The following is a 1,153,433-nucleotide window of genomic DNA, read 5'->3' on the forward strand; positions in this document are numbered from 1 at the left end:
GAACTTGCCGCCTCCCCCCCCCCCCCCCTACCGCCTTCTAACAGCCATGTACTGCAAGTCTCTAGAGGAACAGAAGGTTCCAATGATTGGAAAAGAGCACAGGTAGTCCCAGGCTTCAAGAAGGGTCGTCGAGCAGATGAGCAAAACTATAGACCTATATCTCTGACATTGATCTGCTGTAGAATTTTAGAACATGTTTTTTGCTTGCGTATCATGTCATTTCAGGAAACCCAGAATCTACTCTGTAGGAATCAACATGGATTCCGGAAACAGCAATCGTGTGAGACCCAACTCGCTTTATTTGTTCATGAGACCCAGAAAATATTAGATACAGGCTCCCAGGTAGATGCCATTTTCCTTGGCTTCCGGAAGGCATTCGATGCAGTTCCACACTGTCACCTGATAAACAAAGTAAGAGCCTATGGAATATCAGACCACCAGTGTGGCTGGATTCAAGAGTTTTTAGCAAACAGAACAGAGCATGTTGTTCTCAATGGAGAGACGTCTACAGACATTAAAGTAAGCTCTGGTGTGCCACAGAGGAGTGTTATGAGACCACTGCTTTTCACAATATATATAAATGACCTAGCAGATAGTGTCGGAAGTTCCATGCGGCTTTTCGTGGATGATGCTGTAGTATACAGAGAAGTTGCAGCATTAGAAAACTGCAGCGAAATGTAGGAAGATTGCAGCGTATAGGCACTTGGTGCAGGGAGTGGCAACTGACCCTTAACATAGACAAATGTAATGTATTGCGAATACATAGAAAGAAGGATCCTTTATTGTATGATTATATGATAGCGGAACAAACAATGGTAGCAGTTACCTCTGTAAAATATCTGGGAGTATGCGAGCGGAATGATTTGAAGCGGAATGATCATGTAAAATTAATTGTAGGTAAGGCGGGTACCAGGTTGAGGTTCATTGGGAGAGTCCTTAGAAAATGTAGTCCACCAACAAAGGAGGTGGCTTACAAAACACTCGTTCGACCTACACTTGAGTATTGCTCATCAGCGTGGGATGCATACCAGGTCGGGTTGACGGAGGAGATAGAGAAGATCCAAACAAGAGTGGCACGTTTCATTACAGGGTTATTTGGTAAGTGTTTAGCAAACTCAAGTGGCAGACTCTGGAAGAGAGGCGCTCTGCATCGCAGTGTAGCTAGCTGTCCAGGTTTTGAGAGAGTACGTTTCTGGATGAGGTATCGAATATATTGCTTCCCCCTACTTATACCTCCCAAGGAGATCACGAATGTAAAATTAGAGAGATTTGAGCGTGCACAGAGGCTTTCCGGCAGTCGTTCTCCCGCGAACCATACATGAATGGAACATAAAGGGAGGTAGTGACAGTGGCACGTAAAGTGCCCTCCGGCACACACCGTTGAGTGGCTTGCGGAGTATAAATGTAGATGTAGATGTAGATGTGGACTGTCAGAACTGCCTACCTGGTGCCTTTACCTTTCCTAAAGCCAAACGAATCGCCCTCTAACACATCCTCAATTTTCTTTTCCATTCTTCTACATATTATTCTTGTCGTCAACTTCAATGCATGGACTGTTAAGCTGATTGTGTGATAATTCTTGCGCTTGCCAGCTCTTCCAATCTTTGTAATTGAGTGGTTGAAGTTTTTCCAAAATTCAGGTGGTATATCGCCAGACTGATACTCCTACACAACAACGTGAATGGTCTTTTTGTTACCACTTCCCCCAATGATTTTAGAACTTCTGGTGGAATGTTATCTTTCCCTTCTGCCTTATTTGACTTTAAGTCTTCAAAAGCTTTTTAAAATTCTGATTCTAATACTGGATCCCCTATTTCTTCTACATCTACACTACAATATGAAAAAAGAAAGAATGAAAAAAAAATCAGGAAAATGTACAGGTTTTGCTAGTTCATATTGTAGTTTTCATTCAAATTAAGTAAAATATTTACATGACAATTCATTGATACTAAATGCAATCTCATTAATTTAGCAAATCATACTAGTATATTTCTTCACAATTTCACGGTAGAGTTTAAATAACACATCACTTGCATGACGGCATCTGAGAAGGCATTCTTGAAATTGCAGCTGACTGAAATGTCCTTCTGTGTGAGAAGCAACAACAGATTTCTTCTGACTCTCAAACACGAATGTTAACGATGCTTTACTGTCCTGAAATGCAAAAGACAATGTTGCTTACAATCGTAAAAATTAGAACACTGTATTGACAATAATAATAATAATAATTATAATAAAATAATAATAATAATAATAATAATACAAACCTTTGATTGTAAATCTGATGGATCTAATATTATCTCATCTCTTTTATCTATCATACAGTTCACTGCTGCTACTAAAAATCTCATTGCAATTCCACTGTTCATAAGAGCCAGACATGAAGCATTTATGGAACATGCAAGAAACTGAAAAATAATATGTTCTTAAAATTCCATCAAGCATATACATGAGTTAAAAATGTTAGTTTCAAAAGTAAACTGCAACATAACATTACCAGAAATCACAAAATTAACCCTGTTAGCTACAATTTCTGAATAATAATGTGAAAGTAATAAGTCCTTACTGGCAATGTAAGAAGGTAATATTGGTTAGCTAAATCATAACACAACATGGTGCATCATTTCATATAAGCCCACCTCTATAATTGAGCAGTCAGTATAAATGACTGTTGTGCAGAGAACGTAGGATCTAGTTTGTCAAACATCTTCATCCACTTCTACATCTACACTCTGAAAACTAATGTGAAGTGGATGCCATATGGCATGACCCTTTATGCCAGTAATTAGGGTTTTTCCCCATTCCATTCATGTATGGAGAGTGGAGACAACGATTGCTTAAACACGTGTGTGTGTGTGTGTGTGTGTGTGTGTGTGTGTGTGTGTGTGTGTGTGTGTGTGTGTGTGTGTGTGTGTGTAATTAAAAAAATCAATACTATCTTTGCAATCCCTACAGGAGCAATATGTATGGGGTTGTAGGTTGTTCCTAGAATCGTCACTTTAAGAAGTTGGGTCTTGAAACTTTCTAAGTAGGTTTTCATAGAATAGCCTGCATTTATCTTCAAGTGTCTGCCAGTTCACTTTCTTCAGTGTTCTACCATGGGTCAAACAAACCTGTGGCCATTCATGCTGCCTCTCTCTGCGTACATTCAATATCCTCTGATAGTCCTATTTGCTAACGGTCCCACACCCCTGAGCAATATTTTGGGATTGGTCACACAAGTGGTTTGTATGCAGTCTCCTATGCAGATTCACAGCATTTCTTCACTATTCTATCAACAAAATACAATCTGCCATCTGCTTTACCTAAGGCAGAGCCTACATGATTGTTTCATTTCATAAACCTACAAATTGTTACACCCAGGTATTTGCATGTGTTGGAGGATTCCAACTGAGACTGACGGATACTGTGATCTTAGTATACTACATTTCTTTAAGTCCATACTTATAAATTTCTGAACATTTAAAGCAACTCTGAAAGCTTATGGAGATCTAACTAAATATTTGTGCAGCTTTTTCTCATACGGTACTTCATTGCAGATAACTGGTCTTTTTCTACATTCCTGAACGTTTAAAGCAACTTGCGCCAGTCTCTGCACCACTTTGAAAGCTTACGGAGATCTGACTAAATATCTGCACAGCTTTTTCTCAGACAGTATTTCATTACAGATAACTGCATCACAGGTGAAAGTCTGACGTTGTTATTAATATTACCCATAAGGTTATTAATATACATCATGAAGAGAAAGGTTCCTAACACACATCTCTTCGGCACACCTGAAGTCACTTCTACATCAATTGAAGATTCTCCAGCCAAGATAACTTGCTTTGTTCTTCCTGTCAAAAGATCCTCAACTCAGTCACAAATGTTTGCTTAATATCCCGTGCAGTTGTACTTTTGATAATAAGTGTAGACGTGGTAATGAGTCAAATGATTTTTGAAACTGATAGGTACTGCATCTACCTGACTGTCTCGATAAATGGCTTTCAGTATATTATGTGACAAAAATAACAAATTTCACATGACTGATGTTTTCAGAATCTATGATGGCTGCCATAGAGGACATTATTCAGTTCGACATGCTTTGTTACATGTGCACTTAGAACATGTTCTGAAACTACAACAAATGGATACTGGGCAGTTATTTTGTGGCTACTTCTGCTATACTTCTTGCTGGCAGCTGTGATCTATGCTTTTTAGTAACTACTGGGCAAGGGTTTTTGTTTGACGGATCTTTAGTAGATTAAAGTTAAAAAAGGGGGCTAACTCAGTGGCAAATTCGGTATAAAATCAGACAGGGATTCCATCAGACCCTGGAGTTTCATTTAGTTTTAACAGTTTCAGCTGTTTCTCAACACCACTGAAGCGAACACTTAATTTCATTCATCTTTTCAGTGGTACAAGCATTAAATTAGGGCAATACTCCCAGATTTACCTCTGAAAGAAACATTTGAAAATGGAGTTAAGAATTTCTACTATTGCTTTGCTGCCCTCAGTTTCAGTTCCTGTCTAATTCACTAGTCACTAGAGACCAACACCGGTGCCACTAACGGCCTTTACACATTACAATAATTTATTTAGTTTTTGTGAGAGTTATTCTGCTCCAGTAGTTATTGAAGATCACACACATTGCCCTCTTGACAATCAAACACATTTTGTTCAGCATTTCTTGATCTATAGCTGTATGCTTTGTTTTACACCTACTACGCAGTAATCTGTTTCTTTACAAGTTTCTTTAAAGTGATGTATACCAAAGAGGGGTCCCTCCCATTGATTTGATTGTAACAGGAGAGCTAAAACAGCTTAGGTCTAACCTGCCACTGCCCACACCGAAACTAGGTTTATTGTGTGGTATCACTCCCTGTATATCTAGTAAAGCCAACCAGTGCCCTTAAATAGTGCAAGGAGTCCCTCTACCAGTTTTTTTGTTAGGCACAATTTCTTCAGGTCTAGTTGTCCCAAAGATTCTGTATCTTTTACTCTCCAATGCCATGCATTCAAAGATTAGGTGTGATGCAGTTTCTTCACCCTCATCACACATCCTACATTTAGGGTCCTCTTCCATTATACCCATTGTGTGTGTTTTTTGAAGTTCCCATGGCCGGTCATCAGTCCAGTCATGAGTTTGATCTCTTTCCTGTTCAATCCCAGGATTACAGAGCTTCTTTTAAAACATGGCTTGGGCATCATTACCTTACCATGTTTCTGTTTATGGACCTTGGCCCAATATCCTATGTGCTGTTTCCTCAGCCAGTCCCATAGTTCTAATTTGACCATAGCCTTTGTGATTGTCAAGGACAGGTTCTGGTCCAATAAATGGAGTTGTTGCCCCCATCCTAGCCAATCTATCAGCTTGTTCATTGCCACAGATCCCTGAGTAGCCAGGGACCCACACTAGGTACACTCTATTGCTTCCCCCTAGCTCCACCAGAGCCCTGTGGCAATCTGCAACAACCTTAGATCTTTGTTGCAGGAGCTGCCAATGATTTCAGGGCTGCCTGGCTGTCTGCATAGATGTAGATGCTACGATCATTGTAGCACCTACTCATATTCTCCTCCTCACATGCCCTGATTGCAGTAATTTCGGCTTGGAATACTGAGGCCAGTTTCCCTAGAGAGATGCTGCTCTCCAGTCTTGGCTGAACCCTGTACAACCCTGCCCCAACACCTTGATGTGTTTTCGACCCATCAGTGAACCAAACGATGTCCCCCATACGGTGTCAAACTGTTTTCTTCCACTGCTCCTTACTTACAATTATTATGTTGTAAGGCTGTCCCTCGCATAATAAACTGTTCCACTGGGTACATGTCAATCCAGTGACATGTCAGTTAGTCTTTTTAACTTGAACCATAGTTCCTTAGATAAAAGTGTCAAGTTCCTCACTGAGATGTGACACAGCAGCTTCTTTATCTACTTTGCTGAACATATAAATCTTTCTACATATCATAGTTGCACTTTGTACTCTGGTAATCATTGCTGCTACAACTGCTTGTGATCACTGATACCAGTTTCACTGAGGACATTCTCTAAGTGATCATCATGAGTTGGGTTCTGAACCACTGCTCTAGATAACATTCGAAGAAGGTATTCAGTACTGTTCCACAGGATGTTTTGTCATGCTGTCCACTAACAAAATTGTAATTATCCAAATTAAAGGATCCTCCAATGATTACAGTGAACCGGGGAACTTATGTAAATGAAAACTGAGGTTTTTCTATCAGGTTTTTGGTTACATTAGGAAGTGAGTCTGGTGGTCTATAGAAAGATCCGAACATAAATTTTACGTCAACCTGATATTGAATTGTGCCCAAGCAATCTCACATGATATTTTAATTTCTGTCTCAATGGATATGATTTCTTGTCTATTTTGACAAATACATCCACCTCCATTTCCCATTATCCTATCCTTTCAATATACACTTTTTACCAACTTCAAGCTGTATCCAGTTTTCTGTACTAACTATTAGTAAGCTTCATTGCTTTTTAGGAGCTTTGCAAGCCCTGGCACTTTGTTGTAGATGCTCCGCCAATTCACTACTACGACTGCAATATTGTCACCTGTGGGGAGCACATCTATATATCCTGTACTGCTAATTCTAGGTCTCCTGCAGTTATCGTTTTCTGGACTGCATAGTGTGTCGCCTAATCTAAAAAAAAAAAACACTTGCGTGCATCCCACAGTCAGTACCTCAGTAGCAGCCCCCAATGTGTAGTGCGCATCTGACTCTTTTAGGGGTACCTCATAATTCTCAACTCTATGCCACATGATACAAAGTCACAGTCCACCATGTTACGGAACCTTCCTAGTTTCTGGTTCAAGCCTTCCACTCGATTCAGAACCAGCAGGCCACAATCTATAGAGTGTGAGCTTCATTGAAACTCCATGAACAAGGCTGATATTCTCAACTGTACATACCAGCTGCTCGAATGATCCAAGTATACCTTGGAGCCCAAATGAGAGGCACCGTCTGCCCAAAGTGCACCACAATCTGCAACTATTTACACTCTGCTTCCTTAACGGGTGCTGGAATGGCCAACATGATGAATGAGTCCCCAAGACATACACACTGAGTGCACCTGTTGTTCCTTCCTGTCCCTTGCCACTATTTCCCTACAGGATACCATTATTTGCCTTACATTTTCAATGCTGACGATTAACATACCCCTATCCATTTCTGTCCGTATGCCCTTGACACGACATTTTTCAGTGGAAAACAGGATCTTGAACTTGTTGGTTAGGAGGATGGGTGTACACATTAAGATCTATCTAGTCGCTATCGCTTCTGTGTAGGACACCTTGACCCACTATTCACATGCCACTCAAACCCAAGCGGACAAGTAAAGACAGATCCTGTTGCATGTCCTGCAAAAGAGTGTATCCACAGGAGAGGATAGTGCTTGAGGTACCTTTGTTGCCTCTGGTACATGATTTGGTAGCCTTCCTAACACACCTATTCACATCAGCTTCCTATCACTCTTCAATAGTCTGGGTGATTTCAGATGTTTACAAACAGCCCCTAACTCACTCAGTGGCTGAGAACAGCGTACACGATGGGGCTGCATTGTGCCTGGTGTAATATTTTACAGAACAGTGATCCTCTTCTCATTTATAGCTCTGATATGCTACTAATATTACCAACAGCCTTTCAGAAGTGTAGTGAATAACAATCAAAACAAGAAATCTATTACAGTAACAGGAAAAGCTGGTACAAAATTTACGGTTTAGAAGAAATGTTTTTAAGGTTACAGTCACTAATAAATTCAACAACAGTGTTAATTTGTGGTAATGTAGACAATTTACCCTCCTTATAAAGGAGAAAACTAATATGTCACTAATCTGACATGTCAGTTACTTACACTAACTGTAAATCACAGATGTTGATACTATGAGGTAGGTTATGCAGAATAACAAACCTTACAACAGTGACCCCAAGGGTAGCATTATAACTTCACAATCCTTCACACTGACATAAAAAGATGCCTTAGGCAGCGGATGACAACAAATGGTTGACAATGGGTGGCTGCTATCATGTTCCAAACATTCCCTCATCTTTTACTAGTATCACATCACTACAACATGTCAAGTTTCATATTATAAATAAATACACATGCAATTTTCCTTTGAGGAAGGATATTTAAAATAAGAATTCAGTACTCTGACATTTTTTTCGGCTGTCTATTCAAGTGCCCATGTCATCAGAAAGTCTCTGGGCACAAATTTTTTGTATCACTTAAAAATACCTGTGATAATCTTAATGTCAACTTTTTATTTTACTGAAGCTATTCAGTTATTTTGATACTGGCAGAGTTTGCATAAATATAGATATCATAAATAAAGATTGACTCAGTAACAATTATGATGAATGTCATGCACACAGAAAAATTAATTTTAGTAGAGAATATATGGAAATAAAACTATTAGTAATATGGTCTATTACATGAACAGATGACATACAAATGCAATCTTCCAAAACTATATATAGTTAGACAAGAAGCGAGAGCTGTGCCCTTCAGGTGCAGTTAGAAAATGCAAGTGAGGAACTTAATAGGCTGAAGAGGGGGAAGGAGGCTGAGGAATGTTAACTGGCAGTTGGTAATAAGGTTGCTAGGAGATTTGACCAACTGTCAGAGTGTAGTGAAAGGAGTTTGTTGTTGCTCTAGATGCAGGAACATGCAACACACTTCAACAATTAATAAGCCAAAGACAATTGTCAATTACAATAAAAAAAGAAGGTTCTGCTGTTAGGTACTTCTCATGGCAGAGGTGCAGGTCAACAGTTGCAGGAAATACTAGGGAGTGAGTACCAGGTCACTGGCACGGTGAAACCTAGTGGAGGGTTGGCTTAGTCGACAGGTAACACAGAGGAGTTACGTGGGAGTTTAAAAACAGAGTATCAGATCAGGCAGTGACTGTGGGTGAAGCTGGGAATGGTCTTGATAGGAACAAGGATCGTGACAGCCTGGAAAATATAGCTACACAAACCGATGGCACAAATGTGCACCTCACAAAGCCGTTTCAGCATCATGATCAGCCTTATCTTTATATAGCTGTTAGGTATATTAACATAGGGGTTGAGAGGGTACTGATGGCAAGGGGTACAGTTCAAATCGCAGACGTGCCAGTTGAGACTGTCGATAGATTGAGTTTCAGAAGGCATGGCCTGCATGTGAATAAGTATAGGATGAAGAGGTTGACAAAACTTATAATGATAATGTATTGATGGATTGATAGTATCACTCATGAGAAAATGCCAGTACTAACTGGTAACACAACTGATATGTATCCCATTTAAGTGAAGTCTCTCAACAAAGAAACCACCTTCAAAAATGGTAAGGTATCTAAGTAGTGAAGCAAATAGCATATTTCACCAAAACATAGAAGTATTAGAGACAAAGTTGGTGAACTGCTTATAGATGTTATCTCTGATCATATTGGCTCATTAGAGTACCCCACTTAAACCATGTAACAATGGAGAGGCTTCCTACATGAGAATTGAGATTAGCTGGCTATTTTTCAAGAAGTTCTTTGTGGATTGGTGAGAGGCCATGTACGCGAAAAATGGTATTTCATTTACATTTATCGTTGTATCAAAGCACTGCACTGAACTTGTCATTGTTGTACAGGAGCAGTTCAATTTAGTGAAACACTACTTGTGATTACAGGTATCCATAGGTCAGCCTCCCCTGTTTTCACGACTTTCTGTCCAATTTAGGGAGGGTTCTTTGTTTACTTAATAGAAAGTAACAAAAATCAGTAGTATTTGGTGACCTTAGTATCAATTTTATATGTTCATTCTTCATTACTAGAGGGCCATTCTGTTAGTAAAAGGCATTTCAGACCATGATGCACAAATTTTACCACTAGAAGAAATTTGTGCACATTGACAGGTTAAATATAATTACAAACTACTTACAAACGCTAATCCAGTGGGAACAGACATGTTTCATAAACCTCATTAGAGAAGAAAAAAAGGCAGCATGTTTATAGTGCTGATAACAGAGAATAAATATAATGCTTTCCTCAACACATTTATCATGCTCTCTAAAAGTTGCTTCCCATTAGAACTAACATGTAACCTAGGTGTCTGACTGATGGGGGTATCATGTTATATCAGAACACTACAAATAGACACAATCGAGCTACAGAAACCCATTTCAAACAGTACCATAAGCTGCTTAAAATGTCATAAACAATATTAAGAAAGGCTACATGGCTACTCACATGTGTTGCAGACAGGCATGATGAAAAGACTGTCACAAATAAGCCTTCACCAAAGCCTTCTTCAGACAAGAGAAGCATGTGCATATTCAAACAAGCAAGTTCACCACACACACACATGACCACTGCGTCCAGCCACTCCAGACTGGCCAGATGTACCAATCATTTGCATGAATGTGCATGTGTTTCTCTTTTCTGAAGAGGGCTTCAGCTAAAAGCTTACATGTAAGAGTCTTTTCATGGTATCTGTCTACAACTCAATGTGTCATCTTTACAGTGAGTAGAAATCTATCGGTGAGTAGAAATCTATCATTCTGTAATATTGTTGATATTTCAACCTGGACCTTTCACTGTTTTAAAAATGATATTAGGAAGGCAAATCACATGTGATCCACAAATTCCAGGGATAAAATTAAAACAAGGTCATCAGTCACAAAGGAAGTGTCTGGCCAACAGCACAAGACCAAGAATAGAGTGTCAATCTGTAGTAAATATGTTTTTAGTTACTGATAAGACAAATACATATGCATTGTTTAAGAATCAGTTTTTGAATATTATCAGGTTTATTAAATAACAACTTATTTTCTGCAGGAATAATACTCTATGAAGGAAAGCTGCCACTCACCACACAGCGGAGATGCCAAGTCGCTGTGTGGTGAGTGGCAGCTTTCCTTCTCGGAGTATTGTTGCATTCCATCCCGGATTTTCCATTGTTTGATATTTTCTGCACGGTATTATATAACTCTGTTAGAAAATGGCTCCCAAGACTCCTATCTCAAATACACCTCCATGATACTGACTAGGCGGAGACTGACTGAATAATTAAATCATTGAAGACTAACAATTTCATTAATGTGATGGGATACTTTTGCAGGATACTAAAGCACTATGTTGCATGTGTTAGCCCTGTACTTAGGGACATTTGTAATTTTTCCTCTAGGTGGGTCAGTTTCCTCAACAGTTAAATTACTCAAAGGAGAAAGGGATAATGTAGAAAATTTTAAACCCAATTCTATGCCATCACTGTTTGCAAAAGTTATTGAACAGGATATATATTAGAGGGTGTTGATCATCTCATTTCACATAATTTTCTGTCAAATGTACAGTATGCCTTTATAAGTGATTTAACAAATGAAAATGCTGTATTCTGCCTCTTTAAGTGACTGGAAAGATGGAACAGAAAGTTGCGAACATTAGGTGTCCTCCCTGATTCAACTACGGTGTTTGTGTTGATCATAAAATATTACTTCAGGAGTTGGACCATTATGGGGTAAGAATAAGTACTTCACAACTGGTTCCTCTTATATTTTAAGAACAGGCAGCAAAAATCATTCTCTACAGTAATGAGGATGGCTATCAAATGGCATCTGTAGTTAAGCAGTGTGAGCAAATAGCTGAATCTGACAGAGCTGTAAAGACTCTTGCTGCTGGCACTTGGAAAACTGGAAAATGATTGCAATTGCTGTTTTCAAAGTATGAGCAAAATTTGTTGCACTTCTGCTGCAGCATTGTCAAAGGACATAGTGCAAGTGGAAACTGAAACTTGTCACCAAAGCACAGAAAATGACAGCCAAATACACTTTTATTGGAGGAAATATGCACTACAAAAAAAGAAACTTAAAAATAGGAAATCACCACAGCCAGATGGCATATCTACATCCTCATGACTACTCTGCAATTCACATTTAAGTGCTTGGCAGAGGGTTCATCGAACCACAATCATACTATCTCTCTACCATTCCACTCCCGAACAGCACGCGGGAAAAACGAACTCCTAAACCTTTCTGTTCGAGCTCTGATTTCTCTTATTTTATTTTGATGATCATTCCTACCTATGTAGGTTGGGCTCAACAAAATATTTTCACATTCGGAAGAGAAAGTTGGTGACTGAAATTTCGTAAAAAGATCTCGCCATGACGAAAAACGTCTTTGCTGTAATGACTTCCATCCCAATTCGCGTATCATATCTGCCACACCCTCTCCCCTATTACGTGATAAAACAAAATGAGCTACCATTTTTTTGCACCCTTTCGATGTCCTCCGTCAATCCCATATACAATAAATAAATAAAATAATATGTGGAACAGACATTATGTCAACGACTTGTTACATTAATAGCAACATGACAAGTACCGGGGAATTACCCTGGTTGATACCACCTTAAAATAGTAAACATCAGTAATTAAACTATGGAAAATCCACACTGTGGTTTCAGCTCTCTGTGACTACAGACGTGTGTCCAAGTTGCGTTTGAGAGAGAGAGAGAGAGAGAGAGAGAGAGAGAGAGAGAGAGAGAGAGCTGCTGACAAAGGCCTTAATAGCTGAAAGCTGTAATTGTGTGAATCCTTTTGTTATGCCTATTGTGACTCAGCATCTCTGTTATATGAAGATTAACAACATTCCTTCTCTGGTATTGTTAACATCAGTAATTAGAGACAGAATGCAAAATTATATGGAAATAGAAGAACAGCAAGGATTCAGGGAAAGCAGGAACACAACAGATAGTATTTTCACTTTAAAACAGAGTTTAGAGAAATCCGTAGAGTATAATAACCCAGCCTACCTGTGTTTCATTGACTTGTCAAAAGCCTTTGATAGAATTAGAAAAACATGAAGGATTCACAGATGAAATTATGCTAGATACAGGAATTAGACAAGGAGAGGAGGAGGAGGAGGAGGAGGAGGAGGAGGAGGAGGAGGAGGAGGAGATCAGTGTTTAACATCCCGTCGACAACGAGGTCATTAGAGACAGAGCACAAACTTGGGTTAGGGAAGGATGAGGAAGGAAAGCAGTCATGCCCTTTTGAAGGAACCATTACGGCATTTGCCTTAAGTCCACTCCTATTCAGTTTAATAACATACCACATCACTGATGATATAAGAAATAAACTGGACTATAAAATGGGAAATAAAGTGGTAAATATTATATGTTATGCTGCTTATGGTGTACTGATCGCAAATAAAGATGATAATTTACAATGGTTATTTCACCAATTTAATACAACAGCTAAGCAATATAACATTGAAATCTCATCTAAAAACCTAAGTGTATGGCAAAGCAATTGTACAATGTAAATTAGTAGCAAGCAGTGTGTCGTCTGAACAAGCGATGAAATTTATTATCTAGGGATTACCAGCAATAAAGTGGCAAATCAAGTGGCAAAGGCAATAAGGGTAACTGAATGCCTGCAAAATACTGTAAGCAGAAACAAATTTATGGCAACTGAGGGTAAAATAAAAATGTGTAAAACAATGGTGTGTCCTGTTTTGACAAATGCAGCTCCCAAAACTAGAGCAAAAATGAAAAAGATAAACAAAAAGTTAATGGCAGTGGAAATGAAGGAACTAAGACAGATCCAAGGAGTAACCGTGTGGGACAAAAGAACCAATGTGTCAATAAGGGAACAGTGTGGAACACAAAATATAAATAAATGGATGAAGGCATAAAAAAAAAATTAAAAATTGGAAGGATCATATGAAAGGATGGACCTTCCCACACTACCTAAAATTTGTAAACATGGATGACTGAAAGGGAAATAACTACCTGGACGACCACCCAAGAGAAGGGACAGCAGTTGGTCCGTACATTCACAGAATGAGGCAGACAAACAGGGGCAACTCTTAGTCACCAGAAGAAGAAACAGCGAGCAGGACAGGCGAATGCTGCTACAGCAAAGGGTCCACTGGTGGTACAGCTCACTAAAGTCACCGATCGACCACAGAAGCAGCAAGATGACAATTGTATGCCTGCCATATGTTTGTACATCAAGTGCAAAGGAAAAAGCATAGCATGGACAGAGCTGTACAACTTAGATTTTGTACTACTGCAAGCTTGAATTCAGCACCCTGTATGATGACTCAGATGCCTTGATTAAGCTGCAGGCAGTGAACGTAGCTGGCAACAGTGCACTCATGAGTGCTGTAGTCACCCACATAGTGGAACAACCAGCAAAGAAGAAGACGCTGCTGAAACAGTGCAAGAAAATGATCAAAGCACTTCTTTGTGGGTTGCTTTGGGTCTGTGACGAGACAGCAGTCCGAGAAGGGTTGCTATGCGCAGGTTTCGGTGAAGCGGCAGTCAAGCTACGTAACTGAATGAGGCAACCACTTATCATTGTCGTGCAAGTGGCAATGAACACCAGCAACATCTTCGATCTGCAGAAGCTCCTGGCTTTGCTGTGGATGTGGAAGCTACCCCACCTGGCCTGGACTCTAAGCCTGTCTTGAAGAAGAGCTCACGGCTCTTAAGGTATGCATTTTTGATCCCATGTTTACAAGACTTTTTTGCTTCAAATAATCTTTCCTGTCATAGCCCTGAATGCTGAACGAAAAGGTCCTTCTTTGTGATGTGTTCAACTCCTGTGTCACAAATGCTTGAACATTTTTCATGTTGTCAAAGCATTGTCTTTCATGTGACTTTCTGTGCTTTTTTGTTTTGTGGTAGATTTGTATTGATAACACCAAGTCTCGTCGCCAATGATAAGTTTTTCCAGAAAAGACTTGTCTGTGTTTTGCATTTCAGTCAAGTTGCAGTGTTATTATATATGTGCATGAGCAGAAGAAAGATATTCTAGTGGCATAATTGGTAGCTACATGCACAAAATACTCAAATTCAATATACTGACGACCCATTTGATATGTGATGTATGCTTACACTGAACAAATAGAAAGGAGGTTTGTTATTATTTTATCATTGTTTTACATTCTGAATTTATAGTTTTGCAACATCCTACATGATAATGCTACACACCCTGTGGTGGCAGGATATCCAGTTAGAAAAGCTCTGGCCTGTGTGTTTAGACAGATGGTAAGCTCTCTTGCAAAACCCATGTTCACATTCTTGTTCAAAAACTGAATGCTACTTTATATATCATTAGTAGGATCAAGTAAGTAAAACGGTGAGGGCTAGTATGAACCCTTGGGTAACAGAAGACATATTGAATTTAATTGATGAAAGGAGAAAATATAACAATGCAGTAAATGAAGCAGGCAAAAAGGAATACAAACGTCTCAAAAATGAGATTGACAGGAAGTGCAAAATGGCTAAGCAGGGATGGCTAGAGGACAAATGTTAGGATGTAGAGGCTTATCTCACTAGGGGTAAGATAGATACTGCCTACAGGAAAATTAAAGAGACCTTTGGAGAGAAGAGAACCACTTGTATGGATATCAAGAGCTCAGAGGGAAACCCAGTTCTATGCATAGAAAGGGAAAGCAGAAAGGTGGAAGGAGTGTATAGAGGGTCTATACAAGGGCGATGTACTTGAGGACAATACTATGGAAATGGAAGAGGATGTTGATGAAGATGAAATGGGAGATATGATACTGCGTGAAGAGTTTGACAGTGCACTGATAGACCTGAGTCGAAACAAGGCCCCGGGAGTAGACGACATTCCATTAGAACTACTGACAGCCTTGGGAGATCCAGTCCTGACAAAACTCTACCATTTGGCAAGAAGAATATAATAATTCCAATCCCAAAGAAAGCAGGTGTTGACGTGAAAATTACCGAACTATCAGTTTAATAAGTCACAGCTGCAAATTACTAATGTGAATTCTTTACAGACAAATAGAAAAACTGATAGAACTTGACTTCGGGGAAGATCAGTTTGGATTACATAAAAATGTTGGAACACGTGAGGCAGTAATGAAACTATGGCTTATCTTAGAAGAAAGATTGAGGAAAGGCAAACCTACGTTTCTAGCATTTGTAGAGAAATCTTTTGACAATGTTGACTGGAATACTCTGTTTCAAATTCTGAAGGTGGCAGGGGTAAATTACAGGGAGCGAAAGGCTATTTACAATTTGTACAGAAACCAGATGGCAGTTGTAAGAGTTGAGGGACATAAAAGGGAGGCAGTGGTTGGGAAGCGAGTGAGACAGGGCTGTAGTCTCTCCCCGATGTTATTCAATTTGTATATTAAGCAAGCAGTGAAGGAAACAAAAGAAAAATTCGGAGTAGGTATTAAAATCCATGGAGAAGAAATAAAAACTTCAAGGTTCGCCGATGACATTATAATTCTGTCAGAGACAGCAAAGGACTTGGAAGATTATTTGAACAGAATGGACAGTGTCTTGAAAGGAGGATATAAGATGAACATCAACAAAAGCGAAACGAGGATAATAGAATGTAGTCGAATTAAGTCGGATGATGCTGAGGGAATTAGATTAGGAAATGAGACACTTATAGTAGTAAAGCAGTTTTGCTATTTGGGGAGCAAAATAACTGATGATGGTCGATGTAGAGAGGATATAAAATGTAGACTGGCAATGGCAAGGAAAGCATTTCTGAAGAAGAAAAATTATTAACATCGAGTATAGATTTAAATGTCAGGAAGTCGTTTCTGAAAGTATTTGTATGGAGTGTAGCCATGTATGGAAGTGAAACATGGACGATAAATAGTTTAGAAAAGAAGAGAATAGAAGCTTTTGAAATGTGATGCTACAGAAGAATGCTGAAGATTATATGGGTATATCACGTAACTAATGAGGAGGTATTGAATAGAATTGGGGAGAAGAGGAGCTTGTGGCACAACTTGACTAAAAGAAGGGATCGGTTGGTAGGACATGTTCTGAGGCATCAAGGGATCACCAGTTTAGTATTGGAGGGCAGCGCGGAGGATAAAAATCGTAGAGGGAGACCAAGAGATGAATACACCAAGCAGATTCAGAAGGATGTAGGCTGTAGTAGGTACGGGGAGATGAAGAAGCTTGCACAGGATAGAGTAGCATGGAGAGCTACATCAAACCAGTCTCAGGATTGAAGACCACAACAACAACAACAGGACAGTACTTGCAGTAAGTGATTGTTCAACATGAAAATTAGTCCTCATTGCTTATTTTCATTCACTTATGACATATAGCATTATGTTCTGGTATAATTCTTTCCATTCACAAAGTGTATTTTTGGTTGAAAAGTGGGCAGTTCAAGCAATATGTGGTGTATGTTCATGACCTCTTGTCAATCCTTGTTCAGCAGTCTGAAAATTCTAAATGGGCCTCCAGTATGTATTTTCTTTCAGGTCATTTGCTGTTAATAATACGAGCTTATACCCAAGAATTAACAGCTTTAACTTACTTAATACTATATAGAAAACCAATTGGCATTTGGCTTTCACCTCCATGACTCTTGTGCAGAAATGTGTACAGTATTCTGATGCATCCATTTTCATTAAGAATTAAAATATCTTAGCAATAGTCTTCACATTATCAAATCCAAATCTGATCAGGCCAAATAAGCAATAAAGAAATTAAATAAGTAAACTGAAAAATTTGCTCATGGGTCCCTCCTCCTTTTTTGTCAGGGAGCCCCTGAAAAAACTTTTAACAGATTTTTGTGTTATAATGTTGATTATGCTAAAATGTATTCAACAGCTTGTTATCTGCACCAGATTCATATTTTTTATTATTATTTATTATTAACATTCCTGATGAACATCCTGTACAGAATTGTTCCATGACCACGGATTCATTTCGGTGCTAAGGAACTAGACAAGTAAATAAAATTGAATAAAAGACAAAAATAATCTGGAATAATTATGTGATGCCAAAGCAGAAATGATTATCTACCCACTGGATTATTGTATCTTTCTATGAATGGAATTTAAGTGGCTGATCGGCCTGATTCATGATACACATTTTACTATAATGGTCACAAGTAAATATAAGAGGGCAGCTTGGTTATCTGCCATTTCTCTACAAATCTTCCTTCTTGTGTGCATTTCCACTGTGATATGAGGTATCTGTCCTTCAAAGAGTTCTACTCTTTCACGAATGGTTTTTCTCCAGATTGTGTAGTCAAAGAGTGCATGTCTCCTACCACCAGCCATCGAGCCATCAGTGTAAAACCACTTCATGGCCTTGGTACATAACAAGAATCGAGAGGAAGTGGCAGAAGAGAGCTGTGCACCTTGTACCTTTCAGGAATTTCTCAACAATGGTCTAGATCACCTTGCTTCCCTGGTGAGTCCAATATCACAACCACAGAACAAACAGCTATTCATACTAGTTTATATATGTTACTAATATTTTTGAAATCGTTTTAAGGACAATCTCCACTCCTCCTCCCAGAACGTGCATCACACAAATCTGATTTACATGGCCCTTCTCTCTTCAATGAGCTACCTTCCTGGATGTTGATCTCCACCTCTCTGGTGCATTCATAAAAACCTGGTGCATTCATAAAAACCTATGTCCAAATAAAACACCTCAAACACCGACAGAAACTTCATTCGCTTAGCTGCCACCCATTCCGTATCAAGCATCCCTCTCCTACGGCCTTGGCGCTAGAATGGGCAACATCTGCTGTGGAAATTTTATAGCTATCAGAACATACTGAAAACCTTGCCAAAACTTCTGGATAGATAGAGAGGGGGGGGGGGGGTGTAACATATGTACAGAGTGAGGGGCAGGAGGAATGGCCGGAGAGAAAGGGGAGGAGCCTATGTACAGAGAGAGGGGCAAGATGAATGGACAAAGAAAGGAAAGAGGAGGTGGAAAGGGAGAGAGGGGAGGAACATATTGACAGAGAGAGGGGCGGGAGGAATGGACAGAGTGCGGGGAGGGGGGGGAGGAGGTGGACTGGGAAGGGGGCGGGGAGAGAAGGAGATGGACAGAGAAGAGTGCAGATGACTCATCATTTTTAAAATTATTTTTCTCTACTGACCACAGTCAGTAATTATGATAAGGAAAGATGTAAAGTATTAGTTTTTTTTACCTGACTGCTAATCATCTGTAATATAAAAAGTTAATTCATCCTGCCAAAAAAAAACACACACACCCAAAGCTTGATTATCATTTTCACTATACATTCTTTTCTCACATCAAATGCATTCAGTTTTAGTGTTCATGTACAAAACAGCCTGACAAAATACAAATTAAAGAAAATTAAACTTACTCCTCCACTATCTTGCATTTCCTGTACTATGACAGATATATTGGTTCTGGGATACTGGGAAGAAATAATTGCTGCTTCACATGTATTCTTAATCAGTGCTTCTCTTGTTCTATCTGCAACAGCTGAAAAAAAAAATCCAGAATATATCAATGTTAAGCAATCATAAATAACTACCTTATTTTTATACAGAATATAACTATCTCTCTGTGTGTGTGTGTGTGTGTGTGTGTGTGTGTGTGTGTGTGTGTGTGTGTGTGAGAGAGAGAGAGAGAGAGAGAGAGAGAGAGAGAGAGAGATCTACAATCTTTCAAATATGTAACCGCCCCTCCCAGAGTTTGATTGCAAATACAGCTAAGTCTTGACACTTAACTTGTGCAATACACTGAGCTGACAAGAGTAATGGGATAGCAATATGCACATATACAGACAGTAGCAATATCGCATACATAAGGTATGAAAGGCAGTGCATTGGCAGAGCTGTCGTCTGCACTCAGGCGATTCATGTGAAAAGGTATCTGATGTGATTATGGCCACATGATGGGAATTAATAGACTCTGAATGCAGAATGGCAGTTGGAGCTACACACAAGGGACATTCAATTCTTGAAATCATTATGCAATTCAATGTTTTGAGATCCACAGTATTTAGAGCATTCTGAGAATATCAAACTTCTGCCATTACCTCTCACCACAGACAATGCACTTAACAACCAAGAACAGAGACATTAGTGTAGAGTTGTCAGCACTAACAGACAAGCAACATTGCACGAAATAAACATAGAAATCAACATGAGACATATGATGAACATATCCATTAGGACAGTATGGTGAAATTTGGCATTAGTACACTATGGCAGGAGATGACTGATGTGGATGCCATTGCTAACAGCACAGCACTGCCTCAAGAGCCTTTTATGAGCTTTTGACTGTATCAGTTGGACCCTGGTGACTGGAAAACTGTGGCTTGGTCAGATGAGTCCCGATTCCTATATGTAAGAGCTGATGGTAGAGTTTGATTGTAGTGTGGATCCTACAAAGCCATGGACCCAAGTTGTCAACAGGCACTATGCACGGTGGTGGTGGTTCCATAATGGTGTGGGCTGTGTTTACGTGGGATGGACTGGATCCTCTGGGCACCAATCATTGACAGGAAATGGTTATGTTTGGCTACTTGGAGACTATTTGCATCCAGTTGTGGACTTCATCTTCCCAAACAGCAATGGAATTTTTATTGCTGATAATGCATCTTGTCACCAAGCCACAATTGTTTGCGAAAAGTGTGAAGAACAGCCTGAACAATTAGAGCAAATGATCTGACTACCCATCAACCATTTCTAGAATAAAATTGAGAGGTCATTTCGTGCACAAAATCCTGCTCCAGCAACACCTCTATAGGCAGGGGGACTTCCAATGTCTTGTCGAGTCCAGTGAAACTGCTGCACTACGGTGGGCAGAAGGAGGTCCAACATGATACTATGAGGTATCTCGTCACTTATTACCTCAGTGCAGTTCAGGAGATATGATGTTATAAATAATGAGCTGCTTGAAAATGAATTTCACTAGACATATGCATGAAATGCGTGTATAAAGACACATGAAATATGTGAAATACATATACAATATACACTCCTGGAAATTGAAATAAGAACACCGTGAATTCATTGTCCCAGGAAGGGGAAACTTTATTGACACATTCCTGGGGTCAAATACATCACATGATCACACTGACAGAACCACAGGCACATAGACACAGGCAACAGAGCATGCACAATGTCGGCACTAGTACAGTGTATACCCACCTTTCGCAGCAAAGCAGGCTGCTATTCTCCCATGGAGACGATCGTAGAGATGCTGGATGTAGTCCTGTGGACCAGCTTGCCATGCCATTTCCAACTGGCGCCTCAGTTGGACCAGCGTTCGTGCTGGACGTGCAGACCGCGTGAGACGACGCTTCATCCAGTCCCAAACATGCTCAATGGGGGACAGATCCGGAGATCTTGCTGGCCAGGGTAGTTGACTTACACCTTCTAGAGCACGTTGGGTGGCACGGGATACATGCGGACGTGCATTGTCCTGTTGAAACAGCAAGTTCCCTTGCCGGTCTAGGAATGGTAGAACGATGGGTTCGATGACGGTTTGGATGTACCGGCACTATTCAGTGTCCCCTCAACGATCACCAGAGGTGTACGTCCAGTGTAGGAGATCGCTCCCCACACCATGATGCCGGGTGTTGGCCTTGTGTGCCTCGGTCATATGCAGTCCTGATTGTGGCGCTCACCTGCACGGCGCCAAACACGCATACGACCATCATTGGCACCTAGGCAGAAGCGACTCTCATCGCTGAAGACGACACGTCTCCATTCGTCCATCCATTCACGCCTGTCGCGACACCACTGGAGGCGGGCTGCACGATGTTGGGGCGTGAGCGGAAGACGGCCTAACGGTGTGCGGGACCGTAGCTCAGCTTCATGGAGACGGTTGTGAATGGTCCACGCCGATACCCCAGGAGCAACAGTGTCCCTAATTTGCTGGGAAGTGGCGGTGCGGTCCCCTACGGCACTGCGTAGGATCCTACGGTCTTGGCGTGCATCCGTGCGTCGCTGCGGTCCGGTCCCAGGTCGACGGGCACGTGCACCTTCCGCCGACCACTGGCAACAACATCGATGTACTGTGGAGACCTCACGCCCCACGTGTTGAGCAATTCGGCGGTACGTCCACCCGGCCTCCCGCATGCCCACTATACGCCCTCGCTCAAAGTCCGTCAACTGCACATACGGTTCACGTCCACGCTGTCGCGGCATGCTACCAGTGTTAAAGACTGCGATGGAACTCCGTATGCCACGGCAAACTGGCTGACACTGACGGCGGCGGTGCACAAATGCTGCGCAGCTAGCGCCATTCGACGGCCAACACCGCGGTTCCTGGTGTGTCCGCTGTGCCGTGCGTATGATCATTGCTTGTACAGCCCTCTCGCAGTGTCCGGAGCAAGTATGCTGGGTCTGACACACCAGTGTCAATGTGTTCTTTTTTCCATTTCCAGGAGTGTATTTCACATGTGCATACAGAGCTAAAGCCACAAGTAGAAAGCTTGTCCTAAACCCCTGGAATGATTTCAAACAAATTTGGTGCAAATATTATGACCTGCACATTAGAAGATATTTCAGTCCACTTTTAACAGTTGTTTAAGGGCTGGAAGAGGAAGAGTGACACCAGGTTGCCTGAAAGCTACAATGATTGCAGGAAGGGGAGCAATGAGTGAGCAGCAAATTTCACTCTGCTACCAATTGTGGGAATCTATATCATGTACTTTGACTTTTTATCAACATTTACCACAGTTAAACTGCATTTTGCCTGAATCCATTTGTAGTCTGAATCAAACCAACTTTAAAATCGGTCAAATACTCAACAATAGTACTCATTTCTGCAGGAGATGGTGAAAGTCTAGGTAGGGAGCAGTGGCGCACTTACATGTTTCTTACCGTAATATTATTAATGCTTGCCATAAAGTATGATAGGAATGAATTGGTGTGTGCCAGCTGGTTCTATGAGGCTTATGATATAACAGCAGGTTTGGAAGCAGATGACACAGTAACGTTCTCACGGCAGTATAGGAGCAAAATCCTATATTTATTTGAGAAAGAACAGCTGTGTTCTCAAGTCCTAACATAAGGACAACCTCAGAAGTAGGAACATACTCAGAAGAAATAGCTAAATATTTATGTCAATGAAGATATAAATATCACAGATGTGTTATTAGGATGACGATGATGATGATTATCATCATCATCATCATCATCATCATTTGTAAGCAAAAAAATGTGGAAAGGGAAACTATCTGAAAATTAATGTAAACCATTTCTTTATTTTATTTCTCCTAATATTATCAAAATGCAGTCAATCAATAAATGGCATAAGTTTAGAATAGCTATAATGTTATCTTTTGGCAAATACTTTACATCAATAAAACAGTTTGTAATTTTGATTACTCAGAATATATTAAAAATAAATTCTTCCCTAGGAGCCACTTATATTCAGGGTCATCTGATACTCTGGTAAATATGGTAGAATGACTGTCATAAAGTGGTCTAACAGGACCTGCAGCAGCTCGTGAAGTTCTTAAGTCCATTCCAAAACCTGACAGCTGAATCCCCACCCGAATCCACCCTCTTCGCATTCCTACCTTTTACCTATTCCACAAACCCAACCCCACAGGTCTCCATGCACGTTGTTCCATGTGGCTGGGTACAATGATCCCACAGAATTAACCTCTATCTTTGCTGACAAACACATCCAAATTATTGTCCAAAACCTCCCACCCTTCAATCAAGACACCTCTTACTTCCATGGACGACTTTCCACAGTTCCTGTCCCATTTCTGCCACAGTCCTTGCTGGTCATTGTGTTTGAAATGTCTTTATACACTAACATCCACCGTGAACTACTTTTCCCAGTGTCTTCTTGATGCCAAACACACCTCCTCTTTCCTAACCCTCCTAGCAAACCACATTTTGACTCACAATTATTTCATTTTCTAAGGCCAAATGTACAAACAAATCCTTGTCATCACCATAGGTACTCGCATGGCACCATCCTAAGCCGACTTATTTACGGGCCTTCTGGAGGAATCGTTCCTATCCAGTCACAACCTAAAACCCCTTGTCTGGTTTAGATTCACTGATATCATTTTCAAGATCTGACAGATGGCAAGGACAATCTTGTCTCTTTCCTCCACAACCACAATTTCTACTTCCAAACCTGCTTCATCCGATCCTTCTCAACTCAATGAGCCACCTTCCTAGATATTGATCTCCACCATGGCTTCTTAAATATGTCTGCTCATAAAAAAGTGCAAAAGCCACCAATGATACCTCCATTCTGACAGCTGTCATCTGTCCTATGTCAAAAATCTCCTCCTTACAGCCCCACACCAATCCATGGTGCCATATCTGCAGTGAAAAGCAGTGTTGTTGAAATTTACCCATAACCTAACCAGAGCATTTATTGACAGGCAATATCCTATCCAGTTTATACATTAACAGATCCCCTGTGCCATCACCTCCTCTGACACCACTGAACCTGTTAACCACCCACTGACCAGCACTTTTGCTTATCACTCTGGCCTCAAAAAGGAATCATGTCCTATACCAGGATTTCAAATACCTTTCATGATGCTCTGATACAAGGGATGCCCCACCCAAAATCCTACCTTTGCTACCTGATGTTGTGTTCTGCCACCCACTCTACCTACCGTATTTACTCGAATCTAAGCCGCACCTGAAAAATGAGCCTCGAAATCGAGGAAAAAAATTTCCTGAATCTAAGCCGCACCTGAAATTTGAGACTCAAAATTCAAGGGGAGAGAAAAGTTTTAGGCCGCATCTCCAAAACGAAACAAATATGAGACACAATTTAAGTCGAATGAATGACAATACAGCTACAGTAGTTTGGTTCGAGTCTTAAGCTAGAAGTTAAGCTTTACCAGGTAGCCATTACTATGCGTCAGGTGCTCCATCCATATTTATAGGATACCTTTCATTTTTCACGTGCTTCATCTGGTTTGAATTGATTGCTTATTTCTCTTTGATCTGATTAGCACAGTTTTCTTTGTTATAGGTGTTTACGTCACTCTAAGCTGAAAATGCATTACTGTACTGGGTCATGCATTGTTTGTCACATTGTGATAGTGCGTGTTTACGGCCTGTCGCCGCTCGCGGCATGGCTTGCTTTTGTGTGTGCTACCGACACTTACAATTTAAAAAAAAGAGAGTGGAATCGTCTCATTAGCGAAACAATGGCAAGAGACTGCTATTTGTTGCTACTTACACTGCTGCTTTCTTTGATAAGGATCAACAGGAACCAAATAATAAACTGTGTATGATAGAAGATGTTCTGAACGAGAGTTTAGCGAAAAATTTTCTCCGTTTGAAAATCTTTGCGCCTCTTTAGTACATTACATTCTGCACAGAAATTAGAGTCATCTTAGATTTAAAAATCTAGTCAATTGCCATGCTTCATTTCTGACTGTATCACTGTTAAGCATAAGAATAATACTGCATGTGATTCACAATTTATAAAAGTTCCTATTAGCAACCATCTCTTCTCACAGATAGGAAAAAAATTCAGAACGTAGAGTTGGCCATATTGACAAACATCCCAAACAGTCTTGCCAGTAGGGTTTACGTAGTACATTGAAATGCCCGAAACTCGGGGCGGAGAAAAAAGCTCGTCTTCCAACTTTTCTTTTTTTTTTTAATTTCTTTACTGACGCATAGGTTTTGGCGCCAGTATTTATCTTTGTGCCTACAAAGCATGCCTGTGTAGCTTTACATATATTCGACGGCAGAAGTAAGTTGTAGCCCACCAACATTTTTCAGAACTTACCCTTGCTTTGCACTCGATTCTAAGCCGCATGCGGTTTTTTGGATTACAAAAACCAGAAAAAAGTGCGGCTTAGATTCTAGTTAATACGGTATAAAATATCCTTATCCAGCACTATCACAATCCTCCACCCCCATAGGTCACTCCCTTGTGGTTGACCCAAGTGCAACATCTGTCCCATACTCCTGCTCCCCCACCCCTCCCCAGTCCTGTTAACGGCATTTCCTACCCTATAAAAGGCCAGGATGATATGCAGCCAAGACATATACCAGCTATGCTGCAATTATTGTACAGCATTCTATGTGAGCACAGCAAGTAATCCAATGTCTACTCGCATGAATGGCCCCCTACAAACTGTGGCAAACGTCAACATAACCACTCAGCTGGTGAACATGCTGCACACCACAACAAAGTTTCTCTGAAGTATGCAGGTGGGAACTGACTCTTCAGCAAATCCTGCAATCTTGCAATCACTCTAGGCTAAACCTCCACTAACCCATTTCCCAATTCTCACCTTACGTTTTCCCTTCTGTCCACACAACCTCTTCCCCATCCAAATCTTGTATTGCCTTCTCTCATCACTCATTAACCCCATCTCCCCCCTCCCTCCATTTGGACCCCCCCCCCCCTCTCTCTCTCTCTCTCTCTCTCTCTCTCTCTCTCACACACACACACACACACACACACACACACACACACACACACACACACACACACAGAGAGAGAGAGAGAGAGAGAGAGAGAGAGAGAGAGAGAGAGAGAGAGAGAGAGAGAGAGAGAGAGAGAGAGAGTTTTTTTCCATTCCTCTTCCTTTCTCTCTTCCTTACCCACGCCCCTCTGCATCACCAGCTTCCCTTCTCTCCCGCCCCCTCTCTTCCTCTTCTATTCTCTACTGTCTAAAGTCCTTCTGTCTTGTTATGCAGCCACTGTCATTTCTTGAAAGATGCCTCACACTAGCCTACTACCCCCTTCTCACCTTGTGTGTCCTTCACAATTGCCTCACCATCTCCATCTGCCCAGGCGACTGCTAACGACAATCAACACAGTCAGTCTCGCTGTGGCCAAGGGTGTATGCATTTGGGTGTCTGTTTTGTTATGTGTGTTAATGTGTGTATTTCTACTAGCGAAAGAGCAAGAGCTTGGAAAAATATTGTTTCTGTTGCTTGTTTCGATGTGCCATACACCAGTCAGCTATAGGTCAGTGTTCGCCTTTCCTTCATTTTACGCAACGGAATTGAATATTTCATGTAAGTGACCAATAGTTCACTCCTCCAATCACTTCATACTTAGCTGGCTTAGTTAAATCAATTATATTTGTTACATAACTAGCTGAGAAACCCCACACTGCCCTGGAATTTATTTACAGCTGTGTCCGAGACTTTGTATGCATGGTATTTATTTTTTGCTTTTGGAAGAGAGATGTCTGGGAACATGAAGAGCCTTTTTGCTTCACTAATGTGCTAGGGCCATGTATAGTTGGCAGTGTGAAAAGTAACTGACACTAAGGTTAACATCCTCAACATGCAGCACCTGATATTGTGGTTTATTTATGGTCATAGGAGTTGCACACATTTAAAGCGAACTGGTAAACTGTTAGGAATAAGTGGCATCCGGAGTATAAAAATTCATTTGCCTGTGCCGCTTCCCATCAAAATTTCTGCTTCTGTGTCATGTTGGAGAGAAGTAACAAAGCCTCGGAGTGAAGAGTTCTGACGGGTGAGATAATGCTTGATCCTCTCGATGAGAGAGTAACACTGTGCCTTGCTTTCAGAAAGAATTTTCAAAGAGCCTGATGTTCTCCAGCCACACGTCTCACATCACAGTCTTCATTAGATTCTTGAGACCACTTAGAACTCAGCCTTTTAGCCAGCCTGATATATTCAAAAAGTCTCTGGCACTTTCTACATCAAAATGTAATGAGTAGGCACCCAAATCACAAACATGACTTAAGACTCATTTTTCCTAGCAAAGAATATCTGTAAAACCCATCAAACGAAACAAAGCAATTTTATAAACTTTTTAATGACCATAGCAAAATCAGTAAATTTTTGTATCCTGGGGAAGTAAATCCACCATCAGTCTGTATTCGTAAAGATAAGATTGCAGCATTCACTTCTGTCACCGACAAACTTCTGAAAATACTAATGGCGCCATCTATTTGACCTTTGGTGCACTATGCAATGATTAAACACCATAACTACTAAGCTAAGCAGACAATTTTAGATGGAACTTTGCATTACAACCCCCGCCCCCCTCATGCCCCACCCCTGTTCCGATTAGTGTGTTTATGCAGAAATACAGACATACACAACAATTTTACTGTTTTGTTATTCATACAGACCAGATAGAAACTTTCATATATTTGACAAAACATTCTGACATTTTGAATGGACAGACCGTACTAAAAAATAAAAAAATTATCAAAAATTTCACCAATATTCTCACAAATACATTTCTTTGTCTGGATGTTCCATTAACACAGACAATATAATTCAGAAATAAAATTATATAATACATTAGATAAACAACTCAAACTATCTTTGGATGTAAAGCAACTGACTCTGGAAATTACACAATATCCGAAATTAATATGCTGATTAAAAGTATCATATCATTAAAGAATTATATAGCTGTTATTGGGAAATGTCTTTGTAATGTGCTAAGAAATCAGAACATAAGGTAAGTAAGACTATATGAAACAACACCAATCAGATTACTACATGATGCCATTGATGATGGGCACGTGATTATAATTTGAGAATTGACAAATTGCAGAGAGAGCACCATGTGTACAAGAGTACAACACTTCCTTCATCATCCCCAGCTCATTATCACCTGGATTAGTACTACCTACCTAGAATGAGATTTTTACTCTGCAGCGAAGTGTGGGCTGATATGAAACTTCCTGGCAGATTAAAACTGTGTGCCCGACCGAGACTCGAACTCGGGACCTTTGCCTTTCGCAGGCAAGTGCTCTACCATCTGAGCTACCGAAACATGACTCACGCCCGGTACTCACAGCTTTACTTCTGCCAGTATCCGTCTCCTACCTTCCAAACTTTACAGAAGCTCTCCTGGCAGAAGTAAAGCTGTGAGTACCGGGCGTGAGTCGTGCTTCGGTAGATCAGATGGTAGAGCACTTGCCCGCGAAAGGCAAAGGTCCCGAGTTCGAGTCTCGGTCGGGCACACAGTTTTAATCTGTCAGGAAGTTTCACTACCTACCTATATACCATCATCCTCCATATCCACAACCTGACAGCTATCAAACACTATGTCTCCTAATATAGTATTGGCTCAAAATACTTCACCTCCTTCCTTACACATACCACGAACTGTATCCCAGTAAATAGCTACTTCTCCATGAGATTAATATACACAAACAAATCTGAGGCACGGCTGTGAGCATCCGAATGGCGACCTACTATGCCAACCTGTGAATGGGCCGTGTAGAAAAAATGTTCCCAGCTACCCAAAATCCCAAATCCCTTCCATGGTTCAGGTTCATTGGTGATCCGGATGCACAAACGAGACACTCTTTCCTCAATCGAACATGCATTTCCACATTTCAAATTGCTTCATTCGAACCTCTATCTAAATCAAGTCCACTAACCATCGACAGCAACTGCATGATATTTCTCCCCATTCCACACTAAAAAAATCTCTTCCAGACAAGCTTCCCATCTGTGGACAGTCCATCTGCAGTGATGATGAAACTCTTGCCCCATAGGCTGAAGGTCTTACCACAGCCTTTGCAGAGAGGCATTACCACTCATCCTGTCCCAAAATCTTGTCAGCAGTCTGATTTCCCAGCTGTATCCTCACGTGCCAGTGATACTCCATTCACACAAATGAACTATAAAGGAGCCTTTCACTCACCACCCAATATCATCCCCAACTGGAACAACTTAATAATATCCTTGGTCAGAGCTTCATCTATTTCTCATTGTGCCTAAAAATGAGGCACCATCCTACCACGAATCCTCTCCATCCCTCCTGATAATGGTATTTTGCCACAAACCAATCTAGCTAATATTCTAGTCTGTCCTTGTTCCACACCTTCTGCCAACTCCTTGCCACATGAGTCTTACCTCAGATAAGATGTGGGTACAAAACCAGTATGTTGCACCCACACAGTACATCAAATTCCATTGCTTTCATAGGCTGACCCTACCCCATCAGAGGCAGGGACACCTGTGAATGGAGTTGAGTTGTATTCTGCCTCTGCCATCCCTTTTACATGGGCACAACACTATTCGTTTTACATGGGCACATCACCAATCAACCATCTGATTAAGCAGAGATGACAGCTCAGTGGCAGACCACAGTACCTAGCACAAAATCCTCAATTTTGATGGTGATGTCACAACCTATGTAGTACGGATGTTTACCCTCAATATCATCTTCTCCCAATAAAGTATATGAAAATCATCCTTGCGACACATCCTACAGAGCCATAATCATCCTAGCCTTGGCCTTTGCTAGTCACTGCCCCGCACCCACCCCCATGATCTTCACTTGACTTGCCCTCCAACTCACCCCCCCTCCCCCCTATACTCTCTCCTTCCTCCATTCCATCTCTCTCTATTCCAAACCACTCCCCCCAGTCACTTGGCACAACTCACCCTCACTGCAGGTGAACCCACATTCCTACCCTGTGCATGCTGTTGCCTCTCATCATCTGCCTCATTCACTCTACCTGACACTACCGCCCACCACGATCACTCTATAGACACTGCAGCCAAGCAGGAGTACCTATACTCTGTAGCCCTGAAGCTGGCAGTGTTCTCAGTCTCTCTCACATGCCTGCTCAAGGTTCACTATTAGATGAGTTGTTACCTTTACTCTTTCAATTATTTATTTAAAAACAAAGCCAATGTGTTAATGGAAAGTATCCTTTATTCCATTATTAGCTCACAAGACATACCTCTTTTTCTCTCTTCCCTGATTTGCTTAGTTTAAGCGGGAGTAATGCTCTACTGCATCTGCCATAAATTTCGAGCTTCCAAATTTGATCCACACTTATGATTTTCCTGTCTCTTGCCATTTCTTTTACTCTGGGGCAAAGGGATGACAAGGAGAATTGAGAAAAAACTGAATAAAGGGATACCTCTTTGAAAGTAGCTTCTGTTTACAAAAAGAAAGAGGGCAGACATGTTCAAATTGTAACATTTCTTCCAGCCCATAATGTACCATGATGGACACATAGGTGTTGTTATTACATCATACTACATCTCTAATATCTTATACTTACTCGGAAGACCTGTTTTCGGACGATAAATGGCTTCCACGTTTGCTCGGTCAATTAAAATCTTCGACAGCTTGACTTCTGCAGGTCCAAATACACCGGCCATTACAGCTGTATTTCCTGGAAAATGGAGTCATTGATGTAAGTTACAGTACACCATATCTAATGGAGACAAAAGGCAATGGCACAGTGAAAGGTTTTGTAAGCAATGGACTGATGTGATGTGACCAGTTCAAAAAGAGGATGCAACTGAAGGAGATAATATAGTACTAGGTGTCTGTTTAGCTCTTAGTGATCAGCTTAAGAGTTTTTCTGCATATAGTCCCTAATACATACAAACTGAACACACATATACAAAATTTCATGGAAAATAAATTAGTTTCTATGTATATAGACTGAAGCAGGAAGTGAAAATTTGTACTATGGCCGGGAATCAAATGTGAGTCTCCTGCTTACTACGCAGGTGATTTAGCCACTAACCACCTCGGCACAGCAGTTCACACAACTGCATGGATTATCCTGGCAAACCTCCCTCCTCGATCCAAATTCTTGCTGCCACCCCAGGTACTTTAAATTCCCCTGAGTAAGTAGGACACCAGTGTTTGATTCCTGAACTTGGTACAAATATTCATTCACTGCTTCAGTCTATATACATAAAAATCATATCTGTATTTGAGCACAAGAGTCACAGAAACTGTGTAATTTCATTTAAATAAATTAGTCTTCGGGTTAAAAGTTGGCCTGAACTTCAAAATGCTTTACTGGGTAAATATCAACGGTATGTGGGAAATATTTGTATACATCTTATCTGTGATCCAATCCACTCAGTACCTTAAGGGTAGATCATGTGACGTTTCTGCAGCACTGTGAGGAAAGACAGGATTATTAGCGTTTAATGCCTGACTGACAATGAAGTCATTAGAGGCAGAGAATGCTCAGGCTGGGGAAAGAAATTGACCAAGACCATTTTAATGGAGAGCAGAGCCATCACAGCATCTGCTTTGAGCAGTTTAGGAAAATCAGGGAAAACATAAATCTGTATAGTAGGACAAGGCGTTAAACTCTCATCATCCTGAATGTGAATACTGCAGCTTCGAACTCTGCAACCTACTCGACTGCAATACTACGATGACATAGGCTACTCTGAGTCAATGGTCAACTTCATCTGTGGGTCAACTTGGCCTAATAGCATTTTTAAGAATTTCTATCCATATTTGGAAAGTTTACAGCCAATGAAAATTCACCCAAAGTTTGTGAATATTAATGGGGAATTTCCTCACCCTTTAAATATTCTATGTAAGGACATCTCAAGTTTACAATCACACTTTGAAATATCGAAAAATGCACAGTATGGTACTGGGTGGTAGGCGACGAAAGAGGTATGAAACAGAGAGGATCACGATCATACACAAAGAAAGAGTATGTTACACTCTGAATGCGGGCACACTTTAAATGCGAGCAAAACGTGAATGTAAAAACTGATTTCTCAGTGATGCTGAGATCATATTAAAAATAATAAACTGATACAGTGCACAAAGTTGTTAATTTAAATGAATTGTGGATACATCACTCTATGCTAAAAGCAACAATAATCAAAATGGAGGATGGCAGCCAGTGGTCTAGCGCAAAAAGAAGATGATGCTCCTTTCATCTGCCTGAGAGATAATGGCCAGTGTTGCTTCAAATTCAAAAAGGTTATTCTTACTGATTACGTTGCAATAGGTTTAATAATAGAGGCAGGTTAAGTGTTTGAGTGACAAGATATTTATACAGACAGACACATTCAAAGAAGTGTGCATCCACGTAAGAACCTCTCATAAAAAGCTTGTTAAACAACTACCTATATTGACAAGAGACTCATGTCACATTTACTCCCACATGAAGTTTGTCAGTAATGAATCACAAAAAAGCAGAGGCTATAGAGGGGCATGTTCATCGCAATCGACAATGATATTGCCTCTAGTGAGGTGGAAGTTAAGTGTAACACTGAAGTTATCTGGTCATATATAACAAGTGTAGGTGAAACCAAGTTAATTGTTGGATGTTTTTACCAGCCATCCACTGTGACAGTTCTAGAATCATTCAAAGCAAGTCTACAGTCAATAGTGTGTAAATACCCTGATCATACAATACTAGTCGGAGGTTACCTTAACCTAACGAATATGGACTGGGATGTCTATGGATTCGTTGCAGGGGACTGCAGACAAACAATCATGTGAAGTACTTTTGAAACTGTTTTCAGCAGCTAGCTCAGCACCCCACACACAATGGAAATATCTTGGACCTTGTAGCCACAAACAGGCCAGACCTTATCAATAATGTCAGTATAGAAATCGAGATTAGTGATCATAATGTCATTATAGAAACTATGATTATGAAAGTTAATAAATCAGTCAAGAAGGCTATGAGAGTGTTTCTATTAGATAGAACAGATAAGCAGTTATTAGCATCTCACCTAGACAGTGAACTGGCATCACTTAGTTACAGTAACATTGGTGCAGAGGAATTATGAGCAAAGTTTAAGCAGATTGTAAATCGTGGTCTGGAAAGTTATGTGCCTACTAAATGGATAATGGATGGAAAAAGACTCACCGTGGTTTAATAACGAAATTCGGAAAATGCTGAGGAAACAGAGGCTGTTGCACTCTTGGTTCAAAAGGGAATTCACAATTGATGACAAGCAAGGTTAGTAGAGATTCATGCATCTGTGAAAAGATGTATGTATGAAGCATACAACTATCACTGTCACACCTCAGCAAAAGATCTGGCATAGAATCCAAGGAAATTCTGTTCATAGCTAAAATGGATAAGTGGGTCTCAGGCTTCCATTCAGTCCTTTATTAACCAGCTTGGTGTGGCAGTTGAAGATTGCAAAATGATAGCCAAAGTTTTAAATTTCATGTTCAAGAAATCGTTCACACAGGAGAATCGTACAACCACAGCATTACTTGATCATCGGACAGACTCCATATGGATGTCATAGTAATAAGCGTTCCTGACATACAGAAACAACAGAAGGATTTGAAAGCAAATAAATCACCAGGTCCGGATGGAATACCAATTCGACTTTACAAAGAGTATTCTACATCATTTGCCCCTTACCTAGCATGCATTCATTCATTGTGAATCTCTCATTGAGCGCAAACTTCTAAGCGACTGGAAAAAGGTGCAGTTGACTCCAGTATATACAAAGGGTAAAAGAATGGACCTGCAAAATTACAGACCAATACCCCTAACTTCTGTTCGCTGCAGAATCCTTGAACATTTTCTCAGTTTGAATATAATAAACTTTCTTGAGACTGAGAAGATTATGTCCACAAATCGCCATGGTTTTAGAAGGCATTGCTCATGCAAAACTCAGCCTGCCCTTTTCTCACATGATATAATGCAAACTATAGATGAAGGGCAACAGGCAGAGTCCATATTTCTGGAAAGCATTTGACATTGTGGCCTAATGCAAGCTGTTAACAAAGGTACGTGCATATGGAATAAGTTCACAGATATGCAAGTGGCTCTAAGAATTTTTAAGTAATAGAACCCACTATTTTGTCCTTGATGGTGAGTGTTCATCAAGAGTGCCCCATGGAAGTGTGGACCACTGTTGTTCTCCATATACATAAATGATTTGGCGCGCAGGGTAGGTAGCAGTCTGTGGCTGTTTGCCTACAATGCCACGGTGAACAGTACATAGTTGAAGTTGGGTGACTGGAGAAGGTGCAAGGCAACTCAGACAAAATTTTCAGTTGGTGTGATGAATGGCAGATAGCCCTAGATGTGGAAAAAATGTAATTTAATGGGGATGAGTAGGAAGAACAAACTTTTAATGTTCATACACAGATATACGAGTGTACTGCTTCACACAGTGAAGTCTCTGGGAACACTACAAAGCGGTACAAATTAGAACAAGCATGTGAGAACTGTGGTGCGAAAGGTAAATGGTCGGTTTCAGTTTATTGGCCGAATTTTAAGAAAGAGTGGGTCATCTGTAATGGAGACTTCCTATAGGATGCTGGTGTGGCCTAGTCTTGAGTACTGCTTGAGTGTTGGAGATCCATACCAGATTGGACTGAAGGAAGGCATAGAAGCAATTCAGTGGCAGGTAGTTAAATTTGTTACTGGTAGGTTCGAACAACACATAAGTTTTACGGTGATGCTTAGGGTACTCAAATGGGAAACCCTGGAGGGAAGGCGACATTCTTTTCAAGAAACACTGTTAAGAAAATTTAGGGAACTGGCATTTGAAAACAGCTACCACATGATTCTTACTGCTACCAACATACATAGCACATAAGGACAACAAAGACAAGATATAAGAAATTATGGCTCATAAGGAGGAAGATAGACAGTAGTTTTCTCCTTGCTCTATTTGCAAGTGTAACACAAAAGGAAATGACCAGTAGTGGTACAAGGTACCCTCTGCCATGCACTGTACAGTAGCTTGCAGAGTACCTATGTAGATGTAAAGTGCAGAAATACGACCTTCAGAAATAACTTACAGTACCTAGCATTCAGTGTTAATGTGACACAGGAAGAAGGCAAGTGGAATGTAATAGTAATACCACAATTACAATCCATGGAACAAGTGAAAAACTAAACTATGCAACACCAGAGTATCAGGCAAAAGAAGGAAGAAAAGTAAATAAATCAACTTTTCTGCAGACACTAGACTACTTGCACTTATTTCATATTGTGACATGACATTTTGTCTTTGTAAGCTTCAGGTTCAAACACTGTAAATGCAAGTTAAGTATACACTGAGTTGAAAATGATCAACTAGTAGTATCAGTAGGCTACACATGTGACTGCGCACACTACCTTATTATCTGCATTATACCATGAAAGTACTTTGGAATCTTACTTGTTCTGGTACTTTGCATATACTTTTTTCATTCTGAATATACTGTGATATACAAAGTGATCTAATTTTTCTGAAAAGATTTTCTGGCATTGCATTTAACAATTTCTTTTCTAAAATAAATGTCAAACTTACAAATTTGCTGAATTTAGAGCCTGCATTAGGCTCACTGCAAATTTTGCCCCTATCGTCTTTCTTTTTGAGATCTACCCTCCACTGTTTTGACATTAAAGAGTGTAGATTTAACAGGTTTGCTCCAAAAGTACATTCGTAATTCAAGTAAACAAGATTACACATTAGTGAATTCATGTACACCAATCATAATTGTGACCAACTGCCCACATTTTTCCCTTTGATGATATCTTCATACAATCTTTAACTCCTTACCTTCTACTTCTCTTTCTTCGTTGGGTCCATAAATCCAACCATTTTGTGACAAAAAGCGAAGAAAAGTGAATGGTAGTATTATGACAAATAATCAAATTTTATTGTTGTGGACATGTAGCTCACTATTGGAATTGTTATCCTGCCTTTCTGTTACCAATTTTTTCACTTCTTTTTCATAACCAAACAGTGAACAGAATATATAAGTAAATATACAAGTGTTTGGTAACTTGTTAGTTCATGAAGGACTTCCATAAGTATGGTTTTGTTATGTCTTATATTTTACTGATATATGTTAACTGTGATGACTAATTATGTACCAGTTGTACATTTGTAAGTGGTTGTACTCATTTGATCCTTAAGAAATAAAAATAAGTAATAGCAAACAAATGAGATGTAAGGCTTAGCTACTTTTTAAAAATTTACTGCTCGAACGTAAAGAAATGTAATTGTAATCTTAATTTCTAATACTTCACTGTTAAATTATTTCTGGTGTACCCCACTGTAGTGACGTGCTTCCAAGGGAAGTAATAGTTCATTCAAATATTTCCATGGCTACTTTCCTACATATCTAGTTTCAATTAAAATTAGTTGGACACAGCACTTAGCAGCCACACTTAACTAAAACTGCTCACCTTCCAGTTAATCAAAACGACAGTTACTCTACCTTAGCATACGTCAGTATATTTCGCAAAGAATCGTACTTCCAAAATATTTATAAAACTGCAATATTCATCAACACTTCCAAAAATTTCAATATAGGTACAGGCACAATCCACATCATCTGTACAAACACTGTATAACCATCGTATAACAGAAGGTAAAATTTAAGCGTAACTTGAGTCGATATGATATAATATTGTACTATATAAACGCGGTTACTGTTTACGTTTACCCAATTTAATGTTGCGAATGGAATAATGTTCTATCAGAATAAAACACACATGGCAATAGCGAACTATGGGTAAACGTCACTGGTAATAACGGAAGTTTACGTAAAACTGCGATTCTCGTTCGAGAGGGAATATTTACAATGAGATGTGACTGCGTATAATGAAACTTATTATTAACTTTTTATATGATAACAAACATATTCAGTGCTTTCACATCATGAAATCAACTCGCGCTGTTTCTCGCCGTTGTTCGCGGTAAAGCACTCTAAATAATTTCCAATACACAGGAAATTAACAGAACATGGACAATGACCCTCAAAGGAGGAACTAATTATTTTCTGGAATCACTGATACACACACTAATGACAGCGAGTTGGTTATCTTACTACCTTGTGTCAAGATTGCCGAACCATCTGAGCGGGACACGACATTTAATTCAAAATGAATCGGTCGTAGGTGTATTTGTTCTTCAGTCACAACAGGATCTGTTAAGGATCTGGGAGAATCTGTTATGTCAATTGTTTCCACCGGCATCGTTAAGATTATGATAGTTAGGGATGCACTTTAATACAGATTCATACACACGCACAACTTGTACTTAGACAGCGTAACTTCGCTGACTTTGTTTACAAACTTTACACATGTGCTTCCACAGATATTCCGTCCATAAATTTGTGCTTCCCTCCCATTTGAACAGAAAGCTTGTACGTTAGACCACAGTCACAGTCTACTAACAGTCGCGACACTTCGCGACGATTTTGTTGCCTTCAGCGCCAGCAGTGCCCCAAGCGGCCGGTGGTTTGAACTGTGAGTTCGGCGCGATCGTGAAAGCGAATAGTGATTGTTTAATTTGATTTATAGAATTGTTTTTACCTTCGGGAGCGTTTGTAGCGGAATAAATTGCAGCAGCAATAGGAAGAAGACACCACAGCTGTCTTTTTCCTAAGGATCCCGAGAGGTATATACTATCATGTTACTAAATTGTATCGTCAGGATTCACTTGCAAACTGTATGTGTATAAATAATGAATGTTTCGTTTTAGGAACAAAAAAATGGCTAGTTAATAGCAGACGAGAAGACCTTATGAAGAAAGACCCGGTTTACCTGTATTATAATATTATATTTTGTTCGCTACATTTCGAACAAAACCAGTACATGAACGCAGACAATAACAAACTCGTGAGGAATGCAGTACCCACACTGTTTGACATTCCAAATAAGCCACCTCAACTGACGATGAAGAGGAAACTGCCACAAAGATTCGACAGTCAATCTAAAGCTGTAAAACAGTCTTATGACACAGAAGCAGCCAGTTAAACTCTTCATGTATTAGTGCCAGAATCGTGAGAATCATCAACACAGACCTGCTTTGACGGTGAAGTGGTTAGAATAAGTGCAGCTGTTCGTGTCCTACAAAAGCGTGTGAAGTGTCAGAATGTGCAGATCGCTAGACTTCAACCGAAACTATTATGGGACAAGGAATGTGCCTACAGCCAGATTTTTTGAAAATTATTCAAATATTTGTTTTTTCGTGAAATGTAATGTAATCAGCTCATTAAATATTTTCAGCATATTTCTCCCACTATTTGTCAGTTGCTTGTCCCACTTAGAATAATATAAAGATGAAGGTCGTACTTGTGACAACAGGCGACAATGAGAAACACAGTAGGCCTACAGAAAGAGAAACGAGCTGTCCATCGCTTTTGCATGTAGTACATGTCTGTGCTTCTTACATGTGAATCTGTGTGTTGATATTCTTTTGATATCAACGTGGTAAGCTGCAATTCTGTCAAATGTCACAAATGTTTCTTCACGAATTTGTTGTAGCTTGCCACTCTACTCATGGTTTTTGTCCGTACTTGCGCTTATTTCAGAATCATTTTTAGAAACATATATGCCTTCTGATACTATACAAACTCATGGAGGCAAGAAAATAACTCGAATAATTAGGAAATTATGTAGGAAATGGTTGCAAACAACATTATGCTTACGAATCGTCTGAGGTTCACCTTACCTGCCGCTTGGAGCGCTAATGTCGCTCCATCTGTCAAACGGCAACAACTTTCACAGCAGTGAGTGTCGCGACTGTTATGTTAGACTGTGGCTCGTACATGCATTCACAGAACACCAAAACATTAGTAGCACATAAGTAGAGTTACGACAGTCTCTGGTGCGAAAGTTGTTGCCGTTTGGCAGATGGAGTGACACTAGCGCTACAAGATGTGAGGAAGCAATCATGTGCATCGTCAGGATATTGTTTATTTTTGTGAGATTCAAAACTTTCCCGGCGTACATACTGTTCAACAAAATTTTGGGAGAACTGCTGGATGTTTGTAACTTCCTGACACAATATTTTGTCGCATAGTCTTCTGGCCATCTTCAGGTGATACTGGCGAAAACACCCTGAGCTCTGGTATTTAAGGGCACGCCGGCGTATGCGTGGTGGATTCATTTGGCGTTGCGCGTGTGCTACTTGGTCATTCAGTATATAGAAAACACACTCACTTAGACTTTTTCTTGCAAACCGCTAGTTGCAACCATCTGGCACAAACGTTGGGTGTTTTGAAGACAATGATTCACTGACCCCACGTCATCTCTGACAACGATAGTTTGCAGACGGAGGTGGAGCACTTACAGACTGTATTCGTCCCAGCAAGTGGAGAGATCGCTGCAGACCATTAAACGATGGAAAATAGAAGAGGAAGAGGCCTTTAAAACGACTGACTATTTACTGTATATTGGTAATAATCCAGCACAAATAGGCAGAATACTAAGAAAATATATAGTGAAAGCAATCTTCCGCCCTCCTGCAAAAATTTCGTCGCTGTTGGGATCTGCCAAAGACGACCTAGACCTGCGCAAGGCAGGTGTTTACAGGATTCCGTGTGAATGCGGCAAATCTTATATAGGGCAAACAACGCATACTGTGCAGGATTGCATTGTAGAACTCACCTTCTTCAGCCTTGTAAGTCTGCCATTGCCGAACGGTGTATTTCCACTGGTCAAGTCATGATTTACAGTGAGACAAAAATTGTGGCCCATACGTCTAGCTTTTGGAGTTCTATTATTAATGAATCCGTGGAAATACGACTGTCTGACAGTGAGTCTCTTATTAACCAAGACGGCGTTTTTCAGTCGAATTCGGCATGGAATCCAATCGTTAAAAAAACTTCGTGTCCCCGTAGCCGGCGAAGTTCTGTGATGGAACCGCGGGAAGGCAATGAAATTGATATCGATGCGGAGAGTTTTCACAGTGGAGGGCGCGCAGCGCAGCAGAACCTAACGCTCTCAAGTAGCGCACCCACAAAGCCAAGTGAATCCACTACACATGTGCTGCCGCCGCCCTAAATACCAACCGAGCGAGGTGGCGCAGTGGTTAGCACACTGGACTCGCATTCGGGAGGACGACGGTTCAATCCCGTCTCCGGCCATCCTGATTTAGGTTTTCCGTGATTTCCCTAAATCGTTTCAGGCAAAGGCCGGGATGGTTCCTTTGAAAGGGCACGGCCGATTTCCTTCCCAATCCTTCCCTAACCCGAGCTTGCGCTCCATCTCTAATGACCTCGTTGTCGACGGGACGTAAAACACTAACAACCACCACCACCACCTAAATACCAGAGCTTAGTACATTTTCTCCAGTATCACCTGAGGATGAACAGGAGACTCTGTGCCGAAATGTTGTGACAGGGAGTTACAAAAATGTTTCAGTTCTCCCGAAATTTTGTGGAACAATGTTTATTTTTAATTATTTTCCACTTCATTAACGAAACAGTTATGTTTTTGCGTTCCATACGTTAGACGAGGGCTAGTAAAAATACTTTGGTAACACAAGAACATATTGAATTTAATCGATAATATAGAAAATATAAAAATGCAATAAATGAACCAGGCGAAAGGCAATACAAGCATCTAATAAATGAGATCGACAGGAAGTAAGAAAGTGCAAAATGGCTACACAGGAATGGCTAGAGGACAAATGTAAGGATGTAGAAGCATATTTCACTAGGGGTAAGATAGATACTGCATACAGGAAAATAAAAGAGACCTTGGTAGAAAAGAGAACCTCCTGTATGGATGTCAAGAGCTCAGATGGAAAACCAGTCTTAAGCAAAGAAGGGAAAGGAGAAGGGTGGAAGGAGTATGTAGAGGATCTATACAGGAGAGAAGCAACGAAGGGAAAGGAGAAAGGTGGAAGGAGTATGTAAAGGATCTATACAGGATAAATGTACCTGAGGGCAATATTATGGAAAGGGAACAGAATGCAGATGAAGATGAGAAGAGAGCAAAGATATAGCACGAATGATATAACAGAGCACTAAAAGACTTAAGTCGAAACAAGGCCCCATGAGTAAACAACACTCTGTTTGAGCTATTGATAGTCTTGGGAGAGGCAGCCGTGACAAAACTCTTACATCTGGTGAACAAGATGTATGAGACAGGCGAAATACCCTCAGACGTCAATAAGAATATAATAACCGCAATTCCAAATAAATCAGGTGGTGACAAGTGTGAAAATTACCGAGCTATCAGTTATATAAGTCATAGCTGCAAAATACTAACACGAATCCTTTACAGAAGAATGGTAAAACTGATAGACGCTGACCTCCCTGAAGATCAGTCTGGATTCTGGAGAAATATAGGAACATGCGAAGTAATACTGACCCTATGACTTCTGATAAAAGATAGGTTAAGGAAAGGGAAACCTCCGTTTATAGCATTTTAACAATGTTGACTGGAATACTCTTTTTCAAATTCTAAAAATGACAAGGGTAAAATACAGGGAGCGAAAAGCTACTTACAATTTATACAGAAACCAGATAGTAATTATAAGAACCAAGGGACACAAAAGGGAAGCAGTGGTTGAGGATGGTGTGAGACAGTGTTGTAGCCTATCCCAAATGTTATTTATTCTGTATACTGAGCAAGCAGTAAATTAACCAAAAGAAAAATTTGAAGTAGGAATCAAAGCCTAGGGAGGAGAAGTGAAATCTTTGAGGTTTGCTAATGACATTGTACAGGACTTGAAAGAGCAGTTGAACTGATTGGACTGGAAGATGAAATAAAATGAACATCAAGAAAAGCAAATTGAGGATAATGAAATGTAGTAGAATTAAATGATATGATGCTGAGGTAATTAGATTACGAAATGAGACACTTAATGTCTTCAGAAATTCACGTTATAAACTTCTAGAACTTGTAGAGAGAATGAGTAGATACTACTGGTAGTTTGAACTGGAATTCATGCCCAAAAATGTACTGTTTACATGTTCCAACCATCTGAAAACATGATGCTAACGCAACTTCTTTCACAAATACTTGATTAGGTGTGACTCTTTACATCACTTGCTTTACAGTTCCAGTTAATAGCTGAAGAAATTGGTCTGTACTCGTTGACGGTCCACCACTCGTGATCTTGTGGTAGCGGTCTCGCTTCCCAAGCCCGGGGTCCTGGGTTCGATTCCTGGCGGGATCAGGGATTTTCATCTGCCCCAAAATGACTGGGTGTTGTTGTGTTGTCTTCATCATCATCATTCATCCCCATTATTGTCGGAGGAAAGCAATGGCAAACCACCTCCATTAGGACCTTGCCTAATATGGCGGTACATGTCTCCCACATCGTTGCCCTATCCTCTGTCAAGAAGCATAGGACTTCATTTTTTTTCGTTACTTGTTGACGGGTTCTTCTCAATGCCATATGTACGGCCTCATTTAATTCAGGCATGTGGCATGTCCTTGCAGCACCACAGTCATACCTGCTGACAGTGAAGACTCCTTTCTCGGAGCCGTAGGGTAATTGTGGCGAAAAGGGTATCTGATGGAGGCGTATATTGTGGAGAATGATCTTGATAAAGGCGACAAGATACCCTTGCATTGCCGTGAGCTTCGCCATTCAGAAGGCTCATTCAGTGTATTCTGAAAATGTGTACTGTACCATGTTGCTCTACACTTACAGGCATGTGAATGAGGCTAAGATGAGGTCAGAGATGTAGGGTACACATCAAACGACATTAGTCGATCACAGGTAACCACCCCCCCCCCCCCCAAATTTACTACCCCTAAGTATAGCTACCTAGGAAACATGTTCTCAGACAATTAGAGCAAGGATACAGTTGTTCCCAGACATGGATTACTATTCAAAATATTTTGTGCTTGCTCTACTCTACTTGTCCTAGAAGTTTGTAATGGGAAGTTCTGAACACCTTGTATAAACACACTTTTTATACATGAAGGACATATACATCTGTCGTTTGTTTTTATTATCGTAAGCTCTCTCCTTGAACCTTAAAATTTCTTACACTTCACTCGACTTTTTAATAGGAATATGTTTTAAGAGAAATTACTTTTGCTTCAAAAGTGAATATGTTAAGACTCCTACCATTTGCGACTAAGATTTAACAACAATTGTGGACTTGGCTTTTTCCATATTGGGAAAGAATTTTATTACTTTTGACGATTTATTATCACGTCTGTATGGTTTTTCCTGAAGTCACAGGTGTGGTGGCTCATTTAGTACGTTAAATCTGTAGGTATTTATTGCACATAGGTTTCTTACATTCCACATTCACTGATTTGGTTGAAAGTGCAGTGAAACAAAACCCCGCTTTGTTGGGTAGTCTTTCTGCAAGAGGTCAGGTCTTCTGGTGTTTAATAGCATTTTTTTGTTTTAAAAGGAAAACGACATGATTCAATAAATATCTATACATCATAATAGAATCGTAAATAAACTGTCCTGAAATATACTATTCGTAACTCCCAGGGTCCTTAGGAGAGTAAATTATGACAAATATTCAGTCATTTTTATGTATAGTCGACTTTTATACACTAACTATTGTAGAAACTACGTTACTCACTAATATAAACGTTAGCATTCACACTAATCCGTTATTGTATTCAGAAAAGTCGCTTGTGGTGATGCTATTGGTGTGGGTAACAAAATCGAGATGGAGGGTCGTGACTTATGTTATGCTGTGATAAGATGTTCAATAACCGCCTGTGTTCCGACGCGGAAACACAGAACGACAGCAGCTTTCCACATGGTGTGGCAGGGAATTTTTAATATGAGAAATATGGTATCGAAATCTGCATAATTGTTTTTTGAAATAATTGTCTCAGATGATAATATTTTTGATTTATACTTTATACGTGGGTCTGGTAAAATGGTTGCCGACTGTAGATATTTACAAAACCCAGTATTGCACTTCCGATGGTGTGGCTGTTATCAAGTGGAAACTTTGTTCCTGATTGTGACCATCTTGTGCGTATTGCACTCTTTGAATTGCAATGCAAATATGTTGCTTGTGTTCTGCTTAATTTTTGCTTTCATCTGTAACATTGGATGTGGTAAATACTCCAATTTGTTTTTGTTTCATAGGAAACAGAAACTGGTTTTTTCATATGGTATTCTGTGATCTCATATCTATTTGTTATTGCTTACAAATTCATATGTGAAAGCTCAGTTTAAATGCATTCCTAAGTATATTGCTAGTATTCTACAAATACAATATAATTACATGGAAGTGCATGTGCAAGACAAGTAGATATTGATAACGATATAAGGATAATGAGATAACGATATAAGGGATAATGACAATGATAATATAATATAATAATACATTGTATTAATTACATGTATAATAGTAACATATATAATTATGTTTCAATTTAGGTACCATGTAGAAAATGTGTAAATACCTACATTACTGTCAGACACATAAAGGCATACTTCATAAAGAAATCATTGGCTGCATGCATTGACTGCATATCTCCTCTGTGTCATTGTTTAGAATCTCGTCAGTTTGAAGCACATGTTTATGGTATACTTGAAACTATTCATTGGCAGATCGCGCACTGTTTTTGGAAATTTGTTATAGGATCTCAAACATAGGTAATTATGGCTCTTATATGTTAATGTCAGTGTTGAGTATGAAAGAGCTACGCTACTATTATTTAAAGTATTATGGACATGGACTTGGGATCTTAAGTTAAAATTACTTATTTTCTTTAGCATGTATTGAAAAGTTGTAGGTATACATACTTGACAGTGTCATTATCTTGAATTCTTTAAGATGATTTTTTGCACCTCTGTCTTCATGCAAGATCTAATATATGCCTACCCACTTTCATCTGCCACTTGAAGATGGTACTTGAATCCATTGAGTTGTCCCAATGTAGTACTCCATATTATAATGTAATTGAAAGAAAGGAAAATATGCAGGAATTAATAAATTTTTACCAATATGTCATAGATTGTGAAGTTTGCCCAACAGATAATATGTATGATCATCCCACAAAAGTTTTAGCTCTAAATGCAGTCTCAGTAAGTTGACTTTTTCGTATCTTGTTTGAACGTCTTTAGGTTAAAGAAAAATTCCTTCAGTTTTATTTTACTGATAGAAAAATATTGGCCATGTGCCAATTAATGATAATTTTAGTCACTACTTCGTTGACTGTAAGACATCTTGCAGATTTATTAAAGTGACTTACTGATCATTATGCTCTGCGTTTTCACTTAGTTGCTCTTAGTATCCATTTGTCATAGAAGAGCTTAATTGATGCAATATCGGCCATTACCTGGAATTAAGAACGCATTATCGCAATATTTTTGGGTCATGTAGTGTTATCCACTACTTTATATATTAGCTCAAACTCATCATTAACTGTGAAAATTTTATCAAACACATTCGTCTCAAGCTTTTTGGCTGAAAATTTATTATGATCAGTAACCGTCTTTTGCAGGAAACTAATGACATTTTGAGGAGAGCTCAGATGTAACTATGCCCTCTTTTTGTCATACAGTATTCTTCGTTCCTTTCTTGTACCAACTATTGTTTTAATCCTCCTTTTAGCCCTGCATTTCCAGATGCAACAGAATTCTGGGATAGTGAGAGTACATTCTGTTTGGTATATTGTACTGCACTTTTTTACGAATGCTTGTATTATTCAGCTGCAGTATCAACATTTTTTTTTTTTACTTCAGTACTCACAAAGGTTTCATGTTTCATTGACAAAGAGTACATTTTTCTCCATTTCCCATATAGGCCTACTTCGTGAAAAGTGCCTCAATATTTTTGATGAGTTTTTTCTGTCAGATTCTCAAGATTTTTAGAAGTATTTTGATCATAATTGGACTGTATGTCACTGTAATAGCGTATATTTTAGGCCTACTTGAGAACTTACTTATACATTGTGCTTGATCTGCAAAAAAAAGAAAAAAAGAAGAGAAAAAGAGGTTCCAGTACTATGAACTACCATGAGGTTGTTTTTGAAATTTGGTCTTCTTGAAATGTTATTTTGATTCTTCTCTGAGCATTTTAAAAGTGTAATTATAACTTTTTATATTGCTTAAGCCACAGCAAAAGATATATTGTATCTCATCTCAAAATCTGTGGTTCTAATTTCTCTTAAGTCAGAGGTACCACTGATACAGCATAACTGTGTGTACCATCACAAATCCAGCACTTTTTGTACATATCAAGTTACAGCATACATTTGTTTTAATTTCGTTCGATTGTTCCCCACTTACATTTGAACTGAACCCTTCTATAACGTTTTGTTGTTGACTGTCAGTAAAATATTTTGGGAAATTACTTGTAATGTGCCATGAACTGTTATCATAAGTTCGTTCTCATTGTCTTGAGAGCTCCGCTGCACAGCACTCCATTTGTGTACAGCTTACGCTTTGGTTGCGTGATTACCTGTAGTTTAGCTAAAAAATGTCCGTTTTTCCTTTCGTGTAATCACTTCCACAACCACCAAACTGTTCTCAATGATTTCTTTACTTCGTTTTTCAAAGCATATTGACGACCGTCATAAATATTTTTCTAATATGGCGTTTGAACTGAGAACCATATCCAGCTTTGTACCGATTGCTGAGTTGTCATATTTTGATAATTCATCCACTAACGTGAAACAAAATTATACAAAGTCCAAAAAGTCAATGGAACTGTTTACACAGTCCTCCAATTTTTTAGATTCCTGTGTTCCGTTTTCTCCTAAATATTCCATGCCAAACCTCACATGCTTCACAATGAAACGTAATCCGCTCCTTTGAACACGTCACAGCACAAGCTTCACTCTTACTGTGGCCTGTACAATAGTTGGGGAAACATTTTCTACACCCCAATCCGTTCTCTTAAGTACTTTTTTATGCTTTACATTTCATTTGCGATGTAATGACTAGGGCCCACATTTTAATGACCTAAAAACAGCACAATATGCAAGCATTTATAACCAAAAACGTGTATTTGTACAAGCATAAAAATAAAATATATCTTCATTTAAGTTTATTTTAAAATATTCCTGTTAATTTTTTTACACACCATCTAATACAAAATTAAATTCTCAACAGATTTTGAGTGTCGTAGGTGCCTACTTACTTTGTACGATATTTGAAACCAAGTAATAGGACTTATTTTTGAAATGTCTGCATGTCTCTGAAAAAACATAATTTAGGTACAGTGAAAACAATAACACCTATTCACAAGAAATTAAGCTTTTATTACTGTGCACTACTTGTTTAAAGTATGGTATCCCTGGGTTAGTTAACATGTCCTTCGAACCTTCCATTTTCGCAGAGTTGCATTGGATCAGAAGGTGTGTTGTCAGGTTTTACGATTTCAGAGATCGGCTGTTGTCGTTGACGATCGCTTTGTGTCTGGAAAAGCCACTCTCTACATCACATGATGTCACAGGAACGTATCTAAAGGTCACAAGACTATGAGCTCAACCCAACCCACTCCACACATGATGTAACAAAACTGAAATTGTATATTAGTGTGCTAAAACAAATTACATACAATAGCCATCTGAGACAAGTATAACATTGTATTGATATCTGTGTCTTTCACTCTATAAGTGGTAAGTTCTTATGTCATTCACACTTCATAGGGCAGTAATGCTTATTAGCAATGGAATCTTTATCTGGTTCAACTTGCGATATAATGTCGTTTTCTGTGTCTGATATTTGGTGCATACTAATATTACTTGATTTCAGTCAGCATTTTTGTCACAGATACACATTGTGAATTACTTTAATATTGTTAGGGTGATTGGGCTAACATGCAAGACCCAATCACATTCTGATTATGTAGCTCTGATGCTTTTAAGTCATCCCATCTCGGTTAAATAAGTTTCCTTGGCAGCTCCGATTGAATAAGGGTATAAAATCTTCTTTTGTCCATTTGGGGAATTTTCAACTTTTTGCTGCCTTGTTGCTGTGCTGGGTGGAGCATTTGTTTTATAAAATCACTACAGAGGGTTCTCATTCCATGCAATGTTCTTTGAGCTATCCTTTTTTTGCGTATGTGTCAGCTATTTCGTTTGCAATGATGTCTTGTATGTCGTTTGTCCACAAGAGGTTGACATCAATTGTAACTTTTCTTGCAATGTGAATCAGAATCGCAATACATTGTGTGTAATCAGGGGTGGCTGAATTCTGATGGTTTTATAGTCTTTTAAGATCAAAAGTTTTTGAAATTTATTCCTTACTCCATAGGTAACAGCTTAGCAAAATTTCAGCAATGTAAATGAACACTTCACTAGATGTAACATACATCTCCATATTGTTTGTTGATAGGAAGAAGCATATCCCATTCCTTTTGATGTTGAAGAGATCATGTAAATTTGGATATAATTTGGCCACCTGTTTCCTCTGACACACAATAAAATACTTTGTTACACAAGAAAGATGATTCACTTGCATAACTGTATTCTAGCTTACTTCTGTCTGGAAGGACTAATGTTAATAAGACTTGAAGCTGGTAATGGCTTGTTGTAAGAAGAGGGCTTTAATGATTACGCATTTTTGTGCTGCACGCTTTGATAGGACAGGTGTATTTTCTTGATTGTCATAATATGGGGGTCTGCGTGTCGTTTTTAAGTATTTCTGTGCTAGTAACCATCGTCAAATGTAGAGTGGTATTTCCTTTCCTTCTACAAGAAGTCTTTTAGTCGAGGATCTCGACATTGTCCCCAAATATGTTAAACCATTTGTATGAATTTTTGGTGGCACAATTGGTTTCTCCCACCATCTTTACATCTTGGGCATGTTGCTCCTCTGTTCGTTGAAACTATGGAATTCCTGGGGCTCTTACTCAATATAAAACTCTCTTGGTCCTCTCATGTGTCTCACCTGGCAGCCCGCTGTACAGAGTCCCTCAGTATCCTATATGCCCTCAACAATGCTTCCTAGGGTGCAGATCGAACCACCCTCCTCCATTTGTACTGGTCCTTGTCCATTCGAAACTAGACTATAGGTGCTTTGTTTATGCATCTGCATGTCCGTCCTTTTTACGCTGTCTCAATACTGTCAATATCGTGGCATCTGTTTCGCCACAGGCGCCTTTTACACTAGCCCAGTTGAGAGTCTGTATACAGAAGCTGCTGAACTACCGCTGTCCTGCCGCCATGACTTTCTCCTCAGCAGGTATGCATGCCTTTTGTCTGCCATTTGTGGCCACCCATCCAATGCCTCCTTACTCAATGATTCTTTTGATCACCAGAATGAGGCACTTCCCTCTTCTCTGTTACCTCCTGGAGTTCACCTTCTGCTCTTGCTCTGGCATCATTTGCCAGCCTTACTCTATCACCTTCACTTTCATGACCTTCACATGTGTACAATGATGGCTCTCAGGCTGATTGTGTTGTTGGGTGTGCCTACACCAGTGGCACCGACATTTTTCAGTATCAGATTCCAGGACACTGCTCAGTATTTACAGCAGAGCTCCTCACTCTCTCTCAGGTTACGGAGTACGTCCTATGACACAGGCTTTTCAATTGCGTCCTCAACTCAGACCCTCTCAGAGACCTTCAAAGCTTCTGTACAACGTAACTGCCCATCCTTAGTGCAACGGGTCCAGGAAAACAGTTACTTGCTCTCACTCTTTATGGAGCCACCGTTATGTTTATGTGGGTTCGTGGTCACGTCAGTCTGTAAGAAAATGAGGCTGCTGAGCTCCTGCCAAGGCTGCAGTCCTTGTACCTAAGGTCAATAGTTCTTATCGTCCCTCCGATGATCTATGCATTGCTGTCTGTCCGGCGGTAGTGTCACTTTGGCATCGCCTCTGGTTGTCCCTTAATGGGAATAGGTAATACACCACTCCAGGTTATTGAGCCTCTCCTGGCGGCTTTGACTAACTTCCGTCGGCCCTCGCACCACAAGGACGTTATTTCAACTAGGTTGCGTGTTGGAAACTGTCTTTTTAGCCATCGCCGTTTGTTAAGTGGCGCTCTCCCGCCAATTTGAACACAATGAGCCCAAGTTTAACTGTCTGCCATTTCCTGATGAATACCCATTTTTGTAACCATTTACGTTCCTGCTTGGGTTAGCCATCTGAGTTATTGGTCGTTTTAGCGAACAATGTGTGGGCTGTCACTTTTTATCCATTGTAACAATATGGCAAAGACCATTAAATTTTTAGTTCTGAACCTCCATTCCTCTACTGTTTACGTTATAGGACTTAGCTTTCTTCTCCTATGTCGTTTTCCATTAACATGTAGTCTTTTTTTAACATCTGTCTGAAATTTTCACTTAAAAACTCAGAGCTACATTTCAGCATAAACGTTAAAATTATTAAAAATGTAATTTCTTCCCTATATAAACAATAAGTAAACAAATGTACTCCAAAGCTGCGCTGTTTCAAAACTTAGAAAATTATTGCAAAGAGGAATAAGGATGTACTTATATGGATTTAGAAAATTATTGTCAAGAGAAATGTTATTCAAATGTAAGTAGACAACATGTCTTGAAATTTATTCAGTATTTTAATATGAAGGAAATGAATAAGAGACAACTAAGATATAAAGCAATAAAATAACTGTGAACAAATTGTAAAATGAGTAATTTAACAAATTGTTCCAAACTTAATACAAATTAATAAATCTTATACTAAATTCTGTTGCAAACGTTAATAATAATGAATGAAATTCTTTAAAACAACTTCATGAAATCTATAAAACAAAAAATTAAAATATTATTCTATGCATAATAAACAACGAATAATTAGTCTTATAAAAAATCTGAGGACAATATTAACAATAACAGTAATAAAATAAATAAAAAATCTGTAGAAGAACCTGTATCACTTTGCAGAAACGGAAATTTAAAATATTATTCTAACACGAAAAGCGACTTTGAACTGATCTGATCCACAGTTTAGAGGGTAATATTGAAAATGACAAGTATTTTCAAAGGCTTCTAGCAGATTATTTTTAGGAAATAAACAAAAAACTATCACAAAAATTTGCCTGGTTACAAAATGCTGGATGATGATGAATTTTTTAAAATGGCTGTGCAAAATAAAGGGAAAGCTTCAGCTTTTGAATTTATATTAATAACTTATGAGTTTAATAAAGTAAATAACATTGTTGAACCATAAAAACTTTTAATGAAATTAAAGAAGTAATCACTAAATATAAGAATATTTTAATACTAATAGTAATAAAGCGATTACAACTCAAACGATATTTTATTTTTATTAAAATAACAAGACGAAACACATAATTAAATTCTGAAACAAGTAGCAAAGTTATACTGAGAACAACTTATTTAGAAGCAAATTATCAAAAATCAATGAATAAAATGTTAATTGAAATGGAAGAAATGGAAACAAAAAATAGCTGTATGGTCTTTATATTATACAAAAAGTTTAGAATTAAGTGTTAATAGACACAAGCCAATTTCTGTTTCTTCATATATCGAATTACCAAAAGAAATTAAAGACTAAGAAACTGCATTAGGTTCAAAACAAAGATAAAAGTGTTTTCTTTGTCCAATAAAATTAGTTTTATATTCAGCAAATGATTGTGTGGAAAGGACTAACAAAAGTTTTAGAATAATATCAAAATGTTGAAAAAGATAAAATCAATTTCTCTGTTCACTTGACATTTATTCCAAAATTTTTTAAAGAATTCAAATTTTTCCCTTAATAATATGTTTCTGATGAAAAGTTTATTGTATATTCGCATATCATACAGAAATAAAGAAGAAAAACATTTTAATTTCCTTTAATTCGAGAAGGAACTAATTGTCATTATTGTTGCATAAAATCAAACACTCAAATAAATCTAAAGAATGTAAAAAAGTAAAAATAGATGTGCCTGTAGAAGGTGAAATAATTGAATTTGAAAATTATAAGCACTGTTTAGGTGTAACTTATGAAATATAAGCACATTTAAATGTCTATTCAGATATGTTTACACCTGTGAATCAACTCCTGAAAAACCCTATATTAATAAATTTCAAAAACTTAAGGTATTCATTTAGTTACTATGCCAATTATTTTAACAATGATCATAAAAAACATGTACATATACTAGAAAATATGAAGCAGAAAAATTCATTGAAATGTTAAAACAAGAATCTAGAAGAGTTGAAGAAATACATGATCGATATGTACCAATGATAATGATAAAGAAGAGAGAATAAATTTTAAATATTGAAAAACTTGTTTTATTTGTGAAAAATTATATAGTAAAGAAGAGAAAAGTAAAAGGCCGTTGTCATTTAACAGGAAAATTCTGAGGAGCTGCACATGAAGATTGTAATTTTAATAATCAGAATCCCTCATCAATTCCAGTTTAAATTCATTAATTGAAAAATTATGATTTTCATTTTTTATCAAAGAATTTGCAACATTTATTCAAAATACTGACAATATTTCAAATACTGAACAAAAATATATTTACCTTACTAAACCAATTGAATGTGGATTAATGTTAAGAATTTCGCATACATTTAAATTCATGGCTTCAGGTACTGATAAATTATCTTATCATAAGAAAGAACTACTGAGAGAAACAGAAAAATTATTAAAAATTGAACCTTTAGATTTAATGATTAAGGAAAGAGCTATCCTTATGAGTATCTGTAGTCTGAAGAAAAATTAAAAGAAACACAACTGCCAAACAAAAAATATTTTTTCCAAGACTTAATAAGTGTTACGTAAAAGCTAAAGAGTTTTGTACATATTTAATATTAAAATCTGAGATTAATATGCAAGATTACATAAAAATCTAGAGTTTTAAAATTAGCAGACATTATTAAAATTTTTAGAGAGACTTGTACTAAATCTTATAAATTTTATCCAACTTGGTATTATACTGCACCATGATAATTTTGGGATTCGATGCGAAAAATGACGAAAATTTAATTAGATTTATTATACGATTAAAGCATGATTTTGTTTCTTGAAATGGAATTCGAGTAGGAATTTCAAAAAGTATTAAAAGATATACTAAATCAAATAGATAAAAAATTTCAGCCAGGAAAACAATCTAATTATGTTGCTTATTTAGACACAAATAATTTATAAAACTAGGCAGTGTCTCAGTTTTTGCCATTTAAAAAAATTAAATGGTTAGCATCAAAATATCTTAATTTTGGAAAGTTTTTAAAATACCTGATGATATTAAATATAAGTATATTTTAGAAGTCAAATTAGAATTTTCAAAAATTACATGCTTTACAAGAGGATTTACCGTTAGAACTAGACGGAGGAAATAATTTTTAACAATTAAAATTAATGGAAATTCATAAAATCTTATCCCTTGAACAAACAGACTTGTTGAAAAAATCAATTCATTTTGATACAGAAGTGAGAATAAAAAGCAACTAACGGAATACAAAAACAGTTTTATAAAACAATGAATATCTACTCCTCCTCCTCATCATCATCATTTAAGACTGATTATACCTTTCAGCGTTCAGTTTGGAGCATAGCCCCATTATAAAATTCCTCCATCATCCCCTATTCAGTGCTAACATTGGTGTCTCTTCTGATGTTAAACCTATTACTTCAAAATCATTCTTAACCGAATCCAGGTACCTTCTCCTTAGTCTGCCTCAACTCCTCCTACCCTCTACTGCTGAACCCATGAGTCTCTTGGGTAACCTTGCTTTTCCCATGCGTGCAACATGAAATACCATCTAAGCCTGTTTGCCCTGACTGCTACATCTATAGAGTTCATTCACAGTTTTTCTTTGATTTCCTCATTGTGGACATATTCCTGCCATTGTTCCGTTCTACTAGTAGATGCAATCATCCCAACTACTTTCATATCCATAACCTCAACCTTGTTGATAAGGTAACCTGAATCCACCCAGGTTTCGCTCCCATACAACAAATTTGGTCGAAAGATTGAACGGTGCACAGATAACTTAGTCTTGGTACTGACTTCCTTCTTGAAGAAGAGAGTAGATCGTAGCTCAGCGCTCACTGCATTAGCTTTGCTACACCTCGCTTCCAGTTCTTTCACTATGTTGCCATCCTGTGAGACTATGCATCCTAAGTACTTGAAACCGTCCACCTGTTTTAACTTTGTTCCTCCTATTTGGCGCTCAATCCATTTATATTTCTTTCCCACTGACATTACTTTAGTTTTGGAGATGCTAATCTTCATACCATAGTCCTTACATTTATGATCTAGCTCTGAAATATTACTTTGCAAACTTTCAATCGAATCTGCCATCACAACTAAGTCATCCGCATATGCAAGACTGCTTATTTTGTTTTCACATATCTTAATCTCACCCAGCGAGTCTATTGTTTTCAACATATGATCCATAAATAATATGAACAACAGTGGAGACAGGTTGCAGCCTTGACTTACCCCTGAAACTACTCTGTACCATGAACTCAATTTACCGTCAACTCTAACTGCTGCCTGACTATCCATGTAAAGACCTTTAATTGCTTGCAGAAGTTTGCCTCCTATTCCATAATTTCGTAGAACAGGCAATAACTTCCTCCTAGGAACCCGGTCATATCCCTTTTCTAGATCTATAAAGCATAGATATAATTCCCTGTTCCACTCATAACACTTCTCCATTATTTGCCACAAGCTAAAGATCTGGTCCTGACAACCTCTAAGAGGCCTAAACCCACACTGATTTTCATCCAATTGGTCCTCAACTAATACTCGCACTTTCCTTTCAACAATACCTGAGAAGATTTTACCCACAACGCTGATTAAAGAGATTACCTCTGTAGGTGTTACAATCATTTCTGTTTCCATGTTTAAAGATTGGTGTGATTGCTGCTTTTTTACAGTCTGATGGAACCTGTCCCGACTCCCAGGCCATTTCAATTATCCTGTGTAGCCATTTAAGACCTGACATTCCACTGTATTTGATGAGTTCCGACTTAATTTCATCCACCCCAGCTGCTTTATTGCACTGCAATCTACTGACCATTTTCTCCACTTCCTCAAATGTTATCCTATTTCCATCATCATTCCTATCCCATTCTACCTCGAAATCTGAAACATTACTGATCGTGTTTTCACCCACATTGAGCAACTCTTCAAAATATTCCCTCCATCTGCCCAAGGCATCTACAGGATTCACCAGCAGTTTTCCTGACCTGTCCAAAATACTTGTCATTTCCTTCTTACCTCCCTTTCGAACACTGCTAATTACACTCCAGAATGGCTTTCCAGCAGCTTGACCCATAGTCTCCAACTTGCTTCTGAAGTCTTCCCAAGATTTCTTCTTGGATGCTGCAATTATCTGTTTGGCTTTGTTTCTTTCTTCAACATACCTTTCTCTGTCTACCTGAGTCCTAGTATACAGCCATTTTTGATATGCCTTCTTTTTCCTTGACTGTGTCAGTCCACCAAACTGTTTGCTTCATCCTACTTTCACACACTACTGTTCCAAGACATTCTTTAGCCACTTCTAGTACTGTGTCCCTGTACCTTGTCCATTCCTTTTCTAATGACTGTAATTGACTACATTCAACTAACTGGTACCTTTCTGAGATCGCTGTTATGTACTTGTGCCTGATTTCCTTATTCTGAAGTTTCTCCACTCTTATCCTCCTACATATGGACCTGACCTCCTGCACTTTCGGCCTCACAATCCCTATTTCACTGCAGATTAAATAATGATCAGTGTCATCAAAGAATCCCCTGAATACACGTGTGTCCCTCACAGCCTTCCTTAATGCCTGATCTGTTATTACATAGTCAATGACAGATCTGGTTCCTCTGCCTTCCCAAGTATACCGGTGAATGTTCTTATGTTTAAAAAAGGAGTTTGTGATTACTAAGCCCATACTGGGACAGAAATCCAAGAGTTGTTTCCCATTCATGTTGGCCTCCATATCCTCTCCAAATTTACCTATAACCTTTTCATACCCTTCTGTTCGATTTCCAATCCTGGCATTAAAATCACCCATGAGCAGAACACTGTCCTTGTTCTTTACTCTAACAACTACATCACTGAGTGCCTCATAAAAACTATCCATCGTATCTTGATCTGTCCCTTCACAATGCGAATATACTGACACAATCCTAATTTTCTTGCTAGACACTGTCAAATCTATCAACATCAGTCGTTCGTTTACATACCTTATTGCAACTAAGCTGGGTTCCATTTCTCTTCTGATGTAAAGCCCTACACCCCATTGTGCTGTTCCTGCTTTGACTCCTGACAAGTAGACCTTGTATTCTCCCACTTCCTCTTCTTTCCCACCCCTTACCCGAATCTCACTAACAGCTAAAACGTCCAGCCCCATCTTACTTGCAGCCTCTGCCAGCTCTACCTTCTTCCCACAGTAGCCTCCATTGATATTAATAGCTCCCCATCTCATTACCATTTGTTTGCCAAGTCGTATCTTAGGAGTCCCTGGTTTGTCAGTTAGAGGTGGGACTCCGTCACCTCCAAAGGTCCGAGGTATTTTGCTCTGATTGTTGCCAGCATCATATTTAAAGTATCAGGGAAGCAGGTTGCTAGCCTTACTTGCCCCGAGTCCCATTGAGTTTTACCCCTAATGGTTGAGGGACTAACCGGTGGATTTGGTAGTCATTGCCATATGAGCACAAAGGTGACCACGACTCAGAATATGTCCGAGATGCCCTGCCTTATTCCAAAGTAACTGGTATCCCGACTGTCGGGACCACTTACTTGGCCACTCATACGATGCCCGTGGTTCATTAACTAGGACATGACTACAGGAACCCACACCATGAATATCTCCATTTCGGTAAAATGAATCTTAGAAGCAGACATAGTATTAAAAGAATAACAGATCTAGAAAATTAAAAGCGATATATTTACAATTCAAGTTTTGAAGAAAATTTCGTGTTTTCAGATAATTTAGTAGCAGATCATGTGTAAAAAATAGTAAAGTGTAATAAACCAATTTACATTGGAATAAATTTTTCATATATTTCAAAAAATGTATTATTTTCATTATATTGAAGAGGAAAATATGGTAAAATAGTGTTCATGTTACATTGATACAGACACTTTTATTTACGATATAAGAACAGAGGGTTTTTATCAAGATACAAAATAAATGACAAATTTGACAAAAGTGGTTATTCAAATGTCAAATTTCTTAAATTCCACATGTAACCGAAAGTATTAGGAAAAAAATAATAAAAGTCTGGAAAACTGTGTTAGAGCATGTTAGTTTAAGATCAAAAGTACATGCTTATAAAGCAGAAAAATCAAGAATATAAAGTGTCTAAAGAAAGGAAAAATTCTATTGAAAAAATTGGAACTACTGAAAATGGTTATAAAAATATTATAAATATAAGACATTATAGAAAAATGCATATGATTAGATCATTTAAAATTTAAACTTTATACAGTTGAATGTAATAAAATTGATTTAAGTTCTGATGATGATGAACATATTAGAATATAAGATGGAATAATTCCTTTACCATACACTTATTATAAAACAGTTACAAATGAAAATTGAACAAGATTAATTATAACATTATAAAATAAAAAAATTATATTAGTTTTTAATATTTTCCGAGATAGTGAAACTTTTGTGTGTTTTCATATATTTTGTACAAACTATCTACAAAACAATCAAGTTTTGATAATATTGTTCTTTATGTTTTTGATAAGTGAAGGCTTTTTAGGCCTTTTTTAATCACTGAAATGAAAATTTAGGAGAATTTTTAAGTCCTTGTTACTATTTTTAATTTTTTTAATGCAGTGGTCTTTTACAAGTTCATATTTATTTTTCAATATTCTCTTTCTTTTTTATACAATCAGAACACACTATTTTTGGAGGCATATCCTTCATTATAATTTTCACTTCAATAGGAATTTCTTTTTAATGATAACACAATGCAAAAGAATATTTTCACTTTACATTTACATAGATGGAAACCTATCACAATTAAAAAATTAAAATTTTAATAAATTGTATTATTTATAAATGGAGTCACATTTAGAAGTTAAATTAGAAAACTTTAATATAATGATAGAAGATATTAATCATTATTGATGAAAAAATTAGTCCATGGTATGAAACAATAGATGTTTGTCATATTTTCGTATATGTTAATGTGAGAGATGCTTTGAAGAACAATGTTAAAGTTAGTACACCAAAAAACGTAAAGAATGAAACGATAGTCAGCAGCTACACATACATTTATATACAAATTTCATAAATGAACTAGGACTATATCTTCAATCATGAAATCTGAAACGTTTTTACCAGAAAATATATTAAAGGAAGTTTTACGATTTCTACGAAAAAGTGGTGAATATAGAACACGGTTAATGTAAAAAATCCTTATGAAGATCAAATAAATCATACAAAAGTCCTAATTAAAATTAAGGATAATTAAATAAAAAAAGATGAGATGGAATATATGAGAGGGCTATAGAAATTTCACAGTAAACAAGTGAATAGTTTATTACTACTTGTTGTTCCTCAATTAACTGATAAAAATTTATGACTAACTTATGTTATTTTAAAATTAAAATATCAAAATTGTGAGCAACTTTTAAGAATTAATATGTGCCTTACTCAATAAACGTATTCCAATGAGTAAAAGGAAAGATTGATATTGTTGGAATAATTATGCAAGAGAAGAACTGAGTAAAGGTATAAATGTATCTAGCTATGTTTCCTTAGAATATGAAAGTAAATATGCAAGCACTTTTTTATTACATTTTAATTAGCATTCACAACGATTTTTGTTTAAATCTAATAATTCAAAAGTTTCACAACATTCAGCTCCAATTAACCCAAATTTCAAATTCTCAAACATTTATGACATTAGGCCTTTCTTATTAACTTATAACTATATAAAAATGTGATAATTTATCTGTTCTTAAAAACAGATTAACTTCTCCAATAAAAGACACTTATAAAAATGTTACTTTTGTCGTATTTTATTCCGTTTTTTTAACTCCAAAATTTAGATCGAAAAAACAACTAAATGCATTGTGACAGAGAAATAATTGAAAATCTGGTTTGTCATTTTCGTTTAAGAAATTTAAAAAATATATAAAAAACACAATCATACACATTAAAAAGGATAAAAATTTAAACAGAGTAACTACTGAAAGTGACATTAAATTATTTATGGGTAAAGAAGGTTCTATTGGTAAAGTTTCAGGAATTAATAATCAGAGTATTGAAGCTAATGGAAAATGTTGCTAAAATTAATCCATTTGAATTGCTAGATATAAATTTTAATTTGGCTAATGTAATGTTTGTTAAATGTACTGATCATTGTCATTGAGAAACTAATATTATTTCTTCATTTAAACCAAATGCTGAATCTCGAACCAAATTATCCTAGCAATATTCCAATTTTTCATTTTATTCAGAACATAGAAATATCTCTAACTGACAAAAATGATAATTTGTTTGACTTGAATGGCGCTTATCTAACAGTAATTATAAAAATCTCAAACGGAATTTTTTCTTTATAAATCAAGAAGAAAATCGACAGTTATCAATTTCATTCATTTCATGTTAATTAGAAAACAAATGAAGATTTAAATACCCAAAAAAAGAAAACAGAAATTAATGTTAATTGTGGTGATGGTTTAATTCATTCTAATTCTTCGCAACTTTATATGACATTTATGTTAATAACACAGTTGCAGCAGACTTTTCAGCACATGATGGTAGATGAAATATGATAGTAATTGATAATTATGTGTCAATGTTGATTAGTTTTATTACAATTAAAAAAGAAGACTATATTATCTAGAATAGAACATCCATTTTCTTCTCCATTTATTCTAATTTGGTGAACTTCATCTCTATGAAATGAATTAACTATGGAATTCGTGTATTTGTAACAATTGTAAAATTGATAGCATATAAATGAAGTACTTCATCTATTAGAATTGTTGGGATGAGTTTTAAGAATTTCAAAAAAATACATTGGGAAGGAGATTTGACAGTAATTTTCATTTGGAGTTCAAAGAAGAACAAGAAGGTTCTATTCTTTGATGGATTATCAATAATGATCCTAATACACATCCAAAAAAACGTAAAATTATTGTTAAAACTATGGAAATTCGTGTTGCCATTGTGAAATATGAACCACAATATTCACCTGGAGTAAAAGAAATTTTGAACTACATATTACTAATTTAATACTAACATTGATCTGCCTTCCTAGTTCCCAACTTATCAAAGAAATAATCAGTTAATGGATTATTCTTTATTGATCATTTTATATTACATTATATCTGTGTTGAAATTGAATAAATGAAAATTTTGCCAGGAGTTATGGAATCTTCTGCCACCAAGTAATTATAAAGGAATAGGAAAATTACTAACGACATTAATGTAAGTCCATTAAATTGTTTTGCAAAATTAGCCTATTTAAGTAATAAGTAGATCTAGAATATTGAATGTATAAGTACACAAGAGCAACAATGAAGTAATGTGCCTTTTTAATGAGAATATACAAAATGATACAATTTCATGTATAATTATGTATGGTAAAAATCATTTAACTTATGATTCGAAACATAGAATACTTACTGAATATTTGCAAGTACATAAATGAAAAAAAATTAGTAGAAGCTATAGAAATTACTTCATTTTAACATTTCACTTTGCAGTATTTTCAGAAAGACAGAGGAAATAAAACCTGAAAACTTTTCATTTTAAAAAACTATTAAGTTTGTTAAACCTATTAATTTTTGAAAATCTAGTTCTTTTATATAAGCAAAGCAAAACAAAATGAACATGGATGGCAGCATTGAAAATTTAGCAAGTGAACTAAACAGTTATATTAATGGTGTTCACTAAATTAAGGGAACTGAAAAAAAAATCTTATAATATTTCAAAAGCTGAAATTTAGTATCCAAATATTGTCTGAAAATTTTATTACTTTTAGATGATAAATTTAATATAATTCTTCCATATCATTATCCTAAAATCTTATGAAAGACTGTTATAAAGAGAGAAAATTATTGGATTAAATTTTATGTATCGAGGAAAAAAACTAAATTAAGAATATTTCGTTCATGTTACTAAATTGGAATAAATTTTAGAATATTTATATTTTTAAATTTTAATGCAATATATTTTGCTTGTTGAATATTACATTTTAACTAAATATTTTTTTATTTTTTTAATTGAATGAAAACCTGTTCATGGGTATTGATAAATTTTGAATGTGTGATACAGCAAAATTGAAATCTTACTTTACGTCAGGGATATTAAAAAAATATGCTCTTTGGGCCAGAATCGATATACATATACTACTACAATTGCAAGTGAACTTTGATGATTGACTCAGACATCTTACAGACACACGACAGCAAGGGATTGGTTGACAGGAAAATGCCAAAGACAGATCCTTTCCCAGTTTCAGAATTGAATATGTGTGCTCTACACCATCAAAAATGTAGTCTACTCTGCAGTGCATTGTAGATATGAATTAGATGTTTTTCAGCAAATCTGGGCAGTCTAATAATCATTGATTAGGTTTGGTGGTTGGCTCCTTAAACCTTTATTTTAATACTTCTGCCATTTCTGCTATAGTAAATGGAGTTTCCAAAAACAGTGTTGGCAGTTCATGGCCCAAATGTAGGTGTCCTAGAGGCGGTCACTTCAGACATGAATCTATCCATGAATTCTTCCATCTAGCATATTAATGAGTGATCTTGATTTGATTTCATTTTTTATATGTTCGATCATAGACCAGACGTCAGACAATGGAGTGTCTTTGTTGACCATCAGTCAATAGCCACACCAGCTATTTCTCTTCAGCCACTTAAATGCATGTTTCGATTGAACATCTTCTTGTTTACATTTAATAAACGTTTTCCAAATAAAAATTTATTTGACTATTTTAAAAACCTCTTTCCTCATTGTAATAATGAAGTCGTAGTCTTTATTCCACCATGACGCCGATGTATGTGGACTGGACTCATTGTAGGTATTGGTGTGGTTTCTGCATCATTGATAATACTAAAAAACTTATGGTATGTTTCAGTTGGTAACGGAACTGTGGTTAGCGTCTTAATCTGGATTTTCTACTATTCTTTGGTTTTTACCCAGTCTGCTTTGCAACTTTTCACTTTTTTTGATACGGTAGTGGGCGTCGAATGATAATCCTCTGTTGTCATTATTTCTCTCTTGGGATAGTCAATTATTTTCCAGTGGAGATATCTAGCGAGCTTTGGTGAACATAGAGTTAAGTAGATTCTGGGCTAGTAGATTTCTGGTTTCGATATCAACTTTGGCGTTCCATCATTCAAGATGTAAACACTGAAGTTATCAACAATTTCAAATAAAGTTACTCCAGAACTGTCTTGATAATCACAACCCCAAACATGACTGAGCATTAAAATTTCAACAAATAATTAATTATGGGTCTACCTGGCTCATTAAACTGTGGGATGCCCTTCTTGAAATAATAATTCTGAGTAGTCAGTATAGTGGTGTTCTCGAAATCTCCTTTTCGATTATTCTGGTCCTAATTGTCACCACCTGGAGATCATTAACGCTCAGGTAACGTATTTTTATTTCCTCGTAAAGCAAATGTGAAAGTAGTACCATACCTACTCCTTGTCTTGATTCTTCCCCTTTGTGTCAAACTGTATGAAAGCCTCTAAAATAAACCGAAGACCTTGGTTTGAATGCTGTTTCACAGACACATGCAAAGGAAATTTTTCTTAAAATTAATTCCCGATGAAACGTATTTTTATTTCCTCGTAAAGCAAATGTGAAAGTAGTACCATACCTACTCCGTATCTTGATTCTTCCCCTTTGTGTCAAACTGTATGAAAGCCTCTAAAATAAACTGAAGTCCTTGGTTTGAATGCTGTTTCACAGATACATGCAAAGGAAATTTCTCTTAAAATTAATTCCCGATGTTCTGTCTCTTTTTTTTCACAAAAAGCTAGCAGGTAATTACCAGATCAGTAGTATGTGTATCTCTGCAGTTGGTATGGACTTACCATCAATAACTCAATAATTCTGTTAAGGATTTGCTCCCACTCTGTGAGATCATATGATTATGAGATTGAGAAGTATATGGTTATGCAACACAGAGTGGATAGAGAAACACTGTGGCATTTTTGTTCATTCATTTGCGCATAATCCTGACGCCATGCACTGTTACAGCTATGTAATTTGTGCTTCCTTTTAGGTTTTGCTGGTAGGCTCGATCGCTCCCCTGACCATTTGCTACACTTTTGTTGCCTTGGGTACTGCGCCATATTCCGTATTTGCCGTTGTTGTTGTGGTATTGGTTGTATTACGTCAGCTGACTGATCTTGAGCAACTGGTGCTCCTTTTGGTTGCCATACCTATGGCTGTAGAGATGGAAATTCCACGTAACTGATACATGCAGCAGTTTTATTTGAAGTTTCTGTGTGTTTGGTCTTTTGTTGGAATGGATTTCTTATTATTTTACGTACTTAGCAAGGGCCATGCTGAGTTTTATTTCTTCTTAGTGTGCATTTATAAGCTTGATATGACCTGTCTGTAATGAGATGTGGACCATGACAATATCAACAACAAAGCACTTCTTCCATGAAAACTTCTACAGAAGGTGACCCACTGTATTTGCTGCATCTACATTGGCTTCTGCATTGCAGAGCATGAATGTTATATTAACGAATTCCTACCTTGTATTTCTGGAGCAATATATGGCCTCACTGGGCATCTGTATTCAATATGCGGTAATATTTGCGAGCTAAATGCAGTCTTGCATACTGGTATTGTCACATTCCTTTTTAGGTTTGCACCAATTTTCGTACATATCGTCTGATGCTGGTGCCTGGGTATTCGTTCTGTATTTCCATGTAGATTAATCTATCCATTAAAGCCTCATGTATGATCCCACATGTATGTAATGAGAAACTGAGGATATACACTTTCATATTTTTTTTCTTTAAAAATAGGTAACTCCAATAAATTTTTTGCTACACTTGCTGACTTTACTTCAATTTTTCATTCTGTTCCTGTCTGATTAATATTGACAATATCCTTTTTATGGTGGGCATTGTGTGAGTAGATCAATTTACCAATAGCTGTGGGATGTAAGTTCCCAAAGCTTTTGTCTAGGCTTACAATGAAAAAATGGAACGCCCCAGATCTTCTATTATGTACCTGTTGTTGTTGATTTTATGTTCATGCGTTTTTTGTACTGGAGACGTTTGCTGGTCCCCAATCTGGTCAGCTATATTACCACAGGATTACGTTCAACAGTAAGTGCATCAGTTACCTGTACTTGTCATGTCCCCCCAACTCTTTTATCCATCATCCCTATATCGATATTAAGTTCCATCTCAGCGATTTCTATCATCTCTTGAAAGTTTATCCACCCTATCGTATTCATTTGATTAAGGTAGGTCTTACCTGAGCTGTGAGTAGCCACTGACACTATGTGCTTATCTGGTGCCAGTATCATTTTCTTCGATTCTGCTCGTTTTTTCTTAACATTACGGTATCTGATTCTCAATGTCTTTTTTTTATGTTACCATATCTTGTGTATCCACATTAAGGGCCTCCTCCTGCAAGATGGGGATCGCAGTTGTTGCTGAATCAAGCGGGTTTCAGTTATATCGTTTTCTCTTTTTCACACTAGTTTAACCTGACTGTTAAAACCGCAGAAAATAAGTGGTTTCTGAAATAGGCGATTTTTCACTTTTATATAGCTACAATTTTTTGTAATAAACACAGGTGATGGAGGATTGAAAAATTCTGACTCTCTCAGTCTCAAAATATTAAATCAAATAGGCAAAAAATAAGACTTAGTCCATCCATTGGTCATTGCTTTTCTCGAGAAGTGATAAGTGGTTGAATACTACAAATAACATCAGTATTCTCCTACTGATTCTACTCTTTTGATACTTTGATCAAAACTAATGTTGTAATCAACATACCACTGTTTGTACATTAGCAATAGTCAGCGCTAAAGGGTGAAAATTGAGATTAACCTTAATTTGTCCATTTTTAAGGGCTACAAACATATAAAGGCATATTATGTAGACACTGGCAGCAGATCACCTACTTTCTATTTTTACTGTAAGCTATGAAAGAATTGTTGTTGAGTATTTATTTTATTACTGTTATTGTAACTTCCTCTCTCTTTTATTATTACATAGAGATGGCTAAGAAATCTTAAATAATTTTTAAAGCAAATGAAGCATTGTATTGGGCTGGTGCATAAGTTTGTAGCATTTTTGCTCATATTTAATAAACACAACAGAAACTGATAACAGAGATTTTAGTCAGCAATAATATATTCTCTTTCACTCCTTCTTCCCAACTCTGGGATAACTTTTTAATTCTGCAACTGTAGAAATCAAGTGGTTTTGAGGTTTAGAACTTGTCGAGCCATACTCAGAGTGCATTTTCTTCTGCGAAGGAAGTTTGTTGAATGTTATTCGTTAGAGAATGGAAATGGTGAAAGTTTGAGGGTGCGAGATCAGTTGTGTGGTGATTTTTGTCAGTCTAGCAGAATGCAGGTGCACATTATTGTGGAGTCACGTCACTTCACACAGTCTTCCTGGTCGTTGTTCTAAGATTGTTGTTGACAATAAATGTTAACAGCAATTGACAAAGCAGTTTGTAGTACACCATGCTGTCGGTATGCTACTGGATGGATAACATTGGCTTTAGTGGATGTGCACAGAGTTTTGTGTAGAAAGTCGCTGCTTTGTTTGGGCTCCTTTCTATTCCTTATATAAGTATAAAGACATCACTCTCGCCTTCAGTTACGATACAGGATAGGAATTGTCGGTGTTGTTAACTAGCCAACTAGAGCCAACTGACGATGAGTAAGCAGTGATGCAGATATGGCCACCCAGCGATTTTTATGATTTTGGCTTAGAGCATGTGGTACCCATACAACCGATTTTTGAACCTTCCCCACTGCGTGCAAATGTCACATGATGCTGGATTAACAACAGTTCACCACATTTTCCATTTCTCGAATACAATGATGTGAATCATTGAGGACTAATGCGTTCAGACGATTTTCATCAAATCCCTAAGATCTTCCTGAATGTGGAGAATCACTAATGTCAAAACGATTCTCCTTAAAATGAAGAAACCATTTTCTTGCCATGCTCTGTCCAATGGCATCGTCTCCATTCATGAAACAAATGTTTCTGGCTGCCTCTGCAGCTGTTACCACTCTATTGAACTCAAACAGATGAATATGTCGGAAAATCTCTGATTTATTCACTTGGCATTCCGTATCCTAGCCTCCATAGCTCCACTCACTGTCTCCAAATGACAACATATAAACTCAAGTAGCACCAGTGAACTACAAATAAAATCAACAAATAAACGTGTATCATCCAGAATACCAACATGCAAATCAATAATGCTGCGAAGTTATGCACCAATCTTATATTTTGTTGCTATGTCAATTTGTAAAAATATTTCCAGTCTAGGTTTGATGCTATTCTGTGGTACAACTGATGTCCAGCAACAACAGGAGGAAACTTGCATGTAGATAAGGTGGCGAAAAATCTTACTCACAGCATGTACATACGTACTATACATGCAATCAAAGTTGACACTCGGCTAATGGGAACAACTCTTAAGGTATTTCCTATTTACAGTCGCTGCCATCAGCCATTGCGCTGAGTGTCAATATTGCGCAAATATTAGCTTAAGCCACAACACATGGCAACAGGTATATTATTGTCACAGCAATGCTGTGCCAATTCTTATAATATGTGTTTGTTGCTCATTTGTGTTGTCATTCTAATTAAAATAGCACAGATCACTTTTCCCATTTTTTATAATTCCATAACATTTCAAACAAATGCAAGTGATACGAATAAAAATCACCCCATTCTAAAAGCAGGTGTAAGGCCAATTCACAATTGCTGTCACGTCATGTCATGTCTGCCCCATCAAAATTTTCTGCAATGCATTTCAAATGGATCAGCCACATGGCCATCCCATCCCAGCATGTCATGACATGGCACTGTCAAGGTTGTTTGGGAAAAAAGTTATGATGCCTGATGTCTTATGCCTGTTTTTGATCACGTGACCCCCAAGCTCATTACTCCCTGGTATACAGCCATTCACAGATCTCTATATTTCGTTTTATCGTGGTTAATATCAATAGCTTGTTGTTCGTTATTTGTTACAAAATTGTTTCATTTTGTTATTTCTTATGTTGAAATTTATGATAATTGATGAAGGATTAACTGAAGAAATGAGGCAGCAGTCTTAATTGTATGACACGAGGGCACTAAATTACTTGCCCTCTGCTACATTTATAAAGTGGACTTTTATACATACCGATATCATATTTAATATTTTACAATGAAACTGCAATATGTCTGAAACCTGAAGTGAAAAAAGTACTGTGGTTAGAATTAGAGTGCTTAGTAAGTGGAATTTATTCACTTGTTGTCAGGCATTTGTAGTGTTTAATAAAGAAATGGACTAAAGCCTTCAGACACTGCAAGTTGTTTGTTTAAATATTGTGTGTGACCATCAGTGGTCAATATATATTTGATTTCACTACCTAACCTCTGTACAAATACGGCATCTGAACTATTAAAATCCAAATACAAAATGTAAAGAAAACCTATCAATCTCGAACTGTAAGGTATTGCGGGATATATGACTATTGCACAAAAAGTTGCACTGGATTAGCAACTAAACTTAACATTAAAGAAACCAAATTTTCATTGGATGTGATGGCAGCCCGTGACACTATGTTCCTCTTAGAAATTCCCGGTGAAATTTGATGTAACAAATGAGAAAACTTACGCTCCGCCTTTCTAAAGTATAAAATGCAGATTCCTCTTCCCCGGGCTCCTTGAATAGTGTGTGAAATTCCCCTTATGACGCATATAAACACATTTCTTTTGGAGCCACATTCTAGTTTGTGTTGTTTTGCACCTCTGTCTTACTTCCCTAATATACAAGCTATCCCTGCAAGCTGCAAACCATTTGAGTCCAATAAATGTCACTTTCGTTCAAATGTGGACTCCATTCTCCACATATATAAGCTATCACCTTATGTATTTACACTACACATGTGAAAACATTTGCAAATCAGTATGCAAAGATCGCAGTTTCCACGAAAGTAACAGTTGAGGTGAGCCATGCAAGTTGAGATGACATGACTTGAACTAACTTGATGTACCATGACGTAAGGGACAGTGTGAAAACAGCTTGACTTGATGGTGCCGTGACATGAAGTGCCATGATGGCCAGTGTAATTTGGCTTTTATTTAAATACGAAATATTATTGCATTGTTGCTATGGCTAATTGATATTTCAGTTTTTTACTCAGTTACTCACTCACTAGAGAAAACGAAAAACACCTGTTATAAATGAGACCAAACAAACATCAGTTATTCAGAACTAAAATACCAGTTTCGGTTTTAACTGATCGGTTTACCCCAGCCTGTAATCTATATTTAAAATAATATTTCAGAATTTATAGGAGAAATACATGAACACAACAATAGGTAATTTAGACATACCATGCCACAAATTAGCAAGAACAAGAAATTCCCTCAAAGTAAACTCACTCAAAATGTTCGATAAATTACCAACTCATGTTCACTCTATGGATATAAGTTTGTTTTAATTAAGTGGTACAGCTGGCTGTCAGGTCTTCCATTCTATGACATTAAAGAAATCATTGAGATGGCGGAGGATATTAGCATTTCAAAGTTGTCTGTAATTAAACATATTATTGTGTGCTGTGGTTGATTGTGTTTAATTATATAGTGTGTACAATAAACAATACAATACAATATTATATTAGATAGTAGTATAGCTCATTTCATTAGCTTTTAGCAGCTATCTTGGTGTAATTTGGCACACTGCCTTGCTTAAAATGTATTCTGTAATGTACTGACACTAGTTTATCTTATTAATCTGTATGCACTAGTATATCCTGTATGATGAAACCAATATCATTCTAAAATGATCTATGGTGAATAAAATCCTTGATTCTTGATTGGCGACAGTTGTCAATGTTTCAAGAAGTCACTCTGACTTCCCTCTTTGTAGCCTCCACTACCCATCACAGAATGTCTTCTTTAGTCCTTTGTAAGTAATTCTCTCTTTAGTGTCTTCTAAAATTCATACACACTTAGAGTTATCAGCTGCATAGGGCATAGGGCCGTATAGGGAAATTTTAAAGAGCAAACACTTGTCTGTCAATATTATAAAACTTGAAATTTCCTGGCAGATTAAAACTGTGTGCCCAACCAAGACTCGAACTCGGGACCTTTGCCTTTCGCGGGCAAGTGCTCTACCATCTGATCTACCGAAGCACGACTCACGCCCGGTACTCACAGCTTTACTTCTGCCAGTATCCGTCTCCTACCTTCCAAACTTTACAGACGCTCTCCTGCGAACCTTGTAGAACTAGCACTCCTGAAAGAAAGGATATTGCGGAGACATGGCTTAGCCACAGCCTGGCAGAAGTAAAGCTGTGAGTACTGGGCGTGAGTCGTGCTTCGGTAGATCAGATGGTAGAGCACTCGCCCGCGAAAGGCAAAGGTCCCGAGTTCGAGTCTCGGTCAGGCACACAGTTTTAATCTGCCAGGAAGTTTCATATCAGCGCACACTCCGCTGCAGAGTGAAAATCTCATTCTGGAAACATCTCCCAGGCTGTGGCTAAGCCATGTCTCCGCAATATCCTTTCTTTCAGGAGTGCTAGTTCTGCAAGGTTCGCAGGAGAGCTTCTGTAAAGTTTGGAAGGTAGGAAAAGGATACTGGCAGAAGTAAAGCTGTGAGTACCGGGCGTTAGTCGTGCTTCGGTAGCTCAGATGGTAGAGCACTTGCCCGCGAAAGGCAAAGGTCCCGAGTTCGAGTCTCGGTCGGACACACAGTTTTAATCTGCCAGGAAGTTTCATATCAGTGCACACTCCGCTGCAGAGTGAAAATCTCATTCTGGAAACATCTCCCAGGCTGTGGCTGAGCCATGTCTCTGCAATATCCTTTCTTTCAGGAGTGCTAGTTCTGCAAGGTTCGCAGGAGAGCTTCTGTAAAGTTTGGAAGGTAGGAGACGGATACTGGCAGAAGTAAAGCTGTGAGTACCGGGCGTGAGTCGTGCTTCGGTAGATCAGATGGTAGAGCACTTGCCCGTGAAAGGCAAAGGTCCCGAGTTCGAGTCTCGGTTGGGCACACAGTTTTAATCTGCCAGGAAGTTTCATATCAGTGCACACTCCGCTGCAGAGTGAGAATCTCATTCTGGAATTATAAAACTTGATTATAACAGTAAATGAAAATTTAATGTGTTGTGTTGTTTTCGCATTTTACAGGTACTCATGGCAGAATTTCAGTTCCCATCTTTGGTATCAGGATTGTTGCAGACAGTACTTGAGAGAAAGGTTTCCTCAACAGTGTTTTTCAAATTAAGTAGCTTATTTTTGGTACTGAAGTTTTAGATAAGGGAAGACAGATCTGAGTTTGTCCATTACAGAAACAGCTTATCATACTATGTGCAAAATTCTCTAACAGACACAATTTGTGCAGAAAGAGGACAGAATTAATACTTAGAATTCAAGAAACTCGAGGAGAGGACCCTAGACCTGTAAGGTATTAAGAAAGATAGAGTGGAACTGGAGTCATACTGAAACAGAGAAGACATTTACATAAGGGTGGCAAGTGTAATGTTCTTACATATCAATCTGCAGTCTCTTAAGAGCAAACTTAATGAACTTCAGTACTGGCTGGAAAACTTAAACTGCACTGTTATTTCAATAAATGAACATTGCCTTAGCAATGAGGAACTAAAATTAAGTGTACCATTTGGATATGAATTGATAACCAGCTACTGTAGAATAAATATTAAATATGGTGATGTATCTGTATATGTTAAAAATTGTGTGAACCTAATCTATAAAGTTATAGATGCACGTGGACTGTGCATAGTAGCAAAATTTGAAGCTGCAGCCATAATGTTGCCAAACCAGGAAATTATAATAGCTTCAGTATACTGTTCCCAAAACACAATGAAGATCTGTTTATGGAACTTCTGGAAGAGCTGATACTCATGCTAAACAAAATCCAAAAATTACAGAGTACTAATATTTGGTCAAATCAATATAGACATTAGGTTTAAGAATGGAAAGGTTTATCGCTTGCTAATTACATTAAGATCCCTTAACTTCAGTTGCATAAATGACAAAACCACAAACAGGAAGCATGTCTAGATAACTTGTTTTTGTAATGTTCATCCAAACAAAACAGAATTCAACACAAGCAAGCTAGGCATTTCAGATAATGAGGGATCTTTTAACAGTAAAGCAACTGAAACTTCCACAGACTGTAGAAAAATTATGAGACCAATTAACAAATTGATAAGTAAACTGAATTTAATAAAATGGAATAAAATAATAGCCGCTGCATGTGCAAATGATTCTACCAACAAATTTCTAGAACTGTTAACTGAAAATTTTGAAGCATGTTGTCCTAAACATTGCAAGAAAATATCAAAGCAAAATCGTTACACCAAACCACAAAATCTAAAAGCTGTTACACCCGACATCTAAGTAGAATAAGAATCATAATTCTACTCTTTCATGATAGGTCCAAGCACAATAATGCCGACAAGGAAATGTACATGAAAGTGAAAAAGATTTACAGGTCTGAAATCAAGGCATCTAAGTTCAAAACAAATGATACATATATACTGAACTCAGTAAATAAACGCAAAGCTGCATGGGAAATTATTAAAACAGAAACTAACTGTGATGATAAAGTATACCAGACACTAATTCCACCTGTTATTCAAAATGCTCAAGGTAACAGAATAATGGAGAGTGTGAGTGAGCAGAGGTACTGCTGCCAGAAATGAACAGTAAGCAGACAGACAGATTTCACTCGACTTTTGTAACTGAGAAGATGGTCAATGAATCAGTAGCTAAGCTCAGTAATTCTAGAGCAAAGGATTATGTATGGTCTTTCAAATTATGTTATTAAATACATCAGAAATCAAATTTTAACGCCACTAACTAAAATAAACAACAAAATTTTGAATGAAGGTAATTATCCAGAACGTTAAAAAAATCTGTAATTCAACCAGTCAATAAGAAAGGAGATATAGCATCACCAGATAACTATCGACCAATATCACTTATACCCATAATATCAAAGATAATAGAATACTGCATGCATAAACAGGTGATTCAATATTTTGAACATAATGATATGCTCACCTTCTCACAGTATGTTTTCAGATCTGGCCTTTCTACAGCCAAAGCAGTTGAGAGTATGGTAGCAAAAATATACAATTCTTTTGAAAATAAAGATATTATCTGTGCAACACTGTTGAACCTGAGGGAAGCTTTTGTTATGGTCTTCCTCAATATTCTCATGAAAAACTCTACCACTACAGAGTGAGAGAATGCTCTATGCCTAATGCAGTCATACTTGGACAATAGAAAACAGTTATTTAAGGTAAATAATAGAATGTTGGAAAGTCTCCCAGTTATAAAGGGTGTACCTCAATGATCTGTTCTTGGACCTTTCCTTTTCATTGTTTATATAAATGATTTACCTGCAGCTGTATCATGTGATGCAGTGCTATATGCTGATAACACAACACTAATTGCATGTGAATCCAATCCTGACAATGTGCAAGACAACATGGCAGTGGCAATGGAGAGGTGCCCTACTTGGTTTGAGGCAAATGTACTGAAGAACAATGGTAGTAAAACTGAAGCTATTGTATTCAACCTGAATGCTTCCAGTCATGTCGACAAAACAATAAAATTAGTAGGATTTCATATAGATCAAAAGCTCAGCTGGGATACCCACACAGAGAAGATATTGCCAATTGCTGTACAAGCTGAGGAGCAGTGTCAGTAAAGAAATTCTGTTGTATACATATTTTGCATTCTTTCATTCGAAGCTGAGTTATGGTAGGCAATTATCGGACAATTCCTTAGGCTCAAAATTAGTGTTTCAATTGGAAAAGAAAGATGTAGCAGAACTTAGCCCTTATGAATCATGTCGAGATTATTTTGAGAAACTAAATATAATGACACAGCCTGACTTGTATATTTACAACTGCCTTGTCTTTGTTGAAGAGAATCTAAGTAAATTTGAATTAAGGAGAATAGTTCTTGATCATAACATAAGAAGTAGACATACAATTAACATGCCATATGCTAGTTTTAAAAAGATACATGACAGCTACAAATATCTTGGTCCTGTCTACTTCAACAAATTACCTGAAAATGCCTACACACTGCCAGTAAATACTCGTAAATTTAAAACTAGTCTTTCGAGGTGGATCAAAAGTAAAGTAACTTACTATACTCAACAGTTCCTTTACTATTTGACAAATGACCCACTCTCCTTATGAGAATGAACTATAAATTCATTGCAAACTATACATATGCCACACTGTGCAACTATTTTATTACAGTTTCATGTACTTACTGTTAATTATCTCTTTGATTATTTATTTGTCATTCACTAAACTATGTAGTTCATTTATCTTGTAATTGATCTATTAGGAAACTTTTTGTTGTTATTTACATTTGCACAAATATGTATTGCACCCATCCTGGATTATTATATTGTAGTTAATAACATTTGTCATGTTGAAGTTTATATTACTATTATTGTTACTATTATTATGTAAACACTGAAAACACCAACTGCATGGAAATATACTCAATGGTGGAACAAAACATTTGTATTTTTATAAATTTTTTCTATTAACTCAGTTTTGAGATCCCATGTTGGAGAGTGTATATCTGAAGCATATGTTATTTCTTTAATCATGAACAAATCATTTACTTAAGTACAGCTACTTCAACACTTTGAGTGCCATGCCCATGATATTACGTTGCCTTCAGTCTTTAAAAGAATGTATGCCTATTATATTTTGGGCACATATTAATGGTCACTGCCATACCCATAATATTATGAGAATGGCAGATCCGCTAAGATGCTGTCCCAGTCATACTACATGAAAACTACCATCAGAGAATTGTCCTCACTTCACATATGTAATTTACAAAATTTTCTATGGGAAGAGGCTAACAAACACGTACTAGCCTCTAAATTCCAGCCTCAAAGTAATGCATCAAAGTGTCTCCTGCATGACAGGTAAGTTCAGTTGTACAGATGATCAAAACTGAGCACCATAGGTCATTGCTTACATTGCTTGCAGAATTTTTAGAACATTTGAGATACAAGAATCTTGAAACAAGACAATGCAGCTGCTATGAAAATTCCTGGCAGATTAACACTGTATGCTGGACTAGGACTCGAACGTTTGCCTTTGTGGGAAAGTGCTTTACCAACTGTGCTACCCAAGCACGACCCATGACAAGTCCTCAGGGGTTTACTTCAGTCAGTACTTCATCTCTTACCTTCCAAACTTCACAGAAGCTATCCTGCGAAACTTTCAAGACTAGCACTCCAGGAAGAAAGAATATTGTGGAGACATGGTTTAGCCACAACCTGCAGGATATTTCCTGAATTCCCAGACTGGGAATTGTTCTTTCACATTTGTTGGTGTCGCCAACTCACAACCAAATTGACACCTTCAACAATCTAGACTTTGGGCTGTGCTGCAGATCAGGCTATCATTAAAACCAAGATTTCACTTTGGGTCCAGTATGTAACTTTAGCTGAAGTCATCTGGTACCATAATTGAATATGTCCTGCCTGATTTTACCACATGTCGTGGGACAGTTTCTAATGTATGAGATTGTTTGGAGGATAAAATAAAAACATGGGACACTTATAACTCAAACCTTGATAAAAAGAGATATATAAGATTCTGTTTTCTTTAGGCGACAAATTATGTTCATTGCACTTTTTTGTATTCTAAATACTGTGCAGCATTTTCCTAGAAAATGATTCCATAGTAAAGCAGACATTGAGCGATGTGGCGCAGTGGTTAGTACACTGGACTCGCATTCGGAAGGACAACAGTTCAATCCCGCGTCCGGCCACCCTGATTTAGGTTTTCCGTGATTTCCCTAAATCGCTCCAGGCAAATGCCGGAATGGTTCCTTTGAAAGGGCACGGCTGGCTTCCTTCCCCATCCTTCCCTAATCCTATGAGACTGATAACCTTGCTGTTTGGTCTCATCCCTCAACCAACCAACCAACCAACCAACAGGCCATAGTAAAGCAGAGAAATGAATTGTGCATAATATACCTGCACTAATGTTTCTTTATTTCTTTTAAAATTTTCAGACTGCAGCACAGTGTAAAGAGTTCTCCTTTACAAATTAGTTACATGGGTGTCACACCTCAAGTTCTGCTGAACCCAAAGACCGAAATTTTTTTCGCACTAACGCCTTCTTCAATTTTTTTTCTATTAATCCTGCTTGAATACTTTTTTGATCAGAATGACGAGGTAAGTTAAAGTTTGAAGTAGAATTATGTCAGAATCACAAATAGTTTGTGTTGAACCACTAAGTAAGTCCTTACATTTTTTTCTGCTTCTTACCACAAACTTTCTATGCTACTTCCAGAGAGTAATGCATCAGTATCATCGTCAAGTAGAAGAGATTTTTGGGGATCATAATCGGGGAAGTAGGTCAGAGAATTTAAAGGAGGAATTGATAGGCCGAAGTTATATACAGAGTGAATTAGATAAGTGTGGTGGTACAAGGAACAAGACTTCTATTCAAGTTAGTGTAGGGTTATAAACAGAAAAACAAATAGGGATAATGGAAGTGTAGGTCCGATAATGAGGAAGAAAATGGGGATGCAGGTAAGCTTCTATGAACAGCATAGTGGATGCATTATTGCAGCCAAGATAAATGTGGAGCCAATACCCACCACAGCGGAACAAGTTAATATCCCAACTAGCTTCACAGAATATGAAGAGATTGAAATAATGTATCATGAGATGAGATGTTGTATTTTGTATTGTGTACTGAACCAGGGACCTAGAAACGAAAGAGAGGCTTCATCCCACTGTAGTCCTCAGTGGTTCATATCCCCACATCAAGCCACAACAGTCCACCCACCCCACCGCCGCCCCACACCGAACCCAGGGTTATTGTGCAATTCGGCTCCCAGTGGTCCCCTCCCCTGGGAGAGAATGTCTCATACAAGACATGTCAACCCCAAATGTTTGCAAGGTAATTATGGTATACAAGTGTGTGTGGAGGCAGTGTTTGCACAGCACTCTCCAACATAGTGTAACTGAGGCGAAATAAGGAGAACCAGCCTGCATTCGTCGAGGCAGATAGAGAACCGCCTTAAAAACTATCCACAGGGTGGCCAGCACACCGGACCTCAACACTAATCTGCTGGGCAGATTTGTGCTGGGGACCAGCACGCCTTCCCGCTCGGGAAACAGCATGTTAGACCATGTGGCATGCTGGGCTGGCCAGATAAAATATTACTCAAATAGTTATGGAAATCGAAAATTTAAGTAAGCTTCGATAATAATAAGAGGAAGAGAGGGGAAAATAGAAGAAATGGACAGGGACGAGGGATGGGGAGATGGAATGAAAGAGGAAGCCACTGGCAGAATTTCGTGCAGACATTAATTTAATCATTGCTAAAATTTGGCTTAAGAATAATATAGGAAGGTCGTATATGTAGAAGAGACTGGAGCCAATGAAAAGTTTAAGACTTCTTGTATAATAGTAAGAGATATTGCAAAACCAGATTTTAGTTATGAACTGCATATTAAGAGTGAAGGTGTTAAAGAAAGATAGGAAAGTAAGGTGATGGGACGTGGACAAAGTGAAAGAACCAAACATTTTTCGTTGTTTCAAAGAGAGCATTTGGAAATGATTGACTGAAAGAGCAGAAAGCCATTTATAGAAGACGAATGGGTAGCTTAGAGCATGGAACAGAGAAGGCAGCAGAAGAACAAATAGATAAAAACAAGGCAGCTGAGGACCAAATGGGTAAAAAGACAAGGCAGCTGTGACAAAATGAGTAAAAAGATGAGGCCTAATAGAAAACTTTGGATGGATAACACAGGAGTTAGTTAGTGTAACTCATGAAAGAAGAAAATATAAAAATGCAGCAGATAAAGCTTGTGGAAAGGAATACAGACGTCTAAAAATTGGGATTGAAAGAAAGTGCAAAATGACTAAACAGCAATGGCTAAAGGATAAAAATGCAAGGACTTAAATATTTTCAACATTTTGCTGCCCTGTCAGCAACTGTATAGATATTAATTATAATTTCATAACCAACCGCCTCAGTTGCAACCTTGCGCTTAGATCGACTGTTTTAACATTTATGTTAAGACAGTCGATCTAAGCACAAGGCATTGTGTCCGCCTAGGCGGGCCTCATGACGCTACTGTCAGTTCCAGTACAGCACTTGTGGCTGCCACATTGCGATCGCGAAATGAGGCCAAGGCAGTTTCAAATAAGTTTTTACAGTCTGACGATATTTTATGGATTTGTAGTTTTAGCTTGATGATGTCCACTATGGACAAACGGTAGTTACTTTTATTCTGAAGAAGGTTGGGTTATCCCGACTGAAACCTAGGTAAATGTAGGTAAACATTGCAGCTGAAGCTGTTGGTTATTGAAATTAAAATTAAGAAATGCAAGGATTTAGAAACTTGAATAACTAGAGCAAATATAAAAGGAAATGATTGGTAGTGGTATAGGATACTCTCTGTCGTGCACCATAAGCTGTATGTAGATGTAGATGAAGATAGACGCCACCTACAACAAAGTTAGAGACCTTAGGACGAAAAGAAAGCACCTGCATGAATATCAAGAGCTCAGATAGGTGCTATACAAGGGAAATGAACTTTACAGTAACACTGTCACAAGAAAGATTTTAAATTCAGATAGTATGGGAGATATGATATTGGATGAATAATTTGACAGAATGACCTGAGTCGAAACAAGGCCTCTGGAGTAAATGACACTCCCCCAAAATAATTGAGGCCCTTAGGAGAGTAAACCATGACAAAACTATTTCAGAGTTCATGAAGAATTCAATAATTCAAATTCCAAAGAAGGCAGATGAGAATGCTACTGATCCATCACTTTAACAACAATCCGAAATATATATTTCGTCGTCACATCGGCATTGATGAGCAGTCCCTTGAAATGTGCTGAGGGCCCTGCCAATGCTTTGATGGATCAAGATTGTCCTCCCCACCTTGTACATATACAGATCTCCAATGCTATGTCTCCCTAGTCGCTTACCCCTTCACCCCCCCCCCCCCCCTTACATACAGATCAACCACAGGGGAGTTCTCCCTTGTGACTTAGCGCCACCTAGGACTGGATCAATTGAACGATGCTCTCCATCAGGTTTTGACAACCACTCATTGACTGAGTGAAATGAGAAATATTCTCCCTACTATCCTGCTCACACCGTCCACTTTGATATTCTGCCATTCACCCAACCTACACTTTGTCTTTCTCCATCCCTATTCCATCCTTGTTCATGACCCCTTATCCTTTGCATAATATTCCTCTAAACTTCCTATATTCAAGGCATATTCCATACAGGCTCCTACTGTCACCTACTGCAGTCCTGTACTCCATTAAAGGCAGGGCCTCGAGTGAAAACAGCCATGTGGACTACCAACTTAGCTACAGCACCGCGTGGCATTATATGTGGACTTGACCTCTAACAATCTGGCTGTTTGTGGGAATGGCCACCGCCAAATTGTGATCCAGACACAGCTGGATCACCCAGTTGCTATGCATTCCACCCAACTCGTGCTTGGCTTCAGTGACTGACAATGCTTTCATCGAAAGAAAGGTTTTAAATGGAGATAGTATGGGAGATATGATACTAGATGAATAATTTGACAGAATGACCTAAGTCGGAACAAGGCCTCTGGAGTAAATGCAGTCAGTGTTCTTCGCACCAACACCAACTTTTTTCAGTTATGTGAGTGAAAATTATCCCTGCAACATATCCTTCGTTCCTGTAACCTCCCTGTCGACAACTTTCACTAGATCCTGTTCTCCACCTGCCCCTATCCCATTCATTGCTTCCAATCTAGGGCGACCTCGAGATGCTGCACCTTGGGTACCACCATCCTGTCTCTACAATGTCCAAGCCCACTCCCACAGGCAGTACTACAGCACATTCCCTCACCCTAATCATGCTATCCCTACCGTCCCAACAACACACCTCTTCTGCATCTCCACTACTTAAAACAGCTGAGATTGCTGCTTATCAGATGGGCTTTAGCATCCAGAGACGACTTTGTACTTGTGTGTATGAATGTGTGTGAAATCTACATGTGAAGAAAGACTTTTCCCAATGACTTAATAATATCCAACAGTCTACCTTTAGGGCCATGCCGCACTGGGATGGAACGGCATTTCTGCTGGCAGCACACGGTGCGCCGGTGCGGCTGCCAGCAGGGACGCCACAGGGGGGACTCCTTCAGTCTACGCTTAGTGTCGAAATGGACTTAGAGGAGCTAGTAGCTGTGCTTTGTGTGCGTCGTCGACAGAGAATGCAGAGAAAGAAGAATTTTTGGGTACACCCCTTCATTGTTGACCGTGATGTAAACGGATAATTTCATACACTATACAATGATTTAAGAAATTACAGTGATAAATTTTTTAATTATGTGAGAATGTCAGTATGTTCATTCGACGAATTAGTGGAGATCTGCCAAGATGAACTGAAGAAAAAGGACACTGTTTGAAAGAAAGCCATCTCACCAGAAGAAAAGATTTTCGTGACATTAAGGTAACTAACTACCTGTCTACTCAGTAGATAATTATTTGTTTTATGCAGTGATACTTGCAATTTGAGTTGTAACTGTAACATATACATAGAAGCGTTTATCAGTTTTAATCCGAAAAGTACTTTATTACAAAATTAAATTCAATATTACAAATAAAACTTGAAACAATATTACAATTAAACTTAATGCAATACTACAAGTGAGTCAAAGCAATATCACAAGAAAAAAAAAACTTAAAACAAATCAACAACGTCTGACGACTCTGACCCATTAACATCACTTACTGCAGCTGGAGACGTAACTGTGCAATTTTGTTCTGGAGGTGCATGTTGTGGATAGTAATTTACTGTGTTACTAGTTTCCAACTGCAGTGGAACATCAGGTACAGGGTGACAGAAAACTGTAGGATGATAATTTCCTATTGGCCAGTGTCCTGACTGAACATTACTCTGTAAATAGTGGGGTCCGTACTGAGCTTCATTTATCACACTTATTACTTTAATTTTCGTCTCCATTTTCCTTTCCTTGGGAATACCACGAAGGGGTATCACTGTCTTCATCCTCTTCTGCTTGCCGCTCCCGTAGTTCTCTTTGCTGAATACTCGCATTAAGTAGCTTAATCAGTTGGTCGTCGTCATCTTCTTTCCTCCTTTTTCTATTTCTTCTTAACGGAACCGCACCTGCACGAGATGCAGCTTCTTCTTCTTCTTTTTCATTTTCGTGCGGATCCTAAGCTTGTTTAGATTCCCTTATGCTTACAACGGTCCGAAGGTTGGTTAAAGTTGGTTAAAGTAAATTTATTGGCTCTTCCTTGTGGCACCCGATCCTGACTTTAAGGATTTCCTGCGTTGTAGCTCACGCACAAAAGAGCCTCTGTGATTCTTCCACCTCTTCTGCAACGCCAAGCCTGCAACAAAATATATGCACGTTTTGTCACGATCCGTGTTATTGTCAGAAATAGTCCCATCATTTTTTTTTTAATTAAAAAATACGGTGGAGACTGCATTAACCGAACTATAACGGACAGGTCGCGCTGGTACTACCCATCTGAGACTCGTTTAATCCCTGTCCATGCTTTTGATTATTGTTTGATTAGACAGTTGGCAATCGCGGCGCCGTGTCGTGTTAGTTCTTAAATACACCAAAGCGCAAGAGAATGGTGTTATCGCTTAAACATTACTAATAATTCATTAAAAAAGGGGCAGAAACTGGTCTTGAGTTAAGTTGATAAGTACGATGTACAGTAGGTACTTTTCTACGATAAGCGACACTAAGATGAATACCTATTCAATTTTGATGTACACATGTAAACTTGATAATGCAGACGCTAGTAAACATCGAAAAGTGATGAATACAGAAAAATTAACTTTTGCAAGAGGCTTCGTATTGTTGGTTTTTGCGTCCATTATAGCAGAGCCTTTAATATTTCACAGAAAAGTCGTTTACTTTCATGTGGCATTTTACCTTACATAAAAAGAAAACTAGTCATACGAATCGCTTGTCGTACTCATTGTTGCCTAATTTATTACAGGTATCTGGCGACTGGCTGTTCTTTCATGGAACTGCATTATGGATACCGTCTCAGGCACACAACAATCACAGAAATTGTTCGAGAAGTGTGTATCCTGTTATGGCAGAAACTGTGTGCAAGTAAAGCTATGCCAACAACAGAAGAATGGTTAAAAATAGCAAATACTTTCGAATAGAATGCCAACTTTCCTCATTGCACTGGAGCAATTGATGGCAAACATGTACGAGTTATTAAGCCCACTCACTCAGGTTCCTTGTACTACAACTACAAAAATTACTTTTCCATTGTTTTGCTCGCTGTGTGCGATGCTAACTATAACTTTACTTTCGTAGACGTCGGAGCTTATGAGAAAAATAATGATTCGGCAATTTTCAAAGTTTGTTTTACAAGAAACTAATGAACAATTCCCTGAAGATACCTAAAACTTCACCACTGACAGAAAAACATTCAGCTGTTTTTCCTTATGTGTTGGTAGGAGATGAGGCTTTTGGCATCAGTGAAAATTTGATGCGTCCATACGGTGGAAATAATCTTAGTTACGAGAAGAAGACCTTCAATTACAGATTATCCAGGGCTAGGCGTTATGTGGAATGTGCCTTTGGTATCCTCTCCAACAAGTGGAGAATCTTTCATCGTCCACTAAATGTGGGCGTTGGTTTTGCGCAAAATATAGTTAAAGCATGTTTTGCTTTGCAAAATTTTGTACGTGCAAGAGATGGATTCGTCTATGAAGATTCACTTGAAGTAATTGGTTTTGAGAACAATGAATGTGCAGGCCATTCAGGCAAAAGCGGTCGATCTGCAATTGCAGTGAGAGACAAGTTTTCAGAGTATTTTGTTAATCATGATCCCCTCCAATGACAAAATTTTCAGAGTATTTTGTTAATCATGATCTCCTCCAATGGCAAAGTACTCACGTTCAGTAAACTTTAGTAATGAAAAATAAAATGTTTTTGAAGCACTTACCAAGTTCTTTCTTCACTTCCAAAAACGATTCTTTTCCTCCAAAAATATCAACTTATTCCCAACACTTTTTTTTCAGATCGCGGTTCGAATAATCCACAGATGATGTGTTGTCCCAAATTGCTGGTGTCGTCTGAATTTCACGTATAAAAGCTTCCGTATCGAAACTATCCATGGTGGCACACATGAAAAACTGCAACAAAACTGAGCAGAGGTGAGTGGCAGGTAGGGCGTAGCAGCTCTGCTGGTGTCCGGGTGCAGGAGATCCCATAAGCCGCCTTGTGTTTCATTGGTAGCGCTGCCAGCAGAGGCTTGGAGCGGCGTGTCTGCTGCCAGCGTCAGGTGGATGCCAGGTGCGGGATGCCCCATTGAGCCCAATGTATTGTATCGGGCGTCTCTGCCAGCAGAGATGCCGTGGCATCCCAGTGCGGCAGGGCCCTTAGTGTTCCCATCTTCCACTAAATTCCTTTTCTATGTGGCAAGGAGCAATCAGTTCTATTTTATATTGCTGTTATTCGGTCTTGGATTTGCCATTGTTTGTTTTTGAACCATCATTTTTGTAAGTGATGGTTGCAGAATACTGATCTGAACTATTTACAGAAGAGTAGAAAAACTGGTAGAAGTTGGCCTCAGGGAAGATCAGTAGGAACACGTGAGGCAATACTAAACCTACAAGTTAACTTAGAAGGTTTAAAGAAAGACAGACCTAAATTTATAGCATGTAGGTGCAGGAAAAGTTTTTGACAATGTTGGCAGAATACAACATGGAATTATGAGATGAGAATAACAGGGATGAAATAAGGGAGCAAACGGCTATTGACCTATTTTACTGAAACCAGACTACAGTTATGAGTCCAAGTACACTAATGGGAGGCAACAACTGAGGAGGGAATGAGACAGCGTGGTCGTCTATCCTTGATGCTATTTAACCTGTACACTGACCAAGGAGTAAAAGAAACCAAGGCAAACTTGGAAAGAGATGACACTGTAATTGCGTCCGATACAAGAAATGACATGGAAGAGCGGTTGAATGCAACGGATAGCGTTCTGAAAAGAGGTTACAAGATGAACATCAACAGAAATGTAACACAGACCACAGAATGTACTTGAATTAAATTAGGTGATCCCAAGGAAATAAAATTATGAGCTAGCTAACATATTTTGATATTTGGGCAGCAAAATAACTCATGATGGCCGAAGTAGATAAGATATAAAATGTGGACTGACAGCAGCAAGCAAAGCATTTCTGAAATAAAGTATTGTGTAACATCTAATATATATTTAAATGTCAGGAAGTACTTTATGAATATATTGTTAGCTACAACAGGCAGAAGAGGTGCTTTGCCGGCCGTTGTGGCCGTGCAGTTCTAGGCGCTTCAGTCTGGAACCGCGTGACCGCTACGGTCGCAGGTTCGAATCCTGCCTCGGGCGTGGATGTGTGTGATGTCCTTAGGTTAGTTAGTTTTAAGTAGTTCTAAGTTCTAGGGGACTGATGACCACAGATGTTAAGTCCCATAGTGCTCAGAGCCATTTGAACCATTTGAAGAGGTGCTTTGTTGGTGCTGCAGATTTTAGCGATTTTGATTGAGATAAACTAATGCTGCAGTGTTCTCCTGCACGCATGCGTAGGAGTGTCCGCAGAATCGTCCAAGTGAAAAATCAGTGCAATATGCACGTACAGGGTGTTTCAAAAATGACCGGTATATTTGAAACGGCAATAAAAACTAAACGAGCAGCGATAGAAATACACCGTTTGTTGCAATATGCTTGGGACAACAGTACATTTTCAGTCGGACAAACTTTCGAAATTACAGTAGTTACAATTTTCAACAACAGATGGCGCTGCAAGTGATGTGAAAGATATAGAAGACAACGCAGTCTGTGGGTGCGCCATTCTGTACGTCGTCTTTCTGCTGTAAGCCTGTGCTGTTCACAACGTGCAAGTGTGCTGTGGACAACATGGTTTATTCCTTAGAACAGAGGATTTTTCTGGTGTTGGAATTCCACCGCCTAGAACAAAGTGTTGTTGCAACAAGACGAAGTTTTCAATGGAGGTTTAATGTAACCAAAGGACCGAAAAGCGATACAATAAGGGATCTGTTTGAAAAATTTCAATGGACTGGGAACGTGACGGATGAACGTGCTGGAAAGGTAGGGCGACCGCATACGGCAACCACAGAGGGCAACGCGCAGCTAGTGCAGCAGGTGATCCAACAGCGGCCTCGGGTTTCCGTTCGCCGTGTTGCAGCTGCGGTCCAAATGAAGCCAACGTCCACGTATCGTCTCATGCGCCAGAGTTTACACCTCTATCCATACAAAATTCAAATGCGGCAACCCTTCAGCGCCGCTACCATTGCTGCATGAGAGACATTCGCTAACGATATAGTGCACAGGATTGATGACGGCGATATGCATGTGGGCAGCATTTGGTTTACTGACGAAGCTTATTTTTACCTGGACGGCTTCGTCAATAAACAGAACTGGCGCATATGGGGAACCGAAAAGCCCCATGTTGCAGTCCCATCGTCCCTACATCCTCAAAAAGTACTGATCTGGGCCGCCATTTCTTCCAAAGGAATCATTGGTCCATTTTTCAGATCCAAAACGATTACTGCATCACGCTATCTGGAAATTCTTCGTGAATTTGTGGCGGTACAAACTGCCTTAGACGACACTGCGAACACCTCGTGGTTTATGCAAGATGGTGCCCGGCCATATCGCACGGCCGACGTCTTTAATTTCCTGAATGAATATTTCGATGATCGTGTGATTGCTTTGGGCTATCCGAAACATACAGGAGGCGGCGTGCATTGGCCTCCCTATTCGCCAGACATGAACCCCTGTGACTTCGTTCTGTGGGGACACTTGAAAGACCAGGTGTACCGCCAGAATCCAGAAACAATTGAACAGCTGAAGCAGTACATCTCATTTGCATGTGAAGCCATTCCGCCAGACACGTTGTCAAAGGTTTCGGGTAATTTCATTCAGAGACTACGCCATATTATTGCTACGCATGGTGGATATGTGGAAAATATCGTACTATAGAGTTTCCTAGACCGCAGCGCCATCTGTTGTTGACAATTGTAACTACTGTAATTTCGAAAGTTTGCCTGCCTGAAAATGTACTGTTGTCCCAAGCATATTGCAACAAACGGTGTATTTCTATCGCTGCTCGTTTAGTTTGTTTTGCCGTTTCAAATATACCGGTCATTTTTGAAACACCCTGTATATAAATCTACATAAAACCAATTTAGGAATTTTCCGTTGTATGAGATCGCGTGCATAAGATCGTGTGCCGATTTTAAGTTATATATTCGCAAATTTTTCTGTTCGCGTCGTTTCTGCGGAATCTTTCATTGTTTCCATCGGTACCCTTTTATTGTGATATATTGCGAAATGTCGAAGATTCGCGAGTGCCGCGGAAAACTTGTACTGTTATCGTTAATTGTAGGCTTAAACTTTATTGTGCTCTTTTAAAATTTTTCAGAACAATAGGTCCATTCTCGCTCAGAATAATCGTTCTCAGTGTAATTGCAGAGTTACGTCAATTTTCGGACTCCTACAAAACTGCAGTATGTACGTTTATTTTGGTAAGTTACCGGGATGAGCGATTTGGATACATAATTTATTTCGCAGCAAATCAGCGTTTGTAGCTCACAGTTCTGCCCAAGAATACATCTCCCCTGAACTTCATTTTATATCAATGCAAGTAAACATGCGTTTTTGAGAATTTTCGGAAGCTACCAAATGTTCTTTGCATTATCTATGAGCAATTTGTAGCAAACCAGCGTTTGTGACTTAGTTACTGTATTAAGTTTTCTAACTAACATATTATGTTACGTATAATTTCACTTTCTAGAGCAGTAGCCCTATAAATTATCTTCATTAATCGTCAATTAACTGTTTTCGTGTTTGCTAACAACAATAATTACCGGTAACCAAAAACTTTTCAGGAAACTAGTTATTTTTACCAAAGGGTTTTGTATTACCTGAATAAAAATCTAGTTTTGTGTATTCCGTTCTTGTAGGGAATTAGCAACTTTTATCTCAATAGATTGGAAGATAATCAGCCGTCATACCTTAAAGTTATTTGTTCACTGGCTTGTAACTCATTGCACCAGCCAGAATGTAGCCCCAGTATGAATTCAGTTGTGTTGGAAGAGCTCCCGGAAATCAAGTACCTGTGATACGTGCACCAGAGGTACCTCAGTTACTATCCTGTCCCATGGATCTTGTCTCCTGCAGAAAGTACAGGATCTTTAATTTATCGTCCAGTTGACTGTGAGTGACGTGTCAATGTTAGATCTAGGCGTCTTCTACAAGGTGGACGGGGAACAGGGAGGACTCAACGTGTTGTACCGAACCCCCAACCAACAAGTTGACACACTGTCTTTCACTGTAACTGAAACTGGTCCAGTAGGACTCACTTCACCTGTTTGGGGAAACCTGTTTTGTCTGATGTCAGGAGGAGGCAAATGCAAAAGGTTAGTGATCTATTAATTGTTGGATGTTCAAATGCATGGTGAATGATGGCATCCCTTTGGGGAATGGCACAAAGGGACAGAAAAGGACACCAAATGCACTCATTATGTGTGCCTGGGGCCCTCATTCAGCATCTTGAAGAGGCTATTCCAGCAGGTATTGAGGGAATGGGGTGCAACCAACTGCAGATTGTGGCACACGCTGGAAAAATGAGGCCTTTCATCTGGGCTTTGAGGCCATATTTGGATCATTCCAGTGACTGGCAGAGAAGGTTAAGAAGATCGGCTTGTGCACGGAGTTTCGAAGAATTTCACAATTTGCAGCATTGTACCCAGTACTGATTGTGGCTCTTTGGGTCTGAGTCGAATGGAAGGACTGAACCAAAGTCTTCGAAAGTTCTACGACAAGCTAGTCTACGCTTCCTGGACTTGTGCCATAGGGTTGACAACTGTAGGCTCCAACTAAATGGGTCAGATGTGCACTACAAATCAAAGGTTGCTACTCAGGTACCTGACTGTATGTAGGGTGTGCACAAGAACTTTTTAGATTAGGCTACTCTCCATCCAATCCATATATGATAGCTGTAGGGAAACCAGAAGTATCTGTGTAAGATCAGAAGAAAAGACTCCCACAGGTGAGAGTATTAAAATCATAATGCCACACTGCCGAAGCATACATAACAAAGTGCCAGAGTTTGAAGCGATCATGTAAAGCGGTGAAGCTCACATAGTAATAGGTACTGGGAGCTGGTTGAAACCTGAAATTGATAGCAGTGAGCTTTTAGGGGAAAAATTAAGTGTATATTGAAGGGGTAGGCAAATGGGAAATGAAGGTGAAGTATTTGTTTCAGTAGACAAGAAACTCAGATCCACCAATGTAGAAATTGAAGCTACATGTGAAATTGTTTGGGCAGGACTCAGTATTACGGCTGGGCATAAAATGATAATTAGGTCCTTTTATCACCCACCAGACTCATCTCCTAATGGAACCAAAACTTTAGAGAAAACCTCATTTCACGTGTACATAAGTGTTCCAATCATACTGTAATCACTGGTGGAGACTTTAAACATCCAACAATAAATTGGGAATATTACATTTTTGTTAGTGGTGGACATGATAAGACATTCTGTGAAACTGTACTAAATGCCTTCTCTGAAAAATACCTGAAACAGATAGGAACCCCACTCATGATGAAACTATATTTGATCTAATGGCGACAAATAGATCTGACCTCTTTGAGGATGTTCACATCAAAACTGATGATACAAAGCACAACAAAAACAAGCAGAAAGATCTATGTAGAGGAACTGTGGCTCAAGTTTAATGGAATAGTTGACCATGCACTGGATAGATATGCATCCAGTAGAACAGTTCACAATGGGAGGGAACCTCCATGATATACAATCACTCTAAAGAAACTTCTGCAGAACTAGAGATTACTGCACAAACAGTGTAAAAAAAGTGTAGGGCTATAGATAGAGAGATGCTGAATGAAACACATTTGCCTGTCAATAGAGGACTGCATGATGCCTTTAGTGACTACATTAGCTGAGTATTGTCAAGTGATCTTTCACAGAACCCAAAGAAATTCTGATCTTATGTAAAGACGGTTTGTGGCACCAAGGTTGGTGTCTAGACTCTAGTGAATGAGACAGGAACCGAAATTGAGGGTAGCAAAGCAAAAGCTGAAATGCTTAATTCCATTTTCAAATGTTCTTTTACAATGTAAAAACCATGAGAATTGTCTCAATTTAATCCTCATAATGCTGAAAAGATGAGTGAAATAAGTAGTAGTGTCAGTGGTGTTGTGAAATAGTTTATAAGCTTGCAGACAATATTAATAGTAAAATCAGACTATTTGCAGAGATTGCAGTTACCTATAATGGAGTAGTATCTGAAAGAACCTGCATAAATATACAGTCAGATCTTGATAAGATTTCAAAGTGGTGCAGAGATTGGCAACTTGCTTTAAATGTTGAGAAATGTAAAATTTTGCAGTTCACAACATGAAAAAACTTAATGTCCTATGACTGTAATATCAGTGAGTCACTATTGTAATTGGCCAACTCATACAAATACCGGGATGTAATACTTTGAAGGGATGTGAAATGGAATGATCATATAGGTTCAGTCATGAATAAAGCAGGTGGTAGATTTTGGTTTATTGGTAGAATGCTGGGAAAGTGCAATCAAAGGAGATTGTTTACAAATGTATAACCCACTCATGCGACCAGATTTGCTCAGGTGTGTGGGACCCATACCAGATAGGACTAACAGGGGATATTCAACATATACAGAGAAAGGCAACATGAATGATCACATGTTTGTTTAATTCATGGGAGAGTGTCACAGAGACACTGAAGGAACTGAAGTGGAAGACTCTTTGAAGATTGTCTATTAACAAAGTTTCAAGAACTACCTTTAAATGATTACTCCAGGAATATACCACAACCCCCAACATATAGCTGACATAGGGATCGTGACGATAAGATTAGAGTAATTGCTGCACACACAGATTCATTCAAACAGTCATTATTCCCACACTCCATATGTGAATAGAACAGGAAGAACCCCTAATAATTGGTTATAGTGGGAGTACCCTCTGCCATGTGTATCGAAGTAGTTTGGAGAGCATAGATGTTGATATTTGGCTGGAATGTAGCCTTTTACTGAAGTGAAATGCGGGTGATAAAAAATTTAAACAAGGAGAGAATAGAAGCAGTTCAAAACTGCTGCAGAAAATATTGAATATGAAGTATATGATATAAAATTGCACACACTATTTCTCTCTACCACAGTCTCGCCCATTATCACCCACAATCACACCAGCTTACATCATGTTAAAATTTTCAATGGTTCTAAAACTGCCAATTTAAACATGTGCAGGCCAAGGAAAAAAACTACATAATACACAGGAATACATGGCTGACTGATACAAAAACACAAATGCTCCAGCCATCCTGATAACACATTAAAAAATTCTCCCCAAAATTTTGGGAAACATGTAAGAGATTTCAAAAAATCTTAAAATAAGTACCATGTTCATTTCATTGTCAGTTAAGATAGAGGGCAAACCTGTTGGCAAATTATTGGCTGCCCTCTTGTCTGAGTATAAGGTACAGTCCACTAAAACACAGTGCACCATGACCTGTATGCCACACATTTGAGAGTCCTCTTGCCAGAACAAGAGGCCACGCATCATAGGGCAGTGTCCTAAGTGAAGATGAGTGAAAAGGACCCATTCTGTTTGTGTGGCTGCAAGCTTGTTTACCCTGCCAGATGCAGCTTCTTGCCTGTAACTCCTATCCAGTTTTCTTCCCATCAACGATCATGAGGTGGTAGTATGGAGGTTGATGGGCACACTGAACTCTCCCAGGATGTATAATTTTCAATGCGATAGGGTACACAGCTGTGATGAATTTTTTGAATGATTTCTTGAAGCCTTCAGCTGCCATTTTCTTTATTTCCTGTACAATTGTACAATTTTGGATTGTGACACACTTCCTTGACTGCTACATTTGCCATTTCATTTTCATTAATACTCATGTGCCTTGGCACACAGCAGAAAGGCAACACCTTCTCCAGCCATTTTAGGTGGAGGAGAACATCCTGCATATCCTGGACTACTTTATCTGCTGTGTGCACATGTTTTAGAGAGTGAAGGGCACTCAGGGAATTGTAACAGACAAGGTCTTTAGCAGTTGCAATACATATCATCAGCTCCAGTGTCAGCAAGATTGCATATAATTCTGCACTGAAGACTATGAAGTCTTGAGACAATTGAGTCTTGAAGACATGATCAGGGAAAGCAACAGAGCAATCAACAGTCTCCCAGTTTAGCCCCATCCATCAGTAGGGCTATACATTTGTGGTACTTATTGAAAATGTCATACAGCATTGTATTAAAAACAGATGCAGGGGTACAGCCTCTCCTGTACTACATCAAATCTAAAATTACTCTGGATCCCTGCGGTAACCGGGATGGCAGTTGGATAAAACGCTGGATTTGGGTTTGTATGTGTCTCACACCAAGTGACTCTAGCACTTGCTTCATGTGAATCCCAAATGGCCTAAATGATTGTAGACAATTAGAGAAAAGATATTTCAAAGCTGGAAAAGCAATAGTATGGTATGCTAGTGAATTGTGAGGAGTTAGTTGCTACCAGATAGTGAATAGTTGTTCTCCAGCCTCAGCACAGAGACTGGAAATGGTGCTGGTCCTGTGAGCAGCTGTGGCCAGCCTGATCGCCTCATGGTGGATAAAAGCACTCTGTCGCCAGGCCACGAGTGGCCTACTGGGACCATCCAACCACTGTGTCATCCTCAGAGCCGGATGCGGATAGGAGGGGTGTGGGGTCAGCACACTGCTCTCCCGGTTGTGATGATGGTATTCTTGACCGAAGCCACTACTATTCGGTTGAGTAGCTCTCCAATTGGCATCACGAGGCTGAGTGCACCCCGAAAAATGGCAACAGTGCAATGGCAGCTGGATGGTCACCCATCCAAGTGCCGGCCATTCCCAACAGCGCTTAACTTCAATGATCTCACGGGAACTGGTAGTTCCACTGCGGCAAGGCCGTTGCCCCACCCCTCATGGTGTATAACAACAATAATCTTAAGGTATGAAGGTCTCGCTGATCCATACACTGTGCATCCATAATCTAGTCATGATTTCACAAAACCCATATAAAATGGGAACAGATGCACCCTCTGTGTTTCCTTGGACCTTGGCCAAAGCACTTAAGACACTTAGTGCCTTCCAGGTCATTGTGTTCAGGTTTGGCCCCTTAGGTTTGGTAACTACAACAGTTTGGGATCAAAAATGAGGCCAAGAAAACTCACAACCTCACCAATTCCCTGAAAAAGTAGAATGGTGTCCCTTATATGCAAGTTAGATAAATTAAAAGTGTGATGAGGACAGTTAATGTTAAAACATGCACACTTATCTGTGTAAAATGTGAAGCCTGCTCTTTACAACCTATTTCTCCAGACTCCACTGGAAGTTGTAACTGACTATTCTCTGCTGTAGTGTTGGAGGAGGAGCAGAAAATGGCAAAATCATTCACAAATAAGGAGAACTGCACAAGTCTCCTTACCATAGATGTTATACTGACAATACCTTTGGCAAAGAAGGTAACACATAAAACACTTCCCTGGGTAACACCATTCTCCTGCTCAAACTGATGTGACAGGACATCACCGACTCGGTATCCTAAAAGGCATTTTGATAAGGATGGCCTGAATATGGGGAGATGGCCATGAAAGTCCCATTGGTGAAACTATCTGAGAACATTGTGCATCCAGGTAGTGTTATTTGCCTGACTAACGTAGAGAAATATCATACAATGAAGGCTTTCACGACCGGATGGTACTGTTGTTGATAATTCTTCTGGGTTATATGGCTGTGGTCCATGGAATACTTCTATTCCTAACGTTTCATCCAATACTATGTTGGACATCCTCAGAGGTATGGCTGGTCCTGTTGAGTCCTGCCAACTGATGAGTCGGGCGTCGAAGAGAGGCCTAAATACCGAGGAAAGTGGGCGTGGTCTAGCTTGCACAGCAGGCCAAAGGACAAGAATGGTACACAACAATGGAAAAACATGGTGTTTTTACCTTTCATTATTAAGGTTACACATCGAATTGATAAAATTTTGCTGAAACATAAAGTGAAACCCATATCAAACCTACCAGAAAAATAGGACAAGTACTTCATTCTGTTGAAGATAGAAGGCCACCATTATCATCTAGCGGTGTGTATAAAATTCTGTGTACCTGTGGCAAGGTCTATGTTGGTACTACGAAAAGAAGCGTGAATACAAGGATAAAAGTCTTTGCCGACTGGGTAAAATAGATAAATCGGCCGTTGCGGAACATGCACTTCAGTCCGGTGACCATGTAGTTAAGTTTTCTGAAACTACAGTTTTAAGTGCTACCACGAACTATTATCCAGAACTGTATAGGGAGGCTATTGAAATTTATAAACATAAAGATAATTTTAATAGAAAAGAAGAGGCTTTGAAATTAAGCGGGATATGGACAGTGGCGTTACAGAATCCATAAGTGATTTTTATCTATGATGGACTATTATCGATAGTTACATTTTATCTTTGACTAGTTTTCTCTCTGCTACCATGTGCAAGCTAGACCACGCCCACTTTCCTCAGTATTTAGGCTGCTCTCCGACGTCTGACTCGTCAGTCGGCAGGACTCAACAGGACCAGCCATACCTCTGAGGATGTCCAACGTAGTATTGGAGGAAACGTTAGGAATAGAAGTATTCCATGGACCACAGCCATATAACCTGGAAGAATTATCAACAACAGTAGAAAAATATCCCGAAACAATGCTGTTTATGGAGGAAATTTGCAGGATAGCTGCAACTAGTGTGGTCAGGTTATCAACAATGGATCAATATCTCGTGAATCTACGATGATAGCAGCAAAGGAGCTGCCTGGCCTGTAATATCCGGACCAGGTGATGGTTGACCATTTGCTTCAAGGGCTTCCTCACACAGCTTGTTAAGGAAACACTCTGGTAACTCCTCCTCCTGCACAGGCCATGAAGGCCCAAAGATACGGACTGGCTGCTGTGTTATCCTCAGCCCCCAGGCATCACTAGATGTGGATATGGAGGGGCACGTGGTCAGCACACTGCTCTCCCGGCCGTATGTCAGTTTCCGAGACCGGAGCTGCTACTTCTCAATCACATAGCTCCTCAGTTTGCCTCACAAGGGCTGAGTGCACCCCACTTGCCAACAGCGCTCGACATACCAGATGGTCACCCATCCAAGTGCTAGCCCAGCCTGACAGCGCTTAACTTCGCTGATCTGACGGGAACTGGTGTTACCACTGTTGCAAGGCCACAGACATATTCAACCCTTTCCTGGTTTGAGGAGAGGTATCAAAATTGCTTATCTCCACAAGCTGGGAAATTTCTCTGTCCACAATATTGACTTAAAATTCTCTAAGATTCTAAAGGGATTTCCTTTGAGGCTGTTTGGAATTTCGCAGCATACTGTGTTGGATCTTGTTGTGACATGGCACATTATCATTAGCCTCAGACAGTGCTCAATTCAGCTACAGTGTAGAGAAGGACTGCAAGTTGGGATTTTGGGCCATAGGATGTGTAATCCAATGTACACTTCTCCATGGTCTCATGGTAGCTGAGTATAGTGTTTCCATGCTTCTGAAATAAATCTTGAATACTTAACTTTCATATTCATTTCTCATCGAATGGATGGTGTAACTTTCCAGCAAATGAACAACCCTGCCTTTAAGAGGCATGCCTAGTATCCAAACTCTGCAAATTTAGGCCATTTTTGTGACACTGTGATTATTAAAATGATGTAGACGATATGATGGAATTAATCTTTCAGAAATATATTTTGGCAAAGACAACAACCATATGTCACCCAAGACTAACACAACTCTGGCCTAATACTGCCATGAAACTGACATGGTACTGAATTCACACATTACTGGCTTAATGTGGGTATTGCCACTTGTCCTTATATATCATTCATTCAGTGAAAGATCTTTCTAAATATTGTTTATTCATACTAAAACTCACAATTGAAACTGATGCTCTTTCTTAACACTAGTTACAGATTTTGTGACAAGATACGTGATGTAATTAGTATGTTGAAAATATTCAATTTTTATAGTATAATTTCATGAAATATACGCTGATAACAAAAACTGTCTGTTTTAATTAATTACTTCATGATTACACCTTACTTTTGATGCTAACATGATTTTGGTGTCTTTACATTGAATTCTATGTTATTACTACTACTCTTTTGTATATTATTCTTACAAAAAATGTTCTCAGGATGTGTTTATTTTTGGTTTAAAATGTATGTTTGCGTTTGTACTACAGTTCTTCCATAAATTTATTGGGGTTATTTATTACGTACTCAATGTAATCCTAAGTAAATTGGTTTTCATAGGTGTAATAAGTAGGTAATTATACAATTGTAAATAAAATAGAAAGAAACTTCCACATGGGAAAAATATATTAAAAACAAAAATTCCAAGACTTACCAAGCGGGAAAGCGCCGGCAGACAGGCACATGAACAAAACACACAAACACACACACAGAATTACTAGCTTCTTCAGGAAGGAGAGGGAAAGACGAAAGGATGTGGGTTTTAAGGGAGAGGGTAAGGAGTCATTCCAATCCCGGGAGCGGAAAGACTTCCCTTAGGGGAAAAAAAGGACAGGTGTACACTCACACACACACACACACACACACACACACACACACATATCCATCCGCACATACACAGACACAAGCAGACATATTTAACAATTGGAACTTCTGAATGTATGTCCTTGTGTAAACCTCACATGATAATACCACAATTTATGACATATACGGTATCATTCTTTGTGTTTTTTACAGTCCCATTCTGCTACATTAAAGGCAGAATCCTGGATCCTGACTGGCAGTACCAGTAGTTATCACAAAATGGTGTCCCATTGTCTGGGTGACATCTCCATGTGTTACATGGAGACACCCCTTTTTCAGTGTCACTGCAGTAGTTGAATGGCTGCATTTACAAGAAATTCTCCTGGTGGCTTCCCACTCATTTTTAGAACAGGTGGGATAATTGAATGAGTCCATGAATGTGTGCCATGGCCTTTTCTCACTCACCTTGATTATGAGTTGAGCTGTAGCTCTCACTATTCCAAAGGCTACGACATTTCTTGCAGTTTGGCAGCACTTAAACTGTCACAGAGCTACATATCTGACACAGATTCCTGAGTTACAGTCTTCAGCCCACTTGGGTGTGCTCAAACTGGTAGGTGGATCTAAAGTGGGAAGTTGTCACTGGAATGAAGTTCGTCAGTAAATCCCACTGAGCAGGATCTCTGAGTGTTACAGAGCAGAGAGATAGGTCTACAGGTGAGGATGACCCTGTAGAAGTATTCAAATGAGTGGGAGTGCCTATTTCGAGGAAGCACAGCTTCTGAGGTACCATGAGGCTCTCCAAAACTTGACCTTTGGGGCAAATAGTGTGTGGGCCCCATAAAACATTAGGGGTCCTGAAGTCTCCCAACAGGAGAAAAGGTCGGCAGAGTTAGTCAATAAGATCTGTGAGAGCCTCAGAATGTATCACTTCTTATGGATGTCAATACAATGATTCCTTGATGCACATGAACTTCACCTGTAACTGCTTGCATTTCAGTAATCAAGAATAGAGAAGAGAAGTGGTGTGTGTTATTGAGAAACTCAGCTACTTCTCCCTTGTGGATGACGTTATAGACCCAAAGCACTGGGACATCAGTAAGTTCAAATTTTGTTTATTGTAAACAAAAGCATAGGGGATGCACCTGTGCTAGGAGTTTCAGTTCCTCCACTTGCATACTGAAGCCATGAATGTTCACTGTAGTACAGGGACCATTTTATCGGTGGGGTGGGGCTCCTGGGCATAGTCTGAGGGCTTGGTGGCTGCTCCAGGAAGATTTCATATTCCATTGTTTCTGAAGCAAAATTGTTAGGACCATCAGATAAAATGGGATCTATATGGTGGTGACAGCTTATGACCTGTGTTCTTCTGATACTTCCCTTAAATCATGGATGACAGAGACTTCGGGGCAGCGGTCATGACAGTGGCACTGACAGGGACAGTGCTGGCTTGTTTACCAGGGTCTGGTTGTTGATGTGGTGGAAGCTCTACAATGTCAGCAACTGGGGCCTTTTCTGTTTGGAGGGGGGGGGGGGGTGAGGGTACAGGAACACATAGGCTGTGTACTAACACTACTGTTGCAACTGCGATTACAAATGCATGTTTTAGTGCCAACACTATTAACCTCTGTTTGTGTAGAGACATCAGCTTAACCTTATCTGGTTAGGGCTATCAGGCCCTCTCCTACAGCAGACTGTGGCTTCAGACGTACAGTACCTTTTTACATCGTAGTTACCTGTTGTTGTTGTGGTCTTAAGTCCTGAGTCTGGTTTGATGCAGCTCTCCATGCTACTCTATCCTGTGCAAGCTTCTTCATCTCCCAGTACCTACTGCAACCTACATCCTTCTGAACCTGCTTAGTGTATTCATCTCTTGGTCTCCCTCTACGATTTTTACCCTCCACAGTGTCCTCCAATACTAAATTGGTGATCCCTTGATGCCTCAGAACATGTCCTACCAACAGATCACTTCTTCTGGTCAAGTTGTGCCACAACCTTCTCTTCTCCCCAATCCTATTCAGTACCTCCTCATTAGTTATGTGATCTACCCATCTAATCTTCAGCATTCTGCTGTAGCACCACGTTTCAAAAGCTTCTATTCTCTTCTTGTCCAAACTATTTATTGTCCATGTTTCACTTCCATACATGGCTACACTCCATACATATACTTTCAGAACTGACTTCCTGACACTTAAATCTATACTCGATGTTAACAAATTTCTCTTCTTCAGAAAAGCTTTCCTTGCCATTGCCAGTCTACATTTTATATCGTCTCTACTTCGACCATCATCAGTTATTTTGCTCCCCAAATAGCAAAACTCATTTACTACTTTAAGTGTCTCATTTCCTAATCTAATTCCCTCAGCATCACCTGACTTAATTTGACTACATTCCATTATCCTCGTTTTGCTTTTGTTGATGTTCATCTTATATCCTCCTTTCAAGACACTCTCCATTCCATTAAACTGCTCTTCCAAGTCCTTTGCTGTCTCTGACAGAATTACAATGTCATCGGCGAACCTCAACACTTTTATTTCTTCTCCATGGATTTTAATACCTACTCCGAACTTTTCTTTTGTTTCCTTTACTGCTTGCTCAATATACAGATTGAACAACATTGGGGAGAGGCTACAACCCTGTCTTTCTCCCTTCCCAATCACTGCTTCTCTTTCATGTCCCTCGACTCTTATAACTGCCATCTGGTTTCTGTACAAATTGTAAATAGCCTTTCGCTCCCTGTATTTTACCCCTGCCACCTTTAGAATTTGAAAGAGAGTATTCCAGTCAACATTGTCAAAAGCTTTCTCTAAGTCTACAAATGCTAGAAACGTAGGTTTGCCATTCCTTAATCTTTCTTCTAAGATAAGTCGTAAGGTCAGTATTGCCTCACGTGTTCCAGTATTTCTACGGAATCCAAACTGATCTTCCCCGAGGTCGGCTTCTACTAGTTTTTACATTTGTCTGTACAGAATTCGTGTTAGTATTTTGCAGCTGTGGCTTATTAAACTGATTGTTCGGTAATTTTCACATCTGTCAATACCTGCTTTCTTTGGGATTGGAATTATTATATTCTTCTTGAAGTCTGAGGGTATTTCGCCTGTCTCATACATCTTACTCACCAGATGGTAGAGTTTTGTCATGACTGGCTGTCTCAAGGCCGTCAGTAGTTCTAATGGAATGTTGTCTACTCCCGGGGCCTTGTTTCGACTCAGGTCTTTCAGTGCTCTGTCAAACTCTTCACGCAGTATCGTATCTCCCATTTCATTTTCATCAACATCCTCTTCCATTTCCATAATATTGTCCTCAAGAACATTGCCCCTGTATAGACCCTCTATATACTCCTTCCACCTTTCTGCTTTCCCTTCTTTGGTTATGACTGGGTTTCCATCTGAGCTCTTGATATCATAAAAGTGGTTCTCTTTTCTCCAAAGGTCTCTTTAATTTTCCTGTAGGCAGTATCTATCTTACCCCTAGTGAGATAAACCTCTACATCATTACATTTGTCCTCTAGCCATCCCTGCTTAGCCATTTTGCACTTCCTGTCGATCTCATTTTTGAGACGTTTGTATTCCTTTTTGCCTGCTTCATTCACTGCATTTTTATATTTTCTCCTTTCATCAATTAAATTCAATATTTCTTCTGTTACCCAAGGATTTATACTAGCCCTCATCTTTTTACCTACTTGATCCTCTGCTGCCTTCACTACTTCATCCCTCAAAGCTACCCATTCTTCTTCTACTGTATTTCTTTCCCCCATTCCTGTCAATTGTTTCCTTATGCTCCCCCTCAAACACTGTACAACCACTGGTTCTTTCAGTTTATCCAGGTCCCATCTCCTTAAATTCCCACTTTTTTGCAGTTTCTTCAGTTTTAATCTACAGGTCATAACCAATAGATTGTGGTCAGAGTCCACATCTGCTCCAGGAAATGTCTTACAATTTAAAACCTGGTTCCTAAATCTCTGTCTTACCATTATATAATCTATCTGATACCTTTTAGTATCTCCAGGATTCTTCCATGTATACAACCTTCTTTTATGATTCTTGAACCAAGTGTTAGCTATGATTAAGTTGTGCTCTGTGCAATATTCTACCAGGCGGCTTCCTCTTTCATTTCTTAGCACCAATCCATATTCACCTACTACGTTTCCGTCTCTCCCTTTTCCTACACTCGAATTCCAGTCACCCATGACTATTAAATTTTCGTCTCCCTTCACTATCTGAATAATTTCTTTTATTTCATCATACATTTCTTCAATTTCTTCGTCATCTGCAGAGCTAGTTGGCATATAAACTTGTACTACTGTAGTAGGTGTGGGCTTCGTATCTATCTTGGCCACAATAATGCGTTCACTATTCTGTTTGTAGTAGCTTACCCGCATTCCTATTTTCCTATTCATTATTAAACCTACTCCTGCATTACCCCTATTTGATTTTGTGTTTATAACCCTGTAGTCACCTGACCAGAAGTCTTGTTCCTCCTGCCACCGAACTTCACTAATTCCCACTATATCTAACTTTAACCTATTCATTTCCCTTTTTAAATTTTCTAACCTACCTGCCCGATTAAGGGATCTGACATACCACGCTCCGATCCGTAGAACGCCAGTTTTTTTTCTCCTGATAACGACATCCTCTTGAGTAGTCCCCGCCCGGAGATCCGAATGGGGGACTATTTTACCTCCGGAATAATTTACCCAAGAGGACGCCATCATCATTTAATCATACATTAAAGCTGCACGCCCTTGGGAAAAATTACGGCCGTAGTTTCCCTTTGCTTTCAGCTGTTCGCAGTACCAGCACAGCAAGGCCTATTTGGTTATTGTTATAAGGCCAGATCAGTCAATCATCCAGACTGTTGCTCTTGCAACTACTGAAAAGGCTGCTGCCCCTCTTCAGGAACCACACGTTTGCCTGGCTTCTCAACAGATACCCCTCCATTGTGGTTGTACCTATGGTACGGCTATCTGTATCGCAGAGGCACGCAAGCCTCCCCACCAACAGCAAGGTCCATGGTTCATGGGGGGGGGGGGGGGGGGGCATAGTTACCTAAGAAATAGAAATTTTAATATGATAAACATTATTAAAATAATTTGAGCATCTATAATGATGATGTGACTAAATAATACTATGAACTCATAAAGTTAATACTGGCAGTACTTGTACTATTGTTGCTGCTGTCACTAACAATGATAATAATGACAATAGTAATAATGATAATAAATGTCTTCTGATATAGCAAGTACTGGAGAAAGGAAATTTAAGGAGACTGCACATAAGAATCTGAGAATACTGTGAGGTACATCTGGTTGGAAAGGAGAGTGTACAACAGTATAACGAGTGCTTACAGGGGCAATGGTAATTGCTGTAACTACCAAATTTGTGTGCGCACCCCTTCCTAGTTCATGCATGTTCTCGATTTGGCCATTAGAAGGTACCCAGCCTGACAGTATGACAGCAATTGTATGTGCAACCTGCTGGCTGTGGCCCTGTTGGAACTAATGACTATATAGGCCGGTGTGCAAGGCTCCCCCACCCACTTGTGTATCATATGTTGTATGTACTTTGTCTCTCATGTGTTTATACTTTTTCATGTAATAAAGTTACAGCCTTCTTGGGTTAGAAAATTTCCATTGGGGCAGTGATTAAATCTTTTCTCAAAAACAGCAGGTGCTGACAGTTACTATTTCAAGTTTAACGACAACATTGATGCAATGTGAAACCCCACCAACAACATACCTGCCACCCTTCCCTTCATACAACGAAGCAGAAGAGAACTGGGATGTCTACAAAAAATGCATGTGACAACATTTCCAGGCATATGGGGTGACAGATGTAAACTTGGGCAAGGTTGTTGTGGTCTTCAGTCCTGAGACTGGTTTGAAGCAGCTCTCCATGCTACTCTATCCTGTGCAAGCTTCTTCATCTCCCAGTACCTACTTCAACCTACATCCTTCTGAATCTGCTTAGTGTATTCATCTCTTGGTCTCCCTCTACGATTTTTACCCTCCACGCTGCCCTCCAATACTAAACTGGTGATCCCTTGATGCCTCAGAACATGTCCTATCAACCGATCCCTTCTTCTAGTCAAGTTGTGCCACAAACTACTCTTCTCCCCCATCCTATTCAATACTTCCTCATTAGTTATGTGATCTACCCATCTAATCTTCAGCATTCTTCTGTAGCACCACATTTCAAAAGCTTCTATTCTCTTCTTGTCCAAACTATTTATTGTCCATGTTTCACTTCCATAGATGGCTACACTCCATACAAATACTTTCAGAAACGACTTCCTGACACTTCATCCTATACTCGATGTTAACAAATTTCTCTTCTTCAGAAATGCTTTCCTTGCCATTGCCAGTCTACATTTTATATCCTATCTGCTTAGACCATCATCAGTTATTTTGCTCCCCAAATAGCAAAACTCCTTTACTACTAAGTGTCTCATTTCCTAATCTAATTCCCTCAGCATCACCCGACTTAATTCAACTACATTTCATTATCCTCATTTTGCTTTTGTTGATGTTCATCTTATATCCTCCTTTCAAGACTCTATCCATTCTGTCAACTGCTCTTCCAAGTTCTTTGCTGTCTCTGACAGAATTACAATGTCATCGGTGAATCTCAATGTTTTTATTTCTTCTTCATGGATTTTAATACGTACTCCGAATTTTTCTTTTGTTTCCTTTACCGATTGCTCAATATACTGATTGAATAACATCAGGGAGAGGCTACAACCCTGTCTCACTCCCTTCCCAACCACTGCTTCCGTTTCATGCCCCTCGACTCTTATAACTGCCATCTGGTGCGGTACTGAGTCAAATAAACAAACACTGTCCAAACAGACCTTGAAGGAACAACATACTCACAGGCTGCCATGCCACCCTCAGCCCTTAGGCATCAGCGAATGCGGATACGGAGGGGAATGTGGTCAGCACACCACTCTCCTGGCCATTGTCAGATTTCATGATCGACTGAGTCATATGCTTTTCAGAAATCCAAGACATATTGCTTCTACCTGACTGTCTTGATTCAAAGCTTTCAGTACATCATGTGAGTTGGGTTTCATATGACTGATGTTTTCAGAATCCATGTTAGTTGGCATGGAGGAGGCCATTCTGTTCATGATACCTCATTATGTGTGAGCTCAGAATATGTTGTAAGATTCTACGACGAAATGGTGTTGAGGATATTGGATGGTAGTTTTGTGGATCACTTCTACTACCCTTCTTGTAGACGAGTGTGACCTGTATTTCCTTTCAATTACTGGGAACAGATTTTGTTAGAGGAATCTGTGATGGACTATAGTTAGAAGAGGGGCTAACACAGCTGCAAATTCAGTAAAGAATCGAATAAGGCCTCCATTGGGTGTTTTTCAACACCACTGATATTAACACTTACTTCACTAACCTCTTCAGTGGTACAGGGATTAAATTGGGGCAATTCTCCTGGGTTTTTCATTGTAAAGGAACATTTTAAAATTGAGTTAAGCATTTCAGCTTTTGCTACCCTCAATTTCAGTTCCTGTTTCATTTGCTAGGAACTGAACACTAACTTTGCTGCCACAACAGCCTTTAAATACAGCCAGAATTTCTTTGGTTTATGTGAAAGATCGTTTGACAATATTCTGCTATGGCAGTCATCGAAAGCTTTATGCAGGGCTCTCTTGACAGCAAAACATGTTTCATTCAGCATCTCTCTATCTGTAGACCTGTGCTTTGTTTTACACCTATCATATGGTGTCACTCTATTTATTGAATGTACATATCTTTCTGTTTCTTTTAACTGTCCTTTGTACTTTGGTAATCATTGTTATGACAACAATGTGGACATCATCAAAGAAGTCAAGTCTATTTATTGCCATTAAGTGCAATATATCTCCATCATGAGTGAGGTTCTTAACAATCTGTTCTTTTGATCTTTTAATTATTTATTTATCCATCCTTAGACAATATACATTGTGTGGATGTCCTCAGTTAATGTTCAAATTATGGTATGAAGTCTAAATATTTTCTTAACAAGTGCTATTTTACATTATTTAATAAGCATAGGTATTTTGATGTAGAACTAACGTACACAAATACAAAGCCCTGTGTACATATTATATAAATGAAAAAAGGTGATTTGTATTGTTTAAATAAATATACTAGGTGTAGCTTATGCTAGGTGCTCCCAACAATTCTTTATTTTTCATTTAAGATATTCATCCAAAGTGTAGAAAGAATACTCTTCAAAAACAGTTTTACAGTTTTTTAAAAAAGAATACCTACTGTTAATTTGTTTTATATTCTGTGGCAGCTTATTATAGAGTATCATGCCTCGATTATCAAGACTGTTCTTAGCTTTTAGCTTATTCTTTCTGTCTAAATAGAGGCAATGACAGCCTTGTGTTATGATCATGAATAATGTTATTCAAGCTACAATTGTCAATATTTTTTCTGATGTACATTAGGGTCTGAAAAAGAAACTCACAAGGAACAGTCAGAATGCCCAGGTTTTAAAATAATTCTTTGCAATGAGACCATTTATTGCATTTTGTCATTATTCTTACAGCTCTCTTTTGTAAGCTGAAAATTTTTTGTAGATTCTGGGTACTATTTCCCCAAATGATTATTCTGTAGCTAAGGATGGCATGCATGTAACCAAAGTAAGCTGACCTTACACTGACGTCACTGCATACTGATGCAAGAACTCTAAGCACATAACATGCTGTGGAGACCCTCTTTAATAATCATGACATATTCATTCGATTTTAGTTGGCTGTCGATGTACAGTCCTAGGAATTTAGTGTTAGTTACATCTGTTATTGAAGTGATGTGTAGTTTTAAGTTTATGGATTTGTACTTCTTCTTTATTCCAAAGTACATGCTGTTTGTTTTCTTAATGTCAAGGGTTACTCTGTTCTTTGTAGACCATTTGTAAACATCTGCTAGTGCTTCATTGGCTTTTTCCAATCGCAGGTCAGGTGTCTTGCTGGTAATCAGTATATTGCACTGATACTTCTGGTTTTCCTTCAGCAATCATTATCTGGATTGGATGGAGAGTAGCCTAATCTAAAAATCAGTTGTGTGCATCCCACACACAGTCAGCTACATGAGTAGCAGCTTCTGACATTTAGTGCACACCTGACCTGTTTAGGGAGACCCTACATTTCTCAGTCCTATGGCACAAGTCCAGGAAGTCGCAGCCTAGCTCGTTACAGAACATTTCGAAGTCTCTAGTTCAGTCGTTCCATTCAGCTCAGAAGCAAAAGGCTACAATCAGATCTGGGACAATGTTGCAAATTGTGAGCTTTGTTGAAACTCCATGCACAAGGCTGGGCTTCTCAAATTTCTTTGCCAGTCACTGGGATGATCCAATTATGACCCCAGAGCCCAGATGACAGGCGTCATTTGGTCCTACATGTGCCACAATCTGCAGTCGTGTATGCTCTAAAAATATTTCATGTTTTTCTATATGGGTCTATGTTTCACCTGGTCACAGACCACAAACCACTGGCATCTCATTTTAAGTCTTCGGCATTCTTGCTGGAAAAGCCACACACTGCTTACAGAGGTGTGCACTTTTCCTATCATCGTACAATTATGAGATACATTTTTGACCAATGGTGCAATATGCATATACTGATGCCTTATCATGTTTGCTGACTGGACTGGATCCAGAGTTTGATAAAGAGGAATTGTTTTGTTTTCCTTTAGGTGTGGAAGATCCAAATATTATTGATGGTTTTCCTATCACTAGCACTAAAATTACAGCCACAGTAGCTATAGTTCCTGCTTCAAGTAAAGTTGTCCCTTTTGTGGAATACAGCTGGCCCGATAAACCTCTGTGCCCTGCTTCTGATCCTGTAATAAATTATTTTGAATTACAAAATCACCTTTATGTTTTGGACAGAGTTCTGCTGTTAGCTACAGAGCACACCACTCCCCAGGTTGTTGTCCTGTCGACCTGTCCACCCTTCAGCATGAGGTTATGAGTTTATTATCTTTGGATCACTGCAGTGTGTCATGTACAAAAGAGTCAGCGTGCAAAATGTTTCTTGGTCAGGCATTGACAGGGAAATGTGCAAGTTGTCACAGTATGCCTTTTGTCTGCCACCCATCAAGAGGTCCCCCATACATATGTGACACTGTGGCTAGCTCCACAGAGGCCTTGAGTATGAATTCATGTAGATTTTGTGGGATCTTTTTTGAATATCTTCTGGATTCTTGTACCTGATGCATATTCTAAGTTTACGTATGTAGTGTGTTGTCTGTCTACTTCTGTGGCAATAACAATTTTAGCTCTGACAATTTTTTTTGTAATGGAATGTCTTCTGTATATGTTAGTTACTGACAATGGTCCCAGTGCTTATCTCAGGAATTTAAAGATTTTTGTAAAAAAAGTTGTGTTCATCATTTCATTACTCCTCCCTTCCATCCTCAATCAGACGGGGGCAGGGGGGGGGGGGGGGGCAGAATGACTAGTACAAACATTTAAGACTCAGATACATTTTGAATGTTTCACTGAAAGTGGGCTTTGATCTGTTCCTCAGTTCTTATAGGTTTACCACTGTTGCAGATTAGGGTCCAGCAGAATTACTGTGCTGCTGTAAGACACGGACTTTGGCCGACAACCAAAACGGGCACCAGCAGTCACCTAGAGTTATCGTGACCAATACCTTTGCATTGTCCACTCTGCTGTCTCCTAGGGTGTGACCAATGCCCTTGCTTCTCTACTGCTGCTGCCAACACCTTCACAACTGTCTCCTGTACTGGGCGTGCCCCCTTCAGCTGTTGGAGGCTGACGCAGGACCCCGGCTCCCGTGCTTTCACAGTCAATGCCTCCACCGCATGCCACCCTTCACCTGGGTTGTACTCGCACTCGAACATGGAAATGGAAACTGCTCCAGCGTTGCCTGTCCTACCATATCATCTCTCACAGCAGAGCTGACAATGCACCTGTCCACACTCACGCCTCTTCCGACCCTACACACCATTGCAACATGTAGCATGGCTCAACATCCAATGTCAACGACAGAAATAATGGACATGAGCACGGTGCTCATTCTTTGTAAAGGAAGAGGAGTGTAGTAACTACCAAATTTGTGTGCGGCAGTTCATAGTCCACATATGAAGTTTGTGCTTGATTCAGCCACTAGTGGTCGCTCAGCCTGCTAGTACAACAGCTGTTGCATACGCAGCCTGCTGGCTGTGCCCCTTGTTAGAACTAATGACTCTATAGGCTGGAGTGCAAGGATCCACTGACCACTTGTGTTGTCTGTTGTATATAGTTTGTCTCTCATGTGTTTATGCTGTTTCATGCAATAAAGTTACAGCGTTCTTGGATTAGAATGCTAATCATTATTGTTGCTTTAGAAGATAGGCTTTTTGAATGTGATAAACAGTATTAAAGTAATTTGAGTATATGTAATGATGATGTGAGTAAATAATAATGATTATGAATGGATAAAGTTAATATTGGTAATATTTGTACTACTCCTGCTACTGCCACTAACAGTAATAATAATAATAATAATGACAATAATTACCACAGTAATGATGCAGCAGATGTAAAAAGAATTACATGTGCACAAAATTGATGTTTTCTGGGGAAAACAAAATTTGAGGAGACTGCGACAGCTAAGAGTACTAGGAAACGAGGAAGACGTGGTTGGAAAAAAAGTTGTACAGGGTAACAAGTGCTTATGGGGACAATTGTCATTATTGTTGTCACTTTATTAGTAGGCTTTTTGAGTGTCGAAGCAAACAAAGTAGTGAAAGCAGGAGATTGCATTGGCATATACATCTTTTTTGCATCACCATGCTAAATTCACTTAGCTGTTTTGATCTCCTGTACCTTCTTTTCTTCATGGTAGACAATGTAGTCTGTACTCCAGAGAGTAATAAACACATTGTGGAGGGGAGGAGTAAATTACTCCTTCATGGGCAATCTTCCCACATTTGCCGAAAAATGGCTTCTCCCTTAACGCTCTGGCATTTAAAACACTGTGTTGGGTATACAAGGTCTCGTAGTTAAATGAAGGAAACATGCCATAATTTTTTCTGGGAGCATTGTGCTACGGAACATAAAGAATCTGACTTAATCAGTTCACCATCTACCTTTTTCATCATATTTTGCACATCAATCACACCTTCCTGTGCCCACTCATCTTTGAGGTCTTCTTTGTGAATATCAGTAATACCTCAGAATGATACAATATCTGTGCTGTAGGAGGAGAAGGAGATTAGTGTTTAACATCATGTTGACATTAAGGTCATTAGAGATGGAGCACAAGCTTGCATTTTGGGAAGGATGGAGAAGGAAAGCAGCCATTCCCTTTTGAAGGAATCATCCTGGCATTTGACTTAAGCGATTTAGGGAAATCAGGGGAAACCTAAATCTGGATGACCAGACATGGGTTTGAACTGTCGTCCTCCCAAATGTGAGTCCAATGTGCTAATCATTGTGGCACCTTTGCTGTAGTTCTATATTTACATGTTTGTATAGCAGATTCCCCAAAACATTAGCAGTCTGGAGATTTATTACATGTTGGGGATTAGATAGGTGCCAATAATATCCACCAAGCAGTTTTGTACGTAGAAAGGTGAAGCTTTGTCAAATCTGCCTTCTTTTCTATTAATTATTAAAAATCTGCTCTGTGTAGCAGCATGTGTTTGGTTACTATAAACTAAACTGTTGGGAATAACCCCTGTGTTGGGAAGACTGGCTACACAAGCCACCTTGTTAGCTTAGGTCTTGATACCCAACAGTGGAGCACTCATTCAGATGGGAAGTGATCTGAGTAATTTCAAGGGTTCAATCTCAGTCCCACGAGCAGCTAGGGTATTAAGGGTCCACCCACACAGAGCCCCACTTGCCTGAGTAAGCCTTATACAACTGAGGAGCAGCAGGTACCTCAAAGGTTACTCACTAATGACAGCTCTGCTTCAACACCCATGCATCTGATTGACATGCATCACATCTTGAGATTGAGGTTTTTTTTATTGAGGTTTATACCATCCCTCTGATCTGGATGGTTAAGTCAAGGTACCCGTTCTCTGTGGCACACAACATTCCACCACAGTGCTACCCAGTGGTCACTGAAGCATGTCCAGAATGTACAGTTGTAGAGGACTGGCAGCACTCACCAGCCTCCATCTCAGGAAACCTGGCTTCACCAAGCCCATAATTTATTTAATGAGCAAATGACAGAGAAATGAATACCAAAAAGGTGAACCATGTATTTATACACCTCCGTAGATTTGTAACAACCATAAATTTGCAAAGTCAGGAATTTTTTTATAGCCACAATAATGTTTGTCTTGGCAGTGATAATTCCTGCAGCAACAGGAGTGACCACAGCACATGGTGAGGCAGGTCACTTAGTTAACTCCATCCCAAATAGAATCCCAAACACTAGTAGAAACACTGGGCGAAAATAGCACGGCACTCAGCTTGGCATGTGGCTAGCACATCTGCAGTAACCAAAGGATCAACTTTTTATTAAGAGTATGTGGTAAATGAAAGACATGGGGTGAGCTTGCTGTCATTCATGAATGGCACTTGCATCGTCCAAGAACTAAGTATCACAGAGACTGCAAAGTACAGAGTTTGTTAGGACAGTCTAACAGAATTTGAAGAGCCTTTCTTATTAGAAGCAGGAGAGGCATGCCAGATTCTGTCTCCTAGTCACAAGTCATTACTTTTTATGTGACTAACTAACTAAATACCTGGCTAAGTGTTGCTTTGTGCTCTTTCACTCTATTCACAGTTGCAGTCTTATTGTCATGTCGTAACAAAAATTGAGTTCAAATCTGAAAGCAAGGTCGTCAGTGGAGTACACCATTAGTGTTAAAAGCTTGTTTATTGCAAAACACCAATGCGCACCCACAAAAGAACAGAACTGAACTGAACTCCTGGACAGAGGTTGCTATTATTTACACCAACTCTGAATATTCCAGAATATATAAACACAAGAAATTCTGTGAACCTTCCAGTAGTGACACATACTATAGAACAAATAATTTCTAGTGATTGGGTTTGAACAGATGATCTGTAGCAAGCCAGCTAGTGACAGTAACTGCTGGATACAGAACAGTTTGTGGCATTGCTCTCTCTCCTGGAGAAACAGTGATCTGCTGTTTCAGAAGTTCTCATTGGAGTTGACTAGGTGCCTACTACGATGCTTGTCAATGGTTCTTTATGTGGCAATATTGGCAGATCCTTGCATTCTGATTGTGTTCTGACTTCTTTTTCACTATGATATCAATTATCTTAGACTTATCCCCCTGGCCGGTGATGTTATTGTACTCTTGGCCTTTCTCCTGGGTGTCCAGGGTCCATAAAGCCTATCATGTCTTGGTTCAATGTGGTGTATGTGAATTTCGCATTGGGTAGTATTGCACCCCAGTCTCTCTGTTTGACATCAACATACATCAGGAGAATATCTTCCAATGTTTTATTAAAGCATTCTGTGAGACTTTTCATCTGTGGGCTGTAGTCAACTGTCATCATGTGGGTAATGTTGCAACATGAAATTACCTCTGATATTAGTATTGTCTGAGAAACATCCACAATCAGAAATCATTACATAGGGTGCCTCATGCTTCAAAATCATGTGTTGCACAAGGAAATTTGCAATTTCCAGAGCTTCAGCAGTTGATACAGCTCTGGTGACAGTGCAGTGAGTAAGGTAGTGCATGCAGAATATTAGCCATTGATTTCTCTTTGTCAACTTTGGGAACCTTGCCAAGAGGTCAATTCTAGTTTGGTGGAATTGTGTTGCTGTGGTTGGAATTGGTACTAAATTCCCCAGAGGTAACTGTGGAAGGTGCTTCTGTTGTTGGAATTCCTTACAGTGACATATATAGTGTCTAGCAGATCAGTAGAGATCTGGCCAGTGATAACAATGTCTGATTCTGGTTAGTGTTTCATGAATCGCAGGTGACCAGCTGTTGGAGTGTCATGGAAAAATCTTCAGTATAGCTAGCTGTAGTTGAGCTGCGGTGCCAAGCAACCACTTCTGCCCCTTCGGATCACAATTCCTCTTATACAATGTTTCATTTATTAATTGGATTTCTTCTTTAGTAGGATTCTCATTCTTCAAGGCTTATATGGTTTTCAACAATACTGGATCTCCCTTTTGTTCAGTGGCAATCTCATTTAATGCAGTGATGACAGAGATTTCATCCAGGCTGCTGTTGTCCACCACAGGATTCCTTGAAAGGTAGTCAGCATCATTGTGTCTGTGTCCTTGTTTGCATCCCATTCATGAAGCATCAGTGCCCATCTTGACAGTTGACCTGACAGAACTGTCAGGCTAGTCATCCAACATAGAGGATGGCTGTCTGTTACAATGGTTATCGATTTGGCAAATAGATATGGCTGGAACTTGTTGATCATCCAAAGAGGGTACTTTTTGTCAGTTTTAGAATATTTCCGCTTGGACTTTGAGAGTAATCTGGAAACACAAGATATCAACTTTTCAATACTTTGCTGAATTTATTCTAGAACTGCACCTATCCAATAACTGCCAGCTTTGGTGCAAAGTTTTGTCTAGGTATTCTTCTCATGCAATTCTAGGACTGGAGATGATGATGGTGCCTCCTTAAGGACAAGGAAAAATCTTTTTTGCACCTCATTCCAAGGAAATTTGGCATCTCCCTGTAGTAGTTCTTGCAGGGGACACATGTTATTGCAGAAGTCCCTTATGAATAGCTGGTAGTATGAAGACATTCCAAAAAACTTCTTGTGCCATAAATCTGCTGAGGAGCCAGAAAATCTGTAACTGTTCTTATTTTCTCTACATCAGGATAGACTCCATTGTCATTTATTAAGTGGCCCTAGATTTTTTTCCTTGGGTGATGGCAGTGCACTTTCTTGGATTCAGTTGGAGACCTGCAGTCTGAACACACTTCAACAGGGCCATCAGGAGGCATAAATGTTTTTTAAACATCTTCAAAAGAACAGCTGTGTCACCCAGATAGCAAAGACATGTCGTCCATTTAAGGTGTCAAAGGAGGTTGTCCGTCATTAGCTCAAAGGTGGGTGTAACACTGCATAGACCAAATGGCATAAGGCAGTCTTTTTCAGGTCGTCAGTATCTTGTTTACATGTCTATAGTTCAGAAGCTTTTGCTCCTTCAAACAGTCTAGGATGTCATCAATACATGGCAGTGTGTAGTCAACTTTATTTTGTGACTTCGTTCAGTCGTTGGTTGGCAATACAAGAATTCTGTGTGCTGTCCTCCTCCTTCACAAGGACTGTAGGAAAGGACCATAGACTTTCTCTGAAGCAGCAACTTCTTCAGCGCCTCCCAAATTATCCATCATTTAGCTAGCGATACTCTATGCGAGCAGTGGTGCTCAATGGATGGTCCCCATTGTTGATACAGTGTCCTACCATGTGCTGCATGGTCTTTCTTTTCTTCTTTTCTCCAGTCCATATTTGAAGGCATCTGGAATGTGACACAGAATGGCTAACACTTGCCGACATTGTCCCTCAGTCAGTCTGGATCCTATTCGCTCAGTCTGTAGTGGAAATGTGATAGAGTTGTTCATCCATGGCATTAAGCTGCCCATCTTGGACTGGTTCAGCTCTCCGTGCACACACACACACACACACACACACACACACACTCTCCCCTTTAGGGACAGGTAGTGACCCAAAGCTATCCTTAACCACTTAAAATGCTTGAAATCATCACTGGCATGTGGATTTCCTTTGTGAGCCTGAGTAGACTTTTGCAGTCGACAAAAGCTTCACAATTTAACTGAGCAGCTACTGATGACTGGAACTTGTCTCATTGATGATGGTGTGACGACAGTATCTTCAAAGGCAAACAACCTCACAGCATAAACTTTGATATGTGTGCTTGTTGAAATAGCTACATCGTTCTGGGGCTCTGATCTTCCACAGTCAATGACTGCTAGTTTTCCCTGCAAGAAGCCCGATCCAAGAACAACAAAATGACTACTTACTGATAAAAGCACAAATCTGAAGGGTTGTGTTGATATTATTCTTGCAGTTCATGTTCCTGTTAGCTGGACATATTTTCCATTTGTGATTTTCAGCACAATTTGCATTCATATCATGGAACATAGTCTTCTTTAGCTGGTGATGACAAGCATTCAGCATTACGGAAAATAAAGCCCTGACTTGACTAGCACCCAGAAATGTTGGCTATCAATGAATTTTCTGATGTCTTGGTAACTGTCATCCGTGGAGGATTTTCATATCTGGCGGTCTCACTTCGATAGATGTCAGCTCACTTAGATTTCCTGAATTCAGTGGCTATGCGAATGGGTGGTACCTCTTTTCAGCAATGGAAAATGGCTGTGGCAAGTTTGGGGTGGCCTCACTCAGGGTACTGCCATGGGGGGCTTCATCCCACAGATTGACTGCAGTTGTCTGCACTTAAATTGTGTGAACAGGACTAATGCGATGATTGGTGTCATTCAGCTTGATAGTTGTTGAACTCTTGTCTTTCCCTGCAGCAGCATACGAGTCCACAGTGTCCACAGTGACAACATACTTGTGTGTTGTCCTCTGTTCTCTAAATGTCTGTTTTCTGCATAATGTTGTACTTGGTGGAGGAGTTGGTTGTACCTGTTTTCTTCAGATTCTGAGTTGTCATTTGATGCTTCAGCATAAATCCGTATCAGCTGACTCCATTTTTCCTGGTGCATTTGATTGCTGGCAGAAATTGGTTAACTCTTCTTCAACATTCTCTATTATGTCTTGAAAATTGTAGTGGCATTTCATGGCTGCTATTTCTAGCTTAGTCAGTCTGACAATTCTGGCTGACATAAAAGGCTGTATCTCATCTTTTACGACATGGTGTATGAGAGAAGTAAGATCATGGTGGTCGTCCACAACTGTCATAGGGACCATGTTCAGGAATCAGTGAGACCTCTTTTGTCTGCCACTTTTCTGTTACATTTCCTCTATGTGTTGGCACCATTTGATGAATTTCTTTATGGTTTGACATCCTTTACTGGCAGAGCTTGGTATGTGTATGCTGTGATTCTTTTTATCTAGTGTGAGTTTTGTCAGCTTCTGTCATATTTGGTTTCACAGTTTGATAGGACCAAAACAATCTGTATGTAAGGCTGTGTTCTTTCCCTGTGATGCTGGGCCCTGTTCATGAACTGTTCTTCCAGTAAGTGGAAACACTGCTAATTTTTGCCAAATGCTATTTTTAGTCTGGTCTGCAATTTACCCAAGCTTCTCTTCATCATTCTCAAACCACTGCTGGGCAGTGTCATCCAAGTAAAAATACACGTTTACCAAACATCCCTGTAGCCATTTAGTCTTTTTTTTCATTGGTCTCCAGAATATACAGACCTTGGGATTGATGTACTCCTTGCATTTTGATACCTGTCCATGTAGGTGACTGTTTTGTGTTAGCTAATTGGAGCCACAGTGATGTAGATGCTTTGGAGTACCTGGTGTCTCTATCAAACAACATTATGTCATAACCAGAATAAAATCCAAATCAGAAAGGAGGATCTTCAATGAAGTGAAATACTTAGCACTGAAAGCACATTTATTATGAATACAAATTTACACTCATAACAGAACAGAACTGAACTGGATAGAGAGTGCTACTATTATACAGCCATTAAATATTGCAGAATATACAAACATAAGAAATTTAGAGAATTGCCCAGAAATGGTAAATACTAAGTACAGATAATCGCTGGTGGTCAGCTTTGCATTGGAAACCCACAATACAGCAGCCAGCATTGCTAACTGCTGCATGCAGTACAGCTTGTAGCAGTATTACAAGAGGTGAAGAACTTGAGAAGCTGTTGTCTCTTTGAACTGAAAATCTGCATCAGAGTTACTTTTGCAGCTGACATTAAATTCACCAGGCATAATTTTCAGTTTTATATGACATTTCATCTAATTTATGATGCCTTCCTTATTTTTAAGAGCTGCAGTAGAATTATTGGATGGAGGATAACATAAGCTTGTATGATAATGACCATTTTCTCAGCTAATTCACACACAGATTATGTTCAAAATCTTATTCAATCTACTTCACAAGATCCAAATTTTTGCTGTTCTAGAATTTATGTACTTGCACCACATTTATATGTTTGGTGCATGAATCACTGATGCTTCAAAATGTGAAACAATAGCAACACCTTCAAATCACCTTTATATTTTATGTCAATTTATGAATAGTTATGAGATTGCATTGAAGTATTTGCTTACCAGTACACCCAATTCATCTGAATTGTTGTCCAAACATTTTACATTTTCAAACGAGACAGATACAGAGTTAAATATGTTACATACCTTGATGTTATCACGATGCTGCTACATATTACAGGATGCTTCTGATGAGATTGTTTCACTGTTCATTTTCTCTGTTCTTAAAGTAGTTCTCAGACTGGATGAAATCCCATGACTATTGTATTATTATGCATATGTCCATTTCATTGCAAAATACTCAGTCACAAATAAAGACATCATTCTGAATTATTATGTAGCTATTTATGTCCCTAGTTTCCAGTTTACCAGTATCATCCAGTAAATTTTTTATTTTTTATTTTTTTAGTGTGATTAAAAAAATGGATAACTACTGTGTCTTCTTTTGTGGACTATTACGTGGGGTGTTAGAGATATAAGTTTACCTTAATATGTATCCAGTACAGTGTGTTAATTGTTTCTTCTAACAGCCTTCCCACAAATATGTCAATAATTTAATAACTGATATTTTCCGCATGGTTGTAATTGCACCGCTAGTGGACTACACCTGTCAGTATAGATTAACTGTTTTGCATCCATGCGTCCACACTTCAATATCTGAGCTGCTGCCCAAGGCAAAATAAACATTAATGGCTTGCTGTTTTTACAGGTACCTGGAGGTATTAACCAACCTAAAAACATTATACTCTTAATAGTTATAACTATTTGTCTGCAAATGAAGCAAATACTGACGTAATGTTATACAGTACGCTGCCGTCTGTCAGCTATAAAAATATGTGCACCTATACCTCTAACACCCCATATACAAATCTCTGAAAGAAATTTCTAGTACCTGCTGTTTTTACTTGCCACTGCTTCTATTGTGAGCACTTTTGAAAAAATTTAACCAAAATAAGCTTAAATAATGCTGAAGCATTAGAAAATTTTGCATATTGTTCTGGATTCGCTTCTTCCCATATTTTGTTTAAAAGAATCTGTGAAGAATCCAGCATTTTGGATACAGTTCTGAAACAAATTTTTTTTTCCTGCGGGCCTGCAGTACAGTGAAACATTCCATTTATATTTTACTTTTATTAATTAACAGAAATGATCTGACTATCCAAAATCTTTAAAATATGAAACAGTATTGGTGGGCACTACTTACTTTCAGGAAGCACTGTGTGTAGTACTGCCTATAGATAAATATAAAAGTAAAAGTGAAACACTACCCAGCATTTGGAACTTATAGTTCCTTTCTCAGGGAGGAGAGAGGGGTAGGTAAAAAAGGAAGGGCAGGTCACTCAGACTCCAGGATGAGAGGCACCATCCTGTAGTGAAGATGAGGGTAGACAAAGGTGAAGGGAGAGAGGTCAGAGAGAGTAGGGCAGAGATGGTACAATGATAAGCACCTGTGCCAGCTTCATTTCAGATATAAAGGCAGAGTGAGGAGTATAGAAGGATTAGAGGAAACTGAGATAAATAGCGCAATTAACAGTTATGGCAAAAAAGTGAGCCATAAAATTACATATACTGATATCGCCTGTGGCCAGAATGCAACCAATTGAGTCGGGACCAGATCTGTGATAAAAATTGCCATGCATCTTAAAGTGATACACACTATGTAAAACTGTGTCTGAAATTTTAGCCTTGGAAATGACCCATAGCAAATGTTGCATTGTAACTATGAGTGTTCTTGAAATAATTCTGTGAATTCTCTTTAATTGTTGGATCTTCTGAAGTGAGTCTTTGGCACAGTGCATTTAAAAATAAGTTTTGTGTTATCGGTGGCAGATTAACTTTTTCCTAATGGCAACACATTGTGAATGCTGTTGTATCTTGTAAATTAACTCAGATGCAAAATTATTTGGATTACAAAATCTGCAGTGTGAATTCATCAAAACACAGTTATAAAGCTGAGAATTATTTGGAACTATTTGCAGTTCACATTTAAATTTATCTTTCAAAACAATAATAGGATAAACATTATCAATGTCTACATTATTCTTATTACTTTTCATACATGAAACTTCTCTCTCTAACTCCTCGTCTCCAGTCTGATCAGTTGTTGTTCTTCTTTGAAGCATAGCTTCAAAAAAATATAGTTTCCATATAATAAGGGAAGTTGTAGCTATTCAAAATGAAGAGACTGAAAATTAGGAACACTTCAAATTTTGTGGTGACAGCAGCAAATGAACACAAGGTTAGTTTTGTTTACTCTCAGATGAAAGCAGGTGAAAAAACAGTTCGAATAAACAGTGTTTGTTGCCAGAATGGCTTCATTACTATATCTCGTTTTCCACTGCTGATAGCATCAATGACATAAGAGTTGTGGCATTTTAGCTGCCTGGTATGCATGTGTTACTGCACAAGATCCTTCTGCAACATTTAAACTGAACACCCCTAGAATGCGATTTCATGAACCATTATTATTTTCGTGTCTCATTTCTCCATAGTACCTGATCACTATGTAAGGCCGATTTTGGTATTACTCTCATTTTCGATGTTCATATACTGTAGATTTTAATGCATGATAGAGTTATGAATATCAAAGCATTTACTTTCTTTGTACCACTGCTAATGAGTACGTACATACAAAATTTTTTCTTTGTGCACATTCATGGCAAAGTACCTTTGAATTATATACACTCCTGGAAATGGAAAAAGAACACATTGACACTGGTGTGTCAGATCTACCATACTTACTCCGGACACTGCGAGAGGGCTGTAAAAGCAATGATCACACGCACGGCACAGCGGACACACCAGGAACCGCGGTGTTGGCCGTCGAATGGCGCTAGCTGCGCAGCATTTGTGCACCGCCACCGTCAGTGTCAGCCAGTTTGCCGTGGCATACGGAGCTCCATCGCAGTCTTTAACACTGGTAGCATGGCCGCAACAGCGTGGACGTGAACCGTATGTGCAGTTGACGGACTTTGAGCGAGGGCGTATAGTGGGCATGCGGGAGGCCGGGTGGACGTACCGCCGAATTGCTCAACACGTGGGGCGTGAGGTCTCCACAGTACATCGATGTTGTCGCCAGTGGTCGGCGGAAGGTGGACGTGCCCGTCGACCTGGGACCGGACCGCAGCGACGCACGGATGCAAGCCAAGACCGTAGGATCCTACGCAGTGCCGTAGGGGACCGCACCGCCACTTCCCAGCAAATTAGGGACACTGTTGCTCCTGGGGTATCGGCGAGGACCATTCGCAACCGTCTCCATGAAGCTGGGCTACGGTCCCGCACACCATTAGGCCGTCTTCCGCTCACGCCCCAACATTGTGCAGCCCGCTTCCAGTGGTGTCACGACAGGCGTGAATGGAGGGACGAATGGAGACGTGTCGCCTGCCTTGGTGCCAATGATGGTCGTATGTGTGTTTGGCACCGTGCAGGTGAGCGCCACAATCAGGACTGCATACGACCAAGGCACACAGGGCCAACACCCGGCATCATGGTGTGGGGAGCGATCTCCTACACTGGCCGTACACCTCTGGTGATCGTCGAGGGGACACTGAATAGTGCACGGTACATCCAAACCGTCATCGAACCCATCGTACTACCATTCCTAGACTGGCAAGGGAGCTTGCTGTTCCAACAGGACAATGCACGTCCGCATGTATCCCGTGCCACCCAACGTGCTCTAGAAGGTGTAAAACAACTGCCCTGGCCAGCAAGATCTCCGGATCTGTCCCCCATTGAGCATGTTTGGGACTGGATGAAGCGTCGTCTCACGCGGTCTGCACGTCCAGCACGAACGCTGGTCCAACTGAGGCGCCAGGTGGAAATGGCATGGCAAGCCGTTACACAGGACTACATCCAGCATGTCTACGATCGTCTCCATGGGAGAATAGCAGCCTGCATTGCTGCGAAAGGTGGATATACACTGTACTAGTGCCGACACCTGTGGTTCTGTCAGTGTGATCATGTGATGTATCTGACCCCAGGAATGTGTCGATAAAATTTCCCCTTCCTGGGACAATGAATTCACGGTGTTCTTATTTCAATTTCCAGGAGTGTATTTCATTGGTTTCCTTGTATAATTAATATAAAAAATTTGTACTTCACTTTCTGTGTTCACGTATTAATATTATGATAATAAAAAATTATGTATCTAATAAAAAACTATAATTAATATTAATGAAGGATGTGTTTATGGAGTTTAAATCCAGGAGGGAGCTGTGATGCAACAATGTGCTGGAGAGCAAGTTTCCATTTCATGGAAACTAGTGTGAGAATCCAGATAGCTTGTGTGATGTAACAACTGCTGAGGTCCCATGAGTCATATTGTTGAACATATTCAACATCGGATGCTGGTTGCCCACCTGGTCGACTGTTCTTCTATGCCTATTCTTGGATGCTACAAGTTTTGTAATAGGTCATGGGTATATAAAATTCTGTGCAGTGGACACAAACTAGTTGATAAACATCATATGTAATGCTGTAAGTTAGTATGCCTTTGATATTTTAGTGGTCTGGGAATGTTGTAAGATTTGACAGGGATGATCTGGAGAATGATAGTAGTTGACAATTAGTTTTGAGTGACATGGGAAGTATTCAGGACACACACACACACACACACACACACACACACACACACAGAGAGAGAGAGAGAGAGAGAGAGAGAGAGAGAAGGCCTGAGTAGTGCTGGGTGACAAGGGAGCAAGGTTGCTTCTGAACTTTCTGAAACTGGGATCAGTATTAGTCAGAGGATGAGAGGGGTATGCTGCCTAGAGAATTTTCATAATAATATCTGTGGGCTAGTGTATATGTTATGGAATGCAGTGGTGGAGGATATATATTTGGCATGAATGCCTAGACTTAGGGAAGAGCACTTGATGTGGAAGGGGTGTCAACTGTAGAAATGTAGGCATTGTTGTTTGTTGGTTGGTTTTGTATGGACTGAGGTTTGGATGTTGACTTCAGTGAGTTGGAGGTTGTATTATGAGAAGTGGCTTTGATTTTGGAAATGGAGCAGGTGATTTTGAGTTAGGTAAAGGAGTTACGTTATTGCAGGAAGCAGAGAAGTTCTTCAGCATAAATCGAAACCGCAAAGAGGTCATTGATAATACTATACCAAATCAGGGAACCTAATGTCTGGATCTTGAGGAATACCTCTTCCTGTGGCCCACGAAAAGGTTGGGACAGGCTCCTATAGCAGTCCCACTGATTTTTACTTATTATGATTCACTTGTTTTGCCAAATTTGTAATTACATTGTTCTTCCCCATAATTTATCTTTAGTTCTCACTCTGTCCTTATCTCAAGACTGAAATTGACACAATGCTTACCAGTGTACAATCTCTGACCTATTCTCTCACACCTCACACTTCATCTTATCCTAACCCCCTGCTGGTGCGTCCATCTCATCCTGGAGTCTGAGTGACCTGACCCTCCTTTTAAACGTTCCACAACCTATTCCTCTCTCTTCCTACAGTGAAAAAACTGTTTGTTCTGAAAGCTAGGTAGTATGACACTTTTATATGTGTCTAATAGTAGTATTACATGATTCCTGAAGTAAGTTTGGGCCAGCAATTGTATTTCTTAATTTGCCAGTTGTGGCAATTGTATTTTCTTTTGATACAATAATCTACAATCATGTAGAGATTTATATCAGTTTTTGTAGCCTATACTTGTAAGTATGTGGTCCATTACTTACACTATGATTCTTTACCCTTGTTGATCAAATGTGACATACTGAAACAGTGGAGTCTGTTTATGATGATGCTTTTGATTTGATCTGTGATATTTATGTGTATATTTGTAGCTCCACATATAGTTAACTGATACTTGGCCAATTGGTTCACTAGATGTGAATCAGTAGAAGTTGGAGGGCTTTGGCCATTAGTCATTTGTTTCTGGTTGCAGCTGACATTACCTAAAGGACAGTAGTGTTTAATGTTACACGTCTGTTTTACATTTTACTCTGTTTAATACTGTTCCCTTTCTTTGCACTAAGTGTACATAATTGTTATAGTTAGTATCTTTATTAAATATGGTAATACAGACAACAATTTCAGTTTTTATTATGAACAACATGTAAGGGAATTTTCACCCCTGTGCATGACTGGTGCTTTCACAGATGCATGAAGGACAGGCAGGGCTTGTGCTCCCCAAATAGTCCATCACTCTGTGGTGATCTATGTGGAGGTCGGGCATGCTTCCTCCTCTTTCCACAAGTGCCTCTTCTCTTTTTGGAATTGGCTAACTTACAGTTATCACACTGTAGAATTGGAGTTGAGACTTTGTGCAAAACAGCAGTTAATCAAACAAAAGTGTCTACCTAACAACATGGTGATTGAATTGTATCAGAAAATGGTTCTTTATTTGTCCATGGATCATTTCTTACATTGATTTGGACACTTCATGTTTACATGTTCTGATGTAAATGTATGATTTCCACTTTATAAATAAGTCCTATAGTATCAAGTTGCCCTTTTGCAGGGTGCAACAGCATTCGTAGTAGGATATTAAAAACACACCATCAGGCAGTAACTGTAATTTATTAGTTACCTATTATGTCTTTCCATAACTCGGTGTAGCGTATTCCCTGGGACATTGCCAACGGCAGTCCTGATGTGGTCCTTCAACTCAGGAATGGTGGCACAATGTGTTCGGAACACCTCTTGATTCAGGTAGCCCCAAAGGAAAAAGTCTGCACATGAAAGTGCAGCCAGGAAGTGTCACTGAAACGGGAAATTACTTTACCAGGAAAAGTCTGTCGCAAGCAATCCTTGCAAATTCTAGCTGTATGCAAGGTCGCTCCATCTTTTTGCAATCATAATTGTTCCATATCCACATCGACCGTACCTAATTGGGGAAGAATGAAGTCTTGCAACATCTTTACGTAGTGTTCACGGCTGACAGTATAGCCACTCCACTGTCATCCTCAAAGAAGTAAGGGCCAATAATCACAAAGGAAGCAATTCCACACCACACTGTGACACAAGAACTGTGCAAGGGCTTGATGAGCAGTTCATGCAGGTTTACATCACTCCAATAATGCATATTCTGTTTATTCACTGAACCACATAACTCAAAATGAGCTTCATCTGACATCAGGATGGTGTGCAACATTTGTGGCGTCTGGTGAAGGAGATCACACATGGTTAAGTAGAATGTTTTGTATGAAACCCAATTGCGAAACCTAATTTCCTGAACAATCTGGATCTTATATGGGTGAAAAGGGAGACCTTTGTGCAATATTCTCCTGGATGAGCAATTGGACATAGGCACAGTTTGCACATAACGACGAGCAGAACTGTTTGGGCTCTGCAATATTGCAGCACAAACATTTTCCACAGCTTCTGGTGTCCACATAGTTCTTTCACTTCTTCCCGGTTTGCCATTGCAAACAGAACCTGTTGTTCGAAATGCACATACCCACCTTACAATGATCCGTCCATCTGGAACTTTCCCATCATGTCCCAAGTTCAAATGGCAGCTCAGTAATACACGAATTCGGCACAAGCTGGTGCGCATTCCTGCAGTATGTCATTGTACTACGCAAGTCAAATTAGACGCTGCCGCACCCTGTATAAGGAACAGTATCTCCCTCCCCTTGATTATTTGAAGAATAGAACTCCCATATATCAAAAAGATTCAGATATCCAATTACTTTTCAAAAGAGCTAATGTGTTAAATATTTAATATTATGCATATGAAATGTTTATGGCTGAAGACAAAAAATCCGAGTTATGATGATTTTATTAGTTTTGTATTATTCACCCATAGACTAATGAAAACTTAAAACCTAAACAATGTGTCATACAATGGTATAATTAGTCGGTACCTTCAGTTGTACATGTGCATAGTGTCTGCAAAAATGCACACTGGCAGTGAATAGAGATAGTAATAAAGAAATACTAAATTAAAACGTCATACTTGATGAGTTTGACTGCATGAACAGTAAAAATATGGTAAATGATAAACTTTTTTCATCTCATTATTTTGCTGGATGGAAAATGGGAATGAGCATTTGGCATTGTTGGCCAGAAAGCCCCTTACGGGGCAGGTCCGGCCACGTTGGTGCAGGTCTTATTATATTTGATGCCACATTGGGCCACCTGCACGCCAGATGGGGATGAAATGATGATGAAGATGACACAACACCCAGTCCCTAATCGGAGAAAATTCCCCAACCTGACCGGGAATTGAAACCGGGCCTGTAGGATGGCAATCCGTCTCACTGACCACTCAGCTATCGGGGTGGACATTTTGCAGGATGAGTCAGTGAGATGAAGTTTCCAAGAGATTTGAAGGTACATGCAAAGTTTTTGGGAAGCTGCTGAGTGCTTTCATTCTCAAATAAGGGAGGAATATAATCCTGGTAATTTTCATACTGTGAATTTCACTGGCTCAAGACATATACACAGTTTCTAACTATAATACTTGACATGCTGTGATAAAACTTTAATGTAAGGTTATACCTCTTAATGAGCAGATTATGAAATTTTAAATTCATTCAATAATTATGTCAAATGCTGAAAATTAGACTTTTGTTGCCCTAGAAGTTGTTAAACAAGCAACCTCCAACTGGGACAGTGTGACCATTTTAGTTGTTTTGTCATATAGGTAATACATCATCTTGGATTTCTTTCTTCCACTGGTGTTCTGTAAGGGATACTACTTAAGGAATGCAATTCTACTTTAGATTGTTGTACTTTATTTTTTATTTGCTAAGTGTATTAATAAAGATTGTTGTGTCTAATTTCTTTTTAGTACTGGTATCCAGTGAACTCAGTTGCAACTACAGTCTATATGTCAGTTTGATGGAAAAGCTTGTAAACTGATACTGATATATTTAAGCAAGGCCTGTTCTTATTAAAAAATGACTTCATTCTCCCACCAATGAAAATAGATATTTCACAGTGTATGGCCCAAATCCAACTCCTGTGCTTTCATTTATCAGCTCAATCAACATTCCTCTCCCACTTCTGTGGAAACTTAGGAAGCCAATTATCAGTCCCAAATGATATGTAGCAGAAGTAAATTTTTATTCCTAACATTTTTTTCACTATCATAGCGTTTATGACTGCAGTTGTCATCTTCTGTGTAAGACAACTCACTGCTTACAGCTTGAAAGTCTACACTAAAGGGGCAGTAGTGAATAAGAGAAACAGTAACTTAAGTAGTACAAATGTGCTTTGGGAGTTTGTGTTATGCAAGTAAGAAAATTCATTAAGAAATGGTTAAATAGCAAAAGATATGTTTTGTCCACTTTGAAATTGATGTGAGCTGTTACAGAATAACTAAATTAAGACACTTTACTTCCAGTGATGAAATAGCAAATACTAAAACACAGGAACAAGTGGAATTAATGGAAAAGTGTAAAGGTATGCTGCTGATAATAAGTGCATTCATGTTACCAAAGAGAAGTAATAGTTATGAACACGTAGGACAACAGCTTGCAACTTTTGTGTATTATAAATAATATATTTGTCCTTGTGTGGTGTATGTAACTAGAGAATTATGAGCCCTCTATGATACTGAAAAGGGGAGTGGCCTTGCCACAGTGGATACACCAGTTCCCATCAGATCACTGAAGTTAGGCACTGTTGGGTGTAGCCGGCACTTAGGTGGGTGATTATCCAGGCCGCCATGTGCTGTTGCCATTTTTCAGGGTGCACTCAGCCTCGTGATGCCAATTGAGGAGCTACTCGACTGAATAGTAGTGACTCCAGTCAAAGAAAACCATCGTAATGACTGGGAGAGCAGTGTGCTGACCACACGCCCCTCCTATCCATGGCGGTTGGATGGTCCCAATGGGCCACTTGTGGACTGAAGATGGAGTGAGTGCACGATACTGAAAAAAACTGAAATGTATTAATGCTTCCTACCAAAGTCTGATTGAAACTAGTTGTCACTCCTCCAACCACTGATGCACCAATGGGAGTCTGAAACTGCTGACAATCACTATGCAGCCAGTCCTCATAGTAAGAGATGTGGGAAATTTTTACCTTCATGTGCCTTACAATGTGTGATGAAAGTAATCAAAAGAGGGGCACACTGGGGCTGCACACTCCTAGGACACTTTCAAAAAATATAGGACACAGGGTGATTATATGCTGTTAGTCACTTGAGTCTGTGTGTCCCTGAGCGAATATTTAAGACAGAGAAGGATGCTGAAGCACATCTTGTTCCTTTGGAGAAAAATGGTGAAGCAAACTGCAGCTGCTCAATGAATCAGTGAGTAATCAGTAATAGAACTCAGCTAAGAGAAATTCACAAAAGAAGGATTAGGCAAGACATCTAAATTGGCAACTCCTGGGGAGAAGAGGCACCTCAAGAGTGGGGTCACAAATTTCAACTGTTTTCAGGAAGGTGCAGTTCATCATGAAATATGTGCATGGAGTGTCTGAGACACTTAAAAAGCTACATGCTAATCTTGTAGCAGATGATCTGTGATAAGGGAAGTATGTCGTCTTTGGTGTGAGTTGTGAGAAAGTTAGAATTCCACTATAAACATATTTGTGGCTACAAGTTATTAATGGAACACCAAAGTATTACAATCTGATGGTGCGGTGAAATATTGGTGAAGTTGTTATGCTCAATGAAACATGGGTAAGTTCAAGTCACAGCAGGTGATATCGTCAGCAGTAGTATGACAGCCCCAGTTGTTAGAGGAAAAGAATGATTACAGAACATACTGGAATTCAAAAGGTTACATTCCAAATTGTCTGATGATATTCAGTTCAAATAAGACTTTTGACTACCATGAAGTGATGAACTATAGTATTTTTGTGGAATGATTTGAAGACTCTGTCAAAATGTAATGAAAAACTGTGACTGTTCTGGATAATGCTCCATATCATTCAGTTTTACAAGATAAGGCATCAGCAAAGGCAACAAGCTAAAGACATTATTAGCTAGCCCCAGAAAAGTAAGATAGTCGTTGACATTAACTTGAAAAGGGCAAAATTACTAGAATTGGTGTGGCAACACAAGCCAAAGTGTACTGTTTATCTAGTGGGTGAAATGGCAAAAAAATGACATTAAGTGCTCTGATTGCCTCCCTACTATTGCTGTTTCACTGCCTTAGAACTCATTTGACCTCAGCTCAAACATCATTTTGCTGCAGAGAATAAAAAATTTACATTAACTGAAGTGGAATGCCTTTGGAATGTGGCATTAAAAAAGTGACACTGAAAGACTGGCAAAAAGTACTGAAACATTTGAAATGAGTGATACAAGAAGCATGGAATAATGAAGGTATATCACATCAGTGCACCAAAGATTTGATTATAAATGTCACAATTAGCAGCAGCAGTGGTGGTTCCATTGATTCTGACTCTGAATTAAATTATGTTTTCCCATTGTCTGACTACTGTATGTGTGCTTTAAGGAAACCTCTTACTTCCACTAAATCTCGCATTTGTGAGGTGAAGGAATACTATCCAATCAGCTGACATAATTTTGTTGTGTTAAGCTAGACTGTATTTTAAATATATTAACTTTGTGTGCATACTAAGATGTTATTTCAGTGAGGGTAATAATTTTTGAGATATGCAGTGGTCAGAGGGAAACTTTACAGGACACCAAATTTCTCATACTTTAATAAACAACATACCACCAATCCTAATTAAAATCACAAAAATATTTTTTGATGTGCTTGGAGGTAAATCAGAGAGTGGTACAACACACATATTTCATATGATTTATTTGATCTTTATAAGAGCACTTCATGCTGTTATGAGTTAAATACTCATGAAATTACATAAAAATCCTATTTTTGGAAGCTTATATGTGGAAATGCAATGCAATATGTAATTTGAATAGATTCATAGCTGAGTCTGAACACTGTTTGTGAATGGGAACATTTCATCCCTTTCACACAAAATAAATATAACTTTGTCTCTAATTAAATAGAAAGAAACTTCCACATGGGAAAAATATATTAAAAACAAAGATTCCAAGACTTACCAAGCGGGAAAGCGCCAGTAGATAGGCACAATAAATAAAACACACAAACACACACACAGAATTTAGATTTCGCAACCGGCGGCTGCTTCGTCAGGAAAGAGGGAAGGAAAAGGAAAGATGAAAGGATGTGGGTTTTAAGGGAGAGGGTAAGGAGTCATTCCAATCCCGGGAGCGGAAAGACTTACCTTAGGGGGAAAAAAGGACAGGTATATACTTGCGCACACACACACATATCCATCCATACATACACTGTCCCAAAAAACTGTGCACATGATTTTCCGGGCAGAAGTTGTTTGCATAAACTTCACTTTTCTGGGTGAATCTGAATGCCGTCTTTCCATGGGCTGTTGCTTTGATTCTGGTGTGATGTAGGCCACTCATTTTTCATTGCTCGTAACAATTTGGCTTAAGAAATCATCACTGTTGTTGTGGTACTGCTCAAGGAAAGTCAATGCACTGTCTAAACGTTTGGTTTTGTGCACATCTGTCAACATTTTCGGTACCCACTGTGTGCACAATTTTTGGTAATTCAAGTGCTTAGTCACAATCCCATACAAAACACTATGAGAAACATTAGGAAAGTCATCCCACAAGGAGGAAATTGTAAAGTTTCTGTATTCTCTCACCTTATTGTCCACTTCCTGCACCAAACTTTCATTAATGAGCGAAGGACGCCCACTCCGTTGTTCATCATGCACATTTGTGTGGCCATCTTTAAATTTCTGTCAGCCACTTTCTTATCATTCCATCACTCATAATGTTTTCTCTGTAAACTGCACACATCTCACGATGATTATTGATTGCTTTTAGGCCTTTAGCACTAAGAAATCTTGTAACAGCCCGTACTTCACAGTCAGCAGGACTCACAATTATCAGAGGCATCTTAAACACTCAGTGCACAACGTAAACAAAGAAGAATCAGTCTGTGATGATGTCAGTGCATAGACAACAGATGTAGGTACCCAGTGCACATGTACAGAATACAGAGTGCAGCGCTGCAGCCGCAGTGTGGCTAAATAGTACTTAATGATAAAAACACACCTTGTAATTCTATATAGAACTCTGAATGCATGTGGTAAATTGAAACAGGCAGAGAGGATGATTGCACATTATATTTGCTAGGTAATGCTAAAGCAAATAGTGGAAGATTCCACACTTCCCACAAAACCTGTATAATGCTTCTCCTCATTGATTTAACCCAAAACACCCAACAGAGGTTGCTGCCCATCAGTTATGAAAGTAGCAACATCATCATATGGACCTAAGAACTAAGCAACCTAAGAAGAGACACATGCTTAGCCAAAAGGTTTATTAATTTGAATTAATGGCAAGCAACATCATCATATGGACCTAAGAACTAAGCAACCTAAGAAGAGACACATGCTTAGCCAAAGGGTTTATTAATTTGAATTAATGGCACTAGATCAAAAAAAGTATTTTTACAGTCTATTTTTTGTCGTAAACATAACTACAAATATGCTGGTATTCGATACAGGATTGGAAAAACGGGAGTAATATATAATCATTAAATTGAAAATGACAAAGGGATTGTCTCACAAACTCTTGAACACCAACAGAGTCTGATGAATGCTGTGGTTGGATAATCACAAAATGACACCAGAATGGTGGAATATCTGTTGCACAAATTCTTTCCTAACAGAAATCTCCAAAATGACCCGTCACAGCCCAGAACTTGTTATTTGTCCAAATGCATCATAATGGATAGTAGTCACAATGGCAGAGTTCTAGTAACAAAAAAATTTACTCATTGGAGTGGTGTCCATTTATAATAGCTGGGTCATTCCATGCCAAGTGGTCTAGAGGCTCCCACATGACCCTCATGGATTTTGATGAAATTTTGTATGAACATTTACACATGTTCTCAATGAACACTGGTAAAGTTTCAGTTTCAAAAATTCAATACTTTTGGAGATACAGTCATTTGTTTAAGACGTTATCACAGCTTTCTATAGTGCGTCCTAGAATTTTCAGCAACTTTGAGATGAGATATCTCTGAAAGTATTTGCATGAAAGAAACAAAACTTGGCCATCTTATACAACTTTTAGAGCTCTTTAAAGTGAAATATTAAGAAAAGGATTACTGTGTTATTTTCATATAGATAATTTGAAGCAAAGTTGGGCGAAAAAATAGCTGTTTAAAAAAAATGCGAACTTTAGTTTTTTATATCTCCAAAAGTAATTGTGGGATGTACATGAAACTTTGCACACCATAACTCACCAACACATGGTCTTAGAATATAAAATTTCATTCTCCTATTGCTTTCCATTATTTCACAAATCTAGGGTGAAATTGACGGTTTTTCAGAAAGTGCTAAAAATGGGTATTTTTAGTCAATTTTTTCAAAAAAGTGTTTTCTCCAAACTCTTCTAAACTATGGTTATTAGAAAGAGCATATTCTAAACTATCTAGAAAAGTGGATTTGGTTTTGCAATGCAAGCATATAAGGCCCTAAAAAGTAGCATCATCAAAGAGGCACACTGGAAGTTTGAACACATTTTTCTGACACTCAAATTATACCTGAAATCTTTTATTTTGCCTTATGCATGTTTATTAATGCCTGGGATAAGTGAAATAAGAGGTCGTCATGAATATGACCTAGCTTAAGTCTGAATAGCAAAAGAATAAAAATAGAAACAATGTTATTTCTTAATTGTCACCCCCCCCCCCCCCCCCCCACTGTCTCTCTCTCTCTCTCTCTCTCTCTCTCTCTCTCTCTCTCTCTCTCTCTCTCTCTCTCTCTCACACACACACACACACACACACACACACACACACACACAATTATTATTAAAAATGAATGTAAATCATAAAATTTATTTGCATAATCATCTAATTAGTAGTTGCCTGTTTACTTAGACCCAAATGGTGTGTCACAGTAGGATCAACTGGAATGCCTGCCGTTTGTGTCTGTGCAATTTACCAAAAAGTTAAGCTTATGCTTAGCACAGCTGGTATGCGTGAAAATTATAAGGAGATTCTCAGCAAGGCAGTTTGCAGTTTAAACTCTAAACAGTGCATGCTACAGCGCTGTGAAAGGTGTCCTGGGCCCAAAACTATAGCATCTGAAATTGCCAGCTATTTCCTAGATCATGAGCCACAGGAAGTTATTGTGTTTAAGCAATGGATACATACCGATTGGGCCACAATGGACACGAAGCAAATGGTAGTGGATGAATTTATTGAAGATGTAAAAAAATAAAATATGGAGTCTTTCATGCCATCATAACATTGCCAAGCATCAAAGCTTGCATCTTAAAGGCCTTAAATGTCATCTGAAAGACAAAGGGCTTGTTGTCCTAATGGATTTTGCAAAAATTATTCTTTTATCATTCAGGATGTTGTGCAAGGCTTCCACTGGGACAATAGCTTACTGATGGAAAAGAAGTGTATAAATGAGTTGCTATGGTACATGGTGGCTTAACCACTGGTAGTTTCATTTCACCTGAGAAAACCAGCATTCCCATTGCCATAGGGGCCACACCTGATAGCTTAGCAGCAACAGCCATGGGTGGGTTTCTTTACCACAGGATCCCAAGCCTGATAGTAAAATTATTTAAGTGCCCTGTGTAAAATTAGAAGGCACTCTTGGGTTTCTTAGATTGTTTCCTCTAACCTATTTCAATTTTTGATATGCTGAATTAATTTTCTGATGAATATCAAGAGGAATGGTGTATTGCCGGCCAGACGAAATTACTGATGGAGCTGGAATAACTGCAATAATGTGGTGTTCCGGAACCCAGCACTTGTCACTTCTTGGTGGCCAGTAAAATGAATTTGCTGGACCATGTAGATGCATAAAGTTTATTAATGCATCCCTTTGCTCTGTGGAGGTCTCACAGATATTCCCAATCCACCACATGTTTTCATAGATGCGTGCAACATATTGCCCTGGTTGGAGAGCAGATATTAATATGCCTCCTTCATTGCTGTGACCCATTTTAGCTAGAAAAGATGAACAATCATTTGAAACTCTGCTGACCCGAATTTTTGTTTCATCAATAGGTAAAAAGTGATGATTTTCTCTAGTGCCTGCTACAGTCTGTCCAAGTTTAAACCTCTCTTCTTGTGACACAATATTTTTTTCAGTTTCAACTTTACTGACGAAAACAAATTTAATTCCATTAATGTTTTCAGAGCAGAAGTGAAACAGATGTAGGGGAGTAAGAATTTTTCCATTAAGTGGCCGTTGCAAGCTTGCTCTTGCTGCTAACCGCTTTGTTGTACCTCCAATCCCATCACAAGGTTATTTCCTGTGACTAGTAGCAAAAAAATTCCATTCGGCTGTCATTCCAAAATCACTCTTATAATAGCACAAATTTAGAAAATTCTTGAAATTTTTATAGTGGGCACTGGAGCCATCACTGAAATAATGAATGTGGGATATCTGTGCAAACTATGCTTTTATATATTTGATGAGCTCCTTGATAAAAACGTGAACTGTAATAGTCTCGTGCCGCAAACAATCACTGATAATGCAAAAAATTAAAGATTCTACTTTCTCATTTTGACAAAAATAGATAACAAATGGATGAATTGTTGCTTGACTATTGTCCCAGTGGAAGCCTTGCACAATATCCTGAATGATAAAAGAATTTTTGCAAAATCCATTAGGACAACAAGCTCTTCGTCTTTCAGATGACATTTAAGGCCTTTAAGATGCAAGCTTTGATGCTTGGCAATGTAATGATGGCATGAAAGACTCCATATTTTATTTTTTTACATCTTCATTAAATTCATCCACTACCATTTGCTTCGTGTCCATTGTGGCCCAATCGGTATGTATCCATTGCTTAAACACAATAACTTCCTGTGGCTCATGATCTAGGAAATAGCTGGCAATTTCAGATGCTATAGTTTTGGGCCCAGGACACCTTTCACAGCGCTGTAGCATGCACTGTTTAGAGTTTAAACTGCAAACTGCCTTGCTGAGAATCTCCTTATAATTTTCACGCATACCAGCTGTGCTAAGCATAAGCTTAACTTTTTGGTAAATTGCACAGACACAAACGGCAGGCATTCCAGTTGATCCTACTGTTACACACCATTTAGGTCTAAGTTCACAAAACTTTGAGAACCCTATTTCTGGACCATTTATATTCGTATAGATAACATACATTTCTCGAAAATTGCAAAGTAACAATCTTTTCTGCATGTATGTCTTTCTATCTAAAAGTCTAACTGAAATACTATCTTTTTTTTCCAGGGCACACCCTACTATACTCATCATCTTCAAAAAAAATTCACATTCTACTAGCAACTTCTGTTGGTAATTTCCTGCTTTGCCTATTTTCGGGAAGTGCCAGAATACCCTTCTCTGTCTTAAGCTTCCGAGCATTCTTCACCATTCTTTCGGACACGCCGAACTGAGCTGCTGTCTGTCTGACTGACCAACTTACAGGTGCCAAGGTTAAAATTTGCATCTGTTATTTATGAACTGCATTCTGCATCTTGGCTTTCAGTTTAGTCAGCAAATGTGCATAGTTGGCACAGTTTCCACATTCTTTAATTTCATTAGCATCTTCAATTTGTCGGTTTACTCCCATTGCATTTACAATTCCATTTTTAATAACATTTTGAGCCTTTTGAATTTTCTTCTTCACATATTGGGGTTTATCTCTATAGCTCACTGTTCTCTTCAGGGGTGAAATACCGATAGACAATAAGCTACTATTTAATTCTTCTTTTGGTGTAAAGTTCTCATCAGAATGTGATGATGAGGCTGATAAAGCTTCCACCAAGTGTTTATTTAAGGTAGTCCTGCAAGCCGGACAAATTTTCTGACCTGGCTTTGTTATTAACAAGCTGCTTCTTCAACATATCAGAAGCCTTATTAGCTGTTTCAGTATCAAGAGTGTGAATTCCTGCCTTAACATTATGATTCACCTTCCCAAAGGGATTGAAGCATTTTTTTGTAACCTCTCATAATGTGTCCATAACAGGGCTTCATGGTGTAGGCAAACTTGAGAGGTATTGTCCAGCTTTGCTTCAGAACGTTGGACCAACAACTCTTTTTCCTCATCACTAAAATCCGCAAACCATTTTAAAGCAGCTTTTTTGGCAAAGAAAGTGACATGACACTTTCTACTATGTCCTTGCCCAATTGAGCAGGAAGGTATGCTGTTCCCTTCTGCATCCATCATTTTTACAAATGAGAAGAGTTTTATGCAGATGAACACTTACGATAAAAGCAGAAGGGCTACTCCTCATAGTTTTCAAGTTTTTCTAACAGTCTCATTGCCTATTTACCAGATCTTTTTATTTCAATTATTCAAGGCACTAATAAACATTTATTAGGCATAAAAAAGGTTTCAGGTATAATTTGAGTCCCAGAAAATGTGTTCAAACTTCCAATGCGCCTCTTTGATGATGCTACTTTTTAGGGCCTTATATGCTTGCATTGCAAAACCAAATCCACTTTTCTAGATAGTTTAGAATATGCTCTTTCTAATGACCATAGTTTAGAAGAGTTTGGAGAAAACACTTTTTTGAAAAAATTGACTAAAAATACCCATTTTTAGCACTTTTTGAAAAATTGTCAACTTCACCCTAGATTTGTGAAATAATGGAAAGCAATAGGAGAACGAAACTTTATATTCTAAGACCTCGTGTTGGTGAGTTATAGTGTGCAAAGTTTCATGAACATCCCACAGTTACTTTTGGAGATATAAAAAACTAAAGTTCGCATTTTTTTTAAACAGCTATTTTTTCGCCCAACTTTGCTTCAAATTATCTATTTGAAAATTGCTCAGAAATCCTTTTCTCAATATTTTACTTTAAAGAGCTCTGAAATTTGTATAAGATGGCCAAGTTTTGTTTCTTTCATGCAAATACTTACAGAGATATCTCATCTCAAAGTTGCTTAAAATTCAAGGATGCACTATTGGAAGCTGTGCCATGGTTTCAAACAAGTGACTATATCTCTGCAAGTATTGAATTTTTGAAACTGAAACTTTACCAGTGTTCATTGAGAACATGTGTGAATGTTCATACAAAATTTCATCAAAATCCATGATGGTCATGTGGGAACATTTCCCAATATTAGACCACTTGGCACGGAATGGCCCAGCTGCAACATCCAGCACAACAGATCATAAGACCATAGCAAATCAAACTGAAGTCTTAAATGATGTACCAACACTTAAGATGGGTTGTGAAGCATGGAAGATCACCAGATCTACATATACTGAAACAATTTAGACAAGTATCTAATTAATTATAAAATATACAGAGCTGTCTTTCTAGTCAATACACTGACTAAAGAATTATAATGTCTGGTTTGTGATTCTCTTCATGTATGCAAAGAGTTTTATAACCTTAGCTCATGTCTATCTGGCTTCAGACAAGACAAGATAATTGAGATACTGTTAACCAAGTAACACACATCAATATAAACACTCCTTACAAATACGTGATTGTGGTTATGATAGACATGCATTGCATGTACTTTCAACAACTTACACTGAGGTGACAAAAGTCATAGGATAGCGATGTGTACAAATACAGATGGTGGTAGTGTCATGTATGCAAGGTATAAAAGGGCAGTGCACTGGTGGAGCTGTTATTTGTACTCAGGTGATTCATGTTTCTGACTGATTATGGCTGCACAATTAGAATGTTGAATGTGGAATGGTAATTGGAGCAAGATGCATGGGACACTTCATTTTCAAATCCTTTAGGCAATTCAATATTCTGAGATACACAGTGTGAATAGTGTGTTGAGAATTCAAATTTCAGACATTACCTCTCACCATAAACAGTGCAGTGGCCAGTGGCCTTCACTTAATGACCTATAGCAGCATCATTTTTGTAGAGTTTTTGGTGCTGACAGAAAGCAACACTGTGAAATAGCTGTAGAAACCAATGTGGGAAATACAATGAACATAACTGTTAGAACAGTGTGGTGAAATTTGACATTAACGGGCTATGGGAGCAGACAACTGATGCGAGAGCATTTGCTAACAGCATGACGTCACCTCAGCACCTTTCCTGGGCTCGTGACCATATTGGTTGGGCCCTAGATAACTGGAAAACAGTGACCTGCTCAAATAAGTCCTGATTTCATTTGGTAAGAGCTGATGATTGGGTTCATGTGTGGTGCAAACCACATGAAGCCATAGACCCTAGTTGTCAACATGTCACTGTATAAGCTGTTGGTGGCTCCATAAAGGTGTGGGCTGTGTTTAAATGGAATGGACTGGGTTCTGTGGTCCAACTGAACTCATCATTGACTGGAAACAGTTACGTTTGCCTACTTGGAGATTATTTGCAGCCATTCGTGGACTTCAGTTACGGATGGTGACGAGCCATGCCAGCAGCCCACAATTCTTCACAATTGGTTTGAAGAAAATTCTAGATAATTTGAATGAATGATTTGGCCAGTCAGATCATTCAACATGAATGCCATTGAACGTTTATAGGACATAGTCAAGATCAGTTAATGCACAAAATCCTGTGCTGACAACACTTTATCAGTTATGGGTGGCTGTCTGTAGAGGCAGGATGGCTCAGTATTTCTGCAGGGTACTTACACTGACTTGTTGAGTCCGTGCCATGTAGAGCTGCTGCACTACATCAGCTAAAAGAAGGTCCAACACAATGTTAGGAGGTATCCTATGACTTTTGTCACCTCAGCGTATTGTGGCTTGTGATGATGATCTCACAGATATGTACGCTCAGTATATCCAATGAAATCTACAAAAGCTTTTAAAACTTGTGCAGATATGAGGCAGCAGGTAGGGAATCAAATAAGATTATTATTCATTGCAATTGTGTGTGTGTGTTTTGTCCATGTTCATATAAATAATAATTTTTTTTCATAACAATTTCAGCTTTCTTCTATATTTAGTTGTAAACTTGCTGCAGCTGCTATATAATAATAACTTACCAAGTTCTGAGTTTCATATTATATATTCCATAACTTAGGATCTGCCTTTGCTTTGAGGAAGTGGGTTATAAAGTGAAAAACACTAATAATAAATAAATTTAAGAAAAGTCCTGGGACTGGTTTGATGCAGCTCCCCATGCTACTCTATCCTGCACAAGCTTCTTCATCTCCAAGTAACTACTGCAACCTACATCCTTCTGAATCTGCTTAGTGTATTTATCTCTTGGTCTCCCTCTACGATTTTTACCCTCCACGCTGCCCTCCAATACTAAACTGGTGATCCCTCGATGCCTCAGAACACAGTCCTACCATCTGATCCCTTCTTGTAGTCAAGTTGTGCTACAAATTGTTTGCTTAGAACTGGTTCTCCATCTGAGCTGTTGATACTCATACAGGTGGTTCTCTTTTCTCCAAAGATCTCTTTAATTTTCCTGTAGGCAACACGTCTATGTATAGTATTTAAGATCTTTGAGTCCAGATTACTTCCCAACAAATTGTTTCAGTCCATTTTTATTTACATTACATACATTTACATTTACATTAAGCTGTTGTGTTAAAGACAAGTACTTCAATTGTTAGCACATTTTCTTGACTAATGTGTAACATTTTGGTGCATTTTGTGTTGGAGACTGGTTTCCTGTAGTTCACAATGTGTTTCTATGGCTTAGTTCCTGTCTGGAAGAAAAGGGATATTTAATGTTTTTGTCATACCAGCTGTTAACACTCCAACTGATGATCATCATTATCATCATCCATTTGATAGCTACTATCCACTTAACTGCCAGTGCAGATAGCATAAATGGCTTGCAGAACAGGGGCTATTGATAGCTCATTCATCCAAGTGTTACTTGCTAGAGCTAAATCTGATTGTGTTACATGTTAACCTGGAGGATTATACTACTGAAGTACTGTTTCTAGCTTAGACAAATTTCAGTCTACTGAACTTAGTCATTATGGTCCTTTGAATTACTGCATTAATGGTTCTTTTACAGAATACTGGTTAACGTTATTAGCTGTTACACGCTGATACATAAACCATCTATATGAATCTGCTTTATAATGTAAATTTGCATTGTTGCTTCAGTATCTGAAGAAGTTTATTTGTTATAGGATTTTAATAACCATAAAAGTAATTAATCTACAGTGGCTAAGTATTAGTATTATTTTAGAAGTGAAAGAGTCTAATGTAAAATAATGTAATGAGCTAGTAAACTGAATGATCAGCCTGTGCTAAATTTTTGTGATACAGGAAGTTCTGGCAGAATGTATATTACATGTATATTATTAAGAAGTGAAGATAACAGTTCACTGGGGTGAAGGGCTGTGCCGAGTGAAGTGGGTAAGTGGAGAGAGGAATTGGGGGGGGGGGGGGGGGGGCAGTATACAGCATAGGAGTGTGAAAGGGAAGGCAGCAGGTGCATAGGATTGGAATGTGATATGCTGTCATTGATGAGCTAATGCAGATCATGATGATGAGGAGGAGTGGACTAGGAGAGGGTGACAGAACGGAGAAAGGGTGTGAATGTAGGATGAAGAAGTTAGGATCCTGGGACAGGGTGGAAGTTAGTGTCTGCAGGAGATTGGCAGAGATTGAGGACAGGAGGATTACAGGAACAATGGGTGTGTTTTAAGGGTAACTTCCATGGAAGAATCCAGATGGCACAGGTTGTGAATCTGCCATTGAAATTGAGCATGTGCTCAGCATTGTGCTCTGCCACTGGGTGTTCAATTGTCCTCTTGGCCACAATTTGGTGGTAGGTATCCATTTGGATGGACAGTTGGTTGGTGGTCATGCCCACGTGTAATACAGCACAGGAATTGCAGCAGAGTTGGTATATGACACAGGTGCTTTCACAGGTGGCCCTGTCCCCTGATGGGATAGGATAAGCCTGTGACAGGAATTGGACAGACCTTGCTCTCGGGTCTCACAGAGGGACATGACCCATATGGCAAGGAGTTGGGACTGGGCAGTCCATAGGGATGAACCAGGATATTGCACAGATTGGGTGGACGGCAAAGGTGAGGTTGGAAGGATTGTGGGTATGATATTCCTATTTCCGGGCATGGTGATAGCTGAAGTGTTTGTAGTGGGTATGGTTAATTTTGTCCAGTCTGGGATGGTATTAGGTCATGAGGGGATGCTCTTTTGCAACTTATTTTTGGGGGTGGAAGGAGGATTACAGATATGTGAGGAGGAAATGATACAGGAAGTCTGTCTGTGAACGAAGTCTGGGACATAGTGCCTCTCTGTTATGTCTTAATGAGATCTTCAGCATAATGGACAAGGGAATTATCATCATTGCAGATATGCTGTCCATGGGTGTCCATCATACACCATGTCATATTCCAACTCTGCTGCAATTTCCACACAGGATTATATGTGGGAATGACTGCTACCAAACTGTGGCCAAGAGCAGAATTGACCACCCAGTGGTTGAATGCGATACTGAGCACAATGTGCTCCATTTCAGTGGCTGGTTCACAATATGTGCCATCTGGATTCTTTGCCCCAGCACCGGCTTTTCTGAATGGCCTAGATGGGAGTTACCCTTTCAATACATTCTTTATTCCTGTAATCATCCTGGCCTCAGCTGTTGCTAACTCCCTACCCTTCACCCACTTCCAGCCTGCCTCAGGATGCTGTCTTCACCCATTCTGAACCCACACCCTCTTTCCCATAGTCTCCCCATGTTCTGTTTTGTAAGACTCTCTCAATCCAGTCATGACAGTCATTGTGTGCTGCACAAACTAACTGGTGCTGATGAATGGCATTTCTATCCCATGCACCTGCTGCCTCTCCCTCATACATTTGCATGACACACACCTGTTGCCTCCCTCAGGGTCATCATCTGTAAGATGTAACACCCAACATGTAAATCTTCAGCCATGCAAAGTTGATCCATACAGTGTGTATATTTCATCTATAATTTTTTATATTCAATTGCAAGAGCGTTGTCAATAACAGGTGCTGAATGTTCAGCAGATAATAGCCAAGATAATATAATCTTTTGAAAGTTAACCCGTTTACTTGGTTCCATATCGTTTTGCTTCTTAATATTCTGATATCTAAGTCCCAAGACTCCACAGAAAAAAATATATATCAAACCCAAAGTAAAACACATTTCTTGTTACACATTAACCTCAAAAAACATTTCCTATTAAGTTCTCAATTTTCGCTCTCTTACAGTTGTGTCAAATGCTGACCACGGGAACTAATTTTCATCAGAATGTCTTTGGATTGTTACTGTAGTTATAATAATCATTTACTTACAATATGCTGGATTTCTTCAAACTTTCCATGGTCTTTCCATGTTATGTAAGATGGCTTTCATTTCTCTGTAGATTTAAAAATATGTTGGGGTTATTCACTATAACACCACACACATTTCACCTCATTGAGTTTGAAGTGCTGGTCCTTCACTCTTTTATACTTCAAGTGGTCATTTCCAGATGAAATGAAAATCTTAACTTAGATATATACTATTCATTTGCAGGCTATAATTGTGTGTCATTCTGATTCAAAATTCCCATGTCCCAAATGAGCTACCAGTTATGGACAGTTCACTTAAGTAGTTGCAGGCAAATATATCGAACTGTGTTTGCATAGAAATTGCAGCACTACAGTGTCACACTGTTCTTTTGATACCTGGAGTCTACATTTTTTATGTATTCAGGAGCACTAAAGTATACCTATTTCTAACCATGTTATCTCCTGTGTGGAATAAACACAAAGCATTTATCTACTTACATTACTCCTCACACAATGTACAGTAGATAACAACCAAATAAGGTAATTTGGGATGATTAGGTTTGTGTTGCAGAGTTCATTCAATGGAGAAAGCAATATGTGGAGTGACTGTACAGTCTGTCCATACTAGTTTGTATCATAGGTCTTTTTCATACTATTAACTGAACAGAAAGACACAGAAGGCAATATTATGGTATCTCATGTGTAATATGAATTGTGTGAAAAGCATGGTGAGAATAATGATCTGTAATGTTCATTAGATGTCCTCTGAAAGATATCATGTTTTTAAGAACTGAAGTCCAGAGAATATTGTAAACACAGTCAAGTTTATTACCAATTTTGTGAAGCATTAACAGATTTTTATTGCACACAGAGTTAATTCTTATATTTGTTACATTGAGATGAATGGCAGAATTCATGCTTAAATTTTTATACTCAGGAGCTATAAGACATCTTTTTTGTAAGGAAAACAAATATGTGTAGTGACTGAATACTAGATCATTTAAATGTGTCACCTGATGAGTTCAAAATAAACAAATTTTATAAACATGTGTAACTGACAATAAATAGGTACTTGAGGGTAATCATAAATGTGATAGATTTTTTTTATAAGTTTCAGAAAATAGTAATTAAAAGTGAAATTACATAGTATCTCATTTCTCTCTAAAATTCAAAGTAGTACAATTTTAATTCAGTATGTTATAAATAAACTGTGTATAGCATGAGAACAACAACAAATTCATTAAACAAACTTTCAGTTATATGTCTCAGAACTTTGAGTCTTTCAGTGTTATTTACACAATATATTTAAAATTACCCAATACTATATTTTAAGTATTAGGTCCAGCATGATTCAACAAAAAATTAAATCTTTTTTCTAACATATTTCAAAACAACAGTTAGATACAAACAAAATCCCTGTTGCTGTTTGTATTAAAATAAGACAGCATGAATCCATATATTAGGAATTGTGATTTTTAAGCCTTAATTATGACTCACTACAAATAATAATATAACAACGTAAATCCACTGTACAATGTACCTTCATTATTTCACCATACAACAATGTCTTCAGTATGCTTATTTGTATTTAATAGAAACCTATTTTCATTTTTAACAAAGCCATTTATGCTACACAATGTTCCAAAATCCGAAGAATTATGATACACAGCTGCATCTGCATTATTTTTAAAAACCATTAGCAAATACTTTACTTACTTATTTATTCGATAAATTTTTATTTTTGTTTATTATGATATATTAATGATTAAATATAAGGCAGATTGTTATTGTTATTTCACTGAAAATCTTTTGGATAATTGTATTAAAGTGATATTAACTGAACACTGTAGTATGGTTATTGTGTTCCTGTATAACTGTTTACAGTAATTTTACATGTTAACCATATTTCCATTGTGTTCAACAGGAATTTGATGAAAATTTACTACATTATATTCTAAGAGCTCAAAAGAAGTAGTGGGCACTAACCTTTCTGAGAACATCTGGTTTAATCCACAAATTGTAAAGCATTATATACACACAGTATTTTCAGCATGTGCATTTATAACATGTAGTATATGTATTGCTATAATCTTGCTTCCTAACTACATTTCAAGTTTTTTTAATAACAGTATCAATGTTTACAGAAACACCCATGCAATAATGAAACACATTTCATCCATTGTAACATCATATGCAACAAAATAGATGCATTATAAGTACACTTACACATATTTGGAATTTTAACAGTACAACGATAAAAATAACAATTCACCCAAACCAATATTTTTGTGAATCACACACCACATATCCATTTGATCACTATACTAATTATTATAATATTATCATTTATCACAACATGGTTTGCACAACAACACAAGTACACTCATGGCAATTATTTATAACCTTGACACATTTCTACTTATTGCAACTGCCTACTTGAACAGATACACTAGTCATTTCTGCACTACTTCACACAGCAAATCTCTTCTTAAAAATAATAAAAGATATTGTTCATCAACAATCTCCTATCAGTATCAAAAGATTAACTAGGAGCATACTCTACCTACTTGAGAAGAACATAGTACCTAAAACGATGCCATATTTCAAAATAAATTATCTTTAAATGAATACCTTCATAACTAAGCCAACATATCTGTTAAAATATTTATGTATTTAAGCTTTTTTACAAATTAGTGTAGCTACCATTAGGGCATTTCAAAAGTTGTACAACTTTCTTCATTTTTTAAAACAACACATTATTTAGACTTTTTAAAAAATTTTCAACATGAATTATTCTGTAAAACTATTATAAAATGTTCTTGTATTCGATGACTCATTGAATGAAATTTAATATGCATTTAACAACTGTGAGCAGGTGGCATAAGCCAGCAAGTCTTTGAACAACGATTACTAGCTGTGCTTGTTCACATCACTGTGCAAACACATTGGTAATAAATGTATGGTTTTTCCAACTATGTATAGGCTGACTATGAGTAGATTCCAAATAGGAAAAAAATGGAAAAAAGAGAGACATGCTGACTTCAGTAAATTTGTGTTAGATCTCGAACTGGCATTTTTCCTGTTAGTGGTACTGCACCCTCTCTCTTGGGTTGGTCAATTGGAGTTACTAGGAGCACTCTAAAAATTATTTCAGTGTAATCTGAAATTATTTATCCTTCATACTTCATACAAAAAAATTATAAACATCATATTTAATGCATTAAAAAAATCATACAAGTTGCTGAGTATGCCTCTTAGTATGTGCAGAGATTAATCAAATCATAAATAATTTCAGTAATGAATTCAAATAAATACCATTTTTCTCATGTATTGTGAAATTTCATTGTCACTATACTCATGGAAAACAAAATTATTGGATCATAATCAATTCAACCAAAATGTCAAAATGAGAACATTTCATAAATTTATTTGTAATACTGCCACCAAACCATACTTTTCATTTCATGTCATTAGCAACCTTGCAACTGCACATCCATTCTCTATTCTACATAAATGATAGAAGCTATGTCTACATGTCACCAAATATTCCTGCAAATGTTTTCCTCAAGTTTTTCATTGTGTCTTCAGTATCCTCACCATTCTGTGTGGAACCCTGACGCCCAAAGACAGATCTAGAGGTGTCTTCCTGTCGTCGTCCAACACTTGGTGCACTGCTCACAGAACTCGACTGCGACGCTGTTAAACAGTGTGGGAAAGGTAATGGTTAATGAAACTCAGCGTATTAATATTGCATTTTATTTCTCATTGCTTATACAAAGAATTGTCTTGATACATATCTTCACAGCATAAATTCAGCATATGCAAAGCAAATTAATTTGCAAGCAGACTACTGTAGTTGAAATAATATATCAGTAAAGTAAGTTAACATTGTAGTGTCGAAAATGTTAAATTAAATAAGGCTTCAGTGTGCTAATTCTGACTTAGTTATTGATGGCAAATGAAGTTGTTCGTAACAGTAGCATTTGGAACTGCAACCAAATATGAGAAATTAAGTATGATAAGAGTATATAACAGTTTATTACGTTAGACATAATTAAACTCTTACAATATTTATATGTTAACATCAAACAAATTACAGAGTTATAATGCTCATATTTTCATTTATAATGAATATGTTAACAATAAGTAGGCTATATCATACATAAAAACATTAAAGCTCTTTATAATTGAAGTTGGTGTAGCTTTTTTCCTTGCACAAGGGAACATGTGGTCTATAAGAACTACATATTTGACTAAAAACTGTAATAGAACACTGAATTATCATTTTATCCACAAAATTGTATTTCTATAATTCATTGGAAGTGAGAATTAAACTTTTGTGTTCTATCAGTTAATGTGATGCATGGATGTGGATATGTTTATTAACTGACTGAAATAATGATGGGGCACATTAGCAAGCTAAAGTGTCATGAAAGCTACTAAACTTAATTCCTCTATAACAAGTTGCTTAGTTCTGAAATTTCATGATTGTTCTTATTGCAAAAACTTATTTGACCTGATAGTAGAAATCTGTATCACAAAATTTCTTAGTGCCTGAGATTAATAGATGCATGTTTCCTTTGGTTCCTTGTAATGTATGTTTTGATTTTTTTAAAAGTAACACACATGTTATGCAAGTGTATTGGGATGATCTTCCATGAAAAAATATTTGATGTGAGTTGTTTCAGAATAGATGAAATTTTTCTTATCATCAAAGGACTAAACTATCATTAGAAAATGGGGGAAGGGGGGATAATTTTAATAAATTTGTGTGAAACAATAAAATAATGATAAGAGGACATCTAGATATGATCAAGAAGTGATACATAAATGGAGCATACACAAAGGGAGAGTACATAGTTTAGAAAGGGAGGACTAAGTGTTACAGAAACTTGAGCAAGCAGAAACACTTAAGATTAGGGAAAGGTACAGAATACCAACAAAAAATGTAAAAGCTAAAATAAACCATTATTAACTGCATCAGATAACACATCACAAGCAAAAGTACCTGCAAATTAGCTGCTAGTGGTAAAGCTTGTCATTAAAGAGGTGAACACAGAAAAGCAGACAAAGAACCAAGAGAAATTAGGGGTCGAGGGGGGATTTTCAGGAGAAGCATCAAACTGGAGGAGAGGAAGGGGAGTGGAGAAACTCTTCTTGTAATCTGAGTGAATAACATAACAGAAGCATGTATTGACAGCCTCTCATTGTCAGCAAAGTTTCAGCACTCTGTAGCTGCAGAGGAAGTTCTGAATAACATTTGTGGTAAAAGGAATTTACAGTACACTCGTTCTCTGTTTTGGTATATACATTACAGACTATTGAGATTACCTGTGATGTGTTAAATCAAACAGCAATAACTATGGGTTTATGTTCTACAGATTCATCAATCAAAATAATATTTCCACTGAATTAAAAGGTAACTATGGCCATCCTGGCAGTGACAAATTAATTCCTACGCAAATGTTTTACAAAATCTGTTTGTACTGACTTTTACATAGTAGTGCACTTGAAAAATAATAGAATCATCAGTGAAATGTATTAATGAGTAGAAAAAAATTTCTATATTCCCAGTGACAACAAAAGAAAAGAGGTTATTTGGAAATTCTTAAAAAGCAGTCTCATAGCTTGAGTATCAGGTTAATGCAAAAATCCCTCAAGTGCCAGTTGGACATCAAAAGTGAGATTTTCTGAAGTAGTGAAAACACCATTTAGTGTATGTGGAATTCAGTGGTGTAATGTATTGCTTATTAAAAATTAAAATAGTTGCTTAGCATTAATGTTTAAAAAGAGGTTGATACATGTGATACAACAGTCAAATCAAGTATCATTGTATCACAAAGTCATGCAAACTGTCACTCCTAATTAGCATGTATATATCTGTCTTCAAACTAAATAATTACGAGAGTTGTTAATATTATATTCTTTCTTTTATTAGTCCTATGCTACAAGCCCATTAAAGCCGGAGCAAGGAAGGCTTGAACATGTGTATTTTGTCTTTTTGATGCTGTCTGTATTTAAATAGTTATCTACTTACTTTCCTGATAGCTTAAAGTTTGTATAAGAGTTACATGTCCTGTTACATGCCCTGCAAGGGTAGTGGGGGAAAAAGTAATGTGAATGTAGTTCACTCTAGCTTCATTCAGAAACGGAATATAGAGAGGTAAATGTTAAAAATAATAGCCATATTGAAAAACACACTCTACTTGCTTAAAGACTTGCAGATAAGAAGAATAAGCAATGTTTCAATGAAGAAGACAGGGAAAATTGGCAAGTTCTTTCACAGTGGACATTGTAAAACAAGATTTATGGTATTCATTAAGTAGTAGTTGTTGTATATGGAAGAGAAAAGGGTGAGGGTGACAGGGAGCGATATGGAAGAAGGGTGGAATATAGGTACGAGTTTTGGGTTGGGCTTGAGTGATGTGGCAAATGACAAGTAGAAAAGTGAGGGCAGGTTTTAGGGAGTAAGAAGGGGATCCTTAGAGATTTATGATATGGTGTTCCATGAACAGTGTGTGAGCGTGGGTAACAGTGTCTACCAATGTAGCTCAGCATAGCTGACACTTGGTGGAGGGGGATCGAAATGATACATGTATTCAAGCAGCTGCCGAAGTCATTAGTAATGTGTTATGGAGGATGTATAGCAAGTGGGTAATGGAGTATACAGTTAGTTACTGTGTGACAGTGGTCATTTAAATAAGTAGACAGGTGGTTAATTCTCATTCCCGTATAGAATCCTTCATGGTAACTGTAACACGCTGGTGCATAACATGGTTGCTTATACATAGGCTCCTCCTTTTATTGGATAGGAAATGTCTGAGTGGACTGCATCAAGAGGTGGTGCATTGTTGTATGGGAAAGGTATGGTACCTATATCATTCACAGGGATTGCCTGGTGGGGTGCATGATTGGTATTTGGCAGGTCTGTGATACTGTGTATGTTGGGACAGTGCCAAAAAACTACTGTGTGATGAGGATAGGATTCCAAACAGGATATCCCTCAGCAGAGTACAAAGTGAAGGAATTCCCTGTACCTAGGAAACAAAATAACACATAAAGGATGAGGTAAGGAACACATAAGAAATAGATTAGCACAGATAAAGGTAACATACATTACTGGAAGAAGTCACCTATGTCTAAAACAGACATTTATTTGAGAATGAAATTTCAGAGAATACATATCTAGAGCACATCATTGTACTGATGTGAAATCATGGACTGTCAGAAAACACGAGTATATACATATATTTTCCAAGACTTACCAAGCAGGAAAGCATCAGTAGACAGGCACAATAAAATAACACACAAACACACACACAAAATTTCTAGCTTTCGCAACCAACGGTTACTTCTTCAGGAAAGAGGGCAGGAGAGGGAAAGACGAAAGGATGTGGGTTTTAAGGGAGAGGGTAAGGAGTCATTCCAATCCCGGGAGCGGAAACACTTACCTTAGGGGGAAAAAAGGGCGTGCGCGCACGCACACACACACACACACACACACACATACACACACACACACACACACACACACATATCCATCCATACATATATGGGTATCCATACATATATGGGTATATGCATGGATGGATATGTGTGTGTGTGTGTGTGTGTGTGTGTGTGTGTGTGTGTGTGTGCGCGCGCGCACGCGCAAGTATATACACCTATCCTTTTTTCCCCCTAAGGTAAGTCTTTCCGCTCCCGGTATTAGAATGACTCCTTACCCTCTCTCTTACAGCCCACATCCTTTTGTCTTTCCCTCTCCTTCCCTCTTTCCTGAAGTGGCAACCGTTGGTTGCGAAGGCAAGAAATTCTGTGTGTGTGTTTATTTGTTTTATTTATTGTGCCTGTCTACCAGCACTTTCCCGCTTGGTAAGTCTTGGAATATTTGTTTTTAATATATTTTTCCCATGTGGAAGTTTCTTTCTATTATATGGGTAGACCTACAGAAGCATGTTGGAATTAAGTAGATTGAAAGTTTAATAGGGGAAGACAGAAACTGGAATATGTACAACAAATAAATGAATATGTAGGACTAAGTGCTACCCTGAGTTAAAGAGACTCGTACAGGAGAGGAATGTCTGAAGACTGGTGATTCCAAAAGAAAGATAGAAAGAAACCCTATCTCTGGGTATAGAGAGGGTTAGTTAAAGCCCCAATAAAGGATGTAGTTGTATTTTTTAAGGCCTAGGTATCTCCCCGTCCTTACCTTGTTGCATACAACTTAACTCTTTGACTGCTGTTGACGAGTTAACTCATCATGCTCCACTGCTTCTGAGATGTTGTTGATGAGTTTAATCACTGCCTGTGGGTTTTCCTTGAGCACTCTTGATGAGTTAACATCCTTGCTGACCTGAATGCTAATGATGAGTATAGCTGCACCATCACTCAGGTACCTGGATGCTGCTAGGAGTTTAAATGCACAACAGATTTTCCACCCCACATCTTAGTTCCGGATGCTGGTTTGTGTCTGGGTATTTTGTCTGTTTTGATGTCATTTTGCTGGTATTTGACTTCACTTTATGTCTTGATTAGCATCATAAATTTTTAATCAGCTGTTCTACTGAGTAAGAGATCATGAAGATATGAAGAGCAATGATGAGGAGGAATTATTCAATGCTGACATAAGCAATAACTCCACCAAAACTTCTGAAAGCAATAGTCTTAAGCTGACTATGTCAGCAAGTGTAACACTATAGACATTTGGCTTAACAAGGGATGTAATTGACAGCTCATCTGAACTGAAAAATCTGGAAGTGGTTGTGAGATGTTCATGAAGAAAGTGTGGTTTTGACAAATTTTGTTGGAAAGAAGAGGTTTTTCATCCACTTGATCACTCGTTTGATGATTCACCTGTGGGAAACAACTATCAACTAGGGAATGATCCAAGCATTCTGTCATTTTTCATGTTATTTTTGATAGAATATGCTGTACTGACACATACGCAGATGGGAGATCTATTTCATTTCTGAACTACACAAAAATAAAAATACAGCATACACTGCTTCAGATACACAAAAATAATAAATAAATATCTATTTATGATATTGAAGCACTCAAATCAATGAAAATATTATTACACCTTGATTTCCATTGTCCAGAAGATTTTATTGCAAATTTGGTCACAGAATGTACTATTTTTGTACATTTCCATAAACTGTTCTGGCTCATACACTTCTTGTCCTTTATGGCTGTCTACGAATGAATTGTTGTCCCAGAAAACACACAGAAAAGGATGAAAATTTTGGATTATGTACTTCTGATTTCGAAGAGTTACATTGAAGTTATGAAATATTACTAACTGCCTGACAAGGAACTACACTGTTCAGGTCCAATAAAAGGAAGTTACCAGAAATTTAAGAAACACATTGCCAAATTTCCTAGCAGGATGAGAGCTGTTCCTTGGACGTACTATATACATATTGTACTTATTGCAGACAGGCATTCTGTCCTCCTCCAGTGACTAAGCACTCACTTAGTTCAACAGAAAATTATTGATTAAAGTGATAAATGAGTATCATGATACAATAACAGTATTTAATGTTCTTCACAACAAATACTGACACATGAGACTGATGTCACAGTTCACAACAAATACTGACACATGAGACTGATGTCACAGATTATCAGAATATTTCATTCACAGTATGAAATAACAGGATGCTTTTGATTACAAATATACCATAAAGGGAAATTGTATCATTGATAGCCTTTTCCCGCTCTTGTGGAACATAAAAGTACAATCTGCACATGAACATAAAGTAAGCAATAGTGTGTTATCTAAATATTTGCTTAACAGAGACCAAATTTGTTTGTTTGTTTGCTTAGTAGAGTGGAGAATATGTCCATTATAGTGGGTATTATTGACTTGTAATTTTGAAGGAACACTGAACTGCCAATGAATATTGAAAGAGACACAGAACTATTGGAATGTGTTACCAAAATTGTATTAGAAGCTATTGAAGGGAAAGTCATCTTGAAATCTCTGTGGATTTGTTACAACCATTAATTCACAGACATTCCTCAAAGTAAGAAACTAATTCTTACACCAACAATAATGGTCTCTCACCAGTGACAATTTTTGAATGAAGAAAGGGACATTGCAGATAGCATTCCAGAAATGTTAAGCACAGGGTGAAGCAGGCTCCTCAGTTAACCCCATCCCATGTAGAAGTCCAGATGCAGGCTACTAAGTGTAGGTAGAGAGACACATTAGATGATAATGATGCAGTTCTCACCTCAGCATGTTGCGAGCACATTTGCAGCAGCCAGAAGGTTAACCCCTTCTAGTTTCTACATACCTCTTCTCTCCTCTCACTTTTATCATTCATAAATAAGTGCAGCTGTAGCTGTTGGATAGTGCATTTGCAGTCTGTGTGTGAGAGAGTGCATACTTGGATTGAAGTAAGAGTGTAAGCAAGTGATGCTTCTGTACTGGTATGTTTGTCTAAGTTTAACCCACCAGTTATATGTAGCTAACTAATCTTTCAAAAACAAGGATTCCAAGACTTACCAAGCGGGAAAGCGCCGGCAGACAGGCACAATGAACAAAATACACAAACACACACACAGAATTACTAGCTTTCGCAACCGATGGTTGCTTCTTCAGGAAGGAGAGGGAAAGACGAAAGGATGTGGGTTTTAAGGGAGAGGGTAAGGAGTCATTCCAATCCCGGGAGTGGAAAGACTTCCCTTAGGGGGAAAAAAAGGACAGGTGTACACTCGCACACACACACACACACAAACACATATCCATCCGCACATACACAGACACAAGCAGACATATTTAAAGGCAGAGTCTGCTTTTGTCTGTATATGTGTGGATGGATACGTGTTTGCGTGTGTGTGTGCGCGAGTGTACACCTGTCCTTTTTTTCCCCCTAAGGGAAGTCTTTCCACTCCCGGGATTGGAATGACTCCTTACGCTCTCCCTTAAAACCCACATCCTTTCATCTTTCCCTCTCCTTCTTGAAGAAGCAACCATCGGTTGCGAAAGCTAGTAATTCTGTGTGTGTGTTTGTGTATTTTGTTCATTGTGCCTGTCTGCCGGCGCTTTCCCACTTGGTAAGTCTTGGAATCTTTGTTTTTAATATATTTTTCCCATGTGGAAGTTTCTAACTAATCTTTCCTTATTTTTGTTTGTCATTTCCCTTCTGGAATTAATGTTATTTTAATAATCGTGTGCTTCTTATTTGATGGGAACCATGCCAGTTAAACAGGAAGAAAAATCATCTTAGCAAGCCCAGCAGAGAGACACCATTGAGAAGAGGGAGGTATCTAAGGTGATATTTTGCCAGTCTCTTATTTCTGGAATCATCTTAAGTTGTCAATTCTGAGAGAAAACTCAGGTTTTCAACTAACACCACTGCCATTTTTATCAGATAGGTAGAACTGCCAATGTTACAGTATTGTCCTTTTTATTTTAACACAGGCTAAAAATATCATTTGAGCTTTTTTTTTAATGAAAACAGAAGTTCCAAGGGTTCGTGAAACAGGCTTAATTATAAGGGTGTTACTATCATACAGTCAATTAGGCAAATTAATAGAATTAATAAGTACCAACTGCACACTGTACATGCAAACTTCAGACTTCTTTAGAAATACAGAATATTTTTGCACGTGTTTGGATGCACATTACTTTTGACAGGTAGTTTTTTGTCTCCTGGCAGTAATGGCACAGGTAGCATTGACAAATTTCAGCTTTTGTAATAATTTATGCTATATGTTAAGATCATGAGTATCACTCTCTTTTCAATTAATGTCAGATATCTGCCAATGCATTGCAGTCAGTAACAGATAGCTGAGACTAATTGCTGATGTCAAACATCTCCTGCTGACAATCTTTTTTTTTTTTTTTTTTTTTTTTAAAAAAAAAAAAGAGCAAATACAACTAAGATGATAATTTGATGGATGTTTACAGAAATGTATTGATGTAGTTTCCCAATTGTAATACATATATGTTAGCTAAAGTCCATGGAATGAGGTTTTGCATATGTGCCTCTGAATGTGTGTGTGTGTGTGTGTGTGTGGTGTGCATGCAGATATGTATGTATGTGTAGTGTTTTGCACATAAATGTAAGTACTGAGTAAATGCCGTAAACAGTTCATTTGTAATTTGTAACACCACTAGCTGTGGTAATGCACTTAATGGTCATTATTTTGTTAAAAATTCATTACAGTTACCTGAGTAACCTGTTTTTTTGTTATTTGTTTTGTTATGGTTTTAATTTAAAAGCACCACATATTAAGCGATTAGCTATTACATTCTTTTTAGTGTTTGAAAATTGAAATCTTCATTTCTTAGTAATGGAGGTTTCCCATTGTCATTAAATGAAATGTTGAGCAGATCATAGCATTTTTTTATGTTAGTGGAAAAGAACTACACCAACTGACATGAAACCTAATATTCATATTCTCATGGGAAGACACACATCAAAAACAACATTCAAAAGATATGTTTCATAGAGTTTTGTACTTTCAGATGAGCAGCAAGGGCAGTGTTTAGTTTGAGCCATATCAGGAGTATCTACTGAACACATTATACATTATGTTAGTATTTACTGGAAAAGCAACACAGCCTATTTCTGTGGTGACACTTGTATATTTTTCTTCTACACAGCAAAAGGGTATGTCAGTATAAAACATCAGTAGAAAAGAAATCTATGTTGCAAATATTTTACTAGGTCACATACTTAGACAGTAAGTGAAATTAAATGAGTGATCAGTGCCATTAACTGCTTCAAAATGGCATTCAGTCATAACCCGAAATCTCAATGCATTGTTTATTGTCTTGAAGTGATCATTTGCTGTCCTCATTTCTGAAATTTTGCTTATTAATGTAGTATGCCTGTTATGTGGCTAACAGTTGTTACTTACTATGTAATTCTGTAGCATCAATCAGTCACAGACCTATAATTCTAATGAAAAATATTTTTGGGTTCAGCAGCTCAGAAATTTTGAAGTATTCTCAATATTCATCTTGTATACATGATTTAAGAGCAAGCCACTTACATGTGCCAACAGTCTCCTGCCACCAATGAAGCAGCAATTATAGCTTTTTAGAAATGGTTAATTGGCATTGTTTGCATGCTGCTGTTTTTATTCAACTCTGTTTAGAGCACTTGAGTGTGATAGTGATGTTTTTCTTAGTTCACTGCACACACTTTTCTTTACTTTTGTTTTACACTGTTACTGCCAACAGAATTTGTTCTAGTAAGGTGTTTTCTTTCTTTACCATTCATTCATTTACTTTTTCTTATGAAAATCCACTGTTATCTCACATTGCATTGCCCACATTGTGTTATTTGTACTTTTAGTGAGAGAGAGTTATGGGGAACTGGAATGAAAAGTGACTTGATAATACATACATCCAGAGCCACAAAAGAATTAGAAACATAAGTTTCTGTTATCTCACAAGGACAGGCCAGACCCTGTGACCAACTGATTTCAACTAGCATTAGATTACCAGCTGAGGATCATTTGAGAAGGAAAGCTCTTTTGCCAAGTGAGCAGTAATAAAGCAAGTTATGTTATGTAAATCTGACCCACATCTACTACTTGACCTCTATCTCAGTTGGCATAGGGCTTTCCTCATTAAGTAAACTGGCAGTAGATAAAAATCACTAATTCTTTGATTTCTTGGAAACCATTACATTGTGGCATGATAAGTATCAATAAAAGTCCCTATTTTTTAGAGTTATATTGATTCCACCTTATCTGAAACGGATCCTGCTACCTGGCCTAGACCCTTTTGTTGTAGCTATTTGCTGGTGGCCTCCAACTAGTACATCAGAGTTCACCAAAATTGATAGATCTCTGGCCCCTCTCCGCCAGAAAAAAATCACTAAAAGGCTTTTGATTAATATGGATCTACGTGTTTATGCATAAAAGCAGCACATAATAAAGTGAGTTATTTTATGTGAATCTGACATGTTTCTACCAGTCTTTATGCATCTTTTACTGCCAGCTAACACCCTTAAAACAATTCATTGAGATTTCACCTTAACATAATACCGTCACGACAACTTTGATAATTGTTGTTGACATTCAACTAACATGTACATTTGGAAGAACTGTAACTCTGAATCTGTGAAGAATATGAAGGAAACCTATGTTTCTGTTAAAGGTACCAAATTATATGAGTACAAAAATAAAATTAGGCCAACATAGTTGATTCCTTTCTCAAATAATATCTATATAATTTATAGTAATTCTATACTTAACACATCCCTTCTGTCTTTAATTCTGTGGAATGAAAGACTTGAGTACAAATAATTGACAGTTTTAAAATAAGATCACATTTATGTTGTAAACAAATAGTTTGTGAGGCCATAACAATCAACCAGGTTTAAAGGCCATTTAACACTTAACTACAGTATATAGTTTTATATTAAATTGTTAATATGTAAATATTGACATTATAATACTTGAAAATGTGCAAAATAATTATTTTAGCTTAAACTCTACACCTATATTTTAGTTGTCAGATATTAATTCAGACAGAAGTGTAAACATTGCTAGTGCTCTTAAACATAAACAAAATGCTTGAGAATAGACAGTAAATTTTGTACAAAAACAATGAAATTAGACATTACTGAGGACATAAGCTGTTTTTTTCAGCCTTTACTCTCCTCATTTAGCATGTAGTTGAAAAATTGACATAATACTTTCTCTGTTCAGACATAAACCAGGAGTTTTTCAGTCTTAGAACACCAGAATTTAATATACCTACATAGAGACACAAACACAAGCTTAGTAAGATCTCTAGAACACATGTAGTTGTGATTTGATAAAAAGGTAGACTCCCTGATCTATGACATATTTATTGTCAATTTGATTAATTTTATGAGTGTAACAAAAAGCCACAACTGTAACACACAAATCATTCTTCTCAATAAAAATCCTTGTGCATGAAAGACATCAGAATTACATTACAAACCAGGTGCTAAAATAGTCCTACTATCTGTAGGGAATGATGTAAATCTGGATATCATGCTAGTCTCAAAATTTCAGTGTTGGAGAGGAGGAGTAGTATATTTCATAGCAGCATCCCATGTTCTTAACGAAATGGCAAATTGCTTATGTGTCAGTATTGTCTTGCCTTACAGTGCTCCAACACATATCACTGGACTTAATATTACATGATTTACCACTTGTAACTTACTCACCACACAACCAGAATTTGATTTCACATTAAAGAGACTGTTGTTAAAGTTTACTTTGAGAAATATTAAAAATTACAGGAAATACCTATCAATCTTAACATCAGTGAATTTGTCTTTTACAGCACTGTGATCGAAGGAAATACTGGATTCACTTTTGCTTAACAAATAAAAGAACATATTTTAGCGTTAACAGTTTGGAACTACAGTATCATTCTCACTTATGTGGCTCAGGAGCCATCTGAATGTCTATTTTTGAAGAGTAACATAAAATTTTGGATTCAGGTACATCAGATACAAGTGACTTGGGCCATTTTTATGTGTGTCATATCTCTGATCAGCAGAGAAAAAAATGAACTTTATGTGGCAAAAACACTTAAATCTAATATCTTTGTAACACTCCATGCAAAACCACAATTTCTTATAAATTTTTCCTGGGTAAACATCATTACTTAATCATATCCAAAACTCATAATAGATTTTTTTCTATTTCAGACTGAATAGTATGCAACAATTTGTGTATCAGCCACTGAGTCATCTGGCATTGATTGATAAACAATAGTGTTTATTTAGTTCTCAGAAATGAAAAATCTACATCTATTGAAAAAATATAGTGTTAACAGTAGTATGCAGATCTAAAACGTGTTCATTTTTTTTTCTCTCATATTTAGCTTCTCTTTACATACCTAATTTAAAACATGTCTGCAGAAATTTGTGTTTATGTCAGTAGCTAAGTACCACAATGAATTTGCTTCATACACATTTTAAGTTACTACTAGTGAAATGTAAATCTTGCAATACCTGCCTGCCTTTACTCAGTTTCAGAGAACTGAATATCTATGATAGTTAGCTGTTTGTTGAAATTTTTTGAACAAGTTATGGAAGTAACCAAAATCTTTCAACAAACTAATCATAATTTTCTCACATCATTGCATTGTTCTCTTTAAGCAACATTTATACAGTTTGGAAGTATGAAATTTACCATTATAGCTCGTCAGTCTAATAAAAAAACTCACAGAACTGCACCTCTTTCTCTAATAATAAACAGGTATACATGTGTGTTTTATCTGATCTCTAATTTTTTTAAAAAAATAGTATTTATGAAAGTAAATTGTGAAATACACATAGTTTAAAAATGAGATAATGTAAGGTGCTAAATATAACTATTACATAATAGATAAAAAAAGTAATTGTCATCAAGAGTGGTGGAATGTGGTTATGAAAAGATTGTTTGGTGCTTGAGATTGCCTCTGAAAAACATCAGAAAGCCTATGGATATGTTACCTGTAACTGATGTTTAACATTTAACAGTCATCTCTTGATATTATATATATTTTTAGAATATCCATTTTGATTTTTAAGGAACTGTATGTTATTATAGTTCATTGCCTTTGAAGTGAACAATGTTTGGAATTTGAAAGCAGTATAAAATATTTGTGTTATGTTAATAGAGGCTGCTTCAAAAATGCTTGATTTTGGCGATGTGCACTGGCCTCAGATTGAATCCATCCTGCAGATTAACAATGAGGGTTGGTGTGCTAGCCATCTAGGATGTAGTTTTTACATGGTTTTCCACAGCCACTATGTAAATACTGGTCTGGTTCCCATGTTCTGCATTAGATACAGGATGTACAAACACTTTGTAAAAGGATGCCACCTAGAATCACAAGATCACTCTAGATGCAGGCAGAAGGGGTACACAGACTCCTCACTGAAGAGGGGAGGAAGTGGGAGGGAGCCAGCTGTAGCTTTAAAATACCTTTGGGAGTAGCGATCCCATTGTAACAATAGCCTAAATATGGATATGATTGTTTCTCTGTGACATTGGAGATATTTCATACCAGTCCTGCTGTGATATTGGTTGGATAAAGGACACCAGGTTGGAAGGAAGATAGGGAGCTTACCATGACAATATTATAATGAGTGCTGCACTTATAAATTTACAGATATAACATGGATTTCTGGAAAATTTTAATGTTAATCTTTTTCTTGTGCCTTTGTATCTTATCAGCACACGATAGGCATGGATATTAAGAGATTTGGCATGGTTAATTTAAGGGGTGGCTGGATGCCCTTCCTGTCACCAGCCGGTCACCCTTCTGCTGACCCCTTCTACTTCTCAGGATAGAATGTATGTATCCCAACCATCTGCAGGCAGTGATACTGTTGTGAAAGTGAGCATATGTTTTCTGCACATTTGCAAATTATGTTACTGAGGTAGGACATGGGTACCATCCCATTATTCACCTAGTGTGATTGGGAAACTGCCAAAAAGACACATCCAAGACAGCTGGCTCTTGAGTCCTTTGGGAAGTTGCAATTGTATGTGACCTCTATGTGCCAGGAATATCTTCACCATCATTCATTGCTAAATGTGTTATTAATTAATACTGGGCACATGTTCACTGAGCACCTACAGTGCAACTATTTGAACGTTGTGGCTGGTGGTGGCTGTGGCATATCACAGTGGTCCAAAACAAAGAGAGGCATTATATAATGAAATACTTTATGTCTGTGTTTGCTAATAACTGTGATGTGACAAATAATAAAATTTATATGGGTGAGAGGATGTAATACTAATGTCTTGTATTTGCAAATTCGGATGCCTTATGTGAAAAAAGTGTATAAACATGGCAGGATAAGGTAGCTGCAAAGAATCATTGTGTCTAAAAATTGTAAAATAAGTGCAAATTATCACAAAAGAACCCATGTACACCATATTTCAGAAGGAAGACATATGCATAACTTCTTTAGTCATTGGACTGAGAGTGGTATAATTAGGTACCAAGCAGTGGTGTAAGGCAAATCCAAGTAGAATAAATGAAATTTAATTAAATGATCAACAAAAATAAAATAAAATAAAGAATGAGGCAAATGGAGATGAAGATTCTGACTTTTGTAATATTGTAAGCTTGTGATGTGAATGAAGAGTAATAGGGCAGCAAGGCAATAATTATACACTGCAGCAGTAGGGAAAAAAAAACATCAACAGAATGGGCTGATAAGCATAGCATAGCAATAGAAAATCAGTAACACTTATAAAGAAACATTTCATACTAGCAGCAGATCTGAGAGAGATATGACTCAGCCAAACCATTCTTGACCATATTAAAATGAGTCCAAGAAATATGACATGACAACACAAATAATAACATCTCATAATTGCAAGTAATTGTGCAGTATCATACCCATATCACTGAAACATCTCAGGATGGCAAATAATTATACAATCTTGAACCTACTATGACTAATGTCAAGAAAACACAGATATATGGTGTGTGTGGCGAATGGAGCAACCGTTGTTTATCACCTTGTTATATAAGAGAAAATGAAAGTAAAATCTTCTGGCGAAATGTGCAGACTGAGAATGCCCTCAACCTTTAGAAAATTCAGGTCTATCAATAGTAGAAGGAAATCTGAGAATCTAATGAATCTAATAATCTGCCATGACTATATCAGTGAAATCCTTAAAAATATTTTTTATATTATGCATGAATTGAATTTCTTCTCAATGATGATGGTATAACAAGGAATAATTTAATTTACAGCTTTTGGTTTAATCAATCTATAGTAGCCAAAGGAAACTGTGGTATCACAAGTGTTCAGCCTCTAATGTTCACCAATGTCTCACAGATAGAGGGTATGGAAAGGAAACAGTTCAGTACAGCAGATTATGTTTCATGTCCTAAGAAGTTAATGAAACACTCTCAGACAGATGACACTTACAAGGTCAGAGATCTAACAATTTATTTATAAGTTCTTTGACTACTCTATATGATAGATTAGGTAGAAGGATAAAAAGGCAAAACAATAGTAAAGACAGCAGACAAAATAAGAAACGAAGAGATGAATAGGAGTCAACTATAATATCCGTACTTGGTGTAGAGATTGGCAGTTGATCCTCAAAATAAACAAATGTAATGTATTGCACATAAATAACCAGAAAAACCCATTGTTATATGAATACCAAATTGTCAAAACAATCATTGGTAGCAATCACATCCATTAAATATATGGGAGTATGCATATGGAATGATTAAATAAAACCAGCCGTAGGAACAGAAGTGTAGTCCACCTACAAAAGATATTGCTTACAAAACACTTGTTTGACTGACACTTGGATATTGCCCATCAATTTGGAACACTTATCAGACATGTTTGACAGAGAAAATAGAGAAAATTAAAAGAAAAGCATCACATTTTGTCATAGTTTCATCCACTTGACAATTTTTCTGATTTGTGAATGTGCACTTCACTACCTAACATCTCTTTCTACCATCTTGACTTATTTTCAATTTCATTTTTGAGTATTTTGCCCATAACTACATTTTTTTAAAATCTAAGATATGGTAGTGGACAAAAATGAATGATTAACCTCACGGATATATTGTTGTCTTGAAAGACACCTAACAGAAGATGAGCATTGTTTCCAAATTGGAATGTTGGAATGAATGTGTGCTAAAGTCAAAATATAGATTATGTTACTTATGTTTCAACAGCAGAGGACAGACAGCCTTTCTATTCAAAATGTGATGCAACAAATGGAAAGTTTCAGATTAATTTTGTTTACAAGTACCAAAGATGATATCAATAAACAAGAAAGAATCATAATGCAACAAAGCTGACTGCTCAATAACTAACAACAATAACAATAAATATAGGATACCTTAAGAAGTGCTCATTTTTTAAAATTAGGATAGGTGGCCAGGAATTGATAGCAAGGATGCTTCTGATTTTTATTTCATAAACTCATGGAATTTGTGCTAAATTTAAATTAATCTCTTTAATTAGTGAAACAAGATGCTTATGAGCTGTTCTTCACTTTTCCATTGACATTTTACCTTTTAAATTACCGGACTAATATCAATACCAAGGGATCTGATTAAATGTTGAATTATTCAGTCAACCTATCTATATGATTAAATAGATTCTGGTTAGGTAAAGGCCTTCAGAAGTAAGTTGACAAGAACCAAAGAAAATGAAAGTTGAGTAGTAATTAGTGCGTAGAAGTAAAGTGGTAATAAAAGTGTATACCTAAGTTTTACCTCAGTTTACTACATATTCTATCTGTTTTCCTGAGGTCAGTTACATTCTCTCTGGGAGCTGTGATTCAATAAATTCATTGCAAATCGGAGTAGGTATACAGTACTGCAGTCAGAGAAGAGTGAATGAAGATTATTTTGTACATGGTTAAACATACATCAAGAAAGGGACCTCCACATTCTCAGCTAATATGTAACTCACATGTGTGGCACAAGCAAGATGTTTCTTAACGAACAACAGCCCTTTGAGGCTGCAGTGAGTACCGGCGTTTCGCCATACCTTGAGAATCACGGCGAACTGGTGGTTGTGGTGATCCTGCCTCTCCAGGAAATACAGGTCGCTCATCACCAGTTGGAGAAGGAATTGTGCTTCCTGTGGTTGTTCCCTGTCCGGGCTGCCCAGACATACTTGTTACTGATGACCGCGAAGTTGTCTTTGTCATTGGGGGTCTGCACTGTGTCTGTTTGCAAAAGAAATACAAAAGAATATAATTAGATTTGAGTATTAACCTCTGTTGGTGCAGTGATTAAGATATCTAGTGCTTTTGCAATTAATTGTCATATGAATAACAGTATTATCTGTAACACAAATGAAATATAGAATCTTATAAGGAAATTAGCTACCTTCAGTGTCATTTTTATGTGTTAAAATCATATTCGGTAATGGTATTTGTTAGTTATTTAAGTAATCTCATTCAAGTTTTATCTTATTACAACACCAAAGAGAATAAAGCTGAAACATGGTGAGCATATTACGAAAAACTACTGGCAGAGAAATACTGTATTAGAAATAGGACATTGTGTGTCCCTGTACTGCTGTATTATCTTAACATTGTAACTGAAAAAACTTCACATCATTCCTAAACATACTTGTTGACTGGCATAAGCAAACAAAACCACTAAATTATATGAGGGGGGACTATTAGGGATGGGTGATTCATAACATTTCTACCACAGAAATGCATACATTGTTGTCTGTTGCTGTAGACTACACTAATAGATCACTATTAGTAATGATGGACAGTGTATGTTGTGTATCACAGCCTCTGGTCTTACTCTAATTTATACAGGCTGCAAAATAGAACTGTGAAGTTAACACAATAGCTGTTACCTATATGCTACTTATACAGTTAAAACAACCATTTACTGTTCAGCTACTACAAAACAGTTCAGAATTATGCAAGCACTATGTTAACTGCTGAAAGAAATATTTTACTGTGCTGCGTGAATGGGTGATTATTAACAATGTATTTTACTTACATAGTGATAATGGGGATACACAAACACAGAATTAAAATTCAAATATTATTTACAAAATATGGATAATAAGATGCAATTTTTAAGCTTTTTTATTTCTGAAGAAGCTATTTTCAGACTAATGACTGTGGGCAAAACAATCAAACATTACACCCATTCAAGGAGTTCCTCTTTATACTCAGTAGGGATACAGAAATGATATGAAACTTATTTTTGCATCTACTGCTCATGTAGATCATAGTACATTTGAAATTTTTATTAACATTACATGGATATCAGTATGTAACTGTAGTAATTTTGAGCTCCTTGAAGTGATCTCTGCAAGCAGTTTGCTTATTACCTACACATACATACTTAGTGGTAATTTTTGTTTTCAATAAACAGTTCATTGATTTTAACTGTGTTGTCCCAGATTCCCCCACAAGATAGCAGGAGTGCATCAAAATATGCTGACATGTTTGTGTGAAAGTTTGACTTTATTCTTTGCATAGCTAGAACACATTAATGGTGCCAGATTTGGGGGAAAGGGGATATTCTCACCGACTTGCTGGTGCCTTATGCAAAATAAACCCTTGTGGGTGCAGTTAACAACCATACTTGTAAATTGGAGTTTGCTCCAACTAAGGTTAATTACCTTTGAAAGTCAAATATTGAACTGTATCTTACGCAAAAAATACCACAGTCCTACCCACAAAGGCAGGTAGTGGCTGCATTGGATTAAGCAGGTAGCCAACTAGAAGACAGAAATAAATTGGGTCATTTGCAATCACTCAAATGCGCACTAACTCACAAAAAGGAGATTTGATATAAACAACTAAACTATGTAGCAACACACAACATAAACTCACTACATAAGACTGGAAAACTCAAGAATTTCACAGATGACTTAAAATAAACAATAAAATAAAATAAAATAAATAGCAGCACTCCAAGAAGTGAGGAACATGGTAGAAGACCCTTTGGGATCACAAGAATACAGAATTTATTGTGGGAAACCATAACAGATGGTTATGAAGCAATGTCCCCAATTTGGAACTGGATTTATAGTAAATATAAAAATAATAGATTCAGTTTACATTTTTCAAACAGTATCACCAAAAACTGCAAGTCTGACTTTTAAAACAATGAATAAAACTTACAGAATATGAACTGCTCATGCTCCTACAAATGAAAAAAATGTAACCAAAACAAGGGAAGAAGTAGATAAATTTTAGGAACTTGTTAAATAATCTGTGAACAGAACAAATAAATAAAAGGAATGTAAAAATCTTTTTGAGAGAATTCAGTGCCAAGTTGGGAAAAGTAAGGAAATATGAAGATTTAATTAGAAAATGGAGTTCATGTAACTTTACAAACAAGAATGACCACAGACTTATAGAACTTGGCAGAGAAAATGACCTTATATCTAAATCAACCTACATTTAGAGGAAGACAGATAAGGTTAAAACACGGAAACATGAAGATGGCAGCTACATCATTTTTGTGTAGACAACAAATTTCACAAGAAAATATACAATGTTGTTGTATTGAGAGTAGCAGAAATAGGCTCAGACCACTAAATAGTTAACTAAATTCAAATTAGTAATGCCTGCCATTATCAGGAATGTAGAAACATCTTTATGTGATTTCTTAAAATTAAAATATATTACAAAAATCTTTTAATGCCTAGATTACATTTACATAGATATGATGGCTAGCTAGTTTTTGTTGTATCAACTATCATCAGATCTGTAAACAAGCAAAATACAGAAAACTGCCTTACAAAAACCTCTTTACAACATTATATCCAAGATAAAAATGTTTGAAGAAAGCACAAAACACAAAGATGTATCCTACTATGCTGGTAAAAAATGGAAGTATATACCATAGTAAATGAGAAACCGTCATACAGAAAAATGAACATTCATCGACAAAAAATGGTATGCCTTTCTTTCCCCTGTTGTGCTCACACAAAGTAGACTAACTGTGAAGTATAAAAAACACACACAGAAAACTGGTGAATACCTTTAACACTTGCACAATGAGTTCATATACTAAGTTCATTTTGAGTGCATTTTGTAAAGTTAAACTTCATGTTACATGTACATCTTCATCTGTATCTATACTCTGCAAACCATTGAAAGTACTTGGCAAAGAGTATGTTCCATAATATCAGTTATTAAGGTTTCTTTCCATTTCATTCAGTTACGGATTGCGGAAAGTGTGATTGTTTGAATGCTTCCATCTGTGCTGTGGTTATTCTAATCTTGTCCTCATGATCCCTGTGCAAGTGACACACAGAGAGCTGTAGCACATTCCTATAATTGCCATTTGAAGCTAGTTCCTGAAACTTTGTTAGTAGACTTTCTTGGGATAATTTATGCCCATTTTCAAGTATCTGCCAGTTCAGTTCCTTCAGCATCTCTGGGACACTCTCCAATGAGTCAAAGAAATCTTGTGCTGGCCTTCTCTGTATATGTTCAATATCCCCTGTTAGTCCTATTTGGTACATGTCCCACGCACGTGAGCTATATTCTAGAATGGGTTGCATGATTGATTTGGAGGCAATCTCCTTTGTAGACTGCTTCACACACAACTGAGTCTATGTGATCATTCCATTTCATATCCTTACAAAGTGTTTCACCCAGGTATTTGTACGTGTTGGCTAATTCCAACTGTGACTCATTGATATTATAGTCATAGGACACCATGTTTTTTGTTTTGTGAAGTGCACAATTTTCCATTTCTGAACATTTAAAGCAAGTTATCAATCTTTGCACCATTATGAAATCTTATCAAGATATGACTGAATATTTATGCAGTTCTTTATAAATAACTGGATCATATGCAAAAATTTTGAGGTTACTGTTAATATTGTCTGCAAGGTCATTAATATACAATATGGACTGCAAGGGTCCCAACACTCTTCCATAGGTCACAGCGAAAGTTATTTCTACATCTGACAATGGCTCTCCATCCAAGATAACGTGCTGCATGCCCCTTACCAAAAAGTCCTCAGTCCTGTCACAAATATCACTTGATAGCCCGTATGATTGTACTTTGACAATAAGCATAAGTGTGATACTGAATCAAATGCTTTTCAGAAATCTGAAATATTCTGCATCTACCTGAGTGCCTTGATCTAAAACAGTCAGTATGTCACATGAGTTGGGTTCCATATAGTTAATATTTTTGGAATCTGTGCTGGCTGGCATAGAGGAGGTCATTCTGTTAGAGATACCTCATTAAGTTTGAGCTCAGAATATGTTCTAAGGTTCTGCAACAAATCAATGTCCAGATTGGATGGTAGCTTTGTGGATCACTTCTAGGCCTACTACCATTCTTGTAGATGGGTGTGAACTGTGCTTTTGTTCAAGGATCTGTGACAGATTATAGTTAGAAGAGTGCCAAACTCAGCCACATATTCAACATGGAATCTGATAAGGATTTTATTGGGTCCTGGAGCTTTGTTCAGTTTTAATGATTTCAAATATTTATCAACATTACTGACACTAATACTTGCTTAATTTCCCTTTTCAGTGGCACAAGGATTAAATTGCAGCAATTCTCCTGGGTGTTTCCTTTGTAAAAAAAATTGAAAATGGAGTCAAGCATTTCAGCATTTGCTTTGCTACCCTCAATTTCAATTCCTCTCTCATTCACTAGATGCTGGATACTAATTTTGGTGACACTTCTAAGTGCCTTTACATAAGGCCAGAATTTCTTTGGGTTTTGCAAAAGATCATATGACAATATTCTGCTATGGTAGTCATTGAAGGCTTTACACAATACTCTCTTGAGAGACAAAAGTGTTTCATTCTGCATCTTTTTACCTATAGTCTTATGCTATTGTGCAGTAGTCTCAGTTTCTTTAGAAGTGTCTTTACAGTGATTGTCTACTATGGAGGGTCCCTCCCATTATGAATTGTTCTACTGGGTACATACCTATTGAGTGCATGGTCAACTATTCTTTTAAATTGAACCTCAGTTCCTCTACATGCTCGTGTCTGTGCTGAATGTTTCAACTTTCTTGTTGAAACATGATGTTACTGATTTTCTATCTAATTTACCTCAAATGGGTCTGTTCTGTTTGTATCCCTTAGATCTAATATATTTCCATCATGAGTAGAGTTCTGACCTAACTGTTGTAGGTAGTTTTCCAAGAAGGCATTTGGTAATGTTTCACAGGATGCCTTATCACACCCACCACTAACAAAACTAATTTTCTCAAGTGATTGTAGGATGATTTAAGTCTCCACTGATGATTGTATTATGACTGGGGAACTTATGTACAAGTGAACTGAGATTTTCTCTAAAATTTTTGGTTATATCAGATGAGCTGGGTGAATGGCAGAAGGGTCAAATCATCATTTTATTTCCACTCTTGATACTGAGCCTTCCCCAAACAATCTCACATGCAGCTTCAATTTCTGTCTCAGTGGATTTGAGTTTCTTGCCTACTGTGACAAATACACCACCTCCATTTTTCATTAATATACACTTAAATTTTAACCAGAAATCTCTCTGCTATCAGTTTAAGGTTCCAACAAGATATCTGTACTTAGTATTATATGAGTTTCACAGTTTTTCAGGAGGACTTTGACCTCTGGCACTTTGCTGTGACTAGGAGAGCCATTTCTTTCAGTCTTTCACTGATACTTCTAGGCCTCCTACATTTGTCATTATCTGGATTGGATGGAGAGCTGCCTAATCTAAAAAAAAACCTTGTGTGCACCCTACACACTGTCAGCTATCTAGGTAACAGCCTCAGATGTGTCGTGCACATCTGACCCATTTAGGGGGACCCTACAGTTCTCAACCGTATGGTGCAAGTCCAGGAAGTCACAGCCTAGCTTATCATAGAACCTTAGAATTCTCTGGTCAGTACTTCCACTCAACTCAGAACTAAGGGGCCGAGGTCAGTTCTGGGGCAATGCTGCAAATTGTGAGCTTCATTGAAACTCCATACACAAGGCTGGTATTCTCAACCTTCTCTGCCAGTTGCTGGAATGACCCAAGTATGACCTTGGAGCCCAGACGACAGGAACCATTTGTTCCAATATGTGCCACAAGCTGCAGTTGATTGCATCCATCTCCCTTAATGGCCTCTTCACATGTTGAATGAGGCTCCCAGGCAAACACACTTGAGTGCACCTGGTGCAAAACTGGGAAGGAATGGGTTAATATAATCCACCATGAACGTATTAAATGTGGGGTGAGCACAAGCTGCATGTATCAGTAATCATCCTGCAGTGATGTTTTTATGTAGAAATAAAGATGAATAAGAAACTTGTTGCTAATACGTCAAGAAAACTGAGGCAGGCTGTACAGCTGTAGGAATACACAAAAATAAACAGACATCTTAGCAAAGAATTTTTTTCCATGCCCAGTACTCATGAAGTTTTAAAATTACTGAAGGAAACGTCATTACAAAGCTAAATGTCAACATAACATGCATGGAACAGAAATCCTACCTAACTATCATTTGAAAATGAACACATATAATTCCAGTGTTACACCAATGATTTATAAACATATCATACTTGTACAAGGGGTGGTGCTGGTGGTGGTGGTGGTGGTGGTGGTGGTGGTGATTTAAGGGCGAGGGTGCTAAACAGCAAGGTCATCAGTGATATTGCATGAATGTTATGGAGATGAGATTGGCAAAAACCTTTAAAAAATAATAATATATCAGAAAATCAAGTTGCATTCACACACAAGAATTGAAAAAAACAGCCCACATAAGATGAGCATCACAAAAGCCCTCAATAAAAGTCAGCCGAAACACAGCAGAATAATTAGATAAAATCAAGGACAAGATACCAGAAAAAAAATTCGGGGCAGGTGACTGTGGCTGAGTGACTACAAGTGATGGGTGATTGAGCCATTCTGTGACACATTAAAATCTCTCACCCAACATTTTGGGAAGAATTCCAAACATAACACAAAATTTTAAAACAACACCTCATTATCAGTTAACAATATTAGGAAAAGGATAGATTGCTATCCACCATAGAGGTGAAAAGCATTTTTCAGCAAAGAAAACACACACACACACACACACACACACACACACACACACTTTCACACAAGCAAGCGCACTTCATGCACATACGACTGAAACCTCTGGAAGCTCTCACCAGGATGCGACTGTCATGTGAAAGCAATCTGGAGTGGAGCGAGGAAGGAAGGGGGAGGGATAACAGGGTATGGATGAGGGTAGACAAGAGTGCTGTCTAGCAGGGTATACTGGAACTAGATGGTGGTCTGACAAGACTGCCAGAGGCTGTGTCAAGAGGTGGGGTGGGGGACAGGGAGCAGAAGAGGAGAGAAAATGGGAGGAGCAGAGAAGGAAAGAAAGGACCGGCGTATTGGAAGAGGGCGGCACACAATGAAAGTGAGGAGAGGTGAAAATAAAGGAGGTGATAGGATAGAAGGGGTGTAAACTGTTGGGTGAACGGTGTGGGGCAGCAGGTTCCCATAGCTTGAGGCTGGTATAATTTCGGGAGCAGAGGATGTGCTATAGAGAGCACTCCCATCTGTGCAGTTCAGAAAAATTAATGGTGGAGGGGATGATCAAGATGGCCCAGCTTGTGAAGCAGCCATTGAAATCGAGCATGTTATGTTCAAGTTGTGCCACAGGGGGGTCTACTTTGCTCTTGACCACAGCTTGGTGGTAGCCATTATCCTGGTAGACAGGTGGTTTGTAGTCATACCAATATAAAAGGCTATGGCATGGCATCATTGTAGTAGAGCTGGTAAATGACATACCTGCTTTCAGAGGTGGCACAGCCTTTGGTGGAGTAAAACAAGCCTGTGACAGGACTGGAATAGAAAGTACTGGATGGGTGGATTGGGCAGGTCTTGCATGTGGGTCTTCCACAGGTGTATGATTCATGTGGCAAGGGGTCCAGAATTCTTCCAAAAATGATGGATGTGAGATTTTAATGTCTCACAGGGTAAGTCAGTCAATCATTATCTAAAACTAGTCATCCAGCCACAGTCACTTGTCCCCTTTTTTGTGCCTGTACTGGTATTTTATCCTTGATTTTACTTTGTTGTTCTGCTTTGTTTTGTCTGACTTTTATTGAGGGCTTTTCTGATGCTCATCTTATTGTGACTGTCTTTCCAATTCCTGCACGTTAATCCAACTTGGTTTGCCGATATATCATTATTTTTTAATAGATTTTCACCAATCTCGTCCTTATATCATTCATGCAAAGGCACTGATGACCATGTTGCTTTTTAGTGCCATCACCAACAAATCATCACTACCATCATCATTTGTATGTGTATGGTGTGTTCTTAAATCCTCGGTGTAACACTGGAATTGTTTGTGTTCATTTTCACATTACAGCTAAATAGGAGATTTTTTTCCATAGATGATGGCATTTTTTGTAATGATGTAATTTTAAAATTTTTAAGACCTTTTTTTCTGTGATGTTTGTGTCTTTTTGTGTGTTCCTACAGTTGTACAGAATAGCTCAATTTTGTTTTTGCTGTTAGCACTGATTTCTTAGTCACATTGCTTTCTATACAAATTCATATCATGGCATTCTCATTATTACTGGTACACCCAGTTTGTGTTTGACACTGATTTAATATACACATTGTAGATTATAGTAAACCATGAAAATTTTTGTTACTGTAACACAGTAAAGTCATCTGTGATGCTTGTTCATTTTTATGTATGATGGTTATTTTTATCAATTATGTTATAAACTGTCATTTTTTACCAGAGTAGTTGCATTTTCTTCAAATGTTTTTATCTCAAATATTACCTTCTAAAGAGTTTTTTCTAAGGCAATTTTCTGTATTTTCTTGTTTACAGATCTTCAGGTGATTGTTAAACCAAAACCACCTTGTCATTGTACTTTGATTATCTATGCACTAAAAACTTTTTATACAAAATGTTTTAAAATTTTAATTAACATTAAATTAATTCTGATAAAGAAAATGAATCGAAAAAAACAAATAGGAGCTACAACCAACATTGGCTAATTAAAAATGACAAATACTGATGCTATTATGAAAAGGATACTTGCTGCCCACCATATAGAGGAGTTGCTGAGTCGCAGGTAGGCACAACGAAAAGACTGTCACACAATAAGCTTTCAGCCAACAAGGCCTTTGTCAAAAATAGACAAAACATACACACACACACACACACACACACACACACACACACACACACACGCGCACGCACGCGAGAGCTCACTCTCTGGCAGCTGAAGCCATACTACAAACAGCAGCCCATGATGGGAGAGGCAAGTGGTTGGGCATAAGAAAGAGGCTGGTGCACGGAGGGAGAGGGTTGGCAGGGTAAGGATTGGGGATGGTAAAGTACTGTTGGTGGAGTATGTATGGACGAGATGGAGAGAGGGTAGAGCAGCTAGGTGCAGTCAGGAGATTAGATGGGGGGCAGGGGAGAATGGGGGGGGGGGGGGGCAAGGAGTAGTGGAAAACGAGAGAAGTAAAAAGGCTGGGTGCATTGGCAGAATAGAGGGCTATGTAGCACTGAAATGGGAACAGGGAAGGGGCTAAATTGTTAAGTACAATGACTAATGGAGGTTGAGGCCAGGAGGATTACAGGAATGTAGGCTATGTTGCACAGCACAATTTAGAAAAGCTAGACTTGGTGGGAATGATCCAAATGGCACAGGCTGTGAAGCAGTTTTTGGAATGAAGAACATCGTGTTGGGCAGCATGCTCAACAGCAGGATGGTCCATTTGTTTTTTTGGACACAGTTTGTTGGTGGCCATTCATGCGTGCAAACAGCTTGTTGGTTGTCATGTCCAAGTAGAATGCAGCATGGTGGTTGCAGCTTAGCTTATAGATCACATGACTGGTTTCAGATGTATCCCCGCCTTTGTGGGATATGTGATGTTTGTGACCAGATGATGGGAGGATGTATGGGGCAGGTCTTGCATCTAGGTCTATTACCGGGATATGAGCCATGAGGCAAGGGATTGGGAGCAGGGGTTGTGTAGGGATGGACGAGTATATTGTATAGGTTCGGTGGACAGTGGAATACCACTGTGGGAGGGTTGGGTATTTTTGGGGGAGAAGACCAAACAGTGAGGTCATTGTGTATGTTTGATGGGTGGTGGAATACCATTGTGTGGAGTGTGTGTGTGGGGGGGGGGGGGGGGGGTTGGAAATATAGTGGATTGGAGATACCTCATTTCAGGGCATGACTAGAGGTAGTCGAAACCCTGGCAGAGAATGTAATTCAGTTGCTCCAGTCCTGTGTGGTATTGAGACATAAGGGGAATGTTTCTCAGTGGCCAGACAATGGGACTTTGGAAGATGGTGGTTGACTGGAAAGATAAGGCACAGGAGATCTGTTTTTGTATGAGATTTTTTTGGGGGGGTGGGGGAGGGGGCTAATTATGGCCTGTAAAGGCCCTACTGACACCCTCAATGTTTTTTTAGGGGGACTGCTTGTCATCGGAGATGCAACAACCATGGGTGGCTAGAATGTATGGAAGGGACTTCTTGATATGGAATAGGTGGCAGCTGTTGAAGTGGAGGTATTGCTGGTGGTTGGTAGATTTGATATGGACAGAGTTACTGATGTAGCCATCTTTGAAGTGGAGGTCAACATTGAGGAAGCTGGCTTGTTTGGCTGAGTAGGACCAGGTGAAGGTGTTGGGGTTCTGGAGGAATGTGGATAGGGTGTCATCACATTTGATCCAAGATTAAGATGTTATCAATGAATCTGGGTGGTTTGTAAGGCTTCCTCTAGATGGCTCATGAGTAGGTTGGCATAGGATGGTGCCATGTGGTTGCCCAGAGCTGTACCCTGATTTGTTTGTAGATAATACCTTCAAGGGCGAAGTAATTGTGGCTGAGGATATAGTTGGTCATGGTGACTAGAAAGGAGGTTGTTGGTTAGGAATCAATCAGGCATTGAGAAAGGTAGTGTTCAATAGTGGTAAGGCCTTGGGCATTAGGGATGTTAGTGTAAGGGAGGTGGCTTCAGTAGTGAGTAGCAGGACACCATGTGGTAAAGGAACAGGAAATGTGGGGGGCCGGTGGAGAAAATGGTTGGTATCTTTTATATGGGAGGGTAGGTTGTGGGTGATAGGCTGAAGGTATTGGTCTGTGAGAGCAGAGATTCTCTCCATGGGGCACAGTAACTGGCCACAATGGGGCATCCTGGCTGCATGGGTTTATGGACTTTAGAAGCATGTTGAAGGTAGGAGTGTGGGGAGGGATGAGGAGAAAGATGGACTCTGGAGAGGGGTTCTGGGATGCACTAAGGATTTGAAGAGACACTAGAGATCCCGCTGGATTTCTGGAATGGGGTCACTGTATCAGGGTTTGTAGGTGGATGAATCTGAGAGCTGGCAGAGTCTTTCTGTCAGGCAATCATTGCGGTGCAAAACAACAGTGGTGGAGCCTTTGTTGGCAGGACAGATTATAAGATTGAAATCAGTTTTTAGTTGGTGGATGATGGTTCTTTCTGCAGATGTAATGTTAGTTTGCATTTTGAGGGTTTTGGGAAATGATAGTAGGCAAGATTTGAAGGTTACAAAATTCTGGAAAGTTAACAGGGGGTGATTTGGGGGCAGTGGGACTCGTGCACAGTTGGATAGAGGAGCGAACGGAGTCAGGCAGGGTTCAACATTGGTCTTTGGTTGAGTTTCATTGGTAGGGTTGGTGGCAAAAAAGTGTTTCCACTGTACGGAATGGGAGAAAGAGAGAGGTCTTTAAAAATTATTCCAAGATTGGATTTGGGAGAGGGGCAAAATGTGAGGCTTTTGGAAAGGCTAATGCTGACTGCACATTGTGTCTGTTTAGGTTCTGGGTTCTGTGTGGTGGTGGAAAGGAGTTTTGGAGAGTGGGATAAATGTAGTAGGTCTGTGAGACAGGGTTGTCAGCTGTGAGGGCGCGTGGAGAAAGTTTGGAGGTTGTTGTAGAGGTACTGGACAGTAGTAGTCCAAGGTAGGAGTAGGAAGTGAGCAGGGTGGAGAATTTTTTGAGGTGGTATTGTGCATGTTGTTCTAGTTCCTGGAGGGTAAGAGTTTCAGTGTTTGTTATGGGATCCAGGAAATTGGGATTGCATAGCAGGAGAATTTTTAGAGGGAGAGAAGGCATTGGAAGGAGGTTTGGACTTGATTGATACAGTTTTGGAGGATTACGTTGGTGAGGGCTAAGGATTGGCGGAATCTGAACTGTTGGAGTTCATTGTGGAAGGAAGGGTGACAGCTGGAGATGGGTAATTTGATGGTAAGGCCACTTGGGGGATTCTATGAACCAAGCAACAATGCAGGTACGGTATGTGGGAATGGGTTCTGGCTAAGGATAAGGAAACTTTTCTGTAGTGATGAAGATGGAAGGAGCAAGGTTCTGTGGTGGTGGAAAAAACCAGAAAAAAATTGTAAATAACATAGAACTACGTCCGAAAAAGTTTGAAAAGAAAGCACCCAAATATGTGACAAAAATCACAAAAAGGGATGAAATGAATGAAATAAGGGGAAACAAGATAAAATCTGAGGGAGTACATTGATAGTGAAAGGCAAAAATCAACTGAAATTGGTGTTGTTATGGTCCTGTAACCCTCCTGGCCTCCCTGACTACACCTAGCTGCTCTACCCTCTTACCAGCTCATCCCTGCATGCTACCCTAGCAGCACTTTACCGTTGCCCATCCTTACCCTGCTATCCCTCCCCTTCCCCCAGCCTCTTCCTTACCCCACCTTGCTTGCCCATCATGTGCTGCTGCTCATAGTTTGCTTCAGCTGCCAGAGACTGTGGTCATGTGCATGTGAGTTGCATTTGTGTGAGTGTGTCTATTGTCTATTTTTGATGAATGACTTGTTGGCTGAAAGCTAATTTAGTGACAGTCTTCTATCTGCAACTCAGCATCTTTGTTTTGTGGTGAGTAGCAGCTATTCTTTTCATAATAGAAATATCAGCAATAACATAAACCATTAAATTAATAGATATTTCACAAGAACTGGTAGAAAGTCTCAAAAAATAAGCCAAGAGTCCAGCTCCATTGAATCCACAAAGAAAGTATGCATGGTGGACAACAAAAGCTGACAAATTCCATGAAGAAAAACACCATGCATTGTTAAAGTTTCTAACACATATAACTGAAGAAAATGCCATCAAACTTAAAAATGAAAGGAGAAAGCTCACACAACAGATTAGGAATGTAAGAATTTCATAAGGATATAATAAACTCTGTAGAAGATAATTTCCACAGAGCCAGTTCCAGGAACTACTACAAAATCTTTGAGAAACATCTACAACAATATGAGCTCCCTGTGCTAATACTGAAAGTTGAAGATGGAAGAAGTTGAAAAATCACTTCTAGGACAAAAAATAAGGCATGTGGAGAAGATAAAGTTCTTGTTGAAATGTGAAAATGTTAAAGTGATATAGTCAAGGCCTTCTTACACATAGCTGTTACCAAAATTTGGATAACTGAACAATTCCCCTAACAATGGACCAAACCCATTATCCACTCACTACATGAGAAGAGGTATATTAGAAGTCAATATAGCTGTAGAGGAACATCACTCCTAGGCTACACATACAAGATTTTATTCAAGAACTTATGGCAAAGACTTAAGGAACAACTAAAACAGAAACTAGGAGATTTTCAAGGTTTCAGGCCATAAAGAAGCTGTGCAGATCAGATCATTAGTTTAAAATTAATTGTAGGGTACTATAGGAAACAGAAAGACCCTCTGGAAATAACATTTACAGAGTTAAAAAAGGATCATCGGTATTAAAAATTCTAAGGGATCTAGATTTCAACCAAAACTATTGAAACTTATGAAACTTACTGTGACCAACACCAAATCAAAATAAAGTTCAGAGGCAAAATTTTTTAATCATTTTCCATAAAAACAAGCTTAAGACAAGGTGACCCCCTATCACCATTATTATTCAATTGTGCTCTGGAATGCGTGAGAGAATGGTACAAGGATAACCCCAAAAACATAGGAATTGGAAGCATGAAAAATGATATGATACTGCTTGGGATTTGCTGATGATCTTGATCTACTTGCCAAGAGTGTTCAAGAAATGACAACAAGTTAAATCACTATAAGAGATAGCAAAGAAAACTGGCCTTAGAATACTGTTTGAAAAAGCAGAGATTATGCTAATCGGTACACCACTTACAAACAAAATTACAGTGAAAGAAGAGGAAATCAAAATAGTTGATCAATTTAAATAGTTAGGTGAAATCATTATGAACCCTAAATGAGAAACTAACATGGCAAAATAAAATTTAAAAACTTAATAAAGCAGATTACATTCCTAAAAACGCATATAACAAAAAAAAAAAAAACTTTTGAACAAGTAGAAAATTAAAACACTGTAAAACAGTTACACAACCAAAAATAACATATGCAGCTCAAATCATCTTTAAAACAACTGAAACAGCAAACATTAACAGAATACTGAAGACAGAAAGAATAATAATTAAGATGTGCTTAAATAAAAAATATCACGTAAACTGGTACTGTAGAATAATTTGAAATAAAAGAGCATACAAGAAAATAGAACAGTCTGGAAGAACTGCATCTCATTCTTTAGACATCTGATAAGAACACCAGGAAACAGAGTTAGTAACAGAATGATAGAAAAATTGTGGAATAGTAAGGGCAATGTTAAATGGATTACAGAAGTTAAGGAAGATATAGGAGAATTCCAAATTACTATAAATGACCTAGAAATAATGCAAAACATACAAACCAAACTATAAATGAAGATCAATAAAAGGACTGCTGGAAGGGTGATCTCAAGGTTAAGAAAATAATAAATTATAAGGGTTGAATTAAAAATAATGCCTCCACCTTAGTTAATTGGGTTTGGGTGGGATTATTTTAATAAATCAAATTCAGAAATTATCATCAGAATGTGATATTTAATTAGCAATATTCACTTTTTCACGTAATCACCAGCCTATTGGATACATTTCTGCCAACAATGAACAAGCTTTCTGAAGCCGTCATCAAAGAAATCAACACTGTTTCCAACACCACAGTCTCACAGTTCTCTCAACATCTGTGAAATGCTGATTGTGAGTGTAGTTTCTCTCTGAGTGATACGACGATCGTCCTGAATCAATCTGTCAATGTTTTCCTTGTGAAGCTCAGTGGTTGCTGTCACAGGACATCCAACTCTTTGTTTATTACGCAGGTCAGATATTCCCACCTCAACATCTTTAAACTTACTCGCCCAACAACCCACAGTACTCACATCAATACAATCACCCTAAACTGCTTTCATTCTAGAATGCATCTCCTTTGGGGTGACATCTTCTGCTGTCAAGAATTCAATGACTGCACATTGCTTAAATCGCATTGACTGACCATCTGCGCAGGGTTCCATACTTTTTACACTGTAACAACACAACCGTTTAATGATAAGGCTTCCCACCAACTGGAGCTGCAGAGAAGAGGCTACAGAACAAGGCAGTACCTGCCACAAACCAATGGTGCCAACTGTTGAAGAATTACAAAGGTGGATGCATTACTTTTCAGCCAACCCTCATATAATAATATTTGTGTACCACTGTATTATTGAATTTTTATCGAACTGAATTGTATTATCAAATAAAAACAACAGGTTATATAAATCTTCATATGACTGGCTAGAGTGGTCCATTGAACGTCATAAAATATAATAATAATAGTAATAATAATAATGCTGCAATAATACACTAAAGTTTATCAGAACTGCAAAACCCAGAACATGAAAGTAACTAACTAAGAAGGAATTACTTGAATAAACTGGAACTTGGAAGTTGTGTAGTGTAGTATACTGGTGATAAATGGTTAAGATTGCCGAGAGACGACTGCAGGTTTGTTCGAAAAGGTGGATCCAGTTTAATTAATTTTTGGTAGATGAAATATAAACTGGACATGAATAATCTGTATATAGATGGAAGTAGAAAGTTTTAAAGTTTATTGTTGCATGACAAACACCTATGCAGTATATGAACTTTTCTCACATATGGATAGTCATCTATTATATTGCTGAGTTCACTACAGCTGTAATACAATCCTACAGATTGGCCAGAGCTTCTGGTAGAGGTGGAATGTAAACTACCTCTTTTATGAAGCCACACAAGAAAATGTCTATTTACATCAGATCAGGAGAATGGTTTTCATTCTTCCTCTTTCTTGCCCTGTCACTACAAAATTCAATAAGCTTTTCTTGTCTTTTTCAACAAGAACCTGCACAAATTGTAAGTGATTGTTCCTGTGCAGCAAGCACTGTCTCAAAACTCTCCATATAGTTGGTTGAAGTATTCTATACTGTGCAGTGGGATGACAAAAGTCATGGGATAGCGATATGTACGTATACAGATGGTGGTAATGTCATGTACACAACGTATAAAAGAGCAATGCATTGGCAGAGATGTCATTTGAACTCAGGTGATTCATACAAAAAGGATTATCAACAACATAGGAAAAACTACTATCTACTTTAAAAAAGACACATCAAGTCACAGATAGGCACAATTAAAATACACTAACATAAAGCTTTTGGCCACTGCCTTCATCAATAAAAAGAGATAAACACAATTCACACACACAAGCAAGCACAGTTCATGCACACATGACCACCAATTCCAGCATGACATTCTGGCCCGAGATGTTGGAGTTGGCGGTCATGTGTGCATGGGGTGTGCTTGCTTGCAGTGTGAATGGTATGTGTCTCTCTTTTATTGACGAAAGCTGTGGGCGAAAGCTTTATGTAAGTGTCGTCTAATTATGACTGTCTGTAAGTTGTCATGTCTTCTTATGGTAAGTACCAACCTGTTTTTTCTTACATTGTTGGTATTCCTACCTGGAGTTTCAATTGTTTGATATGAAAAGGTTTCCAACATGATTACGCCCACACAATGGGAATTAACAGGCTCTGAATACAGATTGGGACACATGGGACATTACATTTGAGAAATTGTTGGGGATTTTAATATTCCAAAATTCACAGTATCAAGGTTGTGCCAAGAATACCAAATTTTAGGCATTACCTCTCCCCCCACCGTGGACAGGCAGTGGCTGACGGCCTTCACTTAACGACCAAGCAGCGACATTTGCATAGAGCTGTCAGTGCTAATAGACAAGCAACACTGCAGAAATAACCACATAAATCAATGTGGAACATATGACGAACATCTTTGTTAGGACAGTGCAGTCCAATTTGGCATTAATGGGCTTTGGCAACAGATGACCAATGTGAGTGCCTCTACTAACAGCATGACATTGCCTGTAGTGCCTGTCCTGGGCTTGTGATGATATTGGTTGACCCTAGGCAGCTGGAAAACTGCAACCTGTTCGAATGAGTCCCAATTTCAATGGGTAAGAGCTGATAGTAGGGTTCGAATGAGGCACAGACCCCATGAAGCCATAGACACAGGTTGTCACACCACACTATGCAAGCTGGTGGTGGCTCCACATTGATGTGGGCCATGTTTACATAGAACAGACTAGGTTCTCTGCCCCAACTGAAGTGTTCACTGACTGGAAATTGTTATGTTTGGCTACTTGGAGACCATTTGCAGCCATTCGTGGACTTCACGTTCCCAAACAGTGATTGAATTCTTGTGGATGACAGTGCACCATATCACCAGGCCGCAGTTGTTCACCACTGGTTTGACAAACATTCTGGCCAGTTCAGGTGAATGGTATGGCACCTAGATCACCTAACATGAATCCCAGCAGACGTTTATGGGACATAATTGGTCAATTCATGCACAGAGTCTTGCACTGGCAATTTCACAGTTATGGATGGCTTTAGAGGCAACACGGCTCAATATTTCTGTAGGGGACTTCCAACAACTTGTTGAGTCCACAACACATCAAGTTTCTGCTCTATGTCAGGCAAAAGGAGGTCTGACATGACTTTTGTCACCTCAGTATATTAGCTCTGTTATTGACCTACCCAAACTACGTACAAAAGTTTTCTCATTTCATCTCTCTTTCTCACTGGACCTACACAGTCATCTCATACTTCTTCCCCCCCTTGCAGAGATTTCCAGTTTATTGAAAATATTTAAGCCAATGACATGCTTTTCATATTCAGTACTTCAGTACTGAATTGGACATGAAATACTATCTGCACTGGAATTGCTGACCTACTTATTCCAAACTCTAAAATGCGGAAAACCTTGTGCTACATTGTAACCATCTTATAACAGATACAAATTGGCTGTCTGTTGACTAGTGCACTCTAGTGGTCGTTTAAGCAACTATCAGGGCTTTAGCAGTGGTAATACAAACTTAAGATCCTCATCTTTCCAACAGTGTGTAGATTATTTTTATGCAAGAAATTATTCAAGAAATAAAAATTAGTGGAATTGGGCCTACCTATTTGAATACCCACCCAGATAGCCATGCATTTTAAAGCACCACTTCCAGGAAGGGAGATGCACCATTTCCATATTGAATGTGCCCAGCCGATTACTGACAAGGGTTGGTGTGCCTGTCAGCCTGGGTGTGGCTTTTAGATGGTATCCCACATCCCACTATGTGAATACTGGGCTGGTATTGAAAGCAGGCCTCAGTTACATGATACACAAACATTTAGAAAATTTTCGCTCACTTTCATGTGAGTGACACTACACACGGACAATCGGGATGCACATATTCCATTTGTTCATTGGCGCTGCAACAGGAAGGGCATCTGATCACTCCTTAAATTAACCATGTACTAGTGTGATACAAGGGTACAAGAAGAAGAAGGAGGAAGGTCTGTCTATTTGAATAACCCTGTAAAAATAGAACCAGCAGCATTCCCTTGTTTATGAAAGGAAAAATAAATGTTACTCTAAGTTTGTTTACTAAAGAAATGTCTAATTAAATGGAAACATGAGACCAGGTGCCATTGTGCTTGTTCAAAGAAAAATTGCAATATGACCATGTTGGCTAGTTTCAATAGGAGAAAAGAATACGTCTCTGGAAAATGGGTTTCTTTCCCTTTGCACAGGGCATGCTGCTGTAACTGTAAAGGCATATGCAGTGACAAGTAGCCACTGGATTAACGATTGCGATCACACATGGGATGGATGCTGTCTTGTTCACTAGGCTGAAATGAACAATTCAGTTTTGTTTATAGGAACACTGCAGTATTGTATGACTGTTTGTATCAACAATGTCAAAATGACTACTGGTGGCTGAGCTGGTGGAATACATGACATTGTGACAGCTTCTGTTGTTCAGAAATCGCAAATACTTTAGACTGCAATTAGGAGGTTGGTGCTTTGGTGCTGTCACTGGCATGCTTCAGCATATTCTTTAATGAGTGCCAAATTCATGTGTGGTGGTCACAGTCTGCAAACCTGTTTTAGTAAAAGACATGGCAGAAAATATCAAGATGATACTTCAGGTACCTTTAGAGATAACATTCAGTTGTGATTCCAGGCAGTCTTAATGGAGATAAAAACAATGGGTCTGTTTCAGAGGCCAAAGTATTGCTGCCCCTTGTGGCAGCATCATATACGACATTGTACCAGAACAATCTCTTGTCACATCTCATGAGAAATGTGCAAGCCTTCTCGGATGGACGAGTGGTATCACAGCTTTGCTGGATTTCATGTTCACCCAACATCTATATTAATCGCTGACCCTGTCAGGTCTTAAATGTATTTCCTAAGTGTGATTTTATGAGCTGTTTCATCCTTTCCTTTCACTTATTTTTTACCTAAGCTAAATTAACAATCCATTGTGGGCAGTTCTTTTAGATAATGGAAAAGAAGGAAATTGTATAGAGACAAACTGAAACCTGCTTTATGAAGCACATTGTCAAATATTCCAGTGTACATTTCTTGAAGACTGTTGCACCAGAGGTGTATGGGTAGACACCTTAAAACTTTTAAGAGTGCCTTTAAGCTCTGCCCCTTTGTATTTTCACAAACAATTTATCTGAAATTGATACTACGATCACAAATAGTGTTCTCCTGATTTTAATATCTATTTGGAATACATTAAAAGTTGCTATGTTGAAGTTGTCCACATTGTTAGCTGAGTGGTCAGCATGGCGGTTTGTCACGCCAAGGGGCCCAGGTTCGATTCCTGGCTGGATCGGAGATTTTCTCCACTCAGGGACTGGGTGTTGTGTTGTCCTCATTATCATTTCATCATCATCAGTTGAAGGTCTCTGACGAGGCTTCTCCCGTGACAAGACCTGCCGTATGGCAGAACACAAAGTTTTAAATGTTGATGATCAAGAAAATTATGAATGACTCTCCCCCATGTCCAACTACTTATGCAAGGATGAGTCAATAAAAGAGGTGTAAATGCCAGAAGACTGCATATTATTTTAAAATTATGTAGAATTGCATTGTCTGTGATCACTGAAATACAGCTAGTGTAAAATGGCAGTTGTGCTACGAGAATAATGTGCAGTTGTGTTCGACAGTTTGTGTACCGAGGGAATGTCCCTGGAGGACATTCATCATGCAGTGCATCTCATATATAGTGAGAACTGTATTCCGCAGAAAGCTGCATTCCATCGGTTATAGGAGTTCAGTGAAGGATACAATCAAAAATAATATCAAACAAGGATTATCTTTGTCACCCTTTGGAATTTTCCAGTGAAGCCACAGTGCAACATGGGGAAGAAATGATCTGCAAAGTTTTCATGTGACTTTTGATATTTGTTCTACATTATTCTCTTCTATGAACATCTATGAACATTATTCTCTTCTATGAACATCTGTGAACGTACCCTGCAAACCTCTCTGAAGCACCTGGCAGAGGATACTTACTGTTGTAGCACATATCACGTTTTCCTTAGAGAAATTGTATACTATGGAGGGTTCCTCCCATCCTAAACTGTTGTGTTAGATACATATCTTTATGGTGGTTGGTCAACAAATATTCTAATCTTCAGTCTTAGTTCCTATAAATTTTACAGCACAGCAGTAAATGTTTCGAGTTCCTCTTTGAAATATGACTGTACTGCCTTTTCAACTAATTCACTAAAGAGTAAAACCTTCTAAGTGATTTATTTGTCCTGTGCACACTGGTGATCATTGTTGCTACTATTGCTTCATGATCACTGATATCAGTTTTACTATGGGCAACCTTTAATAGAGTGGTAGTCAACTGGTCCCTACCACCCATTTGTGAACATTCCAACTTTCATGGTGGACAACAGGCAGTAGGGATTTTAAAAAACATTTTCATTTGGTTTTCAAAAAATTGTTTTTGGTAAGTAATTATTCTTAAATGCTTTAGTTTGCTGTAACTTGCTTTATAAATTTTGCAAAGCAAAGTTATTTCCCTACTTTATAGGTTGCCATTACTGGTGGGCAGTATGAAAATTTTAATACTAACACAGATTCGAAAGTCGGCAGTAGGTAAAAATGGTTGGCTACCCCTGCTCTAATAGGTCAGGTATATTTTTTGCCATTAAGTTTAATATGTTTCCACCATGAGTGGGCTTCTGAACTAATTGTACCAAGTAGTTTTCAGAGAAAGTACGTAGTCAGCTTCAGTCATAAGCAGTTGAATTCTTGTCAAGTTTCAGCATGTTTGGCATCCTGAGCATTGCTCCAGAGCACAAATAGAACAGACTGGGTCTTTTCATGCAGCACAATTGTTGTAAACCCATGTGTTACACTGAAGAAGGAGATGGTTTTTTAATAAAGATCGTTTTCAAAGCACGAGTCACTACTACTGACTTGTATCCAAGCAATCCTCTAAGGAATGGAAGCATCACTGCACTAAGTAAAATAATGTTCATGGTGGTCCCATCAGTTTGTGAGTTTCTGATTCCTGAGTTTTGGGACATGCAGGGTGTCATACTCATGAAATTCCAAACTCATGATGAGATTGTTAATGCCACATTCAACTGTATTAATCTATGTGAGAAGCCATACACCTCAAATGAAATGAACTTCTGACAGTTGGTATGATAATTCAGGATGACATAGCATACCCACATAGCAAGACAAATGAAGGGGGTATTACAAATATCTCATTGTGAATGCTTGAAATATCCACTACCTAGCCTCATCTTATTTCCCAATGAATTTTGTCTGTTTGGACCTCTTAAAAACCCTACAAATGGATACCATTTTGGAGACAGTATATTCCTAGTGGTCACTTGTTTGATGCAACACTTGTTGTTTGATGAAACTTCTGTCACAAGAATTATGCTGCAGGCTGTCAAGGCCTTGTCCCACAATATGTGGAGTGTTTAAATTTGCAGTAGCAGTATGTTGAAATGCAAAATAAATTTCAGACCATAACTCATGGTGCTGACTTCGCAGTACATTTAGTGACTCACTCTTTGTAAGTGTGTAAATATAGCTCTGCAACATTCTCAGTGCAAAAAATACAGACAAGCATATAATTTGGTCAACACTGGGGGCAGAGAATGTGCTGACTTCGGTGACTGATAAGAGTAGATTATGATGGTTGGATGTTGGAAAAAATGAAATCAGAGATATGAAAATGTTTATGATATGTTCTTTTACTGCTAATGCAAATGTAAAATGGCCAACAAAATGTTTAATAAACAAAACAGCATCCCCTATACACAAAAAGGGTTTTTAGGCCTTGACCTTCTGGATGTAACTCTTGGTAACAGGACACAGATTACAAAGTTAGGGAAAGTGCATGGTGTTACAAATGAAATTACACAGCAAATGATTTGCATTTGCACCCTTATTGACAGAATGCTATAATTAGTTATGACTGTTGTGGGCTTGACAACCACATAAATTCAGCAAACAACAGAGAAAAATGAGTTGCCTGCTTGAATGAATTATTTATTTTGGTGATGGTCATTTAGCAGAGCATGTTCCAGGAGACTGCTTGATCGTCAAATGGTGCACAGGATGTTGAGAGATGACAATGTCCATCGTGGACTCCCTGGAAACTAGGAGTGTTATAAAAGAAATAATAACTGCAATTGACCATTTCAAATACAGTAGTGCGTGAAACATCCCAGCTTATCTCCTGGCCCCAATCACAATCATATATAACCCCTGTTGAGTATATATGATTGCCATCATGCAGGAGCTCAGAGTTCAAAAATTCTCTTCTTATAAGCTATTGGAACTACATTCTTATGTGTTGGTATCTTGTGCCACCTAGCTCCAGTCATGTTCCAAGAACTTGTAGAATTGATGCTATGACATACTGTATCTGTTTTGCATTCCAAAAAGTGGACCAACATACTATTAGTTGGACAGTCATAACATTCTGGGTGATCAACATCCTTAATTGGAGATTTGTGTTGCATGCTCATACATAAGTTTTTGCAAATACTACAGAGGAGAAAACAGTACATGGAAATAAGTATAATGAATAGTATCTACCAGTTTTATCTTTGATCATTACTATTTTCACACATTAGATTACTTGTCACAAGCATTCATATCATCACTCCTTTAACAGTATGAATGATTTTCTACTGATGAGTTCGAAGAGAGTTTAAAAATGTAGCTATACTGTTCAGTTTCATAATTGAGACTTTCTGCACCCCACTGAAACTTCCGGAGAAAAAGGTTATTTGTGTTCGATTATTTCATCTTACGCTTACAAAGTTTATTTTAATTGGCTGTAGGCACCAAAAAATTGTTCTTACCTGTTCAGCTCTGAAATGAAGTAACTGTCACATTCCTCTCAATGACATTCCTCATACAAAGCTGGGAAAGACCCAGAATTGGGCAAAAATAATGTGCTACAAGTTCTTTGTAGAAAGTGGCTTTATGCTGTCATGATTGTGATTGAATGAAAGACGCTATCTGTGGACTGGCGTTTTCCAGTGCACCATCACAGATTTTCTGAATATATCAAGGATTTGTGGACAAATTATATCTGGACAATGTGTAATACAAGCAAAGACATAAAAGACAGAACATTATAAGCATAAGGTGTGACTATTTTATCTACCACAGCCCTGATCTGAATCCCAATAACACAGTTTGGTTAAAAAATCTATAGTTTTCATTTTCCCTCCCCAGAGCTGCTATAGTCATTTATGATACAATGTTGTTTGATCTCCCAGAATCATTTACCAAATAGTTTGCAAGAATGTAGCTGCCTGCAAAACATGAAAATGACTATCCAAGAAGATGTGGTGGATAATAAGTTATGCACAACAACAACAAAATGTGCTTCATTCAAAATATAAAGCATGCATCTGAAGGCATTACAACAACTGTAACTATTAAAGGAAACTGTTTAGCAGTGCTGGTCACATGTGTTAGTGAATGAGTGGAACTTTATAAAAATGTAAGAGTGTAGGTGTCTGTGGCTAGTGTCAGCTACCATAAATATCTGCTGAATATGGTACTGTGTCATGCTGTAAAACAATTGCCACAAAATAAAACATGTTTCGGCCATGACTGTATCCAGTGATGTACTTAATAGCATGATGTGGCACCATACCCAGAAAATTTTGTGTTTTATAAAAGATGTTGGCCAAAAGACTCAAGATGTCAATTTCACAAGAAATGTTATACCCAGGGATCAAAATAATTACAATAATAATCCCTTTTTTAATTTTTGGCTATGGAAAACAAGAATCACCAACACTATTTTCATTGCACTGATGATTTTATAAAGTTTCTTAAATGATCTGTTATAGCTCTTACACACATTTGCTCTGTATGTATGTCTTTTGGACTTTTTATCAAGATTATAAACTGAAACTTTCTTGTAGAGTACACTTCACAATAGTAATAAATTGTTGATCTGATGTGTGTCAGTAAAATATGATCCTTTAGCCAATTAAAAAAATTAATAGAGTCACATTTCTTCATCAGTAATTTGCTTTTGTGAGTGCTAAGATTTGATCTGTTGACTCAACATAGTTTATAGAAATATATCATTTTACATTTTATTCACTACTCATCTCTTTCAAGTGTAAATCTTTGTCCTCTTTGAATCAATATTGAACAGTTAGGTGCTTACACAGAAATTTTGGAATTAATTTAGTAAAGATATTGATATGGTACTGAAGTACTATGATAAGAGTTCATTTTAACTTGTGTGGTTTGGAAATAAGAATGAAGTAAGAGAAATATTTGAGCACAATGACTGCTTCAGCTGGTGACACAGTGTTATTGGATTTTAAGAGCACTAAAGGGTTCACACACAAATTTTTTTTATAACAGTGATGTGATTTTTACCTGTGGTGTGTTACGAGTTGGTAAAGTGGTACAAAGTTGCTAGAAAAGAGAAATAAATCAAATAAACAAATTAATCAAATAAATATCTGTGCAAGAACATAAGCAAAATGTGTAGATTTAGCTCAAAATTTAAGATTCATTTAACAGTTGAAATTGTGCAAAATAATATCTCTGTGTTCAGAACTGTTAGTAGTAAGCTATAGATAATTGCTTGAATGCACACTGAAACAAAAGTTTTTATGGAGCTTAGAGATACATAAAAAAGTGAATCTTAATTTATTTGAAAGATTTGTTAATGCTTCACCAGACATAATCTTACAACTGACAAGATGCTTCCAACAGCAAACTACTCTGGCATCATCAGATGTGGCATGCTGAATGCACTATGTGCAAATAATCTTATATGTATTTCCATTCTAACCATATCAGCCAAGCTGCATTGTCATGAAAACTTGGGGTGCTCACAGGATCACATTAGCTGAAATGTGTATCTCACTGCTCACACTAACAACAATCACTACTGGTATAAAAATACTCTTTCGCATACACTGGGTTTATGCAGACCTATGACAGGTTTGTGGCAATACCTTTAGGGAACAGTTAGTGGATATTTACACTGTACATAGCTTAAATTGTAACAGTGTGCTCCATTTGTCTTATACCTTAAAAACTATCTTAGGCCTCTCTAAAGCTTAGTGTCAACCAAACTGGCATACAGTGGGAGATGATAGCTATGGGGTTTGGATCTGTGAGCTGCAGCTCTTTTACTTCAATTATACAAATACTGCACCCTTTCATATTAGCTGCAGCTTGACTCATTTGGTATGGATGAAAACATACTCATGACGTTACATATGTGACTGACTATTACATCAACTGCAAGTCACGTATGGTGATCATGTCATTTTCTAATGAAATGTTGTTATTGTTTAATGACTCAGAGTGATGGAACACACAAAACCATCTCACATGTGCAGTATTCCCATAGACATTGAGTTAATATACTGGACATGTATCTCAAGTTTCCAGGAATAAAGTTTCTTTCTTTGAATGTTATGTGGAGAAGGCACACAAGGAAAGTGAAGAAAAGTGTCAATTAGTTATAACTCAATGTTGAGGAGACAGATTCAAGGTACAAGATGACAACATTAACCAAAATGTCAGATACAGTATATAACAATTCAATAGACATTATCATGAAAATCACATCTTGGTTCATTAATGAAGCTTCTATATATGATGTATTGTAGGTTATATTTAAAATTAGAGCAAATCAAACTATGACTATATCATAGAATTTAAGGCATGATGAATTTCAAAGTTATATCACAGGTGAAATACAGTACAATATTAGGAAAATGGGAAGAAAGAGAGAAAAGGAAGATGCAGGAGAGGATGGGAAGAAGGAGAAGGTTAAAAGATTTACAGAGAAAAATTGAGACAACATGTTTTTTTAGTAACTGTCAAATTGGGAAAAAGTGCACAAAAGTCCCTAGAATAAACTACCATGACCACCACCACCATCACCACCACCACCACCACCACCACCACCGCAGTTGCTACTGTGACTATTACTACTATTCTACAACTACATTTATATGTGTAAGATTAAACATTCAGCCAAGTGCAATGGGAGGAGAAAATATTACTTGTATTCTCTGCCAAGGACCATATATCAGAAGGAAGACATAGTACCAAGTTTCTCTGATAACTATATCAGAGACACATAATTTACTTCATTAATGCAGGGTAATGTGGGGTTGCAGAGCTTGTGTCATAGCACCTTAAATCTGTTACTCTCATCCCCCCCTCCCTCGCTCCCTCCCATCCTGTTCCCATACCAACCCTCCTCTCAATAAATAATAGAAAGGTGCACAGTATCAGCCTAACTATAGTGGAGGATTGTATAACATTGCAATTGATGAACAACTGCCAAGGCATCTTACTCGAGCAGGGCAGGTTATTTAAATGTGGCAGTTTTATTAATTTTATTGCCTCTCATCTAAGCCACTAAGAAAAGACCATACTGTCACCATAATAAGAGTGGATCAAAATCATCCATAGATTCGCCCAGTGGTCGTAAGTGCATGAGTTATTTCATGCCAAGTGGTAATTTAGGAAGATTCCTTGCCATAATTGTCACAAATAATTCAAGTCCCATTTTGATTTATAGTTGGGTGTGCCCTGTTGACATCTGCACTACATGTAAATAACTAAACATGAAAATACAATGCAGGACTCAGTATCAGGAAGCCTAACATGTTATTTTAAAAGAACTTCTAATTCATAAATACATAATTTAAAATGTATTACTGCTGTTTCAAGCTCACTGTCCACTGTACACAGTGTGAAAGTCTGGTAAAACCTCATTTTCCAGGTACTACAAAATGAAGTAGTGCAAAAGGCCCCAAAAGTATGCAGTTTCCTGTTGCATTTGTAATGGCTATCTTCCAGCTGGAATCAAGGAAATGAGTTTTGTTTCATGATACTCTTAGGTAAAATAACATTAATTCAACTTCAGATGGGATTCTTTCTCCTGCTAGAAGGCACTAGTTGTTATCTCTGGCATGTCAATGTCATTACACATTATTGGTAACCAATTTATACTTGAATTAAAACCGGTCATAGTGGTAGTGTTTAACCACTCTCTACAGCAATAAAGATTTATGGTGTTGACAACAAAAGTCATTATTGGACACAAGTGAATATTAATCTGAAAGGACTCTGAGATGTAATAAAAAACTACTTTATGTGTCATGTGTTATGTAGTCTGAGTGTGAAATTAGGTAATTGCTCAGCTGTAACATCATCATATGATAATATAGAAGTTGCTAAAAGTCACTAGGATTATCTTGTTTGACCCATGGTGTAATAATGCATAGTCATAGAAGAAAATCTTACATGTAAACCACCATCATGTAATGTTGACAGCTAACTTTTTGTTTAAAATTAAGATATATTTACAATGGAAATAACAAAGTATGAAATTGAAAACCATTATCATAAAATTGAGTGAACATCATTCTGGAAGGGCACCAAGTTGAAAAATTACTTCATTATAAGAACATCAAAGGCAGAATAACAGACACCAGAATAATGCATACACAATGCCAATTTTGTATGAAGCTACTAAATCATCAAAATAAACAAGATTGTGGTAAGGCGATTTCTACATCTCAAATATTACAATGGCTATCAGAATTACAAAAGGTTAAGACATTGCCATTGGCCATCAAGACAGAACCTGCACACTGATTAAATATTATCTTCATAACTATCCTATGGTGTGTGCCTGTGGTACGAATTACACATAACCACAGCATCATCTGATAACAGACAGGTAGCACATTCCATTATAGCATAATAAGTATGATGGGGCACTGTAAATGTCAGAGGTTGTTAAGAATGTTCTGTTGAATGCAAAATGTATGTAAATAAATGTCCCAAGGTAAAGGGCAGTTTCCATTGATACACTTTGTACACATCCTGGGGCCTTTTCTGCTTGATTCTGAGTGTGGGCACGTCTGAAACTTACTTTTTTTGCATGTGTTAGAACCTTGCTGTTTGAAACACCACGAAGCACTAGGGTGATGCAGCAGGGTATCACCATTTTGTACAATAACAGAGGAGGGTTGCAGATACCACTCAGCCAAATTTTAAACTTCTGTATCACAACACGGGAAAATGACAGAGCTTCAAAAAAGTGAGCCTTTATTTGTTTTGCGCAGTGTTGTTTTTCCATCATATATCAGTATGCTTCCATATTAATATCCAATCATGTTCAATATAGAAATTTGTTGTCAATGCCACCTTGTAGAGAAGTGTTACACATTAAAGCTGGTTTTAATTTGGCTGTAAACTGGTTACAAGGAACATGTAATGTTATTAACATTTCAGTACAGATGATATTATGGGCTTAATATTTAGTTTGGGCTACAAGTAATTGTAATTCCATGTAGATTATGAGTTAAGCATAGCAGCTAACTGGGTCTTATGTCTGGTAAACTTGATAACTAGTAACACATATTTTGAGAGTATTGCTATTATATTGAACACTGTTCAGCCAGAACATTATGACCAGGTACCTAATAGCTGGTATGTTCACCTTTGGCATGGATAACAGCAGTGATGCATCATGGAATGGAAACAGAGAGGCCTTGGTAGGTCACTGGACTTTGTAATGTGTGCAACACGTTGGTCTCATACTTTCTCTGTTTCTAATATCTTCTTCATCGATACCAACTCCCTGTACTCAACTATGCCTAATGCCCATGGCCTTACAGCTATTGAACACTACCTTTACTAACACCCAATGAATCCCAAACCAACACCTTCTTCCTAGTCGCCATGACCAACAACATCCTCACCTACATGGGCACCCACATGGTTCCATCCTACGCCAACCTGTTCATGGGCCATCTAGAGGAATTCTTCCTGAACACCCAGAATCCTAAACCACTCACCTGGTTCAGATTCATTGATGACAACTTTGCTATCTGGATCAAATGTGTGGACACCCTATCTGCATTCCTGCAGAACCTCAGCAACTTCTCCCCCATTTGCTTCACCTGGTCCTACTCAACCCAACAAGCCACCATCCTAGATGTTGACCTCCACCTCGAAGATGGTTACATCAGTACTTCTGTCCATGTCAAACCTACTAACCACCAGCAATACCTCCACTTCGACAGCTGCCACCTATTCCATACCAAGAATTCCCTTCTGTACAACTTAGCAACCCGTGGTTGTCACATATGCAGTGATGAGCAGTCCCTCTTGAAATACACCAAGGGTTTAACTAAAGCCTTCACTGACCATAATTATTCTCCCAACCTTGTACAAAAACAAATCTCCTATGCCTTATCTTTCCAGTCTCCAACCATCTCCCAAAGCCCCACCGTTCAGCCACAGAGGAGCATTCCCCACGTAACTCAGTACCACCCAGGACTGGAGCAACTGAATTACATTCTCCACAAGGGTTTCGATTACCTCTCATCATGAACTGAAATGAGAAATGTCCTGCCCACTATCTTTCCCACCCCTCCCACAGAGGTATTCCTCCTTCCACTGAACCTATACAATATACTCATCCATCCTTACATAACACCCGCTCCCAATACCTTACCTCATGGCTCATACCCCTATAATAGACATAGATGCAAGACCTGTCCCATACATCCTCCCACACCACCTGCTCTAGTCCGGACACTAACATCACCTATCCCATCAAAGGCAGGGCTAACTGTGAAACCAGTCAAATGGTCTATAAGCAAAGCTGCAACCACTGTGCTGCATTCTGTGTGGGCATGACAACCAACAAGCTTTCTATCCGCATGAATGACCACTAAGGAACTGTGGCCAAGAAACAAGTGGACCACCCTGTTGCTGAACATGCTGACAAACATGATATCCTTCATTTCAATGACTGCTTCACAGCCTGTGCCATATGGATCTTTCCCACCAACACCAGCTTTTCTTAATTGTGGAGGTGGGAACTTTCCCTGCAGCACATCCTACATTCCTGTAACCCTCCTGGCCTCAACCTTCGCTAGTCACTGTCCTCACCCATACAGCCCCTTCCCTGCTTCCATTCCAGCACTACACATCCATCATCCACCACCACACCCAGTCTTTTTTTATTTTATTTAATTTTATTTATTTCTCTCCTTTTCCGCTCCTACCGTCCCTCTGCACCTCTCCCCTGCCCGCTGCCCAACCTGCAGCACTTAACAGTCCACCATCCCCACCATACTATCCCTCCCCCTCCCCACCTCAGCCTCCTCCTTTCCCCTCTCCCAGTCGCCACTCCCATCATGCACTGGTGCTGCTGCTCACAGTGTGGTTTCAGTTTCCTGAGACTGCAGTCATGAGTATGAGTTGCATTTGCAAGCGTGTGAGTGTGTATGTGTGTGTGTTGTTGACAAAGGACATTGGCCAAAAGCTTTAAGTGTGTAAATCTTTTTGTTGTGCCTATCTGCAGCTCAGAATCTCCGCATGTATAAAGTCACATCTATGGGTGAAATGCAGTGCTGTTTTTCTGGGGGAACACTGGGGGATTTGTACCCCTAAACTTTTTCATTGGCAAAGTAATTTTTTTACAATGTTGAGAACTTGGAAGAGTGCCAAAGATTTATTTCATGGACATAAACTTTTTATGTCATTTTTTGTGTTGGTAATTGCAATACAAATGATATCAGTGCAGTTTTTGGTGGGAAAAGTGATGTCATTGACTATTTCAAGCATTTCGAAGCAGCAGTAACCATTCTCAACAACTGAATCACTGGCAGCCAGTTCGACAAGCATGTAGTGGCCTTGCCCGCTAATAGTTGACGATGGTAGTGCTGAACGGGTATGCGTACACTGAAACACCGAGCTACCAATAGATGTCTCTACAGTCCCACTACCAATATCCTTAGCGATTCATTGTGGAAAAAGCTTTAAAGCTTTGGTTGCTCACTTCACAGCTGCAAAAGATGATCAAAGCAGGGAATCAACTGACAGAGGTATGTACGGTGGTTTATTGAAGTACATTACCGAAGTTGCCTTCATTCTCTACTTGGCTCTAATGTGTGATGCCCTTCAAGAATTATCACAATTAAGTCTTGAGCGACAGTCAAGGTACATCACACTGTATTCCGCCCAACAGAAGATCAGAAATCAGCTGTTGGAGTTTGAAGAAAGAAAAGTGAGGTGAGGTCCTCATTACTGTGAAGCTCTCAGAGCAGTTCAAGAGCTGAACTTCAGAGAATTCCACTGGAAAAGGGAGCAACTATCAGACATCTTGAGCCCAGCATATTTTATGATTGTCTGAAACAGCAGATGGAGAATCGTCTTCTACAGACAGGATATTGCTATCTCTGGATGTGCGAAAGTTTTGGACTCAGCAAATTGGTGTGAGAATCCCGGAATAACTTAGGGTGAAACAAATATCAAAACTTTATGCTGTTGTTTTGCTCTTCCAGAGAGAGAAACATGTAGAGGATTTCGGGAGTATTTGATGGAGAAGAAAATTCCAGTGTCCCTCCTTCCTCTTCAGAATGCACTGAAATGTGTTCCTATATCAACGAGTGAATGTGAATGTGGGTTTTCCCAAATGAATCTGATCATCTCGCCAACAAGAGCTAGATTTCATCTTTCCACAGTCAGCAATCTGATGTTCATAAAGTTGGTTGGTCCTCCACTGATGTTGTTCCAGCCCACTGACTATGTATGCTCTTGGCTCATGAAAGGCAGACATCTTGCTACTGATAGCAAGAGTAAAGTAAGAAGGCGTGACGATTACAGCAGCCATGAACTAAAGTCAGTTTGGAAACTGTTGTGATGCCATTAATGTAAGTTACACTGTAGTTTTATAGTTAAATAAATTTTCAGCTGCATTAAAAATTGGGTCAGTTGAGGCAGGGGACACCACCCATCATCTATGCCATTCCGGGAGGCAAACAAGGTTGCAAAAGATTTTTGTAGTGTAGTTTCTATTGTTGTTGATGATAGGTGTGGATGCTTTTTGTTGTACGAGGGTTGATTGGACTCACCTGTCTCATTTGAGGTGTATTATAGGTCAATTGAAGTGTAGGATACCAATTTTTTTTATTGTTCAGGGGTTGATGGGAATCGCATGCTTCATTTGAAGTGATGTAAAGTGAAGTTTTCGATACCACATTCTCTTGTATGTTTGGGTGTTTCTTGGTATCACCTGCTTCATTTGAGCTAAGTCAACTGAAGAGTCCGATACCAGTTTTTTTTTGTAGTTTGACATGTCGATGATGTCATGGCTGAAAGCAGACAGTGGTATCCCATGCTTCAGTTATAAGTAATTTTCGCTGCATTATATACAATGTCAGAGTACGCTCAAACTTTTTTTTTTTTAGAAAAAAAGCACTGGTGAATTGTATCACCTGTTTGAAATAAAAACTAGTGTAAGACATTGGCATAATTTATTATGTGAATGGTTTATCTATTTTTCAGAAAAAAATGGAAGGCTTTAGAATTTTGAGCTTAATAATCAGAAAATCGAACCCACAGTTCTGGTGATGGAATTGAATGGAAGTAAGATGAACTGCCAAGCATTTGTAGATGACTTTCAGGAAATCTAACAAAAGCAACTGGTCAACTCTTGCATGGAATGTAACAAGCAGCACCAGTCTCAGAATTTCAATGGAAAAATGCTCTATTCATGACTAACATAAAAAGAACCAAAATATATGGAAACACAAATGGGTAAATTAGAAATGAATAATAAATTTAAATATCTTGGAGAAACCATGCAGCAAAATGTATTGGAAAGTTTGGATCAGATATAAGAGATAATAAAACAGAGTGTCCAACTTCCTTAAAAATTTACAACAAGAAGAGCTTCTCTAGGAAAGCAAAACTAAAACATTACATTATTGTGGTACAACCAGAAGTGTTTTTTTTTCACTGACACACAGGATGAGTAGGCCAGAACTACTTGAAGGAACAAAATGGGAGCAACACAAATAAGAGGAAATGAGAACCAATGAAAAGATCTATGAAAATATACATAAAATGTTGGAAACAATGGCATAGCAAAGATTACTCCTTTTGACATCTCTAGTGAGTGAAAGTGAACACGTTAGCAAAAAAATATATCTGTATTTCTGGAAAAAAACTAGTGAATGAAGTCACAATAATAAGAAAAGAATTGGAAAGAAACAATATCAGAGAACCACAAACAACAGATAGACAATATTTTAGAAGTTCAGATTTTGAGGGCTACAGTGACTGGGGGTGGGGGGTGGGGGAGGTTGGGAGGGGGGTTGGGTGGGAACAACAGGGATAGAAGAAAAGAGTAATATGAGGAGATGATGAAATGCTGCAAAAAAGGAAATGTCAAGGAAAACAGAGGAACTGATGTTACTTGATCAAAGTTGGTCAAAATGATAATAAAATGATAATAATAATTTTAAATGCAGTAGCTGGTGTTGAATCAGATACACCCAGATATCCACGTGCATTAGTCTGCCACTTTCAGGAGTTGGTGAGATGTCTCAGAACAAATCTGTCCAGCGGATTAACTATGAGGGCCATTGTGCCAGACAGCCTGAATGTCGTTTTTAGGTGGTTCCCACAGCTAACTAGGTGAATACTGGGCTGGTACCCATGTCTCATCTTGTTTCCGTGATTCACAAGCATTAGAAAACTTTTGGACACTTTCACATGAGTTAACACTGGATGCAGACAGATGGGATACACAAATTCCGTCTTGAGGAGGGCACGGGAGTGGAGGAGGAGGAGGAGGAGGGGATAGGGAAGTTGAGGCTAGAGAAAGGGTGTATCCAGCCACCCTCTGCCACTAACATCACCAAATCCAGTAATTATATGCCAACCCCAAAGGTCAGGAAAAATGAGAAGAAAGAGGTAGTGATCAGTCAATCTAATTTGTATCATCTTGTTCCTCTCCACACCACCTTCCCTTTATTTACATTTTGCATAATTCAATCTTAATCTTAACAGCATTGATACTGTTCTGGTTACTATAAGGAATGTAACTTATGCCCTGTACACATTCAACATTATTTTCAGAAGTAGTTTCTTTGGCAGAGCTGTGGACTAATGTACTGTTGCCTCTGATGATAGTCAATTATTGTGTGATGGTGGAGTCATAAGTACATCAACGAAAATAAATACATTAGATGATTTATGTTTCCCCACAAGAACTTCCTGGGTTTACAGCTGGATGGCAGTATTGAAATTACAGAATGTTTCTATCAGTGTTATACTTGTCATCTTCTGAAGTTGCCAAAAGACTGTGAGTATGTCATTCATCAAAATTATTCGGTATTTTAACAATCATGTGGCTGGAAACCCAGGAGCTTTTTATCAGAAGTATATGACAAGAAAGTTCACTTTCACACACCTTATTTTTCATTGATCACTGCACAAGTTATACACCAGTAAATGAAGACCAAAAAAGGTAAAAGAAGGAAATTAATATGTGTAGCCACAAATTTTTGTATGACGGCAGGAGGGAGTTTCATGAACAACATACTAAGAAACTTGAGTGATGAGGGTTGAGCATGGGGGCTGGGGAGGATGTAGGGGGAGTTTCATGGTAACTTTTTAAAAATATTTCTTGGATAATCGAAAACCACAGCCTGTAGCAAAAATTTGTACCAGTACAAAATTAAACTGAATTAAATTTCCCACGAATAATGTCCTATTCTTTTTTCTCTTGAATTAATAATTCACATGTTACTGAGCATTGAAAAATCACAGATTATTAAAACAGTCTTTTAATGGTATAAAATTAATGTTTGTTGTTAAATGCAGTATGCTAAGGTTAAATATTGTATTTGTGTGCCAATCTAAGTGCAGCAGAGCCGTATTAGTGGATAAACTGTGTTCTGGGGGTGTGATAGGGAGGACAGGTTGGGAGGGCTAGAAGCATGAGGGAAGCCAAGTCATTGGAATGTTGCCAAGTACATCCATACTTTGTGCATCTGTAGCCTGAAAAGTAAACATTACATCACAGGAAGTAACTACATGCTGTTTTTCAGTTATACAACTGTTTTTATAGGCTACTGACCCTTCCTTATATAGCAGTGTGCTGACATGCATGGGGTGGGGGTGGGGTATTTTCAAATAAATGTGTTAACACTACCCAGGATACAGATATTATTTACTATTAATAATAATACATAAGAAACGTATCCGGGCAGAATCTATGTAAATCTGTGCATGCTGCTCTGCACTACTGTATGCAAAACTGATTTTTAGCTATCCTATACAGTAGTTTCAGAATTCTTATGGGGCCGCTTCCCTGCAACAGGCACTGATCACACTTCAGTTTACAGACAGGCTGTACCACCCAGGCATTTCCCATCCAGTTCTCCTTTGTGAGTTGACAAAATAACTTCACTGTGCTCGTGTTCATATAGTGGAGCTACTTTCAGTTAGTTAAATGAAACAGTGGAGTTACTTTCAGTTAGTTAAATGAGTTTCAGTTATTGAGTTTTTATGTAAGACAAACCCATATAACAATGGCTGAGAAGTGCTTACTTTGCAAGTGTAATTTTGGTAGGAAAAGGATTTGTATCAGTAAATGTGGCATCTTGACAACACATTGTAAGGCTGTGTACAGTGTTATAGTCATTTTGTGGTCAGCTAATGAACAGTGGGAAAATTACTGGATTTCTTTCATCATTAATTGTCTTACTGGTAGGGTACATTACTATCTTTCATTCAGTAATTGCTGGCAGTTATGGAATGGGCTGCTTTGAGTGGATTTACTTACCACACACGTACAGTATAACTTACAAGGTGTCTGTGAATATACCTAATAGCAGGGGTGACCAGGATTTTGTTCACAGGCTGTGCCCGGGCATGAGTGCCAGGACACTCAGCCTCGCTTCATCACCCCCTCTCTCTCCCCCCCCCCCCCCCCATGGTGCTCAGCCTCACTTAATCTTTATTCTCTCCTCTTCCCCCCTCCCCCACCCCCCACCCACACTCCTTGCCACACTGTATGAGTGCAAGGAGGGAGAAGAGGGGAAAACTGTGAATGTGCCACACTTAAATGACAGTGCAGTTGCACTGCATACAATGTGGTTTTATATTTCTCATTTCTCAACAAATTAGGTCACAAACAAAGCAAATTTTAAGTATTATTTAATTATTTTTGGTGCACTGAAGCCATAACAAATCTTTAATCTCATACAAACTGTTGGTATATGAACAGACATGGGCAATTTAAAACAGTTTTGTACTTAGTTATAAACTCGAAAAAAGGTCTTCCACACAAATATGTCATTCGAAATATTGTAGCACTTTTTCAACCTCATTAAGGGGACTTGGAAACTCTACTTGAGGAAAGCAATGTAGACATACTGGGCAGTATTAATGTAAAAAGATATGTGATTAAAACTGAAACTACCTTGCAGGTCAGTCAGTCATATTGGGACATGCACAGGGGTGCGTTCAACTGGAATGGCAAACGGTCTCAAATATGGCACAGAAGCAGATGTAAGATTGACAATGACCTCAAAGCATTTATAAAACTATCCTTATAATTCTTTCAAGGCCAAAATGAATTCTTCAGTCCTCGCATTTCCTTTAATGGCAATAAGCTAAGAAAGTTGATAGTCTTTGTCAGAATGTGTCCTTTCTGCTATGTGATTTTCTTTTCAAATGTGTCCCTATCAAATAAGACAGAAGTTATTTTGTAGTGCCCTACTATTGGCAGTGTAAGCCTACAGTCAACTCCACTTAAAATGCTAAGTGTGCAACCCATTCCAGAAGTTTTAATTCTCGTTCCAGCACTCTTTTTTTCTTCATGAATTCAACAATAGCTACTTTTAAACAGAAAAATTGTTTCACACATGCACCTTGACTTAACTAACTTACTTTGCAGTGTTATATGAGGGTTGTTTAAAAAGTTCTCGGAACGGAATAGAAAAAAAGTACTTACATCACCGAAACTTTTTTTTAATTTTTCAATGTAGTCTCCTTGTAGATTAATGCACATGGTGCAACAATGTTCTTTCATTGTCTACTAAATTTTTAAATTCCTTCTGCATGGCAATGTAATGTCGTTTCCTAGCAAATATGTTATACCTGTCGTTATGCGAATTGAAAAGTCTCATCCTTCTCTTCATTTTAAAGGAATGCGACGATAGATCGCTAGATTGCCTCTTTTTGTGCAAACAGCCACTGGACATGTAAACGCTTCATATCACAAACAAATAGGGAAGATAAAACAGCGCTGACAGCACAATTCTGCCGAACTTAGAGAGTTGTGTCGACCAAAAATGTCGTACCGCAATACTCAATGAAATGCCGCGCTGTTCCGGTTTTCCGAGGAGGACCGATCAAAGCCCTTGGCCGGCCCTGCCGTATAGTATGTGATTAGCCACAGTAAAGTCTGGAACAATAATCTGCCACAGTGAGTTGTTTGTCCATCATGGAAATACGCTGACGGAAAAAAGCGCAACACCAAGAAATAATTAATGTAAAGTAATGAAATTTTGGGATTACACTTGTCTAGATACCATAAACCGAAGACCCACAGAAACTGGTACACCTGCCTTATTGCATGTAGGACCCCAGCGAGCACGCAAAAGAGCCGCTACACGACGTGGCATGGACTCGACTAATGTCTGAAGTAGTGCTGGAGGGAACTGACATGAATCCTGCAGGGCTGTCCACAAATCAGTAAGAGTACGAGAGGATGGTGATCTTTTTTGAACGGCAAGTTGGAAGACATCCCAGGTATGCTCGATAATGTTCATGTATGGACAGTGTAAGTTTTTAAATTCAGAAGAGTGTTCCTGGAGCCACTCTGTAGCAATTGTGGACGCGTGGGGTGTCGCATTGTCTTGCTGGAACCGCCAAGTCCGTCGGAATGCACAATGGAGATGAATGGATGCAGGTGGCCAGACAGGATGATTACAAAAGTATCACCTGTCAGAGTCGTATCTAGACATATCAGGGGTCCCATATCACTCCAACTGCACACGCCCCACACCATTACAGAGCCTCCACCGGCTTGAACAGTCCCCTGCTGACATGCAGGATCCGTGGATTTATGAGGTTGTCTCCATACCCGTATACGTCAATCCGCTCGATATAATTTGAAACGAGACTCGTATGACAAGGCAATATGTTTCCAGTCCTGAACAGTCCAATGTCGGTGTGTAAAGCTTTCTGTCTTGCAGTCATCAAGGCCACACGAGTGGGCCTTCGGCTCCGAAAGCCCATATGGATTATGTTTCGTTGAATGGTTCGCACGCTGACGCTTGTTGATGGCCCAACATTGAAATGTGCAGCAATTTGCGGAAGGGTCGCACTTCGATCACGTTGAACGATTCTCTTCAGTCGTCGTTGGTCCCTTCTTGCAGAATCTTTTTCCAGCCGCAGCGATGCCGGAGATCTGATGTTTTACTTGATTCCTGATATTCACGGTACACTCGTGAAATGGCCGTACGGGAAAATCCCCACTTCATCCCTACCCCGGAGAAGCTGTGTCCCATCGCTCATGCGCCGACTATAACACCACGTTTATACTCACTTAAATCTTGATACCCTGCCATTGTGGCAGCAGTAACCGATCTATCAACTGCGCCAGACACTTGCTGTCTTATATAGGCGTTGCCGACCGCAGCGCCGCATTCTGCCTGCTTACATATATCTGTATTTGAATACACATGCCTTTACCAGTTCCTTTGTCTCTTCAATGTATTTAAGTGATTGACAATGGAAGACCACAAGTTAATGTAAGCGCGAGACAGTCATTGTAAATGTTAAATGCTGATACATTAGTAACTGGCGTAACTGACAATGTTGAACGCAAACATGCAAACGTGGATACATTTTGTTGTACAGGTGCTGGATGTCAGTTAGTGGGATGGAGTTCCATGCCTGTTGCACTTGCTCGGTCAATACAGGGACAGTTAATGCTGTTTGACAATGGAAGACCACAAGTTAATGTAAGCGCGAGACAGTCATTGTAAATGTTAAATGCTGATAAATTAGTAACTGGCGTAACTGACAGAATGTTGAACGCAAACATGCAAACGTGGATACATTTTGTTGTACAGGTGCTGGATGTCAGTTAGTGGGATGGAGTTCCATGCCTGTTGCACTTGCTCGGTCAATACAGGGACAGTTAATGCTGTTTGACAATGGAAGACCACAAGTTAATGTAAGCGCGAGACGGTCATTGTAAATGTTAAATGCTGATACATTAGTAACTGGCGTAACTGACAGAATGTTGAACGCAAACATGCAAACGTGGATACATTTTGTTGTACAGGTGCTGGATGTCAGTTAGTGGGATGGAGTTCCATGCCTGTTGCACTTGCTCGGTCAATACAGGGACAGTTAATGCTGTTTGTTGATGAGGATAAAACGATGATGAAGACAACTTAACACCCAGTCTCTGAGCAGAGAAAATCTCCGACCCGGCCGGTAATCGAACCTGGGCCTCTTGAGTGGCATTCGGCTGTGCTAACCACTCAGCTAAAATGTGTTCTTTTTTTTACTACATCATGCTTCGGGACTATATTATCTCTCCATCAAGTGCTGTAAAACAAGGAAACCATTAAACAAATCGCTATACTACAAATACTGACAACCATATAAAAATTTGTACATCGTACTGTACTATAACATACATTAAGGCATCTATATTATTAAGAAACATAAAAAAGTGAAGAACCAACAATAAAAACAAGCATTAAACATGCGTTGTCAAACATACGACTTTTTTAAAACATCTCATGTTGACATGATATACTGTCAAATCACAGTATTAAACTAACGGCATCCGCTTTCACCTACTAAAGACAGTATTTTCTTTCAACGCATATGTCACAGCCCCCAACAATGCTACTGTCTACTATGAAAACATTATCCTTCAAGTCCTGGCAAATTCTAGAAACCAATACTACATTCATAGTGCACGGTATACCTCCATACGGAAGGCCAAGAGAAAACATTAAACTTAATGCGGCCAATCTGAATAATTTGGTGGCTGCTTTCCAAGGAGGACATGGCTAAATTGGGCCCAGAAGTGTCCCTTGGGCACTTCTGTATTGTCGTTTAACATGCTGGCATATTCCTTTCTCAATACGCAAAAAATCTCAATCTCGTAAATTTGGGAACAAGTACCAATTACAACCCGCCTCTGTGGCCGAGGTCGCTAACTCACGGCAATGCGGTGGCGATCGACACCGGAGGTAAGCCGGTTCGAATCATGGTAGAAGTTTTCACTGCCAGTTATTTGCACCAATGTCCTGGTTCTGGTTTAAATAGCAAACCTATCCTCAGTGTCTCATATATACATATATGTAGTACTACAAATAGTCTGCATGTTGTAAATAAAAGAATACCCTTTACCTTCATAGTGCAATACCGTCGTGCTATCTGTTACGTTACCTAACGAATACTGGTCATTTTCTATATTGTTATGCTCTTCAAACCTCACTTAAAAGTTTCTTTCCGTTTACCCGACGTACTTCGTTTCACACTAACTTTAGTTAGTAAAGTCCCGCTTTCCTCGTACAGTTCTCTCCTGCGTCAGTATTATGCTTAGGTCTCTGCTCCAGTTTCTTGTTTGTCATGAATGCAATTTTCAACCCTCTGTTATTAAATAACCATCCCCGATGCTATTAGAATAAAAAAATATTAAATATATTTCGTATGATAAGAGATTTTTGTTTTGTTTTGGCCGCTTCGTGCATGAGCAGAGCTTTAGCGAACGCTCACTTCTGCGTCTAGCGTCTTCCTAGAGCCTACTGATACTAGCACAGTCTAGCGCAAAACTAGAATTAGACAGAGGCAAATAGTTCTGCTGTATGCCGTTACATGCGCGCGCTGCCTCTTTGCAGCTGACAACTGACAGTCACTTTACACAGAAACTCGCATTTCAGACTACAATCGGCCACTGTTAATTTATTGCCAGTGCTTTCACAGACCGTGTTGTTTAAATGTTCAATATTCTATATTAAAACAGTAGTGTTTGTAAAATAAATACTAAACACTCAGATTTGAAGACAAAGATTTTGAGCGACAATAAAAAATTGAACAATAACATTGATGGCTAAACTGAAAAAGTTTTAAGCTCAATATTTTTTCAATATGAATATATCAATGTTTTTTTCTAAGTACCAAAAATAGAAAACCTATAAAAAGACTCTTAATTTGGCTTTTTTAGGTACTTGATACTGTGATATGACAAGGTACCAATCATGCTCGATGAGGGGGTCCTCGAGAAAATTTTGTTGGGAACCCCTGCCCTAGTATATCACGACTATATTTCTGTGGATTTTCCTCGTTTTGTTCGTTTCGGTGCCCTATCGCTGCATCCATCCTGTTTACTGTATCTGCGTCAAAAGCATTTTCTACTTTTTGCCTAAGTTTTTCATCCTTGTTCTCAGGATTTAGCGGGATGGAATTAGCCCTGGGCACAGCAGTTTTGAAGAACACTGACTTAAGTTTATGGGTGTGGCGTGACATCATGGCAATTACTGTGAACGTAGGTTTCCTAAATATTCCTCTCTCAAGCTACGTTCACAGGTGAAAGCGGCTGCCATTAGTTTACAACTGTGCCGTGAGAGTATAACGCCAACGTGAAATGTTCTGGGGAAAGTTTTATGTTTACTACTGGATTTTACCATCTGACGGTGCCTAACGGCATAGAAGCTTTTATGTAAGTTATACTACAGGACGATCTAAAGATCTTTATATGGTCGTTTATAGAGGTAGTAGTGCGATTTATTGATTGGTCTCCTCGTTTTATAGCATTCTATATTAGGATAACATATTCCCGAAGCATGTTGTAAAAATATTACTCATTTGACAACCAGTGGCATAACATTTTCAGTACCGATTGATGAGACACGTGTATGATGGCTTCACATCTGGTAACTAATGTTGGTTTTCTGTGTAGTGTTACAACAGCCCCCCCCCCCCAACCCCCCTGCCCCCACCCCGCCCCTCACAGGTTTGTGTGTTCACTGCGTTGCCACTGATTTATAAGGCGTGTTTCAGACGGGCTGGTGGTGGTCTAACTGTGAAGCCGTGTGCACAGGGATAGAATGATGGTGACTCGTTTACTCATTCCTCAATTTGCAGACCCTCTAAGCCTGGGGGGAGGGGGGAGGTGCGAGGAAGTGCCTGATCTCATTTCGGCGATCTGCCTTCCCTCACGTCTCCACTGTGCCGCCTGTCCTCTCTGTTACACCCCCAGAAGATAATTAATACCTGAATACTGTTCTACAGCTCTTAAATGTGGCACACACATTTACTGTTTTGTTATGATCCACTTCCTTTACTACTAAACATTAATTTTATACCCTTAAAAGACTATTTTCAATAATCTGCGATTTTGCATCCCCTTCCGTAGACCAAATTACCAAACTTAGAGAAAAAAAAAAAAAACGAACGGGACATTTTCTATTGGAAATTTAAGGCAGTTTGTTTTTGTACTGGAACACTTTTTCTCTAGAGGCCGCGGTTTTCGAGTTACTCATGAAAAACGTAAAAAAGTGACTTTGAAACAACGCTCTCTTCGCCTCCCCTTCCCCCCCCCCCCCTCCCCCGGACAACCACTGCCCCGCTGTCCTTCCACCGACGCGCCCACCCCCTCCCGGTCATGACTTCTTAGTGTGTTGTTTCTCGCTACACGGATTACATCCCCTATTTCTCCTTCGTCAGTATCCGGGGACAGCGCAGCGTGCGTAGTTCGTTGCTCGCTCACTGGCAGCGGCGGCGCTGCTGCGTGCTACGCACCTGCATGCGGTGTGCGACCAGCTCGGCAATGTGGCGGCGGTCTTCCTCCTGAGAGTCGCCCATCAGCGACAGCGCGCTGTCGTTCACCTCGATGATGAACTCGCGGCCGTCCTTGGCCACAATGATCTCCAGCGCGCAGATGTCCAGCCCGCCGAACAGCTCAGACACCTCGTCCACCCACATGCGGTACCGGTCTGTCATCTGGATCTGCTCCAGCATCGCCGAGCCCGTGTTCGTCTTCCAGTTGCCGGATATGCTTTTGCGCCTGTCAGAACGAGAGACAACTCGTAAGTAGGCTGTTTAGGTTTTTATATTGGTAACGCCACGTAGCGCTCTGTACGAAAATCACTGACTGTGCTGTGTGCAGTCTGTGGCTGGTTTGCAGTGTTGGAATTCACTATTGTAGTGTTGGGCAGTTGGATGTGAACAGCGCGTAGTGTTGCGCAGTTGCAGGTGAGCCGCCAGCAGTGGGGAGTGAGATGGCGGAGTTTTGAGAGCGGATGATCTGGACGTGTGTCCACCAGAGAGAGTAAATTTGTAAGACTGATATATATATACACTACTAAGGTAAATACATTGTTTGTTCTCTATCAAAATCTTTCATTTGCTAACAAAGCCTATCAGTAGTTAGTGCCTTCAGTAGTTAGCATCTTTTATTTAGCTGGCAGTATTGGCGCTCGCTGTATTGCAGTAGTACCAGAAACGAAGATTTTTGTGAGGTAAGTGAATCGTGAAAGGTATAGGTTAATGTTAGTCAGGGCCATTCTTTTGTAGGCATTATTGAAAGTCAGACTGCGTTGCGCTAAAAAATTGTGTGTCAGTTTAGTGTTGATCAGAATAAGTAAAGAGAGTAATGTCTGAGTACGTTCAGTTTTGCTCAGCTGTTTGAAAATCAAATAACGTAGAGGTTTACCAGCACAGTAATTCATTAATTTTTCGAAGGGGACGTTTCAAACTTTATCTTTCTGACGCAGGCTTAAATTAGACGAATAAAGGCATACGTTTATAAGGTATGGCTGTGGTCCATGGAGCTCTTCTATATCTGACGTTTCGTCCAAAGCCACGTTGGACATCTTCAGAGGTGCTCCTGGTTGTCTTGCCGACAGTTGGCAAGACTCAGCACAACCAGGAGCACCTCCGAAGATGTCCAACGTAGTTTGGACGAAATGACAGGGATAGAAGAGTTCCACGAACCACGGCCATACAACCCCGACACATCCGGTCGTGAAAGCCTTCACTGTATACAGCTGCAATATTTTTGACTTTGCAGCCATCGTATTCAGGTACAAGAAGCCCTTCGTAGAGCAGTTGAGAAGGCAGCAGTGGCACGATGATGTAACATGGTGTGAGGTTCAGATGAAAGATGAGTTATTCGGTACGTATATTGTGAGAAAGTCCGCCTAAATTGTGGACCTTCTGCGTGATTGGTTGCTGCGTTCGGAAGTTGTGCGCCAAAATGATAATTTCTGTTATTAATATTAGACAAACTAAACGGCGTATTTACTTGCATTTCAAATCAAAACATCTCTCAATAGCATGCTATCATTCCATTATTTCACAAGTATTAATAACCATCAGAATAATAAACTACTGCCAAACGAAAAAGCAAACGAAGCACTTCGGTGATCTTCGAGTAGCGCCTAACTTGGATGGCGCTCGGAGTAGTTCGACTGTAAGATCATATCTGGTTCGGCAGTTTCTAAGGACAAACATGTTGTCTGCCGCGATCAGCTTCAGGTTAAGAATGGTTCAAATGGCTGTGAGCACTATGGGACTTGACATCTGAGGTCATCAGTCCCCTAGAACTTAGAACTACTTAAACCTAACTAACCTAAGGACATCACACAAATACATGCCCGACGCAGGATTCGAACCCGCGACCGTAGCGGTCGCGTGGTTCCGGACTAAAGGGCCTAGAACTGCTCGGCCACAGTGGCCAGTCATCAGGTTAAGACTTTATTAGCAATGTATGGTTATAGGGACACGTAGTTGAGAATAGTGTAATAGTAATTACGGAAATACGTAGTTCATTAATTACTGGAAGAATGGGAATTATTTGTGACTCTGAAGTGGAATGTAATTGTGCAGTTGCTCGTAAAGGTAAAAAGCGAGTGGCATCCGATATAAAAAAAGACTAATTGGAAATTTAATTATTCACATAATATCAACTCCTCGCTAAGAGTTTCTTACTGCCTCAAGATAACGGATCCTATGTGCTGTTTTCTGGGCAAGCGACAACAATTATAGAAAACTGCAGGTTAGTGAACATTTATTAGACCTTATGTATTACATCCATGGCGGTGGAATCATATAGGTACCTCGCGTGTACTGCAGTTGTAGTATAAATGAGATCAATGACACGTCATCTGTGGTAACAAAGAGGAGGTATAAAAGAAGAGAAATTTTCAAGAGAAGAGGTTTATCATATGGACGTATAAATACCTCCCTCTCTCACCTCTCTCTTTTTCAACTTGCCGTATGTTACCTGAGTTCGCTGGACAAAATATTACTAGTCACCCCCTCAAAAGAGCCATGTTCGTATTCATAGAGAGGGTCTTGTCCCCATGCGAAGACCAATTTACTAATTTATTTTTTCAGTTTCCAACCTTTTTAGATAACTTAACGGAGAATAATGTCGAACGAAAACTAAGGGTCTTGATAAAAGCAAAGGAATCCCACTTTTTAGTTGCTTGCTTGAGGGCTAACCCGTCGCAGATGGGCTTTTTGCCAGAATGCGTGCAAAAAACTAAGCCGTGGTCCGCTCTAGTCGATCTTTTGACGTCGAAGATCTTTCCTTAGGACTCAATGCGCTGTCTGTAGCTCACTTAGTGAGGAAAGTGAGGTGGTCAGAAGAAACTAAAATGCCTGCCGCGACTGTGCAAGGGAGAGTATGCGATCGTCCAGTATTGTACTCTAAAAGTAAGGGCGTGAGTGGATCTACACAGCGACACATGGATGGCCAGTAGTCGATTATTATTGGCCAGTTAAGTTTGGCTAGGAAGTTCTAGAAGGGAAATTTTCTGCTGAAGACGCTCCTGAGGACCTTGGAGGCCATCCTTTAGATTGTATAAGGACGCTGTCAAACAAGAGGCTTGGAACAACACCGGTGAAAGTGTACCACCTCCATCACTTCTGGTGACGGTTTCTGTTTGAAGTTCATAACGGTGTTGGCCGGTGATTCCTGGTTAACTTCCTGTCGTGCTCGCATTATGGTGACGTTATTTACTGTTGTTAGCTCTTGCTGATCAGCTCCGCGTGTTTGTGAGCCGTTCGGATTAGTGGTTAATTTGAAGCAAACTTGAGCTGCGTCTATGGACTCTAAACTCACATTTCTTTGGCAACGAACTGTCATCCTTTGCCGGCCAGAGTGGCCGTGCGGTTCTAGGTGCTACAGTCTGGAACCGAGCGACCGCTACGGTCGCAAGTTCGAATCCTGCCACGGGCATGGATGTGTGTGATATCCTTAGGTTAGTTAGGTTTAATTAGTTCTAAGTTCTAGGCGACTGATGACCTCAGAAGTTTAGTCGCATGGTGCTAAGAGCCATTTGTCATCCTTTGACGTACATTGAAATTTTTGTCCGGCTCTGAGATGAGTTGTGCTTGATTGTACCGGGTGGTTATAATTAAATTTTCCCTATTTAACGCGTTATAACACGAAAACTAACTACTGTATGAGTACCCAACTTGGTGGCATTCATGTCAAGGACACGGGGAAGAGTAATAATGCAGAATCTATTCAATTGAAACATTTTTAATCTGCTGGTACGGTACATCATACCATTACAAACCGGTGCCATTACTGCTACCAAAGGGGTTCAATACGGCGGCCGTCAGCGTCCAAAAGAATCTGAAAGCGCAGAATTACATTCTGCACAGCAGAACGATGCATGCCCGTAGGTAGGCTGGCTACTTCTCTTGATATGCTGCGCTTCAGATTAGCAAATGTGTGAACGTTCCTCTGGTAGACCCTGCCAGTCATGTAGCCCCACAACCAGAAATCACAGGGAGTGAGATAAGGTGATTGTGCCGGTCAAGTATTTGGAAACGATCGGCTGATAATTCGATCGTTTCCAAATGTGTTTCGGAGAAGCAGGTGAACTTCACGAGCGATGTGCGATGGGGCCCCATCTAGCATGAAAACTGTTGGGTTGAATGTGTCTCTCTCCTGTGCGGCGGATCTGATATGCTGGCGAAGCATATCACAGTGACGCTGGCCAGTCATACTGCGCTTCCTTGGTCCTTGAACGCCAACCTGTTCAAAACAGAATGGGCCAATGATGAACGTAGCCGTGAAGCCACACCATCCGGTGACATGTTCGCCATACAGAGAACTTCATGTACAGTGACTGGAGATGAAGATCCCCACACTCGGCACTTCTTTGTGTTCATCTCACCCGTCAGAGAAAAATTAGCTTCGTCTGTCCTCCAGGACCAGCCCTCGTCAACTTCAATCCTCGCGAGAAAGTGGAGAGCGAAGTCAATACGTCGTTGTGAGTCTGGTGGTGCAAACTGCTGTACGATATGGATCTTGTATGGATACCATTTGAGAATGACGTGAAGCACCTTCTGTACAGTGGATCACGGGATCTTCAACTGTCGTGACGCAGCACGCGCACTACCTGACGATCGGGAATTGCCCGCAGCGGTTTCGTCAAGCACCTGTGGTACAACCTGACATCGGTCTCTTTCCGCGGCGATGACGAGTTCTCCAGTTGATTCGAAGTTCTCCATCATGCTCCACAAAGCAGATGGAGAAAGAGGACCCTTCCCTAATCCTTTCAATCGGCGACATTCTCGAAGTGTAGATGCAGCATTACTGTTGTTTTGGTAATAGAGCATCACCAATAATGCCCTGCTCCTTTTGCCCAAGTTCTTGTTGACACGTCAACAAGTGCATTGCGACTGGGCGGGTGTGTGAGACTAGGAATCTCAACGACTGATCACGGCACCTGATGGCCACAGTTGGAACTGGACTGTGGAGCTGTGGCGCATGGAAATCATGCACCCCATACTCCGGACATTAATGTTACCAAGTTTGGCACGGTAATTAGTTAAATAGGGAAACTTTAATTATAACCATCCAGTGCTTCTTAGTTCTGAAGGTTGTAGCTAAAGTGTTGCTGGTGGTTATCTTATTACATTCATGTGCTATGATACAGAGACCGGTTCGCTGTGTGTATATAGTTGGAATTTGGGCGTGTTGTATTACCAAGAACTGTTCACGTCACTGTTTATCACTGTCAAGCTGCCGTTCCCTTTAACCGAGGCACGGCGGTCGATGTAGTAGTGGCGAGAAGCTTCTTCTGTTCTATTCTACAGGGTGTTACAAAAAGGTACGGCTAAACTTCCAGGAAACATTCCTCACACACAAATAAAGAAAAGATGTTATGTGGACATGTGTCTGGAAACGCTTAATTTCCATGTTAGAGCTCATTTTAGTTTCGTCAGTATGTACTGTACTTCCTCGGTTCACCGCCATATGTGTGGGCTGACGAGAATCCGCACGTAATTGCACAATCACGTCATCAACACAGATTTTCTGTGAACGATTGGGAAGGCATTTTTGGTGATGTCTTGATTGGGCCCTATGTTCTTCCACCTACGCTCAATGGAGCACGTTATCATGATTTCATAAGGGATACGCTACCTGTGCTGCTAGAAAATGTGCCTTTACAAGTACGACACAACATGTGGTTCACGCACGATGGAGCTACTGCACATTTCAGTCGAAGTGTTCGTACGCTTCTTTAACAACAGATTCGGTGACCGATGGATTGGTAGAGGCGGACCAATCCCATGGCCTCCACGATCTCCTGATCTCAACCCTCTTAACTTTCATTTATGGCGGCATTTGAAAGCTCTTGTCTACGTAACCCCGGTACCAAATGTAGAAACTCTTCGTGCTCGTACTGTGGACGGCTGTGATACAATACGTCATTCTCCAGGGCTGCATCAGCGCATCAGGGATTCCATGCGACGGAGGGTGGATGCATGTATCCTCGCTAACGGAGGACGTTTTGAACATTTCCTGTAACAAAGTGTTTGAAGTCACACTGGTACGTTCTGTTACTGTGTGTTTCCATTCCATGATTAATGTGAACTGAAGAGAAGTAATAAAATGAGCTCTAACATGGAAAGTAAGCGTTTCCGGACACATGTCCACATAACATATTTTCTTTCTTTGTGTGTGAGGAATGTTTCCTGAAAGTTTGGCCGTACCTTTTTGTAATACCCTGTATACAGCCTGAGTCTACCTTCGATTATTTGTTTTCCTTTTAAAATTTATTCAAATCACATATTTTTTATCTAGTAAAACACGTATCTAACGTTGTCAGATTTTAAGTTATTAGGGGTTAAGTTTGTTCCTTTTTTATACTGACCGAATTTAACGTATAGCTTAAGATTTGTTTTGAAATTTTATTGCATGAGCGATTTTTTTCTTTTTTGAAACTTACTACTTCAGAGTTGCTGTAACAAAATTTCACTTAAAATTAAACCCTCGCACTACGGGAGGTTATCCTGCACTTTAAATTCAGTGCATTTAAAATAGAGACAGTTAAAGTTTGAGATAAATAATACGGATATGAGCTGCCTTCTCTTTAAAGGTTATTTTACTAACAGTACATTTGATTTAAAAGAAAAGTAATGGGATGGTTGTGTTTGACGGTCAATAACGCAGGTAAGGCACATGGCGCACTGGACTGTGTGTGTTCAGTACGGACTAGGCATCAGTGCAGGTTGTTTACGTGCACACTTCGTATTTGCATTCAGAGGCCGAGGTCGACGTGCAATGAAAGGCCTAACAGAGTTCCAAAGGGGGCAGATTGCGGGGCTGGATCAGCTGGAGCATCAGTAACCAAGTCGGCCAACTTATTGCTTGTTTCAAGGGCAACTGTTTCAGCAGTCGTGACAGTCTACATAAAACATGGAAGGACACTATCGTATAAATCTAATAGTGTTCGCAAATCAAAACTATATGACAGAGATCATCGTATGTTAATACAAATTGTGTCAAAACAACACAAAACTACGGTGGCTAAACTGACTGCAGAGCTCAATAGCCATCTTCGAGACCACGTGTCTATCGACACAGTCCTCCGAGAACTCCATAAAGCGAATATTCATGGTGGACTTGCTATACCGAAACCATTAGTAACGACAACCAACGCAAAGAAGCATAAACAAGGTGTCGGGGCCATAAGTCCTAGACGGCTGACCTGTGGAAATACGTCATATGGTCAGACGAATCAAAATTTTCATTTGTTTCCATCACTGGGCCGAGTTTAGGTCTGGAGAACGCCAAAAGAAGCCTGCAATCCTGATTGCTGGATTCCAACGGTTAAGCATGGTGGTGAAAGTGCGATGGTGTGGGCAGCCATATCATGGTATTCTGCTGCTCCCATCATTGGTCTCAAAGGCTGTGTTACAGCCAACGATTATGTAAATATTTTAGGTGATCAAATGTTGTTTCCAAACAATGATGCCGTATTTTATGACGATAACGCCCACATTCACACAGTCAGGAAAGTACAATCGAGGCACGAGGAGCATGCAGCTGAAGTGCAGCGTCTTCCCTGGCCAGCACTGTCCCCGGACTTGAACATATCGAACCATTCAAAATGGTTCAAATGTCTCTGAGCACTATGGGACTTAACATCTATGGTCATCAGTCCCCTAGAACTTAGAACTACTTAAACCTAACTAACCTAAGGACATCACACAACATCCAGTCATCACGAGGTACAGAAAATCCCTGACCCCGCCGGGAATCGAACCCGGGAACCCGGGCGTGGGAAGCGAGAACGTTACCTCATATTGAACCATTGTGGGTTGTGTTGGAGCGCAGACTCTGGTGCAAATTTACGCCTCCCTCGTCACCACTACAGTAGTTAGAAGAGGTTCTGATCGAAGAGTGGCATAACATTGCACTGAAGACTATGCCATCATTATATGCCAGGATTCCAAGAAGAACCGCAGCTGTATTACGGGCAAATGGGGATCCAACCGCTTAATAATAAACCATTCCCAAGTATGTACAGCTGTTCACGTTACTTTGCCTATCCCCTGTATATTGTGCGTTTCAATTTTCGTAGTGTTAAAGTGCCAAATTGCCTTGTAATACGTCTCTGAGTTGAAATAAATGTTTTGTAAATATTAAAGATTTTATTCTGGGTAGTCAGACCTTAATTCCAAGCAACCTTTGCTTTAGCTTTTCTTGCCCTAAATAATCAATTAAAAGAGCCCAGAAACAGCTCCGTCTGCTAAAGGAGCCCTCGCGCAGATCGATAGTACTTGCTGCCAGCGACAAATGTGACATGTTCGCGAGTACAGGGAAGTCGAGTAAGGCAAGACAGAGAGGAACAGATTTACCATTAGGTAAATAATAACAGAAAGAGTGACCTTTTCCAAACGTAGGCGGAAGAGAACGAAATAAACAGTACTGTCCCCATTTGCATAGCCACAGTCTACAAACCATTGTTCAGAACCGTAGTGCTAAATGAAATACTGAGTGCACGCTTTGATTTTGTATAATGTGGACTTCGAAGTTGTCAGAATTGGGACAGTTTGTTACCCCAATTACTCGACACATGAATGTCTCAAATTTTCTGACGAGCACTTTTCCAGTTACGTATTTCGGCGAATTCAGATTTCTTCGAAGTTGTGCCATAGAGATGCACTAAGCCCTGACAAAAGTAAATTATTATATTAAAACAGATTATCTACTTTATTATTATTGTAATTAAAATCCTAAGCTAATACATCAACATGATTTCTCTCAATTCACAGTTAAGTGCCTGGGAGAGGCTTCATCGAACCACTTTTGCACTGTTTCTCTACCGTTCCACTCTCGAACAGCGCGCGGGAAAAACGAACACTTAAATCTTGCCGTGCGAGCTCAAATTTATCTTATTTTATTATGATGATCATTGCTCGCTGTGTAGGTTGGCCCCAATAAAATGTTTTCATACTCTGAGTAGAAAGTTTGTGATTGATATTTCATGAGAAGCGAAAAACGCCTTTCTTTTAATGACTGTCACCCAGAATCGTGTGTCATAGCCATGTGACTCTCCCCCCTATTTCGCAATACTACGAAATGAGCTGCCCGTCTTTGAACTTTTTCTATGTCCTCCGCCAATCCTGTTGATGTGGATCCCTTACCACATAGCAATAATTCAGAAGAGGCCTGACAAGCGTAGTGTAAGCAATCTCTTTAGTACAGCTGTTACATTTTCTAAGTGTTTTGTCAATAAATCGCATGTATTGGGGCAAAGCTGTTTCTACCCCAAAGTACTATTATCCAAATGGGTTACGTCATTCAAGATGCTGGCCTTGATGTCATCTGATGACATCATCCAAGATGGCGGCTATTACGTCATTCAAGATGGCGGATTTTGACGGGAAGCTTGAATTTTGGCGGTAAGATAGGTCAATGGGGCTACCTCCACTAACCTAATCCCCTCCCCCAGAAAATGGCGATAAGTTCAAATTCCATCAGGATAATGCAGCCGCTACTAACGTAGAAAAATGGCTGGAAAGAAAGGGCAGTTCGGCTGTCTCTGCTAGCCTAAGAAAATGGCAGAAAAGAAAGGGTATTTGGACTACCTGCACTAATCTAAGTCACCTGACTGCCACCTTGTCCTAGGAAATGGCTGGGAGAGGAGTAAACCTGTGTTGGACAAAAGTCTTTATTTTGCATGTTGTTGTGGTATTCAGTCCTGAGACTGCTTTGATGCAGCTCTCCATGCTACTCTATCCTGTGTAAGCTTCTTCATCTCCCAGTACCTACTGCAGCCCACATCCTTCTGAATCTGCTTAGTATACTCATCTCTTGGTCTCCCTCTGCGATTTTTAGCCTCCACACTGCCCTCCAATGCTAAATTTGATGCCTCAGAACATGCCATACCAACCGGTCCCTTCTTCTTGTCAAGGTGTGCCACAAACTCCTCTTCTCCCCTATTCTATTCAATACCTCCTCATTAGTTATGTGATCTATCCATCTAATCTTTAGCATTCTTCTGTAGCACCAGATTTCGAAAGCTTCTATTCTCTTCTTGACCAAAGTATTTATCGTGCACGTTTCACTTCCATACATGTCTACACTCCATACAAATACTTCCAGAAACGATTCCTGAGATTTAAATCTATACTCGATGTTAACAAATTTTTCTTCTTCAGAAACACTTTCCTTGCCATTGCCAGTCTACATTTCATATGCTCTCTACTTCGACCATCATCAGTTATTTTGCTCCCCAAATAGCATAACTCCTTTACTACTTAAAGTGTCTCATTTCCTATTCTAATTCCCTCAGCATCACCCGACTTAACTCGACTACATTCCATTATCCTCGTTTTGCTGTTGTTGATGTTCATCTTATACCCTCCTTTCAAGACACTGTCCATTCCGTTCAACTGCTCTTCCTGCTGTCTCTGACAGAATTACAACGTCATCGGCGAACCTCAAAGTTTTTATTTTTTCTCCATGGATTTTAATACCTACTCCAAATTTTTCTTTTGTTTCCTTCACTGCTTGCTCAATATACAGATTGAATAACATTAGGGAGAGGCTACAACCCTGTCTCACTCCCTTCCCAACCACTGCTTCCTTTTCATACCCGTCGAATCTCATAACTGCCATCTGCTCCCTGTACAAATTGTAAATAGCCTTTTGCTCCCCGTATTTTATTCCTGCCACCTTCAGAATTTGAAAGAGAGTATTCCAATCAACATTGTCAAAAGCTTTCTGTAAGTCTAAAAATGCTAGAAATGTAGGTTTACCTTTCCTTAATCTTTTTTGTAAGATAAGTCGTAGGGTCAGTATTGCCTCACGCGTTCCAACATTTCTACGGAATCCAAACTGATCTTCCCCGAGGTCGGCTTCTATCAGTTTTCCATTAATCTGTAAAGAATTCGTGTCAGTATTTTGCAACTGTGACTTATTAAACTGATAGTTCGGTAATTTTCACATCTGTCAACACCTGCTTTCTCTGGGATTGGAATTCTTATATTCTTCTTGAAGTCTGAGGGAATTTCGCGGGTCTCATACGTCTTGCTCACCAGATGTTAGACTTTTGTCAGGACTGGCTCTCCCAAGGCTGTCAGTAGTTCCAATGGAATGTTGTCTACTCCGGGGGCCTTGTTTCGACTCATGTACCAGTCTTTCTTTAAACAATTTAATGCATTACAGCCAGTGGACCGAAGTCACTCTCAGAACTGTCGTACAAATTCGGGCTGGTGCCCCCTCGGCACAAACATGTTACTGTTCTGGTCCAGATCAGCTTGCTCGCTGTGTTTGACTCCAGACCTCGTGGTGAACACACTGGACAGCTGTACTGCATCAAATTGTTTAAATAAAGACAGGTGCATCCAAATTAAGACTTCTGTCCAGCACAGGTTGAGTCCTCTCCCATCCATTTCCTAGGACAAGGTGGTGGTCGGGTGACTTAGGTTAGTGGAGGTAGTCCAAATGCCCTTTCTTTCCTGCCATTTTCTTAGGGTAGTAGAGATAGCCCAAATGCTCTTTCTTCCTAGCCATTTTTCTTACGTTAGTAGAGGCTGCATTATCCTGATTGAATCTGAACTTCCCGCCATTTTCTCGGGGAGGGGGTTAGGTTAGTGGAGGTAGCCCAAATGACGAATCTTCCTGCCAAAATATAAGCTTCCCGCCATAATCCTCCATCTTGAATGACATAACGGCCGCCATCTTGGATGATGTAATCAGATGATTGTCCCGACCGCTATCTTGAAAGACGTCATCGCCGCCGTCTTGTATAACGGTACTTTGGGATAGAAACAACTTTGTTCCAATACTATCACAGTCTTTCCCCAAAATATTATCTATATGATCGTTCCGATTTAAGTTATTTATAACTGTGATCCATAAATATTTAGCTGAGTTTACTGCGTTTCGATTTGTGCGATTTATTGTGTAACCGAAATTTAGAGGGTTCCTTTTAGTACTTATGTGGATGATTTAACATTTTTCATTATTTAGAGTCATGTATAACTTTTTATACCATGTGGATACGTTTTTAAAATCATTTTGCAATTCGTTTTGATCACGTGATGACTTTCCAAGACGGTAAATGACAGCATCATCTGCGAACAATCTAAGAAGGCTGCTCAGGTTGTCCCATAAATCTTTTATGCAGATCAGGAATAGCAGTGGCCTCTAACACCTGCTTGGGGAAAGCCAGATATTCCTTCTATTTACTCGATGACTTTCCGTCAGTTATTACAGACTATGACTTTCGTGAATGGGAATCACAAATCTAGTCACACAACTGAGACGGTACTCCACTGACACGCTTTGAGGAGCGGTGTTCAAAGCCTTCTGGAAACCTAAAAATTTGGAATCAATTTAACGTCTTCAGTCGATAGAAATTATTACTTCGTCAGTGTAAGGAGCTAACTGTGTTTCACAAGAACGGCATTTTCTGAATTCGTGTTTCCTATTTGTCAAAAAATCGTTTTCTTCGAGGTAATTGAGCTTCTGTCATTATAGTGAATTATAATGTTCGAACACAGTATATGTTCCATACTGTAAATCGACACTAGTGATACGGGTCTGTAATTCAGCGGACTACTCCTGTTTTCTTTCTTGGGTATTTTTGTGACTTGTGCAGCTTTCCAGTCATTGCGTACGCACCTTTCTATGAGCGAACGGTTGTTTATGATTGCTAAATATGAAGGTATTGTATCAGCATGCTCTGGGAGGTCATCTGTGGCATGTTAGAACTTGGGGTAACTGCAAGTTATATTTTATGGGAAAGGAGGTTCAGAGAGACATAAATTGTAGACACCGAAAGTAGCCTACTTATTGAACTGTAGCAAAAAATTGTGGATGGGATTTAGGCCTCCTCCCTGTAATTTTGGAGCCTTGCGTTAATGGTCCATTATAAATGAACACATTCATTTGCAATGTCCTTTTTCCGTTAAGCAGTAAATTTGTATTGCTGTAATTGTATTATGAAACTTAACATACGGTTGTCATTCCTGTAATTACTGAACGTCTAGCTATACTTCAAATCTCATACAATTTTTGAAATCGACTGATTCATCACTAACACCTTTTACACATCTTGGGATTGGACAACTTCTCCGTGCAACAGGACGCCTTCGTTATAGACTTCACTCACAGTTAATAAGCTGCGCGTGTAGCGCGCCAACAGCCGTGGCCTGCAGCAGACTGCAGGTCGAGTGGGAGGAGTTTTAGGTGGCTGCCGTCTGATCTGCACCATCTTCTGGAGCCACGTTAACTATTCCTAGAACCTTAGCACATGTTCCACTACTCTGCATCTCGTTTCTGAAAGGAACATACCGGTAAAATCAGGAAAATTCTGGGTTTTACACAGGGTGACGACTGTATTGATATCGTATACAATCTGCGAATGCATTGGTAAGGAGGGAAGGGGGGGGGGGATGAATACTGTACAGTGTGTACCCTCCTCCGCCACCTACTGTACTGTGGCATGGGAAATATTGGTGTAGACGATGAAAAAAGGTTTTTTTAAAACTTTATTCCTCGCCTTTCATTGTTTTTAAACATCTTCATTTCGAAAACTAGATGCAGCGTGTCCCTCCTAAGACTCATCTGGCGCACTTTCTCTAGTGTTTCTGTAGATATTTACAATTTAGTTTTTGGAATGTGTAGTTGGTGTCAGCCCAAACACTGCACATGATGTCTTTCACGCGCCGCCCAGAGTTGATGGAGAGCGTCAGTTTGTTTCGAGTTACAAACAAATGAATTCCAAAGCGCAATTTTACGCGCCCATTCGATAGAGCGCTCCCAAATTAGTTTATTGCGATGTTTATTTTATCGATATGGTTTAACAGGGATAGTAAAACACGAAGAATAACCAGTACATTAGCAGCGATACCACTACCTTGGCCTGCGCTGTCTCTAAAGCCATAAAGCAGCGCTGATCAGTCGCTGTGGCTAAGCCATGTCTCCACAATATCCTTTCTTCCAGCAGTGCTAGTTCTGCAAGGTTCGCAGAAGAGCTTCTGTGAAGTTTGGAAAGTAGGAGACGAGACACTGGTAGAAGTAAAGCTGTGAGGAGGGGGTGTGAGTCGTGCTTGGGTAGCCCAGATGGTAGAGCACTTGCCCGCGAAAGGCGAAGGTCCCGAGTTCGAGTCTCGGTCCGGCACACACTTTTAATCTGCCAGGAAGTTTCAGTATTTGTTTGCTACACATTGAAAAAGCGACATTGCAAATATCTGCTGAAACACTGGAGAAAATTGGTCTGACAGCTCTCAGGAGGGACACCCAGTATGTCCATTAGTATCTATCACCTTTTGTAAATAAACCTTGTGTATAGCAGCATTTGCGTAGGGAACAAGGAAGATAGGAAGTAAATGCTACAAAAATTACCCTCCGCCACACGCAATAAAGCTGCTTGTAGAGTATAGACGCAGTTGTGCAAGGTGACAATTATTGAACTATATGAAAAAGTAAATTAGTTACAAACTACGACGTGCACACACTTTATTCAACATGTAAACGTCACTGTAGATATTCGGATTTAGGTTATGACATGTTCGATAATCCTGCCATCATTCGCGATGATGTGGCGCAGACGAATAGCGAAATTTTGCATGATCTGCTGAAGTGTCGGAACATCGATGCTGTCGACGACCTCCTGAATGGCTGTCTTCAGCTCAGAAGTGGTTTTGGAGTTATTGCTGTACACCTTGTCTTAAATATAGCCCCACAAAAAGGAGTCGTATGTTTTCAGATCCGGAGAATATGGCGGCCAATCGGGAACCATGCCAGTGGCCTGTGGGTACCCGAGAGCCAGAATGTGGTCCCCAAAGTGCTCCTCCAGGGCATCAAACACTCTCCTACTTGGATGGGGTCGAACTCCGTCTTGCATGAACTCCATCTTATAGAGATTAGGGTCACTTTGGATAATGGGGATGAAATCATCTTCCAGAACGTTTACTTACCGTTCGGTAGTCATAGTGTCATGGGCTACGACGCCGATTATTCTGTGACTGCACATTGTACGCCACACAGTGCCGTTGAGTGTGAAATGCGGATTCTCAGTGCCCAAATGAGCCAATTTTGTTTACTGAAGAACCCATCCAAATGAAAGTGAGCTTCGTCGCTAAACCAAACCACATACCGCATACTAATTCCCATCATAACCCCGCGGCCAACCGTGCAGTTTGAACGTCCTAACGCAAACTATTTAGCAGTTTTTTTTAAATAATTGAAAAGCCACGATCGCTCACCATCGTTTACTAATGACCGGTTTCAGCACTCTGAAGGTGCCATTATCGGATCTGTGAAGGCATAACATAACAGGTTTGAGGGAGGGATTGCATGAGTTAACTATATACATTACAATTATTACAGAACCACATATCTTAGACGTGGATTAACATTTATAAAATCATATGGACACCATGGCACATGAGGCAGACCATCTGATAAAAATCATTATCACAACCAATAAAAAATAATAAAAAACTGCTCTCGTGGGCGTTCTTTCCATAAAATATAAAACTGGAGTCACCGGATAAAACCACCACTGCTCGCCTAATTGTAATGTATATATTAAGTCATGTAAGCCCTCCCTCAAACCTGATATGTTATGCCTCCATAGATCCAATGATGGCACCTTCAGAGAGCTGAAACCGGTCATCTAGTGAGCGATATTGAAGCGATCGTGGCTTTTCGATTGTTAAAAAAATAATAAATAATTAAAAAAAAAAACAGACTGCTCGCCCCACGACATACCATGTATTCACTGCTCTTCAGGAGTTACGACGATTTTATTTCACACAATTGAATGATTGTCACCGTTAGGCGTAGAATTAGCCGGTATCAAGGTCCCGCAGACTGGGTTCGGAGAGAAACACTCACATGAAGGCCTTGTAGTTGGGCCCGATCTTCTGCACGTGGATGTCGTATTTGGAGTCTACGTAGGGCTCGACGGTGCAGTAAGTACCCGCGACGGCCACCACGCTCGCCATGTCCTGGAAGTCGCTGTTGGTGTCCACCTTGACCTTCCCCAGGCCGCCGTGGGCGTGGCCGATCTTGAAGACCACCGGGAAGCGCGTCGAGCTCAGCTGCAACACAACATCCCGTGACCAATCAGGGGGCAGTAAGGGCACAGCGGGCAGCAGCTGCCAAGCGCCACACACGACAAAGGCTGTGGATTTTATATTAATCAGATACAAGGTGTTAAAGGAGTAACGAAACCCTTCGGGAAATTTATGGTACGTGAAAGCCAGAACTGAAATATCAGTTCACCCAAAACAGTTGCAACTCTCAAAAATTCTCGAGAAAGTCAAATTTGAAGTTTTGCGACTGTCTATAACACCCCAAACCAAGTGAAATTATTAAGATGAAACGTGTAGAATCCTCGCGTCCCGCTTGGTGGTGGCGTGTTCCCTTCCCGGCTGATGCAAATTTTTAAACGAAGTGGCATTTTCTGGTAGCATTTCCGTAAAGCGTAAAATACATAAAGATGGAAAAACGCAATTCGTAATGTTCTTTAAACAATCGAATTTTTGTACAGAAGTACAGAACTGAAATATCAGTCATGCAAAACAGTTCGATGCAACTCTCAAAAATTTTCGAGGACGTCGACTTTGAAGTTTTCGAAGTGTCTTTAACAACTCAAACTAACTGACGTTATTAGGATAAAACGTATAGCTGAGTGATAGAATGCTCGTGTACCACATGGGGGTGCCATGTTCGATTTCCGGCTGATGCAAATTTGTAAACGAAATTGCATATTATATGAGCATTTCCATAAAGTCTAAAATACATAAAGATGGAAAAATTTAATTTGAAATGTTCTTTGAATTTAAACAATCTTTATTAACAATCTTTTGTAAAAAATCATAATTAAGAATTTATATTTGGAATGAAAACTGGATCTTTGAGTGCAGTATATAATTAGAAATAAGAAGAGGCGAATTTCCCATTAAATACAAGTTAATTAAGCACTTCGTGTTCAGGCCACAAGTGGCCCATCGGGACCATCCGACCGCCGTGTCATCCTCCGATGAGGATGCGTATAGGAGGGGCGTGTGGTCAGCACACCGCTCTCCCGGTCGTTATGATGGTTTTCATTGACAGGAGCCGCTACTGTTGTATCGAGTAGCTCCTCAGGTGGCATCACGAGGCTGAGTGCACCTCTAAAAATGACAAAAGCTCATGGCGGCCTCGATGGTCATCCATCTATGTGCCGGCGACGCCCGACAGCGCTTAACTTCGGTGATCTGACGGGAACCGGTGTATCCACTGCGGCAAGGCCGTTGCCAAATACAAGTTAATTAGCATATATCTAATGAAATTTATATGTGTGTGATGCAGGTCTTTGAAATGAACGTAAAAAACGAAAAAATAATGACTAAAACGAGACTCGAACCAGCGGTTACCAGTTCCGAGCGCTACCGATTTTTTTCCATCTTTATGTGTTTTATGCTTCACGGCAATTCTCGCAGAACGAGCACCTTTATTTAAAAAATTGCCTTGGCTGTGATCGTACCCAGAGCCACTACATGGAAGATAAGCGTTCTACCACAGAGCCACATGTCCTGTCGAAAAATCGAACGTAGTTATGGGTATTAAAAGCTCTCGGAAAACTTCGAAGTCAGCTTTCTAGTGCGTGTTTAAGACTTGCATCGAACGGCTTAGGTGGACTGATATTTGAGTTCTGACCTTCACATACCACAAATATAAAAAAAATTAGAAAAATTCGTTGCTCTTTGGTCTCTTTTTAAGTTAAAAAAACTTGTTGCATGTTTCTGAAGTTAGTATGCCGAACTTTTATAACATCTACTGGTTATGTACTCAAATGTCCGCAGTTGGGCAAGACCCTTTGTTTTCGAGTATTTGGGTATTGCCAGGGAAATGATTCGCCGGTAGATACTGACTTATATAAAATTATATTTTATAAATATATATTTATATAAAATCTTCCACCGCTATCGTATTTCACCACTGTGTCAGCGAATTGCTACACCTTCGCTTCGTCAGTGTTTCATAATAGATTACAGGAATACGACAACAGATTTACACATTACAGCGCTTATACCACACGTGGAATCTAATATGAGCCTGCACTCTTAAAGAACTTTCTAAGCGGTTGGGAACATTCATACCGTCTGTACACAGATACATCACGTACTGCAGATAGCGTCGGAAGCGCATATTACCACGAACAGACAAGCCATACAGCCCTATTCCAAATATGTTCTGAAGCCTCGATACTTCATTAGAGCTCACAGCAGTACTAGAAAGACTTAAATATGCTGACAAAAAATGGTTCAAATGGCTCTGAGCACTATGGGGCTTAACATCTGAGGTCATCAGATCCCTAGAACTTAGAACTACTTAAACCTAACTAACCTAAGGACATCACACACATCCATGCCCGGGGCAGGATTCGAACCTGCGACCACAGCAGTCGCGCGGTTCCAGACCGAAGCGCCTAGAACCTCTCGGACACACATATGTTGACAGCTTGGATAAAATAACTATTCTGACAGACTCGCGATTAACATTTTCAATCATGCAGAATGATGCCGTCAATATTACCAACAATTAATTGGGGTACCAGATTACAGACCGTACTGCAGCGTCGTAACAAGACGATCTCCTTGCTGTGCATAAAGGGGCACCATGGTGTAAGGGGCAATGCATTTGTCGACGCTGTCAAAACTCGAGTGTAATCCGCCATGGGACAAAGACGCATGAACATGTTAATTACGCGCACCTTCTGTAAGACGTGGGGCGGCTGATTAGAACATTGTGGAACATTGTTGTACCAATAAATGGGAAGATCTTACGTAGCTGTATAAAGAAGTATTCTCTCATGACCGTGGCACTCCCTTGGTGTGTAACACAGAAATTCTCTCGTTGCCGTGTTCCGCTTCTGCTTTAACCAAGGACGGTTCCAACTGCATTTCTACCTGCTACGACTGACTGACTGATCCCTGTGTGACTGTGGCGCAGACGAGAACATCGACCACATCATGTTCGGCTGCCCACCGCGACACCAAGCGACACCAGAATTGCCGCAGTGGATGGTGCTACCAATATTAAGACACTACTCGCAGAGCGTGATGTGTCACTGTATATACATGGATAGAACTTTTGGGCGACTGAACACATCGTGATTTAACTGTGATGTACACAACCAATATAAATATTCTATGCGAGTCTTGGATGTACGTGTGTACGTCATTGGATAATCCCTTTAATTTGTAACATATAATGTGCTTGACTCTCGCTGGGTGGATCATGTCCAAAGACCACCAGTAAATAAATAAATAAATTCCCTGTCTGCAGAGAAAAATCTCAGATGAATGGAGTAATATCGTTGTTATATGACTCTTCGAAAAAAGGAAACAATAAAGAATGAGGAAACCCCAGAGGTGTAAATTTCATCGGTGTATAAGATCTGCACCAGAACGGTCTCTAAAACACAAATAGTAAATGAGTAGTTATTTCAGAGGATCGGGATGGTTCTAGAAACGGCAGGTCTTGCATCGACAGTGCTCTCATTACAAAACAACTTGTAGGGAAAAAAGAGAGTATAACAACGGAAACAACATAGTGTTCCCAGATTATAGGAAGGTGTTTGGCCAAATGCGCAGACAAATTGCCTGGAATGTAATGGAAAATAGAGGGTAACCCAGGCATATCATTGTCGTACTGAAAGACATATATAAAAATACAATATTGAAGATCAGAGCTCGACCAAAACTCATTGACAACGTCCACGTAAATGAGGAGGTCAGACGAGAGTGTCGCCTGCAATACCCTAGTTTAGAAATATCACACAAAACACAAATAAACACTTGTTTATTCGCCGATGAGCAGTTAATTATATATGATGATGTAAGGTAAACCTCACAACGCTGCTCAAAACATTGCTTAGTGTGCCAAGAAAGTAAAGTGAAGATCTGTACTACAATTCCATTTAGAACAGCAGTGCGTATAAAAAATTGTTATACATGACAAGATAATAGAAAAAGTAAACTGTTTCAGCCCTCTTGGAAATCAAATAAGTTATCTAGAAAATTAAGATTTAGGTAAAAACTTGCAAATTCTATTGTATTATGTGTGACTCTGTAAACAAAAAAAACAGGATGTGGAAAGAAAGTAAAATTAACTCTGGCAGGTCCTGTACTTGTCTGGACCCCTACTAAAGGACAGAGAAATAAGATTCCAGCATCTGAAATGAAATTTCTAAGAGCTTTGAAAGAAAACACAAAATTAGATAAAGTAAAAAAACTTTATAGAAATTAGAAGAGGGTTAGTAGTTGAACCAATAAACGAGTTAATAGCTGAATGTAGAGTTAAATAGAAGGACGATATGGGAAGATAAACAGGCTTCACGCATGAGATCTGAAAATGAAGATCGCTGTGATCTTCAAAGTAATCTCCATAATGTTGTTCACGTAACTGAGTACCACGTTGTAGTGTTTGTTGTGGAGTGGCAACAACTAATCGCTTTTTTCTTTTTTTTTTTGCGGTCGCCCACTGATAGTCACGAATCAATTACACAGACGCAGGCACTACTCGGTCTGTGGTTACCTAAGAAGAGCAACAACTTTTGGAAGTAAGCTAAGAGTCAAGAAATGCAAAGACGAGAAGCAGCCCCCCAGTACGAAAAATTAAGTATTAATATCTGTTAGGGATGGTCGCAGTTCGTCGATGCTCATGTAGATACAGACACGGATATGTAAACATCCATAGCCGAAAATAATAAACCCCAAAGGATAGATGTTGCTTCATATTAAGGTAAAATGGTGACTTTATAGAATGGCATAAAAAGCAATATGCAACTATATTTGATATCTTACTCATTAATCCAAAAGTACAGCAATGTATTAAAAACCACGAAATGTTTTGTCTACCGACTGTGAAAACATCCTTTTTGAAAAAAAGTTTCTACTTCAGTTAGCATATAACCCGCTTTAGAAAACAGCGTTTCAGGAAGTGGGCGAAGCAGCTATGCAGGTCAAATATTTAAATTGGATAGATAGTCCCAATAATACGAGGGTTGTCCAGAAAGTAACTTCCGATCGATCGCTAAATGGGAAACCACAGTGAAAATCAGAAATATTTTATTTGCAACAGTCAGCTACACTTTCCAGATACTTCTCGACATAGTCGCTGCTCCGACTTAGACATCTTTCGGAGCGTTATATCAAATTTCCAACACCTTCGTCACAGAAGGCAGCCGCCTGTGCTTTCCGATAATTCTCTACGCTGTCTATAGCACGTAGCCTGCGCCCAAGAGGTGTCTTCATATCCAGCGTTTCATATGAACAGTGGTGATACTCAGGACGAACCAATTAGGGCTGTGTTGTGTGTGATCGAACACTTCCCATCGAAAAGGCTGCAGGAGCGTCTTCACGGCCCCTGAAGGATGCGGCTGAGAATTGCCACGAAGAAGGACGTGCGTAGCAGTTGTGTTAGGTGGGCTGCATTCGTTAAGGCGAAGCCTCTCAGCGGGCCCTCCAACTTGGCGGGAAACATCTTTATTCTAGGAACCTTTACTCGCTCCCAGTGCGCTCTCACCTGAAAAGAGCGTCTTGATGCGATCGAAGGTTATACAAAAGACACTACCCAACACATCTGTGCAAAGCTTCATCGGGTTTCCACTGTGGTGTCCATTTCGCGACCGATAGGAACTTACTTTCTGGATAACCCTCGTATCATTTCATATTGATAATGGATCTTGTTTAAGATTTATAAGTCAATGTCTCAGATAATAAGCAAACTACACTGAGGTGACAAAAGCTATGCACATAAACAGATGGCGGTAGTATCGCGTACACAAGGTATAAAAGGGCAGTGCATTGGCGAAGCTATCATTACTACTCTGGTAGTTCATGCGAAAATGTTTCTGACGTGATTTTAGCCACACGACGGGAATTAACAGACTTTGGGCGCGGAATGGTAGTTGGATCTAGACGCTTGGGTCATTCCTTTTGGGAAATCGTCAGGAAATCAAATATTCCGCGATTCACAGTGTCAAGAGCGTGTCGAGAATGCCAAATTTCAGGCATTACATCTCACTACGAGCAACGCAGTAGGCTACGGCCTTCACTTAACGACTAAGATCAGTAGCATTTGCGTAGAGTTGTTAGTGCTAACAGAGAAGCAGCTCTACGTGAAATAACGGCAGAAATCAATGGGCGACGTACGGCGAACTTATCCGTTTGGGCAGTGTGTGGCTTTAATGGGTTGTGGCAGCAGATGAGCGACGCAAGTGCCTTAGTTAAACAGCACGACATCGCCTGCAGCTCCTCTTTTGGGCTCGTGACAGTATCGGTTGGCCCTTAGACGACTGGAAAACCATGTCCTGGTCAGACGAGCCCCGATTTCAGTTGATAAGAACTGACGGTAAGGTCTGAGTGTGGCGCAGACCCCACGAAGCCACTTACCCAAGTTGTCAATATGGCACTGTGCAAACTGGTGTTGGCTCCATAATAGTGCGGGCCGTGTTTGCATGGAATGGAATGGATCGTCTGGTCCAACTGAACCGATGATTAACTGCTCGGCAACTTGGAGATCATTTGGAACCATTCGTGGACTTCATAATCCCAAATAACGTTGCAATTTTTGTGGATGACAACGCGCCATGTCACCGGGCCGCAATTGTCCGCGATTGGTTTGAAGAACATTCTGGACAGTTCGAGCTAATAATTTGGCCATGCAGATCGACCGACATGAATCCCGTCCAACATTTATCGGACATAATCGAGAGGTCAGTTCGTGCACATAATTCTGCGCCGGCAACACTTTCGCAATTATGGAAGGCTATGGAGGCAGCATGGCTCAATATTTTTGCGGACTTGTTGAGTGCATGCCACTGGGAGTTGCTACACTATGCGGGGAAAAAGGAGGTCCGCCACGATACTAGGAGGTGTCCCACGACTTCTCTCACCTCAGAATATAATAATAGGTTCAAATCTTTTTGCTAATTATATTTCTTACTCATCCCTGCTGTTGGCTCATCACGTGCGGAGCGCTCTGAACCTACTCTTATTGAACTTTCTACATGCAAATTGGAAAAGAATGTCGCCAGAGAAAGATAATACTCTGCACCCCAGCAGAGACACACTACACCTTACAATATGAGTAGATATGGGGTACGGTAACTCTCAAAGGGCGAAACAGTCATTAGCAAACGACGAAGCTATAAATTCTTTAAAAAATTTTAGTGAACGTATCATCGTAATACTGAAATTACAGTTTTGCTTCTAAGCAACTTGTAGTCCTCCTCAGTTTCAGTTCTAAACTTTGTTTAAAGTTTTTATAAATAAATTCATTCGGAATGAAACCTTAGTCCCGCTGAGTGAGGTACAGGCAGTGATTTCAGCACTTTCCCGGTGCAGTGTATGTTACGCGATTATGCCACTGGATGCTTCAACCTACTCTGGACGAATGACACTTTCTGCATTGTACTCTTTGCGTTTTCGGGCTGTAATTGTCTGTGTCTCGAATTCTGTTTCTGTGCGTGAAGGCCATCTAAGCATCACATCCAAAATGTTGGGCATAACAACTTAAATTCTGACCGAATTCGGTACAACAGCGTATTTCAAAGGCAAGTGCTTCACTATATAGTACCCTTTCCCCTATCCGCAACAACAAAAAATGCTATTTTCAGAAGCAGTATACGGCGTGGCAGATCGCGTTTATGACGGAATTTGCATTTACTTATCCTTTACATGGACATACTCAGAGAATAAAAATCCTGAAATGGTCGCTATTATAAGTCACTGGTGATTTTCCAGGTCATTAAAAGTCACACAGAAACACACACACACACACACACACACACACACACACACACACACACACACACACACACACAATGTTTGGATATTGATTTCACGTTCCTCGAATGGCCTCCATTCACCTAACCAAGACTGATATCATATAATTGGTATTGTTATTGCAGTGCGTCCCGTGATAATAGCATTTTCATTGCAAACGGTCAAATTAGCCCAGAATGTTATTACAGCACAGGCGAAAATCTCTGCATGCGTAGAGCCACTTTAGAGACAGAGTCCACATTACACACATAATATCCATCCTCCTACTGAAGACTGAAATAAAGCAATTCCTGGCTCTGCGAATAATTCCCTATTACTGCAGTGTGTCCGAATTGTATGTTCGTCCCCACATGGACTCCTTCTGTCCCTGAAGTTGGAAGGAATGATCTGGAAAGGAAGTTAAATTTCAGCCAGAAGTAAAAACAGAGAGCAGAGGACATGAAGGGTCAATTGAACTAAATGAATATCGGTTTGGAAAGAATTTATAACAATAACATTAATAAAAGTGAAACAATGGCAATTGAGTATAGTCGAATTAAACGAGGTGACGCTGAGGGAATTAGCAGAGGTCAACGTTGCAAGTAGCAGCGAGCTTTGCTGATTGTGGAGAAAATAACTGACGACATTAGCAGGAGGATACATAGTGTAGACAGACAATAGTAAGACAAGCTTTTCCGGAAAAAGGGAAATATCTCCACGTCGACTGTAGATTTAAGTGATACGAAATATTTTCTGCAAATAATTGTCTAGAGCGTAGCCTTATACTAAGTGAAACATGTAGGATAAACAAATTAGAGGAGTAAATCGAGTAACTAATCAGAAGGTACTGGATGGAATTGGGAAGGAAACACATTTACGGCCTAACTTGAGTAAAAGAAGGAATAGGTTTACAGCACATACTCTGACACACCGAGTAGCTATTAATTCGATAGTGGAGGGAAGTGCGGTGGGATAAAAATTGTAGACTTACACAAGGGCTCGACTACAGTAAGCGTTTTAAAGTGGACGGATGTTGCTGTAGTTATGCAGAGACGAAGAGACTGGTACGGGATGGACTACGTAGAGATACGCATCAGAGTCATTAGACAACAACGACAACGTGTCATATACGAAAAACGTGTCATATTTGAGGATATTACAAGTATCTATGCTTAGTATAAGGCGAAAATAAATGTTTAATACTGTCCATGTACCTGTCTGTTACAATAAATAATTCCATTATATTTTAATACAGTACTTATACACACATCGAAAAAAGTTTTGCCTCACCTCGGTTCCGAGAGTTCCGGAACCTGTACAGAAAACTGGAATAGAGATCAACATAAACATGATTCCCGCACTTCTTATTGCTCATGAAAATCACACATTGCACATTATACCACCATACAGCGAGACCTTCAGAGGTGGCGGTCCAGACTGCTGTAAACACCAGTACCTCCAATCCCCAGTAGCACGTCCTCTTGCGTTGATGCATGCCTGTATTCGTCGTGGCATAGTATCCACAAGTTCATCAAGGCACTGTTGGTTCAGATTGTTCCACTCCTCTACGGCGATTCGGGTTAGATCCCTCAGAGTGGTTGGTGGGTCACGTCGTCCACAAACAGCCCTTTTCAATCTATCCCAGGCATGTTCGATAGGGTTCATGTCTGGAGAACATGCTGGCAACTCTAGTCGAGCGATGTCGTCATTCACAAGATGCGCACGATGGGGGCTCAAATTGTCGTCCATGAAGACGAATGTGTCGCCAATATGCTGCCGATATGGTTGCACTATCGGTCGGAGGATGGCATTCACATATCGTACAGCCGTTACGGCGCCTTTCATGACCAACAACGGCATATGTCGGCCCCACATAATGCCACCCCAAAACGGCAGGGAACCTCCACCTTGCTGCACTCGCTGGACAGTGTGTCTAAGGCGTTCAGCCAGACAGGGCTGCCTCCAAACACGTCTCCGACGATTGTCTGGTTGAAGACATCTGCGACAGGCATCGGTGAAGAGAACGTGATGCCAATACTGAGCGGTCCATTCGGCATGTTGTTGGGCTCACGTGTACCGCGTTGCATGGTGTCGTGGTTGCAAGGATGGACCCCGGCATGGACGTGCGCACCATGCAGCCTATAGCGCACAGTTTGAGTCGCAACACGACGTCCTGTGGCTACACGAAAAGCATTATTCAACATGGTGGCGTTGCTGTCACGGTTCCTCCGAGCCATAATCCGTAGGTAGCGGTCAGCCACTGCAGTAGTATCCCTTGGGCGGCCTCAGCGAGGAATGTCGACAGTTCCTGCCTCTCTGTATCTCCTCCATGTCCAAACGACATCGCTTTGGTTCACTTTGAGACGCCTGGACAATTCCCTTGTTGAGAGCCCTTCCTGGCACAAAGTAACAATGCGGACGCGATCGAGCCGCGGTATTGACCATCTACTGACAACACGAGCTGCGTACCTCCTTCTTGGTGGAATGACTGGAACTGATCGGCTGTCTCTCCGTCCAATGGGTGCTGCGCATGCATGGTTGTTTACATCTTTGAGCGGGTTTAGTGACATCTGTGAACAGAAAGGGACTGTGTCTGTGCTTTGATACAATATCCACAGTCAACGTCTTGTCTTCAGGAGTGGTGGGAACTGGGGTGATGCAAAACTTTTTTTGATGTAAGTATTTAATCAGCATACATTCCTTTGAGATGTTTTTCGTCTGGTTTCAATAAAACTGTTGATGAATGACCATGCTGGTTTTTAAATTCAGTTCGCGTCACGTTACGCAGGAAAACATCGATTTTACAATTGGTGCATATGTGTAGATATGTATGTATATGTGTGTGTGTGAGTGTGTGTGTGTGTGTGTGTGTGTGTGTGTGTGTGTGTGTGTGTGTGTGTGTGCGTAATTCCTATTTTCAAACTTTCCAAATTCGGTTGAATATAATGGGGTAGTGAGAAGTTCCTGGCATTGTTGCCTTGTAGTTGAAATATGAAAACGAATGAAGACTCAATTGAAAGCCTGAAATCTTAATTTGTGACACTGTAAATATCAGTACAATATTTGTACAATTTGTTGAGTTGCAGGTGCTAGCAGAGATGGCAGAGTCAGAAGCAAGTTTCTCGTTATTGGAGATACGGGCCGTCATGAGGATTTTATTTCTTCAGGGGAAGTACGCAAAGGACATTCACACTGTGATGTGACAAACACTGGGAGAGAAGTGTACATTCTTCAGCACTGTGAAAACTTGGATATCTCGTTTCAAGACTGGTCATTTCACTGTTGGAGACGAGCCCCTCAGTGGTCGCCCTCGCTGCAACATCCGATGCAGTCCATGAGCTGATTCTTCAGGGCCGACAAATATCCTCCAAAAATACAGCCAAGATACTGGACGTCTCCCGGCAGCGAGTTGGTTTCGTTATCAGCACAATCCGTGATATACGCAAGCTTTCTGCGAATTTGTGCCGAAATGTTTGAGCTGTTCACGGAAGGAATGCACTGAGACATCAAAAGCCATTTTGCGCTATTTTGAAGCTCCAGAGACCTTTTTTGGCGAGGTTAGTGACTGGAGATGATAGCTGGCTTCACTTTTATGACCCTGAAACCAAGGAATAATCAATGGAATGGTGCCATAGCGATCTCCACGGCCGAAGATCTTCCGCACCTAGAAATTGTCAAGAAAAGTGATGGCGTCTGTTCTCTGGGACAAGGACGACATTCCGTTGATGAGCTATTTACCTCAGGGATCTATACAACCAGACAATATTATGCTAACCTCCTGGACCAGCTGAAGGAAGCAGTTAAGAATAAAGGCAGTTGACCAAAGGATTCTTTTGCTGTATGACAATGCACATGTATTTACGTCCAACGTTGTACCTGCCAAATTGCCGACTTTGGAATTCCAGCTCCTCAACCATTCTAGCTAGACCTAGCCCCCACTGACTACTATCTGTTTCCGAACTAGAAAATCTTTAACAGTGCAAACCAAGTGTATCAGTCTCATGGGAGGATATATTGAACAAATGAGAAGTTTCGAAACTCTAGATTTGTTCTTTCTAGGCAAAGCCAGGAACTTTTCAGCATCCCTTCGTAATGACTTGAGAGTGGTTAGTCGGGACCTGATTCCACGAAACTAACGAAGGGTAATTAATCGTAACAGCTATTGAGTTCCTGCTTCATATTTCGTTACAGAGGAGAGGGACAGTAAAAAGTAATTATGCAATCGCTCTGCTCTGAGTCATGCCCGCACAGCAGAGCGCGGCCGCCTTCTACGTAGACATTCCATCGCGAAGAGAAAAACTGCGCGATGTTTTCCGGGGAACATCCTGTGGCTTATCAGTTGGCTGAGTGAGCGCCCATCGCGAGGCGAGCAAAAAGACCGCATGCCCGAGTCTTCTGCGCCGTCGTCTTTACGCCTACGCCTGCTGAGACGCTTGCGAGTGACGGTGGGCGACCTGACCGCCATACACTTCATGAGAGAGAGCAGAGTTTCTGGCGAAGCGACTCTTGCTCAGGCAGAGCATATTACATTGCCGAAAAAAAAAATTGTGCACCCTTTTACAGATTTCCATTTGAATGAAGATTTAATGTTGCAACAGTGCGTATGTTCTACGTGAAATGAATACATTTAGAGATCAATACCACAAGCGGTTCTGAGGTACCAGGTATCTATCCAACCGCATATGTCATTGGATAGACCATAAGCGCGCACTTTTTGTAGCAAGCGACAGTGCGGAACTGAGTCGAACTCCTTTCGAAAGTCCAAAAATATGGCATCAACCTGGGAGCCGGTATCTAGAGCTTGTTGTATGTCATACACAAAGAGGGCCAGCTGTGTCTCGCATGACCGCTGTTTCCTAAAACCGTGTTCTGCAGATGAGCTTCTCAGAGTCTTGAAAGGTCATTATGTCTGAACACTAAACACACAACAAATCGATGTCAGTGAAATTGGCCGGTAATTATGTGCATCCGATTTTCTATCCTTTTTATAGATTGCTATGACCCGGGCCTTCTTCCAGTCCCGCGGAACTTTCAGCCGTTCCGAAGACCTCTGATAGATGACGGATAGGAATGGTGCTATATTTGAAGCACAGTCAACATAAAATCTTATGGGGAGACCGTCTGCGCCAGATGTCTTTCTGGTGTCGAAGGATCTTAACTGTTTTACAATCCCAGATACACTAAACACTATGTCAGCCATCGTTTCGTTTGTTCGATCATTGAAAGGGGGAATGGTTCTGTAGCCCTCTATCGTAAACGAGTTTTTGAAAGCTAGGTTTAGAATTTCGGCCTTCTGTTTATCATCATCATGTCACATTACTGAGAGAAGGCAGTGAAGAATTGGGGGCCAATGGTGCGCGGAATCGAACCGCGCCGCGCCAGACGCTCCACCTGCAACAGCTGCATATAAACGCAGCTCATGCTAGCCTCGGCCGCGAAAGATCAGCCCGAGTCTGCAATGCGAATAATGCTCCGCTGTACAGATCCGTACCAAGTGGTTCCTCGGAGTCGTTGTCTGGCATGAGCTGTGTTGTTTTCATGTCGCCTCTCGCTAGCGACATTTGACGTAGTAAAAGTTAAAGTATTGTCGATTTGCTTTTCTGGAAATGAAACTATAAATGTTGTTTGTTGGGAATTGTTGTATAGCACTCCGAGAACGATGTATCCCGTAAGCACCCTATTAGCGACGAGAGGGCAAGACACCACGTAGTCGATCGTACAGATAGTGAATACTGTCATAGGATACGTTATGCTACGCGTGCTCGATCTGTTGGTTGACCAGTGGCACGAGTCACCTCTCGTCCAATCATATCCGTGCGTTCTCGACTGGAGACAGATCTGTAGATCGTGCTGACCAAGAAAGTTGCTGCACGTCTTGCAGAACACGTTTAGTTTCGCGGAGAGTGTGTGGACGAATGTTGGAATAATATGTCACCTTCCTGTTGCAAGAACGGCAAAAGAATGGGTCTAACAACACTGCACATACCGAGCACTCGTTAGTGTCCCCTCCAGAGACACCGAAGTTGTAGCTTATCGCCCCCGAGACGGTAAGGCTTATGGTATGGCAAGAACTCAATTACCAAATCAAATGTTCAAATGTGTGTGAAATCTTATGAGACTTAACTGCTGAGGTCATCAGTCTCTAAGCTTACCCACTACTTAACCTAAATTATACTAAGGACAAACACACACACCCATGCCCGAGGGAGGACTCAACCTCTGCCGGGACCATCCGCACAGTCCGTGACTGCAGCGCCTTTGACCGCTCGGCTAATCCCGCGCAATTCGATTACCATATTGACGTCTACCGGGTCACTCATGGTTCGCAAATCAAATGTTTGTAAAAAGAAAAAAAAACTTTCAGAGTTTCTCTTCAAAATGCAATATGTATGACATCTGTACAACGTTTAGTTCTTGTGGAATAAATAATTGAAAATGTTCCCGGACTTATGTACACCCTGTACTTCCAAAGGGGAGGTTATTTCGACCAACCACAAACAAACTCAATGGGAAATAAATGAATGAGAAAGCTCGGAATCTAGTGTCCAGTCAATAACAGGATCACTGACATCTTGACATCTGAGGACTAGCTCAGATTGAGAAATAAAAAAATAAAAAAATGAAGGTTCAAATAGCTCTGAGCACTATGGGACATAACTGCTGAGGTCATCAGTCCCCTAGAACTTAGAACAACTTAAACCTAACTAACCTAAGGACGTCACACACATCCATGGCCGAGGCAGGATTCGAACCTGCGACCGTTGTGGTCGCGCGGTTCCAGACTATAGCGCCTAGAACCGCTCGGCCACCCCGACCGGCGCGCAAAGAAAGAGCGGGCGAATCTACTGTAGCTTCATTGAAAGAACCATCTCAGCATTTACCTCTACTAAACTCGAAGAAAATGTTGAAAAGAATAGCACACTAAGTATGTGAATCTCAGTCCTGCCAAATATAAGAAAATTTAAAATGACAATGAGAGAATTTCCGAACGGTATAATGAATAGGAGCTCTCTCTCTCTCTCTCTCTCTCTCTCTCTCTCTCTCTCTCTCTCCTCTTTCTCTCTCCCTCCCTCTCTCCCTCCCTCCAAGTGGACGTGTGGACCATGTGGATACGTATGCTGTCATTGCATCATGATCACTACATCGCAGGCGAAAGCCTACGTCCGTTACCGACAGATTCAACCAACAATGATATTTGGAAAAAATGGCACCAGAGAAGAAACAATACTAGAAATTTTAATGAAATGCAGGAAGACCTGCAGAGGATAAAAACTTCGTGCAGAAATTGGCAGTTGCCCCCGACATAAGCAAATGTGACGCATTGTCCATAAATAGGCAGAAAGGTGCATTATTGTATGAGCACAGGGTTGCAGAACTGTCACTGGAAACAGTCTACAGGACAGCACTCACCAGATCGACGTCGTACGCACAAACGACTGTCGCTTGCATGAAGGCAGAATCAGCTTTCATCGCTTAAGAGCATGACGCGCCATTTCATCTTCCATGTGATCCTCTGACGGCACCATTCGAGCCGTGCACGTCGATCCTGTGACGAGAATGGAAGACGGGCTGGAGGTGTGTGTACCCGTAGTCTCACTGCTAATAACCAGTTTGCAACCGTTCGTGGTGACAGGTCTGGGTTCACAAATCCTTTTATCTGTGCTGAAGTAACTGCGCGAACTGACACTGCTTCCATTACAATACGACGATCCTGGCACAAGCCTGTGCTGCGTAGATATCCAAAACCTCTTCTACCGGTGTGAGAATGTTCACGCGACCAGTAATACGAACACTGTGCACAACTGACACAGAGCTTGCAACTTGTGTGGCAGTTCTCCGAAAGAACGATCCCGCCAGTCGGAAGGCCGCTATTTGACCCCTTTCAAAGACGCTCACTTGACTTTAGGAAGCACGAGTGCATCTTCATGGCATGTCTGCCTGCTCGCTTCACACGTTTGCACCACACTGAGCCTTCCGGCTATGAGCATTCCCAACTAATTGGTAGACACAGATGGCGCTCTGGCAGCTGTGCCGGTACGCTATCTGTTGGCGGACGGCGTAGAAACCATTATCAGTATATCTACTATCCGCCAAGTGGTATATGTCGTCAGTGGATCAAAATCAAGGTCGTCTTTCCAGATGTACAATTTTTTTTTGATGCTGCAGTGTGTTTGTGCCCCATTCTATTTCACTTATGACTTCTGCGTGAGTGCTTTGTCCATTCAGTAGATTCATTGATGCAATGTCATGAAAGTTCGTACTGTTAACAGGTATCGGCTACCAATGGATATCATCAGAAGAATCGAAGAAGAATTAGGTCCTCTGCTCCAAATGCAACACTGCCCCTGGTCATGATAGATCACCTACCGCCACCTCAAGGGTTCTCCGCTCCCCCCCTCCCCTCCCCTCCCCCATCCTTCCTGGCTGTCCTTGCTACCCTGTTCAATGTCCTCTTCTCCACTGGATTTTACCCCGACCTGTAGAAGACTTCACGTGTCCTGCTGTTACCTAAACCCAACAACCCCCTTCCTCCCTCTGATACTTCTTCCTATCGTCACATCTGCCTCACTTCCATGTTCAGTAAGATCTTCGAGACCATCCTCTCTCATCGTATTCACTGCCACCTTAAACAGCACTACCTCCTTCCCTTTACCCAGTGTGGATTCTGGCCTTCCTTCTCAGCCGATGACCAGCTCCTTAAACTTACCCATCTTCTTTCCATCAAACTTAACTTCCATCGCTGCGCTGCCTTTGTTTCCCTTGACCTCCAGAATGCCTACGACTGTGCCTGACATCCTGGGCTCCTCTTCAAACTCCAGACCTATGCACTCCCCATCAACTTCGTCTTTCTCGTTGCTTCCTTCCTTTCCCATCATCCCTCCTATGTGACTATCCACAATTCCAACTCCCATACTATCTATCCCTCTGACAGCATGCCCCAAGGCTCCGTCCTTTCCCCTCTCCTCTATCTCCTGCACACTGCTGATATGCCCAAACCTCCCCTGCCTGTTCACCTCTTCCAATTTGTTGATGACACCACCTTCCTAGCCCTTTATCCTAGCCTTCAACGGTCCCAACTTACCCTCCAAATCCACATTGACCAATTAACCACTTGGTGCAACAAGTGGTTCCTCTGTATCAACCACTCCAAGACCGAGGCGATCATCATAGGCTGCACCACCTGCTCTTTCCGTCTCCATGATTTCTATCTCACCATTTATGGCCATCCCATCCACCTCACTCCTACCCTCAAATACCTTGGCCTCACCCTCGATCGCCACCTCACCTGGACTCCCCATCTCCTTGCCATCCAACACAAGGCTCACAACAGACTCCGCCTCCTGGAACTCCTGTCTGGCTGGACATGGGGTCTGCATCCTTCCACTAGCCTCCACACCTACAAATCCTTTATCCGCCCCATCCTCTGTAATGCTAGCATTGCTTGGATTTCTGCGCCTCCCACATGCATCCTCTACGACCTCATCCCCTTCCCCCACCTTCACCTTTTCCTTGAACACATCTGCACCCTATGTATTGCCCAGTGCCTTGATCCCCCTCACCCCCTGGTATCTCCCTTCCTCTCCACCCCCAGCCTGTTGCCATGCCTTTACCATTGTGTCCCACCCTCTTTCCATCCTCACACCCTCTGCCTCCTTTCCCAATGCAACTTCCAACATCTACCCCCCCCCCCCCCCCCCTGGGATGATGAGCTTCACCCTGACATCTACCCTTCCTACAAACTCTAACCCCACCTTCCTCCTGCCTCCTCCTCAGGGCTCTCTCTCCTCCCCCTCCCTTCTCCTGAGCGGCTTTCCCCTCCTACTCCCCTTCCATCTCTTGTACTCCCCTTCAGTGTCTCTGCACTCCCTCCTGCCTTGTCTTCTCTCTTCAATTCCTGCCCCACATGTCTCCTACCTCTTGGTGCACCCGCTGACGCCCCTACTCTTTTCATCCTGCCCCCTCCCCAGCTGCACCTTGCTCTCCCCTCCTTTTCCATCCTCTCAGGGCTCTCCCTCGGTAGGTCCCACCTGGTAGTTTTATTCTTCATCGAGTGTGCTCCAAGTAGGTTTAAAGTGTGTTGTTCTGTAGGGTTTTTAATTCTGTATCCAACTTTTAAACTGTGCGTGTGACTTCAGTGTCTTATTTGTGTTCTACGAATCGCTAACTGTGTTTTTTAACTTTATGTCGACTTTTTTAATTGTCCCCCCATGAACATCTCTATGTCAGTATATTTTGACCTCTATTATCTCCTCTTACTCTGTTTTATGTCCCCTTTTTTATCGCCTTATATGTAACATTTTCTTCTTGTATTAGTTGTCATGTCACACGGCTGAAGAGCGGCGGGTTGTGCTGCTGACAGCCCTCCCCTGCCCATATGGGGCAGGGGAATGAAATCATAATAAAGAAAAAAAGAAGGATCAGAATCAGTATGGGATGAAGTAATGGTTTGTCAGACCCTACTAGTGGCCGATACCAGGTGACATTATTTGATTATGTCAGTGAAGATAATGAATGTGCAAATAAGGCAACCACTGTCTCCCAACAACATCTACATACATACTCCACAAGCGAACTTACGGTGTGTGGCGGAAGGTAATTTTGTACCACTGCCACTTCCCCCTTTTCCCTTTCCAGTCTCGAATGGTTCACCGGAAAACCGATAGCTGATGAGCCTCCTTGTGAAGTCAGATCTTCCTGATTTTACCTTCATGGACTTTTCGCGAGGTCGTAGGAGGAAAGAATATATTGGTTGACTCGTCTAATAACATACACTCTGAAATTTTAACACTAAACAACACGGCCAGGTAAAGCGTCTATCTTTCAACGTCTGCCACTGGTGTTGGCTAAGGATCTCCGTGACGCTTTCACGCTTACTAAATGAACCTGTAACGAAACGCGCTGCTCTTTTGGATCTTCTCTATTTCCCCTATCACTCGTATCCCGTATGGATCACAGACTGGCGAGCAGTGGTCAGATATTGGTCGAACGGGGTTTTGTAAGCTATCTGCTGTGTGGGCAGACTACATTTTCTGAGTGTTCCTTCAATGGATCATAGTCTGGTATCTGCCGTACCTGAGATTCGTTTTACGTGATCGTTCCACTGTAAATAGCTCCCTACGCATACTCGTCGATATTTTATTGCTCTGACTGTTTCCAGTGATTGTTCTGCAATCCTGTGCTCATACAATAATACGCCTTTCTGCCTATTTATGCACAATGCGTTACATTTGCTTATGTCGGGGGCAACTGACAAATTTCTGCACAAAGCGTTTATCCTCTGCAGTCTTACTGCATTCCATTAAAATTTCTGGGGCTACCTCTTCTCTGGTGGCATTTTTTCCAAATACCAACGTGGGTTAAATCTGTCGGTAACGGACGTAGGCTTTCACCTGCGATGTACTGATCATGATGTAATGACATCATGAGGGAGGGAGGGAGGAGGGAGGTGTGTGTGTGTGTGTATGTGTGTGTGTGTGTGTGTGAGAGAGAGAGAGAGAGAGAGAGAACGAGAGAGAGCCGCCATTCATTATAGTGTTCGGAAATTCTCTCTTCGCCATTTTAAATTTTCTTATATTTGGCAGGACTGAGACTCGCATATTGGTGTGATATTCTTTTTTAACCTTTCTTGGAGTTTAGTAGGGGTAAATGCTGGAATGGTTCTTTCAATGAAGCTACAGCGGATTCGCCCGCTGTTTCGTTGCCTAGTCTGAGCTAGTCCTCAGATGTCAGTGATCCTGATACCGTCTGGACACTAGATTCCTAGCTTTCTCACTCATTTATTCCCCCTTGAGTTTGTATGTGGTGTGTCGAAATAACCTCCCCTTTGGAAGTCCGGGAACACTTTCAATTATTTATCCCACAAGAACTAAACGTTGTACAGATGTCACACATATCGTATTTTGAAGAGAAACTCTGAAAGTTTTTTTTCTTTTTACAAATATTCGATACGCGAGCCATGAGTGACCCGGTAGACATCAATATGGTAATAGAATTCTTGCCATACCCGTCCCAGCATGGCGTCATTGACTGTGGCAGTCGTTTCCCGTATTCTCTCCCGAAGCTCTGCTACATCACGTGGTAGAGGCGGTACACACACCAGACCTTTAATGTGTCCCCACAGAAAAAAGTCGCACGAAGTGAGATCTGGTGATCGGAGAGGCCATTGTCGAATTCCAACACACAGAAAGCTCGTTCCTATCCTGAACTCGTCATGTTTGCAACTATCGCTGACTGTCGGCAAATTACTACGCTGTGGCGGTATACATGAAAAAAAAAAACTTTCATGGTTTCTCTTCAGAATGACATATGTATGATATCTGTACAATATTTGGTTCTTGTGTAATAAATAATTGAAAGTCTTCCTGGATTTTATGTACAGCCTGTATAACTATTCGAATTGTGCAGGAGATACTGTAGAAGGAATGGTACTCGTTGATTAACTAATCACCGTGATTTCGAAACGTTTTCCAAAACGATGAACCAGCCATCACGCCACGAAGAGCATCCTTAGGTACTCCGGACTCCTTCGACGTTGGTTTATAAATCGAGAGTCAGCAAAATGGAAGGCCATCCCTTTAGCTAAAAGCCGTAAATTCAACTAAATACCAAGGTATTACAATTACGAACAACTTAAATTGGAAGGAACACACAGAAAATGTTGTGGGGAAGGCTAACCAAAGATTGCGTTTTATTAACAGGACACTTAGAAAATTTAACAGACCTATTAAGGAGATTGCCAACACTACGCTCTTTTAGAACACTGCTGCGCGGTGTGCGATCCTTACCAGATAGGACTGACGGAGTATATCGAAAAAGTTCAAGGAAAGGCAGCTCGTTTTGTATTATCGCGAAATATGAGAGTGTCACAGAAATGATAAGGGATTTGGGTGGACATCATTAAAAGAAAGGCCTTTTTCGTTGCGACGAAATCTTCTCACGAAATTCCAATCACCAACTTTCTCCTCAGAATGCAAAAATATTTTGTTGACACTGACCTACGTAGGGAGGAACGATCATAACGATAAAATAAGAGCAATCAGAGCTCGTACGGAAAGATATAGGTGTTCATTCTTTCCGCGCGCTATGCGAGATTGGAATAATAGAGAATTCTGAAGGTGGTTCGATGAACCCTCTGTCAGGCAATTAAAGGTTATTTGATCCATGTAGCTGCAGATGTAGCTGAGATGTCAGCGCATCTGACTGCCACGCACTGTGTCGGGGTTCGATTTCCGACCGGTTCGGAGATTTTCTCCGCGCGGGGACTGTATGTTGTCTTGTCTTCACCATTGCTTCATCGACACACAAGTTGGCCATTGTGGCGCCAACTAAAAAGACCTGCAACTCGGCGGCCGAACTTCACCAGACGGGGACTCCTGGTGGTTAGTGCCACACGCTCATTTCATTTTTTTCAGAAAAATGAGTAATAGTTGGTCAACATTGGAGAAGCGAGCCGTTTCAGTACGGAAGTGGAAGTTTTGGGGATAGAGTCTCACGCTTTCATGTCTCTAATTCAGTCTCAGGCAGATAAGTCAACATTTACAGTATTCGAATCCATACAGCTGCTGAAGGATGAAAATGTTGGATAAGTTTTATGAGTGTAAGTAGATTTTAGAGTTTTGTCCTTGGTGATGCTATCATTCGTTCCGGGTGTAATTTGATCAATATGCCACTGTCCAGACCATTTCTCCTAACTGACTGACTTCAGATAAGACTTATTTCGTGGTAACTACTTCGTCTCTCCATAACTACTGCAACCTACATCAGTTTCAAAATGAGTACTTCATCAGTTGCTTTTACGCACTCGCACTTCCATCAGTATGTGTTCTTTTATTTGGTCTTAAATTCTTCTGTTCCCCATTTCGATTCAATGCCTCTTCCTTAGTTATTCAGTGTACCCATCTAAACTTCAGCTTTCTTCTTAGCGCCACACTTCAAAAGTTTCTGTTCTCCTCTGTATGCTCTATGATCTATAAGGGGCGTTCAAAAAGAAACGAGCCGGAGGCATAATTACAGAAACCATTACCTGTATGTTGCAAGTATTGACCCTGGCTGTTGTGTCCCATTGTGACACAAGGCTGTGAATGACTGTCTCACAAAATTCCCGAGGCTGCGATGTTAACCAGTTCCACACGTACATCTGGACGTCGTCGTCCGCGGTGAATCGTTTGCCCCTCACGGCCTTTTTAAGGGGAGCAAAAATGGCGTAATCACATGGAGAGAGGACCGGACTGTATGGAGGGTGGCCGAGAACCTCCCATTTGAATTTATGAAGGAGTGCCGCGACTGTTGGCCTTATGAGGCTTTGCGTTTTGGTGGAGCAGGATGACCCCACGGGTGAGATTGCCTGGTCGTTTTGATTTGGTCGCTTGGCGAAGGGTGGTCAAGGTTTGAGGGTAGCGCTGGGCATTCACTGTTGTTCCGCACTGCAGGAGATGAATCAAAATGGTCTAAGAAGAACTTAAGCATAACCATTCGTCCACTCGTGTGGATGGGCTTGGCTGTTTTGGTAGTGGTGACCCTATATGCTTCCATTGGAGACTTTGACGTTCTGATTCTGGTTCGAAGTGATTACACCATGACTCATCGCCAGCCAACACTCGTCCCAGGAACACATTCCCTTCCCGAGCACAACGCTGGAGATGAGGACCACTCGACATGCTTCCTGGTGTGGCTGAAGACTGTGGGGCACCCACAGGGTACACACGTTGCGCATGTGCAGTCGTTCCTTCATGATGGTGTGAACACTTCCGACGCTCCATACGACCACGGCGGCTATGGCTTTCACTGTCACTCGGTGGTCCTGGTTAATGGGTGCATCCACCAGCTGGACGATGTCATCAGTAATGCAGTGTGGTGCTCCAGACCGAGCATCATCAGTAAACGACACCCATTCTTCCCTGAAGCGCTTGTGCCACGCCTTGACCCTTGCAAGGCACATGCAGTGTTCGCCGTACACTTGTGACATTCGTCGATGAATGTCCTTTCCTCCTACTCCTTCTGCTGTCAGAAAACGAAGAATACCTCTTTGCTCTTCTTTTGACGCCTCCGTGTCACTGCAATGCGACTGGTAACGTTGGACGATTGATGCATGCTGCTGATAGCTCTGTAAAGCCACGTGACGTGCACGCGTGCTCTCTAGCGACGGGCTGTGAACTTCTACGCTCTGGTCGGAACCACACCCCTTTAAACACGCCACGATATTACCGTCCTGTGATCAGTTTGCTCATTCCAAACTTCGGCTCGTTTCTTTTTGAACGCCCCTTCTGTACAAGGCTACATTCCAGACAAATACCTCCAGAAAATAAATAATAATCAATTGCGTTTTTTTAACTACTATCGCTACTTACCAATTTTAGTGATATACAAGACAAACATACAGGAGGATTTTATGTGTATAAATTGTCCTCTAGAAGAGGATTCCGCTCGTTCGTCAGTAATAATATAATTTGAAAAAGATATGAAAATTGTATTTCTATGGATAGCTTTTCTGTAAAAAAACTCAATAGTTCGGATTCTGTGTGTCTATATATAGCCTTCAGACATTGATGACCCATGATATAAAGCATTATATAAAGTTAAGGCTCACCGGCCATTTGACCATCTTCTTCTGTGTGGATGCGCAAACAGTGCCTGAACTCTTACGGGAATCGGCAGTAAAGCCGCGAGTAATGAGTATGATGGGCAGCGGCTCTATGAATGTAGTGTGGGACAATAAGTTGCGAAAGTGGGTCTCATGGAAGGCGTGCCAGAGATAAGTCCCTGCAGTCGCGCTATCCTCTGTGGCCTCGGTTGGCAGATGGATGCCGGTACGGTAGCTCAGCGTGTTCGGTCAGAGGGTTGCTCTCCCTCTGTAATGAAAAATGAGTAAAGGAATCAACGATCAACTTGAACGGATGTCTTGCGACGTCCACCCAGACCAAACGCAATGAATAATACCGAAAAAAATGGAAAAGGAAAAAAGGAAAAAAAGATGGATAGAGCGTCTGCCATGTAAGCAGGAGATCCCGGGTTGGAGTCCCGATCGGGGCACACATTTTCAACTGTCCCCGTTGACTTATATCGACGACTGTATGCAGCTAATGATATTCATTTCATTATAATTTCAATAAAACATTCTTTAAGTCTGACTCGCCAACAATTAATGGATTGCCCATTTTTCAATATTTTGTGAAATTTGAACTTATTTTATATGTTATTGTTAATGTACTGTATAAAATATTTAGTTATGCTGGCAGAAAAAAATAGGAACACTAAGAAGGGGTTGTGCGATATAAACGAAAGTTAGTAGGCTTGTTTCTTCATCGGAAGATGATGTCTATTCAAATTTCGCGACCGAGCGAGGTGGCGCAGTGGTTAGACACTGGACTCGCATTCGGGAGGACGACGGTTCAATCCCGCGTCCGGCCATCCTGATTTAAGGTTTTCCGTGATTTCCCTAAATCAATCTAGCAAATTCCGGGACGGTTCCTCTGAAAGGGCACGGCCGACTTCCTTCCCCATCCTTCCCTAATCCGATGAGACCGATGACCACGCTGTCTGGTCTCCTTCCCCAAAACAACCAACCAACCAAATTTCGCGCCAGTCGCGTTAAAGTGGCGCTAATGGCGCCACTATGAGCATGCAAATACACACTGAAACGGTAGTGAGTGTTAGTTAGCTCTGAGATTGGACGTGATGAGCTGATGTTAGTCAAGAATGCCTTTAAACCGACAAAGACGTCATCACGAACATCACTTTGAATTTGAACGCGGTCGTGTAATAGGGCTGAGTGTTCCCTTTTCGATATCGCAGAAAGACTTGGCAGCAAGTTAGTCATTGTACATGACTGCTGGCAGCGGTGGTCGATGGAATGTACAGTCGCAAGAAGACCGGCTCCGGACGGCCACGTGGCACAGACGAGAGGGAAGACCATCGTGCTTGGTGTATGGCTCTGGCGCATGGTACTGCATCTGCAGCAGCAATTTGAGCAGCAGTTGGCACCACAGCGACACAACACAGTGTTACAAATCGGTTAATTCAAGGACAACTTTGAGCTTAAAGTCCTATAGTGTACATTCCACTGACCCCAAACCATCGCCATTTGCGACTTCCGTGGTGTCAACCCTAGAGCTCATTGCAGGGCAGGGTAGAAGTCTGTTGTGCTTTCTGATAAAAGCTAGTTCTGTCCCGGTGCCTGTGATGGCAGTTTGTTGGTTAGGAGGAGATATAGTCTGGGGTGCGATTTCGTATGACAGCAGAACCACACTGGTGGTTATCCCACGCACCCTGACTGCAAATTTGTACGTCAATCTGATGATTAGGCCTGTTATGCTGCCACTCATGAACAGTAGCCGGCAACTGTGGCAGAGAGGTCGTAGGCGCTTCAGTCCGGATCTGCGCTGCTGCTACCGTTGCAGGATCGGATCCAGCCTATGGCATGGATGTGTGTGATGCCCATAGGTTAGTTAGGTTTAAGTAATTCTAAGTCTAGAGACTGATGACCTCGGATATTATGTCCCATAGTACCATTTGAACCATTTGAACAGTATTCCAGGGCTTGTTTTCCAGCAGGATAATGCTCGCCCTTATACTGCTGTTGTAACTCAACATCCTCTGTAGATTGTCAACATGTTGCCTTAGTCTGCTCGATCTCCAGATCTGTCTCCAGTCAGACACATATGGGACGCCAATGGACGGAAAGTCCAGTGTCATCCACAAACAGCATTAGCCGTCTATGTATTGACCGACTAAGTGAAACAGGCACGAAACCCCATCCCAAAAACTGACAGAATGCACCTGTACGACACAATGCATGAAAGTTGCATGCTTCTATTCAACAGTCTGGCGGATAAACCGATTAGTACTGTACCAGAATTTCACATTTGCAATGACTTATCTCACGCTTACATTAACCAGTGATCTTGCAAAGTTGGTCACTTAAATATGTTACCTAGACAAATGTATTCCCGAAATTTCAATACTCTATATTAATTACTTTTAGTGTTGCTTTTTTTTCGTTCTGTGTATGATTGTTTGTATGTGCTTAAATAGTGTTTGTTCGCTGATCGACATACAACGCATCAACTAAGTTTGACACACCAGCAAATTAAGTAATGTGCCTCTGAGATTTGCTGTCCATAGTCTTACAGTGTTGGGATGCATGTGTACCTTTGGCACCAAAATATCAACAGCTGCTAGTTGTCAAGCTGTAGCACTTAGAGCAAAATTCGTAATATAATATTTAAATTTACCTTATTAATGAGAATCCGTTCACAATGTAATGATGGAAAATGACGTTACTTTTTACGTGTAGTGGAAAGTAGTTTGACAATCACGACGTGTAATACGTCATATTACATATTTAAGCAGGAATTTTGCACGGTAAGGTGGTACGCTAATGTGAGTTGTGTAATGTATTACTTATACATTGCGAAGTATGGAAGTTTATGCAGACAATGTGATATTCTACCACGTTGGTTTTACAGGTGCTTGAAAATGACAAGTCACAATTAACTAATCGCACGATCTAACAGAAGATCGTCTACATTACATCCTATTAGGCACTTCGTTTTCTTTAATTAAATTGTAGGGAGCTTCCTGCTACTGATATATATATTCAGTATCAACAGATTTCTTCTTTTCGGGAATGTTTTTCCGCTGATTCTCGTATAATTTCATATTTATATAGGGCTTTCCTTCTAGTAGTCATTTTCATTTTATTTAAGTTCTACTTGTTTCTAATTTTATTCTTTGGAGCTTAAGTACAGTTCTCTGGTTCTTAGTAGTTTCTGGACACAATTATTAAACCACAGCTTATCTTCACTGTTGTCCACTTGGTTGGTCGGCACGTACTTATCTGGCGCGTCTAGGTGTCCAGCCTGAAAGTAAAGCTTTTCTGCATGTCCTTCAACAGGAACGAATGGGTTGGCTGTGCTCGTAATTTGCAGCTGCCCATTGACAGATCGTTTTTAATAAAGTTACTTGACCCTTTTAATCACTTGTCGTAAGAGAGATTTATTACCATTGATTCCCTTATCTTAGCTAAATGCGTCGAAGTGACCAAATCGTTTCGTTGCCAGAACATCTAACTTGCTGGTTTCTTTATCAGCATCCGCGTGTAGCACACAGCACACACTTAACTCTCCGAGTCAGTAGTGGGCAGATTGAAATCCTGGGTTGTGATCCTATTACTTCGACTGTATAACATGTGTCATTGACACAAACGCGTATCGAAGCGGGAGGGGAGGGGGAGGGTTTACTGATGTCACAACCCTTCTCAAAAACGATCAGTAGAGCAATTATACTTGTATGCGTTGGTGTATTAATTTCCACGTTCCTCAGTTAATTCTTGGAAAATAAAGTAACATGAAAGCAGTCTAAAACGGCACGGAATTATAGAAAATTATGTGCTATGTTTAACACAGGGCAGTTTCCTGTTGCTGGTTTGAGATCTTGTCCACGTAGACAGGTTTGCAGATAGACCTGCTTCGGAGAGCATTCGGGACAGTGAAAGGAGCCCAGTCACAGGTTGACTGTACCTGCTGTCAACAACAAATCAGACACGGTTCTTGAGGCCACGAGTAGATTCGGTAAAACACAGACTGTTGACTAAGGCGAGACTGAGTGGGAAACACGCTCCACCAAGATAAAAAAAAACATAGACAATGACTTTCCTGGCAGTAGGCGGAAGCGATTGGAGGAGACAGCATTCCACTACCTTACACGCCCGGTTAGCCACAGTTTACATATCTGTATTCATAATCATAGTCTTAAGTGAAATGCTAATAATGGTGAGTGCACGCTTCGACTTTATACAGCGTATTATACACTACTTATTGGTAAAAGTGAAGCAGTAAGACCGAGAGGTGAGATCACAATTAAATTAATTGTGTGTGGGTGTGTGTGTGAAATCTTATGGGACTTAACTGCTAAAGTCATCAGTCCCTAAGCTTACACACTACTTAACCTAAATTATCCTAAGGGCGAACACATACAGTCATGCCCGAGGGAGGCCTCGAACCTCCGCCGGGACCAGACGCACTGTCCCTGACTGCAGCGCCCCAGACCGCTCGGCTAATCCCGCGTTGCTTACATTAATTCCACCGATTATGGGCATGACACTACCCAAATGATTAATGTTACAGACCTATACAGGGTTGTCCATTGATGGTGACCGGGCCAAATAGCTCAAGAAATAAGAGTCAAACGAAAAAATTACAAAGAGCGAAAATTGTCTAGCTTGACGGGGGAAACCAGATGGCGCGATGCTTGGCCCGCTAGATGGCGCTGCCATAGGTCAAACGGATACCAACTGCGTTTTTAAAAAAAATAGGAACCCCCACTTTTTATTACATATTCGTGTAGTACGTAAAGAAATATGAATGTTTCAGTTGGACCAGTTTTTTCGCTTTGCGATAGATGGCGCTGTAATAGTGACAAACGTATAAGTGAGATATTTGGTCTGATCACTATCAATGGACCACCCTGTATATGCCCGGTGGAAATTCAGCGCCACCACGTGCTGCACTCAGAGCCGCTGGAAGTCGTGCCACGGAATTGACGAGCATCTGGATATGCTGCTGGAGAATAGTCTGCCTCGCGGTTTGTAGGCGCGTCCACAAAGCATCAGCTGTGGCTGCATGTGGACCTCAATGAACAAGTTGCCGACCAACCATATGCCAGACATGTTCGAGAGAACATGCCAGGTGAACGGCCAGGCCGGGGAAGTAGTGGTAGCCATTGTTTTTCAAAGAAGGCTTGCACATTTCTCTTCACATGCTGCCCTGCATTGTCCTGCTGAAGTATGGCATGTGAAACGGTCTGCGGGAGGGTCAGAGCCTCAGGCTACAAAACTTCCCTGATATACCGGTTGCTATTCAGATTGCCCTCAAGACGTAGGACGCGAGATCGCGTGTTACAAGCAATGTCGTCCCAAACCATTACACTTGCTTGGCGTTTGTCTACTATGCCGCTCAACAATACAGTCTGACCGATTGCGTTCACCACGACGGCGTCAAACGCGTATGCGGCCATCACTGTAGGTCAAGCTGAAGTGGGACTCATCCGAAAACACTACATTTTGCTACGCAACACGCCAGTATTGTCGGTCATGTGTCCATTGCAGTCTGTGGTGTTGGTGGGTGTTGGTCAACGGAAGTCGGTGCAATGGCGTGCGTGCCACCAGTCCAGGCCGCGGAAATCAGCCTCAACCGTCGATGCAGACGTGTCCACAGACCCAACGTCGCGCCATTACCATGGACGAAGCTGTTTTGTCCGTTGCGGCCAAGCGGACATTTCGGTCATGTACTGCTGTGGTGTAATTGTATCGTCCATTACTCTGTCAGCGCTGTGTACCGCCCTATTCTTTCGATTGGTAACGCATACGCCTCACTGTTAAAGCAGCGTGTCCTTATCCCCAGTCGGCCGGGGTGGCCGACCGGTTCTAGGCGCTACAGTCTGGAACCGCGCGACCGCTACGGTCGCAGGTTCGAATCCTGCCTCGGGCATGGATGTGTGTGTTGTCATTAGGTTCGTTAGGTTTAAGTAGTTCTAAGTTCTAGGGGACTGATGACTTCAGAAGTACCATAGTGCTCAGATCGAGTTGAACCTTAGCCCCAGTTCACTGAACGATAGGCCCACCTCCTGGAGACCTATCTTTCTGACCCTATCGAACGTACTCATGTGCCAGTATTCCAATCTGTGATGTCGGGCGTCGGCGACAATAGTGGCACTTGGTTACAAGTTTCCACTCCGTATGACGGTTCGGCACTGACTTAATGTAGCATAACACTGACTTGTCCGGTCACACAAAAGAGGCCGCTGTCGCGCTTACAAGAATACCACCTCTCGCCCATTAAACCACTTATTATGGTCCCACTATTCTAAACACTCTGTTATCGTGGCGCGTTTAGGACCGTTGCTTCTGAGTATTTTACTTTTCACAAACAGTAGTGTATTGTTCTTATAAGTTATGCTAATGTGATGTGATGATGAAGAGGTCACATACTGCGAGGAACGTAGGGGACGATGCAGGAGACCCACACCGCCGTACGGGCAAGGTCCTAGAGGAGGTGGTTTGCCATTGCCTTCCTCCGACCGTAATGGGGATGAATGATGATGATGAAGACGGCACAACAACACCCAGTCATCTCGAGGCAGGAAAAATCCCTGATACCGCTGGGAATCGAACCCAGGACCTCGTGCCCCAGAAGGGAGAACGCTACCGCAAGACTACGAGCTGCGGACTTACGCATTAATATAAACAAGCTATTATTATTATTATATTCTATTAAAACATTTCTCTATGTTATTGTTGTTATTATAATTATAATTATTATTATAATAAAATCTCAAGTAACTGCGATACGTTAAAAGTTGGAGGACAAAAAATTTTATTTGGATGACTGGTCGGAAGAGAAAGTAAGAAACTGTGACCCTTGCCAGAACGCAACCGTGGATCCGTACCTACTTTCGGATGCACGTTCTGGATGTCAAATGGTTCAAATGGCTCTGAGCACTATGGGATTTAACTTCTGAGGTCATCAGTCCCCTAGAACTTAGAACTACTTAAACCTAACCAACCTAAGGACATCACACATACCCATGCTCGAGGCAGGATTCGAACCTGCGACTTTAGCGGTCGCGCGGTTCCAGACTGTAGCGCCTAGAACCGCTCGGCCACTCCGGCCGGCCTGGATGTCGAACAAGTTGCTGGAGGAGGAGGAGATTAATGTTTAACGTCCCGTCGACAACGAGATCATTAGAGACGGAGCACAAGCTCGGATTATGGAAGGATGGGGAAGGAAATCGGCCGGGCCCTTTCAAAGGAACCATCCCGGCATTTGCCTGGAACAATTTAGGGATGTCACGGAAAACCTAAATCAGGATGGCCGGAGACAGGATTGAACCATCGTCCTCCAGAATGCGAGTTCAGTGTGCTAACCGAACAAGTCGCTGGAACTTCCTGACAGATTAAAACTGTGTACCGTACCGAGGTTCGAAGTAGGGACTTCACCTTTTGTGGACAAGTGCTCTATCGTCTGGGCTACCCAAGCACGACCCAGTACACCCCCTCACAGCTTTAAATCGGCCAGTACCTCGTTTCCTATCTTCCAAACGGGTCGCGAGTCGTGATTTGGTAGCTCGGATGATAGAGCACTTGCCCGCTTAAGGCAAAGGTCCCGAGTTCCAATCTCGGTCCGGCACACAGTTTTAATGTGTCAGGAAGTTTCATATCAGCGCACACTCCGTTGCAGTGAAAATAGCATTGTGAAGTGGCTGGAAGTTGCTGTGTAGGCTATGAACAACAGAAGCACAGACATTGAACCACTTTGGCTACTATTGATGCGCTCGCAGTTCCGTAGAATTTATTAACAGGCATCGTAAGTGCCGTAACTTTACATCAATTGCAGTATCGACTATTTGCAATTTCGGTCTTTTAATCGTTTTCAAGTGGCTGCAGGTGCTGAAAACATAGCAGTATTAATGAATGCTGACTACTGCTGTGTTTCCAGCACCTGTAACCATTTGAAAATCGTAAAAAGGTCGAAACTGAAATAGTGGTTATCACAATAAATATACGGTCATGGTGAATATGAAGTCTTTTTAAAAAGAACTTTCGTTTGAGTTTAAGTTGCATCCAAATAGGTAGCTGCTCTGCATAGATAAAATGTCATCTCATCGCCATACGTTAAAGATGACTATCGCTACTGTTAACTTTCGCATTTTCGGAACCAACTCCTGGCCATTACAAAAGAAGCAATTGCAGCCGGATCTCAAATAGCCTCCCTGTCCTAGAACAGGTAACAGAAAGTCATAACACCTAGTGAAATATGGCGCTGCTAATACACGTGTGGCACTTTTGAGTAGCACTGCAGTCAAATCACTCTACTCAACATTCCAGTTCACTGTATTTTCTTCCTCCGAATTGTAGCTGTTTTTTAGGATTTTCCCAAATGCCTGTAAACCAGTGTGCATTTTTACTTGTTGATTTTTTCTTGGTTGGGAGCGAAAGTCATAATACACTTTTTAAATGAAATCATTGCCTCAGTTTGATTATTATTTATTTACTTCGCTATTGTGATTTCGGCTGTAGAGCTAACTTCAAGTGCAAGATAATAAAATTAAGTGATAAAGTTACTCACCTTTTTCAAATTTTTGTTTGAGTTTTGAAATTGGTTTTCGAGTCACTGACGATCCAGGGTATCAGACCAAAAGGAAACCAAAGGGATATGTGAGGGTGTTACTCGTCCCACGCAAGTCAGCTTTCGTTTACTTCCCTTTTCAGTACTGCAGAAGGCACGGCTGTTAATAATCATGGCGGCTTCTAGATTGAAAGTAGGAATGTTCAGCCACTCTTCCAGCGCTAGCTTTCGTTTCAGATGTAGGTGCACCTAAACAAGTACTGCTCTCCATAGATTAAATATAATCTCATCGCCTTATGACCAAGTTGGCTATCCTGAAGTTACATCTCGCTCTTGCAGAACCAACTGTTGGACGTTATAACAGAAGCACTTGCAGTCGGATGTCAAACAGTCTGCCTATCTTACGATAGCGAATAGAACTGCACTAAGACTGAAACGGATGCATTCTAAGCATAGCTGCTTTTCTTTTACTTTGTTGTATTTCGATTCCGCCCGAAGGGGGCGGGTTGGCAGCAGCTTATTACGCTGCTCTGCAGCCTACAGACTTTTTTAAAACGTAAGGAGAAGTTAAGAAACAATAAAAGCAGGCGATAAAACGGGGACTTAAATTGTAAAACGGCGTAAAATTGTGGAAAGTTAAAACATAAAGCCAAGGGTTGGCAAAGCGAATCAAATACACAGGATGCAGACAGGTAACATAGTAGACAGACAATTAAAAAATGTGGCGACAGTCTGGTTTCTGTTCGAAAGAGATATAAAATAACACCCAGCGACAGTATGATAGCCATTCGCAACACTTCGAAAAGACACAACACTGAACTCTCACTGTAAACACTGCACTAAAATGTCAGCACAAAGAGGACACACCATAGCCTAGGGCAGGTGGGAGGGGGGTTGGACTTGGACAGATGAAGGGGAAATCAAGGAGGGAGGAGAGGAAAATCGAAGGGGGGGGGGAATCAAAGGAGGGAGAGGACTCATAAGGGGGGGAGGGGCAGGGCAGACACGAGAGGGAATGGGAAAAGGCAGAGGGGGGAAATGCAAAAGGAGAGAGGGGGGCAGAGAGAGGGTAGGTGGGGAAAAAAGAGGATGGAAGGGGGGGGGAGAAGGAGCCCAAGAAAAGGATGGAGGAAATGAGGGGGGGTGAGGATCAGAGTTGATAGGAGGGATAAATGGAGGGAGAGAGGGCATCGTCTGCGAGGGGGAGTTGATGGAAGCCACCTTGGGAAAGGAGATGAAGGGTGTAGAGATGGAGGGTAGAGGGGACACAACAGTGAAGATGTGGCAGGGGGCGGGGATGGGAGAGGAGAGGAGCAACCAGGGGCTGAGGTGGTTCAAGGCGGCGGGAGACGTAGAGCATGCGGATATGTTCGAGGAATAGGAGCAGATGGGGGAAAGGAATGAGGTCACAGAGGATCTGCGTGGGGGACGGGAAGCCTAGCTGTTCCACTGCAGTTATTAAACGCGAGCTTTTGCGGTTAAAAATGTGAGGTAGTTGTATCGCAGCTACACTATTAATACACCTAAACTGCTTTTTGTAATGAAACAAGACCAAACATTAATTTTACTAAAATGTAAGCTGTTTTGCTGTACTCTGTGTGGAGTACTGCACATCTATATATAATGATCAGTCAGAACATTATGACCACTGACCTACTACCGATATAAACCTGTCCAGGAGATAGCAGCAGCCGTATCATCTGGCGAGGAATGACTTCTGGTCGGACACACGCATGGTGCCTGTAGTGTCAGTGGTCAGTGAGCGTGCTGTCCATGTGTAGAATGGGGAAGGCGCGCGATTACTTGAGTTTGACCGAGCGCAAATTGTGATGGCCCGAAGACTCGTAACGAGTGTTTCGGAAACTGCACGAGTTGTTGGGTGTTCGAGGAGTGCTGTCTTGAGTATCTTCAACACGTGGCGGAACCGAGGTGAAACCACGTCCAGACGTCGTGGGGTTGGTCGGCCACCCCTCATTACAGATGTCGGACGTCGTAGGACAGGCTGCAGACTGTGGCGAAACTAACATCAGACTTTAATAGCGGGCTTGCGCGACCTTGTTGCAACGATGACACACCCCTCGCCCAACAACTCACCGAGCGTTTGTTCAAAAATATGGTTCAAATGGCTCTGAGCACTATGGGACTTAACATCTGTGGTAATCAGTCCCCAAGGACTTAGAACTACTTAAACCTAACTAACCTAAGGACATCACACACATCCATGCCCGAGGCAGGATTCGAACCTGCGACCGTAGCAGTCGCGCGGTTCCGGACTCAGCGCCTAGAACCGCTACACCACTGTGGCCGGATGCTTTTGTTCACTGCCAGGTCTCTGTGGACATTCTGTAAGCGCATATGAATACTACACTCTGGTTTTCCGCCAAAAGGAATCAATGACAAGTCTCCGTTTGGAACGCACCTCCGTTATACACGCCATTTTGACGGTTACGTATAGCGACGCCATCTATCGGAACCACATGAAACTACACGGGTTGAAGGGGAATATTCCCGATGTTCAACAAGAAATTCCGCATTTTGTCAACCGAAACTGACCGAGAGAAAAAAAAAATTGCATTACCTTTTGAACACCCCTCGAATACATGTACATACCAGAGGACAAATGTAAGGATGTAGGGGCTTATCTCACGAGATAGGAACTGCCTACAGGAAAATGAAAGAGACCTTTGGAGAAATGAGAACCACTTGTATGAATATCAATCAGTTGGAAACCCAGTTCTAAGCAAAGAAGGGGAAGCAGAAAGGTGGAAGGAGTATATAGAGGGTCTATTCAGAGGCGATGTTCTTGAGGACAATACTATGGAAATGGAAGAGGATTTAGATGAAGATGAAATGGGAGATATGATACTGTGTCAAGAGTTTGACAGAGCATTGAAAGACCTAAGTCGAAACAAGGCCCCAGGAGTAGACAACATTCCATTAGAACTACTGACAGCCTTGGGAAAGCCGGTCTTGACAAAACTCTACCATCTGGTGAGCAAGATGTATGAGACAATCGAAATTCCCTCAGACTTCAAGAAGAATATAATTATTCCAATCCCAAAGAAAGCAGGTGTTGACAGATGTGAAAATTACCGAACTATCAGTTTCATAAGTCACAGCTCCAAAATACTAACGCGAATTCTTTACAGACGAATGGAAAAACTGGTAGAAGCCGATCTCGGGGAAGATCAGTTTTGAGTCCGTAGAAATGTTGGAACACATGAGGCAATACTAACCCTACAACTTATCTTAGAAGAAAGATTAAGGAAAGGCAAACCTACGTTTCTAGCATTTGTAGACATAGAGAAAGCTATTGACAATGTTGACTGGAATACTCTCTTTCAAATTCTGAAGGTGGCAGGGGTAAAATACAGGGAGCGAAAGGCTATTTACAATTTGTACAGAAAGCAGGTGGCAGTTATAAGAGTCGAGGGACATGAAAGGGAAGTAGTGGTTGGGAAGGGAGTGAGACAAGGTTGTAGCCTATCCCCGATGCTATTCAATCTGTATATTGAGCAGGCAATAAACAAAAGAAAAGTTCGGAGTACGTATTAAAATCCATGGAGAAGAAATAAAAACTTTGAGGTTCGCCGATGATATAGTAATTTTGTCAGAAACAGCAAAGGACTTGGAAAAGCAGTTGAATAGAATGGACAGTGTCTTGTGTCAACCAAAGCAAAACAAAGATAATGGAACGTAATCGAATTAAGTCAAGTAATGCTGAGGAAATTAGATCAGGAAATGAGACACTTAAAGTAGCAAAGGAGGTTTGCCATTAGGGGAGCATAATAACTGATGATGGTCGAAGTAGAGAGGATATAAAATGTAGACTGACAATGGGAAGTAAAGCGTTTCTGAAGAAGAGAAATTTGTTAACATCGAATATAGATTTAAGTGTCAGGAAGTCGTTTCTGAAAGTATTTGTATGGAGTGTAACCATATATGGAAGTGAAACATGGACGATAAATAGTTTAGACAAGAAGAGAATAGAAGCTTTCGAAATGTGGTGGTACAGAAGAATGCTGAAGATTAGATGGGTAGATCACATAACTAATGAGGAGGTATTGAATAGAATTGGGGAGAAGAGGAGTTTGTGGCACAAATTGACTAGAAGAAGGCATCGGTTAGTAGGACATGTTCTGAGGCATCAAGAGATCACCAATTTAGCACTGGAGGGCAGCGTGGAGCGTAAAACTCGTAGAGGGAGACCAAGAGATGAATACACTAAGCAGATTCAGAAGGATGTAGGCTGCAGTTCGTACTGGGAGATGAAGAAGTTTGCACAGGATAGAGTAGCATGGAGAGCTGCATCAAACCAGTCTCAGGACTGAAGACCATAACAACAACAACACATATATTTTTATAATAATTTCCGAGGAAGCCTACGGAGTATTACATCGCGTGATTTGTCTCGCGAACCGCACGGCGTTGCCTCGAGTCGAAGCAACGGAGGTTCCGCGACGACAATTGGGAAGGGACAGTTCAGTCTCGGTTACAATACATGCCCTGCGAGTCTCCTCTTTCTCTGTCTCACCGTGCTATTTTTAGGCGTTGTATTCTTCAGACTGAAGGAGATTAATGACTACTTTCAACATAGCACGAGCTTACTGAAGTGTTTAATGTTTGAGAGATGCAGCGTCATACTATCTCAAAGGGGAAGTCTAGAAAGAAAGTCTGCGCTCATTCTTTGTAGAGGACTTACGGTACTAAAAGACGAGGAAATGGCCTAACGGAAGATCTGAGTCACGTTTTCGGCGGAAAGCTGTTATCAGAATACTGAGATATCTCTGCTGCTTGCGTGTGTTCTGAAGCCGTATTCCGGGTGTGCCGTTCATCGCGAATATGTAATTTGAAACTCTTCATGGAGGGAGCTGGGTGTATGAAAAAAGAAATTTAACATGAGAAACCAGCGACGTTAAGCAGGCTTCAAAACATAGTGTTCTGCACGAGTACGCATATTTCGCTTTTTCGCAGCGCATTATATAATTATGGAACTTTACACAGTGCATAATTTCGAAAGCCAAAATCTGCACCGAATTATCTGGCTGCGTTCGTTTGCGCCATTAAAATGTTACTCGCTTAACGTAGACTGTCGTAATACGCATACGATACCGGAATACAAAGAAAACGATACCTAAAAAGACGACGGTAGATTTGTTTTCACCTTTAAATGCGAACATTTTAGTTTAGACTTTACCGCGACCCTTACTGATATCGGTTGGAACTACAACTGTATTGTAGCAGCTACATTTTTTTTTTATTTCCACTATGCATATTAGAGGTTTAAACCCCTATCCTCAGATGGATTTACGTGAATTAATACAGCTGTATGTGTTGTTTTTAAGATTTTCGGATAACCTGTGGCGCTGCCTAGCAGAAAAAGATTAAAAATAAAATTAGTACCGGTTCGTAGTTTTATGGACGTCTCGAACTGAGAAGAACATCAAAATTATAAATATAAAAGTAAAAATACTTCCAAGGTTCTTTATTCTCTCGTGTTACAACGCTTACACCATCACATACATTTTGTAAACGCTGAAGTGAGCAAAGATAGAGCCTAGAACCTAATAAGTGCAAAAAACATGTTAAATAATAACGTAACCAACAGTGGCAGAAACAAAAACAAGATAGAATTTAGGAACAAGTCTCAAATTAGAGGACTTTACGTGCATAAATAAACAGAAATATTTCCAGATACTTCTTTGTCGTACTTATATATCTCTGCACACATTTAAGTAAGAACAAATTAAACAATTATGTTGCCAACAGTGGCAAAATTTATACAACTAGCTGAGAAACCCGGCATTGGCCTGATATTCATTCTGCCAATTTTCTATTACAAACGAAAATAGCAAATTAACTGTGTTTGTACTGTAATATCGAAAAGATTTCTTTTCCACGTATTCGTGAAAAGTACAGTATCCCTGGCAGTTTCTGTGCGCTTGGCGAAGCTGCTTGCCGTGTCTAAAACGCGGTTTTGTAAACGTCTCTATGGCCACGCCTCTTCATAGCTCTATAGCTCTATAGACGGCTGTCGTTTTCGCTTACGGCCGTTTGGACTTCGCAGTTGAAAACTGTCAAAAGCTCAGCTAGGTGTCAGGGATTTCTTTAAGCTGACTGTAGTGTAGGAGTATCTTATTAGTAAAGAATAAATGTATTAAAACTGCACGTATGATGCGGCATTTTTCACGCATCTCAGTGTTTATGATGCCATATCTCCTGTACTTTGATAGGAAGGCGGTTCTTATCCCCACAGGAACTGTTGCCTGACAGTAGGAAGGGGTATGTGTAAGAAGTTTGGCTGAAATCGGACCAGTGATTTAGGAGGAGATGTGGAAAACACACACATATATATGTTCATTATTTTTATAATTTATAATATGTATGGATCGCTATAGTGTGTATGTGTGTGTGTGTGTGTGTGTGTGTGTGTGTGTGTGCGCGTATATATATATATATATATATATATATATATATATATATGTGTGTGTGTGTGTGTGTGTGTGCGCTCGCGCGCGTGAGCGTTTGTGTGTATGTGTGTGCGTGCGCGTGCGTAAGGGGGTGGTTGGTTGTGGGGTGGGGGGGGGTGGAGGGGTGAGTATTCAGATACGGAGGGTGCGAGGAGTGAGAAAAAGGAGAGCGTAGTTTCGATTGTGACAGAGGTGAGGGCTGTTAAGCCTACATCTATTACATGCTATATCCAAGAAATTTTTGACGTAACACATGGATTATGTTTTAAATAATATTCACAGACAGATATACCTTTACTTTCCAAACTCCGTGTGTGTTGTCTCCAGTGATACCGCTGCCACCTGGGTGCGAATAACGGGCTATGTAACGCAATGTAAATAACTAGCTAGGTGACTCACTCGTTAACATACTTCATCTACATGATTACTCTGCAAGTCACTATTAAGTGCTTGGTAGAGGGCTCATCAATCCACTTTCAAGCTCTCTACAGTTCCACTCTCGAACGGAGCGCGAGAAAAACGAGCACTTAAATCTCTCCGTGGGAGCTCTGGTTTCTCTTATTTTATCATGATGATGATTTCTCCCTATGTAGGTGAGCGTCAACAGAATATTTTCACGATAGGAGGAGAAAGTTGGTGATTGAAATCTCGTGAGAAGATTCTACCACAAAGAAAAATGCCTTTGTTTTAAGTGGGGTAGGACGTCAAACGGGCCGACTTGGAGCAGGAGAGGCATCTCAGGACATTTTAATTTCCAGTGTCTATACTTTTACACACAAAAGTCATAAAACTTTGTCAGCATCACCAGGAAGGATTTAGGATTCACACCCATTGCAATGGACGTTCGAAAACATAACAAAATAATTTTTTTATGTGCGAAATTTCATCATTTTTTTTACTTACTAATGACTGCGTTTGTTGCTATAGGGACACTTTTCTTCCTAAGTTAGAGAGATTCTTCGATGAATTTTACACAGCATACATACCATACTCACAGGTGTATGAAACTCTGGAATTTGTTTAATTTATGATAAAAACGAATGAACTGTTATATTTTAAACTTCATGTTTAGAAAAAACACAAATTTTATAGTTAATTTCCTCAGTTTTTAACACAGTTTTTAATAGATTTTGAAAATTCTAGATTTTCATACACCTTATGTATGGTTTGTATGCTGTGCAAAATTCATCAAAGAATCTCTCTTACTTATGAAGAAAAGTGTACCTATAGCAACAAATGTTTCCATTAGTAACTGAAAAAATTGATGAAATTTCACACGTAAAAAAATTACTTCGTTATGTTTTAGAACTTCCACTGTTATGAGTGTGAATTCTGAATCCTTCCTGGTGATGCTGACGAAGTTTTATGAATTTATTTGTAAAAGTATAGACACTGGAAATTGAAATGTCCTGTGGTGCCTCTCCTGCTCCAAGGCGGCTCGTTTGACGTACTACCCCCCCCCCCCCCCCCCCTTAATGATTTCCACCTCAATTCTTATCGCCACCCCAATTCAGGTGTTATGTCCGTAGCACACTCTCCCCTATCCCACTCGCATTCAGCAGGAGAGGGGTTAAACCCCCCGCTTCGAATGATGGATTTTTATAATTTTCATCTCGTCTTTCTTCGTCTTCTTGCGTGCCTACGTGGTCAGGATGTTAGTTCGGTTTCGGCAACGTCAGTGGCAATTAGTGTCCGCGATGCTCTTCCTGACGCCATCGATTTCTATAGTTTTGATAACGGCTACCTAACGGTACAATATGCTATACCCTCTTCTAAAACCTCCCTTTCTCTTCGCCTGATTAAAAATAAATGTTTTTTCTGTGTCTTCCAGGATAACTTTAGTGACTTCTATGTTACGGAGATGGGACTGATATGCATATAGTTTATTTTTATGTCTTCTCTGTCTTCTTTCTTGTGAAGTCGAAGAATTATGACATTTTTTACTGTTCTTGGAACCTGTCGTTCTCCGCAGACAGTACGTAAATAACTGAGCGAGGTGGAGCAGTGGTTATCACGCTAGACTCGCATTCGGGAGGCGGTGGTTCAGATCTCCATCTGGCAGTTCACATATAGATTTACTCGGTTTCCCGAAATCAATTAACTGATTGCTGGGATGTTTCCTTTGAGTAGGCGCTCCCGACTTCTTTCCTCCACCTTATCGAATTCGACGTCATTGTTGGCGGGCAGTTTAAACCTAATCTTCTGCTTCCTCATCATATTTTGGACGTAAATAACAAAAGGAAAAGTTCTCAATAGTACTCAATCAATAAACTGTTTTATAGAGCTTCTGTGCTCCCAAATTATTATAAACTAGTGAAATGTTTTGCGTAAGGAAAGGAGAAAGGTGTTCCTTTATTTATGTTGCAGATAATCCAAAAAATTGAAAAGTTAGGAGCATCTGAGTTAGGAAGGAAGTTTAAGGTTTTACGAGCCTCGGGGACTAGGTCTTCAAAGACGGAGCACAAGCCCAGAATCGAGAAGTCCGGGGAAGGAAATTGGGTGTTTCCTATCAAAGGAACCATCCTAGCATTTGCCTTTAACGACTTTTTGCATAAATGATCCTTATGAACAAATGATGACTGTAACACATTTAACTCACAGAGACAGTTTCGTGAATCTCAAGAATATTTCCATCGTTGCATGAAAATAGGAAGAACGCTAACTTCTATGAAGGAAATTTCGATGAACAACGAAATCTTTCCATTAAAACTTGATTTAAAATTTTAAAAAACACAGAGGCAGTTTTTTTATATTTAAGGAGAATTTATGTTATACTCTAAGACTATGGTGCTCGTAATTTGAAACCGCCATAATTTAATTTCATCCCATCTCATGTCAGAGCAATGAAAACACACACCTATTGGCCATCTTAGCACGGGAGACCCCGTCTTGAGCGTAACTATACAATTAGATAGTGTGTCCCTCTGTAACAGTTAAGAGAATAGTCTGATGTGTGCTGCGAACAGTTCGTCTTCAACTGATAATTACAGAAAAACAAAGTAATTATCTGGGTTACACTTTTCCTTGTGTTGAGACATTTATTCAAGTTTCTAAGACTGTACTGACAGGTTCCAGATAGATTATATAATGGTAAGACAGAGATTTAGGAACCAGATTTTAAATTGTAAGACATTTCCAGGGGCAAATGTGGACTCTGACCACAATCTATTGGTTATTACCTGTAGATTAAAACTGGAGAAACTGCAAAAAGGTGGGAATTTAAGGAGATGGGACATGGATAAACTAAAAGAACCTGAGGCTGTACAGAGTTTCAGGGAGAGCATAAGGGAGCAATTGACAGGAATGGGGGAAAGAAATATAGTAGAAGAAGAATGGGTAGCTTTGATGGATGAAGTACTGAAGGCAGCAGAGAATCAAGTAGGTAAAAAGACGAGAGCTAGTAGAAATCCTTGGGTAACAGAAGAAATATTGAATTTAATTGATGAAAGGAGAAAATATAAAAATGCAATAAATGAACAAGCAAAAAGGAATACAGACGTCTCAAAAATGAGATCGACAGGAAGTGCAAAATGGCTAAGCAGGGATGGCTAGAGGACAAATGTGAGGATGTAGAGGCTTGTCTCACTAGGGGTAAGATAGATAGTGCCTACAGGAAAATTAAAGAGACCTTTGGAGATAAGAGAACCACTTGTATGAACATCAAGAGCTCAGATGTAAACCCAGTTCTAAGCAAAGAAGGGAAAGCAGAAAGGTGGAAGGAGTATTTAGAGGATCTATACAAGGGCGACGTACTTGAGGACAATATTATGGAAATGGAAAAGGATGTAGAAAAAGATGAAATGGGAGATACGATACTGCGTGAAGAGTTTGACAGAGCACTGAAAGACCTGAGTCGAAACAAGGCCCCCGGAGTAGACAACATTCCATTGGAACTACTGACGGCCTTGGGAGAGCCAGTGTCGACAAAACTCTACCATCTGGTGAGCAAGATGTATGAGACAGGCGAAATTCCCTCAGACTTCAAGAAGAATATAATAATTCCAATCCCAAATAAAGCAGGTGTTGACAGATGTGAAAATTACCGAACTCTCAGTTTAATAAGTCACAGCTGCAAAATACTAACGCGAATTCTTTACAGACGAATGGAAAAACTAGTAGAACCTGACCTCGGGGAAGATCAGTTTGGATTACGTAGAAATGTTGGAACACGTGAGGCAAGACTGACCCTACGACTTATCTTAGAAGCTAGATTAAGGAAGGGCAAACCTACATTTCTAGCATTTGTAGACTTAGAGAAAGCTTTTGACAATGTTGACTGGAATACTCCCTTTCAAATTCTGAAGGTGGCAGGGGTAAAATACAGGGAGCGAAAAGCTATTTACAATTTGTACAGAAACCAAATGGCAGTTATAAGAGTTGAGGGGTACGAAAGGAAAGCAGTAGTTGGGAAGGGAATGAGACAGGGTTGTATTCTGTCCCCGATTTTATTCAATCTGTATATTGAGCAAGCTATAAAGGAAACAAAAGAAAAGTTCGGAGTAGGTATTAAAATCCATGGAGAAGAAATAAAAACTTTGAAGTTCGCCGATGACATCGTAATTCTGTCAGAGACAGCAAAGGACTTGGAAGAGCAGTTGAACGGAATGGATAGTGTCTTGAAAGGAGGATATAAGATGAACATCAACAAAAGCAAAACGAGGATTATGGAATGTAGTCGAATTCAGTCGAGTGATGCTGACGGAATTAGATTAGGAAATGAGGCACTTAAAGTAGTAAAAGAGTTTAGCTATTTCGTGAGCTAAATAACTGATGATGGTCGAAGTAGAGAGGATATAAAATGTAGACTGGCAATGGCAAGAAAACCGTTTATGAAGAAGAGAAATTTGTTAACATAGAGTATAGATTTAAGTGTCAGGAAGACATATCTGAAAGTATTTGTATGGAGTGTAGCCATGTATGGAAGTGAAACATGGGCGATAAATAGTTTGGACAAGAAGAGAATAGAAGCTTTGGAAATGTAGTGCTACAGAAGAATGCTGAAGATTAGATGGGTAGATCACATAACTAATGAAGAAGTATTGAATAGGATTGGGGAGAAGAGAAGCTTGTGGCACAACTTGACCAGAAGAAGGGATCGGTTGGTAGGACATGTTCTGAGGCATCAAGGGATCACCAATTTGGTATTGGAGGGCAGCGTGGAGGGTAAAAATCGTAGAGGGAGACGAAGAGATGACTACACTAAGCAGATTGAGAAGGATAGGGTTGCAGTGGGTACTGGGAGATGAAGAAGCTTGCACAGGATAGAGTAGCATGGAGAGCTGCATCAAACCAGTCTCAGGACTGAAGACCACAACAACAACAACAAGACTGTAAAGGGAAAGATTTCTGCTATCTTGAAAGCAAAACAACGGACGTCGAAGATGCAAGTAGGACATAAGAAGCATATCATTATGTATTAAGAGGGCATTTTTCGCCAAATGAAGTTGCTAGAATGGGACCTAAGCGTTAATATGATACGGGTATTTCTGTAAGTGCGCATTTGGAGCACAGCATTATATGGAAGTGAGCCTCGAACTGTGGGAAAATCGGAAAACGAGAGAAACGAAGTGTTTGAGAAACGGCGTTACTGAAAAATGCTGATAATTAAACGAACTTATAACATAAGAAGTGAAGAGGATCTTTGCAGAACTGGTGAGAAAAGAGTATATTGAAAACACCCAATAGAAAGGGGGACAAGAAGGTAGGACACGTGTTACAACATGGTGGAGTAACTTCCATGATAGTAGAGTGAGCTGCAGAGGGCAAAAATTATAGGGTATAACGAAGATTAGAATATCTACAACAGGTAACCTAAGACATTGGGTGTAAGTGCTAATTTGAGATTACGAGGTTAGCACAACAGTGCATGTGGTAGGCAGCGTCAAAGCAGTCAGAAGGCAGATGGAGGAAAGCTTTATACATCGTAAACCGGTTATAATTTGACCGAATTTCAGATACAGATGTGATTATCATGATTTTAACTTCTCTGATATTTATGCTAACGAGCAAAGAACCTTATATGAAAGGATTACATACTACTTATACAACACATTTTCTAAAATGCAGAGGAAGTAACGGTACAAAATGTAGGTGGTCAAAGTCAGCTTGGATTTGGGGATATATTGACCGGTCTATACTTCCACCACAACTGTCACCTACCATTCGATTTGTGGTTAGTATTTCCAAAACACAATGAAACTTTGATCACCCAGAAATAGATACATTGATCTAAAGTTTTCTTAAGTGCTTTATTAAGCATCATAAAAGAAAAAAAAAGCTAGTATGGTACACAAATCTGTGACATCATCCTCAAAATTATAACGATGGTGTACTACACCCGTAGTTCCAAATTTACATGAGTACAATACTTTCAATTTCATGCATATTAGACTTAAACCCTGGTTTCAAAACACAGTTCGAATTAAAGTTGTCTTTCTTTACTTATTGAGGCGGTTACTGGCACTTGTGGCCAAACAAATTTTTTCCTTGTTTCCGGAGATATTTTGCGTTTTATGTTTTACCTGAATCACTGCCTGAACCACAACAGCTTGCAATTTTAGCAATGTATCACAAACAATTGTCTATCTTAGTTGTGGGCACATTCACAATTACAAATGAGCCTTCATCTACGTAGTGCGACAATAAAGTAACGAGACTGAAGTGAAAAAAAATGTTGCTTACCGTTTTAGTCAAGTTTAGTGGTGCCTCCTTCATAGAAGTTCCCTTCTGATTGCACACACTTTTTCCAGCGCTTCTGCCATTGATGGTAACATTTCTGGAACTCATCTTCTGTAATAACCTCCAGGACGCTCTTCACAGCTTTATGGACATCATGTGTTAATTGAAAATGGTTTCCCTTGACCGACGTTTTGACTCTTGGAAATAGAGAAATGTCGCACCGAGCGACATCTGGCGAATAAGGTTGCTGTTGCAGTAGTGAAATTTGTTTTGAGGTTCAAAATTGCTGCACTGACAGAGCAGTATGTGATGGCGCATTATCGTGATGCAGAATCTTCATTTATTTTTAGACAAACCGTTTCTCGATTGATGTTCAGTTCTTCTGCAATCATTTGCACGGATAATCTTCGATCAGATCGTGCGAGTTCACGCACCCTGGCCAAGGTGACATCCGTCTGTGAGGTTGATGGTCGTCCACTGTGGACCTCATCTTCAACATTCGTTCTGCCTCCACTAAACATTTTATGCCAACGAAAAATTTGAGCTCTTACCATAACCTTCTCTCCGAAAGCCTTCTGAAGCTTACAGTAAGTTGTCGTCGCATTTTCACCCAATTTAACGCAAAAAGAAATGACATACCGTTACGCAGTATTATGCGGTTCCATTTCTGTGACGAGAGACACAAACACATGCTATCTTATTACGGCACAACTCACGACTGAGCAGTTGCATCGATGTGCCCCTTGGACTAGAAGCAGCTTATAAACCAAGGTCAAAGATACTGTACCTACGCAGGCCAGCAGGGGTGCCACATCTGGCAAAGAAAATCAGTCTCACTACTTTATTGTCGCACCTCGTATACACCGATGGTTAATGTATGTATTCCTTAGTTCCGCTCCGTCATTGGCATCAACACTATTTAATAAATTGTGTATAACAATGACCATTGGTGAAAGAAACCCCGAAACGGAGAAATCATGCACATGACCTCCGAAATCGTGATATAGTGGCAGATATATACATGGGCACAAAAAAATGGTCAGTGGTCTGTTTTGAGAATTAACTGAGTAACATAAATGATATGTTTGAAAACGCCGATCACTTTGCAGTTAAACGATATAGATGGATTTTGCAAATCTTATTTTAACACACTTTTTCGGATACAATACGCAACAGGTTCACCAACATCTGCACTACAAGGCGCTGTTAGCATGTATCGATGGAACCATACCACCAAACAGTGGATACGAAACACACACAGCAGAGAACTGTAAAATGTTTGGTGTATGAGTGATCAAAGAACCACAGCGATATTCCTGTTCACCTTCGACGTGTTCCGCCATTTAAATTCCAATATCCTACGGAGTAGTAGTTTAGAACTTCGGTACGTAGCTCAGTGAGCTCGCAACTAACGAAATGCCTTTAACGTGGCCGGATGGACACACACGTCCCCCCGGACAAGGAGTTCTGGCAAACGTCTGTTCCCTGCGCGGCGCAGCTTCTGAGAAGTTCGGCGCCGTCACTGCACCACGCAAAGGGCAGCGCTCCGCCACATTACTCAACGCAATTTTATTTAAAGCGAAGCGAAGGCGTCTGCGCGGTGTGCACTTGCCTACATTTGTCCAGGAGGAAGGCAGCGCCAGCTTCACGCTTGCAGGCTGTTAGCGAAACTTCGCGGAAGGGTTTTGGACGTGCTCACTACGCCCTCTTTCTGGTGCATCCGGATGACTTCAGAATCTGAGCGGCCAAGATGAGGAAGTCTCTTGTTGAGCACACTTCAGAGTTACGCGGTTATACGTCATCTGGCCTAAAGATAAATTCTGTGAGGTAGCCTCAGAAGCTGAAGGGAAAGAAAGAGGGCCGGCTGTGGTGGCCGAGCGGTTCTAGGCGCTTCAGTCCGCAACCGCGCGACTGCTACGGTCGCAGGTTCTAATCCTGCCTCGGGCATGGATGTGCATGATGTCCATAGGTTAGTTAGGTTTAAGTAGTTCTAAGTTCTAGGGGACTGATGACCTCAGATGTTAAGTGCCATAGTGCTCAGAGCCATTTGAACCACTTTTGAAAGGAAGAGGCCGTGCAATTAATGGAGGCAATTCGTTGAAAGTTTTTTATTCGCCTTTGATCACAGACTGTATGGACGATGTGGCCTTTTTTACACCATAGTTCAGTTCTACGTAGGTAGTGTTACAGGCCCTTTGCTGTTCCTTATCTATATAAACGATTTGGGAGACAATTTGAGCAGCAGTCTTCGGTTGTTTGCAGATGACGCTGTCGTTTATCGACTAATAAAGTCATCAGAAGTTCAAAACAAACTGCAAAACGATTTAGAAAAAATATCTGAATGGTGCGAAAAGTGGCAGTTGATCCTAAATAATGGAAAGTGTGAGGTCATCCATATGAGTGCTAAAAGGAACTCGTTAAACTTCGGTTACACGACAAATCAGTCTAATCTAAAAGCCGTTAATTCAACTCAATACCTAGGTATTACAAATACGAACAACTTAAACTGCAAGGAACACATAGAAAATGTTGTGGGGAAGGTTAACCAAAGACCGCGTTTTATTGGCAGGACACTTAGAAAATGTAACAGGCCTCCTAAGAAGACTGACTACAGTACGCTTGTCCGTCCTCTTTTAGAATACTGCTGCGCGGTGTGGGATCCTTACCAGATAGGACTGACGGGGTACATCGAATAAGTTCAAAGAAAGGCAGCACGTTTCCTGTTACCGCTAAATATGGGAGAGAGTGTCACAGGAATTATACAGGATTTGGGCTGGACATCATTAAAAGAAAGGCGTTTTTCGTTGCGACGGAATCTTCTCACCAAATTCCAATGTCTTTCTCCTCCGAATGCGAAAATATTTTGTTGACACCGACCTACATAGGGAGGAACGATCACCACGATAGAATACGGGAAATCAGAGCTCGCACAGAAAGATATAGATGTTCATTCTTCCCGCGCGCTATATGAGATTGGAATAATAGAGAATTGTGAAGGTGGTTCGATGAACCCTCTGCCAGCCACTTAAAGGTGATTTGCAGAGTATGCATGTAGATGTAGATGTAGATGTACGTGACGATGCTTTGCTCAGCGTGTTTATATGTGTTGACGATGCCTTTACGGCTTTATCACATTATGACATGGTGTAGAACATATCTCAAGATGGTCATTACTGACTGAAACCGGTCATCGTCGAAGAACTTTATATTGTGTTCAAAGACTGCAATAAAAAACATTTGAATGTACCTGGATCACTGTTGGTATTCGCGACTGTGTCGCAGCTTGTGCAGTTCGTTGAGTTTGGCCCATTATCTAAGCCGAGGCTCAACAGTGAAACGCCACTTTCTTCCCCGACTGTCCTTTATCCCTCTGCTTTCCTACAAAGTATCACCCACAAAGCGACTACCCCGAGTAGATTAGATCCGACCACTTCTTCCGGATATCTAATTTATACCCTTGCTCTCCTCACAGGCACGAAAATTCTACCAAAATTGAGGTAATTTTTGTGTCGCTCTAAAAAATGGCTCTGGGCACTATCTGAATTAACATCTGGGGTCATCAGTCCCGTAGACTTATAACTACTTAAACCTAACTAACCTAAGGGCATCACACACATCCATGCCCGTGGCAGGATTCGAACCTGCGACCATAGCAGCAGCGCGGTTCCGGACTAGAGCGCCTACAACCGCTCGGCCTTGTGTCGCTCTTTCATACCTCCAAGGCGCGTACATGATGTTACAGTTCGAGAAAAGACGGTACTTCTTATTAAACGCTGTTCACATCTTCGAAGATGTACTCCTCAAGATAAATTGAGCAGACATTTTCCTGGCATCATTGTACACTTCGTTTAGGGATATTGAAAGGATGGTAAGTGATTAGCGTGGGTAAGGAGATTGTGTCATTCTCCCTTCTTTCCTTACGCGATAGTTATAGGCCAAAGTGTAACAAATACTAGTGCAAAGTACCGTCCATAATGTACTGTTCTCTGGCTATCAAGATCAATGTAGACTAAATGGTCTAAAGTTAGCATACCACATAGAAGCCATGAGTAGTTAGTGCCAGACAGCTTTTTCGCGCAGTGTAGAGCAGCAAGGCCAAGAAACTTTGAAAACAACAACTGGCTCACGAGGTTGCCACTTTTGTAAAGTACTGGCTCCACGAGAGCAAATATAAACAGACTGGTCGACGAACTGGAGAGCAAACAGAGGGCGAGAAGTGATGGGCAGAGAGAGTGGCTCCTTGCCTTGCTTCACGAGTGAGGCTACGTTAGCACGTTTTGAGATTAGCCGGCCACAGCTGAAATTACGTTTTGTAAACAGACTGAAGTCAAGTAACTGTTTTTTCACCAACCTGGCTGTCAAAACACATACCCTACAAACCTGTGGGATCTACTCACCGCGAAACCACAGAATCTCAGCTGGAAAGAAGCCGCTGAAGGACTGAAAGGCAGAAGTAGTATTCGATACCGGTGAAACGAACATATGTTTCAGTTACAGGAAATGCAGGAAACTTTACATCATTCACAATATCGTGGACTCCCTTACAGCTATGGAATATACAGGGGTTGGAGAAAAATATGTAAACACCAAAAACAACAAATTACCAAGCCTAATACGGTGTAGGAGACCTGCCGGCATTCAAAACAGCTTCCAGTCGTGAATACAGGTACTGTATCCTTTCGAAGGGGATCTTACACCGTTATTCCTGCAAAACAGTGGCAAGTTTAGGAGGTGATAATAGAGCTAGATAGCGATCTCGCACCCTACTCTCCAAAGTGCACGACAAAGACTCAGTAATACTGACTGAAGGACAGGGGAGATGCGACATTTCATCCTCACGTTCACAAAACTATCCCTGGATGATGCGAGCTGTGTGCATAAGGGCCTTGTCCTCCTGGAATACAGCATCACCAATGGGAAACAAACATTGTGTCGGGAGGTGGATCTGGTCCAAATCGGTCACATAATTTTTGGCAGTAATGCGACCTTGCAGAGTAACCACGCGGCCCATGGAGTACCACCATATGGCTACCCAAACCATCGTTGAAACCTCAACATGTTTCAGTCTTGGGACGTAAACTCTAGCAAAAATTGGGAACATTGGGCAACAAGAGCCATCCGGCTAAATGACTTTAAACCACTGCTTCGTAGTCTACATCTACATCTACATACATACTCCGCAGTCCACCATACGGTGCGTGGCGGAGGGTACCTCGTACCACAACTAGCATCTTCTCTCCCTGTTCCACTCCCAGACAGAACGAGGGAAAAATGACTGCCTATATGTCTCTGTACGAACCCTAATCTCTCTTATCTTTGTGGTCTTTCCGCGAAATGTAAATTGGCGGCAGTACAATTGTACTGCAGTCAGCCTCAATTGCTGGTTCTCTAAATTTCCTCAGTAGCGATTCACGAAAAGAACGCCTCCTTTCCTCTAGAACCTCCCACCCGAGTTCCTGAATCATTTAAGTAAAACTCGCGTGATGATCAAACCTACCAGTAACAAACATAGCAGCCCGCCTCTGAATTGCTTCTATGTCCTCCCTCAATCCGGCCTGATAGAAATCCCAAACGCTCGAGCAGTATTCAAGAATAGGTCGTATTATTGTTTTATTTTTAAGCGGTCTCCTTTACAGATGAACCACATCTTCCCAAAATTCTACCAACGAACGTAAGACGACTATCCGCCTTCCCCACTACTGCCATTACATGCTTGTCCCACTTCATATCGCTCTGCAATGTTACGCCCAAATATTTAATCGACGTGAATGTGTCAAGCGCTACACTACTAATGGAGTATTCAAACATTACAGGATTCTTTTTCCTATTCGTCTGCAATAATTTACATTTATCTGTATTTAGAGTTAGCTGCCATTCTTTACACCAATCACAAATCCTGTCCAAGTCATCTTGTATCCTCCTACAGTCACTCAACGACGACACCTTCCCGTACACCACAGCATAATCAGCAAACAGCCGCACATTGCTATCCACCCTATCCAAAAGATCATTTATGTAGATACAAAACAACAGCGAACCTACCACACATCCCTGGGGTACTCCAGATGATACTCTCACATCCGATGAACACTCACCATCGTGGACAACGTACTCGGTTTTAGGGCTTTGGCGTCACGTTTCCCTGTTAATACCACTTGCGTCATTGATGTGCGGTTTTAGAATTCCAGTTAGCGCTACGATTCCCTGCCTCTGGAGCTCCCTTCGTGTTGCTTTGGTGCTGACAGGGCCCATGAGTGCGATATTCAATTCTGCAGTAACTTTTCCAGTGGCCGTTCTCTAATGTTTCGTCAGAATCCCTTTTAATGACCGTCCGCCACGATGACTCAACACACACTTCGGTCCGCGTTGTGACTTAGCGGATGACGTTTTCCCATTTTCTCTGTGTGCGGTAGAAACTCTCGATACCGCACACCCAACACTTCGGCTACCTCCGTTACGGAAGCACCCACTTCACGGGAACCCCCAATTTACCCGCGTTCAAATTAACTTAGCTCCGACATAATGCACTCACACCTACACAGCAGTTATATCCATGTACTCGTATATACAGTGACACATCACGCTCTGCGAGTAGTGTCTTCATTCTGGTAGGCACCATTCACTGCGCCGGCCGCTGTGGCCGAGCGGTTCTGACGCTTCGGTCCGGAACCGTGCGACTGCTACGGTCGCAGATTCGAATCCTGCCTCGGGCATGGATGTGTGTAGTGTCCTTATGTTAGTTAGGTTTAACAAGTTCTAAGCTCTAGGGGACTGATGACTTCAGATGTTAAGTCCCTTAGTGCTCGGAGCCATTTGAACCATTTCGAACACCTACAGAGAACACTACAAATAACCTTATAGATGGGGCAACCACAGCTAAAAAACTTGTACATAATGTGAACGACAGTCAAACAGTTCAGAATCAGAGATGGTAAAATAGTCTGTATTAAAACTAAGTGAAATCCGAAATCCGCAATACCTGTTTATTGTGTTTTCACTGTATGACGACCGGTTTCATGCCCTGGAGATGTAGCTTCACGTCATATAAAACTAAACTTCGAGTGCCACGAATTCCAAGGTAGAAGTGCGCCCAAAAACGTATCACTCCTCGGTAAAACACTGGACGAAACGGCAGACGGGCATCCGATCCGAACCACCATGCATGATCGCTGATGCATCTCCAAAACACAGTCGAAAGACGAGCCCGGACAGCACATGATAATCCACGTACGACAGGATAAAACCATCGTCAAAATCTGCCGGAGAAATAAAGAATTAAAAGACACACTGTCCTTGGGAGTCGTCATCATACTGAAGTATGTTGACTGTGCTTTGGCGATGTATCAGTGAGCATGCGTGATTCGGATTGGATGCTCGTCTGCCGTTTCATCCAAGGTTCTACCGAGAAGTGACTTGTTTTTACGCGCACTTGTACCTTCGAATCCGTGGCATATAAAGTACTAGTTTTATATGACCTGAATGTATTCCTTCAGGGTATGAAGCCGGTCGTCATACAGTGAAAACACATTAAACAGCTATTACGGATTTGGGATTTAACTTAGTTTTAATATGGACTGTTGTACTATTTGCGATTGTAAGTTGTTTGATTCTCCTTCACATTACGTGCACAGAACACTGTTCTGACCACAACTGCCACTTCGAAACGTATTGAGGACATTGGACAGGTGTCTCTCGTGGTCGACTGCTGCAGCGGAACCTGAAGGCTTGGCCAGCATCTGTATTAATGTCCAAGCATGCATTTCTCGCAGTGTTTTCATATTGCTGTACAACAACTGTAAGTGTTAGCAAGCACAATAAAGTAACTTTCGAATAACGACGCAGCCTAGCTTTCGGACACGCTGATGTGGCTAGCTGCTCGAAAACAAAACTCTGTCTTCCAGGATGGTTGGATCTGCCGAATGACAACTTGCTTACTAGTCGACCTGAAGTCTTTTGAACATATGTCTCCACGTCCGCTAATGGCAGGACAGGAAACGTTAGTGTTAATTATATGTCATGATCCTAACACGGCAGCCTCAGGAGCTCAACGAAATTGAAGGCGGCATACGGTTACTGGAAATACTGCGTACTTTGTCTCATTCCCCAAATCCAGGATGAACAGTGACGTAACCTTTTTTCCTGACGGTATGGCTAAATAACACTTGCTAGCTATTGTGGTGGTGTTCCGTCCGAAGAATTGCTTGGCGAAGTTCTCCACGGAAGTCTCTTTGTTTTATACTATTCATCTCCAACTGGTTGAAACTGGTTACTGTGTTCATCCCTTCGTCTTCCTCTAAAATTCCCCCCCCCCCCCCCTCCAGTCTTCCCTCCAATACGAATTTTGATAGTTTCTTGTTGCCTAAGAATGTGTCCTATCAACCGATCGCTACTTTTACTCAAGGTGTACCATAAATTTCTTTTTGCCCAGCTCGTTTCAGTACCTCCTTACTAGTTCGAGAGCTGCCGATCTAACCTTCTGCATTCTTTTGTAGCACCATATTTCTCACCAGCTCTGTTTGTAACACACGATTTCCTCCGTATGACAATTACCATATGACAATTACCATCACAAAAGACTTTCAAAAACTTAAATTTATATTCGATATAAACAAATTCCTATTTTTCAGAAATGCCTTCCTTCCTATACTCAGTCTTCATTTTATATCCTCTTTACTTCCGAAATCGACAGTTATTTTGCTGCCCAAATAGCAAAACTGATCTATTTTTAGGGTCTCATTTCCTAGTCTAATTTCCTCCGCGTCGCCACATTACATTGGACTACAATCCATTACTTTTTGTTAAACTTTTGTTAATGCTCATCGCATAACCTCTGTTCAACTGCCCTTCCAAGGACCTTTGCTTTCTGACAGAATTACAATGTCATCGGCAAACTTCAAAGTTCTCCCTAAACTTTAATTCAGTTTGCAAATTCATGTTTGGTTTCTTTTACTGCTTGCTCAGTGTACGGAGTGACTAACACTGGGGATAAGCCATATTCTCGTCTCAGTCTCTTCTCAACTACTGTTTCAATCTCATGTTCTTCGACTCTTACAATTGCAATCTGGTTTCTGTACAATCTGTATATAAACTTTCGCTCCCTGTATTTTACGTCTGCTGCTTTTGAATGTCAAACAGTATTCCAGTCAACAGTGTCAAAGGCATTCCTCTAAATCTACAGATACTATAAACGTAGGTTTGTCTTTTCTTAATCTATCTTCTAAGATAAGTCCTAGGTTAATGTTGCCTCGCGTATTCCTAAATTTCTCCAGAACTCTAACTCATTTTCCCAGAGGTTGGCTTCTTCCAGTTTCTCCTTTCTTCCGTAAGGAATTTGTGCCAGTATTTTGCAACCATAACTTACGGGCCTTGCTTCGAGCTAGGTCTATCAATGCTCTGTCACTTTGTTTTCATAGTATCATATCTCTCATCTTATCTTCATCTAATTTCTCTTCCCGTTCTATAACATTAGTCAATTTCATTCCTCTTGTACAGTCGCTCTATATATTCCTTCCACATTTCAGCTTTCCCTTCTTTGCTTAGTACTGGCATGCCATCTGGGCTCTTGATATTTATACAGCGGCTTCTCTTTTCTCTAAAATGTCCCTTTAACCTTCCTATAGACAGTATTCATGTTTCCTCTAGTTATAGATACCTTTACGTCTTTGCATCTGTCCTCTAGCATTTTGCACTTTCCACCAATCTCATATTTTAGATGTCTACATTCCGTTTCGCCTGTTTCATCTGCCGTATTTTTAAATTTTCTCATCTACTTGATCCTCTGCTGCGTTCGTTATTTCCCCTCTCAAAGTTACCAAGTCTCCTGCTATATCCCGTTTAGCTGTTTCCGTCAATCATTGCTTAATGCTCCTTGTGAAACTCTAAATAATCTCTCGCCATTTCAGCTTATCAAAGTCCCTATCTCCTTAATTTCTTACCTATTTATTATTCAATTTATTAAGTTTTAATATACACTCTATGTCCTATAAATTATGGTCAGAGTCCAATTTTTCCCCTGAAAATGTTTTACGGGTTAAAAACTGGTTTGGAAATCTCTACCTTGCAATTCTGTAATCAATCTGAAACCAACGTGTCCCCAGGTCTTTTCTTAAAGTGTTAGCAATGATTAAATTATGCTCTGTGCAAAATTCTAGCAAGTGGTTCCTCTTTCATTCCTTTCCCCCAGTCCATATTCTCATACTATTTTTTCTCTCTTCCTTTTCCTACTATCAAATTCCAGACCACCATCATAATTAAATATTCTTTCCCTTTAATTATCTGAATAATTTCTTTCAGCTCCTCATACATTTCTTCATCTCTGCATCATCTGCACAGGTAGTTGGCATGAAAACTTTTACTTCTGTTGTGGGTGTCGGCTTCGTGTCCGTCCATATCGCAATAATGCGTTCACTATGCTGTTCATAGTAGCTTACCCACATTACTACTTTCTTGTTCATTATTAGACCTAATCTTGCATTACCTCAACTTGATTTTGTATTTGTAAACCTGTACTCACCTGACCAGAAGTCGTGTTCTTTTTGCCATCCGACTTCACAGATTCCTACTACATCAAACTTCAGCCTAACTGTCTCCATTTTTAAATTCTCTGTCCTACTTACACTATTAAGGGATATATCATTCCATGCTCTGACCTGTACAATACTTTTTTTTTCTAATGACTCATCCTGCAGAGTAGCACCTCTTCGGAGATCAGAACGGGCTGCCTCCGGAATACTTTACTGAAGAGGATGCCATAATTACATAACCATACAGAAGAGCTGCATGCCCTCGGGAAAAATAACGGCTGTAGTTTTCACTGCTTTCAGGCGTTCGATGCAGTATCACAACACGGCCATGCTGCTAATCTTGCAAGGACAGGTCAGTCAATCATTCAGACTGTTGTCTCTGCAACTACTGAAAAGGCTGCTACCCCTTTCCAGGAATCACTAGTTATTCTGACCTCTCCACTGATCCTCCTCCGTTGTGGTTGCGCCTTTGTATTGCTGAGGCACTCAAGCCACCCCTCCTCGATAGGTCTCACGTATAACTAAAATTCTGTTATAAACCGCAGACTTTCAAAAATAATTTGTGCTGTCTACGAACAAGACATCGCGAGGTATTTCTGCATCTGTGCCCATACTGCGCAAACTTTTGAAGTGCATGGCAGAGAGTTTTTGCTGTTGCGACGAGTATCAAAGTTTCTTCCCAATCTATTCACGTGTGGAATGCAGAAAAAATAATTACTTAAAGCTTCTTTGCTCGCTGCAATTAGTCTAATCCCTTCTTAGCTACTACCACGGGAGCATTACGCAGGAGGTTGTAGTACATCCACCGATTCCTCATTTAAAACTATTTCTTGAAACTTTGTAAGAAGACTTTCGTGGGATCATCTTGTGTTCCACAGCCAAATAATGCAAGAATAAACGCTGATAAAAAACCACTGCTGTATTTGTTACGGCGAAACAGGTTTCGCTCTAAACAAACATCTTCAGGTAATACAAAGTTCACCAATAGTCTGTTGGTGAACCTTCCACGTCAGCTGAAGATGTTCATTTAGAACGAAACCGGTTTTGGCGTAATAAACACACCTGAAATACAGCTGTGTTTTTTTTTAATTAACATTACGAAGACAATAAACGACTGTCTTCAAGCATCTGCAAGATCAGATTTCTCAGCATTTTCGTGTCACTCTCCCGTGAATCTGTCGACACGTGCTGTCTCTCACTGTACACGTTGCCTTCCTTGTAATGGTTCCTATACAACTGAGTAATATTCTAGGATGATTCTCACGAATGTTTTGCTAACAATCTCATTTACAGACTGCGTTTTCTCCAGTGAAACGAAGTGTACCAACTGTTTTACCTGCAGATGAGCCTATTTGAGCCTACTATTTCATATGCCTACAAACTGTTACACTCAGCTATTGGTATGAGTTGGCAGATTCTAGTTGTGACCCACTGATATTTTACTCACAGGAATTTACCTTACTATTTCGGCCCGCGTTAGCCGTGCGGTCTAACGGACTGCTTTCCGGGCGGGAAGGCGTGCCGGTCCCCGGCACGAATCCGCCTGGCGGATTTGTGTCGAGATGCGGTGAGCCGGCCAGTCTGTGGATGGTTTTAAGGCGGTTTTCCATCTGCCTCGTCGAATGTGGGCTGGTTCCCTTATTCCGCCTCAGTTACACTATGTCGGCGACTGCTGCGCAAGCATTTTCTCCGCGTACGCGTACACCATAATTACTCTACGACGCAGACAATGGGGTTCCAATCGCCTGGTGTGAGACGTTTCCGGAGGAAGGGGGGGGGGGGGGGGGGAAGGGTCCACTGGGGGCCGAACCGCACAATAACCCTGGGATCGGTGTGGGGCGGCGGAGGGGTGACTGGACTGCTGTAGGCTGTTGTCAGGTTGTGTACCACTGAGGCTACGGAGAAAACGAAGCCTCTATGTCGTTTCTAGGTCCCCAGTTCAGTACAATGCAATACCTTACTACAGTTTGACATACGTGAACATTTAAAGCAAGTTTGCAGTCTTTCCGTCATTGTGAAATCTGGTCTAGATCTGACTGAAGCCGGCCGAAGTGACCGTGCGGTTCCAGGCGCTGCAGTCTGGAACCGCGAGACCGCTACGGTCGCAGGTTCGAATCCTGCCTCGGGCATGGATGTGTGTGATGTCCTTAGGTTAGTTAGGTTTAACTAGTTCTAAGTTCTAGGGGACTAATGACCTCAGAAGTTGAGCCCCGTAGTGCTCAGAGCCATTTGAACCATTTGAATCTGACTGAATATTTGTGCAGCTTTTTTTCAGACAGTACTAAGAGATACCTAAAATATCTACAACAGATGTTTGATTACTAACAATACTGTCTGTTAGGTCATTAACATATATAACAAGAACAGCAAGAATCCCAACACGCTTCGCAGCACGCGTGAAGCTACTTCTGTATCTGACGATGATTCTCCGTCCGGGGTAAGATGGTGCATCCTCCATACCGAAATCCTCCACCCAGTCAGATGTTTGATCCTAAGTTAACTTGAAACTACATTCATAAGCCGTATGTCGATTGTACTGATTGTAGAAGCAGACTAGCAGCTGACGACCGTCATCCCATGTTTCGAAATTTGTGGTAAGCTCCTATGAGACCAAACTGCTAAGGTCATCGGTCCCTAGGCTTATACACTACTTAATCTAACTTAAACTAACTTACGCTAAGTTCAACACAGGCACCCATGCCCGAGGGAGGACTCGAATCTCCGACGAGGGGAGCCGCGCGAACCGCACGGCTACCCCTCGTGGATTCTTCCCATTTTGTTCGTTCGTGTAATCCAGGAGAAATGATTACTTAAACCCATTTTGTTCGGTGTAATTAGTACAAATGGAAAAACAACATGTTAAATAAAATACACCCATTAAGATTATCTTACAAATGAACTCCAATTTACAACGCCTGAAGGAAATGTGCTTAGCCTGTTGCTCTAGCAGTAAGGGGAAATGGACTATAAAGGAGCTATTTAAAAATTAAATACTTACAGCTTATAAAAATTCGCAAAAGAATTTCCAGAAGGCTTTTGAAACAGTTCGTTACAAACTATTTCTAGTCCGATTGCGTACATGTGAAGTGTCGTCTCAGTTGTGCGACGGGATGCGTGATTTTTTGGCAAAAAGGTCACAGTCCGTAGTAATAGACGGAAAGTTATCGAGTAAAACGGAAGTGATGTCTGACGTTCCCCAAGGATGTGTCATAGCCCAATCTGAGCGGGTCTCTTAGACTGTTTGCAGATGATGCTGTCATTTACGTTTAGTAAAGTCATCAGAAGATCGAATGCAATTGCAAAACGATTTAGACAACATAGCCGTGTGCCGCGAAAAGTGGCAATAGACTCTAAATAATGAAAAGTGTGGGGTCATTGACAAGAGTACTGAAAGGAATCTGTTAAATCTTCATTGCACGATAAATCACAAAAATCCAAAAGCCCTCAGTTCAACAACATACTTCAAATTTGAACGGTCACGTAGATAATGTTGTGCAGAAAGCTAACCAATCACTGCTGAACACTTGGAAGAGGCAAGAGGTGCAATAGAGAGACTGCCTACACAACGTTTGTCCTTTCTCTTCTGGAGTATTGCTGGGAGGTATGCGATCCGTATCACATAGTCCAAATAAGGGCAACTCGTCTTGTATTATCTCGAAATAGGCGAGAGAATGTCGTAAATATGATACACGAGTTGGGGTGACAATCATTAAAACGAAGGCGTTTCCGTTGTGGTGAGATCTTGTCACGAAATTTCGATCACCAACTTTCTCCTCTGAACGAAAAAATATTTTTTTGGCGCCCACCTACATACTAAGAAATGATTATCTTAACAGAATAAGAGAAATCAGAACTCGCATGAAAAGATTTAAGTGTTCGTTTTTCCCGAGCGCTGTTTGAGAATGGAACAGTAGAGAAACAATCTGAAGGCGGTTCGATGAGCCCTCTGCCAGGCACGTAATTGTAAATTGTAGAGTAGTCATGCAGATGTAGATATAAAAAAGACAATATAAACAACGTCTCTGTTTATCCGTCTTCATAAAGATTTCTATGGAACTTTTGCTGTTCAGTATAGAATGTCAAACCGAAACATCCTCCAGCTGTCTAAATTTCCAGTTGTTATTTTATTTGAGCAACCAGTTTCGGCTATAGTTTACATCATTTTCAGCCCACTGACAGACTTATAGGAAAATTCCAATCTCTGGTCCAGTCAAAATAGGAGCCAGCATTCAGTGACTGATATCCGTAGATTTCTACTGGACCCAGTGATCCCTTCGATCGACTTGAGTTGGCAAGTGATGATCGAAGAGATCGCTGTGTCCAGTAGAAATCTACGGATACCAGTCACGGAATGCTGGTTCCTATCTTGACTGGACCAGAGGTGGGAATCTTCATACACGTCGGACGAGGGGCTGAAGATGGCGTAATGTATCGACGAAACTGGTTGCCCAAATAAAATAACAACTGGAAATTTAGACTGCTGAAAGGCGTTTTGATTCGAAATTGTATACAGGACGAGTTCACCTGTTTATGACGTATTGATAAATGCTCGACAACCGGCTTATCTCACTCTGTATCCTGGGTGCTCTGTTCCCGTGCTTACGGAAAGTACTATTAACACGTCCTGCCTTAAGATAAGTATGCGACAAAGACGTCAAACGACCACGAAGGCCAGTTAGATGGCCACCTGAGACACGATCTCTTCTCGCGATGAGGAAAGCTTCGGGTTAGGACTATGTTGCAATATGGAAAGCGGCTCCAGAAAATTCGAAACTGCACGCTTTGGAAACGGTCCTGGTCCAGTTTTCTGCATGAACTGTTGTGGCTGAGTGGCCTTCACGGCCTGTGTAAGCAACAACACACTGATGTATTGGTCACATAGCACTAAGCAAAGCACGTAAATGAAGAAAAATGCTCTGATAAAAGCTTATGTGGGCACCATATTAATGGTCCCATAGGTGTGCCAGAACATAGTCTCCTGTAGACCGCTAACAAGGCTTAACTTCTTGGTTGATTTGAACTTTGTTTGTCACACCGAGATTAAACTCAGACCAGTACGTGTTCTCAACAGCGTTCTCGAGAAGTAAGGAACAGGATGTCAAGTGAAGGACCCCCTGATTTCAAAATTAAACGTCTCTAAAATTGAGGTCGGCATCGAGTGCAACAAACGGTATGTGTATCGTGAAAGCTGTAAGAATTTTATACGGAAGCTATGCAGAAGTTTCTAAATAGTTCGAGAAGCTGCTAGCAGATAGCGCTGTACACTGTGCAGCTCGTACAAAATTAACGTGCTTAATTAAACTCATCTTCTGTAAGCAGTCTTTGCAATCACGTCACAATCTTCTCGGGATGTCCATCAGTTGGAGGATGGAGGTGGCGAAAAGGAACAATAAAATTTGCCATCACATCCTGTAGCGTCTCAACCGAAATCGATTCACGTAGCACACATATCAGTGATTCAAGCTTGTCCGTCATGGTGGGATGTTTCTGGTAGACTGTCTTTCAGTGTGCCCCACAAAATTCTCTTACGCCCTATTCCAACTGCTACGTTCACTTGATACCTCCCTTCCTGGCAGTCTATGCCCGCTCACCATTTCACTCATGTGTGTGGCTATCTTGATCTGTCAGCACATCGGCTTTCTACGTTGTTAACTTATGCAGCTGTCCACCTGTCTTATCTTTAGTGAAACACTCATTTGCTATTTCATCTATGTCAATCTTTCACTTAACGAATGCTATTTTCATATTTTAAATTATGCAATTGAATTACGTCCTTTTATTATGTCAAACATTCATTTTGTCAACCGCCGTGACCTAATTTATAATATGTTTTAAACTTTTCACTTTCATATGGCTGAAGAGCGGCGACTTGTATCCGCGGACAGCTCACTCCCCGCCCGTATGGGACGAGTGGAATCAAATGACAATAAAGGGGTCACAAAGAGTTGGATCGGGCGGATGTGGAGGCTAATCCATCCCTGCACCTGTGAATTTGAAGTGATCCAACGCACTGTCTCTATTCTCGAAATATCCACCAAGAAAGTGAAACAACTGTTCCATGCGATGTTGTGTGGCCCCATCTCCCTTAAACTATTTGGTATCTGGTCGATCCTCCAGTGCTAGCTACACGCTGGCACATTGTTCCAAAATTATAACGTTTCTGGGCAAATAATGCCTTTGCTTAGTACCGCAGTCCAAAGAGTAACTTTAGAATAATACAACGACTTCACCTCACACAAATGGGAGTTTTCGATGCCCCAAAATCGCCGATTTGTTTATTGACGATTCCATTCTGTAGAAAATGTGCTTCATCTGTGAACCAGAAGCAGCCAACACAAATTCCTTTATTATCAATCACTGTGAGAATCTGGTGTGCAAAATCGCCCGTCTGTTGCACAGCTCGTACAGATATAGCCTGGTGGCTTTGTATTTTGAATTGAAACATGTATAGGCTCCGTCTTACTATTTTCTGTGTGTTAGAACGCTTCAAACCAATCTCTGCTGCAATCTTCGGACGGATTTTCTTGGATTTCGGGGACTTCAACATTAAATAGTGTTTGAAAACTGCGCCTCGTTGCCGTTGCACTGTGCTCTAACCTGCGGTAATCCAGTATCAGAAAAGCACGTTGTTCAATGGAAAACATGATTTCAACCTCTTCCTTTGGATCACGGGGTCCCGGGTTCGATTCCCGGCCGGATTGGGGATTTTCTCTGCCGGGGGACTGGTTGTTTGTGTTGTCCTCGTCGTTTCATCGTCATCATCATCATCATCATCATCATCATCATAATCATCATCATCATCGTCGTCGTCGTCATTCGTGACAGTAGATAGATTGGACTGTGTACAAAATTGGACTGTGAAAAAATTGGGACCTTGTACGGGCGTTGATGACCGCGCAGTTGAGTGCTCCAGAAACCAAACATCATCAACCTCAACCTCTTCCTTCAGTGCACTAACCGCCTTTCACGTTTCAACAGTGGATCTGATTGCTCTGAGCTGCGGTGCACTATTTGTAAGCACTGCGCTTGTGATTACAGCGCCATGTGTTTGCAACTTTTCGAATTATTTCGACACTTCTCTATAGTTTCTGTAGAAAGTTCTTACAGCTTTCACAATAAAGGTACCGGTTGTTGCAGTCGTTACGAGGAATTTAATTTAGAAATTAGTGACCGCTGTATGTAGAGAACGGTTATGTGGTAACCCCACGTTGGGTGCCAATTATGTAATTATGGAATTTGCTCAGGTTAAGTCTACACTGGTAAGTTATAATTATGTTGTTCGTGAGTGCGGCATTTGCAAAAGAATGAAGAGGTTAGGTGCATCAGTTGCACGAAAGCAAAGATATTACATTACTATCATTTATTTTCACGAAAATGGTCTTTGAACCATGGCTATTATCTTCTGTTACGCTTAGCAAATTACTAATACAAAATAATTCACACATTTCAGACTCTAATGCTGAAATAAGAAGCGAGTGTTATATTCTTTGCCTTGGTGCAGGGCCGGCCGGGGTGGCCGAGCGGTTCTAGGCGCTACAGTCCGGAACCGCGCGACCGCTACGGTCGCAGGTTCGAATCCTGCCTCGGGCATGGGTGTGTGTGATGTCCTTAGGTTAGTTAGGTTCAAGTAGTTCTAAAGGGGACTGATAACCTCAGAAGTTAAGTCCCATAGTGCTCAGAGCCATTTGAACCATTTTGAACTTTTGTGCATGTCTCTGGTTGTTACCAGCATTTCTAATTACTGTTGGAGACGAAATGAAGTGACAGGCGGATAGTGGCGAGGAGTTTGAACGTATACAAAGAAGAGGAGCAGAACGGTTACAGTGTCCAAGGGAAAGTATCTCGGAGATGCCGAAAAACCTGAACTAGGAGGCATGTGAAGAGAGACGCCAACTATCAAGCGAATGTCTACTTATTGAGTTTCGAGAACCTGCGTCAAGTGAGGTATCTAGGAATGTACCGAAATCACCTACGTATCGTTACCGTTGACACCGCGGAGACACAGTAATAAATATTACAGCGCACACATTCTTCCGATAGTTCATACGCGAATGGAACTGCGAGAAACGCTAATATGTTGTTTCACGGGAAGCAGGCTCATCATGGACTTCACAGTGGTTTCTAGAGTGCAAATGCTGATACTGAATTACAAATTCATCAGGAAACCTTAAGGTTTATATTTTGTCCTCTTGAACTTAAATTCCTTTTCTAAATATCTTCTTGGTTTCCGTCAATGTTTGTTCAAAGTACAAATTGAATAACTTCATGGGTAGGCTACAAAGCCGGTCGTTGTGGCCGAGCGGTTCTACCATCGCAGGTTCGAATCCTGCCTCGGCCATGGATGTGTGTGATGTCCTTAGGTTAGTTATGTTTAAGTACTTCTAAGTCTATGGGACTGATGACCTCAGATGTTAAGTCCCATAGTGCTTAGAGTCATTTGAACCATTTTTGAGGCTACAAACTCTGTCTTACTCCTTCTCAACCACTGCTTTCCTTTCATGTCTTTCGGTCTTTAGAAGACCAGTCACAATTCTGTACAAACTGTAGATAAACTTTCTCTCCATGAACTTTATTCCCGCTAGGTTCACAATTCCCAAGCCTATAATTTAGTCAACGTTGTGAAAACTTGTTATAAATCTACAAACATCTTCTAGATAATACACAGAGGTCGTACTGCTTCAAGTGTTCCTACATTGGTCTGGAACCCAAACTGATCTTCCCCAAAGTCGGCATCTACAAGTCCCTCCATTCTTCTGTAGATACACTACTGGCCACTAAAATTGGTTCACGACGAAGGCGACGTGCTACAGACGCGAAATTTAACCGACAGGAAGAAGATGTTGTGATATGCAAATGATTAGCTTTTCAGAGTATTCACACAGTGTTGGCGACACCCACAACGTGCTGACATCAGGAAGGTTTCCAACTGATTTCTCATACACAAACAGCAGTTCACCGGCGTTTCCTGGTGAAACGTTGTTGTGATGCGTCGTATAAGGAGAAGAAATGCGTACCATCACGTTTCCGACTTTGATAAAGGTCGGATTGTAGCCTATCGCGATTGCGGTTAATCGTATGGCGACATTGCTGCTCGCGTTGGTCGAGATACAATGACTGTTAGCAGAATATGGAATCGGTGAGTTCAGGGCGGTAATACGGTACGCCGTGCTGGCTCCCAACGGCCTCCTATCACTAGCACCCGAGATGACAGGCATCTTATCAGCATGGCTGTAACGGATCATGCAGCCACGTGTCGATCCCTGAGTCAACAGACGGGAACTTTTGCAAGACGACAACCATCTGCACGATCAGTTCGACGACGTTTGCAGCAGCATGGACTATCAGCTCGGAGACCATGGCTGCGGCTACCCTTGACGCTGCATCACAGGCAGGAGCGCCTGCGATGGTGTAGTCAACGACGAACCTGGATGCACGAATGGCAAATCGTCACTTTTTCGGATGACTTCAGATTTTGTTTACAGGTTCATGATGGTCACATCCGTGTTTGGCTACATCGCGGTGAACACACATTGGAAGCATGTATTCGTCATCGCCATACTGGCGTATCACCCGCCGTGATGGTATGGAGTGTCATTGGTTACACGTCTCGGTCACCTCTTGTTCGCACTGACGGCACTTTGTACAGTGAACGTTGCATTTCAGGTGTGTTACGAGCCGTGGCTTGACGCTTCATTCGATCCCTGCGAAACCCTACAATTCAGTATGATAATGCACGACCGCATGTTGCAGGTCCTGTACGGGCCTTTCTGGATACGGAAAATGTTCGACTGCTGCCCTGGCCAGCAGATTCTCCAGATCTCTCACCAATTGAAAACGTCTGGTCAATGGTGGCCGAGCAACTGGCTCGCCACAATACGCCAGTCACTACTCTTGATCAACTGTGGTATCGTGTTGAAGCTGCATGGGCATCTGTACTTGTACACGCCATCCAAGCTCTGTTTGACTCAATGCCCAGGCGTATCATGGCCGTTGTTGGGGTCAGAGGTGATTGTCCTGGGTACTGATTTCTCAAGACCTATGCACCCAAATTGCGTGAAAATGTAATCACATGTCAGTTCTAGTATAATATATTTGTCCAATGAATACCCGTTTATAATTTTCATTTCTTCTTGGTGTAGCAATTTTAATGGCCAGTAGTGTAATTCGTGTGACTGTTTTGGACGTAGGATTTTGTGAGGATCTTGGTAAGGTGCACACGGCGCCATGCATTGTACAGTGGCTTGCGGAATATACACACTGATCAGACAGAGCACTGATCACTGCCGACCACTAGACTGAAGGTGTTGGTCCCAGACGCATGCATCACCGGACGTGTATATATCTGAGGCTTGCCCACTTTGTTAAGTAGGATAAGTGGCAATCTGTGGCAGATCTGGCCACAAGCACAATGCTGGTGCAGGCACAAGTGTTTCGGAGCACGCCGTTCAGCGCACATTATTGGACATGTGGCTCTGCACTAGACGATCCATGGTGATCGAATTACAATTGCAAGGGGCCCAGGATCATCGAGCTTGGACCTGGTAGAAGAGGAAATTTGTCAGCTCGTCGAATGAATCACGTTTCTTTTACACCAGGTCGCTAATCGTGTTCGGATACACTGTCATCAAAGCAAACGGCGGCTCGAAACACGCACCACGCCATGGACGCGTTGCCTACCGCTTTCATCCTATGACTGTTGATCTATTCCGCAAACGCGATGTCATGTTTTATCAGAAGAACAAGGCCAGGATCGTGCTACAATAATTGGAGGACCATCATAGTGAACTCATATTGATGTCTTGCCCTCCAAAATTTCCTGATCCGAATCCGTTACATTATACAGGGCAGTCCATTGATCGTGGCCGGACCAAATATCTCATGAAATAAGCGCCAAACGAAAAAACTACAAAGAACGGAACTTGTCTAGCTTGAAGGGGGAAACCAGATGGTGCTATGGTTGGCCCGCTAGATGGCTCTGCCGTAGGTCAAACGGACATCAATTGCGTTTTTTAAAATACGAACCCCCATTTTTAATTACATATTCGTGTAGTACGTACAAAAATATGAATATTTTAGTTGGACCACTTTTTTCGCTTTGTGATAGATGGCGCTGTAATAGTCACAAACATATGGCTCACAATTTTAGACGAACAGTTGGTAAGTGGAAGGTTTTTTAAACTATAAAACTGAACATTTTATTTCGCTTGTCCCAATGTGATACATGTACCTTTGTGAACTCATCATTTCTGAGAACGCATGCTGTTACAGCGTGATTACCTATAAATACCACATTAATGCAATAAATGCTCAAAATGATGTCCGTCAGCCTCAATTCATTTGGCAATACGTATAACGACATTCCTCTCAACAGCGAGTAGTTCGCCTTCCGTAATGTTCGGACATGCATTGACAATGCGTTGACGCATGTTCTCAGGCGTTGTCGGTGGATCACGATAGCAAATATCCTTCAACTTTCCCAACAGAAAGAAATCCGGCGACGTCAGATCCGGTGAACTTGCGGGCCATGGTATGGCGCTTAGACGACCAATCCACCTGTCATGAAATCTGCTATTCAATACCACTTCAACCGTACGAGAGCTATGTGCCGGACATCTATCATGTTGGAAGTACGTCGCTATTCTGTCATGCAGTGAAACATCTTGTAGTAACATCGGTAGAACATTACGTAGGAAATCAGCATACATTGCACCATTGAGATTGCCATCGATAAAATGGGGCCAGTTATCCTTCCATAATGCCGCACAATACATTAACCCGCCAAGGTCGCTGATGTTCAAAGAATGGCTCTGAGCACTATGGGACTTAACATCTGAGGTCGTCAGTTCCCTAGAACTTAGAACTACTTTAACGAAACTAACCTAAGGACATCACACACTTCCATGCCCGAGGCAGGATTCGAACCTGGGACCGTAGCGGTCGCGCGGTTCCAGACTGACGCGCCTAGAACCACTCGGCCACGCCGGCCGGCCGTCGCTGATGTTCCACTTGTCGCAGCCATCGTGGATTTTCTGTTGCCCAATAGTGCATATTATGCCGGTTTACGTGACCACTGTTGGTGAATGACACTTCGTCGCTAAATAGAACGCGTGCAAAAAAGCTGTCATTTTCCCGTAATTTCTCTTGTGCCCAGTGGCAGAACTGTACACGACGTTCAAATTCTTTGGTGCATAGAAATATGATACGGGTGCAATCGATATTGATGTAGCATTCTCAACACCGGCGTTTTTGAGATTCCCGATTCTCACGGAATTTTTCTGCTACTGATGTGCGGGTTAGCCGCGATAGCAGCTAAAACACCTAATTTGGCATCATCATTTCTTGCAGGTCGTGGTTGATTTTTCACATATGGCTGAACACTTACTGTTTCCTTAAATAACGTAACTATCCGGCGAACGGTCCGGCCACTTGCATGATGTCGTCCAGGATACCGAGCAGCATACGTAGCACACTCCCATTGGGCATTTTGATCAAAATAGCCATACATAATACGATATCGACCTTTTCCGCAATTGTTAATCGGTCCGTTTTAACACGGGTAATGTGTCACGAACCAAATACCGTCCGCACTGACGGAATGTTACGTGATAGCACGTACTTATACGTTTGTGACTATTACAGAGCCATCTATCACAAAGTGGTTCAACTAAAACATTCATATTTCTTTACGTAGTAAACTAATATGTAATAAAAAATTGGGGTTCCTATTTAAAAAAACGCAATTGATATACGTTTGACCTATGGCAGCGCCATCTAGCGGGCCAAACATAGCGCGATCTGGTTTCCCCCTTCAAGCTAGACAAGTTTCGTTCTTTGTAGTCTTTTCGTTTGACGCTTATTTCATGAGATATTTGGCCCGATCACGATCAATGGACTACCTTGTACATGGGATGCTGTGGGACGCCAGTGGCACATGCACGAATTACTAAATAATTTACGGGACTGGGTAACCTTGAGTATATATCTGGTGCCACAGACCTCTGGAAACCACCCAAGGATTTGTCGATTTCATGGCGCCGCTATATTGCCTTTCAACGGTGGGCAGACGCGGTACTAAGGATATGGTCGTAATGGTGTGGCTCATCAGTGTACGTAGATGTACGTGCGGCTCTTTCGTGCGTCGTGTAGGGCTATCACTTTCCCAGGGGATCGAGGTAGCAGGTTGAGTGTTACTAACCGTGTATCCTGATGCACCGAGGCGTACTGAGCGGCGGCGAAATGCGAGCCCCCGCCGTGTTGGCCTAGACCGACATTATCTGAAACCCAAACGCGGGCGAGCTGCAGGAGTGTGGGGGAGGGATTAGCTGCGCGATCGCCGGCCGGTGCGGCGGCTCAAAGCCGGCCGGCCCTGCAGATCAGCTCCGCTTGCAAACAGCAGCGTAGCGGAGCGAGCCTCATTACGGGGCGCTGAGTCACGGCATTCCGTCCGCCGGCTCGCCTCTGCGGGCCTCCCGAACACGCGTGACTCACGGCTGAGGCTACGCCTCCCCCAGCGTCCGTGGCGTCGCGCAGTGATGCCATCGCTGGTGACGCTCACTACTCCTCTCGTATGGGCTCGCGTCTCCGTTCTCAGAACTGGCCGCCATCTGAGGTGCTGCTCTCATGTCGCCTTCATTGACCACTCCTCCATATTTCTATTCAGTCTCTGCGGCGTCGAGTTAATGGTGTTACTGGCCACATTCGACAACTCCGTTCTAGAGACGAAATGGGACTGTACGCTGCTGGACTTTAAAACTGAAACACGAAGGACAGCAGATAATGAAATACACTCTAATTAAGACAAAACCCGCCAGGGTAGCCGAGAGCGCTAATGCGCTGCTTCGTGGACTCGGGATGGCGCGCCGGCCCAGGATCGAATCCGCCCGGCGGATTAACGACGAGGGCCGGTATGCCGGCCAGCCTGGAAGTGGTTTTCCACATCGCGCTAGTTGAATACCGGGCTGGTCCCCAAGTTCTGCCTTAGTTACACGACTCACAGACATTTGAAAATGTTCGCAATCTGACTTACACTAGACCCAGACAGCCGGGGTACACTGATTCCATCCTGGGGGGGGGGGGTATAGGGTGGCGGCAGGAAGGGCATCCTGCCACCCCTTTCCTTTAACCGTGCCAAATCCGTTGTAACCATGCCGACCCTGCGAAAGCTGCGGGAAAAGGCGTAAGCAAAAGAAAGAATGAAAGACTCTAATTAAGACAAAAAAAGCACTACGCAAGGAATTATGTGAATGGGATAAAAATCGGTAGATGTACTTGTACAGACAAACAAATTCATACACTTTCACAAAAACTGGACGACTTATCCAAGAGAAAGATCTTCTCAAAACAGCCTTTACAGCTTGGCATTGATTGACAGTTGTTGCATGTCGTCCTGAGGGCGCGTTCAATTGGAGAAGCATCCCAAAATAGTTGGTGGGCCCTACCCAAAGTGCACCAAATGCTCTCAACTGGGGGAGATCTAGCGACCTTGCTAACCGAGGGAGGGGTTGGCAAACACGAAGATAAGCAGTAGGAACTCTCCCCGTGGGCGGGCGGGCATTATCTTGCTAAAATGTAAGCCATCAAAGACAACAAAACGGGCCGTAGATTATTGTCGACGTACTGCTGTGGTGTATGGGCGCTGCGATTGATAACCTTAAGGGGTCCTGGTATGATATGCAACAGCACCCCAGACACACTCGTAGTTGTCAAGCAGTATGGCGGGCGACGGTCAGATTGATTACTCACCATTGTCCGGGACGTCTCCAGACCCGTCTTCGCTGGTCATAGGGAACTGTTCGAAGCGGTACTCACCACTGAAGACATTTCTTCTTTAGGCAATAAGATTCCAGGCCCATTGTACCCGACACCACTGCAAACAGGCTTGTTGGTGTGCAGAGGTCAATGGTAGTCGTCGCAAAGAGAGACGTGAGCTCAGACCCTTTCTGTGGGCTGGCCATTAATGGTCCTCCTGGTCACAGAAGAACCAGTTGCACTTCGCATCGATGATAATGATAAATACGAGGCTGTGAGTGCCTGCCTGACGATTGGTCGGTCCTCACGTTCTGTTGTCTCTCTAGGTCGACTGCTTGCTTCTTGACGCTGTGTTTGGCCATGGTTCACACACTCCTGGCCGGCCAATGTGGCCGAGCGGTTATAGGCGTTTCATTCTGGAACCGCGCTGCTGATACGGTCGCAGGTTCGAATCCTGCCTCGGCCATGGATGTGTGTGATGTCCTTAGGTTAGTTAGGTTTAAGTTATAGGGGTTTGAAGGCCTCAGATATGTTCCATAGTGCTTAGCGCCATTTGCAAAGAATACCGGGTGATCAAAAAGTCAGTATAAATTTGTAAACTGAATAAATCACGGAATATTATAGATAGAGAGGTACAAATTGACACACATGCTTGCAATGACGTGGGGTTTTATTTTAACAAAAAAAAATCCAAAAGTTCAAATAATGTCCGACAGATGGCATTCATCTGATTAGAATAGCAATAATTAGCATAACAAAGTAAGACAAGGCAAAGGTGACGTTCTTTACAGGAAATGTTCAATATGTCCACCATCATTCCTCAGCAATAGCTGTAGTCGAGGAATAATGTTGTGAACAGCACAGTAAAGGATTTCCGGAGTTATGGTGAGGCATTGGCGTCGGATGTTTTCTTGCAGCACCCCTAGAGATGTCGGTCGATCACGATACTCTTGCGACTTCAGGTAACTCCAAAACCAACAATCGCACGGACTGAGGTATGGGGACCTTGGAGGCCAAGCATGACGAAAGTGGCGGCTGAGCACACGATCATCACCAATCAACGCGCGCAAGAGATCGTTAACGCGTCTAGCAAATACTTTGCTTTTTTGGTTCTAATAAAACCCCGTGTCATTCCAAGCATGTGTGTTAATATTTACCTCTCTATCTACATTATTCCGTGATTTATTAAGTTTTCAAATTTATACTGACTTTTTGATCACCCGGTATATACGGGAGGGGCTATTTCTTTAATGGCGTAGGAAATTATTACTTGCAATCGGTTTTAACAGAAAATCTGTACGTTGTCGTTTAAAAAATATAACTTACGTCCTGAAAGTTTATTAGTGCACTGTAAAAATATGAAGTCGGACCGTAAATAAATTGTCGCGACTTTTGCTAACAACGTTACCATTTTGTATATTCTATATGTATATTTACAAGCTATACAACTTTAAAAAACACATAGCCTACACCACTCCGAACGTCTGTTAGAAAATCATGTAAAAATCTGAAGTAAATCGATCAAAAACATTTCGAGATTTTTAGTAAAAATGTTAAACAACTGTTTACCTGCTAGTAGTATAGATGTATGACGGAAAACCGTTTTTCTAAAACACCTCCCATGCAATGTTCTTCGTAAAACAACGAAGCAAGTGCAAGTCGTTGTTGTAAGAGGCAACTCGAAACAAATGGCCACGGAATAGACGTCCTAGAGACGAGACCTTTAACGAGCACAACCAGAAACTCTTGTATTTCAAGTGTTGAGCGCGTCCGATACGAGCCCGCTCATAGCATGAAAGAAGACGTTTCGTTCTGCGATATGGTGCTCAAATATTCGATGGCAGTTCTCGGATACAGTTGACAACTACCCGGTTTTACGATTGCCCATCAGCTGCATATCTATCCGATGTAGCTGCATAATTCATACCCCAATAAACAGCTGCGTTCACGATCAACTGACCTAGAAACTATCCACTTATTCTCTTTCCAACAGTGCGCTGTTGTGATAGGACATCCATGCCGTAGGGCACACACGGAACTCAACTCTGTGTGGGAAATTTCTAGTCATCCAATGGATAGAAAACAGTGATGATATCTGCATGTGGATACGTTAGCAATAAATCTCAGCACAGTCTGTTTTGTACTTAGAAATCTCTCTCAAATTGTGACCATCGAAAGGTTCCTAACGTACTTTGGGTACTTTGACAGAATATTGCCCTGCGGTATAATCTTCTGGGGCATAGCAGCTATGATAAAAAAAGAGCTATTTGTTCTACAGCACCGTGCAGTAAGAATGTTGGATGAAGCTGATAATGGACTGTGTTACAGAAACTTCTTCAGGGACGTAGGGGTTGATACAGTTGTATGGCCGCGCATTCACTCGTTAGTGCTATTTGTGTTTCTTAATAAGAGAGAATTTAGGACGAATAGCCTCAACACCACAAGTAATAATCATATTCATATTGCCTGTGTGTTTTCGTCTAGAGTCCGCAGCTGGTGGTTTTGCGGTCGCGTTCTCGCTTCCCGAGCGCGGGGTCCCGGCGGGGTCAGGGATTTTCACCTGCTCCGAGGTGACTGAGTGTGATTGTGTCGCCTTCATCCCCATTACGGTCGGAGGAAGGCAATGGCAGACCACCTCCGCTAGCGCCTTGCCTAGTCGGCGGTGCGGGTCTCGGGCATCTTCCCCTACGCTCCTCGGAGTATGGAACCTCATAATCATCATCATCATCATTTTCGTCTAGATTTCAGAAATGTTTTACATTCTGGTGCAAAAGTCAAGCCGACCGCTGTGGCCGAGCGGTTCTCCGCACTTCAGTCGGGAACCGCGCTGCTGCCACGGTCGCAGGTTCGAATCTTGTCTTGGGCAGTGCACAAGTCGTTACTCCGAACTATTTCTATCTCCTCCAACCACGCGCAAACCGCTCCACACTCTCCAAGTGTCTCTCGCGACTGTGCGTCCGTCGCCGTACTGTCCAAGACTTCCGTGTCGCTGGCCGCGGTGGTCTAGCGGTTCTAGGCGCTCTGTCAGGAACCGCGCGACTGCTGCGGTCGCAGGTTGGAATCCTGCCTCGGGCATGGATGTGTGTGATGCCCTTAGGTTAGTTAGGTTTAAGTTGTTCTGAGTTCTAGGGGACTGATGACCTCAGATGTTGAGTCCCATAGTGCTCAGAGCCATTTGAACTCCCGTGTCCTGTGTCGTACTCTTTAAGACTGACGCACTCCCAGAACTACCCCGTGTCCTCTCTCGAAACGATCCTCCTCCCCCATTTCCATACAGTCTCACCGTTAACGAGCGGTGTGATTGGCTAGCTCCCCCCATGTCCCCACGCCAACGTACACTCACAAACATATTCAAACGCGTACGAATTACTGGAGTTACATTTCAATAAGTTGAAATTAAATAAATATTCCTACGGCTGGACTATAAACGCCCTCTAACACGCATTATTAGATACATAAACAAATTAAATAAACATATATCAAAGGAATAGAACAAAAGGTAGGCCAGTAGCCTAATGTATCTATGCTTTCTAAAATACAGTAAATATTTAACCAATTTCTTCATGAATAGTACAATCGGATATAAACAAAGACATAGATGAATAAATATATTTATAAGCATGCTGCTACCGTTTTTTTCGTGTAACTGTGGAGTACTGATGGCCTGACGCGATCGATAGTAATCGGCCACTTTGACTTCCAATAAATCATGTACTATTCAAGTTACATGTCTGTAATTTTTACCAATTTAGGTTTACATTAATAGCTTTCTAAAGACACAGCGATCGACAGAATCGGATGAAGCGATTATGTTTTGGAAATTCGTTGTTGTGTGTTACTTGCGTAATTCATAGTCAGATACTAAATTTTAAACTAATAAAGCTATTGAAAATCTGATTACACCATGAGAATCGTCTTGCAAATAATGGTAATGTACATGTTTCTTTTTGAGGTATCGTGATTCATCTGGCTACTATTAATTTCTATACGAACTGTGGAATATCTGCCATTAAGGTTTCACAAAGTCCGCCACCTTTGGCACTCCCAGCGTGTCTCCTTCATTGACACAGCGTGACAATGGAATTCCCAGCCACGCAGCTGGACCAAGCGCTGGGGCTACCCCTCTCGTCTGGCTAGCGTTAGCCACCGTGTGTTTGCTGCCGGGCCTCGGCTGGCCGAGTTGCCCATGCTGCCACGCCAACTCAGAATATTTTCAGGGCGCCACAATTTACCCGTTATCTCACAGGTAGGAACGTAAATATCTCCAAGTACTCAAGAGTAAGCAGCCCTGACCAGACATTTATCACAATATTTTGATTTGTAAATTTTAATTACAGTTAACACAGTTGTTCATTCTAAACAGGCGTTAACTTGAAATGAATACAGGTGCTGTTAGTGTTGTGTGGAAAGAAGTTTTAAGACAACAGCTAAAAATGTGTCCATCCGAAGGTCATGCCAAAACCAAATACTTCAATTTCCACGGAAACAATACGGTTTATTCTCACTTCAGCAAATCTCTCCAAGTGCGTTCCTACCACCAGCGTTGCTTTGTCGAGCTAACTGTTAGTTATTTTCAGCCGTAATGGCTATGTTTGTAAACCGTGACTGTGTGGGAAAATTATTTATTTCAAGTTTCTGCTATCAGTCACTTTTTATTTTGTGCTTAATCTAACATGATGCAACGGGTTTCGATCATGTTTTGTTCAAATTAAAGCGTTTGTACATATGTACCTACATCGAGAAATGTTACTTAAAAATAAACGTTTTCAAACTAGATTAATATAGAACATTTTGTTTTTTTACTGTAGCTGCTGGTGTGGCATTTGGGGGGAAGGAGGGGGGCAGTGTATATCTAACCTGTATATCTGACCTAACACACAATAACTGACGAACATTAACATCAGGTTGGGTTGTGTCGCCGTATATTCGGCTCTGAAAATCACAATTCGTTATCTGGTATCACTGCGCCAAAGTTCCTGCTGTAAAATAAGACGTGTCCGCAAGAAAATTACGGCCCTCCTCTGTTAGCCTTCTCTGTATAACGATTAAAGAAAGCCGACATTGACAAACGTTGAGCTGAAGCCGGTTAGGAATTCATATGTAAACGTGGGCCTGAGTAATAGAAGTCATTCTTGATAACGACGTTGTGTGAGTCGTAGCACATCCCACTAACGACATTATAATCCGACCTTAAAAATTTGGTCGCTCTTTACTGATCAAGCGGCAGTTTGCCGCTTGTCCGTTACCACGTAGTCGCCGGCACTGGGTATCGACTGAGAATCGACAAAAAAGGGAAAAGAATGTGCAAAGGGGGGGAGAGTGGAGAAGGACAGTCGCAGAACCGCTGCGCCTGTCGCCAAACATTCCCACGGTCGCCGCGCCGCTGTCTCAGCTGGGGTTATCGCCTGTCCAGCTGACGCGCCCCGCGGTTTCTCGCAAGGCGCCACACAACGCCGCGCAGATAGCTTCCAGAGATACAACGCAGCAGTCAGCCATTGCTACCGCCGCTGTTCACGGCCCCCTCCCTCCACTGCTGACCATCGTTTGTACGAGGCGTGTTTTTTAAGTAACTACCGTTTTGGAATTTAAAAAAAGATATGCTAAGACATAGCAATAATTTTATTTTTACTTGAAAGCCTGTACCTTAATCTACACACTGACGCCATGACAGTCTGATTCTTCCTTGTTTACGTTGTGTACTGAGTGTTTAAGATGCCTCCGTTAATCGTGAGTCCCGCCGACTATGAAGTATGGGCTGTTTTTAGATTTCTTAGTGCGAAAGGCCTAAAACCGATCGATATTCATCGAAAGAACTGTGCAGTTTACGGAGAAAACATTATGAGTGATGGAATCGTAAGAAAGTGGGTGAGAGCATTTATGGCTCTGAGCACGATGGGACTTAACTTTTGAGGTCATCGTCCGCATCTCGTGGTCGTGCGGTAGCGTTCTCGCTTCCCACGCCCGGGTTCCCGGGTTCGATTCCCGCCGGGGTCAGGGATTTTCTCTGCCTCGTGATGGCTGCGTGTTGTGTGCTGTCCTTAGGTTAGTTAGGTTTAAGTAGTTCTAAGTTCTAGGGGATGCCGGCACGGTTAACTCAGCGTGTTCGGACAGAGGGTTAGCTGCTCTCTGTAATAAAAAAAAAAAAACTGAGTTAATTGATCAACGACGAACAGAAACGGGCGTCTTGCGACATCCGCCACGAGCAGAAGCAACGAACAAAATGAGTTTAAAAAAAAAAGGACTGATGACCATAGATTTTAAGTCCCATAGTGCTCAGAGCCATTTTTTTATGTCATCAGTCCCCTAGGACTTAGAACTACTTAAACCTAACTAACCTAAGGACATGACACACATCGATGCCCGAGGCAGGATTCGAACCTGCGACCGTAGCGGTCGCGCGGTTCCAGACTGTAGCGCCTAGAACAGCTCGGCCACACCGGCCGGCTGAGAGCATTTAAAGATGGCCGCACAAATGTGCATGATGAACAACGGAGTAGGCGTCCTTCGGTAGTTAATGAAAGTTTGGTGCAGGAAGTGGACAATAAGGTGAGAGAAAACAAACGCTTTACGATTTTCTCCTTGCGGGATGACTTTCCTAATGTTTCTCGTAGTGTTTTGTATGGCATTGTGACCAAGCACTTGAATTACCGAAAACTGTGCGCACGTTGGGTACCGAAAATGTTGACGGATGTGCACAAAACCAAACGTTTTGACAGTGCATTGACTTTCCTTGAGCGGTACCACAACGACGGTGATAATTTCTTAAACCAAATTGTTACGGTCGATGAAACATGGGTGGCCTACGTCACACTAGAATCAATTCAACAGTCCACGGAAGTTGAGCAAGGGCACCGTTTTGCTGAGAGACAATGCCCGTCCGCATGTGGCGAATCAGACCAAAGATCTTATCACATCTTTTCGATGACAAACTCTAGATTATCCTCCGTACAGCCACAATCTTGCGCATAGTTACTAACATCTGTTCCTGCACTTGAAGAAACACATGGGCGGTCAGCGTCTTCAAGACGATGACGAAGTCAAAACAGTGGTGATGGAGTGGTTAACAAGTCAGGTGGCAGATTTCTATCAGGAGGGTATTCCAACACTGGTACAACGTTATGACAAGTGTCTCAATATTGACGGAAATTTATGTAGAAAAGTGGATTAAGGTACACAGGTTTTCATGTAAAAATAAAATGAGATATCTTAGCAGGTCTTTTTTTTAAATTTAAAAACGGCACTTACTTAAAAAATACGCCTCGTAGCTGTCAGGGCGCGGAACCAAAGTGAGCGTGCCCGTCCACCTAATTCTAATTCAGCCGGCGTTCGGGAAAAGGGGTCGTCGCCCAGAAAGTAAATTTTTCATGAGACACAAAAAACTGTATTACTGCAAAACGGGTTTACCTGTGGTGTGAGGTTGCCATGTAACAACTGCTCCCAGGGTGAAACAAGATACACCGTTACAACATAGTTTACCCAGTGACTGTGGTCAGTAATCGAGTTGGAACGTACTGGAGGTGACCCCTTTTCGAACCCGATGATGTTGATGTCGCAACTAGCATTGTTCTTACAGTGGAATAATTGTGTTGTGCAAGTTTTTTTTATTCGTATTCGTTATAGCAATAAAAAGTGTATTGTGAACTTATAGGTTTATTCATAATGAACCAAAATACAACCACAAGAAAAATATAGCAAAACAGACAATGGTGGGTATGCTGCTTTTTATCTTGTCCGTCCTTCGCTGTCCACTGGCAAGTACCGTTATGAAATGATTTCTACTGGTCAGGTATGTACTGGAAAATTATCTTTACATCGTCTAGTTTTTTTTATTAGAATAGGTCGACTATAGGCTTGTTTATGTGGATGTGGTTTCTTCTCTAACTCAATACCCTTCTAACGAGTACTTCCTTTGATGGGACATGACCCTACTCCCCCCATCCCTGTTATACCGAACGATGCCTACAGATATAAAGATCAGTTATCTCCGTTAAACGTAATTTGGAAAATAAAAGTGGACATGCTCCTTTTCCTGACTCATCGATTCAATTACAAAATTAACAACGGCATGTTTTGTCGTAAGACACTGTTCACCATGACCATCTCTCCCATACCTGTTCACTTTTAATCACTCTGGATGTACAGCTAACCGCGAAGCGCGTATCTGTACGAAAATGGCAGAGCAAAAGTCATCGGTTAAAAAGTGATCAACAAAAATACTGTCCAATATCGCTGGCATCGATTAGTTGTAGAAACTTAGAACATATTGTGACCTCAAATGTAATGAGGTATCGTGAGCACAGTGACCTCCTCCATACAACCAGCACGGATTCCAAAACTCGTGCGTTTCTTACATGTCTCCTGAGAGGCATGGATGAAAGCAGGCAGTGTAGACGCAGTTATTTTTGACTTCCAAAAAGCAATTTGCTCAGTACAACGCCGACGCTTATTATTGAAAGTTCTATCGTGTAACGTGTCAAGTGAAGTCTGTGTCCGGACTGAGTATTTGTGGGTAGGGAGGACGTAGCATCTTATCTTGGGATATAAATACATGTCGTGTGACTAGGGCCTCCCGTTGGGTAGACCGTTCGCCGGCTGGAGGTCTTCCGATCTGACGCCACTTCGGTGACTTGCGCATCGATGGGGATGAAATAATGATCTACATCTACATCTACATGACTACTCTGCAATTCACATTTAAGTGCTTGGCAGAGGGTTCATCGAACCACAATCATACTATCTCTCTACTATTCCACTCCCGAACAGCGAGCGGGAAAAACGAACACCTAAACCTTTCTGTTCGAGCTCTGATTTCTCTTATTTTGATGATCATTCCTACCTATGTAGGTTGGGCTCAACAAAATATTTTCGCATTCGGAAGAGAAAGTTGGTGACTGAAATTTCGTAAAAAGGTCTCGCCGCGACGAAAAACGTCTTTCCTGTAATGACTTCCATCCCAACTCGCGTATCATATCTGCCACTCTCTTTCCCCTATTACGTGATAATACAAAACGAGCTGCCCTTTTTTGCACCCTTTCGATGTCCTCCGTCAATCCCACCTGGTAAGGATCCCACACCGCGCAGCAATATTCTAACAGAGGACGAACGAGTGTAGTGTAAGCTGTCTCTTTAGTGGACTTGTTGCATCTTCTAAGTGTCCTGCCAATGAAACGCAACCTTTGGCTCGCCTTCCCGACAATATTATCTATGTGGTCCTTCCAACTGAAGTTGTTCGTAATTTTAACACCCAGGTACTTAGTTGAATTGACAGCCTTGAGAATTGTACTATTTATCGAGTAATCGAATTCCAACGGATTTCTTTTGGAACTCATGTGGGTCATCTCACACTTTTCGTTATTTAGCGTCAACTGCCACCTGACACACCATACAGCAATCTTTTCTAAATCGCTTTGCAACTGATACTGGTCTTCGGATGACCTTACTAGACGGTAAATTACAGCATCATCTGCGAACAGTCTAAGAGAAGTGCTCAGATTGTCACCCAGGTCATTTATATAGATCAGGAACAGTAGAGGTCCCAGGACGCTTCCCTGGGGAACACCTGATATCACTTCAGTTTTATTCGATGATTTGCCGTCTATTACTACGAACTGCGACCTTCCTGATAGGAAATCACGAATCCAGTCGCACAACTGAGACGATACCCCATAGCTCCGCAGCTTGATTAGAAGTCGCTTGTGAGAAACGGTGTCAAAAGCTTGCCGGAAATCTAGAAATACGGAATCAACTTGAGATCCCCTGTCGATAGCGGCCATTACTTCGTGCGAATAAAGAGCTAGCTGCGTTGCACAAGAGCGATGTTTTCTGAAGCCATGCTGATTACGTGTCAATAGATCGTTCCCTTCGAAGTGATTCATAATGTTTGAATACAGTCTATGCTCCAAAACCCTACTGCAAACCGACGTCAATGATACAGGTCTGTAGTTAAATGGATTACTCCTACTACCCTTCTTGAACACTGGTGCGACCTGCGCAATTTTCCAATCTGTAGGTACAGATCTATCGGTGAGCGAGCGGTTGTATATGAGTGCTAAGTAGGGAGCTATAGTATCAGCGTAATCTGAAAGGAACCTAATCGGTATACAATCTGGACCTGAAGACTTACCCGTATCAAGCGATTTGATGATTAGGATAACATAACACCCAGTTCCTGAACGGAGAAAATCTCCGACCCAGCCCGGAATCGAACCTGGTCCCATAGGATTTACTTTTTGTCATGCTGACCACTCAGCTACCGAGGGCGGACTTATCTTGGGACGAGAGTCGTTGACGGAGGTAGAAGTGACCTCTGGTGTGCCCGGGCGAAGTACGTGTGGGCCCTCACTGTTCATACTGTACTAGTACATTAATAACTTTGCGGATAACATTAATAGTAACCTCAAAATTTCCGCAGATGATGCAGTACTGTCTGAAGAAAGCTGCACAAATATTTAGTCCGATCTTGGTAAGATTTCAAAATGATGTAAAGATTGCCAACTTCTTTTAAATGTTCAGAAATGTAAAATTGTGCACTTCTCAAATAGCAGAGAAGTGGCAGCAGTGGAATCAGTCAATTCGTACAAATATCTGGGTGTAAGGATTTGTTGGGTTATGAAATGGAACGATCACTTAATCCTAGTCGTAGGTAAAGCAAGTGGCAGACTTCGATTCATTGGTAGGGTACTAGGGAAATACACTCATATTCAGAAAAAAACAGAAAACTGTCAACGACTAAGATAGGACGTTAGTATGTTCTGCAGAAATGATTAGTATTTCAATCACCTTGGTTCAGCCTGTGTACTGTTTTCTAGTGGGAACAGCCGGCCGCGGTGGTCTCGCGGTTCTAGGCGCGCAGTCCGGAACCGTGCGACTGCTACGGTCGCAGCTTCGAATCCTGCCTCGGGCATGGATGTGTGTGATGTCCTTAGGTTAGTTAGGTTTAAGTAGTTCTAAGTTCTAGAGGACTGATGACCACAGCAGTTGAGCCCCATAGTGCTCAGAGCCATTTTTCTAGTGGGCACAGAGTCTGCCATGGGTCCTGATAACTTATTCCATGCTTGGTGGTATCGACGCATATAAAGCGCCAATGGCATTCTGTGGAATTGCCATCCATGCTGCATTCACCTAGTTCCAAAGTTCATCTGTTGTGGTTGGCATTAGGACACAGTGCTGCACCTCTCGTTTCACCATGTCCCACACATTTTCGATTGGTGACTAGTCTGGTGATTGGAGGGCCAGGGCAAAAGACTGACATCCTGTGACATAAGGCACGTGTTCTTGCATTACCTTGATTATGGGATGTTGCGCAAAAAGGGTATGTCGCCCCGGACAGTGTACGATGTGTTACACTATTTTGCGCCAGAGTCGAGGAGGACGCATTCGAATGTGGAGTCGATCTTCATGGGAGGGCGTCTGACCTGGGTGGTGTGACCTGACCCATCTCGTCGTTTTCTACGGCCTTTCCGTGAACCATTCTACACACACCCATTGCACACCGAAACATTTCGTCCCGCACGAACAGCAATTTCCCGGATGGATGCATCACATTCTCTCATACCAATTTTGCGCCCTCTTTGAAACTCATTGATTTGATGGCACGCTTAGGGCATATGTCTACGAGGCATCCTGAACGTCTGCTCAAGTCACACTGATCCATTACCTTCGGTTTATAGTGACAACGAGAGCCACACGCACGTTTCACGTGTAGGTAGTGTTGCGCCGCGATATCGATGTTGACCTAAAATCCGCGGACCTACATGGTTCAAATGCTAAACATTTCTGCAGAACATACTAAATACATGCCCTGTGAATACGAACATACTGTCTCTAGTCGTTCAAGGTTTTCTGCTTTTTTTTTTTTAACATGAGTGTACTATCATTCTACAAACGAGATTCCTTACAAAAATCTCTCGCGGCCCATCCTAGAATATTGCATATGTGTGGGGGACCGTACCAGACAAGACTGACTAGAGTTATTGAACGTGTACAGAGAAGGGCAACACGAATGGTCACAGGTTTGATTGACCCCTGGGAGAGAATCACGGAGGTGCTGAAAAAATTGAACTAGCAAACTCTTGAAGATAGACGTCAGTTATCCCGTCAGAGCCTGTATATAGAGTTTCAAGGAGCAAATGTAACCGACGAAAGTAGGAATACGCTACGAACCCCTACGCATCGCTTCCTTAGGGACAGTGAAGGCAAGATTAGTTTCACTACAGTGTGTACAGAGTCTTTCACGCAATCACTCTTCTCGCTCTCTATTCGTGAATGGAACTGGTACAGTGTGAAATACCATCTGATATGTACTTCACAGTGGTTTGCAGAGCACGGACGCAGATGACGTCGTAGAAGAGATAAAAGTGAGGAATTCACGAGAAAGAAGATCAGTTTCCACCACACGCTTAAACAGAGGTCGTTAAATTAGCTGTCGAACCGGAAATGTGTGACGAGAGAAATGGACCGTCTTACGAGAAATCAAATCTGCTGAAATTAATAATAATAACACTTATTATTAATATTTGTGCTTGGCTGGTAGAACCTGGAAGGTTTCATGGTGAGATATGTACGACAAAATAAACGAAGTAACGGCTATAAAAATGTTAAAGTTCATCAAGAAATGCAGTTCTGTTTCCTAACACTTAAAAATGTTTGTGTAATATCACTCTTTTCTGAGACATATGTTAAGTAGCAAAACAGTGGTTCGAATAGGCGTGGAACGGACAAAAACTAATGAACTGACCAGTCAGACACATTAAAATATCCTAGCTAATAAATGGACTAGGTGTGCGAACAAAACTCATAACTTTAGAAAGATATGTCGTTCCTGTACCACTGTTATCTGCAAGAGAGCAAGGCGTTATCTAGGGAAGTTCCTGTTCCCTTTCCGATAGTAAAGTCAGTGTATCAAAAGAATGGGTGAACATTTAAAAAAAATTGGTTCAAATGGCTCTAAGCACTATGGGACTAAACATCTGAGGTCATCAGTCCCCTATACTTAGAACTACGTAAACCTAACTAACCTAAGGACAACGTACAACGTGCGCTCACAATTTTTCCTTTTGTTGCCTGATTCCGGCATAAACACAACGGGAAAGTCTTGCTTCCCAACTCTGATTAATATCATTTTTGTTGCCCTCATGAGCCTAAGTAACAATATTTAAGCGTTCGACGCAACAGTGCAACCGTGTGCATTCCGAAATCACGACAACTTTATTAACTATACGATATTGATTACGATCCAAAGTTCCTTAGGATATGCATGGATCGTAACCAGAATAACACAAGCACTGCAATATCGATTTATCTGCCGATACCGGGCAAGCAACTTTCAAGTACAACGTCTGACCTCTAACGGAATATACATAATGGATGAACGAATACAGGTCGTAGACGCATCGTTGACGACATATGAAAGCTTAGATCTGGCCGTGGCTCTTGCACAGGTAGCCAAATGGTGGGACGACCGCTCACGAGAAACGTTAATTCCGACCTCGAGTCGCGGTCCGGCACAGATTTTCGTTGTTGTCATTCCATTCTACAACGGATGGTTGTTGCTCTTCGCAATTGCGAATTCATTTAATATACTTTAAAAACTAGAAACACGTCACTCGCTCATTGCAAATGACACATTCTACTCAGTGAATTTTAGACTGCAGTAAGTTAGTGTTACTGCGTGCAGTTGGTTGGTGCTGGTGAGACAGAACTAGAGTTCTGCGTTTCTTAGCGACAGCAGCTTCTTGTGCGTTGAGTAGGAACGAATGTGTATCCAACAGCCCGTACGTTATGGAACTGACGCTGCTGTGACGTGACAGCACGCCCACTCGTGGGGATTCATCAGCGAGGAGTAATCGAGTGCGAAAACCAATTTTCACTAATTGAAATAGCCAGACATTGCAGACCTATGGCTTCGGGCCTCACTCATTACCTCGAATCGATGGTCAGATGTCTGGAGCTCAGCACCCTGCCTAGAGGCCATTTGCAAGCATTTATTCAAAATGGTTCAAATGGCTCTGAGCACTATGCGACTTAACTTCTGAGGTCATCAGTCTCCTAGAACTTAGAACTAATTAAACCTAACTAACCTAAGGACATCACACACATCCATGCCCGAGGCAGGATTCGAACCTGTAGCGCCTAGAACCGCACGTCCACTCAGGCCGGCAAGCATTTATTCTTTAAAGTTGAAGGGAGCACTCACAGAGCAGCGATTGTCCGAACATGGCGTGTAAGCGTTTTGGAGAACTGATATTTACGGTGCTATGATGTTCGTATGGAAAGCACCAAGTCGAGTATTTATAATTTATCGTGGAGAGATTTTTTTCGAGATCGGTGTCTCCAATACTATGTAGGTATCATCTATACACCATATTGTGCAATCTGTATACAGAGCAAGGGATAAAAGAAGTTAAGAAGAAATTGGGAAACTGTATTAAAGTTCGGAGGGAAGTAAAAAGAAGCTTGCTTGCAGACGACATTGAAGTTACTGTCTCAGAAGGTAAAAACTTTCGAAGATTAATTGGACGGAATGTATTTCTGAACCTGCATAGCGTATTCACCTGTTGTTCTCCCTATACGATTTTTATCCTCCACACTTCCCTCCGGTACTAAACTGGTAATCCCCTGATGCCTCAGAACGTGTCCTACCAATCGATCCCTTCTGCCACAAATTCCTCTTCTCTATTCCTCTATTCAGTACCTTCTCTTAGTTACGTGATCTGCCCATCAAATCTTCACGATTCTCCTGCAGCACCACATTTCGAAAGCTTCTATTCTCTTTTTGTCTAAACAAATTATCGTCCATGTTTCACTTCCATACATGGCTACACTCCAAACAAATACTTCCAGAAAAGACTTCCTGACACTTAAATCTATACTCGATCTTAACAAATTTCGTTTCCATTGCCAGTCTACATTTTATATTCTCTCTACTTCGACCATCATCAGTAATTTTGCTCCCAAATAACAAAACTCATTTACTACTTTAAGTCTCTCATTTCCTAATCTAATACCCTCAGCAGCACCCGATTTAATTCGACTACATTCCATTATCCTCGTTTTGCTTTTGTTGATGTTCATCTTATATCCTCCTTTCAAGACACTGTCTCTGACAGAATTACAATGTCGTCAGCAAACCTCAAGGTTTTTATTTTTTCTTCATGGATTTTAATTCCTATTCCAAATTTTTCTTTTGTTTCCTTTACTGCTTGCTCAATATACAGATTGAATAACATGGGAGGTAGGCTACAACCCTGTCTCACTCCTTTCCCAACCACTGCGTCTCTTTCGTGCCCCTCGACTCTTATGACTGCCATCTGGTTTCTGAACAAATTGCAAACGGCCTTTCGCTCATTGTATCTTACCCGTGACACTTTCAGAATCTGAAGGAGGGTTTTCCAGTCAACATTGTCAAAATGGTAAAGTAGCATATTTCTTTGAGTTCTTCTCTACACTTCGTGACCGTAATCCCATGAGCTCCTACCCTTAGTGGCGAACGGTGACACTTAACCACACAGGTATTTTTTTATCCGTTATGCGAAACCTTTCTCTCTTTTCGTCACACCCATTTTTTGACCTTATAAATACCTCAATGAGTCGCTCTAGCGGACCAACATGTGATGAATTGTTAATGAACTCATCAGCTGAAGAATGGTAGGATGTAGCTATCGTGTGCAAGTCTTTGGTATCTGCACAGCTACTGAAGCTAACATATATTTAAACCAATTTACTGTAGTGAAACCTTGGTCTCCCTGTACAATTTTACCCTCTGCACGTCCCACTGTTACCAGATTAACTATTCCTTGATGCCTCAACATGCGTCGTACAACCTATCCCGCCATTTAGTCAAGTGATGCCGTAAAGCTATTTTCTCACCAATGTTATATAGTAATTCTTCATTACTTACTCGATCCACCCATTTACTTTTCAGCATTCGCCTCTGACACACATATCAGAAAATTCTATTCTATTCTTGTCTGTATATCGTCCGCGATTTTCTTTATGTACTTCATAACAATTTAATTTATCTACAGTGTTAAGACTTGTCCTCGTTTCAGGAAAGCTTTTGTTGCTGTTCACAGTCTACAGTCTACAGTCTACGGTCTTTTCAACTTCGTCGACGTCAGTCACATTGAAACCTAAAAAGCAGAAATCGCCTTCCACGCCCAGCATTTTATTTTCTAATTTAATTTGCTCAGCTTCATATGACTTAATTCGAACACACTAAACTACCCTTGTTTTACTTTTATTGATGTTGGTCTTACAAACTCTTCAAAAGACAGTATCCATTCCTTTCAGTCGATCTTCGAATTCCTTTACCTGTTATGACAGAATTTCAGTGTCTTCCTCAAGCAAAGTCTATCACTTCTCCCTGCACTTTCGTACAGTTTCCAGATTTCTCTTTCGTTTCTGTTACTTCTTGCTCAACGTAATGTAAGAATTGATAACATGATGGTTAGGATACAAACCTGTCGTTACTTATTTCTCAGTTACTGCTTCCTGTTCATGTTCTTAGACACCTGGACAAGTTGTAGACAATTTTTCGCTTTCAGTATTTTACCCTTACCACCTTCAGAATTTTAGTACATCGAAGTAAACATTGTCAAAGGCTTTCTCTAAATCTACAAATGTTGTCAAGCTAAGTCTAACTCTCTTCAATCTCTCTCTTAAGATAAGTCATACGGTCAGTATTGCCTCGTTGTTTTTTGTTTTTTTTTTTTTAATTTCGACTAATCCTATTCCTCTGTAGATAAATTTAAAACCATGACTTATTAAACGATGGTTAGGTAATAAACATGTCAGCACGTGTAGTGTTACTTCGCGTTTCTCATGCATTTGGCATGCCAGGTGGAACTATTTGTCATGACTGGTTCTCCCAAGGATCTCAATAATTCTGAAGCAGTGTCGTGTTAGTCGTGTATAATTGCATTTGAGCTTCTTACTGCTGATATAGAAGTGGGACATTCTGAGCTTAGATGGACATTAGGTACCAAATAGAATCACACAGATGCTGCAGTGTGGTCTGCTAAGTTTTCACTGCCTTCCGATGGGAAGTCGGTCGAACAGAGCTATAACGAACTCGAGGAAATCGCCATCTGCCCGGAGACCCTACTTTGCTGCCAAAGAGCAACGGTGGAAACTAATTTCGGGCGGCGCGTTCTTCCCCTGTCAAGGCCGGCTTCCAGCTGACACATTCTTGGCCAGGGTCCTGGGGTCGCGACCCCTAGCGTCGGATCGAGGCCAGGCGGACACTGGCGGAGTCGCGGGCTATTCTGGAGGGCGCGTCTGCTTAAAGGGCCGGCCGAAGAAAGAGGAGAGCTGCGTCCCTGCTGCCTGCTAGCCGCTGTAGGAATGCGGTAGTTCTCAAAAACGTACAGCAGTCTTTCCTTTCTCGCAAAACAAATACACTGACGGAAATGGAAAGTGTTAACCATGAATCAACAGTCTTATAATTATCAAACCTTGTAGAGATGTTCATCACACAATGAAATAATTAAATAAATCAAATAATTAAACATTAATTTCAACTGGGACCGATATCCCTCATCGGTATGCGATGTAGCCCGCAACGAGACACGTGTTTTAGTTGTAACATGGAAGCAAACAGTATACGAATTTCATCCTGAGGAATTACTTGCATACTTGGAATACGTGATATGTCAAGTTCATGCTACACTACTGACCATTAAAATTGCTACACCACCAAGACAATGTGCAATAGATCCGAAATTTAACCGACAGGAAGAAGATGCTGTGATATGCAAATGATTAGCTTTTCAGAGCATTCACACAAGGTCGGCGCCGGTGGCGACACCTACAACGTGCTGACATGAGGAAAGTTTCCAACCGATTTCTCATACACAAACAGCAGTTGACCGGCGTTGCCTGGTGAAAAGTCGTGATGCCTCGTGTAAGGAGGAGAAATGTATACCATCACGTTTCCGACTTTGATAAAGGTCGGATTGTAGCGTATCGCGATTGCGATTTATCGTATCGCGACATTGCTGCTCGCGTTGGTCGAGATACGATTGTTAGAAGAATACGGAATCGGTGGATTCAGGAGGGTAATACGGAACGCCGTGCTGGATCCCAACGGCCTCATATCACTAGCAGTCGAGATGACTGGCATCTTATCCTCATGGCTTTAACGGATCGTGCAGCCACATCTCGATCCCTGAGTCAACAGATGGGGACGTTTGCAAGACAACAACCATCTGAACGAACAGTTCGACGACGTTTGCAGCAGCATGGACTCTCAGCTCGGAGACCATGGCTGCGGCTACCCTTGACGCTGCATCACAGGCAGGAGCGCCTGCGATGGTGTACTCAACGACGAACCTGGATGCACGAATGGCAAATCGTCACTTTTTCGGATGACTTGAGGTTCTGTTTACAGGTTCATGATGGTCACATCCGTGTTTGGCGACATCGCGGTGAACGTACATTGGAAGCGTGTATTTGTCATCGCCATACTGGCGTATCACCCGGCGTGATGGTATGGAGTGCCATTGGTTACACGTCTCGGTCACCTCTTGTTCGCACTGACGGCACTTTGTACAATGGGCGTTACATTTCAGATGTGTTACGACCTGTGGCTCTATCCTTCATTCGATCCCTGCGAAACCCTACATTTCAGCAGGATAATGCACGACCGCATGTTGCAGGTCCGGTATGGGCCTTTCTGGCTACAGAAAATGTGAGACTGCTGCCCTGGCCAGCACATTCTCCAGATCTCTCACCAACTGTAAACGTATGGTCAATGGTGGCCGAGCAACTGGCTCGTCACAATACGCCAGTCACTACTCTTGATTAACTGTGCTATCGTGTTGAAGCCGCATGGGCAGCTGTACCTTTACACACCATCCAAGATCTGTTTCACTCAATGTCCAGGCGTATCAAGGCCGTTATTACGGCCAAAGGTGGTTGTTCTGGGTAGTGATTTCTCAGGATCTATGCACTAAAATTGCGTGAAAATGTATTCACATGTCAGTTCTAGTATAGTAAATTTGTCCAATGAATACCCGATTATCATCGGCATTTCTTCTTGGTGTAGCAATTTTAATGGTCAGTAGTGTAATGGCTGTCTGGAAACTGGTATGAAAATATAAGTCTTCCCATCGCACACCAGAAATGTTCTATGGGTGACAGATTAGGAAACCGACCAAGCCAATCAGTAATCTTCAAGGCGTTTGTTATGGGATCCTGCATTATCCTGCTGAATTATACCGTTTGAGACACTAGCCATAGAAGTTTTATCGTTCTTCCCATATAATCGCGAGTATACAGCCTACCCTCAACAGTTACCTAACCAGTGTTGTTGGGTTATACAATATCTTCCCACACGATGAGTCTAGAAGTTGGAGAGGTAGTGTGAGTGTCTCGAGAATCGTTGTGTCCCATAACCTTTCACCAGGTCATCTATGGTGCTGATGTGACGACTCGAGACTCAGCTCTGAAAAGCACAGAGTGCCACTCAATATCCCAGTCGCCTCCTGCTCTAACTCTGTCGTTTGCGGTGCGGTGTCAGCACTGAAAATCGCATAGCAACTCGAGATCCTATCCCAGCTCCCAATAATCTGTTGCAGACGGTTGGTAGTGACACATAGTCTGTAATCAGTGCCCGTATTTCATCTTTTATCAACTGCCCTTTAGTTATAACCAGTGGAACAAACCTACTATGCCAGCGCCAGCGCGGAGTAGCCGCGCGGTACGAGGCGCTGTGTCACGGATTGCGCGGCCCCTCCCGCCGGAGGTTCGAGTCCTCCCTCGGGCATGGGTGTGTGTAGTGTTCTTAGCATAAATTAGTTTCAGTAGTGCACTTTGGTCCCTTAGGAATTCACACACATTTCAACATTTGAAACCTACTATCTAATCGTAATGTAGTGCTCCTAGAGGGTTCGTGCCTTCTCTTCTTGCCATACTGTTGTCCTGACTTTATCTCGTTCTCCAGTCATTATAGCCAACAATCTATGCTGTCTGCCCTTCATGTTAATGATTATTCCTTTCTAGAAGTCCGCCGCGCGGGATTAACCGAGCAGTCTGGGGCGCTGTAGTCGTGGAGTGTGCGGCTGGTCCCGGCGGAGGTTCGAGTCCTCCCTCGGGCATGGGTGTCTGTGTTTGTCCTTAGGGTAATATGGGTTAAGTAGTGTGTAAGCTTAGTGACTGATGACCTTAGCAGTTAAGTCCCATAAGATTTCACACTCACATTTTTCTCGAAGTCCAGAATATGACGATACGTTGCAAGCACACGAACACTGCGCTTGGTGTGTTATGAAAGTTTGTGGCATGTCTCTCTCACATCGCATGCCACTATTTAGCGGATATTTTACTGACAGTACTGGACATGTTTGCTTGGGAGGGAAATCCTCGTATTTCTTGCTGGGAAGGTGCACACCCGGCGTAGTCTCTAGTTCGTGTTTGCTTGCAGAAGGCTAACAATGAGAGTCTTTAGGAGGTTGCGGGTATCCCCGCGGAGTTCAGCAATTCCGCGGAAGTGCGGCTGCAGTTCACTTAGTGTTTTTGTTGGTTTCAGCAGGCGGCTCGCCACACTGAGGGAAGAGACTGCCGTGCCGCCATTGGCGTGCTTAAGAGAGTTCTTCAGCATGGCATTTTTGCCTTTTCTGTACAGTCATCAAAGGGCACGACGCCTTGGCGCGATGGGAACAGCGTGAGAAAGTCGGTTGCTTTTGTTCCAAAGTTTTGGTGCATCCAATGAGTGTTTTCCCCGCTACTGTGCTTTGTGCGAAGAGGTTGACCGATCAGTGCGACACTGCTCCAGACCAGTATCAATCCCTTGTTTGTAAACTAGCTTTTCGTACACGAAGATTGGGAAGTTACTGCTGTGTTCCCCAGTTTCATCGTTAAATAGGCGATATTCTGGTTCGTCACATAGGAAACAGTACTGAGTCCTCCCATCCATGTGAAGTTTTGTTTAAAGTTGGGAATTGAGGGCGAAGAAGGACGTTTCTGAGCCTTTCACCTCCTAGCCACCATCTGGTGTAGACTGGCGCACCCTAACTGCTATTTGAGGAAATGTGTCGCTATTGCGGTTCTGCAGACCATATTCCAAGCTGCTCTCAACTTACTTGTTGTGCCCCGCAACTTGTGTCTCCTACTTCCTTATAAGTTTGGGTCTTTTTCCTCCTTAACTGTAAATTCACGAGCTGCTCAGAAGAGGATATCTTCCTGCACCGTTTTCTTCGCAGAGTCTTCCCTTAGTACCCCTCCCCCTCCACACACACCCCTGCTCCGCCAATACACAGTGTTCGTCTTTTTTGTACTTACTATTGAAGTTTTAGAGAACTTTACACTCTATTAGTTTAATGTACATTGTGTGCATCATAAGGAGCCAATGAAAATCTGTTATACTCAGAGTTGACTTAGATTTCAAGGTCCCTTAACTGTCACAAATTTTCCATGGCTAGGCGACCCACAAATAACAAATATAACCTGTTGTATACCTATGTTATTGTTTTCACTGTGAAGATGTTTTTGCTATATCCAGTGGCCAAACTAAATCAACTGCTGTTCGATGTTAAATAGAGACGGCCATCGTGCTTCAGATTCTAGTAAATTCGGACAAACCCAATACTCATCATGTACTTCACCATTCTTCATCTGTAGGAATAGCATTTTCCTGTACTGAAAATGGTGAAAAGGACGAAATTTTTATCTATATACCCCACAGGTGTGGCAATATTGGAGCATTAGTTTTGTAGCGTTGGTCAGCGTGTCCATGGTGTAACACTATCTATTTCCGTTGGTCTACGATATACTGTGAGTCAGTAGGAGGGTGGCCATTCCACTTTTAGAAATTGTTCGTAATTCGTCATTTCTTCCAGGCCTACGATACGTTCTTGAACTTTGCATACCTGTGTTCGCAGCAACCTCGAGAACCTGTGTTAGATGCCTACAAATTGGTATTAGAGCAGGTACTAGGTGTTTAAAGCCAACGCTACCCGAAAAGCTTACTGTATGTCTGGTAGTGGGCATCAGATGCTTCGATACTATCTGTGATATTGCAGTGCGGCGGCTGAAACATGCCGATCTATCCACTGAGCGAGAGGGCGTAATGGTTTAGACGCAGGGTGAGAGTGGTTAAAAATTCCAGCCGGGCCAACCAGACATGGGTGTCCCATAGTTTTCATCACTTAAGGGGACATATGTGTGAACAGGTAGCATTTTCAAATCATATTTTCAGAGACCATTATTCTCAGTCTATAAGACTTAGGTAGTTGCCGATTTATGCCGGTACTGAATAACATTAAAAAAAGCAGTATACGGAATTGTGTTTATTATCCGTAAAAGTTTAATTACTATAACAGTTTGTTTATGAGACGAATTTAGATTACACTTTTAGTTTCGGTAGCATTAGCTGAGCTACCATGCATCTAAAATCACTCAAACTGCCTCAGATTCTATCAACATCCATATATACTGAAAAGCGCAAAAACCTGGTACACCTGCCTAATACAGTGTAGGGCCCCCGCGAGCAGGCAGAAGAACCGCTACACGACGTGGCATGGACTCGATTAATGTCTGCAGTAGCGCTGAAGGGGATTGACACCATAAATCATGCAGGTCTGTCCAGCTGCAAGGCATCCTAAACATGATCAATAATGTTCGGGGAGTTTAGTGGCGAGGGGAAGAGTTTAAACTCAGAAGAGTGTTCCTGGAGCCACCCCGTAGAAATTCTGGACGTGTGGGGTGTCGCATTGTTCTGCTAGAATTGCCCAAGTCTGTCGGAATGCGCGATGGTATGAATGGGTGCAGGTTATCAGACAGCATGCTTACGTACGAGTCACCTGTCAGAATCGTATCCGGACGTATCAGGGGTCCCATATCACTCCAACTGCACACGCCCCACACCGTTACAGAGCCTCCTCCAACTTGAACAGTCCCCTGCTGATATGCAGGGTCCATGGATTCTTGAGGTTGTTTCATACCCGTACACGTCCATCTGCTCGATACAATTGGAAACGAGATTTGTCCGACCAGATAACATGTTTCCAGTCATCAACAGTCCACTGTCGGTGTTAACGGGCCCAGACGAGACGTGAAGCTTTGTGCCGTGCAGTCATCAAGGGTACACGAGTGGGCCTTTGGTTTCGAAAGCCCGTATCGATGATGTTTGTTGAATGATGTTTGTTGAATGGTTCGCACTCTGACACTTGTTGATGGCCCAGCCCCGAATTCTGCAGCAATTTGCGGAAGGGTTGCACTTCTGTCACGTTGAACGATTCTCTTCAGTTGTCGTTGATCTCGTCCTTGCAGGGCCTTTTTCCGGCCACAGCGATGTCGGAGATTTGATGTTTTACTGGATTCTTGATACTCACGGTACACTCGTGAAATGATCGTACGGGAAAATCCCCACTTCGTCGCTACCTCGGAGATGCTGTGTTTTATCGCTCGTGCGCCGACTATAAAACTACGTTCAAACTCACTTAAATCTTGATAACCTGCCATTGTAGCAGCAGTAACCGATATCACAATTGCGCGAGACACTTGTTGTCTTCTATGGGCGTTCCCGACTGCAGCGCCATATTCGGCCTGTTTACATGTCTCTGTATTTGAATACGCATGTTTATACCAGTTTCTGTGGCGCTTCAGTGTAATTTCGTTACGCATCTCATGTTATAGTCTTGAGTGTAACAAAAATTTGTTTCACCTAATCATCATTTTCTTCAGTAATGACCATCGACAGTGAGGCGTAGTATACTCTAAACTATAAGATGTGAAGCGTAACATATTCTATTGATACTGACAGATTCAGGCACACTTTGAGAGATATAGGCACACGATGCCAAAATAATGCTATCGAAAAGTAACCTGCATTCAAAACTCATCTCGCAGTGTTATAGATCAAGAGTAACGCATCCTGAAAGTATGGGATGAAAATGATACATCGCGTCCAGGTTCCCTTAAGGCAAATGCCGAGATGGTTCACTTGAAAAGTAAACGTCCGATTTGTATTGCGATCCATTCACAGAACAAACTTGTTCTCCATTTCTAATAACTTCGTCGTAGACGGGGCACTGTAGACTCATCTCCCTTCCTTTCTCTCCGAGCTAACTGATCAATTCCCGACTGCTCAATCGTCAGTCGCTCTGTGGACTTCATGGAAGATACGTTATCATGGCTTCTTGAAGAAGATAATGACGAATATTATCGACGATAGAAACTTCGCCTGAAGATGATGGGTACTAAACTCGTTGAAAATTTACGATAAGACGACGCCGCCACAAGGCTGATCACCCGGGAAGATTTTATCATTGGAATACGCCGAGGAAGCCTGCATTCACGAAAGAGTATTATCTGAACTAATGCCCCAAAAGTGGAATTGTTAGTAATCCGACATAGTCTGCGAGGAAGACGTATTTTGCTGTCCTAAGTTCCTCATCATCTGAAAGTCTGCTCAATGTTGTAAGAAATGGAATAAGCTCACAATTTTTCAGTTACAATTATTTTCGCTGTGAGGCCTTAGTCGCTTTTGTGCGTGATAGTTGCATGTTTTAGTGACAGATTTTGATTTTAATGGGTTACTTACTCGAGAAGATGTAACATGGAAATCAACGCGACTACATATAGTGTAATCAGTGCAATCGAATTGACTCAGACAATGCTGATGGAATTATATAAAGTTATGACAAAATATAAGTTCTGGATGAGCTTTACTATTTTGGCAGCAAAATAACTAACAATGGCAGACGTAAAGAGTATATAAACTGCAGACTACTAGCGGTAAGAAAAGCTTTGTCCGAAAATAAGAAACTTCATATTTTGTGTATTATATTACGAATGTTCACATGTGCCATCAATCAAGTGTCCAAAATAGAGAAATCCTAACTTCTCACTGTCATCCTCTCTATGAAACTATTAATAGGTTATTAGAGATAGAAATACGATAGAGATCTTCAGTTTTAGATCTACAATACTAGCAGCAGAAACTACTTCAATTTCATTTGAAAGTAACCAAGTCTATACCAACATCTGCGTAATATTGCAGTGACATGCGGCTGTACATCGTTTAACGATGACTTCGTTGCAGCTCATCTAGGTTCCAAAATGGCTCTGAGCACTATGGGACTTTTAACACCTGAGTTCATCAGTCCCTTGGACTTAGAACTACTTGAACCTAACTTACCTAAGGACATCACACGCATCCATGCCCGAAACAGGATTCGAACCTGCTAACATAGCGGTCGCGTGGTTACTGACTGAAGCGCCTAGAACCGGTCGGTCACAACGGCCGGCCAATTCATCTAGGTAAGAACAGAATCACGGTATCTTAAAATGGTTTGGAAAAATGTGAGGCGAACATTGAATGGTCTACTGTGATTTTGGGTGTACTGGGAGTTTATCAGAAACCAAGGCGAAACATAGTGATTCTTTACGCTGTCCACTCAATAAGTTGTAACTATATTGTCATAAAAAGTAAAGTGCTGAGCTTGCATATTGCTTATAGTTAGTTTTTACTTTAACAGAACGCAAGTAGTGTTGTAACAGTCATGAGGTGGAAGCTTTCGATGCCGTATGAGGCCTTGAATACCGTCACACCCATTGACAGCAGTTCAACTCCTCTTCAGTCAGCGTGCAAACTCACTTTTGCTGCCGTAGAGTTGGCCTTGGGTTAGGAGTTTGGTATTTATAGTTTCAATGCTATGTACTGGCGCTACAAAAGCCAAGCGATAACGATATGCAGCTATACAGATGACGGTAGTACAGCGAACAGAAGGTATAAAAAAACGGCGCATTGGCGGAGCTGTCATTTGTACTCAGGTCATCCACGAGAATAGGTGTCCGGCGTGATTATGGCCGCACGAGGGAGATTAACAACCTTTGAATGCGAAACGTTAGCTGGAGTTAGACGCATGGGGCATTCAGTTTTGGAAATACACTCCTGGAAATTGAAATAAGAACACCGTGAATTCATTGTCCCAGGAAGGGGAAACTTTATTGACACATTCCTGGGGTCAGATACATCACATGATCACACTGACAGAACCACAGGCACATAGACACAGGCAACAGAGCATGCACAATGTCGGCACTAGTACAGTGTATATCCACCTTTCGCAGCAATGCAGGCTGCTATTCTCCCATGGAGACGATCGTAGAGATGCTGGATGTACTCCTGTGGAACGGCTTGCCATGCCATTTCCACCTGGCGCCTCAATTGGACCAGCGTTCGTACTGGACGTGCAGACCGCGTGAGTTGACTTACACCTTCTAGAGCTCGTTGGGTGGCACGGGATACATGCGGACGTGCATTGTCCTGTTGGAGCAGCAAGTTCCCTTGCCGATCTAGGAATGGTAGAACGATGGGTTCGATGACGGTTTGGATGTACCGTGCACTATTCAGTGTCCCCTCGACGATCACCAGAGGTGTACGGCCAGTGTAGGAGATCGCTCCCCACACCATGATGCCGGGTGTTGGCCCTGTGTGCCTCGGTCGTATGCAGTCCTGATTGTGGCGCTCACCTGCATGGCGCCAAACACGCATACGACCATCATTGGCACCAAGGCAGAAGCGACTCTCATCGCTGAAGACGACACGTCTCCATTCGTCCCTCCATTCACGCCTGTCGCGACACCACTGGAGGCAGGCTGCACGATGTTGGGGCGTGAGCGGAAGACGGCCTAACGGTGTGAGGGACCGTAGCCCAGCTTCATGGAGACGGTTGCGAATGGTCCTCGCCGATACCCCAGGAGCAACAGTGTCCCTAATTTGCTGGGAAGTGGCGGTGCGGTCCCCTACGGCACTGTGTAGGATCCTACGGTCTTGGCGTGCATCCGTGCGTCGCTGCGGTCCGGTCCCAGGTCGACGGGCACGTGCACCTTCCGCCGACCACTGGCGACAACATCGATGTACTGTGGAGACCTCACGCCCCATGTGTTGAGCAATTCGGCGGTACGTCCACCCGGCCTCCCGCATGCCCACTATACGCCCTCGCTCAAAGTCCGTCAACTGCACATACTGTTCACGTCCACGCTGTCGCGGCATGCTACCAGTGTTAAAGACTGCGATGGAGCTCCGTATGCCACGGCAAACTGGCTGACACTGACGGCAGCGGTGTACAAATGCTGCGCAGCTAGCGCCATTCGACGGCCAACACCGCGGTTCCTGGTGTGTCCGCTGTGCCGTGCGTGTGATCATTGCTTGTACAGCCGTCTCGCAGTGTCCGGAGCAAGTATGGTGGGTCTGACACACCGGTGTCAATGTGTTCTTTTTTCCATTTCCAGGAGTGTAGTTAAGGAATTCAGTATGTCGACGTCAACAGTGTCAAGAGTCTGCCGAGAATACCAAATGTCAGGCATTACCTCTCACCACGGACGATACAGTGGCCCGCCGACTTCACTTAACAACCTAGAGCAGCAGCGTTTGTGTCAGTGCTAACAGACAAACAACACCGCGTGAAATAACCGCAGCAATCAATGTGGGACGTAAAAGAACGTATCCGTTAGGACAGTGCAGCGAAATGTGGCGTTGATGGCAGCAGACGACTGGCGCCAGTGCTTTTGCTAATAGCACGACGTGGCCTGCAGCGCCTCTCCTGGACTCATGACCATATCGGTTGGACCCTAGACGACTGGAAAACCGTAATCTGGTCATATGAGTCCAGATTTAAGTTGGTAAGAGCTATGGTAAGGTTCGAGCGTGGCGCGGACCCGACGAAGTCATGGATCCAAGACGTGAACAAAGCACTGTGCGAGCTTGCGGTGGCTCCATAACGGTGTTGGCTGCGTTTACATGAAATGGACTGGGTCCTCTGATCCAACCGAACCGATCACTGACTGAAAATGGTTATGTTATGGAATTGTTCGCGATTGGTTTGAAGAACATTATGGACAGTACGAGCGAATGATTTGGCTAGCCACATCGCCCGATTTGAATCCCATCGAAGATTTTTGGGACGTAATCGAGCCGCCAGTTCGTGCACAAAATGCTGCTCTAGCAAACACTTTCGCGATTGTGGGTGGCTGTGGAGGTAGCATGGCCCCATGTTTCTGCAGGAGATCTCCAGCGTCTTGTTGAGTGCCTGCACCACGCTGGGCAAAAGGAAGGCCGCCACGATGTTATGTGGCATCCCATGACTTTTGTCACTTCAGTGTATAGTGTCCTTTTCCCAATATGGGTTCTTATTCTCAAACTGTTACTCAGGACATCGTTTACAGCACTTCAGATTTTCTCGGTATTGTCTTGTTATCACCTCTGTTGTTGTTGTCGTCGTCGCTGTTTTCTGTCCGAAAGTCTTAGTTGATGCATCTCTCCATGCTACGGTATGCTGTGCCAGCGTTTCATCTCTGCATAACTACTGCCGCCTTCATTCAATTGAACCTACTTACTGCAGTGAAATGAACCTACTTACTGTAGTGAAACCTTAGTATCCTCCTACCTTAGTATCCGCTACCAAACTAACGATTTCTTGAGGCCTCAGGATGCGTCGTATCCACCGGTCCCATCTTTTACTCAAGATGTGCAACCAATTTCTCTTTTTCCCATTTACATTCAGTACATCCTCGTTAGTTATTCGAGCTGCCTGTCCTTAAGATTACGTTTTAGTTCATTATTTTACATTTCGATAATATAGTTATATTAGGTTTTGTATTAAGATTCTTGATTTAATTTAATAATCTTTGTAATAATAGAATTAGTATATTTACTGGTATTAAATTTTTACCTTGCAAACTTATTATAAAGAACCAGGCAAAATTGATTTCCACCTGTTTATCAAAAACATGTTCTCTTCAAAATATTTTGAAGTCTGCCCTGCTCACTGAGCGAATTTTTAAAGAGCCGCAGTATTTTGACCATGCAAAGGTAGCATAGTCATTAGTCTCTTAATTAGTGGCTGGAATGAATGGCTTGACGAGATAACAACTGTCTCTTAATAATTTTTTAAATTTAACTTTTAAGTCAAAAGGCTTAAATTTATTTTTAGGACGAGAAGACCCTATAGACCTTAACATTTTACTTTTGTGTTGGTCTTTCTATATTTAATGATAATGTTTTGTTGGGGTTATATGAAGAATAAATAAACTCTTCATTATTATATCATTTATTTATGTTTGTTGTTTTGATCCATAATTTATGATCATAAGATTAAGTTACCTTAGGGATAACAGCGTAATGCTTTCGAGAGCTCATATCGACAAAGCAGATTGCGACCTCGATGTTGAATTAAGAAAAATTTTGGCTACAGGAGCCCAATGATTAGATCTGTTCGACCTTTAAATTCTTACATGATATGAGTTCAGACCAGCGTGAGCCAGGTCGTTTTCTATCCTAAGATTATTAACCCACATTAGTACGAAAGGATCATATCGTTAAAATATTTTTATATTATTGATTAATATTAATTAATTTACTATTCTGACAAAATAATGTGTTGAATTTAGAATTCATTTATGTAGATTTTTTCTACAAATAGTATTGATACTTTATGATTCGTTTATGTTTGTTTTGAACTTTCTTTTGTTGGTTATTTTTTTTTAATTAGTGCGGCTTTTTTAACTTTATTGGAGCGAAAGGTTTTAGGCTATATTCAGATTCGTAAAGGTCCAGATAAAGTATGGTTTGTAGGGATTTCGCAGCCTTTTAGTGATGCTATTAAGTTGATCTGTAAGGAGCAGCCTATCACTATTATATCTGATTATTTACTTTATTATTTTTCTCCTGTTTTTAATTTAATAATTTCATTGACTGTTTGAGTAATCTTTCCTTATTTAACTTACATGTGTTCTTTTTCTTATGGATTTTTGTTTCTTTTTGTGTTGCACTAGATTGGGTGTTTATACTGTTATAATTGCTGGTTGAGCTTCGAATTCAAATTATTCTTTATTAGGCTTCCTGCGTTCTGTTGCTCAAACAATTTCATATGAAGTTAGATTAGCTTTGATTTTATTGTCTTTAATTATTCTAATTGGTAGATTTCGTTCTTGTTTGGCTGAAACTCATCGAACTCCTTTTGATTTTGCTGAAGGAGAATATGATTTAGTTTCAGGGTTTATCATTGAATATGGTGCGGGCATTTTTCTGAAGCCCCCTATTTCAAAAGCTTCCTAATGCTACAATTGGTATTAGGTGTAAACAAATTCCTGCTTTTTCAGAAATGCTATCTTGCTATTACCAGTGTGAGTTTTATATCCTCTCTACCACAGCCACCACTAGTTATTCATCGGCTGGTTTTAGTGTCACGTTTCCTACTGCAGTTCCCTGAGCATCATCCGATTTGATTCGATTATATTCCATAACCATTGTTTTACTTTCGTTGGTGTCCTCTTATAACCTCCTTTCAAGATCATGCGTTCTGATGAACTCCTCTTCCAAGTCCTTTGCCGTCTCTGACAGCATTACAATGTATATATCTCAAGCAATTGCTGTTATCACATTGATTATTTTTATCAGAGTTACGACTGATTAAGTTTTTACATTGCATTGTGGAAATATCTCGAGTGGTATCAGATTAAGAATGCAAAGATCCAAGGTTTTATTTGCATTCAATTCTAGGACATTTTCCTGCCACTTATCACTTCATTATTACTGACTTACCTAACAGGAAGCGAGTCACAACTGCAGAGTCATTTGCAAATTATTATTTACTGTATTCCATCTCAGCTTCCATAAAAATTTATTATTTCTCACTTCTTTCCAAACTGACAGGAATTTGTTAATGTGAATAATGCGAGCCGGCAGCTGTGACCAAGCGGTTCTACGAGATTCAGTCCGGTACCGCGCTGCTGCTACGGTGAGAGGTTCGAATCCTGCCTCGGGAATGGATGTGTGTGCTGTCCTTAAGTTAGTTAGGTATAAGTAGTTATAAATCTAGAGACTGATGGCCTCAGATGTCAAGTCCCATAGTGCTTAGAGCCATTTGGACTATCTGAATAATGTGAAAATGTTCTACGGGCTGGAATTCAAGTTAATTAAACTGCGCAATAACTGGCTGTGTAACTCAGTTTAAACGTCGGGAGAAGTCTAGGGCGTATCAGTGCCTCCTTCAATAGGACAAAAAATAGTAAAGTACAGACGCGTATCTAGGGTTTGGGAAGGGGAGGGGACGGGGGTGTTGGTGGGGATGGAATTCCTTCAGTTTTTGACTGTCTCCCTTTTCTTCCTCCCCCACCTGGCTAATATAAGTAAGACTTCCAAGATAAGGAGATTAAACACGGCTATGACAATATATAGTGTATGTTCACTTTTCCACACAGTCTCTCCGGCCGGATTGGCCGAGCGGTTCTAGGCGCTTAGGTTAGTTAGGTTTAAGTAGTTCTACGTTCTAGGGGACTGATGACCTCAGACGTTAAGTGCTATAGTGCTCAGAGCCATTTGAACCATTGAACCACACAGTCCCCAAGAAACTGAAAACATTTCTCGGTACTGCTAACCCGTTTTTCGATTCCGGATGCGTAGAAATCACCTCCAGCTCTGTGTAGACATCTGGATACAGCTGCTTTCGGCTCCTCATCGTTTTGGAATCGTCGTCCACTGAGATTCTCTTTCATCTTAACGAACACGTGGTAATCGCATGGTGCTAGGTCTGGGCTGTTTATATTTTTAAAAGTACCAGGGATCCGAAATACGAAATATTGATATTTAAAAATCGTCATTATCGGCCATCGATATATTGAAAAAAGAAACGATATAGCGATATATCGACGAAAAGATATTGATCCGCCGACCTATAAAAATATTGGATGACATGGTAAATATATTGTCGGTTTTAGGACTTTATGTTTAAGCATAGATTTATTATTAGATATTCTATAAATCAACAAACTAGCAGCCTGCTTATTCCCCTTAGAGAAAGAATTGGAAGGTAAATAATGAATGTTCACGCCTGGCGATAACCGCTTTGCTAACAACCTTAACTGCAAGTAAGTGGTGCGAGAAAAGGTGTACGGTGGGTCCGCCGTTTGGTTTCGTAATGTATTGGATTTGTATGGAACACTTAATGTCGACTTCCCGGTTTTTTTATTTCTGCAAACGCCAGAGACCTAGCAGTTGCAGTGTCAAAATTGCTTGTTGAGGTTTATGTTGGTAGCACTGAGCGCCGATTACCTCAGCATTTCCCCTCACACGTCTCCACCCATGGCAAAGACCAGTCTTGTAATTTAGATTTTTGGTCATCATTTACAGCAACTGTTTTTGAAGAATATCAATATGAAGAAATAGTGCACCAGTTTCATTACAGTCGGACTACTACTTTGCGCCACCTATACTTCCTTCACACTGTGTGTGAGAGAGAGAGACAGAGAGAGAGAGAGAGAGAGAGAGAGAGAGAGAGAGAGGAAGAGATTGGACCTGATGAAAGCTCAAAAAGTGGTAAGACTCCTTCACAGAGTGAAAATAAAATTATGTGCTACTACAATTTCTAAAGAACAATTTCAAATACATACCAAAAATAGCGAAAAAATATCGGTACTCGATATTGCCTTCTCCATATCGATATATCCGCAAAAAAAAAAAAAAAAATAAAACGTGCCAGTATTTATTGACAGTTTTTGGGAAAAATTTCGCTATATCGTTTATTGTAAATAAACCTAGTCTAGACTGTATGGGGGATGTTGCCATACCTCCCATTTGAAGCGCTGCGGCAGTTCTGACGTATGGCGGGCCAAGTGCTGTGTTGCGCTATCGTGCAACAAGTCACTCCGACGCTTAATTTTCCCCCTCGCGTTTCTTTAATTGCCTTATGCAACCGATACAACGTTGACCTTACGAAGCAGAGTTGATTGTCACGCCTTTCGACATAAATTCCATGTGCACTACATCGTCTAGGTAAAAAAAAAAAAAAAAAAACGGTCGCCAAGGCTTTTCCTACTGAAGGTTGGACCTTGGCTACCTTCCGTTGTGACAATGTGGTGTGCACTAATTCCACCAATATTCTTTTTGTTGTGCGGGTGAAGTGGTGTACCCACGTTTCATACCCGTCATGATTCGCCGCAGAAACTCCACAGAACACCGTTCAAAAAATGCCACTGACAATTGGAAACGTTGCCCCTTGTGAATATCGGTGAGCAGCCGTGGAACCAATCTAGCACACAGTTTACGATATATGAGTGGTGGTGAACAATAGAGAACACACTGCCATACGAACTGTTCAGCATGCTGGCAATTTCGTGCAGTGTTATGCGCCAGTCATCTCCAATGATCACAGCCGTGCTGTCAACATTTGCATCGGTACTGAAAGTCGCAGACCTGCCTTTTCGTCAGTGAGATCCGTTCCTCCGGCGTCAAATTGCTTACACCACTTTACAATAAGTGAGCGAGAGGTTGCACGCTCATCATATACAACAGTGATTTCATGATGAATGACCGTGCAATTGAGCTGTCTAGCCAACATAAAACTGATCGCTGCAGGCACCACCAATTTGGAATGAACATCCATTTGAAACGCCATTATTTATTTACACTCCTGGAAATGGAAAAAAAGAACACATTGACACCGGTGTGTCAGACCAACCATACTTGCTCCGGACACTGCGAGAGGGCTGTACAAGCAATGATCATACGCACGGCACAGCGGACACACCAGGAACCGCGGTGTTGGCCGTCGAATGGCGCTAGCTGCGCAGCATTTGTGCACCGCCGCCGTCAGTGTCAGCCAGTTTGCCGTGGCATACGGAGCTCCATCGCAGTCTTTAACACTGGTAGCATGCCGCGACAGCGTGGACGTGAACCGTATGTGCAGTTGACGGACTTTGAGCGAGGGCGTATAGTGGGCATGCGGGAGGCCGAATTGCTCAACACGTGGGGCGTGAGGTCTCCACAGTACATCGATGTTGTCGCCAGTGGTCGGCGGAAGGTGCACGTGCCCGTCGACCTGGGACCGGACCGCAGCGACGCACGGATGCACGCCAAGACCGTAGGATCGTACGCAGTGCCGTAGGGGACCGCACCGCCACTTGCCAGCAAATTAGGCTCACTGTTGCACCTGGGGTATCGGCGAGGACCATTCGCAACCGTCTCCATGAAGCTGGGCTACGGTCCCGCACACCATTAGGCCGTCTTCCGCTCACGCCCCAACATCGTGCAGCCCGCCTCCAGTGGTGTCGCGACAGGCGTGAATGGAGGGACGAATGGAGACGCGTTGTCTTCAGCGATGAGAGTCGCTTCTGCCTTGGTGCCAATGATGGTCGTATGCTTGTTTGGCGCCGTGCAGGTGAGCGCCACAATCAGGACTGCATACGACCGAGGCACACAGGGCCAACACCCGGCATCATGGTGTGGGGAGCGATCTCCTACACTGGCCGTACACCTATGGTGATCGTCGAGGGGACACTGAATAGTGCACGGTACATCCAAACCATCATCGAACCCATCGTTCTACCATTCCTAGACCGGCAAGGGAACTTGCTGTTCCAACAGGACAATGCACGTCCGCACGTATCCCGTGCCACCCAACGTGCTCTAGAAGGTGTAAGTCACCTACCCTGGCCAGCAAGATCTCCGGATCTGTCCTCCATTGAGCATGTTTGGGACTGGATAAAGCGTCGTCTCACGCGGTCTGCACGTCCAGCACGAACGCTGGTCCAACTGAGGCGACAGGTGGAAATGGCATGGCAAGCCGTTCCACAGGACTACATCCAGCATCTCTACGATCGTCTCCATGGGAGAATAGCAGCCTGCATTGCTGCGAAAGGTGGATATACACTGTACTAGTGCCGACATTGTGCATGCTCTGTTGCTTGTGTCTATGTGCCTGTGGTTCTGTCTGTGTGATCATGTGATGTATCTGACACCAGGAATGTGTCAATAAAGTTTCCCCTTCCTGGGACAATGAATTCACGGTGTTCTTATTTCAATTTCCAGGAGTGTATTTAATTGTATGATGATTTTATACGATATACAGTTGATATAAGACAAGTGATTTTATATACTATACATGTAGGACAAGATTAAACCTTAAGGACCATGTTTTCAACCAATTAATTAAGCTGGGTGTAAGGGTGAACAAGTTGTCGGGAATTCCAGGGTATGAATGAAGTGGAAAGCGTTGGACTACGTGTTCAATTGTCTGCTCTTCTTGATTACATTCACACATTGGTGAACTGATCCAGCCCCATTTGTACCTGGAGTAGTTGCAACAACAACGGCCAGTCCTTAACCTGTTGAGGCGGCACTAGACGATCCTCGGTAGGTCAAAACCTTTTGGCTTCTTCGTGGGAACTTGTTCCCAACCGTGTTGGGATGACTTTGGCGTCATAAACTGTTACAGCCATCCCGTTACAGAAAACGCCCGCCTTCCATCTGTACGCTTTGTTCCCAGTTCGTCACAGACAAATCGTTCCTCGCGTCCTGCATTTAACTGACGATACCTCTCGGGACAGAAGATAAGGCCTTTTTATTAAAGTTTCCTATGTATTTGTTTAGAGAAATTAAGTGTCTCAAGCGCCATTGAGCCTAGCCCACTCTGCACACACCACCCGTCCTATCGGACGAGCCAGAAACTACTGTCGCGTGCTGCACACTGGCCACTTTTACGACACAGCGCGCTCTCGCGGCGAGCAAGTGTAATTTAACTTGTTGGTGCACCGTCGTAGCAGCAAGTTGTCCGGGAAGGAAAGGACCTGTCCGTACCGGAATCCCTCACTCCACCATCCAGAACAAGGTTTCGAACAGAATCTGTACTTCAGAAATGCCTTGCCAACGACCTAAGCACAAGTTTGTGAAATCTCCCCCAGAAATGTTGAAGTTGTTATAAAATGTTGAAGTTCTTGTATTATTTACACTAATGTTCTGCTCACCTCTGAAGGGATCTGTCCTGTCCTGATTGACCAGCTTGTGACTTATTTCAAAAAATGGCTCTGAGCACTGTGGGACTTAACTTCTGAGGTCATCAGTCCCCTAGAACGTAGAACTACTTAAACCTAACTAACCTAAGGACAGCACACACATCCATGCCCGAGGCAGGATTCGGACCTGCGACCGTAACGGTTGCGCGGTTGCAGACTGTAGCGCCTAGAACCGCTCGGCCACCCCGGCGGCTGACTTTAGTTCCGACAGTAAAATATCTATTGCCAAATACTGCTGCGTTGCTAACTTCAAAAACATATTTATCATATCAACCAAAAGTTTCTTTCGGCGGCTTTTTGCGTAAGTCGACATGTTTTGCTCCTTAGATTCGGAGTTCATTCCCTTGCTCGGGGTGACGTTGGCGTCATAAACTTTTATAGCCATCCCGTTGCAGGAAGCGCCCGCCTTCCGTCTGGGCGCTTTGTTCCCAATTCGTCACAGACAAATCGTTCCTCATCTCATGTGTTTAACTGCCTCTACCTCTCGGGATTGAAGCTAAGGCATTTTTATTAAAGTTTCCTACGGATTTGTCTGGAGAAATTAAGTGTCTCATTTCCAGAGCCTCTTGCAGTACCGAGCGATTACAGTTGTATACTTCACGACGTAACACAATATGGTGTCTCCTAAGTTGTTCTGCGGGCCTATAGGGTATCGTCTCAGTTGTGCGACTGGATTCGTGATTTCCTATTAGGAAGGTCGCAGTTCGTAACAATAGACCGCAAATCATAGAGTAAAACTGAAGTGATATCAGGTGTTCCCCAGGGAAGCGTCCTGGGACCTCTGCTGTTCCTGATCTATATAAATGACCTGGGTGACAATCTGAGCAGTTCTCTTTGGTTGTTCGCAGATGATGCTGTAATTTACTGTCTAGTAAGGTCATCCGAAGACCAGTATCAGTTGTAAAGCGATTTAGGAAAGATTCCCGTATGGTATGGCAGGTGGCAGTTGACGCTAAATAACGAAAAGTGTGAGGTGATCCACATGAGTTTCAAAAGAATTCCATTGGAATTCGATTACTCAATAAATAGTACAATTCTCAAGGCTGTCAATTCAGCTAAGTACCTGGGTGTTAAAATTACGAACAATTTCAGTTGTAAAGACCACATAGATAATATTGTGGGAAAGGCGAGCCAAAGGTTGCGTTTCATTGGCAGGACACTTAGAAGATGCAACATGTCCACTAAAGAGACAGCTTACACTACACTCGTTCGTCCTCTGTTAAAATATTGCTGCGCGGTGTGGGATCATTACCAGGTGGGATTGACGGAGAACATCGAAAGGGTGCAAAAAAGGGCAGCTGGTTTTGTATTATCACGTAATAGGGGAGAGAGTGTGGCAGATATGATACGCGAATTGGGATGGAAATCATTAGAGCAAAGACGTTTTTCGTCGCGGCGAGATCTATTTACGAAATTTCAGTCACCAACTTTCTCTTCCAAATGCGAAAATATTTTGTTGAGCTCAACCTACATAGGTAGGAATGATCATCAAAATAAAATAAGAGAAATCAGAGCTCGAACAGAAAGGTTTAGGTGTTCGTTTTTCCCGCGCGCTGTTCGGGAGTGGAATGGTAGAGAGATAGTATGATTGTGGTTCGATGAACCCTCTGCCAAGCACTTAAATGTGAATTGCAGAGTAGTCATGTAGATGTAGATGTGACTCAAAATCGACGCTGCAGTTCATTGGCCACGTTTCTCTCCACGAGCGAAAAATCTAACGTGGTAGACTCGTAATGTAGTGGAGCGTGGAATTTCACGCTGCGACGTCACAAGCTCCTCGTCCACGTACGTTTTCACGTCCCATGAGAATACGGCTTTAGGATGGATCTGCGCCGAGCTGGGGCCGGTTCCATTCATTCAGGTGGCGGGGGGCAGGTGGCGACATCCCATTGACTAGCGAGCGCGGGCGAGAGCGTGCGCGCCCGCCTGTAGCAGCAGTAGCTTCCGTGGTAGGGGATAGGAGTGTAGGGGGAAAGGGGGGGGATCGACGGCCGCGGTGGTGGGGGGAGGGGGAACACGCGGGTGGCCGAGTGAATAAGACCGCGTGCCCGGCGGCCGGCGCGAGCATTCGTGTGCTGCAAGGCGGTCGTGCTGCGTATAGCTAGTGAGGCAGACGCTCCGACACTACTCCTTACGCTGACAGCTTCCGCGGCAACTGTTGAGTGCAGCTGGAGGAGGCTCTGCTGACGCTGCCAAAGTGAGTACAGCCACTTGCGCAAATACTCGTCCGTTGCGTGTGTTGGGGCACACAAGCTACCAAATATCTGTTTACAGGTATGCGTTTGTACGATCAGTGCCTTGTAATCTAATCCTCTAGCAGCATGCGGACGTTAATTGATGATACTGAAACTGGTGAAATCCACTCGTGCCGAAAATGCCACTAATGGAAAGGGATGTCAACAGCTGTAATAGATTATAGCAATGCGTCTCTCCGTAACACACTAGCTAGATTAGTGAAAACTGTGGCTACGTGCTAACTTTCCACATTATTGTCGTGACACCCTTCTTCTTTTTCTTCCCCCCCCCCCCCCTCCTCCTCCTCCTTTCTCTCTCTTTCATTCGGTTTTTAGTCTCCCCTCCCTCCCTCCCGCTCGCACACACTATTGTTACACATTCAGAAACTCAGCTCTGGAGTAGGTCGAATTGACAAGTAGACAGGATTCCAGCTCTTGTCTGAAGTTAATGTTATCTACTACATTCTTAACATGACAGGATAGGGACTCAAACATCTTTACAGCTTAATACCTCACGCTTTGGGTGCCACTTTAAGGCTGAGTGATGGAAAGTGACAATAATTTCGCCTTCTAGCTCTACCTTTGTTGTTGTTTTCCTGATTTATTGTTGATAACAAATTTCACCATCACGACATTGCAAGTACCGCGTGACTGGCTTCCCGTATTACACTTCGTCCGATCGTGCCAATATCCTTCTTGTAGTCCAGTGACATCCATCGCAGTCCTGGACATATCGATCCCACCTCCTCCTATGTCGCCCACGCTTTCGTCTTTCCGCTGGGGCCCATTGTCACACTTTCTTTGACCATCGGCTATGGTCCACCACTTCCTAAATGTCCATTCTATTTTAGATGTTTCGTCTCTATAGTGTCTATTACTGATTCACCTACACCTACAGCGTCTCTGATGTCAGTATTTGGTACGCGGTAGTTTACTACACAAACAAATTGCATAAGGGACTCAATGTGCCGGTGGAGGTTCGAGTCCTCCCTCAGGCATGGGTGTGTGTGTGCGCTTGTTCTTAGAATAATTTAGGTTAAGTAGTGTGTAAGCTTAGGGACTGATAATCTTAGCAGTTAAGTCCCATAAGATTTCACACCCATTTGAAGATTTTTTGTAATCAATGTGATGCTGTTCTTTGGAAGCGCAACTGTTTAAACAACTGTCTACAAGAGGTTTAGAATGGAAGCCACCTGTTACGTTTATTACACGCTTCTGCGCAACGAACGTTTTCTTTCTCAATGGAGATTTGCCGCAGAATATAAGCGGTTACTAAATGACAATACGGAAAGTAAGTCAACTACTTGAGGTTTTTTTCTCCCGCTATATGCCTCGTATACTTGCCCACTTCGCATTGTTTTGAAATTAAACGGGCACAGGAGACTGCGTTAAAAGTTTCATTAAAAAAGCAGGGCTGCCTGGAACACGAGGGTGGGGTTATGTTTTAGCCTCAATGCTATGTCACAAAACAATCATCCGCTTGATCTTATTGAGTGTAACGGGTGGTTGACTGGCCTGCTCCCACACAAAATTCGTATCACAAACTTGATAAACCGCGGCCGTGAGATTCTGTCGCAGCCGTCAGCGTCACGTGTTTGTCAACAGACGAAGCATCCAGATAAATGTACGAAGTATTTTGTCAGGAAATTGAAACAGCACAACGTGAACAGTGCAAGTAAACTGCATTGTTCGCCGAGCTACTCGTTTGAGGTATCGTGACACACCACACTATTCGCTAGGCGCCGAGAAGCTTTCGGGGCAAAGACGCAGCACCTGAGTAGAGTGCACCATGCTTGCATGTAAAGCTGCCTGTCAAGTACCCAAATCCCAGCCGCGTGGCTGACAGCCGTGTGCTGACAACGCAGTAGGACGGTAGGGGCAACGCTTACGGGTTCTCAACACCGATTCTTCAAACACAGTGTGATAAAAATTAGTGTGTGGGCCTCAGAAGCCGGAGTGCATTTCAGTGTGTGTAACCGCACAATGATGTCATAAAACCGACCTTTCGGCTACTGTGGCAAGCACTCCAAGGAATCTGTCTGTAATGCTATGTTTGTTTGTTACGGAGGGTGTGATATAAAACAGTGAAGCCACGAAGAGAGTTGCATATGCCACGATCACATGTCACAACGCGATATTGCTTGGTAAACGTTGTTTTACAAATCTTGGTCTCACCTTTTTCCTTGAAATCGATTTGGTTGTGCTGATATCACAATTAAGCGCCGCTCCACCTACTATCCCTCTACGAGCTAAGCGTTGGTAAAACATCCCAGAGAGATGACACAGTTCACAAAAGTAGTCCACTCAAATGCTGTTCGTCAGAATTTTTTAGCGGACAGATTAGAGAGACAATAGTCAAAGACATACCGATGTACATTTCCAAATCACCTACTTTCTGGGTTAACTTACATCTCCACAGTTTCGTGAAATGACGGATGTGGCACTTTATGTGGTGATCCACCTGTCGAATTGGCTACTTGAGGTTGTGGTATTTCATGGGTGAATATCGGATTCCCTCGTTCCTTTCTTCATTTATAACATAAATACAAAACTTAGATGTATTGCCGGCCGGAGTGGCCGAGCGGTTCTAGGCGCTACAGTCTGTAACCGCGCAACCGCTACGGTCGCAGGTTCGAATCCTGCCTCGGGCATGGATGCGTGTGATGTTCTTAGGTTAGTTAGGTTTCAGTAGTTCTAAGTTCTAGGGGACTGATGACCACAGCAGCTAAGTCCCATAGTGTTCAGAGCCATTTGAGCTTAGCTTTATTAGCGTTCACGCCGGCCGATGTGGCCGAGCGGTTCTTGGCGCTTCAGTCTGGAATCGCGCGACCGCTACGGTCGCAGGTTCGAATCCTGCCTCGGTCATGGATGTGTGTGATGTCCTTAAGATAGTCCGACTTAAGTAGTTCTAAGTTCTAGGAGACTTATGACCTCAGATGTTCAGTCCCATAGTGCTCAGAGCCATTTGAACTATTTTTTATTAGCGCTTACAATAATTTACCTTAAACAATTACATCTAACACAAATCATTGATTTTTCATGAGGATAGCTATGAATGTGCTCGAGGGAAGAAAACGTATGCCATTGTAGTGACTGGATTACCCTCTGGGATCTCTGTGCCCTAGGACTTGGTTTAAGCACAGATCTGTCGATCTTCTTAGCAAACTAAGTTTGGGTGTCGTCTCATCTCTCTGTGTGATGAGTAAGCGTGGTCGTATGTTCTGGTAAGTCCTGTTTGAGCGTGACGAGAAAGCTTGCTCGGCTGCGCAGCACATTTATTTCTGTGGCACAACCGAACCAACTCGAGTCAAAGTGTTGTACATCTTCACGATATGCGCCTGTTCTGCGATGAAATTACAAGTACGAATGATCTTCAGTAGCGATTACAGATTTCAGATTCTTACTGCTTTCCAATGGAAACGCTTTTGGATTGAAAGTTGCCTCATACATATTCTCTCGGGAAATAATTAAACAATACCTACTGTAGAATTTGACCACATCTGCCAGACATAGTAACATCCGATATTCGCGTCTTCAGTCACTGTAGACACGTCTCCTGGAAAGGAAAAAGGGACAGCTTTTTATTATTCGTGGATACAGGGCGTGTCTTTAATTCGATGCACCTCAAAATACAAACCACACTTTTTACAAATTTAGCTTTATTTTATAGTAAAATGAATAGAATACAATTTCAATGCGTTCCTTTCTTACTGATTGTTCTTTTTTTTGTTTCCTGTAAAAACCACAAGCATTTTACTACATTTCAGTGCGTAGATCTTTGTACACACATTACAACGGCATCGTCCGAGTATATGGCATTTAGCTTCGTTCTCAGAGCCGACGAAGACATGGAGTGGTGAACGCAGGGACAGGGTCGTGATTTCTGACTTTCTAGCAGGTTTGCGAAACCTCTAACTTGGCATGTGGCTTCTTCAGGAAAGCCATGACGATTTCTAATGTTGTTGGTCTGTCGAAGGTTAGTTCTAGAGCGCTAATATTGTATTAATGGCATCGCAGGGATTTGAATAAACGTAAATTTTGTTTCATCATACGCGTTTCCCCTCAATTTATCATCAAGCGTCTTCGGTGGCCTGAATTACAATTTTAGTTATAAGTAGCTCTTTTCATTTACGTACTGTGATACTACACTTTTGGATTATAAAAAGCTATGGCCCTGATATTTTATGGCTTAATATATATCCGGTCCGCAGCTCGTGGTCTTGCGGTAACGTTCTCGCTTCCCGCGCACGGGATTCCTGGTTCGATTCCCGGCGCGGTCAGGGATTTTTCCTGCCTCGAGATGACTGGGTGTTATTGCGTCGTCTTAATCGTCATCATTCATCCCCATTACGGTCGGAGGAAGGCAATGGCAAACCACCTCCACTATGACCTTGCGTAGTACAGCGGTGTGGGTCTCCCGCATCGTCCCCTACGCTCCTCGGAGTATGGGACCTCATCATCATCAATATATATCCTGTGTCTCGGCGTCTTAATGAGTAATGGTGCTCTGTTGTGATAGACGTTACGCAGGAGTTACATCTAGGACGTGAGCGGACACAAAAGAAGTCCGTTCAGATGACTCATTGGTGCGATGTGTGAGATTGCAGCCAGTTTTCTTTCTTTTTCTTTTTTTAAATAGTCAGTCATACACCCATATCAGTTACATAAAGTGGCTTACGTGATTTTTCAAAAAATCTCAACGAATCTACAGCTTATAAACCTTATTGATAATAATTGTTATTTTATGTATTACGAGCGTCAAGCAAGTACAAAAAAAATTAAAATATGAACAAGCACCAGACTACCAGTTCAAAGGTAGAGAGGTAGAGAGGTCTCGATCTTCAGACGATTTTCCGATTTTGGCTGTCACTTGTCGCTTTTTTCATCTCTGGAAACGATTTCTTAACGTGGAGAATTACAAACTGCACAATGGCTCTGAACCATTAGACTGTTGTTCCCACTGTAACTGGCAGGATAAGTCAGTGAGAGGGGCGTGGCGCCTCGAACGGGATCGTGCCCAGTAAAGCACCCTGATGTTCAAACCAACTTTTGGGTTGACAACTCCTGTACTTTTTTTATGAACTACTAGCTGAGTAGCCGGTGTTGTGTGCCCATGTATTTATTCCAGTTTTATATTAGTCCATCTCCTCCTTTCGCCTCTCCCTTTCCACGTCACGGCCTCCTCTCCCCTCTCTGTCCATCCCCTCTACCCCCCACTCTGCCCATTTCCTCATGCTCCTGTCTCTGTCCATCTCCTCCAACCCATCTGTGTTTCTAGTTGCTCTTCCCTCTCTGTCCATCTGATCCCTCTCCCTCTGCCCTCCTCTAATCACATCTCCTCCTCCCTCTCTTTGTCCAACTCTTCATCCCTCCTCTCCCTGCCTATCTCCTCCTACCCCCTGTCGCTGTTCATTTCCTCTACCATCCTCTATGTGTCCATTTTCTCCTCTTCCCTTTCTCTGCCCATTCCCTCCTCCTCTCACTCTGCCCATTTTCTCTGCCACCTTTTCTATGCTCATCTCCTCCTCCTCATCCCCACCTTTCTCTGACTGTCACCTCCTCTTTTCTCACTCTACCCACCTCATCCTCTCTGCTCATTTACCCCACACCATCTCTCTACTTATCTCCTCTTCGTTGTACCTGTATTTGTCTTTCTCTTCCTCATCCCTGTCTGTCCATCTCCTCCTACCTCCTCTTCTCCACGCTACTGCCCCGCTCCAATAGGTGGCTGTTGATTCTTACCCATACAGTATTTCATTTCAAATCTTAACTAAAATGTGTATCAAATTTAGTTGAATTATTTCCAGGGCTTTAGGATGAGCTTTTTACCCGTGGCTTTGCCCACGTACACATTTCTCAAATATATTACACATATATTTAACATATTTCACACGTATTTGTATGCATATTTCATCTGTATTTATAGCGAATGTCTATCTACGGTTTTATTTTAACGCAGCTCAATATTTGAGACGTTGTATCTCCTGAAACATGTGCCCTACAATGGTTTACTTTTGTAGGTACATTCAGCAATATATGAGGATGAACAGAGTGAGAAGCAAAGACATATTAAATTTAAACGTCATGTTTGATGCGGCAGATTTTTCACGCATCTCAGTGTTTATGACGTCACATCCCTCAGCTGTGTGTTGTACAATGATGTAATTTTGCCGGCACATCCGGTGGTATGTGTGAATACGGGGCGCAAAATATGTCGCGAATACAGGTAGTAATAAGGGAGTAATAAATTAAAACATCATGCTTCATATGGCAGTTTTGAGTTTTGCTGCAGGAGCATCGAAAATGTAGTACGGTATAAACTTTTTGCCTTTCAGCATTTTGTGGGGGGTTGTCGGCGAGGAAAAAAAATCTACTAAAGGTTTGAAATTACATGTAAAGCTTTTTGAAAGTCAGTAAGGGCTTTTATTCTCAAATACTGGATGGATAAAATATGGGTTTTCGTGTGGCATGGGTTAAACTGCTTTTTCACCCCCAACTCCTCCCACTTACTCCTCAGCAATATGTGAATGATATGTGTACGAAGTCTGCTTGAAGCCAGTCCAGTAGTTTAGGAGGAGACGTGGATTTCTCTCTCTCTCTCTCTCTCTCTCTCTTTCTCTCTCACTCACTCACTCACACACACACACACACACACACACACACACATTGCACATGTGGTTGCTTGTCTGTCAGCGGGAAGAAAAAAAAGAAAGCACCCGTGGAGTGCAAACATACCACATTCTGTAAGAATGAGTTAGGAAACGCCAGCGCCAGAACTGTTTATAGCCTAAAAGTGCAGTGAGATGACATGCTCAGAAAAGTGGTCCGTGTACGGGAAAATGTACGATAACGTCATGCCCCTTTGATGATTTTGAAGAAATACAGCAAGCAGTCACTTTTTATGTAGCTTTATTGATGCCACCCAGCGTATCCGGTTTTCAGCCATCTTCAGTCGCAATATGGCCACATGACGAATGCTGCGCTGTATTAATGAATCTGGTATTGTATTATTATGGACACGAGTGCAAAACAAAGAGCTATAAGATACGGAATATAAGGCAGAAGCATCATTTAAAATACATCTGATAAAAACAAGAAGCAGCACTTAAAACACATCCGATGAAAACATGGCTTTGATGGGGATATAAATTTGCCACTCCGATTAAAGATGCATGAAAACCTGAACGCATCTTGCCATAAATAATGCTATACAAAAAGTGACTGCTGTATTTCATGAAGCATTTTAATCCACAGCCACAGAGCACGCTCATTATTATCTTCTACATCTATCTATATTATATTACTGTCTCTCATCTCGATTTCTATCTCTGTTCAGGCCGATCTCAGGGACTACTGCAGGGATTTTCTGACGATTTTCACGAGAAAGGTGTGTGAATATAATTTATAACTGTTAAGAAACAATGAGTACGCCATAAATGTATTGTTTTCTCTCCCATATTTAATTGGTGTTTGGAGTGACATCTGGTGACAATGGTGGGAGCTACGAGTTGGTCAACTATAAAGGTGGCGGTATCTGCCGGGAAATACAGTAAACAGCCACTACGACTCCAGGGAGTAGCGAAGTTTGACCACAATCTGTCGCGCCTGGGCGTGTAGCGATAAAGTGCTTGCCCAGATACCAAAAGGTCGCTGGACCAAATTGCAGTCGCACTACAGATTTTTCAGTCTGCCATTTAACCTGGCGTTCATCTCTCAATGTTGTTTCGGATTCCACGGTAATCTGTAGGTTCTGTTTCCCCAGTTGGATAACTGGGGTAGGTTAGCAACATGCAAACCGAAGTGGCGTCCAATTGAGAGATCATCGAGCCAGCGAAATTATTAGTACCAGAATGTATACGTCTATCGATGTCCTTCTTCTTCTATGAACATTATAAAGTAAAGTATTCCGCCGTGATTTTCTGTCCGCTTGTGAAGGCTAATCTCAAGAATTACTGTAATGATCTTGATACGGTTTCCACTAACAGACATACTGATTCTCAAGGATGGATTGTGTATCTTATTTATCATCGCTGGTTTAGCCACGGCTTCCTGCCAAAAATGGCGCTGAGCACTATGGGACTTAACTTCTGAGGTCATCATTCTCCTAGAACTTAGAACTACTTAAACCTAACTAACTTAAGGACATCACACACATCCATGCCTGAGGCAGGATTCGAACTTGCGACCGTAGCGGTCGCGCGGCTCCAGACTGTAGCGCCTAGAACCTCACGGCCATCCCGGCCGGCGGATGTTTAGTGCTACCCTTTGCGATGTAGAGGCTAGTCGCTAGAGACTTGTAAATTAATGCTTCTTTGCAGGTTGAGTTGAGGCATTTAGGGAAATTTAGGTTCTATTTGTTCATTTCGAAATCTTTAATACAGCCGTTAAGATTGCTTCCCAGAGTTGTTTCTAACTGAGCTAGTCTGCCAACTGCAGTGATCTAGGGAGTTCGATGTTGACAAGGCGATGGACTCTAACACTCACTCCTGCACCTTGCTGCTGGCGTCAGAAGAAAAAGACTTCCACCGTCAGTGTTTGGCGTCCAAGGGGAGACGAACAGGTTGCGTCAATTTCCCCAACGCCATACTTTGTACCAATATCCTAGATTAAAACCCCATCCTTTCTACAGGTCTATCCTCGTGGAGGACGTCAGACCATTTTGGTGGTGATTCTTTCGTCGGATGAGAACGTAGGCGTCAACGGTCCCCAAGGAGCCATTTAAGAGGAGTAGACTGTTTGTGTTCCCATCAGTTATTACAACACAAACATGACTCTATACTGTACAAGACGCATCAGTCATTTACGTAACACAGATGAATGTTTGACTCTTCACAACATTTGGAAGAAGATAACGGAAAACAGTCTCCAGCAGGAGTCTGCATCGGCCAGCAACGCTCATTCTCTGACTGTGGTAAATCTATTTTCCTAATCTACCCCGAGCGACAAACAATAGTCATGAAACTGACGCGAATTGTGCTGTCTAAGAGCGTACTAACACAATTATACGCACATACTGCCCCATTACGTTTCCACAAATAGGCCACACAACGCTTCCTGTTTGAGACGAAGCGATTGCACTTCCCGGGAGCGATGCTGATTTCGTCCTATCAACCAGCGACTGAATGCAGCGCTCCTACCCGGAAGCTGATGCACGCGCGGGATACAGTGCGAGATTCTCCCGCGTTCATCTTCGTGTTTGCAAATACTAAAGGAAGTACTGACTCCTACATCTGCCACTTTCTCTAGCCATGTTATGTTATGTTATGTTAACCGGGGACCTAGAAACGACGGAGAGGCTCCGTTCCCGCCGCAGCCCCCGTGGTTCGCAACCCCACGACGACTACCGCAGTCCACTTCACCCCACCGTCGCCCCACACCGAACCCAGGGTTGTTGTGCGGTTCGGGACAAGTGTAACCTCTATGTTTGCGTGGTACAGTAATGGTGGTGTACGCGTACGTGGAGAACTTGTTTGCGCAGCAATCGCCGAGATAGTGTAGCTGAGGCGGAATAAGGGGGACCAGCCCGCATTCGCCGAGGCGGATGGAAAACCGCCTAAAAACGACCTACAGACTTCACCGGACCTCGACACAAATCCGCCGGGCGCATTGGTGTGACATTTGTTTGAGCTTTCCTGCTTTCCGGGCGCGGGCTGGTGGACGATCGATCGCAAAGCGATGGACTCTAATAGAAAAGGTTGACGGAAGGTGGCTTCCAACGAAAATCAGACCATTCCTATTTGGAACAGTTGCGGGTATTCAGACTCCGAACCAAGATTCAAAGCGTTGTTGCTATAGTAAAAAAGAGTACAGGGAACGGTGAAGGACTGTATTATCTTAATTCAGAGCCCGCACTTGACACTGCCTACGAAGACCTTGAGTACTGATACAGCGCATATGTTACACTCGCTCCGCAGATATGGAGCAAACGTCGATGACTCACGTCTGTTTACTAGTGTTTATCTCCCTTCCGCTTTTCCTCGTACGTTGCATTTGTATGTCGACATCGACATTTTTGCACAAAGAGCAAAGGAGGAAGATCAGTTTAACATACTGCCAACGACGAGGTGGACTGGTGGAAATAAATCGCTCGTATCCTTATGAAACGAGCGGTTTCGGCATTTGCCTCAGGCTGTGTGGGAAAACCACGATAAACAACTCAATTCTGGATGGTCGGACGGGACGGGCATTTAAAACGCTGCTCTCTCGAATCCGAGCCCAGTAACTTCATTCCATGATGTATTCACAGGCAAGTACAGATATGTCGAATTCCTGTGCCAAAAGCAAAGGAAATCAGAATTTCCCGTCTGTTACTAAAACGCCTGAATTCTGACTCGAGTGATTCGTGGAATTTTTTTAAAGATGATTTTGTTGTACTTTGACAGAAAGCAGATGTTCATAGTACTTCGGAGCCCTCTGCGGAGAATTAGCAGTTTTCTGCCCAGCTCTGGGAAGTATCAGAGTTCAAGAATCAAGTTACGGACGTGAAACAATTTTACGTGATCAGATACATAATTGTGAGCACTTGGCGACTTAATTATATAAACATTTGCGTGACGCTTGGCGAAATATTGTCGTCTGAAGCATTCGGTAGACTAATTTGTCGCAAACTGAAGCTTGTCCAGGGCGATCACACACTTTGAAAACAGCGGAGTGCTTCTTATTCTAGAACTTCGGTCAATAACAATTCGTGTGTGTGTGTGTGTGTGTGTGTGTGTGTGTGTGTGTGTGTGTGTGTGTGTGTGTGTGTGTGAGTGAGGGGGGGGGGGGGAGAGGTCCGGAGAGGATGGATGGCAAAAGTTGTACCTCTTTATCTCTTCCGTTGCAGTAAACTTTTGGCATCTCGCGGAATTGCGCACCTTAGTCTGGAGGCATATCAACCGTGGGGAGTCGTGGTTGAAATAGAACTGTGTCTCAAATATGAACTCTTGACAAAGGAAGCATGCTCCTAACGGGTCACCGATTTTACTCATATTTCGCACATAGGTGGCGCAGTGGTTAGCACACTGGACTCGCATTCGGGAGGACGACGGTTCAATCCCGTCTCCGGCCATCCTAATTTAGGTTTTCCGTGATTTCCCTAAATCGTTTCAGGCAAATGCCGGCATGGTTCCTTTGAAAGGGCACGGCCGATTGCCTTTCCAATCCTTCCCTAACCCGAGCTTGCGCTCCGTCTCCGTGGACCTCGTTGTCGACGGGACGTTTAACACTAACCACCACCACCACCACCACCACCATATTTCGCACGACTTTAGTACATACATAGATTTAGGAAATGCTGTTCTAGTACTATGTGCTTCTCGAGTGCTTTAGAGAAATCGAACTTAAAAGTTTTGCGAGCCTGTTTAATGACACACGAGGCGTCAGTTCCAAGATGCTATTCCAGGCGGATGTAAAATGATTTTTCGCAACGGAAAATAATAAACGATAAAATGAAGACTAGGCCCTGTCTGACTACCCCATGAAGCAGATCTTAAAATCTCTTAATTCGATTAATTACAATCTGAACATAAATGAATGATGAAGGCAATTAATCTTACTAAATGATAAACGTTGTTCCTGCTTATATATTTATTATAGATTAAAAAACCCTTTACATTGCAAAGTTTACATTTCCTTAGCAAAATTACTGATCAATTGCCCAACTCTGCCCCTTACTATGACTGCGTGGTTTAATATCAATAACGCGAAATGACTGACATCATCTATGTACCAATCGCTAGAAGACACTACTTTCAAAGATGATTTACGGTGCTGTGGAACCTCAGTGGAAATAAACAAACGTGATCACAGCTGTTTAGCTTTTATAGCCATAATAATCCGAAGCAATTTGCGATATCACCGTATGTTCTGCGCCCGGTGCGTCGAAGTGATGGTTCTCGTACTCGTCTGCGACGATGGAAGAACTCCAGCCACAAACAAACTCTTTCAAACACTAGGACGGCAGAAGGCGGTCCTCTGACTAATATACTCTAATACTGTCTTCTCCTCTCTGTGTTCTACAGACGAGAAACGCGAACTCCCAACCACAAGGACGGAGTTCAGATAATGTCTCAACGTAAGTATAGGCAGAGGAATTACTGAACGGTGCGTACTCAACGACTACTTCCTACCCGGAGGTGAAGTCCAGAATCGTATAGGTTCGCAACAGCACAGTGCCTAACTGTTCTAACTATAAACTTTACTGAGAGCGAAGACAGCACGTCCATGTGTGCCAACAAAAGCTGATATCGAGTGAATGTCACACACGGGCGATCACAACCGAAGACTACGTCTCACCTGCTGCTCTCATCTGTTATTCCCCTCTTTGAGGAAGTGAGAGGGGGAGTTTTGTAGCCTTTCGGCTTTTACTCCCCTGTGTACGTGTGTGTGTGTGATTATTTTTGTAGTTTTTTGGTGTCTGTGAAATATGATGATTGTTCTGTTTGTGTCTGGTACTTGCCTGAGGTTGACGAGATGTTATATGGGAAGGAGCAGGATTAGGGATTGGGTATTGGAATTTTCTTTTCAACTTAATCGTCGAAGATCGTCATGGGGCGCTTGTGCTTGTCGCGGGACATGTCATACCGACCTAGGGAGTGGAGGAGGGCGTTTCCTGATCTGACAGAACCCTCATAGAAGGCCCTTGCCATATCTTGCTCTCTCAAGAGTGGTATTTCAGCTGCGGCGTGCAGATCATCTATGGGGAAATAGAGAGGTAAATGCAATGCCCTCCAGAGGGCGCGGATCTGCGGCCTCTGGAGTTTGTCCAGGTGCTGCTTCGCCGCGTATCCCCTGACAGAGCACGCATATTCCATTACTGGCCGCACTTCACTCCAGCGCTGGCTTCCCATTAAGGCTTGGCTCCCCACCATCGTAATTACGGAAACGAATCATATTCCCGAAACCACGGAATATTCTCCCTCTCTACAGATTCTTCCGAACGCCGACCAACCATATTTTAGTCTTTTGTCGTCCAGTGCGGAAAGTTTGCGAGGAAAAACCTATACTCGTACAATGGTACGCTTCTGAGTAAAAATCCTTGGAAATAACCCAGCCTGCATGGTTTCCGAGGTGCCGTTTCTTCGTTCCTCTCACCTCCGTCCAAGATTTTCAGCGCTCGGAAGTATTATTCGGTTATTCTTCCGGCCCCTACTACAATAGCGGCTAGCCGTCACCCTATTGTGCACCAGAGCTCAGGTTCCACGACGTCCGACAAGCTACTTCCTGTGTTTAAGCAGGACCAACACCTGTGCGGGCCTTCCTCCCAGAGCTTTGGTTCTGCCTGCTGTTTTATCTCCACTGGCGCTCCAACCTCTTCTAGTATAGGCAATCATTCATTACGTCGTTTATATAATAAAGGCACTCCGTCACCATTCATGCAGTAAGCGTATAACAATTATTTACAAGACGTACGTGACAATGTCAGTCTCCTTTATATATCACATGATACCTAATTGTGTTTGTAGATCATGGCAAAGTATGTGAATGAGTTTTTGTAAGGTGCGAAATTATAACCACATTACACAGTGGCCGGTCACGTAGCGGCACTAGCGCAACCGGCTAGAAACCGGCAGAGTACAGGTCTGCTCGTATTACGTGAAAAAGCTATGTGTTTTCGACTCCTTTCCTAATTTCAGATTTCATTGATTGCTAATATCAAAAGTTTATGTTGCCTCTGCTGTCTGCCTGAGGTTGGCCGGCCAGTGCGGCCGAGCGGTTCTAGGCGCTTCAGTCTGGAACCGCGTGACCGCTATGGTCGCAGGTTCGAATCCTGCCTCGGGCATGGATCTGTGTGATGTCCTTAGGTTAGTTAGGTTTAATTAGTTCTAAGTTCTAGGCGACTGATGACCTCAGAAGTTGAGTCGCATAGTGCTCAGAGTCATATGAACCATTTTTTTGCCTGAGACTGTACGGGTACTTGGCTAAAGTATTCTATTCATCGGTCCAGTTTTATTTCAATTGTGATCACCAATCGCTTTGCTGTCTCTTACCGCACCCGGAATGTCTGTACGGTATGGAAGAATGGGTGAGTGTTTCTGTGTTTCTCAAAGTAGCGAGGTAGGTTAGAAACGTTTACTTGGTTCGAACCGTAGCAACACCTACCTGAATATTTTCGTTCCATAGATGTCCTCTAACACAGTATGCTGCAGTTCCGAAGCCGAATGGCTGGTGACTGAATGGCGCCATCGCCTTCTAGCAAAAAAAAAAAAAAAAAAAAAAAAAAAAAAAAAAAAAAAAAAAAAAACACGTGGCTCTGTATTCTAAGGACGCCTGGGGGATGTTTTTTAGCCAATCTTGCGGCCCTCGTCCAGGTGAGAGAATGTCAGTAGATGTCAGCAAATCAGTGCTTTCATGTAATTTATTATTAATGCTTGTAGTGCGACTCGCTCTTTCAATCTAATTAAATTCGCGTATTATGTGCGATCTTGCAAATATGCTTTGCTTTACTCCGTTAGCTACTGCGCGGGCTTAGTGTGTACTTTGTTGTAAGTTCGAACTTTCAGTTTTGAATACGATTCTTCGCTGCCAGTATCTTCTCGTGGAGTATTAATTTGTCGTGGCGTGTTCCAGTGTAGCGGATTCTTTGATCTGCATCATGATGGTTCATCGTCGTGTCACCATATACTCCAAATTTTCGATTATTGTTATTATTTCACCTAATCACTTTCAGCTATGTTCCCTCATTCTACTGAAACGTCGTCCTTTTGGTTTCTTGTTTCCATATCTATCTCCGTTATTTTGAAACTATACTTTGTGTGGCACTGTTCATCACGTGTTTTCGAATCCGTGTTTTAAATCCAAAGATCATTGCTAGCAGAGAGCGCACAGCTCGCTGATGTAACGTATCCCTTTATGCATGCTTAAGAATCGCAGTAGATTAATGTGAAACTAGTGTCTTTTACTTCCCAGAGTGGCTCTATCCTTCCATTGTAAAACTGCAGGGTCCTCCTTTATATTCACGCTATTAATTACACTGAGTATAAAGAATCTCAATATGCGTGATAATCGTTCCTTGGTTCGTATTTTATAGAAATGGTAGTGTTTTCCAGGTATGGGTGAGCTTAGTATTTCGGCTGCCTTCCTGAGACCGATTATTCCTTTTATTAACATCCGAGGATCCCAATCGCAAATATGTTTGCTGATCATTTAATTAATTAGGTAAATACTTCCTTGTGTAAAGAACCTTAGTGCTTCCAGAATGAGATTTTCACTCTGCAGCGGAGTGTGCGCTGATATGAAACTTCCTGGCACATTAAAACTCTGTGCCGGGCCGAGATCGAACTCGGGACCTATGCCTTTCGCGAGCAAGGTTCGGAGGAAAGCTTCTGTAAAATTTGGAAAGTAGGAGACGAGGTTCTGGTAGAAGTAAAGCTGTGAGGACGGGCGTGAGTCGTGCTTGGGTAGCTCAGTTGGTAGAGCACTTGCCCGCGAAAAGCAAAGGTCTCGAGTTCGAGTCACGGTCCGGCACACAGTTTTAATCTGCCACGAAGTTTCAACCTTAGTGGTTATTTGTGGAGCAATGAATCTTTTCAGTGTAGGGAGGAAATTCCATGTAACGTACGTTCAATTGCAGGAACTGACTTCTAGTTGACTTATCTTATTCACGTTCTCCGCTCCTATTAATATTGCCACATGTGTTAAATGATTATGGAATTACATTTCCTGCCGGCCGCGGTGGTCTCGCGGTTCTAGGCGCGCAGTCGGGAACCGTGCGACTGCTACGGTCGCAGGTTCGAATCCTGCCTCGGGCCTGGATGTGTGTGATGTCCTTAGGTTAGTTAGGTTTAAGTAGTTCTAAGTTCTAGGGGACTGATGACCACAGCAGTTGAGTCCCATAGTGCTCAGAGCCATTTTTTTGAATTACATTTCCTAAGAGATCTCTCTGATAGCGGGAACATCCTAGTTATCTATTGCGTCGTAATATGAGAAATGAATCCATTGAGAAATGGTTGCTACCGTATGGTCGTATAGAATCCCAAGCGTTTTATCCGTTGAATCAGTAGACGAGATCCCTCTACGCACGGCTGAAGTTGCCCGTCCGCCCACGGACTTACCGAGTAAACACACCGGAGGTTGCTTGTATCGTCCCTGGTTTGTCTGGCATTTCCATTACACACAACTCAGTATATTGTGTAGGCGTTATTTCCCTGCCGAATATCCCGCCTTCCTACACGATTCACTTATATCCAGTCTATTACGCTGGCCTCTTACGAATAATACTGGAAGTGGTTATCTGAGACGAGCAGACAGGCCAGGTTGTTGCAGGCAGCGACGATGCGCAGACATTAACGCTTGTTTAAACATGACATACAACAGCGTATCTTTCGAAATAAATCTAAATATACTATGAAACGTGCCGACATTTCGTAAACAGGTTTATAGGTACCACTTCTCCAGTTTTACGCTGCCGGCCGGAGTGGCCGTGCGGTTCTAGGCGCTGCAGTCTGGGACCGAGCGACCGCTACGGTCGCAGGTTCGAATCCTGCTTCGGGCATGGATGTGTGTGATGTCCTTAGGTTAGTTAGGTTTAATTAGTTCTGAGTTCTAGGCGACTGATGACCTCAGAAGTTAAGTCCCATTGTGCTCAGAGCCATTTGAGCCTGAAATAATGTAATTATTGACAGTGAAAAGCAAAATTAAAAGAGCTTGAAACTGATTTTCAATTATGTGTGGCTAACTGACCACTGATATAAAAAAACTAGAAACAACCAGTCCCTCTGGCACACATCTACAGTGAACCAAGAGAAAAAGTCGTAATTATATTATCACACTGTAACGAGTCGCCAGGGGCTACCATAGACAATGTCCCTGAACTGCCTCCGAAATTTCGTAAGCGGATAGCAGGTTCGGCCTGTGTGTCTATGCATCAACAATTCTGCGAGATATCCTGACGTTAAACAAAAATTTTAAACACGCGTCACATTCACTCTACACTCGCCTGAAATAGGAGGCAAGTACACTACAGGCCATTAAAATTGCTACACCAAGAAGAAATGCAGAAGATAAACGAGTATTCATTGGACAAATATACTAGAACTGACATGTGATTACATTTCCACGCAATTTGGGTGCATAGATCCTGAGTAATCACTACCCAGAACAACCACCTCTGGCCGTAATAACGGCATTGATACGCCTGTGCATTGAGTCAAACAGAGCTTGGTTGGCGTGTACAGACACAGCTGCCCATGCAACTTCAACACGATACCACAGGTCATCAACAGTAGTGACTGTCGTATTGTGACGAGCCAGTTGCTCGACCTCCATTGACCTGATGTTTTCAGTTGGTGAGAGATTGGGAGAATGTGCTGGCCAGGGCAGCAGTCGAACATTTTCTGTATCCAGAAAGACCCGTTCAGGACCTGCAACATGCGGTCGTGCATTATCGTGCTGAAATGTAGGGTTTCGCAGAGATCGAATGAAGTGTAGAGCGACGGGTCGTAACACATATGAAATGTAACGTCCACTGTTCAAAGTGCTGTCAATGCGAACATGAGGTGACCGAGACGTGTAAGCAATGGCACCCCATACCATCACGCCGGGTGATATGACAGTATGGCGATGACGAATACACGCTTCCAATGTGCGTTCACCGCGATGTCGCCAAAAACGGATGCGACCATCATGATGCTGGAAACAGAACCTGGGTTCATCAGAAAAAATGAAGTTTTGCCATTCGTGCACCCAGGTTCGTCGTTTAGTACACCATCGCAGGCGCTCCTGTCTGTGATGTAGCGTCAAGGGTAACCGCAGCCATGGTCTCCGAGCTGATAGTCCATGCTCCTGCAAACGTCGTCGAACTGTTCGTGCAGATGGTTTTTGTCTTGCAAACCTCCCCATCTGTTGACTCAGGGATCGAGACGTGGCTGCAGGATCCGTTACAGCCATGTGGATAAGATGCCTGTCATCTCGACTGCTAGTGATACGAGGCCGTTCGGATCCAGCACGGCGTTCCGTATTGCCCTCCTGTACCCACCGATTCCATATTCTACCAACAGCCATTGGATCTCGACCAACGCGAGCAGCAATGTCTCCATACGATAAACCGCAATCGCGATAGGCTACAATCCGACCTTTACCAAAGTCGGAAACGTGATGGTACGTATTTCTCCTCCTTAAACGATGCATCACAACAACGTTTCACCAGGAAACGCCGGTGAACTGCTGTTTGTGTATGAGAAATCGATTGGAAACCTTCCTGATGTCAGCACGTTGTAGGTGTCGCCAACATTGTGTGAATACTCTGAAAAGCTAATCATTTGCATATCACAACATCTTCTGCCTGTCTGTTAAATTTCGCGTCTGTAGCACGTCGCCTTCGTGGTGTAGCAATTTTAATGGCCCGTAGTGTACTTAGTTAGCTGTAGGGACGCACTCTTGCCATAGTTAAGGTATGGTGGCGAGTCAAATGAAAACCGAGCACAGCGGGACCATGTAATGATTCCATTCAAAAGTAATTACCACATGCGTAAAGACATTTATCCTCCTGGAAGACGAGATTATCAACTCCTGTTTTGTAGAAAGCGGTCGTCCGCTGACGGATCCACTCTTGCACTTCCTCGTCCGACTGAAACCGACATCCACAAGTCAAAGATGAGAAAATCACACAGTGAATGATCCGGGCTTAAGGATGATGTTGCTATGATTCCCAACCAAATAGCTCAAGCATAGTCTTCTTCGGATTGGCGCAGTCGGGCGGGCGTTACAGTAGAACTTGATGATTCCTTCGGAGAGTATTCCTGGGGGTTCTGACTTTATGGGGCGTTGCAGTTTCTGTTAAGTGTCTTCATAGCGCTGCGCATTGATTGTAGTTTCAAGCTCGAGGAACTTGACGAGCAAAGGGAGGAAGCATCCAGTTGCTCGATGACGCCCGCCCCCACACTGCCAATATGACGTGGCTACGCTTCGGCAATTTGGTTGGACATTTCCTCCAAGCGGAGTAAATGTCTTAACACACCTAGTGATTACTCTTGAATGGAAGTATTCCACGATCCGGTTGTGTCGGATGTTGGGTTTTTATTTGACTGCCTGTCATACCCTAACTTCCGGCAAAAGGGCATCCCTACAATTAGCTAATTACTTACCCCCTATTCCAAGCGAGAATAGGGCGCGTGTGGCACATGTGTTAATATTTCGTTAAACGGCAGGGCAGCTCGCAGAATTGTGAGGACATAGACGTACTTCCGAAGTTGCTCAGGAATAATGTTTGAGATAGCCTCCGCTGTCTCGTTTCTGAGTTACAGATTTTTTTCTGTTCGTCAGCCCAGTTTCCTTTCTTCCTGTTAAAATACCTTCACAAGAATGAAAAAAATCTGTTATCTGCAGTCATCAGAAAGTCGAACACAAAACTTTGAACAATATAACACTCGGAGGAAAAAAGGGCACTTTTATCGCACAGTGTTCAATCTATTCTCTTAGTGTACAATACTGTTCGTAAAAAAATGCAGAACTGTTCCTTTGCATTTTTTGTTCAGAAAATCGCTCTCTGTGATCACGGCACACGATACAGCAACGCATCACCGATTGAGTGTCTTACATGCTAGACGCCCACTGCTGTCACGTCTGTAGACCGACCTGGACATGGATTGGGACTGCCACGACCAATCAACTGCGGTCCAAACCAAGAATAGCTCTAATTGCTATCAGTTACGAAGTATTCTGCCGTCCTGTCACGGTGAAACTGGTAGCGTCTGTGAAATGCAATAACACTGTAACGAACCAGTGACGACCAGGAATCCCTTATAGGAAAATACAAAATATCCCTGAACAACTTCCGAAACTCTGACAATCCAGTCCGTACTGACCCTGTATATATTTATCAGAGCGGCTGTGTGGGCTCTAATCTCTCTGATTTTATCCTCATGGTCTCTTCGCGAGATATACGTAGGAGGGAGCAATATACTGCTTGACTCTTCGGTGAAGGTATGTTCTCGAAACTTTAACAAAAGCCCGTACCGGGCTACTGAGCGTCTCTCCTGCAGAGTCTTCCACTGGAGTTTATCTATCATCTCCGTAACGCTTTCGCGATTACTAATTGATCCTGTAACGAAGCGCGCTGCTCTCCGTTGTATCTTCTCTATCTATTCTATCAACCCTATCTGGTGCGGATCCCACACTGCTGAGCAGTATTCAAGCAGTGGGCGAACAAGCGTACTGTAACCTACTTCCTTTGTTGTCGGATTGCATTTCCTTAGCATTCTTCCAATGAATCTCAGTCTGGCATCTGCTTTACCGACGATCAACTTTATATGATCATTACATTCTCGGCACCAGATTCAGCCATGCTCGTCTGTGCCTCCAGCTACATCTACATCTACGTGATTACTCTGCTATTCACAATAAAGTGCCTGGCAGAAGGTTCAATGAACCACCTTCAAGCTGTATCTCTACCGTTCCTCTCTCAAACGGCACGCGGAAAAAACAAGCACTTAAATTTTTCTGCGCGAGCCCTGATTTCTCTTATTTTATCGTTATGATCATTTCTCCCTGTGTAGGTGGGTGCGAAAAGAATGTTTTCGCAATCGTAGAAGGAAAACTGGTGATTGAAATTTCATGAAAAGATCCCGTCTTAACGAAAACCGCCTTTGTTTTAATGATTGCCACTCCAATTCACGTATCATGTCTTTGACACTATCTCCCCTATTTCGCGATAATACAAAACGAGCTGCCCTTCTTTGTACTTTTTCGATGTCATCCGTCAGTCCCATCTGATGCGGATCCCACACCGCACAGCAATACTCCAGAATAGGATGGACAAGCGTGGTGTAAGCAGTCTCTTTAGTAGACCTGTTGCACCTTGAAAGTGTTGTGCCAATGAATAGCAGTCTTTGGCTTGCTCTACCCACAATATTATCCATGTGATCGTTCCAATTTAGGTTATTTGTAATTGAAATCCCTAAGTATTTAGTTGAATTTACAGCCTTCAGATTTGTGTGACTTATCGCGTAATCGAAATGTAGCTGTTTTTTTTTTTTTTATGGTACTCATGTGAATAACTTTTCCTTATTCAGGGTCAACTGCCACTTTTCGCACCATACATATATCTTATCTAAATCATTTTGCAAGTCGTTTTGATCATCTGATGACTTTAAAAGACGGTAAATGACAGCATCATCTGCAAACAATCTAAGACAGCTACTCAGATTGTCTCCGCGCGCATGGCGTGGTCGTGCGGTAGCGTTCTCGCTTCCCACTCCCGGGTTCCCGGGTTCGATTCCCGGAGGGGTCAGGGATTTTCTCTGCCTCGTGATGGCTGGGTGTTGTGTGATGTCCTTAGGTTAGTTAGGTTTAAGTAGTTCCAAGTTCTAGGGGACTGATGACCTAAGATGTTAAGTCCCATAGTGCTCAGAGCCATTTGAACCATTTGAACCAGCCAGATTGTCTCCTATGTTGTTAATATAGATGATCCCGGGTTCGATTCCCGGAGGGGTCAGGGATTTTCTCTGCCTCGTGATGGCTGGGTGTTGTGTGATGTCCTTAGGTTAGTTAGGTTTAAGTAGTTCCAAGTTCTAGGGGACTGATGACCTAAGATGTTAAGTCCCATAGTGCTCAGAGCCATTTGAACCATTTGAACCAGCCAGATTGTCTCCTATGTTGTTAATATAGATGAGAAACAATAGAGAGCTACGGGCTACCTAATCCTCTGGTGACGTTGGTTACCGCAATTGTCTATCGAGAATGCGCTCTTCCACCGAAAGGCAAGTTTCGGAATTCGGGAAGTGCATCCTTCCTCAAACTTTTCTAGTAGCGAAGCTCGTGTCTGCCCGTAGGTACTTTGCTGCACTACAAGTTATAGGACAAGACTGGGGCTATGATCTAGTGGAACGTGTGTATGTAGCCTTAAAAAAAATGCAGCACTATTTTGAATGCGTGTCGCCGAAGATCGTAATGCGTGAAAAAGTGTAGGGGGAAAGCTGTATTTAGCTGATGATACTGACAATTTACTTTTTGGATCTTAAGTGACACGGGTCTACAAGGAGTGTGCTGAAGTAGTTCTCAGTGTTGTTACTATTTTTAGGTAGCAATGGCAGAACGTCGGTGGATGTTCGGTTTTCATTTGACTGCCCCTTATTCAGTGAATGGAATGTGGCGTACAGAGAGTGGTGCGCTACAAGCAGTGCATAGTTTGACCACTGTCCTACACGCACGGGCTCTCGTGTGATGTTATCGGCGGGCTTCAAGAACACTGCCAGTTCGAGACGCGAGAGAAGTATGGAGGAGCAGTGGTGTCGGACGTCGGTCAGAGGCGAGGTTAAGCCGGCGGCTGCATCAGCACTCAAATCGGAAACACGTGGCGGCCTGTAGGACGCCACAAAACACCCACCGCCTTTCACGGCTGCAGCAGAAGCCAGCGCGGGGAAGGACGTTCGCACGGGATGTCCAGTCTCTGGCAGACAACTCTCTGTCCTGTCTCGTGCAGTCTTTTCTATGCTGGTGACGTTTGCTGGAATGTTTTCACTGCAGTCGGACGCAAAAGCGCGAGATAAAGACAAATCTGCGGTCCGCACAGTAATGCTAGAAGGCCCTTATTTGATAAACCTTACTATCTGGACCAGAAGGCGCGTAACATAGAAAGGGACGGGGGCCCTTCTAGTATTACTATCTCTTTCTATTAGATCCTATTGTTTGAATACGTAAGGAACTGTAACATAAAATTCTGTCTTTGGCCAAACGAAAAAGTCAAAATGATTGTCAGCACTCACAGAAATGAAGGTTACGCAAATTCTAGATGCAAAAGTTAAGACGTACTTACGGAAAGGTAGCTTATTACACTCAGGTTCTCTCTGGTACATCTGCAACATTGTATCTCCGTTACTAGCTATGTCATGCGTAATGAAATTATAACATGGTTGCTTATTGTAATCATTTATTTTTTTGGTCTCAGAATTCAAAATAATTACTGTCTTCTAACAACTATTCAGATCTAGTTATATCAATATCTGGGGATCTAAGAAAATTTATTTAGTCTTCCTCTATCAGACCTTAGAGCGTGTAAAAAAAAAAAAAGAAGCTCTGATGTAGCAGAGACGCAGTTTATTCTCTTTCATAAAACAAGACCTCTTAAGATATTTTTTTGAGTGGGTCGCTATATCCTCAGCCCACCCCCACCCGTGTCTCCAGCCCTTAAAAACGTTTAGTTACAGCCCTTCACTTTTACATAAATCAGTTTCAATATTTCTCACCTACTATTTGAAAAATAAAGTAGCACGAAAATTAAGTCTTCAAAATGACGAGGAATTTTGATTGTGTATTATTTGAATACAAATACAGATAGCTGCTACTGATCAAATTGAAAAATTTATTTGCGTAAATTGCATTCCACATTGAATAATCAATCATATTACCTAATACTTACTCAATATGTGCAGAGGAAGCACAGAGCAACAATCTAATTTCACGTTTCAGATTGTCGTTGTTCTTTCGAACACACTCGTACATCTTGTGACTCTGAAATGTCCTAAGAAGCGGAAATCAAAGAGGGGTATTATGTAATTAGAATTCCATAAACGCCACTAAGTCAGATCGTTTTATTCGTTACAGTATGCCTATTTCGGCAAATAGCCATCGTCAGGTTATCTGTAAGTAAATGGTGCATAATTCTGATACAATATTTATAACATTATAGGGAAGATTAATTAGAAAAAAATTGTTATGAAATTTAACACATACGTGATGATTTGGTTGTCTCTTTGTTTTAATTACACTCCATTAGTGTTACTGGAATAATAACGGTTGCTTGTACAAGTGTTGACTTGTTATCTGATCTAATTTTCGGACTGTCTTCGTTTCGTTTAAAGCAGTAATTGTGTGACAGCTTATTTGACTGATGTATCAACGATGTTATGCGATTACAATTAATTTTGTTTATCATGCTGTACTTTCGGTAATCTTCACTGGCGGTATCGTTGGTGGTCTTGTGTAATTTCTGGTTGTTCCGTAATATCTTGTCTCTGTCCGTTTTCTTGATGGAAAAATTGCAACAAACGAAATTAATTGTACATACAATAACGGCGACACATCTGCCAAATAAATTCTCATATAATTATTGCTCTAAAGAAAAGGAAGACAATCTGAAAGTTATATTTCATAACAAATTACATGTAGTATAACCAAACGCTATTACTCTAATGGAGTGTAATTGAAACAAAGATACTGGTACAGAACCACGATAACGTATGGATGTCCAGCCCATCTGACGTATGTAACAAATTTTTTAGCAAAGTTTTCCGATTAATATGTACCTATAATATTAGAAATATTGTACCAAAATTCTGTATCATTTACTTACAGATAACCTGACGATGGCACGTCCACTGTAACGAATAAAAAACGACCTGACTTAGCACCGTTTTTGGAACCTTAATTACATAATCCCCTTAAAAGTTGTATAAAAGGCAGCGGGCCCAGAAGACTATAACTCATAGACAAGTGTTTAAACGGCTTTTGGAAGTAGCAGTTGACTAGACACGCTTTTCTGAGATTTGTACTCACGATAAAGATGTGAAAGATACCACAAAAAAAGGGAAACACCTTAACAATTATCCCAATATAAGGAAACTCCTAAACAGCAGAAGAGAGAACTTAATTGCATCTTGGTAATATATACGTGTAGTGGTGTGACTTTTCTTTGCTGGTTTTCCACATCTGAATATCTGCTTTTCTCCTACGGGAGGTACAAAAGCAGCATTTTTGACGTTAGATCAAAATCCATGACTGCGCGCTTCATAAAATTTCGAAAATGTCGGAAATAATTCCGTTGAAGGTAAATTGTATAAAAAGTAATATACATTGCACAAAATATTCAGAAGAATCTCACTTCAGGCTTCAGTCATACTCCATTGAGCAATAATTGAGGACTGGTCATGTTAACAAATTATTCATTTATCTTTCGACGAATTAAGCATCATTACATCCTTGATCGTTTGCATAAAGGGAGTTGAAATGCCTGACAGGTGTCCAAAACATAGTGGAAACAATCATTCATTCCTGCACCCAAGTGCTTTTCACTGGACTTTGAAAGCTTCAGTAACGTGATGCCATCCGTGAGCATTTATCACCACCTCACAACTACGTGGCATGCTCTGCCTAAGTCTGTGGACGTCACCGTGTGGTAAGAGTCCCCATTCTTCGGTGTGAGCCCAGGAGAGTTCTTGGCGAGTCTGAAGTAGAACATGACGACCACGAACATGTCTGTCAAGCTCATCTCACAAATGCACGATAGTGTTTAGGTAGGAAATCACCGCCGGCCATTCCATTACTTCGATGTCCAGGCTTCGCAAGACATCTCTGCTGACGCCCGCCACATAGGCCCTGGTATTAGAAGGAATTCAGGGCCACCACTGTATGAAGCGCCCATCACGTGAACCAACAGGACCTGTTCGATGTTCTGCCTGGCGTTATGGCGACCATGGGCAACGACAAGATCAGTATGACTTTCAACATTGAAGCTTCCCCACAACATCACAGAACCTTGGAAATCTGTCACTTTCCTGGACAATAAAAATGGTTCAAATGGCTCCGAGCACTATGGGACTAAGGTCATCAGTACCCTAGAACGTAGAACTACGTAAGCCTAACTAACCTAAGGACATCACACACATCCATGCCGGAGGCAGAATTCGAAGCTGCGACTGTAGCGGTCGCGCGGTTCCAGACCGAAGCGCCTGGAATCGCTCGGCCACACCGGCTGGCTCCTGGACAATATTTAGCAGGTATCGCTAACCGAGGCTCTCCGCACATTGGTCATTATTTGACGTCAGAGGTATATTGTCTCGTCTGTGAGTATCATTTCGCCAGAGGCGAATTTGCCAGTTTGCATGGGGATGGCAGAACTGAATGCGAGGTGCAAGATATCGTATCAAGCGGGGCTCTCTTAACGGGTGGTCTGGATCGTAAGGGCCGTGCTCGTAAAATGTTCATTACAGTGTGATCGGACACAGCGGCTCTAGTGGCCCTTCTGAGATCGTCTTGCAGTGCTTTGGCGGTACGACGCCGCAACGCAGAGATGGCCAGACGTCGGTCTTCATATGGAGTTGTAACGCGTCGGAGACCTTGTCCAACTCGTCTTGTGTACTGATCCGTCTTCCTGTAGGATGTCTACAACCTATGGGTGGCACATGGAGAGGCATTGGCAACTGCAACAACGCGATCGAAAGTCCTCCCTTTTTTAATCAAACATATCGTCTTGCAACTTGCATTGCATTAAAATGTCCCACTGCATGTGTTTGGTTGCAGGTTCGAATCCTGCATCGGGCATGGATGAGTGTGATTTTTATTTATTTATTTATCGTATGCTAATACAGACACATAAGAAAGAAACAGACAAATCACTAATATAACAAAGTTTAAGGATTACAAACAAACATCAAGTCTATTAATATAATCTATCGACTCCGGAGTTGCCAGCAGGAAGTCGTCGGGTTTCCCACTATAGGCTCTTCTGGAACACTCTTCAGCAGTCTGGCAGATGGTCTGAATTTCTCCGCAGTCACACTGAGGGGATGGTATTTTATCCTATTTGTACAGGGAGTCAGCACATCTACCATGACGAGTTCGAATCCTATTTAGAGTGGACCACCTTTCGCGTGGTAGGTCAAAACCAGGTGGCTTTTGTGTGATGCAAGGCATATAATGATTTTGCCACGCGTTCCATTTTTCAGACAATCGTTTGTGATACTGAAACCTTCTTGTACACAGGTCCTTGCTGTTCTTGTTGGAGGGTTCCTAGATCGAAGCCTGTTAGTGCTTGCAGCCTCAATGTCTTGGCGGATTGAAGCCTTCGATTTCCTATGATGTTTTTATATTCACGTACAAGGGCGTCAGTACGTCGCCGGTGTGGCGGCGGGATGTGGCTTAATATTTGGAGTCACTGCGTTGGAGTGGGTTTAATTACTCCAGAAATCATCCTTAGAGTGTTTTGCAACTGGACATTCACCTTTTTTACATTTGGCCAAATCGGAGCACAGTATTCGACAGCCGAGAATACAACTGCTAAAGCACTGGTGCGGAGAGTGGATGCCGTTGCTTTTGAATAATGTTGTTTCTTGTCTTTAATATTTCGGCAGTCTTTGTTAGGTGCTCTTTAAAAGATAGTGTTCTTTCCAGCATCATGTCCAAGTACTTCGGAATTTTATTGTGCCTGAGAATGGTGTTTTCTAATCGAATGTTGAGTTCCTTTGCAGCGAGTTTGTTGTTGAGATGGAAGCAACTAACCTCTGTTTTGGAATAATTTGCTTGAAGTCTCCACTTACACCCATTATCTTCAGGTCTTTCGTTAGGATGTCCTCAGATGCTTCAATTGTGCTACATCTTGTAGCGAGGGCCCAGTCGTCAGCATACCCGAACTTCCTTGATTGTGTTTCCGGCAGGTCTGCTATATAGAGGCTAAACAGCAGTAGTGCTAGCAATAATCCTTGTGGTAAGCCATTCTTTAGTTTTTTGATGGAGCTGTAGTCAGTGCCCATACTTATTTGGAAGACCCTGTCTTTGAGCATGCTGTCTATTAAGCGAGCTAAATACATTCCTGGAAATTGAAAAAAGAACACATTGACACCGGTGTGTCAGACCCACCATACTTGCTCCGGACACTGCGAGAGGGCTGTACAAGCAATGATCACACGCACGGCACAGCGGACACACCAGGAACCGCGGTGTTGGCCGTCGAATGGCGCTAGCTGCGTAGCATTTGTGCACCGCCGCCGTCAGTGTCAGCCAGTTTGCCGTGGCATACGGAGCTCCATCGCAGTCTTTAACACTGGTAGCATGCCGTGAACCGTATGTGCAGTTGACGGACTTTGAGCGAGGGCGTATAGTGGGCATGCGGGAGGCCGGGTGGACGTACCGCCGAATTGCTCAACACGTGGGGCGTGAGGTCTCCACAGTACATCGATGTTGTCGCCAGTGGTCGGCGGAAGGTGCACGTGCCCGTCGACCTGGCACCGGACCGCAGCGACGCACGGATGCACGCCAAGACCGTAGGATCCTACGCAGTGCCGTAGGGGACCGCACCGCCACTTCCCAGCAAATTAGGGACACTGTTGCTCCTGGGGTATCGGCGAGGACCATTCACAACCGTCTCCATGAAGCTGGGCTACGGTCCCGCACACCGTTAGGCCGTCTTCCGCTCACGCCCTAACCTCGTGCAGCCCGCCTCCAGTGGTGTCGCGACAGGCGTGAATGGAGGGACGAATGGAGACGTGTCGTCTTCAGCGATGAGAGTCGCTTCTGCCTTGGTGCCAATGATGGTCGTATGCGTGTTTGGCGCCGTGCAGGTGAGCGCCACAATCAGGACTGCATACGACCGAGGCACACAGGGCCAACACCCGGCATCATGGTGTGGGGAGCGATCTCCTACACTGGCCGTACACCTCTGGTGATCGTCGAGGGGACACTGAATAGTGCACGGTACATCCAAACCGTCATCGAACCCACCGTTCTACCATTCCTAGACCGGCAAGGGAACTTGCTGTTCCAACAGGACAATGCACGTCCGCATGTATCCCGTGCCACCCAACGTGCTCTAGAAGGTGTAAGTCAACTACCCTGGCCAGCAGGATCTCCGGATCTGTCCCCCATTGAGCATGTTTGGGACTGGATGAAGCGTCGTCTCAGGCGGTCTGCACGTCCAGCACGAACGCTGGTCCAACTGAGGCGCCAGGTGGAAATGGCATGGCAAGCCGTTCCACAGGACTACATCCAGCATCTCTACGATCGTCTCCATGGGAGAATAGCAGCCTACATTGCTGCGAAAGGTGGATATACACTGTACTAGTGCCGACATTGTGCCTGCTCTGTTGCCTGTGTCTATGTGACTGTGGTTCTGTCAGTGTGATCATGTGATGTATCTGACCCCAGGAATGTGTCAAAGTTTCCCCTTCCTGGGACAATGAATTCACGGTGTTCTTATTTCAAGTTCCAGGAGTGTATTTGCAAGGAATTACTCGGAGAATTTCGTACATGATGCCTTCTCTCCACACAGTGTCGTAAGATGCTGAGAGATCAATAAAGGCCACTGATTTTCTCTAGAATCCCGCCTCAATGTAAGTAGTGAGTGACAACACCTGGTCAATACAACTTCTTCGTGGCCGAAAGCCTGGGGATCACCCTGAACAATTCTGAGCTAATTCTGTTATATATAAGCCTCTCTAGTAATTTGTAAATTACAGACAGCAGGGCATTTGGTCTGTAGCTTTTCGGGTTGTCAGCTGGCTTCCCAGGCTTTAGAATAGCTATTACCTTAGAGCGTTTGAGTTCTTGTGGGATACTGCCAGTTTGCATGACGTTTGTGAAAAATCGAGTCAGCCATACTTTTGTATACTTGTCACAGTTTATTGTGAATTCTGGGTGAACGTTGTCGAAACCTGGTGCATTTGTTGGTTTGACATCTTTCAGAGCTTTTGCTATATCTTCGCTAGAGGAAGGGCGAGAGTGTTCAGTTTCTATGGCTTCATTTTTTTAAGATTTTGAGTTCTGTCTTCACTTGGATTGTATGTGTTTTATCCTTTGGTGTGTGATGTCCTTAGGTTAGTTAGGTTTAAGTAGTTCTAAATCTAGGAGACTGATGACCTCAGACGTTAAGTCCCATAGTGCTTAGAGCCATTTGAACCATTTTTGTGCTTGGTTGGATACACCAGCCACAAATTACTAACGTCATCTACGAAATCACTGGAAAATATTGAGACGCAGGTACTTCCTTCCTTCTGAGAGATCACATGACACTGTAATGCGTAACACAGCCAATATATAGCGAATGATTTTAATTGTTGCCTAGACTGCAAGCGAGGATCCCTAGCCATGAAAGAAGGCCACAGGTACCGCCTGTATCAAAATAGATTTAAATGGCTCTGAGCACTATGGGACTTAACTTCTAAGGTCATCAGTCCCCCAGACCTTAGAACTAGTTAAATCTAACTAACCTAAGGACATCACACAGATCCACGCCCGAGGCACGATTCGAACCTGCGGCCGTAGCGGTCGTTCCGCTCCAGACTGTAGCGCCTAGAACCGCTCGGCCTCCCCGGCCGGCAAAAACAGATTTAACATAGTGGACGTTGCTACAGGTAATTCCTTTGAACTATGTAGATTAAGTTTATAGTTTTTATTCCGCACTCTCGGTCACATAATAGCTTACTGTAATCTACTGCGCCGGCCAGAATGGCCGTGCGGTTCTAGGCGCTACAGGCTGGAGCCTAGTGACCGCTACGGTCGCAGGTTCGAATCCTGCCTCGGGCATGGAAGTGTGTAATGTCCTTAGGTTAGTTAGGTTTAATTAGTTCTAAGTTTTAGGCGACTGATGACCTCAGAAGTTAAGTTACATAGTGCTCAGAGCCATTTGAACCAATCTGCCGCGAAATCCTCGGTGAAACTCGGGGTATACATTTGAGTCAAAACATCATTCTGGAAATTGCACTGTGAAATGCTGGCTCAAGAAGCGTCACTAGAGGAAATTGTATACCTCCTTTCACGTAGGCCTCATGACGACCAGTGGCTTTCGAAAGACTAGTCTTTCCTGCGCCACAGTTCAGACGATGCGGAATGCCGAAAGCCGGCTGCAGAATTGCCGCTTCGCACAGCTCTTTCCGGCTTGCTCGTCCCGTGACCATTTGCGGTAGCTGCTCACCTACGCGCCATGGCGCTGTCGAGGGAATTGAGCCGTAAACAAGTGCAGCGGCGTTGCATCAGAGTTTGTACGCTGTCGGGCGTTGTGCGCTCGTCGCCCGTGGCACAGTGAGGGCCTTATAAGGCGGGGTGGCCGCGGACCGCCGGCTGCGGGAAACCGCGGCTGCGGCCAAGCCGGCGAGCAGCGAGGCTCTGAAGGCTCACCCCGTCATTTGACTTACACACTGCGAATTTACTGTTAACAACAGTCAGCAACTTGTATTCGCTGTGTGAATGCAGCCAGAAACTTCTCCCTGTCTTTCATAGCCTCGTTTTCCCTCTGCAGTCGTATGTTTTCATTATTTATTCCCCGTCTTCCTCTGTCCATTTCTCACCCCTCGCCCCCTCCCCACGATCTCTGCGCACACACAAACACACACATATATACATATTGAGCAAGCAGTGAACGAAACAAAAGAAAAATTGGGCGTAGGTATTAAAATCCATGGAGAAGAAATAAAAACATTGAGGTTCGCCGATGACAGTGTAATTCTGTGCGCCGGCCGAGGTGGTGTCGAGCGGTTCTAGGCATTACAGTCTGGAACCGCGCGACCGCTACCGTCGCAGGTTCTAAACCTGCCTCGGGCATGGATGTGTGTGATGTCCTTAGGTTAGTTAGGTTTAAGTAGTTCTAAGTTCTAGGGGACTGATGACCTCCGAAGTTAAGTCCCATAGTGCTCAGAGACATTTGAACCATTTTTTTGTAATTCAGTCAGAGACAGCAAAGGACTTGGAAGAGCAGTTGAGCGGAATGGATAGTGTCTTGAAAGGAGGATATAAGATGAACATCAACAAAAGGAACACGAGGATAATGGAATGTAGCCGAATTAAGTCGGGTGATGCTGAGGGAATTAGATTAGGAAATGAGACACTTAAAGTAGTAAAGGAGTTTTCCTATTTGGGGAGCAAGATAACTGATGATGGTTGAAGTAGAGAGGATATAAAATGTAGACTGGCAATGGCAAGGAAAGCGTTTCTGAAGAAGAGAAATTTGTTAACATCGAGTACAGATTTGTCAGGAAGTCGTTTCTGAAAGTATCTGTATGGAGTGTAGCCATGTATGGAATTGAAACATGGACAAGAAATAGTTTGGACACTTAGCAGACTAAGCAGCTAGACACTAAGCAGCACGGATTCAGAAAATATAGTTCCTGTGAAACACAACAAGCTGTTTATATCCATGAAGTAATAAGTGTCAGCGACAGCGGATGTCAGATTTATTCCATATTTTTAGATTTCCAGAAGGCTTTCGACACCGTTCCTCACAAGCGTCTTCTAATCAAACTGCGTGCCTACGGAGTATCGCCTCAGTTGTGCGACTGGAGTCGTGATTTCCTGTCGGAAAGATCACAGTTCGTAGTAATAGACGGGAAGTCATCGAGTAAAACAGAAATAATGTCCCGCGTTCCTCAAGGAAGTGTTACAGGCCCTCTATTGTTCCTGATCTATATTAACGACATAGGAGAAAATCTGAATAGCCGTCTTTGATTGTTTGCAGATGATGCTGTCGTTTACCGTTTTGTAACGTCATCAGACGATCAAAACGACTTGCAAAAAGAGTTAGATAAGATACCTGTATGGTGCGAAAAGTGGAAATTGACCTTGAATAAAGAAAAGTGTGAAGTTATACACATGAGTACTAAAAGAAAGCAGCTAAATTTTGATTACGTGATAAGTCACACAAATCTGAGGGCTGTAAATTCAACTAAATACTTAGGGATTTCAATTACAAATAACCTAAATTGGAACGATCACATGGATAATATTGTGGGCAGAGCAAGTCAAAGACTGCGATTCAATGGCAGAACACTTACACGGTGCAACAGGTCTACTAAAGAGACTGCTTACACCACGCTTGTCCGCCCTATTCTGGAGTATTGCTGTGCAGAGTGTGGGATCGGCATCAGGTGGGACTGACGGATGACATCGAAAAAGTACAAATAACGGCAGCTCGTTTTGTATTGTCGCGAAATAGGGGAGATAGTGTCACACACATGATACGTCAATTGTAGTGGCAGTCATTAAAGCAAAGGCTTTTTTCGTTACGACGGGATCTTCTCATGAAATTTCAATCACCATTTTTCTCCTCCGATTGCTAAAACATTCTGTTGGCACCCACGTACATAGGGAGAAACGATCATCACGATAAAATAAGAAAAATCAGGGCTCGCACAGAAAAATTTGAAGTGGTCGTTTTTCCCGCCTGCCGTTCGAGAGAGGAACGGTAGAGAGACAGCTTGTAGGTGGTTCATTGAACCTTCTGCCAGGCACTTTATTGTGAATAGCAGAGTAATCACGTAGATGTAGATACAAGTACTGTTTACCGCGGAGTGCATTCTTCATTGGGTCCGACAGGTGGAAAGCGTAAGGTGAGAGTTCCGGGCTGTAGGTTTGGTGAGGAAGAACAGTCCAATGAAGTTCTGTGAGCTGCTCTCATCGTCATGGAGAAGAAGATCGTTTGCATTTCCGTGGGTACGAACACGTTGAAGTCGTTTCTTCTGTTTCCTAAGGGTAAAAAAACACAATTCTGAGTTGAGCGTTGCACTGTGAGGGAGGACATCGAACAGAATAACTCCTTCATAGTTCCAGAAGACCGCCGCCATGACCTCACCTGCTGAGGGTGCGGCTTTGAACTTATTCTTCACCGACCGAGGTGGCGCAGTGGTTAGCACACTGGACTCGCATTCGGGAGGACGACGGTTCAATCCCGTCTCCGGCCATCCTGATTTAGGTTTTCCGTGATTTCCCTAAATCGTTTCAGGCAAATGCCGGGATGGTTCCTTTGAAAGGGCACGGCCGATTTCCTTCCCAATCCTTCCCTAACCCGAGCTTGCGCTCCGTCTCTATTGACCTCGTTGTCGACGGGACGTTAAACACTAACCACCACCACCACTTATTCTTCGGAGGACAAGTGGTGTGGCGCTCCTCCATGGACTGCAGTTTTGTTTCAGATTCGAAGTGACGAAGCCATGTAAGACGCTAGCAACTCCGCGCTGATGTGCTTCGTTACTCTTTATGATCTTCCGTTAGCGGCGGGGAACGCAGCGGGGCTATGCCTTCGAGTACCCGAACTGGTGGACGGGTGTCAGAGCACTAACAACAGTGTCGTCCAATAGTGGAACAAGGTGTTTGACTGTGATCCGACGATAACCTCGAACGAGTGTTTCCGCGCGTTCCAACATTGCAGGAGTCATCGCTGGGGCCTCCTGGGCGGCACACAGGAGATCAGACTAGGAATGGCGGTCATCACAGAAACAACTGATGTGCGGTTCCACCGGTTCTTTTCGTCTGAAGTTCAACCTGTCTGCTACAAGCGCTCAAAATAAACGATTCTAAAGCAACCGACTTACGTTTATTTATTGTTTTTGCTGTCAGTAGTAAACGTGGACTTCGAACAAAGACTGAAAAAAATGTTAATAAAGATGGAGTAGAAAGAACGTTTGACATGCGGTTGTGGCAGAAATCGATCTGTGTTTCTGGGAAGGTGAAGAAGACGGGTGCGGCTACAATGAGTGCGATAGGTCACAAGATGATGACGTCCTTCGATAGTCACTTTTGCATGTTACCAAATTTTCACCTTCCAGCAAACATTAGATTAAAGGATTCGTTATTACTCATAGTTAGTAGCATGCCAATAAAGTAATAGCTGTATGAAGCAAGTTTATTTTCCCTTCTAAGGAACGCTGTCAATGCTTTCTCCTCATACGTAGTCGCAAGTCTTTTATACTTCCTCACGTTTTTAGTCTCTTACGGCAAATGCACTCCATCTTCAGGCCACGAGTGGCCTACCGGGACCATCCGACCGCCGTGTCGTCCTCAGGGGAGGAAGCGGATAGGAGGGGCGTGGGGTCAGCACACCGCTATCCCGGTCGTTATGATGGCATTCTTGACCGAAGCCGCTACTATTCGGTCGAGTAACTCCTCAATTGGCATCACGAGGCTGAGTGCACCCCGAAAAATGGCAACAGCGCATGGCGGCCTGGATGGTCACCCATCCAAATGCCAGCCACTCCCAACTCTGCTTAACTTTGGTGATCTGACGGGAATCGGTGTAGCCACTGCGGTGAGGTCGTTGCCTCTTAAGGCAAATGGCGCGTGTACTTCGTAGCCACCGCACTTCGTAGAATACTTCCGAAGTAGGGAAAGTACCATTCTGGAGTACAACTGATGTCAGAGGACGACAGAGAGAAACAATCGGGTAGACAAGGCGGGGAGCCGGCCGCGGTGGTCTCGCGGTTTTAGGCGCGCAGTCCGGAACCGTGCGACTGCTACGGTCGCAGGTTCGAATTCTGCCTCGGGCATGGATGTGTGTGATGTCCTTATGTTAGTTAGGTTTAAGTAGTTCTAATTTCTAGGGGACTAATCACCACAGCAGTTGAGTCCCATAGTGCTCAGGGCCATTTGAACCATTTGATGGAACATCCCGTTGACATCGACGTCATTAGAGATGGAGCTCAATCTCAAGAATGAGAAAGGAAATTGGCCATGCCTTTTAGGAGGAACCGTCCCGGTATTCATGTGGCAGGATACAGGGAAATCATGAAAAACCTATATCAGGATGGTCTGACGCCAATATGAACCTTCGCCCTGCCGAATGCGAGTCCAGTGTGTTAACCACTGCACCACCTCGTGCAACAGCACAGGAACAACAAGAACAACAACAACAGTCTGCTATTGGTTGTGACCGGTGGAAAGAGCTTCTACATCCCATGGAGAGATTATTCTGGAAAGTATGCTTTCTCACTCTGTCAGCATTGAATTGCCGAGTGGATGGCTGCACTTTGAGCGGTCGCGTCTGGTATTACAATCTAAGATTGGCAGAGATTGTCACCCAAGACAGTCTGATTGCGCGAGTTTTCCTGAAGGCAGGTACTGATGACGTTCCCGTGACGCAGTGGCAAGTGGACACCCCCCCCCAGGGCCTGTACAACTTCGAGACGCCACCGCGTGTGACGGCAGAAGGTTTCGGGAGCGGAGAGTTGTCACCGGTGGGCAGAGACAGACGGACAGAGGCTGCCGCCCACGCGCCGAGGTCGGTCGGCCACAGGGCGTGGGAGGGAGGGCAGGGGGCCCGCGTCGAGGCCGGCGCTGCCTCTGACCAGCCTCAACGTGGCAGGCGCGCTGTAGCTGCTCCAGATAGTCTCTAGGCTGCGCCGGCCTCCCTGCCACTGGGCTTCCTCTGCGTGTCGGAGCATGAGCAGCGGAGGAAACACTGAATTCCAGCAGAGGAAAGGAAGCAGTTACCTTGAGAAGGGGATACAGCGCAGTGCACCACTTGCATGACAACAAAGGATTTACACACTATTGGCCATTAAAATTGCTACACCACGAAGATGACGCGCTACAGACGCGAAATTTAACCGACAGGAAGAAGATGCTGTGATATGCAAATGATTAGCTTTTCGGAGCATTCACACAAGGCTGGCGCCGGTGGCGACACCTACAACGTGCTGACATGAGGAAAGTTTTCAACCGATTTTTCATACACAAATAGCACTTGACGGGCGTTGCGTGGTGAAACGTTGTTGTGATGCCTCGTGTGAGGAGGAGAAATGCGTACCATCGCGTTTGCGATTTTGATAAAGGTCGGATTGTAGCCTATCGCGATTGTGGTTTATCGTATCGCGACATTGCTACTCGCGTTGGTCGAGATCCAATGACTGTTAGCAAAATATGAAATCGGTGGGTTCAGGAGGGTAATACGGAACACCGTGCTGGATCCCAACGGCCTCGTATCACTAGCAGTTGAGATGACAGGCATCTTACCCACATGGCTGAAACGGCTCGTGCAGCCACGTGTCGATTCCTGAGTCAACAGATGGGGACCTTTGCAAGACAGTAACCATCTGCACGAACAGTTAGACTACGTTTGCAGCAGCATGGACTATCAACTCGGAGACCATGGCTGCGGTTACCCTTCATGCTGCATTACAGACAACAGCGCCTGGGTTGGTGTACTCAACGACGATCCTGGGTGACCGAATGGTAAAACGTAATTTTTTGTATGACTCCAGGTCCTGTTAACAGGTTCATGATGGTCGCATCCGCGTTTGGCGATATCGCGGTGAACGCACATTGGAAGCGTGTATTCATCATCGCCATACTGGCGTATCACCCGGCGTGATGGTATGGGGTGCCGTTGGTTACACATCTCGGTCACCTCTTGTTCGCACTGACGGCACTTTGAACAGTGGACGTTACATTTCGGATGTGTTACGACTCGTGGCTCTGCCCTTCATTCGATCCCTGCGAAACGCTACATTTCAGCAGGATAATGCACGACCGCATGTTGCAGATCCTGTATGGGTCTTTCTGCATACAGAAAATGTTCGACTGCTGCCCTGGCCAGCACATTCCCCAGATCTCTCACCAACTGAAAACGTGTGGTCAATGGTGACCGAGCAACTGGCACGTCACAATACGCCAGTCACTACTCTTGATGAACTGTGGTATCGTGTTGAAGCTGCATCGGCCGCTGTACCTGTACACGCCATCCAAGCTCTGTTTGACTCAATGCCCAGGCATTTGAAGGCTGCTATTACTGCTATATTGACAAATAAATGAACAAACGTAAAGAGCTTTCCTGAAAAATGTGTGCCTGTCGCGATTTGCGAAATCTCTTATACATTCAGTCAAGATACCCGGAACTACTTTGCATCTCGAAGCTTAGAGCTGCAGACACATAAGCAGGCCGCATTTGTCAGTGAACCTGCTCAGCGGTTTAGACATTGCCAGTGTATTTGTAGCAAGAACGAACAGTGTAAGTGCAAATTTTTCTAATATCACAGAATGGAGGTTGAACAGTTGCCTCGTACAATTCATCTTACGAAGCTGGAACGATAACCACTTGACCACCGTGGGCTATAATGTCCGGCACATCCGCACAGGCCGGCCGCTGTGGCCGAGCGGTTCTAGGCGCTTCAGTCTGGAACCGTGCGATCTTGCCTCGGGCATGAGTATTTAATGTCCTTAGGTCAGTTAGGTTTAAGTTGTTCTAAGTTCGAGAGGACTGATAACGTCAGGTGTTAAGTCCCATAGTGCTCAGAGCCATTTGAACCATTTTGAACCTACGCACAGATATATCAGTTATGTAAAACGTCCCTTGCTATTTTCTCGGAATTGCTACAGAAATGCACCTTACTATTTCCACACAATGCTATGTTAATAGTGTACTAAAGGTGCACAAAGTCTGAAGTAAATCGGTGGTTCAACGTTGTGGCCTCCCCTCGTTGGTCTAGCATTCACAGCTTTCGCGAAAGGTTCAGACTAAATCCCAACAAAATCTGTACAGACAAGACTTTAGAAAGCAGGCTGTGATCCAATGTATGTTACTATTCCGAAGAATATTACAGTAGTAGTAGTAGTGTCCACCTCCATAACTGACTGCAATGCGGAGGATCCAGATTCGAGTCCTTGTACTGTCGGGGCTGCATCCTTTTCCGGAAGACTGGAACTGGGTGCACTCAGCCTCAAGCAGCCAATTGAGTCACTTGATTCAGATGCAGCGGCTCTAGGTGACGAAAAGTGACAATCAGTGAAAAGCGGTGTGCTCATCGTCTCCCCCCCCCCCCCCCCCATACCTCATCAAATGAGGCTATTGGCAGAGGACGAGATGATGGTGTACCGGGGTTTTTCCAGGGGATGAAAGGCCGCTAGGACCACGGGCCCCCACCGTCCCCCTCCTAGCGCCGTGGCGAAATAGTTTTTACATAGGTGGTGATGGTGGTGGTGGTGGTGGTGGTGGTGGTGGTGGTGGTGGCAGTAGTAGTAGTAGTAGTTTTATTCATTTGTAGGTCAGTTTTTCGTGTCATGGTACTGGAATTTAAGAGCAACAACAGTAACATAAATATACAGTCATTTACATGCTTACAGGTCTAGTTTGGCGAAGATGGAACAGGTAATCGGCCGTGGCCTCATGTAGGAATCATCCCTGCATTTGTCTGATGTTATTTAGGGAAACCACGGAAATTCTAAACATACACGTGAGTGCTACAGCTCTCATTACTCTTGATCAGCATAGTGCGAAGTTCAGAACTAAAAGAGAAGTGAGGCTAAAATGTTCTTAACAGGCCCAGAGGAAGTTTATAATGGTCTAAACTACCTAAAATACAGAATAATGACCTCCGTTTGCTGTTTGCTGCTAGTATGGATAAATTTCAGCTACCAACAGAATAATGTAATAGAACAACTTTGAAAGGATATAACAAGAGTAATCTAATTTAAAATAAAAAAAGTGGAAAGATAATGCAGAAATTAACAATGAAGGCATGTAACCAGTTGAAGATATTTCGTAAATAGGGCAGTTGAAGAAAATGTTTGGATGATCAGTTTCAATAATAAACAGGAATGTGAAAATAACCTGAAGCGCTTTTGGTAGACGAGAGATTTGAAAAGCCGGGTTTCGGAAAGTATACAATCTGCGCCCATTAACAGTCCTTACATGACTGTGAGACAGGAGCTTTTAATGCGAAAATAAATCGAAAACCGTCACTTCCTCTCTGGAGGGACGAGTCCTAGTAATTACTTGGAATATAAACAAACGGACCAGGGAACAAAGCGATTGGAAAAGAATGTTATGAGTGTAGCGGAAATGAAACGGAGATGGGCAGCACAAAAAAACGCCAATGAATTTTCGATTGAACAAGGAAGGTTTTCTTGGATTTCAAGGGATAAGGAAAGACTGAAAGACAGTGTAAGGGATAGTGGGTGGACGACACTAGGAAACATCCTGAAGCTATATGGGTACACATAGCTGAGGACCATAAAGCATGGAGAACTCTGAAAGTCAAATGCTTGATGATGATGTGGTGATATGATGATGGTGACGATAGTGATGACGACGTCGACAGGTTGCCTCACTTCAGGTGTGGAGATTATTGTTGAAACAAACTCCTATTTTACAACTTTTGACAGATTATTGAAGCCTGACTTGAGTCGTGGAAGATTTGTCGGGAAATCATTGATTATTCAGTAGCCGCTGTACACAATACGAAGTGTACTCGAAGTTATAATTATCTCCTCGAAAAAATCAGGCTTCATTCACGGAATTCAATAATGGTGTCAGTCCTTCTAATCACCTTCCTATGCGACACATTTCATCCAAGTATGGATGACTGATATAGACCGTGTGTTTACAAATTCACAGATGATTTGTTGGGAGGCCTTCCTACTCGAAAATCATCTTGTTGTCACTTTGTAAATGCCTGCGACCCAATGGTTTCTTCATTCGAGAAAGTATCAAGTAGTCATTGGGAGTTTCCAATGATTAGGCGGCTAAAGAAATCTGGATTGGCTTGACTGATTTCCGCTGCTGTCTCGACTGAGTGGTTAGAATGTGTGGAATCCAGCAGTCGGGGAAAGCAGCGGGCGGCGACCTATGCCACGTTCAAAATGTCGTACTAGATGATGGAAATTGATCCACCAGTGATTTTAACATTTTCCATTATCGCGTCGATTGTGATACGCCGGTTTCCGAGTCTAAGGCCTTTCACTTCTCTCATGATTCCCAATTCTTCAAGAAGAGAGAGTCTGCCAAATCGCTCCTAGTAATTCACACTCGTTTAGCCACAATGATAGCGGCTGCGCCAGATAAGAACTGTGTCACATAGTGGTCTACTATTGTCGTACACGTGCACCAACACAGGAAGGATTGCTGCTGCGTTGTTTCCCTTCAGATCTACATCTACATCTACGTCCATACTCTGCATGCCACCTGACAGTGTGTGGCGGAGGGTACCTTGAGTATCTCTATCGGTTCTCCCTTCTATTCCAGTCTCGTATTGTTCGTGGAAACAAGGACTGTCGGTATGCCTCTGTGTGGGCTCTAATCTCTCTGATTTTATCCTCATGGTCTCTTCGCGAGATATACGTAGGAGGGAGCAATATACTGCTTGACTCTTCGGTGAAGGTATGTTCTCGAAACTTTAACAAAAGCCCTTACCGAGCTACTGAGCGTCTATCCTGCAGAGTCTTCCACTGGAGTTTATCTGTGATCTCCGTAACGCTTTCGCGACTACTAAATGATCCTGTAAAGAAGCGCACTGCTCTCTGTAGGATCTTCTCTATCTCTTCCATCAACCCTATCTGGTACGGATCCCACACTGCTGAGCAGTATTCAAGCAGTGGGCGAACAAGCGTACTGTAACCTGCTTCCATTGGTTTCGGGTTGCATTTCCTTAGGATTCTTCCAATGAATCTCAGTCTGCCATCTGCTTTACCGACGATCAACTTTATATCATCATTCCATTTTAAATCACTCCTAATGCGTACACCCAGATAAGTTATGGATTTAACTGCTTCCTGTTGCTGATCTGCTACACTGTAGCCAAATGATAAGGGATCTTTCTTTCTATGTATTAGCAGCACGTTACACTTGTCTACAGTGAGATCAATTGCCATGCGTCAATTCGCACCATGCATCAATTCGCTGCAGATCCTCATGCATTTCAGTACAATTTTCCATTGTTACAATTTTCCATTGTTACAATTTTCCATTGTTACAACCTCTCGATATACCACAGCGTCATCCGCAAAAAGCTTCAGTGAACTTCCGATGTCATCCACAAGGTCATTTATGTATATTGTGAATAGCAACGGTCCTACGACACTCCCCTGCGGCATACCTAAAATCACTCTCACTTCGGAAGAATTCTCTCTATTGAGAATGACATGCTGCGTTCTGTTATCTAAGAACTCTTCAATGCAATCACACAATTAGTCTGATAATCCATATGCTCTTACTTTGTTCATTAAAAAACTGTGGGGAACTGTACCGAACGCCTTGCGGAAGTCAAGAAACACAGCATCTACCTGGGAACCCGTGTCTATGGCCCGCTGAGGATCGTGGACGAATAGCGCGAGCTGGGTTTCACACGATCATCTTTTTCTAAACCCATGCTGATTCCTACAGACTAGATTTCTAGTCTCCAGAAAAGTCATTATACTCGAACATAATACGTGTTCCAAAATTCTACAACTGATAGACGTCCCTTCTTGAAAAAGGGATGACTTTTCCCTTTTCCAATCCTTTGGAACGCTACGCTCTTCTAGAGACCTACAGTACACCGCTGCAAGAAGGGGGGCAAGTTCCTTCGCGTACTCTGTGTAAAATCGAACTGGTGTCCCTTCAGGTCCAGCGGCCTTTCCTCTTTTGAGCAATTTTAATTGATTCTCTATCCCCCTGTCGTCTATTTCGATATCTACCATTTTGTTGAAGCAAACGAATTACTGCTCAACAGTCACTTTATCAAAGGGCTGGATTATTTTGTTTTGGCTTCACTAGCGGAGTGCTACTGTACTGCAGCACTGAAATTTCGGTGTGTAACAGGATTGCAAATTGGTACCACCAAATCAAAAATCTGATTGCGCAACTTTAATTTTTTGAGCTGATAATTAGAAATTTGATTCCACCTCGTACTCTCTCCTCGGTGTACGTTTGCTGCATCTGACGATGGCGGTGTAATTCGCTGCCGAAACACCTGTGGCTATTTCACGATTCTTCCCGTACGACGAGGACGTCCCTGAATGCACGACGCGAGGTAGGCATTTTACGAGGCCGCAGCTACGTCAGTGTCTGGTGCTGGGAGCTAGTCGGTGGCGGCACACACACATCCTGTGCGGCCCGCAGCAGCTCTGGCATTCCGCTCACGTGTGCAGACGTGACAGAATGCGCCACGCTTAACGAGCGCCCGCGAGCTCTCTGTCACAGCCCTGTCATTATGCGGCGGTGAATCTCTGTGCGGGAGTGCGGCCTTGGGCATCGTAAACAGTTTAGTTTACACGCGTCCGCTCGTTTAAATCCGACGCGCCAGTCTGTGAGCGGAGCGACCACATAGGTGGACACGCGGCCATGTCGCATCCGGAGAGAATGGGAAGAGGTGCGCCGCTCGGGCGGTATTAGGCTGTTGAGTTACGGCGCCTACTCATGCATTTTACATCGCCGCTGTCGTGCGCCCGCTCGCTTCCAAGTTTACTTTCGAAGCGTAATATCCGTTGTCACCGACGATTTCAGTGTCATGACCCGTTAAGTCCTAAGTCATCTCAGAAGTATAAACACATAGGCAGTTGTAAATAACTTCCTGTTTGTGTCGTGTAACTAAAAAGGGTTCCCGCACGTGAAAAGACGTGCATTTTATGTCGTCGAGATATACTGCATTGTTCTTCCATTCTCAAGATATCACATCGTTGGAAGTTCAAGTTGATCCGACAGACGACGAATGAAAGACACATCATTTCGTTCCGTAGTGAAACCTACATCCTTCTGAATATGCTTACTGTATTAATCTCTTGGTCTCCTTACAATTTTTCAAAGTTGTTCAAATGGCTCTGAGCACTATGGGACTTAACTTTTGAGGTCATCAGTCCCCTAGAACTTAGAACTACTTAATCATAACGAACCTAAGGATATCACACACGTCCATGCCCGAGGCAGGATTCGTACCTTCGACCGTAGCGGTCGCGCGGTTCCAGACTTTAGCGCCACTCCGGCCGGCTACAATTTTTCCTTCCCACAATTCTCTCCAATGCTATTTCGGTGAATCCTTGATCTTTTCTTCTAGTCAGGTTGCAGCACAAATAGTGGCAGACAGATTTTGTTGTTTGGGCAGCATAATTGCTGATATTGCCAGAAGCTGAGAGGATATAAAATTCAGACTGCCAGTAGCAATAAAAACACGAAATTGTTAGCATAAAATACAAATTTAAATGTTCGTGTCTTCTGAAGGTATTTGTGTTGAGTGTTACACAGAGCGGAAGTGAAACGTGGGCGATAAAAAGATCAGGCAAATATTAGCAAGAAAATGAAGTTACAACACAACTTGACCAGAAAACATGGTAGGTTGACTGGAGATAGCGCGAGACATCAGGCAGTCATCAGTTAGGTAATGGAGCTGAGGGTGTGTGACAGGAGTGTGAGGGGGAGGGGGTAAAATGGTGGAAAAAAGGAATGTATAGGAGAACTTGGGTAAAAAAGGTGGCGGACTGACAGGACACATTGCGAAACATGGAGGAACCGTAAATTTGCTAATGGAGGGAAATGAAGGGGGTTAATAACTGTGTAAGAGGAGCAAAGCAGGTTCAGATGGATACTCATAGATGAAGACGGTAATGCATGGACAAGTCTAGAGGAGATGCATATCCAGCAGTGGATATCATGTTATTGTTGCTGTTGCTGATTTATATGTCGTACCACAAAGCACCATAACTAATCTACGTTCAGTAAGTAATGCAACACGTCCGTTTCTGAAAGCAGGTTGGTATTATTCAGGACTACAATGCACCATATTTTTCCCGACTGACTACAAAACCCTATTTTTTTTTTTTCAACATGATCTCTGTTCAATGTGACGATCTTACGCCATCTTACGGGAGAGCCTTCATGCCCGCATGGTACCACTCTATTGGTCGACGTCGGGGCCAACGTCTTGCTCCATCAGTAACCTCTCCATTATCCACGTACCCTTCCCCCGTAGTGCACTCTTCATGGGGCCAAACAGGTGGCCGGCCAGGGTGGCCGAGCGAATCTAGGCGCTACAGTCTGGAACCGCGCGACCGCTACGGTCGCAGGTTCGAATCCTGCCTCGGGTATGGTTGTGCGTGATGTCCTTAGGTTAGTTAGGTTTAAGTAGTTCTCAGTTCTAGGGGACTGATGACCTCAGAAGTTAAGTCCCATAGTGCTCAGAGCCATTTGAACCATTTTGAACCAAACAGGTGGAAGATGGAAGCTGCGAGATCCGGGCAGTAGGTTGGATGAGAAAGAACAGCCCAATGACGTTTTATGAGAGTCTTTTGGGTGCGCAAACGTGTGTGTAGCCATGCGTTGTAATGCGAACACAGTGAAGTCGTGTCTTCAATTTTCTGAGAGTAGCAAAATATATTTCAGAGTTGATCGTTGCACCATGACGGAGGACACCAAATGGCATCTTCACAGTCCCAGAAGATCGCCGCCATGATTTTACCGGCTGACGGTGCGGCTTTGAACGTTTTCTTCGAAGGAGAGGCGGTGCGGCGTCACGCCATCGAATGCCGTTTTGTTTCTAGTTCTAAGTGATGAACTAATGTTTCATCGCCTATGACGATTTTCTATATAAATTGTCAAGGGCAGCGCAAGCATTTCCGGACAGATAGTCCTTGGTTGCTCTTTATGGTCTTCTTTTAGGAGATGAAGAACCCAGCGGATACACGCCCTTGGCAGTCCTACTGGCGGACAAGTGTGTCAGCCCTACCAACAGAGAGGTCCAGCTGAGCAGCGAGGTGTTTCATTACTATCAGTCGATCACCTCGAAAGAGAGTGTCCGCACGTTAAAAACGTTGTGACGTCACAGGAGTGTGTGTTCCGATGACAGACGACTCGCCCACCGGCTCACCGTGCTTTTGTCCATTGCCAGATCTCCATGGATATTCTGCAAGCGCCTATAAATTCGTCAAAAGAAACTCAGTGAGAGCTCCCTGGCTGGAACGCATCTCCTATATAGAAGCCATTTTGAAAGCTACTGATAGCGCTGTCACCTATCTGAAGTTCATGAGATTATAAGGGCCGCAGCGGGAAATATCACGATGTCCACAAAAAATTCCGTATGTTTCAACCAATACTGGCCTAGAAAAAATGTATTGCATTAGTTATTCTGCTCCCGTCGCATGTCACCCAAAATGCAGCAGCACTCTATATGCAGCACTGCTGGGGCTCTGAGAGCGCGAGGATCGGACACGGCTGGCTACTAGCCCGGCCAGATGCGTCCCCTGGCGTCGTGTAGCAGCGCGTCGCGCCGGCTGCTCCGCTGTCCGTGGATTCCGTGCCAAGGTCGGCGGCTGCAGCAGCGTCGGCGGCTCCTGTTTACAACCGCTTTAAGTGACGGCCGCTACCAGCTGAGGGCACGGAGCTGCCTGCGCGCACGGGCCACGCTGCTGCCAAGACACCCTGCACGCCATGGTACCACGTGCGTGACATTTCAAATGCGCTTCTGTACTGTACACGTTTATACACTACTGGCCATTAAAACTGCTACACCAAGAAGAAATGCAGATGATAAACGAGTATTCATTGGACAAATATATTATACTAGATCTGACATGTGATTACATGTTTACGCAATTTGGATGCATAGATCCTGAGAAATCAGTACCCAACCACCTCTGGCCGTAACAACGGCCTTGATACGCCTGTGCATTGTGTCAAACAGAGCTTGGATGGCGTGTACAGGTACAGATGCCTATGCAGCTGCAACACGATACCACAGTTGATCAAGTGTAGTGACTGGCGTATTGTGACCAGCCAGTTGCTCGGCCACCATTGACCAGACGTTTTCAATTGGTGAGAGATCTGGAGAATGTGCTGTCCAGGGCAGCAGTCGAACATTTTCTGCATCCAGAAAGGCCCGTACAGGACCTGCATCATGCGGTCGTGCATTATCCTGCTTAAATGTAGGGTTTCGCAGGGATCGAATGAAGGGTAGAGCCACGGGTCGTAACTCATCTGAAATCTAACGTCCACTGTTCAAAGTGCTGTCAATGCGCACCGAACAAAAGGTGACAGAGACGTGTAACCAATGGCATCCCATACCATCACGCCGGGTGATAGTCATTATGGCGATGGCGAATATACGCTTCCGATGTGCATTCACTGCGATATCGCCAAACACGAATGCGACCATCATGATGCTGTAAACAGACCCTGAATTCATCCGAAATAGGACGTTTTGCCATTCGTGCACCCAGGTCCGTCTTTGAGTACACCATCGCAGGCGCTGCTATTTGTGATGCAGCGTCAAGGGTAACCGCAACCATGGTCTCCGAGATGATAGTCCCTGCTGCTGCAAACCTCGTCGAACTGTTCGTGCAGATGGTTGTTGTCCTGCAAACGTCCCTTTCTGCTGACTCAGGGATCGAGACGTGGCTGCACGATCCGTTACAGTCATGCGGATGAGATGCCTGTCATCTCGACTGGTAGTGATACGAAGCCGTTGGGATCCAGCACGGCGTTCTGTATTACCCTCCTGAACCCACCGATTCCATATTCTGCTAACAGTCATTGGATATCGACCAACGTGCGCAGCAATGTCGCGATCGATAAACCGCAATCCCGATAGGCTACAATCCGACCTTTATAAAAGTCTTTAACGTGAGGCTACGCATTTCTCCTCCTTACACGAGGCACAACAACTACGTTTCACCAGGCAACGCCGATCAACTGCCGTTTGCGTGTGAGAAATCGATTGGAAACTTTCCTCATGTCAGCACGTTGTAGGCGTCGCCACCGGGGCAAACCTTGTGTGAATGCTCTGAAAAGCTAATCATTTGCATATCATAGAATCTTCTTCCTGTCGGTTAAATTTCGCGTCTGTAGCACGTCATCTTCGTGGTGTAGCAATGTAAATGGCGGGTAGTGTAATATTACGAACGGAATTAAATAAGTAATGCAGCACATTTTTTTCTCCATCGATTACGCTTGTTGTGGGACTTCGTGGAATAGTCCCGCTCTAGTGTCGATCTTTCCATGAAGTTCGATTGGTTGCGGTGCTATACATAGCCTTCAAAATGGCGTCTATAGTGGAGGTGCGTTCCAAGCAGAGAGCTGTCATTGAGTTTCTTTCGGCGGAAAACTAGAGCATCGCAGATATTCATAGGCGGTTGCTGAATGGCTACGGAGAGCAGGCCGTGAACAAAAGCACGATGAGTCGTTGGGCGAGGTGTCTGTAGTCATCGCATTAAGGTTCGAACCTGCGACCGTAGCAGCCGCATGGTTCCGGACTAGAACCGCTCGGCCATCGCGGCCAGCTGAAGGGGTTGCTCTGTTTGAAGTTCTCTCTCGTGGTGCAATGATTTATTCTGAAGTGTATTGTGCTTTCGTCTGGAAATTGAAGAAAACACTTCAGCGTTTTCGTCGCCACGAAAGTGAAAACGAACTACTACTTTTCCCTGACAACGCAAGGCCTCATACAAGTTTGCGCACTCAAGAGGAGCTCACATATCTTCATTGAACTGTTCTTTATGATCAGTCCTGCAGCCCGTATCTCGCACTTTCCGACTTCTATCGGTTTGGCCCAATTGTGGATACGCTGCGACGTCGAGCAGTAGAGTGGTACCGTGCCAAAATACAGCCGTCCCAGCAAGGTGGCGTAAGGCCGTCGCATTGAATGGGGATTTCTTTAATGACGTGTTTCGATTTATACATCGCCATATACGAATGCATAAATTCGCGGCGATATATACCGATAAAATTTTCTCGGCCTTCCAGCCGCGTCCAGTGGCTTAGAAAATGGACACCTTATTACATTTGCCGAGACATCTGTTATTACGCAAACTACTAGTTTTTGAGACAGTGTTATAAAAGAAGCGATCGAGTTACAAATTTCTGGCAGCACTCTATAAAGACGGCGGCCTGCCGCTAAGCACAGCTTGGAACCCGGCCATCGGAAAGCCGAAGTGGGCGCGGCAAACGTGCAATGTAAACATTATCATATATGGCGCTGGAGCTAGCACCAGTGACGTCACTGAAGACAGCGCGGTTATATAAGGACGGCAATCATTCGACTGTCGCCACTTGACAATGGCCGAGGAGAACTAGACCGAAAGCTCGTGGATTTTAAACCACTGGACGCGGCTAGAATGCGGAGAAAATTTTATCAGTATACATCATCACATTAATCAAGGTTAAAGTAAAAACGTGATAGATATGTCTGGCTCGCGTATCTTATTCATAAGACAATGCGAAATTATGGCACTGTCTTAAGGCTAAGATACATGACTGCTTACCTCAGTATGTCGTGTTCACCTTAACCTTGTCTAGGAGCGCAGTCCGGAAACGTGCGACTGCCACGGTCGCAGGTTCGAATCCTGCCTCGGGCATGGATGTGTGTGATGTCTTTAGATTAGTTAAGTTTAAGTAGTTCTAAGTTCTAGGGGACTAATGACCACAGCAGTTGAGTCCCATAGTGCGCAGAGCCATTTGAACCTTAACCTTGATTAATCAGTAATGTATAAATCGAAACGTCTCATTAAAGAAAGTACTCAACACGCAGCCTGTGACTTGCATATATTTTTCACAGTGTCCATTATAGCACCGATAACAATCTTCATAGTTTGAGCTGCTTTGATTCGTATCAAAAGTCGGGATGATAACGTGAGAACTGCAAAAGAATTCTGCTATCTACAAGAAAAATGAAGTGTTGCATAAGATGAGCGAATATAGGGAGACGCACATTGTGAAGGCAGAAATGTGCTGGAATTTATGTATGTCTCCTGGACGTGGAGGGTATTGCAGACTGAGTAATGTAGACAGCGCATTGCTACGGACGGTAGAAGCTTTCTTCAGTAATAAGAAAAAAAAATAGGGAGAGAGAGAGAGAGAGAGAGAAGCAAAGAACATTGTGTTATAACTGAGAGAGAACTTTCAGAACTATACTTTTTGGAACTCTGAAAAATACTAACGTAATATGTGGACAGTGGCTAACGTCCATTTCTTTAGTACGCGACAGACATTTTGAACTGACCAGCACTCGAGCTACTTACAGTGCACTTCAACGAACTGAGATCCTACAGACGCTCACTCAGTGGGCCGCAGTAGGCTTACCAAGCCGGGTCGTACACTTTGCCTAACCCCACAACCTTGCGCGATAGTTCAATAATTTGCGATCAATTGGAATGAAATCCCGAAGCTTTTCATAACAGAAAGAACCGCTTCCCAGGCGGATGTTATGACTACAACAAACGTTAGTAACAGCGCCACGTCGCGCTGTGGACAGCGAGGGAAAAGCCGGTGACGCTTTCAGCTCTGAACGCTGCCAATGCCAGCAGGTGGGAGTGGCGTGGCGGCCGTCACCACGATGTGACGTCATACTGAGTCGCGTGAGAGTGGTTCAAATGGCTCTGAGCACTATGACACTTAACATCTGAGGTCATCAGTTCTCTAGACTCAGAACTACTTAAACCTAACTAACCTAAAGACATTACACACATCCATGCCCGAGGCAGGATTCGAACCTGCGAACGTAGCAGCAGCGCGGTTCCAGACTGAAGCGCCTAGACCTGCACGGTGACAACGGCCAGGTAGTTGATCAGTTAACCAGGACTACGTACACAGATGTGAAATCGCTATCCCAAGGCCCTTCTGGTGCGCTAGAAGTTAGCGTTTAATTCCACTTACCATAATCGCAGCTGATCTTGTTTCTATGCCGTATGAAATAGGACCAAGAGGAATATGTTTTATCCTACTAGATCCGACCTATCTTCTTACTGCATAACACAATCGATAATAGCACGTGAGCTCCATTTGGCGGCATTTACGCCACAGTAGTCAATTCCAGCCATATTTTATTTCAATTTGGGCACATTTCTGGGATTCTGTTGTGAAAAGTTTCAATGCCACCCTTACCAATTGTTATATAGTAAATTGATTTTGTTCAAGGGCTTTCGAATACCCTTAAACAAATCCATACTTTCTTAAATTTCTCGGCTGGTACAGGAGTTAAGTGGCTTAAATTTGGAAGAAGTTACACGCTCTTCTCCGTGCTATTAATGACGAAAAGTGAAGCATCTACAAGGGAAGGAAAAAACGAAATGAAACTTTACGAGAGGGTATGTGATGTTCTTTCAGCGATTACAAAATAAAGTGAAATTTACAGAGAAGTTGGCAGTATGGAGGAGGAGGAGGTTAGTCTTTGACGTCCCGTCGACAACGAGGCTGCCCTGTGAAAGAACCAACCCGGCATTTACCTGAAGCGGTTTACGGAAATCATGGAAAACATAAATGAGGATGGCCGGATGCGGGATTGAACCGTCGTCTTTCGGAATGCGAGTCCAGTGTGCTAACCACTGCGCCACCTCGCTAAGTAACTTGGCCGTATGAGCCAACGTATCAGCGTAGCGTTGCAACACCTCTACCGTGGTAGCATACACTGCTCGGCCAAATGGAGGTGGTGATAACACTGTCTCACACGAGTGCACGACATCTCCATGTTCTTCACAGTAATCGCTCAACATGTGACGCTGTTGACGCCCGTGTATACCCCGCAGGGCCTCGTAACAAGGCTAAACACTAACAACACTAACGTACTCTGGTGATCGTTGTCCTTGTCACAGATGGTTGCAGCATTTATACACCCGCCGATGGTATGTAAGCGTAAGAAGATATACTGAAATCCGACCAAGTCTTTTGAGTGCTTCGCAATTTTGTCAGGCAGTTTATAGGGTATAGGACGTCGCGGCGGCGAAGGATTCCCTAGAAGGCTGGACGGCCTCCAGACAGTTGCGGTAACGGAAGGCTCGCCGTTATTGTAGGAACAAACAGACGCGCCGCAGCCACAATTTAGCACGTACCTTCTAACTAGTGAAATGCGCCCGTCTGCAACACTCAAAGCCGAGAACTGTCGGAAACACGTGCGCGAGCGCGCTAATACACAGGGAAAGATCGTAAAACAGTGTTTCCTGTCTGGAGCTGCGTCTCCAACTGAATCTGCGAGACTCCTCCACTTTCAAAACAATCCAGTCTGACTGGAATCGCTGTTAAAAAATGGAGTTCACAGAAGGCAATATGCTTTCCTATAAAAACTGCCTGGAATAACTGCTTTCTTCATGCAGATTTACATCTGCAGACCTACGTATGCTGACGCTGTCATGATGTAGAAGCTGTCAAAGCGTGAATATTTATGAAAGATGATAAAGATGAAAAGTGCAGTGGGGAAACCAAGTCGAGGATGGTGGCTCTGCGACGCTTCTCGCTGTCTGTATGTTCGGTGCGGAGAAAAATTTCTGCACTCTGACTACACAGCACAATACTTTGTTAACTAATAATAAATAAATGTATGTACCGAAATTTCGCCCTGTGCGTACTTTAGGTAATAAATGGACTACAATTAATAGCGATGTATGTGCGACAGCTCAACATTTTCAAAAGCTTTTTCTACATCTACAAATGCCTTTTTTTTCGATAACGGACATTAAAGACCTCGATACACGACAATTACTGGAATCCTTCTTTGCAGCCCAAAATCTTTGTATTCCTTCTCTGATAGGCTCTTTCCTTCGTGGCCCTCCCCTGTCAAGTTTCTGTTCATGATGGAAGGACCAAAAGCTCTCGATTACTGACCCATACTTTATTTGATCTCAGATGTCTCCTCGATTTAATCCGCCTCGTTCAAGATCCTTTCTCAACTCCGAGAACCAAATTTCAGAAACTTACATCTGCTACCGACTACATAAAAGAACTGTTTTGACAGCATCGTTTCATCCGTTCTTAACAGATATCCATAAAGCTGAAGCCTTCTTTACCTAATTGACCAAATTAGTATTTCACATTACTAGTACAGTTCTTCCATCCCTCGTAATCTGTGCTGCCCATCAACGATCTTATGAGCCAGTTTCTTGCATAGCATCTTTCTCTTGAATTTTTGACCACTCTTTGTACAAAATTCTCTTCATTGAATGCGTTCTTTAGCATAAAGGCACCTCGCTTTAATTACAGTGTTGACGTGTAGTATAGTTCGCCATGTGATGGCTTTTCTCTTATATAAAGCATGAGTTCTGCCAAAAGCGTTAGCTATCTTTTCTGCTGCTAATTTTCAGTTGTACAATTTTCCTGAATTACTTAAAGCTTTCAGCTCTCTCTATCTTACCATCCTCCTTTTAAAAAGGCGTTTTTCTTATTTGTTTCCTTAATTATGCAAAGACACTTGTCAGTGTAATCATGAAACCCACAGACAACTATGCAGAAAAATTGTTGCGTGTGCAGTGGTAATAAATAGACATTTGTATCTTTATAAAACGAATTCGACAATATTTGTTGGAATTCCCTATTTGAAATTCTGACGTTAACAGGGATAATTTACAGGGAGCGAAAGAGTATCTATAAACTGTGCAGGAACTAGACTGCAGTCATAAGAGTCAAAGCACAAGAAAGGGAATTGTCGTTCAGAAGGGAATGAGACAGGTTTGATAGCCTATATACCCTGTGTTACTCTGTGGGAAGCGCGCGAAGGAAAATTTTGATAACAAAATTAAAACACTGTTGATGATACACGTTTTACTTTCATACACGGCATAAACGAAACTATTACTTCCCGGAGATATTTTCTAACACAGGTAGCAGAAATATGACGTAATGATGTACACACGACGTAACGTTTTTGACGAGATGAATAAGGACTTGGAAGATTAGTTAAACAGAATGGGTTGTGTCTTGAAAAAGAAAGATGAACCTAAGTATAGCTGAAGCAAGGGTTAATTCATTGTAGTTGATTTAAATGAGGCATTGTTTAGAAAGTCAGTTTAGGAAATGAGACACTGAAAGTGGCAGACGAAGTTTGTTATATGAGCATCTATATAAGTGTCTTCTTCGTGGTCTTGGCCCGTGTCTCCACGGGGTCAGATTGTTATTTGGCAATGTGGTAGTGGGTGCTGGACGACTTTCCCGATGCCACCACACCACTCCCTCTGAGCACTATGGGACTTAACATTTTAGGTCATCAGTCCATTACTAGAACTTGGAACTACTTAAACCTAACTAACCTAAGAACAGCACACACATCCATGCCCGAGGCAGGATTCAAACCTGCGACCGTAGCAGTCCTGCGGTTCCGGACTGCAGCGCCTAGAACCGCACGGCCACTGCGGCCGGCACTGCGTCTAGTGTTACCTCATGTGTATGTGTGAGAACGGCTTCTAAATGTTTGAAAATCGTGTAACCGCGGTATGACATTGTTGCCAGACAGCTATTCACTAAGTCGGATGTGGGAAACCGCCTAAAAACCACATCCAGCATCGCCGGCGCACCGGCTCCTGTAGTTAATCCGGTGGATGGATTCGATCCGGGCCAGCGCTCACTATAACGCTCTCGACTGTCCGGGTCGGTTTGGCAGCGAAATAAATGGCGACGACAAAATTATAGAAAATACAAACTATGGACTAACAACAGGGAGCAAGACTTTTCTGAAACAGAGGAATGTGTTAATATCAAATAAAGCGTGTTTCAGGAGGAATAGTGGATGTGTGTGATGTCCTTCTTTTAGTTAGGTTTAAATGGTTCCAACCTCAGATGTTAAGGCCCATAGTGCTTATAGCCATTTGAACCATTTTCGGGAGGAATGGTAAATATTTTAGGAGGTGGTGGTATAGATGAATCGTAATTAAAAATGGCATATATCATATGCCCAGTTTTTATTGAGTACAGAATACAGTTGAGTTCAATGCATTTTCGTTTCGTATGTTGGTACACCGGTTGCTATGGTCGTATTTATCGAATGTCAGCAGTAGAGTGTTGATGTTCACGTTGTAAAGTTGTGCTTTAGTTTACGCTGGAGTTTTCATTGTGATTTGTTGGCCAAGTCTACCGTATTGTAGCTTGACTTCCGCAAGGCGTTCGATGCAGTACCCCACAGTCGTTTAATGAACAAAGTAAGAGCATATGGACTATCAGACCAATTCTGTGATCGGATTGAAGAGTTCCTAGATAACAGAACGCAGCATGTCATTCTCAATGGAGAGAAGTCTTCCGAAGTAAGAGTGATTTCAGGTGTGCCGCAGGGGAGTGTCGTAGGACCATTGCTATTCACAATATACATAAATGACCTTGTGGATGACATCGGAAGTTCACTGAGGCTTTTTGCGGATGATGCTGTGGTATATCGAGAGGTTGTAACAATAGAAAATTGTACTTAAAGGCAGGAGAATCTGCAACGAATTGACGCATGGTGCAGGGAATGGCAACTGAATCTCAATGTAGACAAGTGTAATGTGCTGCGAATACACAGAAAGAAAGATCCCTTATCACTTAGCTACATCATAGCAGATCAGCAACTGGAAGCAGTTAATTCCATAAATTATCTGGGAGTACGCATTAGGAGTGATTTAAAATGGAATGATTATATAAAGTTGATCGTCGGCAAAGCAGATGCCAGATTGAGATTCATTGGAAGAATCCTAAGGAAATGCAATGCGAAAACAAAGGATATAGGTTACAGTACGCTTATTCGCGGTTACAGTACGCTTATTCGCCCACTGCTTGAATACTGCTCAGCGGTTTGGGATCCGTACCAGATAGGTTTGATAGAATAGATAGAGAAGATCCAACGGAGAACAGCGCGCTTCGAGACAGGATCATTTAGTAATCACGAAAGCGTTACGGAGATGATAGATAAACTACAGTGGAAGACTCTGCAGGATAGACGCTGAGTAGCTCGGTACGGGCTTTCGTTGAAGTTTCGAGAACATACCTTTACATAGGAGTCAAGCGGTACATTGCTCCCTCCTACCTATATCTCGCGAAGAGACCATGAGGATAAAATCAGAGAGATTAGAGCCCACACAGAGGCATACCGACAATCTTTCTTTCCACGAACAATACAAGACTGGAATATCAGGGAGAACCAATAGAGGTACTAAAGGTACCCTCCCCTGCACACCGTCGGGTGGCTTGCGGACTATTGATGTAAATGTAGACGTAAACATGCCACACATATTCACACATGCTGAGTACGCCGATGTGGTATTTGTGTATGGGTTTCGTAATCGAAACGCTGCTGCTGCTGCTTGTAGAGAATACGATTTCCTAACCGCAGACTACATTGCGTGGCACTGGTACAGTGCCCAGCAGTCGTATTGTATCTGAACATCTAAATGAACAGACTGTGGATGAAGTAGGAGACATTATACAGTCGGTAGCATCTAGTCCGTCAACAAGCACACGGAGAGTTTCTGCACGCATCGGTGTTCCACATAGTATGGCGCACACAACGCATGCACGGGTTCCTTCAGTATCGTGTACAACTCAGTCAGCACCACCGAGCAGGAGATGAAGATAGGCGATTGGAATTTTATCATTGGGTACTTGAAAATCGGCAGGTAATCCCATTTTTACTCTTCACTGATGACGCCACTTTCACTCGTGACGACATCAGTAACATCAGTAACATTCGTAATTCACGTCATCGGTCTGAAGAAAAATCACATGCCATTGTGGAGACATTCTCAAGAACGCTTCCCTGTAAATGTGTAGTGTTGCTTAATAGACAAGCAGTTGATTGGATCTGTTGTGTTACCGCATCCTCTTACAGGACCTCGTTACCATTACATCGTTGACAATGAGCTTCCAGCATTATTTGATGAGATTCCTTTGGCTACAAGAATTCGTATGTTCATCCAGCATGTCGGGGATCCTGTACATTGTAGTCATCAGGTGACACATCATCTAAACCTAACATCCCCCTGAAGATGTATCGGTAGATATGGCAAGTTTCTTGGCCACCAAGGTCCCCGGATCTAACCTCTTTGGATTTTTGCTTCGGGGTATGGCTGACAGGCGAAGTTTTCAAAGAAAAAGTAACCACAAGAGCCGATTTGATCGTTCGGATTACAAGTAGTGCAGCCTTCATTAAAAAAAAAAAAGAAAAAACGCGAAGGCAACCTTAGAAGAGCTACACGTGGTGTTCTCGGGAGAGGTCGAAAGTGTATTGAATTTTTTTCGGTGGAATTTTTGAAAATCAACTGTGAACATCCTCATTTGCCTTAAGTTTGTTAGGGTTACGTACTAAAAGCTGTATCTCTGTACTGAACAAAAACTGGACCCACGTTACATGGCAATTTTTGTTACAATTCGTCTACACCAGCACCTCCTAAAATATTTACTATTCCTCCTAAAGCAGTCTGTATAGACTGATTGATTACCTGAAAATATTTGTCTGGAATGTGCCCTTGTAAGGAAGTGAAATGTCCACGATAAGCAGTTCAGACAAAAAGAAAATAGAAGTTTTTCAGATGCGTGTTTATACAGGGCGCGCCAAGTGTCTTGATGGAGTTATAACTGTGAACAACTGTGTGTGGGGCCCATGTCTGCGGACACCTATTGAGACTATATTCAACACATAGTCTCGTCCTTGGTGATTAAGTCTGTGAAATGTCAATGGAAACTAATGATAAATAAAGTTATTCACAGTTATAAACCCTCGTGAGTTTTGGACCACCTTGTAGATAATGATGAAAGATCAGATGGGTACATCGGATAAGAAACGAAGTTCTGAATCGAAGTGAGAAGAAAATAGCACAACTTGACTGAAAGGATGAGATGAGTAGGTTAAGACACACTGAGGCATCAAATAATGGATAAGCTGAGAAATTTGAGCTTTAAGGATTGTTGAGATTGGCTAGAACTTGACTAAAGCTAACTCGTTCTGTTGTCAGGTGTACAGCTTTATCGGTATGAGTGCGGTTGTTTACGGTCGTGTGCAGGCGAACACACTAAGCGCTGAGCGTGCGAGGCAAACTAGAATGAGTTGATTAGTCGATGCCAGCCGGCCCCACTTTACGATGCTCGCGCGTCGCTCATACCCATGTTAAGAGATGATCCTGTCAAAAATTCCACGAAATGATTTCGAAGAATGATAACGTTCTACGTGTGAGAAATATTAAAACTTATTTTCAATAAGGATTATCGTTATTTCTTTTGTAAGTCTAAATGAACGACCACAGTTACTGAATATCTTAGCGTTTCCTTCCCAGAAGAATAGAAAAGCTGTAAAATTTTTAATGAAGAAAGTTAAGTTCATTTTGACGTAAGATGATCTTAGGAAGAAGACACGAGCATTATGTTCCTATAATAATCTGCAACTTATAAGGGTTTTTGCAAATGATTTGTTCAGTTTAAGCTGATTTAAGGTTAATCTCGCTAAATACTAACTGCTTATTAATAAACGACTGAGAATATCTAAATGGCTATTTCTGTTCAAAGCAGATATTCCAGCTTTTAGGGCAAAATGTCGGATTAAATTCAGGGTGATTCAAATGCCCTTAAAAATGAATTTTAGGCAACTTACAGCATTTTCATAACCACTGTGAGATTTGTATGTTCTCTCGCTCGTTACACACAAATGGTTAGTCCTACAGAAAAAAATGAACACGACCTTTCTGTAGGAAATTTAATGCAATTAAATTTCGTACTAGGATGCGTTTTCGTTAGATGCTGTAGTTTTCGAGTTAGTCAAGAAAAACGTACGTTGCTGCCTTCAAAACGCACACCCACTGTCACATTCAGCCGTCACCGGTCAGGACTTCCAGTATGTTGTTCATGGTGCTTCCTTCTATCACTCTACAAAAATTTGCGACTGCAAGAATTATTTCCCAGATATCACGTTTTCGGTCTTCATTAACTGGCCTTACTGAGCTCCAGCCTAGTCGAGCACTTATGAGTTGTTAAACTGGCGTGTATGTAAATTTTATGTAATAATTATGTAGATTTTAACAGCATAAAATAAATGAAAATGTCATTGTGTTCGTCGAGCCTTCTGACTACAAAACTATTGCGCCTGTAAAGCTTAAGATTGGATCAGATTGTCAAAGTAGTTAGTAATTAGTTTAAGAGCACAACGTGCTGACATGAGGAAAGTTTCCAACCGATTTATCATAAACAGCAGTTGACCGGCGTTGCCTGGTGAAACCTTGTTGTGATGCTTCGTGTAAGGAGGAGAAATGCGTACCATCACGTAGTCTATCGCGATTGCGGTTTATCGTATCGCGACATTGCTGCTCGCGTCGTCGAGATCCAATGACTGTTAGCAGAATATCGAATCGGTGGGTTCAGGAGGGTAATACGGAACGCCGTGCTGGATCCCAATGGCCTCGTATCACTAGCAGTCGAGATGACAGCCATCTCCACATGGCTGTAACGGATCGTGCAGCCACGTCTCGATCCCTGAGTCAACAGATGGAAACGTTTGCAAGACAACAACCATCTGCACGAACAGTTCGACGACGTTTGCAGCAGCATGGACTATCTCCTCGAAGACTATGGCTGCGGTTACCCTTGACGCTGCATCACAGACAGGAGCGCCTGCGATGGTATACTCAACGACGAACCTGGGTGTATGAATGGCAAAACGTCATTTTTTCGGATGAATCCATGTTCTGTTTACAGCATCATGATGGTCGCATCCGTGTTTGGTGACATCGCGGTGAACGCACATTGGAAGCGTGTATTCGTCATCGCCCTACTGGTGTATCACCCGGCGTGATGGTATGGGGTGCCACTGGTTACACGTCTCGGTCACCTCTTGTTCGCGTTGACGACACTTTGAACAGTGGACGTTACGTTTCAGATGTGTTGCGACCGGTGGCTCTACCCTTCATTCGATCCCTGCGAAACCTTACATTTCAGCAGGATAATGCACAACCGCATGTTGCAGCTTCTGTACGGGCCTTTCTGGATACAGGAAATGTTCGACTGCTGCCCTGGCCAGTACATTCTCCAGATCTCTCACCAATTGAAAACGTCTCGTCACTGGTGTCCGAGCATCTGGCTCGTCACAATACGAAAGTCAGTACTCTTGATGAACTGTGGTATTATGTTGAAGATGCAGGGGCTGCTGTTTCTGTACACGCCATCCAAGCTCTGTTTGGCTCAACGCCCAGGCGTATCATGGTCGTTATTACGGCCAGAGGTGGTTGTTCTGAGTACTGATTTCTCAGGATCTATGCATCCAAATTGCGTGAAAATGTAATCACATGTCAGTTCTAGTATAACAAATTTGTCCAATGAATACTCGTTTATCATCTTCATTTGTTCTTGGTGTAGCAATTTTATGGCCAGTAGTGTATAAATGAACTCAAAACGAATTACGTAAATTTATTTTTTCGAGGTAGTAATGAAAACTCTATGGCTACGCCTTGCATAGTAGCGTAGAAAGCAGCACGAAATCTGTTTTCATACTGAAGGCCACGACCAAACAGTGACGAGGCAGAGACGGCCAACTTCCGGCGTGAGCGTCTCGGTCTGAACGTGCGTAACCGGCGTCAGCCGGCCTTCCTGTGGGAGCAGTGATTTCCCGGGGAGGTCTCTGAACGCCACGCAAGCGCCAGCGCCGCGCTGTTCTCCAGACGGCCTCTTTAGATAGCGCCCGCACGGCTCCCCAGGGCTAACTCAACACTTTGCGCCCACATGTTTACAACAGCCGTATCGCTTTATTCAAAACAGCGACTCGGCGTCGAGCGGCGTCAGCGCCCAAGTTTGTCAACAGTGTAGCGGCTCGAGTTCATCCACACGGGGAGCAATGCTCTGGATGATTTGCTGGACGATCAGCATAGTCGTCAATCTATTTTTGTGACGACAAACTATTTCACTTTTGTTGTGTACATAGTTCCGCGTAGTCAGCGCGTACACAACTTTTCCACTAGAGCGCACTCCCCTAAGCACAACAGCGTAGGCGAGCGCTCGTCTGTCTCCTCACTACGAGATAGCACTGCCTTAGAGACGGACCAAATTCTGCTTCCGCCGATCCGCCTATTAATATGTAACGCAGCGAATGAGATTGCTGCTAACGTAAACCTTTCCTCCTCCCGGATCGCACTCGCGCTGTGATACCTGAACGCTCGAGGTATTATAACGACTGTACAGACCTCCGATTAGTCAGTCTTCATCAGTCTTCATTAGTCTGCATTTGTCTGTACCAGTCTATATTCAAGTTTCAGTCTGCACCTAATAAGATAATCATATTCCTGTACATAGCCATGAAGATAAATGAATAGACACTTTGTCAAGTATCAGAGATACGTGAGAATAAGATTAACGTACCAAGACCAAAGGAATTTCAGATTATCAATTGTAAATAGCATCCAGAACCAAGTTAAGTTACTTTTATGCTTGTTATTATTTTAATAAATGTGTGTGAAAATTAATCAAGTTCTGTTTAAAGTTGGTCACCGTCAATCTGATACTCTAAGCGTGCAAGTGGCATTTCTATCGTCTGACCTAATGGCAGAAGATAAACACGCCACGATAAGACCACGAGACATATTGCTGACACTCACCTACTTCGTTAGAGCGACATGTCAAATAATGTGATGGTGTGTGTTCCGAAGGTCTTACAGTACGCACACCACAACTTTCGAGTAATGCAAGGGGATGAGCCGTAAAAGCAGGCGAATATTTCCGGGTGGTCAGTATTAATGTTCTCTGGACGAGCTTCTGGTGGTATCCGTTCTATCTGTGCTTTGGTGTTCTCCTAGGGATAGGTTTTTTACATCCTCGCCCGGACCCACCCATTTAGATTTTCTACGTTTTCAAAACTTTAATCAGGAAAAACGTTGCATATCTCTATCAGCAAGACCATATAGTACATTCTTCTGCACTTTTATCCTATTAGTCTAAGTCGCCGTCTCTGATGACTTGGTTTTTGTGTGAAATTTAGCCCAAATTTACCTCCCACTCTATAAAAGTCTACATATTACCAAAACTATGTACCCATAAACTGTTACTCAACTTAAACTCGTATGCTAGCCTTTGACTAAACAGAACCTAATTTGGACTGAACTGTAACTGATCTGAATGCAACTTGTCTTGATATTAAACACGCAACTGAAGTAAAAACTTCCACTTACCTCGCGTTTTGACAACATTATTGCAGATTTCTCGAAGGAGTAGCAGGCAGTGGCGATGCTAAACTTCTATTTCTAAAGAAAATATTCAATTTGTTGCATACTACATGGTGCAATGTCGTAATGCGTAATGGTAAACAGTGGGAAGGGGATATAGTTACTGTTCCTACGAAAAGATTTTCCAAGATAACGATTTTAGAGTGAACTGTATATTCATATGTATGTGATCTTCACGCATAACATTTGTCTAAACAGTACTATGCTTAACACACTGAACAATTATTTAAAAACGGTTTATTATTAATAGAGAATTTATAGAAAAATCAAACCGCTTAATGCATGATTCAGAGAAAAGGGGGTGGGCTTTCTCTCAGCTCTAACCAAGTGAACTAAGTAACCTAGCTGTCAATAATTATTTCTACAAATTAGGTGCGCAGTGCTCCAGTCGACTCTTCAAATAAATAACATTCAAAGTTTATATTCCTTTCACCTTTCAATGTATGTACCATATTCATCCTTTACAATAAATCTTTCTTCATCTAAAAGTTACTGTCAGAAATCAACACAGCAGTGCTGAATACGTCCATCGCCTATCACACTTCAACTAAGACCGAAGATTGTTCAACAGTAACGTTACATGCTCTCTCTCTCACACAGGTGCACAACGATAACATACAAACCTTATAGATTGTCTCCCTAATGTCCGAAAACGATTCGACACTGTACTACATACTAAGCAAATTACGATGATATAGAGTATCTTTTGAAATATGCTAATGTCTCGATAAATATTTGACTAATAGAAGAAACTAGAACATAATATTAGACGTCGACGAAAATACGTACTTCAGTAAACAAATTCCACATGTCATCCCGCGCTTAGACCATTGCTCAATCAGAATGTCGTTTTATCAGAAGCGAGTACACTTTCCGGGTTCTGCAGCGTTAGAGATAACACCTGTGTCACAACGTGCAGTAGAAATGTTACAGAAAATAGAAACGTACTCTAAAGTTGAAATTCATGAGCCAATGAGGTTCTTGTGGGCAAAACGTCTAAATGCTGCTTTTCTTTCCCAGTCCTGTTTCAGCATCTCCCTGCCGCCGTAAGTGCGGTGTTGCTTTGTTGAAGTCTTAATTACTAGTTGGTTAGGCTTTGTAGGACCTGGTTTGATAGCTTGTCCTAGCAAGTGTATTTGTCTTTGTCATCCACTGTTACAGATGGAGATGCAAATACACTACGCACATAAATTTTTTAGTAACAATATTCTCAGACTTAAACTCAGATTTTCAAAACACACTGGTTGCATTCAAACTGAAAGCATGTCCAAAGTTGATGTCCGACTCCGATCACGAATATGTATTTTGATCTGTACAGAAGTCTGCTGGTAGAGGATCAAAAAGGGATGATAGATAATCACTGCGACTTTTACAAGCAAGTGCTTTGCGAAATATGTTGGAGTCCGCCATAGGGGTTGTTTTCAGAAAATTGGGCATTTGTAGAAGTTTTCCTTTCAGAGTAACCTTTGAAGCACGATTTCAGTGTTTACGTCGTTCCACTGCACTGGGTCGTCCTACGTGAGCGTTGGCAGGCACGACTCAGCCGACAGTGGCGGAGGCTTTCGCTTTCTACAGCATTTCTGCCTGGCCGGCACCGCGTCTTTCAGCAGGGGGAAATCTGTCACAGGAGGGCACGGAGTGATTCAACGGCCGCGGAGCGCGCCAAAACTCGTGCGGCCTCCGTTGAGATTGCAGCGCCACAGCCGTCTGATGCAACACGCTGGACTAGCTGTACGCTTTGTGTTCGCCGTTGCGGTTGCCCGCCTGCCACAGAATAAAACGCCGAGCGCAGATTGTCGAGCAGCGGTTCAGACGTTAGGAATTACTTAAATCTTTCCTGCTTTTCTCCCCTCGAGGTGATTACGAAGGACGCTCCACGGTTGCTTCATCTATTTTTTAGCTCATTCCGCTTTCCATGATCGTATTTAAGTTCTCTCTCTCTCTCTCTCTCTCTCTCTCTCTCTCTCTCTCTCTCTCTCTCTCTCTCTCTCTTGATCTCTGTATCTTTAAAAAACACAAAATCAAAAAATGGTTCAAATGACTCTGAGCGCTACGGGACTTGAGGTCATCAGTCCCCTAGAACTTAGAACTACTTAAACCTAACTAACCAAAGAACATCCAGTTTGAAGTGCCTAGAACCGCTCCGCCACTACGACCGGCTTAAAACACACACAACACACACACACACACACACACAGAGAGAGAGAGAGAGAGAGAGAGAGAGAGAGAGAGAGAGAGAGAGTGTAATTGCGTTGATGAGAGGTTGCTGAAGAGTGTTTTAAGATTAGGCCTGAAAATTAGGCCTGAGTATGTCTTTCACTTACACGTACAGGGTGCATCATAAATAACAGCGAAAACCGAGATGGGTGAAATTGTACATTAACAGAAGCAAAAATGTTACAGGAAAAAGGGGTCCGCAAAAGGGCCATTTGTCAGCTAACTGACGCTGACAACGAGCAATTACGAGCACCGCTGACTTCTACATGAAGTACTGCTCTAATTAGTACAGATGTATTCCAAATCTAAAATTAAAATTCTCCATGTAATTGGGTTTATTCGTTTCAGTTTTGGCTGTTAACTAAGATACACCCTATAGGAAGGTCATAAATTAATCTTTCTTTCCTTGTTCTTTGCTCTGATATTTATTCATGAACTTCCGCCGGCCGGGGTGGCCTAGCGGTTCTAGGCGCTACAGGCTGGAACCGCGCGACCGCTCCGGTCGCAGCTTCGAATCCTGCCTTGGGCATGGATGTGTGTGATGTCCTTAGGTTAGTTAGGTTTAAGTAGTTCTAAGTTGTAGGGTACTGATGACCTCAGATGTTAAGTCCCATAGTGCTCAGAGCCATTTGAACCATGAACTTCCTGTATCTCTTGCATGGCATCTAAATAATGAAGGCATTCAACATACAAGGTGTAACGAGTGTAAGTGCAGATATTTCTATTGGTGACTGAGTGGTGGACATTATTACGTCAGTATTTACGTCATTTGCAGACTAATAATTATAGCTATTATAAATCATATGTTTTTAGGACAGGTAGTACCTCCAGGTACGCATGGCAGAAGCGAGCCATTATTTCTTATTTTCCCCAGGGCACCAGATGAGATGTTGAAGGTGGACATGCGGACAGAAAACGGTTAGTCTTTACTGGCAGGCGTAGTCCACTTCGTGTTGCAGTTATGACCGTGCAGAAAACATCAGGTCGTGATGTATTTCTGGGAAGACTCCTCGACACAGAGTAAAAAACATCCAACATCGTGACGTGTGTGCATAATGAGGTATCATATGTTAAAACATCTACACTTGTATGCGTTACATCCTGTATAGTCTCCTCTCGGGTACGTTGTGGGAACTGCCATTACTGTGCAATTGAAGAGCACATCTTTCACTTTGTAGCGAATTTTATAAGGTATAAGGAACAAAGGGCTGAAACACTACACGAAGCTCTGAAAATTGATTACTTCTCTCTTAGGGTAGTTATTCTTTTAGCAATCAAGCCTGTAACTGAGCAAGGTTCAAATGGTTCAAATGGCTCTGAGCTCTATGGGACTTAACTTCTGAGGTCATCAGTCCCCTAGAACTTAGAACTACTTAAACCTAACTAACCTAACGACAGCACTCACATCCATGACCGAGGCAGGATTCCAACCTGCGACCGTAGCGGTCGCGCGGTTCCAGATTGTAGCGCCTAGAACCGCTCGGCCACCAAATGAGCAAGGACGCAGACCCATTATAGTATTACGGGCAGAATAGAAGAAAGACATCTTGGGTGCTTAGAGAATGTCAAATGATTGGAAGAAGACATACGGCCAAAGACAGAACTTTCATGGTAACATTACCGAGCGAGGTGGCTCAGTGGTTAGCACACTGGACTCGCATTCGGGAGGACGACGGTTCAAACGCGTCCGGCCATCCAGAGTTAGATTTCCCGTGATTTCCCTAAATCGCTCCAGGCAGATGCCGGGATGGTTCCTCTGGAATGGGATGGCCAATTTCCTTCCCCGTCATTGACACAATCCGAGCTTGTGCTCCGTCTCTAATGACCTCGTTGTCGACGGGATGTTAAACTCAATCTTCCTGCGTTCCACGATAACCTCCTGGAAGAAGAAGAGGAGGAGGAGAAGGAAGACCACAAAAAGGATTATTACGGGTACCTAAGAAGTGATGGAGAGGAAAGCAAAAGAAGAGAAAGAGGAAGAATGGCGAGATCGAGGCGCCTGGTGACAGAGCTGCGAGATGTGATGAAAGCTGTAGGTCCCCCGTATCAAGAAGAAGATTTGTATTTCTAAATTCATTAGACGTTGAAAAGAGAACTTCGGCATTAATTTTAATTCTTAAATCTTACGTGTTTTCTTCTTCCATTCGATTAGTTTATCTTTCAAGATACAGTAATTGATTTTAAAATTTTCAGTATGTTCTGTGTCCAATTTGCTAATTGTCGCAATTTGAATTTGACACGTGTTTCCTTAATTTTGTATTTTGTTGTGTGGGAAAATTACGGTAGCCATTTAAAATAAAACAAATGGAAAATAAAAAGCAGGAGGCTCTGTACCGTACCGGCAGTACTGATCTTGACATTAAGCAGTTTTCCAGTTATTGTTGTGAAATAATTCTCTTCAAGCTGTGACAAGTATGCTATCACTACATTTATCAAGGGTTTTTATTGTTGTTGTTGCCCTTTACTTCAGTACGAAGACTGACTCGTTACAGTTCTCAACGACAGTTTAGCCTGTGCGCAAGTCTCTGCATCTCTGCATTACTACTGAAATCCATGTTCATTTAAACATACGTTCTGCAGCGAAGCCTAATCTCCCTCAACACTTTTCACTCCTCACGTTTATATCCATGACCCAATCGACTAGTCTTTAATGCCTTAGTATGTGTTCTATAATAAAGAACCACACTTTTAGTCAAGTTGTGCCATAATTTTCTTTTCTCCCCAGTTCCATTCGGTCTGTGTCATCAGTTATCCGATATACCCAATTACTCTTAATGTCTGCTGTAGTAGCAGATTTTAAAAATTTCTATTCTCTTTTGGACTGAACATCTTATGGACAACGTTTCAGTTCCGTACAATGCTACGTTCCTGTCAATTACTTCTCGAAGAGACTTCCCAACATTTAAATTTGTATTTGATATTACCAAATTTCTCTTCTTCAAAAATGCTTTTCTGTCCGTATTTATTCCACACCTGTTTCAGCTTCGTCACTTACTTTACTACTCATATGACAAGACTCATCTACTGCTTTGAATTATCATTTCATAATCAGTTTTCTCACTATCGCCTTATTTAAGTGAATTAGTTTGCATGATCAGTTTTTAATTGTTCTTCTTATAAGCCTCGTTTCAAGACACTATCCATTTCATTAGAGTTCTCTTCGAAGTCCTTCGTTTTTTTTTAGAGAACTACTGTATCATCGTCAAACCTAAAAGTTACTTTCATTCTCGCTGAATTTGAATGACCTCTACATATGTGTTCCTGGATTCCCTCACAGTTTGCTCAAAGTACAGTTCTCCTTCGCTACATAAAAAAACAAAACTGCTCCACACCTCCTCAGATAAAAATTTACACGCATGGGACAAACTGAAATATATTCGGCATTTTTCATATCAACAGTTATTGAGAACCTTGTTTCGATATCCTGAACACTATGTGAAAAAATAAGGGTTTCCTCATGTGTGTGAACATGAATAAGTAGATAAAGAAGGAAAATGTATCCGTACAGTTATTTCGTCGTAGTGATTACAGGGAATACGGCCAGGAAAGTATTTTGTCAGCTCAGGAAGCGAAGCATAACAATCTATGATGGGACGCCACGAAGCCGGTATGTTTGAGGACGCTAAAGGAAAATGAGCTGTCAGTCATGTAATGAGAGTCTGAGGTTATCGCATTTTCAACTGACTCACAGTCGACCTCCATTTCTGACAGCTGCAGAGCATTCCTTAGTGAGAAACGTTGCCAGACTTGCACAACTGGCGGACATCGGGTTTCGTCTAAAAAGGTAGCCTGTAGCTGTATCCGATCGCTGCTGCAGCCATCAATGTCAACCGCAGGATTTATACTCGCCATTGACGTCAGCTATTCTGTCACGACATCTTAAGTTGCAGTGCACGGTGGGGGGGAAAACGGTGTTTCGTTTTGTAGTTTGTTTCGCAGCGGCCAGAAAGCCTCGTTTTGCCTTCCGGCAGCAAATATTGCCGTTCCCTCCACCCAACGGGTCGAATCCCCTCCCTGCTTTTCCGGTGAACGCCAGGCGTTTCCGACAAATCCGTAAATGCCGTCTGCGCCATCTGCGCTGGGGGGCGGGGAGGTTCTGGAATTAATGGCAGCATCCGCTAGCGATTTATTCGGCCAGACACTTCGCCTCGCGGGTGTCGCCGAGTTTTACTGCGCGCGGCGCCGACTGCGCAGTTTCCTGGTCGCATTCTTCAGGCCTGCCAAGCCGCTCGTGATCCCGGCCCATTTCTCTCCTGTCGCAGAGCCGTGGAACAGCGCAGACGAAACTGTTACAATTCCTAAACAGAATAATTTTCATTCCGCGTCTCGCCACGCTACGTATATTTTAGCGAATGCCGCTGTGCGTCTACGTGGCAGAAATGGATAAATCACGACGTCACCGCGTGACTCGCCGTGGCGGTAGCTGTTCCGCGCCTTGCTGGAAGAAGAAACGTATCTTAGACTGAAATTCGAGGAGGAGTGAGAAGGAAGGCGAATTAAATTTCGAGTTGAAAGGATATCGCTGATAAGATTCGCTCATGACCAGACAGGTGCAAGCAGGTATCGCGCTCTGAGAGTTCCGTGGAAACTTAATTATTGCTATAGATAACAGCTTCGTGTGATTCAGTGGCATGGTGCAAGTCTTTTTATTGGACACCACTTCGGTGACTTGCGTGTCCCTAACCGACCCCAGTTATCCAACCGGGGAAAGAGGGCCTACAGTTTAATATGAATTCTGACACAGGTGTTATTTCTGGCGACTTCTCACATTGTTGAGAGGTGAAGGCTGGGCTAAAGCAAAGACTGAAAAATCCGGGCCCGACACATTTAGACACTAGCTAGTATCCTCCTCCCCCCCCCCCCCCCCTTGGCGTCTGTTATCCCCCTCCCCCCCCCCCCCACCCCCCCCACCCCCTCCGCTCCACCGAGTGGTCTCAGGCGCTGCAGTCTGTGCGGATGGTCCCGGCGGAGGTTCGAGTCCTCCATCGGGCATGGGCGTGTGTGTTTGACCTTAGAATAATTTAGATTAAGTAGTGTGTAAGCTTAGGGACTGATGATCTCACCTGTTAAGTCCCATAAGATTTGACACACATTTGAACATTTTAAGAATCTGTACGATGAAAGACTTTTCTCGGAACACTTTTATTTCTAAAACGATGAAAGATGAATGATATTTAGTTGTGTGTGTGTTTTAGATTGAATGACGGAGGAATTCGTAGTGTGTCGCAGGTGCTACCCACAACTTCTTCTCAGACATGAAAGCTAACTATCCATAGTGGGTGTAGACTCTTGTTACAAAGCATACTTCCCATGCATTAGTACTCTCCATTGCAGCACTTGATTGACCTGCTCAAGTTAAAATGTGTGCACTATACTTAGTGTCCGTAAATCACTTGATTGCTGCACTCCATACTTCTGAAAAGGCAAAGACGGGAAGGTTTCTGGCTGTTAATGCTTTGTGTCTGACCGCAACCATTAGTAGTAGTAATAATAATAATAGTAATAATAAACCTGTGTACAGCATTATAGTAGCCCTTATGTAGTTACGGCTGCATCGTGCTGGCAATTAATTCATTTGTGTGCTTCGAAAAAAAAAAAAAAAAAAAGGTTCAAATGGCTCTGAGCACTATGGGACTTAACTTCTGAAGTCGACAGTCCCCTAGAACTTAGAACTACTTAAACCTAACTAACCTAAGAACATCACACACATCCACGCCCGAGGCATGATTCGAACCTGCGACCGTAGCGATTCAATTCCAGACTGTAGAGCCTAGAATCGCTTGGCCACTCCGGCCGGCTCTGTTTCGAAGCGAGTAATGAAGTAATTTCTGGACTATTGCTAGTACTATCTACAACATGGAGAAGAAATGTTCTTGAGATATTTAGCATTTGTTATGTAAATGTCACTTTTATCATCAGCGACGTACGGGACAAAGGGCAACATACGTGTGTAGTGGGTGGAATATGTGAGGAATCTATCATCTCCTGCGCATTAATGCTACTAATTGAGAATAAGTCAACCGATCTTCTATTCTGGACTTACATCTTAGTGGCTGTCCAGATAAGATGTCATTGTTTGTAATTGTCTTCCTTACCTCGCTTGCTCCATTGTCCCATTCAAAGGAGTCGCCGGTGTTCGTGTAAAGAAGAGTGCAAGGGAGCGTATGTGGTGGTCTTATGTAGTATTTAGGTTCTCCTCATTTTGTGTGCTATAGCCCTATTGTACTCACACGGTCTGCGTACGGGCGCTGATGACCGCGATGTTGAGCGCCCTCCAAAAGACACACACACACACACACACACACACACATTGAGAATAGGTAATTACCGATAGCTTATATAATAGTTATTAAGAGTCTTACAAAATTATGATAATAGTAACGGTCTTTTTAAAATGATTTAGTGTCATGAGTGAAACAGAATCAAATTGTTTGATTTTTAACCTTCAGAAAATTTCATTTTACATCTCAGAGGATAATTACCCCCAGGTTGGGAACCAGTGACCTATAGTTCTGATGAATGAGTTTGCGAGTATCGACGTATGAGACATAATAGGCGTTTCTATTGATTGCATCGACTTAGAAGTTTAATGTGTCACATTGCAAGGGACCGTAGACCATAGCATGTGACATAGATTTCAATTTATGTCTCGAACGGTTTCTGAGAAGAAGGGATCTTGACAGACAGACAGACAGTCGGTCGAATGGATGGACAACAGAATAATCCTTCAAGGGTTCCCTTTTTACAGACTGAGATACGGAACCCTAAAAACGAGAAACAATTATGCGACTTATTGAATTTAGTAAACGATATACTGAGCACAGATTTGCATCTAGAGAAAACTAATAAAAAGATGAAAGTATTGAGGAGTAGCAAAAATGAGATTAGCGATAAACTTATCAAAATTTCTGCTGCAACCCTGAAAGCAAAATTACGGAGTAAGGAGACGTTGTAAGCAGCAGAGTAGCACACGCAAAGAGGAGTCTTCGCTAAAAAAAAGGTCTACTTGTGCCTATCCTTCGGGTAGGTACCACAATCGTACAAAATTTCTGAAATGGTATTTCCGGCATTGGCCAGCAGCGAAAAATAAATAAAAATGGATGGCAGAGGTGTCATTTGAGCTAGTATCTCATTTGACGCTAAAGTATCTCATTTGACGCTAAATTTGAGAAATAAATTTCTTAGAATGTACGTCTGCAGTGACTCGCACTCGGGAGGACGACGGTTCAAACCCGCGTCTGGCCACTCTGATTTAAGTTAGAATGTGACATACATTTCAACGTGATACTTTAACCCGTTGGTGACGAAAAGAGTCTTTAACAGTTGGACATACACAAGTGCAGACAGGCAAGAAAGTTATCTTTTAAGGTGTTTATCTGGAAATAAATATGCTACAAGTCGCTTTTTTACGATTTATTCAACGATGAGCATGTTTTCGAGCCACTGTAGGCTCATCTTCAGATGGAGGTGTTACAAGAACACTACCTTGGGGACCAAGTGCAGCTAAATGCAATGCTGGTGCTGTGCGTACTCAAAAATGGCTCAAATGTCTCTGAGCACTATGGGACTTAACTGAGGTCATCAGTCCTCTAGAACTTAGAACTACTTAAACCTAACTAACCTAAGGACATCACACACATCCATGTCCGAGGCAGTATTCGAACCTGCGACCGTAGCAGCAGCGCAGTTCCATACTGTAGCGCCTAGACCCGATCGGCCAATCCTGCCGGCTCACCTCCAACTGCCCAACACTAGAGTAGCAAATATTCCACCAAGGCATATGTCACAGACTGCACACAGCACAGTCAGTGATTTTCGTACAGAGCGCTACGTGGTGTTACCAACATAAAAAACCTAAACAGCCTACCTACAAGGATAGAATACGATAGGAGGTTCACAAAAGAAATTTATGTTCTCCTGTAAATAACTTTTTGGTTTGTTTCGGACCCTGGACGTAGGCACACGAGCTGTTGATGTGGTAGTATTCACCTTCCACTTTTTGCTTGATGTCAATGATAACTTTCAAGTCATTAGCAATCCTCGAACCAGCTTTGAGTCAATTGTCGACGACACTTAGTATCTTAGTATGCTGAGCAAAACTGAACATACTCTGACATTTCTCTCATTACTTATTCTGATCAACAGTAAACTGACACACGCAATTTTTGTTTTAGTGCAACGCAATCTGACTTTCAATAATTCCTAGAAAAGAATGGCCCTAACTAACAATAACCTATACCTTTCATGAATCGCTTACCTCACAAAAATCTTCGGTACTCGAACTCCTGCAATACAACGAGCGCCAATACTTCCAGCTAAAGAAAAGAATCTAACTACTGAAGGCACTAACTACTGATAGGCATAGTTAGCAAATGAAAGATTTTGATAAAGAACAAACAATGTATTTACCTTAACAGTGTTCAAAAGTCATAATATATATCAGTTCGTGTCATCCAGTCTTACAAATTTCGATTTCTGACGGACACACGTCCAGATAGCCCGCTCTCAAAATTCTACCATCTCTCTTCCTACATCCACCACTGCTAGCGGCTCATCTCCAACTGCCCAACACAACAATAGCAAATATTCCAACAATGCAAATCAGCCATAGACTGCACACATCACAGTCAGTGATTTTCATACAGAGCGCTACGTGGCCTTACCAACAGCCGGCCTTTGGTGGCTGAGCGGTTCTAGGCGCTTCAGTCTGGAACAGCGCGACCGCTACGGTCGCAGGTTCGAACCTTGCATCGGACATGGATGTGTGTGATGTCCTTAGGTTAGTTAGGTTTAAGTAGTTCTAAGTTCTAGGGGACTGATGACCTGAGATGTTAGCCGTGCGGGATTAGCCGAGCGGTCTGAGACGCTGCAATCATGGACTGTGCGGCTGGTCCCGGCGGAGGTTCGAGTCCTCCCTCGGGCATGGGTGTGTTTGTCCTTAGGACAATTTAGTTTAAGTAGTGTGTAAGCTTAGGGACTGCTGACCTTAGCAGTTAAGTCCCACAAGATTTCACACACATTTTTTTGAACCTGAGATGTTAAGTTCCATAGTGCTCAGAGCCTTTTGAACCTTACCAACAAAAAAACCTAAACAGCCTACTTACAAGGATAGAATGCCATAGGAAGTTCGCAAAAGAAATTTATGTTCTTCTGTAAATGAATTTTTGGTTTGTTTCCGACGAAGGACTTGGGCGCACAATCTGTTGATGTGGTAGTGTTAACCTCCCAGTTTTTACTAGATGTCAATGATAACTTTCCAGTCATTAGTAAACCTCGAACCACCTTTGAGTCAATTTGCAACGAGCCTTAGTGTGTCAACTTAGATCGCATTAAGAAAGTTCATTTCTATTTAAGAAACCCTTTGTTTGAAGCGGAGGGGGGGGGGGGGGGGATCAGATTGGTTGTGGGGTGGGAGCTGGCGGGGAGAGCGAGGCGTGATGGAGGGGATGAGGAAGAATGCGCAGTCCACGAGCTGTTTCCTTGTGTACTGTCGGACGTGCCTATTAAGTGTTTACGTCCGAGCCAGAAGTGATACGCTTTCACAACATTCCACAGCGAGAGAGATATCTCTGACCTACTGCGACATAAACCTCGTCACGCCAGCGCACGGCCGGGGGAGGGAAGGAGGGGGGGGGGGGAAGGGTGTTGTTTCCCGCTATCGCATTCCTGCGAAACGCCGCGTGAAATTAAACGCCAGAGATTCCGCCTCGGTGGCCGTCGAGAGCGACTCTCAAAGACTCGCTGAGGCGCTCCTGTGTCCATCGGGTCGCCCGTCCAGCGGCTGCCCTCGCCCGCCTCCTCTTTCTCCCTCTGGCTGGCGTGGCCGATACGACTCGCTCGCTGGAGCGCGAAATTCCGGAACACACCGCGCCGCTGTTGTGGGAGTGCTATTAAAGCGGGCCCCACTGTCGCAAACCACAAATAGAGATTACGCGTCCGCCGCCGTAAATCTCAGCCTCGCCTCCGCGAACAGAAATTAAAGAACTGCATGGTGCTCGCTCCGAGAAAACGGCGGGATTATGGCGGCCACTCATAAGGGACGCAATCCCGCGGCGTGCTCTGAAACGTGGTTTAAGAGCAAGCAACCGGTACTGCGTGGTAGCGAACTAAATCGACCGTAGAAACGGTTTCACTTAGACCTGCACCCGCAACAGTAATCATAGCCGCAACCTACCGCATCGTACAGGGTAGTCCACGAATAGTGTTGACACATTTTAACACTGAATAAAAATTGTACCTGTAGTTACACTACTGGCCATTAAAAGTGCTGCACCAAGAAGAAATGCAGATGATAAACGGGTATTCATTGGACAAATATATTATACTAGAACAGACATGTGATTACATTTTCGCGCAATTTGGGTGCTAGATCCTGCACTATGTATATTACATGGATGTAATTTTGCAGGTACAATGAGTGGTGTATGCGTATACTGACGGCAAAATTTGTTCCAAATAGAATTAGCAGTAAGAAATTAATAAATTAAAACGTTGTGCATGCTGTTGGCTTTCTGCTGCAAGAATAACGAACATGTAGACTCGATAAACTTTTTTCCTTTCATTGATTTGTGGAGAGTAACAGCGAGAAAGTTTCGAAAAGATTTGTAATTATGTGTAAAGCTCGTTGAAAGTCGCTAAGTGCTCCCTTGCTCAAACCTGGATGAAAGTAGTATTGGTAATTTGTGTGCCGCACGTTATGATGCCTCAAGACATTCCGTGATGACGTTACAAACTTTCAGGGTTACAAACTTTCAGGGATGATGGATATCAATCTGAGGCAAAGGCTCCTGGTCGGGGTACGACAGAGTCGAAAGCTATAAGCGAAAACCTTTCTGATACCTCTTTCCAATGAAGTACATGTACCGGTATTGTTGTTGTTACCAAGATTGGAGGACAGGTAACTTTCAGAAGTGGTAGTATGGACCATAACAAGAAAAAGAAGCCCAGGAAACTTGTGCCCTAAAATGCATATCTTAAGAGCTATGGGCACTTGTTTGGTGGAAGAAATGTGTTTCACAGTAGCGAAGATCAACAGTTGCTCATAGTTCTTCACGGAATTCCTTTTCGAGCCAACATTTACCGAGCGTATATTTCTTGTTTTTGTCCATACTACAATATCTGAAATTTGTATACCCTACAATCTTAGCAAGAACAGTTCCGGCCGGCCTTTGTGGCCAAGCGGTTCTAGGCGCTTCAGTCCGGAACCGTGCTGATGCTACGTTCGCAGGTTCGAATCCTGCCCCGGGCATGGATGTGTCTGATGTCCTTAGGTTAGTTACGTTTAAGTAGTTCTAAATTCTAGGGGACTGATGACCTCAGAAGTTAAGTCCCATAGTGATCAGAGCCATCTGAACCATATGAAATGAGCGTATGGGAGACCCCACCTGGGCAGTTCGGCCGCCAAATGCAAGTCTTATTTCAGTCGACGCCACATTGGGTGACTTGCGCGACGGTGACGAGGATGAAATGATGGTGAGACCAACACAACACCCAATCTCCGAGCGGAGAAAATCCCCAACCCGGCCAGGAATCGAACCCGTGCCGGCTTGCATTGGCGGCAAGCACGTTACCTCCAGCGTAAGAATATAGATCTTGAATTTTTAAAATTTTTAATTTGATAATTGATCACAAGAAACACTGAATATCAAATTTTTATTGCCCCTGGAGGTCGTAAGGCACATTGTAATTGGGATTGTGTGTCTGGTTGACCATTTTAGGCTCTTAACAGTAGTAGTACAGATAACGACCTGTTGCGATTCTAACAATGTTTGTCGGTATTCACCGCACGTCTATTTAATGTCTGCTTGTTAAGGGTTCCAAATGCAGTACACAGGAACTGGTGTCATTTGTGTTTTCTAATGCTGTTTTCTTTGCAGATTTTCTCGTTACTCCTACATAAATCCAACTCTTCAGTTCGCCCTCCGAACTATAAATCTTACTCGTCCGTTTCATTTGATATCAGTTCTTTACATTACCCCATATATTTAACCAGTGTGACGTACTCCAGAGATTCACCAATGATCTTGTAATGTTTGTGTGGTGCATAAGCTCCAGAACTCAAACGGGGGAAATTTCACATTGTTACTAAAGCATAGTAAATTTTATTACTCCATATTTTATTCAAAGAGTCATAATTTATAGTTTATGCACTAGTTAATGACAATATTATTAGGTCTCCAATGGTAGGTCAGGCACAAAATATGTACAAAACTTCTGTTTTACACCCTAAACTGACGATACCAGACTTCCAGGAACCGTGATTTGGTACCAACTACAATCGTAAATTTTAGGAGGGCTTTAGTAATCTAGGTTGAAGGGGTTGGGGGAAGTGAACGACCAATATCTTATCCTGGGAGCTAATATATTATAAAAAAGTCGTCAGTATGCGATTTTTAAGAATTCTCTGCAGCACGTTCTACAAGTAACAGCACATACAATATTTATAACAAATTCCTCTTAATTGAATTTTGTGTTAGTACTTGCCAGAACATGATTATAATATTAAAAAGGAAAACAATTTCTCATGTTCTGCAAAATTATATTTATTCTGTTACGAACCGACTTTCTGCTGCCTGTAATAAATATTTCCCCAAAAATGATTCCATAACTCATTAGTGACTAGAAATGTGGAGAATAAATTAATTTATTTATTTCTGTATCATCTATACTTATTCGTATTGCCATGGCAGTCTCACAGTCATGAGAGTTCTGTTTATCTTTCGGATAAGAATAGCAATTGCTCGAATTTCACAACTAAATTTCGTTTCCGTGTTTAACGAAACATTTTGCACCTACCTGTTTTAGGCATCTCCAATGTTTTTATTTATGTCTATTATGTTTTATCTTTAGCCAGTGGCTCTTGTGGACTCCAACTTCTTTGATCACAGTTTCCACTAAACTTGATGTCACAACTAGGGTTGCCAGATTGAACTAAGCAATTACTAAACACTGCCTGACCAATGGATTCGCTGAGCTGAGGGTGAACACAATAAAACACTTCAAAAATTATATTTCTTATCGCTTGTTACAACTTTCAACAAATATTTGTTACCTTCGATTATTTGGTAAAAGTTGTTGCAAGCTGCAGTATTTAAATTGCAGTGTATGCGTAATTATGCTGATACCACATCGACATTCAGTTTGTTTCTAGCGTCAGACCATAAATGACTCGTGTGACTCAAGACTACCCTACTGGCCGTTAAAATTACTACACCAAGGAGAAATGCAAATGATAAATGGGTATTCATTGGATAAACACATTATACTAGAACTGACATGTGATTACATTTTCACGCACTGTGGGCTCATAGATCCTGAGAAATCAGTACCCAGAACAACCACCTCTGGCCGTAATAACGGCTTTGATACGCCTGGGCATAGAGTCAAACAGACCTTGTATGGCGTGTACAGGTACAGCTGCCCATGCAGCTTCAACACGATACCACAGATCATCAAGAGTAGTGACTGGCGTATTGTGACGAGCCAATTGCTCGGCCACCATTGACCAGACGTTTTCAATTGGTGAGAGATCTGGAGAATTTGCTGGTCAGGGCAGCAGTCGAACACTTTCTGTGTCCAGAAAGGACCGTACCGGACCTGCAACATGCAGTCGTGCATTATCCTGCTGAAATGAAGGGTTTCGCAGGGATCGAATGAAGAGTAGAGCCACGGGTCGTAACACATCTGAAATGTAACGTCTACTGTTCAAAGTATCGTCAATGCGAACAAGAGATGACCTTGACGTGTAACCAATGGCACCCCATACCATCACGCCGGGTGATGCGCCACTATGGCGATGACGAATACACGCTTCCAATGTGCGATGACTGCGGTGTCGCCAAACACGAATGCGACCATTATGATGCTGTAAACAGAACCTGGATTCATCTGAAAAAATGACGTTTTGCCATTCGTGCACCCAGTTTCGTCCTTGAGTACACCATTGCAGGTGCTCCTGTCTTAACCGCAGCCATGGTCTCCGAGCTGATGGTCCATGCTGCTTTAAACGTCGTCGAACTGTTCGTGCTGATGGTTGTTGTCCTGCAAACGTCCCCATCTGTTGACTTAGGGATCGAGGCATTGCTGCACGATCCGTTACAGCTATGCGGATGAGATAGATGCCTGTCATCTCGACTGCTAGTGATATGAGGCCGTTGGGATCCAGCGCGGCGTTCCGTATTACCCTCCTGAACCCAACGATTCCCTATTCTGCTAACAGTCATTGAATCTCGACCAACGCGAGCAGCAATGTCGCGATACGATAAACTGCAATCGCGATAGGCCACAATCCGGCCTTTATCAAAGTCGGAAACGTGATGGTACGCATTTCTCCTCCTTATACGAGGCATCACAGCAACTTTTCATCAGGAAGCGCCGGTCAACTGCTGTTTGTGTATGAGAATTCGGTCGGAAACTTTCCTGATGTCAGCACATTGTAGGTGTCGCCACCGGTGCAAACTTGTGTGAATGATCTGAAAAGCTAATCATTTGCATATCACGGCGTCTTCTTCCTGTCGGTTAAATTTCGCGTCTGTAGCACGTCATCTTCATGGTGTAGCAATTTTAATGGCCAGTAGTGTACTTCCACAAAGGCATTGCCGCATGGAACCGCCAATACTCTTCTGATGATAATTTTACGTAATCAGTTTGTGGGCGTAGAGGCTTGACTTTGATGCAGTTACAAAGTTTTACTTGGTTGGTGAGGGGGCTCAAACAGCGAGACCATCGATCGATCCCTTTTGCTTAGTATCGGGGCTGTTCGTATAAACAATCAAAATTAGTGGTATAAATGGATTCTAAAAAGTACTGAGCCGACCGGTGTGGCCAAGCGTTTCTAGGCGCTTGAGCCTGGAACCGCGCGACCGCTACGGTCCCAGGTTCGAATCCTGCCTCGGGCGTGGATGTGTGTGATGTCTGTAGGTTAGTCAGGTTTAAGCAGTTATAAGTCTAGGGCACTGATGACCTCAGATGTTAAGTCCCATAGTGCTCAGAGCCATTTTTAAAAAATACTGAAGCTGTCATACAAGGGTACCGAACACTGAGCTGAAATACAAAACAGTTTGGTAAAAAACTGAACCTAGCATCAAGGTCACGCTCAGTGAAAGCCCAATTGCAAGCCTTCTAGATGAGTGGTTAGGCGTTCACTTGCCCAGATGCGCTTAGAGTTCCGCAAGCTGCTCCAGTAGCAACAAATATTACGAGCGCCCGGCACGTAGGGACGCGGATGGCCCGTCGAAACGGCGACCCCAGCACGTACAGCATGTGGCGAGCGGCGCACTGCCGCTGTTGCTGATGAATGTCAAGGCCGCCATCTCGGCAGAGCGGTCGCCTGCTCCCGTTGGCCGCTGTTATCAGCCGTTCCGAGTCCTCGCAAGTCGCAGCCAGCTGTCCTGAGATTGCGTGGCGGTGCTTACGTCATTCCGCGACACCCGTTCTCTAGGTGGCATTCTTTCCCAGAACTGCGTTCCTCGCCCAACGCTCACCACGTTGACTGTCGCTCTACTATTCTCTTCTTTTTGTGTCCATCTCATTCTCGTGCCCACATACCGTGACAACATTCCACACACTCGTTCTACGAATTTCCAACTCATATTTTTCCGAGTCGGAGAGAGTGCTCACTCCCATCACCGATGTCTTTTATTCGCGGACATACGATCCGGCCTCAGCTCATTGCAACACTCCCAGCAGACGAAGAGAATATGTGACGACGTGCAGCGACAGATCAGCAAGCTCCGTGTTATCCTTCTCCGAGACTGATTCACGCCTCTAATGACTTAAGAAAACACTACAATGTCGTGAAGAGGCTCCGTTGGATGGTAACAATCATGAAGGTCTCAGCAACACTCAGAGGATTGAGCTGGCACAATGGATAAGACGAGAAGAGGAAGGTTCACAACCTCAATTCAGGTTTAGATTCGCTGGACAACGTATAGCGGATCATGGGACGGTCCCTTGCGAATATCCCACCTACAATTCCATACTTCCTGTTGTCCAATGCAAGTTCGTCGTGCGTGTGAAATGATATTGTTGTCGACAGAACGCACTATATCGACACCTATACCCCGCAAGCCATCGTGTCCTATGCGACGGAGGATACCTTGTCTACCACTGTTACTACCCCCTCCCCGTGCCTTTCGTGTTCCATTCGTGAACTGCCCTTGGGGAAACACTATTGTTGGTCAGCCTCTGTCTGAGACAATCTCTCTCACATTACCCTCATGGTGTTTTCTGGAGATATACACAGGATGAAGAAATACGGTGGTTCACTCTTCTAGTAACACGTGCTCTCTGAATTTTAACGATACACCACACCGTTGACACACAACGCCTCTCTCGTATCATCTGCAGGGATGAGCATGTCTATGATGTTTTCGCGCTTACGAATCTGTGATGAAACGCAATGCTTTTTTTTATGTTAGCACAAGAGCCAACACCGCGTTACGAGTGGAGGCCGAAATGCACGCGTTTTAGCTCACGCAGGCTGGCGTGAAGAGGGAAGAACTATACTGACGTGAGGTCTGGAACATGACAAGGAATGAGAATTCAGATAGCGGACATAATTAGTTTGATAGCTTTAATCCATTAATGATGAACGCCACTCTTGACGGTACATGATTCACAATATTATCTGTTCATAATACATTCTTGAAGATCTTATAGTAACTGAATAGGGCGCCTTTCTAGGTCTTAGCAAATGACGTAGTTGAAGGCTATGCTAAACTGTCGTCTCTGCAAATGAGAGCGTATGTAGACAGTGATCCATCGCTAGCGAAGTCGGCTGTACAACTGGGGCGAGTGCTAGAGAGTCTCTCTAGACTAGACCGGCCGTGTGGCGGCGCTCGGTCTGCAATCACTTATAGTGGCGACACGCGGGTCCGACGTATACTAACGGACCGCGGCCGATTTAAAGGCTACCACCTAGCAAGTGTGGTGTCTGGCGGTGACACCAAGCTTTTCTTTGTATCTTCGCAGTTTCCGCTAACAGTACTGTCGGGAAACTTTAATAACTGTTCAGACGTCTTTGGCCACTCTTTTTGTTATTTCAAAAATCGCCTGAGACGTTTCAACATTCCCTCATTTCCAAAGACAGCGTTATGTCATTCACATAAAGTTGTTCGACACATCCATAGTACCTCGCCAAATTTCTCAATCACGAGACAAGTGCAAACAGCTACCACCGGCCACGCGGAGTGGCCACGCGGTTTGAGGCGCCGTGTCACGGATTACGCGGCACCTCCCGCCGGAGGTTCGAGTCCTCCCTCGGGAACGGGAGTGTGTGCGTTTTCTTCTTAGCATAAGTTAGTTTAAGTAGTGTGTATGTCTAGGGACCGATGACCTCAGCAGTATGGTCCCTTAGGGATTCACATACATTTGAACTTTGCTACCAGGGGACAAGTTGGAAACCTAAAGGCGATGGACAGGTGATACAGTGCCCAGTGATTTAGTCCACTTGCTTTCCTATTTGTTCCCTGGTAGCAATTTCCACTTGTCTCGTGACAAAGAATGTAGACGAGATACATTGTATCTATCGAATTATCTTATTGGCATATCCTTGCCTTTGAAATTCATGGAATGTCGAAATGCATAAGGCGATTTTGGAAATAATAAAAAGCGTGGTCAAGATGTCTGAAAGTTATTAAAGTGTACCTAAATGGCTCTTCGTTTCATAGCATTTGCATGCAAACTGCACTTATCTGGAGAGGCTGTCTGTCTGACGACAAATACTCCACTTTATTAATCGAATGAGCGTTTTGTAAGCCACTTCTTTTGTCGGTGGACTACTCATCCTGAGGGTTCTTCCACTAGATTTTAGGTCTGGTACCTGTTTTTCTTACGATAAGTTTTATGTTGTGGTTCTACTTTTAATCTCTCCGTACGCATGCTCCCAAATTTTTAATGCTTGTGATAGCTTCCAGTTACAGCTCGGCAACCGTGTGGTCAAGCGATGACGGGTCTTTTCCTCCTGTTTATCCGCAGTAGGTTAGATTTGTTTATGATGAAGGTCAACTTACAATCAGTGCACTAAGCGACGTTGCTATGCCAGCATTCCTGTATTTCACTACAATTTTCAAGAGTTGCTACTTCTCTGTTTATAATATCGTCATTAGCAAACCACGATCTTCCCTCCTTACTGAGACTGTATACGCCAAACAGTACTATTCAGTTCTTAAGCCATTATAGAAATTCCCACGATTCGGGCCCCTATCTGACATATCACATAAAGGAATGTTTCACAGATTGCACCGAATCTGATAGCGTTTTAAATCAGCTTGATATTGAAAATGAAACACTCTAGTCTTATCAGAACATCCTGAAGTTCGAGTGTGGATAACAATATGCTGAACTGTTCCTCCGCTCTTCCCTTTCCCCTTTAGTTCTTTACACCGACGCACCATGGTCGCGAAATTTGCTGATTTCGCCAATCGAGTAGAATATCGAATGAAATAACGTTTTTTGTTGCCAGTCATAATTAATTTACTTCCACAACATGTTTCGGAGGTTTAAACTTGTATGATCAGTGGCTTGGTGTGGATGTATGTGCTAAGACTTGGGGTAACCTTTGGCACTGTCTCCAGTGGTGATAGGTTCCCTTTTCCTGTCATGTTAAATCACTTAAATATATTGTGACTGTTAACAGCAAACGTACTACTTATTCGATATTAATAACGATACCGGTCTGGCCTAACTAAAAATTTTCGCTTTTAAATGGTTCAAATGGATCTGAGCGCTATGGGACTTAACTTCTGAGGTCGTCAGTCCCCTAGAACTTAGAACTACTTAAACCTAACTAACCTAAGAACATGACACACATCCGTGCCCGAGGCAGGATTCGAACCTGCGACCGTAGCGATCGCGCGGTTCCAGACTGTAGCGACTAGAACCGCTCGGCCACCCCGGCCGGCTCTTCGCATTTAAAGATCGAGATGAAGTTAAAGTATGAAATTCTCTCGAATAAGCAGGTCCCTTTTTGCAGGGAACAAATATGGATTTATTGAAGACTCGAAATAGAGCTGGCAACCTTTGGTCATTACAAAGTGATTAGCTGGTCAGAGAATTTCTCAAAGTTATTCTCTCGATAGCAGTGCGAAAGCTAGAAGCGTTTTGCTACAAATATTCAAAATCGGTTTGGTGGCGAAGGGCGAGAGAGAGAGAGAGAGAGAGAGAGAGAGAGAGAGAGAGAGAGAGAGAGAGAGAACTTTCAACAGCAAAGGTTTCCATTCAGAGTGAGAGCACGTCCTTCCCTGTCGTCAAAGAGAGTACGTACCGATGGCATCAGTACAGTACAGTCCCTTTCTGTGTGTTCACTCTATTTCGGGCGAACATTCTATAGCACTTTGTATCACAATGTCGTAGTTTTTTTTTTTTTTCTATCAGATCAGATTAAAGGGAATGGCTCCCATAGCTGAACTGGTTTTCCAACATCCACTTGTTTTGTCTTCCAATTTATCAAGCTACCTCCTTTGTTGAGTGGCCCGTCGGGTTCAGCTCATATGAGAATTGCGCTTTGAATGAGTAAAATTACAGATGTTTCGTCAATATACAACTTACGGTGCCTACCGAAAAAGTTGTATTCTCAGATGAGGACGTGCTGGTCTTCAGTACAGATTTAAAGAAATTATGCACAATGTCGATGTTGACAGCGCACCGGCAGTTTAACAGCAACACAGGGATCTTTATGTATGCCATAGAATTTATTTCATCGAACTTTGTGATTAGTCTGCGAACAGTTAAGTCATCTGCCTTCCGCCTCATCCAATCCTATGTTAATTTATTTATTTCCGCTTACGTACACACGCAAGACCATCTATATTCAGGTTTACGTAATCTTGTCTTTGCTGAAACATTTTATTGTCCGTTGCTGCTCATTCCAGAGCCAAGTTAATTATTTGTATACGAACAACAGGTATTTCATTACAATGGCGCTTCGTTTACCCTTGTGAGGTCAACTGAGTACTTGATTGAGAAGCAGAGGCACCGGCCACGAAAACTGACAACAGCCAAGAGGGTGGTGTGCTGACTACGTGCCCCTCCGTATCCGTATCCAGTGAAACCTAAGGGCTGAGGATGACACGGCAGTCGGTCAGTACTATTGGGCCTTCACGGCCTGTTGGGACGGTGTGTGTTTGGTTGTTTGTTCTGACGCTTCTTTTGTAACTGCTTTCCCACAGAGTTCTTTCATCGCATTCTTATCAGTATCTCTTCATTTCAGATTTATGACAAGTTTAGTTTTCAGTGAAAAGTTCGGAGAGACATTGAATCTTGCTTTTCCATGCATTTTTTTGTATAATTATCAAAATTAAAACTTTGTGAAATGCAAATGGTTCAAATGGCTCTGAGCACTATGCGACTTAACATCTGATTTCATCAGTCCCCTAGAACCTAGAACTACTTAAACCCTAACTAACCTAAGGACATCACACACATCCAAGCCCGAGGCAACATTCGAACCTGCGACTGTAGCGGTCGCGCGGTTCCAGACTGAAGCGCCTAGCAGCGCTCGGCCACACCGGCCGGCGACATGCAAGTAAGAACCCGTGAAATTCGTCAATGGACCACATCGTGTAACTTACTAGCGGCCGCTTTCAGCGTTTTCGGTTTTTCCCTCCCTCAACAACGAGCACGAAAAAGACGCGGTTCTCTCGGTTATCGTCCAGAGCAGTTCCTCGTCCAGAAACCTCAGCCTGCCCGCAAAGGAAGGACCCAAATAGATAAGAGGTCTGGTCAGAGCATACTGAGTCAGAGACGGCCAGTTGAGTGTACGAGCAGCAGCGGCGAGTGGTTCGCGGAATCGGGCCTGACAGCTGGTACACACACGCCTTTCGCCAAGTGACGTGTGAATCACTGTTCCTCGCCGTTGCGTCACATGCTAGCGCCCCAACTCGCGGGAGGCCTTGTTTACAGGAAGCGCCGAAATAGAAGCTTGCAGCCTCCAGCAGTTACGTCCTAGGGAGCAACCGGGGTTCGTTGCATAAACACTGGTTCGCGTTTCAATGCCATTCATCGCTGTCACTGGACCCTGGGCCTTACGCCAATTTACGCGGGTAGGACGTTGGGTTGCATCGCCGCTGATCGGCCGAGCACACAGCCCCAGTTCAGCGGATCTGAGTTGGAAAGAACAGATTATGGACTGTTTTATGTATTTATTTATTTAATAGGTTCCGTGATTCCACAAGAACTAAACCCACGTGGCTGAAGAGCTAGTTGATACAGGTAATTTGCTGCCATAGGCTAGCTGTGATTGGTCAGCCATTGCGATCGGGTAAGACCTGGTAGCCTAAAGCTTTGAATCGTGGAACGTACGTGGCTCAGCTGGCAGAGCGTTACCGCGTTTGAATCTCGTTTTGGTAAGCATTTTTAATGTTTGAAAATTTATTCTGGATTGCTCCGAATCAATCATCGACCGTACGAATTAGTTACTCAGTGTTTTTTTCAGCGGTAAATGAGAAAGATCAAAAGTCTACGAAGCTCTACAAATTAGTTCAGAAATTACTTTTTCCACTTTTTTTCCTGCTTTTGTCGAATAAGTGATAACAGTTCCTATTTCAGTTAAATCAGACTAAAATTCCGCGGTATATTTATTGTAAGTACGCTTGAGAAATAGTTTTATTTCTGAGCTCAGTGCTTGGTGCAATCACAGGTACACTCAGTGGATAAAGCCTGATTATTAGCATCATTGCTCAGATACAAATTCCATCTACGTATTATCAGTTTATGTAAATGCAGTAAGAGCCTTACAGAGATCGAAAAAATTGGCTGGACCTTGAGCCGAACTATGGTCTCCAGCTTTGTAGGCGACGATGACCTAGCTGAAATCATCTCATGATATCCTACGATCCGACTCAGTCGAATACTAGATGCATCTTGGAGTTCCGGAAGGCATGGTTGCTTTTGCAAGATAGTGTAGGGAGGACGTTTCCAGATGACGGATCACTGTATTTTAAACAATGCAACAGTATTCGAATGGAATGAATGTCCCAAAACTACATTAGTAAGTAGAAAATCCTATCTTGCTATGAAGTTTATTGCAGTCAATCCTCACGTTAACTGTTCTGTGAATATAGTGGTTTCGGGTGTTTCGCCATAGCTTTCCTATAGGGAGATCCTCTTGTTAGAGCCTCGATGAAATGCTGAGGTATGATATCTTTGGGAAACCATGGCCATTGTTAGTACAGGCTGGGCAAAAAAAAAAAAAAAAAAAATGTGCAGCGGAAAATTATTTCATGAACCTTAACACCATCTACATCTGGGACGGCTGCTGTAAGCTGCGGTTTTCCTGTCGTAAGGTGTATGAAATATTTTCCGGGCCAATTTCATTTTGTCCAACCTGTACATTGAAGAAGCAGCGTTGGGTCCACTAAACTTTTTTTTTTTTTTTTTTTAACTTCGACCTGGTGCACAGATGATCTCCAGATCAAAACCTGGCGCTGCAAAGCGAAATTTTTCCAACAGGGCGGGGCTCAAACAAAAGTTGCAGAACTAGTTTGAATCTGAAGTCGTTACTAGCTAGATAAATAAAAAAAATGTGAGCTATCCATACGGCGTTTTTGTCATTACAATAAGAGAACGTAAGCGTGTGCAGGTACTATGTGCAAGTTTACAGTCTCTAATAACGCATGCAGATCTGATTGGAGTGGAACGTTGCAGCACATGTCGAGCAAGTCATTGGCCTTAATGTGTCTCACCGACTCACAGAAGCACATACGCTCTAGTCCTACATAGTTTTGTCTTTGTCATATCTTTCTACAAACAAAATAAATCTATCATCGATCCATGGATGTTATCCGAGTTTTTCGGGAGCAATCGTCTGATTGTACACCAAGTACTGAAACTGGCAGCCCCTTCTCAAACTTATCCAAACAGATAAAAGACATATTTAATAGAAACTGAATACGGCGGCATTTTCGTCCATGTAGGGTCTATTCCAGATGACCAAATTTTACTTCATCCTATTTCTGAGGAATACTTTGGCATCGGCACTGAGATGGCTTATCGTTAACATACAACAAGATAACATCGGATTTTCAAAGCCATTAAATTTCTTTGGAGTAATTCCTGAGTAATACTGAAGAGGCTGGGCGCACAGCGTGCTATTTCTCTCATCTCAGGAGGAGGAAAACAAATCGTAATACCACAGGTAATATTTGTGGCGTGCATGTGAACGTTATAGCCGCTGACCACTGAAATACGATGGACGGCTATTTAACAGAACTAATTACACTCTAAGACAAAAGAAAGTACCACGAAAGTATTACCAGAATGGGACGGAAAGATGTAATGTACATGTACAGACAAACAAATGATTACAATTTAAGAAAAAACTGGCTGATTTATTCAAGAGAAAGAGCCTCGAAATTGGACAAGTCAGTAACGCGTATATCCACCTCTGGGCTTTATGCAAGTAGTTATTTGGCTTCACATTGATTATAGAGTTGCTGGATGTCTTCCTGAGGAATATCGCACCAAAAACTGTCCAATTGGCGCGTTAGATCGTAAAGATCATTAGATGACTGGAGGGCTCCGCTCACAACGCTCCAAACGTTCTCAACTGGGGAGAGACCTTGCTGACCAAGGTGGGACCACTGCGCCGGCCGGTGTGGCCGAGCGGTTCTAGGCGCTACAGTCTTTAAACGCGCAACCTGAGGGATATCATGCCAAATTCAGTCCAATTGGCGCTTTAGATTCTCAAACTCCTTAGATGATTGGAGTGCCCTGCCCATAATGCTCCAAACGTTTTCAATTGGGTAGAGATCCCAACCTTGCTGGCTGGACAGGGTTTGGCAAGCATGGAGACAGGCTGTGCAGGTTGGAATCCTGCCTTGGGCGTGGATGTGGGTGATGTCTTTAGGTTAGTTAGGTTTGAGTAGTTCTAAGTTCTAGGGACTGCTGACCTCAGATGTTAAGTCCCATAGTACTCAGAGGCATTTGAACAATTTTGACCACTGCGTTACCGCTTAGTTCAATTTGTAAAGCTCTTTATTTTGAATAAATCATGCAATTTTCTGAAATTGTTATCGTCTGTTTGTCTGTACATGCACATCACATCTACCGATTTTCGTTCCATCCATATTATTTCTTTCATGATGTTTTTTTTGCTCTGAGAATGTATTTAAGAATCAAATGTGGATAGTCAACTACTCGGAGGACCTTCAGTTATGAAATTTGAAAATAAATAAATAAATCATAACCCTGGAAAACTATGATCGTGCATGGCATTGAACTTCGGTACTTTGAAAAAGAATCTTCCACATATTCTGCAGGACTTGGTGGCTCGCACTTGCCTTTCGACAACACTGTGTAGAACGCATTACACGGTGAACCGCCCATTTGTTTGCCAGCCGCAGCTCCGCCGTGTTGTGTCGTCGGTGTGTGACGTGGCTGCGGGCCAAGTCAGTCCTTGTACGGACACAGCGCACCAGCTGACGCTATGTCAACACGCCTAGGGATCGCCCAGGCTGCGGGAAAACCAGTCGCTGAAGCGTTATGTCCTTGCGCAATGTTTACTTCTGCGGTTACGGCGTGCCGCTGCAACTCGGAAAGCGGCGTGCAATTCGGTGAAGGACAGGCGCAAAGACTGCGGCGGACCGCGTGAGTCGGCGGAGCGCTCCATCCGGTCACTGGCCCCAGCGCCGCAACCGTTCCTCTGAAGCTGCGTTTATATTGGGCGAGCGAGTCAACGCTGCACGTGCCTGCGGACACTGGAGAATCAGCCACTAGTCCAACAGACGAGTCATCTCGCGCTGTCTCGGATACGATATCAGCATTGAACTGCACATTGTACCTGTTGCTAAGGCGTAAGACCATAGCTGTGCGGTCCGTTTCCACAAGAGCCTTGTGTTTAGAAATACGCGAAATCAGCCCTGGTCCTCACTCACCACTTAGTGAGATCAAACAAGTTTGTTGCTGCTGTTATAAGACGCAGTTACGTCCTGGTTTCCATGGGGCTGCTAGCAGCAACAGCTGCAGCAGCAGCAGAGGTTTCGGAGCTTTGGACTCTGGCGGTCCAGCGTCGTAGCAGCTTAGGGCAGCAATCTGAAGTCCGATAAGGGTGCCCAAGACTGAATCCAGCTGTTTCTGAACACCGTTCACCTCTGCCCACACCAAGCTGCCGTTCCAAAAATTGATTTTATTTACTATCAGATGAAATTTTAGAGATCACGACATCTCATAAAATATAAAATCAGCATCTCCATCTATAGCCACACCCACATTCTGCAAAGCAGTGTGAAGTCCATGGCAGAGGGTACGTCCCACTGCACCAATTTCAATGGTACCGACCTAGGTGGTGCAGTGGTTATCACACTGAACTCGCATTCGGGAGGACATGACTATATCCAACATAATGACAGAACGTTCTATGCAAGGAGTAAGAACGTCATGTAAAACAATCAGAGAGAGAGAGAGAGAGAGAGAGAGAGAGAGAGAGGCGAATTTTGACCTAGAAAAACAAATATGTGATGCAAAGCTAACTTTTGAGATAAGTGTCAGTGTGTCAACCCCATGTTGGTAGGCAAAGTGAGGAAAGAATTCTATAAACTCCATATTTATAATTTAACAGCAGTTGCCAAACGGTGTGGGATGAAGTTGAAAGTCAAAAGGGTGAGATGGTAGAGACTCTGAAGTACTAGTTGGATTTACCTTTGGAGAATGGTGTCATCCACAATGATTTGAATGGCCGTATCATGGTGTTACGCGAATCCCCCGGGGTCACTACTTCAGATTATGTAGCACTGCAGCAAATCCTTTTTCTCCAGTGCATGTTTTCCACCAAACCTACACACCACAGATCCATACGAGTGATCATTTGCTGAAATGCAAATGAGCTTTCGCATATCCCGTTGTCATCCCAAGCACCTAATTTCTTCTTCGTCATAATACGTCAAGTAAGAAATTTGCCGAAATATTGAGACCCAGTGACCAGTTTACTCGGCTGATACCGTTTGAGGAATTTACCTGATATCAACGTCATACATCGGTGGTCCGTTTTTGGCACCGGGATTTGCCCCCGTTATCAGCCTTCTGAACGTTTTCTGGAAATTTAGCTTCTTTCAGTGAGCAAACACATTGAGGTGACAACAATCATGTGATGGCCGTGTGCACATATACAGAGGGCGGTAGTATCGTGCACTCAAGGTACAAAAGGGCAGTGCATTTGTGGAGCTGTCACTTGTACTCAGGTGATTCATGTGAAAAAGTTTCCGACGTGATGTGGCCGCACGACGGAAATTAACAGACTTTGGACGCGGAATGGTAGTTGGAGCTACACGCTTGGGACATTACATTTCGGAAGCCGTTAAGGAACTCAGTATTCCAATATCAACTGTGTCAAGAGTCTACCGAGAATTTCAAGTTTCTGGCGCTACGTCTCACCACTGACAGGGCAGTGGCCGACGGCCTTCGTCTAACGACCGAGAGCAGCGGCGTTTGCGCAGAGTTGTCAGTGCTATCAAACAACTAACTCTGAGTGAAATAACCGCAGAAACCAATGTGCGACGTACGACAAACGTACCCGTCACGATACTGCGGCGCAATTCGACGCTAATAGGTTGTGGCAGCAGACGACCGACGCGAGTGCATTTGCTAACATTATGACATCGCCTGCAGCGCCTATCCTAGGATCGTGACCCTATCAGTTGGTCCCTAGACGACTGGAAAACGTGGACTGGTCATACGAGTCCCGATCTCAGCTAGAGGTGATGGTAGGGTTCGAGGTGGCGCAGACCCCACGAAGACATTGACCCAGATTGTCAAGAAGGCACTGTGCAAGCTGGTTCAAAAATGGGTCAAATGGCTCTAAGCACTGTGGGACTTATCTGAGGTCATCAGACCCCAAGACTTAGAACTACTTAAACCTAATTAACCTAAGGACATCACACACATCCATGCCCGAGGCAGGATTCGAACCTGTGGCTGTAGCAGCAGCGCGATTGCAAGCTTGTGATGGCTCCCTAATGGTATGGGCCATTTTACATTGAATGGGTTGGATCCTTTATCACACTGAAACGATCATTGAAGGGAAATGGTTATGTTCTGCTACTTGGAGAGTATTGGCAGCGATTCAGGGACTTCAATTATGGATGAGAATGAGCCATGTCCACGGGCCATAATTGTTCGTAATTGGTTTGAAGAGCATACTGGACGTTTCGAGTGAATGGTTTGGCCATCCAAATAGCCCGAAATGAATCCCACGAAGATTTGTGGGACGTAATAGAGAGGTCAGTTCGTCTAAAAGTCCTGCACCGGCATCACTTTCACGATTATGGATGGCTATAGAGTATTTTCTGCAGAGGATTGCAAAACTTTTTGAGTACATGCCACATGGAGTTTGGTGCGCTACACTTGAAAGTATCTAACCAAAATTGTTTCCTATTTAATATAGTGAAAGTATTAGTGACAAGACTGTTTCAAATTAATTATTCAACAAACCTTTATCTGACTGCGTCTGCGAACTTGTTTCTTGCACTCCTCCATTTTGCCAGTAATGAAACATGTATTTGACTCAGCAATCAAATTTAAGAGAATAATGCCGTTTATGCAATCGCATTAAGATGGTATTGAAAAATTAACTTTTGGCCCTGATGTTTACTTAATGCCTTGAATAATGCCAGTTGTGCAATGGCAAAAAATTAGTTATTTGAAATAACTTTGCTATATTAACTTTAGTTATACCAAAACTGATTTCAAACCATGAACTGCACATATATATTGCATAGAGGCCTCATTTTCTTTACGGTCTTTCATTGGTGGGTAACTTTACTTTATAACTCATTTTCATATTCAATACAAGCAAAGGATGTGGATTATGATTCAGGCTGTTAGATGTAAACCCCATCTTGATCTCTCTCTCTCTCTCTCTCTCTCTCTCTCTCTCTCTCTCTCTATATATATATATATATATATATATATATATATATATATATATATATGTTAAAATTTTAAGTCATACACAAAACCTACCATTTCCGACATTTTTGTAGCACGAATCACTCTTACAAGAAAATTTTACAAAACGCTTACTGTGTCAAACTTTGGACGTACAAATCCTAACTCCGAACATTATCTAACAAAAACCATTTTTGAAATCATCACATATCTTCTCTCATTTTCGTGCTAAAGTTTCCTCAGTGTAACTGCGCAGCGAACGTGCGTCCTACCTTAAAGCTGTCACCACACATCTGCTTCCTCTGGGCACCTAGCTGCGACTCACGAATTTTTTACTGCGCGCGCCCGCCTCTCTTAACCATCAAAGATCCTCCTACTCAAAGATATTATACTCCTTCCACCTTGTGGTTGGCAACTACCGACTTTATTTTCTGGATCTACCCTGATCAGATCTTGCCACATACCTTTCACACTGTTAAAAAAAGAAGGTCCGACACGATATTACGAGGTATTTCATGACATTTGTCATCCTCAGTGTATCAAGACGTTTGAGTAATTTCCAACAAAGATAGCCGGCCGATGTGGAGAGCGGTTCTAGGCGCTTCAGTCCGGAACCTCGCTGCTGCTACGGTCGCAGGTTGGAATCCTGCCTCGGGCATGGAAGTGTGTGATGTCCTTAGGTTAGTATGGTTTAAACAGTTCTAAGCCTAGGGGACTGATGCCCTCAGATGTGAAGTCCCATAGTGCTTAGAGCCATCCAACAGGGATATGTAATAATCGATCGCCAGGCAGTAAAAGCAACCTGGCAGAAAATGTTCCTCTTATAGCCGAATACCATGGTAAAAATTTCTTTCTGTTAGCCGTGTGTTCAGATTTTGGTGCGGTCTCTGTAATTGTTATAAACCGGTTAACATTCGCCGTCAAGAGTGAGTAGTTGGAACGGGTGGAAGCAGTAAACCAAGATCGGTGGATACTTCCGCGCGTAATTTATCTAACAGGAAATTTAGGAGTGTGTTACGTGAAATTACAAGAAGCGGTCGCTACAAGTCACTTTTTTTCCTATTTAGAGAAATTGATTTAACCAGAACCAATTTAAGGTTGAAACATCAGGTAAAAGTATCTCGTTCGAATTCATTGAAGCAAATGCGCTTCTCGGTATTTTCCGACAACTTCCGAAGAAAAACTGCACCGTTAATCTGGCCGCTCTCCTGCGTCTCGCAGACGGTGGAGCGAAGTCGCCGCGTAAATCTTGAGTTATCTGCTGCCTGCAGGCCGGCCTGTCTTATCTACAATCTCTCTCCCGGCGCTGCGCACTGAAATTTATTGCTACATGTGCTACGGACGCCGGTAGAAGTTGCCTTGTTCGTTTTCACTACTATTGTTTTGCAATAAAAATTCATTATTAATTCTGGAAAGGAAGCTAAAAGGTATGCATTCCAACTTAATTCACATTTGATAGTGAAAAAAAATACATTGTAATCTCTAGAAGCATGCCTATCTCATGCCATATCTTTCTCATACCAGTTCCTTCCAAATCCTCTCTGCATCCGAATCATCACTTAGATACAGTTACCAGGAGCCCACAACGTCATTATCGTCCTATCAGTTTCACACTGCATGTATCATCATTTCTTCAAATTAATAACATCGTTTGCTACTCAAGTCAATGCATTTTTTAATCATAGACTGAAGAGCGGCTGTAAACCCTTCCGCCTTTCTCCGTTGGTGGAAATACATGTAACATAAAACCAGCGACTTACATTTTTTTCTGGGGCTGTCATATTCTTCATTTGGGTGGCCACAGTATTGCTTTGCATCTGTTAAAGGTACAAGCTGAAAAGCACCCGCTTCGCTTTGTCTTTTTTCCTTTGTTTTCTAACTTGGAAAAGTATGAAATTAATCATCTCATTTGCAGAGCATTTAACTGATTCAAAATACAGTGTTATATATTACATTTGTTGTTTTGCTCTCAGGTGCAAAGAAGATAAGTTTCGTGGTTGTCCTACATTGGAGCTTTATTGATAGTCGTACTTACGCTAATCTTACCGGAAATTGGAGCCTTTTAAGGCTGAACAATATGTTACTTTTAAAGTGACTAAAATTCGCTGTATGAGTACTGACTAGCCTTTTTTCCGGTTTATATTTTCGCGTCTATGGTGTTCTTTACAAAGCTTTTTGTGGGTGCATGTCGAGAGCATGGGGGAAATTTAGCAATTGTGTCAGACGTTTACCCTTTCCCCTTGGTTTGTCATTGTATCATTGGATTTAAATTTTTTCCTCCTCTGGTATCATATTCTGTATGTCGAGCCTGGTGGTCATCTGGAAGGCGCGTAGCTGGAAACCGAATGATCGCGAGTTCAAATCCCGGCCGGACCTAGGAAATTTTCAGCCAGGCTTCAATCTGACCATCATCTCTCAACGACGTAAGATCGCCAGAAACAACAAGTTAAACGGTAGGTACCCTTTCCCCGGTTGGATAACTAGGCTACGTTAGGTACACGCGGCAATAGAGTCACAAGCATTTATTGTTATATTCTGTATTCCCTGATTTGTTCGTTGAACTACATCGTTTTTGTTGCTAAAATATATCGATACACGACCATTCTTTGTTCACGTAGTTTCTGTGCTCATTTGTCTTTACTACGTCACAGAATTCAGGGGTTAAAACTTTTGCCTGGGTGTTAACCAATGCGATTTATGCCAATTCTGATATGTATAAATAATATTAGAGAATGTTTTACAGCATTCCTTAAAATATTTCGCACTTAATTACAACACTAAATAATAGCCTCGATAATGCCGTACGCGTTTCTGTTAATTCATTAAAACACCGTCAGTGGTCTGGAATGAAACATATTTATCTATTTGGATTGCTTTCTAGATGTAAAAACAGTTCGTTAAAAAATATATTGTAGTGTGATTTTTACTTACAGCATTTTTATTTGATTTCCGCTTTCGCTAATAAAAGGAGTTTCATCCTTACGCATTTTCCAGATATTCAAGCGTTTGGCGCTGCAGTCGTGGACTGTGTGGCTGGTCCCGGCGGAGGTTCGAGTCCTCCCTCGGGCATGGGTGTGTGTGTTTGTCATTAGGATAATTTAGGTTAAGTTTAGGGACTGATGACTGCAAACCCGAAGGTGGCCGGACTTCGACGGAAATAAAGAAAACGCATTCTGGGCCGAGTATAATGCGAGATCCCCGCGCTCTCTACCACGAATTTCTTCCGCGGGCCGGCATTGAAACCAATCGCGGGCCGATGCCGACATTATATTGCATAATTTTCATATGCGAATAGGCAGCATTAAAAGTTTCGGACGATTCAAATTTCCTAGTAGCATTCTAATCATAAGTAGACGAGCCGTAAATACAACTTTCTTAATGTACAAGTTTTCTGGCAAAACCAGCTACGAGGATAAATTTTTGTTTCAAACTTTATATGCAAAAAACAATATGTGAGGAACAATTTGTATAATGGATTTCATGCCCTGCCATCGTAATTAAAACCGACTGCGAGAGAGAGAGAGAGAAAAAAACGAAGCTGCACATTTTCACAGTACAGCACATCATTTTCATCTTCGTACTCGGTTCCATTAGTAAATCTGTATATTGGTGTTGAAAAAATAAAGGCCACAGGTCAGTCTGAATGGTTAGTTAACATACAGTGTGAAAATTTAACCCCAACGACAGTTATGTATTTTTCGTAACTCGCATTACCAAGGGGGAAGTACTTTAAACACACCATAAAAAATTGAAACAAAAAATTCGTTAATTGTTGTTGACTTATATTAAAAATATATTTTCTGAAGAGATACTCATGTGTGAGTAGAGTCCAGAATCTGAAAATATCTTTCAGCATATTCTTAGTAATATCAACACGCTTTCAATAACGTGTACTACCGATGGGGTGTATTTTATGGCAACTTAAACTGTAAACAATGCAAAATTCTTTAATTGTTGTTGAGTTTTAGTCAACATATATTTATGTGTAAGCAACGTCCTGAAAGTAAAAAAAAAAAACTGAATATGAAATTCAGTGGGGAAGTCTACATGGAAGAATTAAATTTTTTGATAAGATTAACTGAAAAATCTAACATATTTATGGAATCTGGTACAATAATTTATTAAAAACAATAAATATTTTTTTAAAAATTTTAAAGGAGAAAGTAAGTGACGAGATTGTAATATTTTCGAAACGTGTAAACAAAGTAAGCTCCCATCCTCTTGGTATTGCGAGATTAGAGTAAATCGAATTACGTAAATGCGATGTAAGAGTAGTGTTGGAGTTAGTGATCTAGGTAACTCCTGTAATGACCGCAGGTTCATTAGACCATATGAGTAATAGGATCAAGTTCACCCCAAGGAGCGTCGTGGTCAATTGACCACATGACAGCAGGTGCAGTCAACAGCCTTGGCTGGTACAGAATTACTTTAATTCATTGGTAATTTAATGAGAGACAGTACTGTTTTTCAGGAACTTATCGCTTACAAAGCGTTTGTGTAAAAGAAGACGATCAACATCGCGAAGACGACCAAGTTATTAGGGAGGGAGCACAAGCTATGGTGAGGACGAAATTTTGTTATGTGGTTTTCTAAGGAACCATCACTGCATTCTCCGCAATCAGCTCATAGAGGAACTACGGAAGACCAATATCTAAATGCTGAGACCGGTATCTCAAGGGGTACACAGGCAATCATTTTTCCCTCGCTCCATTTGCTTAACAAACAGGATAGTGTTAATACCAGTAACGGTACAAGGCATCCTCTGATATGTACTGTACGAGGGATTTCGAAGTTCTGCATGAAGCTGTAGGTCTAGATGAGTATGTTCCACGATTTTGTTCACGTATTATTTCGCAGCCGCAATAAACTAAAATAAGTCATTATCCGTATCTGTGAAATATTTACAGAAATGTGCTGCAGGGCGATTTCAATTAAACTGTCATTTGCATGTCAATATTTTTGATACGTTAATCCATGTAGTCATCTGAAAGTATACCGTTTGACGGTGTTGGGTAGCCAGTGATATTGGACATTGGACTATTATATACTAGTTTGTACTATGTGCTAAGATACGACTTATATGGTAGTTTGAAACTCACATGTTAATCGAAATCTGCGCGTAGCACATTGCAATAGAGGGTATACAGTGCACAGCGGACAAGTTGCCGGCGATATCAACACTGATGTGCTGAGCGTATGGTATATTAAGCCAAACCCTTAAATAAGAAAACGAAAGAAAACGGCTTCTGGATTCAAATAGTAGTAGGAAATCTCAGGGTTTTTCGATTTCGTGGTGCAACGTGCAGATTGTGATGTCACTGGCACTCGTTTATCCTTAAGAATACGTCGATTTTATGGTAGTATTTTGACTGCATTGATTTGTATGCCCGCATCTAGCATTGTGAATCTCATGCTTTACCAAAGATTCTTTGGTGTGGCTGCTGATCTCATTATTAGTTGTGCGATATCTGTGATTTTCACCGTAAAGTAGGAACATCTCTGGAGGGAGCATATCGTACAACGTATGACGCCAACGTCAAACCTAAATTGTTACGTGAGTTATGCATGATGATGTTTGATAACACTCCGAACATAGACCGAAAATTTTGTTGTTACATTTAATTGCGGTGTTTTTACACTTTTATTTATTAGTAACAGCAATGGTAAATAGTTGTTGTTGCTAGGTTCCAAATCGAAATATGTCAAAGGAGGAGAAGTTATTTCTCGTAGGTAAGTACTACAAAGGTATAGTAATAGTTTAGTAAAAGGCGCATTATGTGTCATAAATATTGAGACACAATATAATTAAGAATTAATATCATCGTTCTAATATATGTGGCTTTATGGTCACACATTTGTGAGTCAAATGTAGATAATAGTAAATTCGATAGTGCAGGAGTGAGCTGTCATTCGACCCGTTGAATCTATAAACTTTTCGAGCAGTTTCCACATACAGGTAAGATATGGATGTTACAGTACGAAGCACCTGCGGTTACATACGTACAGGTTTCCAAGTGACAACGCTTCTTTTAAAGTAATCGCTATAGTAATCATTAGTAGTAGCAGTACCTATGGCGTGGGTTGAATCTGCCAGATTCATATTTTTGTTCTACGATGAACTGAAGTGAAACATATGGCACTAAATAGTAGAAACTGGAATAATTTCGACCTAATAATATATCAGTTTGTGATAAGTCGCTAATTTGCTGCATGTCATTGCTCCAACTTCGATGTTTTTCGAGGCACTTTCACTTTGGCATTACAGCAATACCGCAGCAGTATAATTGATTTAAACAGAAATTTTACAATAAAGTCAAGCGCAGTACAAAATCTAAAAAAATATCAATAGGGTGCCTTTCATTTGCTATTAAAAATTGACATTTGAGCCTGGAATTTATGGAAAACGAGTGAAATGCAATTGTATTTTATCCGAACAAAGCTTTAAGATAAGTTCACCACAGATACGGAATGAAAATTATTGCTATCCCTGTGAAATTAAATATAAAATTCACAGGGCTTTTTGAACCAGATCCGTCTGTACTGACGAAGTAATGGCATTCAGTATCTGTATAGTCACGTGACTTTGGAGTCAATGTATGTTAGTGAAAACGTGTATCTACACATCAGAAAGCCCACTCCATAAATATTTCTACTCTGAAGTTCTCAGCGTTTAGCGGCTTTCCATTTACGCTTGCGTCATCTGGGAACAATTGAGCGATGCAGCCCGCTGTTTTGTCAGCGCAAATATGTCGACGCTCGTTATGCGTAGCGAAATTGTTCCACAGCAGCCGTTAACGTTATCGTGGCTGAACTCTGTGAAAAAAAAAAAAACAGCTGCAGTTGCGTTTTTAATTCCTAGAGGCGGGGCTGTAATCGGGAAACTCCCATGTTAGGTTCTTCACGCCATATTAAATTAGAGGTTCGCTACATTACTGGAGTATTATGTAACAATAATGCTGCGAAAGTAAGTTCACGTCTATCAGAATAAAAACTTTTATTTTAATGGGAATTTTTTAAATTTCAGATGTTGTAACGCTTAGTCTAATATTATTTGGAGAACAGTCACGTACGCCAGGATCATACCGAAATATCCAGTTCCTCTGGAATGAATTTAGTGATGCGCAGATTAAGCACGTTAATATTCTAGCCGAGATTTATTTAGACTTCACGAAAACTTAGAATATATTATTACACGATTTTCTTAATATATTATTATGCCCTGGAACATATATGAATTTACGCCACTATATTGTGGAATTCATCACCAATTGAATGAGCCCTCGTTCGATGTAAATCACACGTATCTAGGGTAACACAAAACTGTCATATCTGTGTCGAATCAAGTGCGTTATACGCATCTGAAACATACTAAGATTCTCATCTAGATTTTTATGTGTGGAACAGACGCAAACAAAAGTTTGTTAGATAGTTTTGGGGTTACGGTGATAACACGGACTATATTTTTGAATTCGTCACTAATGAAGTGATCTGTTTTACCCATGGTTCTGATGATCTATATCTTCCAAGAGAAAAAAAAAGCACTTCTTAACAATGTAAGAAAGGAAGATTTAGTTTGTACCTTGATGTCAGGAGAAGCATTTTATGATGTAAAGGGAAGATTCAAGACTAATTAATTCATTAATGAAGTGTCGTGTGGCGAGGGCCTCCCGTCTGGTAGACCGGTCGCTTGGTACAAGTCTTTTTCGTTGACGGTACTTCAGCGACTTGCGCGTGATGAGGATGTGGTGGTGGTGGTGGTGATGATGAAGACAACACCCAATCTCTGAGCGGAGAAAATCTCCGACCCAGCTGGGAATCGAACTCGGCCCCTATTGCACAGCATTCCGCCACACAAACCACATTTTTTATTCTTTTTCTTTTCTCGATTTCATGTTGTTCGTAGCTGTTCGTTCCATAAGGCTTGTTATAGTTCCCCGCTCAATTAACTCAGTTTTTTTATTATTATTAAAGAGGGCGGCTAACCCTCTGACCTAACACACTGAGCTACCATGCCGGGGACCACTGAGCTATCGAGGCGGACAATTCATTAATGAAGCAAATATAAGAAAGGTTATAAATCATAAAGAGTACACAGAAACGAATATTATAGGAATAGAGAATTTGGTGAATTACGTCAATGGGGAAAAAGAGTTCGATGTTATACCCAAAGAAGTAGCAGCAAAGTACTTACAGCTTCCAGTATCACTATAATGACTTACTAATGGTGTTTGGTGAAGGGGCAAAAAGAGGCCTGGAGGCCATAAGCATGCAGTGGTGGAATAAATGAATAAATAAATAAAAATAAATGTGAGTAAATGCTATAAAGAGCTGTAAATTCTGTAGTGTTATACGTAAGTGACAAGACTCTAGCTCCGAGAAAACTTCGCAGACTTGTCACACTGGACTGGACTTCAGTGTTTGCAGAAAAGAAGAAAAAAATGTGGGGGATTCAGTTTTAAAAGATGCCAGCTTGAATAGATGGTGACCTGTAAAGATTAGAAGAGTGCGTAGAAGAGAGCCTCAGAACTCAAATAGTTAGTGATTTATTGGAACATATATGTGATTTGAGACACTGCATATAGATGTCAACTAGTTGACTATGTGCGAAGTGTCGAAAAAAAATTACGAATAACGTTCACAATACTGGCCATTAAAATTGTTACACCAAGAAGAAATGCAGATGATAAACGGGTATTAATTGGAAAATATATTACACTAGAACTGACATGTGGCTAAATTTTCACGCAATTTGAGTGCATAGATCCTAAGAAATCTGTACCCAGAACAACCACCTCTGGCCGTAATAAAGGCCTTGATACGCCTGGGAATTGAGTCAAACAGAGCTTGGATGGCGTGTATAGGTACAGCTGCCCATGAAGCTTCAACACACAGTTCATCAAAAGTAGTGACTGGCGTATTGTGACGACCCAGTTGCTCGGTCACCATTGACCAGACGATTTCAATTGGTGAGAGATTTGGAGAATGTGCTGGCCAGGGCAGCAGTCGCTCATTTTCGTACCCAGAAAGGCCCGTACAGGACCTGCAACATGCGGTAGTGCATTATCCTGCTGAAATGTAGGCTTTCGCAGGGATCGAATGAAGGGTAGAGCCACGGGTCGTAACACATCTGAAATGTAACGTCCACTGTTCAAAGTGCCGTCAATGCGAACAAGAGGTGACCGAGACGTGTAACCAGTGGCACCTCATACCATCATGCCTGACGAATACGTGCTTCCAATGTGCGTTCACCGCGATGTCGCCAAACACGGATGCGACCATAATGATGCCGCAAGCAGAACCTGGATTCATCCCAAAAAATGACGTTTTGCCATTCGTACACCCAGGTTCGTCGTTGAGTATACCATCGCTGACGCTCCTGTATGTGATGCAGCGTCTAGGGTAACCGCAGCCATGGTCTTCAAGGTGATAGTCCATGCTGCTGCAAACGTCGTTCGTGCAGATGGTTGTTGTCTTGCAAACGACCCCATCTGTTGACTCAGGGATCGAGACGTGGCTGCACGATCCGTTACAGCCATGCGGAGATGCCTGTCATCTCGACTGCTAGTGATACGAGGCCATTGGGATCCAGCACGGCGTTCCGTATTACCCTCCTGAACCCACCGATTCGCTGTCCTGCTAACAGTCATTGGATCTCGACGAACGCGAGCAGCAATGTCGCGGTACTATACACCGCAATCGCGATAAGCTACATGATGGTACGCATTTCTCCTCCTTACACGAGGTTCAAATGGTTCAAATGGCTCTGATCACTATGGGACTTAACTGCTGCGGTCATCAGTCGCCTAGAACTTAGAAGTACTTAAACCTAAGGACATCACACATATCCATGCCCGAGACAGGATTCAAACCTGCGACCGTAGCGGTGCGCGGTTCCAGACTGTAGCGCCCAGAGCCGCTCGGCCACTCCGGCCGGCTCCTTACACAAGGCATCACAACAAGGTTTCACCAGGCAACGCCGGTCAACTGCTGTTTATGAGAAATCGGTTGGAAACTTTCCTCGTGTCAGCACGTTGTAGGTGTCGCCACCGGCGCCAACGTTGTGTGAATGCTCTGAAAAGCTATTCATTTGCGTATCACAGCATCTTCTTCCTGTCGGGTAAATTTCGCGTCTGTAGCACGTCATCTTCGTGGTGTAGCAATTTTAATGGCCTGTAGTGTAGCTTGTTGTTAGATTTTTAGCTTGTGACAGTGCTCCAGTACCTATCTCTCTCTCTATTTTCCCTTACTGGTTTAGTAAATGTTACATTGTTTTCTGTAAACAGGAAAGAGGAGCAGGTGCCAATGGCAGCCTTTATGGGTGCAATGAGATTCAGTAATAGGCTGAGCAGAATTCTGACGCCTCCTACGTGAAACTGTCGCTGTACATTGCGCCTTCGTAGTTTCCTGTGGGAGTCACTATTACAGAACTTCGTTCCAGTTGTTTTTCTTGTTGACATTCATAGACTATGGGAAGAGGGAATCTAGACCACAGGAACCAGGAGCTGCCACGCCGCACAGGGAAGTAACGCTACGTTGAGCTACAGTAAAGAGCGAATAGCGCGGCAGCAGGGAGTGTGTGCAGGGCGTTAACCTGCCCCCACGACGCCTCCGTACATCCACTGGAGCTTGTCTGCCCCCACGCGCCGGCTGATTTGTAAGACCCGACACTGGCAGCGGGCGCTGCCTTTTCTAGCGCGTCTAGGAAACTAGCCGAGCGCGGGAATGTGGGCGACGCCTGCGGAATGCGAGCATGGCACTTCATCCCTCACTCTCCTGTCCGGTTGAGTTTATCTATGCTACACTCAAATAAAGCAGTCTTCAGCCCGTTAGCTTGGCACCACCGTACTTTGCAGGTGGCTGTAACACCTTCTTTATCTCAGAGACTTGGTCTTGTTTTTCTTTTTTTTTAATTTCGTGGCAGATCAAAATTGTGTTTCGAACTGAGACTCGAACCATGAACGTTGCCTTTTGCAGGCAAAAATCTATGGACTGGACCATCTAGGCGCGACTCACGACCCGCCGTCACAGCTTTACTTCCGCCAATACCTCATTTCCCTTACAGAAATTCTCCTGCGCACATTAACAAAATGGATGAAACTTTCTGGGAGATTAAAACTGTGTCCCGGACCGAGACTCGAACTCGGGACCTTTGCCTGTCGCGGGCAAGTGCTCTACCACTGGGCTACCCAAGCACGACTCACGTCCCGTCCTCACAGCTTTACTTCTACCAGTATCTCATCTCCTACCTTCCAGACTTTACAGAAGCTTTCCTACGAAAGAGCTTCTGTTAAGTTTGGGAGGTAGGAGACGAGATACTGGCACAAGTAAAGCTGTGAGGAAGGAGTCGTGCTTGGGTAGCTCAGGGCTTGAGCCGCACGGCTGCGCGATTACTACAGGCGATACGCACAGAAGTTCGCCGGAACCTACTTCGACAGAAGGACCTCCTACAGCGTGTGGAATACCTCAGCGTCCACATGGCGACTAAGATGATCCACACGGCTCAGGTCCTACCAATATCGACAGCGTTGGCACACAGACTGCGAGTAGCGTTTGGATATTATCTTACCGCCGTACTCCTATTCAAAGTCCGCTACGATACATACCCTCCCTCCGCTTGATGGCGGACTGGGACCTATAAATGTACGAGCAAGAGCTACAGCGTTATACTTGTGCACAATAATGAAATTGTGGACCCACAAAGATGCTTCCCTTACGGGACGTCTGTTAGAAGAATTGCTGCCGGCGTCTCTTCTGCCACCTGTCGCGACTGCGCACATTACACCCTCGCACCTCTCGGCATTTATTCTTGAGTATAGTTACGTGCACCCAGACCTCCCCAACACTCGCACTCCCAAGGCGAGGGACGTTTACAGGCTGCTGCTGACGTCCATCCCTCGCAATGTTATTGAGAGGAAGAGCCCGACGACCCTATGGCCTGCAGTGGGAGAGCGGTCCAGAAGCCGTTCTTACCTAAGCGGGTACGAGCCGCGTGGTACCAGGTGATGAACGGGATGGTTGTAACACAACAAAGGCTGCATGCTATTGGGATGACGGAATCCCCCTTTGCCCACATTGCCGCCTCGTGGATACTGACGAACACCATTTAACATGTGGATGGCTCCTCCTTTGTCCATAGGATACTTATTTCGCAGATGCGAAGACTCACGCTCTCACATGGTTTAAAGGCATGTCTATATACTACCCCTTTCGAAATGACTAGAAGATGGTACTTGATTACTGGCAATTTCTCCAGGACAGTCATAGCACACTTGAGCGTACACTCCGATACCGACAACTATTTGCGAACTACACTCCTGGAAATGGAAAAAAGAACACATTGACACCGGTGTGTCAGACCCACCATACTTGCTCCGGACACTGCGAGAGGGCTGTACAAGCAATGATCACACGCACGGCACAGCGGACACACCAGGAACCGCGGTGTTGGCCGTCGAATGGCGCTAGCTGCGCAGCATTTGTGCACCGCCGCCGTCAGTGTCAGCCAGTTTGCCGTGGCATACGGAGCTCCATCGCAGTCTTTAACACTGGTAGCATGCCGCGACAGCGTGGACGTGAACCGTATGTGCAGTTGACGGACTTTGAGCGAGGGCGTATAGTGGGCATGCAGGAGGCCGGGTGGACGTACCGCCTAATTGCTCAACACGTGGGGCGTGAGATCTCCACAGTACATCGATGTTGTCGCCAGTGGTCGGCGGAAGGTGCACGTGCCCGTCGACCTGGGACCGGACCACAGCGACGCAAGGATGCACGCCAAGACCGTAGGATCCTACGCAGTGCCGTAGGGGACCGCACCGCCACTTCCCAGCAAATTAGGGACACTGTTGCTCCTGGGGTATCGGCGAGGACCATTCGCAACCGTCTCCATGAAGCTGGGCTACGGTCCCGCACACCGTTAGGCCGTCTTCCGATCACGCCCCAACATCGTGCAGCCCGCCTCCAGTGGTGTCGCGACAGGCGTGAATGGAGGGACGAATGGAGACGTGTCGTCTTCAGCGATGAGAGTCGCTTCTGCCTTGGTGCCAATGATGGTCGTATGCGTGTTTGGCGCCGTGCAGGTGAGCGCCACAATCAGGACTGCATACGACCGAGGCACACAGGGCCAACACCCGGCATCATGGTGTGGGAAGCGATCTCCTACACTGGCCGTACACCTCTGGTGATCGTCGAGGGGACACTGAATAGTGCACGGTACATCCAAACCGTCATCGAACCCATCGTTCTACCATTCCTGCGCCGGCAAGGGAACTTGCTGTTCCAACAGGACAATGCACGTCCGCATGTATCCCGTGCCACCCAACGTGCTCTAGAAGGTGTAAGTCAACTATCCTGGCCAGTAAGATCTCCGGATCTGTCCCCCATTGAGCATGTTTGGGACTGGATGAAGCGTCGTCTCAGGCGGTCTGCACGTCCAGCACGAACGCTGGTCCAACTGAGGCGCCAGGTGGAAATGGCATGGCAAGCCGTTCCACAGGACTACATCCAGCATATCTACGATCGTCTCCATGGGAGAATAGCAGCCTGCATTGCTGCGAAAGGTGGATATACACTGTACTAGTGCCGACATTGTGCATGCTCTGTTGCCTGTGTCAATGTGCCTGTGGTTCTGTCAGTGTGATCATGTGATGTATCTGACCCCAGGAATGTGTCAATAAAGTTTCCCCTTCCTGGGACAATGAATTCACGGTGTTCTTATTTCAATTTCCAGGAGTGTATTTGCGCAGTGTCTTCGATAACCCCCCTCACAGTTGGGGAGTACTGGGCAGAGGATAACAGCCGTCATGGAGCTCCACACGCTTGGAACATGGAATCTGTACGCAGATGGGCCATGCACATGGAATGGCATGCGGGATTTGGTTACTACTTTTTTTTATTATCTGTCATCATACTATTAATTTCAAATTCTATTTCATAATTTAGAAGGAACTCTTGTTCTGGTGTTGCTACGGATGTACATTCTAATTTTGTTTGTCGTAACTGAAAGACGACTTTTTCCACATAAAAAAGTTGTTAGAGAAAAAAAATCATAAAAAAATGAAAAAATAAAATAAAAAATAGAAAAATAAATAAATAAATTAAAAGTGCTAGAGCACTTTCGTGGGGAAGGCAAAGGTCCCGAGTTCGAGTCTCGGTCTGGCACACAGTTCTAAGCTGCCAGGAAGTTTCATATCAGCGTACACTCCGCTGCAGAGCGAAAATCTCGTTCAACAAATAGGATATTTCAGAGAAATAATGTTTTTAGTCAGTTTTCTGACTGGTTTCCTGCGGCCCGTCACAAATTCTCATTTAGTGCCAACGTCCGTATTTCAGACGTATTCCACTCTGTCTTCTCTACTGTTTGCGCCCGGAGATCCTCGCCACACATTAAAAACCATGCAAATTATTCCCTGATGTAACATCCTACCCCTTCTTTTTGTCAATATATTTCATATGTTACTTTCTCCGCAGATTCTGCGCATAACCTATCATTCCTTGCCTTATCAGTTCAACATACTTCTGTAACACAACGCCTCAGGTACTTCGTTTCTCTTATTTTTCGATTTTTCCAATATCCATAATTCACCAATATACAATGCAGTGCGCCAAACGTACATTCACAGAAATATCTTCTTCAAGCCAAGGCACTAGAAGATGTTTTTTGACCAAGAACACCCTCCTTACCGTGCTAGTTTGCTTTTGACGGCTTTCCTGCTTCCCCGTAATGGGTTATTTTGCTTCCAAGGTAGCAGAATTCCTTTATTTCGTCTAATTTCTGGAGACGAGTTTTGATATTATGTTTCCTCCTTATCACATTTCTACTACATCTCATTACTTTCTGCTTTCTTTAGTTATCGCCAGTCCAAATTACGTCCTCATTCACTTACATTGAGAACAGCAACATCGCAAACAATCTTGTCATTGAAATCTTATCCTTCTGAATTTTAATCCTACGACTGAATCTTTCTTTTATTTCCATAACTGATTCTTAGAGACACAGATTGAACGGTAGGGGTGTAAGACTGCATCCCTGTCTTACCTCCTTTTTAAACAGATCCCTTCGGTCTTGGTGTTGAAAGAAAATTATTGCTATCCCTGTGAAATTCAATATAAAAATCCCAGTGCTTTTTGAACCAGATCCGTCTGTCCTAACGAAGTAATGGCATTCAGAATCTGCATAGTCACGTGACTTTGGAGTCAATGTATGTTAGTGAAAACGTGTATCTACACATCGGAAAGCTCACTCCATAAATATTTCTACTCTGAAGTTCTCAGCGTTTAGCGGCTTCCCATTTACACTTGCGTCATCTGGGAACAATTGAGCGATGCAGCTCGCTGTTTCGTCAGCGCAATCATGTCGACGCTCGTTATGCGTAGCGCAATCGTTCCACAGCAGCCGTTAACGTTATCGTGGCTGAACTCCGTGAAAAAGGGAACAGCTGCACTTGCGTTTTTAATTCCTAGAGACGGGGTTGTAAACGGGAAACTCCCATGTTAGGTTCTTCACGCCATATTAAATTACAGGTTCGCTACATTACTGAAGTATTATGTAACAATAATGCTGAGAAAGTAAGTTCACGTCTATCAGAATAAAAACTTTTATTTTAATGGGAATTTTCTAATTTCAAATGTTTTAACGCTTAGTCTAATATTATTTGGAGAACAGTCACGTACGCCAGGATCATACCATAATTTCCAGTTCCTCTGGAATGAATTCAGTGATGCGCAGATTAAGCACGTTAATATTCTAGCCGAGATTTATTTAGACTTCACGAAAACTTAGAATATATTATTACACGATTATCTTAATATATTATGCTCTGGAACATATATGAATTTGCGCTACTATATTGTGGAATTCATCACCAATTGTTCAAGTTCCCCGCTCAATTAACTCTTCGTTCTTGTCTGTCTCTATAGTTTACTTCTATTTTGCTCAGAATTTCGAACACTTTGCATAGTTTTACACTGTCAAACGCTTTTTATAGGTCAATAAACCAGTTGAACGTGTCTTGATTTTCTTCACTTTTAATTCCATTATCAAGCACAACGTGAGAACTTCCTCTTCGTGCCTTTATCTTTCCTAAAGCAAAACAGATCATTATCTAACTGACCGTGATTATTTTATCTGTTTCTTCCGTATATTATTCATATGAGCAACTTGGCTGCATGAGCTGTTAAGCTGATTCTGCTGTAGTTTTCGCACTAACCTGCCTTTGCCGTCTTCGGAAAAGCGTAGAGGAAATTTTATCGAAAGTCTGTTGGTACGTCGACAGTCTAATAGATTCCGTACTACGACAATAATCGTTTGGTTATCACTTCCCCCACTGATTTCAGTAATTCCGAAGGATTTTTATCTGTACGTAGAGGACTGTCTTCAGAATTAATTCTTATGCAGTGGAATATGTGCTGGCTTGAAACGTCCTGATATTAAAACCGTGTGGCAGACTGGTACTCGAACTCTGAATTTTACGTGAGCGGTGTTATACCGTCTGATTTCGATTCACGACCAGCCCATTACTCCTTTTGCTTGCCTGTGGCGATCGTGAAAGAAGTCAAAAGTTAATCTTAAAAAAAAAAAAAAATAGATAGTTTTTTTAAAGTTAGTGTCTGGCGTCAGCAAGACACAAATGCATAGATAAAAGAAATTTCTACAGCAAGTAACGTAAAGTGTATGTGTGTGCATAGTGCATTGCGTGTTTTGTATCTACGCAATGAGCTTAAGTTTCTTCCCCGACACCTGGTGGCTTGTGACTGTTGCGGTAATGTTAAGAGTGGAATAACTTACTGATACCCGTTAGCTCGCGTTTATGAAGTCAACTAAACATATATGCTGCACCATGATTACTAGCGAAACCCACTCGGGTGGGGAATGTAGTGCATACATAGTGGTGCAATGGCACAGTTTGCTCGTAAACACACATTCTCAAAAATACTACCTGATGTAGACGCAAAAAATGACCAACAGCCTTTCGGACGACTATAACTTTTATCCGTTATGGATGAGGATCACAGAGACTGTGATGAATGAAGGTTTCTTGAAATTACTATAACCGGTCGCCTTTTGCTTTCCAATTTTTACTATCCCAATACTGGTTTCGACCCGCCTATCCATTCGTCATGAGATGGTACATATTTATTGATTATCTGCAACAGTGTGGGAGTCGTGTAGCTTTAGCAAGCTGTATAAACGAAACATGTAAGCACTGAATGTGGGGAGAATTATTCACATTATGACGTCGATATCGTTGCGTTACTTTACACTTATTAGTATTCGTTAGTTGCGTGTTGGTGCACACAGTAGCCTGGGAAACATAATGAATGTTTTCCAGTGACATTAATTTTACTGCACTTCACACACTTAGCCACAAGTAACACGTTACAAATGCATTACACAAAACGTTAATAAACCAAGGAGCATAGCTAAAGTTACATCAAAGAGTCTCTCTGTTCAGCTGTTGTAATATACATGCTGGCGACAGTGAGCATGTACGTTTCTCTGTTGCAAAAATCACATATAGTTATATGGCAAACTGACATGTGCTATTTATAAAATCTATTAAACAATTAGGTTGGAAGATATTACATCTACAATTTTAGCACTGACATTGCGTTTGACATTCCTTTAATTCTTTTTTTTTTAATTGCGAACATTTTTAGGTTAGGCTTTACCGTGACTGTTATTGACATTAAATGAAACACCAAGTTTACTGTTACCAGTCACCATTTTATTTATTTCCACGACGCGTTTCAAAAGTTTAAACCTCCATCATCGGGTGGATTTACATTAGTTAGTATGACATCTGTGTGTGTGTGTGTGTGTGTGTGTGTGTGTGTGTGTGTGTTGTGTTACGATTTTTGGAGGAACTTGTGGCACAGCTTCCAGTGCTCACATGTATACATGTGATGTGTTACGACAGCAAAAGGAACCTGTGAACACTGGAGGCAGTGCCGCAAGTTCCTCCAAAAATCGTAACACAACACACACACACATGTCATACTAACTAATGTAAATCCACCGGATGATGGAGGTTTCAACCTTTGAAACGCGTCGTGGAAATAAATAAAAAGGTGACTGGTAACAGTAAACTCGTTGTTTCATTTAATACCATTAAGGTTTTGTTTAACTAACATTGATCAACACTTATGAAGTAGACAATAAACATCATAGGATTACTTTTTTTTAATAATGATAATGAAATGTAAAGAAGGATGGTAAGTGGGAGAAGGATATTTTGTGTGTGTGTGTGTGTGTGTGTGTGTGTGTGTGTGTGTGTGTGTGTGTGTGTGTGTGCGCTCGCAGTAGGAGAAAGAAGGTACTGAGCAGGTGTGCCAATGTGTGGGGGAGGGGGGGAGGGGGGAGAGAGGGGAGTGGGGAGGATATTTTGTGAGTTATTTAGTTTTTCCAGTGTAATGATTCTTTGAAATTTAGGAAAAAATCTATCTCATAATGTAAAATAATTCTTGCAACACTCAGTGCTTACGTGTTCCGTTTATACACCTTGCCACAGCGACACGACTCCCACGCTGCTGCAGATAAACAATAAATATTTACCATCTGCTGATGAATCGCTAGGCGGTTAGAAACCGGTAATGGGAAAATAAAAATTGAAGAAGAAGATAGAATGCGACTGGTTGCAGTAATTTCAAGAAACCTTTCTGACGACCATTTCCGGAATTCGTATGAAGAACTGTCAAGTGAATTTACTTACTGTAGTCTAGCCTCACGTCCCTGAATGGTTCAAAAATGTTCAAATGGCTCTGAGCACTGTGGGACTTAACTGCTGAGGTCATCAGTCCCCTAGAACTTAGAACTACTTAAACCTAACTAACCTAAGGGCATCACACACATCCATGCCCGAGGCAGGATTCGAACCTGCGACCTTAGCGGTCGCGCGGTTCCAGACTGAAGCGCCTACAAAAGCTCGGCCATAGTGGCCGGCGTCCCTGAATTCTTTCCATTTTTACTTCAGTATAACTTAGAGCGGGTCACGACCATTCGAACAGTAGTCAAGAGCGGTTGACAATGGAAGCTTGTGATCGTTCACGACGCAATTGTTCATATTTTTGCTGTATTTCCCGGAGTACAGCGAGGTATCTCAGATTTAGAATTTTGTGTCACGTCATGTCGTTTCGTAGGCACCGCTACGTAACATTTTTCGTGCGCCGTTTGATGCGAAGCCTGTTTGCCTATTGACATGGAGAGAAATCGCAGTTGACAAGAGGCCGTTGACCTCGGTTGGCGCGGGGAAGGCTGACGGCCAGTTCCGATTTTAGTTCAGACACAACAGGGAGCTGCCAAGGGCTTCTGATCGGCCGGCGGCTATCCCGGCACCAGCAGCAGCCGCCTCGTGGGGAAGAGTAGAGAGGAAAAAAAAAGTTGTGTTATAGTAGAAAGACGCCCATATTGCCCCTTTATTTACATGTCTTTTCTGTACTAATATATTGCACGATTACTATTAAAGTGCAGCTACTCATGTAGATCCACTGTGGTGTGCAATCATCATATGGCAGCGACACTTCGTAGACGTGCTAAAGCGTTGATACGGAAACGATTAACACTGGAAAATATTTAGTTCCTATTCTGGCCAGTAGGTGGAAATCTGGCGTTGTACACCATCTCGCCGACATCTCCGGTACTGATGTTGAACAAATTGTCGTTAATAATAAAATTGACATTACGCCTTTCCCTTGTCTGACCTTTACTGCCCCTGTCCTGTCCTACATATGGAAACATTCCTATACAATTTCTTGCATTCACAGCGCCAGATTTGAATCTAGTGGTCAAAATTGGAATTACTGTTTTCCAGCGTAAATCGATTCCGCGTTAAAGCATTAGAATACGCAACCAAGTTTCGATGCCATACGGTAATTACAGACCACAATGAACCTCTGTGAGTAACTGCAGTTTATAGCCACTCGATGCGTCGCATACGGTGGCAGCTTGTGATTTATTTCTCATATAAATTCTGTATTGTGCTCTCCGATTTAGTTTCGATCGATACTAATACAGAAGTTATAATATCAGGTGAGATTCTGCCCTGCCATCAGTCACGATTATAGCCGTAGGCGCCCAAGCATTGTTCTGCGAAGTGATGAGCGGTTTCTGCAGAAAGTATCGCCACTTCTTTTTCTAAGCTGTCCATCTTTGGAACGCAGACTGCGACCAGCTTACAAAGAGAGCTCCTCAGTAGTAGGATCGACTTCTTGAAACCATCTATATGGTGATACACGCCCCAGGCATTACAACCTGCAACCATTCACACTGGTGGGTTATCTTTGTAAGGAACTAACGAAAAAAAAGTTCAGAATTTTGTGAGATGCTCTCTACTGCTTTAAAATAAGTGGTTTCCCTAGCTGGTTGCATAGCATAATGGCTTGAATGCTAGCCTCACATGCAAAAGGTTGCCTGTTCGAATCTCATTAGGTAGTTTGATATCTTTTATATTTAAACCTTTATCAAAATGACTTTGACACTTATTTTTATTCAGTTGATTGGTTTAAATGTAATTTTTATCACGTCATTTTAATTACCGTATTAACCTCTTACAATCCTCTCATTTTTAATCTCGATCATTCGTTTCTCATGTGGTATCTTTATACATATGATGTTAATTGTTTAAATATTTTTATTTATATGTCGTACTATTTAAGAATCTAAAAACGCCAGTCTATCAGTTGTACGTCGTGTGGCTAGAGTCGCCCGTCGGGTAGACCGTTCGCCGGGTGCAAGTCTTTCGATTTCCACCACGTCGGTGACTTGCGCGTCGATTGGAATGAAATGATGATGATTAGGACAACACAACACCCAGTCCCTGAGCAGAGAAAATCTCAGACCCAGACAGGAATCGAACTCTGGCCCTTAAGATTGACATTCTGTCGCGCTGACCACTCAGCTACCGGGGGCGGACAGTCTATCAGTAAAAAACAAAAGACGAAATAATCTATTTATACGTGCAGTGCTGACGAAATGTAATTTTCGTTACAAGATGTACATTTTGTTGGATGTTAATTATCATACAAACATTTAAGACATAAATTCTTACCACACAATGGACAAAATAACACATATGAAGATTTAAATGAAAAAAAGGAATTATAAGTACAGCTGTAAGTACAGCTAAATCCAAGTAAAATGAGGGGTATAAATAATGAATGCAATAACGTGGATGAAATTATAGGACGATGAAACGGAAGAAATGATATCGACGTTAATACATGACAATTATTAAAATCAGATGCACAAAGATTCCCACTGAAAAACGAATAATGTGAATTAAAAATGAGGCTAATTGACAAATTCAATACGGTGATTAAAATGAGGTGACAAAGGAATAGAAATAGAAAGTACATTTAATCCAATTAACTGAATAAAAATAATTAGCAAAGTCGTTTCAATAAAGATTTTAAAATATAATATTTCAAGGCACGTAACGAGATTCGAACCTACAAACTTTCGCATATGAGGCTAGTACTACAATCATTACACTATGCAACCAGTTCTATCACTATTTTAAATCTGTAGAGCATCACGCTAAAATCCGAATTTTTTTTTCGTCCGTTAACTCGCAAATGATAGCCCACCAGGCTGATTAGTTGCAGGTTGTAATACCTGAGGCCTTAACATACATCACCATATATATGGTTTCAAAAAGTCGATGCCACTGGTCGGGGCCTCTCCTTGTTAGAGAAACGAGTGGCGATACTTTTTCCGGGAACCGCCCATCATTTTGCAGAACAATGTTCGGGCGCAAATTGTGACTGATTTGTTAGGTCGATGGGGCTAGAAAGCCTATTTCACTCACCACACTTTCTGACTTAAGACGTTGTGACTTCAGCATGATAGCTAACTAAATTGAAGGAGGCACTTCATGACGTTTGTTGCTGAACTGCTACAGAGATTCGTCAGGAAATGTACCGCTTTAGTCACACCATCAACATAACTGCCGCTGATAAGGGTATCCTATGACTTCCATTTAGGTGGCGGCGGGCTATACACAATGCTAGTGACCACTCTGACGGACAGTGAAACTTTGAAACATGTATCTATTTTGTGTGGGCAATGGCTTTGCCGCAGTGGATACACCGGTTCCCGTGAGATCACCGAAGTCAAGTGCTGTCGGGCGTGGTCGGCACTCGGATGGGTGACCATCCGGGCTGCCATTCGCTGTTGCCATTTTTCGGGGTGCACTCAGCCACGTGATGCCAATTGAGGAGCTACTCTACCGAACAGTAGCGGCTTCGGTCAAGAATACCACATAACGACCGAGAAAGCGGTGTGCTAACCCCACGCCCCTCCTATCCGCATCCTCCACTGAGGATGACACGGCGGTCGGATGGTCCCGGTGGGCCACTCGTCGCCTGAAGACGAAGTGCTTTTTGTCTATTTTGTGTAAGTTTTAAATAAATAGTTGCCACTATTAAAGTTCCAACTGTAGTAAGTGACATTAACTTGCGAATGAAATATCTGACTATCCATGCAGCTCTTGTAAGTTCAGTTAAGCAAGTTGTTGCACTGAAGTAAGTTCCAAATATCTGACAGTTATATAATACGGATCACACAAGTGTGAGCTCACCGGATAAAATGTTGGTCGGTTGGATGATTTGAAGAGACCGAACAAGTAGATCATCAGTCCCTTTTTCCTGGATAAAATGTTAAGCACCCATTAAACAAGAACAGTGGTCACTACGGAAAGCTGTAGGTTCTTACGTAGATCTTGGCTCTCAAGTTGTGTATGTATGCCAATCACCTGTACAGAAAGAGTGCACTAAGATGTGTCGGCGTGCAGAATGGTGGAAGGGAGCTATCGTGTTTGGATGCGCTCATGACCACACCGGTATTTGTTGGTGTATCAACGCCGACTGTACAACGTGTGTATAAGAAACACTTGCTCTGAGGTTAATCAGTGATTAAATGAATGTTCAGCCACTCCTGATTACTTTGCTCTCCACACTATGTGTTTCGGAAGGCAGGCGCACGTCATTGGACGTGGAAAGATGAATAATGAAACTAATGCTGTAAGCTTGTAAGCTGTGTAGATTAACAGTAACAATTTTTAGAATGCTAAGGTGAACAGTTTCATTATCACCCCTACAACATTTGATCATGGAAGAAAGCCTCCTGAAGCGTATAGTGTAGTGAATAGCTCAAGTATGATAAGGTAAATACTTAGACTGCTGAATAGTTTATTCATCTTACCACACGTGGTGATGACAGAAGTCACACTTCTGAAATACATGGTGTGGGGAAGAAATCAATTCACTGTGGCAGAACTGAACATTTTATTTATCATTGTTTATTATTTCTTTCCATGGTGGACACTACTCCACCTTATCAAGATTGCTAAGTTTGTGTATCAAGATCATATATATATATATATATATATATATATATATATATATATATATATATATATATATATGATGACTGTCTTCATTTGAACTACGTGTCCGTTGTTGACAGAAGTGAGTGATTTATTCATTTTTTCCATCACGTTCAGCAGAGAAACTTCAGGGGTCTGCAACGGGTCTAGTACACATCAGCAAAACACAAGCAAATCATACAATCTTACATGCGTCACCAAGCAAACAGTACCCTAATCTTTCTTTTTTATTTTAACAGAAGGCGTAACAAGATACCGGGTCAACTCGCTGCTCTGAACCTCTAAAACACATCAGCGCGAATCAGGATCGTTAATGGTAAGTTTCTCTCCTTTATAACATCGCACAATAAATATACAGGAAATAGCTCTTGTGTTCCTTGTGATTTTTGTAACAAAATAGAAATGAATTTTATCTGTGTCTTTCATCTTAATTTCTTTGTTTTCTTAGCGGAAAAGATCTGTAGATTGTTAATCGATTCAATGACCATAAAAATATCGCTTACAACCAGAAAACATAACATCTACGCTGGTAGTTATATGACATGTTCCTGGAAGTAAAAAGTGTACGCGATTCATGCCTCTGTCCTCATCTTTTCCTTCTATAACTCAAGGACAGTACGCAGGAAGTAAGGCTATAGACTCTCCACTTTACATACAAGGTTATTACAATTTTTACGTAGTGGTCGTCAAGTGAGATAAGTTTGTGGGGATAATGTTTCTTCAGTGATACGTATTTAAAGATAGGCGCTTTGAATCTGATAATGTAAGACATCATTCTTGTAGCGTCTGCCATTGGATTGTGATGAACATTTCTGTCACGCTTTCGCGTTAAACAAACTCAGGCGAAAAGTAAAGCTCTTATCTAAGTTGTTCAAATTGCAGATTGACAAACATTTCTCAGTTAAACTATGAATGGCATCGGTAAGTCAGTTATTTTAAAAAAACTCTTACGTATAAATTGAAGGTACAGAGAATTTTCTGAGAGATAACTACGATGATTTCAGAACTATGAATACCACATCCATAAGTCATTCATAGTTTTAAGAAATAATTGTTATACGAGGATTGTCCAGAAAGTAAGTTCTGATTGGTCCCGAAATGGACACCACAGTGAAAACCCGATGAAGATTTGGACGGATGTGTTGGGTAGTGTCTCTAGTATGATCGTCGATCGCATCAAGACGCTCTTTTCAGTTGTGAGCGCACCGTGAGCGAGTAAAGGTGGCTAGAACAACGATGTCTCCCGCCAAGTAGGAGGGTCCGCTGAGAGGCTTCGCCTTAATGAATGCAGCCCACCTAACACAACTGCCACGCACGTCCTTTTGCATGGCAATTCTCAGCCGCAATCTGCAGGGGCAGTGAAGACGCTCCTGCAGCATTTTCGATGGGAAGTGTTTGATCACCCACAACATAGCCCCAATTGGCTCGTCTTGAGTGTCATCTCTGTTCACATGAAACACTGGACACGAATACAACACTTTGGCGCAGACTACGCGCTACAGGCCAGTGTAGAGAATTATCGGAAAGCACAGGCGGCTGCCTTGTATGACGATGGTGTTGGAAATTAGGTATAGCGCTCCGAAAAAATGTCTTAAGTCGGATTGGCGACTATGTAGAGAAGTATCTGGAAAGTGTAGCTAACCTTGCACATAAAATGTTCCTAATTTTTCACTGTGGTTTCCATTTAGAGAGCGATCGGAACTTACTTTCTGGCCGGCCTCTGTGGCCGAGCGGTTCTAGGCGATACAGTCTGGAATCGCACGGCCGCTATGGTCACAAGTTCGAATCCTGCCTCGGGCATGGATGTGTGTGATGTCCTTAGGTTAGTTAGGTTTAAGTAGTTCTAATTTCTAGGGGACATTTGAACCGTTTACTTTCTGGACAACCCTCGTATTTCATATAATTCTTTTTCGTTCAGATGGACGTGTCACATTACGTAATGCAACTTCATATTCGAACTTTAAAATCATTTTCGTAACTGCAGCAAAGACATATTTTATTATCCCCATGTACTGTACACTGCGTCTATAGGCAGTAATGTTTTTGTTTTTATTATCCATGTTAACATGGAACGCAGTATTGTGAATGGTGGACATAGTATGTGGTATCCGAAAACAAAACAAACAATACTGGTTACTTGTTAGTGAACTGTACATATCATACATAGTGCGCGTTCAACACCGTGAAAGTTCAGCAGAAATATTCGACAAATGCGTCGCTCGGGAACGTACACTACGTAAGTTATCATGTAATTGTATGTTAATGCACATGAAGACCGTTTAATGTATGATTCGTCAAAAATAAATCTTTCCCAAACATTTAAGGAACTTTAAACAAAACAAAATTTATTAGTATCTCCATGTTAGGATGATTACGGTTCAACAACTGTTGTTGAGTTAGTGGAAAGGAGCTGCAGTTGCTTAGAACTTAATTAAGTCCATTGTCCGGTTTTGACTTTATTTTAGGCCATTATCAAGTGTATCTCAAACTGACAAATCTTAACACATCATATGATGGGTATAAAGGTATTTTTTATAATATCTGATGACAGACAATGCTTATATGTGTACAGTTCAAGTGCAGAAGAACGCTGTAAAGATGCAACGTAAAATTACACTCATGGAAATGGAAAAAAGAACACATTGACACCGGTGTGTCAGACCCACCATACTTGCTCCGGACACTGCGAGAGGGCTGTACAAGCAATGATCACACGCACGGCACAGCGGACACACCAGGAACTGCGGTGTTGGCCGTCGAATGGCGCTAGCGGCGCAGCATTTGTGCACCGCCGCCGTCAGTGTCAGCCAGTTTGCCGTGGCATACGGAGCTCCATCGCAGTCTTTAACACTGGTAGCATGCCGCGACAGCGTGGACGTGAACCGTATGTGCCGTTGATGGACTTTGAGCGAGGGCGTATAGTGGGCATGCGGGAGGCCCGGTGGACGTACAGCCGAATTGCTCAACACGTGGGGCGTGAGGTCTCCACAGTACATCGATGTTGTCGCCAGTGGTCGGCAGAAGGTGCACGTGCCCGTCGACCTGGGACCGGACCACAGCGACGCACAGATGCACGCCAAGACCGTAGGATCCTACGCAGTGCCGTAGGGGACCGCACCGCCACTTCCCAGCAAATTAGGGACACTGTTGCTCCTGGGGTATCGGCGAGGACCATTCGCAACCGTCTCCATGAAGCTGGGCTACGGTCCCGCACACCGTTAGGCCGTCTTCCGCTCACGCCCCAACATCGTGCAGCCCGCCTCCAGTGGTGTCGCGACAGGCGTGAATGGAGGGACGAATGGAGACGTGTCGTCTTCAGCGATGTGAGTCGCTTCTGCCTTGGTGCCAACGATGGTCGTATGCGTGTTTGGCGCCGTGCAGGTGAGCGCCACAATCAGGACCGCATACGACCGAGGCACACAGGGCCAACACCCGGCATCATGGTTTGGGGAGCGATCTCCGACACTGGCCGTACACCTCTGGTGATCGTCGAGGGGACACTGAATAGTGCACGGTACACCCAAACCGTCTTCGAACCCATCGTCCTACCATTCCTAGACCGGCAAGGGAACTTGCTGTTCCAACAGGACAATGCACGTCCGCATGTATCCCGTGCCACCCAACGTGCTCTAGAAGGTGTAAGTCAACTACCCTGGCCAGCAAGATCTCCGGATCTGTCCCCAATTGAGCATGTTTGGGACTGGATGAAGCGTCGTCTCACGCGGTCTGCACGTCTAGCACGAACGCTGGTCCAACTGAGGCTCCAGGTGGAAATGGCATGGCAAGCCGTTCCACAGGACTACATCCAGCATCTCTACGATCGTCTCCATGGGAGAATAGCAGCCTGCATTGCTGCGAAAGGTGGATATACACTGTACTAGTGCCGACATTGTGCATGCTCTGTTGCCTGTGTCTATGTGCCTGTGGTTCTGTCAGTGTGATCATGTGATGTATCTGACCCCAGGAATGTGTCAATAAAGTTTCCCCTTCCTGGGACAATGATTTCACGATGTTCTTATTTCAATTTCCAGGAGTGTATAAAAGCAGTAGAAGTCAAGTGGATTTAAAAAAGTTTTCCGCCAAGTGACGTCGTCATATAAATCAGCGTGCTGTAATAATAAATACTGTACACTCGGAACCCTTGAAACTCTTGATATGGTTAAGCTTAAAAAGAGTTATCTGACGGGTTTCAGAATTGCAATGCATGAACAAAGAACAATTTGTTTCGTTTTCTTTCAGTAGCCAGGTTTCACACGAATTAAATAACATTTTGAAAAAATAAAATTTTTGGAGTTGCATATAAATCTCAATCGTCACTTTTACGCCTTGTAATACACATGTCAATGCAACTTGTGACGTATACCCAAATGATAGCATATACAAAGTTCAATGCTCTGCATGTAAGACGAGCTACATCGGGTAAACTGGAAGACATTTCGAAACGTGATATAAGGAACACACAGAACTAAACATAAATGATACAGGAAGTAAATTCCACATTCGCAGCTCACATTATGCAAGGTGGTGACAGAGTAACATCTTCAAAAACAATCTTGTGATTCTTCGTACAGTGGAGACGGGCTGCCTTATGGACATTTATAAAGAGAGAGAAAATTACTCACCTGAAAAAAAGGCAAGGAGAAGATGCTTACTGAGAAATGTTCATTAAAGAGCACCAATTTCTTGGGTAACTGCCGCCCAATTATCGACAACTTATTTTAAAGATATTCTACAGTTTCGCAGTTATACATGGTTCTCTGTAAACATACTTCTGTAAGCAACTGACGATGCGTCCAAACTATGGCTCTGAGCTCTATGGGACTCAACTGCTGTGGTCACCAGTCTCCTAGAACTTAGAACTAGTTAAACCTAACTAACCTAAGGACATTACACACATCCATGTCCGAGGCAGGATTCGAATCTGCGACCGTAGCAGTCGCACGGTTCTAGACTGCGCGCCTAGAACCGCGAGACCACCGCGGCCGGCGTCGAAACTATGCTATAGCCCTCAATAGGTCCCGATGGTTCAAATTTTTACACTTTAGAAGTCGTACCTTTAAGCTTGGCTTGGACGCCTTGTTCATTGGAACTGTTTTTACACTTTTATTAATTCCAAATATTTACTTTCAGCATTTTACTTGAAAAAAATGCATTGTAATGGTGAAACACGTCAGAATATCTCTCTTTTAACCTAAAGGATGTCAACAGTTTTAATGCATCTGATTTGACAACTGTTATGATTGCGACACGTCCATTATTCTCATGACGTCATTGGGCGCAAAACTTTTTAAAATTGGCTTGACTTATTTTTATCATTTGACGTTGCTTCTCTACAGTATTACGTAAGTAATACATTCTTTTTGCGCTTGTGCTGTACATACATGAACATTGTCTCTCATCTCCTATTACAAAAAAATCTACGTACCCGTCATATTATGTGTTAACATTAGGTAGTTTCACAGACATTTGATAATGCCCCAATACAGAAGCCGAAACTGGCCGTGTGGACTTAAAAAAATTTCTTATGTTTCATCACCAAACAATTTACGAGCACAAGCGAGGCACCAGCGTGAAAGCTTGTAAGAGCTCTCTGACGACGGATTCTAAAAAATTCGAAATTGGTAATGGTTAAATACGAATAAAATTTTAAATCATAATTTTAATGCTATATTTAAATGACAACCCTTAAAAATCTCTCAAGGGCGTCAAGAGATCCTTTAAAAAACCGGTAAACCCTGTAACAGGAGACATTATAGTGTCACATCGTTGCCAATGTTTCAGCAAACTAATTTTTGTGGTTTTGAATCTAGGCAAATTAACTGCTTATGCTAAGTTTTTATTTAAGTTAGTTATTAAGAATTCTTTCCTTCTGAAGAAGGTATTTCACTGACTTCGGTCTTAAACAGAGATCTGAAATGTATGCTAAATTATTCTTCATTTACAGGACTATCTTCGGTATAATTGGTTATGCGATATTAATTTCGATTTGTGATTTAATTTCTTAATTAAGATAGTCGTCAGTGTTTAAAAATGAAGTCTTCATCCTGGTGCATCTATACGCCTTCTCCAGAGAGTCCACTTCCTTTCTTTTGAAAGACAGCTGAGTGATTTTCCAAGAGAATACGATAGTCATGCTGGCCACAGGAACTAACGTTTACGTATTATCGAATTATTGTTATACCTCGAAGAGGTATAAACAACCAGGACAATGTCCTACCTCCTATTCTGCTGCGGCACAGTGCTACAGTCATGTCACAACAGACTTTAGACCTTGGCTAATATAAATTTTGTTACAAGGCCAACGAGGCCAGTGAATTGAGGAAATTTCTATGTGGTGCAGCTACCTGCACATGTCTCACCTCATTCCCTCGTAATATTACACATTCTTAAAAGTTCAAAAGTAGTCGGTTAAATTGAGGTGAAGTCGTGACTCATATGATACGTGTATGAATTATCAATCCTCTGGAAAACGTTTTTGCACAGAATTCATTTAGGCTGCAGCGAGCTTATTGAAAAGTTAATGTGCTGTGCAGAAATATGAAGTACAACAATATATCTTCTCTGCTGTGGTAATGAATAACGATATCTTATTGCTATTTACTAGCGGCTTTCCATCGTATCCTAAGAATAATGGCTTCTCGTCATCGGAAGCGTTGTGGTCCCGAAACTCTTTGTGTACGCTGCAGTTTAAACCGAGCGGTCTTCGGTGCTTAGGCAAATACGCTTTGTTGTCTCTGCGTTAATGGAAGCCGCCACGTCCGACACCAACCGGCGGTTTCTCCCTTACCAAGTAGGCTGAAAGGTTTCCTCGCGCATTACTTCTTAGTATCTGCTGTAACCTTATCGGTATTTACTTTCGCCTTTTGCCCTTAGTGACAATTTGAACGTCACTGGTTAATGGCTTCCACCTCTCCCCCTCCTGTGTAAAGATAATGTGAGAGATTTGGCTCAGGTGTTTCAGAAACGTACACACGGTCAACGTAAAACTTTAGCAGATTTTCAACAGTTTCTCTATGCTACGTTAACTTCCTACTATCGTTACTATATCTTCGTAATAGACGTCAAGCGTTGTTGGATACATAAATTTGTAGCATAGTAGCAGCACTAAAACCGTCTCTTGTGGGCTTTGTAACAGTACAGCGAAGCTGCAGCGTATTAGATCGCGTAGAGAGCACGTGGCAAGCTTGTTAAATTTTTGACGTGACTGATGCATTGATAAAATAATTAACGAAGGCGCCCTGATACGAGCCAAAGAAGAAATGTCTGGTAAAGATTATAATGAAATGAAAAAAACCTGAGCTGTTCCTGAAAGCCATTGTTTAAGAAATGGTAGGCGAACAGAACCACAAAGGGAGTCCTGAATATGAATATAAAGTGTGTAGAAAAATCTACGTACATGAACTTTTATAATCTTTAGAGGGGATAAAGAGAAACTTTGGCACAGGTTCACCGTGATGATTTTGACACCAGTAATGTTCAGAAACGGCGTTCAAACTGCCTTGATGAACATTGTTTTTCAGATGTTACTAAAAATATCGTCCATTTATGTTAATGCACAACTGGCATCTGTGATAATGATCATCTATCACTTGTTTTTTTTGTAAACAAACAGGTGTTTCACAAATAAGGGTTGCAGTTTCAGCTAAACGGATAGTTCTGTCTTTTGGAGTGTCTGTCGTGTCTCATACACAAAGCGCTCCATCTTTCCTGACAAAAAGAAATCCTTAGGAGGTGAACAACATCTCTAAAACAGTATTCATCAAACGGCACCTTGAACTCCTTCTCTGAATATCACTAGCTTCAAATCCTTGACTGAACTACATCTTTGAACATCAGTAGCATCAACCTCCAATAGACCCTGGGAAAATGGTGCACGTCTGACATTTTAGTCACGGTAAGAAGTAGTTCTTTCTATCTCCTAAAAGGACTCCAAAATTTTGTGTCCGCAACTCGTGGTCGTGCGGTAGCGTTCTCGCTTCCCACGCCCGGGTTCCCGGGTTCGATTCCCGGCGGCGTCAGAGATGCCTCGTGATGACTGGGTGTTGTGTGCTGTCCTTAGGTTAGTTAGGTTTAAGTACTTCTAGGGGACTGATGACCATAGATGTTAAGTCCCATAGTGCTCAGAGCCATTTGAACCATTTTGAGCCCACCAAAATTTTGTAAGCTTAATTTTTTTTATACCTTTTCATATAGGGTAGATGGTGATGTAGGATTCGGTCTTACAGTCACGAGGCTCGGGTGTATTGGTGCGAGCCAATATAGGAGGGAACATATCGAACGCTTTATCGAATTGACCATAAATTATTGTTAGTTAACAGATGTGGAGAGAACGCACAGCAGCTCAAGGACGGGATGGTCGACTGCTCCACTTACGTCTAGAACACATACAACTGAGTCACCATCAGTTTAACATGAGCGATTAACCCCAAAGTTGAGATATACAATGTTTTACGGGCTTATTTATATGCTGTTGTTTTCTTATAAGTGTGCACACTTTCGTGTGCCTTGTAGTTATTATAAATCTTCTGGGTGATTAGGCGCGTTATATTCTTCTTCAGATTACTTCTCCAAAGGTCAAGTTTCGAACTCTCTGTTCGGTTGGTCGTCAGAGCTACTCTGGTGTCCACAGCGTCCAGCCACTCCTGAGGAAGATGGCAGCAGGAGGACTAAACGTAGAGTTGTGGACGCGCTCCAATAACCTTGAACACTTTATCTTCATTGCAACGGACTCGGAAACCTGACGACTTACACCAAAACAACAGCGAGTAAATAGGCCTCTCAAACATCGTATGTAACAAATAATTCAGCGATGCCTCATCCTTGGGGATATTCGAGGGTGATTACTTTCTGGTTTGACGACCACACAGGCATCCTATTGTATCGCAACTTGCACGCTGAAACACCCCACGTTTTATTATTTGTCATCAGTCATCTGACTAGTTTGGTACGTCCCATTACGTCGTATTCATCTCAGAGCAACACTTCCACCCTAGGTCCTCAATTATTTATTATGTGTGTTCCTCTTCACTTCATGCCATCCACAGCTCATTCTAGTATCATGGAAGTTATTCACTATGTCTTAACACAAGTCCTACCATCCTCTCCATCCGTGACTCGTGGTCTTGCGGTAACGTTCCCGCTTCCCGCGCACTGGGTCCCGGGTTCGATTGCCGGCAGGGTCAGGGATTGTCTCTGCCTCGAGATGACTGGGTGTTGTGTGTCTTTCATCATCATTTCATCCTCATTCATTCACTCACAAATCAGCGTAGTGGCGTTAAAGAACTTGTGGAGCGGCGGCCGAACCTCCCCGCGAGGGGTCTCCCGGCCACCAATGCCATACGCTCATTATTATCATCCTCTCCCGTCTTCATGTTTCCCACATATTTCTATACCCACCGATTCTACTGAGAAACTCATTTATTTTACCAGTCCACCTAATTTTCAGCATTTTTTAACAGCATGACGCCTCAACAGCTTCATTTCTCTTCTTCTCAGTTTTCCTCACAGTCCATGTTTCACCTCCATACAATACTATCCTCGAGACGTACATTCTTCTTTGATTTAAGGCCTGTGTTCGATAGTAATGGGCTTCTTTGTTCCAGAGATACACTCGTTACCCGTGTTAATCTGATATTTACACCCCCCTCCCTTTCTTCTTACGTCATAAATTATTATGCTTTCCGTATTTATCCCACAGAAAATGTGTGGGACAATTTTGAACAGCGGATGACATGTAGCAGCCAGGTTCTCCGCATTTTGATAGTAATACGCTTCTTTGTTACCCGTGTTAATCTGATATTTACACCCCCCCCCCTCCCTTTCTTCTTCCGTCATAAATTATTACGCTTTCCAAATTTATCCCACAGAAAATGTGTGGGACAATTTTCAACAGCGGTTGACACGTAGAAGCCAGGTTCTCGGCATTTTGATAGCGCTTTGGTATTTGATCATCGATGAGTGGCTTGAGGTGGATGTGGCATACCAAAAATAACCTGTGAATCCTCTTGTTGGCCGAATTGAGACCGTTATCAAAACTAGAGATTGTGCTGCACGGTATTAGTGTGATGTCTCGTATACGAGGCAAGTTCCGGTTTGCCCGTCTGGAGGGTAGACAGCTGGGTTGACAGCTCTGGCCAGTTCCGCACTGAGGGACAGCTCATACACTGCGGTGCCGTACGAGTGTCGCTGCGTCAGACCGGGCGGGTTATTTCTGCCCGTGTGTGTCAAGATCGAGTACACAATCGCCGGTAAACTGGTGGCCGGTTTTAGAGGTGAGTCCGGCGTAAGCTGTCGGCGTCGCGTCAGCTGCCGCCCACGCCGGCCTCAGCTACAGGGCGCCTCGGAGACGCGTACATACATACGTACACACACACACTGGGCGTGTCTGGCGCGCGTACACGCACCGTCCCGGATCTGCGGGTGCCTGCCGGCTGTGTGCGGCGAGTGCGTGGGCGGTGCGCCAGGCGAGGGAGCATCAAACGCTGCCGGCGCCGTGGCCAGATCAACCCCGGTGATGCAATCGCTTCTACAAATAGGCCGCTACGCGGGACACGGGCGCTCTGTCTCTCTGACTGACAGGCCGCGACAGGCTTTCGCCGCTTGTCTCAGACAGGCTCCAATTTCTCGATGGAGTAAGGCGAATGAGATTTCGTAGACTGCTGTGCCATGGTTGCTGGCAGCTACATCTATATCTACATTCATACTCTGCAAGCCATCCAATAGTGTGTGGCGGAGGGCACTTTACGTGTCACTGTTATTACCTCCCTTTCCTGTTCCAGTCGCGTATGGTTCGCGGGAAGAACGACTGCGGGAAAGCCTCGGAGCGCGATCGAATCTCTAATTTTACATTCGTGATCTCCTCGGGAGATATAAGAATGGGGAAGCAATATGGTTTGAATGGTACAAATGGCACTGAGCACTATGCGACTTAACTTCTGAGGTCATCAGCCCCCTAGAACTTAGAACTACGTAAACCTAACTAACGTAAGGACATCACACACATCCATGCCCGAGGCAGGATTCGAACCTGCGATCGTAGCGGTCGCGCGGTTCCAGACTGTAGCGCCTAGAACCGCCGGCCACTCCGGCCGGTGGAAGCAATATATTCGATACCTCATCCATAAACGGGCGCTCTAGAAAACTGGACAGCAACCTACATCGCGATGCAGAGCGCCTCTCTTCCAGAGTCTGCCACTTGACTTTGCTTAACATCTCCGTAACGCTATCACACTTAACGAATAACCCTGTGACGAAACGCGCCGCTCTTTTTTGGATCTTCTCTACCTCCTCTGTCAAACCGACCTGGTACGGATCCCACACTGATGAGCAATACTCAAGTATAGGTCGAACGAGTGTTTTGTAAGCCACCTCTTTTGTTGATTGACTACATTTTCTCAGCACTCTCCCAATGAATCTCAACCTGGCACCCGCCTTACCAACAATTAATTGTATATGATCATTCCGCTTGAAATCGTTCCGCAAGCATACTTCCAGATATTTTACAGAAGTAACTGATACCAAATGGTTCAAATGGCTCTGAGCACTATGGGACTCAACTGCTGTGGTCATCAGTCCCCTAGAACTTAGAACTACTTAAACCTAACTAACCTCACACACATCCATGCCCGAGGCAGGATTCGAACCTGCGACCGTAGCAGTCGCACGGTTCCGGACTGCGCGCCTAGAACCGCGAGACCACCGCGGCCGGCTAACTGATACCAGTGTTTGTTCTGCTATCATATAATCATACAATAAAGGATCCTTCTTTCTATGTATTCGCAATACATTACATTTGTCTATGTTAAGGGCTAGTTGCCACTCCCTGTATCAAGTGCCTATCCGCTGCAGATCTTCCTGCATTTCTCTGCAATTTTCTAATGCTGCAACTTCTCTGTATACTACAGCATCATCCGCGAAGAGCCGCATGGAATATCCGACACTATCTACTAGGTCATTTATATATATTGTGAAAAGCAATGGTCCCATAACACTCCCCTGATCAGTGATATACCTTTCTGAGTGAACACTTCATACTTACTCCTTCGCAGTTCCATTTCTGCGTTAATTAGACGTAGTTCACGAATATAACTTAAACTTTGTGTTCTGCCTTACGGCAGGTCTTGTCATTGGGGAAGCCTCGTCGTAGAGGTCCACCGCATGAGCGTCTAGGGAAGTGATGCCAGTGGTGGTTTCCCGTTGCCTTCCACTGGTGATGACGAAATGATAATGAAAACAACACAACACCCAGTCCCTGAGCGGACAAAATCTCCGACCTAGCCGGAAATCGAACCAGGGACCCTTGGCATGAGAGACCACCGCGCTGACCACTCAGCTATCGGACCGGACTTAATGAATATATATCCTAAGAAAAATAAAAGCGACGCACTGCGAAAGAATTATCCGAATGGGGCTGAAATCGGTAGATGAGATGTACATGTACAGACAAACAAATTATTACACTACTGGCCATTAAAATTGCTACACCACGAAGATGACGTGCTACAGACAAGAAAATTAACCGTCAGAAGAAGATGCTTTGATACACAAATGATTAACTTTTCAGAGCATTCACTCAAGGTTCGCGCCGGTGGCGACACCTACAACGTGCTGACTTGAGGAAAGTTTTCAACCGATTTCTCATACACAAACAGCAGTTGGGCGGCGTTGCCTGGTGAAACGTTGTTGTGATGGAGGAGGAGAAATGCGTACCATCACGTTGCCGCCTTCGATAAAGGTCGGATTGTAGCCTATCGCGATTGCGGTTTATCGTATCGCGACATTGCTGCTCGGGTTGGTCGAGGTCCAATGACTGTTAGCAGAATAAGGAATCAGTGGGTTCAGGAGGGTAATACCGAACGCAGTGCTGAATCCCAACGGCCTCGTATCACTAGCAGTCGAGATGACAGGCATTTTATCCGCATGGCTGTTACGGATCGTGCAGCCGCGTCTCGATCCCGGTGTCAACATATGGGGACGTTTGCAAGACAACAACCATCTGCACGAACAGTTCGACGACGTTTGCAGTAGCATGGACTATCAGCTCGGAGACCGTGGCTGCGGTTACCCTTGACGCTGCATCACAGACAGGAGCGCCTGCGATGGTGTACTCAATGACGAACCTGGGTGTACGAATGGCACAATGTCATTTTTCGGATGAATCCGTGTTTGGCGACATCGCGATGAACGCACATTGGAAGCTTGTATTCATCATCGCTATACTGGCGTATCACCCGGCGTGATGGTATGAGGTGCCACTGGTTACACGTCTCGGTCAGCTCTTGTTCGAATTGACGGCACATTGAACAGTGGACGTTACTTTTCAGATGTGTTACGACCCGTTGCTCTACCCTTCATTCGATCCCTGCGAAACCTTACATTTCAGCAGGATAATGCACGACCGCATGTTGCAGGTCCTGTACGGGCCTTTCGAGACACAGAAAGCCAGCACATTCTCCAGATCTCTCACCACTGGAAAACGTATGGTCAATGGTGATCGAGCAACTGGCACGTCACAATACGTCAGTCACTACTCTTGATGAACTGTGGTATCGTGTTTAAGTTGCATGGGCAGCTATAACTGTACACGCCGTTATTACGGCCAGCGGTGGTTGTTCTGGGTACTGATTTCTCAGGATCTATGCATCCAAATTGCGTGAAAATGTAACCACATGTCAGTTCTAGTGGTAGTGTATTTCGCCTCACTGAGATGGGTATCCTCAGTGAAGAACAAATGAAAAAAATATGTGTAACATCAAGATCTGGACCTTGGATGGTTGGATAGAATGCTGAAAAGAGTATGAGGAGCAAGGGGAGGGTAAGAGGAAGGAGAAGAGCCAAGTGCGTTGTTGAACTCAGGAAGTACCGTTGTGGATTGGGGATCAAGGTGGAATAGAAAAAAAATTGGAGAAGCAAGTAGACATCGATCAAAAGGAAGAGATCAACGACAGAGAAGAATACAGGTAAAAGATAAGAAGCAGTATGTGGAGCAGACAATAGAAGAGGATGCTGACGGTCACGGCAAAAGAGCGGGAAAACAGAAGAGAATGGATAAAGATGTTCTGCGAGGAGGAGAAGACAGTGCAATCCATGAAGGGGCTATCCATAGTCGTACAGAGGGCTTAACAGAAGAAGAAGAAGAAGAAGAAGAAGAAGAAGAAGAAGGAATGACACGCTACTGGAAAGACTGCGGAGGGTATTCGACAGTCCCGAAGTGGAATACGGAAGAAATTAACCCACTCCTGTGTGACTAAAAGATACTTGCGTTGGGTGTCGCCGGGCCCTATCTGCTGTGTCTTGTCTGCTGACAGTTTTCTGAAAACAGCTCGATCCGATTGTCGTCCGCTATTAAGATTGTCATTTGACTTCTACCGCCGTTGCGTCCAACAGCAATGGAATTTATAGGTGGTTAAGAAGTTAAGAGCTTCAGAGGGAGCATTAGGGGGTTGGGGTTGTTTTGGGGGAAGGATATGGTTCAAATGACTCTGAGCACTATGGGACTTAACTGCTGAGGTCATTAGTCCCCTAGAACTTAAAACTACTTAAACGCGACTAACCGGAGGACATCACACAGATCCATGCCCGAGACGGGATTCGAATCTGTGACTGTAGCGTTCGCGCGGGTCCAGACTGAAGCGCCTAGAACCGCTCGGCCACAGCAGCCGGCCTTTGGGGGAAGAGACCAAACAGCGAGGTCATCGGTCTCATCGGATTAGGAAAGGACGGGGGAGGAAGTCGACCGTGCCCTTTCGAAGGAACCATCCCGGCATTTGCCTGGAGCGATTTAGGAAAATCACGGAAAACCTAAATCAGGATGGCCGGACGCGGGACTGAACCGTCGTCCTCCCGAATGCGAGTCCAGTGTCTAACCACTACGCCACCTATCTCGGTCTTCTAGGATGTGCAGCGCTGCTTCGCAATAGTGGGGGGCTGTTTTCCAGTAGATCGTCTTTTCCGACATATCGCGCCACCACTTTTCCAGTCAGAAGGGTCAGACGATTTCATCGTGAACGGCATGAATAATGTGCAAAAGTCCATACCTCTGTGGTGCATCTAACACAATGCCACACTGTGATTGCGCCTGATGCGCAAGGAAGGATTTCTCGACAATTTAACTAGTGGATTGGATTGGATTGGATTTTTTGGGGGAAGAGACCAAACAGCGAGGCCATCGGTCTCATCGGATTAGGGAAGAACGGTGAAGGAAGTCGGCCGTGCCCTTTCAAAGGAACCATCCCGGTCATTCAACTAGTCTCTGTAGCCGTTGCCTAGAATCGTTTTGCGCCCTTACTCTGACCTACCCACAGATTCCAAGATAACTATTAGTTCCCCCGTCTTTGTGTAATTATGCTGGATGTCATGTGTGTACAATGAATCATATTTCTTTCATGGTAGCCATGTTGAACCGGTACATATCGGATGAGCATACCGTACTTACTGGACCAGACCTGACTAAACACTCCCTTGCTTACAATCGACCAGGAGCAGGGCTTCATGTGTTTGTGTTTTTCATTGCAGAAGCTTGGAGTATCTTTCAAAACACAAAAAATCTGATGATTGGTCTGAAAACAGCAGTACATGCCCCTTTTGGAAGTGGTCTCTGTCCTTGCCTTCCACCGACACTTCAACTGCCTCTTGTAGCTGCTACTTGAATGAGTGAGCCTACAATTTAATATGAACACCTATGCATGATGCAACTTGTACATTTTTCACATTAATAATAGCTGGGGGTGAAATAAAAGTTACAGGCCAACCTGAGATTCAGATCCTCCTTACTCACTTACCTTATGACCGACTTTTCATCATAAAAAAATTGAAAATCAGCCACAAATATGCTTTATGACGGAAGTAATTTGTGTAAAATTTATTCTACCGACTTCAGTATTCAACTGTGTTCACTTACTATTTAGATCAGAGGCGGATATGCTAACGAACTGCGGTATTTTTACCATCAGAGACGTGAGCAGATAAGCCACGGATGTGGTAAGCGAGAAATGTATTCTCAGCAGTGACGCACGCTGTGCTATTGCAGTTTGCTTGGCATGGATGTCTCCGGTTGCAGCCGTAAAACCAATTTACTGGTCCGATGATGCACCGGCGAGAAAGCTCCACAGGAGCTTTCGAAACGCGATGAGACACACTTTTCACGGTCGTGTGTGTTTCTACGAAAGCTAAGTGAAAATTCATCTCCCTGTTGCTTAAGTGGCATTGATACTGGTATCGTTTTCTGTCGGTGGCGATTCGATGTGATGTGGGCAATAGAGTCGTTACATAGCATTTCGAAGTATTCAGATTGTGTGTGTGTGTGTGTGTGTGTGTGTGTGTGTGTGTGTGTGTGTGTATAGTTCAAATAGATAAACATGAACACGGTGTCATAATATTGTTTATGATGTACAGTTTACCACCAACGTAAATTTATCGGAAATTGGCAAAAATTTTAAATATATCTACATCCTCATTGCGAATGTTTAAGGATTATGTGGCTAAAATTAAATCATCTCCGTACTTCTCTAAAACATGAGTCATTTGAAGAACGTCCAAGCATGGACGCACAAATGAATACATCGATGAAGTGGAAAATCGTTGTACTGAACGATCGGCTATTGAAGATACACGAAATTGCTGACGGTATTGATAGGACAGAAGCTAGAGAACGGCATCTTTTACACGAAGAAAGAGCCATGACAAAACTTTTTGCGAGACGATCAGCACATTTCTTGGACTCTAACCAAGAAGAACGGAGAATAACTCTCAGCACTGTTTCACTTATCTTCAGAAGGAACAAACATCATTTTGAGCATAGATCTGTTATTACACATGAAAGGACCCCCACTGCACGCTGGAAAAGTAAACACATACGAAGCAGTGTGGGAAAGCGTATGCATCTGGAAATAGGGAGCCAATTTATTGTCAGCAGAACTGCTGTCGCTGAAGTGACATAAAGAGATGATGCAGATAAAATCAACGGAAATGTTATGATAGGAAATGTCGGCGAAAGCCACTCACTCAGAAAGCTGAACCCGAAATGAAATGACAGAAAACGGAAGTAACGATGCATAGTGAAATGAAATTAGCGATCCCGGGTTCGATTCCCGTCTGGGTCAGGGAATTTCTCTGCCTCGTGATGGCTGGGTGTTGTGTGATGTCCTTAGGTTAGTTAGGTTTAAGTAGTTCTAAGTTCTAGGGGACTGATGACCTAAGATGTTAAGTCCCATAGTGCTCAGAGCCATTTGAACCATTTTTTTGAAATTAGCGGTAAACATAACATCAAAGCTTAGAACGACGTAGTAGGGAACTGGAAGCAAACTAACGCTTGATAGACGAAGAAAAGAGGGAAAAAAATTTAAAAATTTAAAAAATTAAAATAAAACTATATTTCTCAGGAGAATGCATTTGTTCTTAAAAATGTTTTAGGGAAATATGAAATGTTGTAAGTTTTATCAGTTCCTACGTTTAAAGAGTTTTTGGTTTTGAGTCCAACGAAAAGCTAAAGACAGCCGTAAGTGGGTAATTAGCAAATTCTCAGGACTAAGTTTGAGGAGTGGAATAAAATCAATGAGCAACTACGTCTGTAAAAAAAAAGATAATTTTTACTTCAAAACGTAGAATTTCTGTGTAAAGGCGATAAACATTTTCCTAGCTATTGCAATTATTAAAACGTGAATGAGGTGCGGTTTTTGTGGTGTTGGCATAGTTTCTCATTCAGCTGCGAGCGTTGCACTGACAATAGACTGCTCGCAGGTAGGTGGGAGACCGCTGCTCGGAATGCAGCACGCGACATCGTCTTATCAGGTGGTAATGCATGTTACTCGAAAATTTATGCTGCTGGCGTCTTGTGCTGGCGTACCCAGAGCCTGTTATCCATCTACATGGAGCCCAGGAAACATGGCGGTGTTAAAAGAACACACCAAATCCAACGAGAATAATGCTATATCCTCCGCGCGGCGTCTCACAAATAACAAACACACCACAAAAAACCAACGATAATCTTCAGCTCCTTATCATGCGAAGAAAGATATGAAAATGAATATCCTAGAAAATATGGAAAATCGTAGTTATTTAAAAAAGCGACCAAGTACACTGTCAACGAACAAACGTATTTACAAATAGAAGGTTTCTCGAAAATTTCAGTCACATTGGACTTATAAGTCAAAAACGAGTCTCGTTATTTCAGTCGCAGTATCCACCCAGCAAATAGGACAACCTACATCATCTATGTACTAAATGAAATTAAAAAACTTTCGAATACTCCTATTTTTCCACGCCATAGCTTCTTTGACAATTTTGATTTTACCTCTCCTTAACTTGTGTTTAGATGCACGCGTAAACCCAAGTGCATAGATCTATGGAATTGTTAGTCAAATGGCTCTGAACACTATGGGACTTAACATCTGTGGTCATCAGTCCTCTAGAACTTAGAACTACTTAAACCTAACTAACCTAAGGACATCACACACACCCATGCCCGAGGCAGGATTCGAACCTGTGACCGTAGCATCGCGCGGTTCCGGACTGAGCGCCTAGAACCGCGAGACCACCGCGGCCGGCAATTGTTAGTCCATCCTCAGTTTTATTATTTGGTCAGCGTTATACTTTTGCACCTATACCCGCCTTAAATGTTTCGAGCATGCGTTCAAATTATCGAGAGGAGTTAAATTTGTGAATCAAAATGAATGGAGGCTATTCATGTGATTAAGCTGCCATTTCCATATGTACGGCATCTTGTTCTAGGTAACTACTTTCCCGTCAAATTACGTGCACGCCAACTTGCTTCCGTTTCGTGGCGATAATGTACAGTGCTTTTTATATAGATAAGCACACTTTAATGGCTTAAAAAGCCGGAACTAGTTGTGGGCCGAATAAAAGGTGTAAATAAATACCGTCTACATTCAAAAATGCGGAGTTATTACCTTCAGTACTACAGTGAGCTGTATGAACTTGTATGCAACTCGTAATGAATGGTACACTATCGTTCGCTTGTTGCGTGGCGTGACACGCGGCGAAGGTAACACGTCCTTGGCAACCTTCCATTCAACAGACCAATAATGTCTGTGCCTTGGAGTAACGCGTCTCTCTCTCTCTCTCTCTCTCTCTCTCTCTCTCTGTGTGTGTGTGTGTGTGTGTGTGTGTGTCGCGTATTCAAATCGCATGTATGGACATAAGTGTGGAAGAATAGTGATGAATATGGGTTGCGTAGGCTGTCCAGGGGGGGGGGGGGGGGGGGGAGGAGGGGAGGAGCTCGAACACAGGCTTCGCAGCAATCCATTGCGCATTAATAACACTTCTGGTGATTGGTTTCCAAATAGGCCCACAATGTGTCCCTCTAAACCTTCCATCACTATTAGATTAAAGTCATGTGACACCGCATCAGCAAAACCACGTGTTTCTACGACGAGCAGCGAACATCAATGTGACTCGTGTCATTTTAATCACGTGTCTGTAACGCCGTCCTAGATGACAAGAGCCAGAGATCCGAAAGACTACATTGGCTGTATAATGTAGCGAATTCAGTAGACAGAACAGATGGTTACGCTGATGATTCCCTTATTGTGGTGTCGGCCGACTTCAGAGCGAAGCTAGACGAAAAAGTAAATGAAACACTCCCACAGTGCAGCAAATTAGTGCGGGCAACAAGTTAAAAATAACTACTGAAAATTACGTATCTGCAGCTTAAGATGCTCTCTGTAAGCAGGAACAGAACTTAGAAAAATGTTCAAATGTGTGTGAAATCCCATGGGACTTTAACTGCTAAGGTCATCAGTCCCTAAGCTTAACACACGACGTAACCTAAATTATCCTAAGGACAAAAACACACACACACACACACACACACACACACACACACACACACACACACACACATGCCCGAGGGAGGACTCGAACCTCCGCCGGGACCAGCCGCACAGTCCATGACTGCAGCGCCTAAGACCTCTCGGCTAATCCCGCGCGTCCAGAACTTGGGGTTGCAAATAGATTTTAATACAGAGGAACATTGTCTGCAGGTATCTACAAGTGCATCTTTATGAGAAATTTTATGACACATGTAGCCAAAGTCAAACAGAAGGCAGTTAAGGTTATGCACATAACAGCACGAACCAACAACGCAGATAACAAAATAAAGGTGCACACGCTGTGCGTGTGGCTCATAACGCCGTTTTCAGTGCAGTGGCCGTGTTTGGAATAAATGTAGGGGCATTTTGTTCGCGGCTAAAACGCTATGGAATCATAGTGAAGCCAGCGTAACGCAACGCACCCCCAGAAACTCTGTGGAGCTTTCAGAACAACACCGGTTGAAGTCCTGCATGCGCTTCTTCAAGATATAACCGAGAGATATATGATGCGTCGTACTGATAACGGCGAAAGCGTCCAAACTGGTTCCACAATCACGGGTAAGGGAAGCCGAAAACGGTGGAAAATAAAGGAGTGGGACGAACTTCCTGCAGTGAGAAAGGCTTGTGGTACGTTCCCGGATATCAAAGAAAGCCTACACTTAAATAATTTTTACCCAAGTTAGGGCATGTTTCGTCTCATTAGTGGTCTTGGTCCTTACCTGCAGTTAATTAAAACCTGTAACCCCCAAATCGATTCTTTAAGAGTCGAACTCCCATGTACAGAACAGCCGCGACTTTAAAGATTTTCACGCATGTCAATGTTAACAACGTCATATCTCCTGAACTCTGTGTCGTACATTCGGTAGTGTATGTGGATATTGTCTGAAAATGTATTGCAAGTAAAGTCAGTAGAAAGAAGTAATGAATTAAAATTCCATAGCTGATGCTGAAGTTTTCTTCCAGGAGCAGTGAAAATGTAGTAAGCGGTAAACGGTTTTCTTTAATTAATTTGCGGGCAGTGTCACCGAGAAAAAGTTTGGGAAAGGTTTCAAATTATGTGTGAGTTTAGATGAAAGCCGTTGAGTGCTCTGTCCTTAAATAATGGATGGGTATAGTCTGGGTAATTGCACACCATGAGTTACGATGATTTAACACATATAGACAGCTTCTACCTCTAATATTTAACTTATTCTGTTCAACTTTTGACATAAAATTATACCTCTTAATGAGTATAATATAACAGCATTTTAAATTCGGCCTATGAAATATTTAAAATCAAATTTGTGTTGTTCCTGGAAGCTGTTACATAGACAACCTGCAACTGGGACCATGTGCTCCTTTTAGCCGTATCGTTTCTTTCTTATGTTTTTTATTTTCCGACGCAATCGCAGTTATCTTCTCAAATTACTGGTTTCGACCATCTCAAACGGCCATCTTCAGATCCAGCTGCTGCACTAGACAGTGACAACACATAGCCCTCTCGTACAGCGGCTGGATCTGAAGACAGCCGTCTGGAACGGTAGAAGCCAGTAATCTGAAAACATTAAACTATTTTAGTCGTCGCGGTCGTCTTCAGGCGATATCTTACCCATATTATTTGTTCAAATAATGTAACGGCACTCATAAATGTGCAACTGTGGACTGAATATAACTCCTGAGCACATAGTTTGTCTAATTATGATAAGCATTACGAAACAACTTCCTTCACAGTATTTGTCTGGTTTTCGTACAGACCTAGAACTGCGGTCCTCAGTGTACGTAACTACATGCAGGGTTACGAAAATGAAGCTCCATTACCTCGTTCACGAACTCTTACTAGTTATATACGTTAATTTATATTTTATATATCGACCTATTCTGGCTTCAGGGGAGTAAGCACTAACTACGAACGGCCAGACGACTTTGTGGCGTAGAAGTAATACACTCCTGGAAATGGAAAAAAGAACACATTGACACCGGTGTGTCAGACCCACCATACTTGCTCCGGACACTGCGAGAGGGCTGTACAAGCAATGATCACACGCACAGCACAGCGGACACACCAGGATCCGCGGTGTTGGCCGTCGAATGGCGCTAGCTGCGGAGCATTTGTGCACCGCCGCCGTCAGTGTCAGCCAGATTGTCGTGGCATACGGAGTTCCATCGCAGTCTTTAACACTGGTAGCATGCCGCGACAGCGTGGACGTGAACCGTATGTGCAGTTGACGGACTTGGAGCGAGGGCGTATAGTGGGCATGCGGGAGGCCGGGTGGACGTACCGCCGAATTGCTCAACACGTGGGGCGTGAGGTCTCCACAGTACATCGATGTTGTCGCCAGTGGTCGGCGGAAGGTGCACGTGCCCGTCGACCTGGGACCGGACCGCAGCGACGCACGGATGCACGCCAAGACCGTAGGATCCTACGCAGTGCCGTAGGGGACCGCACCGCCACTTCCCAGCAAATTAGGGACACTGTTGCTCCTGGGATATCGGCGAGGACCTTTCGCAACCGTCTCCATGAAGCTAGGCTACGGTCCCGCACACCGTTAGGCCGTCTTCCGCTCACGCCCCAACATCGTGCAGCCCGCCTCCAGTGGTGTCGCGACAGGCGTGAATGGAGGGACGAATGGAGATGTGTCGTCTTCAGCGATGAGAGTCGCTTCTGCCTTGGTGGCAATGATGGTCGTATGCGTGTTTGGCGCCGTGCAGGTGAGCGCCACAATCAGGACTGCATACGACCGAGGCACACAGGGCCAACACCCGGCATCATGGTGTGGGGAGCGATCTCCTACACTGGCCGTACACCTCTGGTGATCGTCGAGGGGACACTGAATAGTGCACGGTACATCCAAACCGTCATCGAACCCATCGTTCTACCATTCCTGCGCCGGCAAGGGAACTTGCTGTTCCAACAGGACAATGCACGTCCGCATGTATCCCGTGCCACCCAACGTGCTCTAGAAGGTGTACGTCAACTACCCTGGTCAGCAAGATCTCCGGATCTGTCCCCTATTGAGCATGTTTGGGACTGGATGAAGCGTCGTCTTACGCGGTCTGCACGTCCAGCACGAACGCTGGTCCAACTGAGGCGCCAGGTGGAAATGGCATGGCAAGCCGTTCCACAGGACTACATCCAGCATCTCTACGATCGTCTCCGTGGGAGAATAGCAGCCTGCATTGCTGCGAAAGGTGGATGTACACTGTACTAGTGCCGACATTGTGCACGCTCTGTTGCCTGTGTCTATGTGCCTGTGGTTCTGTCAGTGTGATCATGTGATGTATCTGACCCCAGGAATGTGTCAATAAAGTTTCCCCTTCCTGGGACAACGAATTCACGGTGTTCTTATTTCAATTTCCAGGAGTGTAGATTATATACACTAACCTTCCTCGTGAATCAGTCTATTAGTGAAAACCACGTCATAATGCCTACAGTAGTTCCTGATTCAACTGCCTCTACTGATGGGTTTTATGTAACCCACAATGCCCTCAACTATCACTTACTAGATTTTCTCTTGCTCGTCACACACAGACTGTTAGTTCTACAGTAATAATGAACAGGACCATTTTGTACTAAATTTAATGTTGCTGAATTTTGTACTGGTATGGGTTTTCGCTAGAAGCAGAAGTTTTAGAATTATTCTATAAAAAAAAGTACAAAAGTAATCTTCAGACGCCATTTTATTGAATAACTGGAAAATCATGGCCTCCAACGAAAACGTATGTCAGTACGAAATTTAACTACATAACATTTCGTCCATAAAGGTCTTGTTAATATTTTCTGAAGGACTAATAATTTACATGCGGTGATGGTGGGAATATGAATATATCGTCCATGGGCTTTGAAGGTGTTTCTGGTTGCATAAAATCCATCAGACTGGGCAACTAAATCACCCTGTATGGCAAAAGATGAGGGTATCTGTATTTATTTGCTTGTCTGCACTTTGTTATATGTACTGTGTAGAATTTAGCATAAGAGTATTGGCAGGCCATCCAAACATCTGAAGACTCGAAACAAAGATAGAACCGAAAGACATTGTTGGCTGATCTGTTGTCTTGTTTGTGTTGCATAACGAAAAGAAAAGGGAGAAGGAGATATTCAGTGTTGGTATATGGCCTACTCTTAAATAGAACCAAGGGGACCGTATGTCCCTTATACCACCATCTACGGATTCATCGGCTAAATTGAGACATTTCTGGAGGTTTAGTACGAGAGGGAGTTATTGCATACTGTATATGTACCAGTTTCATTTCGGATTTTTGCGACAAACAGTTTGAGTTATTTTGATCGTTTCATAGCTTTGGTTACTGATAAAAACTTGACACCAATGCCTATGAATTTAATTTGTACACTACAACACTGAAGATGATCACTATGTGATTGAAAATCGATTTTGCTGTCAATAAACCATCAGAATTACGGCCAAAAATTACCTTCCTTCTAATTTCACATATATGGTCGTTGTGCACACAAGACTCTATGGAGTCGCCATTCAGTAAGTTTTATCATTGCCTGATTTCCGCGGCCAGAGGCAGTTAGAATAAAAGTTTTAATGGTATGGTGCCACGGCATATTTCAAAACAACTATCAGTGTACAAAATCGACGCTCCCACCTCAATTGCAATGGTCTTCTTAAAACTTTTATTTCGCCTTTATGATGGTAGTTCGCACAGTATTGGATTATGGTTATGTGACGCTCTGCAGTAGATTCATGATGGAAACAGCATTCAAAAAATGGATAAAAGTGCTGACGGACATATCTGAGGCACGCCACGCAATTCTAAAATATTTTATATTTGATTATTTCTGACAGTGACAGTTGTTATGTAATGTATGTGATTAACTTTCGGCAGTTAGCGGCCATTTTAGGACCTATTCAGCTGTGCTGCTGCGTAATAAGAGGAAGTAATTTTTCAAGCGTGTCTGCTGTTAGAGTGAACACCACAAATGCTTTCACTGGCAGGAGTATTTTGTACATACTGTTATTGTAACCGTGCAGGCAATTAGAGCTGAAGCTTTCAGAACATTTCCAGTTTGAAAAATGATAAGTCAGCATACATTTTATCTTCGTCAATGACAGGGAGTGAACGCACATGACGAGATCCATTTAAATAGTCGTACTTAAGCGCACGTGTTCTGCATTTTGCTGTCTGACTGCGATTTCCATCTTTCCTGAGTCAAAAACCACTTTCAGAAGCCGCGGACATTAACATTCATGATCTTCCGCGAAACGCCGACGGAACGGATGCCAATTATTCTAATCCTTCTCCTACGCCCTGCTCTGTAGGCGTGTGGACTCAGAATCGTCGGAAGCGTCACGCCACGTGCAGTGACGTCATAGCAGGGCTGTGTCTGTTGGCAGCCGCGAGATGTCGTGACGTCACCGTAGCATGACGCAATCTGGCGCGCTCACAGCCAGCAGGTGCTTCTCGCGTTCATTGTTCCGCTCTTGTTTTGACGTTTCACTTAATGCAAGCACGTGGCTAGCGGATTAACCCCTTTTATCCTTCTAGTCAGCTCATTTGCAAGGTCAAGAGTAATGCCAAACAGCAACAGACGCAGCGCTGTAGCTTCCGAAGCCAATATCTACGTCTACATACATTGCAAACCAGTTTGAAACGCATGGAAGAGGCTATTTTTCGTTGTATCACGTGTGAGGGTGTCTTCATCTCCAATTGCTCTTGGAACGTGGGAAGAATGACTGCTTAAATGTCTCTGTGCGAGCTGCAGTTGATCTGATTTCAGCTTCAGAGGTGTTACAGGAGCGATACGCAGGAGCTTGAAGAATATTTCTATATTGTTCGCTTTAATACTGGTTATTGAAACTTCGTGAGTAGGCTTTCGTGGGATAATTTTCTTTTATATCCAAGAGTCTGTCATTTCATGCTTTACACCATTTCTGTGACGTTCTACCACGAGTCAAAGAAATCTATAACAATTCGCACTGCCCAAAGGGGGTGAGTAATTAATTTAGAGTCGCGTTTCCCAACCTCTTTTCCTTTTGGGCACACCAAAGTACGTTTCTTTCGCACACCCTTACATGTGTTTTTCGTCGTACGTGAAAAAAGAAAACACACGAAGTACATATAAGGGACAGTCAAAAAAAATGAGACCGTTGGAAAAAAGTAAGAAAACTGCTTATTATTTCAAAAGTAATTGCCGTATCTGTTAACACGTTTATCCCACTGTGAGACAAGAATATCTGTACGAATATCAGTACCTTCAAGGAAAATGTCTGCAGTTGCCTACAGAACCATGATTGTACCTAGGTGTGCGTCTGTTCGTCCGAAGTAAATCGACCGCCTCAAAAGTCTTTCTACAGGTCTCCAAAAATATCGAGGGAAGATATCGGGATTTAAGGGAGGATGTGCAAGGGATTCCAAGCGAAACTTCTGCAGCGTACTCGAAAGAGCCTTGGCGACTTGTGGGCGGGCATTATGCTGCAACAGAAGTTGGCAAGGTTGTTTCGACTACAGTTTAGAAGTTTAGCTGGGAACCCGTTACACATCCTCCATACATTCCCGATTTCTCACCATGATATTTCAATAATTTTGGAACACTGAAGGAAAACATTCGTGGCCGTCGATTTGCTTCGGACAAAGAGGTGTACGCCTGGGTACGAACACGGCTCCGTAGGCAACCACAAACATCTTCCATGAAGGTACTGACAGTCTTATATCACCGTGGGATAAATTTGTTAACAGTTATGGCGACTGATACATGTAGCCCGAGTAACAACTACTACGTCTGCAACATGCTTACATGATGGCAAATCTATCTAGGCCCGACCCTGTTTTGTATTCATTGCACTACGTTGAATGCCTCAAGAGCACTGCCCACGTTTCCAAATATTTGACGAGGGCAGTTATTTGCTGGGACGTTTCGTATGCTCGGTCTCCCACGTGCCTAGCGTCATCTAATATCAGCCAAAATGATGTCTGAATCTGGCGAAAGGCATCATTGGTAAATAAATAAATAATAGACCGTTCGTTTCTGCATATTATATTACTGGTTGCTGTACGATCCCCGCCCTTTTGTGTGTTTATCATCTTCATCTTTAATTAATTCGTGTAAAGCCATCAATGTAGACAAGTACAGTCACTGTAACTTAAGTATGTGCATTCAAGGCGTTATACGGTAAGTACTTCTTTTACTCTACAGTCTAAACAACTAATATTTGATTTATGCTTTGAATTTTATATACATACCGCAGTATGGCTACACAGCCGAAACATCAAAGCAGTGAACCATGTAAAATAACGGGTGGTTTAATCGTAGCAACAACAGACAGTGTTTCTTGTTGATATCGTTCAAGAAATTTATCACAGACGCTATTACAACTAAAATATTCATAAAGCAGACTTCGGCTGCGTGCGTCTCTTCAATCAGCACAGTTGGAGGCCCTCCTGTGGCAGCTTTCACGGGCTATGGGCTCCAGACTCAAAACTCCAGCCTCTAGCTTCCAGTCCCCTGTGGTTCAGGGGCAGCAGATATCTCGTCTGTCTCATTTAGTGTCTCTTGCAGTTACCCCCTGCTTTGTGTGGGAGGAGTCCCGTCTGTCGGAAATATTACGACTCTGGCCGTATTTTCCCCTGTCTGATATACTCTGCATACCAGCTGGAACAATTTTGTGATCGTTGGTTCTCGTAAGGATATTAATAATTCTGCGGGAACGTCTTCTACTCCAGGGGCCATGTCTCGAAACAGGTTTTTTACTCAGTGTTTTTCTCGCGGTGTTGCATTCCCCATATCATCTTCATCCACTTCCACTTTCCTTACAAAATATTACCTTCAAGTTTCTCTCATTTATATAGCCCTACTGTAGATTCCTTCCACCTTACAGCCTTTCCTGCTTTGCTCAGTACTGCCTGGCCATTTCAGTTCTTTATGTTCATTGGACTGCCACGCTTTTCTCCAAAGACTTCCTTAAATTTCCAATCTGTGGCACCTATCTTTCCTCGTGTAATGCATGCTTCTACAACTTCTAGCTTTGCCATTTTGTACCTGGTGTCGCTCTTTTTTTTATGTCTGTATTCCCATTCTCTAAAACATGTATTGAAGGAAGATTAAGGTGTTAATTGCAACTGAAAAGAAAACAAATGTAATTTATTTTACCCTAAACATCAGACCAAATACAGAATATAAGCATACAGCCATTTTTTTTATTTTCTAGCCGGCCATAGTGGCCGAGCGGTTCTAGGCGCTTTATTCTGGAAGCGTGCTGCTGCTACGGTCGCAGGTTCGAATCCTGCCTCGGACATGGATGTGTGTGATCTCCTTAGGTTAGTTAGGTTTAAGCAGTTCTAAGTTCTAGGGGACTGATGACCTCAGAAGTTGAGTCCCATAGTGCTCAGAGCCATTTGAACCTGTTTTTTTTTAATTCTCTAGGTAGAGCGAGTGATGACCCGCTGGAGAGTAGTGGGACTTCTCAGCCAGATACCAGACGAGCCGGTAGTGGGGCAAAGGGATTCCCAATTGGAAATTCTCAGTTCCAGCAACCGATTTACAACCAGGGGAAATCTTTCGAAAACATTGGTCAGTAACGGGGAAGAGAACTACATTTAATTTAATTATGGGACAATTTGTACAAGATCAAATGTCTGGGGAATGGTCGACCCGGCATATACATGAGCTGGATGATACCTACAACAGCCCAAATATGGGTCCAATCAGAACCAAACCGCTTGTTTCGGCAGGACATGTCACTCGGACAAACATCGATGGCCTTCAAAATTCGTGGAATTTAATCCCTGCGGAGGAAGACCAGTAGGCAGGCAAAAGAAAAGGTGGTGGATCGGAATTCATAAGAACTTGTAACGGATAGGCAAAGAAGGTGATTGGCGGCAGAAAGCAGAAAATACACTGTCCAGTCACATTGTGTCAACGGCAGTGGTAACACCGGTTCTCGTCAGATCACCGAAGTTAAGCGCTGTCGGGCTGGACTAGCACTTGGATGGGTGACCATCCGGTCTGCCGAGCGCTGTTGGCAAGCGGGGTGCCCTCAGCCCTTGTGAGGCAAACTGAGGAGCTACTTGATTGAGAAGTAGCGGCTCCGGTCTCGTAAGCTGACATGCGGCCGGGAGAACAGTGTGCTGACCACATGCGCCTCGATATCCCCATCCAGTGATGCCTGAGGACTGAGGATGACACGGCGGCCGGTCGGTATCGTTGGGCCTTCCGTGGCCTGTTCGGACGGAGTCACATTAATACGACCACCTGTCAAAAACCTTTTGCAGCGCGGACCGCTGCGAGGCGTGCAGAAAGTGTGTCAGTGAGATTCTGAAAAGTACAATGGGGGTGTGGAACCATGTCTACTCCAGTGCCGTGGCGAGTTGCGCTAGATTTCTCAGTTGAGAATCCATGGCGTGAACAGCCCGATCGAGCTGATCCCACAGATTCTCGATTGGATTTAAAAAATGGCTATGAGCACTATGGGACTTAACATCTGAGGTCATCAGTCCCCTAGAACTTAGAACTACTTGAACCTAACTAACCTAAGGACATCACACACATCCATGCGCGAGGCAGGATTCGAACCTGCGACCGTAGCAGTCGCGCGGTTCCAGACTGAAGGGCCTAGAAGCGCTCGGTCACTCCGGCCAGCGATTGGATTTCAAGACAGGAAGCTTGGTAGCCAGGGCAATGCCCTAAACTCATCCTTGTGCTCTTAGAACCACGAACGTACACTGCGAGCTGTGTGGCATGTTGCATTGTCTTGCTGGTAGATGACATCGTGCCGAGGGGTAACAAACTGCATGTAGGGGTGGACCTGGTCCCCTAGGTTAGAGACATATTTGTGTTGACGCATTGTGACTTCCAGAGTGACGATATCACCCAGGGAAAACATTCCCTAGACTATAACGCTCACTGGATTGTTGCAGGATTTTTCAAGACCCACATGCCCAATGGCCATCTGTACGACGGAGCGTAAAACGTGTTTCATCTGCGAAGGCTACCTGTGCCCATTCGGTGGTGTCCAGGTGCAGCATTGGAGTGCAAATTCCAGCTGTCGCCACCGACGAACAGCAGTCATCATGGGTGCATGAACCAGGATCCTGCTACGAACGCCCGTATTGAGCAACGTTCGTTGTTGGTAGTCCTTTGGTTCCTCTGGACGTCAGTTTCTGCACAGCCATCGTTCATCTCTGCTGTCTACAACCCGTGGTGCACTACAGCCAGTCTTGGAAAGCGCCAATTTGTCCTCATAGCACAATGTGGCACGTGAACAGTTTACAGACTTAGCCATTTCGAAATGCTTGCACCCTTGGCCCGAAAGTCAACGATCGTGCCGCTATGGACATCACATAAATCGTTCCGTTTCTGTATTACAACAGCGACTGCACTGTTTTCGCGTCCCCTCGACACGCTTTCTATACACTCCATTGTAAGTTTTGCCGCCTGTCATTGTGAGTGGCTATTGCACGTTGGCCCGCAGCTCGTGGTCTCGCGGTAGCGTTCTCGCTTCGCGCACACGGGGTCCCTGGTTCGATTCCCTTAGGGGTCAGGGATTTTCACCTGCCTCGAGATGACTGGGTATTGTTGTGTCGTATTCATAATCATCATTCAACCCCATTACGGTCGGAGGAAGGCAATGGCAAACCACCTCCACCTGCACCTTGCCTAGTACAGCGGTGCGGGTCTCCCGCATCGTCCCCTACGCACTGTTTCGGAGTATGGGATTTCATCATCAGCAATGGACGTTGGCGATGAACATAGGCGATTGTCACATCAGTGTGACTGGACCGTGTAGGATCTAGTGGAAAAGGAGCGCTGTAGTTGCGCTCTGGGTCAGATCGCGCGAATTAAGTACAATACGTGCCTCACAGCTAATGAAAGCGGATTTTTGTCGTGATGAATACAACAGTAATCTTTTGTATACTTAGTGCCTCAGGAGGAATGATCAGTATTCAGGGACATGACAGGAACAGCATTCGAAGTAAAATGTCTAGTAAACATGGGCTTTATAATGCATATTTTAAGAGCTAGGAACAATTGGTTAGTAGGGGGGGGGGATGTGTTTCAGGATAGAGAAGATGAACAAGTCCTCATAGCACTTTAGAGCCTATTTGTACTGTTAATTTTGTTATTGGTTTGTTCGTACAACCACCCTCAAAATATGGAAAGCAAAGAACTTGCAATAGAAGAGATTCGTTTCACAGTATCGAAGATGGTGACGTGCATATAGGTTTTAGACCCCATGTTTAGTAGACTTCTTTCTGCTTCGAATAATTGTTTGTATCATATGCGCGAACAAGACCGTTCTTCTTTAAGCCATCTTACGGTAAGCGGCGGAGGGTACTTTGTGCATCTCTGTCACTTCCTCGTGTGTCATAGGGAGAGCAATTGTTGGTAACCAGCTAAGGCAGGAACCGGAAATTCTCAAAATTTTCGTATTGTTTTCGTTACTTAAAATTCTAGCACAGTACGTAGCAGAATTCAAGCGGCGTGTTTACAGTGTTCAAAGTTCCGTGTTAACATGGCAATTAGCGTAACTGGTGAAATTAGGCTACACACTGCTGGAGCTTCATATGCCTCACAAATTAGACACTGCGTATGCGGGTGCTAGCGGTGTTGCAAAAGCAGATTGCCTCAGGGCTGTGGCCTGTGACAATGTAGGGCGCAAGCAGCGTCAATCGGCTTCCACGAATTTTCGGCTCAGAATACGATTATTACAAACTGTCTACGCTGCAGGCACTTTGAATCAAATCACTTGCTGTTTAGTTCTTACAGTTAATTTTGTTGCATCCTTGATGTCAGTGTCGTTCAGTATATGACGTCATTAGCCGCGAGGAGCTCAAAATTTTGCACAGCGCTGTGACTAGACCGGCCTAGCGTATAGCATATGCATCGCCAGGTTGCGGGCAATGTCGTCGCGTCCCCAGCTGATGTTGGAGTTGCGTGCATTAACTGTTCTAGTTCTACTATACTTATTAGGATATTAATTTTGCTGTAGGATTTGCAGAAAAAGACTTTTGTAGAATCAACATTTATTATCCAGTATGAATCACTAAAACACAGTCATTCATTGTAAAAAATAACAAAAATATTTACAGAAAATATACTTTCCCGCGTTTCGATATCGGTGAAATCCTTGAGTATCACTAAATTCAGTTTTTATATTGCGTTCAGTGCCAATAAAAATGAAGTTGTTATTATAATTTGTGACAACGTCGATATGAGCGGCTTTTTTATTACCTTTCATTTACAAAAAAAAAACATTTTAATCTGTGCTACTGCGGCTGGTAATGTCAGTTAAATGCTAGTGCTGTCGATAAATTCGGAAATATTGAAAGGTAGTTGTTTTAAAGTAACAAATTAAGAGATAAAGTAAAAGCATTATCTGTGTCTGTCGTTTCTTATTTCATGCTACAACGCGTCTAGAGAGCGTACACCCTCGTCTTCAGGAGAAGATTACTTTTTATTTTGTCTTCTACTGGATAATACCAGTTGCCTGTTTTGAGTTTCATCGCTACAGATAATGCCTTGAAGTCAAAGAGCATTCATTAATAGCTTATATGGCGAATCAAAGATACAGATAAATATATAAGTAGTGTCTGTTTTTTCGGACATGTCCGAAAGTATGGACACAGTTATGATCCGGCAGCCACTATGACTCAATCACGACGCAACGAAATGAATGACATCAACTGCTAGTGAGCACTGACTGAAATCAGTGGAGAAAGCTGAAAATTTGTGCCAGACCAGGATTCGAACCCGGGTCTTCCACAAACTAGGCAGATATTCTGACCACTGCGCCATCCGGACACAGTGGTCATCTGCACTGCACCGACTACCCTAGCAGGCCTCCCGTCAGTTCCAAATTCTCAGCTTATCCACACATTACTAATGTCAGAGCAACTTGCTCATTATTCTCATTTCTCGCAGCATTTCGCCGATTCTCTTAAGAGCTCGAGCGTGCTGTCCATCAGCACTAAAGTGATCATTTACGGAGAGGAGGTCCAATTGATCTCTTCAGTGCAGATACACACTACCGTCGAACTCTTATGTGAATCGTAAGCGGGAGACTCGGGTTCATATCCAGGTCCAACACAAATTTTCAGCTTTCCCCATTGATTTAAATCAGTGCCCACTAGCGGCTAATGTCATTCATTTCTTTGTACCTTGAAATATATGAGTCTTTAGCTGTTTACAACCTATTCGCTTTAGAATGTCATTATTGCAAAAAATAAAAATAAGAAAATTACGTTTATTTGTTAATCGATTCGGTATGGGAGTCGTTTTATGATTTAGAGCATTTAAAAATAGATCGTGGCATAAGTTACTGTGGATCGTCTGGTATGCTTGAGAAGCTACTGTATAAATATGTCAAGATCTTCATAGATGTTCAGCTTGCGGCCTTCGCTTAATTCGTGAAATATTATTATTTATGAAACTTCCTGGCAGATTAAAACTGTGTACCGGACCGAGACTCGAATTCGGGACCTTTGCCTTTCACGGGCAAGTGCTCTACCATCTGAGCTACCCAAGCACGGCTCACGCCCCGTACTCACAGCTTTACTTCCACCAGTACCTGGTCTCCTACTTCCCAAACCACACAGAAGCCCCTCTGCGAACCTTGCAGAACTAGCACTCCTGGAAGAAAGGATATTGCGGAGACATGGCTTAGCCACAGCCTGGGGGATATTTCCAGAATGAGATTTTCACTCTGCAGAGGAGTGTGGGCTGATATGAAACTTCCTGGCAGAGTTCGAGTGTCGGTCTGGCACACAGTTTTAATCTGCCAGGACGCTCGAGTCTCGGTCCGGCACAGTTTTAATCTGCGAGGACATTTCATATCAGCACATACTCCGCTGCAGAGTGAAAATGTCGTTCTATTATTATTTATGTTGTCAAGAGCATGACCTGTGTCTTTAATGTGAGTAGGTATGGTAGATTTAGTGGGAATGTTGTTCCTAAATGCGTTTTTATGTCCTTCAAATCTAGATCGGAAGCTTATTCCGATATGACACACATATTGCGCAGGGCATTCATTGCACTTTATCTTGTAAACCCGATTAGGGATCGATCGTTCTAAAGCATTCTTTTCCTCCCTTCCCCCTACCCATCCTCGCCGCCCGGGCTACAGCCGAATCCGACTGCGGCACTTTAACAGCACTACAGTGTCTCAGCACGTAGTGTTACAATAGCTCTGGTAGCGCTAGGAGGATCAGCGTCAGCATTTTACGGATAGCATCAAAGAGAGGTTTCATGTGGAAATTGTGGGCTTGCCGGAAATTTAACTTCTGCGAGGGACACAACAGGAAGTGTTTTGCGTGTTTCCGGAAGCGCAGCCGGGAAAAAGCGGCGTTAGAAGCAACGAGAAAGAACAACGAGGCGCGGATTAAAAGCCCAGAGGAGGGGTATCTGCACTCAAATGGCAGCGCTAATGCAAACAAGTTGGGCGCGTTTTTGTGTGCCCGGCGGCAAGCGCCGCCTCATGCAGTATTCATGAAGGCTGGCGCACTAGCCTCCCTGTAATTCCAAGGGAAACATCTCCCCCACTCGGGCAATACAGCGGGATCGTTTCCGACGCGAAGCCGGCCAGAAGGGACCGCATCCGAGACGCGTTCTGTGACTGATCCGCCGGAACTGCACGCACAGCAGAAATCGGAGGCCGTAAACGGCTAGCCGAAAGAGGAAAACTTTCCCTGCAGTTACTGAAAATAATGGTAAGTCCATACACAGGCGTGTAGCCGGTGATGAAGCGAAGGGAGTGATACAGATTTCGTTGAAAACGTGATGCATCTCAGAATCATCATCATCATCATCATTTAAGACTGATTATGCCTTTCAGCGTTCAGTCTCGAGCATAGCCCCCTTATAAAATTCCTCCACGATCCCCTATTCAGTGCTAACATTGGTGCCTCTTCTGATGTTAAGCCTATTACTTCAAAATCATTCTTAACCGAATCCAGGTACCTTCTCCTTGGTCTACCCCGACTCCTCCTACCCTCTACTGCTGAACCCATTAGTCTCTTCTTCCTTATTGCTTCTCCCATGCGTGTAACATGATCCCACCATATAAGCCTGTTCGCCCTGACAGCTAAATCTATAGAGTTCATTCCCAGTTTTGCTTTGTTTTCTTCATTGTGGACACCCTCCTGACATTGTTCCCATCTACTAGTACCTGCAATCATCCTAGCTACTTTCATATCCGTGACCTCAACCTTATTGATAAGGTGACCTGAATCCACCCAGCTTTCGCTCCCATACAACAAAGTTGGTCGAAAGATAGAACGGTGCACAGATAACTTAGTCTTGGTACTGACTTTCTTCTTGATGAAGAGAGTAGACCGTAGCTGTTACTGTTCAGCATGTCCTCACATACGTTTCCACGGATTTTCATTGTCTTACGATTACTGATTTTTGACGGGGGCCTTCACAAGTAGCGAAACTTCAATTATAACCATTCCGTAAATGACGTATTGTCCTTTACGAGGGTTACAGTCCACTTGCGTTGCAACCTTGCACCACTTTCCGCAAAATTGTCGCATTTTCCTGACACATACTACTGTCGTCTTACCGTCTTGTCAGGAGCAGACAACTTAAGTGTTTCCTGTTTTGTGTACGCACACCTAATGCACTCTACACAGGAGGTACGGAAAACTCAGAAGTTATTTCGGAAGTCTGCCGCATCGGTAGCTAAGATTTATTTCTAAAATTTAAGGCAGTTACATTTTCCACCAGTAACTAAATTACTGCCACAGCTATTTATTCCACACGATCAGCTGACTTCCCCGATGTGCCATTTTCAAGTGCGTACTCATAACCTCGCAGTTTCACACAGCTACTCTGTGTGGTTGTACGCAATGTACTTATGGCAGTTATGTTGTCGTAGTAGACTCGGGCGAGAAAAGCTTCGATACTCGTCAACGATACAAATAACACTACTGCCGTAGCGGCAGCCGTACAAATAATGAAAATGGGTGTACACATGTATATATGTGCATGTGTTCCACATCTCCTCCTAAATCACTGCAACGATTTCAACCAAACTTGGTACATATGTCACTTTCTGTATGGAGAGAATTGTTTTGGGGACAATAACCAACTATTTGTCAAAGAGGTGGGAGTGGAGTATGAGAAAGCAGTGAGAATACCCATACTTTCGTTATCCAGTATTTGAGAATGAGGACATATAGAGACTTGCAACGAGCTTTACGTATAATTTCAGATCTGTACGAGACTTTTTATCGCTAACAACCAGAATACCGGTCTGGGACTCGAACCTGGATTTCGCGCCTTCGGCGAGCGGTCGCGTTTCCGCTTTGGCTGTTCGTCGTCATTCCTGCATCACAACCTGTACTCGCACGCACTGTATGTTATTCCTGTGCAGGGGAAGACATCAGCTGATGGTTGCATATGCTAGTAACTGCAAATATATTTCATGTATTTCATGAAGGCTGTAGTCGTCACAGACTCCGTTCCTGAGGACATGCATGCATGTTCAAAGGAACATTGCCTCGTTTTTCTTAACAACATTGGCTCTGACATACCGTATATATCCGCCGATATCAGGCAGCGACTTTCATTTAAAATGGCTTTCCCTGTTCAGGAATTACATCATGTGTGCAGAAGCCCAGATTATAACAATGGTACGAGACGAGGTTGTGACAAAGGAACGACGACATATGGGAGTTTTGGTCTAGCAGTGAGTCGGGCACGAGGAGCCAAAGAGGTTAAGGCGACTGCTCGCGTAAGGCGGGTAATCTGGGTTCGAATCCCAGGACGGCACAGATGTTCATTGTCGTCGTTCCCTTCTACAGCTGATGGTTGTTCGTATTCGCAACAGCGAATACATTTCAAGACGGCTGTAGTCGCCTCAGTGCCTGTTCCGTTCTTCTTAACAACACAGGCACTGCAATATCGCATGTAAACTTTGGACGCTTACGGAAAAACATGGAGCCCAAAACCGCGGCCTATGCGATTAGCACTCGCCGCTAACCTAAGGGATTTCACGTGGAACTTCCCGCCACGCAGCACGGACTTCGTGACGTCACGCGGACCTCCTGTCACTAAAAATGCTCAAATGTGTGTGAATTCCTAAGGGACCAAACAGCTGAGGTCATCGGTCTCTAGGCTTATACACTTAAACTAACTTATGCTAAGAACAACATACATACCCAACCCCGAGGGAGGACTCGAACCTCCTGCGGGAGGGATCGCGCAATCCGTCACATGGCGCCTCAAACCGCGCGGCCACTCCGCGCGACACCTGTCACTTCTCGCAGACACTGCATTATATGATTATTGTATGACACTGCATTGTATGATTATATGATAGCGGATTAAACACTGGTAGCAGTTACTTCTGTAAAATATCTGGGACTATGCGTGCGGAACGATTTGAAGTGGAATGATCATATAAAATTAATTGTTGGTAAGGCGGGTACCAGGTTGAGATTCATTGGGAGAGTCCTTAGAAAATGTAGTGCATCAACAAAGGAGGTGGCTTACAAAACACTCGTTCGACCTATACTTGAGTATTGCTCATCAGTGTGGGATCGGTACCAGATCGGGTTGACGGAGGAGATAGAGAAGATCCAAAGAAGAGCGGCGCATTTCGTCACAGGGTTATTTGGTAAGCGTGATAGCGTTACGGAGATGTTTAGCAAACTCAAGTGGCAGACTCTGCAAGAGAGGCGCTCTGCATCGCGGTGTAGCTTGCTCGCCAGGTTTCGAGAGGGTGCGTTTCTGGATGAGGTATCGAACATGTTGCTTCCCCCTACTTATACCTCCCGAGGAGATCACGATTGTAAAATTAGAGAGATTCGAGCGCGCACGGAGACTTTGCGGAAGTTGTTCTTCCCGCGAACCATACGCGACTGGAACAGAATGGGAGGTAATGACAGTGGCACGTAAAGTGCCCTCCGCCACACACCGTTGGGTGGCTTGCGGAGTATAAATGTAGATGTAGATATAGGCTACGGTCAGTGCACCACATTTGTCAGTAAGACGTGTTAAGTGAATGTGCATGCTGCCGTACTGCTCACTGCGGCTGTATCTCTCCAGGGGGCGCGGCTGTGCCCCGCGGCAGCTTGACCCACTTCCGGACCGGCTGCCCCGCCTAGCATGCAACCCGCAGCGCCAGTCATAAATCAGTCGGACGTGGCGGCCGGAAGTCGTATAGGCCAGCACTGCACGCACCTGACAGCAGTGAAGCAGACGCGTCTCCCAGCAGCGATTTCCTTGACCGCGAGGTTCTCCCGTCGTCGTCTGCGTAGGCGGGAACGGTACCAAGTCCCTACTGGCATGGCCGTGCTAACAGCAATAGAAGAGTTATTCTCAGAATCGCTTCAGACAGCGACAAACCACGTATATTCGCGAAATCTTCGGTATCTGCGGACGACTTAATGTTCTAGATGCTGTTAGGCAAAAAGACTGAATTTGTCGCGAAACGCATGTTAAAGCGAAAGCATTATTGCAGAAGTATTTTTATTAATTTACTGATTACCTGGCGTTGCCGCTGTGTGTATTTATTCCAATATTCTGTTAGTCCATCTCATCCTTTCCCCTCTCTCTATCTCGTCCTTCACCCTCTCTGTCCACCTCCTCCACCCCTTCTCCCTTCTGTTCCATCTCCTTCTGCCCATCTCTCTGTCAGTTTACTCCTCTCCTCTCTCTGTCAATCTACACCTCTCCCTTCTATCTGCTCCTTCCCTCTTGTCAGATCTCCTCCTCCCCCTCTCTATGTCCATCGCACCCCCTCCCCCCGCCATCTCTCTGTCTGTCTCTTCTTCCACCTGTCTATGTTCATATATATATATATATATATATATATATATATATATATATATATATATATATATCCACTGTTGAAAGATATATACATTTAAAAATATAGAAAAGACGAGCAGGCTTCGATCCGGCGATCAACCAGGTACGAAACTCAAACGCTAACCACTTAACCGCTGCCATTTTGTGCTCAGATACGCTACACACCGGTTTATATTGGGCGCTTAAAACTTGTCTTGGGACCTTTCGGAAGTGCCTCAGTAGCACGTCTTATACGTGCACATTACGTTGTCCTAAGACCGGTATTTCACTATCATATTTCTTTGTCAAAGCTCTGTGTCAAAGAGATTTGACAGTGTAATAGGGAAATTTCTCAAATGTCACCTTTCGTCAAATCTCGAGCTCTCCGTGATTTCATCATAAGTCTTTCGTCTTCTGTTCGCTGTAAGACAATGACAGTGTAATACCCCTTTTTAGTGCCACGTGAAGATCTTTCGTCAAAGAAATATGATAGTCTAATAACGGCCTAATGGGCTAATAAAAGTGTATGTAGTTTGAAGTAAACGCCTGATCCTAAGGCCTTGGCCACCCCTTGTGAAATAACTGTTAATCAGATGTGGCAGTATCACTCACAAATTCTTAAAGAGTACCTTCGTCTAAAACTTAAACCGCTGTTTCCCACATGACATAATTTTCAAGTGTTTTCTGTTGATGACTTCACTTGGCTGATGTTGTGTGTCTCCACAGCTAAGAGGAAAGCATTCACAGGTAGAGGTCTGCACGGATAAGAAAAATACTGTCCGCTTCCTTACCGATTGCGCAAGACCTTTACCCGCATCCGTAACTTGCTCAAACCCAAGTTCCTTGTCCGTATCCGCGTACATTAAAGTTTTCTAAAGCAATTTAACCCGCCACTGCTCTGGCAAAGGGCTTGTGCCCGGTCTGAATTTTCGGCTTCTGAAGTCCACTCTAGGCTTTGATGCCAGTTAAGGCTAGACATATTTTAGTGATATTTCTATCAAATTCCAACCTTTTTGCATCCAAGAATGACACAAAACGTTTTTGTTCCTTATTAATGTAGAAAACCATTTGATAAGATGAAATTTCCTGCCTAATTTATGACGTTTTACGCATGGGTCTCATAATTTAGATAACAATATTTTAACATAATTCAACACGCCATATTTACTATACGTTCGGCAGATAACACACTGTCACTTTAAGTGTGTCATTTTCGCTTCAGTGGGAATTCAGATGATGCCACTGGACAATTTGTCACATATTTCATACCGTTCAGTGTTAGTCACATGGTTTACCATACGTACACCAGTTAGGACACTGCTAAATAATGTCAACGTGTTACTCTTCTCACTGTAACAGCATTTTGCATCTTCTACTTTTAAATATACTTAACAAAAACGTTGACTGATTTCATCGATTTTATATCGAACCTTATTCACGGCGTAGGCAATTAAAAATCGGAGTACGAAACCAAAATTCTAAAAAACCGTCTTGCCCTGCATAAACCTGCTTATCACGTTGTGGTTGCTTTTCGAAACTGCGCAACTAAACGAACTACTCAGATGTGAGGCAGCTTCATATAGGATGTAAATATTATAGAACGCGCATTTAAAGTGTGGAAAACCAGGAAGAAGAACAAACCACGTTTACTGTATAACAATTATTGAGATAATATTCCTGCGGCAGCTTATGGCATTTAACTTATTTTACACGAAATGTTATACAGGGTGTAAAAAAATCTGTCCCATATTTTGAAATGTGGATGTATGGCCGAAAACAAGACAAAAATGTCCGATAAACATGGGCTCGAAAATAAATACCTGAAGAGCTAAGAGCACTCGCTCACTTTCGCTATTGCGAAACACATCTTTCGTATTGTAAGCTCTTTATTGTTACCTTGTCTCCCCTTAATCAACGTCTTATGGTTTTGTGATTACCTGCCTCGGGTGCCTTGGAATTGGTTGCTGATTGGTTAACGTTCGTGGCGTCATAAGGAAGGGAGAAAGTCTGCAACAGCGCCTCGTGGTGTCTTGGTCGGTAAGAAGTTCTGCTGTTAAACTGTCCTCTCAGTTTCCTGCTTTACCACTCTCTGAAATCGCGACATATTCCCGAACACAAAATACAAATCCCACTGCTGATCGTTTCACTCTCAGCTAATTGGACTAAAGTTACAAGCTTATATGTAAGTAGCATCGAATATTGGAGAACATACCTGAACTGCATGAATAAATAAGTCTCAGAGGCTGTTACAAATGTGAAAATGAAAGAAAAGAGCCGACTGCTGTGGCCGAGCTGTTCTGGGCGCTTCAGTCCGGAACCGCGCTGCTGCTACGGTCGCAGGTTCGAATCCTGCCTCGGGCATGGATGTGTGTGATGTCCGTAGGTTAGTTAGGTTTAAGTAGTTCTAAGCCTAGGGGACTGATGACCTCAGTTGTTAAGTCCCATAGTGCTTAGAGCCATTTGAACCAATCTGAAAAAAAGAAGAATTAGCGTACAGAGATACTCGATCCTACTTCCATCGGCTTCATAAGTGCATACCTCTGTTCATTAAGCTACTGTGAACTCTTACGGTATCAGACGTTGTCTTTCATCTTAAAGTGTCCTGCAGCCTTTTTGCCACCGATATGTCGTTAACTGACATTTAATAACAACAAATCGTACCAAGAGTGAAGTATTTAAGTGTTTGGGATACGTCTTAAATGCGCCGTCATAATACGCAACTTATAATATGAACACAATAAGATACGACGAAATTCAATAATCATGGCCACATAGAGTTGCAATCCGTCGTCATGAACGTTAGCCAATAAGCAAGCTCAGTTCCTTGGCATCCTCGGGGTGCAGTACGCCGGTTTTACCTATGAGTTCAGTAACTGTTGACAGGAGGCACGGTTAACTTCTGAATGTCTGCATTTACCTGGTTGGAATGTTACCGTCAAGCCGCAAACCCATGGATGTAAGCAGTCCCTCATACAAGCAGTTTAAAAGGATTACGTGTTAAACGAAGGTTGTGAGTTGTACAGTTCCTTACCATTTTCGAGGCTATTTAGTTTTCATGCCATTTTATCCCCCGAAACTTAGGTGTGAAGTTTGGAAATTGATATATGCATAAGGTGTTGCCCGACGAGGATCACTAAGCGAGAGATATAGCTTTGGCAGGTACTGGAATTTGTAAAGCCTAAACTCTCCAGAACGACACTTGATTGCATCCTTCCCGTAAACTATACAGACACTTCATGCCTAAGAAATTCTCGAGTAAATTTTGTTACAGCTAGTAGCACTGATCAAGAGTACTAAGTAAACAAGCTGTGAGTAAACATGAAACAGCGCAACATATCAACTGAATAACCTACTTCTGAAAAAAACTCTAGTCGCTCTGCGTTGAGTAGTGTATTCAAAGCGGTGATTACTCTTTCGAGCGACAACAGTGAGGGAGCAGGAAACGGGTGATGTCAACAAATGGATATAAGGAGTACATATTTTGCGAGAAGTTGATGTGGCAGCTCTGGGAACTGAAACGGTGGTATTTCCGGAAGCATTCTGCTGGAATCCTCATGTGTCACAAGCAAAGACCACGGAGATAAGACGGCAGAACTGGGAGTGTGGGAAAGGCCACGTGAGTTAGCAGCTTGGTTTCCAAAAGCGTGTCGCACCATTCTGAACGTGTCGCCAGCACTTACAAGGAAGGGAAAGGTTGACGAGTTGACGCTTCTGTCACGCACAGTTCATTAGATTTAACGCATTTCTACATTTGCATGTATCCTCCGAACTGTCCATGATAGAGGGTTCCCGTATCGCTGCTGGTCATTTTCTTTTCTTGCTCTACTTGCAAACGGAGCCAGGGAAAAATGACTTCTTGTGTGCTTCCATACGAGCCCTGATTTATCTTGCTTTGCAACGCTAGCCTAGGTATTTAACTGTTGTAACTGTCAAACGGCAGTACTGTATTAGAAAACTAAGAAATTTTCTTTCTTACTCATCTGCATTAACTTAACATTCTTCTACGTTTAGAGCAAGTTCCCATTCATAGCACCAAATAGAAATTCCACCCAAGTCATCCTGCACCTTCTTATAGTCACTCGAAGTCATCACTATCCCTTACGCTACAGCATGATCAACAAACAGTTGCCGACTGCTGATCATCCAATCGGGCAGGTCGTTTACAAGAGCGTCCCTATCACACTTTAGCTGAGCACTCCTGGCCATACCTTTGTGTCCGATGAATACCCGTCTTTCAAGATTGTTACTTGCTCTTCTGGATAAGCACGAAGGTTCGGCCGTTATATAGTTGCAATAATTGATCTTGGTGTTTGTGTAGACTGATTAATCACGGAAAACTAAATCTGTGTGGTAAGAATGGAATTACAGCCACTGCGTTAGTTTCATCAGTCGATATGTATGAGGGTCCCTTTCATCTTTCCTATGTGGTTTCCAGTTGTAAGGACCGACGTAATGCATTGGTTCAGAACCTGGAGTTGGTTTTTGTTCGTGCAGAAGTGGAACGCCGTTCTGGCCATCCTGGTCTTGGTTTCTACCAGGTTTTCTCCCAGTTGTCCGAGCGAGAGGTGAGTGATTTCGTCATAAGGCCAGGGCCGCGGGTATCCTTCAACCTCAAATGGCTCGAAGCTCTTTGGGACATCTGAGGTCAGCAGTCCCCTAGACTTAGAGCTACTTAAACCTAACTAACCTAAGGACATCACATACACCCATGTCCGAGCCAGAATTCGAATCTGCGACCATAGCGGCCGCGTGGTTCCGGACTGAAGCGCCTAGAACCGCTAGACTACAGCGGCCGGCCCTCCATCTTTGTCCAACTGACTTATTGGTCGGTACGATCTCGACTTGTACGTTCGTTAAGGTCAGTTTTTTATAAACTGCAACCATTTGTTTTTTTGTTGGAAATATTAGTTTACAAATACACAACACTCCTTCCCTTCAGATGGAATCACACCAGTTGCTGTAGCAACTTCTACGCCATGTTCATGTAGTGGATAAAATGAGGCTAACTTGTAATTTGCTTTTCGTCTGGTTCTGTCAGTTTCGTTCTGTACCATCCGTTCTCCCTCCAACTTGTCATATTATCAATGTTTACATTTGGTTACCTGAAACTTTAAGTAAACAGTATCTTCGTAATTAAAGAGAGAGAGGGAGAGAGAGAGAGAGAGAGAGAGAGAGAGAGAGAGAGAGAGAGAGAGAGATAAAACAAAACAAAATTTCAGATTCCTCCGTGCAGTTTTCTGGTAGTGTCTGTGAAGCTTTTCTGAGATTACTATTCATAAATAGAAAGAAAAATGTGGCAGGATACTCCATTCAATCGTAGTAATAATACAGATAATAGAGCTGTCTGGATTTTCTCCATGTGATAGTACGTTTAGTTTTCATTTCATATTCAGGGAACATAAATATCCTATTCTGTAATTTAAGTTAAGCGAATAACACGGCCATAAAGTTTCGAGAATGGACAAAATGTATCTACACAATTTACGTTATGTTTAAGCCAGGTTCAGTCATAGTTGTAGAAGCTTTAAAATGGTCTTCTCTGGACCTCATTACGTGACATATCTTTGTAGCAACGAGCATGGTGTGACATCATGTTAAGCCGTGAAATACGTCAATGATCGGTGCATCGGCTTGACCAATGTCTATTTAGACTCCTTTCAGTATTCTGTGATCTTTCTTTAAAGAATTTAAGTAATGAACAACCAGAATATATTTTTCACTCTGCATCTCTGAAACTTCCTGGTAGTTTAGAAATGTATGCTGGACTGATGCTCGAACCCAGGACCTTCGCATTCGCGGGCACGCTGTAACGACTTAGTTATACAATCACATTACCCGACCCCACAGATTCAACTCTGCCAGTGGTATCTCCCGTTTTCTAAACTTCACAGAAGGTGCCCTGCATATTTTACTGGAGTAGCGCTCCGGGAAAAAAAGGGCATCGCAGAAAAATGCAAAGTTCCAGTTTCGAGTCTCGATTCGATTCGCAGTGGAAAATTACTAGGAAGTTAAGTGGCTCAGTGAAAAATTCATTCTGGAAGCACCCACAAGGTTGTCGTCAAGTTATTTTTTCGCGATATTCTTTCTTACAGGACGGCCAGTACTGCAAATTATGTAGGTTTTGCTCACCTCGTAAGTACAATCAGGTACCGCAGGTTTCCTTCGTGTGTGATGTAATATTTCTTGGAAATGTTGATGATGGTACACATTAGTAACCAAATACTGAAATTTTGTATGGTTGAAGGTGTGGAAAGAAACTTTAAAGCGTTGTTTCCGTTCAGTAACGGCGTTTACAGAGGGTAAGTACTATCTCAGCGGTGTTGTAGAAAACTAATTGGCCGTGATCTCGTTAAGCGAACTATCCCTACCATCACCTCATATATTGAGTGAACAAGGGGTAACTTCAACAGGACAATGAACAACGTTCAACCTAGTCCTTCTAGTGGACACAGTGAGTTGATCTGAGGCATAATAGGCAAGCGAGAGGAAACCAAAACACGTCTCTCTTCGACTGTACAAGTGGCTGTCAGCGGAAGAGGTGCGGCGAGCAGCGCAGAAGACATATTTTTGAAACTCGTCGGAACAAATAGTGACAGAGCGAGGAGGTGCGTGAGTCACGCCATGCGCTGCTGCATATAAGGCGCTGCTTGGCGCCCGCCTTTCAGATTCCGATGAGGCTCTGAGCAAGTGGGTACTGATTCACACCCAGAACCGCCTCGGCTTCACACCTACTGTAGGGAGGCGCGATTCACAGCACAGGCCATATCTGCCAAAGGAAAGCGACAGATCTCAACAACATCACACCTTTACAGCTGGTACTGTGTAGACCTCTGAGGGGAAAGTTCAAGGCAAGTCGCGTGATTTCGTCGCTGATGGGCAGAGTAACAAGAGTGTCTCGTTGGGTTACGTGACGCATTCTTCAAGAGACCTGAATCTGCACATCCATTATCTACACACACATCTTCCAATCAATTCTATGGCGTGTGGTGGGGGATACTTCCGGTATTACAGTGATTTCGTCCCATTTCTGTTTCGAATGGTGTCTGGGAAGAACGACAGACAGTAACTCGTGGTACGAGCTCGAACGTTTCTGTTTTTTGTTTTCTTTTTTCGTTTCAGTTATTTCGCTAGATGTATAAACGTTTATATTCGCGTCAGGTTTCTATGTTCATTCATGAAGAAAATATTGTCTTGTGAAATAGAATGAATATTCTTCAAATACATTGTATTTTCCAACCACAAATTCCTTTAAATGCGGGAAAAGACGAGTGCAAAATAAAGAATTTTCATTCGCGATGAACCGTAGAAAATGAATGTTTTATGCGGGCACAGTATTCCAGATTCTCCATTCGAACGAAACTGGCACAACGCGCCTGCTTTGGTTAAAACATACTAAACTCTTCTGAAAATTACCGTTATTTGGCACCATAACAAAAAATTAAATTTCACTATAATCAGACCTACGTACGTATGAGGACGAGAAATTTTTACCTTATCTTCAGTTATTCTGAATTTTAATTTCTCCGTGATATTATCAGTAACACGGAGTTCTGGTGCGTAGTTAACTCTCAGAGTGGGCCACGTGACGAGAGACGCAGAGTAGAAGTAAAAATGTCAAAAGAAAAAAAAGTCATCCCTTTGTTTTTTATCCTGTTACATCAGCTGTGCTTGTAGAATTTGATTCGGACTGTTCACACAAGCCAAAAATTTTTGTGGTTTATGTTTATTACCCAAATATATTTCAGAAGATCTGTGGGATGATCAGTAGGCTCTTATCATACTCTTAACAACCTAAGAACAGATGTCTGATTTTTTATGAAAAATACTACGAAGCCTAATCAGCTAGTAAGGAAGATCTCAATAAAATAAGACTCTTCTGATGACAGTACATAGGTGTGTTAACATTTTTCAGCAAGTTGTTTCCCTACACAGGGGGAACCAAAAACGAAATTTATTTTGAAATTACTATGAAATGAATACCCTTAGCTGCATACAGGCGTTGATACAAGTTAACGGGGACAGTTGAAAATGTGTGCCCCGACCGAGAATCGAAGCCGGGAGCTCCTGCTTGCATTCCAGACACTCTATCCATCTTTTTTTTCCTAATCTCGTTTTTGTTCTTTTTTTCAGTTCGTTGCATCTGCTCGGGGTTGACGTTGCAAGACACCCCTTTCAGTTCGTCGTTGATCCATTAACTCAGTTTTTTTATTACACAGGGCAGCTCATCCTCTTACCGAACGCGCTGAGCTGCCGTGCCGGCTTATCCATCTGAGCCACCGAGGACACAGATGATAGTGGGAATGCAGGGACTTCTCTGGCACGCCTCTCGTGAGACCCACATTCGCAACCTACTGTCCCACACTATATTCATAGTGCCCCTGGCTATCATACTCATTACACGCGGCTTTATCGCCGATTCCCGTAAGAGTTCGGGCACTGTGCATCCGCACAGAAGAAGATGGTCAAATGGCCAGTGAGTCTCAACTATATGTATGTGAAGATGGTATCTGTTCTTTCGGACATGTCCAAAAGAACAGTTACAAACTTCATATATAAATAGTATACTGCCAGAAATCTTAGAGAAATGTAATCAAGAAGGCAAAGAATTCCAGCGGAAATGTATTTTCACAGTTATGTACAACCCATTTCCTAAGCTCTTGATTCATTTACGTGTAGTTGCCAATAAAGTGAAAATTTCAGACGACACAAATCTGCTGAATTAACCAGTCTCTTACGCAGAGACGCTGCTTGTTTAGATATCTGACTGCAGCAGCGCGCAGTGTCATCAAGGCTAATGGCAGTACCATTAACGCATCAAGCCGTTCAAGGAGGTTATGTTTGACCCAGTCAACTGTAGGGAGCTGTTTGCTTAGGCTTAGCAGGCAAAAAAGCGCTCCTGAAATTACAGAAACCTCAGCAACACTGCACTGCACAGCAGAGTTTTGTGATGTAAACACGACAGAAACAGGAGCCTGCGATCACAGGAGACGGCGCCGCAAGTTATCCAAGATTCCTACAATACGAGATGCTTTCAAGTTATAACATCTCCGATTTTTTTCCTCGGGACAGGAAACAGTTAGAAGCACTCGCTATGTTATAAAATACGTGACAGCTCATTGTAAATGCCTGACACAGTTGGCAGCACTGTACGTGACACAGAAACTCTAGCGGAAGTGACGAGGGTGAGGTCTGTTTTTGATATTTGAAACTGTGACATTTTCATAACAAGAATAACGTGTAATGATTCGTTTTCTCCATTTGCATGGTGTGACACCGACTGAAATTCATCGCCAGTTGAATCAGTCAAGTGACGATGGTGTCATGTACGTGTGTGGTGAGTACGGCAGTTCGATGAAGGCAGAACGTAGTGTGACAACAAACCGAGACAATCTCGGTGTCGTACTAGCCGATATGACGACATGATCAAGCGAACTGATGAAGCTGTTTTGCAGGATCGCCGAGTGAGAGTGGAATACCTCGCCTCCAAATTTGGCATTTCCGTGGGATGTGTGCACGCTACCCTGCATAAAGACCTGAAAAACCCAAAAAATGTCCCCTGGGTGCATCATACGAAGGCTACGCTGCATTTTCTTCGTGATAGCAACTTTCATGTGATTTCTCGTGCTACCTACTCAGCCGATCTGGTTGCTAGCGAATTTTGTCTGTTTTCGATGAAAGACAATCTCCGTGGTCGGACATTCATTAGAGATTATGTCCAGAAGTGGCTAGTTTCACAGTTTTTATCTGATTGCTCTGTGAGAAAAAACCGAAATGTTTTAACTTGAATGCACCTCGTGCACACTCATCTTACTAATTGAAACAAATCAATATTACGATGGGTTTCAACTCCCTGAAGCGAGCAGTGGGTATAAAAACAAAATTTGACTGTTTGCGGCAACATTAGTTTCAATTGGTGTAAATTACATGGAATAGATTCTCAAATATTGCTTTCTTGCAATATCGAGAAACTTGGGAACGTAGTACGTACAGACTCTGCTTACAGAAATGCAGCGCAAATGTCGGATTACAAATAAAATTATGAAAAAGTTAAAAAAAAGGAGCCATTGTGCTACTGCCATTTGACGCGACAAAATTTTCTGTGTTTTCGCCTTTATTCGTGCCGAGGGAAAGGCAGCTGCAAAATGGAGCCTCTAATCACACAACCTCCGAGGGAAAGCTGTGCAGAGAAAGCTAACGGAAGCTAGGCGAGAGAGCCAGCTATGCAAATCCCCACTTCAGAGGCGTTCAGCAAGACACCAAGTAGGAGTCGCGACAGCAACGAAAACCAGTAATTTGCGTCTGTTAGTGACATCGGTGGTTTTCTGGAAGATGTTTCTACTGATTACCTGTGGGCGTCAACAAACGGTACAACGATTGTAGAAATACAGTAGCAAGATGAAACTTTCCGTTGGTCTGTGAGGCGATATCTGACATTTAAAGCGAAACAGAGCTGTATGTAAGCGCAGGTTTCGGAATTCAGTTTTAACGTTTCACGTATGTTCGACACTACTGATGCATTAGTAAATAACTTTGCTGTCAGTAGAGAATATGGGAACTTTCTTTCAGGCCACTTAATAGGCTTATTCCGTATGAATATTATGGTAATTGTTTAAGAAAGTCATTGTCGTCTTGGGCAAGGTGCTGGTGGAGATTGTTTCCCGTTGTGTTTCTCTGATCCATTACGATAGTGCCAGGTGTGCATCTGTGTCATGTGCATAATTGTGAAGAAAGATTGTACAGTATAGTGTTGCTATGGATGAAGGGGAGATGGTGAAACATGACACTGGCGCACAGATGCCTCACAGGGCTAAACTATAAGAAGAAGTTTAGAATTTAATTCATAACGCCAGCGGAACATTTAGTGATGAGACCCCGTCAGCTGCATTATGTCCAAATACTGGCGATGACAATTCGGTCCATCATAAAGATTCGAACTGAAAGCCCGCTAGTCAAGGACAACTGCTCTGCATTAGCAACCTCGTACACGGAGGTGGGTGTTCCCTTCGGAAGGACATAAAAGCGACACGCCACGAATTAGCTGCTTGGAGTTTTTTCGAAATAATATAATTTTTATTGCATTTTTTCATGAGTGTTTTATTAGTCTTCACATCTAATCTTTCTTTATATCACTGTTTTATTTATTTATGACGATTTCATCACGTTGTTGCACTACTGCAATTTACAATGACTTTGCTACATTCGCCTAGGGATTTTCTCTGCCTCGTGATGGCTAGGTGTTGTGTGATGTCCTTACGTTAGTTAGGTTTAAGTAGTTGTAAGTTCTAGGGGACTGATGACCATCGATGTTCAGTCCCATAGTGCTCAGAGCCATTTGAACCATGTGAACATTTACCTACGACACCTTCTTTGCCCACGACGGCTATCCATTCTGAACCTGTCAAGAAGTGTACAGTGACGTTGTACTATACGGTACAACAGCTCGAGGGCTATGTGGAATGGCATCAGGCGGGATTCTGAAGGGGAAGGTTGTGTGTCATGGGGGTGATGAGGTCCCCCTCCGAGGAAACATTTTACTGAAAGCATATAAAGTGAGCCATTTTGCTAAATAGCGACAAACTACAGCAAGCGATCACTGAGAAGTTGAAGAACAAAGAAAGGTGAAACAGACATACAGTCCGAAATGCACAGTGCTTATACGACAGGATTTCATTAATTCATCATGCCTATATAATACACTACTGGCCATTAAAATTGCTACACCAAGAAGAAATGCAGATGATAAACGGGTATTCATTGGACAAATATATTATACTAGGACTGACATGTGATTACATTTTCGCGCAATTTAGGTGCATAGATCCTGAGAGATCAGTATCCAGAACAGCCATCTCTGGCCGTAATAACGGGCTTGATACGCCTGGTAATTGAGTCAAACAGTGCTTGGATGGCGTGTACAGGTAAAGCTGATCATTCAGCTTCAACACGATACCACAGTTCATGAAGAGTAGTGACTGGCGTATTGTGACGAGCCAGATGCTCGGCCACCATTGACGAGACGTTTTCAATTGGTGAGAGATCTGGAGAATGTGCTGGCCAGGGCAGCAGTCGCACATTTTCTGTATACAGAAAGGCCCGTACAGGACCTGCACCATGAGGTGATGCATTACCCTGCTGAAATGTAGGGTTTTGCAGGGATCGAATGAAGGGTAGAGCTACGGGTCCTAACACATCTGAAATGTAACTGTTCAAAGACCCGTCAATGCGAACAAGAGGTGACAGATACGTGTAACCAATGGCACCCCGTACCATCATGCCGGGTGATACGCCAGTATGGCGATGACGAATACACGCTTCCAATGTGCGTTCACCGCGATGTTACAATCTTGATGCTGTAAAGAGAAGCTGGATTCATCCGAAAAAATGAATTTTTGCCATTCGTGCTCCCAGGTTTCTCGTTGAGTATACCATCGCAGGCGCTCTTGTCTGTGATGCAGCGTCAAGTGTAACCGCAGCCACGGTCTCCGAGCTGATAGTCCATGCTGCTGCATACGTTGTCCAACTGTTCGTGCAGATGGTTGTTGTCTTGCAAACGTCCCCATCTGTTGACTCAGGGATCGAGACTTGGCTGCACGATCCGTTACAGCCATGCGGATAAAATGCCTGTCATCTCGACTGCTAGTGATACGAGGCCGTTGGGATGCAGCGCGGCGTTCCGTATTACCCTCCTGAACCCAACGATTCCATATTCTGCTAACAGTCATTGTATCTCGACCAACGCGAGCAGCAATGTCGCGGTACGATAAACCGCAATCGCGATAGGCTACAATCCGGCCTTTATCAAAGTCGGAAACGTGATGGTACGCATTTCTGCTCCTTATACGAGGCATCACAGCAACTTTTCACCAGGAAGCGCCGGTCAACTGCTGTTTGTGTATGAGAATTCGGTGGGAAACTTTCCTCATGTCAGCACATTGCAGGTGTCGCCACCGGGGCGAACCTTGTGTGAATGCTCTGAAAAGCTTACTATTTGGATATCACAGCACCTTCTTCCTGTCGGTTAAATTTCGCGATTGTAGCACGTCATCTTCGTGGTGTAGCAATTTTAATGGCCAGTAGTGTTTGAGGAAGGGTGGCGGGAAGGAGGCGGGTGGGGGGGAGAGGGGGGAGGGAGCTGGTTTTGGGAACCGCCGTAGAACCTATCACTCAATTGATGGCGGAATACTATCTCTCCGGCAGACACTGGAAGCCCGTTCAGTTGCGATATAACGCGTAGAGGCTGCAGATGGCTACTTGTTTTAGCTCTTATGATTGCATGCTTGCGTTAAACCATCCCAGAATGTCTACTTCGATACATCTGCGTCCACCAGCTCCTCCTGCAGATATGTAGGGACGGCAAGAGCTGGCTGCCGCCTTGGACGAGGCCGGGCGCTCGGCTGGTGTGTGGGCAGCGCGCGCTCCGCCGCAGGTTGTCGCCGACGTCCCGCCGTGACTCAGCGGCTGCAGGTTCGAACCCCGCCCTCCGCCGCCAGCTGATACCGCGAGCGCAGCCAGCGCGCGTGGGCCGCAGGCCCCTTTAGCATTCGTGATGGTGGATTTAGAGCGGCTCCGACCGATCTTTCTCCTTACACACCCTGAAATGCTGCAGCACGTGCCACGTTAGGTACTCGTCAGTCGTGTTCACGTGCCACTGTGCTGTACAGGGTGTTACAAAAAGGTGCGGCCAAACTTTCAGGAAACATTCCTCACACACAAATAAAGAAAAGATCTTATGTGGACATGTGTCCGGAAACGCTTAATTTCCATATTAGAGCTCATTTTAGTTTCGTCAGTATGTACTGTACTTCCTCGATTCGCCGCCAGTTGGCCCAGTTGAAGGAAGGTAATGTTGACTTCGGTGCTTGGGTTGACATGCTACTCACTGCTCTACAGTACTAGCATCAAGCTCATCAGTACGTAGCATCAACAGGTTAGTGTTTATCACGAACGTGGTTTTGCAGTCAGTGCAATGTTTACAAATGCGGAGTTGGCAGATACTCATTTGATGTATGGATTAACACGGGGCAACAGCCGTGGCGCGGTACGTTTGTATCGAGACAGATTTCCAGAACGAAGGTGTCCCGACAGGAAGACGTTCGAAGCAATTGATCGGCGTCTTAGGGAGCACGGAACATTCCAGCCTATGTCTCGCGACTGGGAAAGACCTAGAACGACGAGGCCACAGGAAATGGACGAGGCAATTCTTCTAGCAGTTGACGATAATCCTAATGTCAGCGGAAGAGAAGTTTCTGCTGTACAAGGTACCGTTGACCACGTCACTGTATGGAGATTGCTACGGGAGAACCAGTTGTTTCCGTGCCATGTACAGCGTGTGCAGGCACTATCAGCAGCTGATTGGCCTCCACGGGTACACTTCTGCGAATGGTTCATCCAACAATGTGTCAATCCTCATTTCAGTGCAAATGTTCTCTTTACGGATGAGGCATCATTCCAACGTTATAAAATTGTAAATTTTCGCAATCAACATGTGTGGGCTGACGAGAATCCGCACGCAATTGTGCAATCACGTCATCAACACAGGTTTTCTGTGAACGTTTGGCAGGCATCGTTGGTGATTTCTTGATTGGGCCCCATGTTCTTCCACCTACGCTCAATGGAGCACATTATCATGATTTCATACGGGATACTCTACCTGCGCTGCTAGATCATGTGCCTTTACAAGTACGACACAACATGTGATTCATGCACGATGGAGCTCCTGCACATTTCAGTCGAAGTGTTCGTACGCTTCTCAACGACAGATTCGGTGACCGATGGATTGATAGAGGCGGGCCAATTCCATGGCCTCCACGCTTTCCTGACCTCAACCCTCTTGACTTTCATTTATGGGGGCATTTGAAAGCTCTTGTCTACGCAACCCCGGTACCATATGTAGAGACTCTTCGTGCTCGTATTGTGGACGGCTGTGATACACTACGCCATTCTCCAGGGCTGCATCAGCTCATCAGGGATTCCATGCGACGGAGGGTGGATGCATGTACCTTCGCTAACGGAGGACATTTTGAACATTTCCTGTAACAAAGTGTTTGAAGTCAAGCTGGTACGTTCTGTTGCTGTGTTTCCATTCCATGATTAATGTGATTTGAAGAGAAGTAATAAAATGAGCTCTAACATGGAAAGTAAGCGCTTCCCGGCACATGTACACATAACATATTTTCTTTCTTTGTGTGTGAGGAATGTTACCTGAAAGTTTGGCCGTACCTTTTTGTAACACCCTGTATAGCTAAGGCGTGATGATTTACAACAATTTTATAATACACTGAGTGATCAAAATTCACGCGAAGTGTCCCAATTGACAATGTGTCGTGTGTGACGCCAGTATGTTGCCGCTAGATGCGGTATATGGGCTCAGAGTATACCCGATATCTGAGTAGTCTGTTATTTGTCTTTCATTATTTACCTGATTTTACGGGACCATGCGAGCCAAAGCTACTTGGTCATGGAAAGACTCAGTACATGGTTTACAGGATAAAACACGAAAAAAAAACCTGAGAGAATATGCGTGTAGCCGGAAGGAATGACTTTGCGGTTCTAGGCGCTACGGTCGCAGGTTCGAATCCTGCCTCGGCATGGATGTGTGTGATGTCCTTAGGTTAGTTAGGTTTAAGTAATTCTAAGTTCTAGGGGACTGATGACCTCAGAAGTTAAGTCCCATAGTGCTCAGGGCCATTATTGAGAGTATGCGAATACCATTTTACGGAGAAATATTGTCAACTGCTGCGAGAAACTCTTAGGAACTTCTGCACAGAACAGGAAAGAAATGTGCCACAAGGAAGCCTTTTAATTTCGATTTGAGAACCTGGGATTATCCAGCTCTGCTGGAAGCCTGTTGAATATGTAACTTGCTGAATAATGCTTATTAAGCTATTATCCATGTACAAGATTTTGAAAAACACTGCCCTGAGTGGCGAACACAATTAATTTGTGACCTAGGTTTCGGTGTCACAATGGACGCCGTCATCGGACGAAATTAAAACTAAATATTACGGCATAACGTACCAAAAAATACGAAAGCGGGGTCATACCTGACAGCGTCAGATAGTCAGAATTAAAATCAAATGCAACAAAGATGCAAGCCACTGTGGGCTGCCGTGTGTCCTCTGCTACAGTCAGCACAAAACTATCCATGTGCATATCGTTCTTCTGTGCACTGAATGAATTTGTAGTTTCTTCTGTATGAGACAATATTCTCAACAACGAATCCCGTGACGGAATATGTCCACAGGGATGATCGAGTTAGAATTCTGGGACTCCTGAACGCTGGCCAGCACGAAGTTCGCAGACTCACTCTTTAATAACCTTTCCGACTGGCCAGAGTGACCCAAAATATAAAATATACGAGATAACATAGTGAAATTGGCAAATAAACAAGTCTTGGTGTTTCAGTGTCAGAGATAGTGGAAATTGTTTTTATAGTGAAAACAGCAGCATTCAGTTTGTGCAGAATATGAATATGCCAGCGAGTGTTCAACTTCGAACTTGTCATGATAATAAGTACAAGAGACATGGGACACAGCATTCCAAAGATTACACAAGAATCTAAGGGTCGTGTCTAGGGTGGACAATGTTACCCCACGCGTTAACTGCCGCAAAGGACGAACAAAGGCGTTTTTCGAACGGACGTCAAGTTATGATCTTAGGAAGAACTCCACTTACAGCTGGAAAAATTATTTATTAAAACACAACCGGTTTCGCTTAAACTAACATCATTAGGTGCAACAACGTTAAAAAATCATAGACATACCCATCACTCCAAGTCAGAATTTACTGTTCAGAAATATCGTCAATACTCTGACGAGCGGAAGGTAAAGACGTGCTCGATTCTTCGAAATTTGCCTGCATCTAAATAGTGACGGTACTACGCAAGTCACTGTCACTTTACACATAGTAATTTGCATAGTGCCGTGATTAATCATATGCAGGCAAATTTTGAAGAATCGACCACGTATTCTTTACCTTTCGCTCGCCGTAGTATTGACAATTTTCTCTGAATAGTAAATTCTGACTAGTAGCTGTGAGTATGCCTATGATCTTTTAACGGTATTGCACCTGATGGCGCGTTTTTAAACCGCGAAACCGATTGTGTTTTAAACAACAATATTACCAGCTGTAAGCAGCGTTCTTCCTAACATCATGCATTTCAGCTGCTGCGGTTGCCCGGAGTTTAAAATAGCTTGGGCGCCAAGTCGCCTCTGCAAAGACATACGTGGCAGTCGATGGTTTACTTTCAGTCAGATTCGAATGTGGTACATCAGGAATCTATTACACGTGCCTTAGAGTAACACACGTTTTATTACACAGAAAATGTGGATAAATTGTAATTATTTGAGAGTTCACAATTCCAGTTCCCTCTAGGTCGTTGTAGATTGTAGAATACAGCAAGAAAATAAACCCTATAGCCCAATAATCCATAGAAAAGCAAACCAAAACGTAGTCCAGCTGAAATGTAGTTAACACCCGGATCACGCAACTACAGTGTAATTAGAGACTTCAGCACAGCAGTCTTGGAGAGGCCCAACGGCTGTGTTTTATCTCCGGCTTGACTGTAGTGGTCTTGGCCATGTGACACCCTGGCAGCGCTTCTTACCAGTCGCCGCTGGAGTCGTCGATGCTAGTCATCGTATGGTACAGCCTTGCCATCGGAGGACGGAAATATAGCAGAATTCATTTCTACCAGAAATGTCTGGAGAAAAATGCACCGGATACGCTTCAGAAGACGATATCAAATTTCGTCCTACCCATGACTTTTGGCCAATCAGTGTAACGTCTCTACAGTGAAGTCATTGAAGGGCATTACATTCGAATGTTTGCTGATTTTCAGTTGGTATCCACCATATTTATGAAAATTCTCTCTCATGAAACTTACTGGTATATTAAAACTGTGTACCAGATTGGAGCTCGAACCTGTGACCTTCGCTTCCCACGAGGTGCTGTACTGACTTTTCCAGCTACGACCCGTGACCCGCACTCACAGCTTTACTTTCGTCGGCACATCGTCTCCTAATTTCCAAACTTCTGGAAGTTCCCCTGCTTACCTTGCAGCACTAGCACTCCTGGAATAAAGGATACCGTGGAGACATGACTTTACCAGAGCCTAGGGGATTGTTTGAAGAATGGATATTCACTCTGCAGCGGAGTGTGCATTGAAATGATGCTTCCTGGCCGAATGGTAGACCACTTGCCCACTAAAGGCGTAGGTCCTAGTTTCGAGCCCCGACCTGGCACTCAGTTTTAATTTCCCAGTAAGTTTCAGACCAATGCATTCTCCGCTGCAGAGTGAAAATAGGTTCTGGAATTCTGTCTCATAGAGTACCGGTGACTATATGATGAAAAGTTTTCACAATTTCCGTAAAAGTTCCAAAACATACATTGCTTTATTGGTGGAAAAAATACGTCACTGCAGGCTTCGTGCCTCCGCTTAGCGTCAAGGGACTCATCACAATATACGTCACATTACTGTACTGTCGGGCCTAGAGATCCAGCGGTAAAGCTCGTGTCTTTAACCGATATGTCGTGACGTCTAATGCCTGTCGGATCACAAAAATTTTCAGCCTGCCCATAACCTAACCTCTTGTTCTCAACGATGTGAGCAGTGGACAGGAATGACACGAGATTCAGATGCCACGTTAAACTGTAGGTTCCTTTTCCCCAGTTGGATAACGGGATAGATTAGGGACAGACAAGTCATAGAGAATAAGTCTCTCTCTCTCTCTCTCTCTCTCTCTCTCTCTCTCTCTCTCTCTCTCTCTCTCTCTCTCTCTCTGTGTGTGTGTGTGTGTGTGTGTGTGTGTGTGTGTGTGTGTGTGTGTGTGAACAGGCGTCGGGAGGCCCACGTTGCCGTCCGACCACCGTGTCATCCTTAGCCGACAGGCGGCACTGGATGTGAGTATGGAAGGGGATGTGGTCGGCACACCTCTCGTGACCGGAGCCGCTACATCTCAACAATGTAGCTCCTCAATTGGCCTCAAAAGGGCACGCCGATTGCCAACAGCATTCAGTCATCCAACCCGAAAGCGCTTAACTTCACTACACTCAGCTGGCGGCTACACGGGTAGCGGAGGCTGTGTGGCATGGACTGGGCGGTTTTTTAGGTTAGAAGGCCTCGGGAAAGTGCGGGATGGGCTGCAATGTCAAAGGGTGCTTGGCAATTACAGGACGTGCTTGGATCAAGGAACAGTCGGAATTATAGTTGTAAACTGTTGTAGTTGCGCTGGAAAAGTCCCTGAGCTTCAAGCGCTAATAGAAAGCACAGAAGCTGATATCGTTATAGGTACAGAAAGCTGGCTAAAGCCTGAAATAAGTTCTGCAGAAATTTTTACGAAGTCTCAGACGGTGTTCAGGAAAGATAGATTAGGCAGAATTGGTGGTGGAGTGTTGGTGTCTGTCAGTAGTGGTTTATCTTGTAGTGAAGTCGAAGTAGATACTCCGTGCGAATTGGTGTGGGTGGAGGTTATACTTAACAGCCGAATTAAGTTAATAATTGGCTCCTTCTACCGACCCCCAGACTCCGATGATACAGTTGCGGAACAGTTCAGAGAAAGTTTGAGTCTCGTAACAAATAAATACCCCACTCATACGGTTATAGTTGGTGGGGACTTCAACCTACCCTCGGTATGTTGGCAAAAATACTTGTTCAAAACCGGTGGTAGGCAGAAAACGTCTTCCGAGATTGTCCTAAATGCATTCTCCGAAAATTATTTAGAGCAGTTAGTCCACGAACCCACGCGAATTGTAAATGGTTGCGAAAACACACTTGACCTCTTGGCCACAAACAATCCAGAGCTGATAGAGAGCATTATGACTGATACAGGGATTAGTGATCACAAGGTCATTGTAGCTAGGCTCAATACCATTTCTTCCAAATCCATCAGAAACAATCGCAAAATAATTTTATTTAAAAAAGCGGATAAAGTGCCACTAGAAGCCTTCCTAAAAGACAATTTCCATTCCTTCCGAACTGACTATGCGAATGTAGACGAGATGTGGCTCAAATTCAAAGATATAGTAGCAACAGCAATTGAGATATTCATACCTCATAAATTGGTAAGAGATGGAACGGATCCCCCGTGGTACACAAAAAAGGTCCGAACGCTGTTGCAGAGGCAACGGAAAAAGCATGCGAAGTTCAGAAGAACGCGAAATCCTGAAGATGGGCTAAAATTTACAGACGCGCGAAATTTGGCACGTACTTCGATGCGAGATGCCTTTAATAGGTTCCACAACGAAACATTGTCTCGAAATTTGGTAGAAAATCCGAAGAAATTCTGGTCGTATGTAAAGTACACAAGCGGCAAGACGCAGTCAATACCTTCGCTGCGCAGTGCCGATGGTACTGTTATCGACGACTGTGCCGCTAAAGCGGAGTTATTGAACGCAGTTTTCCGAAATTCCTTCACCAGGGAAGACGAATGGAATATTCCAGAATTTGAAACACGAACATCTGCTAGCATGAGTTTCTTAGAAGTAGATACCTTAGGGGTTGCGAAGCAACTCAAATCGCTTGATACGGGCAAGTCTTCAGGTCCAGATTGTATACCGATTAGGTTCCTTTCAGATTACGCTGACACTATAGCTCCCTACTTAGCACTCATATACAACCGCTCGCTCACCGATAGATCTGTACCTACAGATTGGAAAATTGCGCAGGTCGCACCAGTGTTCAAGAAGGGTAGTAGGAGTAATCCATTTAACTACAGACCTATATCATTGACGTCGGTTTGCAGTAGGGTTTTGGAGCATATACTGTATTCAAACATTATGAATCACCTCGAAGAGAACGATCTATTGACACGTAATCAGCATGGCTTCAGAAAACATCGCTCTTGTGCAACGCAGCTAGCTCTTTATTCGCACGAAGTAATGGCCGCTATCGACAGGGGATCTCAAGTTGATTCCGTATTTCTAGATTTCCGGAAAGCTTTTGACACCGTTCCTCACAAGCGACTTCTAATCAAGCTGCGGAGCTATGGGGTATCGTCTCAGTTGTGCGACTGGATTCGTGATTTCCTGTCAGGAAGGTCGCAGTTCGTAGTAATAGACGGCAAATCATCGAGTAAAACTGAAGTGATATCAGGTGTTCCCCAGGGAAGCGTCCTGGGACCTCTACTGTTCCTGATCTATATAAATGACCTGGGTGACAATCTGAGCAGTTCTCTTAGACTGTTCGCAGATGATGCTGTAATTTACCGTCTAGTAAGGTCATCCGAAGACCAGTATCAGCTGCAAAGCGATTTAGAAAAGATTGCTGTATGGTGTGTCAGGTGGCAGTTGACGCTAAATAACGAAAAGTGTGAGATGATCCACATGAATTCCAAAAGAACTCCGTTGGAATTCGATTACTCGATAAATAGTACAATTCTCAAGGCTGTCAATTCAACTAAGTACGTGGGTGTTAAAATTACGAACAACTTCAGTTGGAAGGACCACATAGATAATATTGTCGGGAAGGCGAGCCAAAGGTTGCGTTTCATTGGCAGGACACTTAGAAGATGCAACAAGTCCACTAAAGAGACAGCTTACACTACACTCGTTCGTCCTCTGTTAGAATATTGCTGCGCGGTGTGGGATCCTTACCAGGTGGGATTGACGGAGGACATCGAGAGGGTGCAAAGAAGGGCAGCTCGTTTTGTATTATCGCGTTATAGAGGAGAGAGTGTGGCAGATATGATACACGAGTTGGGATGGAAGTCATTACAGCATAGACGTTTTTCGTCGCGGCGAGAGCTTTTTACGAAATTTCAGTCACCAACTTTCTCTTCCGAATGCGAAAATATTTTGTTGAGCCCAACCTACATAGGTAGGAATGATCATCAAAATAAAATAAGAGAAATCAGAGCTCGAACAGAAAGGTTTAGGTGTTCGTTTTTCCCGCTCGCTGTTCGGGAGTGGAATAGTAGAGAGATAGTATGATTGTTGTTCGATGAACCCTCTGCCAAGCACTTAAATGTGAATTGCAGAGTAGTCATGTAGATGTAGATGTAGACTGATTTGACGGGAATCGGTGTTAGCACTGCGGCAAAACCGTTGGCTCTCAAGTCGCCGAAGTGGTGTCCAATTCAAAGTCTTGCACCTGGCCATTAATCCACTCGAAATAATAATAATAATAATAGTAATGATAATAATATACCACGCTTAAACTAAATTCTTTGACGTCAGCAATGTGACATTACACGTGTTGTTTGCTGACTTTTCGTTCCTGATACTTTGGAGTGTAGTGGAGGAGGAATGTGGAATTACACTCTATTGCAAAGTTAAGTTTGCAGTAATGAAAGTACTTGCTGGCTAATATTTAAGTGCTGCGTTTCGTCATACCTCACCCACCCTTTCTGCAATACGATGTGCTGTCGAGTATGACAGATTGGTGGAGAGCGATTTTATAGCTAAAACAATTAACGTTGCTTAATAAAGGAAAGTTAGCACGCACTTGCTAGGAGAGAGTGTTGTTTCTTTCACATTTGATTTACGCGCAGCTCTCTGATGGACCCATTTTCTCCTGTGGCTGTCGATGCAGCAGACGGGTACGTAACTGCCTTCAGTGCAGACAGACGAGATGGGCTTCCGCTGCTATAAAACTCGAGCAGGACTTCCGGACTGTTAACTACTCGTCCGGTTTCAGACGGTGCTTTTACGGGCTCTACCATTGTTCATCACTCTTGTCCGTCTCTCTCTCTCTCTCTCTCTCTCTCTCTCTCTCTCGCTCTCTCTCTCGAACAGCGAACAGTCTTCGAAGTTTATAAAATTCGTCTGCTCAGATACGAATCTAAGACAAGATACCTTAATCAGTTTTGTTAATCCACACCTATGTAAATATTGCATGGGTCTACGTCGGGACGATATAATAAAAAATAAGCAAAGCCCAGGTACAGACAATGATTACTTACTGCAGTTGAAAGTTCAATCGCCACCTACAGACAGAAATGTTGTACCACAACCTAACAAACATGGACAATGTACATGAGTACCGATGGCGTGTTTAACACCACTGCCGGTGTAACAAAATTACCCAGTGTACTGCTGGTTCGCAACACTGGTGCACCAACAGGACGATCACCAATCGCCAGTAAACACGTAGCAGAGCACGCCAGGCGTGGTTGGTGTACCAGCCGTGGAAGAAGATGACGTGCAGATGGAAATAAATGTGTGGATTCAACTGTGCTAGCAGATACTGTTTATACCTATGTTTTATTATTCTTTTACGTTGTAAAAGTGTTAATCTCTTTTGGGACTCTTCAACATTTTACCTGAAGATGAGACCCTACCCCAGAAACGCGTCCTGTGACTTGAGCCCTTATCATAGATTTCGTGTGGTTCAGACATATTTTGATACTTTACTAATATTTTACAGCCACGACCTTTCTTCCAACTGGAGCGGAAGATTTCAGTTTTACCTACCATCAATGTACTGTGTTTTGCATACTGAATAAATTCTCCTCTGCGATGTTGCCGTCTTCCGATATGCGAAAGATGGGACCGAAAATGTTGGGATACATTAGCTAACATAACAGCGTGCATAATTATATCCAAGATTTCCAGTACATGGAGTAACAAATGGTTCAAATGGCTCTGAGCACTATGAGACTTTAACTTGTGAGGTTATCAGTCCCCTAGTACTTAGAACTACTGAAACCTAACTAACCTAAGGACACTACACACATCCATGTCCGAGGCAGGATTCGAACCTGCGACCGTAGCGGTCGCGCGGTTCCAGACTGTAGCGACTAGAACCACTCGGCCACCGCGGCCGGCCATGGAATAACAACTTACCTATGTTCACACCATTACACAATCTTCTCCCTCGGTACAGTAAGTGGTGCTAAACATCGTATATCCGTGTAGAGGCTGGCACTTCAATTTTAAAATAACCGCTATGTATATATGTTTTATTGCTCCCATTGCAAGTGCTCACATTCGTCACCACTTTACAACTGACAGATTCCGACTAAACATTCTTAGTGATTAATAAGTACATCAGATGGCGCTGTGTAGTACGAATCGATATCATCATCTCACATGAGATTACGGCATGGATCTAATATCCAACATAATGACGTATGCCTAACTTGTTATCATAGCATACAGGCCGAGTCGGTATACCACAGTTTTAAAAAACTGTCTGTAAAATCATGTGCAACATTCATAAAACATAATTTATACACAAAAACGTTTTTATATCATTTAGAAATTTTATATAGCACCACTTACTGTACTGAAGGAGAAGATTGTGTAATGATGTGAACACAGGCCGCGCTGTATTAGCCGAGCGGTCTGCGGCACTGCAGTCATGGACTGTGCGGCTGGTCCCGGCGGAGGTTCGAGTCCTCCCTTGGACATGCGTGTGTGCTTAGGATAATTTAGGTTAAGTGTTGTGTAATGTTAGGAACTGGTGACCTTAGCGGTTAGGTCCCGTAAGATTTCACACACATCTGTACTTTTTTTTTTTGTAGACTTATGCATGTTGTTATTCCATTTGGATATAATGAGGTGTGCTGTTATGCTAGTTGCTGTATCCTATCTTTTCGATCACATCTTTTGCAGATCCGAAGATGGCAACAGAGAACTGCCGAAACCAGTTAACTGTATGAATAAATGATTTTGGCGATCTTGGCAGCTGAAAATAAAATTTATTCAGTGCTCATAACACTGCAGATCGACACCGCGCTGGCGGTGTCAGCAGTGAATATGGTTCAAATGGCCCTGATCACTATGAGACTTAACTTCTAAGGTCACCAGTCCCATAGAACTTAGAACTACTTAAACCTAACTAACCTAAGGACATCACACACATCCAAGCCCGAGGCAGGATTCGTACTTGCGACCGTAGCGGTCGCGTGGTTCTAGACTATAGCGCCTAGAACCGCTCGGCCACCACTGCCAGTAAGCAGTGTATAAGTACTGTGTTGTTATACACTTATAATTCTTTTAATACAGGACTGTAGCGCGGGAACATCGTCGCTAGCTGCCGGCCTCCTGCTGAGAGAAATGAGAATAATAGCCAAGCGATAAATAAAATAGGTGGTTCTAGCACTGACTGCACAAGAAGAATCGTTCAACGTTGGCAGGAGAAGCGTGTTCTACTATTTCGTGTGAAGTACTGAAGGCGGCACGGTTACCTCCTGTTGCGTGGTGTTGAGAAATCATAAAAGTAGCGGTGAAGGCAACGCTGTTGGACAAACAGCCTGAAGTGTTGAGCGGAGCTCCGGAAGCTTCCCTGCTGCTATTGTGGTCCTCCAGATTTACGGTTGCCTCGTGACTGCCCGCTTGGGATCTGGCGAGAGCAGCTGTCGCCGGAAGCAGGGGCGCGCGCTGCCAATTCCCTCGACAGCTGCTCCGCGCGTTGTGCTGCAGAGCGGTGGACACGCCACAGCACTCTGCAGTAAATTCGCAGATGCCAATAGCGTCGAGGCAGGGTCGCCTGAGCCAGTCGCGGTATCTGTCACAACCCTCTACAGGCCATGTGGTACGTACTCACACAACATTAAAAATGGCCCTTGAGTTTCCAATGTAACAAGGGGTTGCCACGACGTTGGACCACGGATTAACTTCAAACTTTGTACACCTTTAGTAGGCCATTAAAACAACATAATTTTAAAGTAGTAAGTTGCACTACTGAGGCACATGGTTCAAATGGCTCTGAGCGCTATGGGACTTAACTGTTGTGGTCATCAGTCCCCTAGAACTTGGAACTACTTAAACCTACCAGAGTGCCATCCGTATCTAACATTTAACAGGTAATGCTCACATCCAGAAGACAAATTGTGATGCAAACGTGTGAAGCAAGCAGGCAAGCACGTCTGAAGGTGATTGATTCTTAATAACTGGTGAGTCTTTCCATGTTCGAATAAAGTACATTGTAAATGGAGAATTTTTCTCATGGACAACAGCGGTACTTCCTTTAGTTTAGCCGACAGGTGTGGCCATGCGGTTCTAGGCGCTACAGTCTAGAACCGCGCGGCCGCTACGGTCGCAGGTTCGAATCCTGCCTCGGGCCTGGATATGTGTGATGTCCTTAGGTTAGTTAGGTTTAAGTTGTTCTAAGTTCTAGGGGACTGATGGCCTAAGATGTTGAGTTCCATAGTACTCAGAGCCATTTGAACCTTTAGCTCATTCTGCAGTAGACTTACAATTGTCGTGCACCAGCAGTCCGTTTTAGAGACGCCTGTAAGATGCAGAAATGCTGCTCTACCTAAACCGCAATACGTAAGTGTACTCAACGCAAGAATTCGACTCAGGAGTTACAAGAATATCTGCTAAGAAAATGTCAAACTTCGTTTGTTGTCCACGTGTTTTCACTACAGAGGTTGATCTACTTTGACCTGGAATCCAGGAGTGTATTTCCGATTCGTCAGATAACTAAACTTAATGAGGCTGACATTTCAATAATATAAAGCAGCGACAGACTTCTGGAAGTGTGTTTCTGCAGTGATACACATCTATAACCTGTAGTGGCAAGCTTCTGATTTAGCACCTCGTGAAACCCGGCAGTCTAGAGACGCTATTTCCGACGATATTCATCTTCATAACGGCTCTGTGTGATACGATTTCGCCAGTACATGTAGCGGAAGGCAATATTTCAAACTGTCAGTTCAGAAGCAATGTGCCACTTTAATCTAGGCAAATGTCGAAACAAGATAGAGGACAGCAAGGATGCACTTATAATTCTGTATTTTATTGCAAGTGTCGAGTTGGTGCCTATCTGCAAGGCGCTCCGCATAACGTGCTGTGTAATTACTGAGTACTGCAGAACAGCAAGGCGGAGCGAGTAAAGGCTACCGCATATATCTCTGGCGAAAGCTGTGTGGGGTGAGCGGGCGTGTTCAGGCCACGGAGGAAATACCCCTTCACGTGCTGCGCCTTAGATCCCACTCAAGAGTCGTGCGAAAACGGATGATTAGCTGGCGGACATTTTTTGTTGCCGTGTGCTGTTACCATTGAGATCTGATCGACTTAGATGTAATCACATAGCATAGAGTTTGTTCTTTTGGGAAGGGCAGAGTGCCTAATTGGTAGAAGCCACGGCCGGCCGTTGTGGCCGAATGGTTCTAGGCGCTTTAGTGTGGAATCGTGTGACCGCTACTGTCGCAGGTTCGAATCCTGCCTCGGTCATGGGTGTGTTTGGTGGCTTTAGGTTAGTTAGGTTTAAGTAGTTCTAAGTTCTAGGAGACTGATGACCTCAGATGGTAAGTCTCATAGTGCTCAGAGCCATTTTTGGTAGAACCCACCTGACGTTTCTGTAAGCCATACAGTGTTTAGCAGGGCAACTAGTTTGGATGCGGAGCTGAACGCTAGGCTAGATTGTGACCAAGAGCGTTTGGTCAACCGTTAGACAACATTATTCACGAGAAAAACCTCGGAAACAGAGCTTTAACAATGTATAAACTCCAAAAATTTGAAGTTGATCACAAAAAACAAAGAAATCAAACTTTAAATCTATGGAATGGAAAATGGAAATGAGTGTTTGGCATCATTGGCCGGGAGGCTCCTTACGGGGCAGGTGCGGCCGCCTTGGTGCAGGTCTTATTACATTCGACGCCACATGGGGCGATCTGCGCGCCGTATGGGGATGAAATGATGAAGAAGACAGCACAAAACCCTGTCCCTGAGCGGAGAAAATCCCCGACCCAGCCGGGAATCAAACCCGGGCCCCTTAGGACGGCAGTCCGTCACGCTGACCACTCAACTATTGGGGCGGACAATCTATGGAATGATCGGACCACAATAATGTCTGCCAAATTTTAAGTACCACTTGGATTGGCAACTAAATTAACTAGAACCAGAAAGGGTCTTGAAAGAACAGCACAAACAAGATATTAAAAAAATGTCAAAATCAAGTCGCTCGGGTCAGAAGCACAGTCCTCAGTCAGAAGCACAGTCCTCAGCTCGCCAGCACACAGCTATCCATCCCTCATGGAAAAGACAGGGCACTCTCCCAGTGTATAACGCCTGTCTTGTATGGTCTGCCACTGGGGTTGGATGAGCAACTCTGTGACACTTTCACGTTAAATAAAAGAATTTGTGACAAACTTCTGGTCAGTTGCCTACAATAGCCGGCCTCTGTGGCCGAGCGGTTCTAGGCGCTTCAGTCCTGAACTGCGCTGCTGTTTCGGTCGCAGGTCCGAATCCTGCCTCGGGCATGGATGTGTGAGATGTCCTTAGGTTACTTAGGTTTAAGTAGTTCTAAGTCTAGAGGACTGATTACCTCAGATGTTAAGTCCCATAGTGCTTAGAGCCATTTGAACCATTTTTTTTTTTTTTTTTTGGTACTAGAATAGTCAGTGGAACAAGAGTTTTGCAACTTATCTTCTTCGTTTGTGGACTGCACTACCTGATGACACTTCAATTGAATTTCGTTCTGGCGTCTACCTCGTATTTATTGTCGTTGTTGTTCAAAATGGTTCAAATGGCTCTGAGCACTATGGGACTTAACATCTGAGGTAATCAGTCCCCTAGACTTAGAACTACTTAAACCTAACCAACCCAAGGACATCACACACATCCATGCCCGAGGCAGGATTCGAACCTGCGACCGTAGCGGTCGCTCGGTTCCAGACTGTAGCCCTAGATCCGCTCGGCCACCCAGGCCGGCTGTCGTTGTTGTATTTTAAATAATACCCTAAACATTCTCCAAGCTATTGAATGGATGTAACGGCTTCCAGTGATTGTTCGACAATCCTGTAAGCATACAGTACTAGGCCTTTCGACCTCTTTAACGACTATGTGTTTATGTCGATGGTCAACTGCCAATTCCTTCTCCAAGCGTCATTCCTTTGTAAGTCTTCCTGCATTTCGCTACAATTTTTGAGAGTTGTGATTTTCCTGTGTACAACTGCACCATCCGTGAACAGTCTCATAAAGCTTCTGGCGCTATCCTGTTGGCTATTTCGGTACATTGTTACATTATATTACATTGATACTTGTTCCATAGATCATGGATGCCACACTTCATAATGATGTGGAATTTGTCGGTTAATGTTTGTGGTCTTATAACACTCCTGTGGGGTACATGCGAAGTTACTTTTTCGCCTGAAGCGTTTCCTTCGTTATGAAACGATAAGTTGCGAAGCATACAAGAACGGTATTTATAGAAAGTGTTTGTTGTAACTCGAGACAAGTAAATACGTCGGAAACGACGCATCGTACGAAAAAATATTATAGGTGAAAGCTTAATATTAGTAAAGAGGACATCTATGTAAATTACAACTGACCACTTTCTAATCACCCTTTCTGCGTGGGCGCCTTACGTTACAATGTATTTTCAAATGGGAAATCTACGCCAAAACAATACATACGGTTTACACAAATCACCCAATTGTGGTAGATCGTTCTCGAATCGACAAATACGAACTGCGTCTGTTTCTGTAATTAAGAACCGACACATTTCATTGTACATTCCATTTACGATGTAAATGTAAACCTTTGTGTTCTATAGGTTAACACTGATGTTCAAATGCTACTTGAGTGTTGCAAATGTGGTTATGCAGTGCAAATAATATGGGTAGACATTGACATTTCTAGCAAATAAGCTACATGTGTGAAAACGTAATTTTCCGTTCCCTACGGGATTGATTGTGATGAGTAGTTTTTGAGAACATTTCTCTTGGAGAATAGCGGTTTTTTTATTACCTATAAGCGAACATGAACAGCCACAAGCCCAAGAAACTTCTTTTTTATGAGGTTACAGGTTTCAGTCCGTTTTAGACCATCTTCAGACCTACTAACACGATGGTACACAGTGGCGCTGAACGGAGCAGGCGCCACGATTCCATGAACGGTAACTGTAGTTCGCTGAAGAAGAAGATTGTCTAAAACAGACCGAAACCGGCAACCTCGCAAAGAAAGAAGTTTCTTGCGATTGTGACTGTTCATGTTCATTTTTAAGTGATTTGGTGAGCCGCCATACCGTCGGAATATTTGATTTTATGGGCGCCAGCGAACCCCGCCATCAGGGTCACTGATTTCGGTGTGTCTTTCATTCCAACTTCTCTAACTCTAGCACTGGTCGCTTCGTGGCTATCAACTGAATATAAACAAGGTGAAATGTCGACTCAGCTATAGTGAAAGTCGCACCTGCCATGGATATTCACCGAAATCAATGGTGAGACGATAGGCGACTCACCTCTATTACAGCCACGTCATTGTTCTTGGATCACACTAAGCGGGGTTTCTAACCAGATAATGAAACGGCTAACCATATTGTACTTTACATTGAAAGGAATTTTCTGACATAAATATCAACGGTTAGAGCACAAAGGTTTACTTTTATATCGTAAATAAAACGTAGAATAAATGCGTTCTTAATTTTGGAAAAGGAGGCACACTTGGTACTTGTCGATTACAGCGCCATCTACCACGAAAACAATGGGTTGAGTAACCCGTAACTGTCTTTTGGTGTATAATCCCGATAAGCAATAAAAATAGGTGATTCCCATTTGAAAATACGAAGTTGACCCCGCCGACGCAGGAGGTGTGCTTACCAGATGGTTAGTTGTACAACAGACATATGTATTCTCAGTAATTTGCCCTTTCACCTGCAACATTTTTCGTATATATTTTGGTATATAATCCGAATATGCAATAAAAATAGGAGATTCCCATTTGAAAGTACAAAGTTGATCCCTCCCACGTGGGAGGGGTGGTTACGAAATGGTCAGTTGTAGAACAGACAAATGTGTTCTTCAGAAATATTAACTTTTCACTTGGAACATTCTTTCGTACCATGCGTCGTTTTCGAGATATTAAACTAACTCAAGAAAAAAAACCTGTATAGCGAGGAACAACAATGAATAAGTGTTTCACCAGCTGCGACATACTCGTGTATATGAACAAAGATCTAACACTGTCAAATGCTTTTTATTCCAGTCTTTGATCACAATATCAACTGTTTTTACGCTGACCGGTTTCAGCCAGTAATGACCATCCTCATATCTTTTTCACACTGTGTCCCAAAGTGATAAGGTCGTAATGGCATCGTCAAAACATGTAAATATAGATCTAAAATAAGGTGTAGAATAGGCCACATCGTCCACACTGTCATTTCTGCAAGTGGCTAAGTTGCAAAAATGGCTGTGTGGACGATGTGGCCTATTCTAGACCTTATTTTAGATTTATGTAACGATGCTCTGCTGAGTGTATTTATACGTTTTGACGATGCCATTACGGCCTTACCACTTTAGGACATGGTGTGAAAAAGATCTGAGTATGGTCATCACTGACTGAAACCGGTCATCGTCAAAAGAACTGATATTGTGATCAAAGACTGGAATAAAAAAATTTGAAGATGTGTTTCCTTGCAGTACACAACGAGACGCATTTCAGCTCGTTATACGGGCTGTGGTTTGGGATGAATCATCGATGGCAGGCAAAAGCAGGAGTGGCTTTGACCCACTGACGATATAGGCTGAGGGACGAGATGCGCAGCTCTATAAGAAAACTATTAGGAAGAGTGTTTCGCGCCTTCGCCGACCTTGCGGTCGAGGCATTTCAACGGCGCCATGAAGGACAGGACACAAGGGCGGCTAGCGATAATAGCAATAAACGCAAGACGCGGCGCGTCATGGGTGTATCCAGGGCGACTCGCGAGGAATTTCCGCAATATCCAGCGCCCAGACTCCTGCCGGCGTCTGGCGGACCGAGGTTTAATTTTCGCAGCGGACCGCCCCGGCCGGCTCGTAAATCATCGTCGGCAGCTGCGCGCGAGAATTCGGAGCAGAGGCACTCGCTGTTTAGCTATATCGCACAACTTGCTGCCGCAGACCACACCACACCGGCGCCGGCTGGCAACGTCTCACTTAGGAATGCGTGACGCTCTCTTTCCAAACAGCTGCGCATTTCTCACAGACTAGTCTCTCTCTCTCTCTCTCTCTCTCTCTCTCTCTCTCTCTCTCTCTCTCTCTCTCTCCCCTCCCTCTCCCTCTCTCTTTCCCTACCTCGTATCGGGCGTTTCCCTCGCTCAGCCACGGCTACGTAAGTCCAGACACACTCAGAACCCCTGTCTCAAGGATAGGAAATAAGAGATTGGGTGTCTTGTATCCCCAAATATAGCAACGGTTCAGACGATGACTACGAAATGAAAGTTCAAAGTATTTCCAGTAGGAGGCGTCCAATCACAGGTATTCACTGCAGCGAAACATTTATCGATACTCAACTGCAGACAGCTTTTTTTTAAAAATGCAATAAGTTTCAATACCAGTACTTGAAAGATGAGAGACTTGCAGATGATATTACTACATTAGGTTATCTTTATGCGTTCAGGGTGATGTCCTAGATGAATGTTCTGAACGTTATAATTACTTTATTGTTGCGTGTTGGACATAATTATAAATTGTAAAACACCTACCAAAGCAATGATGACCAAGTACAACTCATATTATCTGCTAGTTTTGACCTATGGATCAGAATGTTGGATGTGAACAAAGAAATCTGAGCAGAATCCAAACAACAAAGATGCTCTCTCTACGAGGGATCCTGTGTAAGACGAGAAGGGACAGGATAAGGAATAAAACATTACCGAACACCCTGCAGATCAAGCCTTTAAAAGAAACTATGGAGAGTAATAGGCTTAAATTGTTTGGCCACATTAAAAGACCGGGACCAGGAAGACCTCTGAGAAGAGCCCTAGAATGGACAGAATCTGGACGAAGGCCAATTGGAGGGCCACAAACAAGGTGGAGAGACCAGGTGAACGATGATGTGCACCGAAGAGGACTGCAGTGGGAGGAGATGTTAAATGATAGACTGTGGAAAAAAACGAAGCTTGAAAGGGGCTCTGTGAACGTCTTGCATAAGCAGAAACGTTTCAGAAACAAGAAGAAGAAGAAGATGATGAAGAAACAGAAGAAGAAGAAGAGGAGGATCAGGAGGAATTATACAATCACTATTGTTAAGAACATCATTCTCAGCAACAATTATCTTGTCAACTGCTGACTCCGGTCCTTAAGATGGAAAATATTACACTGCTCTGAAGTTGATGTAATGGTGGATGATGATGATGATTATTATTATGATTATGATTATTATCGAGTTATGCAGGTCAACTATACAATCTTCTGAGAAGGCCTGAGGACCAGCTCAGGTCCTACTGCAACCAGGTGGTCATTTGTCTCTTTTGATTTCAGTATTTGTGAGATAGAGCGTCGTGGTTTGTTCTAAAGCGTTTAGAACCTCGCAAATTTTTTCTATTATTCGAGAATTTCAGTGTGCGTTCCACTTATCGCTCGTAGAAGATCTAGGTGTAAACGGAGTTCTAACATCAACAGTTATGGTGTGTACAAATAGTAGAGTGTCATTGATTGGTTTTTTTTTTTTTTTTTTTTTTTTTTTTTTTTTTTTTTTTTGACCGAGCGGTTCTAGGCGCAGGTTCGAATCCTGCCTCGGGCATGGATGTTTGTGATGTCCTTAGGTTTAAGTAGTTCTAAGTTCTAGGGGACTGATGACCTTAGCTGTTAAGTCCCATAGTGCTCAGAGCCATTTGAACCATTTTTTTGTACACATAATACTTCACAGAACATCACAAAAGTAAGTCTAATGGCAAGACAACGGGAGAGTGAGGCGGCCATGGGATGGGATTGTCACGACCCATCCATCTTTAAGGAGTGTCATATTCACCACATCCTGCACATTCAAACTGCAAAATGCGACTGCATCATCATTCTGTGAGCTGGTGGACAGTTCTTCCATCTTTAATAACAGAAACTGTTGAAACATGTCCAAATAAGTATTTCCCATTTTTATTTTCTCTGCGGAGAAAAACTGGACCTCCAACCCTATCGTGCATTAGACCACACAAAACAACAAACTTCGGGCTATCGCGGATATGTCCACGCGTTTTGTGCGGGCTTTCGGAGTGCCAAATGCTAATGTTGTAGCGATTCACTTGTCCAGAAATGTAGAACGTAGCTACATCTGATGGTTCAAATGGCTCTAGCACTATGAGAATTAACAGCTCAGGTCATCAGTCTCCTAGCCTTAGAACTACTTAAACCTAACTAACCTAAGGACATCACACACATCCAAGCCCGACGTAAGATTCGAATGTGCGACCGTAGCAGCAGCGCTGTTCCGTACTGAAGCGCCTAGAAACCCTCGGTCACAGCGCTACATCTGAAATCAAGTCCTTTACCAGATAGTTAATGTTAGCATTTACGAAGGCCAATATGGAACACTCGAATGCATGTCACAGAGGTCGATCGTTTGGTCATTTGCACTTGGTACGCAAAGAGATGTAACCGCTAATGTAACACATTATCGTATTGTTTACTGAATTCACATGATGCACGACGAATTGATTTCTGGGGGCTGCGTTGAAATGCAAACTGCAGTCTCTCAACACGTGCTGAAGACATGGAGGGACGTTCACTTCGAGGAAGGTATTTGACATAGCCTACCTCTTCAAAGTTTTTCAACCACCTGATTATGCTTGTTTTGCCCGCTTGCCCTCTAGTATTGGTGTCAATAATTTTGCAGTACCGTAGTCATAGATTTGAATTCTCCGTAGCAGAGACATTACGCCTTCAGTTGGTATCTTGTAATTTTGATGCACTCCGAGGCAAATACCTCATCTATGACCGAGCGAGGTGGCGCAGTGGTTAGCACACTGGACTCGCATTCGGGAGGACGACGGTTCAATCCCGTCTCTGGCCATCCTGATTTAGGTTTTCCGTGATTTCCCTAAATCGTTTCAGGCAAATGCCGGGATGGTTCCTTTGAAAGGGCACGGCCGATTTCCTTCCCAATCCTTCCCTAACCCGAGCTTGCGCTCGGTCTCTCATGACCTCGTTGTCGACGGGACGTTAAAACACTAACCACCACCACCACCTCATCTACGCCTCTTGTGACTCGGCTGGTCATAATTGTCTATCGCACGGCGTTGTCTCGTCAGCGAGTTGTGCTACTATAGTGTTCAGCCTCGTTAAATGCTAACATCGATTGTACACAAGTGTCAAATTTTACAGATGATTATCATTGACGGGCCGTAAACAGACAAATTTGCATAGTTTAAGGGAATTTTTATTCCCTTTTAGTCGCTGGAGCTGTAGTACTTATCTTGTGTGGTGTCACCGAGAGACACCACACTGGCTAGGTGGTAGCCTTTAAATCGGCCGCGGTCCATTAGTATACGTCGGACCCGGGTGTCGCCACTATCAGTGATTGCAGACCGAGCGCCGCCACACGGCAGGTCTAGTCTAGAGAGACTCCCTAGCACTCTCCCCAGTTGGACAGCCGACTTTGCTAGCTATGGTTCACTGTCTACATACGCTCTCATTTACAGAGACGACAGTTTAGCATAGCGTTCAGCTACGTCATTTGCCACGACCCAGCAAGGCGCCATATTTAGTTACTACGAATGTATTCTGAACAGATAGTATTGTGAATCATGTACCGTCAAGAGCGACGCTTATCATTAATGGATTAAAGTTAAGTATCAAACTAATTACGTCCGCTTTCTGAATTCTTATTCCTTATCATGTTCCAGACCTCACGTCAGTATAGTTCTTCCCTGCTCACGCTAGCCTGCGTAAACTAAAACCCGTGCATTTCGGCCTCCATTCGTAACACGGTGTTGGCTCTTCTGCAAACACAACACCTTGTAAGCACAGTCAGGCAACAGTGGGCGAAGAACAGCAGCAGCAGTTGTCTGGGAATGCGTTCGTGGCGCCTCAGATTTCTTTCCGTCAGCAACGGAGTTCGTCCTCCGCAGAGGAGACTGTGTCCTGAACACAAGTAAGTTCCTCGTTTGCTGCCTTATGTCTTCCTGTGGGTAGGTGCAGCGTGACAGAGTAACGCTAAAGGTTGTGTTGGAGTTGAACAAGCGAAGGATGCTTTTGAGTTGCCAGTGTGCTGACATGAATGAGGAAAGGTCTGGGCGCAAGCACAACGCAGGAACCGTATAACTATTTATTTTCAGTGAGTCCGAAAACTCTGCAGAACTTAGATCAAGTTCCCAAGGCGAATTTTCAACAACTCCTTTCCCGTCTGTGAGCCTAGCGGTTTCTGGCCGCACCATCGTGCTTATCAGTATGCATTAAACATACGGAAGCCGGATCATAAAATAATTTCTGTAGGGTGCAATTCCCTGTTGCAAGTCTTTCAATCTGACGGCTGTTCGGTGCCATTCGTGGCTCACATCAACCCCAGTTATCCAAACGGGGAAAGAGAGCCTGCAAGTAAGCATAGAATCCGAACCACGTATCATTTGTGACGAATCTCTACAGCAATGTGCGGCGAATGCTAATTTAAGAGGCAGACTGAAAAATTTGTGCTCCGACAGCGATTTCATCACCCATTTCGGTTTGCAGACATGCACATTACCGTTAGACTACCAAGCCAGACAGAAACATGCTTATGAATAGAAAAGGGAAGAAATAATACTTTCTTACGTAGAAATATTTTGGGGAAAAACAGTGGCGGTTTTGATAGCACCTAGTTTTAAATGGCTTGCTCAGGAAACCGATACCAAACTTTCTAAAAGATAAGTAAGCCTTTTGAAATATGTAGATGGTGTAAGCGAATAAGAGGCCCAAATCAGGTTTTTAAGGTTTTAAATAAATGCGAACGAAACCGTTATATGATCACTTTATCCCTCTGTTTGTCCTTCTGTTAAGATCCCTTTTTTCCATTGATATTATTAATATTTCTTGTGTTAGAAGCATACATAAAACACAGTTGATATGTTCGTTGACCAAAATTTGGCCACTTACAGCGCATTTTCCGTCGCTTGGTGAAGGTCATCTTTTGTGGCTGGATACTGAAGCATATGTCCTTCCGCGCACTCATCGGGTTTTCTTTTCTTCAGTGTATCCCCATTTTGCCACGTTGACCCGTGATTTGCTCATTCCTGACATCAGCCTATTCAAGGACTTACTGATTGGCCAGTTCTCATCGTGACCAGGAAGTAAAGATTCTGAAAACCTTTTCCAACCGGGAGGCCATAGTTGCAAACTGACTTCATCTGTGGTTGTTAGTTTCTCTCATGTTCTAGGGAAACTATTCCTTGACCTTAGTCGTTGAGGTAGCGTTGTTGTCCAGGCATGGGATTCGATTTTTCCTACTACAGTTTCGTTCTTTCCTGTTTGCTGCTACTTCTCTTCGAACAGGAGATGGAGCAATTCCTGAAAGGTGGTAGAGCCATTCGACTGGAGTTGACTTCAAGCAGGTTTCTATAATTCTGAATATGTCGTTTAGGGCACTATCCACCTGTTTGCTATATATTGACTTATACCAAACAGGACAGGCATACTCTTCAGTGGAGTAGCATAACGTTATTGCAAAAGTTCGGATGGTTTCAACTTGACTGTCCCACTGTGATCCGCCCATTTCTATCTGTAGGTTGGTCTTGGTAGAGACTTTTGATTTGAAATTCATGCAGTATTTTCTGAGCGTTAGGGACCAGTCAAGCGTTATTCCGAGGTATTTTGCAGTGTCACGTGTTCCAGTTTAACCCTGACCATTCTATCTTTAACTTGCGCGCGGTGTCCCTGTTTCTCAGATGCAAAGCACACATTTCTGTCGTTTATGGGTTTTATTTAAGCTGATTTATTCTGTAGTATTTTGACAGATCAAGAGCACTCTTTATGGTGATTTTTATTGCACCGAAGTTTGTGCTTTGGGTTGCCAGTGCGACATCATCAGCATACAAGAAACACCTGCAGCTGGGGACTTTGGGTTGGTCGTTAGTATATATATTGAACAGAACTGGAACCAACACACTTCCCTGGGGAAGTCCATTTTTATGTAGTCTCCGCCAGATACGCTGTCCTCGAATGTCACCGAAGAATCTTTAGTTCTGCAGAAGACTGGGGGTGAGCCTGGTGAGGCTGAAATTCTTGGTTAAGTTGTAAACCTTGCTAAATAATAACTTGTAATTGACAGTGTCATACGCTGCTTTCAAGACCACGAAATTGCCATAAACGGGTAGGGGTATCAAGTTGAGATTAATGTCAAATACTAAGCTTTACGGTCCCGTGGCGGTGTAAAATATTTAAGCTTCTAAGACAGTGCGATCAAAAGATACGGCCATTTATGTTACATATTTTGACACTCGTAAACTCACTCAGCAAATCCTATAGATGACCTCTCTATATACATGACTGAGATGGTACGGAACCATCAGACCGCGACAGCTACTACCATTTGTCAGCTTTTTAACTAACCCATGTCCATTATGATTATCCGGGTTGTTATGCCGTGCTCGGTTGATGAATTTTGTCTCAATTCCCAACGTTTCGTCACCGTCTGCTGGAGACATCTTCAAGGGGGTCTGTAGCTCGATGGAAAGTCCAACACAACGATTGGCTCGCTACTGACTGCCGCTCAATTCCGTGTCCGCGCGCTCCCGCGTCTCGGCGTGACGTCACGTGTTTTGAAAACGTCAGTGCAATTGGCCGGCCGTGAAAGTCTACATTTTAATATTTTTAATTAACTGTTGTTTTTACGTAATGAACTTGGAAGTTAAAATTAATGGTTTTCATTTGAGGGTTGCGATGAAAGAAGCGATGGAGAAGGATAAGGTTGGGAAGAGTAATATACTAATATGTGTATACATTTCTGAATTTTCTGCTTACGACCGAGATCTAGCGATTTGCAGCAGCACAGCACAGCAAAACTAGTTACAACGTAATTAGAAGTATATTAATACACTCCTGGAAATTGAAATAAGAACACCGTGAATTCATTGTCCCAGGAAGGGGAATCTTTATTGACACATTCCTGGGGTCAGATACATCACATGATCACACTGACAGAACCACAGGCACATAGACACAGGCAACAGAGCATGCACAATGTCGGCACTAGTACAGTGTATATCCACCCTTCGCAGCAATGCAGGCTGCTATTCTCCCATGGAGACGATCGTAGAGATGCTAGATGTAGTCCTGTGGAACGGCTTGCCATGCCATTTCCACCTGGCGCCTCAGTTGGAACAGCATTCGTGCTGGACGTGCAGACCGCGTGAGACGACGCTTCATCCAGTCCCAAACATGCTGAATGGGGGACAGATCCGGAGATCTTGCTGGCCAGGGTAGTTGATTTACACCTTCTAGAGCACGTTGGTTGGCACGGGATACATGCGGACGTGCATTGTCCTTTTGGAACAGCAAGTTCCCTTGCCGGTCTAGGAATGGTAGAACGATGGGTTCGATGACGGTTTGGATGTACCGTGCACTATTCAGTGTTCCCTCGACGATCACCAGAGGTGTACGGCCAGTGTAGGAGATCGCTCCCCACACCATGATGCCGGGCGTTGGCCCTGTGTGCCTCGGTCGTATGCAGTCCTGATTGTGGCGCTCACCTGCACGGCGCCAAACACGCATACGACCATCATTGGCACCAAGGCAGAAGCGACTCTCATCGCTGAAGACGACACGTCTCCATTCGTCCCTCCATTCACGCCTGTCGCGACACCACTGGAGGCGGGCTGCACGATGTTGGGGCGTGAGCGGAAGACGGCCTAACGGTGTGCGGGACCGTAGCCCAGCTTCATGGAGACGGTTGCGAATGGTCCTCGCCGATACCCCAGGAGCAACAGTGTCCCTAATTTGCTGGGAAGTGGCGGTGCGTAGGATCCTACGGTCTTGGCGTGCATCCGTGCGTCGCTGCGGTCCGGTCCCAGGTCGACGGGCACGTGCACCTTTCGGCGACCACTGGCGACAACATCGATGTACTGTGGAGACCTCACGCCCCACGTGTTGAGCAATTCGGCGGTACGTCCACCCGGCCTCCTGCATGCCCACTATACGCCCTCGCTCAAAGTCCGTCAACTGCACATACGGTTCACGTCCACGCTGTCGCGGCATGCTACCAGTGTTAAAGACTGCGATGGAGCTCCGTATGCCGCGGCAAACTGGCTGACACTGACGGCGGGGGTTCACAAATGCTGCGCAGCTACCGCCATTCGACGGCCAACACCGCGGTTCCTGGTGTGTCCGCTGTGCCGTGCGTGTGATCATTGCTTGTACAGCCCTCTCGGAGTGTCCGGAGCAAGTATGGTGGGTCTGACACACCGGTGTCAATGTGTTCTTTTTTCCACTTCCAGGAGTGTACCTTCAGCTGCTGATGGACGTTGATATATATCAACGGGGACAGGTAAAAATGTGTGCCCCGACCGTGACTCGAAGCCGGGATCTCCTGCTTACATGGCAGACACTCTGACTGTCTGAGCCACCGAGGGCACAGAGCATAGTGCGACTGCAGGGACTATCTCTCGCACGCCCCCCGCGAGACACACATTCTCACCTTATATTTCCACACACTACATTCCTAGTGTCCCACCCCAACACACTCATTAGTCGTGGAAGACATTCTTACAAAGTCCCGTGAAAGTTCGGGGAATATGTGTGCACCTGTACAGAATAAGAAGGTCATGGCCGGTATTGCCTGAAGTAAATACTTATATGGACATGGTGTCTGTTCTTTCGGACATGTCCGAAAGAACCGACACCATATTCATATTAGTATATAGTGACAACGTTTCCACCACTTTTCGCTGCAGATGTTCCCCGGTTTAGTGGGGATAGCGTTGCGACAGAGAAGAGCTGTAGACCGGAGCTTTTGGTGTTTGGAGCAGCGGCCAGCACCTGCCTGCCGGTACGTCGATGTGAATTCCAGAGGAGGGCGCGAGGTTCTGGCCGCGCTCACCGCTCATCAGCCGCCACGGAGCGCAGTCCAATTTACGGCCGGCCTCCCGGAATTCTGGGCGTGTGGCGAGCGGGTGACCCGTCCCGCGGAGGTGCTAACCAGACCGACGGGTTCGGCCCGGGCGACACTCGCTCCCTCCCCTCTCCTCCCACGCACTTGGCTCTGGATCCGAGCCGGCACGCCAGCCGTGTCGCGGGGACCGTGTCGCGGGGACGCCTTCTGACTCGCAGTGGCTGCTGACTGTCCAGTGACGCGCCCCTTACCTGCACGTCTGCCGACTTTCTTTCATATCCTTGAGCCAGTCACTCTTAAATGTGACTCATGTTTCTTAAGTACCGTATCGATACCTCTGATGTTGATGCAGACTGTAGTAGTAGTAGTAGTAGTTGTTGTTGTTCCAATGGCTCTGAGCACTATGGAACTTAACAGCTGAGGTCATCAGTCCCCTACAATTTAGATCTACTTAAACCTAACTAACCTAAGGATATCACACACATCCATGCCCGAGGCAGGATTTGAACCTGCGACCGTAGCAGTAGCGCGGTTCCGGACTGGAGCGCCGAGAAACGCTCGGCCACCGCGTCCAGCCTGTTGTTGTTGTTGTTGTTGTTGTTGTTGTTGTGGTGGCGGTGGTGGTGGTGGTGGTGGTGGTGGTGGTGGTGTGATCTTCTGCCCGGAGACTTTTGGTGTAGCTCTCCTCACTCTCCCGTGCAAGCCTCTTCGTCTTCGAATAACTGCTGGACGTGACGTCCACTTGAACTTGCTTTCTATACTGACCCCATGGTCTCCCTCTAAAATATGTACGCTTCACAGTTCTGCACATTACCAAACTGACGATTCCTTGTAAATGTGTGCCATAAATTTCTTTTCCCGCAAATTCGATTCTGTTATGATCTGAGTCGGCAGCTACTATTTTCCGAAGAGAGAAATGCTATAACTTCATTGCTAATTATGAATGGGTGCAAGGTGGCCAAAGCATCTGCCGCCGTAGGAATCTGGACAGGTGAGCAAAAGATTGGTTGACACAAATGCACTTTAAATGAATATATTGCAATTTTTCAGTGGAGAAATAAATCAGTCAACTGGTTGCAAACAATTCTTTAATAGATTATGCTTATCTAGTACGGATATTTTAGAACCGTGACTGTATATTGAATGTAAATAAGTTATACACAACTGCAACCAGTCACTTTTTTTGGGTAATAATGCTTTATTACATGAACCGGTTTTCGAACCTTTTCAGGTTCATCTTCAGATGGTTTCGGGAGGATGCGGGAAGTTACATCATTACTGGTAGCAGCATAATGATGGGTGCTGGTTCTATGGCACAAAGATGGATCACACTTTAATGTATCGCCATGACTATAGCTTATCTGTCGATATGGATGTAAATTTAGTATTTTTTTTTCTTTTTGTAGTGTGACCCATCTTTCTGCCATAGAACCAGCACCCAGCATTATGCTACTACCAGTAATGATGTAACTTCCCGGATCCTCCCGAAACTATCTGAAAATGAACCTGAAAAGATTCGAAAACCGGTTCATGTAAGAAAGCATTATTACCCAAAAAAGTGACTGGATGCAGTTGTGTATAACTTACCTACAATTGTTTAATGCATTTACCTAAATTTCGACACTCCTAAGAATGTCTTCATCAGAATGAAAACTCATAAATATCACAAACTAAAGGCCATGCCTTGTCGATTTAGCCACGTCCCTCTCTCCATTGTCATCCTCTTCAATTCTTCATACGATTTTATCCCCATATCTTCTTTGATATTATTAAAATACGTTGCTCTTGGCCTGCTTCTTGGTTTTTTTCCCTAAAACTTTTCCTTCAAACACATTCTTTAGGAACTGGTTGTGTTTCATTATGTGCCCTATCATTTTTGATTTTCTTCTTCCTATATAATTTAGCAGCGTTCTCCGTCACTTCTCTTAACACCTGTTCATTAATTTTTCTAGCTACCCAGCTTGTTTTCGCCCATCTTCTCTATATCCACATTTCCATTGCATCCTGTCTCTTTTTCTCTGCCTTTCCCAGAGTCCACGCTTCACATCCATATGTTAAGACACTCCTGACAAAAGTTTTGGCGAACTTTTTCCTACTTTCTAGGCTTATATGATTCTCTGTTAGTAAATTTCTTTTATTTTGGAAAGCTTGCATTGCCAAGGCTACCATTCTCTTTATATCTGTGATGCATTTATTAAAATGGTTCAAATGGCTCTGAGCACTATGCGACTTAACTTCTGAGGTCATCAGTCGCCTAGAACTTAGAACTAATTAAACCTAACCAACCTAAGGACTTCACACACATCCATGCCCGAGGCAGGATTTGAACCTGCGACCGTAGCGGTCCCTCGGCTCCAGACTGTAGCGCCTAGAACCGCATGGCCACTCCGGCCGCCGATACATTTATTATCGTCAGTGATAGTGCTCCCCAAATAAATTTATTTACAAGCCATAAAGTTAAGTTTCGAGAAGGCAATAGTCAAAGTTTAGATGTTTAGATCCCACATACTAAAAAATAAAAAAGTGTCAAAACTTAGGTAAATGCATTAAACTATAATTTGCAGCCGGTTGGCTGTGTTCTTTATCAATTGGAACTTACATATGGTTCCTGAAAGACAGCCATGTTCAAAACTGTAAATATATTGCACTCAACTTGCGAGGAACTGCTACACTGTTGACAACTTGGGGCAGACACGCCTAGCTATAACCAGATGCCCGACACTGGCGTGCGTCTAAGTACGCTAAATGTTTGCCGGTAGAGATAACTATCAAAGTTTCGGTGTAACGTTCGACATCAAATAGCGATACGGAAATGCACTGGACTAGAAGACCGGTGCCCCTTTTTTTAAACTGTTTGCTGAAGGCTTACCGCTGACCACGGTTTGTGCTCTGGGGTTGAAGGTAAGAGAAAATTTACACTTCATTTAACCCTTTCAGAGGGGGGCGGACAGGTGCCAAAGTGCACGCCGCTTCTGGAGGTTCTTCAACAGTGGTGATATTCAAAGCGCCGTTGGCGGCGCACGCAGGAATGTTCGAGTCGCCGGCTCCGGCACTATAGACAGGCTACGATACTACAGAGTCAGTACCTATTAGTTAGTTATTCTATCTACCAACCAAATCTTCATCTTTCTTCTATGGCACAAAATTTGGAAAGCTTTGATTCTCTTCCTGTATGAGCTGCTTATGAGCTAAGTTTCATTTCCAAAAGAAGCTGCACCGCAGACAAATACCTTCATAAGAGACTTCGTAAGACATAAATTTACATTAGATATTAAGAAATTCCTCTTTTTCAAAAATGCTTTCCTTGTTATAGCCAGTCTACATTTATATCCTCCTTTGGTCATCGCCGATTATTTCGCATCTCAAATAGTAATTCTCCTTTACTACTTCTAGTGCCTCATTTCGTGATGTAATTACTTCCCCATCACGTGATTGACTTTGTCTACGTTCCATCACCCTTCTTTTACTTGTATTGGTGGTCATTTCATAACCTCTTTTCAAGCCATTCCATTCACCTGCTCTTCCAAATTATTTCCTATCTCTGACGAAGTGTTACAGGCAAACCTCAAAGTTTCTATTTCTTCAACCCGAGCTTTAATCCCATTCCACAATTTTTCCTTGTTTTTCATTACTCGCACCTCAATGTACAGAATGGATAATGTCGGGGATTGGCGACGACTCTGTCTCACTCCCTTCTCAGTCACTGCCTGCGTTTCGTTTCCTTCTTCCCTTGCACTCTGCCGTCCGATGTATCGGATTCAAAGGATTGACATTCCGTAGCTGTCGCAGAAAAAGTTGTTGATCTAAATGCGAAAAAGTTGTTGATCTAAATGCAAGTAGTAATTAGAAATCAACAACATTCACATTATAAATAAAAAGTATTAATCGAAATAAGTTTAATTTTACTTCTGGTTATCGGCTTTGGTTGTGTAACACCCATCCCCAGACCAATTTCTAGTCCGTACGCTTGAAGTCGCTATGTTGTTAGCTATTGTTATCACTGGCCGACTACTTTTCTTATAGTCTGAAGAGTCGTCTGGGTACACGTAAGTCATGTATACCTGTCTTTGAAAAGTGTTTTTGGCCGATTTTCCCTTTTACTTCCCGCACTATAGATTTTCTGATAGGACACACTACTAAAATTGCATCACTATTGCACATAAATAGCGTAACGTGCAGTGGTTGTATAACATTTAGCCCTGTTACATCCCGAAATACGTACTGCTGCTGATGAAAAGGGGGGATAGACCACATAGAAATATGCCAACGACGGGAATACCTGACTAGTGTTCATGCAGACGAAACTTCCGGATATAAGCACAAAGCAGACAAACATGCAACAGCTGATGATGTTCTAATCTAGTGAAACGAAAAGTCTGTGTAAAATAAGGACGCATTTGTAGTTGTTGAATACATCCATTTAAAATACCTTGAATAACTGTTCATATATCGAGTGATCAAAAAGTCAGTATAAATTAGAATACTTAATAAACCACGGAATAATGTAGATAGAGAGGTAAAAATTGACACACATGCTTGGAATGACATGGGGCTTTATTACAACAAAAAAAATAAACAAAGTATTGCTAGACGCGTGAAAGATTTCTTCCGCGCGTCGTTTGGTGATGATCTTGTGCTCAGCCGCCACTTTCGTCATGCTTGGCTTCCCAGGTTCCCAGACCTCAGTCCGTGCGATTATTGGCTTTGGGGTTACCTGAAGTCGCAGGTGTATCGTGATCGACCGGCATCTCTAGGGATGCTGAAAGACAACATCCGACGCCAATGCCTCACCGTAACTCTGAAACATGCTGTACAGTGTTGTTCACAACATTATTCCTCGACGACAGCTATTGTTGAGGAGTGATGGTGGACATATTGAGCATTTCCTGTAAAGAACATCATCTTTGCTTTGTCTTACTTTGTTATGCCAGTTATTGCTATTCTGATCAGATGAAGCACCATCTGTCGTATATTGTTTGAACTTCTGTATTTTTTTGGTTCTAATAAAACCCCATGTCATTCCAAGAATGTGTGTCAATTTTTACCTCTCTATCTACATTATTCCGTGATTTTTTCAGTTTTAAAATTTATACTGACTTTTTGATCACCCGGTATTTATAATGATAGGGAAGTCCTATCTAGGTAGACATAGTATTTCTCGTCGTTTGAGTATCTGCCCATTAGGGCATACACGAAATTCGAGGGGTCGGCCTTTCTGATTGCCTTCGCGATTAATCTCCGAACATGTCTCATCAGCCACAGTAAAAGTATTCCAAGTCGATTCTAAAAAAAGAAATGAAGATCACGTCCAAGGAAGATGGAAGCATCCACTGCCGTAGCTCCTGTCTGAAAAGCTATGGGGAATGAATAACGAATTACGGAATTAAGCACTTGATTAACACACGAAATACGCTCCTGGAAATTGAAATAAGAACACCGTGAATTCATTGTCCCAGGAAGGGGAAACTTTATTGACACATTCCTGGGGTCAGATACATCACATGATCACACTGACAGAACCACAGGCACATAGACACAGGCAACAGAGCATGCACAATGTCGGCACTAGTACAGTGTATATCCACCTTTCGCAGCAATGCAGGCTGCTATTCTCCCACGGAGACGATCGTAGAGATGCTGGATGTAGTCCTGTGGAACGGCTTGCCATGCCATTTCCACCTGGCGCCTCAGTTGGACCAGCGTTCGTGCTGGACGTGCAGACCGCGTGAGACGACGCTTCATCCAGTCCCAAACATGCTCAATGGGGGACAGATCCGGAGATCTTGCTGGCCAGGGTAGTTGACTTACACCTTCTAGAGCATGTTGGGTGGCACGGGATACATGCTGACGTGCATTGTCCTGTTGGAACAGCAAGTTCCCTTGCCGGTCTAGGAATGGTAGAACGATGGGTTCGATGACGGTTTGGATGTACCGTGCACTATTCAGTGTCCCCTCGACGATCACCAGAGGTGTACGGCCAGTGTAGGAGATCGCTCCCCACACCATGATGCCGGGTGTTGGCCCTGTGTGCCTCGGTCGTATGCAGTCCTGATTGTGGCGCTCACCTGCACGGCGCCAAACACGCATACGACCATCATTGGCACCAAGGCAGAAGCGACTCTCATCGCTGAAGACGACACGTCTCCATTCGTCCCTCCATTCACGCCTGTCGCGACACCACTGGAGGCGGGCTGCACGATGTTGGGGCGTGAGCGGAAGACGGCCTAACGGTGTGCGGGACCGTAGCCCAGCTTCATGGAGACGGTTGCGAATGGTCCTCGCCGATACCCCAGGAGCAACAGTGTCCCTAATTTGCTGGGAAGTGGCGGTGCGGTCCCCTACGGCACTGCGTAGGATCCTACGGTCTTGGCGTGCATCCGCGCGTCGCTGCGGTCCGGTCCCAGGTCGACGGGCACGTGCACCTTCCGCCGACCACTGGCGACAACATCGATGTACTGTGGAAACCTCACGCCCCACGTGTTGAGCAATTCGGCGGTACGTCCACCCGGCCTCCCGCATGCCCACTATACGCCCTCGCTCAAAGTCCATCAGCGGCACATACGGTTCACGTCCACGCTGTCGCGGCATGCTACCAGTGTTAAAGACTGCGATGGAGCTCCGTATGCCACGGCAAACTGGCTGACACTGACGGCGGCGGTGCACAAATGCTGCGCAGCTAGCGCCATTCGACGGCCAACACCGCGGTTCCTGGTGTGTCCGCTGTGCCGTGCGTGTGATCATTGCTTGTACAGCCCTCTCGCAGTGTCCGGAGCAAGTATGGTGGGTCTGACACACCGGTGTCAATGTGTTCTTCTTTCCATTTCCAGGAGTGTATATAGAACATTCAAGACCTACCGGAATCGATGGTAAGTCGAGTACTAAAAATCTGTTGCCGAATGCTAACCAATTAGCAGCGAGGGGCCCTTTGCGGCGTTAAATTGGAGTCCGGAACTCGCGCGGTTCTAATGAGTGTTTGTTAATTGTGACTGCCATCTGGAATGGGGTTAATGAGTGAAGATATGGATGTTCCACTTTACGTGCATCGGGGCAGCGCTCGCTGGTAAATACACCGGCATTCTGGGCGATTTTAGGGTCGTCAGTTGATGGGTCTGGACAGCGTTCACGAGAGCACCAAGATTACTTAACTTGTTCAGCGATTCTCGTCTTTTACCAACGAAAGTTTCACACACTCGGAGTGGCCTTTAGAATCGACATTGGCCCGCAAGAACGAAGACGCTTGCGGATTCTGTACCGCCAGAATTGTTGAGCGTGTGTGTGTGTGTGTGTGTGTGTGTGTGTGTGTAAATTTCTGAGGGACCGAACTGGAGAGGTCATCGGTCCGTAGACTTACACACTACTTGAACTAACTTATGCTAACGACAACACACACACGCCCATGCCCGAGGGAGGACTCGAACCTCCGGCGGTAGGGGCCGCTCAGTAAGTGACATGGCGCGTTAAACCGCGCGGCCACTCCGCGCGGCAATTGTTGAGTCGTATCCTGCAAGGCCCAGTTCGAAATTTTATGATGTTACGTAAGCATTCTAGAGGGGCTGCCTTTGTAGCACTTCGATTTTCAGTTTGAATTTTGTCAGAAACACGTAACCTACAAACAGATTTCAAAAAAGTACGGTGCCTAAACAAAAAAAAAAAAAAAAAATCCTGATGAGCAGATGGATTAGAATTGGCTTGTAGCGCAAATCAAACACTCTTTGCATCAGAAAACTAAAGTCGTGTCCAAGTCACAAATGGTTCAAATGGCTCTGAGCACTATGGGACTTAACATCTGAGGTCATCAGTCCCCTAGAACGTAGAACTACTTGAACCTAAGTAACCTAAGGACATCACACACATCCATGCCCGAGGCAGGATTCGAACCTGCGACCGTAGCAGTCGCGCAGTTCCGGACTGAAGCACCTAGAACCATTTGGCCACCGCGGCCGGCGCAGAACTTTCAAAAGAACACCATTTATTCATCCAGTTCTCAGATGCCTAGTTAGGAGGGGATATGGACTAGATGGATTCAGTTACATGATAAATAAATACATTTCACTTCTTATTCTTCCTCCAGAGGCTCCTCACACAGTGCCATAGTGAGAGTCGCTCGTCGCTAACACGCGCGGAAATCATATGAAACGGAATTGACAGTACCGTTTCACGGTGTGGACTGCGTCTGATTGCAACAGCGGAAATATTGGTCACGGAAAAACTTTGTGCAGGAAGAATAACTGAGGACACTTGCCTCTGCCGACCGCCTCTTTCGTAAGTCATATCAGCGTTTGATACTGGCCATGTCTGGAAGGTAGTGGGCAGTCAATGGTTGGATAAGAAATCCGGCATTTGGCTGCCATATGATACATGTCGCAAACGCGGAACTCGGCACATTCGGTAGTATGAGAAGGAAAGAAAAACCGGTGCGGATTACGGCCAAGCAACGCTGCTGTGTTTCTTTGAGGAAGTTGACTTTAAGTCAAATGTGTGGTGATTTAACCAACAACTCCGCGCTCTTGTATGTGCAAGTGCTGAATAAACCTTCGTTAATTGAAGTTAGTGTTACTCATTCATCTAATTACACCTTCTTCTACGTGACAATATTGACACCAGTCCGCATCTGCTGTCTTTGGAATTGGAATTGTTATATTCTTCTTGATGTCTGAGGATATTTCCTCTGTCTCACATATATCTTGAAAACCAGGTGGAATAATTTTCTCGTGGCTGGCTCTCCTAAGAATATCAGCAGTTCTGAAGGAATTCGTCTACCACAGGGCCGTTGTTTCGACTTACGACGAGAGGTGCCCAGTGGTGGGATCGACTTTTTGAAACAAAGTATACGATGATATGGGTTCAATTCACAGGTATCACACCCTGCAGCCATTCACCATGTGGGCCCTCTTTGCAAGTATTTGACAAAAATAGTTTCGGATCTTTGCGTGATGTTCAATAACATTAAAAATGTCGATATATTTAGCCTCGTTGCGTGGTGTAATAGGATAATAGCTTCACAGACAAGAGGTTGTGGGTTCGAGTCTCATCAGGTGCAAGTAAATGACAATATGAACTCTCTCCATTTGTGTCATCTTTTCCTTATATCATTCTTTTGTGAATATGAATTTAACTACGTTTCAATTACTTGAAAACTCCGATCAATCACTTAAAAAACAAAAGACCAAATAATGTATTTATATTGAGTGTACATTTTTTTTTTGCGTGGTAATCTTCATGAGAACTTTTAAAACATAACCTAAATACCTACTGCACTATGGAAAAAACAACTCAGATGAAAGTTTAAATGAAAGAAGTACAACGAAATTCAAATAAAATGAGAAACAGGCATAATGAACGTAATAATTTTGAACAAAGAATTCAAGTGGAAAAATAGCTATAGGAAGATAACTGAAACAAATGAAAAAAGTTCATACGGTGATGAAAGCAATGTGAGAAAAGAAGATAAGTAAAAAGCTACATTTAAATCAATTACTTGAATAAGAATGATAATCAAAGTCGTTTCGATAAAGATTTAAAAATTAAAAAAAATACTGCGCAAAGAGAGATTCGAGTCCACCTCATGCATTTGAAGCTTATGTCTTATCAGTTACACCACGCAACCATACTGTTTGATTCACTTTGTTTTTAATGCTACTGAGAGTCACACAGCCCTCCCCGATAGCTGCTAAGTGGTGAGCGCGGTGGTCTGTCACACCAAGGGGCCCGAGTTCGATTCCCGACTCGGTCGGAGATTTTCTCCGCTCAGGGACTGGATGTTGTGTTGTCCTCATTATCATTTCATAATCACCAGTGGAAAGCAACGGGAAACCACCGCTGGAATCACTTCCCTAGACGCTCATGCGGTGGATCTCTCTGACAAGGCTTCCCCCATGACAAGGCCTGTCTAAGGCAGAACACAAAGTACAGTATAGTGTCACACAAATTTGTAAAATCGTTTTTCGTCAATTACTCGCAAACGAGGGCCCAACAGGCTGAATGGCTGCAGTGTGTGATACCTGGGATCTTAACCTACATAACCGTATAGATGGTTTCAAAAAGTCAATCCCACCGCTGGGGACCTCTCCTTGTTAGATACTTCAGTGCTCTGTTCAATTATTCTCGTAATATAATACCTGCCACCTCATCGTCATCTACTTTTGTCGTATCGTAGGCAGTCGTTACCACGCAGGGAGCAATCGTTCAGGTTCAGGGGCTGTCTATGGAAGTAACGCAATCGTCGGAAAGCTGTCAGCGAGAGAGACCGGCTCTGGCCGCACAGGTGCCCTGCCCCCTGAGCTGAGGCGCACCTGCGCCATGGGTCATGAGTATAATGGGACCGCCAGGATGCAGTTGCGACCTGTTCTTACGGAGTGGTAGACGAGTTCTCGCTGTTCTCTGGTGTAGCTCCAGTCTAGTTTCGACAGTGTAATCGCAACTTTCTTTACCTAAGTAGTACTTCAGGTTTGGTCTCAAGATTTACGTTTGTGTCTCCATTGTGAAAGATTTTTCCGGCTTTATCAAGGATTTTTATCTGGAATGCATCGAGGGGTCATTTTACTGAATTAAATACGAGGACTGTTCGGAAAGCAAGGTCCGATCGGTCGCGAAATGTAAACCACGGTGAAATTTTTTTTTTTTTTCGCAGCAGTTAACCACACCTTCTAGCTACCTCTCTAAATAGTCGCCGCTTCGACTTAGACATTTGCCGTGGCGTTGTACAAGCTTTCTAGTAGCCTCCTCACAGAAAGCAGCCGCCTGTGCTTTCCGTAAATTCTCTACGCTGGTCTGCCTTTCGTTGTTTGTGCCAAAATGTCTTCATAGCCAGCGGTGCAGGTGAGCAGAGATGAACGACGGTGGGGTTCAAATGGAGGCTGTATTGTGGGTGATCAAACAGTTCCAATTAAAAATCCTGCAGGAGCATCTTCATTGGCCCTGCAGAATGCGGCTGACAATTGTCTTGAAGACGTAAATGCATGATATTTATGTTATGTGGGCTGCATAGCTTCAGGCGAAATCTTTCTTGGTGGGACACGTTGTTGTTTTAGGCATTTCTGCGTGACCACTTTGCGCTCTGAACTGAAAAGAGTGAAGCTTAGCGATCGACAGCCACTCTAAAGACACTGCCCAACACACCCCTGCAAAGTTCCACAGGATTTTCACAGGAGTTTCCATTTCCCCCCTAACCGAACCGTACTTTCCGTATACGCCTCATATAATAAAGTAATTCAAAATGGTTCAAATGGCTCTGAGCACTATGGGACTTAACTTCTGAGGTCATCAGTCCCCTAGAACTTAGAACTACTTAAACCTAACTAACCTAAGGACATCACACACATCCATGCATGAGGCAGGATTCGAACCTGCGACCGTAGCGGTCACGCGGTTCGAAACTGAAGCGCTTAGAACCGCACGGCCACACCGACCGGCAATAAAGTAATTCCTCAGACCTCTTGTTCTCTGATTCCTTTTATAGTCCTGACGGGACACGAATACTTTTGGCAACCAGATCACCTGGTCACTTCAACCTCATCTTCCCTTTTGTACAAAATTGTCTTTGTTACTTTCCATTGCAGAGACCGTCAGGTTTCCCTTCTTTGCTTACTACCGACTTTCCATCGGAGCTCTCGATATTCTTACAACTGCTTCGCTACTCTCCAAACGTCTCTTTAATTTTCCTTTAGGCGATATCTATCTTTCCCCTAATCATGAGTGTTTCTACAGTGTTGCTTTTGTCCTCTAGCCGTCCCTACTTAGCCATTTTCCATTAATTTCATTTTTAGACATCTTTACTTCCTCTCGCCTTCCTCATTTGCTGCATTTTTTTATATTTTCTCCATTCGTCATTTAAATTCAATGTCTCCTCTGCATACCCAGAGATTACTACTTGGCCTCGTCTTTTTTTCCCATTCACCTCTCGAAGCTACCAATTCGCTCTCTGTTATATTCCTTCCCCTTGCTTCAGTTCAACGTCGTCTGATGCTCCCTCTGAAACTCTCAACAACCTCCGGTTCTTTCAATTTATCAAGATACCATCTCCTTAATTTTCAATCTTTTTAATTTCTTCAGTTTTAATCTGAAGTTCACAACCTGTAACTGTGGTCAGAACGACACACTGGCTCCAGTATGAGGGGGTCAGAGCTTGATTTTGCGTATCTTGATTGTCAATGTTGCAAGTCTGGCGCTCCCTAAATGAGAAGGATCTGTTAGGAGGCCATCTCTTTCATGGCATTTGAGCCCATCTGATTGTTTTATGTTGTTGAATGCAGTTCTCCCAATTTCACATTTGTTTACTACCACGCTGTGAAATCTTGCGTTATAAGAAGTGATTTGAATTTACTGATATCACACGAACGGGAAAAAAATGAGGAATAAAGAAATGAAATACAAAGACATGAAATGATGAAACGACAGCAGTTAAATCCGTTCAAAATCGCAGAATCTGTGATTTAACGAATACGTAGTGACAAATAAAACCGGGGTTCGGAACGAGGGACACTAGAAGGCTAGTTCAGTGACTCTGAACATTTGAGTCGGAACTGGTGGAATGTTCGAAGAGCCTAACGGTTAATATGACTACTCGCCACAGCCAAAACTAAAAGTTTGACATCTGGTTTGTCACAAATTCACGCGCAAATTTAACATTTCTGTTTTTGGGCAACATTTCATTGTTATGACGCTTGTACGCTACATTCCAAAAAACAAACAAACATCGTCCGAGCAGGCCTTGCTTGAAGTCCCAACGGTATCGACCTGCCTCTGTGTCATACTGAGCCTTTAGGCGTAACCAGATGCGGACACGAAGGGGCATATGGTCAGCACACCGCTCTCAGCCGTTGTCAGTTTCTGTGATCTGTGTCGCTACTTCTCAGTCAAGTAGTTCCTCAGTTGGCCTGACAAGGACTGAGTCCACTCCGTTTGGAAAGAAGCACTCGGCAGACCTGGACGGTTACCCACCCAAGTGCTCTCCAGGCCCGAAAGCGCTTAGCTTCGGTGATCTGACTGGAACCAGTGTTATTACTGCGGCAAGGCAGTTGGCACTGTAGCTGTTAAGTCGATTGTGTGAAAAGCACTTCTAAAGATTTCTGGCAAATTCTTTTAAAACGTTTCATTTCTCTGAATTGCATTTTAGTAGAAGTTGTGCTAAAGCAATGTACTCAGCTTTTGTGTTAACAAATTATTAAGACATTTTATTGTTATTATTAATAAAATCTTTAAATATGTGTCAAGTTAAAAATGGGGGTGACAACCCTCCTGCAATACAGAACCATACACCAACGCTTCCCTAGCATTAGTCCACAGTCCACTGCCTTAATACTGCGCTACATAGCTCGGAGGTACAGAAGTTGCATAATTAGTTCCAGAATGAAACTTTGTCTCTGCAGCGAAGTGCGCACTGTTGTGAAATTTAGTGCCACATTGAAAACGTATGCCGAACAAGAAATCTAACCTGACCATCTGAGCTATACAGGCAGGGAGTTTGAAGCTTGAAAGTTTGAAGTTACAAAGCTACCTTATACATTTTTTCATAAAAGCTGTTGAGCTCAAATGATTTGCACCTACTCACAGTTGGCCTTCACACCGATAATACTGCAACGCTTTTCCGTTTAGCAGACTCCTCCGACATCATCAGAACAAGAACAACTTCAGACTTGAACCACATGCTCGGACGTCCATTAGAGACCGTGGGTAGGTGTACAGTTCCACTCAGGTGCTTGTGTGTTGAGACAATTAGTGCAGCTGCACAGGGCTTTCATATAAATAAAACCGAACGTCAGAGCTCTGGGCCCTATTTGCTCGAAAATTTACACGTCTGCCGTTTCATCGCGTTCTTTTTCAATGCGCAGGACTACAAGCAGAAATTTCCATTTTTGAGCTATCTCTGCTTTTTATGCTGTTCTTTGATAGACGATATATGCATTTTTTGCTACTTGTGTGTGAATAATAGTATGTAAATACACTTAGAATAAAAGACAGAAAAGAAGATTGGAACTACACGCCCCGACGATGACATGGTCATTAGAGGCCGAGCACAAGATAGGATTGGACAGCAATAACGAAGGAACCTTTCTGGCATTCACCTTAATAAATGAAGGGAAACCATACAAGATGGAAAACAACAATCTGGTAAGGTCAGAGCAGGAAGGGGACGTCGAATCCAGCAAAATCCTGTGGATAACCACAAAGCGGAAGTCACAAAATGACTGCCATTCAGCCATCAGCGCGCAAACTTAGGCATTCAGAACGAATTTGCTCCAGATAATATCTGTCACGCTAAAAGGGTGCAACTGATAATTAAAGTAGCTGAAGATCATGTTTTCAGATGAACAGTGAAAGCTGCGCACTCTTCAAATTCCTATCGATTGCTGGTTGCTTTAGATGAATCTTTCCATGACTTCCTGTGAGCAAATCTTGACTATTACGTCAAATACGCTACAAGTACCTTAATAACATTGATTTCTAAAGACCATAAGCTCTATTGCAGGAATGACACTGTTAGAACATAGTCGGCATTTGCTATTGTAAGGTGTAATGTTGTTAACAAAAAATGCCGTATGTTTTAATTTTTGTTAATGTACAGTGAGCATGAATCAGAATCTGTTGTAACAAGTACAACCGAGAGAGGTGGGGCAGGGTTAGCACGCTGGACTCGCATTCGGCAAGACCAGGGTTCAAACCAGCGTCCGGAAACCTTAATTTAGGTGTTCCGTGATTTTCCTAAGTCGCTCCAGGCAAACTCCGGGCTGCTTCCTTTGAAAGGGCAAGGCCGACTTACTTTCGAATCCATTCTTAATCCAATGGACCGATGACCTCGCTGTTTGGTCCCCTCCCCCATATCAAGCAAACAACAAGTACAGTCGATCAGAAAGCATGAAAAAGGAAACAGAAATTAAATTTTCTCCCCTCCTCGTTTTCTCAGATGACAAGTTTTATAGCGAACGCCAGAAATTGCTGCCTTTGGCATGCCTACAAAGACGGCATCATTGTATAGTGATTAGCGCACCATCTCGGAACGCTGTGAACGATCGACACGGTCTCAAGAATTCATTCGATAAGCTCTTCAGGCGTGTTGACTAGTTTTTGATAAATGCCGTCTTTCATTAAATCTCGCACAAAAAAAAACGAACGGCGGTGTTAAAACTGATGATCAGCGAGGTAATGGAGCACAACAAGCACCGCAGAACACAGCAGCAGGATAGTCAGCCGCACTGCCAGACACATACAAACACTTTCGCTTACTGGGCGAACTTCCCCGCGCTCGTCTCTGATTGGTGTCGTTTTATGAGCGCAACTGTAAAGACGCATTTCCGACCAGTGGTGATGCGGACAATTTTCTTCGTTTTGAGTTCCTCTAGGATCTTGTTAACAAGTTGTTTTTCTCCTTCCTCTGGAACTCCTTAATGTTAAAAACCAGATCTTCGAAGAAACAATCTACACTCCTGGAAATGGAAAAAAGAACACGTTGACACCGGTGTGTCAGACCCACCATACTTGCTCCGGACACTGCGAGAGGGCTGTACAAGCAATGATCACACGCACGGCACAGCGGACACACCAGGAACCGCGGTGTTGGCCGTCGAATGGCGCTAGCTGCGCAGCATTTGGGCACCGCCGCCGTCAGTGTCAGCCAGTTTGCCGTGGCATACGGAGCTCCATCGCAGTCTTTAACACTGGTAGCATGCTGCGACAGCGTGGACGTGAACCGTATGTGCAGTTGACGGACTTTGAGCGAGTGCGTATAGTGGGCATGCGGGAGGCCGGGTGGACGTACCGCCGAATTGCTCAACACGTGGGGCGTGAGGTCTCCACAGTACATCGATGTTGTCGCCAGTGGTCGGCGGAAGGTGCACGTGCCCGTCGACCTGGGACCGGACCGCAGCGACGCACGGATGCACGCCAAGACCGTAGGATCCTACGCAGTGCCGTAGGGGACCGCACCGCCACTTCCCAGCAAATTAGGGACACTGTTGCTCTTGGGGTATCGGCGAGGACCATTCGCAACCGTCTCCATGAAGCTGGGCTACGGTCCCGCACACCGTTAGGCCGTCTTCCGCTCACGCCCCAACATCGTGCAGCCCGCCTCCAGTGGTGTCGCGACAGGCGTGAATGGAGGGACGAATGGAGACGTGTCGTCTTCAGCGATGAGAGTCGCTACTGCCTTGGTGCCAGTGATGGTCGTATGCGTGTTTGGCGCCGTGCAGGTGAGCGCCACAATCAGGACTGCATACGACCGAGGCACACAGGGCCAACACCCGGCATCATGGTGTGGGGAGCGATCTCCTACACTGGCCGTACACCTCTGGTGATCGTCGAGGGGACACTGAATAGTGCACGGTACATCCAAACCGTCATCGAACCCATCGTTCTACCATTCCTAGACCGGCAAGGGAACTTGCTGTTCCAACAGGACAATGCACGTCCGCATGTATCCCGTGCCACCCAACGTGCTCTAGAAGGTGTAAGTCAACTACCCTGGCCAGCAAGATCTCCGGATCTGTCCCCCATTGAGAATATTTGGGACTGGATGAAGCGTCGTCTCACGCGGTCTGCACGTCCAGCACGAAAGCTGGTCCAACTGAGGCGCCAGGTGGAAATGGCATGGCAAGCCGTTCCACAGGACTACATCCAGCATCTCTACGATCGTCTCCATGGGAGAATAGCAGCGTTCATTGCTGCGAAAGGTGGATATACACTGTACTAGTGCCGACATTGTGCATGGTCTGTTGCCTGTGTCTATGTGCCTGTGGTTCTGGCAGTGTGATCATGTGATGTATCCGACCCCAGGAATGTGTCAATAAAGTTTCCCCTTCCTGGGACAATGAATTCACGGTGTTCTTATTTCAATTTCCAGGAGTGTATATACTGTATTTATTTGATGTATGCCGGCTCCTGGCAGCGGTGGAACGGCACGCATGCGCACTTCCTGCTGCAGACGCCAAAGCTGACTCAGTGTTTACCGCAACGAGCAGCAAGCATTCCCAGACGTCAACCCTCCGAGTGTAGCTTCCTCCCAGCTCCCGAGACAGATCACAACTCTATACTTACGTTAGCTCTACATTCGAGATACGTGGGGAGTCTGAAGAAATACTGTTCCTCGGATGTTACTTTATGAGCAAATTCTCTGTTGCTAAATCCTTGCAAGTTTCTGTTTTGTGTAGGTAGCGACAATTTGTCTCCTTAGCAGCAACGTTAACTTCCGGATGTTTGTCACGTAATTTAGTCAATTTTCGACTGTGTAAGGCCGTATGGAACAGGGAAAAACGCTTGTGATCTTCATGTTCTCCAAATATATTAATACAGGTTGAGGCAGAACTCCACCGAATCTTCGAAAGGTTATTCGGAGATACCTTCTAAGCGCTTTGGCATAAGGGGCCCACGGTCTCGTTACTGAGTTACTGCGTTTTGCTTGCTTTCTTGCTCCAATGAGCTTTGTATGTGTACTGCACTAAAAACAGTGCACAACAGTGAAAATGTTAACGGTATTTGTTATGTGTTTCGTTTCCTTTCGCTCGTGGTACCTGCTATTAACAGCGGTAATGGCCTCGTTACCTCATTGACCTCAAGTTGGCATTCAATGCGCCTCGGTTCTGCAGTTTTCCGGCAGCCTTTGTTGTGTGTTGACAGTGATACACAGCAGATTGGATAGGTTTACCGATCAAGAGCTGGCGTATGTACGTTCGTGTATGGTTCAAATGGCTCTGAGCACTATGGGACTTCTGAGGTCATTAGTCCCCTAGAACTACTTAAACCTAACTAACCTAGGGACATCACACACATCCGAGGCGTTCGTGCATGGGTTCACTGAATGTAGTGGCAGAGCGGCATAGCGATTCTAAGCTGGTCTGTTCCCGCACCGACGGCAACCACATCGCAGTACATCTGCTTACTAGAATTTCTGCATTACTCTTTGCTTGTGCGTACGTGTTGGTGACAGCGTATTACAGGTTTCTTTAACTATAGCGAAAATATCTTCTCAGAAAATGAGGAATTAGGGTAACAAACCGAATGAGCCAAAATTACCTTATTACTCTGTGACGAGTCACCGAAGACCACGGGTCTCTTATATCATAATACTCAGAAGGTATCGCAGAACAACGTTTGAAAGTTTTGCGGTGCAGTTCTGGTTCACACTGTAGAGAAAGAAACGAGACGCAGACCTGCCAGTATAAAAGAGTTTGAGGAGTATTGCATTGTTAGTGGGCGCAGTAACAGCAGAAATCGGCTGCTGAGCAGTGCTCAGTGACTTCGAAAGTCGCTTAGTCACTGGTGTCACTTAACTAACAAATGTATGAGGGACATTTCAAGACTTCTAAAGCTGCCCAGTTCTGCTGTGGAAATGCGAAGGAGCAACCACAGGTGAACCAAAACTATGCAAAACATCCTGCCGCCGAGCATTTCTGAGGGTAGTGGTAAAAAAAAAAACAAAAAAAAACAACATGAAATCATCGGAAGAAATCGCTCGTGTCTTCTTAAGTGATACCAGCAGCACAACGACTGTGCGTCCAGTTAAAAAAGAATGCGATACGGTGATAGAGCAGCTACACATGTTTTGTAGTCAACGTTGACTGGAAACGAGTGATCTGAAGTGGTGATTCACGCTCTACTCTGTGGCAATCCGGTGGAGGTGTTCGGGTTTAGCGAATGCGTGGAGAACGTTACCTGAACATCATGTTCAGCGCCAACAGGGAGCTATGAAGGAAGAGGTGTTACGATATGGGTGTATTTTCGAGGTCAGGGTGTGACCTCCTTATTGTGCTTAAGAAAACTCTAAATGGGGGAGGATACGAGGCATTTGAAAGCGTTGTGTACTGCTTACATTAGTGGAACATAACGGAGCCGACTGTTGACTGTATCAGCATGACGTCGCATCCTGTCACAGAGCAGCATCTTATGGACAATCGGTTGTGGCCTGCCGGGAGTCCCGACCTGAAACCAGGGATGAGTTAGAGCTTCGCTCCAAACCCCTGCGTCCAACATCACTATCTTCTCTGGTTTCGGCTGTTCAGAAACAATGTGCTACCATTCCACCGCAAACGTTAAGTAACGTCACTGAAGGTGTCCCTAGCAGAGTTCAAGCAGTCATAAAGGCGAAGGGAGGACGCACCACATATTAATCTCCACTACAGCTACCTAGATACCTTTGATCAGATAGTGCATTTATTATAACTCTCGTGTAAAGCGCATGTCTATATCGCAATTTCGCTACATCGTCCTGTGTGCACAGTTTTTTTAAGGTGGAAGTATCGACATATTTGTTTTACACAACCTTGTGAAATACACTGAAGAGCCAAAAAAACTGGTATGCCCGCCTAATAACGTGTAGGCGCCCGCGAGCAAGCAGAAGTGCGGCATCTCGATGTGGCAGAGGGGGTGGAGATATCTCCTGAAAAGCACTTTGCAAGGCATCACAGATATGCTTAATAACGTTCATGTCTGGGGAGTTTGGTGGCCAGAGGAAATGTAGCAATTCTGGGCGTGTGAGGTGTCGCATTGTTCTGCTGCTATTGCCCAAGTCCGTCGGAATGCACAATGGGCATGAGTGGATGCAGGTGATCAGACAGGATTCTTACGTACTTATCACTTGTCAGAATCATATCTAGACATATCAGATGTCCCATATCATTAGAGCTGCACATGCCCCACACCATTACAGAGCCTCCACGAGCCTGAACAGTCCGCTGATGACATGCAGGGTCCATGGGTTCATGAGGTTGTCTCCATACCAGAACACGTCCATCCGCAGCAAAAACCTTGAAACGAGACTTGTCCGACACCCAGGCGAGCCGTAAAGCATTGTGTCGTGCATCATCAACAGTACACAATTGGCCCTTCGGCGCCCCCCCCCCCCCCCAAAAAAAAGTTCAAATGTCTCTGATTACCATGGGACTTAACATCTGACCCTAGAACTTAGAACTACTTAAGCCTAACAATGCTAAGGACATCACACAGATCCATGACCGAAGCAGTATTCGAACCTGCGACCGTAGCTGTCGCGCGGTTCCAGACTGAAGCGCCTCGAATCGGTCGGCCACTAGGGCCGGCCCTTCGGGTCCGAAAGCCCATATCGTTGCTGTTTCGTTGAATGTTTCCACGCTGACACTTGTCGATGGCTCTGCATCAAATCTGCAGCAATCCATGGAAGGGTTACACTTCTGTCACGTTGAACGATTCTCTTCTGGCTCTGAGCACTATGGGACTTAACATCTGAGGTCATCAGTCCCCTACAACATAGAACTACGTAAACCTAACTAACCTAAGGACATCACACACATCCATGCCCGAGGCAGGATTCGTGCCTGTGACCGTAGCGGTCGCGCGATTCCAGACTGAAGCGCCTAGAACCGGCCGGCCGATTCTCTTCAGTCGTCGTTGGCTCCGTTCTTGCGGGATCTTTTCCCAGCCGCAGCGATGTCGGAGATTTGATGTTTTACCGGTTTCCTGATATTCACGGTACACTCGTGGAATGGTGATACGCGAAAATCTCCACTTCATCGCTTCCTCGGAGATGCTGTGTCGCATCGCTCATGAGCTGACTATAACAGAACGTTCACTTTCACTTAAATCTTGATACCCTGCCATTGTAACAACATAAAGCGATCTAACAACTGCGGCAGACGCTTGTCGTCTTATATAGGCGTTGTCGACCGCAGTGCCGTATTCGGCCTGTTTACATCTCTCTCTATTTGAATACGCATGCCTAAATCAGTTTCTTTGGCGCTTCAGTGTATGTAATTCTTAGAGTGAAGACCGATTTTTCCAAAGCCAACCAGCCCGCTCAAGGGCGGAAACGAAAACAAAAACGGCAGTCAGTAGCTGTTTTGACTGGAAAGTTCTTAGTTGGAACAGGAAATAATGATGTTCGATTTATATGTCAGAAAACTACTGAAACATTCCATACGCCGGGAATCCCAAAGGGAGTTAGCTGCTTGAGTGACTGGCAGCACAGCAGGTGGCTGTAGCACGTGCTTGTGTTTTGTTATGCTTGGCGGTGGCTTGGCGGTGGCGAGGAGTGGAGGAGCGGAGCGTGCGACCAGCCTCTGCGCCTGTTTGTGTTTGGTGGGTGGGCGGACGCCTGCTTGTGCTGCTCTGGCCCGGCCGTGCCCACGTGGGAACCCGCTCGCCTACTCCAGCCGCATAGGTGCGCCGCCGCCACCGGAACGTCTCCAGAACCAGTTCCGGACGCGCGCAGAGACCACAAAAAAAAGTCCCCAATTTGGCCTCATCTTCATCGCGTTATTGCCGAACTACGCTATGCCGCATTCAGCACAGTATCAGGCAATGGACCTAAGACCTTCTAGTGAGTACGAGATGTGTTCAAATAGCAAGGGGACTTTTGTAATTTCGCGTGTTGTATTATTTCGACTCGCGCTATATTTTCGTTATTGTGTTGGTAAACATGTCTGAAAAGTAACTGTACTGTGTTAGCCATTTCGAATATTTAGTCCTTTGCCAGCTGTCGTAAAGGTTACACATCTTTTGACGGAATCGGCGATTATTTCAAAAATGCTCAAATGTGTGTGCAATCTTATTGGACTTACCTGCTACGGTCATCACTCCCTAAGCTTACACACTACTGAACCTAAATTATCCTAAGGACAAACACACACACCCATGCCCGAGGGAGGATACGAACCGCACAGTCCATGACTGCAGCACCTTAGATCGCTGGGCTAGGCGATTATTTATTTTTTATAAAAATGTAACAGAGAAAGGTATTAAATTTTTCTATAAGAGTAGAATACAGTGCAACAAGATTTTGGATATGTTAAAATATCGCTTTCGGCGAATCTGCTTTGAGTGAAACTACGATTTACGTGTGGTAAAAGCATCTCGAAATGGCTCGTGAAGATTGGAGATAACGAGCGGCTTGGACGCCCCAGCATATCGTCAGGCGATGAAATCGCGTCTAAAGTGAAAGAAATGGTTATGAACTATCGCCGAAAGACGATTACATCATGTGGTACATCATGTGGATCATGCTATGAAATTGTTTTGGATGTTTTGGGTATGAAACGTGTAACAGCAAAATTTGTTTGAATGTTGTCGAGTTTCGAAGAAAAACATCTATCAATATAAGTTATTCAGGCGTCATTACATGAAGTACACAACAATGGAGAAATACTGAAACGTTTCAAATGGTTCAAATGGATCTGAACAGTATGGGACTTAACTTCTGAGGTCATCAGTCCCTTAGAACTTAGAAATACTTAAACCTAACTAACCTAAGGACATCACACACATCCATGTCCGAGGCGGGATTCGAACCTGCGACCGTAGCGATCAGTCGGCTCCAGACTGTAACGCCTAGAACCACTCGGCCACTGCGGCCGGCACTGAAACGTTTCGTGGCAGGTGATGAAAAAGTGGAGTTACGTCTGATCGTCCCAACGGAAGTGTTTTGGTTCGCCGAGGTCTGAATAAGCTCTAGTGTTTATCAATTTTTAACGGTATAGTGTACCATAAATTCCTACCACAAAGTCTAACGATCAACAACAAGTACTTTTTAAAAGTTCAACGTCGTTTGCGTGAAGCAAACCCGGGAAAAAATTTGTACGTAGTTGTGAAAGAATTGATAGCTTTCACACCACGATAATGCAGCTGCTCACACTTCATAGCATATTCTTGAACTTTCGGTAAAAAATACTACAATTGCGATATCGTTCAAAGATCGCGGCGCTACACCAAAGTCGGCAATGATACTACAGACATTAGCAATGTCTCGCTGCAATCCACAACGATGATTGGGAGACGCACAGAGGTCAGTTGTAAATGTTGAACACTGTGCTTCAAGAAAACAGTTTGTGAATTAGTGCATCAAGTGATGCTTTATAAGCAAACAACAATTGTTAATTACCAAGCTGGCCTATGGCAAAGGGACATATGAGACTAAGTAAATCTTTTTATCATTCATGTAACGAAGTGGACCAGTGATTCATATGTTGAAGTTCCATTGAGTCTAAGTATAAAAATAATGAATCAGCCCACATATTCGTGAGATATGATCCCATGTGGCGTTCTTCTGTTTCAAAAACTAAAAACAAAACCTTAAAGGGTTGATACTTTACTGGGATAGATGAGATTATGGCCGCCTTGCTATGAGAGCTAGAAGTTATCCCAAGGAAAATTACAGAAGTGTTTCAGGGATTGGAAAAAGCGCTTGCGTAAGTGTACGATATCTAATGGGCACTATGAGGCGAGAACATGAATTAACTCGAATATATAAAATTAATTCAAAAATTAGCTTTAACGTTTGAACATTAACCTTGTTTCATAGTATATATGGAGGGAAAGTGGCAGCAGCTTGAATTTTTTTTTTTTTTTTGTGGCTGTGGTATTGAGTAATAAGGGGGGTGGGGGGGGGGGGGAGAGAGAGAGAGAGATCATAGGAGGAGAGAGAAATCATCAGTTCTTCGACTGGTCTGATGCGGACCGTGAAGGGTACCCCTCCAGCGCCATGCTCTTCAAATCAGATTAACACTTGCACACAACTTCCTGACTTAATTAATGGTTATACTACAGTCTCTGTCTTCCCCTACAGTTTTCAACTTCTACATCTCCCTCTCACTGTGTGTTATCGTTTAATTTGTATTATAATGAAAGTATCTGCGCAACAGTGCAGATATCGATTGTCTGCACTGCAGTTATGGACGGACCACTGGTTTGGACCTGCTGATAGATTGAAGATTTTGTCCTAAATGGATTACCAGGGAGTTAGATGATTGTTGGTACCAGGAGAAAGTCCGCAGGAATACGTACAGTACTTGTGTGCGGCACTCACAGGAAATGTTTATAAACATTGATACAATGATACAATGAAGATACACACTTCCAGGTGCGTGACTATTCGGCAAATGCCCCCTCATTGTGAGAGAGACTCCACGTTCACATCTAATGACGTGTCGCAGTGCACCTGCTTGGAGTCTATATTACCCTTCTTTCCTCATTGTAACCTTAGCGAAGCTTTAAGAGTAACCCGATTGTTTGTCCCCCTCAGGATATTTACATTTTACTACGGACACGTTATACCGCTGCGGGCGCAATAAAATATTCATCGTACTCTCGCCATTTGCATGTAATTTGGATTCAAATGCTCGGTTTATAGAGGTCGGCAGATGCTCGCCGCATTTTTATACCCAGATTAATGACAGTGCACAGAACGCGAGTAGTCTGCTATGGGTTACGACGAATACATGCGGACGCGAGGAGGCCCAAGAGAACAGTCCGCAAAGATACACAAGTTCTCAAACATGCGACCTACATACGAGCGTCGCGTAATTTTTTTAAAATACACTACGCAAAAAAATTAAAGGATCACTTTTTGAAAATCCGCTGCTGTCTCCCATTCTGACACGTAGGTTTGAAATTTGGCTCAAATCTGGATAAAATCTTTCTCTGTAATGGTGCAAAAGCGTGCCTTCTTGTGGCGTTATCCTCGCGTTGGGCGATGTTTCGAGCAGCACATGCGAAAAAAAAAGGCCACGGCTTAAAAGTTTATGTGAATTGTACATCTACATGGTTACTCAGCAATTCACACTTAAGTGCCTGGCAGAGGGTTCATCGAACCATTTTTATACTACTTCTCTTCCACTCTCGAATGGCGCGCGGGAAAAAGGAACACCTCAATCTTTCCGTTCAAGCTCCAATTTCTCATATTTTATTACGATGATCATTTCTCCCTACGTAGGTGCAAACAAAATATTTTCACACTCGGAAGACAAAGTTGGTGATTGAAATTTCGTAAATAGATCTCAAAATGGTTCCAATGGCTCTGAGCACTATGGGACTGAGGTCATCAGTCCCCTACACTTAGAAATACTTAAACCTAACTAACCTAAGGACATTACACACATCCATGCCCGAGGCAGGATTTGAAGCAGCGCGGTTCCGGACTCAAGTGTCTAGAACCGCTTGGCCATAGCGGCCGGCCGTAAAGAGGTCTCGCCGCAAACAAAACAGCCGTTGTTTCTGTGACTGCCTCCCCAAGTCGCGTATCATATCAGTGACACTCTCACCCTTATTGCGTGATAACAGGAAACGAGCTGCCCTTCTTTGCACTTTTTCGATATCCTCCGTCAATCCTACCTGGTATGGATCCCACACCGCACAGCAACATTCCAGCAGAGGACGGACAAGTGTAATGTAGGCTGTCTCTTTAGAGGGTTTGTAGCATCTTCTAAGTGTTCTGCCAAGAAAGCGTAGTCTTTGAAACTTCCTAGCAGATTAAAACTGTGTGCCCGACCGAGACTCGAACTCGGGACCTTTGCCTTTCGCGGGCAAGTGCACTACCAACTGAGCTACCGAAGCACGACTCACGCCCGGTACTCACAGCTTTACTTCTGCCAGTATCCGTCTCCTACCTCCCAAACTTTACAGAAGCTCTTCTGCGAACCTTGCAGAACTAGCACTCCTGAAAGAAAGTATATTGCGGAGACATGGCTTAGCCACAGCGTGGGGGATGTTTCCAGAATGAGATTTTCTTTCTGCAGCGGAGTGTGCGCTGATATGAAACTTCCTGGCAGATTAAAACTGTGTGCCCGACAGAGACTCGAACTCGGGACCTTTGCCTTTCGCGGGCAAGTGCTCTACCAACTGAGCTACCGAAGCACGACTCACGCCCGGTACTCACAGCTTTACTTCTGCCAGTATCCGTCTCCTACCTTCCAAACTTTACAGAAGCTCTTCTGCGAACCTTGCAGAACTAGCACTCCTGAAAGAAAGGATATTGCGGAGACATGGCTTAGCCACAGCCTGGGGGATGTTTCCAGAATGAGATTTTCACTCTGCAGCGGAGTGTGCGCTGATATGCGCGGATACTGGCAGAAGTAAAGCTGTGAGTACCGGGCGTGAGTCGTGCATCGGTAGCTCACTTGGTAGAGCATTTGCCCGCGAAAGGCAAAGGTCCCGATTTCGAGTCTCGGTCGGGCACACAGTTTTAATCTGCCAGGAAGTTTCATATCAGCGCACACTCCGCTGCAGAGTGAAAATCTCATTCTGGAAAGCGTAGTCTTTGTTTCGCCTTCCCCACAATATTATCTATGTGGTATTTCAAATTGAAGTTGCTCGTAATTGTAATTGTTAGGTATTTATTCGAATTGACAGCCCTTAGATTTGTGTGATTTATCGTATACCCAAAAATTATGGGATTTCTTTTAGTACCCATGTGGATGACCTCGCACTTTTCTTTGCTTAGTGCCAATTGCCACTATTTGCACAATACAGAAATTCTCTCTAGATCATTTTGTGATTGGAATTGGTCGCCTGATGATTGTACTAGACCGTAAATTACAGCATCATTGCAAACAATCTAAGGAGGCTGCTCAGATTATCACCTAGATCATTTATGTAAGTTGGGTTAGTAACGTCACATTTTCACCAAATTCGTAACAGTTCTCTCCAACGGCACAGTGGACGTGTCACACGATGAGAAGGTCGTCACATACCCTTTTACCCACATCTGACAGCTTTTTCTTACGTCTATGTTATGGAGATAAGAACCGTGACACGAAGCGTGGAAATCACGCGGTTTTTTTGAGTGGCCTATGGAAACGTCTCAGCCACATCACTGCTCCGAGCTGACACGAAAAGGCCTGTGAACGTTGATGGTTGGTTCAAATGGCTCTGAGCACTATGGGACTTAACTGATAAGGTCATCAGTCTCCTATAAATTAGAACTACTTAAACTAACCTAAGGACATCACATACATACATGCCCAAGACAGGATTCGAACCTGCGACCGCAGTTGTCGCACGGTTCCAAGCTGTAGCGTCTAGAACCGCTCGGCCACCCTGGCCGGCTGTGATCGTTGATTCACGTACATTTAGTTGTTGTCGGAAACCACAGTTGACTGGACGATGAGCAACAAGCGACTTTCTTAACAGCCTTAGATACTGCTGACGGCCCTTGGACGCTCCAACCCGTCTGTAAGGATATCGTGGGCCGGAAATTCCACTGAACGTGATCGGACCCCTTTGGATTGCAGCGCGACCGCACTTTTTGCTCTCGTGTACAGGATGGAACCACTGGAGGCTGGTCGAAACCATTTGACAAAATTTGAACGTGATCCGAAGAGCCGCACGGGAATAGCCGAGCGGTCTGAGGCGCTGCAGTCATGGACTGTGCGGCTGGTCCCGGCGGAGGTTCGAGCCCCCCTCGGGCATGGGTGTGTGTGTTTGTTGTTAGGATAATTTAGGTTAAGTAGTGTATAAGCTTAGGGACTGATGACCTTAGCAATTAAGTACAATAAGATTTCACACACATTTGAACATTTTTTTGATCCGAAAAAAATCCAAGGGCACTTAAGCTACGTCAACCCTCCTGCTTTCCGCCCTGCGAGAATGTAACATTAACATCTGCGTGAATAAAACGGCAAACGGCCCCTCTAAAACCCCTCAATTCGACAACACCGTTGGTGCCAACCACGCAACTCTCTTGAGCACTTTAGAAACGCACTTGTCAGGAATTTCGACACCGGTTGATCATGGCGGCTGCTCTGCCTGAAGGCTCGTAAACCGCACTAAAGCAGTGTGGAAGGGGTTGCCTAAACCTCAGGTATAGAGCAGCCGCCAGGCTGATTTGATGCCAAAATTTCTGAAGGTACATTTATAACGTCCTCAACAAAGTTGCGTTGGTGGCACCAAGCGTGTTGCCGAACTGGGATGGGAGGCCTTTGCCTTTGCATTCACGGACATGTTACATTCCTGAGTGATAACGCCACAGCAATCCGGAAAACAGGGTGAAAAAGCGTAAGGACACTTTGATGCTTCGGATCACGTTCAAATTTTGTCGAATGGTTTTGAACGGTCTCTGGCGGTTCAAACCTGTACACGAGAGGAATCCAAAACGGTGTGCAGCTCCACAGCGCTCAAGTCTGGAGGTGTCAGCAGTAACAAAAGTTGTCAATAACAACCTTGCTGTTTCTCGTCAATCCAAAACGGTGTGCAGCTCCACAGCGCTCAAGTCCGGAGGTGTCAGCAGTAACAAAAGTTGTCAATAACAACCTTGCTGTTGCTCGTCACATTGCGAACAGCCGATTTGGACGGCGAAAAGTGTGGGAATCAATGCCCCAAGTGAAGGGGTGGTTTCAGTGACGCCCTTTATGCCATCCCCTCAGGCTTTTTCGTGTCGATTCTGAGCGCCTGGAGAGTCTCCACGCACGTCGTCTCTGATCATTGGGGCTCTGTTCGAAGCGGGACTCTGAAGAGAACTCTATTCCAGTCAATGCCACGCAAGGCCGAAAACGTGTCTCCAGATGCAGCGGACAGCGGTGAGATACCAGCCTGCCTGTAGTCCGCCGTAAGGGCCGACAACCAAGTGTGAATATCTGGGATACCGTTTCTTTTCATAGTTGGAACATTTTGTTTGTCATACGTGGTATCCGTACAGAACAGCGCTAAGTTGACGGGATCCTACAATCTATTTCGTTACCCTTCAACACAAGCAATCCCGGGCTCACATATCATCAAGATAATGCCCGACTGTACACGGCAAGAATTTCTACTCTTTGTCTTCGTGCTTGTCAGACGCTACCGTGGCCAGCAATGTCGACGAATCTGTCCCCACTTGAGAATATATGGAGCATTATGGGCGGGGCCCTCCATTCACCTCGGGATTTTGACTATCTGTCTTGCCAGTTGGACAGAATACGGCACGATATATCTCAGGAGGATACCCGACATCTCTGTCAATCAATGCCAAGCCAAATAATTGCTTGTATTAGGGCCAGAGGTGGACTAATGCGTTTTTGAATTGCTCAATTTGTGAAGCTCTCTCCCTTGAATAAATTATTCAAGTTTTCTGAGATTGTAATCATTTGTTTGTTTGTTTATGTACATCGCGTGTGCCGATTTCCGTCGCATTCGAATAATTTCTTCGCCGTTCGTCTTTTTTTTTTATCATCGTAGAGTGTATTAGTAAAGTTGCTCTGCAGTGGAATCTACAGCAAAAAGATAATCAGTACGATTCCATGCGGACGTCATGAGGAATTATCCGATAACATATTGGTGGCGTATTTGTTATTTTAGCAGAGATAATACAAAGGCATATATTCTGGCTTTTATAATAAGTTGGCGAGGAAAAAGTACGCGTTTGAGGAGTCGTGCTATGGAAGGATGTTGACAATTAAGTGGACTGATAAAACAAGAAGTGAAGAGGCATCTGAAAAATCGACGAGGAAAGGAATATGTCGGAAACTCTGTTAAGGGGACACTGAACGATAGTACATATGCTAAGATACACGCTGCACTAGCTGGGAGCTGTTGTGGGTGAAAACTGTAGGAGAAGCCACAGATTGGAATACATCCAACAAATAGTTGATGGTGTTGGATGCCATTGCTGCTTTGAGATTAAGTCCCCAAAGAGGCAACCTATCAACTTTAATGTTGACCCAAGGACAAATTTTTCAATTGATGTAGTGTGACGGCACTTAATCAAAGTGTGGAAATGCGTAAAAAGTTTTTTACAAATTATTTAGGGACTAACTAAACCACTTCAGGCGTCTGCAACGAACTTAATGTCGTACAAGAGGCCGGAATTCGTATAGCGCACTGTGGAGCCATTTCTAGCTCCAAACTGTTTACCATGTGGACAAGGCGGCAGCCAATGCCGGTATCATCAAAGACGTAACAACTGTACAGGATCACACAGCATTAAAGGCTGCGAAGAACCAAATCAGGCATGTATTCTCCATTGGACATGCCTCCATGAAGTTTCGGGGATTTCTAGACAAAAGACGATCAATAACAACGAACGACGTCATTTTTCAGGGAGTTCTTGCTTTTGTTGAGAAAAAGCGGTAGGCTAAAGCTGCTGCAGCGACTCCTTCGGGCGTGTCGGTTCGAAACTCCCCCAATCTCCCCTTTGGCCCTCTACCACAGTTGCAAATTTCAACCCAAATGAAATAATACCATAAGCCAACCGAGCACAAAATACTTCATGCGCGCGACGATTTCTGGAGGAAGTACCGGCATCTATGGATTGATCCCCACACACGGACAAATGTCACCAGCCAATAGAAATTACACAACAGAACGAAAGACTGCAGTCCGCAGTAGAATGTCTACTAGAGCCGTACAACGTTACCGACCGGAATGCTACAAAACCAACTCAGCTTCCACTCCAGTGGCATAGTACACTTTGCCAACTACAGAATCGTCTTAACACGCAACAAAACGGACCGATTGAACATCCCGTAAATAACTTATCAATTGTTATGAGTGTTGTTACCTACTCAGCTTGGCATCCCGGAATATAGGACAAATTCAGACTAATAAGATTAAGCGCCAGATATGTAACATGTCGACGGCACTGTTGTCTCCAAATTGCACGTAAACTTGAAGTTAGCTCTAGAAAATTAAAACGGAAGGTAAAATTTCCAGCATCCTTTTACAGAACGCACGCTCAGTGACATCTAACAAAGACAGCCTCCTTAAATTAGCAAGTTAACATCAAATATTAGTATTCGCAATTGGTGAGACACGATCACAGCAACAACAGAAATTATAAGTTAATTTCATAGGATAGTAACTAATGTCTTAGCGCAAAATAGAGGCAAGTACCAATAGTAAAGACGGGTATGGATTGTAACGTTATTGACTTAGGTCTTCAAAGCATCGGTTACCAAGCTACAGCAGTCGATATCTCGACACAAAATGTTGAAATAAGCGTCTTAATTACATCTACATCACCGAACAACTGAATGACAAAACACTATTTCGTGGGGTACTGAATGCGATAACCCTCCAAAATTGATAATAGGAGCGTTCTGTTTATATTGTAAACTAGTGATTTATAAGATACAAGCAATCAGTCTGTTGTACGAACAGTTGCACCTGAATGAGACGTGTCACTTGAAACAGTAAAAGAAAATAATGCAGCATAGCAAAAATACAGTAATTTTCAGTACATGTTCATCATTTTTATTTGTATGCAAGACATTCTTTGAAGCCAGATACAACAAGAAGAATTATACATTTTGTATCGCTTAGAGCAATTAGTGAAACCGCGCCTTAGAACGGGTTATTAACTACATCAGTGTGGTCATAAAAAGCGACCGCTTTAAATGGAACGTTCATCGTAACGATTATGACGCGAAAGGCGGGACGTGATGAAAGCTTCCAGAAAGCACAAAGCAAGAAAAACATAAAAAAATAAAAACCGGCTCTATTACAAAGCTTAATAAGGTAACACATTAATAAACGTCGCTGTGATGATGAACCGAATAAACCCGTCGTAAATTTACTGGATCTCTCCAGACGTGTCGTGTACGCGTGTTAGCGGTTGTCTGGCTCCCGGCGTAATAACCCGTAAGCTCACAACAAACTCGTTAACTACGAAACTACTAATTCGCTTAATGAATGCACGTAGTTGAGGTAGTCGAAGTGCCATGCAGTTCATTTATCCGAGCTTGGCGTGAGTGGTGCATAACTTTTCATGGTCCCTGTGTTGTAACGTTGGTTTTCTGTATTGTTTCAAGTACCCGTGAGGTGAATTGAGAGTTCACAAAAATTCTTTATTGCAGTTTTAGCATTTACTATATTGAATGAAATCTGGCTTTTATCCCACATAAAAACATTCAATCTGTATCTAATTCTACATTCATACTCCACAAGCGACCGACCTGATGGTGTTTGGCGGAGGGTATTTTTGTATACTGCTGTCGCTTTCCCGTTTTCCGTTCCAGAAACGAATGGTACGATTGTTGCTAAACTTCCATGTGATCTCGAATCTGGCGAGTTTTAAGTTAATGTTCTTCGCGTGTCGTATCCGTGGGAGGAAGTAAAATATTGACCCATCCGGGAAGTCCTGCTCTTGGTATTTTGACAGTAACCCACACCGTGACGCACAACGCCTGCTTTGTAGCATCTGCCACTGTAGTTGGATGAGCATCTCCGTGATTACGTGAAAATCCTTTATCAAAGCACGATGTTCTTGCCCATTTTCTCTGTCAAATCTATCTCTTCCGTGTCCCCGGTCGACGAGTAATATTGCAGTCGAGCGACGGTTATCCAAGCTACTTCCTTCGTCGGTGGACTAAACGTTTTGGAGATTCTTCCAATGAATCTGTCTGGAATCTACCTTTCCTACGATTAGTTTTATGTGGTCAATCCACTTTATATTGGTCAGTAAGCACACACCCAGACGTGAAATTGGTAAGATCGCTTCCAGTGAGTGTTCTGGCTGTGGAAGCCTCCGAACTTACACCCAGACTACGTTCATTCAGTATTTGAGAATGAGAGCACAACAAATTTTTCACACTATTCCAAACTTTTTCAAAAAATTTTCTTGCTGGCTCCCCCCATCCTGTCCCCCACAAAGCTAATAAAAAAAAATTCACGTACTACATTTTCGTTGTGCTTGCATTAACACTTCAGCATCGAGCATAACGTTCTGATTTACTATTTCTTTACTACTAATTATTTTCACAACAAATTTTGCAGACAGTATCCACATATACCACTGAATGTTCCTGTAAAATTATGTCATAGATCGACACATACTCTACGGCTGAATAATCTGCACCTAATAAAACCAAAATGATTAGATTTTTGCATCTTCAACCAAGGTGTTTTGCAAGCTTAACGCAAATTGGAGGTAAGTAATGCAACTTTTTTTTTTTCAGAAAGCAGGTTTTCAATACACCATGTTATTCCATACGGCACAGAACCGTGTTTTTCAGTGTAATCTCCGTTCAATGCGAAGGCCCTCCGGCACCTTACACAGAGGGTATGTGTGCCCGCATAGTACCATTCTATTGGTCGACGTCGGAGCCAAAATCTTGCTGCATCAATAACCTCCGCTTCAACTATCTACTGCTTTCTTTGATCACGTCCTTCATTGGACAAAACACACAGAAGTCGGAAGTTGCCAGGCCCGGACTGTAGGGTGGATGACGAGAAACAGTCCAATGAAGTTTCGTGAGCTTCTCTTAGGTGCGCAGTCTTCTGCAAAGACTTGCGTTGTCATGGAGAAGGAGAAGTTCGTTTTCATTTTTGTGATGACAAACACGCTGAATTCGTGCCTTCAGTTTCCTGAGGGCAGCACAAAACACTTCGGAGTTGATCATTGTATCTTGAAGGAGGACATCAAGCGTAATAACCCACTTCAGAGTACCAGATGGCCGTACCATGACTATCACTTGAGGGCGCGGCTTTGAATTTTTTCTTCAGAGGAGAGATAGGTCAACCTCGTAACGCGCAAGCATTTTCGCACAAATGGTTCTACGCTGATTTTTATAGTCTTGTGTTAGACGACGAGGAGACCATCGGGGCCTATATCTTTGAGTAGCCCAACGGGGAGACTAGCGTGTCAGCATTACCAGTAGAGTTGTCCAGTTTAGTAGCGAGGTGTCTGATAATAATCCGTCGATAACGTCGAATGAGAGTGCTCGCACGTTCCAACATCGCCAATACTGCGCGAATCACAGCTGTGTGTGGTCGGCCGGCACGTGAGAGATTGGACACATCTGCGCGAATTTGTTGATATGATGGTAGACGCCTCGTCCAACGACTCGCCGTGTTTTTGTTCACTTCCATGCCTCCGTAAACATTGTGCAAGCGTCTGTGAATATCTGTGATGCTCTGGTTTTCCAAGAAACTCAGTAATAGGTCTCTGGTTGGAAGGCACACCGTTACAGACGCCATTTTGAAGGCTGCCTGATACTATAGAGGTTGTGGCGGGAATTTTCCACGACGTTCCAAAACAAATTCCGCATTTTTTTCAGACGATATTGGCCGAAAAAATATATGCTGCGGTGCTTATTGAACGTCTCTCGTACTTACGATCAAAAAGAAACTTGGAAAACAGATAAACAAACCAAAAAAGAAGGCCTAATGTAGACTAAGACAACTAACTGTCGGTTAAACGCCATTACAGTCTTCCATATGCACAAGCCTCTCGCACGCTACATGCATAGGTAAGGACCGGTGCAAACACACCTAAAATGGACCCCGCTCCTCCCAACTTCTACCGCTCCTACCAAATTGTTGAACATCATGCATTACACCTCGCTTTCTATATTCCTTTCCCTCCCTATCCTCTATCGACTCGAAGTATTCTCACTTCTCCAAACTCCTCAACCGGACGTTTACCATAAACTCGGTCTCCAACGCCCTATTGCATCCCCTGTCGTTGAGCAGTCTGGCCTGCTTCTGAGTCTGTATGAGCAGTTCCCGTCTTCCTTTCACCTTCATACACGTACTCTTAAAGAATGTTATAGACAACTTCCCGCCCTCCCCTATTTCTTTCCTGCCAAACGAAAATACCGAAGCCTATATCCAAACTATCAGTTCCTTCTCCTAGATACGAAGGTGAGTCATAAACATGTCGCAAACGCCAGAAGATGGCATATCGTTTTAACATTCGGCTCTATACGTATCTAGAAAGTTGCAGCACATGTCTCATAGAAGGCAGCCGAAACACATTAATACGCGACCAATGGTTAATGATATGCAGTCAGACCAAGACGGCAGTTCTGCTGTGAGTGTGTACCCGAGTGGGACAACGCGATTGTTGTGAGCCGAGGATCTGAGAACGCCCATAGCAAAATTTGTCCCGTATATGGTTAGAACTGTATGTGATGGAAACTCGTATTCAACTGGATACAGGAATTCAGCAAAGGACAAGAAAAATCAGAAACAAGGAACGTTCTGGTTGCCCTGGTTATCAAGTGATGGCACAATGTTTCCCCTTTCAGGGGTATTCCGCTGACCACACTACACGGCGGTCTTGCGGGATGGAGTAATGTAAGGAACCAAATAAATTGGCTGTACTCCTCGAGGTCACTCGTTAGGTGCGGACCCTGCCACAAGAATTCTATGCTGGAGGTTTTTAACGCCTTATCGAACAATGATATACGTGTTTAAGTTAGAAGGAAGGTCTGTTGACAGCAAAATCGATTTTCAATCACTTAGTGATCATATTCGGTGCTGTAGTTTACAAATTTAACTCATAGGCACTGGTGTCAAGTTATTATCAGTAGCCAAAGATATGAAATGATCACAATAACTGAACGATTCATTTATTGTGATTGTTTCATAGCTTTGGTTACTGATAGTAACTTGAGCAAGCAGTAAAGGAAACAAAAGAAAAATTTGGAGTAGGTATTAAAATTCATGGAGACGAAGTAAAAACTTTGAGGTTCGCCGATGATATTGTAATTCTGTCAGAGACGGCAAAGGACTTGGAAGAGCAGTTGAACGGAATGGACAGTGTCTTGAAAGGAGGATATAAGATGAACATTAACAAAAGCAAAACGAGGATAATGGAATGCAGTCAAATTAAATCGGGTGATGCTGAGGGAATTAGATTAGGAAATGAGACACTTAAAGTAGTAAAGGAGTTTTGCTATTTAGGAAGTAAAATAACTGATGATGGTCGAAGTAGAGAGGATATAAAATGTAGACTGGCAATGGCAAGGAAAGCATTTCTGAAGAAGAGAAATTTGTTAACATCGAATATAGATTTATGTATCAGGAAGTCATTTCTGAAAGTATTTGTTTGGAGTGTAGCCATGTATGGAAGTGAAACATGGACGATAACTAGTTTGGACAAGAAGAGAATAGAAGCTTTCGAAATGTGGTGCTACAGAAGAATACTGAAGATAAGGTGGATAGATCACGTAACTAATGAGGAGGTATTGAATCGGATTGGGGAGAAGAGAAGTTTGTGGCACAACTTGACTAGAAGAAGGGATCGGTTGGTAGGACATGTTTTGAGGCATCAAGGGATCACAAATTTAGCATTGGAGGGCAGCGTGGAGGGTAAAAATCGTAGAGGGAGACCGAGAGATGAGTACACTAAGCAGATTCAGTAGGTACTGGGAGATGAAGCAGCTTGCACAGGATAGAGTAGCATGGAGAGCTGCATCAAACCAGTCTCAGGACTGAAGACAACAACACAATAACTTGACACCAGTGCCTATGAGTTTAATTTATACACTACAGCACCGAAGATGATCACTATGTGATTGAAAATCGATTTTTCTGTCAATAGACCATCAAAATTACTGCCAACGCTGACCTTCCTTCTAACTTCACGTATATGCTCGTTGTGATCTATGGAGCCGCCAATTAATACGTGTTTAAGTTTACACAGGGGGAGTATGTTGAAATGGAAAATAAATTTCAGGATATTAACCCCGGCTCTGATGTCTCTTTTTTCAGTTTTCGACTAATTTATCGACCCACCCTCGTAGATCATATACGATTTCTCATATGAGATTCCCGCGGCATCATCATCATCTACATATACATCATCATGCGAATCATCACTGTTTTATCACCTTAGAATGCAACGCAATCAACCATGATTAATAATGCTATTTATTAGGAACAAATAGTGCCGTAACAGGTTTCGTAACGACGGGTTCATCGACAGACGATTGTTCGAATCTACAATTCCATCTACCTCATCAGAAAAGATTTTCACTCTGCAGCGGAGTGTGCGCTGATATGAAACTTCCTGGTAGATTAAAACTGTGTGCCGAACCGAGACTCGAACTCGGGACCTTTGCCTTTCGCGGGCAAGTGCTTTACCAACTGGGCTACCCAAACACGACTTACGGTCAGTTCTCACAGTTTCAATTCTGCCAGTAACTCGTCTCCTACCTTCCAAATTTCACAGAAGCTCTTCTGGGAACCTTGCAGAACTAGCACTCCTGGAACAAAGGATATTGCGGAGACATGGCTTAGCCACAGTCTGGGGGATGCTTCGCGCAGAAGAGCTTCTGTGAAGTTTGGAAGGTAGGAGACGAGGTACTGGCAGAATTGAAGGTATGAGAACGGGCTGTGAGTCGCGTTTGGGTAGGTCAGTTGGTAGAGCAATTGCCCGCGAAAGGCAAAGGTCCAGAGTTCGAGTCTCGATCGGCCGCACAGTTTTAATCTGCCAGGCGGTTTCCTATCTACCTTATGTTGAACACGAGAAATTAAAAAGACTAATCATTTCGTTCTCAGTATAAGTTAAATGAAAATATAAATGTGAACAGTGGCCTGACGATGAATCTACAGGTTTGTAACCAGTAACGACTCTATATATGCTTAGTAAATATAATTGTTAATAATTACTTGTTTTGATTTTGAGACTTTGATACTTAGCAGCTGCCAGACAGGCGCCTCCACATAGGAGGAAACGAGTAAATAAATAAACAAATAAAGAAAAACCGTGTTTAGAACTTTTCCGCTGATCAGAACAAAGAGACGTGGAAATTGCAAAGCAGCGCAGACGGGGCTCCGTCTAGACGGCGATAACGAGCGCTGTGTTTGTTCTTTTCAGCGGTTCCGTTGTCAGCGAAACAGCTGCGTGTCTGAGTGTCTGCATGTTTCATGTTCTTATGGCGCAACGTTTACCGAGCGGTCTCCTCAGTAAGTGAACCGTTATAATTTCTGTTGACATCGCTTCGACGGTGACAGGGCAGTTCGTGTCGTGTTCTTTTGTTGCGAAAAGTAGTTTGCCCGTATTCGTGGGTCTGAAACCCGACCACGTCGGCAGCTTCAGATTTTAGCGATAAAGGCGGTACTAATACTGAATAATTGTTCCACTTGGTGAAGCGGCGAGAAGTAGGGACTTCTGGCGGGTCATTTCGTGAAGTTTGCGATGATGGACGAAACTGAGGCTTTCGTTCATGTAATCCTGATGCACATGAGTCGTTCTGCAAAGTTACACGACAGTAGACGTAAATTATCAGGATTGCTTACAAGAACGCCACAACTTCTCCGTTGTGATGAAATCTGTTATATATACCTTTTCTTTTTTTTCAGGCATTTACTCTTCTGCGCGTCTGTGAACTATTGTAACCAATAAACTAGTGACTTTAGCTTCAGTATAACTGATGGAAAATAGTCGAAACTACAGACCATGATAGTTAGTGCGGCTACCAATTTTGTTAAAGTATTACTTATCCTGATATCCAGGTTTCTATCTGACCACACGCACGTATGGTACAGTGCAACGAATTCTGGTTTTCTCTTTGTTGGCAAGAGACTAGTCTTCGCTTCTAGCCATCAACTTTCTTAAGCAATAGCTGTCTAACTAGTGAACCGATTGGATTTGAAATTAACTTTAAAAAAGACCACACAGCGGAGGCTACAGGATGAATATAAATAAAATAACAACAAGGGTAACAGACTGTAGTATGTGATTGAACCACTAAAGAGTACGAACCTCAGAGTTAATCGTTTCTTCCTGAATGGCAATTACTCCTCTCATAACGACGTTATAGAAATTATGGAAATCACTGTGCCAATTTTGGCTTCTCATAAGTCGTTACGAAATTCTTCGGTGCCTTCATGTACAAATCGGCCTAAATTTAGCTTAATCATTGCTGTCGTTTGGTAACTAGATAAGACCCATCCGGATCTAGGCCTACCGTAGCAGACAGAACAATTCCATTATTTAATGGACGAGATTAACTGTGTAAATCTCTCGGCTACAAATGACGTAACTATTCTCGACGATTCAAAATTTCCCTTCCTAAATACATAGACAATAGTTTTGGTACACACTTAACCACAATGTAGTTTTCTGCTATCACCAACGAAGTTGGAGCTGATTTTTTTCCAGTCTAAATCGGTTCCGAGTTAATATATGTATAAAGTTTCGTCTGCTGGACCTCTGTAAATAGTTGTACAATCCAGTCACACAATCGGTAATCAGTATGAATGGCTTTTTCCTGTACGAAAAGAGCTGCACAACGATGAAATTATACTTATCCCACAGACATGGGAGTACTGGAGAATCAATTCAGTAGCGTTCGGGTGAGATGTTCATGGTGTAACGCTTCCTACTTGCGTTCGCGTGTCTGCATCCGTAGTCGTGTCAGTAGATTGTCCAAATTTGTTTGCTCACATTTCAATATTTCTGGTGATGAAGAGTCCTCGCTCCGCAGCGTGCTATTCCCTCTGTCCCTCTTACATACCACACACACACACACACACACACACACACACACACACACACACAAACAATTGGGCTGTCAGCACGCGTGAAGGTGAAGACGAGACTCAGCAAGACGAGACGTCGAGTGCAGATCACGTAGCGGCCGTACTGCGCATCTGAAGCGTCCCATTCTCTCTCTCTCTCTCTCTCTCTCTCTCTCTCTCTCTCTCTCTCTCTCTCTCTCAGCCCGCTCCCCTCCCCTTCCATTCAGCTGTGCTGAGCCATTTCCCGACGCCAGTCACAGCGAGGACGCTCTGTGGTCTCCATAGTGCTAGCTGTTGGTTAAGATCCTACCGCTGTCTGCTCTGCACCGCCAGCGGACGTTTGTAGCACTTGCACTTCATCGTGGAGTCCTTACCGCCGCGGACGTGGGGAACTGCACAGAAGACGAACGGTAATCGACGATAAGTCTGCTCTTACAGTACTGTGACCACGCACTACAGCTGATTGCTTGCTTTGCTCCCAATGCACGCGCTGAGCGTAACTTGTTCCTCGTCAGTTGTGCTGTACTTGTAACGAGCACGCAGCTAGAAAACACGCCGGGCAGAGAAATGTTGTTGCATAGTAGCTAACGTTCGTCTCTGAATGTGGTGAAATAATTTCCGATCTTCCAGGCAGAGCTCGAACTGTCTTACAGCGTCCAGAACTTTCGTCTATTTACGGATGGCAACTTTAACGTTATACAGTTTTGTGCTATTCTGCCTGTTTCGTGTTATTCTGGCTCCAGTAACTACACCTCTTCGGAAGGGCATTATCAACAATACTTAGAACTTCAGCCTTAAGTACCGACGAAACGCAAGGAAGCGATACGCATTCTTGATGGTGGCTACTCAGCCTAGCCTTAAAAATTGCCGGCAGCGGTGGTCTCGCGGTTCTAAGCGCGCAGTCCGGAACGGTGCGCCTGCTACGGTCGCAGGTTCGAATCCTGCCTCGGGCATGGATGTGTGTGATGTCCTTAGGTTAGTTAGGTTTAAGTAGTTCTGAGTTCTAGGGGACTAATGACCACAGCAGTTGAGTCCCATAGTGCTCAGAGCCATTTGAACCTTAAAAATTTTTCCTCAAAAACTAATCATGTCAGAGAAAAAGTAAAGTCTGCGAAGACAATGACACGCGTATCGTACAGTGTCATATTTGCAGATGTCTGTGGTAACATGTATGGGATGTTAATACCAGAATGCTCATCCATTTGATACGCAATACTTCATATTATACACCACAAACTAACCTTACATTTTGTTCCTTCTGCCGCAGAATTTCAAAACATGCACTACCTTGCCTTTTTTGGGTTCTGTGCAGCGATCCGTAAATACGGAACCCTTATACGATTACCTGTTGTCCGTCTGCCTATCTCTCCGTCTGTAGAGACCCGTTTTTCACGGAACGGGTAGAGGCATCGACTTGAAATTTATGTCAAACACTAGGGTTGTAGTCCCTTGCCGGTATAATTCAAATGGTTCAAATGGCTCTAAGCACTATGGGATTTAACATCTGAGGTCATCAGTCCCCTAGAACTTAGAACTACTTAAACCTAACTAACCTAGGGACATCATACACATCCATGCCCGAGGCAGGAGTCGAACCTGCGACCGAAGCGGTCGCGCGGTTCCGGACTGAAGCGCCTAGAACCGCTCGGTGTAAAAAATTATAGGATCCAAGTCATGCAATCAAAAGATACGGACATATTTTCATACTCGAAAACTCCTCATGAAAACCTATAAATGATTGTCTATATACATGATAAAGTATGTAGGGAATCCTCGGAGCGAGATTCCTATTGACACTTGCTCGGGTTTTTATTAGAAGTGCTATACGCATACGAGATCTGCCATATTTTTGAATGAGACCTGGTCTAGGAACTGTTCGCACTGGTGTGTAAGTGCGTGACTTGGGCTGTGTCATGGCGTTGTGACAAATTTCGTTTATATAAATTGTTCATTGGCAATTGACGAGCAGATTACTCAGACTTGTTTTTGCGTCACACCAGAAGGCAAGAGCTCTTGCGCCGTCTCACAGAAAGCGATTCGCAAATAATTTTTTTGAGTCGTGGAAGGGTGATCACTGACTTATGTCGACTCTTTAACAGATCCTGCTGTAAATGCGGTTACCGTGAATTGAACATTTTCGGTACGTGTACAATTTTGCATCTTGTGTAGTCTCTTGTTTTGTCCGCCTCCGAATACAAGCTTTTAAGCAGCGCGCATGCAGACGTCTCTCGTAAACTGAAAGTCCCCTGCCGCTAAGTTGATCGAGCAAGTTTAAACGTACTGTACAACAGTGTGAGAAAACATTTTAAGGTCGAAGCAGAATATAAATATTTAGACCGCACTCCAGTAAAAAAAAAAAAGTGTGTGAAATCTTACGGCACTGAACTGCTAAGGTCATCAGTACCTAAGCTTACACACTACTTAACCTAAATTATCCTAAGAACAAACACACAGACTCATGCCCGAGGGAGGATTCGAACCTCCGCCGGGACCTGCCGCACAGTCCATGACTGCAGCGCCTAGACCGCTCGGCCAATCCCGCGCGGCGTGCTCCAGTCTCTGTGTAGGATATTTTCATGTAAACCACCACAAATCTGCTTCAATCTTTATTATCCTTTAACTACTTTCTACGTTGTATACCATCATCTGGTAGACTTTGAGTTTACTTTGAGGTGCTCGGTTTTCTAAGTGGTAAGGCCAATCCGCTACCATTTAATATGAGAGTATCACGTACACCCAATGTCCTCAATTATATATAGGGTATATTCGAATCCCTGACTTCCATTGCAGTTTTTATTCTTGACAGCTGGCTAGGGTACGACGGTTATTCTTCGATGTCTTTACATATGCCCTATCACCCTGCTCGTTTTTCTTGTCAATGTGTTCCACAAGTTCCTCACCTCATGATTTTACGGAGAACCTCCTCATTCCTTTTCAACATTGTTCTGTAGCACCACACCTCAAACGCTTCGTCTGTCTTCTTTTCAGGATATTCCATAATGCTTGATTCACTACCATACAATGCTGTGCTCCAAACGTACATTCTGAGAAATTTCTTCCACAAATTAAGGCCAACGTTTGATAATAGCAGACGTCTCTCGGCCACGAATGTCGTATTTGCGTGTGGCAGTCTAATTTTTGTGTCGTAATTGGTTCGCCCGTCACGTGTTATTTTGCTTCGAAGGTAGCAGAATTCCTTCATCTTGTCTACTTCGTGGTCCCCAATTTTGATGTTGTTTATCGCTAATCTCATTTTCGCTACTCATTATTCTCGTTTTTCTTCGGTTTATTCTCAGTCCATATTCTGTACTCTTTAGATTGTACATTCCATTCAGCACGACCCGTAATAGTTTTTCACACTCACCGAGGATAATAAATGTCATAAGTGTATCTAATCATCAATATTATTTCGCCTTGAATTTTTATTCCAATCTTGAACTTTTCTTTCATTTCTATTACTGATCCTTCCACTTATACATTGAACAGTAGGGGGAGAAAAATGCATTCCTGCATTACAGTTTTTTTTTAATCCGAGTTCTTCGTTCTTCGTCTTCTGTTCTTATTGCTCCCTCTTGGTTCTTGTTCATAAGATAGAGTAGCCGTCTTTGGCTATAGCGTACACTTATTTTCCTGAGAATTTCGATATTGCAACGTTTTATATTATCGAACTTTTACCTACGTTGATAAATCCGTCTTGATTTTTATAAAATATTGGTTTCATTCACAAACGTAACTCCAGAACTGCGTCAATGGTGCCTTTACTTTTCTAAATCCAAACCAATCATTTTGTAACAGACCCCCAAATTTTGTTTTTGCTTGTTCCTTATGCTATTGCTGCCAGTAACTTGCATACAGCCACAGCTTGTATTTATATTACACATTTATAATTCGTGAAATTGTCGATCGTCGGGTATTTTGCTACAACAACGTTTATCACACCTGTCTTTTCTGTATGAAATAACATATACGTGATAAAAATGAAGACGTCACAAGGCACCATATAATGGACGGAAGGTTGAGAGGCGTGCAATGACAGCTGTCAATTCCTGTCCCTAGAAAGTGCCAGCTAAACTAGAAATTTCAAAGAAAAAACACACTGATATTGAAAGAAATTGTTTTAATTACTTTTTCTTAGGAAAACAGTGCTTTTCAGCTGTTATCGTGGGAACGTAACATCTATTGAGAGAGCTGTCCGTAGGTGTAATGTCCTTCCATGAAAGAATCGTGGAGTATTGTTATCGTGCCGAAGTTGCGACTAAAGCTGTTATCGTGGCAACGTAACGTCTATCGAGAGAGCTGTCCGTAGGTGTAATGTCCTTCCATGAAAGAATCGTGGAGTATTGTTATCGTGCCGAAGTTGCGACTACCCACTGGAGTCAACGACATGTTTTACGTTTCACGTTGTGATTCTATAGAGTTAAAAGTTATGTAGCAAGAATAAAATCTCGTAATAGTGATTTCAGATACGTCAAGTTGCTCGGAACCCCCTGCAAGTTAGACTACGTCATCGGGTGCTAAGTGAGTCATGCCGAAAGAAAAGCGGAGCAACTCGTAGACGGCAATTCGGGTATCCTCCAGTCAACACGCGCTAATGGTGTTTTTATTGCGACAACGAGCCATAGGGTCAGAGGGCACGTGTCTTGCCCCTCCCCCTCACCACCTCCGTTCGCGATGGCACATGCGCGGTGGCTGCCATTAGCTACGTGAAGACTGCGCGTCCGCACCTACCAGAACACAGACAGGCGGTGAGACACATTTGTATTCATGACAGACTCGTGCATTCATCAACACTGATGGTATAGTCGAGGAATCACCAAGGTCATCTGGAGAGAGGTACACTTATAACCGATTAGACACACCTCACTAATACCACGTGGCACCCTGTTTGGTCATGGTAGAGGCGGTGACGTGGCGTAACATTAACTCCACAAGATGCTGTGGAATTTCATAAACATCTGATCCATGATCTTAGTCTTGCATCTGTTTTCCCTATGATTAGTTTTAGTACCCGTTCTACCGGGTGGTTATAATTAAAGGGCAGCTATCCACAGGGGTCCAGTGTGGGCTGTAATTATCGTATTATGGATAAATTTGGTATATCTTCTAATGCGTTAATGCTGAACCGATTTACGCTCGGAAGGAAAAAAAAAAACGTTTGTTCCATTTTGAACATCAGGCGCAAACATGGCGCTGTGAATGCAAGAAAGATGTATAGAAATGATTCCATATATAGCCTCGCGGGATTAGCCGAGCAGTCTCGGGCGCTGCAGTCATGGACTGTGTGGCTGGTCCCGGCGGAGGTTGGAGTCCTCCCTCGGGCATGGGATGCGTGTTTGTCCTTAGGATAATTTAGGTCAAGTAGTGTGTAAGCTTAGGGACTGATGACCGTAGCAGTTAAGTCCAGTAAGATTTCACACACATTTGAACATTCCATATATAATGTCTTAGGAACGGGACATAGTCTGTAAACGTCAGACAAATGAAAAAGTATAATGTTGATTTTATTACACAGTTCGTTCAATATGAGGACCGGAGACGTCGACGAGATGTTCCACCATGTGATCAACAGCCCGCAGCAGTTCCGGTGGAATCTGAACAACTTTTTATCAAATCAGGTAGAAATGGAACGTGTCGGCTGATAAACGTTTTCTTTTAGGTATCCCCAGATCATGGATTCAGATAAGGTGACGTTGCAGGCCATGCATCTGGAAAATCTCTGGAGATAACACGCTTATGGAAGGTTGCAATGAGCAGATCTTTCAGTGGCCGAGTGACATGAGATGTTCCCCATCTTCCATGAAAACAGTGGTTTCCTTAGAGTTGCGCTCTTCCTAAACAGGAATCGCATGGTGCAGAAGGTCTCGATAACGTGCAGTCGTCACACTGCACCTGACGGACCTTCTAGGTGTATTCTTTTCGAAGAAGAGCAGATCGAGGATAAACAGCTTTTGAATCCGTTCCGCGCAGTCACATACGGCGAGTGCAGTCACTCTTCGTGCAAAACACGCCGTTTAGCAATACCACAAATTCGGTAGTTTTGTGTATTCAGTGCACCCTGTAGTGTAAAATGTACGTCGTTACTCCACAGAATATTGCCCGCCCACGTGTCATCAACTATGATCCGTGTCAAAAACCGAAGAGCAAATTCAGAATGTTGCTGCGGACCATGAGGTTTCAGTTGCTGCTGCAGCATATGGATCTACACAGGTGACAGTGTAAAATAGGCCGCAATACCTTCTATACTGTTGACCCTGGGATGGACAATACTCGTGGTACTGCTTGAGCAATAGCACTGCCCGGGGCACGTGCTGGATGATCAATCACAGTAACAGCAACCTCATCAATAACTTCCACCGGCATGGGACGCCTTTCTCTTGCAGGCTCACACCAAGTTCACCACCGAGCGAGGTGGTGCAACAGTTGATACACTGGACTCCCATTCCGGTCGTCCTGATTTAGGTTTTCCTTGATTTCCCTAGATCGCTTCAGGCAAACGCCGAGATGGTTCCTTTGAAAGGGCGCGGCCGACTTCCTTCCCCATCCTTCCCAAATCCTATGGGGCTGATGACCTCGCTGTTTGGTCCCCTCCCCTAAACCAACCAAGCTGGCCTGTGATTCCGAATTTCATTATCATCTTCTTTAAACCATTTAATGGCATTCGGCATCTCATGAGACCTTTCAGTCGGCGATACTCTCTCGTCGCAGCACTGTAACTGTTGTGGTTCACATAATACAGTTTCACTAACTGTACACGGTATCTCTTATTAATAGCCAAAATGTTCTCGCACTCATACAAATACAGTACAGCGCCAGATTTGCACCTGGTGCCCAGAACTAGAACTAATTTGTTAACCAGCGTAAGTCGGTACCACATTCACTCATTAGCACAACTACCAACTTTCGCTGCCATACGATAATTATAGCCTACAGTCGACAGCTGTGAGTAGCCGCACTTTAAACACCCGGTACTCTTAGATCAGCGCAGAATGGATTGCACTGCTTTCAGTGAATGTTCTGGAGTCATGCAATCTACGTTTACGTCTACATCTCTACTACTAATACTGTGTAGTGCATGCCAGTAGGTATTTCGCACTGTACCCTTTAGTATGCTACTTCCCGTCCCGTTCATGTATGTAGCGTGGGGAGAGTGATTACTTGAATACTTACACTGAAGAGCCAAAGAAACTGGTATACCTGCCTAATAACGTGTAGGGCCCCCGCGAGCTCGCACAAGTGACGCAACACGACGTGGCAAGGTCTTGACTAATGTCTCAAGTAGTGCTGGAGGAAACTGACACCACGAATGCTCCAGGGCTGACCAGAAATCTGTAAGAGTACGAGGTGGTGGAGACCTCTTCTGAACAGCACGTTGCAAGGGATTCCAGATATGCTCAGTAATGTTCATGTCTGAGAACTTTCGTGGCCAGCGGAAGTGTTAAAACTTAGAAGAGTGTTCCTGGAACCACTCTGCAGCCATTCTGAACGTGCGGGGTGTCGCATTGTCCCGCTGGTATTGCCCAAATTCGTCGGAATGCACAATGGACGTGAATGGATGCAGGTGATCAGACAGGATGCTTACGTACGTGTCACCTGTCAGAGTCTTATCTAGATGCATCAGGGATCCTATATAACTGCGAATGCCCCACATCATTACAGAGCCTCCACCAGCTGGAACTGTCCCCTTCTGACATATGGGGCCCATGGATTCATGAGGTTGTCTGCATACCAGTACACGTCCATCTGCTCGACACAATTTGTAAAGAGTCGTCAGACCAGGCAACATCTTTACAGTCGTCAACAGTCCAACGTCTGTGTTGACGGGCCAAGGTGAGGCGTAAAGCTTTGTGTCGTTTAGTCACCAAGGGTCGGCTCCAAAAGACTATATCGATGATGTTTCGTTGAATGGTTCGCACGCTGGCCCTTGTTGATGGCCGAGCTTGAAATTTGCAGAAATCTCTCAAAGGGTTCCACTTCCGTCACGTTGGATTATTCTCTTCAATCGTCGTTAGTTCCATTCTTGCAGGATTTTTCTCCGGCCGCAGCGAGGTCGGAGATTCGATGTCTCACCGGTTTCCTGATATTCATGGTACACTCGTGAAATTGTCGTACGGGAAAGTCCCCACTTCATCGCTACCTCGGATGTACTGTGTCCCATCACTCGGGGGCTGACTAACAGCACGTTCAAATTCACTTAAATCTTGATAACCTGCCATTGTAGCAGCATTAGGAGGTCTAACAACTGCGCCAGACGCTTGTTGTCTTACATAGATGTTGTCGACCGCAGCGCCGTATTCTGCCTGTTTACATTTCTCTGTATTTAAATACGCATGTCTATATCAGTTTATTTGGCGTTTCAGTGTATGTGAAAGTTGTAATTTAGGTTTTCTTGAATTTCTCATCTCTACGGAACTGATGCATAGGAGGGTTGCAGTATATACCTAGAGTCTCGACTTAAAAGTCAATTCTTGAAACTCTGTAAGTAGGGATGGTTTGCATATATGTGAAGCTGTGTGCTAACTCAATTTTTTTCAGTGCCTCTGTGGATGAAGGGATGAAAGACACCGACAACTACTAAAATATGACACCTATCATGCGCCACAAGAATAATCGTTGATTTATGGTCTCATACTATGTTTCAAACATTTTAGATGACATTTGAACGAGCACATATTGTGTGCCTATTTGTCGATTGGGTCGAAGAAACCGTGCAGACTTTTTATTTTGGTTCTAAAATCAAACAAATATATGTGCAATATCTGGTGGAAGCCTGGTACAAAGTAATTAAGGTGATGTACTCTCATTCGGGATGTGTGAGGGTCCAGTCCTGTTTAGCATTCAGAGTTTCGTAATTTCCTTAAATCTCTTAGGGCGGATGTAGGAATAGTTCTTCTCGAAACTATACAGCCGGTAGTATTCCTGATCGGAACTTCCGCTCCATCTCTTATTACCTTCTCGTCAATTTGACGTCGGACATTAATCTTTCTAATTGACTATCATGTTATTAGTCACGGTAGTCCCTGCGGAAATCGCTGCCTACGTCAAGCCCACGGTTACGGAAAGGCTATCACACTAGAGGGCGAGAAAGCAGCTACCAGTCGCTAATTTGCGTTCATTTGTCACGCCCGTTATTACGACTTCCCGCCACCACGCATGCTGCTTGCCACAGAGGAAAAGCAATTGTTGGGAAGAATGTCACAAGATTTAGTTTCTCGGGTGATAGTAGGCACCGTCAGCATACCAACGGTAATTGCAGAAGAGGCGCGCAGGAAACTTTTCTGGACGTCACAGTTACCATTTTACGTGATGCTTCTAAAATTTTCGTCCGATTGTAAGTTCTCCACTATGTGTTTCTGTATGAAATGTAGCGAAAATTTACGTCGCACATTATAAAACGCCTGCGTATACCACAACTACGTACCCACAAACTGTTATCCAATTTAAACTTGTATGCTGAGCTTTGAGTAAAGAGAACCTAATTTGAATTGAACTGAAACTTGTCTCAATACAACTTGTCCGTTAACTACTCTTCCATGCCCGCTGAGGTCTCTGAAAGAATTAGGATGCCATAGAAAGATGGTATGCTCAGTAAAATCGCCCCCCCCCCCCCCGCCACACACACACGCGCACACACATTTAAAGAAACGGTCATGTTTGAAGATTTACCATAAATGCAATCAGAAATCTCGTTAAGGATAGGACGTCAAAGGGGCCGACTTGGAGCAGGGGTGGCACCACAGGACATTTTAATTTCCACTGTCTATACTTTTACAAATAAATTCATAAAACTTTGTCAGCATGACCAGGAAGGATTCAGGATTCATACTCATAGTAGTGGAAGCTGAAAAACGAAACGAAATACATTTTTTTACATGTGAAATTTCATCATCTTTTCACTTACTACTGGCTGTATTTGTTCCTACAGGGACACTTTTCTTCATAAGAGAGATTCTTCGATGAATTTTGCACATGTCTTGTCACTTTTGGGCCCTAATCAGCAGCTGAAGATCGATCAAAGCTGGACTGCTGGAATTGCTTCAGTCTGGTCCGAAATGTTCTGCTGCAATTCTTGAAGACTACGAGGGTTCTTGCGATACATCTTAGTCTTGAGGGCTCCCCACACGAAGTAATCGAACCCTGACAGATCAGGTGACCTTTATGACCAGCTATGGCCGCGACTAGACTGACCTACACTAATAACTCTGTCAGGCATGAAGATTGTGTAACTGTGCTCCAAGGTTCGACTAGCTGTATGGGCAGCTGATCCATCCTGTTTGAAGTAACTGTGGGTATTTACCTTCTCCGGTAATGCTGCCACAAGTGGTTTCAAAATGCTGGCAAGGTAATGCGCCGGAGTCAGCGTATGATGAAAGAAGATAGGACCAATAATGCGGCGTGCACACACTGCACTCTGCACTCCAAACCCCAACCTTCTGATCATGCAGTGGCATTTCGTAAAGTTATGTGGATTTTTCGCTGCCCAGAAGCTGTGATTCTGTGAGGTGACATAACCACTCAAATGAAACCAGGCTTCATCAGACATAAAGAACACATCCGTATCCAAGCCATTCGTTGTTATCTCAGTGATCAACTACTCGCAAAACTGGAGGCGCTGGGAAGCATCTGCTGGTTGTATTGCATGAAAGCACACACTCGGTAAGGATGCGTTTACAGGTTCAGGTGGAATATTCGTCCGTATAATCGACGTGATATGCCGGTCTCTTCCGACAGGTATCGGGATGATTCGGTAGGGTTCTGAAGCATCTTCTGGTGAACTACGACCTTATTTTTTGGTGTGTGGGCACTTTTCGGAATTTTTTGTCTTGTTCAAAACAGATCTTACCTGACGCCATTTTCGAACCAAGCGTTGCGTGGCACTCTTTGCTGGCTCTTTGACACCATTAAACTTCTCAGCAAACAACCGAACGCACCGTTTCCACGACTTTGTTGTCACGTAACTTTCCACAAGGAACACCTGGTGCTCCACTGTAAGTGCCATCGTCGCCTTTGCACCCCGCCACTCGCACTGACGCAGCCTGCACTACGCTCTGGACCGACATGGATCACGTGGCGGGCATACACGTGGTGTGGTTACATGCATACGCTTACGTCCAGTCACCATCCACTCGTGCGGGCCACTTTTATTTGTCCCACCATGTACAAGGAAATGGGACACACTATTCCTCAAGTACAGTGATTGATAATTTCGTTAGACTGGGCGCACGATGTGGACGCAGTGGGAAATATGAACAAAGTAGAACATTATCTGCGGCATAGAAAGGGTTGCTTTCGTGGAAAGCAAGGGCCAAAAACCATTATTCTTCTCAACTTATTGTTGATTTACAGTTGCCGGTAACTGTCAGACATGTTCGACAAATTTTGTCAAATGCCAAATATCTTGATTTCAAGAAACGACTGCAGAAACCCACATTTACGTCATAAAAAATAAAGGAGTTAGACTGAAAAACGTGTTTCATGGAATTCAGTGGAAGATGCTCCTCGTCCAGGTCAGGCACAATGAGTTGTGACTCCACAGAACGTTGCAGCAGTTGAAGCCAAAGTGAAGGACAACCGCCGAGTGACACTGAATGACATTGAAGCATGTTTACAGATCAGTCATGGGTCACCACACCGCATTGTACATGATGTGCTCCAGTTTCACAAAGTGTCTGCAAGATGGGTGCCACGGCAGCTGACTCGTGAAATGAGAGAACGACGTGTTGATGTTTATGAAGAACTTTTTAGACGCTTTGAACGAGAAGGTGATGGCGTCCTGGCAAGAATCGTTGCTGGGGTCGAATATGGGTTCACTTCCATCAACCGCAAACGAAGAGAGCGAGCAAGGAATGGCGCCATTCCTGATCTCCAAAATCAAAGAAGTTTCGAACAGGACCATCAGCAGGGAAGGTTATGTTGACGCTCTTATGGGACGAAAAAGGCGTCATTTTGGAGCATTACACGCCTAGAGGGACCACTGTCATCAGTGTATCATACACAGATCGCCTACAAAATCATCTGCGGCCTGCAATCGAATCAGAGTGACATGGATTGCTGTCAGCAGATGTCCTTTTGCAACATGACAATGCAAGGCCCCATAATGCCCGTACAACAGTTGCAACAATCACAGACCTGCATTTTGAGTGTCTTCTTCATCTAACATACTCACCAGACCTTGCCCCATGTGATTTCAATATGTTTGGACCACACAAAGACGCAATGGGAGGAAAGAAGTTCTGTTCTGATGAAGAGGTACGCCACGCGGCGCATAAGTGGGTACGCGGACTACCAAAAGAATTTTTTTCTGAAGGAATTTATGCACTTTGTAAGTGCTGGAGGACTTGAATTGAGCGTGGGGGAGATTATGTTGAAAAGTGATTCAGCTTTGTACCACTTCTGCACAATAAATATCATTTTAAAAAATATTTAAGGTTTTCATTTGACTCACCCTTGCACTTTATTACTCGAGTCGTGAAAGAAACTTTGTAATTCCATAATGATTGGTTATGTCTTATAAGTATCTACTACGTTTATAGTAAATTCGATACACGTATGCTTCAGACATTGTACTGTTACTTTCGTGGAGCCCTGCCTTTATATTGATTTCCTCTACTGTATTGGCTGATTCTTGTAGGAATGTGGACTCTTGAAATTTTAACAGTAAAGCGTACCGTGATGTGGAATGCCTCTCTTGTAGCGTATGCTACTAGAATCGGCATAGCACCTCCATGACGCTTTCGCTCGTATTAAATGAGTCTGGAAAGAAAAGCGCTGCGTTTCCTTGTCGTTTCTCTATTTCGTCTATCAGTCCTGGCGTATCAATGTTTAGTGTGGCGTTCGCTGTGTTATTCAATGGTTTGGTATGTAGCTAATTTTTAAATGAAAATGATAATCTTACATTATTACAGTGAGTAATTACTAAATAATTTTTCTCCCGGCTAAAGATTTGGTCAAGTTGCTAAAGAACTCCAAGTTAACCTCGTGTTAAAGTGTTGTCTCTAAGTTGTGTAAGTGTCATTAAATCACAGTTCATACAACAGATTCTATACAACTATTGATTATGATGGAAACAGTTATCTTCAGGAAAATGATCATTAAAACCACCGAATGTCAGCCGCGCACAACACTGACGTATGTTACCTGAAACAATATTCTTCGCAACTCGTGCGTAATTAATTTCGGCTCCATACATCAGCTAGAAAAGTTTGTCATAAGGATCGTGCTATGAGCACTGTTTTTAAAGAACCAATCTGATCTTCAGTAAAATGAGTTAGGAACCACCGGTGCACATTTATTTTTACACATTTTTTTTTTACCTTCGCCATTTGTGTCTGCAGAGTTGCGTAATTTGATTTGGCTGCGGATAGAATTGTTACGATGGCGGCAGACAATTGTTAGAGACTTTCTATTGTTAGAGCAAATAGGATAAGTATTTGAAATGCTTATTAAACTTTACTTTCGTATTGTGCACTATTTAGACTTCATCAAGCAAACATTTGATTTTTTTTTTTTTCAAAGGAAAACAGAGATGAAAAACACTCGATACAAATCGCTATCATCAATGGCTGCGCCCCTTGCAGCGAAAAGAAATAATTAACACAGATAATGCTTACTGAGAGAGGAATTAAAGTTGCAAATAATTATTCACTCATATTTAGAATAATAATGAACTCCTTTGTCAAGTAGTAATTAACAAATAATTACAATTTCTTAACAGACCTCAGTTTGATATGCGTCTTAGTCCTGGACCTAGAAAAGCCAACCAACGAAAGGTAAAAACAAAGGAAGCAAACGCAGATCATAAAAGGAATTTACAATTATCATTGTCTTTGTATGATACACATCGATATGTCCAATTACATCATAAAATATTATATAAATAATTAACATTTATTTCACTGTTTTTCGTGTGTCGGATAGATAATGTTTATAACTGTTAAAGGCACAGTTTCCTCTCGTCGCACTGTAGCTACAATTTATCTCGTGGATGTTACACGCGTCTCTATTTCCTCTATTAGTCCTGGCGTATCAATGATTACAGTAGGATCTCATGTAGGAGTCGCAGTGACGTGCCACTAACTTTATGACGTCATTCAGGTAACCTGTCAGTTGTCGCAGGCTACTACTGGACAACTCACAGGTATTTTGTTTGTTAAACGTTGTTTGCTGCCGTATCATGAACTTCTGGAACCGTGCACGAGCCTGGCGCCGAGGCTGTAGTCGTGTGCGCCCGGCGCTGTAGTAAGGAGCTAGCGGACATTGACCCACTTAGGAGCAGGCGTTATCGCCTCCGCCTCTGCTTGCGCAACGGCCCCGCCGCCTAGCGTAACAGCTGTCCCAACACTGACCTCAGCCGCGGCGAACCAACGCGCCCCGTGCCGGTGTCGCGTGCACAAATCCTCTTTTGGTACGTACCAGGGCGCTAGCTGTTACCGGCGATCGAAAGTTTCTCGTTCGCTGCAATAAACAGAGACACTTTCTGCACATCTGGTAGTTGGCCCACATGCGAGCTTCAGAGTTTTATGACGGCAGCAAAGGCGTTGCAGCAGGGCAGAGAACACTGGGAGAAATCGCCGTTAATTCAAGTTGCTCCAGAAAGTATGTCGCGGCTTCCGCCAAGCACAGATGTAAATGATATACAAATACAGCTGCACAAAGGATTAAAAAGTATTCAGCTTCAGTAGTAAGCTTCGGTACACATGTTACATATTTGTCCCATGATTGTGAGGGTTTCTCTGCCTCGTGATGACTGGGTTTTGTGTGATGTCCTTAGGTTAGTTAGGTTTAAGTAGTTCTAAGTTCTAGGGGAATGATGACCACAGATGTTAAGTCCCATAGTGCTCAGAGCCATTTGAACCATTTGATTGTGAGGGAAGTAAAGAACTATCGCTATGTGAGGAGTTTTTTGTTGTGGACAGATGTGTGACACGCCAGTGGTAGCCGAAATTGAACAATAAGTGAACTGGGACTTAATGAAATAGAATATGTACTAGCAAAATTTTTTGTTTATGTGTAAATTACACCTATTTCGAAAGTTTAATTTACAGGGTGGTCCATTGATCGTGACCGGGCCAGATATCTCACGAAATAAGCATCAAACGAAAAAGTTACAAAGAACGAAACTCGTCTACCTCGAAGGGGGAAACCAGATGGCGCTATGGTTGGCCCGCTAGATGGCGCTGCCATAGGTCAAACGGATATCAACTGTTTTTTTTTTTAATGGGAACCTCCATGCTTTTATTACATATTTGGGTAGTACTTAAAGAAATACGAATGTTGGAGTTGGACCACTTCTTTCACTTTGTGATAGATGGCGCTGTAATCGTCACAAACGTATAAGTACGTGGTATCATGTAACATTCCGCCAGTGCGGGCGGTATTTGCTTCGTGATACATTACCCGTGTTAAAATGGACCGTTTACCAATTGCGGAAAAGGTCGATATCGTGTTGATGTAAGGCTATTGTGATCAAGATGCCCAACGGGCGTGTGCTACATATGCTGCTCTGCACCCTGGACGACATCATCCAAGTGTCAGGACCGTTCTCCGGATAGTTACGTTATTTAAGGAAACAGGAAGGGTTCAGCCACATGTTCAACATCAACCACGCCCTGCAACAAATGATGATGCCCAAGTAGGTGTTTTAGCTGCTGTCTCTGCTACTCCGCACATCAGTAACAGACAAATTGCGCGAGAATCGGGAATCTCAAAAACGTAGGTGTTGAGAATGCTACATCAACAATGATTGCACCCGTACCATATTTCTATGCACAAGTAATTGCATGGCGACGACTTTGAACGTCATGTGCAGTTCTGCCACTGAGCACAAGAGAAATTACGGGACGTGGACAGATTTTTTGCACGCGTTCTATTTAGCGACGAAGCGTCATTCACCAAGAGCGGGTAACGTAAACCGGCATAATATGCACTATTGGGCAACGGAAAATCCACGATGACTGCGAGAAGTGGAACATCAGCGACCTTGGCGGGTTAATGTATGGCACGGAATTATGGGAGGAAGGATAATTGGCCCCCATTTTATCGATGGGAAACTAAATAGTGCAATGTATGCTGATTTCCTACGTAATGTTCTACCGATGTTACTACAAGATGTTTCACTGCATGGAAGAATGGCGATGTACTTTCAACATGATGGATGTCCGGCACATAGCCCACGTGCGGTTGAAGCGGTACTGAATAGCATATTTCATTACAGGTGGATTGGTTGTCAAAGCAACATACCATGGCCGCACGTTCACCGGATCTGACGTCCCCGGATTTCTTTCGGTGGGGAAAGTTGAAGGATATTTGCTATCGTGATCCACCGACAACGCCTGACAACTTGCGTGAGCGCATTGTCAATGCCTGTGCGAACATTACGGAAGGCGAACTACTCGCTGCTGATAGGAATATCGTTACACGTATTGCCAAATGCATTGAGGTTGACGGACAACAGTTTTAGCATTTATTTCATTAATGTGATATTTACAGGTAATCACGCTGTAACAGCATGCGTTCTCAGAAATGATAAGTTCACAAAGGTACATGTATCACATTGGAACTACCGAAATAAAATGTTCAAACGTACCTACGTCCTGATTTTAATTTAAAAAAACCTACCTGTTACCAACTGTTCGTCTAGAATTGTGAGCCATATGTTTGTGACTATTACAGCACCATCTATCACAAAGCGGAAAAAATGATCCAACTAAAAAAATTCATGTTTCTTTACGTACTACACGAATATGCAATTAAAAATGGGGGTTCCTATTTTGAAAAACGCAATTCATATTCGTTTGACCTATGGCAGCGGCATCTAGCGAGCCAACCATAGCGCCATCTGGTTTCCCCCATCAAGCTAGACAAGTTTCGTTCTTTGTAGTTTTTTCGATTGACGCTTATTTTGTAAGATATTTGGCCCGGTCACGATCAATGGACCACCCTGTATAAAGAAGGAAGATGCAAGAGAGTTATGACAGCAAGAATTGCAAAAGCAAGACTGGTGTTCTTCTTTTCTGCACTTGGAGGTTTAGGAACCTGCGCCTGTTCTGACTTCAGTTTTCACTGCCACCACGTTTTGGTTCTTCCTACGTCCTTCCTCTTTGGCTAGTAAAGCATGGTCTGACGTGGTATTAGCTCTACAGTATTCGTTATAGGTGACGTTCCCATAATGTTTTATTTTCTTCAGCCTTTTCATTATTTATATGGTATTCCCTGGTAACATCTTACACTTTCCTGTGAAATTTCATATCTGGTTTTATCACGTTTTTTAAAAATAAGTGACTCACTTTCATACAGCAATAAGCATTTAGAGATGGTTTTACAAAATATTAATTTTGTATCCTTCCCTTCTTTGTTTTGGGATGTTTTGTTTGTCATTTCGCATATTAACTGATGTTTGTAAATATCACTCACTCCATCCCCGTCCATATCGTAGCTTATATCACATTCTAAACAAGTAAAGCTCCGGCTCTAGGCGATACAGTCTGGAACTACGCGACCGGTACGGTCGCAGGGTCGAATCCTGCCTCGGGCATGGATGTGTGTGATGTCCTTAGGTTAGTTAGGCTTAAGTAGTTCTAAGTTCTAGGGGACTGATGACTTCAGATGTTAAGTCCCATAGTGCTCAGAGCCATTTTGCACAACCATTAAATAAGGTGGTTGACGGGCTACAACATTAAATACCTCAGTGATAGTGATTTCTTCAGTGTTATCATTGTCAACTTTTGTTATAATGAGTCCTTGTCTAGGCTTTTTATAACTTCAGTAAGATGTGTATGACGTCCAGCTTCAGTCATTATGTGCCACAGCTTCTTTCTGTTCTTACTGTCAAAAATGGTTTTTCGAATTCAATAGAAACTATGTGTGTCTCTAAACTGACATCCCGTCGTTTCTCTGGAATTATTTTTATGGTAACTCTATTACCACTACATGAACGGCGTTTCCGTAATTCACTTTGTTCTTCTAATAAGAGAGCCTCTGTAATGGATTTTATAGAATTATTAACTGTTTCTTCAATTATTTTATAAGTTGAGTTTAGCAACTAATGCCTCTATAATTTTACAGTTATTTGTTTGAGCTATTTCAAAAAATTGATATCACTTCTGTAATTTTCTAGGAGATCGGTATTTTACACCAGCGCCAACAGTCATAATTAAACGTAGTAATGTAAAATGACTTTTAATAAAACCGAACAGGTGGTAACGTCCAAAAATAAAAACGTAGAAATCGGAGAAAGGTTCATGAAAACAGCTGTTCGGAGCACAGCTGTTGCTGAGTGGAAAACATAGGCAGTGGTGAAGAGAAAAAATGAAATAATTAGAAGTGTGATGTTGTGGAGACTGTAAAAGATAGGAAATACTGATCGAGTAACGAATGAAAAAATTCTCCAATTCTGGAATCATGTAGGGTCCAATAGAGAACATAAATCGTAGAGACGGGACGTTTGGAAACATATTACGATATGAATCACTCATGAAAAATGGTTGAAGGGCTGGGATGGAACATTGTAAGGCGTATCATCGATGATGCAGACTGCAGCATCTTGTGTATTAATATTTGTCTTTACTACCTGACGACTGATAAAATGAAATAAAAATGATTACCAATTAAATTTAAATTAAAATAATCTTTGGAAAAATCTCACTAAGATGAGATTCCAGTTGTATAATTAAATGAATAATTAAAGAATGAGCATTCATCGTCTCGATTTGTTTTATAATCAGACAGACACACAGGTATCACACCACGTTTGTACTTCGCATCATGAAATAGAGAATACATACATTTTAATATTAGTCGAATCAAGTCAATGATGTATTAAGAATGTTAATTAATGTAGCTAGCTTACAGACAAAGAGGAGCACTTATTTATTGCAATGCACATTACAATATGTGTGTATATAGGTGCCAAACGTATACCCATCTATTCTGTCTTGTTCTCAAAGAAAAAATGAACACTTTTTCCAGATAATATTCATAATTTTTATAGTGGAGTGATGAAAAAAGATGGGTGACAATGATTCAAAGCTCGTGCTTAGAGCGGCTTAGAGTATTATGATCGCTGCGGCAGAGATTATTACTAATGCAATATTCCAAAATTCTATACTAGCGATGTAACAAACATCATCATCATCATTTAAGACTGATTATTCCTTTCAGCGTTCAGTCTGGAGCATAGCCCCCTTATAAAATTCCTCCATATTCCCCTATTCAGTGCTAACATTGGTACCTTTTCTGATGTTAAACCTATTACTTCAAAATCATTCTTAACCGAATCCAGGTACCTTCTCCTTGGTCTGCCCCGACTCCTCCTACCCTCTACTGCTGAACCCATGAGTCTCTTGGGTAACCTTGCTTCTCCCATGCGTGTATCATGACCCCACCATCTAAGCCTGTTCGCCGTGACTGCTAGATCTATAGAGTTCATTCCCAGTTTTTCTTTGATTTCCTCATTGTGGACACCCTCCTGCCATTGTTCCCATCTACTAGTACCTGTAACAAACAGTTACGTTAAAATGAAGGGGATATCTGCGAACCGACGGGAATGAAGCGTAAATCTAACTCCAAGTATAACGACTGAAATAACAAAAATGTGTTCTGATGCGTGCTTAACTTAAAGATGATGATCATATACGTTAGCTGAATAGGAGTCGTGCAGTTTGACAAGGAGACACTTAAACACCATTCAAAATTCACTAAAAGAGTCTTAAACGGAGTTGTACAAGGGGTGCAAGTGTTGGTCTGTTTGTTTATTTACGATGCAGTACATATTGCAGACAAACCTAGTTTGTATCGATAGTTTCAATGGGGACGCTGTTTATGTTAAGACATGTGCTCAGAGAGAATAGGTAATTGGCTGTGAATGGTAATTTACGTTAGAGTATTGATTGGCTGAACGATTTGATGAAAGTGCTAGTATTGTAAGGTATGATGATTTTCCTGATCCGCAGCAGTAAGGTAAGGTTATGAGGTCAGACATATTGTCTTCCAGAGATATAGCCATTGTTAATCAGTTATTGATAACTGGATTATTTATATAAACTGAGTAACAGTTTCAACTTGATGGCCATAACAGAGCACGGTATTGAATTCCATAAGTTTTCGGCATGGTAGTAGGTAACTGTCGTCTGTCGTGGCAGTGGTCCAAACAAAATTACCGTTGGGCGATTTGGAAGCGCGCAGTTGGGAGAGTTAAGTGTCCTCTTAGATAAGAGTAAGTGCTGGCAGGTTATCAGAGTACCGAGTGGCACGGCCCATACATCTCACGGTTGAGGCCTATAAATCTGAATTTAGTCTAGTGGGGCCTTATGGCGTCAGACGCCGACCCGCTATGCCGAGACGAATGCCATCCCTCTGCAGAACGGAGATTAGGGAGCTTCATTTCTCTCAGTGCTACCGTGTTATGAGTACGGAACTCAGAAATCAGATTCGACTTTTATTTAAAATGCCGTGGATGAAATATGAGAAAGAAAGGCATTGTTATGGAGAGCATTCAGCTGGCAGTGGCGAAGAAATACTACCTAGGATAGTTCAGCACAGCGGGCGTCACAAGAAAGCGTGGCCTCACGGAATGAAAGACATTCAGATTGTAAGTTTCAGCCGGCGTGATGTCTTCGACTTGCGGAAATGGTGAGAGTGTTGCTAAGTAGTGGATCCTGCACATTTTCAGAAGGAACGCTGCAACAGAAGTAGAAGAAAAGGAAAAGAAGATATAGTAACATGTGTGGCATCTTTTGAAATTCATAATGTTGCGTAGTGCAACTTTTCCGACCACAGTGCATAAGACTTGGTGAGAAAATGTTGCTTTACTAAGGCGTAACACAAAACCTATAAAATAATCTGCTACTGGTTACTGACAAAAAATCTTGTTGGGAGCTTCATTCCGACTACTTAAGTTTCCAAATCTAAAGTAAAAGGCAGATACACCAATAAAAGAAACGTCATCAAACTCAAAATGAGTAAGAGTCCAGTTTGTTTGCTCTGCTTCACTAAGTGGTTAAGTTGTTAGTGATGCTGTCCGCAGTACGTGGTCGTGCTGTAGCGTTCTCGCTTCCCTCGCCCGGGTTCCCGGGTTCGATTCCGGGCGGGGTCGGGGATTTTCTCTGCCTCGTGATGACTGGGTGTTGTGTGATGCCCTTAGGTTTGTTAAGTTTAGGTAGGTCTAAGTTCTAGGGGACTGATGACCATAGATGTTAAGTCCCATAGTGGTCAGAGCCATTTGAACCATTTTGTTAGTGATGCTACATGTGTCCGCCTCTTACTTTAACTTCAAGCACTCTTTTCTTCTTTTTACCGTTACGTGATGGCGTATAAAAACAGGTTGTACACATTCTTTACAGTATACGAATGACCAGGCTCGATATAATTAGAGAGACTAGGAATTAAAGAGTCTAGCAAAGTGAAGTGGAGCAGAGGCTGTACCTGCAATTAGTGTTTCTGTCTTTCTGTAAGAGAAGCTTTAGCGCTGTGGGCACTGAACTCAGTACCTTGCGTAGATCAGAGGTTATAGATCTTCGCGCATTTGTATTAACATTGCAGTGTGCCAATATATTCCTATAGTTAAGTCTATCTATTTAATTATAATTACATAAAATGTATTTATTTGGCAACCTTCGATATTCTAAAGCCTCGTCTCCACAGCATGATATGAATATCACGTAAAAAGAATGTAGTTTGTAACTAGGATTGTGTAACAAAAACCAGGAATAGGAACAAAGCTTGTTAAATCGCATTGGACTCAAATATGCTACAGGAATTAAGGACGTTTGCTATCTCGCAAGCAAAACCTCTCAAGATCCCAAAAGCAATGATCGTGTAAAAAATGAACTGTTGGAAATATAAAATGATTTGCTGCTGAAATCTGTGGTGTCTGACTGATCCGCTGCTTCGTGACGTGGAAGTGTTATGGCATTGTTGCGTGTGTGAAACAAACAATTTCTGTGACTATTTGTGATGACCGCGAAAGAGGAAGCGTAGAGGTTACATTGTAGCTATATGCACGGAGATCTGAAGAAGATCGAGGGTCCGTATTGGCAGTGCCAGTTGCCACACGACAAACAGCTACAGTACTGCACTAAAATAGGCGTAAATATCCATTAGTAGTTAATTACGCATTTGGAGATCAATTAGTGGAGGCAGTAACAATTGTAAATTGTTTTGTACGAGCCCAGAATCCAATGACAAAAAGAGTAGTCGTATAAAAAGCAGATGCCAGGTTGAGACCTATCAGAAGAAGTATAAGGAAATTTTTTCACTTGCGTAAGAGAGAGCGAGTAAAACAGTCCATCGTCTGATCCTTAGATTTTCCTTGTCAGTCTAGGAGCTCAACAGGTAGGTTTTATAGAGGAAACAAAAGATCCAGAGAAGAGCAGTAATTTTCGTTCCTTTTGGTATAGGTGAAAGTGTTACGGATAGAGCCATGAAACTCCAGTGGCAGATGCTGCAAAAGAGAGCTTATGTTCCAAGAACATTGGAGCATTTCATTGTACATACATCTCACTAAATGACCATAACAATAAACTTACAGATATTCGAGCTCATACGGGGGGATACCGATAATTGTTCTTCCATCGCACCTTTCATGACTGGGAAAGAGAAAGCGTGTAAATATTATTGGTATTAAAAGTATAATCCGCCACACACTATAATGTGGCTTGTGGAGTATGTATGAGAGTGTTTGTCCGCCTAGTCAGTGAAAGGCAGGCACCAAAACCTTCGATGAAACAGCACAGATTGTATAGACAATGTAATGACAATTTGGTAGATGTCCATAGAGACAGAGGAGGGAAAGAGAATGGTATTCGATTAATATCGTAATACGGAAATAAATAAATACAGAGACTTCAAGGTTAACAACAGCTTGCACAGAAATTCGACTGGAGCTACAAGTGCAGCAGGAAGTAAAAAAAGAAGACAGTAGCTCAAAAAGGTGCAAGAAAGGGTTATAGCCTAGCTCCCACGTCATTCAGTGAGCAAGCAGTAAAGAGAACTGAGGAGAAACTTGGAAAATGAAACAATTTTATTACTTCTCTTCGAATCACATTAATCATGGAATGGAAACAACAGAACGTATCAGCGTGATTTCAAACACTTTGTTAGAGGAAATGTTAAAAATGTCCTCCGTTAGCGAGGATGCATGCATCCACCCTCCGTCGCATGGAATTCCTGATGCGCTGATGCAGCCCTGGAGAATGGCGTATTGTATCACAGCCGTCCACAATACGAGCACCAAGAGTCTCTACATTTGGTACCGGAGTTGCGTAGACAAGAGCTTTCAAATGCCCCCATAAATGAAAGTCAAGAGGGTTGAGGTTAGGAGAGTGTGGAGGCCATGGAATTGATCCGCCTCTACCAGTCCATCGGTCACCGAATCTGTTGTTGAGAAGCGTACAAACAGTTCGTCGGAAATGTGCAGGAACTCAATCGTGCATGAACCACATGTTGTGTCGTACTTGTAAAGGCACATGTTCTAGCAGCACAGGTAGAGTATCCCGTATGAAATCATGATAACGTACTCCATTGACCGTAGGTGGACGACGAAACTAAAATGAACTCTAACATGGAAATTAAGCGTTTCCGGACATATGTCCACATAACAATTTTTCTTTACTTGTGTTTGAGGAATGTTTCCTGAAAGTTTGGCCGTACCTTTTTGTAACACCCTGTATATAAATTAAGAGTTACATATGACAGACTAGCGTGCATCAAAGCAGAGTTTGGGCTGAAGACTATATCATCATCAACATCATCAACAACAACAACAACAACAACGAAAGTCGTAAGTACCTCCAAAATCAACAAAAGGATGCCAATAAGTAGCAGTATAATCTATAAAGGGATGGAATTATGCACTTCAATATTCATATTGACAATAATTCAATTTGTTTACTTAACAAAGAGTACTGCAGTTATCAACGAATCACTAAGAGCATTTGGAACATACCGTGTGAAGAATGAAACGCATTTATTGTGCAAAATTTCTGATGCTCAGAGAGCTTAGCATTATATACGCCTTGCTTGAAGCAAGGCGCACGGTAGCTGTGTAGCGCAGGTGCCGTGGTTTCCACGCTCCAGTGGCCAGCCAGTGGCCGCTCCAAGTGAAATCGCTGACCGACGCTGACCTCCGTACGGCTCGCCTCGCTGGCTTTCTATGTACACTCCACCCGCCTCTACGACCTACCAAAGGCAGAGCATGGAAACAGTTACAGTACAGCACAGTTTATGTTTCTTCAACTGAACACACTGCTGTACACCTATAATAGCTCTTCGTCATCTGAAATCGCCTTCCGAACAGCTGTTTTACGCAAGTGTTTTCTGAAGTTTGATGTTATAATTCCGTGTGTAGGTGAGTTCATTGTCCGTAACAAATCGTTGCTTACCATGAGAGTTTTATCTGTGGTTACTGTGAAGCTGCGTGCTGGCGGGCACAGGTATACTGGTTGAGTGTTCAAGACTTGAGAATACGTTGCGGCGGCGATGCTGTTGAAGTCATGTTGCCGGCCGTTGTGGCCGAGCAGTTCTAGGCGCTTCAGTCCGGAACTGCGCTGCTGCTATGGTCTCAGGCAAGCCTCAGGCATAGATGTGTGTGAATCCTTAGGTTAGTTAGTTTTAAGTAATTCTGAGTCTAGGGGACTGGTGACCTCAGATGATAAGTTCCATAGTGCTTAGAGCCATCTGAACCACTCTGAATTGTTCTCATTTAAACAGGAAAACCCCTTAACTAACTGGTCATGCCTCTGAAGTGGAATTTGTCGTAATTGCCAATATATCATTTACAAAATACCATGTGAAATCCCTGTGTGTGTGTGTGTGTGTGTGTGTGTGTGTGTGTGTGTGTTTCACATCACGGTTCATAGAATTATTTCACACGCTCAGTCATTCTTAACAGATCACAAATTCGACATTTTTTCCTTCATTTGCACTTCCCATTCACTTCACATACGCTCCAATAATATGAAGGTGCAATTTAATTACTGCGAAGTTTGTGTTTTAAGATTAATTTATATTTCCCCGACTCTATGAAAGATATTTCCTTGAAATTTGTATGTTAAATTCATACATCTGTATAATTGCGCAGTACAAATTTTCATTGACATTGGTTCTTTGAAACAGACAAAAAAGGAAACAGTTTGCGGAATGATTTAGCTTCCAGTTACCTGTTCGCACCCAGTAGGCTGATGACGCATTGCGTAACGTAGGAATCAGTCAACACACTCAGCTGGAACGCAATTATTTTGGGTACTTTATAGCTTTCATTCATGCTATGAAAGATGAAAGTTAGCAACTGGTAACCGACGTGGGGTCTGCCAACACGAATTCTACAGTGTCCCATAAAAACATAAAAACACAAGCTTCGTTTGGGAAGTGGAAATCTCAAACACGGCTTTAACGAAGCCTCCAAAAATATAGTGAGAAGTAGAATTTAACTTTAGAATTCATTTGGGATCAGTTTGGTTTGTAAAATATGTTTTTAGTCAGCCTTTTTCTGTCCATACTTTTAAGTGTAGAATTGTGGCCGTCTCTTGCTCATCGTTTACGTGGGTTTTCTACTTTACTATAAACGTCTTTGTTAAATTTTTCACGAGTGACGTTCTTGTACTTTGGTCGCAGGATTTTCCTGTATTTTATTGTTATTATAATTAATATTGTTATTAGTCGCAAAGCTCCCAGAGTGGAAGACACTAAGGAAAGATGGTTCATTTTGCGTTCTTCTTGTTCTTTTTATTTGCCCAGCAGTTTTTCATTGTTTTGCGAGAATGTAGCTGTTATTTCTTCACTCAATTTTTTTCCGGTTCTTCAGGCTTTTGCCCCGTTTTAACCTCCCAATTTTTTACTTTTATTCTAAAATTGTTCATTACGTCTATTCTTGCTTTGGTGATATTGGCTAATTCCAGGTATTTTTTAACATTTTTTATTTTATTATTGTTATTATTAATACATAAAGCTAAAATAGATCATAATTTTGTAAATATACTACCATTGTTACCAGGACCGCTCTCAGACAACTAGGACACGGGATGTCAACTCCTAGTCACAGTAAATGTCATAAAAGTTTCTGTGAAAGTGAAACGTCGATACATGGCAAAGAGGTTCAGCAATAGAAGAAACGTTACAGAATAAGCAATGTGTCAGAGGGTGACCGAGTAGCAGTCGAAAGGTGGAACGTGCGGTACACATGCAAGGGGAGATCACCCAATATGCGAAGTAGGCTGAGACTCAAGGTCTGGCACGAGGTAATAAGGAAACGAGGGCGGTGTCAATTCTGGTTTAAGGTCACGAGAGCTGAGAGTGAGTCGGCGTGTTCCTGTTGCCAATCCACCCGCTATGCCATCCCGACTTTGGTAATGGATTAGGCGGGAGGCCGTGCGCAGGGCCCGGTTGTCCACGCTGTTCTGCCTCGAGGGAGTGCTCTGCAGCCCAAGGCCTAAGGGATTGGCGTGGCCCACGCAATCAGGCCCCGGGGACCGGGTCCGGCGCCATCGCAGGCCGCGCCGATAGCTCCTGCGTGTCCGGCTAACCAGCCACCCGCCTAGCAGACTCCTCTCTGTTTTGCCTCCAGAGGGGGAAATATACACAGATGGGTCACTCTGCGAAGACGGCCAAGAAGACATTGAATTAGACTGGAATCCATACGATCCAGTTTCTGCCCACCCATCCTTGAATACAGACAATGGAGAAAAGAAAAACAATTGATAGCGAAATAATTTTATTGCAGTAGATTTAAACTCGGTCATCTTCAGTGCGTATAAAAAAAAGCTGATATTAGTCGAGAGACGTCTCTGATGTCTCATTTTTTTATGTTCAACCATGTAAGCAAGGGCTTCAGTTCATATTAGACAACTGTACGGTCTGCATTAACCAATATTGTTTACTACGTGACCCTTCGGAAGTAATGTCAACTGTTGTTGTATGCAATGATGTCGCGTCCCGGCACAGCCTCACTATACCAGAATGAAGTAAGTGCGAACTGCGTAGCGCAATCGGGACGTTAAAGACAGTGGGTTGGTTATAAATTGCTGTCAACCCTTAAATCGGAGATGAGAGAAGGTTTGAAGTAAATAAGTTTCCTGAAAATAGGTTACAGAACTGCAATAGGCAGAAAAGATTGGTTAGTTTCTATCAAGTTTATTCTCGCATATACTTATGTGAGGTGTTGGACCATAAACGCCTTAGTAAGATTCAGTCTATTTATTCGGACTAGCTACTTCAAAGCTAATTGCCAGTACATATAAGAAACAAGTACAAAGCAATCACTTGTTCTTGGTTAGCACTGAAATCTCTCTAAGTAATTGAGACAAAGACTGACAGCCTCTATTCAACACTATTCCAATGAAACTCTAAAAATCCTACTTGACCTGCATTTCCTGAGTGTCCACCAGAGTCTATCACCATCTTCTCGTAGTTGAATTCTTTATCAGCTGTATCGGCTGCTACAGGCCCACTCGGCCACGCTGGCTTCTCGCTGCCGAATCTCCAAACTGCCGGCACTGGCTCTGAATCTGCATCTGAACCTCTGCTTCTAGCTATTCCGCTGCCTGGCCTTTTATTTCGTTTCTCATGTACTTGGGTGCACACGAGTTAATTTGTTTCACACGACCCTTTCATTTCTAAGTGATCGGATTGGACAAGAATGCCTATGGTCCCATACGACACTCTCGTTTGTAATTGGTCGGCTTGATCAAGAATGCCTTCGGTTCCACAGGACACTTTCGTTTCTAGCTGCACACAACTTAATTTGGTTGCACACGAGTCTTTTCCGCAGGTGACTGACGCTCTCTCTTGCTGTATTATCGCCCTGGTGTTTGCATGTTCCACTGCGCAAGTTTGATTCATGCTGCTTCCTCTGGCAGGAAGTCAAACACTAAGTTATTTGATCAACAAGCCATACTTGGCAGCCTCTGCCGCTTATATTGTCCCTAAGTCCTGGTGGACTATTTCTTAATATCGGCTGGCTCTTTGCCTATGGAGCCTGAACACTTATTATGGTCACAAAAGCAAGAACAAAAATTAAAATTTTCTACGGTCAATGAAAACGACTGTGTTATAATTGAAATCTAGATCTGCTCTGTAATTAAACGACGGATTTCGCGATCGATTGATGTTCTTTTCTCCATTGTCAGCGTTGAAATCCTCTCTTGAGTATTGTTGGTGTCCTCTCCAGTGTAAAGGCTGGCAGGATGCACGTATCCACACTATTCCATCCTGTGCATGGCTTTTCATCACTGCGCGACTATTGTTACCTACACCTTCCCATATTTCCTTCCTTTAGCAAATTAATGAACCCTTGATTCCTCAAGGTGTGTCCTATCAAGCGAACCCTTCTTTTGGTCAAGTAGTACCTTAACACACCACCTGCGCCCTTCTATTCCATTCGGGCACTGAGCTTCTTATTCAAAAGAATGGTTTCTAAATTGGCCTCTATCTGTTTATAAAAACAAGGAACATTTAGGAATGTATAGACTGACCTGGATAAACATTTTTGCGGTGTAGGGGTCTCGTGGTAAGGTATACGGCAGTGTGCTGCTACGGGTATTCACACATGTACAAGACACTGTGCAACATTAATTTTCATGATAAGTGCTGTCAATGAGTTTGTTTTTTAGGATTCCGTACCTCAATCGGTAAAAACGGAACTCTTATAGGATCACCTTCTTGTCCGTTTGTTCAAATGGTTCAAATAGTTCTGAGCACTATGGGACATAACTTCTGAGGTCATCAGTCGCCCGTTTGTTAAGACAACTTTTACTCAGCAACGGGTAAAGATGTTGTTGTTGTTGTGTTGTTGTGGTCTTCAGTCCTGAGAATGGTTTGATGCAGCTCTCCATGCTACTCCATCCTGTGCAAGCTTCATCTCCCAGTACCTACTGCATGCTACATCCTTCTGAATCTGCTTAGTGTATTCATCTCTTGGTCTCCCCCTACGATTTTTACCCTCCACGCTGCCCTCCAGTACTAAATTGGTGATCCCTTGATGCCTCAGAACATGTCCTACCAACCGATCCCTTCTTCTAGTCAAGTTGTGCCACAAACTTCTCTTCTCTCCAATTCTATTCAGTACCTCCTCATTAGTTATGTGATCTGTCCATCTAATCATCAGCATTCTTCTGTAGCACCACATTTCGAAAGCTTCTATTCTCTTCTTGTCTAAACTATTTATCGTCCATGTTTCACTTTCAACCATGGCTACACTCCATACAAATACTTTCAGAAACGACTTCCTGGCGATGTTAACAAATTTCTCTTCTTCAGAAACGCTTTCCTTGCCATTGGCAGGCTACATTTTATAGCCTCTTTACTTCGACCATCATCAGTTATTTTGCTCCCCAAATAGCGAAACTCATTTACTACTTTAAGCCTCTCATTTCCTAATCTAATTCCCTCAGCATCACTCGACCTAATTCGACTACATTCCATGATCCTCGGTTTGCTTTTGCTGATGTTCATCTTATATCCTTCTTAAATCCTCCATTCCGTTCAGCTGCTCTTCCAAGTCCTTTACTGTCTCTGACAAAATTGCAATGTCATCGGCGAACCTCAAAGTTTCTATTTCTTCTCCATGGATTTTAATTCCTATTCCGATTTTTTCTTTTGTTTCCTATACTGCTTGCTCAATATACAGATTGAATGACATCGGGAAGAGGCTACAACCCTGTCTCACTCCCTTCCCAACCATTGTTGTCCTTTCATGCCCCTCAACTCTTATAACTGCCATCTGGTTTCTGTACAAATTGTAAATAGCCTTTCGCTCCCTATATTTTACCCCTGCTACCTTCAGAATTTGAAAGAGAGTATTCCAGTCAACATTGTCAAAAGCTTTCTCTAGGTCTACAAATGCGAGAAACTTAGGTTTGCCCTTCCTTAATCTAGCTTCTAAGATAAGTCGTACGGTCAGTATTGCCTCACGTGTTCCAATATTTCTACGGAATCCAAACTGATCTTTCCCAAGGTCGACTTCTACTAGTTTTTCCATTCGTCTGTGAAGAATTCGCGTTAGTATTTTGCAGCCGTCACTTATTAAACTGATAGTTCGGTAAGTTGAAAATTATGTCAAATACTGAAGTTCCTTGGCGGCCTAAGTAATTTAAGCTTCTAAGTCAATACAATCAAATTATACGGTCTTTTATGTCACATATTTTGATTCAAACTCACTCGTCGAAAAATATATATTCTTTCAGCGCACGAGTCCTACAAAAACATGTATAAGCATGTAAATTGTAAGTACCTTCGTTCCCCAAGGCAGAGTGTACCATTCTGCATAGAAACTATTCTGATTGCCCATAATCTCTGCTTTAGTTGCATTATTTCTTCTCCGGTAATTCAGTGAAATGGAACCTATTTTTGCACTGCCTTAAAGACCATATTCCTCCCTTAGGAGCTGTGAGATGACTTGAGCCACCTTGCAGGCAATTCAGAACTTCCCCCCCCCCCCCCCCCCTCATATTTACATCAAATAGAATATCTGTATCTGGATTGCCGAGCAGTTATTTGAACTCCACTTCTTCTAAAGGTAAGCCGACGAGGCCATGAGACTGCCAGATGTTCTACAAGAGAGAGATAGAGAGCCTTTGCTATGTTTCTCAGCCACGTGCCGTGTGACGTGGCGCACCCTGAGGTGCAGAGTATGATTTAATTTAAATTCTACCTCACTGGTGCCCGGATAGCCCCACACTGCCGAGTACGCTCTGTGCCCCGCACGCGCTGCTTAATGAAGCCACCCTTGTACACTGGGGCAGCACTCGTGACGCAACAGACGGCGAAATTAACTTCCAACACATTGCTCGCGTTCCTCGTCATCCCACCCTCCTTCGTTCCTCCGCTCCTTTGGGTCCAGCAAATTGAATTCGTGAAGCACTTCCTGCCTTAAATTATTTTCTGTCCTTCCCATCTACTAGCTCCGACGGATGAAGTCTGCCGACGTCCTGGAGCGGCTCGGTTTCATATTCTACTGATAATACAACGTTTTTATTCCCTCTCACATTACTAGACCACTGATGGTTAATACGGGGTATTCTCAATCTGCCTATTTACTCAGCAAGAGAGTGTCCAGTGCATGGCGGAGGATACGTCAAGCCAATGTTAATAATATTGAGTTCTGTCGAGAGAGAGAGAGAGAGAGAGAGAGAGAGAGAGATAGAGAGAGAGAGAGAGCGCAACTATGTGGCTTGTCGCGCGTCCTAACGTATCTTACATTTAAACTCCCTACCCGGATAGCTCAGGCGGTAAGAAGACCGACTGCGAAAAGCAATGCTCTGGTTTCGGGTCTCGGTCCACGGTACAGTTTTAATCTGTCAGGAAGTTTGAGATTCTACCAAAACTGGTTGACTGCCATGCGGAGTACTCGGGTTCAAATTCCATTATTGATTGAGAAGAGGCCGGCCGGGGTGGCCGAGCGGTTCTAGGCGCTACAGTCTGGAACCATGCGGCCGTTACGGTCGCAGGTTCGAATCCTGGCATGGATGTGTGTGCTGTCCTTAGGTTAGATAGGTTTGAGTAGTTCTAAGTTCTAGGACTCAGAAGTTAAGTCCCATAGTGCTCAAAACCATTGTTTTTTTATTGATAAGTAGTGGCTCCAAGGTCCAGAAAGCAGGCAACGACCTGCAGAGCGGTATGCTGACCCCATATCCCTTCGTGCCGCAAGCAAATGACACCATTGTCTGAGGATAACACGTCGGTCGGTCGTCCCAATTGGCCATAACAGTGGAGCTTTGTATGAATTTTACTCTGGCGTTTCCTGCGTGAGATATGCGGCAAAAGCAGCAAAAATTTTCTCATAGGTTTCCTTGAAAACCAGTTTTCTAAATTTACCGTGCAAGTTTTCGCGAGAATAACATAATAGTTCCTTCTAATACTCCCATTTAAGTTCCCCGTGTACCTCCGTTATAGTCTAGTTTCACGAAGTAAGCATAAATCCAAAGAGGCACGAACTTTTCCGTCTTAAGCACGATTTTAGTAATACTTATATAAAATAAATACTGCCACAGTAAGATTCCCTTTTCCGGTGCTTTCAAGAAACCGAAATTCAGAATTTTACGAGCCTACTGGATACACACGATGACGCCAGCCGATGAGCTTGAGGCGTTAGCCGAACCGATTACTGTCGTTTACATTAAATTTCCACTGTCTACTATAGCATACTGTGTTCTGATAGTTAAAATGTGGTAGTATGTTGGTAATCAGTAGGCTATCTGATACAGTGTTAAATGTGCCTCGGAAATCTAGGACGAAGGAATTATCTTTTTATCTGTTCTGTTGTTTGCATCGTCTAGGGCGTTAATAAAACGAACTGTCTTTCACTCGAGTTGTTTTTCATAGACCCATTGAGATTTTTTGCGAGGAGCTTCTTTTCATTATTATACTGTTATTAGATAATCCATTTAGCTGTTTATTTTCCAATATGTTCCAAAAAGCCTCACCCGAATCAGCGATTGTTCAGGGGGCCATATCTGGGTTCTATTGATGACAGAGATAAGGGGTCAAATGTTTTTCAAAGCCCTCGACCTAGCGACCATTTGTATACCTATCCGGGGAATGGGCATATTGTAGCTATCCCACTGTACAGAGTCAAAATTTAAATAATACACACTTCCCCCATCCAGGAAAATAGAGCAAATCAGTTGGCTCTTTGGCATTACTTGTGGTCTAGGGTTGACTTTACGCGGTTTATAAAAGCATCTTTTGTTCACGGGTTGTTACTGAGAGAACCCGGAAAAACCATGGTTTTTGAGTGCCAAAAGCACCAGTTCTGGAGATGGCCAAAGAACCAGTTCCGAGTATGGCAACTTCTATACTTTCTGTTCATTACTTCGAAATTTTTTCGGTGGTGTTATTATGGGTTATCGGGATTCAGAGGTTCAAAGATAATGTACTTACGCACGTATCAAATGCGAGTAATATCGTAGGGATGCAGAGTTCAGCAGACTATGTTTTTCGTCAGCTTTTTTCGCCAATAACACTTTACGACGCGCTGTCCCTGAGTAATGGGCACTCCACGCTTGTGCAAATATGTCCAAAGTGGTACTGTGGTGACAAAAAATGGGCTAAAAAGGGACTTAACACGCCTGAAAAGAACTTAAAATGACTGTCAAAAATTACGTAAAACTAGGAAAACTGAAAATTAAGTAAAATATTTCTAATAACATTTTTACTCTTTTGCGATACAAATCATAAGTTCAAAATGTGACATGTAGTCACGCAACAGCAAGTAACAAATCATAAACTGGGCGTGATGGATGAACTGTGATCACTGAGAAAACTATCCACAAAAAAGTTAAAGCAAACGATTTTGGGTTTACGTTATGTTATGCTTACTCATTTGTTGCTCATATGTGTCAAAGTATGTAAGTGTAGGCAAGTACATAAATAAACTGTCAAAACTTTGCTGACCTAATACATTCCTTTTAGATAAGCAGCACACACTGTTGTAGCTGGAAAAAGAAGGGAATCAGTGGAAAAATGCTCCTTTCGTAGCCCAAGGAAGGTGAATGTGTTACTATTTAGAAGCACTCACAAAGCACTCCGTCTTCACGCCACAAGTGGCCCATCGGGACCATCCGACCGCCGCGTCATCCTCAGTTGAGGATGCGGATAGGAGGGGCGTGTGGTCAGCACACCGCTCTCCCGGTCGTTTTGATGGTTTTCTTTGACCGGAGCCGCTACTATTCGGTCGAGTAGCTCCTCAATTGGCATCACGAGGCAGAGTGCACCCCGAAAAATGGCAACAACGCATGGTGGCTCGGGTGGTCAGCCATCCAAGTGCCAGCCACGCCCGACAGCGCTTAACTTCGGTCATCTCACGGGAACCGGTGTATCACCTGCTGCAAGGCCGTTGCCGTCACTATTTAGAAGACTCCATTAGAAAAGTGCGAAGTCATCTGCCTCAATCCTCATTCCGCCGTCTCACCAAAAAGTTAGGCACACGGACAAATTCGCCCTTTTTTGTGCTGAAAGAGAGTAGCAGAAACACAGCAACGGTGGAATAGAGGGGACTATGCCAGTGGAAGAGAAAGAAATAAGATACAGCGATAGTGAGAGAGAGAGAAAGCGGCAGTGAAAGAGAAAGATAGATGGATGAACACAATAGCAATGGGAGCCAAAGAGAGGAGAAATATTGATGGTCAATAAGAGACAGTGGCAGTAAAAGAGAAAGATAAATCGACGGAGACAGAATCTGTGGAAGTAAAAGTGAGAGGAAACAGTGGAAATGGAAAATTACAGATGAGTGGAGACCATACATGAGCTTGGGGGGTCTGATCCCTCCCATGTCAGCCAACTCTCACTCTTAGGTATAGGGGAGGGAGCATGTCGAACCGAAATTTTCATCACTTGGATACAGGGGAAAATAAGTTGCCATCCCAGAATTTTTGAACTGCAAAGATATTGTGAAGACAGTGGCAGTGGGAAAGAAAAACTGTAAGCGAGAGAGGAAACATTGCCAGTGGGCTATACTGTAAATAAGTGGGAGAGAAAGGAGACAGTGGGAGAGTGAAGTATACAGACAGCAGCAATGAGAGGGAAAAAATGGCTCTGAGCACTATGGGACTCAACTTCTGAGGTCATTGGTCCCCTAGAACTTAGAACTACTTAAATCTAACTAACCTAAGGACATCACACACATCCATGCCCGAGGCAGGATTCAAACCTGCGACCGTAGATGTCTCGCGGTTCCAGACTGCAGCGCCTAGAACCGCACGGCCACTACGGCCGGCTCAATGAGAGGGAGATGGCGAGTTTGAAGGCTTAACTACAAAGAGATACTGATGAAAAGAGTTTAGAATATTCTGTGTCAAGAGTGCGAGTATGTTTGCATGCCAAAGAGGAACATATTCGCTTTTTTGTGCTCGTTTAATACACGTGATTGATTTCGGTAACTATACAGTTTCATCTTCAGAGGTGTTTGTGGCAATCCAACTCAACGAGACATTGAAGTTCATAAAATAACCCAAAAAATTATCACATCGACAATCACTAGTGCTACTATAAGCATAAAATAGGCCAATTCTTGTGTGCACTCAATGTGGAGGCCAAAAATACAGTCAGAAGTTGCCTAACATTTGCGCGCCCAACAACAACGCTGAAAACAGGAATATGATCACGTCGTCTTTTGGAACGAGTCCTAGTTTAGCGTAAATCGTAGCAATCCATTTATCCGTGTGTGTAGACTCTGAGGGGACTGAATGTTGCCAGATTGTATTCGTCATCCTCATACAGGATCAGCGCCTTTCGTGATGCTGAAGAGTTTCGTTGGCTACACAAAACAATGACTTCTGGTTTGCATAGCTGATAATTTGGACAGCAGCGTGTACATTTCAGACGTGTTAAGGCCAGTGGATATGCCCCATCTTCGAGGTCTTCGTAACGTTGTCTTTCAACAAGATAACATAAGACTGCACGCTGTCCGTGCTATTCTGACACGCATTGATAGCGATAATGTTCCATAGATACTCTTGTCGGGACGATCTCCATATCTTTCAGTCACCGAAAAAAGTCTTATAAATAGGTTGCCGAGGGAATGACACGCAACACCGAACAGCCAATGCCATTGGTGAAATCTGGTATAGAGCTAAAGCAGAATGGAATGACGGACTTCTGTAATCAAAACACAGTTTGGCTAGATGCCCTGCCAACTTAGAGCAACTATTTCTGCCGGAGATGGCAGCTGCGGCTATTAAAATTCGCACTATGTATACGAAAAATCACGTACAAATGTACTCTTGTCTTTTTAAATGGTCATTCTTCTGACTTGTCTGATACGGCTCGCCATAAGTTTCTCTCCTGTATCAGCCTCTTCATCTCAGAGTACACACTTGCATCGTACGTCCTTTATTATTTGCGGATGTATCCCAATCTCTGTCTTCCTCTTCAGTCTGTATACACCACAGCTCCTATTAGTACCATGGAAGCTATTCCCTGATATCTTAATACATGTCTTATCATTCTGTCCCTTCTTCTTGTCAATGTTTTTTAGTATGTTCGTTTCTTAGCTCATTCTGCGGAGAACCACCTCATTCCTTACCTTGTCAGTCCACCTAATTTTCGATATTTTCTGCAGCTCCACTCCTCAGTCTCTTCGATTCTCTTTTGTTCCGGTTTTCCAACAGTCCATGATTTACTAATATACAGTTCTGTCCTCCGAACGTAGATTCTTAGAAATTGCTTCCTCAAATGAAGGCGTGTGTTTGATACTAATGGAGTTCTTTTGGCCAGGAGCGCCCTCTTTGGCTGTGCTAGTCGGTTTTTCATGTCTTCCTTGCCATTGTGGTTATTTGGATTCCAAGGTAAAAAAATTTCTTACCTCCGTCTGCTTCGTGATCGCCAGTTTTGATGTTATTCTTCTCGCTGTTTTCATTTCTACTACTCCCCATTACATTCGCATCTTTTGGGTTTACTCTGTCCATGTTCTGTACTCATTACACTCTTCATTCCATTCAACAAATTTTGTAATTCTTCTTCGTTTTCACTGAGGATAGCAGTGTCATCAGCAAATCTTATCATTGACATTTTTTCTCCCGGAATCTCAATCCCACTATTGAACCCTTCCTTTATTTCCGTCATTGCTTCTTCTATTTATAGACTTAACAGTACTGGCGAAAGACTGCATCCCCATCTTACACCTTTTTTACTGCAAGCAGTTCATACAATACCGTGTACGCACAATATGTAAAATTTGTTATTTGGTATTCTCCTGAATCTTCCTGGCAGATTAAAACTGTGTGCCGGACAGAGAATCGAACTCGGGACCTATGCTGGCAAAGGTCCCGAGCTCGAGTCTCGGTCCGGCACACAGTTTTAATCTGCCAGGAAGTTTCATATCAGCGCACACTCCGCTGCAGAGTGAAAATGTCATTCTGATATTCTCCTGTTTTTTTTTTTTTTTAATTACAATGACCAGCAGTGTATACAGCTGAGTCTGCGTTGATGTTGCAAACTTTCCGGAATGACGGAGATAGGTAATTTCTCAATTGTAGATAAGGGACTCATGTCCAGAAATGACCGAATCAAAAGTTACAAGCGAAAATCGGCCTAATACCTCTGTCAGTAGATGTTGTCTACTACGAGCCCTTTGATTTCCATATTTTTGGTTGAGGTATTCTGGCCCAAAGCAAGGAAAACGATTTTCTAGTAAGCACGGGCTCTAAAACGTGTGCCTTAAGATCTATGAGCAGTGGTTCAGTAGAAGAGATGTCTTTCACAATTGTAAAGACGAAAAAGTGTTCATAGCTCTTAAAATATGCACTTTAGAGCCCACAGTTATCGGACTTTTTTCTTGTTTTGGTCCAGAATACATTATCCAAAAATATATAAAGCAAAAAGCTTGCAGTAGAAGAGGTCCACTGTCAGTGGTAGAACAATTTTTGCGTATAGCTCTCGGCTAGGTCGTTTCCGAGTCACATGGCCTTACCTTCTGCATCATCCCTGAAACTTTGTAACATCACCATGGGAACTCCTAGTATAGATTAGGGAGTGGTTGGAGGAAAGGGAAACACATGTCTACATGAGAAACTACACTGTTTAATAAGTTAACTATGCTGTTGCCTTGTTTAAGATACTATTGATTCTTCTTTTCCGGACAAATGAAACGTGATAGTGCTAAAGAAACCAGGAGATAGCTCAATTGCGGGAAGACTCTCTTCGGCGTCACCGGAAACTGAATTTAAGCCGAGCTGAGGAAGCCTTATCTGGGTCTGAAGGGAAGACTTGAGTTAGCAGCGAGAAAAGAGCGGGCGACTGGCATTCCGTAATTTCATTACGGCCGCCGCGGCCGACGAAGAAAAAGCTGGAAGGCCTTCAGCGGCGACGCCGACAACTCGGTTACCCCTGCAGCCTCCCACTGCCTGGGGGATAATTTCCCTGCCGCGTGGCGCACGTTATTGGCCTCACGGGCCTCAAAGATTCAATCCAATTTGCTGTAATGCGGTTTACTGTAAAAGCTTGCCAAGAGTTAGGCGGCCCCTGATTTCGTGTCCGCGCTGCAACTTAGACGAGGACAGATCGAGGAGTTTGCTGCCCAGTGGACTTCTGGACTGTCCTACCACGTCAAATACTTGAGTATTCTCATAATGCTCCCCCTTCTACGCCGCCATAGAATATCTGCATTTCAGCCCTCGTAGGCACGGATAATTCCTAACATTGAACTCTTAACTACATCATCATCAGTGGACATTCACTTTACACTACTGGCCATTAAAATTGCTACACCAAGAAGAAATGCACATGATAAACGGGTATTCAGTGGACAAATATATTATACTAGAACTGACATGTGATTACATTTTCAAACAATTTGGGTGCATAGATAATGAGAAATCAGTACCCATAACAACCAACTCATGCCGTAATAACGGCCTTAATATGCCTAGGCATTTGGTCAAACAGAGCGTGGATGGCGTGTAGAGGTACAGTTGCCCATGCAGCTTCAACACGATACCACAGTTCATCAAGTGTAGTGACTGGCGTATTGTGATGAGCCAGCTGCTCGGCCAACATTGATCAGATGTTTTCAATTGGTGAGAGATCTCGAGAATGTGCTGGCCAGGGCAGCAGTCGAACATGTGGCCGTCAACATGCTGTCGTGGATTATTCTGCTGAAATGTGGGGTTTCGCAGAAATCGAATGAAGGGTCGTAACATATCTGAAATGTAACTTCCGCTGTTCAAAGTGCCATCAATGTGAAAATGAGGTGGCCGAGACGTGTAACCAGTGGCACCCCATACCATCACGCCGGGTGATGCGCCAGTATGGCGATGACGAATACACGCTTCCAATGTGCGTTCACCGCGATGTCGCCAAACACGGATGCGACCATCATGATGCTGTAAAGAGAACCTGGATTCATCCGAAAAAAATGACGTTTTGCCATTCGTGCGACCAGGTTCGTCGTTGAGTACACTGTCGCAGGCGCTCCTGACTGTGATGCAGAGTCAAGGGTAACCGCAGCCTTGCTCTCGGAGCTGATAGTCCATGCTGCTGGAAACGTCGTCCAACTTTGCGTGCAGATGGTTGTTGTCTTGCTAACGTCCCTATCTGTTGACTCCGGGATCGAGACGTGGCTGCACGATCCGTTACAGCCATGCGGATAAGAGGCCTGTCATCTCGACTGCAAGTGATACGAGGCCATTAAGATCCAGCGCACACACACACACACACACACACACACACACACACACACACACACACACTATTCGCCCGCATGATACATTCATCACGACGAGCACCGCAATGATTTCCGTGAGAAGATGGCCATATGGCGCCTCCACATTTCACTCTCTTCCTCGACCCTTAACCTCTATTATTATCATTATCATCATCATCAACAACAACAACAACGAAACGCCACAGTCATCTATACGAGGCATTCACAATTTTTCGCAGCTTTCAGCAAGTTGCTCAACTGGTGAAGTCTAAGATTTAGCAAGCCGTCAGGCACACGAGTAATTCAGTTATGTTTCAAAGAAATAATACCAAGGCAGAATGCTATGAGACTACGTATGGAGCGTAATTACGGTGGTCGCTTTTCTGGAACGACATTCTCGATATATAACACGCGCTGTTCATTATGTTGGAGATACAGACAGTAGGAGTAAATTTACAGAGGGCAGACACCACCTGCGAAAACCTAGAAGATGTGGCACTGTTTTAAACTGATGGTGCATTCAGAGCTAAACCCAAATCCACAACCAGGTTTTATGTCCTGTTTATGGGATGTATTACAGTACTGTCAAAATTATTGATTAGCCAAAATGAAAACGAATAAGGACAGGGAAGCTTTCACGTAGAATGATTTGAATTAAGGGTAATTGCCACCCTCATACAGGCGGAAAAACTATCCAGTACATTGGAAATATCCCAGAGCGCCCACCGTACGGTACTCTCCAAGCGATTTTTACCTTTCTGGTCCAATGAAGGAGCACTTATGTGAATCCAAGTTTTCGTCAGATGACGAGGTTGTGGAAACAGTGCAAGAGTGAGTGTGGACGACGCCACAAAGCTTCTTTCAGGATAAAATTACGAAGTTTGTCAAGAGATGGGCGAAGTGCTTAGGAGACGGAGGATGATTGTATAGGGTGCTTTCGACATGAAAAGAATTTGCCTTTACTTGAGCTCCCGGGCGTACTACGTCAGAGATCATTTTGCGTTGTGAGCGGATCCGGAGTCAGGTACGTTGCCGGACACAGGAGAGTGTAGGCGGCAGCTGGCGCAGCGGGGGCGCTCGCTGGCAGTGGCGCCCGCCCTACTTTGGCTGCGGCTCGCTCGCGTCGGACGCTCTGCGATTCCTTTCACCAAAGGGTCTCCTCCATCACCATCTGCAGAACATAATGCGGTCGATACTTCTTTCACTGTTATGACTTCCTATGGTGGGCCATCGCAGTAATTACTGGAGTATCACTGACTCAACTGGACAGCCATTGGACCGAGAGGCTCTGGGAAAGGAAGTTTGTATCAGGAAGGTCGAAGGAATGTCATAATGACTATTTACCAAGTCTCCCTGAATGATTCTGATAAACTGTAAACAATGTGCCACTTCATTTGATACAGTACTCTAGTGGAATAGAAATCCTCTTCAGTTGTAAGTAATTTTCTTATTATTGCCCGACCCGTATCGGAAGCTTGAAGCTCCCATCATCAGGTACCACCAAATAATTAAAAAGTCATGAATGTATGGAGATCGAGTCAGTCGATGAACTGGGGTCAAATATTTTGCACAGTTATCTAAAGGGTTTCATGTAAGTCTGCAGGCTTTCGTGGCCGTTGTCACTGAAGTTAAAAATCTTCTGGGTTATTAGGCCGCGTCATGTTTCTTCTAAAATGTTCGACGTTTCGAACCCTGTGCTGGGATCTTCCTCAGGATCTTTTGGTGTCCACTACTGCCCTACTGTTCTAGCAGTAGTGGACATCAAAAGATCCTGAGGATGATCCCAGCAGAGGGGTCGAAACGTCGAACATTTTAGAAGAAACATGACGCGGCCTAATAACCCACAAGATTTTAACTTCAGTATTTAAAGGGTGTCCAGGAAGTAGGACGAATTAGAATTAGCGCAATTTTGCCGTATGACGGTTGGCAACCGTGGTTTTTTCATGTTTATTATCTGCCATCCTTCCTATTAGTGGTCAAATAGCTTTTGTGTGGTGAGCATTCTTGTTTGATGTTTATTTTTGTTGGCAGCGGATGATAACTGTGCGACGTATCCAAGTGACAAAAAATATTACAAAAGCGGCGAAAGTCCGACGGCAACCGTTCCTAAATTGCGTCTGACAGTCGGAAGTAATGCTGCTCCAACCGAATCATCAGTTCAGAAGTTGATCCTGAAGTGTGAGTTCACGGTTCTATTTCAAACGTTAAGAAAAGAGGACGACCGCGCTCCACTCGAACACAAGAAAACATTGCTGTCGTGCATTACAATGCGGCCGTAAGCCCCAAAAAATCGGTTCGCCGACGAGCTCAACAATTGAATTTATCACCAAGTTCATTGCATGAAATCCTTTCAAAAGATCTGAAAATGCATGCGTACAAGGTTCAACTTACACAAGAGTTGAAGCTTGCAGATCATGGAAAGCGACATCGACTTGCTCAGTGGATCTTGGCTCGACAAGTGGAGAACGAGAACTTCACAAGAAGAATAATTTTCTCAGATTAGGCTTACTTCCACATCAGTGGGTTCGTCAATAAGCCGACCTGGAGAATTTAGAGTAACGAAAATCCGCGGGTGACTGGAAGATGAGATGTATCGACAACGCACGACTGTGCGGTGTGGTCTCTGGGTAGAAGTAGTATTTGGGCTGTAGCTTTTTGAAAATGACGAGGGAGCTACCGTCACTGGGTACTGCGACCGTTACCGAAAGATGCTTTCTGACTGGTTTTGCCCTTTTATTGATGGAATGACGGTTTTTGGTTTCAACAAGATGGTGCGACATGTAACACATCCCGTGAAACGATTGCTCTGCTGAATGAAAAGCTTCCTCAAAAAATTCTCTCTTTTCGTGAAACCAGGACTGGCCTGCCAGATCATGCATTATTAACCCTTGTGACCTTTTTTTTGTAGAGACTTGTGAATTCAAAAATGTAAGTGAACAAACCACAAAAAGTACACAGGTGTCATCGAGAACTTCAGTGAACGAGTTGCTCGTTGCCGTACGGCCTTGGGTTGTCACTTGGGGGATATAATTTTGCATACATAAATGGGAGAAGTTTCTTAATGGCATCATAGAAAAACATTACATTTTCAATCAATTTTGTATGTTCTGTAGCACTTTACTATTCGTCCTTACATCTCGGACACCATCTAGATGGCCGACTGCTCTTTTGCACCGTGCTTGCAAAATCTTACTTTCCTCATGTGAGATATTGATTGCTTCCTTGTGCACTACTTATAAGTATGATACTTTATTCCAACGGCCTCATTCCGCTCAACAAATAACACGTCATTAGCTATCCTTGGCTGCCTGTAATACATTTACATTTAAGTACAAATTTTTTTTATACTTTTTATACCGACGGTAATTTTGCTCACATATGTGGTATGTATTGTAATTTTTGACGTTGTTCCCGTTACAATGCATCATCATAAGTATTTCCATGCTGTTGACGATTCACGTTTCGATGGTCAAACAATCTCTTAAACTAGCAGCTGTATGCCACGCTAAATTAATGTATAGCGGTGCAACGTGCAGAAGGAACTGAAAGAGTAAAACAGAGTGGTTTTATGAGGGCAGGATGATAATGTGATGGCTTATAAATTAGCTACGTGGGACCTGAACTTTTAAATATGTATTAAAAATTTGAATGCGGTATGTCCATGAGTTCAGAGAATAATAATGAATACGTTTGTTAGAAGTCGTTTCATTTTTACATGAAAATAGGACACGCAGATGTTTCGCCGTGACGGACCACTACGTACAGTCGCAATAAAAACTTTATTTCAAATGAGGGAGGAGATGTTGAAGAGTGCATGTATAAAACTGGTGGACGGCTGGTCCGTGCTTCCGAAAACTAATGATACATCTACGTTCCGGATTCCTAACCAGGCAACTGAAATAAAGTTTCACCCTTTCAAAAAAAATCTAGTTACGGTGTGTGGTGGATGCTGAATAAAACTAATTTCCTAGCTACAAGAGATTCTGCGCCATCAGGCTATGACTATAATTTTTTTTAGCGATTGAATGTTCAGCGGAGTACCCTTGTGAAACGCATTTCAGGTGTTACTGTTGCCCTAAAAGAGATACTTTTGCGAAAGTTTCCTTAAAGACACTTCTTTTAAAAGGCACTGCGACTGGTGCCAATCTTAGTTAATAGAAGTTATTTTCATGTAGTTAGTATTGTAATTTAACTACGAAATCAGAAGTCCGAAAGAAGGCATTAAGCTACATGAAAGTGGCTATTAGGATGATGAGAACATTTAAAGATGGATAAAACACAACGTCGCGACCAACATGCCCATTGAGTGTCGTCCTGGATGGTGTATATGTTCAATTCATTGATTACTTCAAGGCGAATTTCGTATTATTGTGGAGTAAATCACATAGACCACACAGCCGTTACTAGGCAGGAATGTATGACACTGTGCAGTGGACTGAATACGAATTTTCTACAATGTTACCTAGTCAGTCTAAAGACAGTAAACTGAACATGAAACATTTCAACTAAAGTCTGTTACTGCAATGTTAACGACATTAATTTTCATTTTTTCACGTTAATTGTTGTTGATGGAACAATATTTATAGATCTTAAAAATGCAGAAACCGTAAATATTAATAAATCAGTAAGTTTTCAAGGAATAACAATATCTCAAGAGAAATTATATAATAAAAGAATATATATTATCGTTATAATAACAATTCACGTGTTTTGAAGATTACTAGCAGTAGATAAAATTACTAACATTAATGAGGGATCTATCTGCAAAATAATTACAGTAGTGGATAAACCCTTACGCTCAAAACAACCTTTATTATTACAACACTAATTCATTTATCAGCAGCCACAAATACTTCATTTTGATAAAATTTTGGACGATTATTAGGATTAGGTATACTGACTGAAAAATTGTAACCAGATTAATGTTAGCTATGCATTACATCTCAAACATTGAAATTGCGTTTAGAAGTATTTTTCACATTTGTCTAGTCGTAAATAATGGTTCAATCATCATAACATTATATGAAATGGAGGACCTGTAGCAACTATTTGAATTTATTTCAGTGTAGAAAGAAGAAATTGTTTCAGTTCATGTACACGCATACACATGAATAAGAGGAAAAATTATTTTATTCTTAGTTATAACACATGAATTTATAAGATACGTTTTGCCTTAAGGTTCAATTGTCTTTTTTGAGAGACAAGTAATTACAAATCTGTACTCAGCAATTCCCCTATTCAGGAACAGACTCAGTTCAATAGGTTGAGGAGAATTTGATGTAGATAATACCATATTAAATCAGTTTCTGACATTTAATTTTCTATTATTTATTTTTGAAGCTAAAGCTGAAATACATTTATTCATCTTACATCTAATAGGATCAAATAACCTTTTAGGAGATCATGGAGATACTAACAAAACACATTTCAAATTTAGATTTAAGATTTCATTTATATTTGTGTTAATAACATCGTATTTAGCTGCATTAAGTGCAATTAATTCTTATCTGTTAGGAGATCCAGACAATTTTGTATCGACAAATCCCCTTGTAACGGCGGTACATATTCAACTAGAATGATACTTATCTATACAATTTTACGATCAATTCCAAACAAACCAGAAGGTGCTATTGCATCATTACTATTAATTAGAATTTCAGTAATTTTACCTTTACAGAATAAAACAGGTGGCTAGGTCCCCTTCCGGCTACCAGATTTAGATTTCCCATGGTCTGGTAAAACAGCGTAAGGAAAATTCTGAGACGGTTCCTTCAGAATCTGAGCTTTATACTGAAGAGTCAAAAAAACTGCTACACTGCCTAATATCGTGTAGGTCCCCTGCGAGCACGCAGAAGTGCCGTAACATGACGTGGACTGATGTCCGAAATAGTGCTGGAGGGAACTGAAACCATGGCAACTACTGCAGGGGTGTCCATAAATCAGAAAGAGTACGAGGAGCTGGAGATCAACTCTGAACAGCACGTAGTAAGGCATCACAGATATGCCCACTTCATGTGTGGGACGTTTGGCGACCATCGGAAGTGATGAAACTCAGTAGAGTATCACTGAAGCAACTCTGTAGCAATTCTGGACGTGTGGGGGTGTCGCATTGTCCTGCTGCAATTTCCCAAGTGACGTGAATTGATGCAGGTGATCAGACAGTATGCTTAAGTACGTTTCACCTGTCAGAGGCGTATCAAGACATATCGCTCCAGCTACACACGGCCCACACCATTACAGAACCTGCACCAGCTTGAACAGTCCCCTGCTGACATGCAGGGTTCATGGATTTATGAGGTTGTCTCCATACCTATATACGTCCAACCGCTATATACAATTTGAAAAGAGACTCGTCCGATCAAGCAACATGTTTCCAGTGATCAACAGTCCGCCGGCGGCGGTGGCCGAGCGGTTCTAGGCACGTCATTCCGGAACCATGTGGCTGCTACGCTCGCAGGTTCGAATCTTGCCTCGGGCATGTATGTGTGTGATGTCCTTAGGTTAGTGAGGTTTAAGTAGTTCTAAGCTGATGACCTCAGCCGGCCGCGGTGGTCTCGCGGTTCTAGGCGCTCAGTCCGGAGCCGCGCGACTGCTACGGTCGCAGGTTCGAATCCTGCCTCGGGCATGGATGTGTGTGATGTCCTTAGGTTAGTTAGGTTTAAGTAGTTCTAAGTCCTAGGGGACTGATGACCACAGATGTTAAGTCCCATAGTGCTCAGAGCCCTTTTTTTTCTTTTTTTTGATGACCTCAGCTGTTAAGCCCCATAGTGCTTAGAGCCATTTGAACCGTCAATACTCCAAAGTCGGTGTTGACGGGCTCAGGCGAGACGTAAAGCTTTGTGCCGTGCAGTCATTAACGGTACAAGAGTGTGCCTTCGGCACCGGAAGCCCATATCGATGATGTTTCGTTGAATGGTTCGCACGCTGCCACTTGTTGATGGCTCAGCATTCAAATCTGCACCAATTTGCAGAAAGGTTCCACTTCTGTCAAGTTGAAGGATTCTCTTCGGACGCTGTTGGTTCAGTTCTTGCAGGATCTATCTCCCCCACAGCGATGTGCGAGATTTGATGTTTTACAGGATTCTTGATATTCACGGTACACACGTGAAATGGTCGTACGGGAAAATCGTTATCTCGGTGATGCTATGTCCCATTGCTAGTGCGCCAACTATAACACCACTTCAAACTCGCTTAAATCTTGATAATATGCCATTTTAGTGGCAGTAACCGATCTAACAACTGCGACAGAGTCTTGTCTTATATAGGTGTTGCCGACCGCAGCGCCGTATTCTGCCTGTTTACATATCTCTATATTTGAATACGCATGGCTATACCAGTTTCTTTGGCGCTTCAGTGTACTTCGTCTCTAATGAACTCGTTGGCGAAAAGACATTAGGGCCCGAAGTTTCGTGAAAAACAGCCTAAAGATAATAGCAGTATTTTCTGGTTGGAAATGGACGGAAAACTGCAGAAAATTCATAAGTATGCCGCAGGCGTCCAGACTTTCTCTGCGAAGACGACGGAGCACGCCGAAGACCACGGCGAGCGGCAACCCACCATACACCGAGAGGGCGCTGCCGTGTTGTAAGTGCGGTCGGTCTCGATATTCACGGGCACAGAACGCACTCATCGTGTTCATATATCCTGCGACGGGGGCAACCGAAGACAGTATTCTACGGCTGACATACAGATGTCCGGCGTCCAGATGAAATATTGTGCGTGGTAGGGAAGGACGGCCTTCCGCATTCCCGGAAGTTCATCGAGTAACCGAGATCACGTGCCGAGGGCTCGCTCATCTGTTGTCAGACTCAAATGGAAACAAAATTTATATAACTATTTATATTTTAACGAGACAGGAGTTCGTCTGTCGCAAGCCACATCATAGTTTATGGCGGAAGATACTCTGTACATTCCTGTCACTATCCTGTTTTCCTGTTCCCGTGCGCAGGTGGGAGACTACTGGTTAGCCTCCGTGCGAACTCTCTCTGATTTTAGCATTACGGCCTTTTCGCAAGGTTTTCGTGGGAGGAAGAATATGTTGGTTGGCTCATGTAGCAACGAACACACTCGGAATTTTAACAACGATACACACCTTGTTGCAACAACGGCTCTCTTGTAGTGTGAAGCACAGTCACAGTATGAGCATCTTCGTGACGTTCTCACATTTACTAAACGAACGTGTGACGAAACACGCTGCTCTTTTCCGTATCTTGCCTACCAATCCTCCCAGAATGACGAGCAATACTCAAGTATAGATCGAAGGGGGGTTTCGTAGTATAAATCCTTGGTTAGTGCACTACACTTACTGAGCATTTTTCCAACGAATTTCTTTCTGACATCCGATGTTCCAATTAATTTACGTGCTCGTTCTACTTTAAATCGCTCCATAATCATACTAAGAGATATTTATTGCATGTGACTGCTTCCAGTGAGTATTCATGAATAGCGTGGTTATAAAATAACTGGCCTTCCCGACCATTAATGTGCAGTATACTACATTTGTTTACGTTCAGGGCAACTGCAATCCCTGCATGAAGCGGCGGATACTCTGCATCTGCACAGTTTTGTAGACCTGCGACATATAAAATGGAAGGTAGGTGAAGAAGCTGCGTAGTCTATGACGCGAGAATACCTATACTTGAGTTATCTACCATTTGAAAATGAGTATTTAGAGACTTGAAACAGACTTTTCAAATAACTTTAAGCCTTTGGAAACGTTTTCTCGCTGAGGACTCCCACAAATTGATGAAAGGAAAAAGAGTTTGTCGCTTACTAAATTTTCACTGTTCATGCAGTAAAACTGCCACAGGAAGCATGACGTTTTAATTCATTACCTCTTTACGTGACACATTTTGAAGTCCGTATCAATATATGCCACTTAATGTATCGGAAAAATTACAACACTGGACGATACTTAGTTCAGGAGATACTGCGTCGTACTGGTAAACACAGAATGCATGAAAAACTACCGCATCTTGCAAGAGATTTTAATTTATTACTTCGCTGCTATTGACTCTATTCCCAACACATTTGGCAGACACCATCCACATAAGCCGCTGAATGTACCTACGAAATTATATCATTGTACGGCGCTTAGGAAAATACGTCATAAACATTTAGCTACGTGAAAATGTAACTGCAGTGTGAAATTCGCTAGACATACAAGTGAAGTATGTGTATAAATACGCTTGAAATATGTGGGAAATCTATTTGACATATGCGGATGCGAGCAAAGCGACGGACCCGCCAGGTTAGCAGAGCGCGAGAACATGCTGCTTCCTAGACTCGGGTAGGCGCGCCGGCCCCGGATCGAATCTGCCCGGCGGATTAACGACGAGGACCGGTGTGCCGGCTAGCCTGGATGTGGTTTTTAGGCGGTTTTCCATATCCCTCTAGGTGAATACCGGGCTGGTCCCCACGTCCCGCCTCAGTTACACGGCTCGCAGACATCTGAAAACTTTCGCACTATTCCATGGATTACACTAGTCGCAGACAGTTCGGATGCACTAATTCCTTCCCAGGGGGTACGGGGTGGCGGCAGGAAGTGCATCCGGCCACCCCTTCAATTAACATTGCCACATCCGATTAACCACACTGCGTACCCGTGGTAAAAACCGCACAAGCAAAAGCAGAAAGGATGCGAGTTAATCGACGGGTAAAAGGTTCATCCTAATCCACTGAAACGATTTCAATCAAGTTTGGACGATATTAGTTACAATATGAAAGAAGTGCTTTAGATGTAAGAACCAACAACCAACCTCCTATAGGGGACAGTGCGATAACTTGGAGGGAGAAACGACGACGAAGGGATGGGCACACAGTGAGGGAGAATTAGCAGGAAGAAGGCATTGCCACAGAGAGGGGAGAGGACGGTATGAACAGCTAGAGGGGAGTAGAAAATGCACAGAGAAAGGAAATACGAGATTGACGGTGAAAGAGGAGAGGAGGAGATGGGCACAGACAGAAGAGGGGGAGGGGATGGACAGAGAGAGGGAGGAGCAGATTGATAAAGAGGAGGGAGGAGTAACTCCTCAAACCAGTCAAAATTTGCTTTAATATTATGTACGTACGTATTTTGTTCGCCAGGTGACATATGTAAACGTATGGAACGCATTCCGGAAGTCAAGAAACACCGACCTGGGCATCAGTGTCTCGTGAACGAACGAACAGTGCTAGCTGAGATGCACAGGATCTTTATGTGCGAAATCAATGTTGATCCCTACAGAAGAGTTTCAGATCTCCAGTGAAGGACTCGGGAATATCTTACAAACCTGGGACTACTGCCGGTTGACAGATGTTCAGCTGTTAGAAATCACTTTCGGATTGAGGCAGGGGATCCCAAGTTTCTAGGGAAAACAGTTTCCATTAATTTTTCACGTGTATGTGTTTGTGTACAGTATGTACGCGTGGCAGCGCGTGCAGCAGATGTTCCGGTCCGGGAGCGCTGCTCTGCGCCGGCTGTCCGCACAGTTAATAAGACGGCTCCCAGATCCTGGAACGGGGCCGTTTGTAAGCGCTGTGTTTGCACAGGCGGCGCGCTCCCATCGAGTAACAGCATAACACTGCGCAGAGCAGCCCTAGCGGTCGGGCCGCTGCCCTTTGAAGCTGCTGCCGTTATGTTCCTCTGCCTAAGGAAAGTCTGCACCTACTCCCACAAGCGTACACAACGTTACCATCGCCACGTCGTCGATGGAAACACCGAAGGCTACATTTGTAACCCGACAAAGCGAATCGTTGACCCGGGTGCAGCGAGAGCTGGGTAGGTCACGTGACTAGGTAGTCACATTCCGATTCGGTGCAACCAGTAACCTCACCTCCGGTTCTTAAAGAATAGCGCTTCGTTTTAGGGAAACCTAGTTTTGCAGGTACATTTACTGGTGTATGTGGGAATCGTATTGAAAAATATGTTGTGAACTTAGTAGTAAGGTAGTAATAAACAAAAACTTCATGCTTTATGCTAAAGTTTTACTGCATGAATAGCGGAAGTGTAGGAAACGAAAATTTTTCGCCTTGCATTATTGTGTGTGGAGTATCAGCAAGAAATACACTGGCGGGAAAAAAACGTATCACCAAAAAAATTATTTATGGAGAGTAATGAAATTTGGTGAATCAATTTTCCTACGTGAGACACTTAAGTGATAAACAACGCATATCATAGTATAATGTAATCGCGAGCAATATGAAATGCTGGTACATTGATAAATGCTGTAACCGCCAGGATGTTGAATGCAAGCATGAAAACGTGCATATATTTTGTCGTACCGGTCCTGGATGTCAGTTTGTGGAATTAGAATTCCATGCGTGTTCCACTTGGTCGCTCTATACAGGGATGGTTAATGCTGGTTGTGGATGACTCTGGACTTGTCGGCCGATGGTGTGCCATATGAGCTCGATAGAAGACGGATCTGGTGATCGAGCAGGCCGCGCGGAGTGGCCGAGCTGTTTGAGGCGTCATGTCACGGAGTGCGCGGTCCCTCCCGCCGGAGGTTTGGGTCCTTCATCGGGCATGGGTGTGTGTGTTGTTCTTAGTATATGTTAGTTTAAGTAGTGTGTAAGCCTAGGGACCGATGACCTAAGCAAATAAAAAAAAAGGCTCTGAGCACTGTGGGACTTAACTGCTGAGGTCATCAGTCCCCTAGAACTTAGAACTACTTAAACCTAACTAACCTAAGGACATCACACACATCCATGCCCGAGGCACGATTCGAATCTGCGACCGTAGCGATTGCGCGGTTCCAGACTGAAGCGCCTAGAACCGCTCGGCCACTCCGGCCGGCGATGACCTAAGCAGTTTGGTCCCTTAGGAATTCACATACATTTGAACTTGATCTAGCAGGCCAACGCAACATGTCGACCCCCTGTAGAGCAGGTTGGGTTACAACAGCGGTTTGTGGGCAAGGGCTATCCTGTTGGAAAACACCGCCAGGAATGCTGTTCTTTAATGGCAGCACAACAGGTCGAATCATCAGACTGAGGTACAGATTTGCAGCCTGGGTGCGTGGGATTACCACAAGGGTGCTCCTGCTATCATACGAAATCGCATCTCAGAATAGCGTCAGTGGAGGTCCAGTGTGTGTAGCACGCAGACAGATCCTCACTGCCCTCCTCCTAACTAACACACATCCATCACTGGCACCGAGGCAGAATCAGCTTTCATCATAAAACACAACAGATCTACACCATACCCACCAATGAGCTCTCGCTTGACACACTGAAGTCGCAAATGATGTGGTCTGGGGCCAATGGAATGCACGGTTCAGGGCGTCTGGCTAGGATTTGTCCTTGAAGTAATAGATTTGTAACAGTTCCTTGTGTCACTCTGGTGCCAACAGCTGCTCAAATTACTGCTGCAGCTGCAGTGCGAAGCGCCGGAGTCATGCGCCAAACCTGATGGACTTCCCTCTCGGTAGTTCAACGTGGCCGCCCGGAGCCCGACCTTCCTTGCATTACCGTGACAGCCGCTGCCAGCAGTCACATACAGTGGCCACAATCCTGGCAAGTCCTTCTGCGGAATCGCAGAAGGAACGTACAGCTTATCGTATCCCAATTACACGATCACCTTCAAACTAAGAGAATTGCCGTCTTAAAGGCATTCTTGACTAACATCAACTCTCCATAGTTCTACACTCCTGGAAATGGAAAAAAAGAACACATTGACACCGGTGTGTCAGACCCACCATACTTGCTCCGGACACTGCGAGAGGTCTGTACAAGCAATGATCACACGCACGCCACAGCGGACACACCAGGAACCGCGGTGTTGGCCGTCGAATGGCGCTAGCTGCGCAGCATTTGTGCACCGCCGCCGTCAGTGTCAGCCAGTTTGCCGTGGCATACGGAGCTCCATCGCAGTCTTTAACACTGGTAGCATGCCGCGACAGCGTGGACGTGAACCGTATGTGCAGTTGACGGACTTTGAGCGAGGGCGTATAGTGGGCATGTGGGAGGCCGGGTGGACGTACTGCCGAATTGCTCAACACGTGGGGCGTGAGGTCTCCACAGTACATCGATGTTGTCGCCAGTGGTCGGCGGAAGGTGCACGTGCCCGTCGACCTGGGACCGGACCGCAGCGACGCACGGATGCACGCCAAGACCGTAGGATCCTACGCAGTGCCGTAGGGGACCGCACCGCCACTTCCTAGCAAATTAGGGACACTGTTGCTCCTGGGGTATCGGCGAGGACCATTCGCAACCGTCTCCATGAAGCTGGGCTACGGTCCCGCACACGCCCCAACATCGTGCAGCCCGCCTCCAGTGGTGCCGCGACAGGCGTGAATGGAGGGACGAATGGAGACGTGTCGTCTTCAGCGATGAGAGTCGCTTCTGCCTTGGTGCCAATGATGGTCGTATGCGTGTTTGGCGCCGTGCAGGTGAGCGCCACAATCAGGACTGCATACGACCGAGGCACACAGGGCCAACACCCGGCATCATGGTGTGGGGAGCGATCTCCTACACTCGCCGTACACCTCTGGTGATCGTCGAGGGGACATTGAATAGTGCACGGTACATCCAAACCGTCATCGAACCCATCGTTCTACAATTCCTAGGCCGGCAAGGGAACTTGCTGTTCCAACAGGACAATGCACGTCCGCATGTATCCCGTGCCACCCAACGTGCTCTAGAAGGTGTAAGTCAACTACCCTGGCCAGCAAGATCTCCGGATCTGTCCCCAATTGAGCATGTTTGGGACTGGATGAAGCGTCGTCTCACGCGGTCTGCACGTCCAGCACGAACGCTGGTCCAACTGAGGCGCCAGGTGGAAATGGCATGGCAAGCCGTTCCACAGGACTACATCCAGCATCTCTACGATCGTCTCCATGGGAGAATAGCAGCCTGCATTGCTGCGAAAGGTGGATATACACTGTACTAGTGCCGACATTGTGCATGCTCTGTTGCCTGTGTCTATGTGCCTGTGGTTCTGTCAGTGTGATCATGTGATGTATCTGACCCCAGGAATGTGTCAATAAAGTTTCCCCTTCCTGGGACAATGAATTCACGGTGTTCTTATTTCAATTTCCAGGAGTGTAAGTTCTAGGGGACTGATGACCATAGATGTTAAGTCCCATAGTGCTCAGAGCCAACTCTCCACTTTCATTCTAAAATGTAACAAACGCTCACGACCGTTAGCGTATTTAAAGCAAACGTGATTTGCATCGTCATGTTGGCGCGCCAATAGTGCGGCTCTTGTATGACAGGCACAAAATTCAGATGTAGAAACACGCCTACCAACTTTCGTTTATGTCGCACAATTCATTCTTGGTGTTGCAATTTTTCTCCCGTCGTATAGATGTGCGTTCTACATCTTCATTGATACTCCGCAAGCAAACGTACGGCGTGTGGCTTTGTTACCTCCCAGTGCAGACATGAGAAGTGGTAGCAGAAAGTGTCTTCGTGTACAGCAACAAAGGTTCGCTGTCAACGTCATTAAAGTTATTGATAATGGGAAGGAGAAAGAAAGTGACAGTGCTGACAGGGAAAAACGTGATGGAAGGTGGGAGAAAAAAGCTGAAACTGAATAAGGTGAGGAAGTCTAATGTTACAAAAGCCGAGACACGGTTCTGATCGGATTGGGACTGAAGTGTCCACCCCACAGAAAAAAGCAAAATGTTCACAATAAATATACCGTTTTTGATATGGTTAAATGTATTATTAAGCTTCATTGTCGCAGTATTATGAACAACACAAAAAAGAAAAGTTAGGATCTGTTAGATGAGGATCAGTTTGGCTTTATTTGCAAAGGTCCGTCTTGACCATACATTTTTACAGTCTATTACTACCGGTTTCGGCCACTGCCATCTTCAGATCTATTAAAAATAAAAAAATAAACAGTGATGTAACCAACTAAGTTAGACTTGCTGAAGCAAAATATATAACAGGCCTGGTGATACATAAGAAAAATTAAATATTTATATGATTAACAGCGTTGCATACCAGTCACGCATATCATAAAATCTTCTGATGTAGACATCAGCCTCAAAATCTATACATGTGGGCACATATTAAGTGCTGGCGATGCCCAGGATGCGTCTCGTAGTTGTACAAATAACTGAGGCCGCAGAGGGCACTATAGCTAGGGAAAATGATCAACCATTGTCGTAAATTTAGTTAGTCCTATTCCCTAGCTGTTGTGCCCTTTGCTGGCCTCCCAGAGTCAAACATCAGTACCTTAACCGTTGCGCCACCTCTCTGCTTTCACACTGTGATTTTGGTCGCAGGTGATTCTACTGTTTATGGATAGGTGATTTCTCCTGCAAAATATTGTAATACTTCGTAAAGCCTTCGTAAAATTGGTGTCTTGCAGACAAGTCATTAATTAAGCAAACAGACCGTGCTTTTGAAAATTGTCGGTATTTTTCAAACGATTCGTGACTGACTTGAACGGTTTTCGTTTTTCAGATGTGTGTGGTGGCGCGCTTGGCGCTACTGCTAGCCGCGTGGTTGGCAGCCCTGCAACTTGCGGCGGGGTGTTCCTGTATGTTGGGTCACCCCCAGGACCAGTTCTGCAGGGCAAATTACGGTATGTCACAATATACATACATATACATATATACCGATCTTCTAACTCCAGTAGTCGCTTATGAGTAGGCCGTAGGATGTTGCAGTACTGATGTAGTTTGTGCTTCCATGCCAGCTCTCTAGTCCAGTATTTGAACTGGCGCTCGTATCGGAAGACTGTCGTAAGCCTTCTATTTATGCCGCTGTAATGGAATAGATCTTTCTAAATTAGATAATCTGTGTGAGGAATTTACTGCATCAGTTCACCACATTGTAATTCTGTCAGAGACAGCAAAGGACTTGGAAGAGCAGTTGAACGGAATGGATAGTGTCTTGAAAGTAGGATATAGGATGAACATCAACAAGAGCAAAAGGAGGATAATGGAATGTAGTCGAATGAAGTCGGGTGATGCTGAGGGAATTAGATTAGGAAATGAGACACTTAAAGTAGTAAAGGAGTTTTGCTATTTGGGGAGCAAAATAACTGATGATGGTCGAAGTAGAGAGGATATAAAATGTAGACTGGCAATGGCAAGGAAAGCGTTTCTGAAGAAGAGAAATTTGTTAACATCGAGTCTAGATTTAAGGGTCAGGAAGTCATTTCTGAAAGTATTTGTATGGAGTGTAGCCATGTATGGAAGTGAAACATGGACGATAATTAGTTTGGACAAGAAGAGAATAGAAGCTTTCGAAATGTGGTGCTACAGAAGAATGCTTAAGATTAGATGGGTAGGTCACATAACTAATGAGGAGGTATTGAATAGGATTGGGGAGAAGAGAAGTTTGTGGCACAACTTGACCAGAAGAAGGGGTCGGTTGGTGGGACATGTTCTGAGGCATCAAGGGATCACCAATTTAGTATTGGAGGGCAGCGTAGAGGGTAAAAATCGTAGAGGGAGACCAAGAGATGAATACACTAAGCAGATTCAGAAGGATGTAGGTTGCAGTGGGTTCTGGGAGATGAAGAAGCTTGCACAGGATAGAGTAGCATGGAGAGCTGCATCAAACCAGTCTCAGGACTGAAGACCACAACAACAACAACAACAACAACAACAGTTCACCAACGATAGTACAACATTTATTACTGCGAAAGTCTTATGCATATTCGCTAACGCCTTGCCATATGTGCCCGTGTGTGTGTGTGTGTGTGTGTGTGTGTGTGTGTGTGTTTTTTGGTGTCAGAATGCGGCAGAGGATAGTGCACGTGACAAACAATCAGCTTGCCTGAGAACGAAGTCGTCTGTCAATTTTACGCATGTCTGGTTGAGTGTCAACCTCAGATGCGGTATCTCGGTTTCAACCCCAGACGCACTTCGATTGACATTTCTGTACTACTTACATCCCTGATCATAGCTCTTGCTGATGGTAGTGTATCCTCACATTCAGGAAGTCGTCGTGTGCAACACTTATGTAAAGATACGTTAGTCTAAATTCCTTATCGCTATGAGAATTTAGACAGGAAAATGGGTACCTGCAGTTTGGCATTCCCTGAGTGGTATCAGCTTTTCCGCCAACTGCTGTCTTTCTTACTTACCTGAGAACATAACTTGAAGGAAGCGTGCATAGCAACGAGGAATTCGTCGTACATGGAATTCTGTGTGCGTCAACTCTTAAGTATTACGAACACACACCGTCTGATTGCTCGTAGGGTGCATTTGAACAGCTTCAGTATACGTGGCGACGATTAGCCTGTTCTCCACAACAAATACTGACATGAACACTGAAATTCTCTGCAGCGTCACCTGTTTTACTGTCTCCGATGACGATTCGGTCATATGCTAGTCACTACCACTGTGCATTCTGGAGAACTCCTCCGCTGAAAACTTCACGCAAGCCACCATATTTCTTCAAAGCACAGCACTTCTACGTCATCCACGACCACAAGTTTTCATGGCGGCCATCGGTGTTAATAGCTTCGTAGTAAAACTATTATTGTCACTCAAGTATTGGTTTATCAAACTACGAACAGTCTTACATAACTAACGGTTAGGTGACCTACGGGTTAACGTGAAATTCTGACTAAGGTGCGAATCAAATTTTTCGACCGCCCAAATCTATGGTAAAAGTAAAAAAAAAAAACTTTCACCAATAAAGACAGCCTGATCTTTAAACGTTGCCGCTTTTAGTGTAGCGGTTTAATTTTGTTATGACTCGAAGCGAAACTAGCGATTGATGGACAATTTTAAGAAAGGTTTGAAAAACCAACAGGCGTCAAAGTACCAAGTAGAAATGTGAGAATATTGTATATAAAAGCATAATAAAGGAACAGATCATTTCTGCCATGGGTAAGATTTTGTAGGCATCTACAGGAATTAAATGAGAGACACGTGAACCACAATGGATGTAAAGGAACAAAAAATTAATCATGCTTACTGGACTCCTATTAGAGATAAAAAAGCAAATGAATAGGAGTGAAGCTTGACACTGGAGGGGCTGATGGGGATTATGCTCTGCTGATATTGGACGACTTGTCGATGAATGCCACACTCGTAATTCTGTGTTGGAGAAGCCTTTTAGGGGAGACAGGTGTGGCATTCAGCAGGCTGTTGCGAAATGTCAGCGCCGTTAGTCGGCTGCCATACCGTAGTCTCTTCCTCGCTTCTGAATGCAGGGAAAGGCTGCAGACGCAGTAACCACTACGTGATGGAACTTATGCATGCCGTTTATGGTCGGGCAAACAGTTCAAAATAAGAGATGTGAGCAGAGGCTGTCTGTGATGATGATGTTTGGTTTGTGTGGCTCTCAACAGAGCGGCCATCAGCGCCCGTACAAAGTCCCAGTTTTGCCACAGTCCAATCTAGCCACTGTCACATGATGATGATGATGGTGGTGGTGGTGGTGGTGGTGGTGGTGAAATGATGACAACACAAACACCCAATCTCCGGGCAGAGAAAATCCCGAACTCGGCCGGAATAGAGCCCGGGACACCGTGATCCAGAGGCAGCAACGCTAGCCACTAGACCACGAGCTGCGGAGAGGTTGTCGATGAAAGTGGAAGATGGAAACGCTCCAGTACGAACGGAGCTGCATCAAAGCAGTCTCAGGACTGAAGACCACAACAACAACGAACGGTCTAGTAAAAATAAGAGTTGTAAAAAGATAGATTATTACTGCCGTTTAAGTTTCTCATTAAGAAGTCGTAGGTTCTTACAACGATAGCAGTGTGTATCTCATCAGACCATAATGGACGAGAAAGTGGTGATCAGTACTTATCGTTTTAATAATAGCTTCATCTGCATGAAAAACAATACACGATCGCCTCAGCACTGTCGGTAAACGGGTTTGAGGGATAATCATAGACGAAGATTGTTGAGAAATGTGATTAGATGCAGCTCTTGTTCTGTAAACTCATTTTGTACAGACGTTATTCGTAATACAACGTTTGTCCAAACTGTAGGAGGTAGAGCAACATATCGTAAAGAAGATGGCGCATTGAAACAAACACATCTTTCATTAAAAGTTTATTCAGTACAGGAATAATGTTCGTTTTGTTGTGAAATTATCATTGACAGTCTGAATATTCGTACATAGGTTAGATATACAGGGTGGCGCACGAAATGTTCGCATTTTGTTTTTGAATATAAACTTTATTGTCAGTACAGTCTGAAACGAACATATACTACAATGAAGAGCCGTCCATGGAGATATGTTTAACTCAGCACATGTTCAATATGTCCACCATTTCGTTTCCTTACTTCCTTCAAACAAACACTGAAGTTAGTGCGTAATAAATTGTGAAAGAAACAATTGGTAACACATTTCGTGCGCCATCCTGTAGTTTCTTTATCAGAAACCTTTTTTTTCCAAAGAACGCAGTGCAAACACGTCAAATAATCGATGATTCTTGAACTAAGTGAAGCTAGTCGAATAAAGTCGGGTGATGCTGAGGGAATTACATTAGGAAATGAGACCCTTAAAGTAGTAAAGGAGTTTTGCTATTTGGGGAGCAAAATAACTGATGATGGTCGAAGTAGAGAGGATATAAAATGTAGACTGGCAACGGCAAGGAAAGCGTTTCTGAAGAAGAGAAATTCGTTAACATCGAGTATAGGTTTAAGTGTCAGGAAGTCGTTTCTGAAAGTATTTGTATGGAGTGTAGCCATGTATGGAAGTGAAACATGGACGATAATTAGTTTGGACAAGAAGAGAATAGAAGCTTTCGAAATGTGGTGCTACAGAAGAATGCTGAAGATTAGATGGGTAGATCACATAACTAGTGAGGAAGTATTGAATAGGATTGGAGAGAAGAGAAGTTTGTGGCACAACTTGACCAGAAGAAGGGATCGGTTGGTAGGACATGTTCTGAGGCATCAAGGGATCACCAATTTAGTATTAGAGGGCAGGGTGGAGGGTAAAAATCGTAGAGGGAGATCAAGAGATGACTGCACTAAGCAGATTCAGAAGGATGTAGGTTGCAGTAGGTACTGGGAGATGAAGAAGCTTGCACAAGATAGAGTAGCATGGAGAGCTGCATCAAACCAGTCTCAGGACTGAAGACCACAACAACAACAACTAGTGAAGCATTCCAGTCTGCAGTCCTGTAGGTGCGGCGTTAAGTATTCGTACATGCAGGTGTCTGGACGTAAGTAAGGCAAAGTAAGACAACTCTTAGTGACATGGAACGAGAACAGGTAGACGGAGTGCAGTTAGTTGGAGCAATGGCGTAGACGATGGGCAATGAGTTAGGTGAACGGGTTACGACATTGTACAAGCTGATGATGGCGAACTGGAGTCGCTGCTAGACACCGTCCCCTAGGAGCAACAGTCCACGTAAACAGACTGTCTGTGGATGACGTCGCTCGCTGAATGTGAGAACTACCACAAGGGGTTGTACCGCTTTTATAGGGTCGAAAACAAGTTCTTGTTTTCACGCCGCTCTGTCAAGGCCGCAAGCGATCGATGAGGTCGGTGGAGGATTGTTGCGAGAGATACCAGGTGGATGGCTAATACATGAATACCAGTTAAATGTTGCAGCACAGCGAATATGTAACTCTCACACACTAAGTCGTCAGCAGCCCTTTGTTGCAACTGAAATTCCATCATCTGCAGACCTTACACTACATCTTGTCATACGGTACTGTGACGCAACTAATATCTATCATGTGAGCCCAGGCTGTATTTACAAAATAATCTACATCTATTTTTCGTTTCGGGAGCGTCCTGTCATTAAATTCCTTTTTTAAGTGGAAAAAACGGTTGATGAAATTTGTTTGTCTCAATTTGCAAATGGAGGAGATGTGTGCATGAGCTCCAGCAGTTATAGGAGGTGGGGAATACACTTCAGAGATGCGAACACTGGCATTCAAGATGAGTTTCGTAGCGATCTTCCTGTGTCTGTCTCAACGGAACAGAGGAAGAAAACAGTCGTGGAATCTTTTAGACAGACAGACGTGTGTCTGAAGTCGCAGGGAAACCTGCAGCAGGACTCAGTGCACTGCAAGAAATCGTTAAAGCTTGGATTTAGCGAACAGTAACATTTTTGTTGACCGAAGATAAGGAAGTTTCGATAAGTCCCATCATGCAGAGCATGTTGTGCCACGCGATGAAGATGTGTTCCATTTTTATGTCCGGAACAAAATTGCGGTTTATAGAATGGCACCATTTGGATTTGCGCAAAAAGAGAAAGCAAGGACAATGCGGTATGTAACGGAAGTTAGTGGCTGCTTTTTGTGGAATGCAGAACGCTGCATTCGCGTCGTTTTTCTTCAAACTGAACAGACCATAACATGCTGCTTTCTGCGTCCAGCCACTTTTGAAGCTCCGACGAGTACAGCGCGGTAAGATTACCCAGTACCGTCACAACGCGACGCTTCTGTTGGAGTCGCTGATCCTACAGTGTCCGCTGCTGTTACGGTCGCAGGTTAGAATCCCGCCTCGAGCATGGATGTGTGTGATGTCCTTACGTTAGTTAGGTTTAGGTAGTTCTAAGTCTAGGGGACTTATGATTTCAGATGTTAAGTCCCATAGTGCTCAGAGCCATTTGAACCTAGTGTCAACTTGTCACCCTCTGATTACCACCTCTCTCGTTTTGTGCAAGAACTGCGAGGCCAAAACTGTGGGACGCTGGAGGCCATCCAGAAAGCGATCTGGCGGAGCTCATTTTCAAGCATACAGAACGGCGGCGAAAATGTGTGCAAAAAAAATAGAGACTATACTGAAAAGTGTCAGAGAATGCTGTAAATTAAGATGATATAAATGGGCTGTCTACATCATAAAAATTAAAAATTGTATCGATGAGTATAACACTCTACTAATCAATAAATAGTTTCCATGACAGTCAGATATCGGAAAAGTCCATAAATGAAAACATCTCATGCCTTCGCAAATTGGGAAAGAATCCTTGAAAACCGCTGTATCAAAAAAATTATCTCATTAATAAAGGATCATTTGGGATTCGGAGCAGGAAAAGGAAATACGGATCATGTTTATGGAATGAGACTAGTGATGGAGAAATCGCGAGAAAACAAGCAAAATATTTGGTTGGTCTGTAGATATAAAAAAGGAATTTGCTCGAGTACGATGGCAATGATATGGAAAGTTCTAAGTGCATATACTCTACAGACGACTTATCATTGACATGTACAACAATATTAAAACTTGCATCAAAAGTTTCGCAACTTAGAAGTGAATGTTATTGTCAGTCAGGAATGTACCGTAATTCCATTATAGTCTGATTTTGTAATGAATTACCTAACCACAAAGATACCGAGTTGCAGCGTTTTGCATGATCATATGTAGCCATTATATCTAATAACATTCAGAAAACTCGAGAGAATATTGAGCAATTATAGAAGACATTCGAAACAAATAGCTTACTAAGACCGAATTCATGATGTTCAACTTCATTTCCACTGCCATATAAACCACAGATATTAAGCTAGACAACGCTACAAATCCAAGCTTAAAAGTTTTGAATATCTGGGATCAGTAACATCAGGGGACGGATCAATTCAAGCAGACAAAAGTGATAGAATAACATATATTTGAAGAAAGTGGCATATTCCTTCGGGATTTCTGTACTATATAAATATACTCATAAAAACAAAAGCGAAAAATTTATAAAGCAGCTGTGAGACAAGCTGTATTGTCTGTCAGTAAAGACTGGGTGTCAGAAATGACGCGCGAATGGAAGCACCATTCAGCAAAACTGACCATGTTGCGATGGGCTGGAGAAGAAACATTGAAAGACAAGGTGTACAACGAATTTATGAGAGGTAGTTATAAAGTCGTCGCAATATGACCCTAGTTGTGAAAAAGCGCACACAAAAAGGGAAAGGAAGACATCAGATCAGGTGGTACGAATATTCAAAGTGCTGTGGAGATGCGAAGTCTTGCGAAGGCGATGACTACCAGTGGGTTAGACAGTGCCATATGATTAGGATGGTCGATTTTAAGACACGGGACAAGGCGATGACAAAGAAGAAGTATTCGTAACACTGAGTTACTTGTGACTTTCAGTATGACCCTCCTACAGGGGACTCTTGCGAAAGCCGTTTAGTATCCGTAGTTATGCCGGCTGTCTTGGAAAAGTTGGGTTACTTGTGAAAGTGAAGATTATTGGTGATTTACGTAGTTTAGATAAGCAAGAGTGTACTGTAGAACGAAAGGGGGGTTTAGAGATTGACGTCTGCTCGATATCGACGTTACTAGAGACAGAACACAATCTCGACCGTGTCTTTTGAAGGGAGCCATCCCGGCATTGAGTGGAGTGATTTAGAGAAGTCATGGAAAACTGAAACCGGTATGATCGGACGCGGATCTGAATCGTCATGCTTCCGAAAACGAGTCCGGAATGCTAACGACTACGCCACTTCCCTTGGTGTGTGTGTGTGTATGTGTGTGTGTGTGTGTGTGTGTGTGTGTGTGTGTGTGTGTGTGAGGGGGGGGGGGGCGCCGCTTCATCTTAAATACTCACCCCAACCCTTCACTTATTGTGCTTAATAGTTACTGAGCAACTGTAAACAGTCTAGGATCAGAGAGATCGCAAGAAATGTACTACATAATTATCTTCGATGGGAATGCTTTTTCCATCACATTAATTTCATTTTACGCAAATCGCGAACTATAAGTATTTGCCATCATTTTCCGGATAATGGCAGCTGTAAGCCAAGTTAGTTATGCTCCATTTACAGTATTAATTGCGATATGTAGATGTCGCCCTTTTTTTTGTAATCATCGGCTTGTATCTGTGTAACGATCGGAGTGACGGGACGTATTGTGTGTTGCAGTGATTCTGACGAGAGTGAAGAAGGAAATCGTGACGGACAGAGACCGCGTCTACCGGACAGTGGTCAAGAGGATATTCAAGGTAAGGATATGGCTGCCACCTGCAGACTACGTAAGAACTTTCTCGCTCCAGCAGTTTGTAGTATTCGCATTTCAATTATTTCTGTGTTAGTTTTTCTCAAAGTATATCTTTGATTTGTGATTAGAACTGGTAAGGGTGTGAAAACAACAGGAGCTGTTCTATGTGAGCGAAATTGGGGTTAATAAATTAACAGTGTTTCTTTTTGATTCAATGATTAACTCTTGCTATAAAAGTTTGTAGAGTGCTGAAACTTAAAATAATTCAATTTATTTATTGTGCTATCTCATAACATACCCGGAACTGTTACAGTGTACATCTGACATACAGTAGAAAGAAAAAAGCGTACACGAACCCACTCTTTCTTCTCTCTGACTCTCTCTCTCCCTTTGGTTCTTTCTTTCTTTCACTTTTGTCTCTTTTTCTCTATTTTTACTGTTCAGTGCATAATTCCGCTAATGACTGTTGCACTTTACTGTCTCATTACATTATATATTTTTTGTAAATTTTTCTGTACGGTGCTGCTTCCAAGTTGATACTGTCATTTAAAATTGTTTCATGGACAGTTATTTTGGTTTTAGTTGACCGTGACACTTAACTGATATTAGAAGAAATTACGAAGTTATTTATTCATGTTCCTCTGACAAAACCCTCACATAACGGTGAATTTAACAATGCTGGATTCCTTGTTCGTGATTACCCCTTTTGATGACTGTACCTTTCCAAAATGAAACTTTATGTTTGGAATGTGTGCAGTGTACCGAGATAGGTACGTAAATGATAACTTTCATAATTAATGTAAAGCGCATACTGCTCTTTAAAATTAAAAAAAAAAGTGTTCGCCTCCCGCAGTCCAAGGCCAGGCTCGGAGGTTCAGTCTGACACAAATTCTCCCCAGAAAGCTCCACTGTAGAGTGAAAGTTTCATTCCAAGTGTTGTGATCATGCCTTTCTCCCTCATATCCTTTCTAATAGTTGTTTCAAGAAGAATGAAGTGGTAGCAGCAGTTTGACGTTTAGAGTTATCAGTCCTGCGGGAAATAAGTGCACTGTACAAAATATTGCTCACCCCTTTAAAGAGTACACTGATCGCTTTGGGCGTTGAGGCTGGTGTAGAGCTAAACTTGGCCGTCATGTGACCCCTCACCACTGACACAAGTCATGGCAGTGGAGTGGAGATCATTTGCCAGTCGGGGGCATGGAATCAGTGCAGTAAGATGGATCGACGTACAGGCGTGACAGAACGACAGGAAAGAGCCACCTTGTTTTTACGTGTCCATGATCTCACGGCGAATTTGTTGGTGTATCGGTGCGAACTGTCCATCGGGTAAACAAGGAATTATTTACCTCTCGGAGCCATGAAATATGACAAAAGAACAGTGATCGGAAAAGATCCCGACTACCGTGGTGTTGAGGTGAGTGTTACGCTTGGTCAGTGACAACCACAGTGCTATCCTAATTGGTAAGAGTCGATCGGAAAAAGTGTCCTCTGCGATACACTGGAGAACTGAAACGCCTTGAACTGAATTTCGTAACTTCTGTTATGGTCGCCGGGAGCAGTTACTGCAGTGACTTCAGCTTGAAGGCTTCATATGCAGGCGTCGTTTCAGAACACGCCACACAGTTATTTGAGAAATCTGAAGTTCCTGACCTCCCCGTCTTGTAGACTTCGGAGGGCTCCGTGTGATCTCAGATACGCTCGATATTGCCGTGGCCGACCAGTGCTCTTCCCTTTGCATACGAATTCAACTTCGAAGAATTCTGTATGGCAGTCATAAAACTGCTTGTGCGGGGATTGCTGAATCAGTGGCGGAATGCACGTTGCTCCTGAACAATGGACTGACTTCGCGCAAATTCCGACACAAAAAAATGATTTCTCTTGTGGTGTAGATACCACGTTGCCACAAACAGCACTGCATCTGTATCAGCACTTTGAATATTCCTCTATCAAGTGACATGCGCAGTGTGTTTCTATCTTTTACAGTTTTTAACAAACAATGTAAATGTGTTCTTTTTTTCTGAATCACCCTGTGCTGCATCATGGTGTTATAGAAAATGTCTGGGACTATTTGGGGGAGTGGGTGAAACGTAGCAGTTAACATCGTCGCAGTTGGTGGCTGTACTGGATGTAATTATCAGTAAGTGGCTTCAGCCGCAAATGGCTGTCTGACTAAACATGTGGACTCCCCTCCTCGCCCATTTAAGGGCATTATCGAGACTAGAGACGTTGTTACATAATACACTACTGGCCATTAAAATTGCTACACCAAGAAGAAATGCAGATGATAAACGGGTATTCATTGGATAAATATATTATACTAGAACTGACATGTGATTACATATTCACGCAATTTGGGTGAATAGATCCTGAAAAATCAGTACCCAGAACAACCACCTCTGGCCGTAATAACGGCCTTGATACGCCTGGGCATTGAGTCAAACAAAGCTTGGATGGCGTGTACAGGTACAGCTGCCCATGCAGCTTCAACAAGATACTACAATTCATCAAGAGTAGCGACTGGCGTATTGTGACGAGCCAGACGCTCGGCCACCATTGACCAGACGCTTTCAGTTGGTGAGAGATCTGGAGAATGTGCTGGCCAGGGCAGCAGCCGAACATTTTCTGTATCCAGAAAGGCTCGTACGGGACCTACAACATGCGGCGTGCATTACCCTGCTGAAATGTAGGGTTTTGCAGGCATCGAGTAGAGCCACGGGTCGTAACACATCTGAAATGTAGCCTCCACTGTTCAAAGTGCCGTCAATGCGAACAAGAGGTGACCGAGACGTGTAACCAATGGCACCTCATACCATCACGCCGGGTGATACGCCAATATGGCGATGACGAATACACGCTTCCAATGTGCGGTCACCGCGATGTCGCCAAACACGGATGCGACCATCGTGAAGCTGTAAACAGAACCTGGATTCATCCGAAAAAATGACGTTTTGCCATTCGCATGCGCTCCTGTCTGTGATGCAGCGTCAAGGGTAACCGCAGCTATGGTCTCCTAGCTGATAGTCCATGCTGCTGCAAACGACGTCGAACTGTTCGTGCAGATGGTTGTTGTGTTGCAAACGTCCTCATCTGTTGACTCAGGGATCGAGACGTGGCTGCACGATCCGTTACAACCATGGGGATAAGATGCCTGTCATCTCGACTGCTAGTGATACGAGGCCATTGGGATCCAGCACGGCGTTCCGTATACCCTCCTGAATCCACCGATTCCATATTCTCCCAACTGTAATTGGTTCTCGACCAACGCGAGCAGCAATGTCGTGATACGATAAACTGCAATCTCGATTGGCTACAATCCGACCTTTATCAAAGTCGGAATCGCAATGGTTCGCATTTCTCCTCCTTACACGAGGCATCATAACAACGTTTCACCAAGCAACGCCGTTCAAATGCTATTTGTGTATGAGAAATCGGTTGGAAACTTTCCTCATGTCTGCACGTTGTAAGTGTCGCCACCGGTGCCAATCTTTTGTGAATGCTCTGAAAAGCATTTGCATATCACAGCTTCTTCTTTCTGACGGCTAAATTTCACGTCTGTAGCTCGTCATCTTCGTGGTGTAGCAATTTGAATGGCCAGTGGTGTATTTGCGTTATATCTGCTGCCGGTGTCTAATTTTGCATCCGGCGTGTTTAAACTACATGCAGGGGTAAGTGTTTGCTTATCTCTACCTTAACAGCGTGTATAGGTGTAAGACTATAGCGTAGTTTTTGAGAGATACGGGTAAGTGCTGCAACACACTGACAGGGCAGGAAACGTCCGCTTCGGACTGTGACCTCCCCTGCCGTGAAAGTGATTGTGACAATAACTCTGTACGTGTGCTCGGCAGGCTTCGGAGAAGGACGCGGTGTCGCTGTCTGCGGGCAAGATCTGGACGTCGCTACATGACAGCATGTGCGGCGTGCGGCTGGAGACGAACCGCACGTACGTGCTGGCCGGCCAACTGTCGGGCGGCAAGGCGCACATCAACCTGTGCGACCTCTACCTGCCCTGGGACAGCGTCACCCCCAAGCAGCGCAAAGGCTTCCGCCTCATGTACCGGCAGAGCTGCCACTGTAAGGTGAGCATCGTTGTCTATCCACTACCCTCTCTGTCCTCCCTCCCCCCCCCCCCCCCTCTCTCTCTCTCTCTCTCTTTCTCTGTGTGTGTGTGTGTGTGTGTGTGTGTGTGTGTCACAGTGAACTACTGATAAGATTCATCTGCTGGTCACTATCTTTGAGAAGTGCATGTTTCGTTCCTTTCGAATTGCTCACCTTGAGATTTTCTGTATTATTTTCCAGGTCATCCAGGACTATTTCTGGATCTTCCATATCGTCTCTAATTTCCTTGGTCCACTGTTACTTCACATTCTAGAGTTGTTCCTCTAAAATTAGCCTCGTTAATCTGGTTTCCGGTGTCCTCATGATATGATCAAACAAGTATATCCTCTTTATATGTGTAGCATGTGTCACTTGCCGCGCGGGATTAGCCGAGCAGTCTAGGGCGCTGCAGCGATGGACTGTGCAGATGGTCCCGGCGGAGGTTCGAGTCCTTCATTCCGCATGTTTGTCCTTAGGATAATTTAGGTTGAGTAGTGTGTAAGCTTAGGGACTGATGACCTTAGCAGTTAAGTCCCATAAGATCTCACACACATTTGAACTTTGAAGAGTTTCAGTTGAGTATGTTATCTCCAGCAGAGCGACGGTTTTGTTAATTTTTTAAGTTTCGTTTCGATTCGTAGGCATTTCTTATTGTTTGTAGACCATTTTAGTCATTAACACTGTTGTGTTGTTGTGGTTTTCAGTCGAGAGACTGGTTTGATGCAGCTCTCCATGTTACTCTATCCTGTGCAAGCTTCTTCATCTCCCAATACCTACTGCAACCAACATCCTTCTGAATCTGTTTAGTGTATTCATCTCTTGGTCTCCCTCTATGATTTTTACCCTCCGCGCTGCCCTCCAGTACTAAATTGGTGATCCCTTGATGCCTCAGAACATGTCCTACCAACCGATCCCTTCTTCTGGTCAAGTTGAGCCACAAACTTCTCTTCTACCCAATCCTATTCAATACTTCCTCATTAGTATGTGATCTACCCATCCAACTTTCAGCATTCTTCTGTAGCACCACATTTCGAAAGCTTCTATTCTCTTCTTGTCCAAACTAATTATCGTCCATGTTTCACTTCCATACACGGCTACACTCCATAAAATACTTTCAGAACTGACTTCCTGACACTTAAATCTATACTCGATGTTAACAAATTTCTCTTCTTCAGAAACGCTTTCCTTGGCATTGCCAGTCTATATTTTATATCCTCTCTACTTCGACCATCATCAGTTATTTTCCTCCCCAAATAGCAAAACTCCTTTACTACTTTAAGTGTCTCATTTCCTAATCTAATTCCCTCTGCATCACCCGACTTAATTCGATTACATTCCATTATCCTCATTTTGCTTTTGTTGATGTTTATCTTGTATCCTCCTTTCAAGACACTGTCCATTCCATTCAACTGCTCTTCCAAGTCCTTTGCTGTCTCTGACAGAATTACAATGTCATCGGTGAACCTCAACGTTTTTATTTCTTCTCCATGGATTTTAATACCTACTCCGAATTTTTCTTTTGTTTCCTTTACTGCTTGCTCAATATACAGATTGAACAACATTGGGGAGAGGCTACAACCCTGTCTTACTCCCTTCCCAATCATTGCTTCTATTTCATACCCCTCGACTCTTATAACTGCCATCTGGTTTCTGTACAAATTGTAAATAGCCTATCGCTCCCTGTATTTTACCCCTGCCACCTTTAGAATTTGAAAGAGAGTATTCCAGTCAATATTATCAAAAGCTTTCTCTAAGCCTACAAATGCTAGAAACGTAGGTTTGTCATTCCTTAATCTTTCTTCTAAGATAAGTCGTAAGGTCAGTATTGCCTCACGTGTTCCAGTATTTCTACGGAATCGAAACTGATCTTCCCCTAGGTCGGCTTCTACTAGTTTTTCCATTCGTCTGTAAAGAATTCGTGTTAGTATTTTGTAGCTGTGACTTTGTAGCTGTGACTTGAAGTCTGAGGGTATTTCGCCTGTTTCATACATCTTACTCACCAGATGGTAGAGTTTTTCAGGACTGGCTCTCCCAAGGCCGTCAGTAGTTCCAATGGAATGTTGTCTACTCCGGGGCCCTTGTTTCGACTCAGGTCTTTCAGTGCTCTGTCAAACTCTTCACTCAGTATCGGATCTCCCATTTCATCTTCATCTACATCCTCTTCCATTTCCATAATATTGTCCTCAAGTACATAGACCCTCTATATACTCCCTCCACCTTTCTGTTTCCCTTCTTTGCTTAGAATTGGGTTTCCATTTGAGCTCTTGATGTTCATACAAGTGGTTCTCTTATCTCCAAAGGTCTCTTTAATTTTCCAGTAGGCAGTATTTGTCTTACCCCTAGCGAAATAAGCCTCTACATCCTTACATTTGTCCTCTAGCCATCCCTGCTTAGCCATTTTGCACTTCCTGTCGATCTCATTTTTGAGATGTCTGTATTCCTTTTTGCCTGCTTAATTTACTGCATTTTTATATTTTCTCCTTTCATCAATGAAATTCAATATTTCTTCTGTTACCCAACGATTTCTACTTGCCCTCGTCTTTTTACCTGCTTGATCCTCTGCTGCCTTCACTACTTCATCCCTCAAAGCTACCTATTCTTCTTCTACTGTACTTCTTTCCCCCATTCCTGTCAATTGCTCCCTTATGCTCTCCCTGAAACTCTGTACAACCTCTGGTTCTTTTAGTTTATCCAGGTCCCATCTCCTTAAATTCCCACCTTTTTGCAGTTTCTTCAGTTTTAATCTACAGGTCATAACCAATAGATTGTGGTCAGAGTCCACATCTGCCCCTGGAAATCTCTTACAATTTAAAACCTGGTTCCTAAATCTCTGTCTCAGGACTATATAATCCTATCTGAAACCTGTCATATCTCCAGGCTGCTTCAATGTATACAGCCTTCTTTTATGATTTTTGAACCAAGTGTTAGCTATGATTAAGTTGTAATCTGTGCAAAATTCTACCAGGCGGCTTCCTCTTTCATTTCTTAGCCCCAATCCATATTCACCTACTATGTTTCCTTCTCTCCCTTTTCCTACTGCCGAATTCCAGTCACCCATGACTATTAAATTTTCATCACTCTTCACTATCTGAATAATTTCTTTTATTTCATCATACATTTCTTCAATTTCTTCGTCATCTGCAGAGCTAGTTGGCATATAAACTTGTACTACTGTAGTAGGTGTGGGCTTCGTATCTATCTTGGCCACAATAATGCGTTCACTATGCTGTTTGTAGTAGTTTACCCGCATTCCTATTTTCCTATTCATTATTAAACCTACTCCTGCATTACCCCTATTTGATTTTGTGTTTATAACCCTATAGTCACCTAACCAGAAGTCTTGTTCCTCCTGCCACCGAACTTCACTAATTCCCATTATATCTAACTTTACACTATCCATTTCCCTTTTTAAATTTTCTAACCTACCTGCCCGATTAAGGGATCTGACATTTAACGCTCCGATCCGTAGAACGCCAGTTTTCTTTCTCCTGATAACGACATCCTCTTGAGTAGTCCCCGCCCGGAGTTCCGAATGGGGGACTATTTTACCCGCGGAATATTTTACCTAAGAGGACGCCATCATCATTTAATCATACAGTAAAGCTGCATGCCCTATAATCATTTTATTAATACTTTTTTGCGGAGCAGTTTTTTCGTTCAAATTGGTCTAATATAATTTGTCTTAGGTATGTATAGTGATTCACTTTTTTTATTTCTCTGATGTTTACTGTTACCCGTTTTATTAAAAGTGCATTTGTTATCATCATCTTAGTCTTTTCGAAAGACACCTTGAGTCAGATTTTCATATTATATTTTGTAGGCTTGTTATTTGATTTCTGGATTCTTGTGTGTTATTAACTAGTAACTCAGAGATATCTGAAAATCTTAAGAAATTTAAATTTATTTGCCAAGTCTTGGTTCTAATTTGTATTTTCTTAGGACTTTCCTGGTACCATTGTCTCATCAGGTACTACAGCGCGCACACACAGTTAAAGTTAGTGGTGACAGATCATCACCTTATCTTCAGTTGTTTATATCTTAAACGGCTCAGATGATTGTCCTCTGAATTTTATTTTGGATTTAACGTTTGTGTCGTACATTTTTATCACTTTTTATTAATTAGGATTGAAGTTCCTTAACATTTCCAACACTGAAGATCGGTGGATACAATCCTAGCCTTTTTTGAAGTCTAGAAAGGTTATTAGTTCTTCTTTGTGTCATCTGTTGTAGACATCCATTATCAAATTTCCAAGTGATTATCTGTTCCATGGCCTTCTCCGGGGTCTAATTCCTCAACGGTTGCCTCCTACTTTCTATTCAAGCTAGTGTTTACAGCGATTTTACAGAATTAATGAGAAGACCTTATATGTGCAGTCCAAAAATGGAAATCCCTCTGTAGCTATCCGGATTTGGTTTTCGTCTTTTTTGCGTAATGATGTACTGTAGTTGTTGTTCTGTGTACTGACAGCTCATCTTTGTCCCTGATTTTCACTATGTACTGGTGTTCTGATATCTTCGCTGGTTCTGCTACACGTTTCCAGATTTTCGAAAATGACACTGTTCATAAACTGGTATCCCGAAATGTGGGGATGTGTTCCCGACGCCAAAACTTTACAATAATTCTACATGAATTTGGGTCCGAGAACCCTTCGTTAGTGAGTTACGAAAGGAACTCTGTGTACTGACCCCAGATAGCGCCACACGCCGTTACTTACATTCTTAGTCTGTGTATTTGTTTTTTGTTTGACTGATTCTTTTGATCGGCAATAACGTGTGCAATAGGATAATTCAGGGTCATCTTGTCGGTCAGTATTTCTTACAACGTTTTGCTGGAAAAACGTACATACTATTTTTCAGAAATGAGGTTTTCAGCAGAGTCCGGAAAAGCATGGAACGCAGGCTCACGACATTACATAGAAGAAGGAGGAGAGGGGTGTTTTTCGACCAACTATATATACATTTTGTAATTTTTTGGTGTCATAAACACATCCTTAAATTTGCGGATACCAGGATGGACTGCAGACTTGAGTATTTGACAGAAATGTTAATCGCTTTTATTTCAAGCAATAAAGGAGTAAGAGCGCAAGAACAAGTTCGTAGTACCGATTGTCCATTTCCATCGAGCTGATCGATTTTGATGAAACTTGTTACGGTGCAAGGGCACGGTTTAGGGCCGGAAAGCAGTTGCATATTGCTAGTGATAAGCAAGCAGCCTCTGTTTTATGTAAGGTCACATTTATCAAGAAGCATCATGGTTACCATGAAGCAGACCTACGGGGTGCCTCTCAAATATGACCTGTTTACTGGCATCCCAGTATTATCCAGATAGAAAAGAATTACATCAGGCATTGTCGAAGACATTAGCGCAGTTGTTAGCATGCGGAATGTGTGGTAGGTGAAATTAAAACTGATTCAAGAGTGATGTATGTAGCAGAAAATCGCGAGTAGCCATCAGTGATGCCTGTATCATAGAGGGCGCACATCGGTTCTCAACTCGTCCGCGTAGTCTTCTGCGATTGCATTATCTACATTCCTAGTGCGACCGCCTACAAACTATGTCTCTGATTTCGCCTGAATACCATAACGCAGTATTAGAAGAATACAGTTCATAGTTTTTACTAATATTGCGTAAGCTCCTCGGCATGGTTACCGCTTTGGTTCATACGTGTTGACGCTTGCTGTTGCAACCTGTTAGTTAAAAAAGTGATACTATCAACAGGTTGAGAAGCCAGTGTATTAATAGTTCAACATTATACGAAACGCCCAACGTTCTTTGAAGTGAAAACCTGTTTTTGTTGTTTTTGTTTTCATTCCACAGTATTTAGAAGCGATTTATATGTGTCATACATGTTTAGTCCGCAGCTCGTGGTCTCGCGGTAGCGTTCTCGCTTCCGAGTGCGGGGTCCCAGGTTCGATTCCCGGTGGGGTCAGGGATTTTCACCTGTCTCGAGATGACTGGGTGGTGTTGTGTCGTATTCTTCCTCGTCATTCGTCCCCGTTACGGTCGGAGGAAGGCAATGGCAAACCACCTCCGCTAGGACCTTGCCTAGTACAGCGGTGCGGGTCTCCCGCATCGTCCCCTACGCTCTGTCAACGAGTATGGGACTTCTTCATGATCATCATCATCATCATAATACTTGTTTCAGTCCCTGCAGAGAAATCGCAGAACTACTATTTTCCCACCGTCTCCCAAAATCCTATCTTCTACTTGATGGAGAACACCACCAATTCATCGGTCATCACTGCAAGAAAGCCACAAGTGAATTGCTGTTACATTTATTTAAATGCGTTAGTATTTCGCGACGACTTCTAAGCTTGTTTTGGTGTCAGTCACATTACATATTCACTCAGAATTTGAGCGTAGTAACAATGCGAAAAGGAAAGCGGTTGTAAAAATTATGTAGTGTCAACATGACTCTTTTTTTCTGTGACTTGTCATATAACATTCTTCAATAGGCTGAATTAAGTGTACAGAATGCAATTCTTACTCTGCACAATGGAGTACATCTAAATGACTTGGAACTATGTACTGGAGTCGGATACAAACCCGGATTTTTGTCGTTCATGGACAACTTTCAGTCTATACAGCCAGTCAAGAACGTCGCACAGTCCTGCAGGAAGCATCAATCATTCCAACCGAGCAAAGTGATGCAGTGGCTAAACCACTGGACTCGTGTTTGGAAGGACAGCGGTTCAAGCACCCCTCCACTCATCTGCGTCTAGGTTTTACGTGATTTCTGTAAATCGCTTAAAGGGAATGCTGGTATGGTTGACAGGGCACTGCCGATTTCCTTCCTCATCTTATCCCAATCCGAACTTGTATTCTGTCTCTAATGACCTCGTCGTCGACGGGACATTAAATCGCAATCTTTCTTTATTCAGTTATATCTCCTGTTTGCTTAAGTCGAAAATCCTGGTTGGAATGTTGCAACGGCACACAGTTTTCATCTGTCAGTGTGACTAATTAAAAGACACTCCAAGATAACTGAAAATTTATTTAGAAAGAAACCGTATGCTGTTTCCCGCTATATTTTGGATCCCACGAGGGCAAGTCCAGCAAAGTACGCAGGACAGCGTCTATGAAGTTTCGAAGATAAGAAGTGAGCTACTGGTGGATTTAAAAAACACTACCGGTCCCAAGAGATGCGTCAGGGTCCGTTTGTCTGAATGAAGCTGTCGTGCCATATAGTTTGTCTTCGTAAGCGTATGCAGTCTGACCAATGCTGCAGATAAAAATCGCACATTTGTCTCGTCGCTGTGCTTAATTGGGCTATTATGTATTGTTATGCGAGGACCACCCGTTTCTCGATGAACTACTGTTTCCAATATATATGTAGACTTGGTTAGACGCTATCTGTTTATTCTCTTTTGATGAAAACTTACGTCCCCGAAGATACACTAAGTTCCATCTTGAAATGGACTGTTGCAAACATCCATTTCATTTACGACCTACGTCTCCAGCTAACGACAGCTTCCAAGAATAAATGTCCGCCCACCATTAAGTTACCGCTTCGTTGAGGCCATTACATTATGCGTGAGCATTTTAGCGTTGTGGACGGCAGACAAAATCTCATTCACCATGCTTTCTACACTGCGCGTCTCTGGAAACGCTGACTCGTGACAGAGATTGACTAGTAGATGAAAATAACACATTTCTTTGCTTTTCCCGCGTGGGAGTATCGTTCAGTGGAGAGTCCGCTTTTACGTCATTGTCACGGATTGCTGTGTCACGGATTGCTGGAACACGGCTACCTCTGTCCACTTGCGGTTTCCGTCCATCCGGGGAAATATAGATTTGTCCGCTTCGGAGGAAATTCGTTGCTGAAATAAACAGATCACTTCAACTGTTTTAAAAATGTTGCTAGTATCCTGATTATTGTGCTTGTTTTTCCTTCTTATGGTGTGCTGTCTTCTGATGAAAACCTTAACAAAATTCGTGCTGAAGTCACCTGCATTTTTCAGTAAGCTGATTTTGTTAATTTCCATTATATAATGATTAATACTTATGTTTGTACAGTTATCTTTCTCTCGCAAGACTTCAGGAGTTACTTACTCGGCGTAATCTATGGAGTGAAACGGTGCAGTTGCCAACACAGGAAGAAAGGAGGAGTTTATACGTGCAAGAAGACTCAGCATCGTACTAGTGCCACCAGAAATCATTAAAATAGTAGCGTGTCTTCCTTTAAGTGGCGCTGTGATCTCAAACGTGGTTGAAACTACGAATCGCGTCCAATAATTAATGCAACACTTTTTCTTTCTCGGCCAATGTCGATGGAAAAAAATGTGGAATTCATTGTGGGACATCGTGCAGAATTCTCGCTTCCGCCCCTATAGTTCCATGATGTTCAGATAGGCATCTGTAGCTGAGGTGCGTTCGAAGCAAAGAGCTGTCATTGAGTTTCTTTTTGCGGGAAACCAGAGTGTCGCATATATTCATAGGTGCTTGCAGAATGTCTACGGAGACCTGGCAGTGAACAAAAGCTTGCCGAGTCGTTGTGCGAGGTGTCTGTCTTCACCGTAAAAAGGTCGCGCATATCTGTCCTATCTCCTGCGCGCAGGCTGACCGCACAAAGCTGTGACTTCCGCAATGTGTTCGTTGCTGCAAAAATGCAAAAGAATTTCTGTTTGTCCATGACAACCGCAAGGCCTCAGTGAAGTGTGCACACCCGAGAGGAACTCACAAAACTTAAGTGAACTCTTATTCCTCATCTATCCTACAGTGCGGATCATGCACCTTCCGACTTCTATCTGTTTGGGCCAATGAAGGATGCACTTCGTAGGAAGTAGCTCATGTATGATGCGGAGGTTACTGATGCAACAAGACGATGGCTGCAACATCTACCAACAGAGTGGTAGCATGCGGGCATACAGACCCTCCCACTAAGGTGGTGTAAGGCCGTCGGATTGAGCGGAGTTTATGTTGAAAAAATTGGGTTTTGTTGCGAAGAGAATGGGGAATAATAGGGTGGATTGTAATCCTGAATTACACCAACCTGCTTTCAGAAAAAAAATGTGTTGAACCACTTATTGAACGCCCTTAGTATATTGATGCTGTGTGTTCAGAAGAGAAATATCCTAGAAATTTCAACATTCTGTTCTCTGTTCTCTCGCAGATGCAGGTCCCCACGCTAACTTGTCCCGCACAGGTCTCTTCATCTCCACATAATTATTGCAATCTACAGTGTGTGTGAATCAGCTTACTGCATTCAAGCCTTGGTCTCCCGTTACAATGTTTATCCTCCCCAGTTCGATTCGGTACCTGCACATTAGTTATTCGATCTACCTATCTAAGCATCACCATTCTTCTGTAGCACCACATTTCAAAATCTTCAATCGCCCTCTTGTCAGAACTTTTTATCGTTTTCGTTTGCCTTCTGGATAAAGCAAAACTCAAGACAAATACCTTCAGAGTAGACTTCCTAAATCTTAAATTGAAGTTCCATGTTAACAAATTTCTTGAGAATCGCTTTTCTCATTTTGCCTGTATACATATCATATACTTTGCTCTTCGGCCATCATCAATTATTTTACTGCCCAAGAAGCAAAACTAATCTACTTATTTTGTGTCTTATTTCCTGTACTACAAGGGGCGTTCAATAAGTAATGCAACACTTTTTTTATTTTTTTAAAGCCAGTTGGTTTTATTCAGGATTCCAATACATCACATTACTCCCCCCTCTTTTGGGTACAAGATTCTATTTTTCAACATAAACGCCGTTCAGGGCGACGTCCTTACCCCACCTTACTGTGAAGACTTGTATGCCTGCATGGTTCCGTTCTATAAGTTGACGTCGGACACAACATGCTGCGGCGCCAGTAGCCTCCTCATCATCCATTACGGATTCCCGCGGATTGCATCCTTCATTGCGTCAAACAAATAGGAGTCGGAAGGTAGGAGATACGGAAGGACAGTCCAATGAATATTTGTGAGTTCCTCTCGGGTCCGCGGATTTGCGTGAGGTCTTGCGTTGTCATGGAGAAGGAGAAATTCGTTTGCATTTTTGTAGGGATGAACTCGCTGAATAAGAGTGTCCTCACGTTCCAATACTGCAGGAGAGAGAGCTGTGTGCGGCCAACCGGCGCGCGAGAGATCGGACAGGTATGCGCAACGTTTCTGATATGAGGACACACGCTTCGCCGCACGACTCAACGTGCTTTTGTTCACTATCAGGTCTCCTCAGAATTTCTGCAAGCACCTATGGATATCTACGATGCTCCGGTTTTCCGCGAAAACAAACTCAATGACAGCTCTCTGCTAGCAACGCACGTACCTCCGTTACATAAGCCATTTATAAGGCTACGTACAGCAATGTCACCTATCGGAACGTCACGAAATTATAGGGGTTGAAGCGAGAATATTCCGCGATGTTCGTAATTCCCTCAGCATCGCCTGATTTCATTACACGTGAATTAATTTTACGGGTGCGGGTCTCGCAACCTCTTCAAAACATAAACTACTGGTGGTCATTAAAATTGCTACATCACGACGATGACGTGCTAAAGACGCGAAATTTAACCGACAGGAAGACGATGCTCTGATATGCAAATGATTAGCTTTTCAGAGTATTCACACAAGATTGGCACCTGTGGCGACACCTACAACGTGCTGACATGACGAAAGTTTCCAATCGATTTCTCATACACAAACAGCCGCTGACTAGCATTGCCTGGTGAAATGTTGTTGTGCTGCCTCCTGTAAGGTGGAGAAATACGTACCATCACGTTTCCGACTTTGATAAAGTTCGGATTGTAGCCTATCGCGATTGCGGTTTATCGTATCGCGACATTGCCGCTCGCGTTGGTCGAGATCCAACGAGTGTTAGCAGAATATGAAATCGGTTGGTTCAGGAGGGTAATACGCAATACCGTGCTGGATCCCAATGGCCTCGTATGACTAGCAGTCAAGATGACAGGCATCTTATCCCCATGGTTGTAACGGATCGTGCAGCCACGTCTCGGTCCCTGAGTCAACAGATGGGGACGTTTGCAAGACAACAACCATCTGCACGAACAGTTCGACGACGTTTGCAGCAGCATAGACTATCAGCTCGGAGACCATGGCTGCGGTTACCCTTGACGCTGCATCGCAGACAGGAGCGCATGCGATGGTGTACTCAACGACGAACCTGGGTGCACGAATGCCAAAACGGCATTTTTTCGGATGAATCCAGGTTCTGTTTACAGCATCATGATGGTCGCATGCGTGTTTGGCGACATCGTGGTGAACGCACATTGGAAGCGTATATTCGTCATCGCCATACTGGCGTATCACCGGGCGTGATGGTATGGGGTGCCATTGGTTACACGTCTCCGTCGCATCTTGTTCGCATTGACGGCACTTTAAGTAGCGAACGTTACATTTCAGATGTGTTACGACCCGTGGCTCTACCCTCCATTCGATCCCTGCAAAACCCTACATTTCAGCAGGGTAATGCATCACCTCATGTTGCAGGTCCTGCACGGGCCTTTCTGGATACAGAAAATGTTCGACTGCTGCCCTGGCCAGCATATTCTCCAGATCTCTCACCAATTGAAAACTTGTGGTCAATGGTGGCCGAGCAACTGGCTCGTCACAATACGCCAGTCACTACTCTTGATGAACTGTGGTATCGTGTTGAAGCTGCATGGGCAGCTGTACCTGTACACGCCATCCAAGCTCTGTTTGACTCAATGCCCAGGCGCATCAAGGCCGTTATTACGGCCAGAGGTGGTTGTTCTGCGTACTATGCACCCAAATTGCGTGATAATGTAATCACATGTCAGTTCTAGTATAATATATTTATCCAATGAATACCCGTTTATCATCTGCATTTTTTCTTGGTGTAGCAATTTTAATGGCCAGTAGTGTACTATCCATTTCCTTCAACAGCTCTTTCAAGTACTTTACCGTCTGTCAGAATTATTTATGGCACCATGATATTCGTAACTAAAACGGAACACCATAAAATATAGTGGGCTTCTGAGACAGTTTTTAAGACTGAAATATTTTGTCGAGGGGGAAGGCGGTAAGATACTGTAAACATTGCGTAGTGAAGAAGCAGTTGTCAATTTCACACGCCACGCCACTATCTCTGAAGACGAACGTCGCCGCCACGCCGACGAGATGGATTAGTTTGTACTAGGGTGCCACTTTGTCGCGGGGTCTTTATAGCCGGTTCGGCGTTGCTTTGGTCCCGGTACAAGGCCCGCGGGCGCCCTGGAAGCCGGCAGTCCAATTAAGCGTGAACGCGTGCTTAATTAACTCGACGGAATATCGATCACAGCAGTCGACCTTTCGGCAAGGCGGGCGCTAATTGTGCCGTAAATAATGAATGGGCCGTTTTACTTTTCGGGAGGCTAGACTTTCTCGGGCGACAAGTGGGCATCTCGATTTTGTCGGGCTACTGTTTACACTTGGCAGCGACGCAGTTCCTTTTTCCAGATCCGCCAGCATTTGCGTGGTTTTGTTTTCAGTGCGCGCTTTGTGGCAACTGGTGCTTTTTATGGCGACAGAATAGAGGATCTCCAGCGTCTGCATGGTGCCTCCAGCTAAATAACGGCAGTACAAAGACAATGCTGAGAGACTGAATGTCGTCTTCGAACGTTCCTTCTTAAAAGAAAATCAAAGAATAGTTCCACAGGGAGGTTTCTACATCTACGTCAATAGTCCTCAAACAACCTTACGGCACGTGACGGAGGGTACCCTGTACCTTTACAGTTATTTCCGTTTCTATTCCACTCGATAATAGACAGAGGGAAAAATGACTATTTGTCTCCGTATGAACCGTAATTTCTTGTATCTTGTCTTCATGGTCCTTACGCGTTATGAATGTCGGAGGCAGCAGAATCGTTGTGCAGTCAGTTTCAAATGCTGGGTCTCTAAATTTTCTCAGTAACGTTCCTCAAAAAGAATGTTGCCTTCCCTTCAGGGATTCCCATTTGAGTTCCCGAAGCATATCCGTAACTCTTAAGTTTTATTCGAAATTACCGGTAACAAATCTAGCAGCCCTCCTCTGTACTGATTCGGTGGCTTGCTTCAATTCGACCAGGTACGGATACCAAACACTCGAGCAGGACTCAAGAACAGGTCGCACCAGCGTCCTATATGTGGTCTCCTTTACAGGTGAACCACTCTTTTCCAAAGTTCTCCCAATAAACCGAAGTCGTCAATTTGCCTTCCCTACCACAGTTTTCACATGCTTGTTCCACCTCATATAGCGCTCCAACGTTACGCCCAGATATTTAAATGACTTGACTGCATCAAGTGGAACTCTTCCAAATTAGGGCTACCTGCCCTTCATCACGCCAAATGGAAAACTTCGACACCTTACTGTACTCCATGGCATCATCAGCAAGCAATCGTAGATTGCTGGCCACCCTGTCTGCCAAATTATTAATGTAGTGCTATGACACTTCCCTGGAGCACTCTGCTGAACACTAGCCGTCGATGACAACAAGATGGTTTCTATTACGTATGACGTCTTTGAGCCACTCACGTATTTGTGAATATTTTCCATAAGTTCGTACTTTCTTCAACAGCCCGCAATGGGGCACCGTGTCAAACACAATTCGAAAATCTAGAAAAACTGGAATAGGCCTGTTTTCCTCCACCCACAGTTCGCAGTTCATCATGTGAGAAAAGGGCAAGCCGAGTTTCGCACAAGTGATACTGTCAAAAACCATGCTGATTCGTGAACATAAGATTGCCGGCCGTAAGAAAATTTATTATGCCAGAACTGAAAATATGTTCAAGGATTCTGCAGCAAAATGATATAAGGGGTTTTGGTCTGTAATTTTCCAGATCCTTTCATTTGCCAATGCCGTAGAGTATTCTTCGAAAAACCGAATTGGGATTCCGTCCGGACCTGGTGACTTGTTTGTTTTCTACTACTTCAACTGTGTCTCTACACCAGGGATGCTAATTACCATGTCGTCCACATGGGAGTCTGTTTGATGGTCAAACGACGCTATGTTTGTACGGATCTCTTATGTCAACGATTTCTTGAACGTGACATTTAAAGCTTACGCTTTTATTTTTCTAATTTAAACGGCCACACCAGACTGGTTAAAATGTTACTGGATGGAAGTATTACACCCCACTTACCAATTTTACATAGGACCAGGTTTCCTCACAACTTCAGAGTATACATACAGATTCAAAATGTGTTGCTGTAGTTTTAGTCATGTCCAAATTTGATTTCAAGTAGCTTTCCATGTAATATTGTGAAATTATAAACTTATCTGTTTAGCTACTGCACCCTACTTCTATTTGAAGATGTTTACTGCATTCAAACTCTGCTGTCTGTATACAATTTTTACCTCCTCCATCCCACTTCCTTTCATTACCAAATTAAGCATTCACTGGTACCGATAGCGTCATACAAGCATATCGCTTCTTTTAGTGAGGTTTTGCAATACCTTCTGTCTCCCTAATCCGATTCAGTACTTCTTAATTATCCCATCTACCCACCAGATCTTAAGCATTTTTACTTAGCTCCACATTTGAAAATTCTCTTCTCCGACTGTCTATACTGTTTATTTTCTATGTTTCATTTCTAAACTCCAAACACATTTAGAAGGTACTTAAATTCGTCTAATACTTTCAGTGTGTCATTTCATGATCTAATTAAATCAGCATCACCTGAGCTGATTCGACTAAACACCATCACTCTTTATTTTCTTGTAATTATATTCATTTTATAAACATGTGCCAAGACACTCCACATTCCGTTCAAATGATCATCCAAGTGCTTTGCCATCTATGCCAGAACTGCAGTTCTCAGTGCTGACTCCCGCTACGGACTGCAACAATTAAGCTACAAATACCTACCGAAACGCTGGAGAAAATGCCCTTGACGGCTCTTTCGAGAGATATCCTGGGTATATATTCTGCTGGTGAACATGTGTACATATGCTCGAGATGTGTACACATCCGATGGATGGCAGCACACTACCGAATTTATCTAGCTCTTGGCCAAGCAGTCATGTAAATTACATCCATGGTGTTAATTTTTTGTTATACCGTGTATCGAAATTTTCAGCACATAACGCACTTCATAGTAGATATCTGTGTTAGTTACCTGCGAAAAGTAAGTTTTCCTTCTGTGACGTATTACGATTTGCATCTGTAGCAGTAACAAGACTCACCGTTGCTATTAATAAAAAGTACTTGCATGAAAACAAGGCAAGTAAGAGTAATACTTAAATTTCAAGGTAAACACAAACTACAAACAAACGGTTATGCTGGGGTCAAGTAAGAGTGCCCGTTTCAGGTTGTCGACTACCGCAGTTCACTAGTTCTCGCCGTAGATACTCCCGTTATTTGGGTAGATCCAGCGACGCGGAGTCTCACATATCTCTGTTCTCGCTGTTGTCGCTTATGCAACATAAAATAACCATAGAATTATATATTTAGGCAAGCAGTAAATGTTACTCAAGTCATAGGCATTCTCGGTTCCGGACTGCAGCGCCTAGAACCGCACGGCCACCGCGGCCGGCCATCAGTTATGAATTTTGCTCTATGCCATTAATAAATTCTGCTGTTTTAGCTAGTACCTTAATTCTGATACAATATCCCAACATTTTGTGTATCAACCACAGCGTGTCGTAGCCTCACCTTCACGGTTCGGTGGTGGTCTCAGGTCAGTCAGGTTCTGTTGACTTTTTGTCTAGTATGAACACACCTCAATCTGATAGTGACATCCCCTTCCACTGCCGTCCAGTATGTTTCGATATTAATGCGCTATGGAACTCACGGAGTGTACCTTTAAGGCCACCAGACAAAATATTAGGTACCCCTTAAAAACTGGTCACTGTGGAGCACTGTAGACAATCTGGAGCTGGTACCAGGAGATTATCTTGTGCTCCAGCGCTGATGTAACTTGTGACAGTGCAGTTGTGTGTATGTGGTAGTCGGTTGTGTGGAGCCGGCACAGTAAGTTAGGTCAATGTGAATACGTGACAGAATGTCAGAAAAGAGTAATGTTGTTTGAACATGTCCGTGACCACACTATGAATGAAACTGCCCCATTCGTTAATGTACCAACGCGGAATATCCAATAGTCTACGAGGAATGACAAATCACTTGCAGCCGTGTAAGAACAGAGGTCGTAAAAAGTCGCAACTGACAACACAACGAGACGAGTATCACACCTTGTCAATGAAAATATATTTGAAACCCCATATAAATTGCTGCAGTCAGTGGATGCATGTCCATCTTAACCAGTTTACAAAGAACAATTGTGAAGAGCACTGCATGCAATGGACGCTGTGGCCGTCTTAAATGGCGAAATCGACACACAAACTGGAGGGCAGTACTATGGAGGGGAGTATTGTGGTCTGAAGAGTCGCGGTATTATCACTTTTTAAATGATCCAACGCGGTGAGTGCAGCGGCAGTCCAGAGAGACGTTTAACCTGCAATATGTGGAGGTTGTAGTTAAGGTGGAAACGGTTTTCAGATACAGTGTGAGTAGGCCAAATCTTTCAGACTGCCATGTACACAATCCATGAAGCTTATATCAATATTCTCGGTGACAGTGTTGCCCTTTCTTCTACACTTCCATTACGATTAGGCTGTGGACACTCACATCTTCCAGGATGACAACAGCTGTTCAGAGGGCTGCAAGTATACGATCCTGGATTGCTGAGTACTGAGGTGTCCTATCGCAAATCGACTGTCCCGCTATATCACCGAACTCAAACCGACGCAAAATATCTGGAATTATGTGGAACAGTGGGTGAAAGGTAACAAAAACTGTTCAAATGTGTGTTAAATCTTATGGGACTTAACTGCTAAGGTCGTCAGTCCCTACGCTTACACACTACTTAACCTAAATTATCCTACAGACAAACACACACCCCATGCCTGAGGGAGGACTCGAACCTCCGCCGGGACCTGAAACGTAACAATCGGCATCCCCGTAATGTGGTAGTTCTATGGGATCAAATACTTTAGCTGGGCTTTTCAGACATGAAGAAACTTACAGACTCTTTCTCGCCAAAGTGTGGCCATTTTGAAGGTTGGGGGCTATATTAGCTGATGTTAGTGTGCTGCACCCTTCCTCATTGTTCGCTGTCTGAAATGAACTGCAAATGCAACTATGTTACTTGCTGGTTCCCACAGGTCCGAGTAGGCAACCAGGGCACACCGACGGACAGCGACACCTGCCAGTGGTGGACATCGTTCCTGGGGCCTGAGGAGGGTCCAGACTGCCAGGGGGAGCACGCCATCTGCATGAGACAGCCCGGTTCCTCCACCCACGGAGCGCACTGCGGCTGGACGGGTGGCAGCCGCTATCGCCAGTGCATGGAGGACAGGCGACGGCTGCGTGAGCCGCCAAAGATTCTACCCCAGCCGGAGCCACCAAAGATTCTACCCCAGCCAGAGCCGCCAAAGACTCTACCCCATCTGGAGCAGCAAGAGCCAGAGATAACACCCCAGCCAGAGGTGATACACGCTCCAGAGCCGCGGCGGCGCCGAGCACACGAGCACCTGGAAAGGACGCCGCGCCGGACCTAGCGCCCGGCTCTCCATGGGCAGCACTGCAAGGTCACAAATGGTGTAGGGCTCCCAGACTTTCTCCATACCGGATAACCGCCAGCGAGTACCCAAGTCTCGCCTCAACATCTCTATATTTATTCTCAAGTCACTATTGCTGTATAATGACATGATGACATTCAGAGGAGGAAAGCTTATGTTCTGTATCATTCCCCACTTCCAAAAATAATGTGATGTTGACGACTAGCTATTGGTCAGCAAAGAGAAATTACGACCTCAAAGAGGTGAGGGAGTAACAGTGTCTAGCATTCCTGCCAGTGCAGTGTTGTCACACACTACATGGCGATACACCAATTCCTTGGGTATAATAAAAATAAAACAGTATTCTTTGCTGACACTCCCACTGACATGTAAGATTGCGTCTGTAAATCCACTGGTGCCTTTATTTCTGATACTTCATTTTTTCATAACAATGTATTAGTAATACAATACGGCCCTTTTGAAATGGCGTTGTTTCATTCACTTGCGTGATGATTCGCTTATTCTAATACCTTTTAAAACCAAATCCCATAAAGAAAACAACTTATCCCAATTTCTTTTCCACCATTATAGTAAAGTTCTGCATGTAAATTTTTCGCAACATTGCCTTTCTTTCTACTGATAATAATATCACAGAAGACGCTAAGTAGTAACACATTCATCTCTATTGTCAAGAGGATTTGTACTGTGAGAACTTTTTCGGGATTAAACCTAAAATTTTGCAACCATCATCCATCGCTTTTTTTCGCTTGAAATGTCACTTTTTTCTTCTTCCCGTTATCAATAACTTAATGACGGCAGTAGCAAGCTGTTGTGACTGCCCGCAAATACATTTTTCGCAACCACTTTATGTGCTTCCACTGCAAAGTTGTAATGTGTGCTACTTCGATCTGGAACGTGGCTGTACCTTGTCATGCGACTACCTTAGTTCAATCAATGGCTAGGTCCACAGTTGGTTTTGTTTAGTAATAAAGTTAATGTCCGTCCATCAGTATGTTGATCCTACAATCTTCATTATAATGTGCCACTGCAGAAATGCACATCTCTTCTGTTTATTGCCGATATCACTATGCGTTCTTATTTCACTGGATGCCAAGTTCTATGTATTGGAAGTCTACTTCATGTTTCATCTATACACAGTCATATGTCCTCTGAAGTCTCTGAGGCTGGTACATACAACAGGCTGGAGAAAATATGATAAACGCTTGTTGCATCTAATGCAGCAGCTGTTTGAGTCTTTCAATTGTGAATCTCCATGAAACTATGGTCAGTGGACTCACTACACTTCCAATCCTACGCATATATTGCTTGGTTAACAACAAAATTTACTGTTTGTTCATCACAATCCCTGTTGTTGTTATCTTAATCTAACCACACAGTTAATTTACAGGGAAGTCAGTTTGTCATATGTCACACTTATGTGACAATCATAACGTTTTAGAACTTCATAACGACAAATACTGATCTTGATGGCAGTAGTGTGCTGCATTAAGGAATGTCATGACTTACATACTGACCTTGAAGAATAAAAATTTCGTAATTATATGTCAGATCCAGGAACGTTCAGATAAAAACACATGAAACTCTACCTTCACTCCATGCAGCAAATCAGATGCAGATGTGTTTCGTTATACAACAATAATATGCACTATTTCAAGTCGTGATTTTATACCTGTCTTACAGAACAAAATAAACAACAGGAATTCCAAGAAATTTTAGTGTTAATTCAATTTACTGGCGTCTGTTGTAATTGAATTCTATTGCTGGTTTAGTTTTTCCGTGTCATTTGTGTTACAAAAACTGCAGTACTGTTTGAGAAAATGTGACGTCTACACTCGTGGCGCCAATATCCGGCGAAAGTGCTACTTCGGTGCAGATGTCGTGGAACTGAGAGCACAGGTTGTGATGTGTTAGGGATGCATGATCCACCTACTGGGTGCATGTCGCCCGAGTTGAGTACAAATGGACGGCGACCAAAGACTGAAAGGACTATGGCGCTCATTGCGCTGTGTAAATGTTTGTCTGAGCGCCTACAAATTACGTGTCTGTGAGGCAGGCACGTGTCAAGCACGTGTTTCTGTTCTCACAGCCAAGTGGTAGATACCATGTGATTACCTTTGTTTGGTCTAAGATCTCCTACACAGGAACACTGGGAAATAAATGTGTCGAAGAGACACTTAAATGTATTTCAGTATGTTTTCATATGTAAACTAAGTAGTTTGTAGAACACTCCTGTACAGATTATTATTATATTAAATAAAGACTTATTTGTCAGTATCAACCCAGAAGGTTAACATCATTTAGTGTTACCAGTTTCGTGCAAACAGCGCAGAATCGCTGACAGAAACATAGTGGGTGAAAGGTAAGATTTATGTACACTAAATCCTAACATATTTGAGCTGCCGTTACTTGTGACAGATTTTTGATAAGGAGTTGACTTGTTATGAACAAAGCAAAAACTAAACAGTGAATATTTAGTGTTATTGTACTTTATTATTTCCTAAGTAGTACACTATCTGACATACAGTTACGTTATTTCTGTGTGAAATTATGATTGCTCGTGCGAAAATATTCTCTCTCGATGGGGCGGACGTTGTTGTTGCTGGGTTTCCATTGATGTTGAAGCTACAAGTAAACATAGAGTGTGTTAGAGGGACAAATTCTGAAGGGCAACTTCTTAAATTTCATATTTCCTGCAGTTCACATAAAAACTGGCATATATACCTGAGGGTTTGATTGAAAATACGTGACTTAGTAGCATGTCTGTCTAGAGGTAAATGGAACCCGTCTCCATGTCGAAAAATTCGCTTGATTGGTTACGTTCCAACGATAGCAATGGGGTCACTAAGGTTCTTCGATGGCAGACATAGCTAACCCAAAAGCAACTGATCCTGTAAGATATTACTGGTGTGTTACCTAGGACAGCAGAAATCATTTGGACACACAATATGAAATCAGTGTACATGCGTTTTCCCCAGAAAACAATTTGAAGGTTAAAACACTTTTTACAATGACGGTGCTCAGACTGCGACAAAAAGGAGACGCTACAGGCAACTTGCGTCCAGTGAATCGTTGTGATGATGCAGTAATAGGAAAGGTAAGTGAACCAATCACTACTTAGCTGTCTGTGTAACTGAATTTCAATGAAGTATCAAACTGTACTGACAAAAAAAATAAAACCAGAATTTGGGTTGAATTACCATAGCAACAACTACATTTCACTCACCCCCAAAAAGAAACAGGGTAGTATACAACCATTTGGCAGACCATAATAGATCATGTTTGCCGTTTCCCATGTGGAATAATAAGCTTCCATTATGATGTTAAGCGCAAAGACAAAACCACAACGTTAAAGCAGTCAAAAAACTTAACAAAACATAAACTCATTCCATTAGAAGTAGCGTGTGCGGTGCGCTTTTCCAGAACTATGAATACGATTTACAGGAGCAATACAAACAGGTGATTACTATATTCATGGAGCTACGAAAAGGGGAGTTGTCATGAGGTCACAACTTGAAGCTGACGTTCGCTGTTTTAGTTGCCCCAAATATTAGCTTCTGCTGGTAGTGTTTTGATCAAAAATGCTAGCTTGCGTTATTTCCTGCTGTAATAACCATTTTGACTATAGTATAAAGTGTAAAGGAATCACATTTCACTTGTAAGTGCTCCGTTCAAGCGATATTTTCTTTAATATGCATGAGTTTAGGTTGTGCTGTTTCCTGTTACTGCAGTGATTTTAGTCGTTTTCTGTCATTTAATCTTAGATATCCTTTCAATACAACTCATAAAACTCTCGGGTAAACTCTGTGAGAAGGAAAGATTAGAAACCGACCAAACTTAACAAAATATGTTCTCAGCACTTTTGGGAAGAGGACATAGACCGAACATTAGTTTTGCCAGTCTGTCTTAAGGAAGGTGTGGTATTACGAAAGCAGCTTTTTCATATCAAGTACTTCTCTTCATTTTTATTCGAAACGTATTACGAAGAGAAGAACACATTAACAAGACGAAAGGCCTCCTATTACTGGATCGAATACGCGTTTAAGCCCAGAAAAATGTTTGAAAATACCTTCCTTACACTATGTTACGCACGAAAGTACTGTAATATTTTCTATTCAAAACAGGTGTTGCGTGCACACGACAGCAATATAACACAAGAAGTAATCGTAACCAGCAGTCTCCTGATGTTTTGCGCCATGTAATATGGCGGCGTCGGCTTCAAAGCAACGTACGTAAGTGTGTAGCGCCATAACCCTCCATGGTTGCAGTCTGGACCTATGAACAATAACAGAGGAATGTCACCTAATTGCCGGCCGCGGTGGTCTCGCGGTTCTAGGCGCGCAGTCCGGAACCGTGCGACTGCTACGGTCGCAGGTTCGAATCCTGCCTCGGGCATGGATGTGTGTGATGTCCTTAGGTTAGTTAGGTTTAAGTAGTTCTAAGTTCTAGGGGACTGATGACCACAGCAGTTGAGTCCCATAGTGTTCAGAGCCATTTTTTGTCACCTTATTTTTTACTGCATACTCTAGCTGTTTCTTAATGGCAAAGAACTTGTAGCAGAAGAGGTGTGTTTCGCAGTAGCTAAGATAAGTATGTGCTCATAGCTCTTAAGGTATGCATTTAAGATTCCATGTTTGCAGGACATCTGAATGTTGCTTTGATCCTAACTACCATCTCTCAATATATAGAAAACTCCCTCTTAAAACCCTATATACTGATCACATCTTTGGCCTGATAACTCAGTCCTACCAACAAAGCTTCATTCTTCCAACCCGAGATAGCTGCTCAGCGTCGTCAAGACAGTTACATTACGTTACATTTCCAATTGCGTAACAAAGCTGCATTACATTGTCATCCGAAGGCATTTCTCACCGATTACAGTGTTTCCTTGTTCGTGATGGTTAACACCATTTCCACGATGACCTCATGTAGCACAAAATCTGTGAAATTTTAACAGTGTGAAGGTCACAAAATAGTTGCGCATCTGATCTGTCTCCTCTGGATTATTACAAGCTTCAATTTTAAGCCATCTTAGATTTCGCTAAAACTGCCGTGGACCTCGCACGACATGCAACGCTTTACGGAAAGCTTTCTAAAACCTACAGTCTTTTATGTCTTGAGCTGAAACTCTGCGCAATCTAGTTTTATTCTATAGTGAATATGTGTATTAAAAATTCAATCAGCTTTGAGACTGTCAGTTTGGGATGATTCGCAAACTGGTGCACTTGATATGCAATGATCCTACACAGTGTGGAGGAAAACAAGTTAAAGACAAACTCAGAGCAGGCTAGGGGATATCGAGTCAAGCAAAGTTTTCCAGACAACCGCACGTCGAAGTGCACGTTTGTGAAGCTTTGGCCCTAAAACGGCAGCCAGTCAGTGAGTAACGAGCGGAAGTTTGTGGTTGGGTGGTTCTAACAGAGGGGCTCTGCTCGAGAGTGCTGCTACTGCTGCTGCTCTGTAATGCTGTACTTGTTAGAATGGAAGTTCATTATCGTTCTACGTACTACAGCAAAAATTAAAACATGTGGCCTTTAGAATTGGTTATTAATAACAAAGTATCATACACTACCCATACCGACTATTTTACTGGAATGCTGTTTCTGTAGAGCATCTTATCAGTGTAGTTGCGCTACAGTACTTTCAGGGCAGCTGATTGAATAGACAAGCTTTACCCAGCACTCAGGACAGAAATTTCGCGTCTAACGTAACCAGCCATAGACAGGGATTTAAAGTTTACCTAACTTTGATTGTTTAGTGGAAACCATTATTTTCAGCTAATAAAATTACTGGGGTCTTTAGTACAACACGTGTCACTAGGGCAAGGCTGGTTTAAAAAGACGCACTTTGTGAGTTAACGAGCATTGTACTTTCATTTAAATATATGACCGAAAGAGTCAGCCTACAGGAATTGTGAAACGAACCCTGTCGTCGAGGACGACGAGCCACAGAGGGCCCAGATTCACCACGAGATGCGGAAATTCACAGGTGTCTACTGAAGCTTAAGTGCTGCAGTGTGCGAGTGAGACAGACGAGAACCTCTGTCATAGGGAAACCCAGGAGAAGGCTTTTGTGGCCGAGGAGACGCAGTAGTGTTAAATACGGCGGACCAAAAATCGCCCATAAAGGGAAACATTTATGAAAACGATTTAATTCTGCAGTAGTGCAGGACATCAAGGCGCAGTAATTTTAATTTGCCATCCTCCATAAATTTTCATGGTGATCCCAATAAAACTTGACTGTTGATCATATCTATAATAGTTTAGGATTTACCGTTAAAGGGAAATTAACAAGTTTTGCAACAAAAACCTGAATGCTAAAATCTGAACGCTTTGGTCGATTCTAACGATCGACATTTCATATAGAAGCGCACCATTAAAATGAGAAACGTTGTAAATATCATCTCTGTATCTTTGTCTGTTTAAAAGATTAAAAAAAAATTAAATTATCAGTATTTACAGCTAAGAATCAGATCTTCATTTCCCCCCACAAAACACATTGAAGGATGACAGCATGACACCTTATTGAATCATTAGGTAGTAGAATATTTGTTTCAAATTTAGTGCATAATAGTTACTTTTGTTCTTTATTTATTTATCAGAAAGCACATTAGTGCAAGGCTACTGGCCGTGGCATTCAAAGCTAAGAAGGGAATTGTATTGGTTTAATGTAAAAGAATTTAGCGTTTATTATATTCGAAACAAGGCCCCCGGAGTAGACAACATTCCGTTAGAACTACTGACGGCCTTGGGACAACCAGTCCTGACAAAACTCTACCAGCTGGTGAGCAAGATGTATGAGACAGGCGAAATACCCTCAGACTTCAAGAAGAATATAATAATTCCAATCCCAAAGAAAGCAGGTGCTGACAGATGTGAAAATTACCGAACTATCAGTTTAATAAGCCACGGCTGCAAAATAGTAACGCGAATTCTTTACAGACGAATGGAAAAACTGGTAGATGCAGACCTTGGGGAGGATCAGTTTGGATTCCGTCGAAATGTTGGAACACGTGAGGCAATACTGACCTTACGACTTATCTTAGAAGAAAGATTAAGAAAAGGCAAACCTACGTTTCTAGCATTTGTAGACTTAGAGAAAGCTTTTGACAATGTTGACTGGAATACTCTTTTTCAAATTCTAAAGGTGGCAGGGGTAAAATACAGGGAGCGAAAGGCTATTTATAATTTGTACAGAAACCAGATGGCAGTCATAAGAGTCGAGGGGCATGAAAGGGAAGCAGTAGTTGGGAAAGGAGTGAGACAGGGTTGTAGCCTCTGCCCGATGTTATTCAATCTGTATATTGAGCAAGCAGTAAAGGAAACAAAAGAAAAATTTGGAGTAGATATTAAAATTCATGGAGACGAAGTAAAAACTTTGAGGTTCGCCGATGACATTGTAATTCTGTCTGTGATGCTGAGGGAATTAGATTAGGAAATGAGACACTGAAAGTAGTAAAGGAGTTTTGCTATTTAGGAAGTAAAATAACTGATGATGGTCGAAGTAGAGAGGATATAAAATGTAGACTAGCAATGGCAAGGAAAGCGTTTCTGAAGAAGAGAAATTTGTTAACATCGAATATAGATTTATGCATCAGGAAGTCGTTTCTGAAAGTATTTGTTTGGAGTGTAGCCATGTATGGAAGTGAAACATGGACGATAACTAGTTTGGACAAGAAGAGAATAGAAGCTTTCGAAATGTGGTGCTACAGAAGAATACTGAAGATAAGGTGGATAGATCACGTAACTAATGAGGAGGTATTGAATAGGATTGGGGAGAAGAGAAGTTTGTGGCACAACTTGACTAGAAGAAGGGATCGGTTGGTAGGACATGTTTTGAGGCATCAAGGGATCACAAATTTAGCATTGGAGGGCAGCGTGGAGGGTAAAAATCGTAGAGGGAGACCGAGAGATGAGTACACCAAGCAGATTCAGAAGGATGTAGGTTGCAGTAGGTACTGGGAGATGAAGCAGCTTGCACAGGATAGAGTAGCATGGAGAGCTGCATCAAACCAGTCTCAGGACTGAAGACAACAACAACAACAACAACAACAACATATAATGGACATTATTGTTACTTTATTTAGAAAGTGAAAGTAGTCAAGCTTTGATTACTGAAATATGTTAAAATGTAAAATAATGAAGAATAAGCTATAGCCAATCAGATGGACGGCTTCAGGAAAGGGAACTGCCCTAGTCAGTTGAGCGAGGATATTCGGCGCGCGGGAAAATGCTGCCGGGGTCGGGCAGAGGGACAGTTCGGATGCAGACGCGAAAGCGGACGGTCGCTCTTTAGGTAGCTAGGAAGTGAAACGACTTGGAAAATGTCGCGTTGTGTGGTATCGTGGGACTTAGTCTCTGAGCGGCGAGAATCCGCGCGCCTCGTGTGAGCTCTGACTTTTCGCGTAGTTAACGAGGTGGAGTGTTGGACTTTTAATTCACTATGAGACAGCGAATGATCGAACTGTGTCAAATGGATGTGCGCTCGAGTGTAATAGTAATTCTAAATACGACCACTTTCTTCATTAGTTTGCTTTCTGAATAAACATTACTCTAACCAAATCGCTACTGTGTTGCCTACATCATTTATGGGTCGTTAATTTAGTTCCCGATATTATTATTACTGTTATTATACGTCATACTAACTTTGTATTTTTTAAAGTTGCCATCAGCCAGACAATTCAACCAAAGGGTCACAAGTGTCTGATTTATGGCTTGTAGCCGGCCGAAGTGGCCGAGCGGTTCTAGGCGTTACAGTCTGGAACCGCGCGACCGCTACGGTCCCAGGTTCGAATCCTGCCTCGGGCATGGATGTGGGTGTTGTCCTTAGGTTAGTTAGGTCTAAGTAGTTCTAAGTTCTAGGGACTGATGACCTAAGAAGTTAAGTCCCTCAGAGCCATTTGAACCATTTTTTTATGGCTTGTAATGCGACATTTGCGGTTCAACCCCTAAACGAGTTTGAGCGGAGACATTTCGAGGAAGAGGAACCGCATGTGAGGCCGAACATCTTTGGGATGTCGATTTATGCCCATAGTTCGGCAACGGTACATATCCGACCTATTGTGATGTGTAAAAATTTTGGTCGATCCGACGTCCCCCCCCCCCCCCCCCCCCCCCCCCCTTATACAACAGTATCCACAAATAGCCTCTCGGATGTACCTTTGGATTCCGGTGTGCTTATGGTCATACTCAGGACCTGCAAATTGCAGCCCATTGTCTTGGATATCCGTGCGCTACACGCAGAAATGCTGAGCAAGGACTCAGTTATTTTCTTATCATAGTGTGTCATGTCATAACAGTTCCGTGTTCGTAACTATAGTGAGAACTCGTCTAATGTATTTCGGCTTTTCTGTTGTTGTGGATGTTAACAGATGTAAAGTGTAATGAAACCCGTAAATAGCACATAACCCACTCATATCTTACAGCACCAAGGTGGTTCCGGAGCATTACGCCCCATACGACAAGCGGACAACCAGCAGGAGTATGAGATGCACTCTATTCGTGAGACGCGTCGGACACAAGTGCTAGTTGCTGGTTCAACTCCAGTAAACATCATCTCTCTCCTTCGAGCACCAGATATTCAAGGCTAATATTTTATTCGACTCCATGGCTGTAACCGGCTCTGCTACAGAAATCTCCGCCATTTCTGTTCAACAGCTAATACCCAAAATCCCGATTAGATTTGATAATTTCTATCGTAGCGTTTTTACTCGCCAGTTTGTAAATGCCTGAGTTTTGTTCGTTACCACTGTCGTCTCTGTGGAAGGCAGCTGCGCTGTGCTCTCTCCGAGACTGCATACTCAGCGCCTCGGTTTCGGGAGACGGTGGGTTTCTCGTTGCACTGTTTTTGCTTGGCGGTTCATTGTTCACATCATGCCTTTCGTAGATACTGCAACGCTACTCGCAGTCAACTTTGTTTTGTGCTGCAACTTTTCAAATGATTCTTCTCCATGTATTTTTTTAACATATGCCAGTCAAAATTATAGTTTTAGGTTTAGTTTTAAAAATTCGTCCCTACTGCTTTCATTTGATAAAATCACTTTAAACTGAGAACAGAAATTACTGCACTTAGCTGCCAAAAGTTATTGTGCGTTACCATAATTCCAAAGCTGCTTTCTTTCAGTCAGGAACACTCATTTCTATAAAGACAATGAGAGTATCTAAAGACAGTTTACAGTGTTTCTAGATGACTTAGTAATGTTTATTTCCGACAAAATAACACTCACGGTATTAAACTGTCCTCCAGAGAGTTAGTAGCAAACTACGGGGTACAATTAGACATCCTCAGATTATCTTTGAGGTATGAGAACTATTTTCTATATTGTACTGTAGAACATATAGAAAACGGAAAAAAAATGTGAATTTTCCTATATATTTCAGTATGTCAACCGCGGCGGCGAACGTACAGCGCTTAGTAATTACGCTGTGAATTAGTAGTTCTCAACCTTGGGGTAATTACTGACTGAGGTATAAAATGAAATTTTCTGAGAGGTGAAAACAAAAAGGACCTTTTTATCAAGAAATAATTTTTAAATGATAATATTAATTATATAAGTTATGAATAATTACGTTTTCTCAATAAGTCTTCCTCAATTACTAGCATTAATGCGTGACGCTATGCGATGGGGATTACAGGTTACTTATATAGTTCAATCACAGCATACATACTTTCTGCTTTCTACCATGACGGGAAAATTTAGACATGCACATAGTACGCCCTAAATATGTGATTAAAATGTGTTCTCTAGATTGTAGATAGTTCCTGCAATATACCAGAAATTGCGTCATTACTCTCTTCGAAACAGATAAATGAACTAATTGACAACACGAAACAACAGTAACTATTTAAGGTTACTGTAGCACTCCACAGAATATTATTATTATTATTATTATTATTATTATTATATTGGTCAGACACAAAGCACTAATGGCCTGAAGTCTACCAATATCTGACAGAGCAGAATTAAGGAGCCTCTCCAAGTCATTTATAAACAATAAGTACAGGGCGCACACTTTAGATTAGTTAATTTTAAATTGTGTTACACAGCGCTAATGGAGCAGTTACCGCTAGGGGAAGGAGTAGTGCAGGGAAAAATTGTTTTCTAACAAGTATCCACGCTCACTGTGGATAATCAGTTTTCTTACCAGAGAAGGAGCAGAAAAGGAGTTGTAGGTATTTTATACATGTTTTTACAGAGTGAAATTCAAGATTATTTTATACATGTTTTTACATGTTTTTACATGTATTAAATAATCTTGAATTTCAAGTTTCTTGAAAATGTGCTGCGTTCTAGCAGTTTATAGCAGCGAAAATAAAAACAAGGAAGTGGATGGATTTGGACCGTGATTTACGACGTACACTGACTGAGAAAAGCTCAAATAGGAAAAAGCTTGTTAGACATATGCAGAACCAATTGTCTCATTCACTCATTACTTCGTACATTGATAAAACGCCCACAAAAACAAAATGTCCTTCATATGTCATAATTTTAAAAATAAAATTGTCCAAAGAGTTTTTTCATTCTAAGGATGTTAAAGTTGATGATGGGGAGGAGAATTTTTGGAGGGTGCGGTTACTAGAAAATATCGAGTTGCACCGAGGGGCAATGGTTTAAGAAAGGTTGAGAGCCATTGCTGTAAATTGAGGCCGTTGAAGATATTTTAGAAAAGATTATTAATAAAGTTGTTGACGATGTACTGGGTTTGGCTGATGACATATGTTATAGAAGTTGCAGCTGATCGCAGATTTAACAAACAAAAGGTTCGTCAAAGATCTTTAACAGTGTGATAAGGGTATTATAGTTCTTGTCCTATGTTTGCATGGAACTGTTGTCCTAAATAGGTAACGTTCGTGTTAAGATCGTATATTATTCAACATAGAATACAACTCTCATACGTCTCGTTAATTAATGAAAATAAACCTCTCTTAGTCGTATCATTGACTTTTTGAAAGAAAAAAGATGTGAATATTTTAGTTTGCTTCTTCGATTCCGTTTCCCATAGCATTGTGAATGGAGGTTTTAAAAATTGTAGATAGTCGAACAATTGATACAGCTGGCCTGAAGCCTACCAATATAGGGTAGTCATTAAAGATACGCTGTATGATGTCATCAGTCCTGTGTTTAATGAAATTTCCAAAAGTACCAAAGTTTCTTGCTCGAGGTGACTTTTCATGCCTCATTCCTTAGTCCGGTGAAGATCATCTTTATTCAAAACCGATTACTCGAGGAAGTAAAAACTGGTCGCATTTCTGTCAGTACATACCGTTTGAAGAGTCATTAAAGAACTGTAAAATTTCCATATCTTCGGCGCTATTCAGGTCTTTATAGTTGGCTGGGGTATGAAGTTTTAAATTTTCACAGCCACATCATGAAAGAGGCCATTGTACGAAGAAAACGTTACTCCATTGGGTTCATGACCAGTTAACAAGTAAACTTTTGTAAATGTATGTTGCTCTTCGTTGGGCAGTGTTGGACAAAACTACAGTCTGTACAAAAGTGTGTATTGTCTTAGCCCGTTTATTTCCTATTATATAAGCTGTAACATAAAGAATGCAATATTGTGTAACACTTCGGATCGAGGAATATTCAATCGATTTCCAAAGCACAGAACAAATGTTTTCATTGTTGATTTGTTTTACGTCACTGCGTACATCCTAACAGAAGTAAATTTTTTCCTGTATCTATGTTAGCAGATGTTACAAATTCACTCTAAGGACAGACCTACCCTTTCTCTGATTTCAGTTAGGTTGACAGTTATCAATGAACTGCTTTTTCCCAGTTGTGAATAAATCGTGGAAGAAGGTATGAGGATTATTTTTCAGTCGTCCGTCGACATCCAGAGTATTGGAGCACTATCTCACAATTGGCGAAAACATCTCCAGTAGCCTGCACATACGAAAGATTCTGGCTTTTGTCCTATGTGATTAGGAGAAGCCAAGGAAAACGCGAGTCAGGATGACGCCATGGGTTTTCTAACCTCGAGCCCTCTGAGGTATAGACCAGTGTCTCAGCCACTGAGTCAACTCCATTAGCAGGAGAATTAAAAATCGAGGAACAAGTGAATGGTGTTTGTTCTAACGGTCACTATCGAATCAAAAAGGTGGGAGGAAGTCGTTATTAATCTTATTTCACGTTACGAGGATGAGAGAGGGTGCAATGATATTCCAAAAAGGAATCATATTGTTGTGAATTAATTCTGGACGATATTTGCCTATGTGGTATTCTATTACGATTTTGTTCAGCACTACAGAATATCCATAAGATCACTGTTGTGTTTCGTACAGCAGGACATGTAATCTGAATACGCAAGCGATATTATTCTCGTGCAGGCTGGGTGCTTTTTATTTCGCCCGACCCTGGAGTCACATCAGATAAACAAAATTTTGCACTGGATATAAATCACACTATAAATAACATTTATTATTTAGTTAAACAATAGCCCAACGCAAAGGGACGCAATAATGCAATGAAAGCCCTATGAGTTATGAACATGAATCCTCTACGTCGAATGCACACCTCAGGAGTTTGCTTTTATCTCTATTGACAACAGTTCTTTAGTTGTGATGAATAACAGCTCGTGTCAAACAGAGCGCCGCCAAGCTCTAGGGCAGCTAGGCCCGTAACCCTTGTATGTAAAGCGCATTTGATATCGAGACAGCGTGTAAAGCAATCAAGAATGCCCTATGAAGGTGTGTGAAGAAGCGTAAAATTAAACAGAAAATAAATAAAAACGTTGAATGGGGGAAGAGATTGATGATAATTGTACCAATACGTACTTGCTCTATTTCTAGTAGCAGTTAATCTTACATCAACGGGGCAATGAAACGTAAGTAACGGTTGGAAAAACAGCACATATTATTCTGTTTCCAAGCGGGGTTCCCTAGCAGAAGGACACAATTTGGTTGCCATGTTCCTTCAGCGGAACCCTGCGACACCCCAACTACGAGGGTTGCCCAGAAAGTAATGCACTGCGTTTTTTTCAACAATTCTTTATTGACCATAATGAGAACTACACACACGAAAGAATGGTGTTTTATCTACAAACCCTATTTTTTCACGTAAGCTCCGTCCCGTTCTACGGCCTTCCTCACGCACGAAACAAGGGCGTGTATGCCCTGTCCGTATCAGACCTTGTCCTGTTGTCGGTGCCAGTGCTTCACTGTGTGAATCACCTCCTCATCGTCCTTAAAATGTCTTCCACGAAGGGCATCCTTTAAAGGTCCAAACAGGTGGAAGGTCGAGGGGGCTAGGTCAGGACTGTAGGGTGGATAGAGTAACACTGTCCAACATCTCATTGGTTGCTGTGGCGCCAAAGTCACCTAAATCGCGTCTTGAGTTTTGTTACTGTGTTGACATACGCGTCTAAATTAATGGTACCACCTCGTGCAACATATCAATGAGGATGACACCTTCACAGTCCCAGAACACAGTGGTCATGACCTTACTGGCGGAAGCAGTTGTTTCTATGGGGAGTGGGAATGGTGCCATTCCATCGACTATCGTTTTGTTTCGGGCTCAAAATGGAGAACCCATGTTTCATTACCTGTCACAATCCGGGAGAAGAAGGCCTCCCCCTCAGCTTCAAAACGTTGAAACAATCAAGACACATATTTTTTTGTGTGCGATTTGTGATCCACCGTTAGACACTACGGGATCCACCTTGCGCACACTTTTGAATATCCAAGAGTGCGGATAACAGCATCGACAATTCCTTTGCTGATTAACAGATGCAGCGCCAACTGCCGAGTCGTAATGCGCCTGTCCTCGCGAAAGACATCATCAGCGCGCTGCAACATGTCAGGTGTGACAGCTGTTGATGGTCTCCCCGACCGTTGCAAATCCTGGAGCTCCGCCGAACCGCCTTCTGATGACCCCCAGCCCTCCGTGTCCATCGACTAACTGTACTTCTGTCGAGAGCAGGTGCTCCATAGACTTTGCACAAATATTTGTGACAGTGTCTTTCTCTGCAGTGAGAAATTCAATGACAGCATATTTCTTGTACCGTACATCACCTACAGACGCCATTTTGAAATTGCACTCCAGCTACGCTGTCGGAACTGACAGGAACTTGACGCACGCACTCAGGAGATTTCAGATAATACAGACGTAACGTTCCGCATTCGTAGCTTTTTTTTCGGCTGAGAAAAAAAATGCAGTGCATTACTTTCTGGGCAACCCTCGTATAACCGATTTATGCTGCTGCAATGATTGTCGTTCCTGACGAAGATTCACCTCGCTTTCAGGAACAAATGAATCATCTTGAACACGTGTCCTGGGCAACCTGTCATGCTAGACGCGACTAATAGCCTTTCTAAATACACCACTAGAGCAAACTCCTTGAATTTTTGCTGTACAAATGTACTCTATCGAGCGGAGGGACCGATGGTCTGTAGAAAGCTCGGTGTGGAATCCAGACTGTTCTGGAATGAGGACACTGTGATTGGTTAGGAATTTCTCGAGAGGCTCCAGTACGGTATGCTTAAGAAATTTAGTTGGGAAATCAAGGAGAGAGAAGGTCTATTGCTATCAGGACTGAGCAGAAGTTAATGGAGTTTGGAAGGGTGACGACTTTAGCTGTCTTACACACCGAAGGGAAAATGGGGTAAGAAAAGGCAGCGGTTCTGAAAGTTGGTAAGACAGGTGTTGGCTGGGGGAGGGATGTCTTTAAGAAAGGATCGCAGATGTGATCAGCACCAGATGCTTCGTAGTTGACCTGAACGTTGATGCGAGCATCCACTGCGTCAAGTGCTCAGTCTGGCATTCCTGTCCTCAGCTGAGGCACGCGTCCAAGTACTATTCTTTTCTTCTGTTCACTCTCGTCATCAGTGATGACGTCAGTTCGGGACGTCATCTAAGGCGCAAGCAAGTTGCTAGCAGTGGAGTACTCACCATCTCCTTGTAGTTGGGGTAGAAGGTTTGCTCGATCAGCGGGAAGTTCTCCTTTCCCAGGCGGCGCTGCAGCTGCATCAGATGTGCGAACACCCACGGCTTGTCCTGAAACACACAGCATACGTGTAAGCATCCCACTGGCCCATTGCTTGTAACCGGAGCAATTCGCTGCGGCTCGTGGAGTACACTGCTATGTATGTCGAGGAAGGCTGTTAACGTTCCTTTCACTGATTCTCATTTGTTATTTAAAGTCGATGTACGACCAAATACTTTAAGCCAAACTAGCGTTGACATGAAAGCCCAAAATAAATTAAATAAATAAATTAATTAATACGAGATCAGACTTCAAATGACGTGATGTCTTATTTCTATTCATGTATTAACATATAATACAGCAATTTACGAGCATACACCAACTTTACCACATGCAAACAAAAACGAAATAATATCCCGGAGCAAAGTAGGTCTGTAACATTTCTTTGTGTCAAGATCTTTGTAACAAGTAATAGTTATGTGGCACATACTGGATGCTGGCAACGTTTCGATATAGCAGGGAATATGTATAAAATGGCCATCGCAATGGAAGCAGACAGGCGGATACTACGAATAATACTGTCGCAGTAAGTACAAAACTAAATTTTGGATCCAAATACTCATGGCGATGCAATAAACCATGTTCTATCTTCTTGTCATAGAACCAGCACCAAGCATTATTCTTGGAACAGCTGTGTAACTTTCTTTACGCCATCAGAACATGAGACTGAAAAACTTCGAAAGCCGGTGCATGGAATGAATCAATAACTATTTTAAAAAAGTGACTTCTTGTAGTTTTATGTATTTACACTGAATAAACAGTTACGGGTTCTAAAACATCCGTAATAGATAAGCTTAATCTGATTAATTGCGTTTTAATCGTCACACATTATGTCACTACTATCAAAAATTACAGAATTTTCTTCGACATAAAACTCTGGAACTGGAGAATTAACGTTATTCTCAAAATAGCTTTAATATATGACACAGCATTTAAATACGAGGTGCATTCAAGTTCTAAGGCCTCCGATTTTTTTTCCCCGGACTGGAAAGAGATAGAAACATGCGCATTGTTTTAAAATGAGGCAGCGTTCATTGTCAATACGTCCCAGAGATGGCAGCACCGTACGGCAGATGAAATTTTACCGCCAGCGGCGAGAATGAGAACTGTTTTAAATACTAAAAATGGCGAAGTTTTCCATACTTGAACAGTGTGCAATCAGTCCTTTTCTGAATTTGCGTGGTGTGAAACCAATTGAAATTCATCGACAGTTGAAGGAGACATGTGGTGATGGAGTTATGGATGTGTCGAAAGTGCGTTCGTGGGTGCGACAGTTTAATGAAGGCAGAACATCGTGTGACAACAAACTGAAACAACCTCGGGCTCGCACAAGCCGGTCTGACGACATGATCGAGAAAGTAGAGAGAATTGTTTTGGAGGATCGCCGAATGACTGTTGAACAGATCGCCTCCAGAGTTGGCATTTCTATGGGTTCTGTGCACACAATCCTGCATGACGACCTGAAAATGCGAAAAGTGTCATTCAGGTGGGTGCCACGAATGCTGACGGACGACCACACGGCTGCCCGTATGGCATGTTGCCAAGCAATGTTGACGCGCAACGACAGCATGAATGGGACTTTCGTTTCGTCGGTTGTGACAATGGATGAGACGTGGATGCCATTTTTCAATCCAGAAACAAAGCGCCAGTCAGCTCAATGGAAGCACACAGATTCACCGCCACCAAAAAAATTTCGGGTAACCGCCAGTGCTGAAAAAATGATGGTGTCCATGTTCTGGGACAGCGAGGGCAAAATCCTTACCCATTGCGTTCTAAAGGGCACTACGGTAACAGGTGCATCCTACGAAAATGTTTTGAAGAACAAATTCCTTCCTGCACTACAACAAAAACGTCCGGCAAGGGCTGCGCGTGTGCTGTTTCACCAAGACAACGCACCCGCACATCGAGCTAACGTTACGCAACAGTTTCTTCGCGATAACAACTTTGAAGTGATTCCTCATGCTCCCTACTAACCTGACCTGGCTCCTAGTGACTTTTGGCTTTTTCCAACAATGAAAGACACGCTCCGTGGCCGCACATTCACCAGCCGTGCTGCTATTGCCTCAGCGATTTTCCAGTGGTCAAAACAGACTCCTAAAGAAGCCTTCGCCGCTGCCATGGAATCATGGCGTTAGCGTTGTGAGAAATGTGTACGTGTGCAGGGCGATGACGTCGAGAAGTAACGCCAATTTCATCGATTTCGGGTGAGTAGTTAATTAGAAAAGAACCGGAGGCCTTAGAACTTGAATGCACCTCGTATGTAGAACTCTTAATACAAATGCTGCACGAAGCTCAACCTCATGTCTCACAGCAGTAAAAACGGCAGAAAATGCTAGAAACTGCTTATGGTGGTCTCTAGTGGCCGATTCTAAAATCAGTCAGTAAACTGAAACACATGTGTTCGTAGTGTCTCTAATAATTATGGCGGTCATTTTAGGCACGATGAACAGTTAATAGCAAAATCTTTAGCTTCGAAAAGAATTATATCCTACGAGAGCTGATCTTTTCGAATGTGTTACTGGTATACTGCAGTCCGTAGCAGTTGGAAGAAAAGGTGGGGGGGGGGGGGGGGGGGGGCAGTAAGAAACTGCGTTAAAAATGTAGACAATGCGTTCTGATTGTGGAAATGTTTACCTGCGCTGTGATAACCGAGCTTACATATTTGATTCACTGTTAAAATGACCCACCAACAAATGATGATTTCTCTATTAATTGCAATACCACTCTAAACAATCCGCTATTACGTTTCTGAACAGCTCAATGCGGCAAACAGTACGCACTAGTACACGATCCCGATATACGAAGTAACTGTCTTGCACGGGTGCCGGCGAAACAACTATTAATTGCTGTACCCGAGACAACACTCTGTATTGCTATACCATCGCTAGCCTCGCTTGAACGCGTGAAACAAGGTTCAAATGGTTCAAATGGCTCTGAGCACTATGGGACTCAACTGCTGTGGTCATTAGTCCCCTAGAACATTATAACAAAAGTTGACAATGATAACACTGAAGAAATCACTATCACTGAGGTATTTAATGTTGTAGCCCGTCAACCACCTTATTTAATCATTGTGCAAAATGGCTCTGAGCACTATGGGACTTAACTGCTGAGGTCATCAGACCCTAGAACTTAGAACTACTTAAACCTAACTAACCTAAGGACGTCACACACATCCATGCCCGAGGCAGGATTCGAACCTGCGACCGTAGCAGTCGCACGGTTCCGGACTGCGCGCCTAGAACCGCGAGACCACCGCGGCCGGCGTGAAACAAGCTGATCACTTCCTGCAGAAATACAATTCCACATAGATTAATTCGAAAATCCGACACCACTGAACTGGAAATACAATACTATAATCTCAATTCGTTCTCAGACTGTCTCTCTTTTTTACTGTCCTATCGAATTTTAGCAGCGCCACAAATCCTCACAAAAATCAAACATAGAGCTTCCCTGGAAAAAATACTGTTTATTCACACATAACCACCTCGCAATGTAGGTTATTTCGGGTGGCGTCTCCTCGAGTTACTCAGGCTCAACGAATAAAAATTAATCACCCGCAGGGACAGCACGGTAATACCGTGTAACACTGCCTCTAGGCTTGAGAATGGCCTCAATTTGGAAGGGAAGTAAGTCCCCAAATTTCTTCACGTACGCAATTCCAGATGACACCACTAAATGATCTCACAGTGCTATGAAATTGCGGGGGCATCGACTGCGGCATTTCATCCGTCTTTTTAAGCAGTCCGAGACATTTTTTCTGGGACTGAGCCAGTCGATGCATAATACGATTCCTGAGTGTTCGTCAAACAACATATGTATTGCTGAACATGGCTGTTGACGTCTTGAAAGACGCGAGAGTCTACAGCATATTTATCACGGAGATATAGACGAAAGGACAACACTTGGACTTCGAGAATGTTGAAATAAATATTCTGGCTATATTGTTCACGATAATATGAATGGTTGGGTCGAAGTCTGAATGCGTGAAAATATACCGACCCAAACTACACCTTCCATACTCTACGGGCTACACTCCTCATTTGGCGTCGGTGAACTCAACGTCTCTCATCATTTGAAAAGCAAACCCGCTTCGGACCGCACAACCCACCGCCAGTAAGCCACTCTACGTCTTTCTTGTCACACTGAAGACGTGCCTTTTGCTAAGCACCTTATTAGAAATGTCCATTGCATGCAGTTCCCTCTGCAATATTCGCTGGTTGAGGTGGACCTGAACCACCGACAGCGACGTTCACTGTCGGGTTTGAAGTCGATTGTACGTAACCGGTGAGTCTAGATACACGTCTTTGGTCTCTGTCACTTAAAATCGTTTTACGACGACGACTGTCCTTACATCATGTTCCATGGCTGCTAGCGGTTCGGTATTTCTTGTACACATGTTGGACAGTTAACGCTGGTGCATCAACGAATCGAGCAACTCCATTTGGCGTGTGTTGACGAGCACGTCGAAACACAATTGCTCCTTTCTGCCACTCTGTCACGGCTCCACGTCGAGTCACCTCCGTAAAGCTGACTGGCAACGACGCCAAATGGTTCACATGGCTCTGAGCCCTATGGGGACTTAACATCTGTGGTCATCAGTCCCCTAGATCTTAGAACTGCTTAGACCTAACTAACCTAAGGACATCACACACATCCATGCCCGAGGCAGGATTCGAACCTGCAACCGTAGAGGTTGGGCGGTTCCAGACTGAAGCGCCTAGAACCGCTCGGCCACTGCGGCCGGTGGCAAAGACACCACACACTGGCTAACTTAGATCGGCGGCAGACGGTGAAATGAACTACTGATAACGGTTTGACACCATCTACAGAGTCCCAAAATTATGAGTGTACTCTTTTGAGGAGGGCGACTGAAATTTCGTATGTTGAACACCAACACCATGTACGCAAGTCCATTTAAAACCGCTTTATTGATGTTATTACACAATATGTGCATAACTTGAGAATATTCCAGTGTAGCTTGAACAGACACCAGAGGCATAGTGTCATTGCTGGCTTCGATACTACCCCCCCCCCCCCCCCCTCCTTCCAGAGCAAGGTCCCTGCAGACGTGCGTTTGTCGCTTCCTGATACGTTCCAGCATCTGCACTAAAAAGCGGCCTTTACTGAGACCAAAGCAGAACCTACTTCAGAGGCACACACCTCTCCAGTTACGGCTTTCCGTACGCCGTGGAAGGCGATTAATACAGTGATGTCTCAAGACATTACGACCACCTGCCGTGTATACGCTACCTTTAGGACACCATAATGAAGCGATTCTACATGGCCTGGATTCTGCAAGTACTTGATAGGTTTGCGGAGGTATGTGACACCAGATATCTACGCACTAGTATTGCTGTTATGGTAAATTAAGGTCCAGTGAAACTGCCTGGGAGATTAAAACTGTGTGCCGGACCGGGACTCGAACTCGGGACTTTTTGCTTTCGTGGGCAAGTGCACTACCAACTGAGCTTTCCAAGCAAGACTCACGGCCCGTCCTCGCAGCTCAGAGATAGCTCGGACGTGGAGCAGTTTCCCGCAAAAGGGAAAGGTCCCGAGTTCGAGGCTGGGTCAAGCACACAGTTTAAATCTGCCAGGAAGTTTAATATCAATGCACACTCCCCTGCAGAGTGAAAATCTCATTCAAGGTCCAGTGGTTTAAGTGCGAGAAGCTGATGCCCGATAACGTCACAGATGTGTTCCACCGCGTTGAGATCGGGCTAATTTGGTCATGCCCGCGTGCTCATTTCCGAGCACCTCACACCACTCTAGCATGATTCTGGCTTTGTGTCACGGATAGTCCTCCTGCTGGAAGATGATGTCAGGGAAGACATCAAGGGTAAAGGGATGTAAGGTGGTCCGAAATAATGTTGACATGCTCCTCAACTGCCATGGTGCCTATTACAATTACGAGGATGGTTCAATAAGTCTGGTGAATTTCTATGAAAGAATGAAACGTATTTGTTGCACTTTCATGGTTGGTAAGATTGATTATTCCGAGGGTAGTATAAAGAATCTCAACGATGTTCAGCTTACAGTTAACTGTTGACAGGTGAATTATTCAGTGTGTGGACTGCGACTGAAAATGGATAAAACTGAGTGTCGTACAGCCATTAAGCGTTTTAATTTGAAGAGTGGGACTGTCGCACAGATAAAAACAGAACTGGACTAAGTTCACGCGGATTCTGCGCAACCACCAAAGACCATTTAATTTTGGATTAATCAGTTTAAACGTGGTCGGACAATCACCGAAGATGATGCGTGCTCCGATCGTCCAATTGAAGTGACCACAAAGGTAAACACTGACAAAATCAATGATATGCTAATGCAAGATCACCGAATAAAAATTTGTGAGATTGCTGGGACTCAAGGTACCGCACGTGAGCGAGTGCATAATATCCTGCGCGGAGAATTGGCAATGAAGAAGCTCTGCGCGATGAGGGTGACGCACTTGCTTACCGTCCGACCAAAAGCACATCCGGCACAAGATTTCAACAGAATGTCTGGTGATGGTTACTCACAATCCGCAAGACTTTTCTCGTCGATTTGTGACTGTTGAAACTTGGATCCATCACTACACATCAGAGTCTTAACGGCAGCCAAAACAATGGACAAAGACTCGTAAAATTTCCCCGAAGAAGGAATGGCCATTTTGCCAGCTGGTACGGCGACAATCTCAATTTTTTGGGATTCCCAAGTAATAATCTTTACAGATTACTTGGAAAAAGCAGGACCATAACTGGCTCCTATTGTGCTTTATTGTTGGAGCATTCGAAACTTACGTTGGCAGAATGAAGGACAAGGTGGGACGCAAAAGAGTGTTCTTTTACAACGATAGTGCACTATTCCACACGTGAGTGATAAAAATAGCGAAATGCATTAATTGGGCTTTGAACTGATTCCTTACCTACGCTATGCACCAGACTTAGCTCCAGGTGACGTCTTCCTGTTTCCTAGCTTGAAAGTGTTTCATGCAGTAAAAAGAAATTTTCATCAATGGAGGAAATCATAGATGCAGTCAACGAGTATTTGCGGAGTCTGAAAGAACCTATTTTTCCGATGGGATGAAAAAAAAGGTGGAGGACCGCTGGCCCAAGTGTATATCCCTCAAAGGAAACTGCGTCGAAAGACAATCATGCTCTGAAATGAGATTCTATGCTCCAGAAGTTGGACCATTACGGAATACGGCGAGTAACTCACAATTGGTTCACCTCTCACTTTAGCAACAGGCAGCATAAGATCATTATTCACGATGTTGATAACGGTTGTGATGCGGGGTCTGAGTGGGGTACTGTCAAGTGAGGGGTGCCCCAGGGATCAGTGTTGCGGCCACTCCTGTTCCTTATTTGTATAAATGATATGCGCTATTGTATTTCGGGTAACTCTAAAATACTACTGCTTGCTGATGACTTTAGGTTGGTAGTAAAGGATGTCGTGTGCAACATTGACTCGGTTTCAAATAGTGCAGTACATGACCTAAGTTCATGGCTTGTAAAATTTAAACTAACGCTAAATCAAAATAAGACTCAGTTTTTTACATTTTCTAACACACAAGTCAACAAAACCTGACATTTTAATTTCACATAAGGGGCATATGATTAGTGAAACTGAACAGTTCAAATTTCTAGGTGTTGAGATAGATAGTACGCTGTCGTAGAAAGCTCACGTTCAGCATCTTGTTCAAAGACTTAATACTGTCGTTTTTACTATTCGAACGGTATCAGAATATTTCGGCGATCATACATGTCACCATCATCAGGTGAACTGACGTACTGAGCTCCTGTGAACGTGCCGGCACGGAGATCTGTACGCTAAGGCTGCTCAGAGGGAACTGGGTTCGGTCGCGGCGGTGGCCGATTTAAATACCCTCCGCCCGCGGCGCGCCTACTCCGCCGTCCGCGCCCCGCGCCACTGTCGCGCGGTGGAACAGATTGCGACGGCGTCTGAGATGACGTCGGTGTGATGGCTCTGTCCACCGTGGTCGTCACAACCATACGTTTGCTCGATTTACTCTTGATTAATTATTGTATTGTTGATTGCGTAATTATGGACTGACTTATTTCGGGCTCACGAACATTTATTTTTATCTGTTATTACTTTTATATTGTAAGTTCATGTAGTGACACGCACCATAACCTTGGAGATTTGCTACTCAATTTGGGCCTACGGAACTTTACGTAAAAAAAAGAATTAAAATAAAAATAAAATTTCTGGATGTGGGAGGAAAGGCACAGGTAGGAGGGGGAAAAGGTGTGCACGACGCAAAGACCGAATGTAGTGTTTTTCCTACTTGGGAGTGTAGTGTGGCAGACCTGCTTCTTCAGCTGAGAACTTTTATGGCTTAAGAGTCAGGCGTGTTGTATTAGTGGTTTGAGCTTTTAAGCTTTCGAGGTATGAGGTGTGTTAGTATTTTGTAATTTTCGATCATGTACTTACCATGTAATAATGACTATAGGTCTGCTAAAATCCCAAAGATTTACCAACTCATAGTAGGTAAGTAACTAGCCTATCTCACACTTTAAGCTCAGTTGCTAGTTTAACAAGTTGCCACATAGGGCAGCTGATATCAGAAGTTCACTAATTAGCGCCACGGCACAAAGGTACGCCGAACTAGCTGGGGCAAATGTCAGCTTGCGTACGTTTGCTCCAACATTATGACCACCTACCTAATAGCCGGTATGTCAACCTCTGTCACGGATAACAGCGGCGACACGTCGTGGCATGGGAGCTATGTGGCGTCGTTAGGTCTCTGGAGGAAGATGGCACTACATCTGCACACAGAAGTCACCAAATTCCCGGCTATGAGCTCTGACGCCACGTTCAATCACATCGCAGATGTCTTCGATAGGGTTCAGATCTCACGAGCTGGGGGGCCAGCATATCAATTGAAACTAGCCACAGTTTTTCTTGAACCACTTCATCACACGCCTGGCCTTATGATATGGCACATTATCTTGTTGAAAAATGCCACTGCCGTCGGGAAACATGGTCGTCATGAAGGAGGGTACGTGGTGTGCAACCAGTGTACGATACTCCTTGGTCCTCATGGTGCCTCCACTGGACTCGTGGATGCGCACGTGAATGTTCGCCAGAGCATAATGGAGCCACCGCCAGCTTTTCTCCGTTCCGCAGTGCAGGTGTCAAGGAGCTGCACCCCTGGAAGACGAAGGATTCGCACGCTGTGCCACTGTGCCAACGTCCAGTGTCGATGGTCACATTTCCATTCGCTCCTAGTTGCCGATGTGGTGGTCCATCACGGGTGCCCGGTGCAGTGTGTGTTCGGATACACTTGTATTTCACCCAGCATTAAATTCTGATGTTAGCTCCCCTACAGTTCGCCGCCTGTCTGCTCAGCCTACGACGTCCGGTATGTGTAATGAGGGGTGTCTGCCCAACCCTACGACGTCTGGACGTGGTTTCACCTTTGTTTCGCAACGAACTGAAGACACTCATAACAGCTCTCCTCGAACACCCGAAAGTCGTGCAGTTTATAAAATGCTCGTGCCGAGCCTCCGGGCCTTCACAATCTGCCCTCAGTCAAATTCAGATAGATCGCGCGCCTTCGCCATTCTCCACACGGACAGCAAGCTCACTGATACTACATGCACCCTGCGTGTGTCTTCTCGCGAGGTGACGCTCCTATGTTCTGGACAGGTCTACATCGTTATTACGTCCGTGATCGTAATGTTCTGGTTGATCAGTGTAAGACTGGTTCAGATTCGTGTTACAGAAACTAGGAGAAAAAGACGTACTCCATGCCGTTGTCTTCTAAAACGTTAGAGGAGGCTAAGAAGCTAATAGAAAATGGATCATGCATTATGAATGCACCTAAAAGCCTAGGATTTAATGAATCCACATTACTTAACAGCCTTACAGCAGGCTATGGAGTGCATCATTGGGGAGTTTCAAGAAAGTATTTTGTGAGACAGAGAAAACTGAATTGGTGGAGCATTATTTCAATCGGATTCAGTGTTCTACGGCCTTACGTTTAAACACTTCCGACATTTCGTATGTCTGTTTGCCGAAGGTAATTACGTGAACTACCCGTTTCATAAAGAACCGCAAGTGGCTGGGAAGTCTGGGCTCGTTCAATGATCGTTCGTCATGATATAAGTCTGAGGCAATGCCGAAAAATTCAGTATCGCGAGGATAATGGGGTTCAGTAAAGCACAAATGGAACTTTTTTCAACGACTTGAAAACTTTGCAGTTTAAATACAATTCAAAAATTAAATTCAAATGGCTCTAAGCACTATGGGAGTTAACATCTGGGGTCATCAGTCCCCTAGACTTAGAACTACTTAAACCTAAGAACAGCACACACATCCATGCCCGAGGCAGGATTCGAACCTGCGACCGTAGCAGCAGCGCGGTTCCAGACTGAAGCGCCTAGAACCGCTATACCACAAAGGACGGCCCGCCCCATAGAGTCTACAATGTAGACGACATAGGAATACAGACTGCAACGAGGAAACTGCATAAAAGTGTGGTAAGAAAAGGCTCAGTAATAATGATAAATATGATTCCTTGTGTTAAAATGTTTTGTATTTAAGTCAGTGATAAGTTATTCTCATGTTTTGATGTTTAATACGACCACAATGACGGAGAAAATGAAGATGGCGGTGAAGATGTTGGTGATTTCGATATAGCAAAACAATATAACAGTTAATAATGGCAGTTCCTGACAAATACCGTAATTCTCTTTTAGTCTGTTATAATAATTTCCTTTAGTGTGGAATTTTGCCCATAACAATAGGATAACTAAGCAAAATCTGGAGCAAATATCCATTTTGTTCAATTGTAACACATTTTTAAACGTAACTGTGGTACATCACGCAAGCAATCTTGAACTTATAGTATCGTGTAAAGAATGATTCTACGTCTATTGTGTACAGTTTTCATTGTCATGTAACCGGAAAAGCAGAAGGGAAAAACAGAAAAGTTTTAAGTGCGCATCTTTGCCCCCACCAATCCTACGAGAAAAGTTTTAACGTGATCTCTGTCATTCGGAAATGCTAAGTAATCTCGCTGCCTTCCGTAAAGTTAGTCATTTCCGATAGCAGGGCGAATGTTGGGGAATCACGATCATGTAAGTCACCACAAAGGGCATGCAGTTGGCGAACCGTCATTCCAGAGCCGAAAGAATTTAAATAATTAGGTTTCGCTGTACGGGCATCGCACTTCGAAATGTCCGCCTCAGTTGCTGCGAGTCTGCGTGGGTGGATGCCAGCGGAAGGGTTCCGGGTTCGATTCCTGGACCGGTCGGAAATTTTCTCCGCTCAGGGAATGGTTATTGTGTTATTATCAACATTTCATGATCAACGAAAGACTTGCAACCGTCGGCGGTGAGAGAGAGAGAGAGAGAGAGAGAGAGAGGGACAGACAGACAGACAGAGAGGCTCCTCGGATTGACTGTTAAATTACGTTACAAGTTTCCACACAGCGAAATCAACGCTTCTTCCTATTACCTTTTTCCCCACTCAGCAATCTCACGCTCAAATTCTACTTCATACCTGCCTCCCCACTTTTCCTCAATTTTTTCTCCTGTATCGGTCATAAATTTCCATCGGCGATATCTGACAATTTTGTCAATTGGTCTTGACGCAGATCTACCGCATCCCACGTCGTCTTCTGGCGCCCGGCCAATGTCTACTGTCGCCGGTTGCAATGGTACAACGCTTTGCCCTCTTGAGAGGGGAAACCTTTCGGGCCTTGCCTCTTTGTGACTTACAAGCCCTGAGGACGCATCGATCGGTTTTCAAGCCTGCCACCTAACCGGGCAGAATTCTCCGATGGCACATTTCTTACTGAGATCGGAAGCCGCACAGCGTGTGCAACTGAAGTCTATCATGAACCACTAGCGTTAACAGCGTGTAACGATCTCTCTTAATGTTTCTTTTCATTGAAAATATCAATTGCATATATGTGTGTGTGTGTCACAATACTGTAAGTTTATCAACGCCCATGCGAAAATAGAGGGAGAAAGATGTAATTAAAACCTGTAACACTTAGAAAAAAGAGAAACGAATACATGCTGACAACTGGAAATCTGAATGGGTGTCGAGCTCTTAACTTCCGCTTATCGCAGGCCTGCACCATGGTTCCCGAGTACTTTATTTATCTTGCTTATGTTTTACAAGGGCGTGCTAAAGGTAACCTCTCCGATTTTTTTATGTGAAAAATGTCAAAGCTTTTTACGTAAAACGAAAGTTACCGACATTCTACATCTTTATTATTCGTATCTAGATATTTAGCCCTCAGCATAGTCGCTCTGGCAGCAAACACATTTCCCCATCAAGAGACCAGTTTGTTGATACTGTCGGTCTAGAATGTTTGAATTTGTTAACAGAACCCTAACCTCACCTCTGCTTGCTCCGGTTCACCACTACCAAAGTGAAGTCCTCGAACGTGTTCTTTCAGTTTTGGAAACAGCTGAAAATCGAATGGAACCAAGTCAGGTCTGTATGTAGAATGATCGAAGGCGTCGGATGCCCGCCGGGTTACCCGATCAGTCTAACACACGGCTTTTCGTAGCTTGAAGGAGCGCCTGGTCGCCGGCACGAATTCGCCCGGAGGATTTGTGTAGAGGTCCGGTGAGCCGGCCAGTCTGTGGATAGTTTTTAGGCGGTTTTCCATTTGCACGGTGAATGCGGGCTAGTTCCCCTTATTCTGCGGCAGCTACACTATGTCGACGATTGCTGCGCAAACGAGTTCTCTACGTACGCGTACACTACCATTACTCTACCATGCAAACATACGGGTTACACCCGCCTGGTGTGAGACGTTTCCTGGGTGGTCCACCGGGGGCCGAGCCGCACAGTAACCCTGGGTTCGGTGTGGGGCGGCGGAGGGGTGAAGTGGACTGCGGTAGTCGTCGTGGGGTTGTGGACCACTGCGGCTGCGGCGGGGACGGAGCATCTCCGTCGTTTCTAGGTCTCCGGTTAACATCCAACAGACGACATACATACAAGGTGTCGGATTCTTGAAGATGTCATAGCACTCGTGTGTGTTCTGGATTTGTCATTCTGAAGCAGAGGGTGCTCAACCTCAACGTGTGGAAGATTTCTAAGAACTCAAGACTCGACTACAGCATGGTGTTTCTAATGCACCAACGTAGATATATTACATACAGCTAACTTAAACGTTTCAATTCGGAGTCCTCTAGCGGCAGAAGGCTGGAAGTATGAAGACATGAAGAACACAGATTCAGATCTTACTGCGAACGCAAGTATAGTTTTCGTACCTCTGATCTCTTATTTTACGAATGGTCGTTGTTGTTTTCTAGTGTATTACAATTAATAGTTCACTCTCTTGGTAAACAATCACCGTTAAGTAGCATATCTATGTTTTCATTTCCGTTTGAATGAAAATGGTCGATGAGGCCCTGAATGTAAACGTAGTTTTACCACAAGCAGAAGTTCAGATTACTCCTTTGTTCCTGAGAATGATGATCTGTCATGTTCCAGTCATAATACACACTGTTAAACTGATGAAAATGAAAATACAAATAGCGTATGCCACAACAACGGGATTTCGGATGCTGGTGCAAAAGAAGAACAAAACAGTTTCTCTATGGGAAAAATAAGTGTTTTACATGGGTCTCACAGAAACCATACGATCACAGTAAAGCAAAGGAAAGTAGTATTATGATAGTAAAACGGACGTCAGTAAAAGGCACTGCCTTGATTCTGATTAAGAATCCTACGCCCAGTGATGAGATAATAAGCGATATTGTTAGGGACACAAATACAAAGTTAGGGCTATTTAGAAGGAAACTAAAAATTGGTGAAAAACCATCGTACGAAGATGATAATGAAATTGAAGCTGTAATAGGGTTGACGATACTATGTGCCATCTTCAAATCTAGACGAGAAAATCTCCAGTCAATGTGCTCTACGGACACATTCGGCCGCCCAAATTTTTCGAGGGATGATGTCCTTCAAAATATGTCAGGTCCTCTTACTTGCTTTGCGTTTTGATGACTGACCTACTCCAAAATAAAGAGAAAAAAGATACAGATGAAGCAACCTGTTTTGTTTCAAATAAACTGATATCAAACTGTCAGAAACTATACAATTATGAAGCGCATTCTTATATAGATGAAGCACTAATTCCGTTCACAGGCAGGTGTTGGTTCCATATTTTCATGCCCGAATAAACCAGCCGAACGGACGAGCGGACTCTACAAGGAGTGATAGTTGGTTGGTTTGGGGAAGGAGACCAGACAGCGAGGTCATCGGTCTCATTGGATTAGGGAAGGACGGGGAAGGAAGTCGGCCGTGCCCTCTCGAAGGAACCATCCTGGCATTTGCCTGGAGCGATTTAGGGAAATCATGGAAAACCTAAATCAGGATGGCCGGACACGGGATTGAACCGTCGTCCTACCGAAGGCGAGTCCAGTGTGCTAGCCACTGCGCCACCTCGCTCGGTACAAGGAGTGAATATAAGCCCCACTCCTGCCAGGCTTTGCCGCACAGTATTAGACCAGCACCACGATAACAGTTATTAGTGATCCATATCAATAGCTTACATGGACAGTATATGTATTGTAAGATACGTGTTTGCGTGGTGCCCATCGCTTGCGGCCATCCGTTGTAAATACAAAGTTGTCAATCTGCTTATTTGTAATAAAAACTATCAATGTGATTTGCTTGAATTGTATAGTATTCCGAGAACGCAGCATCCTTTAGGAATCATATATGAGACGAGTGGGTACGACCCCAACACTGATGAGTGTGTTTGCGAGTATTTATACATGTGACGTAAATGACCGTATCTTTTGACTGCCCTGACTTAGAAGTTTCAATCTTTTATTTGACTTAAATTTCTACTTGATGCGTCTACCCGTTCCTGATAAAAGGGTTTTTAACAGTCGAACAGGCAGACATACTGACAGGGGGCCAACAAAGCGAGTCTATAACGGTTCCGTTTTTTCCGATTCAAGAATGGAACACTAAAAGACAAAAGTAATGAGGAGCAGCAGAAATGAGACTAGTTACAAACTTAACATCGAAATCAGGGACGGCGAAGTAGGTGAACTTAGGGAATTTTGCCACCCTTGGGTCCAAATACGCTACTGGCCAATAAAATTTCTACACCACGAAGGTGACGTGCTAAAGACGCGAAATTTAACCAACAGGAATAAGATGCTGTGATATGCAAATGATTAGCTTTTCAGAGCATTCACACAAGGTTGGCGCCGGTGGCGACACATACAACGTGGTGACATGAGGGAAGTTTCCAACCGATTTATCATACACAAACAGTAGTTGATCAGCGTTGTCTGGTGAAAAGTTGTTGTGATGCCTCGTGTAAGGAGGAGAAATGCGTAGCATCATGTTTCCGACTTTCATGATGGTCGAATTGTAGCCTATAGCCATTGCAGTTTATCGTATCGCGACATTGCTGCTCGCGTTCGTCGAGATCCAATGACTGTTAACAGGGAATCGGTGAGTTCAGGAGTTTAATACGGAACGCCGTGCTGCATCCCAACGGCTTCGTATCATTAGCAGTCAACGTCACAGGTATCTTATCCCCATGGCTCTAACGTATCGTGCAGCTTGGTCTCGATACCTGAGTAACAGATGGGGATGTTTGGAAGACAACAACCGTCTGCACGAACAGTTCGATGATGTTTGCAGCAGCATGGACTATCTGCTAGGAGACCATGGCTGCGGTTACCCTTGACGCTGCATCACTGACAGGAGCGCCTGCGATGGTGTATTCAACGACGAACCTGGGTGCATGAATGGCAAAACGTCATTTTTCGGATGGATCCGGGTTCTGTTTACAGCATCATGATGGTCGCATCCGTGTTAGGCGACATTGCGGTGAACGCACATTGGAAGCGTGTATTCGTCATAGCCATACTGGCGTATCACCGGGCGTGATGGTATGGGGTGCCATTGGTTACACGTCTTGGTCACCTCTTGTTCGCATTGACGGCACTTTGAACAGTGGACCTTACATTTCAGATGTGCTACTACCCGTGGCTCTTTCTCTTCATTCGATCCCTGCGAAACCCTACATTTCAGCAGGATAATGAACGACCGCATGTTGCAGGTCCTGTACGGGCCTTTCTGGATACAGAAAATGTTCGACTGCTGCCCTAGCCAGCACATTCTACAGATCTCTCACCAACTGAAAACGTCTGGTCAATGGTGGCCGAGCAACTGGCTCATCACATTACGCCAGTCACTACTCTTGATGAACTGTGGTATCGTGTTGAAGCTGCATGGGCAGTGTACCTGTACACGCCATCCAAGCTCTGCTTGATTCAGTGCCCAGGTGGTTGTTCTGGGTACTGATTTCTCAGCATCTATGCACCCAAATTGCATGAAAATGTAACCACATGTCAGTTCTAGTATAATATATTTGTCCAATGAATACCCGTTTATCATCTGCATTTCGTCTTCGTGTAGCAATTTTTATGGACACTAGTGTAACATACGATGGTCGAAGCGAGGAGGAGATAAAAGCAGACTACAAAACACTAAGGCACATTCCTCACCAAGAGAAGTCTACTAATATCTAACACCAGCCTTAATTTGAGGATGAAATTTCTGGGAAATTACGTTTGGAGCACAGCAGTGTGTGGTAGTGATTGATTGACTGCGGGGAAAACCATTAAGCAAAGGATCGAAGCGTTTGAGACGTCGTGCTATTGATGAAAAAAAAAGGGTAGAAAGATGAAACGAGTCTAAGTGCTCCTTAGAATCTGCAAGGAAAGGAACATATGGGAAACACTAAAAAGAAGAACGGACAGGATGATACAATATGTGTAATGCGAACAGGGAATAACTTTCATAGTACTGGAGGGAGCTGCTGAGGTTAAAGCGGAGGAGAAGACAGACTGAAATACGAGTACGTCCGATAGATAATTGAAGACGAAGGATAAAAATGCTTCTCTGACATACAGAGACGGACACAAGATAGGAGTCGTGATGGGTGGCATCAAACCAGTCATAAGAGTGAAGACGCCCCCCTCCCCTCTCCCCTCTCCCCTCCAAAAAACTGATTTGTGCAGTGACCCTCTGACCAACGACTATAATGACCCTGTGTGTGATTCCAGGTAGCGTAGGTCTCCTCAAGCCCCAACATCACATACAGGATGCACAAATCTCTCCCACCGCGTAAAGATTTTGTCTAGATGGTACCTTAAAATGTTTCTTGAAACTATGGTTGTTACAGCAGATGCAAAATCTTTCCTGGTTTCATCAAAGAATGTATCCATTCAAATAAAAATAACTCGTTGGGACGAAATTAAAAATTAAGAGTAACTCATCACTTCGGAACTAATTTCACGTCTGTTAATTTTTTATTTCAACATGTTTCAATAAATTTTGTGTGTGGTTTACAAAGCTGAATCATATCCGCTATTTAATTACAGAAAATATTTAGATTGTTTTGATAGTAAACAACGTTATTATTTTATTTGTTACACCTTGTGATTTTCAAGTTAGCGCCGTTCATGAAAGTAATTATGAAACGGACAAATGTAACGGCGAGTATGCTTTCAGCGAATGACAGCAAAATATATTAAATTTCCTTGCATTATATCTCATTTTATAGAATGAGTTTACTCTTCCGCCACATTGGTCAGAGGTCAGTGCAGCTGTCCCAGATGCGCAATTCGTTTAATTGAGTGACATAACTCTGTGAACAGTGGACCGAGCTTCGGCAGTCGAGCAAACACCGCTGGCAAAGTGTCAACAGCTGCACAGTAAATATTACAGCCCGAACGCAACTGACAGCAGCAGAAACGAAAGATATTGACAGAATTCAGCTATCTCTCAAATTGACAGCATACGCCTCTACTCTATCGAACAACGAAAAAAAATGACGAAAGAGGTAATTTCTAAAAATGCAGTATGTTTACACTCAAACTGTAAGAAGAAGATAAGTCATTAGTGAAATTACCCTTTGGATAACTCCATCATTGTTTGAAAGCCGTGTAATAATAAGATCCCAGACTCGAGTTCAATTTAAATATATTATTTTGTGATGCTAACAAATAAACCCAGGAAGAATTCGCATTTTGATATGGTCAAATTCTGTCTGAGGAAGGTGTAACATAGACAATGAACACATCAGTACCGTGACACACAGAACAGGGGCTGAGTGAGGTGGCTTTATGATTAAACACTAAACTCGTCTTGATCGACTATAGTTGTCAACATCGTTTCATGGTTTATCTAAAGTCACTTGACTAAAACTTGACTATTGAGGCGCATTGTAGTTTATAATATGCATCTGCTGAATCAAAATGTTTCATATATGGCGGTATAGTCTAAAAATATTGTGGCGGGGATCTTTCATCTCTGTCTACTATTGTTAAGGATTCGATCGCACGTAAATACTTGTGATAAGCAACGGTATAAAGACGACTGCTGCTAGATTCATTCTCAGTGATTTAAGTTGTCTGACCACACAGTAGGAAAGCATTACGTATTAAGAAAAAAATGATGAATTATTTGTGACAAGAAAAAAATATAAGTGTCACTGTCAGTTGTTTCACGTACAGCAAATACATCTTTCATTTCTTAAACATATGTGAGTCACAAAATCGAAGATACTCATTGCTGAGAAAGCGCCCTCTTATGTGTAAATAAAAACGAATGTTTCAGAGAAATGCGTAACTCTTACGATTAACGAAGTGTCAGAGTGTGTTACAAACACAAAGAGGAAAAAAATATTTATGTACTCAGTGTTACGCGAACGTACTAACTTTGCCACTGCATTTCATTGCCTTACCCACATGGCTCCTACAACTCACATGCCATCAGCGCTTTATTCTATATAATTGCAGTCGAGAAGTATGCAGGTTGACTTCGTTGACGCATGATGCGGGCGTAAGCCGTAAATGCATGAAATTTTGGAAGATTTCCTTTATCAGGCTTCACAAAATTTCTTTCCAGTGTTACTTAAAAGTTTTAAATGCGTTTAGATAGTCAATAAGTAAACAATTTGCGGAAAGGAGTACGTGAAGTCCCTAGTAATTTCAGCTAACACTCATGTGATATACGTAAGCAGAGCCGACCTTCTGAAATGTAATTACTTTTTAAACATTTAATTGCGTAAAAAATAGGTATTTTGTGAGAATATTGACCGAAACTTTTTTGTTTGATGTTATAACCACTCACAGTTACAACAACACAAACCATATTTCTCACAAAGGAAAACAGTCTGTTATGAAATCACTTTCCACCGAGATGCATCCTAGTGAGTCTTCAGTAACACCGCTCAATATGTCTGAAATAACAAATTCAACGTGTAAATTAAACACACCGAACTGAACAATTGTGCCATACTGAAACCTAAAACCTCTCGGTACAGTTGTCGAAAAATCGGCTGGAGGACCGATCGGTAACAGGTCTCAGAACCTTACAGAATAGTAACTTCAGATAAAGAACCGAAAACGACGTCACTACCGAGGCTAACCTACTGTACCGATCGGTATGAACGATACAGAACAGGGCCACGGTCTACCCCCTCCCAAGCTGTCCCAGCACATGATGCGTTAGCATGCACAGCTTCGCTGCCAAGCTGTGTGCAGAGGAGCATGGGTAGGGCGGTGGTCGTACTGCTTCATTCATCGTTGACCAGTCCGTAGTCTAGCCTGTAGGTGCGTGAAATGACTTATCACCATTTAAGCGAACTGTCTCTTAATTGGGTTCGCCTAAGAAGTTAAATGCTGTAGAACGAAATAACAAGCTCGTGTATTGACGACACACCGTCTTAATATAGATAACATCTGAAATGAAACTATTTCTTGCCGCCAAGAGAAATAACAACACAAGAACACACATAAAAGATAAAAAAAAACTCCCTGACGGCTCGGCATAATTCATTATCGATATCAGCCAAGTTTAACATAACAGTCGCGACACTCCGTCTATTTTTTGTTGCCCATTGTGATTGCAGCCCTTCAAGAGTCCAGGCAGTTATACTGTCAAGTTCAGCGAATTGTGAAAGCGAATCGTAATAGTTTATATTCGTCTGTAGAATAGATTTTACAGACGAGAGCATGTGTAGCGCCATAAATTGCAGAAACAACAGGTAGAAGACACTACATTTGCCTTTTTTTAGATTTTCTATCAACCCTAGGAAGCTTGAACCTCTACATTACAGAACAGTTTACTTACGTATTTCTTGTAAGCTATAAATATTTACTGGACAATTTCGTGTACCTTAAGAAGAAAAAAATTGCTAAAAAACAGCAGAAGGCCTGATTTTTTGCAGAAAGGCGTTGTATCTACTCAAAAACGTGAAGTTTTGTTTGCTATACTTCCTGTCTAGTCCGTGAATGGAATGCAGTACATGCATTATTCAACGTAGCACATAAGCCACCACAATTGTAGCTGCAGGAAAGAAAAACACAGACGTGATAATAAAAGAAAAAACGCTATAAAACTGTTTCCCAACACAGAAGAAACCAATTCCACCATTTTTGCTGCGTCTGAGCCACAAACGGCAAGTATTTTCAACACATTCGCTTCTGAAACAAAAGTAATTAAATTTACAGAAAACATTTATGTATTAGGAAGTCGAGTGTAGTGTAACACTGTGTGAATCATTAGGCTCTCTACAAACTTGTTACGTGTCATGGGAAGTTTTTATTATAGAACAGACACGTAAAGAAATCTGTTCTTCTCATGCATGAATAATTTGTTTACATTCTCTTGTTTTCAGCGGAGTAAGCTGGAATTATACACCTATCCGAAAGTATATCTTCATCACTAAATTGTAGCTTATGTCACTGAATCATGGAGATTCGGCTATTTTTACAGGTATTTCATGATCACTCATGTCTCTTGATAATTCACTAGTGCTTGGAATCCAAAGATGTTATAACTATTTCGATAATTGAGTATAAAAAGGACAAATAAGAAATTTTGATTTTATGGCTACTTCTTGCCGCTTGGGACTCTAGTGTCGTACCAACTGTCAGACGGTAACAATTTTCACAGCAGTATCGCGACTGTATTTGTTAGACTGTGATACCAGCGCCCCTGGCAGTTGACACGGAAAGCCGATTATCAGTTGTGCTGTAGTGATACATACACATAATATAGTTCTATGTTCACGCATACATGACACAACACGATATTGTACCACATTACACAGAAGCTCGCATCTATACATCGTGCTATTGAAGTATCTATACATTATAGAATTTGTACATTATGCAACAAATAATATGGAAGTGTGGACTAAACACAATGAAGATTGTATAAGCATTGTATTCATTACTTTGAATCGGATCACCAAGCACATATTACCCAATAAAAGCATTTTCACAAATATGATAAAGATGAAAAGTCAAAGAGTAAATAGCTTTTTCAAATAGTAAATATTTTTCCCTAATTTACGTAATATTCTTCAGACCAACAAGTATCTTGCACTACACAGTTCCTGATGTAGCCTACGTTGTTCCTCGGGGCTCAAATTACGTCAGTACCTACGAAATCGGTTCAGCGCTTTGGTCGTTAAAACATATCACACACACTTACTTTCGTATTTATAATATCAATGTCGACAGAACTTTCAGTCACTCAGCAGTTTTGGAGAAGTGTGATCAGACATACAGATACTATAATTTTCCAGATTTCTTTTCAGTATAGGTTTCCCTTTCGATCTTGTCTTGTGTATACCGCTGCATACACGAGAAATGACATTTCAGGACTCTGAATTATTTGTGTACCTTTTTGTTGTTATTATTATCCAAGTTTGCTTTTCAAGGGCTGCCAGAAGAGATTTTATTGAAAAGTATCATAAACGCTCTCAAAATACACGAATCGCATGAAAAATAAAAATGTACACTTATTCCTGGTTCTATAATTTCTTTGAATACTTGCAATTCTGGAACACAGTCTGACTTCAACATAATAAATTTTCTTGAGAGGGAAATGCTTTTGTCCACAAATCAAGATGGATTTTGAAAGCATCGCTCGTGCGAAACTCAGCTTCCCACGCCCGGGTTCCCGGGTTCGATTCCCGGCGGGGACAGGGATTTTCACTGCCTCGTGATGGCTGGGTGTTGTGTGATGTCCTTAGGTTAGTTAGGTTTAAGTAGTTCTAAGTTCTAGGGGACTTATGACCATAGATGTTAAGTACCATAGTGCTAAGAGCCATTTTAACCTTTTGTCGCATGATATCCTATAAACAATGGGTGGAGAGCAACAGGCACATTCCATATTCCTGTACTTCCGGAAAGCGTTTGGCACGGTGCCCCACTGCACACTGTTGACGTGGTCCGAGAGGTTCTCAGATATGTGCGAGTGGTTTGAAGACTTTTTAAGCAATAGATCGAGGAACGTTGTCCTCGATGGCTAGAGTTCATCGGAGACAAAGTTATCATCAGGAGTGCCTTAGGGAAGTGTATACATAAATTACATGATGGACAAGGGCAGCGGCAAGTTATGGCTGTTTGCTGATGACCTTTTAGTGTACGGGAAGGTATCGTCGTTGAATGTCTGTAGGAGTATACAAGATGACTTATACAGAATCTATAGTGGTGTAATGAATGGTAGCTTGCTCTAAATGTAGAAAAAGTTAATGCACATCAGTAAGAAAAATAGTCCTTTAACGATCGAATACAGCATAGATAAGGTGCAGCTTGACAGAGTCACGTCGATTAAATATCTAGACGTAACGTTGCAAAGCGATACGAAATGCAATGAGTACGTCGGATTCGTAGCAGGGAAGACGAATACACGACTTCATTTTATTGGGTGAATTTAGTGAAAGTGTAGCTCATCTGCAAAGAGTACGACTTATAGAATGCTTGTCTGACCTATTCTTGAGAAATGTTCAAGTGTTTTGGATCCCTACCACGTCGAATTAAAGGAAAATATCGCAGCAATTCAGAGGAGTGCTGCCAGATTTCTTACCAGCAGGTTCGATCAGTACATAAGTATTATGGAGATCCTTCGTGACTCAAATGGGAGTTCATGGAGGGAAGGTGATGTTCTTTTCGCAAGGTAATATTGCGGAAATTTAGAGAACCAGCGTTTGGAGCTGACTGTAGAACGATTCTACTGTCGCCAACGTACATTTCGCGTTAGGGGCACGAAGATAACACGCGAAAGATTAGGGCACGAACGAAGGCATGTAGACTGTCGTTTTTCCCTGCCCTGTTTAGGGGTGCAACAGGAAAGGAAATGACTAGTAGCGGTACAAGGTACCCTCCACCATGGACAGTACGTTGGTTTGTCGAGCATGTATGTAGACAGAAGTGTTTCGTAGTACAGTATTCATTTTTGATGTAAGATAATGGATTATTATGTATTGTCTGTAAATGTGGACTGGTTGGTAGTGTTGCACAATCCCCTCAGATAGGAACGCGTCGATTGTCAAATCCGTCAGCGTATGCCACGTCCTTTCGGTATGCTCCTTTTCCACGACGTTCCTATGCCCAAGTCTTTTCGCTCTGCTGTGTCTCCTAAACTGATACTGGAACATTATGACCACTGCCCAGCACGAGACTGATGCGACGTAGTGGAGTTGGGGGGCAAGTGATGCAATAAGGAACATAAATAAGCAGAGTAGAGACTAATGGGGAATCATTTTAGCTACGATACGAAACGTAATTTGAGAAGTCGACTGACATAACAGAGAGGGCCGGAGTGGCCGTGCGGGTCTAGGCGCTGCAGTCTGGAGCCGGGCGACCGCTACGGTCGCAGGTTCAAATCCTGCCTCGGGCATGGATGTGTGTGATGTCCTTAGGTTAGTTAGGTTTAATTAGTTCTAAGTTCTAGGCGACGGATGACCTCAGAAGTTAAGTCGCATAGTGCTCAGAGCCATTTTTTTGACATAACAGACTATCACAAAGGACAGATTGTTATGGCTCTGTAGTTGAGAATGAGCGTCTCGGAAACGGCGAACCTGGTCGCCTGTTCGCATGCTACTGTCGTAATCATCTATGAAAAGTGATTGAAGGACTGCGAACCCACGAGTAGGTGGCAACATGTTGAACGTCTCTGTACCATCACAGAAAGCCGAGTTCGGAAGTCTTCCCTCTTTGTAAAGCAGGACAGGCGGCGATCGTTGGCAGATCTGGCGACAGAGCATAATGCTGGTGCAGGAAAAAGTGCTTCGGAACACGTTGTTGATGGATCGTTGGATCGATGGAGTTAAAAGGAACAAACTACGAAGTTATCGGTCACTTAATCTTTTGTTTGTCAAGCCAGGAATGGTCTCACAAGAGCGAGGACACAAAAGACAAATCACAATGGATCCGACTGTACCCGAGAATCAAGAAACAGACAGAAGCAAGTAGAAGCGAGAGAGAGATAAAACGATGAATGAAACTGAATTGCAATACTCTTGATTTATAAGATTCTTAAAAGTTCAGAGAAATGAGTGCTTACGTCCAACGACGACTTGGATTTAATTTTAAAAGTGGATACTATGTATCAGAGACTATATCATGCAACTGCGCGAAGGTAGTTACGATTTCTTGTGGTGTAACAAAAATGTACGCCACAAGTTGCTGGACACATTTATCGTACGCAAGCGAGGAAATTATGTTATATGAACAAGCGTCTGGAAACATTTTGTTTCCATGTTATAACTCATTTTCTTCAACTCATTAATCATGGGAAACACACGAGAACAGAACTATAGAATCATGGGGAACATGCACTCTCGGTGACCTCTTGTAACGTTGTCCACCGCCAATCATCAACAAAGATTTTCTGTAAATGTTTGGGCCGGCATAGTTGGCGACTGTTCAGTAGGGTCTCACTTTCTTCCACCCAGGCTCAACCGATAAAATTAGCGTAACTTTGTAAAGAATGTTCTACCTGATCTGTTAGCAGATGTGCGTTCAGCTGTGCGTCAAAACATGTTCTTCATGCACGACGGAGCACCTTCTCATTTTAGTGTTTATGTCCGTTGGCTTCTAAATAACAGATTTGGCGACAGATGGATAGGTAGAGATGGACCAATTGAGTGGCCACCACGCTTTGCAAACCTACATCCACTTGAGTTTTATTTGTGGGGGGCTTTTGTAAGTTCTTGTGTGTGGAACCCTAGTACAAGATGTTCAGAGTCTCAATGCCCGTATTATGGAAGGCTACGAAAGCATACGTAATACTGCAGCGATACTTCAGAGCATCCGAGATTCACTGCGACGACGGGTTGATGCATGTATCAAAGCCAACAGATGGCATATTGAACATCTGTGAGAAAAAGTTGCATGTGGTACGCTAGTTCTATTAGTGTGTGTTTCCCTTGATTAATGAGTTGGAGAAAATGAGTTGTAACACGGAAACAAAGCGTTTCCAGGCCCATGTTCATGTAACTAATTTCTTCGTCTAAGTGTGAGGAATGTGTCCTGTCGTTTGTGCCGTACATTTTTGTTACACAGTGTGTATCTTATTCAAGTGAAGAATATTTCAAATTAAATAGTCAGTGTCTACAAAGAAACCGACCACATGCTAACTATTTTTTTTTTTTACGGAAAAAAGATACTGCGACTAGTCGAATGGTCGGCTCTTAAGATACTGCAGTGAAGCGTGATCTCTGGATGGAGATACCAGAGGAAAATCAACTGATGTGCTGCGGTTATTTGAAAATAACAGTATTTGCCTGGTACCTTATGGATTGTAGAACTAATTCCCACATTGAGACTCCGAGAGCATACAAGATTTTTTTGTCATTGAATTATCGAGGGATGTATGTGAGATGCAATTCTCGTGGGTGTAGCTCGCGATATGACGAATAGTAGGTACGTTGCCTTACATCCGCACTGCTGACTGAGTGACGGGACTATCCCACATTAATAAGATCTGACCAGTGCACAGCGAGAGTGGCGTGCCCGCCTTGAAGGCAACAATGTGGTCGCATGTTGGCGCGATTCTAGCGAGAAGTTCAGACTAATTACTTACAAGGAAAATCATTTACTATCAAAAGTGCGTAAGAAAATTATTTTAAAATATGTGGATTGTCTCGAGCGTGAATTTTAGTTCTCTGCTTGTTGTGAGCCCACGAGATTGTGTACATGGTTTTCTTATTTACAGAAAGCTCAACGTCGCCACAAAATAATTAGCATTCCCTGTACAGCTTGAAACGTCACCTTGGAAAAATTATACATGACTGTGCTTAAACTGACACACAATATTTTTTTAGCGCAACGCAATCTGACTTTCAATAGTCCCTACAAAAGAATGGCCCTGACTAACATTAACCTATACCTTTCACAAATCACTTACCTCACAAAAATCTTCGTTAATCAAGATACTGCAACACAGCGAGCGCCACTACTGCCAGCTAAATAAAAGATTCAAACTACGGAAGGCACTAACTACTGATAGGCATAGTTAGCAAATGAAAGATTTTAATAGAGAACAAACAATGTATTTACCTTAATAGTCATTATATATATATATATATATATATATATATATATATATATATATATATATATATATATATATATATAGCAGTTCATGACATCCAGTCTTACAAATTTCAAAACTCAGCCATCTCTCTCCCCACATCCACCACTGCTGTCGGCTCACCTCCAACTGCGCAACGGTACGCGCCGCTAACAGCCAACAGCCCAACACTACAATAGCGAATATTACAACAATGTCACCCAGCCACAGACTGCGCACAGCACAGCCAGTGATTTTCATACAGAGCGCTACGTGGCGTTACCAATATAAAAACCTAAACAGCCTACTTACAAACTTATACTGCGTCGCTTCACATACTACCTAAGCCTGAATATCCGAATTACTTATAGTGGCACTCCATTGCAGAAAGCAGTACCTCGTCGAGAGTCGAAGCCACTTCTATTGTAACTCAGGAAAACAATACCTGGAGTGAAGACACCACGCTGGTACAACATTTAGAAAGGTGTGATCTTTGCCGATGTATTGAGATCTATCTGTGACGCCCACGCAGACTGCAGTCTCAGCACATATGAGTGCAGCACCGTGGAGGCCGTCATAGTACACGATTCAGTACGTTAATGTGACCACCTCCTATGTCCGACGTCATCGTTCAATAATCACTCACATACGGCAGGTTGCAACACTAGCGGAGGAGGACATGTTAAGCCTGTTAAGAGGTCTCAGAAAACAGTGCAGTCGTAGTCGTAATGCGGGAACGGAGCGATTTACATAACGTCCAATAGGGCAAGATCATTAGCGTCCGGGAAAAGTGTGGAACCATTTCCGAAACTGCTGAGTTTGCAAGTGTTGCCGTGCCAACGCTATTATGGCATGGCGCCATCCAAACCTGGCGCCGAGAGAGCTGTTGTGCACCACGGACCGTGGACGACAGGGTTGAACGATGGCTGAGGCGAATAGACGTGGAACTGTTGAGCAGCAGATGGCCCGGATGAATCAAGGGGCTACCAATAGTGTCTCCTGTGTACTTCGCTGTGTACAGGCCTCCGCATCAGGCGATGATTCATGAACACAAGCAGACCGCTGTTCTTCGGCGACGATGACTGAAATTTGCACGCCACTGTCGGCACTGGGCGTCCACTGAAAAGTGACAGGTGGCGCCTCTAGGATGAATCACGTTTTATACTCCATCGGACAGATGGCCGTTGGCGTGTATGGCGTGAAACGGCTGAAAGCGAACACCCTGCAACCAGGAGAGAGCGCTGTGGTCTGAGAAATGGTTTGGTGGTATTCTCTGGGTAATCTTGTCATTCCGGAAGGCACGCTTGATCAACACTAGTAGGCACCTAACCTTGGGGACCAAGTCCACTCCCACATGCACTTTTTTTACCCTCAGCACTGTGGCATCCACCTGCATAACAATGCAAACTGTAACAGCTCTCACTCTCCGTGCATATTTCGAAGAGCATCAGAATGAGTTTACCGTACTTCCATGGTCACCAAACGCCCCGGGATTAAATCCAGTCCAGAATCTGTGGGACCACCTCGATCGCGCTCTTCCCGCCATGGATCATCAACCTAGAAACCTGTGCAGGTGGCCGCATCCGTGTCGGTACTGTCCAGAATTTCACTGATATCTCTTCCTGCCCGTCTAGCAGCGGTTCGCCGTGTAAAAGGTGGCTATTCAGGCTTTTGACAGGTGGGCACATTCATGACTCTGGACAGTATAAAATGGTTCAAATGGCTCTGAGCACTATGGGACTTAACTTCTGAGGTCATCAGTCCCCTAGAACTTAGAACTACTTAAACCTAACTAATCTGACATCACACAAGTCCATGCCCGAGGCAGGATTCGAACCTGCGACCATAGCGGTCGCACGGTTCCAGACTGTAGCGCCTAGAACCGCTCGGCCACACTGACCGGCTTGGCAGTGTAGCCGGCCGCTGTGGCCGAGCGGTCTAGGCGCTTCAGTCTGGAACCGCGCGACAGCTACGGTCGCAGGTCCGAATCCTGCTTCGGGCATGGATGTGTGTGATGTTCTTAGTTAGGTTTATGTAGTTCTAACTTCTAGGGGACTGATGACCTCAGATGCAAGTCCCATAGAGCTCAGAGCCATTTGAACCATGTATTTTGAACAGTGTATTTGTAAGGGAAGGGTTTTCCTTAACACATAGAAGACTGCACGCATACATTCCTGGTTTGACGAACTCTCAGGCACCAAATTGCAAACTGACTGCCACGCTAAATCACTTTATGCCAGTTACATAGAAAATGTCTGCAACCATTTGGAACAGCTAGTGAACCCGCAGTTTGGTAGCTCTGCGGGATCTAATCAACGAGTGGCTTCAGATATTTATGGAATACCTGAAGAAACACGTGGACACTCTTCCTGGCAACAATGAGGCTGCTACCAAGGCTAACGTCAATGTTACACGGCGTTTGTTTGATGTTTCTTACGGGTGAGAAATTTCTTGTCCGGTGCATTTAGTAGCTGCGATCACTAACTGATATGAAACGCAGCTGTAGTAAAATACCATCCACAGTTTTAATCTATTATTTTGAGATATGAAACATCTTCTCCAGGGGCCAAAGGAATAGTCCATTAACATATTAATTAAGTCTTTGTGCCTGTTTCAAAGGAAGCAATAAGCTGCGATTGTGCTGAGGCCTTTCGTCTTGGCTATGCCTCCAAACGTCAGTACGTGCTCCTTACTAAGCAGCAGTAAATCTTGTGGTGTTTAATGTTTCTTTTGGCTACATACAAAGATCCAGTAAACTGAGTTCTGAAGGCTGCGGTCGTCTCCTATAGGTTGTTTTGCTGTCTGCCTAGGACAATGAGAAATTTTACATCTATTGCTCGCGCAAGCTTTAAAGTTCTGGAGGAGAGACTATTATCTATGATGTAATGTAATGGAGAACGCTTTGACAAGCGCGGTAAGCATTATGAGAGTCTTCTATCTTTGTAAATCACTCTGTTGAGACAATAAAAATCCACACATCAGAGAAGAAGACCCTGACCATGTGTATCTCACAGAATAACTTGCGTAAAGCGAACTGAGATGTAAAATTATGGTCACGAACGAATAACAATTCCAAAATGTCTTTATGTAGTCGGTGAGAATAACGACTCGATAAAAGACAGTCCACAGATGTGTTGCTGAAATTACTGAAGGAATCCATGAAACGTAAATCCAATGGTTTTTGAAGTCGTTCCTTCCCAAAAGAAGTTCGTTGTCTCATTTATGCCTCGCTCAGTCTACACGGAAAAATCAAATTACGTTTTTATGTTCTGCAATTATTATTTACAAAATTGTTAAGGCTTTCGTGGCCGGTTGTAGACAAATTACTTGTTGGCTTCCGTATCGGGTTCTTCGCCCGATGTTGGCCAGTACGTGTGTCTCACAGATGTCCTATCAGCCTGTTCCTTCTTCTTGTCATTGTTTTCCATACATTCCTTTCTCGTCGACTCTACGAAAAACATCCACATTCCTTACATTATCGGTCCACCTAATTTGCAACATTCTTTTATAGCATCACACCTCAAACGCTTAGATTATCTTCTGTTCCGGTTTTTCCACGGTCCATGTTTTCCTCAAATTTAGGCCTCTGCTTGATACTAGTTGACTTCTCTTGGCCAAGAATGTCGCTTTACCAGTGCTTTTTATGTCCTCCTTGAACGGTTCGTTACGTGTTTTGATGCTACGTAGACAGCGAAATTCTTGGACTTCGTCTGTGTTGTGATCACCAATACTGATGCTAAGTTTCTCGCTGTACTCATTTCTGCTACTTATTACTTTGATCTTTCTTCGATTTTCTCTCGTTACCCATTAGATCGCTCATTCCATTCAACAGATCCTCTAATTGAAGGCTGTATAACACTTAGGCGTTTTTTTGTTTTATTATTTTTATTTGTATGAACTAGTTTTCGACTTATTAGGCCATCTTCAGATAACTGCTGTAAATAAGATCTAACTGCCACAAATAAGATCCTGTAATTCTTCTTTTCTTTCACTGAGGATAGCAATATCATCAGCGAATTGTATTATTGATGTCCTTTCAAGGTGAATTCTAATCCCGCACTTGAATCTTTGTTTTATTTCCGTCACTGATTCTTGAATAGATGAGACAGTAGAGGCGAAAGACTACATCCCTGTCTTACACCCTTTTTAATCTGAGCACTTCGCTCTGGGTCTCTCGCTCTTGTTGTTCTCTCTTGGTTCTTGTACTTATTATGTACTACCTGTCTTCCCTTATATCTTAGCCCCCACACTTCCCAGAACTTCAAACATCTTGCACCATTTTTCACTGTCGAACGCTTCTTCCTGGCCGACGAATCCTGACTTGATTTTTCTTTAGTCTTGCTTCCATTGTCAACCACAAATTGAGAATTGCCTCTCTGGCACATTTACCTTTCCTAAAGGTAAATTGATCGTCATCTAACAGATCCTCAGCTCTCTTTCCCATTCTTCTGTAGACTATTCTTGTCAGCAACGTGGATGCATAAGCTATTAAGCTGATTGTCAGATAATTCTCGCACTTGTCAGCACTTGCTACCTTTGGAATTGCGCTGATGCGCTAAAGAAACTGGCATAGGCACGCGTATTCAAATACAGAGATATGTAAACAGGCAGAGTACGGCGCTGCGGTCGGCAACGACTGTATATGATAACAAGTGTCTGGAGCAGTTGTTAGATCGGTTACTGCTGCTACAATGGCAGGTTATCAAGATTTAAGTGAGTTTGAACGTGGTGTTATAGTAGCGCACGAGCTATGGGACACAGCATCTCCGAAGTAGCGATGAAGTGGGGATTTTCCCGTACGACGATTCCGCAGATTGCTGCAGATTTCAGTGCCAGGCCATCGACAAGTGGCAGCGTGCGAACCATTCAACGAAACAACATCGATTTGGGCTTTCGGAGCCGAAGGCCCATTCCTGTACCCTTGATGAATGCACCACACAAAGCTTTACGCCGCGCTTGGGCCAGTCATCACCGACATTGGACTATTGGTGACTGGAAACACGTTGCCTAGTCGGACGAGTCTCGTTTCAAAGTCTATCGAGCGGATGGACATGTAAGGATATGGAGAAAATCTCACGAATCTATGAACCCTGCATGTGAGCAGGGGACAGATAAAAGTGGTGGAGGTTCTGTAATGGTGTGGGGCGTGTGGAGTTGGAGTGATATGGGACCTCTGATACGCTAGATACGACTCTGGCAGGTGACACCTATGTAAGCATCCAGTCTTATCTACTGCATTCATTTAAGTCCACTGTGCATTCCGACGGACGTGGGCAGTTCCAGCAGAACAAAGCGACACCCCTCATGTCCCCAGTTGCTAGAAAGTGGTTCCAGGAACACTTTTATGAGTTTAAACACTTCCTCCGGCCACCAAACTCCCCAGATATGAACGTTATTGAGCCTGTATGAATGCATGGTTTAGCAGCGATATAAATTAATAAAATTTTCTCGGGTTTCCCGCCGCGTCAGGTGGTTAAAATCCCACGAGCTTTCGACCGAGCTCTCGTCAGTCATTGTCAAGTGGTTAGAATGTCTACTCTGTCGCCGTGGCCGCGTCGTTATATAGCCGCACTGCTGGCTGTGACGTCACTAGTGCTTTCTTCCTCGCCATATATTGTTTATGTTTTCATCCCGCATGCGTGGCACCCGTTTTAACGTCGCGATGGCCTGGTCCCAGGCTGTGCTGAGCTGCAAACCGCCGTCCTTTTTGATGGTGTTTTCAGAGGACTTTATTTCAATAGCTTCTTTTATGACGCTATCCCAAAATCCCTTCGTTCTCATAGCGGCAGATGCTTCAGCGAATAGAATTCGGTGTCTATTTTATAACATTTCATCCGTGCTCAGGTCTCCAGCAAAAATCCGACAGCTCATGAGGCCTGCGAAGGACGATCTGGGGATTAGAAGGCCTGGAGTGTACAAGATGCCAAGTCAGTGTGGCTGTTAATACGTCGGCCAAACACTACGCACTGTGGAGCAACGCCGGACGGAACACGCCTAGGCCATACAGAAAAATCAGCCCTGGCAGAGCACGCCTTAGAAAATGGACACCGAATTCTGTTCGACGAAACATCTGTCGCTATGAGGAGGAAGGGATTTTGGGATAGCGTCATAAAAGAAGCTATTGAAATAAAACCTCTGAAAACACCATCAACAAGGACGGCGGTTTGCAGCTCAGCCGAGCCTGGGAACCGGCCAACGCGAGGTTAAAACGGGTGCGACAGACGCGGGATGAAAACATTACCATATCTGGCGAGCAATGGAGCACTAGTGACGTCACAGCCAGCAGTGCGGCTATATAACGACGCGGTCACGGCGACACAGTAGTCATTCTTACCACTTGACAGTGACTGAGGAGAGCTCGGTCGAAAGCTTGTGGGAATTTGTTACCTGGCGCTGCGGGAGGCTCGAGAAAATTTTATTAATTCATATCACCGCTAAACCACGCATTCATACGTGCTCAATAATGTTCACTCTGGGGAGTTTGGTGGCCAGAGGATGTGTTTAAACTCAGTAGAGTGTTCCTGGAGCCACTCTCTAGCAATTGGGGACGTGAGGGGTGTCGCGTTGTTCTGCTGGAACTGCCCACGTCCGTCGGAATGCACAGTGGACGTAAATGAATACAGTAGATACGACAGGATGCTTACATAGGTGTCACCTGCCAGAGTCGTATCTAGCGTATCAGAGGTCCCATATCTCTCCAACTACACACGCCCCACACCATTACAGAACTCCACCACTTTGAACAGTCCCCTGCTGACATGCAGGATTCATAGATTTGTGAGAGTTTCTCCGTATCCTTACTTCTCCGTCCGCTCGATACACTTTGAAACGAGACTCGTCTAACCGGGCAACGTATTTCCAGTCACCAACAGTCCAATGTCGGTCTTGTCGGGCCCAAGCGCGGCGTAAGGCTTTGTGTGGTTCAGTTGGTTGGTTGTTTGTTTGGGGAAGGAGACCAGACAGCGTGGTCATCGGTCTCATCGGGGTACGGATGGATGGGGAAGGAAGTCGTCCGTGCCCTTTCAGAGGAACCATCCCGGCATTTGCCTGCAGTGATTTAGGGAAATCACGGAAAACCTAAATCACGATGGCCGGTCGCGGGATTGAATGCGAGTCCAGTGCCTTACCACTGCGCCACCTCGCTCTGTGTGTGTGGTTCAGTCATAAAGGGTACACGAATGGGCCTTCGGCTCCGAAAGCCATAATCGATGATGTTTGTTGAATGGTTAGCACGCTGACACTTGTTTATGGCCTAGCATTGAAATTTGCAGCAATCTGCGAAAGCGTCATACTTCTACCGCGTTGAATGATTCTCTTCAGACGTCGTTGATCCCGTTCTTGTAGGATCTTTTTCTGGCCGCAGAGATGTCGGAGATTTGATGTTTTACCGGATATCTGGTATTCGTGGTACACTTGTGAAATGGGTGTACTGGAAAATCCTCACTTCAGATCTACCTCGGAGATGCTCTGTCCCATCGCTCGTGCGCCGACTATAACACCACGTTCAAACTCACTTAAATCTTGATAACCTGACATTGTAGCAGCAGTAACCGATATAACAACTGCGGCAAACACTTGTTATCTTATATAGGCGGTGCGGACCGCAGCGCCGTACTCTGCTTCTTTACATGTCTCTGTATTTGAATACGCATGACTGCACCAGTTTCTTTGGCTCACCAGATAGCAAGCGCTGACAGGGGTGAGAATTATCGCACAATCAGCTTAACAGCTCATGCATCAACGTCAGTGACAAGAATAGTCTACAAAAGAATGTAAAAGAGAACTGAGGATATGGGTGCGACAGACGCGGGATGAAACCATTACCATATCTGGCGAGGAAGGGAGCACTAGTGACGTCACAGCCAGCAGTGCGGCTATATAATGACGCGGCCACGGCGACACAGCAGACATTGTCACCACTTGACAATGACTGAGGAGAGCTCGGTAGAAAGCTCGTGGGATTCTAACCACCTGACGCGGCTGGAAGCCCGAGAAAAGTTTATTAATTCATGTCGCCGCGAAACCACGTATTCATACATGCTCAATAATGTTCACTCTGGGGAGTTTGGTGGCCAGAAGATGTGTTTAAACTCAGAAGAGTGTTTTTGGAGCCACTCTCTAGCAGTTGGGGACGTGTGGGGTGTCGCATAGTCCTGCTGGAACAGCCCAAGTCCGTCGGAATGCACAATGCACGTGAATGGATGCAGGTGATAAGACAGTATGCTTGCATACGTGACACTTGTCAGAGTCATATCTAGCGTATCAGGGGTCCCGTATCACTCCAGCTGCACACGCCCCACACCATTACTGAGCCTCCACCACTTTGAAAAGTCCCCTGATGACATGCAGGGTTCATGGATTCATGAGATTTACTTTCATATCCGCACACGTCCATTCACTCGATACACGTTGAAACGAGACTTGTCCTACCAGGCAACATGTTTCCATTCACCAACAGTCCAATGTCGGTGTTCAAACACCTGACGCGGCTGGAAGCCCGACAAAATTTTATTGATTACTGAGCATATCTGGGATGCCTTGCAAAGTGCTATTCAGAAGAGATCTCCACCCCCTCGTATTCTTACGAATTTATGGACAGCCCTGCAGGACTGTGAATTCCCTCCAACGCTACTTCAGACATTAGTGGAGTCCATGCAACATTGTGATGCAACACTTCTGCGTCGTCGCGGGGATCCTGCACAATATTAGGCGGGTGAACCAATTTCTTTGACTCTCCAGAGTATGTGGATGATGTTATGTCCATTATAATTATCTGGGCTGTTATCCCGTGGTCGGTTGATGATGCGGGAGACATCTTCAAGGGGGTCCGTAGCTCGATGGAATGTCGAACATACACTGGCTCGCTACTCAGTCAGTAGCTTGAGAGTCAGTCAGAAGCGAGCCAGTGGGTGCGTTGGACCTTCCATCGAGCTACAGTCCCCCTTGAAGATGTTCCCCACAGCCGGGGACGAAACGTTGGGAATTGACACAGAATTGATCAACCGACCACGGCATCACAGCCCGGATAATTATAATGGACATGATATTTCCGGCCATGAAAGTCTACATTTTAGTATTGGATGATGTTAGTATTACAGTGTGATGGCGTATTTCCGGTCTCATACACTCTACACACCAAGGTGAAAGTTGCGTCATATGTCGCCCACACGCAATGTTTCCAGGTAGGTTGTACGCACCTGGAAGTTGTAGACGGCGTGCAGCGAGTTGACGGAGGGCACGCCGCCGAACTTGAGGCCGAGCAGCAGGTTCTTGTTGTCCTCGGCGGCGTCGCGCAGGTTCTGGCGCACGAGGGCGAAGTCGGGCCGGAAGGAGCGCGCGACGCGCGTGCCGTTGCGGAAGACGGCCATGCTGACCGTGGCGGCGCCCTGCTCTCCGCCAGCCACCAGCGACAGCTCGCGGAACTCCGCCTGCTCCACGCGGATGTCGTAGTCACCGTGCAGCCGTCGGCCGCGGAAGTACTTGGACCTGCGGGCGCATCGACAGCGAGCTCTGCAGTCATATCGCCTTGGCCGCGAACACACACACACACACACACACACACACACACACACACACACACACACACACACACACACACACAAGCGCACAGTAGGTGGAATGTATCATTTGCAGCGCCCTGGAAAACGTTCGGCGCGTTTATTGGACCAGAATCCCGTAAAAGAGATCAATAAATAAATATATAAAAGGTTGTTGTTGTTGTGGTCATCAGTCCAGAGACTGGTTTGATGCAGCTCTCCATGCTACTCTATCCTGCGCAAGGTTCCTCATCTCCCAGTACCTACTGCAACCTACATCCTTCTGAATCTGTTTCGTTTATTGAAAGGTGGCTACACTGAGTCACAGCGCCAGAGATTGCGCCAAAGAGTATTATTCCGCCGCCTCCACTGGCGCAGTAGTTGTTCATTTTGTGGTTGGCAGGAGAGCCAACACCGTGTTACTAGAGGAGGCCGAAAGGCACGCGATTTAGCTCACGCAGGCTGGCGTGAGGTCTGGAACAGGACAAGGAAATTATAATTTAGAAACAACGGACGTAGCTGGTGGAATACTTAACTTTAATCCATTAAGGATGAACGTCGCTCTTGGCGGTACATAGTTCACAATATCAATAGTAACTTATAATGGCGACTTGCTAGGTCGTAGCAAATGGCGTAGCTGAAGGCTATGCTAAACTATCTTTTCGGCAAATGACAACGTACGTAGGCTGTGAACCATCGCTAGCAAAGTCGGCTGTACAATTGGGGCAGGTGCTAGGAAGTCTCTCTAGACCTGCCGTGTGGCGGCGCTCGGTCTGCAATCACTGATAGTGGCGACACGCGGGTCCGACGTTTACTACCGGACCGCGGCCGATTTATATGCTACCACCTAGCAAGTGTGGTGTCTGGCGGTGACACCACAGTTCAGAATGTCGAGAGCAGTAGTAGTTCAGAGGTTGCCGTGGGCAGTGCTTGTTGAGAGGATGTTGAGAGCAGTACTAGTGGAGAGCATGTCGTGTGCAGTTATTGTTCTGCTGGGCGAGAGAGTAGATGGCTCAAAATGGTTAAAATGACTCTGAACACTATGGACTTAACATCTGTGGTCATCAGTCCCTTAGAACTTAGAACTACTTAAACCTAACTAACCTAAGGACATCACACACATCCATGCCCGAGGCAGGATTCGAACCTGCGACCGTAGCAGACGCGCGGTTCCGGACTGAGCGCCTAGAACCGCGAGACCACCGCGGCCGGCGAGAGAGTACATGCTATTTGTTTGGTGTAATGTATATGTGGAAGATGTTGCAATGATCACAGTGTATTTTCCGTCAATATATATGGAGGTAACAAATTTTTTTTTTGGTTACCTCCATATACATATATTACACCAACCAAATAGCATCTACTCTCTCGCCCAGCAGAGCAACAGCTGCACACGACATGCTCTCAACTAGTACTGCTCTCGACATCCTCTCAACAAGCACTGCCCACGGCAACCTCTGAACTACTACTGCCCTCGACATTCTGAACAACTACTGCGCCAGTGGAGGCGACGGAATAATGCTCTTTGGCGCAATCTCTGGCGCTGTTACTCAGTGTAGCCACCTTTCAGTGTTCATCTCTTGGTCTCCCTATGTGATTTTTACGCTTCATGTTGCCCTCCAATACTAAATTTGTGATCCCCTGATGCCTCAGAACATGTCCCACCAATCGGTCCCTTCTTCTTGTCAAGTTGTGCCACAGCTTTCCTCTTCTCCCCAATTCTATTCATTACCTCCTCATTAGTTATGTGATCTACCCATCTAATCTTCAGCATTCTTCTGCAGCACCACATTTCGAAAGCTTCTATCCTCTTTTTGTTCGAACTATTTATCGTCCATGTTTCACTTCCATACATGGCTACACTCCATACACATACTTTCAGAAACGACTTCCTGACACTTAAATCTATACTCAATGTTAACAAATTCCTCTTCTTCAGAAACGCTTTCCTTCTGTTGTGTACATAGTCCCGCGTAGTCAGCGCGTACACAACTTTCCCACTAGAGCGCGCCCCGCTAAGCACAACAGCGCAGATGCAGCAGTCGTCCGTCTCCGCTCTACGAGATGGCGCTGCCGTAAAGACGGACCAAGTTCTGCTTCCGCCGATCCGCGTATTAATATGTAACGCAGCCTATGAGATTGCTGCTAACGTACAGACCTCGGATTAGTCAGTATGCATTAGTTTGTACCAGTCTATATTTGTCTTTAACAGTCTATGGTTAAGTTTCAGTCTGCGCCTAATAAGATTACCATATTCCTGTACATAGCCATGAAGATAAATGAATAGACAATTTGTCAAGTATCAGAAATATGTGAGAATAAGATTAAAGTACCAAGACCAAAGGAACTTCAGATTGTCAATTGTAAACAGCATCCAGAATCAAGTTACGTAGTATCTATGATTTTTATTATTTTAATAAATGTGTGTGAAAATTAATCATTTTATGTTTAAAGTTGGTCACCGTCAATCTGCTACTCGAAGCGTGCAAGTGGCATTTCTATCGTCTGGCCTAACGGCAGAAGATAAATACGCTACGGTAAGACCACGAGACATATTGCTGAAAAAAATGGTTCAAATGGCTCTGAGCACTATGGGACTCAACTGCTGTGGTCGTAAGTCCCCTAGAACTTAGAACTACTTAAACCGAACTAACCTAAGGACATCACACACATCCATGCCCGAGGCAGGATTCGAACCTGCGACCGTAGCAGTCGCACGGTTCCAGACTGCGCGCCTAGAACCGCGAGACCACCGCGGCCGGCACATGTTGCTGACACTCGCCTACTCCGTTAGAGCGACAAGTCAAATAATCTGATGGTGTGTGTACCGAAGGCCTTACAGTAAGCACACCACACTTCCCATTGCCAGTCTACATTTTATATCCTCTCTACTTCGACCATCATCAGTTATTTTTCTCCCCAAATAGCAAAACTCCTTTACTACTTTAAGTGTCTCATTTCCTAATCTATTTCCCTCAGCATCACCCGAATTAATTCGACTACATTCCATTATACTAGATTTGCTTTTGTTGATGTTCATCTTATATCCTCCTTTCAAGACACTGTCCATTCCGTTCAACAGCTCTCCCAAGTCCTTTGCTGTCTCTGACATAAAATAAAAAATAAAAGGTAAGCTCGGAGTTAAAAAGTTTCGTTTGATAGGTTGGCTAGATCCATATTGGATATTGGTACTATCGAATCTCGGTCTTAGAAGTGACTAGCTGTCTAAAGGTTGAATTACACAACTCGGCATTCATTTGTGTGCTGCACGCCGAGCTAGCCAGGCTGGAAAAATACTGCGTCATTCGGATGAAGCATTTTTGTTCAGCGAAATCAGACAGAATTTTTTTATAAGTGTAGGCTATTCCAGAAGGCAACATTCTTCCCGCACTGGATACACCGGTTCCTATCAGATCACCGAAGTTAAGCGCTGCCGGGGGTGGCCGGCACTTGGATGGGTGACCATTCGATCCGCTATGAGCTGTTGCCATTTTTCTGGATGCACTCAGCCTCGTGATGCCAACTGAGGAGCTAGTCGACCGAACAGTAGCGGCTCCGGTCAAAGAAAACCAAAATACCGACCGGGAGAGCGGTGTAATGACCACACGCCCCTCCATTCTAAACTGAGGATGAAACGGAGGTCGGATGGTCCCGATGGGCCGCTTGTGGCCTGAAGACGGAGTGCTATTCCAGAAGGTATGTACATAATTACGAACACTTATTTCATTTTTTAATTAATAAACAACAAATAGGTTTTGTTAATTCTCTTCTGGTTGGATCTCAAGAAAGAAAATTGTTAAACGCGAGCGAAAAAAATGATAAGTTTTAGATTCCCTCAGCCTTCTATTTCATTCTGCCCCAAAGTATGTCTATTATCTTTGCAAAATGCCTTAATATCGAACTACTAGCCACAACTCCGGCTTTGAACCATTTTTTATGCGACTATGGCAAAATTCCGTAATTTATCCTGACAAAATACAAATTGACGTCGAAGAGTTCCGAAACTGCGTCATTGCATCAGCTGGGCGTTATGTCAAACAGTACTCATTGTACAATATGCAACATGAGTCCATAGAATTCTGATCCATGCACCGGACATAATTTTTTTTAAAAAAAATGGCTCTGACCACTATGGGACTTGAGTTCTAAGGCCATCAGTCTCCTAGAACTTAGAACTACTTAAACCTAACTAACCTAAGTACATCACACACATCCATGCCCGAGGCAGGATTCGAACCTGCGACCGTAGCGGTCGCACGGTTCCGGACTGTAGCGCCTAGAACCACATGGCGACGCCGGTCGGCCATAATTTCTTCTACACATCTGTCAATGGGTCAACTGTCAGTAAATGTGCAGAAATTGACCAACAAAATAATAAGGCAGTATTAACCTAAGCTTAGGCCGAGAGTCTTCTTGCGGGAAAAATGTGGAAGTTGTGTTCGGAGACTTCTGACTACAACTGATCCCTCTATTCCTGTTTGCTGAAACCATCTCCGAGGAAAGTGAAAATTACATCATCGGAAAATGTTGCCCTCCTGGTATCTGCTACAGACGATTACAAGGAATCAGAAGCTGCGGATGATGACGAGATACAAATGTCGAGGAGGAAGAAGATGAAGAAGGAAATCAAGGTGGAGAACAAGAATTACAATACTAAGAAGATTAAGAAGACATAATTAACTTTAAATTTTTGTTTCTAACATATATTTACTGTAATAAAGACAGTAGAGGCAACGCAGGATACGGTGGCTGATGCACATTGACTAATATTCGTCCAAAGAGCTGGTCAAGTTTATTCGTTTGTTTGGAATTTGAGACCGACAAGTGTTCTCCAGTTTTCGTCCGGTCAGCGATGACAGAACCGAGGCGCACGCCCTGCAATCTTTCTCAAACGATTTCACAGAAACTATTCGCTAAAAAATCATTTTTGTTTGCTTATAACTTTATATGTCAATTTCATGATAATGTGCCCATCATTGTGGTAATGGACACAGTTATTGTGGTGTTTAAGTGGAAGTAAGACACTGTGTGAAATTCGGAAAAGTTTGCAATGAGAACTAGAGATCGCTATGATTTTGCGTTCGGTGCATATTACGTAATACGTTTCCGCGTATGAAATTTAGCTAAGATACTGAATTTGGTAGAGGTATCTATCTGCCACCAAACTCCAGAAAATTGATTTGATGTAGCACACTCATTTGCGAACGTCCTGCGCTGGCGATAAAGCCAGAATGAAATATCTACAACATTCCTCGTATTTCATAGACGGTTTCTGATTTTCGAAATGAAATTTTGGCAAATGATAGCACGCGAAGGGAAGTGTATTTCTCCGTACCGTTATTATATAGTACTTCATTATCTACCATATTATTGCACCAACTATAGACTTTGTCGATGAAAGCATGTAATTTTTAAGGGCCATCGATATCTGTGAAACGAGAAACCACTGTTTCAGAATTCTCTCGCAGTTGTGTCTGCACACATGTTAGTGAGGTGATACGTGTAAACGTCGTTGTGTTTTGGCAAGAGAACATGTCAACCAGAGAAATGTGTATGTTTACTCAAAATTTGCCACTCATGGTGCTTCACTGAAAGTTACATTTGGTTAACAAGCTAGCAAGAAATAAATCGCTGCATTTTCGGCGGAATTCTTTTTAGATAGTAACCAAAGCAGAGGTCAGAGTAAATCTTTTCGAATGACCATAATGCAAGTGTGGGTGTGGAGGGGCCCAACCTAACATTTACAAAAAATGTAAGTGTGGGCGTCAGTTCAGAATGGCACTTCTCCTCCAGCGCTCGGCATTTCCCCTGCAACGCCTGCCTGTAACTCCCACCATGACTGCTCTCCTCACGCATGCACTGCCATCTGTGCGTCTACCGGCCACGGCATTCTGCGTGGTCTGCAATAAAGAGTTTTTTTAACAAATTGTACCTATAAATTTATAAATGTTTATCACTGAAAACTTTTTCTGTCCACTTTACTAATTTTTTCCAGATTTTTTTCCATATTGAATTTTTCAATTCTGATATGAAAATCGTTATCACAAGTGTAAAACCCCCCACATTAAACCAATTTTTGGCCATATTGAGCAATTTTGAAGTTTTGGCGTGTTTTCAGTCTTTTGGACCAATGTGCATGGCCAGGCAATAGAGGAAAACTGGCCAGTGTGCTGTTCAAACAAGCGACTGGAGTAATGAAGATAGGCTGACTACCTCCTGCCCCTGCCTCATTGCCGGCCGATGTGGCCGAGCGGTTCTAGGCACTTCAGTCTGGAACCGCGCGACCGCCACGGTCGCAGGTTCGAAGCCTGCGTCGGGCACGGATGTGTGTGATGTTCTTAGGTCAGTTAGGTTTAAGTAGTTCTAAGATCTAGGGGACTGATGACCTCAGATGTTAAGTCCCATAGTGCTCAGAGCCATTTAATTGCCTCATCGAATTCGGGCGACGCACTTATACCCTTTGGTGTAGAAGCCCCGATACTTAGGAAACATCACATGTTGAGTTGTATCTGCAAGAAAGTCTTGAATCCAATCGTTAGTCTGCTCCGATACTCAGTAAGCTCGTATTTTTTTCCTTGAACGGCAATGCGGGACGGCAAATACCTTACTGAAATCAAGGAACACGGCATCAACCTGAGGGCCGTTCTCCACTGCGCTGTGGATCTCATGGAGGAACAGAGCGAGCTGAGTTTCGGAGGATCTCTGTTTGCGGAACCCATGTTGATTTTTATAGAGGAGATGTTCATCTTCCAGAAACGTCATAATTCTTGAGCATAAAACATGGTCCATAATTCTACAACAGGCTGACGTCAACGATATAGGTATATAATTGTGTGGATCTGTCTTACGGCCTTTCTTGAAAACGGGAATGACCTGCGCTTTTTTCCAGTCGTTAGGTACCTTTCGTTGCTCAAGTGATCTACGATAAATTACTAGTAGAAGAGGAGCCAGTTCTTTCTCATAATCTTTGTAGAATCTTACAGGTATCTCATCTGATCCTGACGCCTTTCCACTACTAAGCGGTTGTAGCAGCTTTTGCTTCCCCATCGGTTATCTCAATATCTAACGTTTTTATGACGATTGAAATGAAGGACAGTGTTACGATCTTCACCGGGGAACAACTTCGGAAGACCGAATTCAGTATTTCGGTCTTCTCTCTGTTATCTTCCGTTTCGGTGCCGATGTGGTCACTGAGAGAATCAGTACATGGTTTTGACCAACTTACTGATTTTACATACGACCAAAATCCCATAGTGTTTTGCTCAGGTCGGTTGACAACGTATTGTGTGTGTGGTTTTTTTGTGTATCGAACCGAGGACCTAGAAACGACGGAGAGACGTCGTCCGTCTCCGCCTTAGCCCTCAGTGGTTCACAACCTCACAACAGACTACATCAGTCCATTCACGTCACTACCGCCCCACACCGAACCCAGGATTACTGCGCGGTTCGCCCCCCCCCCCCCCCCCCCCCTCCCTCCCCCTTCCCCGTCTCCCATCCCGGGAACGTCTTATACCAGATGAATGTAGCCCCAATTGTTTGCGTGGTAGGGTAATTATGGTTGTACGCGTTCCTGGAGACAGTGTTTGAGCAGCAATTGCCGACGAAATGTAACTGAGGCGGAATAAGGGGAACAACCAGCCCGCATTCGCTGAGGCAGATGGAAAACCGCCTTAAAAACCACCCACAGGTTGGCCGGCACACCGGTCCTCGACACTAATCCACTGGGTGGATTTGTGCTGGTGACTGGCAAGCCTTCCCCTGCGTTAGACCACGCTCTGGCCGGGAGGGCCTGACAACGAAGCATGTGTGTAATCTTATGGGACTTAACTGCTAAGGTCATCAGTCCTTAAGCTTACACACTACTTAACCTAAATTATCCGAAGGACAGACACACACACCCATGCCCGAGGGAGGACTCGAACCTCCGCCTGGACCATGACTGCAGCGCCCAGTCCGCTCGCTAATCCCGCGCGGCAGGCCTGACAACGTCTTACTTTCATTATCATCGAACGCTTCTCTCATTGCTCTCCTTACGCTCGTTTTCGCTTCGTTCAGCTTTTGTATGTCGGCTAGGTTTTTACTTCTCTTGAATCTGAGATGAAGTGCTCTTTGTTTACGTAGTGCTTTTCTAACACGGCTATTAAACCATTTTGGATCTCTCCTCTCCTTTAAAACCTTACTCGGAACATACTTGTCTAGGGCATATTGAACGATGCCTTTGAATTTTTTCCCTTTGTTCTCCACATCTTTGTCCTGATGGTGTGGATAGACAGTGTGCATGCGTGGAGATCCGCGAGAGTGGTCCCTCAGGGAGAGGGGAGCCTAAGAAGTGATTTCGTACAATTTGTCGTATATACCAGAGACGCGCAATTAAATCTTTAGTATTTGTGTAAAGATTAATTTCTAATTAAATTTCACATTTAGATGTGTTGTTCTTAGGGTATCAAGAATTATTATGGAGACATCGAGTAGTGTTGGAGAAAGTTAAAATTTTCATCAAGGTGCATTGCCGCAATGGCAATAAAGTGACTGTTGGCCAAGTGTGAGACATTTACCATAAATTTTCACGACCGCTAGTGCGTTATTTGGGTTGGGGTTGGGTTGTTTGGGGGAAAAGACCAAACAGCGAGGTCATCAGTCTGATCGAATTAGGGAAGGACGGGGAAAGAAGTCGGCCCTGTCCTTTCAAAGGAACCATCCCGGCATTTGCCTGGAGCCATTTAGGGAAATCTCAGAAAACCTAAATCAGGATGGCTGGACGCGGGATTGGACCGTCGTCATCGCAAATGCGAGTCGAATGTGCTAGCCACTGCGCCACAGTCAAGTTCAGAAAACTAATAAACTCGTGTCCCTGCTAATGGACTTATTAATACAAGAAGGCATGACTGTGATTTCTGAAGTGAATGTGTTTGACTCTGATCCAATTGGGACAGTTAATTGGTATTTTTAAAATGGGCTAAATTTTTAGAAAAGATTGAGAGACTAAACTGAGGTACTGTTTTTATTTGCATTTTTCTCTTCGCTTCATAAAAGTCAAAGCAGTCCCAGACTCAGGATTTGAGCGTAGGGGAGCAGATTCAGGAGTCCTGCACAGCCGTTCTAGGCAAGGCTTTAGTCGAGGTGGCGCGCTGCTGCCTTCCTCACACTGTTTTGAAGTGTCAGGTGTATATCTGTGTCGTATGTATGGTTGTGATGAGTATTTTTACAGTATAGTGTTGGGTTTGTGTTGTGATGGACGAGGGGAGGGGAGAAGGTGAATTCCGACGCCAGGAAATGGCCAGCTTCTCTCGAAAAGCACCAAGGGGCGGGCGAGCTCTGTTCCCATTCGTCGGACGGATCGGCATCAACCTGTGACATACCCTCGCTATGAGGCACTGCAGAGAGGTTCGGAGTTTAAGCCAGGGTACTGGCGCAAAATCTGGTGATCGGGAACTTGACGCGACCACCTGCTCTCTCCTTGCTGGCCAAATACTGCCAGTGAAAATTTTCTGCCCCTAGGATTCACGGTGGCTTATATCCAAGTCGAGCACCACTGTTGAAGCGTGCGTTAGCGACCTCGGGTAAGGAGGCGGGTGCTGATACTATAGGACAATTCAAAATGAATATAGCACTTACGAACGGCTATAACAATTTAATACATTGCGCTGCGTCGATAAGAATTACAGAAAATGTGAAAGAAATTTCAAAATTTGGCTAGCTGTACTTATGCAGTGAATCGGAAATCGGCGCACTTTTTCAATCAGCATCTGCCAAATCTCTGAATCGGTCGTGTTGGACACGCTGCTATGTTCTGCTCTTAGCCACCTAAATCTTCAGATCTGACACAAATGGATTTATTTTAACTGGATCATTTGAATACGATGTGATACCTCCATGTACATCACAAACGGGAAAGAATTTTCAGCAAAGCCACTAATCTCTATGATACGTATAATTATTATCACCCAGTATCCATCTGGCATCACAGAGGTGCTTGCTAGATAGTGTAATGTAACATCTAAATCGACTGCTAATAAAATAAGACCCCATAAATACTGTTAAGTTGTCATCGACGCTACTTAAACGTATAGTTACAGGTGTCGCCCAATGATCTATCGAAAAAACTATACAGAGAAAAAATGTGACTACAACATCCGTGAGGCATTTCTGGAATCGGTAAACTCCTACAAATACCTGGGTGTAAGAAGTTGAAGTTATATGGAATGGTACGATCACATAGTCTCATTCATAGGTAATGCATTATGAATACCTTGGTTCACTGGTAGAATACAAACGAGACTGCTCACAAAACACTCGTGCGGCCCTTCCTAGGATACTGCTCGAATGTGTGGGACCTGTACCAGATGGTACAACCAGGAGATACTAAACGTATACAAAGAAGGATTGCAGGGGAGGTCATAGTTTTGCTTGACTCATGGAAGTGCGGCAGGAAAATGCTGAAGAAACTGAAGTGCCAGATGGCTGAAGATAGCTGAAAACTACCCCGATGATTGCTGTTTGCAGAGTTTCAGGAGCCAGCTTCAAGAGGGGAATCTAAGAACATACTACACCCCCTACGCATTACTCCCTTAGGGATCGCAAAGACACCATTACACTAATTACAGCGCCCACAGTAGTAATCATTCATGCCGCGCTCCATACTTGGAAACAACAGGAAGATGCCCTATTAAATGGTACGGTACAATGGGAAATACCATGGATTCGATAGTGCTTTACGGAGAATGGTTGTGGATTCGTTTCGTAAATTCATAGACAGAATATCAACCTCCATGGACCCAGAATTCCTGCGGTTGTCACTCCACTGCCATAATAGTAAGATGGGAAGTCACAGTGTCCGCTTACCAGCTGGTTGAGAGCAGTTCTGACGATTGCGGGCGAGTTGAACTTGTTAAACAAGTAGTGGGTGCTGTTCCATGAGGCTGTCTGCAGCTCGCAAGCGATTTCATCCGTGTAAGGGTGTTCAATGGTTTCTACAACGCCTCACTGGAAACCCGGACAAGTTAAACGGAGCCATGAAGCGAAACTTTGCGCGGAGTCGTTTGCAGGTGGTACGTGGAGTTTCAGAGCGACGCTTTTGTTCGCTTGTTTGCCCCGCCGTTACTGAAGCCCGTACACAGGCCATTAAAGCTGATTACATGCACTGTTATGTGCTCCGCTACGTTTTGAACCTGAATAGTCGACACGTAACATTCGCAGCTTGTTTGATTCTCCTATTCCCTTTCTACCCACGTTCTGACGGTGTACCATTAAGCTTCTGTGCTTAATCTTTGATGTAAATGCGTAACTCCCTCACGTTCAACCCCTTCCTCTTTCTCTCCAAGTTCCTCCCATCCTGTTGGATTATCATTGGTATGCAAAGACAGGAAATGTGAATAGCACTGGTTCCAGTTTCGCGCTCGCAAACTAAAAGAGACAGATGATTGTTTCATGTGGCGTCAGACACGAGATGAAGCTCTGTCAGTAAAGAACTAGGCCCCATTAAAGTCAGTTTGACAAAACCGAGCAAAAGCTATAACGAATATGAACAGTTACTGATTACCTTCCGCATCGACATGATACGTACTCTGTATTTAGCACCTACAGCTGCATCTGTACTCTGAAAATAACTAAAGTTTGTAAGGTGGCTATGATTTCGCACCTTACAAGCACTCATCCACATACTTTGCCGTTATCTACAAACAGAATTAGGTACCGTGTGATAGGTAGTACATCGTATGTATGAATATATAATGGAGACTGACATTGTCACGTAAGTCTTGTAAATAATTGTTAACGCTAATTGCATGAAAGGTGACGGAGTGTCTTTATTATAAAAACGGCGTAATGAATGATTGCCTATACTACTAGAGGTTGTAACGCCAGTGGATATGAAATGGCAGACAGAACTCAAGCTCTGGGTGAAAGGCCCGCACAGGTGTTGGTCCTGCTTAAACACAGGCAGTAGCTAGACGGACGTCGTGACACCTGAGCTCTGGAGCACAATAGGGTGACGGCCGGACGCTATTGTAGTAGGGGCCGGAAGGATACCCTGATAATACTTCAGAAAGCTGAAAATCTTGGACACAGGTGAGAGGAACGAAGAAGCGGCACCTCGGGAACCATTCAGGCTGGGTTATTTCCAAGGATTTTTACTCAGAAGCGTACCATTGTATGAGTATAGGTTTTTCCTCGCATACTTTTCGCGCTGGACGACAAAAGACTAAAATATGATTGGTCGGCGTTCGGATGAATCTGTAGAGAGGGACAATATTACGTGGTCCCGGGAATATGATTCGTTTTCGGAATTACGATGGTGGGGAGGCAAGCCTTGCTGGGAAGCCAGCGCTGGAGAGACGAGATCTTCCCTTGTGAGCGCCCGTGTGTGACGGTCGCTCGATATCAGCTTTTGTCGGGACAGACGGACTTTCTGTCTTTGCTGTCAGTAGAGTTCATAGTTAGAACAGTTAGGCACTCTACTGTTGCGGACCAATACGATTCTGGACTTCACCTCTGGGTAGGCAGTCGTCTTTGAATACGCAGCGTTCAGTAATTGAGAGCACTTTCTCCGCCTATACTTACGTTGAGACGTCATCTGAACTCCGGCTTTGTGGTTGGGAGTTCGCGTTTCTCGTCTGTGGAACACAGAGAGGAGAAAACAGTATTAGAATATATTAGTCAGAGGACCGCCTTCTGCGTTATAGTGTTAGAAAGAGTTTTATTTTGTGGCTGGAGTTCTTCCATCGATGCAGACGTGTACAAGAACCAGCACGCCGACGAACCAAACGCAATACATACGGTGGTATCGGAAATTGCTTCGGAATCTACATCTACATCCATACTCCGCAAGCCACCTGACGGTGTGTGGCGGAGGCTTATTAGGGCTATAAAGCTAAACAGCAGTGATAACGTTAGTTTATTTCCACTGAGGTTCCACACCACTGTAGATCATCTTTGAAAGTAGTGTCTTCTAGTGTTTGGTACGTAGATAATGTCAGTCATTTCGCGTTATTTTATTTCAGACCGCGTGGCTATAAAAGGGGGCAGAGTTGGGCAATTGATTAATAATTTTACTTAGTAAATATAGACATTTGTCAGCAACGGTGTTTTTTAAATCTGCAATAAACGTGTAATAAGAAACAACGTTTATCATTTAGTAGTATTAGTTGCCTTCATCATTCATTTATGTTTATATTGTAATTTATGGAATTAAGAGATCCTAAGATCTGCTTCAGGGGGTAGTCAGACAGGGCCAAACCATCATTTTAGCGTTTATTATTTTCCGTTGCGCACATTCATTTTCACACCCGCCTGGAGTAGCATCTTGGAAAGTATGTGACAGAGGGTGTCTCCCATAGCTCTCCGTTCCATTCGCATACACTTCCTGAGGAGTTATCAGATCAGCGTACTTTTCTAGGAGATTCAAGAGACATATTACCTCTTGTTACGTATATCTCGCGAAAAAAAACTGGAAAGGGTAAAATTTGAGAGATTACAGTTGACAGGGAGGCATTGCGAAAAATCATTCATCTTACGCACCACAAGGTACTGGAATAGGAAAGAGGGATGTGACATTGAGACGCAAAGCACTCTCTCCACATAACAAATGCTTTTGGCGGAATATCGTTGTGGATGTACATAGATATGTGCGAACCACAGAAGAATGACTCCTCAAATACCACTGTGTGCGCTGTAATAATTTATCTACATCTACATATACCTAAAAACCCCGCAAGCCTCCGTACGATGCGTGGCGGAGGGTATCGTGTGCCACAGTCTACATGTCTACGTATGAGCCCTAATTTCTTAAGTGTTTTATTCATGTTGCTTCCGCAAAATGTGTGTTGGCGGCGGTAAAATCGATCTGCAGTCAGCTTCAGATGCCGTTTCTTTGCATTTTCTCAATATTGCGCCTCGGAAAGAACGTAGCCTAACCTTCATGGATTCACATTGGAGTTCCGGAGTCATCTCCAAAATGCTGGCGTGCTCTTCGGACCTACCGGTAACAAATCTAGCAGCCCGCCTCTGAATTGCTTCGATGGCTGCCTTTAATCCGATCTGGTAAGGATACCAAACAACGAGCGGTACTCAAGAACACGTCGCACTAGGTTTCTATATGTGGTCTCCTAAACAGATAAACCACAGTTTTCCAAACTTCTACCAACAAATCGAAGTTGACCATTCGTCCTCCCTGTCACAATCTTCACATAGTCGTTCCGTATCTTTTCTATTTTCAACGGTATATCTAGATATTTAAACGACGTTACATGTCAAGCAGGACACTACTAATGCTGTATCCGGATTTCACAGGTTTCTTTTTTCTACTAATCCGCATGAACTTATATTTTGCACATTTACAGCGACTTGCCATTCATCACACCAACTATATATTCTAAGTCCTCTTGTGTCTCCCTACAGCCACTCAACTTCGACACCTTGTAGTGCACCACTGTATCACCAGCAAACAACCGCATATAGATGCCACTCTATCCGACTGAACATCCGTGTATATAGAAAGTAGAAGTGGTCCTATTACACTTACCTAATTCGTATAACCTTATCTTATTTAACCTAGGAGTGCGACATCTAGGGGAATATAGTATATCCCTAGATTCCTCATTTAATGTTGCTTTTTGCACATTTCTCGAAGGCTTTCGTTCGAAATTTGCATACGTTTAATAGCTGCTGTCAGTCTTGTTGATATGTGCATACCTGAGCGTTATTCTAGGATGAGTCGCATTTCTTAAGCAATGTCCTTTCGAGACTCATTGCATTTCTCCATAATCTTATCATAAATGTAAGTCTACGAACTGCCTTATTTACGACTGAGGCGATATAATCATTCCATTTCATAATCATAATACCGTTAACGAGTCCTCGCACGATCAATTTTTATTGCGCAGTACTTAATACTGCGTAATAATACCTACCGTCTGAGAGCGACATTGACGGTTTGTGCAGTAAACTGAAGGAGACTGCAGAGCTTTGAAAATATTGACGCTCGCAAGGGCGATATTGTGCATTGCACAGCACTTTCTAACGGAGACTTCGTGATTTGCAGACTCGCAGACAACTGAAACAGCTACGCCATATTACGTGTATAAGTACATAAGGAAATGCATATGAAATTATTCATCTGTTGATGTGCGTACAGGGGAGTAGTTTTATTACAGATTTAATACTTATTCATTAATTAGCTGTAATAACAACCGACAAACTATTTAACTGCTGTGAAATAATACTGCAACTGCTTAATTGTTCATTTCAGGAGGCGGAATTAGTTATAGCAGAAATACATACAGCGCTACCTGCCGAACCTCTACAATAAGGTAGCTTTCTCCGTTTAAGATTAGAGATTGCTTCGAACATTGTGGAAAGCGAAATCTGGTGAGTGTATGAACAATATCTTTTTTGTCTACATAAGGCGTAACGAAGCTCTCTAGTTAGCTGTAAAATTCCTCGTTCATCTTCAAAAATTCAATAGTCATCCTGCTCTGCTGTGATTTGTCTTAGGATGTTAGTAAGGTCGTGTGTAGAATGTCTTCCAAGCCACTTTTTCACTCATCGCCGCTTATTCTCGCCTTTGTTATTCCAGCATATACTGTTTGCAATTGGAATGCGAGGGAATGCCGAAAAGTAATGCTCTTGTGTGATAATTCTTAAGGCTTTTTAAATAAAACAAACTTCATTAACATTTTACATTTTATTCTTTGTGTCTACATATTTATTTCTCAACATAGTCACCCCGGGCAACGTAGACATTTGTCCCAACGAGAGACCAGTTTGTTGAAGCCTTCTGTGTAGAATGTTTGACTTTTTTGACGAAGTCACAATCTTACTTCTGCTTACACCCCTTCATCACTATCAAAGTAAAGTCCTCGAACGCGTTCCAAGTTTGGACACACTTCAAGCTCTGTCAAACACGTTGAGGCTAGCACACCGTTTCCTTTATTACGAGCACGAACACAACGTCGCAGATTACTGACGTCGGTACAATCATCTCTGTACACAGATATCATTCTTCTACAGATTTCAATTTGGAAGGACGTTTTCTGCAGTTAGAAACACGTTTACAGCACCCTGCTTCTCAGGCACCAAAATAGTTTCGTTACACACCGCAATGTTACACGCTACAGACCTCTAGCGTCAGCGAAGCGGGAAAGCTGTGACATTTAATAGCTTAACCATTTTGAGCACAAAATGAAAAATTCGGAGGCATTATTTTTCATTGCGCCCTCGTATATGCAAGTTCAGTATTGTCGAGAGCCGACATGTTCTACGAAGGCAGAGTACGATCTGAAACGTTCCGGGCGTAAATAGTGCGCAATAATATTGTGCCAATCTTGGCCTCGCTCTTTCATGCAGTATACTGACACAATATTACTGCGCAATAAATACTGGCCATGTTAGGGGCTTCTTTATACTCAGATATTTATTTCAGTTAACTATTTTCATTTGTGACATTATTTTTAAAATCATAGAATACTACTTTTTCCGTCTTGTGACTACATAATTTTAAAGTTTCGAACATTTAAAGCAAGTTGCCAATATTTGCACGACTTTGAAATCACATCGAAAGCTGATTAGATATTTGCGTAACTTTTTCAGCTAGTACTTCTGCGAAACTGCGAAAAGCCTAGGATTACTAGTCATAGCTGTCGGATATGTGTCATTATTCTGTAAAGGCAAGTGCAGATTTTTGTCATACACAGATCATTACAATTCACGGTTAAAAATATTTTCACAAAAAAATATCACAGATACATAGAAATCAGTTTCTGTCATTGTTTTCTGTACTGCTCGGAAAAGAAATCAAAGTTGAATATCTGATCCTGCTAAAGTAAAGGCGCCAAGCGAATCTGCGTACACAGTCGTAGCAACAGCTCACTAAACTCTCAGAAACAGCGACCGAATGCAACTCGGCGCCTGAAACATAGGCGACAAAATACAATGCAGTATGATAGTAGTTCCAGTAACTTCTATGAAATTTGAGCTTCTGACGGTGTATCTAATGCTCAAATGATTTACGGGAACGTAGTCAGTAAAACCTTGGACAACCAAGATTCAGTGAGCAAAACCAACAAGAAACATTAGTGTATGGCAAATCCTCGGTGATTGTGGTCACTCTGATGGGAAAATCGAGAATCGGCGCATGCGTCATCACGCAACCGATGATAGCGACGTCACAGTTTATTAATAGTGACTGATTAACCGATAACAGGTGAGCAAGTAGCGCTGAATTTGTTCCTCTTTTGTTGAACACGGGGGAGACCTGGATTGTGCTAGTCAACAAATTGTAACTCTTTTTGCCTTTGGTTTCTAATGGGATGGGCCTAGATAATTTTAGGATATTCATTTCGGAGGTACAATCAGATGCTTCCAATTACGTCAAATTTCTGAGATACAAAACAGTATCCCAATCCTATAAATCTTATTTTCGGTATATCGTAAATAAATATGAAACCAAAGATTGAAACACCTAATACGAAAATTATTCAAACATATATATTAAGATGGTATTTGTTCATTCGGACATGGTCGAAAGAACAGATTCCATCGGTGACCGTGCAGCTCGTTAGAATGAAATTACAATGAAATGAAAACTCTTATCTGCCTTCAGGCGAAGTTCAGAAGAACGCGAAATCCTGAAGATGGGCTAAAATTTACAGACGCTCGAAATTTGGCACGTACTTCGATGCGAGATGCCTTTAATAGGTTCCACAACGAAACATTGTCTCGAAATTTGGTAGAAAATCCGAAGAAATTCTGGTCGTATGTAAAGTACACAAGCGGCAAGACGCAGTCAATACCTTCGCTGCGCAGTGCCGATGGTACTGTTATCGACGACTGTGCCGCTAAAGCGGAGTTATTGAACGCAGTTTTCCGAAATTCCTTCACCAGGGAAGACGAATGGAATATTCCAGAATTTGAAACACGAACATCTGCTAGCATGAGTTTCTTAGAAGTAGATACCTTAGGGGTTGCGAAGCAACTCAAATCGCTTGATACGGGCAAGTCTTCAGGTCCAGATTGTATACCGATTAGGTTCCTTTCAGATTACGCTGATACTATAGCTCCCTACTTAGCACTCATATACAACCGCTCGCTCACCGATAGATCTGTACCTACAGATTGGAAAATTGCGCAGGTCGCACCAGTGTTCAAGAAGGGTAGTAGGAGTAATCCATTTAACTACAGACCTATATCATTGACGTCGGTTTGCAGTAGGGTTTTGGAGCATATACTGTATTCAAACATTATGAATCACCTCGAAGGGAACGATTTATTGACACGTAATCAGCATGGCTTCAGAAAACATCGCTCTTGTGCAACGCAGCTAGCTCTTTATTCGCACGAAGTAATGGCCGCTATCGACAGGGGATCTCAAGTTGATTCCGTATTTCTAGATTTCCGGAAAGCTTTTGACACCGTTCCTCACAAGCGACTTCTAATCAAGCTGCGGAGCTATGGGGTATCGTCTCAGTTGTGCGACTGGATTCGTGATTTCCTGTCAGGAAGGTCGCAGTTCGTAGTAATAGACGGCAAATCATCGAGTAAAACTGAAGTGATATCAGGTGTTCCCCAGGGAAGCGTCCTGGGACCTCTACTGTTCCTGATCTATATAAATGACCTGGGTGACAATCTGAGCAGTTCTCTTAGGTTGTTCGCAGATGATGCTGTAATTTACCGTCTAGTAAGGTCATCCGAAGACCAGTATCAGCTGCAAAGCGATTTAGAAAAGATTGCTGTATGGTGTGTCAGGTGGCAGTTGACGCTAAATAACGAGAAGTGTGAGATGATCCACATGAGTTCGAAAAGAAATCCGTTGGAATTCGATTACTCGATAAATAGTACAATTCTCAAGGCTGTCAATTCAACTAAGTACCTGGGTGTTAAAATTACGAACAACTTCAGTTGGAAGGACCACATAGATAATATTGTCGGGAAGGCGAGCCAAAGGTTGCGTTTCATTGGCAGGACACTTAGAAGATGCAACAAGTCCACTAAAGAGACAGCTTACACTACACTCGTTCGTCCTCTGTTAGAATATTGCTGCGCGGTGTGGGATCCTTACCAGGTGGGATTGACGGAGGACATCGAGAGGGTGCAAAGAAGGGCAGCTCGTTTTGTATTATCGCGTTATAGGGGAGAGAGTGTGGCAGATATGATACACGGGATGGAAGTCATTACAGCATAGACGTTTTTCGTCGCGGCGAGAGCTTTTTACGAAATTTCAGTCACCAACTTTCTCTTCCGAATGCGAAAATATTTTGTTGAGCCCAACCTACATAGGAAGGAATGATCATCAAAATAAAATAAGAGAAATCAGAGCTCGAACAGAAAGGTTTAGGTGTTCGTTTTTCCCGCTCGCTGTTCGGGAGTGGAATAGTAGAGAGATAGTATGATTGTGGTTCGATGAACCCTCTGCCAAGCACTTAAATGTGAATTGCAGAGTAGTCATGTAGATGTAGACATACCTCAACGGGAACATACGTGTGCCCCGACCGGGACTCGAACCCGGGATCTCCGGCTTACATGGCAGACGCTCTATCCATCTTTTTTTTAATTATTAATCTCATTTTGTTCGTTTTTGTTCGTTGTATCTGCTCGGAGCGGACGTCGCAAGACACCCGTTTCAGTAACCCTCTGACCGAACACGCTGAATTACCGTGCCGGAAAATCTGAGCCACCGAGGACACAGAGGATAGCGCGACTGCAGGGATTTATCTCTGGCACGCTTCCCGCGAAACCCAAATTCTCAACGTATTGTCCCGCACTACATTCATAGTGGCCACTGTACTCATTTCTCGCGTGCGCGTTGCCGATTCCAGTAAGGGTTTGGGCACTGTTTGTGCATCCGCACAGAAGAAGAAGATGGTCAAGTGGCTGGTGAGCCTATATATACAGGGTGTCCCAACTATCTTGTCCGCCCAAAATATCTCTCGAACAATAACAGCTATTGGAAAACGACTTTCACCGGTGTCAATGTAGGGCTGGGGCCCATGAATGTACATATTTGGAAACATTCTAAAACGAAAACATATGTGTTTTTTTAACACAAACTTATGTTTTTTGAAATGGGCCTCCTATATGTTTTCTTCAGCAATCCACAGCATGACAAAGCACATACACAATGGCATTGATGCAAAGTTGACGCTTGAAACACCCGTCCTGAGGCTCAGGCGTGAACCCCATGCTGCCCATAATCGCGATGTGATTGACATGCGTAATCACACTTAAATACTTATCAAGAGGTCCGAAACGAATAATACGGTCTGCTGCCATCCTGCATTAACGTCGTACAGTCCAGCAGGTATTTATCCCATAGGCTAGGGGTGATGCGGTTCTGTAACATATCTGTGTACCGCAACGTTACTCACAAAGTTAACTTCGCTTATCGTTAAAAAAAAAAGGCTCTGAATACTATGGGACTTAACATCTGTGGTCATCAGTCCCATAGAACTTAGAACTAATTAAACCTACCTAACTTAAGGACATCACACACATCCATGCCCGAGGCAGGATTCGAACTTGCGACCGTAGCAGTAGCGCGGTTCCGGACTGAGCGCCTAGAACCGCGAGACCCCCGCGGCCGGCTCTTATCGTTAATCCGTTACTAAAAAGGTAATGCCGTTCAACGTTAAAACTTTACTTTACTGTAGATCTAGCGCAAGTGACAGTTAATCATTCATTCGTAACAGTAAAATTCATGTTGATGGTTTTAGTGAAACGAGCAAGTGGACTAAAAGTTTTACCGTTGTTTAGGTAAAAATGCTTTGATTTGGGAAGTTCAGGTAGGACATATAAGATGAATGTAAACACGTTTAACCAATTACTTTTATTATCACATAATTATCAATGTTATGTTTATCTAATGCGTTAAGTGACAAACTGTAGCAAACAAATGTTTCTTAACATCACTGGGTAAAATGGCCCTTTGTAGAAACTTTCACTGTGATACCAGCACTACATACTAAACATAGCGTTCACATCTCATGCTCAAAGTGATGCCCATTGGCTTGCATACATAGGGTCACTCTGCGGATGAAGGATGCCCTACTTCGTGCTACTGTTTCCTCTTTCATGATTGTGCAAGCATCAATAATGCGTTGCTTCATGTCCTCTGGTGTTGTTGGTTCCTGTTGGTAAACAGCATCCTTCGCTGCTCCCCAAAGAAAATAATCCAGCGGAGTAAGGTCCGGAGATCGGGCAGTTCACCTAACTGGGCCACCTCGTCCAATCCACCTAACAGGGAACTTACGGTTCAGAATTTGTCGTGCTCGTAAGGCTTTATGTGCAGGGCATCCGTCATGCTGATAATCTGGAGTATTGTCTGCCATTTTGGATGCCATTTATAAAGAAAGGTCCGATAATGGTATCTCCAATAATCCCACACCAAACATTAGCTTTCCACGGACGTTGATGCTCTACCTGACGGAGCCATTTTGGATTGTCTGCGGACCAATAATGCATATTCCTCATATTGACAATTACTTTGTTGGAGAATTATGCCTCGTCGGTAAAGAGAACATCTGCAAAAAAATTTGGATCAGTCAGAAGTTTTTGCTGAGCCCACCGACAAAATGTTACCCTTTTGCGGAAGTCATTTCCATAAAGATCCTGCTGTAAATGAACATGGTAAGGATGAAATTTATGACTTTTAAGAATACGCTGTGCACTTGATTTCGACACACCAACTTCACGTTCAATTTGACGTGTGCTTATTCGAGGATTCACAGCTATGGTAGCGAGCACAGCAACTTCAGCACGTTCATCTGTGCGTGTTCTAGGACGATGCCGAGGTCTTGGATTTAAGCTTCCCGTTTTACGTAGACGAGATGTGAGACGACCAAACATCCGGTGCGAAGGCGATTGCATGTCAGGGAATGGTCTTCTCTACAGTCGTTCTGCCTGAACAGCATTTCGTCTACCTACAACAGGGTACAGTACAGGTATGTAGAGTAGAGTAGAAAGCAGACATATTAACTTAATAATCATAATGTTCGCTAACAGTACTATCAACAAACAAGCAATCTCATAACGTATTTCCCGTCAACGTACATTCTTCACAGATCAGCAGCATTTCTACCATATCTTCATGTGTGTACATTATACTGTACTGTATAAGTTCCACAACACAACGTTTATTCACAATGTGTACTACCTCCGTGCCGTCACTAGATTACTCTGATGCACGACTACACTGGCAAGCGGTGTACTGCACGCCAAAGCAACAACAAATGGGATGCTCCGAGGGTAGTGGAGTACAGGAGTTTGCATGGGTCGCAAATCATAAACAAGGCGAAGTGGTAACTGTGCGCAAGTTGCATAAGAATGGCGCCAGTAGCTCCACTATGAAGATGAATATCAGTTTTGGTTTAAATACACGCTGTAACGGTCGTGAGAGTTGGTTACGTTTGAGATTGGACGTGGTGAGTTGATATTCGTCAAGAATGCCTTTAAGGCGACAAAGACCCAATTATCAACACCTCACGGAGTTTGAGCGAGGTCGTGTAATAGTGCTACGAGACACTGGATGTTCCTCGTGCGATACTGCGAAAGAAGTGGCAGGAATGAAACCATTGTACGTTACTGCTGGCAGCGGTTGTCACGAGAATGTACGGTCGCAAGAAGACCGAGCTCCAGACGGTCACGTGGCTCTACGTAGAGGGAAGACCATCGTCTTTGGCGTATAGCTACGGAGCTTCGTAGTGCACCTGCAGCAGCTATCTGAACAGCAAATGGCACCACACTGACACAACGAGCTGTTACAAATCGGTTACTTCAAGGACAGCTCAGAGCCAGACGCCCTGTAGCCCGCACTCCACTTATACCACTGACCACCACCATTTGTGACCTCTGTGGTGTCAAGCGAGAGCTCGTTGGAGGGTAGGCTCGAGGTCTGTTGTGTTTCCTGATGAAAGCCGGTTCTGCCTCGCTGCCAATCATGGCCGTGTGATGATTAGGAGGAGGTCAGTTGAGAGTCTGCAGCCAACCAGGCTGCGTGTTAAACGCACTTGTCCTACGCCCGGAGTTGTATTCTGCGGTGCAATTTCGTGTAACCTCTAGCGTCCCCACGTGTCAAATATGATACAATCGGGCGATGTTTTTTCTCGCCAGCAGAAACAATATCTTGAGTCGGCAGCAGTCACAAGAAGGTGGCAGCACTTACGGAAACTACACTGTACGGGCGAACGAAAAGGGCACGTGAAACAAAAGGCAAGAAACATAAATAGTATTACTGACGAGGAATAATCGTGACAATTATAAGCAAATAAGTCTAAATATTTAACTTATGTCACCTTCTATGTTAGTGCAAGTGCTTACAAATCTCAGGACACGTGTAAATGAACTGTATCAAATTTGACAGTCGGACTGTATGACTACATTTTGCGCATTATCAGGCCAGTTATGTTTACCTATGTGTGAATGACGTAAGACAAATGTAGTTTATATCCTGTATCCTGTTTGCCGTAACTGAGAAAATGAATAGTTTCATAGGCTAAAGATCGAATACCTAAGAATTTAACAGTGTTTGTATTGTAAGTTACGTATTTCTTTGGTTTGAAGAATTCAGAAATTCTGTAGGTGCTACTGGACCCCATCGACCCAAATGTTTCGGACGAAAGAGAAAGATTTGAAGCAAAGTGGAGTAAAGGAATATATTCCATCCCATCAGTATGCAAAAGATTTAGGAATGCATTGATTTGACATCAGGTAGAAACCAGATGTATCATATTCGACACATGGGCTACGGTTACTTTTGCTTGAGAGAGACCTCCCGTATCACGTATGATACATGACCTGTAGGTCATGTATGGAATGATAATTTTTTCTAATTATTGGCTTTCAGTGACGCTAAGAAGTGAAAATTTACCAATTTGCTAACTTTTTTTAATGATTGGTTTCAGGTCTTTTCCAACAGGATAACGCTCGCACACACATGGCGCCGTTGTGACCCAATATGCTCTACAGAGTGTCAAAATGTTGCCGTAGCCTGCTCGATCACCAGGTCTATCTCCAATCGAGCACATATGGGACGTCATCGGACACCAGCATCATCCACAAACAGCATTTAATCGTCCGTGAACTGACCGACCGAGTTTAACAGGCATGGAACTCCATCCCATAAACGAACATCCAGGACCTGTGCAACACAATGTATTGAAGTTTGCATGCTTGCATTCAATATTCTGGCGGATACACCGGTTATAATGTTCCAGCATTTCAAATTTGCAATGATTTATGTAGCTTTTGTCATACTGCCATGTCAATCACTTAAATATGTTGCCGAGGCAGATGTATCTGCGCAACTTCGACACTCTACGCTAGCTATTTTTTGATGTTGCGATTTTTGTAACCAGAGTCCATGATATGGATGTCAGTTACTATTATACAATAACACTGTATGTAAACTACTTTTAGACAGAATTTTTATTTTCGATGTATGCTCCTGGGAAGTACACCAGCGACCTCTACCGAACCTCTTTAAGGCCAGTGTTGGCCAGAAACTTCCTTTATCAGTCTCTTGTACTGCCACTTGAAGTTCACTCTACATTCTCGCGAAATACTTAAGCTCGAAATAGCTACACGACGACTACCGCTTCCATTCAGTCCTGACACCAGCTTTGAGATCCCCGAGTAAAATGAAGTCAGAGTGAACGGTACTATTATAGTGCAACCATAAAAGAAAAAGTGATTTGTGAACATTTGGTGGGGCGTTTGATCCTAGAGCACCTGATCGTTCTCCTATACCCAGTAAGTGTTCTAAACCTTTATCCAGAGGATGAACCTCATCACATCAGCCACAGAACGGCCCTGCTCCCAGGACAGTGTACACAGGGAGGCACACAAGAAACGCTCCCGTGGCGGTATTTATCACGCAGAAACACATGGCGCCCGCTTTATGATGCGTTTCTTGCGTCCCTCTGCATCCGTTTACTGCCGTGTGCCTGCATCCCCGCTGCAGAAATAATAAAAAGGAAATGTCCCGTGATACTGTTGTTAGGTAGCCAGAATATCAGTATTTTACCCACCCTCTGATGGCCTACAACTTATAAATGCAAATACGACTGCATCTACATAGGGACTTCAGAATATAAATTACACACGTCGTCCCATGCTAACACCATTACACAAAACAGGAGCGCATTGTAATTAGAAACAACATGTTAGGTCGCCCTTAAGACACAGTTTTTCTGCGGAACGGTAACAGGTTACTCCTCTAGGAACGTATGTCCCTCACATTTTAACAATAAATCACACCGTTATGCACAACGCATCTTTTGTAGAATCTACCCTGAAGATGGGTGAGAGTCTCTGTGACAGCTGCGCGCTTACTAAGCGAAACTCTAACGAAACACGCTGCTCTTCTTTAGATCTTCTCCATCTTCTTTATCTATCCTATCTGGAAAGGATCCCAACCTAACGAACAATATTCAGGTACCGGGTATTGTAACCTCAGGCTAAGGCCTTTCCCAGTTGCAACACAGGTTCCCGTCATATCACCGATGAAAGCGCTGTAGGGCTTGGCTAACACCTGAATGGGTGATCGTCTGATCTGCAGATTGCTGTTGGCAAGCGGGGTCCACTCAACTCTTGTGAGGCAAACTGAGAGCTACTTGATCGAGTAATAGCGGCTCCAGTCACGAAAGCTGACAACAGCCGAAAGAGCGATGTGCTCACCACACGTCTCTCCATATCCGTATCCAGTGACGCTTATGGGTAAAGGATGACACGGCGGTCAGTCAAATCCGTGGCCTGTTCGGACGGAGCTTTTAGTTTTTGTAACTTGCCCCTATCGTGGATATACCACACCGTCTGAGACTTCTTCCAAAGAGTCTCAGAAGTGCGGCTGGCTTACCTGTAATTAGTTTGTTCTAGTTTATGTTACATTTAGAGGGTCAACTTCCAATCACTACATCAAGCATATATTCTCTGCGGGTAGTCCAGCATTTCACTGCAGCTTTCCTGCGTTGAAACTCCTCTGTACTTAACAGCAGCAACCGTTAACAGCCCCATAAACCTTCCAATATTATCCACCAGGTCAATTATCCAGACATCGCCATGCAATTGACCACTAGGTGTCACGAGAGCCTGACCTGCCAGTGTAAAAGGAGGCAATGCGGGCACGCTTGCCTACCAAAAGAAGCCACTCACTTACTCATTCTCTCTCTCTCTCTCTCTCTCTCTCTCTCTCTCTCTCTCTCTCTCACACACACACACACACACACACACATACAAGGTGCGACAATAAAGTAATGAGACTGATTTTCTTTTCAAGATGTGGCAACCATGCAGGCTTGTGTAGGTACAATATCTTTGACCTTGGTCTATAAGCTGCTTCCAGTCCAAGCGGCACATCGATGCAACTGCTCAGTCGTGAGTTGCGCTGTAATGAGTTAACACGTGTTTGTGTTTATCGTCACGGAAATAGAACCGCATAATATTGCGCAACGGTATACCATTACTTTTTGTGTTAAATTGGGTGAAAACGTGACGAAAACTTACGGTAAGCTACAGAAGGCTTTTCGAGAGATGGTCATGTCAAGAGCTCAAGTTTTTCGTTGGCAAAAAATGTTCAGTGAAGGCAGAACGAATGTTGAAGATGAAGATCGCACTAGATGACCATCAACCTCACCATGAACCTCATGGCCAGGGTGCGTGAACTTGTTTGATCTGATCGAAGATTATCCATGAAAATCATTGCAGAAGAACTGAACATCAATCTAGAAACGGTTCGTCTAGTAATAACTGAAGATCTTGGTATGAGAAAGATTTGAGCAGAAATGGTCCCCAAAAATCTCACACCACAACAGCGAGAAACACGGAAAAATGTTGCTGCCGATATGTTAGAGTAAACGAAAACCAATCCAGAATTGTTGAGCCGTGTTAACAATGGTGACAAAAGTTGGTTTTTTCAGTACGATCCAGAGACAAAACGCCAAAGTTTGCAATGGTGCTCAAAGAGATCACCCAGACCAAAAAAAGCTCGCATGTCAAAGTCGAAAGTGAAATACATGCTTGTGTGCTTTTTTGATTCCAAGGGAATTGTTCATAAAGAGTGGGTGCCTCCTGGACAAACAGTTAACTAATATTATTACAAAGACATTTTTAGAGAGGCTTCGTAAAAGAGTTTTTCGTGTCCATGCCAACATTGCTGATAATTGCATTCTGCATCATGATAATGCGGCATCCCATACTGCTCTGTCAGTACAGCAATTCTTAACCTCAAAACAAATATCAGTACTACCACAGCCACCTTATTCACTAGATATCGCTCCGTGTGACTTTTTTTTATTTCCAAGAGTCAAAACGGTGGTCAAGGGACACCATATTCAAATAACACAAGATGTCCAAAAATCTGTTACGAGAGTCTTGGAGGATATTACAGAAGATGAGTTTCAGAAATGTTACCATCAATGGCAGAAGCGCTGGAAAAGGTGTGTGCAATCAGAAGGGAACTACTTTGAAGGAGACAACATTAAACTTGAGTAAAGCGGTAAGAAACCTTTTTTTCCATATCAGTCTCATTACTTTATTGTCGTACCTCGTATATATACACATGAACACAAGGAGTGGTAGATGACAGGAACCATCACCCAATATAGGAAAGTACGGTAAACGTGGGCTATAAAATACATGCCAAAAGAGCTACGAGTACTTGTTTATCTTCCCTACTGTGAAATACATCTACTGAACAAGTCCTTACAGTTCTTAAGGTAATCATTTTAGAGCCCGTGTTTACTAGACAAATTTTTCTTGGTTTGATTCGTACTGCCTCCCCTAAAAACATGGGAAGCAAAGAGCTTGCATTCGAAGAGATTTCTTTCACAGTTTTCAAGATGAAAAAGAGAGCGTTTTTCTTAAGGTATGCAGTTTAGAGCCCATATTTAGTATACGTTTTTGCTTCGAATTATCGTTCCTGTCATATCAAATAATATTTACCAGGCCTCCTGTGACACCTTGTATTGACACACACCATTCGAAATGTATTATTACACACACACACACACACACACACACACACACACACACACACACATACACAGGAACGTCAAACGCTGCCACCGCCACAAAACCTGTCATTGAAGGTCAGTGCACAAAAATCGAACAACTGTGTATAGAAGAACGTTCGTACGAAGAAAGAAAAAAAGGTATGTGTAATAATAGTAATTTAACTCTGTGCAATAGTAGTAATTTAAACCGAGAAAACAGTTTAAGATCATGGCAAATAGATTTGTAAGAAAAACCCAGTTGTTACAATGCCTATCGATGATGCTCTGAAATAAAGCGAAACGCGAATGGTCTAAATGAGAAAAGGCGGTATGTGACCTATGTTACCTGTGTAACTGCCACTGTGGAAGCTGGACCTAAACACAAAGAAGACAACTTCAACCCTACTGTCACAGACAGTGAGAACTGTTGGCTGATCAACTTCGATATTTAGAGATACCTTGTACGCAAGATTTTTGACATGGCGTAACAACAAGACAGCAACTGGGATCAGATCAGGGCATCGAGATGTCCACAAAAAAGAACGTCCTCATCTCTCTATCCACTTATGGAGAGACGACGTCTGATGTAGATGTACAGTTTGAGCCACGGCTAAATAATGTTGAAAATCCAAACGTGCATTAAGAGCAAGTATACGATGACATATACCGCCAACAAGTCCACTGAAAATGGTAGCGCTGTGATTCTTAACGATTCATACTTCTCTACTATGGCAATTGAGCATACTGTCTGTGGTAAAGACCCGTGTTGAAATGGAGATGGACCATACAGCGTTACCTCATCCACACCCTCAAGAGCATTGGGAAAATGGTGTATTCCTGTGTCTCCTAATTGTGTATGTGCCAGTGGATACTGTTAGCTTCGCTATGGTTTCCCTTTTCTTATTACGTTGACGAAAATCACATTTGCTAATTCAGTACAATGCTATTTCGCAAGAACTCCTCGGCTGTTCACTTTAACGACCCAGATATTAAGACACTGGGCACGTCCCTTGTGTTTTCAGTTGAAGTGTTAAGAGTTATGTTAACACTTTGTGTATCCTGATTCAAATGTAGATATTGGCAATGCTAAGTGAAGGGATGATGACAAGAACTCACGTGGTAGCGATTTCTAATTCCAGCGTTTGCCTAACCGTCTAATACTGCCTCGTCGAATATATTGTTCTAGTAACAGAATAATGATCAGAATAATGACTGCTTTATGTTCTTGCCTTGCAAATGGTCAAAGATAGTTTAAAACTCTTTGTATTTAACTCTATAGCTCGAAAGGTGAGAAAACGTTATACTGATACTAAACCATCGCAAAGTTTACTTCTCTACATTTTATTCAAATGAATTCATAAATTATAGGCGATATGTTAGTTAATCAATATTAGATATCCAGTAGCTTATTACATACTAAATTAAGTACAAAATGCCTTCTTTTATATCCTTCTGCAGTCGTAAATTTTACGGGGCTCTAGTTCAAATGGCTCTGAGCTCTATGGGACTTAACGGCTGATGTCATCAGTCCCCTAGAACTTAGAACTACTTAAAAATAACCAAGCTAAGGACATCACACACATCCGTGCATGAGGCAGGATTCGAACCTGCGACCGTAGCAGTCGCGCGGTTCGGGACTGAACCGTCTAGAAACGCTCGGCCACCGCGGCCGAACCAGATTTAGGGGAGGAGTCTTGAGATGTGTTCTGGCACGTAATCTCTGCTCGCGGAGCCTATTTCGTATCGCTTCTGTTGACACTTGCACTCCTGGAGCTGCTTCAGCTGCCCATGTAGAAGTGTAGCATTGTTTTTAGGGTTTCTGCTTGCTGTTATACGCAATTATCGGTGCTGCACACTTGTTCTTTTTCTTCTGTGGCCATTTCTGTGACGACACTTGTTCTTTCTTTTCTGTGGCCATATCTGTGACGACTCTCAACTGAGCTTGTGTCTAGAAATTTGTTCCAGATTCTAGAGACATCAGTTTTACTCACAGCGACATTCGTTGCGACGTCCTCCTGTCCCTGTTCGATTACAGTGACTATACGTAGTCTCTGATCACACATTACTGTCGCCCGAACCATCCTGGTGCAACACAACTCTCATAATGTCATACAGCACAAGTACTGCAGTGTTCACAGGTAACACGATTGCCATAGACTACACAATCTGCACCCCTCACGATATTAATATGAACTGTTTCCGCTATAGAAACATTACAAAAAAATCAATGTACAGCAATGAGCCAAAACATTAAGACCACCTGTTTAATAGCGTCTTGGTCCACTTTTCAAACACTGTACAGCAGCGATTCCGCTTGGCATGGCTTCTACAAGTCCCTGATAGGTTTGCAGGAGTATATGGCATCAGATGTTTGCACACCGTTCACTAAATTCCCATAAATTACGGGACGGGTGTTTCTGGGCACGCAGCTGGCGCCCGACTTGTGTTCCAGTGGGTACAGATCAGGGGCATTTGCTGGCTAAGACATCAGAGTGAGTTCATTGTTATGCTCCTCCAACCACTGCAGCACGATTCTGGCCTTGGTGTAGTGGAGGTTATCTTGCCTAAAGATGCCATCACCAGAAGAATTCAACCACAAAGGGATGCCGACTGTCCGCAGTGATGTTCACGTACTTTATTGCTGTCATGGTGTCTTCGAGTACTACCATAGGCCCCAAAGAAGCCCAACTCAACGTACCTCATAGCATAATTCTTCTCTCACCTAGCTGCATCTGAGGCGCGGTGTGCTGCGCGGAGTGGCCGCATGGTTTGAGGCGCCATGTTACGGACTGCGCAGCCCCTCCAGCCGGAGATTCGAGTTCTCCCTCAGTAAGGGGTGTGTGTGTTGGTCTTAGCGTAAGTTAGTTTAAGTAGTGTGTATGCCTAGGGACAGCTGACCTAAGCAGTTTGGTCCCTTTGGAATTCACCCACATTTGAACATTTTAAGGCGCGGTGCACGTTTCAAGCAGCCGTGTAAACGGTCCAACCATCGACCTGGTGTAACAGGGAATGCGCTTCATTCGACAGACGACAAGTTCCTATTGATCCACAATGAAAACCCAGTGATGCTGTGATCACTGCAGTGGTAACTGGCGGTGGGTCAACACAGGAACACGCAAGGGTCGTGTGACGCTGAAATCCATGTTCAACAATGGCTTTTGAACGGTCTGCTCCGAAACACTTGTACTTGCACCATGTAACGGAACCTATTAAAGGCTTTATTATAACGAAGTATGCGATACCTTCCTAATTCAACCAGTTTAACTAGCAATTATGATAATAGAAAGCCGGCCGGGGTGGCCGAGCGGTTCTAGGCGCTACAGTCTGGAACCGCGCGACCGCTACGGTCGCAGGTTCGAATTCTGCCTCGGGCATGGATGTGCGTGATGTCCTTAGGTTAGTTAGGTTTAAGTAGTTCTAAGTTTCAGGGTACTGATGACCTCAGAAGTTAAGTCCCATGGTGCTCAGAGCCATTTGAACCATTTTGATAATAGAAAAGTAATTGTGTATATTAGCAATGATTGCATAACATGTCACATAAACAGTCAATCCATTAAAATATAATTAATAACTGACCCACACAAAAGTTAACATCACTTTAACACTGATACAGTAGATGTCATTAAGTAAAAACACTATATTCAACTGAAATAATTAATATGTAATACGAATAATATTGGTCAACTTACGTATTTTGGATCCCCTTAAATAAAAATTACCCAGTGAAACCTATTTATTCACTAGGACTATTTTTACTCATTATTCGCTTAAAAACATCTATTCTACCTTTGAAAATCGGCCTTTTTGCAACAAAAAATTGTTCTGACAAGTTGACAAATCTGTCTGTCATTTTAATGACCTGTTAAATTATGTCACTCGATGTAAATTAATTAATAACTTCATTGCACAAATTACGATAACAGATGGATGCCTGAGTTATAAACCACATCTCTTTTTAGTAGTTCTTTGACGAGGTTATAAATACAAGCAGCAAGAAGCCTCGTCAGCTCAGTCTTGATAGAACTTTTGTAAAGTGTGTATGTTATTGTCTTATGTGGAATAACAATGAAAAGATGTCGTAAAAGAAGTGTTACTCTGTACTGTGACAACGTCTTTGAGTGGTCAGTGGAGATAAGATGCCTACCATGCCAATAAATAGTAGAAGTTCACTTATTTGCTGTCGTTCATTATTTATTAACAAGCACATCAACAACACGGGACCTCATCTTTTTACCCCTAGACGAATACATATAGAGCCAACATTAACATCAAGATACAGCAGTGAACCAGCCAGCAGCAGCAGGAACTACTACAACTCAATTTAATGGCGCCAACCCAATTTTCTACAAGTGCTAACAAGCTTCGTGTATTGGAGTGATGTGGTGCGAATATAGGAATATCAGCGATTGGGCGACCATTATAACCAGCATTGCACTCGCTCGTCAGATACGCCACAGATCGCTGCCTATTCTGGTTTACACAGTGGGGGAGCCTCCGATCTCTACGTGGTAAGACGTGGACGTTCAGTATCATGTGGCCTGCGCGCCATTCCACCATCCTTCGACCACTTTCCATAGGTCTTAACGACAGTATTCTTCAGTGGACGACCAGCTTCGCCGTTTCAGAGATTCTCGTTTCCTGCCTCAGAGTCACAACAATGTGCCATTTGCCAAAACAGCTCATATCAGTGGATCTCCAAATTTTCGGCCTGTTTCTTCCTTATAATGATCGGCCATTCCTCTCTCCTCCGCTTACATACTTTCCTTCCTGGGTAAAGTGATTGCAATATCACCAAGAGGCATTGAACCTCACGATCAGAAGTGGTTATAATGTTTTCGCTCATCAGTGTATACAGGGTGGTCCATTGATAGTGACCAGGCCAAATATCGCACGAAATAACCATCAAACGAAAAAAACTACAAAGAACGAAACTAGTCTAGCTTGAAGGGGAAAACCAGATGGCGCTATGGTTGGCCCGCTAGATGGCGCTGCCATAGGTTAAACGGATATCAACTGCGTTTTTTTAAAATAGGAAACCACATTTTTATTACATATTCGTGTAGTACGTAAAGAAATATGAATGTTTTAGTTGGACCACTTTTTTCGCTTTGTGACAGAGGGCGCTGTAATAGTCACAAACATATCACGTAACATTCCGCCAGAGCGTCGTGTACAGTTCTGCCAAAGGGCACAAGAGAAATTACGGGACGATGACAATTTTTTGCACGCGTTCTATTTAGCGACGAAGCGTCATTCACCAAAAGCGGTAACGTAAACCGACATAATATGCAGTGTTGGGCAACGGAAAATGCACGATGGCAGCGACAAATGGAACATCAGCGACCTTGGCGGGTTAATGTATGGTGCGGCATTATGTGAGGAAGGATAATTGCCACTCATTTTATCGATGGCAATCTAAATGTGCAATGTATGCTGATATCCTACGTAATGTTCTACCGATGTTACTACAAGATGTTTCACTGCATGACCGAATGGCGATTTACTTCCAACATGATGCATGTCCATCACATAGCTCGCGTGCGGTTGAAGCGGTATTGAATAGCATATTTCATGACAGGTGGATTGTTCGTCGAAGCAGCATACCATGGCCGCACGTTCACCGGATCTGACGTCCCCGGATTTCTCTCTGTGTGGAAAGTTGAAGGATATTTGCCATCGTGATCCACCGAAAACGCCTGACAACACGCGTCAGCGCATTGTCAATGCATGTGCGAACATTACGGCAGGCGATATACTCGCTGTTGACAGGAATGTCGTTACACGTATTGCCAAATGCATTGAGGTTGACGGATATCATTTAGAGCATTTATTGCATTAATGTGGTATTTCCAGGTAACCATGCTGTAACAGCATGCGTTTTCAGAAATGATAAGTTCACAAAGGTACATGTATCACATTGCAACAACCGAAATAAAATGTTCAAACGTACCTACGTTCTGTACTTTAAAACACATACCTGTTACCAACTGTTCGTCTAAAATTGTGACTATTACAGCGCCATCTATCGCAAGGTGAGAAAAGTGGTCCAACTAAAACATTCATATTTCTTTACGTAATACACGAATATGTAATAAAAATATGGTTTTTCTATTTTAAAAAACGCAGTTGATATCCCGTTTGACCTATGGCAGTGCCATCTAGTGGGCCAACCATAGCGCCGTCTGGTTTCTCCCTTCAAGTTAGACAGGTTTCGTTCTTTCTTGTTTTTTTGTTTGACGCTTATTTCGTGAGATATTTGGCCCGGTCACGATCAATGGACCAGCCCGTAGATATCATCATTTCTGAATCACAAGTTCAGTGTTTGAATTTCGGCAGTAGGCAACATTTATTTTGACCACTGTGTAATTCGAAGCTAAATATATCAGAATTATTGAAAACCTTCAAACGGTTCATGCAGGTCGTTTTAATCATCTAGGAGCCGTAATAAGAGAGATTTACTTGTTTTGTTTACAAAAAGTTCAGCAACGATGAGTGAACGTTCCGGTTCTCTCTCGTTGATGAACTAATGAGGTCAGGGTTTCGTACGATTATATCCCCTCGGTGCAGCTGTGTAGGCAGATCTGGAGGCAGACAACGCTCATTTAGACGCCGTAGCGAGGAGATGAGGCCGGGCTGGCTGCTGCTGGGGCAGATGGGCTCTTCTCGTCCTCAGCCCTCGTTACGCCGAGTACCCGGCGCGCGGCGAACGGCTGCGTTCATTAACGGCCAGACAGGAACACAAATTTCTTTTTCAGGCCAGGCCGCTCAGGCCGCCAGTACATTTCCCTCCTTTTTCGTCCTTTTCATCACGAGTTTTACAAAGGGGCACTCCGCTCCTTTTCCGCGGGCTGGGGAAAGAGGTCGGGCTGTGCTCCATTTGGAGGCGCGAAGCGGCGACAGCAACATCTTTCGTCAAATGATAGTATACAACCGAGAAGAACGGCCCGCGTTGGTGGCTGCAGAGGAAGATTTCAGTAATGGACAGTCTATCTCGAGCAGTATAACACGGTTAGCTCTCCATTTCTTTTACGGCTATTTGCTCATAGTTGCAAATAACGACTCTTAGTACTTAGTAGCTCTTTCGGCTCACCTAGTTAATTCTAAGTAACTATCCATTTGTAGCACTAATCGCAGGCGACTGCATTGCCCTAAGTCCAATATAGTAAATATGTTCACTTGTGGTGAAGATAAAGTGCAATTCTAGGGACTTTACAGCATCGCCTTTAGTTATCACAACACTCAAATTTCCAACTGTGCGGTATCTCCTACAATAAAAATTTCTTTTTTACCTTAAGATCACTTGGGCTATGATGAAGTTGCGCTGTCCCCGCCCCACTGATGAGTTTTATTATTTGTGTAGTTCGGCTCTGTCTTGTGGACTAAATTCGGTGAGTGGAAGAGGTGACGGCGCAACTGATGAAGAAAATGTGGCCTGTGGCGATCATTCACCAGTATCTGACGCTGTCTGACTGCTTCTCGTAATAACTCTTATTCAGAACTCCTTTTTACAATAGTTACAGCGATTTGTTTCTGATACCTATGTACAGTCGGGTCTTGAGGTAACGCCTACTGCGTTACAGGCCTTTAAATTGCTTCTTCCTACTTTCGCTGTTATACACAAAGTTCCTCATTATACATTCTTCTTTTTTTTTTTTTTCCTCCGAGTCCAACAACCGCCTCGGAGTATCCCGCCGCCGCGACTCTGGACCTCCATGGAGCGACGTCATCAGCCTCACTGTGTTTGCTCCAGGGCGGCCCGCTACTTGCCGCGTCAACGAAAGTCCGCGCCGATGCTAGCTCGGTGTTTGAATTATCTGCACATATAAAAACCAAATAGCACTCCTTCTTCAGGCCACAAGTGGCCCATCGGGACCATCCGATAGCAGTGGCATCCTCAGTTGAGGGTGTGGATAGGAGGGGCATATGGTCAACACACCGCTCTCCCGGTCGTTTTGATATAAAAATCAAATACTTCCACAGTATTTATGCACATAAATAACAAATCCTAACCCGCAACTCAATTTTATCATTTAATTAGAATCTGTGCTAGGCCAGGGGCGATAGATGGCGCATGCAACAGACCACTTGTCGTCTGGAACACCATAAAATGCGTCAGTACTTTCTTGAGATAAATTTGTAGGCGAATTGTTTACGGAAATAAGAGAGACGTACACTCTCTCCTTTTTCTTCGTCACTGTTTTCTTGTCAGCAGTCTTCTGACTGGTTTGATACGGCCCACCACCAATTCCTCTCGTGCGTTAGCTTCTTCATTCCAGAGTAGCACAAGCACCCTATGTCCTCAGTCATTTGTTGGATGTATTCAAATTTTTGTATTCCCCTACTGTTTAACCGTCTACAGTTCCCTCTCTCTAAATACCATGGAGGTTGTTCGATGAGATTTCAGGATTGCAGCCGAATCTTGTTGACTTCTTGCCACGATATTTCGGCTGGCAATCGCCCAGCCATATTCAGGTTTGTGTCCATCGCTGGAGACTGCAAGTTACCGGAGTCACCTTACAGCAAAAATTGGCTCGAGAACGTATGCGCATTGGCCTCCGTCACAGGAGGATCCTCTATGGAAATCCGCGCCCTCTGGAACTACTGTTCTATCTGTGGCTCGCAGGCGGATGCGTAAAGGTTTTTGCAACATCTGAATACAACCCAAAAGAGCATCCAGTTTACAATGGAAATAGAGAAGGATGTTTGCTTGCCGTTTTTGGACGTCTTCGTTACTAAGAGAGTGGATGGGTCATTAGGGCACTCTGTGTACCGTTAGCCAACACATACAGACCTTCACCTGCAAGCGTCGAGTTGTCATCATCGTGCACAAACTAGCGGCGTCCTTAGAACATTGGTTTACCGGGCTCATGTTGTTTCTGATGGAGAAAGCCTTTCAAAGGAGCTGGAGCATTTAGAGTAGGTGTTCATAGGTAATGGTTACTCTCCACATCAGATCAGAACAGCGCTAAGAAGGAAGAAACGTGACCATCTACAAAATCAAGTTTTTTTTCCTTTATTGTAATTTTGATACCTGTACAAACAACAGGTAGGCTGGCAGCAGCATTCTACGCTGCTCTTCGGCCTTAGAGTAGACAATGAGAAAACAGAAAGAATACTCATAATTGACATCATGGCGGGTAAAAAACAGTAGACAGAAAGTACAAAAAAATGGAGCCGTTCACACTCGACGATAATCCACACTACAAACTGTTGACACGACGCACAAACACTGATGATTTCGATGGCACATGTTAACGATGCAGCGTGAGGGTGAACACTAAACACAAAACACGACGGCACACACGAGAAACGGATGGCGATGATCTCTGGCGCTCGAATGTCCACGTAACATGCGCGAGTCCAGGGACCTGCCAAGAGGGAAAGAAAGGTGAGGGGGAGGGAGAGGGGAGAGCAAAGATTCCAATGGCAGAGGAGATGGGAGGAGGAGTGGAGCGATGGGGGTAGGGGAAGCCCAGGGGGGTGGGGAGAGAGGGAGGAGGGAGGGGAGGGGAAGAGAAGGGAGAGAAGGGAGAGAAGGTGCCCAAAGGAACAAACACAGGGAGGGAGGATCAAAGTTGGTTGGAGGGGTAGATGGAGGGGAGGAGGGCGTTCAGGGAAAAAGAGGAGATGGAGGAAGGGAATTAGGTCGTACAGGATCCACGGGGGGAGGGGAGACGGATGCGATAGGTGAGGCGAAGAGCATTGCGTTCTAGAATCTGAAGGGATTTGTAAAAAGTAGGGGCAGCAGAGATCCAGGCAGGGTGGGCGTAGCAAAGGATAGGGCGAATTAGGGATTTATAGGTATGGAGGATGGTGGAGGGGTCCAGGCCCCAAGTTCGGCTGGAAAGGAGTTTGAGGAGACAGAGGCAGGAGCAAGCGTTGGCTTGGATCATCCAGAGGTGGGGTGTCCAGGAGAGGCGACGGTCGAGGGTGACACCAAGGTACTTGAGGGTGGGGGTGAGGGCGATAGGACGGCCGTAGATGGTGATGTAGAAATCGAGGAGGCGGAAGGAAGGGGTGGTTTTGCCTACTATGAGCGCCTGGGTTTTGGCCGGATTGATCTTAAGCAACCACTGGTTGCACCGAGCGGTGAACCAGTCAAGATGAGATTGGAGATGGTGTTGGGAGCGCTGCAGGGAGGGGGCAAGGGCAAGGAAGGCAGTGTCATCAGTGTACTGGAGAAGGTGAATGGGGGGTGAAGGCGGAGGCATGTCCGCCATATACAAGAGGTACAGAAGAGGGGAGAGGACGGAACCCTGGGGCGCACTGGTGGAGGGGAAAAAGGTGTAGGAATCCGTGTTGTGGATGGCGATGTAGAAAGGTCGTTGGGAAAGAAAGGAGCCGATCAGACGGACGTAGTTAATAGGAAGGGCGAAGGTTTGGAGGTTGAAGCGGAGACCAGAATGCCACACGTGGTCATAGGCTCGTTCAAGGTCAAGGGAGATGAAGATAGTGGAACGACGGGTATTAAGCTGTTCAGAGAGGCGATAAGTGAGGTGAAGGAGAAGGTCATCAGAAGAGAAGGACGGCCGAAAGCCACACTGTGTAATGGGAAGGAGGCAGTGCTGGCGGAGATGCTGGTGGATGCGTTGGTTGAGGATGGATTCCAGGACCTTGCTGAAGACCGAGGTAAGTCTGATGAGATGGAAGGAGGAGACAGCAGATGGCGGTTTACCGCGTTTAAGAAACATCAGGATATGGAAGGTTTTCCACAGGTCGGGGTAGTAGCCGGTGCACAGGACTACACTGTAGAGCCTGGCCAGGGCGGAGAGGAAAGAGGCAGGAGCTTCACGAAGGTGGCAATAGGTGAAAGGGTCGTGACCAGGAACGGTGTTGCATTTCGTGTGGAGTGTAGCGATGAGATCCTGTGTAGTGATAGAGGCATTGAGTTCTGTGTGTGCAATGTTGTCCAAGTACTGGAAACCAGGTGTGAGGGGAGGGACAAAGGTATCAGTTCGATCGCGGTTATCTGGGAAGAGGGAGTAATCGAACTGGGGATCGTCAGGGATGGTAAAGACATCGCAGAGGTAGGAGGCAAAGTGATTGGCCTTACTAATGACGTCAGTGAAGGATTGGTTGTCATGAAGGAGAGGATAGTAAAGGGGGGGGGGTTAAATCCGGTAAGGCGGCAGAAGGCCGAGTTGATAGGAAGGGTAGCATTTAAACGGGTGCATGTCTGTCGCCAGTCCTGGCGTTTCTTAGCCACGAGCAAGTTATGGATGTGTCTCTGGAGTTGCCAGTGGCGTCTTAATGTGTCCGGGTCACACGTGCGGAGGAAGCCAAGGTAGAGACAGCGGCATTCATGGAGGAGGAGGACAGCCTGTAGGGGTTAGGTAAGATGGTGGGGGTGGATGGCGACAGAAGGGACGTGGGCCTCCACAGCCTCAGACAAGGTCCGCTGGAGAAAGGAGGCGGCATGGGTAATGTCGTCAGTGTGGTGGTAGGTGAAGGGGTGGCCATCGACCTGGGTGGAGAGGGTATCCCGGTAGGCATTCCAGTTGGCAGGGGAATAATCATGGACGTACATTGGGGGAAGGTCATGACGGGGGTCGGGATGGGGGCGACGACCATCTGAAATGGTGAGGAGGACAGGAAGATGGTCACTACCAAAGGGGTCCAGGACATACACCGTTATGTGGCCAAGGAGGTGAGGGGAGGAGAGGACGACATCAGGAGTGGAGTTGGATTCGGGGCGGGTGTGCTGGGAAATGGGGATGAGGTCGCCTTGGAGGGAGGAGAGGAAGCGATGCCACTGCCGTATCTGGGCGGCGGAACGTCTATGGATGTTGTGGTCGGCGGCGATCACGTAGGAGGAGAAGGTACGGTCAATGTATGAGAGGAAGTCAAAAGGAATAGGGATGTTAGGGTGGACATAGATGGTGGCGCACGTGATGGTAAGGCCAGGGAAGAAGAGACTAAGGATCAGGTGTTCGGTGGGGTCAGGAAGGAGAGGTCGGAGCTGAACTGGGATCTGGCGTTGGTGACCAATGGCAACTCCGCCACACGCTATCGGGAAGGGATTGTCGGAGCAGTGAAGGAGGTAGGGCAAAGTGTGGACGGTGTGGTGGGGCTGAAGAAAGGTTTATTGAGGAGGAAGGCATCCACACGGTGGGTGGCAAGGGTGTGCCTGAAGAGGTTCTTGCTGGCGGGAAGGGAACGGATGTTGTTGAACAGGTTACGGTGCTGTCGCGCCATGACAGGGATCTAGACGAGGGTGTCGAAACAGGAGAATGTGAAATGGGCCTTGTTGTGGGAGTAGGAGGCATACATTTATAGGTGGAACACGGAACGGGCGGCGAGGGATATCTGTTGGAGGGTGTGAGGGCGCTGGAAAGGGTGGACTTTTTCAGAACAATGGTTAGGAACCTGATGATGTCCTCAGCGATGGGGAGGGGGGAGGCGAAGGGAATTGCCAGGAGGGGTGGGGGCGTCCAGAGGGAGGACAGGGACCATGAGATCCTGAGTGGTCGGAGGGGGCCGGGCTTTATATTTCTGGGAGTAGGTTGGATGCGGGAGACTACAGAATCAAGACGATAAGGAGCTATTCAAGTCCAGGGCGTTCCTTCCATACGTCGGAACCTTTCATCTAAAATAGGCGGATTCTAAGTTAAAGTCATCTTCCGACCACCGGCGAAGATTAGTGCCCTTCTCTGTTCAGTAAAGGACGATCTGGGTCTGCGGAAGGCCGGGATCTATAAAATTCCTTGTCAGTGTGGCAAAGCTTACATCGGTCAGACGACACGCACGGTACATGAAAGGTGCGCTGAACACGAACGCCACAATCGCCTTTCGCAGCCCAATAAGTCGGCCGTAACTGAGCACTGTATTACCACAGGACACGCTATGGATTTTTCTGTCACGAAAATCTTGGCCCCAACGAAAACTTTCTGGGATTCAGTAATTAAAGGATCTGTGGAGATGAGCCTAGCGCAAAATCTCATTAATCGTTATGGTGGTTTTCAATTGGACAAGGCTTGGGACCCGGTGATGTATATAATTTCCTCTGAGAGAAGACATTTTATTCATAATGACACGTCTGGCGACATCTGACGTCTGTTTTTAGCGACGCGGGCGTACATTCCGACAGAGGGCGGACATGTCGTTTTCACCATTACGCATGCGCCAGCACGCCACAGATAGAACAGTAGCTCCAGAGGGCGCGGATTTCGATAGACGACGCTCCTGTGACGGAGGCCAATGCTCATGCGTTCTCGCGCCAATTTTTTGCTATAAAGTTGACTCCGGGAATTTGCAGTTTCCAGTGACGGACACTCACCTGAAGATGGCTGGCCGATTGCCAGCCGAAATATCGTATCAAGAAGTCTACATGATCCGGCTGCAATACCGAAATCTCGTCGAACACTCAATACGCCGGAAAAACTTGGAGGTTATTCCACGATGCCCTAACCACTTGTTCTATCATTCTTTCCCTTCTTCTTGTCACTGTCTTCCATATATACCCTCCTACGCCGAGTCTGCGGAGAAACAATTCATTCCTCGTCTTATCAGTCCGCCTGTAGTATCCAACGCTATTGTATCTCCGCACAGAGCAGCGGCGCGCTCCATTACGCGCGACCGGGAAACTCATCGTTGGCCGCAGTTCTCCGCTGCTAGCATCGCAGGCCGCCTCCGCGCGCTGAAGCCACAGCGATTGTCCACCCAGAACATACAGTGATCGGCCGCCCTCAATATACAGTAACCTCAGCCGCCTGCTCCATTAACTATGGAGCTTATTTAACGCCGCCAAGGACGTCTGCAAACCAGTCTCGTGCAGTGGTTTTTAAGTGTCGTCGTTCTCAAGTGTTTTAATACTGTGGCCAAAACTTGTACGTGTGACTTCAGTGCTTTTTAACGTGTTACGGAAATCGCCCACTGTATTTTTTGACTTTCTGTGAACTTTTTTAACTGTCCCACATGAAAGTCTCCGTGTACATGTATATTTTAACCACCAATGTCTCCCCTTACTATGTTCTCATGTACGCCTTTAACACCTTTTATCTTTATCTTTTCTCTCTTTTTATTAAATGTATCAGTTTAATAGGTCACGGCTGCGAAAAACTAACACGAATTCTTTACAGACGAATGGAAAACTTGGTACAAGCCGACTTCGTGGAAGATCAGTTTGGATTCGGTAAAAATATTGGAACACGTTAGACAATACTGACCCTACGACATATCTTAGATTAAGGAAAGGCAAAACTACGTTTCTAGAATTTGTAGACTTAGAAAAAGCTCTTGACAATGTTGACTGGAATTCTCTCTTTCAAATTTTGAAGGTGGCAGGGGTAAAATATAGGGAGCGAAAGGCTATTTCCAATTTGTACCGAAAACAGAAGGCAGTTATAAGAGTCGAGGAACATGAAAGGGAAGCAGTGTTTGGGAAGGGAGTGAATGAGACACGGTTGTAGCCTCTCCCCGATGTTATTCAATCAGTATATTGAGCACGCAGTAAAGGAAACAAAAGAAAATGGAGAAGAAATAAAAACTTCGAGGTCCGCTGATGACATTGTAATTCTGTCAGAGACAACAAAGGACCTGCAAGAGCAGTTGAACGGAATGGACAGTGTCTTGAAAGGAAGATGTAAGACGAACATCAACAAAAGCAAAACGAGGATAATGGAATGTAGTTGAATTAAATGGGGTGATGCTGCGGGAATTAGATTAGGAAATGAGACGCTTAAAGTAGTAAATGAGTTTTGTTATTTGGGGAGCAAAAGAGCAAAATAACTGATGATAGTCGAAGTAGAGAGGATATAAAATGTAGACTGGCAATGGTAAGGAAAGCGTTTGTGAAGAAGAGAAATTTGTTTTCATTGAGTACTAATGTAAGTGTTGGGAAGTCGTTTGTGAAAGTATTTATATGGAGTGTAGCCATGTATGGAAGTGAAACATGGACGATAAATAGTTTAGGCAAGAAGAGAATAGAAACAGAAGAATGTTGAAGATTAGATGGGTAGATCACAAAACTTGACTAGAAGAAGGGATCGGTTGGTAAGACGTATTCTGAGGCATCGAGGGATCACCAATTTCGTATGGGGGAGGGAGGGGGGCAGCGTGGAGGGTAAAAATCATAGAGGGAGATAAAAAGATGAATACACTAAGCAGATTCAGAAGGATGTCGGTTGCAGTAGTTAATGGGACATGAAGAAGCTTGCACAGGATAGAGTAGCCTGGAGAGCTGCATCAAACCAGTCTCTGGACTGAAGACCACAACAACAACAACAACAACAACAACATTAAATGTATCACTCAGTTGACGAGAGGCGGATTCTGCCGCTGCCAGCCCTCCGCTGCCCTTATGGGGCAGGAGAATGAGATCACAAAAAAGATAAAAAAGTCTGCAAACCAGTTCTTATCATGCTGATTTCTACTCCTCAACTCGGAAGTGCTTCGCTGCGGTTCGATGTTGATTCGTCTACGCTCTGGACTTAGTATCGGAATGCTATCAGGAATTCCACATTCCACTTGTACTTCTTGGACATTGCTATAACGACACTCATTTTATATTATTTTCATAAAGCGTTCGTCTACCACTTGGTGCTTGCTGACATTTATTTGTATCAGTGTTGTGTTAATAAACTGCAGAGCTGTAATATATTTATTTTGTTATTCCTGGATACAGCACCATCTAATTTTCAACATTCTTCTGTAGTACCACATGGCAAACGGTTTTAGTCTCTTCTGTTCCGGTTTCCCACCATCCATGATTCACTACCATACAATGCCGTGCTCCAAACGTAGATTCCCAAAAATTTCTTCTTCAAATTAAGAACTATGTTTGATACTAGCAGATTCCTCTTCATCAGGAATGCCATTCGTGCCAGTGCTAGTCTACATGCTATGTTCTTCTTGCCCCGTCCGTCATGGGTTATTTTGGTGCCTTGAGTTCGCCTACTTCATGGTTCCTTATTTTGACGCTAAAGTTCTCGCTATTCTCACTTCCGCTACATCTCATTACCATTTGGTTTTCTGGTTTACTCTCAATCTTTAATTGGCAATCATTAGACTGTTCATTCCGTCCAAAAGATGCTTAAGTCTTCACTTCCACTGAGAATAGAAAAATCATCAGCGAATCTTATCACTAATATCCTTTCACCCTGCACTTTAATCCCACTTTTGAACCGTCCTTTTATTTTCGTCATTGCTTCTTCAATGTATAGACTGAACAATCATATTACGAACAACTTCAGTTGGAAGGACCACATAGATAATATTGTCGGGAAGGCGAGCCAAAGGTTGCGTTTCATTGGCAGGACACTTAGAAGATGCAACAAGTCCACTAAAGAGACAGCTTACACTACACTCGTTCGTCCTCTGTTACAATATTGCTGCGCGGTGTGGGATCCTTACCAGGTGGGATTGACGGAGGACATCGAAAGGGTGCAAAAAAAGGGCAGCTCGTTTTGTATTATCACGTTATAGGGGAGAGAGTGTGGCAGATATGATACACGAGTTGGGATGGAAGTCATTACAGCATAGACGTTTTTCGTCGCGGCGAGACCTTTTTACGAAATTTCAGTCACCAACTTTCTCTTCCGAATGCGAAAATATTTTGTTGAGCCCAACCTACATAGGTAGGAATGATCATCAAAATAAAATAAGAGAAATCAGAGCTCGAACAGAAAGATTTAGGTGTTCGTTTTTCCCGCTCGCTGTTCGGGAGTGGAACAGTAGAGAGATAGTATGATTGTGGTTCGATGAACCCTCTGCCAAGCACTTAAATGTGAATTGCAGAGTAGTCATGCATGTAGATACGACACAAACTGTTACCATCAACTGTTGTCACCTATTGCATCACATGTTTCCATTATGCCGCGCTCTGTCAAATAAACTTTCTCGAGTACTTTTGTATTCAACATTCAACACTGTCTTCCGGCTCAGTTTTCTGTGTCGAAGCTGTGAATTCTTTCACTATTTCTTCGTATAATTGGACCTCAGTTGCCACTGTTCACTCAAGACGTCTAGCCCCAACTTCCTCTCGTCCTGAACTGCCGTCAACTCCCCTGCGGCCATAAATGTCTTCAACTGCTTTCCGTGCACCACTGTCCCGCGCGGCGTCACTCTCCAGGTGTACTCTTATATCTTCTCGTGTGGATAGCGTCCTAACATCATTTGTGATTATTTCAACTTATTATAACGTGTGTATTCAGTTGACCAAAGAATGAAATGCAGTTCTATTTCACCAATTCCGTTTTCTAAGTGATACCTTCTTCTGCTCAAACTACTGCATTCTATGGACTTTGGTGTCAGGGTTCATTGAGATGTTATTTTATATATCAAAAGCTAAGTTGTTTGTCACTGAATGAAATCGAAGGTTTCCATATACAGGCTGAATAACGGAGGAAGTAACACCGCTTTCGTTTCGTGAAATGTTCCAAATATCGAAACGATGTTTTCGGCTATTGACAGTACGCTGAGGAGTATGTAGTGTAATGTACGGGTAACGCTCTGAACACTGGCATGAACCAAGATATTGAACTTACGGTTATGAATGGACCTGTGTACTTTTCATAACTGCATTCAGCAGCTCTTGGGATGACAATTACTGTTATGTAGTCCTTGCTGATAATGACAGTGAAACCTTTCGCAAAAGTATCCGAGAAATGTACTAAAATTGGAAATCAATGTGACCAGAGTCGACTACTGGTGTGTAAACGCATTTCCAACTATCGGGCACGAGTGAAATTGAAGCCCAAGTTTACGTCAGATACGTTTGTGCTAAGAAAATATTTCGCGCTGAACTGACTGGCATGTCGTAACCGCACATTTTCAATTACGCCGTCAGAAAAAAAAAGAAAGAAAACCGGGACACCACGAAGGAATTTTCCTAATTATGCGGAAATCGGTAGCTGCGATGTACATCTACAGACAAATAAATTATTACAATTTCAGAAAAATTGAATGATTAATTCAAGAGACAGAGCTTCACAAACAGAGAATATCAATCATGCGTTTGTCCACCTCTTCCCCTTATGTAATCAGCTATTAGACTTGGTATTGATTTACAGAGTTGTTGAGTGTCCTCCCCAGGGATACATGGTCAAATTCCAGTCAATTAGCGTTTTAGATCGTCAAAATCCGAAATTGCTTGGAGAGTTCTGCCCAAAATGCTCCAAAATTTCTCAGTTGCGGAGAGATCCGCCAATCTTGCTGGCCAATGTAAGCTTTGGCAAGAAGGTGACACGTGGCAGAAACTCTTGCCATGTGCGTGTGGGCAAGATCTTCAAGAAATACAAGCCCAGGGAGGATTGCTGTGAAGGTCAACAAAATGGGGCGTAGAATATCGTCTAACTCCCTGTATGCTGTATGGGTGTTGCGAGTGTCAACCGAAGGTGTCTTACTGTGAAATAAAATGACGATCTGATCTTCACTGCTGCTTATCGGGTCGTATGGCAGGCGACACTCAGGTTCGTAACACACAGCTGTCCTGGACGTCTCCAGATATGTCGTCGCTTTGGAATCTTATTGAAATTGATAGAATTGTCTTTAATGATGATTCCCGGTTCGAACTGAGCCCCGACGACCGGTATACTCGTACGTAGGCTTCCACGGCAGGTGACAGTCACATTAAAATCGTATTGAACATAGCGTCGCGCCTTTTTATAAAATATTTAAAATGTCAGAATACTAAAATATCTGACGCTTGGTCGTTTTGCAGCGGTCTTCCTCAGGGCAAAGTCTGGGGAAGACCGCTGGAACAAGGCCGAAACGTTATGTGTATCAATAGTTTAGCATTTTAAGTGTTTTATGGCACTACACTCAGCAGGATTCTAGTGAAATAACCGCAACGAGTTGACGCGTGTAGTTAAGGCAAAGGAATCTAATTGGAGAGCAGCAGCATTCATTGCTGTTTATTTATGATGTCAAACTTCCTGTCATGTATCGTAATTCCCAATTTCAATAAAATGTCCGGCTTACTTCCTGTGTCCTTCATTCATGAAATTACAAGTTTTCTTATACTCCTTTGAAGGGCATTCTGTCACTTACTTGTGCTGAGCCACAACACACTTGTCATAATTACCGAATCGAGCTTTCAAATTACAAACTGTAGTCGTGGGGGACATAATTTTACTGCTGCTTCCTCTGAAGCATTTGTTATGGTCTGCATCGGTCTCTGCGACACATTTTGAATTGTAAATATAAGAGATTTACAGTTGCGTTCTATGGTTCAGTAGTTTTGGTAAAACACATAAGTGACATTGTGTGAAAGGTAGAATAACCGTCAGTATTGGTAGGATTGAAAAGGAAAGCAACATAAATGATTGTGCGGGAGAGGAACTGAGAGCGAACGACTTATCTCTGGTTTTTGTTTGTTTGTTTTGCGCTTTCGGAACCGCACATCCTTCAGTGCTGGGCCATTGTGTATTCTATAGCCTTATAAAATATCATTTGCATTTCACAAGGAATAAAAATTATCTACTCGCGTTCTTTCTGCACTTTTACGTAATCAAATCAATTACTTCTGATGCAAGTACACTTTACATACACAAACATGAAAATCTACATAAATATTATTGCTATTTTGTACTCAATAGAACGTTCTTCAACATGATTCCAAAGCAAGAGTTTCCTTTTATTATTGATAAGTGCGAAAGTTGTTTATGAGTAATAAAAACGTGTTTTATATAAGCTCGACGAAGTATTGAAGCCATGTCTCATATGGTTTTGTTTTACTTTTTATAAAATGTTACCTTTTGTAGAGAAAACTGCGTTTTCTGTTCTTTTTTTAACTTTTTTATTTTTACAACATCCCCCTGTTCCTTGTTACAAATCAACAATTTCCGAATAAAACCTGAATTAAACATTGACCATCTCTATTTTGCTATGAATAGTTTATCTTTAAGTAACGAACAATAGGATAACTATGTAGGACAAAAGTGTTTCGTAGGTTACACGGCCGTTTCCACGATCTCGCGCAGTGTCTACACGGCTCGTCGCTTCAGGTTTCTAGGGCTATGTAATAAAACACTGGTCACATACGCAAACAATGCGATCGAAATGAGGTATCGCCCGATAGCTATGCAACACATCTAACGTACAGGTAATACAGGTGTGTCCTTAACTGACCAAAGCTGCTAGGGAAGCTAGTGTAGTCCACGCTTAGTTACGATAGCCTACCGCAGCCTACTGTAGTCTTACAGCTCTAAGCAGATTGAAATGCAATGTTTCTGAAATGTGTTTGGTCTATCATTGTTATCCTACATTCATGGAACAGATTTCGTAAATGTAAGCATACTATTATCAGGTCACGAGCAAACTAGAGCTTGCTAACCCTTTCACGTAGATGGCAACAGGCGACATACTGTTATAAATAAGTAAACACGTACAGGGGCTTTGATCCCGTCGGGTTTTTGTGGTTTCGTTGTCCGTGTTCCCGGGCCTGTGTTCACCACGTGCAGAGTGCTGTGCTATGTATGATGAACGGCACGGCGAAGGAAATCGAAGCGAGAGACAGCAGCAGCAAGCGTTGCGTGAAATACGACGCCTGCGCAGCGCAGCGCGCCACACACGCGTAAATCAGAAGCGCGCCGTGACGTACAGCGACGCAGCTTCCGGTCACAGCGTCTATGCCGGCCACCCAAACACAGCGGAGGCCCTGCCAATGGCAGCTTTCGTCTCCACACTCGCCTCCTAGTATTCTCCACCAGTTAACGTGCTATGAAAGCCACTTCCCAGTTTCTGCCTTCACGTTCAATGTAACGGCCGATAACAAGTGTGCGATGAAGTGCCAACACCAGCCGGTTTGTAGCCTAATAAAAGAAGGGCACATCAGCGATAACGTTACAAACAGCAAACAACATAAAATAGCTGAGACTGGATTTCTTTAGGAAGTTTGATCACCACGATCACACAGAAAGTATTGCAAACAGGGGAAACTCATGTGTCATATAAATTTTAAATCGTTTTCTTATTATTTTTGCACATCACTTTCAATCACAGAGTGACACCTTCAGTACAAGAATAAGTCCTGTGGACTCATATAATCATGCACAGAATATAGCCTTAAACAAAGGTCACGCTATGCCATTACAACAGCCGTGAAAACAGCCGAAAGAAGAGGGAAAGTTTTTCAATCGAATCTTGTGACGGAGATAAACCGTCGGTGCAACATTACTCATCACATGACGACTGCCTACCATCCGCAAACTAACGGCCTTACTGATCGCCTTAGTAAGACCTTGGCCGACATGCTATCAATGTTGGTAAATGTTGAGCAGAGCAACTGGGATGAGGTGCTATCTTTCGTGACGTTTGCCCACAACACCGCCAAACAAGTCGCCACAGGATTTACGCCATTTTTCCTGGGGAACGGGCGTGAAGCGACTACGACGATGGAAACTATGTTTCCGTTACATCCTGATGACGTGGACGACGACTGTATCTGCCACGTGTTAACCAGAGCTGGCGTAGTGCGGCAGTTAGCTCGACTCCGCACGCTAAAGCCCCAAGAAAACGATCGCTGAAGATATGACGTGAACCACCACCCTGTTTTCAACCAGCCCGGTGACCTCGTCTGGATCTCCACTCCTGTTCGGAAGGCTGGTTTCTCTGAGAAGCTTCTCAGGCGCTCCTTTGAACCTTACAATGTTGTAAGAAAGTTGTCTGATGTTACTTGAAGATTTCGACCCCGACACGACAAAAGGTCAGAGACACGGTTCACGTCCTTCGAATGAAGGCCTACAAGGATCCCGCAACCCAGGGTAAATTCGACGCTTTAGCAACAGGCAACAAGCGGAAAAGTGACGAAGAGCGTAGCGGCAAAGGAAATTCTAAGATCACCGACAAGGCGAACATGAGTCATCGGGAGTCGGAGTATGCAGGACCCTTGACTCGTTCCCGGTCTAGGAGGACTTTAACACTGGGATGCTGTTCTCTTAAGGAGGGAGCAATAACTCAGAAGAAACTGAGTAGCACTGTTACCGTGGTGTAGTGGCTACGGTAGTAGACTGTCGCATGGAGGGTCGTGAGTTAAAAACTCACCTGAACTGTAAAATTCTAATTTGTACATTCGGTTCGAGGACATCAAGAATCATTGTACTTTAATGTTCTATAGCTGTTTAAAGGGTGGTCCATTGATCGTGACCGAGCCAAATATCTCACGAAATAAGCGTCAAACGAAAAAACTACAAAGAACGAAATTCGTGTAGCCTGAAGGAAGAAACCAGATGGTGCTATGGTTGGCCCGCTAGAGGGCGCTGCCATACGGCAAACGGATATCAACTGCGTTTTTTTAAAATAGGAACCCCCATTTGTTATTACATATTCGTTTAGTATGTAAAGAAATATGAAAGTTTTAGTTGAACCACTTTCTTAACTTTGTGATACATGGCGCTGTAATAGTCACAAACATATGGCTCACATTTTAGACGAACAGTTTGTAACAGGTAGGTTTTTTAAATTAAAATACAGAACGTAGGTACGTTTGAACATTTTATTTCGATTGTTTCAATGAGATACATATACCTTTGTGAACTTATCATTTGAGAACAACACGCTGTTACAGGGTGATTACCTGTAAATACCACATTAATGCAACAGATGCTCAAATTGATGCCCGTCAACCTCAATGCATTTGACAATACGTGTAGCGACATTCCTCTCAACAGCGAGTAGTTCGCCTTCCGTAATGCTCGAACATGCGTTGACAATGCGCTGACGCGTGTTGCCAGGCGCTGTCGGTGGATCATGATAGCAAATGTCCTTCAACTTTCCACACAGAAAGAAATCCGGGGACGTCAGATCCGATGAACGTGCGGACCATGGTATGGAGCTTCGACGACTAATCCATCTGTCATGAAATATGCTATTCAGTACCGCTTCAACTGCACGCGATCTATGTGCCGGTCATCCATCATGTTGGAAGTACATCACGATTCTGTCGTGCAGTGAAACATCTTGTAGTAACATCGGTAGAACATTATGTACGAAATCAGCAAACATTGCACCATTTAGATTGCCATCGATAAAATGGGGGTCAATTATCCATCCTCCCATAACGCCGCACCATACATTAACCCGCCAAGGTTCCTGGTGTTCCACATGTCGCAACCATCGTGGATTTTCCGTTGCCCAATAGTGCATATTATGCCGGTTTACGTTACCGCTGCCCGGCGAACGGTCCAGACACTGGGATGATGTCGTCCAGGATACCGAGCAGCATACATAGCACACGCCCGTTGGGCATTTTGATCACAATAGCCATACATCAACACGATATCGACCTTTTCCGCAATTGGTAAACGGTCCATTTTAACACGGACAATGTATCACGAAGCAAATACCGCCGGCACTGGCGCAATGTTACCTGATACCACGTACTTATACATTTGTGACTATTACAGTGCCATCAGCCACAAAGCGAAAAAAGTGGTCTAACTAAAACATTCATATATCTTTACGTACTACACGAATATGTAATAAAAAATGCGGTTCCTATTTAAAAAAACGCAGTTTATATCCGTTGGAACTGTGTCAGTGCCATATAGCGGGCCAACCATAGCGCCATCTGGTTTCCCCCTTCAAGCTAGACGAGTTTCGTTTTTTGTAGTTTTTTCGTTTGATGCTTATTTCGTGAGTTATTTGGCGCTGTCACGATCAGTGGACCACCCTGTATATACTGTATGTGTTCTGGCCGTCGGCAGTTCGCTCCGCTCTCTTGTATGTGCAAGTTCTGAATAAACCTTCGTTAAGTGAAGTTAGTGTTCGTCATTCATCTAATTACACCTTCTTCTACGTGACCATATGGTGTACAGGAATCCTGAATAAAACAAACATGATTTCAGAAAAAAATGTTGCATTAGTTATTTAACACCCCTCGTATACAAAATAATGATTATTTTATTTTCAATTTTTATTTATTTTTGGTTTTAAGGTTCAAATGGTTCAAATGGCTGTGAGCACTATGGGACTTAACATCTTAGGTGATCAGTCCCCTAGAACTTAGAACTACTTAAACCTAACTAACCTAAGGATATCACATACATCCATGCCCGAGGCAGGATTCGAACCTGCGACCGTATCAGTCCCGCGGTTCCGGACTGCAGCGCCTAGAACCGCAAGAACACCGCGGCCGGCTTGTTTTAAGGAAGGTAGGAGAAACAGAAACCTTTATTATTCACAAAACCATAGTCCCTCCTTACACATTATAACTTTGCCGGAAGGAACCTCGCTGCCGTCCTACCGTGCAGCATGAAATAACAAGAGAGCCAAAGTGGGGCCACCTCCGGCACCCTTTAAGAAATGTATTTATAGATATTAAAACAAAATTCGAAGAAACATTCCATTGCTGACTGTGCAAGTGTTAGTTCTCCCTGGGTCGCATACTCCCGTAGTTTTCCTTAGCTCATCACTTACTTTATTTGGATTCAGAACGACAGCACCGCCACTCATCTTTGAGCACCCGGCATATCTGTGGTCCACGCCACTGGAACGTGCTATGACGCGGAAAAAAATGTTTTCTCTGGAAAAATATACGAAGTCAGAAGATATAGCTGTTTATATAGTGGGCCCCGTGAACGCTTGCCAGAGTCCAGACAGACAACGCCTCGCCTCGGACCAGCCGGTAGTCGTCCGTATCCAGCAAGCCGCACTGCTGTCACATGGGCGAATCCGCCAAATGTATTGCGTACTTTTTGTCATTCGCCGGCCGGAGTGTCAGAGCGGTTCTAAGCTCTACAGTCTGGAACCACGCGACCGCTACGGTCGCAAGTTCGAATCCTGCCTCGGGCAAGGATGTGTGTGATGTCCTTAGGTTAGTTAGGTTTAAGTAGTTCTAAGTTGTAGGGACTGATGACCTCAGAAGTTAAGTACCATAGTGCTCAGAGCCATTTGAACCATTTTTTGTGTGTCATTCGTTGGGTGTTTCCGGTTTACTACATTGTACCATGTTGACCTGACTGTTGTATGTATGTGTACAGTGCGCCCACATCGTGCCTAGTAAGGGCTGGATGTTTCCGTTCCACCCTGTTTCGGGTGATCTGTCGAAGAAGCAGATGGTACACGTCCTTCGATGTCGACTGTCGGGACGTCGGTAAACTTTCTCGAATGTAACTGTGTTCAACGATGAACGTGCGCACATACGTTAACGAGGATGATATATGGCCAACACTAATAGGGGTAAGATGCGATGTTGGTACTAGTTCTTCGCTGATCGTCCCCGTAAGCGAATGATTCCTGTTGCGCCACCGTTTTAGCATTGTACTAATATACAAGGCTCACGCCTTCTCGTGCACGTTCACTAAACCAACGCCCCCTTCTCGCGCTGGAAGAGTAAGCGTGTTGTACTGTACCTTAAACAGCTGTCCCAGGCATACCCAAAAGCCGCCTGAATCCTCATAGCCATCGTGCGCGTCAAGGGGAGAAGGTGTGTCAGGTGGCACAACGTGGGAGCGAGATAAAGGTTGACAAAAGACACTCGCTGCTACATATCCGTCGATTGTAGGGCAATTAAGTCGTACTGACGTGCGGACTCTGACCAACAGCCGTCTGCTGTTTCCGCAGCCGTTTCCCGTCGTCTCCTTATGAAAGGTGATACCCAAACATCAGACGGTTTGCACAACATGTAAGGGTCCTTCCGTTCCTGGCTCTAGTCCATTGTGATTTTCAGAAGTTGACCTCGCTGCTAGCTGCCATCCCATACGTCTGTAGCCAATCCAGTGCTGATTGAATCTCCCCGTCATTCCGGACGAGGAACACAATGTCATCCGCGTATGCTCTACATCTGAATGATAGATGCCGCAGACGACGGCGAAGGCTTGCGAGGCACGATTCTAAGGCGATGTCATATAGGAGTATCGACAAGGGGCAATCCTGTCTGACTGAACTTAAGATCTTAAAGTACTCTGCTTTCCCTCCGATGGTCACCATCGCTGATCTGGCGCCGTGCAACAGCCGCAGCAGTGCAGTGGTCAATAATGGCGAGACACCCATCCTATTCACCACCGCCGCGAGGTAAACATTATCCAATCGATCAAAAGCATGATCGAAATCTACAGCAACCATCGGCCTCCGGAGGTGGCATGCAGCCGCGAGGGCGAAGACAGTCACGATAGTCTCCCAAGGCTGTGTGGATATTACTGATGCCGCCAAGACAAGCCTGATCGGCATGTATTCGATCCGCCAGCGACGTCTTGATACGGCTGCTCAATGTGTGCATAAAGATCTTGTACTCACTATCAAGGAGGGCCATTGGGCGATAATCACAAGGCCGTTTGCCACCACGTGGCTTGGGTATCGGGAGCATGAGCCCTTTCGTGAATGTAATGGGAACCGCTACTTCTTGCCGCAGAAGCTCATTAAACATGCATAACCACTTCGGTGTCATAATGGTCACAAAGACACGATAAAATTCTAACGAGAATCCGACACCTGGGGACTTGTTGGAGGCACCTCGTGTAATAGCTTCCTCCAACTCCTCAGACGTAATTTCACGTAACACGTCCGCATCCCCGTTCGCACGCGTCGCGTCTGGGATCTCTTCCAGGACGTTCTCCAGCTACCTCTGGTCCTTCCCGTCACTCGCATAGAATCTGCTTAAATGATCCGTGAACACCTGTGCTATTCCCCTTTGTATTGAGAAACGACGGCCACCTCCGAGATCGATCTCATGAATCAACGTCCTTCGTCTTCTTTTTCTTTCCTTTATCACGTGATGCATCGAAGGAACCTCGTTGGGCAGGAAACCCTGCGACCTCGCGCGTATCATCGTACCCGCCATCCATAGCGTCGCAAGTTGTACCAGTTTTGCGTTGACTCGATGGACGGCCTTCTGGCGTTTTGGTGTAGGTGGTTGAAGGAACAGTTCCCGGAGGGCCGTAAAGTAAAAGTCAGCAGTCGTGCGCTGCCATTTAGAAACCTCCTTCCCGTACCCGATAAACGTCCTCCGTAAAGCTGGCTTCGCGCACTCGATCCACCACCGTAGTACAGAACCGTAAGAATTTCATCGACGGAGGCAGGCATGCCACGCGTCCTCCACCATGTGTCGGCATTCTGCATCACGCACGTGGGAAACGTTCAACTTCCAATTACCTCTCCATCTCCATACCTGCTGTCTATCAAGGTTAACCGTACAAATATATGCCCCATGCTCTGTAAACGCGGTCGGCCAGATTTCTGCGTCCACCGTCGAAAGAGCTAATTACCTTGTAACGTAGATTCGTTGCAAACGGCTCGCGGAATGGCTCGTAAAGAATGTATATCCTGGTTTGTTGCGAGACTTCAGGACCCATGTATGGACTAATTCCATCCCGTTGACCAGCTCCCGAAGTTCTTGGCCGGGAGTATAGTTAGGATGTTGGTCCTTTCTGTAAAGCCAAGTATGCAAGCATCGTAACGTCCCCGGAACAACGGTGTAACCTCATGGGCGTAAACCTCGGCCCTGTCCCTTTTCTTATCCGAGCCTGACGATGCGTATATACGGATCAAACGTATTCCACCTATGATCTCGGCCGTACCACGGGAAGAAGGCAAATACTTTACTTCGTCTGCATGTATCCCTTCCTTCAACACTATCGCAGTGCCAACGCCTCTCTCGTCACACGGGGAACAGTAAATATTGTAACCGTAAAAGTCTGAGGGGGGATGCATTCGAACTTCCTGTAGTAGCGCTATGTCTAAATCTGCAGCCTTTATCATGTCACTCAGCATCTTGGTTTTTACCGGCGTCCCAATGCTATTGATGTTAACAGACCATATCCGGTAAGCTTGTTGCGTGGCTGTCAAGGTAGATAGGGCACCTTACAGTCGGTTCTTCGGTACATAGGCTGCTTTCTTTCTAACGTTCCCGGCCATCCCCTCATATGGTCTGCCGTTCTTTCGTGCACTCTTCCGGTCTTACACCGGGAGAACGTGTGTGATCGGTTCCTCCTCCATCATCTGTTCCCCACGGGGGTGGGTCTTCTGACAAGTCCCCTAGCGTCTCGTTGTTGTCGTACGTTGTAGGCGCCGTAGTCTCCTCAGTAGCCTGTTGCCGTCGTCCTAACTCCTCCGCCGTTTCTGGAGCATCGTCATCGGAAAGTCGTGCCGCCGTCTCGCTGTCCACACTTGCATCCACGCTAGGTAGTGCTTCTGTACCCCTAGTCGTCTGCTCAGTACCCGAAAACGCCCCAGAATTCCCTGTTGGATCAGATTGGTCGTCCTCCACCGTGAGGTGGCGCTTCTTCCGGCGTTTTGGTGATCGCTGTTTTGTCACTGAGCCTAGGAATCAGGGGTCAGCATGGCCTCTGGTTGGTCGTGGTGGACGTCGGAATCGTGCGCTGTCAAATTATCGACGTTGTAAGTGCCTTAATTGAAGGGGACGCGAGCGGCATCGAAGATAGGGCGTCCTGTGACTGCTTCTGGCAGTCTAGCGCAATGCCCTCCTTCCGTGGCTCGCCACGGTCTGCCGCTGTCTGTACGTTCCGGTAGGTTTCTGTCACACGGCCTACGTGGTCGCGTAATGCAGCGTCGTAGGTTATGGGGAGCACAGTAGGATGCGGTCTGAGTGGTGGATCATCCCGTGGCAGCTGTAACAACCTTCGTTGAGCACACTCACACCGTACGTGTCCCTCCTTTCCACACCCAGAGCACTTCCTTGGTAGTCGGCCGTAGATGACAATCGCCCTACAACCAGCAATGTACAAGTATGACGGAACATGTTTCCGGAGTTCTATCCGTATTTGTCTGACAGCATTCAGGACAGGCTACGTTTTGAAATTTGCCCATTTTTCAGCCACTTCGGATAGGACCGTTCCATAAGGACGCAGGGCGTCTGTCACCAATTTTTCTAGCACTTCGAAGGGAATGTGCGAAGGACAATCAAAAAGATAAAGAATTAACTTGTTTGTGTATTTGTATTTGCAGACTTAGTGAACGCTTTCGGTAACGTTGACTAGAAGACGCTATTTGAAATTTGGAAGGTAGTAGGGATAAAGTACAGTGAGAGAAAGGCTGTTTACAGATTGTACAGAAACCAGAAGAGAGAGAAGACTTGAAGGGTATGAGACGGAAGCAGTTGTTAAGAAGGGAGTGTGACAGGGTTGTAGCCTATTTCCGATGTTATTTGTACGTCGAGCAAGTAGTAAAGGAAAACAAAGAAGAATTTGGTGAAGAAATTAAAGTTCAAAGAGACGAAAATAAAAACATCGTCGTTGGCTGATGACATTGTAAGGCGTGGATCATTCGTGGTCCCATGCCGGCGTGTTCAACTGCAACCGCTCCACCATTCCCGTCCGAATGACAGAAAAGAAGTCCTTTTCGGTGTCGGAGTAGTAGTTTCTCACATACCTCTTCGTTGATGCGAGGACATGGACCACGTTGCTGACTATAGACAAGTTTATTTCAACTAGAACGTCAGGTTCGATTTTTACTTCGTCCCGTAAATAGCGTTCTATCTCGTAAGCTTTCGGACGAGCATATTCGTTAACAAAACTAAATTTCAGTGTCGATTAGCGGAACAACAAGGCCATCCATGTATTACGGCGGCACATCGCTACAAACTTAACATATACACCTCTCGCGAACACGTGCGGCAGGCAGGTACATAAACACCGTCCGAACCGCTGCGTCGCTGAAGGCTGATTGACTGAGCTACTCAAGCACGAGTCACGATTCGTCCTCACAGTTTTAATTCCGCCAATACTTCGCTTCCTACCATCCAAACTTCACAGAAGCTCTCCTATGAATCATGCAAAACTAGCACTCCTGGAAGAAAGGATATTGTGGAGACATGGCTTTGCCACAGCCTGGGGGATGTTTTCAGAATTAAGCACTTTCCCGCGAAACGTAATTGTCCCAAAATACGAAATTTGTAGTAAGTTCCTATAGGAACAAACTGCTGAGGTCATCGGTCCCTAGGCTTACACACTACTTAATCTAAGCTAAGGACAACACACACACCCATGCCCGAGGGAGGGCTCAAACATCCGAAGGGGGGGGGGGGGGGGAGGGGGAAGCCGCGCTAACCGTGGCAGACCGCGTGGCACGCAAAGGTCCTGAGTTCGAGTCTCAGTCCGGCACACAGTTTTCATCTGCGAGGAAGTTTCATGTCAGCGCACACTCCGCTGCAGACTGAAAATTTTATTCTGGAAACATCCCCAAAGCTGTGACAAAGCCATCTCTACGCAGTATCTGTTCTTCCAGGAGTGCTGGTTTTGCATGGTTCACAGGAGAGCTTCTGTGGAGTTTGGAAGGTAGGAGACGAGGTACTAGCGGAATTAAAGCTGTGAGGACGAGTCGTGAGTCGTGCCTGGGTAGTTTATTCGGTAGAGTACTAACACACGAAAAGCAAATGACCAGGCTTCGAGATTCGGTCCGGCACACAGTTTTAATCTGTGAGGAACTTTCGTATCATCACACCCCGCTGCAGAGTAAAATTTCGTTCTGAAAACATCCCCCAGGCTGTGCAAAAGCCAAGTCTCCACAATATCCTTTCTTCCAGGAGTCCTAGTTCTGCATGCTTCACGCCGGCCGCGGTGGCCGAGCGGTTCTAGGTGCTTCGTCCGGAACCACGCGACTGCTACGGTCGCAGGTTCGAATACTGCCTCGGGCATGGATGTGTGTGATGTCCTTAGGTTAGTTAGGCTTAAGTACTTAGAAGTTTAGGGGGCTCATGACCTCAGATGTTAAGTCCCATAGTGCTCAGAGCCATTTGAACTATTTTTCTGCATGTTTCCCAGGATAATTTCTTTGAAGTTTGGAAGGTAGGAGACGAAGTACCTGGTGGAATTAAAGCTGTGAGGACGTGTCGTGAGTCGTGCTTGGGTAACTCAGTCGGTAGAGCACTTGCCCGCGAAAGGAAAAGGTTCCGAATTTAAGTCTCGGTCCGGCACACAGTTTTACTCTGCCAGAATGTTTCAATAACGATATTCACGGACTACATGAGTGGAATAAAGAAGCTTGGTGGACTGACAGCGTATGTCCTACACGGCTTATGGGATACAACCGCAGCTATAGATCGCCATTTGGTGGAAAAGGAATGGGCATATCCCCAAACATGCAGATATGAACATCAGACTAAATTAGTACGACATTTTACGTATATAAATGCGCATATTTCTAAAAAGTCACTGACATTTTTCCATATACAAATGCGCACATTTCTGAATCGTCGCCATTTGCGGTTCATATTGCGACGGGAAATAGCATGTCTTAGGCCATATGCTAACGATTTTGGCTATCGTCTCTTGCAGAATTTGACTGTGTCGTTTATTTGATCCATTCATTCATCCATTCTCAGCGTGTGCACGAATGACAGATTTCCGTGCATCCGTTCTTCATTACGGTTAATACATGCGAAGTCTCGATAATACTCCTGCAGTACTCATCACCAATTAATAAGCAAAGCTACGGTAGGTAGGAATAAAATTAAGTCGTAAGTACGGTAATAGATATGTTGTAAGCTGCAAGTCCTCAGCTCGTGGTCTCGCTGTCGCGTTCTTGCTTCCCCAGCACGGGGTCCCGGGTTCAATTCCCGGCGTAGTCAGGGATTTTCACCTGCCTCGAAATGACTGTGTGTTTGTGTTGTCCTCATCATTACATCATCATTCATGAAAGGGGCGAGATTGGACTGAGCAAAGGTTGGGAATTTGTACGGGTGCTGATAACCGCGCAATTGAGCACCCGACAAACCAAACATCATCATCTATGCTGCAATCAGACTACTGTATTAGTGGACACAGTTTCCAGCAAGTGGCGAACGAAGCGCAGTCCTTTGGCAGAGGAACTAATTTGACGCCGGCTGTCAGACACCCCCCCCCCCCCTCCCCCTCCCACAGTTCCAGTACTAGAGGCCAGATAGTGCCAGACCGTGACACCCTTAGGAGCAACTATATGCTACTCCAACGGCGAGGTGGATCACCTGCTAACGGTATTTGGCAGAGCTGCAGGAGCAAGCCCATCTGGTGCGGCCTTGCGCTGTCTGGCTCCTATCCATCCCCACCCACGGCCATATCTGTTTAACGATCGCTTAAGATAGCCCAGCCCCTTTCATTTTCACGACTCTGGTAGGAATGTGAGCCAAGAATATCGAAAAGAAAATACCTTGGCACCCGTGATTGTGCTAGTTGCACAAGAGCTAATCGTAGATGTTGCTGTTTTATCCGGTGAAAAAATGAAAGATATTCCAGAAATAAAATTAATATTGTATAGTACAGTCAGAGAAAGAGATCCAGAGACTAACGTCATTCAGTGGAAAGAGAACATAAGCGTCAAATGACAAGCAAAATATTATTCTGATATAGCAGATCAAACAAACGTGCGAAGGACAATAAAAAAGATACAGAATTAACTTGTTTGTGCATTTGCATTTGCAGACTTAGTGAACGCTTTCGGTAATTTTGAGTAGAAGACACTATTTGAAATTCGGAAGGTAGCAGCGATAAAATATAGTGAGAGAAAGGTTATTTACAGATTGTACAGAAACCAGAAGAGAGAGAAGACTTGAAGGGTATGAGACGGAAGCAGTTGTTAAGAAGGGAGTGTGACAGGGTTGTAGCCTATCTCCGATGTTATTTGTACGTCGAGCAAGCAGTAAAGGAAAACAAAGACGAATTTGGCGAAGAAATTAAAGTTCAAAGAGAAGAAAATAAAAACATCATCGTTGGCTGATGACATTGTAATTCTGTCAGAGGCAGCAAAAGACTCGACAGAGCAGTTGTGCTGAATGAAGACTGACTTGAAAAGAGGATGTAAAATGGACATTAACAAAAGGAAAACAAAGGCAATGGAATGTAGTCGAATTAAATCGGTCCATGCTGAGGATATTTTGTTAAAAAACAACACACCAAAAGTAGAAAATGACTTTTTATATTTGGGTCGTAAAATAACTAATGATGACTGAAGTGCAGATGATATAAAATGCAGAGTGGCAAAGTCAAGGAAAGCGTTTCCGAAGAAGAGAAGTTTGTCATTATCGAATATAGATTTAACTGTTACGATCTATTTTCGAAACGTATTTGTCTGAAGTGTATCCTCGTATGTACGTGAAATGTGGATGATAAAGAGTTCACAGAAGTAGTGAATAGTAGATTTTGAAATGTGGAGCTACAAAAGAATGCTGAAGATTTGATGGGTATATCGCATAACTGATGACAAGGATCTGAATCAAACTGGTAAGAAAAGAAATGTACTGCACACATGGACTAAAAGAAGGGATAATTTAAAAGGACACATTCTGAGACACATGGGGATCACCAGTTTAATACTGGAGGTAAGGGTGGCGGTATAAAAATTGTAGAGAAAGATCAAGAGATGAATACAGTAAGCAGATTCAGATGGATGTTGGATTTACGTTGCTGTAGTTATTCGGAGAAGAGGCTTGCACAACGTAGAGTAGCTTTGGAGAGCTGCATTAAACCAATTTTTGGACTGAAGACTACAACAATATATATATATATATATATATATATATATATATATATATATATATATATATATATGCTGTTTCAAAGCATTTTCATTAAAAGCTAGGGGTGATAGTCCATATCATGGATAACAGCTTTCTTAGAGAAAAATTGCTCGTTCTGCATCTATGAACCAGGTGTGCTGTATACTACCTTCACTAGTCAATTAATAGACTAATTTTCTACAAGAAAACCTTGAGTGTGAGCCTATGTAACAGGTGGGAGACATTTCAAAAGCGGACCAGAAACATTAATGTGGTCAGCCTACCCACTTCCATGGGGACCAGGTAAGTAGATTATAGGCAACACACATTGCATTCGCATCTCATAGTGCCTACGCCCTGCGGCGTCTCAGGGGCATAATCAATAAAAGTGACACCTAATGTCGCTAGAAAGAGTCAGAAAACGTTTTGTCGCTAACTCCGCATGTCGCCTGTCACCCGTAGACGTTTGTTGAAAAGCCTTGAAACACCCTCTACATATATCATTGCAACATGGAAGCGCTGTAAAGAAAATATCTGACAAAGTCACACGCATAAACACGGGCTGGGGGGAGGGCTATTGATGCTCCGTTCCTATTTGTGCTAGGAACATGGGTACAAAGTTTTTGGTTTAATCCGGACAACTGGACATTTATATATCCATTGGAACATCTGTCTTAATGCAGCTACGTTGCCGCATATGTAGCAAGATCTGAGCTGGCGCCAAGGCAAATTGTGCGAATCGATTAATTCATCCTGAGAACGATCTTCATTGGACTGAAATTAATTCTCAGTTAGTGGCACCATTTGTACGTGCGTCGTTCGGATTTTACGTGCAAAACATGTTTTTCCGGGAGGTTTTTGAAGGGCGCCACGTAACTTTAAGCTCGTACGAATCGGTTTCAACTTTATACGAAGGAAAAAACGATAAATTGGAAACAAAATTTTGTTATCCAGTAATCTTTATCCGTTATCGAGATACATGGTTTAAAGTCGAGCTAAATGTAGCAGGTAAAATTCGTTCTTACGTGAATTCAATGTGCGGAAACATTAAAGTGAATCAAATATATAAAAAATTGTATTCTTGCAACAAAATTGAGAAGCCACTTTCAAAACTATCGTTTTTGAAATTACGTTTTTGTGAGAGTTCTAATTAGTGCGAATGGTTGAAGAAGGTAGGTAAATCATGTAATTAGCGACCTCCTATTGTTTTGTGAAAGCTTTATCCGTTGCCACGATGTAAGCAACACGGCTCTAAAGACAGTAAAAAAAAACTGTACTGGTTCAGTCATTGCCCAATTAAACAAAAACCTACTCCAGCTGCCAAGCTATGGCGGTCTAATGTCGAAATTATGGTAAAGTTGAAGTTGAGAACCAGAATAAAAGATGTCACAGAAACGGCGAATATGTCCTGTACAAGGTTAGGGAACTAAAAGAAGGGATCTAGCTTTTCGACCAATCTAGCAGGTTCAAAGATTTTTAAATCAAAACATCTTGACATTTTCACGCTTTTTTGCGAGTTAATCATACTTCCCCGGAGCAATGAGCTCCCAGCACTTATTTATAGGCTAAAGTCTCTGATACTGTGCCGAAAACCCAGAAGATTTCCCAGGCATAAGAAACACTGTAATATAGTATGGCTGACGAGCATACAAGTAGTAGCTAAAAAGTTTTTCTGAGGAGTAAATTTCTTTTGGATTTGTTCCTAGGTTAGGTGGGATCCTAAAACAATTTTTTTATTTATCGGTGGGTGGAGTTCATTTTTTTTCCCCGAGGTGCCCATTTCCCTCTCAGTCCACACCTGTTACATTTATGGAGAGACGTGAAACAATAATGTGCTTATGGGGAGTGGGATACATCTATAATATGAAGTGTCCCGGAGTCCGGTTGCATGCACCCTAAACTTTAAAGACACGTTGTGTCGTACTGCACGACATCGGTACTAATAATAACAAGTAAAAAAACGCGAATATGTCGAGATGTTTTGATTTAAATGTCTTTGAAGCTGCCTGGTAATCGAAAAGCTAGTTACCTTTTTTACATCCCTATTTTCTGCCCGCGACATATTTGCCTTTTTTGTGCTGTGATTGGAGCATTTCTCATTGCGGTGTATGGCACGATCCATACGACAATGGTTATCACGAAAATAATCTGCGGCACATGGAAGCCACTAACGAAGACGCGGGCAGGAGAAGTGTTTTTGGAATTGCTATTGTGTGGTGCTAACAGATTACACGCGTAATGGGCCAAAGCGTCACAGTAACACAGTACTGAAGTCTTCTAACGAGTTTACGGCAGGCTGTAAAGACGACGTGTAGCAGGAAGCTGTCAGTGGGATTGTATTTTCTCCCCGACAATATCCCACCTCATTCGTTACAGGCTACAATCACGTACGCTGCTTCTTTCGGCAAAAAATTGTTGCTTCACTCATTTATTCTCTTGAAATTGTCAGTCTGCTGAGTGTCGGGTCACTTTATGGACGTTTAGTATTGATGAATTCGGTCATCTTCATAATATTTACGAACACAGCTGCATCTTCGCGTGTGCATGGCTGATATAAGCTTGGAAGTTGGCGCTGGACTTGATTTTAAGCATGCATTAGCACTTGGTAGTAGCAATTAAATATGGAAGTGGTTAGATAAACACAGATGCAAGGAACAAGAAGACACACACCAAAAGTAATTTTTAATTGTCGAAATAATTGTGTCCGTTTGGGCTGTACGTGAATATATTACGGTTCTACCGTCGATTACCTGATCACAATTAAAATCATAGTAGCAAAAAAATGGTTCAAATGGCTCTGAGCACTATGGGACTTAACAGCTGTGGTCATCAGGCCCCTAGAACTTAGAACTACTTAAACCTAACTAACCTAAGGACATTACATACATCCATGCTCCAGGCAGGATTCGAACCTGCGACCGTAGCAGTCGCACGGTTCCGGACTGCGCGCCTGATATCGCGAGACCACCGCGGCCGGCAATCATAGTAGCATTTAGGGCTACATACATTATAGACAAATGCACTTTAAAGGAGTTAATTTTTGATTAAGTTACCCATATTACTACACTCAGACAGCATTTGTAAGAATAAAATATAATGACCCATAATTCTCAAGTGTACGAAAGGTATTCGGCAAGGATGCAGACCTCTTTTTCATCACACTTCTACATACACGCTGAGGATGTAATAATCGACTGAAACAATACGTACGTTTGTTGAAAGAAGAACTACGTATGAAGAAAACACCAAAAATGCTTAGATTTATTTATGATCCAGCAGTGTTGACACAAATTGAAAACAATAATCAAAAGGTCATGGTAGTCATGAAAAAAGAAATCACATAAAGATATGACAACCGTTATCCTTGTATGCAGTAAAGTTCCAATAGCAATAAAGCTACGTCTGGATGAAGAGAATCTAAAGCAAGTCATGATTCTTAAGTATCTGGGTAATAGAATAACAGAGGATACTAGATCATGCCGGGAGACGAAAAGCAGAATTGTAAAAGCTGAAAAAGTGTTCAGCAACGTGAAAAGCTACTGACATAAAAAGATATTAGTTCAAACAGCAATAAAGGATATGTAGGAAATTTTGTTTGCACTGTCCGCCTTTATGGCTTCGAGAGAAGGGCAGTAGGTAAATTAAAAAGAAGGAACTACAGCCTTTTGAGTTAAGATGTTGGAAAATAATTCCCGGTATTTCATAGACAGGGAGGGCGACCAATGAAAAGGTGGTTGTGGAGACTATCAAGGAACTGGGGGACCGATGGATTCGAATACCTATAGAGATATTGTCCCTTCATTGTGAAATTAATGCAAAGAAAAATACCTGGGAAGAACGAACGAGGAGACCGAGACTTCAGTATAATAGGCGGACAAAACAAGGTCTGAAACTGGCAAAACTTAACTGAAGAGACTTGCGGAAGACAGATAAACAGTGGAAAACGAGAACTGTTGATCATCAAACTACGCGTTGAGAATAAGAGAAAACGACTTGAACAAGAATCACACCTTGCTGTATAGCGAGGCTATGCCGACGTGCAAAGTAACGGCGCACTACATAGTTCTTTATGCTATGCGGTGAGGGAGGTCCAGAGGTGCGAATGTATTTTAGCAAAATGTTCATATCGGAATCAGCTTCCGTGGCCTGTATCAGGACCAGTCGGAAGACATGAAAGTGCGTCCGCGTTACCGTGTTGACCTGTCAGGCGATACACAATCTCGTACTGGTAATGAGACATAAACAAAGCCCATCTTTGCAATATTTGGGCATTTCTTACAGGAAACGGCTTCATCGGATGAAACATGTACTGCAATAGCTTGTGATCAGTTACTAAGAAGAATTTTCCGCCATACAAATAGTGGTGGATGTTGGAGACACCATACACAATAGCCAGTGCTTTTTTCTTTATTTGGGAATAATTACACTAACCTTTAGACAATACTTTGGATGCGAAAGCAATGGGCCTGTCTTTTTCACCAAATCTGCGCGGAAGCACTATCCTGATTCCGTAAGAGGAAGCGTCAACTAGCAAAACAACTGGTTTGTCAGGATGAAAGTGAACTAAGCATTAATCACTGAGCAACGCATCTTTATGTTTATGAGAGGCTTCTGGGCACTCACCTGTCCAAACGATGCAATGCAGCGGCGATTTGTGCAGCGGTTAGTATGAACCGAATATAGTAGTTCATTTTCCCTAAGACTGACTGCAATTCTTGACATTGCGAGAGCTGGTAGGTAACGTATGGCTAACAAATCTGACTGAAGAGGATGTACACCTTGACTGTTTATTACATGACCAAGATACTGTAACTCAGGTTTTAAAAATTCACACTTAACCAGTCTACATTTGAGTCTTGCATCGGATAACAAACTGAACAAAGCACGCGAACTGGCAATGTATTCTTCAGGTGTACGACCTGCTACGACAATATCATCCAAATAGTTTGAACAGTTTGGTACTTGAGCAGTCAGCTGTTCCAAATAAGCTGGAAAATGACAGGTGCGGAAGCACTGCAAAAAGGCAAACGTAAATATTTAAACAAGACCAAATGTGTGTTCTCAACACACATGCTTTGAGATTCTTCATCTAGTGGTATTTGAAGATATGCGTCGCGCAAATCAAGTTTTGAAAAGTAGCGACCAGCGTCCAGTCTGTCTCTGGGCGTGGCAATGGATATGTATCAATCAAAGTTTGCGAGTTGACTGTACACTTATACTCAACACAGAGGCGAATGCGACCTGAAGGTTTGGGGAGCAAAATTAAAGGACTTGCCCACTGACTAGCTGGTATGGGTGCAATAGCTCCGCTGCCTTGCATTTCTTTCAGTTCAGCAGCGACTTTGTCCCGTAATGCAATGGGAACAGTTCGGGTCCGGCAAAGTTTCGTCTGAGAATTGTCTTTCATAGCAATATGTGAAAAAAAAATTGTTAGCCTTGCCTAAACCTTCAGAAGAGAGTTCAGGGAATTCCTTCATCATGCTAGCTACATTGTCTTTGGCATTGAATGCAGTCACTAACAAAACATTCTCCTGAATTTGAAAGCCAGACAAATAAAACAAATCAAGGCCAAATATGTTTTCACAATCGTGTGATTGTAGCATAGTCAAAGTCACAGTTCACTTAAGCAAGTGATACATGGCAGGCTAAGTACATTTTCCGAGAACGGGAATGTGTTGTCCATTATAATCCGTCAGGTGCGTGTTAGTTTTAGATAGGCTTGGGGAGCCTAACACTTCATATATGTTACGATTCAGCAGTATAACAGAGGCACCCACGTCCAACTGAAATTTCACACGGTTTCCACTAGGATGCAAATGAACAAAAAGTTTGTTGGACTGGCGTAGCGCCTAAAAAGTTTTTGTTTGCTGGTTTTGCTAAAGCCTGCAGCAGGCTTTGAATACACTGACTTGATTACATGGGCCTTGTGACTAGATTTTTGTGAGTGGGCAGAATTCTTATGTTTGTTCTATTGCTAACATAGGGATTGTACGTGACCTTTCTTGCCACAGACGTAACACTGTGCTTGTGTAGACAGGCAGTAGTGGCGTTTGTGCCATGAATAGCACCGAGGGCAGAACTTAACTCTGCTCGGCTGGTTAGAGAACTACGGGGTATTCAAAAATTCTCTCCGCAGTGCCGGCGCTTTCTGTGAAATCGGGACCAGCACGGCACTCAGTGCATCATTTCGCAAGGGTGGTTTTCAACAGACACGAAGCCCACACATATTCTTCATTCTCCTATGGATGTCTACCGGTTTTTGTCCTTCGACAGCCAAGAAAAAAATGACAACACGTTCGTCCTGTTTCGAAGCACTTGGTAATAACGTCGCCATAGCTCGTGTTTCCGCATTTGCTGCACGCACGTCGGGAAGACACGAATGCCACACTAACGCCTTGCACACATGTCTGAGTTTACACACTCACATCGGAATCGCGCTATGTTGCATACACGCTGCAACAACGCCCTCAACTGGAAACTGTTTGAACGACCATTACTTTCTCTACTTCGAAGAAGCCATAGTTTGAGGCCAGCTGGGCACCCATTACTCAACTGTCAATTAACAGCAACTGGAGAACAAAATATTCACAAAGCTTGATTGGAGAAAGTAAATAAGTTTTAAAAGAGTCTACTTGCTCTTGGGAGTCTATAAATGAAAATAATATTTTTCTTTATATTTCACCCTCAGGCAACACAAATGGCGTCATTACAAGTTTCACATTATTATCAGGCCATTATCGTATGATCTGAAAATATTATTCAGTAACTGCTGTCTAATATATTCACATTATATGATGGAGACTTAGTAATTAGTTGAAGCCGATAATGATACCACTTGCGTGATCTGAGGCAGAATTACACTATTAAAAATACATAACGATCACTCTGCTTTGCCAAGACAGTATCGGCCTCATTATTGTTCGCTTAAGAACAGTTTCTTGAATATTTTTTCAACCTTCAGTCCGGAACGGCGCTGCTGCTACGGTCGCAATTTGAAATCCTGCCTCGTAAATGGATGTGTGTGATGTCCTTAGGTTAGTTAGGTTTAAGTAGTTCTAAGTCAAGTCTCATATTGCTTAGACTCATTTTTATTATTTAAACATACGAGTTGGCAATTTGGAAATCTCATGTCTTACATGTGATAATATTAGATCACCCCTGAACATCCTGAAAAAAAAAAGAAAACTTAATAGTGTGCAAAGGAAATGCTTTCGTGAAGGCTAACTTATTCGTCTCTTCAGTAGAGGGTGCTCAAAATCAAACTAACCCGGACAATTGTTCATGCACCTTAAGGTAGGTAACTCAACTTACGTCATACGCCCCTGGTGCGTATGTTTTCAACTGCGTGAGTGCCATTAACAACTCATAATCCTCATTTTGTGCAAAATGACACGATATCAGCAGCGCCCTACCATCCAGAACGTTCACTGAGCGACTGAAATTCAAGACACTGGAAGCTGAAAAGGCTGGTTGGAACGAACGTTTGCTATCGAGCGGCTTAATTCGACTCAGCTGCCGCACTATACTAGCGCCTTTAAGATAGATTACAGCAAGGGTCATCTCTGTTTTCCATAAACGCGCAACAGACCTCTCCCAGTTTTTACACCGCTCCAAAACTTCGTTGTAAACCTCCCTTGGCTCAGGCAAGCGCTAGTACAAGCTGCAATTTTTAATAACCGTATTCCTCCTTTCCTTCTAAATAACGGCTTACCTCCATCTTTAATGAACCGGAGCTGTGTTGTTTCATCCTGTTGTTGTGTAGGCGAAGTTGTCACTCGTTAAGATTTCCTGTGCTCTACATCTCTTGCAAGCAGCAGTGTTTTCGAGGACTGTCCCGTGTTTTACGGACGGTGACACCAACTACCAAGTTCAAAAATGGTTCAAATGGCTCTGAGCACTATGGGACTTAACATCTGATTCATCAGTCCCCTAGAACTTAGAACTACTTAAACCTAACTAACCTAAGGACATCACACACATTCATACCCGAGGCAGGATTCGAACCTGTGACCGTAGTGGTCGCGCGGTTCCAGACTGAAGCGCCTAGAACTGCTCGGCCACACCGTCCGGCTACTACCAAGTACTGTCCTTAAGAGCCTCCCCTGTTACATATTCGTTATGGCGAGTAAATTGATGGCTGCTGATGATAATGATAAACATTTAACTTTGTGATACAGTAATTTATAGATAATCGAAACATCAGCGTTAATGATATCTATCTAAAGCACAAGATATCTGATATGCATAGACTATCGGTGAGCAGTCCTCCCCATGGTACTATAACGAAAGGTCTTTGTTACTGAAAGATTGTTCCTTAGACAGAATAACATTCAAGTTTATCACATTACGGAACTGGACGTTCCAACGCACTCATTCATACACTGTATTATTAAACACTGTACAAACACCACGTAATGAGAATATTAGGCTTTATGTAAAACTCAGTTTTAATCTTTCTTACGCAGCAGCCTTGTGCCTATCTGTATTTAAATGTCTACACTAGGGAAACTACAAAGGTGTTGTTAAACGCTGACATAAAAAATTCAGCACTTAAATGTGATTTTCACCGCTTCGGACTCCTTATATTTTATTATAACCTTAGAAAGTATTACTGTGTAACGGTCTGGTAATTAATTTACCAACAAGGGTAATTTATTGCAATGTGTGCTACCACGAAAGGAGTTTCTATGGCAACGTCTCTAATATCATTAGTTCTCACTACGAGTGGTAGACATGAAGATTTCATTATCACCTCGAAAAGTCCAAACTATGCAAAAGAAACTCAGGTATAGTGTCAGTCTTCCTCTATACATTCACCCTTCCATGTGGCATATTTTTCTCAATGATGGAAGTATTGGTTATGGAAGTCTGCATTTTATCTGTTCAGGAAACGTTACCCAGCCGGCGCGTATGCCTGTAAACACTGCGATGTATTTGAGAATTGCTTGAGGTGCAGCGTCTCTTGAACGTCTTTGTTTCTTATACAGCTGTATTGTTTCTACACAGAAAAGCCTAACTGTACGTAGGTGCGCCTATTGTTTCACTTTTAATTTGCCCTGAGCACTCTCGTCAATATGTGTGTGTCCCTACCACCACAGCACGCCTCAGTTCTCTCGTCGCTAGGTACGCATCATACATCATTTTTGTTATGACTGCAAGGAGGTACAGCTTTGCTAATCAAATTGTGTGTCTGGCGACGGGAGACGGAAGCACTTGTCATGCGCTCAGGGGAAGAAAACCGAAATATTAAGTATAAACTTTTGCTGTCGGTATTAGCTTACCATGTGAGAAAGGACTACAAGAAGTAAAGAACAATGGAGCTGTACGAAGTTCGATTAGGTTATTCCTCATATAAATAAATTATATTGCATTTAATAAGCGCCAAACAGAACTAGTACTTCAATATCACCGAATAACTGTAATGAAACAGTCAGCAATAGAGCAATAGAGGCATTTTAAATGAATTTTTGGAAGTTCTTAGCAAGCGAAACTTTTAATAAAGAACAAGAAACAAATAAAAAAAGGTATTTGCCGTAGTCTTTAAATCAAATGGTAGAGTACTAAAGTTAAAAATGAAACGTGTGTAAGGGTAAATAAGTAAGGAAGAAACTTCAAAGCTTTCTGGTGCACACATTGGTAGGAATTTAAATTGTAAGACAACACACTTCATTCCATCTTAAAGTGTTCAATTCAGCCACATTCGCTACCCGAGTCACTGAATGTGTTGGACAGAAATAAAACAGTACCTCAATATGCCTCTATCAGTAATAGCCTGTGGAATTATATTTCCGAGTAGCTAGTGTTTAAGGACGAAAGTTTTCCCTTACAGAAAAGCAGTGCATACCCACATTCATCTACGGTTGTGCAATGGCGCTCGACATTGAGATGAGTCGGTTCGGTTCCTGTTGGTTTAAATACCAAAGCTCTCCGCAGCGTCTTATGAAATGAGGGAATTTTATACTGTTGACTGTGATCCATCCGTCACATGGGGACGTTAATACAGGTTGCAAATATTGTATCGAAGCATATTAAAAATAAATAAGCAAAACCCACGTACGTCTTATACACAACGGTTTCAGAAACTGATATTTTAATTACATCACAGTGTAGAAACATAGTATAATGAAAGTTGTTGTAAGTAATAGACTGCAATTCAGAAGAAATATAAATGTCAATATTTACAACACTAGATTGAAAGATGATTTTGGTCACCCTTCATTAAAAATGATATTAACTCCGAAACCTAACGGCATAATAATTATGCTTAACAGATACCAAAGATAAATCCGACAGTAGGATAAAAATTTTCATTCTTAGCAACACGTATTCAACAAGTGGCCTTCTGTCTAGAAACTTCGACACAGACTGATGGACCAAAATGTTATCGAGAACGTATAATGGTTCAAAAATGGCTCTGAGCACTATGGGACTTAACATTTCAGGTCATCAGTCCACTAGAACTTAGAACTACTTAAACATAACTAACCTAAGGACATCACACACATCCATGCCCGAGGCAGGATTCGAACCTGAAACCGTAGCGGTCGCGCGGTTCCAGACTGATGCGTCTAGAACCGCTCGGTCACCAGCGACCGTCGTATAATGGTGCTTATGTCATAATGAATAACAGTGTAGTCACAAAGCACGATCTGTCTCTGAACAGTTTTGATAACAAAAAATGTTTAGCATTTCAGCTTTTTGTCATCCTCCGTATCGATGCCACTATGATCAAAGTGTCGGGACAGATGTCTTCGACCCGTTTACTGACTTATCATCAGACCAAAACTTGTTAGGATTTGATGTTAAAGCAATATGTAGAATTTTACTTTCGGATTCGTTGGACATTTCCGCACTGGTTTTGTTATGCCAGTTTTGGCTTCGTTTAGTTTTTGTTTCTCTGTGAGGCTTTGGCTACGTTTAAGTTTGCTGTGAAACTCTCTTTGCTTTCGTAGCAGCTTTCTGACGTGTCTATCGAACCGCAGCGGGTCTTTTTCATCCCTCACAACTTTTTTTGACACATATCCGTCCAAGGCATATTGTACAAAACACTTGAACTTTGTCCATTGATGCTCAACAGTTTTGGTTCGGAAGATGTACTTCTCATTACGATCTCTCAGGTAAGCTAAGCAGAAATATCGTCCTACCTTCTTTTACATGCATGTTTACAGCCATATTGACTGATGCTGTAACGCACTTATTTTTACTGACTCCCTGTTATATGAAACCTCAGTTTCTCATGGCGTATACAATTTTCAGATAGCTTACGGGGATTCAGCCATGTAATATATACAGCAATCGCCTATATTTCGGCGGGAGTACACCCCGCCATTTTCAAGGCGCAAACAGCGAACAGGCGATGTAGAAACAAATTTAAAACCTCGGCTGTTGGAGTAATTCAGGAAAGACAACACACACATACTGAACACTAGTGCCACCAAAGATGATCAGAGACAGAGGTATCGATATTGAAAGACTACGAAGTAGCACGTGAGGTAACATTGACTCCGCCCCTCTGTGTTTGGACAAGAGAGAGAGCAAGATTCCAAGCAGAGTTTAAACAAAAACCTCCATCCCAGTTTACAAGGTTTGTAGCTAATTTAGGCTTCTTTAATAGTGCTGCCTCAATAGCTGGACGTGCATAGTAATATCTCGGTATTGTTACAAAACATAGGGCGATCAGTATCCAAACAATGTGCGGTAATAGCACATCTACTTGACTGCTGTTTATGCTCAGCACATCAGTCATTTACGGTCCTGATAGCCTTAGCAACATATGCCACGCCACAACTACAAGAAATACGATATGCACCAGCCTTACACAAACCAAGATCATCCTTAACAGAACCCAAAAGCACTCTAATTTTAGCTGGAGGTCGGAAAACACATTTTACAACGTATTTCCGTAAAATACGACCAATCTTGTTGGAATTGCTTCCTGCACTTGCTTGTACAACGCCTGCTCGTTGCAGCTTGTGCCTTGAAAACGGCGGGGTGTACTCCCGCAGAAATATCGGCGGTCGCTGTAAATATTACCCGGCTGAATTCCCGTAAGATGTTTTCCCTGCTATATGTTAACTGAGTCGAAATGTTGTGGACTGTTAGTGACCAGGGGATCCAATTTGTTATATTCACGAGACTCTTCACTGATTAGTTGCTCAAGGTAATTTTCAGTTAACACGTTTCGAACAATTTCACATGATTGACCGTTTCTACTACTCACCTTAAACTCTGGTCTCTCTCTGTCTGCCGGCCGGCGTGACCGAGAGGTTCTAGGAGCTACATTCTAGAACCGCGCGACCGCTACGGTCGCAGGTTCGAATCCTGCCTCGGGCATGGATGTGTGTGATGTCCTTAAGTTAGTTATGTTTAAGTAGTTCTAATTTCTAGGGGACTGATGACGTCAGAAGTTAAGTCCCATAGTGCTCAGAGCCATCGGTCTATAGCTGTTAAGTGGAAATCTGCATCAAATACCATAACTTGAACACGAAATTCCCCAAGTTTTCCCTGAAATGTTCCGCCACTGTTGCTCCAATGGCAGGGCGTCTATAAAACATAAGATGATCCACCTTTAACACTTACTTTCATTTTACGATAGTTAATGTTTCCATTGAGTTGAAGACTATCTCCACTGTATTAATCAACACGGATACCGCAAACAAGTGTCGTGTAAAACCCAGGATATCTGTTTGCCTATGAGTCTCAGAAGGCGGTAGATACTGGCACCCAGAAAATACGAGCGTACGGAATATCAGCCCACTTCGTGGCTGGATAAAAGTGCATCTACAAAATACAACACAGTTAGTCATTCTTGGTGGAATGAAGTCTTCGCACATCATGGTAACTTCGTGGAGTACACCAAGGAAGTTTTATAGAACGCCCGCATCTCGTGGTCGTGCGGTGACGTTCTCGCTTCCCACGCCCGGGTTCGATTCCCGGCGGGGTCAGGGATTTTCTCTGCCTCGTGATGACTGGGTGTTGTGTGATATCCTTGGGTTTCAGTAGTTCTAAGTTCTAGGGGACTGATGACCATAGATGTTAAGTCCCATATTGCTCACAGCCATTAGAACCATTTTTATAGAACTTTTACAGTTCACGTCTTAGCGGATAACGTCAGAAGTTCCATGAGGCTGTTCGCGGATGAAGGTATTGTACTCGTATACAGAGAAGTTAGAATGCTAGAAAACTGTAGCGAACATCGACATTTGGTGCATAGTTTGGCCGTTGCTCATAAACATACGGACAAAAAATGGCTCTAAGCACTATAATACTTAACATCTGAGGTCATCAGTCCCCTAGAACTTAGAACTACTTAATCCTAACTAACCTAAGGACATTACACACTTCCATGCCCGAGAATTCGAAACGGCGACCGTGGTAGCAGCGCGGTTGGGGACTGAAGCGCCTAGAACCGCTCGGCCACAGCGGCCGGCAAACATACGGGCAGATGTGAGGGTAACTTTAGGAGTACTACAGTAAAGTGTGACAGGGCAGTTACTGTTTGCAATGTACACGGTCCAGTCACACTAATGTGACCACCGCGTATGTTCGACGTCAATGTGCAGTAACCACTCACACTAGCAATGGGCAGGTGGCAACACTAGCAGTGGAAGGCATATAAAGTGTGTAGGGGGGGGGGGGGGGAAGGGGCGTGGAAAACAATGTAGTTCTTGTCGCAATGCGGAAACGTAGCCATTTATCCGGCGTCAAAAAGGGCATCATTATTAGCTTTCGGCCCAAGGGTGGAATCATTCCCGAAACGTCTAAGTCTGGAAATTGTTCGCATTCTTCGTGGTTAAACTATTCCGTGCATGGGAAAACGGACCTGTCCAAAACCGGCTCTGAGGCAACTGTGGCGCATGACGCGCTATAGATGACAGGGGTGAACGACGGCTGCGCACGTGTGTATGGGCAAATAGAGATGCAACTGTTAAGCAACTCACTAGCCAGATGAACCAAGGGGATACCAACAGTGTTTGCTTAACAGCCACTCAGCGGAAGGTGCTGTGTGAGGGTCTCCGTAGCAGGCGCCTGATTCACGCATCCACGCCGGCTGCCGTTCATCAGTGACAAAGGCTGGAATTTGCACGCGAATATCGCAAATGTAGGTCCACTGCATGGCGATAGGTAGCCTTTTCAGATGAATCTCGTTTTATGCTCCATTCTACAGATGACCATTCGCGTGTACGCCAACATATTTGCAAACCAGGAGAGAGCGTTATGTTCTGCGGTGTATTTTCGTGGCATTCTCTGACTGATCTCGTTATTCTGGAAGACACAATGGATCAACGTACACACCCACATGCGGTTTGCATTTGGCCGGCGGGTGTGGCCGAACGGTTCTTGGCGTTTCAGTGTGGAACCGCGCGACAGCTACGGTAGCAGGTTCGAATCCTGCTCGGGCATTGATGTGTGTGATGTCTTCAGGCTAGTTACGTTTACGTAGTTCTCGGGGACTGATGACATCAGATGTTAGGTCCCATAGTGCTTAGGGCCATTTGAACCATTTGATAGCATCCACTGAACTCCCTGGATTTTGAAACCAATCGAGAATTTGAGTGACCACATAGATCGGGCTGTTGGTGCATGGATCGTCAACCGAGAAATTTAGCGCAGCTGCTCACAGCACTGGAGTCGGCATAGCTCCAGATTCCTGTCTGCACCTTCCACAGATTCACTGACTCTCTTCCCGCACGTCTCGCAGTGGCCCATGCTGCAAAAGCTTTTGAGAGGCAGTCACATTAATGTGACTGGACAGTGGATATTTATAAGCTAGTCGATACCAGTGCATACTCCTTGTATCTACTCACGGACATTGGTGTTGTGTACCGGAACGTTGCAACGTCAGAGGGTTTTAGTTCAAAAATGGCTCTGAGCACTGTGGGACTTAACATCTATGGTCATCAGTCCCCTAGAACAAAAAAATGGTTCAAATGGCTCTGAGCACTATGGCATTCAACTCCTGTGGTCATTAGTCCCCTAGAACATAGAATTACTTAAACCTAACTAACCTAAGGACATCACACAACATCCAATCGTCACGAGTCAGAGAAGAGGGTTTTAGTGAAATACAGGAAGACCAGCAGAAGGTCTGTCATTGGTGCAATGACTTGGAGTTGGCCCTGAACGAAAATGAATTTAGCGTACTGTGCCTAACAAGGGAAAAGTCAGGCGATATATTACTACCGCCTATGATAACTAGCGAAAGTCCACAACGAGAAAGTCATAGAAATTGCGCGTTATACGGAGGTTCATTGAGGCTGATTCTTCCCAGCACCATTAGCGAATGGAACAGCGAAGTGGCAATCGACGTTAATACCAGAAGTACCCTCCTTCACACGATCTCTAGGTGGCTCTACGATTAAGATTTAAACAATTTATGACACCTCTCTGCGTCGCTAACATCATGCTACCCTTACCTTATGCAAAAAGGCACGCGTTTTCACACTCGGGGCTATATGGTGTAATGCTTAGGATAGATCCTTGGTCTGAGTGGAAGTGTGACATTTCCATTGGGAGCTCTCTTGTCTGTGGTGGGCAATCAGAAAACTTTCCAAGAGAATTCGTACTGTTTGCTTGAATTCCCGTGGCCTGAGCCCAGTTTTACGGATACCCAGTTTGCAAAATTTTGTGCATGGCTGCACGTTCAGAGACCGTGAATAGTTACAATTGAAAGAAAACAGCCCTCGGTCACTATTTTTAACGAATTAACCAGGTTTCATTACTACTAGGAGTGTCTTCCTCAGAATTTAAAACAAAGAATGGTCTACAAAATGGTCAAAGCATTATGGCTAAAAACGTATGATACAGAGTATAAGTACGGAATCGTCGTGAAAGACTGGCATTAATTTATGTAATTTATAAAATAATAAATATGCCAAAAGGGCATTAGTCACAAAGATATTTAAGATAAGAAAAACTGTGATGGCGAGCCACTAAGGGCTGCTCGTTACTCGCACGGTTACACGTTGGAGTCCGTTTGCAACCTGTAACCGAACAAGTAATGAGCAGACCTGCCCTCGGTTGAAGTCGGATAGATCGCATGCCTTACCCATTATACCCAAGGATACTCACTGGTACTACATCCATCATGCTTGTGTCTGACTAAGGTCATTCCTCGCTAGGACAAGTTGCTATCGTCTGGACGGGTTTATATACACTCATGGAAATGGAAAAAAGAACACATTGACACCGGTGTGTCAGACCCACCATACTTGCTCCGGACACTGCGAGAGGGCTGTACAAGCAATGATCACACGCACGGCACAGCGGACACACCAGGAACCGCGGTGTTGGCCATCGAATGGCGCTAGCTGCGCAGCATTTGTGCATCGCCGCCGTCAGTGTCAGCCAGTTTGCCGTGGCATACGGAGCTCCATCGAAGTCTTTAACACTGGTAGCATGCCGCAACAGCGTGGACGTGAACCGTATGTGCAGTTGACGGACTTTGAGCGAGGGCGTATAGAGGGTATGCGGGAGGCCGGGTGGACGTACCGCCGAATTGCTCAACTCGTGGGGCGTGAGGTCTCCATAGTACATCGATGTGGTCGGTGGAAGGTGCACGTGCCCGTCGACCTGGGACCGGACCGCAGCGACGCACGGATGCACGCCAAGGCCGTAGGATCCTACGCAGTGCCGTAGGGGACTGCACCGCCACTTCCCAGCAAATTAGGGACACTGTTGCTCCTGGGGTATCGGCGAGGACCATTCGCAACCGTCTCCATGAAGCTGGGCTATGGTCCCGCACATCGTTAGGCCGTCTTCCGCTCACGCCCCAACATCGTGCAGCCCGCCTCCAGTGGTGTCGCGACAGGCGTGAATGGAGGGACGAATGGAGACGTGTCGTCTTCAGCGATGAGAGTCGCTTTTGCCTTGGTGCCAATGATGGTCGTATGCGTGTTTGGCGCCGTGCAGGTGAGCGCCACAATCAGGACTGCATACGACCGAGGCACACAGGGCCAACACCCGGCATCATGGTGTGGGGAGCGATCTCCTACACTGGCCGTACACCTCTGGTGATCGTCGAGGGGACACTGAATAGTGCACGGTACATCCAAACCGTCATCGAACCCATCGTTCTACCATTCCTAGACCGGCAAGGGAACTTGCTGTTCCAACAGGACAATGCACGTCCGCATGTATCCCGTGCCACCCAACGTGCTCTAGAAGGTGTAAGTCAACTACCATGGCCAGCAAGATCTCCAGATCTGTCCCCCATTGAGCATGTTTGGGACTGGATGAAGCGTCGTCTCACGCGGTCTGCACGTCCAGCACGAACACTGGTCCAACTGAGGCGCCAGGTGGAAATGGCATGGCAAGCCGTTCCATAGGACTACATCCAGCACCTCTACGATCGTCTCCATGGGAGAATAGCAGCCTGCATTGTTGCGAAAGGTGGATATACACTGCACTAGTGCCGACATTGTGCATGCTCTGTTGCCTGTGTCTATGTGCCTGTGGTTCTGTTAGCGTGATCATGTGATGTATCTGACCCCAGGAATGTGTCAATAAAGTTTCCCCTTCCTGGGACAATGAATTCACGGTGTTCTTATTTCAATTTCCAGGAGTGTAGGTAGTAGTGTTGTGACTTATTAATGTAAGTGGTCATATCTATTGGTTTGAATGAGTTAGAAGGTTAAATTTCTACAACTCCAAGGGAATATAGACCTTAGTATGTGACTTAAATTTCAACTTAATACATCCAATTGATCCTGGGAAAAAGCAGGCTTAACGAGATGTTTCCATACACAGACAGATAGACTAACAAACGCCAACATTTTTTTGCAGGTGGTATAATTACTAATTCACATTTTAGGATTTTTTCTTTTACTTGCACAGTGAAACCTTTCTTCTTGCCAAATTTCATAATTCTATGTCATGGAGAAATACTCTGTAGGTTTAGATGAGTGAGGTTGCGTGTATCAAAATAATTAAAATAAATGACCTTTTTTTTACATTTACTCTTGACACTCAATTTTTTACACTTCCAAAGGAGCATAGGCCATAATAAGTGACTAAATTTCAATGTGGTGCATTTACCTGTTCCTAAGTAAAGGAATTATTAAGCTCTTAAACAGACAAACAGGCAGACAGGCAGACAACTAAGTGACCATGTAATTATATATGACGATAGTATCTGTTCCCGAAAGAACAGTTACCGTAAATGACCGTGCAGCTTTGCTAGAATGAAATGATAATTAAATGGACACCCTAGCTGCAACCAGGCGTTGATATACTTCATTGGGGACATGTTGAAAATGTGTACCCCGATTGGGACTCGAACCCGGGATCTCCTGCTTACATGTCAGACACTCTGTCCATCTGAGCCAACGAGGACACAGATGAGTAGAACGACTGCAGGGACGTATCCCTTGCACGCTTCCCGTGAGACTCACATTCCTAACATGTCCACACATTCGAAGTGCGCCTAATAGATGTTTGCCCATGGTTCGAGTCCCGGTCGGGGTACACATTTCCAACATGTCCCCAATGAAGTATATCAACGCCTGTTTGCAGCTAGGGTGTCCATTTAACTATCATTTCATTTGACCATGTAATGTTTCCATTTCTACCTATTGAGGGACAGAAACCTAAAAAAGGAGCAGTTAGCTTTTAAGCTGTAGACGTAGTTGAAGTAAAGCTACCTTGAGCGGTAACATCAACAACAACCACACGACAGTCGTTGCAGTACACCTGTTGTCAATATTTTTGTTCCTCCTTTAGACGGTATGATGTGGAAAATATGCGGAGTGGTGCTGCGTGGGTAGCAGAGCAGCGCCTGCCCAGCGAACCGCGCCCAGCCCAGTGAACTCGGCTGCATCCGGCCTGCAGCGGCCGGCCGGCCATCCGTCTCCATCAGTCGCAAGGACGGCCAGTCCGTCACTCCGCCAGACGTTTCCAGCCAACACCACAGGCGGTCTATCGCCGCGCTGGCCACTGCCTCGGGCTGGAGAACTCCACCAGCGTCACACCGTCTCATCTTCGGTTGAGCGGCACCTTGGTGCGAAGTGCAGGAGCTATCTGTGTCAATTCAGGGCACCTCATGGAGTATATGGAGTATTTCATGTTCTACTGCCAATCACCGTTCCAGTCTAATGGACTGTGGAAAATAGCATTATTGTTGCGCCTCCGTGTGAGCTCGAGTTTCTCTCTTTTACTCCTAATCGTCTTTTCGTGGAAGATACTTAGGAGGGGACTTCAAAGTAACTTTCGCTAAAAGCTGCACTACACTTAAAAGTGACACAGATACATTACACCTAGAATTTCACAAGGCCTATGAGTCACACGAAGAGTTGAAAAACTACTGTAGGCTATTGTAAACTCTCGTAAGTGTAGAGTACAGTAGTTTTCCTAGTAGCTTTGGTCATTTTAAGTCATACCCGCATGACGTGTAAGTGAGGTGTGTTGCGTATTAATCGGACGTTACCTCATAACAACAGCTGTTTTACGCACGTGATCAGTGTCTTACTGGATTACCCTAAAAGCCAGAATCGGTGACCTGTCTAGAATCTGAGTGGGAATTTATAATGGCCCAGGTAACCTAGGGAACATTTTTGTTCTACATGATTATCCTCCAGTCTGCTATTTAAAAATGAACCATAGGTTTTATTCGAAAATTGTTCATATGTAACATGAAAGAGAGGGATGTTGTAATAAAAATAAAGAAAGCAATACGGAATTAACAAATAGCGCTATCAGTAGCAGTTTCTCCAGTAAAAAGGTAAAATAAAAAGGAGACGCAAAACAAAAATATATCAAACATCGCTTCAATACTTTGTCCAACTTCTAAACATTCATGGTGGTGTCTGTTTGTTCTGGAACGTGTCTCCCTACCACTTTCGCGCAACGACGCTCTGAGCGTGTTTTTTAGGGAATTGACTAGTTTGAACCTGGGACCTGTTGCTGGTAAGGAGACGCCAGACCACACATGACATGTAGAATTCAGAAGAGTTCAGTGAGACTAGCGATGATATAACCAAATACTAAATGATCTCAGCGTCAGCTCCACTGCACTCCCTGTAAAAGAATCTTAATACTAACTAAATTTAGTGGAAGGGGTTCAAGGCTTTCCTATTTTTAGTTGGCTGGTAAAATAACGTCGAAAAAGCAGTTAAGTTTACCATTGGAAATTTTATTCTACTCACAAAACATCGTTTATAAATTGCACTATTGATAAAAGGAAACATTTTAATACAGGATGGTAAAAACCAACTGCTTTCAACAAAAATGTGAACGAATATTCCCTGAATGGGTTTCCAAGTTCTGCAATGAATCGAAGGATGACCTATGCCATATCACATCTATAATCTAGTTTTAAATTAAGTTTCACAAAAGAGAAAAACTATCAAAATGGTCTACAGTGACCTCAATTATCTTTAATAACTTATCTAACTTGTCGTAAGTTACAATGGCTGATGTGGCTTCTCAATAACTATATAACAGAAAAATCATCGCGTTTCAGATTTTTATTTCAAGTGGCAAATGTGAACACCATGAGCGAGAACACCATGAGCTTTAATTGACGACCGACACTACTATTACGCAAAAAAGGGGGTGTAACAGATGAGACTTCTGCTGTTCTGAGTGAAGCTTTATGCGCTATTATGCGGCATCACGTGCGTTCATTACCTTGTCGGTGTTTAGGCAGCTTCAGGGGGGCAGCGGCCGGCGCACAGCTCCGCTCACCTCGCCATCTCGGAAGCAACTCTACTCTAACTTCTCCTTACTACAATTTACCGATGTTGGTTTAAAAAAACTATCTGGCTGTGTTTTCATCTGACCAATCAGGGTCTCAATGTTAACCTTAAGTTCGGCCTAAATAAATTCTGTCTATCCATTGAGAAACGTTATACTTTTCGTGGTGGGGCAATGTTTTTAAAGTTTGCAACGTAACAGAGACGCGAAAAAGCCTCGCGCTACAACCTGCAGCTGGTGTGGTCCTTTTAGCGTTATCGTAAGATCTATACTGTTTTTCTGGAGTGCTCTAGCTTTTAACATGGGCTGGGGGGTGGTCCTTGACGTAACATAGACGCGAAACAGTCTCACGCTAAAACGTGCGGGTTGTGTGGCCCTAGTGGTTAGCTGGCGACGTGGATGTCCAGTCCGTCCCTTATCGTAGGGCCTTCTAGCTTAACACAGTTCTGCTCTCGGCTTCTGTTCTCGTTTCTCCCCTCGGAACTGCGTCTGCCTCACGGTGGGAAGGTATGACATGCATTTAGGCACTCTTGTGTTAGTCTGTGGTATTCCATTTGCTCACTCGTTACTCGCATTACTTTGGTTAATTTAATGTCACGATTTATTCGGAGCTATGTGACATACTACTGGATTTGCTAATCATGTCAGGGTTTTCATGGAGGGTGTTGGATTTGACTGACACCTTACAAACTGATATAAAACATGTTACTGTCATTCTTTAATTCATAAACAATTTTCGCACTTTCTAGTATAACAGGAAATTCTTGCCTTTGATCATGGTGAAGAATGTTCTATTGAGTGGAAAATAACAATTATTATAAACTGTACTTGCAGCAAAAGTAATTGTCATGCTTACGGATGATCTTATAAGTTACGTGATCAACTAAGTTTTAATACTTATGAACTTCCTGTAAGGCTATAAAATCACAATGGACTAACACTGAATGATGTGCGGAGAAAATTATGTTCTAAACAAACGACCAAACAAACAAAAACCAAGAGAAGTAGTCGAATCCTAGTTTCTCTCTTAAACATTCATTTATGTTACTCTCTCTACCAATACTACCAGTATTACTGGTAATCATACCTACGTCATTTATGTAGTGTATCAAAAGGACCAAATCGCAGTTATGACAAAGTGCAACTCTACTCATACATAATTATTATTGTTATTATTATTATTATTTTTATTCTTTTAGATGTGCCTTTGTCCCGCAGTTTTCGCAGGGTCGGCATGGTTAAGGCCGGATTTGGCATGGTTAATTGAAGAGGTGGCCAGATGCCCTTCCTGTCGGTACCCTGTACCCCCTGGGACAGAATGAGCATACCCCAGCTGTCTGCGCCCAGTTTAAACCATGAAATAGTGCGAATGTGTTTCAAATGTCTGTGAGTCCTGTAACTGAGGCGGGACGTGGGGACCAGCCTGGTATTCACTTAATGGGATGTGGAAAACCGCCTAAAAACCACATCCAGGCTGGTCAGCACACTGGCCCTCGTGGTTAATCCACAGTAGTCACTGTGCGAAAATTACTCTGCGATTGCTGTGAGTCAATTCCTAGACTGCTGGACATTGTTTTGGGTTGATATCGACGACCTTTCTTCTCGATTACCACCAATCATGTCTATGCGGCCTTTGTTAAATTCTTGACACCACATAAGGACGGCTGATTGCAACACTGTGAATCTGTGTGCGGTTTAGACGTTCTTGCCATCAAGAGTCTTACTTTTCCGCGTACTTCAACACTAGAGTACGTTTCAAAGCACCACGACATTTCACTTTCACATTATGATGTACGTTTTATCGGTACCGCAGCAGAATTGTATCTGTTGTGACAAAATGGCGCAATTTCTGCACAATAATCTTTGGAAGGCGCTGAAATACATTTTGTTTCGGGTCATTTTATGCTTTTTCCACATCTTTGATTGTCGACTGAGTTAGAGTCCAGAGACACTTGCGTATGTATTCAAACATCGCTGTAGTTGTTTTAGTTCTACTCGCTGATTATTAGAAAATGTGAAAGGTATAGGCGCCATTTTTTGAATCCAGTTTCTTCAATAGAAAGATTCACGTTTCAGCTTCTTCTGCGGTAGCTAGCTTACGAGTTAGACTTTAGTTGGGCTTCATTACGGCATTAGAGCTCATTAATTCGATTAATTACAATAAATACTCAGAACTATTTCACGATAATGTTTCACACTCTAATTGTGACTGTAGTTATTGTCAAGGCATTCTAGGGTAATGTAATTGCGGATTAATAAATGAAACCGTAGTGTGAACTTACTTATAACTGTGAAATATTTAGTGATCCTTATCCGCGAACTATTTAAGGAATACTAATAGCAATTCAATTATGAGTAACTCAAAACAGTTGTCAAGTTGCGTGTCCTTATCTGGAAGGCTAGAATTTCATAGTCTTTATTCAAACTACGTAGTTTTTATTTTGCTGATCGCTGAATACGCTACGCGTGTCAGATATGAATGCTGAAATTATTCAAATTAAACCCGACAATATCTTTTACAATACTAGATGGCAGCAGATAACACGACTGTTACCGTGGTATTGAATACTGGCACTCCGAAACAAAGCACAGCTTTTGCTGCTCTCGTAATAGTCTAAATGCTATAACAGTCGCTGGCAAGCGCTGTTATAGGACATGTCTGACTTACTCTGAGAAATCTCTCTTCTGCCTCCAGTAAACCAATCCGTGATGCACAACGCCTCTCTTGTAGCGTCTGCTAGTCGATTTAGATGGGAACCTCTGTGACGCTTTCGCGCTTACTAAGTGAATCTGTGACGAAACTCATTTTGTATCCTTTCGGACTGACGAACAATTTCAACTACCGGTCGAATAAGGGTGTGGTAACCTCCTTCGTAGGAAGACTATAACTCTTGTGAATTACAAAAGAGACAAAAACACAGTTATAATCATAGATGCAAATAAAACTGAGACTTCAAAACCTCATTGCTCAGACAGAATGTATTACGGCGCAGTCGTCCGGTCCTTCAGATTACATGGGCGAACTCCTAGACATGATTCAAAAGTTAATGACAAAACCTGACACTTCCCTTGAAGATAGCATGTAGGAAACTCGCTGAAACGTTACGACAACAGTACACCCCAACTCAGATTTCTTCTTCTTCTTCTTCTGCAAATCCAGGATTAGTCCTTATGGCTTGTTACGGCCTCACCATCTCTTTCTGGTCCTTCCTAGACTTCTCCTTCCAATAGGATTATATTATACTGCTTGTCGAAGGATTCTGTGAGAAGAAGAAAAAAATCAAATGGCTCTAAGCACTATGGGACTTAACATCTGCGGTCATCAGTTCCCTAGACTCAGGACTACTGAAACCTAACTAACCTAAGGACATCACACATATCCATGGCCGAGGCAGGATTCGTACCTGCGACCGTAGCACCCGCGTGGTTACGAACTGAAGCACCTAGAACCGCTCTGCCACAGAAGCCGGCTCTCTGAGAAGAGATACACATTACATGCTCCTTCCAACACCGTGTTCGTTGGTTTACTTTTAAAATTCGTGGCTGTACAACGAGTTCTTTCCTTACTTCTTCACTTCTTATTCTATCTTCTCTTGTGGAGCCTTTCACTGATATAAGGAGCTTTATTTCTGGTATTTCGATTTGTCGTAGGTCTATTGATAATAATGTCCAACTTTCTGCGCCATGTAGTGCTGTGGATAGTGCCACGACTTTATAAAATTTCACTTAGGTTGATCTTCTCGTTTTACTATTCACTATTTTTCTTATCGTGTCACATCTATATCGATAGGTGTTAATTTTATTATCTGTATCTTTCTTCAAAAGCTGTACCACATCCTTGAACCATTTCGCAATCGATAGTTTGCGCCACGCCTCCTGGAACACAGTGTTTTGCGTGAAGGGGGCATGGCACGTCTGCCGCGAATGCCTCCGGGTGAGGCAGTGGGTGAAGCAGCACGCACAGCGCATGTCTGCGGGGCAACGGGTTGCAGTTAGTTGTACCGCCCGAGTGACCTCCAAGCTTGTCTGGCTGAGCGTCTTTCGGTCACGACGGACGTGCACCGGAAACGGCAGTGGACTCATCGTTCCTTTGGCTTACCGAATTTGGAGGAGGGCGGTGGGTCGTCGTCAGCCACACATCTCCCGTCGGCTCCAGCTTTTCGCACTGTTTGTCACGATGCACGACGAGCTTTTAGTTCGTTGCTGCGATGCCAGGACCACGCGGCATTCGTAAACACTGATCCTCCTCCCTCCTGTGAGCAATATACACTCCTGGAAATGGAAAAAAGAACACATTGACACCGGTGTGTTAGACCCACCATACTTGCTCCGGACACTGCGAGAGGGCTGTACAAGCAATGATCACACGCACGGCACAGCGGACACACCAGGAACCGCGGTGTTGGCCGTCGAATGGCGCTAGCTGCGCAGCATTTGTGCACCGCCGCCGTCAGTGTCAGCCAGTTTGCCGTGGCGTACGGAGCTCTATCGCAGTCTTTAACACTGGTAGCACGCCGCGACAGCGTGGACGTGAACCGTATGTGCAGCTGACGGACTTTGAGCGAGGGCGTATAGTGGGCATGCGGGAGGCCGGGTGGACGTACCGCCGAATTGCTCAACACGTGGGGCGTGAGGTCTCCATAGTACAATGATGTTGTCGCCAGTGGTCGGCGGAAGGTGCACGTGCCCGTCGACCTGGAACCGGACCGCAGCGACGCACGGATGCACGCCAAGACCGTAGGATCCTACGCAGTGCCGTAGGGGACCGCACCGCCACTTCCCAGCAAATTAGGGACACTGTTGCTCCTGGGGTATCGGCGAGGACCATTCGCAACCGTCTCCATGCAGCTGGGCTACGGTCCCGCACACCGTTAGGCCGTCTTCCGCTCACGCCCCAACATCGTGCAGCCCGCCTCCAGTGGTGTCGCGACAGGCGTGAATGGAGGGACGAATGGAGACGTGTCGTCTTCAGCGATGAGAGTTGCTTCTGCCTTGGTGCCAATGATGATCGTATGCGTGTTTGGCGCCGTGCAGGTGAGCGCCACAATCAGGACTGCATACGACCGAGGCACACAGGGCCAACACTCGGCATCATGGTGTGGGGAGCGATCTCCTACACTGGCCGTACACCTCTGGTGATCGTCGAGGGGACACTGAATAGTGCACGGTACATGCAAACCGTCATCGAACCCATCGTTCTACCATTCCTAGACCGGCAAGGGAACTTGCTGTTCCAACAGGACAACGCACGTCCGCATGTATCCCGTGCCACCCAACGTGCTCTAGAAGGTGTAAGTCAACTACCCTGGACAGCAAGATCTCCGGATCTGTCCCCCATTGAGCATGTTTGGGACTGGATGAAGCGTCGTCTCACGCGGTTTGCACGTCCAGCACGAACGCTGGTCCAACTGAGGCGCCAGGTGGAAATGGTATGGCAAGCCGTTCCACAGGACTACATCCATCATCTCTACGATCGTCTCCATGGGAGAATAGCAGCCTGCATTGCTGCGAAAGCTGGATATACACTGTACTAGTGCCGACATTGTGCATGCTCTGTTGCCTGTGTCTATGTGGCTGTGGTTCTGTCAGTGTGATCATGTGATGTAACTGACCCCAGGAATGTGTCAATGAAGTTTCCCCTTCCTGGGACAATGAATTCACGGTGTTCTTATTTCAATTTCCGGGAGTGTAATTGTGGCTGGTTCGCTTCAGGCGAGTGTTAGTGTCTTGCTGCTTCATATCGGACCCGGTTTAGTCTCCTATTGTTCCCTGTTCCTGTGCCTTGCCAGACGACTTGAGAGGCGCATCGCTTGCATGAAAACATAATAAATTCAGTTTCGTAAGTGTCGTAGGATTGTGACTTGATTGTGTTTTTCAAATTATTGGAGTTTTGGAATTGTTTATGCTCAATGTGTCATTTTTCGTGTCGTTCAACTTCTTTTTTTTTTTTTTGCCTAGTGCGTTGTGCATAAAATCGCCAAATCGCTTTCTTTATTTGGAGCTCGCAAGGTGGTACGTCTTATGGGGGAAAATCTTGTTGCATGTAGTTTTGTGGGTTGTACTTCTAAGCCAAGCTTGTGTTTAATGTAAGTGAGGTTCATAAGCCAACCATTCGCGTCTTTCTTCCAACTTGAAACGTCCCCTTTGAAAAATTTATACACGACTGTGCTTAAACTGACACACAATATTTTTGGCGCAACGCAATCTGACTTCCAAAAATCCCTACGAAAGAATGGCCCTGACTAACATTAACCTATACGTTTCACAAATCACTTACCTCACCAAAAATCTTCGTTATTCGAACTACTGCAATACAGCGAGCGCCACTACTGCCAGCTAACTAAAATATTCAAACTACCGAAGTCACTAACTACTGATAGGCACAGTTAGCAAATGAAAGATTTTAATAGAGAACAAACAATGTATTTACCTTAATAGTCATAATATATATATCAGTTCATGACACCAATTCTTACAAATTTCAAAACTCCGCCATCTCCCTCCCCACGTCCACCACTGCTGGCGGCTCACCTCCAACTGCGCAACGCTACGCGCTGTTAGCATCCAGCTGCCCAACACTACAATGGCAGACAACAATGCAAACCAGCCACAGACTGAACACTGCACAGCGAGTGATTTTCATACAGAGCGCTACTTGGCGGCGGCGTTACCAATAAAAAAAACTAAACAGCCTACTTACAACCTACGTTTTTCATCCCGCGCGACTGTTAAGTATATACCGTTTTCGCCTCGTAGCGCGATTTGAAACGGGATCTCGGTTGGCCGCTGAACTTCTTTACCATCAGGTGTAAGTGCGGGGGACTGTCTTCGCCGGTTACATTACTATGTTTTAGTGATTTCTCACGCTGTTTTGTCTACGCTGCCAGCTTATAGTCTGATGATTTACATTTTTACTTGTTTTACCTAAAAGTTACTTCTCTGTTCGTCAGGTTATCGTTTTATGTTTGTGCCTTCGGCGAGTATCCCCTGGTTGCTTAGTAAAGGACAAGCGTGGCGAGCAACGTATCGGACTTGCCCTAAGTATTTCTGTAGCCGTTCGTCCGGACCACATTGCACGATGCTTGCTGGTTTCATATCAAGCAGCCTTAATTTTTTGTCTTTCCCTTAAATGTACTTCGTTTTAGGTAAACCTGAATTATTTACTGAATTTTAGTCAAACACATTCTAAAGATGTTTACAGCCACCTGTTTTGAAAAATAGTAAAACTATCAAGTTAGATTTGCTATAAAACACTTATTTGGGGCAGTCTTATGTTTTGTACTTAAATATTAAGAACCATTGAAGACATTGTTTTATCGGTTATCAGTAAGTGTTCATCAATTGTTTTAGATACTTGAATCGTTTTGTCTCAATATGTCAAGGTATTGTGGACCTAATTGATAAAGTTACTTTTCCTGAGGGGAGTGATAATAAAAATTTTGATACGAATGAAGTTCAATCCCTGTTTTGACCGGTCCTTCGACTCCCAGGCAACCTTATGTCAGTAGCGTGTATTGGAAATGGGACACTCGTGTTATCACTACATTGTTGATAATTGTCTTAGTCCTTACTTAGTGCTTTTGTAAAAAGACCATTATTTTTATTTTTGTTTTCATTTTTGGAAGAACGAAATTTTCAGTCTGTACTGGAGAATGCGTTGATATGAAATCTCCTAGCGGATCAAAACTATGTGCTGGAACGAGATTCGAACTCGGGACCTCGGCCTTTTGCTGACAAGTGCTCTACTTTCAATTTTTTAACCTCATTGTTCATTTTTTTCGTTATTGTTGACTTCTATGGAGTGGGCGGACATCACATGACAGCCGTGTAAGTTCACCGTCAATTCCTTCACTCAGATTTTGTTTTCCTTTTTTTTGTTTAGTACGGAGGGCAGCCAGCCCTCTGATCGAACACGTTGAGGTACCTTGCCGAACACCGAATGAGCTACCCAAGCACAACTCACTATCCGTCCACACAGCTTTACTTCCGCCTAGCTTTTGGAGGTAGGAGATGAGGACGGGTCGTGATTCGTGTCTGGGTAGCACTGGATAGAGCACTTCCCTGGAAAAGGCAAAGGTTCCGAGTTCGAGTCTCGGTGGGTTGGAAGGTAGGAGATGAGACACAGACGGAAGTAGACTGATGAGGACGGGTAGCAATAGTTGTTGGGTAGCTCAGTCGTAGAGCACGTGCCCGCAACAGACAAAGAGTCCGAGTTCGAGTTTCGGTCGGTACACAGTTTTAATCTGCTAGGAAGTTACGTTTCTGTTTTTGTAGTTGGTGCCTTTAGGTTACAATTTATGTTTGTACGGCTCACTCTATGTAACACAATTTGTAGTTTAATACTGTCGTCTATGATTACCTGGTCGTCGGCAAAATGAACAGTCTTTAGAATATTTAACTGGCCGAATTGTTATACCTCCAGGAATTCTGTTCTTCGTCCATTCACTGACCACCGATGTAGATATTGAACAGTGTAGGTGACGTACTACAACCTCGCTTTACCCTCTCCCCCCCTGGATTATCTCTATTTCTGGTTTCAGCTCTTTCCCAATATCTATTCGTATTTTGGTGTTTTTGTATAAATCTTGGCATACTCTTATCAGGTGTCTGGCGAAACCTCTTTTCTCTATTATTGTCCACAGCTTTTTATGCGGATGCGGTCACATTTTATCACGGCGAATTGCGTTTCGCACCAGCAGCTTTTCCTGAATCTGTGATGTTTCTTTGGCGAGAGAAGCCTTTCTGTGGAGGACTGATTGCCGCCGAAGGCAAACTCTCACGAGAGACGACGCGGCCTCGAACCTCCGCTCACAAGCAGGTACATCGCGGACTTGCCGTCGAGTTCATATCGTCGCTGCAGACAGAGACCGTTAATTTCAATTTCGGCGACGCCAGCCATCAATCACACCCGCGGCTGAGCCAGCGCGTTCCCTGAATGCAGCGGCGGAGAAAAAAAAGCGGTACGCGGCCGATAGAGCGGAGGATCTGGCGACGTCTGGGGCATAATTAGGGCACAGCGAGGAGCAGCGAACACGCCAGCGCCGACGTCCGTGGCTATTCATCAAGGAGGCAATTAGCAGGCACCGCCCGCGCCGCCCCGTATACAAATTGGGGGATAATCGTATGCGGCATCACACACGCGCCGCTGCCGCATCTAGTCCGCTCAAGCACTAAGCAGGCCGCCCTGTAGCTAAACTGCACATAGCGTATCAACATTTGCGCCCTCTAACAGGCATACCGTACATGGAAGCGCTACGAGGGGGGGGGTTCAATAAATTATGCAACACTTCTTTTCTTCTCTGCCAATTTCGGTTGCAAAAATGCCGAATTTGTTCTGGGACATCGTGGAATACTCCTGCTTCAGCCCTTTTGAAGTTCCGATAGGTAGCGGCGCTATAAGTAGCCTTCAAAATGAGGTCCGTAACGGAGGCGCGTTCCAAGCAGAGAGCTCTCGTGGGCTTTCTTTTGGCGGAAAACCAGAGCATCGCAGGTATGTATAGGCGCTTGCAGAATGTCTACAGAGACGTGGCAGTGAACAAGGTCGCACAGATCTGCCCTATCTTCCACGTGCCGGCCAGCCGCATGCAGCTGTGACTCCTGCAGTGTAGGAACGTGCGTACACTCTCGAGGTGATCGTCGGAACACAGTCAAACACCTTTCTGCTCACTGACACACTCGTCTGCTAGTCGGGGTACTCAAAGGTGTATGCCCTCTGGGTTTCTTGCCACCTAAAAGAAGATCATCTACATCAACATCCATACTCCGCAAGCCACCTGACGCTGTGTGGCGGAGGGTACCCTGAGTACCTGTATCGGTTCTCCCTTCTATTCCAGTCTCGTATTGTTCGTCGAAAGAAGGATTGTCGGTATGTCTCTGTGTGGGCTCTAATCTCTCTGATTTATCCTCATGGTCTCTTCGCGAGATATACGTATGGGGGAGCAATATACTGCTTGACTCCTCGGCGAAGGTATATTCTCGAAACTTCAACATAAGCCTGTACCGAGCTACTGAGCGTCTCTCCTGAAGAGTCTTCCACTGGAGTTTATCTATCATTTCCGTAACGCTTTCGCGATTACTAAATGATCCTGTAACGAAGCGAGCTGCTCTCCGTTGGATCTTCTTTATCTCTTCTATCAACCCTATCTGGTACGGATCCCACACTGCAGAGCAGTATTCAAGCAGTAGGCGAAAAGCGTACTGTAACTTACTTTCTTTGTTTTCGCATCGCATTTCCTTAGGATTCTTCCAATGAATCTCAGCCTGGAATCTGCTTTATCGACGATCAACTTTATATGATCATTCCATTTTAAATCACTCCTAATGCGTACTCGCAGATAATTTATGGAATTAACTGCTTCCAGCTGCTGACCTGCTATATTGTAGCTAAATGATAAGGGATGTTCCTTTCTATGTATTCGCAGCACATTACACTTGTCTACATTGTGATTCAATTGCCATGCGTCAATTCACTGCAGATCCTCCTGCATTTCAGTACAATTTTCCATTGTTATAGCCTCTCGATATACCACAGTATCATCCGCAAAAAGCCTCAGTGAACTTCCGGTGTCATCGACAGGGTCATTTATGTATATTGTGAATAGCAACGGTCCTACGACACTCCCCTGTGGCACACCTGAAATCACTCTCACTTCGGAAGACTTCTCTCTATTGAGAATGACATGCTGCGTTCTGTTATCTATAACTTTTCAATCCAATCACACAATTGGTCTGATGGTCCATATGCTCTTACTTTGTTCATTAAACGACTGTGGGGGACTGTATCGAACGCCTTACGAAAGTCAAGAAACATGGCATCTACCTGGGAACCCGTGTCTATGGCCCTCTGAGTCTCATGGACGAATAGCGAGAGCTGCGTTTCACACGATCGTCTTTTTCGAAACCCATGCTGATTCCCGCAGAGTAGATTTCTAGTTTCCAGAAAAGTCAGTATACTCCAACATAATACGTGTTTCAAAATTCTACAACTGATTGACGTTAGAGATATAGGTCTATAGTTCTGCACATCTGTTCGACGTACCTTCATGAAAACGGGGATTACGTGTGCCCTTTTCCAATCTTTTGGAACGCTACGCTCTTCTAGAGACCTACGGTACACCGCTGCAAGAATGGGGAATTTCTTGTGGGTTACGAACCTGAGTGTGCCAATATTTCCCAGAATGAGATTTTCACTCTGCAGCGGAGTGTCCGCTGATATGAAACTTCCTGGCACATTAAAACTGTGTGCCGGACGGAGACTCGAACTCGGGATTTTTGCCTTTTGCGGGCAAGTGCTCTACCATCTGAGCTACCCAAGCAGAGATGGTAGAGCACTTGCCCGCGAAAGGCAAAGATCCCGAATTCGAGTTTCGGTCCGGCACACAGTTTTAATCTGCCAGGAACTCTGATAGTCTTTTGTCGAAGATCTTAAAAGGCGATGACACGTGGGTCAATCATGTCAAAAACATAAAGGCGATCCATGGAGTGGTGCCACACCACCTCTCCTCCGAAAAAAAGCTCAAAGCCGCATCCTCAACCGGTCAAGTAATGCAACGGTCTTCTGGGACCCTGAAGGGGTTATTCTGTTTGAAGCACTCCGTTACGGACCAACGATCAACTCGCAAGTATATTGTGCCAACCTCAGGAAATTGAAGAAACGACTGCAGCTTGCATGTCGTTACAAAAACGAAAACGGACTTCTCCTTCTCGATGACAACGCAAAGCCTCACGCAAGTCATCGCACTCGAGAGGAGCTCACAAAACTTCACCCGGCCGGAGTGGTCGAGCGCTTCTAGGCGCTACAGCCTGGAACCGCGCGACCACTACGGTCGCAGGTTCGAATCCTGCCTCGGGCAATGGTGTGTGTGATGTCCTTAGCTTAGTTAGATTTCAGTAGTTCTAAGTCTAGGGGACTGATGACCTCAGATGTTAAGTCCCATAGTGCTCAGAGCCATTTGAACCATTTTGAACAAAACTTCATTGGGCTGTTCTTCGTCATTCAACCTACAGTCCGGATCTCGGATCTCCCGAGTTCCACGTGCTTTGCCCAGTGAAGAGCCACTCTGCGGGAAGCGGAATGTGCCTGATGGGGATGTAACTGATGCAGCAAGACGTTGGATTCAGCATTGTGCAGTAGAGTGGCAACTCACAAATGTACAGGATGTCCAAGTAAGGTGGCGAAAGTCCGCCTCATTGAACGGAGATTTCTTTGAATAGATCACAGTAAGCAGGGCAGCAGTAGCGGGGAGAGCAAGTCGTAATCGAGTCACGGTGTGACAGTGATTGGCTGGCTTAGCTGAGGAGCTCTGATAAGAGCAAGTCGTTCCGTTCTGAATATGAGAGCTTTCGAGAAGTGGAGAATAGCTTAGAACCCAATACTGCGACGTTGGATGCCGCTTGGTGGCGCTGCTGGCACGTGACGCGCTAACAAAAGTACAGTAGAGCGTCAATTATCCGAACGTCGGTCAACCGAACGACCGCTTAACCGAACTGTGTACCTGCTGGCGCCTGTTACTCTACCACCCTACCGTCCATCATCCCCCTCACTCCCAAACCAAGTTTCCCACAGTAGTCGCCGCACTGGGCCACCGTTGGCTGAACATTGCTTCTAATGGGGCCTTCACAAGGCACTGCTGACCGGCCAAGCCGACAGTCGCCGTGTTTCAACAATCAAAGAGAAGAGGATGGAGAAGAAAGTCTCTTAATAAATCATAAGAATATTGACTTGAGAGACGCGTCCTACATGATCAGCGCAGCATGGAATAGTGTAAAGGAAGAGAATTTGAAGAAAGCCTGGTATAAAATTTTGGACACAGAAGAAAATTCACAAAGAATGATTGAAAATGACGAACAGAATGACATGTCCGAAATTCTCGGTACGTTAAAAGAAACAGATTCCTACGAATGTGATGAGGAAGACATTCATGAATGGATGAATATTGATGATGCAGATCCAGGACACCAAATCATGCAGGCCACGAGATTGTAAAAAGTTCAAATGGCTCTGAGCACTAAGGGACTTAACATCTGTGGTCATCAGTCCCCTAGAATTTAGAACTACTTAAACCTAACTAACCTAAGGACATCACACACATCCATGCCCGAGGCAGGATTCGAACCTGCGACCGTAGCGGCCACATCGACCGGCAAGATTGTAAACGTAGTCACTGATAAAGATGACGCTGCCAGCATATCATCAATCAGTGCTCCAGAAAGTGAAGATGAAAGTATACCAACAGCTTATGAGTCGTTCACTTGTTTAGATACTGCCTTGCGATGGTTTGAAGCCCAGTATGAAAGTGACCAGTTTCAGATATCTGTAATGAAAGAAGTACGTGACTTAGCTGCTCGTAAGCGTGTAGGCTTGCTTAGACAGACCAAAATAAAGGATTTTTTAAAACTTTAATTTTGTATACTACACTCCTGGAAATGGAAAAAAGAACACATTGACACCGGTGTGTCAGACCCACTATACTTGCTCCGGACACTGGGAGAGGGCTGTACAAGCAATGATCACACGCATGGCACAGCGGACACACCAGGAACTGCGGTGTTGGCCGTCGAATGGCGCTAGCTGCGCAGCATTTGTGCACCGCCGCCGTCAGTGTCAGCCAGTTTGACGTGGCATACGGAGCTCCATCGCAGTCTTTAACACTGGTAGCATGCCGCGACAGCGTGGACGTGAACCGTATGTGCAGTTGACGGACTTTGAGCGAGGGCGTGTAGTGGGCATGCGGGAGGCCGGGTGGACGTACCGCCGAATTGCTCAACACGTGGGGCGTGAGGTCTCCACAGTACATCGATGTTGTCGCCAGTGGTCGGCGGAAGGTGCACGTGCCCGTCGACCTGGGACCGGACTGCAGCGACGCACGGATGCACGCCAAGACCGTAGGATCCTACGCAGTGCCGTAGGGGACCGCACCGCCACTTCCCAGCAAATTAGGGACACTGTTTCTCCTGGGGTATCGGCGAGGACCATTCGCAACCGTCTACATGAAGCTGGGCTACGGTCCCGCACACCGTTAGGCAGTCTTCCGCTCACGCCCCAACATCATGCAGCCCGCCTCCAGTGGTGCCGCGACAGGCGTGAATGGAGGGACGAATGGAGACGTGTCGTCTTCATCGATGAGAGTCGCTTCTGCCTTGGTGCCAATGATGGTCGTATGCGTGTTTGGCGCCGTGCAGGTGAGCGCCACAGTCAGAACTGCATACGACCGAGGCACACAGGGCCAACACCCGGCATCATGGTGTGGGGAGCGATCTCCTACACTGGCCGTACACCTCTGGTGATCGTCGAGGGGACACTGAATAGTGCACGGTACATCCAAACCGTCATCGAACCCATCGTTCTACCATTCCTATACCGGCAAGGGAACTTGGTCTTCCAACAGGACAATGCACGTCCGCATGTATCCCGTGCCACCCAACGTGCTTTAGAAGGTGTAAGTCAACTACCCTGGCCAGCAAGATCTCCGGATCTGTCCCCCATTGAGCATGTTTGGGACTGGATGAAGCGTCGTCTCACGCGGTCTGCACGTCCAGCACGAACGCTGGTCCAACTGAGGCGCCAGGTGGAAATGGCATGGCAAGCCGTTCCACAGGACTACATCCAGCATCTCTACGATCGTCTCCATGGGAGAATAGCAGCCTGCATTGCTGCGAAAGGTGGATATACACTGTACTAGTGCCGACATTGTGCATGCTCTGTTGCCTGTGTCTATGTGCCTATGGTTCTGTCAGTGTGATCATGTGATGTATCTGACCCCAGGAATGTGTCAATAAAGTTTCCCCTTCCTGGGACAATGAATTCACGGTGTTCTTATTTCAATTTCCAGGAGTGTAGATGCTTTGACAAAGGGCAGATTATCATTACAGCAGAGTCTATGAATGAGTATTCTCGTAAATGGCGAAGCTGGTCGAATGTTCGCATGCTACAATCGTGAGCACCAACGGAAGGAGTAGAAGGACAGTGAAACTACCACTAGACGCTAAATGGTTGGACATCCACTATCTTCACGTAACGTAGCGTTCGGAGGCTTGTCTGCTCTGTAAAGTAGGACTGGCAGTGGTCTGTGGCATCTCTGCCGAAAGAACACAGTGCTGGTGCACGCAAAAGTGTTTCGGAGGACAGTGTTCATCGTACGTTGTTGAACAAGCAGCTCCGCAGCACACCATCCCGACGAGTTCACATGTCAATTACGACTGCAGTGGGCACGTGGCGATCGGGGTTCGATCGTCCATGAATGGGGACGTGTTGTCCCTTCGGGTTTCTTCAAATTTTTACTACACTAGATCGATGAAAGAGCAAGAGATTTGCAGAAATGTTTCCAACCTCGAGCGGTTTTTTTGTAAGGATAAGGACGGAAATCTATTTGGAGATAAAAGCAAAGTCCTAGAAAGGTGGCAAAAGTATTTTGCCGACCTGCTTGACGGGGAAGAAGGGGATAAAGAAGAATGAACCGTGATTGAGAATGAAAGGGAACAGTACGCAGAGTTGGAATCAGAGTTAGATGTAGAGGATGGAGAAGAAGAAGTAGTACCAGAGCTAGAGGAAATGAAGAATGCTATCGAGAGCCTAAAAAATAATAAAGTAGAAGGAGAAGACGGCATAGAGGCCGAATTATTAAAATATGGAGGAAAGAAAATGGAGGAGGTAGTCCATGAGTTGATAAAGTAAATATGGATAAAGGAGGTAATGCCTAACTATTGTAACATGTGAATTATCTGCCCGTTTCATAAAAAAGGCGACAAGTCAGAATGTAATAATTATTGTGGATTCACTCTCTTGGACGTAACATATATTTAGTAAAATTTTAGCCTCCTGACTTGAAGGGTGATAGAAGGGATATTGGGGGACTATCTGCCTGGATTTAGGGGGAACAGATCCACGATGGATCAAATATTTTTATTGAGACAAGTTTTAGAGACGTTTTATGAGTATGACAAGGAACTACGTCAGTTGTACATTGATTTTAAGCAAGCGTACGACAGCCTACATAGGAAGAAAATTATACAGATCATGAAAGAATTTAGAATACCACGAAAAATGGTCAATTTAACGGAAATGACAATGAAAGCAACAGTGTGTAAAGGAAGAATGGAGCAAGAACTGCCTGGAGAATTCCAAGTACAGAGGGGGCTATGACAGGGAGATGTGATCTCTGCAATGTTATTTAATTTTTTTTTTTTTTTTTTTTTTTTAGAAAAGGTGGTGCAACAAATACCAATAAACCCAGGAGGAACGATACTTATTCGTCAAGTTCGAGTGGTAGCATATGCGGATGAGGTAGCATTAATGGCAAGGAATGTAAGGGCACTAAAGGGGAACTACGATACGTTATAAGAAGCAGCCAGAAGTAGATTTTAAAGTAAATATAAACAAAACAATGTAAATGGTGATGGGAGAGCCCAATATAAACGGACAAAAGAATTCAATAGAAATGAATGGGAAAGAATATGAAAGACTGAAAACATTTTAATATTTACGTTCTGTAATAATGGAGGGCAATAAAATAGCAGTAGAAATTCGAGAAAGGATAGCGAGTGGAAATAGTTGCCATTTTGCCTTGCAGAACGTATTTAATTCCAGGAATGTTAGCAGGAATACAAAAATCAAAATATATACGACCTATAGTAATATATGGATCAGAAGTCTGGGCATTGACGTTAAAGAAGGAGAACTGGTTATTGAGTCGGGAAAGAAAGTTACTGAGAAGGATTTTAGGAGCAGTGAGAGAGGAAGATGGTTAGAGAGTAAGAACAAATGTAGAACTACAAACACTTTTTGGACAGATGGATATTATTGTTAAAATTAAACACGGAAGAATAAGGTGGGCAGGACATGTACAGAGAATGCCAGAAACTTGGAGTGTCAAGAAAGTTTTTATGGGAAAACCTGATGGGAGGAGGAGAACAGGTAGACCCAGGAAAAGGTGGCTGGACGATATGGAAGAAGATATAAAGGTGATGGGAATAAGAAATTGGAAGGCGGTGGACGGAGAAGAATGGAGGCAGGTGATATAGGTGGCCAAGGTTCTTCAAGGACTGTAGAGCCAACCAAGAAGAAGAAGAAGAAGAAGAAGATCGACGATCGTCCCCAAATACACCATCATCGGACTGAACGGCGGCTCGAAACGTGCAGCACACCATGGTCGCAGGCTGTTGGGAGCAATATTATGCTATGGGAGACTTTGTCCTGAGCTTGCATGGGACCTGTGGCAGTAATCGAAGACACGCTGACAGGTGCGAACCTCCTGCAAGCCTCCATGCGTCTTGTCTTCCCCAACTGCGATGTCATCTTTCAGCAATATAATTGTTGGAGCCAAAACCGTGCTACAGTTGTCTGAGGAGCATTATAGTGAACTCGATGTGTCGGTGACCAAATTGTCCTGATGTAAATCCTATGAAACTCATCTGGGTCGCTATCGGGCGCCATCACCGCTGCCCGTTAGTTATGCGAATTACTGGACCTGTGAGTAGACATCTAATGCCACATACCTCCACGAAGCGCCAACAAACTGTCGGATCCGTGCTACGCAGAGTCAGTGATACATTTCATTCCAAAGACGGACAGGCAAGCTATTAAGCAGATGGTCATAATGTTTTGGCTCTTCATTGTACGTGTCAGCAAGTTCCATCCATTTCTGTCAATAAAAAGGACATAGCACCTAAATGAAATCACACACGACCTAGTTGCTATGCCAGGAAATTGAAAGATTTTCAATTTTCAATTATATGATGGAAAAGGGATACGCACTATCGATAAACTGCCTTCGATAGATTTAGGATATCTATATATCGACAGCACTATCGGCTATCACCATTCCCGACTTTATTCAACACCATCTACTGTGTATTATGGCCACTACTTGAGCTAAGTTGTTTTGTTAATCAGTTTAGTTCTTACTTGCAGCTGAATCTAATAAAGCACTGTCGTTTATCTACATCTACGTCTGCAACATACTCCGCAAGCCACCTGATGGTGTGTGGCGGAGGGTACTTTCTGTACCACTGACTGAGCCCCCCAATCATGTTCTACTCGCGAATAGCGCTTGGGAAAATGATTAATGGTAAGCCTCTGTATTGGCCCTAATTTCTCGAATTTTCTCCTAATGGTCCTTAGTGAGACTACGTGGAGGGAAGTAATATTTTGTCCAACTCTTACCGGGACGTGCACTCTCAAAATTTGAATAGTAAATCCCTCCGTGATGCACAACGCATCTCTTGTAACGTCTGCCAATGGAGTTTGTTGAGCATCTCCGTAACGCTCTCATACCAACTAACTGCTCACGTGACAAAACGCTCCGCTCTTCGTCGGATTATGTCTCTCTCTTCTATCAGTCCTACATGGTAAGGATCCCAGATAGATGAACAGTACTCAAGAGTCGGTCGAACAAGCGCCTTATAAGCCCCTTCCTTTGTGGATGAGTTAAATGTTCCTAAGATTATTGCTATGAATATGAGTCTGGAATCTGCTTTTCCAACTATTTGTTTTACGTTGTCATTCCACTTAAGATTGCTTTGGACAGTTACTCCTAGACATTTTACGGTAAATACTGTTTCCAGCGGTTTCTCATAAGTAGTGTGGGTGTACAGTAGTGGATTTATTTTCCTACGTATGCGCAGTATGTTAAATGTATTGACGTTAAGGGTCAACTGTCCGATTCTGCACCATCCATCAATTCTCTGTAGGTCATTCTGCAAATTGTTACTATCTTCTGGCGTTGCTTCTTTTTTATATACAACCACATCATCTGCGAACAGCCATAAAAAGCATGCGACGCTTTCTACTGGATCATTTATTTATACGTATGTTGTAAACAGTTACTTTCCTATCGCGCTTCGTTGGTGTACACCGGAAATTAAGCTTACATCTGTCGATTTTGTTCCGTTAGGAGGGACATGTTCAGTTCTATCTACAAGGAAGTCTTGAATCCAGACTCAAAAGTGCTCCGATACTGCAAAAGCTCTTATTTTTTTCATTGAACGACAGTGCGGGACGGTGTTAAGAACCTTCCTGACGTAAAGGAACACGACATCAACTCGAGCGTCGTTGCCTACGATGCTGTGGATCTCATGGAAGAACAGAGAGAGCTGAGTTCCCAGAATCTTCTGTTTGTTTGCAGAATGGAGATTTTCCTATCCAAAGAACTTGAGCATAAGACATGTTCCATAATTCTACAGCAGTTTGACGTCAACGATATAGGTCTATAATTGTGTGCATATCTCCCAGAGCTCTTCTTAAACTCGCGCTTTCTTCTAGTCACTAGGTACCCTTCGTTGCTCAAGCGATCTCCGATAAGTTACTGCTAGAAGGGGAGCAACGTCTTTCGCATAATATTTCTAGAATGTTATAGATATCTCATGTGGTACTGACGCCTTTCCATTACTAAGCGATTGTTGTTGTTTTTCTATTCCGCGATCAGTTCTCTCAGTATCTGCCATTCCCACGTTCGTACGACGAATGACAGGAGGGACCGTTTGTTTATTTTGTTTTGTTTTAGGGTCATACGCGCTCATGTAAAAAGTGCAGAAAACGAAGTCAGAGAGAAGTTAAAAAACGACTACATGTCAGTTGCGATCGACGTAAGAGAAGACAGCTAAAAACAGGGACGTGGAGAAAGGTCTATAAAATACACCATAAAGAAAGGGAGGTACGGAACTAAAATTTAAATGGCCTTCACCATATTGTTACGACGGATAAAAAGTGAAACGCAGTTGACAAATCGCTCGTCCTTTGCTGGAGCGGCCAATAACCGAGACCGTAAACCCAAGGGGGAACGTAAAGGGTTACAAAAAAAAGGAGTATTCCGTCAGGAAATGGCAGACGTTAAAACTTGGGCGCAATGTGTACAAAGTGGTAAGGGAGAGACACTTACCAAATGACGATGGCTAAAAAGGCAGTGCCCAATACGAAATCTAGTTAAAACGACCTCCTCGTGGCGGGAGGACCGAAGGGAGTTTGTCCAAGCCGCTGTGAGAGGCTTAATAACCTGGAACTTATTCTCAGTGGCGATGCGAAAGTGACTCCACCTCCTGACAAACGGCAACATGGAGATTATCAGAGGGAATATAAGAACTGGTGAGCTGAGTTACGAGGGCTGCAACTTAGGCAGCAGCGTCAGAAGCCACGTTTCCTGTCAGACCGGCATCACCAGGGACCCAAATAAACAACACAGTGACTCCATAAAGTGTGAGAGCAAGTGACATTTTTCCTGAACCCGTTGCACTAAGGGATGGGCAGCACAAAGCAGACAGAGGCTTTGAAGGGCGCTGATAGAGTCTGAGCGGATGACAAAATTGAAAAGCCAGTGTCGCCAGATGTACTCCGTGGCCTAATAGAGAGCGAAGTGCTCCGCTGTAAATACTGAACAGTGTGCCGGAAGCCGATACCGAAAACATTGGCGTCAATGACGAAGGCACACCCGACACCACAGTCAGTCCGAGAGCCATCAGTGTACACAGAGGTACTATCGCGGAGTTCCATGTGAAGGTCGTGAAACAAGACGATAGAGCTAGCCTGGAGTAGTTTCTTTAGAAAGCGAATGAAGACGGCACACACCAGGGAAGTTGTAGGGAGTGAGAAGTTAAGCTGCCGGAGAAAGAGCCGAAAGCGAACTTCCGGATGTAACAGAGAACAGGGACGCGCCTTATACTGGCAATCAAAGATGTCATCGAAGAAGGAGGCATAGGACGGGCGGAAACGCATGGCAGAACAGCTGACACTATAGTTCAATTCTTTTATCTTGGCGGTTCGCGCATGCCCGCCCAGACGCGGGAGATTGCTGCGTTGCCAGTTGTACGCGCTAAGAGAAGCAGCGCCATAGTATAGTTCGCAAACTTACGTTCAGGGGGGAGAGCGCAGTTTATGAAGTAAAGCCACCACGGCCGCATTAACCCTTTCGCTGCTACAATGACGTGCTCCCCGCATTCCGCGTTGTGCGCGATTTTGTCATCGTTGCACTGCTCGCCTGTGCAGACACACAGTGTTTCGACTGCCTTGGCACACTTTATCATTCGATTTCACAAAAACTATTTGGCCCAAAAATTTGATTTTTACACGTCTTCTTGACTGATACCTTCCCCCCATAAATGACTTAATTTTGTTGCGATGTTCAATACAGTTATTGTGCAGCATTAGATATAGTAAAACATTGCACGAAATTTTGAAGAGTTTGCAGAGGTAAAAGTCCATAGCCTATACTTTCCGTATGGTCGATTTTAGTTGCCACTAGAAATTTCAAAAAATTACATTCAGACGAATAAAATTCATGAAGTAAGACACTTCGATATTGTTTTTAAATAAAGAAATTGTTAAACATCGAACAAGATTTGAACTCAGAACCTTTCAATTAGCAATCAAACACTTTAACCATTACGCTAACACAGCATATCATTGAATACATCTACTGGAGGACTTTAAAAGAACTTTAGGTATGCTTATGAATTACTCACGTTTCGTCGAAGTACAATAGGAAATAATCAATTACAGCTGTTCTTTATTGCGAAAAAGCGGTTAGTGAGAATGATATAAACACCTTTCCTTGCTATCGCCTGAATTAGGAGGCTTATTGTTTGTTTGGTTTAATTAATTAATAGATTATGAAGCAATTGGTATAAAGAATGCTTTTTCCAAACTTTCTATAAAAGAAAATCTTCTATCAAGATATTGCTTTTGTTCAATTACTTTATTTATGACTGAACGTTTCTAAAACTGAAGACACTCGTCGGTGTACTGCACTGCAGTCGAGCTGTGGCAACTTCGTTCTCTGTTCATTGGCTGACTGTGTTTTGTGACGTCAGATGCGCAGAACGAACCTAAACTCGGCCGCCGTCATAAATGACGCGCGCTTTAATTATACCTGGCGGGCCGCTTGAATCTGCGCCCACAACGACCTGATTGGCTGACTTCAATGATAATTATCTCGGAAACGGTGCGACGTACTGAATTTGTTTCTTAACAGTTATTTCTCAGCACAACGTACCCTGCAGCATTCTTTCAAGCTTTCGGAGTGTTTCTGACGACCCATTACAGAAGTTTAACGTTAGCACTTGAGTCGTTATTCGGAGAGTGATAGAACTTTGAGGTTTCAATAGTTCAATATTTCACAAGGTCACGGAATGGTAAACGTCATTACAGATAACATTAAATTAAAATCAGTACATAGAAATACACCTGGTTTTGCTTTTATCGCCCAAAAATCTCGTTGATCGACAAAAATATCGTCCAAACGGCATTGGTTCCATTCCTCTAAAAAAATGGTCAATATTTTGCCATTAGTAGCCCAAATGGAAAAATATCACGGAATATGGTCACCTGTGCAGTACTCCGTTATAGAAACTAGTTCCGATACGGAGGGTGTAGGGGTGTGTGATGTGTAATGGCAGCACATTATCTGGTTCGGTTTCAGCGGGCCGCTTGAATTCTTCTGAGCGGAATGTGCCCTGCATTCTCATCCCTGAGCCCCCTCCCCTCCCCCACCCAGCCCCTTTCTTTCAAAGCCTATATAGGCTCTTGTAGTATATAATAACTGAAGTTAGGAAGTTCATGCACAATTAATTCTTAAAGTATGCATGTATTCATGGACTATCAAATGACCAAACAGTACTGTTCTTGATACTGCAAGTAGCTGTTTATTTCTCGGACAGACAGTATTTAATTTTAATATTGGTTAGCATAAAATTTCGACAATATGCGTAGTTCAGCGATATTTACGAGTGTTGGAACTCAAATAGTGGCAACTATTTATTCACGGTATACTACGCCTTCCACATCGCTGGCAACGGGTTCTACACAACGCCTGACTACTTTGAAGGACACTAAGAGGAGGAAACATGTAACTCTTTTGTATCGGTTGTGAATAAATAGTTGTTACTATTTAAGTTTCAACCCTCGTACGTTGTAAGTCGGCTAGCGACCGTCATTTTGTACTACGTATCTGTGCATAAACATTGCTCACATGTGCAACGGCGGTGCATCATTTCTTCAAGTTTTACTACTAGAGCGATGATCTACTGTGAAAGACTTACTCGTAATATCTTCTGACCGTGAGTCCAACCATCACAACTCAAACTTTTTGTAAATAAGCATGTAATATAAATGAAAACATATGTGGTACATAGAGGAGTTTATTAGCATACAAGACTGTACAACTTTCTTATCATGGACAAATACACTATTAATGAGGTCGCATGCTTTAGAAGTCTAGCTGAAATCAGTGCCTGAGTCAGTGTTAAGATTTCAAAGCTGTTGCTGATAGTATTTGTGTATTCTGCTTTGTTTTATACATAAATTTGGTTCCTATAGTTTCAAGTTGATTGTTAAAATAATAATTCAAAAGAAGTGATCGATCCCTTAAGGAAATTGAAGAATTTGAATGAAATGAAAATTAAATTGAAAAATGGGGTGCTTTGATATGCTGAAGGAATTCTGACTTTCCCTCAGGTAACTCGTGGATTTAAATACAAGGTTGCAATAGGAGGAAGACAGCTGTTGCCAAAACAGACTTGAGCCCGTTTAACTTTATAAGTTATTCAACCAAACGTTAAGATTCTTCTCCTCTCTGATAGTGAAACTTATATTAGAAGTCTAAACTGTGTTTTATATCTATACAAATCAGAAAAGCTTTCCTTCCTTATTTTATAGACCAAACACTATTCGTATGAAGGGCTCCAAAAAGCAAATTATGTACATAAAATTAAAAAATAAGTAAACGTATTCTCAGAATATATGAAAAATATGAGCCCCCCCCTTTCCATTGACAAAAACCAAAGTCGTACATCCTTGGATAGGGTTAAAAAGAATGGGTAATTTTATTAAAAGGTGTTTGAATGTTAGATTTGCAATTTTGAGATAAGTTGTGATTTCATTTTATTTTCCATTTAAAATCATGACTTCCTTTTCTTAAATGACATATAATTTAAATACATTTTGAATGCAATGTGTGTTAAAAGCATTATTAGCAAATAAACAGAACGACGATTGGATAGGGTGTTACTTTTTTTGACAAGCAGTAAATTATAGCATGCAGCGCAGCATTTCCCTCTTTCATTTAACTGTGTCACAACAGCATTGTCACCGTCAATTAAGCTGATGCAGAACAGAACTGTGTGTCCGTTGCAGGAAAGGCATTATCACGGTCTAATTACATAGCTCATTTGGAAGGATATTTCCTTTGTTGCACGCAGTGAAACGAATTCGACGTCAGCACATTCTCGACACGTAATTTATAGGTACTGTGAATGAGAATTTCCGCGACAAAGTCAATTTCACTTAATACTGTCTCTGTTCAAAGTTCCTTTCTTTAGAAATACTCGAATTAAATAATTTTCATTTTATTAGATACCTTCTGCAATTTCCCATCACTGAATATTTATCTTGTTACATACTTTCAAATTTACTCCGCCCTATAGCAAAATGTTCAAGGGTGATTTGAAAAGTAATGCTTCCAAACTTTTTATTCTGTTCTGAATAGCAGCTGAGGTCTTACGTGCAATGCATACTAGTCGATCGATTTTCCCACTTTGCTGACGCACGTTACAGCCCTATGCCAGTAGACAGCTCCGGATTGTAGCGTGTAACATGGAGGTGTGTAACGTAACTATGCCGGTGAGTGAGAAACAGTGTGCCGTAATCGAATTTCTAACCTTAGAAAACGTGCGTCCAACTGAAATCCATAGGAAGGTGAAAGCTGTAGACAGTGATACATTGGTGGCATTGTATTGAATTTATACAATGCCACCAGCAGGCAAAATCATGTCCAAAGTTTAAAGCATTTGGAATTCATGCATAAAGGCACCACCACAAAATTTGCGGGGTACTGCAACAGCCTCAGGAAACTGAAAACAAGAATTCGAAGGATCTGTCCAAACTTGGAGCATCATCTCTTTCAGCATTACAATGCCCGATCACACATGAGCGCTGCGACATCTGCACTAACTTGACGCCGTAAGTTCACTGCCATCGACTACCTGCCGTACGATACAGTCCCGACTTGGCCACATCCGGTTCTCATCTGTTTCCAAAACTTAAGACAACACATTTGAGGACTTTACTTGGATAGTAATGAAGCGGAGATAGCAGGGGTGAGCTAGTGCCCACATCATCAAGGTCAAGCATTGTACAGCGATGGTATCAACAGACTGGTCTTTCTTTGGAGGGAATGTGTTGGTCTGCAGGGTCCGTATGTGGAGAAATAAATATGTGGATTTGAAGAATATAGACGTAAAACGTTAACAACGTTTGTTTCAATTAAAAAGCTTTATGAGTTTTCAGATAAAAAAATTGGAAGCATTACTTTTCAGGACGCCCTTGTAACACAATTTCTCTGACCCATTTTTACATAAAGTAAACAATCGCGCCGGCCAGGTTGGCCGAGGGCCGAGCGGTTCTATGTGCCACAGTCTAGAACCACGCGACCGCTGCGGTCGCAGGTTCGAATCCTGCCTCGGGCATGGATGTGTGTGATGTCCTTAGGATAGTTAGGTTCAGGTAGTTGTAAGTTCTAGGGGACTGATGACCACAGCAGTTAAGTCCCATAGTGCTCATAGCCATTTGAACCATTTTTTTAAACAATCGTGATGCTACCAAAAGAAAGTTTCTTTCTTGACTGCTGAAAAAGAGACTTAATATCCGATGTGACTAGTACTGTGCACATAGTTTTCGGGCATGTTTGTGCCACAGTCTAGAACCACGAGACCGCTGCGGTCGCAGGTTCGAATCCTGCCTCGGGCATGGATGTGTGTGATGTCCTTAGGATAGTTAGGTTCAGGTAGTTGTAAGTTCTAGGGGACTGATGACCACAGCAGTTAAGTCCCATAGTGCTCATAGCCATTTGAACCATTTTTTTAAACAATCGTGATGCTACCAAAAGAAAGTTTCTTTCTTGACTGCTGAAAAAGAGACTTAATATCCGATGTGACTAGTACTGTGCACATAGTTTTCGGGCATGTTTACCAACGCAACAAAACACAGATCGGGCGAATCAGATTAATAAAAAAGATGAATTACAAAATTTCTGGTTCTTTTTTAATGCACTTCACATACTGTACACCCGTCGACGCTAAACTGTGCCCAGTGATTGGCACAAATAACGGGTCATTCCCCACTAGAGAGACACAGAGCGACCGTTCAATATCGTTGAAGTAGATGAGTTGCAGAATATTATAACACATTTAGAGTTCAAACGGAATGACTCCTTCCACATCAGTTCGGTAAAAATTCGTTCAGATAATGTACGGAACTTGTGACAGACTACCGAAAATATTAGGTGCATTGTTACCATCGACACTTGATACAGGTACAAATGAATTTTTACTAAAGATAGTTTCGGTGAGATTACGGCAGGTTTAAATAGCTTGGTGTCAGTGATCAAGAAGTGAAGGCAGTGTCATACTACCGAGAGAGGTGGCGCATAATGTGCGTGCGTGCGTGCGTGCGTGTGTGTGTGTGTGTGTGTGTGTGTGTGTGTGTGTGTATGCGTGAATTCCTAACATGCCAAACTGCTGAGGTCATCGGTCCCTAGACTTACAAACTATTTAAACTCACGTATGGTAAGAACAACACGCACATCCATGCCCGAGGGAGGATTCGAACCTCCGGCGGGAGGAGCCGCGCAATCCGTGCATGGCGCCTCATACCGTGCGGCTACTCCACCCGATGAGGTGCCGCAGTAATTAGCACACGGGAGGACGATGGTTCAAACCCGCGTCCGGCAATCCGGATTTAGGTTTTCCGTGATTTCCCTAAATCGCTTAGGCAAATTTCGGGATTTTTCCTTTGAAAGGCCACGCCCGGCTTCCTTCCCCATTCTTCCCTTAAACCGATGGGACCGATGGCATTGCTGTTTGGTGTCCTCACCCAAATCAACCAACCAACCGGCCCCATACTCAGAGAATGAGTGTAGGGGAGCAGGTGTAGGCAACCACCGCTGCTCACTATAAGGTCCTAATGAATTGGCATTGCTTTCCTCCGCTCTGTTATGAAGTGGCAAGAGTGTATATGTGTCATTTGGACGATTGGACGTATACTTCTGTCATTATGGAGAGAGAGGGTGAAACCCGGTACCATCACATAGCCTACCACTCGCGAACAGCACGAAGCGGGCTGCGAAGCTTAACGTCCTCATCGAACGGACAAATCATCATCAGCAGTGTCACATGCCCTCACTTTATAAGACGTTGTGAGAGGACCAGAATTTTATCCAGGACTTGGTGCGAAGACTGGTGATCAGAAACTTTACGACACCAACTTGCTTCCCCTTGTCAGCCAAATACCGGCTATGAAAAGTAGGTCCACCGCCAAGATTCAAACCAGCTTACCTCCGCGTCGAACGTCACAGCACACGCTTGCGTTAGCGACTTGGGGTACGCAGATTTACATCTACATCTCCATGATTACTCTGCTATTCATAATAAAGTACGCGGCAGAGGGTTCAATGAACCACCTTGAAGCTGTTTCTCCACCTATCCACTCTCGAACGTCGCGTGGGAAAAACCAGCGCTTAAATTTTTCTGTGCGAGCCCTGAATTCCCTTATTTTATCGTGATGATCGTTTCTCTCTATATTGGTGGGTATCGACAGACGCAATCGGAGGAGGAAACTAGTGACTGAAATTTCATGAGACGATCCCATCGCATCGGAAAACGCCTTTGTTTTAATGATTGCCAGTCCAATTCACGTATCATGTCTGTGGAACTATCCCCCCTATTTCGCGATAATACAGAACGAGCTGTCCTTCTTTGAACTTTTTCGATGTCATCCGTCAGTCCCATCTGATGCGGATCCCACATCGCACAGCAATACTCCAGGATAGGGCGGACAAGCGTGGTGTAAGAAGTTTCTTTATGTTTGTGTCAGTGATAATGCAATGAAAATTATGTTCATAGTTCTTCCAATGTCAAAACGTTTATGGACAGAGTGCATGGAGTAATCGGTACGAGCGAACGTACCTTCTAATTCCACGTAGAAGGACATATTGGAGAAATAGTCATCTAGAATTAGTAGGTGGCACATTATTTTTGAGTAAATGGAGTGTAATAACTGTCGACGTCTTTTAAGTATGGAAGCATTACCAGTCACAGTATGACGCGAAATGCACTGAAGACTCGATAATTACAAAGCAAGATGGATGAAGGAGACATTTTTCCCTCCTGAGGCGATAACAGCAGATGATCATGCCCACATCTTACTCCATTAGTTTAGTATTTGATAGGGACGCCTAACCAACGATACCTTATAACGTAAGACTGTGCCTTCAATTTACATATTTTTCGAGCGCTGAAGGAAAAAAAACTGGGAAAAGTTTTTCTAAACAATGATTCTTTCATCACAGCTGTAATAAGCATTTTTTTCAGGATGTTTAATACGTACAATCACTGGTGCAAGTTACTAACTCTATGTGTTTACCTTTCTCCGTGAATATCGTATCTTACACGAAAATTAATTTTAGGCACATAGGGACTGTCCTCCACATATACGATGTACAGATACGCGCCACCAACCACTCACATTTATTACGGGCCACTCCCAGGACATGCATAGCCCAATGACGTTCTTGTATTTGAAGCTGACAACCTTCATGTTGTATGTGTGCAAAGTGTCCTTTTACTTACACAATTATCTCTTACGCCTTATCTACCATACGAAATGTGAATCATTGAAACCTGGCCCCCTCTGTAGTCTCTCCTTTCAGTTTGGTTGTAGCAGCTCTTCTGATTTGCGGAAGTTCTCGTATTTTCTGGTGCTACAGCTCTCTCGAGTACGCACGGCCACAGAGAAAATTACAGACTTTATAATTATGAACACAGTGTTTGAATGCATAAAGAATCTCATATTTAAACGAAGCCCAACTTTCTAAACAACTTCTTTCAAAAATGAGTGAAATAGCCGGCCGGAGTTCTAAGTTCTAGGGGACTTATGACCACTGCAGTTGAGTCCCACAGAGCCATTTGAACCATTCACCGTACTTTAGTTCAATGCCATGACTCCGTAGACATTCTGCAAGTGCCTATGAATGTCTGTAATGCTCTTGTTTCCGTCAAAACAAACTCAGTGACAGCTCTCTGCTTGGATCGTACCTCCGTTACAGACGCCATTTTGAAGGCTACGTATAGCGCTGCCACCTATCGGAACTTTATAAAAGTGCGAATATTCCACGATTTCCCATAACAATTTCCTCAGTTTTTCAGCCGAAATGGGTCAAGGAAAAAGTGTTACTTTACTCATTGATCGCCCCTCGTACCAACAACATCATTACGCCATGAAGTGTTGGTATGTATGGCGTAATATGTCGGTGGTAATCACAATTTATAATTTTGGGCCGAAACTTGTATGCCTGACAGTACCATCTATATACGCAATGAGACGAACTGTATAATAATTTGTATTTAGTCAGGTACACAAATGTTGCCACGTTTGCTAATAATTATTTCTTGTTCTGTATTTGATGTAATTTGGAAATATTGTACGTGAAGCTACGTCTGTACGTTTATTATGTTTAGCACTGAAGACAATCATCGTTGACCGAATGTACAAGTAATTGCCGGATTAATAATTTTTTGTGGTCCGTGACTGGATTTATAATAAAATAAACATGTAAGTACACTGGATAAAAATGTAATCACTCCCCAGGATGCATTACGCTAATGCCGTGTAACATAACTCGTAGCCTTGAATATGTCCTCAGCTCGGTGAAGAAGAGCGTCATCAAGTTCATTCACATATTTCTCACCCAATTTAAGCCATTCATTGATGATTAATTACTTTACAGCAATCAAATTGTGAGGGTCGTTTATTACTACAGGCCGCCCATTTTCTATTGGAAAACGATTGGATGATTTAGCTGACTAATCGAGGTGTTGTAGGGTGCCCGAGAGCTCGTCAAGCCTGGAATGTGTAGGTAAACACTGCTGTTGTCATCTTTGAAGACGGAAGTGTCCCTTGCTTACTAATCACGAAGACGTAGAAGGAAGGGTAGTACTTGGTCACCGATAAAATAAAGTAGTTCATGTACACGCTAAACTGAAAGAGTGGACACGGTACAAAAACATCGCATAACATCGGAGAACCGCAGAAAGCCTGACGTACCCTCTTCACACAAACAGTGTGTTTTACCATCTTAGACACCGATGTATTTGATGCACTGCATCATTTGAAAATAAGTCAGCTACTGTCCAGTTTTTATGTAGTCTGGCCCACTGAAGAGGCGTAGCTTTATGTGCCGCTGCAATCAGTGATTTTCCGCTTGGTACCAAATGGTTAGTGTCCATTGCAAGCACTTTACTTCGCCATGGAGTGATACAAGTATCCGGTCCCTATCATTAAGATCTTCTTATCAACACCGTTACTACGCTGGATTACGTGGCTGCGAGTGGTACACAATTCCTTGTAGACACGGCGCGAAAAATGGTTAAAATGGCTCTAATCACTATGGGACTTAACATCAGAACTTAAACCTAACTCACCTAAGGACATCAGGCACATTTCACGCCCGAGGCAGGATTCTAACCTGCGACCGTAGCAGCTGCGCGGTTCGGGATTAAAGCGCCTAGAACCGCTCCGCCACAGCGGCCGGCTGACAGAGTGGGCAGTTCGCGTCGATATACCAACAGATCCGCCAACTGCATTCTTGGGCATGTGAGAAACATTAACTCGTTTCTTTCACTGTGCCACGTCTCCAAATTAACACATACGAGTATTACTTCGCTGACTCCATACAACATATTGTCATGTAGAAACCATTTCGACTGTCTTGACTTAACCCTTTAAGTAACACTGGCAAATATATTATACACCGCTGCTAAACATATGGAATTACAATGTGTAATTGCTTTTCTTCCGATTCACTGGTGTGAATACTCCCGAGAGAGGGGGTGTAAGGTGCGCATGCCTATATGACCATATGGGTTCTGAAAATGAGGAGAGTCGAATATAGACAATAGCTTTCGTGGGGGAATGTGTGAAAATGCAACGTTCAGATGTAACATAAGAAGCGTGGCAAGCTGCGCAACTGTCCAGTGGCACTGCTTCACTGTAACTGAATGCAGCACTTCCCAGCGGCGCAACTGTAGTGGAGCGACAGCAGAGACGCCAAAGCCACTCTCGAATTGACTGCCCTGTCAGGAGGTTACCGAAAGTTATTTTGATTTCACTGTTTGCCGAATCCCTCCTTTCGACGACCATTTCTTTTTCTATTGCCTCCGATTGATCGAAAGTAATATACACATTAGGGTGGCCAGGGGCTATTTCCGACGTCAACGTGCAATAACCACACAGACATGGCAGATGACAGTATTTACAGTGGAAGGTATACAAAGCGGGTCAGGGATGGGAAGGGAGGGGTGGGAGGAGACGCAGATTGCGGTGTAAGATTTGAAATTTCAAAGTTTTTTACTTAAAATGAAATAATTGAGAGGATGAAATTACTACGTTATTTAATTCTAAAACTGCTGAGTGAAATTGAATGCAAGTGAACCTAATTAAACTGCTGAGTGAAACTGAACGTACTGAATCCTACTTTCTCTTTACTTATTATCTCAACACTGACCCACAACATCCTAGCGAAACGCAATATGACTGCTCAAAAATGATAAACTGGCCTCAGAAAATTAATACAAAAGAATGGCCCTGAATAAGAAGAAATCCTGACAATAAGCTATACATTACATGAGTCACTTACCTCACAAAATCTTCATCACCCGAACTACTGCAATTCAGCAAGAACGAATACAACCAGATAAATAAAAGATTCTAACTACTGTAGGCTCTAACTGCCAATATGTATAAGGATAGCAAAGGAAAGATTAGTTGCAAAGCAAACAATGCAATTTTTTATCTTAATAATGTGACATCCAGTTCAAAAAAATATATAATCGTCCGTGACATCCAGTTTCAAAAATTATAGAAATTTGAATAACATTCAATCTCCAAGTCGGACACGTCCAGATCGTCCGCTCGCGCTAATACTGCAAACCTCCAACACTGCTAATTATTAACCTCTAACTTCCAACACTGCTGACTACTCACACCCAACTTCCATCACTGCTGGCTGTTCACCTCCAACTGCTAGTCAGACGAGACACAGAGTCCCTTACAAAGTGCGCACAGCGCTGTCAGAGTTATTATTGCAAAGCGCTACATAGCGCTGCCAACATACTGACACATAAACAGACTGCTTACACATTATTGTAATGCGGGAACGGAGAGATTTATCTAACCTCCAAAAGGGCGTGAACACTGCGTTCCGGGTAAGGGTGAAAGTATTTCCAAAACTGCTCTGTTTGAAACTGCGGCCCGCCGTGATTAAAGTATACCGTGTTTGGGAAAATGGTTCTATTCGAAACCGGCGACGAAGCAGTTGTGGTGCACGGTCGTCAACGACGGCTGGGAAGGTTTGTACTGGCGAATAGACGTGCAACTGTTGAGCAACTGGCCTCCCAGATTAACCAAGGGGCTACAAACAGTCTCTCCTCAGCAACCGTTCAGCGAACGTCGCTGCGTATGGGTCTCCACAGCAGGTGGCTGTTACAAACACCCGTTGTATGTTGTATATTAACTGGGGACCTAGAAACGACGGAGAGGCTCCGTCACCGCCGCATGCGCAGTGCTCCGCAACCCCACGACGACTACCGCAGTACACTTCACCCCTCCACCGCCCCACACCGAACACAGGTTTATTGTGCGGTTCATCCACCAGTTGACGCCGCCGCCCCCCCCCCCCCCCCCTCCCAGGGAACGGAACGTCTCACACTAGACGAGTGTAACCCCTGTGTGGTACTCGTGGTGTACGCGTGCGTGGAGAACTTGTTTACGCAGCAATCGCCGACGTAGTGTAGCTCAGGCGGAATAAGGGGAACCAGCCCGCATTCGCCGGGGCAGATGGAAAACCGCCTAAAAACCATTCACAGACTGGCCGGCTCACCGGACCTCGACACAAGACCGCCGCTCGGATTTGTGCCGGGGACCAGGCGCTCCTTCGCACTCCCGAAAGCCGTACGTTAGACCGACGGGCTAACTGGGCGGGTTTCATAAACCCGTACTGACCGCTGCTCATCGGCGACGAAGCCTACCATTTGCGCGCCAGTGCCGGTATTGGACGTCCACTGAATGGCGACAGCTGGTGATTTCAGATGAACGATGTTTTATGCTTAATCGGATAGATGGCCGTTGGCACGTACGGCGTGAAACGTCTGAAAACTGAAACCCAGAACGGCGTTATGGTCTGAGGAATATTTTCCTGGCAGTCCTGCGTGCAACTTGTTTCTCCTCGGCACGACGGCGTCTACCAGTAAGTAGGTCAATGCAACCTATAGACAGTTCGCAGTGTCCGTGCGCAGTTCGAAGAGCAACAGGGCGGGTTTACCGTACTCCCCTGGTCACCAAATACTCCGGATTTAAATCTAATCGAGAATCTGTGGAACCTCCTCGATCGGGGTGTTCGCGACCTGGAACTTTAACCGAGAAAATAGCGCAGTTCGTCACGGCACTCGAATCGGCGGCTACACATTCCTGTCCGTGCCTTCCAGAGCCCCACTGGCTCACTTCCTGAAAGTCTCACAGCTGTCCACGCCGCATGAAATGCCTATTCAGGCCTTTGACAGGTATTTACATCAATGTGACTGGATGGTATATATTGATGTTTTCCTGTTTCTTCCTGAACTTTTTTGTATTCCCTTATTTAATAAATAGACTTACGCATTTCTTCTGTTACCCAAGTTTTCCTCGCGGTTACCTGTAAGTCCCACCTTAGCGACTGACCTTTTTACCGATTTCTATTTCTCTTTGCCGAACTGCCTACTGCGGCATTCGTTATCGCTGTATCTACAAGCTCAGAGAGTTGTTGCCTCGTGGAACTTCTTCAATAAACTTTCACCAATGTTGAACCAGAGGAATGAAAGCGGCAGCAGCCAGTAGCCGGTGGTATTTAATATTCATGTAAACACAGGAACAGGCTTTCTGTGTACCAGTCTGTTTGCAGAGCAAACTCTCAGTGGTGCGTCGACTCGCGTTCACAATGACGTCACTTCCGTTACTTTGGCTTGCGGTACAAAATTTTGCTTCCGAAACACGTAAGCAGAGGCAATACAGTTCCGTAAATGAAAGTTATTCAGACTGAGTCAGGAGGAAGGGTACATGCTTTGTGCAATGATAGTACTAGTGATTTTGAACAAAATACATATGTTACATTAACATTTTCCGAAGAAACTAATGAAAGCAGGGAACATGACATATGCAAGTGATAGTAAATGAAAGGTTGATATCTAATGTTTTGTTTAATTGTGTATATTTCCTCACAAAACATGTTTAAACAGCCCATTGGCAACTACAATGCATTTTGCAGTATTTGTAGGCAGCTGCTGTGTTGTTAATCTGAGCTCATTTGTACTGTCCTTTACTTGATTACATGCATCTAAAACATGAGCCAGAATTCCTCTTTCGTATTCTCTCTGCGCTTGTAGGCTCCTATCGTAAGCCAACCACACAAACAGTAATGTAATCGGGTAATATCGCGTGACCTCGGTGGCCAAAAACGACTCCACTGCGACAATACGTTTGAGTGCGGTGTTGTGTAAAGTGAGCATTGAAACTGTCAGTAAAGACAACACTATGTAGCCTAATGTAGGTTTGATTGTATTCGCATGTGGAGGTTGGTGAAGGAGGACACGCAACTGCCACAGAAATTTCCAAGCAGCTACACTTTTAAGGAAGGGAAATATGTTCGTTTGAAGTTTGTCATTAACTCCTCAAAGCATGTACCTTTCCTAAATATTATATGCTATATTCATGACAGTTCTGTGCAACTTTCGGTATGTTCTTTTATATAGATAACAGAAGAAGAGAAAATAACAAATAAATAGATAAAATAAACAAATAAATGCTCCTGACTTACCGTGCATAGTTTAAAAACTGAAATATATCCGAGACATGAGAAACTGAAGACATTTAGATGCAGTGACGAAGTATTAGGAACCAGAACTAGCGATACGTATTTCCTGAATATCGAGCACTATGATGAAATGGCAATAGGAACGTCTATCTTCGTCACACTAATTAATTTCTTGTTATGTACAAATGTCTTGGCTGGAAGCGTCAAAAATGTCACTATATACGCTACCTGGCAAAGAGAGGATCAGATGTCAATGGAATATCCTAAACGTATACCCATTCAATGGGCATGAATATTATTAGAGTTGAAATTCGGCGTGACAGGTAAAACAGTCAGCAGAGTGCAATAGTGTTGCTCATCTTTAGTGTTGTTTCCAGGCTTCGTAGGGCATGCAAGGGGCGTGAAGAGCAGCAGATGTCGATTGACCTCTGGGAAGGACACGAAGATGCCGCGTATTCACGACAGCGTTATTAGCACCTGACAGAGTTGAAAATGGTCCTTACTGTGAATCTCCATTTGGCTGGCTGATCGAGTCGTAAAATAACCAGATCTGGCTGGTATTCGCTTGCGACAGAGGCCCTATTTTAGACTAGTAGGAAAGTGAGGACACGCATAATCGCTTTCAAGATTCAGATTGACCACGCGTTACTACCACAAGGTAAGATCGCTGTATTGCGCACCAAAAACATTGTAATCCCCTGACATAGGCGCCTGCCATCTGAGGACAAGTAATGGACACCCTGCAGCAGTCTGCATTATTACCCACCATTGGTCGCAACTCTCGGAGGCCGGGTTTAGCTAAATTCTATCCCACGCCTAGGCTGCTGTTAACAACACAACACAAAACAGCTGCATTTGGAGCGACGCCCTGACCGGGAAGTGTGGACTGCTGATGAATAATGACACGTTGTGTCAGCGATGAATTGTACACTACTGGCCATTAAAATTGTCACACCAAGAAGAAATGCACCTGATAAACGGGTATTCATTTGACAAATATATTACACTAGAACTGACATGTGATTACATTTTCACGCAATTTGGGCGCATAGATCCTGTGAAGTCAGTAGCCAGAACGACCGACCACCTCTGGCCGTAATGACGGCCTTGATACGCCTGGGCATTGAGTCAAAGAGAGCTTGGATGGCTGCCCATGCAGCTTCAAAATGATACCGCAGTTCATCAGGAGTAGTGAATGGCGTATTGTGACAAGCCAGTTGCTGGACCATCATTGACCAGACGTTTTCAATTGGTGAGAATCTGGAATATGTGCTGGCCAGGGCAGCAGCCGAACATTTTCTGTATCCAGAAAGGCCCGTACAGGACCTGCAACATGCGGTCGTGCATTATCCTGTTGAAATGTAAGGGTTTCGCAGGGATCGAATGGAGGGTAGAGCCACGGGTCGTAACACATCTGAAATGTAACGTCAATGCGAACAAGAGGTCACCGAGACATGTAACCAACGGCACCCCATACCATCTAGCCGGTTGATACGCCAGTATGGCGATGACGAATACACGCTTCCAATGTGCGTTCACCGCGATCACGCCAAACACGGATGCTGTAAACAAAAACTTGATTCATCCAAAAAAAAAATGACGTTTTGCCATTCGTGCACCCAGGCTCGTCGTTGAGTACACTATCGCAGGCGCTCCTGTCTGTGATGCAGCGTCAAGGGTAACGCGTCAAGGGTAACCGCAGCCATGGTCTCCCAGCTGATAGTCTGTGCTGCTGCAAACGTCGCCGAACTGTTCGTGCAGATGGTTGTTGTCTTGCAGACGTCCTCATCTGTTGACTCAGGGAACGACACGTGGCTGCACGATCCGTTACAGTCATGCGGATAAAATGCCTGTCGTCTCGGCTGCTAGTGATACGAGGCCGTTGGGATCCAGCACGGCGTTCCGTATTACCTTGCTGAACCCACCGATTCCACATTCTGCTAAGAGTCATTGGATCTCGACCAACGCGAGCAGCAGTGTTGCGATACGCTAAATCGCAATCGCGATAGGCTGCAATCCGACCTTTATCAAAGTCGGAAACGTGATGGTACGCATTTCTTGTCCTTGCACGAGGCATCACAACAACGTTTCACCAGGCAACGCCGGTCAACTGCTGTTTGTTTATGAGAAATCAGTTGGAAACTTTCCTCATGTCAGCAAGTTGTAGGTGTCGCTACCGGCGCCAACCTTGTGTGAATGCTCTGAAAAGCTAATCATTTGCACATCACATCATCTTCTTCCTGTCGGTTAAATTTCACGTCTGTAGCAAGTCATCTTCGTGGTGTAGCAATTTTAATGGCCGGTAGTCTATTTCTACTCTATCCTAGATAACGCCGGATATGATGGCCATCTGAGGAGAGATTCAGTCTACAAAATAAGTTTTTCAGAGGCACAGTAGTTTTACTCCTGGCGTTATGATGTAGGGAGCCTTCAGCTACGGCTTCAGATGATGGCTGGTGGTGATTGGGGGAGCTCTGACGGTGCAACGGTACGTCATGGACATCCTGCATTCTCATGCCATAGAATCGTAGTGTCATTTTTAAACAGGACAACACTCGTCGGCAAATGACACGTGTCTCCATGAAATGCTCCTTGATGTTGAGGTACTCCCCTTGCCAACAAGATCCACAGATCTATCCCTGATATAACATGTGTAGGACGAGTTCGGATGAGAGTTCGGTTCCAGTGCCTGTAGCCAGGAAATAAGCAGTAGTTATAAGAGCTGTGGGCCAGATTGCCTTCGGAGAGGATACAACAGGTACATTTACGCCCTTCCCAACCGAAACAGTGCATGAATGCCGGCTAAAGGGAGAGCAAAAACATAATGATGAATGCATACTTACGGCCAACTTATTTGTAAATAAGACTGAGTTGTAACCACTGAAATATCATCTCAAGACGTGAAGTTCCATTTTGTATCCTCTTTACCTTCTGGGTGCTCCCTTATTTGTCAGGTAGTGTCGTCCATACTTCAAATGGTTCAAATGGCTCTGAGCACTATGGGACTTAACTTCTGAGGTCATCAGTCCCCTAGAACTTAGAAATACTTAAACCTAACTAACCTAAGGACATCATACACATCCATGTCCGAGGCAGGATTCGAACCTGCGACCAGCGGTCTCGCGGTTCCAGACTGAATCGCCTAGAACCGCTCGGCTCGTCCATAGTAATCACAGGAATGGTATACCACAATCATACAAGAATAAGCGCCACAAAAAGCTCTCTGGAACGTAAAATGCTGCAAAATTAAAATTTAGGAAATCTTGAGGGAAATGAGTTAGCACGTGCAGTGCATAAATCCAAGTACATCGTTTTAAGAGCAGCGTTAGAAGTTAACCTTCCTCCAGTGCATTTTTGGAGAGTATTGTGTGACAGTAACAACTACAATGTGTTTCGGGGTTGCAAATTAACATATAACTAGGTGGAGAACAGCATATTATCATCTGCAGGGTCCTTTCCCACAACGAACGCGTACAGTGATTCATCGTTGAAAGAATTTACGATATTACGTGTTCGTTACATATTACGGTAAATTCCCGTAAGACCAGAATATCGCGCCTGTCACGGGTGCTCCCCTCGCTCTGGACCCGCAGGCAGAGAGCATTATCAGTGAAGGAAAAGGAAGCGTTGCGTGAAGTCTCATGAACGGTCGGCGGCCGCCAAGCAGTAGCCGGGGGAATCCCCGTTCTCAGGGGAAATGTCCGCGAGTGCCCGCCAGCGTTCATGTCCGCAGAAACAGAAACACCACTGAAGTCTGGAGGCTGTAGTTGTTTCTCTGCTAAACCTCTAAGATGTCCACCACCCGTACTCCACATTCACAATAGTATCACATGTTCTTATTCCGTATCTAACCGGAACACTGAACACTCACGTAAAATCTGAAACCCTACTGCATTTTCTGACGCAGCCCGTTACCAATACTTACTTATCAGTCGAAATACATTGAGCCAATACAGATTTTGTGCTAGTGTTTTACTACCATCAGTTTTATTGTTAATGACAATGAAAAAAAAATTGGCCAGGTAGGACTAGGATTCGCGCTCTGAGGTTCCGTACAAATTTATATTATAAAATATAAAATAAATTACAGGCCCATATAGTTAACGTCAATATGCAGCAGAAGTTTTGGAACATATATTGTGTTCGAACATTATGAATTACCTCGAAGAAAACGGTCTATTGACAGACAGTCAACATGGGTTTAGAAAACATCGTCCTTGTGAAACACAGCTACTAGCTCTTTATTCACATGAAGTGTTGAGTGATATTGACAAGGGATTTCAGATCGATTTCGTATTTCGGGATTTCCTGAAGGCTTTTGACGCTGTATCACAAATGTGGCTCGTAGTGAAATTACGTGCTTATGGAATATCGTCTCAGTTATGTTATTGGATTTGTGATTTCCTGTCAGAAAGGTCACAGTTCGTAGTAACTGACGGAAAGTCATCGAGTAATTTCTAGAGGCCCTGTGCTGTTCCTTATCTATATACAAGATTTGGGAGACAATCTGAGCAGCAGTCTTCGGTTGTTTGCAGATGACTCTTTCGTTAATCGACTAATCAAATAATCAGAAGATCAAAACAAACTGCAAAACGATTTAAAAAAAAAATCTGAATGGTGCGAAAAGTGACACCACGTGATTGCTTAAAGGAACTCGTTAAACTTCCCTTACACGATAAATCAGTCTAGTCTAAAAGCCGTAAATTCAACTAAATACCTAGGTATTACGAACAACTTAGATTGGAAGGAACACATGGAAAATGTTGTGGGGAAGGCTAACCAAAGACTGCGTTTTATTGGTAGGACACTTAGAAAATGTAACAGACCTACTAAGGAGTCTGCCTACAGTACGCTTGTCCGTCCTCTTTTTAGAATATTGCTGCGCGGTGTGGGATCCTTACCAGATACGACTGACGGAGTATATCGAAAAAGTTCAAAGAAAGGCAGCAAGCTTTGTATTATCGCGGAATATGGGAGAGAGTGTCACAGAAATGATACAGCATTTGGGCTGGCCATCATTAAAAGAAAGGCGTTTTTCTTTGCGACAGAATCTTCGTACAAATTCCAATCACCAATTTTCTCCTCCGAATGCGAAAATATTTTGTTGACACCGACATACATAGGGAGAAACGATCACTACGATAAAATAAGGGAAATCGGTGCACGTACGGAAAGATACAGATGATTTTTTTCCACGCGCTATATGCGATTGGAATAATAAGAGAATTGTGGAGGTGGTTCGATGAACCCTCTGCCAGGCACTTAAATGTGATTTGTAGAGTACCCATGTAGATGTAGACGTAGATGTAGATGTAGATGTGTACAGACAGTTCATTTAGCCCTAAAATCGAGAATCTCGGCGTTTTTTACCTGTTACCGACATCGTTACTGACAACATATGGGTCCCGGGAATTCCAAAACGTTCGAGAATGTTTTAATTATGTGTTTAAAGTCGCAAACAAATGACAAAAGAAATATTTTTTCGTCAGATATAATTATAAATCAACAGTTGTCGAATTTTTCCCTTTACTTTGAATGCGGAACTTTGCTCCTTGCCGAATTTCATAAATCTAGGTCAAAGGGAAGTACCCCATCAATTAATGAGCGAGTTTTCGAGTATCACAGTTGCGACATAAACGGTCGTATCTTTTGATTGCATTGATTTAGAAGCTTAATGTTTCACACGAGCAAGGGATGAAAATTTCACCTTGATACTTCAACCGGCTACTTTTAATGAGTGGGTTGCCCGTATCAAAATACGTAACATAAATGGCCGTACATTTTGGTTGCATTTACTTAAAAGCTTACTTTTTTTATACCATCAAGGCACCTTAGAGGTAAGTATGAGATATAAATTTCGACTTCACAAGCCTACCTGCTCCTGAGAAAAAGGGGCCTTAACAGAGGGACAGACACTCTGATAACGTACAACAAAAAACAATTAAAAATTAATAATTTTCGGATTTTTTCTTTAATTTTGTTGTTTAAACTTGCTGCTTGACAGATTTCATGACTCCAGGTCAACGGGACGTACTCTATAGGTTTTGATGAGTGAGTTTGCGAGTAACACAAATGAAGTGAAAGTCTTCCATGGGTGAGTGAACGAACCGAGGTAATTGCAAATGTATGTTTGCAAGCCGCCATTGACCGTAGTGTGAAATAAATTACAAAACACACACACACACACACACACACACACACACACACACACACACACACACACACAAAGAAACGGCGTCCCACTTACGAATTTTCCGAACGGGACGGAAATCGGTTGGTGTGACGTACATGTATGCTACAAACGAACAAGTGATTACAATTTCGGAATCATCGGATCATTCATTCAACGGAAAGAGCTCTGGCACTTTCGCAAGCAGTATCAGTTGCAAAGCGATTTAGAAAAGATTGCTGTATGGTGTGTCAGGTGGCAGTTGACGCTAAATAACTAAAAGTGTGAGATGATCCACATGAGTTCCAAAAGAAATCCGTTGGAATTCGATTACTCGATAAATAGTACAATTCTCAAGGCTGTCAATTCAACTAAGTACCTGGGTGTTAAAATTACGAACAACTTCAGTTGGAAGGACCACATAGATAATATTGTCGGGAAGGCGAGCCAGAGGTTGCGTTTCATTGGCAGGACACTTAGAAGATGCAACAAGTCCACTAAAGAGACAGCTTACACTACACTCGTTCGTCCTCTGTTAGAATATTGCTGCGCGGTGTGGGATCCTTACCAGGTGGGATTGACGGAGGACATCGAAAGGGTGCAAAAAAGGGCAGCTCGTTTTGTATTATCACGTTATAGGGGAGAGAGTGTGGCAGATATGATACACGAGTTGGAATGGAAGTCATTACAGCATAGACGTTTTTCGTCGCGGCGAGACCTTTTTACGAAATTTCAGTCACCAACTTTATCTTCCCAATGCGAAAATATTTTGTTGAGCCCAACCTACATAGGTAGGAATGATCATCAAAATAAAATAAGAGAAATCAGAGCTCGAACAGAAAGGTTTAGGTGTTCGTTTTTCCCGCTCGCTGTTCGGGAGTGGAATAGTAGAGAGATAGTATGATTGTGGTTCGATGAACCCTCTGCCAAGTACTTAAATGTGAATTGCAGAGTAGTCATGTAGTCATGTAGATGTATTTGGAATGACACTGATTTACAGTTTTGATGGATATCCTCCTAAGGTATACCGTGCCAAACTCTGTCAAACTGGTGCGTTTATATCCCGACTTGATAGGAAGATCCTGCCAATAATGTTCCAAACGTTCTGAACTGGGTGCCGATTGGCGACCTTGCTGCCCAAGGCAGGATTTGGCAAGTGCGAAGACAAACAGTAGAAACACCGGCCGTGTGCTGGCCGCATTAGCTTGCTGGAATGAAAGCCTATGGAGCCTTGCCATGAAGGGCAACAAAACGTGGCGTAGAATATCATCGACGTAAAGCTGCGCGGCAAGGGTGACACATTTGACAACTAAAGTGTCCAGTTATGAAATGAATTCGCACCCCAGACCCTTACTCCTGGTTGTCGTATCGTATGGCAGATGACAGTCAGGTTAGTACCTCACCGCTGTCCGGGTCACCTCCAGAGATGTCTTCGCTGCTCATTGGGGCTGGGGCCGGCCGCTGTGGCGGAGCGGTTCTAGGCGCTTCAGTCTGGAACCACGCGACCGCTATAGTCGCAGGTTCGAACCCTGCCTTGGGCACAGATGCGTGTAATGTCCTTAGGTTAGTTAAGTTTAAGTAGTTCTAAGTTCTAGGCGACTGATGACCTCAGATATTATGTCCCATAGTGCTCAGAGTCATTTGAAACATCGGGACCTAGAATATTATTGACCGCTCCGAAGTGAGTCCTGATGACCAGGGAAGACGTGTTTGGAGACGCACTGGACATCAGTTACATGGTTGTCGCCTGCCATGAGACCTGACAATCAGGAACGATGATCTTGGATGCCATTTCAATTCATAGCAGGACCGTTTTGGTTGTCGCCCGCGGCACCATTACAGCATAGCGCTGCGTCGTCGATATTATACGTCCCATTTTGTTGCCCTTCATGGCAAGGCATCGTGGGCTTACATTTCAGCAAGCTAATGCCCGCAAGCACAATGTGAGAGTTTCTACTGCTTGCTTGCGCGCTTGTCAAACCCTACCTTGGCTAGCGAGGTCGCCAGATCTCTCAGCAATCGATATCTTTTAGAGCATTATTGGCAGGGCCTTTCAACTAGTTCGGTATTTCGACGATGTACCTCGCCAGTTGGACAGAATTTGGCACGATATACTTCAGGAGGACATCCAACAATTCTGTCAATCAATTCCAAGCCGAATAACTGCCTGCATATGGGCCAGAAATGGACGAATGCGTTATTGACTTGCTCAATTGGTGAATCTCTTTTTCTTGAATAAATCATTCAGTTTTGCTAGATTTGTAATCATTTATTTGTTTGTACATGTACTGATTTTCGACCCATTCGGCTAATTCCTTCGTGGTGTAATTTTTTTTTCTCGGAGAGTATATTACGTTAGCTAGTACATATATGTTTGAAATGTGTAATTTTTGATTAAGTTCCATAACTAACTGGGTTCAAATTTTACCAATGACATATGCTTTGTGATTGTGCCGCGCACACGGTATGCCTCCAACACATTTTGCCACTGGTGTAAGAGGACATCTAACGCTCCAGTATAGACGGAATGAGGATGGCCTGTAGTTCCGCCTCCAGGAGCACCTGACCTCAGTCCTGTGCATTATTTTGTCTGAAGTCGTCTCAAAAGTCAAGTGCAATGTACTCGTGTTGATACTGTTGCTGAACTGGAGCTTCGGACACTACACTCCATCAAATTTTACGATAGTTAGTTAGTTAGCTTAGTTAGCTACGTGTTGCATATATAATTTGAACCATTCTTTTATCGAAGTAATATGGAACGGCTTAGTTTACAGGCTTTGTCTACATGATCAGTTTTAACATTAATGAACTCAGTGTTAATTTAATTCAACTCATGCAACTACTCTTAAAAACAAGGTTTCTTTTATTTATTAGATACAAAATTTTGGCTAGAAATTTTCCACTGGAACAGACGGATTTATCCAGGAGAAATGATTTTAAGTTAGATTAAAATTTGCTTTACTGCCTGTGAAGCATTTTATCTCATTGGGCAAATGATGAATGATTTTTGTTGTTACATATTGAACTTCTTTCTGAGTCACTGAAAGCGATAATAATGGTTATTGAAGGTCGTTTTTCCCTCTATTGTTGTAGGTAGGAACGTCACTGTTCTCAAATTGTGATGTATTGTATATGGCGAATTTCTTTAGTGATTGTATGTATCGTGATGGTGCAGTTGAAATCTGTGACTGCTTGAGGAGATACCTGCATGAAGCCAGTGGGCGAACACTACATATTGTTCATACTGCCACCTTTTATGCATTCAGAACTTTCTAAGTGGTGAAACCCCCAAGAAAATCGTTCTATAAGACATTATTGAGCGGAAATACGCAAAATATGTCAGAAGGTTAATTTGTTTGTTTCCAAGATTATCAGTTATACGAAGAGCAAAACTAATTGAACTTAACTGTTTACGAAGCTCAGTAATGTGCTTCCATTTCATGTTTCCACCAATAAGTACCTCAAAAAATTTGAAGCTCTCTACACTGTTTAATGACCCCTGCTCACGTGCCACACAATTGTTTGTGTGACTATTTCTTGCACAGACCTGAGTATAGTATATTTTTTCAAAATGTAGGGAGAGTCTATTTTCTGAGGACCACTTTATAATTCTTTGGAAAATGTCATTTACCATCTTTTCTGTCGGTTTCTCTTTAATGGGTTTTATTATGAGTCGGAACTCTTTGTAAAAATTCGTAACTCACATCGAAGAAGGGTCCAGTATTGCATCATATTGCGAATACGACATGTGGAACGGCACCTTTCACAAGCAGGAGTGTAACGTGTAACGTGCTAGATCAGTATTTTATTTCTTAGTACTGTAGGGCCTAAATAAATTTCACAGATATATTTGTTCTTACTAGGATACTATTTATCTGGGGGCCCATACGCCAGAATTCCTATAAGGAACTGCTGCCAACGTAAGTAACTTGGAAGTAGATGTCCTTGGTGCAGCGAAGCAGATTAAATTACTTTATAAACCTAAAGCCTCTGGTCCAGATAGTATACCAGTTAGGTTCATTTCATCAGCATAAAAAGGCTCAAAAAATAGCCATCATACAAGACAATTCACTTGATGAAAGAGCCATACCTAAACACTGGGTAGTTGCACAAGTCACGCCAATACTCAAGAAAGGAGATAGATTCTATCCGTTGAATTACAGACCCAAATCACTGACGTCGATTTACAGTAGACTTTTGGAACACATATAGCGTTCGAACATTGTGAATAACAACATCGAAGAAAACGATTTATTGGCAAATAGCTAACTCGGATTCAGAAAATATCGTTCTTCTGAAACACAACTAACTCCTCATTCAAATGAAGTATTGAGTACTATCGACAGAAGATCTAAATTCCATATTTTTATATTTACAGAAGGCTTTTGCACAAATCCTCACAAGCCATTCTAATCAAATTGCGTGCCGACCGAGTATTGTCTCAGTTGAGCGACTGGATTCATGATTTCCTGTCAGTATGATCACAGTGCGCAGTAACTGACGGAAAGTCATCATGTAAAACGAAAGTGATATCTGGCGTTCCAGAAGGAATTGGCAGACGCCCCATGCTGTTCCAGATCTATATAAGAGAATTATAAGACAGTCTGAGCAGCCCACTTAGTTTGCAGATGACGTTGTCATTTTCCGTCTCGCAAAGTCATAATAGGAACAAAACCAATTCCAAAATGACTTAGACACGATATCTGTATAATGCGAAAAGTGTCAATTGACTCTAAATGCGGGACTGCTACTGTAGGAGGTTCTAATCCTGCCTCGGGCATGGGCGTGTGTGGTGTCCTTAGGTTGGTTAGGTTTACGTAGTTCTAAGTTCTAGGGGACTGATGACCACAGATGTTGTCCCATAGTGCTCAGAGCCATTTGAACCATTTTTGACTCTAAATGATGAAAAGTACAAGGTCATCCACATGAGTATTGAAAGGACTCTGCTAAATTTCAGTTGCACGATAAATCATGAAAATCTAAAGGCTGTGAATTCAAGTAAATATTTAGAGACTACAATTACGAGTAACCATCACGTAGATAATGTTGTGCAGAAAACGAACCGAGGACTGCGATTTATTGGCAGAACTCTTAAGGGATGGAGCAGATCAACTAAATAGACCGCCTGCACTACGCTTGTCCATCATTTTCAGGAGTACTGCTGTGTGGTGTGGGTTACGCATTAGACAGGATTCATGGAGGATATCGAAAAAGTTCAGAGAAGGGAAGCCCGTTTTGTATTATCGCGAAATAGGGGACAGTGTGCTATTGATATGATGAAATGGTTGGGATGGCAATCGTTAAAACATCTTTGTCCTCCGAATGAGAAAATATTTTGTTGGCACCACACCTACAAAGAGCGGAATGATCATAGTAGCAAAACAACAGAAATCACAGATTGCATGGAAAGACTTAATCGTTGATTTTTCAGTGGAATAGTAGAGAAATAGCTTGAAGATGGTTCGATGAAGTCTGTGCCAGGCATTTACCTGTGATATACAGAGTAGTCATGCACATGTAGAAGTAATTGTTTACTGTTACCAGTTTGAGTTTTTCCTGTCAATTATGATACACACTGTATACGTTGATGCCTCGAACAAAGGCCAGTTTTCCTCGATACGAGTAGGAAAGACTTTTTACTTCTGTCGCGTACACATTGCACGTATTCGCTATCGTTGCGAGATGGACGCTGTGCTACGGTGCAAGGCATTTTGTAACAGGCTGTACTTAGACACGCCGACGGTCGTTCTCAGCACTCTTCATCGAACGTGACGATCGTCCGTTCGCGGAAAAAAAGGGACGCAGCGCATTCCAAAACGGCAGACACATTTCTTCACTGACCCACTTGCAGTTTGTAATCTGCTCTAGAAAGCAATTCTATTCACTTGGCTTGTTTCTTAGGTGAGATTCGGGCTTCCAAGCCAATAGTCATACTCTAAGGAAAAAGAAGAGTTGTTTGAATATCTTTAAATGCAAAAATTGTAGGTTAGGTTTGACTGTGACCGACGTTAGTATCAATTGAAAATTAAATTTGATGTGACTAGTCACATTGGTTATGTCATACTTTCCACTTCGCATCCAGGAGGATTGTAGGACCTCCATCGCCAAATCATTTATATGATGTAATAAGGCATGGCAGTATTGCGTGTACGTCTTTTGGGTAAAGTGTGACTCTGGCTGGCGGCAGGAGACAGAAAGCTATTTCTGATACAAAGCTCGAAGTTATATGAAAGTTCTGATTACATAGGTGAATCGCAATTTAATGTATGTAGCTTTCAGTGGTCATAGGCTCCCTTTCATGTGGTATGTACATCACCTAATGTACGCCAGACTAAGAAAAGATGTCACATTTGAGGTTAACAAAAATAAAGAACAAATAAGAATACTGCTGCAAACAACAGCAAATTTTATGAGATTATTAAATTCAGTTGGTGTGTTGTGTAAGCGTGTGTTTAATAGTTCAGGCTACAGTTAAAACGGTGATAGTACCAATGCAAACGTTGTCACGTGATTTAGGATGGGTTCAGGTTTTTTCTTTGTTGTTTGTATATTTTAGTGTGTGTCCAGTGTTTTGTCTTTATGTGGAACGCGTAGAGTGCCAACTTTTGTGCTATTAAAATAGTGTTTTTTACTTCCATATCTTTGTATAATACTTAAAACTGTATTAACCCTGATTCCTAAATTTAAGAGTTATATAACATGAAGTTGAATGTTGTAGTCTTATTTACTTCGTAAACAGACTTTTCTTTTGGAATACTGTATCAGGCGACAACTTCTCGAACAGAAAAACATCCAGCATACTTGGAAATTACATAATTAATAACAACGACGGTAGCACTGATCCTCATAGCAAAACCCATGAACAGTGATATGGATCTACACACAGAACTGCAGTCTGTCACTTTCCATACTGGAAACTAAATAATCCTATATTGTGTTTCTCGTTTATGGTTATATTTACTTCAGTGACTTGGGCAACATATCGCAAGTAACACGAAAAAAAAAGCTAAATCAGACCCAGCATTACACTGAAAGTAGCTTTGCTTATTCCACGACATTGTCTCTTTACGCACGCTCAACTGTTGATTAATTAACGCGCGAGGAACATAACGTCTTATGTGAATTCTGGACGACATGTAGACACCTAAACAGCGCATTAACAGTTAGAAAGAGGCTGAGAGACAGCTTGAATCTGCACCCCAAACAGGTAGATTTCTAGGTGTACAGGCTGGTTGTCGATTTCTGTGCAGTTCCCTAGATTGGAGAAATATTTCCGGAATGCCTGTCTTCACGAGTCAGATTTGTATTTCACCCGTCGTCCTCGCCAGGATTTCCGTAAGTCGAGTGGTACTTCATTTAGTTCGCCGAATTATGTCGTGGAGATGTTACGAGCTCATGGACGTTCCATATGCTACCAGAGATTATATCGATGTCAGTGATGGAGGGAAAGTCTGGAATTCTGGAGAGAGAGAGATTCTGGTCATATGTAAAGTATACCAGTGGTAAGACACAACCACTATTTTCACTGCACGATAGCAACGGTTATGTTACCAGTGGCAGCGCGATTAAAGCGGAATACTAAACACGATTTCCTAAATTCCTTGATCAAAGAGGATGCAGTAAATAGTATAGAATTCAAATCAAGAACAGGTGTCGATACGAGTAATTTATAAGTAGATACGCTTGGTGTAGAGTAGCAACATACGTCAGTCAATAAAAACAAGTATTGCAGGCCAAATTGTATAAAAATTGCGTTCCTTTCGCAGTGTCCTCATGAGATAACTACAGTTTTAGAAATGATATACAACCGTTCGCTCGTCGAAAGACCCAAGCCTAAATACTGGAAAGTTACTCAGGTCACCCAGTGCACAAAAAAAGAAACAGAAGTAATCCCCTGGAATGTCGACCAATATCTTTTACAACGATTTGCAGTAGGATTTCAGAATAAATATTGTGTTCCAGTAGGGTGTTATACCTCGAAGAAACAGATCTATTGACAAATAATCAGCACCTTTTCAGAAATAATAGATATTGTTTAACACAACTGCCTCTTAATCACACAAAGTAATGATGGCAATCGACAGGGGATGGAAAGTTCAGTCCATATTTCTAGATTTCCAGATGGCTTTTGACCTCGTTCTAGGCCAGCGACTTTTAATCAAATTGCATGCATAACGAGTATCTTCTCAGTTATAGGGTTGGATTCGTGATTTCCTGTTAGGAGGATCACACAGAATACATGCTTTCAAGACCGGTATTTGCGATATCGCTAATATTTGTTTCATGGGTGTTGGGCCACTGCTCAGGTCTCTGTCTAAAGTTTCTTTTTTCAATGCTGGAGACATCATCAGATGCTTTAACGCTACAGAAAGCAGTTATAACATGAAACAAGCTCAGCAAGCCGAACTCTTTACACGTATCGACGCAACGTCCTGTTCTTGACGTCATCAAACCGCTGCCTGAGATAGAGGAGTCGCATAAGCGAGTGTTACCGTGTTTGTAAGGGGAAAGAGTTGGTGCTGTTTACTTTATTTAGCACTAAGGCGCACAACTTGTCTAATTTCAGGTCTTCTTCTTTTCTGTTAAAGTTGTTTTTGTGATTTAGAATTTCTATGGCGTCTCTGCATATCCGGACGTAGTAATGATAAGATCTTGCTGAAACCATAGTAACGAAGTTTGTTGTTCCCTCGTCCCAGTGCATGATCCGTAACTGCTGATTTATCCGTATTCCTCAGGTACCAGATGACCTTGTGGTCCTTAGGCGTATGTTAATGCTTCTTTTTGTAGTTTCTCTATGCACCTGACCGCAGGCGTAGGTTCTTGGCGATGTTTAAATACTCGTGCACCTTTCTTGTTGTTTCAAACAGTATCAATATCGTGTTTTCTGAGTACTCTGGAGATGCGATCTGTCATAGTTTTTACAAATGGAAGGAAAAATTTCCCTTCACACTTTAGCCGACATATTCGTCTCGTGAGAATCAACGACTGTATGGATATTTAAGAAAATTCTCATTTATTGTTCTGTCTCAGTTGCACATTTTTGATTAGATTACAAGTTTCCTTCACTCTGGCTCAACTTCAGGTATTTATACTGTGACAGTACTCTGATATGTGGTTCTGAGTCGACAATACGGATTGCTGATGCAACTACTTAAATATGAAGATGATACCGAGTGATCTAAACATGTAACCTAATTAAAATGTACAACTGAGACGGAACAATAAATGAGAATTATGTTAAATCTTCCATTTAGTTGCTTCCTTTCCATTAGAAGTTCTTGACCTTTCAAGGTGTAGTGCACTATTTATTTCTTTATCAGAGTAACCTATTCTTATGAAGGCAGTTCTAAAATGATCGAGCTTCAAGTACTGTGAATCACAGATTCTTTTACCCCGGTCCACTAATTTTCTGATCACTCCTCTCTTCTCCTTCAGATAGTGATTGGAATTTTTGTAGGCTTCGCTGCCTGAAGTTCTGTCGGGCTTTCTAAGTACTTGAATATCCAAAAATGTAAATGACCTCCTTTCTCTTTTTCCGTACCGAAATTAATATCGTACAAATTAAGAGAGATTAGAGCTCCCAAAGATTTAGGTGTTTAGTTTTCCTACATACTTTTAGAGATGAGTATGGTTGACAAACAGTTTGAATGTGATTCTTTGAACCCTTTGCCAAACACTTCCGTGTTAAATGTAGTCATGTAGCTGGATGCAGATGTAGAACTTTAGTAGTTTGCTGATCCCGTTAGATTCTCGATAACTCAGCTTATTTCTCTGTAGCTTCTCAGCATCAAGTACCCATTTCCATGCTCCAATAACAGTATGAGGGTACAATTTACATTGGTCAGTTCATACAAACGACTTCAGATTGCTGTACAGAGCACTGAAGCCACATTAGCAATCCCATTGACGATAAATCTGCTGTTTCCGAAAAAAGATTCACAAACGAACAGACGATTATGTTTGACGAAACTAAAGTCATATCTCACACATCTGCCTAATAGGATAGAGTCACTAAGTCGCTGAGATCAGAAAATGCAAGAACTTCAATCGATTGAGCGGTTTCGCTGAAAACGCTACTAGTCGGTATTACTCTCTCGAAATGCTTTTAGTCTAGAGGAAGGATTCTGTAATACACACTGCTGCTTTTCTCTCCCACGCTGTGCAGACGTTAACGCGCGTTAAGGGAAGCGAGCGTATGATGCGATACGCTGCGAGCTCGCGGTTTGCACATTACCACGGATCCGCCAGCGATGGCAGCGTGGGCGAATTAAATCCCTGTGGTCGCAGCGTCGGCTAATGCGAACGACGCTTTATGCAACGTTCCACTGAACACGCACACACACACACACACACACACACACACACACACATTCCGTTGCAATGAGAAGTGTGCTGGAGCGTTGCAAATAAGCGGCGCTTTCTGTGAATCTGGAAGAACATGTAGAACTTACGTGACAATTTGAAAACGTGTTCAGTACAGTAAATGTGCACTCAGGCAAAAACACTGTGCAGTCAGGATTTACCTCAGTGCGCATTACCAGTGCTGCGTTTTCTCACCCCGTAACGTCGTAGTGTTACACGTTATGTGGCGAAATGTTAAACTTGAAAGAGCTGCTCATGAACACATGAGTGACTTTCGTTATACCACAATTAGAAAAGAAAGGAAACCACGCAATATGTGATCAAAAGTATCCGGACACCTGGCTGGAAATGACTTACAAGTTCGTGGCGCCCTCCATCGATAATGTTGGAATTCAATATGGTGTTGGCTCACCCACAGCCTTGATAACAGCTTCCATTCTCGCAACCGTACGTTCAATCATGTGCTGGTAGGTTTCTTGAGGAATGGCAGCCCGTTCTTCACGGAGTGCTGCACTGAGGAGAGGTATCGATGTCGGTCTGTGACGTGTGACACGAACTCGGCGTTCCAAAACATCCTGAAGGTATTTTATAGGATTCAGGTCAGGACTCTGTACAGGCCAGTCGTGTAACCACTCCGCCACAAGCCGTGCATTATGAACAGGTACTCAATCGTGTTGAAAGATGCAATCGCCATCACCGAATTGCTCTTCAACAATAAGAAGCAAGAAGGTGCTTAAAACATCAATGTAGGCCTGTGCTGTGATAGTGCCACGCAAAACAACAAGCGTGTAAGCCCCTCCATGGTAAACACGAACACACCATAACACCACCGCTTCTGAATTTTACTGTTGGCATTACACACGCTGTCAGATGACGATCACCGGGCATTCGCCATACTCACACCCTGCAAAACGTTTTTCCACTGTTCAATCGTCCAATGTTTAGCTCCTTACACCAAGCGAAGCGTCGTTTGTCATTTACTGGCGTCGTGTGTAGCTTATGAGCAGCCGCTCGACCATGAAATCCAAGTTTTCTCACCTCCCCCCTAACTGTCATAATACTTGCAGTAGATCCTGATGCAGTCTGGAATTCCTGTGTGATGGTCTGGATAAATGTCTGCCTATTACTCATTACCGCCGCCTTTAACTGTCGAAGGTCTCCCTCAGTCAACAGACGAGGTTGGCCTATACGCTTTTGTGCTGTACGTGTCCCTTCACTTTTCCACTTCACTATCACTCAGTGGACTAAGTGATGTTTGGAGTGTGGAAATCTCGCATACAGACGTATGACACAAGTGACACCCAATCACCTGACCACGTTCGAAGTTAGTGAGATCCGCGGAGCGCCGCATTCTGCTCTCTGTTGATGACTACTGAGGTCGCTGATTGGAGTACCTGGCAGTAGGTGGCAGCACGATGCACCTAATATGAAAGGCGTATGTTTTCGGGGTTGTACGGATACTTTCGATCACATAGTGTAGTAATAAGGAATGAAAAGGTAAAATGGGTTTCTATTTTAGAAAGTTACACTAAAAAAAAAAGTTGGGTTATTGATGTGGGAGATGTGATATTCGCTATTTTTGGCTTCATTAAAACAGCAAATAGTTAACACTTTCAGCCAGAAGGCAAATACTTGTTTATAAAGAATGATAAATGAATAATAAGGCGTTGCATAGCGACGGTGGAATTTCCTGAATAATGTAATTCGTCGTTTTTGAGCGGCAACCTAAATAGAAGAATACGGACAGATATGCGATCCTTCACTATTTTGTTCGCTAAAGAACAAATAAGGCCTAGCGTCAGAAACTTGTACTGTTTTTCTTAAGTAAGACGGACACAGATTTGTGGCAGTCTGATTTAATTTTTACTAAACGCATAAAAACGTGTTACATCTAAGTTTGAGTGAAGTGTAAAAAGAAGAACGGTTATAAATTATCGTGACGACTCACGAGCGACTCAAGAGGACGATGGCTATATAAAAAAGCGCTCAATGGTCATGAAACGGACATAAAAATCTACCGTCATTGTAGTACTAAGCTTAAGATACGATATATGTTTTAGTTATGATAAATATTTGTTCTGGAAATATTGAATCATTTAGCAGTACTCATTTCTGTCATCTCCCCAGTATTACACTCCTGGAAATGGAAAAAAGAACACATTGACACCGGTGTGTCAGACCCACCATACTTGCTCCGGACACTGCGAGAGGGCTGTACAAGCAATGATCACACGCACGGCACAGCGGACACACCAGGAACCGCGGTGTTGGCCGTCGAATGGCGCTAGCTGCGCAGCATTTGTGCACCGCCGCCGTCAGTGTCAGCCAGTCTGCCGTGGCATACGGAGCTCCATCGCAGTCTTTAACACAGGTAGGATGCCGCGACAGCGTGGACGTGAACCGTATGTGCAGTTGACGGACTTTGAGCGAGGGCGTATAGTGGGCATGCGGGAGGCCGGGTGGACGTACCGCCGAATTGCTCAACACGTGGGGCGTGAGGTCTCCACTGTACATCGATGTTGTCGCCAGTGGTCGTCGGAAGGTGCACGTGCCCGTCGACCTGGGACCGGACCGCAGCGACGCACGGATGCACGCCAAGACCGTAGGATCCTACGCGGTGCCGTAGGGGACCGCACCGCCACTTCCCAGCAAATTAGGGACACTGTTGCTCCTGGGGTATCGGCGAGGACCATTCGCAACCGTCTCCATGAAGCTGGGCTACGGTCCCGCACACCGTTAGGCCGTCTTCTGCTCACGCCCCAACATCGTGCAGCCCGCCTCCAGTGGTGTCACGACAGGCGTGAATGGAGGGACGAATGGAGACGTGTCGTCTTCAGCGATGAGAGTCGGTTCTGCCTTGGTGCCAATGATGGTCGTATGCGTGTTTGGCGCCGTGCAGGTGAGCGCCACAATCAGGAATGCATACGACCGAGGCACACAGGGCCAACACCCGGCATCATGGTGTGGGGAGCGATCTCCTACACTGGCCGTACACCTCTGGTGATCGTCGAGGGGACACTGAATAGTGCACGGTACATCCAAACCGTCATCGAACCCATCGTTCTACCATTCCTAGACCGGCAAGGGAACTTGCTGTTCCAACAGGACAATGCACGTCCGCATGTATCCCGTGCCACCCAACGTGCTCTAGAAGGTGTAAGTCAACTACCCTGGCCAGCAAGATCTCCGGATCTGTCCCCAATTGAGCATGTCTGGGACTGGATGAAGCATCGTCTCACGCGGTCTGCACGTCCAGCACGAACGCTGGTCCAACTGAGGCGCCAGGTGGAAATGGCATGGCAAGCCGTTCCACAGGACTACATCCAGCATCTCTACGATCGTCTCCATGGGAGAATAGCAGCCTGCATTGCTGCAAAAGGTGGATATACACTGTACTAGTGGCGACATTGTGCATGCTCTGTTGCCTGTGTCTATGTGCCTGTGGTTCTGTCAGTGTGATCATGTGATGTATCTGACCCCAGGAATGTGTCAATAAAGTTTCCCCTTCCTGGGACAATGAATTCACGGTGTTCTTATTTCAATTTCCAGGAGTGTATTTTCATTTTAATTATGCATTTTGCTAAGATTACAGACGCCAAGATCAGCAGTCCAATGTGCGTGTTACACTGACAAAAAGACAACTCTTTTACCGTCTACTTGCATCAGCTTTAATACTGAATTCCCCTTTTGTGCGATGTTAGAGTTGTTTTTGCGTCCTTAAGAACTTTCTGGTCCCTTAGGAAATGGTTTTCTCATAACAATAACTTCACGACCGGGTATGGTCGTATCTACGATCATGAAGTAATTAGAAAGACGATAATTCAATTTCTTAATCAATAGCACGCTAGCTGTGTCTGCTTCAAGGCACGCGAAACTGTAAGTAATAACTATTCACATTTCAGAATGCAATATTTTATGACAATGGTGAATCTATGATTCTTAAGCCAATTGTGATTGATAAAACAGTAAGCGAAATTCCAAATTCCATCTTTTCAATTGAATAACAACATCACATTTATTTTGTTACATCACAGAGACAGAAACAAACAGAGAGGTCATCGGTCCAATCGGATTCGGGTAGGATGGGGAAGAAAATCCGCCGTGCCCTTTCAATGGAACAGTCCCGGCATTTGCAAATAGCGGTTCAGGGAAATCACGGAAAACCAATATCAGGATGGCCGTACGTGGGTTTGAACGGTCCAGTATGCAAACCTCGCTCTGTGAATGGGACGGAGATCGGTAGATGTGGTATAGTTGTACAGACAAACAAGTAATTACAACTTCAGAAAAAAATAGATAATTGATTCAAGTGAAAGAGCTTAACAAACGAAACAAGTCAGTAACACGTCGGTTCACCTCTGGCCCTTAAGCAAGCAGTTATTCGGCTTGGCAGAGTTGCTGGATGTCCTCCTGAGATATATTGTTCTGATTCTGTCCGACTGCCGTGTTAGATTGTCAAACTCGCAATATAGTTCGACAACCTGCCAATAATGCTCCAAACGTTCTCTGCTAGGGAGAGATTCGGCGACCTTGCTGACAAAGCGCGGAGACAAGTGGGAGAAATTCTCACCATGTGTGAGCGGGCGTTATCTTGCTGAAAATGTAAGCCCAGACCATCACTCCTGGTCGTCTAGCCGTGTGGGGGGCGGTGGTCAGGTTGATGTCTCACCGCTGTCCGGGACATCTCCACACTTGTTTTCGCTGATCACTGGGGCCTGGAATGTCACTGAGTGGTGCAGAATTATCTTCAAGGATGAGCCACATTTTGAATGAAATCCCTACGACCAACGAGGACGTGTCTGGAGATGCCTCGGATGACGGTGAGATAGCAACCTGGCAGCTGCCCGCCATTTAGCCGACAACCAGGTGTAATGGTCTGGGGGGCCGTTTCCTTCACATTTCACCGCCCCATTTAATTGTCCTTCATAGCACTCCATCCCGTGTTTACATTTCAGCAAGATAACGCCCGCCTGCACAGAGCGATAGTTTCTGCTGCTTGTCTTCGTGTTTGCCGAACCATAGCTTGACCAACAAGGTCGCCGGACCTCTTCCCAATTGAGTACGTTTGGAGCTTTATGGGAAGAGCCTTCCAAACAGCTGGAGATTTTGACGATTTAACGCGCCACTTTGACAGAATTTGGCACGATATCTCTCAGGACGACATCCGACAACTTTATCAATAAATGCAAATCGAATAACTTGTTCATAATGGGCAGAGTTGGACGAATGCTTTATTCACTTGTTTAATGTGTGAAGTCCGCAGCTCGTGGTCTTGCGGTTGCGTTCTCGCTTCCCGCGCGCGGGGTCCCGCGTTCGATTCCCGCCTAGGTCAGGGATTTTCCATGTCTCGAGATTATAGGCTTTTGTGTCGTCTTCATCATCTTCATTCATCTCCATTACGGTCAGAGGAAGGCAATGGCAAACCGCCTCCGCTAGGACCTTGCCTAGTCAGCGGTGTGGGTCTCCCGCATCGTCCCCTACGCTCCTCGAAGTATGGGACCTCATCATCAACGTGTGAAGCTCTGTGTCATTGTGTCATGAATAAATCACCCAGTTTTTCTGAAGTTATAATCATTTGCTTGTCTGTGCACATACATCACATCTACCGGTTTCCGTCCCGTTTGTATAATTCCTTCGTGATGCGTCGCTTTTTTTTTGTTTTTTGGCAGAGTATATTTTAATATTTATAAATATAAAACTCGCGAACCGAAAAACACTCATAGAAATTACGTTTGGATAGGAGCTCAATTTAGCGGATAGACTACAGTCATGAATATTGAAGTGACATGCTAGAAGTCTGTAAGCTGTTGCAAAAATTACCTGTTGTCTTGTTTCGAGAAAATCTGCTTTTACTGATTCTCCATTTCGGTCATCGTATTAAAACGGTGTTGGTCCACCTCTGACGCCTACTCCTTGATAAGTTTTCGGAAAAATGTGGCACAAGCTGTCTACACAGTTCCCGTAATTTACGGGCCATGGTTTGTGCCGCGGATCTGGCACCCTATAGTCGAAGTGTGTTCCATGTGGTTCAGATCAGGCAAAATTCGTAGGCAAGACAATAGCATGCTTATCAAACCACTGTAGAGTGGTTCTAGTTTTGTGATTCTGCATTTTTTCTGTCGAGTAATCCACCTTTGCATTCCCACCACAAAGACGTCCGCAGCCAACCCGTTGAGAAATTTGGAAACTTCTTCTTGCAACTCCTCGTCCGTCTGGAGTCGCATACCGCCTAGGTGCTCCTTCAATTTCGAAAACAGATGGAAATCGCTGGGTGTCAAATCGGGGCTGTAAGGGGGTTGGTGAATGACATCCCAGCCAAATTTGTCGATTAACCCCTTCGTCTGTCGTGACACATGTGGATGGGCATTGTCGGGGTGCAGCCTTTGCCGAGTTTTCCCCTACGACGATTTTGGATTGCCCGTCTGAGCTTTCTCAAGGTCTCACAATGACCTGTCAAGTTTACGGTAGTCCCTATAGGCATAAAATCAATGATCAGTACACCACGCCGGTCCCAAAACACCGATGCCGTGATTTTTTCCAGCTGACAGCTGCTGCTTAAACGTCTTCGGTGGTGGCGATCCGGTGTGTTTCCATTGGCGCGATTGTTGTTTAGTTTCCGGAGTAACGTAATGGCACCACGATTCATCCCCCGTAACAATGGAATCAAGGAAGTCTTCCTTGTTCTCGTCACATTGACTCCAGAACTTCCGAGCACAGTCGACGCGCTGTTGTTTGTGGATTTCTGAAAACATGTGCGGCACCCAGCGCGCGCACTCCTTGTGGTAGCATAGCTTTTCATTCAATATCCTGTCAATTGAAGCTGCAGAAGCCTCAGCAATTTGAACAGCCAGTTGCCGGATGGTGATTCACCGATCTTCGAGCAGGATATGCTCAACTTTCGCCACAACTTCGCCGGAGATCGACGGCCTTCAGCTCCGTTGTTCGTCGTGGACGCCCGTACAGCCGTTGGCAAACTCCCTATACCATTTGCAGACGTGCTGAATGCTTATACACGTTTCCCCATATACTTCACTCGATTGCTGAAGAATTTCTTTCGTGCAAAAACCGGATGACTGCACGAATTTGACACGTGGAGGTGACGGCGATGACGGACTCCATCGTTTATGGCTGTCAGGTCCGGACTGACCGTTGCAGAACCACTCTTGTTGTTGGAATCGGTGGTGGGGGATCTGACGAACACGGTGGTGTTACCAGATTTCGCGTTGCACCATGCACGGTAAGGGTAAAGAGTTCGGAACCTTACTTTTGAAAGTGGGAATACTGCTTTTACTGGCCTGCATCAGGAGCGCGGTGTATGTTTCGAGCTGCCATCGACCTGGATGGCGGCGTAGCAGGAAACGACTATCGGTGTAGTGTAACGAGAGACTTGATTCCTCCTACCAAGCAACTCGTTTCAGTTAACGCGCATTCTGCTCCCACGGTAAGCGTAACTGACGGTGTCCTTAGATTAAGACGGGAACGCGTAGGAATTCTCTGCCGGGGAGTTCTGTCTTCAACAATGTGCACTGAATGGTGTGCTGCGAAACGTCATCAACAGCATTGTGCTCTGTTGCCAGGTCTGTCACATATCGCTGCCTATCCTTCTTTACAGAGAGGGCAAGCTTCCGTCCTCCACGTTCTCTGATGAGCGTGAACGATCAGCACATTGTCGCCAACTCTTTATTTGATCTTCCTTCAATCACGTTCCACAGATGTTCGGTCTTTCCCAGGTACCGACCCATAACAATCTCTCCCTTTGTCAGATTCGCTTATGTCAATTGATATCCACATGTGCGACCCGGATCGTCTCTAGAATGACTCTTATTCGTCTTTGTTCCGCTTATATACTTTTCTCACCGCGTCATGTGTCGCAACGTCACGAAGCAGCATTCGCTTGCACGGTGAACGGTGCTCATAATGTTTTAACTCAGCGGAGTATTTCTGATGCTATGACCGGTTTTGCTCACACTGATCATTTTCAGATGTGAGTATATCGGCATCTAGAGTAACTGGTCAGTTTCTGAAAGCGTCGCTGAACAAATGTCGCATTTGGGTTGCTTACAGTAATAGACATTTACAGGCTTTGCACAGACGTTAAACACACTTGTTACCAAGAGCTCCGTACGCTTAATGCGCATTCAGTTCATATTTTCTCAAAAAGAAATGAGAAAAAAGAATAAAAAACACGCATGGTGGAACGACAACTGTGAAAACGCTCTTAAAGCACGCAAATTGGCCTTCCAGAAATACAGCAGCAAGAAAACGCCAGAAACACAGCAAAATTTCTTCAAAGTACGGAAAGAAACAGCCAGAACCATCAGACAAACAGAGAGAAGATACCTAAACGAACAACTGGAACAACTGAAATTACAATAAAAGAGATTTCTACAGGACATTCGCAAATAGGATACGAGTATACACACCACAAAATCTCTGCTTTAAAAAACAAAATGAAAAGTAAGCACTTACTAATGTAGAAAACTGCAAATAACTCCCAGTTTACTTCGCCAATTTACTAAAGACACAGAACCCACAGAAAAATCCCCCCTTACTGAACCCACACAAACCAACCAATCTCAATGCCACCCTCATAAGAAGAAATCCTCAAGCACATCCACCAACTCGAAAACAACAACGCGGCTGACATAGTAGCAGAACTACTGAAAAATTATGGCTCTAAATCACTTGAGCTGCTCTCGAAAATTATCAAAGAAATTTTGACAATAGAAGAATTAGCTGACGACTGGAAGTCTTCACTGATCCACCCCCTGCACAAAAAAAGAGACAGAACGGATGTCAACAATTATCGAGGCATTTCACTTCTACCAGTCACCTACAAGATCTTCTTTTCATGCCTATTGCAGAGAACACACGAACAAATTGAACGCAAGATTGGAGAGTATCAAGCGGTTCCAGATCCGGACGTTCCTGCCCTGAACAAGTTTTTAATCCAAAAGCAACGTCAAATTACAGAGCTATTAGACATAAGCCCACTAGATGTACATTCGTCGACTTCAAGAAAGTGTATGACTCAGTCGACCGTAAACCCCTTGTCAACACTCTAGTAGACCTCGGACTTGACCATAAAACACGTAAGCTCATTGAACAGATACTCATGGGGAAAATCTTGGACTGTCTTGAGATCAGTACTGGAGTAAGACAAGGAGACAAACTATCTTCAGTTCTGTTCAGTATCATTTTGGACAAGGTCATAAGGAGATGGGAGAGTGAGCTTAGAAAACATGGCCTATGTAAACCAATGAAGATTGTAAGGAAAACTGAAGTCACCTGCCTAGCCTTTGTCGATGACCTTGCAATTTTGACAGACAGTGAACAAAGTGCAATACATCAAACAGAAATATTCAAGGAAAGCGCCGAGAAGGTTGGCTTGCAAATTTCTTTTGAGGAAACGGAATTTATGTGTGCACTCTTAAACATACAGAAAATCACCACAAAATATGGACCGATGAACCGAGTTCCACATTTTAAATACCTGGGGGATGTTTTGGAACCCACTTGCCTCAAAAAAAATTTTTAAGAAATTCGAGCACAGAAACTAAAGAGAGCCTACTGTCGAACACATCAACTTTACAAAAATAAGTGCATGTCCTTGCATGTAAAAATCAGCACTGTCACTCAGCAGAAACCTTGTCACTCCATAACACGATGCTACTACAAAATATAAGAAAAGGAGCTCGAAAGACCATTAGAAAAATCCTTGGAGCATGAAAAACTGAAGCTGGATATAGACTGTAAACGAACAAAACTGCAAAGGAAATTTCAAATATTGCTGCTGATATTAGAAAAAGACGCCTTAAATTTTGTGGACACATACACAGGCTCCTTGAGTACAGGCCCACACGCCAGAACGCCCGATACTCATAGCCACTGAAACCTTAAAGGTATGAACTGGGCCGAACAAGTACAAAGAGACGTTACTGATTCTCAACTAACCATTCAGCACACTGCAGACCGTAACATCTACAGAAGCAAAATAATAAATGGGAAGTTCAGCTAGAGAAAAGAGTCAAAAGGACCGGTACAAAGCTTTTACATATGTATGCGCGAAACACGACGGTGTTGATCGAAGAGGTGAAAAAGCCTAAAAAGTTAATACTAACCACGGGATTACAGCAGAGGTGGCTTTCTACAGTTCTGAAGTAATGTATAGTGAAACGTCGAATGAGACCTACGATTTCGTGGAAAATTCAATGCTTGTAAAAATGAAACATCTTCTTGTCTTGGATTCGCATATCCTGTATTTCAAGTGCCTCATACAGTCCCATTAGTAAAGGACGGCATGAGAAACTTTTTGACCTCCTCCTGACAACGATGCGCCCACTTCATTAGAAATGGAATTTCTGGGTAACGCAGATACGGACGTGACAACCGAAACAGCGAAAAAACTGATTATTAATACTGTCTCGACTCTGAGAAATTTCAATCCCGTTATCACAGGAATTGAATATTTACGTATGTATTTTTGATGTGAAAATTCATCCTGATAAATATTTATTAATATAACCGTTCTCTGGCACAATTAGTAAGCTGGAATTTAGACAGAGATGAATTACACTGAAGCGGGCGCAGCAGCATTTAATTACAGATGTCATTTCACGCAGACAGGATTTGTACCTCACAGCGGACGGTGACCAGTTATGACATCCATTTCCATTCATCTACAAAAACTGGTTATCTGGCATATGTGCCAGGCGTCAAACAGTGTTATTTAAGCTTGAAGACAAACTTTACAGAACGTTTCCCACGCCTTCCGCTCTTTGCCTACATCGCAGTCACGTAATAGGGTAGCGTCACTGTGACGTCAGAGGCATGATCAGCTTTTGTGGACTCTACAGATTTTACAGTTATAGCAAAGAACTGAAAACCTACAAACTTGCTTCAACACATACAGCAAAAAATCTTTATCACAAGACCGAAAATTACAGCGTTACAACACTAGAACTTAAAGAGAAACACAATGAAATGGTGATAAGATAATGGTAGGAAAAGAAAAAAAAGTGCTAAATAAATTCAAACGCGCTCCTTAGACACAGTGAGCGAAAAAAATTTTCAAGTGGTGGTGAGTGTAATCGCAATTTGTCTTTTGCCCTCTTGTGTGCGAATATCGCAATAAACTACTCTCCACCAGCCACAGGGCTGTTTCCCTTGCCATTATATAGGAGATGTCATCTACTCGATTCGATAAACCATCAGATGATACGACGTTTGAATGCAGAAATGAGCAATGGACAAGACAGATACTTGACAGAATAACATGATGCGCGACAAACGAATACACTGCACAAGATGTTTTTCTTCCGGCAGGCCCTTGTACCTCAAAACGTAAACTAATGGTACAACTGGATCGTGGCAAGCATCTTCAGGACCAGTGATACTTCTTAACTACGGAACTCAAGAAATTACTTCAAAACAAAATTTACAATAAAAATTTGAACATTGTTTTACACCTACATACATACATGCTCCGCAAGGTACCATAATTTGCACTGAGGAGGGTACAACCTGTACCGCTGTTAGTCATTTCCTGCCCCGTTGCAATCGCAAATAGAGTGAGAGGAAAACGTTCTTCTGTCTACCGAAAGTGCCAGTCCCCTAAATTTTCTCAATTTAGTTTTTGTGAAAAGAGCGGTTTTTTTCTTCCATTGACTCTCATTTGAATTAAGGGCTCTTCCGTAATACTCGCTTGATGATAGAACCTATCGGTAACAAATCTTCCTTTAATCCTAACTGGTGGGTATCCCAGTATTCGATCAGTACTCTAGAATGGGTCGTTCAAGTGTTATCTGAACGCTGTCTCCTTTGGAGATGAACTACAAAACGAAGTCGATGATTTGCTTAAGTAGTATCGTTCCAATACTAACATGCTAATAAAAAAATTTGCTTCCTGCTTATAATGGCGGGAGAAAACGTTCCTGTGGAAGGTGAATTATTTATTAAGAAGGAGACTCCTGTTTCATTTCATTATTATAATTGCTCCAGAAATTGTTTCATTGAAATAATGGCTATTATTTTAATTAATCAAATTTTGCTTTATGAATTACAGATTTTTTAGTTTCAACCACTAAAACAAGAATCGCCACTTTAACGGACAAAAAGAAAAAATTGCCTAAAACGTTAGGTAGAGAAACCACAACATGAAGTGTGAAAGGAAAGGCTGTAACGGAAATGCAAAAAATGAAATTTGTGGGGAAAAAGAGGTTAAGCCACTTGTTCGTGATGAGAAGGATATTTTCGACCGAGTTAGTATTAGCCACAAATTTTCACTAGTCACCACCAGTTCGTTCTAATATTTTTATTTTGTGTTATTTCGGAGAACTGATTGCTGTGTCTTTTCGTTGCACCCTCGACCGACAACGTTCTCATTGTATCATCTATTGTTTCGAGTTTAGTCTGAGGTATATACAACCTTCTTACAAGTGCAGTCTCTTTTAAGGTGTCGAAATTAAGATATTCTCTGCAACGATTTACAGCGAATGGTAACTGAATGTCCTGCAAGCCCTGATTCCCATGCGTTGTGTTATTCACACCGACAGCCAGCTTCATGTAATCACGTTTTTCAGTTACGCAGCTAATTACCCTGAGTACACAGTGAACAGGTAAAAGAGTGCAGCAGCTGTACTCACCAGTCAGTGTTCTGGTCATCGATGACGAGCAGCGTAAAGCAGCGATCCTTGTTGTAGGCCGGCCTGGCCCCGGACACTGCGCCAGCGCCTGACACCGCCGCGCCTGCAACACAGAGCCGTATGAAGGGTTGCCGCCGTGTGGTATTGCAGGGGCACGCACTCTAGCTCGCAGAGGTCACCTGCACCTCCAAGTTCGGTTCATTTTGCACTGTTTTAAGTAGTGTCGCTGTTAGACCAATTTGGTGCTATCATTTTGTGATTCACTAGCTCGGATTTGACAGCAATCAATGAAAACACATAATAATTCAACAAATGTAAGTATCGTCGAACATCGATGTGGATCGTACAAAACGCTCTGTAGATGTGATTATGGAAGAAATAGTTCAAACAGTAAACTATGCGATTCTCGATTAATGTTTGTGAAGTAGTAGGGTCTATGAGTGTATACGGGGAAATAGCAATGTTTTATGTGGTAAGTTGGCTATGAGGACATTGTTGGTCCGATGGGCGACGTGAATCCTGATGGCGGACCAGAAACAGGAGTATTGTGAACTTTAAATCTGAGCTCGGAACATCTGAAGCGAGGTCGTTAGGGGTTTTTTGCTTTGTCATCGTCGATGAGATCGGTATTCATCATTAAACCCCAGAAATGAACACATTGCTGATACTGAGTAGCAGTCGATTTTTATATTAGTGTATTGCAGTGATTATTTATATTAGTACTAAAGTTTAACTATGCAGCCATTACATTATGCACGGGACTTATTCCTTATTATGTTGTTACTAAAATATGTATTCTGTTATGCGCAGTTAGCTTTCCAAGTTATTCTTTACAAGATCTATAATCAAAGTAATATATATAAACTGATTTTCAAAGGGGAAACAACGGTTAAATATCGATAGTCGGTGATCGGACATACGGCGCTGTGAAGACAGTAATGAGTAACTTTTGTTTCAAGACTTTGATCGCTTGAGTGACACACGTGAGAAAAACAAACTGGTGACTTCCGTGTGGTACTCTACACGCTGATAAGAATCGACATGCATAAAAAGTGTGACAGTTAGCTAGGTAACATTTTTATGTGGCGGAAAGCTGTGTTATGCAAATGCGAGAGTAAAAGATAGACGTTAGTGGTTGCTTGCAGCCATAAAGTGTCCAGCGAAATCAGACGGAAATATTATAGGCGCCGAAAGTATTACATTCACAATACGAGGAATATGACAGCGCTACTTTAATATTTATGGGCACGCTACGCCGTCGCCACCTCCACGCAGCAACAAACAATTGTGAAAGACGCGTTCAACACGCCCAGTTGGGTGACTTTAACATTCTAAATTGTTTTTTTTTTTCAATGCACTCTTGATTTTAAGGATTTACATAATCAGCGTTTTGAAAACAATGTACGTTTTCAGTGATTGTTTTGCAAGTTCGCATACTCATTGTTGATTATAGTTTCACGAAATTTGTAAATAAGCTTGAAATTCCTGTTTTCGTCATTTTGCAAATTTTTTGTGTTAAATTGTACAATTAAAATCCGATGACCCAACATCTGCTGGCATTAGAATGTTAAAAATATTCTTCCTTTATATTGGTAAGTTTATTACCGTTATTCAATGTTTTACATCATATATTCTGTCAATTGATCTGCAAAATACAAAAGCTAACAACTAACCTCCTCATAATAGGAACATACATTTGACATCACCTCACTTAAGAGCAGAAGTAAATAATGTAGTAGAGTGATTTGCACCTGAAGACGGACTCATAGTGTCGAAAATGAATTGTCTGGTTCACTGAAATTCGAAAAATTTGTGATTGAAGCCGTTATTCCTCATACTTTCTGCGTATTGAACAGAGCCACATTAACTACTGAAAAATATGGGTGTAATTAAATTTAAAAAAAACGTTATTCATTTTTTCTACAGTGATACGTTTTGTTGTTTGATTCTCTACTTAGTATGGGCGTACATAAGTCACGTTTTCCTGACATTACCAGTTACTCACGGTTTATGACTTCTATTGTTTTTAGCAGCTGCTATATCGCAAGTAGGTGACGTGTACTGTATCTCTCATGGTCAGATTGTCTCTCCCGCTTTCTCAGATTCCACAACTTACAGCGGCTAGCAGCAAAATGGTACCGAAGTTACACGTCAATATATCGATACCATAATGTTCAGGTTGATTAGTGTATAAGTTGGAGACTATCTGAGAAGCAAATAACAATGACACAGACGTGCATTTGCTGTGTACAGACGGACATACTGGAATTTTCCATAACGAAATAGGCGATTCCCTAGCAAAGAGGAGCATTACAGAGCCTGTTCCTTTTCTTCTTATTTCCGTCGAAGACCAATCCCTAATACTGATTTTGAACCTATGATCAAGAAATCTACTTCCCATGAAAGGAAAAGCGAGTGGCATGTGTATCAGCAATATATGTGCAGACACACCGTAATTACTCTGTGTGAAGCTACGTAATCTTGCTTTTACGCCACCCAGTCGTATGAGGCTGGGAGACGGACGTTACCCCGCACATTTACATAGACTAAATATTATAGATTCTGGAAGTTGTGATCAATATCGAAGTGACGTGGGTGGTTTGAAACATATAATATTGGAATGCACAAATATGAGGAAAAAAATGAAGTATCAGGTAACTTTCCTCTGCCTACAAGTATTTCCTCTTTACTTTACAGTTCTGAAGTAATTGCGTACACTTTTACAGTGGAATACTTAAAAGAGGCTGATATACGGATTGATACTTTGTACCATGAGTCCAAGTGGTTCACGCAAGCTTAAGGAGAGAGCCTTCGTACCGTTGCACACATTAAAAAAAGTTGTTACTGTTGTTGATGCAGCTTTCTGTGCCAAAGGTGGACATACAGGACATCAGGTAGGTAGTCATAGTGTTCTGGTTGATCCGTGTACGAAATACGTACCTTACTCTTTTTGTAGAAAATTTGATGTAATTTTTCCAAGACTCTTTGGAGTCCATGAGTACCAATATGACCTAGAATGTCTGTATTACACAATAACTGGCCTCCATTATGGCCAATACCACCGCTGAATTGATATAGATTTCAGGTGGAAGTAGAATCATTTTATAGGTACCATTAGAGGAGCTGAAGAAAGCGTATGATACTCTCTCTTCCCTTCTGTCTGTGTAAATACAGGCTTACTGTGACCAATATACTATGCAAGAGCCTTCATTTCCGTATAACTACTACAACCTACATTCAACAGAATCTGCTCTCTGTATTCATGCCTAGGTCTCACTCTACAATTTTAACCGCTCTCTCCATTACCAAGTTGACTGCTCCATCAGACATGGAGAGGTGTCCTATAAAACCATCCCTTCTCTTATAAAGGGGCAATCAAATAAAAACGGGACAGCTGGAAATAGTAAGCAAAGCGTTTATTATTTCATAAGTATTCGCAGTAACTGTTAGTGCATTTATCCCGCCTTGAGACAAGGCGGTCAATGCTTCCATGCAAAATTGAGTGCGGTTGCCTCCGGCATTATGGTTATACCCAGATGTGCAACTCTTCGACTGAAGCAAATCGACGGGCTGCGGATGTCTACCTTCAGAGCTTCAAAAATATGCAAAGCGAATGGGGAGAGATCGGGACTCTACGTAGTATGTTTAAGGATCGGCCGGCATGTTGCCAAGGTTGTTTCGAGTACACTGCAGAAGTTTCGCTTGGAGGCCCTTACACATCCTCTATATTGTCCCGATCCCTTTCCATGCGATCTTCATATTTTTGGAGCCCTGAGCAAATGCATTTGTAGCCGTCCATTTGTTTCCGATGCACGCCTGGGTGAAATCATTGTTTCGTGAGCAACCGGAAACATTTTTGCAAAAAGGCATTGACCGTCTTATGTCACAGTGGGATAGTGTATTAACAGGTATGGCTATTACTTTTGAAATAATAAAAGAAATCTGTATTGTTTTCATTTAACTGCCACTTACAGTTAAGGTGTAACAAAAACTGCTTTTGCCCCAATTAGATTCAGTATTAAATTATTCGATCTGCCTATCTAGTCTTCAATATTTTCTATAGAAACATCTTTAAATAGCTTCTATTCTCCTACGGTCTGAACTGCTTATCGACCTTGTTTCACTTGCGTACAAGCCTACAAAACACACAAAACGCTTCAAAAAAGATTACCCACCACTTAAACTAATACTGAATATTAATAAATTCCTCTTCTTGATACTTCTTCTTGCTTTTGTCCGTCTGCATTTTTTACCCTCTTTACTTCGGGCATTGTCAGTTTTTCGAAGCGAAAATAACAACACTCTTCTATTACTTTTGCTTTCTCATTTCCTAATGTAATTTCCACAGCATCGTCTGTTTTAATTCGAGTACATTTCATTACCCTTGGTTTACTTTTGACGATGTGCCTATTATAGCCTCTTTACAGTACAGTATGCACTCCGTTCAAATGCCCTTCTAAGCACTTTGCCGTCTCTGACAGAATTTTTATTTCTTCTCCCTGAACTTTAATTATCTTTCCAAATTTTTCCTTGATTTCTTTTACTGCTTATCCTGTGTGCAGATTGAATAACCGTGGGGACAGGTTACCATCCTGTCTTACTTTCCTATCAACAAACGCTTCCCTTTCATGTCCTTTGATGCTATATCTACAGCCTGGCATCTGCACCAGCTGTAAGTAACACTTCGCTCCATATGGTTTATACGCAATACCTTCAAAATTTCATTGTCGTCCACTTATTTCTTTCTCGAAATCTGCGATTGCTATAAACGGAGGTTTACCTTTCTCCAGCCTATCTTATAGCTTAAATCGTGGAATGAGTATTGTCACGCGGGTTGCTGTTTTTTTCCAGAACCTGAAGCGTATCTTCTCGCATGTATTTTATAGTAATCTCACACTTAATTTCTAAACTACGCGTCTGCAAGAATAAAAATTCACGTAAAGTTATCGTATCTGTAAGTCGTCACATCGAGTAGGCACATTTTGAAAGCCATGGAACTGAAAATTAATGCCAAAATGTTGTCACATTAAAATGAACTTTTCAAAAATATTTCCATCGGAAGTTGTCGTTCAGACTAGGCTACTGTGCAATGTTGGCCCCCATCATTATTTTGTGGCATTTGACAGCGTAAGTGACTGAAACTCTCATGCAGTGAAATGCTAATTAAAATGTAATCGGACTTCGTACTCTTTGAAAGCAGATTCGTTCTGAAAAATACGAAAATTGTTAACGGTAGTGCTCAATGGCGCACGATCGTTTTAACCACTCAACAATTTATTATACGGCTGATAATTTTAAATAATTTGAATATAAATTGTTTAATGAAATAAATAAAATGTTTTTTTAAATTAATCTCATTTATCACATTTAAAAGTTCGTCACACGACACTTAAATCAGAATAGTCGAGCACCAAGAAAGAGAGGGGAGACAGATTCCGTTATCAAACAAACGATATGCGCTAAATTTAAAAAATATCATGATACAAATTAGTAGCTTCTTTGGCTGTAAGTTCATAGTACTAATTTTTTGCCAGACAGTGCCCTACCGGTACACATTCACAAATGTCTCTGAGCATAATGGAACTTAACATCTGATGTCATCAGTCCCCTAGAACTTAGAACTACTTAAACCTAACTAACCTAAGGATATCACACACATCCATGCCCGAGGCAGGATTCGAACCTATGACTGTAGCGGTCGTGCGGTTCTGGACTGATGCACCTAGAACCGCTTGGCCACAACGGCTGGCTACAGATTCATCTCTATACACATTGCGTTATATGTGTTACTTGTGTTTGTTGGAGATGATACAGAAAAATGAAGCACTATAAACCGAAACTGACAGTTCCCGAGGTCTGCATGTGTCGATACTTCCATTCCTCTGATAATTATTTGGGTCAGTGTTTTGCAACCATCACTTACTAAAATAATGGTTTGATTTTATTCACACTTGTTAGCACCTTTATTCTCTGGAATTATTAGATTCTTCCTGAAGTCTGAGGGTATTTGCCTGTCTGATATCTTGCTCAATAGTAGAGTAGTTTTGTCACGGCTGCCTGTCCCAAGGGGAATGTCGTCTACTTCCTGGTGATCGTTTCCACCTGGATCTTTCAGTGTTCTGTCAAATTCTTTTCGCATTATCGTACGTCCCAACCCTTCTTCATTTGTTTCCTCTTCCCTTTCTATAACAATCTCTTCAGGAAATTACATTTGTATAAGAAGACTCAAACTATCTTTAATAATCTACTTCAATTGAGACCATTCTGAAAACAATTTGTACGTAACGTAGTAATGACTATAATTAAATATCGTTTGCATATTGTACTAGCCATAATGCTGAGCTTATTCTGTCAGCTTACTTTAGCTAAAACGTTTATGTTAAGTCTGTACTGTTTAATTATTGCTGACTGTAGAGTCAATGATGCCTAAAACATAAATAAATAAGTAAAAGAGCCATACGCGGCTGTACTCTTTGTTCCGCAGGAAGGAGACCCCAATGAGATATCAAAAAAGGCCGAAAAATACATGCAATGTTTACTCAGTATAAAAACCCATATCGCCTTTATCGACCTTGAAAAGGCTTTCGACCGTGTGAGCCGTGAGAGCCTATTACGTCTGAATGTGGATATCCTGATTCCCTAATAGGGCCAGTGAAAATTCTATACGAAAATACACGCATTGTAATAAATACATGTAGAAAACGATTCGAAGAAGTAATTATTAACCAGCGTGTTAAACAAGGGTGTCTACTTTCACTTACCCTTTTTAATATTTACACTGATTTCATTTTTCGTGAATGGAAATATACAGCAAACAAAGGAATTTAGATAACAAATGAGGAATACCTTATAGTACTTCTGCTTGAAGTTGACATCGCTATTATTCGAACAAATGAGGATGACCTCCAAAGATCGGTATACCAGTTGAATGAAATATGCCAGGAGTACAACTTTAAAATTTCTGGTAACTAAACAAAAATGATAGCATTTCGAGGAAAATATCCAGTCAGACTGATAATCGTTCCAGACAACTCACTTTTAGTTAAAGTCTCTCAAATCTCTTATTTGGATTCTTATATTGAAAACAAAATACAGAAATTCCTAGTTCTCTGTTACCACTGGTCGAATATTAGGCCATAACGTACAAAAAGAGACCATCATGAAATTTTGCGAAGTGATGGCGGTTGCTGTGTTACCCTGTGAAAGCGAAAGATGGGTCACCACAAAACATTCAAACAGAAGAGATGAGGTTCCTAAGGAAAACGAATGGCTCCACAGGAAAATACATGATTCGAAACGAAGATATTAGAACATAATTATTTTCAACTTGAATGAAAAAATTGAAACATACCGTGAAAATTGGAGACAACACGTCATGAAAATGCCAGGTTGCAGAACTCCCCAGAAGATTCAGAACTACAAGCCGAATGGGAAAAGAGATATCGGAGGACTTCGAAAAAGATGGGAATAATGGTTTTTTTTAAGTTAGGAACTGGCTACAGGTTAATCCTTGAAAGGAAGATGACGATGTTTTTGATGATGACGATGATTTTTACTTACTTGTTAAACTTGAGATCAACTGTGTACAAAAGCAAGAGATATTGTCGTAGGGGAAAGCTCTCACAGCCACGTACCTCCACACCACCCGCAGAGGCACGTGTTTCTCCTGACAGACGACTGCTTTCAACCAATAAAACTGTCGCTGCCTCTCTCCAGAAAGGGCACCCCGGTATTTCCTCAGAGGGGACGTATGGACACACCCACCGTGTCGCGCTTTGCGGCTGCCAGACACACGAGCAGAGAGCGTAGACTCGCGTGGGTCGCAGAGGGACCGCAAAGCCATTTGTCGGGACACTCCAGCGACATCGACCGCTGAGACGTCTCCCGTCCCAACGAAACGTCTCAAGGCGCACGTGAGGGGAGCCGTACCAAGTGTGCGCAACCAGCTCCTGGCCCGGTTCGGCACTCTTATTATTTATTTACTCATTCTAATCAGTTTTCTCTGTAACAATAATGGTCAGTTGAACTTACTTTTAGGAGGAATAGTTACGACGTTTTCAACCGTCCCCTTGAAAAAACAAAGTTGTGGAATTAGTCCATGATGTATTTGCTGATACATGTCTGCTGTATTGGTACATATTGAAACCCCAACCATGCAATAACGTAGCATGCCGCTAGGGGACCCAAAACTAAATGACGCAGCACATTAATGGAGTCTTTTTCTTTTTTCTCAATCCTTAGACTGCGACAGCAGCATTTGTTCTTCCCAATTTTTTTTTGTCTTTCGCAAATTTCGTCGGTTCATTGTTGTCCGTTTCAGATTTTTTTTTTTATCTGCCCTGATCTCCTGAAGTCTTGGTCTTGCTCGTGCCTTCTTCCCAGGTGTCCAACCCTTCAGTCCCTCTGTTCCTTGAACACCACAAGCATCATTTCTCCCTTATGTTGTTGAAGGCTTTTGCACAGGACGTTCTCTCTGTCCATGAAATCATAAGGACTCATCTCCAGCATATTACTTCAGATGCCTGCAGTCTTCTTCAAACTGTTTCCCCTGTTGGCCATGTCTCCGAGGCATGTACGGCAAATCTCCAAACAAAATATCTTACTCACTGTGTCTTGGTAATTAAACTAATATTTTTCGAAGTTAGTTGTTTATTCTTCCTGTCCAGTGATGTTTCAGGATCTGTAATTTCGCATTTATTCTCCTGTCATGATCTACTATCCTTTGTTTTTCTATTCTACGAACTTAAAGCTAAAGATATGCTTCAAATTTCCTGTACCCTGACGTATTATTGCTGCTGTGAATGAAGCCTGACTACAGACAAGAATGCTGATTTTTTTCCTTATTTATTTTAATACGATATCTTTCTGAAACCACAGTCTTCATGCTTTCCACGGGGTTTTGGAGACTGTTTTTGTTGATGAAGTATCGGGCGCTAGTTCGTTTTCTGCATTTGAAGAGAAACAATGCTCTAACAACCCACGATGAGGTACAGGAACCGCACAGCAACCAAGTCCCGGTTGAGGCACTTTTAATGTGCCAGGAAGTTTCATATCATTGCAAATTCCGCTGCAGAGGAAAAAATTCGTTTTGGGAACGCCCAGTATGGTCAAAATAGTTGAGTAACGAAGAACGAAGTGTCAGACTACCTCAATACCGGAAACCGCAAGAGGAGGTAACGGTGCTCAAGGACCGGCGTAGGACAATCAATCATGGATAAGTTTTCAATATCAGACACGTTTTGAACGTCACAAAGGTAGTGGCTCATTGGGGGCCATGTCTGTTCACATCCATATGAACAGCCCACCGAGCCGTGTCAGTAGCGGAAATGTTGGGCCTGTGTCAGGCCAACCCTCAAGACTAAGGAAGTTATTTCTAATGGTCTAACATATCTGCAGCATTTCTGTTGCTGTTAAAAACCAAATACCTCTTGATACTTCTGTTTAAAATGCTGTCCGCTATTTTTTTCTCCTCCAACGGTGTCCTAAGGTACTGGAGCACGGACATTATAATATGTAGCACGTTTGTAGACATGTACTTGCAAACAAACCAAAAATTAATCACATAAATTAATTTTTTCGACGTGATAAAACTTTATGACTGTTGTTTGTTACTGTTGTGCTGTTCTCTTCTCATATAAATTGCTTATCATCCACATTTCTCTTCCACATAAGGATAAAATGAAGACAAATACTTTCGGACAAAATTTTAAACCCTACTTCGGCCATCATCAGTTATTTTGCTGCCCAAATAACGAAGCTCATCTATTAGCATAAGTGTCTACTTCCCTCAGCCTCACCTGATTTGATTCGACTGCATTCCATTACCATTGTTTTACTATTAATGATTTTCCTCTTGTAATCTCTTTTTAACACACTATTCATTCCCTTTTACTGCTCTGCCAAGCCCGTCGCCGTCTTTGACAGAATTACAATGTCATCAGAAAACCTCGAAACTTTCATTTCTGCTCTATAAATAATTCTCTTTCCAAATTTCTCCTTGCTATCTTTTACAGCTTGCTCAAGATACAGACTAAATAATATCCACAACAGTTCCTTTTCACTCCCAACTCATCTATAGTTTCCCTTCCATATACTTCGACGCTTGGAACTGCGGTCTGGCACCTGTATAAGTTCTACATAACCCTTCATTTCCTGTTTTTTAACTATGCTATCATCGAAATTTCAAAAAGTTTAGTCCTGTTCCTACTGTCAAAAGCTTTATCTCATTTCACAAGCGCTATAAACGTAGATTTGACTTCCTTTAATCGTCTTCTAAGATAACTACGATAATTCGTAGAGACAGCATGCATCGCGTGTTACTACATTTGCCCGGAACCCGAAATGATCTTCCCCGAGGTCGGGTTCTAATAGTTTTTCGATTCTTCTGTAAATACATAGTGTGAATGGTTTGTAACCTTGACTTTAAACTATTTCGGTAGTATCCACAGTTGTCGCCAACTGTCTTCCTTGAAAATCGAATTATTACATGTTTCTTGAAGCCTGAGGGTATTTCCCCTGTGTCTCATTTTGCAGATCAAGTGGAATAACTCAGTCATGTGTGCCTGTTCTAAGGATATTAATAAGTCTGAGGGAATGTTGTTCACTCCAGGGATCCTGTTTTCACTTATATCTTTTCGTTCTCCTTCAAATTTTCTCGAAGTATCGTCTCTCTCATCTCAACTTAGAGTAATTTCGCTTCTCTTTCTACGATATTGCGCTCACGTTTGTTTCCCTTATTGGTTAAAGACACTCTACATTTTCCTTGCGCTTTTTACCTTTCCCTTCTTTGCTTAGTACTAGTTTGCCATCTGAGCTCTTGATATCCATGGAGATGCTTCTCGTTTCTCCTATGGGTGGCCTGTATCTTTTCCATGGCTATGCGTGCTTCTACAGCATTGCGTTTTTTCTCTAGTCATTCCTGCTTAGCCGTTTTGCACTTTATATCAGCCTCAGTTTCTGCTCGTCTTTATTTTCTTTCACTTGCTTCATTTGCTGCATTTTATATTTTCTCCTTCCATGAGTTAGATCCAGTGTCTCGTGTAATATCCAAGAGTTGTTACAAGGCCTTTTCTTTCTACTTACTGCGTTTTATTGGCAGAACACTTAGAAAATATAACAGAACTACTAAAGAGACTACCTACACTACACTTGTCCATCCTCTTTTGGAATACTGCTGCGTGGTCTGGGATCCTTCCCAGATAGGATTAAAGGAGTACAGCGAGATTATACAAAGAAGAGCAGCACGTTTTGTATTTCCGCGAAACAGGGGAGAGAGTGTCACTGACATGATATAGGATTTGCGGTGGACGTCACTAAAACAAAGACTTTTTCGTTGCAGCGAAATCCTCTCACGAAATTTCAGTCACCAACTTTCTTCTCCGAATGCTAATATACACTCCTGGAAATTGAAATAAGAACACCGTGAATTCATTGTCCCAGGAAGGTGGAACTTTATTGACACATTTCTGGGGTCAGATACATCACGTGATCACACTGACAGAACCACAGGCACATAGACACAGGCAACAGAGCATGCACAATGTCGACACTAGTACAGTGTATATCCACCTTTCGCAGCAATGCAGGCTGCTATTCTCCCATGGGGACGATTGTAGAGATGTTGGATGTAGTCCTGTGGAACGGATTGCCATGCCATTTCCACCTGGCGCCTAAGTTGGACCATCGTTCGTGCTGGACGTGCAGACCGCGTGAGACGACGCTTCATCCAGTCCCAAACATGCTCAATGGGGGACAGATCCGGAGATCTTGCTGGCCAGGGTAGTTGACTTACACCTTCTAGAACACGTTGGGTGGCACGGGATACATGCGGACGTGCATTGTCTGTTGGAACAGCAAGTTCCCCTGCCGGTCTAGGAATGGTAGAACGATGGGTTCGATGACGGTTTGGATGTACCGTGCACTATTCAGTGTCCCCTCGACGATCACCAGAGGTGTACGGCCAGTGTAGGAGATCGCTCCCCACACCATGGTGCCGGGTGTTGGCCCTGTGTGCCTCGGTCGTATGCAGTCCTGATTGTGGCGCTCACCTGCACGGCGCCAAACACGCATACGACCATCATTGGCACCATGGCAGAAGCGACTCTCATCGCTGAAGACGACACGTCTCCATTCGTCCCTCCATTCACGCCTGTCGCGACACCACTGGAGGCGGGCTGCACGATGTTGGGGCGTGAGCGGAAGACGGCCTAACGGTGTGCGGGACCGTAGCCCAGCTTCATGGAGACGGTTGTGAATGGTCCTCGCCGATACCCCAGGAGCAACAGTGTCCCTAATTTGCGGAGAAGTGGCGGTGCGGTCCCCTACGGCACTGCGTAGGATCCTACGGTCTTGGCGTGCACCCGTGCGTCGCTGCGGTCCGGTCCCAGATCGACGGGCACGTGCACCTTCCGCCGACCACTGGCGACAACATCGATGTACTGTGGAGACCTCACGCCCCACGTGTTGAGCAATTCGGCGGTACGTCCACCCGGCCTCCCGCATGCCCACTATACGCCCTCGCTCAAAGTCCATCAACTGCACATACGGTTCACGTCCACGCTGTCGCGGCATGCTACCAGTGTTAAAGACTGCGATGGAGCTCCGTATGCCACGGCAAACTGGCTGACACTGACGGCGGCGGTGCACAAATGCTGCGCAGCTAGCTCCATTCGACGGCCAACACCGCGGTTCCTGGTGTGTCCACTGTGCCGTGCGTGTGATCATTGCTTGTACAGCCCTCACGCAGTGTCCGGAGCAAGTATGGTGTGTCTGACACACCGGTGTCAATGTGTTCTTTTTTCCATTTCCAGGAGTGTATTTTGTTGATGCCGATCTACATAGCAGGAAAGATATAGGTGTTTTTTCCACGCGCTGTTAGAGATAGGAATAACAGAGATGAAGGAGGAATAACAGAGAATTACTGTGAAGGCGGTTCGATGAACCCTCACCAGGCAGTTAAGTGTAATTTGCTGAGTGTCCATGTAGATGTAGATGATGGACCATCAAGGAATCGTTATATTGATAATGGAGACAAGTGCAGGGGATAAAGAGTGTAAAGAGAAGTTGGTGGTTGAAGCAGTACTCAGGTTCAAGTGGATGTAAAGTATGCATACATGAAGAGACTTGCACAAAATACGATGTTGATGAGAGCAGTCTGCCACCAATACTCGGACACAAGACAATATGAAAAATGACAAAAGTCATTATGAAAATTGTTCACTGTATTTGTATGTGTGTGTGTGTGTGTGTGTGTGTGTGTGTGTGTGTGTGTGTGTGCCACAAAATAATCTTAGATAACACAACTCTACAGAAAAATCTTTTTTTCTTCTTGCCAAGGATATTTGAACGTATGCTGAGTATATTTGGTATGCTGAATCTGAATCTAAAAGTGGATTTCCCAAATTGGCTCTGGTTTCTTAGATACAGGCTATCTCTGACGTGTAGCGATTAATCGTTAAATTATCAGTAAATCGGTTGTGAATTATGTAATTCTGTATGCCTGTTTATTTTATATTTTCTGATTGCTTATGTAGAAATATAATATATGCTACACGTCATAGAGGAGAAGGTGAGATAATGGGACGTGGTACTAATAGGAGACACCCTCTAGTGTCTCACAACTTCGAGGGAAGTCAGTTGGTGACAACGCTGCATTGAAGGTTAGGGTACAGCACCATCTTGTTTGAGCTCAGAGCGGCAGCTGAGCGAGGAACGAGCGAGTGAGAGGACGCGACTTGTGTAATAGCTCTTAAACGTTTTTGTTAGTGAAGAATTTCTCGTTCATTGTATCAAGAAAAAGATATGTCACGATTAGTTATACATTATTGTTAGATCAATGTAAGTTATAGATCATATTGTAGTATATATATATTGTCTCATTAGTTCCACCCTATCATATTTATAATAATATATTTTTACAAATATAATTTTTGTTTTATTTTATTCTTTTCATAGGTAAGTGTGTGTTCTTCGGGTAGAGGTTGTTTCAACTCTCCTGATGTGTTATGCCATATTCGTGGAAAATACACTCTGGACGAACAACGGAAAAACATCACTGACTTTGTGAAACACGCCTGTCTTACGTATTTGGGGATTAAACTGGAAGAACCATCATAAACGTTGGGCTCCTCTTAATGTTTGCAATAGCTGTGTCGAGTCTTTGTGACTGTGGACTAATGGTAAACGAAGGAGTTTAAACTTTGGAGTGCCAATGCTGTGGCGAGAGCCAAAAAACCAACATAATGATTGTTATTTCGCATTGTCCGTGTAAAAAGTTTCAATTGCTACAAGAAACGTAAGTGGGAATAACCTCATTTAGAATCAGCAAGGCCACATAGCGATGACTTCCCTGTACGAGCAGTGTTCACCACTCTGCCAAAACTGCTTCCTTCCGATGATGATGATTTGCAGGACTTAAACACTAGCAGTAGTAGTGAATCTGAATACGAAAGAAGTTCCACAAGACATCAGCTCTTCAGTCAGGAAGAGCGTAACGATTCAGTAAGAGACCTCAGTCTTTCTAAAAATTCTTATGAAAACTTGGCATCTAGACCAAATGAGAAGAATTTTCTGCAACGAGGAACTAAAATCACAGCCTACCGGACAGGAGAAGAAGATTTACTCCCATTCTTCAGTCAAGATGATGCACTTCATTACTGCAGTGCCATCCCTGGTTTACTACGAAAAGTTGAACTACCAAAATACCAACATCAACACTGGAGGCTTTTTATCGATTGCTCAACCAGAAGCCTAAAATGTGTGTTGCTGCATAATGGTAACTACTATGCATCCATTCCAATTGGGCACTCGACGAAACTTCATGAGGAACACGAAAATATCCAAATGATTCTCCAGAAACTTCGTTATAGTGAACACCAATGGCCTATCTGTGCTGATTTAAAAGTGGTTAACTTCTTACCTGGAAGCAAAGTGGATACACAAAATTCCCTTGCTTTATTTGCATATGGCACAGCAGAGCAAAGCATGATCACTGGGAAAAAGTTTCATGGCCATCAAGATATAGCTTTACTGTAGGAGTAGCTAATATCCTAAAAGAACTATTTCCGCGTGGAGTGGCCGCGCTGTTAGAGGCGCCATGTCACTAATCATGCGGCCCTCCCACCGGAGGTTCGAGTCCTCCCTCGGGCATGGGTGTGAGTGTTGTTAGTTCAAGTAGTGTGTAAGTAATGTGTAAGTCTAGGGACCCATGACCTCAGCAGTTCGCTCCTTTAGGAATTCACACACATTTGTACATTTTGTTGGCAGGAACAAAATCATTCTTCCACCACTTCATGTCACGCTTGGTCTAATGAAGCAATTTGTGAAAGCAATGGACAAAACTAGTGACTGTTTCAAATATATATGCAAATCATTTCCTGGACTCAGTAATGAAAAATTAAAAGCTGGTAATTTTGATGTCCCCAAATTCTCAAGCTTATACAAAATTTAGAATCATTGTATCAAAGTAGATGGGTCAAACACATGTTGGTGGACTCTTGCTGGAATCTTCAGAGTGACTGTCTTGACGATCAACACAAGAGAAAATCACACAGGCGGAGTTTTTCCATATGCCAAAGGTAATGTTTTTAAAAGACTGACTGTTTTTTTCCTTTCTTCTTCTATTACATGCTGAATCAACAATAAAACTGCATTTTTGTGATACTTTTCATATGTTTTTCTCATTTTCATTTGACTATGTGCACAATGTATCTCAATTAATACTTTGAAGTTTTGTTTGTTTATCTACATACTGTACGTTACCACAATAAATAGAGCCAATCTATCAATACGAGTGACATATTCAAATTCAGCCGGCCGGTGTGGCCGTGCGGTTCTAGGCGCTTCAGTCTGTAACCGGGCGACCGCTACGGTCGCAGCTTCGAGTCCTGCCTCGGTCATGGATCTGTGTGATATCCTTAGGTAAGTTTAAGTTGTTCTAAGTTCTAGGGGACTGATGACCTCAGATGTTAAATCCCATAATGCTCACAGCCATTTGAACCATTTATTCAAGTTCAAGGTCATAAAGGTACCCTAAATTCACTGTCAATTAATTGTCTACATAATCACTATTGACCAGTGCAATTAATAACGCGGAATGCTCTAATACTCGATGCAACACCCTGGGACTTCCGAGTTAAAACTAATTAAGTAATAACTAACTGGGATTAATGAGATCTTATTGGTTTCCCGATTGAGGCGAAGTCGTTAAATCCAGATCGTTTACTGCTTTTAAGAAGTGAATGGAGGTTAATAATCACATAATAGCACTTTGATTTCTTCCTTAACAACACGATGTCTCGATTGGATATCGGGTCCGCAGTCCACAGGACCTTCGCCTTTCTGAGACACGTAACGTAATTGCAGAGCTGTCGGCGACAGTTAAAGAAAGACCCGGTCAACTTTCAGTTTTTCAATTTCTTACAGGGTTCATCATCCTTCCATTGAACTCTGTGAGAAGGGAAAAAGTCACGAATCAATAATTACTGCTCTCCTGTTTGAATCAAACAGTCGTCGGAAAATGACAATTTCCGGTCCCTGCGTTGGAGACGACTCCGCTATCAGCCCCGTTTAAACTCCAACATGTTACTTGCTATGTTCCAGACAAGTGCAGCAAACTATATACAGGATATTTCAAACTATTAAGCCCATGTCATAGGCCCACATCATCTACATGAATGACGATGGAAACTTTGTGTAAATTTTAATTAAAAGTTGACCTTTGCGTCACTTCTACGAGGGGCGTTCAGTAAGTAACACAACATTTTTTTTAGGCCAGTTTCGGTTGAAAAGCTGTGGAATTTACTGTGGGACATGTGTAACACCATAGCTCTAATGCTCTACTGATTTATTTTGCCTTTTGTTTTATTTAATGTTACATCGTTGAGCTTCTGTAAATATGTTTAAATCGATAACACATAATTGTATATTCCTTTCTTTGTTAAATCTTTGATGTCATGATTTGATTCTGTACAATGTAGTGTATCTGTCATTTAAATTCTTTGTCCCAATTTGAGGGAGACAAAACTTACTGTTTATATTTGGAATTTGTTTAAATAATTTTTTATAGAAATGTTAATATGTGTGAAGGTTCTGTTTTATTTAAAATGTTTGGCTGTTGTTATGTAACTGCTGATCCTCACTTTGGGTTCTTAATTATTTCATACGTAAAAGGTGGTGTGGTTCCCCTCGGGAACGAAACTGTGTATTCCGCGCAAATTGTGGTTGGCCTAAGTAGAAAACGTGGAACAAGAGTCAGTCGGGAACGAGCTACCAAACTGTGAACTGCCCATGTAAAAGTTGTATATTGTGCTGGTTCCGAAAGAGGCTTTTCCTGACGCTTTCTAATGCCTCGGATGGGTGACGAGCTGGAAATTGGTATCTATCATCGCCACCAAGAAATGAGGGAGTCCATCAATTATGCCTGCAAATACACCTGCTAACATGCAATCGCCACCACATTGCACAATCACTGTAACGGAACACTATAATAATGTACAGTGAAGGATCAGCTTACTGGATGTGTTAGTGTGCTCAAATATAAGGTAATTTATGCACCTACCTTGATTTTTTTCCTTATCATAACACCTCTCAGGTTCCTCTCTGTTTGAACTAAAGTGATTACCGAGTGTCCTTATTGAAACAACATTAAAGCCCAGTGTTTTGCTAATTAATGCCTCTTGAACACAGTAAAAAGAAAGTTAAAGTTAATGTGGCAAGAAAGTGAGTTAAAGTAAATGATGCTTGCTGAAAATAATTTTCCTATTAAAACTGCTTATTAATATGTTTGAAAAGTGATATTGAACCTATGCCTATATTATGATTCTACAGTGAATATTGATAGTAATATTATTGAGAACAGTCAGTTTGAACAAGCCTTGAAGGCAAAAGTATACGTAGTTTTCTGTTGCCATTATGCAAATAGCCATGTTATAACTGTTAGCATTTTCTTTAACGTGAACATATGCAGGTGCCAGAGTTCATTGCACTCTTGTGTTTGTCCGTTGAAGTTACTCATACTTATATTCATAAACAAGAATGTCAATAATTCTCTTGCCTAATTGGGCTGGCGACCGTTTTCTTTAGTCTTTGAACAGTGTAGATAGGTAAAATATTGTTCGTTACTGTTTAAATATTTACGTAATTCTGACTTTTACTTCCGATAAGCCACCTCCGTTGCGTACAACACGGTCGACATAGCAAAATTCCTCTAAAAAATGGTTCAAATGCCTCTGAGCGCTATGGGACTTAACATCTGTGGTCATCAGTCCCCTAGAACTTAGAACTACTTAAACCTAGCTAACCTAAGGACATCACACACATCCATGCCCGAAGCAGGATTCGAACCTGCGACCGTACCGGTCATGCAGTTCCAGACTGAAGCGCCTGTCTTCAGCTTTGAGGTTATGGTACAGTAGTAGCAGATTTTACTGTTATACATGGTGGAATATTCCTCCTGCAGTCCCTATAGTTTCATGATGTTCCGATACATGCCGGCGCTATACGTAGCCTGCAAAATGGCGTATTGTGACGGAGGTGCGTTCCAAGCGGAGAGCTGTCACTGAATTTATTTCGGCGAAAAACCAGAGTATCGCAGATATTCATAGGCTCTTACAGAATGTCTACAGAGACCTGGCTTTGAACAAAAGCGCAGTGAGTCGCTGGGCGCGGCGTATGTCATAATCAAAACAATGTCGCGCCCAACTAACCAATCTCGCGCTTGCCGGCTGGCTGCACATAGCTGTGACTCCTGAAATGTTGGAACGTGCGGACACGCTCAATGGAGGTGATCGCCAGATCACAATCAAACACCTAGCTGCACAACTGGACGTCTCTGTTGGTAGCACTGACACACTCGTCCACCAACTGAGGCACTCGAGTGTGCCCGTTTAGTTCCTCGCCGCCTAACATACGACCTTAAAAAACAGTGAAGTACCATCTATGTGGTATTGCTTTCGCGTTACGCGGCTGATGGTGACACGTTTTTGTTGAACATCGTCACAGACGATAAAACATCGACTTCGACCAATAGAGTGAAACCTTACGGGTATACAGGCCTTCCCAGAAACGAGACGTAAGGCCGTCATATTGAATGTCGATTTTGTTGAAAAATAGGATTTTGTAGTGGGTAATAATGTGGCGCACTGGACTCCTGTGTAAAACCAACCTGTTTTCAGAAAAAGAGTATGTTGAATTACTTATTGGATGCTCCTCTCATAAGATATTATTTGGAAAAAAGCTAAATATTTGTTGAAACTATACGTGTAACGAATGCGATAATTAAAGAATCACTTTTCCAGAAATAGAACTGACTGTGTTCTTCTTTTATTTGTTAAGGAAGTGTGAATGTGGTTTTTTCATTGAAGCTATTAAAACACGGCATTAGGGGATAGGATATACAGCAGGCAAGGGCAGCATGTCCACAACATACTACATTATTTTCGGTGTAACTGCATTACAGAATTCCAATGTCAATACCCACAGTGATCACATTATTCAGATCTTTGCCGCTAGCTGTCCCATTTCGCTGTGTTCATAATGTGTCAGTGATGAAATATGTCTTTAGATGTGCCAGGTGTTACGTTGTAAGTCGAATTGGTGTTGAATTGGACATACCGTTTACGAGGCGTTGACATAATTTCGTTATATTATATGATATTATATACTACGTATCTGATACGTGGTAGACATATAATGTGAATAATTACCGCAGAATGATAATTAATCACTAGAAAGTAGCTACAAAAAAGGTAACATCTATGGCACAAGCAACTGGTCCAGCTATTGACCTGACTCTAAGTACACTGCTATCTTTCTCCGCCGAATACCTCCGACTCTTACCGTCTTTTACTCTCGGTAAAATTCCTGACTCATTTGACAGCAGAGTAAGTGGACATGTGGCATCCGCGGAGGGATTAGAAGGGGAACACCTCCTTATCTGGAACTGAACGTGGGATCTCCAGGGACAGAGTTTGGTGCTCAACACACTACACCACTGCGGCTGCAGAAAATAGCTGTAGATACGAAATAACAACGTCGTCAAAAAGGAAATAATAGAAGAGACAAATGGAGAAGGATTAGCATTTATGCAGTTACATGTGGCTGTGACGCTCTTAAATGGGAAAATTATTGAGATATTTCTCCAGTTTTTAAAAATAACTTTTCTTGGGCTTTAGCCGTTTCAAGTGGATACGATACTTTGTTTGTCAGTGATTATGAACCAGCACACAACCTATCTCCAAATCCAAGTCTCCTTACGACTACATAACACTTTCAAATTGCTACTTCTGAAGCTCGTAATAATGATAAGAAGAAATTTTCCAGAAATTAAAACATTAGGAAATCACTGTTTCGGCTGGCCAGTGTGGCCGAGCGGTTCTAGGCGCTTCAGCCTAAAACCGTGCGACCGCTATGGTCGCAGGTTCGAATCCTACCTCGGGCATGGAAGTGTGTAATGTCCTTAGGTTAGTTAGGTTTAAGTAGTTCTAAGTTCTAGGGGACTGATGACCTAAGGTGTTAAGTCCCATAGTGCTCAGAGCCATTTGAAATCACTGTTTCGCACCTGCGACGTATCAGATTGATCTGGCGGTGTCGGATGCTTTGTCGTTCTCAGCTTAAAGTAGCATATAAGCTGCACCTAAACAGCTGCAACTGCACAATATAACAATGACGTTAAGTTAGTTATGGGCGAGCTACTACAAATCACTATAGCCAAGATGAAATTTTTCGTGTTAACTTTTCAGAAAGTTATTAAAAGAAAATTGTTCACGTGTCAGTATATGCATATACATCGTTCACAAAGTGAGTTTAAATTGTCTCTATTTCACCTTCATTATTAAATTTCCGCTCGAAGTGTGTTTAATAAAGCTCAAAATCCGTGTACTGAATCGACAGACTCCCTGCAGTGTAGTCAACGTTTTAATATTACTGAAAGCCAAAATGAATAAAAGTTCATTAAACCACAAAATAAATATACAGGGTGCGTTCCGAAAGTAATGCAATTATTTTTTTAAGTAATTTATTGAACAGATTTGCACAAACACTTAAAATTCTTCAAAGTACTGTCCTTGGGCCTCTACACATTTTTTCCAGCGACTCTGCCATGACCGGTACGCGCCCTGGAAGGCGTCTGCTGGGACCTCTCGCAAGGTCTTCGTCACGGCGGATTGGATCTCGTCTATGGACGAAAAACGGATTCCTTTCAGGGCTGACTTAATCCTAGGAAACAAAAAGAAGTCAGCTGGGGCGAGGTCAGGACTATAGGGGCGGTGGAGCAGTGTTGGCACCTGGTGTTTGGCCAGGAACTCACGGACTCGTAGCGCGTTGTGGCAAGGCGCGTTGTCGTGATGGAGTTGCCAAGTAGCGGAGATGTCCTTTCTCGTCCTGACGATCCTTTTGCGGAGTCTTTCCAGCACATCCACGTAGTAGGCAACGTTAACTGTCTGTCCTTGAGGAACAAACTCCTTATGGACCACTCCTTTGCTGTCGAAAAAGACAATGAGCATTGTTTTCACTTTTGATTTGCTCATTCTTGCCTTTTTGGGCTTGGGGGACTGATCAGTGTGCCACTCAGAGCTTTGGCGTTTTGTTTCTGGGTCGTATTCAAAACCCCAGGTTTCATCACCAGTGATGACGTTGTCCAAATAATCAGGTTCAATTTCAACACGTTGCAAAAGTTCACTTGAAATTTCCGCTCGGTTGGTCTTCCGTGACACGGTCGGCGCGCAGAGGTTTACAATAACAGACGTCCTGCCGCTTCCACAGCTCGGAGAGCACTGAAACCGGTTTCGCGGCAAAGCTTAGCGTCCCCCCCCCCCCCCCCCACCAACTCCATGTGGCCCGCTCCCACTCCGACTACTTGGAGCGGCGCGGGAAATTCAATTGCATTACTTTCGGAACGTACCCTGTAAGTCCCAAGTGTTGCTAATTTAAGAAGTTCTGACCACATCCACTGTAGAAAAGAAGTACAGGTTTTCGTAACCACACTCAAGAAACTAGATAAAAAGTTCGAAGTCCACAGAATATTTTCAGATTCCGAACTGTGACTCAGCAGCTAAAAATCTGCAAGGTACGAGAATACGTACATATAAAAAGCTATGTTCAAGCTGAAAGGTGCGACAAAATAGCCGCCCATATCGACGCAGATCCTGCCCCGCACCGCACATGCTCAGAAACTCAAGGATCCTGCTGCAACTCCTGGTCTGTCTCATATGGCCGATCGGTCGTAAGACGCCAGTACAGCTATCCAAATTCCATATCTATATAGTGAGGACAAAACAAATTACATCTGAAAATGCACGATTTTGAGATGATTAAAGTGAGCTGTTGCAGTAGCTCTTTCGATAAATAGACCACTCATAATTAAAAAGCTAACGACATGATTACACACATTCATTAAATAATTAACACTACGTAATCTTCATCATTTGCAATTTCCCTCATTGTTAAATATTATTAAATGCCGTTTCCGTTTGTGCAATAGGATTTATCGTACACGAAATATAATTTGAATTACGCCCGAACGTGCTAATTGGCTGGAATAAACCTAATAAATGACAATAAATTTACTTTTTAAAGACTGTGATTGGTACGCCCAAAAGTCTGTTTGCACATGCCGCATTACTCTTATGTGTAGCTGTCTCACATTCTGAATTAACTAGATTTTATACTGAATCTGTATACACTGAGGTGTCAAAAGTCCTGGGATAGTGATGTGTACAAAAATGGATGACGGTACTATTGCGTACACAAGTTACAAAAGGGCAGTGCATTGGTGGCGCTGTCATTTGTACACAAATGATTCATGTGAAAAGGTTACCGAATTGATTGTTGCTGCACTACGGGAATCAACAGACTTTGAACACGGTATGGTAGTTGCAGCTAAACAAATGGGACATTCCATTTGGGAAATCGTTAGGAAATTCAGTATCACGTGACCCACAGAGTGTGCCGAGAATGCTAAATTTCAGGCATTACCTCTCACTAGGGGCAACGCAGTGGGCGAGTGCTTTCACGTAACGACCGAGAGCAGCGGCGTAGCTTGGAGTTGTCCGTGCTAACAGGCAAGTAACATCGCATGGAACTACCGAAGAAATCAATGTGAGACGTACTACAAACGTATCCATTTGGACAGTGCAGAGAAATCTGGCGTTAATGCGCCACAGCAGCAGACGGCCGAAGCGAGTGCCTTTGCTAACAGCACGACATTGCATTCAGTGCTTCCCCTGTGGTCGTGGCCATGTAAGTTGGACCCAAGACGACTGAAAAATTATACGAGGGGACCTTCTGGGAGGTGCATCGAGTTATGAGCTCCCACTGCGCCTGCTTATAGTGTGGGTACGTACCTATCCCACCCCTAAAATTGTAGGTGCCGATGCGACTAAGTTTTTGAAATATTGCCTGTTAAAGTTTGGGCAGCTCTTTATATACATGCTACTTTTGTTTCCTTTTTTCTTCAAATGCCTGTTTTAATTTATAATTAATCGTGAATGTTCCGCAATGAATTAATTAAAAAGAAATACAAGTCTCTATAAATCAAAAATACAAATTGAATGTCACAATTGTTTCAATTTTTTGCGTTTTATTTATTTTAACAGGAGTTTTTTTAACTTAATGTAATTTCTTGAAATATTTTATTATTGTTCAATTTGTTTTAGTTGCATTTTTAATTTTGTTCCGTTGAGGTAGGGAATACTAAAAAAAACAACGAATGAGGGATTAAAAATATGTTTCATTTAATGGAAAGTTAATCGATATTTCCTATATTTTTACGAGTACATTCCGACGGATGATACTTGTTATAAAAACAATCAAAACATTTGTACTTCAGACACCACGAACATTGTACAAATGCACATTCATTTTCGTCGCAATCGCATCTGTATTTTCTCAAGTCCGCAGGAAACGCCACTGCATTGACGTTATGAAATACTTCTTTTTGCGATGGATTTGGCGTTGCGAAAACAAAAGCAGCGTAGACGGGCCTCGAACCAGGTTCGCCTGGACGGGAGTCTCGCTCGCTTGCTGCAATAGTGAAACTTTCCTGTATATAAAGAGCTGCCCGAACTTTAACAGCAATATTTCAAAAACGAGGCCGCATTGGCACCTGCAGTTTTAGGATGTGATGGGTGCCTACCCACACTATAATCAGGCGAGGTGGGAGCTCATAACCCGATGCACCTCCCAGAAGGTCCCCTCGTTGGCCTGGTCAGATGAATCCAGATTTCAGTTGGTAAGAACTGTAGGGTTCGAGTGTGGTGCAGACCTTATAAAGCCATGGATCCAGTTTGTCGACAAGGCATTGGGCAAGCTTGTGGCAGCTCTATAATGGTACGAGCATTATATGTAAACACAGCTCGTACCATTATAGAGCTGCCACAAGCTTGCCCAATGCCTTGTCGACAAACTGGATCCATGGCTTTATAAGGTCTGCACCAACTGAACTGATCATTGACTGGTAATGGTTATATTCGGCTACTTGGAGAGCTTTTGCAGTCATTAAAGGGTGGAATTTATGTGGAACCCAACTGTTCACGACTGATTTGAAGAACATTCTGAACAGTTCGAACGAATGGTTTGGCCACCCAGATCGCCCGACATGAACCCCATCGAACATTTATGGGACATAATGGAGAAGTCAGTTGGTGCACAAAATCCTGCACCAGCAACACTTTCGCAGTTGTGTATGGCTGAATATGGCTAAATATTTTTGTAGGGGACTTGCAACGACTTGATGAGTCCATACCACGCCGAGCCGCTGCACTATATCGGGCTAAAGGAGGCCAAATACGTGCTACGAGGTGTCCCACTATTTATGTCACCTCAGTGTATAGTTTTCGTTTCTCTATGAATTATTTAGTTGCTGAAATATTGTATCTATCTCTAGATATGTCTCGACAGGCTGACTCATTGATCACTGAATGCAGCCTATCGCGGCCGATATTTGCGTTGTTGCTTATACTGGATTTGTGGGCATAATACCGTGGTCCATGGCATAATTCTCTGCCTAACATTCCGTCTTCCAACACTGCAGACGTCATCAGAAGCTTTAGAGACTTAGGAAGGTGTTACAGACTAAAAACGAGCTCAGAAAACCGAACTGTCTATACGTATACACGCAATGGTCTGTTGGTGACGTCATCAGACCGGTTCCTAACATCGCGGAGTCGCACCGACGTAAGTATGGAGCTCGAAAAGGGGAAGATTTGGCGCTGGTTGTTTAATTTAGCACAAGGGCCCACGACTTGTCTAATCTCAATACTTCTTCTTTTCTATTGAAATTATTTTTGTGCGTCTGATTTTCTATGGCCTCCCTAAACATTTAAGACTGGAAAACCACAAAATTCCGTTGTCTGGGACTGTGATTTTAGCAAAATCTTATAATTCTTGCGGTATGATGTGCCAATATTTCAACACAAAATAAGAAGGATTGAAATTAGATGACATGAGGCCCTAGTGCTAAATAAAAGAAACAGTGCCACTTCTCCCCTGCCACAAGCTTCATAGCATAAGTCTGCGCTCCGCGATCTTAGACCGTGTTCTAATGGCGTTACCAACAGACCGTTGCATGGATGCATATAAACATTTCCGCACTTGTCTGAGTCTGTAACAGCTTTCTGAATCATTAAAGACTCTTATGAGGTCTTCAGCACTGGCAGACGAAGTCTTAGGCATAGAATTATGCCTTGGACCACAGCATTATGCCTATTAATCAGATATCACTGATCACTATTGTACCCATTCTTATTAAAATGTTATTAAGTTATAATGATATCACTATTACGCTATTATTCAACTTAATGTGTCTTTAGTGGTTTGTATTTGATTTATTTTAATCTTGGCACGTAGTCTACTGAGATGAACAAACAATCATCAGTCCTGTATTACATTTCTGTGCTCCTTTTTGTTTCCCATAGAGAAGATGAAGTAAAGTTACAAAAAATAAAATATGAGCTATCACACAATTTTGCTTCACATCCACTGTCATCTCGAAATTCTCGCCAGGCACATTGTTGACAAGAACCGTCGCAGCACCCCACAATGTTAATCTACTTCACAGGACAGCCTACTTTAGGTAAGATCTAGCACAACTCAGTTCTTTTGAGTGAGTCGAAGGTCTTGACAAGATCTATGTATGTCATGTACAGAGGATGTTTTTGTTCTTCGTGCTTCTCCTGGCACAGAAAATCATATCTGTGGTACTGCGATTAGATCGATATCCACAGCGTGTTTCAAGCAAAGAATCTTCAGCGGGAAGTATAACGCGGCTGAACAGAATTCTAGCGAGTATCTTTCCAGCAGTGGATAGGAGTATATCCTAAGGTAGTTACCACCGTCAGTAGATTACGCACCTAGTCTAAGGTATCCGATACAACCATCACTGAACTTCGGCAGGGAAATGATAATGTTCTTGCCAACTCACATAAGATCTACAAGCAATTCTAAATGTATTTGATGAAGCAAATACGAGCATCGCACAAAGCCTAATCACCCAGAAAACGCAGATTCTACATGAACCTGCAACTAACTGTTGCCATATGCACAACAATTACAGTCCAAGGCAAAGTCCTGCACAACATAGGGTACTTCCAATACTTTGGCAGCCGTCTTTCAGCAAATGCAAATTTTCATGCTGGAATCCAACACAGCTTCAAATGTGGCATTATGGCTTTTGGGCATCTCTGGGTAAGGGTCTTTGATAATTACATGAGCATTAAGACCATGCCTTATGTATACAATGGTATGTATACATATGTGTGGGAAGCATGGAGTACTTACAGCAGGTGCAAACCGTGTATGGAAATGTACTATTAGCGCTGCCTGAGAAAGATGAAGAGTGAAATGGCAAGTTAGGTGCACCAACATCATTAGTGTCCTGGAAGAAGCAAACCCTATTAGTACTGAAGCCATCATCAAAAAACACCAACTCCTGTGGATGGGTCACATCATTCCTACTTCTGAATCCCTTCTACCAAAAAAATTATGTTCCCAGCTAAAGGACGGACAAGAAGTCTAGGAACACCACAAAAACGATGCAAAGTTGTTTTAAAGAACAATATGAAAATATTTCAAATTGACCCTGGTAACTGGGAAACTGTTGCACTTAATCGTCGAGTATAGCTTCCTAATGTCTTGGAAGGACTTCAGCGCATCGAGCAACTGAGGTTGAAAACAGAAACTGACAACGTTAGGAAACAATGGGAGATACTGAAGATAATGAATACTATACAGCTTGTCCCTACTAGAGTAAATTTGTTACAACGATGTGGGGAAATATACAACTTCTGGATTGGCCTCTACATTCACTACAGCCATAAGACAATCGTACTTATCCGCGAGTGGTACCCCATCATGTTATTCTAATAAACGTGGTTCTGAATTGTTCAGCATGTTGATTCGTTGAGGTTCACATTATACGTGTATGTTAAAAATGCAATATGCCACTCCCACCATCTCCGGCGGAGCTCGTGAGGCTTGTGACACCCGAATTCGGCAGCCAGCAGTTCTACAGGCCCGCTTGCGCCGACGGCCTCACACTCGAAGTTCGACATACGACGGACCACGCCCAACCTCACCTCAGGCGACAGCGTTCTGGATGTAGCACCACACGCCCCACTTGTGAAGGTATCGTCCTCTCTGCAGGCAACAGTTCATTTTTCTGGCGTATTCATCATGCCGCGAGGCTTGTTTTTATACTGGCACGTATTTCTCGCAGTTTTTTTTACGTGCTCTGGGAGCTGTCCAAGCGAATGGGGAGTTAATGAAGACATACTGGACGGCGTTGTCTATTTGTTGCAGTCGTTTTCGCCGAGGTCAGTAGATGGGCGAGTGGTGCACGGGCATAATACACATACGGAGCAGTTCTTTTCGTCTCCGACTAGGAGCAAATTTCACAGTTCCCAAATTTAACAATACGGTGTCTCAGATCGATAATTAGCGTTTGTTGCTGAAACGCAAATAGTACAACACTTGATGAAGGACAATATTTGGAGATTCGTCAACAAGTCAGCAGCGTTAATACACTGACGACTTTTAAAATTACAAAACTGGGAGAGTTAGAAAATAACGAAATTTTGTTTGTTTCTGCCCAAATTACTGATTGTATGAATCAGAGGTGATAAAAAAATGGTTCAAAAGGCTCTGAGCACTATGGGACTTAACTACTAAGAGCATCAGTCCCCTAGAACTTAGAATTACTTAAACCTAACTAACCTAAGGACATCACACACATCCATGTCCGTGGCAGGATTCGAACCTGCGACCGTAGCGGTTTCGCGGTTCCAGACTGTAGCGCCTAGAACCGCTCGGCCACACAGACCCGCCCAGAGATGATAGTTTTGCGTACAGAATGTACCATCAGATACGTTCCGAGGACCATATGACGTTGGCAAGCGCAGTACACTAAGGTTATAAAAGTCAAGATATATATATATATATATATATACTCCTGGAAATGGAAAAAAGAACACATTGACACCGGTGTGTCAGACCCACCATACTTGCTCCGGACACTGCGAGAGGGCTGTACAAGCAATGATCACACGCACGGCACAGCGGACACACCAAGAACCGCGGTGTTGGCCGTCGAATGGCGCTAGCTGCGCAGCATTTGTGCACCGCCGCCGTCAGTGTCAGCCAGTTTGCCGTGGCATACGGAGCTCCATCGCAGTCTTTAACACTGGTAGCATGCCGCGACAGCGTGGACGTGAACCGTATGTGCAATTGACGGACTTTGAGCGAGAGCGTATAGTGGGCATGCGGGATGCCGGGTGGACGTACCGCCGAATTGCTCAACACATAGGGCGTGAGGTCTCCACAGTACACCGATGTTGTCGCCAGTGGTCGGCGGAAGGTGCACGTGCCCGTCGACCTGGGACCGGACCGCAGCGACGCACGGATGCACGCCAAGACCGTAGGATCCTACACAGTGCCGTAGGGGACCGCACCGCCACTTCCCAGCAAATTAGGGACACTGTTGCTCCTGGGGTATCGGCGAGGACCATTCGCAACCATCTCCATGAAACTGGGCTACGGTTCCGCACACCGTTAGGCCGTCTTCCGCTCACGCCCCAACATCGTGCAGCCCGCCTCCAGAGGTTTCGCGACAGGCGTGAATGGAGGGACGAATGGAGACGTGTCGTCTTCAGCGATGAGAGTCGCTTCTGCCTTGGTGCCAATGATGGTCGTATGCGTGTTTGGCGCCGTGCAGGTGAGCGCCACAATCAGGACTGCATACGACCGAGGCACACAGGGCCAACACCCGGCATCATGGTGTGGGGAGCGATCTCCTACAATGGCCGTACACCTCTGGTGATCGTCGAGGGGACACTGAATAGTGCACGGTACATCCAAACCGTCATCGAACCCATCGTTCTACCATTCCTAGACCGGCAAGGGAACTTGCTGTTCCAACAGGACAATGCACGTCCGCATGTATCCCGTGCCACCCAACGTGCTCTAGAAGGTGTAAGTCAACTACCCCGGCCAGCAATATCTCCGGATCTGTCCCCCATTGAGCATGTTTGGGACTGGATGAAGCGTCGTCGCACGCGGTCTGCACGTCCAGCACGAACGCTGGTCCAACTGAGGCGCCAGGTGGAAATGGCATGGCAAGCCGTTCGACAGGACTACATCCAGCATCTCTACGATCGTCTCCATGGGAGAATAGCAGCCTGCATTGCTGCGAAAGGTGGATATACACAGTACTTGTGCCGACATTGTGCATGCTCTGTTGCCTGTGTCTATGTGCCTGTGGTTCTGTCAGTGTGATCATGTGCTGTATCTGACCCCAGGAATGTGTCAATAAAGTTTCCCCTTCCTGGGACAATGAATTCACGGTGTTCTTACTTCAATTTCCAGGAATATATATATATATATATATATATATATATATATATATATATATATATATATATATATATATGGCAGTAGTATTGGGTACACAAAGTATAACAGGGCAATGCATTCATGGAGCGGTAATTTTAGCTTTAGAAATTCACCTACTAACTTTCCAACAGTAAGCCCACAACAGACTAAAACTACTATCAAGCTGAACCTGGGGATTACATTTCTCCTCATCTCCACACCTGCAATACCCTGATCTGACGCATATTCTGCTATGTAAATGAACATGGATCTCCATGTCACCAAAGTTCCATAAGTCTTCCAAATCATCGAATGCCATGCACTCTGTCTCATTTTCTGCATATATTTACCCTCTCCCAGTTGGATCATCTCCCATCGCATCAAATTCCCACCGTTCCTAAATCACATATAGCATCTCCACACCTCCTATAATATCTGCAAACTAGATTTCTGTCACCCCTGTCTTCACTATGATCATTGACCCTAGTGTGGTGCCGTGCCTTCACAAACATATCACTCCATCCCTAAGCCTACACACACTTCACATCTTATCCCACTGGAACTTCAACCAACTCCCTCTACGAGAGAATGAGATCGGCTCCCATCTTTATCCCTCCTACCAGCTTAAACTGTTGCCCGTTTATCCCACTTCACATCACGGCTCCTCTTTCCTTTTTCATCTACACCACCTCATTCTCTTTCCTCACGTAATCACTGCAGTACCTACACAACAAAGCACTTCTCGCCCTCTGTCTTTCACATAGAATGTATTTTCCACTATTCGGTCCTTCATATTTTAAGTGAAAGTGCTGTGCCTCAGTGTCTTTATCAGAAGAATTTCACTTTCCTGCAATGTGTTTTTAAAATGTGTACATTTTCGTCTTTTAACAGTCTATTTCTGATTTTTAATTTATGATAGGAAACAGGCCCAAATTTTGTTTCTATTTCTCATCATAACTATTTTTTAATTCGCTTGGCTGAAGAATGGAAAATTGTGCTGCTGACAGGCCCCCTCCTCCCCCCCCTCCCGCTCATATGGGGCGAGGGGAATGAAATAACAAGAAAGAAAAAAAATCGACCGTAACATTCACAGACAAGTCAGACAAATTTTAATATTTAAATAATGTTTTTAAATATGTAATACCCACATGTTCCTGTGCCCTGCTCTGCATGGTATGTAGGATTTATTAATTTCCTGTTCGTCATGCACTTGGGAAAGGCTGTTAAATCGAAATCGTGATTGAGTAAAAAGAAAGAACAATTAATATTTAAATAGCGACTTCTTGCTTCAAAATGTTCTATGTGTCTGTGGTCTCCACCAAGGAAAGATCATTGACTGTTTGGGCATCCTTTACTGAGACATTTGTGTTTGATATGAACTCAGTTTATCATCTACTCCTTCAGTGATGTCAACGGCCTTGCCGCAGTGGTAACACCGGTTCCCGTCAGATCACCGAAGTTAGGCGCTGTCGACCCAGGTTAGCATCTAGGTAGGTGACCATCTGGTCAGTCGAGCGCTGTTAGCAAGCGGGGTGCACTCAGGCCTTGTGACGAAAACGGTGGAGCTACTTGATCGAGAAGTAGTGCCTCCGGTCTCGTAAATTGACATGTGGCCGGCAGAGCGCTGTGCTGACGACATGGCCCTCCATATCTGCAGCCAATGACGCCTGTTGTTGAGGATAACACGGCGGCCGGTCGGTACCGTTGGGCCTTCCAAGGCCTGTTCGGACGGAGTTTAGTCTAGTTCCTTTAGTGATGAAATACCTGTCACCTCCCCTTTCAAAAAAATCTTAAGAGTGTAGCAGTTTTTCCAGCGATGTATATTCTAATCACGTTTCGTTCTGTAGATAAAGTTCAGTATGAACTGCGCAGACAAATACGAAAACAATGCTGATCACCCAGGTAAGTGATATACACTCCTGGAAATTGAAATAAGAACACCGTGAATTCATTGTCCCAGGAAGGGGAAACTTTATTGACACATTCCTGGAGTCAGATACATCACATGATCACACTGACAGAACCACAGGCACATAGACACAGGCAACAGAGCATGCACAATGTTGTCACTAGTACAGTGTATATCCACCTTTCGTAGCAATGCAGGCTGCTATTCTCCCATGGAGACGATCGTAGAGATGCTGGATGTAGTCCCGTGGAACGGCTTGCCATGCCATTTCCACCTGGCGCCTCAGTTGGACCAGCGTTCGTGCTGGACGTGCAGACCGCGTGCGACGACGCTTCATCCAGTCCCAAACATGCTCAATGGGGGACAGATCCGGAGATCTTGCTGGCCAGGGTAGTTGACTTACACCTTCTAGAGCACGTTGGGTGGCACGGGATACATGCGGACGTGCATTGTCCTGTTGGAACAGCAAGTTCCCTTGCCGGTCTAGGAATGGTAGAACGATGGGTTCGATGACGGTTTGGATGTACCGTGTACTATTCAGTGTCCCCTCGACGATCACCAGAGGTGTACGGCCAGTGTAGGAGATCGCTCCCCACACCATGATGCCGGGTGTTGGCCCTGTGTGCCTCGGTCGTATGCAGTCCTGATTGTGGCGCTCACCTGCACGGCGCCAAACACGCATACGACCATCATTGGCACCAAGGCAGAAGCGACTCTCATCGCTGAAGACGACACGTCTCCATTCGTCCCTCCATTCACTCCTGTCGCGACACCAGTGGAGGCGGGCTGCACGATGTTGGGGCGTGAGCGGAAGACGGCCTAACGGTGTGCGGGACCGTAGCCCAGCTTCATGGAGACGGTTGCGAATGGTCCTCGCCGATACCCCAGGAGCAACAGTGTCCCTGAATTGCTGGGAAGTGGCGGTGCGGTCCCCTACGGCACTGCGTAGGATCCTACGGTCTTGGCGTGCATCCGTGCGTCGCTGCGGTCCGGTCCCAGGTCGACGGGCACGTGCACCTTCCGCCGACCACTGGCGACAACATCGATGTACTGTGGAGACCTCACGCCCCACGTGTTGAGCAATTCGGCGGTACGTCCACCCGGCCTCCCGCATGCCCACTATACGCCCTCGCTCAAAGTCCGTCAACTGCACATACGGTTCACGTCCACGCTGTCGCGGCATGCTACCAGTGTTAAAGACTGCGATGGAGCTCCGTATGCCACGGCAAACTGGCTGACACTTTCGGCGGCGGTGCACAAATGCTGCGCAGCTAGCGCCATTCGACGTCCAACACCGCGGTTCCTGGTGTGTCCGCTGTGCCGTGCGTGTGATCATTGCTTGTACAGCCCTCTCGCAGTGTCCGGAGCAAGTATGGTGGGTCTGACACACCGGTGTCAATGTGTTCTTTTTTCCATTTCCAGGAGTGTATGTCGGAGGCGAGCGTAGCTCCAGCGTATCTCCGTTCCTTATCTAGCAGTGCCACGCTGGCAGCGCTCCCCTTGCCCTCGTTCGGGTCGCGCCTGATCCCAGCGCGCTCCCTGTGTCGCCGGCAGGTCACGCTGAGCGCCGCATCCGCCTGCAGTTTACGGCGCGGTCGCCTCGCCGACGCCCCCGCCAGTAACTCAGGAGGCGGCGACCCGCCGGCTGGGCGCCCCCTACTGTCTGCATTATGCATACAGTGTGGCGCCGCCTGTCTCATGGCCTTCAGCCCACACACCAATCCGGGGTTTACGCGCTCCCTGCTGCCAGCCCATATTGTTCCTGTAATACGGGGGCATCCCTCCAGACGAGACAAAATGAACTGTAAATAAAAGCGTACTGTAAATAAAAACAATCTTTATGTGAATTTTCACCGATCTGTAATTACGTGCAAATAGCTGCCACCATCCTGCCCAGACAATGAGTGTTCTCCGAACTTTGACTCACAGAGCGCATATTATTTCTGACGAAAGCAGTCTGCAAGATGAACTTTTCCACTTACAAAGACAGTTTGAAGACAATGGGTACTCTCCACAACAAATACAGAGGGCACTGAAAATGAAACCGAAAGATGCCACAAAGAAAGCAGTAGAAGATGATGAAACCTTTAAATCGATGGCCTTCCTGCCATATGTGGGTAGCCTCTGATCAAAAATAGGACGCGTTCTCGGCAGACACAAAATAAAAGTGTTTTTTCGTCCTACACCTAAGACAGCTGCACTCGTGGACTCCGTCAAAGATGATTTGCTGCTCCGAAAATCTGGAGTTTACAAAATTCCATGTGAATGTGGCCTTTCTTACATCGGACAAGCCAGCCGGTGTGGTAGTGAGGTTCTAGGCGCTTCGGTCTGGAACCGCGTGACCGCTACGGTCGCAGGTTCGAATCCTGCCTCGGGCATGGATGGGGTTCAAATGGCTCTGAGCACTATGGGACTTAACATCTATGGTCATCAGTCTCCTAGAACTTAGAACTACTTAAACCTAACCAACCTAAGGACAACACAGAACACCCAGCCATCACAAGGCAGAGAAAATCCCTGACCCCGCCGGGAATCGAACCCGGGAACCCGGGCGCGGGAGCATGGATGTGTGTGATGTCCTTAGCTTAGTTAGGTTTAAGTAGTTCTAAGTTCTAGGGGACTGATGACCACAGATGTTACATCCCATCAGAGCCATTTGAACCATTTGAACATCGGATAAACAACTCGTACTGTCCAAGAAAGATGTACAGAACACCAGAGGTAAACACGACTTTTACAACCTAACAAGTCGGCCGTGGCAGAGCACTGTATTGATAATCCTCACAGTATATTGTATGACAACGTCTAAATTTTGGCAACTACATCGTCATTTTGGGACTCGATAGTAAAGGAGGCAATTGAAATTCGCTTGGCGACGAACTTAATTAATAGAGACAGTGCTTTCAATCTTGATAAATCCTGGAATCCAGCACTTGCTGTAATAAACTTGCAAAGGTGTTGTCACAGATCAACTGCAGAGTCATAGATACAACCCGAGCATTATGCGCGTCTCTGGCGCCGACCAACGTCTCTGGCGCATTTGCATCTGTGGCCGCATGCGCAGTCGCACGGTACAACGGTATAAAGAGACGAAGCGAGCACTGGAGCGGTCACCCTCGATCGTCGCCTCTCCTGGACCCCCCATCTCTGGACAATCCAAGCCAAGGCACACTCCCGCCTCCGCCTCCTCAAGCTCCTTTTGGGCCATACGTGGGGTCTGGACCCCTCCACCATCCTCCACACCTATAAATCCCTCATCCGCCCTATCCTCTGCTATGCCCATCCGGCCTGGATCTCCGCCGCCCCTACCTTTTATAAATCCCTTCAAATCCTTGAACGCCATGCTCTCTGCCTCGCCTATCACATCCATCTCCCCTCCCCCACGCGGATTCTGTACGATCTCATTCCTTTCCCCCACCTCCTCCTTTTCCTTGAAAGGATACGAATCCTGTACACCTCCTGCAAACTCGACCCTCCTCACCTGCTTGTCTCGCCCATCCTCTCCCACCCCCGCCCGCTGCTGCGCCTGTATTCCCACGTCCCACCCGGTCTCCATCTCTCCACCCTCCTTACCCTCTCCCAAGGTGGCTTCCGGCAGCTCCCCCTCCCTGATGAAGTCCTCCTCCTCTCCATCTACCCCTCCTACCAACTTTGATCCTACCCGCCCCCACTTCCTGTGGCCTCTCCACTTGGCACCCTCCCTCCTTTCTCTTTCCTTTTCTCCCGTCCCCTTCCTCCACCCCTCTTCCCGCGGGCTCACCCCCTTTTTTTCCTCCCCTCCCCCTGTCTCCCTTGCCCATGGCATCTGCCCTCCCCTCTCCCTGTCCAACTCCACTTCCTCGTCCCCCTCCCTTGGCAGGTCCCCGGACTCGCACACACTCAGTGAACATTCGCCGTCACGAGACCACCGTTCACGTGTGCCGTCGCAGTCATCCGTGTTATGTGCGCTGTGTCAACAAGTGTTAGTGTTTTTTCTCGTCCAGCGTGAACGGCTTCATGTTTACTGTTTTTTGTATCTACATTTTTTGCCCGCCGTTTTTATTGTATTGTCTGTGCCACCTATATGTCATGTTATTGTACCACTCAAGGCTGAAGAGCAGGGTAATATGCTGCTGCCAGCCCGCCTTGTATGAGGTGATTAAAATTACAATAAAGAAAAAAAAAACACTGGAGCAGCAGTCTTGCGGCTCACTCTGAAGATGGCTGAACGTTTTACAGCGGAAATATTAGAAGAAGAAGGAGATTTCTTGTGGCTGCACACCCGAAACTTAATGGAACAAAAACAATCTTGTTGTTACCGAAGGGTGATCAGCTTTGGAGATCTCTTTCAAAGGCGCACGGGCACACATATGGGTCTTTTAGGCCTTTGCACTTGTAGCCATTGGGTGCAGAGTGTTTACCGCTAACGTCTCGTCCAGCGCAAAATTCCAATTGACTAGAAAGAACTGCAGGTCACTGCTGCGTTTAAGAAGTGTAAGAAATGGACCCCTAAAAATGTGCTTAACATCGGTTTGCAGCAGAATTCTTGAACAAATCTCAATAGAAATATAATTCCTTGAGATGGAAAAATAATAATGCCGTGTGGCTAGGGTCTCCGGTCGGGTAGACTGTTAGCCTGGTACAAGTCTTTCAGTGAACGCCACTTCGGCGAGTTGCGTGTCGATGGGGAGGAAATGATGATGATAAAGATATCAGAACACCCAGTCCCTGAGCGAAGAAAATCTCCGACCCAGCCGGGTATCGAACCTGGGCCGTTAAGAACGACAGTCCGTCGCGCTGACCACTCAGCTGCCAGGGGCAGACCCTCCTTGAGATGAAAAGCTTCTGACCCAGAATCTGCACGGTTAAAGAAGACATCGCTCTTGCGAAACTCATATCCTATGATTTAGAGCGACAGGTAGATTCCATATTCCTAGATTTGACACGGTGTTTCACTGAAGACTGTTAACTAAGGTACGAGCGTACGGAATATGTTACCGGATATACGACTAGCTCCGAGATTTCTTAAATAAAAGAACCCAGAACGCTGTCATCAACGCGTTGTGGCAGGGTACCCTTCGGCTAGTACCGTACGGTGATATGGCTTTGGGTTGTTTATTCACGTGTCGACCTGGGTAAAAGATACGTGCTGCTCCTCCCTACACCGCGTTATCTGGCGTATGTCAATGTTGGCTCGAGGCACCTTGTATTTCTGCCACCGTTGCGGGACGACTTAGCCTACGGTTGCAAATCGTATAATGTGACGCTTATATTAATGTAGTGTTTTTGACGCGTTATTTTATTTTGTCACTGATTAGTTATTCGTGCAATTCCTCGTCAATTTCACGGGTCCCGGCCCACCTTGGGGCTTTCCGGCTCCGTTTTAAGCACTTACTTTGCAGTGGCTGCAGTTTACAGATGTTCGTTACACTGGTGGTCCGCAGTGACGTCGATCTGTAGAGAATTTTCAGTTGGATTTCGGCTTCATCTGCAAGTTGAGGGCCCTGCAGATAAAAAATGCCATGAGTTCGAATCATCTTCATGGCAATAATTTTCTTCTCTTTTAGGTGCAACGTGTAAATCAGCCCTTTATATAAGGTGACTCCAAGGTATTTAACCATGTTGAATTATGGTATTCCTGATTGGCTACGACGAGTTGGTTTTGAAGCTGTGGTACCTTCTTAGCGATCAGTGTCGCCGCCGTCTTGGATGGGCTCGGCATGGCCTTGTTCATTTCTGCCCAGCCTTTGGTTACATAAAGTCTGCGTTGCAACCACGTCATCAGTTTTCCGATGTTGCTGCCAGTCGCTAAGAAGGGAGTATCGTCAGCGTAGACTGGCAGAGGCATTTCGCAGTGTCGGAATGTCACTGATGTGAACGTTGAACGGTAGGGGTGATACAGCTGATCCTTGTGCAATGCCAGCTATTACCTTAATCTCACATATCTTTCCTTCAATCTGGACGAAGTTCCTCATGCGTTGCAAAATGTTATCTATTAACTGGATGTAACAATGCGGTATGTTGGTCTGGCGGCTGAGTTTCACAATTTATATCTCCATAAGCGATCGTAAGCCTTGCAATCGTCTAAGAAGACGCCAGTTATCCAACTTCCCCTGTTTAGGGGGATTCATAATAGCTGTAGTTCTGCGGAAAGTTTCGGGTGGGAGGCGAACTGCTCCGTCCTCATGAAGTTACCTTCCTTTGGAAGACCATTTAACCGTTTTAGTAAGACAGAATAAAAGGAAACATCTATTTTATTGTACTGCAACTAGCTTCGGTGACTCAATAAACCATCTTCAGGCCTCAACGGACACTGAGGGAGTGGATTCGAGTCGTATACACGATCCCATCAGTGTCCAACAACTATGATCTGGCTTTCGTATAACGCTGTAATAGTGATGTTGAATCTGCAATCATCAACTACCAGCTGACTGGAAAAACATCGAAAACATTTTTACAGTCAGTTGGTAGTTGGCGGCTGCTGATACGCCATCGCTGTTACAGTGTTCTGTAAGATGATTGTTGGCCACTGATGGGATAATGTACGCGATTTGAGTTCACCCCCACAGTGTCAGTCAAAGCTCGAAGGTGGCGTATTGAGTCACCGAAACTGGTGGCAGTGTAATAAAATTACATCAAAAGAGCTGCTGTAGCTGTTTCATTTTATTTCGTAAGTGAACGCCCGAAGCCCTGCCGACCACCAGTCACACGGATGGACATATAAAAACTAGTTTTAGTAAGACTCTATCGAGGAGTTTTCCAAGTGTGGGTAAAAGGCTTACTGGCTTTCTGTTTTCCGGTAAAGCAGGTTCTCTCCACGTTTTGGAATCGGAGCTGCCCTTGCGGTTTTCCCATCATCGGGAAATATTCGTTCGTGAGGCAGCTGCTGGTAATCTTGGTGCACAGGACGATGGCTTTTCTTGGCAAAGCTTCAGCTCGGCATTAGTAACGTGGTCTTTACCGGATGCGGAGTTTTTGATTCGTCCATTAATATTCCCGACATCGGTGGGGATGGTGAGAAGTGGCCATGTTGTTGATTGCATCCTACAAACGTCTTCAATTAGCCGTTGTACTCTTCATCCTAGTACGCCATTATTCTTAAGTGTGGGGGCGATGTCTGATGTTCACACAGCTTTGCATACAACTCAGCTTATCCCAGGGCATCTTATATGAGACCATCAGATCCTCTTATCGGCCGCTTTCGTGGTTTAGGTTGGCGTAGGTTTCTTTCCAAGTTGGGATTCTTCTATGGCAGTGATTAGAAGTGTGTCAATTTTGGATTCCCAGAGTTTGTTGTCACCTGTCCTCCGCCTTTTGGCGCAGCTCTCGTGATAGCCGGTGCATCTGGTGCTTATTTATCGTCCGGGTTGCAACAACACTGCCACATTCTTCTAAGAGCGTTTCTCCCATTCTCGGTATTATTCAGGTGCCGCAGGGACGGTCCGAAGCGGCGTTCAGGCAAAAAAACTTTTCTTGCCGCTAGTTTAGTCGCTGTTATGATTTAGGTCGTCAGGGTCTCTGTTGCTATGTCGACATCTGGTATGGTGTGTGCAGATAGTATCAAAACCCGCGATTTCTGCTACAAGTTCAGAACCTCTGTTCTATCCCTGTTACGCACAGCCTTTCTCTTCTATTCTGCTGAAGAAGTATTCTGTAAACTGAAGAGGGCGTGCTGAAAAGTAATGCCTCCCAGTTTTTATGTGAAAATATTTAAAGTTTTTAAATAAAACAGACTTTATTAACGTTCTAAACCTTTACTCTTCATGTTTGTTGGTACCCTCATTGTAGAATGTTTGACCTTGTTGACGGAGCCATAACCGCACCTCTGCTTGCATCACTTCGTCACTATCAAAGTCAAGTCCTCGAAGGTGTTTTTTAAGTTTTGGAAACAGATGAAAACCAGATGGGGTGCAGTCGGGACAGTATGGAGGATGATCGATGACACTGGACCAAAGACGTTGCGTTGTCGCAGACGGCGCAGCGCTCGTGTGTGAGAAGGAGAGGTTGCTCCATGTGTGAACGAACTCTTTGCATTTGTGCTTTCAGTTTTCTGAGGGTCTCGCAGTACCTTTCAAAGTGTATGGTCATGCCTTCAGGCATCAACTCCAAATTCTGCATACCTTGAATATCCAGTAAAACTGTAAACATCACTTTTCCTGCTGACGGCATGGTCATTAACTTTTCTGGCGTCGGTGATTCTTTGTGGCGAAACTCCACTGACGCTATGATTTCGTGGATAAAATGGGAGCCCAGCTTTTATCAGCTGTCACAATGTTGTTACGGTATCCATCACCCTCATGTTCAAAACGTAAAATAAATTGCTGACAGATGTCCAGTTTCCTTTGTTTCATGTCAGCAGCGGATACGAACTCATCAGAGAAAATAGACGGATGTCTCAGACACAACTCTCACAAGGAGAGGGCGCCTACTCGTCATCGCCGGATTCATCCAAATTCATGGCACATGTAGGGCGTGGTGAGACATGAAAGTGCCCGAAGTGGGAACTTCAGACGGCCAAGCGTTTAGGAAATAAAAGGAATTTTGCTACGGATCTATCACCATGTGCGCCTTATCAATTGTACCTGTGACAATGTGTTTAGCAAGCGCTGTTTGGCTCAGCGCTAAGAGAACGAATTCGTGTTGAGTGTGTCGCGGGTTCGACTCAGCGCGGCAGAAAATGCTTTCGTGCTCCTTCTTCAAGATCCGGTAAGCTGACAACAGACTTGTACAAAAAATATTTAACTGACGTGATGAAGCCCTACGTGCAAGAGAATAAATGTCTTCTGTTGACTGACTCGTGAGAAGGACAAACAAATCCACAAATATACGAAGAACTGTTCCAAGATGAAGACGGATTGACAACTTTCAGTATCAAAATAATTCCCCCCAAAATGTACGCCGCTAGTGCAACCCTGCGATGTGTATCTTCATCGTCAAGTAAAGAATCTAATAAAAAATCTCAAAACTTCACTTACCTCAACGAGAAACAAGAAGAAATCATTTCCCGAGAAGCTTGCATCAAACTACGTTCCATTATACATCAGCAGCTATGGTTCAAATGGCTCTGAACACTATGGGACTTAACATCTTAGGTCATCAGTCCCCTAGAACTTAGAACTACTTAAACCTAACTAACCTAAGGACATCGCACAGATCCATGCCCGAAGCGGGATGCGAACTGCGACCGTAGCAGTCTCGTGGTTCCGGACTGAAGCGGCTAGAACCGCACGGCCACCGCGGCCGGCATCAGCAGCTATCCTCGCACGTATTCAGCGACATGCTGCGTTACGCGTGGTTCGCTGCTGGACTGTGCGATGAAAGGAGCTGTTTTCAGAATTTCAATCAAGTTTCTTTTTCTGTAGAGACATTAAAAAAACCATGTCACTGCAAAAAGGCGGCGTTTATAACGTGCGCAAGATGAGGTCAAAATTATTGCTTCCCCTGTTTCTTTGATGAATATTACCCCGAAACATGTAATTGATCAATTGCAAAAGAATGGAAGTATCGGTATACCTACACGACGCTCCAGTGTACGCGTTAACTACAATCCCTTTTTAAATTTTTGCATTCCAGCATTTCGTCTTATGCCTATACTTTTTGTGCTTATATAAATTAATAAAATAACCTATATGACGTTGCGGTTAGTTGTAATGTCAGTAGTTATGCATTGCCAAGGAGCACAAAAACATTTACCACCGGGCGGAGTGGCATCTTTCAATGCGAATCCGATCTCTTATCGCTGAGCCAAAAACCGCTGCATAAGCACATTGCCACAGGGTCATTTCATAAGGTCCACATTGTGATAGATCCATATCAAAATTCCTTTTGCTTCCTAAACGCTTGACCATCTGGAGTTCCCACTTGGCGCACTTTCATGTCTCACCACCCCGTACATGCACCATGAACTTGGACGAGTTCGGCAATGACGAGTAGGCTTCGTCTCCTTGTGAGAGTTGTGTCTGTGTTATCCGTCTGTTTTCTCTGATGAGTTCCTCAACCGGGTTCTAATGAGCCCCGTCGTTTGCCATACGCAGTCGTCCACTCCTAACTCTGTCACACTCGTTGAGGTTAGCACCACCGTTTCCTTCATTACGAGCACGAACAACCCACCGTCGCACATTACTGATGTCGATACAATCACCGCCGTACACAGCTTTAATTCCTCTATGGATTTCAATCAGAAGAACGCTATCTGAGGTTAGAATCCCTACTACAGCACCCTGTTTCTCACGCGCCACCGAGCGAGGTAGCGCAGTGGTTAGCACACTGGACTCGCATTCGGGAGGACGACGGTTCAATCCCATCTCCAGCCATCCTGATTTAGGTTTTCCGTGATTTCCCTAAATCGTTTCAGGCAACTGCCGGGATGGTTCCTTTGAGAGGGCACGGCCGATTTCCTTCCAATCCTTCCCTAACCCGAGCTGGCGCTCCGTCTCTAATGACATCGTTGTCGACGGGACGTTAAACACTAACGACCACCACCACTCACGCGCCAACACAGTTACGTTACACATCGCCGTCTAGCATCAGAGGGCTGTAACTTGCGTCAGCGGAGCAAAGATGTCAACCGAGTAATATGCATGACACGCGATATCTTAACCGTTATTGAGAACAGAACAATAAATTCGGAGGTATTACCTGTAAGCACTTCTCCTCACTGAGGGCGGCTTCTGTTTCCGCGAGCCGGCCGTGTTGGTCTCGCGGTTCTAGGCGCGCAGTCCGGAACCGTGCGACTGCTACGGTCACAGGTTCGAATTCTACCTCGGGCATGGATGTGTGTGATGTCCTTAGGTTAGTTAGGTTTAAGTAGTTCTAAGTTGTAGGGGACTGATGACCACGGCTGTGAAGTCCCATAGTGCTCAGAGCCATTTGAACCATTTTTTGTTTCCGCGCTGTCTTAACGTGCAACGTCAGCCGGGTAGCATGTACGATAGTCGGTTGGTATCGGCCATACAAGTAAATCTTTCTTTGTTTTAATGGCAAGTGGGTGTCTGCGTTTGTCCTCAGGATAATTTAGGTTAAGTAGTGCGTAAGCTTAGGGAGTTATGACCTTAGCAGTTAAGTCCCATAAGATTTCACACACATCTGAACATTTTTCGAACCTCCAGTCGGATAACTGAGGTAGGTTAGGGGCAAGAAAGGGGTGTCTTCCGTCCGGCGGATTAGTGTCGAGGTCCGGTGTGCCGGCCAGCCTGTGGGTGGTTTTTAAGGCGGCTTTCCTTCTACCTCGGCGAATGCGGGCTGGTTCCCCTTATTTCGCCTCAGTTACACTATGTCGGCGATTGCTGCGCAAACAATGTCTCCACGTACGCGCACACCATAATTATTCTACCACGTAAACTTTTGAGGTTACACTCGTCTGGTCTGAGACGTTCCCGGGGCGGTCCACTAGGGGCGGAACCGCACAATAACCCTGGGTTCGGTGTAGGGCGGCGATTGTGGTGGGTGGACTGCTGTGGCCTGTTGTGGGGTTGTGAACCACTGAGGGCTACTGTGGGACGAACCCTCTCCGTCGTTTCTAGGTCCCCGGTATAATACACAATGCACAAGGGGCGTCCAATAGAAAGACTTGCACCGGGCACTGAGCGCCACAAAATTATTATTATACAGGGTGTAACGGATAGAAGCGCAAATATTTTAAATGTGATACCTTAACCCTTAACTCACGAGATGTGATCTCTAAGACTGCGCGAAAGCTCTCGAAGGCCAGTTGTGGTGGAATTTTTCCATACTCCTCCTACCCTTCTTAAATTGCCAAGCCCACGAAGTTTTTCAGTCGGCTGCCTTTTCGCCTTCCGTGTCTATTGTTGACAAGTGTTACTGGTAGGTGCTGGAGTCTCCTAGACAGCGCCTCATGAACTACGTGTCTGTTTTCTTCAGTACGATAGTGTATAGCTCAAAATGTGTACGCACGAATGTGTCAGTTTTAGCTTTCGCGTGTTTGATGACATTGTTAGTCGGTCTATGGAGGAAGGTGTCAGAGACATAGATCAAGAAATAAACGAAAAACGCGACGATTTTACATTCGCCAGAGATCACGGTTCTGCTATCGAAAAAGAGTATAATTCAGAGGAAGATCTTCAGGAAAGTTATGATGGGGATCTGTCTGCTTCTTCAATGAAATACTTACAGTGTCTGTTAAAATCGAAAGTGTTCTGAGTGGTGATAAGAAAAATGTAGTTCCCAGCAATGAATGTCAATTTGACAGACTTTCTTTTTGAACCTATGAGGCCGGCCGTTGTGGCTGAGCGGTTCTAGGCCCTTCATTCCGCAACCGCGCTGCTGCTACGGTCGCAGGTTCGAATCCAGCCTCGTGCATGGATGTTTGTGGTTCCTTAGGTTAGTTAGGTTTAAGTAGTTCTCAGTCTAGGGCACTGATGACTTCAGATGTTAAGTCACATAGTGCTTAGAGCCATTTGAACCATTTTTTGAATCTATCGGGTGGGATTTTTATGCACAAATTTAATCCCCTGGAATTTAGTTTTATTTGGAACTTTATTTGCTACAGAGATTGTACAATGTTTCAGCATGTAAAAGTCAGTACTCTGACAATCCATTTATTTGTACTATGTAAAAGAACAACAGAAAATTATGTGCTTCTGTGTGATGAATAGTAAAATGCTGTAGGTTTTGTTTAGCGCAATAAAATAAGCTAGAAGCATTTAAAGAACGCTTAAATAATTGTATAAATAAATGTTATATAGCATAAATTAAAAATTTCAAATGATTTTTTTACCTTAAATCTACGTTTAAACATAGGGATCCCAGAGACGTTACAGTAAAGTCACCTCTCGAGTTAAGGGTTAATATGTCAACTCATCAGTGTGGTAGTTGTTTCTTCCTCTCCATCTAGCAACCTTCCCACAAACACATCACAGACTTTACTACCTGATATCTTCTGCACAGTCGTAATTGCACCACTAAATGGACTACTCCGTCAATTTAGACCAATACCCTTAACATCGGTTTGTTGCAGGACTCTCGAACATATTCTCAGTTCGAATATAATGAATTTCCTTGCTGTCCATTCATCAGTTCGGCTTCAGAAAGCGTCTCTCCTGCGAAACGCAACTCGCCCTTTTTTCATATGATATCTTGCAAACTATGGATGAAGGGTACCAGACGGATGCCATATTCCTTGACTTCCGGAAAGCGTTGGACTCGGTGCCCCACTGCAGACTCCTAACTAAGATACGAGAATATGGGATTTGTTCCCAAGTATGTGAGTGGCTCGAAGACTTCTTAAGTAGTAGAACCCAGTACGTTGTCCTCGATGATGAGTGTTCATCGGAGGTGAGGGTATCATCTGGAGTGACCCAGGGAAGTGTGGTAGGTCCGCTGTTGTTTTCCATCTATATAAATGATCTTTTGGACTGGATGGATAACAATGTGCGGCTGTTTGCTGATGATGCTGTGGTGTACGGAAAGGTGTCGCTGAGTGACTGTAGGAGGCTACAAGATGAGTTGGGCACGATTTGTGATTGGTGTAAAGAATGGCAGCTAACTCTAAATATAGATAAATGTAAATTAATGCAGATGAATAGGAAAAAGAATCCTGTAATGTTTGAATACTCCATTAGTAGTGTAGCGCTTGACACAGTCACGTCGATTAAATATTTGGTCGTAACATTGCAGAGCGATATGAAGTGGGACAAGCGTGTAATGGCAGTTGTGGGGAAGGCGGATAGTCGTCTTCGATTCATTGATAGAATTTTGGGAAGATGTGGTTCATCTGTAAAGGAGACCTCTTATAAAACACTAATACGACCTATTCTTGAGTACTGATCGAGCGTTTGGGATCCCTGTTAGGTCGGATTGAGGGAGGACATAGAAGCAATTCAGAGGCGGGTAGGTTTGATCATAACGCGAGTGTTACGGAAATGCTTCAGGAACTCGTGTGGGAGTCTCTAGAGGAAAGGAGGCGTTCTTTTCGTGAATCGCTACCGAGGAAATTTAGAGAACCAGCATTTGAGGCGGATTGCAGAATAATTTTACTGCCGCCAACTTACATTTCGCGGAAAGATCACAAAGATAAGATAAGAACGAGTAGGGCTCGTACAGAGGCATATATGCAGCCATTTTTCCCTCGTTCTGTTTGGCAGTGGAATGGGGAGAGAAGATGCTAGTTGTGGTACGAGGTACCCTCCGCCACGCACCGTGTGGTGGATTGCGGAGTATGTATGTAGATGCAGACTAACTGTTTGGCTCCCATGGTTTCACATTTCAGCACCTGACCTGCTGCTGAGGGAAAAGGATGCATTAATCACTTGCTCTAGCCACATGTACTTGGAGGTACTACCCAACCTAAAAACATACGACTTGTAATAGCTATAATTATTCGCCTGCAAATGATGTAAATACTGAAGTAATGTTGCACAGTACACGGTCCTAAACCACCAACAGACATATCGGCACTTCTACTCGTTATTCCCTGTATAAGCAATCAAGTGCAGTTGGTCTGGACCTGCTGAGGGTCGGGACGTGTGAGATGTCTTCTGTCTGCGATAACCAACTCCTATACCACGTCCGAACTGCTTCTGCTGCAGGGGCCGAGACGATGGAAGACTGCTGTGGAAGCGCTAGCTGAGTAGACCGCCGCGGGGCCTCATGTCGAACATGGCTCCACCCGACCGCCTGGCCGCTAGCGACAGCCACGCGGAGGCTCCAGCCGGTCGTCTGAGGAGGCACAAAACGAGCAGCTGGGCGGGACGAGCTGAGGGCCGGGCCGTGTGATTGCTTCCGCGGGCGCCCCGGTCCGCCCGGCTCCCGTTATTAGCGGCTATTTTCGCTGCACGCTTCTCTGCGAGCGTGTGCCCCCGGCAGCTAAACACGATTGTCGCTATCTAATTTTCCACCTCGTCCATCAGCGGCCGGCTGCTCGATGGCGCGCCGTCGATAATCAAGGTGAGCGATGGCTGCGCGGGGCATCAAACGAGATTTCCCTTTCTCTCTAATGGCGTTCTTCAGCAGAGGCGTAGACTGAGAATTGTTTCCGCCGACTGCTTTGACCCGTAACGCTGGTTAAACCCTTGTGTCCGCACTGGGGTACACAATTTATCGGGTGTATAGAAATTACGCTACTGGCCATTAAAATTGCTACACCAACAAGAAATGCAGATGATAAACGGGTATTCATTAGATAAATATATTATACTAGACCTGACATGTGATTACATTTTTACGCAATTTGGGTGCATAGATCATGAGATCCAGAATAACCACCTCTGGCCGTAATAAGGGCCTTGATATGCCTGGGCATTCCATCAGAGCTTGGAAGACGTGTACAGATGCTCGGCCACCATTGACCAGACGTTTTCAATTGGTAAGAGATCTGGAGAATGTGCTGGCCAGAGCAGCTGTCGAACATTTTCTGTATCCAGAAAGGTTAGTACAGGACCTGCAACATGCGGTCGTGCATTATCCTGCTGAAATGTAGCGTTTCGCAGGGATCGAATGAAGGGTAGAGCCACGGGTCGTAACACATATGAAATGTAACGTCCACTGCTCAAAGTGCCGTCAATGCGAACAAGAGGTGACCGAGACGTGCAACTAATGGCACCGTATACCATGTCGCCGGGTGATACTCCAGTATGGCGATGACGAATACACGCTTCCAATGTGCGATCACCGCGATGTCGCCAAACACGGATGCGACCATCATGATGCTGTAAACAGAACCGGGATTCATCCGAAAAAGACGTTTTGCCATTCGTGCACCCAGGTTCGTTGTTGAATACAGCATCGCAGGCGCTCCTGTCTGTGATGCAGCGTGAATGGTAAACGCAGCCAGGATCTCCGAGCTGATAGTCCATGCTGCTGCAAACGTCGTCAAACTGTTAGTGCAGATGGTTGTTGTCTTGCAAACGTCCCCATGTGTTGGCTCAGGGATCGAGACGTGGCTGCACGATCCGTTACAGCCAAGCGGATAAGATGCCTGTCATCTCGACTGCTAGTGATACGAGGCCGTTGGGATCGAGCACGGCGTTCCGTATTACCCTCCTAAACCCACCGATTCCATATTCTGCTAACAGTCGGATCTCGACCACCGTGAGCTGCAATGTCGCGATACGATAACCCGCAATCGCGATAGGCCACAATACGACTTTTATCAAAGTCGGAAACGTGATGGTACGTATTTGTCCTTCTTATACGAGGCATCACAACAACGTTTCATCTGACAAAGCCGGTCAATTGCTGTTTGTGTATGAGATATCGGTTGGAAACTTTCCTCATGTCAGCGCGTTGTAGGTGTCGCCACCGGCGCCAACCTTGTGTGAATGCTCTGAAAAGCTAATAATTAGCATATCACAGCATCTTCTTCCTGTCGGCTAAATTTCGCGTCTGTAGCGCGTCATCTTCGTGGTGTAGCAATTTTAATGGCCAGTAGTGTAGTATACCGAAGGCTCAGGTTATTTCTCATTTGTATCTTAACAAATTCAGTAATAAAAGCAAAATTTAAATACTTTTAAAGAGGAACAAGTAAAATGAAAAATACAATGCTTTATCTGATCTATACATAATTTACTATAACAAGCCTCAGGTTATTGAATGTTCTCATTGTGAGAGTACTGAAAGGCGATTTGTTTTAATTATTAAAAACCACTCAAAAGCCTAGATCGCACAAAATATTTTTTAGTCATGACGAACGGTTTCAGCAGAGTTAGCTGTCATTTTCAGGTCTTAATACTTCTTTTTGGTAGTCAAACATGTTCATTTATGTTGAACTCATGCACAAGATATCAATTGGATGAAACTCAGCACGTTATAAACGTTTGCCTTCTAAAATATTTGAAAACACACATAATCTTGTCTAAAAGGCCATGTCCATACACATATTGATCACAGATGCTCTACGGTCGCAGGCTCGAATCCTGCCTCAGGCATGGATGTGTGTGATGTCCTTAGGTTGGTTAGGTTTAAGTAGTTCTAAGTTCTAGGGGACTGATAACCTGAGAAGTTACGTCCCATAGTGTTCCGAGCCATTTGAACCATTTTTGAACAGCTAAGACTGCTGAGACCGGTTGTCTTGAAAAAAAAAAAAATATCTTGTGCGATCTTGCCTCTTGAATACTTTTTAACCTCAGGTTACTCCTCATCTGAATGTTTACAAATGCTGTGATAAATACTTGCAAAGAAAAACAGTTAAAATAGAAAGCATTCTCTGATCTATACTTAGGTTTCAGATTACCCACATATCTACATTACAACAGGCGGGAAGTTCACAAACGAAATACTTTATTTTATATAATATATTAGCAACTTTGTTACTTATTATAACAGATATAGCCATAAATATGTGCAAAATATATAAATTATTAACTAATTGTGACAGAGTAAGTTTCGTAATATTATATACCTACTTAATTTCGCTGCTCGTCACAGTGGAAAGATAAACTTCGAATTATTATTTATTCACAATGCCTAAATACTGTTGTAATGTATTGTTTATAATATAATGCTTTGTATACATTTCTTGCAACTTTTTCTTGTTTTCCTCTTCCTGTTGTTTGATTAAGATTTGCGTACAGAACAATCCAGAAGCATCTCGTATTGTCTGATCTTCTACTTGTTCATGTACCTGCACGAGGGTATCTCCTATCATACACTCAGTACGCGATTTCACGGAAAATTTTCTCAATCAATTAGGATTTCATGACCTAGATATACTGGAAGGCATTGCCAAAATGTTTCCCCAGATCCCTAGAATCAGTCGGCATCTATGAGTGACATTTTTTGTTCGATGATTGTTTTCTGTGTATATAATGTATACCACTAACCAGGTAGTACCCAGAATTATCTTCTGGATGAACAGCAGATAATAACTTTCTTAAATAATCTTCTTTCGCTTCATACTTTCATCTGCTCTATTCAACCTCAGAGTTCTCTTGTATTGTCCATGAAATCCGGAGCTAAGATTCACTGTATCAAAGTTAACACGATAAAGAATAGTTCATAATGTTGTCCAACTGTAGCCAGCAATATTTACAATGCCTGTTCTAACGATTTTGTCTATACAAAATGAAATGAGCGTTGCCAACCGTGACTATATGACAGTAAATTCATAGGATTACCGGGTAATCTGGTTATATGACAAAGTATAATGTTTGTTTTATGGATACAATGCTTAACGCTGATATGATTTCTGTATAAGGCGAGTGTTTGTTTGCACTTTACATATTACAATTTGGAGGAGGAATGGAGGAGCCACATGGGTGTTCGTGGGCCTACCTCCAACGATACTGTTCTAGAAGTTTCGCTGTACATCATCTCAGCCAATGCTTTTGGAACACTGTATCTATGCTGTGTGCGTTGATTTTTGTTGTTCAGATTGGTTCCCATTCTCTCACCGTTCCACAAAACTGGTCGATAATGTTGTGTAAAGTTCTTGACTGTTTCTCTATTGCTATTTCCATGAGAGAGTGTGCTGTTCTCGAAAACCGGTTTCCTTTCGAATTCCATCGTAAGCATTTGTTCTGGACTAACCGTATTTCAAGGAATCTAGTTTTACTCGTTAGACTTGAAACGCTACTACCATATAGTATTTCCAGTAACACGGTACCCTTATATGGTCGAATTATTGTTGCCACTCTTAATTCATAGCTCAGGAAGATCGACATGAGTACCTTTGCCATTGTCTATGATTTTGTTCCAATGTCCTCCACATGTTTACGGAAGAACAAGTGCTGGTCCAAAATTACACCAAGGTACAAGATGCCCCGTAGCATGCTCCTAACTTGCATTCGTAACGAATCTCATAACGTTGGTCATTTTTCACTGAAGTAGATAGCAGTCGTGTTCTATGCGTTTAACCTTTGTGTTTTCGGCACCATTCTCAAGTCAAATTGAACTGTCGGTGGAGTCTGTGGATGTCGGTTACTTGAATCTACCAGTGAGGCACAAACCATTTTGTTCGCCAAATCAGAGACGTACAATTATGACACTCTTTGATGTGGATGATACAAATTGTAAGCAGGAGTGAAGACAGCACTGAACATAGTGGTAGTGCAGGAATTTTGAGCTCTTCGATAGAAAGTGCGAAATGTCTGATGTGAGGAAAGCTGGCGATTAGGAGGTTGTAACTGACTGGTATACTGGTGGATTTTATGTTCTCGCTGAGAAGATCACAGTGGCGGCTACTAAGCTAGCGTGTACTCGGTCAGGCATTATCGAAGCTGTAGATAAGGAGTCCGTGCAGAATACCGTGGCCGATAGATGCGCAGTGGGCAGGGAAAGCTTGGGAACAGCCATAGTGGTTGGAGTTACAAGCAGACGCTATAGGTTAAACGTCGAGCGCTGGAGGAAACCTACGCTCATATCTTTTTGCTCCTCCACGCCCACACTTGCATGGAGACTATTTAAAGCGATATACTCTCACCTCTGCTTTGGTTTGTAACTAAAAGGGATTCAGCTGAAAATGCAGCAACTTATTTTCGCTTGCTTGTTAACCATTTGTAACTTTCAGGCAATCGTCAGACCTGCGAATTTTCAGTAAAACCTACACATTTCTGTTGTTGCCATGTTAAAACTTCCTTCTTTTGCCGAAACACAATTGAGTTTACAGTCTCAGGCCGTCTCACCTCGCTAACGTGTTATACAGACACAACTACGAGAAAATTCTGAAACAGAGGTTTATCAAGTTTATTAAGTGAGGAAGTGAAGAAAAGGAAGGTCAGTAGCTTATGGAAAAGCACATCCACTGTACAAAATAAATATGTAGTGTCTTCACCTATGTTGTTCCAAAACCCATAGCATTTCCCGTTTCACCAGCTATCGATGGCCCATAAATATTACATTTTTTCATCGAAAAAGTCAGTGGTCAGTGGAATAACACGGTAGATAATGAAGTTTTGCACAATAACCTACGGCAAAGTACTTTTCTCTTTGCGTGATATCATTTTCTAAAATATCATTTCAATATCTCAAACCGTTTATGAAATTTGAGAAATGTGGATATTTCACTCTGGTTTTTTCGCTGGTGCGGTGCGATCGCAAATGGGAGTGCTACATTTGATCAGTGTTCTCAAGATTGGTGACAGACAGAGATCTCCACGCAAGACTAAAGAAAAATTCGATGTGTTGGCTGCCGGCCGCGGTGGTCTCGCGGTTCTAGGCGCGCAGTCCGGAACCGTGCGACTGCTACGGTCGCAGGTTCGAATCCTGCCTCGGGCATGGATGTGTGTGATGTCCTTAGGTTAGTTAGGTTTAAGTAGTTCTAAGTTCTAGGGGACTGATGACCACAGCAGTTGATGGCTCTGAGCACTATGGGACTCAACATCTTAGGTCATAAATCCCCTAGAACTTAGAACTACTTAAACCTAACTAACCTAAGGACATCATACACACCCATGCCCGAGGCAGGATTCGAACCTGCGACCGTAGCAGCCCCGCGGTTCCCGACTGCAGCGCCAGAACCGCACGGCCACCGCGGCCGGCTCACAGCAGTTGAGTCCCATAGTGCTCAGAGCCATTTGAACCTTTTTTTGTGTTAACTAAATGGCATACTGAGCAACGTACTATGTTATATAAACTGCATGCCAAGCGTAGCTACCCCTATCATCATAGCAAACATTTTCGAATTCCGCCCACTTTCTTACTTCCATGTAAATATCCCAATAACTGTGGCCATTAACGAAATGACAGGCATATAATTAAAGTTATACTTTAAAAACGCTGTAGAAATAACACCATTGGTGTGAAAATTCATCAATAGACGGCCCTGTATGTGTCAGAATACGTAAATGAAAACACGTGTCATGAGCACGATCCATTGAAGATGGTATAAGAAAGCCGGGTCACGGCTTTTCCTCCTTTCGCATTTGCGACGTTCGCCGTGACTATCTCAAAGCAGGATCGCGCTCTCCTTGGAAAGCTGTATTACAAGGATGATGACTGTCCACACGTCGCTCTGGAGAAGTTCCGGACACTGAAGGGTTTGAAAAAAGGCGTTGGTCCGATGACTGCCGTGGGTCCGGAGAAAATGATTCGTAAATTCGGAAGGACCGGTTCTTGTGGTGTGCATCCTGGTAGAGGGAGGAAACGAACTGATTCGACGTTAATGGAAGCAGTGGCCACAGCAATACAGGAGAAGACGAGTGGTGGTGTGCAAACGTGTAGTGCACGGAGAATTGCCCTAACGTTGGACATCCCCGTGAGCACGGTACATAAAATCTTACGAAACATCCTTCTTTGTTATCCATCCAAAAGCACCCATGTGCACGAGTTGCCTCATGTTGACCTGCCAGCAAGAGAGACATTTGCTTTAGAATTTCTTGCTCGCATGCAAGTAGACAATGATTGGCCGTGGAAGATGTTGTGGACAGACGAAGCCAACTTCCATCTGACAGGATATGTCAATACACAAAATTGTCAAATATGGGCAACGGAACATCCACACGCAAGACATCCAGTACCACTTAATCCTGGAAAGGTCACTGTGTGGTGCGGGTTTATGGCATCATTTATCATAGAGCCATATTTTTTCGAAGAGACAGGTCTTCCGGCCCTGTTACGTGTACCGTCTCTGGTTAGCGCTATGAGTGTTTTTGCGCAACCACATCATTCCAGCTCTCCGACGACGTGGATGTGTGGATGGGATCATTTTTGTTCACGATGGTGCTCCTCCGCACATTGCAAATCCAGTTAAGCAGCTGCTGAAGTTCCATTTCAGAAATGCTAGAATTATCAGCCGCCATTTCCCTACAGTCTGGCCGTACCGATCGCTTGATCTTAATCCATATGACTTCTGACTCTGCGGCTATCTGAGAGATATTTCGTTCAGTTTTCCGATTGGAAACTTAGCTGCATAGAAGGCACGCATTGCGCAACACATTCTGAAAGTAGCCCCGGAAACACTTCGATCAGTTGTGGAACACGCTGTTTCTCGATTTCAACCCGTTGCAGAAAACGGTGGACAGCATATTCAACATGTATTGCACCAGTGACACAGAAATTAATAATCGGATTTGATTCAGATTGATGCTTTTTATGCGGTTTTTGGCCTCAGGACAATTAAAAACCAATTATTGGCATCCGATGTGATATGACCTTGCCGTCATGTATGGGCTTACGTAACAAGCAGTATCACACCTATACATCCATGCACACTGAGTAGTGCAGTTTGTTTAACGTCAAAAGTACCCCTTAGGGATTGTTGTATGATTCATTTGTCATTTATAGTCGACTGATATTAAATTATGAGGCTATCTATTGCTACATTTTGTAACAATTTATTTTTCTTCTGCCATACGTTTTCCCCCTTCTCCGATAATATTCCGTTGCAATAATATTCCGTTGCAATTTGACTTCATTGTCATTCTGGCCAATGGTGGTGGTATTTCTACAGCGGTATGAAAGTTTAACTTTAATTATCGCCATATATATATATATATATATATATATATATATATATATATATATATAGAGAGAGAGAGAGAGAGAGAGAGAGAGAGAGAAAGCACATGTACATTGGGATGTTCAGCAGAAATGATTAGTACTTCTGTCACCTCGGTTCAGTTCAGCACGTGTCCTATTCCCTAGTAGGCACAGCGTACGCCACGGGCCCTGATAACTTGTTTCATGCGTGATGTCATCGACGCTTGCAAGGCGCGAATGGCGTCCTGTAGTATAGCAATCGGTGCTGCATTCACCTGGTTCCAAAGTTCATCTGTTATCGTTGGCATTGGGGCACAGCACAGCACATGTTGTTTCACCATATCCACACATTTTAGATGGGCAACAAGCCTGGTGATCTGGCGTATCAGGGCAAAAGGCTGACAGCTGTGGCACCAAGAAGGCACGCGTTAGTGCAGCAACATGTGGTAGTACATTGTCTTTCGGAAAAATGGTGTGTGGGGCGACGTGCAGAAAAGATATGGATAATGGTCACAGAATGTCTGCAGAAAGGAAATGGATACAGGTCACAGAAAGCCATTCACATATGTCACACTGATGCATTGCCCTGGACAGACACCAACTGTTATTTGTGGTCGTACTCAATAGCACCCCATACCATATAGCCTTGAGTTGGCACTGTGATACTGCTCCCTCTGCCTGTGGCGAATCAAAATAGGGCCATCATTTTCAAACAAGCAGAACATTGATTCGTCCGAAAACAGTATATGATGGCATTTCTCTTCACAGTGACGTCGTTCCGTGAACCACTGCCTTCTAGCATGTTTTTGCACATTAGTCAAAGGTATGCGGAGAAGTGGACGATGCGCACATAACCTGTGCCGTAATAAACGGTGACAGACTGTTACCCCTGATAGTGTACGATGTGTTACACTGTTACACTGTTGCGCCAGAGCCGAGGAGGAGGCAGATCTGTCCTGCAATGGCGTTCGGATGCCTGGGGGATGGTCTGGGGGTTGCAATTTGGCCCATCTCGTCCTCTTGTACGGCCTTGTGTGAACCATTCTGTTCTGCAGACATCCTTTGCACTGCCGAAGCACTTTGTCCCACACGAGCAGTAATTCCCGAGGAGGATGTCTCACATTCTCTCATGCCAATAATGCATGCCCTTTCAAAATCACTGATTTGACAGTATCTTTCACGTGTACATCTGCCAGGCATCCTGCACATCTGCTCAAATTACACTGATACATTACTTTCGGTTCGCAGTGAGAGCCGTACGCACATTTGAACTATAGGGGAGGGTGTGGTGTTGCGCCGCATATCGATGTTGATCTTGAACCCCTTGTCCAAACGCATGGTCTAAATGCTAATCATTTCTGCACAACATACCAAGATACGTGTCCTGTGAATATGGACATCCCATGTGTAGTCGTTACACTTTTCTAAGAAAAGCTTTTCTTGCTTAATTTTGTAGACCAAATACTATGTGTATTGTACTATATGTCTCCTCAACGCAAATTAAGCGTATAAAACTGGAAAATAAATAAACGTTTTCATAATGAATGGAAGAGATGAACTTTTTTAAAAAGACTCCCCCACTTGTAGCCTATCATTTACCAAAATGTAGCCAGTTATTGATCTAAGGTCTCTACTGGCCCAAATATATTTTTGTATATCTCTTTTCTTAAAAAGTGAGTTTGATGTTTTTAGATTATTATCAGTGGTTGTCATAGAGGCTCCATAATATTATTTTCTGTTCCCGCACTGAAACCACACATCATAATAATCTGATCAATCTGTGGTCTGTAGTTCTTCGTAGAAGGTCCCAGAGTCATTCTGTTTTCCTTGTTATGGGGCGTATGTGCTTATAATAGGAGTGTTGACTCTTCTCAGTTTCAGTGTGACAGTGAGAATTCTTTCGCTTATGTGTGATCAATCTTTGGCCTCCTTTTCCATCTCTTCTGCAACAGTAATACCACACCCGTGTTTCCTCTTTCGTTGTTTCGACTCTACTAAAAAAAAAAATGCAATTGCTAAAGTATTTATTATTCTAAGTTTAGTTTCTGCGATTACTGCATCATCGAAATTCATATCTTTGAGTGTACTTGCTAGTTCTGTCTCTTTTTGGGAAATCCCACTTAACATTCCAGGTTGCTACTGTGGTATACCTGTTGATGAATTTTCGTTTGACCTTTTCAAATGGTTCAAATGGCTCTGAGCACTATGGGACTCAACTGCTGTGGTCATTAGTCCCCTAGAACTTAGAACTACTTAAACCTAACTAACCAAAGGACATCACACACATCCATGACCGAGGCAGGATTCGAACCTGCGACCGTAGCAGTCGCACGGTTCCAGACTGCCCGCCTAGAACCGCGAGACCACCGCGACCTGCATGACCTTTTCCATTGCTTTGTCACTGACCTTTGGAAACATCCTGTTTCCGGGGTTCGTTGGGGTACTAGGTGTAGTGTGTATTTTCCGAGAACTGGTAACAAGCCCCCCACTCAACAGCCTTTTAGGAGGACCAGTATTTTCTTTCGGGGTTATCCCCCTTATGAAATGTTCTGCTTATTTAAAAGCGCCGGAAAATTCCCCGTTGAGTACACCACACAAAACTAATGGTGAGGTAACAAACTATATTGGTACCGGAAATATGGAAACTGAAGAGAAAATTAATAATTACGACCAGAAGTTAACATAAACAAACAAATGATAATAACAGGAGGTGTTTCAAAGAAAGTATTGCGAAATACATTGTTTCTTAACAAAATAGAGACGCAAAAAACATACAAACAAGAGTTGACGTGTTTTTATCTCCTGAAACACAGGCATTTGAGTTTATCTGCATTGCAGGCCAAGGGCGCCCAGACGATAATTTCTAGGGGGTGGGGTGTGGGGGTACGGGGTGGAGGCAGGTCCTGGAGCTATGGAATATTTTTGGAGACGACTGGCGACTTGTAAACGTCCATAAAATATTTCCATTTCGGATCCTGTTAGAAAAACTACGTAATAGCGACTATCGTTCCTGTGAAAGAAAAGCACCTGGCTTCACCGCATTGGCTAAGAAGGGGGGAGGGTGGGGGGGGGGGGAGGGAGAAGGTGGGGCAGCGTGGCACCCCCTTGTACCCAGATATGGGCACCATTGTTGCAGACTTATCTTTTATCATTTTCGGTCTTCACCATTATCATGTTGTCGTCTGTCCACATGTTTTGTAGCTCAAATCTCGAGATCACACTGTTAAAAATCGTTAGTTTTTCAGAGGTGAGATGTCACCTGTTTGCCAGTTTCTTCTTTCTTACAATTTCTTTAATGATTCTATTTGGCGGGGCCACCATGGCTAGGGTGCGTATAATATTTGTTCATATACTTCCATGTATATTTTGGTATTTACTCTTTCTGTCCGACGTACCTTTTATATGTTGCATTTGTTTGTCACTGCCCTTCTACACTCCTGGAAATGGAAAAAAGAACACATTGACACCGGTGTGTCAGACCCCCCATACTTACTCCGGACACTGCGAGAGGGCTGTACAAGCAATGATCACACGCACGGCACAGCGGACACACCAGGAACCGCGGTGTTGGCCGTCGAATGGCGCTAGCTGCGCAGCATTTGTGCACCGCCGCAGTCAGTGTCAGCCAGTTTGCCGTGGCATACGGAGCTCCATCGCAGTCTTTAACACTGGTTACACTTCCGCTCACGCCCCAACATCGATCCGCCCGCCTCCAGTGGTGTCGCGACAGGCGTGAATGGAGGGACGAATGGAGACGTGTCGTGTTCAGCGATGAGAGTCGCTTCTGCCTTGGTGCCAATGATGGTCGTATGCGTGTTTGGCGCCGTGCAGGTGAGGGCCACAATCAGGACTGCATACGACCGAGGCACACAGGGCCAACACCCGGCATCATGGTGTGGGGAGCGATCTCCTACACTGGCCGTACACCTCTGGTGATCGTCGAGGGGACACTGAATAGTGCACGGTACATCCAAACCGTCATCGAACCCATAGTTCTACCATTCCTAAACCGGCAAGGGAACTTGCTGTTCCAACAGGACAATGCACATCCGGATGTATCCCGTGCCACCCAACGTACTCTAGAAGGTGTAAGTCAACTACCCTGGCCAGCAAGATCTCCGGATCTGTCCCCCATTGAGCATGTTTGGGACTGGATGAAGCGTCGTCTCACGCGGTCTGCACGTCCATCACGAACGCTGATCCAACTGAGGCGCCAGGTGGAAATGGCATGGCAAGCCGTTCCACAGGACTACATCCAGCATCTCTACGATCGTCTCCATGGGAGAATAGCAGCCTGCATTGCTGCAGGTGGATATACACTGTACTAGTGCCGAGATTGTGCATGCTGTGTTGCCTGTGTCTATGTGCCTGTGGTTCTGTCAGTGTGATCATGTGATGTATCTGACCCCAGGAATGTGTCAATAAAGTTTCCCCTTCCTGGGACAATGAATTCACGGTGTTCTTATTTCAATTTCCAGGAGTGTGGTGTAACAGCTATCTTCTCTTGACATTGATACAAACCTACGTCTTCCAATACAATTATACTCTTGAACAGGTTTTAAATCTCGAATCTACAGCGGATGTTGGACCATCACACCACAACATAGGATAGAGTAGACCCACCGTAGGCCAGCGGGATGTTGGACCATAACATAATAACTTACGATAATGTTGACTGACCGCTGGCCATTTATGTACTACGGACAACCAAATCCACCTGCGCGAATAATCTTCGCTGCAGCTCCCTTCCGTTTCCTCCTATTCATTACAATTTTCACCTGGGGTAACATAAAGGAGATCCTTGCAAAAGGTTTTGTTTTCTTCTTCCAGGGACTGCATCAAATTACAAAAATCTTTAGCTTATCTGGCTGAATAGCGGTAAACTGAAACAGTCATCTGCCAGATTGTGAATTCCGTAAACATCGTACCACAATTGCGTTGCATAGTAAAGGGCATTTGACTTCAGGTGTGGTAGAGGCAGGTTTTGCATGTGATCCAATGAAATACAGCTAATGAGCCCTGGTTTAGCTATTAGAATACAGTTTTGTTTCATGCTTACAAAAGCTTCTGCCCTTTTGAAGTGGAATGTCTTTTGATTGAATCTTCTCAAAATCTCTTTCCTCAGCTTTTATTCTGCTGTTCAATAAATCACGTATAGTACATGTATCTGAACTATGATCATACATTGTGCTTTAGCTTTCATATGGAAGACTGATACGGCACTTGTGCAAAAATTCAAATGCGTATCACTTATTGCCTAATGGTCCGCGTTCGATTGCCGGCTGGGTCCAAGATTTTCTCCGCTCAGGGACTAGATGTTGTGTTGTGCTTATCGTCATTCTTTCATCCCCATCGACACGGAAGTCGCCAAAGTGGCGTCAACTCGAAAGACTTGCACCAGGCGAACTGTCTACAGGAGGTCCTAGCCACATGGCGTTTCCATTTCCAACTGAACAGTCTCTTTTTATGGTCTCTCTTTTATCTTTTGGAGACTGCCCACACATTACAATACTGTTCCGGAAGCTGTGCAGCCTGTGCTTGGTTATTCCATGAAATTCAATGAATGCTACTTCACAAACTGAAATATACCTTCCTTCATTTTTCAACTTCTACAAAAATGCAGCTGCATGATTACGACGCCTTCTTCGTCCTTATCAGTTCTTAAGATTTTAAAATCACAGTAAAATTCTGAACTGGCGAAGTTCTTCTATTAACAGCGTGACAAATGGAGACCGAAAATTTATTTAAACTGAGAAGGTTATTAGATTAACAATGTAGAAACCGTTTTTCTACAGCTATAATGCCTAAAAATGAACGTCTTTCCACAGTATCAAGTCCACACATACAAATTACATAGATAGAAAAATCACAAATTTTATATCTCAACGTTACCGTATCACTTCAGACAGCGCAACTGTTCATTCCGTGGACGCCATCAACAACTATAACACTCTCTAGGCCATTTTTGGCAACGCAATGTACCTTTATCTTGTTCTTACACGACCTTCCACACATGTCTCATGTTTCGCAACGTCCGACTGTTTCATCAAAATACATACAGATTGCAACTAAATTCCCTTTACAGACGTTGAAGACTTGTAGTGGGGACCAAGACGGTTAAGGTTAGTGTAGGAAAGTATTTCATCCCGATAGAAGCAAAACACCAGACCACATGTTTTAATCTCCCTGATATGTGGCACCACTGAATACGGTATTTCGTACGTCATTCACCGATCATCTGATGTCCCGTATTCACTACAGGTTTGTTCACATGACGTTCTGCTGAATTTGTGATCTGCCCAGAGTTTTATACCTGCTGCTGTGCTTGTAGTCTCTGTTCATACCGTAGTATGGTACCAATGCAGAGAGGTTTGTTTCGGAAGGTCAGGCAATGCAGCCACAGGATTTTGCGTCATGAGCCCACTTCAGTTGGTGGTCCTTGCGCCGTTGAGTGGACGAGCCTGACTTCCCGCGGAGGATCCTTTTCATGGATGAAACGAAAACGTGTTCGCAATTCCCACAACAGTCAACTGTGGGCTGGTGAATACCCACATGCTGCCGCGCATAGTGGCCGCGATGTTTGAGGTGCCATGTAACGGATCACGCCAGCCCTCTCTCTGGAAGTTCGAGTCATCCCTCGGACATGGGTGTGTGCGTTGTCCTCAGCGTAAGTTGGTTTAAGTACTGTGTAAATCTAGGGACCGATAACACACACACACACACACACACACACACACACACACATGCCGTGCGCTCCCATAGGTTTAAGAAACGATACGGTTTGAACATTTGGGCAGGATTCCGGGATGGATATGTGATTGGATCATAACTTCTTTCATCACATGTCCGCCTCGCTGAGTGGTAAGCGCGGCAGAATGTCATGTAGGCGGACCAGCTTCGTTTTCCGGCTGGGTTGGAGATTTTCTCCTCTCAGGGAATGGGTATTGTGTTGCCTTCATCATCATAACATCCCCATCGACACTCAATTCAACTGATAAGACTTGCACCTGGAGACTGGTCTACCAGACGGGAGGCCCTAGCCACATGATATTTCATTTCACGGGTGCCGCGCACTTGCGATTCCTTGACGGTGTACTGGATAGGTCCTTGGAAGATGTGCCACAAGACGCGCGTCAAAACATGTGTGTCCAACGCAATAGCGCACCACCTCATTTCTTCACATGCAGTTCACGCGCAGTCCGAGAACATCTGGACCAACTACACTCTTGGAAATTGAAATAAGAACACCGTGAATTCATTGTCCCAGGAAGGGGAAACTTTATTAACACATTCCTGGGGTCAGATACATCACATGATCACACTGACAGAACCACAGGCACATAGACACAGGCAACAGAGCATGCACAATCTCGGCACTAGTACAGTGTATATCCACCTGCAGCAATGCAGGCTGCTATTCTCCCATGGAGACGATCGTAGAGATGCTGGATGTAGTCCTGTGGAACGGCTTGCCATGCCATTTCCACCTGGCGCCTCAGTTGGACCAGCGTTAGTGATGGACGTGCAGACCGCGTGAGACGACGCTTCATCCAGTCCCAAACATGCTCAATGGGGGACAGATCCGGAGATCTTGCTGGCCAGGGTAGTTGACTTACACCTTCTAGAGTACGTTGGGTGGCACGGGATACATGCGGACGTGCATTGTCCTGTTGGAACAGCAAGTTCCCTTGCCGGTCTAGGAATGGTAGAACGATGGGTTCGATGACGGTTTGGATGTACCGTGCACTATTCAGTGTCCCCTCGACGATCACCAGAGGTGTACGGCCAGTGTAGGAGATCGCTCCCCACACCATGATGCCGGGTGTTGACCCAAACACGCATACGACCATCATTGGCACCAAGGCAGAAGCGACTCTCATCGCTGAACACGACACGTCTCCATTCGTCACTCCATTCACGCCTGTCGCCACACCACTGGAGGCGGGCTGCACGATGTTGGGGCGTGAGCGGAAGACGGCCTAACGGTGTGCGGGACCGTAGCCCAGCTTCATGGAGACGGCTGCGAATGGTCCTCGCCGATACCCCAGGAGCAACAGTGTCCCTAATTTGCTGGGAAGTGGCGGTGCGGTCCCCTACGGCACTGCGTAGGATCCTACGGTCTTGGCGTGCATCCGTGCGTCGCTGCGGTCCGGTCCCAGGTCGACGGGCACGTGCACCTTCCGCCGACCACTGGCGACAACATCGATGTACTGTGAAGAACTCACGCCCCACGTGTTGAGCAATTCGGCGGTACGTCCACCCGGCCTCCCGCATGCGCACTATACGCGCTCGCTCAAAGTCCGTCAACTGCACATACGGTTCACGTCCACGCTGTCGCGGCATGCTACCAGTGTTAAAGACTGCGATGGAGCTCCGTATGCCATGGCAAACTGGCTGACACTGACGGCGGCGGTGCACAAATGCTGCGCAGCTAGCGCCATTCGACGGCCGACACCGCGGTTCCTGGTGTGTCCGCTGTGCTGTGCGTGTGATCATTGCTTGTACAGCCCTCTCGCAGTCTCCGGTGCAAGTATGGTGGGGCTGACACACCGGTGTCAATGTGTTCTTTTTTCCATTTCCAGGAGTGTATTTCGGCAACAGGGGATAGATGGCGGTACCCCAATTGCTTGGCCTGCACGTTCTGTTTACTGGAACCCATTAGATTATGACCTGTGTGGTAACATGAAAGTCTTGAATTAGAGACCCTTGTGGCATCCGAGGAAGACCTACTGGCGCAGGTTATGGCTGCAGCAGATGCTGGACGACCAGAGATTGGTGATCCTGTGTACCGGAATGTGGTATGGATGTTGATGTCGGTGGTTGTCACATCGAACCAGACTTGTAAGTGGACCCAGACGCCAAGCAGCAGGAGTGAGAGAGCAGCGAGAATTGTGGTACTTTTGTGTGTAGTGGGAAAACGATACGTTTCTGGACATGACTTCCTATGCCTAACGTAACCGTCTTGGTGCCCACTACAAGTTTCTAAAATATGTAGAGGGAAGTTGGTTGTACCCTGTATATCTGAACCTTAGGAAGAATCATTCGTCTATACTTGTGATTGTTTTATCAAAATTTCTTCAAGTAGGATACATTCGCTTTACGCAACACTTAACAAAAATTAATTCACAAATCTTGCAATAAATATTTTCGATAAACAATCTGTTTTCCTTAGGCAGCAAATACTAATCAAAGATTTAATCATAAAAAAATCAGACACAGTAAAATGGCTTTATAGAGTTTCTAGGCAACGAGATCTTTGTCATTCTAAGGAAAAACTAGAGCTTAATGACGGAGTGCTACTATCCAAATCAGTGTTCAGAATTTTATTGGGACAGTTTCTCCTGGGAGACGAATAAGCACTGAATTCAACTGTTTTGTTTAAGTGCTACGTTCGTAAGGACAGAATATCCGCAGTTTTATGTATCTTCCGTATCATCAGAAACATTTTCAATTTTGGTTATGTGACATTCTGATGAAGTCACGCAAAAATAAAAACTGCCCATGCAGTATAAACTAGCTACGAAGTGTGTGGCATGGCACATTCGTTACATTTTATGAGCTAGTAATTCCTCTGTCATGACTTGGTTGCAGAATTTTCTTCTTCCAGAGTGAAATCTTTCTAAAGAAGTAAAAAGATAAAGTCTGAAATCTGAAATGTTTTCATAAGTGGTAAATAGAACAACCGCACTGGTTAGTTTCAGAAACAATTTGTCAATATGTGCAAGAAACCTCTGTTCTTATTGTGTAGCCGGGCAAGACTGAGTTTGTAATAACTACGTAAATACATATTTTTAAGTTTTTTTGAGTTGTTTATAAGTTATTTATGTATATACTTTGATGCTTGTCTCCTCTGGAGTTACAGAACTGATTGTACAAGCAAAGAATTAATAGTATGACAAATGTACATCAGTTGTGCTATGTCGCCTATTAGACGAAATATGACTGTACGATTTATCGGTCCAGCTTTGGTTTGAACATTTACCAGCAAAAAGGTAGGGGGCAACCTTCGTAAGGATGATGACTTTCAGGCGGAACGAGGTAAGCCGTGGAAAGTAATCCTGAAGTGTGCACACTGTTATAAAATTTCACTTCAATACAGCTAGTGGACCCTGCGGCATTCTTACTGCTGCCGAGAAAATCACACAGATGCGGCCATTGGACTGGAAGATAAGTCACTGCTTGCGACTACGTATACATGGCCGCCTCACATTTCCCACTAACGACCTATACTCTCTGCGGAGAAAACAGTCATGATGAAACTTTAAATGTTTATGTGTCAAAGCGTTCAGTCCTCTCTAAGAAAGTTCGTTGATCTCTTCCACATCCTCTACCAACTGATTATTTCTCCGTCTTCTGACACAGACCTGTCGCAGATACGTCTCGTGCACTTCGGTTGAACACAGTCAAGTCTTTACACATTACTTTTGCATGTAGGTTGCCGTCGAAACAATTTATACGATCAAAGAACACGAGCGCATGGACACACACACACACACACACACACACACACACAGAGCACAGAGCACACAATTTTAATTTTCGTCCAGGACAATTTATAGATTGTCCCAACCTTTCGGTTGCGACCAAGCTTTATGAGAGGCTCTCTTAGGTCATCAGAAGAAATGCAGGAACTGTTAAGTCCCCTGCTAGATATTCCCACTGGTGTTCGTTCTGTCCCACTCCTAGATTGCTAAGGCATTTGGCTGAAAAGAAGCGCAAATCTGTAAAGGGCTGTATCCCAAAATGCACACTATTTCCTTTGGAGTAGTAAACGCAAAGTGGGAGAACACGTAAGTGCACCTTCCTGCTCCCTCTACGTATTTGGGTCAGAAGTTCTCTGCTGGTCTGTCGCCGTACTTCTATCACCTTCAAAAATCACACACTTGCCCAATCTCCATCGACGCTGTTCCACGCTCAGCAGGAATGTACGGAAAATCTCAACCCTTTCCCCTGTGGAAACTCGAGTTCTTCTCCCATGGAGCATTCCTGTAACTTGACTACGAAAATACTGAAGGGTTTCAACTTTCTGCTGATCATTGCTGTATCGAGTGCTAGCATGACATTTCTCCTGACTTGTCTTATTATTGGCAGACTTCATTAGTGAGCACTTTACTTTTATCGACGAAGTTTATTTCAGTCAATGCTCACATCAGTAAGGCTCCTATTGAAGCTCTCTACTAGGGACGTCATGAAATGTCGGCTGTTTATGTTCTCTGACACAGCCATAGGCCAAAAAGTATTTGTGGGCTGATGATAATAACATATCACTCAAACTCGGTATAGCCGTCAAACAATGTATGTGAGCGCTAACTGAAAAAAACGTTTTAGTTTAACGGCACTTGCCAAATCCATGGTTATTCTCACACGATCTACCTCCTTTACCGATTACTGAAAATGTTCACGAAAGTGCTTCTGATGTAATGAGAGAACCTCCCACAAACCAGCCCACGCTGTAATCTCTTCGAGACCAGTTCTACACTCTAAAGGGGACATGCATCAAACAAGGCTTCTGTAAATATACCTCATGCCGTCCTTTGTCTTATGATACGAAAATATCACCCAAAGTGTCGATCTCTCATATTATCCATAACGTATCCTCGTTCTCAGAAGACTCATAAGTAATACTGTATTAAAGGAGTTTCCAGAAAAATTAAGCTAATCCACGTCAGCAAATCAGTTACATATGACTAGGAAAGGTCCACTAAAGGGCGCAATAGCCAGAAATAGAGCTGGCTATTGTAAAAAGTCACGGAAACTTTTACGATGGAAAAACTCTGAAATGGCTATGGGTAGGATGCTAAAACGCAGGCTGGTAAAAAGCGTTTCCAGATAACAAAAATTTTCGACATCTAATATAAATATATGTGGAAATAAGGCATTTCTGAATGTACTTGTCTGGAGTGTAACATATGGATGTTAATCTTAGACCAAAGCATTGTAGACAGGAAGAGAAGTTTATGAAATTTAGTGCCACTGATGAATAATGAAGATTGGATGGATAGATATGATAACTAACGAAGAGGTACTAAATCTAACTGCCGAAGAAACAAATTTATGGCATATTTTGACTAAATGAACGGTAGATTAACAAGAGAGAAATTGTCAGTTTGCTCATGAGGGAAGTGGGAAGGTTGAAATTTGTTCAAGGACACTTAAGTAAGGAGTTAACAGGAATAACGCGAATTAGATAAAGCTTTCGATACTTTTTCGTCAATCCATAACGAAATTGTTACCTTTCAGTGTAATCTAGACCTAGTGCTATGCTACAGATTCGTATGTCACCGTAAATTACATTCTAAAAAAGTGATGTAGATCGAAAAATTGTCAGTGTTTAGTTATTTCTGTTATCGCGGATATAACGTCAAACACCATAACGTCGATAAATTACGGGAGCATCTGACAAGTGTTATCGGTAGGTTCAACTGAATCTGTTGAATTTACCATTTGTAGTTAGCAGCTGCGCAGGTCCGTCTCTCCACTCGTCAGTACGGTCGATTTCCACTTCACGGAACTCAATTTCAAAACATTCCACAATGTATTTGAAATGATGACGTACACACGTGCTGTCAACGAAAGGAACGGGACGGAATGGAGTGGGGTGAAAGGTAACGGGACGGGATGTCAATGTCAAAGTTTGTCGGGAAGGAAGTTTTGACGTTGAGGTGGGTGGGAGGAAGGTGGTGTCGCGTGCTAACACAGCTTACATACTCTCGCCGCATGTGCTCATATTATACGGGGTGTTCAAAAAGTCTCTCCGCAGTGCCGTATGATTGTTTGCCGCGCGTGCCGTACGATTGTTAGCCTGCCTGCATCACTTTCCTTCAAGTGGACTCTCCCAAGATTCCACTGTTTTGTTTATCTGGGCCAGCATCAGTAGTATCGTTGGTGTGTGTCGTTACGTGTTGACGCGAACGTATAATTTTAGTTCCTTTGTTCGTTAGTTTCGTTTTGTCACTGTTAAAATGCTAACCATTGAAGAACGTTTGTTTTTAGTCGAACAAGTGTTCAAAGATGGCAGTAAATACACAGTTTCAGTTCGTCAAACGTTTAATTCAGTTTTCCCGGAGACAACACTCCCACATCGCGATACTGTGCGAGATTTTACTAACAAATTTCGATGTACGGGTTCAGTGACAGATGCACCGAGAAGTGGTCGTCCTAGCGTTTAGTCTGCGGATAAACTACTCGATACTTCCGATATAATGTCCTTGAGTCCGAACAAATCTGTAAGAAAACTCGCCGAGGGAATCGATGTTAGTGTCGGAACGGCCCACACAACTGTATGGAAAAAATTACAACTTTTCGCTTACAAAGTGAAAGTCGTGCAAGAACTGAAAAGTATGGCAAGAGACTGCTTTATTGTCAATGGTTCAAAAATTTCGTTCAACGAAATGGAAGGGATATTCTTAATGAACTGTTTTTCACTGATGACGCGTGCTTTCATTTATCCGGGTATACGAACTCGCAAAATTCTCGTACGTGGAGTACTGCAAATGCATTGTGTATTCATGAGGAAGCACCTCGTTCTGTGAAAATAGGAGTTTGGATTGCAATTTCTAGACGTCGAATTGTGGGTCCCAAATTTTTCAACGAAACAATAAACGTACAACGATACTGCAGTGATATTTTGTACCCATTCATAGGAGAACTTGCGTGAAGTGAAATACTGAACGGTTATTCTCAACAAGATAGTGCAACGGCGCATACAGCTCGCGTTTCAATGTCACTGCTTGGTGATGTTTTTGATGATCGCATAATTTCACAGGGACTTTGGCCTCCACGATCGCCGGACCTAACGCCATCTGACTTTTTCTTCTGGGGTGCAGCGAAAGCAACTGTCTATAAAAACCGTCCGAAATCCATCGATGAGTAGAAAACTGCAATATCCACGTTTACTGCTTCTGTTACAGAAGGAATGTTACAGCTTGTATTTGGAAACATGATTTAACGAATTGAATTGTGTATTAAACAACATTTAATGTGAAAATCTGTAAGTAATAATGACTATTCAATAAATTAATAATTTGTATTTCACTGAGTTTTATTTCGGTATATTCACTGCGGTATACGGTAAGCACAGCTAACAATCATACGGCACTGAGGAGAGACTTTTTGAACACCCCGTAGCAGTTGACTTCGTGCGTCTGTGCCTCCTTAGTTTTATTTTGTTGTTTGATGATTGGAATATTTCTCAGGGACTATTCTTCCACAAAAGAGGCCACATACATGCAAATGGAAAATGATCTAGGTTATTCGGTAGCCTGAGAAAGAATAAGTCGACACTATGGACAAGTAAGAACATAAATTAGGAAGTAATTTTCATTAAATAAAGTATTTTGCATAGCAAAAAATTCAGCTCTACAGAAGTAGAGAAACACCGTTGTTTCTCGCGTTGTGTGCTATATAGAAAGGAAAACATATACTTGATAATATAAAAAGGCTGTATGTGTGTTAAAGTTTTTAAAGATTGTTGTATGTAATTTCTTCATTTAACAGAATGACATTTTGTATGGATGTATCAAATTTTAATTTATTTTCATTCATTAGTGATTAAAACCAAAGATTTTATTTCTGAGAATGAAATCGTGATTCGATAGCACTAAACTAAAATTCCAGTGTGATGCTGAATATTGGAATAACAAGCAAAAGTAAAAAAAAAGTCTTACTAAGGTGGAATGTATCCAATGACATCACAAATACAAGCCTCAGATGCTGTTCTTCTTTTTGAGTAGTAATGCTTGTTAATGAATTTGGAATACAGTTGAAGGAAAAAAAAAGAAAGAAAGACAAGTAGATAGACTTAATTGGCCATCAATGGCTTTGGTAACATGAAATATAAATTTAGAAGTTCTCTCTGAACTCCGTTTCTCTTGCATTAGTAGTGTCCACTATTCTTAAAATAAATTCTTGTTCGTCAAAACCATTTTTTTAGTTCGTGGTACTTCTTTAGGAAAGTAATGTCTGCGCACTGACTTTCATATTCTTTAACCCCTATGAATAAAATCGAAGAGGACCAGTCTGTAACGTCCTTTTGTGTTCTAACGAGAAGTACACGGTAACTTCTGTAATACGATTTCCTAGAATCTTCGACTAGTGCAAGAGGAGTCGAAACAACCGAACACGTATCACGGCTTATCGATAGATAACCGACCGTTTCGGAGAAAAAGACGGGAAAAGTTTTCGAGGAACTCTGTGTGCCTTTCAGCGTATGATGAATTCGACCGAAGCAGTGGCACAGTTGCTAGCAATGCTAGCGTTGTGGCTTCACAGTTATTGCAACCCCTTGTTCGAAACCGGGTTACAGTTTTTTGGTTTTTGATTCTATCTATCTCTCTCTGTAGAAGATTACTACACGAATGTTTTTCAGTGTGTGTTGTAATAACGTTGTCCTTATTCGTCTACTAATTATCTGTCTGGTGAATGAATAAATATAATAAAAGAAATTGTTCTCGGTGAAATTCTTGTGGTGTATTCTGATTTGTAATCAACTGCAAGCGACAGTTTCCGGAGAAAAAAGATCCAATAAGCACGAACTGCCGCAAAATTATTGGCAATGAGTGAAATGTTCAGTAATGGTAACAACGTTCTCTCCTAAGAGTCACTGTCGTAAACCTCCCTTTGCACGATGTTCCTGGTGTTCGGAAATTCTGTGTTTCGAATGTTTCTACAATCGGTACCATCCAATGGAATGCACGAAATGTTCCTGAGGAACAAACATAAGAATAAAATGTAATAATTAATATAAAAATTGATATCAAGTATAAGAGTATGAGAATTTCAAAAGATTGATAGACATTAAAATACCACACACACACACAAACACACACACACACACACACACACACACACATATATATATATATATATATATTGCAAATGTATGACACTTACTGTGAAACGCAGTTGTAATTCTACAGTTAATGTAACGCCCTTGTGTTCCCTAATGTGACGTGGAATATTTGTGTACTAACCTTCTACGAACATGGGAGAGGTGAATGAAATAAAATTAAATTAAAAAGAATTGGGTTTTGCTGACGGAGCGCGAAACTGAAAAGCTGCGACGCTACAAACTGCACCACCGCTTCAGTTCAACTTTCAGCCTGCTGAAAGGTACGTAAATCATGGCGAAAACTTTGGTCGGCGTTTTCTCAGAAAAAAGATCGGGTATCTACGGATAAGCCGAGACACATGTACCGTTATTTTGACCTCCACTGAGCGAATTTATAGGGTAATCGGTTGATGGAACTAGCCGTATTCAGAATGGTTCAATGGCTCTGAGCACTATGGGACTTAACATCTGAGGTCATCAGCCCCTCGAACTTAGAACTACTGAAAGGTTTCTGTTGGATTCCTTTCATGTTAATTTCTTAAATATGTTGTCATTTACGGCATAAATTCCTCGTCTAAATTTACTGTGGTGTTTCTGACTATCTGGGAGGAGACTGAGCAGTGAAACGTGTTACTTTTACACATAAACAAGAACGATCTGTCACACTACTACACTTTAAAACACAGTTTATATGTAATTCATGTCACACAGTCTCATACGGAACCTACATCCGCTTTCTTTTATATACTGTATATGATAAGATACTGCCATCCCCCTTCCCTTCTGTGTGAAAGAATGAATGAGGAAATGTATTTCTAGTTGCATGCTTGATGATAGCAGACAAGCCTGTCTCCTAGAGAACAGTAGGACCAACGTCGGAACAGGTAGCTACGCTTTCCAGAAGCAAAGAGGTTTCTATTCCTAGTATGGTCCTGTCCGTTCCTTGTCATGTTGGTATAGGAAGCTGCCTCTCTGGTCACCTACGTTTGTATTTGTAAGCCACCCCTCATGAGGGACCCACGGCAGTCTGTCCGCGGCGAGCGTCTGAAGTGGTAAGATCTCCGGCTAAGCGCGTGTCCGCTAAGTCTGTAGGACAATGGATTTCTTAAGATCAGCCTAACTGAAAATTTAATCACCTTTGTTTCAGGTTTAGCTCTAAAATATCTAATGTTATCTTAAATTGCAACACAGTGTATTTCGAGTGTGAAGTTCAGAATATCTTCCAGTAGTTGCTTTGTCACTACTTTGTAAGGAAAGTGGAACCACGTTTTGATCAGTAACTCTAAGACCATCAATCTTAAATGCGAATGTGCGTGAGATTATAACGTCTCGTCTTGACAATATTTTTCAATATAGCAACTTTTGTTTATGTTCAACCCACGTGGGGTGTACTTTGTGAGACCAGTACCACGTGCTTATACAATTGTTTGACCCATAAGGTTAATAGTAAGACGATAGTAACCAGTTCGAGGTTTTTCTTTTGTAAATTGCGTTTCGATGTAATTTATATTAATTATCAAAATTATTGTGGAGTTACATTCTTTGTGTAAACCAAGTCGACCACGTGAAGCATGTGGTGTAAGCAACAAAGTAGCCCTTAGCTATTCTTTCGGGAATATTTCACAGAGAGTTAGTATGAATTTAGTATACCAGTGTGTGGTAATTTCATGGCGGACAGGATTGCGCTACGAACGTAACTTCTTTGGGTGAAAACTGAATCGGTTGGTTGTGGTTAATTTCCTCTTGCATATGGTTCAATGTTCTTCGTGTGTTATTTTATGAATGCAGTGTTGTATGTAGTCTCCCAATCTTGGCTCCCTGTTTGATGTGTTCCGTAAGATTACAAACTCACATTAACACAACAATCCTAAATAAGGCACCAGTTTAGTTATAAATCAAGTTTGATATGCTGAATGATCAATGTTAAAATAAATGTCCAAATATAAACTGATTTATATCTTTTTATTTAAATTGGGTTTATATATATATATATTACCGGTTATCGTAAGATGAGTACTAAAAGATTATAATGAATGTTAGTCTGGTTGGCAATTTGGTAAGTTAGACTGGATACCTGGTGAAACAGTTGCGCAGTAATGCAAGGTTAACTTCCTCAGATAGCTCACAGCTTTTAACCCTCTTTTATTGTCTATCAGCACCGCTTTCAGAACAAATTAAAGCAACAATACTACACTACTTAAACTTAACTAACCCAAGGACATCACACACATCCATGCCCTAGGCGGGATTCGAACCTGCGACCGTAGGGGTCGCGCGGTTCCAAACTAAGGCGCCTAGAACCGCGCGACCACAACGGCCGGCTCTTGCCGTATTCACCTCGTAAATACAATGACTTAGGAAACACAGGATGTGGGGCACAGATGGCGCAGGTGTGTTGTATGTCACCGCACTCACCACGTTCCATCTGCAGTTCTGTAGGAGACCTTCTGAGAAGCGGTTGTGCCGGTGACTTCTGTGACATGCAACCTCCTCGTGCGCTGACGCCGTTCGAAAGGTGTAGGTTGGTCGGCTTCACACCGCGTCCAGAGCCAATCGTGAATGGTTGAACGGGGGTGTCAAGTCCACAACAGATTAACTACCGGCAGTCCAGCCACCGTCGTTACAGTGACCAGCGACATCTGAGACGGATTGTCAAAACTGAGAGAAGGGGAACACTACAACAAATCATGGCACAATTCAGCATTACACGTTCTAGACACGTCTTCCAGTGGACAGTCCGTAGGAACATTGTGTAAGTAGGGTGTTTAGGTTACTATGTTGGTAACGCCACGTAGTGCTTTGTATGAAACTTGCTGACTGCGCTGTGTGCAGTCTGTGGCTGGTTGGATTCATTGTTAGAATATTTGCTTCTGTAGCGTTGCGCAGTTGGATGTGAACAGCGCTTAGCGCTGGGCAGTTGGTGGTGAGCCGCCAGCAGTGATGGATGTGGGGACAGAGATGCCAGAGTTCTGAGCGGACGATGTGGACGTGTGTCCATCAGAAAAAGGAAATTTAATTATGTATATATAATGACTTTTGAACACTATTAAGGTAAATACACTGTTTGTTCTCTATCAAAATCTTTCATTTGCTAACTATGCCTATCAGTATTTAGTGCCTTCATTAGTTAGTGCCTTCAGTTGTTAGGATCTTTTATTTAGCTGGCAGTATTGGCGCTCGCTGTATTGCAGTAGTTCGAGTAACAAAGATTTTTCTGAGATAAGTAATCTATGAAAGGTATAGGTTATTGCTGGTCTGGGCCATTCTTTTGTAGGGATTATTGAAAGTCAGATTGCGTTGAGCTAAAAATATTGTGTGTCAGTTTAGTGATGATCAGAATAAGTACAGACAGAAATGTCTGAGTACGTTCAGTTTTGCTCAACTATTTGAAAATCAAATAACGTAAGAGTTTTTCTAGCACTGTCATTCTTAATTTTTGTAAGGGGACGTTTCAATTCATTCCATGGGACATGGGAGCTGGCGCAGCACAAGGGTGCGAATGTTAACCCAACGTCATCTGGCACAACAGCGTAACGTGATATGGTTGGACAAGAAACGATTTCAACTGCACAATGCCGACGGGAGGTACTGTTGTAATGCAAACCATATGAATCGACGGATAGTGGTATGGAATGGGGCCCATAGTTGTGTTGGAAGAGACCTTAATGATCCTCTGTATGTTGAACTGCTCGATGACCATTTACACCCATTTTTGGCCTTCCAGCACAACGCACTGACAGAAATGGCGGATCCCAGGCATAGGTGGTTTAATCAAATGAGTTTAGGGGGAATACCAAGTGGGCTGAGGTTTGAACGGAATTTTGGATTGAGGAAGGAGGTGTGCTAGTGTGGTCTGCACAGTTGTGCAGAGTCACTGTGCCAGAGTGACGTAGTGGTTAGCACATCTGCCCAGGGACCAGGGGATCTGGGTTCTAGAGCCCCGCCTTGGTACAAATTTCCATTTGTCGCTTCAGACTGCATACATGTTTCATAAATGTCTGAGTCTCTGGAGTAGTTTCATTTCCTGATGGTTCTGCGGTATTTAAGGATGACAATGTGCCGTCACATAGCTCCCATGTCGCCCAGGTATGGCCCCAGGAACATGCAGGAGAGATCCAAAGACTGGGATGGCACCTCCAGAGCCAAGATCTTAACCTCATAGAGTATGTCTGGGATGTCATGGAACGTAGGCTCTGTGCATGGATGCTGCACTCACGAAGAGATCAGAATTGGCTGCCTCTCTGCAAACTATTTGGTTTCATCTGCCTCCAGAGGAGAAATTAAATGAAGTCTTAACTTTCCCTTATTCCTATCAAAAAAGAATACCAAATAAAATAAATAAATTACAAAACCATTGCATCAGCCACATGGGAGATAATCTGTGTGAGCGTTGACCTTGGTCATAACGCAACCGCCTATCGCTTTTCGTTATGTGTTTACAAACATGATAAGCCAAATGAGAGGCGTGTTGCTAGATTTTCTACAGCACGCGTACGTGATATCAAACCCAGTACTGACTTAGAAAATTTATGACTATTAACGTCAGCCAACAACCGCCAAGCGTACATAGAGAACCAGGGGCTCAAGGAGGCAACAGTTTTGTCTATATAAGTAATGAATCTGAAGGGATTAGTGATCACAAGGTCATTGTAGCTAGGCTCAATACCATTTCTTCCAAACCCATCAGAAACAAACGCAAAATAATTTTATTTAAAAAAGCGGATAAAGTGCCACTAGAAGCCTTCCTAAAAGACAATTTCCATTCCTTCCGAACTGACTACGCAAATGTAGACGAGATGTGGCTCAAATTCAAAGATATAGTAGCAACAGCAATTGAAAGATTCATACCTCATAAATTGGTAAGAGATGGAATGGATCCCCCGTGGTACACAAAAAAGGTCCGAACGCTGTTGCAGAGGCAACGGAAAAAGCATGCGAAGTTCAGAAGAACGCGAAATCCCGAAGATGGGCTAAAATTTACAGACGCGCGAAATTTGGCACGTACTTCGTTGCGAGATGCCTTTAATAGGTTCCACAACGAAACATTGTCTCGAAATTTGGTAGAAAATCCGAAGAAATTCTGGTCGTATGTATAGTACACAAGCGGCAAGACGCAGTCAATACCTTCGCTGCGCAGTGCCGATGGTACTGTTATCGACGACTGTGCCGCTAAAGCGGAGTTATTGAACGTAGTTTTCCGAAATTCCTTCACCAGGGAAGACGAATGGAATATTCCAGAATTTGAAACACGAACATCTGCTAGCATGAATTTCTTAGAAGTAGATACCTTAGGGGTTGCGAAGCAACTCAAATCGCTTAATACGGGCAAGTCTTCAGGTCCAGATTGTATACCGATTAGGTTCCTTTCAGATTACGCTGATACTATAGCTCCCTACTTAGCACTCATATACAACCGCTCGCTCACCGATAGATCTGTACCTACAGATTGGAAAATTGCGCAAGTCGCACCAGTGTTCAAGAAGGGTAGTAGGAGTAATCCATTTAACTACGACCTATATCATTGACGTCGGTTTGCAGTAGGGTTTTGGAGCATATACTGTATTCAAACATTATGAACCACCTCGAAGGGAACGATCTATTGACACGTAATCAGCATGGCTTCAGAAAACATCGCTCTTTATTCGCACGAAGTAATGGCCGCTATCGACAGGGGATCTCAAGTTGATTCCGTATTTCTAGATTTCCGGAAAACTTTTGACACCGTTCCTCACAAGCGACTTCTAATCAAGCTGCGGAGCTATGGGGTATCGTCTCAGTTGTGCGACTGGATTCGTGATTTCCTGTCAGGAAGGTCGCAGTTCGTAGTAATAGACGGCAAATCATCGAGTAAAACTGAAGTGGTATCAGGTGTTCCCCAGGAAAGCGTCCTGGGACCTCTACTGTTCCTGATCTATATAAATGACCTGGGTGACAATCTGAGCAGTTCTCTTAGACTGTTCGCAGATGATGCTGTAATTTACCGTCTAGTAAGGTCATCCGAAGACCAGTATCAGCTGCAAAGCGATTTAGAAAAGATTGCTCTATGGTGTGTCAAGTGGCAGTTGACGCTAAATAACGAAAAGTGTGAGATGATCCACATGAGTTCCAAAAGAAATCCGTTGGAATTCGATTACTCGATAAATAGTACAATTATCAAGGCTGTCAATTCAACTAAGTACTTGGGTGTTAAAATTACGAACAACTTCAGTTGGAAGGACCACATAGATAATATTGTGGGGAAGGCGAGCCAAAGGTTGCGTATCATTGGCAGGACACTTAGCAGATGCAACAAGTCCGCTAAAGAGACAGCTTACACTACACTCGTTCGTCCTCTGTTAGAATATTGCTGCGCGGTGTGGGATCCTTACCAGGTGGGATTGACGGAGGACATCGAAAGGGTGCAAAAAAGGGCAGCTCGTTTTGTATTATCGCGTTATAGGGGAGAGAGTGTGGCAGATATGATACACGAGTTGGGATGGAAGTCATTACAGCATAGACGTTTTTCGTCGCGGCGAGACCTTTTTACGAAATTTCAGTCACCAACTTACTCTTCCGAATGCGAAAATATTTTGTTGAGCCCAACCTACATAGGTAGGAATGATCATCAAAATAAAATAAGAGAAATCAGAGCTCGAACAGAAAGGTTTAGGTGTTCGTTTTTCCCGCTCGCTGTTCGGGAGTGGAATAGTAGAGAGATAGTATGATTGTGGTTCGATGAACCCTCTGCCAAGCACTTAAATGTGAATTGCAGAGTAGTCATGTAGATGTAGATGTTAAGAAGGTGTCGTCAGTCTTCGTGCAGCCGCTCGAGCAACGGCATTGGACCCCTCACACGGAAGATGCCACGATTTTATAGGAGAAGAAGGCCTTACAGTTTATAAATCAATAGACAATATTGCTATTAATACGGAGAACTATATTGGTGCACAAGTGGTCCTGCATGGTGCATCAGAGTTTATAAGACTCACTTCCATAGCGTCTCACTGCACTCTGCAGGGCCCGAAGAGGCACCGCGCGATATTAGGTGCTTATTGTATGACATTTCCTAAGTCACAGTAAAGTTGCGTTGTGTGGACCTTCCGGCCTACTGTGTTGTTGGTGGCGTCGCCTTGTGTTCCGTTGATGTCCAGAGTGTCTATGTTTCTGTCTCTCACACTCATTGACACACATCTATCTAGTGCAGGCGCGGGCAAAAGTTTCACGTGGCTGATGAGCGCACAGCGCTGCACGTGTGCTGCTCGCGTGCAATCGTCGACCGGGGCAGTGGAGACAGCCAGCAGGTTGCGGCTGTTTAGTGCCAGGCTAAGCTGCGGACGTTGATGCGAAGCGACCACTACGTAGTGAATTTCGTATTTCAAAAACCGGAAAATGCAGAGTGGATCAAGGAAACGGAGAAGTGGAGATCTGCTATCTTTTAAAAGGGAATGGGAGAATCATTTTTTCTTTGTGCAAAAACGTAAAAATTCGGAATGTTTAATATATGGCATTATTCTCGCTGGTCAGCGGAAGTTTAGTATTGAACGCCATTATAATAAATTTCACAAGGGCGAGTACCATTTATTGTCGGATTCTGAGCGGATGGGGAAACTGACTGAGCTTAAGAAGAGCGATATGACGATACTACATGAATCTGACGTAAGTTGCTGTTGTCACGAGAGATCTGCGACTTTCTTTCGTCATGCCTCTCATCTAACTGATTTTATATTTTATGGAGCTGTGTTTTCAGTTTTTCAGGACGACAACAATGATAGCCCAGCGGTACGTGCAAGTTATAGGATGGCGCTTAATGTAGTGAAAGCTGGAAAACTATTTGCTGAAGGTGAATTTCTAAAGGCGTGCATCAATGACGCTGCTGAATTACTTTTCCCACTGAGTGTAAATCAGTTTCGAGCTATCACTTTTTCTCGGCGGACTGTAAGTCGTTTTATAAGTGCCATGGCAGGTGACGTTTACCGTCAGTTAAGGTGTGTAGTGCAGGTGTTTATTGCATTTTTCATCGCACTTGATGAGTCCACATATATTTCAGAGACCGCGCAATTAGTTATTTATGTCCGTGGCGTGGACACTGCTCTGCACATAACAGAGGATTTTTTAGATATTATATCTTTAGAAAGCACGACCACCGGCGCGGACACCCTAAAAGCCGTTGAAGAAGCTGTCGATTCAGGTGGCTTAAACTGAGAACGTTTGGTGTCACTGACAACAGACGGAGCACCTGCAATGAAAGGGGAACAAATGGGATTTGTTGGATTGCTAAGAAAAAAGCCTCAGCGTACAGAAGAATCATTGTACAGCATCCTTTGCATTTTACACAAAGAAGTACTCTGTGCAAAAGCAGTAAAAGTGGGGGACGTCATGCAATTGGTTATTATGGCAGTTAATTGTTTGCGATCTCACGGGATTACACATAGTTTCATACATATTTAGCTGAAATTGGGGAAGACGACGGTGACATACAATACCACAATGAAGGCCGCTGGATTAGCCTAGGTAATGTACTCAAAAGATTTTTTGAGCTGAGAATACCAATAAATCAGTTTTTAAAGGAGAAAGGAAGGTGCGATCCCAAGTAAGAAGATCCAGAGTTGGTTGCGGACCTTGCATTTTTAGTGGACATATGAATGCATTGAACACAAGTTTACACGGAGAAAACCAGCTAATTTGGCTAATTTGTGAAATGGCTGAAAAGGTACAAGCTTTCACTAGCAAGCCCTGAGCTGTGGGAACGACAGCTCTCGTCAGGGAGCGCAGTGCATTTCCCTACTCTGTCTACTGTGCGAGAACAGAATTGCAAAGAATATGTTTCCGTACTTGGTGTAATAAAAGAGGATTTCTTAAGCGATTTGGCGATATATCATATTTATCCTAAGCTTTTGAATGGTTCTCGAGACCATTTGCTGTTACTGTACATAATGTTCATCCCAATTTGCAAATGGAATTAATAGATCTACAGTGTAATCCCGTCTCAGAGACAAGTTCCTTTTGGCAAGACGTGTAATATACTCTTATCAAGACTTTCCACAGCAAGAGGTTCCTCGTCTCCATCGTGAATCCGCGAAGATAATGTCAATGTTTTGCTCGACATATGTTTCTGAGAGATTTTTTTCTGTTATAAAAATTAATAAGTCTCGGCTAAGAGCAAATATCAGTGACGAAGATTTACGTTACTAGAATGAGATTTTCACTTTGCAGCGGAGTGTGCGCTGATATCAAACTTCCTGGCAGATTAAAACTGTGTGCCCGACCGAGACTCGAACTCGGGACCTTTGCTTCTCGCGGGCAAGTGCTCTACCATCTGAGCTACCGAAGCACGACTCACGCCCGCTACTCACAGCTTTACTTCTGCCAGTATCTCGTCTCCTATCTTCCAAACTTTACAGAAGCTCTCCTGCGAACCTTGCAGAACTAGCACTCCTGGAAGAAAGGATACTGCGGAGACATGGCTTAGCCACAGCCTGGGGGATGTTGCATATCAGCGCACACTCCGCTGCACAGTGAAAATCTCATTCTGGAAACATCCCCCAGGCTGTGGCTAAGCCATGTCTCCGCAGTATCCTTTCTTTCTTGAGTCCTAGTTCTGGAAGGTTCGCAGGAGAGCTTCTGTAAAGTTTGGAAGGTAGGACACGAGATACTGGCAGAAGTAAAGCTGTCAGTACCGGGCGTGAGTCGTGCTTCGGTAGAAATGGTTCAAATGGCTCTGAGCACTATGGGACTTAACATCTATGGTCATCAGTCCCCTAGAACTTAGAACTACTTAAACCTAACTAACCTAAGGACACCACACAACACCCAGCCATCACGAGGCAGAGAAAATCCCTGACCCCGCCGGGAATCGAACCCGGGAACCCGGGCGTGGGAAGCGAGAACGCTACCGCATGACCACGAGATGCGGGCGTGCTTCAGTAGCACAGATGGTAGAGCACTTGCCCGCAAAAGGCAAAGGTCCCGAGTTCAATTCTCGGTCGGGCACACAGTTTTAATCTGCCAGGATGTTTCATATCAGCGCACACTCCGCTGCAAAGTAAAAATCTCATTCTAGTAACGTAAATCTTCGTCACTGATATTTGCTCTTAGCCGAGACTTATTAATTTTTATAACAGAAAAAAATCTCTCACAAACATATGTCGAGAAAAACATTGACATTATCTTCGCGGATTCACGATAACAGTTTGTATGTATGCAGAAATTTTGTTCCAGACATTAAACGTATCATAAACTTCACCTGTGATAATGAATTGAAACTTATCGTAGGTAACAGGTACTCTTTCAAAGCACGATTTCTATCAAGCACTCCTACTAACTTTATGTCGTCAATCAATAAAGCAAGCTAGGAAACAAAACGCATTACAAAGGAAAGAGCGGAGAGATGGTTGGTAGGAAGGGGAGAGAAGCGGGTGGCCAGCTTGCCCCTGTGTGCACGCACAACACCTATTAACTGCACACGAGCAAGTGCACCGCACACGTGCAGGATTCCTGCCCGCCCCTGATCTAGTGCGATCCGTCTGACACGTTATCTCCCCCCCCCCCCCCTCTTTCTTTGTCTCTATCTCTCGCTCTCTCTACATGTCTCTTCCTCTCAGTACCAGTACGGAGCAGCACCGCTCACCTAGTATGCTGGCGCCCTGGTCCCTGGCGACGCCGGTGAGGCTCTGGACGCGCTGCAGCAGCGACTCGCGCGTCTTGGCGGGCGAGGAGGGCGCGCTGGTGGTGCGCGGCCCAGTGCGCAGGTTGAGCGACAGGTCTCCGCCGCTCTGCGACTGCGCCGGAGGCGGAGGCCCGCCGGCCGGCGGCGCGGGGGCGGCGCTGGGGGGCGGCGGCCCGTGCTGCGGGCCCGGCGGCGCCGGCTGGACGCCGCCTGGCAGCCCCAGCGGCACGCCCTCGTGCGTCGGCGGCAGCGGCTTCCGCTCGTCCGGCGCGTCGTCCAACTCAGACGACAGGTCGCCGGACGAGAACCTGGGCGGAGCGAAACCAGCCGTGGCGCACACTGACGTCTGTGTCTGGACTGTATCATCACCAACTACACTGTATAGCGTCCCCAGTGCTATATCACGAAAAGACTCAGAAAACGGTATTTATAAAGAACACGCATTTAAAATTTGAATAAATGGACACTAGCCGCTCAGGCGAACAAACATTTTTCTCTATATTATAATAATTTCACTGTGTAAGTTTCGAGGGCAAAGAAATACACTCCTGGAAATGGAAAAAAGAACACATCGACACCGGTGTGTCAGACCCACCATACTTGCTCCGGACACTGCGAGAGGGCTGTACAAGCAATGATCACACGCACGGCACAGCGGACACACCAGGAACCGCGGTGTTGGCCGTCGAATGGCGCTAGCTGCGCAGCATTTGTGCACCGCCGCCGTCAGTGTCAGCCAGTTTGCCGTGGCATACGGAGCTCCATCGCAGTCTTTAACACTGGTAGCATGCCGCGACAGCGTGGACGTGAACCGTATGTGCAGTTGACGGACTTTGAGCGAGGGCGTATAGTGGGCATGCGGGAGGCCGGGTGGACGTACCGCCGAATTGCTCAACACGTGGGGAGTGAGGTCTCCACAGTACATCGATGTTGTCGCCAGTGGTCGGCGGAAGGTGCACGTGCCCGTCGACCTGGGACCGGACCGCAGCGACGCACGGATGCACGCCAAGACCGTAGGATCCCACGCAGTGCCGTAGGGGACCGCACCGCCACTTCCCAGCAAATTAGGGACACTGTTGCTCCTGGGGTATCGGCGAGGACCATTCGCAACCGTCTCCATGAAGCTGGGCTACGGTCCCGCACACCGTTAGGCCGTCTTCCGCTCACGCCCCAACATCGTGCAGCCCGCCTCCAGTGTTGTCGCGACAGGCGTGAATGGAGGGACGAATGGAGACGTGTCGTCTTCAGCGATGAGAGTCGCTTCTGCCTTGCTGCCAATGATGGTCGTATGCGTGTTTGGCGCCGTGCAGGTGAGCGCCACAATCAGGACTGCATACGACCGAGGCACACAGGGCCAACACCCGGCATCATGGTGTGGGGAGCGATCTCCTACACTGGCCGTACACCTCTGGTGATCGTCGAGGGGGCACTGAATAGTGCACGGTACATCCAAACCGTCATCGAACCCATCGTTCTACCATTCCTAGACCGGCAAGGGAACTTGCTGTTCCAACAGGACAATGCACGTCCGCATGTATCCCGTGCCACCCAACGTGCTCTAGAAGGTGTAAGTCAACTACCCTGGCCAGCAAGATCTCCGGATCTGTCCCCCATTGAGCATGTTTGGGACAGGATGAAGCGTCGTCTCACGCGGTCTGCACGTCCAGCACGAACGCTGGTCCAACTGAGGCGCCAGGTGGAAATGGCATGGCAAGCCGTTCCACAGGACTACATCCAGCATCTCTACGATCGTCTCCATGGGAGAGTAGCAGCCTGCATTGCTGCGAAAAGTGGATATAGACTGTACTAGTGCCGACATTGTGCATGCTCTGTTGCCTGTGTCTATGTGCCTGTGGTTCTGTCAGTGTGATCATGTGATGTATCTGACCCCAGGAATGTGTCAATAAAGTTTCCCCTTCCTGGAACAATGAATTCACGGTGTTCTTATTTCAATTTCCAGGAGTGTATATTGATTTAATAATATTGTGCACTTTTAATTTGTATGAGGTCATCCCGATTTCATGTCCGCCTTCCTTTGACTTAACCGGCATTCGAGTAATTTACAGTTCAACAATCGCAGCGGCCGATGCAGCCAACGACGCCATTAGGAGGCGATATTAACTTATAAAAAATTTAGCGGAATCGAAAAACTCGCCCGCTATTAACATAATATACATTTTTTTCTCCTCAGCCGCCCGACGCTGCAGAAAATACGTAGCTTTAAGGTTATTATTTTCAGTACCACAGCCGAGAGCCAGAGCCAGGACACCGACTATAATACAATGGTTAACGGAGGTATTAAAAAAATACTTTCGCGCGTGTGTGGGCCGCAGTTGTAATTAATAACTAAAGATCTTTTGCTTTAAAGTGAACCGACTAGCCGAGGAAATTAATATGAAACGTTTATTCCATTGTTCAGCTTATATGCTCACGTTTTAAGACTCAGTGAGTCCAACGTTCATTAATGCTACAAATAATTTGAGATAAATGTTGTTAAAAAGGAGAACTTCAGGAAACGATTTCCTAGTAAAGCAAAATTGAATGAAATATCATTTTCATTAAGGGCCACCACGTATGTCGGCAACAATCAAAGTAATGATAATCATATATTAAATTACGACGGCCGACGGACGCGAGAACTACTATCCATAAGTTTGGAAACACCTAGTAATTATAGACAGTGGAAAGGAAATACCGTATAAAAAGGTATTCTGTTGCCTTACAAATGTTTATCAAGGTCAAATAATACACAGGAAGGTGCAAACAATTAAATTTTCGATTCCTCGAAATAACCATCCTTTGCTTTCATCACTGCCTTGCACACTCTCGGCATGCGCTGCGTCACTTTCGGCAAGGTTTCGGTTAGAATTAATCTCCATTCCTGCATCGGAACCTCCTACAATTGTGACCCACTCATGATTTCCCGTTTCGGATCCTCCTATCCAATTCATCCCATAGCAGCACGTTTGGGTTACAATCAGGGCATTAGGGCGGCCATTCCATGTTTTTCAATATTTTACGAACCTACATCTACATCTACATCCAGACTCCGCAAGCCACCTGACGGTATGTGGCGGAGGGTACTCTCAGTACCTCTATCGGTTCTCCCTTTTATTCCAGTCTCACATTGTTCGTGAAAAGAAAGACTGTCGGCATGCCTCTGTGTGGGCTCTAATCTCTCTGATTTTATCCTCATGGTGTCTTCGTGAGTTATACGTAGGAGGGAGCAATATACTGCTTGACTCCTCGGTGAAGGTATGTTCTCGAAACTTCAACAAAAGCCTATGCCGAGCTACTGAGCGTCTCTCCTGCAGACTCTTGCACTGGAGTTTATCATCTCCGTAACGCTTTCGCGATTACTAAATGATCCTACAACGAAGCGAGCTGTTCTTCGTTGGATCTTCTCTATCTCTCCTATCAATCCTATCTGGTACGGATTCCACACTGCTGAGCAGTATTCAAGCAGTGGGCGAACAAGTGTACTGTAACCTACTTACTTTATTTTCGGACTGCGTTTCCCTAGGATTCTTCCAATGAATCTCAATCTGGCATCTGCTTTACCGACGATCAACTTTATGTGATCATTCCATTTTAAATCACTCCTAATGCCTACTCCCAGATAATTTATGGAATTAACTGCTTCCAGTTGCTGACCTGCTACATCGTAGCTAAATGATAAGGTATCTTTCTTTCTATGTATTCGCAGCACATTACACTTATCTACATTGAGATTCAATTGCCATTCCCTGCACCATGCGTCAATTCGCTGCAGATCCTCGTGCATTTCAGTACAATTTTCCATTGTTAGAACCTCTAGATATACTACAGCATCATCCGCAAAAAGCCTCAGTGAACTTCCGATGTAATCCACAAGGTCATCTATGTATATTGTGAATAGCAACGGTCCTACTACACTCCCCTGCGGCACACCTGAAGTCACTCTTATTTCGGAAGACTTCTCTCCATTGAGAATGACATGCTGCGTTCTGTTATCTAGGGACTCTTCAATCCAATAACACAATTGGTCTGATACTCCATATGCGACGGTTGAGAAATAATCGCTGAAAGCAGTAAGAGATGGAGGCCATAGTTTTATTTATAACAGAGTTCTGGGTAGTTACGCTTACATCTATGACTACTACATGTTGTATCTAAGCAATGGTTGACAGAACGTGTGAATAATTTTTTAGATAATATATGCTGGTAGATATAATCTTAATTATATAAACAGATGATATATACCGAGTATCCGTCATAACTATCTTTAGGCGAATTTCTATGGTGTTTCACCCTATATTTGCAATTTCGTTTTCGCAGTGTGTAGCAAGAGTCATGGCAAACAGATATTGGTCATCACATCTTTCATGTGTCGTCCAGAGTCCACGGGAAACGTTGGTTATTTTCCTGTTCCAAACAAAATTACTTTTAAAACAGAATATTACGTTCCCATTCGATAGAACTGATAATAATTAATTTGGTACGACATTCGTTTTATCGACATGTATTAACAAGGCAGTAAAACGCAATGAGTAGCCAATTCTCCAGCTGCGACTTACCAGCGCTCCTGCATGGGGTAGAACTCAACAGAACTATAAGCCATCCACTAAAATACTGTTTTTTTTTCTGTTTTACTAAGACAGTGCCACAGATTACTCCAAAGCAGTACATATTAATCACAGATGTCTTATTAATTGACATAAATCCACTTGATGACGGAGGATTAACCTCTGAAACGCTTAGTGGAAATAAAATAAATCGTGGCTGACATCAGTAAATTGTGGTTTCAATCGGTACTGTTCCATCAATATTAATGTGTAATATTGAGACGAATCTCTTATCTGACCTCCTATATCTGGACCCATACTCTGTCAATATGACGAGTTTAGGCGCTGGAAGTTCTTTCCTCTCTACGTTGGTGGCAACCTCATCGTTGGTGTACACGCATACTAACTTATTTGCGGCGAGGGTCATGTGCTTGTGTAATTTACCTCTGTTGGATTTTTCCACAGTAAAGTAAATGAAAAACTTAACGAGGCAATTATATGTCTCCAGTATTTCGTCGAGTCCGTGTCCCACTTCTACGAAGTCACACAAACCAAATACACTTTGTTCTTCATGTTGTTTACAGACTGGAATCTAAGAACTAATGCTTATTCAGCAGAACATTTTTTTAAAAAAATCTGTTAAATCGAAAACTGCGAATTAGATGTGCCTCAACTCTGGACTTGTCAGGCCCACATTGTGTACCAGAGTGAGAGATCCAAGTGCTTCTATGCTTCGCTTGTTTATAAACTCTGTTATTCAGATCGTGTAATTCTTAACAGAGCAACACCTACCTTTTGTGAAGTGTGTCTTTTTTGGCTTAGCACTTTATTTCTTCAGACTAATAGGAAAGCTGGTTCAAATGGCTCTGAGCACTATGGGACTTAACTTCTGAGGTCATCAGTCCCCTAGAACATAGAACTACTTAAACCTAACTAACCTAAGGACATCACATACATCCATGCCCAAGGTGGGATTCGAACCTGCGACCGTAGCGGTCGCGCGGTTCCAGACTGTAGCACCTAACAGGAAACCTGGCCAGGCCTCTAGGTGTCCAGACTGGACATATGTTACTGCTTGTATTTGTGTATAACTTACTTTGTTTGACTCTTTTCTCGCATCTTTTTAATGTTCTTCCATGGCGGAACTGTCTTTTGTCATGCTTTAATCTTGTTGCACCTGCAAGGATTTCGTACGTGGCTGGGAATAGCAACAATAAATGTGTAGAGTAATTGAGCTAGTTACGCTCATGCTTTGCAACTTTTTACTATTCTTCTAGTGTCACCCATCTATCCTCGGTATACTACAACCTCATGAAGTGTGTGAAATAACTGCAAATGTACGCGACGTTCCATTCTAAATCAAAGCGATTCTTTCATAATCATATCCATCGGAAAATTTTAGTGTTCGCGACCAAGGGGACAAAACACTACAAGTGGTGTGCTAGGTAGCCAAGGACAATGTAGCTTTATAGAGTCCAATACACAAAATACAGAAACAGTTTCTTGGAGCGAGGGTCGATACTACTCGGTTCAGTCTGAGGTTCATCACTGAAGCACTGGAATTTTATAGCAGGTAATCACTTGCGTGACGCTGGAATGTCCAAGTGGGTAATCACAGACATAGAGATGTTCGTATGTGGAGGAAGTCCATGGTGAGTGTCCCGAGAGGCAGTGAGCTGGAAGATACCTGCGGGGAGCCCGGTCGCCTACAGCAAGTTAAGGCGGCGCAGGTGAACCCCGGCGAAGCGGTAAATTGCAGGGGACCACGAGTGACGAAACGCTAGATGCAACCGGTGGAGAACAAGGAACGCTGTGGGCGCTCGGTGGAACTCGCAATATTGACAAACCACTAGGGGCGACCGGCATAAAGCCCGGCGTGTGAACTGCTTGCAGAGCTGTCGACGGCAACCAAAATACTCATCTGGCTGAATGATACGGGTGGGGGCAGTGTCGCGATAGCAGCCCTGTCTTCCGCTTATGCCTCTGGCACGAACGACCTTGCCACAGTGGTAATACCGGTTCTCGTCAGATCACCAAAGTTAAGCGCTGGGTTGAGGTAGCACTTGGCTGGCTGACGCTCCGGTCTGCTGAGCGCTGGTGGCAAGCGTAGTGCACTAAGACCTTGTGGGGCAAACTGAGGAGCTACTCGATTGAGAAGTAGCGGCTCCGGTCTCGTAAACTGACATACGGCAGGGAGAGCGATGTGCTGAGCACATGTCCCTCCATATCCGCATCCAGTGACGCCTGTGGTCTGAGGATGACACGGAGGCCGGTCAGCTCCGTTGGGCCTACCAACACCTATTCTGGCAGAGTTCAGCTGAGTTAAGTTAATGCCTCTGGGGCCGAGACTGGCGTAATACGGTATTGAGGTGGATGTTGGAGGTTTGGCTGTAAACAACGTGGGGTGTCAGACGACCACAAATTCAGGGAAAGAGGGCGCTTCGATAGGCTTATCTTGTGTTTTTATATCGATATTTCACGGGTACACCATGAATCACTTGACAATATATGCACAAATTTGTTGACATCATTCACAACGCGATGCACGTTCCTGTTCTTTACTGTAACGTCAATGTGCGTTTCCAGCAACGGTCACGGAAGTCCAAGTGCAATAATATCGTTATCAGAAAGTATTTGTGGGTTGCTGTGGATCGTTTTCGCCTGAGCCCCAGCGGAAGACTCGATAGAGGGCCTGAGCTGAAACAACCTGCTGTACACAACTGTATGGTTGGTGGCTGTGTCGGAAGAGGATACGGAAAATATCATATGACACCACAATTACAGGATAATTTTCAGTTTGACTTGATTATAAAATCGCTCTGAGCACTATGGGACTTAACATCTGACGTCATCAGTCCCCTAGAACGTAGAACTACTCAAGCCTAACCAACCTTAGGACATCACACATATCCAGGCTCGAGGCAGGATTCGAACCTGCGACCGTAGCGATCACGCGAATCCAGACTGAAGCGCCTAGAACCGCTCGACCACATCTGCCGGCGATTATAAAGGAACATTGAGATTACATTTTATTAGAGGCGTCATAATATGACCTGTGTTTCATTCACTGGTTTCATTTGTTGATGGATCGGGTAAAGGTCTGTGTGGTCGAAACTAGCAATCAATAAAATGTGTTTATTCAGTATCAGTTTAGTCTGGTGATGATGAGGTTACTTGAATATTCATAAGCTGTGGACAAAAACTACATACAATTTAAATATCAGGATAACTGAAAGGAAATTTATAGATTAGATCAATGAGAATACACAAGTGGTGAGGAACAGTAATGACCGCTGAAGACGTAGTAAGGTGTTAGACCTCCTGTGCTGGAATCACAGCCTGTTAATCATAGTAGGGGCATCGGAATTCTGCAACTGTAGCGGGAGGATCTTGCTGTGCGCAGTTCATATGGAGTCCTCCAAGCATCGAGAAAAATCAAGCTGCTGATCAACCAGATCCAAAAAGTTTTCGATGTGGAATGTGCCGAACATACGCGAGTTTCCAAGCTTACTAACGGAACCACTTGGTATCAAGTATCAATGTCAACCACTGTGTCCAAATACAAGGGCAGCATTCATCGCCGGAGGCAAAGTCAAGCACGAAATCAGCGACGTAGCGCAATCCGTTACAGGCCCATATAACTAGAGTCTGAAATAGAACTCTGTCCTTGCATGTTATTTAAAACAAAATTTTGCATATTAGAGAGTTATTGTACAGCAGTCACGTACAAAGCGGATTAACTATTATTAGAAATGTGTTTAAAAGAAGTGTTGCATGTTTATGAAGATGATAGTAATGGTCCGAAATAGTTGAAAAGTGCGGAAATCAGTACCTGTTGAGATGTGTCCTCGGAGTCTTTCGCGACGGAATATATAAAAAAACTTTATCGGTTTTCAAGTCGCGTCAATTCGAATAAAATCCTTGAGCTTTCGATGAACATCTCCGCCATCGTCGCCAAGTTCGCTGACTGCCGGAGCTGCTACGGTTTCTCGCTTATATAGGCATTATGACATCATCAGCAGCCAATCAGATAGACCTAATGCGGCGCGCGCGTAAGTTGACCCGGGCAACTAGCAGAGCTATTGCCCGTTGCAGCACAGGTGACGCCAGGTGGCGCCACGGGCAGCCGCCACATTTGAAACTGCCGCTCCCGCGTCTCGCATCTGTCTTTGTTTTCTTTCGATGTCCAACGCCCAGTTCTCCCCAATCATTCAATGTTCATGTCCGAAAGACAGTGCATAAGACTATACAGACACTGAAAATTGTTTTACGTCCCTAGACGAAAAGTCTCTCCCGGTGGATATGGTGACATAGGGAAGGTTTGGTTGGTGCACTATGGGACTGAGCACTATGGGACTTAACTTCTGAGGTCATCAGAACTACTTAAACCTAACTAACCTAAGGACATCACACACATCCATGCCCGAGGCAGGATTCGATCCTGCGACCGTAGCGGTCGCGCGGTTCCAGACTGAAGCGCCTAGAACAGGGGTGGCCGGTGGAGACGTGTACCGATAGCGGGAGAGGTTAAGGCCATCACTCGCAGTAAGCGAGAAATGTTGTTCTGAATGCAACCTGGCACAAATTTTCATGTTTAATCGTATCTGCAATTTGCGAATGCGTCTCTTCTACTTTAACATCAGTTGCACTAGGCTCTTCTAACGATTTGCTTCCCCGGGACTGTTAGTACAACTCTGTCTTCCCTTTGCATTACCTACTACAGATTTTACTTATTCGTGCCACATATTATCGCATCTTAGTGTAGTGTTAGTCCAGGCATTATCTTGCATTCATTCCCATTTAAAGAAAACTCTCATTCACGTCGCCGTGGACGATGTCATACCTACTTGTTACAGTGAAATGAATACCCCTAGCTGCATACAGACGCTGATGTAAGTCAACGGGACAGTTGAAAATGTGTGCCTCGACGGGGACTCGAACCCGGGATCTCCTGCTTACATGGCAGATATCTCTATCCATCTGAGCTACCGAGGACACAGAGGATAGTGCGACTACAGGGACATATCTCTGGCACGCCTCCCGTGATACCCACATTCGCAACTTATTGTCCCGCACTTTATACATAGTACCACTGCCCATTACACTCATTATTCGCGGCTTACTGGCGATTCCCGTAACAGTTCGGGCACTGTTTGTGCAACCGCACAGAAGAAGATAGTGAAATGGCTGGTAAGCCTTAACTATATATATATATATGAAGATGGTATCTGTTCTTTCGGACATACAGAGTATAACGTGGAATGGTGCAAAGATACAGTTCACACACGTTTCTTTACTGACCATACAATGATGGCTCTCACGAACGGATGTATCATCTGCTGAGAATTCTTCCGGGTCGTATGGCCGTGGTACATGGAACTCTTCAATCCCTGAAGTTTCCGTCCAAGGCTACATTGGACATCTTCAGTGGTTCTCCTGATTGTGCTGAGACTTTCCGACTTTACTGACGGCCAAAACATTAAATGAAAACGAATTCAGCCTGGTATTAAGTGATGAGAGAATGGAAACAAGAGAGAACAATCCTTTTAATAATAATTATGAAAAAAAATATTGGTTTGTATTGCAAAGAATTGCAGATCCGCCACCGAGCTTCGAGTTCCGCGGAACGCAGTACCATGCAGGCTGACGTGAAGCGGTGGGTACACGGAACTCACGGCAGTTGAATTTTTTGTAGTTTTTTTTATGTTTGTGATACGTGAAGTTCAGGACTCAGATCTCAATTTGACAAAGCAGTTTGATGCGGCCCTCAAAAAATCTCGAGAACATCGACTTTTAAATTTTTCAGAGTGTCTTTAATAACCTTTATAAGAGGAAGGTCATTTTGTTTGGTAGGCCATGTGGCTCTGTGGTGCAATGCTCGTCTGCCATGCAGTTTTCCTTGTTCTGTTTCCCGCTGTGGAAAATATTCAAACAAAGGAGCGTATTATAGTCAGAGTAAAATACGTAAGACAAGGATGAAAAAGAAAAACAACAACGGATTTGCTGTTCCAGTTTTATTCACACAATAAATTGAGAGTGCTATACCGGAGATCTATGAAACAGGGTGCGGCAAACCGTCGGGCACCTCCGCCGCGCGTGCAGCCTATATGGCCCCTGCCACGCCTCAGCATCACGAACTCCCCGTGTCACAGTCACGACCGAACGCCAGGCGGTGGTACCAGTGCTACCAGAGGCAGTCATATTCGAGCAACCTATTCGCGTTTGTACAACACGTGACGAGAAACTAGTACCACGAACATTCTGACGCCGGCAGCTGCAAAGTCTGGCGCATAGATTATACCAGCCATGTCTTTCGGTTTCGAGACCCTCTCCCGGATTCCGGGCCCGTGTTATACACCTCATCGTCTCTGGATGCCCTCGGAACCCATCATAAGGACCAACGCCGCCGTTCACAGCTTGCATCGTTGTTGCTTTTGTGGACTGACACTGCATTAATGACAGATTTTTCAGTGTCTGTGTTGGACTTAATCAGGACGGCATTGTCGGAACCTGGGGCCGGCCGCTATGGCCGAGCGGCTCTAGGCGCTTCTGTCCGGTACCGCGCTACTGCTACGGCAGCAGGTCCGAAACCTGCCTTGGGCATGGATGTGTGTGATGTCCTTAGGTTGGTTAGGTTTAAGTAGTTCTGAGTCTAGGGGACTGATGACCCCAGACGTTAAGTACTATAGTGCTTGGAGCCATTTGAACCATTTTTTTTCGGAACTTCGGTTATTTAACTCCAAGTGTGTGTCTCTATGAAGCTCCGAGTGGTGCTGCTACGTACTAGAAAAAGTCAGGCGACTTTTAGATAGCAGCTCTGGCCACCCTGTATATCAGCCCCTAGTGAGACGCTGTATTTTGTGCTTTTTGTTCTTACTGACGAAGCATACTTAAGTTTTGCTGACAATAAAGTTGTTGAAACTTGACCATTGTTTTCACTGTGTGCCTGTGAAGGACACTTCAGACAGTTAGATCGAAATCCGTATAGTCTGACGAAGCGAGGGTCTGCAATTCGTATCAAATTTTTGAATATGTTACACGCTGCTTACGGATGTCAACATGAGTTTAGTTACAATTGGAATACCGCTCATGGCTACCAGTATATTTATCAGTGGCGATTGCAGTTTCGAATATCTGACATTTTCAGGTTTGCATATTAAGCACGGAGTCAAATATCGGCAATGTCAGAATCGAACACAACTGGCTTTATCCCGCCAAACGAAGCAATATAGTCGACACGTTTCGAACGCGATGTTTTTCCTTTTGTGGGTAAGAGCTGTTTCTGGCGCGATGAAATGGGATCCTGCCGGGATTGTCAACTTGCTAATTGTCAATATGCACTCCGGTATTCGATATGTATGCACTAAACCGACAGCCCTTAGTAACTGCAATCGTAATATACATATATTGATAGCCATGAGCGGTATTTGTCATGTTCAGAAATCTATTATGAAAAGCAACTAAAATCTGTCACATGCAGTAGCTAGTTCACAAATTCAATAATTTTCTATTTTTTTCCTTATTCAAGTCTTTGTAGAAAAATTAGCATGCTGATTTATAAAATGTCTGAAACTTCCTGGCAGATTAAAACTGTGTGCCCGACCGAGACTCGAACTCGGGACCTTTGCTTTTCGCGGGCAAGTGCTCTACCACTGAGCTACCGAAGCACTACCCACGCCCGGTACTCACAGCTTTACTTCTGCCAGTATCCGTCTCCTACCTTCCAAACTTTACAGAAGCTCTCCTGCGAATCTTGCAGAACTGGCACTCCTGAAAGAAAGGATATTGCGGAGACATGGCTTAGCCACAGCCTGGGGGATGTTTCCAGAATGAGATTTTCACTCTGCAGCGGAGTGTGCGCTGATATGAAACTTCCTGGCAGATTAAAACTGTGTGCCCGACCGAGACTCGAACTCGGGACCTCAGTGGTAGAGCACTTGCCCGCGAAAGGCAAAATAGCGTACAAAATGTTTCGTAATTTGATAACTACGCAGTCAGAGCTGGAAGGAAAAATATTGTTAGCAGGTCATCCCCAATTCATTACTCTAATTGAAGGAATGGTAGAGGGAAGAAGACAGAGAGAAAGACCAAGGTGGAAGATCATGGATAAAATTAAACTAGCAAGAGAGAAGAGAGCATCAAGGCAGGATATGAGGGAGAGCCCACCAACTTTCAAGCTGAGGAAAAAAAGAAGAAACGAAGATTAAAAACAGTTTTTGCCTATGAATGTGGTGTAGAATATGATTTCGGTGTTTATTACTCATTTTACATGTTCTGAAGTCGACAGGTTTTTCCCTTGTCGATAGCAGATGTTGTGGTATAAAAAGTATGGTAGTAATTTACTTTTGTTAAGCTTCATGGAAATTTGATCTATGTTTTGATCTGCTTTGAAATCACCACTGCATTATACGGCAACTGTGGTCGAGCGGTGCTAGACGCTTCAGTTCTGAACCACGAGGCTACTACTGTCGCAGGTTCGAATGCTGCCTCGGGCATAGATGTGTGTTATGTCAACAAAAAAAAGGTTCAAATGACTCTGAGTACTATGGGACTTAACTTCTGAGGTCATCAGTCCCCTAGAACTTAGAACTACTTAAACCTAACGACAGCACTCACATCCATGCCCGAGGCAGGATTCGAACCTGCGACCTTAGCGGTCGCACGGTTCCAGACTGTAGCGCCTAGAACCGCTCGGCCACCCCGTCCGGCTGTGTTATGTCCTTAGGTTGGTTAGGTTTAAGTAGTTCTAAGTCCAGGGGACTGATGACCTCAGATGTTACGTCTTATAGTGCTTAGAGCCATTTTTTTTTCAAAAAGAAAATCCAGTTCCCTAAAAGCTAAAAAAACTGCAAAGGGTGGCAGTGAAACCACATTTTTACGGCAGCAATAACTGATAGTGGTACGATCAAACACTGTCAACTTTAAAATACATGAAAAGAGATAACAGACACCGCAATCAATTTGCGCAGTACATTGATATGCAAAATTTCTTTTTAATCTATAATCGTATTATGAATGCTATATTTACAGGATATCTACTGAAGATGTTTTTTAAATAAAAGCGAAATGCCTCAGGTGCAACACTCCCATAAATTAGAATACGCTTATGACAGGGAATAACAAATAATAAGTTTCTGTTTATTTACTTTAGCAGTACGCTGTTGTGAAATAATAACCAGTGGAATTGTCCGATATTTTTAAAAAGATGCGTCAAAACTTGAAACACGCAACTGCTAGGGCAGGTACTGCAGATCAGTGTAGGGAAACTTTAAACTGAACGGCAAGGAAATGGCTTGTCACCGATATTGTTCAGCTTGTTGCTGGATGAATTGCTGCCATAGCTGGGACAGCGAACAAAACCGTTGCTACTGAAGGTGTTAATATCAGGTACAAAATAAAATCAACAATACAGCCCATCAGCAAAACACTGTATCAAGGTAGGATACAATAACACCCACATTATGAATGCAGAGACTAACTGGAAGATTGAATGTCAAGCGGTGGAGAATGTGAACGGCTACTGTTGCCGGGGAGAAAATTAACAAGCAGTTTACAGAGCAACTGTACATCTACATCTACATGATTACTCTGCAGTTCACATTTAAGTGCTTGGCAGAGGGTTCATCAACCACAATCATACTATCTCCCTACCATTCCACTCCCGAAAAGCACGTGGGAAAAACGAACACCTAAACCTTTCTGTCCGAGCTCTGATTTCTCTTATTTTATTTTGATGATCATTCCTACCTATATAGGTAGGGCTCAACAAAATATTTTCGCATTCGGAACAGAAAGTTGGTAACTGAAATTTCGTAAATAGATCTCGCCGCGACGAAAAACGTCTTTGCATTAATGACTTCCACCCCAACTCGCTTATCATATCTGCCACACTCTCTCCCCTATTACGTGATAATACAAAACGAGCTGCCCTTTTTTGCACCCTTTCGATGTCCTCCGTCAATGCCACCTGGTAAGCATCCCACACTGCACAGCAATATTCTAACAGAGGACGAACGAGTGTAGTGTAAGCTGTCTCTTTAGTGGACTTGTTGCATCTTCTAAGTGTCCTGCCAATGAAACGCAACCTTTGGCTCACTTTCCCCACAATATTATCTATGTGGTCTTTCCAACTGAAGTTGTTCGTAATTTTAACACCCAGGTACTTAGTTGAATTGACAGCCTTATACTGGTCCCAAACGCTGCACATACTGCGATATGTTACAAAAACAAATTGTGAATAGAAAAACTTGTCCGGGAACGTCGAACTGAAACGTAATAAGTCAACAGTCAGAAATACCTTATTATGCACAACGGAGAGGGCCACCTGGGACAAGAGGGCCTGCATCCTGCTCGAAGAGGTGGAATGAAAGACCTTGAGACACATCTGAGAACTAAGAAATAAGGTGAAGTCTGGATACACAGATCAAGGCGAGATCTATTTGAGAATGTTGGACCAATTTCAGGCATAATACTCATGAGAAGACTGAGATTTGTTAGGCACATAGTGAGGATGGAGGACAACACATTCACCAGTAAGATACGGAACACATCACGCTTAACAGGGCACAAGTGGACGAGAGAAGCGTGGGGCAACTGGAAAACAATTAGAATAAGAGAAAACAATCAATATACTACTGTCCAGGATAGATCCAGCTACACAAATACAGTGTAAAGTCATTGGTGAACTCATACCAGAATTAAAATGAAGTTCACAAAGCAGAGAGACCCAGGAGAGCGAGAGAATGGAGAGGTACTGGGAAGAAAGTGACCTGTGATCCATATAAATGTAATTGTGATGTTCCAGTAAATAAATGGCACTAATGAAAGTGGTTCTGAGGGCTATACTTCTCTTCTAACTATTAACCACATCCAGAGTGAGTTCATATATCAACAGTGGATGTATTGTATAACGATTTAATATGTTGGTTATATCATAGTGCATGCATATTTTAAGAATTTAGTTTAAATAGTAAAAACCGAAATAGATCGAATACCAAACGTACTCTTAAAATCTTTCCATGTTCGCAATAACAACTTGGTGAGCCGTTATCTGTCAGATTGGGAGCGTCACTGATGAATGCATTAGTAGCAACGGCAGTGGATGCTTTATCATAGTGGAAGTAACTGCATTTTCGTCCGTCAACCAATTGTGTTTGTGCGTGACATCGGCTGGCTCTGAGCACTATGGGACTCAACTGCTGAGGTCATCAGTCCCCTAGAACTTAGAACTACTTAAATCTAATTATCCTAAGGACATCACGCATATCCATGCCCGAATCAGGATTCGAACCTGCGACCGTAGCGGTCTGTGTGACATCGCTTCGTTAAGTTTCAGTAGGCATAATTTGTAGAAAGCAATATCGTCGATGGGACGTCATCGGTAACACAGAGTGTAAATCTGTGCAGATCGCTTCAAGTGCTACCATAGTGTAGGTGAGAGTCAATAGGGACAACAGGTACACAGAAATCACGCTCATTAGCTAATCGACAGGACTCGAACGGAGGGGAACACAAGGAGCAGTTATCGATTACAGTCTATCTATCAATCGATCGGTCGATCAGAGCAGCACCAGTGAGGCGCGAGCCCTAAGAATTCCCCGCGCACGTTGGCTGAGTGCTGGAGGGCATCAAGGACCTGATCGCCAGACAATGGCGCCTTTGTGCGCAGGGCCGGCCGGGTACGGCAGATCACGGGGCCCTGCGAATAGAACTGCGCCATTAGGGAGGCGGCGTAACTCATCTCGGGTGAAACTTTAAACGACGAGGGGCTGCAACGGCGGAGCGCGGGGAGGCGAACAGGACACAGCCATTCATGTTCTACCAATCAGGAATTTCCTGAAAATTTCATCTATTCCGTACGCTGACTCTGTGTTACCGATGACGTCCCATCTGCGATTTTGCTTTTTACACGTTAAACCGGCTGAAACTTGATGAAGCGGTGTCGCATGGAAGCACAACTGGTCGACGGACTAAAATGCAATTACCTCCACTATGATGCCGCATCCACTAGCATTTTAACTAATGAAGCAGAATTAATAATTTGTCCTCACCAACTACTCACAGACTTGGCGACGTTACCGAGCTCCACAAGCAACTTCATGTTCACTGACGCTGGCTCCGACTCTTCTAAGCCATTGCAGTTACTACTGTGTTTCGTGGCGGCGACGAGATTTATTGTAGTATGTGACAGCCTTTCGGTAAGAAATTTTATGGAAAATATCTTGATGCAGGATAAAGTTTACCCCTCACCCCTAAGAATCTTACCAGCACGTGACTTTCCTCTGACTCCTCAGACGCACTAAACAGCGTTTAGTAATTACACCATTTGCAGTGATCAGGACGACAACATAGACAAACGAAGCTTGAGGTAGAAAACAAGTTCAGGTTTAGTTAGCAAAAAAATATACATTTATATTTATAAAAGTTACACCCTTCACTCTGGTTCAACGCGACACGAATTTCTTCGTCCAATGAATATGTTTAACTTCCCTGTCACTAATTATTGCCTGAAAATTGTGAGAAAGGGCAATGTTTTTGCAGCATGCCATATATCCTTACGATTTACGCTAATTTGTTGATAAGTAAAGACGTGTCTGGAGAGCTCGGATAGTTTGATACTTGAGTTGGGAGGATGCCCTCTCCATCTTGTACGCCGGGAACATGACATCTGTTTTCCGCAGACTATTTCCGCAGATGAAATCTCTGCTTGAACCAGACACTCTTCTGGAGGTCGCTCAAGAGCGAGGAGCCGCTTCGAGCGTGTTAAATGGACCACGCTAAAATGCAGTTGGTGACAAGAACTTACCAAAGGCACTCAACCTAACAAGAGTGTGTAAATGCAGAATTTTCTTGCAATGCGAACTTTCAATCGCTGAATACTTATTCTAGTCATTACATGAAATGTCTTGGACTATTCTATTACGGAGGTCTAGTGTCTTATTTAACCGTCTTTATTGCTTTTGTTAAGGATCGATTTAATCTAATGACACAATATGATTTGATTATACTTCCGTGTTCAGTAATCGCGGGATCTGGACGTCAATCCTAAAACGTTAGACAGCTGAATGGTAATTCAACGCGTGTTCAGGCTCGTATGGTCTTCGTTTGCAGTGTTATTTCTTTCAACTTCCTGTGATTTATCGGTGCACTTTGTAACTATGATTAATGTATGATTGTGAAGTTTGTACCTACCGCAAGTAACACGTGGTCACGCATCTTGTACGTTCAGTGACTTCAGTTAACCCAGTGGCCAAGCCTACTGCAGTTAATGTCTGTAATCCTTAACTGCCTTTGTTTTGCTATTCTTTTCACCTAAATACATACGTTTATTCAAAGTAGCTAATGACGCTTTTGCACACCACGATCGGACTATTCCACAACTCTTACCCCATCAATCTCGGTTTACAGTCTCGACTTCCTATCACATAATATGCTGTGTACACGCCACATACCGGGACTTCACACACCTTCTCAACCCACTAAGTCTCATTCAGTTTCCTCCTTCTCTTCTGAGTGCGTCACTGTTTTTTGTTAGGCAGTGTGTTTAGAACGTTCGTCACAGTCCTGCAGTAAACTGCATGTTCGACATTGAAGCATGCATTCTCGCAGTTAACCCGACTGCGAATTGAAACGAAGTGTTTGTATAATCTTAAAGAGTGTGTAGACTTATATAGTCTGATACTCTCTTTAGCCAATGCCTGGGTCGGAGACACGGTTCACTGATGTAGTAGACAATCAAAAACTGATCATCTTTTGCGATCGGAGGTAAACGCCAACAGGGACCAGCACGGAGTTCTCAAGCACCCTTCGTATAAGCCAGCTTGCTCTGTTTTTCCGCGAGATCGAAAATGCTGTAGATAAGTGTCCATTTGCTTGAGGTTTCGGAAAGCCGTCGATAAAAATTGCATGCATACAAATTATAAGTTCTCTAATTTTTTATCAGTTTGCTGGAAATGTTCCACTCTGGCTGTTTGATAGTATCAAAGACATCGAACGTCTATGTTAGCCAGTTTTGAGTGGCAAACTTACTCCATAGGAGCAAGCGTCGGTAATCAGAGTCTCAACTGTGTAGCCTACGGCACATCACCTGTATACTCCTTTCACACTAACAGAAAACGATCCCATCCGAAAGTTATGAAACTGATGTAAGTTATAAATTAGATAACACACTTTTACGGAAAACTCAATTTTATTCGTTCCTTGATTGCAGATTACATGAACACGGTTTCGAACCACATTCGCTCCACACTTGCATATACTCGTCATTCTCGGTATAAAATGAGTGATCCATTGCCACTATTTCTGTACGGTCTCGTTTCCAGCACTAAACGTTTCATAATCGAGAGATTAAAGTTTTTAACACAATTCGCACCACCGCGTTCTCATGTACATCGCGTCCTGCTCTCATGATGGCTCCGCGCATGGCTCGAACGCTACTGACTGACTGCTTCACGTCACCTGATCTCTCGCCGTCGATTCGCACCTATCAGAACTAACGGGCCTCCCCTTCAGCGATGCCGCTGCTCCGTGACAAAGAAGAGGGTAATGGGCCGATAGGATCTGTCGAATGGTGGATCGACATTTGTGCCCTTACAAAATCATATGTTTATGGTTAACTGAAACAAGTATTCGATTGGACTCAAGATCTGCAAGCAAATAGAAATCGTTACGTCGTTCTTGCCGTGGAAACATCATCAGAATCAAAACTCAGTGTGCCTAATGGAAAAGCTAAGATGTTTACGATGTATGCTTACGACATATGCTCGTGATCATTCCGTAGATTCTGTTACTGCTAATAACTAGACAGGAGTGCCTACGAGCTTTAATTTATACGCTAAAGCACTGACGATGATCATTACGTGATCGAAAATCGATTTTGTTGTTAATAAATCATCAGAATTACGGCCAATACTGACCTTCTTTCTAATTTTATTTACCATATGGTCGTTGTGCACACAGCACTCTATGGAGTCGCCAATCAATTGTTTTGATGATTTGCAGGTTGTAAATTTTCAGTGCATCTTTATGCATTAGCACGGCTTTTCGTAGGACTCGACTAGCTTTCAGGGGCACCAAAAGGCACTCGAGAAACTCCCTCACTTGATTAAAATCCGTCTCGTGCCACGAAGTTCTCTGAATTAAACAGTCCTGTTCTTGTTATTCACGCTTAACAATGAAGGAGTTTGATGAACACTGTTCAATGTTTTTTGATGAGGGCCCTACTTAGTTTACAATAGGCTAGAGCACGGTCAGGTTGACTTGTCGGTGAGCTTACTAGCGTCGCGTATTAGCAGCGGTGTTGTTTGCGGTGCGGTGCCAGTAGAAGGCTTCAGAGAGCAGGAACAGCCAGGACGGAACTAAGGCCAGATCGATGGCGCCCGGCGCGCTTCGCTGCGGCGACTCTTTGTCCAGGGCGGCTCCAGCCTCCAGTTTCCAGCCTCCAGGTTCGCCGCCACGCTCCGCCGGGTTGGCGACCCCGCTACCAGTCGCCACTATTGTCCGCTCTCAGGCTTTATTCTCCAGACAGAGAACCCTCCATCAGCCAGAAATCTGAGCAGCAAACACACCGCAGGCTCCTCCAGCACAATGTGTGTTCTCTCAACTCTTGAGGACAGCAGCAAGCTCTGTATCTTCTAGCCAAACCGCTTCAATGAAACGAAAACAATCTCTTGAGTTTCAGTATGGCTGTAGATCTACGATACAAGCAGCGCTCAACCCACTACTTACTATATCTTTTCCATGGATGGATAAAGGCACATCAATAGCAAAAACGACGGCAACCAACCAACAATCGATTTTTTTTAAAAATATCTTTTATTTATGATATGTGAAGTCCAGAATTCAAACATGAGTACCACAATACAGTTAGATGCAACTATCAAAAATTCTCAGGGAAATCGACTTCGAAAGTTCCTGAAGAACTTCAGGAACTTGAACCCAATAAAACAAAGGCAATTTACAAGAGCGGCACGCTGAGTCACACAGTAGCGTTGGATTATAGGGATCTAGTAATCAGAGGCATTTCTGGTTCAAATCTAACTAATGTTTTGTTTCTTTTTTTTCTCGTTCATTCCTAAAACCTACATCACTCACTATAGACATTGTCAAGCATATAATACATTATCATTTATGAAAAACGCACGTCTTCTTGTTTCTAATTACGCATCACAAACAATATTCCAGTTTTAATTGCAAATATAAATTCTTAGTTATTATTCTACAAAAGATTGGTAACAATGATTGTTTAAATTGAAAACATAGATTTATTAACAATTTTTTATAAAATATCGATAGTCAAGAAATATTTGCAATGAAAACTGGAATTTTGCTTCTGATATGTAATTAGAAACAAGAAGACCTGCATTTTTCATAAAATAATGATTAGATATGTGTCAATGAGCAATTATTTTATGAATTTTATATTAAATGATAACATCCGATTTTAAGCAAACTGTATGGTGAAAAATTTTGTTCTTCCAGTATGATATCTTCACCTAAGAAATAACTGATTTTCCTTTCATTATTTGTTGTAGTTACTGTGCCGCATTCAGTGAAGTAAAGCATTGTACAATATTTTAACATTTTTGCAATGGTAAAAATGCATTGTGTAGACTTTGAGTACAGTTCATTTTATGTCATTGGTAGCAGCATGTGAAATGTACCTAACATCCTGAAATTGTATTTAGAACTGAAAGCAGAGTGATATATATATGCCACTGTTCTCAAGATACTGATTTTAGCATCCACAAGACGGTTGCGAGTATTGTTTCCAGTGTTCCGGCCATGCCCCACGTGAATGATGTGGACGTAACACGCATCATATTTCATAAACAGTTCAAGATTTTGAAATGCGGTTTTTTGCAAATGATAGTATGCACAGAGGTGTGTATGTTGCAGTATGATTAATACTTGAATCTTTTCCCCATTCTGCCAATACTATCTCACTCTTTGAATAGGTACACTTCTCAAAAGAGCTATAAGTGCTGAAGCAGTGAAATGTTTTGATACATTCATTGTTATAAAACAGTTTCTGTTCAGTTAGTGGTTCTCAATTTACTTGTAATAACTTATTAACGCCCGCTGCTTGTCGTCTCGCGGTAGCGTTCTCGCTTCCAGAGCACGGGGTTCCGGGTTCGATTCCCAGCGGGATTAGGGATTTTTCCTGCCTCAAGATGACTGGGTGTTGTTCTGTCATCTTCATCATCATCATTCATCCCCATTACGGTCGGAGGAAGGCAATGACAAACCACCTCCACTAGGACCTTGCCTAGTACGGCGCTGCGGGTCTCCCGCATCGTTCCCCTACGTGGTGGTGGTGATTAGTGTTTAACGTCCCGTCGACAACGAGGTCATTAGAGACGGAGCGCAAGCTCGGGTTAGGGAAGGATTGGGAAGGAAATCAGCCGAGCCCTTTTAAAGGAACCATCCCGGCATTTGCCTGAAACGATTTAGGGAAATCACGGGAAACCTAAATCAGGACGGCCGGAGACGGGATTGAACCGTCGTCCTCCCGAATGCGAGTCCAGTGTGCTAACCACTGCGCCACCTCGCTCGGTCGTTCCCCTACGCTCCGTCAAGGTGTATGGGACGTCATCATCATCATCATCATATTAAATGATTTACATATTCGAAACGAACGGTGGAATTAAATGAAAAAGACAAATACCATAGCGAGAATTGAACCAGCGACCCACTAATTACTTGGTTACCATTCTCAAGCGCTACTGAGTGAGCCACGTTGTCTGCCGAAAAGAAAATTGCCCTCATTTTGAGCACTTTACTTGCTCTGAAAACTTAAGTGTAGATTTTCTCAAGAATTTTCGAAAGTTTTGTCGAGCTGGTCTGCGGGATTGATATTTCGACTCTGAACTTCACGTGCCATTAATATAAAAAAATTGGAAAAATCCTTTTTACAAGCTCTGCCACAAGCGGCAGTAACTACACGATCTGACCATCGGCAACGCAAGTTGGCTATCTGGAGAATTAAGAATTATGCAAATGGCCGCAGAGCAGGCTGAAGAGAGTTCTCTTTGAGCAGCCACATGAAGCAGATCACCAGTAGTTGAACAGAGTCACCATCTTCTCTTATCGCCACTGCCGCTGGCCAGTTACCACTTGAAAGCCGAAGGGTGGGATGTGGAAAAGCAGTTTCTGCAATGTCAGGTCAACACTCGTTCCCTTTTGAGGCGGAAGCCACTAGCGGTAACCGATGGCCGGCTGAACAGATCTGTGTTGGGTAATCAGAAGACAGCAATTAGCGAGTGACGCAGACGGAAATAAATGCACCAGTATGGAAGGGAACAGACTCAGAATATGCAGCTGCGTTAATTTTAAATATGTCCATGTCATCTAAAAATTGTATCTTAACGGCTGCTGTAAGTACAGCAATGCATGTCATTAATTGTACTACGAAACCATTGGAAAATATAATGAAATTGGGTGAAGACACACCAAGTTCCTTTCTGGTATATTCTTTCACACATTTAGCTACTCATGTTTTCCTGTTTACCGTTAACAGATTCGATTAATTATCGATCTTGATTATACCTTAGCTCGTTTCGCAGCTGGCTGTACTTGAAGAATAGCTTTCTACGACTCTCTTAACAGCTTTTAATATCGTAATTTGCTGTATTTAAATTCAGTTTCCTACAGTGACAATACATTACCTTCTAAGTGGGAGAAATTTGTTTATAACGCAAATTTCTGAATGTTGCTTCTCGTGATTGTAAAATGAAGATCACGTATTTGAACCAGCCTGCAAGAAGTGTTAGTTATTGAAAAGCCTGCAAGAAGTGTTAGTTATTGAAACAATCAACATAGTATCATAGTTCCATCTTTAGACAGCCAATACCATTGCTCTAGGTAATACAAACACATAGCCGACCCCACTACGATAGTACAAACTCACATGCCTCATAACACCACAGATGATTAAGAGATTGAAAGAATGTATGATCATCTAAAATAAATTACACAGATCCCTCATGGAAACGAAACCTGAATTTTATTAATAAGAAAAGAATGAGAAAGAAAAATAGTAATGGGGATGAACTGGGGGGAAAGAAATAAAAGAGGAAACCAAATTGAGGCATTCTACACACAAAGAATTTTAATCATTGATAACACTTCAATTCAGAATCATTAAGGTAGGTAAGTCGAGTCGTAAGGACCTGGGTACACCGGAGGGTTTCACATCGATTATGTAATGGTACGACAGTTTTTAAAACAAAATTTTAAACAGCAAGACATTTCCAGCTGAAGTTGTGTACTGGCCGTAATTTGTCGTTGCTGAACTGCACGTAAAAACTGATAATATTGCAAGAAGATAGCACATTAAGGGGATAGGGTCTGGATAGTTAAAGAAACCATGCAAACGGAGCATTAGGCAACGATCGACTAAAACAGGGGAAAGAAACAGACCAGTGGGTGGCTTTGAGAGGTCAAATAATGAAGGATGCAGACGATCAAAGTGTGGAAATATTTGCATAATGGAGGAATTACTAAATTTAATTTACAAATATAATTTTACTTATTGTCAGCAAATAATGTGTGTTGAGTTACTGTGTTGCTCACTTTACAATCTCTATCATTATCTTAAGAACTCGTCAAACTCTATAGGATGTCCTACATCATTAACTCCTTCCTGAGCTAACAACCCGTAAGTACGTAGACAAAAAAAGCAACATCAAAAAGTAATTCATGTAAAGTAATGAAACTTCTTGTATATATTTGTCTAGGTAACATACGTAAGTGATTAACATTGGAAGATCAAAGGTTAATGTAAGCGCGAGATATGCCATTGGAAATGGGAAATTCTGGTACATTAATAACCGGTGTAAAAGCCAGAATAATGAATGTAAGCATGCAAATGTGAATGTATTGTGTTGTTCCCCAGGGAAGCGTCCTGGGACTGCTGCTGTTCCTGATATATATAAATGACCTGGGTGACAATCTGAGCAGTTCTCTTAGGTTGTTAGCAGAGGATGCTGTAATTTGCCATATAGTAAGGTCATCCGAAGACCAGTATCAGTTGCAAAGCGATTTAGAAAAGATAGCTGTATGGTGTGGCAGGTGGCAGTTGACGCTAAATAACGAAAAGTGTGAAGTGATCCACATGAGTTCCAAAAGAAATCCGTTGGAATTCGATTACTCGATAAATAGTACAATTCTCAAGGCTGCCAATTCAACTAAGTACCTGGGTGTCAAAATTACGAATAACTTCAGTTGGAAAGACAACATGGATAATATTGTGGCGAAGGCGAGCCAAAGGTGGTGTTTTATTGGCAGGACACTTGGAAGATGCGACAAGTCCGCTAACGAGACACCTTACACTACACTCGTTCGTCCTCTGATAGAATATTGCTGCGCGGTGTGGGATCCTTACCAGGTGGGATTCACGGAGGACATCGAAAAGGTGCAAAAAAGGGCAGCTCGTTTTGTATTATCACGTAATAGGGGAGAGAGTGTGGCAGATATGATAAGCGAGTTGGGGTGGAAGTCATTAAAGCAAAGACGTTTTTCGTCGCGGCGAGATCTATTTACGAAATTTCAGTTACCAACTTTCTCTTCCGAATGCGAAAATATTTTGTTGAGCCCTACCTATATAGGTAGGAATGATCATCAAAATAAAATAAGAGAAATCAGAGCATGAACAGGAAGGTTTAGGTGTTGGTTTTCCGCGTGCTGTTCGGGAGGGGAATGATAGAGAGATAGTATGATTGTGGTTCGATGAAACCTCTGCCACTCACTTAAATTGAATTGCAGAGTAGTCATGTAGATGTAGATGTAGATGTAGATGTAGAGGTGCCAGATGTCAGTTTGTGGGATGGAGTTCCACGCCAGTTGCAATCGGTCTTTCAATAAAGGGACTGTTAATGCTGGTTGTGGATGACGCTACAGTAGTCGTCCGATGATGTTCCACATGTACTCGGTTGGAGCCTGATCTGGTGATCGAGCAGGCCAAAGCAACCCTGTAGTGGATGTTGGATTACGACAGCGATATGTGGACGAGTGTTATCCTGTTGGAAAGGACGCCCTGGAATGACAGCGCAACGGGTCGAATCACCAGCCTCACGTACGCATTTGCATGTTGTCCTGCTGTCACACGAAATTGCACCTTACACCATAACTCCAGGTGTTGGTCCAGTGTGTCTAGCACGCCGATAGGTTGGTTGCAAGCCCTCAACTAGCCCTCTCGTGCCCAACACACAGCCATCACTGGTACCAAATCACAACCAACTTTCATCAGAAAACACACCAGATCTCCACCTTGCCCTCCAATGAGCTCTCGTTTGACACCACTGAAGTCGCAAATGGCGGTGGTTTTGGGTCAGTGGAATGCACGCTAAAGCCGTCTGGCTCGGAGCTGTCCTTGAAGTAACCGAATTGTAACAGTTCGTTGTGTCAGTGAGGTGCCAACTGCTGCTCAGATTGCTGCTTCACATTCAGTACGGAGGGTCAGATTCATTTGCCGAACATGATGGTCTTCCCTCCCGGTAGTACCACGTGGTCGTCCGAAGTCCGGTCTTCTTGAGACTGTACATTCTCGTGACTATCGTTTCCAGTAATCCAGTACAGTGGCTACAGTATCGCAGTAGGAACGTCTAGCTTCTCGGAACACTGTTACACGACTTCGTCCAAACTCACTGAGGTGTTTGTCGCCGTAAAGGCATTCCTTACCAACGTCAACTCGCCACATCTAGTCTCTGAGCTAACTAACGCTCACGTCCGCCACAACCTGTATTTAAAGCAAACCTAATTTGCCTGCCCGTAGTGGCTCTACTATCGCCCATCTTAAAAGATCTTCGCGAAATTTCCTTTCAGAGGTAAAAAAACGCCTACCAACTTCGGTTTACATCACAAAATCCCTAATACAAGTTCAGTTGTCCGTCAGTGTAGATAAGTATTGCTGATGATTTTAGAATGCACTGGCAATTCTCAGACTTGTAGCAGTCATCGACGGGAAAAGATTGTAGTGCCTTCACATTGTGGTATACGTAGTTTGAGCGGAGCAGCTTCTTTTACTGACTCCAAATACTATGCGTACACAGTTACAACAAAGGGCGCGTAATTTCATGTGTAGCTATTGTTAATTATAATCTGTACTGGTCATCCAGATTAATGAAAATATATTCGACAATGAAGAGGTGAATCTACCGTCATGTGACTGCAGTTGAAGTTTCTAGTAGAAAGCTAATTATTGTTGCAACTATGGGCTTGCAGAACTACCAATCAGTCTTTCATCAAGACAAGGCTCATGAAGTATGCCATAACATCCTACTGTTCTCACAGATTTGGAAGATATCGACAGGCAATTTTAGCTGGTACTTTGCTTCAAGTGATGATACCATCAAGGATGTATGACCTATCGATAAAAGAAACTGAATTACAACATCAGACGCTTTCGTATAAAATCCATTTCAGTAGCGGATCTGGAAAGGCTAACTGGCAAGCCTATTACTTGTGACTATGAAGCATGACAGGAGGACTCAATGGAAACCGGAATTATTATATCTCCTTTGGATATCTGTGTTATCTTGGCCTCTGTCATGTAACATCGAACCTCTGGATCCTCGTCAGCTGCTTTTACTTCATTTATTTGCTTGTGAACTTTATTTTATTCGAATAAAACAACCCGGCGCTTTAAGTTCTGTAAATGTTTGATGAATAGTGAATACTGTAAAGGTAAATGTGTTTGTTTATTGCTGCAGGTTACAGCATGCGCTAGAACAGGTATAAAACTGAATTATACTAAAAGCACCTCAAGTCACATACAATTTTGTGTCTCCGATGTATGACATAAATGTCTCTAGATAACGAACTTGCTGTTTGTGTTCATCTCGGGTGTCACTCGGGATATGGATCTAGATCTTTATAGTACTGTCACACGCCAAATGTTCTTCTGCAATAGTTTCGCCAGGAAGGTTTTCTGTATCAATATCAGCACTTCGCAAGGCGTATTACGATCTAAGGCAGAAGTCAGAGAGATTCATAGGAAATGTACGCAATCTTCCTACGAAGGAGTTAGCTTACGAAACCCTAGTTCGACGAGTCCCAGGTGTAGAAGTATGAAACCGGAATTCTGCGTGCAATGAGTACACGTCTTGACAGCACTGTCAAGCGAACATAGGTCGCGAAATCAGCATATTCACCTCGCCAACAACATATGATAAAACATTACAACATTTAAGCCGTAAATTACACACAGAAAACGTGATATATATTCATCTCCGTTTGTAAATACACAATAAACAGAAAAATAAAAAATACGTTTTGCTGTTTGCAGATGAGAAGTTGTAGATTGTGTAGCAGATTAGCTACCAACATAAATATCCAATAGCATCATGGAAGGTATGTAAACTAATGCGTACATCTACTGTTTTGCCAATTAAGCTATAACTAGCACTTTAGATATAATGTAATAAACAACACACAGTGCATCAGGTCGTTAATACATATCTCACCTGTGAACTATTAACAAATGATGTATAATTTTTACAATAATTATTCATTCACAATTGAAAATATTATGTACCAAAATGTGTCTGGGTAAAACAAAACTGAAACTGTGTCTTGCATAAGGTGGAATTCCTCGTCTTATTTTCACAGCAAGCACGGATATAAGAACTGCAACACTACAAGATAATTATAATTTTGCTTCTTGGATAAAGCGTGTTTGTTTAGCATGATTTTTTAAATTCGAGTACCATAGAAATTCCTCTAGTCGCAAGATGTGTAAAGTGAAACTGGAATACGTAACCGCTGTCTTTGTAAAATTCCTAAAACAGTTAGCATCCATCGCGTTTTAAGTCCCGTATTACGATTAAACTCGTTGTGAAGGATGCGTCGCAGCCCAGAAATAATCTGACAACCCGCAGTCTCGATAGAGAATCGTAATAAATAATGGCTCCACACAACCGAAAACAGCTAAACGTTCGAACTACACTACTGGCCATAAAAGTTGCTACACCAAGAAGAAATGCAGATGATAAACGGGTATTCATTGGCCAAATATATTATACTCGAACTGACATGTGATTACATTGTAACGCAATTTGGCTGCATAGATTCTGAGAAATCACTACCCAGAAGAACCACCTCTGGCCGTAATAACGGCCTTCATACGCCTGGGCATTGAGTCAAACAGAGCTTCGATGGCGTGTACAGGTACAGCTGCCCATGAAGCTTCAACACGATACCACAGTTTATCAACAGTAGTGACTGGCATATTGTGACGAGCCAGTTTATTGAACACCATTGATCAGACGTTTTCAATTAGTGAGTGATCTGGAGAATGTGCTGGCCAGGACAGCAGTCGAGAATTTCCTGTATCCAGAAACGCCCGTACAGGACCTGCAACATGCGGTCGTGCATTAACCTGCTGAAATGTAGCGTTTCGCAGGGATCGAATGAAGGGTAGAGCCACGGGTCGTAACACATCTGTCCACTGTTCTAAGCATCGTCAATGCGAACAAGAGGTGACCGAGACGTGTAACCAATAGCACACCATACCATCACGCCGGGTGATACGCCAGTATGGCGATGACGAATACACGCTTCGAATGTGCGTTCACCGCGATCTCGCCAAACACGGATGCAACCATCATGATGCTGTAAACATAACCTGGATTCATCCGAAAAAATTGACGTTTAGCCATTCCTGCACCCTGGTTCGTCGTTGAGTACACCATCGTAGGCGCTCCTGTATGTGATGCAGTGTCAAGGGAAACCGGAGCCATGGTCTCAATGTTGCTGCAAACGTCGTCGAACTGTTCGTGCAGATGGTTGTTGTCTTGCAAACGTCCCCATCTGTTGACTCAGGGATCGAGACGTGGTTGCACGATCCGTTACAGCTATGCGGAAAATATGCCTGTCATCTCGACTGCTAGTGATACGAGGCCGTTGGGATCCAGTACAGCGTTCCGTATTACCCTCTTGAACCCACTTATTCCATATTTTGCTGACAGTCATTGGATCTCGACCAACGCGAACACGAATGGGGCGCTACAATAAACCGCAATCGCGATAGGGTGCAATCCGAGCTTTATCAAAGTCGGAAACGTGATGGTACCCATTTCTCCTCCTCACACGAGGCATCACAACAACGTTTCACCAGGCAACGGCTGTCAACTGCTTTTGGGTATGAGAAATCTGTTGGAAACTTTTCTCACGTCAGCACGTTGTAGGTGTCGCCACCGGTGCCAACCTTGTGTGAATGCTCTGAAAAGCTAATCATTTGCAGATCACAGCATCTTCTTCCTGTCGGTTAAATTTCGCGTCTGTAGCACGTCATCTTCGTGGAGTAGCAATTGTCATGGGCAGTAGTATAATATTTCAAACTAGTACTTCCTAGCACGTCTATTACTTGTTTCTCAGTTGGGTCGGAGGCTGCACATATTGGGCATGAGGTCACCGAGTATCTTTGGCAGTAAATACCAGCAGACCGAGTGTTTCGCTGCTGTTGGCAAACAACGTGCTCGATTCACAACAATAGCGCGAATGGGAACATGTTCTTCCTAACGCCCGGCGAGATTAGATACGCTGGAAACCTGTGGCTAGTAAATAAGGAACAGGAACTGCTATAAAGGCGCACGCTGGGGCGATATCGCAGACCAGACGAGGCTCTCGCATGGCGGCTGCCACCCACGCGCTGCCCTCGCCCTCACGCGACCCCTCGCGACCTTTCGGGGTGCCCTGGAGTGCTCCGGATTCTGGTCGGTTTAAACGCCCTGGACTTCAACTACAGTGCAAGAAATTTATTCTGTCTGAGGTAATAGACGTAGATCTTGGGACAGACTGAGGCAACCAGTCGCATACAGGCTCTTGTAAAGGCGGGATGGGCACTCGGAACTCTGAGTTGGCTGCCAAAAGGGGACCATAGCCTTTTTTTTCCTTTTTTAAAGCGAAGTTAATGGGCTTTGATACAATAATTTCGACACAAGGTTTGTTGTGCTACATAGTACAGTGTGGAAGATATAGAACTAGCCCGGGAAATACACTGGTGTGCAAAACTGATTGACGAAAGGGCATATATATATATATATATATATATATATATATATATATATATATATATATATATATATATATATTCAAATTTATCTCTAAAGCAATTCATGTGGAAGCTCGGTTTCCATGCACTGCAACTCTAAAAAACGTTTATGTTATGTGAACAAAAATTGCGAATGTAAGTGTGCGAATGTCTTCAGAAATAAAAAAAGACAGCAGTAGAATAGAAGAAAGACCAACTATTTGGCTTGATTTAGAGTGCATGATTAAAAATAATATGAAGCTTTCTACATTTCTGTTAAATCTTATTTTTAGCAACTTGTATTTTCCTTTTGCATGGAACAGTTACTCAAAACTGACTTATCAGAACTGATAAGAATCAGAATTGCGCAGCACTCTGAAAGAAAGTGCAGGAACTTACGAACAATAGCAGAAATGGAAGTATCAATAACGACAAAAAAATTGACAGAAATAACGAGAACAAAGGAACTTCTGTGTTAGAATTAACACTGCGACATGAGTCTCGAAGAAGAAGGACATAAAGTACATAAGGGAAGTTATTTGATACACAGTAGATCTGTTTCTGACGAGTAGTGAACTGTTGTTTACAAAAAAGATTACCTGATACTTTGTGAATGTTAGAAGAATACACGATTGAAGCCACGCAGAAAAGAACCGAAAACATTTCAATTTCTCTGATAGGCCAATCAGAAGTTACGGTTGGGAAATACTGCAAAGGTATAATATTGTCGACCGATCTAATCTGAAAAAGTCAAATGAAAATTTCAATTACGATCGTTTATTTTGCACTTAAATAGCAAAATTCCGATTAATAACGGCCCAAATACGGCATTAGGGATAGATAACCTTACTTCGGAATATATCTTTGGGACAAGTGACAATGAAATGACTATTCAAATTGTTTGTAGAAACTTTGACACTGGAGAATTTCGGAAAACTACTTCCACATAATTCCCAAGATGGCAAGGGAAGATGAGTGCGAGAACTATCGCTCAACATCTTAAAAGCTCACGCATCTAAGCTGCTGACGCAATTAATACATAGAAAAAAGGAAAAGAAAACAGAGGATGTATTAGATGACGATCACTTTGGCTTTGGGAAAGGTAGAGGCACCAGAGAAGCGAATCTGACGTGGTTGATAATGGAACCACGATTGAACAAAAACAGGAAACACTCACAGGATTTGTCGACCTAGGAAAAGTGTTCGACAGTTTAAAGTGATGCAAGGGTTCGAATTTCTGAGAAAAATAGGAGTAATCTGTAGAGGAAAGACGGTAATACGCAATAAATACAAGAATGGAGAAGGAGTAATAAAATCTGAAAATCATACTCGATGTACTCGGATTAAAAAGTGTACGAGACAGGTGTGCAGTTCAAATGGTTCGAATGGCTCTAACACTATGGGACTTAATATCTGAGGTCATCAGTCCCCTAGAACTAAGAACTACTCATACCTAACTAAACCAAGGACATCACACACATCCATGCCCGAGGCAGGAATCGAACCTACGACCATAGCGGTTGCGCAGTTCCAGATTGAAGCGCCTAGAACCGCTCGACCACACCCGCCCGCTCTAAAGGCGGGATGGGCACTGGGTCCTGTAAGTTGGCTGCCAAAAGTGGTCCATTGCCTTTTTTTCTTTTTTTTTTAAAGAGAAGTTAGTGGGCTTGGATACAATAATTTCCATACAAGGTCTGTTGTGCTACATAGCACAGTATGTACAAAATAGAACTATCCCGGGAAATAGAGTGTGATCAAAAAGTCAGTATAAATTTGAAAACTAAATAAATCACGGAATAATGTAGATAGAGAGGTGCAAATTGACACAAACGCTTGGAATGACATGGGGTTTTATTAGAACCAAAAAAATTCAAAATTTCAAAAAATGTCCGACAGATGGCGCTTCATCTGATCAGAATAGCAATAATTAGCATAACAAAGTAAGACAAAGCAAAGATGATGTTCTTTACAGGAAATGCTCAATATGTCCACCATCATTCCTCAACAATAAATGGTTCAAATGGCTCTGAGCACTATGGGACTTAACTTCTGAGGTCATCAGTCCCCTAGAACTTAGAACTACTTAAACCTAACTAACCTAAGGACATCACACACATCCATGCCCGAGGCAGGATTCGAACCTGCGACCGTAGCGGTCGCGCGGTTCCAGACTGAAGCGCCTAGAATCGCTCGGTCACTCCGGCCGGCCCTCAACAATAGCTGTAGTCGAGGAATAATGTTGGGAACAGCACTGTAAATCATGTCCGGAGTTATGGTGAGGCATTGGTGTAGGATGTTTCTTTCAGCATCTCTACAGTTGTCGGTCGATCACGATACAATTGCGACTTCAGGTAACCCCAAAGCCAATAATCGCACGGACTGAGATCTGGGGACCTGGGAGGCCAAGCGTGACGAAACTGGCGGCTGAGCACACGATCATCACCAAACGACGCGCGCAAGAGATCTTTCACGCGTCTAGCAATATGGGGTGGAGTGCCATCCTGCATAAACATCGTACGTTCCAGCAGGTGTTTATATCAGCAAGGCTGGGGATGATGCGATTCTGTAACATATCGGCGTACCTCTCACCCGTCACGGTAGCAGTTACCTGTTGTCCAGCGCCATCTGTCGGACATTTTGTGAACTTTGTTTTTTGTTCTAATGAAACCCAATGTCATTCCAAGCACGTGTGCCAATTTTTACCTCTCTATCTACATTATTCCTTGGTTTATTAAGTTTACAAATTTATACAGACTTTTTGATCACCCGGTACATTGGTGTGCAAAACTGGTGGACGAAAGTGTATGCATATAGATTTAAATTTATCTTGAAGGAAATGGGTGTGGAAGTTCGCTTTTCATGCACTGCAACTCCAAAAAAACTTTATGTTATGTGAACAAAAATTGTAAATACAAGTGTGTGAAAATCTCCAGAAATAAAAAAGACAGAAGTAGAATAGAGGGAAGACTAAGGATTTGGCTTGCTTTAGAGTGCATGGTTAAAAGTAATATGAAGGTTTCTACATTTCTATTGAATCTTATTTTTAGAAACTTATGCTGTCCTTTTTCATGGATCATTTAATCAAAATTTACTTATCAGAATTGAGAAGAATCAAAACTGCACTAGGTCTCTGAAAGAAAGTGCAGGAACTTAAGAAAGCAAGCAGTAATGGAAATATCAATAACGACAAAAAGTTGACAGAAATAGCGAGAACAAACGAATTTCTGTGTAAGAATTAGCACTGCAACAGGTGTCTCGAAGAAGCAGGACATAAAGTACATAAGGGAAGTTATTTGATACACAGTAGATCTGTTTCTGACGAGTAGTGAACTGCTGTTTAGAAAAAATTACCTGATACTTCATAAATATTAGTAGAATACACGATTGAAGGCACGCAAAAGGGAACCGAAAACATCTCAATTTCTCTAGTAGGCCAATCAGATGTTACATTTGGGAAATACTGCAAAGTTTGCAATATTGTCAACTGATCTAATCTGAAGAAGTCCAATGAAAATTTCAATTACGATCGTTTATCGAGCACTTAAATAATAAAATTCTGACTACTAATTGGCGAAATACGGTAGAAGGGATAGATAACGTTACTTCGGAATATATCTTTGAGGCAAGTGCCAATCAAATGGCTATTCAATTTCTTTTGTAGTAACTTTGACATTGGAGACGTATCAGCAGAATTTCGGAAAACTACATCCACACATTCCGAAGATGGCAAGGGCAGATGAGTAAGAGAACTATCGCACATCAGTTTGACAGATCACGCGTGTAAGCTGCTGACACTGTAAATACATAGAAAAAAGGAAAAGAAAACTGAGGATGTGTTGGATGATGATCTGTTTAGCTTTGGGAAAGGTAAAGTCACCAGAGAGGCGAATCTGACGTTGTGGTTGATAATGGAAACACGACTGAACAAAAGCAGAGAAACGCTAATAGCATTTGTCCACCTAGAAAAAGTGTTCGACAGTTTAATTTGATACAAGTGTTAGAATTTCTGAGAAAAAAGGAGTAATCTGAAGAGGAAATCGAGTAATACGCAATAAATACAAGAATCGAGAGGTGATAATAAAATCTGAAAATCATGCTCGATGTGCTCGGATTTAAAAGAGTGTGAGACAGGGGTGCTGTCTTTCGTTCCTACTGTAGTAGCACTGACTAAAATAAAAGATAGGTCAAGAGTGGGATTAAAATTCGGGGTGAAAATATGTCAATGATAAGATTTACTGGTGGCATTGCTGTCTTCAATGAAAGTAAAGAATAAATACAGGATCTGTCGAATGGAATGAACAGTCTAACGCGTACGGAATATGGACAGAATAAACTGGAAGAGGACAAAGTAATGAGAAGCAGCATAAATGATGCACAAAACAAGGAGGACATAAAAAGCAGAATAGCACATGCAAGGGGGGATTTCCTGGCCAAGACAAGTCCACTGGTGTCAAATGTAGGCCTTAATTTGAGGAAGAAATTTCTGAGAACGTGCGTTTGGAGCACAGCATTGTACGATAGTGGATTACGGACAGTGCGTGAAACCGGAACGGAAGAAAATCCAAGCAATTGAGATGTGGTACTAAAGAGGAAAGCTGAAATCAGGTCCACTGGCAAGAAAAGGAATGAGGAGGTTCTCCGCAGAATCGGCGAGGAAAGGAACATGTCGAAAACAACGAAAAGAAGAAGAGGAAGGTGGAAGGAACGCGTCTTAAGAAATGAGGGGAACCCCTCCATGGAGCTGTAGGGAAACGTAGAGGGTGAGAAGTGTAGAGGAAGGTAGAACATTAAATGTACCCGACAAATAATTATTAAGGACATAAAGTACAAGTGTCACTCTAAGATAATTTGGGTAGTGAAGGAGAGGAATTATGGAGTGCCAGTCAGAAGTTTGACTCAAAGAAAGGACTACTTCCAATCATCCAGGCGCTTTTGCAGGGTTTTGGATGAGTGACTGAAGGTGTGAGCTGAACTGAAGCCGGCATTTTGCTACGCCCCGCTGGACGTGAGGAGCTCAACATCGGGAGGGGCGGACTGCGAGGCAGCCGCTCGATACCGACAGACAGACAGACAGGCAGGCAGGCAGCCCTGTCTCTGCCAGCCCGCGCGGTGCATTATGGTCGCGTCCGTCCATCTCCTCCTTTCCTTGGCGAAAATGGACAGTGATGAGGAGAGGGCGAGCGCAGGGCCTCCAGCTCACGTGCTCCATTTATGAAGGCGATTCTACCGAATACAATGCTGGCTATTAAAACGGCAACTACACCGAGGGAGCATGTGACAACGTCAAGTGATTAGCATTTCAGCTTAACCGTGCAAAGTACATAACCGTGCAAAGTACATCTAAGTTCTGTTTCACAGTTGGATGTTGATTGTTGCGATGTAATCAAGTCATATCTCGTGTTGTTGTTGATATGGTCTTCAGTCGAGAGAATGGTTTGATGCACCTCTCCATGCTACTCTATCCTGTGCAAGCTTCTTCACCTCCCATTACCTACTGCAACCTACATCCTTCTGAATCTGCTTAGTGTATTCATCTCTTGGTCTCCCCTTACGAATTTTACCCTCCACGCTGGCCTCCAGTACTAAATTGGTGAGCCCTTGATGCCTCAGAACATGTCCTACCAAACGATCCCTTCTTCTAGTCAAGTTGTCACAAACTTATCTTCACCCCATTCCTATTCAATACCTCCTCATTAGTTATGTGATCTACCCATCTAATCTTCAGCATTTTTCTGTAGCACCACATTTCGAAAGCTTCTATTCTCTTCTTGTCTAAACTATTTATCGTCCACGTTTCACTTCCATTCGAGGCTACACTCCATACAAATAGTTTCAGAAACGACTTCCTGACATTTCAATCAATACTCGATGTTAACAAATTTCTCTCCTTCAGAAACGATTTCCTAGCCGTTGCCAGTCGACATTTTATATCCTCTCTGCTTCGTCCATCACCAGTTATTTTTCTTCCCAAATAGCAAAACTCATTTACAACTTGAAGTGCCTCATTTCCTAATCTAATTCCCTCAGAATCACCCGACTTATTCGACTACATTCCATTATCCTCGTTTTGCTTTTGTTGATGTTCATCTTATATCCTCCTTTCACTGCCTATTCCGTTCAACTGCTCTTCCAGGTCCTTTGCTAGCTCTGGCAGAATACAATGTCATTGGCGAACCTCAAAGTTTTTATTTCTTCTGTATAGTTTTTAATTCATACTCCAAATTTTTCTTTGGTTGCCTGTGCTGCTTGCTCAATATACAGATTGAATAACATCGGGGATAGGCTGCAACCATGCTTCTCTTTCATGTCCCTCAACTCTTACAACTGACATCTAGTTTCTGTACAAATTGTAAATAGCTTTTCACTCCCTGAATTTGACTGCTAAAGAGAGTATTCCAGTCAACATAGCCAAGTCTACAAATGCTAGAACCGTAGATTTGCTTTTCCTTAATGTATCTGCTAAGATAAGTCATAGGGTCATGCCTCATGTGTTCCAACATTTCACGGAATCCAAGCTGATCTTCCCCGAGGTCGGCTTCTACCAGCTTTTCCATTCGTCCTTAAAGAATTCGCGCTAGCATTTTGCAGCCGTGACTTATCAAACTGGTGGTTCGGTAATTTACACATCTCTCAACTCCTGCTTTCTTTGGGATTGGAATTATTACATTTTTCTTGAAGTCTGAGGTTATTTCGCCTGTCTTATACATCTTACTCACCATATGGTAGAGTTTGGTCAGGGCTTGCTCTCTCAAGGCTATCAGTAGTTCTAATGGAACGTTGTCTACTCCCAGGGCCTTATTTCGATTTGGGTCCTTCAGTGCTCTGTCGAACTCTTCAGGCAGTATTATATGTCCATTTCATCTCCATCTACATCCCCTTTCATTTCCATAATACTGTCCTCAAGTGCATAGCTCTTGTATAGACCCTCCATATACTCCTTCCACCTTTCTGCTTTCCCTTCTTTGCTTAGAACTGGGTTTCCATCTGAGCTCTTGATATTCATACAAGTGTATCTATTTTCTGCAAAGATCTGTTTAATTTTCTTGTTGGCAGTATCTATCTTACCCCTAGTGAGATATGCATCTACATCCTTACATTTGTCCTCTATCAGCCCCTGCTTAGTCATTTTGCACTTCCTGTCGATCTCATTTTTGAGGCGTTTGTTTTCCTTTTTGCCTGCTTCTTTTACTGCATTTTTATATTTTCTCCTTTCATCAGTTAAATTCAGTATTTATTCTGTTATCCAAGGATTTCTACTAGCTCTCGTCTTTTTACCTACTTGATCCTCTGCTGCCTTCACTGTTTCATTCCTCAAAGCTACCCATTCTTCTTCTGCTGTATTTATTTCCTCCATTCCATAACGCTCTCCCTGGAACTCTCTACGTAAAAAGGAGAAACTTCTATCAGCTGCTGTTGGAAATCGACAGTAGTTGCACTGTGTCCCATAGAGACTTTGGGTAATATTTTCGTGTTATTGTTAACTGCATTGGTTAGTATACCACAAATTTTATGTGAGTAGGTGATTGGGGTATTCGGAGAGGAGGGGGGGGGGGGCATACTAACGCAAAGCAGGATTTTAACGATCCACTCCATGTCAGTAGCTCCCGATTGGTCAGACTTACAGTGCTCTGCTGTGGTTAATGGTACAGCCATATTACGGACCTTTAGTCAAGAAATGGACTTGTTTCCTGGTGATGCATACGTCATCATACGCAGTGGTAACGAGAGATGGGCTGTAGACGTTTGTGGCAACTGTCATTGTAGGAAAACTGGACACAAGCAGAAACTGTTTCCGAACGAGGCCTCACAATGAACAGTAGATTTACTTAACTTACATATCTCGAAACATACGAGGACTCAATACAAATGATGCAGTGAGAACTAGAGTCCTGCTATCACAATGTCAACAAAGATGAAGCATAAACAAAGCTGTCATAGAGTAGTGGCTTCAAACGCATGAGGGCTGAGTGGCTAATGCTGGTCATCCTATATTGTGGCAGCAGAGGGCGCCCATTGTCGAGAGCCAGTGGAGGCGTGGCTAGCAGGCATGCTCCATTGGTTCCGCCGGATCCCGCAGCCCTGCGGAGTACCCGTGCAGTCTGTGGCACGTTGCCACGGTTCACCTGACTGCTCCTGTCGGAGGTTTCAGTCCTACCTCAGACATGGGTGTGTGCGTGTGTTGCCCTTAGCGTAAGCAAGTTTAAGTTGGATTAAGTAGTGTGTAAGCCTGGGGACTGATGACCTCGGCAGTTTTGTCCCATAGGAACTTAACCACCACCATCACCGCATCCTGCACGATCGCTGTCAGCGTCTAGCGGAAACTTCCCATCCATGACCAACTGTAGATAAATGATATCACAGCTGTAAGACATGTATTCACACAGATTGTGCGACGACATGTGGAACACCATGGAATGTCAGCATGGAGACAACCGTTGCGACTTCCCATGTTGCAGCAGTACAGAATGGCGCTCTGACATGCGTACACCCAATGCAAACACTGGACGCACAAGTGGCACCGCATCGACTTTTCGGAAGAGACACAGTTCTCTGCACCGCATCACGATGGACCCATCTGCATGTGTAGAACAAAGCATCTGTCATCGTCATACGAGGTTAGCATCTGGAATGATGTTACAGCTGCCACTGGCTATGCTATACGAACATCTACATCTGATGTGGAAGGTAATTTACGCAGCAGCCGTTACATTTATGAAGTGTCGCGGAAGGTGGTTGTAGCATATATTCAACAAGGGTGGACAAAAAATGGAAACATCAGAAACACTACACATTATCATGCCTAATACAGTTTAAGAAAATAGCTAGTATTCAAAACAGCTTTCAGTTGTCCTGGAATAGATGAAGATAGGTCCTACATGGTTTTCAAAAAATCTTATATTATGCCTCGTGCAAAATAGTGCCAAGTTCAGATAGCGAAGAGAGTCGGATAAAGATCATGCACTCTTCTCTTAAAAGTAGATCACAGAGGCTCGGCAGTATACAGTTCTGATGGTTGTGGTGTTTTGAGGAGAGGCGAAAATTCATCCTCGTGCTCACAAAACCAGCCCTGAACGATACGAGCTGTGTGAACAGGGCGCCTCTCATCTTAGAACACAGCTCCACCATTGCGCAACAAACATTGTACCATGGGCTGGACCTGATAAGTCAAAATGGTCACATAACTCTTCTCAGTAATGTAACCTTGCAGACTGACCATGGGGCCCATGGAATACCAAATCATCGCCGAACCCTTCCTATGTTTCACTCTTATGACGTTAATTCGGTCAGCAGTTATAAATAGTGTGAAACAAAACTCATCCGACCAAATTGCACTCTCCCATTGCTCCCTACCCCAGGTTTTATACCGTGGGTACCACGTTTTCGTCTAAGGGGCATTTACGTCATCAATGAGTGATTTTGGAACACCAGTTCGTTCAGTAATTCCTTGCTTGTGAAGTTCCCTTCTTGTTGTTTTGGTGCTGACAGCGTTTCCGAGTGCGACATTCATTTCTGCAGCGGTTTGCAAATATAGTGCTCTTATTTTTCGTCACACTGCTCTTCTGTGACCGTCCATCGCGATCGCTCAACACACACTTCATCTGCGGATAATGTTTCTCCACCTTCGCTGTATGCGGTATTAATCTTCGATACGGTACCTTTCGAAACTGCTTCGGCTACCTTTTGCTACGGAACCACCTAAGGCAGTTTTCCCACGTTAGAATTGACTTAACTCTGCCATAATGCACTCACAACTACCTAGAACACTATTCAGACCAGGAGTGACATTTGAAACGAATTTAGGACAGTGAGCAGGTACCACTATGATCAAATACAGCAGAAAAATCAGCGCGCTTGGCTAAAACCTGCATTTGTGTCCAAGCACGCATTTGTCACGGCGTTTATATATTTTAGTCCAAACCCTGCAGGTCTCTTTGACGTTATGTTTCCACAGGATAATAAAAGGTCTTGTCGCCTTTGCTTCTCTGACCTACCATAAGGCCATAGATTCAACATCGGCAGCTGACATAGTAAAAAAAAGTTGACAATGTCACATTTCCAGGAGGTAAAAATAGTCACAAATTTCCTAAGTAGGACGGCTGTGGAAGCAGAAACTTTGTGACTTGGTGTAATCCAGCAGTTCTTACAGAATCTGAGACATATGTGAGAGAAATTCGAACCGCTATCCTGCCAAGCCATGCTGGAAATGAGACATTCATCTTCATTAAGGGGCATAATAACACCCATGAAGGAAGCACGTGACAAGTGTGCTGGATGTCAGCGTTAAGTCTGCTTGAAGTAGTGTGAAGAATCTCCACTCTAAAAGGGCAGCACACAGTGCATTGCCAGAATTAACGACGTACTGGTTGCCCGATTCAGCGTGGTCGGTGATGGAATCGCTACAGTGGGAAAAGAGAAGTGTGAACGTGCTGGCTGCTCTACAATCTTTGTCAATCTGTTTCAAAGATCCTATTTCGTAAAAAATGATTTTCTCACATCTTGTAGCATTATTCGTCACTTTGGTGGTATATTTTTGGTAATAGTCATAGTTATTGTGATAATTCGAAATTAAGTAAACCATTACAACTAATCTGAGCAGTCTGCAATTAAAAATAGCTATGTTTTTTGCATTTGGTACATATTAGGTCATGCATTGCTGTGTATGAAAAGTAGCTAACAAATTGGTATTTTCTTTAAACTGGGGAGCAGATTTGTATCGCTAAACTGGGATGTATGCAGTGCACTAATTTGTGCCCATGCACATGAACAATATAGTGAAAGTGAAATATTCATATATCTCATAAATGGTTAAAGATAAATAAACGAGTTTTGTGCAAATCATATGACGCAGAAAAGACGATCGTACTTTGATATGGTATACTTGTGAAACTTTATCTACTGTTATATAAGAGTAACTGGACATTTTTTTGTTGTTGAATACAGTAGTTTGAATGAAATCAGAGTGTGGGTTTACAACAATATAACTGAAGAAATTACACATTTATTTTCATAATGTCATGAGATTTTTCATGAACTATTGACCTGTCTTATTCTCAGGTTTTTCTTTAATAATACACTGTTTCAGGATTCTGTCACAATTTCATCTGCATTAGTATGTTTGTTAGTTGTTGTCGTTGTGCAAACTCCACATTGTTTTGGTAAGGGAATCTAATTCCAGTGAACTCGTAGATATTTAATGTGAATATGCTAGACGAGTGTATAGTCACATAGTTTTGTATTACAGATGTACCATAGCAGGGCAATTTCAATTACTATTTGTTGCTAGGATATGTACTGCTCAGCGGAAGATCTCTTACATGATTACTGGCTCACGTTACAGGAAATATATCTATCTAATTCCGCAAATATCACTTGGTGTGACTGTGTGTAATATCCCATTCGAGTCATTACAAATGTTGCCATTTTATGTGTAAAGTCTTAAAGTAGACAGTTAGCGGTCCATAACTAACGAAACTACATTTAGCGAATAGAACACTGTTTAAGTGCTCTAGCGGCGCAGCAGACCCATTGTTAACAGCGAGTTTATGGCTTTCGTAAGCACCAGTACCACGTTTCGTCACGAGAAAATGTCGATGAGGCATCACGTCCGGTTAGTGGAGGTAGAAGCTGTCTGTAGCAGTGCACCTAAACTAGGAACAAGTGTTTATTACGAGAAGAGGTTTCTTTCAGTGTGAATGGTATCACACATTTTCATAGCAATTTGAAACTATTATGATCCTTGTAGCCCAAAGCAAATTTGTCTTTTAATTCTCATTAATGTCCATTTCATCTGATTACCGAAGTTCTGCCTGTTGCGTTAGAAGGAAATGGGAAAAAAATACTACAAAGAGCAAGTCTATAAGTTCGCCCTGTTATGGTTTGTAGTCTGACCGAAAATTATATTCATTGTGTGAGAAGGTAACTCCAGTTCAAATACGTGGTGGGAAAAATTAAACTGTCCCGGAAAACAGCACATGCACCCTAAGGCAGACGACCCAGCTTATATCATCTGCACCTGGGACGGATGATGTAACTTAAGTTGTCTACATAAGGAGCATGTAATATTTTCCTGGGTTGTTAATTTTGCCCAAGCAGTACATTACGAGTAGTTCACAGCTAACGCCGTTATTCGCTTCTTTAGCCTCCATAATTTCCTGTTTCCCCAGATCCCCTCTAGGGGATTCTTGTAATCCCTACCTTCTTTGAAACTTGATACTCATCTTCTGGGCTTATCATCCATTCGTTCTAAATAACTTGTATTCCTTCTATTTTCATCTTTATCAAGATATCTTATTTTCTAATCTTGAACTCCAAAACTTCGTCTCCAGTAATCAATTTCCATGGCTCGTAGATCTAATTCTTTCTTTCTTATTTGTCAAACATCTGACCCATCTATGAAGATATTTTCTACATTTCTTTTGTGTATGTTCTTTTGCGTTTCATCTGCGACCTCGTTTGAAAAGATTCAGTTAAATTGTCGAATAACATTTTTTCTTTATTCAGTCTTATATTTAATGCGTTCTCAATTCCTTCTTTTCGCAGGTATAGGTCCATGTAAGTATGTTAAATCATAACACCACTTGGCTCTAAAATTCTCTTAATCTAAATCTTGCCGTTTTGTCACCACACACTATCATATACTCACTTTTCTTTGCAGTTACTTTTAAACCTCACTTGTCATTTTTGAAAAGCTTCGTTAGTGTATAGCAAGGGTTGTCGCTATCTTAGACAGTCATAACCTGATCATCAGCGAAGAGAAGAAGGTTTAGTTTATTACCTACCAGATTCCCATAGATTTAGCTTTAGTTCTGCATGCATTTAGCACGCGCTCTAAGTAAATTTTAAATAGCCGAAGAGCCAATAGACAGTGCTGTCGAAGCTCTTTGTTAATTTCTTTCTATTGCATGTACAACAGATAAATAGGCGAACTGCGCCTTAAAGTGCGTCGGCACAAGATGGTTTACCGAAAGGCTGTACAAGAAAGCCATCTCGTAGAAATAAAACATTAGTGGTGTCGCTGTGTTCTCGTTCCCTGAATAAGTACAGGAAGTACCCTTCACGGGAGCTACTCCGTTTACAGGCAGTGACATCACCTTTGGCGATACCTGTAGTGTAAACATTAGGCACAGAACTCTAATTCAGCAGACTTGCTGAGGAAAGGAGCTGCATTAACTGATTACAATGGATACCGGGATGTGATGGTACGAACTACAACCAGGACCTGCATGAACCTTTAAGAAATCGTTCACAAAGGAGGATCGTACAAACATACCGTCGTGTCATGATCGGACGGACTTCCGTACAGAGGACATAAAGAACTATGTGAATGAGTTGAAAACAAGTCTCCAGATCCGTATGAAATCCCAGTTTGGTTTCACAAAGATTACGACATTGGCCGCTTACCTAGCTTTCATTTATCCCTAATCTCATGCCCATCGTAAAGTCGCAAGCAACTGCAAATAACAGCATGTGACTCTAGTAAATAATCCTATAGAACACCTTTAGGAAGTTTTGGAACGCCGACTTCGTGCCAGTCCTCACCGATCGACATCGATACCTCTTCTCAGTGCAGGACTCCGTGAAGAATCGGTTGCCATTCCCCAAGAAACCTTCCAGCACCTGACTAAACGTATGCCTTGGGGAGTGGAAGCTGTCATCAACGTTATCGCTGGGCCAACATCATACTGAGTTCCAGCATTACCGATGGAGGGCGCCACGAACTTGTAAGTCATTTTCAGCCAGGTGTCCGGATTCTTTTGATCAAATAGTGTACAGTTAGTGTAATGAGGACGTGTATAAGAGAAATACGACCTCGTATAGAGGCAGACAGACAGTCGTTTTTCCCCTTGCTCTACTTGCGAGTAGAACAGGAAAGGAAATTTTTAGAGAATGAAAGCATATTCCATGTGTGTCGGTAAATATGCTTTAATTAAAAAATTGTCCTTAGACTTCAGATTTCAGTCCTTGGACACTATTTTCAGATCTGTTCACTTGAACATTCAAAGTGACTAAGCGTTGCTCTCTCTTCCACGTCTTCATGATGAGTAAGCTGTGGGCACTAACGTCTTCCATGATGATAACAGACTCGTTTAGAGAGCTTCAGGCATATATTCCTCGTTTGACGAAAGTTCACGCACTATGTCCCATCTCTTATGGCCCACAAAATCAACGTACCATAGTCCCGTAGAGAAGTCGCTGGAACACCAGTATCGGTCATCATTACTGTAGTTTACCTGTACAGGTTGTAATCATCATGAGTGGCACCAGCTGAATATGACATTCCAGAAGAAACTTGTTAAGTCTGTTCCTTGCCTTACTGCCCACTGCGAAGGCTAGAGGCTGTTATCCAGTATTAGCGCGGTGTCTTTTTGGGGTAATTACTTTTTGCCTAGCGTGCTCATATAGATTTCGTTAATTATTATTTTATTGAATATAAAAAATAGAGAATTTGGAACCATAGTAACTATGACAGACGATAGACTGACTATAGGACATCACGAGCGAAAACGTGAAAGTATAGTACCGCACTCGCTGCCTCAGAAACGCCGGCTGCGAACTGCAGCAGTGAAGCTATGACCAGTGCGGGTCCATCACGAGTGTCAGGGCAGATATTGGAGAGCCATCAGGACCCTCCCCTTCCACGCATTAACCGCCCTTTAAACGCGGCTTTCCCTGTCACAGCCACGCAGTGAGCGAGTATCAATTTGTTTGGTTTTCGTCCGTGTCACCGCAAAGCGCAAACACGCAGTTCGTGATTCGATAGCGGCCATGCCCGTTCGTCATCTCCTGTGACATGGACTAAGCGCTCACCAGGTAATAGACTGCATTGCAGGTCCTGTTGAAAGCTATCTGGCGAATCGTTAATCACTGGCGTTAAAATGCTATTCAGATTGGCTTCTTATCTGTTGGCTGAAAAGAATGAAGCAAAGGATGCTGAAATGATTTCTTAAACGGATTAACCGGCCTTGCAATTTGAAGTGATTCTCTTTCATAATTGGAGTAGTTTCTGCAGGGTACGCAAAATAGAAATGACAGTGGAAAATATTTCATGCACTTTAAGATAGACAACTTAATTTACATTGTTCGCCTCACGTAGGGATGATGTACAAGGAGTATTCGGAAACTAAGTTCTGATCGGCCGTGAAATGGAAACCACTGTGAAAATCAAAAATGTTTTATTTGCAACATTTAGCTACAGCTCCCATCTACTTACCTACACAGTCGCTGCACCAACTTAAATATCTGTAACATTGTACCAACTTTTCGGTACCCCCGTCATAGAAGGCAGCCGCCAGTACTTTCCGCCAATAGTCTACGCTGGCATATAGATCGTCGTCTGTGCCGAAATGCTGTCTTCATAGCCAGCTGTTCATGTGATCAGAAATGAAACTCAGAGGGAGCCAATTACGGGCTGTATTGTGGGTGATCAAACACTTCCCATTGAAAACGCTGGAGAAGCGTCTTCATTGCCCCTGCAGAATGCGGCCGAAAATTGTGCTGTAGAAGAAAATGCACCACAGTTATTTTATGTGGGCTGCATACCTTCAGGAGAAATTTCTAACCAGGCCCTCGTACTTGGTGGCAGACATTGTTTTCTAGGCATCTTTACGTGCTCACTGTGCCCTCAGAACTGAAAAGAGTGACTTGGCGTGATCGACGGGCGTACTAGGGACACTGCTCAACAGATCAGTGCAAAGCTTCGATGGATTTTTCACATTGGTTCCCGATCGATCTGCCCTTACTTTCCTAATAGCCCTTGTTTACTGAGTTGCGTATGTTATGTTGCATGAAATGCACCGACTGATAAAACAGCAACATCCCGAAGGACTTCTTCAGTGGTACCAGGTCACTGGCAATCAGATGACACTCAGGAGGCCTCTCTTGCCTGTGCATCATCTGTTTTGAGTCCGGCCCCGGTAGCTGAGTGCGTCAGAAGACAGAATATGTTATATTTTGTTGGAATTAATGTTTTTCTAATATTTAACTAACAATCATTTGTATGCGTTTAAATGGTACCTTGAAGTACTTTTGCATTGTGTATATAGGTGTACTGTCAGTTTGTTCAATAAAGATTATTGCATGTAAAAAAACAGAAGAAGACAGAATATGTTATTTAAAAAAACAGTGAAATTTACTGTTCATCTTTTAGTGTCTCAACGGAAATGGTATCGCGTATGCGCAATGTATCTTTTCTAATTAATTAAAAATAGCAAGAAGACCCAGGTTCGAGTCCCGGCTGCAGCACAAATTTTAATTCATTTCGTCTGCTTTGATAAAAAAAAAGCGGTCACCACGACAAAATGTCAATCCTAAGAGCCGGGGTTCTATTCCCGGCTGGATCGGAGATTTTCTTCGCTCAGAGACTGGATGTTGTGTTCTCCTAATAATCATCATTTCATTCCCATCGACGCCCAAGTCGCCGAAGTGGCGTAAAATAGAAAGACTTGCGCCCGGCGAAAGGTCTACTCGAGGGGGAGGCGCTAGTCACAGGACATTTATTTACCTGTTTTGAACATTTCATGCAGTAACTGCGCTGAATATAGAGGTGAGCAGTGTTTGCAACCTTCAGTCTGGCTGCAACAGTGCCCCACCGGCAAGTACATACTCCTGTTGAACAACTTTAGCCACTTGATTGGGGCCGAATTGTGGGCCTGCGTGAAGCTGGATGGACGTATCGAGAAAGTGTTGCGCATGTTGACCACAATGTATCGCCGGTATGCAGTTACCTTAAGCAGTGATCTGTAGAACATACGCGCACCTGCAGAACAGTTTCTGGACGTCCAAGTATTACAGGTGCAGGTCAAGATCGATGCATTGGGCGTGCTGCAGTGTCCGACCGGACGTCATCCAGGGATGAAATCCGGTCACTTGTTGCACTGCTGTGTCATAGAAGACCATTATCAGGCGTCTGCTTGCAGAGAGATTTAAACCACTTGTGCCTATGGCGAGCTAGCACTGGCACCGCGACACTTCCAAGTACGGTCACTCTAGTGTCCTTGGCTGGAGAGTGGAATGGTTCTGTTCCGTGGTCAGTGAACAGAATAGGTGCTGTGTGTATGCGAGTGATGGAAATATACGTGTAGACGTAGACCTGGTGAGTGGCCTATTTCAGAGTACATTCGGTCACAACACGCAGGTCCCACCCGAGGCCTCATGGCAGGTTCACAAGCGGCTGCTGCGATGCAATATGCGCTTCATGGTAGACAACTGCGCTGGGGAACAAGATCACCAGATCGCTGATCAAGTGAATACCTATGGCACTTGATGAAGCAGGAACTTACTCTCCCTGTAGAGCTTGCAAGTACCATTGCCGAATTGCAACGAGAGGCGGAAGATGCTTGGGACAATCTACTGTAATATGTCATTCGGCACTGTTATGACGGAGCCAAGGTAGCCCCTGAGGGCCGGCAACCCATATTACATCACAGAGGATGAGGTTGTCTATGTCCAAGGCGTACCAAAAGCACCTTGGTAAACACCGGCTATTTACATACAAGGTACTGGAAACAGACATTCCGAGCACTACTTCCTGCATGGGGAGCTCGTGCCACGGCCTGCAGGAAGTATCACCACGCCAAAGCCTGATTGGCTGGAGGCAGCTATTTAGGCGCCAGAACCAGCCCTAAAGTTCAGTTCACTCCAGATGCCGACCTTGTGTTCTTCGCCCACTGAAGATTACATCTTCGTCTCTGAATTGGACTTTACTAGCGTGTGAGTGTGTGTGTGTGTTACCACCAACCTTTGTGAAAAATTCGAAGTGAACTTTTGTTTGCCTCAATCTCCTTTCGTTTGTTGTTCAGTCATAAACCTTGTGAACTTACATAAATAAAAGTTGTGTTTGTGAAACACTGCGATTTGTCAGTCACAACAGACACCTTTGTGATTTTTTGCACGAGAGAATTTACGTCTGCATTGTCGCCAGAGGGGAAGCAACTACCTGGCACCTCACTTGGCAATAAATCACGTTGTCCTTGAGGTTGCTGTATTTTTTTTTTCAGGCGGTGTGTTTTCCACGCAAATTTTATTCTCTCCACCCTGTAGCAGCGCTTTTTCTTAATACTATCAAGAAATGCACTCACAATAGGATATAAGGGCGAGTCATGCACTTGAGCATGTAACGCACTCTGCCCATTGAAACTGTAATCCCACGATGGATTTGCAACAACAAAATTTTATTTGTTGTGCGTATGCACTGTAGTATAATGCTACTGAATTCTCCGCACTTTTCATAAGTTAAAAATCGACTGCGAGCGCTTGATCTATACCTAATTGACTGCATCCGATGGAAGGTTCTTTGTTCATTATATCCTAAACTTTCTGGTAATAATAGCATCTTTTGATGGAACCTAACTGACACTTTCGTCTACTACATGTAACAGCTTGCTGTACGCTGTCTGTATCCATATAGATTTTTTTAATTTTATAAATAACGCTTATTCATACAGAGGTGGGTGCATCTACCTTGTTGTTGATAGAGTGATTTAGAAAATCCCTTGCCAAATTTACCACCTGGTTGCTGGAAACAAACGTAATGTGGGAAAACTAAAATGGAAGTACGGACCTCGGTGATAAACAAGAAGAGGAGACGCTGTAATGAAAGTAACATATTAGCACACTTAGTAATGGTGATCTATCGTGTACGAATTCACACTCGAACCCACTTTCCTCCGTATTGATAACCATTTATACAGCGATAAAATTATATACAATATTACGGACGAAATTTTTGATACACTTCAGTAATTTCAAAGTGGCTGCAAGATATATACTGAGATGACAAGAGTCATGAGATACCTCTTAATATTGTGTAGGACCTACTTTTGACCGGCATAACACAGCAACTTGACATGCATGGACTCAAGTCCTTGGAAGTCCATTACGAAAATGTTGATCCTTGTTGCCTCTGTAGCTGTCCACAACTGCGAAAATTTTACATGTGCAGGATTTTGTACACTAACTGACCTCTCGATTACGTCCCCTAAATGTTTGGTGGGGTCCATGAAGAGAGATCTGCAACTGTCCAGAATCTTCTTCAAACCATTCGAGAACAACTGTGGTCCGGTGACATGGCGCATTATCATCCATACGTGATGGCTGCAAATGGTCTCCAAGTAGACAAACATAACCACTTCCAGTCAACGATCAGTTCAGTTCGACCAGAGAACGCACTCAACTTCATGTAAACATAGAACATCTAATTATGGATCCACCAACAGTTTGCACAGTGCCTTATTGACAACTTGGGTCCATAGCTTAATGGAGTCTACACCTCACTCGAACCCTAGTCTTACCCACTGAAATCGGGACTCATCAGATCTGGCTACGGCTTTCCAGCCGTCTGGAGTCCTACTGACATTGTCACGAGCCCAGGTAAGGCGCTGCAGGCGATGTCGTGCTGATTAGAAAAGGCACTTACGTCGGTCGTCCGTTTTATAGCCCATTGACGCCAACGGATACGTTCGTTATACGCCCCACCATCGATTTCCACATTTAATTCACGCAGTGTTGCTGTCTGTTAGCACTGAAAATTCGACACTGACGTAGCTACTCTTGGTCATTAAGTGAAGGCCGTCGATCACTGCGTTGTCTGTGGTGAGAGTTAATGCCTGAAACGCTTGACACTATGGATCTCGGAATACGGGATACTAATTTCCCTAACGATTTCCGAAATGGAATGTCCCATACTTCTAGCTCCAACTACCATCTCGCGTTCAGAGTCCGTTAATTCCCATCGCAGGGCCATAATCACGTCGGGAACATTTTCATATGAATCGCCTACATACAAACGACAGCTCCGCGAATGCACTGCTCTCTTATGTCTTGTGTATGCGTTCCTAACGCCATCTGTATATGTGCATATCGCTATCCTATGACTTTTGTCACCTAAGTGAAATAATCAAGTTAATGAAACAATTTTAACACCAAAGTTGCATTATAATTGTCATGAAGTCAGTGGAAAAGACAGACAGTACTACAGAAGGAATACGTTGAACGTGTGGTCAGAGCTGAAAACAAGCTGTTCATTGAATCTGAATGGAAGCTATGAAATTCTATTGAATGGTTCTAATGTCCTTGCATATCGTCTCACGGCTGCAGCTCGATGTCACCGTAGCAAATTGTAGATGGAGGCTGAAGTGGTTGCGGAATGAGTCAACAGCAGCGCACCAACGACCCTCGCCAACGGATAACTGCAGAACAGCCTGAAATCTCTCGAATTCCGTCTATAGAATTTCTCTGGTGGCGTCGTAGCTCGCCAGAAGCGAAGTCAGCCCATAACCGCTCACAGCGAAGAAGTCAGATGAAGGTGTAATATTGTACCGAGTGCCTCCTAAAAGGAAATCTAGCACTTACTCGTTTTCGTTCACTACTTATTCATATTAAGTGGGCTACGAGTCTTCCGAGCGCCGAATGGTAAAAATGTTTCTTAGAAAAGATGCTCCCCTTTCCAGGGTATTTCTTAGTTGGTTAACCAGTAATGTGAGTCCTACCATTTAACACTCATAAAAAGGCGTCTTACTCTCTTCCCATCTCTCTGTTGCCAATGAGGCGAGCACTCGTCGACTTTCTCTGTCTAACCTCTGTTGTTGTTGTTGTTGTTGTGGTCTTCAGTCCTGAGACTTGTTTGATGCAGCTCTCCATGCTACTCTATCCTGTGCAAGCTTCTTCATTTCCCAGTACTACATCCTTCTGAATCTGCTTAGTGTATTCATCTCTTGGTCTCCCTCTACGATTTTTACCTCCCCGCTGCCCTCCAATGCTAAATTTGTGATCCCTTGATGCCTCAGAACATGTCCTACCAACCGATCCCTTCTTCTTGTCAAGTTGTGCCACAAACTCCTCTTCTCCCCAATTCTATTCAATACCTCCTCATTAGTTATGTGATCTACCCAACAAATCTTCAGCATTCTTCTGTATCACCACATTTCGAAAGCTTCTATTCTCTTCTTGTCCAAACTATTTATGCTCCATGTTTCACTTCCATAAATGGCTGCACTCCACACAAATACTTTCAGAAATGGCTTCCTGACACTTAAATCTGTACTCGATGTTAACAAGTTTCTCCTTTTCAGAAACGCTTTCCTTGCCATTGCCAGTCTACATTTTATATCCTCTCAACTTCGATCATCATCAGTTATTTTGCTCCCAGAATAGCAAATCTCCGTCACTACTTTAAGTGTCTCATTTCCTAATCTAATTCCCTCAGCATCACTCTACTTAATTTGACTACTTTCAATTATCCTCGTTTTGCTTTTGTTGATGTTCATCTTATATCCTCTATTCAAGACAATGTCCATTCCGTTCAACTGCTCTTCCAAGTCCTTTGCTGTCTCTGACAGAATTACAATGTCATCGGCGATCCTCAAAGTTTTTATTTCTTGTCCATGGATTTTAATACCTACTCCGACTTTTTCTTTTGTTTCCTATCCTGCTTGCTCAATACACAGATTGAATAACATCGGGGAGAGGCTACAATCCTGTCTCACTCCCTTCCCAACCACCGCTTCCCTTTCATGTCCCTCGACCTTTATAACTGCCATCTGGTTTCTGTACAAATGGTAAATAGCCTTTCGGTCCCTGTATTTTACCCCTGCCACAAATGCTAGAAATGTTGGTTTGTCTTTCCCTAATCTATTTTCTAAGATAAATCGTAAGGTCAGTACTGCCTAGGCTACAACCCTGTCTCACTCCCTTCCCAACCACTGCTTCCCTTTCATGCCCCTCGACTATTGTGACTGCCATCTGGTTTCTGTACAAATTGTAAATAGCCTTTCGCTCCCTGTACTTTACCCCTGCCACTTTCAGAATTTGAAAGAGAGTATTCCAGTCAACATTGTCAAAAGCTTTCTCCAAGTCTACAAATGCTAGAAACGTAGGTTTCCCTTTTCTTAATCTTTCTTGTAAGATAAGTCGTAAGGTCAGTATTGCCTCACGTGTTCCAACATTTCTACGGAATCCAAACTGATCTTCCCCGAGGTCGGCTGTCGGCTTCTACCAGTTTTTCTTTACAGACGTCTAACCTCTAGATCATTCATATCTGCCATTGCTGACAGTTCTTAGTTGTGTAAACATTTTGTGTTCGTGAAGTCAACATTCGTCAGCATCTCAAGCCTACGGATCATCCCAATACTGTTGGTCGACACTCTATTTTCGAGACGGCGTCAGTAGCATCTGTCACTTCCTTGAGAAAACAGAAAACGCTAAGTTTTGTACGCAATAGTGCCTTCTCGGACTTCTCTAAGAATAGCGTTCTTTATAATTGCACTTCTGGTTTGTAAAAAGGTCACGACTGATGCCCCATACCGTAGGAGATCTTATCTGTGTTTGACTGCTGTGATTCTGGTTCCCGACAGCAGCACTATGAAACTTTACCCAGTGTACAACAACATAGTAACTTAAGTTAGAAAAGTTCAGAATATAATCTTAGAGGTGTCGCTGTAGTGTGGATGATTTCGTACAATGACGGAAAGTGGCTGTTTTTTACTTGTAATAAAGAGCTATTTGAAAATGACGTGAAATACAGATGTTACAAAAGTGCTTGGCAATGAAGCTTGTCGAAATTACTTCAAATGGCTCTGAGCACTATGGGAGTTAACATCTGAGGTCATCAGTTCCCTAGAACATAGAACTACTTAAACCTAACTAACCTAAGGACATCACACAGATCCATACCTGAGGCAGGATTCGAACCTGCGACCGTAACAGTCACGCTGTTCCCGACTGAAGCGCCTAGAACCGCTCGGCCACCTAGGTCGGCCGAAATTAGCTTATCATTCGATCAAATAAATATCGCGGACCATGTTTACGTTTATTAAGCATCTGGAGGTCTGGATCCCCACAAATCCAAAATTTTAAATTACATTCGTAAGCTACTACCAGTCACTAATATTACCATGTATCAATTAATTATTTGCATTATGATTTTACATTTGTTACTGGACTATTTCCAAAAAAATCACGTATCACTTGGCAATAAATATCTTGGCTCATATTATGGTAACTAGAATGAGTCGTTCCACAACAAATTACGAGAAAGATCTCTGATATGTAAGGGAAACATCGCTGGCCTGGGCTGCACTCTCCAAGTACTGAGGGTTAAACGCATCATAGTGCCTACCCTCAGAGTCGTAACATTTCATAGGAGACAGAACATCGACTTACCAGGTCCTACTTCACACCTCCAGTGCCGCGCGGGATTAGCCGAGCGGTCTCAGGCGCTGCAGTCATGGACTGTGCGGCTAGTCCCGGCGGAGGTTCGAGTCCTCCCTCGGGCATGGGTGTGTCTGTTTGTCCTTGGCATAATTTAGGTTAAGTAGTGTGTAAGCTTAGGGACTGATGACCTTCGCAGTTAAGTCCCATAAGATTTCACACACATTTGAACATTTTTCGCTCCTCCAGTCAGGTACTGTCCAGTTTATGTCACGTCTCTAAGCTGACCGACTTTACTGCTCTTGTTCCGTACAACTGACTGAAATGCTTTGTACCATCTGTGGAGGGCTAAATGACAGCCTGATAGCAGTTCTGGGCCACGTGCAGCGCTCCAAAGCTATAGGTACACTCTGTTACGAGAGTGACAAATATTTTGTGCTGTGAGCTGATGGTTACTAGTTCCACCATAACCACAGTCTATTGTTCCACTTCTTTCAAGTGCCCATTACTATGTGCCTTCTATATCCAAAATTACTTCGAATTTTCAGACAGCTGTTACTGCGGTTTTCTATTCAACCTCTACTCTGTTATGCATACTTCACAATTCCTTTTTAAACCTATTTGAGATAACTTTTGATGCCTACCTTTCCAACCCACTGTTGGAGGGTGAAGGATGAAAGGTATTTATAACGGAAAAGCGTTGCTTTAAATCCACATACTGCGTTGTCGAGACTTGAACTGATCTATTAATTCATATGTAATGATTACTGTATAGACAAAGATGTGAACGAACCATTGTAAAAGTGTTATTTTATTTGAAAGTGCACATTAGGATGTGACAAATTTTTAGTAAGGAAAGCATAAGATTCCGCCAAACAAATGACAAAGGTGTTAGTCTTGAGGACAACTAATCTTTGGCCTTTGTCATTCCATTATGTCAACACGTTTTCTGGAAAGGAAAATGCGTAGTAGGCAGACCCAGTGGACAGTATCGATATAGGTTTGATGTATGCCTTATCGTTTTTCTTTTTTGTGAACGGCTTTTATGTAGAACGATGTATTCTCCACACAAACTAAACTGCGGAGGGAAGCCTGTCAACAGTGTTAGAGTGAAGTCTTGTTATGCTGCGCTCGCAAAACATTAACGCTCTCAGTACCGGCTCAGTATTTATCCACGTCCGCAGAACCAAGGCAATTTTAGGTATGTTCAAAAACTTATGTCTTGAAAATTACCGAGCATGTAATTACAGAATTAAAACTATTTTAATCCCATTTTGTCTTCTTTAATATGTAACTATGAAAAAAAAAGCCTGGTATAACACGCAAAAATTATATTCTTATACATGACATTGTTTTCGGAAAATGAAAAGAGTAACACATTTATATAGGAAGAATAAATGAGTTCATACATACACAAAGATCAGTGCTGATTATTGTTTTTAAATACAACAGTACTTTCTACATGGATTTATACAGCATTTATGTATGAAGTATTTTAAAACAGCGTTTCACACATAACGCCATACACCACTGCTCGCACTGATAACATGTCTCCTTGTGAGATGCTTTCCGACTTCCTCTGATTCATCATCATCATCATCATTTAAGACTGATTATGCCTTTCAGCGTTCAGTCTGGAGCATAGCCCCCTTATAAAATTCCTCCATAATCCCGTATTCAGTGTTAACATTGGTGCCTCTTCTGATGTTAAATCTATCACTTCAAAATCATTCTTAACCGAATCCAGGTACTTTCTCTTTGGTCTGCCCCGACATCTCCTACCCTCTACTGCTGAACCCATGAGTCGCTTGGGTAACCTTGCTTCTCCCATGCGTGTTACGTGACCCCACCTTCTAAGCCTATTCACCCTGACTGCTACATCTATAGAGTTCATTCCCAGTTTTTCTTTGACTTCCTCATTGTGGACACCCTCCTGCCATTGTTCCCATCTACTAGTACCTGCAATCATCCTAGGTACTTTCGTATCCGTAACCTCAACCTTGTTGATAAGGTTACCTGAATCCACCCAGCTTTCGCTCCCATACAACAAAGTTGGTCGGAAGATTGAACGGTGCACAGATAACTTGGTCTCGGTACTGACTTCCTTCTTGCAGAAGAGAGTAGATCGTAGCTAAGCGCTCACTGCATTAGCTTTGCTACACCTTGGTTCCAGTTCTTTCACTATGTTGCCATCCTGTGAGAATATGCATCCTAAGTACTTGAAACTGTCCACCTGTTCTACCTTTGTTGCTCCTATTTGGCACTCAATCCGTTTATATTTCTTTCCCACTGACATTACTTTCGTTTTGGAGATGCTAATCTTCATACCATAGTCCTTACATTTCTGATCTAGCTCTGAAATATTACTTTGCAAACAGTCAATCGAATCTGCCATCACAACTATGTCATCCGCATATGCGAGACTGCTTATTTTGTGTTCACATATCTTAATCTCACCCAGCCAGTCTATTGTTTTCAACATCTGATCCATAAATAATATGAAGATTTTGAAGAACAAATATAACATGCGTAGGAGGCATATTTTTTGCTTTCGTGTGGTAAAGTGTTGCAGGAAATGCCTCAGTGTCAGTCAGCCTACAGGTTTGTTTTGGTTATTTGGAGCTGTTGGAAAACTTGGCAGTTTTCATTGTCTTGGTCTGTAATGAGCTGTGTGACCAACATGCATTCGATACTCGTACTTCTGTTCTGTGCCTCAACACATTGACAGTAGTGCTTTGGCCTTCAAATACACCTGTGTTGTCCAGATTATCTTCACTATCTTGAACATTCACAGTGTCTCTAACATTCAGCAGATCGACAATTTCTTCATAAGATAAACCACGGAACGCCGTTTCTCTTGCACAGAATACGAATAATGTCCCTTATCCGCAGGCGAAAACAGTGACTCATAACGAACGAAATACTCCGAAAACAAGACTCACATTCACGCCATCTATCCGTGCAACTAATAAGTAACAGTATAAACACAGCATATCGATAGTCAGAGGTCTGAAAACAACGCGCAGGGCTTTTTAATCAACAAAATACGCTGGCCTGTAGGACCTATGGGCTTGGCGCTTTTAGAAGGGATCATGGTCCGTAGATTCTATGACCTTGACACTGAGAGAAATATTTCTGCGATCATCATCACAAATTATGGAAGAGGGCGATAACTGGTACATCGACAATGGTAATTCCTCTAACCCAAGTCTTAGGCTCTGATGCACGACTTTTCCAGGCTATAATATGATGTTGCAACAATTACGCCACCTTACTCCAAGAATGTTTGTCAGAGGTATACTTTATGCAGACTGGTCTATCTAATTGATAAGAGACATGAAGAATTTGCAGAATTATATTTGTACTACGTTCTCATTCACAACTTCTGACAAGCCAATTCTTCATATACACGAAAAACCGTTACGATAGACTGTTTTGAAATGCGCTTTTGGTTTGAATAGCCTATATTGAGAGGTTTACCATTTAATCCCAAGAACCTGTCATTACTTTACTTAAATCCTCTTTTAAAATTATTTTTTTTGTTTATAGAAAACTGACAACAATAAATTCCTTGTTTGGGTGGTTGATTAAAGTAAGAGTTGAGACAAACAACTCTGTCGGGTCGCTTTGATGCCACACTTAATTAAATGCAGTTTTTTAAAACTCGTTCACCAAAAATCTCAAGATTAAAGTAACTTTCTTCTAAAGACACTTACTAACTTAAGTTTTGTTTTGCAAAGTTAGTGAAATCATGAAAGATCTCGGTAATTTCATTTTGATGCAACAAGCAGTAACTGCTTTGCAGGAATTTCACATTTATTGGTTGTTCTAAGAGGAATGAATATACACTATTTTCAAAATCGGACTGGTATTTGCAAGTAGGGAAATTGATTTTCGGGAGAAGACTCTCAGGTTGAGTTGGTATAGGCTGTTGGCCCAATGGTGAGTGATGACACGGTCCTTTAGTGGGAAATGATTATCGGAACGATGATTGCAGGTAGTTGTGAAGTGCAGGGCATACATCACTTCTGGATACAAAGACGCGGTAGTTTGCCCATTAAACGCTCCGGAAGAGGTACTATAGTTAATTAATATTCAGGCAGGTACAAACGTGTTTAAAGTTAGTATGAGAGTTCAGTTTACTCTAAAACGGTGTTCAAATTGTTAATATTATTGTTATTGGCAGCGAGTCCGAAGTTGTACATTAAAATGGGCGACCAAGGTTCCACATGGTCACGCAGCCTAACAGTCGAAATAATGAACAATAAGAGGGCATACGACTACGGGATGAGTACATGGTGTAGGGTTGTTTTATACTCGAACTGGTTGCCACATTATAACAGAACAACCATAGTAGAATTGACTTATGGACGTGTTAGGTGAACTTCACTAACATGATGGAAAGTTTTCAAGCGCTAAATAATTCTACAGTTGACATAAAAATGACGTATTATTTAACTCTTTGTCGTCAGTCACGAGCTGTCGTAAACATAACGGCTAAGAACGAATGATTGTAGCTTATTTAAAAATATAGCATTAATTATGATTCCTTTCCGTTTTTTGCGACTGTTATCGTCGGTGCAAAGTTGAAGTTCCATCTTGCGAACTTACACAAAATGTCTGCACCAGTTTTTGGGTAGTTAGCTGTGCCTATAAACCACCGGCGTTGGTCGCAATGAGAGCTGAATATTCATCTCTGAGTTTCATGCACAAAGCTGTGATACTGTCGGCAGCATATTATGTCCCTTAATAGCGCAAGGACATTCAAAGGAACATCGTGCCTGCAAATCTGAATTGAAAGCCTGCTGGGTCGATGATCCAGAAATAACCAGTTACAGCAGGTAATAGGAGTTGAATGTACGGGCCGCTTTAGAGCCGAAGTTAATACTGCTTTTGACTGGGCACAATAGTCAGTCCCGTCCATTTTCAGAGAAAACCGACGACACAGCCCAATGTTTTATTTCCTTTTCTGCCAGCACATACACGTACAGCGATGTTTAATTTGCATTTCTCTGCGTTTGTATGTTGGGCCTGGCGAACTCACGTGCATTATGAAACAAAACACATTAAGTTTACTGTAGAGTTTAAATTACACAGCAGTAGCGATGCGTTTCAGTTTCAAACTACGCCGCATACAACTCTGAATGCCGTAAGTTATGACGGGAGTGCTGCGGCACGAAAATCCAATCTGTTGGGCAGTGATCAAATCAATGAGTTTCCTGTCCAACCAATTTCGTTATGGAGTGACTCATGGCACGAGTAACAAATGTAAATACTGGTGCACGAATATATCAACTTAAATTTTGCCGTAATGTAGCTGAATAACTGATGTTTCATCGAATACATTGAAATATAAACAGTTAACAGACAATATTCTGGTACAACAGTCTGTTATAGTTGTATGGAAATATAAATATTCTGGTACAACAGTCTGTTATAGTTGTATGGAAATATAAAGCACAGTACTGGGTAGCATAAGGCCGAGATGATAACAAAATAAGTACAGGCTAACCTCGCGCCTGTAAAAGGCACACGTGAACAGCACATAAGGTATAGAATCACGGAAAATGTCTGTCAGCTTCGTTGATTTAACTGCTATGATGCTACATGACCGAATGAGGAACTGCTTCTGTTGAAAAGAGCCATGTGCTGTCCTGTGTTTTGCCTACTAATATGCTGACGACCATGCTCAAGAATCGACCTTTCCGATTTAGTGTAGGGAAATATCCTAGAAACTAAATGGAATCCTCCGAGGATCAGTGTTAGCTTCGGCTTTATTTGCCTTATGCGCAAGCGACATCCGAGAAAGACCATTCTAAAAGTTTTGCTAAGCAAGCAGTATCACTCTAGCAACACAAAGTAATGTTGTCCCAGAACATGGAGAAAACCGTCTACGAGATGAAGACACACTAAAAAGAATGATTTAAACAGTGAAGACTCTGTTCCATCCCCAGTAGAACAGATGGTGTGTATTCCTCCTATATAACCAGCTACCCTACATAAAATTATTTACTTCTAAAAATGGTTCAAACGGCTCTGAGCACTATGGAACTTAACATCTATGGTCATCAGTCCCCTAGAACTTAGAACTACTTAAACCTATGGACATCACACAACAACCAGCCATCACGAGGCAGAGAAAATCCCTGTCCCCGCGGGGAATCGAACCCGGGAACCCGGGCGTGGTAAGCGAGAAGGCTACCGCACGACCACGAGATGCGGGCTATTTACTTCTGATGAACATAGTAAAACCACGAACCACATACTAAATGTAATGGTATAATACTTATACACACTCTAAAATTTAGGAAACGCCTAACAACAACAAAAAACATCATATCTGCGACCAAATAACCAGACGTCTGACTGGACTGTCATAATTGGAGCGAAGAGTAGCACACAAAAATAGTGAATGGCGAATAGGATCGTTTTAAAGTGGCTGGATCAACTTGATAAAGATCTCGCCAAAGACGGAACTCTGGTGGAACTGTTGTAAGATGACGCCCATTGCTAAATTGTCAGAGGGCACGTTTTATTAAATACGAGGAAGGACAAGTCAGGCCGCAGAGCTCTCGCTGGCCGACGAGCGTACAGGTGGCTATGTGTGCACCGTTGTCTGGACTTCTCTCCAGCAAGGGGGAAGCGGAAGGCTGTTGGAGTATCACCAGAGTTGAACACGGAAAAGGTACCGGAGTGCTGAACCTATGTGATAAATGGCTACGGCCAGTAATTCCGAAATTAATTAATAAAACATAGAAATGCTAATACACAACTTAATCTAAATTATGCCAAGGATGAACACACACACACATGCCCGAGGGAGAACTCGAACCTCCACCGGAACCAGCCGCACAATTATATTACAAAAATTACGGATGTTGTCGTAATTATGGGAACATTATTAAATAGCCCTTTGCAAACTGATAACTAATAAATGTATTCAACGGTAATTGCAGTCAGCGTGTCAGGCGATAGCAGAGGGAGTCAGCTATAGTCACTGTAGTCACTGCCATGCGTCGCAAATTAATACACAACATAAATTACAGCGTATTTTAAATGACAGCTAAATATGCAAATATGCCAGTACGACGATTCCTCCACACACACAAACACACACACACACACACACACACATGTCCTCTGATCTTCATTATGAACGCAGCATGTTGTACCCCAAGTCCTATTTTCCAATATGTCATATGTGCAATAGTTCTTAAAATGGTTCAAATGGCTCTGAGCACTGTGGGACTTAACGTCTGAGGTCATCAATCCCCTAGAACGTAGAACTACTTAAACCTAACTAACCTAGGGACATCACACACATCCATGCCCGAGGCAGGATTCGAACCTGCGACCGTAGCGTTTACGCGGTTCCAAACTGAAGCGCCTCGAACCGCACGGAATAGTTCTTAGCTTGATTTATTAATTGATTAATTAAATATTCCTTTGACCATTAATAAAGACACTTACGCCTTTTCTGAAATCACCATAAAAAAGATCACTAAAAATGCCCCTTAAGACTACAGCACACTAATTTGTGTATATGTTCTTTTTCGTAAGTGTCATGCACTTGTCTGGGTAAGATACAGTTATATTGTTTATGAATCGGCCATTAGGCTTAGGGTATCCTGTAAGGTCGAAAAAGGAGGGCAACATGTGTTAATTACGTATAAATTAGTTATAATTTAAATGGTGAATCTATCTGACACGCTGAGGACAATTATCTTCCGAGATGGCTAGGTGTTTGAAGTTAGAATGTGGCAGCCAGTTGGAACTCCATCTGCTGCGAGTGTCAGACTCTGAGCAGCTCGGGACTTACAATAATTTCGGCTACTTTTCATAACTGTTACTGCCTAGCCTGAAAGACCTCTTTTAATGATAAAGGAAATTTATGGCTTGTTTAAAGTACTATTTAACTTCAACTAAGACGGTTGGCTGTTGGTTTATGGATAGTTAATGCACTACGGGATTTTATATTGCGCTCATTTGCAATGGATAGTTGACTGAGGGAATTTGCCTGCACTTGGATCGCATATACGCAAACTTTTACTCTACATATGTGGCCATGCTCAGTTTATTCGAGGCTGCATCTACGTCACAGCACGTGACACTATAGGTCTTACGAGACCAAGCACCCGACTCCGGCGAGGAGCGGGTAACTTCTTCAGGCGAGTTTCATAATTCTTGAATGCGCGTTTAAATGCACTCAAGCTCTCGAGAGCACATGACAAATGTAAAACGTTCAGTGGGTATTATTTCGATTGGATATCCATTTCTCGTGAGGCCTCCACAGAACCGAACATTCGCGAGGTATGGCGGACAAGCCGATTGGTGTCCGTCACAAGTTCATGGCGGGGCCCGTCTTTCTCGTGGGTCCCGATCCACCACTACGATAGATAACGAGGAAATATTAATCAGAGCCGCGAATTTCTAGATTCTCCGCAAGCAGGTAATCGGTCCCTTTGTCGGTCGAGGCTTTCAGGTATAGCGCGCTAGTATTTAGTGTATCAGAAGGAGGAGATAGCACGCACTGTGATGTTAATAACTTCTTTAATTTGATACTAATGTCTTAGAATTTTCATAGTTTCGGATGTTTGTGTTATACGAGCGCTGTCCAGAAAGAAACTTCCGATCGGTCTCGAAATGGAAACGACTATGAAAATCCGATAACGCAAAGATGTGTTGGGCAGTGTCTCTAGTATGACTCTAGGTAGAATTATGTTGCTCTTTTCATTCCTGGGTTTTTAGTGAGCGCGTAAAGATGTTATAGAAAATAGTGTCTCCCGCCAAGTACGAGGGCCTGGTGAGAAGTTTCCCCTGAAACTATGCAACCAACATTACATAACTGTCGTGCGGTTTCTTCTTCAAGACAATCCTCAGCCTCATTCTGCAGGGGCAATGAAGATGTTCCTGCATCGTTTCAATTGGAAATGTTTGATTACCCACAGTACAGTCCGTAATTGTCTCCCACTGAGTTTTATCTCTGCTCAAACGAACCGCTGGCTATGAAGACAACATTTTGGCACGGACAACGAGCTTTAGGCCAGCGCAGACAAATGGTGGAAAGCACTGGCGGCTGCCTTCTATGAGGAGGGTAATGGAAAGTTGGTACAACGCTACGACGAGTGTCTGAGTCAGAACGGCGACTACGTAGAGAAATAGCTGAAAGGTGTAGCTAACTGTTACAAATGAAACATTTCTGATTTTCACTGTGATTTTCATTTCGCGATCATTCGTAACTTACTTTCTGGACAGCCCTCGTAAATTATATTTCTGTTTCATATATGTAGCGTTTTTCCTATAGTTTTTTGTGTTAAATTAAGCGTACAACTGGGAAGAAGATGTGCCACTCGATTGAACGGCAGATAAGGAATAGTGAGGTACTTACTGAGGACAGCCGAAGTTGGAACTAGCAGTTCAAAAACGTAAGCACCGGCTTCGGTTGGAAATAAATGAGGCACATCTGCAGTACTAGTGGATAGATAACCAGTACCGAAAAAGGAAGTCTGTGAAACAATAGGACCTCGGTATCAATGCGTCTATAAATGAAGCTCGTAATGGATATGGCAAGAAGAAAGATCCAAATTGGAGTCTTTGTCGGGCATAAGACAAATCTCTCATTGGGGACCATGCCAGTGAATATTTTGCCTATATTTCATACATCATTCAGTAACACACGTAAATAATATCAAATAATCATAGAAGAATACAGCAGAGGAACAATTACCGTTGTACCAAGCGTTCTGTATACAAACGCAGTTAAAACAAATTATCAACACCAAAAAATGTTATTGCGTTTAGTTCTGTATTTTGACTACCATAATCCACGTAAAAACGTTGTGGAATTTTCACACCTGCGCTCTTGGGGATTCCAGAGACCAGTATTTTTGTGATATCCTTGTTAAGGCAGCAATTATAAGGAAACTGACTGCCGTCATCCGAGTACGTGAAGCATCTATTATATTTTGAGCAAACTATTTCTTGAAATGTGAAATCATGGCTATCACGAAACATTTGCAATGCGCCTTAATGAACCACAATAAACAGCGATATCGCCCTTTAAAGACACTTTACAGAAAAACCCTTCACTCTGCCATATTCCTTCTGTCAATAAGACAACAATTAGTCCACCACTGTGGTTTCTACTTCACGGTTTTACGGAAAAGGATTTTCCGTGTTGACGGAAATAATATCATAGCGCTCTCCACTGCTCATTAAATGTAACACGGTCTCTTGCTTTCGCGCATACATTTATTTTAAGCGTCGTGTGTCCTGACGAAGATCAAAGGACCTGCAGCGACGAGCTTTGAGCTTTGTGCTTTGTGGTTATTTCTCTTTTTATTTCACTTCAGATGACACATATGCATCTAATGATAAAAGCAAGCTAGACACTGAAACCTGCAGTGTAGCAATGGCGATTGTTATTGAAACAGTCGGTTTTCGGCTGTATCGATATTTTACACGCTAGTTTAACCTGACTGATAAAACCGGTTTCTGAAATAAACGATTTTCAGTTTTTTTATTCCTATTAATTTTTGTAATAATCTAGAGGTTGAACAAAGACGGAAAAAATGACCCTCTCAATTTAAAAATACATAGAATCAAGATATAAAATTAAATAGGCAAACAAAAGAAAACTTAGTTGGTCCACCGTTCGCTGCTTGAATGCCACAAGAAATCGGCACTTTTCTCTTACTGATTCTAATTTTTTGAAACTCTGCTCAAAAATTATTCTGTAATCTAGGCTTAAACCACTATTTAGGCTTTATGAATAGTCTGGTAAAGCATCAAAACTCTGGTTGAAGAACTTTTTTCATGTGAGTTTTTTCCGTTTTCAGGGGCTACAAGCAGGTAAAGAAATATTATGTAGACACTTTCTATTTTAATTTGATACTATGAATTATTGTTAAGTTTCCAATTTATTAGTTTTACGACAATTTCCTTCCTCTTTGATTATTTAATAGAAACGGAAGACAAATCTTTAACCTTTAAAAGCAAATGAAACATTGTACCTCATTGCTAGGTCACTTCCTAAAAGTATTTCCAGACCAGGGTTGGTACCATTCTGCAATACAACAGATGGTCGTCGGCGACAGCGAGAAACTACCATACGGACCAGGTGGGGGCGAGCCTTGCACGCAGCAAGTACACGCAAGTACACTCTGCCACAGGGACATTATTGTCTCAGCAATGCTGTACCAATTCTTTTACCGCGTGCTGGTTGCTCGTTTTGTCAGCACTATCATTAAAACTGCACTGTTCGCTTTCCCCATATTCTATAATAACATAATATTTCAAAGCAATACAAACCTTACAAATAAAAATTAATCCTCTTTTTAAAAAAAAAATATTTGAAAACGAAAAACTTGAGCGGTGATCCTATGGCTAATTGATATATCACGTTTATACTCGGTTATTAGTAAAAAACAAAAATCACCTGTTATGACCAAGAGCAAACAAATACCTAAAACTACCGGTTATTCAGAACTAAAATACCGATATCGGTTTTTCCCATACTTACTGCAGGGTGTGCATTACCAGTGTTTCCAGTGAAATTACGAGAAAGGACATTAACTGGAATCCAGGAGCAATTTTGCCCCATGATCTAACATACATAACCAAATCGGTATGGTTTGCGGTCTGTTTCGAGTGTGCTGCGGTGCAGTGCAATTTGGACTCAATGATTGTTCAAGTAAACACTGTGGTTCACATTCACGGTACCATGAATGGGTGCGACGGATGAAACAGCACAGAATGACCCCAGGCCTGGACTGCAGCTTCCACATGCTGCAGGTTAAACGACTTCTTGTGTAATTGGGAGCATGGAAAATCGCAACTCATCGAAGCACAAAAGATTCCTAAATGCATCTATTGTCAATTTCTGCGCTGATTGGCACACTGAAATCCTACACTTTGAGACGTTTTAGTGCAACGTTATTTCCCTGTCCGCACTCATAATACTGAGTAATCCCTTAAGTTGAGGGAAAGTTCAATTTTTATAAGAGATTGCGAAATACGCAGCTGGAATTTTCGAATTTATTGATGATATCTGCAGTTAAATCCAGCGTTTGTTATGAGTGTCATGGAAGTATTTATACAGCAGTGCTTGCAGCACGACCTAGGGAAGGCTGAAGAACCAACCAACATCCTAATCAAAACACTCTGTCGCAACCGACCAACTGCCTACTCCAGTACGCAGATAGCATTCATCTGCTCAGTGGAAATCACAGAAGCTACACACGGTTCCTCGTAAACACACTTGCACAAGAACTCGAACAATCGTAAAAGCAATCACTGTGGAACAACAAAGACGAGTCAATTCGACACGCAGAGTGCTTTCACAAGCGGTCGCCGACCAAATACAAGTCGTCCGATGAGACGATCGACCTAACGACCAACCCAAGTCGTTCCCACTTCAAGTTACGTGTGTCGGCGACGGTCGGGAGAGTGTTGGCTGTCCGAAGCTGACTGCAGCTCCAGTCCGACTCCATTTCCGCTCGGAACTCGGAGACACGGCGACCCGGGCACCTTGGCTCGGACCCATCCATGCAGAGGTAACTCTTGCCCATTGGCCACGATATCTCTGCACAAGGAAGGAACAGAACCACGTCCCGCAAGATGACCAAGTGACGAGGCTCAGAAACGGTCAAAAGACCAAATACACGTCTCCCGATGAGACGACCGACGAACTGTCGACCCGCTCCAATCTCCTTCCGTCGGACAGTTCATGTGTGTCCCCAGCGGCCGGCGAGCACTAGCTGTCCGTACCTCACTGGCGATCCATCCCCGACTTCACTGCTGCTGCGTCCGGATTGAACTCGAACAGACCAAGAACCGGAAATACCAGCGGTCGCTCCAGAGATAGTGCACTTATCGATAAGCGCTGCTGCTGCCACTCACGGGCAAGCAAACCAGCAACTTAATGACGCCAGTACATCGAATCACAAAAGAGGCAACAGAACCATGAAGACAAGATGACGAGCAATAAACGGCATGACCGCGAGCTGCGCACCGCTCAAATATTATTGTGGAACATTAATACCGTGTATTCAAGTTTTTAATGCGTCTATGTTTCTCCAATAACTGCAGGAATATTTCATAAATATTTTTAACTTTTGATAATAGGACTGCCCTATGCTGAAGGTCACTGTTCGGATACGTGTGAGAGTTTTCAAAACTTCTCTGCAGAGAAAAAGAATTTGCCACCACACTGCTACTGCCGCAGTGACGGCTTGTTTCACATCGTTTCCATTTTCTTGCATCAGTGGCGGAAGTACTGACATTCAACGGGGATACAGGTGTGTTGGTAGAGTACACTGAAATGCGTCGGATGTAGCGGGCTGCCATAGTGCGTTCCTTGGATGTGCCAAATTCCATTACAGAGAACGCTTTCACTTTCCTGCAATTTAAAGCAAAATATTTTGACTGCTCAGTCTGCAGGGCCGGGTAATGTAGCGCATAGCCCGAAGGGACGCCAGCTATAACAGCAGGGCACGTTACCCAGCACGCGAAAACGCCATTACCTCTGTAGCTCTGCGTTCCTTATCGATCTGCTCGCCGCCGTAAGTATTGTATCCCGGAGTAATTTAGAACTGAAGAAAATGTGCGAAATGACCAAGTGTGGCAGGAACGAGCTCAATGGAGGGACCTACAAGTGGCCAGGAGACAGAGACCTCTTTGTACGAGTACCTGGCGAACCAGAACTCCACAGAACCAATTTCGGAGGCTGTTCAGAGTTTTACTGCTCATTTTGTGGACTGAGAGTTTGCACTGTGATATTCACATACGTCGTCCAGACAAAAATCTACCCCTACTGATTTTATTCCTGGCGTATAAGTGACGCCAGGGCAGTATATACAGAGGTATCTCGAACTAAGAACTGTAAAGAGGGTGTGCGCTGACATGAAACTTTCTGGAAGATTAAAACTGTGTGCCGGACCGAGACTCGAACTCGGGACCTTTGCCTTTCGGGGGCAAATGCTCTACCGACTGAGCTACCAAAGCACGACTCACATCCCGTCCTCATAGCTGTAATTCTGCCACTATCTCGTCTCCTACCTTCCAAACTTCACGGAAGTTCTCATGCGAACCTTGCAGAACTCGCACTCCTGGAGGAAAGGATATAGCGGAGACATGGCTTAGCGACAGCCTGTGGGATGTTTCCAGAATGAGATTTGCACTGTGCAGCGGAGTGTGCACTGAAATGAAACTTCCTGGCAGATTAAAACTGTGTGCCGGACCGAGACTTGAACTCGGGACCTTTGCTTTTCGCAGCAAGTGCTCTACCGACTTTTTTTTTTGTAATAATTTGTATTGAAGAAACTAAAAGTACATATATATTCACTATGCAAGAGTTCTTCAAGGTACCATTCCATTTAAACATATACAAATAACTGTTAGTTAAGCAAATAAATAAATAAATACATTAAAAAGAAAAAAACATTAAATACAACAAAGTATAACATATTCTGTCTTTTTGCTTTTTTAAAATTATTTTTTTATTATTATTATTGTTATTTTTTTTTTTGTCGATGCATGGGAACGTGGATAAGGGTGTTGCATCATGTGACAGGTATTCATGGTACACCCCAGCTTTGAGGGGGGTCAAGGAAGACGCTGCGGAGATAACCGGCAAAAGTTTGTCGGTAAGATGGTTTTCGGGTGAGGGTGCTATGCGAGGTCACAACTTTGTACCAGAAGTCAAGGACTGTATGCGGACCATTTTGAAAGAGGTATTCTAAAGTCAGTCCTCGAAACCAGATGAGAGTATGGTGCTTAGCAAGAGGGTAGTGAAATGTCTGGGGCAACAACAGGAAATCCGGGGTTACCGTCGTTGGCGGGGCACGGAGGTAAAAGCCCACGATTCGTTGGATGAGGAGCCATACGTTTTGTTTCAGGGGGCACGTAAGACGGTGCTCGTCGGTGTCTTCGAGCTGACAGTCAGGGCAGAGTGGGGAGGTGGCCAGTCCTATGCGATAAAGTCGACTGTTAGTCGGGAACTTTCCATAAACTAAAACATACCAGAGTGCAGACACAGACGACGGTAAAAAGGGTGCATGCACACACCCCCAAACTGTGCGCCAGTTAATGTCAGGATGCCGTAGCACCATGGGGTCGCAAGGGTTGGACAGCATAAACAAACGATAACAATCTTTTGTACGGGGAGGACGGGCGACTGGAAGATCGGCCCGAACGTAGCTGAGTTCTATGAAACAATTGGCGACGTGGTACTATAATGGAGAAATAGGTGCCACATTGATCGGTGGATCGAGAGAAGCTGGTCGGAGGATATCTAAGAGACTGCGTGTTAAGGACGGAACCGTCCCCTGCCAGTGCCGCAACAGAGTGTGGACAAAGAGTGCAGAAGATCGTGCCCGCACGTTGACGAGTCCGAGGCCACCTTTTGCAGGAGGCAATGTTAAAGTGCTGTAGCGGACTTTGAAAAGTGCCCCTGCTGACACGAAATATCCAAAGGCTGATTGGATGCGGCGGCCAAGGAGTAACGGCATTGGGAGGATCTGGGCGACGTGTACCAGTTTAGGGGCTACATACATGTTGACATAGGACACACGTTGGAGTAGGTTTAAGTTACGGTGCACTTGACCGCGGACATGGTGCCGAATCGACTGCAAAAGCCGCCGGTATGCCAGGGCCACTGTGCGGTGTGTGGAGCTCGTAAATTCGATACCCAAGTAACGAAGGGTGGTACTGACTGGGAGTGGGTTCGGCACCATAGCCGGGAGGCCGCGCCCAATGTGCATCGTAGTCGATTTACGGACATTAAGAATGCTACCAGAAAGATGTCCATACTGGTGGATCCATTGGATGGCGTCATGGAGTTCCGTGGAGGAGCAGGTGAGAAAGAGGAGATCGTCCGCATAAGCCCTACAGTGAAAAGTGTAGTCACGCAAAGTGAGGCCCTGCCGTCTAGAGGTAAGTCCAGTGATGAGGGGCTCAAGTGCAATGGCATATAGTAAAGTAGACATAGGGCATCCTTGACGTACAGAGCGGCGTATAGGAATCGGTCCTACAAGCCTCCCATTGAGTTGTACCATCGAGACGGCGGGAAGTAGTAACCGGCGAATGGCATCGACAAAAAGTAATGGGAACCCCATACGTGTCGCCACCATGAGGAGGAATGGGTGTCGAACGCGATCAAAGGCACTCGTGAAATCGTCGGATACCAGTGCTGCACGAAGGCGACAAACCGACGCCAGTGCAATGAGGTCACGGCATTCTCCTAGGGCTGTTTGTAAGGTGGCCCCACAACCACGTGCAGTCTGGTCAGGTGAAAGGACCGTAGGTAAGACGGTGCGCATGCGCGATGCTAGGAGGCGTGCGTAGATTTTATAGTCTGCATTCAGTAGTGTAAGGGGGCGATATGCAGAGACATGAGACCCTCCCTTCGGTTTAGGCACAAGTAGACGAATGCCAGTGACGAATTAAGGTGGAATTGGGAAGGACGGAGTAAAGAGTTCCTGAATCATTTCCGTCCAGCGAGGAAGCATTAACGTGGTGAACGCCCGGTAAAACTCCACTGGAAGACCATCTGGTCCGGGTGATTTGTTCTTGGCCCCTTTGTTGATCGCATCTACCACCTCTTCTGCGGTGATTGCAGACATCATGGACGTTGAATCCGCTACGGTGAGGGTCCGATCAGGGGAAATACGGAGATCATCAGGAATGGGCGTCGCCATCGGTTCATCATCATAAAATTGGCGATAATGTTCAGCAAAGGCAGACACCACCGCCGCCTGTGTTGTGTGGTGAACACCATCGGAGGTCGTGATGTGGGAGAAGAAGAGTCGACGTCGACGACTGTGGTCGGATGCGGCATGGATTGTGGATGGGGTTTCGTCGTGGAGGAGGTCTTGTCGTCGGGAACGCACCACGACACCATGCAGTCGTGCACGTTGAAGAGAGAGGAGACGAGCTTTGGTACGTTGTCGTTCCCTATGGGTGTCAGGTGATGGAGGGAGTGCATCGAGCTCACGGAGGACGGCGTAGTAAAAATTTGTGGTGTCTCGATGCCATGCTGCTGCTTCCTTGCCACATTGTATGAAGGCCTTTCTGATCGCAGGTTTGGCACATTTGAGCCACCAATGGAACGTGGATGTGTACTGCGGAAGGCGTCTTTCGCAAGACGCCCACGTAGTGGCAATACATTGTCGGCAGTGTGGATCATTAAGGAGGGAGGTATTAAGCTTACAGTAACCTCTGCTGCGCCACACTGACTGAGGTGGCAGAGCCAGGGAGCAAATGACGGCGCAGTGGTCCGAGAATGCAAGGGGCCACCGTTCAGCTTGGACGACGTCATTGCCAAGGTGGGCAGAGACATATAACCGGTCCAGTCTGCTCGCAGAATGTGCTGTATAATGGGTGAAACCGGGGGTATTGCCATGAATTTTCTCCCAAACGTCCACTAGGTGAAAATCTTCGATTAAGGTGAGAAGCGCCGGGCATGGCGAATAACCAGGCATTTGGTCCTGCGGATGGAGGACACAGTTGAAATCGCCTCCCATGATAAGGCGATCATAGCGTCCAGAAAACAGGGGCGCCAAGTCATGTCCGAAGAAAGTGGACCGCTGCCGACGGTTCGTGGAGCCAGACGGAGCGTAGATATTGATGACGCGTGTGTCGAAGATGGTAACAGCCATGCCTCTTCCACAGGGAAGGATTGTCGTGTCCTTGAGTGGGATTCCTTCGCGTATGTAGAAAGCCACTCCACGCCCTGATTGATCACATGTGGACGTGTATGAGTCGTAGCCGTAGACTGGTGGTAGTGTGGCAACGCGTACTTCCTGAAGAAGGGCGACGTCGACGTCAGAGGCCCGAAGCATGTCACATAGGAGTTGCAGCTTGGGTACAGTGCCGATCATGTTGATGTTCAGCGTGGCAAACCGATACGTTTGTTTCAGTGGTGGTGGACGCGCATCTACCATCACCAAGGCAAGTAAGAGGAGGGCACCGACAGGAAGTCCAGTCCCATCAGGTGCAGGGCCTCGCTTTTGATGTTAACAGGCAGCCTTGTCCGGCGGAGGCAACTCATCCGGAGGAGGGGGCGTATCTTCCTCAATCTCGTCGGCCCATGCTCCTATGCCATGGGTCCGTCCAATGTCCATGGGAATTGCGTCGTGGTGAGAGAGATCTGGAGTTGTCGGCGGGGAGACAGGCGTCTCAACCGGCGCACCGATCGTTACATTGTGCGTGGCGACCTCCATAGAGGTCCCGTCCTGCGAAATGTCTTGATCATCGTGAAAGTTGTCCGCCGACCTCTGCATGGAAATGTCGGTTGGTTGGGTGTCGTCTTCGTCGTCGCGGGTGGCGACGCTTTGAGAGCCCGTGGGTGAACGGCGACGGCGTTTGCGCCTACGTGGCGAGCGTTGTTTGCGCACGTGTTCCTCAGTGTCGGACGACGGCAAGGAAGAGCGTCGACCTGGTTCGAATGCGTCGGTGGGTACAATGAAATTGTCAAACAGGTGTTGTGAAGAAGTACTGTTCTCCTCAGCGTCCGGTGCGGGAGCCTGTTCGGCGGCAAGGTTGCCAGGTGGGACGTCCGCACCGTCCATAGGTGTCTGGGACGGTGGGACGTGCCGATCGGAAGGAACGGGCGACGGACTGGACGAAACTGTAGACGTGGCAAGAGCCGCTGCGTAAGTGACCGGTAGGGCGGTCGTCGTGGGTGTGACGGACGCTTCCGACAACGGGAGCTGCGCGACACGTCGTTGAATGCATTCAGACCGTAGGTGACCTTCTTTTCCGCAACCGGAAAAGGTTCGAGGTTGGCCGTCGTACATTATAATGGCACGGCAGCCTCCGATACATAGATAAGAAGGCACGCGTTTCTGCACCTCGATGCGGACCTGTATAACACCATTTAAAACGGGATAGGTCTGAAATTGTACCCATCGTTCGGCAACATGTTCCAGAACGTTGCCATAGGGACGGAGCGCCTCGATGACGACGTCTGCAGGTAGTTCGAACGGCAGTTCGAAGATCCTTATCGTCCGTGTGCCGAGACCTGCGTGATCGACGGTAACGGGTCCGACGTTGCCGTCGGAATGGCAGAAGCGCAGTCCACGTTTTGCCTCTTGAAGCACCTTGTCGCACGCCGCATCGTTGATCATTTTGACGTAGACGGTACTGCTAACTATCGACAAGTGGATACCAATTAGATCCGTTGGTGATATCTTAACTTCATCGCGAATAAATCGTTCTATCTCCAGGGCCTTGGGTCGGGCAAAGTCGGAACAAAAGTTGAAACGTAATGTCTTCTTCCTATAGTTGTGCGCCATGGTGGTCTAGAAGGGAAAACGGCACTTACAGCGGCCGAAGTAAACACAAACACACCGTGCGCGCCTCGCCCGCAGCCCTCTGGCGCGTGACCGCTTCGCAGCACTGCCGGCGGCAGACTGCGACTCACGCCTCGTCCTTGTAGCCTTAATTCTGCCAGTACCTGGTCTCCTACCTGGCTTGGGTAGCTCAGTTGGTAGAGCACTTGTCCGCGAAAGGCAAAGGTCCCGAGTTCCAGCCTTGGTCCGCAACATAGTTTTAATCTGCCAGGAAGTTTCAAGAGATGTGCGTTCGACTAGTCACTAGTAAGCGGTAGATGTGTGACCGTAGCAAGGTAGAGCAGTTGAACGTTTCTTTTACCGAATGCGTTAGAACAACTCAGTTTACTGAATATGTTAATGCGATTAGCGATTAGTAGACAGCGGATTATATGCATCATAAAAACCTCAAAAAATGCGTGCAAATATGCATGAAAAATTAATAAAAGAGCAAGAAAAGTGTCGAAATATGCAAGATCAAATAATATAAAAACATGTTAATTACTGCTTGCCTTACGAGGTGTGATTGGAAAGTTTTAAGAATGGATCCGCTAATGCTTACTGGTTTAGTGGACAAGTACATGGAGGGTGGGGAGAGAGTCATTTCTTTATCCTTGAACGCCGTCTGACAGGAAACTGTTTCCTTTATTCAGTTCGTTGTGGAAGCTGGTTGAGTGTGTCAGTGTGTGTGTGTGTGTGTGTGTGTGCGTGTGTGTGTGTGTGTGTGTGTGTGTGTGTTAGGGCTAGTTGACGGATTCTGTCTGTGTGAAAATTGATGTAAAAATGTAGCAACGAGTTTGTGTGAAATTTTCTTTTAAAACCAGGAAATCAGCTCCTGAGATTTACGAATCATCAAAAACACCTTTTGGAGATAGTTATATGAGCAGTCAATTGGTTTTGTCTGGTTCAACAGATTTAAAAATGGCCGCAAATCATTTGAAGATGAACCACAGTCCGGCGGTCCTTCCACCTCAAAAAGGAATGAAAATGTTGTGAAAGTTCGCAACTTAGTGCGCTCTGATCGTAGACTTACAATTAGGGAGATTGCTGATGAGCTTAATTTAAGTTTCTATACAGTTCAGTCAATTTTAACTGAAGATTTGAGCATGCATCGAGTGACCGCAAAATTCATTTCATAAGTCTTGTCAAGTGACCAGAGACAATACCGACTTGAAGTGTGTCAATAACTGATTATCGGAGTAAAAATGAACCAGATTTGTTAAACAGGGCTATTACAGGTGACGAATCGTGGGTATATGGATATGATCCTGAAAACAAAGCGCAGTCTTCGCAGTGGAAGACTCCAGGTTCACCACGACCGAAAAAAGCATGGCAAAGTCGGTCGAAGGTGAAGACAATGTTGGTGATTTTTTTCGATTCTATCGGTATTGTGCATCATGAATTTACATCTGGAGGACAGCCAGTTAACCGGGAATTCTACAAATGTGACCTTGAGCGATTGCGCGGAGAGGTGTGAAAGAAAAGGCTTGCATTGTGGAAAGGCGGGAGTTGGCTGCTACACCATGACAATCCTCTGGCTCATTGTGCCTCCTCCATCGTTGAATTTTTGACCAAATTCACAATTCCTGTGATACCACAACGACCATATTCTCCTGATATTGCCCCTGCGGACTTCTACCTGTTCCCTAAATTTAAATTTTCACTGAAAGGGAAGCGAGTTGACTCGACTGAAGACATCCATGCCAATACGGAGAGCGTCCTTAACACGCAGGAAAAAGTTTCCATGAATGTTTCCAACAGAGGAAACACCGTTGGAGTCGAAGTGTTCCGTCAGAAGGGGACTATTTCTACGGAGATGCGCCGCAATAGCATGTAAGTACCACCATTGTACAATTACAAGCCCAGTCTTAAAACTTTGCAATCACACCTGGTATATCTCAAAGTCGAACCCGTCCGCATCAATTATGAGGAAGAGCGACGGCCACGCGAAAAATCGGTGTATTTAGGACGCTGATATATTCTAAATACTTTCTGATACAGGCTTAGGAACGGGATCTTACTGGGATTATTTTCGAAAAATTTGCAAAATGGGAACGCATACCGCGCTTCAAGAATTGTTGCTTCTTGGCCATCGTGGGTGCGATGCTAGAGAATCGCAGCAGAACAATCGATATATACAGGAGCACCTTCGAGATATATCGCACGCAGAGGCGATCGCTTGAAAACTCCGTAATATTTTATTTAAAAAACAACATACAATCATGAATTTTTTTGTACAGCATTAAGTCTGAACTAATATTATTGGACCGAAGCATCATTCGTAATTTATTTTACATTTTTCTACTATGGTAAACATAAACGACCAAGTACTGTTCCAAATGTTTGGTAATAACATTGTGTCTTCGATCACACAAAACGTTTTTATAAGCACAAAATGATCGTTCTACATCACCTGAGGTAACTGGTCAGTATTTGACTTGAGGTGCTATGTTGGCACTTATTCTATCTGGTAAAAGTTCACAGATCCCATTAATAAAGCTATCAATTTGGCACAAGGGCCTGGGTTATTGTTTAAAATGTTTCCAACTTTTCTTTAAGTTTCCTTGGGAATACCCTTGGCAATGAGAAGTTCACTAGAATAATTTTATTCGTTAACTGAATAGATCCATTCAACGCCAAACCTTGAGTTTCAAGCTTTTTAATACTTTCAGGTATATGGGAAAAATGAATGCTAATCACAGTAATTTTTTTTTTAATACCGGAATCATTGAAAGCTTCCTTGCACTGGCAAGCTGCCAAAGCCTCTACGTAAGTCGTTTACTACCCCTCTAATGCCATACAAATGTTCATTGTAAAACAGCACACCTTCGACCCACGTACCCAAACGAGTTACCACTGGTTCGCGAAGTAAATGCTAATTTGGTAGTTTTTCTCTGTAGGTCTTTATGCCAGCAGGAGGCTTTAGAAGCAGTTCCTTTTCCTTTTTGGATGAAATCAGCTTATTTACATTCAAAAACGTGGGACGTACTTCTTCAGCAAGGCATGAGCAAAGCACGTCACATGAATCAAATTGGGATAAAATACTCGGAGGGCTTTTCCTGCTTTGATCATACAGGGAGCAGCATCTCAAATAAACGCAAACACCCTTTCATCTACAGAAGATTCTGGAAATATTTTTCTAATACCCTCACTCAGAAATCTGGCGATCGTAGAATGATTTAGTTTTTCAAGTTATTTGCAGGCCGCTAAATAGGAGGAATAAGGCTCTTCTTTTAAAGCACCAACAATTAAATTTACAATGTAACGGTCATAAGTGTGAGTAGTTTCGTCAACTGAAATCCAGATAATGCTGTCCTTGAGTTCATTGCGTATTTCTTCTAGAATATTTATGTAAATTGTCGTTATGTAATTTTTACGCTATGTTGATTCATCTGGTATATTTTGATTTAAGCAATATATGTGCAAGAAGCCTTTGGAGAAAGGGATCTGTAAGTTTGTGAAGAGGAATTTTGCTCGGAATGAATGCTTCACATAGATACATGTTAGACCGACTTTTTTTTATTGCCTTTTTGACAAATCCCTGATTTTGCAAGCTTCTGTTGTTCAAATGCTTCAAATGGCTCTGAGCACTATGGGACTTAACTGCTGAGGTCATCAGTCCCCGAGAACTTAGAACTACTTAAACTTAACTGACCTAAGGACATCACACACATCCTTGCCCGAGGTTGGATTCGAACCTGCGAACCGCAGCGGTCGTGCGGTTCCAGACTGTAGCGCCTAAAACCGCTTGGCCACTACGGCTGGTTGTTTCTGTTGTCAGAAGTTGTTTTCGTGGTTCTTTTTTCTGCGTCCCTGCAATATGAAGACTTGTCTTGACATGCTGGTATATTTGAAACTTTTTTTTGCACGAAACGTTGTTCGCAAACTCGACTATATAAAACAATTCTGGCACACGAAAATGTTCCAGGATGGGCAGCTATCAACGAAACGACATTTCATTTTTCGGACGGCATGGCCCGCAGTACGTTACACACTACACGTCGTAAACACGTTCGTCTGTGTACAAGTAAATAGAAAGCTAAATTGAAACAATGGACGCGCGACTAAAAGCTTTCGTAGTTTAATTTAATTGTCGGCGACGCCTACGGTACGACAGCGGAGGGGATTAACTGGGAGCGCGGGCGCAGAAGCGTTGACTCTGTTTGCTTGTTCCTGTTCCTGTTCCTCTTCTGTGATGATTTCGCTAGGCTGTCGCCTCTTGGTAGCGCTGGCACGCACTTCAAGGTAGCGGGGAATCTGTGAGCAATCAAAACTAGATCGAGCTAGAGACTGCCCGTCTAAATTTTTAAAATGTTGTACAATGGAGCGAAAATATGCATTACCACTAGCTTTTCGTTAAAATATACAATAACTGGTGAAAAGGAGCCAAATATTCAAACGCATATGGAACATGCAAATGCACATAATCTGGTCTCCGCCATACACCGTCAGGTGGCTTGCGGAGTATGGATGTAGATGTAGATGTAGATGTAGACATGCAGCATTTAGGTTTGATGTGTTAATACCGTCTAATCGAGTGTCATACCGATTTGCATTTCATACGGTTCATTTTGATAGGTAGATCTGCTAATTATTACCGAAGTATGTCAGGACACTGATCCATCTACTTGTTGTGATACATAAAATCTCATGTAAGGTGATACATTAGCGTTAACTTTAATGAACTTATACTTCTTAGTGCTATCCGTCGAACTATATTTGAAAGCCGTTTTCTAAAGGTTACCAGTTTTAAAACAAAACTCCTCTATGGAATAGAAGGAGCTGCTCACGAGAATTATAGGTTAGATTTAAAACTTTCTTTGCTCCCTGTCAGACATTTTGTAGTAACGAGAAAATGTTGAAAAGCTGTTGTTGTTGCATATTGAACTCATTTCTGAAGCACTGGCGACCTTAGCAATGTAAAAAAAAAATAATTTGTTTTTCCTTAAGTGTTGCAGGTTATTCTCAAATTGTGATTCATTATTTATGACAAATTTCATTATAGAATATATGCATTGTGATGATGCAGATAAAAGAAAACCTACTTCCATGAAGAGCTGCCCTACATGATGAGTGCAGGTGAGGACCAAATATTCTTGCTCCTCACTTTTGTTCAACCAGTACTGTCTTTTCAAGTGATGCGTTATATGAGAGAATTATTCCACAAGACTAAATTGAGTGGAAATATGCAAAATAAGTCAGAAAGCTGACTCGTTCATTTCCAACACTAGCAATTATACGTAGAGCAGAAGTAGCTGAAGCAAGAGTTTGAACAGCTCAGCAACATTCTTCTTCCAGGTCAAGTATTCATCAGTACATACACCCAGAAATGTGGAGCATTGTAACCCACTTACTGATGCCTCCTCATCCGCTACGTCAGTCACTGGCTTGTATTTATTTGGTGTACAGAACTGAATGTGTGTGTCTTCTCATAATCAAGCGGGAGTCCATTAGCTGATCACCACTTAATAATTCTTCAAGAAACAGCATTACCAATCTGTTTTGTTACTGTCTCTTTAATGAGGTTTATATATGGCACTAGCCTCGTCTGCGAACGGCTGAAATCAAGGGGAAACTAGAGCCGTAATATTTCCCGAGGGCATGCAGCTTTACTGTATGGTTAAATGACAATGGCGTCCTCTTGGGTAAAATATTCCGGATGTAAAATAGTCCCCCATTCGGATCTCCGGGCGGGGACTACTCAGGAGGTCATCGTTATCAGGAGAAAGAAAACTGGCGTTCTACGGATGGGAGTGTGGAATGTCAGATCCCTTAATAAGCCAGGTGGGTTAGAAAATTGAGAAAAGTAAATGGATAGGTTGAAGTTAGATATAGTGGGAATTAGTGAAGTTCGGTGGCAGGAGGAACAAGACGTTTGGTCAAGTGAATACAGGGTTATAAATATAAAATCAAATAGGGGTATTGCAGGAGTAGGTTTAATAATTAATAAAAAATATGAGTGCGGGTAAGCTACTACAAACAGCATAGTGAACGCATTATTGTGGTCAAGATAGACACAAAGCCCATGCCTACTACAGCAGTACAAGTTTATATGCCAACTAGCTATGGAGACGATGAAGAAATTGATGAAATGTATGATGAGATAAAAGAAATTATTCAGGTAGTGAAGGGAGACGAAAATTTAATAGTCATGGATGACTGGAATTCGAGAGTAGGAAAAGGGAGAGAAGGAAACATAGTAGATGAATATGGATTGCGGGTAAGAAATGAAAGAGGAAGCCGTCTAGTAGAATTTTGCACAGAGCATAACTTAATCATAGCTAACACTTGGTTCAAGAAAAGAAGGTTGTATACTTGGAAGAATCCTGGAGATACTAAGAGTTATTAGATAGATTATATAATGGTAAGACAGAGATTTAGAAATCAGGTTTTAAATTGTAAGACATTTCCAGGGGAAGATGTGAACTCTGACCACAATCTATTGGTTATGAACTGTAGATTGAAACTGAAGAAACTGCAAAAAGGTGGGAATTTAAGGAGATGGGACCTGGATACACTGGCTAAACCGGAGGTTGTATAGAGTTTCAGGGAGACGATAAGGGAACAACTGACAGGAATGGGGGAAAGAAATACAGTAGAAGAAGAATGGGTAGCTCATAGGGATGAAGTAGTGAAGGCAGTAGAGGATGAAGTAGGTAAAAAGACGAGGGCTAGTATAAATCCTTGGGTAACAGAAGAAATATTGCATTTAATTGGTGAAAGGAGAAAATACACTCCTGGAAATTGAAATAAGAACACCGTGAATTCATTGTCCCAGGAAGGGGAAACTTTATTGACACATTCCTGGGGTCAGATACATCACATGTTCACACTGACAGAACCACAGGCACATAGACTCAGGCAACAGAGCATGCACAATGTCAGCACTAGTACAGTGTGTATCCACCTTTCGCAGCAATGCAGGCTGCTATTCTCCCATGGAGACGATCGTAGAGATGCTGGATGTAGTCCTGTGAAACGGCTTGCCATGCCATTTCCACCTGGCGCCTCAGTTGGACCAGCGTTCGTGCTGGACGTGCAGACCGCGTGAGACGACGCTTCATCCAGTCCCAAACATGCTCAACGGGGGACATATCCGGAGATCTTGCTGGCCAGGGTAGTTGACTTACACCTTCTAGAGCACGTTGGGTGGCACGGGATACATGCGGACGTGCATTGTCCTGTTGGAACAGCAAGTTCCCTTGCCGGTCTAGGAATGGTAGAACGATGGGTTCGATGACGGTTTGGATGTACCGTGCACTATTCAGTGTCCCCTCGACGATCACCAGAGGTGTACGGCCAGTGTAGGAGATCGCTCCCCACACCATGATGCCGGGTGTTGGCCCTGTGTGCCTCGGTCGTATGCAGTCCTGATTGTGGCGCTCACCTGCGCGGCGCCAAACACGCATACGACCATCATTGGCACCAAGGCAGAAGCGACTCTCATCGCTGAAGACGACACGTCTCCATTCGTCCCTCCATTCACGCCTGTCGCGACACCAGTGGAGGCAGGCTGCACGATGTTGGGCCGTGAGCGGAAGACGGCCTAACGGTGTGCGGGACCGTAGCCCAGCTTCATGGAGACGGTTGCGAATGGTTCTCGCCGATACCCCAGGAGCACCAGTGTCCCTAATTTGCTGGGAAGTGGCGGTGCGGTCCCCTACGGCACTGCGTAGGATCCTACGGTCTTGGCGTGAATCCGTGCGTCGCTGCGGTCCGGTCCCAGGTCGACGGGCACGTGCACCTTCCGCCGACCACTGGCGACAACATCGATGTACTGTGGAGACCTCACGCCCCACGTGTTGAGCAATTCGGCGGTACGTCCACCCGGCCTCCCGCATGCCCTCTATACGCCCTCGCTCAAAGTCCGTCAACTGCACATACGGTTCACGTCCACGCTGTCGCGGCATGCTACCAGTGTTAAAGACTGCGATAGAGCTCCGTATGCCACGGCAAACTGGCTGACACTGACGGCGGCGGTGCACAAATGCTGTGCAGCTAGCGCCATTCGACGGCCAACACCGCGGTTCCTGGTGTGTCCGCTGTACCGTGCGTGTGATCATTGCTTATACAGCCCTCTCGCAGTGTCCGGAGCAAGTATCATGGGTCTGACACACCGGTGTCAATGTGTTCTTTTTTCCATTTCCAGGAGTGTATAAAAATGCAATAAATGAAGCAGGCAAAAAGGAATACAAACGTCTCAAAAATGACATCGACAGGAAGTGCAAAATGTCTAAGCAGGGATGACTAGAGGACAAATGAAATGATATAGGGGCTTATCTCACTAGGGGTAAGATAGATATTGCCTACAGAAAAATTAATGAGACCTTTGGAGAAAAGAGAACCACTTGTATCAGTATCAAGAGCTCAGTTGGAAACCCAGTTCTAAGCAAGGAAGGGAAAGTAGAAAGGTGGAAGGAGTATATAGAGGGTCTATACAAGGGCGATGTACTTTAGGACAATATTGTGGAAATGGAGGAGGATGTCGATGAAGATGAAAGTGGGAGATACGATACCGAGTGAAGAGTTTGACAGAGCAGTGAAAGACCTGAGTCGAAACAAGGCCCCGGGAGGAGACAATATTCCATTGGAACTACTGACAGCCTTGGGAGAGCCAGTCCTGGCAAAACTCTACCATCCGGTGAGCAAGATATATGAGACAGACTTCAAGAAGAATATAATAATTCCAATCCCAAAGAAAGCAGGTGTTGACAGATGTGAAATTTACCGAACTATCAACTGAATAAGTCACAGCTGCAAAATACTAACGCGAATTCTTTACAGACGAATGGAAAAACTAGTAGAGGCCGACCTCGGGGAAGATCAGTTTGGATTCCGTATAAATGTTGGAACACGTGAAGCAATACTTACTCTACGACTTATCTTAAAAAATAGATTAAAGAAAGGTAAATCTACGTTTCTAGCATTTGTAGACTTAGAGAAAGCTTTTGACGATGTTGACTGGAATACTCTCTTTCAAATTGTGAAGGTGGCAGGGGTAAAATACAGGGAGCGGAAGGCTATTTACAATTTGTACAGAAACCAGATGGCAGTTATAAGAGTCGAGGGGCATGAAAGAGAAGCAGCGGTTGGGAAGGGAGTGAGACAGGGTTGTAGTCTCTCCCCGATGTTATTCAATGTGTATACTGAGCAAGCAGTAAAGGAAACAGAAGAAAACTTTGGAGTAGGTATTAAAGTTCATGGAGAAGAAATAAAAACTTTGAGGTTCGCGATGACATTTTAATTCTGTCAGAGACTGCAAAGGACTTGGGAAAGCAGTTGAACGGAATGGCCAGTGTCTTGGAAGGAGGATATAAGATGAACATCAACAAAAGCAAAACGAGGATGATGGAATATAGTCGAATTAAATCGGGTGATGCTACGGGGATTAGATTAGGAAATGGGACGCAGAAGTAGTAAATAATTTTTGCTATTTGGGGAGGAAGATAACTGATGATGGTCAAAGCAGAGATGATATAAATTGTAGACTGGTAATGGCAAGGAAAGCGTTTCTCACGAAGAGACATTTGTTAACATTGATTACAGATTTAAGTGTCAGGAAGTCGTTTCTGAAAGTATTTGTACGGAGTGAAGCCATGTATGGAAGTGAAACATGGACGATAAATGGTTTGGACAAGAGGAATAGAAGCTTTCGGAATGTGGTGCTACAGAAGAATGCTGAAGATTAGATGGGTAGATCACATAACTAATGAGGAGGTATTGAATAGAATTGGGGAGAAGAGGAGTTTGTGGCACAACTTGTCAAGAAGAAGGGAACGGTTGGTAGGACATGTTCTGAGGCGTCAAGGAATCATGAATTTAGCATTGTAGGGCAGCGTGGAGGGTAAAAATCGTAGAGGGAGACCAAGAGATGAATACACTAAGCAGATTCAGAAGGATGTTGGTTGCAGTTACTACTGGGAGATAAGGAAGCTTGCACAGGACAGAGCAGCATGGAGAGCTGCATCAAACCAGTCTCAGGACTGAAGACCACAACAACAACATCAGTCTCGTCTTAAATGAGAGTCAGTTCTGCATGATGAATGTTAACTGGAGTCATTCACATACATAAGGAGTAGAAGTGGGCCCAAAACTGAACCTTGTAAGACTGCGATTTCTTCCCAATCACTAAAATTTTCTCTTATTTCGACATCGTTCGAATTATTCAGCACAACTATTGCAGTCTGTTGGTTAAGTATGGTTCAGAAAAATACCACCCACCGATATTTTATTGCGTTATTTAAGGAGTGTAATATTTGTGAGGTGAATGTACAAGTACCATTCTCAGTCGAGGAACCATTCTGGAATGCAAACTGAGATATGCTATGTAAAATGCCTCTACTTAAATTTGAGGCTACTCTTGAGTATGCAACTTTGTCGAATATTTTGGAAAAAGTATTAAGTAAGGAAAGTGGACAATAATTATTTAAGTCTTTCTTCTCACCATTCTTATAATGACATTTAAAACTGTATATACTAATGTGTGTGGAAAAATTCCCTGTGCCAGTGATAAATTGGTAAGGGCACCATATGTTAAGTTAAGATAACTTTTCAATATTCTGTCTGAAATTCCATCAACAACGTATGGATTCGTGCCATAACTCGTCGATGTTCGATGTTCATATGGTGATGTGAACAGTTAAATTAAGTTTAAGATTGACAGCTACAGGTACAGCTTTCTCCAGCATTGTTTGTTTAACAGAAGAGATGCTTTTGAAGAGCTTTTTGAACTACATATACTCCAAGCTCTACATTCACCAAGTTTCAGATTCTCACCACTGTTCTTGACGCATCCAGCGGCAGCAGGAGTTCATTCTAGTTAATATGAGACAGTTGGTTCCATAGGTGCCTTCAATGAGAGATGCTACTTCCATGGCCTTTGGTTCGCTGAAGGTATCATCCACCTGCTGGAAGCACGCGTGCAAATCGTAAAACGCGCTACCTCAGATACGATTGAATTTCATAACCTGCTTTAGGCCAGGTATACAGCCCCATTTACCTTTATGTCTCTACCAAAATAACTCTTGACATTTTACAACATGAGGGAACATAACACTGAAAAAACTGGCCAGGTGCGAGTAGGCCTCGCCCACAGACAAAATAAATAAATAAATAAATAAATGGCTCTGTGCACTGTGGGACGTAACATGTGAGGTCAACAGTCCCCTAGAACTTAGAACTACTTAAACCTAACTAACCTAAGGACATCACACACATCCATGCCCCAAGGCAGGATTCGAACCTGCGACCGTGGCGGTCGCGCGGTTCCAGACTGAAGCGCCTAGAACCGCTCGGTTACCAGCTGCCGGCTTGCCTACAGACAGTTCCGTACAAACTCAGTCATGTATATAGATAGTTATCCATCATATGACTCGATAATTCAAGATTTTACAGCACCAACGGACCGTGTACCTTAGTATGTGACACAAATTTCAATGTGATAATCTACCGGCTCTGAGAAAATTGTTTCTCTACAATCGAACAGACAGAGAGAAAGACAGACATATTGAAGACAAAGTGATCGTATAAGGATTCCGTTTCTATCGATTTAGGTATGATACCCTTAAAAATTACATTAGTTCTTTTTAATTGTTACAGATATAATTACTTTTTAGTGAAAACCAAAAGTTATATAAATACTCCAAAATGGATCACATTGAAATGCTGGCACTGAGCTGATTTTCTTGGGATTGATTTGCGTACTCCGTAAGGCGATGTAATGTTTTATCAGTTATGTCTATAAAGTACGTTGTTAAATGTTAACCGAAATTGGTTGTTTGTTTTGAAAGAAACCACCCGTTCATTTAGTAAGCCAGTCAATCAGGCTCCATCTCTCAGCTGATCTACATTTACAGAGCGGCAAGTTAGAGTTTTCTGTGTTTTCTTCGCACTATATTTATTAAATTTCGAGTGTGTTTTTCTATTTAAGTTGTTTAATCTCGTGTTTTTATAAATGTAAATTCATTCACCCTGCAGTGGAGTAGTTGGTCACTGAACAGCCAGCAGGGTACTATCCAAGCTGTGGGAGACACTGTAATGGTGTGGAGCATGGGCAGTTGGAGTGATTTGGGACCACTGATACGTCTAGACACGACTCTGACAGCTGACACATATATAAGCATTCTGTCTGATCATCTGCATCCATTCATGTCCATTGCGCATTTCGACGGACTTGAGCAATTCCAGAAGGACAATGCGACATCCCACATGTCCAGAATTGCTACAGAGTGCGTCCAGGAACGCTCTTCTGGCTGGCTGCCAAACTCCCCAGACGTGAACATTATTGAGCGTATCTGGGATGCCTTGCAACGTCCTGTTCAGAAGAGATCTCCATACCCTCGTACTATTACGGATTTGTGGACAGCCCTGCAGGATTCGTGGTGTTAGTTCCCTCCAACACTACTTCAGACATTAGTCGCATCCGTTCCACGTCGTGCTGCGGCAGTTCTACGTGCTCGCTGGGGCCCTACGCGATATTGGGCAGATTACCAGTTTCTTTGGTTCTTTAGAGTAAAAGGGCGTAGCACAAGTAGTCCAGGAAGACTATGTCATCGTTTCTATAACAATTCGGTTCTGTAGTAAACAGAAAGTAATCGAAACTCTGCTGCCTTTATACTTTAGCAGGTGTGAGGCCGGAAAGTGTGAGCGTATCACCAGAGCACGTGCTAGCTCTAGGGCTCCCAATTTGCCCTACAACTTTGCTTCAGCACGTGTTAAGTTCAAAAGCTGATTTAATTGTTGTTCGCTTTGTGATAATTTCTAGATCTGTTAGTAATATTGGCTTGGAGAAGTCCTATCCATTGCCAGAATAGCAAATCATAAAAAGAGCAACGCCTTTGAGATAATTTTAGAGTCTGTAAATAGCAATTTAGTCTATCAGAAGTAAAAAGGAAGGAAGCAACGGTCGAGGAAAGCGGGAACTAGTGAATACAGATTTGTTATTGAAAGGCCAAGCTGAAGCTGAAATTCTCTCACGTGTGTGTCTGCGCTATACTTTTGCAGCTATGTCTGTACTGGCGCATAAGTAGACGTAAAACTGTCGGGTAAACCAGAACACGTGTGCCGTCTTCACGAGACGCGCAATCAAGTGGAAGTAGCGCAAAGAATGCGTACCTGTCACATGAATCGAACATGACAGCCATTAAGTTTGTGTATGTCCATCCTTGTGATGGGAGGTCATATACGTACATACATGACAGCCATTACCCAACCGATAAAAATAGTTCTATGTGAGCAATATAAATTACAAACTTAAACATTTTAAGATATTCTTCTATGAGTACACTTACTTCAAAGACAATACAATAAACTACATCGCGACTGAGATTTATAAGGCGCTGACAGATCAGAAATTTATGAACAGAACCGAGATTAAGAGACGAAAAGTTTGAAGGGAGAATGTCGTGAAGAATGTTCACTTAGGTGTACTATGAAACGAAGGAAGGGAGATTATGGTTTAACGTACCGTAGACATCTAGGCCATTGTAGTCGGAGCACGAGCTCTGACTGTTTCGAGGACGGGGAAGGAAATCGGCCGTGCCATTTCAACGGAACCGTCCCGGCTTTGCCCGAAGCGACTTAGGAAAATCACGCAAAACCTAAATCAGGATGATCATGTGTGTAGTTGAATCGTTGTCCTCCCGAATGCGAGTCCAGACTGCTAACGACGACCTCACCTAGGTGCGTAGGTGTAGTGTGAGGAAACTGCTCAGTCAGAAATCCATGATTTATACGTAGCAAAGAGTAATTTGATGCCAACTAATTAGAAACTGAAAGCTACAAAACTTAGGGAATATCAGCAGATGCTTAAACTGTTAAATGAGCTCATGATGGAACATAAATACATGTACATCGCATCGGCAGAAATATGGAAGTGGACAACACGTAGAATTGCAACAATTGACCGTACACTTGTTAACGACATAAGAATGACGTTGCTCATAGCAATTAAGAAAAATAGTATGATCTAAGACTTAAAAACATACCTATAAGTAGAATTCGACAACTACAAGGGACATTAATTTTTAAAAAATGCAAAATATCTCTGTAACAATTTTTCCAATTGGAAAATGCTGTTATCCATTTCGTATTATTTGACTTTCGTTTTGTATTTGTTTTCGTATTAGAAATATTTTAGTTCCTAACATGACATAAAAACGGTGCTGAAAATAAAGCAAGATTTTTGGTTCATACAAAATGACTATAAAAGCTGAAGAAGTTGACGTAGGACTGAAATTTGCTGTTTGAAACTTTCTGTAGTCACAGAGAAACGCGTATAATGCATAACGATAAATTGTTGTTGTCGTCGTCTTTTGCCTGAAAACTGGTTTGATAAAGGTCTCCATCCTATTTTATCCTGCGCAAGCCTCTTCATCTGCGAATAACTACTGCATTCCATCTCCATTTGAAACTGCTTACTCTATTCATTTCTTGGTCTCGCTTTATAATTTGCACTTTCTTCTTCCCCCATCCTCCGCCCCCCTCCCCCCCCCCCCCCCAACACACACACACAGACTTCCCTCTAGTACTAAATTGAAGTTCCCTTGGTACCTTAGAATATGTCTTATCAACCGACACCTTCTTTTAATCACGTTGCAGTACAAATTGCTTTTCCTCCCATCTCATCTCCCACATTATTCTGTAACACTAATTTCAATAGCTTCTATTCTCTTCTTCTATTGGCCGTTTATTGTCCACGATTCACTTTCAAATGAGGCTACACGCCAGACAAACATCTTCATAAAAGGCTTCCTGTTACTTAACTTTCTTATTGCATTTTAACAAATTCTTCAATTTCAAAAATGCTATTCTTGCAATTGCCGCTCTGAATCTTATAATCTCACTATTTCGGCTATCGCCAGTTATTTTTCTACCAAAATAGCAAAACTCATATACTAATTTTATTGTTTCATTTCCTAATTTAATTATCTCAGCATTGCCTGAGTTACTTAGACTATATTTCATTACCCTCGTTGTACTGTTATTCATATTCATCTTATAACTTCTTTTCAAGTCACTGTCCATACTGCTCAACTGTTCTTCCAAGTCATTAGACGTCTATGAGAGATTTACGATGTCATCGGCAGGATGCAAAGCTTTAATTTCTTCTCCATGAACTTTCGGACCCTTTCTAGATTTATCCATGGTTTCCTTTACTGTTTGCTCAATGTACGGATTGAGTAACATCGAGGATAGACTACATCCCTGTCTCACTTTCTCCTCAAGCGCTGCTTCCCCTTCGTATCTTTCTATTATTGCAACTGCAGCCTGGTTTCTGTACAAATTGTATATAACCTTTCGCTCCCTGTATTTTACCCCTGCTAGAGCGTATTCCAGTCAACATTGTAAAAACCGCTGCGTTGCAGTTTTTTTCTGAAATGAGTTTCTAGCAGATTCTCTCGTTGTGCCATTGAATTCCTGGTTTTCAGAAGTCTTCAACTACTAATAGCCTTGTGCCGTTTGTTACTTCTTTCTGGTTTTTCTACTCTCCTAATGTCACTTTATCGTAATGATGTGCTCAGAATTCACTGCTCCACGAGGAACAATCCTCGACCACTTCCTCTCGTATTAACACAACTGTACATGTCTTTCGTCTTGCCCGTTGAATCTAAGTTGTAATCCGCAATATAGTTGTTGTAGCTATTAGAATGTTCCTGTTTTGTGAATATAGTAAACAACTCATCCATCTACTGATGGGAACAACTAAATTAAAACATTGATTTCGTCGGTTGTTGGGAAAAAAATCTGGTCAGTCGACTGCGGTGTTTTTTGGTCGATTGGTTCATTCATTCTTTTGAGTGAATCCAGTCTATGGGAGCAACCGATTGAGAAAAGTCAGTAGAGAGCGATGTTGTTTCGCATATTGATTGACAAATTTTTTCCTTTAGCTCAAACCATTCTGTACTCTTCCTGTGGGTTCTGCTGGTCAGTCTTTGGTATTTAGGCGGTTTTCCCGTATTCGTAATGGTTAGCCATTCAAAGAAAATTAACGAATCATGAAAAATATTTTTCTCGAAAAAATTACTTCTGACAAGCAGAAGAATGTACTTAAAAATCAAATGATTAAATCAACTAACAATTTAAAAACTTCTAACTTACATGATTCCTGCCTATGTCCCTTTAGTTATTACTAAAAGATAATTGGCAGTTATGTGTGGAAACCGGCGTGAAGAGACACGTAGCTTAGACATTTAGAAAAATAATTGTTCATTTATTTAAATATAAATTTAGAATATAGAATCAGTTATGAAACTCTTACCACCAATCAAAAATTTTATATTTGATGGCACATTAGGAAAATTTCGTTTTTAATTAAATAAATATACAAACGTTGAAAATGTTTAAATTTTGAAATTATGCTTTTTATTTACCTCTCTTGCATTAAGGTAAGTTATTTATCTCCAAACACGTAGGCAATTCTAGTAAGATTTCTACACGCTCCCAATTTGATTTCAACAAGGCATGTTTTGATGTGTCCTGAGGAGTGTACATGAAACTGGAATAGTAAAACAGACTGGACAGCCAGAAGTACAGCGCGTGCTTTCGTGATAATCGTCATCTGATATGTTCAAGCTGACATAATAATCCAACAGATAACTCAGCGAAGACACAGCAGTTAAAAAAAATGTTAAATGTGTGTGAAGTCTTATGGGACGTAACTGCTAAGGTCATCAGTCCCTGAGCTTACACACTACTGAACCTAAATTATCCGGACAAACACACATACTCATGCCCGAGGGAGGACTCGAACCTCTGCCGGGACTAAAACAGCAGTTAACGACGCTCCAAAATGTATTCAGGACGTGCTTGGGCACACTAACAGTGAATTATTCGAGTAGGAAAGTTTGATCGTAAATCATGGTGTCCAATATTTGCTGACAATATTCAGTAAAAGCAGTCATTCCAAAAGAAATGTGAAGAGAATATATATAATTAAAAGAGTAAAAGGGGGATAGTAAGAACTGTAGAAGATATAGAAAAGTATCAATTTATTGTACGTATCACATAGACTATACGCCTGTATTTTAAGTACTAGATTAAAAGGTATGAAAGGAAGGGTTTTTGCAAAGACACATCAACAAATCATGCTGCTCTTGTGCTAATGAAAATAACTGAAATATAGTGTTAAACAGAAAGCCTCAATTGATAGGAAAACTAATTTCTTTTTAACATTCACAGCTAACGTTAGTTTAGAAATAACATTACACTGCACATAAATTTAAAAATAAATGGAACAAGAGTAATTAAATTAAAATGCATCTATAATAATAATAATAATAATAATAATAATAATAATAATAATAATAATGGTTTCATAACAAAAATAATAAAATGTGCTCTACTAACAAAGTTAATATTACATACAGTGTTTACCTTGACGACAATAATGAGGTACTGACAGCAGCCGTAACAGAAACAAAACAATAATGAGCACATAATCCAAAGCTGACGAAAATATAGATACAAAAATACATTGATCAAGCTTAAAATATAAAAAAGAAAAACAATGAAAAAAATAAGGAAAAAGGGATCAGTAGGAATGTGACAAAATATCTGTGATTGGATATCTTTAACCATAGACGGCGGACAGCAATGAAGGATGCGCTAGTGACGTTCTAACTTTTTGCATAGAGATACAAGCAAGAATTCAAACATATGTGAATCCTATTAGTGTTAGTAATACGCAATAAGCAGAAGTTCTGAGTGTCCAACGAATACGTAGCCAAGTAGATCAGATTGTGTGCCTATTTTACGGTCGTTTCCGCTCCATTTGAACATAACAGTCACTGGCATAACGAATAAAATGAATGCTACAAACTTGTCCGTACAAGTTTTAACAACGCGAAGAGAAATTTCTGAATATGGAGGGAAAAAATTACAACTAGCACAAAGATAAAAAACTCATGCACAAAAAGAAAATTCTTTCTCAGAAAGGGGTGAAACCTGTTGTAAGAATCTGGGCTTGTTCAGCACTGGTCAGCTGTTACTCACTGCATACGTGCCATATTTGCATTAATCAGCCAGCAGCTGAGGTTAGCGAAGGACAGCATTCGTGATTCTGAGAACACTGGCTACTCTAAGCACAAAGTGCTCTCCTTACTCTCTTTGAGTGTATGTGGTGCCTACGCAACCACGTAACAGTAAGCGAAGGGCTTCACAAAATATTTATCCTCACTCTGCTGAAAGAGAAAGGAGCACACAAATGTGGGAACTTTAATTCAGTTTGACACTCGCTACACAGTTTTCTTCCCACAGTAATGAAAAGATCAGGAATCTAAAAAACCGTAATTTTTAGTTAAAAATTAAAGAGTGATGAAATATTAACTCTGAACTGCAGCATAACAAGGGGCTACAGAGTGTAGGGGAAATCATCGCTATCTTATCGTAAATTCTAACTTAAAAACCTAGGCCAACATTTCACGATTAATGAAGGTAGCAGGGCTGAAAATTACTTCCTAAGGTACAACCGCATGATTTAACAACTGAGTGGTCAGGCGATTGTCGTTTGAACTGAATGAATTAACAGAATAAAAGTAGTGTCTGTCGATACGTCAGCTCACTTTCCGGGTTTGAGTGGTTCCACTTAATGTGGAACCATCAACTGACAAGATTAGTGATCTTTTACAGAAGCTCGAAATTTAGCACGGACTTCATTGCGAGATGCTTATAATAGTTTCCACAATGAAACTTTGTTTCAAAACCTGACAGAAAATCCAAAGAGATTCAGGTCCTGTGTAAAATATGCCAGCGGCAAGACCCAATGAATGCCTTCTCTGCGCGATAGCAATGGTGCAACAGTGCTGCTAAAACAGAGTTCTAAACGCAGCCTTCCGAAACTCTTTCGCCAAAGAAGGCATAGTAAATATTCCAGAATTCGAATCAAGTAGAGCTGCCAACGTGATATCGACTGAGTCGTGAAGCAACTTAAACCACTAAATAAAAGCAAGCCTTCCGGTCCAGAGTGTATGCCAGTTACGTCCTTTCAGAGTAAGCTGATGCAGTAACTCCACACTTAACAATCATATACAACCGCTCGCTTGACGAAAGATCCGTACTCAAAGACTGGAAAGTTGCACAGGTCACACCAATATTCAAGAAAGTCAAAAGGAGTAATTCAATAGATTACAGGCCCATATCACTAACGTCGAAGTGCAGCAGGATTTTGGAACATATACTGTGTTGAAACATTATGAATTACCTCGAAGAGAACAGTCTATCGACATACAGTCAACACGGATTTAGAAAACACCGTTCTTTTGAAACACAACTAGCTCTTTACTCACAAGATGTGTTGAGTGCTATCGATAAGGAATTTCAAATTGGTTCCGTATACCTAGATATCCGGAAGGATTTTGACACAATACCTCTCAAGCGGCTCATAAGCAAATTGCGTGCTTATGAAATATCGTCTCAGTTATGCAACTGGATTCGTTATTTCCAGTACGATGGGTAACAGTTCGTGGCAATTGACGAAATTTGGAAAACGGAAGTGATGTCTGGCGTTCCCCATGGTAGTATGGGGGCCCACTGATGTTTCTTAACTTTATAAACGATTTAAGAGACAATCCGAGCAGCCGTCTTAGGCTGTTTGCAGATGTCGTTTATAGTCTAGTAAAGTCATCAGAAGATCAAAACCAATTCCAAAACGATTAGTATAAGATATATTTATGACCATAAATAATGAAATGTGTATGGTCATCCACATGAGTGCTAAGACTTCTGTTACACTATTAATTAATTAAATTTCAAGGCCATAAATTCAACTAAATACCAAGGAATTACAATTATGAACAGCTAAAATTGGAAAGAACTCATAGAAAATATTGTGGGGAAGGCGAACCAGAGAATACACTTTTCTGGCAGAACACATAGTAGACGCAACAGGTCTACTAAAGAGACTACCTTCACTACGCTTATCCATCATCTTTTGGAGTACTGCTGGGTTGTGAGGGATCGTTACCAAATGGACTAACGGAGTGCGGCGAGAAAGTTCAAATGCAGGGAAAGTTCACGTTTTGCATGATTGAGAAATAGGGGAAAGAGTGTGACGGATATGACGTAAGATTTGGGGTGAACATCATTAAAGCAAAAGCGTTTCTCGTTGCGGCGGGAACTTCTCACGAAATTTCAGTCACCAACTTCCTCCTTCGAATACGAAAACATTTTCCTGACGCCACCTACATAGGGAGTATCGATCATCATAATAAGTAACAGAAATTAGTACTCGCCCGAGAAGATATAGATGTTACTTTTCTCCACGCGCTTTTGGAGAGTGGAATAATTGATAATTAGTGTGAAGGGGGTTCGATGAATCCACTGCCAGGTGCTTAAGTGTGATTTGCAGAGTATCTATGTAGATGTAGACGTCTATGCACATTTCAGTCTCCGGGCAGAAGTTGTTCCATTTACAAACTTGTTCATCACACAGGACAAAAATTAGTTACCCCCAGGACACATCATGTTAACGCCGTGTAACACCGCCTGTATTCCTGATAATGGAATCAATTCGGAGGGAAAGAGTCCTCAAGTTTCTTTAAATTTGACGTATCAGTTTACATCCCCTCATTGATGATTAGATCGCGTAGAGCTCCCAGCTCTATGTCTTCTTTCCACAAATTTATATGAATTTTTAAAGTTGTGAAGTCCTTTTTGAAACAATCCGTTTATGGCCGACCGCAATCCTCTTGCTACAGTACAGGCAGTACCAATACCAGTTCAGGTATAATGTGCCGGCTGGAATTATAGGTGATTGTCTGGTAGGGCCACATGTTCTCCTAGAACGTCTTACAGACGCTGTCTAGAAGGACTTTCTTCAGAATACTCTCTAAGATTATTGGAAGATGTGCCCATGCAAATAAGAAAAAAAAAATCATCTGGTTTATGCATTATGGAGCTGCAGAAAATCTCAGGATTCGGGATGCACAGGCCGGTATCTACTACGACAGATGGATAGGTAGAGGAGAACCAGTTCCCTGTCCTGCACGTTTGCCAACGTCACTACTCTTGACTTTTATTTCTGGGGAGCACCTTACACAATTGGTATGTGGAGAAGGCCACCCAGACACAGAAACTCCTCAGTGACGTCTCACGAAAGCCTGAGAAACCGCTCGAAACTCTCAGGCAATATTTAAAACGTGTGACAGTCGGTGATTCGACAAGCGCACGCGTCTTTAGGGGGCAAGAGGAGGACATTTCGAGCATTTAATATGAGTTTGTGTTGATGAGGTCCAATCGCTTAAATTGTGAACTTTCACTAGTACCTCGAAAACGCAGTATTTTCGGAACATGTTTATGGGAACTTCTTTCTTGTTTTCTTGTAAGGAACCTGTCCCCAGAATTCTAAAAGGAGTTTTTGAAACAGCCTGTATAGTTTTCTTGTGGCCACATAAAATCTGATTTTTTGAGGCTACTTCGTGTGGTTTAGTACTATTGCGGCAGTTATCTCATTAGCTTTCTAAGAGGTTTCCAGAAAGTTTCTAAGAGGTGTTTGTCATCGTCCAAAGGAAGCTTTATTTGTGGAGATATAGGAGGCACACGGCAAGTCAACGAGGCAGCGTCTACCAATAAATATGGCCGCGGAACACGTGACCTCGCGTGCCGATCAGATATGGCGGCCGACGCCTGTCTATCGCCGGCGCTGCACGCACTCGCCGTAAACGTACTGCACCTTTGTCCCACACCGCTGGTGGTACATAAGGCCACGCACTCGATAGCCAGGGCGCGTGCTGTCCCACAGTGAGTGATGGGCAAGGAAAAAAGAACAGCTTTTAACCCTCATGTAGCATTTTACGACCGCACGTGCTTGTGGGGTAACCGATAATACACTTTTGCTCTAGGAAACAGCAGGCTATTACGTTTTATAGCTATGGGGACCATGTGGTTGCAGTTAAGCGAAGCTGGCATAATGTGCAGGATCCAATACCTGTTTCTGGCTCTCTGGGGAGACTAGATGCTAAAATAAGTGGGAAAAGGGTATAGAAGAACTCAATTCAGGACTCAGTGTTGTGTTTCGAGAAAAGAAGCAACCAAAAATAAGCACCGCAGAACACACACAATACGGTGAGGCGATAGGAAATCAGATGAACACCTACAGTCACGGAGGCGAATGGGTTTGTTAAATGGGTTCTGGCAAAATGCCATGCATGTGTAAATAAGTGCGACCAATTCTAGAGTACTGGTCCACTGTTAGGACTTCTTATCAAACAAGTACGGCGAAAGACACCGGACTTATCCGAATATGTGTTACGAGTATCGTAAGAGGTCAGAGTATCCCATACGAAAGTGCAACAGAAGTGGTCGAGGAAGATAAATGATAATCTGTGGGAGAAAGAGTACTAATGAAATTCTCTGGGGCAGATTTGGGGCAGCTGCATTCGAAGGTGAATGTGCGACTACTCTGTTAGCATCATTGTATCTCACGGGAATTATATAGCCCAATTTACACAGAATAGAGCACGAATGATTGGAATATAGTCTCTTTTTCCATTGGCCAACAAGCCAATAGAACAGAACAGAAAATCGACAATAATGTACCCTGCGTCATACAGTATAAAATGACTTGCAGATGTAGATGGACGTATTTTTATTTTGATTTTCTGCGAATTTTCTGGGTGACACTACTGATAACTCACAGTAATTTGGAAACATTACTTTATGGTTTTATAATAAATAAATAAATGTAAATGTCACATGACTACGGCCACCCGCGTCGTGCAAGTCTTTCGATTTGACGCCATTTCTGCGACATGCGCGTCGATGGGGATGAAATGAAGATGATGAGGACAACACAACACCCAGTCCCTGAGCAGAGAAAATATCCCTACCAGCCGGGAATCGACCCTGGCCCTTGGGACTGATATTCTGTCGCGCTGACCATTCAGCTAGCTGACCCGGTTATTGTTTTATAAAGTTGGGAATGAAGGGAGATATTGATATTCGGATTAGCAATTTTCAAGGAATTTTACGGTATTTATGGAATTTTTATGATATTTTACTACAGCTGGAATGTGCAGTCGCCATGTTTGACAGTAAAAAAAAATTAATCTGCTGCTGTTTCCCATATTTATAAATAATGTCGCAAACAGCGATGGAGTTTAACTTTCAAAACTTACTAACTCATATTCCCTAATACTGTGTCCATGCATCAAAAGCATTGGAAATATCAACAGTGGAGAAAACCCTTCATAGTAAATAAGCCACATAATAGACGCGTAAAACTTCTTTTGCGATTTTCTCGGATCTGACACAGTAGTGCACCTTACTACTTGTAAATTGTGTTGTTTTAATGGCTTTGTAAAGATGTACAAAGTTTGAAGTAAATCTGTGATCCCACCGTCGTGGGCTCCGCTTCTGCGTTTGACCGAGAGAAGATTGTGATGATTTCGGCTCGAGCATTTCAGAAACTAAACGAACTGTCGGGTGTTCGAGGAGTGCTGTGGAGGGTGTCTTCAACACGTTGCGAAACCAAGATGAAATCACGTTCAGACATTGTTGGGTTGGGCGGTCACCCCTCATTACAGATGTCGGACGTCGTAGGCTGGTCAGACTGGTAAAACAGTACAGGAGGCGGACTGCGGCCGAACTAGCATCGGACATTAATGCTGGGCAGAGTAGAAGTGTGTCTGAACACACAGTGCACCCCCGATGTGTCTCCGCAGCCGACGACCCATTCATGCCAACGTTACCCGCGCAGGATTAGCCGAGCTGTCTAGGCGATGCAGTCATGGACTGTGCGGCTGGTCCCGGCGGTTCGAGTCCTCCCTCGGGCATGTGTTTGTCCGTAGGATAATTTAGGTTAAGCAGTGTGTAAGCTTAGGGACTGATGACCTTAGCAGTTCGGTCCCATAAGATTTCACACACACTTGCCAACGTCAACAACCCGACATCGACAACTGCGACTGAATGGGCACGTGGCCGTCGGCACTGGTCGTTGGCGCAGTGACAGAGCGTTTCATTGTCTGATGATACCTGATACTTTCTTCGTCATGCCGATGGGAGGGTGCGAATCCGTCGCCTTGGAGGGGAACAGCTTCTTGACACCTGTACTGCGGGTCGGAGACAAGCTGGCGGCGGCTCCACTGTGCTCTGGGGAACATTCACGCGGGCGGCCATGGGTCCAGTGGAGCTCGTACATGGCACCGTGACGGCCAAGGAGTATCGTGCACTGGTTGCAGACCACGTAGATCCCTTCATGACGATCATGTTTCCCGACGGCAGTGGAATTTTTTGCAAGGAGCACACCATGTCACTAGGCCAGGGGTGTGACGGAGTGGTTCGAAGAACACAGTGTCGAGTTCCAATTGATATGCTGGATCCCAAACTCGCCTAACTGAACCCAATTGAACACATCTGGGATGTGATTGAAGGTGGATTCAGAACTCATCGCATCCTTCTCAGGGATTCACGGGAATTAGGTGACTTGTGTGTGCAGATGCGGTGCCATCTACCTCCAGCGACCTACCAAGGCCTCGTTGCTTCCATGCCACGACGCGTCAAGACTGTTATCCGTGTCAAAGGTGGATATACTGGCTATTAGGTAGGTGATAATAATGTTCTGGCTGATCAGTGTAGCTACAAATACGATAATCATTGCAGGCTCCCAGCATCCACACAGCCTCAAACATGCAGTTTTCAAAAAAATGGCTCTGAGCACTATGGGACTTAACATCTGTGGTCATGAGTCCCCTAGAACTTAGAACTACTTAAACCGAACTAACCTAAGGACATCACACACATCCATGCCCGAGGCAGGATTCGAACCTGCTACCGTAGTAGTCGCGCGGTTCCGGACTGAGAGCCTAGAACCGCTAGACCACCGCGGCCGGCCATGCAGTTTTCCTTTAGGTAGTACATCGCCTAATATCTGCTCCATTACCTGAGTCACCATATCAGAGACGACCATTGTATTGTATTGTATGTTAACCGGAGACTTACAGACGACGGAGAGGCTCCGTCCCCGCAGCAGTCGCAGTGATACACAACCCCACGACGACTACCGCAGTCCACTTCACCCCTCGACCGCCCCACACCGAACCCAGGGTTACTGTACGGTTCGGCTCCCGGTGGACCCCCAGGGATCGTCTCACACCAGACGAGTGTAACCCCTATGTTTGCGTGGTAGGGTAATGGTGGTGCACGCGTACGTGGAGAACATGTTTGCGCGGCAATCGCCGACATAGTGTAGCTGAGGCGGAATAAGGGGAACCAGCCCGCATTCGCCGAGGCAGATGGAAAACTGCCTAAAATACATCCACCGACTGGCCGGTTCACCGTACCTCGACACAAATCCGCCGGGCGGATTCGTGCCGGGGACCGGCGCTCGTTCTCGCCCGGAAAGCAGATACGAACATAAGCCGACAAAAATATAGTTTCAAGGAACGGCTGTAGCTCCGCTCTGATTTGTAATACACTAAAAAAAAAGAAATTGCGTAAAATTACACCACTTCCCTACGACGGTCAACAACAATCACTCAGCAGTTATAAAGACTGGTGCAAAATACCTTATTTCATATAACCTTGTAAAAATGTTAAAGTCGCGCAACTACAGACCTGCGCTTTGTAGTACCAACAGCACACTAAAATTTTTATTCAATAGGGAGGACAAATTGCAACCCTTGGACAGTGTGGACTGTATAGTCACATGCAGGTGGTGTGGGAAAGTAAATATTAGCTGTTCAGGCAGTGTTCTGACAGTTGGGTTACGTGAACATGAGAGAAGCTGGAGATTAAGGAAGGGAGATACAATTTCTGGCGATGGTCTTCTAATAGAGTATCATTTATATTGTGTAGAAATGAATATCTTGGAAATCAACAGATGTTCATACTCAATTTCCTTTTTCCCGGTTGTTAAACTGAATTTTCGCTACAGAAACGAGATTCATATTATAAACTTATTTCTCATCAGTTGTTAGACGTATCTCCACATAACAACCTGGTTTCTTCCTTTATTATTTCTAAGTGAGAAAATGTAATGTTTCCCTACGTCATTTTTGTATCATCTCTACAAATAATATCTATGTAAGTCAGATACCAGTTTTATCTGTGTCTGCCACATTCCGTTCTTACATGAAGAAACTGAAAGCCGACTCGTGACTAGACAAATGTAATTTTGCAGAATATTAGGAAGTGTGACTTCTGAAATTTTCCCGGCGTATTTGTTCTTCTAATAATTTCCGGGTATGCAGCCGGATCCCGTCGACATTCTGCCACCAGAATGTCGACGGGATCCGGCTGCATACCCGGAAATTATTAGAAGGTATTAGGAAGTGTTTTCCTGTTTAATGCACAAGCAAGGTGGTGCAATGGCTAGCACACTGGACTCGCATTCGCGAGGACGACGGTTCGAACCCATGTCCAATCATTCTGATTTAGGTTTTCCGTGACTTCACTAAATCACTTAAGGCAAATGCTACGATGGTTCCTTTGAAAGGGCACGGCCGACTTCCTTTCCTAATCCGATAGGGGTGATGACCTCCCTGTTTCGTCGCCTCTTCCGAATCAACCAAGCAACCAATCTATTTAATATATATACTGACAAGCACCGACGGAAAATTCAGTTAGTAAATACTTTCCTCATTTTCTTCCTTAATGCCATAATACATTACTCCTGTACTATACGAACTGTAATGTTGACTTACTAAGATTGGATGTGATTTTGCCAAGCGAAATAAATTTATAAATGAATAAATATATAGAAGATACCTACTTATAAAATCAGATGAGTCTTTTTGACGCACCCTATACTTCGTCTGGAAACTGAAACTGGCGAGTAAAAAAAACAGGAGAATGTGTTAAATGGTTTCTCTATGTGATCGGACTGATGCTTGTACACGGAGAGCGGTGAAAATGGCAGGAGTTGTTGTTTCGAAACGCTTGAGTGCCGGACTGCGCCTGTGGGCGTCTCTTTCCCTTTTGGCGACACGGACAGATTGGTTCATGGCGCAGAATACATTACGCTGCGTAATGGATGATCTGGCAGCCTCCAAGCACCTCCCACCACTCATCCTCTGTCCTTTCCCTCGGCCGACTAGACACACACACACACACACACACACACATATACACCGGGATGAAGTTCAGTGTTTTACAGGTGCGCAAACGACCGCCAGTAACGCGACGCGGTATGAGATGAGCCGATATCGGATCCCCGATAACGCCCTGCACGGCCCACGCGCTGTGCTAACGCCGTTACGGCAGAAGCCGCCAGCTCCGAGAGATCTCGACCGCTGGCGGCGTGCCCTGCAACAACATGGCGACGCCTGCCACTGTGTGCTCTCCGCTAACATTCGAGGCCGAGAGGTCGTGACCTCAGAGATTGATTACTCGTTGCGGTTGTACGCTGCAGTCCCCCCCGGCCTACAAGCATTGTTGGATCTGCCCTGCCTCATCCCTACGTTTCTACCAACAGGAGGGCATAGTGACAGAAATTGTTAAGTATCACAGCGGGGTCAATGTCACCTAACTACATCCATTTTAACCTGCTTACTTTATTCCTCCCTTGTTGGATCTGCCCTGCCTCATCCCTACGTTTCTACCAACAGGAGGGCGTAGTGACAGAAATTGTTAAGTATCACAGCGGGGTCAATGTCACCTAACTACATCCATTTTAACCTGCTTACTTTATTCATCCCTTCGTCTCCCTTACAATTTTTACCCTTCGCACTTCCTCCGTTGCCAAATGGACGGTTTCTTCAAGCCTGAGGTTGAGTCGTACGTGTTGATCTCTTCTTAAACTCAAGTTGTTCTAGAAAATTCTTTCCCTCAATTCGCTTCAGTGCCTCCTCATTAGTTAATCAACCTTCCCATTTAATATTCACCGTTTTCTTGTAACACTACATTTCAAAAGCACCTATTCTCGTCAATGTTTCTCTTCCACACAAGGCTACACTTGAGACAAACAGCTCCGGAAAGGACTTCCTAACACCTACATTTTTGTTAGATGTTAATACTTTCCTCTTTTATAGGAACGGTTTCGTTCTATAGCCAACATGCATTTTGCACCTTCTCTATTGCAGTCATCCGCAATTACGTTGCTGTCAAAATAGGTTAAGAAATCAGACACTAAAAGCAGTAGATGTATTTTGCCAATCGCATCTTTATTACCTGATTTATGTCAACTACATTCCATTATCCCGTGTTTTACTTATCTTGATGTTCGTATAACTTGTTTTCAAGCGAGTATCCGTTTCGTTTTACTGCTCTTCCAAGTCATTTACTGTATTGTATGTAACTGATCTAATTATACTGTAATTGTATTTTTGCCTAAGTTTAATATAAACTACAAATTTTTTCTCCTATTCTGGTGAAGGATGCAATAACCAAATGGTCGGTGGTCATCCACCACGAGTAACCTGAAAGTCATACCAAAGCCCCTGCGATGATTATGACCTTATAATGAAATGAGTCGGTATTCAGTGTTATGAATGTCTCTTAAAATGAATTCAGCATCTTCGTGATCGTTCTAGAATACGTTAAGACATTTTATGGAGTGGCCAGACATATATCATTCTTGGAATGAACTACGGGAAAGTGTTTTATGAAACACAATGAATAGTAATTGAACGATGCATACTACGTTATATATTCAAGAAGATTATTTCAGTAGTGACTATTAAGAAATTTTAACCAAGTGTTGAGATGTTTATGGAAAGGTTCTTTAATTTTGAGAAGTGCTAGAAATCATATTTTTGATATTATTACACTTAGACAACGACTATTTATGAAAGAATATTTATCCGTTTCGATGACAGGAAGATATCTGTTGCTGGAAAACGTACATTGACACTACATTCGAAATCAGTGGTTTATTCATGTTGAAAAATATTACTTTCAAGTATAGATTCCAGCACAGAAACCAACGATTCGGTGATTTGTTTGAGTGTCTGTTTAAACAGCATCGCTGGTTGCTTGGGTGGCGGACAAAATCAATAACTGACCATAAAAACAATATTCATATCTTTTTAAAATTATTCCTCAAGTGAGGTGTACCTGCAGAGATTCACGACGTTAACGATGTACCATCAAATTGCGTCAAGAATAAGAGGAAGTTTGGGTAGTGAAGGGACACAAGAAGAATCACGCTTATGTTCCGAATGTCTCACCGTCCCACCACTCATTGCGGGAACAGTAAGCTGTTGGGATATTAACATTATCATAGTTGTATTCGGAACCACTTAAAAGGAAATTTTCTTACTCTTATTTCGAAAGATATCCACTGAAGAGCCAAAGAAACTGGCACAGCTGCCTAATATCGTGTAGGGCCCTCGCGAGCACGCAAAAGTGCCACAACGCGACGTGGCATGGAATCGACTAATATCTGAAGTAGTGTTAGAGGGAACTGACCATGAATCCTGCTCGGCTGTCCATAAGTCTGTAAGAGTACGAGGGGGTGGAGATCCGTTCTGATGAGCAGGTTGTAAGGCATCCCAGCTATATTCAATAATATTGATGTATGGGGAGTTTGGTGGCCAGCGGGAAAGTTTAAACTCAGAAGAATGTTCCTGGAGCCACTCTGTAGCAATTCTGGACGTGTGGGGTGTCGTAATGGGCCGCTGGAACTGCCCACGTCCGTCCAAATGCACAATGGACATGAATTGCTGCAGATCATCAGACAGGATGCTTACATACGTGTAACCTCTCAGAGTCGTATCTAGACGTATCAGGAGTCTCATATCATTCCAATTGCACGCGGCCTACACCATTACAGAGCCTCCACCAGTTTGAACAGTCCCCTTCTGACATGCATGGTCCATGGATTCATGAGGTTGTCTCCATACCGGTACACGTCAATCCACTAAATACAATTTGAAAGGAGACTCGTGCGATTGGGCAACATGTTTCCAGTTCAATATCGGCGCTGATGGGCTCAGGCGAGGCGTAAAGCTTCGTGTCGTGCAGTCGTCAACAATACACGAGCGGGGCTTTGGCTCCGAAATCCCATTTCGATGATGTTCCGTTGAATGGTTTGCACGCGGAGACTTGTTAATGGCCCAGCACTGAAATCTGCAGCAGTTTGCGGAAGGGTTGCACTTCTGCCACGTTGAACTATTCTCTCCAGTCGCCGTTGGTCCCGTTCTTGCAGGATGTTTTCCCGGCCACAGCGATGCCGGAGATTTGATGTTTTACCGGATTTCTGATATTCACGGTACGCTTGTGAAATGGTCATACGGGAAAATCCGTACTTCAACGCTATGTCGCTGTGGACCATCGCTCGTGCGCCAATTATAGCACCACGTTTAAACTCACTTAAATCTTGATAATCGGCCATTGTAGCAGCAGTAATTGATCTAACAACTGCGCCAAACACTTGTAGTCTTATATAGGCGTGCCGGCCGCAGCGCCATATTCTGTTTACAGATCCATGTAATTGAATATGCATGCCCATACCAGCTTCCTTGGCACGTTAGTTTATCTCTCGTATACGAAATGTAGAATTACATTGTGTACAGGAATATTTTTGTACACGTTTCAGGGAAACAGAAATTCTACTTTATTGAAGCAAGCTCACCAGAAATTTTGTTAGACACTCCCTTAAATAGGGACTCCGGTCTGTTTGTAGCGCTGTTGGTGATGTACACTGAAAGTTGTGCGAAACCTTCTAATATCGTGTCTAACATCGTTTTTCCTTGTGTAATGTACCAGCTTGACATAGCAGAGACTAAACAATTTGTCGGAAATAGCCTAAGCTGCCTCTACAGCCGTCCATAGCTGAGAAAGTGTTGACGGTGCAGGACTTTATGCAAGACTTTAAATATTCGATGGAATTCGTGTCGAGCTGTCTGGATTGCCTAGGATGTTTTAAAACCAATTGGGAACAATTGTTATGCAACATGGCGCATTTATATCTATTGAAATGCCATCGTTGTTTCAGGAATAAAGTCTATGAATGACTGCAGATGGTCTCCAAGTAGCTGGACGTGAGAACCTGACCAGCACGCATTCCATTCCATGTAATCGCAGCCCAAATCGTTACTGAGTCACTACCACCCTGCACAACAGCTTGGACCCATGGTTTCGTCGGGTTTGCGTCACTCTCGAACCTCAGCATCAGCTCTTACCAACTGGTACCGGGAGTCCTCTGACCAGGTCGCGTTGTTCCAATCATATACCGACCAACCGATGTGGTCACGAGCCCAGGAGAGGCGCTGAAGGTGATGTCGTGCTGTTAGCAAATGCATAGTCGGTCGTCTGCTACCATATCCCGTTAACGTCAGATTTCGCCGTACTGTCCTAAAGGCTAAGTTCGTCGCTCGTCCCACATTGATTTCTGCGTTTATTTCACTTAGTGTTGCTTGTCTGTTAGCACTGACAACTCTATGCTGTCGCCGCCGCTCTCGGTCATCAAGTGGCAATTCCTGAAATGTGGCATTATCTGCACACTCTTGACATTGTGGAACTCTGCGTATTGCATTCCCTTACGATTTTCGAAATGGAATGTCCCATGCGTCTAGCTCCATCTACTATTCCGGGTTCAAAGTCTGTTAATTCGCGTCGTACCTTGTGTATGCGATGACACCGCCGGCTGTACATGTGCATAACGTATACAGTCTCTCGTATCTCTCATCGACTTTAACGCTCTTGCCTGGACAGCACATCAAAAATACTTCGTTATCATCAGAGGAAAATCCTTTCTGTCCCGCTCCATCATTAAATTATTTTCAGTAGCAGTAATTCTACTGTGTAATAACCTCCCTCATCAGACCAGAGAGCTGCATAACAGCTTGAGTTGCATAGGACAGTTGGTGAAGTAGCTATTGAAACAACAATAATATTGGTCTCTGTTTCCCTGTTCGATCAAAACCACATCATGACTATGTATAATTATTTTCAACCATATCTTTCTCATTTCCTAAAGCTCCTGGTTTGTGTAGTCTACCTAAATTTCTCCGCCTCATAACTCGCTATCTCAGAAATTAACACTTGTAATGTTATGTGAGCCTCACTGCCCTTTTCTTTAACTAATTTGTGTCTCATTTTATTCTGAGAAGCTCAGTGATGTATGTAAATACGTTAAATGTAAATGTGATTCAAAAAGTACTTGAACTGAAGTGAAGCGCAGCTGGACAGTAAGAAACTCTTTAGCGCGCAATCCCAGCAACGATAGTAGTTGTGAATCTTTGAGTATGGCCTCTAAAAAAAGACGATTTATTAAAAAAAGGACGACTGTTAATTTTTATCTTGTGGAAAGAGGGCGTGTTGCTAGGCCGTCGCTCAGAACATATTGTTACATTTAATGAAAATTAATACTTTAGTGATGAAACCGAGTAAAGTATGTGCAAGAGTTGCCAAACATTTATATATACAAATTTTCTGGAAGTGAAGAATAGAAATATCTTGTTTTTGGAAAAGGAGTTGAACTTCAATGTCGTCGCCGTCTAACAATCGACAGAATTGTAAGAGTACAAAGTTCACTAAAATACAGGAAAAGAAATGTATTCCCTATAGGTTTCATTCAGTACGTAACAACCTCTCATAATATCTTAATTACAGCAATTGGATTATGTTCTTGTACAATAGTATGGTGCTGAACTCCACTGACCAATTTTGATGTAGCAGGACGTGTAGTTTGAAGGAAGTTTGCGTTCCAAGCAATCTCCTTTTCTCACGAAAAGCAGATTGCTGTTTTATCTTATTTACTTAAATAGTGGTCCCTTAGGTAAGATAAGCTGCGAAAACTTGGGCTCAAAGCTATCCGCAATACGGTCAAGTAACCAACAGAGACGACTTTAAATCTTAAAGAACAATAACTTCCTCCAAATTACAATACAATCAATCTCTCTCTCTCTCTCTCTCTCTCTCTCTCTCTCTCTCTCTCTCTCTCTCTCTCCAAACAAACATATGAATATTCATATTATTAAGATAAGTCATTTTATACACTTTTGTACATGCGTGAATATGTGGTGTATTTACTACCATCAGCATCGTCATCATTATAATGACAATCATTACTTTCAACCCTGCTTCATTCTATTAATACAATTTCGTAACTGTTGGCTATATTTTTATAGCTATAGTTTTTAAGGAACTACTATGTAAAAAAATACTGTGTGTTTAAAATTGTGGTGGTGGTAAGTTCCTAAGGGACTAAACTGCTGAGGTCATGGTCCCTAGGCTTACACACTATTAATATAATTTAAACAAACTTACGCTAAGGACAACATGCACATCCATGCCCCAAGGAGGACTCGAACCTCCGACGGGGGGACCGCACGAACCGTGACAAGTCGCCGCAGACCGCGCGTGTGTGTGTTTAAAAGCCTGGTCTGGTGTAAGAGATGCCCTGAAGACCCCAATCTGATCGGGTTGAATAAATAAATAATGTTACACATATTATCTCATCTATACATTCCTAGATAACCTGAGTCATCTCTGACGTGTTGAACTAAACCATGATAATAAAGTTTTTACAGAAATAGATTTCGGACTAGCTTCTGTTCAATTTTATTTGGAAATATGTATCTTTAGTTTTGTAGGCAAGAGAGAGATTTCCTGCATGCTGCAACTGTTTGATCTTCTCAATCAAGTTGCTCCTGCAACATTATTACGAGATTTTTCTTTAGTCGCGGACGCGTTACAACCGATTTCCGCCGCTCATGGAACTTCTCTGCTCGTTTCCAAGCGACGAGTTGGTTGGCGCTTCGCGAGTTGGCGCGGAGTCGCTACCAGAGCTCACTAAAGTGTATGCGTCCCCGTTCAGGGATTCTACATTTGTCCGCTGTTCGATAGAGTAACAGGAGGTGGGGGTTGGGAGGTCTCCCATCGAGAAAGGAGGTCCGATTCGTCGAGTTAAGGTGGCTTGTTCGTTCAGCGAAGTTCACTTAGGGACTTCGTGTGTTATGCTGCTTAGCTTTGGACAGTGGCAATTATAGCTGTCTTAGACCTCTATCTGGATCTGCATTGTGTGTTAATAGTACATGCACAAGTTATTTTAAGCTGTGAAATGTCTAACAGAAATTGTATTTTGAAGTTTTGTACAAGGTTATGTCGGTATTAATCCATTTACAAGAAATTAAACTTGTTTTTAATTTGTATGCTTTCCTGTAACGGCTATCGTTTTGCACTACTTGTTTCTCTTAAATTTATTCGTATAGTAATTTAGTACATTCAAGACTACTGAGCCAAGGTTTACAAATTTGTATTACTTAGGTAAAATTGTAAGGCTCTTTGAGAGATTCTGGAGAGCGATTTGTGGTTATGTCATTTTAATGTTTACCATGTGTGTGTTCTTCACTTTTGAGGGGACCGAGTGATGTCTGAGCTAGCTCATGCTGGTAGCCTGATGTTAATGCACCATTTGTTTTAAATACCTTTGCAACTAATTGTTTTGAAACTTGTGAATTTGTTAACGTTAATTCTCTTACTGTTTATCATATATGAAAGTCATGTATACGAGCTTTTTGGTAATCGTTATGTTCAAAAAATGGTTGAAATGGCTCTGAGCACTATGGGACTTAACATCTGAGGTCATCAGTCCCCTAGAACTTAGAACTACTTAAACCTAACTAACCTAAAGACATCACACACATCCATGCCCGAGGCAGGATTTGAACCTGCGACCGTAGCAGCCGCGCGGTTCCGGACTAAAGCGCCTAGAACCGCATGGCCACCGCGGCCGACGTTATGTTCACGGGATGAACCATTATCCATTTTATAGTGACTGTTAGAATGCCTCTAGTGACATTTTTTTATCATTATTAAAATGTTGGTGAGGAAAATAACTTTTTTTTTAAATTTTTGCCCTACACGTTACTCTCCTAGATCCAAGCTCTCTGCCATTTCACTTTTACTGTCTTTCGGTGGAATAATTGGGTACCATTAAAAGATTTTAATGCCATGTCTTGCAAAAATGTCCTCTGTTCTGTGACATTTCTGGGATGTCGGTTAGCCCCAGTGGTGATATTGTTCAAAAGTAGTTACTATATCGGAAGCAGAGGCAATAATTTGAAACGACCAATCAGTTTTTCTAGAGATATTCGGCGGGATTAATTCTTCCGTTACGAATTTATGCTGTAGCTCAAATGATTCGACATTTTTGTTGTTTCATAATACTGATTGCATTAGAGCACTTCCTAAGAGCAATTTATCTGCATATCGTTACTTCCCAAATTGTTTATTTCTAAGCACTGAAATTTGTGACCAAAGACTTACTATGTAAACAAGTAACAATATACGTATGTTTTTGGATATGTGTGTGTGTGTGTGTGTGTGTGTGTGTGTGTGTGTGTGTGTTGGGGCTTTTTGGGCGCTCAACATCGAGGTCATCAGCGCCCTGACACACATTAAAAGGAACGAACGTGGACAGACCTAAGAAAACTAAAGCATACACTCAAAGAAAGCAGGAAAAGAAGGAAAATGCTACATAAGAAAGTAAAACCTAAGGAAAGGGGATGTTTTTGGATAGGTCCGCCTTTAGCAAAACACAATTTTGGCTTTTAACCCAAACATGTTTCACTGCAATTGCAGCATCTTCAGTGGGCTTTTATTTTTCATCTGTTAAAAATAATAAAAATAAAGAATGTTCTTTGCTGTTTGTATATATGTAGCTATTAGTTTTTAAATCGTAATTACAGATATTTGAATATTACGTATCCTTGTGGGCCATCCAATGCCAGCGGGGCTATAAAAGTCTTCGCAAATACGTCCGGTCCGCAGTATAATAATGACTGTTGTTGCCTCTCGAGAATAATGTTGTTTTCTTTCTATTTGTTTAGGAGAAATGAGTACACGGGAGCGCTTAGGTGGCGGTATGAGATGGAGAATCGTCGGTATGCTTGAGGCAGGACAGTGGCAAGCTCAGGTTGCAAGAGAACTGGATGTAACACCAAGTGTCATCTCGAATTTTTGGAAGCAGTTAAAAACCAGTGGCACAATGACCAGATGACCAGGACGTGATCCGAGAGCCACAATAGCCAGTGGTGAGACCGGTATTTGCTGCTAGCGGCCAAACGCCAAAGGACGTCTACAGCCATACAACCACCTCGTTACCTTGCTACTGCCACAGGAATATCAATTTCCAGTCAGACAGTTGCCAGAAGGCATACAAGGGCTATATGCCGGGCAGCATCCCATTCACCCACTCCCAAAAAAAGAGAGAGAGAGTTTAGAATGACGCATAGAACACAGACAGTGGTTTAACTTCAGTGGGCTAATAATGTTCTCTTCGGGGACGTGTCCAGGTTCTCTCTACAACTTGATTCTCGGCTACTCTTCATATGAAGCGAAGGTAGGACACTATGCCACCCCCGAAACTTCAGGGTAAGAGGCGCATATTGTGGTGGAGGTATGGTGAATTGGGCAGGTATGTCGCATGATACCCGCATACCGTTCCGTGTGTATTCTGTGGTTCCGTGAGTACCCAGATGTAGTTCACCGTACGGCTTGGCCGGCTACGTCACCTTGCCTAGATCCTATTGAAAATACTTGGGATGCTCTTGGGAGGGCAGCTGCAGCAATCCATCCCCAATCCAGAACCACTCAGGAGTTAAAAACTGCTCTGGAGAAAGAGTAGGTGTGACTTCCAAAGGCACTCCTGAATCGCTCCTCAACATAAACCATTTTCACAATATGTGAGACCAGAGAGGGTGCCATTTCTGATTACCATTAGTATAAAACAAAATATGTTCTGGATGAAATCTGAGCACGATATTGTTCCACAAACCTAGCGCTACGGTTGACACAATCAGCAACGTGCCTTTTCTCTACAGTGTTGCCAACATATGCGTCTCGTCTTTATGAAATGATCCCATTACTACTTCTTGAGAGTTTGTTGAATGCAGATTAATGGGTCTCAGAGCTATAAAGACGAGACTGCGAAACTGGCGGACGATTTTGACCAGTAACGTTGTCATCACGCAGCAGACGGCGTAAACAATATTATGACTGTACATCATACCATTAGCCGTATTTTGAGACATAAAGTACGCACCCGGTTTTGCTTAAGAGAACGGGAAACAAAAAATTGCGTACCACAACTATTACGATAAATGTATCTATGTTATAAATTGAAGCACGGCTCTCCCCCCCCCCCCCCCCCCCCCCCCCCAAACTTCATAAAACCTGCCGCTGATTTCATTACATTGAAGATTGATGTCAGGAATCACTGAAGAGACATTGATGCGTTTTTGAGTAATAGAAGAACTAAGTTACAAGGAAGGTTTGTGTGTAAAATTTATTACCGTTCCCCAGACGAGTCGTCCGGCAATAGATACTTGTATGAAGCTGGGGCAGGTCGCCTGTCACGTATTATCACGAGAAACATTTCTTTGACGTGGAACGGAATCAGTATCGCAAAAACAAGTTCTGCGGCTTTAACGGTCATTGCGACGCAGAGCATGAAATAAAAAAAAAACTTGTTTGTCGAAAATAAATCGAAGTGCTATCACAAGATCGCCTTTAACTTTTCAATTGAAGTGGAGACTGCGATACATACTTTCATATACAATTAGTTTTGAGTAGTTAATGGAAATGTGTTTGACAAAGAATATTTCCTGGAAAGAAACAGAAAAGAGCATTGTAAAAGCTGCTGTACAGCTGAAGTACAAACCACAATACACAGTGTAAACTAAAAAATAGTATTTATCGTAAGGAAATCTAAGTCTGTATCGTAAAATACACTTCAATGATATAGTTCAAGTAGAGAGTGAGATTTGTAGTTAGGAATGTGTGTGTGATTTAATAATGAATCAGAATTGTTATCTAAAATACTTAAGCCATCTATTGAAAACAAAACAACTTGAATGTTATAAAAATTCGTTACAGCTTTGTTGTGGACTATGATCAAAGCTATGGATTTAAAAAAAAAATATGGTAAGGAAGAAAACACCATAAATCGACTAAATATTACTAACCGTCATGTAAGTACAGAGAAATGCAACTAGTAACTTTCTAGAAATAGTTATTTAATCCATGAACCAGTTTTCTAACCTTTCAGGCTCATCTTCAGATGGTGCACAGGAGGTTACATATACAGGGTGGTCCATTGATCGTGACCGGGCCAAATATCTCACGAAATAAGCGTCAAACGAAAAAGCTATAAAAAACGAAACTTGTCTAGCTTGAAGGAGGAAACCAAATGGCGCTATGGTTGGCCCGCTAGATGACGCTGCCATAGGTGAAATGGATATCAACTGCGTTTTTTAAGGTAGGAACCCCATTTTTTGTTATATATTCGTGTAGTACGAGATTTTAATGTTTTAGTTGGACCACTTTTTTCGCTTTGTGATAGATGGCGCTGCAATAGTCACAAAGATATGGCTCACAATTTTAGACGAACCGTTGGTAACAGGTAGGTTTTTTAAATTAAAATACAGAACGTAGGTACGTTTGAACATTTTATGTCAGTTGTTCCAATGTGATACATGTACCTTCGTGAACTTATCATTTCTGAGAACGCATGCTGTTACAGCCTGATTACAGGTAATTACCACATTAATGCAATAAATGCTCAAAATGATGTCCGTCAACCTTAATGCATTTGGCAATACGCATAACGACATTCCTCTCAACAGCGAGTAGTTCGGCTTCCATAATGTTCTCATATGCATTGACAATGCGCTGACGCATGTTGTCAGGCGTTGTCGGTGGATCACGATAGCAAATATCCTTCAACTTTCTCCACAGAAAGAAAAACGGTGACGATAGATCCGGTGAACGTGCTTCGACGACCAATCCGCCTGTCATGAAATATGCTATTTAGTACCACTTCAACAGCACCCGAGCTATGTGCCGGACATCCATCATGTTGGAAGTACATCGCCATTCTGTCATAGAGTGAAACATCTTGTAGTAACATCGGTAGAACATTACGTAGGAAATCAGCATACAATGCACCATTTAGATTGCCATCGATAAAATGGGGGCCAATTATCCTTCCTCCCATAATGCCACACCATACATTAAACGGCCAAGGTCGTTCCACTTGTCGCGGCCACCGTGGATTTTCCGTTGCCCAATGTGCATATTATTCCGGTTTACGTTACAGCTGTTGGTGAATGACGCTTTGTCGCTAAATAGAACGCTTGCAAAAAATCTGTCATCGTTCCGTAATTTCTCTTGTTCTCAGCAGCAGAACTGTACACTTCGGTTAAAGTCGTCGCCATGCAATTCCTGATGCATAGAAATATGGTACGGGTGCAATCGATGTTGATGTAGCATTCTCAACACCGACGTTTTTGAGATTTCCGATTCTCGTGCAGTTTGTTGCTACCGATGTGCGGATTAGCCGCGACAGCAGTTAAAACACCTACTTGGGCATCATCATTTGTTGCAGGTAGTGGTTGACGTTTCACATGTGGCTGAACACTTCCTGTTTTCTTAAATAACGTAACTATCCGGCGAACGGTCCGGACACTCGGATAATGTCGTCCAGCATACCGAACAGCATACATAGTACACAACCGTTGGGCATTTTGATCACAATAGCTATACATCAACACGATATCGACCTTTTCCGCAAATGGTAAACGGTCCATTTTAACACGGGTAATGTATCACGAAGCAAATACTGTTCGCACTGGCGGAATGTTACGTGATACTACGTACTTATACGTTTGTGACTATATAGCGCCATCTATCACAAACCGAAAAAAGTAGTACAACTGAAACATTCATAGTTCTTTACGTACTACACGAATATGTAATGAAAATGGGGGCACCTATTTTAAAAAACGATGTTGATATGTGTTTGACTTATGGCAGCGCCGTCTAGCGGGCCAACCATAGCGCCATTTGGTTTCCCCTTTCCAGCTGGACGAGTTTCGTTCTTTGTAGATTTTTCGTTTGATTCTTATTTCGTGAGATATTTGGCCCGGTCACTATGAATGTACCAACCTGTATAGCCCTACTTGAAAGCGTAACGATGGTTGATGGCGCTGTGACAAGGAGAAGGAACATGCTTCACCACAGAACCAGCAACCTGACATTATCCTTGGAAATACAGGGTGTTTGAAAAAGAACTCTCTAGTTTTAAGTATAATGGGGAAATTAATGAAAAATTACATCAGTGAGTATATATCAACTTTTGTTTAATGTTAATTGATGTCAAAGTGGGATGCATTTGTCGCCATGCGAGACGATATTCCACTTCTCGCCACGTATTCACCATCATTTCAGGTGTAAGTGTCCCAATCGCCGCGACGAATATTTCCCGTAAATGATCTTTTGGCTGCAGACAACATTTTTTATGCGGCCCCAAAAGGAAACGTCCGGTGGTGTTAAGTCTGGGCTTTGCGGTGGCCAAGATATTGGGCCAAGCTTGCCTATTCACGTTCCTGCAAAGCGAGTGTTCAAATGGTTCAAATGGCTCTGAGCACTATGGGAGTTAACGTCTGAGGTCATCAGTCGCCTAGAACCTAGATCTACTTAAACCTAACTAACCTAAGGACATCACACACATCCATGATGAGGCAGGATTCGAAGCTGCGACCGGAGCGTTCGCTCGGCTCCAGACTGTAGCGCCTAGAACCGCACGGCCACTCCGGCTGCCAAAGCGAGTGTCAAGAGCCGCGCGCACGTGGTTAGTGTAGTGAGGTGGGGCGCCATCTTGTTGGAAAAACACAAGCCCCTTTTCCGTCTCAGTATCGTCCATTTGAGGAAAGACGTACTATGTCAACATGTCACAGTAAACGGCCCCGTTTACTGTTTTTGCTACAAAATGGAGAGGGCCAATCACACGCTCTTCCATCAAACCGCACGAGACATTAACTTTGGGAGAGTCACGTTGATGCTGGATAACTGACGCAGCTTTCACAAGCCAAATGACAGACAGCACTTTCTGTTGTGAAGTATAAATTGTTTCTGAGTTGCTCTGCACTGCACTGCAAGCACACCTGGAGAGAACTGAGGGAACAGAGGGAAGAAACAGCAGTTGTGCCGTCTCAAGGTCAAGCAGACCTGCAAACTGGAGGTTAGACAAACTTGGGGAGTTGATGAATCAAACACCACAAACTAGAATAGTGTATGTCACTTTGTACAGATTCCAGGACACATTAAATCTAGGGAGTTCTTTTTCAAACACACTGTAGATATGTAACCTCCCGTGTACCATCTGAAGATGAACCTCGAAAGGTTGGAAAAACGATTCTTTAATAAATAACTATTTCAAAAAAAGTGACTAGTTGCTGTTCTCTCTATTTATTTGAATAAAAAGTCACGGGTTCTTGAACATCTGTAATGGATAAGGTTGATTAGAGTTTGTATTTTCTCCGAAACACATTTTGTTTCTTATATCTAACAAAGATTAAAAATATATCCAGAATGAGATTTTCATTCTGCAGCGGAGTGTGTGCTGATATGAAACTTTCTGGCTCAGTTGGTAGAGCACTTGCCCGCGAAAGGAAAAGGTCCCGAGTTCGAGTCTCGGTCCGGCACAGAGTTTTAATTTGCCAGAAAGTTTCATTAAAAATATAATTTCTCTTAAAAAAATTCAAAATGCGCCCAAAGAAGTGACGTCACAGTAGCCATTACCATTACAGTACTGGTCAAAACCCGACGGTTAATATCGCAAATAACTCTTGAACTGGGTCAGAGTGGAAGCTTTGTCACGGTATTTTGCAGCCCACAACCGCATGCAGAACTCGCGTGGACTGAAAGTCGTTGCGCTATGAAACACGGAGTGGAAGAAGACATTTGTGATAGGACATGTAGGGGTGCTCACCTCCGTTTCAGGTAGTTGACATTGGAGGTGAAGGACTGCTTGAAGCTGGTGAAGGAAATGTTGGCGGCGGTGTGTGGCCTGCAGGAGTGGAAGCAGCCCTGGCTGGCGATGGCCTCGCGGTGGCGCAGCTACGGCGGCTGGGCGATCGCGAGTCTGCGGCGGGTCCTGCGGCGCTGTCGCGGCTGTCTGCGGTCAGGCCGTCTGCAACACAGCGCAACACGCCCCCTGAGCTATCAGCTCGCTGCTGCGGAGGATAAAAATGTAATGGTTAAGTTTAGATTGTCATCACGGCAGTTAAGTGGTCTTAACTAGTTGTGCTAGCAGCTGGATTAGTCATGGAGAAAATTTGAAGAACTGAAATATATGTTACGCCAACGGCCTTGCCGCAGTGGTTACACCTGTTCCCGTCAGATCACCGAAGTTAAGCGCTGACGGGCTGGGAGAGCGGTGTGCTGGCCACATGACCCTCCATATCCGCATCCAGTGACGTCTGTGGCCTGAGGATAACACGGCGGCCGGTCGCTACCGTTGGGCCTTGCAAGGCCTGCGCGGACGGAGTTTAAAAATCTATTTTACTATGAGGTTTTCCTATAAATAATTTTTTTAAAAATGTACGAGTGTCATTGAATGATTAAAGAGACAAATTGGTCTGGAGAAAAAAGCGTTTATTTTTACAAAACAACATTTAAAAAAAGTAACAAAATAATTTTTTTAACATGTGAAATTTCATAATTCATAGGTACATATTTGTTCCTAAGTAAGAGAGATTCTTCGATTAATTTTGCACAGCATACAAACCATACTTTACAGGAGTATGAAACTCTGTAATTTTCCAAATCTATTAAAAACTATGGTAAAAATCGAAATAATTATCTATAAAATTTGAGGTTTTTCTAAACTTGAAGCTTAAAATGTAACAGATCACTAATTTTTCATAAATTAAATAAATTTTAGAGTTTCATACACCTGTAAGTTGGTTTACATGCTGTGCATAATTCATCAAAGAATCACTCTTACTTATGAAGAAAAGTGTACCTATAGCAACAACATTTTTTCTATTTTTCATCATAACCCCCTTGAACATTTATGCACTTGTTCCAACAGGCTACAATCTTTTTCATTCCGGTTACAAAGAACTCTTTATTTTGATGTTTGAACCAATTTACCGCAAAATTTTCACGTTCTCGTCGCCCTGGAACCTTTTCCTGTGTAATGCCTCCTTCAATGCAACCAAACAAATGGAAATCACTAGAGGCTAAATCAGGTTTGTAAGGGGGATGAGACCGGACGCTGTGGACGGACGGTTCTATGCGCTTCAATCCGGAACGGCGCTGCTGCTACAGTCACAGGTTCGAATCCTGCCTCGGGAAGTAACTCTAAGTCTAGGGGACTGATGACCTCAGATGTTAAGTCCCATTGTGCTGAGACATTTGAACCATTTTAAGGGGGATGAGGCAGTACTAACCACCCTACTTTGTCGATGGTTTCATGGGTTAGCTGAGCAATAAGAGGACTGCGTTCTCTTGCCAGAGAATCACAGCCCTCCTCTGAGATCCACGACGTCTTTCTCTCGTGCATGGCTTTACCTTGTTTAAAAGCAAATCCGAATAGTATTGGCTGTTCATTGCACGCTCCTCTTCGAGGTAACTGCAAAAAACTAGACCTTCAGCATCCCGAAACACCGTCAACATGACTTTTCCTGCTGGTGTTTGAGTTCTGAATTTTTTCTTGACAGGTTAGTTGGTGTGCTTCCACTCCATGCTTTGTGTTTTTGACTCTGGCTCATGATAGTGAACCCACATTTGATCACAAGTTAAAATTTTGTTAAGGATGTGCTCAGCTTCTCCTTCATAACGTTCCTTTAGCTCTGTGCACACTCTCAACCTTGTTTCCTTGTGTAGCCGCGTCAACTCCTTTGGGACCCATCTTGCGGTACTTCAGCTTGTTACAGGTAATGTTATGACTAGAACCAGTACTGACATGAACCTTATCAATTATCATTTCCACAGTCACACTGCGTTCGGCACGAATAATGTCATCAATTCGACTTTCAACTGCAACTGGTCGCCAAGAACAGTGTTCGTCGGTCACTGAGTCGCCTCCATTATTGAACTGCTCTACCAACTTATAAAAATTTGCACGATTCATAGAACCTTCAACATAAACTTTACACATTCTGCAGTATATATTCACTAGTTTCTCACCTTCAGCAAAGGTGGACGTTTCAACAGGACTATCCATTAGTAAATGCATTTTTGAGGTTATAAACAAAAAAATGTTGACACATCAGTTGATCAGAGCTCATCCCAGTGATGCTAAGTGAAAGCCATAAAAGTAAAAAACTTGCACTACTAACAGTTTTTTCCCCAAACCACATTGTCTCCTTAATTACTGAATGACCCTCGTACGTCGGGTGCTGTGAGTTTTGCCGCCAGTACGAGCACAGCGAGCGGCCAAAGACGGTGCAGGCTACGCTCGTCGCCTGCAGTAGCAATCTGCTGCAAAGATTACCACAGAAGTAAGAGCCGATGGCTGCAGAATATAATGAACTAAAAGTACGTTTGTTTGCTGAATGATTCCGACGTTGGATATACAAGGGGCTAATAGTCAATGGAGTACTGGACCTTGAGCAACGCGTTTGAATATCAGGTCTCGTACAGGGCAGTGGATTTACGGCAGAGAAGAGTCTGGTGAGCTGTGGTATCAATGATCACAGTTGAACTGCTCAATTAGGTCTCTTCATAGGAATAGTTCATGTAAAAGTTTAAAGTTGTATGTAGAGGATTTTGTTATGTCGAAGGTTAATACTGACTACCAGTGGATGTTATATTGCGCATTGAAGTCTGATAGTTGTTATTAAGTCACGATCAAAGTAAAATATCGGCATGTGATTGTTGATTTCACGGGTTGTAAGACTTGATTGATAGTCTACTACGACGTATACTGCATGCTGTGATGGCAGAATGCTGAACCAGCCATTGATAATTGTATGTCCGTGATATTTGTGTGTATGTGTAGTCCTGGCTAGCACACTCCTCTGGCGAGTGATTGTGATTTTAATGACTGTACGGGACCCACTGAGGTAACAGTATGATTGCCATAGTTGTGGACAGGTGTATGTAGGATTCCTATTGAGTAGAGAGCTTAAAGTTATTGAACTAATTTACAAACAGGCACTAGTACTTGTCATAGCGGAAGTCTAAAATTGTGATTGTACAGTGGAACCTGTCTGTTAATTGTTCAGATTTTCCCAATACAGTAATAAATTATTGTTGCGACTCATTTACTTGTCTCGTCGTTGTGGTGCTAAAATAGCTCAATAAAGCCTAGTGATTGGGAATAAGCTTGGAGTCCACACATTTTGATTAGAACTAAATTTAACTCACCTTTGACATTGATAGAAGACTCCAAGAGACGAAAAGAAATAACTTATAATTTGGAAGAAACACTAACTAAAATAAAACCTTCTTATTAGCGCAAATTGCTTGAATTTTCTCATTGTGATCATTTCGCGAGACGTGTTTAAGAGGAAGTAAGAGTAATATATTGTCCGACTCCTCCACGAACGCACTCTCCCAGAATTTCGACAGCAAAATTTTTCGTGATGCACAAAGCCTCTTTTGCAGCTTCCGTCATTGAAGTTTGTTGAGTATCTCCAAATTGTGACGCGCCAGCTAAACCATCCCGTGACGAAACGAGCCGCTCCGAGTTGAATCTTCGCTATCTCTTCTATTAATCCAACCTGGTAAGGGTCCCAAAAAAAAGAGTACTCAACAGCCTGTCGAACATTCTCTGCAGGCCACTTCTTCCATGGATGAAGTACATTTCCTTAACCTACTTCCTATGAATCTCAGCTTGATATCTTCCTTTCTCTACGGTTTGTTTATGTGGTTATGTTGTCATTTGACTCTCAGTCGCTACGAGTAGTTACTCCTATAATTTTATGGCAGGTACTATTTCCAATGATTTCTCGCCAATATTGTAATCGTGCCGTAGTGATTTCTTCGCCTATTTTGTGCGATAGGTTACATTTATTTACTTTCTGGGTAAACTGCCAGCTCCTGTGCCAATCATCAATTCTCTGCTGGTCATCTTGCAGTTCGCTGAGCCTCGTCATCTGTTAACAGCCTCATGGAGATTACCACGGTATCCACACGATCTTTTACATTTACTGTAAAGAGTAATGGACTTCTTGCACTTACTTTGTGCATTCCTGAAATTACCTTCACAACTGTCGATGTGCTGAATTCTACGTGCAGGGAAGACCTGGATTCAGTGTCAACCCTGGTCCGATATGCACGACTGTACGCTACGGTCGCAGGTTAGAATCCTACCTCGGGCATGGATGTGTGTGATGTCCTTAGGTTAGTTAGGTTTAAGTAGTTTTAAGTTCTAGGTGACTCATGACCTCAGACGTTAAGTCCCAAAGTGCTTAGAGCCATTTGAACCATTTGTACACCACACCTACCGACGTTCGTCTTATTCGGATAATTTCTTCATCGTTCGGCGTTCTTTTTTGTCCTATAGTATACAAAGCTAGCTGTCTTTCCTTATACTTTTTCGATATCATCCATCAATCTGATTTGTTGAGGGGGTAAGATTCAAACGTGCCGACATGGAGCAGGAGAGACACCACCGGATCATTTTAATTTCTACTGTCTCTACTTTTACAAATAAATTCATAGAACTTTGTCAGCAAGACCAGGAAGGACTCAGGCTTCACAATCATAGAAGTGGAAGTTAAAAAAAAATAACAAAATAATTTTTTTAACATGTGAAATTTCATAATTTATAGGTACATATTTCTACATCTACATCTACATCCATACTCCGCAAGCCACCTGTCGGTGTGTGGCGGAGGGTACCCTGAGTACCTCTATCGGTTCTCCCTTCTATTCCAGTCTCGTATTGTACGTGGAAAGAAGGATTGCCGGTATGCTTCTGTGTGGGCTCTAATCTCTCTGATTTTATCATCATGGTCTCTTCGCGAGATATACGTAGGAGGGAGCAATATACTGCTTGACTCTTCGGTGAAGGTATGTTCTCGAAACTTTAACAAAAGCCCGTATCGAGCTACTGAGCGTCTCTCCTGCAGAGTCTTCCACTGGAGTTTATCTATCATCTCCGTAACGCTTTCGCGATTACTAAATGATCCTGTAACGAAGCGCGCTGCTCTCCGTTGGATCTTCTCTATCTCTTCTATCAACCCTATCTGGTGCGGATCCCACACTGCTGAGCAGTATTCAAGCAGTGGGCGAACAAGCGTATTGTAACCTACTTCCTTTGTTGTCGGATTGCATTTCCTTAAGATTCTTCCAATGAATCTCAGTCTGGTATCTGCATTACCGACGATCAACTTTATATGATCATTCCATTTTAAATCACTCAAAATGCGTACTCCCAGATAATTTATGGAATTAACTGCTTCCAGTTGCTGACCTGCTATTTTGTAGCTAAATGATAAGGGACCTATCTTTCTATGTATTCGCATTACATTACACTTGTCTACATTGAGATTCAATTGCCATTCCGTGCACCATGCGTCAATTCGCTGCAGATCCTTCTGCATTTCAGTACAATTTTCCATTGTTGCAACCTCTCGATACACCACAGCATCATCTGCAAAAAGCCTCAGTGAACTTCCGATGTCATCCACAAGGTCATTTATGTATATTGTGAATAGCAACGGTCCTATGACACTCCCCTGCGGCACACCTGAAATCACTCTTACTTCGGAAGACTTCTCTCCATTGAGAATGACATGCTGCGTTCTGTTATCTAGGAACTCCTCAATCCCATCACACAATTGATCTGATTGTCCGTATGCTCTTACTTTGTTCATTAAACGACTGTGGGGAACTGTGTCAAACGCCTTGCGGAAGTCAAGAAATACGGCATCTACATGTGAACCCGTGTCTAAGGCCCTGTGAGTCTCGTGGACGAATAGCGCTAGCTGGGTTTCACACGAACGTCTTTTTCGAAACCCATGCTGATTCCTACAGAGTAGATTTCTAGTCGCCAGAAAAGACATTATACTCGAACATAATACGTGTTCCAAAATTCTACAACTGATCGACGTTAGAGATATAGGTCTATAGTTCTGCACATCTGTTCGACGTCCCTTCCTGAAAACGGGGATGACCTGTGCCCTTTTCCAATCCTTTGGAACGCTTCGCTCTTCTAGAGACCTACGGTACACCGCTGCAAGAAGAGGGGCAAGTTCCTTCGCGTACTCTGTGTAAAATCGAACTGGTATTCCATCAGGACCAGCGGCCTTTCCTCTTTTGAGCGATTTTAATTGTTTCACTATCCCTCTGTCGTCTATTTCGATATCTACCATTTTGTCATCTGTGCGACAATCTAGAGAAGGAACTACAGTGCAGTCTTCCTCTGTGACACAGCTTTGGAAGAAGACATTTAGTATTTCGGCCTTTAGTCTGTCATCCTCTGTTTCAGTACCATTTTGGTCACAGAGTGTGTGGACATTTTGTTTTGATCCACCTACCGATTTGACATAGGACCAAAATTTCTTAGGATTTTCTGCCAAATAAGTGAGATTCTTCGATTAATTTTGCACAGCATACAAACCATAGTTTACAGGAGTATGAAACTCTATAATTTTCCAAATCTATTAAAAACTATGGTAAAAATCGAAATAATTATCTATAAAATTTGAGGTTTTACTAAACTAGAAGCTTAAAATGTAACAGGTCATTTCATTTTTCATAAATTAAATAAATTCTAGAGTTTCATACACCTGTAGGTTGGTTTACATGCTGTGCGTAATTCATCAAAGAATCTCTCTTACTTACGAAGAAAAGTGTACCTATAGCAACAAACACAGCCAATAGTAAGTGAAAAAATGATGAAATCTCACAGGAAAAAAATTATTTTATTATTTATTGTGTTTTTGAACTTCCACAGCTATGAATCCTTCCTGGTCTTGAGGACAAAGTTTTATGAATTTATTTGTAAAAGTACAGACAGTGGAAATTAAAATGTCCTGTGGTGTCTCTCCTGCTCCAGGTCGGCCCGTTTGACGTTCTACCCCGTTAAGGATCCATAACGGTACAAAAATACTCTAGGGGAGAACGAACAAGCGTTAGTACTCCCAATGCTTCACAGAGAGATAGCCTGCCACTTCGTGCATAGATTCAGGGGAAACATCTGAGACTGACCACTTCGTCATATGATGGAGGGATCTTGCCGCACAGTTCCAACGATTCAGCAAGGATCATTGCAGCGTTCTTCCTCTTCAAACTGAGGAAAGGAATTCCTGTGTGTCTTGCAAATTAGCACTGGGCTTCACTATTTTGTCTTAGCTTCTCTGGAAGCGTTCTGCGGTACTGTGGCGCGGGTATTTCGTTGTGTGGCAGGGCAGCAGACATGTAAGAACAAAGTCACAGATAATTTATTACGTAACTTTACTTTTTTCGAGGTGGTTATTAAAACTTCACGAAATGGTTGAAATGGCTGTGAGCACTATGGGACTTAACATCTGAGGTCATCAGTCCCCTAGAACTTAGAACTAATTACATCTAACTAACCTAAGGACATAACACACATCCATGCCAGAGGCAGGATTCGGACCTGCGACCGTAGCCGTCACGCGGCTCCAGTCTGAATCGCCTAGAACCGCTCGGTCGGTTTCATTATTAATTCTCTGCTAAAGTGTTCAGCTGTTGGCAAAACTTTACGAGTACCGCAGTAAGTGCTGGTGTTCTAGCGACAAAGGTGGACGGGGAGGTACAGGTGTGCCCAGCCGCACGGGCAGCACTTGTTGCTCGGTGCGTTATTACGCAGACACGGGTGCCCCGCTATGGCCGGAGGCTTTGCGGGCCCCCGCGGAGCCCCATCAGCCGGGATAACGAGTGCCGAAGACCTGCTTGTTAGCGGCGCCAGTTCCCGGCCAGATAAATAACCCCAGCATCGGCGCTGCGTCCCGTTGCGCTGCGGCGTGGGCGGCCGGCACTGTTGCGTCGCTAACCAGGCGACCCTCGCAGGGGGTTCCCCGGATGAAGTTACGGTCGGCACGAGTCCACTTCTCTGCGGATGGGTACGTTAATGAAATACAAGAAAAACAGAAAATCGTCGCCTCAGTTACAAACGTAATTTAGTAAACAAACTTCTTCCTGTCTGCAGATGTTACCACTTACGTCACAACAACAGTGATCGATCCTCTGAACCTCTGTGGATGGGTACGTTAATGAAATTCAAGAAAAACAGAAAATTGCCGCCTCAGTTACAAACGTAATTTAGTAAAGAAACTTCTTTCCGTCGGCAAATGTTAACACTTCACTTACGTCTCAACAGCAATGATCTACCCCTAAAAAAAGAAAATGAAAAGATGAAGCTACATCACCTACTCATTTTGGAATGGAATTTAGGTTGAGAACAAAATGCACTTAACAAAATTTTGGAATCTATTGAAAGTTACAACAGCATCCCACTTCCAGCGCTACATTGTCTTTACACTACAAATAGGTCTAAATGAATTATATAAATTTGCGATTATTTGCGATTTTTTTACATAAAAGGAGCATTTACATAACTTCCATGTGCAAACAATGAGATAGTGTAAGTTCGTAGGTAGGGTTGTAAAACTACCGTATGTTACCGTAGACTAAAATAAATAACCGTCGCTTTGGTCATTTAAGTTGGTACCTGCGTAACCAGTACGTTATGTGTTTTGCATACCTATTGGGTCTTATCTCATAACGAACTCTTTCTTTATGTATGGGATTGCTATCTTACTAGATTCCACGAAAAAGGAGAAGCGGTGAACCTTCCAGAAACTGAGTGAGGATATATAAAGGGCTGGGTATTCTATAGAACATTGTCATTTTTCCTGTCTGCTACTAAAAAATAAACAGTTGTTGTTGTGGTCTTCAGCCCCGAGACTGGTTTGATGCAGCTATGCTACTCTATCCTGTGCCAGCTGCTTCATCTCCCAGTACGTACTGCAGTCTACATCCTTCTAAATCTGCTTAGTGTATTCATCTCTTGGTTGTTCCTCTACAATTTTTACCCTACAGGCTGCCTTCCAATACTAAATTTGTGATCCCATGATGCCTCAGAACAAGTCCTACCAACCGATCCCTTCTTCTAGTCAAGCTGTGCCACGAACTCCTCTTTTCCCCAATTCTATTCAATACCTCCTCATTAGTTATGTCATCTACCCACCTAATCTTCAGCATTCTTCTGTAGCGCCGCTTCGAAAGCTTCTATTCTCTGCTTGTCCATTCTATTTATCGTCCACGCTTCACTTCCATACATGGCTGCACTCCATACAAATACTTCCAGAAACGACTTCCTGACACTTAAATCTATACTCGATGTATGTTAACAAATTTCTCTTCTTCAGAAACGCTTTCCTTGCCCTTGCCAATCCACATTTTATATTCTCTCTACTTCGACCATCATCAATTATTTTGCTCCCCAAATAACAAAACTTCTTTACTACATTAAGTGTCTCATTTCCTAATCTAATTCCCTGAGCATCACCCGAGTTAACTCGACTACATTCCATTATCCTCGTTTTACTTTTGTTGATGTTCATGTTATATCCTCCTTTCAAGACACTGTCCATTGCGTTAACTGCTCTTCCAAGTCCTTTGCTGTCTCTGACAGAATTACAGTGTCATCAGCGAACCTTAAAGTTTTTATTTCTTCTCCATGGATTTTAATACCTACTCCGAATTTTTCTTTTGTTTCCTTTACTGCATGCTCAATGTACAGATTGAATAACATCGGGGTTAGCAAAATTGATATTGTCAATGTTTAACTCAAGTTTTATTTGAAAATTTTTGGTTTACAGCATGAAATCGACAGATGTAGTAGTAAAAATAAAGGGAACAATACCGATTCATCTTACAGTTGCAGAAAACGCAACTGCCTCAACCAAACTGTAAAGTAAAGTAAACCACAGAACAACATGTTTCTTTTATTCATATGTAACTTGTGCATTTATCAATAATGATAGGTAACTCTTGCGTTTTATCACGACGATGAACGTTCAATGTAGAACAAAATGACAACAATATTAGATATGTCTTTTTATATTTGTGCATTTAACCTGTACTTGCCTCAGAAGTAACTGCTTTGGTTACATAAAAGCGTAGAAGTTACGAGGATAACGAAGTCTTATTACTTATAAAATGCAGTTTTCTACGCCATTTATGTTGTGTACCAAGACCACCGAACCATAGTTTTGTCACAGTCACAGCCAGCTCTGTTCGTAAGCTTACATGATTAGTGTCAGTTTCAATAAAATTCCTTTCGAGTGTTGCGTGCGACATTATAAAACATGAAAACAATTAGGCAACCAACATTTCAATGGGTTTTGTAGCGGTCCTCTTCAGTGTATGGACTTCTACAGATGCCACACTGCAGTTCTAACAGCAGAAAAATGCGAAACTGAGGTAGTAATTGAAAAGACGGTGAGAAAGGTTGGTAGTCTATCCCGATGTTACTCAGTCTGTACATAGAGCGAACAATAAAGAAAATCTAGGAGTAATTGAAAAACCAAAATTAACTCACAGGGAGCAGAAATAATAACTAAGGTTTGGCAATAAAATTGTGAAAACAGGGACGATTTTTTATCTGTTACGACCTCATGTATGTCACAGGACGAGGCGTCTTCTGGATAAAAAGTCCCATAGAGTCCTCAAGTTTGTAGATGCATATTAGGTAACAGGGAAATGAACTTACAAAGCTTATAACATGTTGAAACTTGTTTAACAGAAACACATATTCTTGCTCTGTAAACAGACCGAAATGAATTCTTTAAACTTTACATTACTATAGCATGAAGGGGATGGTTATGAAACTCTCATTTGCAAACAATAAGATATGTACTTGCTCCAAAACCAGACTGAAGAGTCGAAGGATATAAAAAGGAGACTGTGTTTGTGAAGGAGCGAGTCTGCTCATAGAGCAAGAGATAAAGATAACCAAGGTGAAAAACAAAAACCAAAGCTAATGTAATTTTAGAATAAATAAAACGTTCAGGTTTTTTAGGACTGCAGTTGTTTCATTTGAAGCATTTATATATTTTTCTTCTTTCGTCAGTTATATTGAATATTTTATCTGTTATCGGTGGATTTATTCATGACGTTCAAGGGCCTTTTTTTGTTACGTTGATTACCTGTTGTCTTCTTCTTTCCCCTATTCCAGGCGATATTTTCTTAATACTCCCCTTATCCCCTTATAGCTCAAAAAAAAAATCGTTAGTCTTTTCAATTTATCTACGTCCCATTTCTTATTTTTCTGCAGTTCCTTCATTTTGTTGTAGTTACCATAAGCAGCTTTTGCTTCAGGGAAGATTAGACGAATCCTAGTAACAGTTTACCCGCAGATAATCGCGCCACTATTTCTGTGTTAGCTTTCCAAAAGCCTGTTCTGACGAAAAGTGAAAATCCTACTGTGGTAACAGTCACGCAAGCGAGCGAGGCGAAGGCAATCTTGATAAGGAAGTTTTCACTATGCCCCCATCGCCCCCCCCCCTAAATTAATACAAGCATTATAATCTCATTACATTTACCCCAATAATGGTAAAGCTACATACAGCCTCAGTGAGAGAGTGACAGATTACAAAATTATTGCAGAGAACGATACCAATGTACAGTGATACTGGTAAATAAAACAGCAATTTCACACTACTTACTGACGTACACAACTTGATGGTGCTTTTTCGTCATAAATTACGTGTTAAAGATGTTTTTTATCATCCAGAAATAAACTCCATAAAATTAATTTTGGCAGTAAAATGAGATCTATTCTAACAATTAGGATCGTCCAAATTATCCAGACAACGCGATTTGTGCTTATTTCCCAGACGTTGACTAACGCATTTATGCTACCATCAGTGCGTCATGTTTTATTCATGTCTGGAAATTATGATGTTTTACGGAGAAATTACTGAACGAAAATTAGGCGTAAAACATTTTATATCTATTATAATCATAACCTGAGTTTTGTAGGACCTTCTTTAAATTCGCGCATAATTTGTCATATGTGCTAATAATTTTACAGTTTCAGAACATGTTATTAACTCACATGTTGCTTTTGTTTTCACGAAACAAAAGCCAAACTGTGGAGATGATTCATACGTGGTTATCACCTTTCTGGGTTAAAGACAGGAAGCCAGTCAAGGTCTCGGTTCGTCTGCGGCTTCTTCTCCCCCCCCCCCCCTCCCTTTCACCTCAAGCCAATTCCCGGTTGTCTTTAAGCCGCCAAGTAAACACCCAGGCGTCACCTTCAGTGTCTAACTTTCTCTGCCGAGGCCCGGAAACTATTTTCGGTGGCACTTTTATTCTGATCTCTGCACAGTAGTTTGTTCTATTCCTATTCGTATTTAAGGTTTCGTAATGTATTACGCAACCAAGGTAAAGAAGTACTTTCTGCTGACAGTTTCACAATTTGACGCGTTTTAGCTAGAGTAAATTTCGCATCCTACAGTATGAAATTCATACTACTGGCAGAGCAAGGCGGTGCAGTGGTTATTAGACACACTATTGGAAAGAGTGTGGGTCGAACCACAGTTCCGACGTCCAGAGCCAGTATTTTAGTAGAACTCTGAAACCACTTTCATTGCCGGCCGGGGTGGCCGAGCGGTTCTAGGCGCTACAGTCTGGAACCGCGCGACCACTACGGTGACAGCTTCGAATCCTTTCGGGCATGGATGCGTGTGATGTCCTTAGGTTTGTTAGGTTTAAGTAGTTCTAAGTTCTAGGGGACTGATGACCTCAGAAGTCCCATAGTGCTCAGAGCCATTTGAACCATTTGGACCAATTTCATTACACAACGTACACAATACTGTATATGTACCAGAGACGGGCAGACAACGCGTTGATGTTGTCGATGGGCATTATTTCAGACGGAATGAAATCATTTTAGTGTCCATTATGTAGTGAAAATCTTATCAAAATTTGATTAACATTGGTATGATGCTTCATGCTGCAACGCTTTCCATTTGCATCAGTAGATTCTGGCAAAATCTCAATACTGCAGCAAAATGGCTCTGCTGATATTTCCCTTGGCATATCACTTAGGTCCCGATTTACCATAGACAGTAGGGGTGGTGGGTGGCAATATTGTAGCTACTGTGTGGTTAACACGTGTATACATTCGGTAGCATCACAGCTAGCAGGTTGTCATTACTACACACACACACACACACACACACACACACACACACACACACACACAACCATTATCTCGGGGTTGTGGAAGACACCATAGCACAAGATAAGGTTTTACTTGGTGTAGCTCATATTCCGAGCGAAACCAAGGTAGGCCTTCCTAGTTTACTGGTTCTGTTCCATAAAACCCCGGCTAGTTGTTCCTGATGCTATTTAATTGTGGGCCGCACAAGAGATAAATTTCTGGAGAGAGACGGTGTTTCAGTAATAAAGAAAATATTACAGAACAAGACAAATATAAACAAAGGAGTGTCATAAAACGCAGACGATTCTAAAACCGTCCATGGACCATGCACTGCTATCTGCGAACGGAGACTGAATATTTCAAGATTACTGCGTAAAACGAAGTCTGAAGCAGGTAATTACCGACAAGCTGCAGAAGTGTGGGCGGAGCGCAAAGCGTACGGCTCGTTTTTCCCAGCACAGTTAATGGGCGATAAAACTGTTTGATCTGCTAATGCAGCCGACGGCTGTTGACTTTGGAAGTGCGTTTGCAGCGTAAGCCGAAACCCGTCTCGGAAATTTAGTGAAACATATCATCACGTCAATTTGTCGTAAAGGCGGGAAAGTCTGCACAAATTCTAAAAGATCAAGTAAAACAATGGCAGCCAAAGATGTACGACTGAATTACTCGCCTATTAGAGATTACTGAAAGATTTATATTCACCATTTTCCTTAAATTAAATTTTCAGTCAGGAAAAAATTATCAATCAGGAAAAAATTATCGGTATAAAAATGACTTTAATGTGACGTTGAAATCGTCGGAAAGTACTCACTGAGAATTTGTTTAAGATCTCAGAGGGTTGATGACTGACTTCGTATCAAAACGTCTCATATCAATCCTCAATGCGTAGTAGGATTTTTAAAAACATTGCCCGTTGCATGATGTATCATGAAGCAAAAATATGTTCACAAGTGGGAATGGTTAGCAATTAGCTTTGGCACCATTAGTACTGTGATATAACTAGAGTTACCCAGAAGAATGATACGGACAGTGAATATGAAAGATGTGAAAATATATAAATTGAATCATTTAACAGTAAGGAGAAGAACCGAAATGAACAGCATCATGCGTCGATGGAAACTGACATAGTAATGCTGTCCGAGGTATAGTTGTATAATGAGGTGGAGTAAGAGAAAGAGGAGGAGGAGGAGGAGGAGGAAGGGATGATGGAAGAAGAAGAAGAAGAAGAAGGAGGAGGAGGAGGAGGAGGAGGAGGAGGAGAAGAAGAAATAAAAGAAGGATGAGTAATGACTGGCTGTCTGGATACAGGTGGGAGTATAATCTCACTTGTTTGAAACACACGAAGATGAGGAATTGAAATAAAACAATAAGAAAAGCAAGTTAGATAGAATTAACTCAGCAACGAAAGATTAGCTGTGTTCAGTAAGGCGAATAGGAATGTTGGGTAATCGAATCTTGCCGTGAGTAGGGGTTGACCAAATGTAACGCATTTCACGTAGCCAGATAGGGTCTTCACAAAGTCACTCTACTGACATAGTACACGTCATGGAGTCATACATCACAATTGAGAGGCTGACAGTACAATTGATACAAACGACATTTCATAAGAAATATGAAGTTAATTTGTAGATCTCTTCACAGTAAAAGAATTACAATCGATTTCCTGCATACTTCTGCATGCTTTGATGTAAAATTTACGCTTTTAACCAGTGCCTGGACTGAATTTAGAATAAAACTGCTACAAGTGGACGGAAGGAGAATTCCTGCTGTCTTTAATGAAAATTAAGATATACTTTTTTCCAAAGTAGTGCAGTAGCAAATGTGCATCCTTTTAAGATTACTTGTAATAATTGTTAACGCATGTTTAAATATGTCCTGCTTTGAGATAGCGGATGTACATCTTGGTATAATATCAGCACATTGACACAACGCATCAAAAGTTCCTTGACCCTGGCCATGCGTACATGGAATGTGATAATGCAAAGAAACACTCGAAACATGTATTTGTTCCCCAAGACAGGATAGAAATGGTGAATAAGGCCTGCCCAAAGTTATCAATAGTGGAAATGAAAACAGAAAACTTTCTTTCAATGAAAGCCATGGATTCCATAGCAAAGGACAAAGTTGCTAAAGACGCTCAAGGTAACATAATACAGTGGAATAATATTATAGGACCAGAATCAGCAAAGAAAATCCTCTAACAGTGCAATTCGGTTGTTGACTAAAATGTGATCTTGAGTCGATTGAAGCGGATTTTAGGAGGCACAACACTGTTCGCCTATCAATACCTCTCCTTCAGCCATTGCATCGAGAAGATTATGAAATAAAATTTGGAAAGTGGGAAAGTGTATGTTGTGATTTTATCCTGAGCAACTGGCACGAAAATATTGCAAATTATAAATACATTAACGATGTGTCCCGTGTACAATGATGGGGTTACAATTACTTGAAGTGGTTTGGTCAAGGTCAATTGCCACTCTAGCACCATACCTATTGTGTAAACCATACTGCAGTTTGGTCTGATTTTTTGATAACTTTACCAGACGGTAAACGTCAGCATGATCTGCAAACAATCTACGTTCGTTAACACAGCGTTTCTGAGGAGACAACGTAGATTGCATATCATGCTGTCGTTTACCGTCTGGTGAAGTAATCAAAAAATCAAACCATACTGCAGTATAGTTTACACAATACGTATGGTGCTAGAGTGGCACTTGACCTTGAGCAATGTGGTATTCCCCATAAAGAGAAAAATTTGAGTTTCTGTTAGACGATAAATCTCACGAATTTAAAGATTTTTGATCGAACGTGATACTTAGGAAGTACAAGTACGTAAGAGTTAAGGTTGAACCATAGCGATGAAAATTTTATGGGCAAAGTGAATTGAGTTTCATTGGCAGAGGATCAAAGAGGTGGCCTACACTACCTATGACAAAACTATTTTGGTATATTGCTGTCTGACTGATTTTGGATCTTTACCAGGTAGGACTGAAGGATGACATTGAGAAAGTTCACAGAAGAGCAACTCATTTTGTGTTATCACGAAATAATGGAGATAGTGTTACGAATGTGCTATTCGAGTTGTTGTGGTAGTCATTAAAACAAACGCGATTCCTACTGCCACGAGATCTTTCCACAAAACTTCAAACATTCCTTCTGCTTCTATGCGAAAATATCTCATTAACTCTCGCCTACATAAGGAGAAATAAGCATAATAATGAAGTAATAGAAATCAGAGCAACAGCGGTAGGCTCTAGGTGCTCGATTTTTCCTATGTGCCGTTCGCGAGTAGAACGGTAGATTAACAATCTGAAAGTGGTTGTGTGAGCGTTGTGCCAAACGCTTAAGTGTTATTGAAGAATAGGTATATAAAAGAAGAAGTGGTTTGTTTCATAGCCACTCGGCGAAGTCACTACGATCAGCAAAGGTAAGCAGCAGGGGGGATTACATCCATGTCAGCGATAACCTTGAGAGATTTAGGATATTGCAGTGTGGATAACCGCAGTGAGTTTCGAAAACCTGTACTCCAGAAAGCGAAAAAAGAGTGCTGCCTCAACCGCTACGCAATCTCGCCCAGCCAGCATGGGTAGATCTAGCAGAAAACCCGCCCGAGTGATACTTCGGTGTAGAGTAGGACCAGAGGAATATTTTTCTTCTGTGGTCGTGTTCCTGATCCTCTGAGCAAAGTGACGACGCATGAAGAAGGAAGGACGGGAGGGAGGAAGGAACGTGATGCGGGCTGAGAGCCGTTCGCTGTTATCGTGGCTGTGGCCGTCCGGCGCCGCGATCTAATTTCGGCAGCGAAGCCCTCCACGGTCGCCTCCGCGCAGTCAGCAGCTCCGCCCACGGCTCCACCCCTTCCAGCCCCTCCCCCTTCGACGGGACTTAAGGAGGCCGCCACCGCAAAGAAGTGACGCGGCCTCGGCCGCCGAGGATGGTCTAAGATATCACTGTACAACAAAACGCTCTGGAAAGACGTCATACAACCCGATACCTGGCACAGCTGTTAATTGACGTTATTCCTTGAAACACTGAGACGAGTATTCTGGCTCCTCTACTTTACTCCTTCTGCCAGCTGATTGCTAGCTGTCATGAGCACACTCACACACACCAACTAAAACCGCTCTTTTAATTATGAACGGTATTATTAGGCTAATTTTCGTACAGCGGAGAGGTGATCGATAATATCGGCAATACATTCATAATATACATAAATGACCTTGTGGATGGCATCGGAAGTTCACTGAGGCTTTTTGCCGATGATGCTGTGGTATATCGAGAGGTGGTAACAATGGAAACTTGTACTGAAATGCAGGAGGATCTGCAACGAATTGACGCATGGTGCAGCGAATGGCAACTGAATCTCAGTGTAGACAAGAGTAATGTGCTGCGAATACATAGAAAGAAAGATCCCATATCATTTAGCTGCAATATAGCAGGTCAGCAATTGGAGGCAGTTAATTGGTTCATATGGCTCTGAGCACTACTGGACTTAACAGCTATGGTCATCAGTCCCCTAGAACTTAGAACTACTTAAACCTAACTAACCTAAGGACATCACACAACACCAAGTCATCACGAGGCAGAGAAAATTCCTGACCAGGCAGGGAATCGGACCCGGGAACCCGGGCGCGGGAAGCGAGAATGCTACCGCACGACCACGAACTGCGGACGGAGGCAGTTAATTCCATAAACTATCTAGGAGTAGGCATTAGGAGTGATTTAAAATGGAATGATCATATAAAACTGATCGTCGGTAAAGCAGATGCCAGACGGAGATTCACTGGAAGAATCCTAAGGAAATGCAGTCCAAAAACAAACGAAGTAGGTTACAGTACACTTGTTCGCCCACTGCTGAATATTACTCACCAGTGTGGGATCCGTACCAGATAGGGTTGATAGAAGAGATTGAGAGGATCCAACGGAGAGCAGCGCGCTTCATTACAGGATCATTTAGTAATCGCGAAAGCGTTACGGAGATGATGCATAAACTCCAGTGGAAGACTCTGCTGGAGAGACGCTCAGTAGCTCGGTGCGGGCTTTTGCTGAAGTTTTTAGAACATACCATCACCGAGGAGTCCAGCAGTATATTGCTCCCTCCTACGTATGTCTCGCGAAAAGACCGTGAGGATAAAATCAGAGAGATTAGAGCCCACACAGAGGCATACCGACAATCTTTCTTTCCAAGATCAATACGAGACTAGAATAGTAGGGAGAACCGATAGAGGTACTCAAAGTACCCTCCGTCACACACCGTCAAGTGCCTTGCGGAGTATGGATGTAGATGTAGATGTAGAATACGAGGGTTGGATCATTAATAGTTGCAACTATTTATTTACAGATCGTACAAAATAGATACATGTTTAAAAGTTTTACTGACCTTCAAATTAGTCACCAGTTTTGTGTATAACCCGTTGCCAGCGATGTGGAAGTCGTAGGATACTCTTAGTAGTGCCAGTTGTGTTGACAGTTCGAGCGGCGCGGTCTATCGCCCGAAGAATTTTTAGCAGTTCTGAAGCGAATGCCGTGAACGGTTTCCTTCAGTTTAGAAATCGAGTTGAACTCACGAGGGCTTAAATGAAGGGAGTGCAGTAGGTGGTATAGCGCTTAGCAGCTCCATCAGTCAAACAAATCAGTAACAGCTTGCACTGTACGTGCTTGAGCATTGTCCTGCAAAATCATGGTGAGGTCCTGCAGAAAGCGTCATTACTTCTGTCTCTATGCTGTTCGTAGGGTATTTTCCAAAAATGACTGAGGTTACCAGTCCCCTAGAACTTAGACCTACTTAAACCTAACCAACCTAAGGACATCACACACATCCATGCCCGAGGCAGGATTCGAACCTCCGACCGTAGCGGTCGTGCGGTTCCAGACTGAAACACCTTGAACCGCTCGGTCACAGCGGCCGGCAAAAACTAAAAAAAGTGACCTTCAAACGCACACTCACTCCCACAGTCAGGATTTCTAGTACTACTGTACAAAAATTTACGACTAAAAGCGTTATTTCCCACAGTGGACCTTTTTTTAGTCTTCATGGACTTGTTTTTTTTTTTACGCCATCTACTCAGTCGAGCAGTTGGCTGGCAATATCGTGAATTTTAACAGCATGAAATAGACAATTACATGGTTGTATTCATCAGGCCTTTTGACTACAAAACTACTCTGTGTATAAATGTTAACTTCGAATTGTATGAACAACTTAATTAGTCTTAGGATAACGTTTACGAAAGTCTTTTTCTTTCATTATTCTGACAGAAACGTTTGAATTAATAATGTTAACTAAATAACCGACTATGGTGGTGGTGCAGTAGCACAGTCAACAGAGACCACAAAAGGCCAAATAGCGGAATTAGGTCGTGTAATCGGAAATTTGTGTATATTGGTAGGAGGGTGTGCTACGAAAACTTTACTAAAAATTCTGGCTGATGAGTAATGAGTGTGGAGGTGGAGGTGCTTTTGAAGGTCGCACGGATACGTTTTTTCTGAGTAACTCGAAAACAATCGACTCCAGCGAACACGTAGCCCAAGACAGAATTTTAACTACCTGAAATTTCCCACAAGAAGATCCTGTCGATTTTTTTCTCTGTAAGAGTAATGTTTAGCGCGTAGCGAGCGAGGGAGTAAGAAAATATCGCGTATGCTTTTTGAAGGCCAGATATAACATAATCGTTTGCATGAAACGATTTCGGTAGGGGCAGCTGAATGAACATGTGTATATATCACTAATCTCTCCTCATTCGAGTGATGGGATGGGAACTTGCGGATAATGTACAACGATGTTCAGGGTTTGAGAAGACGACTATACACGCATTAGTGGATAGAATGTATTCCCAAGCATCGATTCGTAATGCGCGTCGTGTGTGGGGGCAGAGTTTTGTGAACGCGATCTGTGTCGCAAGTGTAATGCACATTTCAGAATATAGTTTGAGTAATGTTTAAAAGATACGTAGTGGTTTTATTTGGAGAAACACAGCTTATTACTTACGAAACCTATAGGGTCTTGTGGACAGTGATCCACAGTGGGTGTATAATCAGTACCTGCAGCCACGGTCACATTACTTTCGAGAAATATTTATTCTGTTACGACCTTCATAAAATCTACACTCTACACACTATCATCCACTTTTCATTAAGACAGCTGTTATGACACACAAACGGAGTGTTGGTGATCTACGGTGATTACCCAGTGGATTCTGAGGTTACCTGTAATATCATTACCGAACAGATTAGCATCTAATATCATTACCGAACAGAGTAGCAGAGTCTCCAGAAAGCAATAAGATGAACACCAGCAAACTACTAGTCTAGTTTTGATACATTGAGACACGCTGCAAAAATAATAACAGCGTGTGCTTTTAATACAAGAAGAAAGTCTCTTCCCAAGAATTATTTTCAAGGCTTAAGCAGAGCACTCTTCTAAGATTGAACAGCAAATAGCGTTTACATTATTCAGTGTTTAGTATTACTGAAAGACTTTCCAATCACTTTGAATCTATCACTCATAAAGACTTGCAAAATTAAAGACTCCAACAAACCTGCTCTTCCTTTGATTTGAAATAACACTAGTATTAATCAGTTGCTTTGGGAGAGAGATGTATTTCCCGTAATAGCTCAGTTAGTACAGTCTCTGCTGCTGTCGCCAGAGGTGTCAGGTGAGTGTACCAAATTTCGCACCGTGTTTGGTTTCGAATTTCTTATAAATTTTATCATCAATTATTCCTATTATAGTGTATACACGTAAGCATACAAATATATTTCATTAGTTGTCGTTTCTTGGTTCTTCCATTTTAAAAGTCCTTCTTTGTAAAACACGTAAAACCTTATTTCCGATTGATAAAAAATGGTTGGGCTGCTCAATTATGAATGTAGCAATTACTTTTATATCGATCACACTAACATCCAGTCTAAATGAATAGAGCATAGAGCAAGATAATACATCAGACTACAACTACAACATCATTTTAAACAGTTATGTTTTGTGTTGGGATCCATATTTCTGGACCCTGTAGAGTAAACAGAGTTCGGTTGTTAGCAGTTAACGACGAAAGGGCGCTGTTCAAATTTTACATTCCAGTCCTCGTGATTAATTCTGCGCTGCCCGTTGGGTCACCGTTGTGGAACGCAATTTAGTTCGCTTGTGAGGATAAAACATGGATCCATGTGTGGTAGGTGGCTAGGGAGGGAAACGTACTCGAATAAACGTGGTAGTGGGAGGGGCTGCAATCAAAACGTGCGTACGTGAATATATATGTGTGTGTGCGTGTGTACGTGTATGTGTGTGTGTGTGTGTGTGTGTGTGTGTGCGTGTGTGTGTGTGTGAGCTGTGTTCATTAGGAACTTGGACTCGACTCGATGCAGTAATTGAGTTTCCTGCCAGCGGTCTGATATTCACTGAAAGGGTATGGCAGGTGCATTCCGTCCTGAATTTCTGCCTGATTCACAGACGGAGTGCGCTGCGCATACTGTTTGTGGGCTCGAAGGCAGATAAGACAAAGTTTGCGATGCATTTGCGTACGTACGTATGAGCAACAGTGATGCCATAAAATGATTAAATTTATGTAACTCTTCAGCAATATTAAATTCCCAAATAAGCATTTTTACAGAATGATACGCACTGCATCTACATCTACAGTCTGCAAGGAACTGAAGTGCTTGGCAGAGTGCCCTTCCCCTGTACCACGTACTGACTTCTGTTCCAGTTCCGTTCGTATATGGAGCGAGGGAAGAATGGTTAATTAAAAATCAGGAGTGTCTTATAATTTAATTCTGTCTTCGGCGTATGTAGGAAGTTCCCATACATAACGATGAAACAATGCTCTTAGGCACTTGTGGAATAATCGACGTCTATCTCCAAGGATCTGTCAGTGCAGGATTTTCATCGTCTCCCTGATGCTCTCTGCTAGTGAAATAAACCTGTGACCATTCGAGGTGGCCTACTCTGTGTACGTTCAATATTCTCTGTTAATTTTTTCTGGTACGAATCTCCCATCCTTCAGCGTTATTATAGGATGAATCACAAGAGCCGTTTGTAAGCAATCTCCTTTGTAAACTGATTGTATTTTCGTGGTATTCTACCAGTACTCCACGACTGGGAGTGTAGGATCATTACATTTTATATTCCTATAAACTGAGCCCATGCATTTTAGCGACTTGGCGGATACTAATGTCGAATCACAGATGTTGAGGTCATAGGATTACTATGTTTTAGCATTTTGCATGGTGCACAGTTGTACGTTTGTGAACATTCGAAACTAATCGGCAATATTTATATCACTTTGCAATCTTATGAAGAGCTGACTGAATATTTGTGCAGATTCATTCAAACAGCGTTACAGTAAACTGCATCATCTGCAATACTTCAAGCGTGTGGAGGAAGATTTGTTGAAATCCTTGGTATCCATGTAGTATTTTTATAATCTGGCAGACAGTGTTAATATTGCCTATGTAATGTACTGGCACATTTCAGCAGCTTTATAATGAATTATTCCAGGCAAGCTGTAAATACACTGATGCGCCAAAGAAACTGGTAAAGGCTTGCGTTTTCAAATACAGCAATATGTTGACAGACAGAACACGGCGCTGCGATCGGCAACTCTTATGTAAGACAAAAAGTCTCTGGTGCAGTTGTTAGACCGGTTACTGCTGCTACAGTTGCAGATTATCAACATTTAAATGAGTCTGATACGTGGTGTTATAGTCGGCACACGGGCGATGGGACACAGTATCTCCGAAATATCGATGAATGTCAGGAATTGGGTAAAGCATCAAATCTCCGACGTCGCTGCAGCCGAAGAAACAACCTGACAGAAGTAGACCAACCACGACTGAAGAGAATCGGTCAACGTGGCAGGAGTGCAATCCCTCCGCAAATTGCTACAGAATGGCTCCAGGAACACTCTTCTGAGTTTTAACACTTCCGCTGCCCACCAAACTCCCCAGACACGAACATTATTGAGCTTATGTGGGATACCTTGCTACGTGCTGCTCAGAAGAGATCTCCATCTCTCGTACTCTTACGGATTTATGGACAGCCTTGCAGCATTCATGGTGTCAGTTCCTTCCAGCACTTCTTCAGACATTAGCCGAGTCCATGCCATGTCGTTTTGCGGCACTTCTGCGTGCTCGCGGAGTCCCTACACGATATAAGCCAGGTGTACCAGTTTCTTTGGCTCTTCAGTGTAGTTTGATTACCAGCTATTCTTCCTTACTACAAGCTTGGTTCGGCTATAGCGCCATTCTCAAGTAAACGTCTAGGTGGAATAGACACCCATATGGCATTACTGACTAAACTGTCTATTCTATGAGATATCGGCATTGCAGGCCGATAATGTTGCCTTCTTACCAGAATATTTCGGCTGGCAACCGTTCAGCCATCTTCCGGTGAGTGTCAACCACTCAGGTGAAGGTGGCTGAACGCTTGCCATCCGAAATATTGTGGCAAGTAGTCAACATTATCCGGCTGTATGCCCGAACCTCACAGAGAATTCAGTGAGTCGGGAAAACTTCAAGAATCACAGTCAATTGTCTGCCTGATGCTAGACCGTTATGAGTAACGTAATTTCTATTTCTGTAGAATTTTTTCCGTGAAATTATTTTGACAGCTAGATTTGCAGTTTATTCTCGGTGATGCTTTATGTGAATTACGTGACTTGTCACACTCTAGTAACGAGCAGACAGTTGACAGCTTACTGAGTGACGCAAAATGAATGTCTTTTTCCAACTAGAAATTTTTCTCGGGAAAGGCCCCATAGCCTAGACAAGCCTGTAGTAAGGAAGAGGCGCTACCAAGTTGCCAACAGACAAGGTTACGAGTATTGCGTAACAATGATAGAGATTGTAAAATGTAAACTTTCACGGCCGGACTGTCATGATTAATAAAATTCTTTTCTGGGCTATTATGCCGTGGTCTGATGGATTTCGCATTGTAACCCGACGTTTCGTCCCCATCTGCGGAGGACATCTTCAAGGGGGTTCGTGGCTTCTGTTAACTTCCGAAACACACACTGTCTCACTACTGACTGCAGCAAATTTTTGTTTTCGCGTGCTCCCGCGCATAGGCGTGACGTCACATGTTTTGAATACGCGAGCGCAATTGGCCGTTGTCGGTTGCCGCCGTCCGCTGTTGCTATCATCCCATGGCGGAAGACTGGTACACATCTTCTTCAGCACCGGCATCCAGATGTCATTCAATTTCCTATTAAAATTCCTGGGGTGTTTCATAATCTCTATAGCCTCTCTGTAAAGCCTTTCATGATATCCGCTTGTGGCTGCCAGTACTTGAGTTCTATCAAAATAAATGTGGTGGTCTCCTGACTGCAAAGCGTGTTCCGCAACAGCTGATCTATCAATCTCTCCCCTTCTACAATTGCCCTCGCGTATTCAAAACATGTGACGTCGCGCCTATGCGCGGGAGCACGCGAAAACAAAAATTTGCTGCAGTCAGTAGTGAGACAGTGTGTGTTTCGGAAGTTAACAGAAGCCACGAACCCCCTTGAAGATGTCCTCCGCAGATGGGGACGAAACGTCGGGTTACAATGCGAAATCCATCAGACCACGGCATAATAGCCCGGAAAAGAATTTTATTAATAATGATAGAGATTCTATGTTCTTAGTGGGACATCCACAACTGTTACTTGGATTGTTCATAATGAATCTGTAAATTCAAAGTTTCTTTATCTGGATAAAGACACATACGTTATCCGGTTTTCAAGACTCTAATCCCATCTTCAGTCGCTACTGTAACAATTAATACTCTGTAGGAGACTAACAAAATAAATGGATATAAAAGGGCCTGCAAACCTGTAAACCAACCATACGACATACATTAATTACGTACGAAGACCTGCACTGGTCGCGTGGACATATTAACAAATTTATGCTATAGTATGAGAAAGCCTGTGCGGTTAGGTATGAACAATGTGAGACTAGAGGTAAGCCGGGCCGAACCTAAAGAAACAGGACTAAAACCATAAATATGCACTCGTAGACAAAAATAATGTAACCTGATATCATAACCATACCTCTGAGAGCATAGTTATGAATTTAGTTCTGTTTTTCAGTCAGGGTGTGTTTACTAACAGTCTCACTGTCAATATGATACAGGGATGGCAGGTCTGCACTCAGTTTTATTTGAAAAGAAAGAGAATGCTTAAATGCGCTCGCTGGACCAGTATTTGAGTATTGTTCGTTGTGATTAATTGATGAATGGAAAAGATCCAAAGCAGAGCTTCATGGCTCAGTTTATTTAATCTGAGGGTATTACTCGAACGCTAAACAAACTGTAATGGATGATATTAGAAGAGAAGCTATGCGAAGAGGACATTAGAAGAGAATCTATGTGATATGTGGAGAACCCCACACTCAGGTGCCCATGAGCTCTGAATGTAACACTATGAACAAAATAGTAGGGAGCAAAGTCAGCAGACGATACATGTGGATAAACCACCGCCGAAAAATCGGTACATTCAGCCTTCATCCAGGAATGGTTTTAGATGATCCATCATTAAAGTGATCATGGAAATGTGCCTGATCATAAACTAGTTGAAATAAGGAATACCAACAGGGCGTGGAGCTTCGCCTGGTCTTGAACTTGTAATATCAACAGTCGCACTTTTTATAAAATATATTATTTACGCGACCACTTTAGAGATTATATTAGCTTCTACTTTAGGCTCGTATGCAAACTGAATAATGATAGCCCACCAACGGTGCATTAGAACAGGCACAATGTTTATTTATTAAGTTAATGAATTACTTTACACACGATTTGTGCATTCCAACCATCTAACAAAAACTGTCCGTTGCCTCACCGATCACAGTTTAGTAATGATGGAAAGTAGACTGGAGTTCAAGAAAATAACCCAAAAGAATCGTTTTGGAAAGAAGAGGGATATTAATTACCGAGGATTAGTCTGATCTGTTTGAAGTTTTCAGAGCCTGTGTACACTACTATAATGAATATCACAATACGCAATTGACCTGAATAGAAATGGAAATATCTAAAAATGGGTCATTACCGAAGTTGGACAAAGAAATATATGAACAAGTAAGGCAACAGCGAAGAAGCCTTGGGTCACGGAAGAAATGCTTTTGGTTAATTGACAAAAGAAGGACGGAACAAAGCGATGAGGGACAGACAGGAGTATAGAAGTGAAAGTAAGTTTAGGAACGAAATAAAAAGGAACTGCAGGGAAGCTTAGATCATACGTCTTCAGAAAGAATGCGAAGAAATGAAAGGAAAAAAAGTCGTGGGAAGTCTGATTCAGAAGATACAAAGTCAAAATAATTTTCAGTGAAATTAAAATCAATAACGTCCACATTTAGGGTGAGAGATGAATTCCACTGTTAAGCACAGAGGTGACGGCGAGTAGGTGTAAAGAGTACACTGAATGCCTCTACGTGAGGAAGGAACTGTCTAATAACATGGAAGAAGAAGAAAGAATGGGAGTCGATATCGAAAGCCTTGAGGGGGGAGGGTGGTTAAGGATTACAAACATTAACGGAGCTATGGACGACTTGTGATGAAATAAGGCCGAAGGCGTGGATAACATTCCTTCGGAACTTCTAAAATCGTTGAGAGAATTGACATCAAAAGTCTGTTAAAGTTGGTTTGTGGAATCTGTGAGTGTGGAGGCGCACTCAGACTTTCAGAAAGTATGATCTACACGATCCCGGCGACAGCAAGGACGTAAGTGCAAGAACTATCGCAGAGTCAGATTAATAGCTCAGGTATCAAGTTGTTGACAATTTGAAGAAGTATGAAAAAGAAAATAGTGAATCTTTTACATTACGCTCAATTTGGCTTTGGGGAAGGTAAAGGCACTAGAGAACCAGGACTAACGTTGCGCCTGGTAATGAAAGCAAGACTGAATAAAAATTAAGACACTCTCACAGGATTTGTCGGCCTTTAAAAAGTGCTCGACGATTCAAAATGGTACAAGATTCTCAGAACTCTCACCGAAATAGCAATAAGCTGTTCGGAAAGACGGGAAATACACACTATGTAGAAGAATAAAGAGGAAAAAAAAGAGCAGAATACAAAAACGAAGAGCTCGGATTAGAAGAGTCTAGGATAAGGTTGCACTCTTCCGCACCTAGAGTTGAATCTATACATCGAAGAAGCAAATCGGAAATGAAAGAAGTTGAAATCCTGAGTGAAGGATTTACTAATGACATTGCTGTCCTCAGCGAAAGTGTGGAACAATTGCGGGACCTGTTAAATGGAACGAAGACAGTAATGAGAGCAGAAGACGAGAGTAAACAGGGGAAAGATGAAAGTAATGAAAGTAAAGATGGGTTTCAGAAAAGAGATTACTGATTAAACATAACATAAAAATTGGTGATCAAGAAGCAGACGAAGGAATTCTGCTTCCTCGGAAGCAAAATAATACCGAAAGGGACGAAACAAGGAGAATAAAAAAGTGTATTCACACAGCCAAAGAGGGCATTCCTGCCGACTAGAAGTTGTACATTGTAGCCTCTGTCTCGCACAGTACGACTGCTTGGCAGAGTCTACATCTACATACCGATATTTATGTATGTGTATTTGTATCAGCATTGGGCTTCGTTTGAAGAAGAAATTCCTGTGAATGGAGTTGAGTGTTGTATGTAAGTGAATAATCGTCTGTGGAGCAATATCAAATAGACTCAAAGTATTTGATCTTTGGTGCTATAGAAAGATGATGAAAATTACGTGGACAGGAAAGATCATCAACGAAAACGTTCACCGAAGAATCGACGAAGGGAGGAATATATGTGAAACATTGACAAGGAAGAAGGGACAGGAATATGGGACATGTGCTAAGACACAAGGAATAACTTTGATGACACTAGAGGAAGCTGTAGAGGGTACAATTTGTAGAGGAAGACAGAGATTGGAGTACTTCTAACAAATAATTGAGAACGTAGGTTGCAAGTGCTACTTTAAGACGAACACGTTGGCACAGGAGAGGATTTGAAACCTGTCACATGGCTGATGGCCCAATCAGAACCATCCCTTCTCTGAACTCTTATCGTTTCCTACTATAGTTTCCTACATTATAGTGTCAGCATATTGTTCACACGGTCTTCTGCGAATACGGTTCCTCTAATTTTGCTCTAGAGAGCTTCGCGTGTAGTATGTTCCAAGGACTTCTATTGAAGTCTCCCGAGCATTTCTGTTACACATTCGTATGGTACACACGGGCTTATTACGATCCTGGGAACACTTATCTGAATTAGTTCACTGTCTACGGTCACGCCCAGTCGTGAAGAACCTTACTCTCGAAGTGGTCGCACTAACGGTTTCCTTTACAGATGCATTCCATTTTCCTAAAACTCTTCAAACAGGTCTAGAACTAATACAGCAAATATAAAATTCTTATGTTTACTACGTTACAGGAGCTGTAGAACAGAAACAAAAGATACTTGCGGGTGTATTTCAGTTGGATAGAGATTAAGCCGTTACAGGCTTCCACGTCTATTACAAATACAGTAAGCACACCTGTTTGGAAAACTAGTATGTAAGTAGCTCGTGTGATCTAAAATAAAATACAAGTGTGTTCAGTAAGTAATGTAACAGGTTTTGCCTGATAGGAGGTTGGTTTTATTCGGGATTCCAATGCCCCATATTATCCCCCAATTTTTTGGCTGCAAAACCCTACTTTTCAACATTCTCCGTTCAATGCGACGGCCTTACACCACCTCACTGGGTGGGCTTGCATGCCTGCATGGTCCCACACTCTATTGGTCAATGTCGTTGCCAAATTCTTGCATCATCAATAACCTACTTGTTATCCACGTACTGTTTCCCGAGTAGCAAATCCTTGATTTAGTAAGGTGGATTCCGGCTGTACGCTGGATGGAGAAGAACAGTACAACGAAGTTATGGAAGCTGCTCTCAGGCACGGAGACTTGTGTGAGGCCTTACGTTGTCGTGGAGAAGGAGAAGTTCGTCTGTATTTTTTCGGGGACATACAAATTGAAGTTGTTTGTTCAATTTCCTGAAGGTAGCAAAGTACACTGCTGAGTTCATCGTTGCACCATGAAGGAGGACAGCAAACGGCATAACCGATTCAGAATCCCATCGCCATGGCTTTACCGGCTGGGGGTCCGGCTTTTGAACATTTTGTTTGGAGGAGATGTGGTTTGGCCAGTGTTTGTTCCGGTTCGAAGCAATGAACACATGTTTATTCCTCTTTGACGATCATCGACAAAAAGCAATTCCGCACACTTGGTCCTTTATACTTTTCTCTCAGGCGGCGTAATAGTAGCAATAACATGATCAGACTACACAGTTTCGTATTTGTTGGAGTAATATTGCGCATTGTTTCCATAGCAAAAAAATAATTAACGGAATTTATTGAATTTTCTATGGTGTTCTACATACTAGTCTCTTAAACAACAGCGAACGTTTGTTTTTAGCATATGGCCTCCGAAATTCAATAGTCTGGGGGCAGATGGATGAGGAACAGGTATTTGAAACAAGTGAAGTCATGTTGAATTAATAAAATCGGTTTCTCGTATTTCTCATCTTCCAAATATAGTATTAGAAGCTGATATGGACGTACCTGACAATGGCTTCTGTAAAATACTTGTTTATAAGCGCAGTAAGTAAATTTTTCACAAAATGTAGGTCATGCAGGAACACAAGAAGATCTGATATACACTTTTGAGATTTCCTGAAAAGTTCGCCTAACTTACCCTCATTTAACGTACACTTAGAGGGACCAAAGACTCGGGAAAAAATTGGCAACGCAAATCATACGTTACAATGTCACTGGTTTTGCAGTGTCAGTACTCCCGTTGACGAAAGAGTTGCACGGTTTCTTCCTAGAACAATAATTTGCTGGAATCAAAGCAAATTTAATACAGCGACCTCCACTCTTCTGCCTTGGCCGAGAGACGTCATTCTAAATTAAACCACAAGACGCTGGAAATGAATTTAGCCAGAAAATTACAGCCGAAGATCGAAGTCCAAGGGCGGTAATACTGTGTCAACAGCGGGCTATCTCCGGCAGTGCCTCTGGCGATCCCGCTAATGCAATTGCAGGCGGTATGCGCTCATGCTGGGCCGGGCGCCGGTTAATTTCGATAATGGGACGAGGAGCGGCGGACAGGAACGTAGCGGACGGAGCCACTGCTCTCCGTAGCGTGGCGAGAAGCTGCGCCTGCGCTGGCCCCTGCAGGGTATGCAACCCTTCCAACGCGGCCGCCCATCGTGCTGCCGACCGCCAGGCTTCCTCTTTGCCGTCCCCTTTTTCCTCCATTGTTTGTTTTGTTTTCACAGAGTTCGCTGTAGCGTACCTGTTGCAATTTTAAGCAGGCCCTTTGCGCGCTGCAGGAACGCCGCGGGTTGCAGTGCATTTCCGCGTTTTCGCACTGCCGTCACGTCTCTCGCGAAATACTACTCCGACAAAACTGGTTTGAAAAAAATGGAAAAGTAATAATGAATGGAACAGAATACAAAACTGCTTCCTTAAAATCTGCTATACTGGTCAGTAAAATTACATTCCCTCTGTTCAATGATGACGGACGGTATTTGAAACTGTGTGTTCATCCTATAACGTTAAAAATCAATCTCAGCCGAAATAAATGGTCTTTCTTCTTATGATTACTTTTTCTTAAATTAAGCACATTTATTCTATCCCAATAATGCCTAATTTATTTTGTTGTAACAATGAAATGTACTCAGATTCAAAACAGCTGAGGCTTTGGTGGCCAGTTAGTGACGTATTGTATGCTGGGTTTCGATCCGGGATCTGAGGCCGACGTTTGTTTAATAGTTTTCCTAACATTTCGTCAACACGAGCGGATTGGCATTTAGAAAGATTCACCCTCCATTGCTGGCAGCGGCCGAAGATCCTGACACAAAAGGGGACAACAATATGTGCACGGATTTCTCTCGCACTTACTTACAAGCAAGATAATGTGGTTCAAATGGCTCTGAGCACTATGGGAGTTAACTTCTGAGGTCAGCAGTCCCCTAGAACGTAGAACTACGTAAACCTAACTAACCTAAGGACATCACACACATTCATGCCCGAGACAGGACGATATACATGCGATACGATGTGAGATGCGATTTACGATATAATGCAGAAGCAATCAGCATCGGTGGAGCGCGTAGAATCGTAACTGTAGCGACATTACTGGTTCAAACTGGGACTACAACGATACGACACCGAAACGTATCTCCGTCGGATAGCCCTATGCAAAACGGACTGCTGGTCGCTCCAAATAACTTGTGACGTATAATACACGGAGAGGGAAATCCTGTGTGCCTTAAAATTGTTTTATGTAGATGAATCAAAGTTACATCCGCTCGGTAGTTAGTTTCTTAATAAAACATTCGGCTTTCGCGTACAAAATTAATACCTTTTTTGGGATTTGCACTTATTCTTCGTTAAGCAATCTTACTCATTCGATACTGAGGGAACTATTTGGTAATAAAGAGATTTTGTTATAGCCCACAGTTGTTTTGAAACTCTGCAAATATATAAGCCAGGGGTACGTTTTGAAAACTTTGCAGTGAAGAATATGATCGCTGGTGTTTGCTGGGTTTTAAGATTGCTGTGCACGAAATATAGTTAAACTATCAAAGTGCTTTTAACGGCGGAAGGAGAGTGATACTGCTTTGCATTCTCGACAAAATACATGAGATGTATTGGAGGTTGTCCCCGCTGGACGAGAGGCTATCGCCGCCTGCTATGACCCGTAATGCAGAATGTGGACCTTCCCCTTGTTTCTCTTTTTCGATGCTTGTATGTTGCCGATAGAAATCGAAACTAGAATTGAAAAACTTTCTGAAATGAGAAGACACTAGGACGCATCAGCAGATGACGCTGACTAGATGGTTTTTCAGTCAGTACTCCCTGATTTCAGGAAACTTTGTGACAGGCTTAAAAGAGATATTAAATCTAATACCCTGTTACTTCTGAACGAGCACATGGAGCCTAGAAGGACATGTCAGGAAACTTATTACCTTGGTCTTCTTCCATTTCCTCAAATACAGTGTCTGCCACCATGCAGAGTTCCCCATCCATTTCTGCGCCATCGGTGATGACTGATATCGCTCCAGATTCAGCAATGTTTCTTCTGATTACTCTTCAAACTCAGCCATACACTGCTTTGCGAAACTGAACAAGGGTGTACCACCGGTAAGGATTGTGTTGCGCGACCTTTATTGCAACGTCTCGTGTCCATATACCATGTGTGTCAAACACGCCTAAAATCAAATTAATAACTGACATGACTTTTTGTTCTAATTAACACTGTAAAGGATAGTCTACACACTAGGTTACTAAAACAGACCAACTGCTACTAAGTGTCCCGGACTAACGTTAAGCGCCGGCACGACGATCAATAACGGAAGAGCAGAGAGGACAGTGAGACGACGCCAGCCAATAGTACGCTGACAGACCTCTTTCTAGGACGATGCCGAGACAGGAGCGGAATCCAGGCCAAGAGCATATAAGCACCGCTCCGCCTGACTGCGGCCCGAGTTCAAGTCGAGTCGACCTAGAGCGCTACAGCAGGGACGTAGAAACTTTATTGGTTCACTTGTATTACCAATTGTATAAACGGAAGAGCTTCCTTATGTTTGTCTGTCGCCCCTTGCCTGCGACGCGTCTATTTCTCGCAATGTTACGTATTGTAATCATTTCCTTTTGTACGAGTAATAACCTCCATTAACCCGATTCGCTTGGATTGTCGTCTAGCGATCCGAGAAAGCAGCTTTCCTAAGCTCACTATATTAGACGAGTGGGCAGAAAATAACGATAAGCATATCTACTGTTTGCTACAATGTGTTGCTCAGAGATCCTGCTTTATACACTCCTGGAAATGGAAAAAAGAACACATTGACACCGGTGTGTTAGACCCACCATACTTGCTCCGGACACTGCAAGAGGGCTGTACAAGCAATGATCACACGCACGGCACAGCGGACACACCAGGAACCGCGGTGTTGGCCGTCGAATGGCGCTAGCTGCGCAGCATTTGTTCACCGCCGCCGTCAGTGTCAGCCAGTTTGCCGTGGCATACGGAGCTCCATCGCAGTCTTTAACACTGGTAGCATGCCGCGACAGCGTGGACGTGAACCGTATGTGCAGTTGACGGACTTTGAGCGAGGGCGTATAGTGGACATGCGGGAGGCCGGATGGACGTACCGCCGAATTGCTCAACACGTGGGGCGTGAGGTCTCCACAGTACATCGATGTTGTCGCCAGTGGTCGGCGGGAGGTGCACGTGCCCGTCGACCTGGGACCGGACCGCAGCGACGCACGGATGCACGCCAAGACCGTAGGATTCTACGCAGTGCCGTAGGGGACCGCACCGCCACTTCCCAGCAAATTAGGGGCACTGTTGCTCCTGGGGTATCGGCGTGGACCATTCGCAACCGTCTCCATGAAGCTGGGCTACGGTCCCGCACACCGTTAGGCCGTCTTCCGCTCACGCCCCTACATCGTGCAGCCCGCCTCCAGTGGTGTCGCGACAGGCGTGAATGGAGGGACGAATGGAGACGTGTCGTCTTCAGCGATGAGAGTCGCTTCTGCCTTGGTGCCAATGATGGTCGTATGCGTGTTTGGCGCCGTGCAGGTGAGCGCCACAATCAGGACTGCATACGACCGAGGCACACAGGGCCTACACCCGGCATCATGGTGTGGGGAGCGATCTCCTACACTGGCCGTACACCTCTGGTGATCGTCGAGGGGACACTGAATAGTGCACGGTACATCCAAACCGTCATCGAACCCATCGTTCTACCATTCCTAGACCGGCAAGGGAACTTGCTGTTCCAACAGGACAATGCACGTCCGCATGTATCCCGTGCCACCCAACGTGCTCTAGAAGGTGAAAGTCAACTACCCTGGCCAGCAAGATCTCCGGATCTGTCCCCCATTGAGCATGTTTAGGACTGGATGAAGCGTCGTCTCACGCGGTCTGCACGTCCAGCACGAACGGTGGTCCAACTGAGGCGCCAGGTGGAAATGGCATGGCAAGCCGTTCCTCAGGACTACATCCAGCATCTCTACGATCGTCTCCATGGGAGAATAGCAGCCTGCATTGCTGCGAAAGGTGGATATACACTGTACTAGTGCCGACATTGTGCATGCTCTGTTGCCTGTGTCTATGTGCCTGTGGTTCTGTCAGTGTGATCATGTGATGTATCTGACCCCAGGAATGTGTCAATAAAGTTTCCCCTTCCTGGGACAATGAATTCACGGTGTTCTTATTTCAATTTCCAGGAGTGTAGTATTAAATATCTTTTTGCATTTGCAATGACTGCACTTCATCAGTCCCTATAAGCTGGGCCAGTAGACGTCCCTAGTCAACAAAGAGGGCCGGTGGGGTCACCACCTATCGAGAGCCGTCCTATTGTCTCACTCACACTCCTTTACATACTATTCTAACTTAGTTTATACACTGATGAGCCAAAATACTATGACCACCTGCTTAACAGCTTGTCTGTCCCTGGAACGAAATACGAGGTATGTCCACCAAGTAAATTCCCTTTGCTTATATAAAACAAACGTGTACAGACACAGAAAAAAATATTTGTTGTACAAAAATCTACAACTGTTAAACCACTTTTCTACATAGCTTCCGAAATTACGAAGGCGCTTGTCATAGCGTGGCACAAGATTTTGAATGCCTTCTCCATAGAAGGATGCCGTCTGTGTATTCAACCATGTGGTAACAAGTTCTTTCAGTTCGTCATCATCGTTGAAGTATTGACCACCAAAGACAGACCTTTAGGTGTAAGAAGAGATGAAAGTCGCTAGGAGCGAGGTACGGGCTGTACGGAGGATGATCAAACGCGTCCCAGTGAAATTCCCGTAAGAGTTGTTTGGTCACATTCGCCGTGTGAGGTCGGGCATTATTTGTGGAAAAAACAACACATTTTGACAGTAATCCTCGGCGCTTGTTCTGTCAAGCGCTGCGCAATTTCTTAATGGTCTCGCAGTGACCATGTGCATTGATAGTTTGGCCTCGTGGTAAAAATCAATCAGCAAAATTCCTTTTCTGTCGCAAAAATCGGTGCGCATGGCTTTTCGAGGTGTCAAGGACTTGCGTAGGTTTAACCTGCATTCCACTGATTGTCGTTTTGTTTCAGGGGTGTTGTATGATACCCAAGTTTCATCCCCAGTGACATTCCGAGAAAGAAAACCATCGCCTTCTTCATTGTAACGTGTCAAGAACTGAAGTGCACTGCCCTTCAGTAGTTTTTTGTGTTGTTCAGTATGAATTATGGGTACCCAACGTGAGCAATGTTTTCGAAATTCCAGTTTATCAGTAACAATTTTATGAATTAGTGATCATGAGATTTGCAGAACTTCCATAGCAAGGGCACTGAGTGTGAACTTACGGTTGTGCTTATTCTTCTCTTCAATTGTGTAAACCAGATCGTCATTAACCACAGACGGGCGTCCACTTCGTTCTTCATCGTGCACTTGCTCATGTCCTTCATGGACAGTCTGACTCATCTTCTAACCATTGAATCACTTACAGCATTTTGTCCGTAAACCTCGCAGGTTTGCCGATGAATTTCCTTTTGTTTAACTTTCTTTACACTTAGAAAACGAGTCACAGATCTGATCTCACACGCGGTGGCATTCTCAGTTGCGGCTGACATTATAAAGAAGCATTACAAAGCACGCGTCGCCTGAAAATGGCGTACTTGGCTTCTCCTTGAGTCAGAGAAACTGCCGCTCATGCTCGGAACTGCGATCGTAGCGCTGCAGCGGATGGAAATAGAAACATAACTTACTTTGTAGACGACCCTCGTACATCACTCTTTCTGCGTGTCAGACAGTTTGTTAGTAGGTCTGTGGAGCTATGTGGCGTTAGATGTCTACGCACAGATTATGTAATTCGCATAAACAATGGGTCGCTGATTTACGTACGTGGTGAAAACTCCGGAAGGCGACACAGGTGGTTTCCATAGGATTTAAAACAGGCGAATTTGATCGCCGAGGCACCAACCTGAGTTCACTATAATGCTCCTCAGACCACTGCTGTAACACCGTTCTTCCTCCGAAACACGGACAATTATACTGCTTACAGTTGGCATCGCCGTCGGGGAAGACATCAAGCATGAAAGGATGCAAGTGGTTCGTAGCTGTCATCGCGTATCTTCGATTAATACCACTGGAACATGTCTCCCGTAGCGTAACAAAGTCCCCAGAAGCCTGCGTCTGTGGCGCGCTGTCCTACTTTACAGAGCAGGAAAGCCTCCAAACACCACGTTCTGTGAAGAGTCTTGGACATCCAACCATTTAGCGCCTAGTGGTAGTTTCATTGTCCTTCTACCTCGTTCCGCAGGTGCTCACGACAGCACGTGGACATTTTCGGCCACATTTGCCGATTTTGATATACCCTATCAGAGCTTCTGCATAATATTAAACTACTGGCCATTAAAATTGCTACACCAAGAAGAAATGAAGATGATACACGGGTATTCATTGGACAAATATATTGTACTAAACCTGACATCTGATTACATTGTCACGCAATTTTGGTGCATAGATCCTGAGAAATCAGTACTCAGAACAACCACCTCTGGCCGTAATAACGGCCTTGATACGCCTGGGCATAGAGTCAAACAGAGCTTGGATGGCGTGTACAGGTACAGCTGTCCATGCAGCTTCAACACGATACCACAGTTCATCAAGAGCACTGACTGGCGTATTGTGCGGAGCCAGTTGCTCGGCCACCATTGACCAGACGTTTTCAATTGGTGAGAGATCTGGAGAATGAGCTGGCCAGGGCAGCAGTCGAACATTTTCTGTATCCAGAAAGGCCCGTACAGGAACTGCAACATGCGGTCGTGCATTATCATGCTGAAATGTAGGGTTTCTCAGAGATTGAATGAAGGGTAGAGCCACGGGTCGTAACACATCTGAAATGTAACGTCCACTGTTCAAAGTGCCGTCATTGCGAACAAGAAGTGACCGAGACGTGTAACCAATGGCACCCCATACCATCACACCGGGTGATACGCCAGTATGGCGATGACGAATACACGCTTCCAATGTGCGTTCACCGCGATGTCACCAAATACGGATGCGACCATCATGATGCTGTAAACAGAAACTGTATTCATCCGAAAAAATGACGTTTTGCCATTCGTGCACCCAGGTTCGCCGTTGAGAAGACCATCGCAAGACCTCCCGTCTGTGATGCAGTGTCAAAAGTAACGGCAACCATGGTCTCCGAGCTGATAGTCCATGCTGCTGCAAACGTCGTCGAACTGTTCGTGCAGATGGTTGTTGTCTTGCAAACGTCCCCATCTATTGACTCAAGGATCGAGACGTCGCTGCACGATCCGTTACAGCCATGCGAATAAGATGCCTGTCATCTCGACTGCTAGTGATACGAGGGCGTTGGGATCCAGCACAGCGTTCCGTATTACCCTCCTGAACACACCAATTCCATATTCTGCTAACAGTTATTGGATCTCGAGCAACGCCAGCAGCAATGTCGCGATACGATAAACCGCAATCGCGATAGGTTACAATCCGACTTTATCAAAGTCGGAAATGTGATGGTACGCATATCTCCTCCTTACACGAGGCATTAAAACAACGTTTCACCAGGCAACGCTGGTCAACTGCTGTTTGTGTGTGAGAAATCAGTTGGAAACTTTGCTCATGTCAGCACGTTTTAGGTGTCGCCACCGGCGCCAACATTGTGTGGATGCTCAGAAAAGCTAATCATTTGCATATCTCAGCATCTTCTTCCTGTCGGTTAAATTTCACGTCTGTAGCACGTCGTCTTCGTCGTGTAGCAGTTTCATTGGCCAATAGTGTAATAATAATAATCTGCCTTTTGTGAACGTCGCTTATCTGAGTGGATTTCATATTTGCAGTCCATATCTCAGTCATAAGAGTCGAGGGCATGAAAGGCAAGCAGTGGTTGGGAAAGGAGTGAGACAGGGTTGTACCCTCTCCCCGATGTTATTCAATCTGTATATTGAGCAAGCAGTAAAGGAAACAAAAGAAAAATTCTGAGTAGGTATTAAAATTCATGGAGAAGAAGTAAAAACTTTGAGGTTCGCAGATGACATAGTAATTCTGCCAGAGACAGCAAAGGACCTGGAAGAGCAGTTGAACGGAATAGACAGTGTCTTGAAAGGAAGATATAAGATGAACATCAACAAAAGCAAAACGAGGATAATGGAATGTAGTCAAATTAAGTCGAGTGATGCTGAGGGAATTAGATTAGGAAATGAGACACTTAAAGTAGTAAAGGAGTTTTGCTATTTAGGAGTAAAATAACTGATGATGGTCGAAGTAGAGAGGATATAAAATGTAGACTGGCAATGGCAAGGAAAGCGTTTCTGAAGAAGAGAAATTTGTTAACATGGAGTATAGATTTAAGTGTCAGGAAGTCATTTCTGAAAGTATTTGCATGGAGTGTAGCCATGTATGGAAGTGAAACATGGACGATAAATAGTTTGGACAAGAAGAGAATAGAAGCTTTCGAAATGTGGTGCTACAGAAGAATGCAGATGATAAGGTGGGTAGATCACGTAACTGATGAGGAGGTATTGAATAGGATTGGGGAGAAGAGAAGTTTGTGGCACAACTTGACTAGAAGAAGGAATCGGTTGGTAGGACATGTTTTGAGGCATCAAGGGATCACAAATTTAGCATTGGAGGGCAGCGTGAAGGGTAAAAATCGTAAAGGGAGACCAAGAGATGAATACAATAAGCAGATTGAGAAGGATGTAGGTTGCAGTAGGTACTGGGAGATGAAGAAGCTTGCACAGGACAGAGTAGCATGGAGAGCTGCATCAAACCAGTCTCAGGAGTGAAGACCACAACAACAACAGCAGTCCATATCTTCGCTAGTGTGATCGCCCGTCCGTGTTTGCCCCACTTGCATATGTTTGGTCCACGTCACGTGCTCGGAACGCAGCCACGTGGCATCCAACGTCGCGGCGAGTAGTGGTCATAATGTTTTGGCTCATCAGTGTAAAGATCAACTTCACATTTGGCAAGTTTTACCCGTAAGCTAACTCGCGAGCAGTTTTACAGTGATAATCTATGCTCACTAGTCGATATCTGCGGTGTAGACGCTTTTTGCTTATTTGTGCCCGGAATGTCTTAACGATGCTCTTTGCTGAGCGTTAAGGCATGACCTATTGGAATTCCACGCGTCCAGTGCGAGAACAAAATTGTCCGTGTTCGAATGGAGGAATTAATAGGTTCCATTCCTTATACTCTGTTGTGTGGTGGGCTCAACGCGAAGTGGAAGGGCAGCTGCTGTGTGGCCTATCGAGAGATAAAGAAATTGGTTTTTACGTGAAATCTGATTATGGGAACTGCGATCTGCATTATCTTGTCATGACCCACGAATAATAAGATAATATGTGCTGTAAAGCGCTACTTGGCATGCCGACTGGTGCAGGATATCCATGACGATACTGTGGCACTATGAGTGATACTGTAGGACATCCAGTTTTGGTGTATGTGGGCGAGAAGTCATTATTTCCGCGATATGAATTTGATTCGTCGGCGAGCTTCTTCATTCATACAATGATGATGGTTTCTTGGATGTTATGAGTACTATGTGAGCGAATCCTTCTGAATCTTCTTAGTGTATTCATCTCTTGGTCGCCCTCTACGATTTTTACTCTCCACGCTGACCTCCAATACTAAATTGGTGATCCCTTGATTCCTCAGAACATGTCCTACCAACTGATTACTTCTTCTGGTCAAGTTGTGCCACAAACTTCTCTTCTCTCCAATCCTATTCAATACTTCCTCATTAGTTATGTGATCTACACATCTAATCTTCACCATTCTTCTGTAGCACCACATTTCAAAAGCTTCTATTCTCTTCTTGTCCAAACTATTTATCGTCCATGTTTCACATCCATACATGGCTACACTACATGCAATTACTTTCAGAAATGACTTCCTGACCTATCTGTAGTGGATGTTAACAAATTTCTCGTCTTCAGAAACGCTTTCCTTCCCATTGCCAGTCTACATTTTATATCCTCTCTACTTCGACCATCATCAGTTACTTTGCTCCCCAAATAGCAAGACTCCTTTACTACTTTAAGTGACTCATTTCCCAATCTAATTCCCTCAGCCTCACCCGACTTAATTAAGCACTGTTAAATGAGTCCCAGGAGAATGCAAAACAATCGCAAAAATAGTCATTTGTAAGGACCGTGCTCTAGTATTCCTTCGCTGGCGGAAGACTAACTAATGCAATGATCATGTTATATGGGCGTAGTAATCAGTCATGCAAGACGTTAGTATTCACTGTATCTTCAATATTTCGAGAAAAAAAAGTGTGGATCACACTCCACTAGGATACGTCGACACGCAAGTCAGAGAAACGAGTTTAAATGGAAAACAATTGTATGGAACTAAAACAATCACGGCAACCACAAAGTTCCTTATGAAATTACTATCACGATTTACATCCTAGCCGCTTCCCGAATCCACATCGTTCACGGAGAAAAGTAGCGCTTCCTAACTCAATAGACGCCTTCCGGATCTGTAGGCAAAGTCTGTGTCCGTTGGAATCCGAGGCCAGGAAACCAGCATCGTCAAAGTCATATACTTGTCGAAAGTGCCTCTGCACCATCGACATCTGAATATGGAACGCCTGTCCTGGTCGGAGTCTGAACCCAGAATGTGGAAAAATTTCGATTCCTTCATTCTCCTGAACATTCCGCGAAAAAGAGGCACAGCTAAACTTCACCACCCGATCAAAACGGGTCACCAGTGGTCGGCCAATGACGAGCGGGGATCAACGTTGCGAAACCCCCTCCTAACAATTTTTTTCGAAATAGGCCACTGAAAGACTTAAAACAAAAGTAAAATGGAAATGAGCGTTTGGCGTCATTGGCCGGGGAGTCTGCCCGCCTTGGTGCAGGTCTTACTACATTCGACGCCACATTGGGCGACCTGCTGGCCGGATGGGGATGAAATGAAGATGAAGACAGCAGAACACCAAGTCCCTGAGCGTAGAAAATCCTCGACCCGGCCAGGAATCAAACCCGGGCCCGTAGGACGGCAATCCGTCACGCTGACCACTCAGATATGGGGGACGACAAAATATAAGAGAAAAGGGAGGGGGTGAGTCGTTTTAACGATCGGCGTGGCAAAATATTGTCGTGGTATAGCGACGTTCAGAAAGCTTTGTAATTTCATCGTCCATCTGTTTCGTCTGCGTCCCTCGGCGTGGGAGATGGCTTGAGGGCGCCATGTGGACACCTCGGCCCTGGTGTCTGGGTTGAGCTCCTCAGCCCAGCTATTCAAACCATAACCAGGCAGTTCTTTAAAAAGAAAAGTAGAAACTTGCAAATAAATGATTACTACCAGCACCTCTCGCTCGTGATGTGCTTAGGCGCAAACAGTTACCACATTTATAAGCGGTAAGTTCACCAGTACAGAAGAGGAGAGGTGTCTTGAAAGTGCTACACGTTAACCAGCCTTCCGTTGGTGCGAGGACACAAGCGGTTCCCGCCGCCCATCGGCCAGCGTCCACACGAGGCATGAGGCCTCCCTTCTCTTCAAGGGCTCTAGTCAGAACATAACTAAACAACAAGCAAAATCTCACTTTATTGAAGATTAAAATTGCTCAAGAATGCTCCTACGAGAATGTGCTTCCGAATTACTGTCGGAAATTGGGATGTGAGAGATACTAGTTACTTGGTTAGGCAATCATTTATGTTTTCCAGAATGAGATTTTCACTCTGCAGCGGAGTGTACGCTGATATGAAACTTCCTGGCAGAATAAAACTGTGTGCCCACCGAGACTCGAACTCGGGACCTTTGCCTTGCGCGGGCAAGTGCTCTACCAACTGAGCTACCGAAGCACGACTCAGGTCCGGTACTCACAGCTTTACTTTTGCCAGTATCCGTCTCCTACCTTCCAAACTTTACAGAAGCTCTTCTGCGAACCTTGCAGAACTAGCACTCCTGAAAGAAAGGATACTGCGGAGACATGGCTTAGCCACAGCCTGGGGGATGTTTTCCAGAATGAGATTTTCACTCTGCAGCGGAGTGTGCGCTGATATGAAACTTCCTGGCAGATTAAAACTGTGTGCCCGACCGAGACTCGAACTCGGGACCTTTGTCTTTCGCGGGCAAGTGCTCTACCAACTGAGCTACCGAAGCACGACTCACGTCCGGTACTCACAGCTTTACTTCTGCCAGTATCTGTCTCCTACCTTCCAAACTTTACAGAAGCTCTTCTGCGAACCTTGCAGAACTAGCACTCCTGAAAGAAAGGATACTGCGGAGACATGGCTTAGCCACAGCCTGGGGGATGTTTTCCAGAATGAGATTTTCACTCTGCAGCGGAGTGTGCGCTGATATGAAAGTTCCTGGCTGATTAAAACTGTGTGCCCGACCGAGACTCGAACTCGGGACCTTTGCCTTAGAGCACTTGCCCGCGAAAGGCAAAGGTCCCGAGTTCGAGTCTCGGTGGGGCACACAGTTTTAATCTGCCAGGAAGTTTCAATCATTTATGTTGTTCTTGATTTCCATATTAATTATATTTGTCAGGGAGGCAAACATGTCAGCTAGGCAACTGGTGTCATGTTTCAAAGTATTTTCCTTGCAGTGTTGTAGATGCCAAGTAGCGCATGTAGCATCAAGTATGTTCTTCATTTAAAATGACTGCGTTCTTGGGTTGCAATAACTAAAAATAGAAACAATATTTTTCTGTATTTATTCGCCCACCTTCACATAGTTAATCTAATCAGTAATCATGAATTAATTTACCTCCAGGAGGAGTGTTTATTCTGTGAGAATTGTCTTCCATGTGCTGCATGCATTTAGCGAGTATAAGATTGCTAGCAGTACTTTTCATAGAATTATTCCAGTTTCCAGAAGGTAAGTTTTTGTCGAGATCCTCAAGCCAGTAAGCTATGTACTGGGTGATCAAAAGTCAGTATAAATTTGAAAACTTAATCATTCACGGAATAATGTAGATAGAGAGGTAAAAATTGACACTCACGCTTGGAATGACATGCAGTTTTATTAGAACAAAAAAAAAAAAAAAAAAAAATTGCTAGACGCGTGAAAGATCTATTGCGCGCGTCGTTTGGTGATGATCGTGTGCTCAGTCGCCACTTTCGTCATGCTTGGCCTCCCAGGTCTCCTGACCTCAGTCCGTGCGAGTATTGGGTTTGGGGTTACCTGAAGTCGCAAGTGTATCGTGATCGACCGACATCTCTAGGGATGCTGAAAGACAATATCCGACGCCAATGCCTCACCATAACTCCGGACATGTTTTACAGTGCTGTTCACAACATTATTCCTCGACTATAGCTATTGTTGAGGAATGATGGTGGACATTTTGAGCATTTCCTGCCAAGAACATCATGTTTGCTTTGTCTTACTTTGTTACGCTAATTATTGCTCTTCTGACCAGATGAAGCGCCATCTGTCGGGCATTTTGTGAACTTTTGTATTTTTTTGGTTCTAATAAAACCCCATGTCATTCCAAGCTTGTGTGTCAATTTGTACCTATCTATCTACATTATTCCGTGATTTATTCAGTTTTCAAATTTATACTGACTTTTTGATCACCCGGTGCACAGGACGTTAGAGGTACACGTGCAAATATTGTGAGAATTGTTGCCTAGATATGTACCGACTTAAGTGTATATACTTTTTTCTCGGCAAATAAGTCTTCCCACAAACACAACACATAGTTTACTACCGGATATTAGCTGCACGGTCGTAATTGCGCTGAGAAGTGAACTACGCCTGTCAGTACAGATTGACCTTTTTGCGCTCACACATCAGTATCTAACGCGCTGCCCAAGGGAATATAATGACTTGCTTGTGCCGCGCTTACTTGGAGGTACTGACCAACTTAAGAACACATAATACGAAACGGCTATAGCTATTAGTCTGTAAATGAGTAAATACTGATATAGAGTTGTTAGGTACTCTCTCTTCAGTCAGCAAGACTCATACTGCAAACATCCTGTAAAGTTCCATACAGTGTTTTTCTATTGTTAAATACTTTCAGTTCTTTCGTAGAAAAAGTTTGAACGCCAATTAGGAGACAAGCGTGCACACTATACATGTTTTGCCTACAAAGTGGATCATTTGGTACATTCCGTAAGTCCAGAAACACTTCTGTTAGTAGGAAACTCGATCATTAAAGTGAATTTCAACATTCTTTAAGTTTTAATTAACAACTGAGTGAAGTAAGTGATACATGTGCCAACTTATTCTTGAAATAAAGTCATTTCGCATTGCAATAGTGCTTTCATGAATCAGCACTCACAATAAAAAGGGTCCTTTTAATCCGGACTATTTTCTGTTTTCATTTGACATGCTTTCAGTGTTTTAACCCAGTACAGATCGCTTACATAGAGTATGTTTAACGACGACATGGACTGTATATTTCTGAGTGACATGCTTCACATGTGCTAGAGGATGAAATATTTAACCTGAGAATGGATGAAAAGCCGATTTTTCAATACTGGATGTAATAAAACATTATTACAGTGAAATAGCTAAAAGGTTGTGATTTATTGAAAATTGATACCGAATTGCTCTACATGAGCAGTACAACATGCTCAAATTCTCCCTGATCCGCTCTCTTCGAGTCTGTAGAAATTATGCTGCCTGTTCTTCGAGGACCACTCTCTTGATGTCATCCATTGTGAGCGAAGGATTTCTGCGATGACGTACTACGAGCTACAACCCATCCCAAGCGTGCTCCGTAGGGTTCATGTCAGCAGATACCGCGTGCCATTCTGTTCAGTTAGTTTCTGTCTCTTGGTGAAAGATGCTCATGAGGAGGGCCCTCGTTCATAACAGACGACCCTATCAACAAAATGTGGACTGCGGGGACACTTCCCAATATTACACCGCCCAGAAATAGCCCTCCATAGCGATGGGAAGCTTCTGACAACTGTACGTGGCACCGAAAACATTACCGATCCGCATCTCTCTATTGAAACGTAGTTCTGCAATCAGACATGTGTATTGCTTCCAAACTTTTCTTCGACCATCATCAGGTGTCAGATAAATAGTCCGCGTACCACAGTGGGAAATCGTATAGTTCTTCATATTGGACGCCTACAAGCCTAATTGACCGTGTGGAGACGATAACGTACTGTGTGGCATAACAGCACTTACAGGTGTTATTGCGGTCTTCAGTCTTCCGAAACTGGTTTGATACAGCTTCTCAGAGTATAGCATCCTGTGCAGACCCTCCTCATCTGTGCACAACTGCTTCACCTGATCATTTCTCTTAATGAAGCAGTACCATAAATGCGTTTTCTCCCCAGTTAGATCCCGTACATCACTATTAATCCAGTCTACCAATCTACTATTCAGCGTTCCTCTGTAATATTGGGTTTCAAAAGCTTCTATTTTCTTTTGGTCTGAACTGCTTATTGTCCATGTTTTACTTCCTCATGAAGCCACACTTAACACAAAAACATTCAGATAAACTTATTAACACATGAACTTTTATTTGATGTCAACAAGTTTCTCTTTTTCAGAAGGTCATCTCTTGGTAATCAGCTGAAATTAAATGTTCCAGAGACATTTTAGGTATCAACTTTATCTATGACAATGGATACAGGCCGATGCACTGACCATTGCACCACCCTGGCACTACCTTTGGCACAGTTGTACGAATTCCCTAATATGTCTCCCCTCCGAATCCAAACTCCGATTCTTGCCTCAGTCCATGGTACAAATTTTAATACATTGCTTTAGCCTGTATTCAGTATCACAGATATGGTTGACACTTAATATGTCAGTGGAATATATAATTTCATCAGATTAGGATGTCGCCTACGCCAGTGGTGCACGCATGATTACCCTCATTTCGTTCAATGTTAAGATGCTATTCCCGTGTTGAAGAGTCTCTTCAATAGTGATACTATTTAAGAAGGATAACGTCAAGATGGGCTGAAGCATGAACTGGAGTTTGTATTGAAAGCGAGACGTTGTAGGTTAAGCCGTGCAAACCGTAAGTCGTAGTGCCACGGTAGCGCAATGGTTAGCACGTGTGCGTAGCCAGCAGGAAACCTGGGTTCGAATCGCAGCGTTGGTACATATATTAGTTCATTGCTTCGGTCTGTAATCATGCTCTTACTTTGTTATCACTATCATCTTTATGTCGGCAATTGCAAAACTCATCCACTGCTTTGCGTGTCTCATTTCCTAATCAAACTCCCTGTGCTCTTGGGTAAACTCCAGACTGAAACTTCCTCGTGGTCTAAAACTCTGTGCCGGTCCGAGACTGCAATTCCAGTTCGAGCCTTGGTCCGGCGCACAGTTTCAATCTGCAGGGAAGTTAGCGCACACTCTGCTGCAGAGTGAATTTCATTCTCCGTTAACCTTATTATACTTTTGGTGATGTTAGTTTTACAATCACTTTTCAAGAGACTATCCATTCCACCAGACTGCTCTTCCAAGTCCTTTGCCTTCTCTGGTAGAATTACAATGTCGTCGGCAAACCACAAAATTTTTATTTCTTCTTCTTGAAGTTTAATTGCCTTCTTTAATTTCTTCTTGCTTTCCTTTACTGAGGGCATAGACTGAATAACGCTGGAGAAGGGCTACAACCCTGTCGCACTCCCTTCTGTGTTACTGCTTTCATTTCATGCCCTTCGACTCTTCTGTACAAGCTGTAAGTATTCCTACTCTCCCTGTACTTTATGCCTACAAACTTCTAAATTTGAAAGACTGTAGTTGTAGTCCAGACGACATTGAAAAAAACTTTCTTCTGAATTTACAAATGCTACAAACGTAACTTAGAGTGGGTTATGACTACAAAAAATCAATCCACTGTTCCATGGAATTCGCCTCTATGTACCAGCAAATCGTAATGTGCAGGGGCCGTCAACATATGATATTACTGACTGATGGCAGCCCAGTTACTATGAGTTAGATCTTTAATGCTTTGAGTCTCACGATAGCTGAATTGATCGAAAAACGCCTTTTGGTGTACCGTTAATTATAGAATTCTGTAAAGTGAGCGACGGTGAGAAGTCCCAAGCGACTGGAGAAAGCGCAAATGAATCCTGCATATAAGAAGGGTAAAAACGAATAGATCATCAAAATTACAGACCAATATCCTTAAGATCGATTTGCTGTAGAATATCTTAACATATTCTAATTTCGAATATAATAAATTTATTTGAGACCGAAAAGCGTCTGTTCGCAAATTGGCAGCGATTTAGAAAACATCGTTAAAGCGAAACTCGGTTTGCTGTTTTCTCATATGATACCCTGCCTACCACGATTGAAGCGCAACAGGCAGATTCCATACTGTTAGATTTCTGGAAAGGGTTTGACAAAGGGCCTCACTGGAGATTGTTACCGAAGGTCCGGTATACGGAATAGTTTTCACGATATATGAGGGGCTCGAAGACCTATTAAGTATTATAAAATCAGATATTATATTAAATATGAGTTTCGGATGAGCCTTGAACCTGAAACCCTGAGTAATGCTCTTGGCGAATCGTTGTTATAGATTCCGTTATGCAAGTCCCTACTTCTTTCTTTCCACACTTCAGAGAAGCTCATCTGCTTAACGCAGGGGACAAAAACTTTTACAGGAAATGATAGTGTGGAGAAATGGTTTACCCTGCAGTATGGGCTGATTTGAACTCCCTAAGACATTAAAACCGTGTATCTAACTGGGATTCGAAAACGGAAGGCACTTAGGAAGGGTTGTGTGAAGTTCGAAAAATAGAAGAGAGGAAGTAGCAGAGCTGAATATATGATGAACGTTCGGAGTCGTTCTTAGAGCGTGCACTCCGGAAGAGCATCACTTGCGAAGGGAAGTGCCACCATCTTTCAGAGTCCAGCCTTTAAAACGAGTGCCCACTCCACTGTAAAGAGAAATATTCATTCTGGCAGAGAGATTTTGGGTGATGTTAGGTGAGCACAGAAAATATGTGTCGTGTTTAGACTGCATGTTCAGTCGGGATTTCTTTTATATCCAGAATTCCAGTTTTTCAGTATGTATTTTCTACACATAGTGAGTTGTGCAAGCTACATGCTGACTACTAAAATACCGCGTAGCCTCATTTCATTAACTTGTCACATGTGTTCTCCTTGCAGAGGAATTTAATAAAATCTTCTACATTTTCTCTGGTACTGCTTTGATCTTTTTTTTGTTATGGTTTTAGGGCCCAAATTGCTTTGTTCTCTTCCTCGTCTGACATACACTTGTTCTACGATTACTTAAAAATAATTACTATAGACCTTTTGATGCCGTATAGATGTTAGGTTTTTTTAATTTTGGCTTCGGTCAGAGTGAAAGCATGTTAGTACTGATTTCGTTAATGTTACTCAATAACAGTGAGTGATGTAAACCCCCTGTAATTTTCTCGTTTTGAAACTTCCTTTTACGTCCCAGTTGTTTCAAAAATGTAAATAAATGGTCGAATGCTTAAGAACCGCATATAATAATTAATAGAACTCACTGATGACAGTGTTTAACTCGTTTTTGAGCTGGACAGTTTTTCGTTCATTCTTAAACACGAGGGCTTTCTTACACTAATCAAAATACAGGGTGCTACAAAAAGGTACGGCCAAATTTTCAGGAAACATTCCTCACACACAAAGAAAGAAAATACGTTATGTGGACATGTGTCCGGAAACGCTTTCTTTCCATGTTAGAGCTCATTTTATTACTTCTCTTCAAATCACGTTAATCATGGAATGGAAACACACAGCAACAGAACGTACCAGTGTGACTTCAAACACTTTGTTACAGGAAATCTTCAAAATGTCCTCTGGTAGCGAGGATACATGCATCCACCCTGAATCCCTGATGCACTATGCAGCCCTGGAGAATGGCGTATTGTATCACAGCTGTCCACAATACGAGCATGAAGAGTCTCTACATTTGGTACCGTAGTTGCGTAGACAAGAGGTTTCAAATGGCCCCATAAATGAAAGCCAAGAGGGTTGAGGTCAGGAGAGCGTGGAGGCCATGGAATTGGTCCGCCTCTACCAATCCATCGCTCACCGAATCTGTTGTTGAGAAGCGTATGAACACTTTGACTGAAATGTGGAGGAGCTCCATCGTGCAGGAACCAGTTGTTGTGTCGTACTTGTAAAGGCACATGTTCTAGCAGCACAGGTAGAGTATCCCGTATGAAATCATGATAACGTACTCCATTGAGTGTAGGTGGAAGAACATGGGGCCCAATCGAGACATCACCAACAATGCCTGCCCAAACGTTCACAGAAAATCTGTGTTGATGACGTGATTGCACAATTGCGTGCGGATTCTCGTCAGCCCACACTTGTTGACTGTGAAAATTTACAATTTGATCGCGTTGGAATGATACTAAAATGAGCTCTAACATGGAAATTAAGCGTTTCCGGACACATGTCCACATAACATCTTTTCTTTCATTGTGTGTGAGGAATGTTTCCTGAAAGTTTGGCCATACCTTTTTGTAACACCGTGTATGTTATGTTCATTTCAGTATCTAGTGTGTAGCATAATTAGTTCTTCGAAAAATGATACTTAAGTTAAGTTTAACGCACAGTGAAAGAAAGGAATGAGTTATTAAAATGGTTTGAAGGTTGCTTGCAGGTGCATTTTAATAGGGGATTTCACACGCTTTAAAGCGTTCTTCCGTACGCACTTACTTGCAAGCAAGACTGTCGGTTGCTACTCTTTCTAGCCATATCTTCAGTCGTCACTATACACACAAAACGCACACACTTTAAGATAAGAATACCAGGCGATGCCGATACTTTTGCCTTTCTATTACATCCCCCACGTCTTTACATTTGTCTATATCTGGATAATCATCCCTCCACAATTAGCGAACATTCACTCTAGTGTGTATAGTTTTCTGGTAACATGCATTATAAGGTGAAAATTGTTGTAGTTGGCAGAAGAGCCAACAGCGTGTTACGAGAGGAGGCCGAAATGCACGCGTCTTAGCTCACGCAGGCTGGCGTGAGGAGGGAAGAACTATACTGACGCGAGGTCTGGAACATGACAACGAATTAGAATTGAGAAAGCGAAAGTACTTAGTTTGATACTTAACCTTAATCCATTAATGACGCTACATGATTCACAATATTATCTGTTCAGATTTAGTATCTGAATATGGCGCCTTGCTACGTCGTAGCAAATGACGAAGCTCAAGGATATGCTAAACGGTCGTCTCTGCATTTGAGAGCGTATGTAGTGAGTGAACCATCGCTAGCAAAGTCGGCTGTACAACTGGGCTGAGTGCTAGGAAGTCTCTCTAGACCTGCCGTGTGGCGGCGCTCGGTCTGCAATCACTGACAGTGGCGACACGCGGGTCCGACCCATACTAACGGACCGCGGCCGATTTAAACGCTACCACCTAGCAGGTGTGATGCCTGGCGGTGACACCACAAAATGTATCTTAGAATGGTGTTGTCTATATCTGGATCATCATCCGTCCACAATTAGCGAGCATTCAGTCTCGTGTGTACAGTTCTCTAGTAACATGCATTATAAGGTGAAATCTTTGAATGGCAGAGGTGCTCTATTATTAATGTCAATTACATATTACCATACAGTTCTGTTATATTAATAGTTCTCCACACTATAATATGTGTTATTTAATAGATACCCTCTATCTGCCGACAATCAAATTTGTATGCAGTTGCTTCTTGAATTTTCTTGGTCAACTTATTGCACAGATTAGATGGGAAGAATGGATAACTAACGAAGATATATTGAACTGATTCGTTGAGAAAAGATTTATATCAAACCTTGTGTAAAAGAAGGGATGCGTAAAGGAATACTTGTTTTGGAACGGAGGAAAGTGTAAGGTAGTAAATTGTAGAGGAGCACCAATTCTTGACTACAGTAAGTAAGCCGAAGTGGATACCGGTTTCAGTAGTTATGTGGAGATGAAGAGGCTTCCACAGAGTAGACCAGCGTGGAGGTCTGTATCGAATTAGATACGGACTGAAGATCTACATCTACTCCAGTCTCGTATTGTTCGTGGAAAGAAAGATTGTCGGTATGCCTCGAATCTCTCTGATTTTATTCTCATGGTGTCTTCGCGAGATATACGTAGGAGAGAGCAATATACTGCTTGACTCCTCGGTGAAGGTATGTTCTCAAAACTTCAACAAAAGTCCGTACGGAGCTACTGAGCGTCTCTCTTGCAGAGTTTTCCACTGGAGTTTATCTATCATTTCCGTAAAACTTTCGCGATTACTAAACGATCCTGTAACGAAGCGCGCTGCACTCCGTTGAATCTTATCTATCTCCTCTATCAAATCTATCTGGTACGGATTCGACTCCGATCAGCAGTATTCAAGCATTGGGCGAACAAGTGTACTGTAACCTACTTCCTTTGTTTTCGGATTGCATGTTCTTAGGATTCTTCCAATGAACCTCAGACTGGCATCTGCTTTACCGACGATTAATTTTATATGGTCATTCCATTTTAAATGATTCCTAATGCCTAGTCCCAGAAAATTTATGGAATTAACTGCTTCCAGTTGCTGACCTGCTGTATTGTAGCTAAATGATAAAGGATCTTTCTTTCTGTGTATTCGTAGCACATTACACTTGTCGACACTGAGATTCAGTTGCCACTCCCTGCACCATGCGTCAGTTCGTTGCAGATCCTCTTGCATTTCAGTACAAGTTTCCATTGTTACCACCTCTCGATATACCACAGCATCCGTACTTAAAATACCACTTCGGAACTGACTTCCTTTCAGGGTGCAACTAAGAACAAAACACTGACTATCTGGCGACTGTCGTCTGACAAAACAAAACAACGCAATACAACGCTTGTGTGGAGATTGCCGGAACTACAAACTATTACACTACCAAAGATGAGACAACTCTGTCTATTAGTTTGCCAGTTATGGACTTTCAGACAGTGGAAACGTGTTTTAGACCCCTCTGTAGTTGTTTTTGACTTGATAACCATTGAAATTACATATCATCAATCGTATTTCGGAGGCAAAAATGGGTGTATAGTGCTGAAACACATTTGCTTCAATTGTATACCTGCGAACGTGTTGGTTGCAAGTGTCAGCCATATGAGATAATGAGACTTATCGAACGTGAAAGAAAAAGGAGAATCAGAACAAAGACTGTTTCTTGAAATGTTCGCGTCTGTGAAATTAGATCGTGCTGCTGGGTAGCATTTAATATAGTCACCGACACGTTCAACGATTCGTCGCATTTGACACAAATTTGAAGCCGAAGGTTGTGTTAAAGATTTACACAAACAACGATCTGGACGATCTGTAACAGTAACAAGTCCAGCTAACTTCCGTCGTGTGTTACAACAATTCACTCGTTCACCACGGAAGTCTGTGAGACAGTGTGCCCGTGAAAATGGAGTGAGTCGCTCAAGTGTTTGGGGAATTTTGAAGACAGCAAGGTGGAAGTGCTACATCCCACGATTGCTACACGCAATGAACGAGGACGACCCAGATCGTAGAATGGAGTACTGCGAGTGCTTTACTAACATGGTGCGCAACGATGAAGAGTTTGAAGAGATGATTGTGTTGTCTGATGAGGCACAGTTCAAACTCAATGGTACAGTAAATCGCCACAACTGCATCTATGTGGCCGCCCAAAATCCGAACGTCCATGTTGACAAAGCTGTGAATTTGCCAGGAGTAAATGCGTGTTGTGGGTTGTCTTACCGGGCCATGATTGGGCCATTCTTCTTTGACGGAACAATTCCCGATGAGGTGTACCTTCAAAAGCTTTAGACATCCATTTTACCTGCCATTCGAGACTTGTATGGAGACGGAAGAGTTTACTTTCAACAAGTTGGTGCCCCAGCCCACTACCAAAATCGTGTTAGGGCGTATCTCAACGAAAATCTACCAGGAAGATGGATAGGCCGTAGAGGTGCTGTGGAGCATCCACCACGTTCCCGAGACCTAACTCCTCTGGACTTTTACCTGTGGGCAACACTAAAGGACGTCGTCTATCGACAAATGCCACGCACATTGGATGAACTTCGAGAATCCAGCGTACATTCATGTGCAAATATCCAACTGAACACGCTGCAGTTAGTAGTTCGTGCTGCAGTTTTGCGGCAGCGTTTGTGTGTGGATGTTAATGGTGACCATTTATAACACCTACAGTGATATCTTTAAGTTGGCCTTTAAGCTACACTTTCACCAAAAATGAGACAACTCCATCAATTAGTTTGCAAGTTATGGACTTTTAAACAGCGGATACATTTTTTTGTACAGCTCTGTATATTTAATTGTTGTAACTGGCACCACATTAAATTTAAAATTTTCGGCAGCGGCGCGCAGATTTAATAGTTTCGATTTAAAAAAAATAGGCTATAAAAACAAGACTTTGTTGCGTCTAGACGCTTTTTGTATCAAGTCACGCGAGGACAACTGCCAATAGAAGTTACTTTCTCCTGTATAGTCGGATCGTTTTGAAGATAATAGAATCCATCATTATGACAATAATACGCATAAAGTTTGTTGGACAGGGCGCCGGGAATCTAAAGTAAGCCTTCATGTGTCTGGAGGGCGCCATGTAGGCTAGCGTGCCATGTATCTGAAATTTAATTTGACACACTTTTCATCTATACAGTAACAATGCGTCGCTTAGCGATCTGTCCCAGCACTTTATTCCAGAAATCTACTTACTGTGCATGAAGAACGTGCCAATATTTCACTGTGCTCCACGTAACGCTCCCTGAAGGGCGATGCCGCCGCAGTGGCCACATAAAACATCGAGGACAGCAGCCGCAGACCGCGTCGGTATCTCCGCACTCTGCCTCAGGAGATATGAGTCTCACTAGGGTCGACCTCACTTACTGCCGTACTCCTCTCAAGCCGTTACTTGCGCGCTGCAGACTAAGGCAAGGCTCCCGTGCTGAAATATTGAACGTAGTCCCCAGGAGACTTATCGTACAACGAGGGAAGCTAGCGCAATTCCTAATAAAAATTTAGTCTGTTTACTTAGAGATTTCCTACTGACAGAAACGATTTAAAAATGTTAGTTTAACTGCCATATTACATTCGGTGATTTTAAAAAAGAGATAGAGAAAGAGAAAAACATTAAAACATGATGCCGAATAATTTTCGCAAATGAAGTGTTCATGATCTGAAGACACTGCGTTTGTCCATACGGGTTTGAACACCTGGATTTGATTAAAAATTATCATCACAATGGTTGTTGTTTTACAGGACCAGCTCACTTAAATAAAGAAAATGGTCACTGTAGTAGCAATAAAAAGAGTACTAAAGAAGAACTGCAGAGAAGTCAGTGCACACACTAACATGCAGGGTGGTCGTTTTAAGTGAAGACATTGAAATATCTCGAAAACTACAAATCGGATCAAAAAAGTTGTAATTCCAATTTTTTTTATCTCAGAGGGTGACATCCAACGATACCACACCCTTGCGTCGGTGGAAACTTTGCTATCGTCAACGGGAACCCCAATTTTTTATTGCAGATTACGATTCTAGGTTTTGTCTGAAGCATTTTTGTCGCCTCGCCACAGATGACGCTGTAATCGTAGGAATAGAAATGGGTACACAATCGTAAATTACGACATGCTGCTCAATGCTCTTGAATACCTAATGTCACGTGGGACCCCATCCCCCAGGGTAGGACATTCAAGTATTTCGTATATTGTAATTGGAAACCCTATTCGAAACGTTGTATTCCTCAGACATATCGAACAGGGGACTATTCGACACGTCACCGTGGCCGTGTATCGAAATGCGATGTATCATAACAGGCAGAATTCTACGACCAGATCTTACGCATCATGCAAACATAGAACAGATAGCGGCTCTAAAGATTACAATACGAGGTGCATTCAAGTTCTAAGGCCTCCGATTTTTTTTCTAATTAACTACTCACCCGAAATCGATGAAACTGGCGTTACTTCTCGACGTAATCGCCCTGCAGACGTACCCATTTTTCACAACACTGACGCCATGATTACATGGCTGCGGCGAAGGCTTCTTTAGGAGTCTGTTTTGACCACTGGAAAATCGCCGAGGCAACAGCAGCACGGCTGGTGAATGTGCGGCCACGGAGTGTGTCTTTCATTGTTGGAAAAAGCCAAAAGTCACTAGGAGCCAGGTCAGGTGAGTAGGGAGCATGAGGAATCACTTCAAAGTTGTTATCACGAAGAAACTGTTGCGTAACGTTAGCTCGATGTGCGGGTGCGTTGTCTTGGTGAAACAGCACACGCGCAGCCCTTCCCGGACGTTTTTGTTGCAGTGCAGGAATTAATTTGCTCTTCAAAACATTTTCGTAAGATGCACCTGTTACCGTAGTGCCCTTTGGAACGCAATGGGTAAGGATTACGCCCTCGCTGTCCCAGAACATGATCACCAACATTTTTTCAGCACTGGCGGTTACCCGAAATTTGTTTTGGTGGCGGTGAATCTGTGTGCTTCCATTGAGCTGACTGGCGCTTTGTTTCTGTTTTGAAAAATGGCATCCACGTCTCATCCATTGTCAAAACCGACGAAAAGAAAGTCCCATTCGTGCTGTCGTTGCGCGTGAAAAGCCCTCTTTGAACAATTATACACGAATGTGCTTAAACTGACACACAATATTTTTAGCGCAACGCAATCTGACTTTCAATAATGCCTACAAAAGAATGGCCCTGACTAACATTAACCTATACCTTTCACAAATCACTTACCTCACCAAAATTCTTCGTTACGCGAACTACTGCAATACAGCGAGCGCCACTACTGCCAACTAAATAAAAGATTCAAACTACTGAAGGCACTAACTACTGATAGGCATAGTTAGCAAATGAAAGATTTTGATAGAGAACAAACAATGTATTTACCTTAATATCATCAAAAGTCATTACATATACAGCAGTTCATGACATCCAGTCTTACAAATTTCAAAACTCCGCCATTTCTCTCCCCACATCCACCACTGCTGGCGATCCCCCAAAACAATTCTCTCCACTTTTTCGATCATGTCGTCAGACTGGCTTGTGCGAGCCCGAGGTTATTTCGGTTTGTTGTCACACGATGTTCTGCCTTCATTAAACTGTCGCACCCACGAACTCACTTCCGACACATCCATAACTCCATCACCACATATCTCCTTCAACTGTCGATGAATTTCAATTGGTTTCACACCACACATATTCAGAAAACGAATGATTGCGCGCTGTTCAAGTAAGGAAAACGTCGCCATTTTAAGTATTTAAAACAGTTCTCATTCTCGCCGCTGGCGGTAAAATTCCATCTGCCGTACGGTTCTGTCATCTCTGGGACGTATTGACAATGAACGCGGCCTCATTTTAAAACAATGCGCATGTTTCTATCTTTTTCCAGTCCGGAGAAAAAAAAATCGGAGGCCTTAGAACTTGAATGCAACTCGTAGTTGCGCAGTGTTTATTACCTGAATCTCTGCCTGTCATTTGGAGAACAGACGTGCAAGTGGGCGATGAATGTTGCAACCACAGAGGAAAACATTGAAATGATCCTAATTTACGGAGAATGGAGGAGAAATGTAAACTCTGCTGCTGCATTTTATGCTGAGCGTTTCCCAGAATAAGGTCGCTCTCGTTCGTTCTTTAACAAGGTTATGAACACCTTTTTGTCTGACGGCAGCGTACAGACCAGTACAAGTAAACAAAGTAAACGTGTGACAGAAGAAGATAATGCAGAAGCTGTACTAGCGGCAGTGTACCATAGCCCACGTGTACTCGCCCAGCAAATACACCGCGATTCCGGTATGTCCATAGGTAGTATTGTTACAATAATGCATTGATATAAGTATCACCCATACTATGTGTCACTGCATCAAGAACTTCACGGTGCAGATTTCAGTGACCGGGTAATGTTTTGTGAATGGGCACTTCAACAAATGCGAACGACCCCCACGTTCTTTGCCGAGGTACTATTTTCCGATGAGCCGCGCGGAATGACCGCCCGGTCCGAGGCGCCATGTCACTAATCGTGCGCCCCCTCCCGCCGGAGGTTCGAGTCCTCCCTCGGGCATGAGTGTGAGTGTTGTCCTTAGCGTTCAGTTAGCTTAAGTAGTGTTTAAGTCTAGGGACCGATGACCTCAGCAGTTTGGTCCTTTAGGACATCGCACACCTTTTTTTCCGATGAATCTACTTCACAAGCCATGGTAGTGTTAACATCACGTTGAATGCACGCAAATATCGAAGGTTTCTGGAACAGGAACCAACGGTACTAATGCAGAATGTTGGGCTGGACGTTTTACAACGTATGTAGTTTTACCGTTGTGGTTGCCCAGAACATTAAGCAATTAAAGCACGGGATGAATTTCACCGCGTTTACACTGGTCGGTAGATCGGCAGAGGTGGCCCTATTAATTGGCCCACATGGTCGCCGGACTTGACGCAGCCGAATTACTTTCTGTGGGGATATTTAAAAGGTAAGGTATACAAGGAAGTGCCAACCGACATGAACGACCGCTTCAGAAACCCCTCAGCTGAATTCACTCAGATACGCTTCCGTCCTGTGTACGGCTACTTGGAAAGCGTGTCACTAAGTATACTGAAGTTGGTGTCACTGCATTTGAACACTTATTCTAATTGGAAAAGTAGAGTAGCGTTCGCCTCGAGCTAAGGGCACAGTGATGTGCCAAGTAGACACATGTTCGATACATCGGAGAAACACAACGTTCGAATGGGTTTTCCAATTAGACGTTTGAAATACTGGCCTCTCCTACCCTCGCAGCATGGTGGTGGGGGTCTCGCGTGTCATTGGATATTCAAGGGCCACAGAATATCAAGTCGTAAATTGCTATTGCGTACCCATTTCTATTGTTCCGATTACAGCGCTGTGTGTGGCGAAGCGAAGAATATGCTTCAGACAAAACGTAGATTCTGCAGCAGACTCGTATCTTGCAGTAAAAAATCCCTGTTCCCATTGCCGGCCGGTGTGTCGGAGCGGTTCTAGGTGCTTCAGTCTGGAACCGCGCGACCGCTACGGACTCGGGTTCGAATCCTGCCTCTGGCATGGATATGTGTGATGTCCTTAGGTTAGTTAGGTTTAAGTAGTTCTAAGTTCTAGGGGACTGATGACCTCAAATGTTAAGTCCCATAGTGCCCAGAGCCATTTGAACCATGTGAACCTGTTCCCGTGAAAGATTCGAAAGTTAACCCTCGCCACCCACGCACGACGTGGGGTGGCAGATCGAGTGTGTTATCATTGGATGTCCTCCTCCGAGCCAAACAAATTGAAATTACAACTCTTTTTGATACGTTGTGTAGTTTTCGAGATATTTCAGTGTCCCCAGTTATAATCGACACCCCATATATATATAGGGTATTCGTTTTAACTTGAGGCAACTAAATCTCTCGAAATCGTACGAAAAAAATATTCTAGGTGAAAATTCAGTACTAGGAATGGGAGGCATCAGTCTGTACTACAACTGGACACCTGCTAACTACCCCTCCTGCGTGTCACTGTATTTGACTGCAGAGCGAAAGCATGTCTGTAGATGGTCCACTGGAGGCGGAAACCTTGTGAGCAGTCCTGTAACAGGGCAGTTGAGATTTGAGTTAGCTGTCTCGTATGGACGAAGACAAAGCACACCTCGTAGTACAGCTCATGGCCAACATTACTAAAAATGGCTCTGAGCACTATGCGACTTAACTTCTGAGATCATCAGTCGCTTAGAACTTAGAACTAATTAAACCTAACTAACCTAAGGACATCACACACATCCGTGCCCGAGGCAGGATTCTAACCTGCGACCGCAACGGTCGCTCGGTTCCAGACTCCAACGTTACTATCCTAGATATTTAACATTATTGTTACGGGGATTAGAAATTGTATAGGGAGTAATTTTTTCTATTTTTGTTGAAATATGGTAATCGTATTCCAGGTGGTACAATGGAGGAAATTTGTAATTGCACAGTACTGCAACCAAAATTTTTGATAACCTACCAAGCGATGTATAAAATGCATGATAGACAACAAACGAAGATTCGAAAAGAGACTGAAAAGGTTTCTTCTTGAAAACTCTTGTTCCGCAGAAGATTTTCAATTGTTGTAATGAGCATAGGTGATAGATAGGAATTACTAAATCACATATGCATACAAAAAATATAGTAGCATGTAGCCGTATTTCCACATTAATTTGTTACTTGAGCTGAAAGTGACTCGTTCCATATTATTACGGTTTATCGTGCAAATGATCCCTGAAACATAAAAATAATTAAGTAATTAATTAAATTGTAAAAAAAACATTGCTGCACTTTCATGTTTCTTTCTTACATAAATATCAATAGTTATTTCAAATTCTCTTCCGTTATTTTTCTTCCCGAAGCCATTTGTAATTCATCATACTGTGTTAGTTATCTCACATGTCCTCACTTACCTTCTGTCTACAGTCGTAGTTGACGCTAACACATTTCACTGCACTGGTTCTTCATTCAGTGGAATGGTTATTCAGATATGCTGATGTGTCATGCATATTATACCAAGTACAAGACATGTCTGATTTCCCGAGAACTTCTATTCACCTGGTGATCCTGAACATGTTAGGAGTGACTGTTGTGATAAATGCTTTGTACGAATCGAATAGGTGGTAGGTTATATTACCTTGAGTCTGCATATCTATTCGAAGGGTTTTCTCTATAATAGAAGATACAATATACTTCCATATTGTTCTAACAAGCTTGAACGTATTGGTGTAATTCTGTGTTATTGAAACATAGGTGGAAGACCCCCTTATATTCATTATTGCGCAATAAATGCCTTCCTATATCCGAATATCTCACTAATCGAAGTCAGATGATGGTAATACTCATTCATGCGTGAAAATTTTCCATACAAATGTGAATATTTTCAGAGTATTAATGCTAATGTCACACCATGTAACTCAGGATGGATTTAAAAAGGAGTAGAAAGCTTCCAACAAGGCTATAACTAATGATTTGTACAAGAAAACGAAGGTGTACAACAATATAGCCACGAGAATCGCAGAGTATGTTACAGACGTTGATTCCGATGAATGAAAATACGTCATGATAAAAAGTGTTGAAACACGGCAGTTGTAAGAAAAATATCCATTGTGAAAATGCATTAAGTTATAAGGAATTATCTGGAAGTGAAGGCAATCGAGGACGATGAAGTTCTTAAATAAAATATATGTGTAAAGAAAATTGTAAAAACCCATCTCAAAAGAAGACCAAAAGTAAAAACTGGAGCAAAATTATTGGAAGAGCGGAAACGACAACACACTGCTAGATTCGAACAAAATTGGAAAATTCGGAACTTAAATGAGAAATACTTGTTAACGTATTCAATAGGAGTCCCATCTTGAAGAAAGAACAAATGGCAAGCTATCTACTTGTGCAGTTTCAGTCTCAATTACAACAGAAATATTAGTTTACGTTCCTTGGTTGCATATAATGCGGCGATGGAAGTAGTCATTACCTAATATGTAATTCACTGGCAGGTGATTAAAGCAAAATACAGTTGCCAAAGTACAATAAAGCGTGTATATATAATCTCACCTAGAGAAAATAGTAGTTAGCGTCTTAAAGGAGTGCGCTGGGGACTTGAGCGATGTAGATGGTTTAGAGCTGGTTCAAAGTGGCCATGCGCTCCTCCAAAGCTCGCAAAAGTCATGACAGTGATGTGGGGTGTATGTGCTAGTCTGTTACTTGAAATAAGCGTGGGAAGATGAGTCGAGGTGGTGACGTGAATAATATGGCGGAACGGAGCAATCGTTTTTGGACGAAGCCATAACTACATCGAAACGAAGTTGCCTGATTCATTGGTGTACATCGAAGAATGTCCAAGCGCCTACAAAGAAAGGTGCACCATTCGCAGCACGAAGTAGGAACAGTGATCGCAAAAGACATTAATCGACAGGGAACCGAGATGAAAGTCATGCCTTGAGAGTCATAATCCATTTAAAATCTGACAGGAAACGCTACTGTTAGTGAATATAGGTCCATCTCAACCAGTTTCCGAGCAAATATGGCTATGGAAAATACGCTATGTGATCAGAAGTATCAGGACACCTGGCTGAAAATGACTTACAAGTTCGTGGCACCCTCCATCGGTAATTCCGGAATTCAATACGGTTTTGGTACACCCAAAACGTTGATGACAGCTTCCACTCTCACAAGCATTTGTTCAATCAGGTGCTGGAAGGTTTCTTGGGGAATGGCAGCCCATTATTTACGGAGAGATGCACCGAGGAGAGGTATCGATGTCGGTCGGTGAGGCCTGGCACGAAGTCGGCGTTCCAAAACATCCCAAAGGTGTTCTAGAGGATTCAGTTCAGGACTCTGTGCAGGCCAAGCCATTACAGGGATGTTATTGTCATGTAACCACTCTGTCACATGCCGTGCATTATGAACAGGTGCACGATCGTGTTGAAAGATGCTGTCGCCATCCCTGAATTGTTCTTCAACAGTGAGAAGCAAGAAGGTTCTTAAAACATCAATGTACGCCTGTGCTGTGATAGCGCTACGCAAAACAACATTGGGTGCAAGCCTACTCCAAGATAAGCACGACCACATCATAACACCACCGCGTCCGAAGTTTACTGTTGGCACTACACACGCTAGCAGATGACATTCACCGGTCATTCGCCATACCCACACTCTGCCATCGGATCGCCACATTGTGTACCGTGATTCGTCACTCCACACAACGTTTTTCCATTGTTCAGTCGTCCAATGTTCACACTCCTTACACGAATCGAGGCGTCGTTTTGCATTTAGTGGCGTGATGTGTGGCTTATGAACAGCCGCTCGACCATGAAATGCAAGTTTTCTCATGTCCTGCCCAACTGTCATAGTACTTGCAGTGCATCCTGATGCAGTTTGGAATTCCTGTGTGATGGTGTGGTAGATGTCTTCCTGTTAGACATTACGACCCTCTAAAACCGTCGGCGGTCTAAAAAAAATGTTTCAAATGGCTCTGAGCAGCATGGGACTCAATTGCTGAGGTCATAAGTCCCCTAGAACTTAGAACTACTTAAACCTAACTAACCTAAGGACATCACACACATCCATGACCGAGGCGCGGTTCCGGACTGTAGCGCCTAGAACCGCTTGGCCACTCCGGCCGGCTGTCGGTGGCCGCTATCAGTCAACGGACCAGGTTGGCCTGGACACTTTAACGCTGTACATGTCCCTCCACGTTTCCACTTCACTATCACATCAGAAAGAGTTGCCCTAGGGATGTTTTGGAGTGTGGAAATCTGGAGTACAGACGTATGACACAAGTGACACCCAGTCACCTGACCACGTTCGAAGTAAGTTCCGCGGAGAGCCCCATTCTGCTCTCTCAGGATGTTTAATGACTACTGAGGTCGCTGGAATGGAGCACGTGGCAGTAGTGGAAGCACAATGCATCTGATACGAGAAGCGTATGTTTTGGGGAGTGTCCGGATACTTTTTATCACATAATGTATGCGCAGTAGATGGAGGTGATTATGTGACGTGGTGGTACAATTTCTCGTACCATGACTTGGGTCCACTTATTCGGGTAACTTTGAACATGAACTGTGTTGTTTATTTCAACACTACCGGTCAGGACGCGTTGCCGGTCTTCCACACCTTCATGATGATTGTGCTGTGGACACTCCCGTCTTTCAGCATGACAATAACCGCGTTGGCAGGGCTGCACGCAACTCTCGACGGGCCCACTAAATCACCCGATCTTAACTTTTGGAAATGTCAGACTATTAGAACGGATGTTGAGACGTGGCAGTCCGTATCCACGCAGTTTGATAGTTCTTGGGGATCTAATCATCAGAGAGTTACATCCGCATGACTTAAGAAACGTGTGGATTCTCCTAGCCTGGTTGAAGCTATTATCGACGCTGAAGAATGTGTTACACGGTATTAGCATGGTGTCTCTTGTCCAGTGTGCTAACTTTGCCAGAATTGGTGTGGTGCAAAGTATGTCGAGTAAAATTTGTAAATAATTATTTTTATTGAAAGACAGCTTGAAATGAAACCTGAGTAACAGTGCTCACCTTCCTGTAGAATGGCTCAGAGTGTCTTCATACATTGAAAATAGATTTTCTGTCGATTCCCAATTGAGGGAACGCTGGCTTTAGGTTGGAATGATTCTAGGATCCCTAGACAAATGAAACTGACTACAGTTCTCTTGAAGAGAGAAGTTTATATAGTCTCGATATCACCATGATTTTCTTTTACTGAGTGGAAATTTCAGAACATTCAGTGAGACAATCAACTATTAACACATGACGCACTGAAAGTACACTTTGTATATGGGTATATTTCCAAGTGAGATGCGGCGTCTAGGCAGCAAATCAAAACAGTTTCAATGCCCTCCCTCCCTTCACCCCCCTCTCGCCCCCGCTCCGTTACGAAGAGGCTTTGAAGATATTTTCCTTGCTTCTAACGCAAAAGCCCGAAATAGAAATTCCCATTCAAATTTTCCCTAATGACAGTGTTGGTATACAGATATTTTTGAGATTTGTCTGTGCAACGCCTAGATGACAAATAGTATTTTCAAACATTACCCTTAGTCATTAATCTAGATGGACATGAAATAATATTGCCTTATTTGTTTCCGTGTTATTACAGAATTAAGAGTAAAGTAAACAGTCTGGGTAAGTTCAAGGGCGAGTAAGCATGATCAGGATTGTCAAATCGAAATATGTAGATTCGTACTAACAAAAATGTTTGCAAAGCATTAGGGAGGCCCATTTTAGATGCAAAGTGTCATCTACGCACAGCAGGGAAGAGAGATGTTACGAAAGTAAGTTAGTCACTGCGGGACTACAATCCATAGAAGAGTTAGGAAGAGGGCACTACCTAGGTGGCTGTGAGCCGATGCCACAATGAGACTGCGGCTTGGAGCAGACTCTCTCCGGCAGCAGTCAGGAGTCAACACGTGATTCATCAAAATGTAGTATACTTTAACATTACAAGAAAATATTGAAATATAAAACTGAAAACACCTATCAGACTGGCTGGAGGACCAGTGAAGTACTGTAACGGCGCAATAATTTATTTTTACGGATATCACATTAGCCTGTAATAGAGCGGAGGATATTGACATAGGGCACTTCCAGCTTCTATGAAACTAGTGCCAGCTATATAATTGGGATCACTCTGGAATTTGCAGAATGCTTGTGAGTTGTACAAGTGTGCAACAGAGAGCTGGGGGATCGCAGGCGACCAGGTGGCGGGCAACAGCTATTCCCACCCGCCTAGACAAAGGGCAAGGTGCGGCGGATTGAGGCCAGGCGTAACTCGGCCAGCTGCGTACTGGAGGGGAAGCACGCGATGCGCTGTCCGCTATCCTCCTGTCTAAACTCAACCAGTCACGCAACCGTCGCTTCGCTTTGTGGCTGGCGGCGCACGCCTCCTGAATGTACCCTCAGCATGAAAGCATTTAGCTGGCTGCATAGCTTCATACTCACCACCGCCGCCGCGGCCACAACCACAACCACCACCACCATCTTGGTGATCTAGTAGTAAAGCCCGTGCCTGGAAAAGGAAAGTTGCGGGTACGAACCCAGATTTAAACAAAGAGTATTTCATTTTTCATTTAACTTACTCTTCAGAACTCAAAGATGTCAGTATTCGCGTGGATTCCACGTTAATTGTAGATCCCATTTCCACTGTAGGAATATTTTTGTATGCAGGTGCAACTAAAAATTTGAACCAGGTCGTTGAGCCACGCGAAATGATGACGATCATCATCATCATCATCATCATTCGCATCTGCCGTTTCATATCCTCTGCAGGATATAGGCCTGCTCTCGAATTGTACGTATGCAGCAGGTTCCCGATTTTCTGGGCTGTGGCAGTCCTGAGGCTGCACGAATAAACGAAAATCACAGGTAATCCAAAATTAACATTCCATTCAGACCACGAGGTTACGGTGTGTGGGCATGCCCTTCCAGTACATTTTCTAGTTTAATCAGCGTTGTAAATCCATTTTGGGGAAAACATATAACCGGCCGGTGTGGCCGAGCGATTCTAGGCACTTCAGTATGGAACTGCGCCACCGCTAGTTAGGTTTAGGTAGTTCTAAGTGCTAGGGGACTGATGACCTCAGCTGTTAAGTCCCATAGTGCTCAGAGCCATTTGAACCAATTTTGAAAGCATATACTGCGAACGTAACTGAAGAAATCTTCGCACAAATAACTAGCTGTGTCTTACGTAGCGATAGGTTTCTAGTGGTGAACAGAAATTTCTCGAATCCGGTAGCGTCGTGTAAATTGTGTATGCCATCGTGATGAAACGTTCAATTTTCCTTCAGTCTTCGTAGGTTCATAGAAGCCTTTTCCTTTCTCTATTAACGTGTGACCTGATACGAGAACTCCTTTCGCGTAAGTTAAGATTTTGAGGCACCTGGACGATGTGCCAGTCCGACTTTGATGTCAATTTTTCCTTATTTTTCTTTCAGTTTGCCACTATTTTTATCTCCACCTCTTGATCTTGAGGAAGTTTTGTTGTGAATTCATCCTTTTCTAACTCTTCTTTACCCACTGATTTGCTGTCTAGGGTTAGAACAATACTTATGCTGTCGTCATCTTAGCACACGTAAACCAACCATAGCTCGATTTACAAGAAATTTGATGTAAATAAACATTCTTTGTCAATCATACGCCTTAGAAGCTACGGTATTATTAAAAAAATGTTGGTGGATACTAAAGTACTTTCAACAAATAACAATGTGTTCTTCCCGGCGATGTTTTACATTAGGCTTTCATTTATTATTATCAACAGAGCAAAAATTCTAAGAACCGTCCGAGAACGAAACCCCAGAACTCTTCATCGGACTTCTGGTACTAGCCTACCGAACGTCGGCTGTTGCCATGTTTTCTATTAATAGTTTAACTCTTAGTTCTCTGCCTTCGACGAATGCTAATACAGGTGTACCAGATCATCCGACGAGCTTAACCATTTCTATACACTTGTTCCCAGTCTTAATCAAATGCCACCTGTATTCTAATACAGTCGATTTCAGACCTACAAGTTCACTGTCAAGTAAAGTGTAACGTATACTAGTAAAGGTCAGTCAGTTGAGGGAAATACAGTACACTAAATGTTGTTGCCATACGAAATGAACTGCGAACAGTCCACTGTTCATTTCGGCAAACGTCATGTCAGATTTCTGCTTTTACATCTACATCTACACGCATATTTCGCAAGCCATCTGGCGCTCTGTGGCAGAGGGTACCTTGAGTATTTAAATCGGTTCTCCCTTCTATTCCAGTCTCATTTTGGAAAGAAAGATTGTCGGTATGCCTCTATGTGCGCTCTAATCGCTCTGATTTTATCCTCATGGTCTCTTGGCGAAATATACACAGGAGGGAGCAATATACTGCTTGACTCCTAGGTGAAGGTATGTTCTCGAAACTTCAACAAAAGCCCGTATCGAGCGTCTCTCTTGCCGAGTCTTCCACTGGAGTTTATCTATCATCTCTGTAACGCTTTCGCGACTACTAAATGATCCTGTAACGAAGCGCGTTGCTCTCCGTTGGATCTTCTCTCCAACCCTATCTCGTACGGATACCGCACCGGTGAGCAGTATTCAAGAAATGGCGAACAAGTGTACTGCAACCTACCTCTTTGTTTTCGGGTTGCGTTTTCTTAGGATTCTTCCAATGAATCTCAGTCTGGCACCTGCTTTACCGACGATTAATTTTATATGGCCATTCCATTTTAAATTACTCCTGATGCCTACTCTCAGATAATTTATGGAATGAACTGCTTCCAGTTGCTGACCTGCTATATTGTAGCTAAATGATAAAGGATCTTTCTTTCTTTCTGTGAGTTTGCAGCACATTACACTTGTCTACATTGAGATTCAATTGCCATTCCCTGCACCATGCGTCAATTCGTTGCAGATCCTCCTGCATTTCAGTACAATTTTCCATTGTTACAACCTCTCGATATACTACAGCACCATCCACAAAAAGCCTCTGTGAGCTTCCGATGTTATCTACAAGGTCATTTATGTATACTGTGAATAGCAACGGTCCTACGACACTCTCCTGCTGCACACCTGAAATCACTCTTATTTCGGATGACTTCTCTCCATTGAGAATGACATGCTGCGTTCTGTTAGCTAGGAACTCTTCAATCCAATCACACAATTGGTCTGATAGTACATATTCTCTTACTTTGTTCATTAATCGACTGTGGGGAACTGTATCGAATGCCTTGCGGAAGTCAAGAAACACGGCATCTACCTAGGAACCCGGGTCTATGGTCCTCTGTGTCTCGTGGACGAATAGCGCGAGCTGGGTTTCACACGATCGTCTTTTTCGAAACCCATGCTGATGCCTACAGAGTAGATTTCTAGTCTCCAGAAAAGTCACGATAGTACGTGAAATTAAAGCCTTGTAATGTAATTTTACTTGTAAACGTACAGATAGCGTATAACGAATTTTAGTCTGTAGCGTGTGTTGACTATCAGGGCAACAGAGCCGCCATACACATGTAGCTCTGAAACTGGTTGAGGTAGAGCAAAAGATGTGCACAGCTGAGCCGAAATCTTACGTAGCAGGCCTACACCAGGTTCTGTTATTCCAAGATGAGAAAGAAACATGCCAGAGCTTTCAGTCTCCTTTCAGGCAAAGACACTGGAAGAAAACACTTCTCCTATTTATTAACGTGCATTGTCCTTTATATAAGTTCAGCATCCATGTGACATAAGTACAGCGGATGAGTGATCCTAGTGTTCTAGTTGACTAGACAACGACTACTCAGAAATGTTTCACATAGCGCGTCTTAACAGGTGTCTAATAGGGAGCTTCATGGGGATTCTCTATGCGTCAGCGGCGAGTGCCTTCGATCGAATGCTACGTAAACGCTCCCCACCCCGTGATGTGCGGTTACTCCAACTGCTGCTCTGAGGCAAACGTGCACTGCTGAAGCCACCAGAGTAGTAAACTACACTACTGGCCATTGAAACTGCTACACCGAGAAGAAATTCAGATGATAAACGGGTATTCATTAAGCAAATATATTATACTAGAACTCACATATGATTACATTTTCACGCAATTTGGGTGCATATATCCTGAGAAATCAGTATTCAGAACAGCCACCTCTGGCCGTAATAGCCGCCTTGATACGGCTGGGCATTGAGTCAAACAGAGCTTGGAAGGCGTGTACAGGTACAGCTGCCCATGCAGCTTCAATACGATACCGCAGTTCATCAAGAGTAATGACAGGCGTATTGTGGCGAGCCAGTAGCTCGGCCACCATTGACCAGACGTTTTCAATTGGTGAGAGATCTGGAGAATGTTCTGGCCAGGGCAGCAGTCGAACATTTTTTGTCTCCAGAATGGCCTGCACAGGACCTGCAACATGCGATCATGCGTTATTCTGCTGGAATGTAGGGTTTCGCAGGAATGGAATGAGGGATAGAGCCACGCGTCGTAACACATCTGAAATGTAACGTCCACTGTTCAAAGTGCCGTCAGTGCGAACAAGAAGTGACCGAGACGTGTAACCAATGGCACCCCATACCATCACACTGGGTGATACGCCAGTATGGCGATGACGAATACACGCTTCCAATGTGCGTTCACCGCGATGTCGCCAAACACGGATGCGACCATCATGATGCTGGAAACAGTAATTGGATTCATCCGAAAAAATGACGTTTTGACACTCGTGCGCCCAGGTTCGGCGTCGAGTACACCATCGCAGGCGCTCCGGTCTGTGATGCAGCGTCAAAGGTAACCACAGCCATGGTCTCCGAGCTGATAGTCCATGCTGCTGCAAACGTCGTCGAACTGTTCGTGCAGATTGTTGTTATCTTGCAAACGTCCTCATCTGTTGACTCATGAATCGAGATGTGGCTGTACAATCCGTTACAGCCATGCGGATAAGATGCCTGTCACCTCTACCGTTAGTGATATGAGGCCGTTGGGATCGAGCACGGCGTTCCGTATTACCCTCCTGAACCCACCGATTCCATATTCTGCTAACAGTCGTTGGATCTCGACCAACGCGAAGAGCAATGTCGCGATACGATAAACCGCAATCGCGATAGGCTACAATCCGACTCTTATTAAAGTCGGAAACGTGATGGTACACATTTCTCCTCCTTACACGATGTATCGAAACAACGTTTCACCAGCAACGCCGGTCAATTGCTGTTTGTGTATGAGAAATCGGTTGGAAACTTTTCCCGTGTCAGCACGTTGTAGGTGTCGTCAACGGCACCAAGCTTCTGTGAATGCTCTGAAAAGCTAATCATTTGCATGTCACAGCATCTTGTGCCTGTCGATAAAATTTTGTGTCTGTAGCACGTCATCTTGGTGATGTACAATTTTAATGGTCAGTAGTGTAGATGAGATACAATGTCCCGTCCTTCCTGAGGTGTCTTTCTGTTGTCTATCTCAATGTCTTCAGAAGAATGTAGCACTAGTACCTTCGACTACGATACACCGTCTCTAAAGACCTCAGTAGTGATGGTAATTTAAATCACTCTCGTTCTTCCTTCTCTTGCTACAACACGAACTCCGAAATTCGCTTTCACTCCATTATCTATTAGGTGACTGTTCTATTTTGAAATCATGTACTCCACACATAGCAATATGCGTGTGAGTGCACCAGTGACTAAAGTAACACCTGGTGAAAAAGGACTAATTTATGATTATCTGTCGTATAGGCGTCGAATGGCGATACTCGTTTGTGCTGATAATTTTGAAGAACCAAGTTCACAGAAACATTATTTTGCACATTGTTCTTTGTTTTGTTTTGCACTTGTAAGAAAGTGCACCCAAGAGGGCTATCAAAAACATTTCGGACATGAAACCTTCCAAAAACTCTTCACTTAACATTAATCGCACAAAGTGATTAACCGTTAAGACAATGTAAATAAACTATTGGAGTTAACGTTGCGTACTTGTGACTAATGTGATTGCTGCTTCTTGTGAGTAGATGTCAGATCTTACAACGTGGAGTCTATATCTGCACTTCACATGTGTCTCGTATGAGGAAGGATGCAACACACTTTCATATCGTGTTTGTAAGCTTCGAATAGGTTATATCTGATTTTTCGTTGCTTAAACATATGTTCACAATCCCTCATATTTAACGCTGCGCTATTAAGTACTTTCTACTTCCGAACATCTCATTAATCGAACTCACATTCATTTATGGGTCAAAACCTTTGATACCTGAGGAACATTTTCAGGACATTGATACTGAAGTCATACCAATTACGTACCGAGCGAGGTGGCACAGTAGTTAGCACACTGAAGTCACATTGTGGAGGGGACGGTTCAAACCCCATTCCGCTCATCCTGATTAACGTTTTCCGTGATTTGTCTGAACCGCTGCCGACAAATGCCGGAATGGTTCCTTTGAAAGGCCGCGGCCAAATTTCCTTCCGTAATCTAATGGGACAGATGACCTCGATCTTTGGTCCAATCTCCCAAATCAACCAAACAACCAATTACGTACTCATAAAAAATTTAAAACAAGGCAGGGAGTTTAAAAATCCAAAGACATTTTTGATGCAGCTGTCGATGATAGTCCATCCCGTGAACGTATCCTCATCCGTCTCTTCTTCATTTGAATCAGGTTACTTTATTCAAGCCCTGGTATCCCTCAACAATTTTTATCCTTCATATTTCCCTCTATTACCACACTGACACTTTTGATGCTTCAGGGTGTCTCCTAGCAAACAATCCCTTCTTTAGTCAAGTAGTGCCATGATTTATGTTTTCTCCAGCTAGGTTCAGAACCTCCTCATTTCTTATTTGATTTACTCATCTAATCCTCATCATTCGTCCATACTTCCTATTCTCTTTTTGCCTGCAATGCTTATTGTCCATATTTTACTTCCATGTAAGGCTACACTCCAGACAAATACTTCCTCAACACTTAAAATTTATACTCGAAGTAAAGAAAGTTTAATTTTGAAATCCTTCTCTTGCTACTGCTCATCTGCATTTTATATTCCTTCTATATCGGCTTTCGTGAACTATTTTGCTATCAAAAAATCTAAACTCATCGTCCACTTTAAACGTCTCATTTCCTGGTTTAATTTCATCACCATTGTCTGATTTAATTCCACTACATTCCATTACCCTTGTTTTTCTTTTGTTGACATTCATCATATCTTTTTACAGGAGACTGTACATTCAGATTAATTGCTCTTCCAAGTGCTTTGCCGTCTCTGACAGAATTAATGTCATTGTCAACCTCAAAGTCTTCATTTCTTCTCACTGAACTTTAATTTTCTTTCCAAATTTCTCCTTGTAGTCCTTAGTAGATTGCTAAGCACGCAGAACGAACATCGGCTACAACCTGTTTCGTTTCCATCTCACTTATGGCTTCTCTTTAATATCTTTACACTATTGTAACTGGCGAGTGACTTCTGCGTAAGTTCTAAATAACCTTCCGCTTTCTGCGTCCTATCCCTGCTGTCTTCGAAATTTCATAGAGTATGGTCCAGTTCACATTGTTGAAAGAGTTTTCTGATTCTACGATTGCTATAAACGTAGGTTTGACTTTCTTTAGCCTATCCTCTAGAATAAGCCCTAGGGTCAGTACTGCGTCGCGTGCTCCTACATTTCTGCAGAATGCAAACTCGTCTTCCCCGAGGTCGGTTTCTGCCAGTTATTCCAATCACCTCCAAATACTTATTAAACTAATGGTTTGGTGGGATTCATACCGGTCAGCACCTGTGTTCTTTGGAATTATTACATACATCTTTCAACCTAAAGGTATTTGGTCTGTCTGATATATCTTGCACACCATGTAGGATAATTCAGTCACATCTGACTCTCGCAAAAATCTCAGTAACTCTACTCCAAGGGCCTTTGCTCCAATTAGGTCTTTCACTGTTCTGTGAAATTCTCCTCGCAGAAATTTACATGCAACACTACACCCGAGAGAAATCTAAATAGACGGTGCTTCATTTTTATTCTGCCAGCCACCTTCATGAACCTACCGAAAATCAGATTTCAGCATCGAGTCTACAATTTGGAATTTAGAGTGGCTTTAAAATAAAAAACGCATCTCAATTTCAACGATATAAAACGAAAAAGGCGACGGTTTGCTCAGGCTCAGAGAGACTTGGAATTAGATTAGATTAGATTGATACTAGTTCCATGGATCATGAATACGATATTTCCTAATGATGTGGAACGAGTTAAATTTTCCAATACATGACATAATTAAGTTAATTTAACAACATATTTCAGTTAATATAACAACTTTCTTTTCTTAATTTATATCTAAAGATCCCTCTATGGAGTAGAAGGAGTTGTCACTCAGAAATTCTTTTAATTTCTTCTTAAATACTTGTTGGTTATCTGTCAGACTTTTGATACCATTTGGTAAGTGACCAAAGACTTTAGTGGCAGTATAATTCACCCATTTCTGTGCCAAAGTTAGAGTTAATCTTGAATAGTGAAGATCTTCCATTCTTCTAGTATTGTAGTTATGCACACTGCTATTACTTTTGAATTGGGTTTGGTTGTTAATAAGAAATCTCCTAAGTGAGTATATATACTGAGATGCTACTGTGAATATCCCTAGATCCTTAAATAAATGTCTGCAGGATGATCTTGTGTGGACTCCAGCTATTATTCTAATTACACTCTTTTGTGCAATAAATACTTTATTCCTCAGTGATGAATTACCCCAAAATATGATGCCATATACAAGCAATGAGTGAAAATAGGCGTAGTAAGCTAATTTACTAAGATGTTTATCAGCAAAATTTGCAATGACCCTTATTGCATAAGTAGCTGAACTCAAACGTTTCAGCAGATCATCAATGTGTTTCTTCCAAATTAATCTCTCATCAATGGACACAACTAAAAATTTTGAATATTCTATCTTCGCTATATGCTTCTGATTAAGGTCTATATTTATAAATGGCGTGTTACCATTTACTGTACGGAACTGTATGTACTATCTCTTATCAAAATTCGATGAGAGTCCGTTTACAAGGAACCACTTAGTAATTTTCTGCAAGACATTATTAACAATTTCATCAGTTAATTCTTGTTCGCCAGGTGTTATTACTATACTTGTATCATCAGCAAACAGAACTAACTTTGCCTTTTCATGGATATAGAATGGCGAGTCATTAATATATATTAAGAACAACAACGGACCCAAGACCGGCCCTTGTGGAACCCCATTCTTGATAGTTCCCCAGTTTGAGGAATGTGATGATCTTTGCATATTATGAGAACTGCTTAATTCAACCTTCTGCACTCTCCCAGTTAGGTACGAATTACACCATCTGTGCACTGTCACACTCATGACACAATACTTGAGCTTGTCTAGCAGAATTTCATGATTTACACAATCAAAAGCCTTTGAGAGATCACAAAAAATCCCAATGGGTGGTGTTCAGTTATTCAGATCATTCAAAATTTGATTGGTGAAAGCACATATGGCGTTTTCTGTTGAAAAACCTTTCTGGAAACCAAACTGATATTTTGTTAGTACTTCATTTTTACAGATATGTGACGCTACTCTTGAATAGATTACTTTCTCAAAAATTTTGGATGAAGCTGTTAGAAGGGAGACTGGACGGTAATTGTTGACATCAGATCCATCCCCTCTTTTATGCAAAGGTATAACAATAGCCAATAGCGGTTGCGGCGACTGACAAAATAAGACGGGATCCTGCGTCTTAAACAATCTCGGCCAGTGGCCAAGCTGTGTCAGGGTTTATACAGCAGGCTGTCACCGACTGCTGGTTTCGGGGACGGTGAGTGTCATCTGGCCGTGGCAAGTGATGGACGAAACGTCCAGGGAGGGAGCCCTGGACCTGCACGGCCACTGGCTGGCAGTGATACGAGCTAAATTGCACCCCAGTGACTTTGTAGTTAGTAATGTCTCAGTTCGAGCCTCGGCCCACCAGGCGGCTGCAGGACTTCTTTGGAAGACCTCACGGCGGGTGCAGCCACTATAACGGTTGACGACTCGATAACTCGCTGCTTCTACGTATGCACAGCTGAACGGACGGCCAGGATATATTCGTTCCGAAAGGGATTTGCCGTGTTATCTCGGCGGAAGAAGTCACGTACTCCGTCTGCCATAGTGTCCCAGGTTTCGGTAATTGTCCGGGCACCGACTGACGCCGGCGAATGTAGCCCGCTTTACGGCATGAAGCCTATCTCCCAAGACCAGTGTCATTACGTAGTTAGGATGTCAACGTGGTGAAAAGATTCGAAACTCACTTTAAATGTTGAAAAATGTAGATCTCCGCACGTAAAAACAAAACAAAAAAAAAACATGATGTCTTATGACTGCAATATCAATGTCACGATTGGAATCATTTGCCTCGTACAAATACCTGGGCGTAACAACTTTTTGGATTTTGAAACGGAATGATATCAGACTCAGTCCTAGTTACGAGATGGTGAACGTGGTTTCGTTTCTGTCAATCTATAAAATCATTTGTGCAACTCATCTTAGAATACTGCTCAAGCTTGTGTGACCCATACTAAACAATACTAACTGGGGATATTGAACGTGCACATAACACGCCAGTAGAAATGGTTTGGTTGGCCCACACAAGATCGTCACACAAGTATTGAAAAGCTTAAACTGATAGGTGCTTGAAGATACACACCAATGATTCCTAGAAAGCCAGCTTACACAGTTATCAAGAACCAGTATGAAGTGAGGGATACAGAAATATACCACAGTGTCCTACCTGCACCCACCACAGGGGCCTCGAACTAGAGATTAGACTAATTACTGCACTCACAAAGACATTTACGAAGTGATTCTTTCAGAGGTATGCGAACAGGATTTCAGAAGTTCCTGTGGTAGCCACTGAAGGTAAATCTCCAGGATTCACATGATCTAAGATGTTTCCAACCAGAGTCATGAGAACCATTTACGAGTATTAGCAGTCAGAGAGAATTGTCAGAGAAACTCGCAAGCGTGCTTTCATCTCATGTCATTATCAGCAATGTTCAATACTGATTTAGGGAGAAATGATTTTACTAATAACACTGATTTTTTGTGATTATTGTTCGATGTTTTACATGAAGAAGTCACATATGTTTGTGTATGAACTATATTTATAGTAGGAAAAAGGTATCTGTAACACAGAACTAATAATGTCACTGTTTTCAGTATATCATAAAAGTCAGCTGATTCATATAATTAAGTTTTCACCTCAATATTTCCAGCACTATTTTTAAAATCGTCGTTCCCATTACTTTATAATATTGTTTTAACGTTATTGTAAATTGACAATAATGAACAATTATAAACTGTAGCTAATTGTTGACTGCACTCCACTAGCTATTTCGATTTTTCAAAGGAATTTAGTTGCATGAGCAAATCAAAGACGTCATTTTGAAGTTTTATGAAATACCTTTACTTATTAAATATTTATTTGTATAAATTCTGTAGAAATTTAACGACATCCTGCATTCGACCATTTTCCTAATACTGTATTCAGTACTAGCGTTCTCCTTGTACCTCACTCGCACACATGTTCGACACATTTGCTGCACACATTCCCTCCTTACCACTCTCTAGATCCGCCTCTTCCTCCTCCTCCTCCTTCCATCTTTCTGTCCTACTCATTCTCCCGCCTCTGCCTGTCCATCTCTTCTTCCCCCTTTCTGCCTACCTCTCCACCCACCCCTCACTGTCAGTCTCCTCTCATCCTCTCTGTTCAACTATGTCCATCCACACGTATAACGCCTTCAGGACATGCCGATACTGCTCCCAAAACATGGCTTTGCGCATTTCAATCCGTATATTTTTTTTTGTCCCTGTTCATATGCAGCTAGGACAACTCCAGAATGCTGATTCTCATACAGCAAGCAGAATGTGTACCAAATTTGGTTGAAATCTACACAGTGGTTTTGGAGATAGTGGGCATACACAAATACATACATACATCCCGTTTCATATGCATATGGGTTGGATTTAGAACTTTAATGAAATTTATTAATTACATTTTGGTAACAATTTTGGGATAGAATTTTTGCTGCAAGTGAAGCGATGTAGAACAAATGTTGGATTAACACTTTTAAAACGATCAGAACAGTGTTAAAAACTTTTCAAGGCGCTTAAATTTCAAAAACACCCCGCGGAATACAAATCTTGCACTGCCAAAATCTATCAAAGGTTAAGGGTTAAGGGCATATCCCTCAGGAAATCACGCCAAACTCATTCAGGCTCATCGAATGTAGGTGTCCAAAGTTGTTGCTTAAAAGCATTGCAGCACAGGCTTCTCGCACCAACAGTGGTCCGAAGATTAAAAAAAATGGAGCATCGGAGGTAGTACGACGTTTATGAGGTCACGAAGCCCCACTGGATTAGTTATAGGAGCATTACACACCGTTTAACTTTATTGGAGCCGCTGCGTTAGAAAAGCAATAGCATGAAACTGTTCAAGGAACTATATCGAAAGAGGTCGGAGCTGTTCCGCGATGCCATTACCGTAACTGGGCGCGCCCATTAATTTAATGTGCGTCTCTTGTGGATGCCGTCTTTTCTTGCTCTTTTATCGCCTCGAAACGTTACAACTTAGAGCCAGTAGAGTGTGACATTCTGACCTTTCAACGCAGAGGAGAGCCGAATAGGGCCGGGCTAATTGGTTTATGCGGCTTGCGGCGAGGGTGCCATCTGCGCCGTTACGTAGGGCCGCCACTCCTGCTACTAACGCTTCCTTTCCATCCGACACCTCTCCCCTCCCCCGTCCATAGTCTGGCGTGTCTACGAGTTCGCCAACTTAGTCGTATGGAAACCTGGTACGAGGGGGAGGCGCAGTCCTAATGAATGGCTACTATAGGGTACGAGCTCGCTGGCGTAGAGAAGGCTTATTGGAAACCTGCAGATTTCAGCTCTGCGAGGTCCGAGACTCGTAATGACTACATTCCCAGAGAGCCCTGTCAGCAGAGGCTACCAACAGGGAACTGTACACACCAAGACGCAAAAGACGACGCACCATGAAAGAATGGTCCGAAAGCGACGGAAATCGGTAGATGCGATGTACACATACTGACGAAGAAATGATTACAATTTCAGGAAAATTGGATTATTTATTCATGAAAACGAGATTCACAAATTGTCCAAGTCAATAATGTGTTGATCCACTCTGATCCTTATGCAAACAGTTATTTTGTCTCTAAAATGAAATATTCACTCTACAGCGGAGTGTACGATGATATGAAATTTCCTGGCAGATTAAAGCTGTGTGCCGGACCGAGACTCGAACTCGGGACCTTTGCCTTTCGCGGGCAAGTCCTCTACCAACCTAGCTACCCAAGCACGACTCACGCCCCGTCCTCACAGCGTTAAATCCGCCAGTACCTCGTCTTCTACCTACCAAACTTCACAGAATCTCTCCTGCGAATCTTGCATAACTAGCACTCCTGGAAGGAAGGATATTGCGGAGACATGGCTTAGCCATAGCCTGGGGGTTGTTTCTAGAATGAAATGCTCACTCTACAGCGGAGTGTGCGCTGATATGAAATTTCCTGGCAGATTAAAGCCGTGTGCCGGACCGAGACTCGAACTCGGGACCTTTGCCATTCGCGGGCAAGTGCTCTACCAACTGAGCTACCCAAGCACGACTCACGCTCCGTCCTCGCAGCTTTAAATCTGCCAGTACCTCGTCTCCTACCTTCCAAACTTTACAGAAGCTCTCCTGCGAAACTTGCAGAACTAGCACTCCTGGAAGAGCTTCTGTGAAGTTTGGAAGGTAGGAGACGAGGTACTGGCGGATTTAAAGCTGCGAGGAGGAGGCGTGAGTCGTGCTTGGGTAGCTTAGTTGGTAGAGGACTTGCCCGCGAAAGGCAAAGGTCCCGAGTTCGAGTCTCGGTCCGGCACACAGTTTTAATCGGCTAGGAAGTTTCAGTTATTTCGTTTGCTGCCGGCCGGAGTGGCCGTGCGGTTCTAGGCACTACAGTCTGGAGCCGAGCGACCGCCGCTGTCGCAGGTTCGAATCCTGCCTCGGGCATGGATGTGTGTGATGTCCTTAGGTTAGTTAGGTTTAATTAGTTCTAAGTTCTAGGCGATTGATGACCTCAGAAGTTAAGTTGCATAGTGCTCAGAGCCATTTGAACCATTTATTTTCGTTTGCTATTAAGAGAGTTGTTGGATATGTTCCTGAAATATATCGTGATAAATTCTGTCTGGCTGCCGCGTTAGATCGTCATAATTCCGAGCTGGTTTGACGGGCCTGCCAATAATGGTCCAAAGGTTCTCAACTGGGTAGGGATCCAGTGGCCTTGCTGGCTCAGGTTGCGTTTGGAAAGCTCGGAAAAAAAAGTGTGTGGCTGGACATTATCTTGCTGAAATGTAAGCCCAGGTTGGCTTGAAATGAAGGGCAACAAAACAAGGCCTAGAATATCGTCGACGTACCACTGTGCTGTAAGGGTGCCGCAGATGACAGCCAAAGGAGTCCCACTATGAAATGAAATGATTCCCCCGGGCATCACTCCTGGCTGCCGTGCTGTATGGCAGGCGACAGACTCGTAGCCCACGGTTGGCCAGGGTGTCGCCAGACACATCTGTGCTTGTCATCGGCGCTCAGTTTGAAGCGGGACTCGATCACTGACACAATTCTGTTCCAGTCAGTGAGATTCCAGATCAAATTTGCTCAACAGCACGGGCTTGTCGTTGTACAGGGGTCAATCAGAGTTGGCGTAAGGGGCGCCGTGAGCTAAGACCCTATCTGCGAGTTAACTGTTAATTGTCATTGCGGTCAGTGAAGCACCAGTTGCATATCATATCGATGATAATGATGAATTAGGGGCTCTGAGTGCCTTTGGGAAGATTTTTCGGTCCTTACATTCTGTTGTCTCTCCATGGAGACCCCTTCCCTCTTGACAATGTCCTCGGCCATTGTTCACCCATTCCTACCAACATAGTCGAATAGTGGCATAGCTCCTATTCAAATGCCGAGTGATTCACCGATTCCTCCAATGGACCTCTTTGAGCCCAAGCACACGTCCTCACTCACATGATGATATCTGTGTATATTGTCCACGCGCCTGCCTGTGAGGCATAGTTAATGTACAACTGAGTACACAGAAAGAAATTCGCAAAGACTTGACACCGTAGCATTCACATGTCCCCTGTTTACTACCCTTGTCAGGTACTCGGTGAAATTGCATTGCGTCACACATTCATCCAAGGGCCACCAAAGCTTACGGTTTTACACTGTCCATCGATACTTTTATGAATCTCAATTTGTATAACTCTTCGTGGCGTGTCGTCTCTCTCTCTCTCTCTCTCTAGCCCTCTCTATTTTTTTTTTTTTTTAGTGTATGTTGTTGAGGCCATCAAGCAATTTCATATAGCTCTCACGATAATATCTGCATAACTACTGCATACTGCAGCCTGCTTGTATTATTTCAATCTTCTTATTGTAGTCAAGTCTTCGTTTCCCAAAAGGACGTAGATTTCCCCTCCCCCCCCCCCCCCCTGCCTTCCCACTCCCCTTCTCCTCTTAACACACTTCCTTCTATTACCAAATAGCCTGTTCTTTGATGCTTCAGAGATTATTCTACCTCTTCTCTCTGTTAAATTCTGGCACAAGTACCTTTTCTCCCCATATCCTTTCAGAACCATCTCATTTCTTATCTAATCTACCCGTCTAATCTTCACCATTCTCTTGTAGCACCACAATTCAAACGCGTCTGTTCTTTCTTTGTCTGCATCGAACAGTCTCCCCACAAACACTTCCCATTTTACGACAAGATTTTCTCTACATGGTCATACTGCACCCCTAGGTAGACTAGACCTGTATGTATAGGGCCCGCAGCTCGTGGTCGTGCGGTAGCGTTCTCGCTTCCCGCGCCCGGGTTCCCGGGTTCGATTCCCGGCGGGGTCAGGGATTTTCTCTGCCTCGTGATGACTGGGTGTTGTGTGCTGCCCTTACGTTAGTTAGGTTTAAGTAGTTCTAGGGGACTGAGGCCCATAGATGTTAAGTCCCATAGTGCTCAGAGACATTTGAACCATTAGCCATTTGTCTGTATAGACTGTCCATTTTGCGTCCATGCATCCACACTTCACTGCATAATACGGCGTGGCAATCAAAGACATTATTTCTCAGAGTTGTTATGCAAGGGACCTAGCCCGTCTATTCATATTTTAGATTTTTATTTTATTCCTAATTTTTCACTTTAGTATTCTCCTGCAGTGTTTACTACGATTCATTGCACACTACGTGTCGAGAGCGTAGTCGTTTCAGCAAAGGTAGTTCGTTCCTGTTGAACGTGATCTGCTGACAGCAAGCACTCTATACACCGCTGAGGGTAGTCATCAGAGAGAATGCGAGAGAATTCACGTGGTAGTTGCTGGCTGCCGCCTGAAGCGTCCGTTCAGTGATGCAATCTCTCTATGTGGCAGCGTCACTCAGCTAATAATGTCATGATGTCTATCCTCTTCTGCTTTATTTTTTTTTTTGTTCCGACATCGTAATATTCTAATGAACACCGTGCCTTACTGACGGATTCACTGACCGACCTAGGATCAGCTGTATGTATACCGTACACTGAATATAATGAATTCATCATTTTTAGCAAAGCCTTTCATTGGAAAATTTCCCTTCAGACGCCAGCATCCCCACCATCCTGAACGTTATTCAGTTATCTCCCGACATAACAGCCTTTTTAACTGAATACATTTTGACGAAAATTTTCCGGACAGTAAACTCCGGCCGACCGCGGTGGTCTAGCGGTTCTAGGCGCTCTGTCCGGAACCGCGCGGCTGCTGCGGTCGCAGGTTCGAATCCTGCCTCGGGCATAGATGTGTGTGATGCCCTTAGGTTAGGTTTAAGTAGCTCTAAGTTCTAGGGGACTGATGACCACAGATGTTAAGTCCCATAGTTCTCAGAGCCATTTGAACCATTTGAAGTAAACTCTGTTACACAGTTGAGATTATGGGTGGTCTACAAAAGCTATCTAACGCTGCGAAATCAGCTTCACTGGACCAAAAAGTTTTGCATTGAGCCACATGGCGCTGTTGCAGGACTGGGTTCGCATTTGAGAAAGTGGAGGGGCCAAATAGCAATACAGCCATTAGGGATTTCTTTAAATCGCTTTAGCTAAAGGACACGGCAAATTCCCTTTCACGTCCCCCCCCCCCCCTAGGCCACCCACTTAATCGGAGCTTGCATCTCGTCTGTTATGACAACTAAGCATATTATATTAAAACTATTTCTTCTTACTAACCTTTTCCTCCGCTCTCACCACACATACAACCTTGAGAAAGGAGGAAGGTAGAACAGAAACAGATCTGTCGATACACATAATGTTTCTAGCACTCAACATCGAACACTTCAGTCTTCACACAGCTAAAGCAACTTCGTTGAAGACATTTTAGCATATAATTAATAATTAAATTAATTTATATATACCCACAGAAAAATCAGTACTACCCTCCCGGATATGAATTCGATTTCTCCTGCTTTCACTGGCGTTTCGCTTAGTGCGTGAAACAATGAACCCATGCCTCATCTACGATAGTGAAACAAGTGCAGATTAAATTATATTTCTTTCAGAAGTCTCCAAACGCTAATGGGAAAAATTGTCCTAACTGACTTTGGTCATCAATCAATTTACACTGTACAGCCAGAACACTATGGCCACAGACATACTATCGATATAAACCCGCCCAGGCGATAGGAGCGTCACGTGGCGAGGAACGACTGCTATTCGGACACACGCACGGTGTATGTAGGATCAGTCAGCGCGCTGTCTTTGTGAATAGGAAAGGCGCGCGAAATGTCTGAGTTTGACTGTGGGCAGATTGTGATGGCCCCGAAGCTCGCCACGAGCATGCATGGCTTCTTGGCTGTTCGATAAGTTCCGTGGTGAGTGCCTCCAACACGTGATGAAACCAGAATGTAACCACGTCCAGATGACGTGGAGTTGGGCGGCCACTCCTCTTTACAGATGTTGGACGTCATTGGCTGGGAAGACTGTAAAACAGGACACGCGACGGGCCGTGGTGGAACTAACATCAGACTTAATTTCTGCGCAGAGTACAAGTGTGTGTGAACAGCCAGTGTTCCGAACACTCCTAACGATAGGCCTCCGGAGCCGACGATCCACACATGTGCCAATGTTAACACCGCGACATCGACAACTGCGACTGATATGAGCACGTGACCATTGGATCTGGACGTTGGCGCAGTGGCAGGCCGTTGCATGGTCTGATGAATCCCGAAACCCTATTCATCATTAAGATGGGAGAGCGCGAACCCATCGACTTCCAGGGGAACAGCTCCTTGAAAGAGAAAATCTGGCGGCGACTCCATTATCCTCAGAGGAACATTCACGTCGGCATCCATGGGTCCAGAGGAGCACGTCCAAAGCACTATGACGGCCAAGAAGTATCGTAAACTGCAGACCACATACATCCCTCATGATGATCATGTTTCCTGACGGCAATGACATTTCTTAACAAGATCATGTTTCGTGTCACAAGACCGGGAGTGTGATGGAGTGGTTCGAGGAACACAGTGGTAGGTTCCAATTGATAAGCTAGCTCTCCAACTCGCCAGGGCTTAACCCGATCGAACACATCTGGGCTGTGATAGAATATGGCACCAGAGCACATCGCACCGCTCCCCGGTATTTAAAGGAATTAGGTAACTTGTGGGTGCAGATGTAGTGCCAGCTCCCTCTAGCGAGCTACCAAGGCCTTACTGCTTCCATACAGCAACTCGTCGCCGCTGTTATCAATGCCAAAGGTGTACATACCGGCTATTAGATAGGTGGTCAAAACGGCCTGGCTGTTCAAAGTACACTACTGCCAATGAAAATTGCTACACCAAAAAGAAATGCAAATGATAAACGGGTATTCATTGGACAAATATATTATACTAGAACCGACATGTGATTACATTTTCACGCAGTTTGGAGGCATAGATACTGAGAAATCAGTACCCAAACAACCAAGGCCATAATAACGGCCTTGATACGCCTGGGCATTGAGTCAAACAGACCTTGGTTAGCGTGTACAGATACACCTGCCTATGCAGCTTCTACACGATACCACAGTTCATCAAGAGTAGCGACTGGCGTGTTGTGACGAACCAGTTGCTCGGCCACCATTGACCAGACGTTTTCAATTGGTGAGAGGTCTGGAGAATGTGCTGGCCAGGGCAGCAGTCGAACATTTTCTGTATCCAGAAAGGCTCGTACAGGACCTGCAACATGCGGTAGTGCATTATACTGCTGAAATGTAGAGTTTAGCAGGGAAATGTAACGTCCACTGTTCAAAGTGCCGTCAATGCGAATAAGAAGTGATGGATACGTGTAACCAATGGCACTGCATACCATCACGCCGGATGATACGCCAGTATGGCGACGACGAATACACGCTTCCAATGTTCGTTCACTGCGATGTCGGCAAACACAGATGCGGCCATCATGATGCTGTAAACAGAACCTGGATTCATCGGAAAAAATGACGTTTTGCCATTCGTGCACCCAGGTTCGTCGTTGAGTACACCATCGCAGGCACTCGTGCCTGTGATGCAGCGTCAAGGGTAACCGCAGCCATGGCCTCTGAGCTGACAGTCCATGCTGCTGCAAACGTCGTCGAACTGTTCGTGCAGATTGTTGTTGTCTTGGAAGCGTCCCCATCTGTTGACTCAGGGATCGAGACGTGGCTGCACGATGCGTTACAGCCACGTGGATAAGATGCTTCTATCTCGACTGCTAGTGATACGAGGCCGTTGGGAACCAGCACGGCGTTCCGTATTACCGTTCTGAACCCACCGATTCCATATTCTGCTAACATCCATTGATCTAAACGAACGCGAGGAGCAATGTCGCGATACGATAAACCGCAATAGCGATAGGCTACAATCCGACCTTTATCAAAGTCGGAAACGTGATGGTACGCATTTCTCCTCCTTACACGAGGTATCACAAAACGTTTCACTAGGCAATGCGGGCCAACTGCTGTTTGTGTATGAGAAGTCGGTTGAAACTTTCCCCATGTCAGCACGTTGTAGGTGTCGCAATCGGCGCCAACCTTGTGTGAATGATCTGAAAAGCTAATCATTTGCATATCACAGCATGTTCTTCCTGTCGGTTAAATTTCGTGTCTGTAGCACGTCATCTTCGTGGTGTAGCAATTTTAATGGCCAGTAGTGTATGTAGTGGAAAGCTTTCTCATGGTTAATTCTTGACGTAAAATGTACAGCGGTGGATATTCATATATACGTATAAAGCATAGCAAATCTCCGTGCTCTGGTCCAGATTTACCTATCGAGACCGACCGACGACGTGTCGTCCTAAGTCTTAGACGTTATTTCGTTGTAGTATACAGCGTAATAGGGTCAGTAAACCGCTTTCCCGGTGTTGTCAGTTTTCCAGACGTTGGAATAGGTACTTCTCACACAAATACCCCGAAAACTGGCATCACAAAACTAAGTGCATCCCGTTCCATTCCTCGCACCATGGGAAAATCTCTGGTTTCATTCGTACGCCTTTTATCTCCTAACGTCCAATGCCGTACTGTCCACGCCCTTTGTGCTTGCGTCTGTGGTCGCACTTTTGGGTCGTTTTTGTAATCTCAAGAGAAGTGCAGCCATCCTTGAACTCAGCTTACTATTTCTTAACATGAAAATTAATTATAATATTGTGTGTAATAGCTAAACAGGTTCAATGATCTCCGTTGGAAATAAACAGTCTAAAAAAGAATTTAATAACTTCACAGTACTCCATGTTTCTAGCTTCGTTTCAGCTCCGCATTGCCTTCAACAAAACAGAGGTGATGGACAACGTTAATGAATATGGATCGTATCATGAAACAAAAGTGAAGTTGAACAACACAACCGCAGATTCACATGCCACTTTTCGTTTCTCAGCTGTGAGCTGACAAGTAAAGAAAGTGTTACTGTTAACTGACTAACAGCAGCTCACATGACTGCCAATAAAACAAGATCTTTTCCAAACCAATCTTTCGACATGATAATGTTGTAAATATGTTAACAGAAAGCGAGAAATAAAAACCATCCAAGATCGGCTACACTGTGACGAGTTTTAAAAGTAACTTATTTTGTTTCTTTGGCCGAGCGTTCAGCTCCGAGTACATTTCCGTAGCTAAATCTGTTTGCCAATTCTATCGTCTGTGGAAAACGGGACTTAAAGAAAGTACGACTTTATGTGTATTTATGTGACGAACTATCTTTTATTTGTAACTGTGCACTCACACACAGATATATCTGCTTGTGTATTAGACAAATTAGAATTTGTCATACATTCTTCTGGTGAAATCCGACAAAAATCCTATTTCATTCTGGTTATATCACTTAAATGTACACAATATGTGGCCGTAATACACTAGAACCTATCATTTGTTTTATTTTCTTTGGGAAAGGATTTTGGATGAAACCAGGAAAATCAATTCCTTTGCGAAAATGGCTGCTGATACAAAGATTTCGCCAACATTCCAGCTTGAAACGTTATATTTTTATTGTCTGTGAAAGAGCAACTGAGAAGATTTTAAATAAGCAGGGGCACTGACGAAGTAAAACTCGACAGCAGCTTCAGCCGGAAAAGATTGCTCATGGCTTCTAAGCTCCCGAAATTTCTTGCTTTACGTTCTTTTCCGTTCAACGCTTGTTTATAATTAATGCTGTCAGTTATACTAATTGAAACGACTTGATTGTTTTCCGTGATGTTTTCCTGGTGATGTCTTGAATGACGCAATTGGTTCCCGTTTCTGTATTGTTGCTTTTATTAATTACATTAATTGTTATTGTGAATAAAACCTACGTCAAAGATAATGGAGACCTCAATTAAACCGACCTTTTAATAAATATCTGTCATTCTTTCCTAAAATATTTCCTGTTCATACTAATGTTACCATATTAACTACTTCTACTACATCTTTTCCACAGTCTACCGTCAGTTTTTCTTCTAAGCACTCCGAAAGACGGGGTTTACACAACTTAATATAATATGTGCACAACAGGAAATCCGTTACCTATGAGCAGAAAACTAATGTGTAATATCTAGGGGAGTAATTCATTCGTAAAACCTTTATAATATGATCATACATTTTCTAATTATGATATCTGCATCTATAGGAATTGAGATGAGAAAGGAAGCCTGAGGACCGATGTGTTCAGAAAATTTTTAATGATATAGTAAAGCAGTCAAAGCAAAAATTAATTTTACAGATCGTAAGTAGCCGGTACTAACATAGCGAGGTACACAAGCAGTACCGAATCGTGCCATTAGTGAGAAGTTTCAATGACGTGTTGGAGCCGATAATTGCTACATACTGCAGTCTCGCCACGAGCTAGTCATCTGTCACCCAGTTCCTGAAACGTCACCGTTTTTCACCGAGACCCGCTTTAGAACTTTAGGACATTTCAAAGTAAAACCGTTAAAGGTTTCCTGAGTTACGTAATAGACACGCTGAATAAGGGGAGTGGGGTAAGCATTTCTTCTCTTCAGAACTTTATTTCCGTCGTGTTTAATTTTGCCTGTTCAAGTTTTCTTCTGTCGTAACTTTAAAATTTCTTGACTTGTGCAACTTCAGTTCACTCATATTTCGAGGCATTCTTTGCTCTAAGTTCACAAGTAGCTCTCCGTTTTCCATGAATGTTGCCCATTTCTTTCTCTCACCATTCGAACTTTCTGCGCCTGTCCTCATTCAAATTACTGGCGTATGTTTAACTTTTGTATAGCTTCATTGATACTTTTTGCCAAAGCTGATACATTTAGTGAAAGGTAAAAGCATGCTCTCTTTGCATGAAGTTCTTTGTCTTGTTTACAGATTACTGCAGGAAATGACGTTATTAGTGTGGATACTGTATTCATTGTATGAGTCTGAAACACGATGGATCTTCAAGACATTCTCTCAAGCAAAATAAATCAAAAAGTTTTTAGCTACACTGATAAGCAATGGCATTGTTGTAAGAACCTGAGATTACAGTAAAATAAAACGGCATCGAGCTATCTAGGTAAATGGATCGGGGCCAGAATGAAGCATAAGGCTATTAATATGGAATGGAGATGGAAGTGATACTCACACTTACTTGTACATTAAATTTACCTGTCAAGATGAGGACGTTCAGGCTCTCTCTTACATGTAACCATACATCTTTACTGAATTAGCACTGCAATATGCACAGTAGGTGCGCTTTATAATAGGACAACCGCAATAATATTAATAATAATAGATATGGTAATCATTGCAGTGTACCTGGCAAATGGATAGTAGACGGAACAATCATACTAACCTAACAAAAAAAATTTTTTTTTGGAAAACACCATTCATTACATGACTGGTTTAGATGCTTTTTAAGAACCAGGATCCAGAAAGCTACGCCACTGTGGGGGACGCCAATCATTTCCGTGGGGAGAAATCAGGTTGGGAGTTCCACAGACTTCGATCAAGGGCCCCGTTCCTGCTCTACGGAAACTACAAGTTAGTGCTTTTGTAGATGGTAAAAGGGTTATGGATAAGACGACCAAAGAAGTACCAACAGTGGAAAATAGTAAATTAATTTTTTTCTTAAGTTATTTAACTACTTTTGATGAAACAGACTAGTTTTAACTTTGAGAGAGATGTATAAAGAAAAACAGGTCATCCAGTTTAGAACCCAAAAAAAGTACTTTAACTATGAATGTAGTTTATAATGCGAAGAAAAATAATAAAAAAGTTTGAAAATTGTAAGTTACTAGATGTGCATGTTGATGAAGCCTAAATTAGAAAATCATATAGAGAACCTAATATATCTACGTTCATGTGCTGTTGTCACACGAATAACTGCCAGTCTTGGAGACATAGAAATAGGAAAGTTAACGTATTTTCCCTATTTTTATTCGCTGATGTACTATAGTGTAATATTTGGGAATTTCTCTTCACATACGCAAGAGGTATTCATTGCAGAAAAGAAAGTATCTGGAACCTTATGTCGAGTTCACTAACGTACGTCTCGTATACATCTCTTTAAACATTTGGGAATATTAACCACAGACACATAGTACATTCCTTCAGTCACGAAATTCATTTCAAACAACAATTCATTATAATTTGACAGTAAAAATATAATCACTAATACACCACAAGAAGAAAAAATGATTTGCACATCCCTCCATTGACTAACTTTGATGTAAAAAGGAATAAAAAATTCTCGACTATAACATTATTTTATGATGTGCCCATTGGAGCAGAATCTCTCATAGACAGAACTTGCGTTTTCTAATATAGTTGAAGTTCTTACTCCCAATAATTTTTTTTACACAACAGGGGAATACTTGAGTAGAAATATTTAGTGTATTACAAACGAGTAAATGACCAGAATATATGCTATTATGGTGAATAAGATTGTGAAACATGGGAATAATTTACGAGATAACATGCACTTTTCTGGCTTACAAGAGAGGGAGTGAGAGGAAAAGAAAAGAAAAAAAACAACCGGACGACAACCTAATGGAATACTTATAGCTCAAACACGGATACATATTACTTAATACAATGATGCATGGGAAATTAGAAGAGGCCTTTATAGAGCAGTAAATGTCATTTAGTTGGTACTGTTGGTTATATTAGTGCTGATAAAGGCCTAGCACAATGGAAACTAACAAGTGGAGACTGTATAATTTAGCCTTTGAAGGAGATTCTTTCATGGAGGAGGAATATGGGCGTCATGTTACAGGCAATTTTTACTTATAATTACCAAATAGAAACGTAGTTGAACAATAGTATGTGCTTTAGTACGTTCAAGTTGTTAGCTTCCCTACGTATTACATTTTTTCTGTTACATAATACATTCTACTAAACTCCTATTAAAATTATTTTACCACGCGGTCATGCAATCGACAGTTGCGCGCGTACCAAAATGGTTGTGCAAAATGGCTCTGAGCACTATGGGACTTAACACCTGAGGTCATCAGTCCCCTAGAACGTAGAACTACTTAAACCTAACTAACCTAAGGACATCACACACATCCATGCCCGAGGCAGGATTCGAACCTGCGACCGTAGCAGTCGCGCGGTTCCGGACTACAGTGCCTAGACGCATGGCCACCGCGGCCGGCGCGCGTACCAAAATCTAAACTAGTCTTCTACTTAGCTAATGTTGCCAGTGTCTTTATAGGTAGTTGGGATGGCTGCTGTAGGTATTGCTATGCGTAAGATACCGTAGTCACGATGCATACGAGCCGGTCGTTGTGATCGAGCGGATCTAGTCGCTTCAGTCTGGAACCGAGCGACCGCTACGGTCGCAGGTTCGAATCCTGCCTCGGGCATGGATGTGTGTGATGCCCTTAGGTTAGTTCGGTTTAAGTAGTTCTACGTTCTAGGGGACTGATGACCTCAGATGTTAAGTCCCATACTGCTCAGAGCCATTTGAACAATGTATACGAGTGTAACAGCAGTAAGACGAGCATTAAGTCACAGGTATGCAGCAAGGTAACAAGCTGTCTAAATAAGCATAGAAAATTGCAAAGGGTGAAACAACTGAATTCTTGGCAACACTGTACCACTAACGGATGCACGCCACTTATATCTCAATCACTTACACTACAATCTGTGTTGTCACTAGCACTGCTGTTCGGATTTAATGAAATAATAAGTTATACAGTGTTATTTTCCACTACACATTAATTACCCCATGTTTTCATCATTACTGCTATGTGTGTGCTATAACATTACGACAATATTTTGATTAAGTTAGGTTTACAGATTCTTTCTCAATCTCTCCACATGTGTCAGCGTACATTTGTTGTTGTTTCTCCCGGCCTAACACTTAATTATGCTCATATGCGTTCAGTAGAATTAAAGTGACACCCTGAGGACCCTATGGCCACATTTTGCCATTTCATCTGTTACATATAGAGGTAAATGCTATTTAATCTAAACCATGAAATGAAATGACCTCATGGCATTGAAGGCCGGAAATTCCCCGTTGAGAATGTTCGGGCGCCAAGCTGCAAGTCTTTTTTGTTGACGTCAAACTGGGCGACTTGCGTGTCGATGATGATGAGAAAGTGATAAGGACAATACAACATCCAGTTCCCGTGCGGAAGAAATCTCGGACACTGTCGGGAATTGAACATGGACTCAATGCATGGCAGTCAGACGCGCTCACCACTAAGCTATGTGACGGACACTCTGATCCACGAGATCCAGTGATTCACCCTTCCCGCAGTTCTCTGGTGTGGGAATGTTTTTATGTTGCAGCCAGTTAGTAACGTCTTGTTTTAATGAAGTTATTGTAGCTGCCATATCAAGAATAGTCGAGTGATATGAGATGTTGTTCATAACTATTGCTGAAGGTTTGCTTAAGATAAAAGTGAGTCCTTAAACCATCACTCAAATGGTTCTCTATTCATTTCTTCATGGTAATCAGTGGTTCTCTTAAGTCTAAAGAAGAGCGTACAGTTTTCAACAAAGCCTACGAGGAGAAAATCAGTCTGCTGCATTTACCTTTGGATGGGTTGTGGTATGGCGCCAGTTACTGAAAGGTCTGTCCGCCCTGTACTCATTAAACGGGTTGCATTTAACCACGTTTCGTCGAGTCAAACAATATCGTTAAACTTTTCGTCATCGACGATATTCGTCATATGTATGTCGAATTTTCTCTCCTTTCCTGGAGTTCTTAGATAAGGATGGAACTTAATTTTCTTCTACTTCTTATTGCTCCTTTCCTATTCTCACTACAGTGTTCTTGTTAATTTATAATTCACCTGAAAATCCATCACTATACTGATGGGCCGATCATTGTCTTTCTCTCATACAAAATAGGGCATTGTTATAGTTAAGCTCTCACTACTTGAGACGGTTCCCACGAGAAACTAGCTATCGGAGGACAGTGAAACGTCGTGGAAATTATGATAAGAATATGCAGAATAGAAATAAACCATTGAAAGAAAACCATTTTAATTTCCACGTGAGAAGGTAACATATCTTACCTGCTCTGTAGACGTTGCTCAGTGTGGCGACCATCTGCATCCACGACCGTCTGGAAACTCACTAGAATTGTTCGCAACTCTTTTCGAACCACGGACCGTGGAATGTAGACCTGTTGTTACATAGCTAGCGCACTGATTGAAGATCGTACATTGCGTTCGCATTCCGAGCTACGGCAGCAGGAACTTCTTCAGCAATTTGTTGCACAATCGACAGGAGCAACTTCTAAATGGCCAGTTAAATCGACCTTCTGAATCATGTTCTTCAGCCCCGGTGGAGAAAGGAGAACTCTCTATACTTCTTTAATACAACGATACTCGCGAAGAGCAGCAGCCGGCCGGGGTGGCCGAGTGGTTCTAGGCGCTACAATCTGGAACCGCGCGACCGCTACGGTCGCACGTTCGAATCCTACCTCGGGCATGGATGTGTGTGATGTCCTTAGGTTAGTTAGGTTTAAGTAATTCTAAGTTCTAGGGGACTGATGACCTTAGACGTTGAGTCCCATAGTGCTCAGAGCCATTTTTTTGAAGAGTAGCACTATTGTTGTCGTTTTGGTGAAACGGATTTACAAGTAATGCCCTGGTCATCTTGTACAGACCAATGTTGACTGTCTGCAACTGTAATGTTCACCGATACTTGTGTTTCAACAATGCGTTACCGTTTCAACACCACTATCACGACACGACCATTACTATCAACGTTCATCCTGCTTCGCACAGTTTGTTCATCATCCCTATAAATTTGGGTACGCAATGGTAAATAGTTTTTCGTCTCCACTGGCTCAAATTGCGAAAGTTTAGTTATAAACATGCTGTATTCCCTAACTTTATTGGAATATTCATGAGCCTCCCCTCTCAGTGCAGTGCCTTGCTGAAGTAAACGCTTATCTTACACAGTATACATCCTCTGATGTCCTTCATTATGGCACTGGCATTTTGTGAAAGAAAGAAATATTCAGAGAAGTATCACACAACTCAGTTCGCAGCACTACGTTGTACAGTTGCTATAGACCAATGTAGCTATGGAGTGTAGAACGAAGCGGAGTTCGTAGTCACGAGTGCTCTCATTTTCGTTTTTCTCCTTTCCACAAGATGCAGGGTTTTTAAGGCTAACACAGAACAGAAAATGCAGTTTCCAAGAGCAATTCCGTGCCCCATCTTTGGAATCACATAAATGGCTCTGAGGACTATGGGAGTTCTGAGGTCATCAGTCCCATAGAACTTAGAACTACTTGAATCTCACTAACCTAAGGACATCACACACATCCATGCCCGAGGCTGGATTCGAACCTGTGACCGTAGCGGTCGCGCAGTTCCAGACTGTATCGCCTAGAGCCGCTCGGACACTCCGGCCGGCTGGACTCACATAAATAAGGGCTATGAAGCATCGGTGCTCAGCTCGTGGTCTTGCGGTAGCGTTCTCATCATTCAACCTCATTACGGTCGGAGGAAGGCTATGGCAAACCACCTCATCTAGTATCTTGCCTAGTACAGCGGGGCGGGTCTCCCGTATCGTCCCCTACGCTGCCCGGAATATGGGACCTCATCATCATCATCATGATACACTTAGGCAACGGCCTTGCCGCAGTGGATACACCGGTTCCCGTAAGATCACCGAAGTTAAGCGCTGTCGGGTGTGGCCGGCACTTTGATGGGTGACCATCCAGGCCGCCATGCGCTGTTGCTATTTTTCGGGGTGCACTCTGCTTCGTGATGAGAATTGAGGAGCTACTCGACCAATTAGCAGCGGATCCGGTCAAAGGAAACCATCATAGCGACCGGGAGAGCGGTGTGCTGACCACACGACCCTCCTATCCGCATCCTCAACTGAGTATGACACGGTGGTCGGATGGTCCCGATGGACCACTTGTGGCCTGAAGACGGAGTACTTAAGGCATCGGGTATCGGTCCTGGCTGTTGTGGGGCTGAAGGGTTGGCGAGTGGTGGGGGGGAGGGGGGTGGAGGGGCAAGACACGGGAGTTTTTCTCTTGCATTCCTGCAGGTACCTTACCTGCCTAGCAAATACTCCCGACCATTCGTGTAACCACATCCTTAGCACTTCGGTCATAATTATATGGTACCATTTGATTCTTAAACAAAATTCCGTGTCTCCTTTTCCAGAATTATTCTAACAGCGAATTTGCCCCGAAAATGTACACTTTGTTAAGGCAGCTCTGCTACTCGATGACTTCATGCAAAGCGGAATCTTCTACGTTGTTAATGTCACTCTGAAATTATATGTATTTTTCTTTGACATGAACAAGAGCTAGAGAACTACTCACAGATTCAAATTCTGAATGCTTCTAGCCGGACAAATCACCATTGGAATTTAATACATCGAGTAGTAACAAAAATTAAGGAGTAATGATTTACGTAAATTTTCGGATTCTTACGTTCATTCACGAAGCAGTAGCAAAACACTTAGTTGTTAAACTGATGAAAAGATTAATACGAGAGGCCTTCAATAAGTAATGCAACATCTTTTTTCTCTGAAAGCAGGTTGGTTTTATTCATAATTCCGAAACAGCATATTTTTCAACATAATCTCCGTGCAGTGCGACCGCCTTACGCCACCTTTCTGGGAGGGTGTGTATGAACACACGGTACCACTCTACTGGTCGACGTCGAAGCCAACTTCTTGCTGCAACAATAACCTCCTCATCACCCACGCACAACTTCCCGCAAAGTCCATCCTTCATTAAATCAAACAGATGAAAGTCGGAGGGTGACAGGTCCAGGCTGTAGGGTGGATGAGGAAGAACAGTCCAATGAAGTTATGACCTTCTCTCGAGCGCTCATACTTATGTGAGGCTTTGCGTTGTCATGGAGGAGAAATTCATTTCCATTTTCGTGGCGACGATCACGCTGATGTCGTTACTTCGATTTACTGAGGGTAGCACAATACACTTCAGTGCCATGACGGATCACTTGCACAGTGAGGTGTTTGATCACGATCCATCGATCGCCTCGAATGAGAGTGTCCACATGTTTCTACACTGCAGGAGTCACAGTTTTATGCGGCTGGGCGTCACGGGGAGATCGGACACATATCCATGACATTCCTGTAATCGAGACAGTCCCTTCGGCCAATGACTCGCCATGCTTTTGTTCACTCCCAGGCCTCCATAGACATTCTACAAGCGTCTATGAATATCTGTGATGCACTGGTGTTACAAGCGTAAAGTCAAGAGCCGGCACCCTAGCCGGGAACGGAAGAGAAGAGAAGGCTGTGAGCAGAGGTCAGCCAATCGCAAGCTGACCGACCCAGTTCCAGGACGACAACGTGACAGCAACGACACCTGGGTGAACAGGTCAAAAGCGCAGCGCCCGGCTAGTGACGGCCCGGCTGAATAGCGGTTTTAACGTTAGCCATTTCGACCGCAGTTTAGGACAGACTTTCATCAGTTAGAGATCAGCAGTGACTACAAAGACTGATTATTTCGTACGTCGCCCCGTGCTCGCGACACATCTCTGTAATTGCCAGAGTTAAGTATTGCATTTTATTATTTGTAATAAAACTCATTAATAAGAGTTGTTTGATCATTTGTCTAGTGAACCGAAGGAGCAAGCTTCCCAGACATAACACTCTGGTTTTCCACCAAAAGAAACTCAGCGGTAGCTCTCTGTTTGCAATGCACCTTCTCTACAGACGCCCTTTTGAATACAACGTTTTGCGCCGTCACCTGTCGGAACTGCAGGAACCTATGTGGGCTGAAGCGAGGATGTCCAAGACAAACTCCACATTTTTTCAACTGAAACTGGCCAAAAAATACATTGCATTATTTATTTAGCGCCCCTCGTACTAATTAAAATTTCAGACATTAATTTTATGGCCGCATTACTGTAAGAACATAGTTTTCTTAGAGAAAACTAACAAATAAGTGCCGGCAGCTGTGGCCGAGCGGTTCTAGGTGCTACAGTCTAGAACCGCTGACCGCTGCGGTTGCAGTTTCGAATCCTGCCTCGGGCATGGATGTGTGTGGTGTCCTTAGATTAGTTCTAAGTCATAGGGGACTGATGAACTCAGATGTTAAGTCCCATAGTGCTCAGAGCCATTTTGAACAAATAAGCTCACAGAAGTTTGAAAGTGTATTTGAACTCACGACCTTTCGATTACCACTACAGTGCTTTGCAATTACATTAATGTGTCATACAGATAATTTCGTTTTATTTAATATTGTTACGGGAGATCAACACTGTAACTGTAATGCCAACACGGATAGCGGATGCGAGTCAGTGATAAATTGCATGAAAAGCAGAAACGGGAAACACGCAAATGAATTCGGCATGCCGCGCGGACAAATTCGATGTGGCTCGTAGCGACGTAACGCGACTGGGTAAATTGTATTTACTGTACGCTGTAGTGAGATATGGCTCTCCCTCTACCTTTAAAAACAGTTTTGGTATGGTGGCTACATTTCGCGTCCTATAACGTATGTCTCAGTATCCACTGAACTTTAAGTGTCAAACGAGAAAATTTCTGCGTCAAGCACTTCGAATTAACTGCTGCAGGTTTCTTAATTTCAGAACGTCATTTAAGTATGGCAACTAAAGATAAGCTACGGTGTGATAATATAATGTGCGAAATAGAAGCCATTAACAAATGTTTCATAGAGATGTGAAACAATGGCTCTGCGTTAGTGAATTCTTGAGTAAACTCAGACGTGCTATTTACCAATCTCTTGCGCAACGGTCATCATTCCACTTTCAAATTCGGTTAAATCGCAACGTACTGGCATGTTCGCTACACACCTGTCTATTAACAGACTGTTCCGATATGATGTCCACACTCGCGCAATACGCAAAATAAAGCCGCGACTTCCGTGTGTCATACAGGCCACATCTTCAAGTAGGACAATCCCATCCAATAATGTTTACCAATATTTGTGGCTACTTCAAGAAACAATACGTTTGCGTAAATGATAAAACAACGCACCGCGACTGGATACGTGGCAATGAACAAAAACACTTTCAGCTCTTACAATACATAAACTGTTTTCAGGGCTAACTTACGCTTTTGCTCTCATTAACTGCACAAAAACAGGTCTGGGAGAAATACTTAGTGAAATATTCAGGATTTTGGCGTCTATAATCCTAAATAAACTGTTGAAAGGCTAAATGTCCCACATGAGTAATGAGGGATGTGTCTAACAGGAAATGAATGAAAAGCAACTTCGAAATGTTAGTGCGAAGTTATTCACATGAGTACTGGGAGAAATCAGCTAAATTTCGATTACGCGATGGGTCACACAAATCTGAAGGCTGTAAGTTCAACTGAATACTTACGGTTTGCAGTTGCAGATAACCTAAATTGGAACGATCACATAGATAATATTGTGTGTAGAGCGATCCAAGGACTGCGATTCATTAGCAGAACACTTAGAATATGCAGCAGGTCTACCAAAGAGACTGCTTACACTACGCTTGTCCGCCCTATTCTGGATTGCTGTTGTGCGGTGTGGGATCCGCATCAGGTGGTACTGACGGATGAAATCGAAAAAGTACAAAGAAGGGCATTTCTTTTTGTATTATCGAGAAATAGGGGAGATAGTTTCACAGACATGATACGTGAATTGGAGTGGCACTCATTAAAACAAAGGCGTTTTTCTTTGCGACGGGATCTTCTCATGAAATTTCAATCACCATTTTTCTCCTCCGATTGCGAAAACATTCTGTTGGAACCCACCTACATAGGGAGAAATGATCATCACGATAAGATAAGAGAAATCAGGGATCGCACGGAAAAATTCAAGTGCCGGTTTTCCCCACGTGCCGTTCGAGAGTGGAACGGTAGAGACACAGCATGAAGGTGGCTCATTGAACCCTCTGGCAGGCACTTTATTGTGAATTGCAGAGTAATGACGTAGATGTAGATGTAGAAGCAACATTTTTACAACAGTATCTCACCAATCCACAAATGAATAATAGATACAGTCAGTTACACACCGCTGAACCTGGCAGAAAAATCCAGCGCAGTCCAAGGTCTAAGACAGAAATAGACGACACCAGCATAATAGGCTAGAAAACAACAGCACGGGAAACATCCGAATGAGCTCTGCCGGGATAACATCTATTTCCAAGCACCGGACAGCTCGTTGACGCACGCAGATTTGCATGCAGAAAGAGAGGGATTTCTGGCAGCTATAAAACATCTACTCATTGCGACAAGCAACTACCAGATGGGGAGTCAGATTGTGCAAGGAGTATCATACATTACAGCTAGACGTAAAACCCTAACAGGCACGCAATATTAAAAAAAAGCGTGATGATGTCGCTAAAATAATCCAACAAAATATGAGGGCGCCATTATCAATAAATGAATGATTTTTCTCCGTACTTCAGACAAGAATCTCTCACCGTTGTAGAAAATGAAAATTCAAAATTTTTTGGAAATGCAGGACAATAATTAATGAAATAATCTGTTGTAATGGATCTGACGCAACAATGATTATTAAAGCTAAGAAGCCATCTTCCTTACAGAACTGGTTGTTGTCGACAGCCGTAATTGTCCAACCATCTGTAATGAGAAAATGGTAGATACAAGGACCTGGCAGAGAGGTAAAAGCCATGCGGAAGGGTAAGTCAGTATGCATCGTCCCTGCCGTAACATTGGATACCGGTATTATTCAAAAAAGACTGTTGCAGTGCCTTTCTCTCCTCTCCGTGCGAACACGCCCTGGGAGGCCCATTTGTACCGCCGTGTCATCCTCAGCTGATAGACGTCACTGGATTCGGATGTGTAGGGGCATCTAGTCATTACACCACTCTCCTGACCGTCATCAGTTTCCGTGACCGAAGCTGCTACTTCTCAGTCAAGTAGTCTGCAGCTCGTGTCCTAGTGGCTAGCATTGCTGCCTCTGGATCACGGGGTCCCGGCTTCGATTCCCGGCAGGGTTGGGGATGTTCTCTGCCAAGGGACTTGGTGTTTGTGCTGTCGTCATAATTTCATCATTTATTCATCATCATTAGTGCAGTGGCTAGACTGAAATGCGTAAAATGGGACTTTGTACGGGCGCTGGTGACCGCACAGTTGAGCGCCCCAAAAAACCAAACATCATCAGTCAAGTAGCTTCTTAATTGTCCTCACAAGGGCTGAGTGCACCCCGGTTGCCAACAACGCTCGGCAGACCCGAACGGTCACCAGTTCAAGTGCTAACCAAGCCCGATAGCGCTTAACTTTGGTGATCCGACGGGAACCGGTGTTACCACTGCGGCAAGACCGTTGTGCAGAGCCTAAAGTGCACCCTTCCCTATGTTGGAAACTGCACAAAGATGTTTTACTCAACACATGGATAACAGTTCGTCAGATTCTTGGATAAAATAGGTAGTTTAGTGATGGCTCTCAGCACTATGGGACTTAACTTCTAAGGTCATCAGTCCCCTAGAACTTAGAACTACTTAAACCTAACTAACCTAAGGACGTCACACACATCCAAGCCCGAGACAGGATTCGGACCTGCGACCGTAGCGGTCGCGCGGTTCCAGACTGTAGCACCTAGAACCGCGCGGCCACAACCGGCCGGCAGTTTAGTGATAAGTTGTTGTTTAAACACTTATCATGGTATCAATACTATGAATGAGCCAATAAATAATAACTACTCTGAAACACGACCTGCAGTCGCTTCTACGGTGCAGGTCGCATTATGAAACAACAGAAGGTGAACAACAATGACTACGAGTTAGTTGTTCAGTGACTTAAACAGCAGTACAACCAGGGAGAAGCATAGAGATGCTTGCACCTTTCTACCTGAGCGGTTTGTGAGCCGCTAACGAGCATGTACCTGACAAATGTGTGTGTATCTGCGAGTGTGTGAGTATGTGTGTGTTGCTCGATTCGAGATTGCTGGAAGCGAGCCACCTGCTGTCCGCCCTTCCGTCAAGCACAAAGGGATTTTCAGGTTTGGTGGGACGTCTCTGTTGAGTGCTTATGCACTAGCAAGCATTGCGACTCACACGTCACTTTTGCTGTCGAGAAACTCATGAACCTCTACTGACGAGGCAATGTGTCGCGTTTGAATTCTGAAGCACCACTGTGCTGTGCCTTTCTAACTTCGTAATTCAAGAAAATGGGTATTTGGACGTGTGCGTGTGTGTTTAATGTAAAGCTTGTGTTTGGTGTTTGTGTATGTCATTAATTCCGGCGCGTAATTCTTAATTTTGGGCTTTCAAAATAAGCTTCAGATGGTCCTAGGCCTAAATTTTATGTGAAGAGAGGGTGCGATTTCTGTGATTCTTCGTAAAATTTAACGTATTTATCTTTAATAAGTGTGTAAATGGTGGGCTGTTTCAATAGTTCTCCTATGTGTGTGTTTTGGATATACATGCCAGCACCTGGTTAAAATGGCTCTGGGCACTTTGGGACTTAACATCTGTGATCATCAGTCCCCTAGAACTTAGAACTACTTAAACCTAACTAACCTAAGGACATCACACAGATCCATGCCCGAGGCAGGATCCGAACCAGCGACCGTAGCGGTCACTCGGCTCCAGACTGAATCGCCTAGAACCGCACGGCCCGCACCGGCCGGCCGTGCCAGCACCTGAAATGATATGGAAAGCTTTGTTCTCGAGACGTTGTAGGCATAGGAAGGTGGTTGGAGCTCCGCAAGGTTTAGCCTTAGGCCCTGTCCTATACATCACCTACACCAACTACGTACCCAAGAAAGTCGGTGGTGAAGTATCTCTATACGCTGTCTATACTGCCACATACAAGAGCAGCAGCAACATTTTATTCGTCCACCATAAACTACAGGAGCATCTAGACTCCAACTAACGTTTGGAGGTGAAAACTGGCCCCACCAAATGCCAGGTCATTTATATTACAATGGAAATTAAGCATCCCGACCGGGAACTCACGATTGACGGACGAGATCTGCCCTGGCGTGACTCATTTACGTACCTGGGCGTGGATCGTGCCCTTCTTACGAAAAACTGACGCCTCGCAACATACGAATCAACGATCCAGATTCAGTGTTCTGTAAAGTGTTCAATGACCTAGTTTGTAAATAAGGTCACCGTGCTAGCCACGGCCAAAGACTTTTACGAATGCTGCTGCTACTGAATCTCTATTTGAACTAGCATACTGCTCGATAATGTATATGCCCTTTAACTGTGCGTAAGTGAGTGGCGTGCACAACCTGCGTGTGTGCGTGCGGTGACGTCACGTGCAGCGGTCGCGCGGCACCAGGTGCGTGACGTCAAGGGCGCTAGGGTTGTGGTAGGGGGATGGGTGGTGAAGGGGGGGAGGGGGGATGGTAGAGGGGTGGGAGAAGGCAGTGAGCGACAGGCGCGGGCGCTGAGTAATTAACACCGCACCGCCCACCCCCCAGAGGGCGCCAACTGAAGCAAACTTGGTTTCCTGGCAGTTGCCGCAGCAGCGCCAAAAGCGTCACGAGTTTGACACCTTAGTCGTCGCATGGCCGTTACGTTGGCTTCTGCACTTAAATTAGTCACGGGTTTTAACACCGCTACAGCGTGAGTTATTGAGGCGAAAAATGTGTCAGCACAGTTCTCTCTAGAGGATTGCGTAGCTGCTTCGGTCTTAATTTTTGTAGTAATGAAAACTCTGTGTTATTGATTTATGTTACGTATTAACGATTTGGAGAATAAAATAAATTACATCATAACATTGGGAGGATGATTTCCTTCTGATGAACTGTTGTCTATTAATATCAACACAATTGGAGGTAGTTATTTTGCTTTATTTTTGTAAAATCAAAAATGCTGTCCAGCACTAAATGTAAAAACGAGATATTCCTTGACGAAGAGCTGTGTCAAAGGACTGGGGGCGTGGCTTTCGCATCATACGGTAATGATAAATGGGGATAGCGACGATGACATCCTAGTGTTTTGTGACCAACCTAAAATGAATATGGTGAATGTAGCTGAAACTAACGAATTAAAAGTTTTTCAAAAACATTCATTAAAAATATTCTTTAAAACACACACACACACACACACAAGATTCTCAGAATTGTGTACTAAGACATTCTTCTTGTTCTACTGACGATAGAGTCAAGAATGTACGATGTGTCACAATGCAAGAATACATAAAAAATGATATTTCTTCTCAAAAGTAATAGCAAATTTGTCGCCAACATACAAATGCATATACCGAGAAATCCATCACATGATTTTTTTGAATAACAATAAACACAGGTTATTTAAAATGTTTGAAACAGCTTTAAACTTCTGATTACCTCCACCCCATCGTATCTTACGGATTTATGGACAACACTGCACGACTCATGGTGTCAATTCCCTCCAAGCACTACTTCAGACATTACTCGAATCCATGCCACGTCGTGTTGAGGCACTTCTGCGTGCTTGCGGGGGCCCTACATGATATGGGCCAGGTGTACCAGTTTCTTTGGCTCTTCAGTGTATAACTTAAAAGATTAGAGGTGCGCAAGTCAGGAAACCTCGGAGGAGGTAAATGTTATCTGTTCCATATATAATTGGCTTTTGGAGCGACGTTAGTGGCAACGATAGGAACATAGTATGATTTAATTAATGTATTTGCAACCAACGTAAATGAGTAAACATTATGTGCGATTCGCGTCTCTCCCTTTCGATATCTGTGTGTGTGTGTTTGTGTGTGTGTGTGTGTGTGTGTAGGCGTGCTCGTGCGTGCTATTGGATATGTCTATTAATTATTATCATATTATGTATCAGAGGCTGGCTGATTGACACATATCCGGAGGCCACAAATAAAATACGAGGGGGAGGAAGCGCGCCAGGTGTTGATCTGAAGTCCGTGACACATCTCCTCTTGTGAATGTTGCTACGCACTGATTCATTGTTCAGACTAATTGCCGCGATTCTATGCCGCAGACGCTTTGCAGCCCCATTTTTCGTCCTGCCATGGAGAAAATCGTGTCGCCATCTAGGTTTGATTTAAGAAAAGAAGAAATCTGAAAGGTGAGTCATTAACTGCGCTGCTGAAAATCCTAATGTAAACAGGGCATTTCATTGTCACTGACGAAATGCAGCTAACATATCGAAATACTTTTTTATGATCGTAAAAGGCCTATACCCCTTTCCCGTCGACGAATATTAGTTTCTCACTCTCATGTATAGTTCTGAAGTGTCCAAAAAAAGCGTATCTTGGCTTATTAGCCGTCTGGGTGCACACGCGTGTTAATGCGACCGTTTCCGGAAAGGGGTATGCCGACCCCTGTACGAGTCCGTCAGGCTCATTAACGAGGAGGCGTAAAACTTTGGTGTAGTTTTCATGAGGTTTCGCACATCCCACTAGAGGAATATCGATATGGTTCCCATGTTTCTCCATAGATAAAATGTATTTCAGTGAAACCTATATCAAAATCCCTACATTAGTTCCTGAGATTAGCATGAACCCTAGCGGGCCACATCAGTTTATACATGTATAGGAAATAGATAGACAGATGTATAAAAATCGCATTAAGGAATAAATATTCTGGGGTAGAGTAGTTAGAATGCCCAGATGCTGGGACAGGTCCGTGCAGCACGTACTCAGTTATTACCACAACTAATACATTTGTATTCTGGAAACTTTGGCTTAGCTTGTTGAGTTACGCTAAAAATGATACTGTATGATACTGGAAAGGAAGTCCCATGCTTCTTTGACAGATCATAGGAGAACTGTGCGGGACACCCACACCGCCGTACTAGGCAAGGGTCCTAATGGAGGTGGTTTGCCGTTGCCTTCCTCCTACCGTAATGGTGATGAATGAATATGATGAAGACGGCACAACAGCACCCAGTCATCTCGGGGAAGGTGAAAATCCCTGGCCCCGCCGGGAATCGAGCCCGGGATCCCGTGCTCGGAAAGCGATACCGCTACCCCGAGACCACGAGCGGCGAACTGTATAACATTACAGAGTGAAAATACGGTTTCTGTATTTTTGTGTCGCCTATGCCTGAGAACATCTCAATTGCAAATGAAGATTTGTTTAAGCACTTTTGCAATTCAATCATATGCTCTACATTTTCTTTGCCCTCCTGAAAACCGCACAGTACGGAATGTGATAGAGAATGCTTGCTGTACCAGATACGTTTTCCCAATTCTTACACTTTTGCGGATGATGGGCAGAAGGGGTTTGTCGACTCCCTGAAATTCTTCCACTTCTTAATTGGAGGAAGAGTCCACATCACTCCTGTGAGAGCTCACGTCCCTTCTGGAAAAGCCCACGTCCCTGCTGGAAGTGCCTACGTCCCTGCTGGAAGAGCCCACTGCTCTGCTTGAAGAACCCATGGCTCTGCTGGAAGAGCCCACATCTTTGCTCTTAGGTAAATTGTCAGTAGAGGGAGACAGTAACCGCAAATTGGAATAATGCTGTAATTATTCTGTCCTGCAAGAAAGGTGACAGTCAACCCATAAAAACCTTTTCATAAGATGTTAACTAAATTTATCAGTAAACGTAAGGGAGAAACTTCGGAATTTAATGAGGTCGGTCTCAGAAGCGCTTATAACATGACTACCTGCCATGAACAAAGATATACATCAAAGAAACTAGCATGAATCAGTCCTTTGACTTGGATACATAGATTCGGAGGACGCTTGTGACTGAGTTCCAACAAAATTTTTGCTAATAGAGGGACAGCCTTAGAGAGAAGGGAAAGATATATCGTACACCAGTAAAAAAAGGTACCATTCGACGTTGTCAGGATATAAGGAATCCAGTAATGATAAAGTCGAGGAGATATAAGCAAACGAAGACTATTTGCAGCAGCCCTAGAGGAACTGTGCAGATACTTTAACTGGGAAGACGAATAAGGTATGTCTGTTTAGGGAACTCGTCTGAACTTTTTCTGTTTTGCAAATGACTGCTTTGCAGCAGTGTAGCTATACAACAATGAAACAAGTCGTAATAAAATTAAAATAATTTACAATGAACACATGAGAAAGAATGTAGTTAGGAACTGACAAGTAAAGTCACAGAAATCTTTGATGCGTCCTTTGTTTAGGAGAAGTGGAGTCACAAAAGAGCACGGTACAGGACAAATAAATAAATAAATAAGTAAATAAACAGAAGAGCAAAAGTGGATTCTGAGGTGGACGTTAAACACATAAGAAGGAAGACTGAATTTAAAATCGAGCTTCTGCTCGACATCAACGCTATTAGGGACGAAAAACTAACTCAATCAGACTAGTATATGGTTTTGGAGAAGCAGGGAGGGAATGTCGGCAGTCTCTCCTTGAAGGAACCATTGTGGTCTTTATAGACCACAAAATAAGGACATCAGAATATAATTAGAATCTTTATCCATTGTACTGTGTTACATCGGTAACTGAAAGCAATCTTTTGGAACATCTTCGCACTTAAGTTGTTATGAAAATGAATTGGAAATTGATCGACATATTTGTGTCTCATTTGTGTCCACATCGGTATTGCAAACAACAAATTCGTAAAATAAAGGTAATGAAACAAGAAAAGTTTTCTTACAGCATTCAGAATGGTACTTCTCTCTTAAACTGGATTTTGAAGGTGCGGACAGTTAGGATTTAGTATTGCAGTTTCGCAATGTCACGCATTGTCGGGGTCTATAGGGAGGCACGAGTAAAACGATGACGAGAATTGATGACGGACGTACATCACTGGACAAGAGGCGAGGTGCAGCAGGGCCAGTGGAAACGACAGACGAGGCAGTAACCATTTGGCAGACAGAACGAAAGCGAAAAGTTATCCTGCTTATTAATGACGCAAACTTTTGCGTGCTACATATCATGCCTCGCACGTCGCATGGAAAGGTGCTCATATTAATTCGCTTGTGCTTATTGTCTGTCCCTACAATAACAAAAACTAACGACCTCTGCTATAAATTCTATTAAAGCAGAGTGAATAATATATTTTTACACTGAGTGTCACTAAAGGCAAATTTCATTATAAACCTTTTTCCATATTGTGTTGTCATTAATGATAACTAGACATCGTGAATGTAAAAGAGACATCAAACTTCCATTCGAACTCTGTTATTCAGTTGACTGTTGTCTCATATTCCCCCTTCACGAATGCTTCGCTATGAGTTGCTTTAACCTTCATATAATATTCTATTTTCTAGATAATGCTGTTGCTGATCGTGTTTAGAATAGAAAAAGTCTGTATTGACTAATCTTTACATCATCATCGGACTTTCGGCCCAGTTAAGACGGAAAAAATTAAAATAAATGTACAATATGTTTCACTTTTCAAACTACAAACTCACCACAACTACACGTGTGCGCTTGCACACGTACATGAACGCTTGTCACTTACGAGCAACTGTAAACAGAAGAAATGTACTCAGGGTGATTATATGAAAGGATTTCAACATTTGACTCTAGGATGAAGAAACAATTTAGAAAAAAAACTAGCTAGCAACGCAACGTGTTGCAAATCCATTTACCATGATAACGGTGGTGTGGCTTTGGATCCATGAAACACGAAAGGCGGCGAGCAACCGTCATGATCCATGATCTCTCACTCACTGCCAGCGGCTTACGGAGACTGGAGGATATTCACTCCAAGGATTGCACAGAGTTCCGGGATAGCTCGATAGGAATCAGGCCGGGTGACCGCTGGTAGCACACTGAGACTCTCATGTCCGCAGTTTAATACTCCGTGTAAGATGACGCACTTTAGGAACTTTGGGATGTTCTTTAATTTATCTCAAGGTACAAGTCACCTATGGGTTGCCACAGAACAATTTGATGCATGGGTGAATATTTGGCTACTGTATCGTTATTCTTAGTGTGTTTGACGAATAACTGCAGAAACTGATGAATAGTACGAGTCGTACCTGGAATAAAGAATATGGACTCGGAGTACCAATACATTTCAGAAACATGAACGTAGTGAGTATGAGGCATGAGATTAGCGCTAAACTCAGCATTAAAACTGGGCAACACAAAGTAGACGAAATGAAGGATTTATTGTATCTTGAAAGCAATATTACGCATATCTGATGAAGCAAAGAGAGAATAAATTAGCAAAGTAGCAGCGTATGACTCGCTAAAATGAGGCGATATTGACATTGTTCGAGAAAGAAGTTTCTGAAAGATAATTGTATGGATGTGGTACGTAGACTTACGTTTAACAAAAAATAAAAAACGAATTTTATCATGGTATGCTGAAGCTATTACAATTTAGCAGAAGATGAAAATTAAAATTGAATTTAACGTTGTAACCTTATATTTGTGCGGCCAATTTGCAACACCTCTACTTCAACAGCCCCGAGTGTGCATATGGTTGTAATAGCCTTACAGTTCTCGTGAGAGCTTGCAGTTGGACTAGTACAGGTATGAAGTCAGACCCACGTCACCACAGAATTCTAGTAGCTCGCCTTGCATTTTCTCAAGCTGATGTCTCCTTCGAAGGAGATAACGCACGGTCGCGTCCCCATTCATAATTTGGCACTGAAACTTATGGGAAATGTGCAGTTGTACTTCACCAGCAGTAAGTACGAAAATTTCTTTAAGTGGTGCCATTAATTATTCAGCGTTTCAATTCCTTCCTCGACATTGGTCATAATACCATCACAAATGATAACACAGCATTATACTTCCACATTAATAATTGCGACGTTCGACCTTGTAATGTTAACGCAAGCTACGAACTTAATAATATTTTATCATTAATAAATATCCTGAGTAATTAACACATCTCTATTCCGATTACGATCTTCCTGTACCAATGGCTTAAGAGCGATTTTATCAGCGTGCTTCAGTGAGGTCCTATGCCAACCACAGTGGGGCCTGTTTCTTTTGACCAACCAGAGGTTAGGAAAAACAGCTCTACCTTTTAAGGCCATGCCACAATCAGCCAATGAGAAGTAGGGACGCAGTGATCATTATCACAGCTCTCCCAGGTCCAGTGAACTAGAAATGTTGCAAATTTAATTTTATTTGTCATCCTTTATTAAACTGTAACGATTTCTAGAGACACTTTAAAATTTATTTTTCCCTCTCTGTGAAATGTAAATATTTCTGCATAAAGCAACTAAGTAAGACTTATCTTTGTAAACATTCTGTATCTTTTATTATGCATCTTCATGCATCTGTAGCAGTAATAATTGCGTACGTTATAATACTATCGGCTATTACTAAATTAGCAATTCACCGATAACGTTACTCCTACGGAAGAAATTAGATTTTATCATGATTATGTGTAATGGAAAAGCTATCAGACTAATTTTCGTTTCGCGAAACATTTCTATTTAAAGGAGCCAGTAGTAGAATAAACGGGAATCGAACAAAGGTTGTATTAGTTATAAAGTAAACTGGAATTACGAAAAAGCGAACGGTCGCCAGTCTAATTAGGCAAAGTTGTACTGAATACTAGCACTGTTCACAAGAAAGTCAACTATTGCTATTTACTTTACTTTATACTGAATTAAAATTTTGCGTATAGGACATGAGACAGTAGTACACTTAAGCAAGCAAGGTACCAGTGGTTTGACATGAACGACACATAAGTAAAATCAAATATTTTGGCAATAACTGGCTCTCTGTACCAGTTACTCTCTGTGCTTTACAGTAGGGAAGCTAATGGCCGTTACGTGCAATAGATTACTGACGTATGAGCACTATTAATTTGGACACGAGGCTCTCCTATCAGCTTAATTGCGAGAGAAACACTGTTAGTGAAATGGTGTTCAGATAGCCATGTTCTCTGTTCTGACTACTATTTGTTTTTCCAAGGAGCGTTCACGTCTTTATATTAAACAGCTCAAATGAAAGATGTGATCCCCAGATCTGATGTACTTCGAATAGTGGTACCGAGTTACTTATAATAGAACATAAACGTTACAAGGATAAAAGTTGCTCATCCGTCGTAATGCTGTTGTGAAATTGAGTTCAACACTGTCCCAACAACTAGAAACGGGACACATGAGGTATTTTATCAGTAGAAAAATATCAATGCTGATCAGTTTCGCCAACACTTTTTCCAACAAACATATGGAAATACAAATATTGTTACAAACCTGTGCATTAATAATTCCTTATGCTAGCACTTCATGTTTACTTCCCAGTAACTACTCTGTATGATCACAGTTTTATGCAGACAATTTTGGTACTGTGCTTAGATATCATTAAGAATAACATTTAAGCAAAGCACTTCAGATATTTTCTTTGTAGCTGTAATTTTGTAAAACTTCAGCTATTCTTGTATGAAAACCACACGGGGTACCTCATAAACAAGGCTCATGGAATAGTAACGCTACAGAAGTTACTCAACTATATAAAGAAAGCAATTACTTTTCAGTTAAGTAAAATAGGATACTTCTAAACATTACTGAAGTTGGGAAAGGATTCTGTCTAGGTAAATGACTAGGTGCTCAACACACAATTTAAACAAAACTCGCTTGTCACTGTGTAAGAAACCGACTGGTCCATGCAGTCTTACAGTACTCGACTGATTGTTTCATATGATCTCCGGCGGCAATTTTAAAAAGGCGGCAGAAGTATCTATGACTCTTGCTGTATAAAAAAAGTTCTGGAAATTCTGTTCTTAGCGTCGTATTTTCGTAACACAGAACTAACCGAGGTATACCATGAAGAATAAGCCAAAATTGTTCCATATCCGAGAGTATGTTACTTAATTTTCCTGCTCTTTCTGCCCCATTCAGCATATCCGATACGAATGGTTTGCCTACTAGCCACCAACTAACTCGTGCCATAAAAGAGCCTTCTAGTTCGACCGCCAAATCCCCCTTTCCCATTCCTGTCAAGCCAGATTTGCTGTGGAGATATGTGCCCTTAGATTTTACATAGTCGCAAACCTAATTTACGTAAGGGTGAACCAGTTCTACGGGAATAGTTTTAACATAACGCTTTTGCAGAACACTGCTTTTAACATTACGTACTTACATTAATTGATCGTCATCGTTTTCTTTGGGCCTTTGTTACACCTCAACGTGGGGTCTGTCTTGTTACTACGCATTTGGAGATGTTAGTGTCTGAGGGTGCCGCATGCTCTTCCTGTCGCCGTCCGTACCACCTGGGGTGGAAATAGTGTACACCAGCAATATGCGTCTAATGTAAGGCAAGAAGTAGTGCGAACGTATTCAAACGTTTGCGAGGCGGGATATGGGGACTAGACCAGTACTCACCTAGGGGGAAAACCGCCTAAAAACCACATCCAGGATGGCCAGCACACAGGACCTCGTCGTTAATCAGCTGGGCGGATTCGATCCAGGGCAGGCGTGCTTATTCGAATCCAGGTAGCAGCGCATTAGAGCCCTTGGCTAACCAGGCGGTTTCTGCATGTGCGGTACTTACATTAATCATTGGGACATAAATGGACATAAATAGTGAATTAACATTTACATAGATGTTACACCAAAGAGCTTTTTGATAGACAGGTCACTTTAAACATAAGCAGACAAAGAGGTGATATGAGGTAATGGTAGGTAATGTCGATAATAATCTTACATCGTCACACATCTTTTGATCTATGCATATGGACTATCAGACCAATTCTGTGACTAGATTGAAGAGTTCCTAGATAACAGAACGGAGCATGTCATTCTCAATGGAAAGAGGTCTTCCGAAGTAAGAGTGATTTCAGGTGTGCCGCAGGGTAGTGTTGTAGGACCGTTGCTATTCACAATATACATAAATGACCTTGTGGATAACATCGGAAGTTCACTGAGGCTTTTTTTGGATGATGCTGTAGTATATCGAGAGGTTGTAACAATGGAAAAATGTACTGAAATGCAGGAGGATCTGCAACGAATTGACGCATGGTGCAGGGAATGGCAATAGAATCTCAACGTAGGCAAGTGTAATGTGCTGCGAATACATACAAAGAAAGATCCTTTATCATTTAGCTACGATGTAGCAGGTCAGCAACTGGAAGTAGTTAAGTCCATAAATTATCTGAGAGTAGGCATTAGGAGTGATTTAAAATGGAATGACCATATACAATTATTCGTCGGCAAAGCAGATGCCAGACTGAGATTGATTGGAAGAATTCTAAGGAAATGCAGTACGAAAACACAGGAAGTAGGTTACAATACAATTGTTCGCCCACTGCTTGAATACTACTCACCGTTGTGGGATCTGTACCAGATAGGTTTGATAGAAGAGATACAGAAGATCCAACGGAGAGCAGAGTGCTTCGTTACAGGATCGTTTAGTAGTAGCGAAAGCGTTACGGAGAAGATAGATAAACTCCAGTGGAAGACTCTGCAAGAGAGACGCTCAGTAGCTCGATACGGGCTTTTGTTGAAGTTTTGAGAACATATCTTCACTGGGGAATCAAGCAATATATTGCTCCCGCCTATGTATATCTCGCGAAGAGACCATGAGGACAAACTCAGAGAGATTAGAGCCCACACAGAGGCATAAGGACAATCTTTATTTCCATGAACAATACGAGACTGGAATAGAAAGGAGAACCGATAGAGATACTCAAAATACCCTTCGCCATACACCGTCAGGTGGCTTGCGGAGTATGGCTGTAGATGTAGATGTAGATCTATGGTCTAGAGATTCAGTTATTACCTGACAATGGCCTAAGAATCCTAAAGCTGATGCATGATGAAATAAATAACATTTTCAAAACTCCGGGAAAGTGTTCACTATTTTGTACTTTTGTCAGGTTCTGTCAACCGCTAACTTAAATTCATTTAAAGTTAAAGAAAGCCTTTATTTTGTTTGACATTGTCGTTTTAGAAGACGAGGTGCCGCACGTGGAGAAATAAAATCCTGAAAAATTTTCGTTTCCAAAAAGGAGTCAGCTTTCATGTTATATTCTGACAGTAATCTTCACATGTCGTATCAAACAAAACCCGAGGCTGTTGACAGCAGGCTTCCATACACCTTCTGCGTTGCCTCGCCTCCCCTCCCCTCAGATTTCTCCCTTTGAGCTGAAGTATATTGCTTGCAACGGAGCCGTCAGACAGCTTTGGGGGTCCGTGCCTATGCCTGCGCCACGCTCCTCATAAGTGAAGACCCAGACCTCAAACTCACTCCCATCCTCCCTCCCTGAATGCTCCCTTCACTCTCCCTCTGGAGTTTCACGCCTTGAGGTAGGGACGCTTCCCTCGCTATTCGAACCACCAGCGTCAGTGGACTGGCTGGTGTACGCGTCAACTCCCGTTATTAAATATAGCCCCAGAGGACGCAACTTAATCCACCCTCCTGTAACATTAGTGACGCCTGGTGTTACGCATCTGAGACTATCTGAAATATTACTCAAAGGTACCACAAAATTCTTCTGGATTGCAGAGGGAGCCTTGATGTAAAATGAAACAATGCTCCGATCACTACTGCGCGCACACAATGCACGTACGCAGTCTGATAAAGGCAGCCTTCAATAGTGAGATAGAGCGTTGTTTTGTGAGCTTGCAGTGTCGTATTTGGATACGATCCCAAGCTTTCGGTAACTACCTCCATCATCGCGAAAGACCTTGTAGCCAAAGTTGTAATATTCGGCAATCTTTGATTCATTGTTTAACAATACGAAACGCTCAACAGACCAGATACATTTTTCTAAACTGAACCCAGATCGAATATCTACGCAGATATTCTTCCCCTAGACATATTTTCGTGTGGCTAATAGCTATAATATTTCCTTTATACTCTTACTACTATAATTACGCAATTGCACCTCGTTTCTACTATTTTATTGCCAGGGGACGAAAAAATAGATTCCACCCTGCATGTATGACGTTTAAAGCTTCTTTGATTATTGAAATACACTGACGGTAAAAAAATCGCAAAAAAAGTTAATGTAGTGTAATGGTATTTCGTGAATACATTTGTTTAGGAAACATGGTTAAGAGATTAACATTGCATGATCACAGGTTAATGAAAGCGCGAGTTAAGCCCCTGCAAATGTGAAATGCTGGAACATTAATGGCCGGTGTAACCGACAGAATCTTGAATGCAGCCGACCGGAGTGGCCGTGCGGTTCTAGGCGCTACAGTCTGGAACCGCGAGACCGCTACGGTCGCAGGTTCGAATCCTGCTTCGGGCATGGATGTGAGTGATGTCCATAGGTTAGTTAGGTTTAAGCAGTTCTAAGTTCTAGGGGACTGATGACCTCAGAAGCTGAGTCCCATAGTGCTCAGAGCCATTTGAACCATTTTTTTCTTGAATGCAAGCGTGCAAACGTTCACGCAACAATGTGTTGCGCAGGTGGCGGATGTCAGTTTATGGGATGGAGTTCCTAGCTTGATGCACTTGATCTGCCAATACAGTGACGGTTAATGTGGTTGTGGAGGATATGGAATTGTCGTCCGATGACGTCCCATATGTGCTCAATTGGAGACAGATCTGGTGATCGAGCAGGCCACGGCAACATGGCCACACTTTGTAGAGCATGTTGGGTTACGACGGTGGTATCCTGTTGGAAAACACCCCCTATTATGCTGGTCATAGTCATGAATACAGAGCAACAGGTCGAATCACCAGACTGGCGTACAAATTTGCCGTCGGGTTGTGTGGGATAACCACAAGAGTAGTCCTGCTGTCATACGAATCGGCACCCTGGACCGAAGCTCCAGGTGCATGTCGAGTGTGTCCAGCCTACGGATAGAGTGATTGCAGGCGCTGGACTGGCTTCCTTCTAACCAACACACAGCCATCACTGGCCGATGTGTAACAGGCTTTCATCATAAAAGAAACAACAGACCTCCATCCTGCCTTCCGACGAGCACTCGCTTGAACTCGCTTAAGGGGACGTGGACGTAAATGGGCTGCATTCTTATACCTCGCTCTCAGTGCACATTACACTTGATCTACAATGCGGAGGAAGTTGTGATTTTTTACTAGAACATTAACTCAAGCTGTAATAGGAAATTTATTGAAATATCTACTATAGTTTAAGAATTATAGTATTTTGCCTAATAGTTGTTTTTATAATACACGTTCCCATTCTGGTACCATTTTTTGGTCCACCATCAGTCTAATAGCATTCAAACTGAAACAGGCTGCTGTCAACATCCATAGAAACACATCATGCCTCTCGTTTTGTAGTTTGGAATATATCTGAGGAAATAGAAAAACCTTTGTTGTACAACATTTTATATTTTGTCTAAAACATATCTCTGAAATTATACAGTGTGGTCCACAAAGCAAAAAAGTGATCCAACTAAAACATTCATATTTATTTGCGCACTACACGAATGTGTAATAAAAATGGGGGTTCCTATTAAAAAAAAACGCAGTTGATATCCATTTGACCTATGGCAGCGCCATCTAGCGTGCCAGCCATAGCGCCATTTGGTTTTCGCCTTCAAGCTAGACGAGTTTCGTTCTTTTTAGCTTTTTCGTTTGATGCTTATTTCGTGAGATATTTGGCCCGATCACTATCGATGGGCCACCCTGTATATAGAATGACAAACGTAGATCGTTTCTGCGATGTATTAGGCAAATTACAAAAATACTATCCCATTCTTCACTTGAGAGAAATGTGGTAAAACCATTGTGAATTTATATGTACCTAATATTCTGAAAATGTAGTTTCGAGAAAATGAGAAAATAATGTTCACAGTGGTTTTGACTCACCGTATGCCTCTTTCGGAACATTCCAGCAACATAATCTTGCTGGCCAGCTGCTTCTTTATCCGCTGTACACTTCTTCTGGAGCCTTTTCCTTACTCTGGACTCTTTAGTGGTGGCTTCCACTGGCCTTTTAGCTTCAACTAGTCGCTGACGATCTATGGCAGTCGGAGCAGCTATCGTATTATTTCCTGGCTGGATGCTTAATTTGTCCATTACATTTGTCCTGCTCATTAGAACTTCATTGAAACAGATGACAGCATTTATCACACCCATTTTGAGTACTGTCCATCCAACAACTCTTTGCCACACGCAGCTGTTGAAACTCTCATTAGGGTTGTTTTGTGTACGGCCATGTAAACATTTGCTAAGTAATTTCGTATCTGCAAGGTCCCTGTATAGCGGCTTTACTGGTTCCATGACTGTGGCAGGCAAGAAATATTCATTGCCTGTTGCATGAGTTTGGCTGATTTGCAGACATTTGTTCAAAGAGCATTTAATACCAAATCAAAACTGTAAAGTAGATAAAAACAACATTTTTTTGAAATGGGATAAAATCGTCTTTCAGATGGTGACAGCAAAAGTGTTGTCGAAAATTTCAGTCATATCACGTCCAGGTCCCCTTAGTTGGAAATGGCGGTGTTTTGGGGTCGGTGGGATGCACGCTACGGAGCGTTTGGCCCAGAGCTATTCTCGAAGTAACCGATTTGTAACGGCTCGTGGTGTCACGGTGGTGCCAACTGCTGCTCACATTGCTGCTGCAGATGCAGTGCGATGCGCCAGAGCCATACGCCGAACACGACAGTCTTCCCTCTCGGTAGTGACACGTGGGCGTCCGGAGTACGGTCTTCCTGCGTCCGTACGATCTCGTAAACATCGCTGCCAGCAGTCATGTACAGCGTGCTGCACTCCAGCTAAGTCTTTCTGCAATATCTCAGAACGGACATCCGGCTTCTCATAGCCCTATTACGCAACCTCGTTCAAACTCAGTGATGTGTTGATAATGGCATCTTTGTCGCCTTAAGGGCGTTCTTGACTAACATCAACTGACCATGTCCAATCTCAAAGTAAAGGTCAAGACCGTACAGCGTGTATTTAAAGTTAACCAGATGTGCGTGCTGATAGTGGAGGTACTAACGCCACTATTCTGTGTTTGGTGCGGAATTTCAATAGATGTCTTTCACTTGTAGGTACACACCTACCAACTATCATAAACGGCCCACGACCCATTCTTGGTGCTGTGATGTTTTCTGCCGTAAGTGTATGTACATGTGAATTGGTTGTTATTGGGATTTTATGCTTCCTTATAAGCAATGTTTGCCATTCCTGGAAGCTGGCCGCTGTAGCCGAGCGGTTATAGGCGGTTGAGTCCGGAACCGCACTGCTGCTACGGTCGAAGGTTCGAATCCTGCCTCGGGCATGGTTGTGTGTAATGTCCTAAGGTTGGTTTGGTATAAGTAGTCTAGGAGACTGATGACCTCAGATGTTAAGTTCCATAGTACTTAGAGCCATTTGAACCATTTTGCCATTCCTGGAAATAGGATGGGAAACGCTAGGGTTATTAGTTCTTTTCCCAAACCAAACGAGATTGCACAGTAATATTCAGATCTTATGATTCTGTATGACAGCTAAGACTTTTAATATTGACTCCAAGGTCGCCAAACAAGTTCCAAGCAGTTTTTCGTGAGGAAATTGTCATATTGGAAAATGCAATCTTTCTATGACGACAGTCTGTGCTGTATGGAGTGAATGTGATTACCTTTAGCGGTTTCATAGATCTTACCAGTTACCTGTCCATTCAGTGCTACCTTGGCAGCCACGAAAAACCACATCGTGACGCAAGCCATTATAGCATCGCCACCATGTTATGCAGCTGCAAAATGATGGTCTAAAGTGAATTAAGATGATGTGGACATTATATATTTCCATTGGCTGTTATTGCTCCCGATGCATCTGATTCACACGGAGTATTAAGTACAGTAACAACTCTGTCGTGAGTGATTAATTTATGCATTACAGTCACACGATTATCAGTGACACTACGATTGAACTTTAAGCCGTATTGTTGAGGTGTTTAAAACTTTTACACCGATATGGTGCTTTATCTACATCTACATCCATGCTCCGCAAACCACCACGTGGTACGAGGAAGAAGCTACATTGTATTGCTACCAGTCGCTTCCTTCCCTGTTGCACTCGAAAATAGAGCCAGCCAAAAATGACTATATATACGCTCCCGTACGAGCCATAATTTTCCATACCTTAATGATATATTAGTGGCATTATGGTTGTTCTGCAGTCAGTTTCAAATGCCGGTTCTCTAAATTGTCTCAACAGTGTTCCTCGAAAAGAGCGTCGCCCTCCCTCCATTGCTTCCCATTTGAATTCCCGAAGCATTCCGTAATATTTGTGTATTGTTCGAACTTATCGGTAGCAAATCTAGCAGCCCGTCTCTGAACTGATTCGATGTCTCTTTAATACGACCTGGTGCGGATCCCGAACACTCAAAAACTACTCAACAATGGGTCACACTGGTGTCCTACATGCGGTCTACTTTACAGATGAACCACACTTTCCTCAAATTCTCCCATTAAACGAAAATCGACGCTTCGCCTTTCTATTGTTTTCCAACGTTCATCCGGGATATTTAATCGGCGCGACTGTGTCAATCAGCACACTACTAATACCGAATTCGAATATTATGAGTTTTTTCCCTACTCTTTTGCATCTTCAGCCATCTGTTTAGTAGATTTCTGATAAATCTGCTTGCTTGCATGAAAATACCTACGAGGACTATTTTTTCGTGAAGTGGAGACCACAGTGAATATGAAAAATGTTTGCTTTGCAACAGTAAGCTACATTTTCTAGTTACTTCTCTACATGCTCACCGCACCGGCTTTGACTTTTGTCGTAGCGTTGTGGCAACTTTCACAGAAAGGAGACGCTGCCGTCCCCTCCAATTCCGTACACTGGTCTGCAGGCCGTTGCCTGTGCCGAAATGTTGTCTTCATAGCCAGGGGTTTATGTGAGCACACATGAAAATCAGAGGAAGCTAACTCCAGGCTGTATGGCAGGTGATCAAACACTTCTGATCGAAAACGTTGCAGGAGCGTCATTGCCCACGCAGTATGGAGCGAGAATTGTCATGAAGAACAAAATGCGGGACAGTGAGACAGACATTTTATGTAAATTGCATAAAACAGACGATATCTCGCAGTAAGCATTCATACTTAGGGGGAAACACTATTTTCTAGACATCTT

At 42.8% G+C, this 1,153,433-nt stretch overlaps 3 protein-coding genes, 1 non-coding gene and 1 pseudogene across 5 annotated transcripts; 2 read left to right on the top strand and 3 right to left on the bottom strand.

The window, feature by feature from the left end:
- Window positions 1–1,881: 1,881 nt before the first annotated feature.
- On the bottom strand, window positions 1,882–37,611 carry LOC126282190 (exosome complex component RRP46). The gene is made up of 5 exons (XM_049981719.1): window positions 37,261–37,611; window positions 30,746–30,859; window positions 19,118–19,239; window positions 2,268–2,408; window positions 1,882–2,154 (listed from the first exon to the last, which is right to left on the bottom strand). The coding sequence occupies exons 1-5, from the start codon at window positions 37,403–37,405 to the stop codon at window positions 1,969–1,971; spliced, it is 708 nt and encodes a 235-aa protein (XP_049837676.1). The 5' UTR covers window positions 37,406–37,611; the 3' UTR covers window positions 1,882–1,968.
- Window positions 37,612–138,949: 101,338 nt separating this feature from the next.
- On the bottom strand, window positions 138,950–922,092 carry LOC126282191 (synapsin). Its single transcript, XM_049981720.1, has 9 exons — window positions 922,010–922,092; window positions 841,457–841,559; window positions 695,037–695,325; window positions 659,367–659,471; window positions 217,825–218,030; window positions 201,957–202,221; window positions 183,708–183,746; window positions 158,628–158,808; window positions 138,950–141,840 (listed from the first exon to the last, which is right to left on the bottom strand). The coding sequence occupies exons 3-9, from the start codon at window positions 695,205–695,207 to the stop codon at window positions 141,674–141,676; spliced, it is 1,134 nt and encodes a 377-aa protein (XP_049837677.1). The 5' UTR covers window positions 695,208–695,325; window positions 841,457–841,559; window positions 922,010–922,092; the 3' UTR covers window positions 138,950–141,673.
- Window positions 326,110–645,758, top strand: LOC126282193 (tissue inhibitor of metalloproteinase). 2 transcript variants are annotated; one of them, XM_049981721.1, is made up of 6 exons: window positions 326,110–326,277; window positions 441,069–441,145; window positions 613,463–613,583; window positions 621,790–621,869; window positions 625,711–625,941; window positions 643,064–645,758. In XM_049981721.1, the coding sequence occupies exons 2-6, from the start codon at window positions 441,143–441,145 to the stop codon at window positions 643,457–643,459; spliced, it is 831 nt and encodes a 276-aa protein (XP_049837678.1). In that variant the 5' UTR covers window positions 326,110–326,277; window positions 441,069–441,142; the 3' UTR covers window positions 643,460–645,758. The 2 variants fall into 2 exon arrangements, with proteins under 2 accessions (XP_049837678.1, XP_049837679.1); XM_049981722.1 differs by lacking the exons at window positions 326,110–326,277; window positions 441,069–441,145 and adding an exon at window positions 559,113–559,352.
- Window positions 922,093–989,695: 67,603 nt separating the features above from the next.
- Window positions 989,696–989,772, bottom strand: Trnas-cga (transfer RNA serine (anticodon CGA)). The gene has a single exon. It is a non-coding gene; the product is annotated as a tRNA-Ser (tRNA).
- A 139,498-nt stretch (window positions 989,773–1,129,270) lies between these two features.
- Window positions 1,129,271–1,129,388, top strand: LOC126282605 (5S ribosomal RNA; annotated as a pseudogene).
- Window positions 1,129,389–1,153,433: the final 24,045 nt, after the last annotated feature.

This window comes from Schistocerca gregaria, chromosome 7 (genome assembly GCF_023897955.1).
Source record: "Schistocerca gregaria isolate iqSchGreg1 chromosome 7, iqSchGreg1.2, whole genome shotgun sequence".
Classification (NCBI taxonomy): Eukaryota; Metazoa; Arthropoda; class Insecta; order Orthoptera; family Acrididae; genus Schistocerca; species Schistocerca gregaria.

Excerpts from the sequence above, each read along its gene's own strand:
- LOC126282190 (XM_049981719.1), bottom strand. The coding sequence starts at position 37,405 with ATGCCGGTGGAAACAATTGACATAACAGATTCTCCCAGATCCTTAACA. Across the intron at positions 19,240-30,745 it reads TCCGAAAACAGGTCTTCCGA|CTGTTGCAGATAGAACAAGA; the intron begins GTAAGTATAAGA and ends TTTTTTTTTCAG. Across the intron at positions 2,155-2,267 it reads CATCAGATTTACAATCAAAG|GACAGTAAAGCATCGTTAAC; the intron begins GTTTGTATTATT and ends TTTGCATTTCAG.
- LOC126282191 (XM_049981720.1), bottom strand. The coding sequence starts at position 695,207 with ATGGCCGTCTTCCGCAACGGCACGCGCGTCGCGCGCTCCTTCCGGCCC. Across the intron at positions 659,472-695,036 it reads ACGCCGTCTACAACTTCCAG|GACAAGCCGTGGGTGTTCGC; the intron begins GTGCGTACAACC and ends TGTGTGTTTCAG. Across the intron at positions 183,747-201,956 it reads TGGTCGCACACCGCATGCAG|CAACTTTGTACCACTTTACC; the intron begins GTGCGTAGCACG and ends TCTCTTTTCTAG.
- LOC126282193 (XM_049981721.1), top strand. Across the intron at positions 613,584-621,789 it reads GTTCTGCAGGGCAAATTACG|TGATTCTGACGAGAGTGAAG; the intron begins GTATGTCACAAT and ends TGTGTGTTGCAG. Across the intron at positions 621,870-625,710 it reads TGGTCAAGAGGATATTCAAG|GCTTCGGAGAAGGACGCGGT; the intron begins GTAAGGATATGG and ends TGTGCTCGGCAG.